General features: G+C 44.0%; 13 protein-coding genes, 5 long non-coding RNA genes and 1 pseudogene across 53 annotated transcripts; 10 read left to right on the top strand and 9 right to left on the bottom strand.

Moving 5' to 3' along the window:
• The first annotated feature begins 73,509 nt into the window (after positions 1 to 73,509).
• On the top strand, positions 73,510 to 79,369 carry LOC109498356. 2 transcript variants are annotated; one of them, XR_006595907.1, is made up of 3 exons: positions 73,510 to 73,599; positions 77,427 to 77,649; positions 79,152 to 79,369. It is a non-coding gene; the product is annotated as an uncharacterized LOC109498356 (long non-coding RNA). The 2 variants fall into 2 exon arrangements; XR_002740847.2 differs by having other exon boundaries at positions 77,427 to 79,369.
• Positions 79,370 to 127,245: 47,876 nt separating this feature from the next.
• Positions 127,246 to 134,641, bottom strand: LOC102899495. Its single transcript, XR_002741295.2, has 4 exons — positions 134,054 to 134,641; positions 129,499 to 129,591; positions 128,427 to 128,557; positions 127,246 to 128,007 (listed from the first exon to the last, which is right to left on the bottom strand). It is a non-coding gene; the product is annotated as an uncharacterized LOC102899495 (long non-coding RNA).
• An 11,255-nt stretch (positions 134,642 to 145,896) lies between these two features.
• On the top strand, positions 145,897 to 146,272 carry LOC101098374 (annotated as a pseudogene).
• A 14,938-nt stretch (positions 146,273 to 161,210) lies between these two features.
• On the bottom strand, positions 161,211 to 163,772 carry LOC123384227. The gene is made up of 2 exons (XR_006594956.1): positions 163,100 to 163,772; positions 161,211 to 162,644 (listed from the first exon to the last, which is right to left on the bottom strand). It is a non-coding gene; the product is annotated as an uncharacterized LOC123384227 (long non-coding RNA).
• Positions 163,773 to 167,893: 4,121 nt separating this feature from the next.
• Positions 167,894 to 479,124, top strand: KLHL29 (kelch like family member 29). 3 transcript variants are annotated; one of them, XM_023252069.2, is made up of 14 exons: positions 167,894 to 168,019; positions 251,028 to 251,135; positions 333,440 to 333,769; positions 416,389 to 416,530; positions 419,029 to 419,541; positions 455,691 to 455,829; positions 464,549 to 464,751; positions 465,473 to 465,732; positions 468,155 to 468,353; positions 468,497 to 468,679; positions 468,887 to 469,067; positions 474,172 to 474,365; positions 474,726 to 474,870; positions 476,921 to 479,124. In XM_023252069.2, the coding sequence occupies exons 3-14, from the start codon at positions 333,485 to 333,487 to the stop codon at positions 477,102 to 477,104; spliced, it is 2,628 nt and encodes an 875-aa protein (XP_023107837.1). In that variant the 5' UTR covers positions 167,894 to 168,019; positions 251,028 to 251,135; positions 333,440 to 333,484; the 3' UTR covers positions 477,105 to 479,124. The 3 variants fall into 3 exon arrangements, with proteins under 3 accessions (XP_023107837.1, XP_023107838.1, XP_023107839.1); XM_023252070.2 differs by having other exon boundaries at positions 333,437 to 333,769; XM_023252071.2 differs by lacking the exon at positions 474,726 to 474,870.
• LOC109498354 lies at positions 478,806 to 500,819 on the bottom strand. Of its 3 annotated transcripts, XR_002155141.3 has the most exons (4): positions 496,494 to 500,819; positions 495,987 to 496,089; positions 479,359 to 479,616; positions 478,806 to 479,020 (listed from the first exon to the last, which is right to left on the bottom strand). It is a non-coding gene; the product is annotated as an uncharacterized LOC109498354 (long non-coding RNA). The 3 variants fall into 3 exon arrangements; XR_006595906.1 differs by lacking the exon at positions 478,806 to 479,020 and having other exon boundaries at positions 479,053 to 482,505; XR_006595905.1 differs by lacking the exon at positions 478,806 to 479,020 and having other exon boundaries at positions 479,053 to 479,616.
• A 4,763-nt stretch (positions 500,820 to 505,582) lies between these two features.
• ATAD2B (ATPase family AAA domain containing 2B) lies at positions 505,583 to 671,771 on the bottom strand. 3 transcript variants are annotated; one of them, XM_023252067.2, is made up of 28 exons: positions 671,411 to 671,771; positions 648,568 to 648,719; positions 643,542 to 643,591; positions 643,026 to 643,179; positions 641,731 to 641,833; positions 639,376 to 639,484; positions 637,070 to 637,186; positions 634,687 to 634,762; positions 614,437 to 614,535; positions 611,429 to 611,540; positions 608,290 to 608,405; positions 606,551 to 606,725; positions 601,759 to 601,847; positions 586,875 to 587,034; positions 580,040 to 580,130; positions 574,238 to 574,549; positions 571,775 to 571,910; positions 563,398 to 563,584; positions 552,530 to 552,715; positions 539,518 to 539,653; positions 537,349 to 537,545; positions 534,130 to 534,289; positions 521,575 to 521,697; positions 518,281 to 518,418; positions 514,497 to 515,180; positions 511,554 to 511,681; positions 510,962 to 511,090; positions 505,583 to 509,088 (listed from the first exon to the last, which is right to left on the bottom strand). In XM_023252067.2, exons 1-28 carry the CDS (start codon positions 671,624 to 671,626, stop codon positions 509,047 to 509,049), a joined length of 4,377 nt encoding a protein of 1,458 aa, XP_023107835.1. In that variant the 5' UTR covers positions 671,627 to 671,771; the 3' UTR covers positions 505,583 to 509,046. The 3 variants fall into 3 exon arrangements, with proteins under 3 accessions (XP_023107835.1, XP_023107836.1, XP_044910808.1); XM_023252068.2 differs by having other exon boundaries at positions 537,364 to 537,545; XM_045054873.1 differs by lacking the exons at positions 648,568 to 648,719; positions 671,411 to 671,771 and having other exon boundaries at positions 643,520 to 643,543.
• A 9,825-nt stretch (positions 671,772 to 681,596) lies between these two features.
• On the top strand, positions 681,597 to 730,247 carry UBXN2A (UBX domain protein 2A). Of its 3 annotated transcripts, none has more exons than XM_006930454.4 (7): positions 681,597 to 681,735; positions 693,207 to 693,261; positions 705,856 to 705,994; positions 710,721 to 710,827; positions 713,991 to 714,128; positions 715,654 to 715,809; positions 726,890 to 730,247. In XM_006930454.4, exons 2-7 carry the CDS (start codon positions 693,221 to 693,223, stop codon positions 727,080 to 727,082), a joined length of 774 nt encoding a protein of 257 aa, XP_006930516.1. In that variant the 5' UTR covers positions 681,597 to 681,735; positions 693,207 to 693,220; the 3' UTR covers positions 727,083 to 730,247. The 3 variants fall into 3 exon arrangements, with proteins under 3 accessions (XP_006930516.1, XP_003984509.1, XP_044910807.1); XM_003984460.5 differs by lacking the exon at positions 681,597 to 681,735 and adding an exon at positions 681,823 to 681,955; XM_045054872.1 differs by lacking the exon at positions 681,597 to 681,735 and adding an exon at positions 689,883 to 689,906.
• Positions 730,248 to 730,739: 492 nt separating this feature from the next.
• MFSD2B (major facilitator superfamily domain containing 2B) lies at positions 730,740 to 745,310 on the top strand. Of its 2 annotated transcripts, XM_023252065.2 has the most exons (14): positions 730,740 to 733,027; positions 735,958 to 736,083; positions 737,212 to 737,336; positions 737,809 to 737,932; positions 738,223 to 738,301; positions 738,384 to 738,514; positions 740,680 to 740,770; positions 740,884 to 741,005; positions 741,446 to 741,529; positions 741,839 to 741,919; positions 742,154 to 742,263; positions 742,645 to 742,788; positions 743,198 to 743,374; positions 744,498 to 745,310. In XM_023252065.2, exons 1-14 carry the CDS (start codon positions 732,944 to 732,946, stop codon positions 744,520 to 744,522), a joined length of 1,503 nt encoding a protein of 500 aa, XP_023107833.1. In that variant the 5' UTR covers positions 730,740 to 732,943; the 3' UTR covers positions 744,523 to 745,310. The 2 variants fall into 2 exon arrangements, with proteins under 2 accessions (XP_023107833.1, XP_044910806.1); XM_045054871.1 differs by lacking the exon at positions 730,740 to 733,027 and having other exon boundaries at positions 733,049 to 736,083.
• A 4,328-nt stretch (positions 745,311 to 749,638) lies between these two features.
• On the bottom strand, positions 749,639 to 769,485 carry WDCP (WD repeat and coiled coil containing). 3 transcript variants are annotated; one of them, XR_006595901.1, is made up of 5 exons: positions 769,411 to 769,485; positions 757,602 to 759,450; positions 754,673 to 754,790; positions 751,987 to 753,368; positions 749,639 to 750,992 (listed from the first exon to the last, which is right to left on the bottom strand). XR_006595901.1 is itself a non-coding variant. In XM_023252060.2 (4 exons), the coding sequence occupies exons 2-4, from the start codon at positions 759,429 to 759,431 to the stop codon at positions 753,241 to 753,243; spliced, it is 2,076 nt and encodes a 691-aa protein (XP_023107828.2). In that variant the 5' UTR covers positions 759,432 to 759,450; positions 769,411 to 769,485; the 3' UTR covers positions 751,362 to 753,240. The 3 variants fall into 3 exon arrangements, 1 of the variants encoding a protein (XP_023107828.2); XM_023252060.2 differs by lacking the exon at positions 749,639 to 750,992 and having other exon boundaries at positions 751,362 to 753,368; XR_002741293.2 differs by lacking the exons at positions 749,639 to 750,992; positions 751,987 to 753,368 and having other exon boundaries at positions 757,469 to 759,450.
• Positions 769,486 to 769,517: 32 nt separating this feature from the next.
• Positions 769,518 to 770,522, top strand: LOC123384586. Its single transcript, XR_006595904.1, has 2 exons — positions 769,518 to 769,670; positions 770,413 to 770,522. It is a non-coding gene; the product is annotated as an uncharacterized LOC123384586 (long non-coding RNA).
• A 518-nt stretch (positions 770,523 to 771,040) lies between these two features.
• FKBP1B (FKBP prolyl isomerase 1B) lies at positions 771,041 to 789,053 on the top strand. 3 transcript variants are annotated; one of them, XM_023252061.2, is made up of 4 exons: positions 771,041 to 771,241; positions 775,741 to 775,788; positions 780,459 to 780,571; positions 788,270 to 789,053. In XM_023252061.2, exons 1-4 carry the CDS (start codon positions 771,205 to 771,207, stop codon positions 788,426 to 788,428), a joined length of 357 nt encoding a protein of 118 aa, XP_023107829.1. In that variant the 5' UTR covers positions 771,041 to 771,204; the 3' UTR covers positions 788,429 to 789,053. The 3 variants fall into 3 exon arrangements, with proteins under 3 accessions (XP_023107829.1, XP_023107832.1, XP_023107830.1); XM_023252064.2 differs by lacking the exon at positions 788,270 to 789,053 and adding an exon at positions 781,617 to 781,753 and having other exon boundaries at positions 771,044 to 771,241; XM_023252062.2 differs by lacking the exon at positions 788,270 to 789,053 and adding an exon at positions 781,662 to 782,270 and having other exon boundaries at positions 771,052 to 771,241.
• On the bottom strand, positions 786,401 to 796,206 carry SF3B6 (splicing factor 3b subunit 6). The gene is made up of 4 exons (XM_003984459.6): positions 796,030 to 796,206; positions 792,973 to 793,091; positions 786,840 to 786,978; positions 786,401 to 786,670 (listed from the first exon to the last, which is right to left on the bottom strand). Exons 1-4 carry the CDS (start codon positions 796,057 to 796,059, stop codon positions 786,581 to 786,583), a joined length of 378 nt encoding a protein of 125 aa, XP_003984508.1. The 5' UTR covers positions 796,060 to 796,206; the 3' UTR covers positions 786,401 to 786,580.
• Positions 796,133 to 802,393, bottom strand: TP53I3 (tumor protein p53 inducible protein 3). Of its 3 annotated transcripts, XR_006595903.1 has the most exons (7): positions 802,146 to 802,391; positions 801,659 to 801,810; positions 800,305 to 800,572; positions 798,891 to 799,103; positions 797,817 to 798,013; positions 796,783 to 797,040; positions 796,133 to 796,267 (listed from the first exon to the last, which is right to left on the bottom strand). XR_006595903.1 is itself a non-coding variant. In XM_006930452.5 (6 exons), coding segments are annotated over exons 1-6 (975 nt in total). In that variant the 5' UTR covers positions 802,147 to 802,393; the 3' UTR covers positions 796,681 to 796,857. The 3 variants fall into 3 exon arrangements, 2 of the variants coding, with proteins under 2 accessions (XP_006930514.3, XP_003984507.4); XM_006930452.5 differs by lacking the exon at positions 796,133 to 796,267 and having other exon boundaries at positions 796,681 to 797,040; positions 798,891 to 799,064; positions 802,146 to 802,393; XM_003984458.6 differs by lacking the exon at positions 796,133 to 796,267 and having other exon boundaries at positions 796,681 to 797,040; positions 802,146 to 802,389.
• Positions 802,394 to 812,851: 10,458 nt separating this feature from the next.
• Positions 812,852 to 819,643, bottom strand: PFN4 (profilin family member 4). 4 transcript variants are annotated; one of them, XM_019827847.3, is made up of 5 exons: positions 819,536 to 819,643; positions 817,177 to 817,305; positions 816,676 to 816,813; positions 815,757 to 815,862; positions 812,852 to 813,069 (listed from the first exon to the last, which is right to left on the bottom strand). In XM_019827847.3, exons 2-5 carry the CDS (start codon positions 817,291 to 817,293, stop codon positions 813,041 to 813,043), a joined length of 390 nt encoding a protein of 129 aa, XP_019683406.1. In that variant the 5' UTR covers positions 817,294 to 817,305; positions 819,536 to 819,643; the 3' UTR covers positions 812,852 to 813,040. The 4 variants fall into 4 exon arrangements, with proteins under 4 accessions (XP_019683406.1, XP_044910804.1, XP_019683408.1 ...); XM_045054869.1 differs by lacking the exon at positions 819,536 to 819,643 and adding an exon at positions 819,000 to 819,405; XM_019827849.3 differs by lacking the exon at positions 819,536 to 819,643 and adding an exon at positions 819,075 to 819,404.
• Positions 819,644 to 819,648: 5 nt separating this feature from the next.
• Positions 819,649 to 841,230, top strand: FAM228B (family with sequence similarity 228 member B). Its single transcript, XM_045055107.1, is given in 12 exon segments — positions 819,649 to 819,827; positions 820,103 to 820,203; positions 820,470 to 820,600; positions 823,067 to 823,135; positions 825,649 to 825,840; positions 826,462 to 826,542; positions 831,078 to 831,165; positions 831,260 to 831,416; positions 837,490 to 837,597; positions 840,363 to 840,411; positions 840,413 to 840,508; positions 841,105 to 841,230. Coding segments are annotated over 10 exon segments (1,065 nt in total). The 5' UTR covers positions 819,649 to 819,827; positions 820,103 to 820,203; positions 820,470 to 820,501.
• Positions 841,231 to 843,368: 2,138 nt separating this feature from the next.
• FAM228A (family with sequence similarity 228 member A) lies at positions 843,369 to 864,075 on the top strand. Its single transcript, XM_045055106.1, is given in 8 exon segments — positions 843,369 to 844,565; positions 846,703 to 846,771; positions 851,738 to 851,825; positions 851,950 to 852,046; positions 852,048 to 852,104; positions 854,544 to 854,574; positions 860,105 to 860,500; positions 861,798 to 864,075. Coding segments are annotated over 7 exon segments (591 nt in total). The 5' UTR covers positions 843,369 to 844,472; the 3' UTR covers positions 860,261 to 860,500; positions 861,798 to 864,075.
• Positions 864,076 to 864,119: 44 nt separating this feature from the next.
• On the bottom strand, positions 864,120 to 1,012,152 carry ITSN2 (intersectin 2). 17 transcript variants are annotated; one of them, XR_006595898.1, is made up of 42 exons: positions 1,010,844 to 1,010,969; positions 976,316 to 976,379; positions 974,059 to 974,160; positions 969,038 to 969,130; positions 966,793 to 966,856; positions 965,796 to 965,959; positions 963,839 to 964,045; positions 963,598 to 963,694; positions 962,159 to 962,298; positions 957,605 to 957,668; positions 956,940 to 957,077; positions 956,409 to 956,494; positions 955,226 to 955,488; positions 954,184 to 954,333; positions 951,111 to 951,251; positions 950,029 to 950,116; positions 945,916 to 946,055; positions 944,793 to 944,873; positions 932,996 to 933,132; positions 929,911 to 930,053; positions 928,554 to 928,651; positions 922,861 to 923,036; positions 922,425 to 922,569; positions 920,179 to 920,384; positions 917,758 to 917,822; positions 915,776 to 915,942; positions 912,006 to 912,051; positions 911,802 to 911,923; positions 909,957 to 910,053; positions 909,083 to 909,274; positions 881,692 to 881,813; positions 878,061 to 878,167; positions 877,022 to 877,205; positions 872,687 to 872,785; positions 870,824 to 870,991; positions 870,251 to 870,466; positions 869,586 to 869,707; positions 868,707 to 868,789; positions 866,064 to 866,147; positions 865,488 to 865,661; positions 864,414 to 865,026; positions 864,120 to 864,192 (listed from the first exon to the last, which is right to left on the bottom strand). XR_006595898.1 is itself a non-coding variant. In XM_023252050.2 (41 exons), exons 2-41 carry the CDS (start codon positions 976,344 to 976,346, stop codon positions 864,869 to 864,871), a joined length of 5,160 nt encoding a protein of 1,719 aa, XP_023107818.1. In that variant the 5' UTR covers positions 976,347 to 976,379; positions 1,011,196 to 1,011,326; the 3' UTR covers positions 864,120 to 864,868. The 17 variants fall into 17 exon arrangements, 15 of the variants coding, with proteins under 15 accessions (XP_023107818.1, XP_023107817.1, XP_023107821.1 ...); XR_006595900.1 differs by having other exon boundaries at positions 864,120 to 864,613; positions 864,763 to 865,026; XM_023252050.2 differs by lacking the exon at positions 1,010,844 to 1,010,969 and adding an exon at positions 1,011,196 to 1,011,326 and having other exon boundaries at positions 864,120 to 865,026.
• LOC102902347 (synapsin-1-like) lies at positions 1,006,002 to 1,051,921 on the top strand. Its single transcript, XM_045055105.1, has 5 exons — positions 1,006,002 to 1,006,100; positions 1,010,509 to 1,011,332; positions 1,022,683 to 1,022,751; positions 1,028,684 to 1,028,754; positions 1,051,698 to 1,051,921. Exons 1-4 carry the CDS (start codon positions 1,006,002 to 1,006,004, stop codon positions 1,028,736 to 1,028,738), a joined length of 1,047 nt encoding a protein of 348 aa, XP_044911040.1. The 3' UTR covers positions 1,028,739 to 1,028,754; positions 1,051,698 to 1,051,921.
• The last annotated feature ends 2,827 nt before the right edge of the window (positions 1,051,922 to 1,054,748 follow it).

The raw sequence follows: 1,054,748 nt of genomic DNA, 5'->3' as shown, positions 1-1,054,748 counted from the left end.
TCTCCCAGGAACCTGGGCAGTGAGGGAGAGGGAGGGCTTGGAGCCGGAAGAGCGGATGAGGAAGGGCTTGCTTCCTGGGGCCGCACAGGGGTGACCCAGGGGACACTCTCTGCCTGTCGGTTCCGAGAGGGAAACGAGGGGATCCCCTCCTTCCTCCTGCCCCTGTGCGTGTATCCGTGGGAGCTTCCCCACACTCTAAAAGAAAATAGAAAAGTGAAGCTTCCGTTGCACATCCCCTGGGAACAGCTGGTCTCCAAAGTGACAAGTCTGTGAGGGAGGGGTGAAGGATGCTAGAAGCAGCACCGAGCAAGACAGACCTGCTGGGGACCAGGCAAGGCACGGAGGCAACTTCCCGGGCACAGCCCCTGCGGAGATCCTTCAAGAGGTCTGGGGGTGACCCGTGTGCTCCTGCTCCCCAGGTGAGCTCTGTAGAATCCAAGGGGCTCTGGGGCTGGGCGCCTTGGAACAGCAGTCATGAACCCTGCACAGATCGAAGGGGCCTCCAAACAGCTGCCGCACAGGGAGATGAAAACTGAAATCCCCGTTTTCCTTCAGGAGGACGTAAAGGAGAGAGAGAATCCCAGTGCAGTTCCCCCATCCCCCCGCCTCTCTCTTCTGCACGTGGGTGGAGCCCAGACTGGACAGGCCTCCCTACTCCCGGCATCTCACCTTCTAAACCTTTCCCCACGCTGCAGCCAGAATGTGTTTTCAAGCACACCAATCTGACCATGTCACTTAAGGCTTAAAACCTCTCATCCTATAAAATAAAGCCCAAATTTTCCTAGCAAGGCATTTGAAGGGGATCAGAACACACCATCCCAGAATATGCCACATTGGCATAAGGATGATTCCGACTTTAAGGCAACTGAGAATGAACAGATGTAGGAAGACTTCTCTGCCCTCCCCTTACCCACCTATAAATAGAGCATAAATTTCCCTTTGTGAAGGGGTTTAACAGCCTTCACGCACCCCCACCAATACCAGGAAGGGAATAGGGACTCGGGTCACCTGAGACAGAGTCAAGACTGAGATGAGTTTGCATAAACAGACCTTACTAAAATAACCTTTGTCTTCCATTAGTTCCTTTAATATCTTCTAGTTACTTTTCCACAATTTATTGTTCTTGAAGTTCAAACCCTCTTTCCTTTGTTAAAATGGTACATAAGCATCCAAATCTAACCACTTTCATGAGTTTCACTTCTTTTCTGTGAACTCATTATGCCTATAAAGATTGATAAAAATTGTTTGCCTTTTCCCCCTCTGTCTTTTCTTAATGTAATATGCAGGCCCCCGGTACTGAACATAAGAGGGTAGAGGAAACATTTTGCCTTCTAACATATTCAAAGTCCTTCCCAATTTTGCTTCTACCACACATACCTCCCCGCCCTACCCTAAATGTGACCCAGTCCCCTAACCAATTTCACCTCGTAAGTGTCACACACTCTCACATTTTCCCAACTTCTCCATTTGACCCAACTCCTAGTAAACTTTTGAAATACCTTCACATGTTACCTTCTCCTGAAGGCTTTTTTCAACACCTCCAGACAGTAGGTGGCTCCTTTGCCTTGCCTTGCCCCCAAAGCACTTTACTCACACCATTTGCTCATGCATTGTTGTAATAAGTATGGTGTAATAAGTAAGTGCACAGTGAGGAAAGAAAGCAAGAGAGTTCTAGGGGCAAACGCTTAGATTCAAATCCCAGTTTTGCCTTTTCCTAGCTATGTGCTTTCAGGCAAACCACTATCCATTCAGTACCTCGGTTTCCTCATCTGTAAAATGGGATTTATATACGCTACCCTGTATCAATAAGGTGGTTACAAGGATTAAGGAGTTGCTGCATGAAAACCACTGAGATCAATGAATGCCGCATGGTAAGTTCTCAATACACATTGGTTAATAGTTACTTGATTTTGTTCACTAAGAGTTTTATGAAAGTGTCAGTTAAATCTTAATGATCTTTGTACCTAATGTCAAAAAGAGCCCACCACAAAGCCTGGTGTTTCATAAGTTTTCAAAAAGAAACAAGAAGAAAAAAGAAAAAAATGTGTGCTGAATAAACAGGCAGTCACTATGCAGAGATATTGTGAACACAGTAGCTGCTGGTAGCCGAAACTCTGAATGCATAGTTTGCGGAACATTCCAATGGCTGATGCCGTCAAATGTGCTTACATTTAAGTTATTGTGAAAACATTTTAAGGGCTGATAGTGTCAAATGTATTGAGGAACCACTGTAACTGTTGACATTGTCAAATGGGGTGTCAAATATAGTTATATGAAAACAATGTTACAGCAATGTATGTGACGTGCAGATCTATATTAAAGATATTGTACCAAGAACAAGGTTAAAGCAAAGCATAGTCCAAATAAAATACAAAGTCCTATCTTTTGGCTCATTATCTCAAAACTGCTATGAATCCAGAAATTCACCACATACTAATTCTTTTAAAAACACAATGTCATCCTGGGTGGGAGAGTGATCCCTTAAGGATGGAATCTTGGAGGAGAAGCAAAAGCGTGGCCTCCACTCACAGTGAGGAAGGCATCCCCTAAGTGAGGCCTCTGCACACTTCTCTACCTGGTTTAATGGAGCTGGGGGCAGTGTCAGCAATGAGCCAGGTGTGGCCAAGGTGCTCAGATAACAGCTGGGTCTTTGGTCACAAATGCTGGAGCCTTCCATTAGTCTAGCCAGCCCCAAGGGGTCGGAGATGGGATACTCACTGTCCCCATGGGGTCCTGACCTGGCAGTGACAGGGGGGCTCCGGTATAATGGTCTGGATGACACAACCCAATCCCACACTTCACCCACTGCACTGCACTGCCATCAACATTCTGGGACAATGGGATTGCAGCTTACATTTTGGATTGGTTCTGTTTCCAAAAGATAGCCATTACTTCCTAGCTTAAAATCAAATCAAACACAAAAAGATAAAAATACCCTGGTGTCAATACTGAGTCTACTTGTCTGTTGTAGCCAGGAGAGAGAAATCAAAGCTTTGCTTTATATCTGCTGGCCGCATTAGATCTGAAATCCAGTGTCCAGGTTAGGAAAGGGAATAATAGCATTATTATTAAAATTTTTGGCAATAGGTATCAAAAGTGCTTACATCCTCCGCTCCACTAATTCCAAATCTGGGAATTATACACGGTTTCTCACATTTTAACATTTGTGAAATTTGGATACACCCCTGCAATTGAGATATACATGTAATGTGTGGAATTTTTTCTTCCCCCACAAAACCGATATTTCTTAAGTCAATTGTATCTGTGTGCTTGGCTGCCATAACAAAATATCACAGATGGAGTTGGTTTAAGCAACAGAAATTTATTTTCTCACAGTTCTGGAGGCTGGAAGTCCAAGATCAAAGTGTGGGCAATTTTAGTTTCTTCTGACCCCTCTCTCCTTGGCTTGTAGATGGTATCTACCTTCTCGCGTGTCCTCACATGGTCTTTCCTCTGGGTGCTCTTGCACTGTTGGTGACCTTTCCTCTTCTTACAAGGACACCAGTCATACTGGATTCGGGACCACTCTCACTCAAGCACTTATTCATCCCGTATTGCCTCTATCTCCAAATATAGTTCTATCTCCAATAAGGTTAAGGTACTATCTCCAAATATAGTCACATTGGGGGATTAGGGTTTCAACATATGAATTTGAATGGCAAATAATTCAGTCCATCACATCAATGGTGACTTAGAATCAAGGAAATACAGTATAACCTTCATAATCAAATAAAAGAAGTAAGGTTCATTGAAGAAAACAAGCTACATCATCACATCTTCTCTGACAGCCTGTTTGACCCATTCCTGACGTCCTCGGAGGCCAGGCCCAGCCACCAGTGGGAAGCTGGAGACCCAGCTTTATTCTTCCCCCACACTCCACCCCTAGCTCAGAAATGGCTCCTATCATGTTCCCTCTGCCTCAACAATGATTTGACCCCCTTGATTTGACAACCCCCCCAGAGGGCCTGGGCCCACATTTTACCCCTAACCTTGAATCATGTATTATAGTCTTTTCTGAGTAAATCTTTTTTTTTTTTTTTCTTAACCACAGGGTAGCCTTCTCCTATCTAACTCCTATTCCCACTTAACAATTTAGCTATCATCTGCTCCCATGGAAACTTTGACTATACCCCCCCCCAAATCCAGTATGGGGTATATGTCCCCTTCTGAGAGTTGTCATGCCACTGGAAGGTCTGTTCTATCTACTTACTGGTGTAAGTAACACACACACACACACACACACACACACACACACACAGTGACCCCCTTAGTAGTAAAGACTGAGTCTCAGTCAACTTTCCACCTCCTGGTCCAAATACAGCCACTTGTTAGCTATATGCCCTCTGTACTTTAATTTCCTTCTCTGTAAAGAGGGACAATCACATAACCCAGATCAGAGAATGCCTGTGCACATGAAATGAGATGGTCAGGTGTAGACAGTTCTTGGCTCAGTGTTCCCATGTGACCGATGATGATTGTCATTACCGTGAAGCAGCACTCAGAGAATGTGCACAGGGTGAAAGGAAGCAAGGGTCACATGTTCTTCACCTTTGCCCTCCCATGAGGCCTAGCCACACAGATCTGGGTACAAGAACCATTTCTTAAACAAGTCTTAAAGTGAATAAATTACTTGTGTGCTATCCTACTTGAAGGGCTGTAGGGTCTACAGTGACAGACAGACAGAAGGCTCTTAAGAGTTTAACCATAATTGATCATGGGGAGGTATAAAAGATGACTAAATACCCTCTGCACATAAGACTTAGAAAGCCAACTCAATTCCTTCAAAACTCTTTTTCCTGGTGAACAAGTTGCCTGCAAATAGTCCAGGACTCCCTTCTCCTGTGCACTGTGGCTCTGCCTGGGAGCTGTCGTCATGGGGCAACCCACCCATACCTCCAGGGAATATCCCTGTCACACAGTGTATGCTGTGCAAGTCAGGACCACCGACAGGAAAACTCGGCCACGGGCAACACCAGTCACTCGATCTGACTCCGGAAATCCCACCTTTGGTAATATAGCGGCAGAACATGATCCAAAAGAAGAAAAGTACATAGATGAAGATGTTCTCTACAGGAGCACATAGGATCTTAAAAACACAAATAACCAGATGCGGACAGTTTGAGGTGTGCTGGAATGTACAAAAAAAATATTTTGATACCATGAAGAGGGGTAAGTGGAAATCTATGCTTACTATTAAAGAGAGACCAAAGCTGTATCTCCACTATGATGTTTGCTGTGTAAAGATATAGATGCTGTGGTCAAAACACAAAATATGCCAAGAAAAAGCTAGTGATCCTGTTAGAAAGAAAGGGAATTGGGGAATTAGGAACGTGTTTTCCATCTTAGAAAAGTCCTCAGTGCTTCTCTAAGAAGGTTTATACAAGATGCCCTTCATCAGCCAGTCCCCAGCTGTTTGGGAACACTCCCTGACTTATGAGGATTAAGGGTTCGGGCAGCCCCGGTGGCTGTCATTGTTCCAAAGATTCCACAAAATTCACAATCACAAAGAATTGGCCAAGAACCTTCTCCAGCGTGGATGCGGCTCATACCAGATGGTGGCCGCCTGCTGCCTCTTTAGGGTTTTCCCAGTTGGAAGATGCTTGGGAAAGTCTTCCTTTTGTTTCCTCCTTGTTTTGTACACCTGAATTATTCATTTAACCAGTCGGTGCTCACTAAACGTTTCTGAAGGGCTTTTCCACTTGTTTCTGCGACAGGGGTGACATTTGATTCTACACTTTGGCTGGAGGAACTGCAAGAATGCAACGCAGCCCCCCCAGTGAGGGGGTCCAGGCTGTGCCGGGCACCACTCATTGACCAGCTTGCTCGGTGCAGGGCTGGTTGGAATAACTTATGGGCGTGTTTGTTTGTTTGTTTGTTCTGAAATCAGTTGTGCTTCAATAATATAAGATGTGTGTAACTCATTTACTGAGCAGTCTCAACATGTAAACCTGAGTTTTCACTATTCACTGTCTTTGGTTAAACCTTACCCAATCTCCCATTCTTGGTCTTTATCGCTTTCCTCAAACTTCATGACTTCCTGATCACTTCTGGTTATGAAAAGTCAGATAAGTTTTGAACTTCCATCTCATGTGTAATTTAAATGCCGTCCACTGACCCTCCCCCCCAGGCTAGGCTGCAGGGCCTGCCTACTGGCAGTAGGGAACTCTGGCCCCTCAGTCCTCCCATCCCAGGCCCAGTAGGCCTGGCTACTCCGGAACAAGAATGTAAGTATCACAAGAATGTAAGTATTGCTACTTAACTCTGTGTCGGTGGTCCTCGCAGGGCACAGGTAGATTTCTTTGGGGCCACCCACTCCACTCCATGCTTCCCTGAAATGGGAGAATGGGAGGTCTAATTCCATCCCTTATCTCTTATTGTGCAGATGATCGAATGTTTGCGTTGCCCTCAAAATTCCATGTGAATTCGGGGCACCTGGGTGGCTCAGTCGGTTAAGCGGCCGATTTTGGCTCAGGTCATGATCTCACAGCCCGTGAGTTCGAGCCCCGCGTCGGGCTCTGTGCTGACAGGTCAGAGCCTGGAGCCTGCTTCAGATTCTGTGTCTCCCTCTCTCTCTGACCCTCCCTCGTTCATGCTCTGTCTCTCTCTGTCTCAAAAATAAATAAACATTCAAAAAAATTCCATGTGAATTCAAATCCTACCTCCTAATGTGATGCTCCTAGGAGGTGGGGCCTTCGGGGGATGATTAGGCCATGAAGGTGGAGCTACTGTGGATGAGGTTAGTGTCCTTACAAAAGAGGCCCCAGAAAGCTCCTCCACCCCTCCCACCATGCAAGGTCATAGCCATCTATGAAGCAAGAAGCAGAACCTCATCAGAAGCCTGATCTGATGGCAACTGGATCTTGGACTGCCCAGCCTCCAGAACTGTAAGAAATAAACTTTCGTCATCTAAGCCCCCAAGTACATGGTAATTTTGTTAGAGTAGCACCTACTGAGTGATGCCGTGCCCCTGTACATTCCAGTCTATTGCTTCCAGGGTCTACCACCCATTGGGCAACAGGCAGAACGGGCATCTCCACATTGTGTGCTAGACTCACGGAAATGTCCCCTTGAAACACCAAAATACGGATATACGGACTCTCTCTTGTTCGCCTCTGTATCCACACTGCTTCTCTCCCTGTTTTTCTCTTCTCCTGCTCTTTCAGGTATAAGGCCAGATCAGAAAGCTCTCTGTCCTAGAAGACACTGAATCTGGAATTAGAATATGAACTTCATATTCTTGTTGTAAGCACCCCCAATTCTCTTGATCCCCTTCACTTGACTTGGAGGGTGAGGTAGAAGGTGAGTGATGTGCCTCTCACAATGACCATGTACAATGGTGACTTCAGCTCAGATTTTCTCCCCTCTCACATAGAAACTGAGGAAGGACTTGGAACAGTCATTGGCAGCAAGACTAGTGTCGGACTCAGATGTCAGCAGCTGTCTCTAGCATGCAGAGAACTTAGCATCTCGGGGCATCTGGGTGGCTCAGTCAGTAAGCATCCAACTTCAGCTCAGGTCATAATCTTTCAGTTTGTGAGTACGAGCCCCACATCGGGCTCTGTGCTGACAGCTCAGAGCCTGGAGACTGCTTCCAATTCTGTGTCTCCCTCTCTCTCTGCCCCTCCCCTGCTCATGCTCTGTCTCTCTCTGTCTCTCAGCAATAAATAAAGGTTAAAAAAAATAAAAATAAAGGGAACTTAGCATCTCTATCCTCAGTTCCAGCCCCACTCGTCAATGCTGGGTCAACAGGAAAATCCACTCAACTTCCTGTGACATGTGCAAGTTTAGGTTTGGGTCCCAATTGCCCTTCTATTTCTTTGGGACTTAGTTCACATTTTAGAAAAGAGTAGAATCTGATCTTATTGAGTCATGGCTTAGGTTAAAAAGTGAAGCTCAAGGCCAGCTAAAACTAAAGCAGAGCAAGAGGAACCTGCTTGGGGCATAGCATGGGCTGGGTAGGGAGTGCAGGAAGGACCAGGGGAGCCTCCGTCCCACTATCTGTGGAACCACCTGACACAGGAACACACAGAGACTTCCCGAGCTCTAAAGGTTCTGTCCTTCAGACACTTACGGCTGGGTCACAGCTGACCTCATTCAGGCAGAGTCACAGCTTCTTTCACTGGAACCAGAAACGACCAAACATTTTTCACTTTGGATGCAGGTAGGGAGCTTAGTAGCAGTGAGGCATCCACTTCTGTCCTTCATAAGCTGAGTGGGCCAGTTATTTATCTCTTTAGGCTTCAACTTCTGTAAAGTGGGGGGAACCTTATCTACCTCAGCAGGATGCCCAGAGGATTAAATGAGATCACACTGCCTGTAAAGCTAGTGCTTGGCACATGGTGGGCAGAGTAAATCCCCCAACTGCCCTGCACCCCAGAGAGACCACAGTAACCAGGACATGAATGGTTCCTCTGCCTTTAAGTCTGTCCATAATCCAGCCACTTCTCACCACGGCCACCGCACCACTAGGGTCCAAGCCACTGTCACCTCTTACCTGGCCCACGGCAATAAGCCTCCAAACTGAACCCCAGCTTGCCCCTCTGCTCCCCCACGGCCTGCCAGAATGGTCTCAATAAAAAGTAAAAAGATCATGATACTGCTCAGAACTCTGAGATGGCCCCTGTCCTCATCAGAGAGAATGCCAAAGTCCCCACAATCATCTGCGAGGCCCTATGTGGTCTGTCCCCAGTTGCTTTCCCATCCTATTGCTTCCCCCTTCCCTGTCACCATCCCACTGGCCTATTCTCTATTCCTCAGACACAGCAGACCTGTTTCTGACTTGGGGCCTTTGCACTGAACAGTTCTTCTGCCTGGAATGTTCTTGCCTCTGATATCCACATGATTATCCCTCACTGCTTTTGGGTCCTACATCATACGTCCTTCTCACCAGTCTCTCCCCTGACCATTCTATTTAACATCATGTCATTCCCCCACCTGCTGCACTGGCCATCCTATCCCAGTCCCCATAGCATTTGGTCTGTCTCCTCCTAACACACCATGTAATTTACTGATTTATTTTCTTCTCGGTCCCCCTTTCCCCACCAACACACTAGAATGTAAGTTCTATGGAGGCAAGAATTAGTGTCTGCATTCACTATGTCCCCAGCATCCAGCAGAGCGCCTGGCACACAAGTGTTCCATAAGCAAGTATTGAATGGATGCCTAAATGGATAAAAGGACATGAGGGCTTGTGGGCAGGCAGGGGTGAGACCTAGCTAACTGCTCAAAGCACTGGCTCCAGTCAGTCCTCAGAGTCGGGTGGTGCTGAGAATGAGTCAGGAAGGATGAGATCAGCTTAGAAGAGTCTCTGGGCAGAGTAACTGGTCCCCACCCCTGCCTCATCCCAGTTTGGACCCAACAATGGAAATCCATTGAAAGGCACCTTCTTGTGAGTTCCAACCACTTATTTCCTCTGAACTCAACTTATCTGGGGACCAAAGTGCAAAGCTCTCAGAAACAGAAGCTGCGTTGAACGCAAGGAAAGTTGAATGACACTTTACCCATTTTGACTTCAGATGGCAAACTCACTGAGGACTCACAGGTGCCTGCTGGCTCAGACTCTCCCTGCCCCAAACCTTGATTCACATCTTAAATTGAAGAGACACAATTCTTTCATGGCGGGGCGGTGGGGGTGGGGGGGAGGGGGGAGGAGCTTTTCTTGTCACGTGAACTGCAAGCAAAGCAACAGACAACTATGATTAGCCAGTAAGTGCTTGCCCCCACCAGTCATTGAGGCATAAACAAATGAATGAGTAAACAGCACCAATCAAGTCAAACAAAAACCCTTGAGATCTGCAAACTGCAGGTTTGTAGGTCCAGTCTTTTTTTTTAAGTTTATTTATTTATTTGAGAGAGATTGCAGGGGTAGGTAGGGAGAGAGAGAGAGAGAGAGAGAGACAGAGAATCCTAGGCAGGCTCCTCACTGTCATTGCACAGCTGGGGCTCGAACTCATGAAACCATGAGATCATGACCTGAGCTGATATCAAGAGTCAGATGCTTAACCCACTGAGCCACCCAGGTGCCCCTGTAGGTCCAGTCTTGATTGCAGTCTTCGACCTCCAGCTAAGTGGAAATAAGGCAGATACTTAATAAACACCTGTTGGCTGGTGATTGTGGTATAAAGGACCAAGTACCAGGTCATAGAAAGGAGTCGAGGCCAGTATGAAAGGGTCCTATTTCAGGGAATGAGTCTCCCCTTTTGCAGACGTGGTGTGTGGAACGTGGCTTCTCACGGTCTCGTGTGGCCTATTTGTGGGCCTACTGGGCACTGGGGAGGTGCTCACACCCTCTGTATGGAGGCAACAGAGAGCAAAGGGGGACAGAGCAGAGAGCTGAAGGCGGCCAGGGGAGGGGCTGGGGCTCTCGCTCTAGCAGAGTCTCTGTTCCATGTCAGGTTTTCAATTGCTGCTCAAAGCGCTTCCATCAAGTCTATCCAGTCCGTGCTTCCCAGTCGCACATTGAGTACCTGTGAGTGTACATACAGGCCCGTGCACACCCCAGCAACTTCTCTGACCAGCCTCCCTCCACTCCTTTGCTGACACCCACTTATGCTTAACCCACCCAGTAGCCTTTAGAAATCTCAGGACATTTGCAGCGTTGAAACAAGTGTATCTCCACTTTATTGCTCCTGTATTTCCTGTAAAGAGCAATTTCATTCTGTGTCTCCATTGTATTCAGTCTGGCTTTTGCACTCAGAAACTTCTTCAAACAAAGCTCTCCTTGTAAAGCAGGAAACACGGCTGACTGCCTCCTGCTCTCCCGGTATTTTGGGGGGATGAGAAAAAACTGCACAGGGCTCCGGCTGGAGCTTACCAGCCCCTACCTGCTTCACCCCCCGTGAGGAGAAGGGAGAACTCCCCCGCCAGCTGCAAGCAGGAGCCCCCACCCACTCCGGAGCGGTAGCCCCTCTAACCTCACCTACTCCCCAGAAACACAGAGAGGAGGCAGGAGCCGGGGAGTGGGCGAACACAAGTGTTAGCACAAGAGCCCCTCATGCTTCTTCAGACCGTTACGGAATCACGCCCCCACACCTCCAGAGTGGTCGCTCACGCCTCTCATGGGTAGGAGCGCCCAGTGCCCTCCAGAAACGTCTAGGCTTAGTGCGGATTTCACTGACGTGATGCCATGAGGCCGAGATCCCTGCTTTCACGCTCACTTCCCTTCTCTCTCCCTCCAGACGGATCCACCTTCTCTCATGTCAGGCACGCACCACACTCTCACCCCCTTTGGCCCTTTGTCTCTAGGCCCAGAACACGCTCCCCTCCCCTGTTTACCCTCCTCCAGCCAGGCTTGTCTCTGGTGAGTGAAGAAAGGAGTGAATAAATAAATGATCAAGTCTGGGAGAAATACGTGGGTCACAGATTGAGTCTGGGGAGTCACCAAGAAGCCTGAGACTTTCAGTTCATGATCAAAAAAGCAGCATCGGCCGGGGGCCGGTGGGTAGGGGAGACACAGAGGGTCCTCCGGGTCCTACCCACTACGCCCCTGAGAGAACTCTGCTGAGAACCCCAGGAGCAGCACCCAAAGGCTAAGCACTTCTGCCCCCTCCCCAGCCCCCATGGCCCCTGCAGCCCATCCAGGTCCTCAGCTCTCAGTCAAGACTCACCATCCCCGCCCTCGGCAGCCACATCTATCACACCTAAGTCTGTGAAAGGGCGCTTTTTCCATCCAAGGGACCACACACTCGGGGTGAAGCTTCTAACAGCCCAATCATCAGCGGCCACTGGCTTGGCCAGAGTCAGCCAGAGCCTTTCATCTGGTCTGCAGGGCACAGAACATTCACATTCGAATCAAAATAAAGCCCGTTAGAGGAGAAAACTCCGGGGTCTGGGAGGGAAACAGCTCAGACAGCCAGGGGAGGAAAGGCACTGCCCTTGTGTGTGGTTTCACCACATCCAAGGGCCAGGGTCTGGAGACGTCCTTAGGGGCCGAGGAAGACACCCCCAGACGGCCTAGGGAGTTGCTCTAAATGTGGTTAGGAGAGGGATCTGTGCAGAAGAGAGAGCCCGTGGTACTTCATTTGAAGTACAGAAAAAAGTACATCTCAGCACAGGAAAAGTTTTATGACAAGAAATGAAAAGAACAAAGACCTTCCTTAAATAGTGTTTCTCAGCTTGAGAGCTAATATGAACAAACTTGTTGCGGTGTCTCCCCAAAACACATATGCTGAAGCAGTCCTAACCCCTCTTATGGCACCACAGCAGAATGTGACCTTACTTGGAAACGGGTCACTAAAGATATACGTAGTTAAGATGAGGTCATCAGGGTGGGCCTTGATCCAATACGGCTATGTTGTCACGAAAGGGTGAAATGTGGACACAGGGACAGATGTGCACACGGGGAGGAGGCTGTGTGTGGATGAAGGCAAGATCTGGGTGATGCTGTACAAGCCAAGGACACCACAGATGGCCAGTAAACCAGAAGCTGGAAGCGAAGACTGGAACCAATTCTCCCTTACCAGAAGGGCCCAACCCTGGGCCACCTGGGTGGCTCAGTCGGTTAAGCCTCCAACTTCCCTTCAGTTCATGATCTGATGGTTCCTGAATTCAAGACCCGCTTTGGGTGAGTTTGAGCCCCACATGGGGCTCTGTGCTGACAGTGCGGAGCCTATGTGGGATCCTCTCTCTCTTCCTCTCTCTCTGACCCTCGTGGGATTCTCTCTCCCTCACTCACTCATGCCCTCTCTCATAGATAGATAGATAGATAGATAGATAGATAGATAGATAGATGATAGACAGATGATAGATAGATAGATAGATAGATAGATAGATAGATAGATAATAGATGATAGATAGATGATAGATAGATGATAGATAGATAGATAGATGAAAGAAAGAAAGAAAGAAAGAAAGAAAGAAAGAAAGAAAGAAAGAAAGAAAGGAAGGAAGGAAGAAGGGCCCAGCCCTACCAATGCCTCAGTCTCAGGCTGTGTGAGACGATGAATGTCAGTTGTTAAACCACCCAGCCCGTGGACCCCTTTATTGCAGTGGTCCTTGCAAACCAATATGAAGAAAAAGTGTATTTTGAAGGTATTTTCGTCCTCAATGTCCATCCAAAAAACACAGAGAACCGGCTCTGAAAACTGCACCAGCACCATGACACTACTGGTCCCTGAAGGTTTCCAAAACCTGCAGGTGTTACACAGGTCCAAGGTGACGCCTCACTCCCGACCATCACGGCACATCCTTGACCATCTCTGTGACAGAGGGACAGTGAAATAGAGTCATTGTGAACAGGAACTTTGAAGCCAAAGACCTGCCTTTGGATCGCTCTCCCGCCACTTAGTAGATGTGCGCCAGGTGCAGCAGGCACAGCCGGCTGCTGTCCCTCGTCAGTGACACATTGGGGACACAGCACCAGCAGCGACGCCGCTGAGACAGTACAGGCTGCATCACAGTTCCTGGCACACAGTGAGCACCCAGAAAGGGGAGCTGCCTCAAGAAGATTGTCATCCCTTAGGTGAGCTAAGCCAGGAAAGGTACAAGAAAAGAAGATTCGAGATGTGACCAATGCCAGTGGCGGATGCAGCCCCCTGTGCGTCTCTGCAGTATCTGCTGGCCCAGCGGAGGGTCCACCCTGAGAGCGAGGAGGAGAAAGGAGCAGATGGCAGCAATCGGCCAGAGGACCTGGGAAGACGGAGGAACAAGAGAAGCTGGAGGTCAGAGCCACTCGGTTCATGTGTCTGACAGGCAGCACCGCGAGGAATTAGTGTCACCTCAAGGTTGACTGGCCTCTCCCCTAGCAGAGGGGACACAGGATTCCGACCCAGCAGGAGAGACCTACAGCCTGCTGCACACCTGCCGGAGCAGAGAGATGAAGAGACCTTCAGTCATGCACATCAGGAGAGAGGTTGCCTGGAAGTCACCAAGAGGAAATATGTAAGTCGTAGCAAAACCTGGGCATGTCTAGCATGAGGCCAGGAAGCCCCACTGTCGGGGAACCCTCTGTAGGGATATGTTGGTTAATGTTTAACAACTGGGTGGGAACACCGCAGGTTTTTATGGTGTAAATATTCCCTCCCTGGCCAGTTAGAAATTATCAAGGGGGTATCAGTCAGTTCACCAAATCGCCGAAAATTTAACAGTTGGCTCTTGTGAGCCCAGATGCTGGCTGTGGCACACTGGACCCTACATGACCTTACCATAGACCCTTAACCCTCGCTGATCAAGATCCCTGCCTCCCACACCTGTGCTCTCTAGCCACAGCAGGGCCACAGCTGTGTCTTCTGCAGGGTTCTTGACCTGCTCGGGCACCTGTGTGTGCCACCAGCCACCTCCCCTCTCTTTCCTCCCAGAAGGTGACTTGGAAGTTTGGGGTAAGGGACGGAGCCATCACAGGTCCTGGGTTCCAGCTCTCGTTCTGCAGGTGAGGAGCCAGTCCTAGACACATGCATTGTCAACGCCTGCTCAGTGCAAGAATGTCCTGGCTCTCCAGAAAGGGGATGTCTGCAGGGTTGGCCAAAAGAACCCTGGAGAGATCTTTAGGACCGTGGCCCTGTGTTCTTAAGCCCAGTTACGAGGATATGACGTGTGCTTTGGTTCCCTTTAATGCCACCATTATGCCCGGGAGTGGGGCAGTGATCTCCAACTGACCCTGGTCCACCACCAAGTGCAGACATGAACCGATGTCCACCACACTAACCACAGGCGGGAAGGTGCTTCTCTCTGGATTGATGAGAACCGCATGGAGCCCATATTCTAGACCCACCAAGTCAGCAGTGTGATCAGCTGCATAGTATATCCACATCTGGATTTTTCCCTCCTAGGGCAAGACTCATCCTCAGCTTACACCTGCCTGCAGATTGCTTAGAGGGTAATTCAAGAAATTGACAGGGAGATGTTCTTTTCTTCCTGGGTAATTAGGTCCAGAGGCAAATTCGATCCCCTGCCAGCCTGCCCAGCCAGCAGCTGACGTAAGCCTCCAGCTCTGACAATGTTCCTGAACTTGCGACTGCCTGCAGCCCGCCCACTGGTTAGCGCTCATCAGATGTGCGAGGGCATATAGAGCCAGGTCAGGAGCGCTTCCAAGTCCTGAGTTAAGTGAGGCACTGGAGACTATGCCAAGCAGGGGCAAAGGCCTGGGATTCTATCTGCCCCCACACGAATTCACCGTAACCTTAAGGAGGTCACCTGAACCCTCTGGGCTTCCGTGTCTTCACTGGCACAAAGACCCTTTTCTCGCCTATAAAATTATCAGGACGAACACACGGTATGAGGTGTGTAGAGGTGCACTGGAGATGATTTACAAGCAGCATTCCTTAAGATGTTGTTTACAAAGGCAAAGTAACGCTGGGAATTTGCTGGAGGCAAAAATGGAGTTTTATCTGAAATGCTTTATTGATCCTCCAACCATTGCTGACCTCAGTAAATCCCTGGCCTGTACAGATGCGGCCAAAATGTTGAGGTAGTGAACACTTCCCCAAGTGCATCTCCCAGCTCGATAACTCCGTTAGGACTACTACAAATGCCCTTAGAGGGCCCGACATATCCAAACAGAAAAACGGTGGTGAGGAAAAATGGGTTGTGATGCAAAGTCTAAGTGAACTCCTGCTGCCCAGCACCCACCCACCACTCCCTGACCAGCTCCATCATCAAAACAAAAATGGCCGCTCTATGTTTGTGCAAATGGGGAAAAGGCTTGGCTAAGCAAGAACAAGGGCTGTTTAAGGTGAAGCAGGGGCCATTTTATTCCTTTGGTTTTAGGAGGTTTTTGCAAGGACCAGCAGCCTGGATGATGAAGGTGCCATGCTGCAAGGCGAAAATGCCAGGGGAAGGCCACTACGTGGCTTCCATGGACACCGCCTTGCTGCAGAATCCCACTCTCATTTCATCAAGGCCAGCCATCCACCCAGTGCCTTGGTTTGGCATGGCCTGACTGTTGGATAGTGAGAACACAGTTTGCATAGTGAGAACACTGCATGTGTCCATGGCCAGAAGCAACTCTCAAACCTGTGGATTGCTAGGACCACAGAGGACCATCATGCAGCCCCAGCCCCACTGGCCACCTGGATTTTCCTTAAGCCAGAACACACAAGAGCTTTGCCTTGTAGCTGGATCCCAGATGGATCCCAGTAAGTCTCCATAAATCAGAAGGGGAAATTATTCTGAAGCAAAAAGTCTTTTCCACACAGCAGAACTCAGGCAGATGGCAATTATTTATTCCAATTAGCAATAAGAATAGATAAGCTTTGTGAGCATGTTCTATGAGCCAGACACTGTTCTATGTGCTTTATGTGGATTGATCTCATTTATCCATTATTACAACCCTATGAGATAATGAGATCATGAGTTTCAGCATACCCAGTTCATAGATAAAGAAACTGAGGCAAGAAAGGTTAATTTTCCCAACATTATACAGTTAGAAAGTAATTATATTAATTAGGCAATGCTAGCTGCTATAATAAACAAACCCTGAAATCTCACAGGTTTGATGTGATAGAAATTTTATCTCACTCATGGAAAGTTTTGTTGGTAAGAAAATCAGGTGCTCAGTCCTACCCAGTCACTCAGTACCCCATTGACAGGTGTATCCTGCCATCCTCACCGTGTGATGTCCAGTGTTGCTCTGGGCACCTACTTTTAGCCAGCATATGGGGATGGGGAGACACGGAGAGTCACAAGGGAGGTGCTTACGAGCCACACCCAGAGGGGCATATTACTTCCATGCACATTTCCAGGGGCCCACACTCAGTCACATAGACTTTCCTGGATACAAGTAAAGGCTGAGAAATGTTCACCCAGGCTCAATGGCCACTTCTGGTCTCCATTCGACACTATGAAAGGGAAACACAAAGCTCAGACGGTCAGCAAGCCCCTTCTGGCATGGTTTGCACCTGGGATCTAAACCCAAGCAGCCTGGCTCCAGAATCTGTCCTCTTCATCGTTGCACTGTCTGATCTGGGCTCAAAGGCTGCTGTTGAGGTGGTCAATGGGCTCAGGTGGAGCTGCAAATCGAGACAGGGCTGATATTGGGAGGGAGGTGGCAGTCATCTCTCCAGTGCCCAGAACTAAACAGCCTTTCTCAATCTCCTCCACGCAACTGTCATTGGATCTGAAATCCTACCATGAGCATGACTTTCTTGGTCATGGGCCAAAAAAATTTAGGAATCCCTACAAAGTGGCAGCTACCTCTGGGAAGGGCCAAACTCCAAACCTTCTTTATTTTACAACTTCCCTGAATGAGCTTATCAGATGCTTTTCCAAGGGAGGGCCCTAGGTGAGTTCAGTGTCCAGTGGAATTGGAGAGTCTGGAAGACAGAGTTGTGAAGATCCTATGGGTAGGACAAGTGGGGGTATTCAAAATCTAGGAATAAGTTTCATGTGCCTGCAGCTGATGAGCAGCCCAGTGTATCTAAGCAAACAAGGTTTTGTGCTGGGGATGTGCTGGTTTTAAAATATTTTCCCAAATTCCTTGATACTCCTCCCTTCAAGAGGTGGAGGCCAATTCTCCTTCTCTTAAACATGGGTTGAACTTAGTGACTTGCTTCTAATGAAAGGAAAAAAGCAGATGTGATGGTGTGTGACCTCAGAGACCAGGTCATAAAGGACACTGAGGCTTCTTCCCAGTTTTCTCTCACTCTCTTGGACTATTTGCTCTCAGGAAGTTAGATGCCATGTTGTGAGGATGCTCAAGCAGCCACAAAGAACCTATATGGTGAGGAACTTCCAAACACCATGTGAGGGAGCCATCTTAGAAACAAACGTCCCAACTCCTACTCAAACTTTCAGATGACTACTCCCTGCCAACATCCTGACTGCAACTGCATAAGAGACCCTCAAATAGAGCCACCCAACAAAGCTACTCCTGAATTCCTGGCCCACAGGAACTATAATATAATCAATCATTGTTTCTTGAAGCCACTACATTTTGGGGTGATTGGTTTCGCAGCTATAGATAACCAGTATGGTTTGGGAGAAGAAAGGAAGCCAGTAGAAACAACACATTCCCACCCATAAGGAGCCTTGAATGCCAAAAAGATAGGTTTGGTCTTTTTTTATGTTTATTTATTTGTTTTGAGAGAGAGAAAAAGAGGGTGTGCACAAGTGGGGGAGGGGCAGAGAGAGAAAGAGAGAGAGAGTCTCAAGCAGGCTCTGCATCCCCAGCGTAGAGCCTGATGTGGGGCTCAGTCCCACAAACCATGACATCATGGCCTGAGCTGAAATCCAGAGTTGGTTGCTCAACAAACTGAGCCACTCAGGCACCCCTAGTCTTAATGTATTATGAGGAAGCAAGCAATGTTTCAACATGCGACATGAAGTAGAGAAAGAACCAGGAAAGCATTCCTTTGGCCATAGACTAGAGGAAAACTCATGCTCCCAAAGTCTCGTGCTGGGATTTGGCTTTCTGTAGCCCAATGGTTCTCAACTAGAGATGACTTTGTCCCTCAAGGGACATTTAGCAATGTCTTGAGATTTGTTTTATTGCTGCATCTATCGGGATGCACTCACTAGTATCTAGTAGGGAGAAGCCAAGGATGCTGCTAAGTATCCTACAATGCACAGGTCAACCCCCCAACAAAGAACTATCTAGTCCAAATGTCAATGGTGCCAAGATTGAGAAAGCCTGCTCTAGCCCTTGCCTTAAAACCACTATCTCCTTTAAAGCATCTGCGTCTCTGGACCCCTCCAGGGTTAGAATCATCATTTAGACTCTCACTGAAATGCTTCCAAATTTTAAAGACTGAGAAGATGAAAATAAACCTTTGTCAATTAGAAACACATAGGCCAGATTCCTGGAGGTCAAGACATAGCTGTGGGCTTAGGACTAACCTCTTCCACAGAACCTCAGAGCCAAGAAGTCAAAATAGGATAGATTATACTGTGCTAAAAAAATTAACTCTGAAATCTCAGTGTCTTGACACACACACACAAAAGGGATTTGTTTCTCATTCACATAATACTCTGCTGAAATCATAGGAGTCTTTCCTCCATGCAGTGACTCAACTCCCAAGGTCACACCCATCTCTGGTTATTCTATCTGCTTGCATTGGTCTTCTGCAATGGCAGGTGGTGGAAAGAAAAAGAAGGGAAGATCACACGTGGGAGACTCTATGCCAGTCCCGAAAATGCCTACATTCCATTGACCAGAACAAGTCACAAGGTTCCATCTAGCTGCAAGAGAGGCTGGGAAATGTAGCCCAACTGTGAGCCTGTGAAGATAAGAAAAGTGGACGTTGGTCAGCACTAGCACCGTCTCTACTCTGATACAGTCCCTTCCAGTCTTCACCACCAAGCCCCACATGGGACACAAGCTTGGCCCACACCCACTGGTACAATCCCAAGACAATCCATCATTAAAGAATGGAGCATTACCTAAAGTCACTGGCATATCATCATGAAGGAGATGAAAGGTGGCACAGGACTCTGATCTTTGCCTCCACAGTCAGCTATCCAAGGGCCCTCATTACTCCTGATTCAGGAAAATAATGGGTGACCTGCTCCCCCTTTACCCCCAACCACAGACCTAAATCAAATTAGCTCTGGTTACTGGAAGATCCCTCTTATTAGCCAGACTTGATTACAATTTTGTAACTAGGTTCTCAATTCCACATGAAAGATTTTTTAACTTCATATTTTTTTTCCAAAATGAGAAGCAAATCTGAAAGTTACTTCATAATTCAGCCTTCTTGAGTCCTTTATACCCTTAGCACTAGAACATTGTACAGTGCTTTACAACCCAGCTTGAGTGAAGGGATCATCTGAGCTCATGCAAAAGCTGAAAGCTTAGTCATTTGATAAAAAGGAGAGGCTCTAAAGATGGGGGTTAAATTAAAAAATGGAAATCCAACTGCACACCATTTACATACATTCTTGTGAACATATATTTCATTAAAGATATTTTAAAAAGCCAATTCTGTATTCCCAATTTAACAAGGTCAAGTGAATAGAGTATTCTTGGGATAAAAATGAAGGTAACTCCATTTGACATGTGGTGTCCCAAGTGGAATCAACCTACCCCAGCCCTTTTCTTCTTAGCCTCTGCTCAGGAACTTCAAGACCATTTATTTTTCTCTTTTCCACACAGGCCTGAGAAGCCACCATCCCTGCTAGCTGTCACCCATGTGGGTGTGTGCCCTGTAATCCTAGAGAGTGTGTTGAAATGCCATTGGAATACAAGATGCTACAGGTAATAAAGTTTATCAGAATGGTTTGTCATTATTTTTGTATCATTATACAATTACTGCAGCTTTGGAAGGTAATAAATCACTGCACAGGTAACAAATTGAGAAACTAAGAAGGACAGTTATTCTCACAGATAAAGCAACTGCTGTCACTAATGAGATGTGGTGACTTGGTGCTCAACCTTTTAAAAAACTTCCTGTGGTCCTGTGAGGTGTCAGTGAGGAAGCCATCCACATCCAAAAGCACTACCAGGTCTACTGCCAAGACTGTGAAGGAGCTTGAAACTCCAATGGCTCTACAAGTTAGTGTCCCAATTCACTCCTTGATGGCCCACAGGGAGCATGGTAACACCAACAACCAAGCTCCAGTAAGTCTAAAATTTGTGGGCTCATCTTGAAGTGCCCAAACAGCCCAGTTTTCATTCATCCTGACTCAGCAATGTCTCCAAAGAAGCTTGTGTCATTCTGTGTACATCTTGCATGCATATACACACATATGTGTTCTAAGGTGTCTAAGTACTGACTTGTCTCTGCATCATTCCTAATACATTAAGTTTTGTTTTGTTTTTCGACACTTAGGAAGCTCAAAAAATAGCAGAGGGGCACCTGGGTGGCTCAGTCAATTAAGTGTAGGACTTCAGCTCCAGTCATGATCTCACGGTTCTTGAGTTCAAGCCCCGTGTCAGGCTCTGTCCTGACAGCTCAGAGCCTGGAGCCTGCTTCGGATTCTGTGTCTCCCTCTCTCTCTGCCCCTCCTCCGTTCGTATTCTGTCTCTCTTGCACACTCAAAAATAAATAAACATTAAAAAAAATAGCAGAGCATATTTTCTGCAGACTATAAAAATTAGCTCTCTAGACTAAAATCAAGCAGGAGATGTCTGAGTCCAAGAAACAATGATGAAGAATAGGAGGGCTGTGGGAAAAGAGAACTAGTTCAGCACCACTCGGATGTTGATGTCTGTGTTGGTCCAGGTGCTACAGACTCTCCAAATTTATCAGCAGGCTCCTAGAGTACAGGAAACTGCTAAAAGCTGGAAAGAACCTCTTGTATCAAGTTCCAGTGAAGCCATATATTTGGGACCAAACTGCATCACTAAATAAGAGAGCATGGTTTTTTCTTATTTTTTTAATGTTTATTTATTTTTGAGAGAGTGTGTGAGCAGGGGAGGGATAGAGAGAGAGAGGGAGACACAGAATCCAAAGCAGGCTCCAGGGTCAGAGCTGTCAGCACAGAGTCCAACTCAGGGCTCGAACCTATGAACTGCGAGATCAGAACTGAAGTCGGACATTAACCAACTGAGCCACCCAGGTGCCCCACATGTTGGGTTTTGATGAGCAGGTCAGGTAACTTGTGCCTGGAAATGAGAAATTCCGGGTCAGGGAATTATGCTCCAGAGAAGTGGATCTCAAAATGTGGCTCCCAGACCGAGGGCATCAGTATCACTTCAGAACTTATTAGAAATCCAAATTCTTGGGTTCTACCTCAGATCTAATAAATTAGAAACTCTAAACTACTAATCAGAGACTACTAAATCAAAAAGGATCCCCACACTCATGCACTTCTCTGAAGCACTGGATCAGTCTATTACTATGAATTGTCCTTTTGTTCAAGACTGCCACATATGGATGTGCAAGTTGGGTACTGCACAAATTCTCTCCAACCAAAGGATAATTAAGAGGCTAAAATCCAGGCCATCCTTGCTCCTAAACCATTAGTTTAATATGCTACATGTGCACTGAAAGCATGTGGTTTTTTCCCTAATAAATGCAAAGACATCATATAGGTTGTCAATTCATGGCATCTTCATCCCTTTATTCAAATAAATCTCAACCTTCAGGATGAAAGAAAGTGAGCAGCAGGTAGAAATCAGAATCTTACCCTTCCAGGTGGATGGATGAGCAGCTTAACCAAAACTGGTGACTCCATTCCCTATAGTGACTTGAAATCACTAAAGTCGGGTTCTCATGGCCGATCTCAACTGCAACTAAAATGAATTGAAGACAAAACTCTGATGCTCATGGCCTGCATGTCATTTTCTAACATGCACCCATCCTACAATTGGGGTTCTCCAAGTATTGGAGGAATTTGGGGCCCTGTCCAATCCAGCTAAATCCAACACCAGGAAACCACCCCATATGACAATGGGCTCATGTGGGGTACACATAAAGAGGTCCTTCCTCACATGGGGAAAGGAAACAGGATATATTTTATAAGCCACAGTGACTTTCAATATAAAACATCAATCCTTTCATCCACAAAACTTCCCAGGGTCCTGGCATCTCCCAGGACAGGCAGAGTCTCCTCTCCAAACTAAACAAGGTAAGTAAGTGCCCTGGAAAGCATTCTGTTCTTCCTCTGTCATCAGTATTTCCAGGAAAAAAAAAGTCACTGGGATGTGGCCCAGTTGGAGCCTGCGTACCCCTATGACTCCATAACATCACTGAGAAAACCCCATCAGATTAGGGGATTGGAGTGGGGAATTACTTCATTCCCATTGTTCACCACATGCATAAGAATTATCATTTGGTATGTTACATGCTGGGTAATCAATTCCAATCCCCTGGAGATTTCCGGGGTCTGCTAAGCACATTTATTCTCCTGTTTCTAATCTATTCCTTTGATTTGCACAACTTGAACATACTGTCATCATTTTAAAGGAGGGAAGAGAAGAGGAAATGAGAAAGCAAGGGCAGAAGGGCAGAAGACAGGAAGGGAGAAGGAGCTTGATCCTGTCATTCTCTAGCCAGAAATTCCCCTTTGTCTATGGGACACAATGCCTATGTCCCCCATTCAAGACCTTAACAGCCTAGCCCTTGAACTTGCCTGTACACACACATCTGTGCTGAGTTTTCAAGGTTAAGTGTAATGACAATGATAATATAACAATATCATCGTTATCATCAGAGCTGGGCTGGTCTACACTAAACAGGAATGTGCCTGACACTCAGCTTGAAGACTCACAATAATCATCGGAAATAAGTTACTATTATTATTATCACTATTTCATTAGCTAATAAGTGGGAAATCCGGGACTGGGTCCAAGCAATCTGACCCCACATCCCCATGTTCCTAATCGCTATATTAAATGCTAAACTTTTCCTGCCATGTGACTCCTGGGCCCTTCCGGGCCCTGGGCTCCTTGCACACCTCACAATAAGGGACTAAATGCAGCTGCAATTCAGGAATGAAATTCTCTCCCCGAGCCATGACTATTTTTCCCCTTCCTTGGCCTCGGCTCTGAGAAGATCTCATATGTACAGAAACTGGATGTAAAGTAATCAAGAGATACGGACAATCTCTTGTCCCAAGAACCTCCTGAATCCTGGCATCTAACACAAGATTTTACAAACTAATTGTTCAGTAAATATTTGGTGAATGAACATGCTTTCACGTTCATGTTCAGTAAATTTTTGCACAATTATATGGCAGACAACATGCTACACGATTTCTTGAATGTTACCTCATCTAAGCCTCACAGGAGCTCAGGAGAGTATTTGTAGCCCTGTTTTCAGATGAGGGCCCTGGAGCTTCTGTCTTGCCTGGAGGGTATGACAATCTGCAGGTTCATATATGGGAGGAAACAAAGGGTCTGTGGGAAGCAGAAGCTACTTAGGGAAGCCAGAGTCTCAGTTAAAGCAAATCCGACTACTTTCTACCCCCACCCAGCTCATATCTATCCCCCATTGCCAAAATTTTTACCTCACTGTTGAGTTCTGTTCCTCAAATGTTAATAGCTTACATAGAAATACCTCCAGGAACTTTATGAGATGTTCTGGTAATACTGCTGCATAACAAATCCCCCTAAACTTAAAGGCTTAAAATAGCCATTTTATTTTACTGACAATTTTGTGGGTCACGAATGTGGGAAGGGCTTGTCTGAAGGGTTCTTACTTGTGACCTCTCAGTATGTTCAAGTTTGGGGTTGTAGAGAGATGTCAGCTGGGGCTGCAACACATAAATGTTTGACTGGATATCCATGATGGCGCACTCATAGGGGAGCAGCTGATGCTGGCTGTTGGCTGGAAACTCACATGGATGCAAACTGGAACCCCTTTATGTGGTCTTTCCAGCATGGTGGCCTCTGGATGGTCAGACTTACATGGACGCCTAGCTTTCCCCTGAGAGAAGACCTTGAGAGAACCAGGCAGAAGCTTCATGGCCCTTTTGATCTATCGTTGGAAATCACCAGATTCACTTCTACCACATTCTTTTAGTTAACCAGCCACATGCCCACCCAGATCTAAGAGAAGACCATCTCTCTAGGAAGGAGTATCAAAGAATTTGCAGCCATCTTTTTTAAATGCCACGCAAGGCTATTGACATTCACCCCAGGAAAAATTTAAGTCAGCTTGATTCCTTTGTGGAAAAGTCAGTATCCAAGAATGACCGCCATTGACTCCTTCCCCTGCTGTTACACACATGTCACATCACTCATCAAAGGTGGTCCTCTTCCCCTTCCCCTTCAATATGGGCTGGATTTATCAATACAGCATGTGGTAAAGTGGCTCTACAGTAATTGGTCTAGTCTTTCAAAGAGCCAGCAGCTTCCACTTCCTCCAGGGGAAGTTGAATACCATGTAGGAAATCAAACTACTCTGAGGCCGCCATGCTGTGAAGAAGCCTAAACTAGACTCATGAAAAAGCCACGTGGAAGAAAACCAGAGAACCCAACGGGCAGCCAGAAGCAGAACCCCAAACATATGATCCAGGTGGGCTGCCCCAGGCAGCCCCTGGCCATGTGAGCCTTTCTAGTCAAAATCAGACATCATGGATCACACACACACCTGTCATCTATCCCCATATGCTCTCTCCAAATACATGACCCACAGAAGCATGAGCAAATGAAATTACTGTTTTAAGACAGTTCATTGAACTTCGATAGATAATTTCCTTAAGCACTTCCCAAGACAAGCCACAAGGTAGTGCTGAAGGGGGAGAACAGGAAGGCACTGTGTCCAAGGGCTGACTTGGGATGTGGAGTTGTCCCATTGGACCAGACAGGGCCTTGGTGAAGGTGCAGAAGGGAACATGGGGGGAAGCCAAGGACATATCTACCCTGTTTCAAAGTTTTACCCCCAAAAATAAAAGAAATAGGATTCTCTTCCTTCTTTAACTTCTCCACCATCTCCATTGGCCTACCTCCCAGGACACAGGGGGGAGGTCAGATTATTATGTATTACACTGAATTTTTAATCTATTTTATTTTTACTTATGAAATATTTCAAACATACTGGGGGGGGGGGGAGGAAAATAATTTAACAAACGCCCTTGTACTTACCACCCAGCATTTAAATAGACTTTTGAGGAGCAGTCGAGAATCATAATCAGTTTTCACAGAATTGCTATTTACAGAAAAATATGTTTTATACTCTTTTAAAAAAACTGACTTGGGGATGAATTCTTGGGATACCCCTGGAAATCAGCAGTAGAGTTGAATGTCTGCCTCCCAAGGCCATCAAGGTCTGGAAGGCCCCAAAACAAACCCAGTGACTTCTGTCTTCCAAATCCACATATCCTCCCCCAGCCACTCCCTCTCCCCCACCACACAGGTGTCCAGAGCAATTACATAGACAAAGGCCCCCTTAGGTCCAGGTATTCATCCTTCTGGTTCCCTCCCCATGGAGTCACCACAGGCTGTCCCAACCAAACTTTGATTTTCTGTTCAACAGCCAGCCCACACAGCCCTCTCTTTCCTGGGTTCCAGACGCTGCTCTCTAAACTTCCTGTTTGGGGCCTGGAAGAATTAAGGAGCCCTGCCATTCCCGCCCTGGAAATCTGTATCATCCCCTGGGAATCTGCATCATCCCCTATGGGCTCCCTTCATCCTGCTTACACCTTTGCACAGAGTCTACTAAAGTCCCCTCACATTGCCTGATTTGAGTGTGCCATCCTATTCCCGCAGGGACTGCAACAAAACAGGAGGGAAGTGAACCACTCAGCACATCTCAAATCTTCCCATGTCTGTTCTCTTGGATAGGTGACCCAGCCAGCAGCCACCAACGTCCCAGGAAGAGTAGTCCTACCCCATGCCCAGTCAGGGAGATACAATCCTGATGCTTTTCTCCACCCCAGTGTCCTGCAGCCTCTACCCTTGGCTGTCCCAGGCATGTGTCATGAGTACCAGGCTGCCAGGAAGGATGCCTCCACACCCCCGTTCCCATCAAATGAAGTCACCCCAAATTCAGAACAGCTCTCCTATGCTTTATGCTCCTTCATAAAAGGATAGGACGTATTATAAGCAAAATAGGCTTGCTAAATATAGTCTATTCAGCCTGGGGAAGGCTAAATTATTCATAACCAGACCAGGATATACAATGCACGCTAAACACAAATCCATTTTTTATTTTGTTTTTTTTTCTGGGGCCTGTGTATTCAGCGCCCCTGCATTGATCTGTAACTGCCCCCCTGATGCCAGCATTTGCTCAGGATGAAGATCTCAGCATCGGGGCCAATTACCAAGCTGTGAATAGCCCCAGTCTCGCCCTCTGCAGGACAGCAGCAACCACAAGGTCATCGATTGTCCATCCTGCACATCGCAGTCCTGGAGGCATGTGCATCTCGTGAAAGGATCATCAGCTCCCCGCAGAGCCCCAAGGATAAACAAGCCCTAAAAAAGATATCATCGAAGCCAGGAAAGCTCCGTGCCCATTGTACCATGAAAGTCAAGATGGGACAGTGTGTTGGTGACAATTAAAGCCACTGAGTCCACGATGCGATCAATGCCTAGGAAACAGTGCACAAGTCCCCTCCAGAATGGAGGTCTCAGACTGGACTTGTGCATTTCAGATGATTTGCAATCCAAACTCTCTTCACCCAGAAGCTGTGGCTTAGATTTTTTTCTGCAGCATGAGACTCATTGTGGAAAATACAGATGTCTCTGAGAAATTCTTCTTTCTTACTGCTAGTGTTTTCCAAATAAGACAAAGTAGAACCATGAAATAAAACACAGACCTTAGCTATTCTCATCTTTCTGAGAGCTCAAGACTTAGGCAACTGACCATGACCCAGAGGCTTTGTGGGCACCAGATGTGCAGAATGTTCCATGAAAAAGTGGGGGTGGATATAGTGGAACAAGCTATAACGGAGGGATCCCTAGGCAATAATCTACCAAAGCATGGCATTTCTGTTCTAATAGATCAGAGAAATCTGTCACAAATAGATTATCACTACTAAAATGGATACAGATTTTATGAACAGCAGTTCGAAAGAGATTTTATCTGAGGACAGAATGCGACACTCAGATTGAAATAAACAGCGAGGTTGGTAATGTGTATATTCCTAGGTACCCCACCATCACTTAAGGCCCTGGAGACCGGGGAGACTTCTCCTTCCTAGATGCGGTCACCAGTTGTATAGATTTAAAAGACAAGCTTGCTGCTGCTTGACTTATGTGAATGATTTGAGCAGCAGCCCTTGGCCTTCCAGAATCTGAGGTCAGAGAGATGTCACTGGACAGATGAGCAGCAGTGAGCAGTGGCCACACTCAGTGCGCCTGGTCTCTCCTGACAACAAAGCTGTTACTAACAGCTCCAGAGATGGGCCCAAACTTCAGGCTGTGAGTCATCCTGGAAATCGTTGCCTGTTTCCTTTCCAGTGTGAGAAGAGTGTGCTTTATCGATCAAAGGAAAGAGCCCGTGCTAGCAGAACTCCTGGAGCAGTCAACCCTCCTGGAAGCTCGTGAACATTGTGTTCCACTGCCTGCCTCACTGGACGAAGAGCTCCCTGGAAATTCAAACCAACACAACAATCCCCATCCAGAGAGGAAGGGTGAGAGCCACTGGCACACGTGGCCAAGTGTTCCCGGGTCTGAGCCCTAGCTCCCCTGCTTGTCAGCTGGGGGTCTTGGCCAAGTCACCCAACCTTTCTGCAACTGGACAAGAACTGACACCCACCTGGTCGCTTGTCTGGGAAGGTCATGGAAGAACAGATGAGACGGAATTCTGTAAACAGTAAAGCACGCGCATCTGTAGGAGAAAACTATCACCGTCTCACTGGAAGCCACCGCAGTCTTGAAACTAAGGGCCCGTGTGATATTAAACCAGTAGTTCTCATAGTGAAGGCCCCTCAGCTTTGTTAATCGTGCAGGCCACTAAGACCCAGCCCCACTGAATCAGAAATCCTGGTTGAAGGTAGAGGAGGAAAGTGGAGAAATCAGCCATGCATATGATTCCAATCCAGGGTAAGAACCGGAATCTGCGACCCATCTGAAGCAGGTATGTCTCCATCAGAAGATGAATGCCACTGCCCACTTAGCCCGCCAGCCCTCTTCAGCTGGGACAGAGGAGGAGGTGAGTGAGATCCAAGGAAGAGGAGCGCCCATCCCCATCCCAGCCTTGTGGGGAGTTCAAGCTAAATGGAGCAAGGACGGCATCCATACACAATTGGCAAATGATCAAAGATCCCCGAACTGTGTGACCTACTTGGCCCGCAGAGACTGGCAGTGCTATGGGGGGAGGAGGGGGAAGGGGAGGAGAGCAGTGAGTTTCCAGGGATACTAGTTGGCTGTGAAAAGGCAGAGATGAGGAAGAGCATTCCTTTTTTTTTTCTTTTTTTTTTAATTTTTTTAATGTTTATTTATTTCTGAGACAGAGACAGAGCATGAGTGGGGGAGGGGCAGAGAGAGAGAGGGACACAGAATCCAAAGCAGGCTCCAGGCTCTGAGCTGTCAGCACAGAGCCCGACGCGGGGCTCAAACTCACAGACTGCAAGATCATGACCTGAGCCGAAGCCAGACGCTCAACCGATTGAGCCACCCAGGCGCCCCGAGGAAGAGCATTCCTGTGTGTAGTTGGGAGTGGGGGATCCAGGGAGGAGGGGGCGGGGGGGGGCGGTGCGGTGGAGAAGAACCAGCTCACTGGGTCCAGGTGATTCCCTTAAGGGCCCTTCTGAGCCTGAAACTGGTTTTCCTCATTGAGTTTAGGTGCAGATTCTCTTAAATTAGTAAACGGCACAGACCCTTCCAAGTTACACACTATGCTTAATCCTCAAGCCTCCCCTAAATCTATCTTTCCCCCCCTGCCAACCATATCAGGCCTATAAATAGAGAAGCTTCAGGGGAAGGAGTGGCTGAAATTGCATGGTTTATTAGGATGATTATATATTATTTATGTAATAATTACATACGTGATTATATAGCATTATAATCATGCCTACATTCTAGCTTTATTAACCATAAAATATCATTTTTGATTTTAAGGTTTTTATGATTTTTACAAAGATTTTAATTATTTGTAATTTTATTCGAATGCACCCTGAGGTTTTAGAATGAAGAATGCCGCTCTAAGAATCTAATAGATAAATAAATATTTGGAATCCACTATTATTTCAAGAGATTTAGCCTAATATTAAAAGGTTTGATGGTCCCAATGTGTGGTTGAGAATGATGCTATATGGCTTGAAACCATCATGAGTAAATCATTCATGTATTCATTCAGTCCGTCAGCAAAAGTGTAGCGAGTGCTGACCGTGTGTCAGGCACTTTGCACGAAGCATCTTGGGATGTGCTTTCCCTGCACCTATGACAGGCTGAGAGGGGCTCTGGAAAAGGCGCCCCTACAAGAGATGACTCCGTCACCAGGTTTCAACGGATTGTATTATTTTGCCACACTCTAAAACAAGGGTGTTGGTCAGGGTAGACTGTGAGGCCTTGCCTGCTTGATGAGCACTATATTGGTAACAGGTTTTCTAATGTAGGTCGCTAAACACAAAATAGAAAAAAAAAATCCAGTCGAGGGATTTGCCACCCCTGACCCCAGACTGCTCAAGGGCTGGAGGGCAGCTCAGCAGTTCTGAAATGCAAAGCCAGTGACCTCATGCCAGGGACCATCAGTGAGGTTCTCACTGTCTCCTCTGGGCATTGTTTTGCCTCCTACCCCCTCCCATTTCATGCCCACAGCTCTGGTGGAGCACCCACGAGCTGGGCTGAGCCATCATCAGAACATTGGAAAAACAGAAGCACCAAAATATATGTTTGAACAAATTTGATATCTGAAATACTTCAAAAGCCATCTGACTAATCATCACTGGGGAAATAAGAATTTTATGGGGCCCTCTTATCCTTGTTTTATGGTTTAGTGTTTATTCTAATGGCATTCCAATACCAATGGTTCTTTTATCTATTTAGTGTTTGATCCTCTATAAGCAAGAGAAAAGAACACAGTAACCTAACCTACACTAAGATGTTTGTGACTCACTCTAGCTTAGACCTTTGGGCGTCTATGGAGAATTCAACTCAATTCTGACACTATCTACCCAGAAATAACATCCGATCTCACAGGAGAAGACTTCCGCTCTTGCAAGACTTCCCCCCGCCATCCCTACTTCAGATGCCAACGACAAGCTCCGGCTGTTACCTGTGCTTCTGACCAACTAGCTATAAATCAGACATTCCCAAGACCCCCTCCTTGAGTTTGATTAGTTTGCTAGAGCAGATTACAGAACTCAGAGAAACATTTTACTTACAAGATTACCAACTTATCATAAAAGGATATAACTCAGTAATAGCCAGATGGAAGAGATGCACAGGGCAAGCAAGATAGGGGGAAAGGGCATGGAGTTTCCATGCCCTCTCCAGGTGCATTATTCTCCCTGAATTTCCACATGTTCGCCAACCCAGCTCCCCAAACCTTGTCCTCTTGGGTTTTTATGGAGAGTTCATTACATAGGCATCATCGATTAACCGACTGGCAATTGATTCAACCTCCAGGTCTTCTTTCCTCCTGGAGGTCAGGGGATGGGGATTGAAAGTTCCAACCTTTGAATCATGTGGTTGGCTCTATTGGTATCCAGCCCCAATCCTTAGGGGTTTTCCAAAAATCACCTCACTAATGTGACAGAAGACACATTTATCACTCCCAACACTTTGGAATTGTTTGAAGAGCTGTGACCCTCAAACTGTTGATAAAGACTAAATATACATTTCTTATAAATGACAATACCACAGGCTTAATATCCAAAATATGTAAGGAACTCATGCAACTCAAAAGCTCACATATATATGCCAATTAAAAATGGGCAAAGGATCTGAATAGATATTTCTCAAAAGAAGACATACAAAAGGAAAATAGATTTATGAAGAGATGCTCAACATCACTAATTATCAGGGAATATGCAAATCAAAACCATATTAAGAAATCACCTCATACCTATTAGAATGGCTATTATCAAAAAGACAAAAGACAGCAAATATTGGCAAGGATGTGGAGAAAAGAAGCCCTTGTGCACCGTTGGCGGGAATGTAAATTGGTGCAGTCATTATGGAAAATAATATGGAGGCTCCTCAGAAAACTAAAAATAGAACTAGCATAAGATCCAGCAATTCTGCTTCTGGGTATATATCCAAAGTAAATGAAATCAGTATCTCAAACAGATATCTGCACCCCCATGTTCATTGCAGCATTATTCACAATACCCAAGATACGAGCAGTGTAAGTGTCCGTTGACAGATGAATGGATAAAAGAGATTGTAACCATACTATGTATATACCATACTATGTATACATATATACATATATAGGGAGAGAGAAGGTACAGTACTATAGTATAGTTATATGCATATATGTACATACCCACATATATACACATATGCATGCACACACACAACAGGATATTTTTCAGCCTTAAAAAAAAAAAAGAAATCTGTCATTTGCAACAACATGGAGAATCTGGAGAACACTTAGCATGTCATGCTAAATGAAATAAGCCAGACACAGAAAGACAAATGCTGCACACGGTCTCACATATGATGTCTAAAAAAGTAGAATTCATAGACACACACTGTGGAATGGTGGTAGAGGTGAGGGTGGGGGTCAAAGGTAGAAAGGTACAGAGTTTCAGTTATACAGGATGGATAAGCTCCAGAGAGCTAATGTACAGCATGCTGACTCTAGTTAATCACTTGGTAAGAAAGTAAATCTCAAGTGTTCTCACAACACCCATGCACCCACACACACACACATACACACACACACATAAAGGTAACTATGTGACCGATATGTTAACTACTTTGAATACAGTAATTATTTCACAATGTATATGTATATCAAAACATGTTGTACACCTTAAATATATACAAGAAAGAAAGCAAAACTTCAAGTAGATAACAATAAACATGAACTAGGTGAAAAAGGAGAAAACACAGGCTGCCTGAAACAATATCAAGTCTATCCAGAATTACATGCCATGTAAATGCACAAATTACTCATTACTTTTTAATGGTTATGTGATATATTCCACAGAACAGGTGATACATGTTTTAACGTTCCTTTATTGACAAACACTTTAACCGTTTTTAATTCTGTTTATAAGGAGAATGATACGTATGTGTATCATTAGTATAAATACACCAAGAATTGTATATGAGTATAACGAACAAGTTTATAGAGTGAACGATGTAATAATAAAATATTTAATTCAAACATACAGGTGAATTAAATGTATATGGTATTTATAGATATATAGAGATATAAACATCCCTGAGAAATTGCATTTGGTAAGACCAAGAAGTCTAAAATGAGTTTTCTGGCACAGACTAGCACGGAACACAGAGCACATGGACACAGATGTGCTCGTTAGATGGAAATAAAACCACAGCAGTAAAAGACAAAGAACAAGGTGGAACCCTGAGGGAGAACTTTCCCCTAGTCAGGTGTTCCTAAAAGATGTATTGACTCAACCCCAAAAAGGAATTGAAAGTTAAACCGGACCCAAAATTGCATAGTGACTAGAGTTACTTATATGTACTCAGGCTTAGGATAGCTCATTGATAAACTCTACCTAGTTCTTAGTTAATAGCATGAGCGTCCTCAGTCATGTTGTGGTCCTGATCCAGCTTGAGTTGAAGAACTGGTTTGGGAATTTTTATGGATAGATGATCTAAATCAGGAAACCCCACCAGCAACTGGAGTCACAATAACAAAGCCCCAAGTAGGCAGATCTGGTCAACTTAGTTCTCTCCCAGAAGAGGGTCTGAAGAAGGCCCAATCCTGACCAAAATGTCTGGGTTCTTATTATACTGGTCCCAGATCTGAAAAGGGAATGGATATTCCAAGAGAAACCTTACCCCAGCTGTTTTCAGGGTAAGTTAACAAAGGACATTTACTCCCAGGAGAGAAGTGGAATGTCTGCAGGTCCCTGACCCCATGGTTTCTCAGATTTTATGCCCTACCAGGCCTTCCCACCTCCCTGCACCCTCGCTGGTCTTAGAGGACTTAGACCAGTGCTGCCCAACAGAAAAAGAATGCAAGCCACATATAATTTTAGCTCTTCTAGCAGTCACACTTTAAAAAGTAAAACAGGCAAAACTAATTTTAATAGTATGTTTTGTTTAACTCCAAAAATTCAAGCTATTATCATTGCAACATGTAATCACCATAAAAACCTAGTAATAAATGAGACAATTCCCATTCTTTCTTCTGTGCTAAGTCTTTCAATCTCGTGTGTATACTTTACACATATAGCATGCTTCAATTTGGACTAGCCCCATATCATACGGGCAACCACCATATGTGGCTCCCAGCCTCCCTTTCGAACAGGCTGAATGACCTCCTTTAAAGTTCTCCAGGGAGAACTCAGTCGGTTAAGCGTCTGGCTTCTGCTCAGGTCAGGATCTCACAGTTCATGGCTTCAAGCCCCGTGTCAGGCTCTGTGCGGACAGCTCAGAGCCTGAAGCCTGCTTCTTATTCCATGTCTCCCTCTCTCTGCCCCTTCCCTGCTCACTCTCTCGCTCTCTTGCTCTCTCAAAAATAAATAAACATTAAAAAAAAAAGTTTTAAAGTTCTACAGACCCAGCTGGGATGTCCTAGATGAGAACCGAGGTGAAGGCCAGCGTGCCTCACCTGTGAGTCCGGAATGGCCAGAGGAAGCCGGCCCCTGTGCTTGCAGGAGCCCACGGACAGTCGATTCCGACTCTGCCCAGGCCCAGCGAGTCAGACCTCACTTCTCACCTAGGACCTACTAGCTGAGCTGCCTTTCTGAGTCCCGATGAAACAGTTAAATTCGTTTTTAAAATGTTGGAGAGGATGTCTTATTTCTTCATGTGAATTAGGAAAGACTATTTTTAAAATCAAAGAACAATCTTTAGGGAGAAGCAGCTTCCTCACCAATGACCTACGCGTGCACTTTGCACTTACGAGCACTGGCCTCCGGAAGGAAAGCTCATCACATCTCAGGAAGGTGAGTGTCGAGCCCTCTTGCAGCCAACTAGCCATCCACAGGTCGTGGGAGAGCCGCTGGAGAGCAAGGAGATTAAAGCACGTTCCTAGAGGGGTAAGTGGGAAAACGTGCTTGAGACATTTCTTTGAAAATCGAATCTGGAGTGGACAGGGAGCTCAGAACCTCCTGTACCCACAAGCAGTGACTAGATAATGCATGAAATGACTTAGTGGACCTGGGACCTCCTCACAGGGCTCAGCAATGCCACCCTTGGCACCTCTGCCTGAAACATAAGGCAGGACAGCCCAGGAGGAGACAGTCATTGCCACACAGAGTAAAGAAAGCACCTAGATGCAGGTTCTAAATAAGGAAAGTCCAGGAAAGAAGACAGAAGGGCAGACAGTGATGGGCAGATGTCCCCTGGTGCCCTCTTAGTGCCAAGCCCAGTGCTCAGGGCTAGACCTGCAAGAGAAGACATGGGGTTGAGGCAGCAAGTCAGACACAATCCTCTCTTTGGGACTTTTTGGGCCTCTCAAGGCAGGCTGCTAGCCACCGTCCGCCTGACCTCACCACCCACCCCCATGAGGCCAGGAGCCTCTACTAAATGACACAGCCCTGACCTAGCGGAGGGCTGAGCAAACCCTAGGCTTACCAATCAATCCACTTAATCACATGGTCAACAGATGCGTATTAAATACCAAAGTCCCCATCAGTTCCTTTAAAAGATCATTCACTCCCCCAAATAATTGTGTTTTAATTATTGTTTGGGATCCTAAATCTGTAACCCTTCTTTGCCCTTACCCCACTTTTCACTACCTTGGTTGCTAAGCATTTGGGTCATGAACAAAGCTATAGGTGCACAGGGGAACGAACTCCTGGAGAGCCGTTGGCCAAGATTTCTGAGCTGTGACACACAAGCTGGGTCTTAAACGTTGGGTGGGAGTTTGCCATGCAGAAAAATGAGAGAGGAACGTCCTAGGCAGAAGATGGCAATATTGTAGAGCAAGGGAGTTGAAAGAAGCATCAGAAGGAAGTAGTCCAATTGTAAAGACCTTGCATGCTGCCCCAGGCCAGCCCAGGGGACGGACCAACCCTGAGGGTCCCTGGCTTCTGCAGGCTTTTTGGGCACATGGCAGAGTTGGGATGCATTTTGTCTCCTCCATAATTTCACGTGCAAACATCCAATTCCACCTGACATTTCTTTTTCTAAATAGACACAAAAACAATCCCCAAATTTGACATGCCCAGAACTTCCTAATATCCCCAAGTCTGTAAGCTCTTACAAACAACAGAAGTGACTTCAACATTTCCCACCAACGCAGCTGTAGAACTTTTAATGTTTACAATCCTGTGTCACCCTGGGTCTGAGATGCTCTTCCAATTAAACCCTGGTTACACTTCTCTTTCCAAGTGCGAGAGAATCCAATTAAAGTTAATGAAAGCAATCAGTCTGCACGTCTCAGGGTGTTCTGCCCCATTTGTGAATACAGGTAATAATACCACTGACCTCATGGAGGGAAAGGAGGCACCATCGTTCTCTGCAAATGAGCCAGACCTGAGCCAACCAGGGAAACCTGGAATTAGAAGGTGGCCCTATTTGGCTTTCCCACAAAGCTCAGGATCTCATTAAGCATTAACTGTGGGAATCTGTCCTTTCAGAAGCTTCAGACTCACTTGGTGGCCATACAGCTGGAGTTTAGCAGTGCCTCCCATAAGCTCACAACACTAGGACACCCCACACTTACTGTTAAGAAGCCATTCACTGCATTACTCTTGATTGTCTATCCATGAGGCAGCTCTTGATCCCAAAGAATGATACCATTAGAGCACCAAAAGCCCCTGAGGTTGAATTTGGCAAATCCTCCGAGTTCACCTGACATTCTCCAGCCCTTGGTGCTAACTCCGAGAATACCAGACAGACCTCCTGGGTCTCAGCTCAGAGGGTCAGCATAGGACCCTTCAGAAAGCATCAATGTGGCCCAACTCCCCATGCCAGGGAAGCAATGGGGACACGCTTTCAGACATGGTACACAAATGCCATGAGCATTATTTGTCACCATTCATCCACAAGGGGGCCAGTCCTCCCCCTGCCACTCTTTCTGCCCAATTTCAATTGAAAAACCACACACCCATCTCCCAGAGAGAGTGAGCTGTTCCTCACTGTTCTGTATTTATTTTGAAGAGTGACTCACTGGACAGTCATCTCTTGGCAGAATCATGCAATTTTGACCTCAAAGTGATTGTCCCATGGTTTTTGTTTCTTCAGATCACTGCCCTGAGATGTGAGGCTCTGACCCTGGCCCCAGCTGACACCAGTAAATGAGCCCATCCCTATTCTCGGGGAGCTTCGGCTCTGGCTGGGGAAACAAAGCCAACACTTGTGAGCAGTTGGAAAACTGAACAAGGCAGTAAATAATTAAGTGCTACTCAATTACATAATTGATTAATTATAACTAATTGCTACTTAAATGAACTGCTCTAGCCCACATTGATCTTCCTCAGCTCTGACCTCATGGTCTGAACCACTCACTCTGGCACTTCCACATTGTCCAGAACATTCCTCCCATGCCCTCACGGATAAGTCTCTCCTCTCATGACTGGGAGTGTCCCCAAGGCCAGGACCAGGTCTTTTCAAGCTAAGGACAGGCCTTGGTTTCTTCCTCCTCCTTCCCCCAGAGCAGAACCAGCCCATTGAAGCATAAGGCTCTTTGCTTAATGAACACTTGTTGATTAATGTCAAAAATATAAACCAATGTTCACGTAACCCAGCTTCACATGCCTGTGAGTATAAGTGAGGGTCATCATCAGGGCACCTGGGTGGTGCAGTCAGTTAAGCGTCTGACTTCAGCTCAGGTCATGATCTCACTGTTCGTGGGTTGGAGCCCTGTGTCAAGCTCTGTGCTGACAGCTCAGAGCCTGGAGCCTGCTTCAGATTCTGTGTCACCCTCTCTCTCTCTGTCTCTCCCCAACTCCTGTTCTCTCTCTCTCTCTCTCTCTCAAAAATAAATAAACCAAAAAAAAAAAAAAAACCAAAACCCTAGGGTCATCATCAATTTTGCCTCATTACCTTAGCCCCCTTAGCATGTCCTTAGATACGGCCCATGTGTTTTTCTACTGTTGTTCTTCTAGTCTGTCTTGTTAAGCCACCAAGATGGTGCCCCTATGTCATAATCATGAGTCAGGCCACACTGTCCTGCCAGGATACATCCTTCAGCCACCACTATGACTACTTATGCACATCCTTCCTTCCCTTATATGTTGTATGATGGATAACGTGAAGGAAGGGCAAGCCAGGGAGTTGCCCACCTACCCCTTTCTGCCTCTACTTCCTTCCAGCTCCAGGTCCCTCACTAGGCTCTGAGCAACTTGAGGATTCTTTACTCATCACTGGGTTCCCATTGCAAGGGACTGCGGTGTCAGCTCCACCTGCCATAACAAAGTACCACAGCCTGGGGGGGCTCACACAACAGCAATTTATGTTCTCATAGTTCTGGAGGCTGAAAGTCTAAGATCAGGATGTCGGCAGAGTTGCTTTCTTCTGAGGCCTTCTTCCTTGGCTTGTAGTTGGCCATCTTGTTGCTGTATCTTCACGTTGGTTTTCCCTCTGTGTGTCTGTCCTAATCTCCTTTTCTTGTGAGGACACCAGTGGGGTGCCTGGGTGGCTCAGTCAGTTGAGCATGGGGCTTTTGATCTCAGCTCAAGTCATGATCTCATGGTTCATGGGTTTAAGCCCAGCAGTGGGCTCCATGCTGACAGCATGGACAGAGTCTGCTTGGAATCCTCTCTCTCCCTCTCTCTCTGCCCCCTCCCCCCCCCCCACTAGCTTGCTCTCTCTCTCAAAATAAATAAATAAACCTTAAGTGATATTGAATTAGGGCCCACCCCTATGAATTCATTTTACCTTAATTACCTCTTTAAAGATTCGATCTCCAAATACTCACTTAGCTCATACTCTGAGCTATTGGAGATTAACACTTCAACATATGAATGGGGGGGAGGGGGTGGTACACAATTCAGCCCATAACAACTGCTAATTGTTGAAGTGCTTAATAAATGCTGTGGGTTTGGGACATCCAGGTGGCTCAGTCAGTTAAGCATCTGACTTCTGCTCAGGTCATGGTCTCCCCCCTCCCCACCCCCCATCTGTGAGTTCGAGCCCCACATCAGGCTCTGTGCTAACAGCTCAGAACCTGGAGCCTGCTTCGGATTCTGTGTCCCTCTCTCTCTCTGCCCCTCCCTGGCTTGTGCTCTCTCTCTCTCTCTCTCTCTCTCAATAATAAACACTAAAAAAATTTTTTTTAAATGTTGTGGGTTTGGTGGAATGGGGGGGGGGGTGAATACAGAAGGACAGATGGCTAGACAGAAAAAGAAAGTGGCTGCTAAACAGGTATTTGCTGGGGACAGATCTGGGAACAACGGGCTGGGAAAGCCTGGCCCCTTTCTCCTCCCCGACAGCCTCTCCTTCTCCCTGGAAGCACCTGCTTGATAACTCCCCTGCTCCGTTCACAGCCCCAGGACAGAGACACAGTGTTGGGAAAAGGCTGGAAGCAGTGAGGAGGGATGTGACCCCAAGGTGAACATGTGCCAGAGGGGGGCGGGTGTCCAGCTCTCTTTGGGGGACAGTGAAGACAGCACGGGCCCGTGGTTTTCCATGTGTCACTCGGCAATTCTAACTCGACACTGAAATGAAGACTTTGTAAATAACTAACATCTAAAAGGGAGACAAAGCCCTGGAATCAGGGCCTTTTTCTCTTCGTGTTCAGCAGAATCCTTACTGCTGTAGCACAGGAGCTGTACTCCCAGCGGCGGGAGAGGCCGGTAATTACAGTGGGGCCGGAGAGCGCTCAGGGTCAGCAAAACAAAGAGGAGGAAATTGCCTGCACAGATTGGCTCAAATATCAGGTTCAACGAAGAAGAAAACACAATTTGTTCATTTGGAAGGTGACTCTGGTGACGTGAATGCCCTACACCTTGTTGGAATTCAGGGGGAAACAGGGCAGCAACCCAGGGGAGGAGAGGCAGTGTACTGCTTTTGGCCCAGAAACAATTCTGTGGGCCAGGCAAGTGGAACACAGAAGAGATCTCTTGCTGCATTTATGAGTTCAGAGTCCCTGCTCCACAAGTCAGCAGGTCTCTGAGGACTCAAAGCCTTTCTCTAGGGGCAGCATCCTTGGGCATGCTGGGCCTGACCTCCCACAGGCATGAACAAGGGACAGGACACTTGGATGCAGAGCTGGGGGTGTTCCTAGGGAGGCTCCTTCTCATCAGCAAAGTGGGATGCAGGTGTTAGCTCACAGCTATGTCTGCATCTGTCAACCACCCCAGGACCCTCTTGCAAGTCTGCATTTCCTCCTCCACACAGTGGGACACTGTAAACTTGCAGGAACCCAAAACAGAGGAAACCAAGAGGGCCCTGAGCACTGTGGACTGTCATCACACTAGGTGGCTTCTGGGTCAGGACACCACCCAGTTAGTTCACTCAAGACAGTCGAGGCTTACAAGACAGTCGAGGCTGTGGTCCCAGCATAATCATGAACATCCAAAGTGTCCGTATTGGAGTACTAAGTGAAATAGATACCCTAATTCTCTGGGTACAACAGGTCACAGTCCCACCTCCCCATGCCACTTAGCCACAACACCTCTGAGAGGTTCAAGCTCTGCTTGGAAAAGGCACTCCAGATCATGGGCCTCGACATGGTGCAAGGGGCCCCACCTCTAAGGAATTACAAATATAGGGCCAACTAGAAGATCAACGTGAGTATGGGACATCACTCAGCCCCAACTTGTTGTTCAACCAATGGCTCACACTGACCACATTTTGCCATTGTCTCCATGGTCTGTGAGCCCACTGAACTCACCAGGCCCCCACCCCCAGGCAGGGCTGCTGAATTCCTTGAGAGGAGACCCTCCCCACTCACTCCTCATGCTCCCAAGCACCCTTGCAACAAAGCCCTATCCTCAAACGTAATCCAGACATGCCCCTGCCTTTATATCCTATCTGGGCTAAGACTTAACAGATCTACCTCCAGATAGGAAATGAATAGCTATTTCCAAATTATAACTGGGGTTCCTGTCATCACTGGGGGCTGGCATGAGCAGAAAATAGGAAACGGTTTGTGGATGAAGGGACTAAAGTTGGAACTTAAGGAATAGCGAGGCCTTGATCTGTGAGAAGGACAAACATGATAGCAGGGAGAGGGGAAGGGTGGGGAACCTGGCCAGAGAGACCCCAGGGAATGGGATCTGAGGCCAGGCCCGACCGCATCCCTGAGGAACCCAGGCCACGGCAAGCTCCCTCATAAGCTCCCACAGATGATGCCAGCTGCACTATTCCATTTAATGACACTGCCCAGCATTTAATAGACTCTTAAACATAATGCTGCTATTGTGAACAAAGCTTTGTTGTCACTAATTAAGTCCCTGAAAATTAAAATAAAAAGCAAAGACTGACCTGCTCACCATCATTCAGTGAAACAGAATGGCTTCATAATCTTTACAAAATAAAACACGGGACATGTTAAGTCACTTCCCGGGAGTTTACAACCAGCCTGGTCAACTAATGGGTTTGTGTGGGCTCGGCAGACCCAGGGAGGCCCGTGGAATCTGCTCCCAGCATCCTTCACGCATTGCGTGACTTCACGGTTTACACTGCTTCCTTTTGCACAGGAACTGTGTGTTTTGGCCTTTAAAATACTGATTTTTATTCTAAATCTAGTTGTGTTTGTGAAAGGGCGCTCAGCAGCATAAGAATGAAGTTTGCTAAAGACACTGTTTCTTTAGACCACCTGGAGAAAGCACTAAGAAGTGGGTAATACCTACCACTTTAGAAATAGAATGAAAACGTAAAGGATTTTTTTTAATCCTGGCAGCTATTTAAAAGATAAACAGTAAATACAAGTGGAATTATACCAACTAACCATATTACTAGCAGTCAATTGCTGTAGAATAAACATTCTTATTTCCAGGGCGTTCTAATATATTCAAAGACATGGAGAATGGCACCAGAAGAATTTATCACTGACATTTGCTAAATTAGATATTCCCGAGTTTGCCTATATGGATGACAACATTTTTAGCACTTCAAGGTCCTTGCAAGAAAAAGTCTCTATAAAAATTCAGGACGGTATTGTTATTATCAACACTTTAAAATTGACTGTGATTGTTACAGCAGTTTTAAAATCAAAGAGACCTAAAAAGAAGGGGAAAATTATATGTGTATTATATATTTGAATTTTTATACATGAGATTTAAAACATAGTATTGTGATGTTTATTTCAGATAAACTCATTTTCACTAAAGACATTTCTTCCAGTGCCAAAGTCAATGCGAAGACCCACCAGCCACACAATATCCCTCAGCAACCTGCCAATTAACCAGGGCACCATGTTTGACAGTTTGGTTCTCAACCTGTTCAACCGTACATTCCATTTTGGCTGCTGTCCTAATTAATGACTAATCTATAAAACAGGGATAATAATATATACCTCATACAAGCCACATGCATAATTACAATGATTGAATCAGATCACATGTGGTATCAGGCATGGTAAGTGCTTCATAAATGTTTGAATTTTATGTTTCTCTTTATTTTTCCTTGACATTCTGTAAATGTTTATGGTCTTTACTCTTCTGTTTCCAAAGCTTTTTAGAAATAAATAACAAAATTAAAAGATTTTTTTGTATGATAATGTCTCCTAGTGTGGACATTTTCCAAAAGCTACTGAAGTGGTTCAGAGGTCTGAACTACCACTTGGAGGCTATTGGCCTCTGGTGCCCACCCCACAACAGCTCAGGACCAAACTCCCACTACCTCTGTGGCCCATCCCTGTGCCAGAGGACAATCAGTTAAAGTCTAGAAATGGACTGAATTGCAGTTTTTAAACTATTTTACTAGAAATGAATTTGTACTCCTGCATCATTTTTGTTTCTTTCTCTACTTTGGATTCTCAATATTACACTGTAGGAACATTTTCGAAATTATGATGGATTCCCCCAGCCTCCCCTCAGCAGCATATGTGGGCTTCCTGGTTATCTGTTCCCCAATCTTTTTTTCCCATTCCTCCCCTAATGACCCATCAGCTGGGCTTATCCCCTGCTAAGTCTGTTTACTAAAACTATGTAATATGTTTTTGAAATTACTGAAAACCTCCACAATTCACAAAAAAGTAAATTGCTTAGGGCAAGAGTTACAACTTGCATTTGTTTAAAATCTTCTAGGGGCGCCTGGGTGGCGCAGTCGGTTAAGCATCTGACTTCAGCCGGGTCACGATCTCGCGGTCCGTGAGTTCGAGCCCCGCGTCAGGCTCTGGGCTGATGGCTCAGAGCCTGGAGCCTGTTTCCGATTCTGTGTCTCCCTCTCTCTCTCTGCCCCTCCCCCGTTTATGCTCTGTCTCTCTCTGTCCCAAAAATAAATAAACGTTGAGAAAAATAAATAAATAAAATCTTCTATAGATGCTGCCATAGTTGGTTCTCAACTAATCATCTTTGAATAGAGCTTAATCTGTTTTTGTTTTTGTTTTGTTTTTTTCTAATGCAATGCTGCCAACAGATAGTAACAATACTGTGATCTGGGATCCAGGTAGTTTGTTGGTGCCTCGAATCAAGCTTACTTTCTGAAAGATGAGCCTTATGTAGACCATCTCAGCTCCAGCCACAGCTGTCCCTTCCATAGTGCCATATGCAAGCATGAGCCTGGGGCAGGGGGTATGTCGCTCCAGCCAATGACATAATCCTCCAACGGTCAAAGATAGCTGTTAAGAAGGGCACACCGGGGTGCTTAGGTGGCTCAGTCAGAGAAGCATCCAACTCCAGCTCAGGTTATGATCTCATGGCTCCAGGGGTTCAAGCCCCGTGTCAGGCTCTGTGCTGACAGCTCAGAGCCTGGAGACTGCGGATTCTGTGTCTCCCTCTCTCTGTCCCTCCCCTGCTCATGCTCTGTCTCTCTGTCTCAAAAATAAATAAACATTAAAAAAAAATTTAAAAAAAGAAGGGCACACTGAAATTTGTAAACCTAAAATAAAGCTTAAATAAAAACTAAACTTGTTTTTTTTTTTTTTTTGAGAGAGAGAGTGCACAAGAAGGAGACAGGGGAAGAGGGAGAGAGAGAAAGAGACAGAGATAGAGACAGAGAGAGAAGAGAAAACCTTAAGCAGTCTCCACACTCAGCATGGAATCATGACCTTAGCTGATATCAAGAGTTGGAGTTTCAATTGACTGAGCCACTCAGGCACCCCGTTGTTCTTTTTTTTTTAAACTTGCTCTTATTTGAAGTTTTATCCCCCAAATTTTTATTGTATTTATACTTCCCATATATATATTTGTGTGTGTGTGTGTGTGTGTGTGTGTGTGTATACATATATACATACTAACTGATATTACCCAACACTTTATGGGTACATGGAATCAGCTTATATATCACTTTTTAATGTAACATTCAATATGAGGTACATGGGGCGCCTGGGTGGCTCAGTCAGTTAAGCATCCGACTTCAGCTTGGGTCATGATCTCATGGTTTGTGAGTTTGAGCCCCGCATCGGGCTCTGTGCTGTCAGCTCAGAACCTGGAGCCTGCTTCAGATTCTGTGACTCCTTCTCTCTCTGCCCCTCCTCCACTTGTGCTCTGTCTCTCAAAAATAAATAAATGTAAAAAAATTAAAAAAAAACAAAACAAAAAAACTATGAGGCACAAACCCAGCCTTATGAAACATGTCACACTGCAGCCGTATCTATCAAAGCCCCATTCAGCTACCATAGCAGGACACCTGGGAATCTGAATCATCAGTTAATGTTCTGGTCTGTGGGTAATTCCCAACCACAATTTACCTTTAACCAGGGCCACAATTTCTTCGACTTTCTTCAGCAGAGGACCCACAATGCATAAAAATAAAGTACTTCATCCTGGTTTTTCTCCTCTAGGGTATGTCTTTATGTGAGGAGACATTATATGCGCAGACCCATGAAAAGTGCCAGGATTAGATTTCTGTGATCGTTTTATGGGTTGAGGCCACATATGCATCCTGAGAGGCCAAACTTTCTCCCGGCAGAAACCTGGGCCCTGGCTGTGTTTATCACAGTGGGTTCTTGTCTTCGACCTCTTCCGTCTTTCATGCTGTGATACTGTCCCACCTGCCAACCGGGCAAGGAATAGGAAATATTCCGTATGCTGTGGGCACCAGCTCCAGAGTGTACCTTTGTAACTTTCATTTATAAACCAGACCTTCCAATAAAAAAGAAACCACAAATTTCAGAAACCTCACCACACAATCATCTCTCTGTAATTTTAACTCTAAGTTATGGCCATTATACTAAAGTAACATGCAATTCACCATAATGAAAAATCAGAATAGGAGAACCAAATATCTCAATTAAGTTTTGTGCATCATACATTATGCCTTGAAGTGCATTTGGAGATCCCCCCAGTCAACCCTCTCATTTTACAAATGAGGACACTAAGGCATGAGACACCAGCCAAGAGTCCCACTCAGTAAGGCCTTTACGCCTCAGTCCTGCTCTCCAGACACTTCATCACGAGGCCTTCCACCCCTCCCTGATGCCAATCACCCCTCCCTGATGCCAATCACCCACTTAATCAAAGCTCTGATGTGCCAAAGTGATTTTTCAAACCTGAGCCTGCCTTCTGTTTTGCCCAACTAACTTCCCACCTCCCTTGATGAGCATACATATGTTAGAATTCTATGGCATTGAGAGTTTTATAAATGAATGGCTTTGTTAGATCCTTCCAAATAGATGCTGGCAAAATAACCATGTGTAACCCTCTATATTGTGCAGCCCTCTGCATTTTACAAAACACTTATCTCACTTGATCAAGTTAACAAAATTTTTTTGTTTAAGGGAGAGAAGAATGGAAAAGACAGAAAGAGTTGAATAACAGCCGGACCGTCAGGAAAAAAAAGAGAAAGAGAGAGCTTCAAAACCTGTGGGTGGGACTCAATGAAAACAACACACACACACACACACACACACACACACACACACACAGGAACTGGGTAGCTGAAAAGCCTCCAGTCATTTCCCCATCATGGTCTCACTTTTGAGGAGCCCACGCTTGAGAATATGTCTGAAATAGAAATCACCTGAACTGTCCTCCAGGTACTGACCTCAGACCCATCAGAACCCCCCATGCTGGAGTTTGCAAATCAAGTTCCCGAGGACCCTGCAACACTCCTGGGGGGTCTGGCCAGGCAGGGGTGTGTGTTTAGGTAAACAGTGGAGACTCTGATCACAAAAGCTGGAATCCAAGGAGAGGTCTGTTCTGGCCACAAGCCAGATACAGCCTCTTCTTTAAAAAAAAAAAATTAATGTTTATTTTTGAGAGAAAGAGAAAGAGAGAGAGAGAGAAAGAGAGAGGAAGCATGAGCGTGGGAGGGGCAGAGAGAGAGGGAGACACAGAATCCGAAGCAGGCTCCAGGCTCTGAGCTGTCAGCACACAGCCCGACATGAGGCTCAAACTCACAAACCACGAGATCATGACCTGAGCCAAAGTCGGACATTTAACTGACTGAGCCACCCAGGCACCTCCAGACATAGCCTCTTCTGACACAAATGGATGGGTCCCTCACTCAGAGCACATTAGAGTTCATGTATCCAAAGGTCAAGATATCTTTTTGTCATTTATGAGGAAAATGTTTATAATGTCAGGGGAAATTGTGACACACAAACTCCCACTATCTAATCACATCAAATTTACATTTCTCCATAATCTCTGGTCTTCCTTATCCACATACACACACATGTTTTATAGAAGAGTCTAAGTAAAATTATATATCCTTCTTTCTCGTGGTATTATTATCTGATTTGTGTTTTTTCCAAGTTTCTACAGTTTCCGTGTCATAATGGTCTTGGTTTTTATCATCTTCATAATTTAAGGGGGGAAGAACTGAGATGATCCCTGGATTTATAAATAAAAGGAACATTGGGTGTAAAACTAATAAGTTGGGTTCACCAGGGAAGAGCTAAGCCAGCCACAGAGGGAAGCCAGGATCTGAGATGCTAGAGACGACCAGTATGACCAACATAGCCTCAGGGAGCCAGGGCTATCAAACAACAGCTCAAAGATCCAGAATGTGTGTCTAGCAATACCTGAGAAAGAGGCCCAGCATTGGGGACAGAGACATTTGGTCACCCCTCCTTGAGCTGGGAGTGGTTCATCAGACTCCACCAGGACCCTTGGCTCTAACTCTTCGGTCACCAAGCAGTTTGAGGTGACAACCCATCCTTCAGAAATTCTGTCCAGAGATGGGACTGCCCTGGGTGATGAGCTGAAGAATGCTAGTCCTCACCTAGGAGTCCGCCATGGTAAATGCATGATCTGGTCCCCACTTACACACCAGGCTCACACCGGCATGGTTAGCATGTTCATCTCTGAAGGGATGGATCTGGCCACCTCTGTAAAGGCACACAGAACTGAACAGCAGTGACCACATCAAGCTGAGTGACATCAATAAGGCCCTGAGCAAGAGCGAGATGGCATCCCCCGAGGGCTTGGCCTTTTCTCTGTATATAATATATGACACTTCGAGGAGTCATGAAATCAGGATATGGCTACTGTTCTCTTGGCCTGGTCAGCTTGCCTGTTCACACACAGCTTTATGCTCTTCTAAATATGACGGACATAAATACCCTTGTACCTTTTGTATTTAAGTGAGTGTGAGGATAAATGAAGATTATATTCCCATATCTCAAGGGGGTTTTGCCCACAAAGCTAAAAAATTTCAGAGTGGTGATTCACAGTGTCAGAAGAATCCAGAAGGGAAAACAGAGTTTTCGTTTTTGTTTCAGGGACTCAAACTCTGACACATGGAGGCCATTGAGTTCCATGGTCAGTGTCTATGGTGCCATGGTCTGGCACCATCATCCACACCTAGAATGTTATCCAGCTGAGCTCCTATGTACTACCCCCAGCCTTCAGACAGGGCTGTACTTAACCCACAAGGAAGCTTGAGCTGCTCCAGACCCAGATGATGGCATTGTCCCTCTCATCTTCAAACCTCCGTCCCCAATTAAATTTAGACTTGAATTATATATTTCTCCTTCCCTCCAAATAACATTGTCATCCGTAATATGAAATTAGATTGAGGTGAGAGGAATGATTGCTGAGTTGTTTGAATTTTGATCATTAGACTCCAAGAAGAAATGGTAACTCAACTAACTCTTCATCAAAAGTACTATATTTCATTCAAGACAGACTATACCAGAATAAAATGTTCTTGGGCACATTTTTATGGTACATATTCTTAAAACATTGTAAAATTCAAATTTTCTGAAGTGTATTTCACATTTTAATAAGATTAAAACTAATATGGCTGATTGTCTCAAGAAAAAAAGTCATTCTTTTATATATCAGAGGCCAGCAGCCCATGACCAACCTGTCAAAGGTGACCTGTATGGGGATTCGGAGACATGCCAGGGAACTCACACTGCATCGATTTTCCTGACTTGACTCTCAGCATTACTAAGGACTTTGGCTTAGGCTCATTGCTCTGGCTCTTTTTCCTCCTGGCTAACTCACAGAGAATCCCTGAGGACCAAGTCTGTCCACAACTCCCTTGGCTGCAGCCTGAACCATGTATGCTCTGGCTTAAGGCGCAGTTTGGACTGCATGTGCCTCCAATGTAACACATCCAAAAGGGAACGCATCATCTGCACCGTCCCTTCTGCACACGCACACATAACACGTGCACAGCACAAACACATTTATGCAACACATACCCACACACTCCTCTTCCTATATTCAATATCCCCATGAATGGTCTCACTATGCTCCTAGGTGCTTGAGCCAAATGTGGAGAATTCTAGACTCCTCCCCCTTCTGTTCCCCAATAGCCATGAACTGTAAGCACTGTCTGTGCTAACCCCTGTAAACCTTATTCTCTACCCCATGGCAAGAGTTCTATTGCAGTGTCAGGAGATGCTATAATTACAGGAAAGAGATTCCACAACACCTTAAAATTTTGAGCCATTGAGCAATTATCATGTGTACTATGCTGGGCACTACAGGAGAATTTCCGACTCAAGTAGTTCACAGCCTGCTTAAACATGTGTTGCCTAACCATGATAAAAACAGAGAAGGAAGCAGTGTCATGATAAAGTGACAACCAACTATAATCAACCACCAAATGACTTCCCCCGAGGGCAAAGACTGATGGGGCAGAGTTATCAGGAAGGGCCTTCTAGAGGAAGCAGGAATTTGAGCTGAGCCACCAAGAAAGAGCAGAACTTGAACCTGTGAATTGGTAGGAAGAGTGAGGCAAATTCTTTTTTTTTTTTTTTTAATTTTTTTTTTCAATGTTTATTTTTTTGGGGACAGAGAGAGACAGAGCATGAATGGGGGAGGGGCAGAGAGAGAGGGAGACACAGAATCGGAAACAGGCTCCAGGCTCTGAGCCATCAACCCAGAGCCTGACGCGGGGCTCGAACTCACAGACCGTGAGATCGTGACCTGGCTGAAGTCGGACGCTTAACCGACTGCGCCACCCAGGCGCCCCGTAAGAGTGAGGCAAATTCTTGAGAGCCAGAACCATGGGCTACACAGGGACAGAGGAAAGTTGACTCCATGTTGGAGGTGCCAAGAAATGGGAGAAAACAGGATGAATCAAAATAAGGAGGTAGATGCTTCTGAGCATGGGTCTTGGCAGTTGCGAAGATCAGGAGGATAAAGCAGAGGCTGAAGTTCCCGAAGAAAGGTGAATGAGTGGGGGCATCTTCTCCTTGTTGAGTTCAGAAAAGGCAAAGTAAGTGAGTAGCCAGTTAGACTAGGATTGGAATCAAAACTATTGCCTCTGGCTAAAGCCACCTCCTTGGTTGAGGACCCAGTATCTTGTTTTGTCTGCTGCCAGCCTGCCCAGTCTACCAGGGTGAGTGTCAAGGGCATGCAATACTTTTCCCAACCATAGGCCAACTTCTCCCAGGATCCATAAAAGCGTCCACTCAAGGCTCTAAAGTCTATAACCTCCAAGGTCAATGTGTACAACATGGACATATTTGGGGTTAACAGTGAAGAGTTCAGGAAGAAATTGCCAATAGGAAAACCCTTTATTCATTAACAGGAGGAAAGGGTGCCTCACACAGCCCAAGGAAGCAAAGACCTGAGCCGCACATCCCTTCAGGCTTGGAAACCAACTAAACAGGCCCAGGGCATTCAAATTAGTTCCCAACAGTAGCAGAGGGAAATTAAGAATTCACTTCCTGGGGCCTGGAGGGAGTGAGCCAGTAATAGAGGCCATGCTTATTTTTCAAAAGCAGGTGTTTTCCAACCCACTGGGCAGATAATCCAAAAGGAAGTACTGATGGCCTCCAGGGTCATGCATGCACCTCCAAGCCAAAGAGAAAGCAGCCAAAGGCAGCCAGAGCAAGAGGCTGAAATAAGACAAAAGGAGGGTGGCATGGGGGAGCTCAGACTTGAAATTAGGGTTTCATGATTTTTCCCCTCAGCCTTTGACAACACAGATAGAACCATGGCTAGCACTTGGGATGCCTGTATTTTAATCCCTGCTCCGCTCCTTGCTAGTTGTAGTATTCATTGGTCGTCTACCCAATACAAGCTTCAGTACACTTCATTGTAAAACAGAGATTGCCCCCACCCAATCACCACCACTGCAGAGGATTGCTAAAGAATAGAATGAGCCAACAGCCAAGAAAGCAGTTTTTCACTGTGTGGTCCTATGCTCACACAAGGGTGTGTTCTCATTTTGATTGCTCACCATGGACCCAGGCTAGAGAACGGGACAGCTGATCTGGCAGAGTGTGACGCCCTCAAGGAGTTTGTAACCAGACTTGGAAGAGAGGTACATCATCCAGAGACAATCATTCGACTCATTAAATGGTCCCTTCCAGGAACTATGTGTTGCAGAAAAATGGCGGTAGGTGTTAATGAGAGAAGATACTCCCAAAGAGCTTAAACAGGAGCTGGGCTACAAAGGATGGAGTAAATTTTGGAAAGATGGAGGAGATGAGAGTGGAAAAGGAAAGGGAGCCTACAAACATTAGAAATGTAGGCCAAAAGCCCAGCTTTTAGAACTCATTCCTGGCTAATGGGCATGGAAGCATCAAGCTGCCATCTTTTTTATTTATTTAATTTTCTCTATGAACAAAGTCCAAGAATCTGAAAAAAAAAAAAAATTTTAAGGTGAACTCTATGCCCAACATGAGACTTGAACTCATGACCCTGAGATCAAGAGTTGCGTGCTCCACCAACTGAGCAAGCCAGGCGCCCCTAAAAATCTGAAAATTCTAATGAAGGAAAAAAAATTAAAGTTACATATGATTTCATCACTTGGGATAACTGGTATTATTTTATTACATATCTTTAAAGTCTTTTTCAGGTATTCTCCTACAAGATCATCTTTAAGTGACTGCATAAATTCTATTCCAGAAATGTAAAACAGTTAACTCATTCCACTCTTGTTGGGATTTTAAGATTTCTTTTTTTCTTGTTGTTTATTTATTTTTAGAGAGGGGGAGAGACAGAATACTAAGAATACAATGCAGGGCTCAAGCCCACGGCTGTGAGACCACGACCCCAGCCGACATCAAGACTCGGACCCTTAACCAACTGAGCCACCCAGGCACCCCTTTAAGATATTTCCAAATCACATATACAATATTTCAAAGTTTGTGATTGGGAATGTGGATTCTAGAGTAAGAATGTCTGGATTCAAACTCTGTCTCCATTGTTCATGATCTGGGTTACCTGGGGTAAATTCACCCAAGTGATTAAACTCATTTCCTATTCTTAAAAACTGGGACCAAAATAGTACCCAGAACATTGAGTTGAAAAAATTGTGGCAAAAGTCACATAATACAGGGGCACCTGGGTGGCTTAGTTGGTTAAGCATCTGACTTCGGCTCAGGTCATAATCTCGAGGTTCACGTGTTTGAGCCCCCTGTCAGGCTCTGTGCTGACAGCTCAGAGCCTGGAGCCTGTTTCGGATTCTGTGTCTCCCCCTCTCTCTACCCCTCCCTCGCTCACTCTCTCTCTCTCTCTCTAAAGAATAAATAAACAATAAAATAAACAATACTACTCAGCTATTTTTTTAAAATGAGCTACAGATCCATGTAATAACATGGATAAATCTCAAAACAATTACACTGAATGAAAGAAGTCAGACAAAACTGAGGGTACATATAGTATGGCTCCACTTGTACAAAATTCTAGGAAATATAATTTGTAATGACTGAGAGAAGATCGGTGAATGCCTGGACATGAAGGGGCAGGAGGAAACTTTTTGGGGGTGTTGAGTGTGTTCAGTATCATGACTGTTGTGATGGTTTCATTAGTATACATACATCAGATGTTATCAAATTGTACACTTTAGTGACATCATGCACAGTGTAATGGGTACAGTTTCCTGTGTTAATTATAACTCAATAAAGTTGTAAGCAATATATATATTTTTTAATTTGTGCTAAAATAAATCACCACCACAGGGCACCTGAGTGGCTCAGTCAGTTAAGTATCTGACTTTGGTTCAGGTCATTATCTCACAGTCTATGAGTTTGAGCCCCACGTCAGGCCCTGTGCTGACAGTTCAGAGCCTGGAGCCTGTTTCAGATTCTGTATCTCCCTCTCTCTCTTCCTCTCCCCTGCTCACTCTCTCTCTCTCTCTCTCAAAAATAAACATTAAAAAAAATTTTTAAATAAATCACCACCAGGAATGGCATGCCTTTCTTTTGTCTCCTCCCTCACTAACACTGAGTATTCCTTTATTTTAAACAGTTTTACCAAACTGATAAACACAATTAAAAGTATCTATCACTTTAAATTATGTCTGTAATTACAAATAAATTATAAAATATTCACTTATTTTTGTGTGTTTGCAGTTCTTTTTTATGAATTATAGTTTACATGCTTTGCTCATATTTTTGGTGTGTTTATCTTTTTTCCTTATTTCTTTCTCATTGTGATTATGCCAAGTATGTCTCTACAGTTTTCTCACACAAATACATATATATTTTATTTTTATGTTTTATTTATTCTTGAGAGAGAGAGAGAATGAGTGAGGGAGGGGCAGAGCAAGAGAGGGACACAGAATCTGAAGCAGGCTCCAGGCTCTGAGCTGCCAGCACAGAGCCTGACGCAGGGTTTGAACTCATGAGCCGTGAGATCATGATCTGAGCCGAAGTCGGACGCCCAACCGACTGAGCCACCCAGGTGCCCAATACATATGCATTTTAAAAACAAAAGTAGAATCATCCTTTACATCCTATTTTGTAATCTATGTTTTATACCAACATAATATGATTATCCATGTCGATACATGTGAAGCTACATTGTAGTTGTAATGGCTAGAACAGCAATTCCTAATGCTGCTCCTTAAATCATATTTCAGTTTCAGAAAATGGAATAAGGCTCTCCCTCATTTCAAAGGGAGTTGAGACTAACTTAACAAATTACTTTTTTTTTTTTTTTTTGCTACAGCATCACAGAAACTACCGCAGATTCTTCAATGAATGACAACCGAGAGTCCTCCTCACCCTGAAAGGAATTTGTATGAAACTGACCTTTGCTAACTTTTTTTACAGTTTTCCTAGAACGGTGCTGATAATGAAATTTTCAGCCCGCCACTCTTCACTTGACCAATTATGAAGAGATCAATTTGTCCCCATTAGCCTCCACTTCATTAGTACCCAAAATGAGGTCCACTCTAGTAAACAGTGAACAACGACCTTTGGCTCAACTAGAGATGTCTCTTTGTCAAGGTCTTAAGAGGAGTAAATCAGCAGCCCTTCCTTAAAGTTCAAAACGAAATACTTTGATTAAAATTAAAAAGCTTTTCCTCTTAAAGGTCAGGAAAAAAATTGGTGATGTCCTGTGAGAAATACAATTATTATTCAATGCAATGCACATTGCTATGACATTGGGGTTGAGAATTTAAAAGTGACACAGTTTAGGAATGAAAAGTTATGGTTTATCCAGTAACAGTAATCTAGCTGCTTGCAAGTTACCTCTGAGTGACACTTAACATCCAGGTTCCAACATCCAATGGGCTGAAAGACTGTCAAATTGGGATCAGTGGAATCTTACTTGAAAGTCATCATTCCATTCCCTTTCGGACTGTGCTTCAAACAAGTCAACCATATAAATGAGGAAGTATTCAGTCTGAAGGTCAGACTGACTGACTGACCACGCTGGCTGAGATTTTTGTTTTGAAACCACTAGTCAGAAACAAAGCATCATTTTTGAAAGGAGAAAACCAGCAAGTGGGTTGGAGTCACCAGTTCATGGCAGTCTGGGCATTTCAAAAGGCTTTTCTTCCCCCCTGATGATCAGAAAGGCACTGAGCGTTCAGCAAACACTGGCGCCTCCCTGGAGCCCTACATAATTCTGGGCACTGTCAAGAATGTGAAATTAAGCACACGTGTCTCCATCATCACCTAAGTGGATGAAGAGACAGATCTGTAAACACCTCACTTCCTGACAAGGCCAATGGGGTTGGATGCAACCAGAAAGAAACAAGTTTGCAAAAGAAACCAGTGACCGAGTCTGGCTGGATATGGGACAAGGCTCTTTGCAAGAGATGGCATTTCCACCTGAGGAGAGAAAGAAACATGACAACCCAAACCTACCCATCTTACTACCTTTGGGTGCATAAAACCAATGCTGGAAATACCTTTTGTGAAGGAGATTTTAAAATCTCAATGATCTTTAAACTAAACTGAAGGGGGAAATGTGCATTTCAAGCAGCTAGGCTAACAAGCACTTTTTCCATAAAAGTGATAAAAGCAATTGCACCTTAACAGAAAAGCTCTCTGTCTATGGATGTTTCTTCTTCCAACTTAACACTTTATCAAGCCCCATACAAATATTAGATGTTCCCAATAAACTAGGAACATACAGCTCATTTGAGAGTGAAAGGAATCTTCTGCGCAACATGAACTACTGAGAGGAAAAGCGCCGAGGAGCTGGACGCCCTTCAGAGCAGGAGCCAAGGTGAGTGGGCAGGTGGGATACAGAGCAGCACTCTAGAAACAGAGCAGCACTCTAGAGAGGTTCCCCACCCTGGATGACAAGCACAGGCACAACACAGAAATCAGGGCCCCAGAGGTTAAGACTGGAGATGTGACACTAACAGGCTGTGGGGAACTCAGGCAGGCTGGTAGATTCAACCACCCAACACATGGGTGCAGTGAGTGTGGCCAGAAAGACCCCTCTGGTCCCCACATAGTGGCCTAGGGTCCGCAAACCCAGGGAAGAGTTCGAGATTACAGAATTAGAAACCCAGCTTGGGAGAGAAAGCTTGGTGGTCAATTTCAGATCCTTTTCTGGGCTCCAAGTTTAGTATGAAGGAGGACAGAACATGATATGAGGGACAGAAGAAAGTCTGGCAACCTCACAGGGAGGCTGTTGCTGCTGGAAAGCTGGCTTTAGTGCTTGAGCTGATTCCTTGAGTCGGGTGTTGCACGTGCCCATGCAGATCTGGCAATGCCTGGGCCAAATCTTGTTACTCTGAACTGTCTGCAAGGCCTCCCTATTGGAGGCCCTAGAGTTCACAATGCAAGACACAGGCGGAGAGCTGGCGCCTGTGTACTTAGGATAACTACATTAAAATAATTGCAAGATAATAGATACCTTCCATTCACAGTAATAGAACAAAGGATAACTGGTATCCCCAAAGTAGAGACACAACAAGTGATACAAAACAAATTCAAGATATAATAGGAAAAAAAAAAACCTTTCTGTAAATGAAGGAAGAAGTGAATCAACATAATTGAAAGACGATTCTAAGTAGACTCCGTTGTAGGAAATTTGAGACAGAATGAGCACTACCAAGATCAATCCTGGTAAATTACTGAACATAAAAAAAAAAAATGAGAGAATTCCTTAGGCATTTGAGAATAAACAAAAAAAATTACTTAAAAGACTAGTGAATAAGGCTAGTCTCATAACTCTTTATAGCAACATTAAAATACGGGGGGAAAACATGGAAAAATATATGTGAGTTTCTAAAGGGAAAAAGTGTGATCCAAAAATTGTAGGCTCAACAAGGTGTTGTTTGAGTATAAAGGTGTCAGACATGCATTCACAGATTTGCAGGAACTCAGGAAATACAGCACTCATTTGTCCCTTAAGTAAAAAATCTTGATGACAAAATCTACCCGTTTGAGAACAAATAGAATTATGGTCAAAGGACCTGTAATGAGCACTGAACCCCCACATATAAAGGGAAGGTAAATAGTTTTTATATATGTCTGCATATGTATATACAGCTTCACAAATTGGAGAAGTGCTATAAGGGGAATAGATAATATGAGGTATATGGTTAATGATGGCTATCTCTGAAGGCAGAGGCAGTCAAAGGAGAAAGGGAGAGGCAGTTCTATTTTTTTTCTCCCATACTCTTAATTGAGGTGTAATTTTCATGTAATAAAATGCATAAATTTTAAGTACACAGTTTGACTAATTTTCACAATTTCTGGCAGAGTTGCAGAATTGCTATCTTATTTTTTCCTTAAATATTTCTAGATTTCACCATGAAGCCATTTGGACCTACAGTTTATTTGTGGGAATTTCTTTTATCTACAAATTCACGTTTTTTAAATATATTTTTCAGATTATCTGTTTCTTTTGGAATAAACTTTGGTAGTTTGTGTCTTTTGAGGAGTCTGTCCATTTTATCCAAACTGTCAAACTCACGGGCACAAAATGGTTCATAACATTCCTTCATTTATTGTGAAGTTTGTAAAAGCTTATTGGGAGGGCAAATTTCATCTGTCACGCAACGTCCTTCTAGCTGGACTTAGAATAACATTGACATGAGACAGATCAGAAGGAGAAAATCTAATTTAATAGTATAGTGCAGGGAACCCACACAGACATGGAAATTCCAAAGGCAGTCAGGCAACAGGCAGCTTACACGGGCTAAGGAGAGAGGTAGGGTCTGAGGATTCAAAAGGAAGACCCTTACTACCAGGAAGATGAAAGGATTATGTTTGGAAAACAAAGTTTGCTCTGTTATACAGATAAGTTTCTTAGGAAGAGAGGAATCTATGTGAATAGTTCTCTTCCTGGTACAAGGAAGCAGTTAAGGGGGAGGTGAAGAGATTTTCCTAAATCTCCTGGGTTTTGATTGCTTTTAACTCAAAATAATGTTCATCCCAAAGTGGCCCATCTTGGGGCAGCCTACCCTTGGCCTCTGTAATCTTTATGATTTCCTCTCTCATTTCTGACATTGGCAATTTGTATTTTTTTTCTTTTTTTTTCTGTTATATATGTTTTGAGGTTTGTCAATTTCATTGACCTTCTCAAAGGGACCATATTTTAGTTTCCCTGATTATGCTAATTTTTGTTTTTTCTATTTTACTGGTTTCTGCTCTTCATAATTTCCTTCCTTATACTACTTTGTGTTTCATTTTTTCCTTTTCTAATTTCTAAGGTGGAAGGTTAGGTCAGGTATCAGCAAAATTTTTTCATAAAGGGGAGGAGAGTATTTTAGGCTTTGAGACTCATATGATCCCTGTTGCAACTAATCAACTCTATTGTTAGAGCACAAAAGCAGCCATAGACAATGCGTACGTGAATGAACTTGGCTGTGTTTCAGTAAAACCTTATTTACAAAAATAGACAGTGGTTCAATTTTACACATCTGCCATAGTTTGACAATTCTCAGTTCACATACATCAATTTGAGACTTTTTATCTTTTCTAATATAGGCAGTTAGTACTATAAATTTCCCTCTAAGTATTGTTTTACATGCATCCCACAAATTTTGAGCTGTCATATTTTCATTTTCATTGGAAAATGGAGAAAATTTTGGTCATTGAAAATGAATCTGATCTTTACTATTGGCAATCACCACCACCTCTGTGGGCCCAAAGTTAATCCCTACTGTGTTGTTACTAACTGAATGCAGGCCAGGCATGGTAACTTCTACCACTGATATCAAAGCTTCTCTACCCTCCCTTCTCTGGACCCTTCCTAGGAGGTAGTGCCGTTTTCCACACTTTTCAAATCCACCAAAACCCCAGGCACCTTTCCAGTCTCCCTTCTCCAATTATGTCTCCTCCACACCTTCAATAAAATAACTTGATCCCTAGGACCAACAATCCCCCATTAGCAAAAAATATTGCAAGTTTACTTATCTCTGAAGATGGTAGATGGGGGAAGGGACCGTATTCATTTAGGCCCCTGAGAAGGGGACATCAAAAGGAGATTAAACATACAAGAGATTGGTTGAAAGAGGGAGCAGGAGAATGAAGGGAGCATCTTCAGACTGTGATGCAGCTCTGACAATTCCAGAAGGAAAAAGGAAAGGAGAGACGATTCAGGGAGGAAGAACCTTGGACTGCAGCACAGTTTTAAGAAAGATTCAGCCAGATTATTGGAAGTACTCCAGCCAAATTCATCTGCCATGGTTAGTTGTTGACTGGGAGAAGCCTTCAGGGAGTATGACTTTAATGTTAATGCAGTGGAGGAGCCCATAAAGACCTTAGAAAGAACTTCCAAACTGTCCACAGCATATGAATTCTATCTCCTGTTAGTAAAGGAAACAGATGGAAAAAAGATTCCTTTATTACTTGTTGGTTTATAGCTGCTGCAATCACCAAGAAGCAGAGTTCATTCCTCTCACCATGAGTCACCAGTGCCAATGGAAGCACACACCATTGAAAGACGTTCCACACCCCAACCATGCTTGCCTTCTGTAGCAATGACACCTGTCAAAACAATACCTGACAGACATAACTTGCCTGTTTATGAACCGCATGAACCACAGAAAAATACACTTGCTCCCATAAAATAGTCCAATGTTATTATAAAGGCCACTACATGTACTTCTTGGCACTTTGTCAGCAGAATGTGCCTACAATAGTGTGTGCTGAATTTCTTGACTGCTGCCCAGTGTAAGAGCCACGGAAGCATTAGAGGATGTGACCAATGAGGTGATGGGTGAGCATAAATTCTGGGCCTGCTTACATGGGAACTCAGATTGGGTGAAAATAAAGCAGATTCAGCTCACTGGACCTTTCAGTCTTCACTGGGGATCAGTGAATCCAGAGTAGCAGAGACTAAACCAGCCAGAACACAGGCAACCTTACACAACTTCTTCAGAAGCAGTTTCTCATACACTACAGCAAACCTCCTAGAGACCCACAGATAAAATGCCTTATTGGGTAAACTGAGGCAAAGGAGTAAAACCATAACCAAGCACCACTCTCTCAATACCTCCTCCCCTTCACAAGTAAGCTATGGGGCCACATCACTGCCCCTTTCAGCAGAACTGTTAGTATCTAGATGCAACCTCCCATGATCACTGAGGACCTAATAGGTCTTTGTGTCTGGTAATAAACTCTGCCCCTTGATCATTCAAATGCCTCAAAATCAGCTTTCGATCTTTGAAGGCTCTGTAGTTTCCCATCTGTTGCCTGAAGCTGGACTCTCTGAAAGTGAAGGGTGAGGCAATACCTGTTTGCACAGATCAGCCCAGGGCTCTGACCAGCTCTCGGCAGAGGCAAGAGTATAAAACGGAATAAACATTTCCCAGGGACTTTTACCAATGGTATACCTGGGAGGCACTTTAACAAATCACTTGAACCTGCAGAACTGACAGCATGCTATTTTAAAGACTATTTTCCTGTTTATTTAATTCTTTTATTTATGCATCATATGCCTACTGAGGTCCTGCTCTGTGCAAAGCCTCTACCAGTCCTCTGGGATGCAAGGATGAACAAAGAGCTATTTCAATAGTTCAAGGATCTGCTTGGACTTGGGTTAGAGTCATGGAAGCTGAAGGGAAGGGATATGGGTGGATTCAAGAGATATTTAAGAAGACTGAGATCCAGTCATCCGTGAGCACCTACTGTGTGCCAAGCATAGGGCTTGTCTTCAGCAAACTACATTCTGCAGGGCTATATGCAACATGAAAATGCAGGCCACTTGTGCCCAAGCAGGAAAGGCTATTCCCTCTTCCTCACTCTCTCCACCTCTCTAGACTATTCTGGAAATGCTCAGCAAGGCTAAGGGAGGGCCTGAAGCCAACACTGTGTACAGGAGGAGACCTGCATCTCCTAGAACAGGCTTGCCTTAGGGGTACTCACGGGACAAATGCTGTCCATCACAGGAGCCCACCCTGTGACTCAGCACCACACCCTTTCCCAGGTCCCCACTGGGGACAGAGGGTGGCGGATATTGCTGGGTCGAGGCAGGGAAGCCAGCAGCTGAGACACTGTCTGCAGGATGTAGTAGAAGGGTGGGCCCCCCACCCCCCACCGTGCATGTTCCATTTATTCCACTGGAATTCATTTGCAAAACACAAGTTTAAAGATAATATTACCAAGACTTTCAAGTTGGCTGACACAGAACATTAAACTTCGAGTGCAGGGCTCTTCTGAGCACAGGGCCTTTTACAGCTGCACTGTCCACACACCCACGAAGCCAGGCCCAGAGCCAGCCACTGTGTTAGGCCCTGTGATACAAGAATGAGTCAGATGCAATCCCCAGCCCACCACTGTGACAGAGCAGAGAACTGCAAGACACTTTGGGAACTTAAGGGAGATTTGACAGAGGAGGTGAGGTCTAACTGAAGTATACACTGTAATTGGCCGCTGGAGGAAAGGGGAAATGGAAGGGGGGAAGCTCCCAGCAGAAGGAGCAGCAAGAGCAAAGGTCTAGAAATGAAGCAAGAGAAAGAAGAAAAGAAAGCAGGTACTTCTGGGGATCTACAGCTGTAACCAAATGAAGAGTAACCAAAATTAAGGGGGAGTAGGGAAAAATGAGACTGGAGAGGGAGTTATAAAGGGCCATGAAAAAGGCGCTCAGGATTTTCAAAAAATTATCCTAAAAGTCAGGGGGGAGCCCTAAAAAGTTTCAAGTTGAGAAGTGATCGAGTTCTACTTGTGCTTCAGAAGTCAGGTTCTGGAGAGTACATTGGAGCAGCCTAACTGTAGGAGCGAGAAGCGTAGCTTTGGGCTGGGCCCACGATGCCAGGCACGGACACAGTCCAGAAGGAAGTCATGCTAGTCTGCTAGTGAAACTGAGGAGGAGATATATCAATGTAGTATGACCTGAGAAGTTCGCACGGGAGTAAGCAGTGCCATGAAAGCAAAAGCGAAGCACCACAAGTTGGAAGGTCAGGAAGGCATACCTAACCTGCCTCGTGAGAAATGAGCAAATGTTTGCAGGTAAAGGGGAGGAGGGTGGGGATAAAGTGGTTTCAGGTAGAGGAAAGGGTAGAGGTGTGGGGATAAGTGTATGCTGTCTTCCAGGGAGGAGCCATTCCACATGGCTGGAGCGATGAGTGGAAAGCACCACTGGCCAAAGATGAGGATGGGCAAATGGGCAACTGTCAGAAGCAATGATTTAGGAGATTGGTCTCTGTGCTAAAGATAATAGGAAGCCAAAGACTGAAGCAAATTTCACCCCAGAAGGGCCACTTTGTCATATGTACAGAAGCAGGATTGCCATTGGGCCAGACTGGAGACAAGGAGCCCAGCTGGGAAATGGGTATAATAATGCAGGTCAAACATCCTGGTAGCCTGAATGAGGAATGTCGCAGTGGGGCTGGGAAGGTATTAAGAGGGTGGCATTGTAGAATCTGGAGGAAAACTGAATAGGTGAGAATCAAGAGAAGGAGGTCACAGAGGATGTCCACATTTTTGGAGACTATATGGATAATGGTGACATTCCCTGAGCTAGGGACCACAGGAGAGAAGCGCATGGGAGGTGAGGAAAGGAAAAGCTAGTCTTTTCTGTGTTCTGCTCGTTAGACATCTAGGTGGGATGCTTGATACACATGAGATATACAGATCAGGCATCAGGTGAGGATTCTGGGTTTGGCTATGAGGTTGAGTGTTTTCTGCATATCCATGGTGTCCATAGGAGAGTGCGAGGCCTTTCCAGACATGCTAACCCCCATCAGAGGAACAGCAGCCTCTCTGGGTGAGAAGCACCATCACCCCTGGTTTCAAGCAGGTACTGGTATCACAGAGCTGAGGGGAGGTTGGACTGCAAGGGCTCAAAATCTCTTCAGTTGAATCTCTAATTTATCAGCCTTTCCCACCTTCTAACATTTATTTTCCTTTACACATCATCAGAAAGTTCAATTCAACTTCAGAGTCAGATCCTCTAACGCAATGACATCAAAACTACACTTCCTTAAGGACTGTTGCTGTCTCATGCTATCTTCCAAGATCCTCCTCCTCCTCTGGGGGACCCCTACCTTCTCCTGGCACTTTCCTCTTCTTTGTACCCCAAAACTCTGATCTTCCAGCTGCTACCTCCCATCCCCACTAGCCTGCCTGCCCTCCTTTCTGCCTATCCTGGTAATTCCCATCATATATCTCTGTGACTGATGAACAGGGAGTTAATCAGAGTGCAGTCAACTGTACCCTCGAATCATGGACTCATTTTGAGTTGTCTTAATTGAACCATCTCCCTGGGAAGATGAACTGCAGATAACAATCGGGAAGGCTTGTGCAAAGGGTAAAGAGATGGGTCTTCTAAAATGAATATATGTCAAAGTCAGATGACAAGAACCTTAAGTTCACCTAAAATCATTCAGCCCGCCAATCATCACTCAGCAAATGTTTACTTTTGCCCCACACCCTGTTGGGATCTCTAGGAATTCAGGTTTCTGGCTATCTCTGCCCTCAAGCTATTTTTCTGTCGTTGCCTATCTTGAAGACTTGAAAGTTTGAAGACTTTAGGGAAGGATGAGCTTGGAGGTGACTTCCTTGTGACACCAAAGAAACAGTGATGGGCTGAAAAAGTTGCCCTGATATGAAAAGCCTCTCAATGCAGGTTAGCTTCCCCTACTAGAAAGAAGCAAAGGAGGTTGCAGTAGACCCCGTCTAGTCATTTTCCAGTTTCTCATCCTTTGCCAGACAGAGCTACATTTCCCAGCCTGCCTTGCAGTTGGGTGCATGAGAGTTCTAGCCACTCAATTTCACCAGCGCCAGGTACATTCAGGCCAACGCTCTCCCACATAAGGCACAGCTGGAAAAGGTGTGACCTGCCCAGAGAGTACTTCAAAGAGCAACGCCTTTCTCTCACCGGCAAAATCCATGTCTGGGTGAAGCCAAGCTCTGCAAAGTCCATTCCCACTGTTTCAAGGAACAAATGAGCCTATTCTACCTCCCAGATAAAAGACAATTTACAAAGTAGATTCTGCAGACAGTAGAGCCAGGGTACATCTTAGTCTTGTTCAGAGTCTCTGATGATTCAAAATCAGAAGGGACACGGGCACCTGGGTGACTCAGTCGGTTAAGCGTCCAACTTTGGCTCTAGTCATAATCTCACGTTCGTGAGTTCGAGCCCCGCGTCGGGCTCCGTGCTGACAGTCCAGAGCCTGGAGCCTGCTTCGGATTCTGTGTCTCCCTCTCTCTCTGCCCCTCCCCAGCTCACACTCTGACTCTCTCTCTCTCTCTCTCTCAAAAATAAATAAAATACATTTACAAAATTATTTTTAAAAAAATCAGAGGGGACAGAGGCAAATTCAACTAAAATTAAATTGTGGCCAGTATTTGCACTCAGAAGGAATAACAGGTGAAGGCAATCAGGTTCTGTTTATCTTCCCATCGCAAGGAAAAATCATTGGTTACCTTCAGCAAGGCTTTGTATCACCATTCTAGATGCCAGTCCCAGAGAATACTAATTTGGCTTGGGCCCCTGCTATGAAATGCAACCCAGCTGATATTCAAACATGCATAAACATTGTCATTTGCTAATAGTGGCTAATGGCTTTAATCATAGAATAAAACAAATCAATAATTAACCTTAGCAGTAGAAGTGCAACTTGGATGCAAAAATAATGAATTCACTAATGGTTCTTGCTGCCATTAGTACATATATGTCAGGGTAAATATGCAGAAACATGCCCATTTCCAAGTAGCTAATCTATTCATAAATTATCAGATTATGACTCCAATTTGGACATGAAGGAGGGCAATAAGTAATACCAAGGTATCTCTAATTTATTAAGAAAACAATAAGCTTACATTGAAACCACTTATTTACCACTGCTACTCACATTATATGTTGGGTCTGTGCCAGAAGCAGGTGGCAGAGAGCAGCAAAGTGACCCCTCTGGCTCAGGGAGCCCATGTCCCAGCTGGGTAGGTAACTACAGCAGGGTGATAAAGGCTCTGACAGAGGGCTGCATGCTGGCAGATGCCTGGCAAAGCCTGGAGAAGGTAGTGATTATAAGAATGACAACTGAGTTACATTTTGAAAGATGAGTGGAGGTTGCCAGGTTGACAAAAAGTGAAAGGTCAAAAAATAAAAAATAAATAAAAGGAACAGAGCTTCTCTAAGACACTGCAAGTATATCCATGTGGCTACAAAATTAAGGACTTAGAAGGGCACACTGGGTGCAGGAGGGGAAGTTAATAGCAAGCCTGATCACAGAGGCTCTGGGGTATCTTGCTAGGGTTTTTAGGTTGGTTTTTTTTTTCCTAATAGTCAATGAGAGCCACAAAAACCTGATCTATAAGTAATTAGAAATAAGATGTACAAGCACTGAGAATTTTGTTCATACGCCTTTTATAGACAGTAGAAATAGGCTTTATCTGAGGAAATGTATGTTTATCTTGTTTGTCTCAAATCATAAGCAGTTTCCCTAAAGGCTCAAATGATTGAATAATTCTCAGGATTTAGAAGTGCTGAGCTGGACAACCCCCATGATAAATGCAGAGATTTCTACCCAAAGGCTAGCCTGGACTTGGATCACATTCAGTTTTATTTACATCTGACTATGATTTGTTTTGTGGTGTTTTGTTTTTAACATAAGATTTGAATAAATCCAAGATCTTTTAAGATAATCTGGCAGACTATCTCTCCCTTTTATGAAGGATGATATGGCAGCTATCTTTGTTTACCTACCCAGAGGCCAATCCCCCCTTCTTTCATGCTGGGAGAGCCCTGACTTTGTTGCTGTGTCTACTCCTCCCTCTTCTGACTGGGGTAAATGCTGATTGGCAAAAGCCAATAATGTAGATGGTGCTCTCCTTGCCAGTGATTGGCCCATGACCAAATTCTGGGCCATGATATGTAATATGGGATCTGCTGGGGCGTCTGGGGAAAGTCTTTCTCTCTGATAAAAAGGACTGTTCCCTCTCTTGTTCTGTCTCAGTAATTATTAGGAGGCTATCAGTTATTGTAAAGGGAAGCAGCCTGATGACAAAGCAGCCTAAAGATAGCAAAGCAAAAACATGAAAACAGGCTGAATCTTCCACAATGCAGAGGAGTTACTGAAATGAACCAACTTGAATCCATCCTACCTCCAGGCTTCTTATCTGAGATAATAAATTTTCTTCTCCTTTAAGCCAGTGGCCCAGAGCATCCCTGCTACCAAAGGTAGTCTGCAGCAGGCCTAGCTCAGCTAGTATACACCAATGCCCCCGTCTTAGTTGTCATGACTGGCACTCATCCTGACAAGTCAGAGCCTGTGCTGATGAATATGTCGTTACACCCTATCTGGGGGACCTGCCAAAATCACATCAAGAGAAAAGAGATTCTTCACACACAAGGGACTCCCAACAAGATTGTGGGAGATTTCTCAGCAGAAAACTTGTGGGCCAGGCAGGAGAAGGTAAGGATGATATATCAAAAATATTAAAAGAAGAAAACTATCAACTAAGAACATTACACCCAGCAGGGCTGTCCTTCAGAAATAAAGGATGATAAAGACTTTCACAAACAAACAAAAGCTAAGAAATTCATCATCACTACACCTGACTTAAAACAAATGCTAAAGAGATTTCTTCAAGCTGAAAGGAAAGGATGCTAATTAACAATGTAAAAACCTATGAATACGTAAAACTCACCAGTAAAGGTAAATATGTAATCAGAGTCAGACTCCTAATATTACAATGGTGGTGTGTAAATCACTTTCAATGCAAGTTTAAAGTTAAAAAACAAATGTATTAAAAACAGCTACAATAATTTGTTATTGGGTATACAACATAAAAAAATGTCAATTATAACATTAATAAACTAAAATGCAAGAAGAAAAGATATAGTTTCTATACGCTATCAAAGTTGTTATCAGCTTAAAATAGGATGTTTTAACTGTAAGATATTTTTTACAGCTCATGTAAACACAAAGGAAAAACCTACAGAAGATATGCAAAAAAAAATGATATAAAGGAATCAAAGCATACCACTATAAAAGTCTTCAAATCACAGACGAAGACCTCAAGAAAGAAAGAAACAAACAAAGGAACAACAAACCAGTGAGAAAGCAATTAACAAAGTAGCAACAGTAAGCTGTTACTTATCAATAGTTACTTTAAATATAAATAGATTAAATTCTCCAATCAAAAGACATAATATCAAAATGGGTTTTTAAAAAAGACCCAATGGGGCGCCTGGGTGGCGCAGTCGGTTAAGCGTCCGACTTCAGCCAGGTCACGATCTCGCGGTCTGTGAGTTCGAGCCCCGCGTCGAGCTCTGGGCTGATGGCTCAGAGCCTGGAGCCTGTTTCTGATTCTGTGTCTCCCTCTCTCTCTGCCCCTCCCCCGTTCATGCTCTGTCTCTCTCTGTCCCAAAAATAAATAAACGTTGAAAAAAAAAATTTTTTTTTAAAAAGACCCAATGATGTAGTGCCTATAACAGACTCATTTTTAGCTTTAAGGACACACAGGCTAAAAATAAGGGACAGAAAAAGATATTATATTACAAGTAAATGGTAACAACAACAACAAAAAGCAAGGTAGCTATACTTACAGCAAACAAAATAGACTTTAAGCTAAAAATGGTCATAAGAGAGAAAGAAGTTCATTGCATAATGATAAAGGGGCAAATTCATCAAGAAATTACAACAGTTGTAAATATTTATGTTCCTAATATCAGAATACCTAAATATTGAAAGCAAATGCTAACAGAACTAAAAGGAGAAATAAACAACAATACAATAACAATAGGGGATTTTAATGCCCCCCATGCAATAATGGATAGATCATCCAGACAGAAAATTAATAAGGTAATAGAGGATTTGAACAACAATATAGACCAAATAGACTTAACAGACACATACAGAACATTCCATCCCATAGCAGCAGAAAACACATTCTTCACAAGTGCACACAGAACATTATCCAGAAGGTATCATGTGCTTTAAGTTACAAAACAAGTCTCAACAAATTCAAGAAGATAGAAATTATCTCCAGGATCTTTTCTGAACATAACAACATGAAACTAGAAATCAATAACAGAAGGAAAATTGGGAAATTCACAAGCAATGGACATTAAACAACACACTCATGAAAAACTAGTGGATAAAAAAAGAAATCAAAAAGGAAATCAGAAAATATCATGAGATAAATTAAAATGGAAATACAACATACCAAAACTTATGGGATGTAGCGATGGCAATTCTAAGAGGAAAGTCCATAGCTATAAATGCCCACATTAAGAAAAAAGAAATATCTCAAATAAACAACCTAATGTTATACCTCAAGGAACTTTAAAAAGAAAAACAAACTAAGCTCAAAGTTAGCAGAACGAAATAATAAAGATTAGAGCAGAAATAAATCAAATAAAGAACAGAAAACCAATAGAAAAGATCAACAAAACTAAGACTTGATTTTTTGAAAGGATAAACAAAATTGACAAACCTTTATCTAGGCTAACCAAGAAAAAGAAAGTAGGGGCTCAAGTAAATAAAATTGTAAATGAATGACGAGTCATTATAACTAATACCACGGAAATACAAAGGCTCATAAGAGACTATTATGAACAATTATATGCCAACAAATTAGACAACCAAGAAGAAATGGATAAATTCCCTGAAACATACAATTTAGCAAGACTAAGTCATGAAGAAATGTAAAATCTCAACAAACTAATAATAAGTAATGAGATTGAACCCATAATCAAAAATCTCCCAACAAGCAGAAGTTCAGGACCAGATGATTTCACTGGTGAATTCTACTAAATATTTAAGGAAAACTTGGGGCACCTGGGTGGCTCAGTTGGTTAAGCATTCAACTTTGGCTCAGGTCATGATCTCACAGTTCATGAGTTTGAGCCCCGTGTCAGGCTCTGTGTGGATAGCTCAGAGCCCGGAACCTGCTTTGGATGCTGTGTCTCCCTCTCTCTCTTCCTTTCTCTTTCTCTCTTTCTCTCTTTCTCTCTTTCTCTCTTTCTCTCTCTCTCTCTCTCTCTCTCTCTCTCTCTCCCTCTCTCTCAAAAATAAATAAACATTTAAAAAGTAAAGAAAAATTAATGCCAATCCTTCTCAAAATCTTTCAAAAAACTGATAAGGGAGAAATACTCCAAAACTCACTTTACAAGGCCACCATTACTCTGACAACAAAGCTTGATGAGGATATTACAAGAAAAGAAAACTTTAGGTCACTATTCTTGAAGAATATAGATGTGAAAATTCTCAACAAAATACTAGCGAACTGAATTCAGTGTAATGGAATATTATTCAGCCATAAAAAAGTAGGAAAGTCTACCATTTACAACAGTAGAGATGGATCTTAAGAGCATTACACTAAGTGAAATAAGTTAGACAAAGAGAGATAAATACTAGAAGATATCACTTCTAGAGGAAATCTTTAAAAAGCTAACTTATGGAAACAGAAAGTTGATTGGTGGTGGCCAAAAGTTAGGAGATGGGGAAAATGGGGAGATGTTGGCCAATGGTAATCTTACTTCCAATGGTAAGATAAATAAGTTCTGGGAATCTAATATATAGCGTGATAAATATAGTTAACAATACTATATACTTGAAATTTGTCAGTAGCAACTTACCACAAAAATGGTGGGAGTGTGTCAATTAACCTTATATTGCGGTAATCTCTTCAAAAAATATACATATATCAAATCATCATATTTTATACCATAAACTTATACAAAGTCATATGCCAATTATATTTCAATAAAGCTGGTTGGTGTGTGTGGAGAAAGTGGTTGGAAACAAATCCCAGAGAGCCTAGAATGAGAATACGAAATTTAACTGTATTTGGAAAACACGGAATGCCATTCCAATTTGCAGATCTCCCATGGTTTCCTTGGAGCTGACAGATGACACTTTTGGACTCAATTGTCAGCTCTGGCCCCAACACCCTCTACAAGATGTGACTTGTCATACTGATACTTCTACTCTGTGTCCAATCCAGTGGAACCTAAGGTCTGGTCTGTGTCAACACCTTATCTCTGCCTCATCTCAGGAGAGGGCAGGAAGATAGGGAGGAAGGTCCTTAGAATCACTGAGAGCCCATAGAGATTGTATTGCCTGACACCTAACAGTACAACTGAGAAATATAGGAGGCCAAAGGGAAAATAACCTGCCCAGGGCCACTCCAGGATAAAAACCAGAACCAGAACTGAAGCCTTCCAATCTCCAGGCCAGGGCTTTGTTCCAACAGAGCGCTGGTTTTACAAACCTGGTCTTGCAAAATAGCCACCACAATTCTCATGCCATCTACCTCTCGAGGGTCCCACGAGTGTCTACCCATGTATCTATGTGTGTGCATGCCCATGCAGGAGAAAGGCATGATGAAAGTAATGAGGGGCGCCTGGGTGGCTCAGTTGGTTAAGCGTCCCACTTTGGCTCAGGTCATGATCTCGCAGTTCGTGGGTTCGAACCCCACATCGGGCTCTGTACTGATGACACGGAGCCTGGAGCCTGCTTCAGATTCTGTGCCTCCCTCTCTCTCTACCCCTCCCTCATTCACAGTCTGTCTGTCTGTCTGTCTGTCTGTCTCTCTCTCTCTCTCTCTCTCAAAAGTAAATAAATATTAAAAAAAAAAAGTAATGAGGATTTTCAAAGGACATTTATAGGGACATAGCACAACCATCTCTCCAGCCTGGCAATTTCCCACCTACTCAGAAAGATCATTCATGGGAAGAACTGGAAATATTATAGCCCACTTCTGGGCATAGGGACAACAAAGCCATTCCTACTGAAAAACCAAATAAACAAACAAACAAAAAATAAAACCTCAACTCAAAAGGCAGGTTCCAAAAGTCCTTTCTTTCCTCCTGCAGGTTGTGTCTTTTGTCCCACCACCACCCCACCCCCTAGCACTACCCCAGTGGCCAGGCAGGCAAGGACCAGTGTTTAACAGCTAGCAAGCTAAGGTGAAAATCTGTCATGCCCTTTTCTCCAGTGTCTATGCACTTATTTAAAAGCCATTTCATTACATTTAAAGCCCCAAGACACTTGTAACTATAATGAAAATCAAAGTCACTTAGGAACCTAAAGTGGAAATGGCTAGAACCTGGTTTGGAGTAAGGTACAAGGATGGGAAGTGGTTACCAAAGCTCAGGTCACTGCCAGTTTGCCCTGGTCATCCCTGCCAGGTGTAGCTGGAAATGAGGACACAAGTCTTTCCATAAGAACCATAGCTTGCAGGCCATCAGCTCACCATGCAGTGAGAGGCACAAATGACAAGGGCTAATTGAACAGCGACAGCCAGCCACTGCTCAGTCTCAGAATTGTGCCTCTCCCTGAACAAGTATTCACAGCGTGCGGAGTGTGACCCCTCTCCCCCAGTTGTTTCTTAAGCCCACAGGCAGGGAAGGATTCCTCTCTGGGCCCCACTCAGGCCCTGCAGAAGCTTTACCCAGTGCTCAAGACACACAGTTTGCCATGCTTGCTTCATTCCCAGCCATACTTCCTCCTCCTTCCTGTGAACCCAGAGGCTTTGCTTGTGATACCTTCGTCCTGCTGGGATATCACTTTGCTGTATGTACATCTTATCTTAAGTCCAAACCCCTAAAAGATAAACTAGCCAACCTTACCACTCGCAGATTGCTCTGCTGGGACATAGAAGCCCCAGACAAATGAATGAACAAAAGAAGCTTTTGTCTAAATTGGGGCTCTGCTTTCTATGCAGTGGTCTTACCAGGCCACCCTTGAGTGTCTTTCATAAGTGGGTATCCAATGAGTGTTTGTCTATTGAAACATTTGCCCAGTCCTTTGCTCCTAGCCACATAGTCTGCCTAGGAAAATCCAGGACAGGGGAGAGCAAAGCCAGTTAGGGGGCCCCTTGTCTGTAGGAGTCATCGTTTGTCTTTCCAACTGTAAGGAAAGGGAAGAAGTAATGTCTGGTCAGTTCTAAACTAACGTTAGGCAATCAAACTCAGGGGGCCTGTTGTAAGGTCAGAAGTCAGCAAAGCCACATTTCCAAACAAAGTTGGAATACATCTGAAGAAGCAGTGCTTTAAAATCTCAAAAGACGAAAATAGCTGAAGAATGATGTTTGAGGAATTCAGATTTAACTCAGCAAGTGACAGTTCAGCAAGAGGAGCTGTGAGCTGGGCAGTGAGACAAGCTGATGAGCTCATCCTCAGGCCTCCCACAATCTGACCCAACCTGCTGCGGGTAAGAGAGGTGGAGGCCCCTATTGGCTTCTTAAAAGGTGGAGAGAAATGGATGTGACTCGGCTGACCCCAGGGTCTGGAGCAAAGGCTTACTTGGACATTTAATGCCGCTGGTTCTGGATAAGACGTGGTTTTGAGACAGGGGTGGTGGGGAGGAAGCCAAAAAGGAAGGATAGAAATGCAATTTGTAAAATCCTTGAATTGTGATAAAAATCCAATACAGTTGAAATTTCATCAGTTCTAGGAACCATCCCCAGAGTGGAGGAGAAGGGGCTGGGTTTTATCGTGTCAAAAAGTCAGCAATAAAGGACTGTCCTGGAGGCAGGGCAGAGCCAAGCTGACATTGCAGCCCAAGATGCATTCCATTTAAGGGCCAGGATTTTAAAGAATGTGCTTTTCAGCCTCTCCCATAAGCTCACACAGGCAGCTGAGGCAGAAGGAGCTGTGTGAGCAACGAGATGTGTTTTTTCTCTTTACCCATAGATGCCTTTCAAGGCATGCTCCCTGACTCCTCCCTCCTGGCACCTACCCCAGACAGAGTGGGCTTGGCTGGAGGGTTGGGAAGGGAACACACTCGGGAAAGGGGAAGAAAAAATGTTTTCAAGTCTAGCTATACAGCGGACTCGCTGAGTGTCATCTGGTCAGGTTTATGAGTGTGTAAGTCAAGGGGAGAATGCTGTCCTGATCAAAAATCCACAAGTCTGCCCTCTGATGTGTAAAAAGCTCAAGTCTGAATATTGATGAAGGTGGCCTGGCACGCATTCATTCATTCACTCATTCATTTATTTAACACATACTTCTCGAAAGCCTTCTCTTTACCCAAATCCATGCAAAGGAAATAGTGTCAGCCCTGAAGCCATGCCTCAAATGATCACAAAGCAAACACTTGTCATGGTTTTCTGGTCATGGGTTACAGTGCTTTGCTAAGTTCTGCTATGGTCTATTCCTGGAGTAAAAGGAGGAGACTAGGTATTGGGAAGACTTGGGAAGACCATGGCCTTATTTTAGTTCTCTCAGCCAATCAATCAATAAATAGAAGTTGAACATTGCCTGTGGGTCTATAAATCAGAATATATTTCTGGTTAAACTGGAAATACGGCATATGAGATTTCACTTTGCAGACATGTGTAACAGGGATGTCCTATTCCAGGATACTGATGATCAAAAAGCCAAAGTCATTTCATACCTTCTGGACACAATAGAATCTCCAGAATAAGTTTATTGGGAAACATTTATTTTTATTGCTCAGTTAAAACTGAACTTTTTCATTATAACAATAGGGGTCCTTTTGCTCTGAGCTTTACAATATTCAGCCACTGAGATGAAAAAAAATCCTCAGGTAATTTGACAAGTGATTTCTGCATCAGTACCAAATCACATATAAAACCAAAGTCTAAGAAAAGCATTGCAGCTAATCAGAATGTCTCAGAAGCTCTTATTCTACAGAAGTACGAAGGACAATGTCCAAAGCATACACATGTTTCCAGTCTCCAAATAAGCTCATAAACATCATTTGCATTTTTTAGTATAATAACAGTTGATATCAATAGCACTTCTCACACAAAGTTATATGGCTTTTGAGGCAGAAGCTATATAGGTTTTGGCCTTTGCCAAAAGAATTTTGGATACTAAAAGGCACAAACCATGCCTATAAACACATGCATTCACACACATGTAACCAATGTCAATTCTTTGTGAGAACTCTAAGAGCGGCAGGAATTCACAGTATTGGAAATAATATCCAATGCTCTTTGCCTTCGGATAAGTCCCCATCCAAACCAGGCATCAGTCATATTTCCTAAACTATAATGTGACGATGTTAATAAGTGTGAGATATTAATAGATGTTAAGATATTAAAATATTAACAGGTGTTCTGCCACAGAAAGGTGGAGTGGCCAACTAAGTTTGGAAAAATGGCAGATTAAACCAAATAAGCTGGCATTCTGTTTGTTGTTTGTTTTTATTGCTGATCAGGAAGGAGCTTTAATGCATCCACACACACTGTGAATTCAAGATGGGAACAGAGTATGATCCATTTTCTAAACTTAATTAACCACATTACCCTTTTGTCAGGGGATACCAGTCTTCTGCAGGAATACTTCTACAGAGGACAATTATCTCTGACTTGGTCATAAATATCTTAAGAATCATCTTGGCCCTGTGGAATTTCCTTTGACCCATCCACATAAAGACAATCTCTCCTCTGTTCCCCCACAGTAGTCTCAATAGAACACAAAGAATCCCAAATATTTTCCTATTTTACATATACCTTATATATTCATATACCCAAAGTTACATATCCATATATGTAATCTCCTTCAAGGTACAAATTATACATTACTCATCCACGTGTCCTCAAAGTTTGGTCCATGGCTATTATTATTAATCATAGAACCTATGAATGAATGAATGAATGAATGAATGAATGAATGAATGTTACTACTTAAAAATAACTTACTTTACTGAAGTTTCAGGAATATCAGTTTCTTTATTTAAACTACCTCATCTGATATATGGTTAATACTGATCAATTCATTTCTGTTGTAACTGTCATCTGTGACTCAATATACATATTGGATTACATACAGGTGCTCTGAAATAGTCTTTATCAGGTTCTATGCAGCCAAATAATCTTCCTCCTTGTAGTACTCCAAGCCAGCCTTCCCTCCTGTTCTGACTTTCCACTGCTTCCTGTCATACACCCTCCATCTCAGACAAACAACAAGACTCCACCTTCTCTAAATGTGGCTGGCATTTCCCTGTCCCTGAGCATTTCCTGCCCCATTCTTTCCATCCTCGGTCTTTTGGCAACTGTTCACCCAAAGTCTACTAAAGCCTGGGCATTGCACCAGGCACTGGGTTACAAGGATGAATAGATAGGGTTGCTGCTCTCAAGGACATCACAATGGCCACATACACATGGGGCATGCTGTGACAGAGGTCAGTATGGGCTACTATGTCAGCACAGCAAGGATACTGGAGCAGGATTTCCTGAGAAGGAGCTGTTTAAGCTGGATCATTACTTGAGTTCCATATTACTAGTGAGTACAGCTACCTATCCTCGAAGGCAAGAATCTAGGCTCTGCCCTCTCTCTTCTACTTCCCATTTCTATGTAATAAGCATACAGGACTTGGCCACCGAGAACATCAGGCATCCTCATCCATGCATCGAACTGGATGAGTTATACCTAAGACTGTTCCACATATAAGAGCTATCTGAGATTAGAGAAGAAGGAAATTGGAAGGAAGTAGAAAGCAGCTTACCAGGGCAGCCCTCATGGTGTTGGTGTTGGCATCTTACAATTGTTGTCAAACAAGATGGAAATTACAGCACTGTCACTGTCCACACATGAGCACACTTGGTTGTTGTCCTGGTGGCAAGGTTACATAATTACAAACCTTGGTCTTTTAATCAATGAACCATTTAAGGATCATTTGAAGAAAAAAATAAATGAGTCCTGGATTCATACCTTCCTGTACGATGAAGAAAGCACCAGTTCTAGAACTTGTAAATGTGTGTCAGGGTCTGGGAAGAAACCCCCAGATCAATGGTGCAGTGCTGTGGGAAGAAATGCTTGTGTTCACTAGTCTTAATTTCACAGAGAGAGGCATTGCCTAGAGAACCATAGACACCAGCAACTCTAAATCAGAGAGCCAATCGGCAGAGCCCACCTTGTGAAGACAATTTAAGAATATCACAACCAACATATTTTGCTTGTATTTTCATTTTAATGTATGCACAAGTATCTAAACAAATCTTAAAGAGCTCTTTCAATAAGGGTAAAATTACCATTCTAAGATATAAAGCATTGTGGTCACAGTTTAATTGGCAGTACTTTTTTCCTCAGAGGTACATAAAATAATGGTGCATCTTAAAATCAATTGTGTCTTAGATGCTATGAAATATGGAGGCTACTTGCTTACCCAGTTAACCCACGGAATCCTAACTGTAATTAAGTTTTCTCTTTATGTATCGCTCCAGTTGAGTTGAAAGCTCCTCCAGTCCATTAGCTATCCACCTGAGCTCCAGAAATATGTCAGTGCTCTTTGTGTTCTCTGGAAGAGAACAGCAAAATGTGAAAAACTTTAATATTTAATACTGGCCTGTTATCCTCATTTCTGGTTTCAGGAATTAGATGGGAATGACTTCATTGCTCTGCAGGCAACTGTATTGATGGAATGGGCCTCACTCTGTGCAACAGATGTGCTCCCAAAGAATATGTGCTTAATTTAGATTTTTAAAAATTCAATTGTGCTCCCACAGAAAACCAGTTTGCTTAAGACATCACACACACACACACACACACACACACACACACACACACACAGGCACACATACACAATTTCACTTGAGAATCCTACAAACAAGGATCATAAGACTAGTTGGGAGCAGAGCCCAGGTCTGCATGCTGAGTTTCCTGACTCTGGTGGCCACCCCCACTCTTTTGAAGGATAATTATCTCTTTAGATTTATAAACCCAGAGAAATTGAAAACTCTTTCCACGTTACCTCTTAAACATGGGGCAACGTGGTGTCACTAACAAGTATGTAATTCATGTATCTACAAGCCTTTGCTATAGGCTTTTGTGTCAAGAAATAGGAAAGTAAAAACGAGATGCTCAGCCTCGAGGAGGGGATTGCAATTGATGGGATTTTCAAAACGAGAAAATGGTCCAGGTCTAAGGAAATGGTGTTCGGTCACAGTATCCTAAGAGTGTTCACTGGAAGGATTTTCTCCTCCTGTCATTCTGAAATCTTAATGGGTTTGAATTGATTCACTGAGCCATGGCACTGAAAGGGAAGAGAAATGTCAAGGCTCCGTGTTTCTAGTCATGCATTTGGGGGCCAGAGCAAAACGCACTTCAGAACTTCTAGGTTTGAATGCATTTCCACCATGAAAAATAAATCATTGCACAAGCCTTTCCAAGCACCTGTAACGTTCCTTCTTGCCCTGGGTCCCTCTCCATGCAGCAGAAGGTGGAGCCTACCTGGTCCCCACTTTCAGGGAGATGACTGTAGGGATGTGGAGGTCATCCCCACACCTAAAGATAAGGGAAAGCCACCTAAGCAGATTTACTATTCCAAGGGGCCTGGGCTGTGGTTGCCATGGAAACAATGTGTCTGATACCATCACACCACAGGCTACGAACACCTTTACTGGGTAGTGGGTAGATGGAGAAAATTGCCAAAGGAATGTATCCAGAGGCCAGTAGGGGTAATAGTGCATCCAGCACACCCTGCAGAAGGCAATAAGACCTCCTTACAGCAGTTCAGACCAGCACCTGGAGGTTGTAGGAGTCACCTAACTGGAAACGTTCTGCTTCTGGCTGGTATGGCCTGGGTGCTCCCTCACTTCACTTCACAAATTGCCACTAGTCTGGAGGCCTCTCTGATTGCCTCTGGGGCTCTCTGTTCAAACTAGGAAAGAACTATAAGCAGGGAATCAGAGAAGTGGGTAGAGAAGGATATCAATAGCATGAGGTGTTACATCACTGAGAATGCACAACAACCCAAAGGAAAATACAAAATGGTGTCATTACCTATTCTAGAATTGAGGTCAATGGACCATCAATTAAATTATGTATGTTAATACAAAGCCAGGTGAGGGCACTCTTCCTATACATCCTTACATACTGTTCTAAGATATTCCCTTCTTTTTCTTTATGCAATTTTTTATCTAAATAACCGCAAGGATCTCAGTGTAAGGAGGAAAACACACCCTGAAGGAGAGGAGAGATGCTAGTGATTTAGTGGGGTAGAGACCACATGCGTGTGGGTGGTTGGGGTGTGGAAACAGTGAGGCATTCTTCCAAGGACTGGGGACATGAGCCTGAGTTCCCACCAATTAAAAAAGATGTCACTTTCCCATCTGCCCCAGAACAGCTGTTGAGCTCACACTGCTGAGCAGTGCTGCTCAAAAACCACCTTCCCAACAAGAGTAGAGAAGTGCAGGCAGAAGGGCAGAACACCAGGCACAAAGAGGTCTAAGCCCCACTCCTTCCCCAAGGAGGAGCTTGTTTAAGCTAGAGTTTCAAGTAGTCCACCCCACTGAGAGCTCTGCTCTAGACTCGTCCCTGAACCATACAGATCTCTGAGCCAGAGACATCCCATGTCAATGCTAGCAGAGGAGAACGTGGGGGTCGTCACTCACATTTCTGATTTACAGATTACCTGAGGACTGTCCCAAAGCTGGAGAGCTGAGTTCCATTAACTGGTTCTTTGGTCTGAGGCCAAACTATCAGGCACCACTTCCTTCTAACATGTTGGATTTTCCAACATAGAATTATTTATTCATGAAGTTCCTTAGACCTGAATACTATTCAAGCTTATTCATTTTCTTACCTCCCCTAATAATCTATCATTGGAACTATACATTTGATTCCCAATTATAAACTAAGACTTACATCCAGGGCCCTGATATTGTCTTAGAAATGCAGAGTTGAACCCAAAACAAAGCCAATAAAGAAGGCATCTAAAATTCATTGGCACCACCATGCAGTTTGAGTCTTATTTAAAACAACTATTCATTTTAATGACTGTTCAAGTTTATTTTCATAAAAATGTGTTTTACATAAGCCCCAAAGTTTCATATACAATTAATTCCCTTCACAAAGAAGCTGTGTTTCAAATACAGAATGGTCATGCTGGTCTCCATGACGGTAGGCCTTGTTTCTTTCAAGTTGTAGTTGCCTTTTTAACACTGTAATTAAGCTTGAGGGAAAAAAAATCATAATGCAAACCAAATAAATCCTGCCCTTCATACAATTATGTATGGTATGTGGTGAGGAAAAAAAATGATCTAGGCTTTGTTCATCTTAAAATACACTTGGCAGCCACTTCACTTAATAAGCTCCTTTCTCTTTCTGAGAACAAGGAAGTCATGAAGTCCAAGCAATAATGGAGGAACGCTGGCACCCCCGGAGGGAAAGGACAACACCCTACAGCAGAGACCTGCAAACAGGGCTTGGAATGCTACTCTGATCCAGCTCCTTCATGATAAGTCTATCTCTCTGGATCTTGTTTTCTTTATTGTTTCTGCCTTTGGTGGACCCTAAAATTTACACGATGAGACAAAGCCCAACAGCAAGAAGGTGCAAACCTTGTTCTCCTGCAGAACCTCACAGTCCTCACGGAGTACCAGCCCTCCTGCTGGGTCCAATCTCTCTGACCCTGCCACTCCCTGATCACATAGGACCTGGCATGAGAGGCTGTCCCACTGGACCTCACAGTGTTCTCTCACTGGGGCTTGTACTCCACACACACATAAGCTTCCTCTGAGTCTGCCTTGACTAGTTCCAATCATGAGTGAGCTGCCGCCTTTTCTTCTTCCCCTTATGTGTTCATAGGCTGGGGAGCACTGGGAGCACTTCCTCACTGTGGCTGAGGAAGCCACAAAATGGGGCAACCCAGATCTATCCACTTATTCCACCTTCTATCCACTCAGATCTATCCACTTATTCCACCCTCATTGCTGACAATCAGAACTTCCAACCTGGACTATTTCAAAGCTTTCCAAGATCCCTACTGTCTTCAAGTTCTGTTTCCTCCAACCCAAAGAGCATTGCAATGGGTGTGAATGTTCTAAACAGCCATCCAACTACCTCATGCTTCCTGCTCAGCAACCTTCATCAACACTGGGGATCAAAGTGTGGGCAGACCCTCACACTGACTTTCAAGAGTCTGGGTCCCATCTCTTCTTTTAAGTTAGTGTTTCCAACTTCTTTCTTCCTGTACAGTATTTGAGACACACTGGACTACTCACTGATCTCTGCCATCTTTGATGGCCTCCATGCCTTTGATGATGCTTTTTTTCTACTTAGAAGGTCAAGACTACCTGTTTAAATCCTACTAGCCATTCAAGGCTTGGTTCCTTACCACCTCCACCCCATTAAGAACTTTCTTCTTCTCCACACGAGCCCCATAAAAGCCTCATGTAGCCCACTGAGAGCTCTTACTTTGTTTCAACAACAAGCAACCAATGCTCCATGCCCCACCTTGCATGTTGGCCCTCTATGAGGATGTCTTACTCAGCATACAGTCCAAATGCTCCTGGAGGGCAGAAGCTACATCCAATCAATCTATTCCTCCTCCTGGGTAAAGTAGCTTGCATTTAATAGACAATTAAATATATATTTGTTGACAGAATAACTGAATGAGACACTTCCCCAGAGTTTTGTTTTATAAAGAAGTTTAGAGGGAGAAGTAAATTTGCATACTTTGTTCTGAATTTTGTCTGACACCTTATCACATCAAGGTAGGTAGCAATCCTGTAAGTCTCAGATTAGACGTCACTTCCTACATTAGGTGAGGTTAGGTTCCTCCTATGTACCATCACACACACTCACACACATGTGCATGCACACAAACACACATACACACACACTTGCTCTGAGTGCTGGTACAGGACAGAGGAGGTGGGGAGCTACATTTCCACTCCTGGTTTTTTACTCCATTGGAGGTGAGCTTCCACCAGCATCATACTCCTGGCCCCTCTCTCCACCCCTCATTCACCCATGCTGAGTTTATACTGATTCTTACAAAGGGGAAGAAGGAACCATGACCTAGTTAACCTAGCCCTCCTCCCCTCTCTTAGGCGCAAGTTCCCTGCAGGAAGCACATCCCATGCCTGCCTGCTCATCCCCTGGGGCTTTCACTGGGATGCAGACTCTCCTGCTGCAAATGGGAGCGTTGGCCTGACCCAGACTTCCGGGACTAATGGACCAGCTGAACAAACCAAGATTCAGTGTCAGGCAGCCCATTTGCCTAAAGGTGTAAGCTATATTCTCCAATAACAGCTTCCTGTGAATCTCAGTGCTGACTTGATTTGCCATCTGCCTTACCCCTTCATCTTGTATCTTGGTTGGCTCAGATCTTAAGTGAGGAAGAGGAGAGTTATCCATTGGACCTTTTAAAACACCAACTTTGTCTTATAATAATTTCTTATTTATCATCAGTGTTCGCTGTGGACCCTCAGCTACGCGAGGACTGGCTCTTCTCTCCTGTTCAACATGTCCAGGGTGCCCAGCCATAACCAGTGTGTGTTGAATGCTAAACTCTAGTGGTTAATTTTAAAAAGTTATTATTGACACTATTGAGAAAAATTAGAAGAAAGAGGGAAAGAAAACAGGGACAGAAGGAAGAGGAAAGGGAAGGAGTTCTACAAGAAAGAGACTGGCAAGGAAGAGAAGGCAGGAGGAAACAAGGGCATGATGAAAAAGGAAGGATGGAAAGAAGGAAGGGAGGAGGGAGGAAGGAAAGCAAAGAGTAGGAATCAAGGGGGAAACATGGAAAGAGAGACAAGGATAAGCCAAATGGGGGATAAAAAGATAGTTCCAGAACTGGTGCCCTGCAAGCACAGCCAGAGAACCACTGGAATCACAGCAGGTGCCTGCCTCTCTCTGCCCTCCCCTCTTCCCAGTCTCTCAGGGCTTCTGGTCCCACCCACTCCCAACTTCCAGCCATAAAAGGAGCACACACTTCCCAGCCTTTCTCTCCATGTGCTGCTGGGAGGAGGAAATGGAATGGATACAGATGAAAGCACCTGGCAAGGAGGAGGCAGCACCAAGGGGAGCCCTTATTACTGCTCTAAGGCAGCCACAGGACCCCCAACACTGCCTAGGCAGGCCCCCTCCCCGGAAGCTCAGAGAATGGCCTCTGATAGGTAAATACCACAGGCCCCTCCCACTGCACCGCCCCAGCCCCACCCCCACGGCCCTCCCCCTGCCCTCCACCCCTTGCTGCTCAGTTCTCATTATCCTTCTGCTAATCGAGTACAGCTGGGCACTTGATCAAAGCTATTGGTTCTGTAACTCACCCAAACGCATCACAAGCGGAGACTTTTATGACCGTCCCTGGGTATATATCTCTGTGATATATCTCCTCTGTGAGCGTGCTCTGGCTGCCCCTGGAGTCTAGACACATCTCATTTCAAAGGATGTTTGAGAAAAGGAACCTGAGGCCTCTAATAGGTCTTCCTTCCTGCACACCACCCCCTTTCACCCAACGGCCAAAGAGGCACGAACATTTCTCAGAAAATAAGCAGGAAAATTAAGGTTAATCATTTTGTATTTACCTGATCTATAGATGAACTAGTATCACCAGGCAGCACTCATAACTGAATACTCCCTGAGACCCCCAAACAGTGGAGATTTTACAAAGAAATTCTGCTCTATTCATAAGAAACATGTCCTGTTTATACCCAAGTTATGTCACCCACAAAATGACCTTTCAATATTTACACATTCAGTGCACATTGATGATGATGATTAACACTGTGTTGTTGTTGTTGTTGTTGTTGTTGTTGTTGTTGTTGTTGTTAAAACCTTAAGTTTTCCTCTCTGAGCCTTGGGTAACTTGAATGACACTCCCTATTAGTCTGCTGAGCTGTCATAAAAAATCCCACAGACCGTGTGGCTTCCACAACACAAATTTAGTTTCTCACAGCCATAGAGTCTGAATGTCTGACATCAAGGTATCAGCAGGTTTGGTTTCTTCTAAGGCCTGTCTCCTTGGCTGGTAGATGGTTGTCTGCCATCTGGGTTGTCTACTCAGACAACCCTGGGTCTTCACATGGTCTTTCCTCTGTGTGTGTCTGAGTCCCAATCTCCTCTTATAAGGACACCAGTCACAGAGGAGTAGGGCTGCCCTAATGACTTCATTTTAACTGTCTCCGAAAAGACCCTGTCTCCAAGTACAGTGACATTCTGAGGTACCGGGGGCTAGGACGTCAACATATGAATGGTGGGGGGGGGGAGACAAAATTCAACCCATAACACATTCTGTCCCAAATTCTCTCCTCAAGCCAGACCATAGTAGTCAGGAGAACAAAGTAAAGACCCAATTCCCAACCTCTACTAAGAACATGGAAATTGTTAGCGAGCACCCCCAACTTGGGAGCACCCCCAACTGACAGACCCTTCAGGGCAACCTGACTGGAACCAACTGTCCACCCTGTTATTAGGCTGTCCAGTTCTGAGGTACTGAGAAGGGATTGATAGGTGCCACCAGAGATGCTAGCTCAGCTTTCCAAGGGGTGTGATGCAATGTGTTAGATCTTCATCTCCCCCCACCAAAGGAAAAGTAAACCCTGGTGGAAATGGCTGTAGTCAGTTAGTTAACTTCCCTGAACCTTGGTCTCTTCATCTGTAAGTTGAAGAGAGAATTGGATCTACTTCATTTAACCATATGAAGATTAAATAAGAATATCTACCTTCTACTTAACACAGTGTCTGGCACACAGTAAGTGCTCAAAACACACTAGCCAGAGTGACAATGGTGGCAGTGGTGGGAATCAGGGGGCATATTTTATCATCCCCCAGATCTGCTCTAGTGTCCCCACTTCCCCAGCCTTGGCTGTGCTCTTAACTTCCTTCCCTAACCAACAGATGCCTCTTTCCTCTTCTCTGCCATCCCTCAAAGGCCAGCTCTGGCCCCACTGTCTCCCAGATGGTTTTCTAGAACTCTCTAGCATGCACAAGCTCTTTGCCTCTGGACTTCAACAGCTCAAGCCAACAGTGTTTCCTTTGGCCTTAAGCCCCATCTTGTGCTGCTGACCTGTGTGTTCTTCCTAGCTACCATGGAAGCCACTCAGGTATGAGGACTCCACATCTCACCTCTTAATAGTGTCCTCAGGGTTGTCTCCCCAACACACCCTACATTTGCAGTCCTCTGTGTCTTTGCTCACATGATGCCTGCCCCTAGGGCACCTTTTGCTACAATGCAACCCACTCCACAAGCCTGGCTAAGGCCTTCCTCGATGTCCTGCATGTAAAGGGAGCTCTTCGGCCTCTGTGCACCCATGGCAACAAACACATGAATTTTATATCCCTTTGTAATCTTTGCTGCCATCCACTGAATGCCTACTATATGTCAGGCACTGCATCAGGGGCTTCACCCACATTGGCTCCACATACTGTAAATTCATTGACCCCCTATATTCCACAAGTGAGAAAACCAAGATGCCAGGTGAAGTGACTTCTCTCAGTCATGTAGAAAGGAAGGAAAAGAAGTTGTGACTTTCTACATCTGGCTGCAAACACAGATCTTTTTATACCACACCAATGATTCTCAAAGGAGTTGAATGAAGCCATAAATTGTGTGGGGTCATATAATGGAATAGTACCCAGCAGTGAAAAAAAGAATATAGTACCACTCATGCACCATGAGGCACGAGCAAAGGAACCAGACACAAATCCTAAATGTATGATTGTATTTACATGAAGTTCAGGAAAAAGCAAAACTCATCTACATTGATAGAAATTAGAATAGTAGTTACTTCTGGGTGACTGGGGGGCGGTGATTCACTTGGAAGGGGCATGAGGGAGACTTTTGGAGGCTGGAAAGACTCCCTATATATCTGGGTGCTATTCATACCAGTGCATATGTATGTAAAAATTCATATACTATATACTATATATGCATGTTACACCTCAATAAAAAATTTTAAAAAACATCTCAGGGAGGACATGTGTAGTTTTTAAAATATATTCAATATTATAATTTCATATTTGGAAACCAAAAAAAAAAAACCTACTCTTGCTTTTGAAACACAAAGTTTAAAGGAATTTTCAAGATTTATGTTTCTCCACAGGAGACATATGTTGAAAAGACTGAGCACACTGCACCACACTGTTCACATTCTGCCTCAGATCCTTGTGTACCTCTGGCTCCCTCACTAGACTCAGGGCATCCTTGACGGAAGGCACCATCTTGGTACAGTGACAGCAAACAGCACAGGGACTGCCGGGTGTACAGGAAAGGTTTAGTGAGCGAGTGTTAAATGGGTCCCAGAAACTGACTGGCTGGCCATCCCTGCCTCCTGGAACCCACAACATGCCGAAGCATCAAAGAATTCAGGCCCACGACCGCTCTTCCCAGTCCCGTCCATCATTCAGACACATTTAGCAATTCAGAAAAAAAGAAAAGAAAACATCTGCTGTGGAAGGTCTTGCTCTGAACAAGGGTGGCTGTTCGGCAGGCCTGGCAGGGCGCTGAGCTGCTGAGGGTCTGACTCCACCCCACTAATCATATAAAATTTCCCCAGCCAATGCCTCTGCCCCCTGTGGGCAGTTTGCTCTGCATGCAGACTCCGGGCACAGAGAAGCTGCTGGAAGTTGCTCTTGCAGGCAATGGCATTTGCTGTTCTTAGAACAAAGCCTTTAATTTGTATGTCAAGAAGCTTAGTGTATTTCACACTGTCGTCCTCATCATGAACTCCCAGGGGAGGAGGGTGAGCATGAACCTTCTTGTATTGAGTGCCTGGCATGTCAAGTCCCCAGTGCAGGTCCTAGCACAGGGTGGGCACATTCAGGTAAGTTCATTTCCCCCTTCCTTGGGAGTTCATGATGAGAAGGACAGTATTCAGCTTTGTCAGCCAAGCAAGACGTAGATTTTTCTCGAGAACCCACCCTATGCAATAGGGGTTGTCAAGAAAATGAAGTGTCTTTGGTGGCTGATACTGCCAAACCCCTTGATTAGCTGGGCCATGCTGAGCCCTGGAGAGAAAAATGCAGAAGCTACTTTGCTCTCTTTTAATGTGGCAAAGTGTAAGTCTGTGACACCTTCCTGCAGTCTTTGCTCTGTATCAGATCTCACAAAAGTTCCTGGAAAGTTCCTGCCCAGCTGTCAGCTTTGAATTACAAGCAGATGACAAGGCATCCTCAGGTTCAGTGAGGCCCTGGACCCTACAGGCTCTTGCCTTTATCACAAAAATACATCCTCATCTTTGTCAGATTCTGGAACAATCTCAGGATTCCACTCACTGCTTTTGTGTCACTCCTTTGGAGAAAGTTGAGAAACTCTAGAAACTGATTATAGGCTTATGAATGTCTAGCCTCTTGGTCATTCTTAATTAGGACCAGGTGGACAGATTAATTGGCATGTCCTCTCTGAATACCACAAGAAGAACCAAATGCAGTCAAATTATCAAGCAATAGAAATAAAGGGAGATAACAGACAAGGAGGTCCTGTCTGAAGTGGCTCCAGAGACTGGCAGAGTAAAACATCTCTTAGAGACATTCTAGTCCATTCCTTGCTCCTTCATGTTTATAGATGCCCCCAAGGAAGGGCACTAGCCAAACTCATCCTCCCAGATACCCCAAAGTGGGAGTGGACCTTGGAGTGGGTCATGTCTTCCTAGTTACCAAAGTCAGGGGTCTTCTCTCTTGCAATGAAGCCATAGTGTTGTTCTCCCAATTAAGTCTCTCACTCCTTCTCTGCTACCCAAGTTTTCAGAATGAGTTATGTGGGCCCTCCACAGGTGAGAGCTGAGTGGGGAGCCCAGCACGAGGCCACTTCTGCCCTCAGGCTCACAGATATTCTACAGAAGCTATCCCACCTGCCGTAAAACCTGAAGGCCATCCAACTAGCAGATAGCTCTCATAATTCTTGGCAATACTTTTCATACGGATGTAAATAAAAATCCCTTTTACAGTCATTTATTACCTTTAGGGGGGTGTATCTCTAATTATGAGATACACTGAAGATCACATGGGTAAATTTAGGCAAGTTTTCTGCCCTTGGAATTTCTTAATCTAGTAGAAGAAACTTATGTTTAATAACAATACAAGGTAGGTGGTGAGAACTATCCCCAGGAAGGGCCCAGGACTCTATGGAGACATAGTTGAAAGATTCAGGAAAAGAGAAACATACAGTAGGAGAGATGTGTGTTGGGCCTTGAAAGAGAGATCTCTGGATAGATGAGGGAAATAGGAAAATGGGAAGGAACTAGCCTGCCAAGGTGAGAGGGCTCAGGATCAAAACTGGGGAGATGAGAATATATAGGGCATGTTCAGAAAGCAGTAAGTCGATTAATCTCACTAGCCAGAGTAAGTGAAAAGGAGAAATGGGAGATAAGACCATTTAAGAAGTGGTCTAATTTAAGAAAAGTCTAAAACTCAGAGGACCTTAATGCCATTTTGGATGCTTAGACTTTTTTCATTAGGCAAAAAGAAGTTATTGAAGAACATGATTAGGGTCAAGGACAGCATGGGGGATTCGGAGTAGCTTGAGTGAACTTTGCCTTCAGAAGAAAGATCTGAAAGTTTAAGAATCAAAGGCAGAAAATGCAGAATCCCCATATCAGAGGAAGAAAACTTCTGCTCCCTTTCAAGCTTTCCACAATCCCTATTCACCAACTTTCCCTTCTCTCTTCATATATTCAGATTACCCCTCTCTTTTGGTTTGTTCTTCACAGAGGACAAAGTGCCAAGTCTATCTCTTACATTTAGAAAATTAAATGTGTACAAACTGCCCCACACACCCTTTTTCTCACAGGCAAGCATCGTAAGATGATAGTAAGCCTCCTAAAATAGATGAATCTGTGCACACTCCACTTTTAAAACCACAAGGTATTTACAAGATGATCCATTAAGGAGTGGAAATAAAATACAGTACTAGAATCTCGACCTTTATTTATCTAAAAATATGCAAGCAAAATCATGTTTTACTAACCCAGTAGAACTGTGCTGTAATTCAATAGGAAGAGTCAAAAAAATCAATCATATAAAATTCAGGGTAATGTTCTTGGAAGGTTAACAATGGCTGAAAAGAATATCAGCAAATGTCTTAACAGACCCAATAGAAGCAGAAGACAATAGAATATTATTTTTAAAAAACTGAGTAAAAAGTAACTGTCCACTTGGATTTCTATACCTTGCTAAGTTATCACTGAAGAATAAGAGTAAAGACAAAAACAAAAACAAACAAAAAACCTTACCAATAACAGACTTTTGCTGAAAGAATAATTTTCTTCCTCCAAATATAAAGGATAAAAATTAGGGAAATGGCAACAGAAGTCAGAGAAGTGGGAAGTAAGATGAAATGGGGAAATGAATAAACATGTCCATAAGTGTAATAATAACAATATAAATAATAAAAATTAAGATTAATTTGAGGACTATAAAAACAAAGATGGAACCAAAAATACTGGATAAAGGAAATTTATAATAAGGAAAGTTGTAATCCCAGTTAAAATTTTCTGATGTTTTTGTATTTTTCACGAGGATGACTGAGCTATTGATTAACTTTGATGTTAGGTAAAGTGTACATGAAATTGTTTGAAGTGACCATTGGAAAACAGGAAAAGAATATATAACTTCCAAATAAGTAGAAAGGATAAGGAATAATAAAGAAAGTGCTACCTATCCAAAGAAGGCAAGAAAGGAGAAATAAATGCAAAGAAAAAAATAGAATACATCCAAATATATCAGTAATGACAAGAAATGAGATGGATGAAATTCAAGCCATTGAAGCCCAGATTGCCAGACTGGATAGAAAAAACGAAACCTAGTTATATGCTATTTACAAGAAACATGCTCAAAAACAAAAGATAGCTATTGTATGTAAGAAGATGGAAAAATTATATACCAGATAAATACCAACCAAAAGAAGTCTGACAAAATGGAATTTCAGGGGAAAGCATTATTGGAGACAAAGATGTTCACAACCCAATAATACAAAGAATGATATCCCAGGAAGATATGATTCCAACATTGTTCACACCTGAGAATACAGTTGCAAAATATATGAAGATTGACAAAACTACCACGTGAAGTTGACAAATCAGCAATGACCACGGGAAATTTTAGCACCTCTCTAGATAATTAATACATTAAAGAGAACAAAAATAAGCAAAGATACAGAAAAGCTGAACAACATAATTAAAAGCATGATCTAATGAACATCTATAGAGAGAGTTCTCTGGCCACATCCTCTGCCTCTCCCATTCACTCTTCAACCAACTTCTTCCACTCCTAACACTCTTCTCAGTCAACAGCCCTATGACCTCCCAGTTACCAAATTCTTATTATTCTGCTTTTAAAACTATTGATTTCTGAGGCGCCTGGGTGGCTCAGCTGGTTAAACATCCAACTCTTGATTTCAGCTCAGGTCATGCTCTCACAATTTGTGAGATCAAGCCCGTGTCAGGCTCTGCACTGACAGCATTGAGCCTGCTTGAGATTCTCTCTCTCTCTCTCTCTCTCTCTCTCTCTCTCTCTCTCTCTCTCTCTTTCTCTTTCTCTCTCTCTCTCAATAAATAAACAAACTTAAAAAAACTGTTGGTTCCTCTCTTCTTGAAACTTTCTGATAACCACACTTCCAAGACCCTAGATTCCTGTTACTTCTAATTCTCTTTCTGTTCATTCATCATTGCTTTTGTGTGTTCAGCTTCACCTCCTGGTCTTCTCCAAGGTTCTGTCCTCGTCTCTTTTCATCCCATTCCATAAGACCTCCCTAGCAACCTATTTCATGCTATGGATTTAGGTCAGAAATGTAAGTTTAGGAGTCAAGGGTTTAGTTCAGAAGCCAGCAAAGATGCAAGTGCATCCCACAGGCTCCCTCAGAGAGCACCCTGGTGAATGCCAGGGCTTGGGGGTATACGGGGGTTAGGAGGCCTGACATGGTGACAGTCTCCCCTCTAAATTCAGAGCAGGGTCAATGTATGTTTTATTCACCTTTACACCTAGCTCAGTGCCTAGCCTGTGGCCAATATTTGATAAAAGTTTGTTACTTGATTGAGCACACACTGTGTTTCACATGTTCTTTGGAGAGCTCCAGAAATAGTCTGTTGAGGGCTGGAAAGTTATCGTCAATCTCTGAGCTTCCTCAAGGGCTCAGACTCAGGCCAGGAGCTATAGCCCAAACAATAGCCAAGATTCTGGTCAGAGGTCAGTCGAAGCCACCCCCAGGGAAGCCGCTCCTTAGAACTACTCTTCCTGCTTTGGAAAAACCAGAGCACTGCCTTAAATCTATTGTCTCCCTGCTATTCCTCCCTGACCCTCTTTTTCTCTCTCCCCATTACAGAAACTTCCCTCCCTACACCATCTACACAGCTGCGAAGATGCCCACAGTCCCTGAGAGAGACAGGACATGGGCACCCTTTGCATCAATGACTGTGGACCAGGGAATGCAGTCTTCTGGCAAAGCAAAGTGGCCATTTTCACAGACATTTCATAAGCACATAAGCCAAACCCCAAGCTGCTGAAAAATCGGTCTCCTGTCCTTCCACATTCCTGCGGCAATAGAAGTTCATTTTCTCATCATATACTGTAAATTACAGGCTGAAAAGGTGGGTCACGTCTGACTTCAGCCTATAAATAGCTGATCTTCCTTTGCTTCCTCAGAGGGGCCATTCTCAACAGTGGCTTAGCTCAATGCATCCCCAGCAGAGGGACAAAAAGGCAAGAACAGAAATCAAATCTCCTTCTCGTGAGCCCAGGGTCAGAACCCAGAGTTTTTCATGCCTCTGAACCAGAGAAGACCCTGCCCAGTGCACATATATTTTTCTATGAGGCAACATCTAGGTAAACCCAGTCTCTTCATCTCTCTTACACACCCCTTCTGCAAATAGCTCCCAGCGCTGCCCAGAATCTTGTAAAATAAAAATCAAAGCTAAGCAAATAATTTAAGGCTCATGTTTAAACCTTTCCCAGGTCTCTGAATTCATTGCCTCTTAAACTGAAAATGACTTTGCCACAGGCTCCTGAAGCCAGTCGAGGACGACAGCAGCCTCCCACCTCCCACCAGAGGTATTTTGCTTGGTAAGTGGAACTTCTCACGGGGCACGTGGAAGGCAGTTTTTAACCAATCCACAATAGTATTTATCACCAGCTACATGCCTGACATAAAACAGATGCAAAAGTGAATAACAAATATGAGTTATGTCCTCAAGGAGCGCAGAGTCAGGTTGGTTCGGCATAACACACTCTGTGAAACAACAGGGAAACAGAAGAAAATTGGGATTAAGTCTTCAGTCCAGTGGAACAGAAGGAGAGCATGACAGGCATGCATGGAGAGCAGTGTGCGAGGACTGAAGGCTCCCTGGTGGATGCGGGAACAGAGTTCTGGAAACAGAGATAAAGGGAAACAACCTAGAACCAGGAGAACAGCATGAGCAAAGGCAAGAAAGCAAAATAAAATCATGTTTAAGGAGATGTGTCACATGTAGAAAAAGGCATTGTCAGCATTGTGGACAGAATTGTGTCCCCCCACTTAAATTCATATGCTGAAATTCTAGCACCTCAGAATGTTGGCTGTATTTGGAGATAGGGCCTGTAAAAAAGGTGATTAAGGTTGAATGAAGTCATGTGAGTGGACTGCAATCCAATATGACTGATGTCTTCATAAGAAGAGGAGATGAGGACATAGCAAGGCACAGACAGACAACCACGTGAGGACACACAGGGAAAGCAGCTGTCTACAAGCTAAGGAGAGGGGCCTCAGAAGGAACCAACTCTGTCAACCCCTTGACCTTATTCCAGCCTCCAGAAGGGTGAGAAAATACATTCTTGTTGTGTGAGACTCCAGGCTGGAGTACTTTGTTATGGCAGCCCTAGCAAACTAATATAGTCAGGTTCTCTTGGAAAGAACTCTCTGGAAGCAGCTGGAGACTATTCCAAGAGTCCAGGCACAAGGCAGAAACTGTGAGAATGGATGTCAGAGAATTAGAACGTAATATAGACTGATCTTGGCCACTGGCTGCATGCAGGGAAAAAGGAGGGACTGGAGTTTAGGATGTCTTGGAAACGTGACGAAGAAGGATTCCAGGGAAACAGACTGCCATCTCAATTCCCAGGGCGACCTCCACAGAAACCTGGTGCCCTCTCCCTGCCCCTTCCCAATCCTCAGTGCCTGTGCAGCAGGAGACCCCTTTAGGCTACAGAATGTGCCCAGCGCTCTTGAGCTTGGAACATCTTAGGAGAAAAAACCCTAAATCATAACTTAGCACCTGCTCCAGCACTTCTCTGCCCAGCTCTTAGTAGGAGCCAGGTAGGTAGTCAGAGGAGAAATCCCTCCTGGGGAACCAGTCATTAAAAGACTCTGGGAAGCAAAGTGTCGGTCTCATCCTCCAATCACTAGGGATCCTGGATTCCTCAATCACTCAGTTCTAAGAATCCCAGCCACAGTCACTAACAACTTCAAATCCCAGACACGATAGCTCATGCTGGAACAGGGGAGTCAAGAAATGTACACTGTGACTTCTTGAGGGGAGGTGGCACCTGGGACATCCCTCACCTCCCAAGACACCTGAGCTTGGACTAACGATGGCACACGCTCACGCTGTGCAGGCACTAAGTGCTTTTCAGACATCAACATAACTAATTATCCAAATGACCTCATGGTGTGCCAACTATATCCCCCAGTGTAGCTGGGGACCTACCAGAAGGGCTACAGTGAAAAAGAAAATCTCATGGTTGATTTGGACATGGGGCAGCTGAGGATCTCCCTCACTGATGGTTGTACAACCACGGTGGAAAACTGACCAGCATATCTACTAAAGCTGAACATACACATACCTTATGACCCAGCCATTCCATTCCTAGTTATGTGCCCGACAAGAAATGTGTGCATGTGTGCACCAGAAGACATGTACCATAGCAACACTATGGTACTGGCACCTTCCTGTAAATGGGAATTATTAAATACTTAAATGGAAATGAATAATTACAATTAAATACAACAATAAGGAAGAATCTCACAAACATGATGCTGAGAAGAAAACCAAACATAAAAGACCACCTATTGTATAATTCTATCTCTGTAAAGTTCACAGACAGGCACAACTAGTTAACCTACAGAGTTAGAAGTGAGGTTTGTGGTTATCCTTGGGGTGGGGAATAATATACCTTCTCCTGCTCTGAGGAGGCATGAGGGAGGATTTTGAGGTGCTGAAGACATGCTGGGTACTGGTTTTACAGGTATGTTCACTCTATGAAAATCCAATCAGCCATACTCTTGTATTTGTGCACATTTCTATATGTATGTCATATTTCAATAAAATTTTTTAAAAACTAAAACCCCAGATGGTATGAAAATGACTCTCTGTAATGGTGAAAACAAGGCACAGAGGATCCAATTTTCCCAAGGCCAGATAGCCAGCACAGGTCAGACTTGAACCCAAGCAGTCTGGCTCTTGAGTCTAGACATAAAGACTATTCTGTGCCTCCTCTTAAGAGAAGAGGGTGTCTTAGCACATGTCCTGCCTTGACTGTCTTGTCCAAGCCCTGTAGAATCTTAAGCACAGTGCTTGGTACTTACAGAGTATCCAGTCTAATGTTTAAAGGGGTCTAAAGGGGTTTCCACAAGCCACAACATGACTACTCTGTAGGAGCCAGACCATAAGGACAGATTACTAAAGATAACTGTATAATGATCATGAATATTAAAAATGGTTCTTTAGACCTGGAAGCCATTCCTCACCCCATTCCATCCCTAAAGACCTGATGGAATGAACAAGCTCAAGCCTGGATTGCCTCTGGGTTGAATACTTTTGTCAATAGTTGATGATGGACCCTCCTTCCAGGGGTTCTGGAAAACCTATTTCATCCTGGCATTTAGAAAGACATCTCTAGACCTCAGGGGCCAACTCACAGGTCAGGAGGCTGCTTGAAAGATTCAGAACATAGAATATGAGATGTAAAACCAGTAGAAATAAAATTGGACAGTCTTTTCTCTAGAGAAGGGTTGGTGCCTGACTTCAGTCCATGCACTCACACACTCAATCACTGAACAAGCAAGCAGCGTCATGCCCCAGTATATAAAGGTGAAAAAGACACAGCTCACACCTGCCATGGGCTCCCAGTGGTGTAGAGGAATCAGACATATAAAACAGTGAACCTAACCTCTGTAAGCCTCAGTTCTGACCTCATAGCATGGCTGTGGGAGTTAAATAAGATAAGGCAGAAGAGACTGGCACATAGCAAGCACTTTATCAACCATTATTGTTATTTACAATAGCATGTTGCAGAAGTATTTGTGGGTTTCAGTGAGGATTCAAAGGAGAAAGTGGCCAGTTGAATCAGTGAAAGGTGATCAGGGAAAGCTTCACAGACGTGGCACTCCAGCAGTCCACTTCTTAGTGGGCATTTCAAGGGGACCATTCTGCCTGACGACTTTCCCCCTCCTCTTCCCTACCTGCTCCAGCCCTCACATGTGCTCATCCTACGAGAAACCAGGGAAACCAGGTCCAAGTATATTCAGGACACCCCAGGCACACAGTCAAAGTTCCAGCCTTAATACGCAGTTTTTCAGTGGGTGCTGGTGTCCCCTGACCTCACTGCCCACTGTCAACTTGCCCTACTCATTGTCTACACGCAGGACCTGCCATGGCCACCTCCCGCTCAGCTCAGGGATCTCCTCTTCTTCTGTGAGGACTGTGACTTTGATTTCTGCTGAGAGACTGATACTGACCACCCCACACCCTGAGAACCCACCTCTGCCTCCACACGCCCCCCATTCACCCCTTCACAGGAGCTCAGTCCTCACTCGCAGGGTCTCCGAGGCCTGGGGCTGGCTTCTCAGAAGCTTCCCCATGACCCCACAAGTCTTCATACATGGACATAGCCCAGAGCCTAAGCAGAGCATCTGAGAAGCCCGTCTCCCCACTCCCAATATCCCAGAGAAGAAAAAAGTAGTGCCTGTCAGAAACGTGATAGAACTGTCAAAAGTACATCAAAACAGCTATATACATTGTGATCTCTAAGTCACAGCTCCATTTGTTCTGTGACAGTGTAAAAATAACAAAATTTCCATCAAGATGGAAAATAAAAACGAGAAATCACTTCAACGGTACTTGAAAACAACGTCTAAACAAAAGTCCCACTTTTTCTCCCTGGCAATCTCTCAGTAGTGGCCTCAGTCACGTCTCTCTTCCTCCCAGTCTCCCTCCTTCTCAGCTCAGGCCATTCTTCCTCCTCCACCTGGCCCTCTTCCCCCCACAGATAGCAAGCAAGAGACAGCAACCATCTGGATCTGAGGACAGTGCCCCAGAGTCGCCCCCACCTCATCTCTAACAGTGCGAGTTCACAAGATACCAACCCAGGAAGACACCCAGACCCTACAACCATCAGACTGTCATATTCAGGTTGGCCTGAATGAAGACTGTCGGTGAGAGTACTCTTCCAGAAGCCACCAAGAGAAAATTCCCCAGAATTGGGCACTCCACTGTTGGTGCTCATATCTGATACAGCATTGATCATCCCAGGCTGTCTGTTCTCCAGTTAAGACCCATGATTCTTCATCTCTCCTTCCCCTATATCCAGCCCAATGTCTACCCCGGAGGAAAAAGGAGCTCAAGAAATACTTATTGAATGACTGAACAAATGAATAAAAGCTGGCATTAATGTGTGAGTAAATGAAATGGTGATTATAATATTTGTTTGTAACTAATACTTATCTGTATCAAAATAATGCACATACATGATCTGAATAAAACTCACATAGAACTAACACTTGAAAGGGAGACAGCAATTTCCTTCTGCATCTCCCTACATCCACCAGTCCTGATTCAAGAGACTACACCGACATCTTTTTTACCTGATTTTTCCTGATATGTACCTTTCTCTATCTTGATTTGCCAGTCTGTAAAAAGGGAAGGGAAAAGACGCCATGTGACATTTACAGCAAACTCTCATAGGAGAAATCCCAGCGTCATCCCCTGGTGTTCTGGAGCAAGACTATGCCATCTGCAGCAGGAGAGTATACGCCACTCAAAAACTAGTTTCTGGAGTCACAATGGACCCAGCAGAGACCAGAAGTCTGCTCCTGCTGCTGCCAGAAGACCATGTGGCCAGAACCACCCACCATAAACTGGATCCTGTCAGATCCTCCAAGTCCTAAGGTCGTGTGAGTCCAGCAGCAATCCACAGTAAGATCTAAGTGGTACATCTGGATCTGGGAAGGGCACAAACAGAGCCACAGGCACGAGGAAGCTGCAGGAGCAAATGGCCCGAACGCCTGTCACCCACTACTGTTGCACCGGCATCTCTTCTACAGCCCACACCCATGGCTACAGGAGGAGACGCCTATAACCTTCAGATGGAAGCAGGAAAAGACTGAGCTCTGTTTACAGATGGGTCAGCTTCATGTGTGGTCGCCAACCCAAAATGGACGGCTACTGTGCTCTACCTTCACTCGGGGTCGTCCTCACCCAGAACCCACCTAACCCCCTCTCTCAGGCTCCACACATGTTTAGATGGTAGGAAATTCGGGAAAATATGTTTTTTAAATGTGGTAAGATACATATAACATTTACCATTTTAACTACTTTCAATTGTACAGTTCAAAGGGATTGAGGCCATTCACCTAATTGTGGAATCATCACCACTGTCCATCTCCAGAACTTTTTCATCTTCCCCAGCTGAAACCCTATACCCAATTAACACTAACTCTCCATTTCTCCCTTCCCCCACCCCTGGCAACCACCAGGCTACTTTCTGTCTCTGTGAATACGACTACTGTGAATACCTCCTATAAGTGGTATCATACAGTATTTGCCTTTTTATGACTGGCTTATTTCAGTTAGCAAAACATCTTCAAGGCTCATCCATGCTATGTCATGTGTCAGAATATCCCTCCTTTTTAAGGCTGAATAACATTGCACCGCATGTATATACCTCATCTTGTTTATCTATTCATCTGTAATGGATATGTAGGTCACTTCCTCCTTTTAGCCATCATGAATAATACTGCTATGAACATGGGTGTACAAATATCTGTTTGAGTCACTGTTTTCATTTCTTTGGGGCATATACCCAGAAGTAGAATTGCTGTATCATATGGTAATTCTATTTTTAATTTTTTGAGGAACTTTCATACTATTTTCCATTAAGGCTACACCATTTTACATTCCCACCAGTACATAAGGATTCCAATTCTCCACATCCTCACCAACACTTGTGTATATTGTATATATATATATATAATATATGTGTGTGTGTATATATATATATATATATATATATATATATATATATATATCACTGTGGTTTTTGTTTTCATTTCCCTAATGATTTCCCTAGTGATAGGGAGCATCTTTTCATGTGCTTATTGGCTAAGTATCCTTTTCATTACCAGAAGGACACAAGTTCACCAAATAATGACCAAATGGCCCCATTTCCACTTCAGCACACTCTGTGCAGACAGCCATGATGCACTCATCTTGGAAAGAAACAGGGAGGTATTTAAGGGAAGTGGAGGAAATCTTAACCCCACATGTGCTACAGGCAAACCAAGCCCAGCAAATCATTAGAACCCATCTCTACATCCTCATGGTTGCGAGGCCACCTCAGCTGGCTCAAAATGGTGTTAGTCTGTGAAAGATCAATTTCTCATGATGAAAAAAAACAAAACTGAGGTCAGAAGAGAGGCATGAACAAAGGCTTATATGCAACAGCTGTTGTGTTCCTTCCCACTCCAGCCAAAAGTAGCCCGCTACCTTTCTCCCAGAAGCTCAGCACAAAATGGGGATTCTCCCACTCCATCATATCCAACACGCAATAATCACTTCCACAGCCAGCAGATTCCATTTGTGACATGTATCATGCCTCCTTCCTGTCCCCTCAGGCTTGTCCCCTCTCCCCACAGCACGTTTGGAGGGATACCATTAGAATTCCAAAGCAGAAACTGGCTCAGTGCTCACTAATCTCATTTCCCCTGCCTAGACCCATGGGAAGACCACATTTTCCAGGCTTCCTTGCAGTTACACTGGGGCCAGGTGATATGGGTTCTGGGTAGAAATTATATATAGGATTTTCAATCTCGGCCATGAAACTCCCAAACAATTGCCCACACTCTTCTTCCCCTCAGCTTCAGCAGTGGAGGCAGTGTATTGAAAAAAGCGACAGGACAAAGTGGAAGAAGTCCCTTTTACCTTCATCACTGCCTGAGGCAAAGCTGCCAGAAAAGCCCCTCAATGCACATCAGACAGTGGTGTGAGTGAGAAATTACCTTGTTTAGGCCAGCCCACTGAGAGTTGAGGGTGGTGCTCATTTCCACAGCATAACACAGTCTATCCCGACAGATACAGATCTTTCCATCTTACCTGGATAAAGCGAGTCCCTGACCAAAATTCCCACCCAGCAGACTTTCGACATTGGCTGGTTCAACTAAGCAGGACTCCAAGAACATATGATGTTCTACCACAAAGCTAGATTTCACTAAATATCTTCCTGACCTAACTATAAAATGTGAACATGGAAAGTTCAACTCATAGAAATAGAAAATAGAACAGTGGTTGCTAGGCGTTGGTGGGGGGGGGGGGCAGGAAATAAGGGGAGATGTCAGTCAAAGGGGGTAAAACTTTCAGAGGAGCCTGGGTGGCTCAATCAGTTAAGTATCCAACTCTTGATTTCGGCTCTGGTCATGATCTCACAGTTTGTGAGATCCAGCATCAGGCTGTGTGTTGACAGTATGGAGCCTGCTTGGGATTCTCTCCCTCCCTCTCTCTCTCTGCCCCTCCCCACCTCTCTCTCTCTCTCTTTCAAAAGAAATAAACTTAAAAAAAAATTTTTTAAAGGGTACAAACTTTCAGTTATAAGATGACTAAGTTCTGGGGATCTAATGTACAGTCTGGTGACTACAGATAAAAATACTGTATTATATATTTGACATTTGTTGAGAGAGTAGATCTTTTCTCACCACATATACACACACATACACACAGTAACTATGTGAGGTGATGGGTGTGTTAATTAATTAATTATGGTAATCATTTCACAATGTATATGTATATATCATGTTGTACACCTCCAATATATACAATTTACCAAAAAGTAGACCACAATAACCACAGAATATAAGTGTTTTATGTTCAGTGGCATTTTATTGATTGAACTGGACACACTCACGTATTTACCTAGAAAACAATTCTGATACTGCCGTGTACTACATAGAAAATGTGCACCACCTGACTTCACTATACCAATGGTGGCCACAACCTGTCCCCTTATGAATGTGCTTCCCCAACTGACATTAAAATCAACCCGGGGGCGCCTGGGTGGCTCAGTTGGTTAAGCGTCCGACTTTGGCTCAGGTCACGATCTCACCCAGTTCATGGGTTCGAGCCCTGTGCCGGGCTCTGTGCTGACAGCTCGGAGCCTAGAGCCTGCTTCAGATTCTGTGTCTCCCTCTCTCTCTGCCCCTCCCCTGTTTGCCCTCTGTCTCTGTCTCAAGAATAAATAAACATTTAAAAAAATTAAAATCAATCCATCCCCATGGAAATGCAAACAGTTAGAACCAGGCCTCCATGAACTGCTCACATTCAGAGTCTGTCTCCATTCATTTCCAGGATGCAACAGCTTAGCTATAGTGTTAAATTAATGACACACTTTGTAAGCAGAAAAGATCAATTGAAAAATTACTCATAATTTGTGACAAATAATCAAATGAAATTCATCACAAAAAATGCCAAGAACATTTGAAAGACCATGACAAGCTCAGAAACTTGGGTTCGGATGGAGGAGCCATGAGAGGGAGAGGTGAGTGTGGTCTAGAGTGGCCAGAGAAGATGGTGACACAGAGAAGGTGGACTTTGCAAAACAAGTGGTGTGCCACAGTAACAAAAATATAAAGTACGTGCTGTCCCCCTTGTGATGGGGCAGCACGTGGTAAAGCTATAGATCTCAGACACTGGAAAGTTGTAAACCCACATTATGCAATGGCAAAACACAACTATCACTAAGCTTATGGCTTTAAGGGAAATAGTTGGAAAGAGCCAGAACATTACTATGTGCTGGTTGCTCCTCCCCACATTTAACAAGGGATAACAAAAAGATATGAGCTGAGGAAAAATACTGGCTGCTTTGCAAACAAAAAATCAAAAGAAATAGAGAGAAGCCAGAAATCAGAACGCACCTGCTATACCCCAAATAGTAAAAAATAAGACTGAGACGTACTTGGGGGTGCCTGTGTGGCTCAGTCGGTTAAGTGTCTGACTCTTGGTTTTGGCTCAGGTCGTGATGCCCCAGAGTTGTGAGATGGAACCCTACTTTGGGCTCCATGCTGATAGCACGGAGCCAATTGGGGGTGCTCTCTCTCTCTCTCTCTCTCTCTCTCTCTGCTCCTCCCCAGCTCTCTCTCTCTCTCTCTCTCTCTGCTCCTCCCCAGCTCGCTCTCTCTCTCTCTCTCTCTCTCTCTGCTCCTCCCCAGCTCGCTCTCTCTCTCTCTCTCTCTCTCTCTCTCTCAAAATAAATAAATAAACTTAAAAAAAAAAGATTGAAACAAACTTTAGGTCACCAAGTTCCATTAAGATTTCTCAGTTAAACAAGAAAACTCAATCCTGCAGCATAGAATAAATTAAGGATGCCACTGTCCCACCCACGCTTATTGTTTTGGATGGTCTCAAGGTAGCTGCCATCATGCTGAGAGACAAAAGAATGAAAAAAAATAAGCTAATAAATAAGGTTGGCTTAACAATTATATCTAGCAAGGAACTTTGGGTGAAGTTATGGGCATATGAAACCATAAATAAGCAAGAAGATCAGAAGCCTGTTAAATTTTTGACAAAATTATATTACCAAGAACACTATAATCCTGGCCTTAAAAAGCGAGGGGGGGGGGGCTGTGATTATTAAGGAATCCTCATATTAAGGAATCCTCAAGCCCCTTCAACTTGTACCAGGAAGAAGCAAGCAAGGAGGGAACCCTCCCCAGTGCCCATCAGCTGTGTTCAGATACAGGGTGATGGGCAGAAAGAAACCTTCCAGAGAATAGAGCGGGGTCATGGGAAGAGTGGACAAGAGAGTTCCTCCCCGAGAGCAGAGTCAGGGCTCGTCAAAGGACCTCCCCACAGCTGGCCAGGACTTTCCACAATGGACGGATGTCCACTGTGTCTCCACTCCCCCTCATGTGAGCCATAAAGTTTGCTGTGCAAATGCTGCCTCTGCTCCACTGTTTACACTGGGTGGGGAGGAGGAGGGGCAGATTGCCTGTCTTGGTTCACTGGTTACTAGATCACAATAAGCCTCAGGCAGGCCTAATTGTTCAAATTCCAGGAATTGAACTGGATGCATAGGGAGAGGTGAAGGTGGTCCTAGGGTGAGAAGGGTGTGCACAGACTTCAGGCATCCAAGGGGCAGACTGTGGCAGGGAAAACTAATTGTCCATCAAGTTATGCAGCCCCTTCTATGCTGTCAAGTCAGGGACTGAGTTTTCCAGCTCATCCCTTGCATTTAAATATGTCCCCACTCTTTCCAAAGGAATGTGCATGGAAGAGATGTATACCACTCTTAGGCTGGGGGTTTTCAGAAGTGGGTATTTTCATCTCCTCCCTCCCTTTCCCCTTCTGGCAGCTGGAAACAGAAGACTCTGAGGCCCCCGGCAATGGTGGAGAGTAAAGACGGAAAATGTCTGGATTCCTGCACTACTGTTTGGAGAAACATCGCCTGCCCACTGGGAGCACCCAAAGTGGACTGTTACATGAGAGAGAAATAAACCTTTACCGTGTTACTAAGGCTTTATTATGTTGAGCCATTGCAGTTGGGACAGTATATGTGAAGAGCTAGAGTTACCCCAACTAAAATGTTAACAGACTGTTTGAAGCAGCACTCTAATTTTCGTGTTTACGGCATACTTTCAAATATTAGAATTTTTGCCAGTACACTTGAAGGGACTACATTCCATGCAAATTGTCACACTATTCATTTCAGCACAGTGTCACTGCATGACTAGATCAATTTACTTGCTCTTCTACATATAAAGGAGACAAAGCACTTGTGTTTTGCAATGAACACGTGATCACTCTATGGCACAGATCTGTCATGATGCGATCACTCTGGCAACATATTTTACCGTCTGTAAGCTGTATCACAACACAATATTCCATTCTTGGCCCCACCAGAGTGGGCTACTACAAGTTAATTTTATACCGTGTTCATTGTACTGGCTGCTTGTCTGTAAGGGTTCACAATTCCCTCTCTAGTGTACCAAGGCACACTGATTGAGAACCACTGGCTCAAAGGTTAGAAATACCCAAGCACAACATATTCGAGCCCAAGTATCTCCCATGAGTTTCTCCAAGTCCAGGGAGACAGGGTCTCAAAGAGTAATTTCATCCAGAGTACCTCTAGCTTTCACTTGTATAGGGAGGTATTTCTGTCAAGGTCAACTTTGACATTATGGCTCAAGGTCAAGAGGGACTAAAATTTTTGTTTCTATTTCAAAGTGTTCAGTGTCTTTGGGGTGGGGGAGGGAGAATTCACTGCTATGCTCACAGCTGATATGAAATAGACAGTAGCCTGGTAGTATAAGTGCAAAATTAGCAAGCATTAAAGATGAGTAAAGAATAACTAAATGTAGAAATAACTGATATACATAGTAAAGTAGAATCAAACCATCCACACAATTCACTACCCAGCTTAAGATGACTTCAGTTTTCCTGGAGACTTGCTCAGAAGTAAAAGTTATTCAAATCAGGAACTTTCTGAAAGACTCAACTCTTGAATGGAAAACATCAAATGGCAGTTTATAGCCCAAGACTCTTTAAACCCCTCTCCTCAAACTCCTTACTCTGGTGTATTCACCAATCCTAACCTATTAAATCATGATTCTTACCTCGCCCTAACCAAGCTTCCGCACTGAAAGATCCACCTTAAGCTAGACTTGAAATTTTCATTAAATATTCCAGCTATGCTCTTCCCCCAGCAAGATGCAACTAAGACTGATTCAGCTGGCATTGTCTTGTCATGGGAAGCAATAAACTCAGCTTTGCTTATCTACAGGCTGTGCTGGTGAGATTTTGGGATCCAGCATTTGGCAACCCAAACATAGGTCCATTGTGGTCACGTTTCTATAACTAACTCACTGCATATCTATGGGCAGGTGTCTTAATCATTCTGCTCATTCATAATAAATCTAGAAGTGCTAAATAAATACATCCCCCTTAGTTATTCCAGACAAGGCTAAGCATGATCTGCTGTGGCCTGAGGCAAAAATTAAATAAGCAAATAACCCATCAACAACACAGGCATTTGTATCAGAGACCAATCACTAAACCCTTTGAGGATTCTTGTAAACATCATTACAAGACAGACACATGCATCCACTCAGGGCAATTAGGAAACAAAAGTCATTTAAACAGAGAAAGAGTCAAAATTGGGAAGAGGTTTGGAGAAAAGAAAATAAAAAAAAAAGAATTATATTAGGATGAGAAATCTAGAGTATTAGAGCTAGACCAGAAGCAGTTTTTCAACAGCTTTATAAACTGTGCAATCATTTTTCTTCCCCATGGCCAACATACTGAAGCTAATGGTAAAAGCATTAATTTATCATGAGATTTTAAAGATCTCTCTTGTCAGTAATGAAATAAGCACGTGATAGGGTAGCCAGACAGTTATTGTTTATAGGAAGGTTATTATAATAATTAAGATTAATAGCAATTACTTGTGTGTGGATTTTTTTTCCTTGGGAAATAACTGTGGCCATATTAAATAACTAATTAACATATCTCCATGTCAGGCTACGCATGCATGGATTCACAAGGCCCCCCTTCTTCTCCAGTGTGCCATAACAAAGTAAATAAACAACTCAGCACTGTACAAAAATGAAAGGAAACTTCAGAATTGAACCCGTCGCTGGACTGTGGTCAGGGCCTAAAATGGAATCGAGGCTTTCTTCTGGTCACATGTTTTAGGACCTGTTGAGCCCACTGACGGCTGACACAACGTAGATTCTGGACCTCACTGACTTTTTGTGTGTTTCTGGTCTGTATAGAAATAAATATATATATCTGGAGTGTTATATATTTTATATAATAACTTGAATAATTTTATCTTCATGCAAAATGGGATTTTTTTTATTCAGTCACAACACTATAAGAGAAATCTTAAAGCGTTAAGTATTAAAGCCTTAAAGCTATTTTTATTGAACATTTTCCAGAGCAGCATGAAAATGGATAGGAATGTTTCCTCATATTAGAACCTTTTTTTTTTTTTTTTTTAATGGATGGGCCTTGCCATTTACACAGCTCGGTGCTGCAGGGGGAGGAGGGGTCATGGAAGTCACCATCCTTACCTAGAAAAGGCAGTTGCTCTCTCCAGGAAACATTTGAGGTCATGTGGCTGGTGTCTTTATGAGGGACAAAGGGGAGGGCAGGGCCACGCGTGAGACAGCCGCCTGCCTGGTGCCTGTTGTTGAACAGAAGCAAAACGTGCTGGTAAATGAAGAAAGATGTGGCGGACCTGGGGAGAGGAAACACCTGCTCCCTCCCAAATGGACCCCCCCCCCCCCAGCTGAAGCCCCTCGGCTGAATTAGGACCACAGGCCAGAGAAGCAGACTCGGGCCAAGGGCTGGGCTGTGTCTAAAGGACAGAGACAAACTGGATAGTGAAAACAGACTGCTGTGATCCAGGACAAACGCTGCCCCTCCCTCCCTGGCCATTCAACTTGCCCCCAGGCACCTCTTTTCTAGTTTCACTGCTTCCTACATACCCACACCCCCCCCCCCACACACACACACACATGCATGCTCAGACATACCAACACACACACGCACACTCACACAATGCACACGGATACATGCTCACACACCAGTATGCTCACACTCTCACATCAACACACACATACTCAGCCATCAACTACAAATGTGCACAGACTTCCATTTCTCCCTGTCCCCTCACTTTCAAACTGGTAAATTATATTCATCCCGCAGTAAATGTGTGTTCCTGTGGATGGGAGGAGCAGGGGAGGGAGGCAAGATGAGAAGAAAATAAAAAGTATTTATTGAGCCAGCTCAGAGAGAGTCTCAGTGCTTGGGCTCTGGGCTCAAATAAGATGACCAAGACCCAGCCCCTGATCTTCCAGAAGCCACATCGATTCTGCTGTAAAGGAATCACCTGCTTAGTAAAACAACAGCTAGCACTTTGCAAGTTCTGAGCTGAGGAAGCATCTTGGGAGGGGGCTGGGGAGAGAGACCCACCGCCAGCTCTGCCTGCCTCGGGGAGGCTTCACCCTGCATGCACACCAACCAGCCCAGGAGCTTCTGGCATCCCTGGAGCAGCACACATCCCCTTGGCCTCCCTAAGTTCAACTGAAATGACTCGTTCACAAAGTCTCTACTGCACACTGAGAGAACGAAGCCAGTGAACATGGAGGGAGAGAGGGGGAAGTGTCAGGGCACAAAGTTCACACACCCAGGAATCCAACCCATTCCGGCCAACTGCCTCCCAGGGAAAAACGGTCACTCTGAGAGCCACCCAGGGGTCATTCCCTTTGAGGGTCTTGCCTCATAGAATAACCCCCATTCAGGGTGAGACCCATCCCCTATATTCAGGGTATATAGGCTAGTTCCCTGAAGGGCCACAATGTCACAGAGCCTTAGCCCACACCCACCCTGGAGAAATGAGGACCACGTGTGCCCCCATGTGAAACACAGCAAAAGGAAGGTCATGGAGATCACAGGGCTGGGGGGCGGGGGCGGGCAGCAGCTGACATTTGAACCTGTTTGGGGCCCAAGAAGGATTTCTACAGGTGGAGATCAAAGGGAGGGATGGCATGTAAGGGACATATAAAGACTGTGAACAGAGGGATGGAGGTAGAAATGCAGAGGATGTTAACAAGTTTCAGGATCCAAGCAGAAGGGGGAAGTACAAGCATCTGGACAGAAGGCAGGAGGAGCAGGGGTGGGGCAGCTTCTGAAGCCAGAGGAAGTCTGTCATATAACTAAGTACCGAGCCCTCCAGGGTGGTTCACAGATGCAGATGCCACACCCCTGCTGTTGTAGCTGTGACAGTGGGTAAGGTCATCAGTGAGAGAGTGCAGATGCAGGACAGGAACCAGGGGACAGGACCCTGGAACACTAAGGGATGGGCCGGGGTGGGGGGACGGTGAGCAGGTGAATAAGAAGGAGTCTGAGCTGCAGAGGTAGGAGGAAACACAGCAGTGGAGTTGCTCAGAGACTAGGGAGGGAGAAAGCTCAGCGAGAATGTCACCTGGGCATAGCTGGTTCTGGTGTCCCCCTCTAACCCATCCTCCAATCTGCTGTCACAGTAATCCTCGAAAATGCAGTTGGGACCACGACATCCGCTTGCTGAGCTTGCCTCAAAAGACTCTCCACTTAGATGGGCTTTAACGTCCTCTGTGAACTGGTTCTTGCAAAAGTCTCCACCCTCACCCTGTAATTCCTCCTCTTAACCTTAAAAAATAAACTACCAGTTAGTTTACCAGCAAAAATGGGTTTATTTGGAAATAACGAAGAATTGCAACCCAAGACAGGCAAACTATGGCAAAAACCACAGACGAGTCTGCCCAACAAAGGACAGGAGCGTTCTTTTATAGGGGCAGGGGCTTGGCAGAACTGTTACAAACAAAAATCCTCTTGGAGTAAACTGGGAGTTCAAAGCATAGTGGCTTCTTGTTGGCTGGGTTGTGACAGTCTCTCATTGGCTAGCCTTTGCTGAGGGAGGGGGAAGCCTTTATACTACCTGCTGGGATAGTAAAGTCATATCTAAAGTAGTGTGGACTTTCAAGGTCCCTCTCTTCCTGTTGGATTTGCAATTGAGGTCAAGTGGTAGGGTGTGAGAGCTCCCCCTGCCAAACATCCAGACTGCACTTCAGTGAAGATTCCCTTTATTAATTTTCACACACCCACAGAGAAACCCTGCTCCAGCTAAATCATATCCTCACCATTGCCCCTTTCTTCTCATCATTTAAAAAAATTTTTTTAATGTTCATTTATTTTTGAGAGACAGAACGTGAGTGGGGGAGGGGCAGAGAGAGAGGGAGACACAGAATCTGTAGCAGGCTCCAGGTTCTGAGCTGTCGCACAGAGCCTGACACAGGGCTCCAACCCACAAACTGCGAGATCATGACCTGAGCCGAAGTCGAACACTTAACCGACTGAGCCACACAGGCACCCCATCTTCTCACCATTTCTTATGCATGCTGTTCCACCTTCTAGAAGGCTTTTCCTGCCTTGACTATCTTGCCTGCTAGAGGAGTGATTGAACGTGCTCCCTAAGTCTGTTTCATAACGTCAACTGTAAGTCACCCGGCTGCTTGCTACGACGTGTACCTGAAACCAGTCTTTCCTCCAATCACCGAGAATAGATATTGGCCAGCTGATTGTCTATAGCCATGATATGCAATAGCACACCCTCCTGGACATCTAGAAATGTGTATGTGGGAGCTCACATCCTACAGCTTGGAGAATCTGCATGTTCAACTAAAGCCCCGGAACGGTGGTCCCCCAGCGGCTCGAAAATCCTGTTGGTTTCTGTCTGGTTCTTCACTGTCTCTCCGGTAGAAGAAGGCTACTGGCACATACAGGGGGGCTCCGGCTACCTCCTGGAGAAATCAGAGCACTCCCATAGAGCTCTTGGCGATCTCCCGAAGTGAGGCCCAGTCTCAGAATTAATAAAATGCAAGTATGACTGTGTTGCTCTCGGCTCTGACACAGGCTGGGAATCCTTATCAAACAAACACCAGCCTGGGAGGAGAGGTCACTGTGGATATTCCAGCGCTAACATTCAAACGTTAATAACTTTACCGCGTAGATTAATTTTAAATGTCAGCCAGCGTGGCTGTGTAAAGCTAAGGCGCTCGGGAAAAACGTACATTCTCGGGCTTCCTGACAGCAGCAGCACAGGCCGTGTTTGATCACTAGCGGGGTGGGCAGGATCAGAGGAGAAGAGGGTGTTTCTCTAACAGTCGCTGCCCCTGCAATGCAAACATGACAAATAAACGGCATCGGAACGTGTCGGCCGCCTAGTTTCTCAAGCAGGAAAATGGCCGGACTGACAGTAATGAGATTTCACACAGAACCGCAAGGCTGTGTGAGGGCCGAGACCTTGCTCAGGATGCCAGGTGCCCCAGCCCAGACAAATGTGTGCACGTTGGTTAAGAGCCCCTGCAAAATAGCATTTGTAGGAAAGGCGACGGTGATGCACAGCCCGCGGGCCCCGCACCAGGTAGGAGGCAGAGCTGGGCCCCGCTGCCCGGAAGAGGTCTGCAAGGCCCCAGGAGCCCCAGCCGGGGAAAAGGCTTGAAAGGAGAAGAGAGGCGAGGCAGAGGCTGCCGGAGGAGCACGGAGGAAGGAACAGATGCCGTGCACAAAACCCACCCAGGGCTGCCAGGCTTGCAATTAAAAATTCACATATTTTGGACTGAAATTCTCATATTTTAAGAGAACTTGGGCAAAATCCTCCTCCCATCAATATTAGCAATGCAAAACCGGCAGTCAAGACAGACCCAAATTATCATCCATTTTGCAAAAAGGATGAAAATTGTATAGCGCGGAGTCCAAAATTCTTCAGCGAAAACAATCATTAGAGCGCACCTGGCAGCCCTTGGTCCCGCCCCCACCTCCAGGCTCCAAGGGACACAGGACAAGAGTACCCACCCTCTCCCCACAGAGCCCCAGGCTGCAGATCTGGGACTGTCACAGCGGCCACCAGTCACCAGGGGCTCTCAGGATTTTCTTTGTTTGAAAGGCCACCCGTATTTGGGTAAGTGTGCACACTGAATTCGGGGGGCACTAAGCAAGACACAGCGAAAGGGCAAAGACATAAGGCATGCCAGGAATGCGGGCACAAACACTGTCCCAGGCAGGATGCACCTGGATTGGGCTCCTGGTGTGCAAGCCAACAAGTGGGGTAAGAGAGAGGGAAAGAGAGGGCCCTCATGAAAAACTGTAGGCTCCCAGAATCCAAAGTGAAACCCCCAATGAGCAAAGTCTGGCATAAGGCTGAGCACACATGACAGCCAGTGAGTCTCTGGCGAAAATCTTTGAGGTTCTACCTCCAAAAACTAATGGCAAATGTATCTTGTTGCCTTCTTCTCCGTTGCCTCCAGAGTGATCTTCCACAACCACCGATCTCTTTAGGTCAAGTGGTCACCACTGCAAATGGGACCGACTTTCAGCTCCAGCCAGGCTTCCTGGGGGCTGGTCCAAAGCAGCAGCCACTGCTGGGCAGGCTAGGATACAGAAGGTAGGGAGGAAAGAAGCATGATGGGGAGGAAGTGGTCTCACCAAATAATAAATGTGTTTCTACATGTAAATATTATATTTATTAAAGGTCTGTCAATACAAGTGTAATAAAAATGTAAATAGATGCTGAATTCCAGCAGCACATTGCAAGGGCTAGCGGGAGCCTCAGTTACAGTACCCAGGATGGGACGGACCTTCGCGATGTTTGTGGAAGCTGATGCAGAAGCAGGAGCTGTTGGAATAGCGTTAGGATTTGCAGCAAGTGCTACCTCTTACCAGGGTCAGCAGGGCTCCCAAAGAGCAGCTGAAGAGGCAAGATTGTACAGGGTTTCCAAGGGGGTCTCTAAACATCTTAGGTTCAAACCCGCCTATGGCTTTCTAGCAGTAAGAACTTAGGCAAATCACTTAATCTCTCTGACCTTCAGTGTCCTCACCCCGATAAAATCATAGTATGTACTTCTTAGGTTTGTGGTGAGATTTCAGTGAGGTGATTCACACAATGCATTTAGACCACTGCCCCATGACTCAATAAAGTTCTTTATTGTTTTTAGAATTAGGAGACTAAGACCAAGGAGGAGGAAAATCTCACCCAAGGTCACACTGTGAGCTGGTGGCAAAGCTAGAACCACAACTCTGGTCCCCAGATTCTCCCTCCTGACTCCTTCCCCACGCCAGCCTCCTTTCCCTTGCTGCAGAGTCTGCAACAGAAACATTACATCAGGAGCCAGAAGACAATAAACCTAATTGGGCCATTAGGACCAGTCACTTCCCTCTACATCGAGCCTTGGGGATGTTACAAGTGATCAATATAATAAATAATGTTGCATAGTCTGGGGCACCTCTCAAGGGAGCATCTTGGAAACCAAGAAGAGAAAAAGATTGAGATCATAGCAAGAGATTCAGAAAGAAAGCAAGACCTCTGAGCACTACTGAGTTTTCCCCTTACCTACCTTGCCTTGCTCTGTTCCAGACACAGTGGGAGGAGGGTCGGGGGAGGAAATGCCAAAGGCCAACAGGTAACCCAGGTGCTTCAGGTTTTGTAGTTCCACGTTTTCATTACCCAATGTACACCTTCCAGTCATGCCACCAATGCACAGACACAGTTCACAGGTAATGATGGCAAGGCTTTGGTGATCTCAGCCACAACCAAAGGCTTCCTTCTCTGAAAGGGGAACCTAAAATGCCTGAGGATATTTCACAGTGCCCAGCCACACCTTCAGTGGCAGCCCTCAACCTCAAGGGCATTCACAGGCTCACCAACATTCAGAAACATGCAGACACATCTGTTTCTCTAGTTTCCTAGAATAACTTTGAATTCAAAGGGCATCATTTTGACTTACAAAACCAGGTTGCAGGAAGGTGTCCTCTGGGAATCCCTAGCAAATCAGTAGGAGCTAACCAACATACCAGAAAATCTGAGATTTCCACACATTTCCCTGGACTTCACTGCAAGCCATGGCCATGACATAAGGGCACATAGTAAAGGTTCTGAGAAGCTGGGGTCACAGATCCACAAATATCCCCAGTGGACACACAGTCCAGATATTATTGGAAGTAAAATGGTTGAACTGGAACCCTTTGTGTGTTTCATGCTTATGAAGATCTTCACTGGCGTGAACGAGAACTGATATCACAACTATGTCTGCCCAAGGAAGAATATATTGTAAGCTTGGACATCAATCAGAACGTGGGGTCATTCATCCAGTGAGCACAGAGCATTTAGGTAGGTGTGAGGCATTGCAATATCGAGCCAACAGGCAGACAAGCCACTGTCTGGTACCAAAGAGGGCAGGTCATGGCCATGTGCAGAGGGGACTCAAGGGATGCACAGCTCCTCAGCAATATAACAACAAAGATTTAGTTCATAAAGGACCTCTGAGAAAGTGCAGAAGCAGGGACAGAGAATTTTCTCCAGGTCAAAACCCTGAAATCCAGAGCTGATTGGATGAGAACAGCACAAAACACTCAGGAGGAATGAAGAATGTTAACTAGACCAGAGCAGAGGTTCTTACCTAAGAGAGAAGGAATTGGAATTAGAATTAGTAACCAGACCCAATGTATTATCATTTGTTGTATTAATGATACTCGTACTTCCTGTCTGGTAACCATTTCTAGATCCTTTCATTACACTCTTCTTGACTCATCTCTATTAATATCTTCATTGAAAGAACTCCTCCACATACTGCTGTTGACAAACATGTGACTTAGGTGAGTCCTGACATCCCTTCAGTATACTGTTCCCAGACAAGCAAAGCCAGGGATGGACCTCCTTAGAGAAAGCTAGTTAAGTGAGGGCTCTCTGTCTGAGAGCCCTCCACCACCCACTCACAGGAGCCTGCTGACACATCTATGAGAGAGGATCCCTGCAGACTGAAATCCTCTCCCACATCTTCTCTTGGCTCCCTGCCCCTCCATAGAGTGCCTACTCCCCATGACCACGTGTCTCTGAAATCTCCAGACCATACCTACTGGTGATGACCTCCCAGGGAAGGGACAAGCCAGGAAGCAAGGAACAAAAGGCAGATCTTTGAAGTGCTGAGTTTCCTTTGTTATTCCCCAGAATATATATATATATATACATATATATATGTATATATATACACATGTATATATATATATGTATATATATACACATGTATATATATACATATATATACATGTGTGTATATACACACACATATATACATATATGTGTGTGTATATATACATATGTGTATATATGTGTTTGTATATATATATACATATGTGTATATGTATGTGTGTGTATATATATATATATACATATATATACACACACACACACACACACACACACACACACACATACACACACACAAAACAAAACAAAAAAAACCACCTCATCCCTCTGAAATACCATCTCCCCAAAGCACCAGGCAGAGAAGGTCTAGGGCATTTGGTTTCCATGTCTGAGCCAGTCTGTGCCCGTGTGAGTTCCCATCTGAGTTTTTGTTCATACTGTTCTGCCCTGACTGTGGGACCTGTCTGTGCATCGTTTCCATGCCCCAACCTGTGCCCTGGTCTGTGCCTTTCTGCCTTTCTGCTTCACATCTCTGGGTCTGAGCCAGAACTATCCAAGACTGACCAAATCTGTGATCCTTCCCATGACTTTCCAGGTCCAGAGCTGTGTCTGTACCTAATTATTGTCTGCTCCTAAAATTATAATTGATTATACATGTGGTCATTTCTGATTGTAACTGTCTTGGTCAATGTCTCCCACCATTGTGATTATACCTATCTATGGGGGTGATATTCAGAATATTTAATTACTGGTCCAGAACCAGCCAATGAGAACAGATGCCCACCATGAACAGCATGGCTATACCGAGGCATTCCAGCTGGTCTGTACATAGTTTATTGAGCAGTCTCAATTCGGTGACATAAAATCCTGAAACTGCTGAATTTTTTTTCCATTGCTGCCTTCAACCATGCTCTGTCAAAATCCTTCCCTGTCATTTAATGACATCTCAAGCAGATCTCACTGGTCTCTGGTCACTCTCAGTTATTGGAAGTCTAGTCCAGCCGATAGGGTATACCTGATTTCAACCCAGAGCAGGCAGGCTGCCTGGTGGGGAGAGGGGCACTGACCTGTCTCTCTCAGCTCTCTTCTGGAAATAGAAGTCAGGGAGGGAGGTGGGAGAGATGTCAGATGTCCTCCACTATGACTGGTCACCTGTGGCAGTGAAGAGGTGTCCCTGACCTTGCCCCGGCTCCATCTGGCTTCATTGGCTACTGGTTGTGGCTTTATTGTACGTTGGGTAGATGGTGCCCATGGCTTCCTTGGAGCTCCCTTTGGTGCCGTCAGCTTTTCTGTGCCTGGCCTGCACCTAGCCTTACTGGGAGGCTCTGCCTCTGAGGTACCTTCTGAGGTCTGTGACTCAGTCTCTGAACCTATGTCTTGTACTTTACACAAACAATATCTCTGTTTCTGGGCTCAGACAGCTGTGACTCTCAGTCTTCATATCTATCGTGTCCTTTGCCATGTCATCTCTGTGCTGTGCTGTGCTGTGGCAGTGGCCAACCTCCAAGGCTGGGTGGTTTTCTAGAAGGAAAGGGCTGGAGCAGAACAGTGTGGGAGGCCTGTCTATGGCAGGACTGACCCCATTCCCCCCACATTAGATGTTTAGGGATCTAATACAGTTCTCTCTCCTCAACTACCTTTTCAATCTCCTCCACCCCCTCCACCATCTCCCCAACCCAAAGCAACCCAGCCAAGGGTTGGTTCCCAACCAAGGGAACATGGCTGCCATGTGTGGGTACATGTGTCTGCATCTAATATGTAGACATATGTGTATATATAGAGGCACATGTTTATTGGGCGACCTTCCCATAGGTTCTGAGCAGGCAAGGGTCCTGTCAGTGCCCCTTTGGAACCCACTGCATGTGCACATCTTGAAGGTGCTCTGTGAATACCTGTCACTATGCAGGGTCTCCGATGACTCTGTACCAGTGGTCCTGGTCAGTTCAAGCCTTTTGGCAGGGACAGTTCACGTGAACAGGAAGGACAGTGATCGGCCATCACACAATGTGGCGGTGTCCAGGCCAGGGTAGGGGTGGAAGGCAGCCCTCTGGCCGTCCAGCACAGAAGGTGCTTCTCTGCCACTTACCTGTCTTGTCTCTAACCACACGGCCCAAGGCGAGAGCATTAGAGAAAGCATCTCCACAAGCTGGTTTCCTGTCCTCTTTCACTGCTTTTTTTTTTTTTTAAGAACAGGTAATATGTTCCTTCCCTTCCTTTAGTTTACAAAGATTTCATTCCTAAATGAATTATGAATAATTAAAACTCCACTCCATTTGTTCTCTATTGTTGTTAATTGAAAAAATTAAAGATGTATGTGGTGCAACCCCCGGGGTGGCCCTGGGAGAAGCTGGTGGGAAGCTCGGTTGGTGGGGGCGGGCTGTGCCAGCGCCTTCACGGCCCACAGCCAGCACCGCTTCTGAACGGGGCACCTGGTCAACCACTGAAAACCCTCCCCTGGCCTGTCCTCACCACTTCCAGCTGAACGTGCTGAGGATATCATGGTATCTCTTTCCTTAATGCACACTTCTCCCTTCCCATGTAAAGCCAAGGGGGTGAACGGAGTGCATTTATCATTTAAAAAGCAGGGAAAGCTGTCCTCTTTTCTGTTGAGTGGCTCTAAGGGGGATCTAGGCCCCAAATGCCAGGGTGACCTGCTGATTGTGGCATGTGACATCTTCCAAAGATACCAGATAAAGCCTAAAGTCTGATGGCCGGACTAATCACACCACCCAGCCCTTGCCACCCACAGTAGACAGGCACAGACCTGCAGCCGAACAAACCAATATCAATGTCTTTCACCTGGAACCTGGGCCCGGTGTGTGCTTGCCTATCCCGATGACCCTCTCCTGTTACTCAGAAGTCCTCCCTATCACTGTCTGCTTAGGCTCATCAGGCCCCCTCACTGCCTGCTTAGCACACAACTGGCACTCACAGTGCTTGTTGAATGAATGAGTCATGTCTATAGTGCTGGGCTAACACCCTGAAGTCTGAAGCAGAATTAAGCATTGTATCAGCCATGACGCACTATTATAACAAACAACCCCAAAGTCCAGTGGTCTAACACAGTAAATATCTGCTTCTCAATGACCCCTTGTGCAGTCTGTTGCTCTCCCTCCCGAGTGGCTCTCCTGAAGCAGCAAAATTCAGAGCCCCAGGGCCCTTGCCACACTCCCTGAGAGCTCCTTGTTGTATTCTCCACTCGGTGGTGGATAAAGAAAGAGTGGGGGAACGACCTGCCAAGCCTCACCATCCTTCCTGCCCTCTCCTCCCCGAGAGAAGCCCCTCATCGAGACTCCCGAGTCTCTGTCCGCCAGGTCTTCCCCCGCTGGTCTGTTTAGCATGGGTCTCCTCGTCCTGAACAATGACCTCCCATTGTTTCAGGCCCTCTCTGAGGTCTTTCCCAGCATGCTCCATCGTAACAAGCTTCCCTTCACACTAGAGGAGCTACTGGGGCCAAAGCAAGAGGCTCCGAGGGCAGAAACAGGCTGGGGCCCAGGTTGCCCCTCTGGCTGGGGTTCCCAGCCCCTTGGCGTGTGCCCTGTGTCTGGTCAGCAGAAGGGCCTTCTCCAGCCTCCCACTACAAAGGCCTGGCTGACGTGTCTACCCAGGGGAACAAGCCCCTCGCAGGCAGGCACGTAACAGGTGAGAACAGTGAACATGGCTCGTTCTCAGAACCACTGCCCAATTTGAGCTGTTTCCCTTTCCTTTCAGGCAGTCCCGCGAGAGGAACAGAGACCTCGCATCCAGGAACCCAGGGCGAGCCACATTCTAATGAGCTGCTTCCCTCCTTGGTTTGTGAGCAGCGCTTGCTCAAGGTTGTGCCTTGCTGTGAGTTCTGCTTTCTGCATTTCACTCCCCAATTTTAATGTTCCCCTGATCCAAATTCCCTTACAATAAATAAAAAATAAAAGGAAATGTTTTCGTCGCATACAAACCTACTCACTGCAAGAGGCCTGGGTGGCACATAAACTATGAACGATCCGTTCTCTTCGTTAAAGCAGTCAGTCCTTAATCCCATACTTTCTTCCTCCCCACGGTCTGCCTTGATCACATGGAAGTAAAACCACAGCCTCCTCTCCCTCGGGAAGCACACTCCCAGAGGTTCAGACACTAATAAGACTCAGCGCCGAAGAATCTCACAGGCATCACAAGTGCTAGAGCCAGCCCAGGGCCTGGAGAAAAACAGGCACCAGGAGACCTAAGGAGCAAGAGTACTGGTCCAGGCAGCTTCCTGCTGGAGCGTGGTTTTCTGTGTGTCTCAGCAGCCCAGGGAGGTACCTTTGAGATGCTCCATGGTAAGTATGGTGCATGTAAGAGAAGCTGGAGGCAGGTACCCTCCAACCACTGTTCGGGCCCTTGACTCCCTGCACCTGCTTCTGACAATAGCGTGCACGGCCTGGTGGTGCTGCAGTCAACTGAGCTGTCCGCTGACCCTGCCCGCAGCATTTCTTCCACAGAGCTCCCCATACCTCCCATTCCCATCCCCAACGCAGGGAGGGGCTGGCTGCATCCCGAAGTACCCCCCTGGCTCTCGGACAGGCAGTGCCATCACCTGCTGCCAGGCTACCCATGGATGGTTGCCACAGTTTGGGATGCAGTGCTGTTTAGGACAGTGCTTGGAGTGTCCCCACCTCCTTCAGGGGACTAAGCTCTATTTTGGCACAACTATTTCTTTTTAAGTAAGCTCTACACCCAACATGGGGCTCAAACTCATGACCCCAAGATCAAGAGTTGCGAGTCTACTGACTGAGCCAGCCAGGCACCCTTTCAGCTCTACTTTTGTGCCTTTTCAGAGCCAGGCAGAGAGTTAAGAGTTGATTTGGGGAATAATCACTGCCCCGTTAGGTGCAAACCCACCAGGCTTGGTTAGTCAACATTGAATCTGAAGTATTTGCAAGTTTTCTTTGATTCAAATACCTACAGAGCAAATGTTTTCTTGTTGGTTTGAATCAGTCATCCATTCGCTGATGAACATGTATGGTGCACCCACCCTGCCAACACAGTGGGGCGGGGATAGCGATGAAGATGCCACCCTATCCTCCAAGAGCTCCATCTAGGTGAGTGTATCAGATACACACCTGAGAAATGAGATGAAATCAGAGCAACTTAAGGCCAAACGAGACATTTAAGGGAAGAAAGTAAAATTGCAACAAGAGCTACTATTCCTGGAATGCACACCCACTCGGTGTCTCAAAGACACTCTGTGTCTTCACAACTACCTCCTGAAATAGGTATTATTATTAGCCTCATTTGCAACGAGAAAACTCATGCCTGGGAGGTTAAGTGACATTCCTGAGGTCACACAGCCCGTAAATAAGACAGCCAAAATTCAAAGTCCACACTCTATGTATTGCAAAGCCTGTGCTTCAACCCACCATGCAGCCTCAGAGGACATGTATCAGGGCAGAGAAGACTCCACGGCAGACCTCAACTCAACATGAAGAAGACTTGATAATCACCCAGCTTTGGAACAGGCTGTGTAAGTGAAGTAAGTCACCTCCCAAAGAGAGCCTCAGAGCCTGGAAGGTCCTCAAGCAAGTGAAAGAAGAATCTGGGCTGACAAGAGGTTGGGCAAATGCATTCCAGATGGGAAATGCTATCATTGCTGGGTAAAGTGGGATTTGGAAGGGATGGAATTTGAGTAGAAAGGTCAGGAAGGTGGTAAATGGGTTGGCCAAGAAGCAGACATAGGGATCACAGGTGTGCCTGGGGGAAGTAAGTAAAGCTAATTGGCTGAAGCAAAGACTCTGTGTTGACTGAGTCTCCCCTTGTAATGGGCAAGACCTAGCAGGGCACCGGGGTTGGGTTAAGGGGGTGATTATTGGGAGCGGCCAGGAAGATTTGAAGTGGTGGGACAGGTGGGGAGAAATGAGTGCCACATTCTCAGGAGAGCTATGCCACAAACACAGAACACTAAACTTCTACCTTCAAGAGTGAGGAGCCGGCCATCTGCACCCAAAAACAAGAGGTCAGGCCACCACGGAGTCAGAACTAGGAAGGAAGAACGAGGCTGGGGATCCTTGGAAGTGCTTCTGGCTGCAGCATCAATGTCCGAAGTGTCCTTCCTGCAGCCACATGGGTTAAAGGAGCAGGGGGGTTGGGGGCAAACAGTGTTGAGAATGGTGGGCTCACTTCTCCCCAGGAGCACAGGCCTCACAGCCACAGGGGACAGACATACCCTAGAAGTATCCCCCACCCACGGCACAGAAAAGCCCTTGGAGGCTGAAGAGAGAATGACACCCTGAGACCAGAACGCCCAGACCAGTCCAGAGCACAGTGACATGGCGCCTGTCCCAGAACATCCATCTGGGCAGGGATGCGGAAATTGCAGGCCTGAATCTGCTCTTTGCCATTTTCTGGAAATGGCTTCACTGGTTCACTTGTTTAAAAAAAAAAAAAAGGAAAAGGAAGGAAAGGAAGGAATATGGGCCAATTCTGAGGGCTAATTGCCTTTGCTCTCAACTAGAGCCCATGCTTTTTCCGGCAAACACGCTCTCCTGTTGCTGTGCCGCCAGACCCACTCTCCGTTTCCAATCAGCCCTGAAAATAGCCCTTGATAGAGATAATAGGAAGAACAAAGAGAAATTTAGAGGAGCAGAGAGAGGGAAGAGAAGTCGTGCCTAACTGGCAGCATAGACATTGTTTTCATAAAGACCTTCAGTTGGTCCCTGACTTGTCTCCAACAGCAAGGTGTTAAATAAATCCCAAGAAACAGACTTGGACCGAGACCAAGGGTTGACTTTTTTAGGTCATGGACTCCTTCAAGAATCTGGAAAAACATGGACCCTCTCTCACTAGGAAAATGCACATAAACACATATTCCATATATTAAATCAGGGGCTCATAGACTCCCCCAGGAACCCTAACCACAGACCCTGGTTAAGAACCCATAATATAGACAATGTCTTTTTTTTTTAATATTTATCCATTTTTGAGACAGAGAGAGACAGAGCATGAATGGGGGAGAGTCAGAGAGAGAGGGAGACACAGAATCCGAAGCAGGCTCCAGGCTCTGAGCTGTCAGCACAGAGCCCGATGCGGGGCTCGAACTCATGGACCGTGAGATCATGACCTGAGCCGAAGTCGGACGCTCAACCGACTGAGCCACCCAGGCGCCCCGACAATGTCTTTTTTTAAGGCTTTATTTCTGTGTGTGTGTGTGTGTGTGTGTGTGTGTGTGTGTGTGTGTGTGCATGCATAAGGAAAAGGCTGAATCGAATTTTTTCAGGCATAGTCTAAGGGATTTTTTTTTTCCTAAGAAGATATTTTAATTTGTTCGATTTGAAATCTTGGAAGCCTTTCTGCAAATAAGTGAGTGTGAGGGTCCAAAGGGGGGGGGGGGTTCTGTGTGAGCTGTGCTCAACAATGACAGACCCAGAGGGAGTCAACACCCAGCCCTGGTACTCTCAGAAGAGCTGGTAACATGAGTGCCTCCCCTGCAGACCTCAGCCAGAGTAAGTCTGCCACCTAAAAAGCTAATAAAGGCCATGGGCTATGGACAGGCTGCTGGAGCCCTGAGCATCATGCCTGGGAAGAATGGTCTATGCCAGGGAATCCCAGACTTTACTGTGGATCCCAAATCCCCTGAGATCTTGTTAAAATGCAGATTCTGATTCAGTAGGTCTGCAATGGGGGTGGAGATCCTGCAGTTCTAGAAAACTCCCAGGTGATGCTGATGTTGCTTTAAGTAACAGGAGTCTATGCAATTACCTGCTGCTGGCTGAAAGCCTAGCAAAGACCTTGAATATGTGCTCTGGAAGATAGAGCACTGTCGGGAGGCCCCAGGACATAAATGTCTCCTGAACCGAGTGTGATGCTACCAGAGTCTATGAGAAGAGTGCTCACAGAACCAAGAGCTGGGCCTTCCTCCTGGGATGCCCAAGGATACCAAATGGTGGGTGTCTCTTTCACCCCTGCATCTACAGCCCAACCAGCCCTATGGACAGAGTAGGCATCCTTAAGTGAGTAATTGAGAGTCCCATAAACTAGCATGGTCTATTTTCTAGCAGGGCAGGGGGTGTGCCCTCCAGTCCTGGATCTCTAGGAGATAGAAAGTAAGGCTGAAGGACCATTGCACTCAGAGCTCTGGGCTGCTGTGCATAATGTTGGCCAGTGAGCATTTACCAAGCACCAACTGTGTGATCAATTCCACGCTGGGTTCTGGAAGCAGGAGTAGGAGAAAGGACATGAAAGAATGAGAATGAACTAGAATATCAAACACAGAAGAACTCATAGAAATCTTACAGTCCACTCCTCTCATTTACAGATGGGGACCTGAGGCCCAGAAAGACTTATTCAAGACCAAACAGCTGGTTGACAACAGGGCCAGGACTAGAAGGCAGGGCTTCTGACCTCACGCTTATCTCCACCTTGTCCTGGGGTCTGGCAAAAGTGCACACAGTGGTGCTTAATGTAGGCCGACTGACGGCTGGAACAGAGTGAGCATGAAGTACCTGGGAACTCCTGGCCTGATGGAAGTCTCCAGTCTAGCCTGGGGCAGGTAGCCTGGGCTAAGAGAGCTCAGCTGCCCCATGATACCCAGGACTTCCATTCATCAGAGCCCCCTGCTTGGAATTAGGGTCAGCTGTGCCCAGACAGGCTTCCTGTCTGGATTCCGAGGTCATCGAGGGCAGCCCTTTGCCTCAGTCCAGCCCTCCAGGCAGCCCCCACTCAGCCTGGCACAGGACCCAGCACATGCAGGTGGCAGGGAGCATCTGCCATACGGCCCAAGAGGGCAGCGAGAGGCCTACCTGGAAGCGACACTAACTGGGGGCCTCTCCCAGCCCATTGCAGACTGTCAGCCTAATAGGCCTGCACTGAGCGCCTGGGGGAAAGTCACTTCCAATCAGGCTGTGATCTGTGGCCAGCAGACAAACACAGGGTGAAGGCAGATCCAGCCTCTAAAGAAAGCCTGCCTGGCCCTCCTGCTCCCACAAACAAGCTCGCTCCTGGAGAACAGGGAAACATCAAAACGGGGTTTTCCCCACAGCCAGCAGACGGGCCTCCCTTTTTTTTTTTTTTTTTTTTTTTGCCCAAAAGCAACATTAAGAAGAGACTGCGGGTCTGGCTCCCATGAGACCCTGAACTACAGATGCTCGGAGCAGGAGCAGATCTTTAGGCAACATGGCCCAGCCTCACACTCCTGGCCTGACCCCAGTGCTCAATGGCCTCAGATCTATGGTCATGGCCTCTGAGTAAACCAGACAGGTTCCTTCTGACAACAGCTGCCAGGTGGTCCCTGGTCACAAGCATCCACCTAACAGGGTCACGTGAGATTCTGCACATGTGAGACCAAGGGAGAGCCATTACCACACTCAGAAACACACAGGAGGGCAGGCGTGCAGCCCTAACTAGCAACTCAAATTAATTCCACCAATAACTAAGCACCTACTGTGTGCCTCTTGGTATTCTTGGCAGCCCCAGGGCTAAGACAGCTTGCCTGAGCTGGTCTTCTCTCACATTAACTGAAACGGAAGCTTCTCTGTCCCACTTTCTACATCCAAAACACACTGCGGGGATTTGGGGATGATGTGGCTAAATTTAAAAGCAAGTATCAGCCTTTTAAAAAAATGTGCAAGAAGCATTTGGAGCTCGTCGGTTTGCCCTCTCCCCCTGGAAACCATCCTCACCACCTCCTCTGGCTCCCAACATTGAGGCCATGAAAAACAAATCAGCCTCCAGCCCTCATTTCAGACTCAGACCTCTCCGGTCCCTGCGCTGGGACGCTTGCGGGAGCGACTAATTCCCGTCTGAGTCCTGGAGAAGCTTCAGTTCCTCCGATGTTAGTAGTACCTACTGCTTCAGACATGAGATCATCCAGATAAAGCGCCCAGCACAGGGCTGACACAGAGTAGGCCCTCAACAAATGGCAGCTATTACGACCATGGCCCTGATGGAGGGAGCAGAAGGAGGACTCGGGTGCCCAGAGTCCCCTGTCTGTGTCCCCTCTGCTCCTTCCCTCACCAGGCACAGGAGAGGGCATAATTAACCCGGAGCCAGAGGCCACCAGGTTCCCATGCTCTGTGCTGAAGCAAAGCCACCCTTGTTTCTGGACTCTACCATCCTAAAGAGGGACCACAGAGACGGGATATGTCAACGGACCGTCCTGGGTAGGAGGCCTCGAAACGGGTCCTGAGTGATTTCATCAGGCTGCAAAGGCTGCTGGTGTGCACGGTGTGTGCTCTTGGTTCAGTAAAGCACAGCGGAAAATTACTTTGTCAATCACCTCTGAGGGAAGGGGGTCTGGCAGAAGCTTCGGATTTCATTGGTGCTGCCTTTGGAGCCTCATCTTTCGTACAGACTATTTTTAGCATAAATAATGTACACTCTGTTATATTGTCACAACTGACAGATGAGCATTCTCGTGGCACCCACAGACCGCTCGTTCACTTGGGAAAATGTTAGAAAACGTTAAATGAGTTTCTCCCGACCACGGCGCAGAGAGCTGCCACGTACCACGTACCGTGACCTGCACGACAGATGCCTCTCTGCCCTCTGACTCGTGTCTTAGTTGTTCCGGCCTCTGAACTCTGCAGCCGGGATTCAGACTCAACTCAGGGCAGGTGCCATCTTAATCCAAGACTCCACCAGGGGGGTAGCTGAGCCCAGGGAGTGCAGTCTGACAAAGCATTTTCAAAAATGTATATTGTAGGATAAGAGGTGATGGGATGAGAAGCCCATGATTACTGGGGCCTGGAAAACCACCTGCGATTTTCCATCATCCTGTCTCACAGCCCCGGCACCCTCCGTGGTGTCACCCCAGGGGAGCCACAGCTTGGGTCCAGCTAGAGGGCAAGAAACTCAGTGTGCCTATCACACAGGAAGACCTACATCACCCACTTCTCGGGTCCTCCTCAGATTAAGGAACTCTTTGTTTTCTGAGCTGGTTTGACGTTTTGTCTGTGCTTCGTCTCGTCCTGCACTCGCTGTGCTCCTCTGCCTGTGTCCTTGCAGTGTCGCACCCAGCCCGCTATATTCTGCCCATCACCCCTCTCCCTCTCCTCACCCAGCTAGTCCCGCTCACTCTTTAGGGTTCTGCGGGAATGTCACTTCCATAGCCAGGCCATGTCTGGCCACCCAACTTCAGACAGGTCTTATTTATTTGCTTTCAGAGCACCCTGCGTTTCTCCTGCACAGCATGATAACAGTTTGCATTTATTGCTGGTTTGTCTCCCTTGTTTGCGTGCAAGTTCCCCAAGAATTTTGCTTGCCACTATCTGCCCGCACCCAGCACAAGGCCTGGCCCAGAGTCCAGCGCAGAGTAGAGATACATTAAGTAATACTCACTGAGTCGAATGAATGAATGAATGAATACCAAGAGGGACCCTAAGAATAGTCTAGACTGAAAGCCTCCAGAATTCTTCACATTCTTTAATCCATACATTCCATTCATCCATTAAACAGGGAGAATCTTTTCTCACCTAAAACAAGTGAAATGCACGGCTCTTTGTGGAAAAAGGGAAAAAAAAAAAACTGAGCAACTGCAACTGTCTGTCCTTTGGGATGACTGAGGAAGGGCCCAGGGGAGGGAAAGACCCAAAAGTATCTTCCTAGACATTGAGAAAAGTGCAAGCAGATCTATGCAAAACCACCTTAAGTTTTGCCTCCCTCAAGAAGCAACTACTGTACCAAATTCGGGGGCTTCCAGTCTGCTATAGACAAATGCTGAGGGGTCCCTTCTCCTGGGAAGCCTCTCCTGACCTCCCCAGCCTGCTGACCTCTCTGCTGCACTCCCTTGCACCTTGATGAGTCACCGCATCTGGCTCCTGTCACTCACTCCCCCCCTCTCCCTGCAGAAGTGGGCTCACAGCTCTAAGCAGCATCACCATGACTGGACCCATGGCTGGGCATGCTCAACAAGGCTCCTTGGTCCATTGCTTCATCATGATTCTAGGAGTAGTATTTTTCAACAGGAAGAGCAGATTAAGAAAGGTACTACAGGGGCGCCTGGGTGGCTCAGTCGGTTAAGCGTCCGACTTCGGCTCAGGTCATGATCTCACGGTCTGTGAGTTCGAGCCCCGCGTCGGGCTCTGTGCTGACAGCTCAGAGCCTGGAGCCCGTTTCAGATTCTGTGTCTCCCTCTCTCTCTGCCCCTCCCCTGTTCATGCTCTCTCTCTGTCTCAAAAATAAATAAACATTAAAAAAATTAAAAAAAAAAAAAAAGAAAGGTTCTACAGCATAACATAGTTTCTAGAATAACGATGATGTAGGTACAGATAGAGAAGAAATAGTGAGAGACAGTGCCAGCTGCCTATTCCAGAACAGCTTTGAATCTATCCAGCTGAGCCACCGTGTGTCCCCGTTGAGTGCTAGACACAGTGGTGGGTACCGGGTGGTGGAGGGGGCGTGCACAGAACAAGCAGGCCCAGGCCCTGCCTGCCAGAGGCTCCCAGTGGTTGACACCAAAGACAGGCACTCACATTCCTGCAACCTGAGGCGAGCTGTGAAGAGACCAGGCAGGACAGTGGACATGCCTAGCACAAGTTTCTCCAGCAAGTCTGCCCTCAGCACCGACATCTCTAGAACATTCTTCACTCCCTGAGGGTGGAAAAACTACCAAAACAAAAATTACCAAAGAACAGGGTTGCCACGCATGTGAGCAAGTGGACCTTGGAGGACAGGATTAAAAGAAGAGGCCCCAGGCCACGCCTGTGGGAGACAGGGGGTGGCAGCAGAGTGGGAGGGGAAGAGTGGTCCAGAAGTCTTGAGGCAAACCGTTCCTTGTAGAGTCAAGGACATCAGAGCTTGGTGGGGCCCAGAGATCCACCTCCAGGAGAGACGGAAAGATAAAAGTCGCAGCTATCTCACAAGGCACAGAGATGCAAAAAATACTAATGGGGGAGGTTCGGGGGAGGCCAGGAGAGAGAGAAAGAAAGAGAGAGAGACAGAGACAGAGACAGAGACAGAGAGACCTGTCTGGGAAAGTTACTGCCCAGATTGTTACTGGCCTCCTATGAGTGGACGCACCCTTGCCCCACAGCCCTGCACAGTCACTAGTCTCTTGTGACAAATCACTAGCAAGAGCTGTGGACGGTCCCTGGTCTTATCCTACTTGCTTGCTACCAAGTTAGCCTGCCACAGTGTTCTGGATGTGGGCACAAGACATGAGACTCCCGGCCAGAAACACAGCCCTGCACTCCACAGGGTCCAGCAAGCAGCAGGAGCTTCGCATTTGCCTGCCCAGGTCCCGGGAGGGGGGAGCGTGGAGGGGCCCAGGCAGATGCTGCAGGCACAGTGGGTTTGCTTCATAGCTAAGGGGATCCAAGCTTAGGAAACCTGAACTTTTTAAAATGGGCAACAGCCTGTCTGACTTTGGTCCTAGAGGGAGACATTATCTTCATTGTGTTGGACAGTAAAAATACTTGCTACTGCCCATCACCCCAGAGGGAGACACCATCTGTATCTTCTAAGGCTGTTTGCTACACAAATATCCCAGAAGACAGAATCAAGAACAAAGGCCAAGATGGGCAAAAATGCAAGGAACAGAGGAAGAATTGTCTCGCATCACTCTCAAACTACAGAGAGAGAGAGAGTCCTAGCCCCCCGCGACAGCTCTGGCCTCATCCCTGGGAGAAGCACAGGACAGTGCAGGTGAGCGATGCTTTGTCAAAGGAAAGTCCTTGAACCTGATCTGGAAGCATGGCAGAGACAATCTCACATGGCAGACTGGCTCTTTCTGCGGAATGCCTACTCCAAATTCCATTCTAAAACATGGATCAGCGAGGGTACAGAGAAGCAAGGAACCATATGTGAGCAAACAGAATTTCCTCTGACCTTCCCCGGGGAAAAAGACGGTGTAGGGTTTTTTCAGGATTGCCTAGAATCTGAATCACATTGGACGCCATTCTCTGGCCACGGAATGAGCATTCCTTATTGACCCCAATCTCTTTTCACTTTGTCTGTGGCACACCTCCCTCCCTGCCCCCAGTAATGGCATTTCCTAAAGTTATCCAATTAAAGCCTCAAGGATGCTGCCCCCTCCCAGGTTCACGCTTGAAAGCTAGAGGGGAAGGGTGCCTGCAAACATGCCTCCCTCCTCACAGCAGACAAGTGGTGAGAAATTTCAATTGAATCATATCTGGCTTATCTTCTGCATTCACTGAGGAGATAACTCATTCACAAATCTTGCACTTAGAAGACAAGTCAGGGACACCTGGGTGGCTCAGTCTGTTGGGCATCTGACTTCAGTTCAGGTCATGATCTCACGGTTCATGAGTTCAAGCCCCACATTGGGCTCTGTGCTGACAGCTCAGAGCCTGGGGCCCGCTTTGAATTCTGTGTCTCCCACTCTCTCTCTCTCTCTGCCCCTCCTCCATTCATGCTCTTTCTCTGTCTCTGTCTCTCTCTCAAAAATAAATATTTTTTTTTAATTAAAAAAAAAAAAAGAAGACAGGTCAGATGGCCATTTCTCTGACTCCTCTGATCATTTTGCCTTTTCCTACAGGGGCAGGAAGGACCACTCAGGTCACTCTTGGACCTAGAAACTCCCAATTGTAAGTCACAGTCCTGAACCCCACCGTGTCCTTTCTCACAGAATTTATGGCAGTGAGTGCCCATGCCGTGTCACAGGAAACCCATCTGAGCAGACTTCTCCTAGGGTCTCTCTAGAGGTTTCCACGAGCCCCTAATCTTCTCCCCCTCTCCCAGGATCTCTTAAATAAATGTTACATGATCAATTACTGCATTGCCCTATTTAATTGATTTATATGCACTTTATAAAGCTTTACACTGAACAGGAAATACATCTATCATAATACTTGATTGAATTGGAGACAGGAGAAGGGAGAAGGGGAATTAAAATTTATTGAGCACTTATTATGTGCCAGGTAGAGCACAAGGTACTTTACATACATTACTGACTTTAACCCCCACAGCTGCTGTACTCTTCCCTATTTAGTCAAGGAGGAAACTGACATCCACAGAGGCTAGGGGACTTGCCCAAGGTTACAAAGCTTCTAGAAGAAGCAGAATTCAATTGTAGCTCTGGTTCCAAGCTAACATATACTTCAGGATTTAACTCTCAAGTGTTTCTGGGGCACCTGGGTAGCTCAGTCAGTTGAGTATCTGACTTCAGCTCAGGTCATGATCTCACGGTTTGTGAGTTCGAGCCCCACACTGGGCTCTGTGCTGACAGCTCAGAACCTGGAGCCTGCTTCCAATTCTGTGTCTCCCTCTCTCTCGGTCCCTCTCCCCCTCATGCTCTGTCTCTTTCTCTCAAAAATAAATAAACGTTAAAAAAAATTTTAAAAAAACTATCAAGCGTTTCTACAAAAAATATGAATAAGGGATATAACCCTTATTATAGTATTGTTTCATTGAGAAAATAAGATTCAATTTACATTCTTTCTTCGTACCACATCTTTTGCTATAACCGAATGTGCCGTGTGCACCATTTCACACTAAAGGGTAATAAGTGGTGTTGGGAGAGGTGAAGAAGGGTGCTGGGGGATAAGGTAGGCATGTTTACAAAGCTGGAGAGTTTTCTCTCTAAACACTAACACTTTTCAAAAATTTTTTTAGCTATGAAAAAACTCTTAAGCTATTTCTATTCAGTACCATTGTGGAAGGGAGTAGAGAACATTCATTTATTCCACAGTGTTTGTGGGAGACAACTCACTGCGTGTGGGCCAGGAAGGAAGCAAAAAAACAAGCTGCTCAGAGTCCCTTAGAGCTTGTATTCTGGAAGGTGGAGTGATACTCAAATCTGCAACCATTAGGTACGACCTTGAGCAGGCAGAACAGACATGGGTCCCAGCGCTGGCAGAGTCCAGGGGAGGGGACAACTGATCTGAGACTCAAGTGGCAAGGAAGACAAGCCCTGTGCCTTCCCTTCAAGACACAGGCTGGGTGCCTTCAATTCAATCACATGGAGCCCCAAGACCAAAGCAAGGCTTGGAGTATTAGTCTGGGTTCTCCAGGCAGATCCAGGGTGATATATATACAGAGAGAGATACATAAAGATAAGGATAGAGATAGAGGTATTATAAAGAATGATAAGAAATTGGCTCCTGAACTCATAGAGGCTAAATGCCAAGATCTGTAAGGTGATGAGCTGGAGACCCAGGAGAGTGTAATGCCACTCCAAGCCCAGGGGCCAGAGAACCAGGAGAACAGATGGTATACGTTTCGGTCTGAGTCCAAGTCCAAAGATAGGCAAAGGCAAATGTCCCAGTCAGGACAGACAGTCAGGAAGAAAAGAGTTCCTCCTACTTCAAGGGAGGGTGAGGCGTTTTGTCCTATTCAGGCCTTCAACTGATTGGATGAGGCCCACCCATGTTGAAGAAGGCAATCTGCTTTACTCAGTCTACTGATTCAAACGTTAATCTCATCCCAAAACCTTCACATGCCCAGAATACACCCAGAATGATGTCCAACCAAATAACAGGACACCCTGCGGTCCATCAAGTTGACACATAAAATTAACCATCATACTTGGCAAAGTATTTACCCCTTTTCTAAATCCAACCAAAGCACTGAGTTCTGTGGGTTTGCGTCTGTTTTGTAGTATTTCTGTCCCTTATTACCAGATTGTTTACTGTCTACCACTGGTAGTCGCCATCCCTGCCCATAAAAGGACCTCTCTTCACTTCTAATTCATTCCGGGTTTTAAAACCAGCCTGCTACTCTTGCTGCGGTTTAAGAATCTTGAACGAGTCCAGAGACCTCTGGGTAAAATGCTCGAGATGTAGAGCAACCACTGTGACATCTCTCTTATCCTCTCAGGGGAACCTTATGTTTCTGTGCTGATTCTCAGAGCTGTGATATAGATAAGGAAGTTACTAGCTAATATGACGACTTCCTGGATCAGATTGAATCACAAAACATTGAAATAATTATGTGAGGACAAGTCATAGGCAGGGTCATACTCCCAGCTACCATGACCTCAGGGGGTAATTTGGTATTCAGGAATTACAAAACACAAGAAACGTGAAAACAGGTAGCTAAGTGTAACTGATCCTCCCAGCTTTTTGGTCTGTGGAAAGTATCCTCGAAGAAATAATTTCCCCCTAAAGCCAACAGAATGAGTCTTCACTGTGATTTCTCGTGCAATAAGCTAGTCAGGTCCCACCAAAGAGTTTCTAAAAACAAGGGTTTTTTTTTTTCCTCGTAAAAGTGATCAGAACGTTCAGTACCTAACACAAAAAAAGTAGCAACCGTTCTGTTTGGCACTGTTTTATCAAGTATGAGTGTCAAATGTTTTACAGCTCAAATTAACAACAAGGAGCTATAATTTTTGTGTTTGTTTGTTTAAAAGACCAGCAGAGATTTTTCTTTTTGCTGTTTAAGCTTCATTTAATTCAAGCTCCAATCTGCCCTTCTTTGATTGCATTTCCAAATCCTAAATAAAAGTGATAACTCTTCCTGCCAATTGTAACAAACTGCTGGTGCCAGTTATTGCTTTTTGAAAAAAAAAAATAAAAAAATAAAATAAATAAAAAACAACAAAAAAAGCAAAGCAAAAAAAAAAATCTTTTAATACTTAGCTGACAGCTTTATCCAAAAGCGGGGAGAAAACCCTGGCCTTTCAAAACCACCAGATATATTTGTAACAACCTCTTTACTGAGTTCATGTATCTTCTTTATTGTTCTTCATAAACAGGCTATTGGATCTCTCCAGCTTGCAATGTGAAAAATGAAAGAATTTCCTCCCATCCATGCCTCTCTTATCTCATAATTGTTTTGTTCTGAGAGGTAGGGGAGACCCGTATAAATGTCTCTGCTATTTTATTTGTCCTCTCCAAGCCCATTCATGCTTTTCTCCAGGGCTTTTGACTCCTGTTCTGTTTCTGCCTGAACCTCTATCTGCTTACTGTTCTCTGCATCAAACCCTGCGAAAGTGTTTGAGATTTCATTTCAGAGGGTGATGCAAGAGAGATAAGAGTCAAAGGCATTTTACAGCCACTTTCAGCGTGTCTGTGCTGGATACGCTGGAGGTAGAGGCACTTAAGTTGCTGCTCACCTGACATCACAGAGAACACCCTGGTTTGGAGCTGCGACATCCTCACGTTGTGTGAGCACTCAGCTACATGCCTCCTCCGATCTTTCCAGAGGGCCCTGCTGCTGGTTCCTTTGCCTCCTGCTGCTGCAGCTTGCGGGGGCCCCTCCATTTCTCTGAGCTCCATTCTTTCCAACCTCCTCGGAAAGCTGAGGGCCTCCCACAACAAGGATAGCCCTTGTCAAAGACAGACAGTTCTGAGAGCCTGCAGAAGTGGCCTGTAGAGGAGGAGGAGGTGGAATTTTGTGAATGTGGTTAATTGTCCTAAAGAGGGGGGGAGATATGCACTTGAGGAAGAGGTCAGGGAACGGAGTCTAAAAGGGGGAGGAACTATTTACTAAAACCTGATTCCTTAATGACATGCAACAGAGCAGGTGCCTCCATCCTGAAGCCCTCTGTGAAAAGGCCTGAGTATTGGACTAGTTCCCTGTAAAGACTACCATGAACACTTGTTAGTCAGCTTTTCCATGATAAGGCTGTGTAACAAATAATCCCAAAATCTCAGTGGCTTACAACAGGCATTTATTTCTTTTCAGTAATGGGTCTGTGAGTTGGCTGGACTCATTTGGGCTTGGGTCAGGTCTGCTTTCCCCATGTCTCTTCATCCTGGAACTATGGCTACCCTGGACGTACTTACATCATGAAGTAGGCAGGAGCTCCAGAGGCTAAACAAACATTCAAAGCCTCAGTACACTCCCGCTTCTGTGCACCCGGTTACATGGCCATGCCCAAAATGAGTGAGGCAGGTAAATATAAGTATATGCCATCCTAAGGAGGAAGAGAGAGTGAATATTGAGTGAATATTTGTTCAACAAGAATCCAGTCCACCGCAATTACACACACGCAAACACACACACACACACACACACACACACACACACACACACACTTACAGGGCCAGAAACTACTTCAGGAATAGTAGGTATAGGAATAGCTTGCTCTTCCTACCTGCCCTGGGCTGGTTGGAACAGTTCAACAAAAACATTTCAAAATCACATTTATAAAATTGTTAATATTTATTTCTTTTTGAGAGAGAGAGAGCACGTGCGCAGAGGGAGACACAGAATCCAAAGCAGGCTCTAGGCTCTGAGCTGTCAGCACAGAGTCCGACATGGGGCTCAAACCCACAAATCGTGAGATCATGACCTGAGCCAAAGTCAGATGTTCAACTGACTGAACCACCCAGGCTCCTCCAAAATCACATTGATATATGTGGACACTTCAGACTGAAAGCAACTTTAAATGTCATCTAGTCTTACGTCCGCACCAAGGGAAGCTTTTAGTAACACCTCCAGTGAGGAAGAGATCACTGCCTTCCAGGCAACCCACCCTACACATACACTCTTCTTCTACAATGTGTCTGGGATATCTGTGTACAGCTCGTAGGTATCCTTAGGGATAGCCTTCCCTTCTCCAAGTGAAAGACCCTAAGTTTACTGTCCTCAAAGTCTATGGTTCCAAGTCACAATTTCCCCTAGGCATGTGCCATTTTGTTAACATGCTACTTATGCTCTAACCTCAGCACTGTGCTCAGAGCTCCAAAGCTACAACATTTGTGTAACAGAGTGGGGAGGTCCTCCCCCTCATTCCAAGTAAGGATCAACCAGAGAATGACAGGTCATATGTCTTACTCAGATTGAGCTTAAAATCACCTAGAGTCAAGACATTCTTACATGTGTTGCTAAACCGTTCATCAATCAACTACTTACGGGGCACTTATTATAAGACTTGCATCCTGCTATGCTGGGGATACGGTGATAAACAAAATTCACATACAAGGTCCCGGCTCTCCTGGAGGCTACCTGGAGAAACAGATAATAAGGAAATAAAGAGGCCAAAAAATAAGAAAATTGAAATACATACTATTAAAAAGAAAAGGCATTGATAACATGAGGAGGGAAAAGGGAAAGCTACTTCAGACAGTGGCCGGGAAGCTTCTCTGAAGAGGTGGATTCCTGAAGCTTGGGGAGAGGGCTGGCCCAGAAGAGAGGGACCCTGAGGAAGCAGCTGGGCGGGAAAGGCCTGATGCAAACAGGCCAGGGCGACAGGTGCCTGGTGAGCAGGGAGGGAGGGGCACAGGTCGAAGAGGAGGGGTCAGCAGCTCTGGTTAGCAAGCAGAGAAAGGCGTGATGTGACCCGGACCCTGAGCAGCGTCTCCAGCCTCCCGTGTGCATGTATCTGTGCAGTCCTTTGAGGAGGGGAGGCCTGACGGGAGAACTCTACATTTGCCTCAGCTCAGTTTCTCGTCATTAATTGAGGCCAGCCCTTCCTCCAACAAGCCAGCTCTCTGTCGCCGCTGCTCCCTGCCACCAACACGGGTCAGGCCAGGAGGAAATGTGATGGTAATGAGGCGAACCACAGAGCCCTCAGGCACATCACCTGAGGTAGAAAAGACATAAGATCTTACAGAAGAAATTTAAGAGCAGGGACATCAGGAGCCATGATTTTCAGGACCAAACAGTACCTCTCCCTAAACAGCCAGCTGAATGGCTGGGGATAGACCCTGGGTGATGAGCAAAGCCACACCTTCAGGGAAATGCAAGGTGTGTATCCTCACGGGAGGACCCAGAGCCTGTGTGCAATCAGTCAAACGCCCCTGGAGTCTTGTCCAGGAGCAAGAGGACTGTGTGCCCCACTTCTGTGCTCATGTCGTCGTGACCACCTGCTTGGCAGGCCGCTGCTCTGCTGGGACAGCACTGCTTCCACCTTCTCCGGCAGCCATCGGCGTGGGCCACCGCGTGAGTCTGGCCCATACAGATAGGATGTGTGAGCCCAGAGGCTTACTGAGGAAGTGGAGAGTCCTTCAAGCGCAGCCCAGTGGTCAAAGGGCTTTGGGATCCAGACCCTCGGAGATGAAAAAGAAGCTGTCAGCACAGATAAGACAGAGGAAGTGCTGTGGACAGATTTAGACATCAGGAACTCTCCTCCACATGCACGAAGGTCCTCAGACACACTAGGGGACACCTGCTGATTTGTTACCAATGCAGGAAGCCCTGGGCAGGATTTTTTTTTTTTTTAGCTCATGGTGTAATTCCTGGGTTTGCATCAGGACACATATATGAGACACATATATATCTACCCCAACAGGCATCTTTTTTTTTTCGGTGACTGACCTCCCTCAAGGAGCAAGGAACTCCGGAGAAGGAAGTAAAGACAGAGATGCATACCTGGGGGCAGACACAGCTCTTGCAGAGGGCAGTGGTACGCAATGCACTGTGTCCCCAAGGGACGTCCTGTGCCACCATTTGCCTTTCTTGGTCTCCTCTCCCGCCCAGCCTTAGAGGGACTCTGTCCTTCCTCATGTTCTATCCTTGTCCTTCCTAACTTCAGCCTCATGACCATAGCCAAATAACACAAAGACGTCAGCGGTCCGATCCAAATTATTGAGACGGGGGTGTTTCGTGCTTATTATCCCCATTTCATTTTTCAGAGGGGAAACAGGTTTCCCATCAATGTGTAGAGCATACTCCTATCTTGAAAACTATAGATATTAATATAATGGGGGAGTGCTTGGACGTGCAGATGTGCGGAGAGGAAAATGTCTGAGAGATGGAGCACAGAGGATTTTTAGGGCTGTGAAAATACCCCATATGACACCGGAATGGCAGATGCCTGTCCCAATCCATAGAATGTACAATAGCAAAGTGAACGCTGATGTAAACCATGGGCTTTGGGTGATAACCATGTGTCGATATGGGTTCATTGATTGCCCAAATGTGCCACTCTAGTGGGGGGTGTTGATAACAGAAGAGGCTATGCACGTGTAGGCATAGGAGGTACATGGCAAGGTTCTGTACCTTCTGCTCAATATTTCTGTGAACCTAAAACCTCTCTGGAAAAAAAAAATCTTTCTTTTTCAAAAGCCTGGCAGGTATCTATCAGACAGTTTACAGTCACCTGAGTTCATTCATTCCCTCAGCCACTTACGGAGACCTTCTACGCGATACTCCTTACCAGAACAGAGTATCAGAATTTAATTAATTTAACATAAGTGATTTAATTTTCTTTCTTCATTCTCTCTCTCTTTTGGCATATCTGCATTTTCTCATTTTTAAAATGAGCATATAATGATAATGAACCAAAGAGAAAGAGCTTCAGAGCAAGCCTCCTCCACCCACCAGCCCCTGCTTCCTTCGCCCCAGCTCTCACAACTCCAGCTAGGCACCCTGCTTGAGAACCTGCAGATTCCCACTGTAGCCTTCGGCCCTGGAGTTGGCACACTGCTCCTGATCCCGGTAGCCCCTCCAAGCTCAGAGCAAGTCCCGCCCGGCCTCCCTAGCCCCCCAGGAATCCCCAGGGCTAGGATTTGGGCAGCTGTGCAGACCCTACCATCTCACTGAGGTATTATGGTTCTCAATTCATGCAGCACTGGAGAGGCAGCAAAGGAGATAAACAGAATTTCTGCTCAATGAGTTGATGATAATAATAAATAAGGCCTTTTCTCCGAAGACTTGAAATCTGTTGTCTCATTTCAATGCACAAAATTACTCATTTAAAAACTCCTCCCCACAGACTTGGACTAGGTAGGGATTAGTAACCGCTAACCCCATTTTGCAGATGGGGAAACCAGGGCCCAGCAGGAGCTGGGACTCCCAACCAGTGGCAGAGCGGGTGTCCTGACACCCCAGACAGCACCCGGGTTGGAGAGGGTGCTCTCACCACCTCGGGCTGGCACTGGAGCATGGGTCCAGAGAGTCATCGCTGGATCTTCCAGAGCCTGTGCCGAATTCTCCACCTGTCCTTCTAGCTGCTTCCTTCCTCTGACTCTGAGCTCCCTGAGGACCTGTCCTCCCAAGACTGAGCAAACTGAGGACATCTCCTTTGCCTCCCTCACATGGGATGTGCTCAGGACAGGGCCCCCCAAAAGCCCCAATGCTTGGTGATTGGTGATGCACGAATCGGCTGAACCCTGGCAGAATAACTTCTCTGGTTCAGGCTCTTCTATTTGCCAGGGAGGCAGAGGCAGCCATGTGGCTCAGAGCAGGGAGAGGACATCTTTCTCCTGCTCTGCCTTTGACTGTCAGAGCTTCCAGCCTCGGGTAACCATGGTAATCACCAGCATTAACCACAGCAGTGACAGGAGCCTCAGCAGGCCAGCTCTGACCCACTCCCACTGCAGATGGCACACCAGCTTCCTGCAACATGCAGTCCCCCGGTTTGCATTCTTGTACCCCTGCTGCCTGTGCCCGAGGACTGCAAAGGATGGTCCCTCTCCCAGACCCAGGGGTCGATGCTGGAGGGGGAAATGGACCCCAAGCCTCCTGCACCCTTCACAGGGCCTGGGTCAGAAGTTTGGGATGTGGTTCAAAATCTTAGTGACCATGTTGGCAGTGGCCAGGGCCTAGGGCTTATGCTTGGGACACCCTGTTTGGTCCTAGCCCCGCCTCTAAAGGGTAGCAACCATCAGCCAGCCACTGTAGGTAGCCAGCCCAACCTGGACCTGTGGGGACCTCTCATGGCAGGGTTTAGGGGCATCTGCAAGCAATCTTCTGCTGCCCTTTACCTAAGGGCCAAGCCAAGAGAGCCACAGCAGAGCTGTTCTTGCCCAAATTTGGGGTCTAACCACCCCCACCGTGCCCATCAGCTCCACCAGCCCCATGTTGAGATACTGGGAGCCAGCTCTCCTGTCTCCAGGTCTCTAACACCACCTACACATCCTGCCAGCCTGCCCCATCCTGCTCTCTCCCATCAGGCACTAAACTACTTTTCCAGGTATCATAGAGCGGAACCGCTCTCCAGAACCCATGGGCCTGTCCTTTGCAGCTCTGAGGGCCAGACCAGACTCCGCACAGGGAAACAGAAGTGAGGCTCCCTGCGCTTCTCAGGTCTTCAAGTGCTGGGAGCGAAGGACAGCTTCTCCAGGGACCAGCATCCCTGCCCAAGGCCCCAGAGGTTTGCAAGAGGCCAGAGGCTGCATCCCTAGTTCAAGGGCTCTGCGAATGCCTGCCAAACAACGCTAAGGATTCTCGAGTCCGGCTGCTTCTGAGAAACCTTTAAATGGAAAAGGGCAAACGAGTGAGCTTCTCAGGAACCCCCGAGCCCTGGCTGCCACCCAGGCCGGTCTGCGGGCCTGGGAGCCCAGTGCTGGGGACGGAGAACGACGTGGCACTCCCTCTAGTGGCAAACGTCCCGCACAGAGCCCGGCGTCTCGCCGGCCAGCCTCCCCGGCAGGGCCCTCTCCCTCCCGGACCGCGCGCGGCCCGCCCTTCCCCTCCCGGGGGCAGGCGGTGACCCGCTCAGCAGTGGGGAGCAGGGGCCCCTCACCTGTGCCCGAGGAAAGACCTCGCAGCGAGGGAGCCAGTCCGGCCTCAAAGCCAGTCCCGCCGGGCGCTCACAGCTCCATCCCCTGACCGGGAGAGGCCACCACGCGGCCCTCAGCCTGGGGCCAGTTCCGGGAAGCTGTGTGACCTGCCCGGGTCGGAGCTCTCTGCAAAACACTCGCCCCTGAGCCGCCGGCCAAGCCAAGCGCTCTCATCCTTCCGGCGCGAACTGCGCCAGCAGCCCCGCAGGGGCCCCTGAGCAGCCTCTCGGGGTCTCCCGCGGCCTCCAGCCCTCCCCCTACCGCGGTGGGTTCTGGCGCCCCACCCACCCGGGGACACACAGACATCTCTGTGTCCCCAGCACCGCGCACGGTAACCGTCTGTGGAAGTCACACGAGAATGAAGAAATAAAACAGTATTTGCTGTGGCGAAAGATGTTTCTCCACACAGAAGCCCCACAACACCCTCCCTGCGGCCAGGGAGTTGCGCTGGGTCTTGACTGCGAGCTCCCTTTCCATAACCCCTTGCACCCTGCTCAGCTCCCAGACAGACCTAGCTCCTTGAGGGTGGAAGCCCATGTCTAACTCTCTCTGGTCAGGGTCCCCAGGAGAAGGCTGAGAGAACGTTTAGGTGGGGGAGGGAGGGGAAGGGAGAGGGGGAGGAGCTATTATTCAGGCCCAATCAAAGCTGCCGCCTGTAAACCCACTCTGATTGGCCTGCTCAGTCATGCGACCCTCAGAGAGCCAGGGGGGCTCTTACTATAATTTTATTAATCAATTTTAACAGCTTTATTGAGATATAATTCACATATCATACAATTCACCATTTAAAGTGCAATTCAACGGTTTTTGCTACATCCAAAGAGCAGGGCATGGACCACCACCACCAATTTTAGAACACTTTCCTTACTCCCCAAATCTTCATTACTCCACCGCCTCTAGCCGTCGTTCTCCATGGCTTCCAACCATCCAGCCCTAGACGGCCACTCCTCTACTTTCTGTCTGCGTGCATGGCCTATTCTGGACGCTTCACATAAATGAAATCGTACAATATGCGTGGTCTTCGGTGACTGGCTTCTTTCACTGAGCATAATGTTTTCAAGGTTCATCTGTGTGGTAGTGTGTATCAGCACTTCATTTCTTTTTATTACCAAATAATATTCCATGGTATGGATAGGCCACGTTTCATTTATCCATTTGTCAGTGGATGGACATTTGGGTTGTTTCCACTTTTAGCTATTACGGATAATTTTATTTTTACAGTAATAAAAAGCAAAACTGCTTGATGCTTTCCCTACTTCCAAAGAGGATATGAGGTCGTTTACCATGAAAATGGCAAAGGGACAATAAAGCCTAAGACTATTCACATGGACATTACTATTTAATTTTGAGCTTCCTCTGTGTGTCAGGCAGAGTGCTAGTTACTCTCACAAAACACTATCTGTATTTAACAGAAGGTTTTTGGCTAATTTTTGCATGACAATTGAGACCCAAGTTTAGCTTTAGACTTCTTAGTAGCCAAGGCAAAAGAAGAAGTACAAAAAAACCATACATTTTGGGGGCGACTGGGTGGCTCAGTCGGTTAAGCATCCTGCTATTGGTTTCAGTTCAGGTCATGATCTCATGGCTTTGTGGGTTTGAACCCCACGACAGGCTCTGTGCTGGCAGTATGGAGCCTGCTTGGGATTCTTTCTCCCTCTCTCTCTCTGCCTCTCCCCTACTTGTGGTGTCTCTGTCACTCTCAAAATGAATAAATAAACTTAAAAAAATAAAGAAATGTACATCATGAAATTGTCCCATGGTCATCGCTGCTGGGTTGGAAACAGCTCTCTCATCGACTCTTCTAGAATTAGGAGAGCAGAGTTGCCTTCAGTTTTCAATCAAACATAAAAACTTTTTTTTCTTTTTTCTTTTTTTTCTTTTTTTTTTTCTTTTCGCCTATTCTTGTTTCTCCCACTGTATACAGTTAACCACTGACATCATTAACATGAGTCTCTGGTTTACAGAGCACTTCCATGCGTGATCTCTTTTAATGCAGTGTGGTTACCTGGGCAGTATTACCAGCCCCATCCTGTAGGTCTTTAGTGTTTATTCAACAAATACCTGTTCCAAGTTGAATACTATGCCAGGCCTGGGGTATGTGGTAAACAAGACAGATATGGCATTGCCCTCCCCAAAATCATGACCTAGGGAGGGAAACAGAGAGTGAACAAAAAGAAAACTAAGCAATTCCAAAAGGTGAAATGCTGTAACACAACCAGGAGGGAGCAGTGATGGAGAAGATCAAGGTGGACGGAGAACATACTCACCTGGAGCACTCAGGACAGTCCTCACTACACAGGTAGCTTTTTAGCTATGACCCTAAGAAGGAGCCAGCCATGTGGTCAGAGGGAACATGGTGTTTGCTACAGAGGGGATGGCATGAGCAAGAGCTTTGGGGTGAAAAAGAGGTGGTCCGGGAACGGGGAAAACCATAGCAACTGGACGGTGGGGGGGGGGGGGGGGAGGGAAGGGAAGAGGTACCAGATAGGGTTGCAGAGATAACCAGGGGCAGATCAGGAATGGCCTTACTAATCAAGACAAGCAACTTGGCTGGGGCGCCTGGGTGGCTCAGTCGGTTAAGCGTCCGACTTCAGCTCAGGTCATGATCTAGCGGTCCGTGAGTTCGAGCCCTGCGTCAGGCTCTGGGCTGACGGCTCAGAGCCTGGAGCCTGCTACGACTCTGTGTCTCCCTCTCTCTCTGCCCCTCCCCCATTCATGCTCTGTCTCTGTCTCAAAAGTAAATAAATGTTAAAAAAAAATTTAAGACAAGCAACTTGGGTTTTATTCTCAGTACAATAGGGTGAAAAGTTTTGGAAGAGAGTAATGGGACCCAATGTAAGTTTTGAAAAGACTGCTGTGTGCACAATGATTGGCGAGCAAGAGAAGGCGTAAGAAGCACTGATGGGAAGTCTTAGTGGACTTCAGGGAAGGGATACCTGCCACCGACAAGGTGACACGAGTCCCACTGGACAGGAGGGAGGAGATTCACATAAAATCTGTAAGTAGAATCAACCGGCCTCTCTGATGAAGGCGTAAAGAAGAGGACTCACAGACGGCTCCCAGATACGGTTTGTGGAACTAGGTAAACGCTAATGCCATCTTCTGACATGGGAAAGAGAGTGAGAAGAAAAGAGTGTGGGGAACCGGCTGGAGCTCAGTTAGAGATGTGGATGGTTTTAGAGGCTTATAACACCCACCTGGAGCAGCTATTGGACAGAGGAGACAGTCCTTCCTAGAGATGCAAATTAGGGACTGTCACAATAGAGGTGGCATTTAAAGGCACTGGGTATGGATGAGATCACCTGGGGAGATCTTTGAAGCTTTTGAAGCATTTCTTTATCCCTGTGCCTCCAGGTGCCAAAACAATAAGCCAATTCTGTCAGTTTCGAGGAGAAAAAAACTCACAGATGATTCTGGACATTTGGTGCTGTGTAAATAAAACAATTTGATTGAGCAACTTTTTCTGCAGTCAATAACGGGTTTGTTTCCACCTGAGGACATAGAGATACACAAGCCATTCCTATCCCCCTGACCAGATGAGAGCAAAGGAGACCGGGACAGCTGGCCAGACTCAAGGTAGCAAGTGGGTTGGCTCCCCAACATGAGGGAAAATGTTCCTACCAAGCAGTTAGGTTGCATGTTAATAAATTTCCACTGCAGCAGAAATGATGTTACAATTCAAACATTACCAACCAGCAACGCAGACCAGAATGACATTCTCTGGGTTTAAGGGAAACAGGAGACTGGAGCTCCATGGGTCCATACGGAGTAACAAAAGGAAGGAAGAAGCTTGGCCGGTTTTGACCATCCATATTCCCCCCGTCCCGTCCCCCAAAATACACCACCACCATCATCATTGCTCTGCTAATGGAAGGCACTGGTTTTGCCCAATACAAATCTACAGAAACACTCCCAAGTTTTATTTTTTTGAAAAATAAGCATTTACTAAAAAATTTGACCATTGAGGAGAAATGTAGATATATTTCTAGATTTCTGAGACACAATCACATTATTTTCATGATTTTACCAGAAAACCGAGGTGAAAAGAAAAAACCTCTCAAGACTCCCATTCCAGAGGCAAAGACAATTCCAACTTTCACTGTTTACGAACTGAACGCAATGACTCAGGCTTTTCTCTCCGTCACAGGGCCCTTGCCTTGAGGTGGGGTTGGGGGGCGGGGTGGGGAGTGTGGGCGGCAGACACAGGCTATAGAGGAGGAATTAGCAGAATTTGCTCAGATGTGGCTTTGTCCAATTATTTCTGAATGATGGGGGTGATCCAGATACAAATGAACTAGTGTCAGTTGGGGTTTAGTTGATGGAGGAAAAGAAAGACACTGTCACTACCCAGTCACCAGTTACTGACCATGACGATGAGTCGAGACCCAAGGTGGACAACACGAGAACAGAGGAGAAGAATACCCAGTCCTCGTCTCAGGGACACCAAAGAGCAAAGGAGGCTAAGACACAGGCAGGTGCAAAGTTAACAGCAAAGCCAGCCTGCATGCACGAAAAAGGCCAAGTCATTCGGAATCTGACATCACAGGAGCTCTTAGGGAGACAGTGCTGTGCAGGGCTGTGAGAGCAAGCCACACAGGGCAAGCTGAGAGGATGCTGGAGGACCTGGGAGAGGACAGAGGGTGCACCACCAGCAGTGAATGGGCCCGAGCAAAACTTCAAAGATGCAAGGTAGGGATCTGTATGGCTGGGGCGGGGGGGGGGGGGGTGGCTGTGGCAGCAGGGAGACCAGTGTAGATAAGACGCAGAATGGAAAGGTGGGGACCCAGCAGGCAGAGAGATAAGGTAAGCACCAAGGGGAGGGATAGAGGGGAGTACAGGCTTCTGTCCCCAGGCGGGATCCAATCTGATCCGAAGTCATATATATACATTTTCCCAGTGAGTGATCCCACCTGAAACCCCTCAGTAGGCCCAACTGAACTCTGTCTGGACTCCACATTCACTCTCCAAAAATACATGGGCCAGCTGGCTTAAAGTTGTAATGCATTTTATTAGAACTCAAACCTACTCTCCTTTGCCAAGCTTCAAATCATATAGACATTTTGGAGGAAAGAGAGAGCAGATTAACAAATTGTCTAGTAAATCCCAAAGTAAAGCCCAAGCCCCCTCTCCCCACTCTGATTTCCTAAGATAACTGATTCTCATAAAGCCATGGCATTCACTGCCCACTATTTATCTTTATTTTCAAAGATCACAAGGGGTATACAAAATGCAGGGTGCAGACTACCTCTGACTCTGTTTGGTGAAAGGTTTGCCCCCAAAATAACAAAAACATGTTATTTTATTAAAAAAAAAAAAAAATTCAAAGCGTGCATGTTCCAGATTCCCAGTTTGAGTGCACGTAAAGAGAGACTCAGAAATTTAGTAAATGTGAAACCTTATCCATTTGCCAAAATTCTATTCAGAATACTCACCAGCCCAGCTTTTGGCAGACTTCTGGGTTAAGAGGGCTGGGCCCATAGGAAAGCTGAGAGTGAGGAGGTGCCCCATGGCCTGTGGTCACTCACAGGGCTTGGCAGCAGGGCAGGCGGCAGCCACAAGTAGGGGAAGAGGTGGGTGGGTGGGGGGTGCTGGCCTGGCAGGGCTGGAGCTGTAGAGACCTGACCCAAAGAAGGTGACCGAATTACTATGTCCCAAAGACTCATCACTCCGTGCTGATACGGATGTTATAAAGCGTCATGATTTTTTGGAAATGGCTCCCAATGTGATTTCATGGATCCAAGTTTTTTTCCTCTTCCCCGCATCCCTCCTGCCGGGCTAGACAACGAAGCTGGTTGCCCAGCGAAGGTGGAAAAAGGCCTCGTAGAAGGTCGCAGAGCAGAGAAGCACCTACCTGAAAACTGAGGTAGAACCTCATCCGATGCTAGTGGAGGGGCTGGAAGAGAGAGAAAAAGTGCAGTGAGGGTCAGGCATGAATTTCTGGCTCTCTCTAGTGGTTGGAACCTCTGCGGGCAGAAGAGAAATTGGTAGGGTCAGCTGACAGGTGTGCAGGGAAACCCCAGCAACAGCAGCTTCCTCCTGACTCCCCAGGGCGCATCTCAGGAAAACCAGAGTGCCGGCAGAAAAACCGTCCTTAGGCAAGGTGTTCCCCGAGGCACAGGGCAATAAACTAGAAGTGCCTGAGGAGTGGTCCAGGTGGCCCAAGAGAGCACTGCCTCCTCATCTCCCACTGCCCAAGGAGTGTTGCATAAGCAACGGAGAAGCTTCCTCCCTCCAAGCCCCAGGGTCACTGGCCATGCTCTGCCTGAGCCGAGAACACAGACAAGTCCCCCCACCCTCAGCAGTGGGTACTTCAGCGGTGGCACTGGTGAAGCCAGAGGCTGCCCCAGGACAGGTGCCCAAGCATGTCAGCCGGAGGCCTAGCGAGCCCATCAAAGCCAGAGATGTGAAGACATCCTGCGCCCGGGCACCGGGAGATGTCCTCCTGCCCACTTTCCTGGGCAGGAGGAAGAAAAACAGAAGAGCCCACGTGGAGGGAAGTCACAGACCTGAAGGAGAGTATGCACTTTAATTGCTTTATTTCCTGGGGTGCAGGGAGGGGGCACTCTTCAGACTAGAAGAAATCATGCTGCCTTGGGTGGGCAAGGTTAAAGACTGCTCGTACTGGGGGTGGTATTTGTCTTTTTGTTGCCATTACTCTTTTTCCCCGCCACTGGGAGGAAAGCAAAGATGAGACTGGTTCTGGAGGAAAACATTGTAAAGCCTACATTTTCCTGCACATGTTAATATTTGGGAGTAGCATTTCAGCCCCTTCACCACCTACAGGGTCTAAAGGGCCCATTATGGACAGGCGCACACGGCAACAAAAATCTCAGGACTACGCCACTCGGCACAGTCCCTGCTGTGGCAGCACCTCTGTCCCAGTGCGGGTCCAGCTGTGGAAGGAGGACTCTGCTGGCAGCCACAGGCACACGCAGGGGCCCGGCCCTTCCCAGAGCAGCTCGCAAGGGGTGGGGAATGATGTCCAGCACCAGCCAAGCCTTCAGCTCAAGGAGGAGTGAAGTTCCAGGCCGGAAAATAAGAACAGACTCCAGTGTATAATCTGGAGAGACTAGCTCAAGTTTCCACAGAAAAACAGCAGCTCAGTGGGTCGTCCCCACATGGGACATTCACAGCAAGATAACTTCAGCGGCAGCACCCACCCACTAAGCCAGGCTGGACCCCCAGGGAAACAAAGGCCGCTGATTCCCCAGAAGTGCCAGCCCCCTTGCTCTCCCCTTCCCCAATCTCCCACCGATGCGATAAGATAATGCATTCAAAAGCACATCATAAACCGCAAAGTGCTATACTAAAGCTGGCATAATTATTAATATTAGCACTGGGTTGTTGTTGTTTTTTTTTCTTTTCAAGGGAGAGAGAGATGCCAGTATTTGTGCATTGATAAATCATAAAAGGCTTCCTGCCTGAGCCTTCTCCCCTTGTTTCTTTGTCTGTGAACTACTCAATCCTACCAAATGAGTCCTTTTATTGGAGATGTTGTTCGTCAGGGTGGACAAACAGCTCCTGCCTGTCCCAGCACTGGGGCCACGGGAGGCCTTTGTCAATACCTGCCCCGTGGGACTGCACAGGACCAGAAGACATGCCACCCTTGCGCTGATGTGGAAAAGAAGGGGTGAGCGGTGTGACTTTTAAGGAGACTACCACTCATCGCCCGCATGTGAACCTCACCCTGGAGGATTTTCAGTCAGTTTCTTCTCATCTCCTAACCCTGCCGGTGTCCATTCCGAGCTCCAGATGTGTTCAGTGAAACAGTGCTTGGCTGATCAGCTAGTAATTGCTCAACAGCTGATAGGCTCCTCAAATCCATAAATCAGTGCCTGGGCTCAAAGCCCAGGTCTTGGAGGGGAGATGGTAGACTCCGAGGCAGGAGGCCTGAGTTCTGGTCCTTAATGGCCACAAGTTTCATGTGAGACTTTGGAAAAGTCCTCTCCCTGTTTCAGACTATAGTGTCTTCATCTATAAACTCAAGAAAGGGGATAAAAGAATTCTTGAGAGTGCGAACCCACACTCTAGGATTCCATCTATCCACCTGCTCGCCTGGACAATGTGAACAAAACAAACCCAGATAAAATAATGTCCAACAATTTAGCAAAAAGAACAGCCCTATTCTTAATGAGATTCCAATGAGGTTAAGACTGATTTTTATTAGATTTTGCAAGTATTTAATGGTATTAGACTATCGTTGGTAGGATGATTAAAAATCGTGAGTGAAATGTAAGTAAATGATTCATTTAAGCCTGGATCTAAAGAAGTACCAGAGCCACCAGAAGGACCAGAGTGTGGCCAAGCAGCGGAGACAAGGGGCTGGCAGGAAGATGGGTCCCGGGCAGCAGGGAACGCACCGTGAGCCTTTCCATCTGCAGCCTCAAGAATGAGAACAAAGAACAAGTGACGAATCCAGGTCTTTGAGCCCTGACGATGACCAATACATGTGTATCTCTGACTCACATGGAATCGGAATTTTCAAAACCTTACAACACAATTAATAGTAAATTCACAGTCAGCATATTTTCACTTCGAGTGTTTGATGATTTGAAATGTCCTGCCTTGACTTACTTATTCTGCCCATGCACATACATGCACACACTCCTTAATCACAATAGCACCGGGCCGAGCAGCTTCCCAGACTCTGCCGTGGGACGTCACAGCATAACGTTTGGAACATGGCGGGGTGCTCCATTTCACAAGCGTTAGCAATGATGTGATGATGATGGCGGCGGTGGCGGCCGTGATCACAACGATCACAAGGAAAATAGAGAACATGAATCGGGGAGACCTAGCCTGGATGAGAAATCAGGGAGTCCTTCCCTGAGGGGGTGACGTCTTGACAAGCAAAGAGGAAAGAAGGGCCCCCACCTCCACTTGCAGGCAGACCAGCGTGGCTACAGATTGGCTGCCAGAAGAAACTGCCATGGTGTGATCCTAAGTTTGTCGGGAGCTTCTCCCAGCAGCTGTCTCTATCCACGCTTTGAACTTCACCCCTTCTTATTGAGTGTCTAGCCTCACCTCACCTTTCCAACCTGCATCTCAGCAATGGTGAATGTAGGATCCCCTGGAAACTGATTTTAGAAATAAATCTTCAGTGTGAGTTTGTTTTCAGGGAATCTGTCTCTTTCTCTAATAGCAACATATTTAATCATGAGCAACCCCATGAAGCTAGTAGCATCAGAATCCACACTGAACATGTAAAGAGGCTGGGGCAGGCATGAACTGGATAACTGAGTGCTCTTTTAAAGAAGAGGAAACTGGCACACAGGAAGGCAAAACACCATGCCCATGTTCATGTAACCTGCAGTAATTTGCAGGACTGAGATATAAACCCAAGTCTGTCTACCTCCCAGGACTGGGTGTTACAATAGTGTCTCACTCTCAATACACTTTATTCTAAGGGTATGAGGCTTGCCCACAGAGCTGTGAGCTCTACAAGGTCAAAAACATTACCTGTTTTGTTCATTGCTCTATCCTGTAGCACAGGACTTGGCTAGGGTGTTAGGTAGCACCTCACCAAATATTCATTGACTGAGTGAAGAAATGAGTGAATGAATTCTGTCTCCTTCAGGAGGTGCTAAAGGAAATGAATGAATGTGTTTCTGTGGTGCTTATACATATATGAAGGAGAAAGATGGTTGAAGCATGGTTTTTAGCAACTCGATTAGGAGAGATTTAAACAAGAAACAGCAAGCCCTTCAAGTATTCATACACAGGGTATTCCATAACACTTATTGGTATTGTACATGATCAAAGAGGCTGGGAAGAAAACAGAGGATGGTAAGATACCCTAGAGATGAATGCAAAGGAAACTACTGTCATCCTTAAGCTGGAGGGACAAAGAAAAGCCAGAGTCACCTGAGCTGGGGGCTGGGGTCACCCAACAGAGGCTGAAAACCACAGTGAGTCAATCATTGAGGAGCTGGGGCCGCGACACTTGCAGCCTCTGCCAAGCACTCAATCAACTCAAGGCAAAGGGAAAAGGAGGGAAATGCATAGGCTTCTCCCTTCTTGCCTTCAGTCTCCCTCCAGTGTCTCTCTTTGACGAAACCCAAGGGAAGTCCGCTGACAGGGGAGCCTGGGAAAGCAGCCATGTCAACATCCCATGATACACAGCTGGACAGGGGATGGAGGAAACAGGCTCTGGGTCAGCACAGGGGCTAATCCTAAACCAAAGATTTTAAAACTATCTCTGGGCAGAGGAGAGGTTAATCTTCTTGTAGATTTCTTACAAGATGGCAGACCCGGGAAGAACAGGAGGGAGACATTTGGAACAAGCGTGAGAAGCAACCACCTCTCAGTGTGGAATCCCTGGCTGAGATAGTTGAAAGATGCAGGTTTGGTGGGGGGTGAAGTAGGGGGGCTAGCTTTCATGTGAGATGTTTTCTCTCATTCACATGAGGGCACGTCTTCCTGGGAAGCCCACTGCCAAGGGTGCCTGTCTGTTCAGGAACACAGCCTCCAGTTCATCCATTCAGCCCCCATGTCCCAGGGAGAATGGCCCCTCAGCCATGAGACTAGTTGATTTAAGGGAGTGAGCTCTGTGGTCTGAGTAAGGATCCACTGTTCTGATCAGTCTAAGTGTCCTACTGTTCCACAAAGGATTCCCCAAACCAAATCATAGAAGACAGATTGACTACCAAGGCTACAAGTACCCTGTGAGCCCCTGCATGATCCCATCCCACTCCCCACCCCTACCTCATACTCTAAATAAAGTAATTGAGGGCCAGGAGTTGAAAGAGGCTTCACCATGGTCATATTGTGATGTAACAACAGAGTCAGAATATCAGCTCAGGTCAGGGTTCACAGAAGGGCCAAAAGAGGCATGATGTATGGTGTGTGTGTGTGTGTGTGTGTGTGTGTGTGTGTGTGTGTGTAAGTTTGAAATGGAATGCCTCACACCAATATATAGTGAAAGATGGTAAGCTTTATTTCACAAAGAATCAGTGTTAGAGTAAACTGAGTGATCTGATTGAGAATGATCATACTTGGCACATTAATCTGAATTTTAAAATACAAAGTGGTTAATACTTACAAATTATATTCAATAGAGCTTTTTTTTTTTTAGGTTTATTCCTTTTTCAGAGACAGAGAGACAGAGTGTGAGAGGGGGAGGGGCAGAGAGAGAGGGAGGCACAGAATCCGAAACAGGCTCCAGGCTCTGAGCTGTCAACACAGAGCCCAACGCAGAGCCGAACTCACGGACGACGAGATCATGACCTGAGCTGAAGTCGGACGCTTAACCGACTGAGCCACCCAGGAGCCCCCATATTCAATAGAGTTTTATAATTTATTGTTGAAGGTGTTGAAGAAGCCAAAAGACCTTTTCAGCCCCCAGTTGGTGGTGTCTCAAAACATGCAAGAGATAGTTAATGTGCCCTGGCCTTGGGACATGTCCTGGAAACCACTTTTAAAAATAAATCTCTAGGGGGTGCCTGAGTGGCTCAGTCAGTTAAGCTTTCAGCTCGGTTTTGGCTCAGGTCATGATCTCAAGGTTTGTGAGTTCGAGCCCTGTGCTGACACCATGGAGCCTGCTTAGGATTCTCTCCCTCCCTCTCTCTGCCCCTCCCCCACTCACTCTGTCTCTTTCTCAAAATAAATAAACTTTAAAAAGTAAAAAACTAACAAATCTCTAGAGGGGTTTCCAGTAGGCCTCGGCTGCTAAAACTGGGACAGACATGCTATTCCTGGTCAGGGTTCCTGTCCCAGTCTTGCCAGGCGGTAACTGTGGTAGGAAGAAGGAGGTGTTAGATGCGCTAGCTCACCTCCACTCTACACTACAGTCTTATGTCAGCTCCCAATGAACTATATGCCCAGCACCACCAGGCTCACCAAGGACGTGGACAAAAAGCACTTGATCTTGCTTCGAGACGGAAGGACACTTACTAGTTTTATAAGAAGCATTGATAAATTTGCTAATTTAGTGCTACCTTTCAGACTTTGGAGCATATTTATTGGGTAAAAAAGTACAGTGATATTCCTCAAGGGATTTTTGTGGTCAGAAGAGGAAATGTGGTCCTACTAAGAGAAACAGACTTGGAAATGCAGAGCGATACACACCGCCGGCAAGTGTCCGTTGAAGGAATCCTGGGAGAACAAAGGGTAGAGGAGCAGACCAGGCTCTGAAGGATCGGGGTCTCTCCATTCCTCAGGCAGATACCCTCAATGAGCATTAAGTCAGTTAGCTGCTCAGAGGCTATTGCTCTTGGGGAGAAGGGGCAGTCACTGAATGAAAATGACATCTGGCCACCTCACACATTTGACTGGAAACTGTAGAGTTTTGAAAACTTGTTTTTATTTTGATCCTTTCATATGTGCATCATGAAGAAATCATGTGGATTTTTCCCCCTTTTTAATGGCAAAACCATTGTTAAAAAAAAAAAAAAAAGTGGCTGGGGCACCTGGGTGGCTCAGTCGGTTAAGCGTCTGACTTCAGCTCAGGTCATGATCTCACAGTCCGTGAGTTCAAGCCCCGCATCGAACTCAAACCCCACTGTCTGTGCTGACAGCTCAGAGCCTGGAGCCTACTTTGGATTCTGTGCCTCCCTCTCTCTCTCTCTGCCCCTCCCCTGCTCAAGCTCTGTCTCTCTCTGTCTCAAAAATAAATAAAAACATTAAAAAAAATTTTTTTTTCAAGTGGCATGGGCTCCTTTCACACATCACTGTGGAGCCAGCAACTACTTCTTCATATTACTCTTCTTGTCCCATATTAGCATTACAGGAGACATCCTTCATTATTATTATTATTATTATTATTATTATTATTATTTTGAGAGACAGAAAGAGAGTGCAAGAGCCAGCTGAGGAGGGGCAGAGAAAGAGAGAGAATCCTAAACAGGCTCCACACTGTCAGCACAGAGCCTGATGTGGGGCTCGAACTCACAAACCATGAGATCACGACCTGAATCAAAACCAAGAGTAGGTCACTCAACTGACTGAGCCACCCAGGCACCCATTAGGAGACATCCTTCATTTGCTTGTAAATAAAATATGAATCTCAAAATTCAAAAACAAACAAACAATAAATCTCTAGAGTCTTTGACAGAGAGCAACTATAAAAGCTAAATATATTGCATAAAATAGCTGTTAAAAGTCATCAGAGATTAAAAGCAGGCAGGACTTTAGATGCCAAGATTCTGGAGAAAAGGGAAATGCAGTGAGTAAAACCTAAGTTTCCCTCATGTTTTCCCTTCCGGGCATTTGCCAGTTCTCAAGGGGTAGCCAGAACATAGGGAACCCTTATCCTGGAGAAAAAGCCTGTATAGAAATAAGCCAGCCATTCTGTATTTGATTTCCCCTCAAGGAATTTTCTCATTCCTAAGCTTTCCACATGATAGGCAAGCAGCCAAGAAACTAAGCAGTAAACAGCTTCTAAAAGGCTGAAAAACCAGTCAGAGTTTGAGCAGTCTCCAAGTGCTAAGGAGAAAAAATATTGATGTTTACAGCCCACCAAAGAGAAGACATTGCCATGAATAACCTAGATTTTTATTGAGACAGATGAAGGATTATACCCTAAGAGACAAGACAAGCCAGGCAGAGACCAGCCCTCACAAAGCCTAAAATCCAGCTTCAAAGTATCTCAATTCCTGACAGGATCAAGGTGTTCTGCCTGCTAGGAAAAAAAAAATTCCTTTCCAAAGGAAGACAAAATTATCCAGACCCTCAGTAATTCTTCGTTCTCAATATCTAGCATTCAATCAAAAATTATACAGCTTGCTAGGAAATAAAACCAAATTAAAAAACAAAAGACTGTAGAAAAACATATAGGTGACCCAGATACTGTAGTTATCAAAGACTATAAACCTAGCATTAATATATTCAAACAAGTAGATGGAAAGATAGAAACCTGGAATCCATTCTAAAAGAAGCAAACAAAAATTCTAGATCTGGGAAATTTGATAACTAAAACTAAGGGTTCAATAAATAAGCAAGAGATAGGTTTAACAGCAGATTAGACACAACAGAAAAGAGGATTAGTAAATTGGAAAATAGATCAGTAGAAAAATATTCAAATTGAAACAGAAGAAAACAGATTAAACACACATATACATATATATATATATGTATGTATATATATATATACACACAAAAAGAGGGACAGAGAAAGAAAAAAGAAAGAGGAAAAGAGCATCAAAGATACAGTGAAAACAAAGATACAGTGAAAACAAAGATATAGTGAAAACAACCCGCATGTGTGGAATCTGAATCCCAGAAGAAAGCAGATGGGCCAGGATCAGTATTTGAAGAGCCAAATACCAAGAATATACAGATTCAAGAAGCATTAACAAACACAAGCACACAAAATCAAACAAAACTGCACAAAGGCACATTATAGTAAAGCTTCAAAAACTTAAAGATAAAAAGAAACATCTTAAAATAGGGGAGAAAAAAATTCAACAGGAGCAGTAATAAGACCCATTGTACACAAACAATAGAAGGCAAAAGCAGTAGAATGACAGAGCTAAAAGGCTGCGGAGGGGGAGGAAGTAACTGCCAGTCTAGAATTCTACATCCAGTGGAAATACCCTTAAAAATGAAGACAAATAAAAATGCCAAGCAAATAAAAAATAAGAAAATGCATTATCAATAGATATACATGAAAAGAAATACTAAGGGAAGTTATTCTGATAAAACAATCCCACTTGGAAGAAAAGTAATGCAGAAAGCAATAGAAAGCACCATATGTGGTAAATATAAGAGCAAATCAAAATGAGTATTGACTATTTAAAACAACAAAAATTATAATGTCTTATGGGATTTCAAATGTATAAAGAAGTCAAATGCATGACCAAAACAGGAGAAAAGGAACAATGGAGTTGGGTAAATGGTATTAAGGTGTTGTAAGGTCCACATATTGTCCAGGAGGTAGTAAAATTATTAACTGAATAGTAGATTCTGTGAAGGCATATGGTGTATTTATAGCAGAGTTAGGCAAATTATCACCCACATCCAAATCCAGCCCAAAGCCTATGTTAAACAGCTTGGGAGCTAAGAATGGTTTTGCATGTTTATTTTTTAATTTTTTAAGGTTTATTTATTTATTTTGAGAGAGAGAAAGAGAGAGAGCAGACATGTGAGCAGCGGGGGGAGGGGCAGAGAAAGAGAAAGAATCCCAAGCAGGCTCTGCACTGTCAGCGCAGAGCCTGATGTGGAGCTCAAATTCACTCACTCACAAACCATGAGATCATGACCTGAGCCAAAATCAAGAATCAGACGCTTAACCCACCTAATCCCCTAACCCAGCTTTGCTACCCAAGTGCCCTGGTTTTGCATTTTTAAAGAATAGTTGAAGAAGGAGGAGGAGGGAAAGAGGAGAGGGGGAGGAGGGAGTCAGAGGCTGTGTGCGTCCCTCTACACCTAAAATATTTACCATCTGTCTCTTCACAGAAAAAAAAAAAGTATGCCAACCCCTGCCCTAGGGTAACACTAAATAAATAATAAAAGAATTTATAACTAACACACTAATGGAGGAATTAGAATATTGAAAAGCATTTTATTAAAAGAAGGCAGCAGAAAAGAAAACAAGAACAAAAACCAGATAAAGCAAATTTAAAACAAATAATAAGATGATAGAATTAACAGCAAAAAATTTGGGAATTTGTTAAACATAAGTGGACTCAATTATCCAATTAAAATGAAAAGACTGTCAGACCAGAAAAACAAGACAAAACAGCAAGACCCAACTATATGTTGCTTATGGAAGAGAGACACATAAATATTGAAAGTCAATATGCCTAGGAAACACTAACCAAAAGAGAGCTGGCTTATCTATACTGTTATCAGACAAAGCAAGAGTTTAAGGCAAGAAGTATTCCCAGAGATAAAGTGAAGCATTTCACAATAACAAAAATTCAATTCAACAGGAAGATTTAATAATACGAAATGTGTATGTATCTGAAAAGAAAACTTAAAACATGCAGAGCTCAGACAGAACTAAAGGAAAAAACAAGTAAATCCAATAGCATAGTTGAAGATTTCAAATCCATTTTCAACAACTGATAGACTAATCAGACAATGAATCAGTCAAGATAAAGGGGACTTGAACCGCCTGATAAACAAACTTGACCTTGTTTACATATGTAAAACACTGAACCCAACAAGAGCAGGATTACATTATTTTTTAAATGTTTATTTATTTACGGGGGGGGGGGGGGGGAGGAAGGGGCAGAGAGAGAGAAAGAGAGAGAATCCCAGGCAGGTTCCATGATGTCAGTGCAGAGCCTGATGCAGGGCTTGATCCCACAACCCCAGGATCATGACCTGAGTTGAAATCAATAGTCGGACACTCAACCAACTGAGCCACCCAAGCACCCCAGATTACATTATTTTCAAGGGTTCATGGCACATTTAACAAAATAAACCATATTCTGAATAACAAGGCAGATGTCAATAAATTGCAAAGGATTGAAATTAAACAGAGTATGTCCTCTTAATAGAGTGGGAAAATCCTAGAAATAATATGAAACACTTAAAATCCTCAAATGTTTGGAAATTATTAAGCAACACTTCTAAATAACCCATGATTCACAAGCCAAATCAGAAATTAGAAATTTCCATGGAAATTAGAAAATACTCTGAACTGGATAATAATGAAGAAGAAACATGTCAAAAATTTGTAGCATAGAGCTTCAACTAAACCTAAGGAAACAATTTAGGCCTTTAAATATATATTTTAGAAAAAAATAATGGTGGAAAATCAGTGATTTAGTGACTACCTCCAGGAGTTAGAAAACAACATCAAATTTAAGGTAAATTAATTAGAAGGAAAGAAATAATAAAGATATGAGCAAAAATGAAATAGAAAAAATATAGAATAGAGAAAAATAAACTAAGTCAAAAATTGGTTCTTTGAAAAGAATAATAAAATTTACAAATCCCTGGAAAGATTGATCAAGAAAAAAAAGAAACACACTATTAATATCACTAATGAAAAAAGGTGTCATCCCTAGAAATTCACATAGTCATCAAAGGGGCAATGAGAAAATAACTACAAATAACTTCATGCCAATAATTTTATAATTTAGATGAAATGGACAAATTTTTTTTATAAAATCAAAACCTGAAAATATTGACACAAGAATAATTAGAAAGTCTTAATTATCCTATCCACTAAAACTAAACATTGCATTCCCTTGATTCAGCAATTCTACTCTAATAGATATGCCTACCTAGGTGCACAGAAAAATGTGTAAAAAGTGTTCATAGAGGGGAACCTGTGTGGCTCAGTTGGTTGAGCGTCTGACTCTTGATCTCAGGTCATGATCTCGTGGTTCATGGAATCAAAGCCCATGTTGGGCTCTGTGCAGACAGCATGGAGCTTGCTTGGGATTCTCTCTCTCTCTCTCTCTCTCTCTCTCTCTCTCTCTGCCCTCCTTTACTCACTTTCTCTCTCTCTCTCTTTCTCAAAATAAATAATCTTTTTTTTTTTTTGGTTTTTAGAAACATTTATAGGGACACCATCCCTAATAGATAAAAACTAGAAAAAAACAAAACAAAACTAGAAACTACCCCAATGTCCCTCAATAATAGAAAGGCTAACTATACCATAGTATCGTCATACAATGGAAATACTATATACAACAGTGTAAAAACTAAACTACTGCTATAGGCAACAACATAGATGAATTTCACAGATGCTTATGTTGAGTGAGAAAAGTCAGATACAAAAAGATACATACAGTACTCCCCCTTATCCTCAGGGGTATGTTCCAAGACCCCCAGTGGAGGCCTGAAACCATGGATAGTATCAAACCTACATGTAATATGTTTGTTTTCCTATACATACATACCTATGACAAAGTTTAATTTATAAATGAGGCACATTAAGGGGTTAATAACAATAACTAATAATAAGATATGAGAGTAATAACAATATACTATAATAAAAAGTTATGCGAATGTGGTCTCTCCCTCTCTCTCTCTGTTTCTCTCTCAATAGCTTATTGTACTGGATTCATCCTTCTTGTGATGATATGAGATGAGGAAATGTCTATGTAATGAGATAAAATGAGGGGCACGATGTAGGTGTTATGACATAGCATTCAGCTGTTATTGACCTTCTAACGGTATGTCAGGAGGACTATCTTCTTCCAGACACCAGTTGACCTTGAGTAACTGAAACCACAGAAATAGAAGCCTCAGAAAGTGAAACCATGGATAAGAGGGGTCTACTGAACTGTGTGATTCCATTTATATGGCAACACAAATATATTTTTGACAGAAGATAGATGTTGACTACTCTGTCAACAGAGTGTCCCTGTGGAGGGAATGCTGGGCAGGGCACACGGGGACTTTAACTGTGTGCAGTGTTCTCTGTCTTGATCAGAGCGTGTTCCCTATGTAAACATTTATCAGGAGGCATCCTTGATATTGTGCACTTCTCTGAATGTATAATGACTTCATATTTTAATCTTACAAATAAATACTAAGTAAGTCTCTGATGCAATTTTGTTTCTGGGCGTTTGTCTCTTTCTAACAAAAATCAGACAGCAGTACAGCGTTTAACCCCAATACACACTTACAAATAGAACTTGAGAGCATTTTAAGAGCTTCCAACCTAGGATCATGCCTTTCCTATGCCTTTATTGGAAGAATGATTTCTCTTCTACTTGGGAATAAACCATTCTCTATGTTCAATGGATTCATAGCATAAGGAGGACAGAACGTAAGATTAGAAGAAAAGGGGTTTACCCCATCCAATAATTCCTATTAGAGGGGTCAGCCCATCCAAGCAAAGATACCTAACAGAGGAGCCAGCAAACAATTCTGAACCTTCTAACTATTGGGCTTTCAAAAATGGGTACTTACAATAAAACCATCCGGGCATTCATTATTGAGTGTATGTGTCACCCCTAAAGGATCAGAAGACTGCTGAATGGTGCCTTCCATGCCAGAGGGGTGGCCACTTTTACAGAGGGATGGATTTCACCAGACAAGCCCTTCCAAAAATAGGGATTTCTGGGGAGGAAAGAAAATCTCACTGGAAGCAAATTAAAAAGGTAAAAAGATAAAGTTGTTTTTGCCATGGTAACTAAGGTTTGCCCATACCTAGATGTATTTCGTTGACTGAAGTGGTTTTGTGGGTGTAAGTGATTTCTGAAGAGCAAATTAAAAAGACTTTTTATAAGTCCCAGTAGACAACAACATAGTATTAGCTAATGGCACTTGCCATCTCTAAAATAATTACTTTTGTAATAATCTGTTTATTAATGAAGTGATCTGCAAAATGGATAATGGTTTCTTAAGATTTCAGGCACAGAAATTCTTCCTTCCACTTCATTTTGCTTTTTTTGCAAAAGTATACCATGAAGTAACTCAAAATTTGCCGACAGATTTTAAGTACAATAATTTCAGAAATGCATGTTCAAGCAGGTTGAATAAACCCATATTTCTTGTATTGTGCCCTTAGATTATTCCCTCTGGTGATGGAAATGTTCTAAAATGGCTTGTGGTGATGGTTGCACATCTCTGTAAATTTACTAAAATTGATTGAATTGCACACTTAAAATGGGTAAATGTTATGGTCTGTAAATTATAACTCAATAAAGCTGTTTGGGAGAAAAAAGGAAAAAAACAAAATCGACTGAACATTTAAAAAATTATTTCCTCTGTCTCCACCCTTTTGTCATAGGAATGTTGAGTGTTGAGAAGGAAATATTCCAGGGAAAGATGGCAACTATACAAAAGGTAGGTGCAAGTGTGGAGAAAAGAAGATCTAAGAATCCTAGTGGACCACAAGCTAAACAAAGAGCTCAAGTCAGCAACAGAATGTTACTTTTAAGAAATCAAGCCTCCTGTTGGGAAATGTTTCACTAAGGGTCAGTGAACACCCAGCCAGTGTCAGGCATAAAATAGGTTTTTACTAAGGGCAGTTTCTGTCCATTCTAGCCCGGTGCATAAACAATTTATTCAAAACCTTTCCTTCTAGACATTAAGGTGCCCAATCAACACCACCCTTATTGCATAAGCTCGATAAAAGCCACCATCGCACTGCTGTACGAACCGTCTAGAAACCACCTGCCAGGAGGGCCAGCTGGGTCCCAGCAATTGAATAGAAGTGGACCCCATGGACTCGGGGCTCTTCCGTCCTCTCCAGCCAAACAGCCACGGCTCAGCATCCCAGTCAGTTCACAGGGTCCACCCCCAGCCAAGCCCTTCCTCTACCCTGTGGAATCTCTTGCTGGCAAATAATTCCTGGTGTCGTCGGAGACCCCCTCCCCGACATGTGCCTGGGGCCTCTCTCCAGCCAGGCTAGGCTCAGCTCACCCCAACTCAGCTCTGACCCAGGGCCCAGCCCAGCACCATCAAGCACATTTGAGAACTGGCTACAGGTGGGGTGCAGACAGTGACGACACACTGTGTTCCTAATGGTCAACTGGGAGTACCCTGGAAGGATGACCAGAGAAAGGCATGACATGCTCATTGCTGCACTCATTGTCCCAGAGCGGCAGCTAGTGGCAGAGCCAGGACTAGAACCCAGGGCCTTTGACTTTGGGTCCAGTCTCTGCCACGAGTTGGTCAGGTGACCTGGCCCACAGCTCTGAGCCTCGGGGTCTCATGTGTAAACAGGGCCACTGGCTTGTCTCTCTCTCTCAGTTTCACAGTGGGGTGGATGAGGCTGTGGATGTTCAGATGTTGGAAGAAATGTTCCAGCCCAGAAGTCCTGAGCAGGAGACACCTCCACTGCCCATCGCTGCAGGGACTGAGCTCCAGTGCTGGGGGAAAGCAGGCTTCAACCAGATGCTGCCACTTTTACGTCTGCCCTGGGACCTAAATGCCACCGCCGCAATGCTGCTCCCGCTGCCTTGCTGAATCGCTAGGTTCTTAACCTGCATTTCTGGGAATCTCTTTACACTCTCCCTGAAAATGCTGTTACTTTGGGTTAAAAACAAACTTTTACAGCTGTGTAACCTTTAGTCTACAAAGATTGTCAGATCTGAATTCAGAAAATAACACTGTTCCAAACTCCTGTAGCTGAGGAGGTCCAAGGTGACAAAATCCAGGAGGGGGAATTGCTACAGGCTGGGGATGCTGAGGAGAAACCAGGGGAGGCCAGTTAAATTTCAGAGTCGCTGGAAATGTCTGACTTAGGTGACATTTTAGAAAAACAAGCTGCATTAATGTCACCACTAAATTAACACCATTAAATACAAATGATTATTAGTGCTCAGAATTATGGGCTCTAAGAATGATAATATTACGTGCACTGCAGCATCAGGCTGGTAACAATCCCAGCTTTTAGAGTCAGCTCCCAGTTCGAAGCCCAGCCGCACTGTTTTACGGTGGTGCAGTGTGTTACTTAACCCTCCTGCGGCTCTGATTCTCCATCTGTTAAGTGGAACTAATGCCCAAATCTTCAAGACAGTGAGGGATTAAATTAAATGAGACGATATACACAAAACGAGCTTGTGGTCGACACAATGAGAATTCCCCCACCCCCGCAGAGATGTCATCGTCCCGTTCTCCCAAACCTGTGGGCATGGTACCTTGCAAGGCAAAAGGAACTTGACAGATGTGATTAAGCTAAGGCCCTTGAGATGGGGAGTTGAATTTAGATTATCTGGGTGAGCCCAAAATAATACAACCACAAGGGTCCTTCAGAGAGGGAGGTAAGAGGATCAAGGTCAGAAGAGATATGATACCAGAAGCAGAGAGAAAGAAGGGTAGACAGAGATTTGAAGATGGCATGCTGACCTTGAAGACGCAGGAAGGGGCCAGAAGCCGAGGAAGGCAGACAGGCTCTTGAAGCCGAAAAAGGCAAGAGAAAGGATCCTCCCCTAGAACTTCCAGAAGGGACATAGCCCTACAGACACTGTGACTTTGGACTTCTGACCTCCAGAACCATTTGTATTGTTTTAAGCCACTAATTTTCTAGTAATTTGTTACAGCGGCAAAAGGAAACTAATACAGGGCTTTTGAGCCCACTTAGCACTGGGCCTGGCACGTTTTAAGTTCTCAAAAAAATGACAGCCGGTATTAGCAGCTACTATATATTTGGAGGGACTTTTACTATTTATTTATTTATTTATTTATTTATTTATCTAGTGGTCAAATACCCTTCATTCCTTCCATGATGTCCCGCTGAGGGACTTTCTCTTTCCACTTGGTCATGTCCCTTGACAAGTGCTCCTGTCTCCTGAGCAGCCCATCCCTTGGGACAGCAGCAAGATGGTTGCAGGGAGTTCATGCTCACATGGACCCAAAATCGGCCCAACAGAGACCCCATGAAACCTGCATGGGCCCCTCTGCTCCTGTCACCTTTCAGATAACCGCACACAGGACTCAGCTAAGCCCAGAGGCCTCACAGCAAATCTCTGAGTCCATTCTGGGCTTTGAGCAGCTGAACCACACTGCTCATTGGTGCCACATTCCCGTATTTTTCTCTCAAACCGAAGCTACTACATCTTTAGCCCTGAACCCGTGCAGGTGGATTGTTTGGACCCGCATGCTTGATCCTACCATTTGTCTCTTTCATCTCATATCTTGGTGCCCCGGCCTATTCCTTGGGCCTTGTTATGCCAACTAATGTATTCTCCACATGTCACCTGAAGATTGGTTAACTATTCACCAAGTTATCTATGTCTGCATCACTAGTAAAATTGTCAGATGGAACCATGATTGTGGCCTTTCACTAGAGATTTCCTTTCACACAGGTGGATCAGCACCTTCCGGTATGGCCATGAAACAGTTCTAAATTCACCTACTATGCATACCAGCTGAAGTTACAATTTGCTTTGTCTTGTGCACAAATTTCTCATGAGATTCCTTGACAAATACTGAGCTGAGGTATGCTTTGCCTCTACCATAACTAATACAATTCCCTGACATAGTAATCTAGCAAGCCTATCACCAAACTGGGAATATCGTTACCTTGTTGTGACTTGCTCTTTAAGAAGCCACATGGGCTTCTAGAGGATTCTCCATTTTTCATGTGCTCACAAATCAACCTTAAATACTCAGCTGAATGACGTGGGTAGGATATCCCTCCTTTTGTAGTGCAGAATCATCCCCTCTCCCCATTAAGAAAAGCTACATTTTTGCTTCTCAAGTGTTCCATTTTCTCTCCCAGTCTCCATGCTTCTTAAAGATTATCAGCAGAGACTCTACAGCATCAGTGGTGAGTTCTCTACTCCCTGGAGTGTAATTTGTCCCGGCCAAGAGACTTGAGCTCATTTACAGCAGGTTGGCGCTTGTTATAATCTCTTTACTCATCTTGAACTTCAATTTTCTCTTACCACAGTTTTCTTTTTCTTTTTAGTCAGTAGATTGCTCTCCTTGGCAAAGAAGAAAGAGGTAAAATTCTGCTTTCTCACTGCCATTCCAGAATGCAAATAGCATCATGTTACTTGGTCTGCCACTCACGAGTGGTGGGCTCCTCTTTGCCCTACATCAGTGACTCTCAAACTTCTCTGGGGTACTTGTTAAAAAGGCAGATTCTCCAGAGAATTCCTCTCTCAGAAGTCAAGTCAACTGCTGTATTAGTTAGGGTAACACTAGCTGCAAAAACAAGCAAACCCCAAAATTTAGAATTGCTCAGGCACAATAGAGTTTTATTTCTTATTCCCATGAAGCTCAAATATTGGTGTTTCAGATCAGTGAGCGACCCTCTCTAAACAATAATGCAGAGACCCAGGGCTTCCTCAGTGTTGTTGCTCTGCCTTCTTCAACATGTGGCTTCCAAGATCCCTGTGCTCACCTTCATCTACATGGAGAGAAGGACAAGGTAATGGAGAACATTAGGGGCAGTTATTAATGGGTCAGGTCTGGAAATGGCACGTATTTACTTCCATTCATATTCCATTGACATGAGTGCACCTAACTCTAAAGAAGACTGGGAAATATAGTCTAAATGAAAAGGAGGCTGGGATGTGTAGTCCAACTGCAAAGGAGCCTGGGAAGTATAGTCTGACTGCAAAGGAAACTGGGAAATGTAGTCTAATCCAGGAAGAAGAGAAAATGGTTATGGTGAACAATCTGTTGATGTGGACATAGGATTGGGCTTGGGGGAGTCTGCATTTTCAGAAGCCTCCCGGGTGTAGGACCCCACTTAGACCAACACTGCCCTGTGCACCCCCAGTGCAGAGCCTCTCTAGCCCATCTGCACTCTCCACCTTGCTCTAATTTTATGAAACACCAGCAGCTTCTCCGGCCTGCCCTGCTTGTGCACTTCTGTGTTTTTGGCAATTCTTGTTCTCATCTTCCTCCTACTGTTCATTTGGCAAAATCCTGCTCATCCTTCAGGACTCAGCTCAAGTGTAATCTCTTCTGTACAGCCTTCCCTGACCTGCCTGCCCTCAAGTAGCACTGGCAGTATCTCTGCTAATGTCCCTGCTCTACCTGCACTACATCTCATTATGGCACCGATCCTGCTGTATGGCATTTGTTTATGAGTGTCTTTCTGTTAGACTGGGAGATCCTCGAAGGCAGCGACCTTTTCTTAATTATTATCTTTGTATCCTCGGCACCTGGCACTTTGCCTGGTACATAGTGATTCTCAGCAAGAGTTTGCTCTACAGAAATGTTTAGTAGGAGACAACTTCCCACAATCACTGGTCGGGTCCTTTCTTGATGTTCTTCTCCTGTCAAATAAGAAAAGCTCTTTTTGTTACCCTTACAATGTTGCTGCCCTCAGTAATTAGACTTCGTAGAGTCTATGTGACTCTACTAAACTGATGCCCCTTCTCTCCTTTGCCAGCTGCACTCGAAGGTGAGGTTCCCAACCGCCACTCTGCTTTCATCAACAGCTGCTCTCACCTTATCATTTTTCGTCGAGAGCACTTGCAATTATACTGTAAGAATTCTATCAATAAGAATTCTTGAGACATCTTCCCTTTTGCAGTCTCACATCATATTCTCCGATTTTGTGTAGACCTTCAGAAGCCTGAATTACTGAAAACCAGTAAAAAATACATCCTACCATGTCCACTTATCCCCTGTGTGGAAATCATGGGGGCTAAGACCATTGCAGTGGTAGTCAGCCTCCAAAATGGCTCCCAGGGATCCTACTTCCTGGTATGCACAGCCTTGTGTCCCTTCTCACACTAAACTTCTGTTGGTCTATATTGTCCATCTGAGATTAAGTTATAAAAGACATTGCAGTTTCTGTCCTGTGTTCTCTCTCTTGCTCGCTCGCTCTCATCACTTTCTATTCAAGGAGAAACTGGATGCCAGGTCTTGAGGCAGTCCTATCAAGAAAGCCACATGGCAAGGAGTTGAGGTCTCCAGCCAACAGCCATGCAAGTGAGCTTGGAAGCAAATCCTGCTGTCATAGTGGAGCCTTCAGATAACCGTAGCTTCAGCCTCATGAGAAATCCTGAGCCAGAACCACCCAGTCATGCTGCTCCTGGATTCCTGACCATCAGACACTGGGTAAGATAGTAGATGCTGTGTAAGCTGCTAAGTTTTGGGGAAATGTGTTATGCAGCCATAGATAACTGATACAGTTGGGCTTCTGCCTCTCATTCTAAATTTACCTTCCAGTGTCTTTTCGGTCAGACTTCCCTGGCAGGAGAGGTACACCCAGAGCTTTCCAGGGCCAGGTACCTGCTATATGCCTAGGTCGTGAAAAGGCACAACAGGACATCCAACTTTGATTCTGGTTTTGAAGCATGTGTCCAGAACGAGCCAGCTGTATCTCCCATCTAGCCATGGGTTGCATCAGATTCCATACTGACAACAGGGGCATCTGCCTGTCTCTTTATGTGTCTGCATTAAAATGCTTGGGCTCATGATTCACCAATTTTCATATCCTTTGTTGTAAGGAACACAACAAACAATTTTAAAAGGAAATTTCAAGACTTGGAACAGTGTCCAGCACATAGTAAGTGCTAAGCTAATATCAGCTATTGTTGATATTTTCATCAGCACTATGTCATTATTTCATATACTGTCACCCCAGCTAACATCTCTGTTGCTTTTGAACAACAACGTGCACATCTACAACCACATGTTAATCTTCATTCCCAGGAAAAAGAGTCTTGATTATAATGCTGAGGTCACATCTGCAACCCTTTTAAAACCCTAAGTACAGGGGGGCACCTGGGTGGCTTAGTCGGTGAAGTGACCAACTTCAGCTCAGGTCATGATCTCACTGTTCCCGAGTTCAAGCCCCACGTCAGGTTCTGCACTGACAGCTCAGAGCCTGGAGCCTGTTTCAGATTCTGTGTCTCCCTCTTTCTCTGCCCCTCCTCTGCTCACGCTCTGTCTCTCTCTCAAAAATAAAAAATAAACATTAAGATATATATATGTGTGTGTGTGTGTGTGTGTGTGTGTGTGTGTGTGTGTGTGCATATATATATCTGCAGATTGGTATAAAATATTTTGGATCCGAAATATTGTTCTGACTCCCTCCAAGCCCTCCTAGGTTTTTCTAACCTGCCTCTTCTCATGTTTAAGTTCTGGTTGTTTTCAGTGAAATTTTACATTAGCCAGAACTCTCTGGCTAATTTTGAAATTGACCTAAAGCTACATTGACATTATCAGGGGTTTAGACTTTAGCCAGAAGATACTTGTTGCTTTCTAGGAAAATTCACAGCCACCTAAAGGAAACGTGTCTGATTTGCAGCCCTTTCCCTGAATTGGCAATAAGTAAATCTATAAAGGATTGAAATGTTTTTTTAATGAAATCGTCGGGTAAATATTTTTCAAAGGTTTAGAAGTAGTGAAAAATGTTAACATAACAGGCCTGTAGTGTTACACTTTTCCACGTTTGTCTCCAAAAGTCTAGAGGAGAAACCTTTTATCTCAACAATACTACATTCTTCAATTTCTAACAGTCTCTGATTTTTAAGTAGTTTCTATTCAAAACATCTTTTATTACCTGATACAAATGTGCCTTCAGGTAACCTAGCACATGTGCCCTTTTTTTTTTCCTTAGAGAGCCTAATTGTAGAACCCATTCATCTTGTATGCTTGATGTCTCTAACCCCACCTCCTCCCTTTGGATTCTGTCTGTTCTATTTCTTTCCTAAATGTCTCCTTTTGCCCCATGTTTTAACCTGTAAGTTGCTCAAGACCTGAAAGTAAGTAGGTGACAAGCCTTAAATAAATAAAAACAAATGAATGTGTTTTTGACCAGTTGGATATGAACAGAATTTCTAATAAATCAGCCACAGATTAAGTATCAAAGGGGAAAGCTTTACTTCGGGAAGCCCATACGTCCTTTTGGAATGCAAACTGGCAAGCCCTTCTGTGAAATCATTTTGAATTTTCATATATCATATTTTCTTACAGCAAGATGCACCCGGACCAGATGATGACTGTTATCACTGACTTTGGGCTATATTTAAGGCCCGTAGTAAATATTCTGTAGGTACCCTGAGTTCAGGCCCTATTGCTTTTTACTTCCTTGTTGCCTCCAGTTCCCTGAGGACAGAGCCTCTGGGGCCAAAGTGTTGACAATCATGTTCCCACTGGGCATGACCTCACAGATCCCTCCTCCTACGAATTCCTCCTCCCAGACCCACTTCACAGAAAGTGTATGCAGCTTCACAAACGCTAGTGGGGAGAAGTGTGAAGATGAAATAAGGGTCACATACTCCAAAATAGCTGAAACTATTAGATACATCAAATATCTCAGATTCCAAGAGTATGTGGAGCTTCATCCCCAACACCTCTGTCTTTGGGGAGAAGAGTGAACTTGTCCCCTGGAGGAGGGGCTGCCTTTTGCTTTAGCGAACATGACAGGCAGCCTCAGCTCTGGGGACGTGGAAATAAACAATAACTCCTGAGTCAGAGCCGTGGACCTGACCATGCTCATTAAATAGCTAATGAAAATGGGATTTGCTACCAAAGGCTCTGAATTATGATCCCTCTGCCTCTGGCTGTGCTCCCCCCACAGCCCATGTGGACTGTGATGCCCTCTTAGGCAGCCCGAGTCCTGGCAGAGGGCAGAGAGCATGAGGGTCTGTGTCCTGGAGATAGTTAAAGCAGGGCAGTCACCTGCCCTGGATGGTCACTGTCTTGCCTCTGGCCCAATTCAGGGCTTCAAAGTGACCACACTAATGACATGGTCCTAGCCCTAAGTTCTACTGAAAACTCAGAAGGACATCAAAGACAGTGGTACCAGTGGATTCTGGAGTCAAACAGGGAACAGGCAGGCCCTTTACCTCTTTATTCTCAAAAACAGCTCAAAAATATGTGTACGCAAAGAACTATCAGGATGCAACCTTCTCCCAAGTCTCCCGAATTTTCCCTTTAGTGAACCTGCTTCAGTGAGTCAAAGAATGCTCTAACACTCCAACAAAACTCTCCTTACAACCTATCCTACCAATCATTTCACTCTCTGAATTTTCTCTGGGTTTTCTTTTTTCACTCTCATGGGGAAAACACTGGCCCCTTCTTAAATATCGAAAAAGGTCAACAATTCACTACCCAATAAATATGTAGGGAGGAACAATTAAATCCATTTCTTTGACCACCTTGTTTGAAGAATCTCTTCATCAATGGGGACAGTTGCTCTCTTAAAACGCCCAAGCAGTGTTTCCTGACAGTTTGGGAGTCAGAACCACCCAGGAAAATTGTTAGTGGCTCTAATTAGCACTCTGCCACCTGCAAAAAAAAAAAAACGGTACTAAAAAAAGGTGCTGAATTCCTGCCATCGAGAATGAAAAAAGAGGAGAGAGAGAGATCACTGGCTTTATTCTGAATCTTAGAATCTAATGGTCCATTGATTTGGACAGAGAAGGAAAATACACTATCATTTCCACCCAAAGGAAATGACTGTTAACAACAAGTCATGTTGCAGAAACTATCATACCATGAGTCCCCCAGTTGAGAGATCCTACCTCCTCTGCCCTCCCAGCCCCTGCCTTCTGTTCTGGCTGGTCTGTGCTCCTCTGCCTCCCATGAAAACCTCCTCACTCCTCAAGTCCAATCTGAGGCTGACTTCCTCCAGGAAGCCATCCTGACCCTTCCAGCTCTTCCAGGCACCCCCTGGAAGCACTTGTAGTCTTTTCCCCACAACTGATCACTAAGTTATGTTTCTTGGTAACAACCACTCTTACCTTAACCTCTGTCAGGAACGAGAACCAAGTATGGTATTCAGCAGCCTCGACCCCTTTTGGGAAACAAACCGTCTCATTACATCTTCCCTGTATTCTGGAGCACCCAATACAGAGCTGAGTGTGCAGGAGGTCCTCAACAAACGGCTGATTGAATGATGAGCATGTGCTTTTGTGACACATCAAAGAGCAGGGTGGCTACAGTGAAAATTCAGCAGCTGTGACTTCTTGCTTCCTGCTTTAATCAACACCATGGGGTTGAAATGTTGGACACACAGTAGGTGCTAAATAGATTTTTATGGGTCGATTAAGCACTGGAGGGGCAATGACTTATATAGGATTTATGAATGCTTTTGATGTCAAATGGGGGTAGTTTAAGTGGAGAATAATGTTAGAAAAACAAAACAGCAAATATAAAATCCCAACCAACAGAAAAGCTGGCTCCTGCTCTGTTTACACCCACTACACTCCTAGAAACAGATGTCCTCTCAGACCTGAGGGTTTCTGATGAGGCATCCACCCTTCCAAGTGACCTGTGTGTCCAGCAATCAAAGTGATGTTTTTCCCTCTTCTATCTCAGTCCTCTGTATCCCAAGACTGATTTCCAGGTCTGGGTCCAGGACCAGCTGCTGAGAAAGGCAAAATCAGCATCCACTGTGTCTACTCCAAGGGAAAATCACCAGGCTAATGACAAAAGAAATTGCATTCATGTGTTGAGTGTGGTGAAGAGAACAGAGGCTTTGGAATTAACCAACCAGGCTCAAATTCCAGCTTGCCCATTTATGGGATATGTGGTTTCAGGAGATCACCTACCCTGTCCGTGACTCAGCTTTTGGGGCTGGTAACACTAACTCCACAGGTTGCTGTGATGACCAACAAGATTTCGTGGGTAGAATATCTGGTAAAACGCTTATGATGTAGTAGCCCCCGAATAAATGATCGTTTTGTTGCAATTACTATTATAAATGCAAATAAGGAGGGAAGTTCATCTCAGTCACAGTGGGTGCTCGAGGCAATTCTGATGTGGCTTCCTCTGCTGCTTCTCAGGGGGACAGTAGTAGCCCTTCCAGTGCACAGCCCTGGCCTGACTGATGGCACATATAACAGGGGAATGGATGCTCTAGAACATTCCATTCTACTTCCCTGTGCGCCACAAGTCCACTCCTTCACGTTAGTCCTGATCCCAGAGCCCAGCTTGGGGCATGTCTGTCAGGACAGAGAGGGCTGCCTTTTGAAGCACATTCCACATGGCTGGTCCTGTGCTTCATGGAGAAATTTTGGACCCGGGCAGAAGAAGTTCCCATGTGCAACACCCAACAAATCCCACTTACCATGAAGCGAGATCCTTGCCAACCATGGATTCCATACACGACAGAGCAGGACAGTGAATGACCCAGAACAGATCCCAGACATCAGCAAGATCTATGGAGAAAGATAGGAGTTCCCTTACACTACACAAAGCAGGTCCAGCATGTGTCGTCAGGACTCTGGGGGAATTGGGGCCGATAACACAGACAACGGTGCTGCAGGTGAAATGGAGCTCATGTCTAGGCCTTCACAGGCAGCTATGTCCAAATTGAACAGTCCCACCAGGGAAGAGCCCCACTGCAGAGGAAGATCTTGGCTTCAGACCCTGGACATCCTTATTTGCATTGAGGCTCTCGGGATGAAAGGAGGGTGGGTTGGAGGGAGGGTAGACAAGCCCCGTGTGATCCTTTCCCATTCTACTGACAAGCTGGCACCCCCAGTGAGCCATTATCTACCTTGAGCCCTGGAGCCGTTGCAACACTCTGGAACTGACACCTTTGGCATCACAGAGACCAAAAGTTGTCTTCTGTGTAGATGGGGATTCAGCAAGGACTCTCTCCTTTGATAAAGTCAGCAGGCAAACCGGGAGAATCCTCATACCTTCACCTAGAAAGATGTAGCTATGGAAGAGCTCTTGGAGTGTGTATTTCCTTCTTTCATTTGAGGATCGTTCAAAACTATCTGTAGGGGCGCCTGGGTGGCGCAGTCGGTTGAGCGTCCGACTTCAGCCAGGTCACGATCTCGCGGTCCGTGAGTTCCAGCCCCGCGTCAGGCTCTGGGCTGATGGCTCAGAGCCTGGAGCCTGTTTCCGATTCTGTGTCTCCCTCTCTCTCTGCCCCTCCCCCGTTCATGCTCTGTCTCTCTCTGTCCCCAAAATAAATAAACGTTGAAAAAAAAAAAACTATCTGTAAGACATTAGGAGTGCCTCAGATCGCCGGAAGTCGACCTACCCCAGACCCTGCGCACCCAAACTACTCTTTGCTGTCCTACATGCCACTGCTCCGGAACGTAGCCGCGGAGGGGATTCCTGCTTTTGCTCGTACGTGGTGAATCATGTGGATCATTTAGAGGGTGGCTTCCTACAACATGAATGAACAAGAACTCACCCTGGGCCTTTGTTCCCCTCTTCTTTGCCTTACATTGCTTGAGGTGTTACCTGTTGTTACCTGTTACCTGTCTTTTAAAAAAATCCCAAGTAATGCCTCTTTCTCCATTTTCTTATCTACATTACTCTCCAATCACTTTTTATACACCATTTTAAGAACTTAGCATTCAAGCCACCTCTTCCCCTTCAGGTGTTGTTGAGAACCCTTGGAAAGCTCTCCTTCCCCTACTCCCGCCCCCCCCCCCCCCACTGCTTCCCCTCCCAGGCACCCTCCATCAGGCACTCTTCTTGAAGAGACACCGGATTGCCCAGCTGACCTCCTCATCACGGGTGGATTCCTCCCTGCAGTGCCTTGCCTTGTCCCCTCCCCTGTCCTCAGGCTTCACACACCAAAACTTTACTCCACATTTTCTTCTTGCAGGAAATGCAGTTACTCTGACACCAAAGTGCCATCTCCCTGGTGTCCTCATTCCCTTTCGCTGACAGTCCTCCTGCTACCCTCAGTAGATTATTATTATTTATTATTTATCAGCCGCCACACTGTACTCTGCTTCCCACAAGATATTAAAGAAGACACAATCCCTGCACTGAGTTTACAGCCAAGGAGAGCAGAGGCCTGGATTCAGACATCACAGGAGTGAGCCGAGCGCAGGGGATTTGCGGACCGAGTGCTCCCGCGGCCCCAGCGGATGGGGGCGGGGCCCGGCACAGCCCGCCCCGGGCCGGCTCCTCCCAGTTCCAGCCCAGAAGCCCGCCGCTCCCCGCCTTACCACACCCCTCCCCAATTGCTACCCAGGCCTCAGGCATCCACAGCTTCACTAGGGAGAGCCGGGTGGCGGTGGGGGTGGGGGTGGGGGTGGGGGTGGGGGTGGGGGTGGGGTGGGGGGAGGAGGTTGAAATCCACCAACATTACATTTAGACTGGGGGTAGGGGATATATTTCCTCTGAAATTCAAAACCAGACGAGGGGGAGGTAGGGGAGGAGGGAGAGGTCAGGGAATAAAAACCAGAGCTAGAGAGTTACCAGGGAAGGCTGGTGCTGAAATGGAATGTTCTGGCCTAATGGAAAAGTCCGCACTGGGGGCTGCCACGGGCCTCCAGCCAAACCTTTCCTGTTAGAGTTGACGTTAGGATCTGTGTGGACGGCAAGTGTAGACAGAAAGGTGAAGGGGCTGAGAAAGTCGGTGTAGACCGTGAGAGGGGGACGGGTGTGTAGACAAGCAAGGCTGGTGTGGCCTGAGTAAGGGCTGACTAAACAGCGAGGTCGAGTGGATTCGAGTGGGTCAGTGTAAACAGGAAAGTCCGCGTGCACTGAGGAGAGTCGAGTGCACGGACGAGGGGGCCTGTGGTCTGGACGGGCGGGCTGGGCTAGTCGTGGTTCTTCGGAGATTTGAACAATTCCTGCTCCCTTCCGTGGCTGGAGTGTCCTAGGGAGGGCGGAAGCTGAAAGACGATTGGACTTTTCGTTCTCAAACTTTTCCGCCAGTTTCCTCAGGTGTTGAGAGCAGCCGGGGAGCTCGCCTCGGCCGCGTCCACCAACCCGGGGACGGCGGGGCCGGGAGGCCGGGGCCGAGCAGCCGGGACCACGCACGGCGCATCGAGCGGGCGCGGCCGCCGAGCCGGGCGCGCCGGGAGCCGCCGCTGGGGGGGTGGGGGTGGGCGGGGGCGGCGGACGGACGCACGGACACACCCGCCGGCACTCCGGCCCGGGCCGGGCGCGCCGCTGCCGGGGATCCCTTGGGCCCGGGGAGCAGCGCCGGGTGCCCGGCCGGGGGCGCCCCGCCTCCCCCACCCTCCACCCCCGCCCACTCCGGCGCCCGTGATTGGCTCCGCCCGCCCCTGGCTGCGCGCCGAAGCCCGCCTCCCTCGCAGCTAAAGAAGACGGTACCCGGAGCGGAGCGAGCCAGAAGGGAGCATGGTCCCCGCGCCGCGGCCGCGCCAGCCCCCGCGCCGCCGTCCCCGCCGCCGCGGATCTAGCTGCAGCTCCAGCCCCGGCCCCGGCTCCGCAGCGCCAGCCCGCAGCCCCGGCGGCCGCCGCGCCTGAGCGCAGCCCCCGCCCGGAGCCCGAGCCCCGAGCCCGGAGCAGCCCCAGCCCCGCGGCCGCCGCGGCTGCGGGGAGAGGGCGGGGGCGATGCTGCCGGAGCCGCCGCCGCCGCCGCCTCGGTGAGAGCCGCGCCGCGCCGCGCGTAGCCGCACAGGCTGACAGGCAGAAGGACTGACTTCCCTCTCCCGGGCATCCTCCCTGGGCTGCCGGGAGGCGGCGGCGGCGGCGGCGGAGGAGGAGGAGGAGGAGGAGGAGGAGGAAGAGGAGGAGGAGAAGGAAAAGGGGGAGACGGCGGAGAGGAGGAACGCGAGGAGGTGGACCTGGATCCGTTTCTCCCGGCCAGGACCCGAGCGGCCCCAGCTACCGCTACCCGCCGGCGCCGTCCCCTATCCATCAGCCCTCCTGCGCCCACCAGCGACCCCCGGCTCTCTGCGCGTCGGGCCGGGGCCGGAGCGGCGCGGCCGGAGGTAAGAGCCAGGCTAGGGCGCCAAGGATGCGGCGCCGGGGACCCTGGGTCCTGGAGGCTGCGCGGGGCCGGGCCGGGCTTGGGAGCGGGGCCCGAGAACCCGGAACGCTGGGCTCGGCTCCCGCGGCGGCGGCGGCGGCGGCGGCAGGAGCCTCCCGCGTCTGGACTCGCAAGGCTGCAGGAGCCCTTGCGCCTGCGCTGCTCCAAGGGGGGAAAGAGGGGAAAAAAAAACTTCCTGCCCCCGGGTGTGTATGCGCTGGGGCTGCCCAGGGCCAATGTCGCGCTGGTCGGGGGTGCTGGAGGCAAGTGTGACCCCGGCCGCGGCACCCTCCTGGCTGGGCCCGGCAGTGCGCGTTCCCCTCCAGGCCACCTCCCCAGAGCGGCCCAGGGCCCGCGCCGGGCTGGGGGCCAGGAGGAGGCACCGAAGGGCTGGACCCCGGGGGCGGCCGCGCGCCCTGCCCTTTGGGGAGGCGCGCGCTTCTGTGCAGCCGGAAGCCGGGTTGGGGTTTTGCCGATTGGCGTCCGCAGACCCCGCTTTTGGGGACCAGGTGTCTTCACTCAATCCGAAGTAACTTTCGAGGTGGAGGAGCTTGAAAAACCATGAGGAGGGAACCCGCACAGACCTTGTTGTGACCCCCCTTCCCTTAACACCTTATGGGTGCCAGCGTTTTTGGGGGGCGCCGAAAAGAGAGCCCACGGGGATGGTGAAGGGACGAGGACGTGGTGTAGGGTGGGGAGGGGTTGTTTATGTGTGGGATAGTGTGGACCCCGAGGTGTGCAATGTGGGAGTGTGGACGCGCGCCCCGACCCCGGCGGGGGTGCAGGGTGGCCGAGGGCTCACGTCCGTGTCTCCGTGGCCTGGAGCGGGCCGAGAGCGCGAGGGTTTTCTGCGGTAGCCGCGCGGGTGCGGGCGCTGGGCAGCGCGGGCCCCGGGCCCCGGGCCCCGAGGGAGGGGCGCACTAGCCCGGGGCCCGAGAGCCGGGGCAGGTCCGAGGCTGCTCCGGGGGGCAGGTCGGGTCTGCGTTGGCTGGGGAAGGCGGGGACGCGCTGCCTGCCTGCGTCCAACCGTCACCGAGGAGGGGTGGGCTCAGAGAGCAAGTCTCGGATGCCTGGGTCCACCAGTCGAGAAGCCAGTTGTCTTTCCTGGGCTCTGGAACCCAATCGCAAACGGGGTCAGTTGGCGGGTCCTCTGGCGGGTCTCTGGGGATGCTGATGGGTAAGGAGCCGCCGCCTTTACCATCCCTGCTGCTCTGAAAACGCTCCCCTGCCCTACGGTGCTGGCGCCGCGGCGCGCCCGGGGCGAATCGTGGACGCAGGTATTTATGTAGTATTAGGCGAGACCTCGGCGCTGGAGGGACCGGACCGTTGAGGACGCCTTGCTGCTTCTGCCCGCGAAACTTCCACTTCGTCAGCTCAGGGACAGTCAGGCTCCACTGATACAGGCTCCAGCCTCTCATCAGCCGAGCTACGCCGGGATTTGGACACCTCTTGCAGTGACAGATCTGTCCTGGTTACAGCTGTATTTACCCTAATTTCAGTCTCTTTAAAGTCATCTGTCTGGTCCCTACAGAGTTCCTCCCCTTGCTGTGTGGTCTTCTGTCCAGCTCAGCCCTAGGAGAGCAGATTTAAGGAATTATTTCGGTTTAGGATGAATGGCAGATTTAATTCGTCCACTTCATTCCTGATGTTTTAAAAAATGATATTGGGGGAGTGTAAAGGTAACTTTTTTCACTCTTAGGGGGATGATGAACAATTTTACAGATTGCTCATCCTGGCACCTGGTGAAATCGTTGCCCTGTAATGCACAGGTGAATACTTTTAAAGGCTGGTTGGTATGCATGTATATGAGTGGTCACATAGTCTAGGTGTTTCTACATGTATGGAGGGAGCTGTGTGCCACTGATGAATACAGTCTCTGTCCCATGCATTGTTCTGAGTGCACTTAATTTATCATCCTGCTATAAATAAGGGAATTACTAGCATATGTGTCCTTAAACTCTATATGAATTTAATGACATTTAAATTGGTTTATGGGCTGATGCATTTAACCAATTTTAATAACTTTACAAGCATCTTATAAACCATAATTGTGATTAAGAGAAACATTTTCTTCTGTCTCCCCATTTCTACACAGTTAACAGAAATTTATAGGTCTCCAACTTTCATTTGCAAGCAACAATCCAAACGAAATACCTAGAGTTGTACTGAAATTAAAAAAAAAAAAATCCTATGGTAGCTATGGTAACAAATAGATTTAAGGATTATTGGTTTTCATCTGTATGTGCTTGGGGGTGGGGGGGGAGGATCTAGTGTTGTGTCTTTTTAATTATGTTTCTAATGAGTGGTGGTCATACTTCAAGTACTCAGTGTGGGAGATAAGCCAGAGCGAGAATTCAGTTTTGTGAGAGGTTTCTTGGAACAAAGACTGGAGCCCAAGAGAATGACTTCTGCTAACTGCAGCTCCTCATATCCAGAAAGCAAATAGATAAAACCCTTTTTTGTTTTTCAAGTAGATGAGAATTGAGTTAGTCTCTTTAAGATTTAGAAAATGTATTTTTTGTAGAAGCTCTTACCAAAGGAACCTTTAAATCAGCTCCTGTTTTCTAGGAATAAACATGTTAGAAGTGTGGATGTTGGTGTGGATTGAGTGTCAGAGTTGTTATCAACACCTGTCAGTCTAAGTGAGGCGTATCATTAGTCTATTCAAATCTTGCCTATTTCAATATTCATGCATTTCCATGGTGATCCATTCCATTTTTGTTTACTTAGTCAACCTTATAAATCTTTGGCATCAATTTCAGTTGTGCAATCTTTTTTTTCTTTCATTTATCAATTGATTTGGCTGTATATCATTCCCAGTTTAAACTGGTTCCTTTTTTTTCCTGCTAGTTTCCAAAAGTTTACACTATTCCTGGTTATACACAGATATAAAGGGATTAAAAAATTTTAATAGCCTCAGCACCACTGATGCTAGTGTAGTTTTTTAGCATCCCATATGATATGTATGTATGCATGGGTATTTTTTTTTTCTTCCAACAGGCTTACCATAAAGCTTTCTTGTTTTATGGCCCCCACATATCAGTACAATCCAGCAGAATTGACTAAAGATTTTCCTTCCTTCCTTCCTTCCTTCCTTCCTTCCTTCCTTCCTTCCTCCCTCCCTCCCTCCCTCCCTCCCTCCCTCCCTCCCTCCCTTCCTTCCTTCTTTCCTTCTTCATTTTATTTTTTTCCCTACCCTATTATGGTTTAAGGATCCTTTATGTCTTCAGCTATATATGCTTAAACAGACTTCTGAAGTTTGTATATTGGGCCAGGCCGATCCTTCTAGGATCTTTTCTAGTAGTAGCAAAAGACAAACGGCTCCAGAGTGTCAGAGGATTTTTCCAAATACAATATACATTTAGTTATAGCATATAGTGTCCCTAGGATCATTGTAACATTGTGAGTTCACTGAACAGGCAGCTTTGCTTAAATGCGAGCCATGATTTTGCTCACCCGCTTTCATTTTGCTTTCTAATGATGCAGTCCCATGCTAATCACACCCTGTATATTTCAGAAATATCAAGGCAAGCATTAGCACGCTACTGACTTATTAGGATCAAGCGAAGTAATTGGAACACTTAAGTTCAAAGTCAGATGGAGAAACGGAATTATAACCAACCTTGTGATTCTATAATCGGTCAACTAAATGCCTACTTGGGGGTAGGGGGAGGAAGAAACACCATAAGTAAGAAATCCAGCCATAGGTTGTGACAGGTGAAGATAAACCAAGGCAGAAACCATGTCAGATGACTGGAGAATAAGAAATCTCTTTGTGGACAGATAAATCATATGGAGACCCAAATTGTTTAGAAACCAGGAGAATATTTGCAGTTTGTGCAGTAGATGGCCATTTGCTATACTCAGGAAATTGAGGGTCATTTCCCAATATGCTACAAAAATTGGATGACCTAATCACTGGAGAGTACTTCATCTGAAGTAAATTTTACCATAGAAATGGTCTGAATAATTTTGGTTAAGAAGGAAAAGTGAGTCAGAATTCTTTATCTGCCTGTTGTATCAAAAATGACCAGAGATCAGGACCGCTCTAAAAGCAAATCCTGTGGTTCTTCCTATAACAGCTACACGCTTATTTTCCCAAAGTCCTAGGTCAGGAAGGTAGTCTGTACTTTCTTCAAAGAAATCACTTTGAAAACAGGGAAATTGGAGCTGCAAATGAAGGTGAGGCAAGTTGATCATTAGCAACACAGCTATTCGTGAAATGAACGTAATTGTCTTGGGGCATTTCCACCTTTAGGGTGGGAAGGGGAAGAGTTCTCATTTCCCTTGGGAGAGGATATCTGCATGAAATTCAGACAGTTCATTGATTCTTGGTATTCTGGGGTAGCAGGTAGTGATTCAGAAGCTAGAACAGAACAGTTGAGCACTGTTAGGGTAGGGCATCGGGTTTGGGCCAAGAAAGAGTTCAGCTCCCCAGACATTCAAAGGCTGCTATTGGCCCCACAGGTATCAGTTTTTATAATTATTTATAGGGTTTTGAAAATTTTAAACCATTAACTCTTTTAAGGATACACACATATACATAAATATATATAAAAACATATATACTTACATATATACAAATATATATTCTGCCACTTTTCTTTCTTTTTTAAAAAAATTTGGTTAAAAAAACACATACCATAAGATTTACCATCTTTACCTTTTAAGTGTTTAGTTCTGTAGTATTAATATCCACATTGTTGTGCAATGGATATCCAGAATGTTCTCATCATGCAAAACTGAAACCTTCTACCCCTTAAACATCTACTGCCCGTTTCCCCTTTTCCCAGTCCCTGGCAACCACCATTCTACTTTGTTTCTATAAATTTGACTACTTTAGATACTTCATGTAAGTGGAATCTTCCAATATATGTCTATGGGTGTAGAAATAGTTCTTTGAGATCCTGCTTTCAATTCTTTTGGATATTTACCGAGAGGAAGGATAACTGTATTCTACCACTTTTTACACTAATATATTACACTGATCTCTTTTTTTTTTAATTTTTTAATGTTTGTTTATTTTTGAGAGAGATGGAGAGATAGAGCGTGAGCAGGGGACTGGCAGAGAGAGAGGAAGACACAGAATCCAAAGCAGACTCCAGGCTCTGAGCTGTCAGCACAGAGCTCAGACTCAAACTCTGAGCTATGGTTTGAGCTGTGGGCTCAAACTCACCAACCACAAGATCATGACCTGAGCCCAAGTTGGGTGCTTAACCAACTGAGCCACCCAGTCGCCCCTACACTGATCTTCTCTTTAAGAGACTTGGTGAGAATGCAGACAACAGAATAGAGTCAAATAAAGAATGCAGTAGATGTGACTGAAATTTCTTCCTTCTCTGTGTGTACATTTCCTGGCAAGTCTCTCGAATCTCTTATGTTTAGCTTTTAGGGCTTGTCTGAGTTGCAGCAACATTGCAGAGTGGGTAAAGACAAGGGCTTAGAGTCAAAATTGAAGTCCACTCCCTGCTGCCTCCTAGCTGTGTGACCTTGGAATGATCCTTAATCTCAGTAAGCTTCCGTTCTGTCTTTTGAAGATGAAGGGAATCATCGTGGCCAAGATTGCCCCAGTCAAACGTGCATCCCAGTGTCTGGCCTAGAGAAGTGTTCTCAAAAGGAGAGCTTAGGCGAAGTAGAATTGGCAGCAGCAACCCCTGGAGACCTCAGAAGCCGTAGATACCCATCCTGCTAAACTTGACCATGACTGTTTTCATGGTATACCGCGGTGTGTATATATATTGTACTCTTACGAGTCTCATTATCAGGACTTACTTTGAAAAGCATAGAGATTTGCATCACAATTAAAATGGTTAAAAATATCTTTAAGTGGATTTGATATATGAACTTTTAATTCCATTTTTTAGTATCATAATTTTAGAGTTGACACGGATTTTAGAGGTCAGCTAATTTACCTATTATTCAATCATCAAACCTGTAACAAATGCTAATAATATAATAATAATAGCTTCCAGTTATGATTGCCCACTATATTTTAGTACTTTACATATATTATTTCTAATCCCCATATCAGCTCTGCAAGGTAGGGATTATCCACATTTTACAAATGAAGATGAGGCTCAGAAAGGTAATCAGCTGGCCCGAGACCACAAATCTAGCCACGCCGTACAGCTGTTTGAACCCAGATCCGTCAGCTACCACTCTGTTTTGTCTTGTCTTTTCCATGTGTGTGTATGTGTTTCTGATCCTCTAGACTGGGTCTCAGTGCATTTGCACTACCTCACACTGCCTTTTATTTGCCAGGTACTGTGTTTTGTCTGTGCTAATTAACATTTTATTTTATGCATTTTTTTTTTAGTGTTTGTTTATTTTTGAAAGAGAGAGAGACAGAGTGTGAGTAGGGGAAGGGCAGAGAGAGGGAGACACAAAATCCAAAGCAGGCTCCAGGCTCTGAGCTGTCAGCACAGAGCCCCAAGCGGGGCTTGAACTCATGAACCAGGAGATCATGATCTGAGCCCAAGTCGGACGCTTAACTGACTGAACCACCCAAGCGCCCCTGTGCTAATTAATATTTTAAATAAAATAATTCTGTTAGAAGGAATGTGAGCTTAAATAAGAATATTAACCAGGGCTGACCAACATTCACGGTACTTTTATATTTGCCCACCTGCTTCCATTTACTCTAGTTCCTGGAATGCTAAAGAGAAAACTTCCGGATGCTTGAATGGCATCTGTTTCTGTATTAAGACAGTGGAATAAATAAATAGCAAATTGAAGAACAGAAATGATGTACAAAGAATTCAAGATACATCCTTCTGGATGTATCTGCACTAAAGACTGATCTAGGATTTGTTCACTTTTGAATCCCAGTGCCTAACACAGTGCTAGGCACAAAACTTCAGAGTGAAAATGTTTGTCTGCATAAATTTATTCCCAGAGAAGGTGTCAGGTAATAGACATCGAAGCCTACTTTTGGATTTTCTTTTTACTCAGTGGCTATGCAGTTATATCTTCATGGTTGTCCATTGTGTGGAATTTTAGATGCTATATTTGGGCACATATCTATTAAATATGCTTGTTGATGAATTCCAACTAATCTAAATGGAATCTTCTAGGATTTATGACTTGAGACTTTGAAGACTAATTTTCTTGGAGCTTCTTCATTCCCATGATAACTTGAATCTATTTGGCACTTTTGAGAGTTGACACAAAGTCCATTCTTTGTATCATATTTGCAAGGTGTTATCCCCACCAGATTTTTTAATTTAAAATAAGCATTGTTTTAAAGAAAAATAGTACAGCTAGAAATTCCTATTTTTTTTTATTCTTCAGGTCTGTTTTTTTGGGAGGGAAGGGGGAGATGGGTAGAGGATGTGAATAGAGCTTGGAACAGACACTACAAAGCTATGTCTGCTCCTTACTTTAACTATTCCAAACCTCGTTCAGCTGAGGAAGGCTCCACCAGTTTGAAATTCACCACAAGAAAAGCATGGTTTCGGTGTCTGTGATCAAACCTGTAACTAAGTGACCACACAGGAAGTGCCAGGGAAGGGCTGGACTGCAGAGGGCAACGGGTTGGTGCAAGCCACTCCTGTGCACCTGCCTGTCTAGCTCCACACCTCCCCCATCCTCGCTCCTGGGCTGGTTTCCACCCTAAAGGTAAAATCAGGCATGAGGCTTTCTTTTTTGTCAAGCCTCCCCGCAAAGCTCTGAGCAGCAGGGTTAGGGCAGAGGCAGCGAGGCAAGAACAGACCAGAGGACTCTTTCTGTCATGTGAAAAAGCAAAACCTAGTCAAAGGCTTAGGCCAAATTAGAGAGCTAACTGTTGCCAGATCGGCCCTGTTTTCCTGTTGGATGTTTAGCGACACTGAGAGGTGGCGGGGGACCGTGAAACCAGGGTTTGAATACACTTCCTTTTTTACCGTCTCTTTTTCACCCATCAGCTTTGCGCGTTTGCTCGTGGAGCAAAACTGCAACTGAACTGAGCCTCTGGAGGAACTTTAATGATGGATATGCAGCTGCTGGAGCTTCTAAATGAGCGCAGGCCCAGTAACTATTTACTGAGCAGGCACAGTGGAAGGACCCGCTCCTTTCCCGTGGCATCTCACTCGTTGCTCACCGGCTGACACGGCGGCATTATTCCCATTTTTCAGATGAGTTCTAGAGAGAGCGTTTGCCAGAGGTCAGAGCGACAAACACGGTGCTGGATGGGTTAAAGGGATGAACAAGCCTGGCCTGCCAACAACTGCCAACCTCTGCAAAAGGAAGGGAGCCAATATCCCCTTTCATACAGAGTATAAATTGCTTATTAAAATAACACAGTAATTACACATTTAGCCTCATTGCTCACTGATTGCCGTGGCTGGTGTGATAAGTTGAGGTCCAGCTAATTTTCTTTGAAGGCCTGCAATAAACTCAAAGACACAGAGGCCCACCGATATGATTGCAGATATCTTCACACTTAAACGTGCTGCCATCACCATTTGATTCTGAGTTATCTTGAAGGCTTGGGTCTGACATCGCTTCTCTTCATGGCCAGAGGCTTCTTAAGGGGCGCTAACTTAAACGTACCAGAAGCGAACATCTGAGAATTACATGAGTTCCCATTTACAAAGTGCCTAGAACAGTGCCCAGCATGTCACAAGTGCTGTCTGTGTCTACGGATGGCTTGGGTTCTGCTCCAGATCACATGAACAAGTGGTTATTGCTGGGTTCGTCTTGGGCATCATGGTCCCCCAAAGAGCAAGGACCATCTTTGTCTTTCAGCCTCGGATCTTAGCCCATGTTGGGTTCTCCCTATTAGACACCCTGAGACAAGGTCCCAACGAGGAGAACTCCCAGACTAACACAGAAGCTTATGGCTTCTCATGGAGCATATAGAAAGCAGGTACAGTAAGGTCAATGAGTGATCTAGGCCAGGAATTTCCTGGGAAGTTCTGGGAGACAGACCAAAGGAGGAGTAACCTGATCATGAATGCTGCTGTGGAGGTCCATTCAGTTCTGCCTAACCACATGGGTTGGCTACTGCTGCCATTGGCCAGGCTCTCCAAGCCAGGAGAGAGGAGTAGAAAGCAGTGCCACTTTGGGCCTAGTCCTCAGACTGTTACCAGTGTGCGACAAGATAAATTGGAAGTTAGCGTTTAGAAACTTCTGTTGCATTTGACATCGCCTTGACAGCCACGAGCATGATTCTGAGGCTTATCCAACAAGGTACAGACAGACCAGTTTGGGCCCGGTCAGACTCCCACATAAGTTGCCCAGAGAGTGCTATGTGGTGTGAGCTGTTGTCTAGCCATACGTGGCAGGACCACAGTATGGTTTTAATGGGTTCAGGATACCAACAAAACCCCCAAACCTGGTCCTTTATCACAGATGGGTGTAGAGTGCAGCATGGAAGCCCAAGTATGGTTGTCTTGCCAAATCCTGTGCGGTGATTTTCTAAAGCTCCCGTGTAGAATCCCTCATTAATGAGGCCAACTTCTCTACCTTCAGGATAACAAGCAGACTGAATTCTGGCCAGTGCAGCAGTGCTCACCATGGTGGGGGCACCTGCCTGGTGCGTCCTGTCCAGAATAGGATTGCCATTCTGGGTGGGCTATAATGAGGGGCACCTGCTCGGGGTTCATGTGCACCCCCTGTCCATCTCTCCGATGCTGAGTGAGAGCGAGCTCATACCCATGTCAATCTTGAGGTCATTTTGTTGCATTTCTGCACGATTTTGACCTCTTGAGATATGGGCAGGTTATTTTCCCATTAATTTCGCTTATTTGGTTGATGTGAAGAAATATAAGATGCCCATGCTCTGAGTCTGGCTTTCTGAACCCAAAGCAAAGAGCACCACGGAATTTGGGAAGTGTAAGTACCGCATTGGGAAGCCAGGCTGCTGAGACGCGGAGGCTGCGTGCAGCACGTGTGTCTGGCTGATCTTGCTAGCGAAGAGTCTGCTGTAAATAGAGTGCTGTAATCTATTCGGTTCATGCTGTTCCAACCAGCTTTAATCATCAAAACTTGAGTAATATTCAAACTGTGAAAGGAACATACTTCTTGCAGAAGCCTAGGTGTGCCAAGTGAAAGAGCCAGAGCATCTCAATCTACCAATCTATGGCAATGCGTTGCAAAGAAAGAAACACCTGGATTGCTTCATGAGCCATGGGGAAACTGCTTTTCGCATTAAGATTTAAAATTTCCTCCATGGGGCGCCTGGGTGGTGCAGTCGGTTAAGCGTCCGACTTCAGCCAGGTCACGATCTCGCGGTCCGTGAGTTCGAGCCCCGCGTCAGGCTCTGGGCTGATGGCTCGGAGCCTGGAGCCTGTTTCCGATTCTGTGTCTCCCTCTCTCTCTGCCCCTCCCCCGTTCATGCTCTGTCTCTCTCTGTCCCAAAAATAAAAAAAATAATAAAAATAAAAAAAATAAAATAAAATTTCCTCCTTCCCCACCCCGAGAGGAGAACAATTATTTTCATGGGAACCGTGCATCATGGAAGTCACTTTTTTCCTCTCTATGAAGCACTACCTCCCTCGTACTGGAAGGGACATTTCCTCCCTGGCCCCAGGTATCTGACAGGTCATGTTCTGAGACCCATTGGGGAGAAGGCTGGCCGTGCAGAGATCCACGGATGTGGGCTGTACAACACGGAAGGCGCCCGTAACTGGGACACGCAGGGAAGGTTACAGGTGGCCGTGGAGAGACCAGGAGGGAAGCAGCTCAGGCTTCTGCTTTGCTGACATAGACCACGCAAACCATCATCCTGTGGTGAGGGCTCCGGCCCTAGGTTTCTAGACGACAGCCCTGCCTCTCCCCATGCTGTCTCCCTCATATCCCAGAGTGAGAAGGACATTCCTGCCCCGCTCACGTTCTCACCTACAAATTTAAGCCTTCTCTCCTAGATTCTGCAGAAACCACAAAAAGCTATCTTTGTTGGTGCAGACTCCTAGTGGAGGCTGCAGGGCTGGGGCAGGCACTCACTGAACTGTCAAGTCACAGTTCGAGAGCCAGCTCTAACTGTCAGCTGTTTTTATTTCGGATACGCCTCCCAGGACATCTGGACTTCAGAAACATGTTTTGATATCTGGAATAGACACCTGAGCCAGTGATGGTCTCTTCGGTCCTAGGCAAAGGGGGAAGGCAAGTTGCTTATCCTAACTCTTTGCTCCTGTGTTCCATGTGACCCATGGGGGGTGGGGGTGGGAGGGGGTGAGTTAGGTATAAGGGATGTGAGGTTGACATCTGGGGACTGAGCTTATGACAGTGGGGAGGGCAAGACTGGGTTCTCAGACCTGTGCGGAGTTACCATTAAATCTTCTTTACTTTCGACTCAACAGCAAACAGCCTGATTAAATAATGGGCAAAGGGCTTGAAAGGACATTTCTCCAAAGAAGATAGACCAGTGGCTAAATAAGCACATGAAAAGATGTTCAACATCACCGATAATTAGGATAATGCAAATCAAAACCATAATGAAGATACCACTTCACATCCATTAGGAGGACTATTATAAAGCTTTTTTAAAAAACAGAAAATAGCGATTGCTGGTGGAGTTGTGGAAAAATTGGAAACCTTATGCACTGTTGGTGGGAATGCAAAATGGCAGAACCGCTATGGAAACCATGTGGCATTTCCTCAAAAAATTAAACATACAATTCCCATATGATTCAGCAATTTCTGTGGGTATATATCTAAAAGAAGGGAAAAGCAAGGACTCAGATATTTATACACCCATGTTCGTCGCAGCATTATTCACAATAGCCAAAAGTTGGAAGCAACCCAGGTGTCCATCAACAAGTGAATGGATACATCAAAGGTGGATTGTACATACATCGGAATATTATGCAGCCTTAAAAGGAAAGGAAATTCTGACATACACTATGACATGGATGGATTTGAAGACCTTGTGCTAAGTGAAATAAGCCAGTCACAAAAGGACATATATTGTATGAATCCCCATATATGCAGTGCCTAGAGTAGTCAGATCCATATGGACAGAAAGTAGGATTGTAGCTGCCGGGGGCTGGGAGGGGAGGGGAATGGGGATTTCTTTTTAATGGGTACAGACTTTCAGTTTGGAAAGATGAAAAAGTTCTGGAGATGAATGGTGGGTGTTGGTTGCACAACAATGTGAATATACTTAATGACGATGGACTGTACACTTAAATGGTTAAGATGGTAAATTTTATGTATTTTAGCCACAATAAAAAAAAAAAAAAAACAGCCTTCTCAAAAAACATATTCCAAACTGGCTCTCCTAATAAATTCTTGAAACAGTTTGCCCGGGCAGTGGGGGGAGGCATGTACTTTAACAGTGCAGCAGCTTTTATTGAGAGCACTTGCTGTGTCCTCAGCCCTGTGGTTTCACATTGTTTTTACTTTTTTTGTTTTTTGAAGTACAATAGTTGAGGCCAATACAATCAAGTCCACAGATCTTAAATGTGCATTTCTGCAAGTGTCAGTAATTGTATATACCTGCATGGCTACTGTTCAAAACAAGATCTAAAACATTTCCATCACCCCAGAAGGTTCCCTGTGCCCCTCTCCAAGCCATCCCCCTTCTGCCCTCCAACTGCCTTCTGATGTCACTCACCATAGATTAGCTTCGCCTGCTGTTGACTTTTATAGAAACAGAAACATACACTGTGTTCTCTTTCTGTGCCCAGCTGGTTTCACTCGGCATACCGTGTGCCACTTCTCCATGTTGACACGTGTCTCTGTAGGTCATTCTTTATTGTTAAGTAGCATTCCATGGCGGTACCACAGTTTGCCGCATGTCTGTTCTCCTATGGATAGACATCATGTGGCCCCATGTTTGGAGACACCCACCAGCAGGTGAGGATGTTAGTTAGCCAGTTGAGGGTGTCTCCACAGGTTGGGGTTACCATACAAGTTCTCCATGCTTGGGGTTTTCCAACTTGACCGGCAGCATACCCTGAGTTGAACAGTCTCTAGGTGATGGCATTTTGGTGATTTACACTAGAAATAAGATAGCCACTGAACTGATTTCTCCCCTGAAGGTACATCACCGGGAAGCTAAATATCAAGAGGCTGCTTGGCAGAAGGTTGGTGGGTGGCCTTAAAAGTCAGTGTCCCTGGGCTGTGACAGTACCATCCCCAGCTCAGGTGGCCACCTGCAGAAGTGACTGGATGCCTGTGGGGCAGAGTGTGGGGGCAGAGCACCCTCTTCTCAGGGCGTGACTGGCGTGGCCAGTTCCCAGCCTGGCCCCTTCCTCTGGTTTGGAGCCTCTGGCCCCGTTAACATGTTTTTTCAGCAGCCACGTTAACACCTTTAGGCTGAGACTGAAGCATCAGCTAGTCTCTCCTTACAGTGACTTTGCCCTCTCTGCTGCCCATTCTCCAGCGAATCTATAGCCTGACTCTGAAGTCAGTGTCTCTTTTTTACATAGTTCTGGGCAGTGTCTCCTGTCATGAAGAAGTGAGGCCTTATGCTGAAGAGCCGTGGCCTTCACTGCCAGGTAGATCTGGCCTCAGCATCCCAGCAGGGCCTCCTAGAAATGGTGGGATCTTACTTCGTCTCTTGGAACATAGCTACCTCATGTAATGACACTAATAATAGCTTTGCTGCCCTCTGTTCTGCCTGTATCGGGCTTATAGGAAATTAGGGGTGGGAGGGAAATTCCTGCCTTCCAGGAACTCAGACAGAATTCATCTGTATGAAAGCTCAGTTCCGTTGTTTCCCTAATGTCCACATTCCTGGGCATTGCCTCATCTCGAGACGCAGACGATGCAAGTGGAGAGTGTGGGGGTACGATCTGAACTGTAGCTCTTTGCTGGAGAGCTGTGGTGACATGGGGTGGGGGTTGGGGAAGGGCAGAGTCACCGGGAAGCCCCGAGGAGCAAGGAGAATTTGGAGGACCTACAAGGGCAAGCATATTTGCTGTGGTCTCCCTCCCTCCACTCTGGAGCCTCAGTCTGTCTATCCCCGGCCCCTGGCCCAGGTCCAAAAGCTCACAAGCCCAATACAGATAACAGATCTGCTCCCCCTGTGAAAAGTAAGCTTGGAAGACCTGACTTGGCTTTGCATAGGAGGTAAAGGAGGCATTGCATGGAGTTCACCTCTGAGAGATGTTGGTGGCACGGCTGGGCATGTATGAGCCTGTGATGCCCATGAGGATGGTGGAGTGGAGTGTGGAGCCCATCCCAGCAAGTCATGCCTGCCCATGGGTTGGACGGAAGGAAGGATCTACTCTTTGAGAGAACGGAGTCCCTGAAGTGGCTGCAGGAGTAGGAAACGTGCATTGTTGACACGGTGACTCTCGGCGAGTTCCAAGGAGCTGTTCTCTGGCCCGGCCGAGGCCAGCCTCAGTTCCCTCCCCCTCTTCCTTCTCTACAAGGCTTGGCCATCTCCCTGCCCAGTTCAGAGCCTGCCTGCCCTGTATGGCTTCCTTGGGAGAGGCCACCTGCCCATAGGGATTGTCCGTGTGATCGCCTCATTGGAGCCCCAGCTGACCGTGTGCCCCTGGGGGACTGATTGCCTCACCTTTGTTGATTTACCCCTAAGGGCCTAGACCAGCGCTGAGCACATTGCACAGTTTGAGCAAGCGAGCCCCATAGAAGGGAAATGACATCTCAGCCTTGCCAGTCAGGGGCAGAGCAGGAACTGGAATCCCAAATCCTAGAACGTGGGAAAAGCATCATGAACAGCTTGGGGAGGGGCGGGAACAACAGGTCTAAGTGAGGGGTTCTTTCCTATGAATCTAGTGCTATTTCAAGCTCTCCTGGGTGCAAAAGTGCAAACCCCGTGGAGTGTTCTCTCTGTGTTGGTTATTGTCATGTGGAAGTAGGGATTATTCCCTAAAATGTGTGGCTCAATAAGGGATCCCTTCACCAGGGTGTGAAATAACCATGCATCCAAATCTGAGCCACAAAGGATGATCTTTGTTCCATGTTTTTTCCTACATACCAGACACACTTTTTTCCAGGACACTAAACTGTGTGTTCATCTTCCATCTCTGGGCTTTGGGGTCTTTAGTGAAAGCCCAGCCTGTATTTGGCTCCCAAGCATTGTCTGTTCCCTCCCAGTTCTCTTCCCTGTCTCTCCCCCAGCCTGGGTTTATGTTTCGCCTCTGCCTAGCTACGAACCTCACAGCCTGGTTTGTCTTGGGGAAAACCTATCCTTGGAGTATGTGTTTGGGCACTGGGGTGGGGTTGGCAAGATGGTGGCATGAAAACTGTTCTTTGCCTTTCTTCTGATCAGGAAACCAAAAAGAAAAATACAACACACTTTTTGGGGGATTGAGAACAAAGTTTCTAAAGTGAGTTTACCATGAGTTTGGATATTGAGAGAATTGTTAATTAAGAAGGAAAATTTTGTTAATTAAAGGAAATCAAGCACATGTTATATATATGCACTATGATGTCAAGTATTTAAAACCAAAAAGAACATAGATTAAAAAGGCTAAAAATATACCATAATGTTAACAGTGATCATTTTTCTACTTTAAAATTCTCTGGAGTTTTAAAATGATCAGCATATTTTTTATAACGGGAAAAATAAAAATTCATCTAACGGGGGAAAGAAATTTAACTACACTAATAAGGTTAATTTTTGCCACCCACCACCCCTACAGTGAGCAATATTGTGTCCATGCCCACACTAACACTGATGAAAATGTGAAAAAGACAAGCCATAATGTGTAAGAAATTTTTCAACAACCAGCTTTATAGGGAGGAAGGAATTGAATCATTTCATATAATTCCACATAACATCTCCCTCACAGCGAATATCAGACTCGCCTTAAGTGAACAATTCTGTCAGGGTTATGTTCCATCCAGTGGCTCCTGCAGGATCCAAGACTGGGGTGGTGGGGGGCGGTGGGGAGAGGGGTGGCTTTCTAAAGGTAGCTGATGAAACAGGCTTCAAACCCTAAAAGCCTGCCTTGTTGAATGTGGTGCCTGCCTTCTCCACTAACTATGCCCCCAAGTGGTCACTTGTACCTGTAAATTGCATCCAGCAAAAAGGTTGCAATTACCAGATCTTGGACCATGGGGTTTACAGTTTGATGATGGTGATGGTGATGATGATGATGACGACGATGCTACATATCCAAAAAGCAGTGAGAAAGGGAAGAAGAAATGCAGTGTGTGTGTGTGTGTGTGTGTGTGTGTGTGTGTGTGTGTGTTTGGAAAGCAAGATAGGGAAGCATTTTCTGAATGTTTACCTTCCCCACATCCCTCCAGAAAGTGTGTGTGTGTGTGTGTGTGTGTGTGTGTGTGTGTGTTTCCAGAAGGGGCGGGGTGACCATGAGCATAGCCCTCCCAAGAATTCCAGAGACTTTGCTCTTCTTCCTCGGGAGCTCTCCCCAAGTCTTGCACAGCCTGCTTCTCTGCAGCAGCACTTCCGTGATAGTCTCCTTGGCAGTCTTCCAAAGACTGTAAGTGTACAGAGAATTGTGTTTTAATAGAAGGCTTTACCTCTGATACAGATTTAAAATGAGAAAGAAACTTTCTGTTCCTCAGCCAGAGCGAAATGCATTTTGCTTCTTGTGAAATGCTGGTGATTACAAGCTCATCTTACATAATTTTATTATTTTCAATTGCTGCCTGTCAATCTCAGGTGATGGTTTCCTGGGAGCAGAAAGGAGGCAGATTCTGGGTGATGATAAAAAAAAAGTCACCCAGTCATTAGCACATCGTACAGAAGTTTAGAAAGGAGAATAATTTTCTTTGTGATGATGCTGTTTAAGATATTCAGAACTTGCATACCTAAGTTAGACATGCAGAAGTGAATTGAGTACTCTTTAATGGCCCTTTAGAAAATGTATTTTCACTTTAACAAAGGGTTGGTGTTTGGGATTAAAAAAAAATCTTCATATCTAATGAAGGAATTCTCTTGAATAGCCACATTTTCAGAAATCTTTGACACTGTCGAGGTGGTCCACAGTCACGCCCACAAGAGGGCATTTTCTCATCAACTACTGGAAAAAACGATTTGTTTCCCAAAGACAAGCTGAGAGGCCTGGAGGGAGGAGAATGTTCATCAGAAGCAGGAGATGGAGAAAAGCTTGCAATTGAGTTGTATGTAGGTTTCCACTTACTCTGTCCTGCCAGCACGCGAGCCAGTGCTACCGGCCTGGAATTCTGCCCACTGTGTTTACTCACCGTGTTGTTAATGTCTTACTCCCAGAATGACTGGGAACCAAAGGAAAACCTTTACAAGAGTCTCCTCCAGATAAGAGATACCACATGCTAGCATGTAGCTAGGATTAAGTCCTAGAACTGGTATTACCCATCAGTGACTTAAGTACTAAACTTCATTTTTCTGTTATTTTAAGACTCTGACCAAAGTCCCCCAGTATAGTGACCCTGCACCTTCTCTACTTCCAAGTCCCTTCCTTTATTTATTGAACGAACATTTATTGGGCACCTATTGTGTGTCAACATTGAGCCTGGCTAAGACCCTATTTTCATGGAACATACATTCTCGATAGGAAAGTTAGCGTAAAAACAAAAACAAATAAATACTAAAGTATTATCTAGATAATTGTAAATGGAATGAGGGAAAATGATTGGGAAAAGGGAAGAGGGAGCTAGCTATTCTAGATTGGGTATTCCTCACTTCTCTGAAGAGTAACAGTATTCTAGTTTTGTTATATCAGCACCAATACTATTTGGATGGCAAATATATATCTATATATCTATATATCTATCTATATATCTATATCTATATCTCCTTTAAACTCCCTTCTTTTTTCCAAATAAGTTATTTCAATGTTTACTATTTTATAGACCATGAAACGATGAAACTGGAGAGAATAGCATGGAGTCACCAGTTATTAGTTTATTAAGTAACACATTAAAATTGCCATCTACTCTTTACCCCATCGTTGCAATGAACAGTGAACGTTTTAACACCGAACAGCAGGAAGGACATAATCCCAGAACACAGGAGAGTTGAATACACTTAAATGTTTTGGAAAATTTGCACCATACTCTTGAGTTTTTTCACTTTCTATGGACTATGGGAACTTCATCGTGGCCTGGTTCCTGCTCATAATAATCATCCACCCTTTCCTCAACCACGAGGACCAAACCACAGAAGGTATAGTAATGGCAGCTCTATTGGCACCAGTTCCACAAGCCTGCTCACCTCACAGCCACACATATAAGACATGAATAATATCTTGCCTGCTCCTCAACCTTGTGCTTCTAGAATACTTGATGGGGGAGTCTAGCCCAAGAGCTGTGATGTCCGTAGAGACCTATGTGACTGTTTTCTGAAGCCAGGAGTCAAAGCTTTACTTTGAAGACATGTTTTAGAAGGGCGGAGCTGTATGGGCTAATCAAGGAGGGCTTCATAGAGGAGGTGAGTCTTCAACTTGACCTGAAAGGGTAGATAGGTGTAAGAAAGAGGGTAATGGGATTATAATGGGTGGTTCATTTTTTTTTAAGTGAACGTGGAACATTTTTTGGTAACAAAAGCAATGCCCAGTGTGTAATATTTTTGAGCATAACAAAGTAAGTAATAATCTCTAAAAGCCTATTGCCTAGAGATGACCACTGTTAATATTTTATCATATTTTCTTCTAGTTTTCTTTTTGTTTGAATTTAAAAAAAATTTTTTTAATGTTTATTTATTTTTGAGAGAGAGAGAGCGCGTGCAAGTGGAGGGAAAGAGAAAGAGGGAAACACAGAATGTGAAACAGGCTCCAAGCTTGGAGCTGTCAGCACAGAGCCCGATGTGGAGCTCGAATCCACGAACTGTGAGATCATGTCCTGAGCGAAGTCAGATGCTCAACCAACTGAGCCACCCAGGCACCCCTTTTGTTTTGCATTTGCACAGTAGCTGGGGCCATGCTGCAGATGAAATTTTGCATCTTGTTTTTTTACGTTAGAACGTTTTCCCGTATCCTTAAAATTGATTCTTAAACATCACTTCTTAATGCTCCATGGTATTCAGTCATGCCTGCGATCTTGTTTATTCAGCCATTTCCATCAGGTGTATTTTTTTCTACTATAGCACTCTGGTGGGTAGGCTTGTGTATCATTTTGGTTCATAATTTTGGTGTCAGATCTGACAAGGCCCAGCTCTGAGGGTAACATGAGGCCCATCACCCCCAGGGCCTCTGTCCCACGGAGATAATACTACCAGCCTCATGGGGTGGTTATGAGAGATACAGAGAATGTTTTGGATAGAGTTCTAGAAATAGAATTACCAAGGTTTGAGCTCTTAAAAATTATATAACTTGCCAATTATAAGAGTAATGTTCTTTATGGAAATTTCTAACAAAAAGAAAAACCATGGCTAATCTTATCACTAAGACATAGAAACAATTAACATTTTAGAATTATTTGTTACTTTTAGCAGAATTGGTGTTATATATATATATATATATATATATATATATATATATATGTATAATTTTATCTCCTACATTTTTTCCCTCTTAACCCTATACTGATTTTTTCTTGTCATTACATATTCAGAAACATGATCTGAAAAGGCTATATTTCATTCCATTCCATTATAGTAATGTGCCATCTTTTATTTAACTAACTTCTTATTGTCAGATATTCAGACAATTCAGTTACTATTTGCTATAATAAATAACATTGCAATCAGATATTGTTGAACATAAATATCTGTAGACGTTTTGGATTATTTCTTTAGGATTAACTCCTGGAACTGGTGTTACCAAATCAAAGGTCGGGGAACACACTGAAGACGTTGATCTGTATTGCCACATCGTCCCCAGAAAGCCCATGCTGTTTTGCTTTCCCATAAATAGCCCATGAGCACCCATTTTACCCTACTCTTACCTGTTATAATTTTTAAAAATATCTTCGTCTGTTGGATAGGTGAGTCATGGTATCCCATGGTCTCAATCTGTGCTCCCTTAATTACCAGTGGGCCGGAGCATTTGTTTCTATGTTTATTGACATTCCTGTCCTTTGCCTGTTTTTCTATTTATATTCATCTTTTTCTTATTGATTTGTAAGAGCTCTTATGCATAAGAGGATATTAACCTTTTGTTGTAATGTTAGAAATATACTTCCCAGTGTCATTTTTTTTAATTCATTTATGGTTTCTTGGTTGTATAGAAGCCTTTAATTTGCTTGTCCTCCTATTTATAAGCCTTTTTGACTTCGATGTTTATTCTTGTCATTATGCTTCGAAAATCCTTCCCTACCCTGGCTTTCCCTGTCTCTTCATTTAACATTCTCTCCTGTTTGTTTCATGATTTCATTTTACCGATTCAACTTTTTATCCAGTTCTAAGCCATCTCGTTTTAAGACAGAAGATAGGAATTTAACTTTTTTCCTAGTAGTTACATAATTCTTGCAATTTTGTTTATTGGATGATCTTTCTTCCTGCCCGCCCCCCTTCCCCCCCTCCCCCCCAGTTTGAAATGCTACCTCTCTCATACACTGAATTCTTGCATAGGCTAGGATTTGTTTCCAGGCCACTTCTTCTCTTCCATATTTTTGTCCATCTGACTGAATGCTACATCACATCGTTTTAACTATAGAAACTTTTATATGATGTTTAAAAACTGGTAATACAGATCATCTTCATTAAAGTTATTTTCCAAAATATTTTTAGCTACTGTCTCTGACACATCTAATAGCCCAGGTGAACTTCAGAATCATTTCTTTCTACCAAGCTAAAAAAAAAAAAAAAAAAAAAACTAGACTTTTTTTTTTCATGCTATCCATATAAATTAGATGATGCCCATAAATTGGTTTATAAAGAATTGACATCCTGACTACAGTATTGAGTCTTCTCATTCAGGAACATGCCATTCCTTTGCTCTGTGTGTGTGTTTATTTAAATTTACTTCCATATCTCTCTGTAAACACTCTGTCATATGAGCTCTGCACTGTTCTAGAAACTTCATTCCTAGATGCTACTTATAGTTAGACTAAGTTGTATTTCCTAATGAGTTACTACTGACAAATAAGAAAGCTGTGAGTTCTTATGGATGGGTTTTGTATCTTGCCAGCTTACTGAGTTTTCTTACAGATAGAACTTTTCCAAGGCTTTCAAAACATGCTAATCATTTTACCAAATGTACGTACAACCGGTAGTGTCTGGGGGAGCTTATATTATCATTTTTAAGAATATTGATTCATTTGGAGGAAAATGGCATCTCATTGTGTTTCACATGCCATTTCAGTGAAGCTTCTTCCTGGCTTTAAGTCTGAATCCCGGCAATAGCATTTATTTGTGGCACACAGTCAGCACCCAGCCCCTTCTGCAGCGACAGGCACCTGTGGGGTCTCTGATGTGCTACGGGGCACCCTCGTCAGGTGGGAGCTTGAGGCCCACGGTCCCGCCTTATGGGGAGGGTGGCTGGGGAACCACAAAGAACGATGGAGGAGCCACCTCTGGACACTTGTCCCAGACTCACGGGGTAGAGTTTGCTGCTGCTGACATTAGGTTTAATTGCACCCAGATGTACACTCACAGCTGGAAAAACCTGAGAGTGAAGAAACAGCTGGATACCACTTGCCACATTGTTGAGCCATGATGCACACTCAAGACTTCCATTCACCACTGCAGAGACAACCCCTCAAAGTGAGCAAAATAGGAAGAGAGGCTGACCAGAAACATAAGCGTAATATCTAGGCACTTTGTTCTCAGCAGCTGTGCTGGGCTCGCGTTACATTGCCATCTTCCCAAATTAAGGCCTTCTATCAGTTATGGGGAAGGAAGGATTTCTCCCATCCTGATTCTCCCTAGCATATGGCTGTGGTGGGGGCGGAATCTCCCCACATCCCCACACAGACGGCTTGTGAACGTACCGATGCTGTGCGTTTCCTCTGTTGGACGAACGACTCATCTTCTACTCTTTGATTTGTATGCCAGTTTGGGAAGGTTGTTTTTCACCCACTTGAAAATCTTCCTCAGAAGGAATATGTTGCCATCAGCAAGCCCTCTATGTTGTAACTTGTCTCCTATGAAACCAGACTGTAAGGCGATGCGTCTTCCCTCAGTAAAACCGAAACCCATTATTCATGGTTCAACAAATCTCGGAGGGCCTTCTGTGTGCCAGGCATCGTGTTTGGTGTTGGAGCCTGACAGTGAGCAGAAACATGGCTGGCTCTTTCCCTCAAGGAACTTACGGTCTAGCTGGGGAGACACGATGATCGGAGAGTTCAGACAAAAGCCATACTGTGCTGTTACGGGGAGCCTTGCCTCATCTTGGCCTCAGGAATTTCAAGGAACAGTTGACATGAGTATTTAAAGGGAGGCTGAGCTGGGGCAGGGGAGGGGATGATGCATGGTGGGTGGAGGGCACAGGTGTGCCGTAGCCCCATATCGGAGACAGTACGGCACATTCAAAGAATGGAGAGAAGGTCAGGGAGGCTGAGGTTGAGAAAGCAAGAGGGAGCGTGGTCCCAGAGGAGACCAGAAAATTGGGCAGGGAAAGACCTGTCAGCCATACACAGAATCTTTATCTTTATTGCAAGAACACTGAGTGACTTGGACAGCGTTAAAGCAAGGGAATGGCATTCTGAAATGATGGCAGAGACCACCACGTGGGAGCCTACTGACGAGTACCGAGGAAGAATATGGGGCACAGTTGCAGGGCGATTGCCAGAGCCCGGGCGAGTGCTGGTGGCAGCAGTGGAGACTTCCATGACGTTGCAGATGGTGGGAAGTACATATGTTTGAGACACTTAAAACATGGAGTCATCAGGCCTTGGTGGTGGTTTGAATGTGGGGAAGTAAAGGAGATCCAAGGACTGGGGTACTTCGGGGTCATGGAGTAACCAGCTCACCCAGGAATCTGCTTGGAGTTCGTCAATGGTTGAGGAATTTCAGAGAAGGAGTAGAAACAAATCCATGCCATTGTTCTGAGTTTGGGTCCCAAACAGTGTTTATGATTCCTGAACTAGGCCCCAAACAGCTTTTTATTGCATTCCCAGCCCTGTGGTGCAGGGGGGGGGCAGAGGAAAAGGAGGAGAGGAGTCACGAGTTTTGTTGGTGATAAGGCAGTGGGGTCAGCATCACCAGCCTGCGGACTGTAGCACTGACCAGATCCGAACTGCCCTCCAAAGCTAGAAAAGAGGCCACGCGTCTGCCCATCACTGCCTTGAGGGAAAAAGGCCTGCAGCCCCCAGAGCTGGGATGAGAGTCAGAGGCAGGTGGAGATTGTTGTGAACCAGAAGCATCTGGGACCCTTCTGAGGACCTGCGCCTGGATGAAAGTGTTTCACGGGTTCTTTCGGGAGGTAATCATCCTGCATCTGGTGAAGGGACAAGGTGGTGGGTACCAGGCCTGGGCCACTGCGTGAGCACATGCCCAGGTCTCTTCTGCTCAAGGGTCAAAGGCAGTGCTGCAGAACTCTTCTTCTGGGTCTGATGAAGCTGACTGGATCCACATGATGCTCCAAGGGTGCTCCCAGCCAGAGCGCCCTTTCACAAATGGAGAAATGGCAGGCTGTGGGCCTGTCAGGGGAGATGGCTGGTTCGTGCTGGTTCAGGCATCCTTCTCCTTCTGCATCTGACTACTTGACTGTTTCCAAGTCACCTTTAATGTTGCAAACCACTGCTTGTCACCTTGCCAAATTCCTGTACTCTTACTTAAGCGTGATTCACGCACTGGATGTTTTTGACATTTGAAGATTACTTGGTTTGGGCAATTTTCTTGTTTGCCTTCAAGAAAATGCCTGCAGTTCTCCATTTCATTTGGGGAAAGGTGAGGCCCAGGATGCATACGATAAACCGGTTGAACCACAGAGTGTTGAGCCTGGTGAACTGGGGTGGGGCAAAGCTGGAAGGCTTTTGCTACTAAACAGATCAAGGCAACTCCTTGGCCCCACATGGATCATTTGTAAGTCAGAATCATTCATTTACACAATCACAGTGGCTCTGAGTTGATCAAATGAGGCCACCTCCATGCAGAAGCCAACCATGGGACCAGCATGAGAACTTGGCATTCAAGGTCCTCAGTTTGTCCCTAGCCCCCTCCCTCTCTTCCTCATAGGTCAAGGTGAGGCTTGGGTGCCCTGCTGTGGGGCAGGCCAGCCTCAGCCAAAGAGGTAGTGAACTGGAGGCAAGTCTCCGGTAAACAGCCAGGTAATTTCACTTCAGAAATGATCAGAGAAGAGGCGGCGGCTCTCACAGATGTCTGCAAACCCCATGCCTCAGCCCCTCGGCCCTCCCAGTCATGGTGTTCCTCGGATGGAGTCCACTCCATTAAAGCACCGGAAAACAGGACCCTTGAAGACGGGAGAAAGGATTAGGGATAATTTCATTTCAGAAGAAGGAGGCTGAGGAGGGACTTAATTGTCTTTGAAGGATGCTCCTGAGGAGCACAGAGATGAGCCGTTCTCCATCTCACCGAGAGAGAGGAGACAAAGTGGATCTCAAAGGAGCGAGCAAAGTTTCCGGTTGGCCCCCTGCCTGCAGGGTGCAGGGAGACTGGGCAGGCAGGGTGGGCCGTTCTGGAGGGCCTTGCCAGCAGACGTGTTTGCTCTCGGGATGCTGTGGGACAAGGCGATAGCTCAGTTCTTCCTTCGAAAGAAAATGTTTAAAAAACAAGGAATTAACGGAGACAGTAAGACCGTGAGACCTCAGGAGTTGGAGAGCTCTCCGAGGGCTGAGAGAACTAGGCTGCAGGAGGGCTGGAGAGATGAGCCGAACTTTTAAATGCAGAAAACAAGAGGCGAGGAGCAGATAGCAATATGAATAAAGATGAGAAATGGGGATATGTGGCCTGCATCCTGCAGATGGGGGTGGGGAACCATCTTAGCTGAAGTCTAGAGTTCCTAGAGGGAGAGCAGGAGGCAGAGATGGGGCTGGAGAGGTCAGTTTTAACCTTTTACCACTGGGCAGCAGGGACCCCCTGGTGATGCTTCAGCAAAGGGTGCAACCCGCGGTGGGGCTCCTGGTTCTGGTCTCTAACCCCTTGAGGGTAGGGAAGCAGAATAGCGCAGTCCCCAATTCCAGTCTACGGGTCCCTCCCTGCCCGACACAGACTGGTCTGCATCAAAAGAAGAGGATAGATGTGGTGTGGTGGGTTTTTCATAGAACTAAATGCATTCCGTGTAAAGTGTCGTCCCTTCTTCTGAGATTATGTACTATCAGTCAAGATGCTAAGGAGGCAACAGAAACCAATTTTGGTTAATTGAGGCAGAAAAGGAGTTTATTAAAAGGTCATAAGGCAGCCCAGCGTTGCCAGGAGAGTGGATGAAGAGCCAGGTTCAGAGACCACACAGCCAGGAATGACAACCAGTCGTGCCCAGATCTGAGCCAGCAAGGACCCCACTGCTGCCCTGCGGGGCCAGACCCCAAGTTTGTCCCGCCAGCACCGCCAGCCCCAAACAACGGCTGCTGCTACTGCCGTGACCCTGTATCATCTCCACTTCCTGGCATCACTGGCTTCTGATTAAAAGTGTGTGTCTGTGGGTCTGATGGGTGGACTGAGGGAGGCTAAGTGTGTTTGCCATTTCTCAGACACAGGACAGAGATCCAGGTGTGACAGCCAAATGGAATGACAAGAGCTTCTGTGTCTCTTTCTTCCTGGAATGCAGGTGCACGCGTATCTGTGTGCGTGTGTGTGTCAAAAATGTTTTTTCCTTTTGTGAAGCGAAGGTGATCGTTGGACATTTAAAACATTAGCATTAATTGGACAAAAAAGAAGTTGGCAACCTATTATTCGTCCCCAGATGTTTTGGAGGTTTAGTAGTCTGTGAAACCCACAAAACCAAGAACATGGGTTCTGACAATGCACTCAGGTGACAGACAGCCGTGTCCAAATCCCAGGCCGGCCACTTACTAGCCGAGTGGGTTGGTGCGAGTGACATAAAGATTTCTAGGCCCCATTTTCTTATATGTACAATAAAGTAATAATCTTCCTTTCTCCAGGTGGGGGTGAGCAGTAAATAAGAACGCATGGGTAAAGTGCATAATTAATGGCCAATAAGGAATTGGTGATACTACTAGGTTGAGGGATCAAAATTGACCTGAACAGCTTTCTAGACACAGATCCAAAATAATCCCGGACACCTGAGAATCTGCTCTCGTGCCTGCTGGAGGTACACCGTCACAGTAATAGGCATCAGAGGACATCCTTAACCCCAGGGTAGCCTCATTTATTTCTTCTCTGCTCACACCTGGCGGCTGGAAGGAGGCCGTTGTGTTGCAGACACTGAAGGAGCCCAGGTTCAGAAGCCCTGGGCCCACAGAGCCCCACTATCACAAACACAGCCAGCCACCCCAGGCCCTACCCTGTGGAGGCATTTGGTATCTCTCTCTCCTTCTGTAGCCTTTGTCAGGATGGACAGGATGGGCTCTCTTGCCCTCTCCAGCGGCTTGCCTCAGTCTCCTCATTTGGCAAAAGTCCAGTGAGCTGGTGGCAGACCCCAGACTCCAGTTCAGGCTTTGTTCATGCAAATGTAAGAGGTGCTTGGTAGACTCACAGGGTTAGAAGGACCTCAGTCCTCCACTGCCTGTGAGGTGCACATCACCCTGTCTTTGAGATGTTCCTGACTCTCAGTCAATAACACCCCATAGATCAGATGTCTATGCATTTATTGAAACTCTTCTTGAGTTTGCTTTTTTTTTTTTAATCCACTGTGGTCTGTCAGGAGTCACGAGTGTCTCAGTACATTGCCAACAATGCACATAGTGACCCTCCTGGCTAGCTTCACTTTTCCTCCCCCTCCCGGGGCTCCATCTCTGTTCTCCCTGTACTTATTCTCCTTGAGTCAGGATCTGAACTCCCAGAAACAGTGGTTCCTAAATCCGTACCTTCAGCACAGCCCCCGTGGCTGACCGTGAGACCCATAAAACCCGGAGCCTCTTCCCTGGATACCTCTTTATTTGAACCCTCTAACCACAGCCCTTCTTCCCCATCCCACCTCCGGATCTCTTCCTTCTTGGTCTTTGTGTCCACCCACCCTGCATGGGATGGAGTGGGCATGGGCTCTGTTAGGACCCCCTTGGGAGGATGTATCCTAAGTCTGGCACTCCCATTTGGGTCTGGGCCTGGGGGCAGGTCCCTTCCACAAGTAACCTATGGCCCGTAGAGGGACTCGGGAAGCTCCGAGGGAGCCAGAAGATCTAATGCTTCAGTTTGGAAATGTTAGACTTCAGCATGATTTAGTGCCCTGACATTTCTGAGCTAGTTTACAGTAATCAGGCATTTGTTAATGTTCACTTTCTCCTCCACGGACTGTTGCTGACACAGGAAGTTTCTTTGTTGATTAGATTTCAGCCTGTGCTAAACAGTAACCAGTGTGGGGTAGTGGGGAAAGCTGAACTCCAGAAGCTACTTTACCATCTTCAGTGGACACCTGCACTGTCACTTACTACCTTTGTTAGCAACTTAACCTCTGAGCCTCAGCTGTTTCACCTGTGAAATAAGGCTAACCATTCCCTCCTGTTTAGTGTTATGATAAAGATTAAAAGGAGAAAGAATGCAGAACACTGTGCTTGATTCATAATATGTGCTTAATAAATATTTATACCGTTTTAATTGTCCCTCAGTACCCATGTTAATCTGGCACGTTGGAACATTTGTTTCCAGATGTGCCTGATGATGTTTTCAGTGTAAAGGAATAGATCTGAATGGGCTTCCTTCTCTAGGGTTGAAAGACTGCCGGCTCTGTCCCCTGCCCTGTCACATTCCACATCAGTATTTTTAGAACCTGGAGCTGCCAACTACAAATACTTGCAAATTGTCCTACTAACTAAATGAAAATGGGTGGAGTCAGGAACCAGGCTTCTAGATTCCCAGGCCAGTATTATTCACCCGAAAAGAAGAGCTTCACTGAAGTGTAATTTGTGACTTGAAATTTTGACCCTGCACATCCTTGAACCACCTTGGCGCAAGCTCAGTCTTACCTTTCTTCTGGCCTTCTCACATTTTCGCCATGTCCGGAGTGAGAGAAGGCCAAGGCTGGGTGAAAACCCCCGTCCTTCCAGGTGCTCCCCTTGTCATGACCTGCTGGGAGATCTGCTCGCCCACGCTTTCTGGGGGAGCCCAGCCTGGGCCCATAGGTGGATCTTTGCCACCCTTGGGACAGGGACCCCCTTCCTTGTCCCTGTCACGCTGTGCTTGGTGAGAGCCAAGAAGCCTGCCCTGGACTTGAGAGCAAGGAGGCTGGCAGTGTCCGGGGAGGGCCCCAGAGGCCGTTCTTCCTGTGGCTCCAGGGAACAGCCCATCTCTGGGACTCTCTTAGAGCACACAGCTGATTTATGTCCTTTTAATCATTTTGGACTTGGACGTTTTATGTTATTTTCAGGGAGTGTTCTCAATCTCATTCTAAAAATATGTCTTCGTTCTATTCAGAATAGATTTTTAATTGCCCTTTCCCTGAAAAATGTTGAGCAAAATTAGTCTTCAGGATACCGGGGCCTTAGTGAGGAGTCCGGTTTTCTGTTCCGCGCTCGAGGCGGCACATTCGAGCAGAGTTGAAGTGGCTCGGGTTCAGGCTGCACGTCGGGGGTGGGGGGCGGGGAGCAGCCAGTTTCTGTGCGTTGACGTCTTCTCCTTCACGATGTGCTTGTACCGGCTCCGAGGTCGTCTGTGGAGAGGAAAGGATCTGGGGCCCATCCATCATTCCAGGACCGCGCTCCTCATCCCAGCTGGCTCTTGACCGCCTGGGTGACTTTGTGCAACTCCCTTCTTCTCTGCGAGCCTCAGGGCCCTCCTATGTAACACGTGCTAGGTCAGCACCTTCCCCTTCTGTTCCCCTCAGGGGACACGGGCAGAATAAAATATCTTCCCACACTCAGAGATGCGGGCTACTCGCGGTGACCGGCCTGGCGGCTCTGGCTGCCCCAGGAACCGAGGGGCTGTATGGCCCCACATGGTAGCCATCGCCTCGGCTCACCATCGGGGTGCCCTGGGCCAGGTGACCTTGAAGAGGCCCGCCAGCTCTGAATGTGTCCTCTCCCGTCCACTCCTGCCCCCGACCCTCATGGACTCCCCCACACTATGAAATGAAAAGCCAAGTCAGCTATTCGAAGCTCTCCAGGGTTGGAACAGACCCAGCATTTCGGTTGCCCCTCAATACCCGGCATCCTGCCTTCCTTGCTGCCCCCCAACTGATGGCGTTACTGCTGCCTCTCGCCCTCCCGGCTCCAAGGGTCAGAGGCTCACTTAGGGGAGGCAGAATCCCAGGGGAACCCAAGACCTGCCAGCCGCAAGGATCAGATCTTCCAGTTGGTGTCCTTGCGTGCGGCGAGGGGGCCTTAACACATCTTCGTCTCTGGCTCCGCCCACAGAGCCACTGCTGCCCTCGGTCCCCGGCCTCGCCTTTCTGATCTTTCTTTTCTTCCTGCAATCTGCTGGTGCAGACTGTGTGCTTTCTGGCGAGAGTTCGGCAGGCAGGGCGTCCAGCGGGCCTAGCCGATCGGCCAGAGTGCTTTGTGGCAGCACATCTCCACGGAAAACCTGTCGCGCTGTGTATTGACTGCCTTTTGGTCTTGGTCGAGGGCCCGTCTGGAGTCCTGTGTCCACCTGTTCCTCCAGGAATGGCTGCAGGGGCCACATCCCCCAGCAGGGTGGCGTGTATAGAACTCCACCTCCGGCCCCCCACCCACCTAAACCCTAGTCAAGCTTCACATCCCAGCATAGACGCCGGGCCCCACAAAGCCCCTCCGTTTCACATTCTCCTTCAGTCCTCAGCAAAAACCATGCAGAGGTGGGCCTGGGCCCTGATTCGGATGCCTTCCTTAGCACATCCTCACTATAACCCTCTGGGAAGTAGGCAGCCTTGTACTCCCTCATTACAGAGAGGGAATCAGGCTCCAAGAGGCCCGATGGCTCCCTCAGTAGGACAGCCAAGGTGCGAGTCCACCCTGTGACCCCAACATTCTTTCCATCCTATTCCAGAGCCTTGGAACCCCTAGGGACTCGATGTCTGTTGTACAGGAGACACCTGTTGGGGCCCGTTTTGTGCCGTCTCCTGGGGTGGTCTGTGTGGTCGTGATCTCCGCTTGGTCCACTGCTGAAGCGATGTCTGCTTCTCTCCCCGACAGGATGACACAGGGAGGGCAAGATGGGGGCACCTCAGGGTTTACTGTGCAATGCAGGTGAACAGAGCTCAGATTCTCAGCAGTCGCCGCCTCTGCTCTTGACCCCTGCCTAAGCTGCCTTCTTCCTGGGGGAAGAAGTGATGGATTCCTGGTACACAGTACATTCTTCTTGTCCTGAATGTTAGGGAGAAAGTTCTAGATGAGTGTGAGTGTGTGTATGTCTTTGTATACACATGTCTGTCCCTGTGTGTGTCTCTGTATGTTTGTCTCTGTGTGTCTGTGTCTGTGACACAGTATGTGTATCTGTGTGTGTGTTTGTGTGTCTGTGTGTACCTCTGTGTCTGAGTGTGTCTTTGTGTATCTATATCTAGTTCTCTAGGTCTGTGTGTCCGTAAGTATGTGTCATTATGTGTCTGTTAATGTGTTTGTGTGTCTCTGTGTGTGTCTTTCCATGTCTGTGTGTATGTCTCTGTGTCTGTGTGTTTCTGTGTGTGTGTTGTGTGTGCCTCTGTGTGTATGTCTGTATGTCTGTGTGTTTGTATGTTATATGTCTGTGTCTTTGTGTGTTTTGTCTGTGTTGTGTCTCTATTTCTAAGTATGTGTTGTATATGTGTCTGTGTGTCTGTGTTTGTGTTTCTTTATGTGTCTGTGTGTGTTTCTGTGTGTGTGTTGTGTGCATGTGTGTTTCTGTGTTGTGTGTCTTCATGTTTCTGTATGTTGTGCGTGTTGTGTGTCTGTGTGGGGATTGTGTGTCTCTGTGTTGTATGTGTGTCTGTGTTGTATGTGCTATGTGTCTCTGTGTATGTGTGTGGTGTGTGTATGTCTGTATGGTGTGTGTGTGTGTGTGTCTGGGTGCTGTGTCTATGTGGTTGTGTGTGTGTGTGTCTGTGTGGTATGTGTGTGTGTCTGTATGGTGTTCCTGTGTGTCTATGTGGTATGTGTGTGTCTGTGTGGGGTGTGTGTATGAGGTGTGTGTCTATGTGTGTGTGTCTGGGTGGGGCGTGTGTGTGTCTGGGTGCTGTGTCTGTGTGTGTCTGTGTGGTGTGTGTGTCTGTGTGTGGTGTGTGTGTCTGTGTGTGGTGTGTGTGTCTGTGTGGGGTGTGTGTGTCTGTGTGGTGTGTCTATGTGGTGTGTGTGTGCGTGTCTGTGTGTGTGTCTGTGTGGTGTGTGCGTCTATGTGGTGTGTGTGTGCGTGTCTGTGTGTGTGTGTCTGTGGTGTGTGCGCATGGGGTATGTGTGTGTCTGGGTGCTGTGTCTGTGTGTGTCTATGTGGTGTGTGGGGGGGGTGCTGTGTGTGTGTCTGGGTGGGGTGTGTGTGTGTCTGGGTGGGGTGTGTGTGTGTCCGGGTACTGTGTCTGTGTGTGTCTATGTGGTGTGTGTGTGTGTGTGTGTATGTCTGCATGGGGTGTGTATGTGTGTGTCTATGTGGTGTGTGTGTGTGTCTGTGTGGGGTATGTGTGTCTGTGGTGTGTCTATGTGGTGTGTGTGTGTGTCTGTGTGGTGTGTGCGTCTATGTGGTGTGTGTGTGCGTGTGTGTGTGTCTGTGTGGTGTGTGTGCATGGGGTATGTGTGTGTCTGTGTGGAGTGTGTGTGTGTCTGGGTGCTGTGTCTGTGTGTGTATGTGGTGTGTGTGTGTGTGTCTGTGGGGTGTGTGTGTGGTGGGGTGCTGTATGTGTGTCTAGGTGCTGTGTGTGTCTGTGTGTGGGGTGTGTGTGTGTCTGTGTGGTGTGTCCGTGTGTCTGTGTGGGGTGTGTGTGTGTCTGGGTGTGGTGTGTGTGTGTCCGGGTGCTGTGTCTGTGTCTATGTGGTGTGTGTGTGTGTGTGTGTGTGTGTGTCTGCATGGGGTGTGTGTGTGTCTGTGTGGTGGGTGTGTGTGTCTGCGTGGGGTATGTGTGTCTGTGGTGTGTCTATGTGGTGTGTGTGTGTCTGTGTGGTGTGTGCGTCTATGTGGTGTGTGTGTGCGTGTGTGTGTGTCTGTGTGGTGTGTGTGTGTCTGTGTGGTGTGTGTGTTTGGCTGTATGGTGTTTCTGTGTGTGTGTGTGTGTGTGTGTGTGTGTGTGTGGTATGTGTGTATGTCTGTGTGGGGTGTGTGTGTGTCTGTGTGGTGGGTGTGTGTGTCTGCGTGGGGTATGTGTGTCTGTGTGGTGTGCCTATGTGGTTTGTGTGTGTGTGGTATGTGTGTGTGTCTGTGTGGTGTGTGTGTGTGTGTGTGTGTCTGCATGGGGTGTGTGTGTGTCTGTGTGGTGTGTGTGTGTGTCTGCGTGGGGTATGTGTGTCTGTGTGGTGTGTCTGTGGTTTGTGTGTGTGTGTGGTATGTGTGTGTGTCTGTGTGGTGTGTGTGTGTGTGGTGTGTGTGTGTCTGTGTGGTGTGTGTGTTTGGCTGTATGGTGTTTCTGTGTGTGTGTGTGTGTGTGTGTGTGTGTGTGTGGTATGTGTGTATGTCTGTGTGGGGTGTGTGTGTGTCTGTGTGGTGTGTCTGTGTGGGGTGTGTGTGTGTCTGTGTGGTGTGTCTGTGTGGGGTGTGTGTGTGTCTGTGTGGTGGGTGTGTGTGTCTGCGTGGGGTATGTGTGTCTGTGTGGTGTGTCTATGTGGTTTGTATGTGTGTGTGGTGTGTGTGTGTGTCTGTGTGGTGTGTGTGTTTGGCTGTATGGTGTTTCTGTGTGTGTGTGTGGTGTGTGTATGTCTGTGTGGGGTGTGTGTGTGTCTGTGTGGTGTGTGTGTCTGCGTGGGTGCTCTGCGTCTGCGTGGGTGCTGTGCGTCTGTCCGCGCGTGTCCGCAGGTAGGCAGTCGGCAGGCAGGGGTGCCGCGTGGAGGCCCCCGGGAGGCCCCGTGCTCCCTCGGGCAGGCCTGTGAGGGATCCAGTCGCCCGCCCACACCTCCGTCGGGAAAATGCCAACAAGCCACTTACGTGCCTGTTTCTTAGAAAATGAAACACTGCAGTCATTCAACAAAAGCAGCCCATGAATGGGTCTTGCGGATTTTTCCTTCGGGCCGGTGGGGACCCGCCTCTGCGAACCTGAACCCGAGGTTCTGCCCCGACTCAGGCCAGCGCCCGGCGGGGCGGCAGAGAGGAGCCCGCTGCGCCGGTGGCCGGTGGTGGGTGGTCAGTGGTGGGTGGTGAGCGGCTGCAGTGAGAGGGGCGTCTGCCCTTCCTTCCGGGTGCCTGGCTGCACCCGACTGAGCCTGGGGGGGGGGGGGGGACGGGGGTGAGGACCGACCAGGGAGGATTCGAGAGGGTTCCACCCTGGGATGGGGGAGTTCTGCTGCATCAAAAACCACGTGTGGGAGCAGGACCCCACGCTGAAGCCGGGGTGGGGGGGGGGGGGTTGCGGGGAACAGCCAAGATGTGCGTTTAGAGTGGTGTTTGGGTGGGTCCTGGGATGGGCCCCTCTGAGGGTGGTGCTCACACTCTAATACCTTCATCCAAGGTAGGCGGCCTCCTGGGTGGGGGGGGGGGGGTTGCGGGGGGGGTGGCTGGTGTGTGGGGAGGTGTGCAGGGGCTGGGTGTGGGGGAGGTTGCAGGGAGTGCTGGTGTGGGGGAGGTTGGGGGGGCTGGTGTGGGGGAGTTTGCAGGGGGTGCTGGTGTGGGGGAGGTTGCAGGGGGGTGCTGGTGTGGGGGAGGTTGGGGGAGCTGATGTGGGGGAGGTTGCTGGGGGGGGCTGGTGTGGGGGAGGTGTGGGTGGCTGGTGTGGGGGAGGTTGTGGGGGAGGCTGGTGTGGGGGAGGCTTGCAGGGGCTGGCACTGCTGGGTTCTATCCCCACCCGCCCCGGCCGCAGGCACAGCTGAGGGGGAGGCTTTGGCTGGCTTCCACAGGTGGTCCCTGGAGAAGCTCGTGTCCTGGGAAGTGGTTTTCGCCCACCTGCTTATTGTTTCTCTTCTCTCTGGGAAGGTAAAAGCCTGTGCGATTCTCCTAAACTACCACGCTGGGGCTGGGGGCGGGCAGGCCTCCTGCCGGGGCCCCGCTGGCACAGGTGGTGTGTGCTGAGCGAGGAGATACCCCCCAGACTGTGTGCCCTCACCTCACCCACAGGCCCCTGTGGGCCGGCTACCGGTGCGGGGTCTCCTCTGTCGGCACAAGGGCCCCTTCCGCCCCTCTGGCGGTGCTCAAGGGCTCTGTTGGCCCTTACATTCAAATCCTTTGTGATACCTTCTTAAGCAGCTGCAGAGTCACTGCTTTTTCCTCTCAAATTCTCAAGCAGCTTAAAGAAGGTCTCTGGACTCCCGGTCCCTCAATGGAAAATGGCCTCAGGGATTTTGGAGTGTTTGATTCCCCTGCGGCTTGGTGGGTCTCTTAGTGGTCATGATGTCAGTCCCCAGAGGCCGAGCCTGGGACAGGGAGGAGGCGTGCGTGGGAACCTCATCCAGCTCTTCACTAATTGGGTTGGGGGCAGTGCTGAGTTGGAGCTTCTCGCCCTCCTGGGCTGTGGTTTGTGCTCAGGGACTCCCCCGAGCTCCTCCTCCAGCCTGGAGTGTCCTAGGCAGGTAGCCCAAGCACAGCCATGCATCCCCTACCACCACCCTCCCCCATGGCCCAGTCTCCAGCAGGGATGCATAGAAAACAGCCCATCTTTGTCCTGAAGAATCATGGGAACTTTATTACAGACTTCCTCAAAAGGGTTGCCAGGGATCCCACACATCACATCCCCACGACACATTCCCCAAATCCCTTTGGAGCCTCTTACCTGCTGGAAGTCTCCCAGTCCACACCACTGCTCACACCTCTCCCCTCCCATACACCATACATCGTGCCTTTACTGTTGTGGCCCTCGTGCGGCACTCACTTCCTTCCCAGCCCTCCACCCTTCTCACCCCCACAGGCCTGACTTGCCAGCCCCTCCACACACAGCTCGGTACAGGGCAGTCTGTGTCTTGTGATAAAAGCAGCACCCACCACTCCTCCGGCCCAGGGTGGGTAGAACCAAGAGACTTCTAGCATGAATGCTCGGGACTTACTGTTAAAAGTGGCAAATGCATTTGTTTCTAATTATGGATTTTAAAAGTCAGTAAGTGGCTATTTACATAGTTTGCCCTAAAATGGAACTTTGGCACCTTGGAGTGTGTGTGTGTGTGCATGTGTGTGTGTGCATGCATGTGTGTGTACGTGTATCATGAGAGAAGGCATGCCTGGTGGAGATCAGGCAGCCATGCTCATGACTCAGTCACCAATTGGTTTATCACTCTGGTTCGCTTTGACTGCTCTATACTTTTAAATTGTTTTTATTAATTTGTCATATATGGTTTCATTTATAGCCAAAGTGGATCTCTTTGGCTATAAAAAGTGACAAAGACAGGAAACATAAAGAACATTTATGTTGAGCCACCCCAGGCTAATGAGGAGCCTAAGAATGATAATTCTGCAAATTTGCCTCAAAGGCATTTTTTCTAGATCCATAAGTTGTGCTTATCTGATCCAAGTTCTTATATAGGTCATCTAAATGTCTTCAGTACATTAAGTGAGAGGAAGAGAGAAGGAAATTGGCGGGGGGTTGGGATGGGTACAGAAAATACAGAGATAATTTAACTAGCTTGTCTTTTCATTGATTGGAAAAAATGATTACCAGCAATGTGTTATTTTGAAGAACTTACAGCTCTCTCTGAATCCTACTTCACCTTATCATTAAGATAACATGAACATTACAAAAATAATGCAGTTGATTTTTCTTAAGCTCAAAATGTAAGAATTCTAAAGATCAGGTCACAAACAGTTTCCATCTATTTTTGAAGCTGATGCACATAATTAAGTTTCAATTATGTTTTAAATATATGTTGGTCCCAGAACCAAAATGTCGTTTTTTATTTGTCAACAAATCAGTCTTTCCTTCCACAACTAATTTAAAGGAAATGAAATGTTGTGTATAACTTGTTAAATGGAAAAATGTTGAAATGTGTCCTTATATATAATGAACGTTATTAAAAATCGTCTTTTAATGTTCATTTAATATAATCTTTGAATAATATACTCATATAAAATATTTAACTAAAAATCTTTTTTACTGTAAGCCATGCAAAAATGATAAAACGATTTTTTTAATTGTAGGGAGTTTGTGAAATTATAGATTACTGCGGATGGAGTTCATTAGTCAAACACAGGATTGGAAATGCTGATCTAGAGACACAAAACCCAGGAACTCACGGCAGGGAGCATGAGTGAGGGAAGAGAGGCCAGCTGCGGGCCATGAGGCTGAGGAGGGACCAGCCCCGTGGGGTACAGAGCTCGCGGCTTCTTCTGGGCTCTGGCAAATAACCTGCTCACTTCACACTTGCCAGAGCGCAGCCCCACACCAAATGCCAAAAGCTAGCCAGAGGCAAGGGTACTTTCCATTATTGCCTTTCCCTCTTCTTTCCTGAAATTAAGTCATGGAAAAGAGTGCATCCTTCAGAGATGGAAAACCCAAGCAGACAGCAGGACCGAGCCCCGTTTTTGTAGCCACCGATGAAGGATGTCTCCCCAGCAGCAGCCCCAAAAGGTGCATCCCGAGGCTAATCCTCAGCTAAGCTGCTTTGCTAGCTTGCCTTAGATTAGGCCAGGTGGACAGGATGCAGGTGACGTCATTTCCAAGAACTGGCTGTCACGTGACTTGGCTGGATAATAGCAGCTGGCATGATTCTGTCCCCAAACCATTTGTAAAAAAGCTTGGAGGACCTTGGGGCACTGGTCATCCAAGCCAGTTCTCTTTCTGTTTAGGGGACAAATGGGGGCTCAGAGGTGGGAAGAGCTTGCCTGGGGCCTTGTGGTGGTCCTAGACGGTCTCCTGTGTGCAGGGAATTCTCAAGAGCATTTGAGTTCAAGAGTATGCACCATGTAGGGAATACTACTTACAGGAGGATTGTCCCCTTCTGTGCCCTGGGAGATGGCCTTGGGCTCATCTTGGGAAGAGCTCTTGAGGGAGGGGCTGCAGGGACTAAACGGAAGGGGTATGTTCAGGACAGAGGAGTAACTTCAGTAATAGCAGAGACCATTCCACTGTGGTCTGGCTCTGTCGGTATTTTGTGACCCATCCTGCGGGAACATTTATTTGTATCTATTCCAGTTGGTTGACCTGCCACAGCCCATCCTCAAATGTATCAATCCAAGGTGCTATTATTTATGGAATCATTGACTCTCGAGCTCCCCAAGGGCTCCCCTGCCGAGTGACTTCCCAGCCGCTGCTGAGCGTCTCCAGGGGCAGGAGCGTGCTGCCCACACGGCTGTCCATTCCTTCAGACACAGCCTCCTCCACCGGCTTGTCCCCTGTGGCTCTGGTTCTCTCTGCCCCTTGGGGTCACCCAGCACATGCCATAGGATGGCCTTTTGGATGTGTGCAGATGGGAATGAGACCCTCCCCGTTGCTGCAAATGAACTCCAGGGCAGCAACGACACCCCCCTCCCCTGCTCTTCACTCAAACTCTTCATGACCTCTTAGCTTCCCAGTCACCTGTCTCTAAATGGGCTGTAGTTTGTCCACATCCCACAGAAAGCGTGGCCTGAGATCCAAATGCAGTGCTTGGAGCGGTAACCAGGACCGCAAAGGGCACGGTTGCCAGCTCTTTGTGCCAGGATCTCAATGAACAGCTGGGCCTAGTTACAGCTGACAGCTCTTCTGGAAGCTTCTGTGTTCCAGTGGGGGCGATGCAGTTTGGCACCGGGGTAGGGTGCACATGAGGGGCAGTAGAATCTAACCTCTGAAAAGGACTGCATGTGTCGTTCAGAAAGAACATTTCCTTGCAAGGCCTGTTTCTGTTCTAACCAGAAAAGTAATGTCACCTTTTTACAGGGGGACACGGACTTGAGGTGTTAAATGACTTATTTAATGATACCCAGGCCTCTTGATCAGGCATTCCACGGGCCAGGTGACCGACTGCCAGAGCACCTCTGAATGTCCCTCCTCTTTCCCAAACCCCAGGACCTAACTGGAGCTCAGGGTCCTTTAAATTTCACAAAAAGGGGCCAGCTAACTACACAGCAGGATCATCATGTGTGTGGCTCGATCGCGGGTCCTGTCGATCATTCCAAATACTTTCACAGTGTTCTATATTTACACCAAAATGGAGGCGAACGTCACAGTATGGTGTTATCACAGGAAATGAATGAATCTGTCAAAAATCACTCTTTACTGAGTAACTCCTTTAACCCGAGTCAGGAAAGTCTATCACAGTGGGAAGCTGTGCTCTGGATGATGTATCCTGATGAAAAGTTGGTATTGGTGCAAATGCCATGTTTAAAACTTCTGGGTATTAATAGTAACTTCGCGTTCTGTGTGAAGTGGAGGGGGGTGGCCTGCCCCGAGTGGCCACATACATGTTTATTAGTTTGTAACCTTCCCCGGCAGCGGTCCATCATCACGGCAAAAAATTGCAACCTGTCAGTGCCTGCGGACAGTCACGTTAAAAATGGCTTTGAGGGAGAGATGGCTCATGCGGTCAGGCATTTTGGTGTCACACTCAATTGGCTAAACATAGTCATTTTGGGTTCTATTATTGACTAATTTGGGTAATTCACCTACTGGGAAATATTTAAAGATAAAAATGTAAAATCCTGTTGGTTCACGAGTAAGGTCTTTGATGTCAGTTTTGTGACATATTTTTAAACACTGGAAGCTGTTCTGCAGGAATAGTCTGGCGTGTTGCAGTTAAGTAAAACAATGTGGGGAGCCCATCAGCTGTCTGTCTGCCCATCTTCCTGCGCTCACGGAGGCTCCGATCAGGGCAGCTATTTTATACCTGGGCGGTTCCAGTTTAATAGAGAATGCCATTAACAAGCGTGCCGGAGTGTGTCCCTGTCTGGAGCCTTGATTAGCCATCAGCATGCTCGCGAGCTCGTTTCTTGATTGGTGTGGAAATGTGTCACACCCTGATGAAGCGTTGCAGGCCGTCACCGCTGATGGATTAATGACAGCACCTGCCACCCGGCCTCACCCACGACAGCAGCCATCCAGAGGAAAGAGTTTGGAGCTGTGTCTGCAGGAGGCCTGGGAGTGGTGAGGTGGGCGGCTTCCAGAAGTCTGCGTGGGCAGAAGTGGAAAGGAACAGAGTCACCTGGGACAGGCTGCTGTGTCTTTCCCTGTCCCCTGCATGTAGCTCTGGGAGCTTGAGGCCCGTGTAGCCCTAGAAATGTTTTTGAGGTGTTTAGGGTCTGACGCGGGCATAGGATTTTTCTAGTTTGACCCAACGTCCATCTGTTTTGCCTGGCATTCCATAATTGCTTTAACCTGTCTTATGAGGGGCGTACATGTCCCGTCTCCTCTATGTACCCACACCAACAATGACCACACACCCACTGTGTGCAGCCAGCATTGCCAGAGTGCATCTGGGTTGTAATTCTCTTTGGGTCAAGAAGGGCAGCCTTCTCTTCCTCCCATACCCCTCACATATATTGTATTATGTTACCTGGGCTGAGATTCACACTCAGTACAAACAGGAACATGTGGCTGGGTTGGGGTGATGAGACCACTCTCGCACCCAAACCCAGGAGCTCAGGATACCATGGAGCTTTCACAAGATGCAAGGAGTGGTCTGAGGGCTTTGGCTCCCCTAACAGAACTGACCCTCCAAATACTTTTTGGTATTCAGTTTCCAAATGTTCCACTTTGCCCTTAGGGCACCTCTCCAGACAGTCCATGAAAAGCTCTGTGCTCCCTCTCTGAGCCCAGGCTTGAGATAGGCTGGGCTCTGGGTTCTCTCCCTGACTCTGGTGCTAACTAAAGGTATGACCTTGCTTGGGCAAATGTCTTCCCCTCTTTGGGCCTTGGCTTCCCCCTTGTGCACAACAAGGGGCTTGGAACAAATGACCAGTTCTTGGAGTTAACAATTATGAATATTCACCTCTCCCCAGTGTAAGCCTGCACTTGGGCACATGTGTGCAAGTGCGTGCACACACACACACACACACACGCACGCACACACACACGCTCAGCTGGTCCTGATCCCTCACTGATGAACTCAAGAACTATCCTCCCCATGTGAGCCCTTCTATGCAGCCCTGGAGCAGTGGCTGCTGGCATGGGGGTCTGGGCCCCCACATGTCCTGGGGGAGGCTGCAGCAGGCAGCCGAGGTGTGCTTCTCTCCAGGTAAACCACTGTCCGGCCCTGAAGGATAGAGCAGGCTCCAAATGTGGGCTCTCGCTGTCCTACATTATTGGGGTTGTTTGATTTAGAAGTATCATAACTGCCCCTCAACAGTTTAGAAAATAGAGATGAGAAGAAGGAAATCAACAGCTACCACCCTCATTTTGTAAGTTTCCTTCTCATGACTTTTCAAATGGGTATAATTTTTTCATGCTTGTACTAGGCACCTGATATACATTCATTACTTGAGTCTTTGCAACAATCCTTCTGGGGAGGAATGAACAGACCCCATTTTATAAAAGAGAAAACTGGGGTTGAGTGGGTTGTTGAGGGTACTCAGCTGCTAGGATTCAAGTCCCGGCCTTGTGATCCCAGACTCTCCCCCGTACTCCCCCTCTCCCCCAGACTCTCTGTTCTCAAATACCACCCGTATGAGAATCACCTGGAAGGCTGGTCAGAACACAGATAAGGAGGCCCACCTCGACAGTTCAGATTCAGTTGAGATTCTGCCTCTCTAACAAACTCCCAGCAGTGATGCTGCTACTGCCGCTGGCCCGTGAACCACACTTTGAAAACAAGTGTACTGTTCTCTACTTCTTCTTTACATGGACCTCGTTCCTGGTTTCCCTACTCCTTCAGAAAGCACTGCCCTAGGTGGCTGTTTAACTTCGCAAACATCACTTTCTATAGCTGCATGGTATGCTGCGTGTTCTTTAAAAGAAACCTGTTGATTATCTGATGCTTTAGAATTCATAAACCATGCCTTCTTCAGCTTAGAACCCTGGAAAACCCCACACAGTTGCGTCCCTCCCTGAGAAGGGCTCTTGGGGCCCTCAAGCTGGTGCAAAAGTGACAGAACTTTGGGTCATTACATCAATGCCCGATGCCATTTCCAGTTAGCTAAATCCAACCCATTATTCAAAGCACAATTCAGCCTTCACCTCCACCAGGCAGCCTACCTTGCGTATACCAAACCATAGGCATCTCTTTGCTGAGAATAGTAACATGCTGCTGTGGTTGATGGCCTAGGTTACAGCCTGGGAATGAATTTTGTCTCTTCTAAAAAGTGACCCTCGGGGGGCCTGGGTGGCTCAGTCGGTTAGGCGGCCGACTTCGGCTCAGGTCATGATCTCGCGGTCCATGAGTTTGAGCCCCGCGTCAGGCTCTGTGCTGACAGCTCGGAATCTGGAGCCTGCTTTGGATTCTGTGTCTCCCTCTCTCTGACCCTCCCCTGTTCATGCTCTGTCTCTCCCTGTCTCAAAAATAAATAAAACGTTAAAAAAAATTTTTTTAAATAAAAAGCGACCCTCAAATCCCAGAGCCACAGACCATCAGCCCTGCAAGTCCCTTGGAGGATGTTTGGTCTGGACTCCTCATTGTATAGATGATGAAACTGAGGCCCAGAGGCAAAGAGAATTGTTCCTGGTCACACACAGAACTGTCCCTGTAAAACTCCATTTTGAATTAACTCATGACAACTCTGGATTTGTTTTTTGACCTTACAACTGATTTACAATTACCTCTTAAAATGACTTCCTAGAGGTACCTGAGTAGCCTCGTCAGTTAAGCGTCCAACTCTTGATTTTGCCTCCGATCATAATCTCACCATTTGTGAGGTCAAGCCCCGAGTCGGGCTCTATGCTGACAGCACAGAACCTGCTTGGGATTCTCTCTCTCCCTCTCTCTCTGCCCCTCTCCCATGGGCTCATGTGCACACACTCGCATGTGCACACATTCTCTCTCAAAATAAATAAACTTTAAAAGAAATTAAAATAAAATAAAATAAAATAAAATAAAATGACTTTCTAGATACAGACTTGAGAAGCATACAGACTTGAGACAGTGGTTTAGCAGCTATCCCTCCCCACCTGCCATGCAACCTGGGGAGGCTTCTGGAGAACCACTGCCACAGTATTGCCTAAAGGCTTTCTAGCACCTGTGTGGGTAGCTGCTGGAGAAGGCACCAGATTTTGGATTCTGTTCCAAACAGTTACAAGGGGTCCCCTGGAGCCAAGACACCCTTGGCTCTTCTGACCCTCCAGGGGCCAGAGTTGGGTTTACAGGTGCCCTGGAGTTTGCAGATGGGTCCTTCATGTAAACGTGTGTGATCTGTGTGCACAGCCCAGGGTGGAGAGCCGCAATGGGGTGAATAATGTGGAAGAAAGCCACAGCTGGTCTTTCTCCGTGGGAGGGAAATATGCCTGGAGGCTTCTGTTTTTATTATCTAACAAGTGTATTTTCTCTGAAGCGGGCTCAAAATGGGGTGAGAATAATTACTCCCTGCAGCCCCACCACCACCTGCTCTCGGGGGACCACTGCGAAGGGCTCCTGGCTGGTCTTGCCCCCCTCCACCAGCAGCAATTTCTCTGTGGCTGCCATGAATACAGATGGTGGAAGATTATTCTTCATTTCAAACTGACCCTTATCTTTTTCTTATTACAAAAGCAATATATGTTCATTATTTAAAAAATCAGAAAATAGGAACAAAAAAGAAGTGAATGAAAATACTTCGTTATACCACCTACCCCAAAGATAACCACACTATAAAACTATAGGTATCAATTCCAGATTATCTTTTCTCTTTTTCCTCATTCTTTCATTTAAGGTTTTTATGGATGTATAAACATGCTATTTAGTGTGACAGGGTGTGTTTTTTTTCACCGTAAGTGAAATCATGCTTATGCATATCATAACCTGTTTTTTTTTTTCACTTAGAGTATCTCAGGCACCTTTCCACGTCAATGCTTGAATATCTAACTCATCCTTGTTAAATAGCATTCAATAATTCATAATGCTGAAGCATTGATTTATGCAGTCCTCTTTTGTTGGCTATTTAAATTATTTTCAAACTTTCCTTGTGAACAATGCACACATCTTTGTGTACTGCTCAGTTACCTCATTAGTTCATTGGCTATTTTTTAAATGGTGAACCTTCTTTATTCATCCATTCAAGCAGATATTTACCAAACTCCTGCTAAGGGCCAGCCATTGTGCACATGCTGGGGCTACGATATTGCACAGGAGGACCAGATCCCTACCTTTGCACTTCCAGAAAGGGCACGCGGTTCGTAAATAAGAAATAAGTAAATTTTAAAAACCACTGCAGCTTGTGGGAAACTGCTCTACTAAACCGACAGGGTGATGTGTTGGAGGGATTGAGGGAGGAGGCCGGGCCGCTTCCGTGGATGGGAGGTCAGAGGAAGCCTCTCTGAGGAGGTGTGTTTGAACAAGACCTGCAAGAGAAAAAGCCAGGGCTGAGCAAGATGAACAGGGACTGAGGCAGGAGGAGCTGGTATGGCTGAGGAATGGAAAGGAGCCAGGGGATAACAGGCTGAAGAAGAGGCTGGAGAAGTGGGAGGGACCAGAGCCCTTGGGACCCCATGGGCTGCAGTCACTATGTAGATTTCATTCTGGGAACCATGTGACATGGCGGTGGCAGGGTTGGGGGGAAGAAGGGACAGGAAAGGCATTGAGATTTATTTGGGGCTGGAACCTACAGGGTGTTGAGGAGGATGTAGGGGGATGGGGCAAGGAAAGAGAAAAATCAAAGGAGACTTCTGGGTTCATCCTGAGGAGCCTGGTGCTGCCTCCTTGACGATTTCCGGAGTGAGTGCCCCAACCCGTCCAGGGAAAGCCTCCTTCCCTCTGGCCAGCACCCTCAGCAGGGAGAGTGCCCGTGGATGTGCCCACATTTGCCTCTTCTGCAAAGTCTCTCTAGCCCCTTGGAGGATGGACATCTATGCTAGTCCTGAGTCTCCAACAGCAGAAGGGTTAGCTCTGTGACAAGAAAATCTTACAAAGCATGTACTTAAATCTCTTTACAAAGCTGCCAGGGCACCTGAGTTATGGGGACTAGAGATCCATTAGGATGTTGCCCCGGATCCTGTTGTTCCAAAACTCCCTCCCCTAGGAGGGAGTGTGGGGCTGGGAGAGTGGGGGTGCAGAGCAGAGGCCAGAAGCCATTTGCAGTGCTGTCTTGGGTGCCCAGGCACCCAGAGGATTAGGACAAGGAATAGCCTGCATCCCTGGCAGTAGCTAGGAAGAGAAGGGCGCCGATAGGAGGCACCTCACAGAGCCAAATAGATTCCCAGTCTGATTTCACAAACTAATAATGGGATCTTTTCACAAAGTGAAAAATGTCCAGTAAATGTTCTCCATCTCAGAGAGTGTCTGTGGTGGGGTGTGTGTGAGTGTGTAGTCTTTTAAATAAGCCAGGCCTGTGGCTCCTGTTCCAAACTCTGTGCTTTGACAAGGCAACGAGCCATGGTTTTGTTCTGTGGGAGAGCAAGGCTTGTCCACCCCTTGCCGTCGGGTGAGGGCACCAATCAAGAATACAGCCCTAATTGGAACTTCAGGCAGTCGTAACGTATAGTTCTGGAGTGGACTGAACTTCTCCTGATTTCGTGCTTGGGCCTTTTAGACAGGAAGGAAGAAAGAGAGTAATGGAGAGATTGAGATTCCTTCCCCCAGGCCATTTCTGGTGAACCAGTTACTGGGGTTTTATACACATTTTTACAAAAGGACAAATATGTGGGTCAGATGAAGTGGCTTTGCAGGGGGCTGGGTTTTGACATGCTGTAAATAGTTGTCCATAATGGGGCGAGACTGGCTACACTGAGCCATTACTGTGATTAAATCCCCAGCCTCCTCGGGGCCCATTGGCTACCGGTCAGGCTGTGAGCCGCACACAAATGCTCTGTCGTCATGTGGCCTGTGCCTGTCAAGGCCTGGGGCGGGAGTAGCCGGTGTCCGTGGAAATGGGCTGAGGGAGGATCTGGGAAGCAGAGAGGAAGTCCAGGCTGGGTCTGGCTGAGGGGACTTAGTGGTGTTGTCATAAGCAAGCCCCATCCCCTGCCTTCACATCGTCCCATAGCTCGATGCAGGCCAGTGTGTGGTAGAAGCTGAGTGTGATGGAAGGATGAGGACATGATTAACTCACTGGGGAAAGCACCCCAAAGGTGGCAGCATTTCAGTGTGGCCTTGGGAATGGGGCATGTCAACAGCTATGGCAGAATGGTGAGGTGCCTTCTGGGTAGTGGGAACCGCATGCCCAATGGCATAGAGGCGTGAATGCATGGTGAGCAGTGAAGGCACAGAATGCAAGGTTGGTAGCTGACAGGTATTGGGACACCACACTGGAGACATAGACTGGGTCATATTTTGAATGATCTTGAAGGCCATCCTTCAGGCTACAGGAGCCCCTGGAGGGTTTTGTGCATATGAGTGAAGGCATCACGTTAGAAAGATGCTTTGTCAAATGAAGGCGGTGGCTAGGCTGGATGGGAGAGAAGTTACATGCCATTGAGAGACATAGCTTCCAAGTGGACATGATGATCCTTAATGGGACAATCCTAGTGGTCACGGCAAAGAATCAGCAGGGCTAGGGAATCCTTTTGGGTGACATGGTGAAGGACAAGTCAAGTTCAACTCCCAAGTTTGGGAAATAAGCGACTGTTGCACATAAATCAATTTTCTACTCCACTAAGTTTATTCATTTAAGTGTCCATACTTAAATTAACTCTTTTTGGAAGAAATCTTTCTAACTAGTGACCACTGAACATCACCCTCTGCGTTTTTAAGCAAAGGAAGTAGAACATAATGTTTTAACCAGTTTGAGGAGACCATTGCTATGAATAGTGTAACTGCCCTCTTTGTCACATGCCTCAAGGCCTGTGGAGGTGTTTGGGACCCTTTGCCCCAGCACTGAATAGCCCCAGGCAATTGTACTTGGCTAGTTCTGGGTCTTCTATTTAAAAAGAAAGAAAAAAAGCAATTGCCTCCTCCCTGTTCTTCCCTTCTTTGCTTCCAGCTGTTATTTCTCAGTTGTAGAGTTTTTAAGACATGCATTCTCCCACTATTTCTAATCTTCTGCCCCAAGCTTTTCCAATCTACAACTCTTCCTAAAATAAACTACATGGCCATTGTCATGGTTGTTTCCCTCGTTAACTGGCGGGTTCCTTCCATTACTTCTACTTGCATAGGTTTACTGCAGACGACTGAGCTCTGAGTCCACTGGGCTGTTTTCATTTTCCTTTGGTGTTACCCACAGTGCCTAGCACTGAGCTGAGCACGTTGTCCGTACCCCATAAACATCTATGGATTTAAGAGATGCAAATAGCCTTCTGTTTATTTTTTCCCCCATCATCAAAGGAGTCTACCTTTAGTCCCTTGAAAGCCGCAGTTACAAAGCCATGTGGAGAGCCGGTTTTTCTTCCCTTCAGATGTGGTGTTAATTATTTCGCTATTGCCTGCAGCACTGTGGAAGTCTGTGCTTCAGCAGCCTAATAGCACTGCCTTTCCTCATTGTCTGTGGACTTAGGCACCAAGGGCAGCCCAGAGAAAAGCAGATGAGTCGCAGGTGTGGATCTGCTGGGCGGCTCTCGTCGCTAGCTGTACAAAGCCACAGGTGTGCATTGAGCGCTGCGAAGCAGGAAGAGGAGCCTTGATGATTTTGAGGGTCTCGGGTCAAGTTAGTTACCTGTAGACCTGAAAATGCTTTGGAGATGCAGCCAGCCTTCCACAGCCATGGGGAAAATGAGAGTGATTTCTGCTGTTTGCTGTTGGGGCACCATTTAAGTCCATGTCTTGCTAGGTCAACGTTTTCATGCCCGGAGCTATAAATTAAAAATATGCCTTAGACTTGGGTGCCATTTCTCTGACTAGAAGCTGGGTCTGTTTATTCCTTTGCGGTTGCTAGGAGCATTGTAGACCAGAAGGAAGGGGAGTGGAGGATGAATGATTTTAAGCATATTTTCCAAGAGGAATGAAACTGTAAACACAAATTCTCACAGACCAGAAAGTAACTGGTTTCCACCCACTGTAGCAAAAGCTCATTGCAAGATCAAGACTCTCTGAAAATCAATCCCCCGCGCTATGGCTCAGCTGGGTCGCTGGCTCAATTGAAATTCCTAGTTCAGCAGAATGTGTGGGCAAGGTATAGTAAGTAGGCCAAGTCTATGCAAACCAGCCTCTGAATCGGTTATTTAAAACAACAGACTTGGGTGACATCAACAGTCATCCTAATCTAGTTCATCTGGGAGCAGCAGTTTATACCAGAAACTCATTTAATGCCATGAGATTGAGGTTGGTTTCAGATTGCTATTGCCGTTGTGAAAATTCTTCAGTATTCTGCCCACACCCGCCCCTTTATTTTAACATGGGCCTTCGCATGGATAAATTGGCTTCCCTCTTGCTAAAGAGACTAGGGGAAAAGGCACTGTCTTTTCTGTAGGTGACATGGTTTTATTTTCACAGATTCAGAAAGAGCTTAATGGAACACAAGCTCTTCTATCGAATTATTACCGTAAAGAGGGTTGCTGAATTCTAAACCCAAAGTCAACACTTTTGACATATGTTCTCCAGCATTTAACTGGCTTATAGCAAACATCCTGTCTCAGTTTATATCTCACTAGGCAAAAATCCAGACCAAATTTAGTGGCTTAAAGAACAACAGTCATCATTTGCTCGGGATTCTGCAGTTTGGGCAGGGCCCAGCCAGGACGGTTCATCTCTGCTCTTCCGTGATGTCAGCTAGAGTGCCTTGACCAAGGTGGCTCATTCACACGGCAAGTAGTTGCTGGCTGTTGGACCAGAGCTCCACTGGGGCTGTTGGCCAGAGCCTCACCTCCTTTCCATGTGCCCTCTCCCTGTGGCTCAGTTGGGTTCTTCACAGCATCACACTGTGGTGGTTGAGTTCTGAGAGTAAGTATCCTAAGACTGGAAGTTCCCAGAGGACAAACCCCCTGTACAAGCACATATCAAGCTTCTGCTCATATCATGCTGGTTTTATCTCATTGGCTAAAGCCAGTCACATAGTGCAGCAAGGAGCATAATGGCCCCTAAAGATGTCCTCATCCTAATCCCTGAAAACCGTGACTATGTTATATTTCACATGGCAATAGAGCTTTTGCAGATATGAAGTTAAGGATCTTGAGATGGAGATTATTCTGGATTATACAGGTGGGCCCAGTGTAATCACAAAGGTCCCTGTGAGTGAAAGAGGTAGACAGAAGAGTCAGTGTCAGAGAAAAATATGTGAGGACAGAAGCAGAGCTTGGAGTAATGCACAGGTTGGCTTTGGAGTCAGAAGAAGGGGCCACAAGCAAAGGAATGCAGGCAGCCACTCAAAGCTGGAAAAGGTTCTGGAATGCTCTTGCTGACACCTTGATTTTAGCCCAGTGAGACTCATTTTGGGCTTCTGACTTCCAGAACCATAAAATAATAAATTTATGTTGTTTTAAGCCACTAAGTTTGGGTAATTTGTTACAGCAGCAATAGGAAACTAATGCATATGGCCAAGCACAGAGTCCGTGTGGGACAGGTGTGTGCAGAATGATTACAGGAGCTGTGATTCTTTGGCAGTCACCTAGGTAGCAGTCTACAATTCGAAACAGGGTACATTCTGAAATAAGCCAGTCAGAAAAAGACAGATATCATATGTTTTCACTCATGTGGAACTTGAGAAACTTAACAGAAGACCGCAGGGGAAGGGAAGGGGAAAAAATAATTTCAAACAGAGAGGGAGGCAAACCATAAAGAGGCTCTGAAATACAGAGAACAAACTGAGGGTTGATGGGGGTGGGGAAGAGGAAAAAATGGGTGATGGGCATTGAGGAGGGCACTTGTTGGGATTGAGCACTGGGTGTTGTATATAAGTGATGAACCATGGGAATCTACCCCCAAAACCAAGAGCACACTGTATATACTGTATGTTAGCCAATTTGACAATAAATTGTATTCACAAAAAGAAAGGAAGGAAGGAAGGAAGGAAGGAAGGAAGGAAGGGAGGGAGGGAGGGAGGGAGGGAGGGAGGGAGGGAGGGAGGGAGGGTACGTTTTGCAAACCAGAACTTTCACCAGGAAGTTACCTTGTTCAGAGTTAAATATTTGATGGGTGCGTTATAATTTTTTCCTGGTCAAGGTTAGCATTTAGTTTTCTATGTTTCAATGTTCCAACCTAAAATCGTCACTGTCACCCCAAATGTGACACCACTTTAGGGCCTTGTGCTGGAACCAATCTAAGATTCTTTTTCCTTTCTCCAAGTTTTATTATGAGAAATTTCAAACATAAAGAAAAGTGGAAAGAAGAATAAAAGGAATTTCTGAACACATACCACCTAGATTCAATCATTTTGATATTCTGACACACAGTTGTGTGCATATTTAGGTAAGGTGTATGTATATATGTTGTTTGTTTGTTTGTTTGTTTGTTTGTTTTGCTGAACTTTTTGAAAGTTTCAAATACCCAGACCCTTCATCCCTAACTACTTTAGTATATGTGTCCTAACTGTAGGGACATTCTCCTATATTACCTCATTGTTATTATCATGTCTAAGAAAATTAATAATTCCCCACTATCATCTAACACCTGTTCTACATTCACATTTCCCCAACGGCCAAAAAAATTTTTATTCATTCATACATTACATTTAGTTGTTAATGTCTCTCTATTTTATTCTAGAACAGCCCCTTTTGCCCTTTCATGCCATTGAAGAGACCAGGCTAGTTTTCCTGTAGAATGTCCCACATTCTAGATTTGCCCAGTTATTTCCTTGCAATGGAGTCTGATTTGTTCCTCTGTCCCCTGTATTTCCTATAAATTGGGAGTTAGGTTTAAAGACTTGGCTGGGTTTGGGTTCTACACTTTTGTCAAGAATATACTTCATAAATGGTTCATATGTGGCATCATATACAAAGGTGCATAATGTCAGGTGCCCCTTGGTTAAGTTTAAGTTAAGTTTATTTTTTCTGAACGTTTACTATTTTTGAGAGAGAGACACAGAGCATGAGTCGGGGAGGGGCAGAGAGAGAGGGACACACAGAATCCAAAGCAGGCTCTAGGCTCTGAGCTGTCCGCAGAGCTCAATACGGGGCTCGAACTTGTGAGCCTGTGAACTTCAAAATCAGGATCTGAGGGGCTCCTGGGTGGCTCAGTCGGTTGAGTGTCCAGCTTCGGCTCGGGTCATGATCTCACAGTTTGTGGGTTCGAGCCCCACGTCGGGCTCTGTGCTGACAGCTCAGAGCCTGGAGCCTGCTTCTGATTCTGTGTCTCCCTCTCTCTCTGCCCCTCCCCTGCTTGTACTCTGTCTCTCTGTCAAAAATATATATATATAAAAAAAATCAGGATCTGAGCCAAAGTCAGATGCGTAACCGACAGAGCCACCCAGGTGCTCTGATAAAGTTAAGTTTAATCACTGGGTTTAAAGTGGTGATAGGTTTCTCCCTCTGTGATTGCAGGTAACCTGTGGGGTGATACTTAAGCACTAGGCAAATATACTGTTTCCAATAACTTTCATTCCTTGAGAACCCTTACCCAAACCAGTTATTTCAGGAGTAGATGGTGATTTTCTGATTCTTTCATTCTTTCTACATTTATTAGGTGAAAGTTTTTGTAAGGAAGACTTCATGTCCCTCTTTGAGTACTTCTTTGCTTTTAGGCATAGTATGTCCCAGACAGACCTTGTATTTTAACTGTTCCAGACCTAGATTCACTCATTTTCGTGGGGAATTCTGGTTCTTTTTAGTCAGGGATTTTAAAACAAAGATCTAACCACTAGGGATGCTCATTCTAGGACTGTTTAGTGGATAGAACCAGGGAATATATTTATTTAATACATTTTGTTTTCAAATTGATATTTCTAGATCAAACTTAATATTGAGACGCTTAACCTACTGAGCCACCCGGGTGCGACCACATGAGCAGATTTTATATTCATTCTTATTTCCACGAGTCGCCTAGTGTGTATGCTTTTCTTCGCTGTGCTTTGCCCACTTTTCCACATAGCCCTGACGTGTCTCCGTGTAAGCCCACCAAGGCTGTCCTCTCTGACCCGGGATGCTCCCACCGCACCGTGTGGCTACACTGGAGTGGATTCACCCAGTCCCTGCCAGTGGCCTGTTAGATCGTTGCTGATCTTTTCTTTTGCCAACAGTGCCACTATGAGTAATCTCTAGCATGTGTTTTCGTACACCTGAAGGTACGTCTTCAAGTGGAGTGAATGGGTCACAGATAAAAACGTACATAATGTCATCAGGTATTGCTAAATTCCCCTCTCTGGGGCCATGCTATCTTGTGTTCCCCTGCTGGTAAGTGGTTCTCCACAGCCTTACCACAAAACATTCGTCAAACTTGTGGATTTTGCCAGTATCGTGAGTAAGAGGTATTTCAGCTTAGTTTTGACTGATATTTGTGTAATGTTGTGTAGGGTTGAGCTTTTTTTTTTTTTTTTTTTAGGTCTAAAGGCGGTCTCTCTCTGTACACAGTGCATGTTTTTGTTCATTTTTTCTGTCTTGGTCTTTTTCTTCTCAATTTTAAGAACTTTTTCTAATAGTAGAGAAACTAGACCTTTGTCTCTGATGGAAGTTGCAACTGTTTTCCTTTCTTAGTGTTGACATTTGTGTTTTGACTTACATGTATTTTGCCATGCATTTATTTGTTTATATAGACAAATTTATCAGTGGTGTATTATCTTTAGATTTTAAGTTAATATGGGAAAGACTTTTCATCCCCCAAGTTATCAAGGGATTCACCCATTTTTCCCCCCAGGACATGTATAATTTCATTGTCCACTTAGATCATCGAATCCATGCGCAGTTTATTTTGGTGAGTGGTGTCAGATACGGATTTAGTTTTGTTTTTCCAAAAGGCCATGCATCTTTCCCCCACAGGTTTGAGATGCCACCCGAATCACAGGCCACATTTCCACATGTACTGGGTCTACTCACCAGCTTTTTGTTCTGTTCGCTGATCTGTCAAGCCTGAGATTCGTGAAGATCACTTTGACCCACCTCTGAGTGGAGGGATAGTGTGTTTCTGTCATTCCTTGCATGGTCCAGAATCAGCCCAACCCCAGAAGGCAAAAGCTTAAGACAAAGCTCTTAACCTCCGCAGAAAGCAGCTGTGGTCCACATGATCGGACTGTGATTGACATCACAGAAGACTCTCTACAACCCAAATTATACCAACAGCTTTGTAAAGGGCAACAGAGCAGGTCTGAGGAAAAGTCAGCACATCTAGTCCTCGGAGGCAGATGCTTTAAAAGTTCTTTCTGGGTCATGCTGGACTATTAGGTACCAGGTACCAATCTATACTATTTGGCTCCCTGTGGAATTGCTTTTGGTGAAGAACACTTCAGTGACAGGTCGTGGTGCTGTATTGAGGGATGTTCTGAGAAAGAAACCAGGGAAACTCGAGTGTTCTTGAGCATTCACTGTACCATTCTCTCACTCCTTGTCTTATCTTTCCTATATTTATCCTGACTTCCTGACATGACCTTACTTATTTCTTTTCTTTTGATTTTAATGCATCTTTGGAAGCCGTTTTTGGAGTACAGGGCTATATTTTCGAAGGAGAAGGGAAGGAAGGAAGGGGAATTACACAGACCTGATGGCTTTGTACTGCTGAAATATGAAAACAATGTGCAATCCTTGATTTCAGGCTAGATTTACTGCACTTTTCAAAGGAACCTCTTCTTTGCCAGGCTTACCCAATGTAGAAAAACACCTTTGCTTCCAGGTCAAGCAGTTTCATCCTTTAAATCTTAACCATTTTAGATCGGGGTTGGGGGGGGGGTGCGTGGTTGGGGGGAATGAATGCAGAAGGACTTTAAAAGCTGATGCAGGTTCAGGGGTGCCTAGGTGGCTCAGTAGGTTGAGTGTCTGACCCTTGATTTCAGCTCGGGACATAATCCCAGGGTCATGGGATCAAGCCCTATGTCAGGCTCCTCACTGAACATGGGGCCTGCTTGAGATATTCGTTCTCTCTCTCTCTCTCTCTCTCTCTCTCTCTCGCTCCCTCCCTCCCTCCCTCCCTCCCTCCCTCCCTCCCTCTGTCTCTCTCTCCTCCTTTGCCCCTCTCCCTGGCTCACATACATGCGTCCTCTCTCTCTCCCAAATAAAAATAGAAAAACAATTAAAAATAAAGTAAAAGCGGGGCGCCTGGGTGGCGCAGTCGGTTAAGCATCCGACTTCAGCCAGGTCACGATCTTGCGGTCCGTGGGTTCGAGCCCCGCGTCGGGCTCTGGGCTGATGGCTCAGAGCCTGGAGCCTGTTTCCGATTCTGTGTCTCCCTCTCTCTCTGCCCCTCCCCCGTTCATGCTCTGTCTCTCTCTGTCCCAAAAATAAATAAAAAACGTTGAAAAAAAAAATTTTTTTAATAAATAAATAAATAAAGTAAAAGCTGATACAGTTCAGACAAGTGTTCTAGTGACCAAAGTCAGCTTGAGGCATTGTTTTGACTTCATCAAACATATCTGCACCCCGACTTGCCTTTGCCGTCGTGGGCCTGTGCTGGAGTGCACACTGCATTGCCCTGTGGACCAAAAGCAGAACTTTCTGCTCAACATTCATCACCCTGAAGGCAGTGTCTCCCTCACTTCCTGACTCTTCTCCTTTGGTCCAGCAGCCCTTTTAACCATGTGGAGAGCATACCACCTCTAGGACGCCATGGCTGCCTTGTTCTTTTCCAGTTCCATTTGTTCCCTTCTCCCCAGCCCTAGGCTCTGCTTGTACCTGAGGTGACTACATTGACCTTGCTTTCCTGCTGATAAAATTCGTCTGCACCTTCCTTGCAGGTGTGTGCACAGAATCCCCCAGCTAGAATGGCACGTCCTGAGTGCCCTGTGTGGTCAGCCCTGTGGTGAGGGAAACAGATGGGTAAGACAGGGACCTCTGCCCTAGAGGGATGCTGAGAAAGACAGCCTGGGCTCTGCAGAGGGCGCAGTGAGTCGTGGTCCTGAGACCGCTCCACGCGGAGGCCTGGAGCTGGAGGTAACATCTCAGATTTTTTTTTTTTTTTTAATTTAAATTCAAGTTAGTTAACATACAGTGTAGTTCCTGGCTTCTGCAGTAGAACCCAGCGATTTGTCTGTTACATATGACACCCAGGGCTCGTCCCAAATAGTGCCCTCCTCAATGCCCATCACCCATTTAACTCCTGCCACCACAGTGGTTCGTGGGTACCAGGGACTGCTGTTTTAGAGCATGCACCTTCCTCCTGGGCTCGGTCACTCATCATCTTCTTCCCAAAGTGATGGTGCTGCCCTCTTCTCTTCCAGATATGTCTTCATTTGGTGCCTTGTCCTCCTGTTCTCTTAAATGTTTGAAGAGAGCAAACAGTTTTGTTGAAGTCACTGATTGTTTTATTTTGTTGCATTTGTGACATTTGGCCCAGCACCTTTGCAAATATAAAAAGTCACCCATCAGCCCTCTGTGTCTTCTCAACACTGCCGACTGCCTTGACTGGGACCCTGCTGGCCCTCCGTGGCTGACCGTGTCCCGCTCAGTGTCAGTACCTAGGCCATTGTCATGTCATTATGCCTTATGCAAAGGCCCATATCCCTTACTCACAAAACTGACATAGAAAAAGCTCTGGAAACAAGAAATTATTTGACAGCAAAACCTGACGTAAACTGACGTGAGGAATTTAGATTCCCCATTTCTCCCAATAAACATAAATATTCGCACTTATTGCTGCAGAAATACTAATATGTCTGATTATAGGATGCTGTTGCAAACCCTCTTGGGAATGTCATGAAATGCAATGTTTTCATGTTGAATCCCATAGAAGAGTCAGTCCCAAGGATGTGGACTAAGGGACTGTGGACCTGGATAAAACCAAAGGCTTGAGATGCCTGTAGTTCCACCACATGTGACTGACAAGAAAACTCACGCGTGGAAGTGACCCAGGCCACAAAGAGTGCAAGTAAGTGAGGCCCGAGCCTTTGAAAATACCCAGACCCAATCAGGATACCCAGAACTTGCTCAGCCCTGGAAGATCCACAAAACACGCAAGAGCCTAGAAAAAGGTCCTCACGTCAGAATGTCACTGGATGTCTTGCAGTCCCCATAATCTGTCAACTCTGGGTGCACTGACACCAACAGTTCTCTAAAACCTAATGATGATAAGATTTTTAATGTTTTCCATATGTCAGGCGCTGCTCTAACTGCCTAATTGGATTATCTGATCAAATCCTTGGGACGATCCTTGGAGGCGTAGAAGTATCAGCATCCCTTGGGCCATCTGGATGGCTCAGTCAGTTGAGCATCTGACTTCGGCTCAGGTCATGATCTCATGGCTCGTGAGTTTGAGCCCTGCATCATGCTCTGTCCTGACAGCTCAGAGCCTAGAGTCTGCTTCAGATCCTGTCTCTGTCTGTCTCTGCCCCTTCTCCACTTGCACTCTTTCTCTCTCTCTCTCTCTCAAAAATAAATATTAAAAAAAAAAATTTTTTTTTTGAGTATCGGTGTGCCTTTACAGGTGGGGAAACTGAGGCCCAGAGAGATTAAGTGTATCCATTATAGTTTAGAAGCTGGAAAATAGACACCTCTATTTAAGGAAAGATTAATAGAGGGATTAGGAGTTTCAAAAAATGATTAGATAGGCAGGATCTTGGCTCAGCCTCCAGGAATGATTCCCGACACAACACTGCAGAACTGGACCACCAGAGTTGTTACTTGCGCAAGTGGAAAGGCTGAGCCTCGGTACCCCACTATGGGAACTACAGACCACAGGAACACCCACCTTTGCTGCCACCCAGGGACCGGGAGGGCTCACTGCAACTGCTGGCTTCAGGGTCACATCTGCTATGTGGGTGCTCTGCTTTCCAACACATCCACAGAGTCGGTGACTGGTCTCCTCGCCTCTGCTTGGCAGGAGAATAGCAGAATCTATAGCCATATGGCCCCACCTCATTTCCTTGGCCGCTCAGATCCTGTACAAGCACATCTTGGGAGAACCTTAAACCCCTCTAGATCCCTGGGAGTGCAAAGGAGCATGCCATTTTAGCTTCCTTGACTTTGAAATACAGGAAGACACATCAGGAGTAGGGTTGAATGGATGTTGATAGGGCCAGTTTATGCTTCCATGCAGTAAGTTAGTTCCCACAGATGACACAAGAAGAGGTAGAACCAGGATTTGAAACCAGGCTGGCTGGCTCCAGAGTCTAAGCTCTGTACATTCTGCTGCCTTTCCTAACCCCATGAGCTGATGTCTGGCCTGGCCAGCCCCCATGACCTGTCTTCTCCAAGCTTTCTTCCTTCAGCAGATCCTCAGCTACCTGGTCCATGTATCTCTGTGCCCAAAGGGGCCTCTAGAACTAGGACTCAGAATCCTAGATCTCCATCTCCCATGGATTATCTCCATCTACCACGTACTGGGTGGGTGTGTCAGTGATCTGTGGATCCAACAGTGCTGTGCAACAAGCCACCCCAGAATTCAGTGGCTGAAGACAAGGAACATCTAGGATTGCTCATCTAGTCTGTCGGTTGACTGGTTCTTCTGTCTTAGCTGGATGCATCCATGCCTCCGCGGGCAGCTACCAGTCACTTAGGTCGCTCTGTTATCTTGGCTGGGTTTTCTCAGACTAGGGTTTAGCTCACAAATCTCTGGCTGGGTAGGCTTGCCTCTCATCCTCCAGCAAGTCTGGCCAGGTTGTTCTTATAGCCCTCGCTGAGGAGTGAGAGAGGAAGTAGAAATACACATGTACTTTTCCTAACCAAGTTATGTGGTCATGCTCAGGCTCACAGTGGGAAAGGTACTAGTCACAGGGCAAAGTCACAGGGCTGAGAGTGTGGAGATAAGGAGGCAGTTATTTGGGACCATCAACCTTAGGCACAATATTTAACCTCTTAGATGAGTCCACACACCTGGTGCCCTGGAAAGCACTGCTTGGATGGGGGTGTGGAGGGCCAAGCTTTCTGGAACCCTGCAGACTCCAATCTAATGCAGAATTCAGCCCCAAGTGCTGTCTGGCAAAGTTCTGCATAACTAAATTGTCTGTTCTTTTGGCTGGTTCGGTTCTGTGCTCGAGCCAGGCTCACCAGCTGACTCGAGGACACAGCCATTAACTTGCAGGCCCCTGCATCACGGAGACGGCTTCACAACAAAGGCGGTCTTTTGACATCTCAAGCTGCACGTCTGCTCTCTCGCCAATTAAAAGGCTCATGTCCTCGATGTGACAAATACCAGGGAAAACAATTCATGATTCAGAACACAAGTGGGGAGAGCACAAGTGAGTTAATCATGAATCAGGCGCCGGCCTCGCTGTCCAGCTTTCATCTGGCTTCTCAGTGAGACAGAACACGACTCTCCCAAGACTTCCCAGGTCACGCCGGCCGCTCTGCCCTGGCAAGACGTGCCACCGGGCGGAGATGGTTCGCCCGCCCTGCAGGATCATGTGAAGGGCCAGGCTTGTTTTTCCGTAGCTTAGATTTCGGCAGGCAGATCTTAAGTTTTCTTAATTCATATTTAATAACCTGACAATGCGGTCCGGCAGTTGTGCTGTGAGGACAGAGCGGAGGCCTGGGTCCTCTGCAGTGTGTCCTCGGGCTTCCCTTCCTTGCAGAACAGGAGGGGCTGTCCCAGCCCCGGGCCTGAGGGTTTGGTTAGCAGCTCCAACACTGGAAGACTCTAAAAACACCCCTTCCTCCCATGTTTTCATTTGGCTCTCTTTGAAACAAGGTTGAGGTGTCTCCCTAGCCCCCCAGTGAAAGCAGAGTTGTGTATTCTCCGGTTTGCTTCTCGAGAAATTAATTGTAACTAAGTAAAAAAAAAAAAAAAAAGGAAAATTAACAGCTTTATTAAGATAGAATTCACATTCCACACAGTTTGAAGTGCATAATTCAATGGTTTTTAATCTATGCACACATATGTACAACCGTCACCACAATCAGTATTTTCATCACCCCAAAAGAAACCCACACCCATTAGCACTCATTCCCCGTTCCCTTCTTCCCCCAACCCCTGGCAACCACTAATCTACTTTCTGTCTCTGTGCACTTCCTTATTATGGACACAGCAAATGAATGGAACCATATGTATATATGTGTGGTCTTTAGGGACTGGACTCTTTTTACTTAGCATAAACTAAGTAAGTTTTTGTCTTTGAAGGCAGAGGAGTGGGTTTGAATCCTGACCCCACAGCCAACTGGCTGTGTGGGCTTAGGCAAATGGCTTAAGCTCTCTGTGCCTCAGTTTCTCATCTTAATGTGAGGAGTGCTCCAGGGCTCAGTCCCATAAAGTTCACTGGGTTAACACATGTAAATGCTTTGAGCTATGCCTGGATATGAGTTCTTGCCATCTCTCTTGTCCTGGCCTTCCCTGAGGACCTGCCTAGCTCTTCTTGAGGTGCCCCTGCCTCGCTGCGTTCATTCCCTCAGCAAATATTTACTGCGGTTTGCACACTTCTTGCCATAGGGTTGCACCTGTATCCCAGGGTCTGAGGAACCCTGTGTGTATGTGCCTTGCAAGTTCTCACCCACGTCTGCGGCCTCCTGAACCCATCTTCTTTTCCCAAGACAGTCTTAGGGCCCCTCTTTGGGCTTTAAGGTGCAAAATTGTCCTGGGGCCATCACCTGGAGGATACTACCTGGTTTACTCACACTACCACCACCCTTTGTATCCTCAATGTTTTTACTCTCAAGTTGGGAGAGAGTGAGTATTGTCCCAGCCCCCATTGAAAGGAACCACTCTCCCTTTGTTTGCATTTGCCAAAGTGTGGTAATACATTAGTATTATCAACTATACAAATCGTACAAACGTAGTTAGAGAGATCACATAAGAGAAAATATACCCCTCAAACCTGAGGTACTTACTTCCTTTCTTTTAGAGGAGTCTTTCCATCTGCAGGTGAATAGAACTTCATGAGACCAAGGAGGCTCTGTTCCGTAGACTGTGTGAAGACAGAATCGCCCACCCAGGAGCACTAGGTAGCCACCTCATTTGTACTGGGACTGTGCTTTCTTCGTGCATTTTTATGTCTTTCCATGTCTGGTTTTTGTCTCCCCGGAGACACTGTAAACTTCTAAAGAACAAGAACTGCGTTGTCTCCTTTTATAAAGTGTGTGTTTCACAGAAAATAAGTGAAAGTAAAATTTTTGAAATGTTGCTTATCCATGCCTATAAGGTTCTCTTACTGACACAAGGGTCCAGCGTCTCTGGAAATTGTGTGCCAAACACTCCCTCACCTCACCATTGTCAGGTGGTTAATATTATCCAATCGTGGCTTAGTCCTCATGTATGTTGCCTGTGTCTTTTGCCCCCAGGAGTACCTGTGCTATGTAAGGTGACATAAAATGCAGCAGTGGCCAGCACAGGGCCGAAAGGCAGGATTTCTCTGAAGCTTCAGGATTTTGTTGGCTTACAGGGCATCTCCCATGTGGAGACTTTTCAGAAATACTACTGACAATTAAATTGTGGGGTGTAGCATTTTCCTCCCTGCCATACAGGGACTCTGGAAAAGAACCCATCCTCTAGGAGGGAGGCAAACCATAAGAGACTCTTGAATACAGAGAACAAACTGAGGGTTGATGGTGGGAGAGGGGAAAATGGGTGATGGGCATTGAGGAGGGCACTTGTTGGGATGAGCACTGGGTGTTGTGTGGAAGTGATGAATCATGGGAATCTACTCCCAAAACAAAGAGCGCGCTGTATACACTCTATGTTAGCCAACTGACAATAAATTATATACATATATATAGAGAGAGAGAGGGAGGGAGAGGGAGAGAAGAGAACCCATCCTCTATTCTAGGCCTTTGCTCCATTTCAGACACGGAAATGGAGATACAAGGTGAAGAAGGAGGAAGCACTGGTGTAGTAACCAGGTCATCATCATGGCCTGAGATGGGGCTGCGAAGGTAATAGAAGTAGCTAGCATTTACTGAATGCTTACTGTGGACCAGGCCCTGTTCTAAACACTGATGTGTACTGCCATCTCGTCTCCTCCTTACAAAAGTCTGTGAAGAAGAGATGCTCATTCACCAGTAAGGAAACTGGGACATAGAAAAGACACTTGACCTTAAAGCCCCACAGGCAGTAATGGTGGAGCCGGAATTCCAGCCCACACTGGCCACACCCAACATCACAGAATAATGGCGTTCCCAAATGGCAGTCCTTCTGACTGGAACGGTGCTTCGAGGTGGGCAAAGCTGCCACCCCATTTTCTCACCAGTGTCTCGTAAGCATCCTTATACGGAGCACGTCACGGGGGCCCAAAGCATTATAGGGTCTTGGTCGAGGCCTTGCCAAGGTTCCCCGGCTCCAATCTGCTGCTTTTATTGCTTCTTTCTTAAACATTCAAAAGTAAGGGAAGGAACTTCTCATTAAATCTTCACTACAGTTCCATAGCCTTCAAGCAGCAGTGTTCCCAGAAAGTTAAAGAGAGGTGCTCTCTGATTAAGTGGGGGAGGGGGGCTCGTAGCATCTCCACCTGAGAGCATCACATGGCACATTTATTGGGTTAATTGTTTTCTAGACTTGGTCTAGCACAGGAAGTCTGTGAATATGAATGGGGGACAAAATGTTCAAGTTAACATTTTCTTCAATTTATGAATATAGGCAACGAAACACAGTAGTATTCGTAGGACCCGTGACTTTGTCACAAGTAGGATCACAGATATTTTCATCCTTGCCATACGTATCACAAAGTATCGTTGTGCTCATTGCTGCTCTGAAATTATGATAGTTTTAAACATGACACTAGATTTTATTATTTAGTACGTTAATAAAGAAGGACATTTACAGGGCGCCTGGCTGGCTCAGTCGGTTAAGCATCTGACTCTTGGTTTCAGCTCAGGTCATGATCTCACGGTTTTATGAGTTCAAGCCCCACACCGGGCCCTGTGCTGGCAGCTCAGACCCTGCTTTGGTTTCTCTGTCTCCCACACTTTCTCTGTCTCCCTCTCTCAAAATAAATGAATAAGCATTTTAAAAACTGGTTACGGGACACCTGGGTGGCTCAGTCTGTTAAGCATTGAACCTCAGCTCAGGTCACGATCCCATCATGAGTTGTAGCCCTGCATCAGGCTCTCTGCTGTCAGTGCAGAGCCTGCTTCAGATCCACCGCCCCCTTCTCTTTCTGCCCCTCCCTGTCTCTCATGTGCCCCTCTCTCTCAAAAATAAACATTAATCAAAAAAAAGGACATTTACTACTACGTTAGCATTTTGCTTTTTTAATATTTTGAAAACTATACTTAAACACAGTTGGTTTCTTTCATCATCCTATGTGCTTTATTTTATACATTCAAAAACATTATTCTGGAAAGGTGTCCACAGCCTTCAGCAGGCAGCCAAAGGTGTCCACAGTCCCTGGTTAGCATCCATTCAGTTTCCAGGAAAGCACTTTGGAGGACTCAAAGATGGGAAGTGCAGGAGGAAGGTCTTGCACACACAGGCACACGTGCACACACACATGCACACACACACACACACACACACGATCCTTGCTGGGAGTGTGGCGTGGGCCTTTCCCTTGGAACTAGAAGCCCCACCGGGTCCTGGTCGCCCCGTGATGCCTCACCGACTCTGCCTCTCCAGGCACCCTGAGAAATGAAAACCAGCGCCCTGACTCGTGGCAAAGACACTGTTTCAATTAAGCCAGAGAAACACAATTTATTACTAGCATGTTTTCAGTTCCAGGCGATGCCTTGAAAAGGTCAGCTTATATGAATATTTAGAAAAAGCAAGATCATAAAATGAGAGGGACTTGGTATTTTAGGGTTTTTTTTCCCGTTGATGAAGAAAATTCAGGTTTTCTCTTGCGATTGGCAAGCTGCCACATTTTTGACTCAACCTGCATTTACTCTTTAAAAAGGAAGATGTTTTAGAACAGTGTTTGAGGAGTTTTGTATTGTGAGGAGTCTACAGTGTTTGAAACCAGGACAGCGAGCCCTAAACCTGAGACCAATGGGAAGACATCTGGGTGGCCCAGTGGGTTGAGCGTCTGGCTTTGGCTCAAGTCATGATCTGGCAGTTCGTGAGTTCGAGCCCCACTTTGGGCCTGCTGCTGTCAGCACAGAGCCCACTTGGGATTCTCTGTGTCCCTCTTTCTTCCCCTCCCCCACTTGTGCATGCGCACGCGCTCTCTCTCAAAAGTAAATAAACATTAAAAATAAATAAATAAACCTAAGACCGATGGCTCACTCACTCACCAATGTTCATGGAAGATAGCAAATCATAGAACATGCCTGCTTGCTTCAGCTGATGGCTACTGTTCTCATTAGTTGGCTTTTAACTAGTGAGTCCTCTTTTGAAAAATATCAATTGGATGTAATCACTTGTTCCTTTAAAACCACCATTGGCTCCCCCTTGCTGGAGGAGAAAATACCAAGTCCTTAACCCCACACCCAGCCCCTTTCCACTTGGGCCTCCTGAGCTAGCCTCTCTGCCCCTCCTCCCCCACCATCCCACTCACACGGTGATGGAGACTCCCTGAATTCTGTTATAGGGCGAGTTCAGTAAAAGAACAAGCTAGTATGTTTATTGTTTATCTCACACGGTAATTGTTTTTAAAATAACCTTATTTTTATGCGTACTAGCCTCGATTTTATTTAAACCCCCATCTGGGTTTTAAATTGGCCTATAAGATAGTCTTGATGTCTTACATAACCTTGATACACATTCTTTACAAAATCTGGGGTTCGTTTCTGAAAAGGCAGATTACACACTTTAAAGCAGTTATTTATCCCACTTTATTCTGCTTCCTTTCATAATCCTATCGGAAAACCGAGTAATGACTTACTTATTTCGTTTGTACCATCACCTGTGATGGGTAGAATGCTCTGCTCAGGGTTTCTCTGTGAGTTTTGCTCTCCCTGTATTCCTGCGTTTTCCTGCAGTCTTCCCTTCCTCCTTGCCCAGGTCTGTTCTGGAGTGAATGTTTTTTTTAATTCCATACAACAAAGTGTTTCTGGGTGCCTGCTGCCCACCAGACTCCATGCTAAGTGCCTGGTGTAGGAGTGCATGGCCAGCCGCCCCCACTGGTCCCTGGCACCGCATTCCAGACACTTCCACTGAAAGGGAGCTAAGGATTTTATGCTGAGTTTGCCACTTGTGGAAACAGGAGGCAGGGGCACATTTATTTTTTCCTCACGTCCACACCCTGTGTTGGATCAGTTTGTAGTCTCTGGAGACAAATTCACTGTGAATTAAATAAGACCACCCTGTGGTGCTTCCAGAACAATCTCTTCTCTCTTCTCGGGTCTGGCTCCTCTTGGTGGAGTTGTTGTCTTTGGTCTCTTAAATAATCAATGATTATTTGGTTCTCCCATAAAGTTGGACCACTTATATATAGTCCACGGTCTCTTGTGACTGATATACAGCGCTCTGTAAAAGTTAACTAATACGTTTTATAAATGCGATATATTGTAGTTCAGAGGTACATTTCAGGCCTAGAACAATGTTTGGCAACTGTAAGCTGTTTTAAGTTAAAAGTGTTCGTGGCTTTGCTTGGTGTGGCTGGTTGGTCTACTATTACTGTTATTTATATCATCATCATTGATTTGTCTTAGTGAAGATCTTTGTTAAAAACAAATAAATGGAAATTCAGTTAATAGAAAATATTTTGGTCATGAATTTTATTCACCTCCCTGTTCAAAAACTTCTTCTGAGGGCAGGCAAGTTTGCCATTGGGTGAAGCTTCAACCCCTTATTTCTACCACAAGATAAAGCATATTGTTGTTAGACACTGAGTTGTGTTCCCCACAAAACTGGTAGGTTGAAGCCCCTAATCCCACAGTACCTCAGAATGTAACAGTATTTGGAGAGAGGACATTTAAAGAAGTAATTATGGTTAAGTGAGGTCATGTGGGCAGCCCCTAATCCAATCTGACTGGTGTCCTTATCAAATGAGGAAATTTAGACTCACCAGGAATGTGCACACATCAAGGAAAGACTAGATGAAACACCACGATAAGACGGGCTTCTGTAAGCCAAGCAAGAGGCCCCCAGAGAAACCAAAACTGCCGACATCTTGACCTTGGACTTCCAGCCTCCAGAACTGTGAGAACGTAAGTTTCTGTTGTGGAAGCCCCCAGTCTGTGGTATTTTGTTATGACAGCCCTAGCAGACTGATACAGCCACCAAGCCTACTTCAAAGGATTCCTTTTCTGAGCAGACTCTTGCATGATGGGGGACAGGAGCCAGCATCCTCTCCATTTTTGTAAATGGAGAAGCCAAGGCAGAGAAGACTTTGGACCCAGAGACTTTGATGCAGTGGGGACAGCAGCAGGGGCAGGACTGAGAGGGAGCTGTCTCCACGGAACCCTCAGCAGTGTCCCTTTAGTGCCCAAGTGTTCATAGAGCCATGCCAGAGACCTGGGAAGAGGCAGGTAGAAGAGAATGTTCTAGAATTTTTGGAACAGTGCTTTGAGCTTTGCTCAGGAGTGTTCATTTTCTTTTCTGTGGATTTTAACAAAACATCTGAGAACTAAATGTGAAACTCCTTCTCTAGTAAAGCCATGTGATGCATGCGTCTAGCACCCATGAGTGAAGAGCCGGAAACATTCTCCGCACCCACTCTATGGGTTTCTGACTATTTGCACTTTGGTGTAAATGTTCACATTGCATTTTTTGTTCCTGCCACATTTAACACTTCAGCCTGAATCCAGCTTTATCGCTGCTTTGGGAATTAGCTACCACTTATGAGTATTAAAATTCTGGAGTCTTCCCCCACAAAATGGAAAAAAAAAAAAGAAAAGAAAAAAAGGATGTGGCTACTTCTTGACTTTGAAATTTTGCCAAGATGGCAGCTCCAGAAGAAGCCTGCATGGAGTCTAGTAACCTATGGGACTGGACAGTGGATGCATCCAGGCTGGTTTGAAATGTGCTGACAGGACCCGGCCGGGACGGCGCTGGGCAGAGGGAGGAGAGAAGCAGGGTCACTCCAGGTCAGGCGTGCCATAGAAGAAGCAGGCCCAGGCAGAAGGGAGCTGGGTGGCTGCGGTCGGCCTCTCAGGTGTCAGAGGCAGTGCATGCAGCTCGGATCCAGTGCATTTCAAGGCCCGTTCGCCTTTCCCAGGTGTGTGCTGAGACCCTCCCGTGTGCCTCACAGTGTGCCTTCCCGATCCAGGGGTTGGAGCTGGAAGGAGTGGTGACAGAGGCAGGTGATGCATAAAGCAGGCCCTGCCCTGAGATAGTGCAAGGTATGGAGGCTGTGACCCTCGTGCAAACACAGGGACCACTATAGGATGATGTTTGACCAAAGGCTCAACTCAAAATGGGCTCTGAACAAGGAATGGCCAGGTCTTTGGGGGCCGGAGTGACTAAGGTCATCTTTTCCTCTGGGTAGTGATGGCACTGAGCTGCAGGGTCCTGGAGGTTTGGGCTAGGAGGAATGAGAGCTGGGAGTTAACGTCTTCTCTTTTAGTTCTGTCCTTTGGTTTTGTCCCTTCAGGGGTTTTGGTGTGGTTCTGGGCTCCTTCCTTACCCAAAGTCCCCACAGTGTGTTTGAAACTTCTTTGGACCCATGGAGTCCTACGTCCCCTGGGTATCCTTGAGGTGGAGGTGGCTCTGGAATTACCTTTTCTTCCTTTAGGGCTGTCACAGGATTGTGACAGGGTCTGGCTGGTGTGGAATGGCCAATGAGAGTTTCCCAGGCTTAGAAGCACCAAGAGCAAAGACCCTGTAGCCAGAGGAAAGGCCCCTTCCTTGCCTGGAGTGACCTGTTGGCAGGATCCAAAGAAAATGTAAGAAATTCTGCTCCTGGAGAAAAGAGCACACAAATACTGGCCTCCACGGGCTCCAGTGCACGTCTGCAGGTGGCCAGCATTGCCCTCGAGGGGCTTGTTTGAGACACTCACTCAGCAGACACTAAGGGATATGTCAGAAGCTCATTTTTTTTTTTCAGTTTGCCCATTTACTCATTTATTTAACAAATTTGTATTGAATGTCTGCTTTCTGCTAGGCACTAGGTGTTCTGACTAGAGCAGGGATTGGCAGACGTTTTCTGTAGAGTAAATATTTTAGGCTTGGAGAGCCATATTGTCTTTGTTGCAGCTACCCAACTCTCATCGGGTGAAAGCAATCACAGAAAATACATAAATGCATGGGTGTAGCTTTGCTCCAATAAAACTTTATTCACAAAAAGACAAGGGGCTGGGTTTGGTCCAAAGGCCATAGGTAGCCGACCTCTAGGCTAGAAACACAGAGGTAAACAAAAGTGGACATAGTCTCTGCCTGTTCGGATTTATACTCTAGGCTAAGAAGCCAAGTTAATCATATAATCGTAAGCACAAATTATGAACACTGGTGCTTGAAGGAAGATATATTCTCAAAACTCTACAAACAGGGATGGGATATAGTCTCAGGTCAAGGAAGTCTTGATGTTTGAGTTGGACTTTGAATCAGCATACCCAGGTGAAGAAAGAGAGGAAACAGCACATGGAAAGGCCCTGTGCCAGGAGTATGGAACATTCCAGAAACTGAAAGAAGTCCAGTGTGGTGAAAGTATGGAGGAGAGTGGGGGAAAAGTAAGATGAGGCAGTAACCAGTCCATGCATAACCTTGGAGCCACACTGGGGCTCCAGTCAATCTGAGACTGATGAGGAAGGCTTCAAGCAGGGGAGAAAAAGAATCAGTTTTGCATTTTGAGAAAAACTCCCTAGCTGCAACATGAGAACAGGTCAGAAAAGAACAAGTGAAGATTCAGGGAGACCAAGAAAGACCTGTTGCAAGAGAGGCAAGTGATAATGCAGGTAAAGAGGGGCAGGTAGAGATAAGAGAACTTTGAGGAAGAGCCTGCAGGGCGGCTAGGGGTCAAGTTTGTACGAGAGGGTTAGAGGTGCTGCCTACTGAGATCTGAAGCGCTGGGGAAGTTCCCTGGTTTTTCTGTTTTGCTTGGTTTGATTTGGTTTTGGTCAGAGGAAGGGGTGTGACAGCAGTGGGCTGAGGAGGGAATGGCAGATTAAGGGGGCAGACTGAAGGTCAGTCAGTCCCTGAAGAAGTTTCTCGGGGATGCGAAGCGGCTGAACAGGACGGATGGTGAGGAAGCCGGAAGGTGATAGGGGGCTGAAATTTTTCTGTAAGATATTGAAATGATGAGAGGCACTTGTTTGCTCAGTGCTCATGCTGTGTGTTTAAGTCACTCATCAAACTCGGTCTCATTCATTTATTCATTATTTGATCCAACATGCCTATCTCATCCTGGGGGGGGGGGGTGGATATTTACTATGTTATGAGCACTAAATTCATTTTGTTTCCTTCTTTCCTTTTCAGTGGGCATTTATTGAGTGCTTACTATTTGCCAACTATCTGGCCAGGTCCCAGTGATAGAGAAGGAAGCTAGAGCCTATATGTTCAAGGGGCTTATCGTCTAATGTAGTGGTTATCAACCCAGGGGTAATTTTATCCTCTTTTCTACCTTGGGGAGAATGTTTCTACCTTGGGGCAATGTTTGGAGTTATTCTTGATTGTCACAACTTGGGGGCAAGGGAGAAAAGGGATGCTACTGGCATCTAGTGGGTAGAGGCCAGGAATGCCATCCCTCCTACATTGCATAGGACAGCCCCTTCAACAAAGAATTATCCAGTCCAAAATGTGAACAGAGTAAATGGTGCCTCAGCAAATGTGTGCATATGGTAACTGCAGGAGCTCAGTGGATGGGCACTTAGGCACGCACAGTGGAGCCGGCCAAGCAGAAGATGAGGGACAGACAGGACAGGTGGAGGCAGCACCTGTGGAAAGGCACGAGGGTAGCAGAGAGCATGTGCGTGCTTAGGAGCTCAGAGTGGAGGCACTGTGAGCGGTGGTCACTAGAGTAGGGTTGGGGCCATAGATACCATGCCAAGTGTTTTGGATTTTGTCTGTTCAGTGAGAGACCACTGAAGGATTCCAAATGAGAGCAGACCAGAGTTGTGTCTTAGGAAGATCATTCTGGTGGCAGACGAGATCAAACAAAAATCGCTCACGTTTATTGAGAACATACTACGTGTCGGCACGTTTCTGAGTACTTTACTGAATCACCTCATTTGATGTCCCAATAACCCCATGGTGGAAGTGCTTCTTGTTACTGAGGAGACTGAGGCAGAGGAGGCATGAGGCTTGCTCGACATCATATGACCAGTAGGTGGGGGAGCCTACATTGCAAGCAAGCACGAAATATGGTTCTTTCCATCTGCCCTGTGAATCTGGGCTCTAGAACCAGACTCCAGCATCCACAGGGTCTCAATTCATAATTCATATGTTCCAGGGCTTCCTGCTGCTGTTCTAGAAATCCCATGCCTGCGGCTTTGAGGAGTGTGGCCTTGAGGTAGCCAGCTTAATCCTGCCTGATTAGGAGTTCTCGTGTAGCTGTTAATTTTTAGGCACTTTGTGGCTGAAATGCCCCATCCAAAGACAAACGCTTGAGGGAAGTGTACGCTTCTGGGAACTCATAATCACTCTTTGCTGCCTGGGATGTTAAGTGGAGCCCAGGAAGCTCATGTAATTCCTCCATCAGGACACCCCACCCCATCATCAAATGCACCCCTCCTCCTCTGCCTTTGCTGGGGGGAAGAAGTAGATCTGCACTACTAATCAAATTTCAAGTGGGTCTCAGCCCCCAGAGATGCATCGTGAGCCAGCACAGATTCGGCTTTCCCACCTTCTAGGAACAGCGGCCCCTCCTCCCATCAGGATGGGAGGTCCAGTGGGTGGCCCTGGCCCAGCACCCACAGGCATGAAGGGTGGGAGCCAGGGAGTTGCAGGTAGAAGGGACTGCTCCAGGCCAGAGGGGGGAAGAGATTTTGCAGCTCGGGGAGGCCAAGGTGATAGACAAGTCCTACCTGGCACCTTTCAGCAGCTGCCTCCCATTTGAAAAGAAGACCAGACATACATTTTCATATTTAGATAGGCTTTTCATAAATGTATCTTTTTTTCTTTTTTTAAGGCAGGAAGTAGCAGGGTTCTGGCAGGGCTTTGGAAATGCAAACTGGTCTGTGATTCGAAGGGAAAACCTCCTAAAGAGAAGTCAGGCGTTGCAGTGCCCCAGAATCACCTACGACAGGTAGATTCTTTGAGGCTAGGCCCCAAATTATCCCCGCCTGACAGAGGAAGAGCCTTAGGCTGAACCACTGCCCATGGTATGTCTATGGGAGAACCCGGGTTCAGATTTCTAGATTTTCTTGTGTGTTTTACTTCTTCATTTAAGGGTGGCTTGGTAGAGCAGAGAGTTACCTAGGCTTCGGTTCTCCCACCCATTCAATGAACAAAAGTTTGTGTCCCCAGCGGCTTTGATCTGTAGGTTAAATTAGGCCTTTGCCAGGGTGGTGGCCACCCCTCTACCATGGTAAGAAAACTAACTTTACACCCAAGTATAAGGTGTTCCCCACTTTCCCAAAGAAAAGGTCTCCTAAAAAAGTTTTTTTAGCCAGCCTGAATATATGAATTTTTTGGAATTCAGATGCAGACATCTCTAGTGTATAGACCTATTATACACAGACATAAAGGATATTGTTGTAGCGTATAGATAACTTACTGTTTACTTAAAATATTTAATCAATTGCTTTAGTTACACATCTTTAAAATGACAAAATATATGACATGCTAACTTTAAAGTATTAGCTTTTCCACGGACAAATTTCACACATCCTCATTCCAACCTGTCACCCACGTGCAGTTTCGACCCCAGTGAGGGTTTTGTTCCCGGCGTAATTTTTATCACTAAAGCTGCTTTTTCTGAGTCCTCTGACAGTTTTCAGAGCTCACGATTCTTACTTCCATCCAAGTTTTCAAGAGAAGCCACATTAGGGGATTACACCTTTCTTTAAAATTCTGCCCCAAGCCACAGGTCCCAATTCCTATAAGCTGTGTTGGTCGTTGCTGTTTCCATTTGCCTTACAGATGAATGTTCATCATCTCTTGTAGCAGTTAGCCATTGTCGGGTGTCTTTTTATTTTTTATTTATTTATTTATTTATTTTGGGGGGGGGGTGTCTTTTTATTTTTTATTTTTTTTTTCAACGTTTATTTATTTTTGGGACAGAGAGAAACAGAGCATGAACAGGGGAGGGGCAGAGAGAGAGGGAGACACAGAATCAGGAACAGGCTCCAGGCTCTGAGCCGTCAGCCGAGAGCCCGACGCGGGGCTCGAACTCACGGACCGTGAGATCGTGACCTGGCTGAAGTCGGACGCTTAACCGACTGCGCCACCCAGGCGCCCCAAGCGGGGGGTGTCTTTTTAAAGTGACCTTTAAGGGGCACCCGGGTGGGTCAGTCAGTTAAGCATCTGACTTCGGCTCAGGTCATGATCTCACGGTTTGTGATTTCAAGCCCCACATCCAGTTCTGTGCCTACAGCTCAGAACCTGGAACCGGCTTTGGATTCTGTGTCTCCCTCTCTCTTTGCCCCTCCCCTGCTCACGCTCTCTCTCTCTCTCTCTCTCTCTCTCTCTCTCAAAAATGTTAAAAATTTTTTTTTTGAGAAAGTGGTCTTTAAGGCGTATTTACAACATCCGAACGCTAAAATTATGAAGCCATAATCCCAAGAATAATTAACCGCATCTGTTTTTGCTAAATTAGGCGAGAGAGGGCACTGTTAAGACAAGTCCTTTACTTGTTAGAGAATGTACCCATCGATATATTGGGTACCTTGAAGATAAGGCAACACCTTTTTCTGAGAGCTAATGAGAGATGAAAGGAGAGACGGTCACGTGTTTGGGCGTAAACAAAATTTTTTTCATTTACCAAGTTCTCCTTTAAAGCCCATCGGCTTGCTGCCTTGCGCGTATGAGCATTCTTTACCGGCTGGTCAGCAGCCTGTGCCTGCAAAGGCAGGCAGAGGTCTTGGTTGGAGCAGGATCACGAGGTGGGTCCTGGGATTGCTGGGCCCACCAGGAGCTCCGGCCACCATCTTGCCCCATTTTTCCAAGCGCCAGGAGCTGCAAGTCCCCTCTGGCCACCTTTCTGCCAACCTGCCGCTGGGCTTTTCTGTCGTTTTAATGAGCCCAGAGTCGTTCGGAAATATGCACTGTGCTCCACAAAAGGAAATAGTAATATAATCAGAAATGATTATATTCTAGCACTTCAGCACTATTGCTTCTATTAATGTCCATTATCACTATATTACCTGAAACGTGTTTAACAGTTACAGCCACCAATCAAGGTGCCCGTCCTGGAAAATGTGTATTCTCTCCGTCAGGATCGCACTATGTATTGTGCTGTTACTGTTTTAAATTTTTTTTCAGATAATTGGAACCTGCTACTTCATACTTTGAAAGGTAATGTAGCGGGTGAAGCCCTGAGAGGTGCAAAGCCTTTGCTTCCATCAGGGAAATAATGCAATTTCCACGCAAAATGATTATAATATTATTCAGTGATTACATGGGAGTGGGGGGTAGTCTGTTTTTGTTAGGTTTTTGAAAGTGGCAAATTGAATTCCATCCAAGTAATCAGAGGTTATGAGTTCCCAACACAGTGTGTGTGCACATGTTGGAAGTTCATGTTCCCAGGATCCTCCCCAGCCCTGCGCCCCCAGAGCCTCTGGTGGCCACTTAGGGCAGATCTGAAATGCCAGGAGGTTAGTCCTCTGGCAGCAGCTTTCAGCCGAGGAAAAAGGGGACTTGGTGGAAAACACCCCAGCTGGTCACACCCCAAGTGGGATGCCCCTGAGACTTGCCCCTCTGTGTCCCCCAGAGGTCCCCGGGGAGACTGACCTCGGTGCCCCCAGCGGTGACCTGCTCACTTAGGGCAATCTGCGTTGACTTCCTTCCCTTACCTGTTCCCACTCGCCCGTCTGAGCTTTCTTGAAATCACTCCCCCAAGTGAACCACTTGCCTCGAATCCTTATCTGGGCTCTGCTCCCCAGGGAGAGGCATGCCCGACCTCCCAGCTTTCCCATCCCATTTTCAGGGCACCCAGGGGCTTCTCTGGGTCCTTCTGGCCTATAACCCTTTTTGTAGCGGTTCTTGGCAGCATCCAAAAGTCTCAATGTGTTAAGTAAGGCATCATCATCTTGAAAAGTGAAAATTCTTAACTTTTTTTTTTGGTTGGGAAGGTGATGGGTATAATTGATTTCTCCCAGTTCTTCTCTTAATTATTACTACTCCTTTCAAGGGAGACAAGATGATTTAATCCAGGTCATATTTAAAATGCCCATAACCAAGGGGTGTGTGGATGGCTCAGCCAGTTAAACGTCTGGTTTCGGCTCAGGTCATGATCTCACGGCTTGTGAGTTCCAGCCCCGCATCAGGCCCTGTGCTGACAGTTCAGAGCCTGGAGCCTGCTTTGGAGTCTGTGTCTCTTTCTCTCTCTGTTCCCCTCCTGCTCTCTCTCCCTCTCTCAAAAATAAATAAACATTGAAATTAATAAATAAATAAATAATAAAATGCCCATAATCGGGGTTCTCCTTCTGAACATGTATATATGTCTCTTAGATAATCTATGTGTAATTGTCATAGATTAATTGTCATAGATTTGTTGTCAGTAGCCCTTCCCCATCAAAACAGGCTGCTTGCAGACAGATCACTTAATTTGCTCCTCGATGTTATTTTTCATACACGGTTGCTGCACGGCCGACAGATAGCAGATGATCCTACTACAAACGCATTTGACATGGCATGTGCTGCGGGGATGAGCAAACTCAAGGTCTCCTGCTGTGGCAAGTGACACGTATCTTCCTGTTACGCAGAAGAGCGGGGTCCCAGAGACCAAGGCGCCCGAACGGGTGCTGTGGCTGCAGTCCCTGCCAGTATTCAGGTGCAAAAGAGAGCCCTCCCTTAACCTGCAGTAACAGAGGCTGTCAGTGTCCTGCCCCATCCCTGGGGCCCACCTGCTGACAGTTTCCATCTCCTGCCTCTCTCTTTGTGAGGGCAGGCTGGAGGTGTGGGGGGGAATCGATATCCACAAAGCACCCGCCAACCAGTGAGAGGTGGCACGTGATGAATAAATAACCCTGGCTTCGCTCCTTACATCTTGGTGAGACGTCTCTAAGATACGTACTACACGCTCACTAAAATGGTCCCGGCAGGATTAAGCCCCAGTTGCCTACACCAGTATCTCACTCACTAACGTATCCTTGGTTGGCTTTTCTTCTGTTCTGCCTGACATCCCTGCTCCCTCGTCCTTGGATCAACACTCCCCCGCCCACCCGCCTCGAAGACAATTGTATCCAAATCTGTGTTGTAGGATCCGCTTTGGAAGGGAAACCACACCAGATGCCCGCTTTTCTGCCCCTGCAGGTTCTCTCATATTCCCGAACCTTAGAGTAAGCCCTGGCAGGGGGCCTTCCTGCAGCTGGGAGCCCTCCCTCCCACCAGGTCTAGCTGACCTGGACGTCTGTCTGGGAGGTGATGGTACTCCAACCACATCCTGGCTTTGGAGTGAGGATCAGCAGGGTGGAGGATGGGGTGGCCAGATGGAGCCAAGAGTGCACACTCTGGGGGGAGGGGGGGGAGAACAGTATAGAAACCCTCCCAGTGACTAAGTGAGTGCTGATGGGTTATTTGCGCCATTTTCGTCTGCTGGGGCACCGGCAAGGCGAACGCATTGTGTTCCAAAGGAGGAATGTTCTCTAGACGCAGTAATCGTTGCCATGCCAGCTTGTGACAGAGCGAACCACATCAACTTCTAAATTTTCTCAATGGAGTGTGATGTGTGTAATGTGTAATAAAATATAAATAAGCCTTTAAGAAGCATCTATGTGTTTCTTTTTATCAACCTTTAGATGCGTTCAAGCCAACTACAATTTTATATGAATTCTAGATGATATGTAGTATTTTTATTTGCTACTTCATTGCTAAATGTTTCATATAAAACTGAAGAGGGAAAAAAATACACAGTCCCACATATAAAAGAAGAAGCAGATGGCTCAATGTGACCGTGGGGGAGAAGCAGTGAATGGAGTGCTCGGAACGGAGGCTCCCCGGCTCCCGGGCACAGCCCGAGATAGAGTGGAGGGAAGTTCGCATGTGTGGTTACCTGTGTTCCTCAGCCATTTGCTCCCACTGTGTTTTAAGTAGGCCATTAGTATTCAGAAGAATCTACAGGTATCTTTGTTATGGCTTTTTTTTTAAATCTTTTAAATGTACATATAAATGAGTATGTATTATTTATAGATGTCTTTGGATTTAGAAACATCGAGCTTGAAAAGTAATGCAGCAAGGAATATCTGATTTACTGCTCGCTGGAGAGGAGAGAGGAAGACAGGGGAGCTTTCTTCAGGAAGGAAGACAGGGTTTGATAAGTTGTTTAACCTTTCTAGGGGACTTTCCTGGAAACTTCAGGCCCGGTGAAGCCGCAGAGAGACGATGGGGAGAAGGAGATCAGCGGGTGAACCTTGCCGCCCAGCTTCTCCTGCTCCTCAGCTGTGTGACCTTGAGCTAGTCACTCACCCGCTCTGGCCTTTGCTTTCTTGCCTCTATCCGGACATCGAGCCGTGCCAGGCCGCAGCTCGGGGATTCGTGCATTTGTATTGACTGCTCTGGCCTGGCTCCTGGGTTGCTGGTTTAGATTGCAGAAGCGCCGTGAGCTCGGTGAGCAATGGTTCCATGTTTTATTTTTTTATTTTTTCAGATGGAACGTGAAGCCATGGTGCGATCAAGCCACTTGCCTGCACACGTTGGTAGAGATCAGGAAAACAGAATTAGCTCCTGATTCTATTTTCAGTTCCTAGGCTGTTTCTATATTGGCCAAGAAAAGCAGAGAACTTAGAGAAATTCCTGGTAATGACTGCTTTCTGCCTGGGTACGGAGAAACATGCCTGTCTGTGGTTTATTTTTAAATGGATAACTCATCATATCTGGGTAAAAAGTACTGTAATCTCCAAAGGCTTTTCTTTCACAATTTTTTTTTTCTCTGAGAGTATAGAAACAGCCTCAGATCTACTCAAATAAAACAGCTTTTTACTGGGTAAGGAAACAGTGGTTTCCAGACGCTGGCCCTACAGGCTGGGGTTCAGAAGAGGTGGAATGAGAGAATCGGAGCGGTAGCAGCAGCTTCCCACAGGCCTGCCGTTTGGTTTACCAATTGTGGGGGGGGGGGGGCTGCTGTCTGGGCGGGGGACAGTAAAGGCTGAAGCTGCCCTCTCAGGAAATTCACGGACATAGCTGGAGGGGGCAGGGAGTGACAGCTGAGCAGTGTCAGATCGACCCAGGGCTCCTGTATGCATGGTGAGCCCACTGCTTCGACTGCCTTCCAGGAAGATCCCTGCCCATGTGTCTGCCCCAGTGTGCTCACTTCTGTGGAGTGGTGCCAGGAGAGAAAGCACCACCTTGTGTGGTTCCCAGCCCTCCCCCACCATGGCACCATAGGTATTTTAGGGACATCTCTTCTGTGCTTCAGTTAGCAGACATGGAGATAATAATGGTCCCAGCCACCTGTTATATGTGCCATGGGCTATGCTGAGTGCCTTTGACCTCTACACAGCCTGAGCCAGACTCTGAACCGGTCCAGCAGGGACTAGGATGGAAATCCAGAAAGGAAGCTCTGCCCATGCCACGCAGGCTGTAGGGATCCAGACTCGGGAGAAGGGGTTATCAGATCTCTCTGCATCTCCCTGAGCAGACCAGAAACCCACCAAGCCTAAGAACCCAGCCTGTTACTGTGTGAAGTCACTTTTCCCCATCACTTCTCTCTAAAACTGTGGGCAGGGGTGTCAGGGGGGGCAGGGGATGCTGTGGGACCCTGTGCACTAGCGGGTGTCGACCAGACTATCATTCCCGACCCTGGCAGTAAGCAGACGCCAGAACCAGTGATAATGGTGTTTGGTGACTCCTGCCCCCCAACATGGATGCGGTGGCCCACATAGAGGAGGGTTCAGGTGTCTTCTGATGTGGTTGGCTACTTGAGGGCCAAGGGTGCAGGTCAAAGGCCACCCTGAAGAACTAAAACAAACAGCCTCCCTGTCACTAGGAAGGAGACAGGCCTCAGACAAGAAACTGGAACAGGGGAGGTGGAAAGAAAGAGAGAAGCCCTACTTTCTCGGGCTCTGCCTGGAGGTGCAGCCTGGAGGTAGGCTCGTGCCTGAGAGTGAGTTCCTCTGTGGATGATGCCAAGATGGGGGCCACCTCATGGAGCAGGGACCACCTGACCAGGGCCTGCAGAGCCTCGTGGGGACAGCTGGGGAACCAACTTGTCTGGGCACATACTGCTTCTCTGACGACTGCCGTCACCCACCAACTGGCCTACTGTTGTGTTTTACTCCAAGACTCTAGACAGGCCTTATTGCAATGTGATAGCCTCGCAGGAATGTCAGAACCAACGGGAGAGACCTGTTCACATTTGAGTCAGAGTTTGAGGTGGGTGGCAATGCTGAGGCCAACGTAGCGGAGGTGAGCCTCCATAGATGGCCCAACCCACAGGGAGACCTGGAAGGTGCTGGGAGAGTGTACTGCCGGTCTCTCAGCACCAGGAAGGCGAGGGAAGCCCATTCGCTCTGCAGTCCAGCTTGGCCTTCTCGGCAGCCGGCCTCCCTGTCCGTGAATTAGCGACGCCAGTGCCTGTCCTGCTCTCCCGGGGTCCGTGTGGCCATCTAATGAAGGAGAGAAGATGCGGAAGCACTCCACAGAGCCAGCAGCACAGGCGAATGTGAAGCGTCATCATGAAAAGCTTAAATTTATGGGTCTGAAGGAGAAGCAACATCTGGGAAGGAATTATTGCAATTTAAAGGGAGGATGCAGGCCTGTTTATAAGAGCGAAATCTGGAAGCCGTGTCTGAATTTTTTTTTTTAAGCTGGTTTGTATTCCAGTCATGAAACTGTGGTGTGAACTTCCAGATGTGTGAAGCAAAATTGTAGAAAATGATTGGAGTCTGGTAGGCATTTTGCTTCCTTCGACAGAGCCTTACTGAGCATGTACTACGTGCCAGGTGCTACACACTGTGCCGACACCTTAAACGGCACCGCAGGCGAGTCAGTCTGTTGGGTCCACTGGCATAAGCCACTTCTCTCCTCATCTTGTGGTCTTCAGAAAACGCAAAGGCCTGGGTGGCTCAGTCGATTAAGCACCCGACTTCGGCTCAGGTCATGATCTCGCGGCTCGTGAGCTCGAACCTCACGTCGGGCTCTGTGCTGACAGCTCAGAGCCTGGAGCCTGCTGCGGATTCTGTGTCTCCCTCTCTCTCTGCCCTTCCGCCGCTCACACGTGCTCTGTCTCTCTCTCTCTCTCTCTCTCTCTCAAAAAATAAATAAAAACATTTAAAAAAAAAATGCAAAGGCCATGCCAGTCCCAGTTCCGGTGATGAGCCAATCTGTGGTAACTGGGGGTTGAGGAGGCTACATGTGCTGGCCCCAAGTGTTGGGCCGAGTTAGGGGTGTCCTAGTTAATATCGTTGCTGAGGGGTGTGCTGTGCCATGAGAAAATGGGGGGCGGGTTTGAAGGGGACGGGGTTGATTTGGACTTTTTTTCTGTACTGTTTCAGTCCTGGTGTCTGGCAGAGCACTGTCGTGGCATAATTCAGGATCTGATCATGTGGGCACCCCGTTTTCCTTCTCTGCCCATTCTCCTTGCCCAAACCAGCCAAAAGGGACCTGGAGATGGGCCATCAGGAAGCCTGTTTGGATAACACACGTGCACTTATCTTGATATTCTGCAACAGTTTTCCTTAAGAGTGTCTATACTTCCAAGACAAGTTTTCAGTAGGAGAAGGGGTGAAGGCAGGTGGAAGGAGGTCCGGGCAGGGGAGCTGGGGGTGTCTGGGGGGCAGGTGGCCCAGGCAGTGGAGGCTGGACAACACAGGGCATGGAAAGAGTCTGGACTTGCCTGGGCTCCCCGGGGCCCCTGCCATGGAGGGATTTGGGGCAGGAATGCCATGACTATTCTGGGGTTGAGCACAATCCCTGTGGCGGCGGCCGGGCTACTCGGGGGCCTGGTGAGAGCTGGGGAGGCCTGGCCCCGGCAGCGGTAGTGGAGATTATAGAGGACAGGTGACTGTGCACGATTAACCACAATGCTGGGGGCGGGGGGCAAGAGAGAGAGGGACGACGTGGGGTTTTAAGGCAGAGGAGGTGGCTGTGCTGGGTCCTGAGATAAGGGTCCAGAAGTAGCGGGTTTGGAGAAAGTCAGTGAATGCATTCAAGGGGGGAGGGGGTGTTAGTCGATTCCCGAAGTGAAGGAGGCACAAAGACCCTGAGACGCTGTAATGGCTTCTCCTCTGAAGCTCCACCCTACCCATCAAAATCTTACCCTTAGAATTGAATGTCACTTGTTAGAAAGCATTAAAATGGAATTGAATTGAATTTTTCTCTTGGTGGGGGCAGTGATGATAAAAAAAAAAAAGTTGAGAAACACTGAGTTAATAGTAATGGAGAATGAGCTGCTTCAGTGCTGACAGAGGTTTTGTGGTAGACGTGGAGCACAATCTGTGGCTTCTCTGTCGTGGGAGGGGGTCACTCGGGAACCGGACCGCCACCAGGGCATCTGGGGGCTGCCGAGAAGTGGGCGGGTGGTGGGGGGCAGCAGCCAGTTGGGTCCTAGGGTTGTTCTGGGATCACCAGGACCAAGAGTGGAATGAGGCCATCTGCTGACACCTGTACTTTTATTCAGCCCAGGGGTGGGGACTGCGGAATGAGCACAAGACAGCTCTAATCTCATCATCGATCGGGGCCCCAGGGACAAGGCAGCTGAAGCACGTAGAGTTCCAATTCGGTCCCCCCCTACCTTGTGTATCTGCCGTGTAACTTTGGATAGTTCTTCTTTTCCACGAGCCTCAGTTTCCCCATCTCTAAAGTAGGAATAAAAATAGTATCCAGCTCATAAGCTTTCGAGGAAAGGTGAATCAGAAAATGTGAATGAGCGAGGCTTTGTCAATGCCAAGCATTGTGAAAATTTCATTATCACGTCTCAGGCAGGAGTCATGGCCTCTGAAGATCCTACCTTTCTTTGAAGAACTCACGTCCACACGAAAGCTGGCCAGGCGGCACATCCCTAGCATTGAGAATAAGTAATGGATCTCATCAGTGGCCAATTCTGGCTCCTTAATGGAAAGAGGAAACCTCTGCATTGTGTTGGGTGGGTTCTCGAAAGGCACTCCATCTTTGTGTTTCCGTTCTCTCCTTTAAAAGCAGTGCCTTCCGGACCCCTCAGCCCATGAACTGTCACCAACCTGATGGATAAACCTTTTGCGAGTGTTTATTTTGGGGTTGGCGAGATGCCTGCAGGCTTTGGTGAACCCATGGTTGATATTATTAATGGATGGGTAGTTTTTTCTTTCTTCTTAAAAGAAGGAGAATGTGAATGAGTGTTCCCCTTGCAGGATGCATTCAGAGCAGGCATGTGGCGTGGTACTGGGGGCGCCATCGGGTCCTGAGCCTGGGCCGGCAGGAAGGTGGATGTGGGCGCTGGTTTTCTGCTACAGTTTGCAGCCTCTGGTTCCTTTGCTTTTTCCTTCCAAGGAAGAAAAAAATCCTTGCTTCCCGGTTGGCTGAGGGGTGGTGAGCTGCCCAGATGCCTGAGTAATAATTGGGTAGCCTGGTCAAGACCCAGGCAGGGCTAGTCTATGATCCTGCATCCAATAGGAGACTCCCTAATTGGTTTCTCCTCTCTTAAGGGCAGTTTCTCACCAAAAAATTGGTACGTTTTATAGGGAAATAAAAAATCCTGGGGCCCTTGTTTGTAATTCTCTTGGCTATCAATTTGGTTCATGTCAGGAACCATCTTTGGTTATAGACTTAGAATGGTCTCAGAATTTTCTTTGGGTTGAATTTTGGAGATCTCGCATCACGTAGGCAGTTATTCAACCCAAAGACCCCATCAGAGGGTCGAGCTTTCATATTGGCCCTTAGGCCCCGTCAAACTCAATTAGCATCTCTTAAGTGCCTTGACAAGGTGGGGACATTCGGACCCCTTTCACAGGCATTGACTTACCACCCACTGTATTTTTAAAACCAAAGTAAAACATCCCTGTCCCATGGCTTTTTAATTTTTTTTTCCTAAAGCCTGGAAGCTGCCCTTTGATGATGAAATTAGTGAAAGAGAAAGGGTCAGTTTACCCACAGATGCCAAGGTCAAGCCCCGAGATACTGCCTTGAGCCCCCCTGGCGATGGAAAACCTTACCTGTCTCCCCGAAGCTTCCTGGATTCATTCTTGAAATTCATTTCCCCAGGCCACTTTCTTTGGAAATTTAACGTTTCCCAATGTTAACATGGGAACAAAATGATTACTAGAAATCAGTTTCTAGTAATTCATTTTAAAAGCACTTGGGACTGTCATGCATCTCATTAGAGCAGGATGTGCTTAGGTGCATGGCTATAGCTTGTAGGCCTCCTAGAAAGAAAAGATGATAAATGGAGGGTCTCTGTGGGTCAGAGATTCAAATATTAAGATAATGTCTGTTCTCTGGATACCTGGGATTTGACTGCAAGGAATAGAGGTTGGGTGAAGGTAGAGCAAGAAGAAGAAATCAGTGAAATCACTGAGACATCAACTAGTGCCAAATATGAGCAGAGAACAGCTAGAAACCCCTCGAGGGAGGAGTTTCTGGGTTGGGGCAGGCAAAGATGGCAGCCAGGAGCAGCTGCTTGCCCTGGGCGGTGGGGCAGGCGGGGAAAGCACTGGGACAGTGATCCTGCGGCTGCCACTGCTAATTACGAATCAGTTTCTCTAGTTCTAAGAGTGAGAAAGGAAGGTTCATAGAAATTACCTTAGCCAGTGTCACAAAACTAAGGGGGCAGCGTTAGGATTTCGCTTCGGATGCCTGATTCCAAAGTCCTGCTTTCGACTGCTTCCGAGAGCAGATCCTTATAAGGGTCTTAACAGGAAATGGGCATGTTGAAATGAGTGGCTTAAAGAGAGTTGAATGACAGGGCTGTTCATAAGGATGTAGACGCCACTGTGACTGGAGCGCAAAGAGAATGCTCTGTGGGGCCCGCAGCATGCCATCCAGACCCGCTACCCGCACTGAAGGGTCACAGCCAGCCCGTCAAGCCACTGCAAGGAGGAAGGCAAGTAAGGGAATGAACACCCAACCCCCCACGGGTCCCTAGTCTCCTGCTGGCATCTGCGTTAGCTGTACCCAACAGGGAGTCATGGGGTCTCAGAGCTCCAGTGATGCCCTCCGTGCAGATCAGGTGAGCCCCAAGGGGACAGACAGGATGGAAAGCAGACCTGGGCAAGATGGCCAGCACAGCCTGTAACAATCTACCACAGCAGCTCATGTTAGGATCTCTCCATGAGCATGTTAGGGAAAAGTCCCAAAGAACTCAGCCTCACGCACAGTTTATTTTGGGGGGGGGGGGGGAAGCTTCGCTTCAATCATCTCCTCCAGAAGTGGCCTCTGGGGGCCACAGAGGAGGGAAGACCAGACCATTGTCATCAGAACAAGCTAGGCAGCCCTAGTGGCTCACCTCCCTCCACTGCCCCTCTGAACCCCTGCCTGGCCTGTGCCCTGTTCATCTGGCACACCCTGGAGAGCTGAGCCATCTGGTTTGGAAGGAAGGGAAGCAGATTAAGCTGACAGTCCTGGGAGGTCTGTCTCAAGAGAATGAGAGCTCCTTCCGCAGCTGGGTGGCCAGGACTTTGGGCTCTCAGTTAGTAGCCTTTACAGTGGTCTACAAGGCCCTGCATGATCTAGATACTCACTTCTCTAGCTGAATGTCCTACTAGACTCTCCCTGCCCACCCACAGTGGGTTCCTTGCTGGCCCAGGAACATAACAGGCATGCCCCCCTTGCCCCCACCCCAGGACATTTGCACTGGCTCTTCTCTCTGCAGGAACACACAACTCCGGATTCCTGCATGGCCCACTCCCTTATCCCCTTCACGTGAGCTCAAATGCCCTATCTCATAAGTCTTACCCTGACCGCCCTCTTTAAACTGCACCCCAGCCCCCCAACACTCATGTTCTGCTCTGCTTCTCTAATATATAGCACTGCCTACCTTTTAATGCACTATGCAATTTCTTAAGCTTAATGTTTATTCTGTGTTTCCACCCACTAGAAGATGAACTCCATGAGGGCAGGAATTTTTTTTCTTTCTGTTTTTGTTCACTTATGTGTCCCCGGTGCCTAGAACATTGCCAGACACACAGCAGGCCCTCAATAAATATTTATGGAATGAAGGAATGAAGCGATGAGTGAATGAGTAAGATTCTCATGGATCTAAAACGATCTGACCACTGTCTCCCAGACCTCTCTCTTCACCAGCACGTACCTCCAGGGATCTTTCCCAGAAATACATCAATCGTTTATTATCACCAGTACTGTCAATATTTTGTGGCCAAAGCGATCGATTTATCTGCGCACTTCACGTAGGCTTGGTAGGGGAAATGTACTCACGACTTTGGCTCTGTGTCAAAATTAAATGGTGACCTTGGCTTACTTTGCTTCCCCACAGAGGTTATTTCTTAATCGTAGAGAGAACACTCTCTCCTTGGGAAAAATAATATTTTTGCCACCTTCGGCTTGAAAATGGCTATTTGATATGGCTCGCGTGTGTCTCTGTCAGTGGCAGCTGGAAGAGTGCGGGTTGAAAGAGGCTCTGAGAAAGACCCGTCGCGTTGTCGGGGAGAAGCTCGTCGCAAGGTGGAATTAGTTTACAATAACTTATTTACCTGTCCAAATCCCTCATATCACATTAAAGCTTTCCCCTGCTATCCGGGACTCTGGAGTGCTAAGAGGAAACAGGAAAATCAATTGATAATGATATATTCAGTTTAGAAAAATATATCGATTCCCAGGTAATGACAGTTGTGCATTTTTGCAGTGGAGGATGCCATTTCTTGTCGTGAAGATGGCTTTCACATATATTACATTTGAAAGAGGGAACTGGGAATAGTCCTGCCTCGCCATAATAGATAGGCTCTTTCTACCAGGTATTAAATCTATATTTAAAAAAAAAAAAATTCTCTCCAGGGAACCCATCCTTTGCCTCCTCAAGGTCTTCTTGCCCATTATCTAAAGAAGTAATGATTTGTTTTTGTAATTCTAGAGTTTGTGTCCTATTCGCTTTCCAGCATTAGATTAAAGACCTGAATTTCTTATCTTTCCCCATCTCTGGAGTTGCTTGGTTTGAATCAGATGGAAGGCGATGTCCTTATTCTCCCTCTTATCCACTGTTAATGGTTCCCCTGTGGGGATTAGGGCTTTGTGTGTTTGGGGGATGGGGGAGGGACATCTAGGTTCTGCCCCTTGGGGGTCTCCACTGCCTGCTTGGCACCCCCTTATCTGGGAGTGCCCACGGCCGCCTTTGGGTACAGCCTGTGTGAGATGGTCCACACTTAGAAATTCCACACAGAGGCAAGCTTCCACTTAGGGTGGGGACTCTCTAAGGTACTGACATTCCAAAGATCTTTTTGCAGAAGATGATATCTTTTCCCACCCCACCCCCACCCTTTTTCTTCTCTTTCTAGACTGACTGGCCTCCTGGTGATGCTCACGCTGTGCTAAGTGTCGGTGGCCATCAAGGTTTTTGCATCCTGGGGACGAATCCTGACCTTGCCAGAGACGGACATCGAAAGGTAGGTCTCTGCTCAGCTCGCCTGCAGATAGGAAAGGCATCAGACCTGGGCACTCCCGGCTATGTTCTCGAACACTGATGTTTTAGGGGAAGTGAGGAAATGTAGCTGGCCCTCTCAGCCTTTTGGTCAGGGAGATTTTTACATAGATGCAGGATTAGAACCTAGCAAAGCCCCCGGGTCTCAGTCCTCCTGGGATCAACCTAAGAACATTGCTATAGCTCTTATGGCTCCCCAGGACGTGGGATCCTGGGGCAGCCAGCGGCCGGGTCATCTTAAAGCTCCTCAACTGTAATGCTTCTTTGGTAGTTTACCTTTTCTTGTTATTAAAGTAGTTGTATTCAATATCATTAAAAGACTGTTCATTGTAAAAATACTTTAAAAGATAGCACCTAAAATTGTATAAATTACTTAACACTCATAATGCCGAGAAATCACCACCTTAGTGTCTCTTTCTGGGCTTTCCTTCTCTGCACAACTGTAAAGTGTGCACGCACACATGCACCCACACATGCACACGTAAACGGGATCACACTGTATGTACCGCTTTTGACTTCACAGTAGGAAGGGTACATTTCTGATGTCAGTAAATACAAATCTATAGCACTTTAAAACTTCATATCATCTGGATAGAATAATCTACGCGATTTACTTAAGCAGTGCCCTAATGATGGGCATAGAGTGTATTCTTAATATCTGAATCCTACAAAACACAACAAACATTTTTGTACATATATCTTTGCATAGTGGTTTGATTATTTCCTTGGATTAAATTTATGGAGGTCTGGCCTCAAATTTTGACTCAGGATTTTCAAACCTAGATGATAAAAACCAGGTAACCAGGAGAGTTGGGGGGGAACGTGGCCTGCGTGTGAGGGCAGATATCTGATGACAAGAATCTGTAGGATTGCTTGAACACCCAGCCGGCAGGCCGGGAATGAGCCTGCAGGAGCAGGGGAGCCTGGAAATGTAGCTGCCGACATCCACTTACTTACTGTTGCTCAGGAAACAGGAGGATGGGCCTGAAATGAAGGTTGGAGGGGCTCGGCGGGGGGCACCGGGGTTCAGGACAGGTGAGGCTGAGCTGGCCCAGCCTAGCATGTCTGGTGGCACTTGAGGCTTTAGAAGTCCATGGGCCAAAGCCATCTCTGCATAGCACTTGGGGCCCGGGACTGGGGAGGAGAAGACCATAGCAGCCCCAGGACTGCTTTGCTCTTAGGTGCCAGGCCTGGTGCCCTCTGATCAGGAGCCTCCGTGGCCTTTACCTGGGGCCAGCTTGTGGCCTGAACCCAGCTTCCGTCTGCAGCAGGGACCAGAACGGCAGACCGACAAGTTTCCAGCCATGTGCATGTTCTTTTTGGACTCAGAAAAGGCGGGCCTGGGGATGGCCCTCCTCTCCCAGAGCCCTGGCTTAGAGAGAAGCTACCGCAGCTCTAGGGTTGAGTTGTCAGTAGCCGTGGTTGTCAGCAGGCAGCAGGAGGAGGCTCCAGGCTGGGCCTGGATCAGCTGCCAAGATGGAAGAAGCGTCCACTGGGCATCCAGCCCGCCGCCACCCAGCAGCCCAGTGGGGACAACCAGCAGGGGCAGACGGGTTTCTGGCCTCGGGAGCTGGTGGGCTGTTGGCATGCATCTAATGGCACCGCTGAGTGGCCGGACAGCTGTCCTGGTTCGTCGTCCTAGGCCCGAGGGGACGCTTTGCTTCTGTGACTGTCGGGTAAGAGGCGGGGAGTTACCAAACTAGACAGATCTAGTGATGGTGGCATCTTGGATCTGGTGATGGTGGCATTCCCAGCTCCTAGAGGGGGCAGAGGTGGAGATGAGTGTCTGAGAAGAGACTGAGGAGATACTCGTCACAGAAGTCAGCTCTCCAAGGATAAGCCTTCATGTTTTAAAATTTTAATGTTTATTTTTGAGAGAGACAGAGAACAAGTGGGGGAGGGGCAGAGAGAGAGAGGGAGACACAGAATCGGAAGCAGGTTCCAGGCTCTGAGCTGTCAGCACAGAGCCTGATGTGGGGCTCGAACCCACAAAATGTGAGATCATGATCTGAGCTGAAGTCAGACGCGTAACTGACGGAGCCACCCAGGCGCCCCTGTATTTAATATTTAAAAAAAAAAAATTTTTAATGTTTATTTATTACTGAGAGACAGAGAGACACAGAGTGTGAGCAGGGGAGGGGCAGAGAGAGGAGGAGACACAGAATCCAAAGCAGGTTCCAGGCTCTGAATTGTCAGCACAGAGCCTGACGTGGGGCTCGAACCCACAAACTGAGAGACCATGACCTGAGCTGAATGAAGTCAGATGCTTAACCCACTGAGCCACCCAGGGACCCCTGCCTTCACGTTTTAGACACTGTGAGTGGGGTGAGGTGAAGGGGATCTAGACACCCAGGGGAATGGGTTTAACGGCCTCTATTTTGAGATCTGCTGTTCCCTCCCACTGACAGGGGAGGGCACATGGTTCTTATTTATCTCAGTCTTCAAGAAGCATGTATGTTAGGAAAGGGAGGGACCTCAATAGGACACCTGGTAGATCAACCCCCGGACCGGTGTCCCCACTGTGAACTCATGGCCATCTGCCCTACCCTAGCCAGTTCCTGGAGAGGGGGAATCACATCTCATCTCTGTATCCCCTTCCACCACCCCCTCACAGCACCTGCTGGGGCTCTCGGTAAATACATCACTGCACACGCAGCCGCACCTGCTCCTGGGAACACCTCAGCCCGTGGCCCGGAGCCAGGTCGTGCTTGTCCCTTTTGGCTCACACGCAGAACTCCATTGATTCCCAAGAAGATAGGAAGTCTCCACAGCCCACCGTGTCCCCTGTGACCAGTGGAAGAAGCTATCACTTTCCTGTGGAAACTGGGCCGGATCACTGGGCTGTGTGTGTCCTGCTGCAGAACGGGGCCTGCTCAGATGCAAAGCAGGGCTGCTCCGTGCCTGTCTGTGACCGAGAGTGTGGTGCCAGAGCCAGCTGGCAGGAGCGAAACCTGATCCCTGCACTGCAGTGGGTGACCCTGGCAGGGGTGGAGCTCAGGGGAGCTAAAGCCGAGGACCCGGTTTATGCAGAACCATAGGCTGAGCCAAGAATGACATCACCAGACACCTAGACCTTGGAGGTGGGGAAAGGCAAGCCCTGACCCCCATCAGTGCTGAGACGCGCCCCTCTACAGCCTCCCCAGCCTCCATCCCTGGGGCTGTCTCGGCACCTCCCGTCCGGGCCTCTTGTCCCCCTGCATGCCATGCATCCTGAGACGACATTGCAGATGTCTCCAAAGCTAACGGTGCTTGGAACTCTTCCACTGGAGGACACTGTGTGCCATGCCCTGGACGTCCGCACTCAAGGCTGCTTCACCCGGCCAAGCCATTCGGAAGGTGCCCTTGCTGACCACACTCCCCGGTCTCTTGCCTTCCCTCACTCGCTTTCTCTCAACAGCCGTGCTTCGTTCCATCCTTCTTTTCCTTCTTATCCATCCCCCTTTGGCTACCGTGTTCCCACCCAAAGACAGACCTGTGGGCAGACATCTCAGGGCTGCCTTCACCTTTTTCCTGGCTTCCTCTCCCGGCCCCACCCCTGCCTCAGCAGCCCCCACATCCACTGGGCTTCTGGGCATCCGGCCTCCTGAGGATGTTGTGGAAGCACATCAGCACCCCGGCACAGATCCTTCAGCAGGGTCCCCCCTTTCCCATCACCCCCCAAGCCTTCGGCCTGCCCCGTCCACATAATGACTAGCAGATGACCTACCTGCTACTTCGAGGAGACCCTGAACCTCTTTCCCTTGGCTTGGTGAGCCGTGTCACTCCATCTGTGTGGCCACTCCAGCCCCTCTTCCTCTGCCTGCCGGTAAGGGAGGGTGTCAGTGCTACAAGATTTCCCTCAGCTTTCCTTTCTCTGCTTCATCTGTCCCCAGGGCTTCATTCTCAGATGGCATCTCTGTGCCGAGGTCCCAACCACTTCTCCAGAGTCCTGAGAATCAGCCACGGCCTGATTCGCACCCCAGACTTGGCCTGGCGGACACAGAGCCGCCTCGTTGCTCTCAGCCTTTGACGGCCAGGCCACTCACCCCTCCCCGGTTGGGCGTCTCTGTCTCCTTTGCCTTGTGTTTCTCATCTTCCTTCCTGGACCACGAGCTCCTTGAGGACAGGGACCGTCCTCTTGTCTCCACATCATGAGATCAGATGATCTTGGTTCCAAGATCACAGGACTGCAGGACAGAGAGACCTCACAGGCAATGGATGGACAGGACCCTGGACCAGGAGGCGGCCACTGGGCTCTCCTCCCAACCCTCATACTAACTCTGGGGGAGCCCCAGAGAGCTGCCGAGTCTCCATCTCCTCCACTCACACTGAGGGCAAGCCCTGACCTTCCTAGCTCCCAGGAGAAGACCGGCAGGTCTTGCTGGGCCAGCAGTGTCAGCTCTCGGTGACTGCTGGAATCACCCGGAGAGCTTTCAAACATACGGATGCCCAGGTCCTGCCCCAGACCTTCTAATTTAATTGTTCTTGTGAGAATGGATGTTGGTGTACTTTAAAGCCTTACCAAATTCCTGGACCCTAAGCCCTGAGGAATTGACACAGAGGTTATAGAGATTCAGCAAAACAAAGTTCCTGGATGATATGTACTTTATTTACCCTTTCAGATATTCTAAAATCTACCCCTTGGATCAAGCCATCCAAAAGCCAGACACTTGGGCCATCACACTGTCATCCCCATTCATCTCACCCCACCCCAAAATGCTTTCACTTGAACCCTCTGGGCTGTTAGAAGTTCTTCTTTTCCTGTAGATCATACTGATGTGCCCACATTTAGGATTTTGAGGCAGTTAATGTTTACCCTGTCACTGTGATCTCTTTGCTGGGACCCTTGGGAGAAGTGTCTCTGATTTCAGCACAGACATGTTCTCCTCCTCAGCCTTTCCTGGCACCTGCTATGGAATCACATTGTAACATCCGCTTCTTGTTTGCCTCTTCCAAGGCGAAACAGTGGCTCTCAACTCTGGCTGCATATTAAAATCACCTGGGGACATTTTAAAAAATTCCAATATCCAGGCTAGATATACCATATCAGATCAAAATCTCTGGGGATGGGACCCAGGCATTAGTATATTTGTGAGGCTCCCCAGATAATTCGAATGGGAGGCCAAGGTCAGAAGCACCGCCAAGCCTGGAGGCAAATCTGTGACCCACCTGTAACAGACGCATGGAACTTTCTAGGTGTGGTTTCAGGGACGCAGCAGCCCCTGCGCCATTTCCTGTGCCTACACTTGTCAGCAGCTCTCCTGCTTTGGATTTACATTGTCTTCTTGCACATATCCCTTTAAGTTAGCTTTTCAGTCCTTCCTGAACTGCGTGAGGTGAAAACAGAATGGAAAGCCTCCTGCTTGTCTCTGGCTGGGCCCTGGCACAGCTCCTGCCCCCCTCAGGCCTCCCAGGAGAGAGAGTCATGACCCCTTCCCCACCCAGAGGCGCCTGGTCAGCGCCCTCTGTTCTGGTAATCCCCCACCAGGGACGCGCCTCCGGTCTGCCAAGAGCTGTCTCCAAGGCCATGGAAGAGGCTCCGTCAGTTCGCAGCATCTGTGTGTTGATTGGGACTGGGGCAGAGAGGGGACTCATGGGGGTGGCGTCCCTGTGTCCAGGACACTGGCTCTGTCACCTTTGCCCTCTCCCTTTTCAATACTCGGCCCCTTGACAAACAACCCAGTGGGATTATCGGCCAAAGGCAGGAGATGCCCCGAAGTGGAATCTTCCCCCAGTCCCGGATGCGAAGTTGTTCACGGGGAGCAAATACGCAGAGCGGTTCCCATTAGCCAACGGGGCTGGGGTGGGGCACACACAGCAGTTCACTCTAGCTGCAAACCCTCATTTGGCACCTGGGCTAGAAATAGCTTATCTGCAAACCTCAGAGTTTATTTTTGTGGCCAAGTTTGATTTTCCAAGCGACCTGTCTCCTTCCTTACCTTGAATGTGCCCCAGCGGCCGGGGCTGCTGGGAACAGTTGCTTGTGCCCTCCAGGAGGGCATCTGGCCCAGGGCAGGTGGGGGTTGACACCCAGCTTACACCTTGCAAGCTTTGCTGTGTACTCTGTAGTGCTCAGAGGGAGGGACGCCTAATTTGCACAGAATTTTATTTTGCACAGAAATCTCATTTGCACACAAATACCGAATAGGCTGGCAGTGGCCCCACCGGAGTCCTGCTCAGGGAGAACTCCATGCATACATCTGTCCAGTGACCCAGCAGGGGGTTGCTCCTAAACTACTGTGTTCCTGTCCCTTTTTGATGATTTCATGTATTCACAGGTCACTCAAAAGAACTTTTAAGCTTTTGTCTTCGATTGTAAATTCCCTCTCTCTCTTGGTGCTCTGTCTCTCACACACATGCATACACACAGCATGGCAGTGCAGGGGCACGGGGGCTATGGAGGAATACCCCGTACAGGGAAAAATGAAGGATGTTTCAACATTCATGCATTCCTTTATTTCTTCAAGCCTTTATTGGCAGCAACACTGCATATTGTTCTAGAGCCTGGGTCCAGAGAGTTCAGACAAAAGCCCTGTCCTCCAGGAGCTGGCTGTCCAGTGGGGAAACCAGAAACTGAGTACGTTCTTGCAAGATGTGATAAATGCAACAAGAGGAATTTATACAAAGTGCTCTGGAAGAACTATTCATTTGCCTAACAAATATTTCTTGAGTACCTGCTGCATGCCAGGCATCATTCCAGGCAGTGGGGATACAACAGTGACCATAGGAGACAGAATCCCTGACCCAGAGCTCACATTTGAGGGCATGAGAGTACTCAGCAACTAACTTAGTTCCATCAAAACTACAGGCTTCCAAGAAGAGGTGGCCTTAAACTAGAAATGAAGTCTGTGCACACGCACGCACACTCAGGGACTATTCCAGGCAACGGGAAGAGCTATCGCAAGGGTCTCAAATGTAGAAACACAGGAAAGCTCAGCCTAAGTAGTAAGGGAGACCCATGGGTTGGGAGATGCAGCAAGAAAGGTAACTAGGTCTTGGCCATGGTGGGCATTGAATGCCACGCTAAGCCTCCAAAAATCACCCTTACAGATAACGGAGACATAGCTGAAGGCTCACAGAGCCCTCTCACAGCCAAGCTCCCTATGTACCATCTGACCCCAAAACAGACTCTTTGGCAGCCTGGTGCTCTGGGCAGCCACCACCCCAACTCTAATTTGTTAGAACATCCAAGGCTAAGGCCATAGGACTTCTTTTACCTCCTCCCGCTACCTAGCGCTTTCAGTTTGCATAGCGTTTTCACACAATTCCCTCTACTTGGTCATGAGGGAGACGGTAGGAGGTAGACAGAGAGGAGTTATTGTTGCCATTTATTACACCAAGCAGCAAGCCGAGGCCCAGAGAAGACCAATGCCTTACCCAAGCTCACACAGCCAGTCAGAGCAGAGGGGGGACTAAAATCCTTGTCTCCTGGCTTCTAATCCAGAGGCACCTCAGGCCTTCACGTCAACTGACACTCCTTATATTGAAACCTAAAGAGCTCTGAGCAAGTATTGGCCATGTGCTGGCCTGTCCTCCACAAACATTAGTTGAGCACCTACCACATGTCAAGCCCAGCCTTGAGTGACCATCCTCTGGGCCTCAGTGTAGTCCCAAAGCAACCCAGGAGGAAAACTGTCCTTCCTCCCACCCACCATGACCCAAGAGGCCTAAAGGCTACAGGTCAGCCAGACCTGTGCTGTCACCCACCAGTGCCAACCTACACAGGTGACAGAATCGCCATCACCAGCTAGAGACCACCCCACTGCCTCCCTGGGTTCTCCCATCCAGGCCACTTGGAGGCACGCTAGATATAGCCACCAATACATAGTTCCCTCCGACTTGTAAGCTGGGTGCTGAAGGAGCAGGGGGCTCACGCCTCACTCACAGAGCGTCAGTTTGCCTGGGTAAGGCGGATGCAGCCTAGCAACCCTCGCAGGTTGAGTCTTTTTTTTTTTTTTTTTTGATTTGTAGCAACTCATTTAGATAAAAGCATCTGGTTCGTAAGGAAGCAACAACAAAAAATCATTAAAAGCATATTTCTGCTTTTACTAAGTAACCTAGTAACAACACAGGAGGTAACAATTAACCCGGCCCCCCTTCTCCAGGTGGGCAGGCCGGTGCTCTGAGTGGGAAATGACAGGACACAGAAGGGGTCTAGCCCAGGTCTCCTCTCAGATCAGCGCTCACAGGGGTGCACGAGGCAGCCCCAGCCAGCCAGCCAGAGAGCCTCGCCCTCCCATTAGTGTGTAGGGGAGGCATCCCGCCTCTCCATCCCAGAATAAGCAGTATGATTATTTATTTAGCACCAGTTCAAGGCTTTCTGAAGTGCACTCAAAGTGCTCTGCCGTCTCGCACAGGGGCACACAGAGCCACACTACTGACTTTGTGAGTCGGGTAAGGTAAATCTGACCCCCGCACCAGCCAGGCTCACTCGCCTCCCATGACCCGCACTCGACCCACACACGCATGCACAGCCTCTGTTCCCATGCAGACAGACCCTTGTGCTCCTAACCGCCCCTGCACGTATGCATCACACCTGTGGACGCTTGTCCTGCAAGCCCAAATATCCCGGAAAAGCCTCTCCCAGCCCCTCCCACCTCCTGGCAAAGAGCTCCCAGCCACCTACTCATGGGAATTTCCTCTCCTCAGATTTCCTGACGCTGTTACTTTCTCTGGCAGCCGTTCGCTTCTTCTTGGGTCAAGTGTGGTCCTTTCACCATCCAGTGTGCTTGTGGCTCATCCCCCACCCACTGTGAGCCCTCCAGGTGGGGGGGGGGGGGCAAGCTTTCTGCAGAGCTGAGCACATCATAAACACCGAAAAGGGACTGATGATAGAAAACGCCAACTCACATGGCCTCTAGCTATGCTCACTTGCTCCTGAGTCCTTCAGCCCTCGGCTTCCTTTCTATCACAGAACCCTCTCACCTGGCACCTGGATCTTGTCTTGTCTGCCCTGGGAGACAGCTGAGGACAGGGGCTGTGTATCAGTCACTGGGACCCTCCCCAAAGCCTAGTACAAAGGCGACTCTTGTGTGTTTGTAGGATGATGAGCATGTGTGTTTCACGCAGAAGTATCTCAGTTAACCTAGCTCACCTGTGTGCTCAAGGGCTGGCCACAGTTCACAGCGCTTACCTTAGGGGAGTGTGGGCAGTGCACCGACCCTGTCCTTCCAGGGCTGCTGTCCCCTGGGGATACCATACACCCCAGGCCAGAGCTCTCCTTCCCTCTGTTCTGGGTACAGCCCACACTCCACAGTCCAGGAGGAAATAGGCCTCCCTGCACCCAGCTGGGACCCAGGGTCTCAATATGCTCAAGTTCACATTCAAGCCACCATTAGGAAGGTGTGTCCCATATCCAGAGGGGCCCCACAGCATTACATTCATCCATTTGGGAAACGTTTCTAGTAGGCAACCATCAAGAGCACAGATGGTGGACCCAGACCGCCTGGTCCTAATCCCAGCCCTGCCCCTTACCCGTGTGACCTCCATCACGTTATTGAATCTCCCTATGTGTGCTTCAGTGTCTTCATCTGAAAACCAGGAATTATAATAATACCTATGTCCTCTGATGGTTGTAAGGATTAAATGAGTTAACGTAACACAGCACCTAGAATAGTGCCTAAAACACAGTCCTCTACAAAGGTTTGCTATTATTATTCTCAGGGGCTAGGACTCCAACTGACTCATGGACTTAATTCAAACTCTCTTCAGGACCAAATGCACTTTCAAGGAAGATATTGGTGTACCCGCCCCCCCCACCCCCCACTGTCCTCCGCCCGTCAGTCAGCCTGTGCAGCTTTTCATTGCTAAAAGCACTCAGTCAGCAGGGGACCTCTGCTCCCAGGGAAGTGGCCCTCCCCAGTCCGTGGGGATCCCAAGCAGCCACAGAGCTGCATCCTGGTTCTCTGTAGACCCTGGAGCATCCTGGAGCCCCTCTTTGGGGGCGGGGAGAGTCTCTCAGCACCCATCAGAGCCCTATTTCATTCCCCACGCCCCATACCCGTGACCTCCTGAAGGAGACCTAAACTCGTGCTTGGCCCACAACTGCCCCAGCAGCCCACACCCACACAGTGGAGAAATGACCCCCAGAGACATGGGGCTTGACCCACCCAGGGCTGCCCCTGGCTGGCTCTGGGACCTGGAAGCATGTCACCATGCCTCTTTGGATCGCAGTTTCTTTATCTGTATCACGAGGGGTTGGAGTTGTGATTGACCCCCAAGGGCCAGTCAGGCTCTGTCCCTAGGAATGACACTCTGGATGTGGCCGCATGGGGGCTTCTGGGATGCCACCACAATTAGCGTTGTGGCTTCAGAAGGTATGTCAGCGCGTCCTTGGGGCATCTGTCATTAACAATTATGAAGTCATTATCTGGTAAATAATTCATAACCCGGGAGATGGGAAGAGCCGCCAATAAACAAGAATCCACTTAGAAGGAGGCTTGGCAAGGGCTGGGACAGCCACGGTGCTGGTGTGGCTCCATCCATGCCTCTGGGGTCCGCGCCGCCCGGACTTAGTGCCTCTCTGCAGCCCTCCCTCCCACCCCCGACCTGAGGCGTCACCCTTCCTCCAGGCTCAGGCAGAATTTAGTGCCTGCTGGAGTAACAACAGGTATCGAGTGATGACCAGGTGCCAAGGACTACGCTGAATGACTGCCGTGCACTTTCTCCCTGAATCCCCCCCCCCGAGAGCCCTGTGCCTGTGGCTACTGTCATCATCCCCCTGTGCAGAGCCACACACTGAGGTTCAGAGAAGTGAACATCTTACCCGGGGTCTGAGCCAAGATCAGAAAGGAGGGGGCACCTGGGTGGCTCAGTTGGTTGAGCGTTTGACTTTGGCTCAGGTCATGATCTCACGGTTCATGGGTTCAAGCCCCATATCAGGTGCTGCAATGACTGGGTGGAGCCTGCTTGAGATTCTCTCTCTCTCTCTCTCTCTCTCTCTCTCTCTCTCTCTCCCTCTCTCACTCTCTGCCCTTCCCTCACTTGTGCTCTCTCTCAAAAATAAATAAACTTAAAAAAAAAAAAAAGAAAAGAAAGAAAGCACTGGACTGGGATTCAGGTCAGTTTGATGTGAGAGCTCTCCCCCTTAGCCAGTGTGTCCACTCCCCCCTGCTATGACTTGTGACCTCTCATCACTTTACTCACCTTAATCTCCGTGTGACCTGTTCCCTCCCAGCTGCACTGGGAGTCCCAGAGGCCTGTGTTTGCTCTCTAGTCCTCCACACCAAGGATAAGGCCAAGGAGGTGTTCCCTAGAGCCTGCAGACCACAGCCTCGCTGGGCTGGCTGGCTAGTTCAGACTTGGCAGTGGAAGGGGAGCACGAAGGGATGTCTTCAGGACCCTATATCTGAATTTCCCATCTTCTCCTAGGCCTGGTGCACTTTTCATTTTCCAGAAGACATTACAGCCTTCTGGCCACACTCCCACTGAGAGTTCTATCCTGTGAAAGGAGCTCTTTGCCCAGATGGAGTGAACCCCAGGCCACGTGGGTTGGTCTTGAGGACTGGGTTAGCTCTTCAGGACTTAGCCTCTCCTGTCTATACTCTGACCCCACCAGCAAGGCCAGCAGCCAGCCCTGTGCCTGCAGGACCATTTCAAAGATCTGCCCAGAGGCCCCCCAGCCAGGGAAAGACTCTGGGGGTGTCTCTCTTACTGCTGAGAGTCTCCATTCCATTCTTGGCTTCTTCTATGTAGAGGTCTATCAGCAGCACCCATACAGTCAGCTCCCCTAAGGCCTGGAGTCAGGAAAGGTCTTAATTACACTTCTCAGACAACCAGGGCTCCCTTGAGTTGGGAGCGTCAAGGAACAGGGTGGGGTTGCTGGATGCTAGGCTCTGTAATTGTTACGCATCTGGAATGTTGCACAAACCGCTATGGCCAGGCAGTGTGGTAGAGGAAGCCACAGTGGTTCCCAGGCATGCAAATTTCTCAATAACTGGTCACCAGCCCAAGGAGAGGCCCCTTTTAGCCTTTTAACCTCTCCTACTGTTGACAACAGGATGGTCAAGACTGGGAGACACAAAGGCCAGGAGGTGGGGTCACTTTGCTGCTGTGTCATAGAACAGCTTGAAGCAACCAGAACCCTTCCATCTTCTTTGACCAGAATTTCCTCATGGGAGGTGCCAGTCCTGCCCTACCGGCCAGGCCCCCACAATGACAGAAACACATCCCCTGGCCTCTTCCTCAATTCCTTTGCTTCCAGAAATGGGAAAGATTCCACCCAAGCGCATTTCTTGTCTTTGACCGAAGACTTCAGCATGTTGTTCATCAAGGGACTGAGTCTCACAGACTGAGGAGGGCAGATGAGGGTGGCACAGCCAGTGCCCTGGACACAGGGATGCCACCCCCATGAGTCCCCTCTCTGCCCCAGTCCCAATCAACACACAGATGCTGCGAACTGACGGAGCCTCTTCCATGGCCTTGGAGACAGCTCTTGGCAGACCGGAGGCGCGTCCCTGGTGGGGGATTACCAGAACAGAGGGCGCTGACCAGGCGCCTCTGGGTGGGGAAGGGGTCATGACTCTCTCTCCTGGGAGGCCTGAGGGGGGCAGGAGCTGTGCCAGGGCCCAGCCAGAGACAAGCAGGAGGCTTTCCATTCTGTTTTCACCTCACGCAGTTCAGGAAGGACTGAAAAGCTAACCTAAAGGGATATGTGTAAGAAGACAATGTAAATCCAAAGCAGGAGAGCTGCTGACAAGTGTAGGCACAGGAAATGGCGCAGGGGCTGCTGCGTCCCTGAAACCACACCTAGAAAGTTCCATGCGTCTGTTACAGGTGGGTCACAGATTTGCCTCCAGGCTTGGCAGTGCTTCTGACCGAGGCCTCCCATTCGAATCGCCCAGGGCTTCTGGTGACTAATGTGACACCACCTACCGCTTCCTCCACCAAAAAAGAGGGGGACACAACTGCCTGCGTTCAGGGCCTTGTTCCTGGGGCTTGCACTTTCTGTCACTCTTGGCAGTTCCAACCTGAGACCCCGCCGTGCTGCTCCCAGGGGGGCTGGGGACGCTCCTGCTGCCAGGCCGCTCCTCAAGCCATTAGGACAGGATTTTTCCGTGCCCGCCCCATTGTGGAGAGATTGACAGAAAACAAAACTATCACTTAGGGAGGGAAGGAGGGGGAGTTTTCAGCCCTGGCAGGCAAAGGCATGAGAGGAATCGGCTTTTGTCATGAGGCAGAGAGCGTGGCTTGTCCGTGAGCTACAATCCCGACAGCCCCCACGAAATGATGCTGTTACACGTGTGTTCACGTGTAATAAGCCCCCCTGTTCCCAGTGAGGAGGTGCTGGGGGCTGCTGAGTTATGTGCAGAGGAACCCACAGGGCCCGCTGTCCTGTCCTCCTCTTGCTCTGAGCCCTGGGGACAGATCGACCCGACACTGAAGCCCGCGCTCCCAGAGGTCTCCAGGGAAGGAAATTCCATCAGCTCCCAGAGTCCCCATTCCGGTGGCTCCTGCAGGCTTTTCTTCTATCTGACCTAAATCTCCCTTGCTGCAATTTAAGCCCATTTTCCCTTGTTTTGTTTGGAGTGGAAATGGAGAACAGCTAGTCCCCAGCTGCCTCCGAAAGCCGGGTGAGTCACAGTCCCTCGTACCTCCTGCCACACTGAAGCATTCTCAGAAACCTGCCCCGTTGAATCCCTGCCCGCGGAGCCTCCGAGAGAACAGCTTTCACATTAATTCAGGAGACGAGGCTCGGGGGGGTCCCGCTGGCGCAGCACTAGGGTGGCCCCTGGGCCACTGAGAGGAATGCAGGAGATGGCATGTGAATGGAACTGCACCACACGGTGCTCCCTGCAAGGATGCGGTCTGGCCATCCAGACCAGGGGCGGGGCGGGGGGGGGGGGGGGTCCCTGCAGGAGGTGACAACCCCGTGAAGTCCTGAGGCTGGGAGGACTCGGCTGGCAAAAAAGGAGGCATTTCAGGCAGATGTCAGGGGGATTGTCATTCACTCCAGGTCCCACGTTTGGGTTTTGAAAACTAGTTCTCTTCGTTATATCCTCCTTTACTCCAGAGCTTACGTGGAATCTGGGGTTCCACATCCTCACCCACTCGTTCTGTTTTTAGTGAGCGTCTGACTGCCGGGAAGCCGCCGTGGGCCTGGGGGGACACACAGCACATGTGTCCTGTGGGCCTTGCTGACGGCCTGTTCATCTCCTGAGCCACTAGGTTTCTGTCTTCATTTTGTGTCTTTTTACCTTTTTACTTCTGGGAACAAAGAACCCCAAGTTGTTTCTGCTAAACATGAACTGTTTTGTGGGCTGTGGAAGCCAGTTCCTGGAAGAGTTGGGCTCATGGTAAATTAATTAATTAATTAATTAATTTTAAAAATTGGATTGGAAAGTCTGAGTTTAAAAAAGCAACGACGCTGAGTGTCTCTGACGGCACACAGGCAGGGCACGGTGAATGCAAGAGAAGAATTTTTACTTTGCTTGGGCCCCTGGAATTCAAACCTTCCTACTCTGTGGGTTAAATGGAGAGAAACCGAAACCTTTTTCCCAAGCAGTTATCCAGCTGAAATACTGAGATGTGAGCAAGGTCATTTGACTTTTTTTTTCCATTGCTTGGCCAAAAGCCCTGTCCAAACTACTTGGCTTTAACACAAAGGAACCAAAAAAAAGAAAAAAAGTGGGGGGGGGGGGGAACACATTGATTGCATTTAAATAATGGAATTGCCATTAATATCTTCCATAAAAGATGATTGATTCTGACTTGGATTTATGGGAAGTTGGGGCTTGTAAAAGTAAACAGTCGTTCAATATTAATGATGGTTGATGCACCGCGCCCTGCCCCCCAGGGCTGGTTAAATGGATAGGCTCCCAGCGGCTGGGTCTGGAGGGCAGAGAGGGCAGCCCTGGGCCCAGTTACCCGCTGTGCCAGTCTAGGAAGCCAGCCTACCGACCCCTCCTTCCCTCCCATGAGATCCTAATGCGAAAATGACTGGGGAGACCAGCAGCTGTCACCTCTGCTCTGTGGAAGCCCACAGCCTCCAATAGGACTGAGCACCCCTGATGGCCCGGAGAGTCTCTCCCTCACCCTGCACACTTTGAGAGCTTCGGTGGGCTTGCTCTGAGCTCCTCTGCAGGTGGGTGGGTGTGTGAGTGGCGGCAGTCTCTAGCTTTGCTGCTCTCGTGGCCCAGAGCTCAACAGACTGGCCTTCAGTGCGGGGGGCTCGTGGGCTGCGGGTTTCAGAAGCAGTTTCTCTAGTGATTCTTTCCTCCTGCTCAGGAAAAGACGGAGGTGAGCCCTGGTCCCTCCAGGAAAGTGGAGGCGGGCCCTATGGCTCTTTCTCCTCAGGAAGGACCAGTGATTGAGGGTGATGGGGGACACCCATCTGGGTGCCCATAGCTGCCATGCCTGCCAGCGTCCCGCCCAGCTGGGCCATCAGCCCCGCTCCTGACCCTCCCACTCTCAGGTGGCTGCTTTCTTCATCCCCATCGGGCAGCTTGGAACCCTTATTACTGTCTCCCGGCCCTCTAAGCACTATTGATCCCCTGTCTCTCAGCTGTAAACGGGCAACTCCCAGACCCACCCCCAAGCTCTGTACCACATGGCCCCCTTCCACTCCCCAGGATGCCCCTCAGGGTCCACAAAACCTCACAGAATTTGTTAGCTCTCCTCCAGCCCACTCCTCGATTGGTGCTCCTCACCTCCAGGAATGGCCGCACCATCTACCCAGATCCCAAGTCAGAAATGTGGGAGCACCCCCTCCTCTGTCACCCTCCACCCCCACATCCCTGGCTCCTGGTTCTGCCTCCTCACCTCTCCCCATCCTTCTCTCCATTCCCAGCGTTCTTGACCTGGCTCAGCAGGCCTTCATCAGTTCTAACCCAAATGGCTGGCATGGTAGCCCTGCCCCATTTCTCTCCCTCACTCCCTCATCGCCCCCTTCCAGTTCCTGCATGCTGGCCCCCAGGATCTTCTCCAGCGGGTGAGCCACACTGGAGTCAGTCCGCCAGTCTCCATGGGGTAGAGTCCAGGCACCTGCCTCTGGAAACCCGCACCTCCTCCATGCCGAAAGCACCACCTGTGGTCACGCTCTGGAACTTTATACCTCGGGGCCTTTCCTGTGTTGTTTCCTCCACCTAGAATGCCGTTGCCACCCCCACCCAGGCCTCCTTCCAAGGCCGAAGCAGCCATTCACATTCGTCTCTCCTAACATGCTGTCCACACCTTTAATGCAGGAAATGAAATGAACCTTTGAGGGCCGTCCATGTCAGACATGTTTGGAGCCGCCTGCCCTTCCTGCACCACCTTCTGGAAACGTCTGTCCCCACCCACAACCCCTGCTGCTGACAGCAGGTCATGCAAACCCCTCTTCCACCTTCAGCCTCATTTATTGGATAGGTGCAGATTCCTGATTCCAAGGGTGCCCTTCCATTGGCCGGCGAGGTGGCACTGGTTGCTCCTGACTAAAACATTGGCTAGACTAGTAAGATCTGTCTTCTGGAGTGGGAACTGAGGAACCACCAGGGCCATGCGCTTTAGCCAAATGGAAGCACAGATGCCAGACAGAGCTTCCACCAGGGCTCTGTCCATAGCAAAAGGTCCAGTCTCAAGGGCAGTGATTAGGACAGAAGGAGAAGGGAGATGAGGGAGAAGGTGAGCCGTGAGCAAGAGCTTGCTCATCGTGGCTGCTCCCTGAAGCTCCTCTTGTTTCCGCCCCTCTGCTGGCTCCCCCGAAACCTCACCATTGCCTCACAACACCCCCCCCTCCATGAGCTGGTGTGAGTAAGCCCTCTTTAGTGCAACCAGAACCCTAACTAGAATGACAACCTCGGAATGCCTCGCAAGGACAAATAGAGCCGAGAGGTGGGCCAAGCTTTCTCATCTCTGGCCACTACCTCCTGCTCAGCACTGGCCACCACCATGCCCCCTCCCGTTAGCCGTGATCACTGTCCCCTCCTCTCCCACTCCAGGCTCCTCGAAGACGGGGCTGTGCCTCCCCCCACTGCCCATCAGGTGCTGGGTGGGTACGACTGAGTTTCCATGCCGCCCTTCTCCGTTAAGGTTATACAGCCTCTCCTTGTCTTTAACAATGCCAGCAGCCTAAGACGCAATGGGCATTTGGAAGAAATGGTGTCTGAGGTCCTTTTCTGCTCTAAAATCCCACAACTGTGCCATCGTCCCCGCCCCACCTGCCGCACAGGAATGACAGAAAGTGGAACGTGGCCCGTGCTTGGCCCGTTTGCTCCATCCCACTCTTGCAGATAGGGCTGCCTTTTCGCATGATCCCCCGGAGGCCCCCTCGCAGGGGCTCTTCCTCTCACTGCTCGTGGTTGAAGAGGGATTTGTGCCGTGGCCAGGCGGGCTGCAATTTTCAGGCATCCCTGATAGGAGCTTTGCCTAATGAGGATGCAATGCTTACACATATTTTCATTCTTTAAAAAAAAAATCGGCTATTAATTTGTCAGAATTATTCATATTTTACTGATGATATTTTCCATGTATCTAATCAGGGAGCTCATGAATAGAAATGAAACTATTTAAATACAGAGATGGTGTACAATGTAAGATCTTGTTTTCTCAAGCTGTTTCATAATGCAGTGCATACATTTATTTCTTCTAAAAACAGGTTTTTGCAACCATCGAAAAAAGTTTTTTTAATCTTTGATTAGATATGACTCTATTCAGATATGCTAAATCGGTCAGAGCGGCGTGTGTGTGTGTGTGTGTGTGTGTGTGTGTGTGTGTGTTTGCACACACGTGTGTGCCTGCCTGTGTGGTCACTTGAAGCATGTCTTCTGGCCTTCTCCCTAGGGACGGGAGACTGTTTTTGGTGAGAAAAGTGGAGAACACATTTGGATCAAATCTTTTGGATGGAAGGATGGCAAAGTAAAAGTACAAATTGAAATTGGACTGAATAATATTCAAGATAATTATTTGTACAGTGTAGCCTCTTAAACTGCTCAAAATTCCAGCAGCACTTACCTACATTGAAAGTGGCTTGGAATCATTAAACAAAGCCAGATATTAAATATACTATTGCTATCTCTCGAAACATTAGCAAGTAATGTAAAACACATGGCATCTACTCAATGGGAAATCTGAGAATACAAATTATAATAGTTGTCTTATAAGACCTCTGGGAAGCTTGAACTGAATTGCTTAATTCCATTAATAACAAACTATTACTCTAGCTATTAAAGCAACATAAGGTAATAGAGATCATGTCGAGAGATTGCACTGAGGCTCTTTCTTCACCTAGCACAAATTTATTCAGGGGCATTGATAGATTTTAATTGACTATGGCAACTGAATAGCAACAAAGGAAATTGAATGTCTTTTGAAAAGCTCCACATTTTGTAGAAGCAAATAGCAACACCAAAATGAGGGTTTGGGGGAGCCGGGAGAGGCGGGGAAGGACGTTGAGGAACGTCTGTACCAGCAGCTCCTCCACAGAAATGCTGTCCTGTAACCTGAACAAAAAGTTCCTTGGGAGCATGCACACCACAGGCCCAAGCATCGTTTCATCCCCGCGCAGCCCAAGTTGAAACGAAACTCATCCGGGCTGCTGTAAAGACATGTGCTTTGTCATGAATATCCATGGGGCATGCTTCCAAGATATAGGGCTGGAGGGACCTTTGTGCAGGCTGCTGAGTCTTCTCTGGAGAGTTCTGAGAACAGGGAGCCTACTCATGGCTTATCGTGGCTTAGCGGTGGCATCAATGACTCCTCATCATGGTCCAGCAATGGTGTGGGTGACCAACCCCTCATCATGGCTCTGAACCTTGACGACCACTGAGGCCTCCCTCAGCTCCTGTCTGGTTCCAGATGGATTCTGGTGACCTGTCACCTACTTTTCTCTTCCATGTTTTGGTCCTCTACCCACTACTCATGGTCCCTCTGTCTCTTTTCACACCCTATCGGCATCAGGTGTCTGTCCTGCATCTCATATGGGCCTGGCTTTGTATGAAGTCAGCTTTTATACTATAGTCTGCTCAGGGCGCCTTAGAAAAATACCACAAACCAGGTGCTGAAACAATGGAAACTTTTGTTTCTCACAGTTGTGGAGGCCAGAAGACCCAGACCAGAGTCCAGTCAGGTTCTGGTGAGCACTCTCTTCTCGGCCTGCAGACGACCACCATTTTGCTGTGCCCTCACATGGCTGAGTATGAGGGAGAGAGGGGGCATTTTCTCTGCTGTCTCTTCATATACAAAGACTAATCCTATTGGATCTCATTTATGAACCTTAATACTTCCGTAAAGCCTCTGTTTCCAAGTATAGTCACACTGGGGGTTAGGGCTTTCACATAGGAATTTGGGAGAGACACAGTTCAGTCCATAGCAGTTTTGAAGTTCCCTTTTCATCGTGTTGGGCTAATCTCTCTTCTCCCCCATCTCCCCCCCACCCAGCCCCAAGTACCCAAGTGCTGCTTTAGCTCCTCTGTTTGAAGGGAAACTCATTTTTATTTTTATTATTTTAGAGAGAGAGAGAGAGAGAGAGAACGAGTGGGAGAGGGCCAGAGAGAGAGGGAGACACAGAATCTGAAGCAGGCCCCAGGCTCTGAGCTGTCAGCAAGAGCCTGACGTGGGGCTCAAACTCACAAACCGTGAGATCATGAGCTAAGCCGAAATCAGATGTTCAACCGACGGAGCCACCCAGGCGCCCCAGGGAAACTCATTTTTAAAGGAAACTCTACCCAGACGTGAGAGGATACGTGGTGGCAATTCGAGGAGGTGGTAAGGAGCCTGTGGGCACTACAGGAAAGCAGAGTCACAGGGCGCCCTCCAGTCATGCTCGTTGGGGGATTGGGCCTGGATCGTTGCACTGCCTGGCCCAGAGCACATGATGATGCCGCAGGGGGTTGGGAGGTCGTGTCTTCTGATGTCTGAGCTTCCCACAGGTTTGGGGACAGGTCCTGAACATCGCCTCACTTCAGCCTGTAGGGTTACCTTCTTATTATTTTCTGCCCAGTGTGGCAGCGAGTGTAACGTTCAACTCTGTCGCGTCCACTAAGATTGGGGACACTGTCTCACACTGCCTGTCGGTCCCAGCTTCTCTCCACGACATCACAGAGGAGCTTTGGAGGGCTCGCCTGCAGCACACGGTAGCCCCTCTGTGTCCCGCCACCGCGAGGGCACCGGCCCTTCTCGAGTCTCGTCAGAGCCAGGCTCTGGGTGCGACGCCCAGGAAGGGGCTCTGGCTCACGGCGGTGGGTGCCTGCTCGAAGGCACTTGGGAGAATCTAATCCCACCGCGACTGCGGCACACGCATGTGTTTGAAAACCTCCTTGGCAGGCAGGACCTCCTAATTTTTTCCACTTCTTGTGATTAGCGTTGCAGACTAATCCTAGCACCAGACTCAACACCAGCTGTTCTCCCCCCGACTGCTTGTTTTTACTTAGAAGCCAAATCCTGGAGCTGCTGCTGCATCGGCTGGCCGCGCTCCTCCCTGCTGCCAGTCACCTGCCATATGACCCCAGGTGAGCTAGCTCTCAACCCGGCCGCCGCCCGTGTGCTTCACGCTGCCTGGGCAGCACTCCCCTGTCTCAGGGTGAGAGCCACACTCGGTGCCAGAGAGGCCTCCGGCTTACCTGCTAAGACGGTCTGACAGCAGCTGTTCCCAGAGCCAGACTGACCTTAGGATTTTGATTCTGCATTCCAAGACATCAGACATCCTTGGGTGCCATGTGCAATTTTTGGTGTAATGGGACCTATTCAAAACAATACCTGCAACATTTAGGTACATGATATCACCTGACAATAGAATGAACACACATGACCCCACCTCTGAACTTAAGAACTAGAATAGTGCCAGACTATTGAGATTACCTGGTTTGCTCAACTTTCTAACTCCCCTAACATTTAGAAAGAGGTCTGCAGAAAGACTCAGGCCTTGGGCCCTCTCTTCTGCCCCTCCCCACCTTGTGGCCACCTGGAGGACAAGGACCTCTGCCCGAGGGGTCCCCCGTTTGCAGCAACAGCACCCCCACCCTTCAGCGGGGCCCCGGCCAGGAAGCAAGGCCTCAGTGGCCTCCAGCCCGGCAGGTGGGCCAGAGCTATGATGTGGAGTCCAGGGAGGGCAACATGGCAAGAGCTCTCTCAGCTTTGTGAACTTCCCCATAGCATCCCCCTTTCCTCCAGTGACTTCCATGGCAGCACTTGAGGGAAGGTTATTTACAGCATGCAGACACAGGAGCTCAGACTTCTGCATCCTTAGATGCCATCAATTTGCATTTCTATGAGAGTTTCTCACATACCTGGAAGGCCCTAAAAACAAATCAGGGAGTGTGGCATATGGGACATTTGCCCTCCAAACACTCCAGCGTCAGGAAGAATTGTGATTGTCAGAAATATCATATTCCTGTCGAAAGCACATGAAATGAGCTCTGTAAATTGGGAAACATAAGTCACGGTTATATTTGTTCTGCTGCCATATAAGAATCACGAATGTCTCCTAGAACAGGAAACAAAACAAAACAAAACCATGAGCCCTTTCAGAAGGACTTCATGTCCAGCCATAGCCGCCTCTACCTGGCCGTGCTGTTTCTCTTGCTATAAAATTCCTGACTCCCTTCATCCTCGCAGGTTTTGGGCCAGTTGGTTTCTTTCTTGGCAACTGCGGTTTAGTGAAAACAGGATTAAAGTAAATCACTCTTTTCTCCTCTTTGGCAGCCTCTCCATGGTTTTCCTTCTCCAGCGGCCACCGGCTGTTCTGTTCTCCTTTTCTCTGCATTCCTCCTTCCCTCACTTGGTTCCGAATTCCTGAATGTGAGGATCACGCAAGGAGCCGATGGTTTCCTCGAGTAGAGCGGTGCTCAGCATCCAAGGCAGTGCACCTGCCCCCCATATCCTATCCCCACTCCTAAAAACATTTGAGTTATACGCGCCTGTGTGGGGGACAGTGAGACAGTGACCCAACCAGAGTGAGCAGAGGTGGCAGAAATAGAATTCTCCTCTGCCTCGAGAGATCGGGCCAGGTGCAAGGTATTAGAGAGGCCTCAGAGAAGGGGAACAAATGGCTGGAGGAATCGGGGAAGGTTTGTTAGCCCCCAAGCATCTTTCCACTAGTTCATAAAGCAACATAGGCTTGAGATCTATGGAGAAGTGCGAAAATGCCAGCTGTGGAGAGAGAAGGCTGGCCTGGTGCTGGTGTGTGTCCATGTGTCGTGAGGAGGGCACGAAGCTGGGAGCCCGACTACGGTCAGGAGTGAGGGCCTGGGGCTGTGTCCTGCTCTGAAGTCAAGTCTGCGTTAGGTTAGCACTGAGTAGAAAATATCCAGGGGATGGCAGTTGGTCTAAGGACTATAGGAATGGTTGACTCAGGATTGCAAGCCAGAATCCTAGGATGTAATATACTGGCAATAAACGCAAGATTCTGTGAGCTCTCAGACTCCAATACTGCCATGATAGTTTTGTTTGTGTGTGTGTGTTTCTTTGAACACTTGGAAAGCAAGCAAGGATTCCCCTGACAATCAGGAAGTCTGGATTTGGGCAGCAGTAAATCTCCTTTCTCTGAAATCCTGGTGTACACTCCATTCTTGCATCTCTTCCTTGGCCTCAGTGCCAAATGGGCTGGGGCTGGAGTGCCGACAAGGTGCCTTGACATCCGAGTGAATGTGGCAAGTCAAAGCAAATGCCGAGCCAGGTAGGGAGCTCCAGGCCTCTGGGTGGAGAGAAGCCCCTCTGGCTGGATTCGGAAAGCATCGAGTGGAAGGAGAATTTGGTCCTGATCTAACATCCAAATCAACACCCAACCACACCATTGCTTTCCTGGCATCTCCATTAGGAGATTTGGGAAAAGTCAGGAACTTTCTAGAATAATACTGTCTGCAGCCGAGAACTTTCTGCAGGCACGGAGATATTCCACACTGTATTGTCTAGTGCTACTGAGCACTTCGAATGTGGCTGGTGTGACTGGGGAACTGAAGTTTTAATTCTGTTCAAGTTAAGTTAATTTCAGTTGAAATAGCCACATGGGTTAGAAGCCACAGTACTATTAGCAGCATGACTCTGAAAGACCCAGAGCAGAGCCCGGGCGAGGCTGCCCCAAGCCTCCCAAGACTCCAAAAGATCTTGTCCCTTTCTAAGCCTCAAAGTGGCTGAGCATACAGAACTCTCAGACAGAAGTTATCCTGAAAATCAGAATGGGCTGGACGCTTATGGAGGTGCCAGCCACCAGGCACGTTCCCTCAGTAGTCAGAAGAACTGTGCTAGGCATAGGAAAAGATCCTCCAGTTTCCCCCAAAGCCTTTTTCCCTCTTGCTGCACAAAGTTTCCTCTGCTCAGGCTGTCTGAGGAAATGGTTTTTCAAGGCTTTGTTATTATTACTTTTTTTTCTTTGGCATATTCCTGAAGCTATACCTGGGTTCCCACATTCCATTTGATTTCTGGCTGTTCCAATTCACTCCTGGCCAGGGTGGTGGGGTTTTCCACAGACCGGTTTAGAGCTGCCCCCCATGTCTCTCTTCCTTGGGGTGTTTGGAGAGGAGATCAAGGGCTGGTCACCACCACTGGCAGGAAATGGTCAGGTGGGGGCCATTTGGTGGCCATTGCACTGAGAATGCCTGTCTTCTTTGCATGTAAGTGAGGAATGTCTAGAGAGATACCTATTTTCTTGCTCCAGATCTGCCAGGTCCAAGCAGTGGCTAGATTTGGGGTGCTTTGGTGAAGTGTCCTGGCTCTGGCGTTACTAGTGGAGAAGTCAGAATCCCTGCCTGCTTACAACAGTCTGACTTCCCAGAGCAGGCACGGATGCTAGGGAGGAAGGGGCCAGTCAGAACCCAGGATGAGGAGAAACCTTTGGAAAGCTGGAAGCAGCATCTGGTCCGCCTGTACCCCCCCATCAGCCTCCCAGGTTGTAAATCCTGCAGGGAAGGGAGGTCGAGTAGGACAGCGCTTGGAGATCCAGAATCTCCCAGACCCGCATGTAGACTCGGGAAATAATAGAAGGTGAGGGAAATGGCTCAAGAGTCTGTGTTTATGGCACATCTTTTCTCCCTGGGCTGCTTGGGATTCTAAAACCTTAATCTTGGGCTCCATTTTCTAGAGATAGAACACTTGTCCACTGGCTGAGAAGGGTAGAAACAGATGAGTAGGGGGGGGATGGCCTTTCCTAGGGTAGAAGGCTTAATGGTTCATTTAAGAGCATTGGCTTTGGGTTCAGTTAGCATTATAAGAATAATTAATTTATATGGGAACTCTCTTTAAACCCACGGATATGCACGGGTGCCACCTGTCCACCAGCAAGGGAACAGTAAATGTTACCATCTCTGCCCTAAAGGAGAGACTCTTCCCAGTGTGGTCTGGGTGGAGGAACAAGCTGTTCGGACAGTGTTAGCAAGGAAGAATGCCGGGTGGTGCAGTCATGCCAGACAGAGAGTCCAGGAAGGCTTTGTGGAAGCGGGAGAAACTGGAGCTGGGGCTCTACGTGAGTAGCAGACTTGAGATATCCGAAAAGAGTCAGAGGGCTCTTCAATAATGGAGGCAGGAAAAAGAAACAGGTAAGAGATGGGAAGCCATGGAGAAAGTTTCATTATAATGAAACTCCGGTCATTGGAGTATATGCTTGCGATGTTTAAACCTTATGAATTGGCAGACCATCTACCATCATTTGTCAGATGCTGGTTTGTGGTTCTAGAGACCCCCCCTGACCATCACCCACCGCCCCCCAGGCCAGAAAGGTGGAGAAATAGACAAGATTCTGATGGCGGTGACATGATTTGTATGTGATGGCCAATCAACTGTGACTCTGAAGCCACTTTTAACGCATTTTTCCCTGATTTAAAACAGTTTTGGAAGTTGATTTCTAGGTTTATAAAAAACCCCGTCTATTTTGAGTTTGGAAACATAATTAATTATTTCCTAGAAAAGAGTTTTAAAACCTGATTACTTTCCCCAACTCCACATCTCCGTGAGGCTATTTAAAAAAAAAAAAAAATCAGATTTCAAATCACGCACATGGAGCGAGTAGCTTTTTCGAGTTCAGTTGACGAGGTTGCACTTTGACATGCTTTTCAAGATTTGAATATTTTTATAAATCATGATTATGCTACTGTTTAATGAGAACAAAAGTGGAAATAGCATCTGCTTGTCTGCCGCAGAGCCTCTCCCGGCCTGTGTGTGCTGTCTGGAAAAGTTGTGGCCCAGTCTGGAGAGCTGATGAGTGTCTTGATTAGCTGAAATTGCTTCCTGCGGTAGTTCGGGGGCGTCAGTGCTGTGATGAACTGGGTCATTTCAGGGATCCGGGACGTGGGAGCTGCTCTGAGACACGGAGTAGCTGACAGTCTAGCTCAAGTCAGAAACCCACAGCATGGACACATGGGCCGGCTTCCCCTCCAATCGAGACTGGGACCTTGAGGGTACATGCTTTGCTAGACGGTGAGCTTCTCCGGGGCAGGGGTAGCGGCCGATACAGGTTGAAATGAATCTAACTGGGATTCAGGGTCGTGACTACTGTTTATGGGGCAAGAGGGGATACAGACACAGGCAAATTCACTGAGGGTGGGGAATGGAGATAGGGCAAGACAGCAGCGTGGGCATGGAAGGGAGCCTAATTCCACTATCATTCAGCCCAATCATCGGTGTTCAGGTTGGAGAAACTAAGTCAGCCAAAGCTTAAATATGGTGCTCTTTGTTTTCTGAGTTTTTGAACGTTGAGACATGTTAGTTTTCTTTCAAAATAGTGAAACTAAAAATGTTTTTGATTTTTAAACTGTTGCCATTTTTATCTGGAAAGCTCATCCTTCCAGAACTCCTTACCACCACCACCCTGACTCTCCTCTCTAAATAACGTGTATAGTGTAACTTCTGTGCAAGGAAATGCCTAGATCCTAGGTGGACAGTTCAATCAGTTATTATGCACTGACACATGCAACCGTCAGTGCAACATCCCTATGGGGGGGGGGGGGGGGGACAAACATTTCCATCAGAAAGTTCCAGAAAGTTCTTCACGCCCTTTCTCAGTCAACCCCCTCCTCCAAAAGCAACCACTGAATGGTTTGTTTTTAACGGTGCATTTTAAGTCAGTGTTTTTAATTTAAAACATCACCTGCATTTTGAAACTGAAAGGTCTGCTGCTGACTCCTGGGAACCCCTGAGTGGCGAGGCCCCGGGGGGCATTCTCTGGAGTTTGCCCAGCCCCCTGGCTCACACTTGGAGGTCGTCTGAAGTCTCATGGGCTGCACACCTCCGCACCTGGAGCCTCAGACGTTCGCAATACCTTGAGAACAATGGGTAGCAAGAAAATTCATTCTGTGCTTTTTCCAGGACTGCTTGCCTGCAATTGTGCCTGCTGAGCGGGAGGACTCCAGATTAGAGAGAGAGAGAGAAAGAGAGAGACAGAGAGAGAAAGAGAGAGAGGCCTGCTTTCCCAGCCTGCATAATCAGCATCGAACATATTTCTGCCCCAACAAAGAGAACAGTGTGTTCCTGAGATGCTGCTCTGCGGCTTAGAGGCTCGCTGGTGGGCGGTTCTCCTGGGAGAGAGTCAGACGATCCAGCAGCACCCACCCCCTTTTTTTGCCCCAGACTCTCTGGTTCCTGAGGAGGGGGCCACACACATGGGGCCTAGCAGAGGGCAGTGATGGCTCTGCCTCTGTGCCCCCTTTATCCCTCTGACCCTCCCAAAATAAAATTCCCTCGAGTACACCTGTCTGCCCGGTTGAGTCACACTACTGTGGCCACTTTGCCTCTGGAGATGTGGCGTGTGTCTTACTCCATGACGCCAAAGGCAACTCTACCTTCTTACAGGAGCTGTCGGGGGTTCCCAGCCGAACTCCCTCATCTGTCACTGCATCAGTAGCAGCACTGTGCTAGGCACATGGACATTTCCAGATAGAAGCAGCCAGAAGACAGAACAAATAGCTGGGCTGAGGTGTGGCCCAAGCCCCTTCTAGGTCTGGTCTCTCTCTGTGACTTCCTGCAGTTGACTCTATTGGTTTGGTCACTAACACTCCATTAGGACTCAAGTCTTTTGAGGGTGACCAAGATTGGAAAAATGACTTTTTTTTTCCACCTCTTACCTATACTTGTATTTTCCTCTTTAACCATAAGGATTTAAATCCGGAAAAATAATCTAAGAATGCATGTGCCTTGTTTGAATGTCACAGTCAGGCCCTTTGTAAAGTCACCCCGAGGCAAGAGAAGTAAAGATGTAAATCATTAAGATACTAAGATGCACGGGCCTGCAGCAGGTGAGGACAAATCCAAGCCGGAAGGGGCTCCCTGGGTACCAGCACACCCAGCCCTGGACTGGGATGCCTCTGTGGTCACTCTGACCACTGACAGATCACTCCCTGGCCTGTGCCCTAGCCGCCCCATCTGAGGGAAGGTCAGGCTAACCGTCTAAAGTCACTTCAGCATGACCCTCTGTGGCTCTCTAATACCTTTGATATCACCGGTCACTTGGGTGTCTGCCATGATCACTGCCAATTACACTGGTGAACATTTCATAGGTGTTTAGAGACCCAGACCGGAAAATACAGAAAAGGCCATGGGTAGAGCTGTCACATCGATGGCGGATGGTTCATGCGGATGGCTCGTACAACGGCCCCACTAGCCAAGCTCAGACTGTGCAGCCTTACTTCTCCATAATGCAGGAAGCAAAAGGAGCCTTGGGGGCCCATGGCCATGAGGCACCTTCACTTTGTTTTATAGGAGCTGCCTCATCCGTGCTCTGGCCCCCACCCAGACTCTCAGGAATAAAGTAAGACCACAGGCGAGAAATGAGGTCCCTGACCCCGAGAGGCAGCTGCTGTGAGGGAGGAAGAAGAGGCAGGCAGAGCTGAGGGCACAGCACAAAGGCCTCCAGTCCTCACGCACATGAGTCCTGTTCACATTGCTTTCTGTGTTTCAGTGAAGAGTAGGCCAGCCCTCGAGGCCATATAAATTATAAAATGCTTCCATGTGCCCGAATCCTTACCCCCTCCTCCACTGGGAGCCTCTGGTTTCAGCCCGAAGGAGGCCACTGGACTGGGAACATCTCAGAAAAGCACTGTCTGAACCACCCAGTGAGCTCTGCAAGAGCAGGGGCCAAGCTGTATTCTTCTGGATGCTCCCTTAGGGCCTCAAGGCCAGGGGGGCCTCAGGAGACCCTGGAGGTTTCCCCTGTGACAGTGCAGAAGCTTCGTCCATGACAGCTCAGTCTCGTAATGGCTCTTCTTGAGAACAATTCCAGGTCACGAAGGGAAGGGGATATATGTTCCATACATTCTGTTTGGGGCCAAACAAATTTACAATACATTTCAAAAGTGTTTTTCACCAAAAAAAAAAAAATTTTTTTTAATTAATATTTGGTGCTTAAAGTAACAAATGTCAGTTCTCTGGAAAATTCACTCATCTGGAAAAAGGTCGGAGAGTAAGTGATAGCCCACCAGCCTGAGCTTTCCAAAACGGGGGCGTCTGTGGCACTGAAGGGGCTGCTGGTGAATGAATGGCAGGTGCGGGGCCATCCACACTGGTGTCCCACTGCTCACTGAGGGGGATGGGGTGCTAGGGTTCCTGCTTCAGTCCTACTGCAGCTATACGCACGAACTCAACTCTGTGTATCCCACTGGGAAGCATGCCCTCTGGAGCCACATGGGCAGCTCCTAGGGTATCCAAGGAACTGGAAACAAGGAGAGGTTGGGGGCCAGGCTCAGGGACTTCCCTGAAATGAGTCATAGCTCCTGCTGCAGCTGGAACTAGAAGGGGAATGGGCACAAGCTGGGCCAGAAGAATGGGCCGGGCCACAGTTTTCACCTGGTTCTGGTGCCAGGGTTGGGCACTGATTCAGCCCATAGCTCTGGTGCTTCCTGGGGGAGGCCTGCCCTCTGGCTGGCACATGCTGAGCACAAGGCTGGGGGCTGTGGCCAGGCAGCTGTGTCATTGAGGCTCCCAGCCTGTGGTCTAAAGCCCTGCCAGTAGGTGTGCCCCTGGAGCCTCCCCCAGATCCTGCAGGCGGCCATCTCAAACATCCACCGGTGGGCACGGGCTGGCTTTGATCTGCTGACCTGCCCCCATGAGGCAGTCTTTTTCAGAAGGTCCTTCTGCCTTTAATCTTCCCACAGGGAGCAAACACCCTTAGTCTCTCTCCTCTGTTCTGCCAGACTGCTTAGTCCTCTGTCATGCTGGACTTTTATACACCATTTTTGAAAGTTCTGCACTCATCCAGATGTGTTCGCCCTATCCCTCACTTTCTCAGTGGAGAAACCGAGGCCCAGGAACTGATGGGAGAACTGGAGTGGAGAGCTCTGTGATGGGGGGTGTCAGAGGAGACTAGCCTTGTCCTAGCAGGTTGGTCCGAGTGTCCCCAGGCCCCGGTGACTGCTCCCCACCCCCACCACACAGGGGTGCTGTGTGCTGGGAGGCTCCCTTCTGGCAGGGGTAAGATGAGGCCATGATGGGCACTGGCTCAGCCACTCGGGTGCTCTTACAGCTCTCTCCCCTCCTGCAGGGTTTATGCCACACCCCTGCATTCAGAACCCACTGTGCTGGCCGTGCTCTGTCCACACTTGGTTTCATCCCTCCACCCCTTTTGGTGAACGCTTCATTTGCATTGTCCGGGTGACCCTCGGGACACCCTGCACTCTTACTTGGGTGCCACCTTGCATGTTCTGCCCCACCCCTACCCCCCAAATAAGTTCTCAAAACTGCAGTCTCCTCCCTCAGCCCCATCATCTAGGAGGGGGGTTCCCCCGACATCCCCCTAGAACCTTCTACACACCGAAGTTCCTACTGGGTCAATATGGGTGATGAGAAGAGGCATTTTCAAGGTTAGTTGGTGCACGGCTCCTCCCAGCTCCCGACCTGTGTGGGAGGAGAGGCTGGGGACACAGACTGGTACGGGTTGCCAAGCTGGTGTCATCAACACCTTCCCAGCCTCATCCTGGAGGATGGGCTTCAGAGGACCCCGACCCAGTTTGGGAGCCACCTCCTGGCCCCAGAGGTCTCTGAAGAGGACGTTCTGTCTGCCACTGCCAATGTCAGGCAGGTTCCTGGCCAAGCTAATGAGGTCAGCTCCCCTCCTCATGCCGCCGGGCCGCTGACCACAGGACCGCAGACCACAGGTAGGGGATCCGGCTTCATTCCTCAGCCTCGCGCCAGCCTCTGCAGCCACCAGCGCACTTTGCTGGCGCATACCCGGAACCTTTCATCTTCTCTGTTAAGAAAATGATGAGAAACAGGCAAACTTCCCCAGGAGTGGCGGGCATTGTGCAGATGTACTCCAGATGGGCAGGACTGGGAGCCCTTTCCAGCCCCTGCTGGTTCATTTTCCAACAGGCTGGGCAGCTGGCCTCGTTCACAGGTCGTTCGTTAGCAAACGAACTGCTTATCTCATGTCCTGACTGACCCTTCCCCACGTGTCTCATGCAGATGCCTCACCCCATTGCCTTGGCCATGAAATTCTGCCTTCCTTAGCAAAATCAGTTCCTGGCCCTCCCAAGTGGTGAAGAGTCTCAACCTGACCCTTATCCCCTGAGAGTTACCTCTCCTGTAAGCCTTGTCCTAGGTCAAGGACAAGGACTCCAGCTGCTCTCTGGCCTAAGTATGGGTATTCAGAGCCATCATAGTCCTTCCTGTGGCCACTGAGATCGAGCTAGAACATTTAAAGCGGCTTCACCCATGGCCGTAGGAGAGCACCAGGAGGTAAAGACAAAGAGTGTTATTACATTGCTAGACCACCTGGCTCTCCAGCACCTGCCTCTCCTCCAGGAATCACCAGCTCCTTTCCTGGGTCCAGCTCAGTGGCGGACACCATCACGGCACTGAGCTCAAGCCTGAACAGCCAGACTCCTCAGAGGACCCAAGGGAGCAGGTGACGTGGAAGCAGAGCTCCCTCCAGGCCCACTGGGTCGGGCCACTGCAGGGTGGGGCAGAAGTCTCTCTGGGAGCTGCACAAGGAAGGGAGGATGCTGAGTTTATGCCGGAGAACCTCCCAGACTCACGTCCTTCAGATTCTTTTTATACAATGCAGAAAAACCTTGTCTGAAGCCAGAATGGGGCTGACCCTGGGGTTGGGAGCAAGGTCGTGGCTGCATCGCCCATGGGCTGCCTGTCGATGCCCTGTGCGGGGCTACATGGTGCGTCCTTGCCCCTGCTGTGTGTGCACTCCTGAAACCCTGTGAGCACCACAGCCATCAGGATCCTAGAACACAAGGGGCAGGAAAATAGCAAAGACTTGAAGAACATTTAAGACAAAAAATAAACCCGAGAGGGAGAAGTGTCTGTTGCAGAGACCATTCGGTATGTTCTGACCTGCCAGATAATAGGATTACACGTTCCTTATCTCTGCCACCAACTAGCTCGGGGCCAGCCCCAGACTAAGCAGTGGGACAGTGGGACCTACGTCCTTCCTCTCCTGCTCCACATCCTTAACTATGCACAGCAACTTGCTTTTTGGGATCCAAAATCCCCAGAGACTCAGCTTCCCGACCTTGTAGAGCCTCTGGGAAGAGGTGACATTTTTTAGTCCAGATTTTTAGCGTCTGCTCTTGTGTGTGTCTTCACCCATTTCTTGGTTCAGGAAACCCAGACTGACGTGTGTCTCTGCTCAGAGGGGCCGGCCTGATTCGAGCCTGGCCTTTGGAAATTCACCCAGGGCAACCCGTTTGCTCCTGCAATATTATTTGTCCACTGGTCCATCAGACCCTTCTCTCAGCTCCCCAGCAGGGGTCTGGGCCAAACCCTTGGGGCCTGATGCTGAGCACAGGGAGGGAGTGGAGAGTGGCAGGCACCAGGGAGACTGATCATTGTTGCTGTGTAACTGACCACCCCAAACCTAGATTTATAGCCAACCGTTAAATTAAGAGAGTCTGAATGAGGACTCCAGACCAGGCATGGCAGGGAGAGCTTGTCTGCAATGTCTAGGACCTCGGCTGGGGACACTCACAGGCTGGCCACTCAACTACCCAGCCTGGGATCATCCAGAGTCATCTCCTCTCCCTGGCATGGACCCTTGCTGCCCACAGGAACACCTGCATACATCCTGTCTCCTCTGGGCCTGCGTTTCCTCACACTGTGGTGGCCTCAAGGGGGATAAATTTCTGATGTGGAAGCTCAGGGCTGGGGGGGAAGGATGTGTCCCAAATAACAGGTGGAAGCCACATTGCCTTTGATGACTTAGCTTTGAAAGGCACACCTTGTCACTTCTGCCCTGTTCTGTTGGTTACAAGCAAATCACAAGTCCTCTTGGATGCAAGAAGAGGGAAGTTAGACTCTTCCTCCTGATGGGGGAGGGACCAGGTTTTAGAAGAGTGTGAGATCATAGTCTGCCCCAGCATCCCTGCTGTGGGTCCCTCCACTTTGCAGATAAAAACCCAAAGCCTTGAAATGGTGCCTTGTTCCAAGCAGATTCCTGAGGCCTGCCCCATTTGGGATTCCCACCTGGGGTTCCATGGCCCAGTGACTTCGTACAAGCAATTCAGTAAACCAGTTTCCCGTGACAATGGCTTTTTTTGTGGGGACATTTAACATGAAGCAAAAGTTAGCTTCTATGTATCAGTGAAGGCAGAGACTGGAGCTAGACCTCTGGTTCCAAGGGCTGGTGCTGCCACTTGCTGTGTGACATTGGGCAAATTACTGAAGTTCTCTGTGCCTCTGTTCCCTCGTCTATAAAACAGGGGTGATAAAAATGGTACTGCCTGCATTTGTCAGCTCAGGCTGCCATAACAAAATACCAGACTGAGTGTCTTAAACAAGAGAGATTTATTCGCTCACAGTTCTAAAGGCTGGAAGTCTGAGACCAAGGTGCCAGCCTGACCGGTTGCTGGTGAGGGCCCTCTTCTTGGCTCAGAGATGGCTGCCTTCCGTCCTCCCACGGCATCCTCACCTGGCCGTCTGGTGTCTCTTCTCATAAAGACACTAATCTTTTCATTTCCTTGCAGGAGAGCCCCACCCTCATGCCCTCATCTAAACCTAATCACCTCCCAAAGTCCCCACCTCTACATCCCATCACATTTGGGGTTAGGACGTCAACACATGAATGGGGGGGGCGCCCATTTCAGTGCACTTAAGGGCTTCTGTGAGGATCACATGAGTTACTGCTTGACACGTGCCTAGAATGCTGCCTGGCCCATGGCAACCGCTACAAAATAAAATAAAAAATCAGGTGAGGAGCTCAGGGCAGGGAGCAGCTACTCTGCTGTCCGGAAGGCTGTGGCTTGTGGAGTCCTAGAGACGTGGGGTAATTTCTGCCTCTGTGTCTCAAGGACTCACGTCTTTGATGAGAACGGCAGATGATGGCCACATAGGCCGGGAAGTGCCGTGTGGGGTGATGGGGCTGGCCGCCGCGTCCAGGGTCTTGCACTGGATTGCAGTATGGAAATTTTCCCTTCCCTCTTCTTTGCGCATGTATGGTTTTTTCGAGTTCATAACTTATTCTCCTCCTTGGATTTCGGAGAGTGGGGGAGAGGAGCCAAAGATGTCTTTAATTAAATATTGCCACTCCCTCCTCCTTAAGGTCATTTACAGTCAATAAGAGGAAGGAGAAATATCTCTTTTGAAGGCCTCACAAATGAAAAAAAAAAAAAAAAAAAAACCAAACCGAACTCCTGAATGCAAAACCATTCTTATCTAGCCCGCATCCTTCCTTCGGTTGTGATTTAATATGTGCATGGAGCTATATAGAAATACAAAGCAGCTTGGGAAAAAGTCTCAGCCCTAAGAATCTTACAGTATTAAAACTCGAGTAATCCCACACAAGAGAAAAATTCAGCAAAACCTGAGCTTGGCCCCTGCAAACTGGTGTGCTCCACCCCCTGCGACCCCGGGGGCTGTGGGACGTCCCCGGAGAGCGTGCTCAGGCTGCTTTTGACAGCTGAATTTTATTAACTGTTTTTTCATTACTCCTGATGGGTCTGGCAATGAACTCTTATCAGTGTATTGTGGCGAGTACAAGTCAATTAATTTCTTTTAAATAACTTCAACTGAAATCCTATTTGATTTATATTCCAAAAATGATTTCCATTCCATTCCTTCCTGAGATTATAGTCCCGGTTGAGTTAATCACACTGGCTGCACAGACACCCATACCCCAGGGAGAAAACAGGATCAAGGAGAGAAGGAAATGAGAAGAAGGTGGATCTGAGCATTCTAAAGACCCTTTATTCAGTGCGAGGCCATGTGCTCGGTGACAGGAGAGCTCGTTTAAATCTCGCCTGCAGAAAAGCTTATTTCTAGTCGTGGTGGTGAGGAATGAATTGAGAAACACACAAGATGTCCAGAAGGTGGAGGAGTCCTTACCAAGAAGCATGACCAGTGGCCACTGTGGCTGCTGAGGTTTGGTGGTGAGCCACCCCCTCATATGGCATGCAGAGTTAACTGTAGCTTCTGGGGGTGGGGTCCTAGGAGTCCCTTCTCTAGTACTGCCCTGGTGGTGAGCACAAAGCTTTATATGGCCCTCGGTGTGGGGCCACCCCAGGCCTGGTAGGTTTGGCAGGCACTACGAGCAGAACCCCAGCGAGCTTTGCGGCTGCCTTCCCCATCTCCCAGACAGAGGCAGACACAAGCAGAGACGCCACCTTCCCAAGGTCTGCCCACAGAGTCCCTCTTTGTCCCTAGCCAGGCCTTTCAGGTGATAATGCCCGGATTATCTGGGAGTCCGGGTGGCAGTCACACCCTCTCAGAGGAGATGGCATGAGCTGGTGGCATCTAGCCCCAGAGGGCAGAGCTTAGTGCACGGCGGGTGACAGCGACGAGAAGCTAGAGCTCCGGGGGGAGGGTGGCCTCTGCCGTGTGGGAAAAGCACTGTGCCCAGACGCCAGGATGCTGAGCCGGGCCTGGCAGGCTGCTGGGTGACAACAGGTCACAGCCCAGGGGTAGGAATACCCAGCGAAGAATTCAAGGCAGTGAAAAAGTTTGGCAAAGATGAGTTTAGACAAAAAAAAAAAATGTATTTGCAAAATATCTGCTGTGGAGGCAGCACTCATTTGCTGGGACTGCCGTGACACAGCAGCACTGGCTGGTGGCTTCAGTAATGGAACTCTATTTTCTCACAGTTCTGGAGGCTAGAAGTCAGAGGTCAAGGGGTCAGTAGGGTCGGTTTCTTCAGAGGGCCACGAGGGAGGGCTCTGTTCCAGGCCTTTCTCCTGGGCTTGGAGATTACCGTCTTCTCCCTGAACCTTCACATCATCTTCCAGATTCCCTCTTCTTAAGATTTATTTATTTTTGAGAGAGAGAGAGCACAAGTGGGGAAGAGGCAGAGAGAGGGGGACACAGAGGATCCAAAGCAGGCTCTGCACTGACAGCAGAGAGCCCAATGCGGGGCTCACACCCACGAACTGTGAGATCATGACCTGAGCTGAAGTCAGATGCTCAACCGACTGAGCCACCCAGGTGCCCCAAGATTCCCTCTTTTTATAAGGACCCCTGTTGTATTGAATTAGGGCCCACCCTAATGACCTCATTATAATTAATTACCCTTGTAAAGACCCTACCTCCAAATAGGGTTACTATCTGAGCCATTGGGGGTTAGAACATCAACATACGAATTTGCTAGGGGGACACAGTTCAACCCACACAGATGCTATCCTGGGGAGGCAAGCTAGCAGGGTTTCTCAAAACATGAACGTGAGACTGCCAACATCTGGGGCACTTAATAAAAGTGTGAAATCCTGAGCCACACATCACATCCACTGAATCAAAACCTCTTGGGGCGTGGCTCGTGACTTGGTATTTAAATAAACTAAATTAGTTCCCCAGGTGATGCTGGTGCCTCTGAAGTTCTGCTGTGTGTGTAGGGAGACAGAAGGGTAGCCATGGGGATGACACACGTTCAAGGAGCTTCAAGAAACAAGACCTATATGAACACAGAGCACAGAAGACCATATGCAATTGAGTGACCAATCAGACAACACAGACCGAAGTGCCACGGTAATTTGGAGAAGGAAGGGGGTCCCAGGAAGTAGGAAGCGATGATGTTCCTCACACCTCCCTCTGCACAGAAACAATTCAAGGCCGAGGATTAGAAATACGGAAGGACAGGGATGTTTGAAGATACGAGGCTCTGTACAAAACCTTATCTCGGTGTTCAGATTATCTTTGGGCAGCGTATCGCCTTTGTCTTTATCAAAAAGCAGATTTTTGCTTTTTTCTGGAATTCCCGTTGGCGGTCTCGGAATGTGGTACGGGTGCCTGACACATCGACACTCAGCAGAGGTCTGCTGACTCGAAGGTTTGGGACCTTCTGTGTGGTTTGTGGCTGTGGTGGCTTCATCTCTCAGGAGGGCGATGTGCGGCCGGGAGGAGGCTCGGCCGCCAAACAGCAGACGGGACGGGTGTGGGCACTTCTGGCGACTCCTGACTCCAACAGGTGCTAGTGTCGATATTGTTGTTTTAACTGACATTCACCCCATCTATCTCCCTATGCCCGAAATGATCCCAGCCAACCGAGACTTGACAGGAGACCACACAGAAAGAAAACCATAAGCCTCTCAGCGGGAAAGAACGCGTGTGGAAACAGGTGGGAAGCACAGCGAGGCCTGTGGACTTGGGAGCTGTGTTCACATTACTGGCTGGGTGAGCTCGGCAAATTACTCTCCTTCTCTGTGCATCCGTTTCCTTATCTGTAAGATGGAGAGAATAACAATTCCTATGGCAGAGTTGTGTGTTGAGCATTAAATAAGTTAATCACGAAAGGAGTTTACAAATAGTGCCTGGAATGTAAGTCTGCGGTAAATGTTAGTGATCGATATATTTTTTTCCACCTGGGTGAGTGATGTTCTGAGAATTCACTTCAAACAAGAGATCATGGCTGTTCTCTAGGGACTGGCAGGCCACTAACATGCATTCTCCTTATCATGATCTGGATAGCTCAGTGAATTTTTCTGCTCTCTGCTCCAAGCTAAGGCGAGACAGCTTGCCACCGCACCGCACCGCCCCCCCCCCCCGCCCGCCCCACCCCGCCAAATGGAAATGAAGTATCAGCCAGGGCAGGGTCTTGGCCTTCCTGCGAGGGGGAGGCTGAATATGTGCATGTGTGTTTGTGTGTCTGTGCATGCGTGCGCACACATATGTGTGTACTCCTTCAGTCCCAAGGGTACTACGTGTTGGTTAAAGAGTGTCTCTTCCAGCTCCTAGAGATTCTGGAGCAAACAGCCTTTTGCCATTTGTGCAGTGGGGACTCTGCTTCCTGTGCCTGATACACATGCACACTATTCTCTCTGCTTCCCTCAGAACCAAGTCTAGTTGCACAGGCCATGGGGTATGGCCAAGGTGGTTTGGTGTCATTTATCCTTGGGGGGGTGGGGGAGCTCCACATCCGATGGTCCCCATGAGGGCAGAGGGCAGTACCCCTGCCTTCCTGGGAGCATGCATCTCCTCAAAGGCTCTCACTGTCCCACCTCTGGGAGTGAGTTCTCCCCTGTGCCTCTGCTTTCAAATCATGGCAAAATGGTGGATTTGAAGAGAGGCAGAGAAAGATCAAAGAGGCAGAGCACATTGACTCCTATTTGGGGATTAACTCTCTAATCCAATTTTTTTTTTTTTCTGCTAACAATCGTATAGAAACCCATTAGAGACAATTAACAAAAGCAGAGCTCCCTGGTTGAATCAGGGGTGACCTCCTCCCGGAGCCCCTGAAATTCCCACATGGAATCCTAAGATGTCTGTAAGGTCAGTTGGAAGACTTGCTCCAAACTGGGTGGGCATTCTTGTTGCTTTCTCAGCCCAGGCCCCACTGCCCGCCTCTGTTCCTGACGGTGTCTGTTGCACCTTCCCAGCAGAGTGGACAGAACAGGGTCCAGGAGAGAAGAGACTGATCCTGCCAGACCTGGGCCGGTTTCCTTTTGGATAATCATTGCAGATTTCTTGGCCCAAAGGCACTGTCTGAACTTGACTTTTCTGTACTCCCCTAGTATCTGAGTACCAGAGCTAACTGAGGCCTGAGCCGGGAAGCTGAACAGCTTGATGTGTTAATCCGGACTGTCACTTGGCCCACTCTGGTTACTAGTCTCCTCCTCCCTCCCACGTCACTCAGGGGACAGGAGGACAGTGGGAGGGATCGGAAGTGCTGGGCATCAGGAAGTGAGGATGAGCCTCACGCAGGACCCACTGACGATGCCCGGGCTTTGGCAGGGGAGCCTTCAAACTCCAAATGGCTCTGTCTCCAGACTTCCACATCAGCCTACAGCCACCCCAATTTTTCTATTATTATTATTTTAACACCACATTGGCCCTATTTTTAAAAATGTGCTGCGCTTGAGCAATTTTTTCTGACGTCAGCTGGCTGCCGGCAACTCTGCTTGAAAACAAGAATAACCAAATCTTCTAAGGAGTAATGCTGAACCTGCTTCAAACGCAATAAATCACAAAAACCATTGTTTACGATAAGTGGTATCTGATTGCTGTTAGAACCTGTGTTTATTGCTTTTGTGCATTATGGTCTCTTGTAATTTGGACAGCCAGAAATTGTATTCCTTTATGCAGTGCGTAGGAAGGGTTTGTAAGGAGGGAGGCATCTGTAATTATGCTGCCAGGGAGTGGGGCTGGGGAGCCTCCGAGGAGCCTGGAATGCAATTGCTGGTGTTTCATCTGAGGAGCTGTATGCATCAGGCTTCCCACTTTTCCTGTTCTTGGAACCCTCCAGGCTCCTTTGGAGACCTGGGCAGAGGAGGACCAGCAGGAGGGGCCTTGGAGCCATGGTTCCCGGGATCAGAGAGCCCTTAAGTGGCCTCTGGGACCAGAGCACGGGGTGGTGGACAGCCACAGCCTCGCAGGAAGCTGTGCAGATGGTTTTCCCTGGAAATTGCTGTAGACACCCCGGTAGGTTTGCTTCCTTCCATCTTACTCATCCTGACAAGTGTCCCTGGCTTCCTTGGTGAGGGCCGACAGCAGGGGTCCAAGGACAGCCAGTGGCAGAATTTCTGGCGCCTCTATCTGCAAAACTGAGGAAGAAGCTACTTGGCCACAAAGCCTGGATCTTGACACATAAGGTACACAGATATCATCAGTCAGTGAGGTGCAGTTGGAAAGAGGGGCCGCGTCTGGGGCATGATGGGCAAACTCTGATTCTCATAACTCAAACATCTGGACTCAGGGAAGAGGGTTGAGTTTCATTTTCATTGAAATAGACCACACTCCATCTGCCCCCGCTGCGTTCACTTCTGTCGGGTCCCCGACCTGGAAGTCTCCATCCTGCCTACCTCACCTGGGCAGAGCCCACGTGGCCTTTCTGCTGCTCTGCTTCTCTCAGCGTCGTCCCCAAACTTATTCCTCCTCCAGTGTTCCCAATCCCAGGAGAGTGTCACCACCCCTCAGTCTTTCCAGCCTGAAAACTGGGGTTCTTCCCAAATACTTCTGTCTCCCTCCACCCCATTGCTAGCCCAGCACACAGAAGGCACTCATTATTGCACTCAGTGGCCACTCAACTGCCAAGTCTTACCAAAGCCACCTCCTGACTGTTCCCCATGTGCCTTCCTCCCCATCTCTGCCATCACTGCCCTAGACCGGGCCCTTGGCTGTTCTTGACAGGACCCCCCGCCAGACCCCGACACTCTGGGACCATGTCGTGGCCACTGCCTCCGCCCCCCGCCCTGCCAGCTCTCCCAGGCCCCTCTCACCTGTTTTGCTATACTTACCCCAAGCTCCTCTCAATTCCTGAACATTCCGTACAGCTTCCTAACTCTGTTTCCATTACTAAGGTGGTTTCTCTGTCTAGAATACCCTTCCTCTCTTCTTCACCTGGCATGCCCACTTTGCAGATGATACATCACTATCTCCTCCAGGAAAGCTCTTCCAGCCGAGCCTGCGGGCCTTGGGGCCTCTGTCCCTGTTCCCACAGCTCCCTGTGTTCTATGGAACTCTTACCAACCATGAACTTCCCCCCCGCAAACGCGGGAACTCTGTCTTCCTTTATTCAACATGGCCAGCGCCCAGCCTAGCACCCGGCCCATAGGAGATGTTCCATGAACGTGGATGGACATCAGACTTGCACTATAGCTCAAAGAGCATGTGGAGGGCACAGAATTCATTTAGGCCCAAACTCCACATGATAGTATGAGAGAGCAAGTTCACAGACTGCTCTCCAGTGATACGACACCTCTGCACGGTCAGGGACAAGGTCCTTGCATAGCACCAGACCGTCCTGTCTGCCCTGAGGGCCTGAGCACTCACTTGGGACAAAGACTCAGCCTGAGGAGTTCCAGCCCCAATGGTATCTGAGCACAGAGCAGGTGGTCCTCAGTGGAAGCTCCATGAGTGAACAAGTGAGGAACATGGGGAAGCCTGGCCTTAGCTGGTGGCCGACATTTATCCCCCACAAGGGATGGGACTAGCAAAGCATGCTTTATTGGAGGGTTAAGTAATCAATGGCGATTCTCAAGCAATGAGTGCTGGTCAGACTGTCTGAGCCCTGACCTTAATAGACACTGACCTGGACGACAGGGTCCCTGGTGCCCTATAGTGCTTGAAGGGACTCTCTGAGTCTCCTTGATTTGGCTTCAGGGTATCATATGGATCCCTCCTCCCCTGTCCAGCCTGGCTATCAGAGGAGTAGAGGAAGTGGGGAGAGAAGCCAAGGCAGGGTCTCACTTCCAGAAGACTCTCTGGGGCCATGTGTACCTACTGAGCTGACCAGGAGCAGCTGGTCAGACAGCACTCTGCATGCAGCCCAGCAATTGCACTGATCAAAGCCAAGTGTTATGGTTTCCAGATTTGTTGATTTAAACACTCAACCAGACTCCTCTTAATTTACACACACACACACACACACACACACACACACACACACACACGCACGCGCACACATGCACACCCATGCATGAGAATGCTAAACTGGCCAAACTCAATGCCAGCACCAAGAAACAAAAGAAGCCCATTCCCTCTCCTCCTCCTCCCACCCACTTTGCAGACCTTCCAGGGGCAATGCACATAATTTGGGCTTTTGTGCCACGACTCAGCAAGCTAGATTCTGATATTGGCCTTAGTGGTCTAGCCCTGCAGCCCCACGACCATCGATGGCTTTGTCTGTACAGGGAAGAACGATCTGAGTTACAAACAGCCGACTTCCTGGCAGATATTTTGGGATTTGAGCTGCTCACTAGCAAGGGTCTGGGAAGTAGCCGCTCAGGCCAGTTAGCTAATCAGCAAATGCACAGGACCCTGGTCTGGGCTTGGTCTGTGCCCTGGGGAGGCGACGGTAGAATTAGAGCACAGAACCCCTGCTTCCAAAGCCCTCATGGTCTGGCCTGAGGTGGAGTAGCAGTGCCCAGGGCACAGAACTGAGTCTCCCCCACTTATGTGCATCTGTGCCAGCCGCTCTGAGGACGGTAGACAATGGGGCTTCAGGGAAGGGGAGGCAGAGGGGCCTGGGCCAGGCTGATGACTGACGAGCCTCTGTCTGGCCCCTTAGCTGCCTCGTGGAGTAGAGGCCACAGAGTCCACTCTTCCAGTCCAGGGGCCTGCCATCTGTGAACTTCTTTTTTTCTTAAAACTTAGAAATATAAGCAATTTGACAGAAAAAATTTTTAAAAGAACCCAATTAATATAAAATTTGAAATGATCAGCCTTTGCAGATTCTCTTTTCATCTTTGTAACATGCAGACACGGGGGGATACCAGACTCTTATGGTTTCCGTTTCTCTCATGATGGGATTCCTCCTCCGTGTCTCCCTCCACGCTGGGTGGCTGGACAGCTGTTCGAGGGGCCCTGTTACCTGGGCTGAGTTTTGCTCACCAGCTCCCACCCTTAGCAAAGTGCTTTAGTGCACCAACTTCTTGCCTCAAATACACTTGGCTTTCTGCTCTTTGAGCTTTGCAAGGTTAATGATATGGGAGAGGGACGTAGGTGTTTCTGTTTGCATCAGCTACAAGTCACTTTCTACCTCTGGTGCCTCAGTTTTCTCATCTACAAAATGGGCATGATAAGAATACCTATTGCAGAGGGCTCTTGTGATGAGTAAATGAGATAATGTGCAGCTCATAATAAGTGTTCAAAAAAGGGTGGGATAGGAGTAGTAATTATAGTGAATCCTACTGCAATGGTTATTATTAATTATCACTGGGAAGCAGACAGGTGCAGTGAGCTGGGGACTTATGTTGCCGGCATAACACTAGCTTTCAGGAGCATCCAGTTGACTAGTGCAGGCTCAGTCTTAAGGCCAGCAGGTCCCTTCCTCTGGCCCCTGGGGGATCTAGAGTAGAAGATCTTTGTTCACATCACCGTGCCTCTTCAAGATTTGCATGAAATATTCGGGGGAGGGGGGTTCATTATGACATATTTTTCTTACTTGGAAGTAAAGGGAAGAAGAGCTGAAGTCCACCTGGTTGACTCATGAGTGAAGTGTTGGTCCTCTAGAGAGGGGTGAGCATTCAGGCCGCTAGGACGGGGACTCAGAGCCCCTCCCTTCTCCTGCCCCCATATCATGAATCCAGGGACTGTCCCCCAAAAAGAGTGGCTCTGATGGTGAATAGAGCCCAAACTCCCAGACCAGGTCAAGAAGCAGCCAAAGTGCCCCATCCCCTTTGGACAATCAATGCTTTCTTGTTATTAGTGACTCCCCGGGCGTAGGGACGGGGCCTGATCTGTGAGCCCAGTGAGGGCCAGCACTGCCAGGCAGGGGCTCGTTTCCGGGAGTCCTGCACCCAGCGCCCTGAGAGGCACTTCCAGGCCCAGGGCTGTTTCGAGGCCCTTAAGGCAGGCAGCCTGTGCTAGGAGGCTGCACTGGAAGCCACAGCCTCCAGGTGGGGATGGGCCTCCCTGGGGAAACTGACCCTGTGCCATGTTCCTCCCTTGCTGTCAACCTCGCCCGGCCACTCCACAGTTCTCCATCCAGGACACTTTTTCTAGCCAGCTCCAGCCATCACCCCCTCAGATTTTGGGTTACCCAGGGCTCTGGCTCCCTGCCCTCTTCCTCCACCCCTCCTCCTCCTCCTGGACATTCTCACCTGCTAACTGAGCCCCAGAATATGCCTTCTGTATTATCTGTTGACTCCCTGCTGGCCAGTGTACCATGGCCTCTAGACAGCTGCTACAGCACCCAGCCAGGCCAGGCCGGCCCCAGGTCAGGACTGGGCTCTGACCCAGGACTGGTGTCACCCTGCCTGAGGGCTGTCAGCAGGGAGGGTGTCAGCATAAACCACCTTCCCACCCAGGAGGGAAGCCAGGTAAGGGAGACTCAGGGAGAGCAGAATGGGATTGAAGACTTCCCTGCCTCATTGAGGAGGATCGGGGCCACTCCATGGGAGGGTACAGCCCTTGGTCAAACAGACTGCAGCCCAGGCAGAGCCAGATCCCCCTGGAGATGGGGTCCTGGGTATGGGGTGAGCATTGTGTTCATTTTCTCAGGCTTGGCCTCTGCAGTTTCCCGGGATCCAAGGCAAGTGCCTGAGCCTCCCAGGACCTCAGTTTGCTAATCTGTGCAATGGGAGGGCTGGAGAGAGAGGAGCCTTTGCAGGAACCTTTCAGTCTGACCTTCTGTGATTCATTGACTACTTAAAAACAAAGCTTTAATGCTGGACTGGGCTGGGCAGTGGGGAGAAAGAGAACAAAGCATGCCTTGTTTGCTTGTATTGGAATCCAAGGAGTGGACTCACTGGGATTTCCCACCCCTGGCCAGAAGTCAAGACTAGGCCATTGCCCTGACTCCTGTCTCCTGGGTCCTAAGACTGTGAGACCACCAAAACTCACTGGGAAGGGTAGATACCAGTGATTAATTACACAAGTCTTTTTTCAGCGGACTATTTACATACCCCAGCTCTTTAAGGGGAAGCAACTTCTACATTATAGCACATAAAAGTTTTCCCGTGCTTTAAGGCTATTTTTTCATACATTTTTCTTAGGACAACACAAATCCTCATTATAGATATTTCTGTATTTTAGCAAAAGGAACCATACTCATAGTAATGAGATCCCTGAATAAAGTTCAGTTCATTTTCATCTCTTTCCTCCCCGAATATTATTGCTGGAAATGTTACATTATCATAAACCAGAGTTCAGGTTGCATCTAGGGTTTTAACAGTTGTCATTTTTCTCTGGATACAAATTCGGATTACTGCCCACGTTTTACGAAGACCCTCTCCCTCACTCTGGTGTTTTATTTGTAGGTATTTTTTTTCTTTGCTGGGTTCACAGCCCAGACGATGAGAACTAGGAGGGTTTATGATGGAGAGTTCCTGTGTTCTCTGTGCCTCTTCTCTACCAGCCATCTGAGGCAAGGAGCCTGGGCAGGGGTGTATGTGGGAGGTAATGTGGGAGGGGCTGATACAGGGGGCTCCCCCAACTGGTAATCCAGAGGTCTCTGGACCCAAGGCCTCCTGTGTGGGCACTGCCTGCTGTGTAGGAGAGCCCTCGGAGGTGAGGCTCATGTGCTGGAAGCTTCTAGGTAGACTTCCTTCCCTTCAACCATACCACAAACCACTGGCAGGACTGATGCTTGGACTTCACAAGTGGGTCAGGGTCAAGGGCCTTCTCTCTGGCACCCTGAAGCTGTAGGTGCAGCCTGCCTTTCGGCCTGTTTGCTGGCATGACAGCCAGCTGGAAGTCGGGAGTCGGGAGCTCCTCGCCTGTTCAGGCCCGGTGGCTGTCCCTCTCCACCTCCTCTGTGGTGTCTGCAAATACCTCCCTGCAGACTTTCTGTGAAGCCCCACCCTCCCTGCCCCTCTACCTGGTGTGGGGATTGGGAAACTGGCTTTGGACTCAGATAAATCTGTATTTGAATCCCACTTATGAGCTGTGTAACCTTAGGAAAGTGTCTCCTTCACTCCTGTGTAAGGTTCTTCACCTGCAAAGTGGAGTTTTATAGTAACTACAGCCAAGTTGGGAGGATGAAGTTAGATCAGATATATCAAGTACCTTAACCAGTGCCTGGTACCCACGGGTGTCCCATAGGTGATGGGGGCGCCGCGCCTTCATTCCCAGCCACACTGCCTCCAGCTTCTCCTCTGGGTTTTCTTCTCTGTCACCTTGACCCCCAGTAGAGCCCTGACTCTCTTTTGTTTGAAACGTTTTGGGTAAATCCTCCCGAGGGGACTACTCACCCACTCCCCTCTTCCACAGCAGTGTTCATCCAGGGGACCACTCTCTGTATGGCACAGGCACTGTCCACCGAGCGCTTTATGGACAGCTTCATTCCCGCAGCGGAATCCCCATTTCCTAGGAGGAGACAGAGGTTCAAAAAGTTCAAGCTGATTGCTCAAGGACACACAAAAGATGAATGTCAGAGCCGGGACACAAGGCTTTGTTGAATTCCAAAGCCTGTCCTCCTACCCAGTCTGCAGCCTTAAGAGTGTCACTTGGTGGGGCACCTGGGTGGCTCAGTCAGTTAAGTCCTACTTCAGCTCAGGTCATGATCTCACAGTTCGTGGGTTCGAGCCCCACCTTGGGTTCTGTGCTGATAGCTCAGAGCCTGGAGTCTGCTTCAGATTCTGTGTCTCCCTCTCTGTCTTCCCCTCCCTGCTCCAAAATAAATAAACATTAAAAAAAAATTTTTAGGTATCATTTGTTATGCAGCAATGCCTTGATGCCCAGGGGTCCTGTGAGGGTAGTTAGGATGTTTGAGCCTGAACTGAAACCCAAAAGTTGCTGTGCTTGCTGAGGCTATCCTGCTTTTCATGGTCTCTCTGCATCTTTTCTCATCCTCATCCATTCAACTTGCCGCAGTCATGTCTCACCTGAAGCAGCAGCACCCCCTTGCCTGCCTTGGACCTACTTGGTACAACTGTGCACAGAGGAAGCGTTCGTAGGTGACCAGCAAGGGTGCTGGGGCTTTCCGGTAAACCAGGGGCTTCTTCACAGTGATGCCATCCAGTTTGCTTATTCTAAGGCTCTGTTTGATCGCTTCTGGACTGTGGCTGTGTCTGGGATAAAGGAGAGGTCGTTCTTCCTTTATTTCCAGGCGGATTGAGATGTTTTGCCTTTTGAAATCTGATCAGGAAAAAAAAATGCTTTTTTTCAAGGTTAGGTAGGCATCCAAGTGGGATGGGAAGATGAGGCAGGCCTTCCGGGGTTCTCTTCCCACAGAGCTGGGTGCCCCAAGGGGACCCAAGGACTTGGAGTGCAAGAGGAGACACCCAGGTCTCCTCCAACCCCAGCCCTAGGTCCACACTGCAGTTTTATTCCTGCCTCCAGTGTCGGCTCTCTCTAGATGGTGCCGCATCACCAACCATCTCCAGGGGCCAGGCTGCACACCTGTAAAATGGGGATGTGGCTGTCCCCGCACCCCCACAGAGTTTGCACAGAGTAAACTCTGCCCCAAATATGTGAGCACTCGCTGTATGAGCCCGATTTTGTGGTTGCTTGCCCCAATCACAATCCCCAAAGAACTGCCCCCGTGGACAGGTGTTAGAGCAGTAGAATGGAGTGTTAGGGCCTGTGCACCTGCCCCTCAGGGGTGGTTATGGACCCTGGGGGAGGGCAGGAGGTTCCAGATCCTCAGATGGGAGAGGGAGGGCAGGGGCATATTGAACTGCCTGGCATTCTAACTTCCGAAGATTCCTTTCCCAGCCCCAATGTGCATTTTGTTCAGCAAACCCCAAACCGGGAAAGCTCGCCACCCGGATGCCAATGAGTAAATAGCATAGCGTGTCTGGGGCGGGCGGGGGGCAGAGGGCGCTCATTCCACGAGGAAAGCAAAATAGGGTGCAGAGGTATTCCCCCAGAGTGAGTTTTTCGAATTCCTCTTGGGATCCTTCTTCCATTCTAAGGCAAAAGACATAAATGCTAAACTGGGGTTCTTGCCAGCGCTGATAAGGAAAACCTGCGAATGCAGGAGTCTCATTAAGAAAATCCTAAAATTTTAGTCTTATCACTGCTGCAAGATAATACAGTAAGTATGTTCGTTCTAACCTCCCTCGGCTCCCCACCCCCTGAAATCTCTCTTAGCTACGGCTGGCAGGGTGAACGGCTGCCCCAGCGCCAGCCCGAGGTGCTGTCTGATTGGGATTTGTCCCCTTGCCTCGGCCGTATGGAGTGAATCTCCGATCTGAGTGGACAGGGCTTCGCCCCTTCCCACCCCCAGCTGCTGCCGCAGTCACTCAGCTCCACAGACACCGCCTGAATCCCTACTGCGTGCAGGGCTGATGGTGGGGGCTGTGGAAGGGCCCAATTCATCTGGCGAGAGCCAATGAGATGAGGAGGGAGCACTGATTTATAGGCCAAGCTGCCGGCCGACCTTGTCCCCAGCAAAGGCTCATTGCAACAGGCTTCTCATCCAAGTGATTATTTGCTGTTTGTACCGCTTGGGCTTGGCAGCGATCCCACAATTCCTGCTGGCAGAGAGGAAACAGGAACCTTGAAGTAAGTGCTTCTCTCACAAAGAGACGATTCACGGAGGAAGGCTTGTGCGTCCCTTGGGACTGGCCTAGGCACCTCCAGCCCTGCCCTGTCACCACAATGACTTTTTCCCTCCTGCTTTCCTCTCCCCAACCCCCTCCCCACCTGGGGTTTCTTTGGCTCCCCAGGACACCTCCGTGAGGTGGATAGGGTAGACCCGAGTATTCCCGTCTCTCAGAGAAGGAAGCTGATGCCGGAGAGGTGAGGGGACTTGCTCAGTGCCATGCTCGCGAGCACCAGAGCCCGCCCCAGGAGCGCTGGCTCCTCGTCTGAATCTCTCCGCGACACCAACCCGCCAGCTGGCCGGGAGGGCAGAAGACGGCGCGGTGGCACGGGCACCAGCCGGGCAGGCCTGGGCTCCGTGCAGAAGCTGGTGTTCAGAGGGGCCGAGGAAGGCCGGGAGATGCTGCGTCCCCGGGGACTCGTAAGAGGTGCCGCGCTGATAGATGATAGATGTTCACAGCTAACGGGTGGGTGGCTTACGGGCGCACTTGGGCCAGGGTGGCCGCGCTGCTGGCAGGCTGGTGGGCCAGGCATCACATTTCAGCAACATGATCCGGGCAAGGCACGGTGCGAGTGAGGGGGGAGCGTGCGGCCGGGGGGCCGTGGTCTTCTACTCAGGGAGGAGCTGGGGGCCGGGGCCGGGGCCGGGGCGGCGGCATCGAGGAGCTCTCTGGTTCTCTGTTCTGTTTCTTTGCTGGCCATGCCAGCTTTTTCAGCACATGCAATGCTATGTGTCCCTCCCAAGACCCAGCACACATCCCGTGTTTAAAAGTCAGGGTTTCTGAAGGAGTTCACCAGGAGAGGAGCACATTTGCTGTGAAAATGTTCCAGGAAAACAAAAGCCTCCCAGTCTTCTTGCCTCTCAGCAATAGAACTGGAAAGGCATTTTCCAAGTATATGTGTACTGGGGAAGTGGGAGGGGGTGGGGGGTACGGGCAGGGTGGGAGGCAATTTATATTTGCCAGGGATCTTATTTGAAAGTAATTTTGCTTCCCTATAATTTTTTATTCAAACCCTCTTAGACTTCGGTTCTTGGCTGGGTGACCGCGATCTCCAAAATTTGCTGACATCCTGGCCCATAAGAATACATACCGTAACTTTTAATGAGTGGGATTTGTTTTTGAAACATTTCCCTGAGTCAGTGTAGCACCCAGGTGCAGCCACAGACCTGGTCCCCAGGAAAGGAGGCCAAAGGCACCACTTACGGGTGCCGGGAGCTAAGTGTTCCCGTCTAGACACGGAGGAGGGAGGAGGAAGCCGGAGGAAACTGGCACTCTGAGAAGTGGAGAAGGCCCAGCCTGCCCCTGAGAGAGAAGAACTCTCCCTTTGTTCCGCTGCCCACTGCCTGTTCCTGAGCCTGGTCCCGCAGGAGGGCAGAGGAGACTTCTGGGGCTTGGCCCGGAGAATTCCTTTCTTTTCTTGCTTCCTCCTATGCCACGTGGCTTCGGATCATGACATTTCTGTTCGATGCTGTCAGTGCCTTGGTTTGAGGAGAATGTCTGTGTACCCAGGTCCCTTGGCCAAAAAGAGATGGTGCCTGGAGCCTGCTGGCATCTGCTGTCTCCCTACCCTTCCCATGTGACAGCAGACAAGGAAGGGTGCCTAACCCAAGGTGGTGGGGCAGAGCTAAGCAGAAGGTGATGCTGGCCAGGCTCAGTCCTTGGCTGTGTGTCTGGCTGAGGCCCAGCTTCATCCCTGTCCAGGAAGGGTGAGGTACAGAACCAGCTGTGACTTGCCTCACTCCTCTGAAGCTTAGTGACCCAACAGCCGTGAGTTCCAGCTCCTGCCCCTACCCACAGGGGAGCCTGCAGAGTCAGGGCCCTCCAGCTATTTTTAGAAAGCTATCAGGTGCGCAGGATACCAGTTGCCTTTTTCCACCTGCTTGGGGTCATTACAGGGATCCTATGTCTCTGCCACAAGCCCAGCCTGTCTAGCCTAAGAGTCTCGCTGAGGTGGGAACAGCCACGGCACTCCTTCCCAATGTCACCCAGCCATCTCCCTAGCCCTGCCTGGCCGTGACAAGTGAGTTGCTGAGATCCTTGGTCCATGGTCATTTTGTCCTTGGAAGTATGAATGTTGGACACTAACGCTTGCCTTCCTCTGCTTCCTCGAGAGGAAGTTTTCAAAGGTCAGAACGTAAGTCAGGTCAGGAAGAATCTTGACTTGGGAGCCTGCCATGAGGAGTGTTGGTTCATTGAGCAGTAAGTTCTGGAGGCTTTGCTCTACCAGGAAGTTGCACAGCGTGTGCAGTCAAGCAGGGACATGCCTGTGTGCGCCTTGGAGCTCGTTACCAACAGATGCGGTGGGGTGTGGGCTTCCGGAGAAAGCTTTGTTCAGAGGTGGTGCATCAGGGAGGGTATGATCAGAGAAGGCAGGGGGGAGGGTGTCACAGGTAGAGGGAACCTCCTAAGCTATGCTCTCAGGCTGGGAGTGTACAAGCCCTGGATGTGACTAGGAACCACGAGGAGACAGCGAGGCTGGCGCAGGGGGCTCTGCCGGGGCAGCAGGAGAAGAGTCTGGGGAGGGCAAGAGGTAGCACCAGCTGGGAAAAAGCCTTGAATGCCAGGTGAGGTGTTTGGACGGAATCTAGTGGACCAGAGCCACCGAGAGTCAGAGCAGGGAGAGACGGGGAAGTGTGAAGAGGGTGGGGGCCAGCTCTGCTCCCTGCCACAGGTCTTGTGGGTCTTCCCACAGCGGCAGCCACAGCTTCGGGGCAACATCTTCATGGCCCCACCTTCCAACCCCATCCACAAGGCCAGAGAGTGTGGCGAGCCCTTGGTGGCTCCCAAGAGCCCATTGTTGACATCTCCTCCCAGCTCCGTGCTCACTGACATCCTGTCGGTAGCTCACAATCGAAGTGGGAGTGTTTATGCAACAGAGACTGGCAGAGGCTATAAATCGGGATCTAGCTGTTTTGTTTTGTCCCCCCTCACCCCCCCCACCATCACCCCCAGAACCAACTGGTGACCATTTACCGGCACAGCACTGGGCAATGGTGGCCCCTGAAGGAATTCACTGTGGGGAGTAAGAATGGGATCAGCAGTGACCACACCAAACTGGGAGGATGCACTTGTGCACACGTGTGGTGCCCCTTTCCCTGTGCAGGAGGCCGAGGACAGGGGCAGGGACAGAACCTCTGCCCGGACAGGTGAGCAGTCGTGTCATTTGTTGGCCAATTCTGAAACCAGACTCCTCACCATGTCCCGCAAGTCGTGGGACACCCCTCGCCCAGAAGACACATGCTCTCCCTGCCTTTCTGCTTCCTCGCCTGCACAAGCTCTGCCCCGGCTCCACTGAACGACTTTCACTCCTCAAAAGCAACCTGCTTCTCCTCCCTGCAGGCTGAGCACGTGCGGTCCCTCCCCGGGGAATCCCCCTCCACTCACCCCACTGTGAGGCTTCCGTAGCCCCTGCCGGCTCTGGGCACTGAGACGCTGGGCCCGGGGCCTGGCACTTAGGGTGCGCTCAGTAAATACACGCCTGGCGGTAGCTTTCCTGCTGCGTGCTGTCAGAGCGTGAGAGCCAGGATGGGGAGGGATGCCTTTTCTGGGGTGGGCCGAGGAGCCTGCCAGCAGAGAAAGCATTTGAGCAAGGCTTTCTTTCTTAACAGTGAGTGTGGTTAGTCTTCACTACATGGTGAAAGCAGCAAGGTCTGTTCAACGCTTCAGAGTCACAAGGCCCATAGAATCCTCCCAACAACCGTGCAAGCAGAGCAGGACTACTTTTAGAGAGGAGGAAACTCGGGCCAACTGGTAGACCCCAGGGCTTGGCCCTGGCTCCTGGGACCCTGCATCTCGAGCTCGCTTCCCAAACCGAGGGCTTCGGGTCAGACATCAGGAGCCCAGCCTCCTCCAGGAGATCAGGGTACAAGGCCTGACTCCAGAGATAGGCCTGCAAACCCCCGCCCCACCACCCCTCAAGGCCTGGCCTCCTAAAGATGGACACTAGTGGTAGCAGTGACTATACTGTTACATTTGTTGCTCTTTTGGGAAAAGAAAAAACCTGGCTTCTTAGAGCTGTTGTATTTTATTTTTCTGTAAAGAGGAAATTAATTTTAGTCTTTCTTTTTGGTTTAAAATGTTGTTCTTTGCTTTTTCCGCCCTACAATTTAAAAGGAAACATTTGTCTGTTGAGAAAAGAAATGATAATTATAGACTAAAAATTGTTTCTATTCTGATTTGAAAAAGTGACAAAAAAAATTCCATTGCACAGATGGGGCCCTGCTGACGGAGGGTGTTTAACAATGAAGCCCCGGGCCGGTTCGGGGCTCAGAGTGGCATTCCAGGTGGTCTGGGGTAGGGGCTCTTTACAAGATGCTAGTTAGTAGTCACTGTGAGGTCTGGACACCGCGCCCTCCAAGAGGTTCACCAGCGAGAGGAAGGAGAGGTGACTCCACGCCTGTGGATCCATGCCTGTGGATTGGCCCCTGTTAGGTGAGCTGTGTGGACAAGGCCAGGCACTCCCTCGCACCGCCCCTGAGCTCCAGAGCCACCCAGCTTTATTCCCTTGGCCGACTAGTTTCCTTTTCAGCTTCACCAAATTACAATTCCTCCAAGTCCTTTGATCAATAAAGCAGGAAACTGATTAGACTGTGAAATGAAACTAATAATGCCACGCTATTAACCCTTGATCAATGGGGAAAGAGCACAAAGTGAAGGCTATTTCCTAAATCCATATTACCCTTTGGGTACATGTATTTACTTTCCGGAAAAACTCCTAGGAGCACTCCGCGTTCCCCAGATGCCTTTCTCTGCCACAAACGTGGCATGATTCGCAATGCAGTACCACCTGCACATGTCATGGGAGGCCAAGATAGGTCAGGGAGAGCTGAGTCTACAAGGTGACTGTGATAGGGTCGCCCCCTGTGTCTTGGGGTAGCGGAGGGTGATGGCCTCAGTGCTCTGGCTACACGTGTGACCCCCACAGTCCTCCGCCTGCTGAACTGAACTGACCTTCTGGCCTGTGGCACTAGTCACAATACAACAAGGGCTCACTTGTCACACTGTCAGGGACCATGTCTCAGGCTTGGCCAAGATCTTGAGAGGCCGCGGCTTATCACTCGCCAAAGAGGTGAGCATGGACGAGGCTGGACCTCAAACATAAGCATCAAAACCAGTTCGGCCACAGCATTTTCCTCCTTTCAGCTCTTTTCCATTTGCTCTGTACTGCATAATCTCAGCCCTACAGGGCAGGAAGGCAGGTGTGATTACCCCCATTTGAGGGATGCACACACTGAGTCTGAATGATTGAAGCTGTATGGTCACACAGCTAAAGAAGATAGGAGCCCAGCTCTAGAACCCTGGCCCAGAGCCCTCTGGTTGCCCAAGTTCCCTCCAACGGGCTGTTCTGGAATTAACGAAGTCTTTTTCCTCCCCTGGCCTCGCACCGAACAGGAGGAGCTAGCCCACCCTTCCCATAGGCCCTCCCATGGCTTGTCCTCCATGGGGACCTGTCAGCTCCATCACCGTGGAATGTTGCCAAGGATCAGACCCCCTCTCTAAAAGTGGTGATGGTATTTAATAACTAATTACTCTAATGATCCTGCAGAAATGCTGGAGACCTGTTTTAGGAGAGATGTCAATTAGAGCCATCTGCACGGTGAATAAAGGAGCCCTACCCCAGCTGTACTGTTGAAACATGTTAGCGTTTTCCTACCAGCGGCCATATGGTACTTAACGAAAGTGAATTGTTCACACTGCACAACCCGCGCCTCCTGATGAATACCAGCATTTTGTTTTGGAAAATAGTTCTTCAATCGTGTGGAATATTTTTCAATGCAATAAGTAGCAAGTTGGAAGCCAGCAAGCCCTTGAATGCAAAAAGACTTCCTTCACCTCAAGATGTTCTTACTCCATCCCAGCCCATCCCCTGCCCCCCGCCGGCTGCCAAGCCCAGCCCCACCCTGGCTACCGCATCCCACCTGTGCCCAGTCCTTTGCATCTGTCTCTGAATCTGCTCAGCATTGCCGAGGCCACACAGGGTTCTTGCCCCACCCCACCTTAGTGTTTTTGATTTGTGTGAAATTAAAAGCAGGAGGTTCAAAGCTATGTAGGGTGAGAGCCCTGAGCTCCATCTGGAAGGCAAAAGTCCTCCAAGAGTTGAAAAGTAGTGCAAGGTGTTTAATTGGGTGTGCGGCTTCAAGGAAGGGTTGACTTTCTTCTTGTGTCTGTTCTTTTTAACAAGTGCAAATCTCAAGTCGATATCGGAACGCTCAGCAAGGTGCAGGTGGAGTATTTCTGGGGCTCAGCAGAAGCCCCGGGGCTTGTCACCAGCACAAAGCCACCAATCAGTAGCGACCAAAAGTCATGGCCACCTGGTGGTCACTCCCTGACCTATGTCCAGACAGCTGGGGCCCCAGGGCGCAGCTGCCCTGTGGGTTCCATTAACTGAGGACAGATATGTTTCAGAAGCAGCTCAGTGCCAAGACGGGGCCCTTGTTGTGCCGAGGAGAGCTGGCACTCATGCTCCAATAGTTATGCCCCAGCCATCCATTCACTGCCAACTCGTGCTGGGCAAGGGGACCCTCTTGGGTCTCTGTGACCTCAGTGAGCTGAAGGCTATGCTGTCAGGGCCGCCGGGAGGACACTATTTTATTATAGTCTGCTCCTGGACCAATAGGATTTCCCTTCCTGGCACTGTCTATTCTAGAACTTTCCCTAGAAGTGAAGTCACTTATTAAAGCTTAATAAAAGGCAAGATTGACTGCCGTTAGTGATACAGAGGATCTGCTGCAAGTCCTGATGCCGGAGATGTTCTTCACAAATCCGTGGTCCCGTAAATCTCACTTATTTCCAATTCAGCAGCAGCTGATCCCAAGTTACAATAATGATCCTAAGTTCAGCTGAACATGTCCTTAAAGGAAATCCTTCTGGGTGAAAAATAGCAGAAATTGTGCTCACATCTGTCCCTGATCAGCAGACTGCGTGAATGCTTTCCACATCTATGCCCTGGATATTTGCCCATTCTTGTTGGTACCCGGTCCCTGACAGACACGTGTCTGAAAGAGCCGCTTTTCGGTCACTCCCAGGTGGCCATTTGGACAAGGAGACCAAGGTTGAGGGCTGCCTGTATCTGCCATGCCCACGAAAGGCGCCCAGAGCATCTCAGATAAGTCACCAGCCTTTCCATTAGACCAACTTCAGAATGGCGCTCGCAGACCAGCACTACCCTGCTGCCCTCCTCACGCCATGTGGGCACATGCCTGACAGTCACCCTATAGAGTTAACTTTTCTTCATTTGGGGGGATGGGACGGGGTGGGAGAAGGCTGGGGCCAGTTTGACATATGCTGCCTGGTCTGAATGTGAATGCTGTGCTCAGACACCGAATTTGATGAATTGCATTATAAAATTTAAAAACAAATTTAAAACTCTATTAACTCCCTGTAATGGCCTCCTCCTGGAGTACACAGACAGCAACGGCTCACTGGCAAGGAGAAGAAATACTCTGGTTTGCAGTGTGCTTCACTTGCGAAAGAATGGAGACGGGCGGGTGCCCCCTGCACCTTGCACCACCCCCTGCTCCTGGGTCAAGAGCGAGGCCCCTGCAAACAGGCCATCACGGGACTCACGTCGCCAAAGTTATACTGTGTCTGGCTGCTCCGTTAGAACCTAAATTCCTCTTTCTTTCGCAGCTAAAACACTTCTTTCAAGACTGAACCATGGGAGTAATGAGCTTGCAAGATGTGGCTGAAGCCTGGGGGGGGGGGGGGGGCAGGGCGGGAGTTCATCCACACTAGAGGCCTGTGGTTTGTGGGTCAGCATACGGGTGTCAAGCGGGAGGAGGTACGTCCCCAGCGTCATCTCCTAGCCCTCTGCACCGTGAGAAGGGTCAGGGCAGGGAGGTTTGCCATTTGCTTCTGGCCTCTGCAAATCAAGGAGCATTCTGGGAAGGAGTGGTATTGGCCTGACTCCAGACTACCAACTGGAGAGAGATGAACTTTTGTGGAGAAAGGAGACAGCCCCTCAGCTGTGTGTGCACACTGGCAGAGACGGGGAGCTCAGCTGGCAGTGAGGCGTCCTGGCGGAGGGGTGGGGGGCAGGGGAGAGCTCCCCTGTGTCTCAGAAACCCCAAGCTGAGAGTACCGGGCGCTGTGTGGGCTGGTATTTGGGGAGCTCGTGAAGTTGTCTGCCACCCAGTAGGGTGTCCGTTTGAGAGGCAGCTCTCCACATAAAGTGGTTTGGAGATATTTGGGGAGGAAAAAGGGTGGTATACATATGCAGCAGGCCTGAGTGACCAAAGGCAGTGGAGAGCCTATGTGTGTATGTGCGAGTGTGCAGGGTGAGTGAGAGTGAGTATGTGTGTGTGTGTGTGTGTGTGTGTGTGTGTGTGTGTGTGTGTGTTTGCAGGTCTGTGTGTGTAAAAGTAAGCTGTGCCTTGTAATGTAGCTGCCTATTGGCCATTCCTGGGACTGCAGGGCTAATGTGGACTCTGGACCCAGGGATGCCTGTCTTCCTGAGAGTGCCCTTCTAGGCTGGTGTTCTACTCACCTTGGGGAGGAGGCTGGACAGTCTGAGCTGGGGTGCTAAAGAGATTCGTGGCATTTGGTGTTAAGGAATATTCGAGCCCCTCCCAGGAGTTACATGGCTGATGCAGCACAAGGGGCTCCTGATCTCCGACACAGTTCTGTGTCACCTCTAGGGAGCCTCTTGACCCTGGCTAGCAGATAGAAGCCAGGCAGAGCGGAAGCTTCCGGAAAGCTCCTCCTGTGTCAGCTCCAGGTGGGGTGGGGCGTTTGGGGTAAACGGAAGGGAGATGGCATTTGTAATAGTTTGAGGACTCCCTCCTCTCTCAGGACTAACAGCATAAGTAAAAATTCGGGGCATCTGTAGCAATGAAGAGAGGAGGATTTCGTCCAGAAGGTCCACTGCTGGGTAGTCATGCTAACTACAGGCCACCCCTGCTGCCAACTTTCTGAGCCTGCTTGGGGTCATTTTGTATAAACAAGACCACTTTTAGGAAAAGTAATTTTACTAATTAGCCCCCATTATTTTAAATAAGATTTTCCTATGACATTAAAAGCACAGAGATATATGTGTGCATAATGCAGAGTTTACAGATCTCCTTTTGTGAATGCAGTCTCGCTCCTGCCGTTTTAATTATATGAACCAAGCGAGGAAGCCCCGAGCTCTGAAATTCCGCCGTCGTTCGAATGTCTTTCTGGACAGCCTTGGACCCTTTCCCACCTCCCCTCAGTGCAGGAGGCTGGAGCTTCGGTTTTAGTGCATTTCTTCCCAAAGCACAGTAAGCAGCAGAACATGGGCTTTGGAAATGTCCAGAACCAGGGCTGAATCCAGGGGCAATGCTCTGTGAACCTGGGAAGTCACTTAGCCGCATTGTACCTCATATGCCTTCCCTTGTAGGGTACTTGTCATCGTTATTTTATATTTGTTAAACCAAATCAGGAATGTGAAACACCTAGCCCAATGCCTACTACATAATAGGCATTCAATAAATGATGGCTCTCATTATGTCTCAGTGCCTTTGTTGGCAAAGTGTCCTCCTGGCCTGGAATTTTCTCCTCTTCCTTGCCTTCTGTTGAAGTCCTGGGCATGCCTTAAAGGGCTAGCCTGAACGCCCCTGCCTCTGGAAAGCCTTCCAGGGGGCCTCAGCCAGAATGAGGTACATCTCTGCAGTCTCACAAGATTCAGACTTGGGTTCCAGCCCAGATGTCATTCTTCTTCCTGTTTTCTGCTCGGTGTCCCCCTACCTGTCATGGCAGCACCCAGTCCCATGCCAGGCAGAGCATGTGCTTGAGACAGGCTTGTAGGGTGAATGGGACCTGAGTGAAACTGGGGTCCCACCGTCTGTCCTGGGCTCCAGTGATGCCAAACTTCCCTTGCCAGACCACTGTGGGTGGCTAATGAACTGCAAAATTAGAAAGAAAAAAAAAAAGCCTGACTTTTGTGGTGACTCAGAACCGAGGACATCTCGGGTTTCATAGCCTCGAACCCCCAACAGGCTTTTTATAAGCCCCCTAACCCTGTTGATGCTGCAGTGATATCGACTGGCTCTTAAAGAAGCTGCGAAAACGCAGTTTGGCATGAAGGAATGTTCTGGGCAGATGAAAATGGGCTGCGTCTTGATTGGGGTAGAGGTTATGCAGGTACATACATTGGTCATAACTTGTCAAACTGCACACTTAAGATCTGAGCAGTTACTTTATGGAAATTGCGTCTCCATAAACTTAGTTAATTAACAACAAAAAAGTGCAGCCTGCCCTGGCCAACCATATTCCAGTCATCCTGTCCTCTTCTTCCACTTTGGGTGAGGTGACATTGAGAAGCATGGCTAAAGCCAGCATGCCACAGGATAGCTCCAGGAGAAGAGGGGCAGAGCAGCCTCTGCGCTGGTGGAACTATAACCCTTTCAACCCTGAGCATGGTCTGGGTGCATCGGTGTCCCCCCATTCTCGCCCCTGTGCCCACACCCTAGCCTGCCTTTCAAGAGCTGCCCACCACTGGCTCTCAGCTCAGCCACAAGCTGGAGGCCACGTTTCACCAGGGGGCAGAAGGTTCACATTAATGCAAGCCCCGAGGCGCCTCCAATATTTGTGTGCCTGTATTCATAGCATTATTCACAATAAGCAAACTGTGGAAGCAACTCCAGGGGCCATCGATGGATGGATGGATGGATGGATGAATGGATGGATGGATGGATAGATGGATAGATGGGTGGATGGAAAAAAAAATGTGTGTGTGTGTGCGCGTGTATATATCTATACATGTATATATACGTACGTGTGTATATATGTATACATATATACGTACACATGCACACACACATACAATGAAATATTATTCAGCCTTAAAAAGGAAGGAACTATTACAGTCATGGGTAGATACTACAACATAGATGAGCCTTGAAGACATTGTACTGAATGAAATAAGCCAGATACAAAAGGACACATACTGTATGACTGCACTTGTATGAGGTACCTGGAGGAGTCAAATTCAGAGAGACAGAAAGTAGAAGGGTGGTTGCTATGGGCTGGCAGAGGGAAAAATAGGGAGTCGGCGTTTAATGAGTGCAGAGCTGAAGACGAAAAGCATCTGGGGATGAATAGCAGTGATGGTTACACAACCTTCTGAATGTCCTCAATGCCATTGAAGTATACACTTAAAATGACTAAAATGGTTAATTTTATAGTCGATGTTATATCACAATAAAAAAATATTTTAAGAAAAAGAACCAAAAACAAAAACAAAAAAACAAACCTTAAGTCCTAAAATGGTTAATTTTATAGTCGATGTTATATCACAATAAAAAAATATTTTAAGAAAAAGAACCAAAAACAAAAACAAAAAAACAAACCTTAAGTCCTAAGCCCGCCACCTGGCCCCCATAAATTTTGACATCTCATATTCCAGAGGCCAGATTTGGCTGAAGATTTGGCTTCTGGTACTGAAAACCAGGATATAGAAAACACAGACCGTGTCTGACTGTCTACCCCTTTCTTAAGATCAGAGTGCAGGCCCTTTCAGAGTGACAAATGTCTTTCCTCCATGCGGGGTCCTTTTGTCACGACAGACACACTCACACCCCTGGTTTAACTTGATTTTCTCATGTTGACTCTCTCAGGCAACGTGCAGCCTCAACCTGACAGCCGGGGGATGGATTTTCCTTTATTGCTGGAAACATCCAGCATTGTAATTGGGGTGACCCCATCCTCAAGACCCAGGGGGGCCCCAGCCGCAGAAATTAGAGCACGCTCTGTAGAAGAGGCCTGGCTGTCAGGGTGGGTTGGCTCTTGGTCTATAATGCAGAGTGACACTCAGTACTTGTCACAGCAGGGAGCCAGGCTCCCAGACAGGCACATGGCTGAGGCCTTAAAGGAGGCCAACTGTCCCACCTCTGCCTTGGGACCAGATTGGCTTTGCCCCTGAATGTCATAACACTGCACCCGTGAGCATCTCAAACTCACAGCTAACACTTTGCACACTCGGAGGACAGAATGTCTTGGCACAGCGGCATTCCACAAGGGGCTGCTGGCCTTTTTGTTTGCAAAACAAACCTGGAATGTGGAATCCTGATATCTCTCCATAAAGGTCTGTTGCATTCAAGCCTTGAGGGGAACCCAAAGAGGATCCATCGAGAAGTCCCGAGCCCGTGCTGTGGAAAGAAATTACATACTGTTTGCTCTAGGGTTGATATCAATAACTACATGCCACACACTGTAAACCAGGACGGCGACATTCTGAGACAAACTTCTGGTTTCTCCTCCCACCTAACAAATAGTGAAAAACAGAACACTAACACTAACAGACACACACACACACACACACACACACACACACACACACACACACACCCCTCCAGCAGATTGAGAGGAGGCATCCTGTTTAACCACTCATGACCGATATTATGTCAGCTGCATTAGTGCTTGGAATGCAGAATTGTTTTAACTATAAAATATCCCAGGACTCGTCTGTTGGCAGATTTAGAGCACAGAACCACAAGGACTAAAGGAAGCAGGAGGCCCCTTCTGGGTATTTGGGGAGGGATAGTCCATGGGCTCTTTGCTAAGATTCCGGGCGTTTGGGGGTTGGCCACCTCCAGGAAGCTGCATGTTGAACCGAGCTGGAGAGGCAGGTCTTGGGCCAGCCCTGCACCTCCATATACACCAGCCCAGAAGGAAGGGCTGGATTCTAATGACAATCACTTGGTCTGATATTCTGGGCTGCTGGAGGCTGTGGAGTGTGTCCAGAGGATGTCAGGATTCATGCCCAGCCTTCATGAGGGGAGGAAATGCTTCCGAAATCCCACAGTGATTTGACCCTGAGGAGAGAGGAGGCTCTGGTCTGCAAAGGAAAGTGGCTCTTTCAGCACCGAATGTACCTACAGATCTCGTTTTCAGGGTTTGCACGGGGGGACGTCATTGAACCCACTGGGCTGGACCCCATTCAGCGTTTGGGAAAACAGAGGCCAGAAAAAAAGAAGGATATATCTAACCTCACCCCACAGTGGGTGCAGAATTAGGGCTGGGGCTCAGCTCGTCCTGACAGCCAGCACGGGGGCCACTCTGAGCACCTCAATGGCCTCTGAACTGGGTAGGGCAGTGCCTCTCAGTGCGCACCCAGGTCACCTGAGGATCTGTCAGATTGCAGACTCTCATTCAGGAGGCTGGGGTGGGGCCTGGGATTCTGCGTTTCTGACAAGCTCTCAAGGGACCACTCTCAAGGGAAACAAAGCTGCCTGAAGTCAGCGTCACCGGCAAGGAGGCCAGATGGTCTCGGTGCAGAGCTGGAATTTGTAATTCTACATCAGATCCACTTGGCTCCATTCTTGTTCTGTTTTAATTTTACTGAGATGTCTAAAAGCTTTTGGCCTAGTCCCCCAACAAGGGGTTGGTTATCTGTTGCCCTTGGTCAACTTCCCCGCCGCCCAGACATCCAATGTTCCCTGGCATGCAGGAAGCTAAATCGTGCCCAGAAGGTGCATCCCAGACACCAGGAGGAGTGTGCCTGTGGCCTTATGGGGCTGAGCGTGAGAAATGATCTCTGTTTGTGGGGGCACTTCATAGAATATGTCACTCTGTTAGTTTTCTGGGCTATAGCTTGACTAACTCTAGCGTATGGCATCTGTCCTCGGCATTTGTGATGATGTGACAATGTGTGCCATTGATCTTTTTTTAGAATAAGAGGTCCTGGGTGGCAAGACTGTCAGGGCCTCGCTTTTTCCACCAGTTCTCACTTAATCTGGAAACTTCTCCTACCCAGAGCCTATATCGAGAAAAGACAGGAAAGCATCTCTGAGGAGCTGACAGAACAAATAGGCATCACCAAGTGTGTGCACCCAGAATCCGTTCTTTCTTCATCATCCATCCCTGGGGCTTTAATTCACAAATGTTCTTTAAAAAAAAAAAATACAAATTGACTCTAAGATTGATTACCTGGATTCTGAATTCAAAGCAAATTTTGCAAGCACTCGATCTGGCAAGAGTAAGGAGGGAGTTGGAAAGATAACAGACGCGAGCAGTGTTTGGTGGAAGCTAATGGGAAATGAAGCGGCCGCAAAGCTCTCACATTCCGCGCGCACGGGTGGCAAGCACCACAGCCTGGGCTGGGCTGGGCTGGGCTGGGCTGGGCTGGGCTGGGTGGTGTGGACCTGCTCCATGAGCCGGGCTTCTCCGCAGGACGCTGCTCTGTGGCCCGGTGTCTCTATTGTGTTAAATTCTGTTCAGCATGTTGGGAAGCATGCGGTGTGTTTCAAGACATTTTGTCTTTAAAACGGCTAAAATGCTTTGTTCTGGTTTAAGATTGGATATTTAAAGGAATCAATTTCAGTTATCTCAAACATATGTCTGTAGGTAAGAAAAATGAGCCTTTCACTGATAATCCCAGCACACTGGGACGATCCCGTACAATGCGTTTCTACCTCCTTCGGTTACTTCCTGCATCTCTCCCTTGTTCTCCTCTTCCAGCATCTTACTGCAAATCTTCTTCACGGTCCTAGCCTCGCTATACGTTTGTCTTTCTGCAGTGTGACCGGTTACACCCTAAACCCCGGTGGCTCCAAAACCTTGTGTCTCCAGCCTCCAACACTCTAGTGAATGGGCTCCATCCTGACGCTGTCCCACCTCAGATTCCGTACATCCAAAACCAAAACCCTCCACTTCCCTTGCTCACCTGCACCCTCTCCTGCCTGCGTTTCTCGTTTCAGTGAACCATCACACCAGCCCCCAGTCCTGCGAGTTGGCTCCGGTGCCTCCTCCTTTCGTGACTGCTCGTATCTGCCTCCTTCCTGTCTCTTCTGCCACCGTCAGACCCTCGTCAGTCCTCCTCAGGCTACTTGCGTCTGTGTCCCTAGGAATCTCCCCGTTTCCAGTTGTGCATCCTCCAATCTGCTTCTGTCATGCCTGCCCCCGCCTCCTCAGAAGAGCCCCCCTGTTCTTCACACTTCCTTCCCAGGGGCCTTTGTTCACACCTGCAACGTCCAGTACAGTAGCCATCAGCCGCATGTACTATTTAAATTAATTCAAATTAAATATAGATCTTCCTCGACATATAGCTGGGGTACGTCTTGATAAACCCATCATAAGTTGACAATATCATTAGGTTCAAAATGCATTTAAGGGGCCCCTGGGTGGCTCAGTCAGTTAAGTGTCCAACTCTTGATTTCGGCTCAGGTCATGACCTCACAGTTCATGAGTTCAAGCCCCACATCAGGCTCTGCACTGTCAGATTGGGATTCTCTCTCTCTCTCTCTCTCTCTGCCCCTCCCACACACTCTCTCCCTCAAAAAAATAAATAAACTTAAAAAAAAGTGAATTTAGTACACCTAAGCTATTGAACATCAGAGCTCAGCCTAGCCTGCCTCACGCGTGCTGAGAACACTTCCATTAGCCTACGGTTGGGCAAAATCATCTAACACAAGCCTATTTTATAATAAAGTATCGAGTATCTCGCGTAACTTATTGAATTGTATGCTATACCGAGCGCAAAGACCAGAATGGCGTATCGGTCGTTTACCCTCGTGATGACGTGGCTGCCTGGGAGCCGTGGCTGCTGCCACTGGCCAGCATCACAGGACAGTATCTGCGTATCGCTGGCCTAGGGAAAGATCCACATTCAAAATTCAAAGCGTGGTTTCTACTGAATGCACATCACTTCCGCACCATCGTAAAGTCAACAAATCGTAAATTGAACCATCATACATGGGGAACGGTCTGAGAAATGAAAAATTCAGTTCCTTGCTCACATTAGCTAGTTTTGGAGTCCTCAGCAGCCATGCGTTGGCTAGAGGCTATCGTACTGGGTAGTGTAGAATTATAGAACATTCCCCTCATCACAGAAAATTCTGTTGGGCAGCTCGGGCCCAGCTTTTCTTTCATGTTGGGTATCTTTCTTTCCCTCTCCCTCTCTGAATCCTTCCTGTTCCTCAGAAAGGCACAAACACGTTTCCTTACATCCCAGACTTCACCTTAAGAGGCATGAAACTTAATTCTTCTGCTAGTGTCTTAGAACATTCTAGAACTCTGGTGAATGCAGCAGACAGGAACCCAACTCGGGCTAATTTAAGCCAAAAAGAGCATGTGTTAGCTCTTGTAACAGAAAGTTTCGGCAACAGCTTCCGCCATAGCTAGACCCAGGAGTTCCTGGAATATCAGAACTCTTGTCAGGCTCTCATCTCTGCTTCCCTCTCTGGCTGGCTTCATTCTCTGCACTGCAGATTGCTTCCTCCTCACAACCAGGGAAGATGGCCAGGAGCAGCTCCAGCTTACGGCACCCATACTGTTCATGATTCTGAGGGAAGAGAGACCTTTGTTTTATGAGTTCTTCTATCAGACCTAAGGGATTTGGGTCTGTCTGAGCCAAGAAACTTGAATGAGTAATTACGGCCAGGGGGATAGAGCACACTGATTTGCTTGGCCAGGTCACGTGCTCACCCCAGGGGTGGGTCAGAATGCCCAAACCATATCTAATGGGCCGCACACACATGGGAAGAAGCAATTCCATTGTCGGAGCAGGGAATGGGTATCAGCACAAATTTCACTGTTGAATTCAGCCCACACCTTTCTTTCTCACCTTCTTCATTCGACAGTAATCTTCCTGATGCCTGGCAAAGTATCTGAACGGATGCTTAACAAATAGTTGATGCACTAATGGGCGGAGAAATGAATCAAAGAGTGGGCGGATGGATGGGTGGGTGAGTGGAGGGGTGAATGGATGGACAGAAGGAAGGGTACCCCTGGGCCTAGCTAACACCACGGGGGCGCTGTGGGGAAGGCGAGGAGAGAAGACCAGGTCTCAGAACTCAAGGAGCTCCCGTGCACGCTGGCCAGAAGCACCACTTACTGTCTGATGGTCTAAGATCCCCCTGAGGATCGGTCCAGCCCTGCCAGACAGTGGGCCCCTTGAGCGAGCCCTCGGACGGACTCCTCCCCGCAGACGCTGGCACGGTGCTGCATGCTGGCCAGAGCTGCCTGGTGGGCTGGAAGTCTGGCAGCAGCTCTGTGCATCTTTTGTTTTCTCAGGACAGTAAGACGAGCTGACCAGCATGCAGGGCAATTCCAGGTGTCTGAGGCAGCTACTCTCCCTGGATTCCTGGTCTCAGACACAGTATGCTCACCATTCTTACTCCAGCCCCTCACAATTGAAAACGTGGGTTTTTTTTTTTTTAAGTCCAAGCCAAAAACCCACACAATTAGTGCTCCCAGTGGATGGCAACAGGGCCGGTGCCTTCTTGTGTGAGAGGATGTGTGGGTTTTGGTCCACAGTCCAGCTCCTGGGAACCAGTAGGTGTGACTCCCATCCAGGAGCTCTTGTTTCTGGCCGTGGCCGCGGCGGCACGGCTGCTGGAACTGTCTAGTAAACTGAAGAATTAATCCTGGGAAGTAATTGGCACCCCAGGGAGTGGTTAGAGCACAGGCAGAGTGCTGTCGTCCCCAGTGTGGGTGGCACGCCGGTGGCCTTGGGAAGCAGTGTTAATGAGACTAAAGGGCTCACCCAGGCAACCGGGGCGGTGTGGTGCTCTGTTTTGCTCTGTTTTAATTTTCCATCCCTTTAATCTGGTGTTTAAAATAGCCTCTCGGAATTTGGCAATCATACTTCTTCCCTGGCAAGTTCGTGCTTTCCCATCCTTTCTTCCATCGAATCTTCTGTGCACATGTTCATTAAGGAGCAGAAATTCACGAGGCGTCTAGAGGACTTATTCCAGCCTCAACAGAGCTGCCTGTCTGGAAGCCGCACGCCCAGGATGCTCCCGCAGCAGAGAGAACCCGTCTGAACGGGGATTAGCCGCCGGCCGGATCCAGGTCTGTCGGGGGTGGGGGAGGCACTCTCCCCCCTGCCCGTCTCTTGTTCTGTTTCCAGATGGCACGTGCACTCAGGGGCGGCCCAAGCTCAGGGTCTGACTATTTGGGGATTTGCTGAGTCTCCTGCTTTCTGGAGCTGACCTTTTCTGCAAAGCACGTGCCATCCACAGGGCTTGTCGGGCATTTGAAGAAGACAATCCCTGGAGAGCCAGCAGCCGGCCTCTGCCCTTCCTGCATTCACTCTCTACGATGGAGGCAGAGGGGGACCATCCCGCAGGGACGGTCTCCTGCCTGGGTCCGCAGGGATTCAGCCTCTGTGTAACTCAGCCCCCCTGGGAGCTGAAGCTGCAAGATGGGCTCAGAACAGCTGCCATTCACCTGAGACACCCAAGGCAGGGAAATCAGGTCTCGCCAGCACACAACTCAGGCTTCGCTGGATTCAGGCCCTTGGTGACCTCAGGAAAGTGACCTTCACCTCTCTGAACCTCTGCTTCTCCATCTGTGAAAGACTGTGTTAGTCAATGCAGGCTAACTGTTAAGCACGCAACCCCAGAATGTAGTGGCTTAATCCAATAAAAGGTTGTTTCTTTCCCAAGTCACCGGTTAAAGGGAGTCAGTGGGTCTGCTCTGTGACCCCAACGGGAACCAACGCTCCTTCCTTGGTACCTGGACCTCATCATCTCCCGCCAGGAACAGAGAAAGAGAAGGCGGAGAAGGCAGCCCTGCTGTAACCATGTAGACCTGGAGGGACCCGCGTGTTTGCACACACCGGCAAAAACTAGTCACGTGGCCCCAGCTAGAATGGAGGGGGCGACTGGGCAGTGTTATCCCGCTGTGGTCCCCAAGGAAGAGGGGGATACAGACATGGGGAGCACCAGTGGCCTCTGCCAGAGAGACAACAATGAAATGTCCCTCCCGAGTCTGCCCATGAGCGCTAAATGTCAAAGGCAGATGTTCTTTAAGCACCGTGCCTGGCCCTGAAGACACGTAGTGTTAGTTTTCTTCTCTTTCCTCTACTGGTTATTCCCTTGAGGTTTATGCAAATAGCAGACCAAGGCAAGAAATTAAATATATGTCCCTCACCTCCGAAGCTACTTATTTCCTTGTTTCCTCGCAGTGTAACATTTCATCAGCCCTTCCAGATGGGGAAAGAGCAGACAGATTAAAAGTCAGATAGTGCCTAGGAGTCTGCTTCATCGGTTTCGGGGACGGCTGGAGCTTCAAAGCTATTTGGTATTTCCACTGCCGAAAGGCCTCCTCGGGAGCAGTTGTGTTTTAATAAATGGCTGCCTGAGTAATTTTCCTCGAAGGAATTGCATCGTAGATGTGTCTGCTCCTGGGGGAGCGCTGGCTGTTCCCTCTGAGTGCTCCCGGTGCTGGTGCATTATGAACAGGATGCTTGGGGCTGTTAGGAGCCCATCACGTGTACCCACCCCGTGCTCATGAGGTTCCCCCTACACCCACCCGGCAGACTTACAGGGCTCTGTGGGGGGCGATGGACAGGGAGAGCCTGGCTTTGTGAGGGAGGTGTGTGTGAGGGAGGTGTTTTGTCCAGCCAGCCTAAACTGCCCCTTCCCCATGGCCACAGGCAATAGGAACCACTTCAAGACACAGGGCAGATTCGTTCCCTTAACATGCCTTGAGTAACTTTGTCCCCATTAGGTGTGGGCAGCCTGGTGGGTGGAGCAGTGTAAGAGGGGGGACAGCAATAGTCCTCAACCCAGGGTATCTCTGTATGTGAGGAAGAGGACAGCACAGGGCCACATTGACATGGGGTTATGGCATTCATGCATTCATTAATTCATTCATTCATTCATTATTTACTGAGCACCTACATGAGGCCAGGTACTGTCGGTGCCAGTGGACAGAACTGGTGGTCCAAGAGTGTGGCAACTAAGAGCCACACTGCCTGGGTTTGGGTCCCAGTTCTACCACTCCCTAGCTGGATGACTTCGGGCAAGTTGTTTGACCTTCCTGTGCCTCAGTGTCCTTATCTGAAAAGTGGAGAGCGAGCCATCATAATAGCTGAGTGTTATGTGGATTGAATGAATCGATACTTATAAAGCACTACCTTTACAGAACTTCCATTTCAGTGTGAAAGAGACAAGGGAAATCTAAGTAAACTGTGTAGTCTAATAGAGGGAATAAGAGCTATCAAAAAATAAATCAAGGGAAGAGCTTGTCATTTTAAAATAAGATGACCAGAGAAAGTCACTGAGAAGGTGACATTTAAGAAGAGAGCTGAAGGAAATGAGAGCATTAGCCATGTGGAGAACTGGGGAAGGGTGGGGCAGGCAGAGGGAGCAGCATGTGCAAAGGTCCTGAGGTGGAAGGGGCCTAGGCTGCTGGACAAGCTGCAAGGAAGCTAGTGTGCTGGGGGCTGAGTTGTTGAAGGAGAGACAGAGTAAGAGAGGCAAGTGGTGGCCTCGTGGACCTTGTAAGGATTTGGCTTTTTCTCAACGTGACATGGGAGCCCTTTGCAGGCATTTGATTGAAGAGTGAGATGGTCTGACCTGCATTTTATCAGAGTCACTCTGGCTGTTGCATGGAGAATACACTAAAGGAGGGCAAGGAAGTTTGGAGACTCCAACAGAAACCCAGGTGAGAGATACTGGAAGCTTATGCCAGGGTGGCCAGGATGGAAATGGAGAGACGTGGCAACTAGAGTCAAGAGGTCAAGGTGGCTGGACCTATGAAAAGCATCGTGAGTTTGAGGTGAAGGCCCACAGGGCCAAGACCGTCAGGGAGTCCAGGCCTGGAAGGGAAGTGGGAGGAGCACTGGCCTTAAAACCAGATCTAGGGGCGCCTGGGTGGCGCAGTTGGTTAAGCGTCCGACTTCAGCCAGGTCACGATCTCGCGGTCCGTGAGTTCGAGCCCCGCGTCGGGCTCTGGGCTGATGGCTCAGAGCCTGGAGCCTGTTTCCGATTCTGTGTCTCCCTCTCTCTCTGCCCCTCCCCCGTTCATGCTCTGTCTCTCTCTGTCCCAAAAATAAATTAAAAAAAAAAAAACAGATCTAAAAGGTCAGGTGTGGGGAGTGATGCGGGCACCACCTCATGCCCACACAAGCAGAGGGGGTGTTGGCATCTCTGTCTCTGGCTTCATGATGAGCTCACCAGGCACTTCCCATAGGTGGGAAGCCCTGGAGGCCACGGGGTGGGCATGCCCTACACGCTGCACCTGTGCCCAGTCATTTCCTGGGTGGCCAGGGAAGGGGTGCCAGGCCAGTTCGCTTCTCTGGCATGAGGAATACTGAGCTCCTTTCATTCTGGCCCCGGAAGTCCACCCCGATGGTGCCAGGCTGGCTTCTGACACCAGAGTTCCCCAGCCCCAGGCAGGAACTCCCTTCCTACCCGCCCACCACCACCCCCACACACATCCAAGCCCAGGCCTCTGTAGCATCTTTTGTTGACCCCCAGACACTGGGGTGTCAGCCCTGCTCTGGTAGCCTGCTGTGGGCTGGTCCCTTGTAAATGGACTGCTTGTACCCGCAGCCTGGGCTGAGCTGAGCTGAGAACAGATGGGCATCTCGCCCCCCTCTCCTGGGGCTGCTGCAGCTGAGATCTGGCCTGCACACAGCTGTCCGGCACCCATTCAGGGGCCCTGACTCCGTCATCCCCAATTGTCCTCAGCCTGCCCACTCCCTTGTCCTCAGTAGACCCTGGGGCTGAGCCCTGTGCAGCCAGCGTCTACACAAATGTGACTGTGGGCCAAGGATATGAGTGATGGATGTAAGTAGGGTTTCCATCCAGACAACCAGTGGGAAGGAGCCAGTGCCGTGTTTTCAGAGTTTAGTGGGTGATCAGGCACATGAACTCCGCACAGCAAGGGCTAGAAGGCAGTGTGGCCAAAGGATGAGGTAGCAGAGTAACCTGGCATCATCTGGAAGGCTTCCTGGAGGAGGCGAGAACTGAGCTGGAGAAAGATTGAATCGTCTGTAGCAGGATGTTAAATTAAACTGTTCCTGTTGTCTTGAAGACTCAGACAAGGCTCAAGGCTGAGCATGAAAGGCGTCTAGTATCCCCCACATTAAAAACAGGAACTGGATAGCCCCAGTCCCCCTCCATTCCTCCCCCGCCCATAAGTCTTGAGATGACTACAGGAGAATGCCCCTGAGCAGAGTTATAGTAGGAGTGCTGAGGCTTTTCTCTTCCTCCTGGGGAGGTGCTCCCTCCACACCCCCCAATCAATTCAAGACAATCCTCCTGGTGCTGCGCTGAGCCTGGAGCCCTGGGGAGGGTATACCCTGTGTTCCCTTGAGCTGGGGACGCTGACACTATGCCTGACTCTGCAGGATCAGAGTTGACCTTGACCATAGGAGGCCAAGGTAATGTCATGGTCACACTTCCAGAGTAGCTGCCAGGGTGCAAGTCACTGGCTCTCTGCAAGAAGCATCCTCAGGTGGCCCGGAAGCCACCACGGTGCCCACAGGCAGAAGAGCCAGTATCGGGTTGCAGACACATGGTCGCCACTCTTCAGGGTGGTCGTGCTCCAGCCGCACCTTGCCCTTGTCCTCTCAGCCTCCCTCATGGCCACTCTGGGGAAGCCAGAAGCCAGTCCCTGAGTGGGAAGGAGGAGGCAGGGCCTGGAGAGCATCACACATCCCTGCCCTGCTACCTACCAGCTTCTGAGCTCCGGCCATAAAGAGGGGGGAGCCGTGAATCCAAAATCCCAGGTTTCAGGGAACGCTCGGACTTGGCCGTGGAGAGAAGCAAGGATGGGATTGTTCTCAGAGTTGACTTTGCCAGTGACTCTCTGTGTGGCCACATAGGTCACTTAAACCTGTAAGCTACTTAAACTTCCCCCTGCTTCGCTTTGGTAGAAGTACCGTCACCACAGACGTCTTGTGAGGATTAGAAGAGCTGGTGTGTGGATGGCCCTGTGCGGTGCCAGACACACGGTAAATGCTCAGAATGTGACAGTTCTTGGTTGTAGCAGTCCTAGCAGCGGCAGTAATAATAACAGAAGTAATACCCCAAAGTGCCCCCCAACACACACACACACACACACACACACACACACAGAAAGCTGTTTGGGTCCAACAGGGTACGTTTGAAGGGAAGGAGTGGGAGAGAAAGAAATCTGTTTGCTGCTGATATCCCACTGAGTTCAGCCTGTTCAATAAACCCGCTATGCAACTTTCGTTTCATGGGATCTATAATGAGAAGAGAGCCTCGCTGAGTGCCGGCGGAGGCCTGGGTCGGCTCTCCCCGCTGTCTGCGTGCTCCAAGAGGGCTTCCAGGAAGCAGTGGCACAGAGCGGAGATGCTCTGTAGGAGAAGAACATGGTGTGAAGATGCTTGTGCCTGGTCACGTCCTTCTTGCTCACAGCCCCGCCCTCGGGACAGTTCGGCTCAGTAAATGTCAGAGGGGCCCCCGCAATATTCCCAGTCTGGAGCGGACCCTGGGACAGTGAGAGAGGAAGAGGCAGGCTCTGCCTTCAGAATGTGGTTGAAAGGGCGCTGCAGGGTCAAGAGGAGGAGAACTCAGCCCGCCGGGCACTCTGTCTTCCCCTACAGCCTATCAGGACCTACCAGGTCCTTCCGGGGACCTGATGGGGCTGCACCTCCCCTACCCACTTAACGTTAGACGTGGACGTGTGGCCTGCTTTGGCCAGTGACATGAGAGCAGAAAGGATGCCTTTTCGCTTTGCCACAGTGCCCAGCAGAGCCCGGTGTAAGCATGGGTCCTGGGGAAGGGTGGCCTGGCACAGGGCCCCAGCTGACCAGCTGTAAGTGTGCAGCAGGAGCAAAAATCACACGTAGTTTAAGCCCCAGAGATCTGGGGCCATCATCGTAGCATAACCCACCTCTCCAGACTGATGCAACCATAATTGTTTCTCAAGCGGCCCAACCAGAAAAGTGGCCGTGAGAGAATGTCTTCTGAACCGTGGGCCTCCTCTTTTGTTGGAGCCCCCTTGCCCTGGGAATGGCAGGTCTGCATTCTAGTTCCATCTCTGCCCTAATGCCCTGTGCCTCAGCTCCTGCTAGGGTCCGAGAGAGTGGCTGATCCCAGAGCTGCTGTGAGAGCCTAGCACGGTGGGGATGGGGCGGCCTTCAGGGACCTGGGAGTTAGGGGACAGCCAGCGGGCATGCTGTATTCACCAGCTTCCCAGCTTTGGGCCCTGGGGCTCACAGGGAAGGGCAAAAGCAGAGTCAGGTGTAGGGCAAACCCACGACAGTCCCGGGGGAGATGCCAGAGGGGCACATGGTAGTCCTTGCCACTGGTGTGCATGGGGCCAGTGGTCCCAAGCTGCCCAGTAGGGGTGGAAGTGACAGCCTGGAAGCCAAGTATCCCTGCTTGGTTAATCTAAAAATAAACAGAAAGGCAACAAAAATCTATGTTTCAATTACTGCACACAAGCTGTTCAAACAGCCAGTTCTGCACTGGAGATGTGAACTTGTCAACAGAGGCTGCCTCGTTTGCATGCTTGGGTGGTGATAAAACACACAACCTCGCAACAGGCTGCCCTCTGGTCTGGGTGTTTTGTGTGTTGTGTTTTTTTTAATTAAATTAAATTAGAAACACGGACATAGAATAAAGACAGGAAAAATCTGAAGCAAGTACATCTAGACAGGGTAGCAGCTCCCAAAACAAAGGCCGAAGGGGCTCTGAGACAGAGAGGTCAGCAGGACAAGCCTGGCCCTTGGTAGAGAGGTCAGGAGGAGAGTGGCCAAGACGAGGGCTCAGTGGTCAGCACCAGGGGACAAAACCTTCTCCCAGGTGGCCCCAAACACTCCTCCCCTCCCCTGCTGATCCCGGGGGGAATCCCCAGTGAGCAGTGTGGGCCTTTGTGGCGTCCCTCTCTGTTGAAAGGTGCTCCACAGCCCTCATCTGGGGTGAGCTCAGCAGGCCAGATGCATGGCGGGCAAAGCCAGCATTTCCTTCCTTGGCCTCACCACATGTATTTCCTCACCCACATGCCCGCCCTCACAGTGTCCCAGCTCAAGTACAGTCTGTTCTCTGTAATGAATGGAGCCCCAGGAAGCTGAGCTACCCCAGGCTCCAGGGCCGCCCTGATCTACCCTGCCTGCAGCAGCCTAGACAAGCCACTCCCTCCCCTGAGCGCTGGCGGGTTCACGCTTTCCTATTTCCTGATGGTGTGCTCACCTCCTGAGCAGCTCACTCTCCCTGACGGCAGGAGCCGGGCCCGTCCTCACCGGCTTGCACAGACCCAGACATGGGGGTGGGGAGAGGTGGTCAGTAAATTTGATGCAGTTTGACAAGAAAAGGACAGAACGCGTCTTCACCCAAGTTGCTTGCCTAGGGGGTTGCTTGGGAGGCAAAAGGAGGCACGCAGTCCTGACTCGTGGGAGCAGAGGTGGTCGGGACTTGGTGGTCCCCCGGGGAGGCATTCCGGATAAGCAGAAGCCCTCCGGGTCCCAGCACAGGTGGAGAGGAAGAAGCAGTGTGCTTGCCGGAGAAGGTTCCACAAATCCCGCCTGCTGACGAGGCTGTCGGTTCCACACTGGCTCTGGGCAGGGATTTTAACGTCCCCAGACCTCGGAGCAATTCCGCAGCCATCAGATGCTACTTACTCGGGGAAATAAAAGCGTGGTGGAGTCTCTCCCAAGGAAGATAATATCCTGTCACAGTCAGTATGATCTGCCGGCCATGTGACGGCCGTTCCCTAATGTTTCCAAATAGACTTTTGAATAGACTCTTGTCTAGAAGAAAGCAAATTGCAAGAGCATTTTTGGCAGCCAAATAGAGAGAGCGCATCAGTCTCTCTTCTTTGCAACTCTTGCTGCCGGGTCTGGCTCCAGGCACCGAGTGGGATTTATTCATCAGCTCGGGTCACTGATGAACACCATTTGCCGCGAAGAGAGATCTCGTTGAATTAGTCAATTCTGCAAGATTCGGAATAATCAGGCGTGCCTGCGAGACGGCAGAAGGCCCGCTTGGAGAAGGGAGGTGACTGGGAAGTCCAGCTCCCAGTGGCGGAGTCGTGTGTCTGCAGGGCCATGGGAAAGCAGGCTCCAGATTTCAGTGATTCCACCCTCCGCAGAGCCCCCAAGAACAAGGAGTCAGAGGAACAAAGATGGCTCCTGGTAATGATAACTCTGGCTAATCCCCCTCTAAACGATCAAACCATACCCACCCGCCATAGCAGCCTCATCGATCCTGATGTTTACGAGCCCCTAATTTACACACACCTCCCTTCTTCCCTCGGTTTATGCTGATATTATGTTGCCAACTGTCATTTCCAATATCTTTTTTATTTTTCATTATCACCATTATAATGATTTACACCAGTAGCAATAGCACAAATGCCTAGTCAATTAGTCCCATGAGAAAAGTCTCTGAATCATGTGCGCCTCTTCGAAAAAAAAATCACTACATCAAAACCCACAGCCAGATTTCTCAAAGCAAAGGTGCACATGGGAAGGGAGGGAAATGAGAGGCTTGTTCTTTTAATATTGTTCAGCTAAAACGGGCATTGGATCCCACCTTCCCAAGGCAGGGAGATTGCTTTTTACGTGAGAAATTGTGCCCAGAAAAGGAATCGGTGGCATTTTTCCTGAAACCTATCATCAGAAAAGCATTTTGAAACATTTGTCTTTTTAGGTCATGTATTAAGCCCTGTAATTATGGAATATGGCTTTTCCCCAAAATACCTCTGCCCCCCAGTGCCTTCCGAGGACCGTGGTGCAGTAGTGAGCACTGCCGAGTTCAGGAGGCCTGGGTCCTAGGGCCGACTACGGGCCTGTTAAGAGGCAGATCAGGGAGGCCTGGATGGTTGGCTCAGTTGGTTTAGCATCTGACTTCGGCTCTGGTCATGATCTCACGGTTCATGGGTTCGAGCCCCGCATCTGGCTCTGTGCTGACAGCTCAGAGCCTGGAGCCTGCTTCGGATTCTGTGTCTTCCTCTCTCTCTCTCTCTCTCTCTCTCTCTCTCTCTCTCTCTCTCTCAAAAATAAATACACGTTAAAAAAAATAATAATTATAATAAAGAGGCAGATCTTAGGCCGGCACGTCTCAGGCTGTCACCTGCAGCTGAGCACCCCCTCCCCAGGGGGGATACTGTTGAAAAGGCAGATTCCTACTCAGTAGTGCTGGGGTGGGGCCTGCAATTCTGTACCCCAGCAAGCACCTGGAAAACGGTGCAGACCCACAGACCACGTCTGGGCTATGGGGCGTAAGCCACTATCCCAGCCCTCGTCTTCTCTTCTTTCTCCTCACTCATGAAATGCAGGCTCGGTGCATCCCTGCCACCGGGATGTTGTGAGAAGCGAATGATGTGGTGGCTTTTGAAGCATCTAGTGAAGGGTGAGAGCGGTGACACTGTAAGGCCGTATAGTTGTTGCTGTGACCACTGCTGGACCTTTCATGGAAGGGCCCCTCCCTGCCCTCCCCTGAGGCCAGTCCACCCCCCGGGTCTCAGGTCTGCAGAGTTGTGTCCCCCTCAAAGCTCTGGATGGGCCAAGGCCTGGGAAATACAGGCAGGTGTAGCTGGCTGTGGCAAAAGCACGTGCCCAGTCTTCCTTTAAAGATAAAGATGACACCCTAAAGCCCCCTGTTATGGAGATTGATGCCACCTGGGGAGAGGAAGCAGAGGTCAGAGGTCACTGCTTTGGCTTCTAATCTGAGCTGTCACATCCCTGACTCCTTCTCTCCACAACCCGGAGCACCTGGTAAAGGCTGCTTGTGGGTCCAGACCTTGCAGCTCAAACAGGTCTTGGTGGAACCTGCCAGCGGCTAAGCCAGAAGGCTGGGACGAGCCACTCCAGCCTGGAACCTGGGCTGGACAGTCTCCACACTTGCCCTACTGAGTGAATGACTGATGGTGGTGGCAGGAGGAGGGGGGTTCACGTGAAGACCCTCATGGCTGGGCAAGGCAAGACAGGAGGGAAAGGCCCCTTCAGAGCAGAAGGGGAAGGGTGACAGTAATGACTTCCCTGCCCACTGCGGCTTTGGTATTTTAAGAGAAAAAACAAACGATAAAACCGTACCTCAGGTCACTCTTCCTACAGAGGACCAGGGAGAGGCTGCTGTGAGCCTGTGAATGCTCCAGACTTTCCTTAGCTTCTGAGCTGGTCCAGAAGACTTGGAACGGGGCTTGGACCCAGGTTGTCACCTCTGTGTGCACCCACTAGCTGCACATTTCATATCCACCTGGAGGTGCTGAACACCTGCACGCCCCCGAGGAATACCTCCCCCTTAGGGGCAGGGCCAGGACCAGGGTGAGGTGAATGAGGTAAATGTGAGGAGGCCTCACTTCTGGGGCTGAACAAGTGCAAGGTGGACCCTGACACAGCCTTCCTTGCATTTTTCACCCCAGGCACCTCTCCCCTCCACCCTCAGCACCTTTGTCTCTTGCAGTGTGTTCTGAACTGGAAAGAACTTGCCATGTTGGTCCAGGAGCCCAGCCTGTGCCTGCCCAGCCACATGGAGGATATGGAGGTGGCGGGGGTGGGGTGCAGCGAGAGGGTCCTGCCTTTAGGGAGCATGGCCTTGCAGGAGCAGCACTCACATGGGGGGCAGAACATGCCAGTCCCTCACTGGGTCACAGGCCTGCCTCTGTGAGCTCCTAGAAGACAGGGCTGCTCAGAGAACGCCTGCAGCCTCAGCCAGAAGCAAGTCTTCTGAGTTAGTGGGGGCTCAGCAGGGATGGGGGTCAGTGGGAGTTGAAGCAACCCCAGGAAGCAGGGAAGCATTTTCCGAGGGGCACCCCAGCTCCCGCTAGCCTCTGTGCCAAGTCATGGCCAAACCGGCTTCTCTAGAAGCACCTGGAGTATTCCTTTGTGTTGCATTTGCCAAGATAGTGTTTCAGCTGCTATTTATTATTTTGCTTCAGAAGAAAGGCTAAAAGATGCAGAGAGGGAAAAGAAAATAAGAAAGATGGGCATGGCCTGTTCCAACCGACTTGGCAGCACGTCTCCCCTAAATGAGGCAATCATACATTTTCCAATCGTGCTGGACAGGCCGTGGCTCATTCCTCAGCTCCCTGTCTGGAAGCAGTGCGGGCTCCCCTACCTTCTGTGGATTAATCACGCCTTCAGGGCCCGCACAGCCGGCGCCCGCTGCTGCACGTGCCTTCCTGACATGAACCAGGGGAGGGTCATTAGCCACCTGTGATCCTGGCTACAGCATGTGCACACGGGCATGTCAATGTCTCCAGAGCACATTGGGGGTGTCCCTGATATAGAGGGTAACCATCCTGATGCGTGTTCAGGGGTGCACAGTGTGCTTGTCCACGTGGCCAGCACCATGGGCTCCTGGACAGTGGCCCCTGTGCCCCAGCCCGGCGTGGATAATGCTAACAATGATGGCACACACAACTCTTAATTATTTACTCATGAATAATTCATGTTGAGGTGATCTGTGGGGCATGGCTACTGATCTGGGGCCCAGCAAGTATCCGGGAGACCAAAATACAGACGCAGCCTAGGCACTGGGGCTGAGCCTGGGTGTCGGCTGAGTCTCCTCCTCCAGGCCATCCTCAGGCCCCAGATGGCCCAGGCCTTCCATAAGCTTGGGCCTGAGCCCGTCATGGTACCCTGAGCTGCAGGGAGAAGGCTATCTAACCAGGCAGGCCTTGGGGTTCCTGATACAAGATCCCCCAGGTCACAGGTATTCAGCTGAGGATGACCTTTCTCACCAAGTCTGTTCTCTCCCAGGGGTCCTGGGTGACAGAGCACCCTACCAGTTCCCATCCACCTAGCACGGGGGTCTCAGGGAGTCCATGGCCATGCGTTTCAGAGAGCAGACCACACACAACTTCATAGTTGACAGTCTCCTTTGTCTTCATCCTGGAAAACTGCCTCCTGTTGGCCTACCTTTTTTCACCCCGTAGCTTTAGGGTCTGATCATGGCCCAGTGATCAGGCTCTTTGCCTGGTGCAGAGGGCTCGTGGGGTTCAGGTTGGATTCTCTCTTGGTGCTGGGGGCAGTACAGTTGTCCACCCCCACTTTCCAGAGGAACAACCTGAGGCATCCTTGAGTTCCCAGAGCTAGTTAGGGGTAGTGCTGGGGTTCAGACTCAGCTCTCTTGACCCCCTACTTAGCTTTCTTTCCACTGCCTGGGGACACAGATCTGAGTCCTGGAGTGGTCGCTGAGGGCTCTGGGCTTGCAGAGCAGACAGGACAGTCTCCAGAACTCAGAACAGGGCAGGGAGTATAGGCCCCCTTGCAGAGACACTCTGAAACCCAACAACTCAATGACCTGGAACAACTCAGGTTTCAGGATCTGAAACCTGACCAGGTGGCCAGAGAGGTGCCCGAACACCTGGGGCCTGGTCAGATCTCAGGATCTGACTGGAGCATAAGCAGAAGAGGGTTCAGCTCCATGGGGTTTCCAGAGCCTGAACTGAGCCTTAAACCAGGCACTTACTGGGGTGGAGCCCCTATCTCCTGGCAGGGAAGGATGCCTACGCTAGGTTCCATAGCCCCGGACCATTTCTTATGGGACTCCAAAGTACTGACGAAAAAGGCTTTCATTTCACATTACCTCTCCTATCATCATAGAGGCAACCTAAGCACGTCACAGAAAACGTAAAAACAAAATAAACAAAACCTAAAGCTTTGAATCCAATTCTTAGACAGTTTCCTCCAAGCAGATGACTCCTCCTTTTCAGAGGCTGCGCAACACTGAGAAAAGGGCAGTTGCGGTTCAGCGTACAGGCTGGGCACATTTCAGATCTGGGAGTCGGGAGCACAGGAAGGGGCCCGGGGACAGGCAGCAGGCAAAGTTTCCGGATCAGAGCTAGAAGTGCACCTGACACTCAGAGGCATGGCCGCTGCTCAGACTCCCCTCCGTCCCTCAGTAAAGGGCCCCGTGCCAGCCTCTACCAGCTCGCCAGCAGCCTGCCAGGAAAAGGTGCTCACCTTGACAGGGAAGCACTTGTGTGTGTTTTGTCTGTAATTGCTTGACCGGTCTCGTCTGAGACGCCCTGTCCGCGTGGGGCCCCCTCCCGCCCCAGCGAGCCCTTCCCCCTGCCTCCCCCACCACCACCCAAGGTGCACGTGTGGGCACACCGAACCTTTTTGACATGCTGGCTCTGTGCCCAGCAGGAATTACTAAAGTTGCCACCTCTGGAGCTGGCACTCTGCCGTCTCACCCAGGGTAAACTGTGCAACACATTTCTTTCATTCCGTTTGCAAGGGGAAATTAAATTGAGGAATGAAGTCTAACCCAAACCTGGCATGCAAAGACTTGACCTTTGTTTTGAATACACTTAATGAGGCTGAAACCAGACTGCGTGGCCTCCAGCTGCCTGAGTCTCCAATCGGAGCCTGGAAAAGATGGGCAGCGGGAGGAGGTGGGGGGAGGGGCGGGTGCTGGGACCACGAGTACAATGGAGCCACAGTGTCCTACAGCAGGTAGTCCCCGAGGCTGCGAGCTGGCTGGATCTACTGGCCTCGGAGGTGTCCTTGGGCTTAAGGAGGCTCCACTGACCCGCTCCCAAGCATGCTCTGCCCACCTGTGGGCCCTTCCCCCTCTCCATCCTCACCAGCTGGAAGGAGATGATTTCCTTGACAATATGTGAGGTTGTATTGTTTTGTGGGAATGTAAGGGCTGTCTTAGTGGATCCATCAGGCAAGGCTAGGCTTCGGTAACAAAATAACCTCGCCATTTCAGCGCCTTAACACAGTGAAGATGTGTGTCCCAATCTTTCCAAGTCCGAGGCTAGTGGGGCAATAGCTTCCACCAATAGCTGCATCTCCGAGGTTGCCAGAGCAGGTGAAGGGAACTGAGGTTAATATAAGATGCTCTTAGAGGACAGGGTCTGGAAATGTTCTCCATCACCTCCCCTCTCATTCTATCTGCCTGAATTCAGACGTGGGATTCCCAACTTAACTGCAAGGGAGGCATGGGGAGGTCTTCCTGGGTGGTCGGAGAGAGGACACGGTGTGGTGATCTTTGCAACATTATCTCTGCCACACTTATGATTCAACCTAGGGAAATCGTGGCCCTGAGGTGCTGATAATTAGGAAGAGCCTTGCAGGTGAATGTTGGGAAACAAGAGTCTAAACTGTGGGGCCTGGCTAACCCTGGACATGCAGAGGTTCTGTTCTCCTTCTGAGCCATCCTCAGAGGCTTCAGGTCTGACTTACCCGGGAGATAGGACATTTCCTTACCCTGATACCTGCATGGAATTTCCAGTCAGAAGACTCAAGTTTTTTGTGTCTGAGCTTCTCACCTTCACACAAATGCATTCATCTCTTCTGGAAATATTAAGCGATTAAGAAAAAATAAGCATTTGTTTGTTCATTTAGCAAATGTGTACTGAATACCCTTCTATGCCAGACATTGTGTTAGGGGCAAGGATTACAAAGACAATAAACCTGGGACTGTTCTCAAGGTAGCAAATATACCACAGCCGTTGATGCTGGGAATGGGGTGGGCACCAGGTACCCGGGGTGGGGCTAGAAGAGGACTTCTTGCCTGATCTGGAGGAGGTGGGTCAAGGCAGCCTCCTAGAAGAATCAGAGCCTGAACTGAGTCCCAACAGACATGTGGGGCTTGGCCATGGGAAGAGTGGGAATCCATTCCTGGCAAAGGAGCAACATTGACTTGGACCCCAAGCAGAGAGAGAGCTGATGCCTTCAGAAACCAGAAAGGTGTTTGGAATGGCAGGGCATCGCCTCTGGGGTGGGAAGGGTGAATGGTGGCGTTGGAATCCTCAGGTGTCTCCTGGGCCATGCTGAGAGGTCTGGACGTTATTCTGAAGGATAGGATTTAAAGCAGCAGAGTGAAGTATGGTGATCAGATTTGTGCCTTAAAAAAACCACATGGGCAGTTGGGTGGAGAATGGGTAAGAAGGGCAAGACCAGAACAGGGACACTGATGGAGATAATCTTTGTGAGTCGGATGGTGGATGTGCAGAGGGAGAGGGGGCAGATTTGAGAAGCAGCAGGGGTCATAGAATCAAAGACCTCACTGTTGAACATGTGGATGGACATGGGGAAATGGGGGTGGTTTCCCTGCGAGAGGGAATCCCTGAGAATGAGTGGGCAGAAGAACAATGAGTTAATTCTGGGACCTACGGTGTTGAGGTGCCTGTGGGGCAACCATGTACTGGTATACTTCAGACTCTAGAACAGTAGTTATGGCACTTAGGACGGACAGGGAGCTGGAAATGTAGCCTTGAGGGTCATCAGGAAAGAGATGACAGTTGACGAGATTGTCCAGGGAGAGTGTGTAGGGTGGGACAAGATGTGGGGGAAATGGGGACCCCCAAGAATGAGCCGAGAAACAGGAGCTTGCCAAGGAGACTACTAAGGAATAGCAGAGACGTAAGAGGAAAGCAAGGAGAGAGCATGATGATGCCTTGGAAGCCACAGAGAAGAGGTTTCTAGAAGGAGGGAGAGAGAGATCAGCCATGCCAAATGTGAGAGGGGTTGAGAGAGACAAGGTGTGAGTGTCCCGTGGGATTGAACACACAGGTCACTCATGACCTCGGTGAGAACAACTCCCAAGGACTGGCCAGAGCAAAAGCCACATCAGAACAGGTCACAGTGTGGGCAGGAGGGAGAAAAGTGATGAGAGCTATTTAAACAACTCTCTTAAGAGTAGTCTGTGAGGGGGTGGTCAAAGGGGGATTCATTTTTATGAATCATTTTTTATTATGTAATATTGGATAGGTGAAACAGTAATGTGGTGGCAGCAGGTAAGCCATGAAGCATAACGATAAAATAAACAATGAGCCCCATGTCCGTTTTAAGAGGTCAAGGTCAGCTCTGCTTCGGTGTGCCCCTTGTGTCTGGCAGAGGGCACGGTGCCCAGGGAGGGCACAGTGGCTGCCAGGGGCCCCCAACCACCCAAGCAGAACAAAGGTAGCAGGTCACGAGGGTTGGGCCGGGGCTCTGGCTCTGTGGCACTAGAAGCCGGCAACTAGACCTGCTGTGCAAAGACCACAGTAGAGTCAGGTACAAATTTCTAAAATAGGGCAGCCAGTCCATCCACTAGCCAGTCACTCCAGAGCCCCCCACCATGACCCAGCTGGATTTGCAGGATAGGAAAATGAGCGGGGAGCTCTCCCTGACCCCCAGGAGCTCACACCCCAGACAGGAAGTGGTTGCAGAGCAGGCCAAACCACACCTGAGCAGTGACCGGAGCTGAGGATGTGATGCGCAAGGCAGACACCCGCCCTCCCCAGGCTGCCACCTGTGCCCTGACTCTGCCGTCACCTCTCCCCTCTGCCTCAGCCTTGCTGCCACCTCTCCGGCCGAGTCAGCCTCCCCGGTATCTTTCCATCCTTGGTGACTGAGGGTGACAGCGGGTCCGGGCCGGTCAAGGAACCAGGCAACTCACTGTAATTCTGAGCAAAACCCAGTTCTCACACCACAGGGGGCCCTGCAAGCATCCCCGGGTGTCTAGGTCTCCATGACAACACTGAGGGCCTGCCGTTCAGATAGCCACGAAAGTCGCCAGGGGGATGTCTGCTTCACAGGGAGCACTGGGGTCTCTAGTGCCAGCAACTAAATCATAGGGTTATAAAGAACTCTGAACACCCAGGGGCTTCACCCCTTTCCAGACTAGAGCCCTACATGGAGCCACAGTCCGAAGGCCAGAGATCCTGGCCACCTTCTCCCTTCCTCTGACCTCAAGGGAGTCACTTATTCTCAACCAGCTCCCTGATCCATACACCGGGGATGAGCCATGCCCGGCTGGCTCACGGGCTCCAGGGAGGATAATATGAGGTTTATGGAAAGGGCCTTGTCCACTATGAAGTGAGCCTACAGGTGTGGCCGCTCTCCCCGTCACAGGGTTGGGGGAAGCGTGGCCTGCCTGAGGAGTCCACAGGACCTTGTTTTCGTGGTGGGGATGGTGGGATAAAATCCCAACCATAATTCAGATGAGCACACACACGTTGCTCTGGGGGAGTATGACACCGCAGAACAAAAAGCATTTCTCTAAATTGTGTGTTAATGCTTATTTATTTTTGAGAGAGAGAGAGAGAGAGAAAGAAAGAGAGTGAGCAAGAGCAGGGCAGAGAGAGAGGGAGACACAGAATCTGAAGCAGGCTCCAGGCTCCGAGCTGTCAGCGCAGAACCTGACACGGGGCTCAAACCCACGAACCACGAGATCATGACCTGAGCCGACATCGGACGCTCAACCATCTGAGCCACCCGGGTGCCCCTGAATCAAAAAGCATTACTCTAAACTGACACTGGGTTCAAATCTTGTCTACTACACTTTTGCCACATGATCCTGGACAAATCCTTTGTTCCCCCCTCTGTGACGTGGAGCTAGCGATCCATGCGTTGTGGGCTTGCTGTGAACAGGAAATGAGCTGTCGTTGGAAAGCCCTTTTTTGCGCACAGAGCAGGTGCTTCCTCGATGCTGACGGCGTCCCGGCCGGGCTGCTGTGTGACTAAACCGCCCTCCTCTCCGCTCTGTGCCAGCAGGTCCGGCCTCTGTTCCCCTGTGAGGAGCAGCCACGGCCCAGCAAGATGTCCCGGCACCACAGCCGCTTCGAACGAGATTACCGCGTGGGCTGGGACCGCCGAGAGTGGAGCGCCAACGGTACGCATGGGACCACCAGCATCTGCAGCGCCACCGCGGGGGCCGGTGGCGGCTCAGCCAGTAGCCTCAGCGCCCGGCCCGGCCTCTTGCCGCTGCCCGTGGTGCCGTCCCGGCTGCCCACGCCCGCCACCGCCCCGGCTCCCTGCACTACCGGCAGCGGTGAGGCCATCACCAGCCTCGTGGCCAGCTCTGCCTCCGCCGTCACCACCAAGGTAAGCCCGGCATCCCCTCCGAGCAGGAGCCGAGCAGAGGGTCGTGGCTTCCCCTGAAGGTCTGTGCACCAGTCACCACCTTCTCCAGAGCATTGGCGTCCCTGGGGCTGGGCCGGCCGACGGTTCAAGTGAAAGCTCGCATGATTTTGTTTGCCGTAAAGTCTCTCTCTGTGACTAACTTGTAAGACAAGCAGGTGCTGAGGCCATTTGTTGTCTTATGCCATGTTGACAAAGTGCTTTTTAATTTGTGTAGGGACAGCGAACTCCAAGTTGGCAATAAAGATTCCCTAAATAGGTGACTTTAGACCATGCAAGTCCCCCCGCTCCGGGGGCACCAGTGACTTAGGTTTGCAAGAAGGTAGTCACCAGCAGTAAGGCATAAACGGTCATAAAGCTACTACTTGGTAACTACTCTGCTGAGAATTCTCCCATCCACTGTGCCTTCCAAGCCTCAGATAACCCTGTGGATCGCTACTTTTGTCCCCACCTGATGGTTGGGGATACTGAGATACACCAAGTCTGTGAGAGCTGGTCCGAGGCTGGACCTTCGTTGGGGCCCAGGCCTTGGGCCCCAGCAGTCAGCTTCAGGGGTATCATCTCCAGGCCATTCCCTCTCTTCTGGAGGTGGCTCCAGCCTTGGGAATGACCGCAGAAACCAGGCTGCATTACTGACTGAGATACTGAAATGAAAATGCCACCAAGTCTCATGCCTGGCTTCAGGCTGAGCTGGTCCCCCTCACGCTGCTCAGAGCCCCTCAGGTGCCAGGACCTTCCAGGGACCAGGACCCGCACCAGTGGCAGGAAGCCTGTTTATGGCCATCCTGCTTCCTCGGAGGATCAGGGGCTCTGCAGGCCCCCTTTGCCTCGGCCAGCCATTCACAGCCGCCTCCCAGGAGCCAGCGTGTGCGTGCGTGCGTGCGTGCATGTGTGTGTGTGTGTGTGTGCGTGTGTGTGTGTGTGTGTGTCTAGTGTTTTCTTCCCTGCTTTCATAAAAGTTGCGGGAGAAGTTAAAGGCGGGGGAGGCCCGGCGCAGCCATTGTGAGGTGGCCGTGGCGTTGGAAAGCTGCACTCCAGGTGTGCTGTGCCTTTGTCTCTGTGATTTTCAAAACTCCCTTTCAGCCCTGCTTCCCATTAATAACTGAGCGCTGCCGGCCCAGAGCCCAGCGGAGGCCCGAGACAATGGAGCTATTGGAGGCCAGCTCGGAGCACACTGACATCTTGCTGCAGTGCCTTATTGATTTTATTTTCCTGTTATGAAAACACCTCCCCACTGAGATGGGGAGGGAAGGAATGTTGGATGCAGGAGAGGAGATGGAGAGTTATTTGGGCACGATGCCCCCAGACCAGCCAAACGCATTCGTCCCCTGGGCACCAGCCCCCAGAACTTCCCCAATGCAGCGACCTCTGCCCGGTGGAGCCAGTCGGCTGCCCCACCAGCCACATCTGGCGGCCACTCAGAAGACCAGCTGTTGGCCATCTGGACAATGGCAGCTTCTGGAGCTGACCGCTGGGAGCTCCGGGTCGGGAGAGAGAAGCTGGACCTGGGAGCCCGCTTGACGATTTCTGCCCTCTCTGGATGGAGGCCTTTTTATGGATGCTGTCAGGCTGCACCAGAGGCAGGGGGTTGGCCCTCCAGGCAAGGGAGCTGGAGGGGACTCAGTGGTGAGGGCCTCTCACACAGGGCTGCCCCGCCCACACAGCTCCTGCTTTGCTCCCACACAGCTCCTGCTTTGCTCCCAAACAGCTTGATATTCACCATCCCTGACTGGCAGGGCCCCAAACCACAGCACATGGGAGGAGAGGAACCCAGCCTCTGATGGAAAACAGCAACTGGGGGAGCTGGGGAGCATTGCATTGATAGGGGAGGGGGCCAAAAGTTCATGCCCGTGGGACAGCCAGCTCCTTGGCACATGTCCCCTCTGTTACCATCTCCAGCCCTGCTCCAGACCTGCAAGGGCTTGTCCAGTCAAACAAAGGTACCTGCTTACATTCGGGACTTTTCGAGATGCTCAGGAGAATGGGGTGTGCAGCAGAAATGGAAGACAGGGGCGCCTGGGTGGCGCAGTCGGTTAAGCGTCCGACTTCAGCCAGGTCACGATCTCGCGGTCTGTGAGTTCGAGCCCCACGTCAGGCTCTGGGCTGATGGCTCGGAGCCTGGAGCCTGTTTCCGATTCTGTGTCTCCCTCTCTCTCTGCCCCTCCCCCGTTCATGCTCGGTCTCTCTCTGTCCCAAAAATAAATAAAGAAAAACAAAGAGAAATGGAAGACAGCAGCCAGTGGCAGCTTCTATCCAGAATGCTGTCACTGAATTTGGGCCATGGCGGTGCCTCTCTGCCATCTGGCCAAGCTGCTACCCGCCCCCCCAGACGCCTGTCTCCCTGCCTATTTGTCTAACCCCATGCCAGCACCACATCAACTGACAGGCAGGCCCAAACTGGGGTATCTGTGGTTTCCCTGGTCAGCAAGCTGCATCTTTACTGAGTAGCCAAGGGCTAGCACTTGCCCTCGGCAAACACGTAGGTCAGGATATGACAAGTCTATGGCCTGGACACTGTGACTGAGTGACCCGAGAATGTCTCTCCCATTGAGGTTATTGGCAGAGACAGCTTAGTGTTGTGGATAAAGACAGACTGGGGAGTCAGGGTGCCCAGGTTTGAATTCTGCCCTATCTCTTGTTAGCTGAGCAACCCTGAATGAGTTACTTAACCTCTCTGTGCCTTGCTCCTATAAAATGGGAACAGGTAGTGTTACCTGCCTGCCAGAGTTGTGAAGATCGTGTGAGTTAAAATACATATAAAGTGCTCAGAACAGAGCCGAGTGGTACGTGGTAAGTCTTGTATAGGGGTTGTTACCACAGCCGCCGTTGTCACTATCACCCAGGTAAAGCCTAGTGGACAAGGACATGCCCCTGGAAGGAAGAGGGATCATTTCTAACCTCACCAAGAGAAAAAAGTAGGTCTTCAGTTAAGAAACAGGAGGTAGGCCCCACACAGGCGGGGAAAGCACCTTGTGTTTCTGAGTGGTTACCGTTCACACCAATCTGTGACATGGAGGCATGACATGACCAAGGGGACACGGCAGCAAGAAGAGCTAGAGGGAGGACATCTAGTGGGCCCCAAACTAACCCTGAAGCTGGCATTGCCCGGTAAGCCTGACAGTGGAGTGAAGGGATTTTAAAGCTTTTTCAGCCATGGGACCCCTTCCTCCAAGGAAAGCCCGGTGTGTACCCAGGGCCAAGACCCTACTCTGGTGGAAGGTGGCTGAGGGAGGGGGCTGCGTGGAAGCCAGGCGCAGCACCCTGTGTTCCTGCTGCCCTGGAGTGTGGTGATGGCTGCTTGAACATACCGGCATGCCTTCCTCAGTGAAGGGTCTGGCACCACGAGCGGGCCAGGGTCACACCCAAGGACTCAGGGAAAGGCCCCCAAGGTGACTCTCAGGGACAAGTGTCAGTGCTGCCAGGCCTTAGCGTCCCCCCAGGCTGGGCATGGAGCAGGTGTCACATCTCTCTGGGGGCTGTGGGCCACCACCGGCATCCGATGCCATCGCCACCGATGCAGAGACGGCCTGCCCCCTCTCTTGCCCCTAGTCCCGTGGGCCTGCTCACCCTCTCACTCTCAGTGCTAGGACTGCATCTTCCAGGCCATGGGGGACCGTCCCAGCTCCCCAGGGTAGGGACAGCTAGCTGTGTGCCCTGGGGCTGGTTAGTGATGTGATGACAATTCTTTCTGTCACCTCTGCCTTAGGCCTGAGTTGAGTTTTATGTTTCTTCGTTTTTCTGTGGCCTGAGGATTTCTAGCTGGTCTTTGATGAAAGGCCGGTTGGACAAGCACATATTCCGGGCCATTGAGGTAGGGGAGGGCATGACCAAATGACACGCACACAGACACACACACACACACACACACACACACACACACACACACGCCCGCAAGTCCCCAGAGCCTCAGAGGAACGTAGTGACCGTGCCCTCCGGCATCTCTATTTTGCCTGTCAGAAGAATGAGGCTCAGAGAAAACAAACTTGCCAAGGGCCCCCAGTGAGTGAGAAATGGACCACCTGGGCTGTCTCCTTTCCCCAGGCCGCCTGGCACAGCGCGTTCTCCATGGTAACCGTTACTGTGGCATTGTTACGGTAACTTTTCCCATCCCTCCATCCACCTCCTCGACAGCAGATACCAATGTGCAAGAAAATGGGCATATTTACTTTTTGGGTTAGGTAGGAAAATTTAGCCTGAAGATTTTTTCGACTCTCCATCGTACAGCTAGTGAGGGCTTCAAGCTGTCGAACCATGGCAGAACTGGGTTTGAATCTGACCTCTGCCTCTCAGGAGATGAGTATGTCTCTGAACCTCAGTTTCTTTGTCTATAAAATGGAAACAATCATAGGATCTTCCTCGCAAAGATGGTGTGGGGATTGGTTAAGTCATTTTGAAAAGCTAAATCAGAGATTGGGTCAGACAAGTATCCGTCCTATTCGGGTAAACCCGGCTCCCGGGCAGTTGGTGCTGGCAGGACCCTCTCTGGACCGTCCCCCCCCCCCCCCCGACTGTGGCGGCATGAGGTCACCGAGAGCTTAGACAGCCCTGTTCCTGGCCCACCGCTGCCACTCTGGACTGCAGGGCAGTCAAGCCCCCTGCGGCGGGGGCGGGAAGGCGGAGCTGAGAAGCTGGACCATGACTCCCGGGCCAGGCCTGTTCGTGGGGCAGAAAGGAAACTCCACTGTCCTGCAGTTGCTGCTGCATGAAATTTAAATTATTCTCAGCAAACCTGCCTGACAGATGAAACAGAAAAGGGACGGCTTCATAAAATGCAATTTCGTTCTTGAAAGAACGGACCTTGCAGAATCCTGGCTGATGCCTGTGAAATGTGTTGGGGGCTTTTTTCCCTTGTGGTCAGGAGCACTCGTGCTGAAACATTCCCATCGTTCCGTGGAGCTAAGCCCTTGAAAATAAATCTGGGCTGGGAAGAGAGAGACTTAGCCTGTGTCAGAGGCCTGAGGAAAACCGAAAGGGGCCGTGAGGTCTGTAGGCTCCATCCTCTGAGTGCCAAACACCCAGATTTTTTACATTTATGAGCCACCACTTTTAGGGTGGATATATGTCATCCGAGAGACGGCCCCGGCAACAGCGTCTTCCTCGTACCCTCTAAACTCTCTGGAGAGATGCCCTGCGTGGGGGAGATGATCTGGGATTTCTGTGGGGAATCATGTGAATGACCTCAAAGCCCTGCCTGGTGGGCCCCTCCCCTCGTGTGGCTCCGGTGTCCACAAATGGATAAGGACGCTTTTGCACAGTTATAGAATGAGAAGCAGACCACCCTCTACTCTTGTATTCACACTGGTTGGGAGAATCCCTCCAGTCCCCTTTGTGGTGAATTTCCAGACTGTGCGTGATTTTATCCAGAAGCCTGTTCTTGCTCCGTGAATGAGAATTTGTGATTTCCCTTGTGATAAATTATCAGGCACTGATCACGCGTCGTGAGGCAGCTTGTGCATGTTCGTGCCGAGCTGATGGGTTTTGCCTGCACTTTGAGGTGCCGCCACGGTTTGGATTGTATCTTCATTGACTTCAAACCCATCTGTCAGTCATGAAATGTCTACAGTTGAAAAATGCCCTGATTTCCAAAGCATCCATTTCAAAACCTACAGTCCAGGGAGGGCGGACCGGAGTGGCTTGAACTCAAATTTGTGACTAAAGGGGCAAAAAAGAAGGGAGAACACTCTGCATTCTTCCGCATATGTAAGGGGTAAACCACCTAGGTTAGCTTTTGCTACAGAACAATCATTCAAAAACTTGGTGGCTTAAACCTTCACAGTTCTGTGAGCTGGCTGTCCGTTCTGGTCTGGGCCGACTCTCTCATTTGTATGCGGTCAGCTGCAGGTTGGCTCAGGGCGGCTGGTCGGGGTTGGCCTCACCCACACATCTGTGCTTCACAGCCCGTCAGCCAGGGAGTCTCAGTCCCCCTCCGTGTGGCCTGCCATCCTCTATCCAGCTAGCTGGGGCTTGTCCACGTGGTAGACTCAGGCTTCCAAGAGCAGCAAGGGGGCAAGACTCCGTGCACAAGGGCTTTTGTAAGCTCTGCTTGAGGCACGTTTGCTGAAATCCCGCTAGCTCAAGAAGTCTCACGGCCAAGCCAGATTCCAGGAGTGGGCAGAGAGACCCTGGCTCTCGATAGCACCGCATTGCAAAGGGGCAGACATGCAAGGATGGGAAGCATTTGTGGTCATTTCTGCAACATACCTCCAGGCTTTCCAGCACACTTGCTTAAAGCCACGGCTCACATGCCTTAGGCAGAAAGGACAGGTCAATCTGTTACTCTCCTCTACATGGCCTGGTGCAGGAAATCAATATGGGACCTGCATAACGTAAACACACTGGGGCTACACACATCCCATCCACAGCAAGAGCTGCCTAGTGAGGTCTGAAAGAAGGGCCCAACAAGGATTGTGTCGCCAGAGAGAAGGAGGGGCAGCTGGCTGCCAGGGAACCTCACAGGGTGCATTTACCTTAAGAATCCATGGCTGGCTGGGACTTGGCCCTCACGTGATCCCGTCACTGCCCCAAAGTTGGTGGGACTGGGGCACAGCCGTTCCCAGGATATTCTCACGGATAGAGGCTGACCTGTGACTAAGAATGTTAAAAAACCACCCCAAGGAGACCACCTTCATGGGTTTTGACCAGTGAATTTCTCCCTGTGAGAATCTGCATGGGAAACAGATTCTCAACAGAAGACTTTCTGACGAACCTGAAATCAGGAAAGGGAGCCAGTTATGTGGTGCAAATGTTCAGGAGCCGAAAATTGGACAGCCCCACGGCTCTTTCTCCCTAATAGGCTAAATCCCATGCAATTTCCCAAAAAGCCCTTGGAAAGGCCTCTTCTTAAATTAAATTAGGTTTTCTGCGAACAGCGTCATTCAAGATGAACATAAATCTACTTCTTATTCACTTTTAATGGTTTTCCCTGTTTTACTTAATTACTCATGTTGCAATTAAACATTTTTTTTTCATAGCAAAAGGACAGTATTTTAGCTACATTATGGGTTAAATAGGCTTTGGAGAACTAGCCTGGGAGTCTCATCACCGTTTATAACATTGTTTTTTATAGGGAAAGTATGTTCCAAAATCTAAACAGCCAAATTACAAATGAACTTTCAGAACCCAACCCATTTGTTAACTGGGAACTGTCTGCAATGCTAAAAATAACTCGGGGAAATAAACATAAAAAGGAGAGCTCAACACCCCTTGGTATCATTTCTTCCCCATCAGCATCTGAAGCTCTCGTTCAATTTCAGGCAGGAGGATTTTCTCCAAACCCAGACTGACCCTGTCCCCATGTTACTCACTTCCATGACACAGGCCACCAAATTGGCTTGAGCCCTCCCAAAGCATAATGCCATCGAGAAGAGTCACTGCAAAGTCCCCGCAGAGCTAAACTGATGTAACGTGACAGATTATCAATCAGTTTCAGCGCCCCGTTCGCTGCCCTGAAATGAAGGCTCAGGAGAACTCTGTGCTTCTCTGGCTACCGTCTCCACTAGTCATGTTCATTTGCATCCTGAATTTGCCTCTGTAGAACCCGTAGGCAAGAAACCTCATTTTCCTCTGGAAAATAAGGGCCCTACGCACTCAGCAGAGCATCAGCATACATTCAGAGGCTGCTGGCACATGTATTGACGGGGTGGGAGCCCTGTGGTCCCAGCCTCCTCTCTCCTGCCTCTTACTGGAGATGGATGAACACATCGGACCCTGTGGCACCACGAGAGAAGTCCTTGGGGCCGGACAAGGTGCACACTGATAGCAGAGGGCCAGTGGTCAGCACCTCCCTGCCTGGACTTAAACTCCTGGCTGCTGGCTGCCATGGTCCCTTGAGAAAAACACTCTTTAGTACCCACATGGGGTTCTCATTAGATATACTTCTTTTTTTTTTTTTACATTTATGATTTGTGCTTTATTTTTTTTATTTATTTTTATTTTATTTGTTTAATTTACATCCAACTTAGCATATAGTGCAACAATGATTTCAGGAGTAGATTCCTTAATGCCTCTTACCCATTTAGCCCCTTCCCCCTCCCACCACCCCTCCAGTAACCCTCTGTTCTCCATATTTAAGAGTCTCTTATGTTTTGCCCGCCTCCCTGTTTTTATATTATTTTTGCTTCTAACTGTGTTCTAACTGCTCTGTTCTGTTTCTTAAATTTCTCATATGAGTGAAATCATATGACATTTGTCTTCCTCTATTTCACTTAGCATAATACCCTCCAGTCCCATCCACATGGTTGCAAATGGCAAGATTTCATCCTTTCTGATTGCTGAGTAATACTCCAGTGTGTGTGTGTGTGTGTGTGTGTGTGTGTGTGTGTGTGTGTATACCACATCTTCTTTATCCATTCATCCATTGTTGGACATTTGGGATCTTTCCATACTTTGGCTATCATCGATAGTGCTGCTATAAACATTGGGTGCATGTGCCCCTTTGAAACAGCACACCTGTATCCCTTGGGTAAATACCTAGTAGTGCAATTGCTGGGTTGCAGAGTAGTTCTATTTTCAATTTTTTGAGGAACCTCCATACAGTTTTCCAGAGTGGCTGCAGCAGTTTGCATTCCCACCAGCAGTGCAAAAGAAACCCTCTTTCTCCACATCCTCGCCAATATCTGTTGTTGCCTGAGTTGTTAATGTTAGCCATTCTGACAGGTGTGAGGTGGTATCTCATTGTGGTTTTGATTTGTATTTCCCTGATGATGAGTGATGTTGAGCATTTTTTCATGTGTCAGTTAGCCATCTGGATGTCTTCTTCGGAGAAGTGTCATTAGACCTACTTTTGAGCCAAGGCATTTTGATTAAGCTTGCTGTCCCTACCCCCTACTCCTATCCTCTTTCACCCTTAGAAGCCACAAGGGCTTCCCCATAGGCCACTCCTTGGGCTGTCAGAAAGCAAGGCTCCTCACCTGCCCAGACAGAGCAGTGGTGCTAGAGGGAGTCCCTCACACCTGGAGTGGGGAGGAATCAAAGCCCAAGGGACTCCCCATGGCCAAGAGGCTGGTCTGAAGGAACCGAGGAGAGTTGAAAGGATCCCAATCACTCATCCTTTTGGAGTTGACCTCTTTATTTTAAAAACCTGGATTTAAATGACTGAGAGTAAGCTGAAATAGAAGGACAGACTCATGAGGCCAGCTTCATGGACAGCCATCCTAGGCCAGTCTGCTTCCAGCTGGCTGTCAGGTGTAGACCAGGGGACTCCCATGCTGAGGCCTCTGTCTCTAGTCAAGAGAAGATTTACCCAGCTCTGCCCGGTGCACTGGGCCCCAGCTCTAACTCTTCTGTGATCCTCTTTGCGATTCTAGAACAGCATCTGCCTTGAGGTTACCTTGGGGGAGCTCCTCTGGCAGCACAGAAAGCTTCTGAACACAGGGTAGCCTTTTTCTAGGTTAAAAGAAACCCAACTCCACACCACAGTGGCACTGAACATGATTTCAGATTCTTGACCTGCTACTTAAAGAATTCCTTCATCAGGTTAGAAGTGGCCCTAAGGCTGGAAGGTAGGGTAGAGGGAGAGGAATAAGGAGGTAGAAAGGCCAAGCCTGCAAGTGAACAGGTAGCTGTCATCGTGCCAGCACAGGACGTGGAGAACCTCGCCAGGCCTGTCAGAACGACCTTCGAGGTCTGTAAGGGTGTTGCTGGCTGTCTACCTGATGTCCATTTTCTTTCCCTCTTCCTTCCTACCAGAACCTCAGTTCTGGTCAGATATCTACCACCTCTCATGCTTTGGGGAAATTGAACCCTAGGCCCTACTGGAATTGTGATGGTTCTAAGCCAGGTGTTGGTGATCCCCTTCCCCCTGGTCATCATGGGTTTAGGAAGGGTCATGTGACTCACTTATAGCCATGGAACATGAGAGTAATACTGTCCAGAGGCTTTGAGGAAAGTTTTTTTTCCTTCTAAAGAAGAGTCACAAGAAGAAGGCCATCTTTCTTCCTCTCTATTGCCATATCTGGACATGATGCCTTGAACCATCATGCTACAGACCTGAGGATGAAACCAACATGGGATAGAAATAGAATAGACAGAATAGAAAAACACAAGAGAATTGCAGATATATGGAACCAGAGCCCTAATGTTGCATTGCTGTCTGTCTCTGGGCTTCTTGATATGTGAGCTAATACATTTCACAGTTGAATAAAAAATAAACAAAGCACCACTGCCTCCATTGCACGGATGGCTCCCTGATGACAGCATGGGTGCCTTCATCCATCTCCCAGACCTCACCTGGCACATTGACTTGCCAAAAACAGCTGCAGTGACCTTTGTGAGTGCCCTCTACCTGTTATTCATTCATTTCAGCACTCCCTGCTATCTACAGGGGTTCTGCTATTCACTGCTTCCCTAAATGCCAACACCGGGACATAGACTGCTATCGCCCGCTCCTATGTTTTCGTGGGGCCGTGTTTCCGGCTGAGGGAAATCCACCAACACACTGAGTGCCTGAACCATGGGTCACTTGAGAGTTCACCCCTGCCACCTACTTCAGCCACAATTCCCAGACGTATAAAGAATTCTCATGCCCCGGGGCCTTTGCACTTGCCACTCACTCTTGCCCACCCAGAAAACACTTCTGTTCATCCAACAAGTGACAGCCCAAACGTTGCCACCTCTGGATGGAAAAACAATTGCTGTTATTTCTCGTGTTCCCGTAACACTTCTGTTTATGTCCTTATGTAATGCCTAAACTATATGTACTTATTCACTTATGCATTTGTATCTTTATTAGGCAGTGAACTGCATAGAATAGGCTTGATATGATGTCCAGCATATAGAGGTTCTCAGTAAGTGTGTAAGGACAGAATGAATGAATTTTGCGTATAATTCTTTACTCATTTATTTAGCCCCTATTGCTGGGGTCGACGGAGGATGAATGCCTTTGACATCTCTACAAAGGGGCGGATCAGCATTCAAACAATGAGTCATTTCGGTGGATGCCCATGATGCGGATGATGAAGACAGGACCCGCATGAGCCAGAAGGAAGCCTTCATGGGCTTGTGGATGGGACCAGATAATGAAGCCTGGATGGCAGGACAGATTTAACATATCAAGGCCTTTGCCCTGAGTCCTGTGCCCCTTCCCATGTCTCCCTAAGTGTTTGGTCTTACAGGATCACAAATATTAGCATGTATTCAGCATTGGTACTTTTTCTCCATGGATTAGTATTTTCTTGGGACTCGTTACCATTCGCCTGTAATTCTCAGCAGCTTTTTCCATTTGGTTGTTTCATTGAAGGTGCTCGCAGAGCAATTATTTTCTTCCAGGCACTCTTCTCACCACCTTCCCAACCTTAACTTGTAAAGTCCTCCGAGGTAGCTGCTGTTACCACCATTAGAGTTGAGAAAGAAAGGCTGAGGGAATTGGCCAAGCTCATTCAGCAGGCTGGGCTGCATCCCTCCCTGGGCAGTCTAGCTGCAGAGCCGGGCACGGAGCTCCGGATGGGCCGCGCCCAGAACCACGCTCGGTGAGATTTGTTGAATGAGCAGCTCGCTGAACATCTTGCTGTGAACATCTTTCCCCGGTGTTCACCACGTCTCCTGAAGAGATAGCTACTGGCTCCCCACTGGAACAGTTTTGTTCAGCAATCTGAAACAACCACCAATGCTAAGACCAAAGCACGTGTGGGATTTCGTGGCCCAGCCCCAAACCTCCTAGAGGCCCGGCCACAGTTCTGCTCATTTAATTCTCTCTGGTCAGCTGACCTTTCCTTGCCATCCAAGCCATGTGTGCGGTCAGACTCTGCTCAGCTTCAGGACATTGGGGATGGTTGAGCCTTGAGGCCAAGGCCTCTTTCTCAGGGTTTCTTGTTTTGGTCTGGGACACAGTACACGGCTGCTGTCTACTTTAGCTTTTTTTTTGGCTGCTTCCAGGCTACTTTGGCTTGTTCCGTTCCAGGAGGGCATTCTAGGCCGTCACAACTGCCCACAGGTATGACCCTGGTGGGCTTGGGGCAAGACCCAAGTAAAAGGGGTCAGCTCCTTCGTCTTGGTAGATTTCCACCTGGGCTGGGGAATGGGGATACCGGAGAATCGTGGGCTGACCCCTGACGTCAGACGGGCTTGAAGCAGCCATGACTTGTCCCTGTCTTCTCTGTGACCTCAGCACTGCTCTAGGGGAACAGAGAGGAGAACGAAAACGCGACTATTTATTATGGGTTTCGTTACTAGCGGGAGCAGGCTGGGGTCAAGAGACCGGGGTCAAGGCCTGTGTCCACACATCACTGTCTGGGTGACCTCAACGCGGGCACTCAAGGTTTCGAGATGCAGTTCCCTTACCTGTAAGCTGGCTCCAGGCAGGCCCCTTCCCTGGGCTGTGCTGAGGTCAGAGACAGAAAGTAGGTTGGAGGTCACCAGGGGCTGAGTGGAGGGGCCGAGGTGGGGTGCTACTGCTAAATGGGTACAGGGTTTCTGTTGGGGGGGATTAAAAAGTTTTGGAAATGAACAGTGGCCGTGGCTGTAAGGCATTGGGAATGTAACAAACACCACTGAATCATACACTTAAAAATGGTAAAAATGGCAAATTGCACATCACACGTATTTTACAATGAGAAGAAATTAAAAATACATAAATGCCCCGCCGTCAAAAGAGAGAGGAGATATCCCTGTAAATTCAGGCAGAGCTGAGGCACCAAGTAATTTCCCATAAAAGAGAAAAAGGATTGCCTATCACAGTGGCCAGCACAGAGGTCAAATGCACACCGGCAGGGGCTTGGTGAGAATGTGAGGAGGAAGTCCTAAGAAGTGGGCGGGGGAGGGGCTGCCTGGGGGGTCGCGGGGTTGGTGTCACTGAGGGACGCCCACCATGGTGCACGCGGCAGCCTGACTGCCTCGGGAAGGTGCTCAGCTCTGCCACGAACTCCTCTCCCATCTGCAGCAGCCCCGCGGGCTCTGGGGCAGCCCCACGGCTAGGTTCCTACCAGGCACAGTGGGAAGGCCAGGCGCTTGATGGGGAGGGCTCCTGGCAGGTGCAGGAGCCACTGGTGGGCGCATGTGTGCTCATTTTCTCTGGCATCCCCAGGAGCCGGGGCTGTGGTAAAGCCTCTTCTGGGCTGTGCTCAGTGGCAGTTATAAATCTCACCAGCAGCCAGGGTACTCCAGGCTAGAGACGTGGAGCCCCCCCCCCCCCCCGCACAGGTGTGCACGCTAACCCCGTGCTCTCAGAGGCCATTTGAGGAAGCGACTTAGAACCGCCTGCCAGCCGAGACCCTACCCACGTCCTGGGGCTTGCCACCACCACCCCCGTCAGCATCACCAACGCTAGGGCTTACGGAGTCCTCACTGTGAGCCAGCCAGGGCTCTGAGTGACTTTGCCTGCCCTAGCCCCCGGCGTCCCAGGAGTGTACGAGGCAGGTGCCACGAGCATCCTCCTCAGGGCTCAGTGAGGCGACGCGGTGCCCAGGCACGCGCCCCCCGGCCCCAGGCAGGGGAGGACGCTCGCTTCCTCCTCACGATGCTGCCGTAGCATGGGGCACAGGCCTGCCGCGGGCCGAAGAGGAGTGGGTTCCTGAGAAGAAGGCTGTGGAGGAGGAAGGGTCGGAGCCTCTGCGGCTGCCCCTGACTGAGCTCCAGGGCCTCGCCAGCCGTCCTCCCGGCACGGGAGCCTCGCCCCGGCCGGGAGCGGAGCAGACAGACTCCGTGCCGCCGTCACCTCCCACATCAGGAATCTGCTGAGGGTGTGATTTTATTCCCCACGATATTAGGCTGAGGAGAGGATATTGGGCAAAATATATTGTCCCCATAATTCATATTAATGGGAATTCAATGGTGGTAACTTGTCATCTGCTAGATTAGGAGGGAATATTGTGTTAGAAAGGCATTAAAAAGGCGTTATGAATTGGGTTCCATTGCATCACATCGTGTTCCTTGTAAATAATTGAGGAAGAAACTGGTGCTCAGAATTCGGGATTATCCATTTTTGAGATCCCAGCAGTTCCCTCACCAGGCTGATGGGGCCCCATTGATCCGACAGCTCACACGGCTGGGGGGAGAGTCTGCACCTGGCAGGTCCAAACGTTTCCGGAAGATGAGCATTACGCTTCCAAACACGTTCTTCCTCCCAGAAGAAATTAGTAACTGCCACCTCCAGCACTAGACTCTAGGTTGTTTCTTGAAGAATCTTCCCAAGTCCAGACAGTCTGTGTCCCTTGCAGGGGGGCTCTGGTGGCATCACTGAGTCAGCAGCAGCCATGCCACCACCACTCACGCCCACCTCTGGTTCCCTTGGTGGCGAAGTCTGGAGCACCGGTGCACCCACGTTCAGGCAGCGGGTCAGGCATCGACAGCTTCGGGCGTCATGGAATGAGCCTTGTTTGGAAACACCCATCTCCAGAGGGCTTCTTGGTCCTGCTCTGCCACCTGAAGGGCCCATCACCTGCTGTGGTGCCGTGCCTCCCCTTTACCTCAGACCCCTGGTGTCTCCTGGTCCTATGAAAGATAAATAGGGCTTCCTGGCTGGGACCCAGTTCTGTGTTTTGTTGCCAAAGCCAAGAATTTGACTCAGAACAGAGTAGGGGAGGAAGCTCCAAGTCTTTGCCCCTCTTGTGGATATGGGCAGAGCCAGTGAACCCTCGTCCCGAGTCTCTGGCCTGGACTATTCAGAAGGCCCGACACCTGACCCCGCCCTGTCTGGGGACTCCGGGGGCCGAAGAAATTCTGTGACCACTGCCAACTTTGTGGACGGTTCTGAGGCAGCTGGTCAGTAGAGGTGTTGTTTCACGATTTCAAATATGACCGGTCAGAAAGCAGGGCAGGGGTGACTGGAGAGAGGGGGTAAGGGCTTGCAGTGTGAGGGGGCAGTCACGGCCAAAGGTTTGGTGGTTTTGAGGAGGGCAAAGGTGATCATTGGTTGGCCAACCACAGTCAGTGATCAGTCGTGCTCGGGAAACCCATTGCACATCAGATGTAAGTACTTCGCATACGTCCTGGCCTGCACAGTGATGGCACTGGGAGCCCAGACTCCAGGTTTGAACTGCCAAGTTCAAATCCTGACTCTTCTACCTTCTAGCTGTGTGACCTTTAGCAAGTTACTTCCCCTCTCAGAGCCTGGCTTCCTCCTCTATGAAACGGGATAATAGTACTATCTATTAATTGGGTTGTGGGGGAGATTAAATAAATTAATATCCCAAAGCACTTCCGGCAGTTTCTGGTGTCTAGGAGATGCTCTGTAAGCATGATCTATTGCTATTATTACATGGCCTTCATTGTGCAGCCTTCTCCTCTGTATCTGTTTCCCTCCTTGCAGAATGTGGGTCCTTGAGACATAAGATCCTGTCTCAGGCTTCATATTGGGAGAACCTCACACTTGCCTGCTATGTGCTTAGGAAACAAGTGTTGACTTATCCAATTGTATTGTGGGTAGAAAACGGTGTAGTCATGGAAATCACTTGCTTTACTTAAAAAAAAAAAGTAGCTGTGCACTCTGGGTGGCTCAGTCGGTTAAGCATTTGACTTCGGCTCAGGTCATGATCTCATGGTTTGTGGGTTTGAGCCCCGCATCAGGTTCTGTGCTGACAGCTGAAAGCCTGCATCCCACTTTGGATTCTGTGTCTCCCTCTCTCTCTGACCCTCCCCTGCTCGTTCTCTCTCTCTCTCTCTCTCTCTCTCTCTCTCTCTCTCTCCCTCTCTCTCTCTCTCTCTCTCTCTCTCTCTCTCTCTGTCTCTCTCTGTCTGAAAAATAAACATTAACAAATTTTGGAAAATAGCTGTGCACTTCTGAAAATCACATTCCCCTTTTCATGGTCAAATATTCTCATTTCAGAGAAGTTCCATGATGGCTTCTTGTTCTTTGTGTGGCATCTCAGTGATCGGAGTCAATAGCCCACAAAGACATTAAATATGTATTTGAAATGCATGTAGCTCCTCACTGATTAAAAGGATCCCAAAGTAAGGCATTTTGCAAAGCAATTACAATGCCTCCTTGAAACGAACATCATCTCCTCTATTTGATGATCTCAAATCCAGAGCCGGTGCCTTGAACAGCCCTGGGCTCCAAGCCACATTCTGTTTGTTGGTGTTTATAGTGATAGTTGTGTTGTTGTACTTCTTTTATTTTGTGTTTGCTTTTTAAAGCATTTGTGGAGGTCCAGGCACCACTCCAAGAGCTTTACATGTTTTGTCTCGGTTCTTACAATAGCCCCGTGTAGTAAGCCTACAATTATCCCCATTTTGCACATGAGGAAACTGAGTCCCAGGGAGCCTGGGGAGTTTGCTCAGCATGCCAGCTCCTATGTAGTAGAAGTGGGATTTGAACCCTGCCTTTTCTTACTTCAAAGCCCAAGCTTCTCGCGCCCAAGTCTTTTACCCGGATGCCTGCCATGAGATACCTCCTGGGAGCCTCAAATATAAAGTGCCCAGAATTAACCTCCCTGTCCTCAGCCCCAGACCTGCTCCTCTCCTGCACGCCTGGCTCAGGGCCGGCCCCCCCACCTGCCCAGTTGCACAGCCACCTGGAGTCTCCTCTCCTTCCCCATCCCTGTCGCTGCCACCAGGTCCACCTTCAGGACACCATCAGATCTCACCTAGAGGACACAGACAGCCTCCCCGCCCATCTCCCCCCTACATCTGCTCTCCCTCCCATCCATTCTTCCCATCGCTGCAAATCTGACCTTGTCACACCACTGCTTATGTACAAGACTCATATATGAATTTGGGAGACTCCAGGTAAAAACTCTAGCCCATCACTGGGCAAACAGGAAGTGCTCAGAAAATCCTGGGGTTGTGGGCAACAATATATGCAACGTGAATTTTGTTTTATAGATAAATTCCTGGGGGCTGATTTTTTTAAAGAACTGGATGCTCATCTGAAAAAATACAAAGTATGCCCGTTTAGACGATGACATCTCACTGGTTTCTACCATGGTCCCCCGAGGTTGTGAGACACCTCTTGTCTGTGGCACAGCCTGTAGAAATGACTGGCCTTTTAGTGTCCTTCTAGTCCTCGTGACCCCATCCAGCATTTTGCACATCGCTCAGATGCTCTCTCATTTATTCATGCAGCAAATGTCTACATTTTGTTTACCGAGAAGGTTCTGATGGCCCAGCCGGTTCGGCAGGGCCTTCTGTGAGCACAGCTTCCCTCTCGGAGAATAACCCTCCCCGCCTGGGCACCCTGTTTGTGACGAATGACAGCGGACCTCACAACGCAGCCACACACACCCCACTCAGCACTGTGGCTGTGTGTTTGTACCTAAGTTCTGGAGTGCACCCTACAAGTTCAGCCTTTGAAAAACTCTCTCAAGACACAAGCACTCAATACGTGGGCTGAGTTCTGATGAACTTAAAGGTAATTTGCTGCCCCCCTGCATTTCCTTCGGATGCCACGCCCAAGTCAGGAAACCAGAGGTCTCGCTCAAAGTGAACACCACGGCCCCCAAGCTCCCACCTCCAGTGCCTCCCAACTACAGTAGCTGGCTCATCAGGACAAGCCACAAACGAGGAAGAAAAATCTTTTTAGACTGGAAAAATAGGGCTGCTGCTGTTTTATGGTGGTGTGGTTTATGGTTTTCAAACATTTTAATTAGTTTCATTTTTAATATAAATGCACCCTGATGTTTTGTGCAGGAAGGGCACAGTTCTTAAAATCTCAGAAATAAAGTAGGGAAATGACAGATTGGCTATTAAAGCGTCATACTCAGATGTGTTATTATTATTATTGTTATTTAACATTGCTGAGCCCCAATGCTGAGCCAGGAGGAATAGTGCAGGGTGGAGCGTGGAAAGGTCTAGAGGTGCCTACAATTCAGGGTGGCGTGTCGGGGGGCTTGAGGGGGGCTGGCAGCTGCTTTCTCAGCTACCAGAGGCTGCCCTGCCCCACAGAGACTTCTGAGGCTGCTGGTCACTAATGTGGACTGAGGACACGGTTGGGAGGTCTGGGTTCTGTGCCCCAACCCCATACTACGATCATTTGTTAACTTGCTAAGATTTCCCGGCACCTCCAGCCCTCCAAGGCAGAGATTTGAGCTATCTTTTTTAAGACAGGCCTCCTCCAAAGAAACTCATCTCTTCTTTAAAACATTTGACTCCATGGGGCGCCTGGGTTAAGCTCAGTCAGTTAAGGGTCCAACTCTTGATTTCGGCTCAAGTCATGATCTTGAAGTTCGTGGGTTCAAGCCCCACACTGGGCTCTGTGCTGTCAGTGCAGAACCTGCTTGGGATTCTCTCCCTCTCTCCCTCTCTCTCTGCCCCTCCCCTACTCCTGCTCTCTCAAAATAAATAAACTTTTACAAAATAAAATAAAACATGTGAATCCATGAGAAAGCATGGTTACACAGGCAGGATTTTATTTCAGGGACACTCCATTTAGTGGGTTAAATAGTGCCCCCTCCCAAAATATAGGTCCACCCAGAACCTCCAAATGTGACCTTGTTTGGAAATAGGGTCTTTGCAGATGTAACTAAGGTAAAGTTCTCAAGGTGAGATCTTCCTGGATCAGAGTGGCCCTCAGTCCAATGACAAGGAGGATCCTTTTAAGAGAAAGCAGAGGGAAGGTTGACACACAGGGATCAGAGTGACACAGCCACAAACCAGGACCACCCGTGGCCACCAGAAGCGGCAGAGATTAAGAAAGGACTCTTCCCTAGAGCCTTCAGAGAAAGCGTGGCCTGCCGGCCCCTTGATTTTGGATTCCTGGCCTCCAGAACTGAGAGAGAATAAATTCCTGTCATTTAAGCCCCCGGTCTGTGGTAATTTGTGGCGGTGTCCTTGGGAGCTACCGCGCTCCACGAAAAGTATCTCATCCTAGCACCTCCTTAAAGAAGACCTTCTGAGTGGGGCTGGGTTTTCTCAAAGGACGCTCTCGATGCTCTTGAGTTTAATCCAAGAGCAGGATGGCCTGCTGACCTCTCTGCTGAGTTGAAATGAAATGCCGTCACACCTTTCTCCTCCGTGTCAAAAAATGTTTCCACAAGCTTTCTAATGACCACATGCCTGCTTCCTGGGACGTGTGGACTCCAATTTGGAAAAGTTCCAGAGGGCAAGTAAAGCCAGAAGCCAGGTGCTCCCATGTCTCTCTCCCACCCTACAGCAGCGGTCTCACCTCTGGGAGGGACCTGGTGCATCGCTTAACACGTGTTGGGTGTCTGCAGACAGAGACACGGGCATATGAATTTAGGGTGAGACTTCTACTGTGGCTGGAGTCGGAAAATGGGAATGGACAGATGCTGCCGGTTATTCCTCTTGCAGAAGGCTCTTGATCAAACGCAGAGAGCTATCAAGGAAATTCTTTACATCCAACAACCACGCAAGACAAATAAAAGCTCTGAGCCCTAATTGCTTCCCTCCTCTCGCTGACTTTAATTCGGAGGGAAGTTCTCTTTGCTGCCATCTCTGCTCCTCTTTATGTCACTGTAAATGAAAGGAGAAGAGTGTTCTGGAGCATGGCCTTGGCCACACCTCACCTTCAAAGATGGCACGTGGCATGATTGGTGGCAGGCCATTTTACAAGAGCTCCAAGGTGAGTGTGGTGCTGAGAAGACTCCTACAAACCCACACACCCACCGACACAGAACTACCCGAGTGGAAGCCAAGGCTTACGAGCCTATTTCAGGAGACAAGAGATCCCCAGGCCGGCTCCAGTCGGCCGGGCGGGTCTGTGTAATGTCTCCTCCCCAGCTGCTCCCCTGAGCCCGGGTATGAAATTAGCTTGCAGCCCAAGTGTGTACCCAGCTGTTGCTGGCAGCCCAAAGCCCACCCTGGGGCAGGCGTCGGTGCTGCCCAGAGGATATTTATTCTTTAACCACTTAGGAATTGGAAGCAGAGCTGTGTATGGTGCTCCTGGAGAAAGGCACACTCCTCCCAGATTTACCCTTTGGGGATTAAAACGGCAGAAACTCTGGGAGCAGAGAATCTACATTTGGGAAGTATTGGCTCTGCCCAGGGGCGTTCAGGCTGGTAACTTCTTTTTTTTTCCTTTTCTTTTTCTTTTTTAATTTTCTTTTTTCTTTTTTTTTTTTTTTTAATTTACATCCAACTTAGCATATAGTGCAACAATGATCTCAGGAGTAGATTCCTTAGTGCCCCTTACCCCTTTAGCCCATCCCAGTAACCCTCCGTTTGTTCTCCATATTTCTGAGTCTCTCCTGTTTTGTCCCCCTCCCTGGTTTTATATCATTTTTGTTTCCCTTCCCTTATGTTCATCTGTTTTGTCTCTTAAAGTCCGCATATGAGTGAAGTCATAGGATTTTTGTCTTTCTCTGACTGACTAATTTCACTTAGCATAATACCCTCCAGTTCCAACCATGCAGTTGCAAATGGCAAGATTTCATCCTTTTTGATTGCTGATTAATACTCCATATATATATATCACATTTTCTTTATCCATTCATCCATCGATGGGCATTTGGGCTCTTTCCATACTTTGGCTATTGTTGATAGTGCTGCTCTAAACATGGGGGTGCATGTGTCCCTTTGAAACAACACACTTGTATCCCTTGGATAAATGCCTAGTAGAGCAATTGCTGGGTCATAGGGTAGTTCTATTTTTAGTTTTCTGAGGAACCTCCATACTGTTTTCCAGAGTGGCTGCACCAGCTTGCATTCCCACAGGCTGGTAACTTCTGTCTTAGAAGTGATTTAACAACTTGGGTTTAATTTCTTTGGAGAAATATATGAACTGTTTGAACTAATCACATCCTTCCAAGCCTTTGGCTACGCTGTAACCCCAAGGTGGCGGTGCTGGAGCAAGTCCTTGGGCACAGAGACTGGGGGATGACTGTGGGGAGCAGAGAAAGTCCAGGGCAACACCACTTGGTGTAGACACTTGGCTTCAAACAAGGGAGATAAAGTGGAAGGCTCAGACCGTGGTACCTACTAGACCCCCACAGTAGGAACTGCCACGCAAGTGGGGTAGATGCACAGAGACTCCAAGGGGGCCCTCAACAAGGCCAAACAAATGATGGATGTGTTCGGTTGGCCTCGCCTGCAGGAAACTGCTCCCAGGAAACAGTGCCTTTAAAGGCCGGGGTGGTTCTCACAAGCTCTCAGCAACATGGCAGCTGAATTCGGTATAGGAAAGGAGATAGATTACAGGAGGTGGAATCCGTTACTGAAAGATTCTTGGAGTCTAGCGGTGATAGCTGAAGCTCACTGCTAACCGAGAGATTTATGTGACAAGATTATCGATGGTATTAAGTACATTTAGAAGAGAGGATTATACCTACTTCTGGGTCAGTTCCATGCCACCAGGCCCTGGTCTGGCCAGCGTGTTAACAGATGGACTGCCGGCTGCATGAAGGTGAAGCTAAATATTTGCACAGTCACAGGAGAGGGGGGCGGTGGGACACAGACGATGAGTTTAATGCTTGGTGGCTACGATCAGATGCAAGGTGAGGATCCACTCGGGGTCTCTACCAAATCCGGGAAGACTCCATTTCTACCTCCTCCCTTCCCTCCCTGCCCCCAGCGGCCTCCCCAGACCTTTGCTAGGTGCTCTTCCTCCCCAAGAGGAGGGGACCCACACGAACCTGGAAACAGAAGGGTGCGGTCGGAGGGCATCAAGGGATGGCAGGAAGGAGACTCCTCTTCTGGGAAGAGCAGGCTCTTCTCGAGAGGAGGAAAAGCACTCTCATTGCCCTGCCACAGGAGAGCTGAAAAGTAGACCAGGGAAAGCTCTGGAGGACATGCTGCTGGGAGCGGTTCTCCATGGCCTTTCAGAGGGTGGCTGTGATGTGGCCTGGCGGGCCCCTCTCGTCTCCGATGCTTAAGCCCAGCCGGGAGCCAACACTGAGCGGAAGGAGGCCGAGCGGCAAGCTCTGGTCAGGCTTCACCATCTAGCGATACCCCCCACCCCCGGCCCCTGACTCAGGGATTGTTGTGCAACCCTTGAAGTTGTGAGCAGAGCTAACTTTCAATGTGACCTCGGAAAATGCTACTTTCTGAGAATCGTGGTAACATAACTGTAAGCATAGAATTCACCATTTTCTTTTTTTTTATTTTTTTATTTTTTTTTAATGTTTTTATTTATTTTTGAAAGAGAGAGAGACAGGGTGAGAGTGAGGAAGGAACAGGGGTGGGGGTGGGGAGACATAGAATCTAAAGCAGGCTCCGAGCTGTCGGCACACAGCCCAACACGGGGCCCGAACTCGTGAACTGAGAGATTATGACCTGAGCTGAAGTCAGACACTTAACCCACTGAGCCACCCAGGCGCCCCAACATTCACCATTTTCAAGTGCGCAGTTCAGCGGCCTTTCGTACCCTCACGAGGTTTCTCAACCATCGTCACTGCGCAGTTCCAGAACATTTTCATCACCCTAAAAGGAAACCCAGACCCACTCCACAGTCACTCCCCGTGCCCTGCTCCCTGAAAGCGTTACTCTTTTAAAGTAAGGGTGATAGAGTGCCCTCATGGAATGCTGTCTTTGCCAACGTGGAGGGAAGAAGGAGGGCCAGGGTGAGGGTCATCGGCCCCTCCTGGAGAGGCCGTGCCCCGCTGCCTGAGCATGTGGCAGGCTGCATTTCAGTTGTCTGAACTCTTCCTCCCTGCCCCGCCCACCCTCCCCCCCCAACGCTCTGCCAGCGCCTTCTTCCCTCTGTGACCTCAGCCCCTAGCATAACGGCACGCACTTAAAAAGCTTCAGCCACATTTGTCGGACAGAAGGACATAAAAACCAGTAATTCAGTAGCTGATATGCTACTTCTCATTGTTTGGGGACATAACTCTTTGTCCTCGAGTTGTCACACTTGTGAACCCGGCACAGAAAGAAGCCAAACCCAGAGTAGGAAGAAAAGGGCCTTCGTGTCATTGCTTTTAATTAGATGCCCTGTTAAATTGCAGCAATTTTGTACTGTGGTTCCCTCCATGTGTCTAGGAGCTCTGAAGAAGCTCTCTAACCAAGAAAACCACGAGTTCATTTTATTCTTTTCCTCCTTATTTTCTTGCAAAGGCCAATTTACTTTTTTTAGACATTTTTGCTTTTTGCCCGCGCCATTCGTTGGGATTTGTGTATATAACAATGCTCCGTTCACAAAGGGGGTTAGTGTGGTGGGGTGGAATCCTCGGGCCCCCCACTAATCACTTTTGATGGAGTAGGACTTGGAGAATCAATTATTTTGCCTCGTAGTCTGCAGAAAGTCACTGTTCCCTCGCCTGCTTACATGGAAATAGAAGCCACCGGGAGAGCTGTTCCCTCCCCCCTCCTCTGCAGCCGCCCCGGGCCGCCAGAGTCCCCACTCTGCTCCCTGGCAGGACCTGGAAAGATCAAAGGGACAGATGACAGTGCTTGGCGCCCATTTGTCACTCTATTGGAGGGAACCAGTTGCAGTGTTAACAGTCAGGCTTGGTCCCGTGTTTCATGAATATTTTAGAATGTTTGCTGGCAGAATTCTAACTGTTCTGTGTCCTCCTCGGTGTACGTGTCACCCATATTCCAGAGCTTAATGGGGACTTTGGCGGAAGGAAGCACCTCTTCTCCATTAGTCTCCTTTATTATCCTAAAACACGCCGGCTAAGCTGTTCCGTGTCCAGGGTCTAAAGTCCCCTGTGGTCCTTCCCGTTCTTGCTGCACACCAAATCCTGACACAAGGACCGGAAAACTGGCTTGGGTTTTATCGACCCAAAATTTAGGGGCTAGAGAAGAAAACGCTTGTGCGCTGGCCCCCTTGTGACATTTCTCTCGTGTGTCGTCGGCCCGCTCTGCAGCGGTTTGTTTCTGAAAAGCCCTCTCCCCTGCCCTCCGCCCACCCCAACCCACCCTGTCCCCCGGACCCCATCTGTGGCCCACGTCTCTGGCCGGTCTCCATGGAAACCTCTGACGATTCTGACATCCTAATCCCTGCCATGCAGTTTGGGCTTGACCTGTCCCCTCTCTACGTTTCCTGACGATCCAGTAGCAAGGTCTGCTCCACCTCTTGGCCTGCCCATCACTTAGCCTGTCATGAAGCTGGACACCCGTGGGCCTCAGAGAGGAGGCCATGTTGGTAGGAGGCCACGTGGGGCCCAGGCCTCTCCCTTTCCCAGTGGGAAGGCACACTGACCCGCTTGGGAGCAGGCCAGGCAAGGAGGCAGCATCCTGGGGCCTCAGCACCCTCTCGTCACCTTCAGCTCGCCCCGTCCCGCCGGCTCCGAAGGGTGCTCCCATCACGGGACTTCCCAGGCTTCCCTAGAGCACCATGCCTTGGAGACAGATGCTCCGGCCACAGGCGAGTCTGTTTTCCCATGTCTGCGGTTTTTCTCCATGCTATCATAGAGGTACCTCTGGGTTCCTCACTCCCCGTGATATTTGTGACCAGTCCTGCCTCAGCTCCCTAGGGACAGAGGCTGTCGTCACGGAGCTGTTTTTAGGAAGGACAGGGCAACAGACTCGATCCTTTGCCGAGCAGTCACATGGAACACAAATGAGACTGTGTGTGCCCAGTGTCTCCATAAATGTTGAAATGGAGAAAGGCTGTGAATCCCACGTACCTGACCGGCTTCCTTTGCCTGGCTCCACCTTTACATGGCTCTGTCTCACACCAGGGGGCCAGCCACATGCACCGGTCAGGCTCTGAGTGGCCAGGGTGGGAGCAGCTTGGGGCCTGGGGACTAGTCACCGGAGATGTTTGCTGAGGGCAGCTGGGTGCCCGGCCTGGGCCCAGTCCTCAGCGGGACTCTGCACTGGGCCCAGCGGGGGTGAGGCCAGTGTGGACCCTACCCATAGTGGACAAGCTAGCCAGCCAGCCAGCTATACAACGTACAGAGCGTGAGAGAGCCTGCAAGGGAGCACACAGCCACTGGACTGAGGGCCATGGTCCCCATCACCCTCAGATCTCTTGGTACACCTGAGTAAGGTGTAGTTGGGGGCGGGGGGGGAGGTATTAGGTAGAGTGAGGGGTTGGGTTGTGTATTCATATCTTTTGGGAATGTGGAATTTGGATTTTCCTTGGACCCAGGATTCTGATAAAACACTGAACACACACTCGAGCTCCAGTAACACTGAGGCCTGTTAAGTGGGGAGCCGGAAAGACCCCCTCGCTGGAATGGCAGGGGAAGCTCCTGGGAGCCAGGCCTGGACATGCAGATTTGTGCTGTGGGGAAACAAGCCCCAGAGGTCAGGGGGCCTGGGGTCGGCCCTGCACGCCCCACCGTTCTCCCTCTGAGAATCACCCAACCAATGGGTCATTCGCCTGACGCTGACTGATGCCAGAGCAGTGCGGGCAGGCGTGGCAAGGTCTGAGCGGGGCCTGTGTGCCCGGAGCCTGCCCGAGGGGCCCACGTCCCGTGCGGTGCTTCTCGGGGCGTGACCTGAGGACTTCCTGCTCAGAACCCCCCCTGAGGTGCCTGCTAACGGGCAGGTTCCCAGATGCCACCTCTCCCCCAGCCAGCGTTTATTGACTCTGAATCCCTAGGGCTGCAGCCTACATTTCCATTTTTACCAAGCTCTCCCCCAAGACATTTTATGATTGTTCCAGGCTGTCCCAGCAGGACACTAGAAGCAATCGTACAGGGCCCAGCCAGGCGCCCCTGCGTTCCCCGGGAGGAGCCACGTCACCCAGAACTCGCCGTGTGGCCTGGAGAGGTCTGGCGGGGGCAAGGCGGTGCGCCTGAACAGCCACCCGGGAGACAGCGTCCACAACGCTCCCACTGTGCGTGCTGCAGGGCGTGCAAACCTGCTTCATCTTTGTGTCATGCACAGACTGAGCCCAAAGATGGAGGCTTCCAGACACCGGTCCTCCTGGCCCTACCCTGCCTGCCGGTGACACGTCGCCCCATAACCTTCATTCATGTGTCTGTCTCCTGCCACGCACGTGCTCCTCCAGGCCCAAGATCTGTCTTACTCATCCTTCTCTCCCTTGTGCCCAGTGGGCTTTGATACATGGAAGGTGCTCGATAAATGTCTGCTCACTTAATGTAATCTGCTGCATTGAGGCAGGAAAGGGCCTACTGGCCTGTGGGCCCCTTTCCTTGGACCCGGTGAGCAGGAATGGACAGAGGGTCTGGCCTGCCATCTGAAGACCCTCTACCTCCCCCGCTGAAGGAAATATTGATCCTGCTGTTTGTTTTGCAAGGAAGCTGTCCCCACTGGGACAGCCAGATCTAGTGCAAGTGAAATGGAAACTGGGAAGGAGGCAGCCGGTCTATTAATAGGGCGGCCCAGGCGTGTCCAGGAGGAGGAGAGGCCCTGCGGCCGTGGGCCGTGGGCCCTGGGGGATTATTCTGGAATCCTGCTGGCCCACCCACCCGTCTCAGCGCTGTTCCTCTTCGTGTTGCTGCAGATAGAGATGGGAAACCCAGCAGTGTCAATCGGGTCACCTTTTAAGCAGAAGCCAAGTTGAGCAGCTGTGGCCCACGGCTCCCGAGAAGAGCCCCTAAAACCCCTGTTGGACACAGCACAAGGGTCAGCAGACAGACGGCACATCTGGGACCGGCAGGGAAACAAGCTTTTCCTTTCTGCTTCAGAGGAAAATTTGAGTTGAGCAAAGCAGGGCGAACCCAGCAGCCATCTGGATGCTACACAGTCTAGACGCTAAATCCAGTACCCCAGTTACCCGGAACAGCTCTCAGAGAAGCCTTCCAAAATATTAGGTCTTGATGGCTTTTAAAAGGGGTGTCAGTGTCTGCAGTGCAAGGCAGATAAGACTGCCATGTACAGCTGCACAAGCTGTGCACTGAACAACAGTGAACTTCCATTCTGGGTTCTGTATTGTAATAACTTGCAAGGGCACACAGCTGGCATCTTGGGAGAGCCCAGCTGGCTGCTCTGAAGGAGGCTGTTTAAATACCAAGAAATGGAGCAGCTAGCTGGAAAGCCCAGTGTTCAAACCCCTCACTTGACAGACAAAAACAGAGGCCTAGAGAGGGAGGGAACATATCACACAGCATCTGTAGCGGATCTAAGCGTATGGCTGAGCCTCTTAGTTCCCAGGCTTCTCCTGCCTCTTGTCACCTTTTCCATAGCTTCCTCTTACATTTTACCTTCCCTGGTACCAGTGAGGGATGCAGCCTCAAAGAAAGATCACATTCTGGAGTTTTCTGCTTCTCTCCAAGCAGCTTTCTAAACTGTGATTTTTCTGGAAGGCCTTAGACGAGGCTGTCCCTTCTGCCTGCTCTGTTTGTTCAGGCTCTGGCACATATGTTTAGTCCATTTCACGCTCCCCCTCCAGCTCTCCCCACATTGTTTCCTTTAGGTTTTGGGTTTTATTTTTTGCATCTGCACCGCCCCCCCCCCCTTCCAAAGTATGTGAAAGTTAATGTTCAAGACCTTAAAACTCAGGGAGGCTCCAGAACACTAAATTCCATCCAACTCCAGGCGACCTGCCTAGTCTCTACATTCCTCTCCAGGCTTGTGTGAGGCCCACGGGGGCCAAGCGTGTGCTGAGATCACCACCCACAGGGAGGCTGCATTTCAGTCTCTAGACTACAGGGGCAGCACTTGAAATGCAAGCTGCCTAGAACCCAGGGTCCCACGTAGCCCTTGTGGGACCTGACACTTTCAGTGCCCAGACCCAGAGCTGGGCTATGGGAGTTCCACTCTGAGTTAGTAGCAAACCTGCTACTAACTTTATTCAGTGGAGGTGGGGGTGGGGCCAGCCAAAGGGCATTCACTTCTTCATCCATCCACTAGATAAACAAATGGGTTTTTTTTAATTTTTGTAAATGTTTATTTACTTATTTTGAGAGAGAGAGAGAGAGAGAGCATCAGTGTGGGAGGGGCAGAGAGAGAGAGAAGGAGAGATAGAATCACAAGCAGGCTCCGTCCACACTGTCAGCGCTGAGCCCAATGTGGGGTTGGATCTCACGAACCATGAGATTATGAGCCCAAATCAAGAGTTGGACACTTAACGAACCGAGCCACCCAGGCGCCCCTAAATAAACAAATGTCTCTTTAGCACCTACCGTGTGCCTAATCAAAACAAACACCCCTGACTTTATGGAGCTTACATGCTAATGGATGGAGACAGATAATAAAATAAGTATATGTTAAGTGGTGTCCTGTGTCCCAAAGAAATAAGGCAGAGAAGGAAGTGAGATGGGGCCAGGGTAGAAAGTGGCGTGTGCCTGTTTGGGCCACCTCTGAGCAGAGACCTGGAGAAGCTGGGGAGCCATGTGAGTCTCTGGGATGACACAATGCAGGGGCCCTGAAGGAGGACTGTGCCTGGCTTTGCAAGGAGCTGTAGGAGGCTGGCGCCCCAGGGGCATCTGAACTGGACCCCTCTGGGCGTGTTGGGGAGGGGACTAAAAAGGGCGAGGGCAGAGCCGGCACACAGTTTGGAGGCTCCCACATCCCCTCCCATCTCCAGGCCAGCCCTCTGTCTGGACTCCCAGTCCACCGGCTGCTCCGTGGGAACAGCCTGAGGGACCCATGGGCCCCTCAGACTCACTTCGTCTTCCAAACAGCCCTTTGGAACCTGAGCCCCCTGCCAGCTTTCCTGACTCGGATGCCCACGTCCAGCCCTGGTGTCACCCCGACTGCTCCCTAAGCCCCCCTCAGCCGAAAGCTAATCATCACTAACTCTACTCCTAAATTCTCTCCATCATCTAGCCCCTCCTCTCCACCCCCCCATGGCATGGTGCCAGTCAAGGTCCTCACCCAGACTCCCCTGGATCACTGAAAAGCCTTCCAAGTAGACCTCCCAGCCTCCTGTCCCTGTCCCCCAGTCTGTCCTCCCTGTCCTCCAGAGATCCCTCCTCCCTGAGGATGGCACTGGCCCTCCTCACGGCCCATCTGCGGATCCACACCCTTCCACCCTGCCGGCTACCACCTGGCTCTGTCACGTCAGCTCAGCTTTGCCCCCACTCCTTCTGTCGCCCCTTCTGACCAAGGAACGTTCACCTGTCACTCAAAACCTGGCTGTATCATCTTCTCCTTAAAGTCTTTGCTGCCAACCCCTCCCAACCCCGCAGAGTCTGGCATACATAGGTCCTTGGGGAGTGCTGAATAGGAAATGAGGATTCTTGATTGGCCCCCAAACTCCTTCCTTTGGCACCTGCCATTTTAGCCTCTGAGCTGTCCTTGGGCCCACTGGGCTGGGAGCACGGAAGGCTTTCAGTAAACGTTTGGTGAATGAGTGGGCATTTTTCGAGTCAGCCTGTGCCTACTCGCTGCTGTGGAAAGACAGGCATCAAGGAAGGCCCCTGGGGAGGGGTCCCATCCTCATCAGGGGAAAGTGGGCCCAGCTGGCCTGTGACAGCTGTGGGCTTTGTAAAAGGGGACACAGCTAGGGGCTCAGGAGGGCATTAGAAACCCAGGGCACTGGCCACACAATGCAGCTCCAGGGACGGGGTGGGAGGGGTGGTCTCTTTAGTTCCAGGGGAATCGATCCCCAGGTTAAGCCCCAAGCTACCCATGCAAAGCTCCAGGTCACTTCGGCCCAAAGACCCAGGAGACGGCCTCCTGGAGCTGTTGCTGGCATCCCAGGGCAGCTACACAGGCACATTCTGACATGGGGGACAGGGCAGGGGCCGCCCCAGAGGAAGCCTACGTTCCACATGGCAGCAGGCCCACAGCATCTTGGAGAGCACAGAGATCTGTTCAGGCCCTGCCAGGCCCGCGGCAGTCCAGGTTTGTCCTGAGGTCAGCCCCTGCTTTGGGGCCACTTAAGCTTTTTAGCAGGACTAATCAGTCCCCTTTCTAGAATGGACAGGGATATGGCTTTTCTGCCCAAAAGAGAGAGGAGAACAGAGAGCTCACACTGCCCTCGCTGCTTCTCAGGGACAGTCAAGAGGAGAAGACTTTACAAATGTATTGGGAGCAAAGGAACCGTCTTCTGGCCCCAAAAGGGTGTGGGGGCTCCCTGACCTCCTGCGGGTGAGCTGGTAACACACGCCACTGGGACTCTGGTCCAGGAGCTTAATGCCCTACCTGGAAGCCTTTTATGGGAGACTTCCAGCACGTGGCTTCGTGGGTTTTTAAGGCTTTTCCCCCCTACTTGTTGGTCCTCTCAGGAGCTTTATCTTTGCGCCCGTGACAGAATCACGCAGAAACAAACAAGCAGGAGTGGAAGGGAATCTTGACACCCCGGCTGAATTGCAGCAGACCTGGCTTTCCTGTGTGAGGTGCTCCCCAAGCTCAGGGAACCTTGTCCGGTGGCTTGTTGATGGTTCAGCCAGCTCTTATGTCTGAGATTCAAAAGCGGAGAAAAGCAGTCATGTATCCTAGTGCTTTGTTTACAAAAGCTGGATGGTTTGGGGCCATGCGAACACTGGGGGGCTTGGGTTGGATTTTCCCCATCTTTTCCGCTGTGATGAGCAGGGGGTTGAATCAGAACAGCGAACATGGGGTCTCCATCAAATAGACCCACAGGTCTTGTACTCTCCCTGAGGTCCAGTCTTCCCAGGATGCCAGTGATTCTGGGTGCCCTGGGATAACAGAGGGTGTGGGTCCCTCCTTCCCCTGGTGGCCTCTCCCACGACTCCTTTGGGGCAGTGGTGGGGGCGGGAGGGGTTGTGGGAGGACGTCAGAGCCCCCAGAGGATGTGCAGTCAGGACCAGGGTGGTCTAGTGAGCCTGCCCACATCTGCTGAGCCTCTGGTACCTAACACCCACACTCTGAAACACAGTGTCTACATCTAGGAAAGGCCTCCCTTGGGCCCATTCTTCCAGGTTAAACATCTCAGCCTGCAGTAGCTTGGAAGCAGTGAATTCTAAGGGAGGGCCCCCACTCGAAGCATCAGGGGTGCAAGAAATCTGGGCACACCCGAGGCCAGGTCTGCTGATGAAGTGCCTATTGTCCTCAAGCTTTCCTTTCTGTCTCCCTACTCCCCACCGCACAAGAGCACCAGCCTGAGAGCGGGATTCCGACCTCACATACTGTGAGCTCCTGTGCCTCAGTTTCCCTGCCTATCAAGGTGGAAAACCCAGCCCTGCCCTGCCCACCCCACAAGGTAGCTGTGAATCTGAAATGGGAGCCAGGATATGGCAGGCCTTGGAGGAGGGTGGGGGGTGCCCGCTCAGTGATTGCGCAGCAATGGTCCAAAGATTCTGGTTTTCCCGCCTGGCCCGTTGCCCTGGGGTTTCTGGGGCTGCCCTATCAGAGGAGCCCGGAGAGCCGAAGGCTTCATGGAACATGCAGTGGTTTCACGGTGAAGCCGGGCGCCAGGCTGCCAGGGTGTCGGGGGCGGCATGAACCATCTGGAACTGATCGTGTTTTCCTGAAGTCAGAGGCCATGTGCAGACTTCCTGCCTGGCTTCTCCGGGCCCTGGAGTGGATCCCACCTGAACCCGAGACACCAGGGACGTTTCATTCCCCCAGATGATTTGTGGCCCAAACCCCGGGAACCCAACCCCCCACCCCCACCCCCACCCCCACCAGAGCCATTCTTTGCCGGCTTCTCTTCAGCATCTCTCTGTAAACACGTTACAAATTGCCTTCCGGTTTGAGTTCCCCACCTCGGCTGCAATTTTCTGGCCTCCCCTGATTTCAGCCTCCAGGATTGAAATTCTTTCTCCTGGTCTCCATGAGGAATTGGTGAAACAGAAAAAGCAGGAAATTAATGTCCCAGCCTCAAGGCTCCACACAGCATTAGATGGAATTAAAGTAGAATAATGAGTCAATACACACACAACTCTGTTGTTCTTTGATTTTCCTTTCAAAATTCATGTAGTGAACGCTTCCTCTGTCCCACACCGTCTTAGGCTGGGAGACTCAATAGCGTCCTGAATGAATTTACATACCAAATGGGTTTTAATTTTATATTTTCGCTTAAGGTCAGGACATTTATTTATTATCATTATTTATGACTGAAGCACGAGTGGTTTTAATTATTTTAGTGTTCCTCCTACAAAGCGGGATCACTGCTAGCTACGGAACATTTTCCGTTTCCGCTCACATAAATAATATAGTTTTTAATTTCATGAAGATTTAGTATTCATCTGCTTTGTAAATTAAAGTCATCGTTTACCACAACAGAGACGGAGTGTTCAGAACATCCTGGTGGACTTTCTCAGTGCGCCTTTCGGTAATCACTTTTCCCAACTTCAGTCTTCTGATGCGGGTGCCCAGAAAGAAGGCCCCGCCGACGGGCCGGGAAGGGAAGAGGGAGCTGGGTGTGGAAAGGGGGCAGTGCAGGGAGGGGAGATGAACCCCTTGTCTCACGAAGCATCGCTTGCTTTTCTGTATACCGTGCCCTTTGTTCCCCACAGAACCCGTCCGAGCCCGGTGGTTTGGCCTCCTCTGCGCAGATAAGAAAACTGGGGTCCCTGCACATTAACTTGCCCGAGGCCACTTACATCCAAACAGCAAGTTCAGGTCCAAATATGTCCGACTCCAAAGCTCAGCTCCTTTCCCTCCCTCCCACCCTCTCTGTACCAGGACCGGGGAAGGTAGTCAGGCATCAGTACCCAGGCCTGGGTGGAGGCTGGTGGAGGCCACAGCCAGCATGAGTGACGGCAGAAATCCAGAGCAGGAAGGAACCGGCAGGATGGGTGGAGGGCAGCGGCCACTGGCCAGGCCAAGGGCAGGGCTGGTATCTCCGAGCAGAGGGGGGAGAAGCATCCTGACTATCGGGGACAGAGGTCCCCAGTCGTGCCCAGGGACAGAATACCACACACAGCCAGGAGACAGTCTGGCTGCCCTGGGGTCACCAGATCTTGTGGAATCCCCCTGCCCCATGCCTCCCATCCCTCCCACTTTTTCTGTCCACTTAGATCCTCATCCCTTTCAAGAAGGCTGCCAGGTCAGTAAGTGATGAGCTCCCATAGATTATGATTCCTTGTCTGTAAATCACTCTCCCCTCCTTCCCGTGGCCATCCCTGCCATCTCTGGGCAGACGGCAGCCGTTCCCAGAAGGCAGCCCATGATCATCAGGAGCCATTTTCACACTTCCCATTGTTTGTCACGAGGACACCATTCCATGGCACCACTTTTGCTGCCAGCGTAGCCTCTGGAATGAACAGGCTGTTTGGGGTTGCCATGGAGAAGCCGGGCCCTTTGGTGGTTGGAGCTGTGCTACGCGTAACAGAAGGCCCTCGCCCACCTCGCAGGGCAGGGCACGGCAGGGCACGGCAGCAGCCTCACACCCTGGGACCCTCCCTGGGTGGTCAGTGCCCTCAGCTGGGAGCCAGCCAGCCACATCCCCGTCCCTTCGGGCTCTTAGCAGGTTAAAAACATATTAATTTCAATGATGCCAGCTTCATTCTGCAGGGGTTTTCTTTCATTCTCCTCCGGGCTCCAGCTACAGATCAGCTCCTGCAAGACTCCATCTCCAAGCACAGATCTTGCCATCCTGGTGGCTGTGTCCCCGGGGAGAGGAAAGAGCCCGTTTCATAACCAGACAGAGTCGCTCGGACGCTCGCTATGATTAATCAGGGGCCGTGCCACACCGTCCTTACGCACAACATGGCTTAAATGTGAGCAGAAAATAGAGCTCACACTGAGTCATCCTTCTCCATGACGGAAGATGAGATTTTGTTAGCAGGAATACTGGGTGTTAGGAGAAGTCCCCTGTCGGAGCAGCAATGTACCTCTTAGTGTGTCTTTAATTCCTCTCCTGTGAACATCTCCCTCTAAATAAGGGAGCCAGAAAGGCTCTGATGCTAGGGTAGAGCCATCTCTTACCCAGAATGGCAAAATCCTTGTCTCCATCTCAGACACAGGCTCCCCCAGGAGGACATAAATAAATAACAGATTCCTGGTGCATACTTTACCCATTTTTCAGATTTTCTTCCTTCTTACTCACGGCCCCAACTTAAGTGGTATTTCCGGATTGGTACCAGCCAGATAGGTGCCTGGGGAAGGCAGGAAATCTCAGGGCTGCGTTTAGAATCAAATAGAGCTGATGGCGAGGACTCTTCCCACTGAAAGGGGAAATAAAATCGCTTTCAGAGCAGTATCTCTTGCTGTTTTATATAGGGGGCCTACTTTGGTTAGGTGGGCTCCCACTGAAATCCAGACCCATACATTAAAACGACATTTTTAGGGGAGGCTTCCTTTTTAAAAAGATGCAATTAGGCCATGTGTTTACCATTTCCCCTGTTTTATGGAGGAGGAGGTGGAAGCCTGGAGATTGGGGAACCTGCCTGAGATCACATAGCTGGGAAGAGACAGAACCTCCTATTCCAAAATCTGCATGCTGGTCTGTTCAGAGACCTGTCTTTTCTGAGGGTCTGCGCAGGTCCCAGCCTCCAATGGAGGTATTGTTCAACCGGCACCTGCCTTCAGGGACCCTCAGTCCGGCAGCAGAGGCGGAACGAGGCAAGGAGAAGGTCAGGACCGAGGTAAGGCCACCGTACTCAGGGTTCTGGCTACATCAGACACGGCAGCCACCTGAAGGAGGCGGGGGCCCGATGGGTTTGGGTGGGCAGACTGGGAAGGGCGGCGGGTGACTCACAAGTCACCAGCCTGGCAGGAGCAGGCAGGACCAGCAGAGAACGGGCAGAATGAGGCAAAGAGAGAAGGAGCAGTGGCTCAAATGCCTGGATGATAGTTTGCTCTTGACCTCACGGGATGCCACCCTAGGGGAAAATGGTCCTAGAAATGAGATCCAAAGCGCTGGACCTCCTCCAGGCTCTGCCACAAACCTACCATGTGTCCTCTCACCTGTCCCTAACACAAATGTCTGTAAGGTCCCCTCTGGCCCTGACATGCTGCCAATCCAGGACAGGAGATGGGGAGCCCGTGCAGGTTCTTCTTCTTTTTTTTTTTTTTTTAACTTTTTTTAAATGTTTATTTATTTGGTTTTGAGAGAGAGATAGAGAGCGAGCAGGGGAGGGACAGAGAGAGAGGGAGACAGAATCCCAAGCAGGCTCCGTGCCGTCAGCACAGAGCCCGATGTGGGGCTTGAACCCATGAGCCATGAGATCATGACCTGAGCTGAAATGAAGAGTTGGATGCTTAACCAACTCAGCCACCCAGGCGCCCCCCGTGCAGGTTCCTCTAAAGAGAGGAGACAAGAGGCTCCCACCGCCTCTGGGTTCGGTGCCCGGAGTGAGGCTCCCTTCTGATACAGGGAGCTCTCACCTCTGCAGGAATTGGAGGCATCGTGGAATCAGCTGGGTGGCTCTGCAGGGCACAGGGGAAATGGCATCCTGTCACGGGGACAATGACAACCAGACTGAGCACACTGAAGGCTGAGAAAAAGAGCAAGGACGATGATGGTTGGCCTTCACTGAATCCTTACTGTCTGCCAAGCATGAGTAAGTGCCTTGCATATGTTTAGCATCAGATCCTATGGGGCAGGTGTTACTACCCCATTTTAAGATGAAACACTGAGGTTTAGGGAAGTTCATGGGCTAAAATCATTTGCAAAGTAAGTGGCCTTCCGAAGTTTTGACCTCAGGTTCGTCTGACTCCAGGACAGAGTGCCAGAGTTTTACATCCTTGTGTTTGCCTCGGGCAAAAAAATGCAGATTCAGGTGGCGTTCGTCAGACGGCTTACACACACACATGTGCACACGCATATACAAGGCTATGCATGGGCACACACAGCCCTGTCCTGTCTGCAGCCACATTTCCTGATGCACAGCTCCCCCTGCAGCCACAGATGGCTGTGTGGGGGCAACCACTGCAGTCACAGAAAGAACTGACTGGCCCTCTCCAAGGATGGATCACAGACTCACGAGCACAGCAGGGTCTGCAACAGGGAAGACTCCCAGAGCGCCCACGTACGGCCCCGGGGCGGCCCAGGGGAAGGCTTCAGAGGGGGGCTTTGTCCATGATTGGGAGTCTTCACCATGCTGACTCCCTGGGCTGGCCTCCCCACCACCCAACCCCCGCCCCGGTACTGGCCCAAAGAGCCAGATTACTCAAAATGGCCCAAACTGAAATTAGGCTTGAGGGTACGGAACTGCAGTGTCCCTGCCTGCCAGATCTCAGGGGCAGCCTCTCCAGACCCAGAAGGCTGGGAAATGGGGGCTGGCATGGGAAAGCCAGACCTTGCACGGAGCCCCGTGGGAGCTGCCATTGCTCAAGCCAGTTTGCCTGGGGAAGGGTCACAGAAACCCCCAGATTCCTATCCTAGCATTCTTTCCTATTTAAGGAGTGTTTATAACTTAAGCAACTACACTGGGGCAGGCAGGGACAAGAGAAGTAGGGAATGTTACACTGCTCAGAGAACGGAGGAGGAAAAAAGCATCACACAGAATCGTCTGAAGCTGGTACAAGGACACTAGCTGAGTTTCGAGCTGTGGGTTCGAGGCACGCGTGTGACGCTGGCCTCTTAGCATGTCTCGGTCCCCGTTTCCTCATCTGTTAAGTGGGAGGAAATGCAATACCAGTGAAAACCTCACAGGTAGTTGTAGAAAATGTCAAGGAGTTTCCCGAATGGGGAAGCCAGGGCTTCTCCCGTGGAAGGAAATGTGAGTTTCTTTAGCCAGCTTTTCAATTACCATCAACTTCTAAAGTAGTGAAATATCTTTAAGTATTTTTATTTTTCAATATTTATTTATTTTTGGGAGAGCACAAGCAGGGGAGGGGCAGAAAGAGGAGACAGAGGATCCAAAGAGGGCTCTGCACTGACAGCAGTGAGCCCGACGCGGGGCTGGAACTCATGACCTGAGCTGAAGTTGGATGCTTAACCAACTGAGCCACCCAGGAGCCCCTCTAAAAGTGTTTTTAGTGTATGTTATATGATATACACATTTAATGCAGAAAATAGAAATATTTGTGTACTTACATACATAAACATGTTTGTATGTGTGTGCACACGTGTAAATATACACAGACACATACACATATGTATTTTGGGTAAGTGAGAACAAAAGGAAGTCTAAATGAGAATACTGGTACTCGGTCTTAGTACCCACAATTTTTTTTTCCTCTAGTATTTTCTGCTGTGGACAGGAAATGTGTATAATACTTTTTGTAATTAAAAGAAAAGGGGGGTGGGAATCAGCCCAGCCTCTTTGCAGGTGCCACTGGGGGTCATGTCCCTTCATGCTTCCTTTCACGTGTTGGTGACACAGAGCTCCTGTGGATGCAGCCCGGCTTTCGCCATCACACCTCCTTCCTTCAGGTGTCCCCAGCAGTCCTGACCCTCCCACATATGTGCCACTTGAGGGGATATGCCACATGAACCACAAGGTGTCTTCACATTTTCAGTGTGGACCCAGGGTAGGCGTAAAGAAGGAATTTGTCCCCGCATGTTAGCTGGAACGTAGCCCGAGCTGGAGATCGGTGACACTGAAATAATTGGAGGTAAGAGCTGTGAGACCATTAAGATAAATTTTTGACATAAAAATGTAGGCTGGTTCATAAAAGGTTGCAGTGACAATAGGTTATAGTGACAGCTTTTCAACAACTGTATCAGCCTCCAGATGGAAGGGAATTCAGCATAATGAATTATGGACAATCTGGACAACACAGCATCCTTTTATGGGTAGAGATCTAAGGGAAGAATAAAGTTATTCAGACTGGCCCATATTAAATAACAAGTTGTTGAAACATGGCATGGAGAAAGAGTGAAAGGGTAGAGGTGCTAAAGACACAGCACCAAGGCCAGAAGGCCTCGGCCTTCCAGCCTGGCACCAGGCACTCATGGCTCCAACCATGGTCTAATGAGCATCTTTGCCCACGGGATCCCAAGCTGAATGGGCACGCTTGTCTGGCAGGGCTTCCTTTGAAGGCAGCAGTGTTCCTCCATTGGCTCAGTTTTTGCTCAGTTTTGCCCTTTTGGTGGAATTGCCTGCGTTGACTCCTGGAGGAGGCATGTGGAACCTTCTTACATGGGATATTCTCTGGGTGGGAGATTCAGCCAGAAAGAAGAGAGTTCAGCGAAGGGTGGGCTCCATCAGGCTGGGAGAGGGGAAAAGGCCTGGCTGTCAAGGGACCCTCCCTGCCAGAGTCTGCCCTTGGCCTCTGATCACGATCTTGTCCAAGTCACAGAGCACAAGAGGCCACCTTCATCCCTGCCCACCTTCTCTTGCCAGAGAATAATAACAGCCACAATGTCACTCATCACTTATTGAATCCCTGCCGTGCCTCTGACACTGTGTAGAGCACCATGCTTCATTTCATTTCCTCCTCACCACCACCCTATAACGTAAGTATTGTTATTCCCATTTCACAGATAGGAAAACTAAAACCTGTGGAAGTTCATCTACAGCTGGCTAACACTCAAACTGTTTGGAGTTTAAATTTGGACACCCCCCACCACCAAGTCTGGGCTCCCAACCACTGCACTATATCGTACCAACTTGTAAACGCTTGAAAACTGAGCAAAAAGCATCGTCAAAGAGGGAAAAGAGCTTGTAAATGCCTTCCAGGGCTCTTGGGGGCTCAGCAAGCAGGGACACAGGATTTGCTTGGCTGAAAAAATTCACACACATTTTAAATGGGCTTTGGTTGGGCAGAAAGTCCTTGATAGTAAAATGTCTGAGTTCAGTGATTTCACTCTGGATGTGTGAATTTATATTACTAATTTGCTAATGGCAGTTAAATGAGATAAAGTAATTTATGTGGCTGAAAGGGAGCAAAAGTCCACACTGGAACAGGTGTGTATATTACGCCTCCACTTTCTGTGGTTTGTCACAGGAAAGCATGGGCAGGTTTGGGGTCTTATGAAACCAAACTTGTGCTTGTGAATGATGTCCTCTGTGGTCTCTGCCCTCAGATAAGGACAGAACCTTTAGGAAACACCTCAGTCCCCAGGGAATACGAGGCCAAGCCAGGGTCTAAGAGAACTGAGCTGAGTTACCCAACTGTCTGTTGATTTCCTTCCAGATGCTACAGTTCTGGAATAAGAACAAATTCCTCTCGGCAAGACCACTGGAGTGGGGGTGGGGGGGGGGGGGATGTACTTTAGCTCTGAGATGCCCAGGGAAGAAGATCAGTGCACCTATGTCTTGGTTAGTTCTGGCTGCTGTAACAAAGATGGCATAGATTGGGTGGCTCATAAACAGTAGAGATCTATCTCTGACAGTTCTGGGGGCTGAAATTCCAAGACCAGGGCGCCAGCCTGGGAGGGTCCTGCGGAGGGCCCTCTTCTGTCTTGCAGACTGCCGGCTTCCTGTTGTATGTTCACATGGTGGAAAGAGCTCTAGAGAGCTCTCTGGGGTCTCCTTTATCAGGGCACTAATCCCACTTAATGAGGGCTCCATACTCATGACCAGATTACCTCCCAAAGGCCCCACCTCCTAATGCCATCATATTTAAGGGTTAGGATTTCAACAGATGACTTTGGAGGAACACAAACATTCAGTCCATAGCAACGTCCCCCCTGAATAGTGCATCCATCTTTGGTTGGTAGGTTCTCTGGCCAGCACACCACGTGATCTTGCCTGATGCCTTTTCTATATCGTTTCCAGGGGTTTTCACCCGATATCCTAGCATGTCATTTGTTTATGCCCCAACCTCTTCACGCACCACACCATATGCACACCTGAGCCTTCCCAGTGTCAGGTACGAGTGAGGCCCAGTTAACAGCTGCTGCTCCCATGTCATGCGGTGAATGACGCTTTAGGGTCCTTGGTCCAGAGGGGGCCAAATGGCCAGGCTGAGGCAGGGTAGAAGGAACGGAGTCCAGCGGCCATGGCAGTGACAGCCCTGGAGGAACTCACTCACCCAGGGTAGAGGTAACAGCCAAGGTCCCTCTTCTGCACCTTCAACAAGCACAGGATTTCCCACTGCCCTGGGGCTTCGGAGGCCTGCCAGGGCACCCGGAGCTCGTGGTCTCTTCACCCCTACAAACAAGGGAATGGCCCTGCCGGACAGTGACATTGTCCCTGTGCCTCCTGGAGCATCTCCTGAGTCATCTGTGCCCTTCCCCCCAGCCGCAGAGCCCGTCCAAGGCAGGCATATTGTGTTACTCTTTCTCCTTGGGCTTTTCTTAGTAACAGCACTGGCTGTGGCCGCTGCACAGGGGCCTCCTGGAGACATTCTGTCCTGGTCAGCCCCAGGGCTGAGTCAGCATGTGCACCTCATCCGGGAAGCCTCCTCCTCACCCTGCTGGGGGCCCCTGGCTGAGGTCAGTGGGGTGCCTTTGGGAAGCCACGAAGGGGGTCAGGAAAGCCATGGCAGGGGCAAACAAGCAGGTGACTGTTCCTCCCAGCTTTGGCAGCTGTTCTAAGTGAAAATGCTTGTTCGAAATCGGGTTCTCTCCCCCAAGGATCTGATTCTTGGGCGGGAGGGAATGACTTGGAGGTGTGCAATGCCAGATCTCAGGTGCTCCGGGGCCCCTGGGGGTTGTATCCCATCAGCTCAGAGACATCAGAAAGTAGGAGAGGGTGTGCCCATCCTGGGCCACCTTGGATTTGCCAGTGATTCTGTGGCTCGTGGACCCCTCTGATTTCTCAGGAAACGACATCATGGCACTTGCCAATCGGCAAGTAAGATACTGAATATGGAGTGAGCAGAGTTCTATGCCAAGCTGGGTGGTGGGCAGTCTGAGGGGAGGTCACAGGTCAGGACAGTGCCTCTTCTTGGGGTAGGTCAAGGTCAGGGCAGTGATCCCCACTCCAGGGCAAGCAAGGGCTTAGGAAAGCAGGTGGTGGTCAGAGGCAAAGGTGGGCAGAATTCCCAGGACCTGAAACAATGGAGAATTTCCAGCCTGTGGGAGTTCTGGGGACTACTGTTCTGCTCTTACATGCCTGAGGGGGATTTGGGCCAGAAGAGTCACCCAGCAGGATTGGCCAGACCCCCACCTCCAATCAACAGTCAAGGAGTGCCCTGGGCTGGGCTTTGAGGCTGAACAGAGGGAGTCCAGACATGGGTGTGTGCCCCAAAGAGGGCGGCCTCCGGCTGGCCCTGAGCTGTGTCTCAAGACAAAAATCAGGGATTCTAGAGCTGGTGGAGCCTCAAGGCCTCCCACCCAGCACTCATTTACAGGTGGGCTCTAAAGCATTTGTAAGAAGAATCTCCCCTGGGTGGTTTTCCAAAAGAGGGAGATGGAAGAGGGGTGGCCAAGGAAAAAGAATGTCGTCTGCCCAGTGCTGGATCCAGGAAAGTCAAATGAACACATCTGAGCCCAGCCCTACTCCCCTCCCCGGGCCTGACTACCATTTTTCTGGCTCCGGGGAGCAGCTGCCCAACCACGGAGCCCCGGTGGAGTTGTTAGCAGAGGCCCTGATGTGGTTGCAGAGGGAAAAGGAGTCTGTGCTCGGCTCATCACGGAGCTCAGTGCAGGAACAGATCTTGTGGGGCAGCCCCTGGTCACCCGACCCTGCTCCATCTTCTCCTGGGGGGCTGTGCCCAGAGGAAGCGACTGGATTTGTGGTGAGGTGGCCACAGCACCATGAAGTCAGTTACATGGGCTCAGGCGTGGGTGCCCGGTGGACAGTCTTATTGTGGGCCTGGTCGTCAGCACCCAGGGACTGGGGCAGCCCCAGCGGGGCCTCTGTCGCCATCCAGCATGAGACATCTGGACCCAGGACCACCGGACAGCTGGAAGATCATTTCTCCTCTCCGTAACTGAGGCAGTTGCTGCTGGTTACAAGGCCTGCTGATAAGTGGTCCCATTGGGACACGGGTGTCACCAGAGGAAAGAGTTGACAATGATGAAAGTGGCAGATTTCCTGGGAGACAGTGTCCCTTCCAGGCAGCAGCAGGAGCCCTGCAGGTGGACCACTGAGAGCTTTACCTTCTGGTTCTGACACCGATCGTGCCCTGAGGACTCGGGCCCCTGGAGCACAGGGTGGCCATCTGCAAAATGGAAAGACCAAGTCACTTCAGGTCATTTGAGTTCATCACATATTTATATACATAATAGCAAGAGTGGGCACGAGTTCAGAAAGGAGAACTTAAAATATGTATGAATTCCACCCCACCGCTCTGAAGCTAGAGAGGACCTCTTCCTTGAAGCCTGTCTCCTTCCCTTCCTCTCCGAGCCTCCTCTACGCTGCCCCTTGGATGGCCGTTGGCACGAGGTCTCCATCCTGACTGGTGCCTCAGCCCCCACCCAGGGCTGCAGCCATGGCATGGTGGGCGGTTATCCTCCAGCCATTTGTGGGCCCAGGGCCAGGCCTCTCTGATGGTGAGGCAGGAAGGTCCTAGAAGACCATGAGCTGAGAGTGACACCCTGGACTCAGACCTGACCCAGACTGACCTGACCTCTTTACTCAATAAGACCAGTGTAAGTGCCCAACCACTTGGAGAACAGTATAGCCCTGTTTCTTGTGGGTGACCTCTAGGCTGTGCTTTCACCCCTAGGGGACCCACCAGGCTTCAGAACATGGTCCTGGCTCCCCAGGGACTGCCACCCTAGTGAAGGGCTTGGAGGAAGCCCTCACCCTACATCTTCTCCCCATTTTTGTTGAGATATAAAGTAAATTCTGGTTGTGTTTTCAGAACATGTAGATCCTTACTGATTCAGTGTCCTTGTAAATCGACACATCTCGTAAGCCCCTGGGCCTGAAAAAAAGAGGAACCAGAATACAAGCAAAAAAGTTATCCAGAACTCTCCTTCTCAGGTATTTCAGCACTCGGAAATTCTACCAAGTCTTTAGGAACTGGGGGAACTTTTCCCGAAGGACAAGTTAGAGTATATAGAGGGTGAGGGTCAGGGTCAACGTGTGAGTGTGTGTTTTTGTGCATGGTGTGTGTGTGAGACAGTATGTGTGTTGTATTGTGAGAGTGTGTGTGTGAGTTTGTATGTGAGAGAGTATGTGTGTAGTGTGGGTGGGAGTGTGTATGTGTGTGGTGTGTGCATGTGAGAGTGTGTGTGGTGTGTGTGTGAGAGAATCTGTGTGTGGAATGTGTGTGGGAGAGAGAGAAAGAGTGGGAGGGGTGTGGTGTGTGTGACAGAGAATGCGTGTGGTGTGTGTGAGAGAAAGAGTATGTGTGTTGTGTGTGTGTGAGAATGTGTGTCTGTGTGTGTATTGTGAGAGTGTGTGTGGAGTATGTACACGTGAGACAGAGTATGTGGTATATGTGTGAGACTGTGGTGTGTGTGTGAAAGGAAGGGAGGAGAGAGAGAGATTCCAGAACATTCTTTAGACACTCAGGAAGGTGGCACAGGCAGAGGCTGTGCTTCAGCTGCAAAGCCAGGCCTTGCACACAGTAGGTTCTCAGGAAGGCTGGAGGCCTTTTCCCCGGGCAGCCTCTGCTTCGAGGTGCAGAGGTCTCTGTGGCCTCATTTGTTTAGGACTCCCCTGTGGGACTGCCCTTGCCATGACTTGCTCCATCACTGCCTTTCCATTAGCTGATTTTCCATTCCCTCTAGCTTCCAGATCTAAGGCACCATGTTAAGCGTTGCCTGAAAGCATCTTAAGGGATCTGCCCAAACTTCTGTGTTCAGCCTGACCAATTTAACAATTAAAGGTTCACTTTATGAAATTTCTTTTCTTATAAAACACAATTAGCAGTTTTAACCCCCTGAGGGAACAAATCATTCCCTGCATGGTGTGAATTGATTTTATCCATTTTTCTTTTAAAGCTAAACCAAAGGAAGAGCAGAGGGGCAGGGGAGAGTCCTTTATGGGGGTCTGGGCACCTGGGGAGTCGGCACCTTTTGGGCATGTCGGGGAGGGAGGGAAGGAGCCGGGGACTTGCCGAGTGGCAGACACTGTCCCGGACCCTAGGGGCCAAGCTGTAGTGAAGGCAGCACCACCTACAGACAGGAGGTGTGACTCAGCAGTCAGCCAATGGGCCAGTCGCCCAGAGAACGTGGAGAGGCAGAAATGGGAGGGGGGAGGACTTGGAGGAGGGTCATTGGGACCCCAGGAAAGAGGCTCTTCCCGCTGGCCCATGCTGGGGGCACCAAGACAGATGGGGTGGGATAGAGAAATGATTGAAAAATGCAAGGGGAATGCAGAAAGAGAGGTGGAGACTTCCAGTGATCCATTTTGGTTTTTTAGTCTTGGACCAAAGGGGAAAGTTATTTTTAACTGAATAGCTAAAATCAAATCCTATCCAATTATACATAGACTTGGTATTTCATTCTTTAAAGGGCCCCGAACTTGCTTCTTCTGTAAGCGAGGCTCTGTCGTAGTGTGAACTGCGGTTCCCCCAGCATATCTGTTTGATCAGCTTAAATCCTAACCGGCTGTCTCTTTCGAAGCGCCCTGAACTGACTCGGGATGGGGAGGGCAGAGCAGTGAGTCTCGAGGCCATCAGGAGAGGTCATCCGTAGTTGGCCAGAAATGTCACCTCTTGGTGTCCACACAAACACAGCAATATCCGTCTCCATTCCCGCTGTGGTGGGGGAGCAGTGCATACACATAATTTGGGAGATGTTACCATATCCAGAAGGGAGGAAAGCTATATCTGTAAACATTTTAAATGGCAGCATCTTCTGTGAAGTTCTAGTCTTTTATTTGTTTCCTCCTAAACATGTCTTGAGTTTGTTGTCTGCACCAGGAGCGCCCATGCCCCCGTGAGTTCTCAGGCGCACTGCCCTGCTTCACAGCTGAACGTTTCAGTTTTGTGTACATCCCGCCTCCCCAGCACAACTGTGGGCCCCTTGGAGGCAGGGCCCGGGCTTCTTCCTCTTTGTCTTATCTTCAATGCCTGCAATATCATAGGAGCTCAGAAAGTGTTTGTTGTTTTGTGTTTATTCAAAGTTAGAGCTATAATTCACAAAATACACACTGCACATTTACTCTGGTAAATTCTTCCTTTAATTGAAATGCATTCATTTGGAGAAAGCGATGCTGATAGGAACCAGATAACCAGAGAACTGATGAATTTCTAAGTTCTGTGGGCCCCTCAGGATGGAAATTACAATATGGAGCATTTAGATACCAAACCCGTTGGGGGAGGCACTGAGGATTATCCATTCTCACACAGGGCACTCTATACAAACCCCAACTCTTATTAATTAAAAATTCTAAATCACGCAATTGTTTTTTGCTGGCAATACTTTTATGCACTGTTTTATTTATCACCATTAATAATAACGATAATGGTGACAATAATAATAAAACTGCTATGTGATTAAGGTGCAGATAAGCAATTAGGAAACAAAATATTTACGGGTTTTCGCGAGCCTTGTGTGGGGAACAGGAATAGAATAATTACGAGGAGGTTTGTATAGGAGCCGGTTCCAAAAGAGTCTTGGACCGGCAGGTGAGGTCAATCACAGGGTTCTCTTTCATCTGTGATTCTGTTAACCTGTTCTCCTGAAACCATTTTGTCATTCATTTGACAAATATATATTAAGAGACCCTACTCTCCAGGCCTGGGAGTGGTGACAACAGATACCCAGTGATACAGCAAGGTGAAACAGAGTTGGCAATGGCGGCGGTCGGTACTAGGAGCTAATCTGAGACCTATAGGATGAGGTGGAAATATCCAGATGACAGTGGGGCAGTAAAAGAAAAATAGTTCCCTTGGAGAGTCCCAGTGATAGGAAAAAGCTTGGTCCTTTGGAGGATGGACAGCAGTTCCATCCTTCCACTGAGGGGGATAGCACTCAGACATGAGCTGGAGAGGTCAGTATGGCCCACATCCTGAGGGCAGTGGGGAGCCACTTAAGGGTCTATGGGCACAGTGATTCGTTGTGCACTTCACAAAGTTCTCTCTGGCTGCACTGTGGGGTGATGAGACAGGAAGCAGGGACACCGGTGTGGAGCCAGATGTAGAAATTCACAGTGATGGTGACCACGTATCAGGAATAGTGATGGGGAAAAGAGAAACGGGAGGGTTTGAGAAATTCAGGGCAGGTGATAGTAACAATGACAAGTGTTTAACCAGCTCTCACTACGTGCCAGACCCTGTAGTAGGCACTTTACGTGTTTATTTGGTATAAGAGGTAGTGTTTATTATCCCCCATTTTATGAGTGAGGAAACAGACATAAAGAAGTTAAATAATTGGCCCAAGACTGCATCACTGATCTAAGCAACAGATGTGAACCAGATTCCTGTTTAGATTTGAACCCATACCCCTGTGTGATGCCACAGTCGCACGGCCTCACCACTATATCCAGTGGCTTGGTGACAGGAGGTCCATCACCCAGGTAGGAAGGGTGGATTGAGCAGATGAGTGTTGGTGTGACAAGCATGTCCGGCAGTCCCTCGGGGCTCATATGGTGCCAGAAACAGCAAGGAATGCTCACCCTCTGGTTGGCCTTCTCCCTGCCACCAAGTCCTTTCTCCCAGTGCTTAGAATTACAGGCCCTTCGAGTGGGTGTTGGGGTAGGGGTGGGGTGGGCGTGGGATGGGGTACGTCCTCACTCTGCATTTGCTGGACCGGGTAGGCCCATGGCCTGGCCTGTGCTCCTAACCTGACTCCTGCTGCCCATCCAGGGCTGAATGCACAAATGCACCCTGATGTGTCTGTACTGGTGTGGTGTGGACACAGCTCCTTACCTCGTCACCATCTGAGCGAGCTTGTGTAGAGAATCTGCTACTCTCTGAGCAGCTTAATGGGCGTTTTCTTCATTTTTTACCTGGAATAAAGTCCACCTCACATTGGTGCTGTGGTGGGCAGGGTAAAGAACGAGCCACATGGAATGACAAAAGCTTAAAAACACAGGCGTCTCCCTGATCTTCCGCTTCCCTGTGAGCCCTCTGTTTGCCTTAGCCCCCTGGGGCTTGTGTGGCTTCTGAACCCGAAATACTCAGTGCCATCAGTTTTCTGACAGGCAGGTCTCTCCTTGTCCCCACTTCAGCCCTGTCCTTGGTTCTGGCATAGGAAAGTAGCTCTGTGCATTGGCAGGTGCCCTAAAATGCTACTCAGAAGCCCTGGGTCTTGACTGTCTCAACTCACTGCAGAAACTTGGCCCAAGTCCCCTTACTTTCTGGACTTCATATGCCTCTACAAATCTAGAAATGCAGATTCTTGCTTGTTGGGTAAATCTTCATGGCTGTAGAGTCAGATAACATAGTCACGCATTCATTCACCAGCTACATGCCAAGCACAGTTTCAAGTGCTTTGGATGGAGCAGTAAACATACAGACAAAGATTACTGCCCTCATGGAGCTTACTTTCCTGGGAATGAGAAAACAACAAGAAAAAAAGTAGTAAAAAAAAATGTAATACGTTAAATAGTAGTAAGTGCTAGTGTGTTCCATGTTTAAAATAGTCGACTAGGAACTTCTGACCAATCGTTCTGCTGAACACAACTAGAAAATCAGATAATAAGTCTTCAAGGCACTAGAGAGCCAAGAAGATAGTGAAGACTTGCCACATCAAAGTCTGGAGAACAGAGGTCCATGCACGTGAACTGAGCATCTTGGGCTGGTTTTTTCCCAGGACTGTTTGCCTGCTCTGAAGGGACAGCTGAGAGCTGAGCAAGACTTTTGACAGCCACATGGGGCCAGACGACCAGGACTGGAGTCCAGAATCTGCCAAGAGAGCAATGGGAATCAGTGACTCCTTCACTTGCTTTGGTTTGGGACCTTATAGGCACCCTGGGCCTCTCAGCTTCAAATTGAATTAAAGTGATTTCGGATTGCTAGTGCACCGGGTGCCCATGAGAAGAAAACAAATAATCTTGGAAGGAAGATAACAGCATCTTAGGCCTCAAATTATTTTTAAAAGTAAAGTGCAAAGACAGAACCTTGCACACAATAAAAAGAACAAACAGACACAAGGATACAACATGAACAAATACCAGTAGAAACAACAACAAAAAAATAGAAACAGACCCACAGTTGCTCCAGATATATTAGAGTTGTTGGAAACAAACTTTAAAATTACTATACCTTACCAAGATCAAATCTTTTTGTTAAAAGACAAAATGAGGGTTTTCAGCACAGAACCAGAAACTATTTTTTTAAATCCAAGTATAAATAAATGCATAATACCCCAAATTAAGAGCTCAATAATGACTTTAAAAATTGACTAAAAGATTGGTTAGAAAAAATATCCCACACTGAGTACAGAGACACAAGAGAAAAATACCAAAAGAAAAAAAAAAGGTAAGAGACATTGGAGTTTTGCTGAAAAGGTTTAACATATATATGATTGGAATTCCAGAGAAAGAGAGGGGAGGGGAGAGAACATGGACCAGAAGCAATTGTTTAAGAGATAATGGCTGGTGGAGAAAGAAGAACAAATAAAACCCAAAACCAGCAGAAGGAATGAAATAACAGATTAGAGCAGAAATAACTGATATAGAAACTAAAAAAACAAGAGCACAGATCAATGAAACCAGGAGCTGTTTCTTTGAAAAGATCAAAAAAGCTGATAAGCCTCTAGCCAGACTCATAAAGAGGGAGAGAGACAGAGACAGAGAGGACTCAAATAAGCAAAATCACAAATGAAGGGGAGAAATAACAACAGACACCACAGAAATACAAATTATTGTAAGAGAATATGATGAAAAATTATGTGCCAACAAATTGGACAACCTAGAAGAGAAGGACACATTCCTAGAAATGTATAACCTCCCCAAACTGAAGCAGGAAAAAATAGAAAATTTGAAAAGACTGATTATCAGCAATGAAATTGAATCAGTAATCAAAAAATTCCAACAAACAAAAGTCCAGGACCACACAGCTTCATAGGTGAATTCTACCAAACGTTTAAAGAATAGTTAAGGGGCGCCTGGGTAACTCAGTTGGTTAAGCCTCTGACTTCAGATCAGATCATGATCTCGCAGTTCGTGGGTTCAAGCCCTGCGTTGGGCTCTTTGCTGATGGCCAAGAGCCTGGAGCCTGCTTCAGATTCTGTGTCTCCCTCTCTCTCTATCTGCCCTGCCCTGCTCACACTCTGTCTCTCTCTTAAAAATAAATAAACATAAAAAAATTTTTAAAGAAGAGTTGATACCTATTCTTCTCAAATTTACCCCAAAAAATAGAAGAGGATGGAAAACTTCCAAATTCATTCTATGAGGCCAGTATTTCCCTGATACCAAAACCAGATAAAGACACCACAAACAAAGAAAACTACAGGCCAATATCTCTGATGAACATAGATAGAAAAATCCTCAACAAAATATTAGCAAACCGAATCCAACAACCAATTAAAAAAATTGTTCACTATGACCAAGAAGGATTTATTCCCAGGATGCAAGAGTGGTTCAATATTTGCAAATCAATCAACATGATATGATACATCAACAAGAGGAAGTATAAAAATCATATGATCATTTCAATAAATGCAGAAAAAGCATTTGACAAAGTACAATATCCATTCATGATATAAACCCTCAACAAAGTAGGTTTAGAGGAAACATACCTCAACATAATAAAGGCCTTATATGAAAAACCCACAGCTAACATCATACTCAATGGGGGGAAACCGAGAGCTTTTCTCCTAAGGTCAGGAACTAGACAAGGATGTCCACACTCTCATCACTTCTATTTAACATAGTACTGGAAGTCCTACCAACAGCAATAAGACAAGAAAAAGAAATAAAAGGCATCCAAACTGGTAAGAAAGAAGTAAAACTTTCACTATTTGCATACAACACGACACTCTATATGAAAAACCCTAAAGACTCCACCAAAAAAACTACTAGAACTGATAATGAATTCATTAAAGTTACAGTATACAAAATCAATGTACAGAAATCCATTGCATTTCTATACACTAATATTGAAGCAGCATAAAGAGAAATTTAATTAAAAAAAAAAAAAGCCCCATTTACATTTGTACCAAAAATAATAGGGGCACCAGGCAGGCTCAGTCAGCATGCAACTCTTGGTCACAGGGTCATGAGTTCAAGCTCCACATATGATGTAGAGTTTAGTTAAAATTCTTTTTAAAATCTAATAAAAGCAACAATAATAATAAAATACCTAGGAATAAACTTAACCAAAGAGGTGAGAGACCTGTACTCTGAAAACTATAAAAGACTGATGAAAGAAATTAAAGATGATACAAAGAAATAAAACATTCCAAGTTCACAGATTGGAAGAACAAATATTCTTAAAATGTCTATAACTACCCAAAGCAATCTACACATTTATAATGCAATCCTTATCAAAATACCAACAGCATTTTTCACAGAACTAAAACGAGGAATCCTAAAATTTGTATGAAACCACAAAAACCCCAAATAACCAAAACAATCTTGAAAACAAAAACAAGGGGCACCTGGGTGGCTCAGTCATTAAGCATCCAACTCTTAATATTGGCTCAGGTCATGATCTGTTAGTTGTGAGATCAAGCCCCACATTGGGTTCTGTGCTGAGTATGGAGTCTACTTGGGGTTCTCTCTCTCTCTCTCTCTCTCTCTGTCCCTCCCCCACTTGTTCCGTCTCTCAACATAAATAAATAAATATTAAAAAAGAAAAAGAAAACTGGAGGTGTAATTCCAGATTTCAAGTTATTTACAAAACTGTAGTAATCAAAAAAGTATGGTACTGGCATAAGAAATAGACACATATATCAATGGAAAATAATAGAAAGCCTAGAAATAAACCCACAATTATATGGGTTATTAATTACATGTAAATTAATCTTTGACAAAGGAGACAATGGAAAAAAGACAGTCTTTTTGACAAATGGTGTTGGGAAAACTGGACAGCTATATGCAAAAGATTGGAACTGGGCCACTTTCTTATACCATATATAAAAATAGGGCCTAAATGTGAGACCTGAAATCATAAAAATCCTAGAAGAGTAATTTCTCTGATATTTACTGCAGCAACATCTTTCTAGATATGTCTCCTGAGGCAAAGGAAACGAAAGCAAAAATAAACTATTGGGACTACATCAAAATTAAAATCCTCTGCACAGCAAAGGAAACAATCAACAAAACTAAATGACAACCTACAGAATGGAAGAAGATATTTGAAACTGACATATCTGATAAAGGGTTACTATCCAAAATATATAAAGAATTTATAAACCCAACACCAAAAACCCCAATAATCCAATTTGAAAAAAGGGGATGAGAAATGAACAGACATTTCTCCAAAGAAGACCTCCATATGGCCAACAGACACATGAAAAGATGCTCATCACTCATCAGGGAAATACAAATCAAAACCGCAAGGAGGCATCAATTTACACCTGTCAGAATGGCTAAAATCAAAAACTCAAGAAACAAGTGTTTGCAAGGAGGTGGTGAAAAAGGAACACTCATGCTCTGTTGATAGGAATGCAAACTGTCACAGCCACTGTGGAAGACAGTATGGAGGTTCCTCAAAGAAATTAAAACAGAACTACCCTACAATCCAGTAATCACACTATTGGATATTTACCCGAAGAATATGAAAACACTAATTTGAAGGGATATATGCTCCCCTGTGTTTATTGCAGCATTATTTATAATAGCCAAACTATGGAAGCAGCCCAAGAGTCCACTAATAGATGAATGGGCAAAGAAGATGTGGTATATATACACTATGGATTATTAGCCATAAAAAAAATGAAATCTTGCAATCCGCAACAACATGGATAGATCTGGAAAGTATAATGCTAAGTGAAATAAGCCAGTCAGAGGAAGACAAATACTGTATGATTTCACTCATGAGTAGAATTTAAGAAACAAAACAAATCAACAAAGGAAAAAAAGAAAGAGAGACAAACCAAAAAACAGACTCTTAACTATAGAGAACAAACTGATAGTTACCAGAAAGGTGGGGGGGGGGAGGGGGGAGGGGGGAGGGGCGGGAATGGGTGAAATAGATGAAGGGGATTAAGCACACAGTTACCTTGATGAGTACTGAGTAATATATGGAACTGTTGCATCACTACATTGTACAGCTAAAACTAATATAACACGGTATGTTAACTACACAAGAATTAAAATTTTAAAGGATAAAAAATAGATAATGGCTGAGAACATTCCCAAACTATTGAAAAGACATTGTCACAGATACAAAGATCACTACAAACTCCAAGCAGGATAAAGAAAAAGAAGTCCACTGAGGCACTCATAGTAAAACTGTGGAAACAGAAGACAAAGAAAAAATTCTAAAAATCAAGAAAAGAAGACTACTTTCAAGGTACAGTAATTAACAAGTAACTTTGGAAGTCAGAGAACAATGGAATATATCTTTAAAGTGCTGAAAGAAACTGCCAGCTTAGAATTTTATACCCAGTGAAAATACCCTTCAAGAACAAAGGTGACTTTTTTTTTTTTAGTGTCCAAACAAAAAAACCTGAGATAATTTGTCCCCAGAAAAATGCACATTACAGAATATACTACAGCATGTTCTTCAAGCAGAAGGAAATTAATTCAAAATTAAAGATTGGAGTTTCAGGTATTAATGAAAAGTAGCAAAAAAAAAAAAGTAAAAAAATGTATATCTAAATGAATATTGGCTTATAAAACAATAAAAGATACTCTCATACAGACCTTAACACATATAGGGAAATCAAATAGATGCAAAACTGGCAAGGGACAGGGGAATGGAGCTAAATTATTTTAAGACCCTTGAATTGACAAGGAAGAGAATATAAGTATCAACTGATATTAGCCTTTAGTTAGTCAAGGATGCAGATGATAACATCTATGGATATTACAATGAAATAATACAAAACACTTAATCCAAAAGAAAGCAAAGGGAAAACTTGTTCTACATGGTGAGACCAGTAGAAACCATTTTGTTAAATGATAAATTTAAACCTAAATACATCAAATATATATGTTCCAACTAAAGATCAACCATTTCAAATTGAATTTGAGAATTCTTATTATATGCTTTTTATAAAAAACACATTAAAGGATAAAAGATGTAGAAAGATTAAAAGTTAAAAGAAGGAAAAGGAGAGGTACCTGGGTGGTTCAGTCAGTTGGGCACCCTACTTAGGCTCAGGTCATGATCTCATGGTTTGTGGGTTCGAACCCCATGTCAGACTCTGTGCCAATGGCTCAGGGACTGGAGCCTGCTTGGGATTCTGTGTCTCCATCTCTCTCTGCCCCTCCCCTGCTTTTGCTCTGTCTCTCTCTCTCCCTCCCTCTCAAAAATAAGTAAACATTTAAAAAAAAAAATTTAAGAAGGAAAAAAAAAGATAAACCATGCAAAGAGCAGGTGTAGCGACACCAATACCAGACTAAGTAGACTTTAAGACAAAAAGCAATACTAGAGTTAAATGACATAATGTAAAACCAAAACCTCAGTTCACCAGGAAGATACAACTGTATGCACCTAAGGACAAAGGCTCAAAATGCATACGGCCAAAATTGATAGAACTACAAGGAAAAGAAAAAATGGAAAATCATACAACCCCAATGGGAGATTGTTAACCCATTTTCTAAAAAACAGAAAGAACAAGCAGACCCTTCCCCCCCAAAAAAGGTAAGAGTATAGAAGATTTGATGCAATTAATAAATATGACTTAGGGACACCTGGGTGGCTCAGTCGATTGAGCATTTGACTTCAGCTCAGGTCATGACCTTGCAGTTTGTGAGTTCAAGCGCGGTTCGTGAGTTCTGTCAGCACAGAGCCTGCTTTGGATCCTCTGTCCCCCTCTCTCTGCCCCTCCCTGGCTTGCACTCTCTCAAAAATAAATAAATGTTTAAAAAATAAATAAATAAACAAATATGACTTAATGGACAGGTATAGAATACTGTCACAAGAGAAAACTGTCTCTAGAGAATACACATTCTTTTGAGTCACACACATAATGTTTATGAGTACAATGGAGAAAAATAAATAAGAGGTGTTGGGTGTGCAAACAACAGGGTCAGGAAGAAGCACCTGACCAGAGACCCTAAGGAGAGAAGGGGGGTGACACAGATGCCTGCAGGAAGGGCTCGGGCTGGAGGCTGCATGTGCGGCCCATTCAGGAAACAGCAAGAGGCCCACGTGGATGTAGCAGAGCGCCAGTGGGGAGGACGTAGGCTATATGGTTCCCACAGGGCCGTGGCACCCACACCCTGGATGTGGCTGATGGGAATTTGGGCCTGCAGCTCCCTCCAGACTGAGGTCAGCACTGCCTCCACCAAAACAAAGCTCCTCCAGAATTCTACCCAGGACATCAGGTTGATTTCTGTACATGTCTGCTGAGCCCTCTGGGCTCCCATCAGCTCTGGAATTACACCCCTTCCATAGCTCAGCCTCTGCCCCATGTCCCATCTGGCCAACATTTCAGGGAAGCCACTGAACCTGGTGTTCACAGAACATGCACTGGGGCTCTGCAGCACACCAGTCTTCCCCAGGTACTTTATGTGATCCTCACAAGTGTGGAAGTGGGCATTGTTATTAGTCCCATTTGATGAGGAGAAAATGGTCTCTGAGTCTTTTGCTCTTTGCAAACTTAGCCTCCTCACCAATGCTCACATTACCCTCCATTTGAATTGTCACCAGGTTCTGCTGGTGGCCCAACTTCCAGGGGTCTCTGCTCTTCCTCCTACCCTGTACTTATTTCTGCTTACGTGTGGGCTCCAAGAACAAGGTGGGACCCTCAGGCAATACCACTTTCTCCCCCTAGTGGCTCTCTATCCTTTCCCAGGGCAGATTCCAGCACCCAGCCCCACCTTCCTCTGCAAGTCTCATCCTCATCCTGGCAATGCCAAGGGCAGCCCCAGCCTCTGGTCTAGGGAAGGCAGAGGAGAGCCTCTCTCTCCCTCTCCTCCATCCAGCTCTCCAGGGCCTAAGTCCCCCTCTCTGGGGGACATGTGGCCCACACTGCTTAGTTTCTCACCTGTCACCCAAGGCTTCCTACTGACCTCTACTCTTGCTACATATGAGTCTTATCTTTCTAACCAGCCTGAGGCTTTCTGATGGCTTCTCTTCCCATCTCCCAAGGAGGAAGAGAAGAATACTGTTCAGGATTCTGAGGTTGGGTGAGGTTCTAGCTCCATTGTTGAACACCTTCATCTCAGCCCCTTAGCACTGCCCAGCATTTTATAGTTTATAATGTGTTCACTGACCTTCCTCTATCTGTGCCTCACAAGAACTCTCTTCCCTGACGCTCAAGCCAGAAACCATAGTCATTGTCAACTCTCATATCCCAGGAAATCCAATGGGCTCTCCCTTCAATGAGATCCCAAATCCAACTACTTCACACTGCCTCCACTGCCGCCATCTTGTCCAGACCGCCATCTTGTCCAGGCCACCTTCTCTCTCACTGGGCCATTGGTATTGCCTCCTAACTAGTCTTCCAGATTCTAGTCTTCCCACCCACAGTCAGTTGTCCACACATCACCCAGAATGAATTTTTTTTTTTAGTTTTTTTAATTCCAGTATAGTTAACATACAGTGTTATATTCGTTTTAGGTATGCAGTATAGTGATTCAACACCCTATATATTACTCGGTGCTTATCATGATAAGTGTACTCTCAGAGTGATTCTTTTAATTTTTTTAAAGTTTATTTATTTATTTTGAGAGAGAGAGAGAGAACAAGTAGGGGAGGAGCAGAGAAAGAGAGGGAGAGAGAGCCCCGACGCAGGGCTCGATCCCATGAACCATGAGATCATGACCCAAGCCAAAATCAAGAGTCAGACACTTAACTGACTGAGCCACACAGGCATCCCACAGTGATTCTTTCAAAACATAAATCTGACCATGTCATTTTCTACTCAAAATCTTTCAGTGGTTCTCTGTCTCACTCAAAAATAGCCAAACCCCTTCCCTTGACTACAAGATTTGACCCCGGCTACTCCTCCGCATTCATCTACCATCCCCAGTCTTTCTCACTGTGCCTCAGCCTCCCTGGTGTCTTGACTGTCCTTCTCACATGCTGAGGATGTGTCCACCACTGAACACTGTCGTGAGTCCAGGCGTCTTCAGATGAAGGCTCAGTGCTCAGCCCAAAGGCATGTCATCAGGAAGGCCTCACCTGACCACTAGGTCTGAAGTCACGTCCTGGCAGGGTCTCAGCGAAAGGCACACTCAAAGAGGGGCAATGGGAGACTGCTTAATGAAGGGTGAGCTTACCAAAGTGTTCTTCTGTTCAGGGAAGGCGAAGTGCCGCAGGGCAGACAACGGGAAGAAGCTGGTACTTCCTGCCAGAAGCCGCAAGAGAGGAGGGTGTGGTTGTCAGAATGCAGAGACAGAGCTGTACTGTTGGAGGGGCAGTGCCTGGGAGCCGTGGCCTTGGGTGGAGGGAAGCAGTTACCACCCACATCAGCCCCAAGGGGAGAGCCGGAGTAAATATCCGCCCTCCATCTCCTGTGCCTGGAGCCAGAGGGCAAGGGAGCCTGCTGAAGTCCTCAGACCCCACCTTCCAGCGCACAGAACAGGCCCAAGAGGCGAGGGGTGGACCTGGAGGGATGAAACCACATACCCAGTCCTGCACCCATTACTCGGAAGCCCCTGCCCTGCTTCGCATTTCTTAAGAGTGCTCATCGCTACCCAACAACTTAGTGTGCATTAAATCCTCCTGTTTTATTTTGCTCTCTCAACCCAACTAGATCCCTGATGGTGGGATGGGGTCCTGGTCAGGGTTTATTTGTTTTCCATTCCTATCTCCCAGGGATCTAGAACAATGCTGGCCTGTGGCAGGAGCCTAAATATTTGGTGAATAAGTGACTGAATGAGGCTGCTGTTATGATCCCATTTTTTTTTAATGTTTATTTTTAAGAGGGAGAGACAGAGTGTGAGCAGGGGAGGGGCAGAGAGAGAGGGAGACACAGAACCCGAAGGAGGCTCCAGGCTCTGAGCTGTCAGCACAGAGCCCAACGCGGGGCCCAAACTCACAAACTGTGAGATCATGACCTGAGCTGAAGTTGGACTCAGCCATCTGAACCACCCAGGCGCCCCTATTATCCCATTTTAAAATTGGAAAGACCAAGATTTAATATCCCTCGGGGTCCCTGGAGGAAGTGGCAGGAGCCACACCCAGGTCTTCTGAGCGTCAAGGTATGTTCCTTTCCCCACACTACCAAGCAACGAGATACAACTGCCAGAGAGGGTTATGTGGTGCTTTGGGTACCACTCTGGGTACAGGGGGCTCCAGAGCATCCCTCCTGGCCCTTCCGTATCCGTGGGCTTTGCTTAACACCTCTAGCACTGTGTGGGTTTATTCAGAGCATGTTTTAAAATCCTGTTCCGCCTTAATAAAATTAGCACAAAAGTCGAAGTATTTTTTCCAGTGCTTCGTGTTTGCCACTAATAATGCTTTTATCCTGGTGGTCCTTGCTTAGAGAGGATGCCCAACCCTGCTCTCGATTTCGGAGCCATTAGGAGCTTGCAGAGCTCAGTGAGGTCAGCACACCTTCAGACAAGGCCATGCTCATGGCCCAAAGCCAAGAGCCCACGTGCCCAGCGGCCTCTCTCTACTGCATCCTGCTCTGAAGGGGCATCACGCCAGAGAGGAGGTCCTGGGCTCTGTGGCACCAGGCTTCATCTGACAGGGTGCACCCAGTGCCAGGACACTGCAGAGCACCTGACAAGTGCACTGGGCAGGAAGGATAGCTGCTGATACTTCACCTTGCATGGGCCACCTGCCCCCCACTTCCCGGCTCTCTGGAGAAAACCCATTATTCCAGTCTAGGTAGCTTCACACCCACAGGCATCGGCAGGCTCCGCATTTGCAGCCAGACGATTATGCACCTGGCTAATGTGTAGATGTGGCTGGCGCTGAGGGTCTTGGATGAAAATGAAGTGGCCACATCAGTCTGGTTCAGCTGCACGGGTCTTCAGCCGAGAAATGTCACTGTCCCCCTATTGGGCAGTAAGCCTTTCTGTCCCCTCAGCAAACATTCTCACACCTGCTCCGGGACCTGCAAGACCTACCTCTGCTTCTCTTTTGGGAACCAGGCTCACTATGGCCTCTGGTCTTCCAGGCCTTGATTCCTCCTGGTGAGGGATCCCAAGGCCGGTCCCCTCAGACTCATGAGAATGACATCACTGGGGCTGTGGGTCCCAGTGAGGAGTGTAGACCCCTCAGGCCCATCTGCCATGGGTTTGACATCCATCATTTTTGCCACCCCATGAACTGTAAGACTGATACTGCCCCCACAGAAAACAGGAAATAGGTTGGGAGAAGTCCGGTGACCTGTCCAAGGACACAGAGTGTCGGGCGGGGGGAGTTGGTTCTGTGGTTTGCGCTAAGTCTGGGGGTCTCCAGCTCTGTTCCCAGGGTCGCCAGGCCTCCCCAGGGGTGGCATGTCCCCGAGCTTCCCCCCAGTGGCCAGGCAGGCTCCCCCACTGACCCTCAGCTCCAAGGAGCACCCTGCTTCCTTTTCTGCCAGCTTCTACTCCTCCACTGAGCCCCAAAGAGAGTCCACACCCAGCCTGGGTTTAACTTATTCTGGGAGGGAGCCTCATAGCTCTCATTTTATCTAATCTCCCCTTTCTTAAACTGGGAGGAGGCGGGAAAGATGGGAAGAGGAGAACGGAGCGCGGCTAGTCAGAGCGAGGCATTTGCTGGGAATCTAAATGTCGCCCTGGCCACACTCCCCATCCTGCTGAATAAAGAAAATAGAGGTGCCTCCAGGCCTTTTTTAAATCAAGATTTTATTAAAAAGAAACATAGTTCCAATCACCAAGCAAACAATTCTCTACGACATTTTCTAGAATAATGAGAATAATACAACCTCTCATCTTGGAGGGACCCAGTCTGCGTGAGGCCCAGGCTGAGGGTTTGCCATCCATCATTTTTGCCACCCCATGAACTGTAAGACTGACACTGTCCCACAGAAAACAGGAAATAGGTTGGGAGAAGTCTGGCGACCTGTCCAAGAACACAGAGTGGGGGGTGGGGGGGTGGGGGGGGGATTGGTTCTGTAGTTTGCACTAAGTCTGAGGGTCTCTGGCTCTGTTCTCGGGGTCGCTCATGATGGATCCCCACCCAGACCAAGGCAGGCAGAGGACGGGAGAGCCTCCTTGGGCATCAGCTAATGTAGATGCTGGTCTGCCTTCTGGATCTAAGGGAGAGCCACAGGGGGATCCCTACGTTTAGTCTCTGTTTTCCGTTTCTCTCTGGATTAGCACTGTGACATATCACGGCGTGTTTGCCCAGCCCAGTTTGAATTGTAAGCTGGTGAAATAGAAATATCTTTGTGAAAATATGAACACACTTTTATTTACCAAAGGTAAACGAAACCTTTTACTGGTTTGAAGGTTTCCATTTTTCTGCCTCTCGTCTCCTCCTCTCAGCTTGCTTTGATTGCCCATAACATTAACCTTCAGAAAGAAGCAAGAGTAAACAACCTGGCAAATCCAAGTATCTGATTTCCCGGCCGCATCCCCCTCAGGCAAGGCAGCAGCAAGTGCCACAGCCCCTCATGGAAGTCACCCGAACGGAAGCCTGGGTGGGCCCGCCGCCCACCCCACACTTGTCCCCCGTCCTCTAGGAGAAGGGAGTTCCTTGCTGGCTTTTGGTCCTGTGAAGCTCGCATACATAACAGCTCACTGAGCTTTCCCTCTGTCTGGCTGCCTTGGCAAGGCTCAGCCAGAGCTCTGTGCTCTCGACTCTGCGATGGGAAGAAAAGGAAGGAAAATTCATTCCATGCTGGAGGAACTGTCCGTATTATTTTCAGAGATGTTGTGTTAATAGGAGGAGGCTGTTTTTTTGGAAAATACCCCCTTTGAGGACTGTGACTCTTTTTCAGGTTATAGAAAAGGGGATTAGGCAAACACTTGGAAAATCAGCAGCCTCCTTTCTTGGGAGCGCCAACAGTGGGTGGCCAGACTACGGCGCACGTCCAGCAGCCTCGCGGAATACGAAGTGGCTGCGGTTACCTCGCTAATCAGCCCCCAGTCTGGATAATATCAGCTGTACTAAAGGTTACAGCTTTTTCTGTGATATATTGCTTCTTCAGAGAGTATTAAAGATGTTTTGAATCTGTTTTTTAGGAATCTTGAAACCACCAGTGGAACATTTTTGATGTTGTGGGTAATGCATGAAGCAGCAGCTTGGGAAGGCCGGGCCAGGAGAAGGCCCCAAGGGGGGCAGAGGCACAGAGGACACTGCCCGTTAGAGTCTGAACAGTTAAGAAGCAAGCTAGGCAGAGCATATGCTGAGACCGGGGAGCAGATGTGGCTGGGAAGCGGCTTATTTATTTTATTTGCTGGTGGCGGGGAGGGGAGAAGAGGCAGACCCTTCCTCTCCTGGGAGTGGGCAGTATTTACTGGCAAGGCAGAGCCAGTGGAAAAGTTCTGTAAGCATGGAAGGAATTCTCAAGCCCTGCTTAGTATTCTTATTGTTTTGGTTTTGCGTGTGTGCGTGTGTGCGTGTGTGTGTGTGTGCGTGTGTGTGTGCGTGTGTATGTGTGTTTCCCTGCCTGGACTCTTCCTACCCAGAGCACAGATTCATATAAAAATTACAACAAGCAAAAAATAAAAAAAAAAAAAAAAATTTAAAAAAAAAGGGGCGCCTGGGTGGCGCAGTCGGTTAAGCGTCCGACTTCAGCCAGGTCACGATCTCACGGTCCGGGAGTTCGAGCCCCGCGTCAGGCTCTGGGCTGATGGCTCGGAGCCTGGAGCCTGTTTCCGATTCTGTGTCTCCCTCTCTCTCTGCCCCTCCCCCGTTCATGCTCTGTCTCTCTCTGTCCCAAAAATAAAGAAAATAAAAAAAAATAAAAATAAATAAAAAAAAATTACAACAAGCAGTGATGTAGTTGTGGAAGTTGTAGGAGATGGTGCAATAGTTAATTTTATGCATCAACTGGGCTGGGTCAAGGGAGGCCAAGATATTTGGCCAGATAGTGTTCCGGATGTGTCTGTGAGGGTGTTTCTGGCTGAGATTAACATTTGAATCAGTAGAATGAATAAAGCAGATTGCTCTCCCTAATGTCGGCGGGCCTTATATAATCAGTTGAAGTTCTAAATAGAACAGAAAGGCTAACCCTTTCATGGATAAGAAGGAACTACTCCTGCCTGACAGCTTGAGCTGGAACATTGGTTTTTTTCCTGCCTTCAGACTCGAACTGAAACATTGCCTCTTCTTGGGCCTTGAGCCTGCCAGCTTTCGGACTAGATCTTACACCATTGGTTCTCCTGGGTTTCCGGCTTGCCAACTGCAGATCTTGGGACTTCTCAGCTTCCATAATCACATGAACCAATTCCTTGTAATAAATCTCTTCATATATATATCTCCCATTGGTTCCGTTTCTCTAGAGAACCCTGAAAATACAGATGGCGTTAATAAGTCAGGGACTGAAGTTTTACAATCTTTCCTGAATCCATAATCTGACCAAATTAGCTACGTTTTCTAGAGGGTTGCTGAATCCCCAAACTGTTCAAAATATGGTCAGTGGCTCTAGAAAGCTCTCTGGTCATACCTCTCTGCTGAGAAAATCAGAGGCCATGAATGGACATGAGCAGAGGGAGATGGGCCTAGCGCCAGCCTCTCCCACCCGCCTCTCTCACCTGGTACCTCCTGGCTCCTCCCACTCAGAATGGCCCTTGGAAGAGCAAAGGACTCAGATCCAGCACCACATCCCCTCTCCCAGCTTGGTCTGTTTCTAGGCCCAGGATCCTGCTGAGCTCCTGAAAACAAAACCTGCCATCATCTGAGTGCTGTATATGCCCTCTCACTGTGATTGGGACCCAGGTCCCTGGAGGAGTACCTCCCACACCCTCAGAAATGCTTTGGTGAAAAAACCAGGAAACTGGCCACCTTGGACAGCTGCCCTCTCCGAGGTGGACGTCAGCCACAGAGAGGTCCCGACTTCTTCTTGCCTGCACAGCCTCTGTTTTTGCCCAGGCAGTGGGGCCCTGGGGCTGGCAGGAAGGACAGGGAGGGGCCACAGGGCACAGACCTGATCCTGAACTGAGAGGAGCTGAGATTCCTGCCTGAGAGATTGGGTAGCACCTGGCATCCACACACAAAGTCCAGCTTTCTATGGGTGTTCCTTTATGGGGTCCATATGGGGTGAGGGTTCCAGCTGGTACAGATTTTACAGCCCACCTAGGCACTGTTACCAAGAAAATAATCCTAGGCTTTGAAGCTCAGTGGTTAACTACACAGGTTTTCTGATCAAATCCAGCTTCATAGCCCAATTCCACTTTGTTAGCTGTGCAGCTTTGAGTGAGTTAAGTAACCTCTCTGAAGCTCACCTAGTGAACCTAGTTATGAGGAGTAGATTAAATTAGATAATAAAAAGCTTAGCTCAGTACTTAATAGAGTTAATGCTCAATAAAATTTTGTGATCGTTTTCTTATTTAGATCATCAGCACTTTTTACCGGATATATCAATACCCACAAGCTGACACATGACTTTAGAGCCTGGGCAATAACATTACCCTGTCCGTGAAAATGATGCAAAAATGAGTCTGAGTGATCCACCAGAGCATTTCAACTAGGAAGAACCCAAGAGAAACCATATGAAGTGACCATTTCATTTGTGCTCTCACTCATTCGTTCGACAGACACTTATTATGCCAACTATGTCCCAGCCCAGGACCTCAAGGAACTCAAAGCCTGGAGGAAGAAGCAGGCAATAGTGGGAGGAGTCCAAAGGATCAGCCCTGAGTCCTGTCACAGCCCAGAGGAGGAAGATACAGCCCAGACTTGAGCATAGGGAGTGGTCAGGGAAGGCTTCCTGGAGAAGTAACACCTGTGCTGAAGTTATAGTTCCAGCTCTGCAGGCAAAGAGGTGGTGGCAGAGCACTCCAGTGAGAACTGGAGGTACAAAGGCAGAAAGACAAGAAAAGAATGGGTGGGGGTGGAGAGGGAAGGTTCAAGAGCCTGTGAGGAGTGTGGTATGGCATGAAGCTAGAAACCAGACCAGGGCCTGGTCCCCAGGGGAGTCACGGGCTGCGTGCAGGGCTCAAGCTTTGCCCTAGAGCCCCTGAGGAGCTTGAAACAGGAGTGTCATGGCCAGGTTAGCTTTTTTTTTTCTTTTTAAACCTGGGGGCCTGCTAGTCTGCCTGCCTTGGAGAGTCACAATCTGGGATGTGGTAGTGATTCCTCCCCTGTAAAAACATCACCCATGAGACCCTTCAAGTCAGGGCGTGCCCAAACTTTGAATGCAGATTCAGCACCTATGTCCCAGACAAGTGGCAGATCTGCCTTCCAGGGTGTGTTGTATCCACACGACTCTTGAAACAGAATGCTACGGGCACCAGTGACCGTCACAACAAAGTTTATTACAATGAGAGGCAAGGCCAACCGATCGGGACCGACACTCTTGACCAGAGTGCGGTCTCGAACAGCTGGGGTACAGAGTTTTTATAGTCAACCACATCGTCTTATCATCATCACCTGGGGACAGAACAAAGAAATGGTTCCCAGATTGGGGTGGAAACTGTTCAGACATGCCCTTGCCCCAATCCAATCAAACACTAAACCAGTTGATTTTCCTTAAACTTTTGTTCCCTTGATTGACAGGACAAGGTTGTTATCTCTTAATCTACAGTGTTAAAACAAAGCTGTTATTTCTTAAGGTTACAGGTTAGCCCTACACTACAACTTAACCCTTACAGGTGCCCACTAGTCCTTATGCAATAAAGATGCAATTTTGATAAGTGAGATGTATTAGCCAGAGCTCTCCAAAGAGACAGAACCCATAGGATGCATAGAGAGAGAATATTTGTTTTATAGAACTGGCTCAGGTGATTATGAAAGCTGGCAAGGTTGGGCCATCAGGCTGGAGATCCCGGGAAAAGTCAGTGTTACAGTTCAAGTCCAAAGTCTGTCTGCTGGTAAAATTTCTTCTTGATCAGGGGAGGTCAATCTTTTGTTCTATTTAGGCTTCAACTGATTGGATTAGGCCCACCCACATTAGGAAGAGCAATCTACTTTTTCAAAGTCCACTGATATAAATGTTAATCTCAGGGGTGCCTGGATGGCTCAGTCAGCTAAGCATCCAACTCTTGATTTTGGCTCAGGTCATGATCTCCTAGTTGGTGAGATTGAGCCTTACATCAGGCTGTGTGATTACAGTGGGAAGCCTGTTTGGGATTCTTTCCACCCCACCCCACCCACCTCTCTCTCTGCCCCTCCCCCACTCATTCTCTCCCTCTCTCTCTCTCTCAAAAATAAATAAACTTTAAATAAATAAATAAATAAATGTTAATCTCTATACACCTGAAACTAATATTACACTGTATGTTAACTAACTGGAGTTTAATTTAAAACATTAAAAATATATTTTAAAATATGTTAATCTGCCCCCAGATGCCCTCACTGAAACATCCAGAGTGATGTATGACCACATACCTGGGCGCCATGGCCTAGCCAACCAGACAAGGAAAGTTCACCATCACAGGCATCACTCCAGGTGGAGGTGTCCCTTTGTCAGGGCACATGGCTCATGCAAGCAGAGAAGGACACTGCACAACCACATATATACAGTGGCTTGGCCAAACCTGCTGTGTCCATGGCCCTCTGCCTTCTGACCTCCTGTCTGCTTCCTGTCCCTGAACCACACCTGAACCTGGCTGCCAGGAGACCGAGCAGCCGGACCGGACATTCAGCCGGCAGCTGCAGCTATCAGCTGAGGAGGGGTGGCCTCTCAATTGCAGATGGCAGGTTGCAGCCAGAGCCCCTGTTCCTGGATCCCCAGACTCAGTGACTGTTCGTTCCTCTGCTCCTTCCCTGCTAGAAGGGAAAGGAAAACGTGAATGAAATGTTTTAAAGTAATGGGTCTGTGATCGTCTCTGCAGCGGGGGGACCCTGAGACTGATGTGTCACACTTGGGGGCATCTCTGGGCTGATCTAAGAACCAGGGCTCGCTTCTCCAGCAGTGATAAGTGGCTGGTTCTGGGCTGGTTCGCCAGGGGCTGGCGAAATATTTTGAAGGCAGTGGGTGCTCCAAGAGCACCCCTCCTAGAGGGGTCTGAGGCCTCAAAGCGACTGGGGGGGGGGGCAAGGGGAAGAAATGGGTTAAGGGGATGGGTCCACTTGTGCAGGCCTTGGTGTGCACTCTTCTAACATCTCAGTGACAGGAACTCTGACACTGATTTTAGAAACCTGGGTCCCAGTGGCATGGAGGTGGGCATGGTCTGTGATGACAGAAGAGATTAGGGTCTAAAAATATGAGCTGACTGCCGAGATGCAGAACGCACAGGGGAAGCTGCCTCCCCTTTGGCAAAAAATCAATGCCTGATGTCAGGACTCCCTATTGACAGCTTGATTAGAAAGGACTCAAAACACACTTCGCCCTGGAATCGTACCAGGAAGAGAGAAATCGAGTCCTTTCTGGGACCTAGGTAAAGCCAACAACTGCATAAAATTCAGCCTGCCTTGCCCCACACTCTCAGAGCATCATGGAGAAACTTCCCTACTATTAAGACTTAATTCGTAACTCAAACCTTTACTGAGCACCTACTATGCCCTGGACCCTTTCTTGGAGGCAAAACAAAGTCTTTCACCGTGCAGTGAGGGAGGGGTGAGCAAATAGAAACACACGGGGCTCCATCCTCGTGGGTGTGTTAGGAGACCAGGGGCGATACATGTGGCCCAGCGGGGACAAGGGGCTTGTTCAGGGAAGGCTTCTCAGGAGAGCATGCCTGAGCTGAGTCTTCAAGGATAAGACGGAGTGAGCCTTGATGAAGGGGAGCCCCATGGACACACTGGGGCCAATGCCTGGAGACGTGAAGCTGCAAACCGCGTGTGAGGCAATCCTGGGGAGGAGGAAGGGCCAGGCTAGGAGTGACGAGAGATGGGGCCCAGGAGGCCAGCAACGCTTTGAGAACCACATCAAGGAGTTGGGACGTGACCCTTAGACTATGAGGCTGGAGGGTTTGGGAGGGAAGAGTGACACAGTCATACTTGCATTTTAGGGGAAAACGGGGCGGCAACACAAAGAACAGATTGGGGTGCATCCCATGGGTGACCCGGAGGCTGGGTGGAAGGCAGATTAAGGAGCAGGGTGGTCAAGGCTGCTGGAGAGCTACCGAGGAGGGGCTGCTAAAGCCCAGTCCCCGCTCCTGCCTGGGTAACAGCGGGTGATGGGACCACCGTACAACAAAGGGGGCAGATCTGGGGAGGACAGGCTGCGTTGGAGGTGTAGATGAAACAGCCCAGTCAAGATGTCTGCTAAGCATTTGAACATGTGGGGTCATGGGGTCTGGAATTTAAAGGTGATGAAGATTTGGCAACTGGGCAATAATTAAGTCCAGGAGGGCAAACAGGATCCTATACAGGTATAGGGGAGGAAGGCGTGAGAATGCTATAGCACCCTGAGAAACACCAGCACTTAGAGAGAAGGCCAAGCCCACAGAGATGGGTGTGTAAGCAGAGGCCATTGTGTGCCGTATGCGATGAGACACCCACATGGGCAAACCTGCATGGGAAGCCAGGTCCCCGTTATGGGACCAGCGCTCAGAGAGCAGGCAGGATGTCTTAAACGGTCGCACCGCCTGGCATCTCAAGACACACATTTAAGGGACAGCCCGTTTTTCAAATGAGGAGAGAAGGGTCTTGTCTGGGCTACCCAGAGAGCTGAAGAAGAAACAGCAGCAGGGGGTGCCTGGGGGGCTCAGTCGGTTGGGCAACCAACTTCACTCAGGTCATGATCTCACAGATCGTGAGTTCGAGCCCCGCATTGGGCTCTGTGCTGACAGCTCAGAGCCTGGAGCCTGCTTCAGATTCTGTGTCTCCCTCTCTCTCTGACCCTCCCCCACTCACGTGCTCTCTCTCTCTCTCTCTCTCTCTCCTTCAAGAGTAAATAAACATTTTTTAAAAAAAACATTTTTTTAAAGAAAGAAAGAAACAGCAGCGGGTGCCTGGAGCAAATGGGCAGAGAGGAGCAGGCTGGCCCCTGGTGCAAATAGGACAGGCTCCTCCAGGCCACGGAATGGACAGACGGAGAATTCGAAGATGCTGAGCCCTCCAGGAGAACAAGAGGGGATGTCAGTAGGTTTTAAAATAGAAGTAGCCGCCAAAATAGCGTGTGCCAGAGAGCCTCCCCTCCTCACTTTGGGCCGCTTACCAGATAAGCTGCCTGATGCGCATTTGTGAGGAACAGGCCCCCGGGAGGGGGCGAGAAGGAATGAAATATACCCTCCTCCCCTTCATCCAGGGCTTCCACAGCCTGCTGCCACCGCACAACAAAGTCTCTCTCTGGTGGTTAAATGCAGCCCACCTTATCCAGGGCCCTGGAATAGGGGTGGCCACAGCACATCCCACGAGGCTAAAGTCTCCGCGGATTCCGGGGGTGGGAGAGGGGACCAGATGGAAGCAAAGGGGGAGATATGGCGAACACAGTGCATGCCAACTGGTGTCTCCTTGTACCCTTGCGTGTGAACATGTGGGAGGGTGCATGTTTTATCTAGCTCAGGCTGTCATAACTACCATGACCTGGGTGGCTTATGAACAGCAGAAATTTCTCTCCCACAGTTCTGAGGGCTGGAAGGCTGAGATCAGGATGCCAGCACGGTCAGGCTCTCGTGAGAGCCCCTTTCAGGTTGCAGACTGCTGACTTACCCTTGTTCCCTCGCACAGGGAGCAGAAAGGGACCGAGAGTTCTCTCCTGTCTTCTCATAAGGACACAGATCCCTTTCACGAGGGCTCCACCTTTGAGACCTAGTCACCTCCCATCACATGGGGGTTAGGATTCCAACATAGGAGTTCTGGGGGCACAATCAGTCCAGAGCAGTGTGTGAGGACATGTGTGATCACGGAGCGCTGGGGAACGTTTATCCTGCGTGAGAGCTTGTGTGCATAAATGTGTCTAAGAGCAGGACCCGTGGGAGAGAGTCCCATCCAAAAGGCAGGTCCACAGCAGTTCCCTGTGGTGAGCACCTCTTGTGCCAGGAGTCAGCTAGGCACTTTTGACACGCATTCTTACTTCTACTTCTCACACAACGCCTGGGAAGGAGGGGCTGTAATTCTCATCCCGCATGAGGGAAAGCTGAGGCTCAGAGATGTGGAATCCTTGCCTGGGTCACTCCAGTAATGACTCAGACCCCTCACTCTCAATGCCCTGCTGTTCTGATCCCCAAAGGCATCATGTCCCCCGTGCCCAGAATGCCACATTACCCATCCTTCCACCCCCACACTCCTTCCCCTGCCACTCAGGACTCAGCCTCTCCTCCAGGCAGCTTTCCCGGGCCCACGGGGCTGGGGTGGGTGCCCCCCTCTGTCAAAGCACTTGATGTCCCCAGGTTGCACCTGTTTCCTTCCCTGCCTCCACCAGCCTGAGCTGCTAGAGGGCAGAACCCTTGTCCCACTCAACACACACAGGATGGACAAATGGCAGGACGTGTTGCTCAGGACCCCAGACCTGGCCGTCTGCTGCTCCCAGAGCCTCGGGCACCCTGCCTCTACAGCGGGGCTTCTCCGGTCAGCCCTGACTCCGGCCTATGGCGTCCCCTGCCTGGAATGCCTCGTCCATCTTGCAGGGCACAGCTTCAGGCCTGCCTCCTTGTCCCTCCACTCGGCAGGCCTTTATGGATGTTGAGTGCCAGGCCAGAAGCTGGCTGTCTGCATGGGTAAGAACAAGACCGCTTCTGCACGTAGCACTCATGTGTGTTAGGCCTGCTTCTAAGTCCCTTGCACATATTAATTCATAACTCCTATCGTGTAGGTTCTAGAACTATCTCCATCTTAGGAGAAAGGAAATGATGGCACAGAGAGGTCCATTAGCTTGGCCACTTATAAGTGGCGGGATTTGCATTTGGACCAGGCAGCCTGGCTCTCGCCACCACCCACAGTGAGAGACGCCATCCTGCCCTCCTTCAGGGGCTCTGGCAGGTGAGGCAGGCTGCTGTGGTTGTCAGGAGGCAGCCGGGGTCAGTCACAGCAGGGGAGGAAGCGTCCCACCCACATCTTGGGCCTTAGACAGGACGTCAGAGGTAGAGGTAGTCTGGTATGTGCTGGAACATCCATCCTTCCCTCCCTGGAGAACTAGCTGTTGCCAGGTTCAGCAGACCTGCCCTGCGGTGCTCAGAGGCCTTATGACCCCTTATGTCCCCTGTGATGGGCACAGGCCCTGGGAGCCCGGCACCCAGGTTCATACAGCGTGGCTGGGGGTCGATGCACTGCCTGGGGACAATATGTTTGCCTGCCCCTTGTAAAGGGAACGGCTCTGTTTTCTCCCTCCTGTAATTGTTACCATCTGTTTCCCTCCATCGTGTTTGTTGATGTTTTCTTGTTTTAAAACTGAAATGAGTCAGATTGGAAGCTGATTTAGGAAAAAGTGTCTGGGAGGGAAGCTCAAAGTGGCCATGGGGGACTCCGTGTTTCAGAGCTGTGGAAGAAAAAAAAAGATTCTGTGGGGCAAGAAGGGAGAGTCTGCTAGCGTCTCCTGCCCCATGGGGGCCGGCATCCCCCCGAAGCCCGAGCAGGCTGGGGCTGTACAGAAGGCGTGTGTGTGGGCCTGGTGTGTCAGTAGGCGAGTGTGTGTGTGCACGCTTGTGCATCTTCAAGAACGTGCACACATGTGTAAACCCGTGTGTTGTCCAGGAACGGGGTTGTAGAATGCACACACTGTGGGTGGTTGGAGTCTTGTGTTCACAAGGACATAGATGCGGAAGGGGAGAGCTACAGTCTGGCTGTGACCAAGGTCCAGGTCACCGCTCTCAACTTATGTATGTGACCTCACGTGGATCTCTAAACTACCCCCCTGCCTGAGCAGTAGAAGTTATGATGCCAGAGCTGACCCTGGGTGAAGATGTGGGAGGAGACGGCCTTAGGTGTGGGTATTTACAGACGTGAAAAGCCCCCAGGGGTGACTCTTGTGGGCAGAAACTGGTGTTGAGGGTGGGCGGCATGTGGCTTTCTGGAACATCCTTCTCTGGGGCGCTTCTGACCCAGATGCTGTGTTGCCCTGCCTGCCTCACCCCAACCCCAGAGCTAAGCTTAGGGTTTGTCTGTAGGGCCAGGAGGCTTCACATCCTGCTGAGGACCACCTGCTGAGGGTGAGAACTGGCCTCCCCGAGCTGCCATTCTATCAAGAAGTTTAAGTTAGTGACTCATGCCTCTTCCTTCCTATTCCCATCCACCAGTCACCCTAGGCTCTTGGTTCCTAATTATTGTTATTTAAGCCAAAGAAGATGCCCTGTGACTCTGCCCCTGGCTATCTGGGTCTACAAGCCCATCACAGCTCTAAGACCTTGACCTGCAATTCCAGTGAGCTAATAGTAATAATAGCTGCCATTTGCTGAAAGCTGTGTGCCCTTTGATTTGTCCCAGCTTCTGTGCTAGGGCCCTGGAAACAGAGGACATCCACTCCTCACCAAAATTGGTCCTTGGAAGCAGGATTATCAGGCCAGCTTTATAGGTGAAGAAGCAGGGACTCTGAGGGGTGAACTGATTTGTGCAAGGTCATAGGGTAAGTTAGAGGTCTGGAGCAGGCCTTGAACTCAGAGCCCTGATCATTCTGGAGAGGGGAGGCGCTTCAGGAGACCTGTGTGCTGTCAGCCAGACGATGCAATGCGTGGCGTCCAGGCTGGCTGGGTTTCCCCTAGAAATTCTTGGATCCTGTTTCTACCCTTGCACCTTTCATTCCAAGCTTCTCCTTCCTGGGAAGCCACCTGGCGTGTGCTCAGCCTAACTGCATAAGGCTCGGCGTGCAACTCACTCCACTTACTGTGATATTTAGGAGCAAGCAAAGGAAACTTCTCGTGTCTGCATATTTAAGCGCTTTTATTAAGTGGAACAAGCTATTTCTGAACACAAGAGTGGCCAACAGCCTTAGAGGAAATTAAAATGAACCATGACAATGGAAAATTGCACAGGGGCACGGCGGATTCTCCGGAGATAAATACGACAAGCCTTTCAACAGCATTCAGGAAAGACTAGAGATCATGGAGATTATGTTGTGAGAGAAAAAAGCAAACCATCCGAAAATTAGAGCTCAGGCTGGTGGGCAGACCCGCCATATGCTGGTCAGGCCCTTGCATGTCCCTCTATTAAATACCCCCCAGTTCTGGTGGACGAGGTGGGGCCCAAAAACAGCAGGCAGACAGAGCTTCACTAGGTTCGGACAGCATTTTCTGAACACCCATTGTGTGCAGGCTACGCAAGTGCAATCAACAGAATTGTGTCCCCCTAGAATTCGTATGCGGTACAAACCTAACCTCCATCGTGATGGTATTTGGAGATGGGGACTCTGAGAGAAAACTAGATTTAGATGAGATCATGAGGGTGGGGCCCCCACAAAGGGATTAGTGGCTTTATAAGAAGAGAGGCTAGAATTTTCTCTCTCTCTCTCTGCCAATGAGCCCCAGCATACAATGGATGAAGCTGTGGTAGCCAGGCAGCACAGCATGGCAGAGAGGAGGCCTCTCTCAACAGTGAAGGGAAGGAAGCCTGGGACCAGGCAGTCTGGGCCCCTGCTGAGGAAGGGGCATCAGCAGAGGGGGCTTGTCTGGACTGCTCTCCCTGACCCAGGGATCCAGAGCAAGTGGCCACAGGCCCTGCATGCCATCTCTCAGCCGGCCCCATGGTGAGCCAGGTCTAAGCCCCCCAGCATACAGTACTGTGGTTGTCCCACTGCTCTCTGACCCACCACCCTGCTCCTCCTCCGGTGCCACTCCTGAGGACCAGAAACCTGTCTTCCCCAAGAGGGCCACTTCCCTGTGTCTCTTTCCCTCTTGCACCTGGACCTGCAGTGATTTGGATAGAATCTGTCTGCCCAGCAAACTTTCTGAAGAGACAGACTGGTGCTGAATGATGCCATTTCTTTAAAAAAAAAAAAAAAAAATCACTCAAGCCACCTCAATTCTGAACTAAGGGATCCGAGCTGGACTGTGGCCAGAGGGCACTCCTCTCCCTCAGGACCCTGCCTGGCTGCACATCGTTCTCATGACAGAGAGCCTGTGGAGGCAGAAAGCAGAGAGACAGAGGACCAGGGAGCTGGGAAGATGTTAACTGAGTCCCTCATTGTGTGCTTCTGGAACATTCCACCGCAGAGCTGGTCAGTCCCGTACCGCATCAGAAGCCAGGCTCCAGTCCTGAGGCACACGCTCGGGTGGACTTGCTTCGGTGAGTCTTGAAGTCCCGGCAGTAAAGCTATCTTAGCTCCTTCGGCTCTGCCACCCGCCTGAGGAGCTGCCTCACAGGGACATTTGTGCTGCGTTGTTTGTTGCATTGTCCTGCCTGACCTTGGGGTGACCCTGCCACAATCCCCTCTCTTGTTAAGGCTCTAATGAGGTCGCTAAAGACGTCTCTGTGTCAGGACCGCCTTGCCGAGCTCTCAGTTAACTTCGTGCTCAGAGTCGGCTGTGTGAGTCACACGGCACAGGGCTTTAGAACTTAGAACTGTCCCCTCTCCCTGGCAGGCCTTTGTCTGTGGGAAAAAATAAGGAATGCTCCGCCGAGGCCCGAGACTCGAAGGGTAGACTGCAGGAGTTTTAAAAGGAGTGTTAGGTGTTTGCTGAAGAAAGGACCCTGAGGAAGAGTTGCAGACAGCCAGCCAGTACTTATTTTGGGGTTCTTCTGGCTCTGAGGGGAGTCCTGCACTCAAGGAGGGCTTGGTTAATCCTAGAATGCCTTCTACGGAGGGCCTGGCAGGGCCTCAAGGGGCAGAGAGGCCAGTCCGGTCCCCAGCCAAGGTGCACGAAAGAGCCCTCTGCATCCCCTGGGGTAGTCGGGAACCGTCTCTGGAAGTCCGGGGAGCCTGGCTCAAAATTAGTACTGGATTCTCAAGGCCCAGGCCTCTGAGGGCCAGGCCGGATCAGCACACGGTTCAGTAAGGGACCCGCACGTATCCCCACATCGACTGCTGGCTCAGCTGCCCTTCACAGAGGACTTTTCTCAGCAGATCCACTGAGGATTTCAAGTCTGAGAATGACAAAGCCTCCAAAATGGCTAGCATCTGATGTGCATCTGAGTCTGGAGTTGACCCTGGGGAGGATGGGTGTGTCACAGGCTCTGAGGCTGGGAGGTTGAGGGGTGGTCCCCGAGTGTCGCTGCCTGCAGGGCTGGCATTGGGAAATGTCCCATCAAAGGCCAGAGCCAGGCTGCTCCTGCCATGCCTCCCTTCCCGCCCACTTTGGTGTTAAGAATGAAGACAGGTCGCCTTGCTCCAGAGGGAGCTGCGTCGCCACCAATGCCAAGGTGAGCGGGGACACGCGGGGCGGCTGGGCCTCTGAGCGGGCCACGCGGGTTACGGCTGCCGGGGGGACGATGAAAGGCCCATCCCAGCTCTGCGAGCAGGTGCCCCTCGTTCTCCTCCTCGTCCCCGTCTGTCCGTCTGGGCCACTCGCTCCATCACATCACAGGCGTCTGCTGAGGGCCCGGCCTGCCCTGCACCTTTCAGCAGAATGAAAGGGAAACTGATATCACAGGGAACTGAAGCACAGGAAAGGGCCTCTTTCTTTTCAAAGACTTTCATTTGTGATGGGCTTTTTTTTTTTCTAGGTGATCTTATTTCAAAGCCCCTTTGAAAATTTTGTGGGTTTTGTAATGGATGAAAAGTAACTTGGAAATGGGACTAAGAAGTTTTCAGTTGAAAGTTGTTAGAGGCAAGTTGAAAGCTCTGAGTTATAAGGTTCTGCCAGATTTATCATGTCTTTTGTCCACAAGGCCCATCCGTGGGGTGGGGGCGGGGGGGGGGCCGGAGGAAGGGGCTGGGGGCCTAGACAGGGCACGTGAGAGAGCACAGCCCCAACACGAGCGCCAGCCGCGGCTGCTTTACGTCCGTGAGGGCAGCCGTCTGAGCTGCACTTTTAGCAGGAATGTCTCCAAGGTATAGACTTTGATGTGGGGAAAGGAAAAAAGCAAATGTACTCCCAGAATACTATAGGAAGCTGGGTTCTATCAGAAACGAGGGCCACTGTGCAGATGCTTCCTATCTGAAAGATAATTGTGACTGAAGCTAAGGCCCAAACAGACCTGAGAGAGGGGGCCTGGCCTGAGCCCTGGGGCATGTCCATGTCAGAGAACTGACCAGAGAAGAAATGATCGGCACAGAAGAGGTTTAGGTAGAAAACCAGGAAAAGCATTGTCACAGAAAGGGAAGGGAAGGGAGTTTCGAGAAGGAGGAAGGCGGAGAAGGGACGGCCGCACTGAAGTGTGGAGGTCGACAGAGGTAAGCAGGAAAGCCAAGGCATCCGGAATCCCATGGAGGGGAGGACCATGAAAGAACACGGATGGATGCTGGAATGGCAGGTGAAGTGGTCAGACATCGAGTTTTCAGTCCCCATGTTGGAGAGCCAAGGCCTGATGACCAGAGGGAGGGAAGAGAGAGCTGGGGACAGAAGGGACGTGACGGTGGACCCTGCAGCACACTTTGGAGAGGAGAGGTGTCTGTACCACCCCTGCTCTGACACTGAAGAACTGGCCCCAGTGGACAGTGTCAAGACAACACTGGCAGGGGTTGGGGGAACACGTCGGTGGTAGCTTAGGGTCTAGGGAGTCTGAGGCAGCAGGAGACATGAGGGAAGCCCAGCATGCTGTCAGGGTCAGAGCAGGAGGCTCAGCTGGGCTGGACACAGGGGGGTAAGGGGAGGCCATGGCTGGTACTCAGAGCACAGGGGAAGGGTCTAAGTGTTACCCCAAAAGGGTACTGCGGATGAAGCCTTGATATGGCTAAACCAGTTTGTGGGGCTGTCAGCCACAGCAGGAGGGGGCTGGAGCCGGGTGGTCTGGAACATTCCACCCATCCCAGATCACTTCGGAGGCTCTAAGGATAGAATAGACATGAGTCACCGTACCGAGTCGGCCTACTCTAGCTATTGCAGAACTTCTCCGGGTCCTATCACTCTCTTCTGTAAAATAAAGGTGAAAACACCTTGTGGAAGGAAATCTTACCGTGCCTGTGCCTGGCATGTAGGAGGCGCTCGATAAACGTGAGCCGTGAGGATAGAGGCAGTCCAGGCAGCTCTAGCTCATCTGTGCCTGGCATGTGTTTATGGCTGAGCTGGTTGGGTCCCTGTGGTGACCCGTGAGAGAGAAGGCACAGGAAGTGGTCAGTGGTTGCAGGTGACCCTCGGGGCTGGGCACAAAGCCTGGAATCACGAGGCCACGTTAGAGGCTGGCCACTGGCCTCCAGTCCTATCCCCAGCAACCCAGCACATGGCTGCCCTCACCAAGCTGTCCCCTGGGGTCACTCCTTACCATGGTGTCTTACCCCTCCCCCATCACACCCTCTCCCCACCACCCAGGATCCTGGCAGGAACACTTGCCCCCTCCCCGCCCAGAGACATCATCATATTCTGTAATATGATTGGAATCTGAATATATATTTAAAATGACAAGATTGAAATTAAAATTTAAATAAAGAATTACTTTTCTGTAAGTTGCTCCGAAAGCAGTAATTTAGCAGCAAATTGATAGAGAAAGGTAAGCACTGGTCCTTTAAACCATCATGCAGTTTCCGGCATTCGAGCCAGAAGTGTCTCAATTTAACACATCATTGGTTAGTATTATTAGAAATTTCAGCGGTCTCCGGAGCACATTATGGTGGTGCTCTGAAGGGGAGGCCGAGGGCGCCGGCCGGGGTCCAGGGGGCCAGAGAGGGCAGCCTCATTCATGAGAGCAGGAGGGGCTCCGGAGAGCGTCCCCTAGCCCCAAGTGGGGATTTGACTGTGATTATTCTCGTATGTAGTTCAGTAGCAATCATGAAATGAAGAACTGAGAGACCCATAAATGTCATTTGCTCTTCCCAGAGGCCACAGATTTATAGCTTTAGCATCTGACAAAATGTCCTTCTGACCCCTTGAAACCTAGGCTGGGACCAGGGGTCCATGAAGACAGTGTCACCAAGTAGCCGGTTCCCATGAGGCACATGAGCAGGACCTCAAAATCTGTCCCATTCAGGACCCGCCTGGCAGTTTCCAGCCCCTAAGTTTCCCCACGTTCGGGCCCAGAGGCCTGCAAACTTGAATATCAAGACTGTCATCGCTTGCCAGAGTGGGGTCGGTAGAACTCCTACATCACCTGATACACTTGTCAAACCACCACCTTTAGGGGCCCCCTGTCCCAGACCTACCGAATCAAAAGCTCTGGGGTGGGTCCAGAAACCCGCATTCCTAACCCACACACGCGCTCACGTTGGAGAACCCCTATGTTAGACGTGGTCAACGCTCTACCTGTGTGATCTTGGAACCAGTCCTCTTGCTGACAACCTGCTGGTCCTAGAATGCCAACAGTCTAGCTAGAAACGCAGAAGCTATAGTCTAAAAACCCCAGACGCCAAAATGTCTTCTTCCCAAAACTGGATTTCCAACATCGGAACACCATTCTTCAAGCAAAACTTGCCTTCATAGGGCCTCACCTTTGTGATGCAAGAGCCCCAGGGAGTCAGTCCCCACAGGTGGATGCAACACCATGCAGAGCCTCAGTGCCCTGCGGAGGGACTGATGCCTGAAAAGGAAGTGAGACACCCAGTCCTTGCAGCGAGTGGCCTGCCCTGCCGTGTGCAGTCCTAGAGCCACTGTGATTCCCCATGACGGCCCAGGGCCTGGTGATCAGAGGTGCATCTTCACTTCTGCTGGGAGCTGTGTGGGAACCGACTCCTGCCCCGAGCATCCTCCAGAGTAAGAAGGGAAAGGAGATGACAGCTTCCACGGCTGATGCTGTGCCTGGGACACCAGAGCCTCCATCATCTGTGTGCTCCCAAATCCGTGGGTCTCTGCCACCAGCCTCTGCGGAGCATGGAGCCGTGCTGGCTTCCTCACGTCGCCCAGCTTCCGGACGGGGAACCTCACCCCAGAGTGTCTGAGCAGCAGGGCACACACCTGGAAATGGAGCTGCAAGGGAAGCTGGCAGAGCAAGTCTTCCAGCTCCCACCTCAAGATGGGGGGTGTGGCAGAGGTGCAGGGCAGCCAGAGAAGACGCCAGAGTCCCGCTGAGGGGCTCAGGCCAGGTCCGCAGTGCTTCGGCAGAAGGGGGCCCCAAAAATCCAGTCCAGTGGTTCTCAGGGAGCCACACCAGAGCTTGTCTTTTCCAAATCAGGAAATTATGGGGAGTCATGAGGCAAAACAAGGCTGTAGGTCAAGCTCAGAGCACAGTCAGCCCCAGGTTGCCCACCCTGTTGTCCTCCCTGTGGCTTGTCGGTTTCACCCAAGGCCCCCTCCCCCCACCACCCAGCCCGGGGTGTGCCTGGGGAGAGGCTACCCCAGCTTTAGCTTCAGCATGTATGGAATTACAGTCCCCACTGTAGTCTTGCTGGGAGCATCCTCTCTGGAACACAGAGGATACATATGCGTATGTACGTCAACAGCAACACACAGATGACTTTTTGGTCTTTTGCTGTTTTGCAATATACACAGTAGACCGTGTATGTTTCCACACACCCCCACCCCCACCGCCCTGCAGTGGCTTTAAACGATGGTTCATAGTATCTCACAAATTTGTGCACAGAAACTCTGAGAGGTCTTGGCCGGACCATCTGCTGCTTCCGTGGTGTTGACTAAGAGTCACGTGGTGGTATTCCTCTGACCAGGGGATCCGAGAGACCCAGGAAGAGGCTGAGAATCCCTTAAAAGGCTTGGCCCCCAGCTGGCATAGTGTCGTAGCATCTTGGGTGTGTTCCTTGCGGCCACTCTCCCAGCCTATGTCGTCCTCATGGGTCCCTGGTGCAGACCTACCCCATCCTGCTGGTGTAGATGTCTCGAGGGCAGGAGCTAAGCTTGGCTATCACTCTAGGCCAGGAGCACCAGTGGATACTGGTGAGATGAGGGCTGGGGGACTCCGGGCTCCCTTGAGGGGAGGAGGCTCGCTGCTGTGAGGGATGGGGCCAGCTGTGCTCAGTGACGCTCAGCAGAAGGCCGTCCCTGCCAGCCCCATCAGCACCACACAAGTGACAAGAATGTCAAGGCTCGCAGGTTCCAGTCTGCAGGAGATGGACATGGGTGGTGGCATTGTCAGTCCCCCCAGAGGAGGCCACTTGAACCCCGAAGTGGACTCTGGAGCCTGGCTCTGTCAAATGTATCCAGGCTGGAAACATGCTAGTTGCTGTAAGGTCCTTGGTAGCGACTTTGGCCCGAATCTATCTCCCTTAGTGAATCTGCCTGGCTTTTGTGGCGCAGTGCCAGCTCCCTTCCTCCGGGAAGCACCCCCTGACTTCCAGAGTCCATTGATTCACCCTCCTCTGACCTCTTTGGGCGCAGAGAGGAAGGGACTGAGCCCTAGCTTCTCCAGGCAATCCCCCAGCCCCACAGAGGGAGGCACCAACCTCAGTACTTGCACCCCACTCAGGCACGTGGAAGGGAGCCAGGGGAGGCAGGCACTAGGCCTCCGAGCAGCCCGTGGCAGCATTCAAGCCAATGGCATTGGGGGGCCCAACACACAAGGCCCCACGGTCTGGAACCTCATCTCCCCAGTAAGGGGAACTCATTGATTCCAAGTTTTCCAAGTGCACGGAGCCCTTTCACATCTCTGTTCCGTGATGTGGCTCGCTCTTCCGGAGCACACTCCGTGCACTCATGTAGCCTTTGCAACAGTACCGGATGCTCCTATTATTGGCCAACACCGTAGCTCAGAGACACGGCCTCTTCATTCACTCCCTGCGCCCCACGACAGGCCGAGCGCTGTGCCGGGTGCGTGTTCTCGCGGAGCTGGCTCGCCGGTACAGGGTCAGTGCACCTCACCCCGCAAGGCAGTGTGCAGAGACTGCGACTGTCGTGTGCACAACACGTGGGTCCAAGAACAAGCGGGCATGTGAGGGCCCGGGCGAGCTCCATCCCATCATCTTTCAAACCTTCCTGACCACCTGGGATGCTGCTCACTTACATGGCACCTTTGTGCAAAGTAGAAAAAGGTACTTCCTCTGGGTGGACAAATGAGCAGAAAGTAGCCCCTCTGGGCGGTCGCAGCCTCGTGGGTGAACCGCCTGGTGAGCCCATGGTGCCCCCCAACCCCCTCTAGCAAGCATCTTTGCACTGTGCACTCCTTCCCCTAAACAGAGCAGGGCCCCCGGGGGTGGCTCTGTGGCGATGTGTAACTGGTTCTCCTCCAAGCCGGCAGAGCACCACCCAGAGGCCCTGTGAGTCTTGTCGCAGGGTGGAGGTTCCCAGCCCCCGGACCAGCAGGTGCCTCAGCCCGCGCTGCCGCCTCACAGAGAGCTTCCTCCATAAAGCATCGGGGTCTTTAGTGTTCTTCAGTCGCTGAAAGAAGCAGGATGCTGTCAGCTGCCGTAAAAATGTGACCTTTGAAAATTTACAAGAGCTCGGGGTTTAAAAGCTGCTGCGTTAATGATGCATCCTATTAGCATCTCATTAGAGGGAAGCAGAGAGAAGCCTGCCCAGCCCGGTGATGGGCAGACAGGGCCACTCCGCAGCACCAGGCAGAAGGAGGGCTCTCCTCATCTGCCTCTCTCTGCCCAGTGTCATCATATCAGGGAGCAGAAGCATGGCCAGGAACACTGGCAAAAGGCCAGATGTCTGGGTGGCTTCGCTGATAACCCAGATTATGCAGTGGGAGGGGGCTCCCTCAGCCCTGCCTTCCTCCCCTGGCCTGGGCTGTTCTCCTGGGGGCAGGGGGAGTTCTGTGGCATTCTTGTGCTGGCAACCCCCTGGCAAGAAGGGGAACTTGGGCAACCTGTTCAGGGTGGGAGAGACCTGGAAAGCCTTTAGTGGAGTCACAGAACTTTGGGGACTCTGGACCAAGGGAGAAAGTCTTAACAGGAGCTGACTTCAGAGCTGGAGCCATGGACCCGCACGCGATGCCCCAGAAGCCTCTAGAATTTGGGGACTATGTGTTTACTTTGGGCCTGGAGCCCCTTGCGGGAGGAAGGGCTCTGGCCTGGCCAAGCTGACTCACATCCCCGGCTACAACATTCCTCCCTGACCTGGGCGCCCAGGCGCCTGGCAAAGTGCACAAGCGTGTCCAGTTTTTTTCTGGAGGGAGTAGAGAAAGGAATGTTCATTTCGTTGTTTTAAAGAAATAAATAGAAATTTCTGAGCTGTGACTTGCTCATAGCTTCAGAAGTTGCTTGGGCCGATTAGAATGAGTGGCCTTATTTATCTTTCTTGAAGAAAAAAGAGAGACCCTGTTTTCCTTCTCACAGCAGAATGGCTTGCTTGTACATAAGAGTTTGCTTGTACTATTCATGACAGACACAGCAGGCCTGTTGGGGCCTCACCCAGTTATCTGCCCCCACCCTGCCACTCGGGGCGCCCCCCTGCACCCGGCTTCCTTCTGGAGGCTAACGGAGGCAGTTTGCACAGCTGAGGGCTGCGCTCCCCAGGCAGCAGCCTCCTGAGGGCAGGGCTGAGCCTCAGTCATCATGTCCCCTGGGGCCTGGGCCTGGGCCTGGCAGGAAGCAGGGGCTGAGTGTCAGTCATCTGGTCCCCAGGGCCTTGGGCAAGCACCGAGCAGCAGCCCAGTGCTTGTTTACTGAACACACTAACTAACCAGCAAATGCGCAAGTGAACAACCTGGCAGGAGTGTCTTAGAGCCAAGGGACTAAGCCCTTGAAAAAGTGTGCGGTTTTTCAAGTCCAGGACCCCACCCCCAATTTTAGGGCAGAAACAGGAACTCCTGAAGTTTTAGAGTTCAGAATCTGGTTACCCACTCTGGAGGAGGAGACCCCCACCCCGTCTCCTGGTGGCAATGTCTGATGTAAGGGCCCCGGACCAGAGCCTCCAAGTTTCCAGAGCCCTTCCCTACCCTGTCAAAGCACCAGGTTGGGGGCACGGATTCTGATTCAGCAGGGAAGAAATGGCAAGGGTGGGAGGACCCTGAAAACCACACCTACCTCTGGCCTGTGAAGCCTCCAGGAAGCACATCTCTTGCCCACCTGCCAGGGTGCAGCAGAGAGGGGCTGCAGCGCCCCCTACTGGCAGGTCGGGTCTCTGCACTGTCAGTGAAGGAGGGTGCCCCAGGAGGCTGGAGTGTCACCACTCAAACTTCACCCCCACCCAGGGCCCTGAATAGGACAAGGCACAGGCTCCTTCCCTTTCGGATGCCGCCGGTTACGGGAAGCCACCTCTGCACCTCTGAGCCCCCTAGCACCCAGGGGAACCTGGGAATGCAGAGGAGGCTTGCAGACAGGGCACACTGGAAAGCTGTTTAGAGAAGCCACACTTCTGTTCCATGAGTTCCTGATGGGTGAGTGTGGCTAAATCCCCAGCCTCCGCCACAACACCCTTCCCCCCCTCCACCCCCACCCCCACCATCACAGCCAACCCCAACCAAGCTCCCATCTGTCCCACAGACAAAAATGGGGCAGGGGCCTCTGAGAAGGAATCTTGTCCATTGAATTGTTCTTTCCTCAGGAGATTCACTCTTTCCCTTTGTTTCCTGCTCTGTTCACAGAAGCAAAGCTTCTGAAATGCAGGCCAGAGATAAAGTGCAGCCTAATGCAATTAGCTCAGTGCAGCCTACAGGTCCTAATGGGATACGGCTCCTCCCAGCCCCAAGCAGGTGCTGTTTGTCATAGGCATTGTGCATCAAAGACCCAATAAGTGCTGTCAGCCATGGCCATCCCCTCCATCCGCCCGTGCCGGCTGTTCCAGCTGCTCAGAGAGGCCCAGTGAGGGCGATGCCCCTCCCCCCCTCTTCCCCCCCCCCCCCCCACCGCTGGGACACTGGGTCAGCTTCTGTTAGAAGTCACGAAGACCACGGCCTTCCCCAAAGAGAAGCCCACAGATGCCCCTTGTGGCCTCTTGGAGCTTCTGTGACTGTCCCTGGTGGACAGCTATCTCTGCCCCCCACCCCACCACATCCTTCACCCCAAACCTGGTTGGGCTCTGGCTGCACTCCTGGGAACTACAGAAATTTCCAGAAACCACCTCTGCTGAGACTCACACCCCCACACACACCCCAGTTATCCCAGTCCCAGGCTTTCCAACTTGCTTTTGGATTTCTTCCCCTCCTCCCCCTCCTGCACCCCCTTCCCCTCCTCCACCTCACCCTCCTGCTCCTCCCTCTCCTCCTCCCCTCCTGCTCCTCTTTCCCCTCCTCCTCCTTTTCTTCCTTCTCCCACTCCTCCCCTCCTGCTCCTTCTGCTCGTCCTCCTCCTCCCCCCTCCCCCTTCCCCTCCCCCTACTCCCCCTCCCCCTTTCCTCCATCTCCTCCCCCTTTTGCTCTTCCTCTTCCTCCTCCTCCTCCTTTCTCTTCCTTCTTCTCCTTCTTCTTGTCCTCCTTCCCCTCCTACCCCTCCTCCCTGTCACCCTCCCCCTCTCCCCCTCTCCCTTCTCCCCTTCCTCCCCTTCTCCTCCCCCTCTCCTCCTCCTTCTTGCCCTCTTCCCCCCCTCCTCCCCCTCCCTCTTCTCCTTTTTCCTCCAACTTCCCCCCTCCCTCCTCCTCCTGCTCTTGCTCCTCCTCCTTCTCCTTCTTCTTTTCTGGCTTATTACAATGGCCATGGCCCTGGTAGAAAATTTGGCAAATACAGAAAGGTATAGACAAGAGAGTAGAAGTTACCCATGTTCCTGTCACCAAGAATAACACCCCTGCTAACATTTTGTTTTTTTCTCTCCTGCACATATTGCTTTACATATGAGCTTATATTTGTGTCACTTTATGTCCTGCTTTTCTCATTTAACATGATAGTGTAAGCATTTTGCCATCTCATTATGCATTTTAGTAAACATGATTTTTAATGACTGTATAATATTCCATCAAGGCAGTAGCTCAGAGACCAATGCAGTGCTAATGTTTGTCTTCAGCCTGGGGTTCATTTTCTCATTAATCTAAATATCTAAATTAGAGAATGAGATCCTGAAACGGAGAGCCTGTCTCCTTCTGACAACAAAGAGGGTCCCAGGAAAGATGCTCCCTGCTCTGAGCTGTCCTCCCATGAGCCTCAGTCCCCACCCCACCCCCCACGCCTCCTCCATGGACTGGCATATTGGGGGGCCCAGTGGCTGATATGGGGCCCGATGGTGGTGCTTTGGAAAGCCGTCCTCTCACATGTCAGAAGGCCAGACACGTGGTGGCACTGAGCCTAGACTGAGGACACAGCTGGTATTCAGCACATGCCCATAAATGTTGCAGTTTATTAACAATCCAACGGCCTGGGGGACTTCACATCTCACAGCACAGAACACTTTCCTTTATGATAGTTCAGGTGGACTGGGTGGTCGCAGAGGGTGGCAGCTGGTGGGGGCGGGGGGGGGGCACTGGATTGGGTGTTCCTGGGGGCGGGAGTTTACCCAAAGTGCCCGCATCTCCCAGGTGGCCCTGGGTGTGGCCTTGTGGCTCAGGCAGCAGGAGTAGTGCTCAGGGGACGGGCCCCCAGGGCAGCAGCCCACGCCAGGCCATGCTCATCCCCCTGCTCTGCTTCTCCCCAGGCTCCCGGCATCTCCAAAGCGGATAGTCAGTCCCAGGGACTCACGACCAGCATCCGGTGGGGGCAGACGCCCATCAATCAGTCCACGCCCTGGGACACTGATGAGCCGCCCTCCAAACAGATGAGGGAGAGCGACAATCCAGGTGTGTACTTGGCCGGCAGCCAGAGACTCCCACGTGGAGGCTGGGAGCGGGGTTTGGAGGCTTCCTGGATGTTGTGACTCTTCAGCAGGCCCTGGCCCATGGGCCTGCGGCAGCCCACACCTGCATGGGGGTCGGGACGCTGTACAGCCTGGGCAGTAGCTGCGTCTCTACCGCTTTCTCTGCTACTCGAGAAAGCTTTGGGGAGGCTGAGGAAGTAAGACTGACATCCCAGGAGCGACTTTGAATCTGCTTTGTGTTATTTTGAATAGTCATTCCCAAACCTCAGGACTCTGATTCACCCACTTCTCCAGTCACACCTTCCAGGGAGGCTTTGCCTTGCCAATGGTTACATGAGAAGTGGGATGCTCCACCCCCCTGGGGCCGGGGGCTCCCCACCTCCTACGTCCCCCCAAGCCTTCTTTGGTCAGCCCTGACCATGACAAAAGCCTTCCCTGTTATCTCCCATCGGTCCCAGACCTCCCCTTAGGATACACAGGACACATCCGTGTTCACACCACAGCCCTGCAGATATCTGACACCCACCCATCCCCCCTCCAAGTCTTCTGCGGAATAAACACCCTTGGCCCTTCAGCCACACTCCAGAGCCCGTGGTGGCCAGTTCCTTTGCCCTCCAGAGAATGACCTCTCCCTCTGCTTCCATCGGTGCCAGAGCCCCACACAAAGAACCCACACGTGCTATGACCTGCACCCCTTCATTCAGCCCCTCCACTTTGACCACTGCGGTCTTAGATCACCTCTGATTTGCTGCTAGCCACAGACATGCGCTGTCACCAGTCAGATCCCAAGACTGTCGAGGCAGTAACCCTGACCCCTGTCCATCTTCTCTCAGTCTACCTTAGGCAGAGGGGTGTTGGGGACTCAAGGGCAAGTCCCTGTCAGTATCTTCCCACATGACTCTTGATTCCAGCTTTTATTGCTGACCTGTGCCTAACCCTCCCAGTATGCCACCTGCAGAGTTGGTGGTGATATCTTCCCTATCATCACCCAAATCATTGGTAAAAGTGATGAGCAGGACTCGGTCCACATCACTAGAGACCTCCTTCTGGTCCCCAGCATCCTCTGAGCCAATCACCCGCTCATAAGTCACTCACCACCATGGCCCGGCATCTCGTACCTTCACCAGAGTTACCGGAGAAGTCACGAGCTGTGTTCCGAAGCTCTGGTGGCTTGTTCCAGGCTCCGTGGCTAATCCTGGAGAGAAGTGGCCTTAGGATGGCATGCCTTGTCCTTAAGACAGCAGCCTAGCTCACAGTCAGTGATACCATCTCTTCTTCAGGCTTGGGGACAATCCCCCTTAGCAGCCTGTTCTAGAATCTTGCTGGCACTGCTTCACCAACATTTTCCAGCTCCTAGTTTCCTGTCAGAGAGCTCCTAGCTCCCCTTCTAGCCTCTGGAACTAGGGGTCCTGAGTGGCTCCCTGTCCCCCACTCTCTTCCTCAGACTCCCTGCCCCCAGTCTACACTGCCACTCCAGTGGCATCATGAAAACCAAGGTGGCATTTGGGTGATGGAGACCTAACCCCACACTCATTCGGTCAGAGGTGACCCAGACTGCCCTCCCTTGTCACAGTATTTTCTGGCTTCACTCACAAGCCCACTTGGGTCACCTCAATGTCTGCTCAGCTCAGGGGAACCTGGCCCTGCTCTGCCTGACCTGGGCACAGCTGGTGTCGAATCTTGTATCAAGTCTCAGGACGTGTGTCTGGACCCCCTTGTTCAGTCAAAATATCTTTAAGGGCCAAAATGCATTTCTGTTGTTTCTCCCAGGGTTGGCCACGCAGAGGCTGCTGAGGAGAAAGCCTGGTCCCCCAGCAAGGCAGTGGAAAACAGCCGCTGCCAGCCTTCCCCCCTGCCCCCACCTCCTGCTCCCCCTTCCTGCACCACAGGGCTCTTGCACAGCTCCAGGCTCTGGTGTTCTCGCCTTGCCCAGGAAACACCTACTATCTTCACAATCTAGCTTTCTCCCCACCTCCTCCAGACAGCTATTCTCCAGAAAGGAAGGAAAAACACCAACATTTATGGAACATTTAACACATACCAGCCACTCTGCTAGTTTTTTTTCCCCCAAATACATTTCCCTCATTCAATTTTTCCCAGGAGACCTCTGAGGTAGGTGTTGCTGGTTCCATTTGACAGAGGGGGAGAATGAGGCTCAGAGAAGAAAAGCAACTTGCCCAGGGCTCCTGGCTAATGAATGGCAGAGCCAAGATTTGAACCGAGAATTCTTTGAAGGACTCTGCTTTTTTCTCTCTGTGTTTTTGCCTCTGTGTAGATCGTGCTCCCCCTCTGAGCCTCCACGACCATCTGCTCAGGTACCCCAATGCTACCGTAATCACAGATTTTTCATCTGGGGCGTCCTGGATGCAGGTGTCTTGTCCACCTCGGTGACCTTAGCACCCAGCCCAGGGCCTGGGACAGTCGGTGTTTATTGAGTGAATGTGTATCCGGCAGATGACCTCTCTTCTGTCTCCCTTGCAGGCACAGGGCCATGGGTGACCACGGTGGCCGCCGGGAACCAGCCTGCCCTGATCGCACACTCCTATGGAGTGGCCCAGCCTCCTACCTTCAGCCCGGCTGTGAACGTCCAGGCCCCAGTCATTGGGGTGACCCCCTCACTGCCTCCCCACGTGGGGCCCCAGCTCCCGTTGATGCCAGGCCACTACTCGCTCCCACAGCCACCCTCTCAGCCACTGAGTAGCGTGGTGGTCAACATGCCGGCCCAGGCCCTGTACGCCAGCCCACAGCCCCTGGCCATGTCCACACTGCCTGGCGTGGGGCAGGTGGCCCGTCCGGGACCCACTGCCGTGGGCAACGGCCACATGGCAGGGCCCCTGCTGCCTCCACCAGCACCAGCCCAGCCGTCTGCCACCCTCCCCAGCGGTGCCCCTGCCACCAATGGGCCCCCCACGACTGACTCGGCCCATGGGCTGCAGATGCTGCGGACAATTGGCGTGGGGAAGTATGAGTTCACCGACCCTGGGCACCCCAAAGGTAAGTCCCGCTGCTCACATGCTCCCGTGTGCCCACACCTGTGCCTCCCTGAGTGGTCACCACGACACAGCACAGACAGGAGTGTGTTCCTGGCATCCTGAGCTCTCCAGCAGCTCCCTCACTGGCCTCACCCAACCCAGAAGCAGTAGTGGGGCCTCCCCTTGCCCAAGACAGCCCAACCTCAGACAGAGGAGGCAGAGGGGAAAGTGGAGGAGGGAAGGACAAGCTAGGCGAGGACATGTGGGCGGGCAAGGAGAGGGAGGGAGGGGAGAGCCTGCCAGGTCCAGGGTCCTTCCGCCTCTAGCCCAAGCCTTAGGCCATTCTCACCTTTCACCCCAAAGCCAGGCCAAGTGTGGAATGAGCAGGATCATCTGCTCCTCTTAGGGTTCCATGGAACAGTCTTTTGTGGGGCCTTTTCCATTTTCCACCCATGAGAACAGTCAGGACGTGAACTGTGTCCTTCCCTAGAAAGGCGCCCTGTGCTGTGCCACTGGATGAGAGCAGCTCCCCAGATGTTAGGTGAAAGGAATGTCTCCCCAAGAGACACTCACAGACCATCCTGAGCCACTTGGATTATTTTGTTTCAAGGACTCAGGGTGGCTCTGTGAGGGTCCGGGAAAGAGCACCTCCTGTTTTCAAGGCAGATCCTTGAGAACAGAGCCTGCAGATGAGCCCCCAGCCATAGGGTTACGACAAAGAGCATCGCTCCTGACGTCTGACCGAGGGATCTATCTATCCAGCCAGAATGCGGAAGGGGGCAGGAGGACCGGGGGCCACAGATGTTAGGCTGGTGGGGTGCATCTGCCCCAGACTTGCTCGCTATCCCTTAGAGCTCCAGACAGCCAGGCCCCTCTCTTGCTGAGTGGGGAGGGGAGGCAGCCAGGCCTGGACCCAGTTGCAGGCAAGAGGGCATATGGTGGGCAGTCTCCCTGCTGGGGCACACAGGCCTCTTAGGGGACAGTAGATGGTTCTAGGAAGTGTGGACCTTTGGGCACAACCTCTCATTCTCCTTGCTAACAGCTCCTGGAGGTAGCCTGGCAGGGGTCCCTGCCTCTTCGCGGAGAACGAGTCCCACTAGCCCTTCTTTCCTGCCTGCTCTCATGCATCTCTCTCTTCATCCTTTTGAGCAATTTTCAGACCTCGTCAAGCATCCCAACAACAAAGCCGTGTCTAGATCTCCATTGGGTTTAATTCCCAATCTGATTGCGCCCCAACTGCCTTTGTTTTGGAAATCAGCACTAGTTTTAAATGACAAAATTATAGAAAATTACATCTAAATTCTGGTAAACCCTTGCTTTGTTTAAGATCTTTTTTTAAAAAAAAAATTGACTAAATTGATTTTTTGTTTGAATTGTTTTGGTTAAGCTCTCTCTCCCTTTAAAAAGAAAAAAAAAAAAAAAACTTACTCCCAGTTTGTATGCTTCCAGCTCTGATACGTTGAGAACTGGGTATCCTAGCTGCTCCTGCCAAAGCCTAAGGCACTGGGTGGGCTTCCCTCCCCCAACCACGGGGGCATTGCCGCCACCCCCAGAGGCCTCCTAGGGCTGATGAAAGGTCTTGGCAATTTGCCAAGTTTCAGACATGCATCCAAGAAAAGGACTTATTCTAGGCTGAAAGGTAACTGGCCCCGTTGGGTCTGAAGTCCACGGTTTGGGGCTCAGCACAGAACTGGGATCCGCCTCCCCAAAGTTGCCAGGCACAGGTGCATCCATCATCAGGCACCTGAACCCATAAGATCAGGAAGTTACAGGTGGTAGAGACAGGCCCCCGCTGGCCCCTGTGCACACTGGGCCAGCTGGCCATTTGCAGAACCACACCTGTAACATCTTTTTGGGGCCAGAGGGCATGAAGCATCCTCTGTGGTAAGCCCAAGCCCACAGACAGGAAGGAAGAAGAGAGACAGCCCCCGATGGGGTTCGCTCTGCCATCCCCTCTAGGGGGGCTTCAGTGCTAGGTGAGAGCCAGGCGTGGGGTAATCCTAGAAGGTGTCCACAGCCCTGCCTTCCGGTAGACCAGTGAGACCCGCCTCGCCCACCCCGGCTCCAGCCGACAACAACCGGTGACCCATCTGTCACGCTGATTTCCATAGTTCACCAGTGAGATGGTGGTTTCCCCAGAAATTACATTCAACTCACTTCTCTATTTACGGCCCTCATCAGCTGACTTATCCCCTTATATCTGTGGCGAAGAAAGACAATGAAGCATGAACATACAAATGTCTCCAAACTCAAGCCTGGGTGGGTTGTTGGGTTTTTTTTGTTGTTTTTTTTTTAAGTAATTTCTCTTTTCATTTCTAATCTTAAAAGCCTTTATTGCTAAAGCTATAATTTGTCTGTCAGATCTAATGTCAAACAACTGCATATTTTTTAAAATAAGAAACCAGAATTTTGAAACCAAATCTTTGAAACTTGCTATGTGAGAATCATATTCCTGACAAGACCATGTGGGTTTGGATTTGGGTCACTTTTAATTTTGCCCCTAGGGATTTTACATCTCCAAAACTCAATTGATTTCACACTCCTAAATGACAGACAGCTGGCTCCAAGTGGGAACCAGGAGGCACTGCATGATGACATCAACACTAGTCAGAGCTCCACTTAAGAAAAAAAAAAAAAAAAAAGAACTTTCCTTTTCTCCTGTTCTCTGTTTGAAAGCTTGCCCGGCATTATAATAAGATTCACCATGGAGCTCCTTGAGATCTAGCTCATTAAAGTCCCACGATTTTTCCTCTATTGTTTGACATGACAACCTGGCCTCTCACGGGGTTGAGTAATTATGGAGAGATACCCTCCATGAGGAACAGGTCTCGCCAGCCAGAGGGATGGGCCACCGGTATTTTTAGACTTCATTAGTGCCCTGATTTAAAATTTCACATTTTGTTTCTTATAATTATCTTCCAATCGACTGAGCTGAAATTTCTGTTGGGGCTATGTTAGTCTGCCTTCCCAAAAAGGGCGTTGGGACTTTAATTTAAAACTTAACCAATTGAAAAATAAAGGTGGTGCAGAAATGCTTTTTGATTTGCAATAGGTCAAGCGATTGTCTCTCATCTGTGACTAGAGAAGCCAGCTTGCATGCAGTTCGCGTTAATGAGTGTTATTTAAATGCATTGAGCACATATAGATTTTCTTAGGAAACTTATAAGATAAATCTTTCTTTCTCTAAGAACAATTTGGGGGTGGGAACAATCCATAGGATTTCATTCTTTAAAAAAAAAAAGATTATGTATTGAAAACTAATTAAAATAGATTTCATGTGTGCAAAGTGATAAGGGAGGAAAAAAGAATTAGTTCCATTTGAATTCTGTTATAAAATACCTGAGGCCTTGTCTTGTTGGATTGGAAACCATGAACCAATCCAAAGGCAGAGCTGGTGGCCGACGCCAGGCCTTGTGAGATGAGCGAAGTCTGATGTCACTGCACGTGAGCCCAGCTGTGTCAGAGCACAGGTGCAATCTATTGGTGTCATTTTTCTCCATCCCCTATCTTTTTCCACAAAGGGTTCTTGGTGGCTAACAGGGTAGCCAGAGACCTTTTAAAGCCCCAGACTAGCGGTGAGCTGAGCTGCAGAAAGGTGATTATATTTCTTACCTGCATGTCCAAGGAGAGAGAAGCAAGGTTGCACCTGTTCTTACCTGCTTCTGAACCAAAAAACAAAATCCAGGTTGACCTGAAATGGTGAGGCTTGTCTCGTCTGACCTTCGATTTTGTAGGCCTAGGGTGAGGGGCCACGAGGGTTCCCAAGGCCAGGCAGCTATGTTGTGGGGTGTGCACAGCCCCTTCCTGTGGTTTCACACCTCTTCCCTTCTCATCCTTGCCCCTGAGCCCCCACTCTGTGGAGCTCTGTCTCTATGCTGCCTTCTGCTTGGACAGCAGCCACCCTGTCTCCACGAGTGGCAAAGACAGGATCTGGTAAAGATACTTTGAGGCATAGTGTACAACTGTGTGACGGGGACAAGTCTCCTAACCTCTCTGACCTCCTTTTCCTCATCGTTAAAATCGGATGGGAGTACCATCTTCACCAGATGTAGAGGAAGACTGAATGAGATCGTGGACATGAACATATATCGTACTTTGCCCTCTTAACTCTGAAAACCATTGTTCCTGTCAACACTGAGCCCGGGTCTAGAGAGAAGCTAGTGAAGGGCTGGGAATCAGAGCCCCCTCCCCAGTGCAGAGGAGATGGGAGAAACCCAAGCTTGTTCATTCGGTTGGCAGCCCCTGGTGAAGCAGCTCCGTGGGACCACGGTGTCCCCATTCCTGAAAGGGAGTGGATGCGTCACCTTCCTGGCAGGAGGATTCTGGCCTGCTCTCCCCAGGGTAGAGCCCAGCACAGACCCTACCCTCTGACATGCCAGGGCACACTGCTCAGTACACATTCTAGAAGCAGCTGGGAATTCATGATAAAGCTGTTTGCCCACGCATGGTTAGCACAGAGGCACAAAATGTCCAAACTGAAATCATCTTCCCACAGGCCTGCTCTTCCTGTGCCTCCGTCTCAGAAATGACATCATGAGTCCATCCAGCAGTTCAAAGTCAAAGCCCATGGTTGTCCTTGACCTACCCTTAACCCCCTTATGCACCGAGTCTAAAAACACCTTTGATTCTGCCGCCTCTGCATCTATCGTCTCTCTATCCCCACCACCACTCCCCTTTAGACCACCATCACCTCCGGTTGCACTGGTGGCCTCCCGGCCCCAAGTGCATCCCCTCCCAGCCAGGTCCAAGGTCCAGCCAGCGTGGTCTTTGCAAAACGCAAATCCGGTCCTGTCACTCCCCGCCAAATGCCTCCAACCGCCCCTGCTCCTTTCAGGACAGTGCCCGACCCTTCACTTGGTGCCTCAGGGTCCAGCCCCTCGCCGCCTCTACCTTCCTCTCTGCCGTTCCGCTCACAGGCTGCCCCGAAGTCACTCTAAGCCCAGGGTTGTCTCCCTTCCAGCTGGGCTCTGGGCTTGGCCGCGTGCCTGCAACAGTTACCCTGCTCCTGCATCATTCTGCCAGCTAGACTGCCAGGCACTGGGGTGGGGGCCGCAAGAATCCCTCCCATTCCCGTTCCACCCCCAGTATCCCAGCCAGTGCCTGGTGCCGAGAGACGCTTAAGAAGGGTTAGATGAAAGAAGGCACAGAGCACTGGGCTGCAAGTCAGCGCTGAGGTTCTGACTTCTCACCAGCTGCCTCCTCCCTCTGTGTGGTAAATGCAGGTTGGTGACCCCAGCACACAGGAAAGTGCCGCTGTGGGAGTTCATTCTGCAACCGGTCACTGCCCCCGTACCTGTCCCACACTGCTGGGAACGTAAGACCATCTATTTCAAAGTTCCTCCTGTGCCCCAGCACCTCCACCCAGATGCTTGCCCCAGAGCAAATGCGATCTGAAACTCTGCCTCAGTTTCCTCATCTATAAAAGGGGATAATAATAGAACATCCTTCTTGAAGTTGTTGTGAGGATTGAGTTATTTTACATAAAGCCCTTGTGAATAGCGCCTAGCATGTCGTAATCACTGTGAATGTCTTTGCTACTATTATCTTCACTACTGGTGCCAGGACCACTCTCCATTCAGTGCTGTGGCCTTTTAGGCGCCCAGGGTAACGTGAGAAAGCCAAAGGCCAGGTTGCCTTGGGAGTCTTGGGAGATTGCGTCAACACCGTGATGTCTGAAGCACCTAGCTCCTAGGGGTCCACTTTGGACAGAAGAAACTGCCTTCCCGCGATGTAACATTTTACAGCCCTCCACATTGCCATAACAACCAGAAGGAACCGGGCTGTTGCCGACACCTTCCCCCTAATTCCAGGAGCTGTCTGTCTTCTGAGGGCTTCTCCTGTCTGCCCTCAGGGGATCCCAGCATCCTGCGAGACTCAGCTTGATATCAGGGTGCCAGAGTCCCAGCATGGGTCCTCCTCCAGGGCCAGATCAGTTGGTGGGACAAACAGAATTATGTCACTCCCGCAGACCAACCAAGGAGGGATGCAAGGGAGGGAGTGGGTTACGAGCACGTGGCTAGCAGCGTGGAGGGTGGCCAGGAGCCCGGGTTCTGCACCAGACTGCTCGGGTAGAATTCCAATTCCACTACCACTAACCCACAGTGAAACTGTGCTAGAACACTGCTGTCTCTGAGCCTCAGTTTCCTTATCAGTAACATGGAGATAATCATAGTGCCATCTTTACGGACGTGTTTTAAGGACTTAAGAATGTATGCAAAGTCTTAACACAGTGCCTGGTGCATAGTAAACCCACATTTATGCTAGCTGTTGTTATTACCAGCACTACTGTAAAGAATCCTGGAGGGGCGCCTGGGTGGCGCAGTCGGTTAAGCGTCCGACTTCAGCCAGGTCACGATCTCGCGGTCCGTGGGTTCGAGCCCCGCGTCAGGCTCTGGGCTGATGGCTTGGAGCCTGGAGCCTGTTTCCGATTCTGTGTCTCCCTCTCTCTCTGCCCCTCCCCCGTTCATGCTCTGTCTCTCTCTGTCCCAAAAATAAATAAATGTTGAAAAAAAATTTAAAAAAAAAAAAAAAAGAATCCTGGAGGAGAAACATTGTCTGGCACACCTTTAGCTCAGGCCCGCCATTGTTTCTAAAGCAAGGTTGCTCAAAATAATCTCCCAGATCTGACTGACATGACCCTCAACCCAATTTTTCCCCTTTCTAGGCTGCCCCCCACCCCAACACACACACCCTCACTCAAAAATTATGTGTCTCAGAGCCGGTGGAATTTGACACTTTGTCTACACGAGGTCTTTCCTCCTCGCTTGGGCGGTACCTGCCCCAGCCCTGCCTCAGAAAGCCCTCCTCCCCTTCACAGGGCTCTATCCTCCTGAGGTTTGTTAATCATTAATTGGAGGGTTGTCCAGGGCTTAACTGTTGTGTTAACGGATCATTTGATGATGAGTGAACCAGGCAAGCGGAAAGATGCAGCAAAGGCCGCTAGACCACCCAGAGACCATGTCATTCTCGGAGCAGGAGGTGACCCCAGGACCCCAGCCTCTGCACAATCCTCTCAGAGACTCTCTGCTCAACAGGACACAGTTAGAGCAAGGTGCCAGGGGGGCCCCCTCCTCACTGAGCTGAGTACACAAAGCTAGAAATAGCATATGGACTTTCAGCCCCAAATCTCTGCTGAGCATCTTTGAGATCGGAAATCCTGCCCTGACCCTAACTGTTGACAGGCAGGGACAGCAGAGTCAAGACACCATGGGAATTAGAGGGCTCTTCAGATTAGAGCAAAGGGAGGGAACATTTCCTTTCCAGGGGCTTCAGGAAATGGCAGTGACCCACAGTAGGAAACCAGCTACCCCAGTCTCAAGCCCACGCAGATATCAGCAGGGATGACCACTATGTTCTAGATCACTGACATGAAGAAGCCCCTGAGGGGCTTGAGTCATGTCACCTCCTTCCCTGCTGCACCACCAAGCATTTATTGAGCAAGTAATGTGTATAGTATTAGTCACCAACTGTGCGAGACCCACACTTAGCTTCTCCCACTCAAAAGATAATATGGAATGTGCTAGCTCCATGCCCCATATCGATCTCTGCTCCTACTGAACATGAGGCCCTGTGGGGATGCCTACCGTGTTCCATCCAGACACTGTGGCAGGTGCTGGGAGGGATGGCGGTCTCCCCGGAGAAGGCTGCATCCCCACTTGCGGAGTCCAGGGGGAGCCAGCAGTAAAAACCATAGGGGCTGGAAAAGAGAGGTCAGTGTAGACTGGGCCTTCAAAGGCAGTCAGAATGATAGAGGGGAGGAGACACAAGGGAAGTAGTTCCACAGAGCCCACATCTTAGGGAAGAATGTTTAAGTGCCAGTGACACAGAATTATGATTTCTCAAGAAATCGTATGATTTCTATCATAGAGCGACACACAGACACAGACACTAATCAAATGGTTCATCTGGCCTGTCCCGATTTGATACAGGCTCAGCTAGTGATTTAAACTTAAGGACCCAAGTCTATTCCCTGACCCCTTGGTACCCAAAGTTTAGGAAGCCTGGACTTTCCTCCAGCTTCTCGGCTTTACTTGCCCAGTTAGTGATGGCTGGATAAGGATCCCTGATCTTGGGCAAGAGTCCATTTTGTCAGCCATTTGGGTCTTGCAAGTTCAACTCATTCTGGTGAAGGTCAAGTCATTCTGGTCTTAGAAGGCCACTTTGGCCTTGTAAAGTGAAGACCCCCTTGGCGTTCAGGGGCTGTGATCCAGGTAGGAAACCCTTGAGTGCCATTAACACCTGACTGGGAAATCAGGGTGTGCCTCGAGGTCCAGAAATTCTTTATAAACCTTTCTCTCTCCTATCATGACAGGTTAGTGGCAAGTTTCCTGTTGCCTAATCACTGTGCAAACATCTAATATGTGCTGTCTTTGCTAGGAAAGGCATGTCCTGTCAGGCTGATCCTTAACATTTTTCAGTTTTTTAGGTTGGGAATGAGTTTTCAAAGGAGGAGTGCTTGGCAAAGCTATGGCACACCTGCTGCCTGTCCCCACGTGATGGGGAGGGCATAGCACCCCAAACCATAACACATATGGAGAAAACATGGCGGAACACTGGCTTTGGTTGAAATTGCCTTACATTCAACAGCACGCTTACTATCCTAGAAACATAAAAGGTCAAAATAACAGAAGCATGTGAGGAACAGAAAACATTGTGTACATTGCTTAAAGAAAAATAATGGCCAGAAGTTTGCTGTCTGTTGAAACGGTTGCCATTGCCTATTTTCATAGTGTAACTCTCTTTGTTTAAAATAATGTGTCTTAAAGGGAAGCCCAAGTGTTCATCAGTACATCACCAAGAAAATGCCCTGTTTTACTTTCTAGCTCTCCCAGGAGCCTTTTGGATCACCTAGCACAGCGTCGTGAACTTTCTGGTTTTGCCCACTGGCCTCTCACTGCCTTTCCTCCTCTCTTCCAAGTGACTTCTCAATGTTGCCATTGCTCTGTGTCTCAGACCCGCATCTACACACATCCCAGGCAAACACACATCTGTTTTTCACCACTTCCTGTGGGACCAACGTCACGAGCTATATATTAGTGTGTCAGGGCTTCCATAAGAGAACGCCACACACTGGACAACTTAAACAACAGACATCTATTTCCTCACAGTTCTGGAGGCTGGAAGTCCAAGATCAGGCTGCCAGCAAGGTGGGTTTCTGGTGTGGCATCTCTCCTCGGCTTATAGATGGCCATCTTCTTGCTGTGACATGGACTTTCCCTGGACAAGCACTCCTGGTGTCTCTTCCTTGTCTTATATGGATTAGAGTCATATTGGATTAGAGTCCCACCCTCATGACCTCATTTAACTTCTTAGAGGCCCTATCTCCAAATACAGTCTCTTTGGGAGTAGGGCTTCAACATACGAATGGTGAGGGGTGGGGGGCACAATTCAGTCCATAACGGGGTACATGTCAGTCTGGTTGGCAAATGGAGTTAGAGTTTGTCCTCGTCATCTTCTTTCTGGACACTGTCTCCTCCCCAGTCAAACCACACTCCCAGAGCCATTGCCTACATGGTACCACTTATGACTTGCCCCCCACCCCCATATGTACGTGGGTGTCTGGTCCCTACTCTTCCTCCCATTCATGCCTGGTGGAGCTGCCGGCACCAGCACTGTGCTCCTGTGGGATGTACCGCTCTGATCACAGCAGCCTGGCAAAGTGTGCCCCATGGGCATGACCCAGAGCAGCTTGGCCCAATGGGTCCTGTCTCATGTGGCTTTTGGTTTGCAGGGACAGAGAAGGTTTCCAGGTAAAGAACTCCTAGCACCAGATGAAGTAATTACACAGGACACTTGAGTGGGGATGGTTTCACAGGGGATTTTTCTAGAGACAGTTTCCTGGGGCAGTGTGAAATCTTAGTGACACCTCTGAACCTCAGTTCCCTACCTGCAAAATGGGGGAGGTCCTAAATAGCCTTTAAGGCACTATCCCACTCTCATATTCATGGTAGTGGTATGAAGGGGTGTGAGGAGGTGGAGGGGGGGATGAGTTATTGTTCAGGAGTAAATTCTCACCAACAGAGAAGGTGAGGAGTTGCTCGGGAGAGCGCAGCTGGGGAGTAGGAGCGGCAATCAGTGCCAGCAGATGCAGACTTGTCTTTCGGAAGGACGTGGAGTAGATGTTTTATATTCATTGTACATTCACTCTGCATTTATGTAACCCTTGCAGCTGCCCTAGGAGGTGGATTCACAGAGGGAAAACCAAGGCTCAGATAAGACGCTTGCCCAGATGTAAGTGGCAGAGGGGGAACGGGGGTCAGGGTGAAAACCTCCTGCCTGTGACACCCATTCCCCTCCCACTACACCACACCTTCTAGCTTCCCTAGCTTGTCGCTTAGCATGTCTGAGCTAAGGATGGGTCACGGTGGCTGTCTTACATCTCCTAGGATCATGTGTCTGATATTTCTCAACATAAATTGGTGACTCTTGGCTTCTTTCCTCATCTCTAAAAGTACCGTGTGACAGATGGACTTAATGAGTGAGTGAGTGGACTTAATTCCTCAAGTAAACCCGTGAGGGACTTTGGACCCTCGGAAGGGACTTCAGACAGGGCTTCGGCCACCACGGATGCCACTGGAACTTGGGATCGGGCAGCCCGGAGATTCTTTGCTGCCGCAGCATCTCCCACACCTTATACAAAGTATTGCCAATGCAATAAAGTTAATGGAGCCAGCCATCCTATGAAGCAGCCAATTCCGTTGCAAAAATGATATATCTTTCAAGTTAATGAGGTCTATTAGTTGAGCTTATGCCCTTTTAAATGAACACAATTCTTGAAATCCACCAAACAGCAGCACAGCCACTTCAAAGTAGTTAACTGACGCCTGGTACCCCGTCACCGATGCCCGAGGAGCCACCAGGGCAGAGCCCTGGGAACTGGCTTCTACTGACATCTAGAGAGCCTTCAGCTCCTTAGGAGCTCAACAGATGTCATGCCTGGCCAACCATTCTTGTCCTTTGCAAAGTCCCCAGATCAGCCTAGTACAGCCATGGGGACTGGACAACCCCGTTGTGCTCGAGGGAGAAAGTGATAAAATGCAACCACGAATCTCGAATCGTATTCACCCCAGCCCGCAGCTTTCGACCCAGCCTCAGGATTAGCTGGAAGAGGTGCACACGAACACAGCTCGGCCGTCAGCCCTTCACAAGTGGCCCCTGCACGGGTGGAAGTGCGGCTGGGTGGTCCCTGGGCTCGGGGAAGGTGAGCAGACACGGTTTCTAGGAAGCCTAGACCTGGAACTGGCTGAGCAGAAACACAAGTCTGCAGTCAGCCTGACTGAGATTGAACAGGGACCTTCACGCCATGGCCCCTGGGCCCCCTGAATATGCTCCGCCGATGCTCTGCCCAATTTCAGTCTCCTCCCCAGTTAACACTGCTCACAGTTGCTGAAGAACACAAAGTGGTATTTGTTGTGCCCACAGAACATCTGCTGAAGGCAAAACTTGTGTTCATAGCTCTTCACTTCAAAAGACTTGCCGTGTTATAAAAAGAAAGGGACCATCTGTCCCTCTTCTGGACCCCGGCACCTCTTGGAAAAGATTTCTGTGCAAGAAGGCAGTGAGAAGTCAGCGCTGACTTCAGGGAACTATTCTGAGGCCGGAAAAGAATGGTGCCTCCCTGCCGAGGGGAAGTTGAGGTGGCAGATGGGAGCCGGCTCTGTGGAGGCCACGAGATGGCAGAGGCTGGCGGGAAAGAAACGGCTGTGGGACTGGGGAGGTGCTCCAGTTGTGCAAAGAGCCAACCGGAGGAAGAGGGAAGTGAGGGCGGGTGAAGGGGAAAGACCAAGAGGCACTGGGGCCCCCAGTAGGAGGGGCGGACAATGGCATTGCCAGTTTAGACGTATCTGTCGCACAAAGTCATTTGCGTTCCTCCGCCCAGCTAGACTGGCCTCTCTTAGCCAAAAAGCCCTTTAAGACAGTTGTGCGTGGAGACTGCCTCAGGCGCAATGGTGCCCTTCCAGTGGCTGATAATTGAGATGTTCTTCCAGAGCGTGAGGAGGTCTGGTGTGAGGCCCCTCTCAGCACCAAGACAGAAAAGTCACCTGAGCAGCCAGGAGAAGCTGAATGGGCATCGAGGTGGAGCCCAGGTGAGCCCAGGTGGGACCCTCAGTGGAGAGGCATTCCCCTGGCCTCCTGGCCACACTCTCCCAGGCTGGGCACCCCCTCGCTGCAACTCCCCAGAAGGCTCTTCCTTCCTTGGCCTCCATGCTGGCTGCTCCAGTTCTGTGGTTCTGAAACAGTCTTGATCCTTCCGTCTTCCGGATCCTTCCACACACATCCTGGAAAATGTTGGGTTTCTACCAGAATCCAAGCAGATTCCAGACAGCCTTGGTCGGAGAAACTCTAAGCTTGAAGCTTATTTTGTTTCACATCAAAACGTGCTTCTCTTCCGAGCTTCTGTCCTGGGGTGGACATGGGGCGGGGGGAGGTGCTGGGGGTTCTGAAGTGGGGTGCTCTGAGGACACCCCCCCTTGCTCCCATTCCCTGCGTGTCTCTGGTGGGAGGGAATGAATCGAGAGATTTGCCTCTGTCCCAGGGAGGGTTTGCAAGTTTTCGTCCACAGTCTTAAACGTACGGAATTGCCCCCACTTGACTGCATGCATTGAGATTCTGAGGACGGAGGCAGTTCCTGGAGTAGCATAGTCAAGGCTCCCAGAATCCTAAAAGGTCACACTCCTTTTATTCTTGCTTCTTTTCACTTCTCTTCTGTTCCTATTGATTTCTTTGGGCCCATAAGAAAACACAGTAGGCAAAGCCTGCTACTTCCATTGAAATAAAATATTCTGCAGTCAAACCACACACCATAAAGAAATAATTGCAGTCTGTATATATTGCTAATGGACATCTCTCAGCAATTCCCTGTCTCATAAGCTTTAAACACAGACATTAGTATAAATATGCAGAAACCCCCATTCGGGCAAATTACTCTGCATTTCTGAACAGAAGGAAGATTAACCATGTGCTGATATCTTTGAAGGAGCTCAGCAGAGCAGGAAAAATTCACTAGTCCTCTCTGGGAGGGAGCTCAGGACTCCGTGAGGCCTAGAGGACTGAGCTAGAGGCCCGGATGGCATCTTCTCCTCCCCTAGGCCTGGGACTCCCCTGGAGCACGAAGGACTTGGCCTTGGCAGGAGGGGACTGGCCCCCACTCTGGCCAGATCAGCCTCATCTGAGCTGGTTGGCCAGTTGAGTGTCTTGCTTCTAGAGCCTTCCAAGCTCCCAAGGCTCTGATAGGCACAGGAACAGAGAAGTTGAAGCATCCCCCTTTCCTTCCCTCCTTCTCCCTCCCTCCCCCTCCTCCCCCCACCACCTCTCATCTGCCTGGCAAAAGCCCTCAGGGATCATCAGGCCTCTGAAGTAAATGACCATGAGAAGCCCTGGGGAGAAGTAGCATCACCATCTGAACTAGACCCTACAATCTCCCTTTCTTTGGCCCCCCCTTGTCTCAGTCCTCCTCCCCTAACCTGCTTCCCCTCATTGAGGGTCCCACACTCCCCACCAAGACCCACACAGGGGTAAGAGTCTCTATCTCCTGGACCCAACAGCCTGTGCCACTAGGGCGTAACCCCAGCCCGAGCTTCAAAGGTCTATTAGGAAAGCCCCTTCCTTTCAGGAATCAGCCCTGACCCCCTGTCACCAGGGTGGGGAAGATGCCCCAGTCAGCACAGTTTACTGAGCCCAGTGGGGGTGTGGGGGGGGGGCGGTGACAGGGTCTGGCCTTCACCACCTGCTGACCGGACAGGAGGCAGCAGAGTCAGGGGAGGGCTCTGCACAAACCTCATAAGAGTCCCCTCCATGTGCTCAGCACAGGCCACCATGTCCCCTTTATAGACAGAGCTCCAGGCTTGGTTTTCCTGGGGCTGGAGAGGCCAGGCGAGCAGGGGAAGGTGGGCCAGCAGGCCCCCCAGGAGACTGCTGAGTTGTTGCAGGCCTGCCTTGTTGTCTGACGTGGGAGGTGAGTTATGAGCTAGTCAGGAATCACCATGGGGCAAGGGAGCCGGATTGCAGAGGTCTTCTGGTTATTTATTTTGTGCTCGCCTGCCTTTCCCACAGTGGAATTGAAAGCAGAGGAGAGCACTCAACATTTGCATTCTGCGGGAAGGCACTTGGGTTTCTCAGAACTGAGCTACAGCCTCATGGTACCTCTTGCAATAAAGTCGGGACAGGACAGTCAGAGAGCCTGGCACGAGGCCCTCTCAGCCCCCAGACCACCTGTGAGGCTGGGGTTTCTGTAACACCCCAGTTTTCGAGTCAGTACTCTGGGGCACCAGCCTCAGCCAGGAACCGAGGAGCTCAGGAAGATCAGATCCTCTCCTCAGCTCACCCCAGCAGGCATGCAGACTTCACTCACCCGTCTCACCAGCGAGCATCTTGATGGTCTATTTTCATGTCTGTCTCCCCCACTCTACTGGGAATGACTTTAGAACACCCCCGCCGCTGGCCAATTTAGCAACTTTCTGTGAAATTTTAAAAGATACCCTTTTCTCAAGACCCTTGCTCGCCATCTACCAGAAAACTGTCACAATAACAAAAGAAATCTTGATGAGTGTGAGGTGAATGGCGCCCCCTGGAGTTGTGCAATATGAGAAACTGGAAAGTGACTTATTGAGGGTATATACATTCCAGACGCTCTTGGAAGTGTGGCCCATGCACTGACACACGTAATCCTCACAAGAGCCGTGGGGAGCAGCCTCGGTTCTAACCACCCTTCTACAGATGAGACACTTGGGCTCAGAAACATGATATAACTTTCCCGTGTTTACCCAGCTGATCAGGGACAGTGTCGGGATGGACACTGGGCCGTCTGGCCCCGGAGCCTTGCCCTTGGCCATATACGCACTGTAATAATCTCAGTCCCAGGTTCTGGGTCCGGCCCTGAGGATGCCCAGCAAGGCTGTGTTTGCTGTAATGGCACAGAAAGGGCCTGGCTTCCAGCCCAGTTCAGCCACCCTCCTGCCACCCCCCACCCCCACCACAATACACACACACACACACACACACACACACACACACTGATTCTCTACCTCCTCGTTTAGACAATGAGGAGCTGGATGCAGAAGCTCCAAAGGTTCAAGGACACGGAGTCCCCACAGAGGCTGCTGGAGGTGGCCATGCAGCCAGACTTGATGCCCTCGCACAGTCCCAAGCTGTGCCCACTGATGGAAAGCCCCAGCCCCCGCAGGGACTTCGGGCCTGTCAGCTCATCTTCTCAGACTCACCCCACCTGACTGGCCTCCAGGGCCCTCACGTGATCTTCCCACCTGGTCAGCCTCTACATGGTCTCAGTTCTACCTCCCGCCCTCTGCTCGGCCCCTCGGAGCCCCCACCTCAGCTCTTCCTGCCTGCAGGCCTACCCTCTCGCGGCCACTCTCCACTCTGCTGTCAAAGTAAATTTTCTAAGGCACCGTGTGACCAGGCCCTCCCTTAGTCAAAATCCTTCAATGGTCCTCATTTCTCACAAAGCTCCCTCACCTGTGACTCAAGGCTGCTGACCCCTCCAGCCTCTCCCACCCTCCCACCCCACAGGCCTGCTCCTTAGGGCCCCTGCCCAACAACACACTCACTTCAGCTTCTGCACATTACTCACAATGCCCCACCCCTCTTCAGACCTGCCTTTAGCAGGTTCCTCCTCCAGAAAACTTTCCCAGAACACCCACACCACATGGAACCCCAAGGGTCAAGTGGCAGCCTAGCGCTGACATGACTGTTCTCTCCTATGACTCACTCTTCTTCCCAAGCAGGGGACTCCAGGGCCAGGGTCTAGGCCAGAGCCCAGCCAGGTGAGGGCCCAGCAGCAAACAGTCCCCTGAGTGGAAGAACAGGTACAGAAGTCACATCTAACTCCATCCAAGGTGTGGCTCTGGTCAGCCCCAGCTCCTGGCCACCTCCTCCCTCAGCCAACACTGGCCTCTCTCTCTTCTGATTCCCAAAGGTGCTCGCACCTGGGCCGAGGCAGCTTGTCCTCCTTGGGGAAAGTGAGGTGTGACCCCATCAGGGTTGCCCAGGGCCATCCGCGGAACCCCCTGCAGCTGCCACACAGAAACCAGAGAGCCCTCCTAAGGAAGTACAGGAGACAGTAATGCAAGTGCCCTTCAGAGTTCCAGAAAAGTGCAACATGCCATCCCAGCAAGAGCTAGTTCTCACAGCCAAAAAGGGGAGAGGGGCTCAGGTAACTGGTGTCCTCCCAGCCCCCAGCCCATGGGAATTCAGCTCCTCCTCTGGAGACAGGAGGCAGTTGGGGACAGATCAGGTGTCCAGCCAGCCTCTGACCCGGTCAGTAAGGGGAGAAGCCCAAGCTCTGAATGTTCCATTCATCCAGGAGACCCTCCTGAGCAGACTCCAACTATAGCCCAGCCCCCAGACAGGCAGGCAGCGCCTGCGCACATGTGCACAGCCCCCCTCTGCTTTTGCCAGGGGGCCGCTTCCCCGCCCTGCTAAGGTCTATTTGGGGCATGGCTTGAAGCCCTCATAGCACTGGGGCAGGAAGAATAAGAGTGTATAATCCCCCTCCCAGGATGAGGTCACTGACCTACAAGGACTTGGCCTCACTATTTGGGAGGAGAAACCCCCCCCTGCCCCGCCCCCACTGACCCTTGTCCTGGGAAGGAGCTCCAAAAAACAAAAGCAACCCCCCAGTGCAAGAGGAACAAGGGAAGAGAGATGATGAGTCAGGAGGCCTGAGGCTCTGAATAGCCATTTGCTGGGAGCTTTGGGACCTGTGCAGCAGCCAAATGCGTGACTGAGGACACCTCTGCAGGACTGACCAGCCCTCATGAGTCAGCTAAACCATGCCTGCCTTTGAGAAGGGGGAGACAAGCAGGTCACCAAGCATCCTCCAGAACCAGTGCTCCACCAGGCAAGGCTTGTGGTCTTTCTTGTTCGTCATTGTATCCCCAGTGCCTGGCACACTGTATGTGCTCAATAAATACTGGCTGAACGTATGAGTGAATGAATGAATGGGTGAATGACTATAGCTGTAAGTACTCAATGCTGCCCACGGTACTGAAGTGTAAACCACACAGTGTTATGGGGCATAGAACAGGGAGTGCGGGAATCCAAGGAGATGAGACATCTTGAGCAAGGACATAGAAGCGGCTACACAGTTAGGACATCTTTAGGCAAAAGCCATCCCTCAGAAAGCGGTCTACTTTCAGTCATCGGCTTCTGATTTTGTATAACTTCATTCACATGTTCAGCCCTTTGTCACATTCTCTCTTGTCCAGACACTTTTGCAGGGCTTAACCTTATTATCTTCTTGCTGCCCACTGAGGGCAGGTAACTCATTTTTTGATGGATCCTCATGCTATGAAGGGCCATGTCATGCTCCTGGGCAATGAGCAGGATTCCCCTTTCTCCTGAGAGGTTTTTGTGATCTCAGGAGCTTTAGCCATATAAGCCCTTGGCCATTTGTGGCCTTGGCAATTTCTAGGGTTGCCCAGGATAGTACAACCGCTGGTCTGTGGCCATTGAGTTCACCAGCCCCACCTGGGGTCTGAGCCCCTCCTGCCTTCCCTCCCTTCCTGAAAGCCTGAGGTCCTCTCACCATCTCAAGACCAGAGCCCAGGCCCCAAGCTGGCTCCAGACCCTGAGCTTTGCCTTGGCTCCTTCCACCCTGCTGGGGCCTCACCCCAGCTCATCTCTGCCAGCCAGCCCTCCACCTTGCCTTCTGAGCCAGTTCTACCCAGCCCCAACTTGCTGGTATCTCCTTCCTCTGTCTACATCATGATCCTTTATGATGCTCCTTGGACCCTGGGCTTCACCTTCCCAAGTGACCTCAAACTCTTCTAGGCTCCTGGGCCTGCTCTGCCTTGAGGAAGGGTGCTAGGACAAGTAGGAAGCACCAAACTACGGTGGTTTAAAACTATAAAAGCAGGGCTTTGAATTAAGCAGAGCTTGATTCAAGCCTTGCTGCCTCCACTCTGGCCAGGGACAAGTTACTCTCCCCAAACCTCATTTTCTTCATCTGTAAAATGGGGACCTTCTGTCCTAGGGTTGCCTCGGGGATAAAATGAGATAATGGAATCGGTGGGTATCAGAGGGGGAGGCAGGATGCACGCACCCAGGGTGGGGCTTTACAAAGTGCCGGTGCTTCCTCCTCTTCCTTCTCCTCCCGCCACCCACTCTCCCAACAGAGGGAGACAGGGGAGGGGCCCCTGGGCTGCCACGACAGGTGTGGTGTCAGAAAGACGGCTAAGGGTGGCTGATGTAATTAAAGTGCCCCTTGGCCCAGCACCTGGCACGTGGGAAGCAACGCAGAAAGGCGCCAGTTTCTTCTGTCCATTGGGTTTTAACGCTGGGTTTCTACTCCTCGCCGGCCTTCAAGCCCAGCCCACACCCCAAACCGGGCGGGTGACTCCGGCTCCGGCTGACTGCCTGGGAGGGCCGGGGCGCTCGGCCCCGGAGAGTCCCCGCCCCCAGTGACGTGTAGGGCCCGCCCCCCGCGCGGCGGCACGTGCCGCGGGGAGGGGAGGGGCCGCCGGAGGTTCCCGGGCGCGCGGCGGTGGTGGCGCGTCTGCGAGCGCGTATTTGCATATGCGCAGGTTGGATATTTATAACTTCTCTAGAGCCAGTTCCAAGTTATTGATGTCTTAAAGTGACTTTAATCTGAGCCTTCTTTTCTTCAAATGGGCTTTTGATTTCCGGAGTGATATTATACATGGCTGTAAGCTATTGACTGAGCGATCGCCCTTGTGTTCTCAATGTGCTGATGCTGAAAATCTGCGATATAAATAAACTTCCTCTGGTAGAATCATTATAAAGCACAAGCAGCAGAAATTTATGGAAAGAACAGATTAAATGCTTAGACTTAAATTCTTCAGTGTGCTGCTTGCCCTAAACTGCTGTGTCTGGAGTTTGGGCTGCTGATTCAGGTGGAAAAAATCAAACGGACACATCGCTTGTCGGTGCATTTTTACTATGATCTATTGTGTTGCCAAAAGAGAAACCTCAAAAGCTGCCATTGATAATCCTGGTTAAAACTTGGAGCATAAATTATTAAGACATGTAGTTTCATTTCGGAGTGGTTGGGGACTGGGGCGTGCAGCACAGTAAAGAAATATAACATCAATATGTGCTTATGCATTGTAATGTGGGACATTTTTATGCCCTTAATAAAACATTCCGCCTACAACTATGTTTATGAAAGCAACAGATAGGAAGATCCATAATGCCACTTAATAGAGTTAATCACCTCCCACCGGAATGGTTTAAAAGGCTTTTTATTGCATGTTGAAAAGCTCTGACCATAATTAATACTCTACACACTGTCAGGTGCCAATCAGAAGGCTGGAAGCAGCAGAGGGAACTTTCTAGCACTCTGGGGCTGGGAGGGTTCTCAGGACTTGGTCCAGTTGTCTGAGCTCCAGGGTTTTAAATCAGGAATCTAGCCTTTGCATCAAACATTGGGCTCTGTCTGGGCTTTTAGGTTCTAAATGTTAAGCTCTGGGCTCTAGATGTAAATTCTGAGTTTGTTCCGGGGTCTAGATCTAAGCTCTGGATTGGTTCTAGGCTCTCAAATCTAGGCTCTGGGTTGCAAACCCCGGGGCCACAGGTCCTGAGTGAGTTAGTCCCACAGGACATCTATACCCAGAGCCAGGAGAGGGGGCAGGGCTGCTTCCTAACAATGTTGGTTGGTTTAGTTTGCTGTCAGCTTGGCGGATCCAGCTGACCACAGAAATTTATCCTGTATACTTTCCTTTCACCTCTGACCTTTCCAGCCATTTTTCGTCAAAGAGGAGGGAAGCCTCAGAATGCCCATGGCTAGGCTTCCCTAGGGTCAACATGTGGACAAAGGCTGGTCCCTCCAGACAACAGCCTGACATGGAACAGACCCACACTCAGTGGCCAGGCCCACAGCCAACCAGCCACAGAGTCTCCAGGGCTAATCACTCCCCCTTTCCTCCAAAGGAGAAGTCTTTATCTCCTTTGTCCCTTATCACACAGCCGCTGAGTGACTGGAGCCACAGGGAATCTCCCAAACAGCCCGGAAAAGCTGAGGAGGTGAAGGGTCAGATTGAAATAATTAAAGAATAAAATCACCCTTTAGAAGCTCAATTCAAGCCTGCAAGAATGAAGCAGGCAGCAGGGAGATAGTGCTCTCCAGGGGCTGGGCCTCTGTCACATGCCCCGGCGGCAATTCTGGGGAGGCTGGTAGCTGAGTTGGAGCCAACTTGTACTCTGGCGGAGATTTTTCTGAGTGTGAAAGCTCTTTTTCCTCTTGGAAAGTTGGGCCAACAAGAACTAAGAATGACCCCTGAGGGCGCTGAGTGGGGAGGGTGGGTGGCCAGTGAGGCCAAGCCCTCTATCCCAATACGTGGTGGACTTCTCTCCACTAAACCGGATTCCAGGACTCATTAGGGCTTGGATGGGTGGGTTGTCACCAGTGGCTCAAAGCTTTTTGTACTTGATGGAGAGGTTGCTGTAACAGCTTTGTTTAGATGGAATCATACCTGAACTGACTCCCAGCACCCAACCGGAATACCAGTCACTGGGTTTCCTTAATGATCTGAAAGGATTGATACCCCTCTGCCACGTTCTTACCACCAGCACCACCCAAAGAGAGATCTGTGCTCAAATGAATAGGCCTTTCAACTAGGAGACATTTCCCAATGTGGGCTGCACACTGGTTCCATGGGGGACGGTGTCTACAGCTGCCCTCCCAGAGGTGAGCTCCCTCAGGGGGACAGGCCACGCCTTCCCCACCTCACACTGTACTAAGGACAGCTGTATGTTGTGGAGGAAATGTTCGTTCGTTCGGTCAGCCAACAGAAATGTACCAAGCACCTACCATGTGTAACTGCTAAAACTCTCTACCCTCCTAGAGCTCACACTCTGGCTCCCCAAAGCCTCCCAAATGGTCTGGCCTCTACCTTCTGGATGCAGCAACTACAGAAAGAGGAAACTGAGTGTGACCTTTGCGGGGCTGACCACAGCAGACTGAGCCAGGATCCCCAGTGCCAGGGCCGGGTTCCCAGATGTATCTTTACATCCCAGCCCCGCTTGGGGAACTCCTTCCACCCCATGCAGCCACCGGAGGTATATGCTCAGTCCAGGAGGACACCGTGGGGAGCGTTAAGGTTTCAGCTCCTCTTGGTGCTTCTCAGGGAGCAGAGGCAGAGGCCAGAGATTTGCAGGACTGGCTCATCCTTGAGGCAATGAAGCCAGGGTGTCCTGAAGTTCCAGAGGCCATGACTGTTCCACAGGGGCCTGGAGAAGAGGTTGCAAACTAGGGCTGGGCAGTTAGCGTTTTTGAGGGAATGTGGGTGTTCATGCCAAGCTCTATCTTGACTAGGCAAGTTTTCTTCTGAGGTCCTGCGTCTCCCACTGGGTTTATGTAAATGAGCCATAGGACCCACTCAGGCGAACAGCACACACCACGCACCCTGTCTGAGTGGGGGTGATTGCCCAGCCACATGCCAGCCTACCCAGCCTGGCCCGGAACTGAAGGCAGCCCAGCTAGGCTGAGATCAGAGCTGTCCTCCAGCAGCTATCAGGCCCCTGGCAAGCCCCTACTCTCTCTGCCCACAGGCCTGGTGGCCTTGAAGCATCCACTGGGCAGCTGCTCCTGGCCCCCCCCTGGCCTGTGGACTTGAGTCCTGAGGCCTGAGTGCATAGGCGAGGGGGTTTGGGTGCACAGAGCTGGGCTCAGTGCGCGGCTCCCTGAGGGACTTTTGGGATGAGTTTGCTAATAGAGATGTCTGTTCTGGGAGGTCGTGATATCACCTGTCATTAACCTGGGCATCCTGCCCAGGGTTCTCACCAAGAAATCGTAGGCAGCTGCTTGCAGGCTCGTGAGTGATTTGCAAGGACCACAAGCATATTTGCATAAACATATGTATGGAGTGTGTATTTATTTGCATTCATTTGCATAAATTGCTGGCTCTTTGAGCTGTTGTTCCTTAATTTTATTTTATTTTTTTCAGTAAATTTATTTGAGCTCTGAGCACAGATCTGGACACTTTAGGAATGAGAACAAAAAGGCAAAAAACAACAACAGTACTGGGGCATAAGACGAGAAATTCTCAAACTTAGCTGCACATTAAATTTTTCTAGGGAGGTTTTAGAAATCCTCCCTAGAAAGTCCCCCATAGTGTTGGATATAACCTCTGGGGATGGGGCAGAAATATAAGGTATTTTTTAAATATATGTTTTTTTAAGTTTATTTATTTATTTTGAGAGAGAGAGGGTGGGGGGCGGGGGCAGAGAGAGAGGGAGAGAGAGAGAGAATCCCAAGCACGCTTTGCACTATCAGTGCAGAGCCCACTGCGGGGCTGAAACCCGTGAACCTCAAGATCATGACCTGAGCCAAAATCAAAAGTCAGATGCTTAACCGACTGAGCCACCCAGGCAACCTGTATATAAGGGTTTCTTTTGAATGCTTAGGGTGACTACACAGGTTGGGAACTGATGCCTTAGGACAGGGCCTGTGTCAGATCAAAGCAGCCTCAACCTCCAGCTGGAGACATTGGGCACCTCCCTCACCTCCCACATATACTAACACCTTAAGTGCGGTGAGGCATGTGATGTGCCAGGGAGGCAAAACAGGCTTCCGGTAAAATGTTTCTGTGCCCTTCTTCGTCAACACCATCCCTGTACTATGTCATCCCATGCAGAACTAGAGCATCTGGAGACCTGACTGCTCCTCCTGGCCCGGCCTCCCGGGTCACCCTGGACTCCACCTGGAGCTCTGGCCAGCCCCTAGGAGACGTGAGTGCTTCAGGGGGTACCCAGGGTCTGTTCTGTCTGAGGCACAGGGTTCTCTGTCCTTCCAATGACTTCCAGAGGCCTGGAAAGTAAGCACTTATGAGAAGGAGGTCATGTGTTCTGGAGCAAGCCCACCAGGCCCCATCCACGTCCCTCCCTTCCTCTCTCAGGGTTGGGGAGAAGGCCAAGTCCTAGGGTTTGCAGGCTTTCCCCTCCCTGATGGGTGCTGCCTGGGCAAAGAGAAATGCTAGAGGTGTGGAAATGCCTAACGTCCTTCAGTGTGGTTGCCTCCCAGGGTTCTGCCACTCTCCAGCCTCTCGCTGTCCCTGCTTCATGCCATCACTCCACCCGTCCACCCATCCCAGCGCCCTCTTGAGTCTCCGGTCCCTGCATCTGTGACTTTGCTTCTGCCATCGCTCTGGGGACAGCCCTTCCTCCACAGCTGTTGGCTCAAATCCTGTCCATTCAGGACCCAGCTCAGTGCCTCATGTTCCACAGCACCTTCTCCCATCCAGCAACTATTCATTCATTCCCTCCATCGCTATGCCAAGCACTAGGGTACAGATACCAGCCAGATCCAGGCTCTGCATTTGAGAGCTCTTCTGAGCAGTGATCAAAGTCCACTGTGTTCCGCTCCCCAGTGCCTCTCAGGGAAATGAGAAGCCCTGTCTCCTGCTGCTGTAGAGATGTACCCCATTAATATGTACTGCTCGGGGTAGACGATATAGGCCTGCTAACAGGAGACAGGCACAGCCACATCTTGGCCTGCAGAGGTGAGCAAGGAGGGAAGTGTTGGTTTCACAACCTCAGGGGGCAGGTGGGAACAGAGGGAGCAACTTCTGATGGCAGTCAGGGTGGCCCAGCCCAGTCCTCTCCTAGATCCACCTTTGCTGGAACACATGGGGTCATTCCTGGAGCCTCTGGGAGCCCTGTGGTTTGGTTTGCAGACCTTTCCCAACCCCAGGTCAGCTGTGCTGGGGAAAGCCTTCCCACCTGCCCCAGCCCCTGGTTGCAGTCCCCTGGGGTCTGTAGCTACCCACCCGGACCCTCCCATTCCATTGAGATTCTCACCTCCACCCACAAGAGGCAATACTCACCCCAAGTGGGAGCCAGAGTGGCCACCACAGTAGACTTATAGAAGCTCCAGGGAGCCTGGAGATGGCTTCTGTTCCTAAAAGGAGCTGTGGCACCCAACGGATCCCACTATTTACCACCAAGACAGAGTTGGGCAGGAGGGCCACAGCGCACAGGTACAGGGACAGCTCCTGAGTCAAGCCCAGCATTGCCTTCCCCAGCCCTGGGTCTGGAGCTGGAGGCTGGAGGCTGGAGCTGGAGCCAAGGAGGACTCTCCTCCAGATTTTGTGCCATCACAGAGGACTGTAGACCCACCTGACGGCATCTGCGGGCCACCCCAGGACTGGTTCCGTGGGCACCCAAGGCTGCACAAGGCTCTGGGAATCAGGGAGGTGAAAGATGGCATCTCTACCACCCCAGAGCTCTCAGTCTAACTGGAGACAGGATTCACAGGCAAGGATCACAGACCTAGGATGGAGGGATTAGCAGGGGAGAGGCCTGAGCTGGCAAACAGGAGATGAAGTTGAAGGGGCGTGGGTAGGAAGGATGTCAGAGGCCACCTGTTGACCCTTCCAGGAACCTCCTGGGACCAGGCCTGGGGTACCTCCTCCACAAGCTGGTGGGTGCCAAGGACATTGCCGGTCAGTATGGCAGGCAGGTGTGCAGACCACCATGATGGGTAGATGGGGTTACCAGCAGTAGACCAGGGGCTGGCTCCTCCCCAGTGGTCATGGTTTCTTGGCAGGTGGCCAAAGACACCTAGGCTGGCTTTAAGGCAGACCTGACTCTCCGACTCTGTGCCAGGGCCTGAAGCTGGCACCTGGTCCCCTGGAGGACAAACCCCACTTTCTTCTTTTTTTGCTTATTTTCTAATTTTCCTACAATGGTCATGGTGATTGCTTGTATTAAAGACCATTAGCAATATGAAAAACTGCAATGACTCCTAGGCTCTCACCTCTCCTGAAATGACAGGAAGCAATGTGTTGCCCCAGACCTGACACTGGCCAGGCCCGGCAGGAGGGGTGAGCACAGATGGAGACCCTGGGGCAAACAGCCATGGAGGGACACCCCTTCCCAGAGACTGGAGGGCACAAGTGTGGTCCCTATGCCCTACAAACACACACACGCAGGGCTATACACGCTCCTCCCCCACGTCCTCACCCCAGGGACTCTCTGGCTATGAACTCCCTTCTCCTGTGATGTGTTCTAAGTGCTCTGAGTTGCCATTAGCCCCTGGCATCTGGGGTTTCCGTTTCATTTCCCTCTTTACCTGGGTAACCGAACTGATTGTACTCCAGCTCTGGTTCACTAATTCTTGCAAATCCTTTAAAATTATTGATTTATTTGCTGGGACTATACTCTCAGGGTCCTTGGGAAACACTGGCTTTTGCTAAAGCAGGTCGAGGAGGGCTGGGTTTCCCCTACTTCTTGTATCTCTCTCCTGCCTGCCCCCCACCTCCTCCTCCCAGTACCTTCTGCCACCCCTTCTCTTTGCCATCCTGTCCCTTCCTGGGGCAGGTGGCTGACTTTACCAAAGCCCTAGCTGACTGGACCTTTCAGGGATTAAGTCTTTAGGACGCTCACAACAAAGCAAGTTTCTGTGGAACAATGCCCATGAGAACTGAGGCTTCGAGGTTGTGTCTTGTTGCTGGGATCTTCACCCTTTATTTGAGATACCATTTCCTCCTCTGGGTTCCTGTTGCTCTTCTATTTTCCTGGGTCTGCAGTGATGGGTGCAGAAGCTCTGGGGTCCCTCACTCGGGCTCTTCCCCCGCGCTATCCACACAGACAGCTATCTCACCTGGGCTTTGCAGGAACCCGGTGGAAGGCAGCTCAGCCAGGGCCTCTGGATGGAAAGAGTATGGGGGTGGTCGTGATGGCCAGTCGAGGGGAAAGAGCCCAGCCCCTCTGGAAACCCCGGGCAGTGAGGGAGCGAAGCAGGGCTCCCTATGGGCCTCCCCTGCCACGCCACCCACGGCCACCCACTGGCCAGGAAAGGAGGGTAGTGAGCACTCTCCACTTTCACCCCAGATGAAGAAACCAGATAAGCGTGATGACGAATTTTCAGGCTCTGCACCTAGAGCCCCATCTTCTCCACCTGGGGGGCTGGGCTGTGTTGGAGGGTGTGGTGGTGACTGTCGGTTCCCTGACTGCCTTAGCTGAGCTCTGTCTTCTAGGCAGAGATACCTAGAGTTTATACCTGTCTGAGGGCACACACAGCACGGCTCCATTCAGCATACATCTTTATTCAATTCTCTGGCAGGGGCCAGCCACAGATTCGCATATGTATTTGGAAATCTGACGTCTTGCCCCTAAAATAGTGAGTTGTAAAATAGAAAGCTATAAAATGGTAACAGCCAAGGATAGACCACAGGCTGGTTGGTGGCTTCTCATCGGAGAAGGGCCTCTGTACTCACAGCCTGCGAGGCAAGCCTGGGGACCCATCAGTTTGAGGGGCACTTCCACGATGCTGCAGGGGAGAGAGGCAGCAACCAGCACCTGTTTTCTGAATGCCTTGCCCTGGGCCAAGTGGGAGGCCAGCTGCAGGGGGTGAGGGTGGGGGGCTCAAGACAGACACAGTGCTCAGAAAATCCTTCCCTCCACCCCAGCCCTACGTAGACTCTCAAAGACCTCCCCATTGGAGCTCAGAGCCCCTTCCACGGTTTTCCAGGCTAAAGGCCAGGCCTCACCCTCACTGCTCACCTGCCTGACCCCAGTAGCGCCTGGGGGCAGGGTCTCGCTTTCTCCAGATGTTTGCTCTCCATCCATCCCACCTCTTTATACTCCAGGTGAACTGGGTGACTTTTCTGAATTTTTCTCCCAGGCCTGCAATCTATAGCCTGTCATGGGGACCTCTGCCTGCCCTCCAGCCTCAGCTCTGCCCCCCACCCTGGCTCCGGCTGTACCTTACTGCCCATCACCTCTGGAGTGTGCTGATGTGCAACTTGGGCCTCCGCACAGGCAGACTGCTAACAAAAATGCCCTCCTGTCCACCTTTAACAAGTCCCACTCACGTCCCAAGACCAAGCCAAGTCCCCTATCCCTGCGGGCCTTCCCTCCTCCACTCCCACCCTGTGCTCCCTCAGTGCTCCAAGCAGGCTTTGCTACAAGGAGTGTCTGTCACCCTGCGTATGACACAATGTAACACAGATGCATTCCTTGTCTGTACTACTCAGGGTGGTGAGACACCAAACACACACTACAGCTCTGAGAATTAAACAGAACAGGCATTAATCTGAGGCTGGGAATTGGGGCAGCAGCGGAAGATCCATCCCAGGATCAGGATGCTTGGGACCCTGCACTGGCAGTCTCCCTCCCCCGGGGGACTCAAGCACCACGGCGCCGTCGGCCCAGCCAGTTCACCACAGCCACCATAGTCATCCCGGCTGGCTCTGCATGCCACACTGGAACGTCACAGTCCAGGCGTGAGCATCAGACGGGCTGAGCCCAGGTCTCATGTCTACATGCCAGCTGCCAGGAAGCTGCCTCTGCTGGACTCATGCACAGGACCCGGTTCCCCGCACATCTTGGGTTCTCCCCAACAGAAGGGGGTTCCCGTGCCAAGCAGCCAAAATGACCTCTGTCTACTGAAGCATCTACCTCCCCCATCAGACTGTGAGCAACTTGAGGATGGAAGCTGGTCTTCTATTCATAGTCCGGGTCCTGACACATAGTAGGTAAATGTAAATGTGTATTAGACTATGAACTAGTAAATTAAGACGAATACCCCTTGTCATGTGCATTTAGTTCTCCACTGGTGACAAAGCTAGTGGTCACCCAACACCCCCTGCACTTCCTGGTCATCTCACTCAGCACCCCCCCCCACCAAGGCCCCTCATCTCTCCCTCCTCAGAAGGCCTTCAGCACCACCACTGACCATTTATATAGCACCTGTGTCCCCACTGAGCTGCACTGTCCTCTGGGACAGGGACTGTCTCACTCATCTATTGCCCCAACTCCTCTTTAGCTCCCTCCTCCACCCCAGCTCCTGGCCCAGTGCCCTGTACCTTGTAAATTCAGAAAAGGGGCATCAGGATGGGTTGGAACGGCAGAAAGGAAGGGCCTGATGATGTAGAAAGGCCAGGGGTGGGGGCAGAGTGTGGGGGTGTGGGGGTGGGGCCATTGGTGGTTGACTCTGAGCAGACGTTTTTGAGTGTAAGAGACAAACCTGTCTCACCCTATCTCATAAATTTCATGAATGGCCCCCAGTCTCCTGTGGGTTAAATACCACAATGGGTTTGTTTCTTTCACCATCTACTACGGGCCTGCCTCTTATACCCCCCCCCCCACACACACACTTATATTTGTACATACATGCTCATACACAACCACATGTTCACACATACTATATGTTCGTGTCCACATGCTTACATATATCACGCACTCAGACACACACATACATGTGCATATGGTTCACACCTTGCCCCTCCAACCCACCTGGTGGGCTGCTACACATCTTCCTGGTGTTTTCTTAAAGACCACCCCCACACCCAAGCCTCCCTGAGTTCCACCGAGCCAGCCAACAGTCCTTCCTCTGAGCTTCCTCTACCCGGTGCTTGCCCCACACTTGGCATCACAGTCATTTAGTGCATGCCCTGTTAAAGCTCCTCTGGTCTGTGATCATTTCCATTCACACGTGTCCCTGGGACCCCACCCCCAGCCCCGTGCCCAGTCCACCTGTTGAATGAGTAAACGAGTGGGTCAGACAGACACAATGTGTCTGAAGCCCCCAGAGTCTGCCTATGAAAAGGGATGTCCATGCCTCAGCCTTATTCAGCTATGGACTTAATTGCCTGCTCCAGAGCACCCCCAACCTCTCTAGCGCCCTCTCCACTTTGTGCCCTGACCCCTGGACACCTGGAGCTCTCCGAGGTGCTGAACATGGTTCTCTCACTTGGCCCATCTGTCCTGGCCTCTGGATTCTAGTCCTTCTAGCCAAGAGCCACCCCGAACTTCCATAAATCTACCCTCGAATGGAAAAGAAGCAAAGTCTCTATGCTATAGGCAGAACACTATTTCACAAAGGCACAGCACATTATGAGAGCACAAAGGGAGGGGTAAGCTCCCCTTCCCCATCCCAGACAACAGATTCAACTCTCTCCCTGGGGCCAGACACAAGTCTCATCCTCACCTGGTCCTGAGAACCAAGGCCTCTCAGGGCACCCACCTCCCTGGTGCCAACTTCTAGCCGCTGGAGGGGGCTCTGGCTTCACAGAGGGACTGTATGGCCACCTTCCCTCCAAGCCTCTGACCTCCTGGCTTTTCCTTGCCCATCTGCTATGGCTTCCCTGGCATTTGCAAACCCCACCTTCAGGCTTCTATTCCCCACGAAGCTTTTCAGGGTCCTGACTTGACTTGCCTGGGTGCTTAATTAACTGCACATTCCCCCATCCTGGCTCCAGTACATCTGCCTAGAGTCCCGGCTCCTGCAGGGCCTTCTGAACATCGGTCTTGACCTCATTTCTTACCTGACTCTCCTAAGCTCTGGACTTCCCGTGGGGTCTCTCAGCCCTGACCCTCTATGACATGTTCATCATGTTCAGAGTATTCCCATCATCCCCTAGGCCTTCATCCTCAAAGCAGGAGCCAGGTGAAAGCTACCTTTCTGGAGGCAGGAAGGACTAATGCCTGCCAGTGTCCACCTGACTAGGGCACTTCCTCCAACTGCAGCCTCGGGGTTTGCCCACTGACCCCTGCTCAGCCAGGGGTTGGTCCTCACCTGTGCAGTTTTATGAGGTTTTTTTTTTTTTTCATTTTAAGGAGAAAAACTTAAATGACTTTTACAACATCTTGGAGGGCCTGAGAATGCTCCAACTGGAAGGTAACTCTCAGTTCTGCCCAACAAATGCATATCAAGCACCCTCTAGTTCATAGCCCTGGGGCAGGGGCTGTAGGGATGGAAAGGCCCCTCGGTGCCAAATTTCACTGCTTGAGAAATAGGTCTTGTCTCCCAGCATTGGACAATTTGGAAAAGGCAGGCTGGTGAGAGGCAGTGACTGTTCTTAGGACTTTATCCCTTTCTGGTAAATGGCAGGAATTTCCATTTGGACAACAAGATAACCAGAAGGTCTCCTCACTATAACTCTAGGTCAGGCAAGAAGTCTGAGCCTTTCACACCTCTCTTCTCTAGAAGGCCCCATTTCCAGGGAGGGCTTGCCTATATGTAAGGCTGTTAGGCCCTGGGCTGGGGCTGGTGTGACTCCTTAGTAAAGGAACGTCCCTCCAACTCGGGTCGGGTGTGTGGTTTGCAGGTGGTTTTCTCCCGTCCAAGAAGCTGGAGCCCAGCTGGCCCTCAAGGTCGATTCTGAGCTGTTCTTTAGAAAAGGAGATGTGTATATGTGATCAGTCAGGGAATGAGGGAGGAAGAAGGACAGCATTCAGCTTGGGAGCCTGTCAGCAACAGGTTTGCTCTGTTTGTGTAAAGCCACCACTTGCCCCCATAGTATCTGCACATGCTGGGCTCCTTCACTCCTGGGTGAATTATCCCCTGGGCATGCATGGCACAATCTTTGCTGGGCTTTCTCAGTATATTTCACAACTGCTCTGAGTTTATAATTTTTTTAAGTCCTTTATCAAATATGTGTCATAAATACCATTGGAACCAGGAGCATTTATCACATAGCTGGGTTCTTTCTTGAGCTCTGAAAAAAATTATTTGACTGTACAACCTTTCTCGGGGCTCTGATTTAATGGACTTCTCTGCTGCAAAGCCACTGAAATGCGTTGCCTTTTAATATTTGACACCTCTTCCTCTTTATTACCACCTCAGACAGCCCTTCTAGTCCAGCTGGAATGAGCCCATTAGTCTCTGACAAATAACTCGTGTATTTGATGAAAAATATGCAGAAGCTTGGCTGCAATGTCTTCTCCAGGCTTGGTTCTGTTTGCAGCCTCCCTCTTCTCTAAACAAAGCATCGGGGCCAGGCTGACCCTCCCCAGTGTCCCCTTTCTCTTGGATGCCACTTGCTGCCAGGTCCACAGAGTCAGTTTATCCCACCACTTATAACGGGCTTTGAGGTGGGGTATTTAGAGATGTCCATCACTGAGTGTTAAGAATTAGCCTCACAGCGGCACTGTTCATAGTAACCAAAAGGTGGGAGCCATCCACGTGTCTACTGACAAATGAACAGATAAGCAAACTGTGGTACATACACATAATGGAATTGCATTCAGCTTTAAAAAGGAAGGAAATTCTGACACATGCTACAACGTGGATGAACCTTGAGGGTATTATATGAAGTTAAATAAGCTAGCCACAAAAGGGCAAATACTGCATGATTCCCCTCATATGAGGTACCTAGAGTAGTCAAATTCGTAGAGACAGAAAGTATCATGGTCACTGCCAAGAGCTGGGGAAGAGACGCATGGGAAGTGGTTATTGAATGGGTACAGAGTTTTAGTTTTGCAAGATGAAGCATTCTAGAGATTGACTGCACAGCACCATAAACATGCTTAACACTACCGACCTGTACACTTAAAATAGTTACAATGGTAAATTTTACTGCAATTAAAAAAAAAAAAAAGAATTAGCTTCAAATTCCACCAGTAGAGGAGAAACCGACACAGAAGTTTTATGAGCACTTGAGTTCCATCATTTATTCATGCTTTCTGGATCAGTTGGCTCTTGCTGTGTAACAAACACTTCTAAGATTTAGTGGCTTAAAACAACAACCATTGATTTAGATTATGATTCTGGTCTGCAGTTTGGGCTGGGCTCAGCTGATCTAGGTGAGGCTCAGCCGATTTTGGTGGGAGCTGGCCGGTGTGAATGGCTCCTCTCTGCTCCACATGGCCTTTTATCCTCTGAAAGACTCACTCAGGCTTGTTCATGTGGTAGTGGCAGGGGTCCCAAGAGAGTGAGCAAAAGCAAGCAAAGTTTTTGAGGCTCTGGTTCACACTCATATAATGTCCTTGCAACCACATTCTCTGGTCAAAGCAAGTCACAAGGCCCATCAAAATCCAGAGGGTGGGGAGACGAACTCCACCCCTTGATGGGAGGGGAGGCAAAGAATTTTTGCCATCTACCACACAAGCTGTAAGGTTGTGCCATGCCCCATGATAAATGTTGAAGATAAACATATAAATAAGTTACAGTCTAGTGCGGGAGACATACACGTAAATAAATAATTACAATGTACAGCGTGCTCTAAAGAAGTAAGCACAGGATGCTTTGGGAGCATGGAGGAGGGCAGAGGGCAGCGGCATGTGGGAGAAGGAGGGGAAAGAGGCAGACACCTGGGACACAGTAACACCTTAACTGGTATTGCAGGTCAAAATGATCATTAGCCAGAAGAAGGAAGGAAGAGAGATTGAGGCGGAGGGCCCCGAGAAGGGTGAAGGCTGGCAGGGGACATGCCTGGGGTACAAGGAAGCTTCAGTGAGGAGTAGAGGAGGCAGGCCATGTCACAGATGGCCTTGAAGACTTTATTGAAGCTGGATGGATGGCCAGGTTGCTGAGTGGAGGGGGCTTAGGGCCGGCAACAGCCAAGACATCCTCGGGGGCTGCTGCCCTAACCCAGGTGAAAGAGGGTGGTGGCTCAGACACCCAGGTGTTCCTGAGGCCAGGAGAGAATCAACAGCAGAGATTTCTAGGCAGTGAAAGAGTCAGGGTGGAGAAGAGAGGAATCAGCAGGGAGATTCAGTGTCCCCTGGGCCTGTGCTTTCTGCCCAGCAATCTGAACAGCCAGGAGTTCCCCACTGAGGGGCCAAGGCCAAGGGCACAGCACAGCCACTATGTGGCCAGGCAAGGGCATGGGGTCCTGCAGGCACAGCTGGGGCATCCCACCCAAAACCCAGGAGACCAGAAAAGAGTTCGCTGTTATCGGCCAACAAGGAAGGACCTGAGGTCAAGGCTTCCCCTCCTCCACAAGCTTGAGGCAGCCAGATTCTGCAGGGTGCTGGGGTGCTGTAGGGTCTACCCCGAAGGCCCAGCCCCTGCCAGGCTCTGCCCCAATGCCCACAAACTGTCCAAACTGGGCACAGCGTTGCTGGTCGGAAAGCTTCCCCAGGACCCCACATTCTTCCAAGACCCTCGTACATTAAGTGGTTGTCCTTGGCCGAGACACGGGGTAGGTGGGAAGGCAGCTTGTGCCTGGAGCCGGTGCTGGCTTCCTCCCATGGATCCTGGGTCATGATGTCCTGAAACATCCTCTCTCTGGCTGGGCACTCAGCCGGCAGCAATAAGCACACACTGCCTGATCAATACTTTGAATGCACTTGGGGCCCCGCTGTGAAAAGGAATCCCCTGGTGAGCACTTTCATAAATTGAAAAATTTTTCTGAAACTGAGTAATCCTGCCCAGCTATTAAATCCAGATTTCCGCAAAGTGAGAGTAGAAAGTGCTTACATTTCGATGGTGACCTGGATCTCTGAGCACCTCCCAGATCCGTCCAGGATTCCCGGAGGTGGCAGGCGGTACCTGCCAGCACTGGGGCTGCACTCTGGGGCTGCACTCGTAATCTTTGCTGGGACCTTGGTTTGAAGTCAGAGCTTTCAAAAACAATCAGAATGCTCCGGGCCCAGGAGGCGTGGTATTTTGTAACCACTGTGTTTTCCTGGCCCCCTGGGCATGGTTAACTCAGCAGGCGCATGGCTGCATCCGTCACTCACAGCAGTGTGACAACCAACTGGGGAGGCAAGAGCAGGTGCTTCTAGGTGCTTGAGGGAACTGAGCACCTAAAGCTGGGGCAATGTGCCCAGGGTCACACAGCCAATTAGTGACAAAGCTGGAATGAGAACCAGGACCCAGAACTCCAGCCCAGAACTCTCTAACACCCACACGACTTCACTCAAAAAGGTGACATCACCCACCAGGCTCATGTTTCAGGAATGAATTCAGTTGGTGGCTCTCCTTGGAGCTGATGTGTGAACATGGCAAGCAGTTCAGCCTCAGGCCCGCCCGACCCTGCAGGTTCCCCCCATCGTGTCCTTGAGCGAGCAACAAGCTGGGGCTGCGGGTCCCACAGCCTTGCCGCCTGCACCTCTCCCAGATGTGTCCCACAGGCCCTCACCCCAATCCCAAACTGAAGTCACCATGCCCTCCCTTCCTGGTGTCCCTCCAGAAGCCTGGAAGTGGCCCTCGTGCTGGCTGCCTCCCTTCCCCTCCAGCACTGAACCCCCCCCCCCCAGGTTTCACAGCCTAAATATTTGTCTTTCTTTGTCCTTCTGTCCCCATTGTAGTTCAGGCTTTTGTCACTTCTCACTTAGATCATGGAGTGATCACCACCATCAGCAACAACATCATGCCTGCCTCCCCTTGGGCATTTACTATGTGCCAGGCCCACAGCTAACAGCTTACCATGGACTAGCTCATTTAACCTTCAACAAAGGTAGAAACTGAAGTTTCAGACACGTTCCCAGGGTCATACAGCTGATAGGAGGCAGAGTTCAGGTTCTCCCCGGGGCCTGGCTGAGGCTTCGCCTCGCCCCCACCTGCCTCTGGGCGTCCACCGGTACTCCCTGTCCCGCCTCTAACACGGCTGCCAGAAGGATTTGTCTGGCACCCAGGTCTAAGCCCGTCCCTCCCCTGAACAGAATCCCATGGCTCCCTGGTGCCCACGAGACTGAGCTGCCGCCCTCTCACAAGGTTCTTGAGGTCTGACCCCACCTGCCAACCTATCACGTCCCTTTGTTCCCAATCTGCCCACAGGTGCCCTGCACACCCTCCACCTAGTGCTTCGGGCCCTGCTGGTCTCCCTTGTCCAGGTCTGAGCGCACCCACGGGAGCCTTCCAGAGGCCCCAGCCAGAGGGCCCACACACACCCATGAAGGTACCCTGCAGCTCCGCCTGATGTGGGGTTGGTGGTGGTCAGTGAGTTGGCATTGCCCACACAACTTAGACCCCCTTTCTCACTGTCTGCCTTGGTCTTCAGCAGAACCAGAGCCCGGTATGTGCTCACAAAGAAGGGCCTGCCTGACACCAAGGCCCACAAGCCCCTGAGCTCAAGCTCAGGGATTTTCACCAGGCTCTGGAAAAGAGTGGGAGCCTCTGTCCCCATTTTGCAGATGTGGAGACAGAGGTTTGTCCAAGGACATACAGGTGTCAGGGACAGAGCTGGGCTCGGGAGCGCATCTTGACAGACAGCCAATGCTGGCCCATGTGGACAGAAATGACTGGTCAGTCTGCAGCAGGGCATTTTGGAAAGTAATTCCAGAACACCAGCCAGGGTGCAGCATAGACCTGGAGGGCTCAGGGTGATGGTAGGGGACTTGGAATCAGGGCTCAGTTCTGCAGACCACCCTCTTGTATTCATCTGCCAAAGAACATAACCCTTCCTGACAACAGTCTATGTCATTCTGGCCCAGAATCTGGGCCTCTGATGTCCAGCAACCAGCAGCTAGAGGGTCCAGGGGGCAGGCAGGCAAGGCAAGGCCAGTGGGAGTGTTGATCGTCTGAAGGCCCTAACTTTTGCAAGGGAAAGAGTTTCTCTAAACTAATCAGGGTAGCCATCGGGCTCTCTTCCTTACCCTGCTGAGCCTTGAGGTGGGTCTAGGAGACATCCCCAGGTTTGGAGCCCACAGGCCCGGGACACTCTCTGAACCAACCCCAGGTGGCCAAGACACCAGGCAAAGGTAGGTGTGCGTCAGGGCGGGAAGGCCCCAGAGGCCACTTTGGGACCTGCTGGGGCTGTAAGCCAGGCTCCCCGACGCCGAAGCCCCAGCTGAGGGTGGGCACCCTGAGAGAACAGCCCAGGAAACGGGAGGAGGCGCACACAGGTCCTACCTCTTGCCGGCCTTCCCCAACAGTTCCAGAAGTGTGCAATGGAAGGAAGTGCTCTCCAGGCCCCCATTCCACCCCTCCCTTCTTGGGGCCCCTCTCTAAGAAGCTCACCCCATGCCTTGACTTGAGCATTTAACATAAAGGATGCTGTTTTTGCAGGTTTTGTGGTTTTTATTCCTTTGAACCATATCCAGCCCATCTTACATCACAATGCCATGCTTTACTTGGTATCAGATACATCAGCACTCATTGGCATTTGGAGAACTCGTTCTGTAGTTTTATAACAGTTTTTAGTTGTCTGTGATAATGTATTCTCTGTTTCCAATTGTCAGTATGGGAATCTTTTCCCCTAGCCTTTCAATTTCTGGGTTTGATTTTTTTTTTCTGTATTGTATTGTTTCGGTTTGTTTTTATTTATTTCTTTGTTTGTTTTCTTTCCTTTTTTTTTTCCTTTGCTTTTGAAAGTTGTTGTTCCTTTGGTTATGTAGCCCCTCCCAATTGCTGCTTGTTTACGCATCGTTTGTGACTTCTTTTGACTGTCGGTGTTGAGCCAGTCTTGCCAAGAAACAGTATCAAGTATTTTCCTATTTCTCTACTTCTTGAAAGAAAAAATTTTAATTAAAAAAAAAAAAACTCTTAATGGGAACCTGGCCCTGTCTGTCTTCTCTGTTCTGCAGAAATGTTGAAGGAATTGAACCAGCAGCGCAGAGCGAAAGCGTTTACAGACCTGAAAATTGTTGTTGAAGGCAGAGAGTTTGAAGTCCACCAAAATGTTCTAGCTTCCTGCAGCTTGTATTTCAAGGACCTGATTCAAAGGTTTGCCTTCCTTCCAGCTGTGGTCGGGTCTGTTCCTTTGTAGGACGCTTTTGTGTCGCTTTTCTCCTCCCCTCTCTTGCAGGTTCCTGAAGCGTGACTCCCTGTCACAGAGCCAGTAGCCATCTCTCCCCCTCCTCCCCCTCCTCCGAGTGCCCTCTCACACACAGCCTCAGAGCAGCCACTGCCCCCGGCCTGCCCCACGCAGCTTTGCTGGTCACCCGGGGGCCACTGTCAGCAGTAGACGACACCCCGGCCCTGCCCCGAGGATCCCGAGTTCTCAGTGGCTCACAAGCCCTCCCTGAGATTAGGAGGACTGTAGACTCCACGTAGGCTCCACTTTAAGGGACCACTGCACACTGTCCCCACTGGTCGAGCACGGGGTCCCAGGCACCATCATCACTGCTGTCGATAGTGAACTTAACGCCAGGAAAGCACATCGACCAGACCGTCCCCCGCTGAGGAGCACAAGGTGCCGTTTTCCACAGCTCGAGTCGGGGAGAAGAGACTTGTAGCCAAATCCTCATTCACGCTGCATGCCTTGATACTTGTACACTGAGCCTAAACCGGCGTTGTCTGAGCACAGACCACGTGTGTCCTAAACACGGTCTCTCTCAGCCTTTGCTCCCCTGCCCTCTGCCCTCTGCCCTCTGCCCTCTGCCCCGGCTCTTTCTACCTGAATGAGTTTTAATGGTGCATGAGCATCTTTTTTTTTTTTTCTTCCATTTTGTTGATTTTTTTAATTTGTCTGCTTCATACCCTCGCAAACGAGTCAGGGGCCACCTTCTAGCTCCTTAGTGAGGGAGAGCAGCCGAGGGGGCCAGCCCAGGGTAACGCTCCTGTCTCTCTCACCCATCAGCAGATTAATGCCGCTGCTCATTTTGCCTTGCAGCCTCTCCGGGGCGGACGCTGAGCCAGGACTGGGCTCAGAGTGAGAGGACAGGACCTCTGCTTGCTTCCCAATGCTGTGTTTGGACTTGCCAACTAACCCCAGAGTGACTGTGTTTTGTTTCAGGATGGCACACTGGCTGGCACCTCCTTTCCAATCTGTTGTGTCCTTTCACTTAGAGCTGAGCTGCCCGGCGTGCAAGCCCCGCCCAGCCACACTGGCCCCAGCCATGCAGGACGGGGCAGGCTCTTTGTGACTTCCAGTCTCATGGACAGCTTGGGTCTCCCGCCCCCAGTGCTTGGGTTCTCGCTATCCAAGCACAGGGGTCAGGGGCATGAGCTCTGGGGTAAAGGGGCACGTTCAGTGGCTTCTTCAGGCCAAGGGAGGTCTTTGTGCTGCCATTCTTGGCAAATTCTGGTACTGGCAGTGACCAGCATCCTAGGGCCTTGGTCCCTGCTACAGACCAGCTGGAGAGCACAGAGCGGGCAGGATGCAGGGGCAGGTTGGTACTAAGCGATGGCCCAGCCCTGGGCTAGAATGATGCGGGCAAGAGGAGCGCAAAAGCCATTTGAATGTCTTCAGAGACCTTACATGCAAAGCCAAACTTGTACACAGCAGAGAAGAGGACACCACTAGGTGGGAACCCAAAGTAGTGAAGCCTTCTTAGGCCAAAAAGAAAGAGGAAGAACATTCCAGGCAAGGGGTGGTTTGCTTGGAATGGTCTGGAATACAAGGAATGTTCTAGAATGTTCTAGAATGCTCCAGACAGGGGATGGGTTCCTGAAATGAAAAGCTGGGACAGAGACTGTCATGAGCAGTGTGGAGGGGAATATAGCCTTCGCAGAGATGGGTGTGAGCTGGGGTGAGATAGGCAGGCAAGCCCTGACCCCTGGGGCTAGGGCCCTGGCTTGGTCTGAGGATGTGGGGGTCATCAGGAGCAGGGGATGCTCACCTGAAGATGAAAGAACTGTGGGATGTGCCTCGGTGACCCTAAGCGGAACTGATGGGTGCTAGAGCCAAGAGGCAGTCACTGGAAGGGAGAGGGCACCCCACTGGGAGCTAGGAGACCTGGGTTGTACACCTGACTCTGCCACTTGTCCTATGACCCCAGGCAAGTCACGTCCTCTCTCTCAGGCCTCGAGATTTCTCATCTGTAAAACAGGAGGTTGGTTCAAATGACATCCAGGTTTCCTTCCAGCTCTGACATCCCAAGGTGGCAGTAAGGGGATGGGCATGGCCGGGCCTGCAAAGGCTTCCCGTGTGCAAGCCCTAGGACGTGAGAATGGTGAGATCACAGGGTGGAAGGTGGGTCCATGGACCAATGTCAGGGCAGAGCTGAGGGGGTGATGAATTAAGCAGCTGAAGGACGTCCAAGTAGACGCATCTGGTAGGCAGCCACATAGAAGGGTCTGAATCCAGACAGGTTGAGGCCCGGGGAGACTCCTTCGGCATACAGGAGGGCACTCAGGGAGGAGGGAAGACCGAAGCCAAGCCCAGAGACCCCCTGTGGTTGAAGGTCACAAAGCTAATTTGCAGCCATTTCAACCTTTTACTTCCCTCAACTTGACCTTGGTGCACATCACCATTTCTGCCCATGGCTGCAAAAAGAGTCCTCTTGTGGGGAGGAAAGTGGACTCTCTACGGAAAGATGATTTCCTTTCTGGCCGTGTAAAATTCTGGAGAAGCTCACGCTGTCGCGGTCAGGGGACGGTTGATGTCACCAGGCCATTTCAGTCTGTGACCCTGGAGACTTGGTGTATATCAGCCAGGACGGCTCAGCGAGAGAAATGGGGCCCTGCCCACTGAGCCCGAAGCAGGGGCTTCCCTCTCGGGCGTCTGCACTACAGAAACAGAGGGAGTGGGCACAGTCTGTTTGTGGAACGTGGTGTCCCGGTCCTTACCTTCATGAGGGTCTCAGTGAGCACTGTCAGGGGCGGGTGGCTGTCCCAGGACCCGCAGACCCAGAGGCTCAGGCTGGACTCCTTTCCACCTCCATCCTGGGGCCGGTAATGCGTTCACCACTCCAGCCCCAGCAAGGACACCGTCCCAGCCCCCAGCCTCGACCCCGGTGTGGACAACCTCACCCGGGGCCACAGGACAGACCTTAGGGAAACCAAGTCACTCGGTACTTTTCGCTCAGCTAACAAGCAGGAGCCCTTCCTGGGTGCCAGGTCTGGCCGGAAACACTAGATGAGATGAGTCTCTGCCTCGAGGAGTCCCACAGCCTGCCAGGGGGAGCCTGTAAAGAAGTGTGAACGGGAGAGCAGACTGAGCACACAAATGGGGTTTAGCGGCTCACAGGCAAAGCACCTAACTGTGGTAGAAGAGGTGTTCAGGGACAGCCTCCAGGGAGCGGTGGCATCTGGTGTGGGTTTTAAAGAAGGGAATTGGCCGGGCTGGGGAGTAGGACAGAGCCACTGCTGGCAGAGGAGGGAGAGAGTGAGGCCAGTGCCGGAGGTGGAGCCGGCTCGCAAGGCTTTGCTGGAAGCCCGGAGGGGCCACGGTCAGATCTGTGTTTCATAAGGATAACAATCGGTGAGCGGGAGAGCAGGATCTCAGTGTCCTCTCCTGACCAGCTCAGCTGCCCGTGAGCCCCGGGGCCAGGCAGATGTCCTGCCCGGAGCCCCCGTTCTCCAGGCCTCAGGCCGACTCCCCACCTTTGTCCACGTGTTCTTTCCTCACATGTGCACGTACCTTTAGTGTGGCTGCAACGACTTCTTTCCACTAGTCTTCCCTGACTGAAATTCAAACTCCTGTCTTTTTCCTCTGACGAGGACAAGACCCAGCCCAGAAGGAGACTTGTAGAAATGTCTAATGTCATCCTGAAAATCCTCCCGCTAACCCTGAGAAGCAGGTGCCATTAGTATCCCCATTTTACAGATGAAGAAATTGAGACCCAGAGAATTTTAAGTAAGCAAGTAGGTCCGGGATTGGAATCAAGGTCTGACTCCAAAGCTCATGCTTTCGCCACCCATTCGCTAACCTGGAGAAGAACAAAAATGTAGTCTTTATTTGTGCATGAAGTCTATAAGCAAAGAAAGTGAAACTTAGGGTTGACTGTGTAGTCAGATGGGCAAGGAAAAAGGATAGAGAGCCTGTATGTGTGTGTGTGTGTGTGTGTGTGCGCGTGCATGTGTGTACACGTGTGTGTGTGCTAGAAACACTTGTAAACTGGACATCAGATCTGCCCAAGAGAAGACATAATCCCCACCTAAAACAGGTACCTAAGTTGCAGACACTTGCCCTCATCCAAGGGGAGGCCGTATCCTCTGGAGTGAGGAGCACCGGAGGAGACTCCGGGAGGCCATCGGGAAGCTCGGAGCAAAGCTTGTACTGAGATCCCCGGGCCTGACTCACCATCCCTTTGTTGCCCCATCTGAGTCCCTGCGACAATCAGGGGTGAAAACACGGCAGGAAGGGGAGCTGCGGCTTTGCCTTTGGATAATGTGAGGGATAGAGTGTTGCGTGACCACCACACCTCTCCTGCACCCAGGCTGGTGGGGGACCCCAGCAGGACTGAGTGGGCTGAGCCCCAGGTTTCAGGGACTTTGAGCCGACTAGAGCTAGTGGGGTTCTGTGGTGTGGTTGCAATCTCCCAAGTCCAGAGTCGCTTCTCAACCCTGCTGAGCAAGACCTGGGTCTGCCCTGGACTTTTGGGGGAGCCTACAAAGAAGTCCCTTCACTTATCCCCAGGAGCCGAGGAGCCCTCAGGGTCCATTTGTGCCATGAGAGGCATTGGCTGCGCCCCTTCGCCGGGTAGGCTGTGGGCCCCATCACAGAGGACAGGGGGCTGTCCTTAGAGATAGCAGAGGGAATGCCCTCCCTGCCAGTACTTCCGAACACGACCACAAGCCTGGGTGTGGGAGAAAATGTCAAGCCCCAGAGAAACTTGCCCCCTCATCATACCAAATAGGACAGAGACCTGGCATTCTGCCTTCTAGCTGAAACCCTCATCTCACAAAGTCTGTTGGAGCCAATGACTCACTCGAACTATATTCTCTTTTCATATTAAATAAAAACAGATGGCGACATTGATTTGTCCAAGGTGCTTTTCACAAGCCCCATGTATAGGCTCTGGGCTTCTCCATCTTTCTCACCAGGGGAAGCTAAAGGGATCTACCTGAGTGGCATAGAGTCCAGATGTAGGGGAGCCCAACAGACTTTAACACAGTAGTCAGGCCATATGCTGCCTTTCCCCTCCTTCCCTGTGGGGTTGGGCATTTGTGGGTGGCAGTCTGCCCCCTTTCCTGGCAGAACAGAGAGGTGTGGCCAGAAGACCACATAATAAGACGAGAGATTCACAGATCTCGAAGGCCAGCAGAAAAATTTAAGTCAGACCCATCGCCAAATCACCTTGGGTGGGCCAGGGCTCACCCAGTGAGACTAGAGTGGGCCGTGTCTGTGCCCTGGAGCAGGAACATGCCTGAGCTCCTATGCATGCAGAGGGATGGAAATCACATTGGAGGAGCGGGGTCATCCTCCTGAGCAGTCAGGATGCCATCCTCAGTCACCACCTGCTCCATGACACCCCCCACCCACCACTGCCCCATATGTCCTTCCCATTCTAGATCTAAGTTGCAAAATGAAAGCATATGATCACTGAGGTGTGTGAGGAGTAACGAAGGAGTGCCCTAAAATCTAGGGAGGGCAGTTCTTATCCAGGAGAGCAAATTGCTGATGGTGGGATCTCAAACCATCTCCTATTTGGGATGAGGCATTCCTGGCATGTCCACAGATCCAGGCCTGCCAAGCAGAGGGTGTGTCCCATACCTGAGGAGAAGGTGAGGCCAGGGAGTTTGGGTCTTCTGGCAGAACCCATGGGTCCTGTGTGGACGGGGCAACACCAACCTGCCCCACACTCCCACCCCCAGTGTCAGGTTCATGGCCCAACCTGACAAGGCTACCACTGCTCATTCCTGCCCTGCCCCATCTCCTTCCAAGGCCATGTCATGACCCAGACTACCCAGCAGCTTTCAGTACTCCATGTGGCTGAGTGGAGCAGGAGGCTTGGACCCCAAGAGCCAGCTTAGGACAGGGACAGAATGGTCATCTGTGGAGGACACAGCTTCCCACTGGTGACCAATGGCCACCCAAAAGAAGCAATGCCTCCCAGGGGATCCCTACTTATAGGGAAGAGGCCTAGGGATCACTGAGGTCTAGTCCCAAGACAGTCTGATGGTCAGCAATGGAAAGTGACCACCGGCTTCCCTTGGCCCCATGAACACCCATGTGGACAATGAACATGTATGTGCAGATGAGCTACATAAGGCCTCACTGCCTGGGGCCTCACCTCCTATAGATCTTGAGCTCAGCCAGCCAACAAAGCCTCCAGCCATTCCCCAAATGTCCTTTGCCCAGCAGCCCCCTGCTTTCCACAGGGGGCCTCAAAGGGGGCCTGAAGGAACAGCTATAGCCATGCATTATAGGGACAGTGGTTCTTGCCAACCCTGGACGGCACCTGCCATGGTCAACACCCCATATGCCTCCTCACATTGTCCCTGTACTCCTTGGCCATGTGGGCACCACTCTGTCCCCAGGACCCTCTCCCTGGTTCAGAATCTGGGTGGGACAAGCATCTCTCAGAAGCACAGCCATGCATGTCCCATCGGACTCATCACTCAGGGCCGTAGACTCCCGTGACGTTCCATCTGCCCAACACCCCTCCCCACAGGGTGATGCTGAGGGTTCTCAGGGTCACATGTCACATGGACTTCACTCTGTGTGTGTGTGTGTGTGTGTGTGTGTGTGTGTGTGTGTGTATACAGCTGAAGTCCACCCCAGCTCTTCACTGAACTGGAGCTTGTCTCCTGGGTGGACAGGAGGGCTGGCCTGAGGTGGGCGCAGCAGTGGCTGGGGACCTTGGGAGAATGTGAGCAGCCCGACTTTGGCCCCATAAACCTGGCTGTGGCCCAGCAGGACCTCTGCAGAGCATGAAAGGTGTGAGGAGGAAGGGCCAGGCAGTGGCATGTAGGAATGAAGGCAGAGGCAGCAAAGACCGAGTAAGAGGTTGACCAGATGGCCCCTGAGGCCCGGGGTGTTAGATTTCTGTGGTTTCAAGTGATCATATAATGAACTAGTTTTATACTGAACAAAGTTACCCAAGCATGAAAATCTATCCCGACAGCAGAGGACTCGGTGTGTTAAGTCACTTGAAAAGTCACACACACTGTGTATGTCTCTGGGTTTGAGAAGAGCCTCTGCCAGCACCGTTCCCTGTCAGATTTCCCTCCAGGCCTGGAGGCAGGGTTCCGCAGGCCTCCATCAGATGAGCCATTCCGTGGGGAGGGCCCAGCGTGGCACCCTGGGAAGCGTGGCAGGATCACAGCTACATCTGTTCCCTGCCCCATCGTATCGGTGTTTTAAAAGCGCTTGGTGGCCAGGCCTAACTGGAGAGAATGTGGCTCTCGTGGTCGCATTTCAGACTCTCGCGGGGAAGGTGTTTTCCAGCCTCTGTCACATAAACTTTCCATGGGACTTCAGATGCCATCCAGTTCAACCCTCTTGTTTTGCAGAAGAGGAGCCTGAGGGCCAGAGAGGCAAGGTGGCGGCCTGTCAGTGACGGGGCGGGGGCACGCAGGTCCTCTAGCTCCCTGCCCACACAGGAGTCAGCCTCCCTCTGGGGCTAGCCTGCTTACTTCCGGACGCCTCCGCACCCTGGCTGCCAGCCACGGGGGCACCCAAGGGACCAGTCACGAGAGTCTCACCCCAGCCTCCTCAGGACTGGGGGGAACACAGAGGTCATTTCCCAGCCACGTGGCAGAACCCGGCCTCGGGCAGGACCAGGCTCCGTGCAGGAAGCAGGACCGGTCAGAGTGGCCGTGGTGGGGCACCAAGCCAATCATCTCTGAAAAACCTGCCTCCTGACTCTTAACGCTCTGGGTGTCTTTCCTCCTGGTCACTTCTGTGGCACTGTTATTTTTGCCTCATCTTATCTGTTTCCTTCCAGGTGCAGCTTTAGGGCGCGGCTGCCAGGCCTTAGGAGCCTTTGCAATGGTTTTGTATTTCTGTAGACACCAGATATAAACATATTTATATATTTGTGTCCCTCCCCTGCTCCCCCCAGTTCACAAGCCCGACGCACACTCTACACGCAGGCCACTCTGACCTCTGACCCCGTGTTCCATGTGGCAGGAGGGCCCCGCCCCGGGCCAGGTCCCAGGTCATGGCTGCTGGCTGTCTGTGGCGGAAGTCCTTGGTTGTTCCCCTTCCCCTCCCCCCCAGCTCTAACCATTCTGTCCGTCTATCTTGTCTCGTCCTCAGTTTCAAAGCAATGTCATGAAGGGCTTCCTTTCCATGCCTAAAAAAGGAAACAATATGTTTTTGGAAATAGGTGGGGTTGGAGTCAGGGTTCCGGGACGGCTTGGGGCGATCGAGGGACGGCTCAGGATCGGCTGTGTTCACGGCCGGTTGGGGGCCTCAGTCACACCAGGGGCTCTCCCACTGGAGGCGGCCGGGCCCCGGACCCGCCGGCCTTGTTTGGCCGGGACGCCCGGAGCCGGAGCCGGCAGTGGGGCGGAATCGTATTGTTTCCCTTTGAGGCCAGTCCTGGTCCTCGTCCCCATCCACAGCTCATGCTTTTTGATTTGCATCTTTTTTTGCATGGACATGCCAAGTAGTGATAAGCAGGGTTTTCTGTTCTTTTGGGCGTCTCTGGTCAGACTCTTCTCTTTCAGATCCCGTGTAAGGTCGTTAGGTTCAGGCGTGTCATTGCCGTGTCCCTTGAGTCCTAAAATGAAGGGCGTGACCGAGGCGTGCAGGGAGATCTAGCCCTGTGAGGAGGCGGCGCTGTGGCCGCGGGGTGGCAGGTAAGAACACCCTGGTCTCTGTGCCTAGGTCGGTGCAAGACGGCAGCCAGTGTGGCCGGGAGAAGCTGGAGCTCGTCCTGTCCAACCTACAGGCCGATGTCCTTGAACTGCTCCTGGAGTTTGTCTACACGGGCTCCCTGGTCATCGACTCGGCCAATGCCAAGACGCTGCTGGAGGCCGCCAGCAAGTTCCAGTTCCACACCTTCTGCAAAGTCTGTGTGTCCTTTCTCGGTGAGCCTGGGGGGTGGGGAGCGCATGGGTCGCCTGGAGGGAATAGCACGGGTGGGCAAAAAATTTGTAAGCAGTGAGGATTCAGAGGGAAAGGCTGTGTGTCCACCTCAGGGTGGAGCTGGATTTCACAAGGCAGCTTGAAGATGAAAATTCAGATAACTGCACACCCTGGCACAGACCTGGACGCGTCCAGGCTAGAATCGCCGGTAGCCAGATCTCGGGAGAGCCGGCCAGACTGATGCCCGGTCTAGAGGCCAGGTTGGGTGAGGCTGAGGCCCATGGGAAGTGGCAGGTGGGCATATGAGTGGTGTTACTGCTGGTGTGATTCTAAAATGGGAGCCTGTCACAGTTATAGAAGACACTGGAAGCCTCAGCGTGGCCCTTGCCCCCAGCCCAGGCCCAAGCTCTAAGGCTCACAGGCAGTGAGGATGCCTCCAAGCCCGATACTGACACTCCATACCTCACGCTCTCGGTCCTTCTGCTGGGACCTGCGGGAGCAGAGGAGGTCCCAGGACAGGAAGCATGTGACAGGGCAGAGGAAAACCCGGAAGGTACACCCATAGCTCCAGGGATACCGGAAATGGTCCTGTGGGGACCCTGGCTGCTAAAGGCAGGTCACAAGGACATGGACTTGGAGAGGGATCCAGAGTCTCAGGCGATAGGAATGGAGGGCCACCCTTCCAGGGCCCTGTGGTCAGTGGTCCTGTGCTCTTGCCCCCAGAGAAGCAGCTGACGGCCAGCAACTGCCTGGGGGTCCTGGCCATGGCTGAGGCCATGCAGTGCAGCGAGCTCTACCACATGGCCAAGGCCTTCGCGCTGCAGATCTTCCCTGAGGTGGCGGCCCAAGAGGAGATCCTCAGCATCTCCAAGGACGACTTCATCGCCTACATCTCCAATGACAGCCTCAACACAAAGGCCGAGGAACTAGTATATGAGACTGTCATCAAGTGGATCAAGAAGGACCCCGTGGCCCGTGCACAGGTAGTCCCCCACCCCACCCACCCCTTCTCCCTGTGTCAGGGGCATAGTGCAGGGATGGCATCTGGAGCAAGGGTGCAGGAAGGTGGAAGAGGCAGGATGGCCTGGTCAGACCATCCGCGGGGTGTACAGGAGCCCCGAGGCCCGGGCAGGGGGAGGCTGGAACTGCCACTGTGAGCAGCAGAGAAGCAAAGGGAGGGATGAGAGATGAGGGGTCAGCTGCCAGAGGGTTGGAAGGGCTGTGTCCCACCTGAAGGAGACTCAAGCCAACGAGCGGCTGCAGGGCCGTACAGGGTAAAGCTGGTGCCCCAGGTCCCCTGTGAGCTCAGACCGGGCAGGAGGAGACCCTTCCCCCAATGCTCCGGTTATGGAGAGGGTGGAGGGCACCTGGACCAAACAGAAACCACGCCAGAGATGGGAATCCACTGCACACATCACAGGAGGGAAGTCCCTCGGAGGGGACAGCTGGGGAAATCGGAGCCAGGGTCCAGGGCAGAAGGAGAGGAGGGCAGGTCCCCGGAAGGATTCCAGGATCCGTGGAATCAGAATTCGATCACAACCCAACAGGATCTTTGGGCCAGAAAGCACGTGCTGAAGGCCTTGCTCAGAATGGGACTGCCTTGGTTCTCACATCTGAGCACCCCCCACCCCCAGGAGTTAGTATGGACACAGGTAGTTCTCAGGAGAGCTCAGAGTCCACCTGGAAAGCAGCACAGGAGGCCAGGGCCCACAACACCCTGAGGCAGCTGAGTGATAGAAGACAAGGGAACTTCATTGCGTGTGGAGCAGGAAGCGACACAAGGGAGGGAGGGGTGGGCCAGGCGCCAGCATCGGTAGCACGGGGCCCTCCACCCTGGCCCAGCCCCTGAGCCCAGGAGAAGGGCGTGCTCTGGTCGGATGGGGAGGGGGCAAGATTCATTTCTGGAGAAGGCCATCAGGTTGGGCAGCTATAATAGAGACTGCCCAATGCACTAAGGCCCCCAAATCTGTCTCCAGCCCAGACCTCCCAGTGTCTACTGCACACCTGTGGCCAATGTCCCTCAAGCCCCTCTAATTCGTAAACCCCCAAAGCTACACACCTTCTTGTGTTGCTTCCTTCGATTCCACCCATTACCCAAAACAGAAGGCTGGATACCTCCCACACCTTCCACATCCATTGGGCCACACACTGCTGTCGCTTTGTCTCCTCGCTCCCTCAGGAGAGGACCGACTTTATCTCCCCATTCAGGACCCAGATCTCACCAGCATCACTGCAGTCGTCTCCCACGCGGTTGCCCTGCTCCAGTCTTCCCCACTCCAAACTCATTCTGACCCTGCCGCCCGAGCGAGCGGTCTTCCTAAAGGACACGTTGGATCGTTTGATTTCTTTGTTTAAAGCCCCCGTGAGCTCGTCATCGACTCCGCAGGAAACACCACTCAGGCCTTGGCAAGGGAGGCATAGGGGTGGTCAGGCTCTGGCCTCCACTGACTTCCCAGGCCCCTCTCCCCTGGCCACCACACCCGCCGCAACAAAGACCGTTTGCACCTGACAAGAATAAGCTCCAGAGAATTCCCCATGTGCGCCGATCTCCCCACCATTCCCATGCCTCTGTGTGTGCTTTTGGCGTCCTCCCTCCTCTCTGCCTGAGGTCTCAGAAATCTGCGATCCTTCCACACCCAGCTCAGGCGTCAACCACTCCCGCACTCCCAGACCCCATAACTGTACTCCTCCCTGGAGCCCCACTAGTGCCTTTTATGTAATGGATCCTCCCCCCCCCCACCATTTTACTGTGTACACCTGAAAGTCAGACACCGGGTCTTCCTGGGCTTTGCACCCCCAATAAGGAGGGTCACCAATGATTTGTTGGATGAAAAGCTGAGCAGTGAGCAAAAGGTTTGCCAGGCAAGAGGGATTTGAGTCAGTCCACGAAAAGCCTTCAATGCAGGTGAGAGGGGCCAGGGGCCAGGTGCTGCTGAAGGGGTTTGTTGGCACTGGGGAGATGCAGGTTCTGACGGGGGTGACTGGCAAGCTTCACGGTCACCGTCAGCCTTCCCGGGCCGTCGCACCTGTTTTTGACTTCCTGCCCCACGTGCGCCTCACCAGGGATCAGGATGCTCGTTTCAGCCCCACTGCAGCCTGGGGTGAAGCAGACGCCCGTGAGCTGGGCGGAGGCAGGAACGAGGTGCCGAAGAGGCAGACGGACGGTTCGCCCCAGGGTCAGCCGCGGCACACCCACCTCCCCCGTTCCTCTCCTCTGGCTGGTGGGAGTCCCCCCTCTCACCGTCTAGGCTGGGCTGAGCAGTGTCTACACTCTCAAGCCAAATACACACTGGAGTGCCCCCTGTACAGTACCACACCCCTCCTTCCTGTCTCCCCAATCCAACTCGGCAGGGGTGGCTCCGTCCGTGTAACCTCGGTCGATCCCGTGTCTCCCCCACCCTGCAGTATGCCGCAGAGCTCCTGGCCGTGGTCCGCCTCCCCTTCATCCACCCCAGCTATCTGCTCAACGTGGTTGACAATGAGGAGCTGATCAAGTCGTCAGAAGCGTGTCGGGACCTGGTCAACGAGGCCAAACGCTACCACATGCTGCCCCACGCCCGCCAGGAGATGCAGACACCCCGAACCCGGCCCCGCCTCTCCGCAGGTACCGAGGGACATGCCCCAAACTCCCCAAATGCAGGTGCCACAGGGTCAGCCCCACTCTGGGTGGTCCCCTCCAGAGGCACCAGGCGCAGAGGCTAACAGCGTGGGGATGTGTCCGAAGGCCATGCATCTGTATCCCTGCAGGTGTGGCTGAGGTCATCGTCTTGGTTGGGGGCCGTCAGATGGTGGGGATGACCCAGCGCTCACTGGTGGCCGTCACCTGCTGGAACCCACAGAACAACAAGTGGTACCCCCTCGCCTCACTGCCCTTCTATGACCGAGAGTTCTTCAGCGTAGTGAGTGCCGGGGACAACATCTACCTCTCAGGTGAGGCCCCCCCAGGGCTGGCTTGGGGACCAGGCAGGGACTTCCTAAGGGCTCCCCTCCCCACACCAGGGCTAAGGAAAGCCGAGGCCCAGAAGCCTCTACTTTGCAGGTGAAGTCTTCTCTTCCTGCCCTGGGGGCCGGGCCTGCCTGGCCGTGGGCCCCGCCTCACTCCCTGCCCGCTCTCTGGACCTCCCGTACTGCTCACAGGTGGGATGGAATCAGGGGTGACGCTGGCCGATGTCTGGTGCTACATGTCCCTGCTCGATAACTGGAACCTCGTCTCCAGAATGACGGTCCCCCGCTGCCGGCACAACAGCCTTGTCTACGATGGGAAGATTTACACCCTCGGGGGACTTGGCGTGGCGGGCAACGTGGACCACGTGGAGAGGTAATGAGGCCACAGTCACGAAAGCTAAAATCACTTTGCTCCTCCACCCCAGCACCAACCCGGCCGAGGCCGACTGGAGACGGGACATTTAGAGGGCGATAGTCCCAGGCTCTTCAAACACGGCAAAGGGAGAGGACCGAGGGTGGTGAGAGGGAAGCAGGAATGATGATGGCTGGCCCAGCCGCTGAGATGGGGCACTCTTGTCCCGTTCAGGGGTCAGACAAGCTGGAGGCATAGTGGTGCAAAGGCACAGGATGGGCGCGGCTGGCCTGACCGGGCAGCTAGGAGGCGCACTGGCACTGGAAGTCCCAGCCCAGAGCGGCGCTGAGACATGGGGCAAAGCTGCAAGCAATGGCCCAAACGTGTGCCACGTCAGTGGCTGTGACTCCAGGTCCCTGCCGAGCGGGAGGTTCCACACCAGGGAGCCCCTTCCTCCCTCTTTCCCACACATCCCAGGAAACCTGCTTGCCACACGGGGAACAGTCACTGCATGCAGGTCTGGCCAACCGTCTGGAATTCTCTAGAATACAAAGTAATGGGCCGGAGAGCCATGCGTGTAAGCCTGCCCTCTGCTGGAAATCCCAGGCTGGCTTCCTCACGGAGGCCCATTTAAAACTGGCCATGCGTAGTGTAGGGATCAGGCGGAGGCAGAAGGGGCATAGGCTGGAGGTGGGCACTTCGTGGGGTGCAAAGACCATCTTTTCCTTTGAGCTGGAGCCCATCCTTGCAGAGGACGGACACTGTGGGGAGAAGCCACAGAAAGAGCTCAGGAAGGCTCATGAGTCAGCAGCAAACAGGGGAGGCCTCAGTGCAGTCCTGCTCTGTGAGAAACTAGTGCCCAGAGAGCCCCAAGTCAGACTGAGCTGCTCCCCAAGGACCGGCCCAGGAGGTCACAGCTCCGGTCCCCAGAGCTCTTTTTCCACATCCTTCCCACGTGCTTGCCCACCACCCTTGGCCCACGTCATCAGCTGTCACAGAAAGCACATCTTCCCGTGCGGCAGCTTTCTGCCTGTGGACCCTCACGTACCCCTCAATTTGTATTTTTTCCCTCAGTGGCTAATTGGACACTTGACAAATGTTACAGCAAAGATAGTTTCAGAGAGAGACGAGCTCTGGATATTCACTGTGGGCTTTTAACTCCCCCAAGTGGAGCCCAGAGATGGCTCAGTAACAACATCTAATTGTCATATTGATTTGGAGATAATGGGGAATCCCTGTGTGGTTATGAGGATATTAATACTGCTGTTGAACCCGGGTCACCCCTGATGCTGACAGCCTTCAGTGGGACCCACTGCACGGCCATCACGTCCCAAGCCTTCCAGAAGCACCAGCTCCCAACCGTTTGTCATCCAATAATAAACACATGAAAAAGGAGACATTTTCTATGTAGGAGTAAACTGAGCTAGACCTGTCATCCTGTCTTGCTTTTGTCAGCTATTTTTAATCTCTTAAGATGCTGATTACTCATTTTGCAAACTTATACTTGTTGATAAATACAGGGATTTGTTCAAGGATCAAATGCACGAAGAGGGGGGACAGGCTCCGCTCCCCCTGGGCTCAAGAGCAATTCTCCAAGGCCTGGAAGCAGCCTGTACTGGCCTTCCCTGGGGGCTGGGCCTTCATTCCACTGTGAAATACCCGCCCGCTCGAGCACAGTGTGAGCAAACCACCCCGGGAACTTTAGGAGATGGGGAGCCCCCCAGGACAACAGGGTGCCCGGAGCCCTTCCTCAGCCCTCTGGTAGACCTCTGGGTGGTATGCATACCAATGGGGTGGAGGACACAGGCAGAGGAGACGCGCACTGCTTCCCGAGGAACGAGGAACGGAACGTAGCTGGAGCCCCTTTGGGCAAGGAATTTCTGTGCCACATGGTGGCGATGAGAATTCAGGGTGACAAGAAGGTCAGGGTAATGGGGACAGACACGAGGGTGCTTTGTTCCCCAGAAAGCGCTAATGGTACAAATTGCTCTTATATTGATAATGAATGAGATATATGGTACATTATAATTATATTACATTACTGTATTACAGGAATAGAGCAAGATTATATAATTATAGATTAAAACAACAGTGCCATAGACAAACCTGTATTATATCATTATATAAATAACTGGGTCTAATACTTCATAGCAATATATTGCACTAGCTGTGGTTACCGGATAAATGATAGCAGAGTGCCTCACTCCACAGGGTCATTTGCATGTCATTAGCATATCCTTCTCAAGCAGGAAGCTGACAGATTGAGCTGACGGAGGGCTTGTGGCTTGGCAATCAGCCACCTGGAATAACAAACTCTCGGGAAATTCGCATTTGGCGGAATGTGCCATTATACCGAAAGCCTGAAGACAGCCACATAATCTTCCACTGTCACCCAGCTCTTCTGCAGGAGCTCTTTGGATCTCTGCCATATTGGCTTAAAAAACAGATATCTGAACTTCTGACACTGTCCAAAAAGACACTTACTGCATTGCCTGTTAAGCCACATATCATTCGACTGGGGCTTAACTGAATCAGCGCCTGCTGCCCTGTAAGGTACTTCAGCCGCTTCTCAAACCCGGAGTCTTCCCAGGCACAGAGCTGGACGTCCCATCCCTGTCCCCTCATCCCTGTCTCAGAGCCAGGAGCACCGGCTAAGAGAGGCCATCTTCTGGATCACTAAGCTGTGACCGTGTTATGGCCCGTGTCCCAGGGAGGCTGCTGGGAAAAAGTGGGCCCTGTGTGCTTCCCAGGAAAGGTGTGCTGGGAAAAACCCAGCCCACAGTGGAGGCCCCACCTTGGGTCCGGAACACGCGAAAGAGCCATGTGGTGAGCGGTAGATGGGCCACCAAGTGGAAGGTCCAGAGTGAATGCTGGTGAGACCAGCCCTCCAGGAACAATTGACAGAGACGCCGAGAACTGAGATCCAAGCTGTCCAGGAAGACCTCAGATACCCCAGTTCCTTGGCTGATCTGCTCCATCCCCAATCTCTCCCCATCAGCTGCTTCCTGTCACTTTTGTCCCTGCCTTGTCCGGTACTTGCACTCTATCGCTTCTCCATGTTCTTACTTTGCCACTTTGTCCTGTAGTACACATGTCACAGATCTGTTCAGCCCTGACTCGTCCCCTTCTCCACGCCTACCCCTGGGGGCTGAACACTGGTGGAGAAAATCCCACCGTCCAGTACACTGGCCCCATGACAAAGTGAAGTCATCCAACGAATACTGGGTCCTTCATGCTGCAGGGTCCTGTCAGCGGTTTCTCTCGCTCTCAAGAGTGTGTGGTTCTCGTCTCCTCCTCCCCGATCAAGGCTCTGAGCCCACAGATTCCAATACTCCTGCCGGCACTGACTCCTACTTCACAGAGAAGGTGGAGCCCTCAATCAACAACTCTCTGGTGTCCCTGCCGTCACTTCTGCATATGTACTGATGCTCACGCCATCCTTGCCTTCCTCTCTCCCGCCCACACGGACACCACTTCCCTCTCCACTCTGGACCCTACCTGCATCTCCCCACCAGGGGCCTCCTTTGATCAGCCCTCCCCTCTCTTTCATATATATTTAATCTTCTTCTTATCCATTTGGCCTCCTTCCTGTCGGCACATAAACACAAGTAAGCCCTTCCCCCTAAAATTAAAACAAAACCCGTGGTATGCCGTAGCTCGTTCATACTGGCTCCCAAGAGGTGACTACTACCTTTATAGGAATTCTGCAAGCCAGTTGTTAGCTACAGGTGTTATTAAAAATCAAATCATATAAACTTAGAACTAAATAAGTTACATTAAAAACAAAGGAAATCCATACTCAAAACTCATCACTGCTTTTTTTTTTTTAACTATATTTTTCACTGTCTATGCTCTGGAGGTGATATGTCCACTGTGTCTGTATATGGGTATATGGTGGATATTCTGACTGGCAGTGTCCTCTTCCCAATGCCACATTCAGCCATGAGCCATCGGTAGCTTGAAATCAGCCAAGATGAGAGGATTTACATCACAGAAATCAGCAAGTGCTTACATATCAGGACTCTTTTCCCCTAGCAAGCTTGTTTTTAAACACTTCTCAGCATACCACCGACAAAAGCCATCTCTTAGCTCCATATGCCTTCTTAGGTCCCACCTTCTCTGCCCCTTTCCCAGCTAAGTTTCATCCAAGAGAAGTCCCCCCGTCGTGTCTACTGCCTCCCTCTCATTCACTTCGTGATTCACAACTAGCTCTTGACGAGAGCGCCGGGAACCCGTCTGGGACTTCTTTGACCTCCTGCCATATCCCCCACGCATGGAGCTGTGTGCCCCCTGTGCTGCCGCCACTTCCCCGAGGACCCCCCTCAGCTCCCCTCTTAGAGGCCAGCATTTCCTCAGAGTGCTCTCTGCTCCTCAGTCTTACTCTTGCCTACGCAGCCCCTGTAAGCTCCTCTCCCTTCAGTTTCCAGCTCTGTGCCAACAGCGACCCCACGGCTGCACATCTAGGCCACAGATCCGTATATCCAACGGCCCACTGCACATCCCCGGTCTGTTACCCACAGATGCCTTAAACTCCCCATGAATAAAACAGAAATCATCACTCTCCTCCAAACTCCCCAACCTCGATTCCCTGTCCCCCGGGTAGCACCCCCTCCATCCAACTTCCCAAGCCAGAGACCCTGAGTCATCCTAGGTGACTCTACCTTCCTTAACGGCAACATCAGTTAATGACTGAACCCTGTCAGGTCACCTCTCCTGTTCCCACCTCCTCTCGTCCTTCCCTGGTCCAGCCCACTGCTTCCCCAGCTTCCAGCCCAGAGCCTGGGTAGACGGGAGATGCTCGGTGCAGAACCATCCGACAAAAGGGTAGGAATGAGCTGGATAGAAAGGGATACAGGGGCCTAGAAGCTGGGGAGCTCTGTGGGAGCAGAAGAATGGAGACCAGAATCTGCACAGAGGCAAGAAAGAGCCCCCTGGGGTTCAGGAGGAAGGCTGAGAGGGCTAGTTTGGGCCAGAACCTAGGTGATCTCAGGCTCTGCCAGTGATGCCAAGGGCAGGAAGCAAATGCTGGTGCCCCTCCCCGGCAACGTCCACTGCCTTGGTTGTCGCCCCTGCTCTGAGCAAGGCCCATCTTTGACACGGGGCTCTTTTTCTCCTCTCTCGACAGGTACGATACCATTACCAATCAATGGGAGGCTGTGGCCCCTCTGCCCAAGGCCGTGCACTCCGCAGCAGCCACAGTGTGTGGCGGCAAGATCTACGTGTTTGGTGGTGTGAACGAGGCAGGCAGAGCCGCAGGCGTCCTACAGTCTTACGTTCCACAGACCAACACATGGAGCTTTATCGAGTCCCCAATGATTGGTAAGAACCAGCTTTCTCCTCAGTCTGGGGCCAGTGCAGCATCCCCACCTCACTGTTTTATTTGTCTCAATATCTTAAGCCCAGAGGTCGAGCTAAGGCTGCAGACCCATGGCTGGGAGCTGGGAGGGGGAGGCAAACCCCCAGCCCAGGTGTAGCTGCTGATCCCACTACCTGGACAGAGGGTGAGCTAGTCCGTGTGCCAGATGCCTGCTGGCCCCGGGGCCTTGTCCTGGGGTTAACCAGCGACACTGGAGGTCCTTCCAGAGCCCTTCCTCTGGAGGGCCTGCTGGCAAAGGAAAGGGTGGGGAGGGAGAGGCCAAGAAGAGATGCCCTGACCTGCCAGCCCTGCTCTTCTCACAGACAACAAGTACGCTCCCGCCGTCACCCTCAATGGCTTCGTTTTCATCCTGGGCGGGGCTTATGCCAGAGCCACCACCATCTACGACCCTGAGAAAGGGAACATTAAGGCAGGCCCAAACATGAATCACTCTCGCCAGTTCTGCAGGTGAGGGGCGGCAGTAACTCGGCTAGGGTTGGGGAGGCGGAGGGCAGGGAGGGAGAGACGACGGGAAAGGTTTGAGCACAACAGCGATTGCCCGCCATTCGATGACCAAAGCAATTCCCAGGCCCAGAGAGGCAGCCCCCTCCAACCACAGGTATGGATGTTAGTGCCAGGGCAGAGTGGGAAGCACCCAAGGGCAGCCCATGGCCCACAGGCCCTACCCTGTGGCTCCAGATGACCCATCTCAAAGCCAGAAATGGAGGGCTTCCTACAGGCACCAGCCCCATGTCCCTCGAGGCCACACCTCCTGGGTGCTATGAAGACAGCTCTCCCCCAGGACCACCTGGCACATCCATCACAGGAGGCGGTGCCAGGCCAAAGCCGTGCGATTCCCTACATGGGACAAGGGGCTTTTCAAGGAATGCTCTGAACCAGGGAGCTGTACAAGGCACAGCTGACTGGGCAGAAACCCACACGGCCCAGCCCCCACAGGAAGAGAGGGGTCACCGTCAGAGTGTGCTTGGTTCCCAATCTGCCTGGCCCCATGGCCCAGAAAAATTAATTAACTTGGGCAGTGAGACAGCAGAGCCTAATCTTATAGCCACATCCTTTCCTGGGCTAAGAAGAACAAGGTATGAAAAGGGGTCCCAGAAACCCCATTTTCAACATTTCCATAGCAGATCTTTCCCGAAGATATCTTGTGCCCATGCAGAGGTAATCACCAAATCCTCAGTGCTGGTGTAGCAAAGCTAGAAAAGTTGTAACCGACAACTAATGTGTCAGATGACCTTGGACAAGTGACTTCCACTCTCTAGGGAAGTTCTCCTATTTATGAAACAGGAGGTTGGACGAGAGAACTGCTAAGTTCCTATTAGCTTGGAGATTCGACAGTTCTCGAGCCTTTCTCCAAATGGTGGCAGTGCACAAGGCCACTCTGACCACACTGTCGGAAATAAAGACAACTGGAGTTTGAGCACGGCTTATGGGGAGGATGCCTGTGCCTCATCTGAGACCAAAAGTGGGCACAGAAAGACTTAATGCCTGTGAGGAGCTATAACCTGGGTCTTGCAAGAGAAGCAGGGTAAAGATGGGCCACAAAGGGGAGAAATGTGAGGGGCCCAGGTGGCAAGGAACCACAGGGGGTAAGGCTGGAAACTTCAGGTAAGATGTCTGGACTGACATGTTCTGTCCCAGGCTCAGGACTTCAGAAAGAGGTGGAGACTTTGAAAGGGTATCTGTTCAGCTTCAGGGAACAGTCGAGAACACATGGCCAGCAGCTGAAAGGAGGGAGAAAGCAGGGCTGGGGACGCGGACACAGCTGTACATGTGACAGGGTGGCTGAACCACACAGTAAGACCGTAGTACGGGCAGACAGGAGCAGGATGCGGTGTTCTCACAATGGGAACAGCTGACTGAGGCAACAGCACCAAGGCAGCATAGCCTCTTACAGGAAGCCGGCCCAGGCTGCCGCGGTAACAACCCTACAGAGGGCGCACCGGCGTTCGCGGTCGTGGGTGGGCAGCAGCATCGGGTCACTCGCGTTAGGCAATCATAGCAGGAAGCTCTGGCTATGAGCGCCTTGGCAAGGGCGAATTTCTCAGTCAAGTAGTTAATGTTCAGCTATGGCTTAGCTCCTAATTATCCTGTCTGCTATCATGCAGATGCATGTTCTCATCCCGATTTGAGCAGTACGAAGTCTCTGTGTGGACAAGACAAGCTGCTCAGCAGACACTCGGAGAACTGATTCGAGGGCCGTACACAATCATGGCTGTTCTCCTAGCTGTCTTTAGGCTGTCTGGCAGGTCCTGGGATGCCCACCATACGTGTCACCCACAACACGGAGGGTCGTGTGAGCACGCTACCCATCCTGTAGACGGGCCCTACAGGAAAGGTGTTTTTCTTATACCAGCTTGGGTCACAGGGCAGAGAGTCTTGCACAAGGTGGGAGAGGCAGCTTGCACCAGGACAGGGTATTAAGAATCCATCTCCAGGTCCAAGGTGGAAGCTGAATGGCTAATTCTCCCCCCCCCCCCCCCCCCACTTTCCCCAACAGCGCCGTGGTGCTTGATGGCAAGATTTATGCAACTGGCGGCATTGTTAGCAGTGAGGGGCCTGCCCTGGGCAACATGGAAGCCTATGAGCCCGCGACCAACACGTGGACCCTACTCCCCCACATGCCCTGCCCTGTGTTCAGACACGGCTGCGTTGTGATAAAGAAATATATTCAAAGCGGCTGACATCGGCAGAAAGCCCACGTCGAGTCTGGACAAGTCGGGTGAGGCAGATGCTACTCACGGTGATCAATGTTCAGCAACACCAATAAGAGGCCGATAGACACAATCGAAGAAATCACTGCGCTAAACATTTTGAATACTCTCTACATTGAATGTAGAAAATCATCCTCGCCTTTGGGGGAAACGGGGGCATAGCGCTCCGAGCAGCAGGAACCACAACCATCCGAGGAGCTGGGCCGAGGGCTGGGGGGGGCTCCTGCAAAGGCACTTGCTCTGAACGGAGGCGCTCACTCTGCCCGGTGCAATAGAGTTTCACATATTTTTTCAACTGGGAGAGAGAAGCTGATTTTTCCTTCCTGCAGAGCAAGCTTGATCCCTACACAACCATAGATCAGTTATCCTATGACAATATTAGGTGTCAGGCTCTCTTGGAATAAGATCAAAGTGTCCTTATCACTTTGATTCCTACTTTTGTTTTTAACCAATCTACACTTTTCAGTGGCCGAGAGAAGAGAAGGGACAATACTGTGCTGCACAAGGCCTGGGAGGTCCCTGCTGGTCCCTGCTGGGCTGAGGACGAGTCCAGCCGCCCGTGCAGAGCCAGATGTGGCCGGAGCCACAGCGCAGGGAGCAGCCTAGGGACAGCTGGGAGAACCTTTGTCCTTCACGGGTTTCTCTACCTTGTTTTTGCTGGAGGACAGGTGACCGTGCTAGCTTTCTCTTGTCCGATATGAATTATTTAGATTTCCAAGGCATTTTCTTGATAAACAAAAAGGCTATTTTTAAGTACTGAGAGAAGGAGGAGGCCATGAGAGGGATAATGCAGGAATTCCCAAAGCTCTTCGCAGGTAGTGCCGGAGTGGGGCATTTGCTCTAATTTTTTCTACGTGCAGAATAGAGGATCTCTCCTGGGTGGGGGTGAATACCCCCGTTTTATTTTTTAAAAAATGTAACTCCCAGACAGCCCCATTAAGAGCTGTGCCTCATGGAGGCACTGTCAAGGAAGATTCTGTTCTAGAAGGAAACCAGTTCTGGCTCATGACACCAGTCCAGCTCCCTCCATGAGGTCAAGCTGAGGACCCAGGCCGGGTAGGAAGGGAGGAAGGGAGGGAGGGAGAATAAATGTCTACAAAGCACAGGAGACTATTTTTGATATTTATAGCTATATATTAAGGCACCTGCCACAAGAGCTCTCAGGATAGGGACAGCCTTCGTAGACGAGCCATGACAGCCACGGCCTGAGGGGCATGAGCAGAATCACTCCTCCTGTAGCATTTTAACCAGAGAAAGGGGAGCCAGGAGGGAGGTCACACCGTGGCTCATGAGAGAAAGGCCTTCCTGCCAGTCCTCAGACCCTCAAACCTCACGCGGTGACCAGTTTCCATTCCAGGGCAAGAAGAAAGCCGCCACCACTGCGCTTGTTTAGTTGAAGTTGGTACCAAATACGCATTCGCCATTTTTATATCTGGGAAGTCAACTTGCCGTCATTTCATAATAAAAACCATTTCTAAGGAGAAAAGGACAGGACAGGACGTGCTTTCCATCTTTCGGTATTTGATGACACAAAATTCCAGTTCTAATGTCGGGCATCAACTTCTAGCACTACAAGTGTGGCTCCCACTTGGACAAGATACCGAGCTTCGTTTATGCAGTTTTTACTATTATTTATTCTTTTAAAAAGTAATAAGCACAAAACTACATACGTTGTATGTCATTTAAAGTATTTATGTCAAACAGGGTGCAAGTGTGAACCCAAGGACCGGAGCACAAATCTCTAACTGCCTGGGGCAGGGCCGATGTTAGCGTTGGCGTGCGTCTGCCTCCAAAGGAGGCGTTAGTGGTCAGCGAGACTCAACACAGACGACATTGAAATTCCGCTTCTCTCCTCATCTATCACACTGGAGCAACACTGGCTATTTCTGTGAATGATACAAAACAGGGTTCTCTGTAATGGTATTGTACATAGTATATGTTTATTGTTAAGTTCTTGTTATATTATAATAAATATATTTATAGATCTAGACTCAGAAGCCAGTGGAATGCCTTTGTGTGCATTGATGGCCACAGTGATGAGGAAGTCCGTGCAGGCCTGCTCCTGCTCTCACACATCAGCTGTCTGGGCTCTCTCGGAGCCTTTAGTACAGGTCTTGATGATTAGAAAGGACAGGACTCCTTGGCAAGGGAACCCGCAGACCGACTCTGCTCTACTAAGGATATCCACACAAGGCTTCCCCGGGGGCAAGGGATGACTGCTCACTCTCTTGCAGGGAAGGAAGTTGAACAGAGTAGTAGGAGAAGGTAGATTCACCAGCATTTCATCCAGGCAAAGAGCCCCATGCCCTTAACCCCCAGATCTCACGAAGACCTGGCATCTTCTTGCGAGAAAACATGTGAAGACGGTGGATGAGGGTAGGTGGTAGTGGGAGTTCTTCAGGGAACTCGGGTAGGGCCTATATTGGTAGAACACACACTTGCCAAATAGGTATCTGCAATGGTATCTTCAGAAACACCAGTCCTAGAGGAAAAGACGGAAAATGTGTAGAAGATTCCAGTCACGAAGAGCTGAAATTATAACCTGTTATAAAAACCAAGCGATAGTCTAGTGAGCTCCTTCCCTCTCTACTTAATTTCCCTATATCAAGGAAAACGTGTTCTCTGGGCCTATGAAGAGTCTGTTTACTCTTACCATAAAAGATATGTGTAAAAGAAAAAAAAAAAAAACACATGTTATTAGAAGCCCATGTAACTATGGGAGGAGTCTCCCCTGTTGAACTCAAGGTACTACCATCAGACCTGGCAAGACTCAGGCACAGAAGAGATGGACCGCGTTGTGTGTGTGTGTGTGTGTGTGTGTGTGTGTGTGTGTGTGTGTGTGCGCGCGCGCGCGCATGCGCGTGTGTGTATGTGCATGCGCAAATTTAAAAAAATCATAGCCAAAATAAGGAAACAGTCGGGAAAAATATTTGCAATCCATATGACAAGGGATTAATATCTTTACTGACGAGCCTACATAATTCAATAAGAAAACATTAAGTGATTCCAATTGTTTAACAGATCATCGACCTTACAAGAGGAAACATTGCTAGTAAATATAAGACAGGTTGGTAGTTATCAAAGAATGAAACTTAGACAATGAGGTACCATTTTCACCTACTAAATTAGCTTCCCTAATCTAAAAATAAAAGGGGGAGAGGTACTGGGAGAGCTCTAAATGCTGATAAGGAGCAGTGAAACTCACTAGTGCCAAGGGTTCTATGAACTGAAATGGCTTCTAGAAAGCAACGTGGCAGGTGGCATGTATCAAGAGCCTAAAAAGTATCTGACCCAGTAAATCCACTTCTGTGCATCCATCAGGAAATGTCCTACAATAACTACCTCCCACCTACTGACACTAACTTTATGCCAGACACTGTGCTAAGCACTTAGCGCATTGAATCCTTACAATTCTACAAGATAGCCACCAAAGACAAGCAGCATTATACACCACACTGTAAGATTCATATTTGTATATGACTGTGATTATGTAAGATATGTACAAAGATATATAAGCTATAAAGATACATAAAATATGTATATAAAAATAGCCAGATGTGCAGTCATGAAACTATTAGTTGTACTGATGCAATTATGGGCTGTTTTCCTTCTCTCTTTTCCAAAATGTATACAAAGAGATGTTACTTTTATAATAAAGATACAGATATAGATATTTTAATGGGGAACCGGGGACAGAAAGTAATCTTTCCCCCATGTTTTAGTCTGAGAAATTCTCGATTATTTCCTGTTTTGGCCACCATAAGCAATGGAAAAGTTAGAGTTTAGAATAAAGAAACAAGTAATTACAGATAAGAAAATTGCCAGTAATAATCAAGATTGGTTTTTTCAAACCTAAAGGCTAGGAGTGAAGGGATTATATCTTTCAGGGCATGAAGATTTTCATGAAGCAAATGAACTTCACATTCTTGGAAGGTCAAGAAAAAAAAAAGGACAGTAATAAAGAAGGAAATATTCTAGTTCGATGTAAGGATGAATGGATGAGTGCTAAAAATCTGGAATGGGTTACCAAGATCCTTGTGAAGGGCTTCTCTAATCTCAATACTATATTTGTGTAGCATAACTGCATACATTATTTTATTCTCTCAACTACCCTAAACATCATAGGGCATCATCTTCACTCTTCAAGAGGAAATAATCTTAGAAAAGCGACCTGAATGCACTAACAGTCCTGCCACACCCCAAGTACTCTCCATACATTATCATATCTATTCCTCCTAACAATCCTGCAGGTGGCTATCCCTGCACCACAGGCTTCAGACGTGAAACAGAGTCTGGTCTAAGGCACATTGGCATTCAAACCCCACTCAGTGAAACTCCGGAGAGCCTGTGCTACATCACATGGCCTCGTCAAGGCTGCCTGGACTTAAATAGCTCCTATGACTCTAAGACTAAGGCTCCTTCCTTTTCCCCAAGCCATCTCCAAAATCTGTACTAAGAAAAGGAACTCTGTTAATACGATAGACATGCCGCTCTGTGTTAGACATGGCCCTCTTGAGAAGCAAATTTCCCTACGCCTTGCGAGAATGTCCGCACAGGAAATGGTTCTGGGGGAAGGAAAGAGCCCACTGAAAGCAGGTATCAGACCATCCACTGCTGCCTCATTTGAAACTCCTGTGAGCATTCACTCTGCAATAAACTCTCAAGGGGTTCCTAATGTTCTTGCTGACCACAACCCAGGGCCTGAGAGAGGAAAGGAAAGGGAGGAACAGCATTCGTACTTAGGCTGCACCATCCTCAGCTACAAAGGGCATATCATGACCTTGGCATCCAAGAAGTAGGTTCAACTGTTCTCCCACCTGGGTCAAGGGTCTGAAATGTGGAGCCGACTCTAAGAGTCTGCCTTTATCGCATGATGGCAAAAATGAGACCATCCAGGAACCTGTGTTTACCTTCCCAAATTTATAATCCACGTGCTCTGTTATCCTCTAACATTTGGCAGATCACTTGAGTGTCCTTCCTCGTGAAAGATGAGGACAGCCTTTGAGTAGATCATACTAGGTCGATAAGACTATGTTCTCAGCAGGCAAGGGCCATACCCTCTTACCTTCCCCCACAGGGCACTTCATCCTGATGAGTAGTGACAGATTACTCAAACTCTACTGGCAGCAAGAAAAATGTTTTGAGTTCTGAAAACTATAAAGGCAAGGCTATGATTCTGCATAATGTTTTGGCCATCCCTGTTGTCTATAGATGACTAAAGAAGCAACAGCTTTTGTTAAAGCATTTTTATTTACCATGTGTATAGAACTCCTTCATTCTTGGTGAAACTAGCCACTGCTAGTGCAAACCTGTGCACCATGGGATCCATCAGCCTTTCTGCTTAGGGCTTCAGCCTGGGGACTTTGCATCCCTGCAGGTAAAAGTCAGTCTTTGAGACTCTACATTTCACCCCTCCACTCTCCAGTACCTCTCCATTGCCACTGCCTTATTTTTAAGCCCTCATGACTTCTTGCCTTAGTCGTCGCTATAGCCTCTTTCTTCCAGTTATTTTTTAAATAACAACTTTATTGACATATAATTCACATACGCTAAAACTCATCCTTTTAAAGTATACAATCCAGTGGCTTTTAGTATATGCAGAGTTGAGCTACCATCACCCCTACTCAACTGGAGAACATTTTCATCATCGCAAAAAGAAACCTGAATCCACTAGTAGTCACTCTCCACTTTCCCCACTGCCAGTGCATGGTTACCACTAATCTACTTTCTGTTCTTAGAATTTGCCTATTATGGACACGTCATATAGATGGAATCATACAATACGTGGTCTCTTGTCTCTGGCTTCTTTCACTCAGCATAGTGTTCTCCGGATTCACGTATGTTGTAGTGTAGATCATTCCTTTTTATGGCCAGTACTCCACTGAACAGGTATATTAAGTGGATATACATAAAAACAGATACATCTGGGGGCACCTGGCCAGCTCAGTTGGTAGAGCATGTGACTCTTGATCTCAGGGTCATGAGTTCAAGTCCTTGGGCAGAGAGGTTACTTTTAAAAAAATTGTTTTTAATGTTTATCCATTCATTAGTTGATAGATGTTTGAGTTGCTTCCACATTTTAACCATTAAGAATTATGCTGCTATAAACTTTTGTATACTGTTCAAGATTTTGAGATTAAATGAATTTGGGAGGGGCGCCTGGGTGGCGCATTCGGTTAAGCGTCCGACTTCAGCCAGGTCATGATCTCGCGGTCCGTGAGTTCGAGCCCCGCGTCAGGCTCTGGGCTGATGGCTCGGAGCCTGGAGCCTGTTTCCGATTCTGTGTCTCCCTCTCTCTCTGCCCCTCCCCCGTTCATGCTCTGTCTCTCTCTGTCCCAAAAATAAATAAACGTTGAAAAAAAATTTTTTTTAAACATAATGGCATTCCAAAAAAAAAAAAAAAAATTTGAACAATGCTAAAATGACAACTCCAGCAAGCAGTCTCATTACTTGGTACATGTGTTTAATCTTTCCTACTGGCCTTTAGGCTCCCTGAAGCTAGACTACTCCTGTCTGAATAAAGCATCCAACATTCCAGCTTATACAAAAAAGATAACCAACAAATGAAACAAAGTTATCAGGACATTTTTAAAAATATTTATTTATTTATTTATTTTGAGAGAGAGAGAAAAAGACTGCAGGAGAGGGGCAGAGAAAGAGGGAAAGACAGAATCCCAAGCTCTGTGCTGACAGCACAGAGTCGGACGCGGGGCTGGATCTCATGAATTGTGAGGGCATGACCTGAGCCGAAATCAAAAGTCAGACGCTTGGGGCGCCTGGGTGGCTCAGCCGGTTAAGTGTCCGACTTTGGCTCAGGTCACGATCTCACGGTCCGTGAGTTCGAGCCCCCGTCAGGCTCTGGGCTGATGGCTCGGAGCCTGGAGCCTGTTTCCGATTCTGTGTCTCCCTCTCTCTCTGCCCCTCCCCCGTTCATGCTCTGTCTCTCTCTGTCCTAAAAATAAATAAACGTTGAAAAAAAAATTTTTAAATAAATTTGGGAAATGCTAGGCAAAACAAGGTTAAACAGGCTTCTACTATAGTACTTCTCAGGGTCAAAAACAGACTAACATTCATTCCAATTTTACTACAATGGATACACAGGCAATGTTTTCCAAACTTATGTGGCAACAAATTGCCCCCCATGCCCTGGAAAACTTCTCTTCGAAAATTATGATATAAGCTCAAATAGTCACATGGGATTCTGGAGTCAATACATCTGACCCTCATCTTTGAGAGTAGCACAAGAGCAAGTAAAGGTAATATTGTGAAAGATTCAGAAGCAAATTCTGATTTAGAATTCTCAAAATGTTTCTTAAGTTGATAAATTTTTGTATGTTAGCAGATCAGTATTCTTTGAAGTCAACAAATCCTTTTTCTGAATACAGCAAAATATGTTTCACTACAATTTTCTAAGTGCCAAAAAGATTTCAGCATCTCTTATACTGTAATATAAAAAGACTGAAATAGGGGTGCCTGGGTGGATCAGTTAGTTAAGCAGACAACTTCAGCCCAAGTCATGATCTCACGGTCCGTGAGTTCAAGCCCTGCATCCGGCTCTGTGCCCACAGCTCAGAGCCTGGAACCTGCTTCAGATTCTGTGTCTCCCTCTCTCTCTGCCCCTCCCCAACTCGTGCTCTCTCTCAAAAATAATTAAAAAAACTTTTTTTTAAGACCAAAATAAACAGTTACACTTTAACCACTCTACACAACTAAAATACCCAACCCACTATATTCAGTGATAGTTGCAAATGCATGACCTGACAATTCCTGGAAAAGATTCTCAGGCATTTTGTACTTTATTAATTTATTTATTTTGAACAACATGACAATCCTCTCAACAAGGGGACTGTATCTATCAGAGATCAGGGAACAGAGAAATCACTTGTTCAAACAACACTGAAATTTTCTAATTCCACTATTCTCATTAAAACTAATAAAACAAAAATATGATTTAATATTTGTGTTTAGATTAACATTTGTGGTAACAGTGAGATAAATTTTCATCTAATTCCAGTATAAAACTTCAGCATCTGGGAGAAAAAAAGTGCTTTTTGATGATCTTTTGCTTTTTTTATTCTGTGTATATACATTTAAGTTCAAACAATGTGGAAATTAGTGTAAAGAAATATTCCAAAGATGTGAAACTGATTTTTTATAGTGTGATAGGCAATTACTCCTTTCTTTGCTACCAACTCCATTTTAAACATAATCTTATTAAAGAAATGTCCTTATTAAACCGTGGTAAACTACAGAACTGACAGCTTACTGAGGTTTCCTTTAAATATGTGAAGTAATTTGAGACTTCCCACCACAAATACATTTCAGTAATATAATAAGTACAGTGTTACTTGTGGATTGTCACATTTCTTTTTAAAGGGATATTCTGTTGTGAAGTCTTGTTAAACTACTTTGCACTCATGAAAATGCTAAAATAGAAATTTGTAATTAATTTCCAACACTTTCCCAAGGAACTTTATGCTATAAGCAAAGTAACTGTATGCACTGTTTAGAAATAATGCTATCTCACATCAAAATTAACTTTGCTTTGTTGCCATAATGAGAACGTTAGGAAAGCTCTAAGCCCTGTGTAGATAGCCACAGACACATGATTCAGATTATTCATGTGTTTTTTATTAATAGTTCCACAAGTTTTTTAAGCCTGTGGTTTTACATGTGGCTCTCAAAGAGTAATGCCTACTGATTTACCATTTGTTGAGAAACTGGAAATTCCAGAGTGTTTGATAACCTACAAGGATGAAATTTTTGAAGCTGCACCTGACACTGGACCCTTTTTTTAAACCTGTATCTGTTCTACCTAAGACATTTTAAACTCTAGCTCTGACAAAATTCTCCTTCTAGCACATTCACATGGTTCCCCTTCTATATTTGCTCTTTAGTTTCATTACAGATGTTCAGTTCCTAGATTCTTTCCATTGTCTCCCAAGTTCATACCCAGGAATGGAATGCCTCTTCCAGAAGTTATCTCAAGGACCTAACATTCTGGTCCTTCAATCAGACCAACAAGGCAAAACTACAATCCTAACTGTAATCCCAATCTAACTATCAGCCTCCTCTGAGGCTTTATTTGGGGTAATACTACAAGGAGATAAAAACCCACATTTACATAGGCTGGTGCCATGACTTATACATGGTGCCCACACCTTTTTCTCATTGTTCCTGAGGCTCCTTCCTATTTCCACCAGCGACTACTGCAGACCTTCACTTTCCCCCTTGTTTCCTAATTAGAACCCCTCACTCTTGGGGCACAGGGTGGCTCAGTAGGTTAAACGTCCAACTTCAGCTTAGGTCATGATCTCGTGGTCTGTGAGTTCGAGCCCTGCATCAGTCTCTGTGCTGACAGCTCAGAGCCTGGAGCCTGCTTCAGATTCTGTGTCTCCCTCTCTCTCTATCTGCCCTGCTCACACTCTGTCTCTCTCAAAAATAAACAGTAAAAAAAAAAAAAAAAAAAAAAAAAAGAATCCCTCTCTCTTGGCAGAAGAGCATCCCTTTGCAAAAAAACAACTGAGGTGGAGGATGGTAACAAAGGCAGTACAGTTTTTTTTTAATCTTCCTGAATAGCCCATTGACAACAGAGAAACCACAATGAAAAATTCACAGACTCATGAATAACATCTAAAATAAAACTAAGTAACAAGGAATCTCTGGAACCCCCAATCCCAAGTGGGTAGGATCAAACCACTAACATCTGTGAGACGATGGTCCATATGTGAAGAGGAGAACCATGGGCATCTAATGGAATTAAGAACGCCCACAGGCGTTCACTGGAGAGCTGGGGGCAGAACTAAGGGCACCTGAGCCTAGAAGCCTTGCAGTCCTCAGGTGAGGGCAAGGTTCTGTGCACACGTGAGCCTTGTGAATCCTCAAAAACAATATGCCAAAGCCCCCTTTCGGGACCACACCCCATGGAGACAAAGCTACTAGGGACAGAGTCTAAACTGAACAACACAGGGACCAAAGAAAGAGAGACCCAGATAAAAGTAGGAGACAGAACCAAGTCAAGAGATTTCAGAGAGTAAGCAGCCCTATATTTAACATTTCACCGGGACACCTGAGTGGCTCAGTCAGTTAAGAGTCTGACTTTGGCTCAGGTCATGATCTCATAGTTCATGAGTTCGAGCCCCGCAGTGGGCTCCGTGCTGACAGCTTGGAGCCTGGACCCTGCTCTTGATTCTGTGTCTCCCTCTCTCTGTTCTTCCCCCGCTCACACTCTGTCTCTCTTTCTCAGAAATAAAGATTAAAAAAAAAATTTTTTTAAGCACTTCACAAAAATAACAGAAGAGAGAGCTCTAGCGCTGTGAAATTCAGGCTTCCTTCTAAAAGTTCAAGGAAATCTCATATAAAAGTGAGCAACAAACAGATTGAGGGGAAATCTCATATAAATATATTACAAGAAAAGAAACTTTAAAAGGAGAAGGCTACCCCCTAAAGGCAGTAAGAGCCCTCCAGAAAGACATGCCTAAAAAATACATGAAAACTATGACCTACTATTTCAAAACAAGCAAAAGGACACAAAACAATAACAGAAAAATGAAAAAAATATATATAAACCTGAATTAGAAAAACTCACAAAGGATATGAAATAACTCAGGAAGAATGAGAGTGCTTGCTTCAACAGCACACACACTAAAACTGGAACAACACAAAGATCAGAATTAGAAAAAAAGATCACGTTAGAAATGTATACTAAAGTAGAAAGAACATAAAAGTTAACAACAACAACAACAACAACAAACCCAGTAGGTAATGCCTTAAGACAAACAGAAGGGGGAAAAAGGCAGGAAATTTTTTTAAGTTAACAAAGAAACGAAAGAATTTCTGGTTCTGGTTAAGATTCAGTGAGCACACCCCACTCTCTCCCCCACTGATGACAACCACAAGTCCTGGACAAAAGACATAAGCAATTACCTAAGGATTCTGAAAACCACATAAAGCAGGTGAACTGGGTAGGAAACACAACACTCACACAATGACCCGCACGGTGGTGAATTGCCAGGGTTCCTTTTTATCTTCTGTATTTCTCAGCTTACACTCTAGGGCAGCCAGGATCTCAGAAGGAACACGCTCTCTCTAGACCCTCCAGACCTAAACCCAGCTGAGCCTCAGTGATAAATTGTCCTCATGGCACCAGTGACGATGATAACAGGCAAATCCCTAAAGCTTCTTTTCTCTCTTTCCATCTAGACCACCAGGAAAGGGGACTCTTGGGAACCCAAGAGTGTGGGAGAAGATGTCAAAGAGGAGGGAGCAGGAGAATGAGGCCCTTTAAATTGCTGTATGAAATCCTGAGTTGCACATGCATAGAAATGACCCAGATCAACAGAGCAAAGGCCACATCCAAACCATGATGTGGACCACCCCCAGAGCCCCCTAGACTGGCCCCTGGGTGGTGCGCATGTGGAGCTGTATCATTTTCCCACTGCTGCTGTAAAAAACTACCGTAAACTTAGTGAATTAGGACAACACAAATGTACTATCTTATCGTTCTGGAGGCCAGAAGTAAAAAAATGGGTCTTAATGTGCTAAAATCAAGGTGTCAAGAGACCTGTGTTCCTTCCTGGAGCTCTAGGGAAGAATCTTTTTTCCTCGATTCTTCCAGCTTCTAGAGGCTTCCTGTATGCCATGGTTTGTGGCCCTTCCCTCCATCTTCAGAGAATGTCACTCCAACCTCTGCTTGGTCATCACATCTCCTTTTCCTGACTCTGATTGTCCTGCCTCCCTCTTATAAGTACCCTTGTGATGACACTGGGCCCACTCATATAATCCAGAATAATCGCCCCATCTGATAATCCTTAATCATATCTGCAAAATCCCTCTTACCAACAGATATATTAAAATGGTATACCAAACCATATTTAAATAATCCAAAAGACTCCAAAAAAGGAGAAAAAGAAGAGGAAAAAAGAGGGACAAACAGAAAAGGTAAAAAGTTAAATCCAAACCACCTCACACTCATTAGGATGGTTGCTATCAAAAATGCAGAAAATACCAAGCGTTGATGAGGATAGGGAGGAATCAGAACCACTCTGAATTGTTGGTGGGAATGTTTTTACATGGTGCAACATGTTTTTACATGGTGCATCATGGTTGCACATGGTGCAAACATGACAGAATACAGTATGGCAGCTCTTTAAAAAATTAAAAATAGAATTACTATATGACCCAGCAATTCCACTTCTGGGCATATACCCAAAAGAACTGAAAGCAGGGACTCAAAGAGATATTTGTATACCCACATTCATTGCATTATTCACAATAACCAGAAGGTGGAAGCAACCCAAGTGCCAACCAATCGATTAATGTATTTTTAAAACGCAATATACACATACAATGGAATAGTATTCAACCTCAGAAATAAAGGAAATTCTGGCTGAGTGAAATAAACCAGTCACAAAGGACAAATACAGTCTGATTCTACTTTTTATTTTTAATTTTTTAATGTTAATTTTTTTTTGAGGGGTTGGGGGAGGAGCAGAGAGAGAGGGAGATACACAATGTGAAGAAGGCTACAGGCTCTGAGCTGTCAGCACAAAGCCCAGTGCGGGGCTCAAACCCATGAACTGCAAGATCATGACCTGAGCGAAGTCCAACATTTAACCTACTGAGCCACCTAGGCGCCCCGTCTGATTCTACTTATATGAAGTATACGTTTTCCAAGATAAAAAAGGTTCTGGAGATGAATGGCGGTGATTGATGGTTGCACAATAAAGTGAATGTACTGAATACCACTAGTTGTATACCTAAAAATGGTTAAGATGGTAAATTATGTATATTTTACCACAATTTTTAAAAATTACATTAAATGGGGGTGCCTGGATGGCTCAGTTGGTCAAACATCTGACTCTAGATTTTGGCTTAGGTCATGATCTCATAGTGCATGAGTTTGAGCCCCAAGTCAGGCTCTGTGCTGATAGCACAGAGCCTACTTAGGATTCTCTCTCTCCCTTTCTCTCTGCTCCTCCCCTGCTCACACACACTCTGTCTCAAAAATAAACTTAATGGGGTGCCTGGGTGGCTCAGTCGGTTGGGCAGCCGACTTCAGCTCAGGTCATGATCTCATGGTTCATGAGCTCAAGCCCCACATCAGGCTCTGTGCTGACAGCTCAGAGCCTGGAGCCTGCTTCAGAATCTGTGACTCCCCCTCTCTCTGTCCCCTCACCAGCTCATGTTCTGTCTCTGTCTCTCAAAATATAAATAAATATTAAAAAAACATTTAAAAAATAAACTTAAAAAAATTACGTTAAATGTAAATAATCTAAATACCCCAATTTAAAAACAGAGACTAGGAGATGGAAAAAAAAAAACTAGAAAGACCCAAGTTTCTAAAAGAAACCTACTTGAAATATAAAAGTATACAGAAATTAAAAGTATACATAATAATGTACAGAAATTTAAAAGTAAAATGATAGCTGGGGCACCCCTGGGTGAGTCAGTCAGTTAAGTGTCTGACCAGTTCAAGTCATGATCTCGGGGTTCATGAGTTCGAACCCCACATGGGGCTCTCTGCTGTCAGCACAGTGCCTGCTTCGGATCCTCGGCCTCTCTCTCTCTCTCTCTCTCTCTCTCTCTCTCTCTCTCTCTCTCTGCTCTTCCCCCACTTGTTCTTGCACTCTCTCAAAAAAAAAAAAAAAATGAAAAAAAAAGTGACAGAGACACAGTTAAGAGAATAGAAAAGATAAGCCACAGACTGGGAGGAAATATGTGCAAAATACACCTCTGATAAAGGACTATGATTCAAATTATACAAAGAACTCTTAAAACTCAACAATACAGGGGGGCGCCTGGCTGGCTCAGTCAGTAGAACATGCAACTCTCAATCTCAGGGTTGTGAGTTCAAGCTCCATGTTCAGTACAGAGACTACTTAAAAATAAAACTTAGGGATGCCTGGGTGGTTCAGCTGGTGAAGGGTGTGACTTCGGCTCAGGCCATGATCTCACGGTTCGTGGGTTCAAGCCCCACACCAGGCTCTGGGCTGACATTTCAGAGCCTGGAGCCTCCTTCGTTTCTCTCTGCCCCTCTCCTGCTCTCACTCTGTCTCTGTCTCTCCCAAAAATAAATAAAACATTTAAAAAACTTAAAAATAAATAAATAAAATAAAATCTTAAGGTGCAGCTGGGTGGCAGTTGGTTAAGCGTCCAACCTCAGCTCAGGTCATGATCTCATAGTTCATGAGTTCAAACCCGACACTGAGCTCTGTGCTGACAGCTCAGAGTCCCAAGCCTGCTTCAGATTCTGTGTCTCCCTCTCTCTCTGCCCCTCCCCCACTCAGGCCGTCTGTCTCTCTCCTCTCAAAAATAAACATTAAAAAATATATATTACACACACAAGATTTAAACCAACATCTTCCATATAAAGACAGCAAATAAGCATGTGAAAAGATGCTCAACACCACATCATTAGAGAATTGCAAATTAGAACAATGAGATACTACCACACACCTATTAGGCCAAAATCCAAAACACTGACGATATCAAGTTCTGGTGAGAAGATGGAACATCAGGCACTCACTCTCATTTGTTGCTGGTGTGAATGTAAAATAGTACAGCCGTTTAGGAAGACAGTTGGGCTGTTTCTTACAAAACTAAACATACTCTTTCCATATAATCCAGCAATTATGATATTTGGTATTTACCCAATGAGTTGCCAACTTATGTACACACAAAAACCTGCACATGAATATTTATAGCAGCCTTATTCAAAATTGCCAAAAGTTGGAAGCAACCAAGATGTCCTTCAATAGACAAATGGGTAACAGACTGTAGTACATCCATACAATGGAATGTTATTGTGTTCAAAAGAAATGAGCTATCAAACCATAAAAAGACACCAGGGAACTTTAAATGCATGTTGCTGAGTGAAAAGCGCCAAACTGGAAAGGCTACATCCTACGTGATTCTCACTCCATGACATTCTGGAAAAGGCAAAACTATGGAGACAGTAAAATGATCAGTGACTGGGGGTGGGGGGGGGGTGGTGCCTGGGTGGCTCAAGTCAGTTTAAGGTTCTCTTGATTTCAGCTCAGGTCATGATCTCACAGTTTGTGGGAGTGAACCCTGTGTCAAACTGCGCTGACAACACAGAGCCTGTTTGGGATTCGGTCTCTCCCTCTCTCTCTGCCCCTTCTCTGCTCGTGTGCATGCTCTCCTTCTCACTCTCAAACTAAATAAAAACTTAAAAAATAATGTTTAAAAAAAAAGATCAGTGGTTGCCAGGGAAGGGAGCAAGGGATGATCAGGGGGAGACAGGAGGCTTGCAGGGCTCAGTGAAATGATTCCTAATGATGCTGCATGATGGATATATGTCATACATTTGTCAGAACCCAGAGAATGTACAATAGAAAGAATCAGCCCTAATGTAAACTATGGATTTTAGTTAATAATAATGTATCAATATTTGCTCATAAATTATAATAAATATACCATAGTGATGTAGAAGATGGTAATAATTGGGGAAACTGGTGAAGAGGGGGCAGGTAAAGAGATATAAGGGAACTCTGTCCTTTATGCTGCTTTTCTACAAACCTAAAACTGCAACAAAACAAAGTCAATTTTTTTTAAAAAAAGCAACGTGCAAAGGAGTATCTATAATAACTTCCCTTTTGTGTAAGAATAAGGGGGGCAGAGGATAAAAGAATGTGTAACTTTATTTTAGCAAAAGAAACACCAGACAGATAAAAAAGAAACTAATGAGATTAGTGGCGGAAGGGATGGGGGCAATGACACTTTTCTGGATCTAACTATTTTGAATAGTTATGACTTTTATAAGTATGTTGATGTCTTACACACTCTAACAAATAAGGATGGGAGTGAACTTAAAACTGAATGCAAACAAGAAAACAAAAGAATCTAACCTTTTTTTTTTTGAGAGGGAGAGAGAGCGCTCATGAGTGGAGGTTGGGAAGTGAGAATAAGAATCTTAAGTAGGATCCACGTCCAGTGGGGATCCCAACGCAGGGCTTGATCTCACGAATCACGACCATGAGATCATGACCTGAGCTGAAATCAAGTCAGATAAGCTTAACCAACTGAGCCACCCAGGTGCCCCAGAATCTAATTTATATTTTATTTCAAAAAATAATATAAGCAGGGTAAATGGGGGTAGAGGTAGAGATTAACCCAAGTAACTTCTGAACATAGTATTTAGACTATATGCCCTCATACTAAAGACAAAAGCACTATAAACATAATATTTAGCAGGGTTTTTTCCCCAGTGGTATGGGTTAACTCTGGTTTAACTACTTTTTATGTAATTAAGGATTTAGAAAATAAACATATTCAGAATAAAGGGAGCCATATTTCTTGCTGAACAAGGAGGTTTTATGTATGGAAAGATGAAAAGCTAGGACATAAGAAAGTAAAGTTATGGGAAAGGACAGACCACACAAACACTAATTAAAAAAACAACTAAGGTAGTTCTATGAATAACAAAGAAGACTATGAACAAGGACAATTACTAGGGACAAAGAAGAATATTACATAATGATAAAACGTTCAATTCACCAAGAAGACGTAACAATCCCAAATGTGTATGCAACTAACAAAAGAGCATCAATATAGGAAGCAAAAACTGACACAACTGAAAGAAACAGACAAATCCACAGTTATTGTTGGAGAGTTCAGTACTCCTTAGTAATTGATAGAAGTAGACAGAACACCAGCAAGAATACGGAAGACTTAACAACACAAGCAACCAATGTGACCTAACATTATAGAACCCTCCACCCAACAACACAATACACACCTTGTTTAAGGTTGATACGAAATATTAACTGAGCACCCACCTGGCTCGGTAGGTAAAGCATGTGACCCTTGATCTCAGGGTTGTGGGTTCAAGCTCCACGTTGGGTGCAGAGTTTACTAACTAAATGAACAGCTAAAATTTTTAACTTAATCAAGATAGATCATACTCAAGGTAACAAAACAAATCAAAATAGACTTAAAAGAATTAAAATCATACACAGTATGTTTTTTGACAACAGAATTAAATGAGAAATCAACACAAAATCTAGGAAACCCCAAATACTTGAAAATTAAATAATACAAATTTAAATAATCTAGGAGTCAAAGAGGAAGTTTTAAGATAAAGTAGAACATATTTTTAAATGAATGAAAAGGAAAAATACAACATATCAAAATGTTTGGGATGCAGCTAAGGAACATTGCTTATAAGTTTTTAACAGTAAATCTTCATATTAAAAAAGAAAAATGTCTCAAACCAATAATCTAAACTTCCTGTTTAAGAAACTAAGCATAAACCAAACAGAAGGAAGGAATTAACTTAGGAATATAAATCAGAAAACTGAAAATGAAAAAAGTAGGAAAAAGTCCATGAAACCAAACATTAGTTTTTTAAAAGATGAATAAAAGTAGACTAACAAAGAAAAAAAAGGAAGCCACAAACTGTTAATTTCAGATACAAAAAAAGGGATATCACTACAGACACAGCAGAGTTTAAAAGTGAACAAAGACTGGGGCACCTGGGAGTTTCAGTCAATTAATCATCCAACTCTTAATTTCAGCTCATATCATGATCCCAGCATCATGGGATTGAGCCTCATGGCAGGCTCCACACTGGGCATCGAGCCTGCTTCAGATTCTTTCTCTCTCTCTCTCTCTCTCTCTCTCTCTCTCTCTCTCTCTCTCTCTCTCTCCCCCTCTGCCCCCTCCCCTGCTCACACTGGCACACTTTTTCTTTAGGAAAAAAAAAAAATCATAAAAGCTAATAAAGACTAGTAGAGTTGTGTCAAAAGGACTCCAGAACCAACTTGAAAAGGCTCCCCACAGGCCATAGATGGGAACATTTTAGCAGCAATATGCATACTAATGACAATGCACTAAATTATATCAAATATGTTTAAAGCTATGAATTCATAATGATGCAAAGAAAACTAATTCATCAGTTTTGAATAGGAAGATCATTCATTTTTAAAACTAGTTAATAGGGGCACCTGGGTGGCTCAGTTGGTTGGGAGACTGACTCTTGATTTCAGCTCAGGTCATGATCTCAAGGTTTGGGTTCGAGCCTTGCATCAGGCTCCGCACTATGACAGTGTAGAGACTGCTTGGGATTCATTCATTCTCTCTCTCTCTCTCTCTCTCTCTCTCTCTCTCTCTCTCTCTCTCCCCCCCAACTCTCTCTCTGCCCCTCCCATGCATGCTCTCTCAAAATAAATAAACTTAAAAAAAATTTTTAAATAAGTAACTAAAACTATTAAAGATAAAGAATCAAGTATTAATCATACCTACAGAACAGACAACACAATCACAAATGAGTAAGGAGCGATTTCATTGGAACTCACCATTTTGCAAACTTTAATGAATTAAGATATCTAAGCATTTAGTATCAATCACTGCTAACATCACAAAAATAAATTACCAGACACTATGTGCCTAACAAAAGAACACACTCTTACTTACGAAGTAGGCTTGCAAAAAGTAGTAGAACCAGAGTCTGATTAATGATTAAGCCTCTAGATCAGTGCTGCCCAATAGAAACATAAGCCATATACAGATTTAAGTTTTCTAGTAAACACATTACACAGAGTAAAATGAACTAGATGGAAATTATGTTTTAACAAATTGAACCCAAATATCCAAAATACCATTTCAGTATACAGTCAATATAAAATAACTAATGATATTTTATATTATTTTTATAATAAATCTTTAAAGTAAGTGCGCATTTTACACTTACAGCACTTCTCAATTTGGACTAGCCACATTTCAAGTGCTCAATAGACACTTGTGGCTAGTGGCTACCATATAAGGCAGCACAACTGAAGATCCAAGTACCAGTTCATGGGAAACACAAAGAACAAATTACATTAGCCTCACCATAGATATTCAATCAGCAAAATCCAGACTCTGGGAAATTCAACAGGTGGAAACCTGGTTTCTTCATCAAATTCGTGACAAGGAAAAAAGACTGAGGAGGAATCTGTAGGTTGAGATTCAAAGGACAAAAGAGTAAAAAAGGAAAAACTTAAATGTGGAGTTTAGAAATGCCCACATCTGCTAAAACTGTAAGAAAAACAAAAACCTCATTGCCATAAATGTTAAGATACTGGTAACACTGCGAGAAATAAAGAGGGTTTTAACTGGAATAGAACACAAAGAGAGTTTCTGGATTGGCTGATGGTTTCTTTTACCTGGCGGATGGTTGTATCTTATAATAGTTCATGATAAGCTATACATTTGTTTTTCAGCAGTTTTCCATATCCGTGTTTATGTTTTATAATAACAAGGTATAAATTTAATAAATAGCTACATATTTGATGGGAAAAGTTTGATGTGATTAAATTCTTAAACTTGACAATTGTCTCATCCCATCCCCAAACTTACCACCTCCACCTGTAGGCCTGGTTTCTGGTCTTCAAGAATTAAATATCCTCACTCCTGTTCAAGACCAAAACTCTCACCAATGTTCCTGACTTTATCCCCTCCAGTCTTTTCTGATCTTAATCCATTAATTACCACTCTTCTCCATGTCTACAATCTCTACAGTTCTATGGAGGCAGTATAGGATATGGGTAAATAACTGGCCTATTGTGTCAGAACCCCAGGGTTCAAATTCTGATTCTGCTCTTTTACCAGTTGTCAGCCATGTGACAATCTCTCTGTGGTTAACTCTCCTCTTTAGTAAAATGAGGAAAAGAGTATCTACTTTATAGGGTTACTGTGAGGAATAAATGAGTTAATACAAGAAACCCTTAGAAGACGGCCTGGAATCCAGTACATCTTCAGTAAACGTTAGCTGCTGTCACCTTCAGTATATAAACATGCTCAGTCTTCATTTTTATCACAATCCTTTCTTCAGTTCTGTGTACCTCTCTAGCTATGGCCTGACTCCTTCCCTTTTTCCTGAGAACAAAAAAGATCACCAAATTGTCAAATCTACTGTCAAGGTTTCAGTACATATTTAATTAGCCTCCACTAGAACATTTGATATTATTCATTTTGAACATAAAATCTTCTCTTGAGTTCTGTGATACTACTCGTGGCTGTCTTGCTTTTGACAAGTTATGATCAGTCTGCTTTGTAAGACTTCCTCTACCACTGGTTAAACACTACTGTTCCTCTATGTACCATTTTCACTCTGCTTCAAAGAACCACCGACATGGCTTGATGCACACTTGTGGTTAAAACGACACTCAGGGCAGCTGACCCCAAAAGTCTCTAATTCTGAACTCTCCCATGCTTCAGATATATTTAAGACATTATAGATATTATATGTTAAGATATTAAGATATATATCTAAAGGTCTGCTGGACCTGAATGTCAAAATGTCCAACGCTGCATTCACTCCCGATTTGCTACTCTCTCCTGTCCATTCTCAGTTAATGGTGCTACTCATCTACCTGAATACCAGGCAGAAATCTAAGAGCAATTTGGGGCTCCTCTTTTATTCTCATCCCCCAAATCCAATCACTTAGTTCTAATGATTTTACCCCTTCATTTTCTGAGAGAAACTACCCCTTTCTCACCATCCTTACCACAAATTCCCTCGTTCAGGCCTGCAGCATTTCTCACCTCGAACACAAGAAAGGCATACAAAGTCCTTGTTAACTTCAAACACTACTCTTTGCTTTAGAACACAGCAAACTAGATGTGCCCATAGTGGTATGAACCTAACATGTTTGCCTCTGTTTCTAGGTCTTTCTTATACTGTTCCCTCTGCCTGGAATGCTCTTCCAAATCTGTTACTACATTCCTTCATTTTCTGAGATGCTATTAAGGTATCACATCCACCAGAAAACCTTCTCAAGAATTCCTATGTAGGTTAAGTTCCCTTCCTCTATGATCTAATAGCATCTCAGCTACATCATTATCACTGCACTTACCTAAATTAAAAAAAAATTTTTTTTCTCTTAATATATCTTTTTCTACAGAGTAGTTACTTCCAAAGGCAGAAACTGCTTTCCTTAGCTTTGTAGCCTCAGTGCCTGGCACATACTTAGCAAACGGTAGGTAGTCAACATATCTTGTTGAAAGAAAATAGTTATTTTCCACATTCTTATCAAATAATTATTTCTGAAACTTGATTTTCACCATGTCATGGTGCTGTTCAAAAACATTCAAGGATTGTCACATGGTATTTAGGCTGGTCCTCCAGAACAAAACCCCAAACTACTTACACTGCTTTATCTTCCACCGTACTTCCATATATATATACATATTTAGAATTAAATATTATATATATATATACACACACATATATATATATACACACGTATATATATGTATATATATATATACACATATATATATGTATGTATGTATGTGTATATATATATATAATATTTAATTCTAAACTACTCAGTCTTTCAAACTAACTTTTTGACCTCTACCTCCCAAAACTATTATAACTTACTAAAGTGTTGGCCTTGAGACTCCTGGGTGGCTCAGTTGGTTAAGCGTCCAACTTTGGCTCATGTTACAATCTCATGTTTGTGGGTTCTAGCCTCACACTGGGCTATGCACTGATGGCTTGGAGCCTGGAGCCTGCTTCACATTCTGTGTGTTCTGTCTTCCCCTCCCCTGCTTGTGCTCTCTCTCTCTCTCTCAAAAATAAATCATAAACTTTTTTAAAAACTAAAATAAAATGTTGGCCTTTTAAATTCAATACTTACTTAGCAACTCATTAGCAATTACTCCACAATGCTGCATGACATTAAAAACATGTTATCAAGGGGGTGCCTGGCTCAGTCCATAGAGCATACAACTCTTAATCTCAGGGTTTTGAGTTCAAGCTCTGCATTGGGCATAGATAGAGCTTACTTTTTTACATAGAAACAAAACAAAACAAAACAATGTTGTCATAGATATCTGAATGGAATGGTCACACTCCTAACTTCCATATCTTCAGTAGATGAGTAGCAGGGGAAAGGCACAAAACACTTTTTAACTTATAAAGACACTTTATATATATATATATATGAATAGCACTAAATTTTTTTCTGCTTTACTCACCTTTTTTTCCTCCAGTCTAGTCCTCCTTCATCTTTCTTGACTTGAAAGTCATCAGGAACAAGTAAAAAAGGATTAACTAGTATAGGACTTCTTTCCCTGGAGTTATGCTTCTTCTGTTAATCAAAATGCTAACTAGAAAAAATTCTAGACCACCAGGTTTCCAGAAAGAAACAGAAATTACACTAAGAAAATTAGAGTGTCTTCTGGCTTTTGGAGTGTGGGCTTTCAGACCTGCCATATTAGCATTAATGGTAGGACCATTAACCCAAGTGGTCTTATATAGAACAGTCATCTCTATTTTTGGAACAAGAGGTGTTGTCAGGAACACAGTTGGCATTAAGAGAAGTCAAACTAAGAAGAAAGCTTGACTCCATCACCTCCAAACACTTTAAAGATAATTGTTGCTCCTAAAGGGATAAAAGCTCTCAGTACAAAATCTTCCAAAGAACACTTTAATTCCCTCTGAGTTCTTGGATCTAAAATACTGGCCTAATGAAAGGAAAATGAGGTTAAGAGGGCAAAGGTGGGAGCAAACAAAAGGAGTACATATGTATATTCAAAAATCTCAAAATCATTTGTAAAAATAATCTACAAAGGCATTTCTGCTAAGAGATTTCAACTGAGATAACCAAACTGCAAAATTTCAGGATCAGTTCTTAAAAGAATAGAGAATTACACTGAAGTAGCCAACATTTATTTGACTTTGTATGTATCATTTCTAATCTATACAACTTTGTCAGGTGATCTGGCTGGATGGTTTCTTGGGAATCCCCAGTGTTACTATCTTTAGCTTTATTCCCTGTTGGGCTTATGGTATTTTCCAGAGAAAGCCCTGCTACTCTCCCATCTGGATATTCTTGTGCAATGCTTTGAAAGCAGTTTTTTAGTCATCCACTCTTTAATATGAGCAGATAGCAAAGAATTATCAAACACTTAAGAAAAAGCTGCAATACTAAACAGTGGCCAAAACAAACAGGAAAGGCAACTTGGAGGAAAGAGTCTATGCAGGGAGAAGAAAAACCAAGAAAAAAAATTATTAATATCCTCAAGAGAGATTAATGAGTGACTTTACAATCATTAAACAAGAACAAAATGATACTTTAAAAAATCAAGAAAAAATAGCTCTGAAAAAATTAAACACACAAATAAAAACTGGGAAGGAAGCAGAATTTAAAGAACAGTCTAGGAGGGTCAATATCTAAAGAACAGTGATTGTAGAAATGGTGAACAAAGAAAACAAGGTGAGCAAATCATAAAGAAATAACTCAGGAAAATTTCCCAGAACTGAAGGATATAAATTTCCAGAGTGGAGAGGCCCACTAGCACAGACACCCACCCAGACATATCTATGACATTCTAGAATATAAGGGTACAAGTGAAGATCCTAAAAGCTTTAGGAAGGAAAACAAAATCAAGAAAATGTACCAAGAATCAGAATAGCATTGGACAACCCAACAGCACACGGGATATAAATGTCACTAAGAAAAAGGTGAAGGGTGGTGTGGAGGGAGATTCCAGGAAAACGGCTATGTAAGACCTTTTCTACACACCAGTGAAAAAGACTGGAATGCTCCTGGACAAACTTTCTCAAAATGATGAAATGCTAGAATACTTTATATTTTTGAAGATATTAAATAGAGAGTTTGGGTCACCTGGGTGGCTCAGTCGATTAAGCGGCAGACTTCGGCTCAGGTCATGATCTCGCAGCTCATAAGTTGAAGCCCCGCGTTGGGCTCTGGGCTGACAGTTCAGAACCTGGAGCCTGCTTCAGATTCTGTGTCTCCCTCTCTCTCTGACCCTCCCCTACTCGCACTCTTTCTCTCTTAAAAATAAATAAAAGGTTAAACAATTTTTAAATACAGTTGGATTTCTGGGGACGAATTTTAGGGACAAAATAGTTGTTAATAATAGAAAACTAGGAAAATAACAAAAAAAGTGTACAGGAAAGGAAGCCAATCATACTCTCCCCTAAAAATCTCAGCTGGCAATAGCTTTTACATAGTCACAATCATATACATACCAAACAATGATCTAACAAAAACTAAAACTAACTGGGACGGTGAGAAAGCAGGAAGTGTGGGTGTGTTGGGGGAAAGGTGTGACTATTCTCTTCCATGGTGGGAAATCAAGATCTTGGCAAAAACTGGAAAATAAAAAAGTAGCCATGTAAGAATATTATTTAGAAACACAGAGATGCATACCAAAATAATTAAAGGTGTTGAAAACAATTGGCTGTGGGAAGAATATTCCTTTTTGGGGGAGGGAGGGGAAATCAGGGGATAACTGGTTTTTATAACAAGCCTTCTAGAACTAATTTATTCTTTAAACCACATACATGCATTTCCAAATTAAAACTATGTACGTTTTTAAAGATGTAAAATAATTCCATTGATGTACATTTAAGAAACCCCCAAACCATTTTTATGGATACATACAAATAGTGATAATTACAGTAATAATGATTAAAACATACTGAACACACTATGTGCCTGGGACTGTTCTAAGTGCATTACCATGTGTTTGCTGATTCAAATTCATAATCCTCATAATAATCACCATGGGCTTGGTGCTATCACCACCCCTCTTTGTACGGATAAACTGATGTGGAGAGAGGTGAAGTAACTTGCTTCATGTTACACAGCCAATAAAGGGACATGCCTAGGATTCAGACTGAGTCTGGCTCAGACTGAGTCTGGCTTCAACACCCACACTATTACCTTCTCAAATAATGCATTAAAAACAGGAAAGATGTTCATTCAAGTGATCAGAGTGGCTCCCCCTGGAGAAGAAGAAAAGGAATGGGACTGGGGAGTGGTAGGAAGGGTACTTCAATGCCATCTAGAATTTTTTTCATTAAAAAAAGAACTGCAACAATTATGAAAAACTGTTAACATTTAATTCCGGATGATGGGAACATGCACGTTTTATTACTCTCTGCAGTATTCTACAACTTAAAGATGTTTACTAATAGGGGAGAAAAACCTGAGCAAGGACAAATGAATTTATCATTCATCTTAATGATAAATTGATGAAGAATTCAAGCTCTGAAACCACAAAAGATAGAATCCCAGCTAACACTAATTAGATTTGTAACCTTGAGCAAGTTGCTCAGCCATTATATTCCAGTACCCCCTTCTGTCAAATGGAACCAACAACAGTACTTACCTCACAGATACTGTGATAATTAAATGGTTTATTCTTAAAATAGTACCTACCAGTCACTCAGATGTTTTTACTGCTACTAGTACTACTACTGTACTCATTATCACCTAAGCATTGGCCACTATGAGATAACATCTTGTTTACTCTTTGCCCATTAGACTATCAACCCCCAAAGAACCGGGACCTTGCTGTCCTGTCCTCAGCTGTAAGTCTAAATCCAAGAACTGTGCTTGGCCAGTGGCATGGCTCAAATAATTTTGTTATATAAAGGCTGACTTTTGGTGATTAGGAACCGCTTGTATTTTCCCCTGCTGCCGTCACGCTATTTTATTTTACTCTTCAGTATATGCTTCTGTTGTTCCTTCTGCCTGGAAAGGCTTTCCTACCTTGATGCCTCAGCTCAGGCATCAGTTTTCCTGGGAAGGCTTTCTTGAGGTTGGGCTGCACACTCCTCCTCTGTACACCACGTACCTTACGCGTAACTCAATTGTGACATGTGCCACAGTATACTGAATATGCTTGTGCATCTGTCTACTCTGACAAGAGGCAGTGAAGTAGCAATTAGCCTTGGACAAATTACGTCTCAGCTTACCTGGCTTGTAAGATGGGGATAATAGTAACACCTGCCTCAAAAGGTTCTCAAAAAATTAAGAAAAATTACAAATTTGCATTTGTAAAGCACTCGGAACAATCCCTAGTGTCTAGTAAATATGAGAATGTTAAATCATACGGTAAAAATCCTGTTGAAGACAGACACAATGTCTTTGCCCATGTTTGCATTCTCCTATATTGGTGACTATTACAACTAGTCCAGACAAAAGCATTAGTGCCCAGACTAAGTCAGCTATGATAAAGATGGAGAAAGGGTGATGAGCAGGAGGCATGTTTAGAGTGATAAAAATCAACAGAACATGCTGCATGATTAGAAGGAGATGCATCATAAAGAAGATAAAACTTAGAATGACAGGTTTTGGATCCTTGATGGATATGGCTCTAGTCACTAAGACGGGGAATAGAAGAAAGCAAAGAGGAAAAGGAAGAGTTACTGGCAAGTTTTTAACAAAATGCTTTATTCAATGTTTAAAGAGAGAATTCTTTTTAGAAATAACTTAAACCTGACCGATCATGTCAGAAATATGACACATTACGTCTAAAAGAATTTAAGCTGGGGCGCCTGGGTGGCTCAGTCAGTTGGGCGTCCAACTTCGGGTTCAAGCCCCACATCGGGCTCACTGTTGTCAGCACAGAGCCCACTTCGAATCCTCTGTCCCCCTCTCTCTTTGCCCCTCCCCCCACTCGCTCTCTCAAAAATAATAAACATTTTTTTTAAAAAGCATTAAAAGAATTTAAGCTCCATGAAGACAGGGACTTTTTCTGCTTTTTTGCTGCTTTAGTTTGAGCACCTGCAACCATGCCTGGCACATTGTAGGCACTCACTATGTCAATTAAACCAAAAAGAAAGAAGCATCTCCCATGAGCCCAGCACTATTTTAAATTCCTACAGGGAATGCAGAAGAAATGTGATACTTCCTTTCCCACATGAATATATTACTGTTTTGCGTAATATTAGTAATTCACTGTATTATGCTGTACAAAATACAGCTAAGTTCTGAGAAGGAATGATACAGTAAGGGAGATGTATTGGTGGAGAATCTAAGCCTAGCCCTGAAATATGACTAATATTTCAATAAGTTGAAAATAAAGATACTCCAGGGTGAGTGGTATAAATGTCATACAAACACAATATGATGTAATATGAAGGATCACAAGAAAACTAATAACAGTTTTGGTAGAGTGGGGCTAGACTCTAAAACAGCCAGAAAGAAACAAAAGGCAAATAAAATGCCAACTCTCTGAAGACTTTCATTTTCCCCATTCCTAAACAGAATTAATTGGTTCCCTTCTTATAACTCTGAACACTGTTTGTGTTCCTTCTGTTACAACCCTTATCCCACTGAATCATTACTACTGGTATATGCACTAGCCTCCCCTAGAGTACTACAAGCTACTTAAAGACAGAGAATGTGTCTAGCATAGTGCCTGGGACATAATAGACACGACTGTGCAGGTCTGAGTGGGAATTTATTTTTACAAAGATAGCCAACAGAGAACTTTGCAAGTGCTAGGGAATAGGGATAACATGAAATAAATTTTTAAAGATCAGTCTCTCACTTTACTGTAGTTTTGAGTCCAACAGAAACTAAATTGGATAAATAAGCCCAAATTCTCTCCAGAGCTCTAAAAACTTGACTGACACTTAAAGGCACTTATAAGTTACTTTTATATAAACATTTTGCTAGGGGCACCTGAGTGGCTCAGTCAGTGACACCGAAGTGTCTGACTTCGTCTCAGGTCATGATCTCGCAGTTCATGGGTTCAAGCCCCGTGTTGGGCTCTGTGCTGACAGCTCAGAGCCTGGAGTCAGCTTCAGATTCTGTATCTCCCTCTCTCTCTGCCCCTCCCTCACTCACGCTGTCTCTCAAAAAAAATTTTTTTTAATTTATAAACATTTGGCTAAAATTTTTAAAAATCTGTTTCCCAGGTTTATTACTATCAGTCTTTTGTTATACACAGATAATTAAAAATAAAAATTAATACAATCTGCAAAATCAAGAAAAACAAAGTCTTGTTCAAATTCAAGTTCCTTTTTACTATGATAAGGAAGGAAGGAAGGAAGGAAGGAAGGAAGGAAGGAAGGAAGGAAGGAAGGAAGGAAGGAACAAACGAACGAAAAGAAGAAAAGAAAAGAAAAATTAAGGACTTCTATTAAGGTTAGTATCCTAATCTCAAGACATGAAAAGGTATCTCATGGTAGATAGCAGAAACATAGGCAATCTAAAGCCAAGAACATTCTATTCCCTTGAAGCAACAAGCCCCTCAAAATTCTGGTATGAAATTTTTCCATATTTAAATTCTATGTACTATTCAAAGTATGCTGGTAACTACCTGATCTAAGAGAAAACACTATAAAGTAAGTTAACCAAACTACCTGATAGTCTACTGGAACAGTCTTCCAAACAGAAAAACAAATGTCAGAAGTAATCTATTTGCTTCTATACAACATATTTTAGACAACCTTCAACTGGAATTAAAACCACACTTTCCCAACAGAAAAACGTTTAGCAAAAACAATACCGAGGACTGCTAAAATCTAAAAGAATCCTGTAATGAGATTTAGGCTGGGGGGGGGGGGGCGGTACTTAATAAACATTAGGCTCTAGCTGGAAAACAGACAAGTTCGGTTAGAACGGTAGCACTGCATCTGCAGCCAACAGTAATCATCATCAGGCTAAAGAAAGGCAGGTTTTTCTTGCCATCTTTATTCAAGTATTTCACAGCAGTTATATTACAAATTACAGTAAATGTTCAAAATTCCAGAATTCAAAAATTAAATAATTTACTTCAAACTAATGTAAAATGAAGTCAAATGCAAAACATCAATTTAACACAATTCTAAATTAAACTATAAACCCAAAATAGACCATAGTTGATGAAGTCTACTTAATCTACAAAGTAGACATACGTGACTGAAACCAAAGAGGACTCCCAAAGTCTAAATAACTGAATGTACAAAATACAAAAGATGCAGGTACAAGCCCAAATTCAAGCTTACAATGTGATTACAAATAATAATTATAATAACAATGGCATTCAGCTACGGGACCTGACACTGAAGATAACCTACCGAATAGCACCATAGCTGAACCAACTTAATCAAAAATGGGAAGATATTACCACCCCACTCCCTAAAAATAAAATCCAGTAAACCTACAAATACATTGGCATATGAGAGAAATCAAGTCATGAAAGGACATAAAACAAAACAAAACAAAATTAATCACAGGTGAGATTCAAGCTCAAAAACACAATTAACTCCACAGCCATCAGTTTCAACCCTAGTGCGGTTCCATCATCTTCAAAAAGCTCCCATGGTCCCCACAGCTGAGCATTAACCATTGTTGGGCTGTGCTGTGATACATATTTTACTGATCTGAGAGCAAAGTTTTACATAGGAGCTATCATTTATAATGCTCACAATAGGAAATAAGAACAGAGGTCAATTTGTACATATTTTCGCCAATGCTATACAGCAAAAATTAAGAACTTACATAAAGGTAAACAAAATTGAGTCCACTTGGATAATTTCACAAGCTGCTTTAAACTATAGAACCACCAAATATCTGTAAAGTAAGCAAAACTGGTATAGTGTGTGGTTTTTGGGGGGGAGAGGGGGCAGAAGGGGAGCAGAGGAGTTGATATAATTTCAGCTAATTTTTCTCCCCTTGGCATTAGACTGGCTTTCTCTTTAAGACCTAAACTGTTCAAAGTGGCAGTTCCTATCATACTGAGGGTGCCTCCTATTTCTCCAGCTATATTAAGGTTAAAATAAAAAAAACTTGATCTTTTGGAAGCATTTTAATGCTAAACATAAATAAATTTCCCTTGTCAAACCCACTGATGGCTAAAATCTTAATTAACTTGTACAAATTTAGTAACCTACTAAGAACATGTGCGTTTTTTTTTTTCCTTTCACAAGTGCTGCTGTTACTTGAACAGAATGCTTCTGAATTAGAGTAACTGGAATAAATATTTAAAAAAAAATAGTGCAGCAAGAACCTGAGACTTGCAAAAAACCCTTTTAGCAGAAACTTGCTACAAAAAATCTGCTACATCTTATTTCATCAAATCTTTAAATTCTGTAACAATTTCCATCAAAATACAAAATGCTAATGTATTAGACAGTAAAATAGTCTGAACTGGTATGATGGTAATAAATACTAAAGAAAGCATGAAAATCCTCCCAATAATCAAATTAGAGGTTTCAAATAACCTCCCCTTTAAAATGGTTCATCGTTAATCGCACTTGCCCACCTTAAAAATACAGTGTGTCTACACGGGTAGCATCTTGAATTACATGACTTAACTGAATATTATGAAAACTTCATAGACTAGGTATAAAGAAAAAGTGGCATTTCTTAAAAAATTAAGCTATAATTAGAAGGCGCAAAATGTTAATGTAAATGCCAAGAAGCACTTAAGATTACTGCAGTAGCCTACGGCCAACGTGTGCTTTCTGCGCTGGCATTGGGCACACTCCAAACAGCCAGAGACAAGGAGACAAGTACCTTAGCTTCAGCGTGTAAACGGTGGCAAAGTGATTACAGGACTCTGTAAACACTACTGGTAACTAAAATACAAAAAGCTGAGGTAGCTCAGTATCTCTGCAGTAGTCCAAGACCATTTGCTCTAATTAAAACCCAAACTATATGTGTTGCATATATTGGAAAGACACACCGGCAGCTAACGGCTACAATGAATGAAGTTATCAAGCCAACTTGTCAAAATTTTCTACTTTTTTTGTTTAAAAATCATCTGATAAAAAAATGTCACTGCACTCCCTTTGTCTCTTTGCAACTGCCTAGACTGTGTCTCCAAATTTGTAGAAATTTTTTGTAAAACTAGTAACCCATAATTAATTTTAGGTAAGTACAATTCAGAGAAATCACTCAACAAGGTCCAAAACGGGTTCCAATCAAAATGAATAGTTGTGAAGGTAAGCTTATGGTAAGGGATTTAAACATTAATACTGTTAATGTCCATTAATGTCCATTAATTCAAGGACCATACCAGAGCTCACCTGCAACTATGCATATAGAATATGAACTTTATGGAGCTTCTGACAAATTCCTCTTTTCTGTCCATTTGGCAAGTCCTGGCTTTAAAACAAAACAGTAACAATTTACTATACACGAAATCATTCTTCTCTGGGAACTCAAACATGAATAACTATTAAATTGCCACTGAGAGAAGAAAAAAATGTCATCTATCTATTTTCTGGCCATCATTGTCAGCAATGCTGCAAACGTGTGAGTTTTTTGGTGGACTGGGTAGTATTTGTTGTTGTTGTTTTATTACATGTTTCTTAAACAGAAACAGACCATACAGGAAAACTTACCATTTTAGTATATATCATGTGGCTTAATGAGTGTCTTCATTGAGTTTTGAAAACAAGATAGGCATTTTATACCAAAACACTGGTTGCCTCTCAACGACACAGAGTATCAAAACTTATTTTCAAGGTTGTGACCAAAGAGACATTCTAACTGATTTGCTACAAACAAGCCCATCCTTTTGTTTAGCCTTACCTTTCTCAAATGAATTAAAAGGCACGTTAAAGGCAGTTCTAAAGAGCCTAATCTAATTTCATCCAGTTTCTTCAGTTTCCCACCAGAATATACCATAGCCAACTCTAAAACAGGTTTCAGTCCATTACCCAGAGGAAAAAATAAAAACAAATACGCTAAAAGGAGCAGAAAGGAGGGGAAGGAAAAAAACAAAAACAAAAAACAAAACAGGTTGCCCACTGTTTAAACAATTCAACACAGTTAAGAGAACTGCCCCATCCAGTTTCCTCGAGTTTGCTGGTCTGCTCCCTAAGAGAGAAGTCTCCAAAAGAGAGTGCACGAAAAGAGGAGCAGAGGTGAGAGCAGTTTCTGTAGCACCAAAATCTCCAATCTGTGGGGTTGTATTTTTTATTTGTGGAAAATACAACACGTTTCTGAAGTTCTGTTTGGTTCTTGTAGGCTGGTTGGTTTCAGGTACCTGAGACAATAGCACCAAATTCAACAGAGAGAAAGAATGAGTGAGAGAGCACTTTACACCAAGGCTCTGCACATAATTGGTGCAATTTGAAATTGAATGGCTCAGAAGACTGCTCTGTCAGGAGCAGATTGGAGAGGATAAACCACTCATCTTGAAAAGTTCATAGGAATGTCTCAAACATATGAACTGTTCTTTCCATCTCCTACAAGGGGAAAAAAAAGTGCATGTTATCTATTAAAGGAAGGACAAAAGTATTATGGGAAAATTCACTCTAACTTTTTAGAGAAAGAAATTTAGATACAAGTTAAGCTTTAACTATTTTCCTAATTATAATACGGGAGCTTCTCTGTAAGACTATCTTATCTGCCCTAGACACTTCCAAATGCCTCCCATTGGATATTTAGGCGAATGGATGATGCTAGTACCACTCAATGAGTATTTATTGTGCCAGATATTGTACTAAGAGATTTGTGGATATAAATAATTTGTCAGCTAATAAACAAAAGAGTCCATTTGAATATAGGTAGCCTTACTCCAGAGCCTGAGTCCTTCCTTTACTCATATTCTCCCAAAGCAAAATGAATGTACTCAGCCTAGTAAAACTTGTACCCAAAGTAGAATGCACCTGTTCCCACTGCAATTCACTCTAATCAGAGCTGAAAGAAAAAAGGAGGGAAAAAAAGAGAGCCAGAAATAGTCACTGCCATCACCACCAGAAATGCCACTCACTGGTGATTCTGCTATAGCTCCCTTCCCTCCCTAAACAAAACCCCTAGATTATAGAGGTCCAAGTCCCCTACTGAAAAATGTTTCAGTACTAAAGAGTATTCAATACATTCAAGCTAATCAAATGTCAATCATGTGAACAAACAAGTTCTGGGTGGGTGGGGTTGGGGGGTAGTAAAGAACTCTACCCTACACATTTCACTTAGATGGCCAAGTGTCAAATACATCTAAGGCATCTGGTACATCTCTGTATACAATTAATAGGCCAGATTATCATTGATCAAAAATTTCTCATATATGATCAATAAAAATCACTTTTGCTAAATGTTTCATCATCTTATTACTGAATAAGAAAAAAAAAGTAAGGTTATAAAACAATATACAATATGACCTCAATTTTTAAATATACATTCACATACTTTGCTCTCTTCCTTTGATTCAAGTCCAATATTCCTTATTACACATGAAAAATAATCCCATCCTCTGCATACAAATCTTTAATATACTAGAAATGCTCCTGGAGAGCAGGGACTGTCTTATTCATGTTTTGCAGCCCAAACATCTAGCATAGTATCTGGAACTATAGGCATTCAATAAATATGTAATAACCAGACCACCAGATAAATAAGCTAACAGGCAAATGAATAGGGAGTCTAAGTCACTTAGCCATTTAGTGGGTTTCTATTTGCTCAGATGACTTCAAAAAGCAGAAGTGTGGCTTGATGATGTAAATTGTATGAACAGATATGAGTTCCTATTTATAAGGAAGAACTCACTTATGGCCCCAAGTTGTCTAGAAAGGGAACAATTCACTTTAAAAGTGCCTAAACAAAAGAACAAGCACTCCTTTGTGCAGCCATTTCATAGGACTAGATCTGATTAATGAGATGCCTTTTAAGTTCTCTTCTAATCATTAATGGGGTGGCAAACAGATCTCACTGCCCAGGCCCATTCCTTTAATCAGCAGTGGCTGCCTTGATAGCACTGGTAAGGACTGTAAGGCCATCCCCACATTCAACTGGCCCAAGTGATATGTTTAGTGATGTCAGTAACAAGAAAGGGACAAGAGAATTGTGGCATGCTCTTCTGTGTATTTCCTAACCCAGAACCACGAATTTCTGTGTTTTCATAAACAAAGAATCTCAGATTACTTCTGTCCTGAGACAAAATGATACAGTAAGGCTTTATTCTTCAAACTATAACTCTTAATGAGTCTTCTAATCTTAAATCTTCAAAACATTCTTCAGTTACTTGGTGAAAGATAGAGACTAACTTTTTTCCCTTTTTTGGGGGAGGTGGGGTGGACAAGTAAAAGCACGTATCTGTTTAAGGATGCACTGAGCACTTACCTCTACAAGTTGTGATTTGTCATAATCTTTACGATGACGATAGATGCACTGACTAAGAAGAGAATATAATCTCTCAAGTTGATCAACTGCCAGGTTGTTGCTTTTATCTACCAATAAATCAAGCAATTTCTAAGAAAAATTAGAAGAGAATAAAATAAAGTTCGTTTTCATTGTTCACACTGAAACAGTTATATTCAAATGGTTAGGTAAGAGACACCACAGGCTATAATGTAACAGTAACACCTGATTTTAGAAGATTCTAGGGCTTAGTTTATTACCAAGACCATTTTCTAAATCCCTCAAAACACACAAAACTCTTTTTTTTTTTTTTACTAGAAGCCCCAAAGCACTTATATTCCTAGGTTATAGCAAGAGATTATCAAAACTAGCTTTGTTCAACTGACTACAAACATATTGAAACGTGTTTCCATTCATTTAAAATTGACGATGGGGGGACAACACCTGGCTGGCTCAGTCAGAAGAGCATACAACTACTGATCTTGGGGTTGTGAGTTCGAGCCCCACATTGGGTGTAGAGATTACTTTAAAATAAAATCTTTAAAAAAAATAAACTGGGAATAGCTAAGCTTACCTTCAATCTCTCATGATCAACTATAACAGGTGGCACAGGCTCAGAGGGCTCTTCTGGAACCAGTTCCAGGCTTGTTGTTTTTGCCTGCTCTAAAATTAACTTACGATATTTCTTTACTTTAGAAGCACCTACAATTGAAAAAAAAAATGCACTGCAGCAAGTAAAAGTTAAGAAAAATCAGGCTTAAACAACTATAAATTCTTTTACCCACCACAAAAACTTTTTGGAATAAGGGTATATTCTTTAAATGGTAAATGATTTTTTTTGGTAAGAATAAGTAGCCCACATTAAAGAGAACTAAACCACAACTATGAAAGCCAAGCCATACTAGAAGATCATCTAATAAACATATCCACTTAAAGGAAGAGAAAAGCAATCTTCACCTCTAAGCACTAACTTATAAAGCAGTCTTCACTCTTTTTATGATTCACTCTTTTTACTACAGCCATCATTTTATAATTTGGAGCTTGCAGCGGTGCCGGGGCGGCTCAGTCTGTTAAGCATCCAACTCTTGATTTCGGCTCAGGTCCCGATCTCACAGTTGTCAGATCAAGCCCCACACTGGGCTCCATGCCGAGCATGGAGTCTGTTTGGGATTCTCTCTCTGCCCCTCCCCTGCTTGTGCTCTGTCACTCTCAAAATAAATAAACATTTTTTAAAAATTTGGAGCTTTCAGAACTGGAAGAGGGGAAGGAACCTAGAAAAGCAGATGCAAACACCAAGTAAGGCCAACCTATCTTCATTATTTCCTTGCAAAGAAAAAAAATCTTCCTCAACATTAACTGAAATTTCTTATTTTTCTCTTTTACATTGCCCAGAATTCTATTAGAAATTGATCTGGGTTATGACAATTTTCCTTAAAAATATAAGCCTGTTTAAAGTACAATAGGGCTAGTGATCTTTCCTACCTTAGAGTGAAATACTATAATCTAATTATTTTCCTCTCAACATCATGCCAAGACCAGCCACACTACGAAGAAAACAAATTCTGAGGTGGCTGAGCATGATCTGACAGCACCAGGCACTCCAAAGGCTAGCCAGGGCTGGAGGCCATCAAGCCCTATGCTCCCCTCTGTCTGCATACTCTATGAGAAGGCCTGGGGGAAGGAACACCAAGACAAACTAAACTATTTCAGAACTCTATACAGGACTGGCCCACATCACAGACACCAAGGAGAACCTTTCCCCTCCCTCCTGCCTTAATCCTCTTATTCCCACGTCTTCAAACAATTCCCTCTCATCAATGCCTGCTAGACAAATAGTAAAAGAACTAAAATATTGCCTTCGAAAACAAATACCTCCATGTAGCAGAGAAACTGTATATTTCAGACAGGCTTTAGAGTGAAAGCCTTGTTTTATAGTTCAATTAACATATGCGAAGAGTTTTGTTAAGACCTTACTGATCTCATTACCCTATCTACGGACATCCAGGAGCCTGACAGCTTGCACTAGGTAACACTGCCCTCCCTGACATTTACAAGTGAAAACTTCAGGTAAAGCTTTTACACAACAAATATCTTTAAAGTGTTTAGGTAATCAATTGAACATAATATTAATTTAAACCTTTTCTGCAAGCTCACTAAAATCTCATAGTGAAGAACACTAAAAAGGATTCCTTGCCTCGTACCCACAGTGCCTCATCAGAAAGAGCTCTCCCTTTCTCCCACTCTGTCCCAGTCATTACTTAACCCTAGCTTCAACACATTTTTAAAGTTCTGACCGTATGATAAATATAAATAAATACCAAAATAAACACTGCTCTTAAAACTACCTTCTATTATTGAAGAAAAAGAAAAATTCTCAATAGGTAGCATTTAAGAACAGTACACACACACACACACACACACACACACACACACACACACACCCCTACCTATCTCTTTACCCATTAAAAGAATTCTAAGACTTTGAATTTTATTTTCCTACTTCCTAATTCTGCTAAAGGGCTCAAAAACTGGCAGCAAAAAACTTTTCCCACATAGCCCAAATCCCAGGCTAAAACTATATATAACTCCGCACAATTTAGAGAGCATGACAGAATTTCAAAATAGCCTTGTGTTAGAAGAGTACCTATTCAGGACAGAAATGTATATTCAAAGGGTAGATCTCTAACTCACCCCATCCCACTATGGGCCTAAGAATGAAAAACAAACTAAAGCTAGGAAACCCCAGGCCCCCATTACTGCTTCTTCTTAAAAGAATCACATAGCCACGGGAAGTCAGAAGCTGGCAGAGTGCTCTGAGTCTGTGAGAACAAGGTAGATCTGACAGTGCTCATTCTACCGTTTCCTATACCAATGGCCTTACAAAGCAATGGAGCCCCTTAGACTCAACATCCCTCAGATTCAACAGTGAATGCCTGGAATGAATATACCTCAGTATGTGTCAGGTACCAGAACAGGTGATTAATATACATGACTTACTTAATCTCTGCAGTGACACAACTCTAAGTTTAATTCAGAAGATGGAAAAACAGGTTTGGAGAGCGTAAGTAACCAGCTCAAAGTCACCTGATTATAATGAACAGAAGTGGTAATTTAACGTGGGTCTACAAGAGCGTAACGTACCATACTGCTCTAGTATCCAAGTCTTCTCAGCCCATGCCTACCCCACCCCACCCCAATAATTCTTATCAGAATTCCATCTTAACACCTATGGGTTTACTTTAGCCATAAATCCAATAGGATCGGGATGACAATCAGGTGGGAAGCAAAAGAGTAAGCAGACAGGAAAGCAACACATTCTGGGCCATAAACCCTCTGAAACTTCCACCCAAATGTAGTATTCACGTGTTCACTTTTCTAGGGAAAGAGATGAAAACTTTAACAGATTCTCAGAGAGTTATAACTGCTTATCAACTACTGCTACTGATGACCAGACAAAACAAGCAATTAGTTAACTCAGGAGTTTAAAATTTCAGGTTTTTTTAAATATTCGTTCTACCTTCTTTATCCAGTTCTGCATCTTTAACCTCCACGTCAGGGCCAGGTTCTAACTTCTCATTATTGCTACATTCCAGTGCCTCTAGTTTCTCAGGATCATCTCCAAGATGTTCATTTGAAGTTTCTGGTTTTTCTTTTGACTGGTCCTCTGGGAGAATCTTTTGTTCAGAACTACATTTATCTCCACTACCACAGAAAGAAACAACTTCAGCTTTGCCATTCTGACACTCCAGAACTGGTATTCCTTCAAAACTGTCGGTGGAGGCCTCACCATTTAGACAGCTTCCTTTAAGGAAAGGCTCTTTCCTAGATGTCTGCTCTGGATTTAGAGAACTGCTGCTGTTGACGAGTAGAGACTCATTGGAACTCTCTTCTTCAGTAGATGCAAAGTTCTCCTTCGTGCCGGCTCCATTGTTAAGCCTCTGCCCCTGGTCCATGTCCATGATGTCACACGATGATTCATCATTGGTCATAGAAAGGTCTCCAGTCTCTTCTCCATTTTCTTCATGGCAGTCAGTGCTTACCTCAAACTCTCCATTCTCTAGCAACTTCCTGTCCTCTGTATGGTTCTCATAGTCTGCAAATTTGGTGTCCTCTTCATCTTTTTTTAAATTATTGACTTTCCTTTTCTTAATAATTCCTTTACCCCACTGTGATCGCCGCCTCGATTTTCTCCGAACTCGAACTATTTTACAGGGGAGGAAAACAGATATGTAGAACTTGGGAGTGCAATACTTGTTTTACAAATGTTCACTAAATAAGACCCAAAGGAAAGTAAACTGCCCCCCGCCCCCAAAAAAGAACATAAAAGAAAGTAAACCCATACCGGTATAACACACAAAAACTACTTAGCTCTTGACATCCATGCTGACTAATCCTCACAACTTACAAGTAGAATGAATATGAAGTCAGAGATGAACTCTGAAGAATGAAGTTTTTTTTTTCCTGAAGAATGAAATTTTTAAAAGTTTATTTCCTGTAGGAGTTTACCCAGCATTAATTATTTTCTATTATCTTAAATTTACAACTATTCCTAATTCCTAACATCCAAGGACAATGCATCTATTATGTACATTTCAGAAATGACCACATTACCAGTCTGCCTAGAAAGTTTGGGGCCATAGCCCTGGATTTCCACCAGGAAGGTAAATGCTTTACCAGCATCACCCAAAAGCTCCTAAACCATGAAAGAAAATGAACACATGCTCCAGTATATCAAGGTAGAATAGTTACAGGTATCCCACAAAGAATTATCTATTACATCTCCTTCCCGAAGAAGGAATCCCCACAGTTAAGTATAGTCATGAATAGAAACCCTATGATGGTTATAGAGGACAATCTGGTTAACCAACTGTTAGTCTCCTCTACTATAAATGGTTCATCAAATAGGATCAATTGGTTATACAGTTGTTATTTTAAAATATGGGGAAAAAAATTAAGCCCTCTGCTATCAAGGTAGCAACAACATTAACAAAACACTGCAAATAAATATTTGGTCAGTTATATGAAAAGGAAGACCCACAAAAATTGAAAATACTGTATTTATCTTTAGATGCTAGAAACCATCATGAGCTTTATGAGTACTTCCAGCTAACAATAGGCTCAGGAATCTTTAATTCCCCAAATATGCGTTTACATACTTTTTCATCCTTTCATCTTTAATCCTTATTGAGTCTCTGTATGTAAAGACACCAAGGTATTCACAGGAAATGGACAAATGTTGTTATAAATATTACTCTTCTTTCTTATCTAAGAATAAATCTACTAAAGATTTCTGAAATTATTTCCAAAATTCAAGTTATTTAGTCACTTGGTTCAAACTATATTTTGCCTTCAAAACCATATCATTTGAATCATCTCACCATTTCTTTTCCCCCTACTAATTTCTATTTTTATAATTTACAGTTACAGGGTAATTGGAGAAGAAATTTATTAGTTTACTGTTAAAAGCTGTACATAAGCTAAAGTGATGGGCATTTGTAAGCATTCCATTAACTATATGAAAAACTAATCCAGTACACGTTAAAAATGGGGAAAAAAATTCACCTTGTTCTTTCTCTAAAAGGTGGAGCTGTTAGGTTTTTACTACCTGACAAGTCACTCCTGACAGTGTGACCTCACTTATTCTCCAACTGTGCAACCAAAAGTACAAGAGGTTCCCCTTTCCCTTCCTCACTAAGCTACAGAACTCTAGAACAAGTAGCAGCTCAACTCTGCTCAATCAAGAGCCAGGTCAATTGTTTGATCTGTAGTACACTAAGCAAAGGCTGTAGAAGGCCTACTGAAGCAAGTTTATTTCTAACACTTTCATCCCAGCTAACAACAACAAAAAAATGTTCTCACTTGGGAGGATGTCAAACTAGAAATATTTTTCCCCTCCTTATAGAATTATTTCTAGTGGTTAGTATGATTTTGGCAAAATAAGAGAACTTGATCATATAAGCTCCACAGGAATAGGGAATTTTGTGTTAGGCGCTGCTGTAGCTCCACAGCACCTGGCATATGGTAGTATGTACATTTATGGAACTAATCTTTAACATACCACTTCCTTTCACGGGACACTTTGTGTGAAGAAAAAAAAAACCAATACAGGGGCACAATCTTTACAGTCAATTTTTATAGCCTCTCTGAGCTTGTTTCCAAAACTAAGACCTCAGGAAAGCAACTCTCCCTTAGGGATATTTAGATCTATAATTCAAGTAACTTAATGTAAAACAGACAAATGATGAGTCACATATGCCATCTACTGGTAAGAGAAAACAAAACTCACATTTGTGGATTAAAATAACATTTTAATGTTTAAAGGAACTTAAACTGCTTAAAGCCAATTTTCAATGGGTTTTAGTTAGTAAATATTTGTATCAGATATAGAGAATGTACAGGACTTCAAAGTTTAAATTAGAGTGCTATGTTCTATAATCCAGATGACAATCCAAGATACAACTACACCAAATAGCTTTAATCAGTTTCATGGAACCAAATATACTACTAAATCCTTCAAAATTTCTCACATATGAATGCCACTTATCACAAAGACAAAAGCTAAAACAATGAGTATGTTTCATCCATTCGAAGTCAATGCCACTGGTGAACGAACATATTATGGCCAGCTTTACTGACAGTTTCAACAGTATTGCCACTTTTATACCAGAACAGTATGGCTAACCTCAGTGAAACATATGGACTATATTAGGAAGATGCTGTGTTCGTTAACATCTGTCTTCTGGAAATCTTATATATCACCATGAATGAGGAAAAGTGAAGAAAACTTAGAACTAGTACTAAATTTTCCCTAAGTGTATCTCACTTAAACAAAAATAGATTAAAAGGGCTGTACACATTTTTCAAAGTGAGCACAAGATACTCTCTCAGAAAAATGAACCTCCTACTGTCAGCCACTCCCGTAAGTCAAAGTTTCTACTCTCCACCATAAAGAGAATATCTGATACATTATAGAGCAAGGGTTAGGACTGGAGGCAGGGGTGGATGAAAAGTCTGTTGGCTCCACATCTCTACCCCAAATCCAAAGTTTAAGACTGAAAATATTCAAACCTAGTTCAACACCTGCAAGTACTGAATATAAACAGAAAAGAGCAAATACGGTTAGAGAAGCATGCTCCTCATTCAGCATCCCACCCCACAAGCCCTTCCCCTCTGAACAGAGAAAAGCTGAGAAGATGTGTGGGGAAACAACAGCACCTGGTTTGTGTCCCCAGTTCCTAACAAATCTGCATCCTTCTCAGGTGTCCCCACTATTGGATAACAGGGTCTCCTCAAACACTCACATGCACATTTATTTGCAGAGTTGTGCCAGACATCCAATGGATTTCTTTGTTTGTGCCGAAATGCCTCTTCAACTCTAGTTTCTGTCTTCCGAGCTCCAGTGCCATGAGGATTTATTTGTTCTGCTGTTACCGATAAGCCTGCAGGCAGAAGATAAGCAACACCCATTTAAATATTCCTAGCTACATAAACCAACAAGGTTAAAAAAAAAAAAAAAGTTTGAAATATAGAACTAAGTTTTAGTCATTAATTATACCTGGACAGTTTGTAATTTGGATGAAAAAAGCATCGTTTGTTTTAAGATGGAAAAGAAACTAGATATAAAATCATAACAAAATAACCTAGCAGGCCATGCTTAACACATAATCCTTAAAGGAACCCTATGTTTACTCGGTTTAATTTGCAAAGGCACACATTCTTATGACTGTAGGACAACGATAATATATGGTCTAAAAGTCATTATTTCTGCCATCTTAGAATGTAGTAAGTGTCTGTTGGTCCATTAAACCCCATTCACATGAATGGGTTAGCTGGTGTTAGCTGCCTGTCACACCACACTGCAGTAAGTTTGGTTTTCCGATATTATCTTCCCAAGAGTAACCACTCCATCTCAATTTCCTTCACTAGACTTGTTTCTTCTAGGTGGTCCTGAAATGTTGACGTTTCCTAGGGTTGTCTCTGGAATCCCTTTTCTTCTCACTCTGATCTATACCTTCTACCATAAAGTATCATTCATGCCTTCAGCTTCTACTACCACTACATAATAATTCCCAAATCCATGTTTACCCCAAGCATGTCTTGAGTTTCTGACCCATATATCCAACTGCCTCTTTGATATCTCCAACTAGATATCCTAAAGATAGGTCGAATTAAAGATAACTAGTTTATCTTTCTTCACAAAAAAACCTGTCCATCCCTATCTCTATGGAGTTATTCCCTATTTCTATTGGTAGTATTAGCATCTACTAAGTCATTAAACCTGTAATATGGCAGCCAATTTTGACTTTTCCTTCCCTAACAATGCCCTCTTTGATAATTAAAACTCTGGACAGCTCCAACAGTTTTTTTCCTCCAAAAGCTTTACTGAGGTACAATTTACATAACATAAAAATCACTCATTTTAAGCATGCAATTAAATGATTTTAGTAAACTTACAGAGCTATGCAATCACCATAACTATTCCATGCCACCACTAATCTACCCTTTGTCTCCACAGACCTGTCTTTTGTGAATGTTCCACATAAATGGAATCACACACAGGTGGTCTTTTGTGACTAGATTCTTTCCCTTAGGATAATGTTTCTGAAGTTCATCTATGTTGTACCATGTATCAGTACTTGGTTCTTTTCTGTGGCTGAGCAGTATCCGTATACCATTTGCTTACCCATTCACCAGCTGATGGGACATTTGCGTTCTTTCCAGTTTTTAGCTGTTATGAATAGTCTTTATATGGGCATGTGTTTTCATTTCTCTGGGGTGTTTCCTAGGAGTAGAATCACTGAGTCGTATGGTAAATGTTATGCTTAATTTTTTAGAAACTGCCCAACTGTTTTCCAAACTGGCTCCAACAGTTTTTTTAAATTGTCTCTCATCTTCCTATCCTGCCACATTGAGACCTTGCTATTTTCCTGCTGCCATAGCAATGTACCAATTCACTCCACAGCTTAAAATACTTCAATGACACATATTATGGCAATGATTCTCAACTTTAGCATACAAAAAAACCACTTGAGTAGTTTGTTAAAGTGCAGATTTCTCAGCCTCACTCCTCTGGACAATCTAACTCACTAAGTCTAATAAGCTGATGTGGGTATTAGGCACATACATTTTGAAAGACACTGACCTACAGGATAAAGTCTAAGCTCCTTAGCATTGGCATTGATTCATTCAAATATTTATAGGACAGAGTTCCAGGGACTTCAGCAGGGCTGTGAACAAACTTACATTCCAACACTTACATTCCAAATAAGGAAGAGAGACCCCCCCCCAAAAAAAAAAAGACAAAATGCCACATGCTATGATATCCAGACCCTATATTATAAGATTTGGTGACCCGGGAGGGCCTAAGGAAGTAGAAAAAAAGCTTCTTAATTTCAATGTCCTGGACTCCGCTCATCTCTTGAGCTCTATTTCCCACCATTCTGTACAGCTTCAGCAATACCAAACCGTTTTCAGTTCTTCAAATACACCATGTTATTTCACATCTCTGTGCCTTTACACATGCTATTATCTGCTGTGCTTACAAATACCACCTCCTCCTCTGTCACTGCCTCCCTTTTTCTGCTCCACTAGAGACAACACCCCTATATTCATTCCCCAAACTCTGGACAAAATGCTGGGATCCTTAACAGGAGGTCTCTCCTCTGTGCTATAAACATGTTCCAATCGATTCATATACCTCAACTGTACTTGATTCGTTTCACATTTCTCTCTGTCTCCTACTAAAGTGTGAGTTCCTCAAGGACAGGATTATACATTGAATGAATAAACCACATTTGCTAATTCTTTATTTTTATATTAACAAAACTGCACATAACTATCAACAGGGAAAACAAAAACAGTATTTCTAAAAGCTTTTAAAAAGTAAGCCCTCTACAGATATGAAGGTCTATCTAAATCCTTTAAGAATAAAAATCAATAGGGTGCCTGGATGGCCCAGTCAGTTAAACATCTGACTTCAGCTCAGGCCATGATCTCACAGTTCCGTGAGTTCAAGTCCCACATCAGGTGAGCAAGAACCCAGCTCTGGGTGAGCTCGAGCCCCATTTCAGGTGAACATGAGCCCCACTTTGGGTAAAAACACGAGCCCCACTTCAGGTGACCCTGCTTCTCTCTCTCTCTCTCCGTCTCTCTCACTGAACAGAACTCTATTTCTGTAATTTGCATTGCTGCACTAAAACTTTCACAAAAAGTAAAAGTAAAATATCTTTAAGGGGCACCTGTGTGGCTCAGTCGGTTAAGTGTCTGACTTCAGCTCAGGTCATGATCTCACAGTTCAAGAGTTCAAGCCCCCCATCGAGCTCCATGCTGCAGGTGCCAAGTCTGTTTGGGATTCTCACTCTCTCCTCTCTCTCTGCCCTTCCCCCCACATGCACTTTCTCTCTCCCAAAATAAATAAACTTAAAAATATATGTATCTTTGAGAATTTAAATGACACATGTTAATATCAGAAATTATATACAGTCTGTGCCTCAGGATGCATTATTTTCATTCTGCCAGCAACGCTGAAGAGACACCACCCGGTAACATTCAATGACTCTTGGTCTTCAGTAGCCAAGGTCATTTCTAGAACTTACCTCTTTTTATTCTTGCTTCCTTTATTTCTTCACAGAGTTTATTAAATTCTGGATCCAATTCAGCTGCAATGATGGCATGTGCAGTGTCCTTCAGGGTACAAGCCCTGTGTCTAATGATTTTATCTGTTAAAAAAAGTTGGTATACATTTATTATACATATGAATGAAATAACATTAACAAAGGGCATTTAAAAAAGAGAAACAAAATACAAACACTTAAATAAAATTGTAAAAAGCATTTCTGGGTGAGAAACAAGTTCATTTAAATGATGAGTAAAAAATAAATATAATAAGCCACTGAGTCACATTCAAAATTTTCTGAGAACTGTATTTTCAGAACTTCAAAGTACAGGTAACCCTTGTACAACACAGGGGGCTAGGGTGCCAACTCCCCCACACAGTCGAAAATCCATGTGTAACTTTGGATTCCCCAAAAAACTTGCTAGTGATAGCCTAATGCTGACCAGAAGTCTTACATGTAACATAAACAGTCCACTAACACATATTTTGTACGTTGTATATATCATACACTGTAGTCTTACAATAAAGTAAGCTAGAGAAAAGGAAATGTGAAGAAAATCGTAAGAGAAAACACACTTATAGTACTATCCTGCATTTACTAAAAAACATCCATGGTAAGTGGACCCAGGCAGTTCAAACCTATGTTGTTCAGGGTCAACTGAACTAATAAGCCTATTTAACAAATCATTATCTCAAAGATACAAAGCTTTACTTTATATTTTAAAAAACAAACATATATGATTTTCAATAAAAACTTTAAGAGATTTGGAGGATATTCACCATTATGTCCAGCACCAAAGTTGCCATAAATGGATACTGAGAATTCAGAAAATCTTAATTTTCTCCATTTAGTGAAAACTGGTAAAAACTGTGAAGAATATAATATATCCTAAGTCAAGATGACCTATCAAAAAACTAACAGAACTAGAAAAATACAGCAAGACACGCTGAGCTAAAGAATGCAAAATGGTAAATAAATTGTAGGTAGATCTGGGCAAGAAATACATACATCCTTTTAGGTGAATTATACCTAACATTTGTACTAAGTCTCTGCTTTACCCGAACCCAGAAGCCAGTATTCATCAACAATTCAACCTAAAAAGTACGGTGTAGAGCTATGCAGCTCCAAGGTATTAAAAGTCAAGTAAGCATTATCGAGGCCACTTATTTTACAAAGTATCAAAAACTAAAGTATCAAAAACCCCAAGTCTCATAATAACATCTGCTTTTGCATCCCTAGTAATGGCAAAAAGTATAGACATTTTATGTATAATTTTTCTTGTTAGAAACTCCTAATAGTTCATTGTGGAAATCTTACAATGTGCAACACTAAAAGGCAACACTGGTATATTTCTTTCCAACACATTTTCTCTAAACATTCTTTTAATAAATGTTGTCAATTGTACCAGGAACTGAGCCAGGTGATGGCTAGATGGTAGTGAACAAGAGAGGTCTCCACTGTCAAGGAACTTTTTGGATGAGTATAGGAAAGAGGTATTAATCAAATAATCTCTCATACACACATATAAATAAATACTTCCCTCACCCCTTTCCTCACACCCCAAAACCCTGAATCATAGCTACAATGAAAACCCACATGGCATTTGGTGTGGATGCCAATTCGGATTGGACAAGTTAGAAAAGGCCTCTCTGAAGAAGCAGCATTTAAGTGAAGACTGAAAAGCCTGCACTGCAAGCCACTGAAAGAGTAGTGGGAAAACCAGTGCAGGCTCAGAAAACACCACGGGAGAAAGTTCTGGAGTAAAAAGATCTTGGAGATTTCAAAAAACTAAAAACTAGCCTCTGTGGTAAGAATACAATAAACAAGAGACAAATGGGAACCTGATTATATTTAAAGGATTCAGACTTTATCCTAAGAGCAACGAAAAAAACGTCAAAAAGATCAGAGCAGGGAAGTAACACGACTTAAGTGAACATCTTCTTAAGATCATCTCTAGCTATTACCTGGAAATTAGATTGAAGGGGTCAAGAATAAAATCAGGGAACATAATCAAGAAAGCTCTTTTTTTTTTTTTTTTTTTTTTTTTTTTTAGTGAGAGAGGACAGCAAATTGAACCAGGAAGCCGTGGTGGTGGTGGTGGAGAGGAGATTACAGAGATTACAGATTTGAGATATGTTCTCAATGACACCACTTGATGATGAAGTATGGGATAAGATAAGTATCAAAGATAATTCTCTTGGGGCGCCTGGGTGGCGCAGTCAGTTAAGCGTCCGACTTCAGCCAGGTCACGATCTCGCGGTCCGGGAGTTCGAGCCCCGCGTCGGGCTCTGGGCTGATGGCTTGGAGCCTGGAGCCTGTTTCCGATTCTGTGTCTCCCTCTCTCTCTGCCCCTCGCCCGTTCATGCTCTGTCTCTCTCTGTCCCAAAAATAAATAAACGTTGAAAAGATAATTCTCTAGTTTCTTGCATGAAAAATGGGAAAATGAAAAGTAACACAAAGATGCAAAAACTAGAGAATAAATAAAAACAGAAGGAGGAAAAGAAGTTAGAAATCAGAGTTAAGTTTAAAGAGGTTTAGTCTGGATACACGTAAAAAATATCCAAAGGAGGTATCATGAATATATGGAGATAAATGAATATAGGTCTCACAAACTTATGACCCAAAAACCACAACAACTGTGTAATCTGAGTTTATTATTTCACATATTGTACTTCCCTAAATCTTTTTTTAAAAAACTAGATTATGGTATAGAAAAGATACATTAAAGTACACATATTTAAAGTATACATTTTGATCACACCAAAAAAATACCTAGAAATAAATTTTAACAAAGAAATGAAAGACCTATACTCTGAAAACTATAAAACAGTCAGAAAAGAAACTGAAGGTAATACAAACAAATGAAAAGATATCCAAGCTCATAAATCGAAATAATTAGTATTGTTAAAATGTCTATACTACCCAAAGCGATCTACAGATTCAACACAAAAAACCTATCCCTATCAAAATACCATTTTTCACAAGACTAGAACAAATAATACTAAAATGTGTATGGAACCACAAAAGACCCTAAAGAGCCGAAGCAATCTCTGAAAAAGGAAAACAAAGCTGGAGGTATCACAATTACAGATTTCAAGATACACTACAAAGCTGTAAGAATCAAAACAGTTTGGTACTAGCACAAAAACAGACAATACAACAGAATAAAAAGCCCAGAAGTAAATACATGCTTATATGGTAAATTAACCTATGACAAAAGAGGCAAGAATATACGTGAGGAAAAGACAGTCTCTTCAACAAATGGTGCTGGGAAAACTGGATAGTTATGTGCACAAGAATGAAACTGGTCCACTTTCTTACATCATACACAAAAATAAACTCAAAATGGATTAAAGACTTAAATGTGAGACCTGAAACCATAAAATTCCTAGAAGAGAACACAGAGAATTTCCCTGACATCAGCCACAGCAACATTTTTCTAGATATGTCTCCTCAGGCAAGGGTAACAAAAACAAATTTAAGCTATTGAGACTACACCAAAATAGATGGTTTATTTTTGACAGTTTATTCTTAATGTGATTTATGTGATTGTTAGTAAAGTTGCTGTTTATTTTCTACTTGTCCCATATGCTCTTTGTTCCCTTTTCCCTCTTTCTCTCACTTCATTTGGATGTGTACTCATTTACGATCCCATGTTATCTCCTTGTTGGTTTATTAGCTCTAATTATTTGCTGCACTACTGCTAGCCCTGTGTGAGCTTGAAGGAATATTCCCTTTCTCTGGTCCCAGGTCATTTCCTCAAATGTATACACCAATCAGCATTCAGCTGCCGACTGGAGGAGGCTCTTCTGATCTCCAGAGTGCTCTCTCTGGGCAGATTTCTTTCCTTCTACTCTGAGAACTCTCCTACTATGACCTCCTTATATTCCCAGCTCTGTCTCTGTCAGGTACACTTCCAGACTTTGCCTGGGCCCTTCCTTCCTGGACTACAGTCTGGAAACTCTCCAGGCAACTACAGTGCTCAACTTCTGGTTTCTCATCTTTCGGAGATCACTGCCCTTCATTTCTTGCTATCCAATGGCTTCAAACTTGTTTTTTCATACACTTTGTTCAGTTGTTTCATTGTTTCAGGTAGGAGAGTAATTCAATCCCTTTTACTCCACCACAGCCAAAATCAGAAGTCTCCTGATAACCGTCAAATATTCTTTGAGAACCAAACTATAAAAGCTGTGTAAAAATCCAAAGTAGCATGTGTTTTAATTTTTCAAAATTATTGTTCTACTGTTATAAGTTTTAAGTTGCGGGGTGCCTAGGTAGCTCAGTCAGTTAAGATTCCTACTCGTGAATTCTTCTCAGGTCATGTTCTCACAGTTCGTGAGTTCAAGCCCTGCGTTCAAGCACAGAGCCTGTTTGGGATCCTTCCTCTCCTGCTTCCCCCCACCCTCCTCAGCGCACACTCTCTCGCTAGCTCACTCCCTCTCAAAATGAACATTTTTTTAAAAAAGGAAGTTTTAAGCTGCTTCAAATTTTAGCTACTACACATAAAAACCTACAATAAATACCCTTAGAAGTAGCTATACCTTCAAGCCGATAACACAATGTTTGTGGTGCAGGGGATACCACAATTTTCTGCCACTGACTTTCTACCTCAGCTTGAAAACAGCTAAGAAAGAGGTAAGATTAAATATAAAGCCATGATCTACCTAGCATATTATCACTCTAAAATTAACTCAGTAACTTTCTTTTTGCCTTTTTAAATATATGCCTCCCACCCACATTCCATTCCATTCCCAATTAAATGGGAAATGAATGATGAAAAAAAAATTCCATAAAAATTTCCCACTGGTCTGAAGGACAAGGAATTTATTCTAAAGAGATCTGCATTTGATGAGGAAACAATATTTTTCATGTGCCTATCATAATTATTTTCTATCATAATTATTTTTAATCATTCTTGTCTTAGAGCTGTGTTTTTATTTATACACAGCAAAGAATCATAAGCTTACAGAATATTAAAACTAGAAGAGATGTCATGTCTTAGATCTTCATCTTTTTTGGAGATGTAGGGGGGTCATCTGAGATCCTTATAAGCATGTGATGAAAACGAAAAATTATACAGCTATACAATTTTGGATGTAGTTGTTCAGAGAGACTCTCATGGACATCATACCTAAAATCCTTGCTTTACAATTGTGCATGAATATAAGCTACATATTTGCCAATTCTTTTGTCTTGTACTTTATGATCTTAAGATTCTCAAAATCCAGGTAATAAAACTACACACATTCGCTTTAAAGACAGAACTCAATCCACTCAGTTATGCCATATAACATTTGTGACTTTGCATACAAATTACGTAATCTCTAAGCCCCAACCCCCTTATATCTATAAAGATATCACCACGTACATTTGCCTTCAATAAAAAATAATGGCTATAAGGACAAATTGATGAGTATGTAAAAAATCAACAAAATCACTAATTTTAAGAAAATGATAACTATTATCAATGTGTAAATGTTTCTTTTGTATTTTGGCAAACAGAAGTATATTAGCTAGGTTTTATTTTTTCAATAAAATTATTATGAAAGGTTAGTAAGGTTTTTAAGAAAAATTAACTTTTTTTAATCTTTATTATTTTTGAGAGAGTGAGAGAGAGACAGAGTGAGAGCAGGGGAGGAACAGAGAAAGAGGGAGACACAGAATCCGAAGCAGGCTCCAGGCTCCAAGCTGTCAGCACAGAGCCCGACACGGGGCTCGAACTCACAAACCGTGAGAGCACGACCTGAGCCGAAGTCGGACACTTAACTGACTGAGCCACCCAGGCACCCCAAGAAAAATTAATTTTTATGAGATGATTTTTTTCATCCCAAATTACTTCATAATTAAGAAATTTTATGTATTTATTGGCTTATATCTGCATTATGTTATCATGTCTCCATTTTATAATTTCTATCTAATCTGAAACTCCTTCAATTGGAGAACAATTAGTGAAATTTACTAACTGGCCACATTTGCTAAGAATATGCTCCATATAGGTGCCTACACAGATCCTGTTCCCTATCAGCTTGGAGTCTAAAACAAGGGATAGAGATATGTAAACAAGTAACTACTTCAGGTCATGGGAGTGGGGTAAAGGAATGGGTATTAAATGTCTCAGAAAAGTTACACAGTGCTATGATTCCAAGATGAAAGGATTACTTAATAATGGGAAGAACCAAAAACAAAATCTTCCACGAATGTAGCATTTAATATTCCTTGAAGGCTAAGTAGGATTTTAAAAGATATATGTAGTTTTAAAAACAATGTACTCTATATAACTGACACCTCAATGAAAATGGTTGAAGAATAAAAAAGTGTCGGGGCTCCTGGGTGGCTCAGTCGGTTGAGAGTCTGACTTTGGCTCAGGTCATGATCTCTCAGTTGACGAGTTTGAGCCCCGCGTCGGGCTCTGTGCTGACAGCTCAGAGCCTGGAGCCTGCTTCAGATTGTGTCTTCCTCGCTCTCTGCCCCTCCCCCACTCATGCTCTGTCTCTGTCTCAAAAATAAATAAACATTAAAAAAAAAAATGTTCACACTCCCAGCAGGGGCAATACATTTAACAAAGGTACCCTAGGTTCCAACAGTAAGACAAGAACCTACATTGAGATTGGGATCTATATTTCCTACAGGAGGATCTCCTAGGCTTCTCTCTCTTCTCATTCTATATACTAACTACATGATCTCATTCACTCCTACACACTGATGATTCCAGCCATGTTTCTTGCCCAAATGTCTCCCAACCTCTAGAACCATATATACAACTACTATTCTATAATGTCTGCATTTTACCTAGGTGCATCAAAGATTAACTCATACTAACACGTCCAAAATTAAAGTTAGCATACTGCCCATAAACCTGTTCCTCCATTGGTTTACTTCTCATATTCCTTAAATACTCAGATCAAAAACTCAGGAGTCATTTCGATTTCTGTCAGTCATATCTAATTTATCAATCACTAAGCCCTCTATGTTCAATCTCTGCTGCCACTGCAACTGAATTGTAATTGATCTTCTAACCATCATCTCTGCACTCCCTTGACCTTACCCCAAAACTGATACTGCCTTTAATACTATACTCTTAAATGCAAATCGAATTGTATCACCTTCTGTCTCAAAACTACCCAATGGCTCCTTATCATTTAGAAAAGAAACTCTGAAGTCCTTACACATGATCAAAAGAAGACGGAGAACTTCCTATGACATTTAGTTATCTGCAGGACACTCTCTACTCAGTAGAATTTAGGCAGCTTAGAGGCCAGAGCTGTATATTCTCAGTACTGACCACAGTTTATCCATAAGAGAATACTTCATGAATGGAGACTCGGCGAGGAGGAGAGTGGACTTCCCAACACTCCTCCACTCTAGGGACTCTATTCTCCAGCCACCTTCACTTTCTTTTTCTAACTTTGTATACTACTTCTCTCAGGCTGGAATGAATGCCCTACCCAATCTTACTCAACTCCATGTAGGGTCTTCTCCTCTGTGCTCCACTCACACTGTGCACATAGTTCTAATAGAAACCTTATAAAACTGCATTATAATCATCTGTGGTCACTTGAAGACAAGATCATAAAAATCATAAAATCATAATCACCACCTCTATACTATCTCTACACCTTAAAAATCTATTATAATTGTCATTTGTATTTGTCATTCCTATAATAGAGTAAGTTTCTAGATAGTAAGGACTGTGGCTTATTTATCTCTATATATATAACTTTTAGGGGCTGACCTGGGTTCCCCTCCACCACTCAAAGTTTGTATGTCAAAGCTCTAATCCCTAGTACCTTAGAATGTGACTGTATTTAAAGCAGACCCTTTAGGGGCATCTGGGTGGCTCAGTCGGTTAAGTGTGCTGATTTCTGCTCAGGTCATGATCTCACTGTTTGTGAGACTGAACCCCACTTCGGGCTCTGCACTGACAGGCCCTGTCCCACCTGTGCTCACTCACTCTCTCTCTCTCTCTCCCTCTCTCTCTTTCTCAAAATAAGTAAAAAAAAAAAAAAACTTAAAAAATAAAATAAAGTAGAACCTTTAAAGAGGTAATTAAGATAAAATAAGGTTGTATGGATACATTCTAATCTGATCTGTGTCCTTACAAGAAGGGGAAATTTGGACAAAGAGATACCAGGGGTGCACGCACACAGAGAAAAGACCACATTAGGACGCAGAAAGAAGGTAGCCATCTGCAAGCCAAAGAGAAAAGCGTCAAGAGAAACCAAACCTGCTAACACTTTCATTTTGGTCTTCTAGCTTCCAGAACTGTAAGAAAATTAATCTCTGTGTTTTAAGCCACTTTTAGTCTATAGCATTTTGTTATGGAAGCTCTAGCAAACTAAAACCATAACACAGAGCACAATGTATCTGCCACACAGTAATTATTCAACATTTATTATGTCTGAGTATCTCTACGGCAAGAGGCAAGGATTGTCACAGTCGTCTTTGTATTCTATGCACGCAGCTCAGTAACTAGTACATGGTACTCATAAATACTAATAAAGAATATGAATGAGTATGGCTAAAACAGAGCCCACAGAGGGATCCAAAAGCTGGAGTGAAGCTGTGAGCTTTTATTCCTAAGCAACTAGTACAAAATGGAAGATTTTGAGAAGATTCAAGACTAGGGCTGAAATTTCAGCAAAATTAGCTAAATGACAGAATGTATGTGAATGCAACTGAGGGCTAGAAAAGAGACACAGGACACAGAATGGGGAAGAGTTAAACATATGTATCACATATTTGTAAGATAATAATTAGGGTCAAATATCTGATAGTAGTTACATTTAGCACAAGTTGAAATTCTTTTGGCTAACATATTTAATTTCTGTCCACATCATCCTCAAGGGAGAGAATCTGGGTAAACACTTAGGCAACATGTATAGCCTTCAGAATACTGGCTTTTGTCTTCTTTGTATATGCTAGTTTTTTGTTTTCCCAAATGGCCAAGGGTTCTACAAAACAGAACACTGTAAGCTTTCAAATACTCATGGGAGCTTGTAAAAGTAATACAACATTCATGTAATTTCCACTTGCTACACAACAGACCCTGAGGTTGTTTTCCTAATACATAACAAGTGGTTCTGCTGCTAAGAAAAAACCAGGCCTCTTAACGTAAAGATATGAAATAACTTGAACAGAGCCAAAATGATGTTTTTGAATTATATCAGACTTTTTTGCATCTAAAACAGTGAAGAAACAAAGTTACAAGTGTACCATGTCAACTCTGTGAGATACAGCCATGTTGTTTGATTATACAACTGCATTGGATAGGAAAAGGTTATTATGCACCAGAAACCATTGCTTCTTTCTTAAAAGTAGTGTTATTTCAATGTGCTTGTAATTAAGTAACATGTGGGGGAAAATCTGGATTAAACTTCTAAACTGGCTTTTTCTAACCATTCAAATATTTATTTTTTACAATCAGTCCCTAAATTTTTTCTAAAATAGATTAAATTTTCAGTGTGGTTCAGGGAATATAATATGCAGCAATTGGTACCCACTAAGCACCTAATTATAAAAAATTAAAGCACAATTTCAATAATAATAATGATAATAATAAAAATACGACTACTAACTTCTATGGAACACTTACCATGTCTCTGGCACTATGCTAAGAGCTTAAGGTATTTAGGTTGAACCATATGAAAATCGTGGTTTTTAAGGTTTAACCTAATACATTTTCTCATTTAACCCTTATAATGACCCCCATGAGAAGAATACCATAATTATCCCTATTCTGCAGATAAGGATACTAAATTTAGAGGACTAAACTCGATTGTGTTAATGAACTAGGAAACTGCAGAATGGGGACCAACACTTAAGTATAAATCCAAAGTCTAAGCTCTTATTTACTACAGTTTCAGCAACCTCTGTCTTGAAAACTAAAACACAGTGTAGGCACTCAGTACTCTCATACTTTGCTCAATGCCACTATAGACACTTGTGCAGACTGGACCCTCACCAAGGGCTCCAGCAAGGAAGTCAAATGAAGCTGACATCCAGCCCATTCCTCTCACCACCCAAACTGTGATCCTGTTGCAGGATGCCATCTACACAGAAGAATGAGATTCTCTCATTCACATAAAATTGTTATACTGGCTAACAGTGACCCTGATGCTGCTGGTAAAAGAAAAAAAAATTGTGAGAAGAATTTAACAATACAGATTAAAAGGCTTAAAAGAGATATATACATCCCTTGATTCAGAAATTTCACTTTAAGAAATTCATTCTAAGGAAATAGCTAAGGATGTACAAAAAATTTATGCTACAAAGACAGTCATCAGTGTTATAATAGAGGAAAAAACTAAAAAATCTAATATGTCCATCAATGGGGTACTGGCTATTACAGTACATCTATGTGATTAAAATAATGTCTTAGAAATATATTAGCTCATAAGCTTTTCACAAAATACTGCATGAATGACAAAGTTTATAAAAATTATGTTCTTATTTTAATAAAGATATGCACCTAAGTATTCCATATACAATACATCTGTGTAAGAGAAAGAAAGAACACAAGATAATGGAATTAAAGGTTACTTTAATAATCTGTTTTTAATCTTTAGAAATTTTTCTATACAACATATATAAAAAAAAAGTCAAGGGGCGCCTGGGTGGTGCAGTCGGTTAAGCGTCCGACTTCAGCCAGGTCACGATCTCGCGGTCCGTGAGTTCGAGCCCCGCGTCAGGCTCTGGGCTGATGGCTTGGAGCCTGGAGCCTGTTTCCGATTCTGTGTCTCCCTCTCTCTCTGCCCCTCCCCCGTTCATGCTCTGTCTCTCTCTGTCCCAAAAATAAATAAAAAACGTTGAAAAAAAAATAAAAATAAATAAAAAAAAAAAAGTCAAAATGAAGCAAAAGAAACAAAAACTAATGAGGCAAATGTCCTAATACAAAGCTTAAGAACTGATACCAGGTGCAGCTATGTAAAATTTCATTCTGCCTCTTAACTTGGTATTAGGACATGTGATTTACTGTGCTCTAAATTTAGATAAGAAATACTTAATTTCATTTGAAAATGATAAATACAGGTTCTAACATGTAGCCTAAGAACTACTGCCCATAAATACAGAAACAAAGCAGAAACTGTATACTAAATATTTTAGATGACTGAAACTTACATACATTCGTAAGAAACAAAAAAACATCTTTGATGTGTATCACCTGTTGAAGAACAGAATTCTCAATAGGTTGAGAAAGAGAATAACAGCCCCTGCCAGCTGGAAATTGGACTGGCGCTATCAGCTAGGCCTTGGTGTACTCATATCAAATATAAACAATTTTATAGAACACAACCTCAGAAAAGGCCACTCTGTGACCATGATGAATCAAGATAAAGCAAGAGCACCTCAAAATCATATGTAAACATAGACAAAAGCATGAACACTGTCCTAGCCACAAAAATAACTTAGTATAATCCTATCTTGGAGATTATGAGTGACCACTGCTTCTTTACCCATCACGGTTTTGGCCTTCCTCCATTCTTCTTGTCTTCCAGGTTCTTAAAATACCTAATCACAAAATTACCCCCACTTCCCAATAGCATCCAATCTACTGTAAAGTCATACTTAAATCCTCTCCAAAATTCTTAACACAAGCTCAAATCCTATATTGTTATACATGATACATATTCTTCCTTGTTACAAGGAATCAGTAAATCCATCTTGTTTAACTACAGATATGTTCCTGGCGGTCCTCCCTGAAGGGCACTCAAAGAGCTGGGACTACAGATTTCAGTACAGGGTGGAATTAGGAACATAACAATAAATTTACATTAAAAATACCCACAATCCATAGAATACATACTGTCTACCTAAAGGGGTCTTTTACTATGTAAACATATCCTATAATGAGTTCTCACCAATTTAGAATTCCCAGTGTTTATCAGCAATGGTGGTGTTGACTAAATAAGCAAACTTTGGAAGGAAAAATAAGATTAAAACAGAGAGGGAAGCAAACCATAAGAGACTCTTAAATACAGAGAACAAACTGAGGGCTACTGGAGGGAGGTGAGTGGGGGTATGGGCTAGATGGGTGAAGGGCATTAAGGAAGGTACTTGTTAGGATGAGCACTGGGTGTTCTATGTAAGTGATGAATCACTGGGTTCTACTTCTGAAACCAATACTACACTGTATGTTAACTAACTTGAATTTAAATAAATAAATATCTTCATAAATCTAAGCAGATCTCTTAAAAAAGTGTTTATATCAAATTCTCAATTACCCAGTTTTCCACCCTACCTGAACAAAGCAAGAATCTAAGTACAAAAGGTAGAAAGTAAATGAAGAAACTAAACTCTGAACAGAATACTTAAAATAATAAAATCCTCTAATTTAAATCCATTACTTAATTTAATAAATTAATTTAGTAATGAAATTTAAGTATATTATGCGTTCCTCTTCAAAAAGTTTCTAAGTACAATAATATGTCATTAAAACCAACTTATCTATCTGAGACATCGGCATACTTTAGTATTTAAACTTTCAAATATCTTCTCATTGATCACCAAAGTGAACCTTGCCCACTGCATGCTTACCTCCTGGGTCCTTATCTGGATTGTACTCTAAAGCATTGCTACAGATGAGGTCAATATCTTTCAGAAAATCCTTAGCAGTCAGGTAATTATGCTTATCAATTTTAGTTATTACTGTCGATAAATCCATTGGTTCCTTGATTACTTCAAGATAATCTGAAACCTAAAACAAACAGGATATTTTAATGAAAATTACTTCTGCTATTTCACATGATCTACTCATAAAAACACAAAATAAAACCATAAAATTATTTAAAAATTCAATCTAAAGATCTAAAAAATAATTACAAATAAGGATAAAATTGTAGAGCAATTTATGCTACTAAAGTTACTACTTTGAAGTCATACTTTCCATGAAAAGCTTCAGTTTCAAGTCATATCTAAATCAACTCTGAAATGTTTCTCATCTTGAAATATAAAGCCAATTTGTGTCAGCTGTTTTTGCCCCCAGGCCTTTGTACATACCTGAGAAGAGAATGTATGGGTAAAAGCACCCAATAAGTATCAATGCATGTTACTTCAAGAAATTTTTTTAAAGGAAATTAAGAAACATAGATTTTTCATATTATTTATTAGAAAAGTTCTCTGGTAAATCTCTTTAAAATCTTTAAACAAAACAAAACAAAACAACCCCCCCCCCCACCACCAAAAAAAAAAAAGAAACCACTTTCTTTCTCAATTTTCCAGGGTGAATTGTTTCATGGAAAGTGTTTTCTGCTCCTTTGGAGTCATTACAAACATTTTGAGTCAATTATATAACAAAAATAAGTTTTGCTTTCATGACTAGAAGATTTACTTGAACTTCCCTAATCATAAATAAATTCATAAGTAAATGTGCTCTATTGTGCTGATTTTCTGAGAGATAACTCAAAATAGGAGCTTAATTAAGTCACAATTTGCCCAATGTTTTATATCATTTGACCACTAAGAAATCTCTTACCAACCTATCTCTACTGCCTCCCCCAATGCAAATCTCAAATCAAGCAATCAGGTCTGATATAAAAACAGTCTTAGAAACATCTACTTACTCCAGAATCAAATTCTGGAGCTAGGATAATTTCCACTCTTTGAAACTAAAGGCTACTTTTTCTCCATTGCAAATACACACATACACACACAAACACACACATACTCTCTCTCACACACACATATGCACGCATATATACATATTTTATACACGTTTTAAAATGTTTAGGTTAACTGTGTGTGCATGTTTTATTGTTGAACTTCTAGGAGTCAAAAAGCCAGTCAATCTCCTTATAGGGGAGGTAATGAAGCTATAATGAACAAGCAATAGTTCAGAAGGTATTATTAGTTGGATTCTTGGCCCTGGCATTGGCATGCCTTGAGTACATGTGGAAAATGTCTATTAACTGCAAAGCACTACAAAAATTTATACTAGTAAAGATTATAAAATTTTTGTTCTAATATTTAATTTTAAATTCTACATTTATTTTCTAAACTTTTCTTTCTCTGAAGTCTGCTTTGGAATTCCATAGTTTTTAAACATTTCAAATTCATTATTTGAATATAAATGTTTATGTTTTAGGTTATTTAAATGTTATCTTGTTTTCCCCTCGTGTTTTACACAGACCTCTATCTTTTCAGCTTTAAGAACAAAGAACCAGTAGCAGAATGAACATAACAAAGAATAAAAGAGAAAATAAGAAACACAACCCTTGAATAAAAGTTTTATCTGACCCAGATTTTTCTATCTCTTTCCACTGCCTTACCATCATTTATAAAACTTTTACTCTATCACACATGGCATTTGAAATCTGACCATCTCTTCTGGTTAGAAAGAGAGTTCTCTGGAGGAAAGGCAAAACTGGTTTAGTGCAGGATGTTGACTTGAGATCAAGCCCTTATCAAATAAGTGTCAGAGGCCCATACCCAATTTGAAATAAAAATAAACATCTAAAATAATCCTAAAAGTTGGGCTAAAAGTTTTAACTTATCTGAAAACACTAAGAGGTGAAGAAAAATGTTCCACAAATGTAAAATGGTATGTATTAATTGCAAAAGCAAATTAGCAATTCCTGTCATTTCGATAGAAAATTTAAGGTAGCTATGATATAAAATAAAGAATGCAGGCTTTGAATTTCCAAAAAACCTCCGAGTCTTGGCTATGTCGCTTGCCTGTGAGCCTCAGTTTCCTCAGCTGCAACTTAAAAATAATGATTCTGTGAGGTTGTTAAAAGGATCAAATGGATAAAACTATGTATTTTGGATAAATATACAAATAAAATACAGATAGTTCCTCTACTCCCCCAAAGAAGGAAAATAGCTATTTTCAGAGGGGAAAAACAACACTGGTTCATTCTTCCCAGTCATAGATGAGGTAATGATTCCAAAGGAATCTGCTCAGGTCCAAAAGTACAGATTTCACAAGAAGTACACAACATTAAACTATGAATCATTGCAAAATTCAAATTAATAAAAAGATGAAGAAAAAACTTAAAACTAAAAACACCAAAGCTGTTCAAACATGGAGTCTGAACTATAAGAAGAAGGCCAGTAAAGACTGCATCGTGCTCATCCACATGCTATATTATCCCAGGATAAAACAAAACAAAAAAACAACAAATTTTAACTATGGTATTATAGTAGATTCCAAATGGAAAATTTCTTATCACCACAAACCATGCTCCCACAAGGACACAAAACAATACACATTGAAAGTGAGAAATTTTCCACTGGGAGCAGAGAAAATCCTTGCAGAAAAAAATAATTTTGGCATAAGATATGCTTAACATCAAACAGCATCTTAGTTACAGGCATTTCCAAAATATGAAAGACAAATTTCAGGTTTCTTAGCCACCTCTTTCACAATCGTATACATAATTTGGAAAATGCCAAAATTAATTGGTATTGATTGGTTAATACCAATATACTTTTTAAGAGCAAGATTTATCCTGGAATAAAAATAGTCTAGTATGGACATTTCACTAAAGTAACTTTTAATCCTCTTCTTACATTGAAGAGTAAGAGATCACAAAGATCAATACTAAATAAGAGGACATACGAATTGGTCACTAATTTCATCCAAAAGTCACCAGATGTTTGCTGATGACATTGGTGGTTATCACATGGATTAAAATTTTACAGGCTAGGGGTAATATTCATCCATGCCTTTGCTTTTTTTCCTTCCAAAAAAAGATGTCAATATTTTTTTCTTTTAGCCAGTTCAACTTCACTGTTTGCACACTACTGAAACAAGACCTCTTCAATATCCACCGGTTTGCTGAAGATGTTAAAACGTTTATCCGTCGCCAGCCTCTTGGTTACATCCCTGAGAAACAACCGCAGCTCTCTTAAAGTATTTTCCTCCTGGTCCTCCATCCGGTTTTTTTCTGATTCTGATAACTGACGAGGTGGAGAAGGTAGTGCAAGAGGAAGCACTTCCATAGCACAAAGACCTAAAGAAAATAAAAGAAAATGTTAAGATTCCAACATGGCAGGGCCAGGACCTCAATTACTTTTCTGGCATTCTCTCAAAAAAGAACTCCAAAATATGTGTGAACCACTTGCAAATCCAGCCAGTAAAAATTTGAACAGAAACCAACAGTATATTAGAGAAGAGAATTATTTCACAAAATAACTCACAGTAGGACTCCTTTAAATGGCAAATGATATAATTTTAAATAATTTGATTTTGAAATATTATTTACATACAACTTATGAGAAATATTTCAACTCAACAAAAATATCTTCAGGTGAAGAACTGTATACCAATTTGCTTAAAATCAATGTTGCTTAAAAACCTTCTTCTCAAAATGGGGTTGCCCGATATGCATGAAAGTGAAATGGGCAAGTAACAATTCTTTGATCCTTCCCACTCCCAAAAGAGCTTTGATTTTAGACGAGTCTTTTCTACTCTGATATTCTCAATACAACATAGTAGGGGTAATGAATGGCACATACCTGTGTAGGGAGCAAAAAAAAAATTAGGAACTAAAACAAGAATCCCAAAGACATGGATAAGATGGAAAATCCAGTCTACAGTGTTATATGTAAAATTTACAGTATTCATTTCCACCTAAACAAACACAAAATCTTCTTAAAAAGTAAAGTATTAACTTTCCTAAACACATTATTCCCTAATTCCTTAAAAGTTTTTCCCAGTATCACACTGAACTTCAGGATTAAAATTCTAAGGATTCTCGCTGATTTCTAAATAGCCCCTAAGACAAAAAATGAAAGTAAATAGAAGCAACTCAAAAAGAAAAAGAATTATGTTAATCCTTAACACAGAAAATTCAAATCTTTGAGACTAAAATGTATCTGAGAACAAGTAAGATACCTTATTAAAATGAATCATTACATAATAAAATATTTTAAGTACTGTTATTTTGATTAACAGGAAGCAACAACCAAGAATCAGAAGGTGTAACTTCCATATTTAATTTTCCAAGGTTGCTAGGGGGGGTAAACTCACAACTATAGCCATATGATAGGTGCTCATTTTTAGAACTCTGAGAAAATGTGGAAAGGAGTCACTAAAGAACAATAAAATAAAGTGTTGGATAATATAATCAGTAAAAAACAGAAGTAGAACAAATATGGAAAAGGAAGGACTTGGAAGGGGTGGAAATGTATTTAACATCCTACAAGAACCACAATGAGAAACATAAAAGAACAAGGGGAAAGATGCTTAAAAACTTCTAACAGGATTGTTATTTTCTAGAAGAAGCTGAGAGATTACAAAGAGGACCTTATCTTTACACATCTTTAAGATTAGAAACAGTCTTTTGATTGACCCAGAATGCATTCCTTTCTTAGGCCAGGGGGCTGAAATTTGAAATATTATGCTATTAGCCCAAATCCAAGAAAACTCTAATGCTTAAAACAAAGCCATGATAGGTTTCCAAGTGCCTCGCACAACTAACATTACAGGTGCTCAATAAATACTTGAAAAATTAGTAAGCCAGAAAAGGCAAACATTCCGATCAGCTCTTGACCTATCACACCTACTCTGACCCACAACGTAATCGGCACACAACCTGGTGTTCTCAATCTTACAGTTTAAGTCCCCTGTACTTGAACTGACTAAAACAGAGCAGAACCAAAGACTTTTTTTCTTCAACTTTTTAAGCCTCAGAATGTGAAATCTACCAGAGTAACTGGAGTGAAATGATAAGGTGAATACTTCATTAATGGTCACCTGTTAATAAAGCCTTAACAATGAGGCTGTACTTCCCAATCTCAAGTCGGGTAAACACAACGACCACTTCCGCATAGGTCCATCTAAAGGTAAGGAGAATCTAAAAAACTGACTTTATTTCCACAAAGAAATGTTTTTTTTAAAAAGTGACTCCAAGAAGGGGCATTCTTAACTTCACTCCCCATCCTCCCTCTCCCCCATTTTCCTAAAGGCTTTAGGAACTTTACCAGTGTGTTTCCTTCGTGGTGGAGCCATTGATGCCTGATTGAGAATCAATTCTTGGAAAAATTTTCTTCTGTCTTCTTCAATAGGCCTTTGAATATACAAGACCTCTTCATACTGTATTCTAAAGATACATTTAACCTACACACATACACATACACACAAAGACATTAAATATATAAAGAATTAAAAGCTTACTTATTATACCAAACTACAATTTCTTCAACTTCCAGTACCATTTTCAATTTTCATTCATGTGGGATTAGGGTTAACCTCATCCCAGGCTATGCTGTTGAGAGATTCAACCTCATGGACTAAACAGTAATGAGAGAATGATCAGTTGCCCAAGTCGTTAATAAATTATACTATACCTGGGAGAGTCAGCAAATAGTAGCAAAAAGGATAATTGATCATAATAGTTAGATGGCAACAATCTCAAAGGACTTTTGTGTTAGAGCTAGACAGTAATTACCTAGAATCTACATTAGAGAGCTGAAAGCATGCTAACAGCACTGCCTTCTCTTATGTTCTTTCTGTGTACTTCCCATCCAGTCACTTCCTTTCCTGGGCTCTTTTCATACCAAGTCTATTCCACTGAATCCTCCAGAATCCTGGTTTCACTGCAAATAAACTATACCTTCAGTTTCTCCCCAGAATGCTCCACAATAACACCACCTTCCACACAAAACTCCCAAACAATATTAAGCCAGTCATTCTCACATACCTCACAGTTCCTTCCTACTGGTGATTACCTACCTCTCCTTTATTTACCTGCTGTATAGAGAGGCTTTGACCCCAGATGTCCCCCTTGCAATATAGGCTGTTGAAATCCTCCACATCATCCATATTAATCTACACACTTTAATTTTTATGTTTTTCTAGAAGGTTTATATTCTACTTCTAGACACCAAACTCCCTAAGAATAGAGACCATTTCTTACTCATCTGTCATCCTATATGTACCACAGTGACTGGTACATACTAATGTTTAATTAGCATGGACATGAACTGAATGAGTAAAGCCTGTATTTTTTTTTTTTTCCTCGCCCAGATCAACTGGAAACTGCAAATGGGAAAAGGTTATTAATAAGGAAAGAAGAACCAACTATGAGACAATGAGGAAACACTGGATGAAAATTCAAGGAATCAGATCCTAGCCCAAATTTAGCCACACATTTAAACTACATAATCTATTTAATTTGTCATGTCTACTTACTAAGAATTCCTAAATATTATTTCAATCGAACTTATAACAATGAGGTATGTAGGAGTCCTTCATTTTACAAATGAGAAAACTTAGACTTGGAAAGGTTTAAGTAACTGGATTAAGGTCACAAAGTATAAGTAAAGAGAGAACACTGGATCACATAATCTCTAAAGGCCTTTTCCAGCTCTAAAATTCTAAGACAGAAAAGACACAATCAATGAAAAGCAGAATTCAAAAATTTGCATAGAGAACTATCTACCTCAACCCAAAGCCAAATCCTTTTAAGAGTTTATAAAATTTCACCCTGTCTCCAATATTTTTTTTTTTTTGTAGACTACTCTCATGTACAATTCCCCCAACCCATTGATCTATGCTTCGCTGGCCCTTCTTCAAAAGTTCTGGCAAGCAAATTTACCAGTGCACACCCACTGTGTGCTAAATATAATGTCAAATAGTGCAATTATAAACTTGAAGAAAATATAGTTACTTCCTGCTGTCAAGGATCTTAAAAGTTTCATAAGAAAGCATTATAGTACCACACCAGGAGTGTTGTAACACAGGCAGAGAAACAGAAGAGACTCTGCAAGAGTCTGCAAGAGGTAAGGGTGAAGAGGCATTAGATATAGCAAAAATAGCTAACATTAACTGGGTCTTGAAAAATAAACAAAATGCAATAGCCTAGAAGTACCAGGATTTTGTTCAAGAGCAGCAAAACATTTAATTTCAGTTTTAAATATTCTTCCTTCTGATAATTGTTCAACATTGTGTTGAACTTTGTGAATACAAAAGCATACCAAGAGTAAATCTACAGTAATCCCCTGATACTCCTGCCAGGTTATTACCAACAGCTTAGAATCCATCACTTTATAAGTAGGCTACATTTTACTTTAAATTTGCCCCTAACTTTATCTTCTGACATTCCCAGCCTCAAATTACATGCTGCAACTGAACACACCTCAGATAATTCCCTGAAATCATGTGCTTTCACACTGGCTCACAGTGGCCTCTATATGTGCTATCAGCTCTTTCCAACCCTGTTTTTAACTCTCTGCTCAAGCCAATGCTTTCTGGGTAATTCTTTCTCTGATTTTCTCAGATACACTCAGGCATACTATCTAATACCCTCCATCAAACTTAAAAAAAAAATTTTTTTTTAATGTTTTATTTATTTTTGAGAGAGAGAGACAGAGTGTGAGCAGGGGAGGGGGACACACACACACACACACAGAATTTGAAGCAGGCCCCAGGCTCTGAACTGTGAGCACACAGCCTGACACAGGGCTCAAACTCACAAACCATGAGATCATGACCTGAGCCAAAGTTGGATGCTTACCTGACTGAGTCACCCAGGTGCCCCCATCAAACTTTAAAGTTCAATGATTTTTAGTAAATTAATTCAGTTGTGCAATCATCACAAGTCAGTCTTAAAATATTTCCATTACCTCCAAAAAGCTCCCTTGTGTCCATCTAGCCCCAATCTCCACATTCATACTCCCAGCCCAACAACCACTGATTTACTTCCAGTCTCCAGAGATTTACCTTTTCTAGAAATTGTGTATCAGACAATTGGTAGCCTTTCTGTCTAGCTTCTCTCAATATATCGAAGTGCACCTACATTGTAGAAAGTATCAGCAGTTCATTCCATTTAATGCTGAACAGTATTTCCCTGGATGTATATACAATATTTCATTTTACCAATCACCAGTTAATGAATACTTGAGTTGTTTCCACTATTATGAATAATGCTAGTAGGAACATTTGCATTCAAGTCTTTGTGTGAACATAATTCTCTTGTGTAGTTACCTAGAATGCCAAGTTATAGCCTAAGTTTATGACTAACATCTTCAGAACTGCCAGTTTTTTTCAAAAATGGCTACACCGCTTTATAATTCCACCAGCAATATATTAGGCCTCCAGTTTCTCTACATCCTTGTCAACACTCCATATTGTCTAGTGATCGTACATACAGTGGTATCCCATTCCTGAATAACTAATGGTCTTAAGAATCTTTTCTTGGGGTGCCTGGGTGGCTCAGTCGGTTGAGCATCTGACTTCAGCTCAGGTCATGATCTCATAGTCTGTGAGTTCGAGCCCCGTGTTGGGCTCTGGGCTGACAGCTCAGAACCTGGAACCTGCTTCAGATTCTGTGTCACCCTCTGTCTCTGCTCCTCCGCTGCTCATGCTGTGTCTCTTTTTCTCTCTCTCAAAAATAAACATTTGGGAAAAAAAAAAAAAAAAAAAAAAGGACCTCTTCTTGTGCTTTATTAGCCCAAGAGAATACATACTCTTTGGCGAAATGTGTATTTAAATCTTCAGCCCATTTTAAATTGTAGTGTTTTTTTTTTTAACTTAATTGTGGTAAAACAGAACATAAAATCTGCTATTTTTATCATTTTTAATTGTACAGCCTATAGTATTAAGTATATTCACAATGTTATGCAACCATTATTACCATCTATCTCCAGAACTTTTTCATCCTCCCCAAGTAAAATTCTGTACCCATTAAACACTAACTCCCCACGCTCTCCCTTTTCCCAGTCCCTGGCAATCACCATTCTACTTTCTATCTCTATAAATCTGATTATTCTAGGAACTTTTTTAAAAAAGGAATCACGGGGCACCTGGGTGGCTCAGCTGGTTAAGCATCTCTTGATTTTTGGCTCAGGTCATGATCTCACTCACTGCTCATGAGATCGAACCCCATATAGGGCTCTGTGCTGATAGCATGGAGACTTCTTGGAATTCTCTCTCCCCCTCTCTCTCTCTCTGCCCCTCCCCTGCTTGACCTCTTTCTCCCTCTCTCTCTCTCTTTCAAAATAAATTAATGTTAAAAAAAAAAAAAAAGGAATCATGTATTTGTCCTTTTGTGACTGGCCTATTTAACTTAGCATAATGCCTCAAAATTTCATTTATGCTGAAGCATGTGTTAAAATTTCCTTCCTTTTCAAAGCTAAATAATGTTATATTGTATGTATATGCCACTTTTTCTTTATCCATTTGTCGAAGGACATTTGTGTGTTTCTACCTTTTGGCAATTGTGTCACGAACATGGGCATACAGATATCTGTTCAAATCCCTGCTTTCACTTCTTCTGGGTGTATACCAGAAGCAGAATTGCTGGATCATATGGTTATTCTGTTCAACATTTTTAAGGAATCACTGCACCATTTATTTCCAATGAGACTGCACAACTTTATACTCAAGCGCTCCAATTTCTTCACATCTTGCCCAATATTAGTCATTTTTTGTTTTTATGATAACAGCCTTCCTAATGAGTATTAACTGACATCTCATTGTGGTTTTAATTTGCATTTCCCTAATGAGTAGTGATGTTCAGCATCTTTTCATGAGCTTCTTGGTCATTTGAATACCCTCATTGCGGGGAAGTATGGTTGGTTGGATTTTTTTGTTCTTGAGTTGTAGGAGTTCTTTATATACTCTGGATATCAATCCCTTACCAGATATATGATTTGCAAATATTTTCTCCCATTCTGTGGGTTCCCTTTTCACTCTGATAGTGACCTTTGATGCAACAAGTTTTTAGTGTTGATGAAATCCAATATATCTATTTTTTCTTCTGTTGCCTGTACTTGTGGTATCATAGCCAAGAAACGGTTACAAAATCAAAAGTCATAAAGCTTTCCTATTATGTTTTCTTCTAAGGGTTTTACAGTTTTAAGTTTTCTGTTTAGTTCTTTGACCCATTTTGAGTTAACTTTTGCATATGGTAATAAGGGCCCAATTCATTTTTTTTTAAGTTTTATTTATTTAAGTAATCTCTACACCCAACGTAAGGATCAAACTCACAGCCCCAAGATCAAGAGTCGCATGCTCTCCCGACTGAGCCAGCCAGTTCCCCACATCATTTCTTTTGCATGTGAAATTCCAGTTTTCCCAGCATCGTTTATTGAAATCACTATCCTTTCCTCCATGAATGGTCTTCACACTCTTGTTGAAAATCATCTGTTGTAGTCGTATATTGAAAGATTCTTTCTTTTTTTTTTTTTTTAACGTAATCTCTATACCCAATGTGGGGCTTGAACTCATTACCCTGAGATCAAGAGTTGCATGCTCTAGTGACTGAGCCAGCCAGGCACCCTGAAAGAGTTCTTAATACATTCTAGTTTTGAGTCTTATGAAGATATGCAACATGATATATTTGAAGTATTTCTCCCCAGTCTGTGGCTTGTTTTCTCATTTTGTTAATGGTGTCTTTTAAAAAGTTTTTAATTTTGATAAAGTTGCCTTTATCAATTTTTCCTCTTATGGATCATGTTTTTATATAATATCATAGCACGTCTCATACTGTATTACTTTTTTTAGGTCTCTCTTCCCTCTAAACTTTAAATTATTAGAGAACAGTGGCTATCTTTTGGTTTTGCACCTATTTTATTCATTCATTCGTTCATTCATTCATTCAACAAAGACTTACTGTACTAGAAATATTTACATATGTATGTATCTATTTGTGAGTACTGCATGTGTATGTGTACACATGAGAGACCCTGTAAGGCAGCTAGACACTGTGAATGAAAGCATGAAGAAACCAGACACTTGACCTGCCTTAAGCAAATTCAGACTCATGAAAACACTGCGTTGCATAAAACAGGCACACAATAAATTTTGATGAATAAACAATGGTTTTAACTTGACAAACACAAAACTCTTTATTTCCCTGACCACTCATTAAACTAAGCAACACATTACCCAGAAATTGTCTCTGCAAACTTAGAGAATATAGTACATTGTAACTGCATGACCTTTGTAATCAGACAAACCTGAGTCCAAATCTTTGCTCTGCCATACTAGTTGTGAGACCCTAGGCAAGGTCTAGGGTCTTACTTTTCTTACTAAAAGAGTTACAAAAAAAAAAAAAACCTCGTACTAGATAATATATGTAATTGACCTCTACAGTGCCTGGCACATAGCTGCTTAAGTGGCAGCAATTCTTTCACTAGCAAAATCTTGTTTTACCTCATCTATTAAATGTTAGAGTTGTCAGTCCTCAGTTTTAAAGGCAGAGTTTATGCAATGTCTATAATGGGGAAAATTAATAATTAAGACTCAAGACTTCAAAGGTATGGAAAATGAGGTCAGAAATGAAACTAATATAGCTTCTCTGAATAAAATCTGCTTTCCAAAAACAAAATAAGTAAATAATTAAGTAAAAATAAATAATAACATTTCACATACTTTAATATAGTAATAATTTATGTTCATTTACTAGAGACAGTAAACTGTGATTTAAAAACTTGTGGTGATGGGGGCGCCTGGGTGGCGCAGTCGGTTAAGCGTCCGACTTCAGCCAGGTCACGATCTCGCAGTCCGGGAGTTCGAGCCCCGCGTCAGGCTCTGGGCTGATGGCTCGGAGCCTGGAGCCTGTTTCCGATTCTGTGTCTCCCTCTCTCTCTGCCCCTCCCCCGTTCATGCTCTGTCTCTCTCTGTCCCAAAAATAAAATAAAAAACGTTGAAAAAAAAATTAAAAAAAAAATAAAAATAAAAACTTGTGGTGACCCTCGTAAATTTTAAGATTCACATAAATGTTTTACGACAAAAAAATTAATACTAACATATTTCCCTTGTACATATGATTATTCATTTTCAATGCCCCTACTTGATTTTTCTACTTAAGTTATTGATTTTTAACTCCCAGTTTCTATCATAAACTGAGAGACACAAAATGACACGAAATACTGTGATGACAATATGCTGTTTGTAGTCTTTAATTTCCTAAGGGTAGCTGAGGAAATATTTCTTTAAAATTCATTTACAATATACTGAATTATATCATCTTGAGCCTGCCCATAATAATACCAAAAATACAATTCGGTGAATCTCTTCAGAAATTTAAGTGCAATTCTTTCTGACCAAAGTTTGCTTTCCTTCCTGTAAATATTTATACCTCCGTCTGCTTCCTTGTTTAAAAATCCCTTTCCTAGAGCCTAAATGTCCATCAACTGATGAATGGATAAAGAAGATGTGGTTTATATATACAATGGAATACTACTTGGCAATGAGAAAGAATGAAATCTTGCAGCAACGTGGATGGAACTGAAGGGTAGTATGCTAAGTGAAATAAGTCAGGCACAGAAAGACAGATACCATATGTTTTCACTCCTATGTGGATCTTGAGAAACTTAACAGAAGACCATGGGGGAGGGGAAAGGGGAAAAAAATAGTTACAAAGAGAGAGGGAGAGAGGCAAACCATGAGAGACTCCTAAATACAGAGAACAAACTGAGGGTGGATGGAGGAGGGGAGCAGAGGAGAGGGGAAAATGGGTGATGGGCATTGAGGAGGGCACTTGTTGGGATGAGCACTGGGTATGTAAGTGATGAATCACGGGAATCTACCCCCAAAACCAAGAACATACTGTACACACTGTATGTTAGCCAATTTGACAATAAAATAAAAAAATAAATATAAAATACACAAAAAATATTTAAATAAAATAAAATAAATTCACCAATCACAAAAAAATAAAAATAAAAAAAATAAAAATCCCTTTCCTATGCTCAATCCTCAGTTCTTTTTTCTAATTCTCCTGAATGAAGAGAAATAACTCGCTATTCCTATGTATCTCAACTAACATTCTCCAACTGTCCTCAGAGTCTCTACAAGGTCCACAAAAGTAAATTTACTTACATTAAAATTTTGCAATAAAAGAAATCAGGCTCAGCAGGAGTTAAAACCAACGTGGTGATTTAGTGGTAAATTCCTATTTTTTATGCAACAAACATTTAGTAGGTAATTCCAATGTGTCAAGAAGTGGAAAAGTGAAGGCCGGTAACATAATCCCCTCTTCTCAAAGAGCTTGTGGTCTAGGGTCAGAGGTTCTCAAACATTTTAGTCTCAGGACCTATTAAACTCTTAAAAACTATTCAGGAATCCAAAAGAGCTTCTGTGTATGTGGTTTACATCTGTCAATAATTATGTGTTAAGGGGCGCCTGGGTGGCGCAGTCGGTTAAGCGTCCGACTTCAGCCAGGTCACGATCTCGCGGTCCGGGAGTTCGAGCCCCGCGTCAGGCTCTGGGCTGATGGCTCGGAGCCTGGAGCCTGTTTCCGATTCTGTGTCTCCCTCTCTCTCTGCCCCTCCCCCGTTCATGCTCTGTCTCTCTCTGTCCCAAAAATAAATTAAAAAAAAAAAAAAAAAAAAGTTGAAGAAAAAAATAATTAAGTGTTAAAATTAAAACCAAGAGCATTCCAAATTATGTATACACTTAAAAACCAATTACATGACACTGAAAATAGATTTAAAAAACAAAAAAACAAAAACAAAACACATTCTCTTGGGGCACCTGGATGGCTCAGTCAGTTAAGTGTCTGACTTTGGCTTAGGTCATGATCTGTAGGTCTTAGGTCATGGGTCTGTAAGTTCGAGACCCACATGGGACTCTGCTGACAGCTTCGGATTCTGTCTCCCTCCTTCTCTGCCCCTCCCCCACTCACGCTCTGCGTCTCTGTCTTGGTCTTTCTCAAAAATAAACAAACATTAAAAAATGAAAAAAGAAAAGGGGCATCTGGGTGGCTCAGTCAGTTGAGCAGTTGACTTCATCTCAGGTCATGCATGATTTCACGATTGGTCAGTTCGAGCCCCATGTCAGGCTCTGTGCTGACAACTCGGAGCCTGAAGCCAGTTTCAGATTCTGTCTCCCTCTCTCTCTGCCCCTCCTCCCCCAAAAGAAATAAACATTAAAAAAAATTTTTTTAAGAAAAACAAAAAATACATTCTCTTGAAAAATGTGTTTTTCTGAATTATAAAATATAATAAATAAAATAAAATTTAGTGAGAAAAGTGGCATTGTTTTACATTTCCTCAAATCTCTTTAATGTCTAGCTTAATAAGAGACAACAGGATTCTCATTTCTGTTTCCGTATTTAATGTTACAATATGTTGTTTTGATTGAAGTACATGAAGAAAACCCATAATCAAGCAGGTATGTAGCTGGAAAAAAGAGGAATGTGACAACTCCCTGAAAGTCTTATGGGGCCCGCAAAAGTCCTTTTTTTTTTGATCAAACACCTCATCAGTAAAAAATTTTAAAATACTCATTCCAGTATATGCATATTTATTTAAATATACTATTCCACTGATATTATTTCTATTATAAAACATATATATAAAATACTTAAGATAATATGAAAACTAAAAATGAGTAAAAGTTCTAATTTTTTTTCAATATTCCAATGTACTGACGAGTACAAACTTACTTTGGGCACTACTGGATTAGGGGAGATATACATACAAAGAAACATCTACAAGAGACTGTTAAAGAGCTCTAAAAGATGAGATTGTTATTTTGTCGGAGAGAAAGAAAGTTATATTCCGAATAAAACATTACCCCTATGGTAACTAATTCCTTTTTGGTTTTGTTCTATTTTAAAAACTGAGTATAGAACCTTTCCTTTTCACCTCTGAATGAGTTTATTTTCTGAGAATAACAATTCAGAAAATAGAGATAAATGAAAATTGCTATAATCTTAATATCCAGAAATAATTACTATTTACACTTATTAATAGTTATATACGTATGCAAATAACTTGACATATAATACTATATGGTTGTATGTATAGCATAATACTATACTGGTTACTGTATTTTTTTAACAACGTATTCACAACATCTTTTCACATTTTTTTTTTTTTAAGATTTTATTTTTACGTAATCACTACATCCAACGTGGGGCTTGAACTCACACCCCTGTGATCAAGAGTCACACACTATACTGACTGAGCCAGCCAGGCACCCCATGACATCATTGTTTACATCAATATTACATTGTTTCATGGAAGAAATCTACTACAACGTAACCAATCCCCTACAATAGGACATTTAGTTTCCAATCTATGACCAAAGGCTATAATAAATATTCTTGTATTTTTTGTGTGGTCTGCACAGTATCTTTGTGTTAGTCCATGAACAAGTCTTTGGATAATTACTCATAAATGGTACTGCTGAGCCAACATGTATGTACACATTTAAGTCTATTACCTGGACTGCCCTGGAGAGATTTATTTAACTGTTTTTTATATTTGCCTATTTGATAGGTTAAAATTTACATTTCACTTTTATTTTAAATTATCCACTGTATTGGAGCACCTGGCTGGCTCAGTCTGTAGAGCATGCGACTCCTGATCTTGGGGTTGTAAGTTCGAGCCCCACATTGGGTGCAGAGATTACTTTAAAAAAACAAAATCATTAAAAAAAATTATCTACTGTACTGTCTTAAATGGACTCTAGTAATTGGCCGTTTCTTTCTTCTAGAATCACTTGGTTTTCTGTCTACTTCATCTCTTCTATAGATCTGGCACTTTGCTAACCTACAGTTACTTACTGTGCAACTCTCCATGTTTTTCATTCATTCCCCAAATATTTATCAATATGTGCTAAGTATTATTCACTACTATCTCAGTTTGTGACCTAAACAAAGCAAGAATTCTAATGGTAAAGCTGAAATTTAAATGAAAGGCTTGGGGGTACCTGCGTGGCTCAGTTGGTTAAACGTCCAACTCTTGGTTTTGGCTCAGGTCATGATCTCATGGTTTGTGAGTTCGAGCCCTGCATCGGGCTCCATGCAGACCGTGCAGAAGCTGCTTGGGATTCTCTCTCCCTCTCTCTCTCTGTCCCTCCCCTGCTCATGCTCACTCTCTCTCTCTCTCTCTCTCACTCTCTCTCAAAATAAATAAATAAACCTTAAAAAATAAATAAATAAATGAAAGGCTTGGAGGCAGAGAAGGATTTCCTAAGAACAGTATGTATATAAAACATGTCATGTAATGAGTAATCCAAGAGAATTTTCATAATCTTCACCGCACAAATGTGATGACAGATTTAGTAGCTACTTGATTAGTAAGAGTAAAGAATACAGAAAACAAAGGGAGGAAAAAGAACTGACATTTCATGATTCAACGCTAGTAAATCTCTAATATTTTAGCTACTAATTAAGGTTACTGGCACACCAATAATGAATAAATTGGATCCATTAAAAATATGACAATATAACAACACAGCAGATTTGTATGATCTAATGTTAGCCTTAAAAAAACTACCAACAGTGGGACGGATACCTGGCTGGCTCAGTTAACGAGCACGCAACTCTTGATCTCAGGGTAATGAGTTCGAGCCCCACAATGGGTGTAGAAATCACTATATACTAAACTTAAAAAAAAACAAACAAAAACCAACAACCAACAGTAAAATAGCATGTAAATAGACAACAGGAGTAGGCAAAATTGCTATATCAAGAAACTGGGTTCATAATACTTTTATTTACAAATTTTTCAAACAATGTAAGGAAAACATCAGTTAATTATATATTCCTAACCAGAAACCTTAATTACCCAAATTTTCTTTTTTTTTTCCTAAAAATATTTATTCATTTTTGAGAGAGAAAGAAAGAGACAGAACACAAGCAAGGGAGAGGCAGAGAGAGAGGGAGACAAAGAATCTGAAGCAGGCTCCAGGCTCCAGGCTGTCAGCACACAGCCTGACCCAGGGTTTGAACTCATGAGCTGCAAGATCATGACCTGAGCCAAAGTCCAACCCTTAACCAAGTGAGCCACCCAGGCGCCCCAATTATCTTCCTCTCTCATAAAATTGTAATAAAACTACTTGACAGTGAGGATCTAATTTTTAAAAGTGGCTCCTAGGTTATGTCCAGGTTTAATCCATTTAAATCAATTTCAAGTACATTCCTACTTCATAATACCAAATATTTTATAACTCTGGTTTCCAAAATAAGTTCACATATACTATGTCACACCAACAAGCCTCTTACCATCCACATTTTATAGATGAGGAAACTGAGGCTATTCTGCGTCCAAATATTTACCCAAAATCAAAAGACTTGTAGAGTAAGTCAGTACAAGTTGGGTTTTATGACTCTTACTACATATAGCATTCTAGTAAACTTTATTGGCCCCATGACAAAAAAAAAAAATTGTAATTAATGGTCTTAACTAATACCAGATTATGAATAACCAAAAATGAATTATACTACATTTAATATACTTTTCTTACAAAAATCAGTACGTGTACAAGTCAACTTTAACAAGACAGCTAACAAGTGCTAAACAGAAGATATCAGTTAACAGATATCTTAATCATAAAATTCTGCATAATCAAGATTTACATTATAGCATTTAAAACATGCAAAATCTTTTCTATAAACTGTGTCACCTGGGCAAAATATTTCTAAGCATTTCTAAAGGTGATAATTTCAAGACCTAGTAAGCACAGGGTGTTAAAAACACAATTTTTTAAATATCAATTTTATTCACATGAGTTGACTACTATTTTTTTCTGAAACAAATGTGATTTTACCTTTGATTCTAATATATTAAATATGAGTCGGCTTTGAACTCAAAAACTACATATCAGATTTTAAAAATATGCACACTAGTAGTAATAGTCAAATTACCATGATGCTACCACCTGAAAGGTCAAATCCCACCAAATTATCTACCAGACGGTAAGGACGAGAAGGCTAATTGTAATGGAACCGACTGTGATAGAGCCTAGGCCTTCTGAGTACATACCACACATATGTCGGGCTGTGGGACAAACATGATTTATCTCAGTCTTCACAGCAACAGTGACAAATTTATCACTGTTACATCAAAAAAGAAACTGAAACGTCAATCATTAGCTAACTTGCTTAAGTCACAGTGCTAACAAGTGGTATAACAAGGCATGAACCTAAACAGTATTTATTTTGTTAAATAAGTAAATTTATTAAATAAATTTAAATGTGTACAATTTACAAGATCAACTATTTTAAAACAGTAAGATAAATATTTAATCACTTACCTCTTCAGGCAGTTCACTGTACATGGTTTCAGAGGTAGACAATAAAAATATAGGTGAAAATGATGGTATATCTTGTAGCAATGTCAGAAAAGTTGCTCTCACAGTTTCACTGACAGCTTCCCACCAGTCACCAATGTGAGGCATGTAAACAATACTAGGTACTGTTCTTCGAGCTTCACGAAAAATCTAATTAAGGAAAGAACTGGCATTAAAAATTCAAACTGAAAAGAATGTTCAAACTGATACTATTCTAAAGTTTACTTAGTAACCCCCAAATACATGAAATGTGTCAGGCCTGTGACTAATTATTCTCAGCTCAAATATTTAAGCTGTTCAAGATGTGATGCATAAGCCTCACATATAGCTTCTATCTACCCTTGCTCCACCTAAAAAAAGAAGGGGTTTTTTTTGCCATTTTATTATTTCTATTCAGTACTTATTAATAACATAAAGGTATCAAATTGTTCCACTTATCTATCATGTAAAGATAACAAAGCAAAACACCATTATAAAATATGCTGCAAATAAAGAGATAAACATGCACCAACATGTCACCCACGTCAGAATGAGATCAGTAAGCACAAAGAAGAAAAGACATAGTTTCCGTGTTTGTGCACATTCCCTAAAATCACTAAATATATGGATTAAATATTTTCACCACGATGCATCACCCTAGAGCTTAAGATTATGAACTACCTACTGAACCACTTGTTTACCTCCTATCACCTTAATTCAATCCTCCATAGAGCAGTCACAAAATACCCTCATATCACTAAAGAGTAATAAATAAATTAGCAAAAAGCTCTGAGACACTCCCATCATCAGAAAATACAAAATAAAGTTTCCTCAGGTGTTAAAAAAGAATCCTAACCATAGCTTCAGTCACACTCTGCCAACACATGCCAATAAGGACCGCGTTGGCTATTAGTAAGTTGCCAAGCAGAAGTATTGCCCTTTACATAGATGTCAACAATAGCTCAATGGCCCATCAACAAATTCTTGTGGGATGATATGGCATCTCTTCAATACTTCTAACAAATGAAAGAATAAATGTAAAAATCTTCCTTCAATTTATTTCAGAATTCCATTTCTAAAATTCTCTACTACTTCCCTTTAAACATGTTTCAATTAACCTGTATAATGTGCAAGATCGAGAAATAATGATCTAGTATTTAAAATGATTAGGATTATTAGAAATGTTCCTGAGAATCAAAATGATTATTTTTCTTTAATGAATAAGCCTATCACTTGCATGAATTTTTCAAATGCTACATTTTATAAAGCTTTAAACATTCTGTGTAAAATAAAATGTATTGCCAATTTAATAAACCAGATGGAAGATGCTCAAATAAAAAATTTCCCCCAAATTGGAAATGTAGATGTTATGATCACTCACATCAAAAGTAATATTTGCTCCTTCCCTTCCTTTAATATTTGCATATCCACCAATCCAGAACAGTTGTACAGTACAACTCCAGGACTCTCAAATTTTGACCTTTTCTGCAAACACGCACCCTCTTATCCTGGATCTTGAAAATCCAAGGATTATTGTTTTCCAAAGTTCTTGTAGAAGATTCATAAGAGAAAAACAAGCATAAATATTGGCAAAAGGAAGGAACCACACAGGAGCACAAAGGCAAGTGAGGCATTTAATTTCCACCCCCCCAAAAAGAAAAAAATTGCTACATGCCACCCAAATCAGGGATGGTATGTGGAGGACAATAACCGATGCCTTTTGTCTTTCCAATTCCCACTCTGTGCTAGTAAAACTAGGGAGAGTCAGCAGGGAGAGAATGGTGATTACATGAAAAACACTAATGAGCTTATAAAACTTACTGAGAAACCTCACAAAACTAACCACCTAATTCAGCCATGCAAGTTTACCACATGCCCAAGGAGAGATGAGAAAACATGCCTTTAAAAAAACCAAAATGTAGCGTCTCATTCTAGTACTTGTAGGTTAGGTTTTCTAGAAATAGTTGTTGAGAACATCTAGTTGCTAATAAGTATCAAAGAGTAAGGGCAAAGCAACAGAAGGTTAAGTGATAAAAACTTTATAGAGCCAGAAATTAAATAATGCAGGACTATAGGTGTTTTAACTCATTTGCAAGGCTGAACTAGAAACATAAGCATCACCAGCTCTGAAAGAGTTGAGGGTTGTTGTTTTGTTGTTTTTTTTTTCTATTTCTTTCCTCTTTTCATTCAATTCTCCCCAAAACAACAGAATGAACAGGATATTCTATTGATCTTATCTCTAAAGACTTTAGGAAAGTATCTTTATCAGTGAAATTTTAAAAAATTATATTTGAAAACCTAAAGGGGGAAAACAAGAAAGAAAAAAGTCTAAGACAAATAAAGAAAAATAAAAAGCCTTAGGCTTATCCATGAATGTATAATTACCTAATTTTACAATTAATCTGACTACATGCAATATTAATAGCCAGGGGCTATTTTCAGAATTTTTTTCCTAAGCCTTTACAGGAAAAATATCTGTAATTTCTAGAAAAATTTAAAATCACTACTAAAACAAGTTTTATTTTTAATTCCTTAGTCCATGTGATCTCAGAACATTTAAACTTTCATAATTTCTTTAAATACATAGCCAACCTGGTTCTAATTCTAATTCTCCAGCTTTTGTAATGAAAATTCAAAAAGAATGGTCTAAAAACAGTATTTTAAAATTCAGAAAAAAAGTTTAATCATATCGTGATTTTTCCATAATGTAAAAGTAGCTCTTCAGCAGTTTGCTGGTAACTTTTAAAGTTGTGGAATAACATACACTCCCTGAAATCAATTAACCAGATTCAGAGTAGAAAAATAAAGCCTAGTTTTAGTGAAGCGGCAACTGTCTTGGGAACAAGTGATGCCATTTGATAACTAGAAAAATACTCACCTATAGGGTGTCTTGGATTGGTGGATGTGCAAGGTGTAGTAGAAAACAGAAAAACTGTTATAGAGAAAAAAAGACAGTAGGCCAAATTACTGAACCAACCGTTCAAAACACCTCTGACATGACCAGCACTCTTGCACAAATAAAATGAACAAACACCAGTGTATGTGAACTGTTCATTTTGATTCTTTAAACAATATATTTTACTTCCTTCTGGCTTCTTCTTGCCCCAGACATCATGGTCCCTTGTGTAACTGTTTTAAAGGTTTATTAAAAAAAAAAAAAAAAAAAAAGTACAAACTACTTCCTATGAATATTAAAGATATGAAAGAAAAAAATCAGGCCACTGAAGTTAAAAGTATCCACACAAAGCAGCACTAATTATATAAACTGAACCTATATTTATAAAAGTTCTTATCATCTCAAAAGCTAAACTTTCAAGTCAGTATTTTAGCCAGCAAATTAAAGTATGTGGTGCATGAAATTTTACTGTATTTGAAAAATTAAGTCTATACAGCCCATAACAAGCCATTTTCTTGAGAAACTGAAAACTGGAGTAATTTTAAACACAAATGTAAATGAAGCAGAAAGCTCATGCCAGCGCAGCTTTCACTTTCCTAAAAGAAGCTCTATAAGAAAGAGAGAAACAATTCTGTCATCAATAAACTTCCAGAATTTGTCTTGGTCATGTTGTAGTACTAGGAATGTGCTAACATTGTAAAAGAGAGAGAAAAGAAAAATCTTGGGGGCTAAAATATTCTTGATTTTTATAAAAATTAGAAAGTACTATTAATATACACTATTAAAATAAGTATTTAATTCCTTAGACCATACTATCATAAATATTAATATATCTGCAATACTAATAACTTCATGTCATATCCATCACTTTACTCCATTTATATTCTATTCACCTAAGATTTATCGAGCATCTCTGTGAAAAGGAGGCAACGTCTAGGATCAGGATGCAAGAAATAAAGTGCTGAATTTCTTTAAGCATACAAATCAGCCTATTATAAAACATAACTATACTAGACTTTCTGATCGATGATTGTAATATAAAGCAACATTTTATGAAAATTAAGTCACCCAAATTCTTTTTCCGTTATTTTCATTGCCTAAAAATTTTAAGAATTTCAGTAAATGTGATATGACAAACTCTGGACCAAGATAATTTAACTTTTTTACAACTTAAGAAAAAAAAAGGTTGTTGCTATGGTAAAACACAGAAACCCATGTGCACAAACCAAGAGTACCCAAAGTATACACAGAATGCTATGGAGAAATCCAGAAACCCTTATGCATAAACACAAGAGCATCCAAAGAATACACATAGGTAAGTATGTTAATTCCTTCCTGCTACTTAACCAAAAAGGATTTTCCTTGAACATTTCCAAATACAATTTCTTTCTGGGAAAAGAAAAATACTGCAATTTTCACCAAAGGAAAAAAAAAAAAAGAAAAGACCTTATTGACCAAATTATTTGTAACAACATATAATATCCAAACTCCAAAGCTTGTGGCACACAATATATAAATTTATCAATTCAATCATTAATGAAAAAGAAAATACACTTATCACTTCTGATTTCCTAAATCAACAGTAGAAATAATATAAGTAATACATTTGAAGATGTCAGAAAAAGGGAATCATATCTGTTCTTTGGTTTTCTAGAGTGTTAATACAGATAAGTCTTTTACTACAGTTACTAACATCTCCAGCTTTGTTTTAGGTCTCAGTAACTACTTGTGAATTTTACTCAACAACCATAAATCTTCCAGGTTATCCCAGGCTTTTCCATTCTCCTTCCAGAGCTTTTGAGAGACTATAAAATACTCAGTAAGATAGATAGATAGATAGATAGATAGATAGATAGATAGATAGATAGATAGATACAGACATACACACAGACAGACAAAACCACTTTATGAATTCTGGCAATTGTTTTCAGTAATAAATGTCTAGTGTCCAGTTATCACCCAAAGTACTAAATCTCCAAGTGTGACTGATCTCTAAAGACCTAGAATAGTAACACTTGGATTGTTTAAAGCACATATTTTATATGTTTAAAGCACATATTCCTGGGGCTCACCCCAAATTTAAAGAATCAGAATTCCTGGGTGTAGAGCCAGGGAATAAGAAATTTTAATAAGCACTCCCAGAAGAGGCTTATAGCCACTAAATCTTAAGAAACAATGACAAAACCCTATAGTAAACACGAATTCCTCTACCATTTTCACACACTTTGTAATATTCATCATCAGCTGAGACAATATGAAGGAGAAAAGAAGGATTAATATATATATATATATGTTTGTATGTGGATATGTTTTAAAGAAAAGACAATTAAAAATGTATAAAGAACTATAAACTGGGCTCTTCCCCTTTCCCATCTTATCATATATATAAATACAGCCCTTTAAAAGTAATTGAAGACTTCTTTCCTTTAAGATTACTTTTCATGTTTGTGTCACACTACTAAATAATCCAACTTAATTTATATTAAGTATCTTAGAGACTAGGGAAAAGAGAAAAACACAGAAGAATAATGTGCCACAGACGAAACCACATCTATTTTGAGAAAATCCTGCCTATAGGAAGACTAGCTCTCAAGAGAAGTAAGGCAAAAGAAAAGGAATACAGAACAGAGGAATAGAAAGAAGAGGCTTTTATTCCTTCCAGCATTTTTATTTTTGTTTTTTCTTCAAATTTTTATTTAAATTTTAGTTAACATACTGTGCAATATTGGTTTCAGGAGCGGAATTCAGTGGTTCATCACTTACATACAACACCCAGTGCTCATCATAAGAATTGTCCACCCTACTTAATACCCACCACCTCTTTCCAACATTTTAGCACCTGACTAGTATGCTCTCTTACCTAGGACTTTTATGCCTTCTTCTACCCAGTTACAGATCCACAAATTAAGAAAAAACTCTTGGGGTGCCTTGGTGGCTCAGTCAGTTAAGTGTCAGACTCTGGATTTCGGTTCAGGTCACAATCTCACAGTTTGTGGGTTTGAGCCCCACATCGGGGCTCTGCACTGACAGTGAGAAGTCTGCTTGGGATTTTCTCTGCCCCCTCTTTCTGCCCCTCCCCAACTCGTGCACATGCTTGCTCTCACTCTCTCTCAAAATAAATAAATAAAAGAAAAAAAGGAAAGAAAAAAATTCCTCAGTTTTATTACATAATAGTCTCCTTTTAAATAATTTTTTAGGGGGCACCTGGGTGGCCTAGTTGGTTAAGCATCCAATTTCAGCTCAGGTCATGATCTCATGGGTTTGTAGGTTTGAGCCCCACGTCGGGCTCTCTGCTGTCAGCACAGAATCCTGCTTTGGATCCTTGTCCTTCTCTCCCCCCTCCCTTGCTCCCTCCCCCTCTCTCTTTCTCTCTTCCTCTTAAATAAAAATAAACATTTGGGGCGCCTGGGTGGCTCAGTCAGTTAAGTATCCAACTTTAGCTCAGGTCAAGATCTCACTGTTTGTGAGTTCAAGCCCCGCGTTGGGCTCTGTGCTGACAGATGAGAGCCTGGAGCTTGCTTTGGATTCTGTGGCTCCTTCTCTCTCGGTCCTTCCCCCACTCGTACTGTCTCTCTCTCTCAAAAGATGAATAAATGTAAAAAAAAAAAAATTTAATAAAAAATAAACATTTAATAAATAAATCTGGGGGAGCAACAGTAATATACTTACGATTTAAAATAACTTTAAAAATGCACTTAAGATACAAATAATCAGGGATTAATCAAGACAGTTTATCTGGTCTCTGGCCAATGTTCAGAAGTCCGAGCTTCAGCTACCATAGCTACAAAATTCTCAGTCCTGAGCGGACTAGACACCCAGGTGTGGTCACTCAAGAATAAGCATTACTTCTAACCCACAATCTTATAGGCAAAAGCAAGGAACAGAAGACTTCTTGATGTACTAAATGCAGTGTAATACAACCAAAACAATAAATGTTAAGTTTTTCTTCCTTTACGCTGCCAAGGGACATTTCTCTCCACCCTCTCCAAGAACAAAACAAAAAAGTAAAAGCCAGGTACTGAGTAAGAGACCAAAAAGTATACAGTTAGAATTCAAATTTGGCCCAATGATGCCCAGCAGAATACAAAAAAAAAAATATCCTAGGATCTCAGTAATACCAACATATGATTTACTAAAATGGATCCTAAGTATCTCCTCACCTAATACTCAATAATGGATTTATGAACATGTATATACATGTATTAGCCATAAAGAACAGCTATACACAGAATACCGTCTCACTTTGAAAATGTTCCTCTTTCAGAGTGATTTTCTTCAGTTTGCCCCATACTGTCAAATACACATGTCAAAAAAAGAAATCTAAACTGTACAGCAGAGTGTAACCTAAAATGGAAAAGTTTTATTCATTTCCCAATTCTCTAAATTCCTTCCCCAAAGCCAAAGCAATGATTATTAACAGTTTTTTAGGATATTCTCACACACGATTTATATATAAAAGCATGAATATACATTTTTAAGATTTTTTACACAAAGATTCTATTTTAATAGACCAATTTATGACTTGCTTTTTTCACAAATATCTCCTTCATCTCTCCATATCAGCCTTATGTAAATTTACCTCATTCTTGTTAATGACCTCATAATATGTAAGGATATACCATAATTTATCACAGCCCATCCACCATTAAAGGACATTTAGTTTGTTGGTCTTATTTAGTTTGGGAATTCCATACAATGCTGTGATAAATGTCCTTGTACATTCAGCAGTGACTATTAGATCTAATACATCTTTAGGAAAAATTCCTTAATGTAAAATTCCTGGAACAAAAGGAATATGTTCTCAAAATTTTTTTAAATGGTGTCAATGACTCTAAAATCATCAGGCATCATCAAGCTTTTTATTTTTACAAACCAGACAGTTGCTTCAAAATAGTATCGTGTTGCCTTTTTTAAAAATTTTTTTTAAATGTTTTTATTTCTTTTTGAGACAGAAAGAGACAGAGCATGAGCAGGGGAGGGGCAGAGAGAGAGGGAGACACAGAATCCAAAGCAGGCTCCAGGCTCCGACCTGTCAGCACAGAGCCCGACGTGGGGCTCAAACTCACAGACTGTGAGATTATGACCTGAGCCAAAGTCGGACGCTCAACCGACTGAGCCACCCAGGCGCCCCTTCTTTTCTTTTCTTTTCTTTTTAATTTTTTTAAATTCATGTTGCTTTAATTTGCATTTTCTTCAGCTGTAAGGCTAAGAATCTTTTCAAACTTTTATTGGTTGCTTTTTCTATTGTTTCCTTCCTATAAATGGCATGCTATTTCGCCAATTTTTATATTAGCGTGTCATTCTTTCTTCTTACTGATTTTAGCATATTTTTGTATATTTCAGAAACTTATCCTGGACATGTGTGTTACACACATACTTTTTCGCCAGGTTGTGTCTATTAATTTTACAAAAACAACTATTTCTGCCATGTATAATTAAAAATTTTATAAAGTCAAATTTGTTCATATCTTTATGTTTTCTGGCTGTGTTCACTGCTTAGAGACTACTTTCTCATACTCAAGATAATAAACATATTGAGCTTGTGAATTCCCCTTTTACAGTTCCATTAACAATGCAGAATTTATGTTGGGGCTACAATAAAAAGTAGAAATTCAGTTTTGTTTTTTTCTTTTTCCCCTCATTGAGTCAGTTTTCTAAGACCATTTATTAAATAATCCATCTGTTGTATGATATCAAATGTCGTCGTCATCATCATCATTTACCATCATTATATGCTAATCGTCATCAGATACTAAATTCTCATTCTATGTAGGCCTAAGGGTTAATTCTCTGGACCGTTACATGTTCTTTATTACTACATTCTGTAACGCCTTTAAAAATCTGGTAGAGCTCCTTTCATTATACTTTTTCCTCCAGAACTCTCCTTGCTATGCTCATATTCATTTTCTGAAGAATTCATTTTAGAAGAAACGCAAAGCACTTTTTTTTTTAACTTTTCCTCTTAAATTTTGGGAATATTATACTTGAGCCTGAACTTAATTTATACATTAATTTAGAAAAGAACTCACAGCTTTCCAATTTTGAGTCTTACCAGCCCTCAGCTGTGTAAGGAAGCTGCAGTAGCAGTGATAAACATAATGACAGTTAAGGGCTACAGGGTACTTACTATATACCAAACCTATTGGATGAACTGATTTTAGTAGTCACAACCACCTTATGCAGTATCATTACCTTTGTTTCATAGATAAGAAAATTAAGTCTCAAAGAAGTTAAGCAATTTGTCCAAGGCCACAACCAATAAGCCAAGTAGCTAATATTTTAATCAATTTGCAATTTGACTTGAATCCATACTTTGAACTATGGTAATTAAAAACAAGGTGTGTTTTTTTGTTTTTTCTTCTTTTAGACACTGCAAATTAATTATTTAATTTCTAGGTAAAATTAGTTGCTATTTTAATTAGGATCATTTTTTCCATTAAATTTCTAACTTGTTTCTGGGTGTATAAAAGAAAACTACTTATTTTATAATATTAACTTTGAAAGGTGTCCACCTTGCAGAATTCTCTTATTGTCCCTAATAATTTTTCAGTAAGTCCTAAAAAGTCTCCAAATATATAATCATATCACAGGCAAATATTTATAACTTCAATGTCTGTTCCAATATTTTTATCTCTCAATGTCTAACTGAGTCAATTTTGCATGCCTTAATAATGGCATATTACACTTCTGATGTGCTACTAGAATCCATTTGTAATATTTACTTTACCACCATTGCCTAAGTGTAATTAGTCTGTTTTCCTCTGTATTTCAGTTTAGCATCAAAATGATCTTATCCTTTAAGATTAAAAGAATTCACCCATGAAACTATCTGGATTTAGTGCTTTTTGATACTCAATTTCTCCTTCCACACTTAGTGTCTATTTAGATTCTCTCTCCGCTGGATTTATTTTTAATCGTACTGGGTAATTGTCTTAACTTGCATACAAACTGCAATAATTTTGTCTCACTAAAAAGGAAAAATATGAACAAACATATAAATCAACATTATTGGAAAACACTCCCAGCCAGGATGAGTTAAATGCACAAAATTTGTAGCAAATTATTTGTATATAGTTTTTATTTAAGCCATGGGTTTTGGGGGGAAAAAACTTTTAAATAGAGCTTTCTAAGTAGTGAATGATGCTAGGATGCTGACACCCAGACAACTGTAAGTAAAAGAGAAATGAAATCAATGCTGTGGACCATGAAATACATACACATATATGTTTTTTTTCTACAAGATACAGAATGGTTGTCAATTAGGTAGTATATGTGTATGTATTAAATAGTTATAAAATGTACTCAAAAACACAACATAATTATGCACAATGCTCTTTTAAGTGTTACTACTCTGGTCATGTAATCTCTAAAAGTAGGCTAAATACAGAGTTGAAAGTGGCATTCCCCTAACTTGTTCCAACATGATACACTTATAATAAATTCATAGTTATACGAACACCTCACTAGAACTCTGCACTTCACAAACCAGCACAAAGTAGTTAAAAGTCAAATATCACACACACTTGACTACCGATAGAAATATATATAATTTTTAAATTGCTATCATTTTTCTGTGTTAATTTTCCCCAACTACATACAGTAAGGCTCTAAGTACACACTGAAATCTAGAAAGACTCTGAAACCACAGTGTTGAAAAGAGGGTCAGAAGAAGGCAAAAGAAGCTTCCTTTCTATAATGCTTAATAAAACTTTAATATAAGAAACAGGATATTAAAATTTCAGAAAAGAATGAAATATGGGGGAAACAATAAGCTCACTTTTAAACATGTTATACATCAAAAGGATCCCTGGCCTTAATATTAGAATGCTAATGAGTAACCAACAAAAAGTTAATATTCGCATTACTGTTCTTTGAAAAGACTTTATAAACACTACTGAGATATAGAGATATAAACAATTAAGAAAGTTGGAAGTACTCTGATATGGTACAAACCTACCTGTGCACATGATTCTTCAGGTGTTTTGGCACTAACTGAATAAAGTGCTGGGAGATCTAGTCTGTGCACAGAGAATTTTTCTAGAGTGTGCAAAAGTGCTGGAGCTAGGTGAGAAGTTTGACCTGAGCCTCTTTCTCCAGACAGCAATAATCTTGGCCTGTAAGAGGTTGGCTGATGATATGGTGACCTGGAATACATATAAGACATGATAATTATTTCAAAATGATACACTCTGAAGATCAGTATGAAATATTAGGTAAAATATTTACACTAAATATGTAACTCCAAATTAATAGAATTTTCTCTTCTACTTCAAGTACAGTGAATAATTTTTTCATTAATTATCATTTTAAAATGTTGATCTCCCTGACAATTTTAATAACCATGATGTAAAAGTATAAAAACTCATTCTAAAACAAAGTAATAATACCTGGGTATTCATTCTATCATACCATATATATTACTTGGAAAACACTTCAGACACTAAGGAGACATAGCTATTAATTATTCAAGATAAAATGTTAAGAATCCCATTTCAACAAAGAAGTAGGTATATCTGAAGATTACCCAAAATGTAGGACTTTTTTTTAATGGTTAAAATGGTAAATTTAATGTATATTTTACCGCAATTTTTAAGATAGAAAATAAATGTAGGACTTTTTCAGTGGCAGCAAATTTTGGTTTGGGGCCAATACAAACTAAATGTCCACACCCTAATACATGACATCTAAAGACCTACAATAGAGAAAGCAAATTTAGGAAAATGTATTAAACCAAGGGGACCTTACACTCTCAAGATTCCACAACCCCATTAAAATGATGAATGAAACAAGTTTATCTATCATTATAGATAACATAGGAAATTTTAAGCAATGCAGTAAGAATAAAGCAAATAAAAACTGGAATAGAAAGAAATCAGGAAAACACTGTTACTTGTAAAGGATACGATTATGCACTAAAAAAATCCAAGAGAATCAACTAATTAATAATTGTCAGAATCTACCAAAAGTAACAAGTCAGAAAACAGAAACAGAAAAATCAAGACATAATAACACCATCAATAACCAAAATAAAGAAGGAAAGAAGATCCTTTCTTTTTTTAATGTTTATTTATTTATTTTGAGAGAGAGATAATAAGAGCAAGCGAGAAAGGGGGAGAGAGAATCCCAAGCAGGCTCCACGCTATTTGGTAAAGTGTGCTAGACCCAATTTTAGAACAGTTAAACCTGTTTCAGTAATAAGTACTTCACATAGTTTTAATTTTCTTAGCAATTCTATGAAACACATAGTTTCTTCTTATTAAACAGATGAAGAAACCAAGACTCAGAGAAGTTAGGTATGAGACTGTTACAAATGGGTGGTCAAAGAGTTCAAATCTCGGGGCGCCTGGGTGGCGCAGTCGGTTGGGCGTCCGACTTCAGCCAGGTCACGATCTCGCGGTCCGTGAGTTCGAGCCCCGCGTCGGGCTCTGGGCTGATGGCTCAGAGCCTGGAGCCTGCTTCCGATTCTGTGTCTCCCTCTCTCTGCCCCTTCCCCGTTCATGCTCTCTCTCTCTCTCTCTCTGTCCCAAAAATAAATAAAAGTTGAAAAAAAATTTTTTTTAAATAAAAAAGAGTTCAAATCTCATTCAGGTCCATATAATTGCTAAGCTGAACCACCATGCTAACATGTACACTACTTTATATTGGAATATATTACAGGGGCGCCTGTGTGGCTCAGTCAATTAAGCGTCCGACTCTTAATTTTGGCTCAGGTAACAATCTCACAGGTTCATGGGATCAAGCCCCACGTTGGGCTCCACACTAAGCATGGAGCCTGCTTGGGATTCTCTCTCTCCCTTTCTCTGCCCCTCCCTCACTTGCTCACGCTCTCTCTCTCTCAAAATAAATTTAAAAACATTAAAAAAAATCTATTACAAGAGCACCTGGGTGGCTTAGTCAGTTAAGTGTCCGACTCTTGGTTTTAGCTCAGGTCATGATCTCACAGTTGATTAGTCCAAGCCCCACATTGGGCTGTACGCTGATGGTTCAGAGCCTACCTGGGATTCTCTCTCTCCCTCTCTGTCTGCCCCTCCCCTACTCTGTCTCTCTTAAAAATAAATAAACTTAAAAAAAAAAAAAGGTATTACAGAACAGAATAATAGAATATAATGTAGAATACACCAAAGAAAAGAAACACAGATCAATAGAATAGGCAGCCAGGAAACAAATCATCATAGTTCAAAGAATTTCATACAAGATAATAAGCATAAAAAATAAATGGAAGGGAGATTATAAAATAAATGTTATTTTAAAATAGAGAAGAGGGGCGCCTGAGTGGCTTAGTCAGTTAAGCATCCGACTTCAGCTCAGGTCCATGATCTCATGGTTCAACGGTTCAAGCCCCAAATCTGGCTCTTTCTGACAGCTCAGAGTCTGGAGCCAGCTTTAGATTCTGTGTCTCCCTCTCTCTCTGCCCCTCCCCAACTCACACTCTGTCTCTCAAAAATAAATAAAACATTAAAAAAAATTTTTTTTTATTTATTTAAATAGGGAAGATTCAGACCCTCATTTCACAGAACAAAATTAATTCTAACAAAGAAAAAACACGAGATTATGTATTTTTTAATTCATAATCTACAAACTTTTGTAACTCAAAAATTACAATCTGAATCAAATGGCAAACAATCAAATGAGACAAACAATCTGCCATTAACAGGAATGGTTCTTAATGTAAAAAAGAGCTTATGTTCAAAGTGTTTTAACAACAACAACAACAAAAAACAGTTTCATGGGCAAAGGACATAGACAATTCAAAAAGAAAATAGAAACAGATAACATTTCTTAAAATGTTCATTCATTTAATAATTGGAGAATGGTTCCTATGCTAAGTCCCTCACCCTGGGTGTCTAACAATACCAGTTATCATAGAGCTCACACTTGAATGGTATGAAGTAGAAAAAGGAAATCTACAAACTAATATAATTCAGTGTGATTAACAAGCAGCACTGTTTAAGTACAGAATGCTATGGCAGACCACAATTACAGACTCAATAAAGGCTTTCCTGGACAGTGTTACAAAAGCACAAACCCAACAGGACGGAGGCAGAAAGGACAATTCCAAGAAACAAAAATAGGATGTGCAAAGGACCAAAGGCTCCTGGCCCTTTGGAGTAATAGTTCATACAACTAGCTTCTTTTAAGGTTTTAAAGCCATGTATGTATAAAGGTTCTGTGGTTGGGGGAAAGGAGAATCAGACCATGAAAACCTACAAAGGGTTTTGTAAGCCATGTTAAAAGTTTGGGACACACATTGAAGACCATGAGGAAGCATTAAGATACTTAAGCAGGGGAAGTGATATAATCATATACATGTTTTAGAAGAAAATTCTATTATCACTATGCCAGGATAGGAAATGAATGAGGGCAAAACAGGAGGAAAGATGACCAGTTAGGAGTCTGCAGTATCAACCCAGGCATGAGATAGTAATGACAGTCTAGACAAGAACAGTGTCAGAAGAGGTGAGAAGGAACAGCCTGAGATGAGACTTAATTACAGGACCTGGACATTGACTAGGTACAGAGTAAAGAAAGAGGAAGGAGTTGAGGAAGATGCCCATTTCTAGTTGCAACATCACCTTGGGTCCATGGGAGCTCTGATGACCCAATGGAAGAGAAGGGGAGACCCAGTCCAGTACATAATGAAAGATCTGTGGCACACAAAGGGTGAGAGACAGCTAGAGATGGTCTAAAGCTCAAGACCAATGTTGGCTTAAGAAAGACTTGGTAGTTGGGCTCCTGGGTGGCTAAGTCAGTTAAGCACCTAACTCCTGATTTCAGCTCAGGTCATGGGCTCACAAATGGTGAGATCCATCCCCACGTCAGGCTCTATGCTGGCAGCACAGAACCTGCTTGGGATTCTTTCTCCCTCTCTCTCTCTCTCTGTCCCTCTCCCACTTGTGTGTGCGTGTGTGCACTCTCTCTCTCTCTCTCAAAATAAATAAACATTAAAAAAAGAAATATCTGGGGGGCGCCTGGGTGGCTCAGTCAGTTGAGTGTTTGACTTTGGCTCAGGTCATGATCTCGCAGTGTGTGAGCTCGAGCCCTGCGTCGGGCTCTGTGCTGACAGCTCAGAGCCTGGAACCTGCTTCGTTCGGATTCTGTGTCTCCCTCTTTCTCTGCCCCTCCCCCACTCATGCTCTGTCTCTCTCTGTCAAAAATAAATAAACATTAAAAAAAAAATTTTTTTTTAAAAGAAATATTTGGTAGTTACTAACAGATGAAAAAATTTTGAAAATAATGAAAAAAAATCTTTTATGAGGAAAATATGTTAGATTGATATACTAAAAATAAATTTTAATACCATTAGTGAGAAGATGTTGGGAAAACTGGGTTTTCTCATGACTCGTGGTAATGGAAAAAAGCAAAATTTTCCAAAATTAAACTTGGCAATTATGCCACGTATATGCTGAAATGTTTACAAAGGATATTCCGCAACTCATTCTACTCCCAAGGACCCCCTACCTCTTAAGCATTCTCTAAATTTTTTTCGTAGTATATATCTTCTAATATTTAATATATTACACTTATTGTTTCATCGATACTTATTAGATACACTCCATCTAACATGTAAGTTCAATAAGGGCAGGGATCTTTGTCCATTTTGTTCACAGACATATTCCAAGTACCTAGGACAACATATGGCGCATGATGGACACTTTGATAATGTATCTGAGCAAATATGAAAGAACAAATGAACAATTCAAACAAGCAAGAAGATATTATTTTCATCTACCTGGTTGGCAAAAATTTTTAAAGGCAAACAGTGTTCAGAAATAACAAGGTGTGTATAGGAAAAATAACACTCTCCTACATCAGTGATAAAAATGTAAATTGGCACAACCTTTCTGAAAGTCAATTTAACAACCTGTATCAAGTTTTTAAATGTATATATGCTTTGATAGAACAATCACTGTTTTTAAAATTTACCTTAAACCATCAATCAGATAGTACTAAAAATGTATACTGAGAAAGATGCCTATCCAGATCCACATATCTATCATAAAAGAAAATCGGAAATTTCAATATTTATCAATAAGATTATAAAAATTACAGAACACCCAAAATATAAAATATTAAAAGAATGACATTAAATATATACTAGCATGAAATAATGTTCCCAACATAGTGGATAAAAAAGCAAGTTATGTTAAGAGACTTACAGGAGGATTTTAATTTATATAAAAAAAATATGTAGGTCTATCTATATGCATAGAGAGAATATGGAAGTGTGGTCACCAAAACTTTAACAAAAATTACCTTCAACTGCTTGGGCTTTAATTTTTACTTTCTTCTTTAAGCTCTTCTTATTACTTGAATTTTTCTATAGAGTATATCATCTTTCTAATCAGAAAAAACAAAGCTATTTTCATTTAGAAAACCTCAGAAATCTGTTTCTAATCCCCTTGTGGCAGGTAATATACAGTAAGAAAGAAAACTTATTTCCATCATAAGGGTTTTCTGTCAGATTGACAGACCTTAAATATCTTGACTTCTATTTCACCTTAAATTTAAACAAAGGTTTGGGGCACCTGGGTGACTCAGTTGGTTAAACATCTGACTTCAGCTCAGGTCATAATCTTACGGTTTGTGGGTTCGAGCCTCGCGTTGGGCTCAGTGCTGACAGCTCAGAGCCTGGAGCCTGCTTCGGATTCTTTGTCTCCCTCTCTCTCTTCCCTTCCCTTGCTTGTGCTCTGTCTCTCAAAAATGAATAAATGTTAAAGAACATTTTTTTTTTAATCTAAATAAAGGTTTCAACATTGTTTTAGGAAACTATTCCCGGAAACAGAAACCCACCAGCAATGCCCAAGCTAGTGTTACTGGAGACCAGTGTTAAAATCATGCTTTCTACTTGTCTAGCACTTTTTCTGTATTGACCCGGCATGCTAACAAGCATTCAGACAGAAGGCCAAACCAAACCAACAACAACAAAAATGTACAGCCCTTACCAAAGCTTATATTCTAAAATATATGCTTCTTGGAAAGTGTGAAAATTGTATTGTCCAACCTACCCAAAAAAGCAATACAATTCCCTACCTACCTATTAAGCTCAGAAATCAATTTAGAAATCACATACAGTAATAGAAAAAAATAGGATCCTAGGAAACAAACAGTACAGAGTCTGGCTCTGCTACCTATCAGCTTAATCATGGGTGATTTACTTATTTTTCATTGTGGTTCAGTTTCCTAATCTATAAAACGATGATACCACAAACGCTATATGATTGCTGAGAGGCCTATTTGTATTGCTACATATAAAGCTTCAAGCTTTATACACCTACCACATGTTTAGTTTGTAATGAACATCAGATACTAACTCCTAACCCTTTATACTCAGAAAGACAGCAAATATCACCATTTCTTCTGTCAAGCCTACCTGAACTTTCCAATGGAAACTTCTAGTTCTTCTAACACATTACTTCAGCCATATCACAATGTCTGTCACCTTCAATAACAAGAACTTCTCCAGAGTAAGACCTACTTTGTATCTTATTCATGCTTATGTTTTCAGCACCTAGTACAGTGCCTGGCATAAACACATAAAAACTGGCAGAATGGGTAGGTGAGTAAAGAAATAAATGGATGGAATTTACCAAAACATCTAAAACAAAACAAGCTTATTTCTAGGATACAGCTGGCTTCCTACTAAATAAAGATCATATCATGAACTAGAAAAGTTTACCTAAAAGAAGCTAAAATTCAGCCAATTCCTTCAAAAAGGTTTAAACCAAATTAAAAAAGCCATACCAGTGATATGCATTAAATCAATGACAGAGAATGTTAATAAAAAGTCAACCTCAAAACTGCACATGAAGTTTTCTAATATCAAAATCTATTTCTATATTACTTTACCAACAACAGAACTATCTCATAAAATTGAAACAAGTCTTGATAGTTTCCTAGCTCCTATCATATATTTCAAATACAAATAAGTAAAACTGTCAAAACAAATCACACACTCATACACACGCATATAGGGTAGCCAGGTAATAGAAAAAAAAAACGACTGTTTGGTTTTCCTTTAGCCATCAATAAAACAGATTTGAGAAATTACTGAAAAAGTCCCCCAAAAAAATGTCCCTAAGTACATAAAGATCCAGAACAGAAGAAAAGTTACTAATAAAAGAGCTTGCTGCTAAAGAACAAAAGAAAAAAGAGTAAATGAAAATAACTTAGTCTCATTTTAAAAAATAAAAAGAAAGTTATCAATGCAAATAATCAAATTAACATTTCACTGTAATCTACATAAGAGAAACTTCAAGTTGGAAGATTCAAATCTGTTCAGAATAGGTTTGAAACAATTACTTAAAAGTATAATCAATCTAGCCTTTTCTAATAAAAGTGCTATTATAGACCTGCCTGGCAGAAACATTATGATCACATTCATGCTAATTATGTAAATGAAGCTGCTACTATTTGAAAACTATTTGGTCTCTTAATTTAAAATTACATTAGCACTACTCCTGAAACCATTATTACACTATATGTTAACTAACTTGAATTTAAATTTTAAAAAATTACATTAGCACTAAAATTGTTTACCCAATAAAAAGTGCATAATGAAAGCTGCTTTAACACAGATAAAGGTAAATGTAAATAGAAAACCCATAAAATCTAAATCAGAGAAGTGTAAACTAATGAAGTTTTGAAGAACCAGAAAGTTATCTGTTTATCTGTTTACTAAGAGATTTCTAATTCAGAATCTCTTTAGTACTCTTAGAATCCCTAAATTATCATCTCACACTACAAATTAAAATATTCCAGATCATGGTTAATATTTCATTTGTGAGCATTTTAGCTCAAAATAAAAGACATAAAATCGGGGACATTCCTTCCACTCTGGGAAGGAGGGAAGGAAGGAAGGAAGGAAGGAAGGAAGGAAGGAAGGAAGGAAGGAAGGAAGGAAGGAAGGTAGGAAAAGGAAAAAGGGGAGGGGAGTGGAGGGAAAAGGGAAAGGGAAAGGGAAAGCGAAAAGGAAAAGGAAAGGAAAAGGAAAAGGAAAAGGAAAAGGAAAAGGAAAAGAGGAGAGAGAAAGAGAAAGAAAGGGAGGGAAGAGCAAGAAAGAAAGAAAAAAGGAAAGAGGGAAAAAGAAAGAAAAAGAAAGAGAAAGGAAGAAATCACACAATCAGCTTAGAAAAAATCATCTTTAGTTGACCAATACACCACTTTATTACCACAGATAAAAAGCATACACAGTAAAAATGTTCCTGAATTATATCCAAACGACAGAAAAAAACAAAGTCTTCAAAGTTACAACCATAAGTAATAATATACCATAATTCTAGCCATAAAGTGGTAAATATTACTCTAAATTTTTAAAAAATTGATATGTTACTTACATTGTAAAATGAAGGTAGGGTTTATGTATAGCAGCAGCTGATGACTGTTTCTTTGGTGATCCTGAGTGACAACTGGTCTCAAAAATTGATAAAGCATTCTCATCTTCACTATCATCTAAAATCAGAGTTTCTATATCTATTACAAAAAAAAAAAAAAAATCCAAAGACTATGAGACTTACAAAGTCATTTAATATTAGTGCCCCTCCAAAGCTAAGAACAACAGGTTTAAAAATCATGTACCATTAACAAGTTACCTATCAAATACAAATCAACCAAGCAAATTGACAAACTGCAGTCTTTTTTAATAATTTGGCTCAGTAGGTTAAGCATCCGACTCTCAATTTCAGCTCAGGTCATCATCTCCCAGTTCCTGGGATCAAGCCCTGCCTCGGGCTCAGAGCTGATGGTGCAGAACGTGCTTGGGATTCTTTCTCTCCCTCTCTCTTTCTCTCTGCCACTTGACTGCTTGTGCATACCTGCACACACACCCATGAGCTCTCTCAAATAAATAAACTTTAAAAAAATTGGGAGAAAGATACATATCCTCAGTTATGAAAATCAGAGAAAAGAAATGTTCAATTCGCAGCAGAGTACCTAGTTCATACATAATAAAATATTTAACCTCCTATTTGACAAACTTAAGAAATCAAGTAATTCATGTGATATTTCATGAGAATCTATCCTTGAAAAATATAGTTTTTGAAAAATATAAATTATAAAGACAGCAAAATGCATTGAATGTTGATGATTTTACTATATATAATATTTTTTATGTTAGTATAATTAATTGAACAATTTTCTGTTGCAGACTACCTGCCAAATAAGGTACTAAAACCTGGGAAAATTAAGATAATTAAAACTTATTACTTTGGGGACATCTGGGTGGCTCAGTTGGTTAAGCATCCAACTCTTCAGATTGGCTCAGGCCATGATCTCACAGTTTGTGAGACAGAGCCCTGCATTGGGCTCTGCACTGACAGCATGCAGGCTGCTTGGGATTCTCTCTGCCAGTACCACCCCACCCCCCCACCCCCCCACCCCCGCCCCACCGCTCCTTGCACTTGCTCTGTCTCTCTCAAAATAAACAAACATTTAAAAAAATTTTTTAAAAAGCATATTGCTTTCTCTTCAAAGTTCACAGGCCTTACTTTGGTTAGTATATGAACCTAAAGTTTCCCTGTAAATGAATGACTTGTTTTTTTTTATGTTTGTTTATTTTGAGAGAGAAAGAGAGTGAGTTGGGAGGGGCAGACAGAGGGAGAGAGAGAGAGAGAGGATGCCAAGCAGGCTTTTGCTGCCAGCACAGAGCCCAATGCAGGGCACAAATCCACAAAACCATGAGATCATGACTGAGCTGAAACCAAGAGTCAGATGCTCAATCGACTAAGCCACCCAGACGCCCCTTAATGAATTTTCAAAGGTAACTTCCTATTTGTATCTCAGGTCCAATCTTGAGGCTAGAATTCAAGACCTTATACAACCACGTTCTGATTTACTCCCTTACTAATGATTTACACTCCATTTGCACTGCACACTGCAGAATGCACTGCCAAGAACAACAAAATATATTGGATGAGTTGAATCCAGAGGGACATTATAAGCCACATAGTTAAGAACACAGGTTCTAGAGTTAGGTGCCCTAGGTTTGAGTAAGCACTGGAACTTACTGAATGACCCTAAATAAGTGAATACATCCCTAAGTCTTCCAGTCTCCTCCTTTACAGTATAAAAGTACCTGCCCCACTGGACTGTTCTGGGGGTTAATAAGTGACAATTTATGTAAGGGCTTTATAATAAATTAAATACAGGGGTGCTGGCTGGCTCAGTTGGTAGAACATGTGACTCCTGATCTCGGGGGTTTTAAATTCGAGCCCTGCTGGGTATAGAGATTCTTTAAAAATAAAGTCTTGGAGCACCTGGGTGGCTCAGTCAGTTAAGCATCCAACTTTGGCTGTTACAATCTTACAGTTCGTTGAGTCCGAGCCCCGCATCAGGCTCTGTGCTGACAGCTCAGAGCCTGGAGCCTATTTTGGATTCTGTGTCTCCCTCTCTCTCTGGCCCTCCCCTGCAAGCTCTCTGTCTGTCCTCTCTCAAAAATAAACAAACATTAAAAAATATTTTTTAATAGTCTTTAAATTAATTAATTAAATGTAAGCCATCATTATTATAGTCAACTTTTCTAAAGAGAGTAACACTTCTATTTGTTAAGATAGAATCTCCCAAGCAATAACAAATAGAACTAACATTCATTCTTTCTTTTTATAAGCATTCACTAGGCAACTACCATATGCTAGGCAATATGCCAGGCCTGGAATATATCCTGGTGAGTGAAATAGAGACATTTTCTATATTCATGGCAAATATAAAAGAATAACATATAAATAACCTTATGACGAAACTCAGAATTTATTTATGCCTATACTTGTTTCATTTTAACAATATGAAAAAGTAATTTATAGTACCTTCTTTCTTGTCACTCTGGCTAATTTCAGCATGAGGAAACACTTTTTGCAAGACTGCTAGGATGTTGTTGAAGCTTCTTTCCAGTAGCGGCTTTATGATGGGGGATAGTGCATGTCCCGAAGACATGACAGCACGTTGAGAAGCAGGCACAATATTCTGCATTGCATGGTAAAAATCTTGGGCATTGAGCACTATTGAGGAAACATCTAGCTGCAGTTTATGACTGCTAGCATAGATCTGGGGATAACGCCTCCGCAGGGCAATGAGGGCAGCTTCAGTGCACAGGGCCTTGATATCAGCTCCACAATAGCCTAATGCACAAAAGAAAAAGAGTAACAAAGGTAATAAGTTCATTCTTACAGTACCAACTACAGTTTGCAAATATATACATCTTTATTAATGTATATATTAGGAAATAATACTAAATCAATAATTATATGCAATTTGTTAGCAAAAACTGACCATTTAAATCACCTAATAAAATTACTCAGTAATAAAAGTATTCTGAATATTTTCATTAACAAAACATGAACTAATGATATTATAAGAAGCCATGTACTTTGTGCCAAAAACACTGATTATAATGTACAATTTTCTTCAGGAAACGTGTTTAAAGAGTAAGTTTCATATCAATCTTTCATCAGTATTCCCAATTATCAGTTTAGTCCTCAAGATATTACACTTACCCATAAATTTTTCTAATATCATTAATTTGCAAACACATATAAGGGAGCATTACAAAGCAGAATATATGCAGAAATTTCAAAAACAGAGTCATTCTACTACCAACTTTGAGTGCCAACCACAAATTTATATGTAATAACCTGAAAAATTATACTTTAAAGTTGTCACCATCTATCATAATTTCAAAGGTATTAAAGGGAATAAGAATCCATTAAATTTCCATATTAATTTCCTTTTTATATATGTTTAATTTAAAACAATGGATAATCTAGTTCTAAAGTCTATACAAACACAGTGTATTACATTACCCATTACCCATATGTAACTAATTATTGTAGTTAACAGATCAAGCCCCCAGGGCTTTGAAGTCATTTCACTCATTTAAGCAACAAATACATACAAAAACACACATAAACTCTTAGGTCTTAACCACAAAAATGAAGAAAAACTCAAACCAGCTATGTTGTTTTTATATCAGCAATTAAACTTGCATTTGGTCACTTTTATCAGTTATGCCAGCAGAGGGAACTACTTGAACCAGTTTTAAAACTAAACGCTATGCTCTTCAAAGAGTGGCATCAAGCTTATTTATTTTTTTATTCCAGGCAACGACCTTGTGGAACACTTGAATAATGAAATAAAAATGGTGATTAGGAAAACTATGAGCAGAAAAGAAACAGCCCCAGACTAACTGGCAGAAAAAGAACATTAAGGCACAAAATCAGATAAAGCAAACTGTAAGTGACTCACACATCTATAATGAAATGTACCTCTACTGTTAGTAGGGCAATCCTGTTCATCAAGTCCCACAAATAACAGAAAAATCCTCTTTGCTCCCTTTCTTCCATAACATGCACCATCGTATCATTTACCTCTTATGTTTATTGTCTGCCTACCCCAACTAGAATGTGAGTTTTGTGAGTGTACGAGTATTCATCAGTTTCGTTCACTAACATATCTCATATACTGAAAATAATACCTGGCCTAGCATTCAGTAGATATCCAATAAATATTTATTGAGTGAAAGAATGAATAAAAAAAGAAAGGCGTAAGTCCAGGGTTATAGTTTGGTTAGTTAAGACTATAACGTTACCACATAGGATCATAAAAAGTGGAGGAATTGAATCTACTAGATTTTTCATCTTTTTTGAAGATGTCTAAATTCTTTAATCATTAATGAAAAATAAAAATTTCAATGAAAATTATGAAAAAACATAGAAAAATATTGCATTCTTCAAGAAATATTTATTCAGTTAAGGGAAAATTTAGTATGACTGTTAAGAATCTAATTCAGAAAACTATAAGCAGATTAAGCACTAACACTGTCCCATGACAGCAATCAATCTACCAAACAATTCTTCAAACTACCAATAGTCTTTCATTTTATATTCTATTTCTCAATGAATAAACCTGGAAAAAAAGGTACATTTTCCTATGCCATATATATCATAGTTATATTAGCTTAATAAAATACCAGCTCGGTTATAAACAGTTAATCAAATAAACCGTTTCAGAACAAGTAAAAAATAAACTACCATCTTCAAACAACATAAACAACTACATTTCTTTTTCTTCTTTAAAAGCATATACACAGCTGGAGAATATATTATATGATCCTATTTCTAAGAGCAAAAGCCTAAATTTAAAAAAAACAAGCTCAGAAACAATGCAAAACAGAAAAAAAAGGGGCGCCTGGGTGGCGCAGTCGGTTAAGCGTCCGACTTCAGCCAGGTCACGATCTCGCGGTCCGTGAGTTTGAGCCCCGCGTCAGGCTCTGGGCTGATGGCTCAGAGCCTGGAGCCTGTTTCCGATTCTGTGTCTCCCTCTCTCTGCCCCTCCCCCGTTCATGCTCTGTCTCTCTCTGTCCCAAAAATAAATAAACGTTGAAAAAAAAATTAAAAAAAAAAAAAAAACATTAGAAGGTATTCTATATAAGTGGTGCCCATAACATTTATGTTTGACATAATGTCAGTAACATACATAATAGTAATGCGCTGTTCATTTTCTCTTAATCTACTAAAGATAATTTAAAAGTTTCTCACAATAGATCCCATTTAAAGAAATAAATTTTCACTTGGATTATCATAATCAATAGACTAAAAGAATGGATTTATCTTCATTACATTTGCCCGTGAATGAGAATTATTGGTTTATATCTGGGGTTCTCAGTCTTGGCTATTCAACAATGAAACTGCAACACCAGTTTCCCAACAAACCTAGTGAATCAGAATCTCTGGCAGTTTAATATCATAAATGTATATTTTGAGAAAGCTTTACAAGTGATTCTCATATATGAAAGAAAACACCGAGAACTACTTGATTAATAATATACTTCCTTTACTAGACTCTAAAACAATTAAAATTACATGAAAACCATGGCTAAAAAGTTGTATTTAGTATCACATGTCCTGGTTTAGGCCTCTTGTCTTATCATAATTAACAGTATATTTTTTCACTTTCTAAAAGGTCCTGATTTAGAAAACTAGATGTAGGTAATATGATCATCCTAGATATACAGAAAACACACTACAGCATTTGAAAGTTAAAAGCTGACATTAAAGAAAATACCAACATCCCTTTCGTAAGAATTCCATAATCATATTAATTCTACCATTACAATTCTAATACTGAAGAACACACACAAATATCTAGATACCAAGGAAAAAGCATTCCTTTTTTTTTTTTAAAGTAAGCTCTATGCCCAATGTGGGGGCTTGAACTTATGACCCAAAATCAAGAGTCTCATGCGCTAACAACTGAGCCAGCAAGGCACCCCAAGAAAAAGCATTCTTAAATATTGCCAATGAAATGGAATTTGTCTGAAAAACTAAAAATACAAGCTATTAAATAGGTTATAGACTAGACAAGGTAATAATAAAATTTTAGGAAGTTACTGTTTAAGTAAAACATCAAACATAACAAAGGTCCACAAGACAGACCCCTCACTGATAAACTTTCATTGTTTTGGCCCTCTCAGTGAAAATAAATAGAGAAATATGATTAGGTTTGAGGTCCCCATAACCTTAAGCTCCTACTATTCATGCATGTGATCTGGACACCGAAATTATGTGAGGACTACTTTAAAAAATCACACCTATTATGCATGCAAACACCTCCAAGTACTTGGGAATTTATTTCAAGGTAAAAGTTACCAAATCCATAACCTCTACAAGAGGTCAGTTGTCTGTAAAGTTTTTCATCAAGACTACATACTCCTTTTGTTAGGCATATATTTTACTGGACTTAACCCATACATGTCAAAACATGTTTGGGATACAGAAAATGCTAAGTTCATAATGAATTTAAAACTTATTACTGTTCCTGTTTGAGGACCTGCATTTTTTTATGTGAAACTGGCTTCTTACATGGAATAAATGTCAAAATCAAAAACAGAAGTCATTTAATTATAATGGATTTTTATGTCACTCTCCAGGAAGAAAATAGTGTATATCCATAAAAGCAGATTCTTCTAAACCACCACCACCGCCACCACCATCCCCAAAAGGCAAGAGAAATTTTTTAGTCCTGTAAGAAATTATGTCTCAAAAATGTTTAAACTTAAGAAACTGACTTTTAAAGCTAAAATAAATCACTTGGAATAATGAGAAGTTGTGACCTTTGGAAATGAAAAGGGAAACTGGGATTCTAATATTTAGGATGAGGAACTAGAGTGTAATCTTTCAGATGGTAAATAGGGTAATAGCAAGTAATTTTAAAATACCTATCTTTTAGGGAATTTCCAAAATTATTTGAAGACTTCTGCTTATTTCAGTTAAGGATATTCTGTGACAGATTCACAGAAGAATCCACAAAGATTTCCCAGTCTGATCCGTACTCTAATAAAATAATACCCTAAAAGTAGCAGGAAATAAAAGGGGGCAAATTTCAAAAAGGGAAAAGACTGGATTTTGTACCAAATACCACCCTCTCCCATAAAGCAGCACAAGGCTTTGCAAAGGTCAAGCCAAATTTACATGAAATGGGTTTGGCGCATGCTCTCTTATACCAGGCAAAGCTTAAACTGGAGTAGTGCTGGAGAGATTTACGTTTTCTCCTCACCAGAAGATGTCGAGGTCTTTGTGGTTCAAAAGTTGAGGTATGCTGCTTCGGAGATGGAGGTCCCTGTGGATGAAGAGGATAATTCGGATGTAGCTAACTGAATGGACTAATGTTCTATTTAAGTTTTAATATTTGATGGTGGATCACAATGATTTTTTAACTAAGTTACTCTTTCTGGTTTTGGTAACTTTAAAGTTTTCCCAAGTAGACTGCTGATAGTTAGTGAACTTATTTGGGGGTTTTTTCATAATGCTTAAAAAGTTCATGGAGAAAGATTTTTTAATTTTTGTTTGTGAGAGAATAAGAGGAAAATAGACAAAAGACAGAAAAAGAATGAAGGGGAAATACCGGGGTGTATATTCAGTTGTTTAATACTGTATTCATTTTTATTTCAGACCTAATTAGAGCCAAAACCCTGAATTCCAAAACCCTTGAATTCCATCTCCTATGTATGATCATGTATGTACATAAAATACTCTCACTATATCCTTTTAGGACAGTTGTATTCATTCACTCTGTGGGGAGGATCTTCCACTCTGTGAATAATATAACATTAAATTGGACAGTTTTATATTTTGAGAAATACTAGCAGATGCCAGTAAGTATTTTCTTTGAAGACTCCTCTCACTCAACTTCTTTCTAGACCACAGGCATGAAGATGAGCCCATCAGGTAATCAATCTGCAAAGTAAAAGACTGCAGTCCTGCCTTTGACATGGACCTTTATGTCTCAAGGTTAAGCTTATTTTTCTTAGTAAAATTTCTGAGAGAGAACAATTCCTAAAAGGACACAATGCAGTAATATCATGGAAATCCAGCACTCAATGAACATATTACTACTAGCTTTGTTAATCATCAAAAACCTAATGGCAGCTAAAATTGTAATTTAGAAGTGTTCAAACTTCAAGTGAAATGTTCAAAGTAAGTGTTACATTTAAAGGCAAAGTCAGCCATCTATTGCACACAGACATAACTATATTCATTCGCATTCCAAACATAAAGGGAAAGGGCCAGCAGAACAAACAGTAACAATGAAAGAATTCAAATAATAGCACTCACCAACACATTTTTCGGCCAATTCACCTAAAAAAGCATCTGATAATTTTGGATTCCAATCCCTGGTATGGATCTGTAAAATGTGTTTTCTTGCCTAAGAAAAACAGTACAAATAAATAAAATATCACCAACCTCTCAAGTGTATTAGCTGGAACAAATTTATGCACTAACCATACCCCAGAAAAACAACTGTTGTTTTTTGTTTTTTTTTTAAGTTTATTTATTTATTTTGAAAAGGGGGAGAGAGGGCTTGCAGGTGGTTTGCAGGGGGAGAGGGGGACTGACAGGGACACAGGGAGAGGGAAAGGGAGGGAGGGAGGGAGGGAGGGAGAGGGGGAGAGAGACAGAGAGAGAGAGAGACAGAGAGAGAGAGAGAGAATATGAATGAATGAATCCCCAACAGGCTCCACACTGCCAGCCCGGAGGCTGAAGCGGGGCTCAATCCCATGAACCGTCGAGATCACCACTCGAGCTGGTATCAAGAGTCAGACACTTAACCAAATGAGCCACCCAGGCGCTCCAACAACTATTTATTTTAAAAGACATTTCTATACCATGACATCCAAGTCAACTCTAATTTCCCATAATAATAATACAATAATATGTGGTAGAGATCATGTCTCTGTTTAACAAACCAAGATATTTAATATTCTGAGAGGTGAAGGAATTGACTAGTGGCACATGTGACTAAGTGACTGATCTTGAGTCATCTAGGACTAGATTCAAAACTAAGTTTCAATATTTTACGTCAGATCATTTTTACCATCTAAATACATATAAAAAACACTTTAATGTATTATAACATTTATAATCTTTTACTGAAATATAATTATAATTGTACAGTGTTGTAATAGTTTAAAATGTACAACATAATGATTCAACAATTGCATACGTTACTCAGAACTAACTTATTTTTGTTTTTGTTTGTTTTTTCTTTTTAGGTAGGCTCTATGCCCAACATGGGGCTTGAACTCACAACCCCGAGATCAAGAGTCACAAGCTCTACTGACTGAGCCAGCTAGGCACCCCAGTCAGGGATAACTTTGAAACTACAGATTCAGATTTCACAGAACTTTTGGTTCTATCACATGCATGAGGTATTATGACTGCCAATGAAGTAAACAACAATTTAAAACTTGAAAAAAAGTTTTCAATTGAAAAAGTTTTCACTAAAGAAATATAATGCATATCATTATCTTGTAGGTTAGTTGATATTTTGGCATTTAATATATAACAAGGTAGTATTTCAGTAAATATTAATATAATTCATTTTAAAAAGTCAAATGTTTGAGCAATTCTACCTTGATTTTTTTTTTCAAAATAGCATTCTCTACCTTAAATCTGACTATATAGTACAATCAAAATTTTAACATCTTGGTTTCAAATTAAATGAAATGTCTTCTTCTTCCACAGTCAAAAAGAAACTGAAGTAGTAAGAATCCATAATCAGCTGATATTACCATCATGAAGAGGCATATCAGAATTTTACTTTCACATTTGCCTTCTTTCAAGGAAAAAACAACACTTTGTAAAACTTGAATACACTTGTTCCCTCAACACTGCTACTTGAGCTTCTTAAAGACTATGAAAAAGCAAATTATAACCAAGAGGATAATTGTATTGGCTTTATGAGGAATTTGGGGTCCAGCACCAGAACAAAAAGGACTTCAAAGTCATCAAGCTAAGTTGATGGTCACCTGGGTTGCTCAGTCAGTTAAGCATCCGACTCTTGGTTTCAGCTCAGGTCATGAACTCCTGGTTTGTGGGATTGAGCCCCGCATAGGGCTGACAGCACAGGGCCTGCTTGGAATTCTCTCTCTCCTCTCTCTCTCTGACCCTCCCCCTCCTCTCTCTCTCTCTCTCTCTCTCAAAATAAATAAATACACATTAAAATTTTGTTTAAAAAGTTGAGGGGCGCCTGGGTGGCGCATTCGGTTAAGCGTCCGACTTCAGCCAGGTCACGATCTCACAGCCCGTGGGTTCGAGCCCCGCGTCAGGCTCTGGGCTGATGGCTCAGACCCTGGAGCCTGTTTCCGATTCTATGTCTCCCTCTCTCTCTGCCGCTCCCCCGTTCATGCTCTGTCTCTCTCTGTCCCAAAAATAAATAAACGTTGAAAAAAAAAAATTAAAAAAAAATAAATAAATAAAAAATAAAAAGTTGATAAAAGGGGCGCCTGGGTGGCTCAGATGGTTGAGTAGCCGACTTCAGCTCAGGTCATGATCTCACGGTCCATGAGTTCGAGGCCCACAGTGGGCTCCATGCTGAAAGCTCAGAGCCTGGGGTCTGCTTCAGATTCTGTGTCTCCCTCTCTCTCTCTCTCTACCACTTGCCCACTCACGCTCTGTCTCTCTTTCTCAAAAATAAACATTAAAAACATTTTTTTAAATAAATAAAAAATAAAAAGTTGGTAAAATTTGATATCACTCGCTATTGCTCTAATTCCAAGTTCTAAGTTAGGTGTTCAGCTACCAAAATTAAAGCAATGATGTGACATTTATTTTCTTCGAACTCAAAGTATCTGCCTGAATAGATACCAAAAAAAGTATAAAATCAAGATCCAAAAAGAATGTCATCCTGAGAGCTTATATTCTCTAGAAGATGACATCAAGAATCTATTTTACCTCATTAGCAGCACAGGCACCACTTAGTGAAGACCCTCATAGAATGAGAAGCACATCAAAAAAACAAATTTAAGGGGTGCCTGGGTGGCTCAGTTGGTTAAGCGTCTGACTTCGGCTCAGGTCATGATCTCACAGTTTGTGAGTTCAAGCCCCGCGTCGGGCTCTGTGCTGACAGCTCAGAGCCTGGAGCCTGCTTCAGACTCTGTGTCTCCCTCTCTCTCTGCCCCTCCCCTGCTCACACTCTGTCTGTCTCTCGGTCCCTGTCTCCCAAAAATAAACAAACATTAAAAAAAAAAAATTAAGTTGGAAAATACCTTGAAAAATATCTATTCTTACCCTGTCATTTTACAAAATAAGTAAAGATTTAGAGAAATGAAATTAATTACTTAAGGTCAAAAGTTATTGTCAGGTCTCTAAAACATTTAGTGCCTTGCTCTTTCTCTATATAATCAACCAGAGTCTCCTTTCTTTATCATAAAAACAAGAAATAGAAGATGAAATTAACTAAATTAGAAATGCTTAGGGGCGCCTGGGTGGCGCAGTCGGTTAAGCGTCCGACTTCAGCCAGGTCACGATCTTGCGGCCCGTGAGTTCGAGCCCCGCGTCGGGCTCTGGGCTGATGGCTCAGAGCCTGGAGGCTGTTTCTGATTCTGTGTCTCCCTCTCTCTCTGCCCCTCCCCCGTTCATGCTCTGTCTCTCTCTGTCTGAAAAATAAATAAACGTTGAAAAAAAAAAATTAAAAAAAAAAAAAGAAATGCTTCATTATGTGCTTTAACTCTCTCTCCCTCTGTATATATGAGTTATATGGCTTCCCCTACTAGAAAGTAGCTTCCTCTACTATTAAAAAGTCAAAGTCAGGGGCGCCTGTCAACTGAGCATCCAACTCTTGATTTTAGCTCAGGTCGTGATCCCAGGGTCATGGGACTGAGCCCCATGTCAGGCTCTGCACTGGGCATGGAGCCTGCTTGAGATTTCTCTCTCTCTGTCTTTCTTCCCCTCCCTTCTTCCCTCCTTCTCTCTCTCTCTCTTCCTCTACCCCTCTCCTGCTTGCACACAGACATGTGCTCCATCTCTCTCTCCCTCTCTCTCTCTCAAATTAAAAAAGAAAGATTCAAAGCCATATTCAAGCTCTTACTTTTCAGGATTCATAAATACACACATAACACATAACAATAATCATTAAGTGTTGGTGGTAATAAAAAGAAACAAAAGAAATTAAAAAGCATCACCGCTTCAAGAAAATGTGTTATTTTTTGCTAATAAAGGGTTAACAAAATTAGTAAAATTTGGAAGAACCAGAGCTTACTTTTACTTTTTTTTTTTTATAATAGTTGGTCAAACAACAGGAGTCATGATATTCCACCGCTCAAACTACAGGACTAACATGAGACACTGACTGGTTATTGCTTTAAATTAATGGCCAAATGGAACCTTAACACTCCTCTCAATCCTTCCCTAAGCCATTCATTAGGCCTATCTCCTAGCAGACTAGTTCAGTTTCTCTATCTGCACACTCAGCTTCTCATTCAGACCTTGCTTGCTAAGTCACTAAGAAAACTGAAGCAGTCAAAAGAGAAGTTCCAAAGACTCTCCACAGCAACTGGGTCCACCTGTCAGCATATGTACCCATAATATTCTGTCTTCTCCCTAGTATCACAGACGAACTATCCAAATCCTATCTAAAGTCATTCTCACCACTCATATAGTAAATACTATCCCCCCTCTTGCCTATTAAGGACACACTATGGTAATTCTTTCTCAATTTCATCACCAAAATTTCCTTCTCTACTGAATAACTGTCTCAGCTTTTTTAAGAACATAGGTTCTCTTGCCTCCAATTCCCTCAACATCTATCACCTTACCTCAATCCTTTGTGTCCTTGTGCAGCAAAACTCTTTGAAAAACTTACCTTCATTAACTGTCTCCAGTTCCTCCCCTCCTGTTCTCTCTTAAGCTAACCATACTCCAGACAAGCTTTTTTGCACCCACCACTAAATCAACTTGCTCCCATCAGGTTCACCAATGACCAGCATAATGATAAATACAATGGCCAATTTTCTGTCCTCACCTGAGTTAATTTAGCAACATCTGACAAAGTTAGTCATATACTCATTGTTACACTTCTTCACTTGGCTTCCAGAATCCACTTACATAGTTTTCCTCTTACCTTACTGACTGTTCCCTAGGACAGAGGATTTGATAATCTCATCTAATCTTGATAATCTCATGACTTTATTATCTAAGCAAAAAAAAAAGCTAGTTCAGACCTTTTCCATAGACACAGACCAAGAAAAATGATCTTAGGTTTAGGTCTCAAAGCAGTTTCCTTGAAACGTAGACAGTTAAAATAACATGGAAAACTATATTGAGATCCATGCCGTACAATATGGTAAGCCACTAACCACACAATGCTATTTTATTTAAATATTTAAAGAAAATTTAAAATCAGTTCCTTAGTCACACAAGTGACATTTAAAAAGCTCAATAGGGGGCGCCTGGGTGGCGCAGTCGGTTAAGCGTCCGACTTCAGCCAGGTCATGATCTCGCGGTCTGTGAGTTCGAGCCCCGCGTCAGGCTCTGGGCTGATGGCTCAGAGCCTGGAACCTGTTCCCGATTCTGTGTCTCCCTCTCTCTCTGCCCCTCCCCCGTTCATGCTCTGTCTCTCTCTGTCCCAAAAATAAATAAACATTGAAAAAAAAAATTTTTTTTAAACAAATAAATAAAAAATAAATAAAAAGCTCAATAGCCACATGTGGCTAGTGGCTACCATACTGGACAGTGCTTAATGGACAATGCAAATACAGAACATTTCAATCATTAGAGAAAATTCAATTGGACAGTGCTGTTTTAGACCTTGTTTATTGTTTTTGTGTGGATTGTACATGAATTGTGAGGATTGTGAACGGCATACATGACTGAGGTCCACATGACTAGGGTGATATAAAAGATAATCATTTAATTCAGATAATGGCTTTCCTGTGCCGAAATGAACACAGACTGTGTCTCTTAGAACTAAACACACTCTCCACGTATGCTAGAGCCTAAAAGATGTGCTTGGACTGACGTTGTCCCAAACAAAGATAACTGGTGCTTCCCCATGCTGAAATAGACTGTTCCCACTTCTACCCTTGTCCCCACAACAAAGCACACCTCTACACATTGATACAGTCCTGGAAGCTGCACTTGGGTAATCAAAATGCTGTATATTCTGTTTCCTATCCTGACAAAGTCAGGTAAATTCAGTACCAAAGTAAAGCCTCTAAGTTAGATAGTCCAAAACTGAGACAACTACAAATGTGGATGTGTAGACTGATTTCAAACTGAAGTATTAACTGTCCTACACAACAGCAACATTGCCTTCATTTCCCCATAATCTTCTACACTGTCCTACTAATCACAGCATTTCACATCTATGTATGTAAACCAGGCATCTTACATGGAGATCTAAATCAAAGCTATGCAACAATTACAAATGTGCATGTGTGTATATTATATATTCATAAATAGCATCTTCTTTCCTTAGGTTATATTTGTATGGATATGTTATAAATGTTTTAATTATGCTTAAAATGTTAAATTACATAGAAAATATTGTTAAATATAGTATCTTCTCTACATATATCTCTCCCTCTCAAACTTGAGATCCTCGTGAAAAGACAAGTCAATGAATAAACTGGTCCAAACCAAGAATAATAAAAATATCAAGCAGAATTAGGGGAAAAACTTGTATAATATATTAACATTTTACACAATGACTATACATTGTGTAATTATACATTCTTTTTAAAAAAATACACTGTAATGAATAATTTTTGCTGCTCTAAATTAAATATGATGTTATGGTCATTTCTATGAAAATTTGCACATTGGGTTCTTATTTATAAGCTCACTAATATTCTAAAAACATTATTTTTATGGGAACAAAGCTATTTTGGCTAAGTGGAGACATATAACCTGCCATCCAAGATAATTACTACAATCTGGTGAACTAAAGTAAGCATTTTAGTAACCTAATCAAGAGTTTTCCTGAATAATTATTAATAGAAATAGACTAAATTATTTAATAATCACAAGCTTTTTCTGAGAATTAACCTAAGATATTTCATAAGCACAAAATTTTAGAAATGAAAATTCATAAAATATCACTCTCACAGTACATACATGTTTGATAAATGGATCACAAATAAATCTTAACATATTGAAAACAAAAACTTACCTTTTGATCAGGCAGATTGAAAAGGAATTCTCGGTCAAAACGACCCGGTCTCCTGAGAGCAGGATCTATAGAATCAAGTCTGTTTGTAGCACCAATAACAACAATTTCACCCCTGTTATCTAATCCATCCATAAGAGCAAGGAGGGTTGATACTATAGAGCTGTAACAAAAGTTTCAGACAAAATGATAAATTAAAAAAAGGAAAGAAAAACTGTAAAAACTGCTGCTTATACTACACTTTACCAGTCTTAAATGCTAATAAAATTATAGCATGAATAAATCTTAATGCAAAATAATGTACAGAAATTATTTTTAAAAGTATTCAAACAATTCATTAATAGACACATAAAGCAAACAAAGAACAATAAAAGAGATAAGGATTCCATCAGAATTAATAATTTTTCTGCTTCAAAGGGCACTATCAAGAAAACTGAAAAGGCAACCTAAAGAATGGGAGAAAATTTTTGCAAATTATATACTTGATAAGGGTCTAAGGTCCAGAATATACAAAGAACAATTACAACTCAACAATAAAAAGAAAATTAACCCAACTTAAAAATAGTTAAAAGAGGGGTGCCTGAGTGGCAGTCAGTTAAGCATCTGACTCTTGATCTCGGCTCAGGTCATCATCTCACAGTTCATGAGTTCAGGTTCCGCATCAGGCTCTGCACTGATGTTGCAGAGCCTGCTCTCATTTCTGTCTCTGCGTCTCTCTGACTTTCCCCACTTGTGCTCTCAATCTCTCTCTCTCTCTCTCAAAATAAATAAACTTTAAAAAAACTTTTTTTTAAGTCAAAAGATTTAAATAGACATTTCTCCACAGAAGATATACAAAGGGCCCATCATTAGGGACATGCAAATCAAAACCAAATGAGGTACCACTTTGAACCCCCCAGCATGATTATAATAAAAAAGACAGATAATAGTAAATGTTGGCAAGGATGGGGAGAAATTGGAACATTCACACAGTGCTTGATGGAAATGTAAAATGGTGTGCCTCCTTTGAAAAGTCTGACAGTTCCCTCAACTATTAAACATAGAGTGATCATATGATCCAGCAATGTCTAAAAAAAACTTGTACAAAAATGTTCACAGCAGTATTCATAATAACTAAGAGGCAGAAATAACTCAAATGCCCATCAACAGAAAAATAAATGTGGTGTATCAATACAATAAAATAGAATTTGTCAATAAAAACAAATGAAGTACTGATAGATGCTATGATACAGATGAACCTTGACAACATTGAGTTAACTGAAAACAGCCAGTCACAAAAGTCCCCATATTGTATGATTCCATTTATATGAAATATCCAATAGGCAAATCTACAGAAATACAAAGTATATTAGTGGTTGCCTAGGGTTTAGTGGGGGATGAAGAGGAGATTGGAGAGTTATGGGTAAAGATTAAAAGGTTTCTTTCTTTCTGGGAAGATGAAAATGTTCTAAAATTAGTTACGGTGACAGTTACACAACTCTAGAAATATATTGAAAGCTACTGAACTTGTGGTTTAAGTGACTGGACTGTATGATATATGAACAGTATCTCAATAAAGCTGTTTTTAAAAAGAAATACAGGGGTGCCTGGTTGGCTCAGTTAGTAGAGGATGTGACTCTTCATCTTAGGGGTCATGAGTTTGAGCCCTACATTGGGTATAGAGATTACTAAAAATTAGTTAATTAAAATAAATATAAAAATCTCAAAAAAAAAATCTAAAAGTCTGTTTTAATATATAGCAATCTGGGGGGAGGGGTTATATCTGACAATTTATATGATGTTTAGAGTTCCTATAGAATTACATGTGCATTAGGGGTGCCTGGGTGGCTCAGTTGGTTAAGTGTCTGACTTCTGCTCAGGTCATGATCTTGCAGTTCATGGGTTCGAGCCTCGGGTTGGGCTCTGTGCTGACAGCTCAGAGCAAACAGCTCGGATTCTGTGTGTGTGTGTGTGTCTCTCTCTCTTTCTCTCTCTCTCTCTCTGTCTCTCTCTCTCTCTCGCCCCTCCCTTGCTTGTGCTCTCTCTCCCTCAAAAATAAATGAATTAACATTAAAAAGAAAGAATTACATGTGCATTACTATTATCCTTTCAGACAATTTCCTTACAATGGCAACTATTTTAACTAAGTTCAACTCAAAATAATCTTGTGCATATTTTAGTTTTTGAAACTATGACTTAAACATTTCTGAATAAATTTGTTACATGTCTAATTATAACAAAAATCAGTTCTAGTAACAAAGGTCTTCCTAGTGTTTCCCAACTGTTCTCATTTATATCCTTTACTCTTACTGCTAATACCTGCCAGAAATAACTTCTCCAATATGCTCAACATGTTAAAGAAATCATTCTCACTCCCAAATAAACTGTTCTAAATGTTTCTCAAAACTATAAATGGAACCAAAATGCTAGAGATCCAGTGTACATGCATAGAGAGGATTTGTGCTTGTTCTTTTCTTTTTTTTTCTTTTTTTAATGTTTATTTATTTTTCAGAGAGAGACAGAGCCTGAACAGGAGAGGGGCAGAAAGGGAGGGAGACACAGACTCCGAAGCAGGCTCAAGGCTCTGAGCTGTCAGCACAGAGCCCGATGTGGGACTCGAACTCACAAACCCTGAGATTATGACCTGAGCTGAAGTCAGACACTTAACCTACTGAGCCACCCAGGCGCCCCTAGACTGGATAATTCTTTATTCTGAAAGACTGCCCTGTGCATTATGCAATGTTTAACAGCATCCCTGGTCTCCACCCACTATCCAGTCTTGACAATAAGACCTACCCAGGCACCCTGTGCTTGTTCTTTTCTAATTAAATAAGAGAAAATTAATGACCTAAGTGTTTCACTTCAGATATAAAGAGTGCAATAAGCATCCTGAAGCCTAAGTTCATATTTATTACCTCAAATTTTTCCTTAGCACATTCCAATCACAGATAGGCATGTCAAGTGTTTAAGATTTATCAACATTTTTAAGTGTTTTCTACAAGGATTTTCAGAAGACAAAGTCTTAAACATGGCCAGAAACAGAATTATAACTTAGCTTAGATTCTACCAACAGTTGTCTTCTTTAAAAAAAAAAAATCAAATGACCAGCCCTTGGATCAAAATCCTCTAGTAACCCCTATTATGTTCAAAATAAAGTCCAAACTACTTTATACTATATTTGAGGCCTACCTGCCTGCCCTAACCCTTCTCCTACATTATCTTCTAAAAGCATTTGTGTAATTTAAATATGGATCTAAATAAAATGAACTGGAATTGTTTTGTATGGTATGAAGAGGGATCCAATTTTTTCACCAGATACCCAATTCTCCCAACATTATTTATTGAATAGGTCATCCTTTCCCAATAGTATCGCACGGTCTCTTTTATTATAAATCAAGCATCTATATATGTGTAGATTTATATATGGCTCTGGCTCTTTTCCATCAGTCTATTTATCAAGACTTCTACCTACATCAAATCATCTTAATCCTAAGAGGCCTTAATAACCAGTAGAGCAAATACTCCCACCTTGTTCTTCCACAAAAGTCTTCACTATTCTTAGTCCTTTTTATTTCCATACAAATTCCAGAATCATTTTGTCAAGTTCCACCCCAAAAAAGTTGATTCTGAACAGGATTATACTGAATCTATTGATAAATATGGAAGAACAAACAACTTTTAAATATCCAGTCTTCCAACTTATGTAATGATATTTTTCTCCATTTATTTTATTTTCCTTTAATGTTTCTGAACCAAGTTTTATTCTTCCCCCCAAAACTGTACATGGAACTTAATTTATTCCTGGTATCTTCTATTCTAAGTGAGTTTATAAATAGTAATTTTGCATTTTTATGCAGAAAACTGGTACACAGAAACACAAAATTCTCTATAATGATTGGTTTAACATTGCAAGATGCTCATTACTATACTTAAGAAGTTATCTAGGGGTGCCTGGGTGGCTCAGTCAGTTAAGCGTCTGACTTCAGCTTGGATCATGATCTCATGGTCCGTGACTTCAAGTCCCACGTTGGGCTCTGTGCTAACAGCTCAGAACCTGGAGCCTGCTTCGGATTCTGCGTCTCCCTCTCTCTCTGCCCCTCCCCCACTCATGCTGTCTCTGTCTCTCAAAAATGAATAAAAGTTTAAAAATTTTTTTTAAAAAGAAGTTATCTAGAGACAGCTTTGGAATTTCCACATGCGTAATTATATCACCTACAATGACAACAGTATTGTTTACTCCTCTTCAATACACACACCTTTGTATTGTTTTTTCTTGCCAGACTACACTAACTGGGATCTGTGTACACTGTTGATCAGAATTGTTCACTGCAGCCATGCTTATAATACCTCATATTAAAAGTTTTCATCTTTCAACATTAAGTATGTTTGTTATAGGTTCTTATAGATACCTTATATTCTTCATTCTCTAAGATGAATGATCTTATCAAAAATATTAAATTTCATCCATTTCTTACACATCTATTGAGATGACCATATGATTTTTCACTAATATGATAATGTGATTAATTTACCTTAATTGATTTCTCTCATGTTAAACAAACCTTGTACATGTTAAATACAATCAATTTGGTCATGATGTATTATTATCCTTCTTAAAGCTTCCTAGAAGTCACATGTTACTATTTTCTTTAGGAGTTTTATATCCATGTTCACAAGTGAAACTGGGTTCCAATTAACTTTCTCATACTATTCTACATAAGTTTTTCTTTTTAATTAAGTCTTTTGAAGATATATTTGACATACAATACACTGAACATTAACTTAAAGTATACAATTGGGTAAGTTTTGAAGTAAATACACACTTGTGAAACTACCTTGTAATCCATCCCTACAGCCCTTCCTTGACCTCTATCCAATACCCAGGCAACAACTGATCTGTGTTCTTACTTACAGATTAGCTTGCATTCTCTAAAATTTTATATGTATGGGATCGCACACTAAATACTCTTTTTTTTCCGGATTCTTTCACTGAGCATAATTATTTTGAGATTCACCACACTGTTGGTTTACTAATAGTTTCTTCCTTTTTATGGTTAAGCAATATTCCATTATATGGATATGCCAAAATTTGTTTACTGAGTCACATGTTGATGGCCATGTGGATTGTTCCTAATTTGGGACTATTATCAAAACAGCTATGAACATTCATATACAAGTCATGAAGATTTTCCCATAGGTTTGTTCCTAAAAGTTTTACACATTTACCTCTTAAGTTCATGCCTTTATCCTCTTAACCTTTAATGCTTAAAGAATCTGACACATCACATTTTGCATTCCTAATATTGCATATCAAGGTCTCCTTTTTGTCCTGACCAATCATGCCAGAGGTTTGTTAATTTTATTAGTTTTTGCAAAGAAGCAACTTTTGATTTGTTGATATCTATACGTCTTTGTTTCAAGTTCATATTGTTTGCTATTTTTTGTTTACTAGTAACACTGAATTAGAGTAACAGCTCTTAACAGCAAACAAAATTCTCTTATATCTTTTTGTTATTTGTTTCTTATATTCTGTATATCACTAAACTTTGAAAATTAGTTATGATTTAAGACACAATATATGATCAATTTTTATAAATCCTGTGTATGTTTGAAAACAGTGTTCATTCTATATTTGTCTCAGGTAAGTATACCCACTAGATCATAAAATAAGGTTGTTCAAATAATCTATAGGGCATTAACATATTTTTTTTTTCTCATTTGGTCTTTTAACTACTCAGAGGCACATATCTCTCACAATGACTGTCAATTGGACTCTGCAGATCTGTCAATTTTTGTTTTATACAATTTGGAAACACAGTCATTAGGGAATTACAAATTCTAAATTGTTACTAAATGACTATTATGGACATTTTATATGAATAAAACCATATAACATGTAACCTCTTATGTATGAATTACTTCACTTAGCATTAAGTCTTTCAGGTTCATTCATGTTACATCTACCTGTACAGGGTACACCCATTCCTCTTCAAAGTGGAATAATATTCCATTGTATGGATATAACACATTTTATATATCCATCCAGCAGTTGATGGACATACGGGTTATTTCCATGCTTTGGATAGTATGAATAACACTGCTATGAATATTCATAACTGAGGTTTTGCATGCCTTTCCCCCAATTTTACTTGGAATCTTTCTATATCTTTCTTTACACATAGATATGTCTCTTATAAACAAAATGTCATCAAATTTTGGTCTTCCCCAGTCTGACAAATTTGTCTTTTATAACGAACATTTAGGGCACCTGGGCAGCTCAGTCAGTTAAGCGTCCGACTTCAGCTCAGGTCACAGTCTCACAGTTCATGGGCTCAAGTCCTGCATCGGGCTCTGCACTGACAGCTCAGAGCCTAGAGCCTGTTTTAAATTCTGTGTCTTCCTCTTCTCTCTGCCCCTTCCCCACACTCTGTCTCTCTCTCAAAAATAAATAAACATTTAAAAAAATTTTTTTAATAATATAAAGAACATTTAGTCCCTTTACATTTCATGTCATTTTTTATATAATTGGGTTTAAACCTACAATTACATGTTGTGCTGTTTCTCACACTAGTTCTATGATTCCCCTCCCCTTCTTCATTCCATCTGGATTGATATTTTTGTTATTCTATTCCCCCTTACTAACAGTTTAGAAATTATGTTTCTATTAGTAATTACTCTAGAACTTAAAACCTGCATACTTGGATCTCAAAGGTTCCCCTTCCAAGTTTGATGGATGAAGACTTTGCCAGATGATCCCTTACTCTACTTCAGAAAATAACTATAAAACCTGTACATAGTAATACATAAACATATACTTGAAGGAACTGGTGAGTAAACAGAGATACAGAGGCTCTGTTGGAAGTTCATGGTCACTTGGAGAAAAGGAGAACATACAGAGAGCAAGCTCCCCCCTCTCTCTGGCTTTCAGCACAGGGCTAAGTATAGTGAGGCAGGTGAGGAAGATGATGTAGGGAAACCCCTTAGCTTTCCAACCTGAGAGTTCAGAAAAGAGTGTGGGATGGGGCGCCTGGGTGGCGCAGTCGGTTAAGCGTCCGACTTCAGCCAGGTCACGATCTCGCGGTCCATGAGTTCGAGCCCCGCGTCAGGCTCTGGGCTGATGGCTCAGAGCCTGGAACCTGTTTCCGATTCTGTGTCTCCCTCTCTCTCTGCCCCTCCCCCATTCATGCTCTCTCTCTGTCCCAAAAAATAAACGTTGAAAAAAAAAACATTTAAGAAAGAGTGTGGGAGATCCCACAAGAGCAAGAGCAGGTGAGGACATCTCCAAACTCTATTTGCCCACATCTCTAAATGACCCCTAACAAACAAAGGCAGAGGGCAAAGAAACCAGCCACAGATAAAACATTTGAAAGGAGGCCAAAGCTGCCAGCTCTGTAGTTCAAGCCTAAAACAGAAAATCATCTGTAAAACAAAGGAAATATTACGCATAAAAGGAAAATAATAAAATCCAAAGCCTTCATAAACTAACATTAATAATATCCAGGATGCAATCCAAATTGCCCAACAAATGAAGAACCAAAAGAAAAGAAAAGAAAAGAAAAGAAAGAAAAGAAAATCAAGCAGGCCTAACAGTGAGATGAAACCAGATGTTGAAGAAGCTAACACAAAAGGATTTTAAAGCAACGATCACTGACCTCGATGAAGTAAAACAAAATATGTTTAAATGCATGAAAATCATACTAGAAAAACATAAATAATGAAAAATAATTAAATGTAAGTTCTACAATTGAAAAATAATTTCTGAAAAAAAAAAATGTGTTGGCTGGACGAAACAGCAAAATGGACATGACAAAGGAAAAAGTAATGACTGACTGAAGACAGATGAATAAAAATTACACAAGATGAAGAGACAAAAAGATTGAAAAAAAGACAAATAATGATGATAACCACAAATAACAGTAAACACAAAGCCCATACTGAGAGGCATATCACCACTAAGCTGTTAAAAACCAAAGCTATAGAGCAAATATTCAAAGCAGCAAGAGAAAAACCACATATTATAAAGCACAGGAAGAAGGATCCAATTAATGGCTTTCTACTTCTAGGCTGTAATGTAGGGGACATAGAATCCTGGTGGGAATCAGCTGGCTGACTCAGTAAGTAGAAGAGACAAAGCTGAGATTCCAAGGACCCCAAGAGGACTTAGAGTTCACCAAAAAGAGTACCAGAGAAGAAACCACTGCACAGAAAGAAAACTTAAGAAATAGCCACAGGGCCTCTCCAGACTTCAGCTAAATATTGCACGCATGTGAAGAAATCACTCACAGCTTCGGGAAAAAACAGTATTTTTCCCGACTAGAAGTAACAGTATTTTATACTCACAAAGAACCAGGAGTATTGCCAGTTCCCAGAAGCCAGATTGGTAAACCTCATGATTCACAGGTCATTGTGTGTAATACACACAAGGACCCTCCTTCATTAGTGGGGAATAGTTAGCTACACTGAAGACTGCTCCAGATCCATGTAACAACTCTTAAAAGCACGATTCAAAAGAATCAAACTGTTTTCAAGTAAGTTAACGGTGTCCCCTCAAAAAACTCAAGAATATTTATTTACAATATCCTACCTAGGACTCAACAAGGCAAAATTTATGTCTGGCATCCAATAAAATTGCCAGAAAATACAGTGTATAATAAAAATTAATCAAATAAAATCAACCCCAAACTAAGATGTTAGAATTGGCAGATAAGGACATTAAAGTAGTCATTATAAAGATATTCCAAATGTTGAAAAGTTTCTTATATTTTTCTACAGAAGATACAAAACAGACCCACACAGAACCTGTAGAGATCAAAATAAAAATATGTAAGATGAAAAATATAATGAACCAAAGAACAGATTAAACACTTTAAAAAATTAGTTGACTAAAAGAGCAAAGCAACTTCCCAAAATGAAACACTGAAGAGATAGTTTAAAGCAAACTTAGGGGTGCTTGGCCGGCTCAGTAGGTAAAGCATGCGACTCTTGATCTCAGGATTGTTGAGATGGAGCCCCATGTTGGGCATGGTGATTAGTTAAAAAATAAAAATTTTTTTAAAAAGTCAAAATTAACTTATCATCAGTGAACTGTGAGACAAGATCAAGCAACTTATAACTGGAGGACCACAAGGACAGGAAAGACAAAAACAAGGGAGACAGATAAATATTTTAAGAAATAATGGCCAAAAACATTAAAACTATGATGAAAACTAGAAGCTCACATATGTCAGGAGCTCAATTCAAGAATTAGAAAAAAAATAAATGGAGAAAACACTACCAAGGAATATCATTAAACAAACTGCACAAAACAAGCAATAAAGCAGAAAACAACCATTAAAAGCAGTTAGAGGAAAAAGATACACAGCCCAGCAATTCCACTCCTAGGTATCTACCCAAAAGAGATGAAAATATATGTGAACACAAAGACTTACATATGAATGTTCACAGCAGCATTATTCATAACAGCCCAAATTGGAAACAATCTAAATACATATCCAATGTGTGCCTTATCCATACAATGGGTACTACTCAGCAAAAAAAAGGAAAAAAACAGCAACACATGGCAAATCATGGATGCTCCACTAAACCATCATGCTCACTGAAAGAAACTAGACATAAGAGACCACATACTGTGTGATCCCATTCACATGAAATGTTCACAAGAGGCAATTTTATAGAGACAGAGATTAGATTACTGGTTGGCTGGAGGGGAAAACAAGGATTTACTACAAATGGACATGGTGGATCTTACAGAGGGAAGAACAATGTTCTAAAATTGCTTTATTCTAATGTTGTACCACTTGGTATAGTTATTTTTAAAATCATTTTAAATGATGCATTTTAGGGGTGCCTGAGAGGCTCAGTTAAGCATCCAACTGACTCTTGATTTCAGCTCAGGTCATGATCTTGTGGTCATGGGATCGAGCCCCACATAACGCTCCATGCTGAGCATGGGGCCTGCTTAGGATTCTCCCGCCCCTCTCTCTCTGCCCCTCCCCTTCTCGTGCTCTCTCCCTCTCTCAAAATAAATGAACTTAAAAAGCTCCTTTAAAAAATCACTCCATTTTATACTTGAAATGAAATATATAAAAAATGTAATATATATGTAAAAAATGTAATATATATATATATACACACACATATATATATAATATACATATATATTATATATAAAATATATAAAACTGTTACGGGGCACCTGGCTGGCTCAGTCAGTAGTGAGCGACTCTTGATCTCAGGGTTGTGAGTTTAAGCCCCATCCTGGATGTGGAGATTACTTAAAAAAGAAGTCTTAAAAAAAACTGTTACAGTTTTATTGATAAACTAAATATTGATATTTATATATCAGTGAACTGATATGTAAAATAAAACTAAATAGAACTGCTTTCTTAAAAAAAGTTAACTTTTTCAGGCATGGAAAAGGTGAAACAATTTATGTCCTGCAGACCTACTCTGTAAGAAACAGAGGCAGGGGCACCTGGGTGGCTCAGTTGGTTAAGCGTCCAACTTCATCTCAGGTCATGACCTCATGGCTTGTGAGTTCAGTTCAAGCCCCACACCGGGCTCTGTGTTGACAGCTCACAGCCTGGTGCCTGTTTCCGAGATTTTGTGTCACCCTCTCTCTCTGCCCCCCCACCCCCCGCTCATGCTCTCTCTCAAAAATCAATTAACATGTAAAAATTAAAAAAAAAAAAACTGCCTGGGTGGCTCAGTCGGTTAAGTGGCCGACTTCAGCTCAGGTGATGATCTCGCGGTCCGTGAGTTCGAGCCCCACGTTGGGCTCTGTGCTGGCAGCTCAGAGCCTGGAGCCTGTTTCAGATTCTGTGTTTCCTTCTCTCTGACCCTCCCCCATTCATGCTCTGTCTCTGTCTCAAAAATAGATAAACGTTAAAAAAAATTTTTTTTAATGTAGGCAGAAAGAATTATAACACATGGAAACAGAGATAGCTACAAAACAAGGAACATCAGGAAGGTAACTACATCAATGAATCTTTAAGGATGATGGTGGTTATTAGGATTATTATTTAAATCTCTTCAAAAGGATGTGTAGTGGAAAAAAAAGTATGACAGCAATAGCACAGGAAAGCAGAAATGCAAGCATACTATTTTAAGGTCTTCTATCATATGTGAAATGGCATGTTGTCACTTGAAGGTAGATGATGACAAAGTAAAGACATATACTGGAAACCTTAAAGTCACCATGAAAATAATAAAATGTAACAAGCTAACAAAAGAAGTAAAATGGAAGCATAAAAAAAATATTCAGGGGTGCCTTGGTGGCTCAGTTGGTTAAGCACCCGATACTTGATTTTGGCTCAGGTCTTGATCTCACAGTTCGTGGGATTGAGCCTCTGGCTCTGAGCTGACAGCACAGAGCATGCCTGGGATTCTCTCTCTCCTGAATCTCTGCCCCTCCGCCACTCACGAGCACACGCACTCTCTCAAAATAAATAAACGTTAAAAAAAATATTCAATTAATTGAAGGAAGAAAGAAAAAGGAAAAAACAGAACAAAGAACAGATGGACAAATAGCTAACAATCATCAAGATGATAAATTTAACTTTATCAATAGTCATATGGGGGTGCCTGGGTGGCTCAGTTGGTAAGCATCCAACTTTGGCCTGGTCATGATCCCACAGTTCATGGGTTCAAGCCCCGCATCAGGCTCTGTGCTGACAGCTCAGAGCCTGGAGGCTGCTTCAGATTCTGTGTCTCCTTCTCTCTCTGCCCCTTCCCCACTCATGCTCTCTCAAAGATAAATAAACGTTAAACAAAAAAATTTTTTTGAATAGTTACATGAAATGTAAAAAGCCTGTTTTGGGGGAAGTGAGCATATTCATTACCTGGATTATAGTTACAGTTTCATAGGTATATACATATGTTAAAATATGTCAAATGGACTCTTTACACTGCATAAACATTTTGTATGTCAATTATATCTCAATAAAACAGCTTTTAAAAAATCAACAGTGGAGGCACCTGGGTGGCTCAGTCAATTAAGCATCTGACTCTTGGTTTCAGCTCAGGTCATGATCTCATGGTTTCGTGAGTTCGGACCCTGCATAGGGCTCTGTGCTGATGGTGTGGAGCCTGCTTGGGATTCTCTCTCTCCGTCCCTCTCTGCCCCTCCCCTGCTCACACTCTGTCTCTCTCAAAATAAACCTAAAAATTATAATAAAAAAACTGAAAATCAACAGGAAAATAAAAAGGAGATTCTAAAATATATTCAAAAATTCTTTTTAAAAAGGCAAGAAAGGAGGAGTGCCTGGGTGGCTCAATCAGTTAAGCATCAGACTTCAGTTCAAGTCATAATCTCACGGTTCGTGGGTTCAAAACCCACATCGGGCTCTGTGCTGATAGCTCAGAGCCTGAAGCCTGCTTCGGATTCTGTGTCTCCATCTCTCTGCCCCTGCCCCACTCGCTCGCTGTCTCTCTCAAATATAAATAAACATTAAAAAAAAATTTTAAGGCAAGAAAGGAGAAATAGAAAACAACTGACACAAATAGAAAACAAGGTTGTCCTCCAATCCAAACAGGTAATTACAGAAACATTTACAGACTATATCATCAAAATAAATCAAGAGAGTGTCAGATTACAAAAACACCCAACTACACATTATCTATTTAAAAAACACTGTAAGGGGCGCCTGGGTGGCTCAGTCGGTTGGGCGTCCGACTTCAGCCAGGTCACGATCTCGCAGTCCGTGAGTTCGAGCCCCGCGTCGGGCTCTGGGCTGATGGCTCAGAGCCTGGAGCCTGTTTCCGATTCTGTGTCTCCCTCTCTCTCTGCCCCTCCCCCATTCATGCTCTGTCTCTCTCTGTCCCCAAAATAAATAAACGTTAAAAAAAAAAAATTAAAAAAAACACTGTAAATATAAAGACACAGAAAAGTTTATAGTAAATTAATAGAAGAAATGTCCTGGACAAAAAGCATGAGAAGTCTACACTGAACATAGATGAAAACAGATTTAAAAATGAAAAGTTGGGCAACTGAGTGGCTCAGTCGGTGAAGCATCTGACTCTTGATTTCAGCTCAGGTCACGATCTCATGATTTGTGGGTTCAAGCCCTGTGTGAAGCTCTGTACTGATAGCACGGAGCCTGCTTGGGATTCTCTCTCTCTCCCTCTCTCTGCCCCTCATGCGCTCGCTCTCTCTCTCTCTCTCTCTCAAAAATAAATAAATCAACAAATAAGAATAATTAGACCCAAAAAAATTCAGTAAAAAAAATTTATCACAATAAACTTAAATTAGAAAGAAATAATAAGATAATCAAGAAAAAACCTACAATTTGTAAACACACTACTAATCACTGTGTCAGAAAAAATGACATTAGAAATTATTTTGAAGTATATGACAGTGAATATACAAGAGATCAAAAAATGTGGGATGCAGCTAAACAGTGTTTAAAAGAAAACTTACAATTTTCAATGCCTATATTAGAAAATAATTAGTTTCAATCAAAAAAACTCTAAGCTTCCATTTTAATAATCTGGGGAAAAAATAAAATTAAACCCAAAACAAACAAACAAAACAAAACCCAAGAAAAGTCATGAAGGAATCTTAAGTGCATATTGCTAAGTGAAAGAAGCGAATCTGGAAAGGATTATATACTGTATGATTCCTACTATATAGCATTCTAGAAAAGGCAAAACTATAAATAAAGACAGTTAAAAAAAAAGTCTATGTTACCAAGGGCAAGGGGAGGTGAGTGGTAGAACATACATATATAGGATTTTTAGGGCCGTGAAAATACTCTGTATGACATGATAATGATGTATACATGTCACTATACTTTTGTCCAAATTCATAAAATGTGCAATACCAACGGTGAACCCTAAGGTAAATCTATGGGTTTTGTTTATGATGTGTTACTGTATGTTCCTCAATTGTAACAAATGTACCCACTAGTGAAAGATGTTAATAATAAGGGAAGCTATGGGGTGCCTGGGTGGCTCCTCGGTTAAGTGTCAAACTCTAGATTTCACCTCAGGTCATGGGCTCTCAGTTTGGGAGATCAAGCCACAGGTCAGGATGCTTGAGATTCTCTCTCTCTCTCCCCCTCCCCCACTCCCTTGCACACCTGTGTTCTGTCTGTCTCTCTCACTTTCTCTCTCTCTCTCTCTCTCTCTCAAAATAAATCCACTAGAATGGATAAAGTTAACAAGAACAGCAAAACCAAATGTTGGCAAGGATGAGGAGCAACCCAAGTTCTCATACATTACAGGTAAGAACATAAAATATAACAAACTTGGAAAACCATGCCAATTTAAACATACACTTACCATAGGACCCAGCCATTCCTCTCTCAGGTATTTACTCAACAGAAATCATAACAAATGTGCACACGAAAATGTGTATGCAAATGTTCATAGTAGCATTATCATAACAGCCAAAAACATCTCCCTCAGATGGATTAACATAAATAAATTGTGGTACGTATACATACTTTCCCTCCCTCCCTCACTCTTACTCCCTCCCTCCCTTCCTAACTAAGGATGACTACTCAGAAATGGAAAAGAACAAAATATTAGTATACATGACACAGATTAAAATTTCAAGATTAGGCAACTTTTTCTATAAAAGGCATGAAACTAAATGTATATAAACTTTGCAAGCCATACAATCTTTCTCTCACAACCACTCATTCAATTCTTCTCTTGTAGCACAGAAGTAGCCATGTGAAAGGTACAAGCATGGTTATGTTCCAATAAAACTTTACAGAAACAGGCAAAAGGCTAGAAGTGGCCCACAGGTTACAGTTTGCTCACCCTTGAGCTAAGTCAAAGGAGTCTTCCTCAAGGACACAGTTCACATTTTTTGTAAGCCTCCTAGCACTTATCCAAAGGCTAAAGCTAACTACTGTGTCAGTGACTGAAAAGAATCCAAAATAATCTGATTAAGAAAAATTACCTATGGATCTGATCTTGTCTGCTGGAGCGAACTGGAGCTAATCCATCTATTTCATCAAAAAATATTATAGAAGGTCTCATCAAATATGCCTAGTATAAAAAGAAAACAAGTGTTATTTATAGTTCTCATTTTTTACATTTAAGTATTGTATTTTCTTAATAGGTCATATAAGCAAACGCTACAACATGCAGTAATTAAGAAAGAATAAAAATGAAAACTCCTTACCACCCAGTCTCCAACCACAAGGCCTCTCCAGTAGACAACTACTGTTCCCAGTTTGTTTACCCTTCTGTGTGTGTCATTTATATATGTACACAAATATTTTAAACATACTATTTTATTTAATGCATTTTAAACAAAGTATTCACATTGCTTTTACCAAATAACACAGTCTATTTTATGTAACTATATATATTTTCATTATTTTTTTTATTTGAGAGAGAGAGAAAGAGAGCGTGGACATGTGGGAGAGGGGCAGAGAGGGGCGGAGAGGGGGAGAGGGAGAGGACGAATCTCAAGCAAGCTCCATACTCAGCACAGAGCTTGACTCAGGGCTGGAGCCCAAGACCCTGGGATCACGACCTGAGACCAAGTCAAGAGTTGGATGCTCAACAGACTGAACCACCCAGACACCCCTGAGCAATATATTTTAATTAGCTTCCATATAAGTGCACAATGATCTGCCTCATTCTTTATTAACAGCTACAAAATGCCCCACTGTATGGTGTGCCATAATTAAACTAGCCTCCTATGTGTGGACATGTAGGCTATTTTGTTTTATTTTTAAGTTTTTATTTATTTTTGAGAGAGAGAGTAAGCATAAGCAGGAAAGGGGCAGAGAGAGAGGCAGAGAGAGACAGAGAGAGACAGAGAGAGAGAGAGAGAGCGCGCGCCAAGCAGGCTCTGCACTGACAGTGCAGATGTGGGGCTGATACAGGGCTCAAACTCATGAACCATGAGATTATGACCTGAGCAGCAATCAAGAGTTGGATGCTTAACCTACTGAGCCACCCAGGTGGCCCTAGGCTATTTTCAATCTTTTCCTGTTATCAATAATGCCTGAATAAACATTTGGCCTTTTATATAAATATAGACATAAACACATAAATATAATAAATTCCAAAAGTGGTTCAAAAGGCAAACGTCATTTCTAATATAGTTATTTTCAAATTGCCTTCCACTGATCACCACCAATATTTAAGAAACCTCACCAAAAATGTATTATCAAACTTTAATTTTTTAGAATAAAAAATATCTCAGTTCATTTTGATTTTTATTTCTACTCTCAATAAAAATGAGCACTTTCATAACTCTAAGAGCCATTTGTACTGCTTTTTTTAATGAAAGTTCTGGTCAGATCTTTGCCAATTTTTCTATTGGATCATTGTTCTTTTGCTTACTGATTTCTAGGAGCCATTCATTTTAAAAATTAAGACTTCTCTCTGTGAAAGGAAATGCAAATATTTTTCTGCAAGGGGTACCATTTATCTTTTGGTTTTGCTTATGATATTTTGTTGCAATGCAGAATCTAAAAATAAAATGTATATAGGGAATCTGTTCTTTGGTAGTTAAAACTCTCCCTACTCTGATATTAGGAACAAATCATGAGCTTTCTTCCATTACTTTCACAGTTGTCACTTTCACTTAAATCTTAAATGTAGCAGCAACCTAATTTGATTTAATATAAATATTAGATTACAAATGTTAAGTCTTTATATTGTATAATTTACTCATATACAGTTTATGTATGTTTCAATATTACTTACAGCAAATTCTTAGTTCACAGGAAGGACAACCTTCTAAAAACCAGATACAAATTTCACATCTCTCCCTGGTTGATATGCATTAAACCTCCAGTGTTTTCTAATAATTTAAAATGAAGGGCATTTCAATCACAAAACAAGTTTTAGGAGAAAAAAGTTTGTAAAACCAGAATTATATACTGAGAGAAAAAGAATATGGGAACCCGCTGGCTCAGTCGGTAGAAGATGCGACTTTTGGGTCTCTGGGTTGTGAGTTCAAGCCCCACACTGGGTAAATCGATCACTTAAATAAATAAATAAGTGTATTTGAAGCGAGAGAAAGAACAAAGATTTGATCAGCACTTTTATATACATGAAACAAATAGCTGTTTTTCAGAACTATAGCCTCGCAGAATTACAATATCAAAGTATAGTATATCTTGTGCCCTTCACTGTGACAAGCACTTTATGTACTTCTTTTCTGTGAAATCTCACAGTAGTCCAGTGAGATTAGTATTTTTTCCTCTGTTTTATAAAAGAGGCAACTAAAATCAGATGTTTTCATTTATTTCAAGTTGCATACTAAATATAAAGTGAGACCTTAGTCATTTTTCTGACAACTAAGACCAAACAAAATCTTGGCCAATATATAATACCGCCATCATTTCATTTAGTGCATAGATCACGTCAATTTAGGAATGTGGACTCTTTCAATTAAAAAGACAATAATGAAGGGCACCTGAGTGGTTCAGCTGGTTAAGCATCCAACTTTGGCTCAGGTCATGATCTCACGGTTTGTGAGTTTGAGCCCCACGTCAGGCTCTGTGCTGACAGTTCAGAGCCTAGAGCCTGCTTTGCATTCTGTGTCTGCCTCTCTCTCTGTCTGCCCTCACCCCACTTGTACTCTGTTTCTGTCTTTCAAAAATAAATAAACATTAAAAAAAAATTATAAAAATAAATAAATAAATAAACAAACAAACAAACAAACAGACAATAATGAGGGTGCATGGGTGGCTCAGGAAGTTAAGCATTAGACTCTTGATTTCGACTACTGATTTCGGCTCAGGTCATGATCTCAAGGTTTGTAAGCCCTGCATCAAGCTCTGCACTGACAGCGCATGGCCTGCTTGGGATTTTCTCTCTTCCTGTCACTCTGCCCCTCCCCACGCACTCTCTCTCAAAATAAATTAAAGCTTTGCTGAAAAAAAATTCTTAGGGGCCCCTGAGTGGTTCAGTCGGTTAAATGTCTGACTTCAGCTCAGGTCATGATCTCACGGTTCGTGGATTCGAGCCCCGCTTTGGGCTCTGTGCTGACAGCTCGGAGCTCAGCGCCTGCTTCAGAGTCTATGTCTCCCTCTCTCTGCCTCTCCCCCACTCATTCTCACTCATTCTCTCTCTCTCTCTCTCTCAAAAATAAACATTAAAAAAAATATTTTTTTAATTTTAAACAGCTTTTGTTGCAGTATAATACACATAACATAAAAATTTTAACTACATGCATACTGCTTTTTTTTTTTTTTTTAAGTTTATTTATTCTTGAGAGATAGAGAGAGACAGACCATGAGCAGGGGAGGGGGAGAGAGAAGGGGACAGGACACACAGAATCCGAAGCAGGTTCCAGGCTCCGAGCTGTCAGCACAGCATAGAGCCCGACGCGGGGCTTGAACCCATGAATTGCGAGATCATGACCTGAGCCAAAGCCAGATGCTTAACCGACTGAGCCACCTAGGCACCCCCATACATACTCTTAAAGGAGACCAACTGCATGTTGAACTTCCCAATAGACACTGAACACCTTGAAGGCAAAAATTTTACTATATCCCTTTCTACTCACATTATCTAGAACATGGCACTTTTTCATACTAACTAAAAGTAATATTTGAAGTGCTTTACCAATTACAAAAGACTTTGAAACACATCAACTCAAGTAATGGCAGCTTGAAAATTGCTTGTCGAAAGCTTTCTTTTAATTTCATGTAATTTCCTTAGATGTTATGAAATAGAAGCTGCATTGTCAAATATGAATGACTTCCTTCACTAGTTCCAATAACCAAAAGTGAATTTATATCAGGACTAAGTTTTATTAAGTATGAGGAAATAATACTTTTAAAGTTACAGTGATAAAAAAAAAAGATTGCCTACATGATATTCAGTCACCTAACCCTGCCTTTATAAAAAAAAATTTTTTTTAATGTTTATTTATTCTTGAGAGAGAGAGACAGAGAGAGAGACAGAGTATGAGCAGGGGAGGGGAGGGGCAGAAAGAGAGGGAGACACAGAATCTGAAGCAGGCTCCAGGCTCTGAGCTGTCAGCACAGAGCCTGACACAGGGCTCCAACCCAAGAACTGTGAGATCATGACCTGAGCTGAAGTCTGATGCTTAACTGACTGAGCCACCCAGGCGCCCCACCTAACCCTGCCTTTTTAAAGCATTCATTACAGAATTCTTCCAGCATCATATTTTATAGCTTATGAAAATAATGTACTACCCTGTAAGATTTCTATTCTTGTTCCATTTCCTCAATTAGACTATAACTTCATGATATATGAAATTATACCCAGGGTTTTCAAAAGCATCTAACATGGTATTATATGCTTAGTAGCCACCTTAATAAATATCTTGTGAATCATCACATCATTAAATTAGTACTAGTAAAACTGCTGTTAAATACATCTAAAGTTTACAAATTCAGATTACTGAACCTAAACTAAACATACTTACCAGAAATATGCCTCCTTGTGAACAGTTTATATTTACAGACTAAATGCACTCAATATTCTGTTTAAAAAAATTTTTGTTGAATGTTTATTTATATTTGGAGGGGGGCAGGGGACAGCACACAAGCAGGGGAAGGGCAGAGAAAGATGGACACAGAATCTGAAGCAGGCTCCAGGCTCCGAGCTGTCAGCACAGAGCCCAAAATGGAACTCACGAGCCATGAGATCATGACCTGAGCTGAAGTCAGACGCTTAACCAACTGAGTCACCCAGGCGTCCCCTAAATACTCTATTTTAAAGAAAATATTTTCATATTAGGTCATTTCACTTACCTGATCAAAAAGAAGCCTAAGTTGCCGTTCAGATTCACCAACCCACTTGCTCAGACAGTCTGCTCCTTTTCGCATAAAAAAAGCCACCTTTTTGTCTCCCTGACTGCACTCATTAGCTAATGCTCTGGCAACCAAGGTTTTACCTGTGCCGGGAGGGCCATAAAACAAACAGCCCCTAGAGGAAAAAAGAATCAATAGGAATAAGGTAATGTTACTGCCACCACTAATAACCAATACACAAGGATGCACCTCCCATAGAATTTATTAATGAATATATGACAATTCTTAGATATTGAGAAAGCTCTTAGTAGTATATAGACAAATTTCACTTTGCTGAGAGTATTCAAGGATGTTCTCAATGACCAAACCTTGGTAGGCAAATCAGAAAAGAGAGACATTTAGCAAGATAAACCAAAATTTTAAATGTGTCTTCCCAATGACCCAGAAATTTCACATCTTAGAATGCATCATAAATACTCAAAATATTATGAATACAGATTTTAAATGAATGTTCAAAAAAGGATCAATTCTAATTTGTGAAAAACTAAAAAAAATCTAAATGCTATTAATAAGGCACAGATGGCTCAGTTTGAGAAGTGCATGACTCTTGAGCTTCAGCTTATGAGTTCAAGCCCCGTACTGGGTGTAGAGAACAGTTAAATAAATAAAACTTAGAAAAATAATAAGGAATAAATAAATATACTGTTATATCTATAAAACAAAATACTACTAAAATATCAGAAAGAATAACATACACATTACTGATATGGGAAGGTGTCTAGAATACACTGTAGAGTGAAAAAAGTTATATAAAAGCATTACTAAATAATTTTATTTATATTAAATGTTTATATGTGCATAATAAAGGCAAAATTTAAACTTAACATACACATATATGTATAAAACAAGCTTACAAAGAATATACAAAATTGTTCATCCCTAAGAAGTAAAATTACCCTCTACTTGTAACACTTTCTGCTTCTCTCTCCATTTTATTTCAGTTTCTCCCACAGCCATGCTACTTTAAGGACTTTGAGAAAAGTAGTAATTATTTTCAAAATTCAACTTATATCCTACAAAAAACAATACATTGCTTTTGATTTTAAAAAGCCACTGTAGAATTATAAGCCACAGTTTTAATCTGCTCAAACAGAAGATGACTCTTTAATAAGATTTTCTACATCCTGAAACAGATGGAAAATGTAATGGTCTACATGTATATCTTGAATATTTTATTCTCCCAACTTCCCTTAAGTTCTCAGCCTTTTCTAAAAGCTACCTAGCTACGTATCTCATGATCAAACACAATCTGATCATAAAAATGGATATCAAAAAAAAAAAAAAAAAAAAAAGCTTACCATTTCAAAACTACCAGCATCAAGTCACATATACACTTAACTGGAATTGTGTTTCCAAAGACTAAACAACATACAGCGTTCAACTCTATGCTATCTGGAGGCCAAATTATGGAAAATCCATTTGGGCAATCCACTTGTATATTCAAGGGGCACAGAGATTTAGATCTTATACCCGACATTTAAATGCTGAAATGTAAACTTCAAGGATACACTTACTACCACAGCCTTTGAACCCTAATTAATAAAATTTCATTCCTAATTCTCATTGCTAGAACACATCAAATCAATACATATGAAATATTTATATTTATAATCATTTACTAACTGAAATTTGATAAATTAACAGTAATAACAATAATAAACATCTAGGACATTACTTACCTTGGAGGCTGAATCTTAAATTTCTCAAAGATTTCTGGATATAGAAGTGGGAATACTACCATTTCTTTCAGTGCATGAATATGATGGCTCAATCCACCTATACTATCAAACCGCACCTTGGGAAGGGAAAAAGTTCAATATAAAATAATTTTAACTACTAAAGATTTTTTTTAATTTATGAGATTGTCTTATGATTCAGAAATACATGCCTTCAGCAGGAACTGTTGAACATAAAGTTCAAAAAATTACACTTCTGGAGTGCAGAAAAATAAAGTCAGCAGTAAAATTCAAGTTTACATTTCAGTTCAGCTAAATAAAGCTACCATTCTTTAATCTCCTAGTAACTAAGGACAAGATTAATGTCCAATCTAACACTTTAATGGGTATCTAGAGGAGATGATAAATTGTATTTATACTCTAATAATTTAAATGCCTTTCAAAATACCATCTATCACATGCATTGCCAGCAAAGGCAATACTGTCCCTAAGGGAGCAAAAACTGATTTAGAAGTAGGGTGAAAAACATCTTAGCTACTACAATGGTTTGAGACCCTCCAAAGCTCAACTTTATAAAACCAAGTCTCACTCTTTTTTTTTTTTTTTTTTTTTAAAGAGAGAGAGCCCATGTAAGTAGGGGAGAGGGCAGAGAGAGGGAGAGAGAGAATTTCCTAAGCAGTCCCCACACTTAGCACAGATCCCAACGTGGGCTCGATCCCACAACCCTGGGATCATGACCTGAGCCAGAATCAAGAGGCAGACATTCAACCTACGGACCCACCCAGATGCCCCCAAGTCTTAATTTTTTTTTTAATTAAAAAAAATTTTTTTTCATGTTTTTATTTTTGAGAGAGAGAGAGACAGAGAGACAGAGTGTGAATGGGGGAAGGGCAGAGAGAGAGGGAGACACAGAATCTGAAACAGGCTCCAGGCTCTGAGCTGTCAGCACAGACCCAGACACAGGGTTCGAACCCACAAACCGTGAGATCATGACCTAAGTTGATGTCAGACACTTAACCGACTGAGTCACTCAGGTACCCCATTTTTTTTTAATTTCTTTAAATTTAAGTTTATTTACTTATTTTGAGAGAGAACAAGTGGGGGACAGACAGGGAGAGAGGGAGAGAGAATCCCAAGCAGGCTATGTGCGGAGCCCAATGTGGGGCTCGAACTCACAAACTGTAAGTTCATGACCTGAGCCAAAACCAAGAGTTGGATGCTTAACCAACTGAGCCACCCAGGCACCCCATGTCTTATTCTTTAATATTAATTTATCTAGATAGAAATTTAATTTCTCTCCTTAGGAGACAGCAATGAAAAAGTGATTTAAGAAACACTGACCTACCATAAGAAACAAGAGAGATTAGGGGCGCCTGGGTGGCTCAGTCGGTTAAGCGGCCGACTTCTGCTCAGGTCATGATCTCGCGGTCTGTGGGTTCGAGCCCCGCGTCGGGCTCTGTGCTGACAGCTCAGAGCCTGGAGCCTGTTTCAGATTCTGTGTCTCCCTCTCTCTGACCCTCCCCTGTTCATGCTCTCTCTCTGCCTCAAAAATAAATAAACGTTAAAAAAAAAATTTTTTTTTTAAAAGAAACAAGAGATTATTCCTCCCGTCCATAACAGTTTAAATACCTAAAAGACTTTATAGAGTAAAATACTGTACAGAAAAAAGTGCTTGAAGGAAATACTGCCAAAATGTTAACAGTAAGCACCTCCCCCTGTATCTTTATTCTGTTACAGTACTTGAGAATGTTTCAAAATGAAATGTTACTATGATAAAAAAAAAAACTTAAGTAATCTAGAAAAATAAACACAGAGTTTAAATAAGAAAAACCGTATTTGTATATGATATCAAATTTAAAAAAATACTACTCTAAATAAATGGCATAGACATCTAAAGTTAACTGATTCAAGAGAGTAAGGTGCTGGTCAACAAAATAAGCAAAGAATATTAAGTAAGGTCCTCTGAGAATGTACATTAGTAGATATGAGACTGGGAATTCAATACTCTAAAGTCCTCGTTAAAATAAATATTAAAGTAAATATTTAAATAAAATATTTTCCCCTATGACTTCAGATTGAGAAGAGATAACATTTCATTTTCAAATATATACACAACTCCATTGGTAACTTAAGCTTGTCATATGAGAATCAGTTAAATTATGTCATATAGAAACGTTTACGGGAACAAAAAAAAATCAAATATGATCTTAGTTGGGCAGTAAGCTATTCCAAAATACACTCCCTAGAAAGATTCTAGTAACAGTAAATATCTATGACATCCTCTAAATCTTGCCTTTCTTTTCAGACTTTCCCTGGGTACTATAACCCACTTCGCATAATGATCTCAACTATCTTTATATTTGACACCCATATCTGAATTTCTAGCCCGTATAGTTCTCCTTAAGGCCAAACCTAACTAATTTCCTACAAGTTACTTCCATTTGTGATGTGCCATGGACACCTAAACATGTCTACAACTAACTAAATCATCGTAACCCCTCTAAACATTTTCTCTAATGTTCCCTACATCAGAGAGTAGATCCCACCCAGTCACTTAAGCCAGAAACCTAGGTCATACATTCAACTTGTTTCTCTCCTTCATTCCCCAAAAGCAATAAATTCACCCAATTCCATCAAACCAAATTCTCTCCTGAATTATGTCAAATCCATCTACTTCTTTCCATCATTACCCTACCATGACCATTACTCCAAATTACTATGTTACAACTATGTCCAGACCAGTCTCCCTAATGCCAGCCTTGCTTCCCTTCATTAACTACATCAGAATCAGAGTGCTCCATCTAAAATGTAAATCTGATCATGAAATCTAAGCAGCTTCAACAATACCCTACTACATATCATGGTTTATGGGCCTTGCCATATTTGTCAGCCTCATTTCCTACCCATTTTTATTATATACGCCAGCATCACTGATACGGGGCGGGGGGGGGGGGGGGGGGGGGCGCGGGGGGGACTTAAGTATCACCTGTGACCAGAGTGCTAGGTTCCAAAACACATACATCAAAACACTAATAATGATGATATCTGGGTTTTTATTTTTATTATGTGTTGCCTTAGAAACAAGGAACAACCTTAATTTTTTTTTTAAAGTTACTTCTAGAAAAACATTTACAAAACTTACTGATTTATCAATGTTCATTGGATCAACATCAGCCAAGCTTGCACCCACTTTGACACGTTCTCGGAGAATACCACTAGCTAAATCTTCTGCTCTGAAGTTCATAGGCAAACATCTGAAATTCATAAAAATTCAAGTAGATAGCATTAAAAGTTTCACCTTTAACTTTTAATTTTAAATTTTTTAAAAGTTTAACATTTAACTTTTAAGTTTCACATTAATACTCCTCAGGTATTACATGGGTATGTCTACTCAGTTTACAAGATTAAAAGAAATTTCTTTCCCTTTAATTCAAAACTAACCAATTCTAGATCACATCTTGAGAGCTAACCTTTATCTTCTGTTTAACTCCTTTAAAATAGATCTTCAGCCACCTAAAATCCTATACTGTATTAATTTTATTACCCTTAATAAAATATAATCTACTTCCTCTTTTAACCTTGGATAGTTACCAAAAGATGACATAAACAGCCTCAAAAAAAGTATGACTTCTAAACTGAATGTACTTTTCACACACATTTCTGAATCTTAACTTACCTTAAAAATATATTTCCAAAGCAAGTATCAAAATAGTTCAGATTAAGTAGACATTAAATTCTTTTATTTAAACTTAGATTTTGGGGGCGCCTGGGTGTTGGTTAAGCACCCAGCTCTTGGTTTCGGCTCAGGTCATGATCTCACAGTTTGTGAGTTCAAGCCCCATATCAGACTCCATGCTGACAGTGCAGAGCCTGCCTGGGATTCTCTCTCCCTCTCTCTCTGCCTCTCCCACTTGCTCTGTCTCTCTCTCAAAATAAATAAATAAACATTAATAAATAAAATAAACTTATTTTCTCTTACATTTTCTTTCCATCACCTACATGTGGAATTATTTTCAGCATATAATCTGCGACAATCTAAACTTGTTTCCAAGACATACTAACTGAAAATTTGGTATTTCTACAATAGATACATAATACCAAATTATAGAAATACTTTGCTACATGTACATTTTCTAAATATAATTTATCTCTAGTAGTATAAGCTAGAAAATTGACTCAAATCTTAAAGAATAAATTATAATTTGATGTTCTAATTACTTATTAGACAAAATACTGGTTTTCACCCAGTGAAAATTCTTTTTTCATTTTTTTAAATGTTTTTATTTATTTTCGAGAGAAAGAGAGGAGAGGGAGAGAGAGAGAGAGAGAGAGCACGAGCACGTGCACACACAAGCAGGGGAGAGGCAGAGAGAGAGGGAGACACAGAATCTGAAGCAGGCTCCAGGCTCTGATGGGTCAGCACAGATACGAAGGCAGGACTCAAACTCATGAACCTCGAGATCATGACCTGAGCTGCAGTCAGACGCCTAACCAACTAAGCCACCCAGGTGCCCCACAGCAAACATTCTTGAGGTTTTAGTGAACCATGTAGTAACCAGTCATTTACCCTAGTTAGGGAAAGACCACCAGATGGCACTCAATGAAACAAAACAAATTTTGCAATAAAATCCAGGGCTCCTGGGATGATTCTATTAGAAACCAAATCTCACTCTGAGCGCCGTAATCATTGTAGCATCTAATAAAATCAACCTCATTAGGGGTGGCTGAGTTGGTTAAGTGTCTGACTTTGGCTCAGGTCATGATCTCATAGTTCATGGGTTTGAGCCCCATGTTGGGCTGTGTTGACAGCTCAGAGCCTGGAGCCTGGTTTGGATTGTTTCCCTCTCTCTCCACCCCTCCCACACACATGCTCATGCTCTCTCTCTCCCCCAAAAAATGAATATTTTTTAAATTTTAATAAAAAAATTATATAAAATCAGGCTTATTAAATGGATTTGGATTAGAGGATAGGTACCAAAGAAAAGACTACCAGAGGGGTTGGCTGCTTCCCTTTGGGTCTTCCTCCTTTACCTTCCTACACATTCACTGAGTAGTTACATAGTAAATAATTTATGAGAAGTTCTCCCAAGGTTAGACGTCTATTTTAAGAATTACTAAGTAGGGGTGCCTGGGTGGCTCATTCACTTAAGCATCTGACTTTGGCTCAGGTCATGATCTCATGGTTTGTGAGTTTGGGCCCTGCGTCAGGCTCACTGCTAACAGCTCAGAGCCTGGAGCCTGCTTAGGAATCATGTCTCCCTCTCTCTCTGCCCCTCCCCCGCTCACACTCTCTCTCTTACTCTCTCAAAAATAAGTAAAATTTTTTTTAAAAAATTAGTAAGTAAAAACCAAATCAGTACCTTAATCTGGTCTAAAATATGTAGTAGGGTGCCTGGGTGGCACAGTCAGTTAAGTCATGACCTTAGCTCAGGTCATGATCTCACAGTCTGTGAGTTTGAGCCTTGCATCAGGCTCTACACTAATGGCACAGAGCCTGCTTGGGATTGTGTTTCTCTTTCTCTCTGCCCCTCCCCAGCTTGTTCTCTCTCTCTCTCTCTCAAAATAAATAAACTTAAAAAAAAAAGATTATAAATAAATAAATGAGAAGAGAAGAGAAGAGAAGAGAAGAGAGAAGAGAAGAGAAGAGAAGAGAAAAGAGAAGAGAGAATATGTACTGAATATAGGTGTTAGCAAAATACTGGTATAGATAAGAATCCCATTCAAAAAATAACTGTTCAAGGGCACCTCGGTGGCTTAGTTGGCTGAGCATCCGACTTCGGCTCAGTCGATATTGCAGTTTGTGGATTCAAGTCCCATGTTGGGCTCTGTGCTGACAGCTCAGAGCCTGAAGCCTGCTTCAGATTCTGTGTCTTCCTCTCTCTCTTCACGCCTCCCCCACTCACATTCTGTCTCTCTCTCTCTCTCTCTCAAAAATAAACAAATGTTAGAAAAAAAATTTTTTTAATAAATAAAATAACTGTTCTTGGGGCATCTGGCTGGTTCAGTAACTAGACCATATGACTCTTGTTCCTAAGGTAGTAAGTTCAAGTCCTACGATGGGCATGGAGCCTACTTAAAAAAATAAATAAATAAAAATAACTCCTCTTCCTTTTTTCTACCATGGATGTAACAATAAAAAAATTTACTAACCTGTTTCTTGCTCTCGCCATGCTCTTTGATTTCCTTCTTTCAAAGCGTTCTTCATCAGAAGAAGTTGTGTCACTACTATGAATGGCGTGCTTCTTTCTCCTATTTAAAGAGAGTAAAATCCTTAAAATCACTATACAGCAGCAAATTGTTTTTAAAAATACATTGCATGGAGTGCCTGGGTGGCTCAGTGGGTTACGTGTCCAACTCTGATTTCGCTCATGTCATAATCCCATGGTTCATGAGTTCAAGCCCCACATCAGGATTTGCACTGACAGCACCAAGCCAGCTTGAGATTCTCTTTCCCTCTCTGCCTCTCTCTCCCTCAAAAATAAATAAACTTAAAAAAAAAAAAATCACGTTGTAGAAGGGCACATGGGTGACTCAGCTGGTTAAGTGTCCAACTATTAATTTCAGTCCAGGTCATAATCTCAGTCGTGAAATCAATCCCCTTGTGGGACTCCATGCTAGGCATAGGGCCTGCTTAAAATTCTCTCTCTCCTGGGAATGCAAGCTGGCGCAGCCACTCTGGAAAACAGTATGGAAGTTCCTCAGAAAATGAAAAATAGAACTACCCTACGACCCAGCAATTGCTCTACTAGGCATTTATCCATGGGATACAGGTATGCTGTTTCGAAGGGACACATGCACCCCCATGTTTATAGCAGCACTATCAACAATAGACAAAGTATGGAAAGAGCCCAAAAGTCCATCGATGGATGAATGGATAAAGAAGATGTGGGGTATATACACAATGGAGTATTACTCAGCAATCAAAAAGAATGAAATCTTGCCAGTTGCAACTACGTGGATGGAACTGGAGGGTATTATGCTAAGTGAAATTAGTCAGAGAAAGACAAAAATCATATGACTTCATTCATATGAGGACCTTAAGAGACAAAACAGATGAACATAAGGGAAGGGAAACAAAAATAATATAGAAACAGGGAGGGAGACAAAACAGAAGAGACTCATAAATATGGAGAACTGAGGGTTACTGGAGGGGTGGTGGGAAGGGGGGATGGGCTAAATGGGTAAGGGGCACTGAGGAATCTACTCCTGAAATCATTGTTGCACTATATGCTAACTAATTTGGATGTAAATTAAAAAAAAATTTTTTTAATTAAAAAAATAATCTCTCTCTCCTTCTCTCCCCACCCCTCCCCCACTAAAATGTACCCACATGCACATGCTCTCTGTCTCTCAAAAAATTAAAAAAACACATTGTAGAGACTGTTAGCTATAGAGAGTAAACCGAGGACTGCTGGAGGGGAGATGGGTGGGGAATGGATTAAACGGGTGATGGATAGCAAGGAGGGCACTTGTGATGAGCACCAGGTATTATCTGTAAGTGACTCACTACTAATGTCTACTCATGAAACCAATATTACACTGTATGTTAACTAACTAGAGTTTAAATAAAAAGTTGAAACAACAAAAAATAATAAATAAATCACATTGTAAGCATCATATCTATAATTGATTAGATCAGTAGATTTACTTATAGAATTACAGTACATTTATTCAGCAAATATTACTAAGATCCTTCAGCTCATCTAGTTTATATCTAATGAAGTATAAACATGCCAACTTCTACAAAGGAAATAGAAGGAAGGAGTCTACAATTTTTCAAATAGGGTTGTGCAGGAATGGAGTCAAGCAACAAATTTAATTTGCGTCCCTATTAAGGGAATATCTATCAATGATTTAAAAATTACATTAGAATCTCACTGGAAAAGAAAGTTTGGCTTTTTCTCTTATTTTTCTTTTCCCAAATAATCAGAAACAATCCAGACACTAAAGAAAATAATACACTGGCTTACAGAGAGAGAAATTACTTCCCAATTAAGATACATCCTATCTGAATTTCTTATAAAATGTATAAAGAATTTTTGAAGAAAAAAATAACTTATAATCAGAACTACTATGGAAGAATTAAAAAATGTATCAAGGTAAATTCATTCTCAACAAAATAATATTTAATGAATACTATATCATTAAAATAGTTGATGACATCTCTAAGATACCTAGAAAGATACATATACATATACATGTGCATCTACAAAGAAACAACAAAATAAACCAGACTGACTTCTCATCAGCAACAATACATCAAAGAGGAGATATATATATATGTGTCTGTGTGTGGAGACATAGAGATAGAGATAGAGATAGAGATAGAGATAGAGATAGAGATAGAGATAGAGATAGAGATAGAGAGATAGAGATATAGATATCAGTGAAGAACTTCAAAGGTTTAAGGGAAACGTATTGGATTTAGAGTTGTCTTAATTCACAAAACCACTGGCCAGCTATCAAAATAAAAGGTATTTTAAGATAACAAAGATACAAAATTTACTTTCTACACATTCTTTTAGTAAATTATTGAGATTACATTCCTACAAAATGAAATGATAAAGAAAAAAACACATGGGATCTAGTAAACAATGGGTCCAACTCATGAAAACAGTATTAACTTTTAGCATATTCACTTTGCAGCAGGCCTAGAAAACAATCCCTCTGAAGTGGAACAGGAAGATGACACTAGGGGAGAGGTCATTTGACAAAAAGAATATGAATGTTTTCACATCATCAGAAATTTAGAAAACTGTTAAACTACCTGAATGTTTAAAAAAAAAAAAACAAAAAAAAAAAAAAACAAAACTCTTGAAATTTTTGAAGACCATCAGGAGATAAATTCAGTGGGTCCTTTTTCCCCACATACACGAATCACTACAAGAAGCCCTGCATACATTATGTTCCTGTCAGGCTCTGCAGAAAGTGATGCAATCTCCTCCACGCCTATCCCTATCCCGTGAACTCAATGTTCCCCCTCACTGCTCTATTTTCTTCCAAGCACTTGTCACCATCTGACATACTAAGTATTTTACATATCCATTAGTTTATCTTCATTCAAATGTAAGCTCCAAGAAAACAGGGATTTTTACACTTCTAACTTCTTAACATCCAGTGCTTTGAATGACCCTTGGTGAGTAGAGAAGGCAGCAATATATATCATTGAATGAATGAATAAATTTAATAATACAGGAGTATTTCCCACTGAGTGGCCAGAGTTAGTGAAAAAAGATCCACCAAGAAGGAAATTTAATCCTAGCACCTTACTTAGCTCTACAGTGAAAAACACTGTCATTATTCATAGAAAGGTAAAAACTATTCATTGGTTTTTGACTTTTCAGGATTTCAAGATTTTTGACCTTTCAGGATTAACCTGCAAATTAATCAAGACTTAATAACTGTCACGGAAAAATATAAATGTTATCAGTCCTGATAATATAAAAAGATAGAAGGAGTAGAATGGAAGGAAGTGGATGTTTGTGTCCTAATCTTAAAAGTAAGGAGTGAACTATGTGGAATTTAAGAGAGAAAACAAATAAAGAAAGAAAAAAAGAGATAAACCAAAAGACAGACTCTTAACTACAGAGAACAAACTGATGGGTACCAGAGGAAAGGTGGGTGGGGGGATGAGTGAAATGGGTGAAGGGGACTAATAGTACACTTACCTTTACTTTTTAAAGTTTGCTTACGTATTTTGAGAGACAGAAAGAGAGCAAAGCAGGGGTGGGGGGAGTGGGCAGTGAAAGAGAGAGACTGAATCCCAAGCTGGCTCCACACTCTCAGTGCAGAGCCCAACACAGGGCTTGGATCTCACAAACCGAGATCACAACACCTTCTAAAGTCAAGAGTCAGATGCTCAACTGACTGAGCCACCCAGGCACCCTAAAAGTACACTTATCTTGATGAAGACTGAGTCATACAGAGAATTATCGAATCATTACAGTGTACACCTGAAACTAACAAATGTTTACTATACTGTAATTAAAAAATAATAATCTGGGGCGCCTAGGTGGCTCAGTCGCTTAAGTGTACGACTTCGACTCAGGTCATGATCTCACGGTTTGTGAGTTCGAGCCCCACGTTGGGCTCTGTGCTGACAGCTCAGAGCCTGAAGCCTGTTTCGGATTTTGTGTCTCATTCTCTCTCTGCCCCTACCCCACTTGTGCTCTGTCTCTCTCTCACAAAAATAAATAAATGTAAAAAATAAATAACTAAATAAATAATAATATTATTGTCTAATAATTTGGAATTAGGTATATTATCAATATAAATAAAAATGATATGAAGTCATGAAAATGACCTTATAGAATATTTAATGACCAAGAAATGTATTCATCATACATTAAGCAAACAAACTCAGACTACAAAATAGTAGGGAAAAAAAAGTAGGAGTGAAAAGGCACTATTTATAGTTAATAAAACAAAAATAGACATTCAAGTATAATGATTCAAATTTCATGTGACTAAAGAAGAATTAAGATTAGTGCTATCACTATATGAGAATAAGGAAGATCAGAAAACACTGTTTAAAGGTGATGAATCAAGGGCGCCTTGGGTGGCTCAGTCGGTTGAGAGTCCGACTCTTGATTTCAGCTCAAGTCATGATCTCACAGTTCATGGGAAAAGTCGGAATAACTTCACCATAAACTTTCAAAATGTTATCAAGCAATACTACTGATGAAGCCGAACTATAGAGCAAAAATATAAGAACTGAAGACACCATAAGAAAACAGGAGAAGACAAAACTCTAAGCTACTGAAACTTCAAAATACATAGGGAAAACACTCAACAAAGAAATAAAGATAAACTGAATACAACATTAGTTATAAAAAGCTAGAAAATACCTAAAAGGATCTAGAGAATTGAAAACAGCCAACAAAATGTAACAAAAATTTAAAAAGGAAAGCAGAGAAAATGATGGATATAAAAAAGAAAAATTCAACATGGGAATAACTGAAATCTTCAAATAAAAAATCAGAATAATAGGAAAGAGCAAACATTTGAAAATGTAATTCAGGAAAACATACTGAAATTAAAAATTTGGTTATTACTCACTTGAAAGGGTAAAATGTGTAACAGACAAAAATGACTCAAGATGATGATCACTTACAAAATACATGCTACTAATCAAGTTATTGGTCTTTTAAGATAAAAAATCCTTGGGTAGCCACCCAAAAGGGCAAACAGACTTATAAAGGGAAAAAAAAAATTTTACCCTCAAATTTCAACATAGTTTCAACATAGCGGCATTCAATGTCAATAACACAATAAAATACATTCAAGATACTCAAGACAAGCGTGTATATACAAGCCAAAATATTTATACTGAGCCAAACTGTCCTTCAGGTATGAAGACTACAAACACTTTAGAACATGCAAGAACTTAAGAAATACTGAGGCCATGAAGCATAAAAACTGCTACGGCGCAAATCTCAGCTAATGAAGATACGAATAGGAAAATGCAGCAACAAGGATAGGCTGGCTGTAAGCACAATATATTTACCTATAGTTCTAAAACTAAAGCAACAAAATAAGGTGACAGGAGAACATCCATGGCACTGTACAAAAAAAAAAAAAAATGGGAGGCAAAGACAAAGATGTCAAATAAGGTAAGTAAGCCAAATACTTCAATTTTAACAGCAAGAAAGTCAGGGTTATCATTAAAACTTACAAATAAAACTTCTCAAAAATGTAGATTTCGAGGATATGGAAAAACAGGACCCCTTGTGTACTGTTGGTGGCAATTCAAACTGGTGCAGCCCCCATGGAAAACAGTATGGAGATTCCTCGAAAAGCTAAAAATAACACTACCTTATGATCCAGCAATCACCCTACTAAGTATTTACCCAAAGAACACAAGAAAATTAATTCAAAGGGATAAATAGACCCCTATCTTTGTCGCAACATTATTTACAATAGCCAAGATATGGAAAGAGCCCAAATGTCCATCAATTAACAAAGATGTGGTGTATATATATATATATACATTGGAATATTATTCATCCATAAAAAAACAATGAAATCTTGCCATTTGCAATGACATGGATGAAGCTAGAGAGTATATTGCTAAGTGAAGTCAGTGAGAGACAAATGCCATACGATTTCATTCAAATGTGAAATTTAATAAACAAAACAAACAAGCAAAGAGGAAAAAATAAGAGAGAGAGAGAGAGAAAAGTAAGAAAAGACTCTTAACTATAGAGAACTGATGGTTATCAGAGGGGAGGTGTTTTAGGGGATGGGTTAAATAGGTGATGGGGATTAAGGAGTGCACTTGCTGTGATGAGCACAAGGTGATGTATGGAAGTGTTGAATCACTATATTGTACACCTGAAACTTCTATAACATTGTATGTTAGCTAACTGGCATTAAAATAAAAACTTAAAATTAAAAAAAGTTTATGTAAGAGGACAATGGTAAACTCTGAAAAGAAAGAGTAAAATTGAAAATGGACAGTAGAAAAGATAAGGGAATAGACAGAAATAGACCCTTGCTCAGGGGAAGAAGATGTTCAGAATAAGAAACTAATTACTACTAACAAAAAAGATGAGGCCATTATAAAAATTTAAAGTAAAAACCACTATAAAATGCCTTCCTAAATAAAACCAGAATAATTATGTACAAAAATAAATACAAAACACAACAAAAAGAACCACATAGTGAAATTCTATCTGAATTATCAAAAACCTCTCCACAAGGCAAGATCCACTAAAACTAATGGATGAAAAGCAAAAAAGATCTATGCAAAATCTCAAAGAATCTTCCCCAAGATACTTCCCCATTGCTGAATTCTATCAAACATTTAAGGAGGAGAGGCACCCGAGTGGCTCAGTCGGTTGAGCGTACAACTTTGGCTCAGGTCATGATCTCGTGGTTCACGGGTTCAGGCTCTGCATTGGGCTCTGTGCTGACAGCTCAGAGCCTGGAGCCTGCTTCAGATTTTGTGTCTACCTCTGTCTCTGCCCTCCCCCATTCATGCTCTGTCTGTCTGTCTCTCTCTCTCAAAAATAAATAAACATTAAAAAAAATTTGGGGGGGTGTGCCTGGGTGCTCAGTCAGTTGAGCGTCTGACTTCAGCTCAGGTCATGATCCCACGGTTTGTGAGTTTGAACCCGCATCGGGCTCTGTGCTGACAGCTCAGAGCCTGGAGCCTGCTTTGGATTCTGTGTCTCCTTCTCTCTCTGCCCCTCCCCCATTTGTGCTCTGTCTCTCTCTGTCTAAAAAAAAAAAAAAGATTTTTTTTTTAATTTTTCTTAATTTAAGGAGGAAGTAACGCCAATCTTACACAAACCCTTTCAGAAAGCAAAAGAGAGATATACCTCCTAACTCCATTAATGATACCAGCATAACTAACACCAAAATCCCCAAGGACATTACAAAAAGAGAAAATTACAACCCGACACCTTTCGCAAACAGAAACCAAAAAAAAAAAAAAAATATCCTGAGAACATTAGCAAATTATATCCAGCAAACAATAAAAGCATATATATCATGACAAAAAAAAAGTTTATCCAGAGAATATAATCAATATAATTCACCACATTAACAATAAAAGAGAAATATTATGACCAATTAGAAGAACACAAAACATTTATCAAAATTCAACCTATTATGTAAAAGCTCACAATAAAACAGGAATTGAGGGAAACTTATTCAATTAGAAAGGAGCATCAAAAACAAAACAAACAAAAAACAACCTTCAACGGTCTAATTACTGGAGAAATAGTGAACATTTCCCTAAAAATCAAGTACAACACATACCCACTCTTACAACTTCTTTTTACCACTGTACCAAGGATCCTAGCGAAACAATAAGGAAAGAAAACTCATAAAGATTGAAACTGCCTCCATTTGCAGATGATATGGTTTATGTAGAAAATATTCAGTAATATACAAAACAACTACTAGAATAACAAAATTTGGCAAGGTCACAGGATACCAAGTTAACAGACAAAACAATTCTGTTTTTAAATCTTAGTAGTAAACAATTAGAAAGTAGTTTTTTTAATGCAGTATTTTTTTAATTGTTATTATTTTTGAGAGAGAGGGAGAAAAAGAGAGAGGGGGTGAAGAAAGAGAGGGAGAGAGAGAATCCCAAGCAGGCTCCACACTGTCAGCAAAGAGCCCCACCACAGGGCTCAAATTAATAAACCATGAGATCATGACCTGAACTGGAATCAAAAGTCAGTTGCTTAACTGACTGAGACACCCAGGCACTCCCAGAGTGTTTTTTTTTAAGTTTTTATTTATTCATTTAAGTAATCTCTATACCCAACATGGAGCTTGAACTCATAACCCCAAGACCAAGAGTCACATACTCTTCTGGGGCACCTGGGTACCTCAGTTGGTTGGGCATCCGACTTTGGCTCGGCTCATGATCTCACCATTCAGAGTTTGAGCCCCACACTGGGCTCTGTGCTGACAGCTCAGAGCCTGAAGCCTATTTCAGATTGTGTGTGTGTGTGTATGTGTGTGTGTGTGTGTGTGTGTGTGTGTGTGTGTGTGTATGTGTGTGTCTGTCTGTCTCTCCTGTTTGCATGCATGCTCTCTCTCTCTCAAGAATAAATAAACTTGAAGAAAAAAAAAAAAGTCTCATACTTTTCTGACTGAGCCAGCCTAGAAGGTAGTTTTTAAAAGTAATTCCATTGAATCATTAAACATAAAATACTTAAAAATAAATTTAAGATACAGAAAAAACCTCTACACTATAAACTACAAATCATTGCTAAGAGAAATTTCAAAAGACTTAAATGAAATGATATACCATGTTCATGAATTGGCAGGCTAAATATTATTACAATATTGATTCTCCCCATATTGACCTACAGCTTCACTATAGTCCAAACAAAATTCCAGAAGGCTTTTACTATAGAAACTAACAGGGGGTGCCTAAGGTGGCTCAGTCAGTTAAGCATCCGACTTTGGCTCAGGTCATGATCTCATGGCTCAGCTGGTGAGTTCAAGCCCCGAGTTGGGGTCTCTGCTGTCAGCACAGAGCCCACTTCAGATCCTCTGCCCCTTCTCTCTCTGTCCCCAACTCATTCTTTCTAAATAAATAAGCTTAAAAAAGAAAGAAAGAAACTAAGAGGAGCAGGCACCTGGGTGGCTCAGTCACTTAAGCATTTAGACATCCAACTCTTGGTTTCGGCTCATATCACTTATCTCCTGGTTCATGAGATCGAGCCCCACATCAGGTTCTGTGCTGACAGTGCAGAGCCTGCTTGGGATTCTCTCTCTCCTCTCTCTCTCTGCCCCTCCCCAACTCATGCACAAGCACTCATGCTCTCTCAAAATAAATAAACTTTAAAAAAAAAGAAAAAGAAAAAGAGAAAGAGAAAGAGAAAGAGAAAGAGAAAGAGAAAGAGAAAGAAAAAAAAAAAAGAAAAAGAAAAAGAAAAAGAAAAAGAAAAAGAAAAAGAAAAAGAAAAAGAAAAAGAAAAAGAAAAAGAAAAAGAAAATTAACAGGGAAGCCTGGCTGGCTAAGTCAGAAGAGTGTGTACCTCTTGACCTTGGAGTCATGAGCTTGAGCCCCAAATTGCACATAGAGATTACTTAAAAAAAAAAGAAAAAAGAAAGAAATCAACAAGTTGATTATAACATTTAAATGAAAATGCAAAGGACCTAGGATATACAAAGTAATCTTTAAAAAGACGACTAAAGTTAAAGGACTTACAGTACCTGATTTCAAGATGTACTATAAAGCAAAAGAAATCAAGACAATGTGGTAATGCTTGATAAGTAGAACAAAATCCAGAACCAGACCTACATGTATATAGAAAATATATTTTTGACAGAAGTACCAAGCCATTTCAGTGAGGCATCTTTTTCATCAAAAAGTGATGTTGAGATATTGGATATTCATGTACATAAAAAGAACCACAACTTTTACCTCCTATAATACACAAAGCTAAAACTATAAAACCTCTGGTAAAACACATGGGATAAAAACCTTTGTAATCTTATGGTGGAAGAAAGTTTCAAAAAGCACAAACTATAAAAGAAAAATGGATATTCTGATCTTCATAAAAATTTGAAACCAGTAAGAGATGGACAGTAGATAGTGGGAGTCAGGTTTCTCAATGTCTGAAAGTTACAAGATAAAGGAGAAAGGTTAGAACAAACACTTTGATACTGGATTAGAGTAGCCAACTTCAGTACAAACTAATCTTTAGCTTAACATAGATACAGATGGATACAGAAGCAATTATAAATGTGCCTGCACCCATAGGTGAGTGTATATACATACACTATACTAGCTATCTGAGAGGCCTTGTACCAACAAACATACACAGTATCTAGATCTTGGCTTCTAAATATTATTCCCCAATAAAAGGAAACAGGGCTCCTTAGTGAGATGGCTTATCCTAGAGCTGGGGCATGGAATATACACAATGAGCCTAGCACATGTTGTAATGACAGGAAATAAAGAAGTACTCAAAAAACAAAAGAAGGGAGGCATGTAAACTGGACAGAGGAGACAACCTGAAAAGGCTTCCAACAGCTAAAGCAGGTACAATTTGAATAACAAAATAACGCAGGATTGCATTATAACCCAAAGCATAAAATAAATATGCATGCATCCATACTGATATAAATGATCGAACAAATATTTTTTAATTGGAGGATGCCAATGTCTTACAAAAGAATTTCAAGTAATATAGGTAGATACTCCCCCCTCTAGGAGATGGAGCTTTAATTCTCAAACCACTACCTTTCCTTGAAGGTGTGTTAGACTTAGTGGCTCTTTGCGTAAAGAACAGACTATGGAAATGGAAAAATCGTACCTTTACAGTGGAGAAATGTGGCAAGCATGACTGTAACCAAGTGATAAAGGTTAACTTAACATTATCAGTGATGTCATATGGATACGCTTCCCCTTGATGTGATACAAGATGGACTGTTTTCTACCTTTCCAAAAATCCCCAACCCCAGTCTAATAAAGAGGAAAACATGATTAGACAACTTGGCGGGACATTCCACAAGATACAAAGACAGGATTCCTCAAGATTATCAAGATCATGAAAAACAAGGAAAGGAAGACAGAAAAACTGTCACAGACCAGAGACTATGGAGACATTAACACTAAATGCAATATGGTACCCTGAATTCAATTCTGCAGCAGAAAAAGAACATTAATGGGGCACCTGGGTGGATCAGTTGGTTAAGAATCCGACTGTTGATTTCAGCTCAGGTCATGACCTCACAGTTCGTAGGGTAAAGCCTCATATTGGGCTCTGCACTGTCGGCACAGAGCCTGCTTGGGATTCTCTCTCTCTGCCCCTTTCCTGCTTGCACGTGCTCACGCACTCTCTCTCAAAATAAACATTTAATAAATTTAAAGAAAGGAAAGAAAAAGAACATTATTAAAATCCAAATAAATTTTGGAGGTTGGCAAGTAGTCATGTACCAATGTCAGTTCTTAGTTTTAACAAACATGCCACGACATGTTAACAACGACAAAAATTGGGTAAGTGGTATAAGGGAACCTCTATATTACCTTCACAACTTTTCTGCAAAGCTAAAATTGTTCCAAAATTAAAAATTCATTTAAAAAACATTTTAAACATTTGCCCTTTAAAACACATCATTATGAGAACAGATGTCAAGTCAAAGGACAAAGGAAACACTCGCAAAACATATATGTAACAAAACATTTATGTCTAGAATATATTTTAAAAACTCTTGAAACTTGGGGCACCTGGGTGGCTTAGTCAGTTAAGCATCCGACTTGGGCTTAAGTCCTGATCTCGCGGTTCCCGAGTTCAAACCCCACGTCGTGCTCTGTGCTGACAGCTCGGAGCCTGGAGCCTGGTTCTTATTCTGTGTCTCCCTCTCTCTCTGCCCTTCCCCTACTCATGCTCTGTCTCTCTCTCAAAAATAAATAAACATTAAAATAAATAAATAAATAATAAAAACACTTCAAACTCAGTAAGAAGGCAAACAACTTGATTTTAAGATGGCAAAAGATTTAAACACCAACTTTACAAAGAAGATATAAAAATGGCCAATAAGTAAATAAAATGATGCTTAACATGGTTAAAGCCTCAGGAACAGAGAAGTAAAAACTAAAATGAGATACTAGTATATATTATCAGAATGGCTACAATTGGGGCATCTGGTTGGGGCTGAACTGGTTGAGCGACCAACTCTTGGTTTCAGTTCAAGCCATAATCTCATGGTTTGTGGCTTCAAGTGCTCTCAGGGCAGAGATCAGGATTCTCTCTCTCCCTCTCTCTCTCTACTCCTCTCCCATTCGCTCTCTCTCTCCCAAAACAGATAAACAGACTTAAAAAAATGGTTAAAATTACACCAAGTGTTGACGAGGATATGAAGCAAATGGAACTCAAACATACTGCTAGTGAAACTGTAAAATGGTTACAAAAATTTTGAAGATTGGTAATTTCTTAAAAAGTTAAACATCACCTATCATTAAGACCTACACATTCCACTCATAGCTATTTACCCAAGAGAATTAAAACCTATATCCACACAAAGGTTTACACACAAATATTCACAGCTGCCTTATGCACAATAGTCAAAAACAAGAAAAACCCAAATTTCCATCATGAAATGACACATTTGGTATGTCTATACAATGAATACTCCTCAGCAATAAAAAGGAATAATCTGGGGGCGCCTGGGTGGCGCAGTCGGTTAAGCGTCCGACTTCAGCCAGGTCACGATCTTGCGGTCTGTGAGTTCGAGCCCCGCGTCGGGCTCTGGGCTGATGGCTCAGAGCCTGGAGCCTGTTTCGGATTCTGTGTCTCCCTCTCTCTCTGCCCCTCCCCCGTTCATGCTCTGTCTCTCTCTGTCCCAAAAATAAATAAACGTTGAAAAAAAAAATTAAAAAAAAAAAAAGGAATAATCTGCTGACATACATAACAACATGGATGAATCTCAAAAATCATTATGCTGAGTGAAGGCAGAAGAGTACATACTATATAACAAAACTCTAGAAAATGGAAACAAATATACAGTAACAAAAAGAAGATCAGTGCTTGCCTAGGGTCCGACTGAAAAAGGACATAAAACTTTTGAGGACAATGTAAATGTTCTACATCCTGACTGCAACAGTGAAATCACAACAATACACACCTGTCAAAACTTATCTAATTAAATACCTTAAATTGGCCGGGAGACAGGCAGGTAGGTGGCTCAGTCAATTGAATGTCTGACTCCTGATTTCCGCCCAGGTGGTCATGGTCTCAAGGTGCATGAGTTTGATCCCTGCCCTGGGCTCTGAGTGAACAGCGCAGGGCCTGCTTGGGAGCTTCTCTCCCTCTCTCTCTGCCTCTCCTTTTCTCTCTCCCTCTCTCTCTGCCTCTCCCTTTCTCTCTCCCTCTCTCTCAGAAATAAACTTTATATTTATTCTTTATTTTTGAGAGAGAGAGAGAGCGCGAGTGCACAGCGAGGAGGGGCAGAGAGAGAAGGAAACAGAATCTGAAGCAGGTTCCAGGCTCTGAGCTGTAGGCACGGAGCACGATGCGGGGCTTGAACTCACAGATGGTGAGGTCATGCCCTGAATGAAGTCAGACGCTCAACCAACTGAATCACCCAGTGCCCCCAAAGAATAAACTTAAAAAAAAAATTTTTTTTGTTTTAAATACTTTAAATGGGTACAGTTTATATAAATTATGCCTCAATGAAGTTGATTAAAGAAACACAATAGGAGCCTAACAAGACAGGACTACAAAATGTATGTAGTATTCTAGACAGAATCCTCGAATAGAAAAAGGACATTGGGTAACAACTAAGAAAATATGAATAAAGTATGGACTTTAGTACATAATATTATGTCACTATTAGTTCAATAATTACAACAAATGCACCATACTAGTGATAAGTGTTAATGATAAGGGAAACTGGGTATAGACTATATGGAAACTCACTGTACTAGCTTCAAAATTTTTCTGTCAATCTAAACCTATTCTACAATAAGAAGTTCACTTTTTTAAAAACAGCAAAGGCAAACAAGATTTGTGCATTTCTTTCGTGTAAATTTTACCTAAAAGGAAAAAAAAAACCTAAACACTGAACTTTAGTTACTTGATATACATGCTGAAGAATTTAAGAGAAGTATACTGATGTCTGCAACATACTTAGAAATGCATCTAAAAACTGAGATGGATTGGGGAGACTGAGTGGCTCAGTCAGTTAAGCATTCAACTTCAGTTCGGGTCATGATCTCAGAGTTCATGGGTTCAAGGCCCAGATTTGACTCCATGCTGACAGCTCAGAGCCTGGAGCCTGCTTCAGATTCTGTGTCTCCCTCTCTCTCTGCCCCTCCCCTGCATGCGCTCTCTCTCTCTCTCTCTTTCTCTCTCTCAAAAATAAACATTAAAAAAAATTTTTTTAACTAAGATAGATTGACATATGGGTAGAGATATATATTTGATAAAGAAAGTATAACACGGACTTCAAGCCGTATTACAAAGCTGTAATCATCAAGACAGTATGGTACTGGCACAAAAACACACAGTCAGATCAATGGAACAGAACAGAGAACCCAGAAATGGACCCACAAACGTATGGCCAACTAATCTTTGACAAAGCAGGAAAGAATATCCAATGGAATAAAGACAGTTTCTTCAGCAAGTGATGCTGGGAAAACTGGACAGCGACATGCAGAAAAATGAACCTGGACCACTTTCTTACACTATACACGAAAATAAACTCAAAGTGGATGAAAGACCTAAATGTAAGACAGGAAGCCATCAAAATCCTCAAGGAGAAAGCAGGAAAAACCTCTCTGACCTCGGCTGCAGCAACTTCTTACTCAACACGTCTCCAGAGGCAAGGGAAAGAAAAGCAAAAATGAACTATTGGGACCTCATCAAAATAAAAAGCCTATGCAGAGCAAAGGAAACAATCAGCAAAACTAAAAGGCAGCAACAGAATGGGAGAAGATATTTGCAAATGACATATTGGATAAAGGGTTAGTATCCAAAATCTATAAAGAACTTATCAAACTCAACACCCAAAAAAACCCAAATAATCCAGTGAAGAAATTGGCAAAAGACCGAAAAGATCGAAACCACAATGAGATACCACCTCACACCTGTCAGAATGGCTAACATGAACAACTCAGGCAACAACAGATGTTGGTGCGGATGTGGAGAAAGAGGAACCCTTTTGCATTGCTGGTGGGAACGCAAACTGGTGCAGCCACTCTGGAAAACAGTATGGAGGTTCCTCAAAACATTAAAAATAGAACTACCCTACGGCCCAGCAATTGCACTACTAGGTATTTATCCAAGGGATATAGGTATGCTGTTTCAAAGGGACACACGCACCCCCGTGTTTATAGCAGCACTATTGACAATAGCCAAAGTATGGAAAGAGCCCAAATGTACATCGACAGATGATAAAGAAGATGTGGTGTGTGTGTGTGTGTGTGTGTGTGTGTGTGTGTACACACACACACACACACACACACACACACACACACACACACACACAATGGAGTATTACTTGGCAATCAAAAAGAATGAAATCTTGCCATATGCAGTGACATGGGTGGAACTAGAGAGTATTATGCTAAGCGAAATTAGTCAGTAAAAGACAAGTACCGTATGACATATGACTTCACTCATATGAGGAATTTAAGATACAAAACAGATGAACATAAGGGAAACAAAACTAATATAAAAACAGGGAGGGGGACAAAAACATAAAAGACTTTTAAATATGGAGAACAAACAGAGAGTTACTGGAGGGATTGTGGGAGGGGGGATGGGCTAAATGGCAAGAGGCATTAAGAAATCTACTCCCGAAATCATCGTTGCACTATATGCTAACTTAGATGTAAATTAAAAAAATAAATTAAATAAAAATTAAAAAATAAATAAAAACAAAAATTAAAAAAAGAAAGTATAAAATGAAACTGTAGAATCTTTGTGGTGGGTATGCCAGTATTCACTATAAAATTCTTCCAACTCTTCTAGATATTTGAGAATTTCCATGAGAAAATGTTGAAGAAAGAAATATCACACAGTGAAATGCTTAAGACCATAAAAACTAAACAAAAGTAAGATAAAATAATGGAAATAAAAACAACAGTCACATCAACAAATGGAAATAAATGTGACACAATTATGAAAATAAGATTTTTAGACTGAATCTCAAATCAGAACATAGCTCAGGGCAGCTGGCTGGCTCAGTCAGTTAAGCGTCTGACTCTTGGTTTCAACTCAAGTCATGATCTCACAGTTTGTGAGATCAAGCGCCTGCATCAGGCTCCACACTCAGCATGGAGCCTGCTTGGGATTCTCTCTTTCTTTCTCTCTCTCTCTCTCTCTCTCTCTCTCTCTCTCTCTCTATCCTTCTCCCACACATGCACACACACACACGCTCTCTCTAAAAATAAATAAATAAAACTTTAAAAGCAAAATCAGAACATGGCTCTATGCTGAAAACAGGAGATGTTTAATGTGATTCAGAGAGATGAGAAATAAAAGAACCAAAAGTATACAAGCCAAACAAAGATATGGGTAAAAACCTAACATCAGACTATAAATTAGTATAAAAGAAATAAATGAAACAAAGTAGAATTTTTTAGTGTTTATTTATTTTTGAGAGAAAGAGACAGAGACAGAGTGCGGTGGGGCAAAGGCAGAGAGAGACAGAGAGAGGGAGACAGTATCTGAAGCAGGCTCCAGGCTCGGAGCTGTCAGCACAGAGCCGAACCTGGGACCCAAACTCACAAACTGCGAGATCTTGACCTGAGCCAAAGTCAGGCACTTAACCAACTGAGCCACCCATGCGCCCCAAAGGGAGAATATTTTCAAAGGCAAAATGACAAATTCATAATAAAGTTTCTGCCTGTAAGTAGTTATGGACAACTCAACACAGCAACAACACCCAAAAAGCAAAACTTATAGCACGCAAAAGGAGAAAGGGATATAGACATCCTAGTACTAGGAAGACTTTAATTCACCCTTTCCGTCCACATCCAAAGTAAAAAATAAGAATACAAAATGAACAAAAGTATAATAATAAAGGCAACCTAAAAAATATGATAAATAACATATTTAATTGAGTTTCAACCTGTGGTTTAAAAATAAAGAATATTTCTTTTCAAATGCCTATAGACTATATATTCAACCACAAGGAAACTTCACTAAGTACAATACAAACAACATTCTCTAATCACAGTGCAACAAATATAGAAATTAATTACAAAATCAGAAAACAAAAGGCACTCGCATCTAAAAGATTCAACATTAGAAAATCTATTAAAATAATTAATAAATCTTAATAATAAATCTGAGATGAAAGATCTCCATAGACCTTAACAATTTGAAAACATTTGATCAATATTCTTGTTTTGATTTTTTAAGAAAATTCAAGTATTTAAAAAACACATAAATCATTGGGGCACCTGGGTGGCCTTAGGTTAAGCATCTGACCCTTGATTTCGGCTCAAGTCATGATCTCCCGGTTCATGAGTTCTAGCTCCCGCACTGACAGCACAGAGCCTACCTGCGATTCTCTCTCTCTCTCTCTCTCTCTCTCTGCCCCTCCCCTGCTCATGCATGCTCTCTCTCTCAAAATAAATATTTTAAAAATAAATAAATAAAATAAAAAATACATAAATCTTTAACATGACAAAAGTACATCTTTCTTAAGCATCAATCATGACATGGACAAGCTAGGAGAATCCCCAATAAAGAAGAGGGGTACACAAAATTAATATGCTGAAATTGTTATATATATGTATCAGAGAGAAAATATAATGGAAAAACGAAATATAATGAGAAAATATAATGGAAAAAAAAAAAAGGACAAGGGAATCTCACAAAAGCAACAGAAAAAGTTAGGTAAGAAAAAATTAACAATAAATGTGCAAGAACCACACATAACACTTTAAAACATAACTGAATAATATTAAAAACAAAAATAACACAAATAATGTTAAATCACATTCAAAGGAAATTTAAGGGATTAGTTATAAATATTACAACGTATTAAAAAGCCTCAACAACTTAAACAGTATTCAATATGAATGGAAAAAATATCCAGAAGCAGAGCAAAACATGTAATCTGATATATGATAAATGTGGCAAAGAGAATCGATGGAGAAATCACGAACTGACTCAATAAATGAGCTTGGGAAAACTCATTTTTCCATCTGTGAAAAAAAGTTGGATCTGTTCTACAAATCTTACACCATAAAATTCAAATGAATCAAAATTTAAAAGTAAAAAAATGATATCATATGTTTTCACTCTTATGTGGATCCTGAGAAACTTAACAGAAGACCATGGGAGAGGGGAAGGAAAAAAAAAAAGTTAGAGAGGGAGAGAGCCAAACCATAAGAGACTCTTAATAACAGAATAAACTGAGGGTTGATGGGGGGTGGGAGGGAAGGGAGGGTGGGTGATGGGTATTGAGGAGGGCACCTGTTGGGATGAGCGCTGGGTGTTGTATGGAAACCAATTTGACAATAAATTTCATATTATAAATAAATAAATAAATAAATAGATAGATAGATAAATAGATAAATAGATAAATAATAAAAACCGTGAAAAAAATGATACCATAAAAATAAACAAAGATGAACTCCTTGAAAACTTTGGATTTGGGTAGGTTTTTCCAACTACGATTTGAATCTAGCGGCATCTGGGTAGTTCAGCAGGTTAAGCGTCTGACTCTTGATTTCTGCTCACGTCATGATCTCACAGTTCATGAGTTCGAGCCCCACGTCAGACTCTGCACTGACAACATGGAGCCTGGTTGAAATTCTCTATCTTCCTCTCTGCCTCTTCTCCGCTCATGCATGCCCACTCTCTTTCAAAAATATTTTTTTAATAAAATAAAATAAAATCTAAAAGCCTTACAAAAATAGTTTGATAAATTTGACTACATAAAAATAAAAACTTCTTGGTAAAGACAACTGAAAACAATGTCAAAAAAAGACAAAGTCTGAACCAAGGAAAAACACTGGCAATTTATGACAAAGGACTAATCTCTTCAGGATGTAAAAAAACTACTTAAAGTAGATAAAAGAAAAACAATCTATTAGAAAAATAGGTAAACTCTGTACACGTTTCAAAAAAAGGAAAAACAAATGGCTTTTAAACATATGAAAAAATACTCTGATAAGAGATACAGAAATTTTAAATAAACCGAGATCTCCTTTTCAACTCTCAGACTGGCAAAAATGCTAAAGTTTAAAAATACATTTTGTTTGTAGAAACATGGGAAAATAGGCCCTTTCATACACTACTTGGTGGTTTGCAAACTAATCAAAGTTACAATCTCCTATTCCCTTTAACTCTGAGATCCAACTTCGGTGAATTTACCCTACAAATACATTTGTAAACATGTAAAATGAACATTGTGCAAGGCTATTCATTATGTCATATTTTGTAATAACAAAGACCACAACATCTCTCAATAAAGGATTAATTTAAATATTAGAGTATATCTATAAATGTAATAGGTAACTATAAACATAAATGTGAAATTTCACTATACAGAAATGAAAAGACAGTTAAAATGAATTAAGTGAAAAAAACAAGGTATAAGACAATGTGCACAATATATGTTGTGTAAAAAGAAGGGCTAACAATGTGTAAGTACACATACGTGTATATGAACATATGTTACTATGGGAGAGTGAGAGACTACTAAAACTAGAAAAAAAGAAGCTCTTCATATCTATTTTAAAATTTTTATTAATTGTATATTCCATGAGGATACTACCTTTTCAGAAAGCATAATAGATAAGACAGTTTCAAAACCAGTGTCCTTTGTATCTATATATAAAAGAAAGGGCAAAGGGGGAAAAAAGGTAGCAAAGACTAACTGAACCAGTGTTTCAAATGAAAGCAATGTGAGTGGTTTAGATTCAACTCTACCAAGAGAGCAGAGAGCTATGTAGCATTAGGAAACATAATTGTTAAAACAGTAACTATTCCAGGCAAACTGAACCAGGAAGAAAATAGTCACATGTAGCATAATAACTACTAGTCACTAATTAAAAAAAGAAAGATATTGGGGCACTGGGCGGCTCAGTCGGTTGAGCATCCAACTTCAGCTCAGGTCATGATCTCACAGTTCGTGAGTTCGGGCCCGGCATCAGGCTCTGTGCTGACAGCTTGGAGCCTGGAGCCTGCTGCAGATTCTGTGTCTCCCTCTCTCTCTATCCCTCCCCAGCTCACTCTCTCTCTGTCTCTCTCAAAAATAAATAAATAAATATTTAAAGGAAAGAAAGCAAAGAAAGAGAAGCAAAGAAAAGCAAAGAAAAGAAAGAAACCATTTAGTCCCTCATTGGCATTAACACTATCAATACCTGTATTCTAATTATGAGAAATTTTGTTATATATTATTTAAAGGATATATCTAAATGACAGATATGATTATTTCCTCCTTTTGAAAACCAACAAAACATACCTGATATGGCTTCTTCTTGCTGGAGATCTGTGAATATCAAACAGCGTGTTTTCTCTCTTTTTTTGATGAGCTGGGACTTAAAGAAAATAAAAAAGGACAACACAGAAATAACTAATAACAAATTGATAAATTGATGTTATCAAAGGAGTAGAAGTTACTTCTGTTAACTTTCTGAATGGAAGCTAGTCACAGGTGTTCAAGTTCCAACTACTATCTAGAAGGAGCACAACAAAAATAAAAACTTTGTGGATACCTTAAGTTGCAAGTAAACACTCTAAAAAGATGTTAAATTAAGTATTTGTGACTTTTGGTTAAACAAAGATTTTTTTTGGTTACCACACCAAAAGCATAATCCATTAAAAAAATTAATGAATAGGAGTTCATCAAAATTACAAATTCTACTCTTTGAAAGACACTAAGAAAATAAGTGAAAGAAATAAGAAAACAAAAGAAAATAAAAGAAATAAGCTGCAGACGGACAAAATATTTGCAAATCACATATCTGATAAAGGACTGATACCCAGAATACATAATGAACTCTCAAAAAACTCCATATTAAGAAAATAAACAACTCAATTGGAAAAAGCGGGCAAGAGATTTGAAAAGACACTTCACCAGAGATAACACTGGCAAATCAGCACATAAGATGCTCAGTGTCATTGAGGAAATGTAAATTAAAACTACAATAACTATGTGTTAAAATTAATTTCAAAAAGTTGACTGTAGCAAGTGTTGGCAAGAGAATGGTGCAACTGGGCTCCCATACACTCTCAGGGAGAATCTAAGTGGTACAATCACTTTGGAAAACAGTTTGGCAATTTCTTAGCATATTAAACATACCCTAATCACAAAACCCAGCTTTCCACTGCTCAGTGTTTACAAGAAAAATGAAAAAATATGCCCAAAGACTTGCACGTGAATGTTCACAACTTATTTATAATAACTAAATATTAGAAATGTCAGTAATCCAAATATCTACCCACAAATGAATGTATAAACAAATTATGATATGCCCATACAATGGAAAGCTACTCTGTACAAGAAGAAACACATTGTTATATTCAACAACATGCATGAGTCTTAAAATTATGGTGAGTGAAAGACAATAAAGAGTATATTGTACATAAAATTCAAAAGAGTGTAAACTAATCTATGGTTATAGAAAGCAAATCAGATCAGCGACTGCCTCAGGATTGGGATGCGGATGGCATAAGAAGGTTAGAAGGAGATTACAAACAGGCAGAAAGATATTTTGGGGGCTGATAAACATGTTCACTACCTTGATGGTAATGATAGTTTCATAGGTATATATCTAAGGTATTTCCAACTCGTCAAACTACATGTTAAATATGTGCAACTGCAGTAAACTGTATTTCATTCATACCTCAATATTTTTTTTAATCTAAAAAGAAATGATTCAGAATCTTTTTTTCTATCTTTACACATCTCCCCCATTATTAACAAGGCTATCTGTGATAATGGCTCCTAACTGGAGTAATGTCTGCATACCTAGGCTGCATGTACTAGAGGGCTGCCATAGTAACTCTGATTCACTCCTTCCAGAGAATCCAACATCGTTTTAGAGCATAAGAGTTTGAGTATCTCACACAAATATCTCAGTCCTTCCTTAAATACATTATGCTAAGCGAAAGAAGCTAGACACAAAAGGTCACAAAAAAAGCAAATCTATAGACAGAAAGTACATTAATGGTTGCCAGAGGCTGGGGGGATGAAAGTGTAGAAGTACAAAAATATTCTAGAATTAAACAGTGGTGATGACTGCATAATCCCTGTAAATAAACTCAAAACCAGTGAATTGGGGCACCTAGGTGGCTCAGTCAGTTAAGCACCCAGCTTCAGCTTGGGTCATGATCTCGAGGTTCCTGAGTTCGAGCCCTGCATCAAGCCCCACATCAAGCCCCATGTTGAGCTCCGCACTGCAAGTGTGGTCCCTCTTGGGATTTTCTCTCTGCCTCTCCCCTACTCACACTTTCTCTCTCTCTCAAAATAAATAAACTTAAAAAAACAAATAAAGAGTATTAAATAAACAAATAAATAAAAACTTTAAACTCCACAACACTTATATTTTTGAAGCGGTGGTACAGAATAAGCTACTCAACTACAAAACCAAGTTATTCAGGGGCGCCTGGGTGGCTCAGTCGGTTGGGGTCCGACTTCAGCTCAGGTCATGATCTCACAGTCCATGAGTTCAAGCCCTGTGTCGGGCTCTGGGCTGACATCTCGGAGCCTGGAGCCTGCTTCAGATTCTGTGTCTCCCTCTCTCTGACCCTCCCCCATTCATGCTCTGTCTTTCTCTGTCTCAAAAATAAATAAACATTTAAAAAAATTAAAAAAAGAAACAAAGTTATTCAGCATTTCTTACCTATTGGAGGTGCTTGGTATCTATCCACTGTTTTTCTTTGTCTCAAATTGTATGGTCTATCATTTTCTTCTCCTTCTGCCTCCTCAACTTCTATGTCTCCATCCTCCTCTTGAGATTCTAGTTTCCCCCACACAAAAGAAAAGAAGAACTGTTTTAATCCACAAGGAATGGTCACTCTAGAACTGAATATTTACATTTTATCTTTTACTCTTTCTGCACAGGTAACATTTAAATGTGTCAACATTTTATGATACAGCATGTATCACTACAATTAAAAACCAACCTAGATAGATGAAAAAAAAAAAAAAAAAGCCTTTCCAACAAATAATACAGTTCTCTGCTAAATAACCTATGTATTCTTATGATCTTTCAATCTCTTTGGTCATACAAAGGTATAATAGAAGACAAATCAAAATTTTACTAGAGCAAACTTCATTTTAATGCCCAGTTATCCACCAGTGAATAATGTTAGTATTCAAATACCACTCGGTAGTTCAAAAAAATATGCTTACAAGATAATTACTAATGTTACAGCAAGAGCAATTTTTGTTGGCAATACAATGGTTTGTTAGGCCTGCTGACAAGAGATAAACACAAATTAGTTCTATTTTGGTAGGAAAATGCAGGTAGGAATTGGGAGGGAGCATGAAGCAGATTTCTGGGGTGTTAATACGTTTATTTCTTGACATAAGTGATCACTTTATAATTCACCTAATTATACACTTAAAAATAAATTATAATATACATAAATCTTAAAAGCTTATTTAAAAATAAATTATAACATACATAAATCTAAAAGTTTATTTTTAAAAAGTGGTTTGGCTATAGCTATGATATGACATCTATTTATAGTTTAAAATAAAAGTCTGGGGTGCCTGGCTGGCTCAGTCATACAGCCTATGACTCTTGATCTCAGGTTTGAGTTCAAGCCCCACATTGGGTATAGAGATTACTTTAAAATAAAATCTTTTGAAAAATTAATTAACTCATATGAAAATTTACTGGTTTATGGTCTCCAAATGCAATACACTTTGTGATTAACTTTTTAACCATAGGAATTATCAATATAACACAACCATATTAAAGCACAGGAAAAACCATAAAACCACTAGTGATACTGAGTGAATTAGGATACTAAAATGCAAAGCACTTTATATTTTAGTCATGACATCTGAAAGCATATTCTAAGTTTATAAATATTTTTATTATTAAGTTCTAGACAAAATCACCAAATATAGTATTATCTAAATTACTCCTACCCAAATAAATCTCTTTAAACCTTCGAAAAATATTGCTTTTTGAGAAACACCTGCACTATAACACACTATTTATTATGGGAAGAAATTCTAAACATGGCAAATCTACTTTGAAAACTCTATAAAGGTGTTCAGTTAATGAAAAGGCAAAAATCACATTATAAATCTGTCTCGCCTATACTGATTTTCTCCAAAGGAAGCAATATAGAGGTTCTAACTGTAACAACAACAATATTTGCTCAATAAAGCACCTTCATTAGAAATATCAGCTCTTCAAAACTTGCTAATAATATATTAATTAGAGAATTTGAGAAATAAACCCATTCCTGTCCATCAAAGCTATACACATAGTAGGAACTAGTAAGATTTCCTTGTAAATAAAACTATCCTTCATTTACAATACACCAAATCTTCTGAAAATCCATTTCAATGAAGATTAACACCTACAGAATTAAAACCTATAGTGTGCTAGTCATGGATTTATAATCTTTGGGGCAAATGTACTTTCATCATGTTCCTAGCTGCAGCCCCACAAATTCAGCTGGGGTTCTTTAGTTCAGAACCCAGACAAGCCTTGGAAAAGAGCAGTACCACTCCCTCCACTAGAACTAGCAGTCCCTCTTTCTTTAAATTTTACCACTGACTCCTCAGTCCATAACTCAATTTGGGACCCAAATAATCAGAGATTCAGAGAATACGGGTAGAAGGTAACTGTGGATAAGGGCTTCCAATTAGAAACACAAAAGAAGCCTCACCTAACAACAAATCAGCTCATGGCAAATGTCACCAGATTAGGTCACTGGAGGGCTACCAATAGCCAGCTACAAATAAGATAAATTACATAAAGATGTATAGTGTAAAGGTGTTTTTCCAAATGAAGGTGAAAACTCAGAATGCCAATCAAATAAAAATTATTCCAAATTACACAATACAGACCTCTAAAGCCAAAAATCACCCACTCAGCAATATTACATGTGTATTACTTGTATATAATTTTCTTCCCTCCCCCCTGAACTCTGTAGTATTTATTTCATAAGGTGCTTTACAAACCTTCTTCTTCGCCCTCAGTAGACACTTCATGATGATTTTGTATCCCATAACTATTTCTTCTCAGTGACTTTCTTCGCCTTTTCACTCTTGAATACATATCCATGTTTTCCTGTTAAAGAGAAAAATCTGTCAAATATTAACATGGAATTTATTCCTGGCTATAAATATCATTAACCTAATGGGATATGACCACTCTTGAAATTTACTGAGCACCTATTTGCAAGACACAGATTCATGAAAAACGGAGCTTCCTGAAATTAATAAATGTAAGGGTCAAGAGGAAAAATAAAACAAACTTACAAAATATTTGAAAATTTAAAACTACAGTGCCATGAACACACTTTCTCAATCAAGCAAATTATAGCCTAGTAGGATGGAGTAAGATAAGTCACAGGTAACTATAAAACAAAGTAAAACAAGTTAAATGCCATAAAAAAAAAAAAAAAGGTACAATGTAGGAGTGCCTGGGTGGCTCAGTCAGTTAAGTGTCCGATTCTTTTTAAATTTTTTTTTTTCAACGTTTACTTATTTTTGGGACAGAGAGAGACAGAGCATGAATGGGGGAGGGGCAGAGAGAGAGGGAGACACAGAACGGGAAACAGGCCCCAGGCTCCGAGCCATCAGCCCAGAGCCTGACGCGGGGCTCGAACTCACAGACCGCGAGATCGTGACCTGGCTGAAGTCGGACGCTTAACTGACTGCGCCACCCAGGCGCCCCGAAGTGTCCGATTCTTGATATTCGGCTCAGGTCATGACCTCACAGTTCTTGAGTTCAAGCCCCATATCAGGCTCTGTGCTGACAGCTCAGAGCCTGGAGCCTGATTGGGATTCTGTCTCCCTCTCTGCCCCTCTCCTGCTTGTACTCTCTCTCTCAAAAATAAATAAATGTTAAAATAATATTTTTTTAAAAATAAGAAAGGTAGTAGGGGGGCCTGGGTGGCTCAATTGGTTAAGTGTCTGACTCTTGATTTCGGCTCAGGTCATGATCTCACGGTTCATGGGTTCTAGACCTGCATCAGGCTCTGCACTGACAGCACAGATTCAATCCCTTGGGATTCAATCTCTCCCTCATTCTCTGCCCCTCCCTTGTGTACGCTCTCTCTCTCAAAAATAAATAAACATTTAAAAAAAATGCTTTAAGGGGCGCCTGGGTGGCTCAGTCAGTTGGGTGTCCGACTTCAGCTCAGGTCACGATCTCACAGCTCATTAGTTTGAGCCCCGCGTCAGGCTCTGTGCTGACAGCTCAGAGCCTGGAGCCTGCTTCGGATTCTGTGTCTCCCTCTCTCTACCCTCCTCTGCTCGTGCTCTGTCTCTCTCTGTCTCAAAAATAAATAAACATTAGAGGCTCCTGGGTGGCTCAGTCGGTTAAGCGTCTGACTTCGGCTCAGGTCACGATCTTGCAGTTCATGAGTTCAAGCCCCATATCAGGCTCTGTGCTGACAGCTCAGAGCCTGGAGCCTGCTTTGGATTCTGTCTCCCTCTCTCTCTGCCCCTCCCCTGCTCACGCTCTGTCTCTGTCTCAAAAATAAATAAACACTAAAAAAAATTTTTTTTAATAAATAAACATTAAAAAAATTTAAAAAGACTTTTAAAAAATGCTTTAAAAACAAAAAAGGTACAACGTACTCTAGAATTCAGAGAGACAATCCTCTTGTTGCTAACGGGAAGGGGGGCAGCATTTGAGACAAACCATGAAACAAAGGTAGGACTACAGCAGTCCCTAACCAAAAGTATTACCAGAAGTAAAAGATAAAGGAAGACTTATTTGTTTATACTTGGGCAATAGTGTGTGAGAAGATAAAGTTGAATCCTGATTATGAAGGTCAAGGTATTTCTAATTAATTCAGTACACAATAAAAAGAACATCAAAGGTTCAGATCAGAAAAGTAACAGAATCAGGGGCGCCCGGGTGGCTCAGTCGGTTGAGTGTCCGACTTTGGCTCAGGTCATGATCTCACAGTTCGTGGGTTCAAGTCTTGCATCAGGCTCTGTGCTGACAACATGGAGCCTGCTTGGGATTCTTTCTCTCCTTCTCTCTCTCTCAAAATAAATAAACTTAACTAAAAAAAAACTAAAAAAAAAAAAAAAAAAAAAAAAAGAAAAGAAAAGTAACAGAATCAGAGCCATACTCTAAGATAACTGTTCTGGCAAAAGTGTAGGGAATCTTTTGGGAAAGGTTGCAGCAAATACAGTTAAGGATAGAAGAAGAAAACATAAAATCCCAAACTAAAGAGGAACCAAAGAAAAGGAACAATTATGTTAATTTAAGAAAATCCAGTGCTGCTCACTCTCCGTCTGAATCCCTCAACCAAAATTAAAAATATTTGCAAAGGTTGTTAAAGTAAATATACTCACAAATTCTGTATCTGTCCACATTCTAAGTCGTTCTACTTCTCCTGACCGACGATTCCGTCTGATGTTAATGTTGTCCATTTCCTGTAGTACAGCTTCAGCAGTACTACAATCACATAATAAAACTAGGATTTAGACAATTGTGAGACCACATGTGGCATACACATGAAAGAGCACTCTTCATCAAAGCATAATTTAATTATCTCTGATATGTAACTGTAGATAGCATCCTAATTAAACATCTTTCTGAATCAGCAGCCATCAGAAGATAATGTCCCCCCTAAAAATCCAGAACATCTTCTACCTTAATATATTTAAAACTTACAAAATAGAACTTTTGTTCATAATACTCCAAATATTTAACTCCACAGTGCCACTATAAATAACTACTAGATCCAAGGCAATGAAAATAATAATAATAATTCAATCTTTTTATTTGAAGATGGTGTTAAGAAAATTTATAGGATAAACAATCTGTAAAAAGTTTAAAGCCAACATAAGGTTAACCGAACAGGTATTTTTTAAAAATTAGAGAACACTGACCTCCATGAAATACATGCTGGCATTACCACATTTTACCTTTTAAACACATTTATATAGTACTTACTATGTGTCTAGATAATGATCTAAGTACTTAACAAATAATAACTAATACTCAAACTTGACATTACCACTATAGAATATAATTTCTTCTCTTCTAAAATAGGATTGTACTGACCTGCCCTCTCAAGGCCACTGCAAGGATTAAGTAGGATAATTTATCATCTGAGAAGAAAAATTTCATTGAATGTAGATACTGAGCAATCGACTAGGCTCATTCACTAGCTATATCCCATATACCCAGTCTCAAAAAACCTTTAATTCAAAATCTTGACTAAGCAAAACTATACTTACTACATATCAATAATGGAACCTAATGTTGCTTAAAAATTGTCAAAAAAAAAATTGTTAATGAACAAATAATAAAGGACTAGAACAGTGAAGACAGAATAAAATTATTTTCTATACTATTTACACACAAGAGCTTAAAAAGGAGGAGAAAAATTTAGCTATTACATAAACTACTAAAACTAATAAACTGACTAGAAACTGATAATAATTGCTAATCACTGCTAATTCAAAGTAAGTTTTAAAATAATTACATTTATCGCTAAGTCACTGCTTATTTTTTAAAACATAACAAGCTTAAAAATCAATGGTTTTTTCAAATCTGAAATTTGATTTTGAAATTCTGAAATCTGAAAAATCAAGTGAATAAATTAATTAAATGAAACTGCTTACTGTTTAAGCATTCATACCTATTTACTAGTTGATCAAATAACAAACTCTGGTTCACGCTTTCGAATCTGTTTTTCCTGGAACGACAACTTTTTCTGACTTCCATGTCACCATTTATACAAGAAAGGTCCCCATCTCCCTTCTTTTCCCCTCGAAGGGGATGGCTTCGAAGGGCTACAAGAAGAGAGAGATTTACATTTCAAAGTACAGAGTATAAAAAGAAAAAAAGAAAAAATACATCAAAAATTACTTTTAAAAGACTACAAAAAATTCAATATAACCTCTTAAATAGTTTTAATCTCCAATAATCTAAACTTTTGATAACTGTTTATAACCCATCATAATTTAAATTATTTCATTTGTACTGATTTCTCAATGTTTAACAATTACATAAGTATTCGCTATGACTGAAATCCAGTCATTTCCAACGATATGCTGAACATTCTAGTAAATCACTGTTTTACCCCACTTTAACACTTACTCTAATAACATTAGTAAGAATTTCAATACTAACCATTTCATAATAGAATACTCACATAAGCTACTATGTCCGTTTGGTAATGTAGCACCAGGCTGAGAAGTTAACCTAGAACACAATTATATTTAATATGCAAACACATCAACATTCATTTAAAGAAGCAAGAAACGTAATACTGGTGGAATCATTTTAATCTTTAAAATGTCAGCAATATTACTTTTTAATACTAAAGACAACATCTTTTTTTACTCTAAGATTGGTAATGCACCAATTAATAAAATATACTAGCTAAGCATCATTTCATTACCTCAAGAAAAGCTTTAATAACAGATTAAAAATTGAACTTACTCTGTCTTCAACTCTATAAAGTCCAAAGAAGAAGCTTAAGTTTAACATGTAGTATAAAGTTAACTGATATTATAAGCAGCAATGGTTACAGACATTTATTATTGGTTTTGGTTAACAAAATAAAATTCAAACAGTGACAAATTTATTCAAACAATAGACTGTAAGAAGAAAAAAGTCTTTGAACACCAAAACTATTTAATAATTTCTCTAATATATTTAATTCACATTCTAACCCACCAAATGAAAACTTAGCTAATTTCTCAAAACAGTCACTGTACAATTCTCCCTTTTGGGTGGAGGAAAAGAAATGTTAATTCAGCAGGAAGATACTTAAATGATCATCAAAACATCAAGACTTAAAAAATTCACAGTATGCTTTGTGAAAACAAAAACTAAATTGCTACATAATAAAAGAAGTGTCGATGTAAACTAAGATATTTCTAAAATACCCAACAATTATTATTTTCAAAAATTAAGAAAAATGGAAAGGACATTCAGAAAAAAATAAATACATGATCTTCTGTATGGTTTGCACAAAATTCTCTTTTAATGGAAGTATACTTGATACACAATATTATATTAGTTTTAGGTGCATAACATAGTGATTGGACAAGTCTATACGTTATGCTGTGCTCATTACTAGTGTAGCTACCATCTCACCACACAACACCAGTGACACCAGTGACGCTATTCTCTATGCTGTGCCTTCTATCCCCATGACTTATTCATTCCATAAGTGGACGCCTGTATCTCCCGCTCCCGTTTGTACACATTTTCTTAACAAAAATATTCTGTTTTTGGTTACTCCAGCACTTTTCATGTTCAATTTTAAATGTTAAATATTAAATGTTAATGATAAATGCCCCTGCCTAATAAAGGTCATGGATCAGATGATTAAAGGATATACACAAAAACTCAAGCTGTTACATGTACACATACTGTCAAAAACAAAAACACTCCAGCCCTCCTTTCCCCCAGAAAAAAACAAAACTACCTTGTTCTAATATACTACACCTCTTCAAAGTATTTCATTTTTAGTACCTTTGTATACAAAGTACACTATAAAGTAATGAAATTGGTATATTAACAGGTCTTTCCTTAGAAGATTATACATGTCAAATTCTCGGGAACCCACTTAAAACCACACAGAAAAGTCAATTTTACTACGTCATAAATCTACTTTGACTTTGAACCTAACATAATACTCAGTATGATGAGTTTACTTACAAGTGCAGGCTCAAAATGAATTTTAGCATATGCAAAAACCAAACGATTGAAATTTTACATATTTAAATTATCCAAAAAAAATAAGATGCTAACCTTGAAATAATTCTACAAAAGAAACCTAAAACTTTCTGAACAGTAACATCACTGGGAAAAAAAAGTACAATAAGCCTTTTTGTCCCTCTGAAGAAGACAATGCTTACTTGGCTTTTACTTCATTGCTAATGAAATCTGTTTTAAAAAGGAAAAATAAAAACTTATTCTTCAATCAATCCAATTATCTTACAATCATAGATTATCATTTTTCCATTACCATTTCTCTTTATAAAAATGAAAAACAAGAAAGAGACAGAATATTAAATATCTGGATATGAAGAGAACACTAGAATTTTAAGAGTTGGCCTTCCTGTATAATAATACATAAGCCTAAAAAGCCCCATGAATCAAAGTTCCCAAAAGTTAATCGCTTAAAATGTAACTAGGTGAGTTCACTGTTTAAATGAAAGCTCCTGGAGCACCTGGGTGGTTCAGTCGGTTAGGCATCTGACTCTTGATTTTGGCTCAGGTCATGATCTCACAGTTCATGGGATCGAGCCACACGTCAGACTCTGTGCTGTCAGGAGAGCTCATTTGGTATTCTCTTTCTCCCTCTCTCTCCACCCCTCCTCCACTCTCTCTCTTTCTCGCTAAATAAATTAAATAAGCAAACACACATTTTTAAATAAATAAAAATTGTTCTGCCAATCAACAGTAATTTCTTTTTTTTTTATTTTTTTAATGTTTACTTTTGAGAGATAGGTAGACAGACAGAGTGTGAGCTGGGGAGAGGCAGACAGAGAGAGGGAAACAGAATCCTAAGCAGGTTCCAGACTCTGAGCTGTCAGCACAGAGCCCGATGTGAGGCTCGAACCCACGAACCGCGAGATCATGACCTGAGCCACAGTTGGACGCTCAACCGACTGAGCCACCCAGGTGCCCCCACAGTAATTTCTTTTAAAAATTTAGTAGTCAAGGGTGCCTGGGTGGCTCAGTCGGTTGAGCGTCCGACTTCAGCTCGGGTCATGATCTTATGGTTCATGAGTTTGAGCCCCGCATCAGGCTCTGTGCTGACAGCTTGAGCCTGGAGCCTGCTTCAGATTCTGTGTCTCCCTCTCTCTCTGCCCCTGCCCTGCTCACACTCTGTCTCCGTCTCTCAAAAAAGTGAATAAACATTAAAAATATATTTTTTTTTAATTTAGTAGTCATTACAAAGTCCTTTAGGATTCATTATTTTTCATGGTTAAGACTAATTCTTATATATATTCACTTTTCCCCCAAATGAATTATATTTTTAGCACAGTTTTTTTGAAAGAACTTTAATAATTTTACTTTAGGTGCTCATCATAGATTATCAAAATAAAGGAATCAGGATTCTTAGGCTCATGACATAAAAACAAATACAATCCTTCAAATAAACCCTGATTTTCATATTTACACTATCTCAAAATCTAAAGTATTTACAAGGTTTCCTTAAAATTCAGTTCTGTTGAAGCTAATAGGTCAAACAGCATTTTCTATTTGGGTCATCTGAAACACCGAAATAGGGGCGCCTGGGTGCCTCAGTCGGTTAAGCGTTCGACTTCAGCTCAGGTCATGATCTCACCACTCATGAGTTCAAGCCCCACATCAGGCTCTGTGCTGACAGCTTAGAGCCTGGAGCCTGCTGTGGATTCTGTGTCTCCTTCTCTCTCTGCCCCTCTCCCACTCACACTCTGTCTCTTTCTCTCAAAAAAAATAAATAAACATTAAAAAAAATTTTTTTAGGGGCGTCTGTGTGGCTCAGTCGGTTGGGCGTTTGACTTCAGCTCAGGTCATGATCTCACAGTTGGTGGGTTCGAGCCCCGCATCAGGTTCTGTGCGGACAGCTCGGAGCCTGAAGCCTGCTTCAAGTTCTGTATCTCCTCCTCTCTTTGCCCCTCCCATGCTCATGCTCTGTCTCACTCTGTCTCTCAATAATAAAATAAATGTAAAAAAAATTTTTTTTAATTTTTTTAAACAAGAAATACCAAAATATTCTAACCCTGTAGCACTTACATTTCTAGATGAAAATTTAACTGAAAAAACCTTTTAAATTGCTATTCTGCCAAAATATAAGTAATAAATTCTGTTGGTATTCATTCTTTCTTAAGTTTTTTATTCAAGATACACTTAGTATTGTTTTAAAAAGGAGTATCATACTGAGGTACCTAAATGGAAGCAAAATTCTCTCCCCAAAATGAGTGAGGACTTTTTTTTTTTTTAAACAAAAGACATGATCAAGATCAATTTACATAAAGGCCTTCAGAGTGGCTAAGATGTAGAAAATCTAATGTGCTATATACACAAACTGTTAAAATTATCTTACAGTTAAAGGTCAAACTTGAACACTAAAAGAACATTTTTAAGAAACATTTATCTAGAAAAAGAAGCCTGATTCACTCATTTAATAAATATAGGATACAGATTACAACAGGTAGATCAAGTCTAGAAGTGTAATTAAAGGGCAGTACTCATTTTAGTAACATCATTATAGCGACCTGGATCTGTTTTATCTCACAGATGAATATCAGAAAAGAAAAAAAAAAAAATCAACAGGCTCTGATTCAAGATTTTTCTACTTAGCTCCCAGACAACGCAAATAAAAAACTTAAAGTGGTCCATCTTCTGAAATATATTGAAATAGATACAGACTCTTTAGGGACCAGTATATACACTGCCTATGAAAGTCTATAAAACAACAAAGATTTTTTTTTCATTAAAGAGTAACAGCATCCAGAATTTACCTACAAACATAAAATCAAATAATTTTTAGGTATTTGAAGGAGGAAAGAAACCAAAGGATTTCCTTTTTACTTTTGTTTGTAGTCCACACATCATCAACACTTCTACATCAAAGACTGGAGAAAAGAGAAGCTAAGAATTAAGAGTTCAATGTTTAAATCTTTTCTGTGTGTGTACCTATCCTATCTACAACAAATTATTACTATTTACTTTGGTAAGTGTGTAAAAATAAGTTATCCTGATACATAATGAACCAGACACAAAGTAAATTTAAGTTGAAAACGGACAAATGAAAAGATTTCTTTAAAAATTAATTTTGATTTTACTACATTTTGGCATACCAATTCAAATGTAATATTTCATAATTTTAGAAAAGGGAGATTTTACATTCAAATAAAAATATAATTCTAATCAAATGTCTTTAAACTTTCAGTATAAATAAATATGTATGCATATTTAAGACCTATCAAATTTCTTACCATTTTAGATTTAGAAATAATGGTTTCTATGAAATACTATAGATTTTTATAAAACAAATATGTTTTATGTCATATTTAGAGAAAATTAAAACATAAAAAAATTATAAAATAAATAATTTATAAGTATTTCGAGACACTAGTGGCTTTATAATTTAAGAAAATTAGCATTGATATGAGCCCTAAATCATATCAAATAATTCATGAAAAACCAACGGGTGAGTTCTCACTTCTCACCTGGCCTGTCCAGTTGATATATTCCATTCCTCTCTCTGACCAGTACTTCGTGATTTTGATTTGTCTTTGCAAACAGAATCAGGTTGTTTCAAAGTGCGTTTGGCTGGAGGAGACACGTGGCTATCACTTAAACTACCATCAACTTCAGCTTTCTGAAAGACAAAGTTAAAAATGTATTTATTATCCCTATTAAAAAATATAGACTTCTTAAATTCTTGATAAAATATTCAACCAATAAATATTTACTAAGTGAATCTCTCAACAGGTATAGCAAATGTAGTATTCTGTAAATACAGAAACAAGGGAGTTAGAAAGATTAAATTTATAACCAGAAAAGTATATAGTTTCTTATTTCTATTTTAAAATAGTTTCCGTAGGGGCGCCTGGGTGGCTCAGTCGGTTGAGCATCCAACTTCAGCTCAGGTCACGATCTCGCGGTCCGTGGGTTCAAGCCCCGCATCAGACTCTGGGCTGATGGCTCAGAGCCTGGAGCCTGCTTCCGATTCTGTGTCTCCCTCTCTCTCTGCCCTCCCCCGTTCATGCTCTGTCTCTCTCTGTCTCAAAAATAAATAAATAAATAAATGTTAAAAAAAATTTTTTTTAATAAAATAAAATAGTTTCCCTAGGAATAAACCTAACCAGAAGAGGTGAAAAATCTATACACTGAAAACTATAGAAAGCTTATGAAAGAAACTGAAGAAGACACAAAAAAGTGGAAAAATATTCCACGCTCCTGGACTGGAAGAACATCGTTAAAATGTTGATACTACCCAGGGGCACCTGGGTGGCTCAGTCCGTTGAGCATCCAACTTCGGCTCAGGTCATGATCTCACAGTTCATGGGTTCAAGCCCCGCATTGGACTCTGTGCTGAGAGCTCAGAGCCTGGAACCTGCTTCAGGTCTTGTGTCTCCCTCTCTCTCTCTGTCCTTCCCCCACTTGTGCTTTGTCTGCCTTTCAAAGGTGAATGTTTAAAAAATAATAATAGGGGCGCCTGGGTGGCTCAGTCGGTTAAGCGTCCGACTTCAGCTCAGGTCACGATCTCGCAGTTCGTGAGTTCAAGCCCCACGTTGGGCTCTGTGCTGACAGCTCAGAGCCTGGAGCCTGTTTCGGATTCTGTGTGTGTCTCTCTCTCTCTCTGACCTTCCCCCGTTCATGCTCTGTCTCTCTTTGTCTCAAAAATAAATAAACGTTAATAACAAACAAATAAATAAATGAAATAATAACGTCCATATTACCCAAAGCAATGTACATATTCAATGCAATACCTATCAAAATAACACCAGCATTCTTCACAGACCTAGAACAACCAACCCTAAAATTTGTATGGAACCAGAAAAGACCCCGGATAACCAAAGCAATCTTGAAAAAGAAAACCTAAGCTGGAGGCATCACACTCCCAGACTTCAAGACCTATTATTACAAAGCTGAAATCATCAAGACAGTATGTTACTGGCACAAAAACACACAGTCAGATCAATGGAACAGAATAGAGAACCCAGAAATGGACCCACAAACGTATGGCCAACTAATCTTTGACAAAGCAGGAAAGAATATCCAATGGAATAAAGACAGTTTCTTCAGCAAGTGATGCTGGGAAAACTGGACAGTGACATGCAGAAAAATGAACCTGGACCACTTTCTTACACCATACACAAAAGTAAACTCAAAATGGATGAACGACCTCAATGTAAGACAGGAAGCCATCAAAATCCTCGAGGAGAAAGCAGGCAAAAACCTCTCTGACCTCGGCTGCAGCAACTTCTTACTCAACACGTCTCCAGAGGCAAGGGAAACAAAAGCAAAAATGAACTATTGGGACCTCATCAAAATAAAAAGCCTATGCAGAGCAAGGAAAAACAATCAGCAAAACTAAAAGGCAGCCGACAGAATGGGAGAAGATATTTGCAAATGACATATTGGATAAAGGGTTAGTATCCAAAATCTATAAAGAACTTATCAAACTCAACACCCAAAAAAAAAACAAATAATCCAGTGAAGAAATTGGCAAAAGACATGAATAAACACTTCTCCAAAGAAGACATCCAGATGGTCAACTGACACACGAAAACATGCTCAACATCACTCATCATCAGAGAAATACGAATCGAAACCACAATGAGATACCACCTCACACCTGTCAGAATGGCTAACATGAACAACTCAGGCAACAACAGATGTTGGCGAGGATGTGGAGAAAGAGGAACCCTTTTGCATTGCTGGTGGGAACGCAAACTGGTGCAGCCACTCTGGAAAACAGTATGGAGGTTCCTCAGAACATTAAAAATAGAACTACCCTACAACCCAGCAATTGCCCTACTCGGTATTTACCCAAGAGATACAGGTGTGCTGTTTCAAAGGGGCACACACACACCCAATGTTTACAGCAGCACTATTGACAGTAGCCAAAGTATGGAAAGAGCCCAAATGTACATCAAAAGATGAATGGATAAAGAAGATGTGGTATATATATGTGTGTGTGTGTGTGTGTGTGTGTGTGTGTGTGTGTGTGTGTGTGTGTATACATATATATATGAACATAAGGGAAGGGAAACATAATATAAAAACAGGGAGGGGGACAAAAACATAAAAGACTCTTAAATATGGAGAACAAACAGAGAGTTATTGGAGGGGTTGTGGGAGGGGGGATGGGCTAAATGGGTAAGGGGCATTAAGGAATCTACTCCCGAAATCATTGTTGCACCATATGCTAACTAACTTAGATGTAAATTAAACAATAAATTTTAAAAATAAAAATAGTTTCAGGCCTACGGAAAAGATGTATGTACCTTTTTATGACATGATTCCTCATTCTCTCCTAAATACTCCAGTGCATACATGCCAGACCAAGGATATTTTGATACATTAGAGTCATATAACCCTCCCAATAGGATATTAGCATTGATAAAATGAAGCGCCAATCCACAAACACATTCAAACTTTACTTGATCCAGATTCAGGATCCTATCAGAGAACATATATTGCATTTAGTTATCAGATCTCTTCAGTCCCCTTCAATCTGGAATAGTTCTTTAGGCCTTCCCCCATCTTTCATGCCCTTGACTGTAAAGAGTACAGGCCTTTTGTTCTCTAGGATGACCCTCAATCTGGATGTGATGCTCCAAATAACCACATTCTTGCAAAGAATATGCACAAATGATACTGTGCATGCTTTACTTACCCATCATTATGTGTAACTTTCATCACCTGGGCAATTTGGTATCTGCCAGGTTTCTCCACAATAAAGTCACTATTTTTCCCTTTGTGTTTGATCTAGATTCAAGGTGGAATTATTCTGATAATTCACCAATATCCTGTTCCTCATCAAACCTTCACCCATCCACCAGCCATTAGCATTCATTGACTATTTCTGTTTTGATCTAATACCATTGTGATGGTGATTACCTAATCCCAACATTCCTTCTCCATTTTTTAGTTGGCATTCTACTTTAAAGAGCTTTCCCTCCATCCCTTTGTCAGAATTCCTTTACTTACTACTTTTATCAGTGTAGATTCATGGATTCTTATTTTATACTATATGTTATAATCCATTATTCCATTTTGCTGTTCAAATTATACAATATTTGGCAATCAAGGGCCCTTAGAAAGTGGTTCCAGTACCTTTTTGATATGTCCCCATCATTTTGACTACTTCCTTGCTTTCTGACACAAAAGACATCTCTAAATTCATCTTATACTTTCCCTCCCTGATTCTAAAATTAGCCATTTCTCCAAGAGATACCTGATACCTTTTAGTCATGGATAGTATTTAGAAACCAAGATCTGGGCATTAGCTGTGCTCATTGTTACTAGGGTTTCACAGCTACAGAGTCCTCTCAGAAGAGAGTAGGAAAGATATGAATATATATACATACATATAAACACATCTATACCTATTTCTTTACCTGTGCATAAATAATAACATAGGCATACACACCAAGGCTTCTAATTCTAATTCCACATCTTAAGTTTCTTTCTAGACTTTCCCCTTTTATGTTTGTAAGCTCTTCTCGGGGAGAAACCTGGCTTCCATTTATTTGCTCTTTCAATTAATTTGCTTAACATAATCAATTTCTCAACCAGAGATGTCCACTTATCACATTTCCATTATTCCTCCCCAGCCACATGTCCTCTGACTACAGGAAGGTCAGTATCCGCACAGCAGCTCTTGTCTTCACCACTCAATTCCCTGGATACTGGGCAAATGGATAAGAGACTGGAGGGAAGATTAACCTTCTCTTTAGAGAAGATTTAATTCATATGTTAATGCTTTATTACTTGACATTACAGATCAGTATTTCAAAGGTATATATGACCATTTTCAATATACTACTATATAGACTATTTTATTTTTTTTATGCCACAAATTTAAGAAAAAAATATAAGAACTATTTGTTCCATAAATGCACATTTCTAAATCATATTTTCCCAAAGTAAGACAACTACATTACACAAATAACTAGTCAAAATGTAGCCTAACAAACTTAAGAAATGCAGTGCAGAGCCTGCTTGAGATTCTCTTTTCCTCCCTCACCCTCAAAATAAATAAATAAAAACTTGAATGAAAGAAAGCAAGAGAAAGAAATACTTGTAATAGGGGCACCTGAGCGACTCAGCCAATAGAGCATGTGATTCTTGACCTTAGGGTCATGAGTTCAAGCCCCATGTTGTGCACAGAGCCTACTTTGCTAAAAAATTTTTTTACAAAAAGCCCAGTTTCTAATTTTGTGCTATAATACAATTTGCCATGAGCTTGTTCTAAAGCCACAAGACCAGGGGCACCTGGGTGGCTCAGTCAATTGAGCATCCAACTCCTCATTTCAGCTCAGGTCATGATCCCAGAGTCACGGGATTGAGCCCCCATGTCCAGCTCCATGCTGAGTACGGAGTCTGCTTAAGATTCTATCTCTCCCTCTGCCCCTCTCCCCTACTCGTGCTCTCACTCTATAAACAATAAACAATAAATAAACAAACAAGCAAGCCTGCCAGCCAGCCACAAGACCACACTCATACTGAAAGACACAAAGGAAATGGGGCGCCTGGGTGGCTCAGTCAGTTGAGCATCTGACTTCGGCTCAGGTCATGATTCCACTGTTCGTAGGTTCAAGCCCCGCGTCGGGCTCTGTGCTGACAGCTCAGAGCCTGGAGCCTGCTTCGGATTCTGTGTCTCCCTCTCTCTCTCTGCCCTTCCCCACTCACTCTCTCAGAAATAAACATTAAAAAAAAAAAAAAAAAAAAGGAGGGGGGAACAACTAGATATTCAGAGTGTCTATAATTAAGGAAAATTAACCTATTAGTTGTGTAACATACAGTACCACTTCAAGTTATCAAGAAAAAGTGTTTAGCTACTTCCAAACTATCATCAGTAGAGGGGGAAAAACTATTTAAAATGCAATTCAATCATGTAATAGTACTTTATCAATAAACATGCTTACTGTACTTAACAAATGAGTGCTTTTCAAAATTGTACTATTTCACTTCCTCAGGCTCTTGCCTTCTCTAACCCCACCCTTTTCAGAGTACATTAACTAGCCCAAGGTCACATGGCTAACAAATGACAGAAGAAAAAAAAAATTAGGTCCTGCCATTCCTAACATACATCTCTTACTACTATCTCAAACACTCTACCTTAGATATTTATAAAAATACTAAGGTTAAAGTATGTATTAATCGTCATCTAACTCAACTACTCATCCAAGACTTAATTACTGTCTACATTTATCACTACAAAATGTGCTCCACCCCAGACCTAACCAATCAGAAATCATTTTTCTTTACATGATCCCCAGGTGATTCTTTTTTTTTTAATTTTTTTTTCAACGTTTTTATTTATTTTTGGGACAGAGAGAGACAGAGCATGAACAGGGGAGGGGCAGAGAGAGAGGGAGACACAGAATCGGAAACAGGCTCCAGGCTCTGAGCCATCAGCCCAGAGCCTGACACGGGGCTCGAACTCACGGACCGCGAGATCGTGACCTGGCTGAAGTCGGACGCTCAACCGACTGCGCCACCCAGGCGCCCCAGATCCCCAGGTGATTCTTGTGCACATTAGTGTCTGAAAAGCATTATTATATGACATACTTATCAAATAGTCACTGAGAAAGCAATGTCATGTGTTCTAAGCTAAAGCATGTTTGTGAATACAGAAATGGAACGGATACCTGTGAACTACTTCCTCAATTTAGATAGTTCAGGCCAGCATTATTCCTCCTAATCAAATCCCATCACTCACCCTTCAAGACCCATCATTTCCTGGGTGCCTGGCTGGCTCAGTTAGTAAAGCATGCAACCCTTGATCTCAGAATTGTGAGTTCAGGCCCCCACAGTAAGCAGAGCTTACTTTAAAAAAAAAAAAAAAAAAAAAAAAAAAAAAAAAAAAAAGACCCATCTTTTCTTGAAAATCTTACCTGAAGGATCTGATATAAATTGACCTTTTTCCTCTACTAGCTGCAACTCTATTATATATTTTGGCATTTGATTATATTCAACTCAGTATAATATGTTTACCATCTTTAAAATGTCATATTCTAAGTCTTGAGATTCTAGCAAGATTTTAAGTTCTCATGTACAAAATAATACTTCATTTCTTTTTAATTGCACACCATACCGGGGTGGGGGCTCAAGATTTCCCAAAGTTCATTCAGTAAATTATTAATAGGAATTATTAGGAGAAAAAAAGGAAGGTTCAGAATCAAGTAAGTTTGGAAATAATTAGGTTCAAGGTCTTCTGCTGCAGGACTTCTAAGAGTCTTATTTAATATGTTAATATGCCCTGTAAACCTCTAAATATGGAGGACAGTATATAACATTTCACAGACTTATTTGATGGAACTCTTTTTTCATGGAGCATCTATATAGATCCTGAAGTTTTACAAACATACTCTGGGAATAAGTACTACACACTTACTGAATTACAGACGTTAGTAAAATATCTTAAGTCTAGTCATTTTTTAAATAATTTGGGTACTACATAACTCTTTGAATATCAATTTAAATGAGTCTGTAGGTTTATTTGTTGGTCATTCTCTCATATTCTACTAGCTTTTTTCAGTTCTATTCAGGAAGGTCTCTCAAAGCGTTATCTGCACACTAGCTGAATCAGAAATCACCTGATTCCTCATTAAAGAAATATAACCTGCTAAACTAGAATCTCTGGAGTTGGAATATTTTTAATGAGGGCCTCCAAATGATTCTTAGTATCCAAAGTTTGAGGACTTCTCCCATATAAAACAGTTTAAGTATATGAGGCACATCATTCTAACTGCTGCACTATTCTCCTGTATTTTTCTTATCTTGGTAGGGTTTTAATTTTGACTTGCCTCTGTGACAGAGACCTCAGAATAAGTACCATTATAAAAAGCTCCTTCCCTCCAAAGAAATCTAGGGATTTAAGCAAAGCAAATAACCAAAATGTAAATACATACAAAATAATTACTTCACCATTTAATTAACTTCAAGCTTTGGGAAAGCTTTTACCTACAAACCTGATGATACTAACAGTTAACCTTTAATAAGATGATCATAATGCTCAACTTCAACTTTTTCATCTTCAAAGCATTTTACTAGTTAATTATAACCTAACCCTTTGAGGGAAGGCGTTGCCAGTTTCAGGACAAAGATACTTAAGAGAGATTATGCAATCTACCCACAGTCATTTAGCAATGTGTGTCAGAGTGATTACAATCCATGAGTAAGAAAGGCATCTCTGACTAAGGGAATAATTTCATTTAACAAACATTTATTGACGACTCTACTGTGTACGTAAGACTTGGAGGACAATGGTAAAAAAAGATTAAGACCCATTTGAACTCAATACAAAATCTACTGGGTTGACAGTCACAAAGATAATATATGGCATAATATAGTGAGGAACATGATTCAAAGATGAGATAACTTCCAAGTGAAGTATAATAGTAAGTGCCAAATGCTACAAAAAATAAAAGTACAATGAAAAGATAAAGTTATTCCCACCTAAGTGGGAATTCTAACCCCAAGAAGAGTTAAATTTTTCCAGTTAGCAAAAATCATGTTCTCCTGGAGTCTGAGGCTCTTTAGTCGTGCTCATCAGCTACTACAAATACTTGCCACTATTCTACCACAAATCTTATAAAAGTAGGCAAAAGAATTTGAGAATAATAAAGCAGAGAACTTATGCTGCTCTACTTTTTAGGGAAGACTTCCTGCCCAGATCAGAATTTGTCAGAAATCTAGAACCTAGGATTTTAATGTAAAGACAAAAAGAATATATCAAAGTATAGCATTAAAAAAAAAAAAAATGATGGAGCGCCTGGGTATTCAGTCGGTTAAACATCCAACTTCATTCAGCTCAGGTCATGATCTCACGGTTCGTGGGTTCGAGCCCCACATCGGGCTCTGTGCTGACGGCTCAGAGCCTGAGCCTGCTTCAGATTCTGAGTCTCCATCTCTCTCCGTTCCTCCTCTGCTTGCACTCTGTCTCTCTCTCTCTCTCTCTCAAAATTAAACATTTAAAAAGAAAATTTAATAAAAAAAAAAAAATGAGACAGTCAAGGAAGTAAGTGAATTAGCAGACCATGAGATTAATTCGAGTCTTGATGATGGCCTCGTGTAGAATTGTGAAAGCAGAAAATAAATTGATTCCAGAAAGTAGAGTAACTGAGAAATTAGTGACACCAGTATTCAAATAAACACAATGTAACTGCAGGTTAGTAAAAAGTGGTTATTTTTTTTCAGTGAGTATGGGGGGGAGCCGGGAGACAGATGTTAAAGGAAGAAGCATAATGCTGAACTCTAATTTCAAAAGTTAAGTTTAGAATTCTAGCCAGAAATCTAGGGAGAGGTGTATCAGGCTGTGGGAAATGCAGCTCTGAGACAGAGTGAGGTGAGGACTAGAGGATAGATATGAAATGGCAATAAAAGGATCATAGATAATATACAGAATGAAAAACAGAGGGCAGAAGTAAAACTCTTAAAAAATGCCTATATTCAGGGCGCCTGGGTGGCTCAGTCGGTTGAACGTCTGACTTCGGCTCAGGTCATGATCTCACGGTTCGTGGGTGCAAGCCCCGCATCAGGCTCTGTGCTGACCACTTGCTTAGAGCCTGGAGCCTGCTTCAGATTCTGTGTCTCCTTCTCTCTCTGCCCCTCCCACTCATGCTTTGTCTCACTCTGTTTCTTAAAAATAAATAAATGTAAACTGTTAAAAAAAAATGCCTATATTCAAGCAATGAGCAGACAGGATCTTGTACAAACTAGTGAAAAATATAGTCTTTTACTAAAACAGCTTGGGGTGGGGGGGCGGGGGGACGGGGGGTAGGGGAAACTTGGGTGGTTAAGTCAGTTGAGCATCTGACTCCTGATTTCAGCTCAGGTCATGATCCCAGGGTCGTGGGATCAAGCCCCACATCCAGCTCCATTCTGAACGTGATGCCTGCTTGGGACTCTCCCTCTCTCTCTCCCTCTCTCTGCCCCTCTCCCCTGCTCAGGCTTTCTGTCTCTCTCTAAAAAAAAATAATAAAACAGAAATAAAAACACTGGGGACTGGAAGTTTGTTCCGAAGCAACTCAATGAGAGAAAAGCTGATAAAAAATGTGGGTTGGTAATTAGAAGGTCACTATAGAGGTACCTGGGTGGCTCAGTTGGTTAAGTGATTCTTGATTTCAGCTCAAGACATCATGATCTAATGGTCTGTGAGATGGAGCCTCACTTCCAGCTCTGCACTGACAATGCAGAACCTGCTTGGGATTCTCTCTTCCTCTCTGTTACCAAACACACATGTGCTCTCTCTCTCAAAATAAATAAACATGAAAAAAAAAAAGTTACTATAACTTCTAACAGGGCAACCTTTGTGAAATGCAGGGCGGAAATCGCTAGGTGAAGAACTGGGTACTTGGTGAGAAAGTACAGGGCATAACTATGAGCAACTCTCGTAAGAAGTGCCACTGTGAAGAAAGAAGAGACAATAGTCTAAAGAGGTTACAAAGTCAAAGAAGTCAGGGAAGAATTTTATTTTATTTAAATACCCCCTTTATTTTTTTTTCTCAAGTACATTCTACTCCCAACATGGGGCTCGAACCCATGACCCCAAGATCAAGAGTCACATGTTCTACCAACTAAGCCAGCCGGGTACCCCAAGAATTTTCTTTTGCTTTTCTTTTTTTAAAGTTTATTTATGTATTTTTGAGAGAGAGAAAGAGAGAGAGAAAGCATGAGTGAGGCAGGGACAGAGAGAGAGGGAAAGAGAGAATCCCAAGCAGGCTCCACACAGTCAGTGCAGAGCCTGATGTGGGGCTCAAACCCAGAAACCGTATGTTCTGAGATTATGACCTGAGCTGAAGTCAGATGTTTAACCGACTGAGCCTCCTAGGCACCCTAAGAATTTTATTTTTTAAACAGATAAGATGACCTGGGTGGCTCAGTCAGGTAAGCATCCAACTCTTGATCTCAGCTCAGGTCTTGATCTCAAGGTTCTTCAAGCCCCCACTTCCCCCACCCCCACCACAACCTCCCCGCATTGGACTCCGAGCTGGGCATGAAGCCTACTTTAAAAGAAAGAAAAAAAAAAAAAAAGGATAAGATGACCTGGTTTCTTGTAAATAGAAGGACACATAAAAGAGAATAAAATAAAATTTTAAAGAGTAAGATGACTGATGAGAAAAAGATCCTCAAAGAGACAAAACATAAACAAAATAAGAACATTATCGCCCAGGTTAGATCAAAAAGTATATGAGTACAATCAATCTTTCCCAGTTTCCTTTGTAAGACAGTCTTTTTCCCTACCTTTTTAAAAAATAAGTTCTCCTGCTTTCATGAGAAAGCTTAGAAGTGCGGTCAATTTCTTTTTCTTTCAGCAGTTACCATGACTGCAGAAAACAAAACTCACACGGCTATTTATTTGCTTAGGGCCAATATTATTCTACAAAGTCCTCAAACTTCAGGCACACAAAAGGTCCTACATTTTCCTCAAACATCCAAAAAGCAATGGCTTGCCAGTTTAACATTTCTAAGCAACAATGAGTATGTGAAAGAATAGACAAACAAAATATATAGAAGTGAGCTGAGGAACTGTAAAAAGACAAAAACAATCTATTGTAAGTTATAAAGCATTTTTCTTCCTGGAAGATAATTTTCAATCTGAAAATAATACATACTTTAAACGAGAGACATGGGTACAGAAAAATGCCACAAAATTTAAATACTGGACAGGACCAGTCTTATACTGCAGCACTACCACTGAATTAAAAACTACCATTTACCTCATAAGATTATTTAGAAGAACCAGTGAGGTAGTAGAAGTAACAAATATTAAACCTACAGCCTGACAGTGGATACAGTCTGAAGTAAGGATACTTGCTTGGCTTTCTAGGATTAATATAATTCCATAAGCTTATTAAATTCTCTTTAGCGATTCATTCTTTTTCACAAACAAAATTTATTAAGCACCTGTTATTGTGTTAGATACTAAAGATACTTGATGATGAGATAATCTCTACCCTTCAAGAAAGTTAAAGTAGGGGCACCTAGGTGGCTCAGTAGGTTAAGTGTCTGACTTTGGCTCAGGTCATGATCTCACAGTTTGTGAGTTCAAGCCCCATTTGGGGCTCTGTGCTGACAGCTCAGAGCCTGGAGCGTGCTTCGGATTCTGTGTCTCCCTCTCTTTCTGCCCCTCCCCTGCTCACGCTGTCTCTCTCTGCCTCAAAAATAAGCAAACACACAAAAAATTTTAAAAAAGAAAAGAAAGTTAAAGCCTAACTCCTCAAATTACCCAGTGAGAAGTATATAAGAAGAGTGCTGAGAGCATTGGGGAGTGGTATGCATATTGATTTTAGCCTGTTTAGAGGACAATATGGAAAAACCTATAAAAATTTAAAATACATACACCTTTAACCAAGTAATTCCACTTCATAAAAAAAAAAGTAATTTTCTGCTACATCTTTTATAATATTAAAAACATAGAGGGACACATGGGTGGCTCAGTCCGTTGAGCCTGAGACCCCAGCTCAGGTCAAGATCTCACGGTTTGTGAGTACGATCCCCACATCCAGCTCTCTGCTGTCAGTGCAGAGCCTGCTTTAGATCCTCTGTCTCCCTCTCTCTCTCTCTGCCACTCTCTCCACTCTCCACTTCTCCACTCTCTCTCTCTCTCAAAAATAAACAAACATTTTAAAAAATTTAAAAAAACAAAAAAAAATGGAGATAATTTGTGTACTAATAGGGAACAGCTACAGAACTGATGGTATAGTAACACAACAAAATAGAAAATTATCAAGAACTAATATGCAAGAATATACACAATACATAGTTTACTATCATAAATAGCATATAGATTATAATTCCATATATGTAAAATATACACATATAAGTTACCCATAAATACATATGCAATGGTCTGGAAAGATGTACACAAACTTTAACAGTGGTTATTCCTAGGAAAAACAAACTAGAGGAATTAGGGAACAGGGGAAGGTCTTTTATTTTTTTTTCCTGTGTACTTCCATATTGTTTGAAATATTTATTTTATAATTTTTTTTTATTTTTTTTCAACATTTTTTATTTATTTTTGGGACAGAGAGAGACAGAGCATGAACGGGGGAGGGGCAGAGAGAGAGGGAGACACAGAATCGGAAACAGGCTCCAGGCTCTGAGCCATCAGCCCAGAGCCTGACGCGGGGCTCGAACTCACGGACCGCGAGATCCTGACCTGGCTGAAGTCGGACGCTTAACCGACTGTGCCACCCAGGCGCCCTATAATTTTTTATTTCATATTTTTAATACAAATAAAATATTTTGCCAAAGATCCAAGGTCATGCGTCTTGTGTACCCTTTATGTTCAGTTGTCTATCTGGTACACAAGTGTTACCCAATTAAAGATATCAAAGAATTTTTTAAAATTTCCTGGGGTGCCTGCCTGGTTCAGTCAGAAATGCATGCGACTCTTGAGCTCAGAGTCATGAGTTCAAGCCCCAAGTTGGATGCATAGATTACAAAAAAAAAAAAAAAAAATACCCATTTTCAGTTGAAATGCTGCTTCTGAATAATTAACTGCATGCCCTTGAGCAACTATCACTTCCCCTCAATTCTTCCATCTAATAAATTTGGAGGCTGAATAAGAATAGTAAAAACTAAAAAATTAAAATTAAATTAAAATTCTAAATTTTAGTGGCGCCTGGGTGACTCAGTCGATTTAGCATCCGACTTCAGCTCAGGTCATGAACTCGCAGATTGTGAGTTCAAGCCCTGCGATTGTGAGTTCAAGCCCTGCATCAGGCTCTGTGCTGATAGCTCAGAGCCTGGAGCCTGCTCTGGATTCTGTATCTCCCTCTCTCTCTGTCCTCCTCCCCCACTTGCACTCTGTGTGTGTCTCTCTCTCTCAAAAATAAATAAAGATTTAAAAAAATAAATTTAAAAAATTCTAAATTTTAAAGTATTTTCAAATTTTTAACATAGAATCCACCCACCAGTTCATGAATTTGTGCCATCTCATCTGTGCACACCTGTTGGTGAAGCTTCACCTGTTTCTATACATACATTTAAAACTTCTGTAAGGTGTCATTCATTAAAAAGGAAGTACAGCTCTGCAATGGGGTTTGGTTTTTCAAAAGCAGCTTTCCCTTAACTTGCACAATCATGTACACAACCACAACACTCATCCAAAGTGTGAGTATTCAAGTATGCTCTGGTTAAAGGGTGTTAATAAGTTGTAAAGGAAATGAGTTTTTATCAAGCAACTTCAAGGCTTTATCCCAACAAATGGGCCACTTTACACATAGGCAACAGGAGTCAGGTGAAAGAAGCACCAAATAACTCAAGTAACTGTCAGTTTCTTGTTTAGTCAAGTAACTGTCAGTAAATTTCTCCAGCATACCATCAAAAGTGCTTAAAAATAGTTTAATTATCAATTTAGGAATAAAATTTTTCTAGGTGTCAACATCTGAATATTATGAGTTCCATAAGGAATGAAAAGGGAGAGCAGTAATATTTTTTTAAGTTTATTTATTTATTTTGAGAGAGAGAGTGAGCACATGTGAGGGAGGAAGGGAGGGACAGAGTGAGAGGAAGACAGAGAATCCCAAGCAGGCTCCACACTGTCAGCACAGAGCCCCACATGGGGCTCAAACCCACAAACTGTGAGATCATGACTAAGCTGAAACCAATAGTCAGACACTTAACTAACTGGGCCACCCAGATGCCCCAAGAGATTAGTATTATTTGAAGAAACGATCATTTTAAATTATCATTAGAAATGATAAATTGGGGGGCTCAGAAGAGCATGAACTCATGATCTTGGGGTCATGAGTTGGAGCCCCACATTGGGTGTAGAGATTACTTAAAAATAAATAAACTAATTAAGATAAAATAAAATGACATGATAAACTGGCCTCAAAAAAAAACATGAAAAACCACAAACTAAAAGAGCAAAGATTGCCAAAAAAGGCTAAAGGAAAAACCCAAGCCTAAAATTAGCAAAATGTATGAACAAAGACCTAAAAACAAAAAACAAAAAAAAAAACCTATAAGCTTCAAAAGAGAAAGAATACCTACAAAAGAAAAAGAATCAGACCAACATCAAACTTCAAAAGTAACACTAGATACAAGATGACAATAAAGTCATATTCTTTAAGTATTAGACCTACAATTTTATATATCCAGCCAATTTTTTATTTATTTTTTTTTAATTTTTTTTTCAACGTTTTTATTTATTTTGGGGACAGAGAGAGACAGAGCATGAACGGGGGAGGGGCAGAGAGAGAGGGAGACACAGAATCGGAAACAGGCTCCAGGCTCCGAGCCATCAGCCCAGAGCCTGACACGGGGCTCGAACTCACGGACCGAGAGATCGTGACCTGGCTGAAGTCGGACGCTTAACCGACTGCGCCACCCAGGCGCCCCAATTTTTTATTTAAATGAAAGAACATAATGAAAACATTTTCAGCCATGTAATGCCTCAGAAAGTTTGTTACAAAAAGTCCCAAACTGAAAATATTCTTGGAGGAAATATTCACAAAAAAAAGAAATAAAGAATAATATGAGACACAAAAAGTAAGATCATCAGGGGCGCCTGGATGGCTCAGTCGGTTAAGTGACCAATTCTTGATCTTAGCTCAGGTCTTGATCTCAGGGTCATGAGTTCAAGCCCCACACTGGACTCCACACTGGGTGCAGAGACGATTTTAAAAATCAGGAAAAAAAAAAGGTAATCATATCGGTACTTGAGAAAAATTTATTGTTACTGGAAAAAAAAATTCCAAATTAAAGAAAAAGACAAAGTACTTATATCCATAAAAATATCAGAACTAAAATTCTAGACAATACAGCAAAGGAAGGAAGGTGGAACATTATAAGAGAATGTTAAATAGTATGTGGCTTTAAAGAAAAAAAAAACAGAAGTCAATAAACAGAAATTTAGGTCTTATGAGCAATTAAGCGCGCGCGCGCGCACACACACACACACACACACACACACACACACACACACAGAATATTTAACTTTAAAATAATCAGAAGAGATGGGGCACCTGTGTGGCTTAGTTGGTTAATTCTCCTCAGGTCACCATCTTGATTTTGCCTCAGGTCATGATCTCATGGGCTGACAGTGCAGAGATCGTTTGGGATTCCCTTTCTTTGCCCCTCTCTCTCTCAAAACTCAGTAACATGATAGATAGATAGATAGATAGATAGATAGATAGATAGATAGATAGATAGATAGATAAACTTCGCACTCTCTCTCTCAAAACTCAGTAACATGATAGATAGATAGATAGATAGATAGATAGATAGACAGATAGATAAAATCATCAGAAGAGGGGCACCTGGCTGGTTCAGTCAGTGGAGCATGCAACCCTTGATCTTGAGGTCGTGAGCTCAAGCCCCAAGTTGGTGCAGAGCTTACTTAAAATATATCTATGGATATATGTAGATATGTATAGATATAGGGGATGCCTGGGTGGCTCAGTTGGTTAGGCGTCCGACTTTGGCTCAGGTTATGATCCCACAGTTTGTGGGTTCAAGCCCTGCATGGATTCTGCAATGGCAGTGCAGAGCCTGCTTGGGATTGATACTCTCTCTCCCTCCCTCCCTCTCCCTTCCTCCCTCTGTGCCCCTACCCCACTTGCATTCTCTCTAAAAAAAAACTTTAAAAATTAAATAAATACACACACACACACACACACATATATACACACACACACATAGGGGTAGCTAGGTGGCTCAGTCAGTTGGGCATTTGACTCTTGGGTTTCAGCTCAGGTCATGGTCTTGCAGCTCATGGTTTGGGCCCTACATCTGGCTCCACATTGCCAGTGAGGAGCCTGCTTAGGATTCTCTGTCTCAAAATAAAAAAACTTTACATATACATATACATATTTGTATACCTATGTATATGCACACAGATACATACATACATATGTATACACATATGTATACACACACATGCATATATACATCAGGATTTGAACAAAAACTTAGGTAGAATCTTAACATGGGACAAGAGATTTAAGTATCTAAATAATCAATAAATCCACACTATAATGTTTCCCATCTCCTAATGTTTTCCATCATATATATTTTTCTATACCAAATACAAAATATGCATTTTTCTTAAGCAAATAACATTTACCAAAACTGACAGTGTATTAGGTCACAAGAAAAAGCATCTAATTCCATACTAGGTTATGTGAGTAATGTTCCTTGCTCTTGGATTTATTATAAAGGTGTCAATTCTCTGTGAATTAATCTTGGAATTCAAATAATTTCCTAATTAAAATTCTAGCTGGATCTTCTGAGGAATTCTAATCTTAACTGGAAATGTTTATGAAAAGAATGAAGATCCTTGAAAATCTAAGTTAACTTTGAAAATAACAAAGAGAAAGAACTTGTCTTTTAGAATATTAAGATATATTCCTAAACTAGTCCTAAAAACAGTATGGTACTGACACCAGAACAGGCCAACAAAAATATGAGAACAGAACATATACAGGAACTTAGCATACAGCACTATATTAGCAAGATAGCATATTAGCAATAAAGCAATATAGAATATTAGCAAGTAGCACTATAAACAATAGGTTATAAATCAAAGATCTAAATACGAAAAATTAAGCATGTGAAAAGAGTCATAATATAAACAGTATCCCTCACTACGACACAAAGAAGGTTAAAAGCCACCGATCACTGATACTTTTGGAAAACAAGAAAAGTTAACTTTAGTAGAAAGCAGAAAAACGGGCAAAAAATATTAACAACATGAGGAGGTTAACACAGCATATAACATAAAAAGACTGCACTGCCCAACTCCAGGGGGGGTACCCTTCACATAGACTGTAGTGTGAATGGTGGTGCCTTCTTGACTTTTTGCAGTATGGCAGCCCTATTAACAGTGAACCAAAGAGGCAAAACTTCTTGCCCATAATGCACTTACATTTTAATGTGGTAGGTGTGTCATAAACATGGATTGATTAAATGCAAAAACAAAGGAGTAAGCAAGCCCCACTACCAAAAGTCAGGTTGAATGATCTCCAAGTTCTTATCTCACAAGATCAGAGAGCATATCATTTTATGGTTATGTGAAGCACCCCTGGCTCAAAGATCCTAATTTGGGTCCTAGAATACAAACACTAATAATGCTAAACGTGTTTCATTCATTAGTATGTATCATCATTTATAAATATGCCATATAATGTCTCTTCAAGAGGTTTTAAAACATGAAACATTTTTTCAAAGGGAAAACACGTACCTCCAAAATAGATTCTCAGAGCACGAAAGAAAATGTATGGGCCGCCTGGGTGGCTCAGTCGTTTGAGCATTCAACTTTGGCTCAGGTCAAGATCTCATGGTTTGCGAGTTCAAGACCGACGGTGGGCTCTGTGCTGACAGCGTAGAGCCTGCTTGGGATTCTCTCTCTCTCCCTCTCTCTGCCCCTCGCTTGCTCTCATGCCTGCGCACTCTCTCTCAAAAGTAAATAAGTAAACGTTTTTTAACAAAAGAAAAAAATGTGCAAACTGATAAATATTGCCAAGTGGAGGGGAAAGATGGCAGCCCAAGTACACCTCTAATGCAGACCACCACAATACCCTAGACTTACTCCACGGGGATTTTTTTTCTCCAAGTCATCTTTACAATATTGCAAAATGATCTCTGAACAACATGTCTGCTCCTCTTCCTACAACTACTCCCTGAAATCAGGTAGCAAACAATCACTGAAAATCGCTATCCTGTATTTCACATCCCTACAGGCTACTGTTCCCACTTTCAGTCCCAATACAATCCTAGGCACAACTCCAGATAGTCTAGTAAAAATCTGTCTATACACAGTATATAGAGTATTTCCTGACTGTACAATAGCTGCCTTCTTTCCTTCTCAGATATTTGTGGAAACTACTGCTTGCACAGCAACAAAAAGTAGTGATAAATACAGATGTGATAGTAAAATATACAAGCAGAGAAGAAAGAACTAGATTTAAATATTAAATCTACTTATTATCTACTTATTATCACTTACTACCTATTTGGTCTTCTAGAGTCTAGAGGAAAATTTTCTTGTTTTTATGTATGGTAAGCAAACATTCAATGTATGATTTTTCCCCTTTGTACGTTCATACAACTGTTTATCCAAAAATCCCAAATCCCTTTTTCTCAATAACTCACTTTTCACAAAATCCTTCCCTAGCAGGAAGGCATAACAAATATACTCCCAATATAAGAACACAAACCCAAATATCAACAAATCAACCCAGCTGAAGTCACTGGTCTGGTCCTTAGTTCTTCTAACAAGTAGTAATCCTATCACCTGTCCAGCTGGTTTCCAGAGGCTAGAGGTTTATCTATAATTAGGTATTTAAGAGACAAGCACTCAAGGATCTACCAAAGAATGGTCACAAAGACTACCTGCCACGGAAAAGAGCTTAAGAAATTAACATCTTTCACTTCTACAGGTGTTGTAAATTTCATCTAGGACCTTAAAAACTGCAAGTTTGGGTACCTAGGTGGCTCACTGGATTGAGCGGTAGTTAGACTTTAGCTCAGGTCATGAGCTCACAGTTCATGGGTTCCAGCCCCATGTCCGGCTTTGCACTGGCATCACGAAGCCTGCTCCAGATTCTCTGTCTCCCTCTCTCTCTGCCCCTACCCCACTTGGCTTTCTCTCTCAAAAATAAATAAACATTTAAAAAAAAATTTTTTTAACTGCAAGTTTGAATATCTGGACTACAGAAATGATCAGTAATTGATTTAAGTTGCATTTTCAATTGGTTACCACAGATAATCCTATGAACTCCACAGCTACTTTGGTTCAAAGCTGTGAAGGGATATTGTTTACCACATTACTCAAGATACACACACATATGTATACGTATGTGTATTACATTTCCATAATACATATAAGGAAAAACTTTACTCTGAAAGACTTGTATTTTTCCCTACTTATCTCAGAGTCCTATAAGTTATTACATTTTACTCTCAGACTTCTTTTCTGTGTTTAACCATCAACTTCAGCCACTCTGTTGTAGTATATCGGTAAATGCATGGGTGTTGGAAAATAATAAGTACAGGGTGATAAAGGAGCATACTACAGAAGGACCCAAGGATTTTTTTAATGAAATTACGATAAAGCAAATTTACCCATAAAGTTACTCAAAATATTTATTTTGACCCTCTCAACTAAGATGTGGACTCAAAGAATACTATAAAACCTTCTCAAAAAGCACAAAAAGCTAGTGATGAAGCCAAAAGCAAACACGCCTAATAGAAAAAAGAGTTGAAATATTGTTCAAAACTGCTTTCCAATTCTGTGAATACAATTATTAGTTCACTGAGAGGAACTCTTTGATGGAGCAAACAAATGCTAATTACTGATCATCAGATTAACTGACCTAAAAGAGGTCAAACTTTAAATACTAAACAAACAAAAGAAGCCAGGAATGAGAGTAATTATAACTCAATACAGAGCAGAAGTCAGCTTGACATTTAAAAAGTGTGGGTTCAAGAAAATCCTTCCAATAACCTACTTGGAAGAAAGGCAAACTACATGCACAGCTCAGGTCCTATGGCTTTTTAAAGCAAATGAAATATGTAGACACAGCCCATGAAATCTAAAAAGAGGGACGCCTGGGTGGTTCAGTCAGTTGAGGGTCCAATATTGATTTTGGCTCGGGTCATGATACTAGGGTCGTAGGATTGAGCCCACATCAAGGCTCTACACTGAGCATGAAACTGCTTGGGATTCTCTCTCCCTCTGCCCCTCTCCCCTGCTTGTGCTCTCTCTCTAGAAAGAAAGGAAGAAAGAAAGAACTGAAAGAAAGAAAGAAAGAAAGAAAGAAAGAAAGAAAGAAAGAAAGAAAGAAAGAAAGAAAGAAAGAAAACAAAGAAAAGAACAGAAAGAAAGAAAGAAAGAAAGAAAGAAAGAAAGAAAGAAAGAAAGAAAGAAAAGAAAAGAAAAGAAAAGAAAGAAAGAAAGAGACAGAAAAGAAAGAACTAAAAGAATCCTGGGGGCAGAAAGAGGGAAGATCAGCATCAAGCGTAAAGAACACACAAAAGCAGAAAAAGGAGAACCTCCTCAATTATGTATCTTATAAAGAATACATTTCTTCCTACCAAAATAAAAAGAGTCTCCTAAAGCAACAGCATGAACAACCCCATTTTCCATCAAGTCTTCACAGATGCCAGCAAATGTCTAAAACTCCAGACAGAGAGTACCTTAAATACACTGGAAAGAGTACTAAATTCTTATAATTCATAAAACCAACTTGAGAGGAAGAGTTTACCAGGCCCAAATCAACCCATTTTAGAAATATACAGCAACGAAAAATACACAAATTTCTTCATAAATACATAGTCCATAAGCTTAACAAATTCAGAATTATAACTTTCCTCTTTTAAAGGACCAATCACAATATAGGATTAGAAAATCCTTTACATTTCTCAGAGAAAGCCATTAGAGCATTCTATCACCTACTACAGCCAGAAAACAAGTCTTCTTAAAACTGAAAAACAAACATTTTAAAGTAAATTTTCATCAGCGTATTATTTATGACCTTTTAAAACATTCTAAAAGGATCCCTGAAACAAAGTTTCATCAGCCTCCTTCTAGAAAAAGCTCTAATACCTTTCATTCCTCCAGCAATTTAAAAGCTACCAAATGTTCATTTCTACATTAGATTATTGATTCCTTGCCTTTTAACATCTCCATAACAGCTGCTTGACAAATTACTTCACCTTATTCCTCAGGGGATAAGGACAGCATGCTATGCATGAATTCCAAAATGGGACCACAAACTGATCAGTGACAGATGAGCTAATTGCTTCAGATGAATTAGACACTGCTCTAATAGACTGGGCATTCATACCATTATACTACAATTAAATAGTACACTAAACATTTTATTTGAACTTAGGTATAGAGAACAGACCTTTCTTAAATTTACTTTTATTTTAAAATAAATGTTAGCTTCAAAAAGTCAGTAAGTCTGTACACGTTTGGAATAATCTCTACAAAAAGCCAAGTTTTCAGAAAAATTATTCTAGTTTGCACAACTTTAAGATCTAGCTTTCATATTTTAACCTAAGAGATCTGTTAACCCCAAAACAGTCTATTAACAAGACAGTTTTCAAAACATTTTTATTTTAGCAAAATAAAAGCAGAATATATTTTCAAAGACAATAAATACATTTTGGTAAAATATATCCGTTGTATTTGCCTCGATTCATTCCGATCAGTGTCAGAACAGTATGACATACAGAGAAAAAGCACACACAAACCATAATCTTGTAGACCCCATAGAAAATAAAATATTGCTTCCCTCCCACAAGAATAACAAAATGGTGTGGGTTTAAAGGAGCATTTTAAATGAATAGCAATCCCCAGCCAAATTACTCTTGGTTAAATTACCCTCTTGCTAGACAGAAGCAATACTCTTTTCTGAATTCATAACCAATCTTGTAACACAAACTTATCAATTCCCTTAAAGTGCTAAAATAAGTGCTACCTTAGAGTTTTATACTATAATGAAATCTCAAGATCTTTCAACCACTTTTTAAAAAACCTAAATCACCAGCCTTCTTCAAATGTGTTGGCAACAGTGTGACAACGATGCTGTTAATTCACCTTCTAATCAACTATTCCCATAACAAAAACGCACACATCCAGGAAACCATACAATTTGAAACAGTGTCTACTATCCAAAACATTCGACATGCCCCTTTTGTGACTTGAAAGCTCTACCAGGTCCCTACTAGGACCTGGGTTAGCTAGCTGGCTGATTCTCCAGCTACAAAATCATGCTCCATCTCTCCTGCCTGGAGAGGCGATAGCGTTGATTTTGTTTTTAAAGTTGGTGTCAGAGCAGCTACAAACTTTTTTCAGCATCCCTGCCTGGCTGCCAACTGGAGCTCTCCGTTCACTTCCTCACCAACTTGAACCACCCCCAAACAGTTTGAGAGTAAGCTGGAGTTAGACACCGGCAGGAGCTGACACACTTACGAGAAGGGTTTGACACCGCAGAAAACTTTCACTTCTCTTCTCCCAGCCCTTCCACCCGGGGACTCCGGCCTTTCGCTCTTGCTCCCCTAGAATTCCCCTCTAAGGCAGGGCAAGGACACGGAAACCAGACTGTTCCAATGTCCCCGAAAAGACACCCCCCCCCCAGAGCCCTCTCCCCCAGACCCCAGTCCTGTTCTTCACACAAAAGAGCCAGAGCAGCAAAGCTATCGCAGCCCTACCTAGCCGGGTACCATCCTTCACCGCACCCGCAGACCCGGTCCCCAGCCGCCCAAGCGGTCTCCACTGGAGGCTTCCTGCCGTAACCCGGCCAGACAAAGCCCCGGCGGCCGGGCCGGCACTCGGAAGCCTCCGGACTCGGGCCGCCGCGCTCTTACCCGGGCCTCTTCCAGAGCGACGCCGGCACCACCGCTTCCCCCGGCCTTGGCGCCGGGGCAGCTGGCAGCGCGGGTCTTGGAGGAGCGGGTCCGAGAGGAGATGAAATGGCTGCTGCCTCCGGTCGCCCCAGGCTCTGCTCCGGCCCCAGGCCCAGGCCCAGGCCCAGGCGACTTGGACCCGAGAAGACGCAGAGAGCTCTTCCGGGTGTTCACCATGGTCCAGCCAGGAGGACGGGGTCCACACAGCGCCCGCCGCGCCTGGGAGAGCCGAGGAAGGCCGGCCCGCCGGCCGGGCAGTCAGGGCCAGTGAAGCCGGGCCGGGAGAGACGAGCCGACCCGGACTCTGCGGAGCGCAGACGAGGACAGGCGAGAGTAGGGCAGACGAAGGGAAGTAGGCGTGAGAAGGCAGAAAGCGGGAGGCGGGAGCGATACTCCAGGCCGACAGCTCAGACCCTCCACCGGCTTCGCCCTCCTCAGCGGGAGCCGAGCGGAGCCGCCATTTCTGCCCCTTTCTCTCTCGTTCTCGCTCTCGAGCTCCGTGCGTCAGGGATCCAGCGCCGCAGGGCCGACGAGACCGCTTCCGGCCGTGGCCGCTGCGGGGCGCTGCAGGGTCGGCCAGCCCTTCCCCTGTCCGCTCCCCCTCCTCTCCCTCCGCCCCTCCAGCAGGCCCCGCCCAGCGGCGCGGCGTCAGCGCTCGGCGGCGGGGGAGGGGGGGCAAGGGACGCTCTGGGCTATGTGAGCTCTATGGTTCATAGGTCTGGCCCCGAGTCTAGGAGGGGGATGGGAATAACCAGAAACGGCGCGGAACGAGCTAGAGCGCTGGAGTTGACCCTGGGACTCTCACGCCCTGCGAGGCCCGAATACCCTGGTATCTCCACCATCGCTCCAGGTGGCTTGGATACAGCCAGGAACGACCGGCAAAGGCGGGGGGATACACGGGGACAGGGGAGGACGAGGGCGCGGTGACCTGAGTTGGAATCCCAGAGGTACCCGAGGCAGGACACCGAACTTGAGTCGCACTTTTCGTGCCTGTGAAAATGAGACTATGGTAAATTAGATCTGTGCGGCTTCTGGCACATGTAAGTTGAAGAAAGAACAAACGCTAGACCGCTGTGTCTTTAAACAAAGCAAGAAAGGGTTGTTTTCTATAACCTTTGCCAGATGTAAGGCGGAGTCACAAAGAATGAATTCTTTCACGTAAGAGTCTCCTTTATCACTGCGGGCCCCCGCCCGCGGAAGAATTAAGAATACAAAAAGCTGAACACAAAATATGAAATTTGTGATTTAACTTTCAAGAATTAAGAGAATATGAAAAGCTCTCCAGTAAAAGAGAAATTATGTTAATTTCACCAAATGCTTGGTACATTAGCGATAGAGAGCGAACTATTCATTGGGTAAAAGGTTCTTCCTGTTTGCTGCACTAAGAAAAATTGAAGGCTCAAGAAACGTCCTGTAAAAATACCCAAGCTGTATCAAAATTAGAGCATTCTAGCCACCCAAGCTACCAATCATTCGACAAAACTGCGTACAGCACTGAGAATGGAAGTCATTTTTCTGTTTGGAAAAATGTATGGATTCCAGGAAAGCAGGCAAAACCCGCTTACATTTAAATGGCAACACATCACCCACCACTTAAACACATCACCACACCACCCACCCGGACTTTTGGGTGTGGAAACCTCTTAATGGAAGTAGACCTGGTTCTCCTGAATCAGTTAGCTGTGAATGAGATCACTGAAGAGAATAAACAGTTTTCCTACAGACAGAGGCTGGTTTTCAGATGTATATGAAGCGTCCTGAAGAGGTGTATAACATGCAAATTAGGATATAAAGGGTTTGTGTGCTTTCCTCCTTTGTTTTCTGTGTTTGTTTTTGTAGTCCTAAATTAAGACAGTCAAGTTATTATGATTTGGGTCATTATAACTAATAAGAACAAAAAGCAAGCTGAGTGTAAAACACTGAGCTGAGTGGGACATAGATCCTCAGGCACTAGTAAATGCCTAAGAACAAAGGCAGGGGAAAAACAAATGATTAACTGATAAAAATCACAGTCTTGTAGGATGTGAAACCCCACTACAGTTTGTAGCTGTCTTAATGATTGACAAGAAAAACACAATCTTGGGGGCCCGTGGCTGGCTCACTGGGAGAAATATGCAACTTTGATCTCAGGGTCATGAGTTTGAGCCCCACATAGGGTATAGAGATTAACTAAATAAATAAAACTTTAAAAAAAGAGAAAAAGACAATCTTAATAGACCTCCAGGAACCTATAAACTCAATTTCCTGGGGCCCTAAGGTCACCTTCACCTCTATAGGTTAGACAACCCTATATAATCAGTCATTCCCTGCAATCACAGTGCAGCTCTCTGCCCAAGGGTCCTGTCCCTGTGCTATAATAAAAATGCCTTTTTGCACCATAAAATGTCTCAAGAATTCTTTCTTGACCATTGGGCTTGACAATCCTGCATCAATAACCTGCATCATTTACTATCAACAAATGTTTACTCTAAACCCAACTGGTATTTGGTACTCTGCCAGGCCAGGAAGTAGGGAAATTTTTTTAAATACAACAACACATAGTACTTACAAGAGAGATGGAGACTGGCAAGAAACTAGCAAGCTTCGATACAGTGTGATAAAGAATGAGGCACAGACCTCTAACTCAAACAGGGATTTAGGGAAAGCCCTGAGATTTCATCTTCAACCACAAAATGGAATAAGGGAACATTATGGATAAAAGAAAGGAAGGTTTGAAGAAGAAAGAGTTGTTTGTTTTCTGCAGTATGAGCCAGAGAAAATAAGTCGATAAAAATCTGTTTTTAAACTTGGCTTAAAATTACATGAGCTATGGGGTTCCTGGGTTGCTGAGTCAGTTAAGTGTCCAACTCTTGATTTCAGCTCAGGTCACGATCTCACAGTGGTGAGATCAGGGTCCAGCATCAGGCTCAGTGCTAGGTGTGGAGTCTGCTTAAGATTCTCTCCTTCCTTCTACCCCCTCCCCCCACTTCTGTGCTTGCACAGAAGCACAGTCTCTCTCTCTCTCTCTCACTCTCTTTCAGCTCTCTTTCTCTCCCCCCTCCACTCCCTCTCAAAAAAGGCCAGGGGGTGGGGGCAGAGGGTACCTGGGTGGCTCAGTCAGTTAAGCACCCAACTCTTGGTCTCAGCTCTCGGGTCATGATCTCACAGTTCATGAGATCCAACCCCAAGTCGGGTTCTACACTGACAGCACCAAGCCTGCTTGGGATTCTCTCTCTCTCTGTCTCTCTCTCTCTCTCTACCCTTCCCCCACTCTCTCTCTCAAAATAAATATATTTTTTTAAATATATGAGCTGGCAAGATACCAAAAAATGCTTAGACCAAAAACAAAGTCACTGCAGAAACCCAGACCAATAATGTATTTTCAATGCATTTGCTCAACCACAGTGAACTTGACCTTCTATGTTCTGTCTTCAGGAGATAGAAAAGACAAGACAAAGCCCAGGACCTGCTCAAGTTACAGTCTGACGCAATCACCCTGCAAAATCCTGGTAAAAAAGGATACATCTAAGGGTAAATTAGAAATAAACCTGCCAGGGGTGCCTGGGTGGCTCAGTCAGTTGAGTGTCTGACTTTGGCTCAGGTCATGATCTCAGTTTGTGAGGTTTGTAAGTTCGAGCCCCGCATCTGGCTCGCTGCTGTCAGTGCAGAGCCTGCTTTGGATCCTCTGTCCCCATCTCTCTCTGCCCCTCCTTGCTTGTGCTCTCTCCCTCTCAAAATAAACATGAAAGAAAGAAAGAAAGAAAGAAAGAAAGAAAGAAAGAAAGAAAGAAAGAAAGAAAGAAAGAAAGAAAGAAAGAAAGAAACCTGCCAACCTTCCTTCCCATCATTCATCCCCAGGAAACTGCAAGGAAAACTGACTTTCCCAACATCTACACCAAGAATGAGGGGCAAAGGCACCTGGATGGTTCAGTTGGTTAAGCATCTGATTCTTGATTTCCTGCTCAGGTCTTGCTCTCATGGTTTGTGGGATCAAGCCCTGCATCCCGTTCTGTGCTGACAGCTGGGAGCCTGGAACCTGCACCACACTCTGTGTCTTCCTCTCTCTGCCCCTCCACCACTTGTGCTCTGTCTCTCTCTTTCTCTCCCTCAAAAATAAACATTACAAAATAAAATAAAATAAAATAAAATTTTGCAGCACCTGGGTGACTCAGTCTGTTGAGTGGCCGACTCTTGACTTCAGCTCAGGTCATGATCCCAGGGTCGTGATATGGAGCACCACATCAGGCTCTGTGCTGAGCATGGTGCCTGTTTGGGATTCTCTCTCTCCCTCTACCCCTCTCTCCCACCCATGCTCTGTCTCTCTCTAAAAAAAAATTTTAAATAAAATTTATATGGAGGTGTGCCTGGTTGGTTCAGCAGGTAGAGCATGCAACTCTCAATCTCAAGGTCATGAGTTCAAGCCCCATATTGGACAAGGAGCCTAATTAATTAATTAAAAATAAAATTTATACTGAGATACAAAGAACCCAGAGTCACACACACACACACACACACACACACACACACAGTCACCTAAGCAATCAGAAAAAAAATAAAAGTGGAGAAATTTACACTACCTCATTTCAAGTCTTACTATTAAGTTTTAATAATCAAGGCAGCATAAGTATATAGTCATACAGCTGAATGGCAAAGAATAGAAGGTCCAGAAAGAGACACATACAGTCAACTGATTTTTGTCAACTGGCCAAGGAGATTAATAGGGAAAGGATATTCTTCTCAATAAATGATGCTAGAACAACTATATATCCCTAAACAAAAAAAATAAACCTTGACTATTACTTCATGCTAATTAAAAAGATTAATTTCAGATTGATTATAGACTTAAACATAAGGCCAAAACTGTAATTTTTTTTTTAGAATAAAGCCTAAAAGAGAGAAAGCTCAAGCAGGGGAGAGGGACAGAGGAAAAGAGAGAGAGAGAATTTTGATCAGGCTCCAAGCTGATGTGGGGCTCAGTCCCCACATACCATGACCCGAGCCAAAATCAAGAGTTGGATGCATAACAGACTGAGCCACCCAGGCACCCCTGAAAGACACTTTTTCAAATGTTTATTTATTTGAGAGAGAGAGAGAGAGCACATATGAGTGAGGGATGGCAGAGGGAGCGAGAGAGAGAGAGAAAGAGAGAGAGAGAGAGAGAGAGAGAGAGAGAGAGAATCCCAAGCAGGCTCTGCACTGTCAGCTTGGAGTCCAACACGGGGCTCAAACTCAACAACCATGAGATCACAACCTGAGGTGAAATCAAGAGTTGGACGCTTGGGGCACCTGGGTGGCTCAGTCAGTTGAGCATCCGACTTCAGCTCAGGTCATGATCTCACGGCTCCTGGGTTCAAGCCCCGCAATGGGCTTTGTGCTGACAGCTCAGAGCCTGGAGCCCACTTCTGATTCTGTGTCTCCCTCTCTCTCTGCCACTAACCCATTCGCATTCTGTCTCTGTCTCTCTCAAAAATAAATAAACATTTAAAAAAATTTAAAAAAAAAAGAGTTGGACGCTCAACTGACTGAGCCACATAGGTGCCCTGTTTTGTTTTTTAATTTTACTTCTGATGGAGCTTAGGTGAGATACTATAACTCCAGAAAAAGGTCCTATGGGAAGACACTCTGATCCAGTAGGCATAGGATGCAAGAGGCTATACTTTTAAGAAGCATGACACTTTGAATAACCACTGAGTCATGGAACAAAATCAGAATTGGTGACATTAGAATTCTGTGCTGTCCAATGTGCCAACTACTACCCACATACAGCTATTTAAATTTAAATTAAAAAATTAAAAATTCAGTCCTTCAGACGCATTACCTATATTTCAAGCATTCAGTAGCAAAATGTTGCTAGTAGTTAATGTATTAGAAAGTGCAGAAACAATTCCCTCATCTCAAAAAGTTCTGTTGAACAGCTCAGTCGTAGATATTCATCTTGAGGTAGGGGAAACGACCAAAGATGATCACAGTGTTTGTAACCTGAACTGGATGGTTAGAATGGATACCAACTGAAAAAGATGATGCAGGATCAGGAGCAGATTCCTGAGAGCCACCTATTATCTTTCCATGTCAATTCAAGATGCATTTACCACCCCTAGTATGGATGTATGTAATACCTACTGTATAAAGTATTCTGGAGAAGAGCTAACAAATACATGACTCAGTTTGCACCCTTAAGGAGCTTACAGTGCTGTTTGAGCATTTAGACTTACAACTAAAAAGCCAACAGATTCAATCCTGGGTTTTGTTACCCAAAAGCAAACAAACAAACAAACAAACAAACAAAAATAATAGAGAAAATAGAGAAAGAGCAAATGAAATCCAAAAGCTAGTAAAAGGAAGGACAGGGTGCCTGGGTGACTCAATAGGTTAAGTGTCTGACTGTTGATTTTGGCTCAGGTCATGATCTCAGAGTTGTGGGATCAAGCCCTGCATCAGATTCTGGGCTGAACGTGAATCCTGCTTAAGATTCTCTCTCTCTCTCTCTCTCTCTCTCTCTCTCTCTCTCTCTCTCTCTGCCCCTTTCCCCTGCTCATAGTCTCTCTCTTTCTAAAAAAAAAAATTGGGGCACTTGGGTGCCTCAGTCAGTTAAGTGGCTGACTTCAGCTCAGGCCATGATCTCACTGTTCATGTGTTCAAGCCCCACACCAGGCTCTGGGCTGACATCTCAGAGCCTGGAGCCTGCTTCGGATTCTGTGTCTCCCTCTCTCTCTGCCCCTCCCCCTGCTTACACTCTTTCTCTCTCTGTCTCTCAAAAATGAATAAACATTAAAAATTTTTTTTCAAAAAGAATCATAACAAATACTATGAACAATGTATGACAACAAGCTAATCTAGGTGAAACGGACAAATTTCTAGAAACATACAAACAACCAAAAGTGACTCAAGAAGAAATAGAAAATCCAAACAGGCCTACAACAAGATTGAATCAGTTATCAAAAACCTCCCAACAAAGAAAAGCTCAGGACTAGATGACTTCACAGTTTCCACTAAACATTTCTACCAAATACTTAAGAAAGAATTGACACCAATCCTTCTCAAAATATTCTGAAAAATAGAAGATGAGGAAACACTTCCTAATTCATTCTATGAAACCAACATTACCTTGATACCAAAGCTAGACAAAGGTATCACAGTAAAAGAACTACAGAGCAAAATCATTTATTAATAGAGATGCAAAAATCCTCAAGAAAATACCAGCAAACTAAATCCAGCAGCATGTCAAAAGAATTCTACATCATGACCGAGTGGTATTTATCCCAAGACCATTAAATGGGGAAAGGACAGTCTTTTCAAAAAATGGTTCTGAGATGGGGCACCTGGGTGGCTCAGTTGGTTGGGTGTCTGACTTTTAATTTCAGCTCAGGTCATGATCTCAGTTTGTGAGATTGAGCCCCACATCAGGCTCCATGCTGACAGGTTGGAAGAGTCTGCTTAAGATTCTAGCTCTCATCTCTGCCTCTCCCCCCATCCCCAATTCAAGCATACTTGCACTCTCTCTCTCTCTCTCTGTCATCAAAATAAATAAATAAGTAAAAAAATTTTAAATGGTTCTGAGAGGGACGCCTAGGTGGCTCATTCAGTTAAACATCTGACTTCAGTTCAGGTCATGATCTCATGGGTTTGTGAGTTCAAGTCCTGCATTGGGCTCCCTGCTGTCAGCATGGAGCCTGCTTCGGATCTTCTGTCCCCCTCTCTCTGCCCTTCCCCTACTTGCACTCTGTCTCTCTCAAAATAAATAAATAAACTTAAAAAAAAAATTGAAAAATGGTTCTGAGAAAACTGTATATCCACATGTGAAAGAATGAAGTTAGACTCTTATTTTATGTGTATAAAAATTAATTCAAAATGCATCAATCACCTAGTATATAAAAGTATAAAATACTTAGAAAAAAAAACATAATGCCAGGGGGCACCTGGCTGGCTTAGTCAGAGGAGCATGCGACTCTTGAACTGAGGGTTGTGAGTTCTAGCATGGGCGTATACCTTACTTATATAAATAAAAGAAAGAAAGAAAAAGAAAAAACATTGGGGAAAATCTTCATGACATTGAATTTGGCAATGGTTTCTTGTTTATGACCCTAAAAGCATAGAGGAAAGAAAGGAAAAATAAATAAATTGAACTTCATCAACATTTAAAGGACAAAGGGCAGTGTCAAAGGACACTGTTAGTAGAATGAAAGGACAACCCACAGAATAGGAGAAAATATTTGCGAATTACATCTATGATGAGGACTTAATCTCCAGGAAAAAAAAAAAAAGAAAATAACTACAACTCAACAACAAAAAATAATCCTATTTAAAAGGCAAAGGCTGGGGTGCCTGGCTAACTCCGTTGGTTAAGCATCCAACTCTTGGTTTCAGGCTCAGGTCATGATGTCAGGGTTCATGGAATGGAGCCCTGAGTCAGGCTCTGTGCTGACAGCCCAGAACCTGCTTGGGATTCTTTCTCTCTCTCTCTGCCCCTCCCCCACTCACACTCTCTAAATAAATAAATAAACAAACTTTCTTTTTTCTTTTTTTTTTTTTTATGAGGGGCTACAGGTGGGGTGGTGGCTCAGTTGGAAGAGCATGGGACTCTTGATCTCAGGGTTGTGAATTCAAACCCCAGGTTGGTCATAGAGTTTGCTTAAAATAAATAAATAGATAAATAATAATGGGCAAAGGACTTGATTAGATATTTCCCCAAAGATATACAAATGGTCAATAAGCACATGAAAAAATGCTCAACATCACTGTCAGGAGGGAAATAAAAATGAAAACCACAATGAATACCAACCACTTCACACCAATTAGGATAGCTCTTATAAAATAAAAAAAAAATCCAAAAAACAAAAATGGAAAATAACAAGTGCTGTCAAGGGTATGGAGAAACTGGAATGCACATGCATTGCTGATAGGACTGTAAGATGGTATACTTATCGTAGAAAACAGTTTGGCAGTTCCTCAAAAAGCTAAACATAACCCACACGAGCCAGCAATTCCACCTCTAGATATATACTAAAGAACTAAAAGCAAGAGACTTAATCAGATACTTGTACACCAATGTCCACAGCGTCATTGTTCACAGCGGCCAAAATGTGGAAACAATCCAAATGTCCATCAGCAGATGTATGAATAAACAAAAAAATGGTATATACATGCAACGGAATATTATTCAGCATAAAAAAGAATAAACTCTGATACCTGTGACATGGATGAACCTTGAAAACAACGCTAAGTGAAATAAGGCCAGACCCAAAAAGACAAATATTGTATGATTCTACTTATAAGAGGTACTTAGACTATGGCAGCTTCACTAATGGGGAGGGGTGACTATTTCTATAGGGGAACTCTGGCCCTGAGATCTGCAACTGTCTCTAAGGTAAATCAGAAAAGGGCTTTTCTCTCACAGGGAGGAGGGAACAAAGACTAGAAAGACCTGGGTGTGCGGAAGTGGGAGGAACGGGTGGAGGGTGATCACACAGCACTTCAGTGTTTCACTCGGACGTGGACCCAGATTTTCAAGAGTGGTGGATTAGAAGGGGCTGTTGACTGGCTCAGGCGGAGGGTGGGTCAAAGTTTAGGGGCCTGGTGGAAGGAGAGAAGTTGAGTAAAGTTTGGTCGAGTGAAGGTAGCTGGTATTTTGTCCAGATTGCTCAGCGAGTGCAGTCGGTTCGGCTAATCATTTATGAGGCAAAAGAATAAGGGAATTTGGAGGGTCTGTGTCTGATCCGTCACAGGTGAACAAGGGGGCACACGTGAGCCATATCTGAGTCACACCGGGAAAGGCGGTTCCTTGCAGAAAACCATTTCAGGGACACAAAAGGGTGGAGGGATTTCTTTAACCGTCGCTTTCCAGGATCCCAGAGCTCGGGTAAAGTTCCACATTGTGGGAATGCAGGGAAATCTCTCCGCGTATTCAATCAGAGGCCGAAGAGGTACAGAGGGAGGCAGCCGCTGGGTCCTCGGTGGAGCCCGCACCTCGCAGCCAGCACGTTCCGCGCGGGGTCAAAAGGCAGCTAGCGGAGGCGCCGGGTGCAGGCAGGCGGCGGCCGCCATGAGCTCGGGTAGCGCCGAGCCCTGCGGCGGAGGCGGCTGCCGGCCCCGCCCTCCCGCGCGCGCGCGCGCGCGCTCTCGGGGCTGCGCAGAGCCAGCTCGGCGCGCGCTCGGCGCCGCGCGGCGGAGACCCCGGGAGGCGGGCCGGGCGCCGGCTGCGCGGCCCGGGAGCCTCCGCGGGTCTCAGGGCCTCCAGCCCGCCAGCAGCGGTGGCGCCCGCGGCCCCTGAGCCAACTGAGGACGCGGCCGCGAGGCGGCCACGCCCAGAGGTGAGTGTGCTGGGGCCGCGCCGCGTTCGGCCGGGCGAGGGGCTGGGGCATCCGCTGGCCGCCGGGCGTGGGCCGGCGTCTCCCGGGCGGGGGCGCTGGGGTCGTTGGGTCCGGCTGAGCCGTGGCGCTTGTCTGGGTGTTGGTCTCGGCGGGCCCTGGATCCGGACGGTTTCGGCGACGCTGGCGGCGGCGGCCGGGGCGAGACTCCTGGCCAGCTCAGGTGAGCCGCGACTCGGGCCTGCAGCCTGCGCTTGCTTCCTGCGTACGAGCCCAGCGGAGGGCTTCCGTTCTGACGGTACTCGGAAACTTCGAGTCAGGAGCGTTCGAATGCCCCCATTTCCAAAGACGTGCCCTGCAGGAGCACTGTGCCGAAATGGCACGTTTGTTTGCGGGGGCCGTTTCTTAGGTAGCTTCGTTACCAGTCTCCCACAACACTCTTTTGTAGGTTTCGTGTTCGCTGTTTTCCAGGTTTCATTTTTTAAAAGTGTGCGTCTCTTTCTTTTCCGCTCGCAGTTTCTTGTTAGCGATAAGGAACGTTAGAGTGGTGTCCAGCATCGATTTCTTCGTACTTAATTTGAGATGATGAAAAGAAAATCAGGAAACTGACAGTCTTTTTGATGTCAGTGTGAAACTGGAAAGTATGACATTGTGTAAACGACGTGAACATCGGCCTCCTTGTTTTAAAGTCATGGCTCAAGTGTGTTTGGGGAGTGTTGATAAGTTTTTGAATTACAGTTTAGTTTTTAATGGGGAAAGCTCTTTAAGTTGATGTTGCGTCTTCTATGTAAATATGCTAAAAGGCGTATTGATTTTAAAGGCAGTTAAACTCAGTGAATGTTGAGCACCTGTTTATACCACTAAAGTTAGTGTTGGCATCCAAAAACGGGTACGAATGGTGTGCAGGCTGGAGGGACTGATTAAGCACGCGAATAATAATGATACAAGGCAGAATGCGGAAAACAAAGTATTGAGAACTGACTCTTAGCCCTGCACTGCGATAAATACATGGATACTTTACCCAATATTTAATGTTAATTACTTAATTTGTCATTCAGAATTTTTTAGCACCTACTGTATGGTGAGTGCCCACAATACTATGGTGACCTCTATAGATTTTGCTTATGGACTTTACATTGTTATGGGGGGGAACATATTAAACAACTAATCACACAAGTATCAGTTGCCCCTTGAACAATGGTGGGACTGTTAGGGGTGCCAACCCCCACACGGTGAAAATCTGTATGAATTCTGATTACCCAAAAACTTAACTACTAATAACCTGTTGACCAAAAGCCTTACCAATAATGTAAACAGTTGATTAACACCATTTTGTGTATTATATGCATTATGCTGTATTCTTACAATAAAGTAAGCTAGAGGAAAGAAAATGTTATGAAGAAAATCGTAAGAGAAAATACATTTACAGTAATGTACTGCGTTTATAAAAAAAAAACTGCATATATGTAGTCCTGCATAGCTCAAACCTGTATTGTTCAAGGCTCAACTGTAAATGCCAATAAACCTACATAGAGGCTTAAAAAGAAAGAATGTAGCAGGTTGTGAGAATATGTAACAAGTGGATAACCAGCTGGGAAAGTCAGGTAAAGTTTTCTTAGGAAAGCAGTCTACCACCTAACATATTATGGGTAAATAGGAATTAGGTGAAGGTAACTCCCAAAGGAGGGAAGAAAGTAGAATCTGTTCCACTGAAGGAGGCTGGGGAAATTTACCCAACTGAAAGGTCACAGCAGTTGGATTGAGTGTAGAATGCAAAAGGGAGCCAGAGATACGATGCCAGGTCTTTTAAGCAGCGTTAGGTATTTGGGACCGGCTGTTTATTTCTTTCTCTTAAACTTTTTTTAAAAATTTGTTTTAATGATTATTTTTGAGAGCGAGACAGTGTGAGTGGGGGAGGAGCTGAGAGAGAGGGAGTCACACAGAATCTGAAGCAGGCTCCAGGCTCTGAGCTGACAGCACAGAGCCCAACATGGGGCTTGAACCCACAGAGTGCAGGATCATGACCTGAAGTCAGCTACCCAACCTACTGAGCCAACCAGCACCCGTCTCTTAAACTTTCATAGCAAAATTTTCAAACCACCCAAATATAGTGAGAGAAGAGTACGTGAACTCTGTAATATTACCCAACGTATGTGGACCTTGTTTGAAGAGCGTGGGTGGTCATTGAAGGGTTTTAAGCAGGTAAATTGCAGTCTTTTTTTTTTTTTTTTTTTTTAAAGATTTTATTTTTAAGGAATACTCTACACCCAACGCGGGGCTCAAACTTACAATCCTGAGGTCAAGAGTTGCATGCTCAACCAGGGAGCAGCCAGGTGCTCCTCAGTCAAATTTGTATCTTAAAAAGTCAACCCTGGGAGCTCCTGGCTGGCTCTGTGGTAGAGCATGGAACCCTTGATCTCAGGGTTGTGAGTTTGAGCCCCATGTTAGGAGTAGCGTTTACTTGAAAAAGAAAAGAAAAAAAGAAAACTTTCTGTGTAGAAACTGCATTGTATGGGGATGGGAATAGATGGGAGAAAACCACCAAGAGGTGATATTTGGTCCTAGAGTTGTGACTGTTAAGATAGTATGTGTCCTAAGGGTACATAGCTGATCTCTCCTCTCTGTGTTAATAATTTTATGTTTCCATCTTTCAGAGTAATTGTGGAAGGTTTTCTAGGGGAAATTGTATTTGAGCTAGGTATTGCAAGGTAGATAACACTTCAGTATGGAGCCCTGGAATGAGAATGTCTTGATGTCAAAGTATGGCTGCCTCAGTGACCTTGACAATCTCTGCCAAAGTGTCCCCTTCCCCCTAGAATTTCTCATTTAAATTACTTTTGTCACTGTCACTTTGGTCCTTGGGAGCATAGAACTTCCACATTAACAGTTCTTCTAGAAGAAGACAAATATGTATTTTTTTTCAAGTACTGTGATTGCAACTAAGATAAGCTCAAACTTCCCATAATTTTTGAATTTTTATTATTTAATAGTTAACTAGAATTCACTAAATACACAAATAAACTGTCTTTTAAAGTGTTTGATTTTGATACTACCATAGTTTGCTCTTGGAGGCTTGGAGACCTGAAGAGCGAAGTGAAAAGAACCCACTGAAATGTGATCCATCGGTTCCTTTACCCTGTGTTTAATGCCAGGAATGGCTTTATCCTTAAGGAGAAAGAGAAACTTCAGCTTCTGCATAAAGATAGCATACCCAGTGGTATAATATCTTGATGCAAAACCTTAATCTTAAAAAAAAAAAATGTAGCCTGTCATGTATGTTTACAAAACCTAAGTAAAATCAGTATTATGCAAATTTTTTGTTTGAATTTTAATGTATACATTGAAAAGACTTTTTCTTGGTAGTCTAAGTCTTACTTTGACTGGGTTTTCCTTTCGGTGGATATGTGCCAAAAAGCTCAATCTCCTCTGTCTCCTGACTGATTTTATAACTGCAGTTGTTGGGAGTAAGTGGGATAATAATTGGGAAGGTGTTTGGTAAACTGTGATACACAATACAAATATAAGATGGTAGTGGTACTAATTGGAAGCAAACTGAACAAAATGAAGGAAATTCTATTCATCTGTCCCTTCTGATACTGAGCTTCATGCTGGTGACTTAGACATTTGTCAGGTGGCTTTTTAAATTCTCTGTAGTATAGTACATGACTTCAGTTCATTTGTGTCCCATGACTGATGATTGTAGAAGCTCACTCAGTTGATATAAATAGATTTTACGTGGCTTACTTACATATTACTGATTATGGTGGGAAATATTGAAATACTGGTGCCTTTATATCTATTTTAGATTCAGTTTTTACTTAATAATTCTATGCCATGTTTGCAATCAGTAATTCAGTATATTTTTTTCTTGTTAGTCTGTAAACTCCCTGATAGTGTAGACTCTGTGCTATTAACCCTTCTTTCATTAGTTCTAAACCAGAGCCTTGTACACGGTGGTGGAAGGTTCAGTAAATGTATAAACGTTTTTAGAAGTTTCATTAGTGAAATCAAAACTAAAGTTTCATAGCCATGTTGAAATTGAAACTTAACACTAAGCCATAAAATGATTCTTACCAGTCCTTGTAACAGATTATGACGGAGGGATCAGAAAAGAGACAGGAGCAAACATTATCATATTCTTAGTATTCTACTCCTCGAAACAAGCTTGTGAGGATGACAGTCATCCCTATGTTACAGGTTTAGGCAACTGGAGCTTAGAGAAGGTAAATAACGATGAACTCACCCAGCTCAAAAATGATATGTACCCAGTACTCCAGTACAAGTCAGTTTGAACACAAGGTCTTCTTCATTCTCTATTGCTTTCATAAAACAAATAAAACCCATTTATTAGTAGCTTACAATTATGAAATGATGAAAAATATTAGCAGTTTGCTAGAAAGCAATAACCTGTTAAAGGGAAACATGGTGACATACTTTAGGGATGGCTCCTCTTTGGTTTGCACTCAGCTAGGCACTTGGAAGAAACACGAAATGTGTAAGTCACCATACCTGTGCTCAAGGTTCTTGGATCCAGTAGAGGCAACTAAAAAACACAAAAGAAACAACAGGAATCAGTATCAGATAATACGACTTAAATACCAAAAATCTACATGCTTTGGGAGAGGAGTATTAGTACAGGTATAATATCTTACTTGGGGCTCCTGGATGTCTTAGTCGGTTGAGCGTGGGACTTCAGCTTAGGTCATGGATCTCACAGTTCTTGAGTTCAAGGTTTCTGCTGTCAGCCAGAGCCTGCTTTGGATTGTCGGTCTCCTTCTCTCTCTGTCCCTCCCCATCTCGAGCTCTCTCTCTCAAAAATAAACCTCTAAAAATACATATTTTACCTTTATAAAACCTAAAAATGCACCCATTCTTTTTCTCTAAGTACAACTACTTTGAACTCATAGCTGTTTCTTCTGATACGTACAGTCGTATTTCTTAACGAAAAAAAAACAAAGAGTTTATGGTAGACACGGATCTTGAGCTGTGACTTGAAGGATAGTTAGGATTTGAATGCCCACAAGGATGGTTATGTATGAACAAAAAAGTATAATGTTTATGAGACAATAAGGATCATATCCAAACTAAGGGATTATTTAGAGTAGTTGAAAATAATGTTAGAAAACTGTCAAGTGAAAAACAGCACCACCAGGATGTAATGTCCACGAGGGTTGGAATCTTTGGCTCTACATTTTTTAATGTTTTTAACAGCTTTATTTAGGTATAATTAATATGCCATGAAATGCACATATTTAAGACATACCATTTAAATTTTAAGTGAAATTGTATTCAATTCTATAATGCTTTATTTTTTTTTTAATTTTTTTTAACGTTTATTTTTGAGACAGAGACAGAGCATGAACAGGGGAGGGGCAGAGAGAGAGGGAGACACAGAATCCGAAGCAGGCTCCAGGCTCTGAGCCATCAGCCCAGAGCCCGACTCAGGGCTTGAACTCATGGACCGCGAGATCGTGACCTGAGCTGAAGTCGGACGCTCAACTGACTGAGCCACCCAGGCGCCCCATATAATGCTTTATTTCTTAAAAAAGAAGTAAATAAGTCCAAATTAAAACTTTCCTGACCTCTGAATGGTTGGGGTGGGTGTTTTATGTTTTTCTCTGTTTTCTGTACGTTTTATTATTTATTTTTGACATTTATTTATTTAATTATTTATTTAATTTTTTTTTTAACGTTTATTTATTTTTGGGACAGAGAGACAGAGCATGAACGGGGGAGGGGCAGAGAGAGAGGGAGACACAGAATCGGAAGCAGGCTCCAGGCTCTGAGCCATCAGCCCAGAGCCCGACGCGGGGCTCGAACTCACGGACTGCGAGATCGTGACCTGGCCGAAGTCGGACGCTTAACCGACTGCGCCACCCAGGCGCCCCGACATTTATTTATTTTTTAGAGACAGAGACAGTGAATGAGCAGGGTGAGCAGGGGAGGAGTAGACAGAGAGGGAGACCCAGAATCTGAACAGGCTCCAGGCTCTGAGCGATCAGCACAGAGCCTGTCACGGGGCTTAAACCCACAAACAGTGAAATCATGACCTGAGCCAAAGTCGGTTGCTTAACCCACTGAGCCACCCAGGTGCCTCAGAAAGGGAAGAATTTTTTTTTTTTTAAGTTTATTTAAGAGAAAGGGAGAGAGTGCAGGCACAAGTGGGGGAGGTGCAGAGAGAGGGGGACAGAGGATAGTAAGCTGGCTCTGTGCTGACAGCAGAGAGCCCAATGTGGGGCTCACACCCACAAATTGTGAGATCATGTCCTGAACTGAAGTTGGAAGTTGGGTGCCTGAAAAGAAAGAATTGTTTTAAAGGAAAGCAATTAGTTTTAGAAGTAAGAGATTTTTTAATTTTTTAAATCAAAATAATATATACACATAGTTTAAAAGACAGTAGTGTTAGAAACCTAAAAATGCACCTATTCTTTAAGTACAACTACTTTGAACTCATAGCTGTTTCTTGTGTTATGTACAGTCGTATTTCTTTACAATGTACATTTTGAGTTATTTTGAACATTGCTTTTCATATTGCTATTAGGATAGATAGATAACCATTTTAGCCGTCTTTTGTTTACCCCTTTTACCTTCTCACATTCTTTTAATAGTTTAGCTCATTTTTTTCCATACGATAAGTAAAAATATACACTATTTTTCCCCCTTTTAGACCTCAGGTTCATCCTTGGTCCAGAGATGGTATGTTCATATTTGTGTAATAACTATAATAAACATTGCAAACTCAAAAGAATATTGACAATATTATATCTTACATTTAACAGTCGTTTTTTTTAAACTTTTTTTAATTTTTTTTATTTTTTATTAAAAAAATTTTTTTTCAACGTTTTTATTTATTTTTGGGACAGAGAGAGACAGAGCATGAACAGGGGAGGGTCAAAGAGAGAGGGAGACACAGAATTGGAAACAGGCTCCAGGCTCCGAGCCATCAGCCCAGAGCCTGACACGGGGCTCGAACTCATGGACTGCGAGATCGTGACCTGGCTGAAGTCGGACGCTTAACCGACTGCGCCACCCAGGCGCCCCTAAAACATTTTTTTAAAGTTTATTTATTTTGAGAGAGCACACATGCACGAGCAGGGGAAGGGTCAGAGAGAGAGTGAGAGAGAGAATCCCAAGCAGGCTTCGCGCTGTCAGCTCATAGCCTGACGTGGGGCTCTGTCTTACGACCCATGAAATCATGACCTGAGCCGAAATCAAGAGTCAGACACCTTACCAACTGAGCCACCCAGGCGCCCCTAACAATCATTTTTATGGCTGCATTTTTAACGCCTATAGTTTACTCATATAATCTATTTAAGATGTTATAAATTAATGATATAAAAAAATTTTCTTGTCTGGTTTATTTGTAAATCGAATGCCTAATGCCTTATGTTTAATATATACATATACATTTAATATATGTATTAAATATATATACATATATACGTATATGTATATGTGTACATACATACATAATATGTATATATTTAATTTAATAAATATTGACTAAGATCCTTTGAAAGAACAACAAAGTAAGCTGTATACACAGAATTTGTCTAACACAGCTGTAGGTCTAGGGAATAATTTTGAAGAGCATTACAGAAGTCTTTTGGAAATACAGAATAGCTCACTTGTGATAATAGAGTCATCCAGTTTGCTTTAGTTGTTGGACGCCATCCTCTCAGATGGTGTGGCTTTCATGAATCCTACCTTGCCCTCTAGCTACAAGGCAGAGCGTGAAGCTACTGTCGGGGATGGCCTTGAAGGTGCTGTCCTTTGCTTTATATTCCGTACTCCTCAGCCCCATTGTGTTTCCTCCTTTTTCCTTCCCTTTCAGTTTCTCCCTGTCTTACAGAATTTTTCACAATTTTCTCATGACAAGGCCAACAAATAAATTTTCCATCAACTCATAGTCAATTCATAATTAAAATTAGAGGTATTTAATTTTTTTTTTTAATTTTTTTTTTTTAACGTTTATTTATTTTGGAGACAGAGACAGAGAATGAACGGGGGAGGGGCAGAGAGAGAGGGAGACACAGAATCGGAAGCAGGCTCCAGGCTCTGAGCCATCAGCCCAGAGCCCGACGCGGGACTCGAACTCCCGGACCGCGAGATCGTGACCTGGCTGAAGTCGGACGCTTAACCGACTGCGCCACCCAGGCGCCCCAAAATTAGAGGTATTTAAAACAACTTTCACTGATAGGATATTTTGCAGAGCAGATTCCACTATCCTACTTTAATTCCTAGCAGAACAGACACTAAGTGGGAATTAGTGCTCAACACAAGTTGCTGTGGTTATGGCACAGCTCCATTAGCAGCAGGAAGTCAGACTGATTTTATCTGGCTGCTGCCAGATCCTCACTTACCAGATTAAATTTACCTGGTAAATTACTTGGGAGATTTTTAGGATAGGTCTGGTGGATCTTCAGTGGCTATTAGCATGTTTGCCTTCTATTCAGATGTGCTTAAATTTTTATTTTACTTTATTTTTTATGTTTATTTTATTTATTTATTTTTGGGGGAGAGAGCAAGCAGGCAGGGGGAGACGGGGGAGACAGAGAATCCCAAGCAGGCTCCATGCTGTCAGAACAGAACCCGACACGGCTCAAATCCACAAACCATGAGATCATGACCTGAGCCAAAATCGAGAGTTGGACACTTAACCAAATGAGCCACCAAGGTGCTCTGGATCTGCTTACGTTTTTAATTTTTTTTTTCAACGTTTTTTATTTTATTTATTTTTGGGACAGAGAGAGACAGAGCATGAACGGGGGAGGGGCAGAGAGAGAGGGAGACACAGAATTGGAAACAGGCTCCAGGCTCTGAGCCATCAGCCCAGAGCCCGACGCGGGGCTCGAACTCACGGACCGCGAGATCGTGACCTGGCTGAAGTCGGGCGCTTAACCGACTGCGCCACCCAGGCGCCCCTCTGCTTACGTTTTTAAATAGAGGTACACTATTTACATGTCGCAGAAATATTCATCTTTTGACCCTGATTTTCCACATCTCTAGGAATCTAAAGAAACAACAAAGTTAGCTGTATACACAGAATTTATTAGGAAAAATTGAAAGTGAACTAAATGCCCAATAGTCATGGTATATAACTGCCTGATGTGATAATATGTGTCCTTTAAAATCTTTATGAAGCAGTTTATGTAGTCAAATGGAAAAAGCACATAAATGAAAAATACAGGAAATAAGAATTATTAATATACTAATAATGCGTTTGAATGTATATGAAGAAACAGAGAGACAAAAGTTTAAATAGTTATTGCTGGAGGTAATAAAATTATGGATTATCTTCTGTCTTCCCCAAACTTTTTGTATTATTGTTTTGCCTTTGTAACAAAATATTGTTAAGAAACAAACAAACGAATGTTTAAAGTAGTCCAAGCCATCTGTCCACTGAGAGGTCCCGGAAGCACTGACACACGAGAAGCAACACACACTCAGATCTTGGTTTCTTAATATAATTTTCCAACAAAAAAGGGTAGCCATGGCCCCTTAGAGAAAAGTCTGATTCCAGGGCTGGGGCAGAGGAAGAACAAATGATCTTGGAGCATCTGCTTGCTCCAGAAAGTAAGAAAGTGCTCAAAGAATTATGAAGACGTAGCAAAAGGACATTGAAGTCACCTTGAAGGGGCCACCACTGGACAAATCTGGGAAATGGAAAATCAAAATAAATAATATTAATAAATTATAACTCATTGAAAAACAAAAACGCACAAATCCATACTGTTAGATCTGAAGGAAAAAGTCAGAAAAAGATGGACTTTTTTACTGTATTGTATTTTTTTAGGAAAAGGTGGACTTTTATTTTTTCTTTTATTTTTATTTTAGAGCGAGAGAGCATATGGGAGCAGAAGAGAGGGGCAGAGGGAGACAAAGAGAGGCCCTACACTCAGAGAGCCTCCCAAACAGGCTTTGTACTCAGCAAGGAGCCCAACATAAGGCTCCCAAGATCCTGGGATCATGACCTGAGCTGAAATAAAAAATGGGACGCTCAACTGACTAAACCATCCAGGCACCCCAGGAAAAGATGGACTTTTAAATAAAAACAGTCATGTGGAGTCACTGTAACTAAGATAAGTTCCAAATATGTCTGAGGCTAAAATTTTTTTAATTAAAATTGAGGGTCATGTCAGCAAAATGGCAAGATGAGCAGTTTGAAGCTCATGTTCCCACACAGACATTGAAAAACAAGCAGTAACTGTTAGAACCAACTTAGAACTCTGGAAAGTAATCCAGGGTGTATAGCAGCCAAGCAAATGGTGAATAGAGAAAAATGCAACTTGGGATGGTTGGCTGGCTCAGTTGGTGGAGCATGTGACTCTCGATCTCAGGGATGTGAGTTCAAGCCCCACGTTGGGTGTAGAGACTACTTAAAATATGTTCTAAAAAATTGCAACTTAAAAACAGTGGCAAAAATAAAAAATAGAACAGATAAATAAAAAATGGGTAAAGGACTTGAACAGACCTTTCTCCAGTGAAGGTATGTATAGACAAATGACCAGTAAGCACATGAAGAAGATTCTCAACATCCCTAATTGCAATGAGATACCACTTTAGTAGGATGGGTATTCCTCAATAAAAGAAAATAGCAAGTACGGGGTGCCTGGCTGGCTCATTAGTAGAGCATGTTACTCTTGATCTCGGGGTTGTGGGTTTGAGTACCATGTTGGGTGTGGATATTACTTAAAAAAATGATAAAACAACAAGGCAAGGATGTGGAGAAATTAGAACTCTGGCAGGAATGTAAAATAATTCACAGTAGCCAAGAGGTGGAAACAATCCAAACGTCTGTCAACAGATTAATGTGTAAACAAAATGTATATACATACAGTGGAATATTATTTACCTGTAAAAAGGATGAGTTTATGTTAAGTGAAATAAGCCAGACACAAAAGGACAAATATTGTATGATTCTATTTATGTGAAATACAAGGCAAACTCAGAGACAGAAGGTAGAAAAGAGATTACTAGGGACTGGGAAGAGAGAAGAATAAAGAATTATTGTTTAATGGGTACAGAGTTTCTTTTTGGGAAGTTGAAAAACTCTTGGAAATGGATAGTGGCAGTGGCCATACAACATTGTAAATATAATTGATGCCAATGAATTGTATACTGTACATCTTGTCAGTTTGCTTCCCCAAGGAATTGTAAGAATGAGAATAAGAATGTTACATTCACTTTTGTTTGTTAAACCAAAGGGCACATTGTAATTTTTTATCATAATTTTTAAGAAATATTTCTTTTGTTGGAAGCTTATTAGACTCCAGAATTTATTTTTTATTATTTTTATACTTTGTAGATGAAAATGAGAGCTTCAAGTTTGGTCACTCAGGTCCTTAAGACGCTTGCAGTGCTACTTTAGGAGTACCTAATAATTTATGTCAGAGAATATTCATGCATAAAAATACATGTATCTAAAATTCTAAATTGAGGAATTTAGCTTTTGTTTATTTTTACTTTTACAGTAAGGCAAAAGAGAATGAAAGAAGTAGATAACCTTGAAAGTATCAAAGAAGAATGGTAAGTTAATTTGAATTTTCTCTGTTATTAATGCCTTTCTTAGTTTCTATTTTTGCTGCATTTCACTAACTGTAGATGTTTTCATTATGGTTCTTTTAGTTAAAAAACTAAAGGTAATGTATTCTAAAAGGTAAATTTTTATTCAAAGCTGCGTTGAATGGATTTTAATGAAGTTACTAAATGTTTTTATTATTAAAAAAATTTTTTTAATGTTTTTACTTATTTTTGACAGAGAAAGAGAGAGCACGAGTGGGGGAGGGGCAGAGAGAGAGGGAGACACAGAATCTGAAGCAGGCTCCAGGCTCCTAGCTATCAGCACAGAGCCCAGTGCGGGGCTTGAACTCAAGGACTGTGAGATCATGACTTGAGCCAAAGTCGGGCGCTCACCCGACTGAGCCACCCAGGCACCCCTAAATGTTTTTATTATTAATAAAAAAGTGTTAAATTTCTCTCTGGTCGCATATTCTGTTGTTTAAGTGAGAAATTCCAGGAACTGTTTACTTTTTTGGGTTGTACTGTCTTAGAGTCATAGTGGAAATAAAATGGCTCTGGAGTCAGATAAGCCTAAGTTTGAATCCTTTCACTGTCTTTACTATTTCTTTGGCCTTTGAGCAACTGAAGTAAAACAGAGGGGCGGGCGGGGGGTGGGGCAGGCACCCGGCCTGGGTGGCTTCCTTGGTTGAATGTCTGACTCTTTATTTCAGTTTAGGTCATGAGCCCAGAGTCATGGGATCAAGCCCTGCATCGGGCTCTGAGCTGAGTGTGGAGCCTGCTTGGGATTCTGTCCTCCTCTGCCCCTCTCCCCAACTTGCACTCTGTCTCTAAAATAAAAATTAAAATTAATAAATAAAAACTAAAACAGAGGCAGGAGATACATATGTGTATGTACCTGAAAGATACGTATGTATTTATGTTTTAATTTATTTTTATTTTAAAGAGAGTGAGAAGGGCACCTGGGTGGCTCAGTCGGTTGGGCGTCTGACTTCAGCTCAGTTCATGATCTTGTGGTTTGAGAGTTTGAGCCCCGTGTTGGACTCTGTGCTGAAAGGACATAGCCTGGAGCCTCCTTCGGATTCTGTGTCTCCTCTCTCTGCCCTTCCCATGCTCATGCTTTTTCTCTCTCTGTCTCTTAATAATAAATAAATGTTAAAAAAATTTTTAAAAAGAGAGAGTGAGCACATATCAGGGATTCCATAAATGGTAGGTGCAAAGTCTATGGTTCTTACCAGTCAGTGTAGAATATTTTATTCTGACTTATCTAAGGTGAAATATTTATTTTTGTATTATGCTGTTTGTTTTAAATACTTGAAGTAAATTTTTTCCATTCATAGTCCATTTAAGGAGACAGACAAGTATTTATTTCATACTTACAAATACTTTGTAAATGCTTCTGTACTAAACAAATATTATTTGTTACTTTCTCACTACTTATTGTTTTATGTATTTGATACTATATAATTGTGAGATTGTGTCAGGGGCCTCTAAGACCTCTCCCAGGTTTAATGATTTGCTGAGAGGATGCCTAGCCTAGGCATGCCTAGGCTAGGGTTCTTATTGGAAGCTCGTCACATACTAAAATTCCAGACTCAGGGGCACCTAGGTGGCTCAGCTGGATAAGTGTCTTGAGTCTTGATTTCAGCTCAGGTCATGATCTCACAGTTCATGAGACAGAGCCCCGTGTTGAGCTCTGGGCTGACAGCATTGAGCTTGCTTGGGATTCTCTCTCTCCATCTCTGCCTCTCTCTTTCTCGCTCTCAAAATAAATAAATAAACTTAAAAAAATTTTTCCAGAATCATATGGAAAGTAAGCAGACCTTTCAAAGGATAGCAGTCAGCAGTTAGGCCTGCTGTATTAACTCTTTCTTGCACAAAAATAAATGGAATGACTGATTTTTTTTTTAATTTTTTTTTCAACGTTTATTTATTTTTGGGACAGAGAGAGACAGAGCATGAACGGGGGAGGGGCAGAGAGAGAGGGAGACACAGAATCGGAAACAGGCTCCAGGCCCTGAGCCATCAGCCCAGAGCCCGATGCAGGGCTCGAACTCACGGACCGCGAGATCGTGACCTGGCTGAAGTCGGACGCTTAACCGACTGCGCCACCCAGGTGCCCCAGGCATGACTGATTTTAACTTAGGACTTTTTTTCTTCCCAGCAGCTTTATTGAGACATAATTCACATACCATATGATTCATCCATTTAAAGTATATAGTTCAACAGGCTTTAGTACATTCACAGAGTCGCACAAATTTCACCACAATTTTATAACGTTTGTATCACCATACCCATTAGTAGTCATAACTCATTGTCCTACACCCTGCCCCTGACAACCACCAGTATACTTTCTATCTTTATAGATTTACCTATTCTGGACATTTTTATCTTATAAATGGAATCACACAATATGTGGTCTTTTGTGATTGGCTTTTTTAATTTAACGTGTTTTCAAGCTTCATTCATGTTGTAATATGTATCAGTACTTCGAGTGTAATTAAATAATTAGTAAGGTATCAACACAAAAATATTAGGATTAGATTTTATACTTTTCGTTGTAACAAATTTTTTCTAACAAAAATAGATTTTGTTAGAAGTAGCAGTCCAGGGGCACCTGGGTGGTTCAGTTAGTTAAGTGTCCAACTCTTGATTTCAGCTCAGGTCATGATCTCGAGGTTTGTGAGTTCAAGCCCCGGATCATGCTCTGTGCACACAGCGTGGCCTAATTGGGTTTCTTTCTTTCTCTTTCTCCCTCTCCCTCTCCCTCCCCCCTCCCTCTCTCCCTGCTGCTCCCTCCCTCCCCCCTCCCTCCCTCCCTCTCTCCCCCTCCCCCTGTCTTTCTCTCCTCCGCCCCCCATCTCTCTCTCTCAAAAATAAATAAATGAACATTAAAAAAAAAAATAGCAGTCCAGTAAAACAAAATGAAGACTGATTTCCTAAGTATATCAGTATTTCAAAGACTATAAAATAGTGAAGATCTGTATTTACTGTGTGTTCCAATAAAGCATACACAGATGCAAATCCTTCACCCATTTGGGCAACAGCTAGTTGATAACCTTATTTATTCAGAACACTGTAGTGAATGAGAAAGTCAGAAGCCAAAATAGATGTTTAAAAGTCCCTTTCCTGAACTTGTATACTTTTTATAATTAGAGGAATTCCTGAAACTTCAAGACTTTTTACTTAGCTATAACAACTTTGATAATCTGGTTTTCACATTATGGAGAGGAGGATTGACATTTGTATCATAAGAGGATAAGGACAAGGGAAAGGGTGACAGAGTAGAGAACATAGATGTAATAATAACATTGTCTGGATACTTTTAGTGTTAAGGCAAGTCCTGGTAAATTCATATGCCCATGGGATTTTTGCTGCATTATAGCTTAATATATAGTACAATATAAAGAGATTCTTTGAATTATAAAGAAAAATTAAATGTGTACTTTCTCATTTTTTTCCATCCAAGAATGTCTTTCATACTCTTTTTAAAAAATATTACTATTTTTTAATTTTTTTTAATGTTTATTTATTTTTGAGAGAGACAGAGACAGAGTGTGAGCAGGGGAGGAGCAGAGAGAGAGGGAGACACAGAATCCGAAGCAGGCTCCAGGCTCCGAGCTGTCAGCACAGAGCCTGATGTGGGGCTCGAACTCACAAACCGCGAGATCATGACCTGAGCCGAAGTCGGATGTTTAACCGACTGAGCCATCCAGGCACCCCATTTTTAAAAAATATTATTAACAGGGGCACCTGGGTGGCTCAGTCAGTTAAGCCTCTGACTTGGGCTCGGGTCAAGATCTCACAGTTTGTGAGTTTGAGCCCCACGTGGGGCTCTGGGCTGACAGCTCAGGGCCTGGAGCCTGCTTCTGATTCTATGTCTCCTGCTCTCTCTGTCCCTCTCCCACTCATGCTCTACCTCTCAGTCTCTCAAAAATAAATAAATGTTAAAAAAAAAAAGTTTAAAAAAAATATTATTAATAAACCTTGTTTTGGGGGCGCCTGGTAGCTCAGTTGGTTAAGTGTCTGACTGTGGCTCAGGTCATGATCTCCTGGTTTGTGGGTTCCAGCTCCTTGTCGGGCTCTGTGCTGACAGCTCAGAGCCTGGAGCCTGTTTTGGAATCTGTGTCTCCCTCTCTCTCTCTTCCCCTCCCCAGCTCACACTCTGTCTGTCTCTCTCAAAAATAAACATTAAAAATTGTTTTAATAAACTTTATTTTTAAGAATTTTATATAAATATTGAGCAGTAAATACTCAGTTCCCATATCCCCTACCCCCACCCCCCCAGTTTCTTCTATTATTAACATCTTGTATTAGTATAGTTTTTTTTGTTACAATTGGGAACCAATATTGATACATTATTATCAACTATAGTTTACATTGGGTTCATTCTTTGTATTGTACAGTTCTGTGAGGTTTGAGAAATGGTGCTGATGTATATAGCGTTATACTTTTTTTTTTTATGTTTATTTTTTGAGAGAGGGAGAGTGACAGAGTTTGAGTGGGGAGGGGCAGAGATAGGAGACACAGAATCCGAAGCAGACTCCAGGCTCTGAGCTGTTAGCACAGAGCCTGACACGGGGCTTGAACTCACTTACCATGAGATCATGACCTGAGCCGAAGTCAGATGCTTAGCTACTGAGCCATCCAAGCACTCCATATAGTGTTAAACTTTTATTTCTTTATTATTATTATTATTATTAATTTATTTTTTAAAATAATCTCTACACCCAATGTGTTGCTTGAACCACAGCCCCAAACTCGAGTCGCATGTTCTTCTAACTGAACCAGCTAGGTACCCCTACTGTTGTGGTTTTAATTCCATATATCAGTTGTTATTGCTGGTGTATAAGAAAGCACTTGGCTTTTGTGTATTAATCTTGTATTCTGAAACTTTGCTAAAATTACTTATTAGTCCCAGGAGTTTGTTGTTGATGATGATTTGGGATTCTCTGTGTAGACAATCCTAATGCAGAGAAAGACAGTTTTATTTCTTCCTCCTTCCCATTCTGTATACCTGTTATTTCTTTTATCTATCTTACTGATTTTGCTAGGATTTCCAATATGGCATTGAAGAGGGCTGGTGAGGAGGGACATCTTTGTCTTACTCCCGATCTTAGGAGGAAAGCATCTAGTTTCTTATCATTAAGTATGTTAGCTGTAGGTTTTTGTAGATTTTCTTTATCAAGTTAAGAGAGTTCTTCTCTGTTCCTAATTTGCTGAGAGTTTTTTTTTCTTTTTTTTTTTCTTTTTTTTTTCAATGTTTTATTTTTGGGACAGAGAGAGACAGAGCATGAACAGGGGAGGGGCAGAGAGAGAGGGAGACACAGAACTGGAAACAGGCTCCAGGCTCTGAGCCATCAGCGCAGAGCCTGACGCGGGGCTCGAACTCACGGACCGCGAGATGGTGACCTGGCTGAAGTCGGACGCTTAACCGACTGCGCCACCCAGGCGCCCCTGCTGAGAGTTTTTATCATGTGTGTGTGTTGGATATTGTCAGCTGCTTTTTCCGCATCTGTTGATATGGTCATGAGTTTTCTTCTTCAGTGTGTGGATGTGATGGATGACATTAATTGATTTTCTCATGGTGAATCAGCCTTGCATACCTGAAAAAAACTCTACTTGGTTGCAGTGTATAATTCCTTTTACATGTTGGATTAGAAATGCTAATATTTTGTGGAGTATTTTTGCATCTATATTGATGAGAGATACTGTTTGAGTTTCCCTTTCTTGAAATGTCTTTGTCTGATTTTAGCAGTAGAGCCATGCTGTCCTCTAGAATGAGTTAGAAGTGTTCCCTTCTGCTTTTATTTTCTGAAAGAAATTGTGGACAATTGGTACAATTTCTTAAATGTTTGATAGAATTTGATGTGGGAAACAAAGGCAGAAGGAAATGGCAGATAAAGTTAAATTTCCTTACAACCTGCAGCCCATTGACAAGTACTTGAGGTAGGCAGAGGTTTCTCCAGGAACTCCCTGCTATTCTAATGCTAATGCTTTGCTGGAGGGAAAAATAACCTTAGTTTGAAAATAGCTGGGCCTCCACTATCCTGTGAGTCTTCTTTAGCATATGAAAATCTCACCGGAAACTTCCCCTGGACTTTACCCCCCCCAACTCCAGTCTCTCTTCATGGATCTGGGGCAGCTCTTCCTGCCCATGGGTCCTGTCCCAGTACTTTAATAAAATCACCTTTTTGCCCCAAAAACATCTTCAAGAATTCTTTCTTCGCCATCAGCTCCGGACTCCATGAACCACACTATCACCCCAAAACCTCAACAGAATTCACTAGTGAAATCTTTTGTGTCTGGTGCTTTCTGTTTTGGAGGATTATTATTGACTCAATTTTCATTTTTTCTTTTCTTTTTATTTTAGCTCAAGCAGGGGAGAGGGACAGAGGAGAGAGAATCTTAAGCAGGCTCCACACTCAGTGCAGAGCCCAACGCAGGGCTCCATCCCACGACCCTGGGATAATGACCTGAGGAGAAATCTAGTTGGACGCTTAACTGACTGAGCCACCCAGGCACCCTGAGTTTTTTTGTTTGTTTGTTTGTTTTAAGTTTATTTATTTATTTTGAGAGAGAGAGAGAGAACCCGGGAGCTCATGCCCTAGCCGAGGAGGAGCAGAGAGAGAGAATCCCAAGCAGGATCTGCAATGTCATTGCAGAGCCTGACGCAGGGCTCAATCTCAGGAACCATGAGATCATGACCTGAGCCAAGATCGAGAGTCAGATGCTTAACCAATTGAGGCCCCCAGGTGCCCCTCAATTTTCTTAATAGATACTAGCCTTTGCATATTATCTTTTCCTCCTCATGTAAGTTTTGGTAGATTATAAGTTTGAAGACTGTCCATTTTATCTAAGCTATCAAATTTGTGGACATAGAGCTGTACATCTTTACAGGATGTTCTCTGAACCTTTTAAAAACCTAGACTATTTTCTTACTCATCTTTGTGTCCCCTACCACCTACCATATGGTAGGTACTCAATAGATATTTGAATGGCTTAAATTATCATAATGAAGGTTAGTAGAATTTACGTATCAAACAGGTAAAGGAGTAAAGCTGCTTTAGATGGTCAGCTTTATTGGCTTTGTACATAGTAATCAAGTATAAACTGCTTTTTTATAGCCGAGGCACAGGGGGTCCCAAACACTACAGGATCGGCCGCTGGCCACCAACAAAGTCCAAAGGCAGAGTGGTTGTGAAACAAGAGAGGAATTTATTTTGTGACGCCAACACCTGAAAGATAGCCAGGAAAGAGCAGACTAGCATCTCCAAGATTGTCTCCAGAGTGCGGAAAATACTTCCAGGTTTATATAAGGAAAATGTGCAGCAAAGGTGTGTGGGTCTGGGCAGGTAGGCATTGAAGGTCAAATCGATCATTGTGTTGGAGTCAATCACTGTCAGGGGCTGGCTGGCTGAGGGCAGTCCTTGTTGCTTAAGGGGCTAGTTTCAGTTCCTATCGGAGGTTGCATTGTCCTCAGGGTCTTTTGCAAAAGCCAAGAAACACTTTGGAAAGACCCCAATTAGAGAGTGAGGTCAAGATGGAGGCACCCAAGTCCTCTTTGATTCTGAACAGAAAAAAACAAATACCAGAGAGGATTGAGTGGTCATAATGATATCATTATCTAATATTGTGTGCCAGTGTGTGTACTGATAGAAACTGTATATCAGGTATAGGTTTTTGTATGTGTTTGCTTCTAATCTTCACAGCAACCATGAAAGATAGGTGGTAGTATCTGCATTTGCAGATGAGGAAGCCCCATCACACAGAGGCTAGTAGGTTTCTCACCCAGCCAGTGTGACTCAGTTCCTAAACACAGACACCAGAGCCTCAACTGTTAGGCAGTAGCCTCTACTGCTACACAGCTGTACTGACCGAAGAGACGAGAAAATCATTAGTACTGTGAGAAATTGTCTCAGCATGTGATTCTTTTTATTAAGAAGTATCCTGTCTTTCCTCTGAGAAAGGCCCCACCCCGCTCGCGTGCTGTCTCTCTCTCAAAAATAGTGAACATTAAAATTTTAATATTTCTTTTATGACAACATAAATGCAAAATAAAATTAATACTTTGTGATAATATGAAGCATCTTTGTATACAGAGATCACCTAGAAGAGTAAAAAGAGCATGCCTACATTAAAATATTGCTCTGAGTGTTGGCAGTTTTTTAAAGGTTATTATTTTTTATGAAGTAATCTTTATTCCCAACATGGGGCTCGAACTCATGACTCCAGGATCAAGAAATACATTGTCTACTGCCTGAGCCAGCCAGGTGCCCCAGCACATAATAATATAGTGATGACTATTTTGTCTAGGACAGTGATTAAGAGTACAGGCATTGGGTGCCTGAGTTCAGTTTTCGAACTGCTTTCGAATAGTTTTGTGATCTTGGGCAACTTGCTTAAGCTTTTTCTTGACGTGTTAAACAGGGATAAAAATAATTGCCTTTTAAGTCAGTGTGCGGGTTGAATGAGTTAACTCATGTGGAGTACTTAAAATAGTTCCTAAAATATATAATAAATGCTCAGTAAATGTTAGCTATTAAAAGAAGCTTTATGGGGCGCCTGGGTGGTTCAGTCGGTTAAGTGTCCGACTTCGGCACAGGTCATGATCTGAAGGTCCGAGAGTTCGAGCCCCGCATCAGGTTCTGTGGTGATAACTCAGAGCCTGGAGCCCTCTTCAGATTCTGTGTCTCTCCCTCTCTCTCTCCCTCCCCTGCTCATGCTCTGTCTCTGTCTCAAAAATAAACGTTAAAAAAATTTTAAAAAAGAAAAGAGAGAAGCTTTATAGCATATCATGCTTAGGTGCATAGATGCGGAAGACGGATTAACAGGGTTTGGATTCTGTCTTTGTCACTTACTAGCTGTGTAAATTCACGTAACTTAGCCTTTCTGTGACTCATTTTCCTTATCTATAAAAATGTGGATAAGAATATCTACCTTGCAGTTCCTGGCACAGTATGAGAGCTCCAAAAATGTTGTCATTATTTATGGAATCTGAGAAATTGTATTTCTACATAGATGAATTTTCTGTATGACTTAAAAGAAGATAAACCAGAAACCATCTTTTCTTTCAAATAATATCTTCAGTAGTATTTCTTTTATGACAGAGGCACCTGGGTGGCTCAGTCGGTTGAGCATCTGACTTTGGTTCAGGTCATGATCTTACGGTTTGTGGGTTCAAGCCCCTCGTTGGGCTCTGTACTGACAACTCAGAGCTTGGAGCCAGTTTTGGATTCTGTGTTTCCCTCTCTCTCTGCCCCTCCCCACTCTTGCTCTGTCTCTATCTCAAAAATAAATGAACATTTTTAAAAAATTACACATTTCTCATAAAAAACATAGTGCAAAATAAAAATACAAAATAAAACATAAATGCAAAATAAAAACCAGTAGATGGGAGTAGGCGAAATGGACAAAGAGACTCAAAAGGTACAAATTTCCACTCATAAGTAATGGGGATATACTATACAGCATAGCAACTATAGTTAATAATATTCTGTTGTATATTGGGAAGTTGCTGAGGGAGTAAATCTTAAACGTTCTCATCACTGGGGCACATGCGTGGCTGTCATTAAGCATCATACTTCAGCTCAGGTCATGATCTCACAGTTTGTGATTTGGAGCCCTGCAGCAGGCTCTGTGCTGACAGCTCAGAGCCTGGAGCCTGCTTTAGATGCTGTGTCTCCCTCTCTCTCTGCTCCTCCCTCCCCCCCCCCCCCCAAATAAACATTGAAAAATTTTAAAAATCATTTAAAACATTTTTAAAATTTTTTTTAATGTTTATTTATTTTTGAGAGAGACAGAATGCGAGTGGGCTAGGGGCAGAGAGAGAGGGAGACACAGAATCTAAAGCAGGCTCTGAGCTGTCAGCACAGAGCCAGACGTGGGGCTCCAACTCACCAGCTGCGAGATCATGACCTGAGCCGAAGTCGGACGCTCAACCGACTGAGCCACCCAGGCGCCCCTCATTAAAAAAATTTTTTTGAAAAGTTCTCATCACACAAAAAAATTCTGTAACTGTTAATGGTGATATATGTTAACTAGACTTGCTGTGCTGATCATTTCATAGTATGTACAAATATCAAATCATGTTGTTGACCTAAAACTAATATGTCAGTTTATACCTAAATTTAAGAAAAAATAGAGAGGTGCCTGGGTGTCTCAGTTGGTTGAGTGTCCAGCTCTTGATTTCAGCTCAGGTTATGAACTCACGGTTCATGGGTTTGAGCTCTACATTGGGCTCTACGACAACGTAGAGCTTGCTTGGGATTCTCTCTCTCTCCCTCTCTCTCTCTCTCTCTCTCTCTGCCCTTCCCCACTCATGCTCTCTCCCTCTTTCCCTCTCTCTCTTTCTCAAAATAAATAAATAAACATTAAAATTTTTTCCAATGTTTATTTATTTTTGAGAGAGAGAGAGAGACAGCACGAGCAGGGGAGGGGCAGAGAGAGAAAGGGAGACACAGAATCCAAAGCAAGCTCCGGGCTCTGAGCTGTCAGCACAGAGCCCACCCAACATGGGGCTCGAACCCATGAACTTCAAGATCATGACCTGACCCAAAGTCGGACGCTTAACCAACTGAGACACCCAGCCATCCCAATAAATAACCATTTAAAAAAAGAAAAATAGGCACCTGGCTGGCTCAGTCAGAGGAGCATGTGACTCTTGATCTCCTGGTTGTAAATTCAGGTCCCATGTTGGGCTTTGAGATTATTTAAAAAGAAAATCTTGAATAATAAGGGGCGCCTGGGTGGCTCAGTTGGTTGAGAGTTCAACTCTTGATTTCAGCTCAGGTCATGATCCCAGGGTCATGGGATTGAGCCCCATGTTGGGCTGTGTGCTGAACATGGAGCCTGTTTAGGATTCTCTCTTTCCCTTTTCCCTCTGTGCCTCCCCCCGCCTCTCCATGCTCATGTGTGCATGCGCGCGCGCGCGCACGCTCTCTCTCTCTCTCTCTCTCTCTCTCTCTCTCTCTTCAAAAAAATACAAGGGGCGCCTGGATGGCTCAGTCGGTTAAGCATCTGACTTCAGCTCAGGTCATGATCTCGCGGTTCATGAGTTGGAGCCCCGCGTTGGGTTCTGTGCTGACCTGTGAGTCTGGAGCTTGCTTTGGATTCTGTGTGCCTCCCCCCTCCACCCCCCCACCTCTCTCCTCCTCAAAAATAAATATATTAAAAAAATTTTTTTATGTAAAAATAATAAAATAAAAAAATAAGATAATTGATTTAAAAAATAGTGGAGTATTAATTACAAATCAAAGTCTTCAGTGAGAAGTCTTATTCTGAAGTTACGCAAATCAAAACTATGATTAGGACCGTTCCTGACACACTATCCCCTTTAGTTTCAAAAGTGCTTTCTGTGACCAAAAGGTACATAGTAACTGTGGTGTCTAAATGGGGTGTCTCTCAGTCGATTGGATGGGGGCCCTCAAATGTGAAAGAATTCACCTCAGGCAGAACAAAGGAGATAGGGTTTATTGAATACACTTCAAAGGAGCAGGGGCAGGACTGCAGAGGAGGAACTGCAACAAGGCAGTGGGTGGGGGTTGTGTTAAAGGGGAAAAGTGAAGAGGTATGGGAACACATGGAATTTTCCCTTTTTTGGTAACTTCTTGGTTGTGAGTAGCCCATTGTTAGGGCCTATGGATGTTTTGAGGTGGGTCACCTACTGGGCCTCTTCATAGCCAAGTGGTCACTGTGGGACCTTTTCACATTCCATTGCTCAACCCTGTTTGCCTACAAGCAGCCTTTGCAAGGGCACCTGGGTGGTTCAGTAGGTTAAGAGTCCTAGTCTTGATTGTGGCTCTTGTCATGATCTCACAATTTGTGGGATGGAGCCCAGCATCGGGCTCTGTGCTGATAGCAAAGAAAAAAACAAAAAACAAAAAACAGCCTTCGCAGTAACCTTGTGAAGCTATTTTGAGCTTTTTACAAAGAACACATTTTTTTCCTCTGGACCAGTGATTTTCAACCTGGTGAAGTTTTGTCCCCCAGAGGACACCTGGGAATGTCTAGAGATGGTTTCAGTTGTTGTAACACTGAAAGAAGGGGTGGGTGGAGGAAGCATGATACTGGCATCTAGTGGATAAAGGCCACATATGCTGCTGAATATCCTACAATGGACAGGGCAGCTCACACAACAAAGAACTATCCCTCCCCAAATGTGAGTAGACTGAAATGGAGAAGACCTTGCTCTGGACCAAAAGGGTTAATGACTTCCCAAGGTCACATATCTGCTAGAATCTTAATTTAGAAACGGGTCTTGGCACCTGGGTGGTTTAGTCAACAGCTAAGTATCCAACTTCTATTCAGGTCATGGTCCTGTGGATCATGAATTCAAGCCCTGCATTGGACTCTATGCTGACAGTTCAGAGCCTGGAGCCTGCTTCAGATTCTGTGTCTCCCTCTCTCTGTGCCCCTCCCCTGCTTGTTCGTTCTCTCTCTCTCTCTCAAAAATAAAACATTAAAAAAAATTTTAATTTAGAAGTGAGTGTGAATTGTGTACAAGGAAGTGTCTGAGTTCAAGATCCCTTAACAAGAACAATTCATGTAATTTTTTGGAAAAATAGTAGTCAGTACTGCTTATTTTTCTTTTTTTATGTGTAGGGTCTGTGAAACGGGATCTGACAACCAACCTCTTAGTGATGATCGACAAACAAATTGTGAATATTTTGTTGACAGCCTTTTTGAGGAAGCTGAGAAGGTTGGTGCCAAATGTGTGTCTCCCACTGAACAGAAGAAACAGGTAAATGTCCATAATTTTTTCTCTTCCAATGTTTCTCAAAATAGGGACCATATTTTGGGTCCATGAGGTCAAAAGTGTTTTCATAATAATAGTAAGTTATTATTACCTTTTCCACTGTGTTAACATTGCACTAATACCACAAAAGCAATGTGGGTTAAACTGCTGGTGCCTTAGGAGGAATCAAGGTAGTAGCACCAAACTGTACTAGTCATTACCATATTTTCTCCCTGCTCTTGGTCTGGGGCATGCTAGTTTCAATGAAGAATGCCCTTGATGAAGCCAGGCTTGGGATAGCTTTATAAAAAACAGTGTGAGAGAAGAGAGCATTGGAAATAGATGGCTTAAAACCTTGTAAGCCTAGGGGTGCCTGGGTACCTCAGTCATTGAGCATCCTTTGGTGTTCAGGATGACTCTTGATTTTGGCTCAGTGCATGGTCCCAGGATGCTGGAATCTAGCCCCACGTTGGGCTCCAAGCTGAACATGGAGCCTACTTAAGGTTCTCTCTCTCTCTCTCTCCCTCTTTCTCCCTCTGTCTCCATCCCTCTCCCTCTCTCTCTCCACTTCCTCCCTCTCCCTTTTTCCCTCCCCTCCTCCCTCCCTCCCTCCCTCCCTCCCTCCCTCTCTCCCTCTCTCCCTCTGTTCTTCTCCCTTATTCACTTGTTGGAGCATGCGCACTCTCTGTAATTAAGAGGAAAAAAAAAAAAAGCCTTCAAGCCTAAGTCTATGTTTCCCTTTATTCTGCCTTCACACTTGATTGATACATTGCCGTTCTGGTATCTAAGCTTTTGTGTGTGGCACATTTTTTACTTCCTGAAAGCTTTAAAATCTTTTTTTTTTTTTTTAATGTTTATTTTTTGAGAGACAGAGACCGAGGGTGAGCAGGGGAGGGGCAGAGGGAGACAGAAACACAGAATCCCAAGCAGGCACGGAGCCTGATGCAGGGATAGAACCCACAAACTGTGAGATCAAGACCTGAGCTGAAGTTGGATGCTTAATTGACTGACCCACCCAGGAGCCCCTCCCTGAAAGCTTTTAGAATATTTAATTCTATGTTCTCATGGGCCTTGATGTGGGTCCTTTTTCATTCATTCAATGTAGAAGCTCTTGTTTTACTATTCTAGGACATTTTCTGTTCTTTTCTCTCTTCTTTTTCTCTTTCCCCTCCCCTCCCCTCCCCTCCCCTCCCCTCTTTTATTTATTTTGAGAGAGTGGGAGCCGGGAAGGGCAGAGAGAGAGAATCCCAAGCAGGCTCCACACTGCCAGTGCAAAAAACAAAGCCTTATGCGTGGCTCAAACTCACAAACCATGATCATGACCTGAGCCAAAATCGAGTTGGCTGCTTAACCAACTGAGCCACCCAGGCACTTAATTTTTATATTATTTCTCCTATTTTCTACCTCTTTGTTGTTTTGTTCTATTTTATTTTAGTATTTTTTAAAGATATTATTATTAATGTTATTCATTTTTTTAGAGTTAGAGAAATAGAGTATGAGTGGTAGAGGAGCAGAAGGAAAGGGAGACACAGAATCGGAAGCAGGCTCCAGGCTCTGAGCTGTCAGCACAGAGCCCGACGCGGGGCTCGAACTCATGGACCGTGAGACCATGACCTGAGCCGAAGTTGGACGCTTAACCGACCGAGCCACCCAGGCACCCCATTTAATGTTTATTTATTTATTTTATTTTTATTTTTTTTTCAACGTTTATTTATTTTTGGGACAGAGAGAGACAGAGCATGAACGGGCGAGGGGCAGAGAGAGAGGGAGACACAGAATCAGAAACAGGCTCCAGGCTCTGAGCTGTCAGCACAGAGCCCGACGCGGGGCTCGAACTCATGGACCGTGAGACCATGACCTGAGCCGAAGTTGGATGCTTAACCGACCGAGCCACCCAGGCACCCCATTTAATGTTTATTTATTTTATTTTTATTTTTTTTTCAACGTTTATTTATTTTGGGGACAGAGAGAGACAGAGCATGAACGGGCGAGGGGCAGAGAGAGAGGGAGACACAGAATCAGAAACAGGCTCCAGGCTCTGAGCCATCAGCCCAGAGCCCGACACGGGGCTCGAACTCACGGACCGCGAGATCATGACCTGGTTGAAGTCGGATGCTTAACGGACTGCGCCACCCAGGCGCCCCTAATGTTTATTTTTAAGAGCGAGTGTGCTGAGGTGCCTGGGTGGCTCAGTTGGTTAAGCGTCCGACTTCGGCTGGGGTTGTGATCTCCTGGTTCGTGAGTTCAGGCCCCTCGTTGGGCTCTGTGCTGACAGCTGAGAGCCTGGAGCCTGCTTCAGATTCTGTTTCTCCCTCTCACTCTGCCCCTCCCCCACGCATGCTTTGTCTGTCTCTCAAAAATGAATAAATGTCAAAAAAAAATTTTTTTTTTAATATTAAAAAAGGAGAGCACGCAAGAGAGAGGAAGGGAAGGAGCAGAAAGAGAGGGAGACAGAAGATCTAAAGCCTGCTCTGCCCTGACAGCAAATATCCTGATGTGGGGCTTCAACTCACAAACTGAGATCATGACCTGACCAGCATTGGATGCTTAACCAACTCAGCCACCCAGGCATCCCTTGTTCTGTTTCTGTATATGCATTTTTTATTTTTATTTTTATTTTTATTTTATTTTTTATTTTTATTTATTTTAAATGTGGCCTTTATTTTTGTTAAAAAAAAATTTTTTTTAACATTTATGTATTTTTGAGACAGAGACAGAGCATGAACGGGGGAGAGTCAGAGAGAGAGGGACACACAGAATCCGAAACAGGCTCCAGGCTCTGAGCGGTCAGCACAGAGCCCGATGTGGGGTTGAACTCACGGACTGCGAGATCATGATCTGAGCTGAAGTCGGTCACTTAACCAACTGAGCCACCCAGGCGCCCCTATTTTTATTTTTTTAAGTTTATTTTGAGAAAGTTTGAGTCGGAGAGGGGCAGAGAGACAGGGAAAGAGAGAGAGAATCCCAAGCAGGGTCTGCACTGGCAGTGCAGAGCCCAACTTGGGGCTCAAACTCTCAAACCATGAGAGCATGACCTGAGCTGAAGTCAGATGCTTAACCAACTAAGCCATCCAGACACCCCTGTATATACTTTTTTTTTTTAATTTTTTTTTTCAACATTTATTTATTTTTGGGACAGAGAGAGACAGAGCATGAACGGGGGAGGGGCAGAGAGAGAGGGAGACACAGAATCGGAAACAGGCTCCAGGCTCCGAGCCATCAGCCCAGAGCCTGACGCGGGGCTCGAACTCACAGACCGCGAGATCGTGACCTGGCTGAAGTCAGATGCTTAACCGACTGCGCCACCCAGGCGCCCCAATGTATATACATTTTTTAAAGTGAACTTTATGCCCAACTGGGGCTCAAACTCACAACCAGCGAGGTCAGGAGTCTCATGTTATACCGACTGAGCCAGCCACGGATCCCTATATACATTATTTTTGATATTTTACACTTGAAGTTTGCTCTTAAGAGTGATACATTAAAAAGGCACCTTGGGGGCGCCTGGGTGGCGCAGTCGGTTAAGCGTCCGACTTCAGCCAGGTCACGATCTCATGGTCCGTGAGTTCGAGCCCCGCGTCAGGCTCTGGGCTGATGGCTCAGAGCCTGGAGCCTGTTTCCGATTCTGTGTCTCCCTCTCTCTCTGCCCCTCCCCTGTTCATGCTTTGTCTCTCTCTGTCCCCCAAAAAATAAATAAAAAAACGTTGAAAAAAAAAATTAAAAAATAAATAAATAAATAAATAAATAAATAAATTAATTAATTAAATAAATTAAATAAAGGCACCTTGGTGGCTAAGTGGGTTAAACGTCCAACTTCAGCTCAGGTCATGATTTTGAAGTTCGTGGGTTTGAGGCCCATGTTGGGCTCTGTGCTGACAGCTCAGAGCCTGGAGCCTTCTTCAGATTCTGTGTCTCCCTCCCTCTCTGCCCCTCCCCTGCTCGCATTGTGTCTCGCTGTCTCTCAAAAATACATGTTAAAAAAAAATTTTGCAGAAGGTGATCAGGATGTACAAACTTGCAAGTGTAAGATAATTACTGGAGTTATAATGCACAATGGATGACTGCTCTGATACATAGGAAAATTAGAGTAAATCTTCTGAGTTGTCATCACAAGGAGAAAATTATTTTTTTGTTTGTTTTTTTTTAATTTTTTAAAATGTTTATGTATTTTTTGAGAGAGAGAGAGACAGAACACAAGCAGGGGAGGGGCAGAGAGAGAGGGAGACACAGATCTGAAGCAGGCTCCAGGCTCTGAGCTCTCAGCACAGATCCGGACCTGGGGCTGGAACTCAGGAACCAAGAGCCGAAGTTGGATGCTCAACCAGCTGAGCCACCCAGGCACCCCTTCTTTTCTTTTTATTGTATCTATATGAGTATTATGAGTGTTAGCTGAACCTATTGTGGTAATTATTTTACAATACACGTAAATCAGAGCATAATGTTCTATGCATTAAACTTACATAGTGATGTGTATTAGTTTCTCAGTAAAACTGGAAAAAAAATTGTAGTTTGGTAATGGATGTTGACCAAAATGTGATAATCATCTCGCAGTATGTGCATGTATAAGGTCATTTTGTTGTACACTAAAAATAAGTACAATGTTATATGTCAATTTTACCAATTTTAAAAAGGAAATGAATGATACATAAAATACATACAATAGAAAAAAATTCAGAATTTTAATCTAGTACATTTTATTAACATAATACATTTTTTTCTTACTGTTTTGCAGGTAGATGTTAGTATAAAATTATGGAAAAATGGATTCACGGTCAATGACGATTTCCGAAGTTACTCTGATGGTGCAAGTCAGCAGTTTCTAAACTCCATCAAAAAGGGGTAAGTACTCTTTGTAAACTCAAGGATATTTTAAACGTTTCATTTGGCAGAATCCACATTATTACATATAGCTATGGTTGGCACGAATCCCTGAAGCAATGTAAAAAATATAGATAAATCTCATTATATAAATATTAAAAACATATTTACCAGCAACACTTATATGCAGTCAAAAGAGAACTGCCAGACTGGAAGTACTTGTTTCATGTATGTCATGCAAATGGAATATATATACAATTCCTATGAATCACTAAGAAAAAAATGGAAACAATATTTTATGTATTTGTACCGTTTGATCTGCTTTATAACAGTATGCATTTGATAAAAGTGAATGATAACGTCTATATGTTAACATGAGAAGATTTCCGTGGTATCTTTTATTTTTAAAAAGTTTGCAGGGACGCCTGGGTAGCTCAGTCAGTTGAGCGTCTGACTCTTGATTTTGGCTCATGTCTTCATCTCACACTTCGTGAGATCCAGCCCCACGTCAGGCTCTGTGTTGACAGCATGAAGTCTGCTTGAGATTCTCTTTCTCTCTCTTTCACTGCCTCTCCCCTGCTGGTGCTCGGTCTCTCTCAAAACAGATAAACTTAAAAAAAAAAAAAAAAGTTTGCAGAGAATACTGATAATTTGTATACATCAATACCATCTGCAGAAAAAATAAAACAATTACATGGAGTTTTATTATATGTATAGAGAAAATCTAGGAGATAAAACACCAGAGTTTTGTGGGGTTTTAAAATTTTTTTTTAATGTTTATTTTCTAGAGAGAGAGACAGAGACAGAATATGAGTGGGGGAGGGGCAGAGAGAGAGGGAGACACAGAATCTGAAGCAGGCTACAGGCTCTGAGCTCTCAGCACAGACCCAGACACGGGGCTTGAACTCACGAACTGCGAGATCATAACCTGAGCTGAAGTCAGACAGTTAACTGACTGAGCCACCCAGGTGCCCCAGTGTGTGTTGGGGCACACATAAGTTTTTGTTTTAATGTAAGCTCTAGGCCCAACATGGGGCTTGAACTCACAATCCCAACCAAGATGAAGAATCACATGCTCAGGGCGCCTGACTGGTTCAGTTGGTGGAACATGTGATTCTTGATCTCAGGTTCCTGAGCCCTAGGGGTTGTGCATTTGAGCCCTACATTGGGTGTAGAGATTACTTTAAAAAAAAAAAAAGTGGGGGCGCCTGGGTGGCGCAGTCGGTTAAGCGTCCGACTTCAGCCAGGTCACGATCTCGCGGTCCGTGAGTTCGAGCCCCACGTCGGGCTCTGGGCTGATGGCTCAGAGCCTGGAGCCTGTTTCCGATTCTGTGTCTCCCTCTTTCTCTGCCCCTCCCCCGTTCATGCTCTGTCTCTCTCTGTCCCCAAAAAAATAAATAAACATTGAAAAAAAAATTAAAAAAAAAAAAAAAAAGTGAAAGAATTGCATAGTCTACCAACTGAGCCAGCCGGGTGCCCCAGTTTTTTTTATTAAAGTGAGAGTAGGTTTATAAGGAATGTCTCTTTCTTTTTAGTTATTTATTTATTGATTTTGAGAGAGAGTGAATGTATGGGGTATGGGGGATGGGCATTGAGAGAGGATCCCAAGAAGGCTCCACCCATCAGTGCAAAGCCTGACTCAGGGCTTGATCTCAGGAACCATGAAATCATTAGCTGAGCTGAGAATAAGAGTTAGTCACTTAACCAACTGAGCCACCCAAGTACCCTAGGATTGTCACTTTCCAAGTTGACTTATGTTTGCATTTTTTACATCTTTTTTTTTTTTTTAGAACAAACATGTATTGCTTATTTTTAAATAAAAATTTTTTGAAGTATAACATACACAGAAAAGTACAAAAATCCTAAGTATAAAATGAATTTGTATTATTTCAGTTATCAAGAAAAAATTATTTTATAAGTATGTTAAAACTTGTAATTTGGTTAAAATTTTCCCATGGAAGTTCATTGCTCATATATCTGTGTATTCCATAACATTGTAAACTTTCAAGTGTTCATTAGAAAAGACTGCTTTAATTTTTTTTTTTTAACGTTTATTTATTTTTGAGACAGAGAGCATGAATGGGGGAGGGTCAGAGAGAGAGGGAGACACAGCATCTGAAACAGGCTCCAGGCTCTGAGCGGTCAGCACAGAGCCCGATGCAGGGCTCGAAGTCACAGACTGCGAGATCATGACCTGAGCCAAAGTCAGATGCTCAACCGACTGAGCCACCCAGGCGCCCCAAGACTGCTTTTAAAAGATCGTAAGATTCAAAAAAGTTTACCTTGTTCAGAAGAGAAGCATCTGTGGTATATGAGACAGAGCCTCTGATGGAGTCCTAACTGTGTTACTTTATCTTTCTGTTAGGAGTATGAAATGTGAAGACGCTTTTTTAAATTCTACATGTTTTGTATTTTATTTCATCATGTGTAGAGTAAATCTATATATTTTTAAATTTTTTTATATTTCTATTTAAAAGTGGAAATGAGAGCCTGATTTTTCTAGCACATTTTTAGTTTTATTCAGACACCTATAAAGAGATCAAATTGTTTAAATTTAGCAGAATATACTCATCAAATATTTCATGACTTTAGTACTATTCTAGGTACTGCTGAGTAACTCAAGCTGTTCATGAATTTGTAGTCTTAAAAATTAACTCTGTATTTGGGGGACCTGAGTGGCTCAGTCAGTTAAGCATCTGACTTCAGTTCAGGTCATGGTCTCCACAGTTTGTGCGTTCGAGCCCAGCATTGGGCTCTGTGCTGACGGCTCAGAGCCTGGAGCCTGCTTCAGATTCTGTGTTTCCTCTCTCGTTGCCCCTCCCCAACTCATGTGTGTGGGCTCTCTCAAAAATAAATGAACAAACATGAAAAGAAATTACTCTGTATTGTTCTTATTTCTTGGTATTCATCTTATTTGACTGTGTTTTAAATACATCCAGTTTGGGAGCAAATAGCTGGCTCAGTCAGAACATCTGACTCTTGATTGGGTTGTGGGTTTGAGCCCCACATTGGGTGGAGAGATTACTTAAAAATAAAGTTTTAAGAATATATTTAGTTTTTTATTGTATTATATATGCCTCTTATTTCTATATATTTTTCAGTTCTGTTTGCATACAGAATATGTTTTTCAGAGAAAGAAAAAACGTATTGGGAGCTTGATCACTTTGTTTCTTTTCCTTCCTAGGGAATTACCTTTGGAATTACAGGGAATTTTTGATAAAGAGGAGGTGGATGTTAAAGTTGAAGACAAAAAAAATGAAGTATGTGTGTCAACGAAGCCGGTGTTCCAGCCCTTTTCAGGACAGGGTCATAGACTGGGAAGGTAAATAGGCTCATTAGCTGTGTTTTCCATAAACAGAGGCTTGACTAATGCTCAACTTGTCATTATTTTACAATATAGACCATATATAAAGAGCTTATCATTTCTCTCATTGGAAGTGAGATTATTCTTAACTTTCATGAGGACTCCTAGGTCCTATTTACTTTAGTGTAAATTAACACATGCTGGTAGTACACTAAAAAAATCATGGAGGCTTTTTTGATTTTACCAAATTAAAAGGACGTGGATTATTTAGGACATTAGGCAGAATTGGATGTATATATAATTTTTCTCCCTTGCATCCACTCCTTGATCATTGCCATTAATGTTACAGAGTACATATGTTAAGTTTTGAATATAGGGTTCAATTTTATACTTATCAGTGCCTTCAACGTTGTGTTCTGTGATAAGTATCTGAATTGTGAGGTAATAAAACTGAAAAATGCATGATAAAGTTAGTATCCATATCAAAGCCTTTAGTGTCACATTTTGCAGTCTTCATCATATCTGTCTTATGACACAATTACAAAGAGGTTACATACGTGATCGCTTGTATTTTTATGCATTCTCATATATTATCAAGGTTGGTAAAGTTAACTACATATTCATCCACACATATAAAAATATTCAGATGTCGAGGCACCTGGGTGGCTCGGTTAAGCGTCCAACTTCAGCTCAGGTCATGATCTCATGGTTTGTGAGTTTGAGCCCCACATTAGGCTCTGTGCTGACGGCATGGAACCTGCTTTGAGTTCTGTGTCTCCCTCTCTCTGTCTGCACACATTCCCTCCCACCCCCACTCATGCTCTCTCTGTCTCAAAAATGAATAAACACTAAAAAAAATTCAGATGTAACTTTCAGAATAATCAGGAAATACTTTGCTTCCTTTTTTTCCCCCTTTATAACCCAAAGATTAATCTCTTGAAAACTTCTTATTTTTTACAGAAAATTTTTTTAAAGTTTTATTTATTTTTGGGAGAGAGAGAGAGAGAGACAACGCAATTAGGGGAAGGGCAGAGAGAGAGGGAGTCACAGAATCTGAAGACAGGCTCCAGGCTCTGAGCTGTCAGCACAGAGCCTGTCATGGGGCTCCATCTCAGGAACTGTGAGATCATGACCTGAGCTGAAGTCGAACACTAACTGACTGAGCCACCCAGGTGCCCCATTTCTTACAGAAATGGGGAGTAGTAGGTAAAGGTAAAGTCCGTGGATCTAATAACCCTGTAAAATTATTCTGTAAGGTGCTATTTAAATAATTACAATATATTTACAATATTTTATCATATATTTACATAGCATTCTACAGTCTTACAAATTACTCAGATATGCCTAATTTCATTAGGTTCCTACATTCATCTCATCATATATGATGGACATAAATAATACTGTTACTATTAAGGAAATAGCATTGACTTACTAAGATCTTGCTAAAGTATACTTAATGTAAAATTTTTGTAGTAATTATTTAATGATAAGGTTTTGCTTAGTGAACAACATGCATCTGATTTTGTTGTCTGGATTTTCTTAGTGCCACACCAAAAATTGTTTCTAAGGCAAAGAGTATTGAAGTCGAGAATAAAAATTTGTCTGTTGTTCAACTAAACAACCTGGAACCCATCACTAACGTACAGATCTGGTTAGCCAATGGAAAACGGATTGTCCAGAAATTTAACATTTCTCATAGGTGAGTCTTCCATTTCATTATTTGTCTTAATTTTTTTCCTTTTTAAATTTCTTTTCAGTTCAGTAGGCAGAGTTTAAGAACTAAGCAAGGATCTTAGCAGTTCTCTAAACATAATATATCATGAAAATAAAAATTTTTGGAGATGAAGTATTTTCAGTTTGTTGTATGGGTTATCATTTGGTTAGTTTTCCTATATATCTAAATATGTAATTTTATTAATTTATTTTTAATTTACTTTTGTAACCATTGTTTTTAAGTGAAAGTATCTTTTTTTTTTTTTTTTAACGTTTTATTTTATTTTTGAGACAGAGAGAGACAGAGCATGAACGGGGGAGGGGCAGAGAGAGAGGGAGACACAGAATGTGAAACAGGCTCCAGGCTCTGAGCCATTAGCCCAGAGCCCAACGCAGGGCTTGAACTCACGGACCGCGAGATCGTGACCTGAGTTGAAGTCAGACATTTAGCCGACTGAGCCACCCAGGCGCCCCTGAAAGTATCTTTTTTTTAATGTTTGCTTATTTTTGAGAGAGAAAGAGCGAGGTGAGCCAGGGAGGGGCAGAGAGCGAGGGGGACAGAGGATCCGAAGCAGGCTCTGCACTGACAGCAGAGAACCCAATGTGGGGCTTGAACTCAACGATGGGATCATGACCTGAGCCAAAGTTGGACACTTAAGTGACTGAGCTGCCCAGGTGCCCTGTAACCATTTTTGTTTAATGTTTATTTATTTATTTAGAGAGAGAGCATGCACACGTGTGCACAAGTGAGGGAAGGGCAGACAGAGAAGGAGAGAGAATATGAAGCAGGTCTTGCATTGTCAGTGCAGTCTGTCACAGGGCTCATCTCACAAACCGTGAGATTGTGACCCCAGCTGAGATCAAGAGTCAGATGCTTACCCTACTGAGCCACCCAGGCGCCCCTAGATATATAATTTTAGAAGAATTATTTTTAATATATTTTAAAATCAGTCGTTAGCATTATATGCATATTTTCTGTTGAAAAATATACAGGAAAATATTGAAAGAAATTGAAGTCATTTGAAATTCCATCACCTGGAGATAATCACTATTGTCAGTTTCATGGGTTTTTCCAGTCTTTTATCTCTTAAAATTTTTAATATTTTGGGGCGCCTGGGTGGCTCAGTCGGTTGAGTGTCCGACTTCGGCTCAGGTCACGATCTCACGGTCCGTAAGTTCGAGCCCCACGTCGGGCTCTGGGCTGATGGCCCAGAGCCTGGACCCTGCTTCCAATTCTGTGTCTCCCTCTCTCTCTGCTCCTCCCCCGTTCATGCTCTGTCTCTCTCTGTCTCAAAAATGAATAAACGTTAAAAAAAATTAAAAATAAAAATAAATTTAAAATATTAAAAAAAATTTTTTTTAATTTTTTTTAACGTTTATTCATTTTTGAGACAGAGAGAGACAGAGCGTGAATGGGGGAAGGTCACAGAGAGAGGGAGACACAGAATCTGAAACAGGCTCCAGGCTCTGGGCCGTCAGCACAGAGCCCGACGCGGGGCTTGAACTCACGGACTGCGAGATCATGACCTGAGCCGAAGTAGGACGCCCAACCGACTGAGCCACCCAGGCGCCCCTATTTTATTTTTTAAGTAAACTCTACCCCCATCATGGAGCTTGAACTCATGATCCTGAGATTACAAGTTTCGTGCTCTTCCAAGTGAGCCAGCCAGGCACCCCAAAAATTTTTGTTCATTTTAATTAGAAGTAGGAACATACTGTGCATAGGTTTCCTTCTTTATTTAAAAACATTTAAACGTTTTGGAGAGAAATGTTTTACATAAAAGTTATATATGTATAGTTAAATTAATAATAAGATAAATACATATACTGCCTCAGAACAAACACCAATGTATCTGTGTGCCTTTCTTTGGTCATATTTCTTTCCTTTTGTGCAGGAGATACTCTATTCTGAATTTGTGTTATTCTTCTGCTTTTTTTTTTTTTAAGTCCTTTATTTTGAGAGAGAGACAGCATGGGTAGGGGAGAGACAGGGAGGGAGAGAGATAATCCAAGCAGGGTCTGCGCTGTTAGCACAGAGCCCAGTGAGGGACTCGAACTCCTGAAACTGAGATCACAACCTCAGCTGAAACCAAGAGTCGGACGCTTAACAGCTGAGCCACCCAGGCGCATCCTTCATCTGGTTTTATTCATAGGTTTGCCAAGTACATATGTATCTTTTAAAAATATTGAGTTGTTTTGCTCATTTTCAATTAATTATCTTAAGTTTTACAACAATCATAAACATACAGAAAAATTTTAAGAACACTATAAAGAACTTTTTTTTCCTAGCCATTCAAGAGTAAGTTGCCAAGCTGATGACCCATCACCCAAAATACTCTGATATTTCCTACAAACATGGGCATTATCCCATATAACCAAAATTCAACCATCTGGAAATGTAACACTGATACACTTCTTCCAGCTAATGTTTGGCCCTATTCAAAGTTTGCCATTTAATCCGATATTATCCATTTTATCCAAAGACTATTCAGAATCACACATGTCCCAGTTTCTGGGTTTTTTTTGTTGTTGTTGTGTTTTTTGTTTCTTCCAAGATTTTATTTAAATCCTAGTTAGTTGACATATAGTGTAGTATTGGTTTCAGAATCAGAATTTGGTGATTAATAATTTACATATAACAACACCCAGTGCTCATCATAACAAGTGCCCTCCTGAATGTTCATCACCCATCTAGTCAGTCCCCCACCCACCTCCTTCCATTAACACTGTTTGTTCTCTATCATTAAGAATCTCATGGTTTGCTTCCCTGCCTCCCATATATTCTTTTTTTCCCCCTTCCCATATGTTCGTCTATTTTGTTTCCTAAATTCCACATGAGTGAAATTATGATATTTGTTTTTTTTTTTCACTGACTTATTTCACTTAGCATAATACAGTGTGTAGTTCCATCCATGTTGTTGCACATGGCAAGATTTCATCCTTTTTGATGGCTGAGTAATATTCCATTGTGTGTATATGTGCATCTATGTACACACATGCATGCATATACACACGTGTCCTTTATCCATTCATCAGTTGATGGACACCTGGGCTCTTTCCATGGTTTGGCTATTGTTGCTAATGGTGCTATAAACATCAGGGTGTATGTGCCCCTTCAAATCAGTAGTTTTGTATCCTTTGAGTAAATAGCTAGTAGTGCAATTGCTAGGGCTAGGGTAGTTCTGTTTCTAACTTTCTGAGGAACCTCCATACTGTTCTCCAGAGTGGCTGCAGCAGTTTGCATTCCCACCAACAGTGCAAGAGGGTTCCCCTTTGCCCACGTCCTCACCAACATCTGTTGTTTTCCTATGTTGTTAATGTTAGCCATTCTGACAGGTGTGAGGTTGTATCTCATTGTGGTTTTGATGTGTATTTCCCTGGTGATGTGTGATGTTGAACATCTTTTCATGTGTCTGTTAGCCATCTGGATGTCTTTGGAAAAATGTCTATTCATGTCTTTTGCCCATTTCTTCACTGGATTATTTGTTTTTTGGGTGTTGAGTTTGATAAGTTCTTAATAGACTTTAGATACTAACGCTTTTTCAGGTATGTCATTTGCATATATCTTTTCCATTCTATAGGCTGCCCTTTAGTTTTGTTGATTGTTTCCTTTTCTCTGCAGAACTTTTTATCTTTTTTTTTAAATTTTTTTTTCAACTTTTTTTTAATTTATTTTTGGGACAGAGAGAGACAGAGCATGAACGGGGGAGGGGCAGAGAGAGAGGGAGACACAGAATCGGAAACAGGCTCCAGGCTCTGAGCCATCAGCCCAGAGCCTGACGCGGGGCTCGAACTCATGGACCGCGAGATCGTGACCTGGCTGAAGTCAGACGCTTAACCGACTGTGCCACCCAGGCGCCCCCAGAACTTTTTATCTTGATGAAGTGCTAATAGTTCATTTTTGGTTTTGTTTCCCCTGTCTCTATCAGTGTGTCAGGTAAGAAGTTGCTATGGCTGAAGTCAGAGAGGTTGCTGGCCTGTATTTTCCTCTAGGATTTTGATGGTTTCCTGTCTCACATTTAGGTCTTTCATTCATTTGGAATTTAGTTTTGTGTATGGTGTAGGAAAGTGGTCTAGTGTCATTCTTCTGCATGTTGCTGTCCAGTTTTCCCAACACCATTTGTTGAAGAAACCTTTTTCTGATTACATATTCTTTCCTGCTTTGTTGAAGATGAATTGACCACATGGTTGTGGGCCCATTTCTGGGTTTTCTGTTTTGTTCCATTGATCTAGGTCTGTTTTTGTGCCAGTACCATACTGTCTTGATGACTACAGCTTTGTAATATAGCTTGAAGTCCGGAATTGTGATGCCTCCAGCTTTGCTTTTCTTTGTCAGGATTGCTTTGACTATTCACGGTTTCTTGTGATTCCATACAGATTTTAGGATTGTTTGTTCTAGCTCTGTGAGAAATGCTGGTGATATTTTGATAGGGATTGCATTAAATGTGTAGATTGCTTTGGGTAGCACAGACATTTTAATCATGTTTGTTTTTCCAATCCATGAGCATGGAATTTTTTTCCTATTTCTTTGTGTCCTTTTCAATTTCTTTCATAAGTGTTCTGTAGTTTTCAGATCTTTTCACCTTTTTCATTGGGTTTATTCCTAGGTATCTTACTGGTTTTGGTGCAGGTGTAAATGGGATCGATTCTTTAATTTCTTTTTCTGCTGCTTCATTATCGGTGTATAGAAATGCAACAGATTTCTGTATGTTGACTTTATATCTTGCAGCTTTGCATAATTCATGTATTTAGTTTTAGTAATTTTTTGGTGGAGTCTTTTGGGTTTTCCAGATAGAGTTTCATGTCATCTTCAAATAGTGAAAGTTTGACTTCTTCCTGCCAATTTGGATGCCTTTTATTTCTTTTTGTTCTCTGATTGCTGGGGCTGAGACGTCTAGTACTATGTCAACTAGTAGTGATGAGAGTGGTCATTCCTGTCCTGTTCCTGACCGAAGAGGAAAAGCTCTCCATTTTTCCCCACTGAGGCTGATACTAGCTATGGGAATTTCATATATGGCTTTTATTATGTTGAGTTTGAAATAATAGTTCCTCACTCTTTCTTTGATTTTTATAACCTTGGTATTTTTCTTTTAATTACGGGCCAATTTTGTATTTGATTGTTTCTCGTAATTATATTTAGTTCTCTAATTTTGGCAGGAATATCACAAAAGTGATGCTTTTGTATCTCATTGCGTTCTGTCAGGTGGCATAATTTACATTTTGTCCCACTATGATGTTAAATTTGTTCCCTTTTTTTTATTAAATTTTTTTAACATTTATTTATTTTTTTTTTTAATTTTTTTTTTCAACGTTTATTTATTTTTGGGACAGAGAGAGAGCATGAACAGGGGAGGGGCAGAGAGAGAGGGAGACACAGAATCGGAAACAGGCTCCAGGCTCTGAGCCATCAGCCCAGAGCCCGACGCGGGGCTCGAACTCACGGACCGTGAGATCGTGACCTGGCTGAAGTCGGACGCTTAACCGACTGCGCCACCCAGGCGCCCCTAACATTTATTTATTTTTGAGAGACAGAGTGTGAGTGGGGGAGGGTTAGAGAGAGAGGGAGACGCAGAATCCAAAGAGGCTCCAGGCTCTGAGCTGTCAGCACAGAGCCCAATGTGGGGTTCGAACTCATGAACCGTGAGATCATGACCTGAGCTGAGCTGAAGTGGGACGCTTAACCGAGTGAGCCACCCAGGTGCCCCATGTTTGTCCACTTGATTAAAGGGATATCTGACAGTCTCCTTTAATATAAAGTTATTTTTTCTCTTTGTAGTTAATACATATTTTCTGAGGAGGAGGTTTGAAATTGCATAATTACATGTTTTTCCTATGACATCAGATTTATTCGTTTATTTATACTTACATCTTCTCGTGTTTCCTGTTTTATTTGATGGATGGTATGCTCTCACCAGCAACATTTATTTTAATGCTCGTATATTCCCAGATATAGTCAGTGGGACTGCCTTTATCTTACTGACGTGTTCCCGTCATTCTTTATTTCTTTGTTTTCTGGCCCAGAAGTTTTTTCGGGTTTTAGTCTGTACTTTTTCTCAGAAGCCCTGGTTCTTTTTCAGTGGACAGTGGCTACCCACCGTTCTCAGGCCCTCTGAGTGGAGAGAGTGATAGGTGTACACACACATGTACATATATATCTGTATTTTCTATATCTTTGCAGAACAAAAAGCATGAGTTCACATAGATGCTGCCAAACTCAATCTACCACCATGGAGTTTATTCCAGTTTTTTCCTTTCTGTATTTATTCTGTATTTATAACTGATTTCTCCCATACTGAATAGCCTGGCTTCAATTATTCTTAATATATTTGTTTATTGATTAGTTCTCCTGTGTGGAGCCAGTGTCTTTGTTCCCCATTGCCACCTCCCCCTCATGGAAGACTTCTTCACCCTGCCTGGGCTTCACCATATCCTTCTTGAGTTCTCACTTGAGTTCCCTCCTCTTCCTGCTGGGTCTCTGACACATCACCCCAGACCACTTCAGCACCCGGCGCCGCTGGCCTCTTTACCCTCTCGGTGACATTCAGTGCCGCCTCTTCTCCCCGGTGCTTGTACACTCTCTTCACCCCTCTCTGGTTCTGACGCTGCAGTTGGCCGCTCCTCTGTGAGAAGGCTCTTTCCGTTTTGCTTGACACAGGCCACCCTGTGCCACTTCTTCTGCCCCTCAGTTTGGACATATTCCTCACCCCAGTGGGCTGCTGGCAGTCTGTACTGGACAAGCCTTCTGTGTGGGACACAGAAGACTCACCCGCGTAAGCTCTGACCACCCCTGCTTCACCTCCGCCTGCATGGACACCCTTCTTGTGTTCATGGGGCTCTGGCACCATGCAGGTGGTTAGCTTTCCTGTGCAGAGACCTTCTTCACCCTGCTTAGACTCTGAGTCCCTGTCCTGGGCCACCACAACTCCCTATTGTTTCTGATTCTCATGTTCTGCCATACTATTGGCTTTTGGACCAAGTTGTTTAGTAAGGAAAAAGAAAGGCAGCTTTGCTTTTTTTTTTTTTTTTTTAACATGATATGAATGTTATTTTTTTAAATGTTTTTATTTGTTTTTGAGACAGAGAGCATGAGCAGGGGAGGGGCAGAAAGAGAGGGATACACAGAATCCGAAGCAGGCTCCAGGCTCCGAACTGTCAGCACAGAGCCTGACGTGGGGCTCGAAATCACAGAGTGTGAGATCATGACCTGATCTGAAGTCGGACGCTTAACCGACTGAGCCACCCAGGCGCCCCCATGATATGAATGTTATTATATGTGTTGTACAACTTTTGTTTTTGAGACTCATCTATGTTGATGTATGTAACTGTACCTCATCTATTTTCATTTCTATAGTATAATCCATTATATGAAATCGATCCATTCTATTTTTATTGGTAACGGTCCACATTTACATTTGTTTATATGGATATATCAATCAGCATTGCTCAGTAAACATACAGGAAAATCTCCTGGCCTGTTATGTATGGTAAGTATTTATGTGTCGGCTGGTATGGCTTTTCTGGTCTCCGCTGAGCTCATTCACGTTTGCAGGTCATCCGAGGGAGCGCTAATTTAGGCTACATCTCTGTGAGTCTGGGTCTGCTCCTTGTGTCTCTTCTCCTTGAATCAGCAGCCTGCTTGTCCATGTTCTCATAACAAGGGCAGAGGCACAAGGCTCGTCCCACTAAGCAAAGTTTTACTTGCGTCACTCTTCTAACATCCGTTGGAGCAAGTCACGTGGCCAAGTCCCAGCTATCACACTGTGGAAGAGACTTCTTTCCTGGCCCGATTGCTGTGGCATCTTTGTGTAAATCCCATGGTCTGTTCTGGACTCTCCATTCTATTTGGGTGGTCCACCCATCTTTTGCCAGCTCCGCTTTCTCTTAATTACTGTAACTTTTCAATAAATTAAATTACTGCTTATTTTGTCAGTTACTTACAGATCTGTGCTAAAATCTACAACTATTATTGTGGATTTGTCTACTTCTCCTTTATTTCTGTCAGCATTTTACTTCATGTATGCTAAAGCTATGTAGTTAGGTCTGTGCAGAGGTAAAATTTTTTTTTCTGATTAATTGACCTTTTTAGCAATAAAGAAACATCTCTTTTAATCCCTAATAATTTTGTGTTGAAGTTTACTTTGCCTGATACAAATATAGTTACTTATACAGGCTTCCTTATGATTGGTGCTTGCTTACACGGTGTATCTTTCTCCTTCCTTTTAATTTCAACTTAACTGTGTATGTGTCTGTATATTTAAAGGTGTTTCTTTTAAATAGTTATTTGAGTATAGTTTTTATATCTAGGCTAACCATCCTTTTCAGTTCCTCTTTTTGTGCTTTTTTGTATTGTTTTTAGCTACCACCTATTGAGTGTTTTCTGTATAGTAGGCTTTCTTCAAGGCATTTCACTTCTATTATTTCCAAATGGCAAACCACCCTACGCAGCTAGCATCAGAGAGCTGATGATAATAATAATAGAAGCATATGTTTAAATGGTGCCTTAGAATGTTCTTCTGTGACCCAAATTCCTTTAAAATGAATGGAAGACAAACTAAACAGGTAGAAAATGGAAGAGGGGATATGTTATTCCAGTCTAAATTTGTTTCTTTGTAGGGAAATAAAATATTTTAATTTCAACTTCTTTGTGTAGAAAAATACTCCAACATTTTCAGTAGCAAATAGTCACCTAGATTTTTTTCTCCTGAAGTACTGAAGCATTTAATAATCATTGACCAACAATATTTATTGTCTATTAATCAGACTTTGTTTTTATTTTTTTAATTTGCACATTTTTTAAATTTTTTTAGGATGTATCCATAATTTTATTACAAAACCTTTCTTTTGGCAGTAGTTACCGTGAGCCAGATACTATGTGGCATAGCATCTCTAATGTAACAATTGCATTCCTGCTCCTGAACCACAACCGAAGTTACTTTTATCCATCACATACAAGTTACCTGCACTCATTAATGGTGCAAATGCAACACAGTGGCGCATACTACCTTTAGGGAGGAGGTGATGCAAAGGCATTAGAGTAAATGTTGGTAAGACTACAAACATTCCTTCTTGGGACTCTCTGTTTCTTCTCCCTCCCTCCAAATTACTTTGCTTTAAAAGAATCAGAAGTACTAGTCTGAATAGCCACAGCACCCAAGTAGCATCACACTGCACATTTTCTACCACAGGCAAAGGGAACGATCACTTTAGTTTTAAATTCCTGCATTAGAGTCTCTTAAAATAAAAGCATTCCATCAAATTCTTCCAAATGATATTATTGTTGTACATTTGTTGGTAGGTGACTTTCTGTGGTGGTTTGCTTTGAAGGGATCTTCAGTATATTTCCAATATTCCTTTCTTATAGTGTCCTTTTCTTTTTCTTTAAAAAAAATTTTTTTTATGTTTATTCATTTTTGAGAGACACAGCACATGAGCAGAGGAGGGGCAGCAAGAGAGAGGGAGACACAGAATCAGGAGGAGCCTCCAGGCTCTGAACTGTCAGCGCAGTCTGACAGGGGCTCGGACTCATGAACCTGAGATCATGATCTGAGCTGAAGTCAGATGCTTTACTGACTGAGCCACCCAGGCTCCCCTAGCGTCCTTTTCTTTAGGATTTCACACGACTCTAATGCTTTATGAAGAATGTTCTTGGTGCTTAAGAAAAAAATTGTTTTTAAGCTTTAAAAAAAAAAAAAAAGTAAAATAACATCCTCCTTTGGGTGCCTGGCTGGTTCAGTTGGTGGAGTTTGCAACTCCAGATCTCAGGGTTGTGAGTTCATTGAGTGTAGAAAAAAAGAATGTCCTCCTTGTTGACACATTGGTTTTCTAGCATGTCTTCATAGACAGCCACAAAGAAGCCAATTAGGGGGAATTGTGACTTGGTCGTAAATGATTAAGTGATTTAACAGATTGAGATGTTTGGAAAGACCACAATCCTGTAAACTCCCTTTCTGATAGTTCTGTGCGCTTTCATTATGTGGTACTGGTTTGACCTTTTCCAGAGTGTACTGGACTTTTCTCTCCAATATAGCATGATCTTTGGGGCCAGTGGTGTTAGAAATTATGAAATATCTTGGTTTCAGACAGAGTTATTTCTCATATCCTCCTTAACAAGTTGGTCTAGGGGCACCTGGCTGGCCCAGTTGGTGGAGCATGCAGCTCTTAATCTAGGGGTTGTGAGTTCAAGCCCCACTTTGGGTGTGGAGCCTACTTTAAAAAAAAAAAAAAAAAGTTGGTCTGCATGTTGCAGCTTATTTTCCCAAAGTTTAAATTCCTGAATAACCCATTGTTGATGTTGCCAGGTATAATTCTTTGCATCCTGATTAAGAATATCAGCAATGGGGGGCGCCTGGATGGCTCAGTCGGTTAGGTGTTGGGACTCAATTTGGCTGTGACTTGATTTCAGCCCTCCCCTCCCTCCCTCCCTCTCTCTCTCTGTCTCCCTTTCTCTGTCTCCCTCTTTCTCCCTCTCTCTCTCTCCTTCTCTCTCTCTCCTTCTCTCTCTCTCCTTCTCTCTCTCTCCCTCTCTCTCCTTCCCTCTCTTCCCCCTCAGCCCCTCTCCCCTACTCGAGTTCTCTGGCTCTCTCTCTAAAATAAAAAGAAGTTAAAAAACATTTAAAATGTAACTATAACACCCTCATCACACTAAAGATAAATCATAGTAATTCCTTACTATCCAGAGTCAACTTTTAAGATAGATAACCCAGGGGCGCTTGGGTGGCTCAGTCGGTTAAGTGTCCGACTTTGGCTTAGGTCATGATCTTGCAGTTTGTGAGTTCAAGCCCTGCATGGTGCTCTGTACTGGTGGCTCAGAGCCTGGAACCTGCTTTGGATTCTGTGTCTCCCTCTCTCTGCCCTTCCTCCATGCATTTTGTGTGTGTGTGTGTGTGTGTGTGTGTGTCTGTGTCTGTCAAGAATAAATAAGCATTAAAAAAAACCCCAGGTGATTAGTTCTATCATAATTTCACTGCTCTATGTATGAACATAGCTAAATATCATCAAGTTATTACCTTACATTAACTAATCCACGTTTTCATAAAATTATATTAATAGTCTGTGCTATTTTACAGGATAAGCCACATCAAAGACTTCATTGAAAAATACCAAGGATCTCAGAGAAGCCCTCCCTTTTCCCTGGCCACAGCTCTTCCTTCCCTCAGATTGCTAGATGAAACACTCACACTGGAAGAAGCAGACTTACAGAATGCTGTAATCATTCAGAGACTCCAAAAAACCGCTGAACCTTTTAGAGAACTTTCATAACATTGATTTTTGATACACTAAGTGGAAAGTTTGCAGAGAAATGATGGTTGTAAATGAACACTCAAACCAAAATGAGGGAAAGTAGATCTGATTTGCTGGACTTTGGGTTAGAGCGCTATTTAACTCCCTCCTGATGAGAAGATTTTAAATAAGTACAAGTTAGGAATGTAAACTATGACTGGAAACTGTATTCAATGCACTTTTTCCAAAAGGCTACTCAGAAAACACTTATTTTCAAATACCAGTTATTCAACAATAAGATATTAAATCACTATATCCTATAGAATCTAAATATGATATAAATTAGCAAATGTATTCACACATCATTCATTCAGATGGTCCCAACCAGCAGTGATTTGTTTCAATGTCAGCTATCTCAGATTTTTTAAATAGCAATACATTAAGAAATTTGTACATGCAAATTCAAAGCACCAATGTAATTATTTTATACCTGGGATACAGTCAGAAGGCTAGAAAGGACTACTTTCAGCACAAGTATGCCTGAACCTCAAAGTGTTCTCAGTTTTTATTCTCTAATGGCAAGATATACTCAACTATTAATTTGGCACAGTATCTAAAATATATTTTTATTTAAGAATAAAATTGAGCAGTGTAGTATAATGTCAATACTAATCTGCCTACTCACATTTCTATACTTTCAAGAAGTGTAATCTTTAAAAAATTTCTATCCAGGAATCCAACTTAATCCCTTATTTTATTTTCTTTTGAAAATTAAGGTTTTGTTCTTGGCTAACATTTTGAGTAAACCTTTCATTTGCTACCACTCATGTAGAATCTGTTCTAACGCCTGAGTTGGCACATTGGTAATATTTTTTAAATGCATCACATGAACTACGGTTTCCTATTCCGTATATCAGAGTCAACCTGTGTATACGTTAAAGGATGATTTATTTATTTACGTTCTGATGCCACCAAGGGAAACATGTTTATTTTAAACTTCTAATTAAAACTGGTCAGACTTGAATATTTCATTGTCAGATTGAATTCCCTTGCCTGAACATAAGTTTAAGAAGCTTATTTTGCAAATTCTCTATTTGAATCTTATTTAAAGTGAAATGTACATTCAATGTGCCAAGAAACTAAGTAGCCATACCTGTCAGCAGTAATGTCCATAGGGCAGTAGTGGGTATCTGCCGGAAAGAACAGTTCTCAAACTTTTGGGTCTCAAGACCTTTTGTTTATGTGTGTTATATATATAACATTGAAAATAAAAAGTTAAAAGATATTTATTCAATAAAATAATAAGCACATGTTAGTATAAATCACATTTTGATGAAAAATGCATTTTCTAAAAAAGATTTCGTGAAAAAAGTGGCATTGTGTTCCATTTTTTGCAACTGTCTTTACGGTCTGAGTTAAAGAAGACAGATGGAACCTCACGTCTGCTTCCACATTCAATCTGTTGTGATATTGCACACCATGTAGCTGCTAGTAAACGCAACTGTATGTTCATGAGAAAATGAAAAAAAAGCAAATAATGTCTTAGTTTGATTATGAAAATAGTTTTAACTTTGTGGACCTCTTGAAAGAACCATTCTTACAAAGCAGTGGTTCACAGTAGTTCTCAAACCTTCATGTAAGAATCACTTGGAAAGCGTTTCAAAATGTCTATTCCAGGCACCTACCAGACGCATTCTGATTTATTGCGTCTGGGTTGGGTCCCAGATCTCTGCAGGTTTAATTTCATCTGATTCTTAGGTACACAGGAGAAGTACCCGTGTTCAGGAAATCCAACACTATGCTTCCACCCTAAGAAAGAAAACCTGCCTGCTTCATTCACTGTGAACAGTGGAAGACTCCACTGAAATGGGACTTCTAGACCTTTAAGTTGTGTCCTTATCTCACACAGTTGGTCCTTAGACTGTTCCCCTCTCACTCTGAACTAATCATGATAGAAACTTATACTTCATCTTCTCTAAGCAGAGCTGAGATGAGCGTGGAACATTTAAGTGAGATTTTTAATAGAAGCTCAGGAATAACAAAAGGGAAATACACACATAGCTAGGTGACCTGGTTTATAAGATATGCCTTCTGTTTGAGGTCCATAGTAAGAGTGCTTGCTTTTCTGGCTCCCAGCCTTACAAATGGTAGAGGCCTGTCCTTTTATTAGGAAGAGAGAGAGAGAGAGCAAAGGAGAGCCTTTTACTTTTGTCATTTACTCTCAGAAATGAACAGATATATAATAGAAAATACTGTCAGTGATGTTTACAGCTCTGTTAGAGCTCTCTCTAGTGAAACAAAAATAGTGGCGTTTTGACAAAAAATGAAAGGATGGTAAAAATCAGCGAACTGTTTCAAATATAAAATGATTGTTAGTGTATTTTTCAGCCTCTAAGAAAATGTTTCCTTAGACCTATCATGAAGCATTTTATAATTTGATATGCATAATTCTAGTCAATATGCGATTCTGCATTTTTTTTCTATAAAGGGGCTTCTTGTTGGAAATATTTTTCTTGTACCTATAGAAAAGCCTCCTTTGTGGATTTTCCAGTTTATAATTATTAATCCACAAGATACATAGGGGCTTTCTTGTGTGTACATGTAGAATACACCCCAGTGACAAGTTCCTACAAAGACCCATCATCAGCAGTAACCATTTTTGTAACTGTGAAAACTTTCATTAATGTGAATAATATTCTCGGAGGTTTTCTAAAATGAGAATCCTCTGATAAAGCTGTCTACCTTAAAGTTTAAAATTGTAAAGTTGTTAATTAAATATGTAGAAAACACAAAACATACTTTAGAAAATATAGACTGAATTTGGTTTGGCAAGGGAAGGCAGACTTGAAAATCATCAAACACTTTGGGTGTAGACACAATTTGACCTGTGTAGTTGTTTCAGAACTCGTCAATCAGTTTCTTGAGAATCATTGTTAAGGCTGATACATAGAAGTACATTTCTAGTTTTACAGATTCTAATTTAATGGTTAAATTACTGTGCGTTATGCAGGCTACAAAACTGGTCTTATTTATTTTATATACTTTTCTCATTCAGAGTACTTTTTTTCATTGTGTTTGTGTTAAAATATAGTATGTTTGCATCTATTTCAGTGCCTTATTTTAAAAGCAATCTTTTGCTAATGGTTAAAGAACTGTTGTCTTTAGAATGAAATAATTCATTAAAAGGATCTGTGAAATAATCTACATTTGTCTCATAAAATAGTTACATCTGGATGCATTTGTTATTTTTGTTTGGCAAAGACCTTCAGTTTGAGAATCAACGTTTATTAGGTGCCTTCTGTTTGTCAGGTACTTTAATCAGTGTTACTTTCATTCAATACTCAAAAGTGTTAAGATATGGTAGTTTTAATACTCAGAAGTAGGTGTTTTAAAAACCATTTGTGTCCTGAGTTGAACTAGCATGAAAACTCCTTGGTAGAGTTTACTTCTTTGTTCTTTCTGTAAGTACAAACCATTTAATTAAAAAATTGCTCATCACACTAAATCTTCAAATAGAAGTGGCTAATTGAGTAGGCTAATATTTGGCTCTTTGTCATTTGTTTTAAATATTTTTTCATAGGTAATTCATACTCATTGTGGAAAATTAGAAAATGTAGATACGCTGAAATGATCTTTAAATCACCTATTTCACCTTTCAAACATAACCTCTAATAACATTTTGGTGTTCATCCTTTCAGATATTTTTAAGTGACTCAGTGTTTAGTTTTATTTAATTAAAAGGCAGGCTTCTTGGTTATTGTAATCCTGCTGTTTTATCTCTTGAAGTCTAACATATTTGTCTTTAAAAATTTATATTAGGAACATCATTTTAGGAACAATAGCTGTTAGGGACAAATGCTCAAGGAAGGAGAAGGTACCCATTTTGTAGGTTAAAGAATTGAGGCATATTTTGCAGGATAAGGAAATAATCACTACTTTGTACACCTGAAACTAGTACACTGTTCTATGTCAGTTATATCTCAAAAAGAATTGAGGCATTGGAAATGGAATGGCTTGCTTTAGACCGGATGGTGCATACTTTCGGATTGTATTTAGCCACGACAGAAAATCTAAACTCATAGTAGCTTACAAAATAAAATGTTACTCATTTCCATGCAAAATTTGGATAGAAGCAATTCAGGGCTGGTAGAACCATTTCATGAAAGGTCAGACTCGTGTTGTTTGTCTCCGCATACCATCACTGACCTCCATGTCTCAAGATGACTGTCCTAGCACCAGTCACCACATTTGCATTTCATCCTGTGGGAAGAAGCACACAACTTCCCCTTTAAAAACAAAAGCAAAGCAAACAAACAATAGCTTTATTGGGATGTAATCTACCTTACCATTAACCCAATTAAATTGTACAATTCGGTGGCTTTTAGTATAGCCACAGGATCACCACAATCTGATTTTAGAGTGTTTTCATTCTGTCTAGTGTTTTCATTCTAGAAGAAACCCTGTACTCCCTACCCTCAGTTCTACACTCTGTTGATGTACCTGTTGTGGACATTTTGTACACGTGGAATCATACAGTGTATGGTTTTCGTATCTTTTCACTTAATGTTTCCAAGGTTCATCCATGTCCTTTTTATTGTGGAGTAATAAATAGTCCACCGTATGGATACACCTACCACATTTTATTCATCAGTTAAGGGACATTTGGGTTTTCACTTTTTGGTTAGTTTAAATCTTGATATGAATATTTCTGTTCAAATTTTTGTGTGAGCATGTTTTTTTCTAGGATATATACTCGGGAAGAATTGCTGGGGCATATGCTAATTCCATGTTTAACTTTTTGAAGAATTGCCAACATTTTCTATAGCACCTGTACCAGTTTACATGCCCACGAGCAATGTGTGTTTTCTCCACATCCTCCCCAGTGCTTGTTATGGTTGGTCTTTTTATTCCTAGCCATCCAGTGCTGTGGGGTCTTGCAGTTTGGGTTTTCCCTAATGACATAAGCATCTTTTCACGTGCTTATTTTTTGTCTATTGAAAAGTACCTCTTGAAACCTTTTGCCCATTTTTAAGTGTTTTATTGTTAAGTTGTAAGTGTTCTTTATATATTCCAGTACCAGCCCTTATGATTTGGGGATATTTCTCCCATTCAGTGGGTTGACTTTTCACTCGTTGGATTGTTTGCAGCACAGTTGCTCATCTAGATGTGGTCCAGCTTGTGGTGTCCTAAGAAACAGCTGTCCAACCCAAGGTTGTGTAGATTTGCTCCTGTTTTCTTCGAGGTGGCGTATACTTTTAGCCTTTACGCTTACGTCCGTGGTGCATTTTTACTGGCTTCACACACTGAAGTCAGTGTGTGATGTGACCCCTTCTCTCGTAAGGACTTTTCTGGAACGCTGCTCTCCAGCCATCCACCGGCCAGAACTTAGCTACAAGACTATACTATCCCATCTGTGTGAGGCTGGACAGCGTGTGTTTCAGGCATCTTGTATTCAACTTGACCGGTTGGAAGCCTCTCGGTCACAATCTTAGTCTAAACAAGTCCATTCTATAGCTTCGTTTTCCAAATAAATTGATCTGGCGACTTTCGCCGCCAGGATTTAGCAGGGGTGTAGCGCGAACCGCCGCTGGCTGTCCCTCTCTCCCTCTCCCTCTCCCTCTCTCTCTCTCCACGGGACCTTCCCCGAGGAAAGCGGTCCCGAGGGACTTCCCGGCCGCCCCTCCACCCCACCCCCGCTCCCGCTGCGAATTTGGGCTCAAGGCACTTCGCCTTTGTGGAAACGAAACAGCACTTCCCGGCTTCCCGCCGCCCCGCGCGCCGCCCGCCCCTCGCCGCGCCGCGCCCACTCGGCCCCGGGGCCGCCCTCCCCGCGGGGCCCGGGGCGCGGGCCGGCCGATAACGCCGCAGGGCAGCGGCCGCGGGCGGAGCTGCCGCGCGCCATGGCCTCGTCTCCCGGAGCGCCCCGGGCCCTGGCCGTCCAGGCGCCGCCGCCGCCGGAAGCGCGCACCTCGGAGCGCGGCTCGGTGAGCGCGGGGCGAGGGCGAGTGGGGAGCTGGGGCTGCGCGAGGGAGGCGGAGGGAAGGGGCGCGGGGCCCCGGCCCGGGGCTCCAGATTTCCGACCCCCACCCCCACCCCCTTGGCGGACTCGGACCGCTGAGAGCCGAGAGGCCAGATGCTCGCGAGTCCTGGACAAGTGAAGTAACCCGCTGGGTGCGTCTTAGCCAGGCTGGCGGGACCAGGGCGGGTCTCTGGGCTCCCGATTCCCAATCTAGGGCTCTTGTCCACCACACCCCGGGTCTTCCCAGGGCGCCCCTGTACCCCGGGCAGGTGGGACTTTCAGGTGTGTGTGCGGGGCTGCCCTTCACCCCAGGCTCCTGGCACAGGGTGCAGGCTCAGCCAGCCTCTCAAAACCTGGCACCAGGCTCTCTTGGGCCCTCGCCCCCCAGAGATGACTTCCTGGCAGCCGGCTTCCCAGTGAGGGTAGAGGGCAGGTGGGAAGGCAGGCGTGTCCTCGTCTTTCCTCATCTCCTGCGTGGCCGGAGCGGGGCGCCTGCCCGGCCGTGTTGGAGAGGGGTTCGGACCTCTGAGCTCGCCTCTGGACGCACAGGTCCGTTGCTTGCTCCGCGCGCAGTGGTCCGTCGTGGCGCCGCTTCACCTGGTTTCCCTTTGTTGCCTCAGTTCGTCCTCTCAGACGCCTCAGAGCAAAGGATTTGTGGCCCCTAAAAAAGAAAGTGAGATAAGGAGGCCCCCTGGGGACCCTCATTTCCCACGGAAGTTCGGGGTGAGATTAATGGCAAGAGGGAAAACTGAAGTGCCAGGCTTACATTCTCCTAACAACCCTCCGAGGTGTATTTTTTACCCCGTTTTACACATGAGGAAGTGAAGCCCAGCCACGTTTCAGTACCTTGCCCTAGAAGTGGCAGACAGAATTTGAATCCAAGTTAGTCTAGCACCAAAACCGGTGCTCCGTTAACTGTGAAAGGCTTGTGATTTAAGTGGGTGAAACTGTCATCCTCAAGGTTCCAAGAGAGTTTCAGCTGGAATTTCTCTTTCAAGTGACTTCTATGTGACAGAAGCTTGCTAGGAGTGTTTAGGGGGAAACAAGAGTCCCATGGGGTGAAGTGGGGCTATCAAGTTGGAGTCTGCCTGTTAATAAAATTTTCTGGAAGTTGAAATAATGTTCACACCAACGTCAGAAAAGGACATCACATTTTGCCCTGTGTGTGGTTCTCTTCTGAGAACAGGAAGAGTGTGCAAAGGATATGATAAACCCTTATCTAGCAAGAACTTCCCTTCAGAAGGGCCCATTTGGGGTGTCCCGCAAGATACTAAAATGGATAAAGTCATAGTCCCCTCCACTCCCCCTTATGTCCCCGAGCAAAGGATGAAAAGGAAGGATTCCCAGCATCTTTTGGAGAAACAGCCTTTTACATAGTGTCTTCATGGCATTTATTTCTTCAGCATATCTATACTGAGCATATGCCAAATATTGCTCTAGGTACTGGGGACATGGTGGTGAATAAAAAATTATAGTGCATGCTCTCAGAGAGTTTATATTCCTGTGGGGAGAGGCAGGAAATAAATGAGAACATATCAGATAGTATAATTGAGAGAGAGAGACATGGGTAGTCAGGGAAGGCTTCTCTGAGATGACATTCAGGCTTAGACTTGAATGGCAAGGAGTCAGCTCTGCAAAAACTCAGAGGAAAAGCCTTGTAGACAGAAGGAGCAGGAAGTGCAAAGGCCCTGAGGCAGCAATGGGCATGGTCATTTTGAAGAATAGCAAGGAAGCCACCATGGTTGAGGAGAGCTGTTGAAGTGAGGTGGGAATGGGGGGAGGGGCTGACTGTGGATTCCTGTAGGCCCCATGGGAAGGATGCGGAATTTTATTCAAGCTGCAATGGCAAGTTGTTGGAAGGTTTTAAGCAGAGATGAGACACGATCAAATTTATGTTACACGGCTGGATAGGGAGTGGACAGCAGGGAACGAGAGCAGAAACAGGGAAGCCATTTAGGAGGCCACTGATTGATTTGGTGCGGGGATTGGGAAAGAGAAATCAAGGGCTCCTAGGTTTGTGGCTTGATCTGCTGAGTGGACATGGAGGCCGTTTAATGCAATGGGGACAATAGGGTTAGGAGTTGGGTTGGACAATGGGTGGAAATCAGGAGTTGTGTTTTGACCATGCTTAGCTGAAATGCCGGGTCGGCAACCATGTGGGGCTGAGTAGGCAGTCGAATATTCCAGTCTGGAGTTCACTGGATAGCTTAGGGCCTGTGAGATACGCACACATTTGGAGTCATAAACAATACTTTATCTCAGTGATGGGCTGGGAAACAGTCTCCCCAGGAAAATAAAGAAAGCACCTCTGATATGTAGTGTTTGCTGATATCTGTGGTATAAATTCGCCACGGCTGATTTCAGGCTGCCAGTGGTTCAGCGCTGGCAGAAATCCTGAACATTAAACTCCGCTCCTGGAGCAAATAACACTCGGCTTCATTTGCGCATCAAAACAACTCTTGAAGTTGGCAGGAATGTTCCATTTGACAGACGAGGCTTAGATTCAGTGATCTATTCAAGGTCACACAGGGAGTTGGTGGCAAAGTTGGGGGCCTCCTGACCCCCCCCCAGTTCCCTCTGGCTTGCTGACTCAAAGTAAAACAGACTGTAGCAGTAAGCACGGAGAGGGAAGTGTAAGGAAGAACTTCCACTGTGGAATCTTTGAGAGGTCATGGTTTAGGACTCTTTTTCCTCCTCTTTGCCTCACTTCCTTTTAAGATGATTTAGGGCAAATCAGGACTGAGAGGTTACTGGAAAAGCCCTCCCAGACATAGGGACCTCAGGATGCTTATGGAGGTCAGGAGGGTGTGGGGGACTGTGTGTGTGTGTGTGTGTGTGTGTGCGCGCGCGCACGCGCACGCAGATGGGGGGCTTAGCTCCTGCGTCTCTCCCCAGGACAGCAGAGCTGGTCACCTCTCATTCTGTACCAAGGTGTGCTATGGCATTGGGGGGATCCCCAACCAGGTGGCCTCCAGCGCCACTGCCTTTTACCTGCAACTCTTCCTGCTTGATGTGGCACAGGTGAGTGTGGACAGCAGCACAGGGCCCCCCATCTTCCTTGGTACCCACTTCTTCCACCCCTACCTGTACTTCACTTGGCAGATGGCACTTCCGTCCCCAACCTGACAGGAAGCCAAGTGCCTTTGAGGGCAACCTCCTCGAGGATGTTTACTGCAGGCTTTTTGTAGTGAAAAATCGGGAAACAATATGAATGCCCAACAGTACAGAAGTAGTTGTATAATAAGTTGTGCAATATCCACATAATGGACTATTCTGTAGCCATTCAAAAGAATGAGCTAGATCCATACCAGTTGACTTGGAGGGATTTCCGTAATGACCCTCCAGTGAGAGAAGTTACTTTGAGAGAACAGGATACAAATTGATCCCATTTTACCAAAACAAAGACACGCCCCATGTATGTAGGTACATGAGTATGTGTATGTGACTATATATGGTTAAAATACAAGCATGGAGAAAATAAATTACAGAAGGATATCTATAGGCTGTTAATGTTGGTTATAGGAGGGAATGGTGGATGGAGGACAGAGGGGAAGCAGAAAAAAGATTTCTAATGTAGTACCTATGATTTTTTTTAATGACACTGATACGATCTCATTTAGGTAAAATTATAAATTCTGAATGCACATGAATAAATGCCTGAAAAGGTGATCACCAAAATGCTCTGGCAGTTGTCTCAGGATGGGGGGATTTCAGATGAGCTTTGCTCGTATTTTTCTGTACTGTTCGAATGTTTTTATAACGAGTGTGTCATTTATGTAATCAGAAAAACGAATAAAACATTTACATTGTGAAACAAAAAGCCTACCTCTGTCACCCTTCTTGCACTGAGCCACCTCAGATGAGGGCCCCCAAGCCGCCTCCAGAAGTGGCTGGGCATGAGTGATAACGGGAATGTGCCAGTGTGTGCCTGTCAGCTCCTCCCCGGGCCCCTCTCTTCACTAGTGCAGGCGTGCCCTTAGAGCCTTCTGGATTTGTGTCCCTGGAAAGAGACCAAAGAGACCTTCACACCACAGTTCTGCCCCCTGCCAGGTCACCAGCACTTTCTCCTGGCAGGTGGGCAGGCCCAGACACCCCTCTCTGACGCTGCGGGGCTTTGGCTATCCCCACCCCCCCACCTGTGCATTTCAGATCCCTGCTGCCCAGGTGTCACTTGTCCTGTTTGGAGGAAAGGTGTCTGGGGCAGCTGCTGACCCTGTGGCTGGGTTCTTCATCAACAGAAGTAGGAGGACAGGGTCTGGACGACTCATGCCCTGGTGAGCGGCCCCACAGCCCCACAGATCCTGGCTCCCAGCCCCCGTGGAAAGCCAGTGGATGGTTAGAGGACAGGACAGTAATAGGTGCTGGTACCCAAGTAGGTCGGGCTGAGCCATGCAGGAGTTCAGAGATATTCCTAGGGGCTTTCCCTCAACAGGTGGCGCAGGGCTGGACAAAGCCTCCAAGGCTTCCAGGCCGGATCTAGGGGTCTACTTGTGGCCAGGGTGGGCTGGAGGCCTTGGAAGGCCTGGATACAGAGAATGGGCAAGTGGAGGCCCCAAGTGCCCAGAGTTCTGCAGTGAATGGCCCCACACTGCAGGCTACCGCCACCTCCCCCCCGACCACTCTGAGAGCCCCAGCCCAGGGCTCCTCTTGGGGACGGAGGATTTCTGCCCAGAGGGGTGTGGTGGTTCCAGGTTTGCCCTTAGAGTCACCCTGTCCTGGTGCCCTACCTCGGCTGTGCTTCCACAGGGTGCTGGGCTGTACACCCTTCATCACGACGGCCTACTTCCTCCTGTGGTTCCTGCCCCCCTTCACCAGCTTGCGGGGCCTCTGGTACACCACCTTCTACTCCCTGTTCCAGGCCCTGGCCACGGTAAGCAAGTGGCTCCCCTGCCCGGGGCCTGGACTCCGGGAACCCCAGAGAGGGCCATTGGCCACTGTGAAGTCTGTGTGGAGGGGAGAGCGTAGGTGTCCTGGAGGGCCCCACTGCCGGCACCTGCTCACCGCTCGGGCCCTACGCCCCTTCCTCTGGGCTACAGGGGATCAGCCTGGCCGTGCCAGCCTGCTGCAGGGACCAGCTTGGGCCTGGGGGCTGTGGTCCCGGGCCCCCAGAGGCTGCGTCTGGGCCGCGGGGGCCAGCCTGAGCCCGGCCTGGGCGCCCAGTTCTTCCAGGTGCCCTACGCAGCGCTCACCATGCTCCTGACCCCCTGCCCGAAGGAGCGGGACTCGGCCACCGCGTACCGTGAGTGCGGGCGTGGGATCGGGCGGGAGGACGCCGCCCCCGGGCCCGCCAGCGCCGGTCACCTGGCGCCGCTCTGCCTCAGGGATGACCATGGAGATGGCGGGGACGTTGATGGGGGCCGCCGTCCACGGCCTCATCGTGTCGGGCGCCCACGGACCGCACAGGTGCGAGGACGCTGTGCTCCCCGGACCGGTCGCCGTCTCTCCCGACGCGGTGAGTGCCCACGCCACCCTGTCCTCGCTCGCTTCTCGCTCCCTCCCGCTCCTCCGGCGGGACTCAGCGTCCTGCCTCCCTCTAAAGCAGACCAGCAGGAGGGGAGAGGGATGGAGAGGGACCACAGGCAGGGAGGGGCAGGGGAGAGGGTCTGACGTCCCTGCAGAGCTTGGGAGGAAGCGTCTCCTGTGGCCTGTCCCACTCAGCCCTGACTAGGTGGCCCCCACCCCCAGCCTCACCCCCGGTGTGCAAGGACAAGGGAGACCTGGGAGCAGTCCCCCTTCCTCTCCCTGCAAACCAGATCTCTCTTCAGCAACTAAGGGACATGCATCTATTTTATCCATCAAGTTCAGCGACTTTTCCCTTGAGCAAGTGATACCATTATCCAGTGGAACCCCAGGAGCCATCATTTAGTCCTCTCTCTTCAACCATTACCCCCGTTACCCCCGCTCCAGCCCATTACCAACTCCTCTCCGTGTTTTAGGCCGCAGATCTGGAATCAGGTCATGACCTTGCATCCCCAACTGCTCCAGCCTGGCCCACACACCAACATCTCCCCGGTCACCCCAGTATTGCAACAGCTTCCCACACGGGCACCCCAGCCTCCAGCCCTTCCCCAGCACAGTCAGGTGGCCATTGTAAAGGAGTTCCAGCATGGGGGGCCCTCACCTTCAGGTCCTGGCACAGGTTGCTCCTCCCCGGGTTTGCTTTTCTCTGCATCTTTCTTGTTTGCCAGCTCGTTTAATAAAGACGTCAGATTTAGCAAAAAAATATATACAGCTCTGGTTCTCAAAGTGCGGTCCCTGGACAGCAGCAGCAGCAGCAGCAGCACCTGGAAACTTGTTAGAAAGGCAAATCTTGGGCCCCACCCCGATTTACAATTTTGGGAGGAGGCCAGCAGTCCATATTTGAACAAGCCCTCCAGGGGATTCTGCCCCCCACCCGGGCTTGAGAATCGGGAGGAGAATAGTAGCACATCTTGGCCCAGCGCCCACTGAAGAGACATGACAATGAAGTCCCATGTTTCCATCCCCAGACCCATCTGCAGGGCCAGCTACGAAATTTGCCTTTTACAGTGCAAAATGAAAACAGGGGGCTCCAGAGACAGCAGGGAAGTCAGTCTGTCCTTCCCATGGCCCACTGCCCTAACCGAGGGATTGTTTGGGTCCAGGTGCATGAGGGGCCCCACCAAGTTGCCCTCAGGCTCATCATGACACTGCCAGCTGAGGGTCAGAGGTGGTGGCCTTGCCCCTCCCAGACTGACTCCACCCACATGCATGTTCACCCCCACTCAGGCCTCCACAGGCCCCCTCCCCAAAGGTACCAGGTCACTCTCTGGGTGCGGATGACAGGGGCCTTGGGTTGGCCTGGCCTAAAGTGCAAAGGAATGGGAAGCAGGAGGCTGAGACCCCACCCCCAGGAGGTGGAGCCTCATGTGAGCCAAAGCACAAAGCTTCAGGTACGTCAAGTCACGCTGTACCGTCCCATCAGACTTCACTCACAAAACACGAATTCATAGATAAAATGATCAAGCATTTCAAGACAGTGACAGCAGAGCATTAACGCCTACCCCAGCACCGTCCTGAATGTGGGGTCCTGTGCAACTGTGCTGAGCCCACCCAAGCCTGCCTCCTTCTTTCTTCCCTTCCCCAGAGGCAACCTTTTCCTGTAGCAGGTGACTGTTACTCCTGTGCTCGTCTACATATATTTTATTACTTGTATATCTTCCCCTGGGTGACAGGGAGCACCGTTTCTGTTGTTGACATTTGTCTGTGTCATTGTGAGTCACACTATATTGTAACTGTTGGCTCATGAGTCTGTCTTCCACACTCGAAGCAGGAGTCACTTATTCACCACTGTAACCTCAGGGACTAGCTTGCAGAAGTCCCAGCAATAAATCAGTGCCTTAAAAAATGAGAGAGAAGGAGAGAGGAAGGGCTCAGACCCTTGGTGGCATGGATGCCCTCCTATTCACGCAGGAGCCACAGGCGCAGCAGAAGGACCATTCTGGGCCCTGAGATCTCCATCTCCTGCTGTGGTGATTGGGAGGAGGGGCACCCAGCATCCTTGGGCTTGGGCTGAGGGTCCCTCTGCCCCCATCGGGGTGTCCCCTCTTCCGTAGGTGGGAGACATCACCTCCACCCCAGTTCTGTCCTGTCCCATAGACTCGTCTCTACTCCATTGCCTCTGCTGTGGTTGCTGTGACCTACCCTGTGTGCAGTAGTTTGCTCTGCCTAGGGGTGAAGGAGCGACCAGGTAAGGGAGTGCAGTCAGAGTGTGGGAAGCAGAAGCAGGGACAGGACTCCTCTGGGGCGTGGGTTTTGGTTTTGAACTCTGCCAAGCCCAAGTGTCACTTTCCTGTGTCGCAGGCTCCTCCCTCCCAGCCTCAGGCCCAGGCCCGAGCTTCCTGGCTGGGCTGGTGCTCACTGTCCGGCACCCACCTTACCTGAAGCTGGTCATCTCCTTCCTGTTCATCTCAGCAGCCATTCAGGTACCTCCGGCCTTGGCTCTAGCCATACTGCCCCTGTGTATGTTCGGCTTCGGTCTCCCGGCTCCACCAACCAGAGTTGGGCTTTAATAGGGAGAAATGGTGGCTGGCACGGGGCCTAGGGAGTTTGGTGCAAGGAGGAGAGGGACCTGGACAGAGCTTGTGGGGCTGGGAGGGTCAGGGCCCCGATGCTAGGAAGCTGACAGAATCTGCATGGTGAGGTCCACTAGCCAGGCAAGAGTGAGGAGGGACGAGGAATGGTTATTCATCCCTGTGTCAGGGCTAAGTGTCCTCTGTGGGGGAGGGGATTGCATGATGGCAGCAGCATATTCGAGGTATTCGAGGTCCCAAAGAAGAGGCCAGACTTGAGACCTAGGCCTTGCCCTTGACTTCTGAGTTCCTGCCGTTCCCTATGCAAGCCTACTTCCTGTTGGTCTCCTCAGGTGGAGCAGAGCTACCTGGTCCTGTTCTGTACACATGCCTCCCGGCTACATGACCATGTCCAGGGCGTGGTGCTTACCATCCTGGTGAGTGGTCCTGAGGTGGCAGAGGCAAGGTCAGTCAGGGGCCTAGGTTGGGGAACTATGTGGTCCTTGACAAGACATGGCATAACCGGAATTCTGGTCAACATTCTGGACTCTGCTGCGATCTTAGTCACCTGCGCTCCAGCAGAGGGTGGGATTGGGTCTGGGGTCATAAAGTTCATAGCCACTGGTTCCAATCTGGGGGCAAAGTGGAGTTCGAGCATCCCACCTAAAAGCCAGGGCTTCTGGAACCTGGGTGGGTAAAGACATTGGCAGCATGGCCCAGACTGGGATGATTCTGTCTGTTCACAGGTCTCAGCTGTGCTGAGCACGCCGCTGTGGGAATGGGTTCTACAGCGATTTGGGAAGAAGACATCGGCCTTTGGGATCTGTGTGAGTGAGGCAGGAAGCAAGGGCCGAGGTGCCTTCAGGGAAGGTGGTGGGGTCAGGGAAGTGGCCTTGGAGCCTCGGCCTCCTGGGAGCTGGCAGGGCTGATCTGTATTTGTTTGTCTTCGAGCCCTAGCAAAGGACCAGGTGCAGGGTCATTAGTAAAGACGGGTGAATGTGGGACTGAAAGAGCAAGTCTGGGGCAGGTGGAGGGATCAGCTAGTGTATCTATCTCCCCAGGTGATGGTGCCTTTTGCAATCCTGTTGGCTGCTGTGCCCACAGCACCTGTGGCATATGTGGTGGCCTTTGTATCTGGCATGAGCATTTCTGTGTCCTTGCTGCTACCCTGGTAGGCTGGGTGAGGGGGAGGGGTGGGAGTATCATGTCCTTCCTCATGGGTATGTCCTCTTTCACATCCACCTGTTGTCCCAGGCCCCCTGTGCCCACCCTGTGCTGGGTAGGGCCCTCCCACCTGCAGGAGACGGAGGCCACCAGCTCAGTCGCTGGAGCTCTCCTGAAAGAGCACCGGACAGCAGGAACGGGGGGCAGCTGTGTTGGGGGAAGGGAGGAAACGCAAGCACACATATTGCCTGGCTCCCTGTGGGCCACTCCTGGTCCTGGGCAGCAGGAACCCAAGGATGGATCCGATTTGGTCTCTGTCCCCGGAAAGCTCTCGGGTTGATGGCTACCAAGGGGACAAAAGGGGTAATTCTGCAGCCCCTTCCCCCAGGTCCATGCTTCCAGATGTGGTGGATGACTTCCAGCTGCAGCACCAGCACGGCCCAGGCCTGGAGACCATCTTCTACTCATCCTATGTCTTCTTCTCCAAGCTTTCTGGCGCAGGCGCCCTGGGCATCTCCACTCTCAGTCTGGAGTGAGTCCCAGGGCTGGACTGTACTAGAGGCACAAAAGACTAACTCCCACTGGAGTGGGAGGAAGAGGGCAGAGTTCTCCACCCTAATGGGCCAGGGGACACCCATGAGTCAGGGACCCAAGGTCTGCTCTTTAGAGAGTGTAGGGGAGCCACCTGCCTCAGGTTGCCCTGTGCACATGACTGAGAGGGGTCTTTCTTGGGGGCTGTACCCCACATTCTTAGTTTTGTCTGAGCTCCTCCCTGGCCAGCCCATTCTCTCAACTCTCCCTTCCGCTATGATCAGGCTGATCTGGCCAGGAAGTGAATCCAAATTTCAGGGTAGTGTGGGGGTGGGGTATCTGGGACCCCTCCTGCAGGGAGCCGGGCTCCGTGAGATCTGAGCTGGATGCGTGGGATGCTGTGTCTCCAGGTTTGCGGGGTATGAGGCAGGAGCCTGCAAGCAGGCGGAGCAGGTGGTGGTGACCCTCAAGGTCCTCATCGGCGCCGTGCCCACCTGCATGATCCTCACCGGTCTGTGCATCCTCATGGTCAGCCCCACTCCAAAGGTGCCCAGCCAGAACTCCTCCCGCCGGCTGAGCCTTCAGAGGTGGGCACCCCATGCACACGGGTACACACGGCAGGGAAGCACAAACATCCACTGGTGTGAGGTTGACCGGTCGGCAGGTGCCCCGAGACCCGTACACGGTTGAGCACTCCTGCTTCTGCAGACTCTGCACTTGGCTTTGGTGATGCCATCTTCTCCTGGATTTTCTTCAGCTGCTTTGCTCATCCCTTCTCAGTCTCCCTCCCTCGATTACCTGTTGGAGGGTGGTGTGGAAGGGCTCCCTTCTCGGCCCCTGCCCCCCTCACCTCATCCACTTGCTTGATCTCAAGCACCTCTTGTGCCCGGTGACTCCTAAAGCTGCCCCTCCCCCCCCCCCGGACTTCCTTCAAGTTCCGGAACCACATGGCGGGCTCTGATTTGCACATCTCCTCCTGATGTCCCACCAGCGTGGAGTCAGTTTTGATGAGCCCCGAACTGCCGAACTCATCTTCTTCCCCCATTAGGCTCCTCCTCCTGTGATGGCACCATCCTCTAGCCTGGGAGCTGAAAGCTGGGTGGTTGTCTTCTACTCTTTCCCCCACAGGTTGTGCTGAGCCACTCCCTGAGCCTTGTCCTTCCCACTTCCGAGCACTGATCCCTCCACACAGGGATGAGATACCCACTGGCTGGCCTTCCCAGTGGACTGTGGGGGATCTGGACGGCTAGGGCTGTGTTTTATTCACTTCCGTGTACCAAGCCCAGCACAGGGGCCAAGGCCAAGCTGGTGCTGCAGCGTCAACACGTCTGGCCCAGTGGCTTTCACGAGCACGTGGCCGCATTTTTGGAGATGCTCACACACTCAGAACTTTGAGCACGTGTGCATACAGAGGACTGTACAGGATTGGCAGGAAGTGGCATTGTCATCCATCCCTCATTCTCAGCGTGGACGGCTCAGACTTGGGCTGAGTAACACTGAGATCATATGTCACACTCAGAGTGACATGCACATGGGGAATTGCTGGGGGGACTTGGGGAAACAAGGGCTGTAGCTTTTCCCAAGGGGCTGTGAAGGGGAGGAGTTGCTAGGACGGCAGGGACCCACCACTTCCATCAGGTGTAGGGTCTATGGCAGGACAGAGTCCCCTTCCACCCTCATCTTTCTCTTTGGCCCCTTTTCCTTTTACAGGCGGACCAGCTACACCCTTGCTTGAAGTCTGAGCTTGCGTGGGCTGGAACAGCAGGAGCCAGCATCTTCTGGGCTCGACGTCCCTCTTTCTTCTCGGCCCCTTAGCACACTTACTTCGAAGGTTACATGCGACCCATCTTTTCCCCTGGGATATGGAGTCTTCAGTGACATCTCCTGAAGGGACCAGCCTGGTCTCCAGTTCCCTCAGCCGTCATTTCTTGCCTGTTGACCACAGACCAGGTCAGATAGGCCTATGCCCCTGACCACCCAGCTCCAGGTAACCTTGACCTGGAAAGCATCCCAATAGCAGCTATTCCTGGAAAAAGGAAGCCCACAACCTGCTCACCCAACAGGACAGACACACAGACCTCTTGTTCCTCCTAATACTCCAGTAGACGTTGGAGAGAGAGGCTGACAGACATCGCACAAATGGGCAGAGTGGGGACAGATGGACATGCTGGGGATGTCACGAAAAGAGACACAGACAGATGCACTGAGACCAACAGACCCCAGAGGGAGCACATGGGGACAGCGGTGGGGTGAGGAGACTGAGCAGGCCACCAGAGGCATTTCTCAAGCCTTTCTCTTTTGTTCAGATAACACTGTTTCTGGAAATGGACACAGGCCGATATGGAGCCATCAAAGATCAATCATTTTTATGAACAAAAGTTCTTTTTGTGGAAATATTTTTTTGAAATGGTATCTTATAAAAAGCACAGGGACCACAGTTTTCTAAAGGCCATATCTTTGAGGAAGAAAGATCCACTGAGGTTTTTCAAAGAAAAAAAAATTAAAAGGTTTATTTTCTATTGATTCTGTAAAATATGACTGTGGCCAGCCCTCTCATCCCACCTCCTGGGAAACCACTGCCCAAGGAGGGAAGGGGGAGGGTGCCTGACGTCACTGCCCCTGGCTGTGCGTCCTCAGCCCCTGGCTGTGCGTCCTCAGCCGTATATCCCTGATTCTGCATTTCCTCAGGCCAGAGATGCCACGTGGGGCATGGGTTCCTCCTTTGCTTTGGAGGAGATAAAAAGTTGAGACTCTAGAGTAGTCAGGGTAGCAGGCCACAGTGGCTTGTGTGGGCTGGGGATGGGGATGGGGATGCAGAGGTGTTGGGGAACCCATGGGGGTTCTGATGCCCCAGCAACTCCTTGAAAAGCCCAGACACCTAAAGAGGTGACCAGGAGGTGCAGACTTGCCCCCTGCATTTCTCCCCAGCCCCCTGCTCTGTCCCCTCCATGGGGTCAGCTTTCCCAAGCCCACCGAGCAGGGGTAGGCCCCCTTCCACTTCCTCTTTAGAGCTTTGACTGCCTCTTAGGTTCCAGAGTCACCCCTAACACTGCCGGAGCTCAGACTCACATTCAGGACGGTCTGCCCCTCAAAGCATGAAACGCCTTGCTTCTTCCACAAACGTTGTAGCCCGAGAAGGAACCTGACCTCAGAGTGAGAGTACACAGTGTGACCTGGTCTATATGATGCCTGAACTCTCTGCCCTTGCTTGTGACACTGACATGGGTAGGTGATCATTGAGGTCACAGGGCGTCAGGGAAAGAGCTGGGTTCAGCTTCTCTTCATTGGCCATCTGCCTAAGGGGCTGCCAGGAAGCTCTGCTCACCCCTGGCTGCACGCGGAGACACACACACACACACACACACACACACACACAAACCAGTTTCTCAACAATGGAAAATCACTGGCTGTGGGGAACAGTACCTGCTAAGACAGAAGGCAAGGTAAAATTTCTCCCATGTTATCATGCCGTGCTTTGGAAAGATGGGCAATTCAGATAGGATCAGAAGCTTGTGCCGAATTCTGTTACCTGTTTCCCAGGAGTGCAGCCTCAAGCAGAACTGTACTGTCCAAATACAGCTGCAGGGGGCCACCTCTGGGGTCAGGGGTTAGATGACCAGGGGCTGCCCAAAATGTATTATTCCATTTCTCCCTCATAGCAGTGCTACGAAGTGGGTACTATTATTCTCATTCTCAGGTGAGGAAACAGGCTGGGATTAAGTAACTTGCCTAAGGTCAGTTGGTGGCAAAAATGGCCTTAAACCTAAGTGGGCCTGACTCTAAAGCTTGTGGAGACAGCCAGTGCTGGAAACATTTGTTGGAGGAACAGCTGATGCCGACTTTGGTACCAGGAGGAACTCTCCTCCACTGAAACCAAATGCCAGCATCCCCACCTCGGACTCTATGCTCCGATCCCACGGTATTATCTGTACTCATCGAGAATTATCATTCCTGACTCAACCCGTTATTCCTACTCTGGATCCTTTGACTCACATTTGCCCATAGGGCCTCCCCTCATGTCCCTCTTCTGACACCCACCCTCAGAGCCAGTCCTCCTGTTTCAGAGAAAGAGGATGTCTGCTCACCACTAAGGCCCAGCCCTGGGCCTATTGCTGACAAAGAGTAGGCATCTCACTCACCCCTTCCCTCTCTGCTACCTTTTCCAAACCCACTTAAATCCAAGAGATCATGCCACTCACTTGCTCAAGACCCACAAGACCGGGGGCTGCTCAAATGTCACTTCTGGGACAGAGAGACCTTTCCTGCGCTCCTGCTCTCCCCTAGTGACCGTTCCTGCATTCCAGCACTCTCTAAGCTCTCCCTGCTTTGCCTGTGCTTAGTAGACCTACCTCCATGTACAATTGTGTATTTATCAATTGCTTACTTATTGCTGGCCGCCCCCACTAAAACGTTAAACGTCACGAGGCCAAACGTCATGAGGACGTTGGCTCTTCCTGCTGGATCCTCAGTGCCTGGAAGTAAATGTTCAATATGCATAAATGTCTACTGAATGAACAAGTGAATGTTTATATCAGCTTTATCCTGAAACAGACAAAAATCACCTTTCCTTGTTCCCTTAGCTTCCACCTGTCCAAACAATCTGCTTTGCTCTTCTCCCCCAGCCCCCCGCCACCATAGTGTTGTCCCCTTGTCCCCACCTGCCATTCCCCCCTCAACTCCTTAAACCTGGACTCTGCCTTCCTATGGAGACCATGCAGCTCAGCACTGTCAAAGGTCAACTCCAGCATCAGAGAAAAGGAAATGGGGGTTCGTATTGTTTACTTGTGTGACTCATCAACTTCTGTAACAAACCTGAGCCTGTTTCCTTTTTGAAAGGAATGTGTTCGCCCTTACCTCTGGATGGCCATGAGGATTAAGTGTGAGATCATATCTGACCAGAGAAACCCTCAGTGACTGGTAGCCATTAAATGCTGGCCACTCATTTTCAAAACTCCATCCTCCCTTGGCTTACATGATGCACCTTCCCCCTTAGCCTCCACCATCTCTGGCCCTTCATTTTCTGTCTTTTCCTTTGCTTCTTCTTCCTTTGATGCTCTGTAGGTTTCTCAGGTTTCCCAGGGCCATGTGATCTCACTCACAAACACCTTTATTTTTATTTATTCTTTGAGAGAAAAGAGAGAGCACAATCAGGGGAGGGTACAGTGGGCAGAGGAAGAGAGAGCATTTTAAACAGGCTCTACGCCCAGTGCTGAGCCCTACATGGGGCTTGATCTTGTGACCATGAGATCATGACCTGAGCCGAAAGCAACAGTCAGAAGCTTAACCGACTGAGCCAACCAGATGCCCCTCAATCACTATCACCGTTACACCTCTCTATTTTTTAAAAAAAAATTTTTTTTTTCAACGTTTATTTATTTTTGGGACAGAGAGAGACAGAGCATGAATGGGCGAGGGGCAGAGAGAGAGGGAGACACAGAAACGGAAACAGGCTCCAGGCTCTGAGCCATCAGCCCAGAGCCCGACGCGGGGCTCGAACTCACGGACCGCGAGATCGTGACCTGGCTGAAGTCGGACGCTTAACTGACTGCGCCACCCAGGCGCCCCTACACCTCTCTATTTTAACCCTGAGCTCTGCTGAACTTCAGAAGCCCATCTGAGTGTTCTTCAGGCAGTTAAAACATCCTCAAGCGGAACTCATCACCTCCCACGCTTGTTCCACCTCCTGCATTTTTGGTAAATTATGTCAGCATCTATCAGGTCACCAAAACCAAAAACTTGGGGTCTTCTTAGTTTTCTTTCTTCCCCATTCGCGCTGCTGCGCCCTTCCTGTGCACACGGAGTGTGGATGAAGCAATGGGAGGAAAGGGTTGCAGCTTGTATGTTATTATCAAATGGCAGAAGTTATTTGAAATTGGATAGAAAGTTGTAGCCCCAGAAATGGATGGGTTTGGCTCATAACACACATGGAGACACAGCTGCTTGTGAGATGTTTGAGGTGTGTATGTGTGTGCGTTTGCGTACTCCTATGGGACTTCTTCGTTCTGCTGGGTATTTTTCTGTGTCTCTTAAGGACAAAACTGGTGCAGAAGCAAGGAAATTCAGGTTATGCTCAAATTGTTCTTTAATATAGCAATTGTGTTGGAACAAATTTGTGTTTTCAAAACAAGCATTATAGAAGAACTGAGTGTATACGTGTGTGAGTGTAAACAACAGAAATCCTAAATGATCTCATAAATATTCAAGGAATGAAATACATATTATAAAGCATTCACACACACATATACACCCAAACCACGAGATTCAAATGATTTTACCAAGTGCTATCAAACTTTTTATCAAAGATCATTTCATAGCTTATGAAAACTTTTCCAGGGAATAGAAAAAGGGCAAACTCTACAACTCATTGTATCAGTCCAGAATAAGTTTAACACCAAAACCAGACAAGAAAAGTAAAAATGAAAGGAAATTTACAGGCTAACCTTAGAGGATTAAAAGAGCACAGAACATAGAAGCAAGAATCTGAAACAAAATACTAGTAAACTAAGGGGCTCCTAGGTGGCTCAGTCAGTTAAGTGTCCAACTTCGGCTCTGGTCATGATCTCATGTTTGTGGGTTCAAGCCCTGCATTGGGCGCTGTGTTGTCAGCTTGGAGCCTGGAGCCTGCTTCAGATTGTGCCTCCCTCTCTCTCTGCCCCTCCTCACTCATGCTCTGTCTCTCAAGAATAAATATTAAAAAAAATAATAATAATAATAATAAAAAAGAAAAATCTGTCCAGTGAAATTTACCACATTAATAAAGGAGGAAAAAAATTATGATCTCAATAGATACAGAATCATTTAATAAAAAGCTAATATTCATTCATGATAAAAGTACTAAGCAAACCAAGAAGAAAAGGACATTTTTTTTCAAGTTTACTTTGAGAGACAGAGAGAGCCTACGCACACACAGGCCAGCGTGGGGGACAGGGGTGCAGAGAGAGGGGTAGAGAGAGAGAGAGAATCCCGGGCAGGGTCTGCACTACCACCACAGAGCCTGATGCAGGCAGGGCTTGAACTCACAAACCATGAGATCATGACCTGAGCCGAAATCAAGAGTCAGATGCTTAACCTACTGAGCCACCCAGGCACCACAAGTAGAGATTTTTAAACCTGAGTAAGGCTATCTACCAAAAACCTATAGCAAACATTCTTAATGGTGAAATATGTCACCTAGTGGTAAAATGTTAATGATGAAATAGTCCCTTTAAAATCAGGAATAAGGGAAGGATTACTCACTATCAATGCTTCTGTTCAACACTTCATCAGGGGATCTAACTAGTGCAGTAAGATAACAGTATAATAATTAGAAAGGAAGAAACAAAATTGTCATTATTTATAAATGATATGATTACCTACTTAGAAAACCCAAAAGGACCTACAGATACATTATTAGAATAAGAGAGCACAGCAAGGTAGCTGGACATAAAATTAACAAAATTACATTTTTATATTCCAGCAACAGTTATAGAACATAATTTTTAAGCAGTAGCAACAAAAAATATAAAGTACCTAGAAATAAATGAACAAGATGTGGAAAGACTTGCTCTTGGCCATGATGGAGTAGTAAAGACCAGATCCAGCCTCTCAGTTGAAGCGATTAAAAACGACTGGTCTGCATATATGAAATAAGTTTTCAAGACACTGGGCATGAGGCAATGAAGGAGGAATCTCTGAGAGATGGGAAACAAATGAGGAGATCTTAGGGATTGCCTTGAGGGTTCCCAGATGACCGTGTAGAGCACCATTTGGAGCCCAGAGGACTCTGAGCTGAGAAGGTGAGTTTGGGGAGACCAAAGTGGCTAGAGTTTGCAGGACAGAGTATTGTAGAGGAGTAAGCTACACAGAGAGAAAGAGGATTCCCCTCAAGTACCCAACAGGATGTTAATTAAAGAAATAAATGTGAAAGTTGCAGAAGACTATACGCAATATAATGCTGTTGTATAAAGCTCCAAAACAAGGGGAAATACAGACTATTGTTTAGGGCAATGTGTACATGTGGTTGTGGTGAAAAAGACAAGGAATGAGGAAATGATAATTACAACAATCAAGACATTAGTTACCTCTGGGGTGGAACTGTCTCTACGGAGAAGGATCCAGAATGGTTTCTAGTAATGTTCTGGTTCTTACATTAGGTGGTGGGTGGTTCATTTTATTATTAAGCCTTCCTATACTTCACATCTATTGCGTGTATCAAATAATAAATACCTGTACAAAATTCAGAAAAAATTGGGCACGAAGATTTGTAAAGAATGCCTTTCCTTATGCAAAATATTCTCAACATGACATTGAACAATAGTTAAAAGATGACAACTCTTCTCTCCCTGTTTCTAAAGCCAGCAAGTACTGGATTATCTTCTATTGTTCCAATGACTATAATAATAGCAGAGGCCAAGGAGACGTCTTTCGTAGGAGAGTTGTCATGGAATCAGATTTGTGATAAAGAAATAAATAATTTATATGTCAGACTGTCCGCCAGAAGAAATACAGAGACAACATCCACAAACAAAAAATCAAGAACTTTTCTTTATACCGGCAATAATCACAAAGAAAATACCATCAAAACATTCACAACAGTCGCATCAACCATTAGTGATTTTATTGACTCATTTACAGGACTCTGACCAGAGAAATGGTGAACATAACATACACTTTGAGGCACCCACATTGATCTTACTACAGGGTCCCCAGGCCCCCTCTGCAGGCTTCATAATAGTGTACTTTCATCCCATGCAGACACTTCCTCTGCAAATGCAGCCAGGCCTCAGACTGTCCTCAGCCACTGCTCTCAGACTACTGATTACAGACCAGCAGCCTCCGCGTCCATTATCCCAGCAGCTGCCTAATGCATCTGAACCACAAAATGGGCCCTCGCTTCTTTCTTATCCCAGCTCCATCTTCATAAAGGGTAACAGACAGACAGAAGTCCCCAAGGGCACAAAATCTTTCTTTCCAGACAATTTTAAAGGAAAGTGGGGAGAAAGATGCATATGTGCTAATGGAACCTCTATGGCTGAAACAATTTATCTGCAGATGTGCCCTGACTAGCCACACAGCCATCAATCTGTTGTGCGCCGTCACTGAAATTTATGATTCTGCGTGAGAGGTGATGTGTCTATCTGAAGTTGCAGTCAGGGCTCTTTCCACTTTACTAAGGTGGCACTTGAGCCCGTAATTATAATAAGCTCGTACTTCTACCCACCTTAGATTCAGTGAAATTTCCAATTTTCTGAACTACTTTCTCTCACAGACTCCGTGCTGGTCTCTAAGACCTGAATGGAGGGAAAAGAAAAACATCAAAATTAAAGTGACAATGTAACTAAGGGAGTGTACTGGGAGAAAAACAGGACATTTTTATGATCCCCAAACTGGGGGATGGGGGGTGAAGCATTTCAGGGAGAAAATCAGGAGGAGCGACAGCATAGAACCACGCCTCTGACCTCTGTGCTAGGCATTGCACTATTGACACGCGCACACGCTCAGGTGGGGTCCAGAGGGATCACAGCATTTGAAATTTCATTTGAAATCTGCTAGGACTAGTTTTTAGGAGTATCTAGACCATAGTTAGCCAGATTTTTTAAGGAAGCAAGAGAGTTAGGTTTAAATCCTGGCAGGTCCAGCCAACATCAGAACGACTTCCTGTTCTAGGTAGCGCTGGGCACAGAAGTCGGTTGATTTTTTTGGGTCTTCTTTTGAGCTCTGCTGATTCCTGCTGGTTTGGGGTAAACAGGACATGCTGGAGCATATGTTCTCTGGTACCTCTTGCTCTCATCAGCCAAGGAAATGATCTATAACAATGCCGAAGTACCTTTTAAGTGCTTCTAAGACAGCTTTAACGGTTTTGGGCAAGGGACAGAAAGCCTCAGAGAAACCATAAAACACAATCCATATGGCACCATAATATTGTTTTGTTCTGGGAATTCTGCCCTTAGACAAAACCACACAGTCATGAATACATAAACAACCACTTTTTGAGCCATCTAACAAAGACTGAGCTCTGCTACAGAGCAGTGAGCCTCAGCCTGGGGGAAATGGGGGGCAAGTGGCCAAGCCAACCATGGCACGTGCTTCACTTCTGAGCCACAATGCAAATCCCAGCTGGGAAGAGTCCATGGTGGAAGACAGATCTTGTCTGTAATGGCCTCATCTGAAAAGCTATGCAGCAAATAACTCTGCAAACAAGTATCAGGCCAGGGCACCAGGGTGGCTCTGTTGGTTGCGAGCCCGACTCTTGACTTCGGCTCAGGTCATGATCTCACGGTTTGTGGGTTTGGGCCCTGTGTCGGGCTGTGCGCTGACAGCAGCAGAGCCTGCTTGGGATTCTCTCTCTCTCTCAAAAAAAAAAAAAAAAAAAAAAAAAGGTATCAGGCCATACTGCCTAAATGGGTGGGACAGCTGGTGGCATCTACACTTTGGACACTAAAGCTCTCTATAGACTTCGAGAGAAGGACCAGGATTAAGACTCTGAGGCAGAGTCTCTGAAGACACTTGAGCTGCCATCTCTTATGGTTATTTCCTGAGTGGCTGTGAAAGTTAACGGGATGAAGCCTTCGCTATCAGCACAGAGAAGGATCCAGTGTGAGTCTGCAAAGTGAAATAAACACATATGTAATTTAGAACATCTCATCTTATTCTTTAAAGAAAAATAAGACAAATACTTTTTTGAGAGTAAGAATCCAGTAGTTGGTAATATTGAACCTGATCATCACACGGATGGGAATGGGAAGCTGGAAGGACTGAGTCCTACTTAGGGTGAGGTCATTGATGACTTAGGCATAGCTAGGGGACATCCACTTTTACCCACGCTAGGCATTTATCACTTAGTGCTATGCATATGAGTGTGTATGTAGTGCACACGTTGTTAGGGGTTGTGTGTGCAGTGTCCCTATCTACACGCTCGTAAGCAATTTCTCCAGAAACTATGTGAAGGTGGGAACAGTTACTCTCTGGAGGAAGCTTTATTCTTTAGGTTCATACCAATCTCTAGACAGCTAAGGAGGCTGAGCCGACTGCAGATAGACTAGAATGGTCCAGATAATCCTGAATGGTTTGTTCTGGGGTGACCTAGGGCCAGTAGCATAACACAAGCCTGTGACCTTCTCTGGTTCTTTCAGATGTACTGTGCCTCACTTCTGAAAATTTCACTTCTGAAAATCTATACTTTCCAAAAACAACATGTAAAATATGCAGAGAGGTCTTTATTAGTGCTATTGATGATGCCGAAAATTGGAAACCACTTAAATGCCAAAGAAAATATGGCAAAGTACAATATGGTATACCCAGAATGGAATATTAACCCCACCCAGGACAAATGACAATTATGATGTCATATCACAGATGCATGTGTCAAAACAGGAAAAAGCTGATGCTGACATATTAAGGGGGAGAAAAAAATGAAACAAATTCCATGTTCAATGTGGTGGTGGCTTCCATTAAAAGAATGAGGCATAAAACCATCCTGTGCACCTGATGGTACGGGTGTGACTCAGTCCTCTGGCATTTGGGAATGGCCTTCACATCCACATGTTTGCTGCCTATTGAAATGACACCTCCTTTAAGAAATGCTGCTATGACCTTTATGTGTAGTGTAACAGGTATATATGAGGTTTTTATGTCATTTCTTTGCAGCTGTTATACATTGCTTTGTAACTCTTTTCTAGTTTTTTCCTGTGTACATTTAGGTCTTCCAGCTAGAATATATATGTAAGTTCCTTAAGGGCAGAACCCATATTTTCTATAGCCTTGGGTATATAGTAGACAATTAACAATACCTAATTATCTAGTGAACCACTGAATGGTTCATTAGCAATGAAAATTACAAAGTTACAAAACAAAAAATGGTAGAGGGAGGGGGTGTGGGATAGAGTCGATTTCTGAATTTTACCTACCATGGAGCATTTCAATAAGAGAGAGGCCAAAAGTCTGCTGAACTGTACTGAGCCTTAGTTTGCCATTGCAGAGAAGCACAGCTCTTTTTTCAACAACAGGACCTACATAATGAGATTTCTTCAGATATAAAAATAAAAGTTGTTAAACTGACTGCAGAAGCAACAAAGTTAACATTTCTTAAAACTAGAATGTGTAAATAGTTTTTTTTAAATCCTATTTACTATTACTCTAACTAAACCAGTTGTAAATAAGGAGATTTTGGCTACATTATTTAACATAACAAAAAGATTTGATCCCAAAATATTTATGGCTTAAATACCATGAAGCAATAGGGGTGCCTGGATGGCTCAGCTGGTTGGGTGGCTGACTTTGGCTCAGGTCATGATCTCACGGTTCGTGAGTTCGAGCCCTGCGTCAGGCTCTGTGCTGACAGCTCAGAGCCTGGAGCCTGCTGTCTCTCTCTCAAAAATAAATAAAGATTTAAAAGAAAAATTAAAAAAAAAATAAAGCCATTATGGCAAAATATTAACAAGAGTTAAATCCAGATGATAGGTATAAAAGATTTCGTTATTTAGTCTTTCTTTATGTTTACAATTTTTCATAATAAAAAATTTTAATTATTTTAAACTATTCTTTGGTTCTTTTAAAAACCTACATCCTGGGGTGCCTGACTCTTGGTCTCGGCTCCAGTCACGATCTCATGGTCATAAGATCAAGCCCGATCGGCACTGACAGCACAGAGACTGCTTAGAATTCTCTCCTTACCCCCTCCCCCTCAAAATAAACATTACAAATAAACAAAAACTAAACCTATACCTTTGAGTTGTTCCAAGAGTAGTAGTTTTAAGAAAAAACTAATTAAGGGGCGCCTTGGTGGCTCAGTCAGTTGAGCGTCAGACTTCGGCTCAGGTCATGATCTCACAGTTCATGAGTTCGAACCCCATGTCGGGCTCTGTGCTGACAGCTCAGAGCCTGGAGCCTGCTTCGAATTCTGTGTCTCCCTCTCTCTCTGTACCTCTCCTGCCACTCATGCTCTCTCTCTCTCTCTCTCTCTCTCTCAAAAATACATAAACATTAAAAAAATTTTTTTAAAAACTAATTAAAAGACCTCTCTTAACTATTAGATAATAACTTACATATTACTTATCAATGATTTCGATACCAACTTTCTGCAAATATCTTTTAAAATGAAGATATAAAAGTCCACAATCAAATCAGTGTGATATTGGTAAAATTCTAGATAAAGAGATCAGCATTATAGTAGTTACAATATGGAGAATTCAGAATTAGATCCCAGTACATATAAGTTTATATATGACAAATGTGTTAGATCAAGTTCAGTGAGATTAAAGATGGATTCTTTTTTAAATTAAGCTCTATGCCAACGTGGGGCTTGAACTCAGGACCCTGAGATCAAGAGTTGCATACTCCACCTACTGAGTCAGCCAGGCCCCTGAAAGATGTATTTTTTTTTTTATGTTTATTTATTTATCTTTGACAGAGAGAGCGTGAGAGAGAGCACACACAAGTGGGGGTAGGGACAGAGAGAAAGGGAGAGAATCTCAAGCAGGCTCTGTGCAGTCAGTGCAGAGCCTTACATGGGGCTTGAATTCATGAACCACAAGGTCATGACCTGAGCTGAAAGCAAGAGTTGACTGAGCAACCCAGGCGCCCCATCGAAAGATAGATTTTTAATAAAGCTCCTAGCACAATTGGTTATCTCTCAGAAAATAAAAGTGGACCACACACCAAAATGTAATGAAAGATTAAAAATTTAAATGTAAAAACTAATATAATAAAACAATGCAACCAAATCTAGACTATTGCATGTATGTTAATTTCTATAATAAGCAAAAAACTCTTATAAACTGATAACTCAATAGGAAAAAAAAAATGAACAATAGGCAGTTCATATTCAGTGGGCCAAAAACCATGAAAGACATACTCAAGTTCACTAACAGTAAAGGAAATACAAATGAATGAAAGTAAAAAGCACTTCACACTTATCAGATTGGTAAGGATGTGAGGAACAGGAAGTCTCATAGGTTGAGAGTGGGCATATGATGATACATTTAGTAAAAAATCTCTGAAAGGCAATCTGGCAACTGTATTAAAAGTAGAAATGTATATGTACTTTTCAAATTTGCGCTTCTACTTCTGGGAACCAACCCAACAGAAATAAAAGTAGGAATACAAATAGATACATAAAAGAGTACGATGAGAGCCCTGCTTGGAGTGACTGAAGAAGTGAAGAAGTAAAGGCAACGTGAACGTCTATCAACAATGGACCACCTCAATAAGCAGCATCCTCTCAGCATGAAGAGCGCAACTTACGACTCCATTTTTGTAAAACAATGACAAACCATCAGCCCCGCATATAGGCCTATAGATACAAAGAAGTGTGTACGATTATATGAGTTATGAACTAAAATATGGAGAGAACCACAGTAAGCTGCCATAAAGTGAATTATGGCAGGGGGCAGGGCCAAGTTCAATGGAGAAAGAAAGTGTTCGTGATAAAAACAGGTAAGCTATAATCCCATTCGTGTAATGTTTGCATACGCATTACATTTTTTTAAAATGGACCTAACTTTCTCTCTGCAATGCATAAGGAAAAGTCTCCCATGATAAGATGGTACAATAAGGAAAACTCTTTTTTTTCCTAAATAGAAATTGCCAGAATGAGTACCGTCATTCATATTTTACACCATGCATGTGATACGATCACACTATACACTGGTATGTGTGCCTGTCTGGCTGGCAGCCAACCAACCCAGAAAGGTATTACAACTTGCCTGTGACATAACATGACCAGTTCAGTGAAGTTCGGCTAGAGCACCATCTTCCTCATCAGTGGATTTTTCTTGCAGTACCCACTGGCTGCAGGAGCTTTTCTGTATAGTGGTAGCTCCTCAAAGGAGAAGTTACCTGGTAAGTGATGTGCACGTAAGGCAGATCCCGAGACAGTGGATACACAGGAGAGGACTTCTTCCCATTATGCAGAGCGTCTGTGAGTTCAGAAAGACATCGCTGCACTTCAGTCAGGGTCCTAGACAAAATTTCCATTTCCTTAGACAGTCGGTAAGTTTCCTTTTCCTTCTGTGAGTTCTTGCTTTGAGGCAAATTAGGAGGTTCCGGAGTGCTGGTGTGGTCGGGTGTGCTGCTGGACCTGGGTGGTGTTACTGAGCGGTTAACGGGCTCAGCATCTAGAGTTCTGAGAGCTATGGAGCCATCACAGATACTGCTTGGAGGGCTCCTGATTTCTTCAATAAGGGTTCTTCCAGGCCTTTCGCATTGACTACGGCTGTCAGATGTGAAGAGCCCTCTGTTTTGGTGACACAAATCTGGGGAAAGACTTTCAAGTAGCTTTTTTCTGTCTATTTTACTTAATGGAGTACTGAAAGTAGAGTATCCACTCTGGTTTTCACTCGATGTTACTGGCAATTCTTTTTCCAATGTTACTTCTCTAACAATCAAACGAATGATATACTGATCAGTCTTTGAAGAAGGAAGAAATGCTGAATCAGTGGATTTTTGTCTTCCAACCAAAATTAATAATAACTTATCTGTCAAGAAACACATACCTTTTGGTCTTTCACTTTTCTCAAGTTGAATCTGCTGGATGTTTGGTATAAACGATCGGATGACAGAATAGATAAAAATTATATTGGAAGTATTAGAAGCCACTGCTACCACCTGAGCTTTAAGACCAAATGTTATTAGATCAGGAACAAGAATGCCTGGAATGGTGACTTTTCTGGTCTGCGTAACCTCCTTCTCAAAGGTCACAAGGACCAGATGTGAAGAATCCATGCCAGTTCCTGTCAAGTAGTCTTTTTTTCTTAGACAAATAAGAGAACTACCCTCAGACTTTGACGTATTGAAATGCATATGAGTTAGATCCAGAGGATCTGAAAAGGAAGAAAGGGGAGAAACTGATGTTTCAACACTTGTTTTAGAAGCAACTGCCCCCTTACCCGTGGTGGGTACTTCATCAATAACCGGGAAAGTACACAGACAAGGGTCTTCACCGCTAGGTGGAACATCAAAGATTTCAGATGCATTTAAGCCACAGATCTTATCTAGTGGGAGCTCAGTGGCTACAGCGACCTGTGAGTCCACGGTGGCTCTGATGGAGCGCACAGAGCTGTCCACATCAAACACTGGGTGGAAGGAGCACCTGCGAAGAGTCTTCTGAGCACTGTCCCAAATGTAGGAATGCAGGCTGCTGCCAGCTGCCACCACCAGCCTCTGGCCATCCTGGGTCCAAGACGCACAGTGAATGAGGCCCTGGGTGTCAATGTCCGCGTTCACCCGGGAACTGTCGCAGTGAACACTGTGGAAAACAGAGACACGCTGCGCAGTCAACACAGCCAGGACAGCACTTTCTGGATGCCACACACAGCCCTGGGGAAGGACAGGGAGTGATTCTCTAATCTCACAGGTCTGAGACATCAGCCGTTTGTTCGTCCCCGTACTGCTGGGACATAGCTGCCACACAATGACACGCTTCTTGTGCTGCACAGCGAGCAGAGCAGGCATGTCAGCTGTGCCAGGTGGGGCCCAAGACACTCCATACACATGTTCAAACTGTCCAATGACCTCTGAGTCCCCAAACCTGGCCTCTCCACTGTGAAGCTGTAAATCAGTCAGGACTACCTGGTTCCCATTAGTCCAGACAAGGCCATGAACTGGGTGTACTGCCTGATACAATGCATTCAGCCCAGTCCTGAGAAGTCTTCCTTTTCCCAACTCCATCCTCTTTGATAAAGGGTATCTGAAATCATTAAGAAGGAAAGTTTTACCATGAGACTATAATCAGACAAATCCAAAACGTAGGACATTTTATAAGACAATTGGCTTAGGCCTTTCATAGGTCAATATTTCAAGGGGATAAAAGGTCAAAGGCATGTGACAGATTAAAAGACATGACTGAGCCATAACAAGCAAATGTAACATATAAACTTTGATCAGCTCTTGAATTGAGGAAATAAAACTTTCTTTTTAATGTTTGTTTATTTTTGAGAGAGAGAGAGACAGAGACAGAGTGCGAGTGGGGGAGGGGCAGAGAAAGAGGGAGACACAGAATCCAAAGCAGGCTCCAGGCTCTGAGCTGTCAGCACAGAGCCTGATGTGGGGCTCAAACCCAGGAACCTCGAGATCATGACCCAAATAGAAGTCAGATGCTTAACCGACTGAGCCACCCAGGTACCCCGGAAATAAAATTTTCTATTAAAAAAAGATATTTTTAGAATTGGAGAAATTTGAATATGCAATAGATATTAGGAGATACTGTGGAGTTATTTTCTTTTAAAAAAAAAACGTTTATTATTTATTTTGAGAGAGTGTGTGCAAGCGGGGGAGGAGCAGAGAGAGAGGAGAGAGAGAATCCCAAGCAGGCTCTGCTCTGTCAGCACAGAGCCCCATGTGGGGCTCTAACCCATGAACCATGAGATCATGACCTCAGCTGAAATCAAGAGTCAGATGCTTAACCAAATGAGCCACCCAGGAGCCTTAGAGTTCTTAATCTTAAGTGTGAACACGGTATTATGGTCATGTAGGAGAATGTCCTTGCTGTTAAAATATGATGTTGGAGTATTTGGGGTAAAGTGTCATGATGCCTACAATTTGCTTTTAAATGGCTTAGCTAAATCCAGAAACACCAGGGGCACCTGGGTGGCTCAGTCGGTTGAGTGTCCGACTTCGGCTCAGGTCATGATCTCACAGTTCGTGGGTTCGAGCCCCTCATCAGGCTCTGTGCTGACCCCTTGCTCGGAGCCTGGGGCCTGCTTCAGATTCTGTGTCTCCTTCTCTCTCTGCCCCTCCCCCACTCAGTTTTGTCTCACTCTGTTTCTCAAAAATAAATAAATGTAAAAAAAATTTTTTTTTTTAATCAGAAACACCAAACCCTACACATTTTATATAGAAACACAGAGAGATAAAACAGATGTAGCAAAATGTTAATAAATCCTGAATCTAGATTGAGGCTATATTGATATTCCTGGTACTTTCAACTTTTAAGTTAAAAATTTCTCAAATTAAAATATTGAGAAAAACCTCTTTCACCATCTAATTTCTATTCTTCTTTCACTGCCAAGTCAAGCATTAACTGATATTCACATCTCTGACTTTATTAGCACTTATTTCCTCAACTCCCTTCAAAATGGCTTTTACCTCCGCAGCGAAATGACACTCAAAGAGTCACTGTTGCTATTTCTACTTCACCATATTCAAATAGCACTTAATAATTTTCAGACCATTTTCACATTCCCTATCACATTTGCTCCTTGCAACAATCTTTTGCAAGAATACAAAGTAGGTTAGGGAAATATTATCTTCAATTTTTTTCATTCTTAAGGTTTTTGTTTTTTTTTTTTTTTTAAGGAATTTAAATTACTAAAGAAGTACATGTTCACTGCAATGAAACTGAGACAAACCAGAAGTTTCTATAATAAAATGAAATGTTTCCTCCTACCCCATGCCAACACCTCCCCTCCCCAAACTCAAGTCCTTGATAAAAGCACTGTTAACAATTTGGTGTGTAGCCTCTGAAACCATTAAAGAAACTTATCTAAAAAAAAAAAAAGAATTTTATATGTGCTAAGTTTTTTTTTTTTCTTTTAAACAAAAAAAGGGGGTTTAAGTCAAAGTCCCTGGGTACTAACAACAGAATCCACTCTGGCTAACTTAAGAAAAAAAAAAATCTCAAGAACCAAGATCAGAAAAACAAGCAGAAACCAAGTGAGGCTAGCTAGACGGAATAAACCATGGCTACCACTCTCTCAACACATTAGTGGCTGAGAATCTAACTTCACTGCCCCTTCACTTGATAACAATTGCTTAAGATTCCGAATAGGGGTCCAGGGGGAAACTTCCCACTGGCTTGGCCTAGCTTCCAAGTCCTGCTCTAGCTGCCAGGATGGGGAGAAAGAGGGGTCCCCACAAAGGCTTCTGTCATAAGGGACGGGGGTTCTGCTTTCCCACCAACACTCACACAAAAGGCAGCTGCCCCCAAATTAGGAAGGGGTTTTAAAAAAAGGACCAACAATAACCACAGGGATCTCATATGTTACATACTATTCACTAATTTATTTTATTTTTTTATTATTTAAAGAAAATTTTTTTTCAACGTTTATTTATTTTTAGGACAGAGAGAGACAGAGCATGAACGGGGGAGGGGCAGAGAGAGAGGGAGACACAGAATCGGAAACAGGCTCCAGGCTCTGAGCCATCAGCCCAGAGCCTGACGCGGGGCTCGAACTCCCGGACCGTGAGATCGTGACCTGGCTGAAGTTGGACGCTTAACCGACTGCGCCACCCAGGCGCCCCTCACTAATTTATTTTAAATCACGGGTACTTTTTCAAGTCAGTAACAAACAGATCTTCCTCAATCTTTTAAGTAGCCCCATTAGTAGCTGCAAGGTATGCCGTAATGCACTCAAAGATTCCACTATAGGTGGGAATTCAGCTTGTGTCCCAACTTTTTTCTACATGTGGATAGGGTCCACAAGTTTAGTTAGTACTCAGTCCCTATCACTGTTCTCACATTTCCTTCCTTCCAGCGTCACCTACTCTCGTGTTTTCAATTGTTACCTGTGTTTATTATTGTCAGATCTGCTGTGCTACAATGCTATTCAATTATATGTTAGGCTTCACATTATGGCTGATATTAGCCTTGCTCACATTCATTTCAAACTGGACCTGCATGAAAGGAAAAAAAAAATGGCCTTTTTTGCTCTCCACAGCAGCTCCTCAATTTCTGTTAATGGATATCACCATTCTCACATTCACTCAGGCTAAAAACTCAGGACTCCATTTGACTACTCTCCTGCCTTCTCAGTTGGTGACCAAGTCTTATTAATTCTTAGAACTGTTCCTGAATCCAGTCCTTCTTATCATTCCCACCAGCACTATCCTGAATCAGATCGCTGTTACTGCAAACCTAGTTGGCTGTAATAATTGCCTCCTACTTGGGTTCCCTACCTCTTTCTTTCTCTAGTCCATCTTGTGCAAAACCAGTCTTAAAATATCCTTTTAAGTGTATCATTTATCAGCTTAAAAATTGGCAGATGTTAAAAACAAAATTCGGGACACCTGGGTGGCTCAGTCAGTTAAGTGTCTGACTCTTGATTTTCAGCTCAGATCATGATCTCACATGGAATCGAGGGTTGTGGAATCGAGCCCTGTGTCAGGCTTTGTGCTGAGCAAGGAGCCTGCTTGGGATTCTCTCCCTTCCCCCCACCAAATAAACATAAAAAAAAAAAAAGGCAGATACTACCTACTGCCCACAGCTGCACTGTTCAATACAGTAGCTACTAACCATATGTGCTTTGCAAATTTAATTAAAATAAAAAATCAGTTCCTCAGTCACACTAGTCTTTTTCAAATGGTCAACAGTCACATGTGGCTAGTGGCTATCACATTGGGCAGAGGAGAATAGAACATCTCCATCACTGAAGAAAGTTCTGCTGGGCAGCACTGTCCAATAGGATAAAGTCTGAATTCCTCAGTTGGGCATTCGAACCCCTACCCATTGTGGACCTCCTATCCCTCCAGTCTTATTTCTAGTTGGTCATCTTCATAGTTACAATACTCGGCCAATTCAAAACACTTAATCAATGACAGGGGAACTGATGGCCCAGCTTCATTACTCTCTCTTCAAGGGGTCTTCTTTAATCATCCTGCTAAACCTGATACTTTCCTCCTCTTAACTCCTATAGCCTCACAGCCTACAGCTCTCATGTGACATCTTCAGTTTATTATCAGCAATTACCAGTTACTCTTTCATGTACTACCTCGCATTTCACAACTAACGCACAAGGTCTTTGAGAGTAAAAATGAGACTTAAGTTAAAAACTTAACTTCTTTGCCTGTCAAGTATTTTCAGATGGAATGCTGTATCCATTACATCATAAAAGGAGTTTCTAATTGGGTCACAGTATTGCCAGGGGTTGTGTTGTGATCACATTTTTGTTGCTTTAGGCTCTTATGATACTGTAAGTAAACCTCTTTGGACTATATTTGGACATGCTTTCTAAGTCTGTTAAATAATCCCTCCTCTTTTTTTTTTTTTTCAATTGAGAGAGAGTGCGAGTCAGAGAGAGGGGCAGAGAGAGCCAGAAAGAGAGAGAGAGAGAGAGAGAGAGAGAGAGAGAGAGAGAATCTTAAACAGGCTCCGCACTCAACTCGGAGCCCAACAAAGGCTCTATCTGACCACCCTGGGATCATGACCTGAGCCGAAATCAAGAGTCAGACTGACTCATGCTCCCTCTCAAATTGAAAAAAAAAAGAAAAAAAAAAAAAAAAAAAGAGTGACTATGTCACCCAGGTGCCCCAATAATCCAGCCTCTTAAAACAACCAAAACAATGGGGGAATATATATTAAGAGATATTTCCCTCCCCTACTGGTCCATATAGTCCTAATGCAGCCATATAATAGCATTTCTCATTTCCTATATGGTAAAAAAAAAAAAAAAAAAAAAAAAAGGTTAAGCAACCATACATATTAGCCATAGTTTACATATACATATTAGCACAAGTTTCCAGGTCTTAACTCATACTTGTCATTTAAATCATGACGACAAATAATCAAACAATGTTAATAAATCATATATTTATATAATTTTTATATTTTATAAAATTAACACAGGATTTTACAACAATGAAACATTTTCTTCCTAGCATAGTTCCAGGGGAAAAAACATCTTTATTTCAAGTGATTATTATAATGTAGAGTCTGTATCAGTGCCACAGTATGAAAATCTTTCCTTGCATCATCTTATATACAGAACCTGGTTTACTGTGGCTTTAGTAGTGAGCTTCAAGTTCAAGTGCATCAAAAGCTGGCTTTGCCTTTGTATTCAGCCAAAATCTATTTGGCTTGGATTTTAGCCTTTGGAAAACTGAACAGCCTAATGCCTTAATGTCATTTTCTAGCATCCCTGAATGTGTGTGTCCATGCATATTTAAGATACATAAGGTCAGATAAGAATAAGGCAGTAATGAGAATAAATTGGATATTCTAATTTATCTAAATGATAAGTATTTACTTTCAAATATAGACAAATATGCATATAGATAAGCATTCTTTATTTAAAGGGCAAAAATTGTACCTTCAGGTACATTCTATTTCAAAATTCTATCAGTGAGTTGATATATATTTGTATGTGTAATAATGGTTGCAAGAATAAAATGTTGCAACAATAAATGACTGTGAAAGATTAATTTTAGGACAAAAAACAAGAATTTTCACCTAGTTGACTTATTGAGAAACAGAGTAGCATAATAAATAATATTAACAATATTATTATATTGATTATAACAAATATTAAAAATATTATTATTTATAAATAAATACTAACAAAGAGTACACTAGCTAAATAACTTAATGAAAAACATTATATTCTTTTTGACCAACAGAAGTTTGTGAAATTTAAATAAAAATATAAAGCACAGGGATAGAAATGAATTGTAATTATCTTGGTAAAATTGTTCATTAAACTAGCATTCATTAAACAAAAAAATCTTTAAGAACTGTGTTTAACTCTTAAAGTTTTTTTTTTAAAGGATTTTTTTTCAACGTTTATTTATTTTGGGGACAGAGAGAGACAGAGCATGAACGGGGGAGGGGCAGAGAGAGAGGGAGACACAGAATCAGAAACAGGCTCCAGGCTCTGAGCCATCAGCCCAGAGCCTGACGCAGGGCTCGAACTCACGGACCGCGAGATCGCGACCTGGCTGAAGTCGGACGCTTAACCGACTGCGCCACCCAGGCGCCCCTAACTCTTAAAGTTTTTTAAAGATTTTATTGTTATTTTGTTTTTCATTGCTTTTTTTTTTTTTTTTTAGTGTTTATTTACTTTTGAGACAGAGAGAAAGAGAGCATCAGCAAGGGAGGGGTACAGAGACAGGGAAATACAGAATCTGAAGCAGGCTCCAGGCTCTGAGCTGTCAGCACAGAGCCTGACGTAAGGCTCAAACTCACGAACCGTGAGAACATGACCTGAGCCGAAGTCAGACACTTAACTGACTGAGCCACCCAGGCGCCCCATCATTGGTTTGTTTTGAGAGAGGGAGAGAGAAATCCCAAGCAGGTTCTGCACTGTCAGCAAGCAGAGCCCAACACGAGAATCGATCTCACAAACAGTGGAAGCTAAGAGTCAGATGCTTAACTGACAGCCACCCAGGCACCCCAAAGATTTTGTTTTAAGTAATCTCTATACCCAACCTGGGGCTTGAACTCATAACCCCAAGATCAAGAGTAGCACATTCCACTGACTGAGCCAGCCAGGCATCTCCTCACCACTCTCTTCTTAACCCCCCAAACTGACCCTATTACCACCTTTTTAAAACAGCTTTCACCAAGCCACCAGTGCCATCTATGTCATTGAACCCAGTGGACATTTTTCAACCCTGTTTTACTGAGTAGTATGTGTCAAAGACAGAGCTTGAGAAGTTGTCTTTGGACTCTACATCCACAGAAACATATTCTCTACCAAACTGCCTGGTGATTTGCTTTTAACTCATCTGCAAGTTATTTCTCATGCCTCTTTGCTGGCCTTATCCTTGTTTGTAGAGTCTTTTACTAAGAAGGAATTGTCTACTATGCTTCTACACATGATGTCAGATTAAGTGGGTCTGTAGTGGCTTGCTAAATGGAAAATAAGTCCCTTGTCACTATTAATGAAGAAAACTGCCATCTCTAGCCCACTGGTCTTATATAAGATAATATATGTTTTCCTCTAATATCTACTCATGCACTTTTAAAAGACTTTTATTGATAAATAATGCATGATACATTTTCCTAGGCAGAGAAAATTCCTAATGGGCCAATTATATCAAAGGCAATTTATATATGTTTTAGGCTACCCAATTCAGTCTAATGTCATTGAGGGTGTATATGGCCAGGGGTAGCACAGAATAAGGATTTGTAAATAAGAGAAAAACAAACATGATAATGTTACTAACATTTTTAGAAGAATTAATTTTAATATTTTCACCCTTGGTAACAAGAAGAAATTTGGCACATTTTTCTCAAAAACCTAACAAAAATTACAAAAATCTGTTGCAATCCTTTGTACTCCATTGCTAGTTTAGGTCCTGACCACCTCTCCCTCTTTAGTAGGCTAGAACAAGAAGTCTTCTGGATACCAGCCTCTTCCTTCCCACAGAGCCTGGATGCTTTATATGATTGGGTAGAATCATCTTTTTAAAAAATCACAGCTATGGTCAGGGGCACCTGGGTGGCTCTGTCGGTTAACCGTCTTGACTCCTGATCTCAGCTCAGGTCATGTCATGGTTCGTGGGATTGAGCTCCACACTGGGCTCTGCACTCACAGCACAGAGCCTGCTTGGGATTCTCTCTCTCTCTCCCTCTCTCAAAATAAATATAAAAAACATTAAAAAAAATCACAGCTATGTGCATTTTGTTCTTCTGCTCAAATACTTTGTCTCTACAGTTTACATATATAAAAAAGTTCTTTCAAATGTCTTAGCAAGGTATTTCAGTCTTTAAATTATCTGAGATTGATATACCTTTCCAACCTTCTATCCCTGATCATAAAGGGCATGCTGAGGAATTTGGAGGAACCAGCACACATTCACATGACAAAGCACAGGATGGACCTGACAAGGAACAAGGCTGTTTTTTTTTTTAATTTTTTAATGTTTATTTTTGAGAGAGAGAGACACACTACACACACACACAGAGCATGAGCAGGGGAGGGGCAGAGAGAGAGGAGACACAGAATCCAAAGCAGGCTCCAGGCTCTGAGCTGTCAGCACAGAGCCTGATGCAGGGCTCGAACCCACAAGCTGTGAGATCATGATTTGAGCCAAAGTCGGACGCCCAACCGACTGAGCCACCCAGGCACCCCAGGCTGATAAGTTTAATGAGGAGTCATGAGATAGTTTGAATTTCTCACAATGAGAAAGTAAGCCAAGTTTGTAGCTACTTCCGAAGAGAAAGAGTACCTGATTCAAGAGATCTTTCTTTCTTTGTTTTTTCTTTTTCTTTTTTTAGAGAGAGCAAGAGTGGGAGAAAGTGGGAGAGGGGCAGAGGGAAAGAGAGAATCACAAGCAGGCTCAACGCTGGCCATGGAGCCCAATGCAGGGCTCGATCCCACTATCCTGGGATCACGACCTGAGGCGAAATCAAGAGTCTGATCCTCAACCTACTGAGCCACGAAGGCACCCCTCCAGAGATATTTCTAATGCAGATTGAATAAATAATGACATCAGGTAGGATATGAGTGGTGAGGAAGAAAGGGGAATTGAGGATAACATGTAGACTTTTGCTTAGGAAACTGTTGAACCATTAATCAGAGATATAGAAGGCAGAGTGTGCTTCAAACATTGGAAGGGTAAGAAATTTTGTATTAGATCTGCCTCATCTAAGATGTCTATAGGTAGCAATGTGCCTTAGGCAGTCAGAGGTTAAGGATTTGGGAGTCACTGTCATAATGTAGATAGTTAAAGCCAAAGCAGTGGACAGTCTGGCTGTGAAAGATCAGACAGCCAAGAGGACAAAGGTTGAAATAGCCTTTAGGTGTCCCCCAATTATTTTGTATCCTTTAAAATATCTAAATTCTGCCTGATGCTAACTGTATACTTGCTAGTCTCTCAACCCTCAGACTATAAGATTTCAGGGAGTTTTAGGGAATGAAAAGCCACTGTTTTATTAGTTCAGGGGAGAGATGGTCAGAATCAGGACCTCCTGCTCAGCCTATGACCATTTAATTCTTGTTTTTAATCTCTAAAGACAACTCATGGTGAGAATCAAGGGGCTTAGGCAAACTGGACCATTTCCAGTAGGTTTAAACAGAACTACATAACCTCCAACTTGTTTTTCTGTTTGTTGTGTTTCGACTATAAAATAATTTCAAGTTCTTCATACTTTTTTAAAAAATTAACACACAGGAAAGGTAAAAAGCTAAATTCACGAAAAACCACTCATCCAAAGGGAAAAAATTATGACTACATCCCTCTGGCTTTTTTTTCTTTCTATGTAGTTTTGGTTAAAAATTTTTCAGCCATACTGTACAGTTTCATATCATGATTTTTTCACTTATTATATATTAGCATTTTCCCATGTTACTTAAAATTTATAAATTATTTATTTATTTATTTAAATGTTTGTTTATTTTTGCGAGAGAGACAGTGAGAGCAGGGAAAGGGCAGGGAGACAAGGAGACACAGAATCTGAAGCAGGCTCCAGGCTCTGAGGTGTCAGCACAGTGCCTGCCCCACGTGGGGCTCGAACTTGTGAACTGTGAGATCATGACCTCAGCCGAAGTGGGACAGCTTGACTAGGCCACCCAAAGCGCCCCTACAAATTATTTTAAAAAGCCACTTAATATGCATTTAGTGAAGTCGCATTTTTCCTCACTGTTGAGACACCTGGTTGTGCCAACTTTATCTTATCATAAATAACTCTGTGATAAAGGTCTTTATGCATAAAGCATGTTCTTCATTTCCGATGGCTTCTTTAGGATATATTCCCACAAGTATCACTAATGAGTCACATGGAATATATTCAAACGTTTAAAGCCACCCCTCGCTCATCCTCAGCCGCTAGCCCTTTGCACGCGAGTTCCCTACTCCCATTCTCCCCATCCTCTCTGCACTCCTGGGTCTCCTCCCCACTCCCCAACAAGTACTGGCCCCTCCATCTCCCTCTCCGCCCACCCACAGCCTCCCAAAACCAGCTAGGCTTAGGCAGGAACGGACACAACAATACCTTTGGCCTGACTGCCCACAGAAAATAAGACTCCCGGGTCCTGCGGATCTGGAGCCCTGAGCGAATACCGGAAGTATCGGCTCCCAGGCCACTGATAGGTGAGCGGTAACTTGGCTAGCCCTACAATGCCCTCTGTCTATTGGTTAGGGTCCTTCCCTCTGACCAATAAGCTCTGGAACTGCCGCACGGATCTCTGGGAGTTGTAGTTTCCGTGTAACTCCATCTACAGTAAACCAGCAACAATTTCTCCCTCAAGAAGGGTAGAGCCTTCCCTCACTTCTCGATTCTCTTAGTCTGAGAAGGGGTACAGGATCCCTAGAGTACGGTTTCTTAACTTTGGAGAGGAGATGGGGGTCAGGGGAATGGGAAGGTGTTGAGGACTTCTTTTAAAATGTGATAAAATCTCCCCAGAAAAGTGTTCTTATCTGTACACAAAACATTGTGCATTCACCGAAGCCTGTCCATAGACCTGTCTGAGTTACAAACTCCTGTTCTACATTTACTGGCCATAGCCCAGGGACCTAGTGTGACACCAGACTTTAGACCAGCTATACACCTGGAGACTCTGGGCCATGCGGTGGAGTAGCCGATGGGGAATTTCAGATCCTGACCCTCATAGTACAGTTGACCGTCGTCTTTCTTGAACAAAACATCCAGTTTTGGTACTTCAGCGATGCTGGTAACCTAAAATCTCTTACCCAAACACCTGGGAGAATGGGGGTGGGGCAGATGGAAGAAGAACACTTCCAGGGCCCACTCTGGCTGCCTTTACTCAGGTTTTTCTCCCCGTGCTTATATTCCAGTGCCATTTATCAGAATCATACTTTCACACTGATTTTTGGAACAATGAGTGAGAGAAAAATTAAAGGTCCATTCATTCTTCAAGCAAATGTTACCTCCTCCAAAGATATCTTTCCAGATTCCTGGGACTCTTTTGGGTGGAGGTGAAGGGTCTGGCGTGGAAGAGGAGCTTAAGTTGTAACTTATTCATTCATTCCACAGCAGGAATCAACCATGCTGTAACCACCCGTCACAAATTTCGTTCTTTGACGACATGGATTCTACCTCAATTTAACTGTCATCAGCAGGGCGCAGTTCTTTGCCTCGAAAGGTGGGAACCTACCTGTGAGTGGGGCAGAACGAGGCGGGAAGCTTGAATGAGGGTTGAGGGTGATTGGGGTAAGGTAATGATTGGTTTCCTCCCACCCTCCCCTCCCCCGCACCTCGCATCCCCAGATTGCTCCTGCAATCCCGGCAGCCAAGCCAGTACGTACTTCTCAGGTGCTTCCATAACGTCCTGAACTCCAAGGCAGTGAGCGTATCTACTTAAAGTGTTGGTTTAGTTGCCGGCTTTCCCCTAGTCTGTGGGACCGGGTTGACTCCCCAGAGCTTAGCACAGAGTAGATGCTAGGTAAATTTGTGTTGAACGGATGGATAGATAGATGGATAAATGGATGGATGGATAGATGGGTGGGTGGATGCGCGCGTGTCTCATGTCTCCCTCAGCATCCTCCCCAGTTAACGACCCTTAGCCTGGCAAGCTCGGGAGCAGCCGCTTCAGGGTCCCTTCCCCCGGGCCCCGCCCCAGCCGACCCCACCTTTCCGCGCCGCTCCGCCCCGCCGCCCCCTTCCCCGTGGCCCCTCCCCGCGCAGGTCCCGACTCCCGCCGCACCTCCTCCGGCTCTGCAGTGGCGGCGGGGAGGCGAGTCGGAGAGCCAGCGGGGCCAGGGCCGGAGCCGAGCCGGGGTCGGGGCAGCAGCGGGGACCCTCGGAGGCGGGGCCAGTGGGACTGCGATGGGCGTGGAGATCGAGACCATCTCCCCGGGAGACGGTACCGGGCGGCCGAGCTGGGGGAGGAGGAAGGGTCCCGGGGCGGAGCCGGGCGGGCGGGGGTCTGATTCAGAGGTGGCGCGGAGGGTGCTGAATCCGAGGCGGGCATAGGATGAGGGCGGTGAGAGGAGATCCCAGGAAGGATTGTTGGGAATCTAGCAGACGATCCTCCACCATCCCCTTCCGCGCCGGCTCACCTAGGGGAACGAAGGCGGCGGCCAGGAGGCGGGGGTCTGCGGCCCGTCACCGCCCCGGGGGCCTCGGGCCGCCGCTGCCTCGGCTGGAACCTCTCGGTTATCCGCTACTGCTGGTTTCCCAGAGCAGGCTTTTAGTTCTGCTTTCCCTGCCCTGCTAGGTGAGCTCTGGAAACAGCTGGAAGGGTTCTCTTCTGTTTGGGGCAACCCTTTCCAATGCGCCCCCCTCCGGGCCTCCGGTCGGGCGGCCCCTGTGGGCTGGGCGGTGAGACGTTGTGGGGACCGAGCCAGTCTGGGAAGGAAGAAGCGCTCCCTCCGCCTCTGCATCTCGCTTTATCCTCCCCGCCCCACTCAGCCTCTCCAGCCATCCTGTACACTCCCATGGCTTTCATTACCGTCTGCAAACCGATGGCCTCCAAACTTAAGCCTCCAGCTCAGATCTCCGACCTGAGTTCAAGGTGGTCCATTTATCCAGCTGCTGCTCGACCTCTATCTGGATGTCTCACGGATACCTAATTCAGCAAGTCCAAAACAACTAACTCTCCTGTCCTCCCCACTTCCAAGCGCTCCTCTGTATTGCCTTTTCCCTGTCCCCAGGACTGGCACCACTCACTCCCCCAAGCCAGACATCTCTTGTATAATTGGGTATGGATGTGCAAGGAATAGCCAGTTTTAAGTTTTTTAAATGAAACTTAATCCACTCCAGAGTCCCCATGTCTGCAGCAGAATTTGACAGACAAATTTCACGTGAGACATAACTCACAACCCCCACCTTCTCTAGGAAATGAGAGGACCTCAGGGTTCCAGGCCACACTCCTCGTTAAAAGGCAGTGATTCCTAGATCCTAGCCACTACCCTGATCACCCAGCAGGTACAGACTTCTTTGACCCAGCTGAGAACTATGGTGCTGGGTCCCAGGAGGCATCTCCCTGACACCTTGTCACACCCCAGGGCACTGTCATTGATTTCTGCCAGGGGGCTGCAGGCCTCTTCTCCCTTCCTTGGTTCATAGTAGCTTTTAGAGTTATTTTGAGGGAGAGAGTGTGCACCCCCAGTGTGCACACACACAAGCTGAGGAGAGACAGAGAGACAGAGAATCCCAAGCAGGCTCCACGATGTTTGTGCAGAGCCAGATTCGAGGCTCCGTCTCAGGAACCCTGAGCTGAAATCAAGAGTTGGGCACTTAACCGACTGAGCCACCCAGGCACCCCGAGGGAGATTAGATTTTTAGAGAAAGCCTGAAAGAGCTTTGGCCTTCTACTTTTAACAGTCTAAATTCTTGAGCCAGGAAAGCACAGAAGGGCCAAACTACTGTACTGTTACATTGGGGACACCGTCTTGGTCGAGCCCCACACCAAGTCCTTTCAAGTCCTTCTGCTGAAAATTTCTGGGTTCCATCCCTGTAGCCCCTGCCCTGGTTCAGGCCAACATCACCTCTCACTTGGATTTCCGCATATCCTCTAAACTGGGCTCACCACCTTCAGTCTCACCTCTCTGCTTTCCATCTGGCCTCCCTAACTCACCACCTATTTTTCACACCGTAGCCTGTGGACTCTTTAAAATGCATATGTGACTGTTCTGTCCCATTCTGCTCCTCACCCTCCCCACCCCCCGCTTCGTGTTTTAATGAATCTTCCGACTCCTTCTGCAGACAGATGGTAGTCCGGCTGAGTCTTACCTTCCACACCAGAGCCTCATCTCTTCCTACCAGTAGCAACCCCCACTACCACCATTTCCCCTAGCTTTAGCAGGCTGCCTGCAAATTTGTTAAACACGCCAGTTATTCTGCAAATATTTATTGAACGTGTACTATGTAGTTGGGGTTAGAGCGGTGTGCCAGACAGGGATCCCACTATCGCTCGATTCTAGGCCTTTGAACATGTTGTTCACTCTTCCCAGATTATCTCCCTTTACTTCCTCTGGCAAACTGCTTATCTTTTAAGACTCAGTTGAACCATGATCTCCTCTCAGATGCTTTCCCTGACTCCCATAGAGTCCTCTACATGTTGGCTCACTTGTTAGCTTCCCAAATGCTTTGTTACCCAGGCTTGTGGCCTGGTAAATTCCACCCAGATTTATAGCTCCAGTACAGATAACTCCATCTGCCTATTGCAACATAAGCTCAGATAGATGTCTAATAGGCATCTCAAAATTGCCAACTGCTCGGGGCGCCTGGGTGGCTCAGTCGGCTTCGGTTCAGGTCATGATCTTGCGGTTTGTGAGTTCAAGCCCCACATTGGCTCTGTGCTGACAGCTCAGAGCCTGGAGCCTGCTTCTGCTTCCGTGTCTCCCTCTCTCTTTGCCTCTCCCCTGTTCACGCTCCATCTCTTAATAATAAATAAATGTTAAAAAAATATATATATACTTTTAAATTTTTTTTCAACGTTTTTTATTTATTTTTGGGACAGAGAGAGACAGAGCATGAACGGGGGAGGGGCAGAGAGAGAGGGAGACACAGAATCGGAAACAGGCTCCAGGCTCTGAGCCATCAGCCCAGAGCCCGACGTGGGGCTCGAACTCACGGACCGCGAGATCGTGACCTGGCTGAAGTTGGACGCTTAACCGACTGCGCCACCCAGGCGCCCCAAAAATATATTTTTTTAAATTGCCAACTGTTCAAATCTGCTCCTCCCCAGTCTTCCCCACCTGGAATTAGTTCCACTGTCCATCCAGTTCCCCAAACTGAAAACCCAAGTGTTGTACTCGATGTCTCCCTCTCCCTCATCCCAGACCCATTTCCACTCCATTAGTGTACCCTGTCAGTCCCGCTTCCCAAATATATCTATTTTGCTCTCTTCTCTGCTGCCACCACGTTAATTCAAGCCATAATTGATTTCCTGTCTGGATTATTGAAACAGGCACCTAATCGTCCATCCTACACACAGCAGTCAGAGTGATCTTATAAAATCTTAATTCAGATTATGTCATTCTCTTGCTTAAAACCCTCCAGTGGCTTCCTGTTGCACTTAGAATTAAATCTGGCTCTGCAATGCTGGGCATGATCTGGCTTTTTCCCACTTGCTTCCTTCTCCTTCTCTTCTTTCCAGTCACCAGGCCTCCTTTCTATTCTGCAAATGCTCCAGTCCTTTCCTGCCCCAATGTTTGTGCCCTTGGAGCTCCCTCTTCCTGCAGTGCTTTCCCCAGCATTTTGCTCAGCCTTCAAGATTCAGTCCAAATGTCACCTTTTCTGAGAGGCCATCCTGAATCACCCTTTCTAAAATGGTCTGTCCATTGTATCTCTCTTTAACTCATCATTGTGTTTATTTCATTTAAAGAATTATCATAATCTAGAGTTGTCTTGTTTATTTGTGTATTGTTTTGTTTCCCCCCATTAGAATGTAAACTCCAAAGGAGTTGGGATCTTGTCTCTGTGGTTTACTGCTGTGTCCCTGAAATCAGGCCCAGGCTTTGCATATAGTAGATACTCTGTAAATATTTGTGAATGATTATGCTTATTAGTCCTTGGTTGCAGTCATCATCCTCCATTGTAATCTATTATTTATGGATCTGTTTCCCTAACTTCACCATGAGTTCATAGGTTGCTCTGTGTTTCTGGAATCTAGTCCATAGTAGGCTGTCAGTAAATGTTTGTGGAAATGGGGGCACCTCGGTGGCTCAGTCAGTTAAGTGTCCAACTGTTGGTTTTGGCTCAGGTCATGATCTCACAGTTCATGAGCTTGAGCCCTGTGTCGGGCTCTGTGCTGATGGCATGTAGCCTGCGTGGGATGCCCGCACTCTCTGCTCCTACCCCACTTATTCTCTCTGTCTCTCTCTCAAAATAAATAAATAAACTTAAAAAAATGTTTGTGAAATGGATGAAGGAAAGTTAAAGGAATGATCAAAGAAAAGAAAATAATGGGGTGCCTGGGTGGCTCAGTTGGTTAAGCATCTGACTTCGGCTCAGGTTATGATCTTATGGCTCCTGCATTCAAGCCCCTAGTCGGACTCTGTGCTGACAGCTCAGAGCCTGGAGCCTGCTTTGGATTCTGTGTCTCCGTCTCTCTCTCTCTCTGCCCCACCCCTGCTTGCGCTCTGTCTCTCTCTCTCAAAAATAAATAAACATTTTTTTAAAATTTTAAGAAAGGAAAATAGAAAGGAGAGAGCATAGTTGAGGAACCCAAGGGAATAAAGTTCAAATCAAATAAAAAGCCTCATACAAGGCACAGAGCCAGAACTAGAGCCGTGGGCATCTCCATGGTATGGAGGGGAATGTGGGTCAGAGCTCTGGGTCATAGTCACATCTGAATGTCCCAAGTGACTTTTTCCAATGCCCTATTCATTCATCTGCCCTCATGTCTCCTTGCAGGAAGGACATTCCCCAAGAAGGGACAGACGTGTGTGGTGCACTACACAGGTAGGCTTTGCTCCCTCAGCCTTCATCCAGACCTGCCCCTCCCAAGGGAGGTCTCTCCTCTGCTACTCCTCTCTAGAGGTATCTGCTCCCTAGATCAGGCCCAAAGCCCAAGGTAGCCAAGTCTCCCTGTGACCAGTTGTCCCCTACTTCTCGAGCCAGCCTTGTGGGCATGGGAAAGGGGGCTTGCAAGGTTACCCCTTCCCATTTGTACCAGCAGGAGCCATCTGTGGAGCCAGCCTCTGATTGGGCCAGGCACCTCCATTCCCTTCCCTCCGTTGTGGGCAGGGTGGGGCCTGGCCCTCCTTGTTCTGTCTGATATTTAGAAATCCCTTCTTGAAGCTCTGAGAGCCCTGATCTTCCCTGCAGGCTCCCTTTTCCTCCTACAATATTATTAGAGAAGGGGAGGGTGACTTCCTCAGCATTTCCTTTCTTTTTTCAGAAATAGACTGTTCAATTCAGCGTGCTGTTATTGAGCACCTACTGTGTGCAAGATGCTGTGTGGGCACTGGGGACACAAAGGTGAAAAGGCAGGATTCCTTCCTTCTTTGGGGCTGTGGGGAGTGGCAGAGCCAAGTCATCCAGAGGCTCTGCTGCAGTGTGACAGCTGGGGCAACAGCAGTGCCTGTCTCAGGGCACTGTGGGACTTGCAGGAGAGCCCCACATCTCTGCGGACCCCTCTTGGATGCTCTGTATTGGAAGGTCAGGTGGGCTGAGGAACATTCTAGATGGAGCTCCTGAGGACTGCTGGCAGGAAGATCACAAGCAGGTATTTGTTCCAAGAGAAGTGAATGCTCTGCCTTGTGACCTGCTTCCCAATGTGGCAAAGTTGGTGACAGCCACTTAGCAGACGGCAAGGCCAGTTTAATTCCTAGGACGTATTCAGATGGGGCCATTTTTAGCAGTTCTCTGGGCCAGTGTGAAGTGCCAGGTTAATTCTAGGCAGACGGTGTGGGTATTTCTCAACAGCTGTGTTGCCGGTGGCTGGCGTCAGTGAGCTAGAGCTCTGTGTTATCTCCCTGTTACTGGCCTAATTACCATGAGTCCCCTGGGGCCTCTGACCTGTGTAATTGATTTATCTGTTCTACATGTTGTAGATAGACCAGTGCTTATCAAGTTACTAAAACCACAACATCCTTTTGCAAAGACTTTTCGGAGTAGATACAGGGAGCAGGCCATGTGCATTAAACACTAGCATCAGCCAAGAGTGTGGGGAGGACCGTCTCATCAAACCCAGCAGAAGATTATAGGGGACTTTTTGGTAAACTTTTTAATTAAAAATAAATACAGTAGAGGACATAAATCTAAGATGTACAGCTCAATGGAATTTTTCGAAGTGATCACACTTACATAACCACCACCCAGATCAACGTGTACATTTCCAGCACCTCCTGGCATCTCCCTCCTGCCTCCTCCCAGTCATTACACCTCCCTGAAGGTAACCAGCATTCATACTTTTGTCCCCATCGATTGGCTAGGCCTGTTATTGAATACCATATAAATGGAATCACAGAGTATGTACTCTTTTGTGTTTGGCTTATTTCACTCAATACTATGTCTGTGAGATTTGTCCAGAGTCATTGGTTTTTTTTTATTCCCATACAGTTCATCGTATGAATGTACCACAATTTATCTTTTCTAGAATTGATGAACACTTGGGTTTCTGATCGTTTTTGGCTGTTATGAATACTGTTGCTTTGAACAGTCTTGTAGGTGTCTTTTGGTGCACGTATGTACACATTTTGTTTAGGCATATACCCTGAAGTGGAGTTATTTGGGCATAGGGTTGTACCTATCCTCTGCTTTAACAGATACTGCCAAACAGCTTCTCAAAGTAGTTGTGCCAATTTCCACTGCCACCAGCCATGTAGGAAGGCTCCAGTTCCCCTGCATCCTCATCGACACATGGCATTATCATGTTTTTGTTTTGTTTTTGGCCCCCTTGGGTGGGTGCCCAGTGTATCTTATTGTGGTTTTGATTTGCATTGCCCTGATGACTAATGAAGTTGAGTACCTTTTCATGTGCTTACTGGCCATTCGAATATCCTCTTTAGTCTGCTCGAGTTTTGTCCAGTTATAAAAATTAGGTTGGATGCCTTTTACTTATTGATTTAAAGGAGTTTTTTACATATTCTGGATATGAGTCTTTTGTTGGTTATACTGATTCCAGTCACCTCCCATGCCAAGGCTTGTCTTTTCACTCTCTCAATGGCATTTTTTGAATAGAAGTTCTTAATTTTAATGAAGTCCTATGTATCAATCTTTTCCTTTATAGTTAGTACCCTTGTGTTCAGCTCAGAAGTCTTTGTCTATTCCTAGGTCATGAAGATATTCTTCTGTTTATTATCTTGTAGAAGCCTTATTATTTTATTTTTCATACTTACATTTGTGATTTATCTGGAATTTTTTTGTGTGTGCATAAAGTAGGGCTCAAGGTTAATTTTCTCCATATGATATATAGTTGGTCCAGCAACAGCAATTTAAAAAAATATATCCTTTATCTGTTGCATTGCTGTGACACCTTTGTCAAATCAAGTAACCGTATAGATGTTGGTCTGTTTTTAGGCTGAATTGTTTTGGCTGAACTTGTAGCTGTAGATAACTGTATCTGGTCTGAAGTATATGAAATCTGAAGAAATTGGGGAATGAGGAAGTCAATTACCAAATGGAGTGTGTGTGTGTGTGTGTGTGTGTGTGTGTGTGTGTATCCATATGTGTATATGTCCAAGTATATGTCTGTGTAATTATATGTAGATTTGTGGATCTAAATATTTTCTTAGCATCTGTTTGAACATCAGGGTTTTTCTTCTGAATGTGTGTGCTTAGGTGCCCATGAGCACATGTGAACATTTCTGTGTATTGGAGTATCTTAGCAACCTGTGTGTATGCATGAGTTTTTGTAAGACCTCCTTAGTAAAGGGTTTTCTCCTTCGCCTGATTTAATACCCAGGGCAAGAGTCCAATTTATTCTACCTAGAAAGTAGGAAAATAATACTCTCCCTTGTATATATTTAAATTGTAGGAATTAGAAGAAGTGGAATCATGGATGCGCAGACATTAAGCTTGTTCAGACCGCCCATGTTAAACATGGCATATCTGAAGCCATGAGAAAGGGAGTGATTTGTCTAACTTCACACAATGAGTTAGTGCCAAAATGAAGTCAGTATCCAGTCTCTGAACTCACAGTCCAGATCTTTCTCTGGTCCCAAATTGGCTTTTGTCATGGTCTGTGGGCTGCAGGAAGAAATCGTGGAAGAGCATTGTTTACAGGCCTGACCTTTGAACTAGTCACCGATAAGAACTAAAAATACCAAAACAGCTCTTGAGGGACACCTGACTGGCTCAGTTGGTGGAGCATGTGGCTCTTGATCGCAGGATTGTGAGCTCAAACCTCACATTGGGTCCAGAGATTGCTTAAACAAATAAACTTTAAAAAGAGAGAAAGATACAGTTCTCGAGCCTTAGACAGCTGGAATGAGACAATATTTGTACATCAGGGATGACACCTGGCTAAGGGAGGCTGCAGATTGTTAGAGACAGCACTGGGGTGTTCCAGATTCAAACAGGCCCTTTTTATGGGGTGTGGGGGCCACCATTGACTGGCTGGGTCACCTTACTCTGTTCATTGCGGGGGGGGGGGGGTGGGGATGATGTAGCTTTTGTTTTTTTGTTTTGTTTTGTTTTTTATGAGCAGGGGAGAGGGGCAAAGGGAGAGAGAGAATCTTTTATTTTTTTAAGTTTATTTATTTATTATTTCTGAGAGGGAGAGAGAATACACACAAATGAGGGAGGGACAGAAGGAGAGAGGGAGACACAGAATCCAAAGTAGGCTCCAGGCTCCGAGCTGTCAGCACAGAGCCCAACACAGGGCGGGATCATGACCTGAGCCAAAGTCCAACGCTTACCAACTGACTGAGCCACCCACGCGCCCGATGATGTGGCTTTTGGGTTTTGCATGTTGGGGGAAAACAGGTGAGGACTCAACCTGAGGCAGAAACATGCTTAGGCTGAGGAAGTAGCACAGAAAAAGTTGTAAAGTGCAGAGGTATTTGAGAAAGGTATATTTGAGAGGTATTTGGGAAAGGTATTTGAGAAAGGTGTGACCTGAATAAGACATGGGGGGAAGGAAAGAAAGAGGAGAGCAGAGAGAGGGTTATCAGACAGGCAGTAGCTAGATCTTGAAGTGCCTGTGCCCAGTGTAGGCATTTGGATTCTGCCACGGGAGCTATTGACAAGAGGATATTGCTATCCTTTTAAGCAAGAGAGTAATATGATCAGATACATGTTTATGAAAGACCGTCATTCTGGGTACCGAGTGGAGACTGGAAAGGAGGAGTGAGAGTGGAGAGAAAGACCAGTTAGAGGGTGTTCCTGTGCACGAGTGAGACATGATGGTGACTTGGTGTGGTCCCAGGGTGGTGGCAGTAGAAATGGAACGTGTAGAACGTAAGTAGATTGCAAAGACATGTAGCACTAAGTGATAGTCCATATTGAGGGAGTGGGTAAGGCAGAGTGAGGTATCTGGGTTTCTTGCTTGGGCAACAAGACGGGCAGGGAGATCTGAAGAGGCGCAGGTTTGTACAGAATAGGAATTCCATTTTAGACATGTGGACCCAGAATGGGGTGTTAACTCATGGCCACAGCTCTTCTCCACCCTATTCTTGCTTTCACAGGAATGCTCCAAAATGGGAAGAAATTTGATTCATCCAGAGACAGAAACAAACCTTTCAAGTTCAGAATTGGCAAACAGGAAGTCATCAAGGGTTTTGAAGAGGGTGCAGCCCAGGTAGGATGAGGATCCTCATTAGGGGGGATTTGAGGAGTTGGAGTCTGGGCTCGGGACACCGCCCCTGCCCTATCACAGACTGCCACTGCTTTGACTCTACTGCTACGGCATGGTGACGCCATCTAGGTTCAGCCCCTGGCTTTGTGACCCCACTCCTTCCCTTTCATTGCCAGCATGACTTTAAGTCGCTGGGGCCCTCATTCCAAGTACATCCCTGTGGGCTTGCTCAGAACTAGCTACGACCTACCAGCTGTCTGGGACTGAGGCAGCTAGAGAGTTGGGGGGCAGGGAGGGGGGTGGTGGGCCAAGGTATTTTTTTTTTTTAACTTAAAAAAGTAATTTCCGACCTTACAAAAATATCATGGAAATAGTTCCCATATATTCTTTACCCAAATGTTAACAGTTTACATAACCATGGTAAAACGATCCCATTACATTAATTTGTGATCAATTACACATTAACATTGATGCAGCACTGTTAACCAATACATTCAAATGTTTGAGTTGGTTATTAAAATTTTTAGATCTGTTTATTCAAATTTCACCATTTGTCCGACCAATGCCAGACGTTCTTGATGGCTGCTGTGTGGAGCCCTGGTTCACACTCTTCTCCCTTGGTCTGTGAAGTCATATGGTGCTTTTAGTGTAGGTCTCTTAGCCCTCGCCTCCTTGCGGTGGCCTCTGATTGCTTAACGTCTTTAATGGACTGCTTCTCTTACCTCCTCGATTGTGTACTTGTACATGTGCTGTTTATACACCCTCTTTAGGTTCTTTTGGAAGGGGGTGAGGAACAATTAGGAATACCTTGAAGTGTTTAGGCCATGCGCTAAATGAATAACCAGCAGTGGTTGTCAGATGAATGAATTTGGGACGACTTTGTGGAAGTTAGTGCCCCACAGTGAAGTCTCTGCTAGTCTGAGACAGAATCCAAATTCTGCATCACTTCAGTGTGCCACACAGAAAATTCATCTCAGATCTTCAGAGTTATCAGGAGGATAGTTTGGGAAAATGCCATAGTTATCTTACTTTTTTCTTTTAAATCAAGCTGGGTCCTCTTTCTCCTCTCCCCATCTGCCCCCATCCCTGCTAGATGAGCTTGGGGCAGAGGGCGAAGCTGACCTGCACCCCCGATGTGGCGTATGGAGCCACGGGCCACCCTGGTGTCATCCCTCCCAATGCCACCCTCATCTTTGACGTGGAGCTGCTCAACTTAGAGTGAAGGCGGGAAGGAGCTCGAAGTGGCTGGAGATGGCTGCTGCCCACCCTCCTAGCCTGCTCTGCCACTGGGACGGCTCCTCCTGCTTGGGGCTCTTGATCAGCGCGCTAACCTCACTGCCCCGCGGCATTATCCATTCTCTGCCCAAGTTGCTCTGTATGTGTTCGTCATTGTTCATGCGCATCTTTGCTTAAGGAAACTTCGGTTGCAAATCAAAACATTTCAGGTTGTGCATTTTGCGTGATGCATGCAGTAGCCATTTCTGATCGCAGAACACAGATTTCTTGTTCGCACAATCTACACTGCCTTACTTAAGCCAGACACACAAGGTGCTCAGACATGAAATGTACATGGTATACACAGAGGGACTTGAGCCAGTTACCTTTGCTGTTACTTTCTCACTTAGAAGTTCTGTTGGCTGCTGACTTACACAATGTCCTCTTTGGAAATGATATGTAAAATAAAGGCTCTGTGCTTGACAAATTCCTGTCCATCCTTATTGTAGGAAGGAAGTGCTTTAAGGAATGCATAAGCCAGTTGCCCTTGGGAAAGAGTGGAAAGGAGACTTCCAAGTAGCCAGGAATGATAATAAACATAATAGCTATGATGTGAGTATTTGTATATGCCGGGCCTTGTTCTATATATATATATATATATATTTTTTTTTTTTAATGTTTATTTATTTTTTGAGAGAGACAGAGACAGAATGCGAGTGGGTTAGGGGCAGAGAGAGAGGGAGACACAGAATCCAAAGCAGGCTCCAGGCTCTGAGCTGTCAGCACAGAGCCGGACACGGGGCTCGAACTCCCGAGCTGTGAGATCATCACCTGAGCCGAAGTCGGACGCTCAACCGACTGAGCCACCCAGGTGCCCTGATATATTTTTAAATACAGTTGCCACCAACCCTCTAAAAAGCCCTACAGGGTAAGTATTAACTTGCCACTCACCTCACGGGCTCAGAATTCTTCTCTGAATAACTAAAGGAATATATCGTGTTCAAACTGCTAGCAGTCCAGCATAGGATTTGAGCACTTTATGTGACCTTGCTACGTCTGTCTGTTTGGACTTAAGAGGAGTTCCCGACCCAGATGGAAAAGAACACTCACTGTGCACCTGAACAAATGAAGGGTGTTTTAGGTCTTGGAGCCATACACTAACTCACACTGGGAAGTTACTTTTGAAAGGAATGTGTGATTCTGAGCTTGTTTTTGTATTTACTGCTTAGTTTCATCTAGATTTGCCCTCCTATTGGGGAATTACTTTGGAGTAGAATGTAGGATTCTGAACTTGTTTTCACATATACTGCTTACTTTCATCTGTATTTACTGTAACTTATGGAAATTCCCACTTATTGCTGGTGGGTTGTGTGTTTGTCAAAGGAGCCTGGGGCAATGTGGTTAGGAGATTTTTCTTTTGACACAGGTGAGGAAAGCTCTTAGCCATAGTCAGGGTTATTCTGTCAGGACTTAGAATTAAGACTGAGGAGAGGCTGAGAAGTTAGCAGTACTTATGGAGAAAATGAAGTGAGAAAGGGACTGCTTTACTTTTTTAAGTTTATTTATTTATTTGTGAGAGAGAGAGAGTATGTGAGAGTGGGGCAGGCGCAGCGAGAGAGGGAGGCAGAAGATCTGGAGCAGGCTCTGTGCCAACAGCAGAGAGCCCGACATGGGGCTTCAACTCACAAACTGTGAGATCATGACCTGAGCCAAAGGCAGACACTTAACCAACTGAACCACTCAGGTTCCCTGGGGCTTCTTTGTTTTTAATCGCCCAGTCCCTGGACTCACTTCTGTTACAGGAGCAGACCAGCCAGAGGGTGCTGTACTCCTTCCTTTAGAGTATCGTTGTTCCTCACTTTCCTTGACGACACAAATGTCTGATAATTTCTCAGAACTTAGCCTTTGAGACATACTCATGTTTTCTGCTGTGACACCAGTAGAATAAAATTAAAAATGGCATCAAGGACCATTTCAGGTGTCCACTGTGGAGTCGTGTAAGGTCTCAGAGTATTCAGAGCCTAGGTGGTAATGAGAGACACCCACTAAGGGAACAAAAACAAACCAACCAATGCAAGTAACTACTGGCTAGCACCTGAAAAGGATACGTTAGGCTTTGCAGGCCTTGCTTTCCTGGCGCTCTTAAAAGATGATGCAGAAAATGATGAGACACCATGCTAATGAGTTTGGACATTGTCCTGTGAAAGCCACTGAAAGTTGTTCGGCAGGAGTGGTGATGAGATCCATGTCATACCAGTTATTTTCAAATTCTTTGTCAACACTTTGTATCTATTCATACAAAATCTTTCTCAGAAACTCAAAATTTAACCTGGGTAAACACAAAGCAACTCTAGCTGCTCTTATGCATTCATAAGAAAATGCATATGAGCATGCACGTACACGTGCAGGAACACAATCATCCCGTGTGCTTTTTTAAAATTTATTTTGAGACAGAGAAAGTGCATGTGCAGGGACAGGCAGAGAGCAAGTGAGAGAATCCCAAGCAGGCTCCACGCTGTTAGCGCAGAGCCTGATGCTGGGCTTGATCTCACGAACCAGGAAATCCCAATCTGAGGTGGGACCAAGAGTTGGACGCTTACCTGACTGAGCCATCCAGGCGCCCCACCCCTTGCACTCTTAAAAGCAGTTTGAAAAGCTGAGCCTTCAATGCCTGGTGCAGTGGACTGATTTTAAGTATATCCTCAGCATCAAAGCACACACAGACCTGGCAGAGTAGGTGCTCAATATTTATCTACAGAATTCAAGTTCTTATAACTTAACTGGGACAGGCCACAAAATTGCCAAATAACTGGAATTTTTAAAACTCTTAGCCATAGGTCATGAAATTCAGCTAAGAGATCGACTAATCCAAATAATAGACTGGCCATCATTGTCAATAGAAGCAATTTTCCCTGGTTATTAACTTAAAACAACTGCCCTCGAGGCAAGCCAGTCTGCCATGTAGACACAAGCACACTGTCTGTTTTCCCCTTACCAAAAAGCCTTTAATGTTATTTATTTTTATGAGAGAGAGAGAGAGCACGCAAGATGGGGAGGGGCAGAGACAGAGGGAGACAGCTGATCTGAAGTGGGTTCCAGAGTCCAACATGGGGCTCAAATTCATGAACTGTAAGATCATGGCCTGAGCTGGTCAGATGCTTCACCAACTGAGCTACCCAGGCACCCACCAAAAAGCCTTTTAGAAAATTATTTTACATTAGTAAATACCTAAAGGGGCACCATGCATTACACAAATGATAAGGAATTCATAAAAGCATTCATAAGAAAATTAAAGCTATGGCTCCTTTGTGATCTCCCTGCCCTTCTTAGAAATAATTCTTTCTCCTCTTTTATAGTGCTTTCAAAAAGCACTGACATAATTAGTCAGTAATTAAAAACAAGGGTAATTTCTTCATTTCCAATAGTAGGCTTTGGCAAGACAGTACCCAAAGTATAGTATATGTGCTGCCGAAGCGAGCACAACAGTACCCAAAGTATAAAACAGCATATTCTCTTAAAGCTAAATGCATTTAAAAGTAAAGTAGATACTTTTGTACATTTAAATGATTCAGCGCTTATACCCTTCAAACTGATTTGGGGTTATAGTTATATCCAAAACAGTCGGTCCACATTTTTCCATTTGGCCATGCCTAAACTATAAAGAGAAAATTATAGTTATCTTCCAAGCTGCCAAGCTGTGGTGAATGTAAAACCACACGATTTCCATGTTGTGGGAGCATATAAGAACAAGCATTAAATACTCCATTTATGGCAAAGATACACAATGAGGGAAGGTCCAAGATATTCACAGACACTTGTTAACCAAAGGGAAAGACTACACAATACAGTCTTAGACATGTAACAACCAACACCACTACCCAAGAAGCTCGCCCTCAGATCTCTAACAATGTGCTGTCACCTGAATGGCCATTTATAGAACTGACTTCTGTTTCAAGGACAGGGTACCCATATTGACAAAGGTGTTAACTGTAAAGCAAGTATTATTCAAATGTATTGGCATGGTTAATACTGGTTGATGTTACAGCAACTTGTTATGTAAGCATTTTATTCATTCAACCAACACAATGAGCTTTGGTTTCCTTATCTGCAAAATGGAGATACCTATCTTCACTGAGTTGTTAACATTCAATAAATGACAGCGCTGTAGAAACTTCCCACGATGGTTAAGCACTGGGCTGGACACCAGAGGCATTAAGAATACAGAAAAGTCTCTGCTCTAAAGAAGCTTGGTCTTGGGGCACCTGGGTGGCTCAGTTGGTTAAGCATCTGAGTTCTGCTCAGGTCATGATCTCATAGTTCGTGGGTTCAAGCCCCACGTCAGGCTCTGGGCTGACAGCTCAGAGCCTGGAGCCTGCTTCAGATTCTGTGTCTCCCTCCCTCCCTCCCTCCCTCCCTCCCTCCCTCCCTCTCTCTCTCTCTCTCTGCCCCTCTCCCACTTGTGCTCTCCCTCTGTCTCAAAAATAAATAAACATTAAGAAAAAAAGCTCGGTATCTATGACCACCTACCATCAAACAATTCTTGGTACGGTTCAACTACGGATTTGTCTTTTTTCTGGGATCAAATAAGAGGGGAAATTTCAAGACAAAACACTGACATGTTTTACAAAAAGCTACAAGTTTATTCACATAACATATTCTAACAGGTATCAAAGTCTCAAGCAGGTTGTTTTGAATCTCAATTAAGAAATCACAACATTCAGTATTAATTTAAAAACAAAAAAAGGGTGATGGTGGTTATTCATGGGTTTTAGTCCAAAATGAAAATGCAGAAAACGTTTATTTTGGTGGATCTGTGTTGATGCCGTATTTCTCCTTGAGAAGCTTCAACTGTTCTTCCTTCTTTTTTGTGTCCATCTTCTGAAATGCCTGAAAATGTGGTAAGCACCAAAGTTAACTTACTGACCTGTAGGTGAAATGAATTTCACCAATAGCACTAGCCAGAAAAGAACACACAGTACATTCTACCCGCCCGCCCCACGGTACACTAATTCTTACATGGGCTCCCCGGGTGATGAGGACAGTGACTAATACTTACCCTGTTGGCATTATAGTACAAAACCACCAGGTATCTGTTACAAACATTGAATCCTGAAAGGTGATCACATGCGTTTTTGGCATCAAAGATGTCTTCATAGACCACATAAGCTGTTCCTCTGGTTTCAGGTGTGTTCCCCCTGCAGCGTGAAATCAGACTTAATTAAAATACACATTTACCCGAGTCAGGAAGGACAACGGGTCTGAGGTTGGTGTCGAGAATAACTACCATGACTTCCAGTCTTTGACAAAACCTCAGATGTGAGGCCTTCTGGCCAAGCACCTGTGATTTCATATGTGAGAGCATTCACTGGGGGTTGTGGCTTTCTTTAAGTTTGCTATGGCCAAACCAAGAAAGAAGGATATGGAGATTTCTACAGAAATTACGATTCCATGAAAGATTTTAAAGGGACGAAGAAGACTGGTATCTTGCAGAGTGCAAAGTGATTTTAGAATATAAAGAATTTCTTTGGGTTGAGTTCCATGGAGTTTTGTCACTGACCTGTGTTCCTGAACTATGAAACATGAATACTGGGCTATGGAATAGTTTCTCTTTATAAATAAACTAATAAATACTGTGGGGAAAAAAATTCACTGGAGCATTGATAGTTGAATAACAACTGTCTTTTAAACCACTAAGCAGAGAAGATTAAGGATAGTAAGTTGAAGTTTTAAGTATTTTGAGATCAACCTGAACACCATTAGAGGAAATAAACATTATAGATAGGTATGCTGGATAAGCCTACTATTTCTTGAATTGAGGTAATTTTTGTTTTGTTTTGAAGTAAAACAGCTACAGGTTGAACTTGCTCTGTCGGGACTACTGCTGCAGCTGCCAAAGAACCAGCTTGAAACTGCCACGGTCTTCCGTGTACACTGTTCCAGTCTTTCTTACTTCCCATACTAAGAACCAGTTCCCAGTCTCAAGCTGAAAAGTACCGTACTTAGGGGTGATGGCTCCTATTAGTCAGCCATCAAAGTCTAGAATGAGGTTTTTCTTAGTGTGCATTTACGCAGCAGAACGAAAACTTAAGTTATTTACCACAATTACCCCGTTACTAGTCCCTTGTTTCTAAAGATTCTGATTTTTTACCGCACTATTAGTTTCAATACTCCAAGACAAGCCCGTCTCCATGTTTCTGAGCAGTATTCTACTAAGGTTTACCAAATCCATAAAAATAAAACCTATTTTGTGTCTGTAGAGCAGGGTGGGGTTGGAGGGAAGCCCCTACCAAGATGGCAAAATTATGCTATCTAGGAAAACAGACAGCCATTAATCCTTTATGGCTGGGAAAGGATGTTCTCTAATGTCGCGTTAACGTGGTTTCTCCCGCTTAGAAGATTCACTCACTGCCTTTCTAAAATGCGGTAGTCAGCTCCCAGCTTTTCATACATACGTTAATAATGTATGCACTTTCATGCATTACACAGCCCTGTCTGGCTCGGGAGAAGGGCTCGGCTTTGGCAGAGACCAGAGGGAGGGCGTGTGCTTATGGCTGGGATTATCTGCCTGCCAGAGGAGAATGCTGGAAGGTCACTGGGAGTGGAAGCTGGACCTTGCTCATGGATTCGGAGCTGCTGCTTGTGTAAGTTTTCCTTGCCACCTCCTCTCTTCACCTCACCAGCTTCCTTCGGCGGGAGGAAGGGAAGTGTGAAGAGCAACAAACTGCAGGCAGCAGATGGCCATGTGCTTGTCAGTGGGGGCAGTGGGCACAGGTCCCACTCAGCTTATGCTCCCAGTGTGATAAAGATGGACCCTTCCATCTGTGTTCTAGCCACCCAGTGCCAACTGTGGAATAAGGTTTAAGACTGTGGGCTGCCTCTCCGTCTGCCATAGTCCCTGCAGAGGGTCAAGAAAAGGTAGCAGGCCATGGGAAGGGGAGGTACCTCTTTAAATGTGACCTAGGATGTGGCTACAGTCTTGGGCCCCGGTCACAGTTTATGCTTCCTATAAAAGGGTTAGGAAGAGATACAGGGTGCTGGGGCGGTGGGAGGGTGCCGGTGTCACTGAATGCTTACGGGCTGTCAGGCTACAGAGGGATTTTGTAATAGTCCTCACTCTCTGGGGATAGTCCAACAACTTTTGGACCTCTTTAAGTTTTCTTTTTTTTAAGTTTATTTATTTTGAGAGAGAGAGAGAGAAAGACGAGAGAGAGAATCCTAAGCAGGCTCTGCACTGTCAGAGCAGAGTCTGATGTGGGGCTCAAACTTACACAAACTCACACGAGATCAAGGCCTGAGCAGAAATCAAGAGTCAGAGGTTTAGCCAACTGAGCCACCAGGGTGCCCCTGGACCTTTTAAAAACGAATTTGTTTGTTTGTTTATTTGTAATCTCTACAACCAACGTGCAGAATCACATGCTCTGCCTACTGAGCCAGACAGGTGCCCCAACTTTTCACTTTTAATTTTTAATAATGCATTAGCTGGGGGGGAGGGGGGGGGAATCAATGCATTAGCTATGAAAGTTGGGGAATACCCAAAGAAAAAAACACTGCTCCAAAGATTTTGCCAAAATGTCTATTTTCCCTTTGGAATAAAAACATAAAAAAGCCTTAATATTTTAGTTCTTGCTAACTGGGCAAAGAAGACCTTATATTTCATTTTACTCTCACACCATGCACCCAACAAGTGCTAATGAGCATTTGAAAAGTGGAGGTCTACTTTCTCCCACATATTCTCTCATACATCCTTTCTCCTGGAAGCTAAAAAACAAAACAAAACAAAACAAAACAAAAGCATCTCTTCCTCTCACATCTTAGGAACTAGAATAGGGATGGGCACTAACCCCATTTTAAAGATTCTCATCTCAAGTGTCCCAGCTCCTAATTAACAACCTAGTATCTTAACCATATTGTAACTTTGATTTTTAAAAGTATGTACTTATACCTACTGTAGGGTAGGCACTGAGCCAACATTATTCTCTTGATTGGTGGTAAATCTTAGAGTAGGAATAAGAAAACCTAATCATGTGACCACCTCTCTTGAGCTTCGGTTGCTTCATGTGTCAAATAACGTTATCAGGCTGTATCAGCTGCCCTACACCTTACACATTTTAATAATCGAAAAAGGTAAAAGGTATGAAAGAGCTTTAAAAAGTTCAATGCACCAGGGGCACCTGGGTGGCTCAGTCAGTTAAGCATCCAGCTTCAGCTGAGGATATGATCTAGAGGTTCACGAGTTAAAGCCCAGCATCAGGTTCTCTGCTGTCAGCACAGAGCTCTCTTCAGATCCTGTCTCCACCCCTTCCCCGCTCACGCTCTCCTTCTCTCTCTCAAAAATGAACATTAAAAATTTTTTCAAAAAAATAGAAGAGAAGCAGTAAAAAGTTCAAAGCACCAAGTGTCTGCTATATACCAGGTAGGCTGATCAATCATCCTAGTTTGCCCAAGACTGTCCAGATTTTGGCACTGAAAGTCCACATCCCAGAAACCATGGTCCTGGGCAAACTGGGAAGGTTGGTCACCCTAGTGCTAGGTATCAAATATGTGATAAAGCATGAACACAGCTAGGGAACAGAAAAACATCTGTTTCTTAATCTATTAATTTAGACCCAAGTTCCTGCACACCAAACTTTTATGAATTTATTCAACAAGTATATATTGTGTTCTTGGGGTGCCTAGATGGCTCAGCTGGTTAAGCGTTGGACTCTTTGATTTCAGCTCAGGTCACGATCTGACTGTTTGTGAGTTTGAGCCCCACATCACGCTCTGTGCTGACAGCGTGCAGCCTGCTTGGGATTGTCTCCCTCTCTCTCTGCCCCTCCTCCCCTTGCTCTCTCTCAAAAAAATAAATACAAATTTACAAAATATATACTGTGTTCTTTCTGTATGACAGGGACTGGAAATACAATAGTGAAAAAGACAAGCATCATCCCTCCCTTCAAGGACCTTTATTCAAGTGGGAGAAAGATAAAGAAATAATTACAGACAAGAAATCTTATTAAGGAAGCAGACGGAGATGAATGGGAGGACAGGGGATTACTTAAAGCTAGGGTGGTCAGGGTAAACCTCTCTGAGAAGGTGATGATGAGGCTGAGACCTGAAGAATGAGGAGCCAGACAGGAGATGAGCCAGGTGACAATCATTCCAGATGGAGGGAGCAGAGTACAAAGGCCCTGAGCTACTGTGCAGCCTTCTACACATGCCACTGCTTAATTATCTGTCCTTTTACCTTGGCTTTCTGAAACTCTCTCCAATCTCACTGTGGACCATCAATACATTTTATAACACTTTCAAAGTCAAGTACAACCACTTTCTATATTATTCATTTACTTAGATAACTGGGGTGTTTAACATGAATCAGGCACAACAGCTGTCAACACAAAATGAAAAGAATATATATGGTACCTGCCCTAGAGGAGCTCACAGGCTGGCAGGAGAGACCAGGAAATACACAGACAACAACCAAATCACCTGTTAGGAGATGTTCACAGAGGTGCTGTGGGAGCATAGAGAGGGGTGGCTAACACACACGAGAAGGAAATACTCCATGACAAAGTGCTTTCACAGGAATGATCTAATTTGACCCTTACCAGAATTCCTTTAAGAACACAGGTTAGGAAGATTGTGTTTCATAAGTAATTGAAGCTCAGAGGGGTTAAATATTTTGCCCAGTTATACGCAACTAGCAAATGTCCAGCTAGTATCTGAACTTAGGTCTTACAACCAATTCAGTAAATTTATCATACTGCCTCCATGTTAAAAACTGAAAGGCACTAGATTACCTTACATGTGAGGGTAAGAAAACCAAAAAGTGGGACACCTTGTCCAGGGTCACAGGGCCTGAAGCAGAATCTTGTTTCCTGACCTCCAAGTCAGGGGATCTTCTGTATGACATTCTTATATGTCTAGGACAGGGTTTCTTAACCTAGGTTTCATGTACCCCCTGAAATCATATGCAAAATTTTGTATTCTTCTGTAGAAAGGGTCCAAAGCTTTCACCAAATATCCAGAGGACTGAGACTTCCTAAAGAGAATGGCTAGTCTATAACACTTTGTTTCTATCCCTACTTGAGTACCAATGATGATGTATTGCTAGCACTTGGTTTACTTTCTGGAGGGACAGTGATCATTTCAAAGGACAGTCCTCAAGATCTCAAAGAGTTCTTAAAAAAAAAAAAGGAAAGAAAAAAATCTCACAGAATGTTAAAAGCCAAGAAGAAGCTCTCAGGTCATTAAGGAAAATTTAAGAAAGAGATAGTCAGGGGTGCCTGGCTGGCTCAGTCGGGGGGGAGCATGAGACTCTTGATATAAGGATCATGCTGAGTGTACAGATTACTAAAAAATAAAGAAATAAACTTAAGGAAAAAAATAAAAAGAAATCCTTCCAAATGGACTCTTAGGTAAGTAGAATGTCAGTGGCTATGAATCTGAGTAGTGTCAATATTCAGTTTAGAATCAGAAGTTTTATCACTAAATAGCTGTGTGAATCTAGAAAGGTACTTGTACTCTATGGGCCTCAAAATAGTCTCACCTGTGAAAACAGAGTATCAACTCCACACAGGGCTGTAGTATTGGTCATGGAAATAAAAGCACCTGTTATAATAAATGGCATTTTGTAGATGTTCAATAAATACCATTTGAAGATAGGAACACCAATTTTTAGATTAAAACACGAATTCGTGTTGCAATTATTCTCCCCTTTTAAATCTTCAATAGAAAAAAATAAATTTCAACAGAAAGCTATAGCTGAAAAAGAAAAAAGAGAGCTGTAGTTGAAAAAAAAAATCATTATTTTCAGTTACTTGTTACTTAGTTTATTCAGAAATTCTGAGTAAAGGAGACACCAAAGCAAATTAGAGTTAACGGACATAAAAAAACAGAGTATTGTATCTGACTTTACAAATAATAGTTACGCTATTATGTTAGTTCTTTCTTTTCCCACCCATTCCCCTGAAACCATTCATTACTGCTTCAAGCCTTCTCTAATTTCACTACTATCCTTGGCTCTCACTGAGCTGGATCAGGAGGGTCTCATGTTTTTCCATACTAAATAAATAAATAAATAAATCTCATTTCTCAGATTCCAATCTATTTAGTCGCTAGGCTCTTGGTTAGACCCTGTTGTCAGCTATAATTGAGATTATACAATCATTTTCCTGAAATGACATTTCAAAAGTCTCAGTAAGACTCACACTCGAATTTGACGAATAGGTCCATATTTTCCAAATATATCATACATTTCTTCAGCTGTGATTTTGTACGGCAAATTTCTTATGTATAAAATCCGATTTACTTCCGGTGGAAGTCGAATCTAAAATGAGAAATACGTACTATTATTGTAATCAGGGGCAGGAGTGCTACCACCTAAAATAAACTTCTCATAATTATAAATTCTCACAGTAAAACAAAAACACAACAAAAAAACATAATAGTCAAGAATAAGAATTATTAAAAAATAATAAGAATTATAATCTGAAATTATTTTCTGAAAATAGCATGCTTTTCAGAAAATCAACTGGGCTCTCGTTTTAGGGAGTACGCTTTCAGGCAGTGCAGTTAAACACGGATTTCCAACCTCATTTAAAAGTCCACAATGCCTTAGACACATAGGGGAATGAAGGGAACTCTTCCTGTTTCTTAACACAATAAAACTCCCACTGATGACTCTTATCTGGTCTTTTTAAGAACCTGTTACATTAATGATATCTTCTCCCTCTTGAATTTAGTGTTCCCTTCACTATGACCTTCTACTATTCCTCCAATGAGCAGCTGCTTATGTCCTGCCAACTGTTACACAAAACTAAATACTTATTTGGATCCCTCGTTGTTCATTCATCAATATTTACTGAGCACCTTCCTTTTGTATATACCAGGCTAGGTATTAGGATTAAACAGTGAAGGAAAAAAGACAAGGTTTCTGCCTTCCCTGAACTTATTAGCTCTCTACTTATTATCCTATTTTGTTTTTTTTCCCCTCTCAATCAAGCATCTGGAAAGATAAAGTTTATACTCACTACTTCATATTCTTTCCTTCACTGATACACATCAACGTACCACAACTAGCTTCCACCCCAGCACTATGACGAAATGCTCTTATTCACTAAGACTTCTTCACTGCAGTGTTCAATTCTCATCACACTTAACTTCTCTGGGGCTTCTGACACTGTTGACTATTACTTTCTTGACAACAATGACACTATTTCCTTGGCCTCCCCCTAACTGTCTGGCTAGTTCTTCTCATTCTTGTCATTAACATATGCTCTTCAACAGAATTTTACTTTTAGACTTTTCTTTTTTTTAAGTTTATTTATTTATTTATGGGGGAGGGGTGGCAGAGAGAGAGAGGGAGAGAGAACTGCAAGCAGGCTCCGCACTATCAGCATAGAGCCCCTGAATCATGAGGTCACGACCTGAAATGAAATCAAGTCGAACACTTAACCGACTCAGCCACCCGGGCGCCCCCAGACTTTTCTTTACCTTTGTATACTGTCCTTAAGTCCACATTCTCTTTGGTCTCTTAACGACAACACATGGTTTCCACAGTAAGTGGATGACTCTTCAATATAAATCTCCCATCCAGGGTTCACTCCTGTGTTATTAACATATTCAACTACACATTGGATATTAATTTGCTCAAAACTATTAAGCTGGCAACTATTTCAGACATTAAACTAAGTGCTGTATAAAAGGAAAAAGAGGAGGGGCACTGGGTGGCTCAATCGGTTAAGCAGTGGACTTTGGCTCAGGTCATGATCTCAAGGTTCATGAGTTCAAACCCCACATCAGGCTCTCTGCTGTCAGCTGCTTTGGATCCTGTCTCCTCTCTCTGCCCCTTCCGTGCTGGTTCCCTTCTCTCTCTCTCTCTAAATAAATAAACTTAAAAAAAAAAAAAAAGAAAGAAAAAGAAAATACTTCTTCCTTGCCCTCAAACTAGTAGTAGTGACAAATGGTCAACAAATAAGTATAATAAAGTTTTAGATTTAAAATTCAAGACTGCCTTCAAATAGACAATCAGCACTGCCAATTATAATACACGTCTCTAGTACATCTGCTTTCTCACTCTGTAAGACACTGTATCACACTTACTCTTTTCTCCTCAAGCCTTACCACCACTCCTTCTAACATCTGAGCTGGGCTGTAACCTCTTCCCTGCCCATCTCAGGAGATGATGTCGGCTCTTCCTTATTGAAAAAATATATGACTAAATGGTAAGTACCTTATAGTCCTATCACTAAACCCATCAATCTAAATTCATCCATATCCACCCCTCTCCCTCTCATTATTATGCCAACCTTCATCTATTCAAAACCTTAACTCCTGAACTTCATCTTTCTCCCACATCATCAGTTTCCCCCACACTACTGAATCATTCTCTTTGGCATGCAAATACACCTCGTATCACACATCTTGAAAGAGAGAAGATATCAACCATCATCCAATCTCTCTGCTTCCTATTGACATGAAAACTTGTGGAAACAACTGTCTCCATTTTCTTAACTTTCATCCTCTTTTCATCCCACTGCAACCAACCTTTCATCCGCTAAGATGATCATCAAGGTTACCAAAATTCTGCATCTCACCATATCTAATTATGTCTTCATTACACTATATCTCTCAGCCTTATGGCTGACCTACCATCTCCCTGGGACTATTTTTCTTAGGTTCCCATATAACACCCCATTCTTTAACAGAATGTAAACAGAAGAACGCTTTTATTCACTGTTGTATCCACAATGTGTAGACTATGTCAGGCACAAAGTAGGTATTCAATAAATATAACTTCTCAGTTGTTTCTTATCTCGCAGTTTTGGTATATAGTCGGTGCTCAAAAACACTGAGTTAAAACATTAATCAAGGATCCACAAAGCTCCATGACTTGAGAATCCCAGGCTCTGGTTGCCTGTGAGCTATTAGGTTATTTACTGGAGACTCGTCTGCGCTTTTGACTTTTGGGTGAAGAGCCTGTCGTCAGTTCGCAGGTGCAGATCAAGCAACAAAGGCTGTAGGATTAACACTATCGCTGACACCAGAATAAGAGACCGAGAGAACTCTCAAAAGGAGTGGACGCGGAAACGTGGCTCAGGGAGCATATCCGTAAGGATGGGGCTAAGATGGAACCCCCAGTGATAGCAAATTGTGGGCTACCCTGGCCCGGGGACCGAGGAAGGGCAAGATACACAGCGCCACGCCGTTGAGAAAGTCCAACAGCGAAGTCCTCCCCCTCTTTGGCAGAAGGCCCCGATACTCACGTTCGCCCTCTTGGCCGCTTGCATCGCCATCTTGGCGGGCTGATAAGGTTACCGCAGCAGACACTGGAATTCCTCCGGACACCCCCGGAGCTGCTCTGCAAGACCCCAACACCGCGTCAAATGCAGGACATCAACATCCACCACCGGAAGCTCTAAAACACGCCGGAATATCGCCGTCTCACGCCGAGACGTGCTTACGTAATATCCCCTTTCGAAAAGACTCCGGGGCAAAACGAGCCTGAGATGACAAAGAGGCGGGGCGGATAGTTGAAAGGTGAGGATTCAAGACGGAGTTGAGCTGTGCACCGGAAAGGGCGGGGCCTGGGCTTAAGAAGGGGAGGTGTTCCTGTCACGGCAGCCCTGAGCAAAGGAAGCTGGCCGGAGGTTGCGGGGCCCGGTCCCTGTGGGGCGCGCGCGGCGGTACCCGCGGACTGGTGTGTGGGCCCGGTCCTCCAGCGCTGGGCAAAGCTGGGCTTACGGGGTTGTGGCAGGTGGGGTTGTGGCCGACCCTGTCCCCGTACCCGGAACCCCCGACCCTGAAGTCGAGCACTCCTGTAACGCCTGCGGCGACGCCAGTCCCGACCCCCACCTCATCCCCGCCCCGGCTGCCTCAGTCAGCGATCTGGGGCCGCCGAAGTGAGAAGGCCGCCCTTTAGCTCTACTTTATTTTTATTTCCCTAGATTGGCTTTACACGGGTCAGTTGACGAGGCCGGGGAAGGGCCAATGGGCTACAGGGCGGCCAGGAGTCGCACCCGATCTCCTTCCGGCGTACTGTGAACTTTGTCCAAGTTTGTCCTGGGAAGGCCTGAGTACTACCCCCTCCTCCTTCATTGCGGCAGTTCCAGGACGATTTTGCCCACGTTCTTGTTGCTCTCCATGTATGCATGGGCCTCTTGGATCGCAGTCACGGGGTAGACTCTGTCCAAAACCGGCACTAGACGTTGTGGGCTCTCCGTGGAGAAGTGGGGCAGAATCTGTTTTGTGAAAGCCTCCACCAGCATTTGCTTGTACTTAAAATAAGGAAAAGGAGACCATCAGTCTAGACAGAGACTTTACCTTGCTACTCCCCATCCTGCTTACTTATTAGCTTTTGTGCTCTCTCTGAAACGTGTACACAACTGAAAATGCACACAGGGGTACCTAACTCCTTTACTACCAGCTTGTACGTGCTTGCCCCTAAATGTATAACCACTCTTCTGTAGCAGATAAAGACGGAATCCTGGACTAAAATATTAGTGGCACAGACCACAGGACTGTTCTTAAGGGTTTAAAGCAGGAGTTGGGCCACAGAACGGGCTTCTATAGGCTGAGTTCAAAAGGGATGTTTATGCTCTGCTATCCCACAGGTGTGAAAACGTAGGTTGGGAAACATGCCCAAATCTGGCACCTGCTAAAGTGCCACACAGAGAAGGTTTCAATAATATATGATATGTTGAAGGTCCAGCCTTAACTAACCTTACTCACCTAAGCGGCTTTATATCACACTGAGAAGAGTTCTGCCTTTGGAGACAACCCCTATTTCCTAATACTGTCAATGCTTCATTCATTCTGTTACAAAGGTTAAATAATATGTGAAGGATTAGTTACCTTCTTTCCAAGATGTTGAGACTTCTGACCAATTTTAATTAGTTCTGTGAAAATGATTTCTTATTTATCCATAGCGGGGCAGGTTTCTACATGGGCTGTCTAACAGAAGATGTGTCAGATCTAACTTTTTTGTAGTTATGTAAACAAATCACACTTTTCTGGGCAATAAAATCATGTTTTCTTTTCATTCATCATTCACCTTTTCGTCCCTTGATCTCAGCAGAGTGGTGATCAGACTTCCTCGTTTAAAAAGTAGCTTTGAAAGTAGAGGTCCATTGATGTCATTTCCCCCCATCAGACCATAGAGAACCCAGCGACCGTCAAGAGCCAGGCAGTTGACATTTTTCTCCCAGTAGGATCCACCTATGCAGTCTAGAATAAGGTTGACTCCAGCACCTTTCACATAAAATACAGATTTGTAGTGCTAGTCAGACACAGAAAGCTTTGTACAAAGTAAGATTCCATGGTATATTTGTGAATATATGGATATGTACATGTATACAATGTATAGGTTAGAACTAGAAACATTGCTCAAAGAAACATTGCTGTAAATGGAGTTTAGATAGCTGAATTCTATCATACATGTGTGCTGTAGTTCATCTTTTATGATTCCTAGCCACAGCAAGAGGGAAATGGGGCAACACCATGACCTGGTATCTCTCTTGATCCCCATGTAAGTATAGAACCCACTGGCACCCAAGCATGAAAGAGAAAGAACAGGGGAAATCCACCCAGTCTACAGAGCAGCCTAATTCACATCTAAATTATGAAGTGTCTGTACTGGGTTGTCTGAATCATTTTACTAGCTTTGGTTTCATCTCTCCTTTTCGACTCAAAATGGAAAAGGGATGACCCCAAAATATACAGATTTGGCTTTGGAATACAGAGGCTTACCCATTTGGGGAGCTACCATCCTACCCCTCCTATGACCAGCACTAAACTGGTCTCTGCCCTACGCTCCTGGTAACTCATTGCAGAGTGACTTGGAAGAAGAGGTCCTGGATAATTCCGGGCCAATTCTTTGGTTTATCCAGTTTTTAAAATGAGTAGGAATCCTATCACTTACAAGAATGCACACAGAAACATTTTAGTCCTAAATACTGTCTGCCTGTCTCCAGAGGTCAAACACCAGAGTACTAGAAATTGGCCAGGGCAGCTGTTGGGCATTTAGCAGAGGCAAGACAGATCCAGAGTACTGGCAACCTTCAGGCTGGTGACGGTTTTGTTTAATCACCTCTGAAATTCCTGTTGAGCTGCAGAAGCTATTGTTTACCTTTGGTGAATTTCAGTGTTGCTTTAGAAAAATCCTCTTCTTTGTAATTGAATCCAGCAGCTGCTCCAAGCTTCTCTGCCATCTGAAGCTTATGCTGGGAGCCAGCTGTGACTAGAGGAATAGCTCCAGCCATCCGGGCGAGTTGGATGGCAGCTGTGCCCACACCACTTGATCCTGCATGGATTAGCACACAGTCTCCAGCCTGAACGTGTCCTGTGACACAAAGTATAGGAACCATTCTCTTTACTTTGCAAGTGTTACACATTCCCCACGCAGGCATATTCTGCCACATGTGCCTGGCCCTGGACCACCGAATGCCAAATCTCTTGCTCTCTTCAGAGTGCTCAACAATTCTTTTTTTGTTTTCCTGCCTCTTGTCAAAGTGGGAAACAACCTTTTGAAACAGCTATTAGAAGCCACATCCATAATCTATATTTTCCTTATGAAGTAATACCGAATGGACATCTCTGACATATACCTTAATAAGTAAGAAGTAACTGCTCTTCCCACTGTCACCACCTGAAGCCAGTCCCTCTTTAGTCTGAAACTGGCCTCCAGCTGGTCTCAGTGATCCAGGCACCATGGACAACCACTAGGCTTCTCTTCTTGAAATGGAGCTTTCATTATGTCACTTTCTCCTCAAAATGTAAAGTGGTTCTCAGTTGGCTTTTGCATCCAGTCCAGACAATGTGCCACTCAAGGCCACTACAACCCAGTCCGAGTCTCATCTGTCACAGATAATAATCATTGTCCTTCACTCTGAGTGGAGCAGCCAATCTCACCTTGACACTCTCTTAAGCTGCCTTGGCCTGCCTTCTGTCCACCTCAACTTTACTCACCCTTCAAGTCCTTCTCTTCCAGAAAGCCCTCTCTGACCACGCTTACCCACGCTAACTGTTGCCATCTGGAGTTTCTATTGTAGTTAGAGACAGGGCCACCTGCTGAACTCTATGGTTCTATGTGCATGACTGGTCTTCCCAGTTTCACTGAGCTCCCTCATGGCAGGGACCAAGTCTTCTTAGGCTCCCTCCCATCAGAGGGATTGGGAAGAATAAAAGTTGATTGAATAGCCCCTTCTGCCGCATCAGGCTCACAGAGAGAAGCTCGGCAGGACTGTGAGCAGCTGGGACTACTGGGGGGCCTACAGTGTGAAGATGTGCACAGGCCTTCTATCCAGTGCTTTCCAGGCTCCATCTACCAACCATGATTTTCAGCCTCAACATCAGGCCATTGCTAACGTGGTATGAGGACCTGATACTACCGGCAGTACATTAGGGTGGGGTGCTGGGGTTGGGTGTGACTCAGTGGCCAGGCCAAAGCTGCCTCTGAGGGCTGCTGGGTTTTGAGGTGGCTGAGTCAGGAAGTAACTAAGCCACACTGTATGGAGCGAGCACGGTGCGGGGGGCCTCCTCACCCAAGAGATGCAACAGCTGGAAGGCGGTAAGCCAGGCCTCTGGGATGGCTGCAGCCTGGGACAGGGTCAGTCCTGCTGGAATAGGCATGAGGAGCCCTTCAGGGACAGTGACATACTGAGCCTGTCCCCCGCCAGGCAGCAGAACCATGACTGGGTCCCCAATCTTCCAGTGCCCCTGGCAGGCGGGCCCCAGCGCTGCTATGTGTCCAGATGCCTCCAATCCCAGAATGCTGCTGGCTCCCGGGGGTGGGGGATACTGGCCTTGTCTCTGCAGAAAGAGGGGTGCACTAAGTGGTGAGCATGATCAGAAATGTGTGTGTCACCATCCCTGGCTCTCTTCCAATGGCCCCTCTTTTTCTCAGAAAAAATAGGGTAAAGTCAGGTTTTGCGAAGTCAGCACAGGAGACAGGAGAAGTAATTCAGATACTGTAAGTCACATAATAGGTGGATGTCAGAAGTGGTTGGGTCCTTAGCTATTTACTTCATCAAAACACCTTGTTTTACAAAGAGAGACACTGAGACCTGCACAGGGAAATGCCTTGTCCAAGGTCACAAAGTAAATCAGTAGCAGGACGAGGAACAAAACCGTGGACTCCTTAAAGACAGTTTTCATATATCAAGTGCCAGGCTTTGTACTCACTCACTGCAAGCCTCAGAAGCCTCTGACTGGAGGTTTCAGACCAGAGGGGCTGAACTAAGACTGCACTAGAACCATTTGAGGAGCTTTTTCAAAGTACATATGCCTGGGTTGTGGTAATGTTTATTTTGGAAAAGTGGCCCAGGTGATTCTGGCACACATTTCTCAATTACCCCAATCAATGCAACTGTCTCAGTTTAGTGCTTCAAAGAGCAGAAAAAAGAAGATTCCTAGAGTACAGTCCCCTGCCAGCTCCAGGACCCTCAGAGCTGAAGGAGTGCAGAACTTTGGAGCCACACCAGACCTCAGTTTGAATTAGAGCTGCCCTGATTATTAGTGTTCTGAGTATTGCTTAACCTCTCTGACTCTCAGTATCTATATAATACAAATGGTAAACAGGGTTGCCAGAAGAGTAAATGAGATAGAGCAAGGCCTCACACACACACACCCCACACGCTCAACAAATGGTAGTCCCCAACTCCCTATGGGGAAGCCTGAGCAGGTAATGGATTAACACAGAGTAGATGCCGCTTTGCAAATATCCCTATATATTGTGGAAACAAAGGAGGCTAAATGGTTCTTTGTCTTAGAACCCCCGGCACACATTCTGCAAACATATCCTGAAGACTGTTACTGGCAGTGCCATAGGTCATTCCTTTTATCTGTCTGGTGAATCTTTCTCGAAGGCCCCGAAGCCCCTCCCTGACCCCTGGGTACCTGGAGTAAGTCTGCCCGGTTCAGGGCGCTGGCCGCCACTTTCAGGAGGACTTCACTTTCTACTGGGCTGGGCTTGGCCACCTCCTTCAAGTAAAGGTTTTCTGGTCCTCCCGGCTTGTCAAAGTGCACAGCTAACATGTTCTCTGAGGACACTGTAGAAGCAAGGGAGGGAGCCCGAGGTCCTTCGGAGAGCGCAGCGCCTAACCCGACGCTGCAGCGCCCCCTGCCGGCCAGCGGCTTCCCTTAAAAAGTGGTCTCCAGGACGTCCGGCCCGCGCCGCGCCCCGCGCTCCTTCCCTGGAGGTCCCAGCCTCCCGCACACGGACCCCCTGCAGAGGACTCTGGTTAGGCCAAGGTGGCGCTGTCCCGGCTAGGACGCAGCGTAGGGGGAAGACACAGAAGAGCGTGAGGCAAGTTGCGCTCCCTCTGAGTTGGAACCCACCCCCACCCCGCCTCACCCGCCCGGGTGTGAGTTCCTGGACACTTACTGGGGCCGGGCTCTCCGCTGCTCCGCGCGGCGCGGTCCTGCGCTCCCTCGGGTCCCTGGCGCAGAAGAACCCTGGAGTCCGGGACTGCCTCGGCCGCGACCGCGAAGGACGGCTGGACTCCGGACAGCGCCAGGGGTGGGACTGACCTGGACCAACCCTCCTCTTCCTTCTCCTTCTCCCCCACCTTGCAAAGATAGTGATAGCGAATCAGATTCTCTATTCATTTGAGCCTCGGAAACTAGTCTTTCTTCGGTTGGCCGGAAATCCTGTTATAGTCTCACTTCCAGAAGAGAAAACTTCCTTCTCTCTAGAGAACTAGTCTCTTGGCCGGCGATCGGTCCATTTTCCACCCAGGCCAGGCTTTTAACTCACTGACACTGTAGGGCCAGCATCTTGAGTATGGTTGGGCAAGATGGGTGCAGCTGACAGAATTGAGGAGGATTGGAGAAAGGGGAAGGTAAAAGCCGTCCTGGGATCCTTACCAGTTCTGCTCTTCCTCCTGGGGATGAGGGAGCAGCGCCTGGAAGATGCTGCCCAGGGAGGCAATTTTGACTGGTTAAAGTTGTATAAATAGGCTACATCAGGTTTCTCAGATTTGGCACTGTTGACATTTTGGACTAGATACATCTTTTTTTTTTTTTAATTTTTAATGTTTATTTTTGAGCGAGGGAGACAGTGTGAGTGGGGGAGGGGCAGAGAGAGAGAGAGAGAGAGAGAGAGAGAGAGAGAGACACAGAATTTGAAGCAGGCTCCAGGTTGGGAGCTGTAAGCACAGAACCCTATGCAGGGCTGGAACTCAGGAACCCTGAGATCATGACCTGAGCCAAAGTCGAACACTTAACCTACTGAGCCACCCAGGCGCCCCTGGACTAGATAATTATTTATTTTTGAAAGAATGCCCTGTGCATTGTGCGATGTTTAACAGCATCCTGGTCTTCACCCACTATCCAGTCATGACAATAAAAAAATGCTTCCAGACATCTTCGGGGGGGGGGGGGCTGTCAAAATTGCTCCTCTTCCTCCCCCCCCAGTTAAGTGCTGATTTAGAAGAATACACACATGTGTGTGCTTGTACAAAAACAAGTTAGGTAACATCTGTGGTGCCTTATAATTTACAACCTCTTCACATGCATCCTCATTGGCTCTTCATAACACTTTACTAGAAAGGAACTCAGATATAGAAAGACTAATTTGATTTCAAGGAGCACATAGCTAGTGAGTGCCAGAGCCAAAAATCAAATTCATATCTTCTGGGTCCTGGTCCAAGGCTCTAACTACAGCAAGCTGTCTTGTATATGTCTCTCCTGCCAATTGCAAAATCTTATCTCTTTATTTACATCCCTCTGCTGAGCACACCTCTTGCAAGAAGGTTATTAGAAAAAAAAATGTTTTTGTACGCTTCATGCCCAGTGTGGAGCCCAACACGGGGCTTGAATCTGACCTGAGCTAAGATCAAGAGTCTGATACTTAACTGACTGAGCCGCCCAGGCACCCCCAAATTATGTTTTTTCATAAAGCTTTCTGTTTTACAAAAATGCCCATCAGAGCCTGGGTGGCTCTGTCAGTTGGGCATCCGACTTTGGCTCAGGTCATGATCTGACGGTCTGTGAATTTGAGCCCTATGTCTGGCTCTCCGCTGACAGGGTGGAGCCTGCTTCGGATCCTCTGTCTCCCTCTCTCTGCCCCTCCCCTGCTCATGCTCTCTCTCAAAAGATAATATAAGATAAGATAAGATAAATAAAATAGAAAATAAAATAGAAAAAAAATTTAATGCCCATCAGCTACTGTCCCTCTTCTTGCCATCTATATCAAATCGCCAAGAAATATATGAAAAACAGTAGTAAGTATATTACCAGATGTCAGACAATACTATGATAATGATAACAATGACAGTATAGTACATGTTTCTGAAGTGTTTGTTCTATAGAAATAAATGCCAGTATATAAGGACATATGTAGAGAAATGTTTCTTGCAGCATTGATCATAGAGAAAAAATGTAGAAACAAAATAAATCCCATTACTCAGGGAATGGCTAGATAAATGATGAACCCATACATCCATTTGAAAAATGCCTTAGAGCTATAGCAGTTGACATAGAGGGATTTCTGTGAAACATTCATTTAATGAGAGTAACATTTTGGTAAAACAATGGCAAATGTCCATATATGCATATATATGGCTATACACATACTTATATGGTCATGTGAGCATGAAAAAAGATACAGAATCTTTTTATATGGAGTTATTTTTATATATCTTATTTTGGGAGAGAGTGCCTACCTCATGGGAGGTAGGGAACAAAATACAAAATACAAAAAGAATAAGCACTTTATGGGGCGCCTGGGTGGCTCAGTCGGTTAGGCGGCCAACTTCGGCTCGGGTCATGATCTCGCGGTCCGTGAGTTCGAGCCCCGCGTCGGGCTCTGTGCTTACAGCTCAGAGCCTGGAGCCTGTTTCAGATTCTGTGTCTCCCTCTCTCTGACCCTCCCCCGTTCATGCTCTGTCTCGGTCTCAAAAATAAATAAACGTTAAAAAAAAAAAAGAATAAGCACTTTATATGTTGAGCTATGTGAAAGAAATGAAACATTTAAAATTTTAAAAATTGAGTTGGAATGCTACACTCATAGTCTCAATGAACCATATCTCCCTGTAACCACACCAGACCCTGAGCTGGAGGACTCAGCTAAATTGTTCCCAGGTTCCTGACCCATAGAAACTGTGAGATAATATATGTTTGCTGTTTTTTTTTTTTTTTAATTTTTTTTCGACATTTATTTATTTTTGGGACAGAGAGAGACAGAGCATGAACGGGGGAGGGGCAGAGAGAGAGGGAGACACAGAATCGGAAACAGGCTCCAGGCTCTGAGCCATCAGCCCAGAGCCCGACACGGGGCTCGAACTCACGGACCACGAGATCATGACCTGGCTGAAGTCGGACGCTTAACCGACTGCGCCACCCAGGCGCCCCTATGTTTGCTGTTTTAAGCCACTAAGTTTGGGGGCAATTTGTTATGCAACAATAGGTAACTAATACAAGAGAGAAAAGAGGAGGAAAAGATTATGGAAGAAGAGCAGGTAGGACAAAAGACAGCTCCCTTGAGCTGGGGAGTAAGGATCAGTTTGGCCTTTCCTCCAAATGCACAAGCCACTGCAGAAACATGCACATCTGTACTCTGCATGGCCTTCAGCCTCTTTGCAGAGAAGTCCTCCTTATAACCAAACCCCGTTGTGGCACCCAGCGCCTAGGCCATCTCAATTTTCTCCTTGGGGCTCGTGGTCGCCAGGGAGATGGCTCTGAATAGTCTGGCCAACTGAACGGCAGCTGTGCCCACATCCCCAGTGCCAGGAGGGATGAGCCCTCTCAGCCCCTCTTGTACGCCTCCTGTGGCAGCAACCCAGGTTAGAATATGCTGAGCCAGCAACGGCACAGGGGAGGGAAGTTATAGGGTTGGCTTTGGAAAGATAACCACCTAGTGTATTGAGGGTGTGATGAGAGACAAGCCAAGGGTCAGGTGGGCCCTGGGTCACAGAAGGCACTGAGTGTGAGGAGCCATCCAGAGTTCTGGGGCTCAGGGAGCCTTGATCAGCACTGGGTTTGTACAAAATCAATCCAGCAGGCTGGGGCGCAGTCGGTTAAGCGCCCGACTTCACCCAGGTCACGATCTCACGGTCCGTGAGTTCGAGCCCCGCGTCGGGCTCTGGGCTGATGGCTCAGAGCCTGGAGCCTGTTTCCGATTCTGTGTCTCCCTCTCTCTCTGCCCCTCCCCCGTTCATGCTCTGTCTCTCTCTGTCCCAAAAATAAATAAATGTTGAAAAAAAAAAATCAATCCAGCAGGCAAGGAGAGGGTTGAGGGTCAGAATTGTTCTAAAGGGGCCTCCTGGGGTGCACGGCTAGTTCAGTCAGTTAAGCATCCGACTCTTGGTTTCAGCTCAGGTCAAGATCTCGCCATTTCTCGTGAGTTTGAGCCCTGCATTGGGCTCTGTACTGACAAGGTGGAGCCTGTTTGGGAATCTCTCTCTCTCTCTCTCTCTCTCTCTCTCTCTCTCTCTCTCTCTTTCAACAAATAAATAAATAGATACACTTAAGAAAATAAAAAAAGCAGGGGGTGGGGAGCTAAGAGTCTAGGGAGCTTCTGGGACAGACAGCCCCCAGGACAGATGGCTGGGCCGCTCTGTTCCCTCTTTGTAGCAGATGAATGGAACAGGAAGGTCTCCTCCACTGCCTGTGAGGGACCCAGCAGAAGGACAGAAGGACAGTTTCCTCTCGGGATGAGGACAAGCAGCTGGAACTGCTCTGAGAAGCTTGGTTCTGCCTCACATTGGTCATAAAAATTGTCCACAGTTGTCTCCATGGGGGACAGGTCCCATCAACATTGGGATTAAAGGTTAGAGTGTGTCAGAGCATCGGTGAGGGGCTTAGAGATGAAGGTTAGGGCAGTCAGAGGCCTGAGTTGGTGTCAGCAGTTAGCTTGGAGTGACAGGGCAGGGCTAGCGGGAAGGGTCTCTGGGGGTTGAGGGTCTTCCTCACGCATGCAGTGTAGCGGCCAGAAGACAGTGAGCCAGGCCTTCGGGATAGCTGCCGCCTAGGGCAGGGTCAGTCCTCCAGGATGGGCATGGGCATGAGCATGAGGAGCCCTTCGGGGATGGTGACATACTGAGCTTGACTCCCGCCAGGCAGCAAAACCATGGCTGGGTGTCTGATCTCCCACTGCTGCTGGCAGCGTGGGCTCCAGCTCTGCCCATGTCTAGATGTCTAGAGTCCCAAAATGCTGCTGGCTACTGAGGGCTGGAATACTGGCTTTGTCTTGCAGAAAGAGGGGCACATGGGTGAGTAAGTGGGTCTGATGAGACAGGTCCGGGGTCCAGTGCCAGTCTTCGTTGTTGCTGGAGGAAGGTGGCCACCCCACAGAACAGGCTGCTTTTCTTAAAGCAACTTTTCCTGCTCTAGTTCCCTTTCTGTGAAGAGCTACATGTAGAGATTGGGTGGAATCTTTGCAGTGGCAGTATTTCACAATCCCCCATATTTTAGCAGAACAAACAAGATCTTCTGCGTTAGGAATGGGGTGGAGGAAGTGATCTGAGGTGCAGTTGCTGCTGCTGCTGCTGCTGCTGCTGCTGCTGCTGAAGTTAAATGGGGTTGGGGGCCTGGAAGAATCTCGTCCAGATGTCCAGCAGGCTCCCGGCCCCTTCAAAGGGTTTTGCACAGTGCTGCTGAGTCACCTTGAGACAATAGCTTCTCTGGTGACCAAGCTCAGTGGTGACTCATGGTTCTGGAGCAGACCCTCTTCCCTGGAGGAGCTGGGCCAGCTCTTGTCTAGGTTGTTCATGCAGCTTTTGTGCCTGCAGGCCTTTCTGTGGGCTCTTTCTCCCCTCCCTCTGTGCGTACTCCACACTGAGCTTGATGGAGCAAATCCTAGGAGCAGGGACTTAGGAAGGCTCTGGGAGAGAGAAGACTTGGAGTCAGCCTGGTGGAGTCCTCTGCCTCCATCTTCCGGGGTCTGCTTTTTGGCTACCTGCCCCTGCCATCTTCCTGGGCACCCATCCACGTGACTCAATGCCCAAGGCACTTCTTACTCTGGGCAGTGGTCTTCACATTTTGTCTCGAACAGACAAAACTTTTTCAAAAACTATGTGTCTGTCCCCACTCACATTTTAAAGTTGATACCTAAAATATTTTTTCCTTTTTTTTTTTTTTGAGAAAAAGAGAGAGAGAGGGAGGGAGAGAATGAGTGGGGGAGGGGCAGAGAAAGAGGGAGGGAGAGAATCTGCAGCAGGCTCCATGCCCAGGACCCAGTGAAGAACCTAACCCAGAGCTTGATCTCACTACCATGAGATCATGACCTGAGACAAAATTAACTGAGCCACCCAGGCACCGCAATATCTAAAATATTTAATCTTAAATGTAAATAGTGTAAAAGATATGATTTCTGGTCATAAATACTAACATTTTAAAACTCATATCAGGCTTTTATTTATTTACTTATTTTTAAAGGTTTATTTATTTATTTTGAGAGCGAGAGCATGCAAGCAGGGGAGGGGTAGAGAGAGAGAGGGAGAGAGAATCCCAAGCAGGCTCCATTCTGTCAGCACAGAGTCTGATGCAGAGCTCAAACTCATGAACAGTGAGATCGTGACCTGAGCTGAAACCAAGAGTTGGATGCTTAACCAACTGAGCCCCCCCAGGTGCTCTACTCATATAAGGCTTTTAAATGTATCAAGTAGAATCCAGATTTCAGAGCAATTTGATATCTACGATCATCCACTAAAAATGCCCCAAACAGTTCTTTAACAGTTAGAAGCTTTAAAATGTAATTTTCTTCTTGTACTCATATTCCATTCTACTTTTCTCACAGAATTATATACTGCTGCATTTCATGCTTTATTGATCATTGTTATCTGCAAGAAAATGTGTACAAAAACTGACATTAATTTAAAAAGTTATTTCCTGTGACCATAGGGCTGTGAGTGTTACATTTCTTCTGGAATTTATTATTATTACAATATTATTAGTTCACAATTGATCAAAACATTATTTGAATTTTTATATTATTATAAGTATTATTTCAAATATTAATAATTATTGAACATGAAAAGTAGAATTTTATTGGAAAGATATCTCTTAATGACCACTGGTGGGGTTGAATTTTTCCAAGTAATTACTATGTCTGTGGATGAATATTACTCATTGCTGGAATGAGACTGGGATCAACATAAATTCTCTTCCTATTTTTCATTTTTATAGACAAGCTCTGAGGAATCTAATTTGCATAAATTAGATGGGAAAGAGAAATTTCATTATAGAAATGTCAGCCAATTCTCTGAATACCTCTGAGTTATATGATTAAAAACTATATAATGATCTATCATCAAAAATTATTTTCAAAGATTAGCTGGCAACTTAATTAGGTCTTTTTTCAATTTTGTTGAAAGCAAAGACTTGGAAACCAATCAACCTGTAAAGGATTTGTTACCCACCCCTAAGTGTTGTTCAGGATCTTAGCTTCTGGAATTATACAAACAAAGCTTTGTGAAGATTTATCACATGATTATTAATTATATCTACTATTTTTTCACTTAGAGGCACTTTTTTTTAAGTTTATTTATTTTGAGAGAGAGAGAAAAGGCAAGTGGGGGAGGGACAGAAAGAGAGGAAGAGAAAGAGAATCCCAAGCAGGCTCCACGAGCTCGAATTCCTGAACCCTTGAACTGTGAGATCATGACCTGAGCTGTGACTGACTGAGCCACCCAGGCGCCCTAAGGCCCCTTGTTTAAATTAATATACTTACAGGGGCGCCTGGGTGGCTCAGTCGGTTAAGTGTCTGACTTCAGCTCAGGTCACGATCTTGCGGCCCGTGAGATCGAGCCCCGCGTCGGACTCTGGGCTGATGGCTCAGAGCCTGGAGCCTGCTTCCGATTCTGTGTTTCCCTCTCTCTCTACCCCTCCCCTGTTCATGCTCTGTCTCTCTCTGTCTCAAAAATAAATAAATATTTAAAAAAATTTTTTTAAATAAAAAAATTGATATACTCACAAAGGATTTGGAAAGTAAAAATGTTAATTTCAATACACTTTTTTAAAAATAATTTTCAGATTAAAAAAAATTTTTTTTACATTTTATTTATTTTTGATAGAGAGACACAGAGCATGAGCAGGGGAGGGGCAGAGAGAGAGGGAGACACAGAATCCGAAGCAGGTTCCAGGCTCCGAGCTGTCAGCACAGAGGCCGACGCGGGGCTCGAACTCACGAACCGCGAGATCCTGACCTGAGCCAAAGACCGACGCTCAACCGACTGAGCCACCCAGGCGCCCCTCAACACACTTTTGCTACGACAGTTTTTAAAAATCAAATCCTTCTAGGGGCGCCTGGTGGTTCAGTTGGTTAAGTGTCGGACTTCGGCTCAGGTCATGATCTCACGGTTCGTGAGTTGGAGCCCCAGGTTGGGCTCCGTGCTGACAGCTCAGAGTCTGGAGCCTGCTTGGGATTCTGTGTCTCCCTCTCTCTCTGCCCCTCCCCCACTCATTCTCTGTCTCTCTGTCTCAAAAGTAAACACAAATAAATAAATAAATAAATAAATAAATAAATAAATAAATAAATATCCTTCTACCTTATCACATATTTCAAATACATTTTCATTAAAATGTATTCATACATTGAAGCTGCAGACTTAATTATGAAAAACATCTGTGACATTCTTATTGGCAAAGCCAATCCTCATTGTTAAATAATCAGCCAGATAAAATTACTTTCTATCAGAGGTTTCTCATTTTTCAATTCAAATAGTTATGTTAAATACATGTCCTATTCATATTAAAAAAATTTTTTTTAATGTTTATTTATCATTGAGAGACAGAGAGAGACAGAGCATGAGCATGGGAGGGGCAGAGAGAGGAGGAGACACAGGGTCAGAAGCAGGCTCCAGGCTCTGAGCTGTCAGCACAGAGCCTGACGTGGGGCTCGAACTCACAAAGTTTAACCAACAGAGCTACTCAGGTGCTCCAACAATCATCTTAATTCTGAATTTTAAGAAATATAGGGGTGCCTGGATGGTTCAGTCGGTTAAGTGTCCGACTCTTGATTTCGGCTCAGATCTTGATCTCATTCCCTCTTAGGATTCTCTCTCTCCCAATCTCTCTCTGCCTCTCCCCTCCTCCCTCTCTCAAAATAAATAAACATTAAAAAAAGAAATATAGGTAAGACATAAAGCCTTCCTCTCATAGAACAATTATGACACAAAGATTTTCACTATTTCTCACTAATGCTTTTTACTTTATTCTCATGGATCTCTCCACATATATTTTTTGACAGTAGAGGATGGATTTAAAAACGTTAAAAAATATTGAGAGTTTTCCTTTCCTCTGGCACACTGCAGTTTTTGTACTCCAAGCCAAGCATCATGGCAAGACTGGGGCTGAATGAGAGCATACCTTCCTTTTGTGTACTGGGGGAAGGGTGCTTGGGGAGGGGAGGTGGGAAGCTAGAGCTGACATGAGACTCCTCAACCACAGCGGTTTTAGGCAAGTACGTATGGAAGTTGAGGATCTGGTAAAAAATTAATCACTTAAATCCATTCACGCCTGTGTGCCCCTTCTAAAGTCTTTGTGGACCACCAGGACACAAATCTCTTTAGTTTGGAGACCCCTGGACCAGAAGATCATCTGGCCAGGACACCTCTGCAGGTACTGTGTGGCTACACCAAAGGGTCACTTTGGTGGGTCTCTCTGAATAGCTGGACACAGCTGGAACTTTATAATAAGAATTGTAGAAGTAACTGGGCAGGTCTATCTATGTTGGCTGTAGGTAGTGAGGCATTTGCCTTGAGGTGGTTTACAAAAAGGGCCCCCCAGGCACCTAGCAGTGCAGTGAGTATGTGTCTAGGAAAGGCTGGCTGACCAGCTGGTGAGCAGGCAAGAGGCTTCATGATGGCCTCTAGCACTTTAGAGATTACCACGGGCCAGGGCCAGAACTTCTGCCTCGCAGGCTCAAAACCCCAGCTTGACAGCATGTGGAGAGTGGGTGTATAATGCACATGACTGAGTTATAAAATCCAGAAGTCAATGATTTACAAGGAGAAATCATTGGCATGGGGACTGACTCCAAAATCTGTAGGTAGATCTACATGGAAATCCCCAGATAGCATGTTTTCAGAATTCAGAAAACTGTACCTTGCTGCTTGATAATGTCAAGAACTGCAAAAGGTCTAAGACCTGATGCCAGTGGTGTAAGATGTTCCCTCCCCAGGGACACCTGAAGGGTGTGCCAACCAGGTTGGCCTGCAGTTGCTGTTAGGGGAAAGAAAGATGCATCATGGACAGGATGGAATACTAAATTTTCAAAATCGGTTGTATAACTCCCCACCCTTATTGTCCTGATCATCACCCTGGAGGTAAACAGCAGATGAACCCTTTCTGGAGATGACTGCATTCATTGCCCATACTAAGTTGTGTGGACTAGGAGGAAGGAAGGGAGACAGAGTCAAAAATCTTTTTGAGTTGATTAAAAAAAAATTTTTTTTGGTTGATTTTTTTAAGTGTTAATTTATTTTTGAGAGAGAGGACAGAGTGTGAGCAGGGGACGGTCAGAGAGAGAGGGAGACACAGAATCTAAAGCAGTCTCCAGGCTCCAAGCTGTCAGCACAGAGCCCCACGTGGGGCCAAGAACCATGGGATCATGACCTGAGCCAAAGTTAGACGCTTAACCAACTGAGCCACCCATGCGCCCTTGAGTTGATTTTTGAAAGGCCATTTCCAATGTTCAACAAAATCAGATGCCTGCAGATGGTGGGGAGTATGGAATGCCCATCAAATACTTTGACTACGGCCCAAAGGGTGGCCTTTGTGTTGCCCTTCTCCCCAAATCCTACAGGGGTGATGTGGACCAGATGGCTGTCACACATGTGGTGAGCAGCATTATAGGGCAACAACACTGAGTTCAGGGAACTTACCTTTTTTTATAGCAAGCAGTAAGAAAGCTCGCTCTTTGCTCTAAAGGGAGACATTACTTCATTTTTCGGGGTTGCTTCCTGGAACATAACCCTGAGAAATGCCCTGGGTGAAGAGTGGTTAGGGCCTTGCACTCTTGACATACTCAGCAGGATGTGGGAGTCCAAGAGACTCATGGAGGAGTCTCTCAACAGATATGCCCGTGCAGCTATCAATGTCCTTACATTCATACCAATAACCAATGCTTAAAAAAATCAAACAAACAGGTAAAGCTTATCAAAGAATTCTAATTAAAGAAGAGGATCTCTTGAAATAAGAAACATCGCTCCCTTAACTCATTCTTCCTTTTTGGTACCTTCTTCCTAGTGTTTTTCAATCACAAAATAAGGCATTACTTTTTCTTTAGAATTGATTTCCTATAATAACAAAAGCTGGTTTTCATGGTCCTTTGATGACTTAATTTCCTTTTCTTCTTAGATATTCTCCTGAAAGAAACCAGAACATGGTTATTACTTGTGAGCAGCAAATTATCACCACAATGTGATTCATTAATTTATTTATTCCACAGACATTGGGAGTGACTACCATGTGCCAGATGCTGGACATACAAGGATGACTGGATAGTTAATACCCATCGCTGCTCTCAAAGATATATATGTTTCTTAGAATCTTTCATAATAAAACATTTAAATATAGTTATAATTCTTTATTTCCCAAATTTTCTGTAATTATCGTGTATAATTTTGATATAATTTTTTGATAGTGAAAAATATAATTAAAAGAAAAACAAGGGAAGGAAACAGAAGTAATGAGATAAGTAACTGGCTCCTGAGTGGGTGTCAGGCCTCAATCATCCTTCATGAGAATCCAACCACTTCCAAGATAGCCCATCCCTTCCTAGAGCAGGAGGATTTTTATTTATTTATTTTTTGAGAGAGAGAGAGAGAGAAAGAGAGAGAGAGAGAGAGAGAGCAAGGAGGGGAGGAGCAGAGAAAGAGAGGCAGACACAGGATCTGAAGCAGGCTCCAGGTTCTGAGCTATCAGCACAGAGCCCGATGCAGGGCTCAAACTCATGAACTGTGAGATATGACCTGAGCCAAAGTCAGTTGCTTAACTGACTGAGCCACCCAAATGCCTTGAGCAGTAGGATTTTAGTAGCATGATGTCAGCTATCTCCTTCTAACTAGTATAGATTCTTTGGAGTATTTTGTGGTTGTAAACAAGAACCTCAACCTTTACCGCCAGCCACAGAATCTACTTTACAGGGCTGAGGCAACTTCCCTGGTCTCCACGGGAGACCTGGGGAATTAGCCCTGGGCCCCAGTTGATAGGATAGAATCTGGCCTCTTGACAGCCTAATTCCCCCTTTCCCTAGCCTCATCTTCTGGATACCTTTAATTATATAATTAAACCAAATCTACATGTCTCTGTTCTGTCTTCCTGTTCTAGCCCTAGTCTACTGAAACTGAACTTCCCTCAAATTTTGACACCTGCCCAGAAAAGGACCTTGGTGGTTGTAATTGCCTGTTCCTCCCATGTTGGAGGTCACTCCTTCTGTGTCTTCTTCAGGTTCAGTCCTATTTACTCTTAGAATACCTCATTGCCAGCTGTGTAGCATGGTTTATGACACTTCATGACAGGAAACTATAACAACTGGGAAGTTCTGTGCATACATACATTTGTGTGTGTGTGTGTGTGTGTGTGTGTGTGTGTGTGTGTGTTTCTGTGATGGTACTTAATTTCTCAGTTTTTTAAGATTCATTTCTCTGGAGCCTTCCCGGATTCTGCTAGGCAGAGGCTATTCATTTATTTGTTCATCAAACATGTATTAATTACCTACTCAACACTAGAGGCTGTTTTAGGTACTGGAGATAGGAGATTAAGACACAATTCTTATCTTCTAGGGGCTCACAATCTAGGTAAACAAAGAGCTCTAATGGCAATGATAGTAAAGGTATGCATAAAATGCATAGCATAGCGGGAATATGCATAGTGCATAGCCCAAGAACTGACTCGTGTCTCCATTGATGATTAGGAATTTGACAACTGAATGTGAAGGGGCAGGGCTGAAAGGGACACTTATTTTTAGACAGCATGTATAGAGGCCTGGGAGGTAGAGACTATGTCTGCTTACAGCTTTGATATCCTTGTTTATTTGGATAGAAAAACACACATGGTAGATCATCACTGAATATGTGTTGAAAGAATGAAAGAATGGCTGCTTTCCTCACTAGTAGAAGTAGAGGATTCTACTATCTTAAAGGAGTGTTCAAGTAACCACCCCCCCCAACTTTTTTTAGGAACTTAGGTTTACATTTAAAAATCTGAACACAAATATAATTTATCATTCATTAAGCTCAACTCTCATAGGTATAATTTCCCAGTTAGTCCTATATTAGATCTTCATTCAAAAACATAAAGACACAGAAGAGGAATGCAGTAGACATCAATAAGGTAGCTGCCTGGCTCAGTAATTTTTCTGTAAAAGGCTCCTTTACATAGGGTGGCCCCCAGCAGTTAACATTTATGTTTTGTTTTGTTTCGTTTTGTTTTTTACCCTGCTGCCTTCCTCACCCCTAACCTCCCAAAAGCTGACTGATATAGGGGTAAACCATATGACCCAAGACTTGTCAAATCAGTGTCCTAAAAGAAATTAAGAGGCAGTATGTGAGCCTTGGCCATGATACCAGCCAGGAAAGGCTTTGCAATAGGACAGAACAAAGCTGATGCCCTTAGAAACAGACTAGAGGGGTGCCTAGGTGGCTCAGTCTGTTGAGCATCTGACTCTTGATTTTGGCTTGGTCATGATCCCAGGGCCGTGGGATTGAGCCCCACATTGGGCTCCGCACTGAGCTTGGAGCCTACGTAAGATTCTCCTTCTCTCTCTCCCCCTTTTTTTCCTCTACCCCCTCCCCTGCTTGAACTCACTTTCATGCTCTCTATCTAAAAAAAAGAAAGAAAGAAAGAGAAAAAAAGAGACTAGAGAAGCATTCTAGCGGTATTTCTGTCCCTGGAGTCCATTTTCCCTGTGGTTCAGCTGCACTAACTCCAGTACTCTTCCAATAAATTCCTCCTTTCTGCCCTCGGTGGTGTGAATTGGTTCTCAGTTACTGGCAGTCAGAAGGCCTCACTACCATAGGGAACGAAGACAGGCATAGGGAGACAAACTTACCCAGTTTCTCTGTGGCTTCCACACAAACACTAGGATACATGCCTTCAGTGTAAGTTGCCACCAGAAGATACAGATGGGTCTTCACAACAACCACACCAGTGTTTTCCTGGGTAAGAGTAAAACAGAATGCCCTTCTTTTGGTTCTTGTCACAGGACTAGCAGTTGCACTTCAGCCACATTTCTTGCCACTTCTTTACTTCCATAACGCTGATAAACATCTGTTTTTGGACAGATATTTTTCCACTAATTTAGTTGTCTTTTCTCAAAAAATTTCAGACTTGTAATAACAGCATGTGTGTTTTGAGAAAGTTCCCCAGCTGATTGTAATCTACCCCTATCTCAATGAGAACAAATGATATAATGAAAAGGTTATACATTTTGGAATTGGACAGCTTTGGGCTTGAATCCCGGCACCTCCATTTTCTGCTGCATGACTAAGGAAGAATTATTTAACCTCGTTAAATCTCAGTTTCGTCACCTGAAAAATGAGGCTACTTACTTTATAATACGGATGAAGTATGCTTATGCCATAATATAGGGCATCCAATAAATGTGAATTTCATCTCCTTGTTTCCTTACAGGCAACAGAGAGCCAAGAGAGGTTTTAAGCACATGAATGCTGACTTTTTCTTTTTTCTTTTCTTTTTTTAAGAAAGAGGATGTAGAGTATGGAGTAGTGAAAGGAGATACTTTAGGCAAGGTTCAGTTGACAGATTCTGGAATGAGTATTTCTCAGCTAGGCTCTCTGTTCATACTTTCTTTTACTTATGCCTTCCTGGCATTAGACTGCTGTCTCAGACATTGCCACTGCAGTAATGGGCTCAGTTTGTTTTATAAATGGGATCAGTAGGGACAGAGCAAATTGGAGTCAAATTCTTAAGGTTTTTTACCTAGCCGTCTTCAAATCTTGAACACTCACATTCTTAGCATAAAGAGAATAGTCATCTGCCCGGACACATTTGTAGTCCTTTTCCTTGAAATACAGTCCTTCTCTTCTGGTTTGCAAAGGGTTCTTGGCGAATCCATTCACAAGAGTTCGGACATCACTGGGCATTACCTGCAAAAGTTAGACTAGGAGTGGGCAAACTATGGCAGGCTGGCCAAATTTGGCCCACTACCTGTTTTTGTAGGCCTGGAAGCTAAGAATGTTTTTTTCTATTATTAACTCATTGGAAAAAACAAATAGTATATTTTGTGATATGTAAAAATTACATGAAATTCAAATTTCAGTGTTCATAAAGATTTATTGGAACACAGTCACACCCATTTTTTAATGTACTGTCCTTGCTTGTTTCCCCATTAAAACTGCATAGTAGTGTACTTGTGACATGGGCCATATAGCCCAGAAACCGAAAATGTTTACTCTGGCTCTTTACAGAAAGAGTTTGTAATGCTTATGCCCAAACTGGCTTTTTCTTACACTAAATCCTGGTGATGCTACACTCAAGCTTCGCTCCTGGAGTTTGATGAGGGCTGCACTGTCCACATGCTTTGTTCCCAGGAGGGTATCTAACAGTAAGTTCTGCAAATGGCTCATGCTCCCTCAGCCCTGAAAAAGGGAACCGCAGTTGATACGATTCACCCTATGAGAATACAAACCTCCCTAAGACCCTTTGGACAGGTCTCAGTGTGAAAACTGTGGTCCGTTACCTAATATCCAAAGAGGAAAATAGAATAATAGAAAATCACAGTTCACAAAGCAGGTTATTAAGTGAGCTTAGAAAATCACTGCTCATAATTTTCTAGTTATGTCAGTGGTTCACATCGGAATCACCTGAGATTATAAACCCCAAAGCGTGGCACAAAAACAGACACATAGACCAATGGAATAGAATAGAAACCCCAGAACTAGACCCACAAATGTATGGCCAACTAATCTTTGACAAAGCAGGAAAGAACATCCAATGGAAAAAAGACAGTCTCTTTAACAAATGGTGCTGGGAGAACTGGACAGCAACATGCAGAAGGTTGAAACTAGACCACTTTCTCACACCATTCACAAAAATAAACTCAAAATGGATAAAGGACCTGAATGTGAGACAGGAAACCATCAAAACCCTAGAGGAGAAAGCAGGAAAAGACCTCTCTGACCTCAGCCGTAGCAATCTCTTACTCGACACATCCCCAAAGGCAAGGGAATTAAAAGCAAAAATGAACTACTGGGACCTTATGAAGATAAAAAGCTTCTGCACAGCAAAGGAAACAACCAACAAAACTAAAAGGCAACCAACGGAATGGGAAAAGATATTTGCAAATGACATATCGGACAAAGGGCTAGTATCCAAAATCTATAAAGAGCTCACCAAACTCCACACCCGAAAAACAAATAACCCAGTGAAGAAATGGGCAGAAAGCATGAATAGACACTTCTCTAAAGAAGACATCCGGATGGCCAACAGGCACATGAAAAGATGCTCAACGTCGCTCCTCATCAGGGAAATACAAATCAAAACCACACTCAGATATCACCTCATGCCAGTCAGAGTGGCCAAAATGAACAAATCAGGAGACTATAGATGCTGGAGAGGATGTGGAGAAACGGGAACCCTCTTGCACTGTTGGTGGGAATGCAAATTGGTGCAGCCACTCTGGAAAAGAGTGTGGAGGTTCCTCAGAAAATTAAAAATAGACCTACCCTATGACGCAGCAATAGCACTGCTAGGAATTTACCCAAGGGATACAGGAGTACTGATGCATAGGGGCACTTGTACCCCAATGTTTATAGCAGCACTCTCAACAATAGGCAAATTATGGAAAGAGCCGAAATGTCCATCAACTGATGAATGGATAAAGAAATTGTGGTTTATATACACAATGGAATATTACGTGGCAATGAGAAAGAATGAAATATGGCCCTTTGTAGCAACGTGGATGGAACTGGAGAGTGTGATGCTAAGTGAAATAAGCCATACAGAGAAAGACAGATACCATATGTTTTCACTCTTATGTGGATCCTGAGAAACTTAACAGAAACCCATGGGGGAGGGGAAGAAAAAAAAAAAGAGGTTAGAGTGGGAGAGAGCCAAAGCATAAGAGACTCTTAAAAACTGAGAACAAACTGAAGGTTGATGGAGGGTGGGAGGGAGGGGTGGGGGTGGGTGATGGGTATTGAGGAGGGCACCTTTTGGGATGAGCACTGGGTGTTGTATGGAAACCAATTTGACAATAAATTTCATATATTGAAAAAAAAAACTATAAAAAAATAAAAATAAAAATAAAAATAAACCCCAAAGCGAAAAACACCTGCGGGATGCACAGCCAATGATCTAAGCAAGGCTGAATGAGATCAGCTGATCCTGAGTCCTCACATTCTCTTACCGCTCGCAGACCAGCATCAGCGCCAACTATAGGCTCTGATACAGGGGACTGAATAAACCTTTAACGCATTTAAAGCGACATTTCCCGTCTTCATAAGGGAAACCTCCACAAACACTCGTCCTTCTAAGGGATAATTCTGAGGGCAGCGCCCCTTCCCGGTCATCCCTGGGGTGTTTCCTGAAGTGGGACTGGAGGCCAGGAAGGAGGACCACTGTCTAGTCCGGTTGGCCGGGAGACGCCCAGAGGGCTCAGAGGAGCACGGTGAGCCTGGCGGAGGCAGAAGGAACCAAGCACTCAGGGAAAGCCGTCCCGTCAACGGTCGCGGGGGAGGGCGGGGCGGGAAGGCGATGTGCCTCGCTATTGGCTGCGATGGCTGCCCGTCACCGAGAAGGGCTACGGTTTGGCTCTCTAACCACGACCCGCCCACTAGTGCGGGCACCACAGGTGTCCAGGTTACAAACCCGCGGGACTGGACCTGAGGAGCGCAGTTGGGTGCGGCTCGGGAGTTCCGGGGCTGCTCTCGAGGCCCTGAGCCCCGCAGAATTCTGACTCGTCGTCGTCTGTCGCGGCACAGGGTCCGCTGGGGGTGCGTCGGGAGACGCTAGACGCGAACGTTCTGCCATTCCGAGGCGACGGGCCCGAGCTGAGGGGGCCGCAGGCTCGGGCGGGTTCACTCTCTCTCCGCAGCCGACGACTGCTGGGCCGTGGGCCGTCGGGCCGGGCCCCCGCGTGCTGCAGGGAGCCGAGGGCCCAGTCAGTCTTGGGGGAGGGAGGAGCTGGGGTATCTGTCGTGGTCTGCAACTCTCCTGCCGGGCCGGGCAGAGCACGCACGCATCTTGCGGACGGGGTGGGAGGGGAGGGATGGGGGTCGTGGGTGCTGTAGGTCTACAGCGGGCGCAAGCCTTAATGATAGCTTCCCCCTCAGATGACAGTCCTTGTGTGTGTATGTGTTGGGGGGAGTGCTTTGGGCGTCCTAGAGCTTGAGGTCACGCAGAGATGGTCTGAAAACCCCTCCCTTCTATAAGCAGCCCTGCTTGTGTGGGCTTCGGTAGCCAGGAACTTGCAACTCTCCGGGTAGGCGGCCCTCGGTCAGGAAAGTGCTGCAGTGCGACCCCTAGAGACCCGGCTGGTAATTGCCACCCCGGCTCCGACGGGCTGTGTTGTAGGAGGTCGTGGGAAGCCTGGAATTACAGGGGGACGCGGGTCAGTCCAGAGAGAACCTCCCCTGCTTAGAAGAGGCTGGGTCTGAAGACATCATCAGAAACTATGGTGAAGGCCTCTGTGTGGGTGGCTACTAATTCAGAATCCGTTCCACACCTGTTCGTAGTGGCCAAGGCTTGTTAATTAAGAGAAAATAGGACTGAAGCCTCATTAATGAATAAGTGAATCTTCTAGTTTTTCTAGGAGCTCCGTTATTTGTGACCACAATGACAAATTTAGACAGTGATGATATGCTAACTGACAAGCTTCATAAGCCCAAGAGCTCGAAAGAATGGTTGGAACCACAGCCACTTCATCTTATGGAGGTAACGGTAGTATGGCATTTTGAAGATTATATTTGGGTAGTTGCATTGAGATCTGGCTTGTGCTTAACAGTTTTTCTATGTTTTGTGTTTCATTTCTGTCCTTTATTATTCCATTTATTCTACTTTGTATTTTCATTTTCTAGTTTCTTAAGGTGGAATCATCGGTAATTGATTATAGGCCTTTACTGTATAACAAACTTAATAAGTTTCTCCTGAAGCGCTCTTAAAAAAAATAAAAAGTTTATTCATTTTTGAGGGAGAGAGCGCTCACATGAGGGGGGGAGGGGCAGACACAGAAGGGGAGAGAGACTCTCAAGCAGGCTGAGTCCTGCCAGCACTGAGCTGGACTTGGGGTGCCATCTCATGAACTGTGAGATCATGACCTGAACGGAAATTGAGAGTTCGGTGCTCAACTGACCGAACCACCCAGGCGCCACTCTCCTGAAGTACTCTTGCAAACTGCATCACCTAAATTTATATATGTTGTATTTTGGAAAACGATTGTAATTTCTTTTTTTCTAAACAGCTTTATTAAGGTATAATTGGTACACAATAAACTGCGTATATTTGAAGTGTACAGTTTGAACATTTTTGGCACATGTAGCCACACGTGAAACCACCACAATTAAGAGAATGAACGTATTCATTATGCCCCAGACTTCCCCCTCCTGTACCTACCCTCCTTCCTTTGCCTATCCCCAACCAAGGCAATCACTGATTTGCTGTCACTTGGGTTAATTTTGCCCTTAAAAAATTTTATGCAGATGTAATCTTACAGTATGCTTTTTGTCTGGCTGCTTTTACTCAGCATAATTATTTTGCGATTCATCTGTGTTGTGGCATGTATCAGTATTTTATTTACTTATTTGCTAAATGCTGTATAGTTTATCCATCCTGCTGATGGATATTTGGGTTGTTTGCATTTTTTGGCTGTCACAAATAAAGCTGTTAGGAACAATCATGCACATGTCTTTTTATGGACATACACTTTCATTTCTCTTGGGTACATATCTAGTTGTAGAAGGACTGGGTCATATGGTAAATGAATTTAACTTTTTAGGAAAGTGCCAAACTGTTTTCCAAAGGAGTCTGCCTTGTGCATACACAGTTCAAGGATCTGCCAGAGATTTGGTCAATTAATTTGTAAAATTTATGGCATCCGCTCTATGACTTTCTCCTTTCAGGTATTTCTCCTTTGACTTTCCAGCTCCTCTGGTTTCCCTGAACTCTGTCTTCTAATTCTTGAATTTTGTAAAACTTCATGTTTCAGAGTTTGAGCCCTCTCCTTTAGCTCTGATGGAGGCCTGCTCTTAGACAAAAGTCCATAAAAACTGAAAATTTATCCACTGCCGTTAGCCTCTTTTTCTAATTATTGACTACATTCTTGTTTCTCCCTGTTTTTGGTCAGTCTCCAGTGTCTTCAGATTGTTGTTTTTTCTATTTTTGTCTAGAATATTAATTCAGTACCCATCTTGGTTTTGAGAACAACAGATTTGCCAGGAATAGCAATCCTGTGAGGCAGAAAGAACAAAGAAAGTGAATCTGGAGTTAGATACATTTGAGATTAAATTCTTGTCTGCAGGCAGGATTTTCTAGGCTTCTAGTTGTTGCTTAACTCCCATGACCCTTAATTTACTTGGGTGTTAACCATCCTTGGGAAGTTAGGTTCTTGGATTTTCAGATTTTACTCATCTGTTTTGAAAACAAGAGTAGTGGAACTGAAAACAGCTATTTCCAATGATAGTTAATTTGAGAATATTTTTTGTGTAATTATGAATGGATTTTAAAGGCCCACCCAAAATGTCTGTCACTTTGGGCAATTAAAAAAAAGTTAATCATGTTTCCATTGTGGTTAAATAAATATAGTATCAAAGTTCGCTATTTTTAACCATTTTTAAGTGTACAATTCAATGACATTAATTACAACCTCTTGTATTTCTGGCGGATATTAATTGTGGAAGATTTGTTATAAAAATGGAAAAAATTAATGTTATGGACTATTTCCTGAAGATTGTGTTGCTTTAAAATCTAAAAATGACTTGTATATAAACAAATTTATTATTAGTATTTGATAGCTATAATGACTAAATGAATTAAAGTAGAATTCACTAATGATTGAATGAATTCAAATAGAGGCCTGATTGTGTTTTAACCCATAAAGGTGAAAGCCTTTTATGAAATGTGAAAAAAAAGATGAGTTCTGCTTACCATGTGACTCTGGGCAAGTCATTTGTCCATGCTGGAATTCAAAATGTCTGTGATTTGAGTTATTTTTTGCCCTTGGATGAGCTATAGCAAATAGCAGAAAGATTCAAATGCTCTTTAAAAGTGCTGGATGATATGATTTGAGGTAGAAAAATTGTATTTATGGAGAACTTTCCAGGGAGATGTCTGTGAGTCCAGATAGTATTAATAATTTGATTTTTTTTAAGATTTGATTTTCAAAATTTCATTCTGTAATTATAGGTATTAGCTAAAGAAGATATTGATGCAGCTATTCAATCAATATTATATAGAGAAAATCATGTAATTAAGGTAAGAATTGGCTACAGAATGTGTCATGATTAAAAATTAATTTTGTTTTTCCCTTTTAGATGGAAAATAGAATTGAAAACACTCATTAGTGCCTAGGATTAACCTTAAGAGAAATCTGAGATTGTTTTAATTGACTTCCTATCTTTTTATTTGTGGGGATTCTTTCACAGGTACTTTTTTTAAGTTTATTTATTTATTTTGAGAGAGTGTGGGCAGGGGAGGGGCAGAGGGAGGTAGAGAGAGAGGATCCCACACAGGCTCTGTACTTAGAGCACAAGATCCAAGGCTTGAACTCATGAACTGTGAGATCATGACCTGAGTTGAAACCAAGAGTCTGATTCTTAATCGACTAAGCCACCCAGATGCCCCTCACAGATACTTTTATATAAGAGTTTTCCCCTAGTCACTTGTTCTTTCATTTAATGGGGCTTCTGTGGAGTCACTGTGTATTCTTACGAGTTTTAAGAGCTGTTATTGGGACTCACTGACTAATTATTACTCAGGTATGCATAGGTAGAAGAAGGCTTTAACTGTATCAGCACGGGCTTAATTATAAGACAAGATGAATGTCCACGTGTGGTGAGCACTGGAGTGGGTAACAGGAAAAGAGCTATTCGTTAAGAATGATTAAAGTGTGGAGCTCCTGGGTAGTTCAATTGGTTAAGCATCGGACTCTTGATCTCAGCTCAGGTCTTGATCTCAGGGTCATGAGTTCAAGCCCTGCATTAGGCTCTGCTCTGGGCATGAAGCCTACTTAAAAAAAAAAGGTTGAAGTGTGCTATGACCTGAATCTAAGAAGGGGTATAAGTTAGAGAAGCTCTCAGGGTTCTTGGTTTATTTTTTTTTCATTTTGAATTTCATGTGGTTGATTGTAGTAATCACATGATTTCATTTGCTAGATGAAAGGTGGATAAGTTTTGGATAAAAAAAGTTTAGTGTATAGCCTAAATCAGTCATTTTCTTTATTTACAGGCTGCTTGCCATTTCATCCAGGTTGTGCTACATTTCTGCCTGTTTACTCTTGTCTTTTTTTTTCCCAATAGATTTTTCTTCTTCCACATTCTCTCATACCTTCTCTTCCTAGATTACTCCTTATATTTTGAGAGAGAGAGAGAGAGAGAGAGAGAGAGCAAGCGAGCACGAGTTGGGGAAGGGCAGAGAGAGAGAGAGAGGGAGACACATAATCTGAAGTAGGCTCCAGGCTCTGAGCTGTCAGCACAGAGCCTGATGTGGGGCTCGATCTCATGAGCTGTGAAATCATGACCTGAGCCTAAGTTGGATGGTCAACTGCTTGAGTCACCCAGGTGCCCCCTAGGTAACTCCTTTAAGGCCCATCCCAAATGTGTCCCACTGTAGGAATAAAAAAAGAAAATTAGTCACTCTTTTCCATTGTGGTAAAATATATATAACATAAAATTAGCTATTTTAAACCTTTTTTTTTTTTTTTTTTTTTTTTTTTTTTATGAGAGAGAGAGAGCGAGCGAGAGTGCACACTTGAGGGGAAGGGGCAGAGGGAGAAAGAATCTTAAGCAGGCTCCACACCCAATGTGGAGCCTGACACAGGTATTGATCTCATGAACTTGAGATCTATGACCTGAGCCAAAATCAAGAGTCAGACATTTAACTGACTGAGCCACCCAGGTGCCCCTTAACCATTTTTAAGTGTACAATTCAGTGACATTAATTATTCACAGGTTGTGCAATCATCATTACTATTTATTTCCAAATAGATGGATGTTGTGAAACCATCACCATTTATTTATCTCTAAAACTTTTCATCACCCCAGCCAAAATTGTATATGCATTAAGTAATGACTTTCCATTCCTCCCTCCCCAGAGGTCCCTCTGGTAACTTCTGACTTACCATCTGTCTTTATGAATTTGTTTACTCTAGATAATTTCATATAAGTGGAATCCTACAGTATTTGTCCTTTTGTGTCTGGCTTATTTCACTTAGCATATTGTCTTCAAGATTCATCCATGTTGTAGCCTATGTCAGAACTTCATTCCATTTTGTGGCTGTATAATATTGCATTTTGGGTATATACCACATTTTGTTTATACATTCATCTGCTGATGGACACTTGGGTTGTTTTCATCTTTTGGCTATTGTGAATAATGCTGTTACGAACATTGGTATATAAGTATCTGAGTCTTTGTTTTTAGTTCTTTTATAGATACATGCTTATATCTATATATATTACAGACAATCTGTATGTATTACCTATATGTATATATGTATACATATGTGTATATTATATATACACATACATGTTGCTATATTGTCCATCCTATTTTGTGTATTTGTCTTGTAGTCTATGTCTCTAGGGAGAGTAGGCATGTTGTCTAATTAATCTATATATTCATCATTTCTAGTGTAGTGTGTATCACACAGTAGAAGCCAAATAAATCAGTGAATGACTTTGTGAGTTATTCTTAGGAATATAAATGAAGTTTAAATTTTAGTACAAAATAACTTTAGGATAATTGCCTTTTCTGTCATTGTTTAATAGGAACTAGATAAGTATTTACAACATCATGACTTCTTAAATGCAAGAAGAAAAGAGAGGTTATATAAAAGATGGACTGACCACGTGGCAGATCCTCTCCAGAAGAAAATTATAGAAAAAGTTTGTTCACATAAGAATATTAAAAAAAGGAGACAAGAAGAATTAGATGGTTTTTTAAAACATGTAAATAAAAAGGTACTAAGAAGTCATTTGATACTTGTTTCAGTTGGTTTAAAATGGTGATTATAATCATTCAAACAGCTTATTTCTTCCATTGTATATATGTATAACCTCTACTCTGTTAGAGCATATACTATTCCTAAATCTAGGACATGTGGAAAGTATGGAGGGAAGAAGGTTAGGTCTGGATTTAAATGTGTATATTAGAGTTATTATTCTTTGCTTTTCTCATGTAATATTTTTGTATACCAATTAAATTTGGCCTCTAGGTTCAATAGATAGGTATAGTTCTAGAACACAGTTATTTACAAAACTATAAGATATTTCTGTTTTGGCATTTCTAAGAGATCTGAGATGTTGACTACTAAACATTTAAAAACAATTTCCCAAATCTGTTAGTGTTCCAACATTCATTATTAATTATAACAAATTTTAAGTAGATCCCTCCTATCACTATAATATTTATTACTTGGCTACCTTAAGTTTAACTTCAAATTTGGCCTTCCCTTCCATTTTGTATTTGTCATTAATGCCGTTTTGAAGCAGAAGAATGGAATTGTGTGTTTGACTCTTGACTCCTGTTATGCTCAAAGTTGTGCACCTCTTGTTATGTGTAGTTTTATTTCCTTCCTGTAGGGAAATGCATTTATAGAGCATTATGATCCGAAAGAGTATGATCCTTTTTATATGAACAAAGAGGACCCGAATTTTCTGAAGGTACGATAGACTTCTAATTTTTGATATTATGTGGTTGGTTTTTTTGAGCAGCCCTAATGTATGGGTAGTCCTTTAGTGATTCCCCAGAAATGCAGTAGCATCTTTTTTTTTTTTTTTTTGAGAGAGAGTGAGTGGGGGAAGGGCAGAGAGAGGGGGACAGAGGATCAAAAGCAGGCTCTGTGCTAACAGCAGCAAGCCTGATGTGGGGCTCAAACCCATGAACTGACCTGTGAGATCATGACCTGAGCTGAAGTTGGAGGCTCAACTGACTGAGCCACCTAGGTGCCCCAGAATACAGTAACATCTTAAGAATTGTTACCCATCTCCATATCTTAGGAATAAAAAACCCCGAAGTCCAGGGGTGCCTTGGTGACTCTTGACTTTGGCTCAGGTCATGATCTCGCAGTTGGTGAGATTGAACCTGCATCAAGCTCTGTGCTGACGGTGTGGAAACTGCTTGGGATTCTTTCTCCCTCTCTCTCTGCCCCTTACCCACTCACTCATGCTCTCTTTCAAAATAAATAAACTAAAAAAAAAACCCAAATCAAAAAACAACAAAGTCCAAAGTAAATTAAACTTCAGTAAAAGTTGAAAATATTATATAATACTCGGATGATAGGTAACATTTAAAATTTTCAAAGACTCTAAAAAGTTTGTTACAAATGTAATACGTTTTCATGATAAATGAACAGAATTGATACTTAAATAAAACCACTCACAATTCCATTACCCAGAATGAACTCATTAACACTTCCCTGTATATCATTTTGGATATCCAAGGTTTCTTTGTAAAATAGATTTATTTTACAAAAATGGAGTAACACACATTAGGTTCATACCCTGCATTTTTTTCCTCGGTAGTTTTGTGTGTGTGTGTGTGTGTGTGTGTGTGCGTGTGTGTGTGTGTGTGTGTGTGTGTGTGTTTTAAAGAGAGAAAGATTGGGACGACTGGGTGGTTCAGTCATTAAGCGTCCAACTTCGGCTCAGGTCATTTCAAGGTTAGTGGGTTCAAGCCCTGCGTTAGGCTCTGTGCTGACAGCTCAGAGCCTGGAGCCTGCTTCAGATTCTGTCTCCCTCTCTCTCTGCCCCTCCCCCACTCATGCTTTGTCTGTCTCTCTCTCTCTCTCTCTCTCTCAAAAATAAGTAAACATTAAAATTTCAAGAGAGAACTATAGCATGAGTAGGGGAGAGGGGCAGAGGGAGAGACAGTCTCAAGCATGCTGTATGTTCAGTGTGGAGTCTGACACGGGACTCAGTCCCATGACCCCAGCCGAAATTAAGAGTTGGTTGCTCAACTGACTGGACCACCCAGATGCTCCCCTTTTTTTCTCAATAGTTTTATGATTTGCTCTTTCTTTGTCAATAAATGTCAATAAATACATAATTTTAATCATTGCATAGTATTCTATTAATAATAACTGCTAACTTACACTGAGGGCTTAACCAAATGTTAGGACTTTTTTTCCCCCATCTTTACTACTCCCACATAAAGTAATTTGCAGATGAGGCAAGTGAGACACAGACTGGTTAAGTTACTTTTCACAATCACACAGCTGTAAATAGCAGAACATATATGGTGTTTCTAACCATATATGGTATCTTGCTATACCACCATTTTTTAAAAACATATTCCCTGTTTTGAACATTTAGATTGTTTTGGACATACTATTGTTATAAATGACATGATGAACTTCCCTGTAACTGTTTAATTTTTTCCTTAGGGTAACTTGCTAGAAGTAGAATTGCTAAGTTAAAGGTTATGCATGATTTTGATTCATATTGCCAAATCGTCCTCCAGAATAGTTGTATAAATTTATACCCCTACCAGAGTCCATTTTCCACACTTTTGCTAATAGTGGATATTCTTTCTTTTTTTTTTAAGTTTATTTATTTTGAGAGAGAGAAAGCACAAGTGGGGAAGGGGCAGAGAGAGGGAGAGGGAGAGGGAGAGGGAGAAGGAGAGAGAGAGAGAGAGAGAGAGAGAGAGAGAGAGAGAGAGAGAGAGAGAATGAATCCCAAGCAGGCTTCTCATAACCAGTGCAGAGCCTGGTGCGGGACTTGAACTCATGAACTGCGAGATCATGACCTGGGCTGAAATAGGACATTTAACCACCTGAGCCACCCAGACAGCCTGCTAATAGTGGATATTATTAAACAAAATTAAAATCCTTGAGTCATTGACGTTTTATTTTTTTAAATGTTTATTTTTGAGAGAGAGTGAGTGGGAGAGGGGCAGAAAGAAGACAGAGAAACCCAAGCGGGCTCCACACTGTCAGTGCAAATCCTGATGTGGGGCTTGAACTCACAAACCGTGAGATCCTGGGCTGAGCCAAATCAAGAATCGAATATCTAACCAACTGAACCACCCAGGCACCTGAGTCATAGACATTTGGCATTTGCTGTTGGCAAAGCCAACATTTGGCATAGACTGTTGGCATTTGCAGGCAAAGCAGATTTTTGTTTTTTGTTTTTTGCCAAATTGGGGTGTGTGCATGTGCCATTGTCCCTATTTTAATAGGTAGGAGTTAAACTGAGAGTTTAAAGTTAGAGCCTTAGTTTACTAACTAGTATAATAACTAGTTAAGGGACAGAATTGGGATTTGAAACTATATCTTTTTGGTATCAAAATCCAAGTTCTTTTGCCATTCTGCTTTTCTTTTTTTTTCTTTTTTTAATTTTTAAAATTAAAATTTTTTTTAAATTTACATCCAAATTAGTATATAGTGCAACAATGATTTCAGGAGTAGATTCCTTAGTGCCCCTTACCCATTTAGCCCATCCCCCTCCCACAACCCCTCCCGTAATCCTCAGTTTGTTGTCCATGTTTATGAGTCTCTTCTGTTTTGTCCCCCTCCCTGTTTTTATATTATTTTTGTTTCCCTTCCCTTATGTTCATCTGTTTTGTCTCTTAAAGTCCTCATATGAGTGAAGTCGTATGATTTTTGTCTTTCTCTGATTAATTTCACTTAGCATAATACCCTCCAGTTCCATCTACATAGTTGCAAATAGCAAGATTTCATTCTTTTTGATTGCTGAGTAATACTCCATTGTGTGTGTGTGTGTCTGTGTGTGTGTGTCTGTGTCTGTGTGTATACACACCACATCTTTATCCATTCATCCATTGATGGACATTTGGGCTCTTTCCATACTTTGGCTATTGTTGATAGTGCTGCTATAAACATGGAGGTGCATGTGTCCCTTCAAAACAGCACACCTGTATCCCTTGGATAAATGCCTAGTAGTGCAATTTCTGGGTAGTAGGGTAGTTCTACTTTTCGTTTTTTGAGGAAACTCAATACTGTTTTCCAGAGTGGCTGCACCAGCTTGCATTCCCAGCCATTCTGCTTTTATAAATGAACCTGATAGGTGACCACTTAAGTGGAACACTTTGAGGTTATAACAGCAGTTCTCAGAGTGAGGTACATAGATCTTTGGGAGCCCTGAAACCCTTTTAAGGGACCTATTAGGCCAATTGTTTTCATAATAGTGCCAAATATTATTTACCTTTTTTATAGTGTTGACATTGACTCTGATTGTGCAAAAGCAATGGTGGGTAAAGCTGTTGGTACTTAGAACAACTTAAATCAGTGTCACCAAATCATACCAGTCATTATTCTTCATTGCCATGTACTCACATTTAAAAAATTGCAATTTCACTTAAGGATGTCCTCGACCAAACACTAAAAATTATTAATTTTATTAAATCTTGCTCACATCTAAGTACACATCTTTTTAAATATGGTAAATATGGAAACAGTACTTCTGCCTACGGAAATGCAGCATGATTGCTTGAATTGTCAGCTATACTGGTTGATTTTTTTTTTCATGGTACATTTTTTTTAAAAGAATGATTTATAAATTGTAGTTATTAAGTGTTGGATATTTGGCAGACATTTTTTGGAAAAGTGATGAAGTCACTTCAAGAAAAATAACTGACGGTGTTTGTTGCCAATGATAAAATGTGAGCTTTCAAGCAAAAAACTGAATTTTGGAAAAATATTCAGCATCATGAGTGTTACAGCTTTCTGTTACTCTTAGAATTTTCTGATGAGATTGATAATGATGTTAATGACTGTGATTATAGCATAATGAAATGTATTGACAATTTGGAAGATCTCCCGTAACTCAGTGATATAATTTCTTCCAAATAATCCATGACATGGATAAAAGATCCATTCAAAGCTCAAGATAGACCAATGGGTTTTTATGTAACTGAGGTTGAATAATTTATTGACATAGTTTCACATTCCATGTCATAACTTTTAAGAAACTACAACTTATTGAATTTGGGTATAGTGTCTAAGAAGAATATCCACAATAATCTGAAAAAAACCATTAACACAAGAGCTAACCATGACTGGTGGGCCTTGCAAAGAGATGTATTGGAGTGCTCCCATCTCTTTGTAAATGGATAAACTGAAGTAGTTTGTAGATACTATATTCTTGATTTTTTCAGGCTTAGGTGTCATACACAGATGATTAGGATACACTGAAAAAGACACAATCCTGCCCTTAAACACTTGCTTTTCTTGTAGGTTACCATTCCACCATTTCGTGATCCTTTGAAAAAGGCACAATATGACAAAGATGATGATAAAAGAACTCTTCTTCAGTGTGAGACTGGTACTTAGTGCCTAATTGTTACGTGATTTCATAACCCAGAAGCAATGGGAGTTGCATTTAAGGGTGCTGATTTAGGTTACTAATCTTCCTACAGGCAAAATATGTACAATGAAAGAATTTAAAGAGGTTGAGAAGGCCAAACTGCATTCCAGGTTTCCAAGAATTTCTAATTCAAGGCACTTTATGACTCCAAATAAATGGCTTATGCTGCCTACAACCTACATAGAAAGTGAATTTTGTAAAAGGAGCAGGTAATGGTTAATAGAAATTATTGAACCTCTTGGAATTTGAAAACTGGAGACGGTGGTATAAATTTTGTCATAATTATGATTTTTTTAAATTTCATTTTTCAATGAGGAATCCATAATTGTTCCTCTTTGTGATGTTTCTTTTCTCTTGGGCACTTTCAAGATTTTCTCTTTGCTTTTCATTAGCTAGGTTATGTCGTCTTTATTTTCCTTTCTTTCTATTTATCCTACTTAGGGTTCTTTGAGATTCTTGTATCTGTGGTTTGACATCTTTCATTATTTGGAAAATTTGAGGCCATTATCACTTGAAATATTTCTTATGCCCCATTCTTTGTTTTTCTTTTCCTTCTGAGACTCCTTATATGTATGTTACACCATTTGATATTGTCTCATAGCTCCATAGTTCTTAGTTTGTTTTTTGTGTTAAAAAAATTTTTTTTCCTAATTGTATTTCAGTTGGACAATGTCTACTAGCCCATCTTTTTTTTTTTTTTTTTTTTTCTACTAACCTATCTTTAGGTTCACTGAGCCTTTCCTCAGCCGTGCCTCATTTGTTGATCAGCTCATCAGAGGAGCTCTGTTGTGATTTTTATTTTTAACATTTCCATTTGATTTTTAAAAAATTGTTTTTTTTTTTTTTTTTTTTTTTTTTTTTTTTTTAATTTTTTTTTCAACTTTTATTTATTTTTGGGACAGAGAGAGAGAGAGAGCATGAATGGGGGAGGGGCCGAGAGAGAGGGAGACACAGAATCGGAAGCAGGCTCCAGGCTCCGAGCCATCAGCCCAGAGCCTGACGCGGGGCTCGAACTCACAGACCGCGAGATCGTGACCTGGCTGAAGTCGGACGCTCAACCGACTGCGCCACCCAGGCGCCCCTAAAAAATTGTTTTAATTTCTCCTGAAATTTGCCATCTGTTTATATATGTTCACCTTTCCACTAGATGCTTTAACATATTAATCATAGTTATTTTAAATTCTTTATCTGATAGTTCCCATGGTAGGGGGAGGGGTCATTTCTCAATCTGGTTCTGTTGATTGCTTTCACTCTTGACAATGGGTTATTTTGTCTTGCCCCTCTCCCCAATATCTTGTAATGTTTTATTAAATGCTCGATATTTGAGGTTATTGTGTCTTGCCTTTTTTTTTTCTTTGCATGTCTTGTTATTTTTGATTGAATGCCAGGCATTAGAGGTAGACCAGTATAGACAGAGTATGTCTAGAAAACGGATATGCTTTTTCTTCTGTCAACCATTAGTGTGGAGAATTGGGCTTATCTAGTCAGAAGTTGAGCTGGGTTTAGGTATTATTGCTATTGTTACCTTTAGTGCACCTTAGGCTTCAAATACCTCTAGTGGTGAGCTGCTGTTACCTTGTGCTTAGGGTGGGGGCTGGTAGGCCAGAAGGGTTTTCTGAAGTGTTCCTGCTCCCTCTTCATTTTTTGGCTATCTCTGCAAGCCTGCATCACAGAGGTGTGTGTGAGAGGTGTGGGGTGAGTCTCTCTGTGTTCTTGCTTCATCCCCAGAAGTACACTGCTATTGCTTGTTGCTTATTGCTAGGCTCATAGTGGCAGCAGAGGAATTTTTCTGTTTTCTTGTCCTGCCTCAGTTTTAGGCATGTTCTATGTGGTTGGGCCTCAGGAGCAGCATGTTCTTAGAGTTCCTTCCCCTTCTCTCTGTTGCAGTCAAACTACCTTGTGTGGTTGTTCTTGGGTAATAGTTTCCTGCCCCTCTGCCAATAGTAGCAGATCTCTGCTTGGTATAGGTATAGGATTCTGGACTGAAAGCTGTTTCTTGTCCCTCCTCCTGGGACAGAGGGTTTTTGCTTCTGTCCTTATCCTAGTAGCAGTGGATCCTTGCCTTGCTCCTGGGTGTACCCCTCTTATTCCTCCTCCATAGGCAGGCAGGTTTTGCTTTTCTCTCCCAGAAGCAGTATATCTTTGCTTGTTGTTCTGGAGGGGTGTGGGAAGAATTACTTGCCTCTTTCCAGCAGCTTAAGGCTTTTGCTTTATAGTAGGGAAGGATCCAAGGAAGGGGGTAGGGCATTGCGCTTGTTTACCTGAAGCTCTTGATCTCTTCCTATACTTCTTTGCCACTGATGGTGCCTTTCTCTGGTGTTCTGCTCTGTGCCCATTCTTTTTTTGAGGAAAACACTGTTCCCAAGACTTTGTTAAATGCTACTTTAACACTTCCTCTGTGAAATATTTCTAGTTCACCTCCTTATACTAGGCAGTCTGGTCCAGGCCCTCTTTTGTCCCACCAGTTGACATACATGTATTTTTTCACTTATCACACAGTTTGCAACTGTCTGCTTATCTGTGAAGTGAATGAGTATATGACCAGTCACTGGTTAAGTCTGTGAAACTAGGTTGGAGCCATTTTGTGAAAAGCCTTCAATACCAGCTTAAAATTGGGATTTTATCATGTAGGGATTGGGGAGTCATTGAGGACAGCATGAAATCCTGGAAACTTTAATCTGGCATATGATGTATACGATAGATTGGAGATAAGATAGGACAAGAAGCTGGAGATTGTTGAGGTTTTATAAGGATCTATCTTCTGTTGATAAAGGCCTCAGGATGTGGCAAAAGGAATTGAAATGAAGAGACTGATGTGATGAAACAAAGGAATTTTAGATTTTGTTGGCCAGATTTGGAAGGCCAGGGAAAAGAGTCAGAGAGGAATTCAGATTTGAGATTTATCTTATATATTAGTCTCCTAAGGCATTTGTAACAAAGTGCTACACACTGTGTGGCTTAAAACAACAGAAATTTATTCTCTTATAGTTCTGGAGGCTGGAAGTATGAAATCAAGATGTCAGCAGGGCCATTCCCTCTATGAAGGCTCTAGGGGAGGCTCCTTCCTTGCCTCCTTTCTAGCTGCTGGTGGGTGCTGGCAATTTTTTTAGTTGGTTTACATACAGCCTTAACAGTCTAATGTCTGCCTCCATGGTCATATGGTCTTCCCTCCGTGTCTGCATCCAGTTTCCCTCTTATAACATCTGACACTGGATTAGAGCCCACCCTAATCCATCATGACCTCATTTTAACTTGATTACATCTACAAAGACCTTATTTCCAAACAAGGTCACATTCACAGAGATGAGAGTTTAGGATCTGAATATATCTTTTCTGGGGGACACAGTTCAACTCCTATATCAAATTAATTCAATCAAAGTATCATGCGTTGAGTTGTAATTGCTTTAAATAACTTAGAGAAGATAGCCATTTAAAATAGATAATTCCATTACAATGTGGCAAATGTGATAATACTGATATGCACAGGTTATTATGGAAGCACAGAGGAAGGACACTTAACCCAGCCTAGTAGAAAATATAACAGTGGGATCTTGGATAGAAATAAAATAACGAAGAGGAGCATCAGTTTCTTGGGACTGAAATCATTCAATGTTTGTCTTATATAATTATATTAATTAAAAAAAATGATGTCTAGTTTGGGTGAATCCAAGACTTAGCAGACATATCTGTAGGAAAATCAATATGGGAGACCGCTTTATAGAGGAGGGACTCCTCCATAGAGGAGGGTTGCCATTCTGTCTTCCATTTTATTTATTTATTTATTAAGTTTATTTATTTTGAGAGAGAAACAGAGCGAGCAGGGGAAGGGTAGAGAGAAAGGGAGAGAGAGAATCCCAAGCAGGCTCCACACTGTCAGTGCAGAGCCCAACGCGGACTTGAACTCACAAACCATGAGTTCCTCACCTGAGCTGAAACCAAAAGTCGGTTGCTTAACTGACTTGAGACGCCCAGGGCCTCCCTGCCTTCCATTTTATACTGTAATAGTGGAGACATTTTCCTCCTGAAATTCAGCCTTTAATATTCAATTTTAGTGTACCCTAAATATCTTCATTTTATTCTCATTCTTTAAAGACAGTTTGCATTGTAGGTTGATAACTTATTTTATCTGAATGCTCTAAAGATATAATTCTCTTGCTTTTGGTTTCTATTGTTTATGAGAAGTCTGCTGTCATTCTGGTTTTTGTCCTTTCTCCGTGGCTGCTTATAAAATCTTTGTCTTTAGTGTTTGGCACTCTTGCTACAGGTGTCTAGGTACGGATTTCTTTTTATTTAACCTACTGGTATATATTGTGCTTTCTGGATCTCTGTATTCATGTTTTTCATCAGTCAGGAAAATTCACAGCAATGATCTCTTTATTGTTTTTTCTTTATTCTTTCCCTTTTGCTTCTGGATTCAGACATATATTAGACCTTTTTATATCTTAATATCTTTTAATTTGTCTTTCATATTTTCCATCTTCTTAGAATGGAATATGTTTTGAATATGTTTTCCAGTTTACTAATTCTTTCCTCACTGTGCTCAATATTAGCATTTAAATTTCTTAAATTTCCTCCTTCCAATATGCTTCTTCATTTCTGATAGGCTCTTAACTGTTTTCTTATATTGGTGATTGGATCATTTCTTTCTTTAAAATACATTGATATATACTACATTCTACATTTGATAATTCCAAATTCTGTATTCCTTGAAGAAGCTAAATCTATTGTTTTCTCTGCTAATTCTCAATTATAATGGTTTATTTTCTTGTATGCTTTGCTTAGTGAATTTTATTTATGATTTAATGACATGATTTGAACTTTGGGTATCCTATTGGCCCAGTCTAGGGGAGGATTTGTTTCTGTTTCTGCCTCTGCTTGTAGCTAGGATACCATTAACCTGGGCCCACTTAAGCTCCCTTAAAAGGTCTATGCTTAGTGTGACAGTCTCAAGTTTGGTGTCCTCACATTATAGCTGGTACATGGCTTAGTATCAAGTTAACTCTGTTATTGGCATCTGCCTTCAGGTGTGTTCTACTTGCTTTTGCTGCCCACCACTATAGATGGACCCAGCTTCCCACATTTCTGGCCTCTACTGTGTGTGTGTGTGTTAAGAAGACTTTTTTTTCCCCTTTAATATCTCTTGTGAGATAGTGATGCCTCCAAGAATGAGTGGATTCCCTGTAAGCTGTGAATTTCAAACTGGCATATACAGCGCGGGTTTCTATAGACTTTCTAAGGTATTCACAGATAGTTTTAAGGAACTCAATTTTCCTGATTCTGAAGTCTATATGTACTCTTTTTAAAAATTGATCTGCCTGGGAACAAGCCTGCATTCACATCACATCTTAACTCACTTTTTAAAAGAAAGTCATACCTTTCAACCTGGGTGTAAAAAATTCCAGGGTGCCAAATAAAGGGATAAATAAAAATACTGTCTTTAAAGAGAATTCCTTTAATGATGAAGCAAGGAAATTCAACCCATAGGTCTTTCTGTATTTCCCTGTCATGTATATTTTATTTTACTTTAATTAGTTGATTGATGATCGATAGATTTAAAGACTTACCTTAGAATCAGGGTGCTTGGTCTGTGTTGGGTTGCTCTGAATTTGGAATAAAGTCCTATAATTTAGTGATACTTCTTATGAATATAACTAGAATGTTTTGTGGAACTGATAAAATTTTCAAAGTACATTGGCTATAATGCTCATCTAACAGTTTTATGTGATTACTTTCAGATTTGGTGTGCTTTATTAACATGTTGGTTAAAATCCATTTTATCAAATTATATCCTTAAAGTTTCATAGTAAGACCAACAACACTCATCTTATCCCAAGTCTGTTTGAAACAAGAGTTACAAGAGAAATCAGAAACAAAGTTACTTAAACTTACAGTGAAAAATTTTAGGTGTGTCAGTTTTTTTTAAAATTTTTTTTCAATGTTTATTTATTTTTGAGACAGAGAGAGACACAGCATGAGCAGGGAAGGGGCAGAGAGAGAGGGAGACACAGAATGGGAAGCAGACTCCAGGCTCTGAGCTGTCAGCACAGAGCCCGACGCGGGGCTCGAACTCACGAACTGTGAGATCGTGACCTGAGCCAAAGTCGGACGCTTAACCGACTGAACCACCCAGGTGCCCCTAGGTGTGTCAGTTTTAAAATGTGCAAGGTGGTGTGTGGTTTTTCAAACTTCTTTTAAGGAGTATATAAACAAAACTCTTTAAGATCACTGTTTCGTTTTCAAAATATCCTTCAAAACATCCTCACACATGTTATCTTGTTAAAGGTTAAAAGTGAAAGTGAATTTTAACAATGGTAATTTTGATTTGAAACCCGTGGCAAGAGCTCCTCATCCCCTGGAATCTCAAGAAGCAGGAAAAGCACTCATTTACAAGTAAGTCTGGCATTCCATGGCTTTACTGTTTTTTCATTAAAGACGCCTGGCTGTGTTTCCACTCCCACCATCCTTTCAAGTTCTTGGAGCAGTGCTGAGGCATACACCAGGCTCTTGTAGTGTGACATCAGGCATCTCCCACCTCTGTGTCTGGGTGAGGTGGCAACTTTCCTCAACTTCTTCTGGTCTTAAAGAACAAACTGCTGGGGCACCTGGGTGGCTTAGTTGGTTAAACATCCGACTCTGGATTTCGGCTGAGGTCATGATCTCACAGTTCACGAGTTCAAGTCCCACATCGGGCTCTGTGTTGGCAGCATGGTGTCTGCTTCAGATTCTCTCTCCCCTCTCTCTCTGCCCCTACCCCACTTGCACGTGCACATGCTCTCTCTCTCTCTCTCAAAACAAACAAACAAAAAACCCCACAGACTGCTGATACATTCAGAAATAACAAGCGCAGACAGAAAATAAATTGTTAAAATTAAAAGTTAGGAGATATTTCATTGGAGTTGGAGCCGTAAAAATGGAATTTTGGACTACTTTTGTTGGATAGTAGGTATAGTCGGAGTGAAGAGATGTTACAAGCAGAGTGGTGGTCCTTGTGTGTGTGACTGAGGGAATCATCTCAATTAACTAGTTATGGAATTGAAGTAAGAGATCTCTCCATATAGTTACATAACGTGTTTAACTATCTGATTAAAACTAATGAGAACCCTCAGATGTTGCTGCAGGGAATGTGAAATGGTCCAGTCACTTTGGAAAATAGTTTGGCAGTTTCTCAAAATGTGAAACATTAAGCAATTCAGCTCCTACCCAAGAGAAATGAAAACATATGTCCATAAAGACTTATACATGAATTCACAATAGCCAAGAAGTGGAAATAACCCAAATATTCATCAGCTGGTAGATGGATAAGCAAAATGTGGTATATCTATACATGGAGTATTTGGTGATTAAAAGGAAAGAAGTGCTGATACATGTTACTAAATGGATGAACTTGAAAACTATTATACTCAGTGAAAGAGGACAATCACAAAAGAGCACATATTGTATGCTTGTATTTATATGAAATGTTCAGAAAGGCAGATCTATAGAGACAGGAAGTAGATTGTTGTTGAGCTAGGGCTAGGGTTGGGAAATGGAGACTGACTGTAAATGAGCATGAGGTTTTTAGACTGATAGAAATGTTCCAAAATTAGATTATGGTGATGGTTGCACAACTCTGTAAATATACTAAAAGTCATTGATTTGAATCACTTAAAATGAATGAATTTTATGATGTTTAAGTTACACCTCAGTAACACTGTTGATGATAATAAAACAAGAACCTGGAGTGCCTGGGTAGCCTAGTTGGTTGTGTCTGACTCTTGATTTTGGCTCAGGTCATGATCCCAGGGTTGTGGGATTGAGCCCTGTGCCAGGCTCCACATTGAGCGTGGAGCCTGCGTAAGATTTTCTTCCTCTCTCTCTGCCCTTCCCCCGCTTACACAAGTGTGCTTGCACATGGTGTCTCTCTCTCTCTCTCTCTCTCTCTCTCTCTCTCTCTCTCTCTATCTCTCTCAAACAAAACAAAACAAAAAAACCCTAGCAAAGCAGAAGAAAAATGAGCTTGTGTAATATTCTTTAGGATGTTGGTGTAAAAAGCCCCAAAGTAAGCTGCAGTATTCTTTCCTTTTTCTGAATAGGCTCAGAATTTGATAAATAAATGCAGTATGGCAGAAGGCACAGGGCTTTTTAGAGATGTTTGATGCTGGCATGGGCAGCAGAGAGAATGACTAACTGTAGAAACCGATGACTTTAGAGATGGAGCTGGCCATCGTTCTAGAGGTGTGGTTTAATTATTGGCTGCCTTTTGAATGGGAGCTGAAATTAAGGAATAATAGAAAGTATTGACGCTAAGCCTTATTCACTTGGTAGCTAAAGGCCTTAAAATGGAATGTGTCAGAAACACTCTTGTATACTCGGTTTCAATAGAGTAAGTTTCTGTATAATCCCTAACTGCCACAGTCTCATGCATACCTGTTTGGGTCAGGTTTTAGGACAGTAAACATTTAAATCCTATTTAATTTCTATATATAATGTAAAAGGAGGGGTTTTGTCCTCAAATATCTCTCCTAGCAGAGTGGGATCCAGATCTGAAGGAGAATATTGCAAGTTGGAGTACCTGGGGGCCGATATTTTAGACTACTTAAGTCTATGAGTTCCCCTTGGAAAAGGGAGGTGGAAGATTAGATTCTGGTCTGTGAATTAGGGAAATATCCCAATTATGACATCGGGGAGGCATATTTGTTTTTGGCAAGTTAGACCTTCCTTGGGAAGACACAGTGGACAGCTCTTTGAGGGGGTCATTGACCCTGAAAGAGCCTCACTCAGCTGTTTGATTAAGCAGCAAAGAGATTTCAAATGAAACTATTATTAGAGTAAGGTAATGCTATTTATTTGGGTTTCTTTTTCATAAAAATGTGTAGATTCAATAGAACTTACCAACTTCAGGGCCGCCTGAGTGGCTCAGTCGGTTAGGTGACCGACTTCAGCTCAGGTCATGATCTCATGGTCTGTGGGTTCAAGCCCAGCATCAGGCCCTGTGCTGACCACTCAGAGCCTGGAGCCTGCTTTAGATTCTGTGTCTCCCTCTCTCTCTTCTCCTCCCCCCCTTTGTGTTCTATCAGAAATAAATAAACGTTAGAACTCATCAACTTCAAATTAAAATATTAAATGCTGCAATTGAGTTGCTATTTAAGAGAATTCTTTCTGGTTCCTTCCTGCAGAAACAAAGGATCATTCTTTCTGGAAAAAGAGCCTCTATGTTTTCATGAGAGAAAAGAAACCAAGTCCCAAAGAGGTCAACTCTGAAGGGCACTTTTCTTCCATGGCCCTCAGCCAAGAAGTAGAAAGGGATGAGGACCAGGATGCGGTGAGTGCTGGGATGGTCCTGTTTTGCCATTCACAAGGTAGCAATTGCTGATGCCAAAGTCTGAGTAGCTGGGAGCTTCTCTGTATGACAGGCCTTCAGGAGGAGAGGAGGCAGGGGACTGTACCCTTTTACTCCCAAACAAGGCAAGGGAGAGAGTAGAAGAAACTGAGAAGCATTCAGAGGGAATGGAGAGAATTTCCCTGAGAGTTTCACAATGGATATGCCCTCTGGTGGGTGGGCTATCAGATTTTCCTACTTTCTTGTGAATTTTTGCCCTTCTTCTGTCTCCCCACCATCTCTAGTATCTCTACTATTTACCACTTATCACACCCAAGCTAGGCCCTAAATTTTGTTTCCCTTAACTCAACCAAAACAGGCAGAAAATTATCAAAAGAACGATGTACTAAATTCAGTGTGGTAAAATTTAAGGAGTAAAGTAAAAGCCCCCAAAAGCAAAATGTATACAAATGTAGGTGTTCACAGAACACAGATTTCTCATCCTAAGGTGACTACAATTAAACTTGGTGACCATGTGACTGGTCTAGCGTAGTCTACTGATTCTAGGTCTAGGTCTACTTGCCACTTTTCTCCTTCAGTTTTCTTCTCTACCCTATGTACAAGGCTCTGGAGTAGAGCCTGTTTTAGGAGTGGATTTGGAGGAGAAGTCACAGCCCACCCTCCTCATCTCCTGGTTAGAAATCAGTATGGGAATGGTGTGTTAGTCTGAATATACAGTCTTTCCATCTTCTTCTCTGTCTCTCCAGTTCCTTACTCCCACCCCCAGAAGATAAGGGAGCTACTTTTATTTTTACTCACTCATAGAAGTTTTAGTAAAACTTTATTTTGTAGTTTAACTCCTTTTACTGTCATGTTTTAGTATCCTTCCCTGTGCTTGCTTGCTTGCTTCCTCAAAATATAACAGGCACCTACTCTGAGCCGGGCAATCTTTGAGGGGCATAGTGGTAAACAAGAGATAAATCTCTGATCCTTAGGAACTTACATTTGATGGGGGAGCCAGACAATAAACCAATAAGTGTGTAATATGTGAGCTGGTAATAAGTGCAATGAGGAAAATAAAACAGGTAAAGCAGGGCAGGAGAACTACATCAACAGAACAGGCTTAAATAGACAGCGAGGAAAAAAAGTAAGTTGCTTTATACTGATACCTTATGAACCCTCCTTATATATTGTAGTGGTTACGAGTATCTTGAATTTAACCAGCCCCCAGAAGGATTATTCTTTACTTTTGTATTTGCTCCTCTCTTGCTGCCAAACTCGCTTTGCCTCCAGATTTCCCCGTGATTATAATCCAATCAGGACGCCTCAGGACAAAAATCCAAGTGTTGTCTTTGATTTCTTGCTTTACTCACTTTCCACGTCTAACAGGTACTGAGTTCTGTCAGTTTATTCACTTTTCAGTTCCTCACTACTACCACCAGCTCAAGCCATTGTGATCTTAACTGGCTTAGTGCACTGGCCTCCTAACTGATTTTCCTGCTTCTGCTGTTGCCCCTGTATCACCAGTTCTCCATGAAGAAGCTATATTCATTTAAAAAATGTTAGATTTCTTCCCTACTGTAAACCTTTGAATGACTTTCCCTTCACGCTTTGGGTTTTATTCTAATTCCTTAGCATGGTCTCTAAGTCCCTGTACCATTAGGCACCTGCCTTCTCTCCACAGTCATTATGCTCCAGCCTCACCAGCTTTGTTTTTGTTTTCTTAATATACCAACTTCATTCCCATCTCAGGTTTTTGCTTCTGCTAGTCCTTCCACCTGGAACACTCTTTCCCTAGATCTCTCCATGTCTCCCTCAGTTCACTCACACCTCTGCACAAATACCTTCTCAGAGAAGACTTCTCTGACTTCTCTACCTAAAATAGTCCCCCTCATCCATTTGCCTATCCTCCCTACACCCTTTACCTGTAAAGAGGTGGGATCCAGGACTCAAATGGAGGGCAGGACAAGCCATCCATTTTAAGAGGAAGGAAGGCAGAGTACATGGATATAGCGTGGTGAATTTTGTGAAAGAACATCATTCACTTCTGTTTACCTCATTTTCTCAGTGAAGTGAGAAGGTCATCTGTCAGCTGATAGTGAAGGTGGAGGATCAAGATTCAGGGGTTTGAAAAAAGGGAAGAAAGGAAGGTATTTTCTAAATCATGATAATCCCAGTATAACTTAGTATCCCAGATATCCCGACATGTAAAAGCAGGACCATGGGGGAGGTCCCTCAACTCCTAGCACACGTCAGCAATCTACCCCACCTATAATAGGGTTGGCTGTGTCCTGGAATCTCTGCAAGTTTCTGAATCCAGATAGAGTGAGGAGAGGCTGAGACAGGTTTGGATGGGGCCCTGGCCTGCGAGATGAATCACTTGGCTCTGGCCGCACTAGGCTTCAGAGGGTTCAGCTGAGCTGAGGAACTCTTTCTGCTCTTGTTGGCCTCTCATTCCTATATCACACGTATCTCTTCTTTTCTGTCACCTTCCAAAGGTTTTAGCAACAAAGGAGCACACACCTTGATCCTTGATTGGTAAGAAGACACAAAAGAAGGCTGCTTCAGAGAAGCCATTTGCCAGGAGGATTCATTCATGCTGAGGACCAAGGAAGGCACTCAAGCACCTGCAATAAACTCCACTTAAATTCAGTGTCTGTATGATAATTAAGAAATGACAATACCTTGTATTGATAATTATTACAAATGTATGTTCCCCAGAAGTTAAATATTGCCTGAAAGATCCAATAAAAATAATGACAGCTGGGGCACCTGGGTGGCTCAGTTGGCTAAGCCTCCGACTCCTGATTTCTGCTCAGGTCATGATCTCATGGTTAGTGGGTTCGAGCCCCATGTGGGACTGTGTGTTGATGGTGTGGAACCTGCTTGGGATTCTTTTTCTCTCTGTCTCTCCCCCCCCCCCCCCACCCCTCCCCTACTGGTGTTCTCTCTCACGAAATCGTTGGAAAAAAAAAATGATAGCTACTTTACTGAATGCCTGTCAATTCACTTGATCTTTCCCTAAATCAAGGTAGGTGTGTCCCCTTTGGTCAGGCACCCTTAAAATCCATTGCCACATATTCTCCCCAGGTTTTTCTAACAGTTTTTAGAATATTAAAAAATTTTATTTTGAGTATGATTACACACTTGCTGATTCTGATTCTGCATAGCACCCTCTGGCTCATGTTGAGGCTGACCCCTGGTCTTGGGAAGACACAGTAAGACCTAGAACACAGGAGAGAAGAATTTTGTTTTCCTTAGGCAAAGGGAACACTAAAAATCATTCCTCTCCTGATTGTAGCCCTAGATCATGCAGATAAACTGTATGTTCTTTGTAGTATCCGTTTAGAAGACGTCTGTTCATTTGAAGCCAGTCAAAATGTAGGGTGGTGTTGGGTTGGACAGTTGAAGGCCCCAGGTGGGTGGACATGGCATCTCCAGGGGACCCTCCTCCTCCCTGACCTGCCCTCATCCTTGGCATCCCCTGCGGGAACAAGAAAAGGGTAGGGCCTGTTGAGGGAAGTGGAGCTTCGAGTTTCAACCCAGTGCTTTGTTTTTATTTATTTATTTATTTATTTATTTATTTATTTATTTATTTATTAATTATTCTTTTTTCTTCCCCCAGTGCTTTGTTTTTAAAAGGACGCCCCCTTTTCCGTCTTGCAATACTCCGTCTGGTGGTGGGTTAGCTGGCTGGGGAGGGGCTTGGGGGTTCAGGAATCGCTGTCCTGCATCTTGGGGAGCCCACGCCGTCCACCGTGGAGCCCCAGGCTGGGTGGGTGACCCCACAGCAATATGTGGGGGAAGCATAATTACCCCTTTTGAAACTGAGTCTTGGGGGGTGCCAGGATTTTGTTTTTGTTTGTTTTACTTAGGGACTTTACCACGTGGCAGAGCCAGGATTCAAACTGCTTTCTGCCTTACTAAGTCTTCAATTTACTCTCTCCCCTCAGGGATCCTATTATCTATGGCTTCCAAGAAAGTGTCTACCTGTGGTGAACATTTCAGGCCAGAAAAATTAAAAGAATGGCCAGAGCTGGAGTCAGTTGCTTTAATGGAGGTAAAGTAACGTGGCATTTGGGGACGTTATTTTGGCGATGGGACATAAATCCCTTGAGAAGTCTTAGTCACGGTTGGATTCCCTAGAACTAGAACAATGCCTGGCAGAAGCAAGGCACTGTTAAGAATTCACTGAATGGGAATGATCCGGGACCAAATTTGACCAAGAGTGGTTCGAGTGCCCCTGCTGTCGCTCACTAGAGGTTCAGGACACCCACAGGGCGGTACGGTGGGTGGGTACAGGCTGGAGTCTCGGAGCTCTGCCGGCGGAGAAGCCAGGTCTGGGCTCGCCAGTTGATTCTGCCACTTAAGGGTCTGGTAAAGCAATGATTTCCTCATAAAGGAAGTGTCATTATTTTACATGATCCTATAATTTGCCTCACTGTAAAGAAGAGCTCTTGGAGTAGTCCTTTATTTTGCTCCTTTTGCAGTGGTAGCAGTAAAAGTGGTGAGACCTTTAAACATTTGTGTCTGTGCGCGTGCGTGGGCATGAAAAGCTGTGGGTTTCAAAAGTGCTGCCAAAAGTCATTAACATCTTCCTTATGTTTTCTGGCAAAATCACAAAGAAAGCTCGGAGCTATGGAAGTCAAAAATGTTTATTTCCTTAAACAAACAAAAAGTAGTTTGAAAATCAGACACATGATCAATATTATAATATATGCCGATAATAGGATGGGTAAAAAAAATGTGATTTTCCACAATGTTTGTCAAAGTAGATGTTTCTACTTCTCCAAATAAATAGATTGATTTGTTCTAAGTGTATAGTATCAGGGGAAAACACTTAATTGTTTTACATGGTTTTTCAATTGCCGTCTTAAAATGAGTCTAAGAAGGAGTCAAAGCAAAATTATGCTTACATCAACAAGGTAGTTTTATTTTGAAGACCTGAAGAGCTGTCTGAATATTATTTTAGATTTCATGTGTTGCTGTTAAATATATGGGTAACAATGCAACTCTCCTTTTTGAGACTTCTTTTATTCACAGATTTGTTATCTGAGTTTGGGGTCTAGTTTGTTTTGATGCATTCACTTGAAAGAACTGAAAGAGAGCCAGAGATTGAAAAACATAGTTTTAAGAACCTGTATTATTTTACACTAGTTCTAGGTAATAGCATATCTCTTCCAGATACTGGATTTTTATTGTCTTTCCATTTGTTCCTTCTTAGTCCTATAAGCATAAAAGTTGGACGATCAGTTCATAGTGATCCAGATGAAAAACCCTAAGGTGATAAATATTGAACTTGGGTTCACAGAAAATTGTGTTTGAAAATTTCTCTTAATAACACAAGAAACAACAGCTGTTGGCGAGGATGCAGACAAAGGGGAACCCTCTGGCACTGATGGTGGGAATGCAAACTGGTTCAGCCACTCTGGAGAGCAGTGCGGAGATTGCTCAAGAAACTAAAAATAGAACATCACCCACCATCCAGCAATTGCACTATTAGGTATTTACTGAAAGGATACAAAAATACAGATTTGAAGGATACATGCACCCCGATGTTTATAGCAGCATTTGTCAACTATAGCCAAACTATGGAGAGAGTCCAAATGCCCATTGACTGATGAATGGATAAAGAAGATGTGGTATATATACACACTGGAATATTACTAAGCTATCAAAAAGAACGAAATCTTGCCATTTGCAATGACATGGATGGAGCTAGAGTGTATTATGCTAAGCAGAATAACTCAATCAGAAAAAGACAAATGCCATATGATCGCACTCATATGTGGAATTTAAGAAACCAAAACAGATGAACATATGGGGAGGGGGAGAGAAGAGAGGGAAACAAACCACAAGAGACTTTGAGTGGTAGAGAACAAACTGGGCTGATGGAGGGAGGTGGGTGGGAGACGGGCTAGATGGGTAATGCGTACTAAGGAGTGCACTTGTGATGAGCACTGGGTATTGTATGTAAGAGATGAATCCCTGAATTCTACTCATGAAACCAATATTGCACTGAATGCAAATTAACTAAAATTTAAATTAAAATTTTCCTTAATAAAAATGTTACAAAATACTCTTTGAGGTATAAGCAGTAGATTTACAGTAAAAGTATTGGTAAAATACAATGAATTTTGTCATTCTGTTTTGTTTCTTTAGGATTTACATCCTGACATTCAGTTCTGTAATTTTAGGCGTTAGCTAGAGAAGACATTGATGAAGCTGTACATGCAATATTATTTAGAGAAAATTACATTGCCAAGGTAAGAGTTGGCTACAGCCTGGATTCTAAGTATGTTCCAGGTAAGCAAGAGTGGTGCAGAGCAACACGGCTAAGAGGATGTCACTGTGTCACAGAGATTCATTTTGCTGAGAGAATGAACCTCCTCTGGTTGATCTGTTTATACAACATAGATCTGAAATTGTGCCACCTCCTTGCAGGGTCACTGAGAGGTCTGGATTCCTAGATCTGTCCGTAAAGGATCTGAGAGATCGTTCTAAGAGCTCCCCCTCTTTGTTCTGGTACTGAATAGAAATTCTTTCTGACTAAAACTTACCTCTTTCTCATATGTTCCCACATCGAAAAGGGGATATATAAGACCACCAGAAATAGTATTTAAGGGTAATGTCCAATTGTACTCAGAGTTACTATGAAATTAATAAAGTTAAAGGAGTTTTCATTTTAATGAGATTGAAATTTGGTGTTACGGTGGTACTTTAATGTTTGTGTTCTAATTTACAAAGGAAGTTCATGTATATTTTCAGCTAAGCATCAAAAAGAGGTAGGTGGGGGGCACCTGGGTGGCTCAGTGGGTTAAGCATGTGACTCTTGGTTTCGACTCAGGTCATGATCCGGTCATATTTGAGCCTGGCAGTATGGAGCCTGCTTGGGATTCTCTGTCTCTTCTCTCTCTGCCCCCCGCCCCCGACTTGCTCTATCTCTGTCTCTCTCAAAAAAAATAAACTTAAAAAAGAGCGGGGGACACCTAGGTGGCTCAGTTGGTTGAGCGACGACTTGGGTTTAGGCCATAATCTCATGGTGAGTTCGAGCCTTGTGTCAGGCTCTGTGCTGACTGACAGTGCAGAGGCTGGAGCCTGCTTCTGATCCTGTGTCTCCCTCTCTCCCTGCCCCTCCCCCTGCTCGTGCTCTGTCTCTCTCTCTCTCTCAATAATAAACATTAAAAAAAAAGGTAGGTGGGATTACCCTCCTATAGATTCAGACAGAGGTGCTAGTGTAAGTCTAGCGCTCTTTCTACTCTACCAGTTTTGTCACAGACTTTGATGATGAAGGCTAGAGACATGCAGTGGGTGACAGGAATGCTTTGAAATCCTTAAAAAAAAAAAAAAGGAGTTTCATGAGTTAGAAGTGGTTTGAATGTGGTTTAATCTGCAGGCACACTTCTGCTTTAGAACCTTTCATGGGTTCTTCCTGCTCTATGCTCTCAGGTTCCCCTGAGAGCTTTATCATGTTCTTTGATTATGTTATGCTAGGACCTTGCAACCCAAATGTGTTGAGAGTTTAAAAGTGGGAACAAGTGTTTCTCCCCCTTATTCAAATGACAATAAATGGAAACCTTAATAATTTGTTTTCCTTGTTTGTATCATTTCATTAAGGACTGGATATGTATTTTCAGCATCTGGATATTTTTAAGGAAAGAAGAGGAGAGGTGTTACATAAAAAATGGATTGAAAATGTTGCAGAGCCTGTTCAGAGAATTGCAGAAAAAGTAATTTTATACGGAGGGTTGGGGAAAATGAAACAAGAGAATCTTGAATGTCTTTTAAAGCGCACAAATAAAATGGTACTGAGAGTTCTTTGTTTTCTTAATAAAGTATACTTTAAAGAGTTGGGCCAACATTTTCACTGGTTATTATGCAAACAGTCCTGACATTATTTTTGTATTTAAGATGAATTCACAGAATTGTAATACAGCTTACTACATTTTTAAACCTGGAGTTTCAGAAGGAAGGAATAAAAGTATTGATTTGGAACTAGATTTATCAGGAATGCTTTTAAGTAAATGTAAAAAGAATAGCAGTAGCTTAAATCATAAGGACATTTATTGTTCACTTAACAAGAAATTGATGAGTAGATGGTCTCACTGTGGGTTTTGGCAGTGTAGAAATGTCATTTATCACCCAGGTTTTTTCCTATAATTCTTTTCTGCTATCCTTAATATTTTTGTTCTTTCCTCATCACTCTTACATTTGTAAGCACATTTGGTTACTTACAGCTTCAGGTGTTAGGTCTGTGCTCAAGACAGGAAGAAGGGGTAAGGAGTGGTGCCAGGGTACCTTTATCTTATACCTGATCCTTTGATCTGGAAGCAAAGAGTCCCCAGAAGCTCCTAGCAGATTTCCCCTTAGAACTTCTTTGCCATAAATGGGCCACATTGCAAGTCCTAGCTAGAAGCAGGGCCAGGAAAGAGAGCATAAGGCATTCTAATCTTTCAAGTAGGAAGAGAGCAAGGGAGAAGGGGATTCCATGCTATTCAGTCAGTCAACCATTAGGTGTAGGGACCATAGCTTTCTACATACTATTCCTCAATTTGGCTTTATAAAAGAATAAAATTTGGCTGCTGCTTTTGGAAATTTTTCTGTTTTAACCTTGAGGTCAGGACCCTCTTTTGGAATTTAGGTCTGCCTAAGTTCCCAGGTACTTACTGGAGATCTAGCATAGTTTGCCTGGAAAGTTAGAGTATTGATTTGGTGAGCAAAATTTCTGGATACGAACTTTAAATACTTCTTTCTAAGCACTCTAAGAGGCAGAGCTCAGTGTCAAATCCAGGTGTCTTTGAAACCAAAGCGCACAGGCTTACAGTTGTGCTCAGAAATGTGATTGTACAAGTACAGGATGGGGAAGCCATGCCTTAGAAAAGGCATGTGTTGAAGTCTGAGTGGTTAAAAAAAATTTTTTTTTAAATGTTTATTTTGAGAGAGAGAGAGAGAGAGAAAGAGAGAGTATGAGCAGGGGAAGGGCAGAAGGAGGGAGATAGAGAATCTGAAACAGGCTCCAGGCCCTAGCTGTCAGCACAGAGCCCAACGCGGGACTCAAACTCACAAACTGTGAGATCATGACCTGAACCCAGGTCAGATGCTTAACCAACTGAGACACCCAGACACCCCTGGAGTGGTTTTAAATGACAGCAAATTCCATGTGAGTTGACTATGGGAGCGGACTTCTAAGAAAACATCTGGGCTCTTAGGCTGTATTGAGGGAGGCAGTGCTTGGAGTGGGAAGCATCAAAGTCCACCGTGTTGCTATCTTGTCACTCCTGATTCACACTGTAGAGGGGATTTTCAGCAGTTGCAGAACCTTTAGAAGAGGGTGGAAGCTTGACAACATCTCCTGGGAGGAAAAGTGGGAAGAAATATGGGTTATTTAGTCAGAGGAAGAAATGACAGGAAGGGGGATGAAAACTTGAAACATTTAAAAGACTGATGGGTGGGTGATGGGTAGATAAATTTTGTGTTGTTTTGAGGTAGAGTATTAGTGTCTCCAGTGCCAAGGCAGATTTCAACTCAGTCTAAGGACAGATTGGTGGTTAGAATGACCAAAAGAGTACTTGGCTGGCAGAGCAGAAAGTTCTCAGACTAAGGCTAGTTGATGACTTCAGACTAAACTTGATGATTACTACTCCCAGAAGGTGGCAAGCTGTCTCTGCAGTCTAAATTACTTCTGAGGTTTCTTCTAACCCTTCAAATCTATGATTTTCTACAAAAACAGAATAAAGCATTTGGCTTTTTTGAATCTTGCAAAACACATTGTATACAGTGATTTGCTCTTAGGTGTATTTTTTTTTCTAAAGGAAATTGTATTTGGAAATCTTTATGATCCTGAAGTATACAACCCTTTTTATATGACAAAAAAGGACCCAAATTATGGAAAGGTCAGTAAGTTTCATTCATTCATTCATTCATTCATTCACTCTTAGAAGCTCTGGGGATGGGGAAAACCTAGTCATTTTAGAAGTCTTCTAGTTATCCTGTATTCATTAAAGAAAGTCCATAAAAGCATTTCATCTGAGTTTTAGGTTAGGAACCCAAAGTAATTTTACCTACTGGGAAAATTACATGTGTGTGTGTGATAATGTTTCTGTTCATTCATTCTTCCATTCACATTTAGCAAACTGGAAAGGAAGACATGGGCAGCAAGACATAGGGACAAGTGTCACAGAATTAGTACAGGGAGCAATAGCCTGAGAGGCAGAGCTCCTTTCTGTGAAAGGTGGAAGGAGGGATGCAGAAAAGGCTGCCCAGAGAACTAGTAGTTGGGTCTGTAACAAGTGTTCACGTTTTAAACTTGCCAATATAGGAGTTAAAATTTTGAGATGTAGATTCAGGTTTTTTACTCCTGTGTAGGAAAAGTACCCACCAGGTAGCATAAGTTATTTAAAAGTATGTGTGTGGCTCTGAAGAAAGAAGTGGTTGGTTTTGCTTCTCTCGGAAAACCAAGGCAGATCACTGTTATGAAGATAAGAAGGTTCCTTTGGCTCTGAGAGACTCGCTAATATGGTGTTAGTTAGTCATTTTGCTGCCTTGCTTATCCAGTAATTGTTTACCTCATACATACTTTGGGGACCAGCATTGGGCCAGGTGTATGGGGGAAAATAAAGAAGGGGAAAATGGTTTCTAGTCTAAAGCCTAAAGTTAGGAATGGGGAGGAGAAAACCACCTCTCTCCACAACCTCTGTACCCCAGCCTCTCGACACTCACCCACGCTGAGGTTTACCTGCCCTCCTGTTTTCACAGACCCTTAAAGACTGGTTGTCAGCTCTCCCAGGAGCACTCTTACTCCCAGGCCACTCACTGCCTTGTGCTCCTAAAGCATCCTCTTCTGATACCTCTCATGACTAGATTGTCACTGTATATGATTTTCTGTTCTAGACAGGTTCTTGAGGATAGGAACTCACTGGGAGGTGGCACCCAGTGGCGTCAGCACATATTTATTGACTGGTGCACTGATGCAGTAGAAGTCTTGATGGAGTGTGCTACTTCTATCGGGAGGCCCTCCTTCCAGTCAGCCACTTATGACTCAATGAAATGTCCTAATGTGAGACAGATAACCTTTACCCTTTCCCTGCTCTATGGGTTGACATTATTCACGGGTCGACATTATTCATGGGTCATTAATCTTTGGTGTACAGTAAGGCCATACTCGAATGCTTCAGACAGACTTAGAGAGCTTAATACAAAGCACTTGGATCCTCGAAATTATTTTTCTTGTAGGTTATGTTGCCTTTGTTTTGTGATTCCCCGTTTAGAAGATGGCAAGAGATGGATGAAGAGAAGAGAGCTGTTTTTCAAAATAAGGCAGGTATTTTTGTGATCATTGGGCTTTATTTTTAGAGACTTATAATTGTCCGGTGATTTCCTACCAGAAGAGTGACTAAGTTGACATTAAGACTGTTGATTTAGATTTTTTTTTTATCTTCCTATAGGAAAACGATACACCTTAAAAGAATGTAAAGACCTAGAGAAGGCCAGGCTTTGTGCCACATTGCCCCATTTCACTTTTACTCTACATGATGTTATTCTAAGAGTGGCATAAAGCCTCTGCGAGATCTGTGAGAAACAAAACACCTAGTAAATGCAGGTAAGGGTGCACTAACTAATGAATGGATCCTTTTACCATCTCCATTGTTTTGCCTTTTACAGAATGCCATGTGGTTAGAATCGCACAGTATAGCTATAGCCTTTTCCAGATTTTACCTTTATCCTTAAAGGATGTTTTCACAGGATTAAGAATATTAGGTTGGCAATTCTTTTTCTTTTTCTTTTTTTTTTTAAGTATTTATTTATTTTGAGAGAGAGGTAGAGAATGAGCAAGGTAGGGGCAGAGAGAGAGAGAGGGGAGACAGAAGATCCGAAGCAGGATCTCTGCTGACAGCAGAGAGCCTGATGTGGGGCTTGAACTCATGAACCATGAGATCATGACCTGAGCTGAAATGGGACGCTTAACTGATTGAGCCACCCAGGCACCCCAGCAATTATTTTTCTTTAACACATATCCCACTGTATTTAAAAAAAATGTTTATTTATTTTGGAGAGAGAGAGAGCGCAAGCAGGTTATGGTAATCTCATAACCATGAGATTATGACCTGAGCCAAAGTCTGACACTTAACCCACTGAGCCACCCAGGCACCCTTGTATTTTTTTATTCTACCCAGAAGATAGTTTTATTTTATTTTAAATTTATTTATTTATTTTGAGAGAGATAGAAAAAGGGCAGAGGGGCAGAGAGAGAGATAAGAGAGAGAATCTCAAGCAGGCTCTGCACTGTCAGCTCAGAGCCTAATGCAGGGCTGGATCTCATGAACCGAGAGATCATGACAGGAGCCCAAATCAAGAGTTAGATGCTTAACTGACAGAGCCACCCAGGTGCCCCTCCCCAGAAGATAGTTTTGATTAGCATACACGAGCTTGATAAAAAAATCCATCCACACCTGTAGGATAACAGCCCACTTTTAAAAACTGGTCCCAGTACACTGACCAAATTTCCCAGTGAGTATTACTAATAGCAAATTTATTTATTTTTCTTTTTCCTCTCATAACTACTTTAAAGATTTTTTTCCCACAGACTTTTTATTTTATTTTTTAATAACTATTTTAATCACCCAGTGCTCATCACAACAAGTGCACTTCTTAATCCTCATTACCTATTTAACCCATCCCCTAACCCACCTACCCTCTGGTAACCATCAGTTCTCTATAGTTAAGAGTTTGGGGGTGCCTGGGTATTCAGTCATTTGAGAGTCCAGTTCTTGATTTTGGCTCAGTTTCTTAATTTTGTCCAGTTCTTGATTTCATGATCCTAGGGTTGTGGGATTGAGCCCCTTGTTGAACTCCACGCTGAGCATGGAGCCTGCTTAAGATTCTCTCTCCCCAAGAAGAGGTGGTATGTATGTATGTATGTATGTATGTATATGTATGTATGTGTGTATATATACATACGTACATACATACATATACATACATACATACATACATACATACATACATACATACAATGGAGTATTACTCGGCAATCAAAAAGAATGAAATCTTGCCATTTGCAACTACGTGGATGGAACTGGAGGGTATTATGCTAAGCGAAATTAGTCAGAGAAAGACAAAAATCAAATGACTTCACTCATATGAGGACCCTAAGACACAGGACAGATGAACATAAGGGAAGGGAAGCAAAAATAATATAAAAACAGGGAGGGGGGACAACACATAAGAGACTCTTAAACTGGAGAACAAACAGAGGGTTACTGGAGGGGTTGTGGGAGGGGGGATGGGCTAAATGGGTAAAGGGCACTAAGGAATCTACTCCTGAAATCATTGTTGCACTATATGCTAACTAATTTGGGTGTAAATAAAAAAAAAAAACAGAAACGTAGATCTTTAAAATATTTTCTTTATTTTCTGTCAAATGTCAAATTTCATTTAGCAAATCTTAAGAATAGTGTATAAAATATGTATAGCACAAACAAATGATGAATAAAAATGCAAAAAAAAAAAAAGATTCTTTCTCCCTGTGTCCCTCTTCCCTGCTTGTGCTCTCTCTAAAAAAAAAAAAAAAAAGGAAAAGAAAAGAAAAAGTTTCCTGATTAAAAAAAAAAAAAGAGTATTTCTTGGTTTGCCTCTCTCTTTTTCCCCCCATTGCTCATTTATTTTGTTCCTTAAATTCCACACGAGTGAAATCATATGGTATTTGTCTTTCTCTGACTTATTTCACTTAGCATTATATTCTCTAGGCCCATCTATGTTGTTGTGAATGGCAAGATTTCATTCTATTTTATGGTTGAACGATTCCATTGTATGTATGTATATATACACCACATCTTCTTTATTCATCTATCAGTGGACACTTGGGCTGCTTCCATATCTTGGCTATTGTAATTAATGCTGCTATAAATACAGGCATGCACATATCCCTTTGAATTAGTGTTTTTGTATTCTTTGGGTAAATACCCAGTAGTGCAATTGCTGGATCGTAGGGTGGTTCTCTTTTTAACTTTTTGGGGACCCTCCATCCTGTTTTCCACAGTGGTGCACCAGTTCACATTTCCACCAACAATGTAAGAGGGTTCTCCTTTCCCCACATCCCTACTAATACCTGTTGTTCCTTGTGTTGTTGATTTTAGCCATTATGACAGGTCTGAGGTGATATCTCATTGTAGTTTTGATTTGCATTTCCCTGATGATAAATGATGATCATTTTCACATATCTGTTGGCAATCTGTATATCAGGAATAAACTCCACTTGATTGCAGTGAATAATTTTTTTTCAATGAATTGTTGAATTTGGTTTGTTAATATTTTGCTGAGGATTTTGCATCTACATTCTTGTGTGGGTGGGTGGGTGGTGTCTTTATCTTGTTTTGATATCAGGGTAATGGTGGTCTCATAGAACGAATATGTAAGTTTTCTTTCCTTATCTATTTTTGGAATAGTTTGTCTCCTCCCCATATTTTAGGTATATGGTGTCATATTTGACATCCTTTTATTTTGTGAACTCCTTGACTGAGTTTTACAGAAATATTCATGTTTACTGGTTTTATGTTTCCTGCCTTCATACTGCCACTTTTGGTCTTTCCACTCAGAGTCCCCTTTAATATTTCTTGCTGGGCTGGTTCAGTGGCCATGAACTCCTTTAGTTTTTGTTTGTCTGGGAAACTCTTTACCTGTCCTAGTCTTGCTATATAGAATATTCTTGGCTACAGGTTTTTCCCATTCAGCACTTTAAATATATCATGCCACTCCTTTATGGTTTGGAAAGTTTCTGCTGAAAAATCCACTGATAGCCTTATGGGGTTTCCTTTGTATGTAACTATCTTTTTTGGATTACTGCATTTAATTTTTTTTATTACTATATTTTGCCACCTTAATTACAATGTCTTGGATATGTTTTGTTGATTTTGTCGGGGGGTTTCTCTGTGCCTCCTGGATTAGATGTTTCCTTCCCCAGATTAAGTAAATTTTCAGCTATTATTTCTTCAAATAAATTTTATGCCTCCATTTCTCTCTCTCTTCTTCTTGTGGGACTCCTATTATATGAGTGTTATTACATTTGATTGAATCACTGAGTTCTCTAAGTCTATTCTCATTTTGCATAATTCTTTTTTCTCTCTTTTCAACTTGATTCTTTTCATTACTCTGTCTTCCAGGTCATTAATTCATTCTTCTGCTTCTTCCAGTCTGCTGTTCATTCCATCGAGTGTGTGTTTCATTTTGTTTACTGAACCCTTTATTTCTGCTATGTTATTCTTATCTCTATGTTAATGGTCTGATATCCTCCATTGTTTTCTCTTCCAGTGTGTATCCTTATGACCATTACTTTAAATTATCCATCAGCCATATTACTTATATCTGTTCCATTTAGATCTCTGGCCATGGCTTTGTCCTGTTCTTTCATTTGGGACAAAGTCCTCTGTCTTCTCATTTTGTCTAAGTCTCTGCCTGTTTCTGTGTGTTGGGAAAGTCAGCTATGTCTCTTGTTCTTGAGGTTAATGGTTTTATGAAGAAGAGATCTTATAGTGCCCTGCCATGCAGTGTCTCCTGTGTACTAGGGCCTAGCAGTTCCAGGGGTGTCTCCAGTGTGTGGTGTCTGTACTCTGCTGTTTTGTTCTGCCTGCTTTGTCCTTCAGGCCAGTTGTCTCCATAGTCTCTCTTTGCCTGTTGTGGGCAGTGTTTGGTCTTTGGTCTTAATGTGGTGTGTTTTAACTAGGTGTGCCCTGTCTGCTTGTTAAATGAGCTCTGTCACCACCGCCCCTGGAACTGAGGCTCTGCAAAACTCCCAGGTCAGGAAATGTGGTTTGGGCAGAGATTTGGGCCCATCTTCGGCTGCACTGGGACTGAGGCAAGCATGACTTTAGAAAGGGCAGTTCCACTGAAGCATGGGGTGTGACAAGGGTTGGTGTAAGCAAGTTAGGTAGGGAGTATTTGTGCTGTGCTGGGTCCCACAGGTAGCTCTTTGCTTTTGCTGAAGGGTAGGGGAGGGAAATGGCACCTGCCAATTCCTTGGTTCCTGGAGGAGTCTCTCTGTGAATGCTGCTTCTCTGGGACACGCCCTGATAGGAGCAACTGATTTCCCCACTGTGTGCCCCAGGTGCTCTTGAGGTTGTTTCCATGCTGTATATCTGCAAGTTGTTTGCCCTGCCTTCTCTCCAAGAGCATTCCTGATGTCCTCTGAGATTTTCCAGAGCCAAGAACCCTGACCTTTAGAACTCCAGGCTTTAAGTCCCACTGGTTGCAAGAACTCATGAAATTTGGCCCCTCCTGCTTTCCAAGCCAATTACTATGGGGATTAATTTTCCCCCTGTGGGCTCCCCTGTTAGTCTGGCTCTCATCCTTTTCCACTACCATGGCTCCCTTCCCACTGGCCATGATCTGTTTCTCTCCCAGACTGTGTCTCTGCATTTCTTACTTTCTTTGATGTGGCTCTTCTCTGCCTTTAGTTGTGGAGTTAGTTCTGCCAGTCTTCAGGTCAATTTTGGGGGTATTTAGGATGATATGATAGTTGTCTAGTTGTATTTGTGAGATGAGGTGAGTTTAGCCTCCTTCTACTCTACTGCCATCTTCCCCTTCCTCCTATCCCATTGTCTTTTACTTTTTCAGTTGAAAACTCAGCTGCTGGCCTCACTGTTGATCCTTTGAAGAAAATTGTCTTTTTCTCTGGAGGTTTTTAAAATTTTCTTATTGTCTGATTTTCTGTAGTTTTATGAATTTCTTTTTATCTTTCCTACTTGGAATCCATAGGTCATCTTGTACCTGTAAACTGATGTCTTTAATCAGTTCTGGTGATTATTACCTCTGCCATATTCTCTCTCTCCTCTTTCTGGTACTCCAGTTAAATATATTTTAGATTTTCTCACTGTCTCACTGCATCCTTACTGTCTCTTGCCATTTTTTTGTGTGTATTTTCCATCTTTTTTGTTACTTTATATATGATTCTAGATATTTTACTAATTTCTCTTCAGTTGTATCTAATACTCTTTTGTTAAACCTATCAATGAATTATTTTTAGTTGTTTTATTTTTATAGTTCTAGCTCTAGCATTTTATTTGTTTCTTTTTCGGGTAGGTTTTGGGGAAGGCTGTCTGGAATCAGGGCCTGGAGTATCTCTATCCTCTACTGGGACCCTGTCTCAATGCACTGCTTGACTTGCCTGCCACTAGGAAGGAGCTGAGAACAAGGTTAACTACCCACCTGCCAAGATCACAACCAGGCCTGGGAGAAAAAAAAAATCCACAAAAGAAATGCTGAGACCATGGAGAAGTGTGTGTACCCTGCTACCTGAGGTTGGCAAATTCCCCCAGTGGAGAAAATAGCCAGAGATTGCCAGCTCATTCTGAAAGAGCTGTCTCCTCTCTGAAAATTTCCAATGACTTTAGTTGTTGCAGCAAGAGTGTTGGCCTGTGCAAAGTTCTAAATCCTATATAAAACGTGGAAGTCCTGTCATGCTCTCTTGACATTTCCCCTTTTTTAAAAAATTGTTATTTATTTATGAGGGAGAGAGTGAGTGAGCAGGGAGGGGCAGAGAGAGATGGACACAGAATCTGAAACAGGCTCCAGACTCTGAGCTGTCAGCACAGAGCCTGACACAGGGCTTGAACCCATGAACTGTGAGATCATGACCTGAGCTGAAGTCAGATGTTTAACCGTCTGAGCCACCCAGGCACTCCAACGTTTCCTTTTTATCTTTCATCCAGAGTTTTACTGGAGTGAACAGTGCTACTTGCTGTTTCCCCTTCTGATTTGGAAGTTTTATGTTTTATTTCTTGGCTTGTTTATACATTTTAACAAACAATTTAGACTTCAATAATTATATAACTTCCCATCTTCCAGCAAGACAAAGGCTTTATTTTGCTTTATTTCGTCATCCCCACTTTGTAGCTCCTCAGCTCCTTAAGTGGTATTCTGCCCTTTAATCTGGTATCCTCCAGTGAATTCTCCACCTAGCAGCTGGAGGAATGTCTTTGAAGTGATGGAACTTCTCCTGTTAAAAACCCTTCAGTAGCTTCCCATAACCCTTACAATAAAGTCCAGACACTTAGCATAGCACATAAGGTGCTATGGGCCTTGCCAGCCTTTCTGGCTTCATCTAAAAATATCCCTTTCCCTTAAGGAAAAGAAGTATAAATAAACTACAAAAATATCTGGGTCAAATCAGCACAGTTATAACTGCCTGACCTGCCATGTTGTTTCATGGCTTTGTTCCATTTTATTACTGGCCATTGTGATCCAGCCAAGAGAGGGAATTATCACATGGTGTGATACCATTACACCCTCCATCTGCTTTTTCCCACCCCAGCAAGCCCCTTGAGGGCAGGGACTGTCTTATTTATCCTGGTGTTCCCAGCACTTAGCTGGAATGCAGTAGAGGATGAGTAAATGCTTGTTGAAGGAAGGAAGGAAGGCAGGCAGGCAAGAATGAATGCAGGAATGAATGGAGGAATGAAGGAGAAAGCTGCTTTCCCTCCACAGGTCTGGGCTTCTCTGGGCGGTGCTGGAAACCCTCTGGGAGGACACACCTGGAAGTGTGTTTACATGGCCGCTCAGTAAAGTAAGAAAAGGACTTAAAGACAAGGTGTCTATGTTAGAGACAGTGTGATTACAAAAAGCAGAATCCTCAAGTTAAAAAAAAAAAAAGGAGGAACCTAGGTAGGTTAGAAATCACTGGTCTGTTACAGAAGCCATGGTCAGTGTCCCAGTTCGTTTGACTCATGTAACAGAATGCCAGAGATTGGGGGGGGGGGGGGCTTATAAACAACAGAAATTTCTCACAGTTGTGGAGGCTGGAAAGTCCAAGATCATGGTAGTGGCAGATTCAGTATCTGGTGGGGACCCACTTTCTTGTTCTTAGATGGCACCTTCTTGTTGTGTTCTCACATGTTGTGAAGGGTGAGGGAGTTTTCTAGGGTCTTTTATAGGGGCACTAATCTTATTCATGAGGGCTCTGCCTGCATGACCTAATCACCTCCCCTAAACCCCACATCTTAATACCATCACATTGGGGGTTAGGTGTCAACATATGAATTTTGGGGGGACACAAACATTCAGACCATAGCAGTCAGGAGGACAAACAGGCTGCTTACGGGACTAAGAGCCATTTTCTTTCCTCTTTGGGACTATGTGGCTTTCATCAGAGCTTCTTTGTGAACCTACTTCCTTACTTTCTCTGCTTGCTTATGCATGTTCCAGAAAATGGATGCCCCAGGCCTGCCTGAGTTTCTGGTTTGAGCAGTGACAGACTGCCTGGAAGCCACCCTATCCCACTTACAACTCTAGGGGTTGAGGCTGTGGCCCAGGGGCCTCAGCCACGACCAGAGAAGGGTCACATGACTCACTGCCTACCTAACGGTTGTGCCAACAGGGGTGTGTGTGTGGGGGGGAACTGATACATGGACAGCCACCAAGTGATGTCTACTCAGTCCTTCCTTTTCATGAAGTATGAGTTTGCTAACTTAATTTGCAGCAATTATTGAATAATACAATTCTGTTTGTATGGAGTTGAAATACTTTTTTTTTTCTTTGCAGTCCTGAGAAACTTATCTGTTCAGAAAATAAATATCTGCCTGATGAAGAGAATGAGACTACTGACCTAAGACCATTTTTGAAAGGCAATTTCATTCCTCAAAGCTCAGCCAGGAGAATGGAAGGGAAGAGAGGAATTGTGTGGTGAGCAGAGATCTGGGGGAGCAGGGCTGGGATGGCACAAGTTGCAACATGCACAAGATGACAGGCATTGATTTTGGAATTTGAGCCATTGACACATCCCTCCTTGTGACACAGGTTCCCCAGGGTAGACAAGGCAGGAGGCAAAAAAGGGAGTGGAAAGGATGTTGCAGAAGATTTACTTCATGCACAGGAAATGGTGGGGTTGCCTCTGGGCTTGGTGCTGCTGCGCCCTGTGGCAGGGAGTCTGGGGTTTGGAAACTCAGAAAAGGTGCACATCGTGGGACCCCGGAACCTGCTTTGGAGGACAGATTGTGTCCTCACGAGGTGAGAGAAATCCTGGTCAGAGAAATTTTCAGAGAAAATTTTCCCTGAATTTTTGCTCCTCTGCCATTTTCCTACCATTTATACATCCACACCAGACCAAAAAAAAAAAAAAAAAAAAAAAAAAAAAAAAAAAAAAAAATCTGTTCTCCTTAGTGCAGTCACAGTAGGTAGGAATCTTCTGAAATTTATACTAAAAAAAAATTAGGCCAAATGATGGTTTACACACGTAAAAGTTCTTTATTTAATCATAAAAGTTGTTTTATATGCAAGCATTTTCCATGCACAGATTTCTCATCCTGAGCTCACAATCTGACTGGCACATGTATAGCTCTTGCTCGCTTTTCCCTTCCATCCTCTCGTCTCCCACATCCCATATCCTAACGCCTTTGGGTGCTTGGGAGTTGTGAGGGTTCGAGGGTGTCTTAAGTGCAGCGGATCTGTGTGTTCACTCACCTCCCCACTCTTGCCTCCATCGCAAAGAGCGTGAAAATCTTGTCAGATAGGTTGTTAACCCAGGTCCCACCCAATCCCATTGTTTTCCCTAGTCTCTCAAGAGAGAAACGGATTTTCCTAAATGGGAGAATGGAAGTTTCCATTCCACAGCAATTTTCTCTGTGAATAACTGAGAGCCAAGCCCCTCTGTCAGATCTGGATGGGACTGTAGTCAGCTCTGCCCTTCTGGAAGGGTAGCCTCACTGCTGTCACCAGGAGAGCCAAACAATGGAGTCTGGTTTACACACAATAGAAGTTTATTTCTCGCTCATGTACCAGAACAGGTTAGGTCAGCAGGGTGTCAGGCTGTCCCTCTTTCATGAGTTTGGCTGATGGAACCTTTGTCATCTTCAGTGCCTGGCTTCCAAGCTTGCCCTGGGGAACCTGAAAAGGGAAGAGGTCATGGAGGAGTTCTCCCTGGGCATGAAGTGTAGGTGGGCCAGGTCTCACATGTTCCACTGGGGAGGACATGGCTGTCCCTAACTGCAGGGGGAGGGTGCTGGGAGAAGTAGCCTCTGCTGCTCTGAGCACAATGGCAGGGAGAGCAGGTGTTCTGCGGACAGCTAGTCACCTCCGCCCTACCATGGAGAGGTCAGTACTGTGTGGAGTCCAAAGACCTGGGAAGCCTTGGCTGAGAGTTGGAGAAACCAAAGAGAGTAGGGGAGAGGTGAGGAGAGGGCTGCCTGGAAGGTCTCAGCTCAGGCAGGAGGGCGGAGTGTTGGGTGGGATCCACTGGGGCCTTCTTCTCTGCCCCAGTCAGCCTCTCTTCCCTGCCCTACACTTAGCACTTCCCTTCTGTTCACAGGTTCGAGGTGCCAGACAGCACAGACCACAACCCTGGGCGCCTGGGGAAGGCCAGTGTAGGTGGGGGTCACAGCCCGTGTTAAGAAGAATGATGATGGCAAAAGTCCTGGGGCGGCACCCAGCCTCCCTGCAGCTGGGGTTCAGGCATGGCTGCCGGGAACGGTGCCATCTGTAAGGAGGCCATGGTAACAAAGCTTCGCTGAGTTTTACTTCCTCATTTGTGTGCCAACAGTTAAAATGCTGCCAACGGGTTTTCTCTCTCCAGAAGTGTAAGATGTTGCAAGCAGTAACAAACAATAATAGTTACTGTTTATTGAGCTGTTGTGAACTAGGAACTGTGTGAGAAATTTTTTATATTAAAAAAAAATTTAAGTTTAGTTATTTATTTTGAGAGACAGAGAGTACTAGTGGAGGAAGGGCAGAGAGAGACAGGGAGTGAGAATCCTAAGCAGGCTCCACGCTCTCAGCAAAGAGCCCGATGGGGGGCTTGAACTCACGCACTGTGAGAACACGACCTGAGCTGAAAACAAGAGTTGGAAGCTTAACTGACTGAGCCACCCAGGAGCCCTGGAACTGCGTGAGGTATTTATATTCATGTAAAAGTTTTCACAGCAAAATGACAGCATGATCTCCCCTTACGTGAAGCTTGGAGAGGGGTTGAGTAACTTGTTCAATGTCAGCTGCACGGCTGAAAGTGGTGGTGGTCTCGATTCCAAGTCTAGGCCGTCTAGTGCCAAAGCACCGGTCCAATCGCCAGAACACACACCCACTCAGACTCTGTCATGTCAGTCAAATTGCTCAGGGTTTCGGTCCCTTTCAGAGAGTGGTTATCCTGTTGGCGTGCCGCAGAGTCCTGATTCTGAAGAGCACTGGGGGGCGGGGGAGGGGGTCGGTGGTGGCTTGCTGGGCATCTCTCCTATCTGCTCAGTCCTTCTCCAGGCGACGCAGGGAGTCTAAGGGCACACCCTCCTCCCTCATCCTTCAGAAAATTAGGCTCATGTTTCAGTCAGGAGACAACTTCATTTCTTAAGAGGCAGAGCTGCAGTCCCAGGTCAATGCAGGTGACTGGAGTTGTGAGGAGCATGGACATTGAATGTCCTCTGGAGTTTTGTAGAAGTCTGACTCACCTCCTGCAGGCTCCTCTGTCCTAAATCTGAAAAGAACCCTGACACATGTAGACATGGGGAAATGGCAGTAGCCACAGTTCATCCCAGGGAGAATTCAAGTCCCTGCTGTCCTGGGAAAAGGATTATCCTTTAGCTCGGGTCACAAGTAAACCCACAACTGGTTTTAAACTGGCCTTGGCTCATCAGAGACTGTCTCAGGCTTTGGAACTCAGCCAGTCAGAGGCAGACTTATTGGACATCGACCCACACCTGCCTTCAAGACCCTATAGAAGATCAGCAATTTGCTTTGCTCAGTGTGGCTGCACCTGACCAGCCAAACTTTCCCTTAATTAATACATTCAGGTGTTTTGGTTTCAGATGTTGAGTGGCGTCTCTTCTATTGACACTGGCCATATTTCTTTTACATCTAAGTTTTAATAAATAAGTGCCCAGGATTAATACCCAGAATGGCAGATTTTTTTTTTTTTAACTTGAACATTCTGAGTTATGTTTTCCAGCCCTTCTTTGCTCAGTGGTTATGTTTAGACAGAAACGGGGGCTGTGGTGGAGGGACATTTGAATCTTTCCTGTTCTTCCAGCTCCCTAAGACGTGCTCTCTGAGAATCAAGGCTCCTATAGCCTGCGTGGTTCCTTCTAAAAAGCAGATCTTTTTCCAGTTGTACTCATTAACCCAGGAATTTAGTGGGTAAGACCTGATTTTTGTCAATGTTCAAAACAAATCTCCCACTACAAAATCCAGAGCCCAAACCAGCAGCGCTGACAGGTGTGGATGTGGGTCTGACAGGACAGGGGACAGGGAGAGACAGGTGCTTCTGGAGCTGGAGGCCGAGGGCCTGCTGAAGATGTTTAATGCCTGTGTATTTTCTTGACTCTGAAGTTACCTCTGAGGTTCTTGCTCAACCAAGTAGGCAGAAGGACTCAAGAAGGTATGGTCTTACTCCCACAGAGATCAGCAGTCTAGCCATCAGTGACACCATGCCCCAGAAACCGTAGGTCAATTTACTAGAGTCATGGAGCAAGTCAGAGTCAAGACGAGGCTCCAGGGCCTCCTAGGCACCACACCCTCCCTCCCCCACCCCCTCTTGGTTTTTGCCACTGTCACAGAAAGGAAATTTGGTTTCACTACAAGCAACCCCTGAACTTACCTTTCAAGAGCTTTTCAGGTGGAAAGTAAATCAGTCAAGCTTTGAAAGAAGTTACATTCATAAACTTATATTTTTATTCTCTTTCTGTACATATTGGCAATGATAAAGCTTAAAGATGCATGTCCTATGAAATATGCAAAAACAAGGAATTTACATAAATAATTTATACTTCAGAAAATTAAAGTTGAAAAATATTTTCCACATCATTAGAGTTCACAGTATTTAAAGTAAATCAAGCTTTCCCCTTTAGATTTCAAACTATATTGTCTGAGCAGAGATGATAAAATCTAGTCAGGAATAAAATGATCAAGTTTCTGTTTTCATTCAGTGCACGAGTAGACCTACTTCGGTATCAGGCTGTTCCCGCGCTGAGGCTGCAGCGTTTCTTCCCGATCCTTCGCCTCCTGAGTGGCTGTGACCCCGCAGAGGTCACATGGCGTGGAATGGTTACAGCATCACCAAAACCACCCACACTGGACACATTCAACCAAGTGGTAACGTCTGCTGTTCCGATGCCTCATTTCCACATAATACTTTTTATAGCCCTGAAAATGGAAACCTTGGCATCTAAACACAGCCAAACATGTTAACACTAATACAAGGCACTGTGCTGTGGGTTTGGTTTATTTCTAGGAAAGATCATGTTTGCATAGATTGCTAGCTATTTAGTGTGCAATAAAATAGAGGGCCGGACCTGGCACGCGTGGCCTGCGATGGAGGAAGCCTTGTGATGCTCCTTTAGCCTAGGGGCAGCACCATCCGTCTCTAGCCCCAGCCTTTTGGGAAGATCCCTGAGGCCCCTACAGGAGAGTTTTTTGCTCAAAAAGCTGCAGGTCAAAGCGGACCCAGACCTCCCCGGTGGGGACCTCGTGCAGCAGGAGTCGGCGGGTTGTGGGGCCTTTGCTTTCCTGTTCTGTGCGAATTTTTGCCACTGGAACTTCAGTGCGACCCAGGAAATCTGGAGAATAGACACGTGAGAGTCAAAGCTACTTCTTTATAAGGAGGAGTGTCTGAAAACATTCATAAGACTTTCAAATCCAGAACAGTTAATTTCCTTTGGTTAGTGGGTGTCTGATAACTACATGGACGCATGCCCAGGGAGAGGTCCGTGGGAGGGAAACTGCCTTCTTGGAATCCAAGTTCCTTCAGGCAGAGCATGTCTCACCCATTCAGTAGGTGCTGGGAGCAATGTCTCTGTTGTGTACGTAGGGAGTGACTGGGGTCCATGACTGACACACGCCGGAGACCACCCTTTCCCCCTGAGAAGACCCCTGACCCACTTCCCACACGAGCTGCAGGTGCCCATGGGCCCGTGTCATTTCCCACAGGTATCACAGGGAAAAATAAAGCCAAGTACCCTGGATCTAGACCCTAAATTCCGGAGTATTCAAATTCCTCCCTGGTTGAGTTATACTTTACCATCTGGTGAAAACTGGTCTCTGTCAAACATGGTGAGACACAGCACATCTTGGTAAAGGTCCTTAATAAAGAACTGGCAGTTAAAGTTCCACTTGGGATTGAGTGTGTCCTGGAGGGTTCTGGTGGTATAGCTCTGGGAGCCCATGCTGATTTCACAGTATGGATTGCTCTTTCCTGAACAAAAACAAACCAAAGACACATGTGACATCTGTACGTAAAATAAATGACAACAGGACCTTCCTTGAGCAGAAGCAGGATCCAAATGGATGCTTCTCTGTAAACCACGACAGCAGGGGCACTGTCTGATGGCCCAGATCTTGCCTTGTGGGCTCCAGTGCCCCAAATGCTCCCCATGAGCCTGGACAAGTGTTCGTGCAATTTCTACTCAGAAGCACTGAAGAAAGGGGCACTGGTACTTATTGGGAAGAGACAGTGAGGATAATATTGGTACGATAACCATTTTAGTGGCACTGGGAACACTGCTTTTTAAAAAGCGTCCCGTTATTCAATGTACAGAAGAGTCATCAGCAAAGAATAGGGCAGTTACCATATCTGTTGAATGAAAGAAGCATTTACCATTCGGTTTACAGGCTTTTAATTCTGTAGCTTCGATGACGTGCACCATCAGACGCCCAATGCCTGAAGTCTTTTGAGAGCGAGCTACAAAAGAAGACAAGTGATGTCAATTTCTTCTCTGAGATCGAAGGACGTGCATGGAATGCACGGAGGACGCTGAGCTGTGAGTATAGTCTGTCCTTCTAACCAATCCTGACACTCCCCAGTGTCACCTGCCGCTGCACTGGGCCTGGCAGACCAGCATCTGGCTGCTGTGTGCCTTCGCCCAGGCCATGACACCCGCTGGAATACCTGTCCACCACCTCTGCTTGTCTGCATCCCACCCAGCCTTGAAGATGTGCATCCAATCTCACATGTCACTCTCCCCTCTCTGCCCCACTCTGCGCATCTATTATCCTCGACTTCTGAGCGTCCTGCAGCCTGCTGGTTCTGAAATTCCGTGTCCTATCCATCTCCTCTGCCAGGAGAGGCCGCTGCAGAGTGCGTATTGTTTATTCAGCCTTGTATTAATAAACACTCAATTGCCTAGCAAATGGTAATATTAATTAAAAAAAAATACATTATATCCATTCAGCACTTAAAAGCAGCTAACATTTATTGGATACTTACTTTGTGTTAGGCATGTGCTAGACCTCTACAAAAATTTTATTATGTAAATTGTACAATTATGCTGTAGCTCTTTATAACTGCCATCTCCATATGTGGGAGAACTGAGGCTTAGAAAAGCCCATAACCTGCCCATGTCAGAACCTAGGAGTGGCAAGGTAAAAAATTAGCTAGCAGGTACCAAAGTCAATTTGCCACCCACATCATTCCAATTACATGTAAACACTTCAGCTTATAAAGCAGTTTCACTTAAGACCTTATTCTATTTGAGGATGGACTCAAACTCTTTTCATATGGAGGGAAATGGGTCTGTGAACTCAGATTGGTAAATATGAAGTAGTTAAGCAGGTGTTGCCCTCAGGGGTTTAAAAAGGCTGCTTAGTGAGCTATTGATTTTTTAAAACTTAGGGCAAGTAGAACTTATGAGAAGCCCCCCAACCTTGTTTGTGCCAACCTCTCCAGTGCGGCACCTACACTCAGTTTCCCTTAAAGACAAATAAGTTCCCCTTATTCATCTTTGAAGGTCTGGTTAAGACTAGCATAGGGCTTGGCACAGAGTAAGTAATCAATAAACGTCTAAAGAACACATAGAAAATGCATAACAATAGGTATAGATATTGATATTAAGCAAAACTAACAAAAACTCTTGATTTTTATCTTTACCAATTAAGAGATCATTATATGCTTTCCGAATCATTCAGTCGTTGATTTTTTTAATAGCAAGCTTTTGAAGTACCATTAAAACAAGATTCAATCAGCAAAAGCCAATTTACACATACCTTTCAGGAGTATATAACAAAATAAGGGAAACCTGAATAAAAAAACATACAAAGAGCTGCAGCTCTAGCAGCCAGGAACAGAAGAGGGAGGACCGAACAGGGAAGGCCTGGGGGTGGGGGGGGGGGCGGGACAGGCAGGGGGGCTCAGAGGTGGTTTGTTCAATCAGGCAGTGGTACAGGCGAAGCAGAGAGGAAACGGGGCTGGGGAACAGATGATACTGGGGATCGGCCCTGAGTCTGGGGTAAGAATTTGTTCTTAATTTGGGAGGCAATGGGGAAGATGCTTCAGCAAGGAGAGTCAGCCCTGTAAAAAGAATACTCCAGGAACGAAGGGGATGGTGATGGGGGCCTCATGCCTAAGCGGAGACTAGAGGGTCTGTGCCACTGGGAAAGGCCCAGGACACGGGAAGAGAATGGGGTAGGACCTGGCCTCTGACTAGAGAAGCAGGAGGGCTGAGGGCACACTTCTGGTCTGGGTGGTGAGGACAGTACTGCCCTCCGCAGAGCTGCTCAGGAGATGCCATGGTGTGAAGCCTGGCTGGGGCGGGGAGAAGTCGAAGTGTGTCTGGAGCGTGGGCTCGGGGAAGCAGCCCAGCATGATTTTCATGAAACTGAGGGAGGAGAGGGACAGACAGGCTTGGGCTTGGGTGGAGCTCCAGGTACAAGGGGGAGGAGGAGCCTTGACTTCCTGCCATCGGGTGCAGGGGGCAAAGTGAGTCAAGCGGTGGGTCAGGTCACTGGTGTCGAGCGAGGGAGCCCTCTGAACAGAATGAGAACTGCAAGCGGGTGAAGGGCCGGTGATGAGGAGGAGGGCCTCGAGGTCCAGGTCAAGGGAGGGAGGACGGATGGATGTGGAGGAGGGCCGGAGCAGAGGCCGGGGTGGGAGAGGAGGAGCAGAGCTGACGGGGAAACAGGCCAGAGAAGTGAAGTTGGGTGAAGCAAAACGGACCACGCAGAAGTGGGCTTGGTTGTGCAAAAGGACCCTCTTCCTTCACCACAGACTGAAGGGAGGTCCCGGGGCTGGCCTGGGTGACCCCGTCTGTGTAGTGGGCAGGGGGCTCGGGGAGGCCCCAAGGGCAGGAGCCACCAAGCAGGTCCTGCTGTCGGATCCCATAGCAAGTCTGCTCCTTTAGGCTGTCTCTGTGCAGTCCCACCCTGCAGGAGCAGCAGCTTGTGTCCAGAGGGTGGGACCCTCTCCCTCCCCCTCCCCTGGGAGCCCTGGCGGCTGCTTCCAGCTCTCTAGGGCACCACCAACTACCTTGATAAGCCTTCTCCCGTTTCTTCTTTTCCGTGTCAATGTACTGCTCAGATGCCGCCTTGATCTTCTGGACCCAAGCAGTCCTGGAGGAGAAGCAGAGCACAGCCATTGGGTGGCTTTCCCGAGTACCTCCCAGGTTCAGCCAGGAGCCCCAGAGCTCTGCACTTGTTCTTCACTCCTTTGTTAACCTTGGCTTTGACAAGTTTCCCATCATAGACCTAATATTAGTTTAACTGAAAGACTTGTTTGCTAACTGACTTTGAAGCTGAGAATTTCTAGAGTTACTCACGGTTTATAAGACACCAGGCACTTGCAAGATGCAGGCACACAGAAATAGAAGATGCAATTTGCCACATCAGTGGCAATTTGGCACGACAGAGCGACATTCTACCGTACAAAGAACACCAAGAACCACATGCACAGAGGGGAGGAGCATCCCCTGGTTTGCCATCACACAGGTGCTGAGCTATCCTGTGGAGGATGCAGGGCTGGCCAGGCAAAGAGCAGAAGGAAGACATTCTGGCTGGAGTACAGGTCCTGTGCAGTAGAGGGATGGGACTGAGGCTGAGACACACAAAGAGGGCCTCAGAAATCAGGTGAAGGAGCCCGGACTGCTGCAGAAGGGATTTAAGGAAGCAAGGTGCTGGCTCTCCCATTTTGGAAGATCCTAAGGAGAGACTGGAAGCAGGGACACATATAGAGGTGGTTGCAGTAACCCAGCATATCTAAACCAAGGCTGACCAGTGGGACCAGGGTGGAGGGCACTGGTTAGGAGAGCTCGAGGATACAGAATTAGTAGGACTGAGCATGGACTGGAGGTGCGTTTATGGAAGGGAGACGTCCAGGCTTCAAGGCAGGTCACACGTGGTCAAGACTGACCTCTCGTTAATGTTGTCTGTTCGGAGGGTGTAGACCCGGTCAATGTGAGAAATGTGGAAGACAGGCTCATCGCTGGAAGGGTCTGTGGGCAGTTTCACCAGGACTTCATTCAGGAAAATGGGCTGAAAGAGGGCCAAAACACAGAGTGTGAAATGTGCCAGAACCCTCCACCCACCTACATCTAGGGAGAGTTCTGTCTGTCCTGAAGAGCCTTTTTGAGGAGGAGAGAAGGGTCTAGCTTCTTGAGTCTTTTACTTTTGTGGAAGAAAACATCTTGGGCAGATGAGATGTCACTGAACTGAGAACAGGAGCTCCCAGTGTCTATGACTGCTCCTGTGACAGGGTGTCTCCTCCATGTACCTACACTTAGCACCTTGTCTCAGTTTTACAGAGACCTGCTGCTGAGTGTGGACAGAGGAGGGATCATATCACATCTGCCAGGGAGGAAGCCAGAATCCAAAGCTGGAATCCAGCTGTTAGAGGACAGTGAGGACCCAGCCATGCTGGAGCTTCTTCCCTGGGAAATGACAGAGGAGGAGTGACCCATCTGGAGATGGGCAAAGAGTGTCCCATGAGGACAGGAAAGGATCCTGGAAGGAGGTCCTCCAGGAGAAGGACACACCTTGTTATGCTCCTGATGCCACGGCCAGGAATGTGACACTTACCGTTTTATACATTTTGAATTGGGCATTGGACTTAGAGCTGAAAAGCTTCTCAGAACCTGAGGAAACAGCAAACTGCTTGACCATGTAGGTAAGAAGCAGAAAGTCATTGAAGAGGAATCCGTGTAGTTCCTTGTTGCTCTTGGTCTTGTATAGTTTCCCACTGTGCAGAAGCTTCCGGGGCCCCAGGCAGTTGGTGAGGGAGTTGAAAATAAGTTGCTTAAAAAGAAATTGTCACTTTGTGAGTCCCAGCGCAAACCATCCCAGAGCTCCATGAGAGGCCCGTGCCCTGGATCTGAGGGTGCACTGATTTTCCTTCAGAGTCCAAACTGACATGGGAAAGTGATGACTTCTACCCACAGAATATGGATTCTACTGGCTGAATTCAAAGAACTCAAAACAAAAATATCACATTTCCCTTCTAAGAAAGGAAAATGACAGCCCAAGAAGGGGCAGGACACTGAGTGCACATGGGCTGGACTGAGGCATATCCTGTCCACACTAGGGGAAGGCTTGAACTGGGTTCCCCACCCAGAGCCTGCCTAGTGGCACCCAGCTCAACACCACAGGCCTCACCTCTGCAAGACCTTCACACTGAACGTGTGCCTGGATCCACTCGAGTCGGTCTGAATTTTCTTTTTCCCGAACTCCTTCATTAACTTGGGAACAAAGCTCCTCTGCCCGCTCAAGAGCCAGCTTTAGGGAGGAATGGTCCACATGACTCTCCAGGGTGTTCTCCAGAATCTGGAAAAGAGCGGTTCCGTCATGTGGGAAGTAGAGTGTCTTCCACCCAGAAGTCCTACTGCCTGCTGTATGTGCTGGGCGCTGGGTATACGACAGTAAGACGATTGTTCGCCCTTAACAAGTGGATAGCCCCAGAGTTCTTGGGGAGCCAGGTTGACTCAGTGCCAATTGCTACGTGGATCAAGTGCCCTGAAACCTGTGGGTGGCCAGCGGCTCTGGCTTGGTCTTGGTACATGCGTTACCACACGTGGCTCCCTCCCTCCCCCCAGTCATTTAAGCCATTGCCTTTAGGGTGAACCCACCACATAACCTGGCTGCAGCTTTCATAAGTGTATTAACTTGCTGAATAGCAATGGCTTATAACATTTTTGGGGTCACTGATCTTTTTTATAAATCTGAAAAAAGCAATGAATCCTCTGCTATAGGAAAAATAGAATAAAATCATGTCATCAGCTTGTAGGAAAACATACTGTTGATTCTAAAGTGACTTCAAACTAATGTGACAAATGTAAAAGAATAGAGGCTGGCATACAACCGTGTCGTGTCCCTCTGGAAGTTAGCAGTTCCATCAGCAGATGGCTCCTGTCTGGACTCTGGCCACCTGGGGCCACCGTCTTTTGTTTACAACTCCAAAATGGGAAAAAGCCCTGAAAACCTAAAGCTTTTCTTCAATATTCATTTGGTGGCAAAACCTGACCTAAACTGAAGAGATGTATCTGTTTATTCTACTTAAAATTAATTATTCATGTATTTCGCTGTAGAAATATTACTGTGTTTGGCTATTGGTGATGCCCAGGCTTTGTTGGGGTATCATGTAATATGCCATTTTTGAATTAAATTCTGAATTCTGAAAATACATCTGCTTCAAAGTATTTCAGGTAAGGGACTGTGGGTTATTATGTATGAATGGGTCAGTTTTGTATCATAACAAACATAAGCTCTGTAACATAAGGTCCATAATGAGTTAACATGGCTTAGAGATCAATGGTCAAGGGATAATCAATAAAAGTAACGGTCTTATATTATTTCTACTGGTTTTCTTTGTAAGATGATTAAAATTGTATCAGTGATAATTTGTGGAAAAATCCTTTGTAAAGTACACCTTCTCCTTAGAAGGCACATTGGCTCAAGAGGCCCACATCGCTTATGCTAAAAGATGGATGGTATCTTAGGACTGTTTAGTTAGCAGGTTGAAGTGGGGAACAGCAAGGGGATGGTGATGAGCTCAGGGTAGGACACAGTGAGCTGGGGACTCCTGAGACATCTAGGGAAAGGTGTTGAGCTGGTGGATGAATTTAGATCTCAGCAGAAAGACTGGAGAGGAAGGTTGTGCCAATAGTGGACTCCATATGGGCTCACGACAGGCTCCACAGATGCAGACCTACAGGGCACTTGCCTGGTCTAGAAAAACACATTCGTGACTTTGAGAGACCCAGGGGAGTTTCCCGGGGGGGGGGGGGGGGTTGGGGGGTGGGGGGGTGAAGAGGACAGGTTACCTAAGCGACACTGGATGGCTTTTCTTTGCCTAATCCAGATTGTATGTGCGTGTTCGTGTGCGTGCCCACATACATGTGCGTCTGGGTGCATGCACACACGGTGCCTGGTCCATCACCCATGTGCCAGGGCTGGCTCCCTGACTATGGCCCCTGTGGACCTCAAGGGGTCTGGCTCCTCTGTCCCAGCTGGGGCACTCACACTTCTGATGAGCAGAGGGTAGCGGGTGATTCTCTGCATGGGCTTCAGCAGGAAGCTGGAAAGGGGCATTCCTTTACATCGAGGGTCAGATGCCAGCTTCTGCAAATAACGGACAGGCTCATGAGGAAATCAAAGCTTCAATGAGAACAAAAGAAACACCGACTGTACTCTTGACTTTGACCATCTTTTAGATTTCTAATTTCTTTTAAAAACTCAGGATTCAAAATAATATATATCAGATTAACAGCAGGGGTATCTCCCTTCAGTTGGTGAACCCAGCAGATGCTTTTCAGCTCTTTCTTTCTTACGTGGACTTGGCAGCCTGTTCCATCATGCCCTCCTTTGCTTCCAGAACAATTGACGGCTGTCTTCCCAGTCCACTCCTTCCCAATCCTCACTTCTTTGTTCTTCTCTACCTGCTTTTAACTGTAGGTGCTGCCCAAAGACCCCCAGCAGTTGAGTCCCAGGGCACCACCCGGACCCTCCTAGAGCTCCATACTGGCCGAGTTACTCTCCTTCCTACCTGGACCTCCTACAGGCACCTCAATACCTCAGTACACCCCAAAGTCTTCATCTTCCTTCATGAAAGCTGCTCTTCCACCTGCATCCCTGAGTTGGTAGCACCATGCTGCACCACCCACCTCCCTGCCACACACCTAGGAGTCACCTTCAACTCTGCCTTCTAAACGGCTCGTGATTTCCCCTGCCTCTGCCTGCCTGCTGTCCCTGCTTTATTAGAAACAATCACTACCATTTATTGAGCACCTATGATGTGCCAGGTAATGAATGCATTAGCCTTTGCTAAGTCCCTTCTGTTCTTTCTTCACTTGGCTAATTCATACTCATTTATGTAGACTCAGATTATGACTCCTCTTGGCCAGGCTCTCCCCCTTCCTTGACGCTTTCCCTCATGTTCAGTGATCTTTCTGGAGCCCCTGCAATCATCCGTGGCCACCTTTATCAGGACACCACATCTGGACTGGGGAAGACAGGTAGTGGTACCCCATTTGAGGTGTCTCCATGATCTTGAAGACTGTTATCTCCAGGAGACAAAGGACCACATCTTATTTGCCTCTACTCCTTTTATTAACACAGTACTTGAATAGAGTAGCTAGTACTCTTGGATGACTTTTTTTTTTTTTTGATGACCATTTTTAATAACTGAAAAGCACAGTTACTATAATTTACCTATTTGTTTCCCACTATGGGATATTAAAACTGCCCCCTCCTTTTGTTTTTGGATATATTTATATATGTTGCTACAGCAAGCATCTTCATGCTTTTTCTGTATTTTCTGAGACTTTTTAAAAAGTAACATTTAGCACACAGATTATTGCTAGATTTTGTTGTTAATGTAATCAACACAATGCCTTTTATTATTAAACTATAAACTTTTTATTTATTCTTTCTACTGTTATAGTTGTGATGGCACTGATACCTTATTTACATTCCTATTGTTATTACTATTTGGAAAATTTAAAAAAATTACTTAGAAGGTAAGTGTCCAATTTGTTTTTAAAGATTTTATTTTTGGGGCACCTGGGTAGCTCAGTAGGTTAAGCAGCCAACTTCAGCTCAGGTCATGATCTTGCAGTCCGTGGGGTCGAGGCCCACATCAGGCTCTGTGCTGACAGCTCAGAGCCTGGAGCTTGCTTCGGATTCTGTGTCTCCCTCTCTCTCTGCTGCTCTCCAACTCGTGCTCTGTCTCTCTCGCTCAAAAATAAACATTTTTTATAAGATGTTTATAAAATTAAAAAAAAAAATTTTTTTTAAGATTTTATCTTTAAGTAATCTCTACACTCAACATGGGGCCTGAATTCACAACCCTGATTAAGAGTTGCATGTTCCACTGACTAAGCCAGCCAAGCTCCCCTAAACATATTTTTAATTCTATTATTATTATTAATTAATTAATTCATTCATTCATTCATTCATTTTTATTTTAGAAAGAGAGAGAGAGATAGAGCATACAAGTAGGGGAGAGGGACAGAGGGAGAGAGAGAGAATCCTAAGCAGAGCCCCCCTGATGCAGGGCTCGATCCCACGAGCCTGTATCATGACCTAAGCTGAAATCAAGAGTTGGATGCTCAACCAACTGAGCCACCCAGATGCCCCTCTACTATTTTAAAACATTTGCATGCACTCACAATCCCACATTTATCTTATTCTGACTAGTGTTTGTGTCTGTGGTTTTGGTTCCCTTGTATGTTGTCTCTAGTTCACTTATTTTTTTCTTTGTTAAATGTCTATTTTGAGAGAGAGAGAGAGAGAGAGAGAGAGAGAGAGAGAGAAAACACATGTGGGTGAGAGGGGAAGGGGCAGAAAGAGAGGGAAAGAATCCCAGGCAGATTCCACACTGTCAGCACAGAACTCAACGTGGGGCTCAATCTCATGAACTGTGAGATCATGACCTGAGCCGAAGTCAAGAGTCAGATGCTTAACTGACTGAGCCACCCAGGCGCCCCTCTTCTAGTTCATTTCTAAGCAACCCTGTGCCACCCACCCTTATCACCAATTGAAGAGTTGGTCCTCAGTGCCTTACTTATATTGAATCATTTTCGCATCCCTAAGATCATCGTAAGGAAGGTAAATATAATTAGCATTTATTGCTTATTATGTGCTGGTCTCTGTGCTAAAAAGTACTTTAAATTCTTTTTAAAAATGTTTTATTTTTGAGAGAGACAGAGAGTGCACACAGTGAGGGAGGGGCAGAGAGAAAGGGGGACAGAAAATCCAAAGCAGGCTCTGTAATGACAGCAACGAGCCTGATTCGGGGCTCAAACTGATGAACCGTGAGATCATGACCTGAGCCGAACCCAAGAGTTGGATGCTTAGCCGACAGACACCTAGCTGCCCCTCATTTTTGTAATTAAATACAAATATGAAAACAGGCCTTGGGGTCAGGAACTCTTTTGGTTTAAACAATGAATTAGGTGGATTTCTGTTTTTTTTTTTTTTTTTTCTATGATCTGTAATAGTTTGTATAGTATGGAATAATCTATTCCTTTAGAGTTAGAAAGAATTCACCATCAAGTCCATCAAGTGCACCTAGCTCCTCTTTTGGGGGTAAGCTACTCAGTTTCATCCTTGGCTAATAGTATCTTCAGATTTTCTATTCTTACTGAAGCAGTTTTCAAATTGTAATAGAAAACTACAAATTTTGTCAATGTTTTGACATTTATTAGCACATATTTTTGGCTTATATACTCTTTTACTTTAAGAAATATTTTCATGTCTGTTCCTTTTGTGTTTTTCTGTTTTTCTATTAGATTTACCACAGTTATATTTTATTCTTTTCAACATACCTGTCCTTAGATATATTGATATCATTTGTGCTTTTATCTTTATTACTTCATTTTCTTGTTGGAATTTTTATCCTCTGCCTAAACATCTTATATTTTATGCTTAATTATGTTTCCATTCTTTTTGGATAATGAAGACATTAAAATTATGCATTCTCCCTTAAGGCACTGTGGCTGTATAACAGATCCCGACAGGCACTATTTCAGAAACCAAAAAAAGAAGAAGATATGTAAAAAAGCTAGAAAACAGATTTTACTTTCATTTCCCTTGCCACCGTCACATGTGTAGTAATAGTTTCTGTTACCGAACGACGCCAGGGAGATGTTCTCACACATGACACTCTATGATAACAAGCAGCCATGCGAAGCGTGTGGCTGGATCACTCACAGGGTGTTGTTCGTGCGTTATTACACTGTGTTCTCTGAGTGTCGTGCTAGCATTACTTTTCCTTACCAAGTGTTTGGTTTTAGTTTATAACCATGGCATCATGGAACCAATCATGTCCTCCTCCTCTCATTGGTTTCTGGATGCTGTGAGGACATCTCGGTGCACTTTGGAGCACAGGACAGGGTCCCACATGTGCGTTTATGAAGCTGCCCTAGTCCTCTCCTATCCTTTCGTCCCACTGTATTCGTCCACTTACATCATGTCATCTTATCTTGCTGCATTTTATATATTTGAGTAGGCTATTTTATACCCTTGGTGGCATAAGATGGATATAGAATAAATACAATTTACAAAATTAATAAAGTGACATTCTGGAAAATTTTGGTGTATAAAACAGCTGATTTAAGTAAATAGGCTTAAATGACACTACTAATAGATGGGCAAAATTATGGCCCCAGTGCCAAGAAACACCAATTCAACACGGAAGGTAACACAAGCACTCAGAAAATTCTCTGCCGTATTGGTGTTTCCTTTGGAAACTGGTGGGATGCCCTTTCCCATGCAGAGTCCTGACTGCGCAGCTGCACATCTCTGTCTCCAGCTCGGAACGGGGCTGGCCTGCTCATGATTCCAGAACGGAGTTACCTTTAAAAATTCCTTGAAATCCGTGTCTTCATCGGTCTTCTGCTGTAACAGAGCTGCTCCATTAAGCTGACAGCTACAGAACCGGATATAAGCCTGCATGTGGGACAGCTCGGCTGCCAGGATGTCCCCAATCATCTGCACGGGCATCTTCTCTCCCCCAGTCTTCTTCCGTACCCGCAAGGCCCTGCAAACAACACACTCTCACTGTGAATGTGGTTGGTAAATAAAGCATGACTATCACGGGAACAATGGTAATGATCCCTAGTGAGTTACTGACAAACCTGGCACTGTGAGGGAAGAGTCAGGAGGAGGAGGCAGCTTGCGCCTATGTTCTGCTGGCAAGCCAACCTGGGCAAAATGTTGGCAAAGAAGAGTAAGAAAATGAAGTCTATACACTTGGGTGTTTCCAGGTCCTCGGAATTGTTTTGGATTTCTTCATTTCTTAGCAAAGTTCCTTTAGAAAAATTCTAACTTGTTCTCAGCTGAACCAAGAAGAAAGGAATTTTCTACACTCTGTAGGGAAAAAAGGGAGCAGGAGCCCAGTTGTGGAGGTGGAGGTGAGCACTGTCCCCAGGAGAGCTGCTGAGCTGGGTGCCTCCACGAGGGCGGAGACACAGGACAACTGGGACTGCTGATCCCGCCTGCCAAGGAGTCTGTCCTCACAGGCTTCAGGGATGGGAAATCACCCCAAGGGGACTTAGGAGAATGTCAGACCAGCCAGTAATGTCCAGGCCACGGGCTACAGCTTCTCTCCTACTCTACCCGGTACAGTCAAGTATATTTTGAAATCATATGTTAATATATTGCTTATATTATGATTTCATTTTTTCATTGTTTCATCAAAGTATTTTCTTTGTTATATTTCTTGACTTCAGAAATTATGCATTTTACAGTTACAGGGCATGTTGTAAAATGATAATAAGTAAAAGCTTGAGGGAGAAGACAGTTCAAAGTAACTTTGCTAACTAAATAGCCCTGCAGGGAGTTACGTGTGAAAGTGTCAGTCCTGGGGGCTGGCAGGCCGGTGCACACAACTCACTTGAGTAGCTTTGTGTTAGACATGATGAGTTCTTTCCAGTTTACAAAAATCAAGGCCATTTCTCCTTCACTGAGAAAGCCCGACTCCACCATCCGTTTCTGAAAAACCTAAATTCAAAACATAAAAGAAAAGTTATCTTAGGTGTGCATATACAGTGGTCTAAATCAAACAGTATCTTCATAGAGTGAAACTAATACAATCATGATGTTTTTATTTTTTCGATCATGATGTTTTAAAATAAGCCTACTTAGGATTGCTAAATTTTAAATTGTATAATTTCCCTACTGTAGAAAAACCTAAATTCAAAACCTAAAAGAAAGAAGTTGTCTTAGGTGTGCATATACAGTGGTCTAACTCAAACAGTATCTTCACAGAGTGAAACTAATATGATCATGATGTTTTTTTTTTTTTTTAATTTAAAAAAAAAATTTTTTTTTTCAACGTTTATTTATTTTTGGGACAGAGAGAGAGCATGAACGGGGGAGGGGCATAGAGAGAGGGAGACACAGAATCGGAAACAGGCTCCAGGCTCTGAGCCATCAGCCCAGAGCCCGACGCGGGGCTCGAACTCACAGACCGCGAGATCGTGACCTGGCTGAAGTCAGACGCTTAACTGACTGTGCCACCCAGGCGCCCCTTTGTTTTTTCAAGATCATGATGTTTTTAAATAAGCCTACTTAGGATTGCTAAAATTTAAATTGCATAATTTCCCTACTGTTTACTATTTGGGTTCTTATTAGGCTAATTCTTTCTTTCTTTCTTTCTTTCTTTCTTTCTTTCTTTCTTTCTTTCTTTCTTTCTTTCTTTCTTTCTTTCTCTCTCTCTCTCTCTCTCTCTCTCTCTCTCTTTCTGTAGGCTCCACCCCAAAGTGGGGCTTGAACTCACAACTCAGGGGCTGCATGCGCCACTGACTGACCCCAGGTGCCCCTTATTAGGGCTAATTCTAAGGACTGAGTCCAGTAGCCTCATCAATAAGAGGAGAGGCTATCTATCTGCAAGAGAGATCAGGAAAGTTAAATACAACCATGTGCATAAAGTATCTACACCCTGTAAAAGCTGCAGAACTGAGGAAACTGTCACATGGGTGCCTCAGAGGTCGGGAAGCTGCGAGAAGTTCAGCAAAAGAAACAGTGACGACTTATACAATGCCCGAGACTGACCACCAAGCAGACATGGATTTCAGAGGCTGGCTGACTGAAGGGGAAATGATAATGCCGTACATCTGCACTGTGGAACACTGAAGGATTTACAAAGTGCTGATACGTATATGTGTGCACATGCCTGTGTGTGCATGGGTTCTGAATGAACTTCACAGATGACACAGGTCAAGCTGAATCAGCTATGATTATTCCCGGGGCACTCAGGAATAAAGGCTGGGAGAGTGATCTGCTCAAGGTCACAAACCTAGAACACGGAGGAGCCAGAAACAAAACCCTAGTCTTTTTGGTTAGAAATCCAGGTTTCCATAAAGAACTAGGATTCCTAGGGAATGACTTTAAAAGCCTTAAGGAAACTGTGAAGTTATCTGAGACAACCCTTCTTGTGTGTGATCTTTCCAAGATACACACAACAGGTCAGTCTATTTAAATCGTTCAGTGGCCTGTGATAAGATGCAGGCTCTTTCTTGAGGTTCACCAGGGCTGTGCGACCTGCCCCCTGCCCACCCTCCCAGCTTGGGCCTCAAGAACTTGACACTCCAGCCACTGCAACTGCTTGCAGGATCTTAATTCCCCAGCACAGGCCTTCCTGTTTCCATATCCTCTTCTGGGCACAGAAAACTCATCCTTGTCCTTCTAGCCTTGGCCAGAGCCTAACTGGGAGGGTCCTTCCCGACTCTCCTTTGTGGCAGAGGGTGGTTATCCCTCTCCCGGCCCCCACCTCAGTGTTCTGCAGCTGTCTGTCTGTCTCTCCACATGACCGTGAACTCCTTGAGGGTAGGAGTTCTCTCTTCTCTCTCTTCTCCAGCACAGTGCTTTCTGCATACGGTAGGTTTTGAATTAATGTTTATTTACTGAGTTGAGTTGAACACAGATTTGAAGAATTCAGATAACAGTGCCATGAACTGGGCATCTCTAAATCTCTATAGTTCCAAAATCAGACTGAAGATGTCAGGACCCTCCCGTGGGAGCGAGCCCTGGAGAGGTGGTGGATCTGCTCTGAGGGGCTCCTGAAGGACAAGGAAGGCATCTGGTGGTCTCTTCTTTCATCCACTGCTGAATATATGTTACTTTTTTATTCATTCCATTTACCTGCTCAGGGAGATAAGCAGACGAGGAAGGCGGTTGGGACCTCTGGGAACCTCCGTGGGAATGGCAACGAGAACACCCAGCCTGGGAACAGTGCTTTTGCCCTAAATCCCTGACCCTGACATGACCTCTTGCCCCTCAGGCAAGGTAAGGTGGGCAGAGTGGGAATGACCAAGGCCCAAGTGGTTAAGTGACAAGTCTCAGTGGGGCAAGCATGTGGCCCCCGGTCTCCTCTGTGCTGGGGTCAGAAAGGTACTTCCATACCCATTCAGCCTCTCGGGACTGGGATCTGACCAGCAGCAGGGCTGATACTCGTAGGGGTTAGTAATAAAGACGGGCTTTTCTTCTAGGCCGTCTTTCCTGGCCAGAGAAGCGGGGAGATAAACATACATAGTTCATTTAGTACTGACGGGAAGGCCTGCAAAGGGCCAGGTGAAGTTCTGGGGATGCAGGATGTGGGGTACACGCCCCTGCTGTCACGAGCTCAGAGCCTTGCGGGGGACTTCTCAACTGAGAGAAGTCAGCAACTGAGACGTGCGGTGCAGTGTCCACGTGAGAACATGTATGCGGGTCTGCAGGTCCCCGCTGGCGTGTCGGGTGGAAACGAATCAGGGGAGGGCCTTGCTGGGGTGCAGATGCAGAAGGATGCTCCGTGCCACTAGCGAGGTCACGGCCAGGCATAACGGTGCACCTGCTTAGCCTGTGTGGGGACACGTGCTCTCTTCAGGTGCCTTATTTATTTACTGGGTTTCTCATCTGAGGGCCCTGACACACTGAGTGGGAACTAAGTGCCATGGAAACAACAGTATAGGTATACAGTCTCACTGTGTGTCCTCAAACACAAATCCTTTCAGAGTGCTACTCCAACACCTGTTACTGGCCTACAGGTCACTGGCAACATTAACAGGCACAAACGTAAGGACATCACAACTGGGAAATATTTTACCACGTGGTCCTTTCGGTTTTCCAAAGCGATACAAACGTTAGATGAACACTGCCACTGTTTCACAGTCCCTTTGGAAACATCAAAGTCTATGAACACGGCAGGTGTCAGAAGAGCAGCGCAAACAGGCAAAAACGTGAGGGAGATGAAGTTTGCTTCAGTGCCTTCCGACCGACTGGCTCTACCCTCGTCCTTCCCCTTCATCGATGGGGCCTCTCCCAACATGCAGCTGAGGCATCTCTTGTTCTCTCCACCCTGAATGGCCTCGTCTGGGGGAAGGAGTGCACTTGGGCTCTTCGGGCACCCTCCCAGAGCCACAAAGCATTCTGAGGGTGTGAGAGCTCCTGTCACTACTCGCTACTCTACTCGTGAATTCCCACATCAAAGGTGATGCCTGACTCTGAGGCCAAGGCCCGCCCCCCTCCGCGGGCACAGCCCTCACCTCCACGACGAGCTGAAGGTCGTCCACGTACCGCTCTTCGGTCTGAATCAGCTCGTGAATATAGCCCTGCCTCTTCCTCTCAACTGGCTGCATGGTGTCCAGGCTTTGGAGATCAGCACACCCTATGGAAAGACAGGGTAGAGTTTCAAAACAGTATCTGAGTCTTCCTGGTAGGGAACAGACATTTACCAGATGTGCTGGGTTTGCAAATGGTGCCTCGAAAAAGCCACGCACGGCTTTTCCAACTCGTGCAGAGCCGCGCACCTGCGGAAAGCCGGCCTGACCACCTGCCGCTCAACCAGAGCAGCAAATCGGCACCGCCTGTAACATCTCAACGTGGTCCTGACTTCTTTCCCAAATGAATGACCGATTTAGGACTTTTTAGAAATGGCCTCAGAGAGTTCAGAACTGCGATGAACTTGTGAACATCTATGCGGTCCTCATCACCTCAGGCCATTTTCAAAGATATTGAAATGATTCAATGAATCATATGCTTAAGACCAGCGTTTTCCAAATTGCAGACTATGAGCTATCGGTGGGTCCTGATGTTCATTTCGTTTTTAAAAGTGTGGGTCAAGCCTAGCATTGAGACAAACACACAAATAAACACAAATTACCTTGTGCACAGCTCTCATAAGCACTGAAAGTGAACACTTTTAGTTAGGTATGAATGTGGGGATGCAGAATATATTTCCCACTGTGAGCTACTGTTAGAAAAATGAGACACATTTGTTTTCTCAAAATGCAGCGTTAAGGTTAGGAAACCTGAAATTCCCAGGACCCAGCAGTTCCCAACAAGACCACTGCCTTAACTCACCAGAACAGAGAAGTGGTTTTGGGACACCACAGACGGTAAGTGAGACTTTGAGGGAAGTCCCTAGCAACCTTGCATCAGGGTGGGCGGCACTGCATTCACTTCGGGTCAATTTACAGGCACATGGGAGCCGAACTGAATGTCAGGACTGCGAAGTAACATAATTCCAGAATCGCTTCGTAAGAAGCTGAGGGCTTGCTTCTTTGCACAGCGGGAGGGGAAATATCTCAGGTAGCCCCTCCTCCGGCAAAAAGAAAAAGCAGGTAGGCACCTAGCAAGCTACAAATGAGGGAGAGAGAAAGCCCAGGGAGGCGCGGATGACCCTGAGGCAGCAGGTGTCAGGTGAACCTGGCCCCAGCCTTCGTAGGCGGGGCAGGGTCGGCACAGACACAGAGGCACCTCGCTGGCAACACAGAAACAAAGCCACAGAGGCGGAGAATGCAAGGAGCAGACTGGGTATTTCAAGGGGGTTTACCTTTGAATTTGTTTTTTCATTTTTTTAAATGTTTATTTATTTTTGAGAGAGAAAAAGAGAGAGAGAGAGAGAGAGGCAAAGAATGTGAGTGGGGAGGGCAGAGAGGGAGACTGAGGATCTGAAGCAGCCTCGGAGCTCGAACCCGTGAGCCGTGAGATCGTGACCTGAGCCAAAGTCGGACGCTCAACCGACTGAGCCACCCAGGTGCCCCCCCCCCCCACTTACCTTTGAGTTTTTATGTGTTTTGTATAGATTTGGACTAAGAGTTCTCATGAAGACGACTGGTCTATTTTCTGTGCATGTTGCCAACAGCTTAAAAAAATTATTCTCACAGTAAAACAAAAATAGAATAAGGCAAGAAGACGTTATGGTGCCACTGTCATGTTCAAAATTATCGAGCTTTTCTGGGGATTGTATTTTATTCTGTTCTGCGGGAGAGCACTGCAGGAAAGCTAAGTGTTCTGAGCCCAGGCGGCTGATATAGACACCTGTCTGACTAGGTTGTGTGTAGCCAGGAGGCTGGAGGCAATGGCTGGGCACCTAGTGGCAAGTGGCTCTCATGATGTGAGCCGGGGTCACCGGGCAGAGGAACGAGCGGACTCTGATGGAAGCCATCGGCGCAGTTTCTAAGGTTACCCCACCCTCACACTAGGCACTAGGGTTCTAAAAATTCCAGTCACTGACATTCTGCCACATCCACATTCTGTCTCTACTTTTATGTCATACTTTTTAATAAATTTACTCATGTTTGAGTTACATATTTGGGCAACCATGGGTTTTATGTACTGGTTACGTGTCTTCTAATACTCACTAAAATAAATATAACCATTAGAAAAAAATAAGTCTCCGAAGATACTATTTTGTGTGCCATCACGTAGTATATCACAGGGATAGGTCCATCGCACTTGGGGAAACACTGATTTACATTAAAACCCACAAGCATCGGCCTCTCTAACTGTTCTGTACCTCGGAATAATAGGAAAAGTCCCAGATATTTTATCATTTCTAAGGTGAGAACATGCATGACATTAGCTCCATCAGGGTGGATGTGAGGACAATCCTTATACTCCACCTCTGACCAACCCCTTTGCATTTCATTACAGTGGTTCTTAAACTTCTGTTCTCTTCAAATTTTCAACGTGACCCTGATCCTCACTTTCAGATGTTCTTTTTTTTTTTTTAATTTTTTTTTTCAACGTTTATTTATTTTTGGGAGAGAGACAGCATGAACAGGGGAGGGGCAGAGAGAGAGGGAGACACAGAATCGGAAACAGGCTCCAGGCTCTGAGACATCAGCCCAGAGCCTGACACGGGGCTCGAACCCACGGACCGCGAGATCGTGACCTGGTTGAAGTCGGACGCTTAACCGACTGCGCCACCCAGGTGCCCCACTTTCAGATGTTCTTACCTCTTATGTCAGGGAAAAGAAAGAAAGGTGGTGGCCCTTTTACTTCCTGCCTTTCATCTCCCTGCTCACTCATCCCTGTACTTCCTTCCTGTGTTGGGGGATGAGGAAATCCTGTTTCTTCCTGAAGCCAGCATCCTTAACTGACCCTTTCCTTTTGACCCCTTGCCATCCTCCCCACACTGTACAACATGGTAGCCATTAGCAACACGTGGCTATTGAGCATTTGAACTGTGGTGGCTGCTCCAAACAGAGAAGTGCTCTAAGTGTAAACTACGCACCAGATCTCAAAGACCTAATATAAAAAAACCCAGAATGTAAAATAATGCACTAAAAATTCTTACGTTGATTACATATTAAATGGTAGTATTTTGCATAACGCTGAGCTGACCCAAAGAATTATTCAAGTTTTAATTTCATGTTTTACTTTTTAAAATGTGGCCTTTGGGAAATCTTAGATTCCATCTGGGCTGCATTTGGGACTTTCATTCCATTTCTATTGAACAGCTCAAGCCAGCCACTGATTTTTTATTATGTTCCTTCCCGAACAATGTTTTAGTGGCTTCTGCTATTTGCAGAATGAAGTCCTAGCTCAGCAACACAGGGCTCCAGAGTCTCCATAATCCACCCACGGCCTCCATTTGCAGCCTCACCTCTGACCATGCAGCCCACCTTTCGGCCACCCTGGCCCGGGTTCAGTCCTCAAGAGGTGCTGGACACGCTGTGCACACTGCCCGTGGCCTGCTTCTCCACACACAGCCATCTTACCCTTCGAGGTGCAGCTCACGCGATCCTACTTGGGGGAAACCTTCCTATGCCCTGTCCCACTTACCCCCAGACCGCCTCTCTTTTGTGTTTCCGGGGTAGTCTGCGTCTGTATTTAACACTTCCCACGAGGTCACCTGCATCGTAGTTCATCTCTGTAGTGTTAGTATGGCTGTCGCTCCCACTGGAGGTCAGCGGCTGTGTCTCACACAGTTCTACATCAGACTCAGCACAGTGTTTTGACCACGGGAGCCAGGAAATATTTGCCAAATGGTGGACTACCGGGTTGGTCCCAGACCTGTTTGTCACCTTTCCTCTGCTCTGGACTGCAGGGAGGTCAACCCCATAGCCTGCTTATGTAAGCTCCTACTTCACTTGGCCTCTGCCCACGTTTGGCCAATGAGAGGAGGCTCTGGCAGGAGCCTGAAGACTACAGGGAAAACGGGGAAAACACTCCTTCTGCCAGAAAAGAGAGGACAGGAGACCTTTTAGTCTCCGCTGGGCAGAGAACATTAGAATTGCTGGGCTCGTGTCTCATAAATTTGGAGTTCAAGGATTCTACAACTGATGGATTACCAGAAAAGTTGGTCCCTGGTTGGTGATACCCTTAGGGTGCTTGGCCAAAGAAAATGTACAACTGTCCAGAGGGTCTCCCTCACAACCTTGGTGCCACAGGATTTCCACGTAAAAGCCAAGTGTCACTGAAGATGAGCTCAACATAAAAAATTACAAGAAATAAGGAATGATCCACCATAAATAAAAAATGATGATTAGAAGGGACCCCAAGAGGGGCACCCGGTTGGCTCGCTTGGCAGAGCATGTGACTTTTGATCTCAGGGTTGTGAGTTTGAGCCCCACATTGGATATAGAGATGACTTAAAATCTTGAAAACAAAAAACCAAAAACAAAAAAAAAAAACAACCCAAGAACATAAGGTAACAGAACAAAATCTAAAAAAAAAAAAAAAAAAAAAAAAAAAAAAAGTAAAAATATGTCTATTTAAAAAATAACTCAAGACATATGAAGGGTTGAAACCACAGAGTCTATAAAAAAGAATAGGCAGATTTGAAAAGGAAACTAGGGGCGCCTGGGTGGCTTGGTTGGTTGAGCGTCCAACTTCGGCTCAGGTCATGATCTCACGGTCTGTGAGTTTGAGCCCCACGCCGGGCTCTGTGCTAGCAGCTCAGAGCCTGGAGCCTGTTTCGGATTCTGTGTCTCCCTCTCTCTCTGCTCCTCCCCTGTTCATGCTCTGTCTCTCTCTGTCTCAAAAATAAATAAACGTTAAAAAAAATTTTGAAAAAGAAACTAATAAAAATGGCAAATCTTATGGAAATAATAACACATAGCTGTTCAAACATATCTGAGGAAAGGATCAGTAAATCTGAAGACAGATATGTAGAAATTAATGCAGCCTACGGGCGCCTGGGTGGCTCAGTCGGTTAAGCATCTGACTTCGGCTCAGGTCATGATTTTGCCATTTGTGGATTCGAGCCCCGTGCCGGACTCTGTGCTGACAGCTCAGAGCCTGGAGCCTGCTTCAGATTCTGTGTCTCCCTCTCTCTCTACTCCTCCCCCACTCACACTCTGTCTCTCTCTCTCTTAAAAAAAAAAAATGCAGCTTAGAAAGACAAAAAGATGGAAAACATAAAATGGAGACTAGGAGAATAGAGGACAGAATGACAATGTCCAACATACATCTAATGGGAGTCCAGGAGCGGAGAACAGAAAAAATGGAGAGAAGTAATATAGAGATTATAATGGTTGAGATTTCCTAGAACTGATGAAAGACAGACCTCCACATACTCAGAAGGAAAAATGACTCCTGATTAGGGAAAAAAATAAAAATAAATCCATACCTAAACTGCAAAACACCAAGGAGAAAAAAAAAATGATTAGAACAGTTAGAAAGAGGGGTGCCTGGGTAGCTCAGTCAGTTAAGTGTCCAACTCTTGATCTGGGCTCAGGTCATGATCTCAAGGTTCTGTGGGATCGAGCCCTGTGTCAGGTTTTGTGCTGGCAGCGTGGAGCCTGCTTGGGATTCTCTCTTTCCTTCTCTCTCTGACTTGCTTGCATGCACTCTCTCCCAAAATAAATAAATTAAAATTAAAAAAAAAGAGAGAGAAATAAAAAGCAGAATAACTACACAGGAAGGGCAATCAGACTGTGCACATCTCCACACAACAACAGGGGGTACTGAGCAAAAATAACTGTCAAATCAGAATTCTAATTATACTACCTTGTGTGGGTAAGGGAGACAAAGACATTTTTAGGCAAAGTTTGAAAGCATTTACTACTAATAGGTTGACTAAAGGCACTATAAAGAGGTGTGTTTTTGGAAGAAGGAAATTGAATAAGAAGGAAAAAAGAGTAAGGAGTGGTGGAGAGGAAGGAAGGAAGGAAGCAAGGAAGGAAGGAAGGAAGAAAGGAAGGAAGGAAGGAGGGAGGGAAGGAAGGAAGGGAGGACAGGAAGGAAGAAGAGAGGGAGGGAGGGAAGGGTGAGTAAAAATACTAGTAAATATGTGAAGACTCAAAATAATCATTGATGATCTAAAATAACAATATACCCAATAGTGGGTATATATTCAAGATGTGGGGGGCGTCTGGATGGCTCAGTCAGTTGAGTATCCGACTCTTGATCTCTGGGTTGTGAGTTCAAGCCCTGCTTTGGGCTCCACGCTGGGCATGGAGCCTACTTAAAAAAGAGTATAAATTCAAGGTGGATTTTAAATTTACCTAAAACTAACTTTTTTAAACACAAAAAGGCAGTAACATGAGAAATAGGGGAGAATCCTTACAGATAAAGCATCCCACCTGCACTGATTAGAAGATAAATATGAAATTTAGACTTTGTGGAGACAAACACATATGTTAGAAATGCAAAGGTAACTACTCAAAGAATAGACATTGAAACCATAACTTCCAAACCAGTAAAGGGAAAGAAAGGAAGTACATTTGATCAAAGCAATAGATGTATAGGCAGAACAACAATAAGAAAAAAAAATCATGGTAAATAAAAAATATATAATAAGATAGCTATAAATAGGAGTATTCCATTATTCCAATAAGAGTAAATTGTTTAAATCTGTCAGTTAAAATAAAACTCTAGATTGGATTTTAAAATTCAGCTAGATGTTGGGGAAGATGGCAGAGTAGGAGGATCCTACTCACCCCGCCCCACATAAACAACTAGATAACACCCATATCAGTGTGAATAACCCAGAAAACAACAGGAAGACTGGCAGAACAGAGTCTCCACAGCAAAATGTAGAGAAGAAGCCACACTGAAAAGAGCTGCAAGGGCAGAGACTTGGTTGGGAGCCAAAACTGACCCACAGGACTGTCCTTGGGAGGTAGGGATGCTGTGGGCAAAGAGAAGGGCCAGAAGCAAACTCCACCCCAGGCATCCCAGGCACAAGGGACCCTCACTCGGAGGATGAATCCCCATAAAATTGGGCTTTGAAAACCAGAGGGGATGAAGTTTGAGAGTTCTTACAATCAGTGGGGCTTAACACTTGGAACTGTAAAAATCAGCGGGCATGGCTCTGAGGGAGCCAGAGGGTGATAGGAAGCTGAGTCCCCACGCTTATAGAGACAGCACAACAAACAGCCCCACTGAGAAACAGCATAGAAACAGCAGTTTGAAAAACTCCTGGAATATATAGGAAGGAGATTTATTTACTAATTTCAGAATGTGTGTTGGAGGGACAGGGATCTTTGGGAGACTTCTCCAAGGGCAAAGGAGCCGGTGGGACCATTTCCCTCCATTGCCCCCCAAGCCTGGATACACGAACACCTGTGGGAATCAGCACATTGCAAATATTCTCCATCTAGCTTACCAACACCAGGGGCCCACCCTTGTGTTCTCCTGTGGACCCACCCCTCAGGTTGACCCTGGCCTCAATAGGAATCCATCCAAAGTGGTGCCCAAACACGGTAGTGTGCAAGCAGCCCCAAGAAGGGTCAGCACCACCCCAAAGTGATTCCTGCCCCAGGGAGAGGGGTTAGAAAACCACACATACCAGTTCCATTTCGGCCCCAGCAGTGGGCTGGGGGCAGAAATCTGGTCTGACTACAGGCCCCGCCCACCAGTGAAAGCTTCTCGGGGGACAACACAAGGAGAAAGCCCTACAGTACAGTGCTTCGCAGCTCTGGCAAATGACTGGTCTGACTCAACTTAAGCCCAAGATGGCCTCAGACAGGCCCACTAACAACACAGGGGCCAAACCCTGTCCACAACAGATAGAGCTACTGTAGATGACTGGAGTGAAGGCAAACACAGCTCAGCCACAATAGCAGGGCACATACAACACACACAGGAGACATCCCTGAAGTGCCAGGTTCTAGTGAACAGGGGACATTGTGCTGCAGAGCACTACAGGACTTCATCTTCATAAGGCCACTACTTTCAAGAGCAGGAGACATAGTTGACCTTAACACATAGAAACAGACACACAGAGTCAGACAAAATAAGGAGACAGAAGACTATGTACCAGATGAAAGAACAGGACAAACTCACAGCAAGAGAACTAAACAAACCAGGGATGAGTAATATGCCTCATAAAGAATTTAAAGTAATGGTCATAAAGAGACTCAATGGACTTGAGAAAAGAGTCAAGGACCTCAATGAGACCCTCAACAAAGAGAGAAAACACAAAGAAAGAACCAATGAGAGATAGAGAACTTAATAGCTGAAATTAAAAATATACTAGAAGTGGGGCGGGGGGTGCCTGGGTGGCTCAGTTGGTTAAAACATCTGACTCTTGCTTTTGGCTGGTCATAATCTCACGGCTCATGAGTTTGAGCCCCGTATCGGGCTCTGTGCTGACAGTGTGGGGCTTGTTTGAGATTCTCTGCCTCTCTCTCTGCCTCTCCCCAGCTTGCATGTGCTTGCTCTCTCTCTCTCTCTCAAAATAAATAAATAAGTTTAAAAACAAAAACAAAAACAAAATACACTAGAGGGAATAAAAAGTAGGCCAGAGGAAGCATGACCTGGAGGACAGAGTAATGGAAAGCATTATCACTGAACAAGAGAAAGAAAAAACAGTAATAAAAAATAAGAATAGAAGGGAACTCAGTGACACCATCAGGTGTGATAACATTTACATTATAGGGATCCCAAGAGGAAAAAAGAGAGAAAAGGGGACAGAAAATTTATCTGAGGAAATAATAGCTAAAAACTTCATGAATCTGGGGAACAAAACAGAAATCCAGATTCCAGAGGCAGAAAGACTCCAACAAAATCAACTCGAAGAGGTCCACACCAAGACATAATAATTAAAATGGTAAAAAACAGTGATAAAGAGAGAATTTTATAGGGCACCTGGGTGGCTCAGTTGGTTAAGCATCCGACTTTGGCTCAGGTCATGATCTCATCGTTCGTGGGTTTGAGCCCCATGTCAGGCTGTGTGCTGACAGCTCAGAGCCTGGAGACTGCTTCAGATTCTGTGTTCCCCAACCCCCACCCAACTCTCTGCTCCTTCCCCACTTGTGCACTCTCTCTCTCAAAAATAAACATTGAAAAAATTTTTTTAAAAATTAAAAAAATTGAAAGCAGCAAGGGAAAAGAAAATAGTTACATACAAAAGAAACCCCATAAGACTATCAGCCTATTTTCCAGCAAGAACTTTGCAGGCCAAAGGGAGTGGCATGATATATTCAAAGTGCTGAAAAAAAAACAACCTGCAACCAAGACTACTCTATCCAGCCAGGCTATCATTTCGAATAGAAGGAGAGATAAAGAGTTTCCCAGACAAACAAAAGTTAAAGGAATTCATGACTACTAAACCCGCCTTACAAGAAATGTTAAAGGGGACTCTCTTGAGTGTAAAGGAAAGACCATAAGCAGGAGGAAGAAAAGTAGGAAGCACAAAAGGAGTAAAATTAAGTATATCTATAAAAAACAAAAATCAGTCAAGGGATTCCCCAAATAAAAGGATGTAAAGTATGACACCATATACCTAAAACGTGGGAGGAAAGGGGTAAAAATGTGGTGATTTTTTTATTTTTATTTTTATTTGTTTTTTGAGAGAGAGATAGAGTGCAAGCAGGGGAGGGGCAAAGAGAGAGGGAGACAGAAACCCAAGCAGACTCCACACTGTTGGTGCAGAGCCCAATGTGCGGCTTGAACTCAAACCATGAGATCATGACCTGAGCCAAAGTCAAGAGTTGGAGGCTCAACTGGCTGAACCACCCAGGCACCCCAAAAATGTAGTGCTTTTGGAATGGGTTCAAACTTAACTGACCATTAGCTTAATACAGACTGCTATATGTATAAGATGTTATATACAAACCTAATGGTAACCAAAAAACAAAAAACTGGTAACAGATATGCAAAAAATAAAGAGAAAGGAATCCAAGAATAGAAAGCTAGGAAACTGTGAGAGAAGAGTGAGAGACGAAAGAAATAAAGAACTATAAAACAAATATAAAAAAGTAACAAAACTGCAATAAGTACATACCTATCAATAATTACTTTGAATGTAAATGGACTAAACACTCCAATAAAAGACATAGGATAACATAATGTATGTAAAGTGATGAATCACTGAATTCTACTCCTGAAACCAATATAGCACTGTATGTTAACTAAATAAAATTAAAAAAAAAAATCAAGACCCATCTATATGTTGCCTGTGAGACTCACGTCAGACCTAAAGACCATGCATATGGAAAGTGAAGGGATGTAAAAGTATTTATCATACAAATGGAAGTGAAAAGAAAGGCAGGGAGCAATACTTATATCAGATGAAATAGACTTTAAAACAAAGACTGTAACAAGAGACAAAGAAAGACCACATAATCTTAAAGGGCACAATCCAACAAGAAGATATAACAAGTGTAAACATTTATGTACCCAAAATGAGAGTGCTCAAATACATAGAGCAGCTAATAACAGACATAAAGGAAGAAATCAATAGTAACACAATAATAGTAGAGGACTTTAACACTCCACTTACATCAATGGATAGAGCAACCAAACACAAAATCAACAAGGAAACAATGGCTTTGAATGACACACTGGACCAAATGGATCTTACAGATATATTCAGAACATTCCATCCTAAAACAGCAGACTACACATTCTTTTCAAATGCACATTGAACATTCTCCAGAATAGATGACATGTTAGGCTACAACACAAGTTCTCTGAACAAATTAAAAAAGACTGAAGTTGCACCATCCATCTTTTCTGACTGCATACTATGAAATTAGAAATCAACCACAAGAGGGGGTGGGTGCCTGGGTGGCTCAGTCGGTTAAGTGTCCAACTCTTGATTTCAGCTCAGGTCATTATTTCACGGTTTGTGGGTTCAAGCCCTGTGTCAGGCTGATAGCACAGAGTCTGCTTGGGATCTTTTCTCTCTGCCCCTACTCTGCCCATGCTCTCTTTCATCTCTCAAAATAAATACATAAATAAACTTTATTTTAAAAAGAGCTGTTAAAAAAAAGTAAACCACAAGAAAAAAATCCAGAAAAAACACAAATATATGGAGGTTCAATAATATGCTACTAAACAATGAATGGGTCAACCAAGAAATCAAAAAGGAAATAAGAAAGTACATGGAGACAAATGAAAATAAAAACACAACTGTCCAAAAATCTTCGGGGTACAGCAAAAAGCTGTTCTAAGAGGATGGTTCATAGCAATACAGGCCTAGCTTAAGAAGCAGGAAAAATCTCAAACAACCTAACCTTACACCTACAGGCACTATAAAAAAGAACAAACCCCAAACCAGCAGAAGGAAGGAAATAATAAAGATTAGAGCAGAAATAAGTGAAATAGAATCTAAAAATTAATAGAACAGATCAATGAAACCAGGAGCTAGTTCTTTGAAAAGATCAACAAAATTGATAAACCTTTAGCCAGACTCATCGAGAGAGAGAGAGAGAGAGAGAAAGAGAGAGAGAGAAAGAGAAAGAGAGAACTCAAAATCACAAATGAAAGAGGAGAAATAACAATTGACACCACAGAAATACAAAAGATTATAAGAGAATATTATGAAAAATTATGTGCCAGCATATTGGACAACCTACAAGAAATGGATTAAATTCCCAGAAACATATAACCTCCCAAATATGAATCAGGGAGAAATAGAACATTTAAACAGACCAATTATCAGCAAGGAAATTGAACTGGTAATCAAAAACTCTTCCAACAAATAAAAGTCCAGGACCATATGGCATCACAGGTGGTAAATTCTACCAAACATTTAAAGAAGACTTATACCTCTTCTTCTCAAATTATTAAAAAAAAAAAAAATTGAAGGGGGAGACGTGCCTGGTGGCTCAGTCGGTTAAGCATCTGACTTCTGATTTTGGCTCAGGTTATGATCTCACAATTCATGGGTTTAAGCCCCATGTTGGGCTCTGTTCTGACAGCATGGAGCCTGCTTGGGATTCTCTCTCCCTCTCTCTACCCCTCCCCCATTTGCACTGTCTCTGTCTCTCTCAAAATAAATAAATAAACTAAAAAAAAAAAAGTAGGGGCGTCTGGGTGGCTCAGTCGGTTGAGCATCCGACTTCGGCTCGGGTCATGATCTTGCGGTTTGTCAGTTTGAGCCCCACGTTGGGCTCTTTGTTGACAGCTCAGAGCCTGAAGCTTGCTTTGGATTCTGTGTCTCGCTCTCTCTCTGCCCCTCCCTGCTCATGCTCTGTCTCTGTCTCAAAAATAAATAAAACATTACAAAAAATTAAAAAAAAAAAATAGAAGGGGACAAAAAACTTCCAAACTAATTTTTGAGGCCAGTATTACCCTGATACTAAAACTGGACAGACACTACAAAAGAAAAGAACTATAGGCCAATGTCTCTGATAAACATAAATGTAAAAATCTTCAACAAAACATTAGCAAACAAAATCCAACAACACATTAAAAAAAATCATTCACCAAAATTGAGTGTGATTTATTCCTGAGATGCAAGGGTGGTTCAATATTTGCAAATCAATCAATATGATATATCACATCAACCCATAGCTAACATACTCAATGGTGAAAAACTGAGAACTTTTCCCCAAAGATCAGGAACAACTCAAGGATGTCCACTCTTACCACTTTTATCCAATATAGTACTGGAAGTCCTAGCCATAGCAATCAGACAAGAAAAAGAAATAAAAGGCATCCAAATTGATAAGGAAGAAGTACAACTTTCACTATTTACAGACTCTAAAGACTCCACCAAAAAACTACTAGAGCTGATAAATGAATTCACAGTATACAAAATTAATATACGGAAATCTGTTACATTTCTATACATTAATAATGAAGTAGCAGAAAGAGAAATTAATAATCCCATTTATAATTGTACCATTCATCAGTTTTTTTATTCAAAAAAACCCTCTTTGAATAAGCTTAACCAAGGAGGTGAAAGACCTGTACTCTCAAAATTATAAAACACTGATGAAAGGGACATCTGGGTGGCTCAGTCAGTTAAGCATCCGACTTCGGCTCAGGTCATGATCTCACAGTTTGTGGGTTCGAGCCCCGCATTGGGCTCTGTGCTGACAGCTCAGAGCCTGGAGCCGGCTTTGACTTCTGTGTCCCCCTCTCTCTGCCCCTCCCCTGCTCACACTCTGTCTCTCAAAAATAAACATTAAAAAAAATTAAAAAAAAACTGATGAAAGAAATAGAAGATGACACAAATGGAAATATATTCCATGTTCATGGATTGGGAGGACAAATATTGTTAAAATGTCTCTACTACTCAAAGTAATCCACAGATTTCATACAATCCCTAACAAAATACCAACAGCATTTTTCACAGAACTAGAATATCCTAAAATTTGTACGGAACCACGAAAGACCCTAAGTAGCCAAGGCAATCTTGAGAAGAACAAAACCAGAGGTATCATAATCCCACATTTTAAGATAAACTACAAATCTGTAGTAATCAAAAGAGTATGGCACTGGCACAAAAACAGACACATTGATCAATGGAACAGAACAGACAGCCCAGAAGTAAACCCATGGTTAAATGATCAATTTATCTTTGACAAAGGAGACAAGAATATTCAATGGGAAAAAAGACAAGTTTCTTCAACAAACGGTGTTGGGAAAATTGTATAGCTATGTGCAAAAGAATGAAAAGGGCCCATTTTCTTATACCATACACAAAAATATACTCAAAATGGATTGAAGACCTAAATATGAGACCTGAATCCATAAAAATCCTAGAGGAGAGTACAGGCAGTAATCTGTCTGACATTGGCCACAGCAACTTTTTTTCTAGATATGTCTCCTGGGGCAAGGGTAACAAAAGCAAAAATAAACTATTGGAACCACATCAAAATAAAAAACTTCTGCACAGAAATAGAAACAATTAACAAAATAACAAGACAACTTAATGAATGGGAAGAGATATTTGCAAATGACCTATGTGATAAAGGGCTAGTATCCAAAATTTATAAAGAACTTACACAACTTAACTAAAACCCCCCAAATAATCTAATAAAAAATGGGCAAAGGACCCAAAAAGGCATTTGTCCAAAGAAGATATCCAGATGGCAAACAGACACATGAAAAGATGCTCAATATCATTCATCATCAGGGAAATGCAAATCAAAACCACAATGACATATCACCTCACGCCTGTCAAAATGGTTGAAAGCAAACACAAGAAACAACAGGTGTAGCCACTGTGGGAAACAGTATGGGGGTTCCTCAAAAAATTAAAGATAAAATTGCCATATGGTCCAGGAATTCCATTACTATTTACCCAAAGAATATGGAAACACCAAACCAAAAAGATAAATGTACCCTGATGGTTTACTGCAGCATTATTTATGATAGCCATATTATGGAAGCAACCCAAGTGTCAATCGACTGATGAATGGATAAAGAAGATGTGGTATATATGTACAATGGAATATTAGCCATAAAAAAGATTGAAATCTTGCCATCTGCAACAACATGGATGGATCTAGAGGGTATAGTGCTAAGTGAAGTAAGTAAAGTCTGCAGGGGCGCCTGGGTGGCTCAGTTGGTTAAGTGTCCAACTCCGGCTCAGGTCATGATCTCACGGTTCGTGAGTTCGAGCTCCGTGTCAGGCTCTGACAGCTCAGAGCTTGGAGCCTGCTTTGGATTCTATGTCTTCCTCTCTCTCTGCCCCTCCTCCACTCATGCTCTATCTCTCTCTCAAAAATAGATAAATATTAAAAAAAAAAGAAGTAAAGGTTGGAAAAAGCTACACATTTACAAAATATTAAAAAGCAGCTGAGGTGGTTTGATTAGCAACAGACAAGATAGGCTTTCAAGGATCTATGTAAACGTTATAAACATTTAGGATGATACAATAATTTTGATCTTATTTGCAACTAACTGGAGAGCCTCAAAAGGTAAAATTAAAAACTGACAAAATTGCCTCTGGAAGGAAGGAAGGAAGGAAGGAAGGAAGGAAGGAAGGAAGGAAGGAAGGAAGGAAAAATAAAGATCTGAAAGATCTATAATCAAAGTAGTCAACTGTAATATCTCTCTCAACGAAAATGAGTAAATATGAAATTTTGAACACTATTAACAGGTTTAATATAATGAACATATCTACAAGGCAACACTTTCTTCAACAAAAACTACTGTGTAAAAAAATTTCCTGAATATAGCTGTTAAATTAAACATTAAAATTATTTTCAAGAGGCACCTGGGTGGCTCAGTCGGTTAAGTGACCGACTTCAGCTCAGGTCATGATCTCAAGGCTTGTGGGTTCAAGCCCCACGTCGGGCTCTGTGCTGACAGCTCAGAGCCTGGAGCCTGCTTCAGATTCTGTCTCCCTCTCTCTCTGCCCCTCCCCTGCTCACTGTCTCTCTCTCTCAAAATAAACATAATAAAAAAATAACTTTTAAATGTTGTAGTTTAAAGAAGAGGTTCCTAAAAGCTCCATGTACCTTCCTCCTTCCACCTCAATTTGCTTGACCTATCACAAGCATTTGTGACAGTGGATCACTCCCTCCTCTTTAAAATCCTCCTTTACTTGGCTTCTAGGTCACCACCTCACCTCATGTCCTCCTACCGCACTGGCAGTCACCTCCTCTCCTTTCCTAGCTCCTCCTCAACCCACAGACTTAATTAACGTTGAAACCCAAAGACTCAGCCGTAGAACTCTTCTCCACATACTCACAGCGTTGGTGGTGCCACCGAGTCTTGTGGCTTTAAGTATCATCTATGCATTGATATACTCCCAAATGCACACTCCAGGCTGAATATACCTCTGGATCTCACTGTGTTCTACTGCCTACCCAGGATCTCCACTTACCTATCTTAAGGGTGGGTGAAAGTAACATATCCAAAACCAAACTCCTAATAGTCTCTCCTACCCTTCCTCTCTCATCATGTGCCTTCACTTAATGGTGATTCCATCTCACTGCTTGCCTGGGCCAAGATCTTTGGGGATATCCTTGATATTTTTCTTTTTCTCACACCCCTACATTCAATCCTATCTGTTGAATCTACCTTCAGAATATACCCACAGTCTGACACTTCTCACTATGTTCACTACAATCATTCTGATCGCGCCATCATTGTTGACCCGGATTACTGATCTAGCTTCCTAATATGTCTCCTTGGTTCTGAGCCCTTCCCTGCCCCAACCCCTGCTTTAATCTAGCAAGCTAGAGCTATTCTGTTAAAGCACATCGGATCATGTCCTTCCTTTGATTAGAACCCCTTGATGGGTTCTTGTCACTCCCAGCCAAAGCCAAAGTTCTTACAAACAGCCTCCAAGAACTTAAGTAGTCTCCCCCATTTCCCCAGTCCCCTCTGTCCTCACTGCCTCTCTTGCTTCTCCCTCTGTTCCAGCCACCCCGGCCTCAAGCATTACTGTCATGTTCCTGATTGGGGCCCTGGCATGTGCTGTTCCCTCTGCCTAGAATGGTCTTCCAGCTATTTACATGACTCTCTCCAGATATCTCTCATGTCCTTTAAGTCTTTGCTCACACGACATCATTTCAGAGAGGCTTTCTCTGAGAAGCTTGTTTGAAATCCGTCCAGATCCATCCTCTTTCCACCAACCCTTCACTCACTCCCTTTCCCTAACTTGCTTTATTTTTCTAAGGTACGACATATTTATTCATTTTGTTTGTTTTCTGTCCTGCCCTACTTAAATGTCAGCTCCAAGAGGGGAGGAATTTTTGCCTATTTTATCATCTGCTATATCCCTAGTGGCTGACACACAGTAGGTCTTCAGCAAGCATTTATAGAATGTGACACGAAGATAAACTGTGAGCTGCAGGAGACAGTACATCATATTAACTACAGGTGGCCGGAGAGAATGATGAAAATTTCCTGGTAAGTTCTTCCTAGAAGACAGGAAGGGTGGGAAAACGAGAAAAATGAGAGACCACGCTACTATCAGGTCAAAGTCCTCAGGGCCACAAGACCCCCCCCCCCCACACTTGTGAGAGGACACGGAGACTGACAGCCAAATTATGCATAACGAATAACAGCCACATAAACTGTGTCCCACAGAGTCGGGAGGCCATTGCAGATTACAATGCAAACAAGATCAAGAAGCAAATGAGAGACGCCTGAGAGGAGAGGAGGGAGCGACGCGAAGACTCCAAAAGGTGAAGGACAAAAGATGGTCTGTGACGACTCATACAAAGAGAGCTTGTTCGGATTATGTCATAAAGTCCCAGAAAAGTCCTTGCCCATTGTGAGAAGAGCGATGTCACTGAACAACGCTATTCTCTGTGCCTGAAGCAGCAGCCAGGGTTGACATAATGGTTTTCAGTCTCACTGTGTTGACGCTCAGTGAAAAGACAATTTTTAGCAGTAAATCCAGATGACTAAGCTGTGTGCATTTTCTGAAGGCTGCCTTTAATGCAGAAGTTTTGTCAGAGCACTAGAAAATCATCGAATATCTTACTTTGTAAAAGAACAGCATTTTATGCACTTGGCAACTATTTATTGAATACGAACTATGTAACAGGTAGTATGGTCCCACTTGGAAGCCACAGATATTTGTGATTTTGTTTCCGGAAATTTAAAGATTGTTGAACAATTTTTAAAACTCTGTGTCTCTTTGATGCCTATCAATTCTTTGTCACCAGGAGTTAGGTTGCCTGTTTAAGCATGAAAAGGGAAGAAGTTAATACTGTATTCTGATGCTGCAGACCGTCAGAAAGCAAAAGATTCGGTTATCAGAAAATGGAAGTATTCCAGAACTTCCCAAAGCAACTCTGTTGATAAATGCAAGTGGAGAAAGAAAAATGTTGTTGGTTGTATTTTTATTTTTGAATCTACAGTGATAGGTCATAAGCCTAAAAGAAAGTAGAGACCTCCTGGGGCGCCTGGGTGGCTCAGTCAGTTAAGTGTCCAACTTTGGCTCAGGTCATGATCTCACGGTTTGTGGGTTTGAGCCCCCTGTTGGGCTCTGTGATGACAGTGCAGAGCCTGGAGCCTGTTTCAGATTCTGTGTTTCCCTCTTTCTCTGTCCCTCCCCTGCTTGAGCTCTGTCTCCTTCTCTCTCAAAAATAAACAAACATTAAAAAAAAAAGAAGAAGAGAGCAAAGATCTCCTAACAGTAGACAGAGGGGCCTCCGAGACTCAGCCTCAGAGAGTAGTTCTTTCAGGCTGATACTTGCAACACCTTCTAGACTGCCAGAGTCCTATCACTGACTCAACTGAGAGAATTAACATGCCATCCAGATACAGAACATTATGAAGAGAAAGTTTTTTCATGTTCGCTGAACACATAGCGTGTAATCCTAACAATCAAAATAATTATTACACACATGTGTGTGATGATTTACCACCTCTGATCAATCCTCTGAAGAACTGATACAACTTTGAACCCTACTGTATATAGAGAATCTAAAGGTTGGTGGTGAAGAGACAGTACAGAATTCAGAGCTACTAAACCCCTACATCTTGGCTCAAGTCTTACACTTTGAAATGCCAGGCCATTTTATATGGTGCTTACACTGCAATCCGCCTTGAGACAAAACATGGATGACAGGGTGTATAAACTTGACCTGGTCTCATGCTTGCTGGACTGAATTCCAGAGGAAAAAAGGGGGTTTAGGTTAAGTATTCTGAATGCCAAATGGCGCAAATGCACTTCTCTGGAAATGCGAATAGAGTTCTCACTCTCCTTTGACTCATTTTTGTGTCTAAGTGATGACGGGTCCCTACATACCTTCTCCTCTGTCACATATGCAATGAGTAGCTGTGTCCAATAGCCAATTTCATGTTGACTGTTCCAGACACTTGAGCACTTCACATCATACATCTGCTACTACACCACCACTGTCCTGGGGGGGTTTCATGCACACGTGTATTTTTTTTTCTCATGGTTACTGAACAGCTTGCTGTACTCCTAATTTTCCCCACTGGTATGACCACACAGCCCATAGTTTCAAACTGTTTGTGACTCCATAACTGGTCACTCCGCCCCACTGTGCTCAGTGTAGGACACACGCACTCTGTAGCCCTGCCTAACTTCATGGAGGTTATCATATGACCGCTGGGGGCCCAGGGATCCCAGTAGCAGGTCCTTCTAATACTTTAAATGTAACCTGACTGGCCTGGAGGTACTGAAAACAGCTAATTCTCCTTACATTCTTCTCACCTGAATCTTGGGATTAAGTGATGGTTGTTCTGCTTTTATGATCTGGAGTAACAGCAGCTCTCAGTTAATGGAAAGGTGCGTGGGCAGAGGCTAGGAGCACGAGCTTTGGAGTCAGACTGGGACTTGAGTTCTAACTTCCAGCACTGACTAACCCAGACACGTACCCGAAGTACTCAGTCCACTGCTCAGCACAAAGCAAGCACTTAGTACGTGTTAGACAGTGACCTAGCACTTCAGAAATCCCTGAGTCTCATCTGCAATGTAGGTATTATCATCATTATAGGGGCGAGGCTAAGGTTCAGCAAGTGAGTGGGAAGAGCCAGGGATTCAAAGCAACCCTCCCAATGCACTCCCCCCACATTCACTCCATCGCTCTCTCTGCTTTTTTCCTTGACTAAGTGATTTTGCCTTCTGACAACAGCATTGAGACATCTCTCTCAAGGGTGTTTCATAATTTGTTGTTCTTGTTTAAAACAAAGTTTAAAGCATGAAGACAAATGACTCAAACGAGAGGCAAAGGATCTAAACACACATTTCTCTAACGAAGATCTGCAAATGGCCAAGAAACACATGACAAGACGCTCAACATCATTAGTCACTGAGGAGATGTCAAGCAAAACCACAGAGAGATGTCTGTCGCTCCACACCCAGAGGGATGGCCATAGTAAAAAGTCAGATAATAACCAGTGTTGGGAAGGACATGGAGAAACAGAAACTTCGTGCACTGCTGGTGGGAATAAAACGATGCAGCTACTTTGGAAACCAGTCTGGCAGTTCCTCAAAAAGTTAAACACAGAATTACCGTTTGACACAGACATGTGACAAGACATGTCTGCCCCAAAACTTGTACACAAACATTCACAGCAGCTTGTTCTTAACAGCTAAAAAGTAGAAACAACCCAACGTCCAGCAACTAAAGAACGGATAAACAGTGTGGCGCCCAATACAACGGAACACGCCTTCGTCATAAGAAGGAATGAGGTACTGACACACAGACAGCATGGATGTACCTCGAAAACATCATGCTAAGTAAAACAAGCCAACCACACGTTTTATGATTCCATTTATGTATGTCCAGAACGGGCAAACATACGCATGGAGACAGCAAGGAGGTTGTCAGTGGCTGCCTACGGCTCCCCGCGGCGGCGGTATAGCGAGATAGGAGGACAACAGCTGAAGGGCACAGGACTTCTTTTGGGAGTGATGCAATGTTCTGGAATTAACCATCCCGGGTGCCGGTCGCACAACACTGAATAAACTAAAAACCATTCGGCTGTACACTCTAAGTGGGTAAATTGTATGGTATGTGATTTGAATCTCAATAAAGCTGTTACCAAAAGAAGTGATTACGTCCAGCTTTATCTTTCCAGACACTATTCTTAAAGATTCCTGTCCTTGTTTATCACATTCAGTCTTTGCCTCCTGGCCTCTTCTCCGTGTGTACCTTCTACAGAGAGAAAACACAGGGCGGCCTCTGTCTTCTCTTTTCTTTTCACTGGTTCCAGTGATGGCTGTGGTGCAGGAACTTCACTGCTACTAACAGGGTGGCCGTGACCGCACGCTAGGGGAGGTTTAAGAGCATGGGCTCTGGAGCCAGACCATGTGGGTTTGAACCCAACCCTCCCACTTACTGGCTCTGTGACCTTGGACAAGTTATTTAGCTTGTGCTTTAATGGCCATATCTGTGAAAAGAAAATAATAATGAGGTAAAACATTAGGGAACCTCAGAAAAGGACCCAGATCAGTAAGTACTCAATGAAGGGCACTTTTCGTCTTTTCTTTTTACCGGTATGGGCAATGGTTGTGCAGCCAGAGCTTTGTTCACTATTCTCCTAGAACCTGTTCCCTGCCTCCACAGGTCCCTTCGCTACCCCACCCTTAACTGCTGACACCCTCAAAGGGCCAGCATGAACTCATTCTCCCCGAGTCATCTCATTTACTTTCACGGGCTCAGCACCATCCATCTGCCTTCACCCCACCGGCTGACGTCCTGCTGCTGTGGGTCTCAATCCTGTCTGACCACCTGGGTGCCCCACTGGTGCTTTGCAGTCAAAACCAAACTCCTCCCTTCCCCAACTGTGACTCCTTACTGTAGCCGGTGGCACCACTATTCTGCCTGTCACCAAGATAAAATCTGGGAATCAAACTGACACTTCCACCTGCCTACACATCCAATCGGTTCCCAGCTCCTGCCAATGTTCCTTCAGAAACGGTTCTGAGCTCTGTTTCATCACTCTTCCCCCACCTTGGCAACGTATGAGAATCATCTGGGAAGCTCTGAAAAATCCCCACACGCAGGCCATGCTTTAGACCATTTAAATCAGGACTCAGGCATCAATAGTTTTTTAAAGTTTCCCAGGTGATCCCAACGAATCTCTGATTCAAGCTAGAGAATCTCTGATTCAGCCCCTGGCCTGCCTCTCAAGCCCCGAGTTTCACTGTTCCTGGCTTTGCACTTCCGCTCCAGCTTATAGAGTCCCCTCCCCTCCTCCGAGGTTTCTTGTCTTTGTCATACTCTCCACCATCCCACCCTACCCCACCCCCCATCTGCCTTACTCCTGTTTACCTTATGGGTCTCACAGTTGCCACCTCCGGGAGGTCTCCTCTAATTCACAAATCTATGGTTGAATTAGGTACTCCTCCTCTGTACTCTCTTGGTGTCCAGTAAATACCTATCACTGTGCTTAGCATGTTGTTCTAGAATGATCTGCGTATGTGCCTGATCCCCTCACAGAGCTACACACTACCTGAGCCAAGGACTGACACTCTTTTTCATATTCTCAGAAGTTAGTCCTTTGCTTGGCCTTATGCAAATGCTCAGTAAGTTAGTTGAATGATTTTCCAGAGACGAGGAAACGTTTTCTGGAGAGAGGCTGTTTATGCCAGATATTCATGGATGGATTGGATTTTGATCCATATGTTGCACTCAAGGTGAAAGCACCAACTTGATTACCTAAGTGTAAACTTCTACTTAACTCTGGTGCTTCCAAGCATTCACTAAAGTTACTTTGTACTAAGAATGTTTAATTCTACATTTGCAAAGAGTATCAACTTGTAAGTTCCCTCCAATGTTTTCAGAAAAAGGTTGTGGAGCAAAAATTGTAAATAATAACATTATCCATTTATCCTAGATATTGTCTTTTACTTTCAAATCAAAATGTCTTTTGCTTTTGAGATACATATGATTATTTTGGATCAAACTATCTCAAGCTTGACGATTTAAAATTTCTTTTGCCCCTTGTGATATAAAACAATTCACTGGCCTGTACCCAGAGACCATGTTAAGGAAAAAGAGAAATTCCAAAGAAATTCAATCACGACTACATACAAATACTTAAAAATAAGTTTTAAAGGATGCTTCAAAAGAAATACACAATACAAGTAATGTAGTTTGTGTCATTTTAATAAACACACTTGCATAGTTATATTACAACTTTGTAAAAATAAAAACAGATTACCTCATGCCAAGCGTGCCCAGCATCTGCACAATCTCAAGACCTTTAATACTATAGTTTCAAGACACACAAAATAAAAATTTAAGGCAAAAACAGCACTTTGCAACAATTTAATAACTTATTACAGTAGCATCACAGCAGCATCCAATAATGCCACTTTAGGCAAAGTCTCTCAGTATTTCCATTATAGATTCTATTTACAAGAGTTTATAACTTGGTAAAATGTATTCTAAGAAAACTTGGCAAATAAAGCTTTGGACTGGAATTGGCATTTCTTTCTCTACTTTTCCTTCCCCCACTTTCTTTTAAACTATTAGTATTTCTTACTGTATTTTAAAATAATAAAACAGCAGTTACATTTTTTAATAGTTGTATTATTGTAAAATGACTCTTTAAGATAAAGTTTTAGAGGAACCTATGCAATGGGTAGGACTGACTTAAATTTTCAAGTTTTCTAAAAAATCAGCTTTGGTTTTACAACTGATTTTTTCATTGCTGGAAAACCTATGAGATTTAATCACATACTTTAAAAATGATTATCGCATACTATAATCTAAATAAATAGGTATTTTTAAAAATGAATAGGTATTTTGATTCTTTACTTCCCACGGGGTTTAGATTTATTCCATTTTAAGATTCTGTGTTCCTGATAAGTTCTTTCCTTCTACCGTTGCTTTCTAAGCAAACTGAAAGCTGCCCTCCCATACTGAATGAGGGAGAGAGCAAGTACTTGGCTGAATATGAGGTACTACAAAGGAATGACTGCATGCGTTTTTAAGAAGGACTATTACATGTCATACAATTTCCTTTACTTTGAGCTTTCTCTCAAATATATGGCAAAATACCTACACAAAGAGTAGTATTTCAGTAAATACAGTAATTTTATTTTCCAGACCAACAATTCAGCTTAAATATGCCGTTATGTGATTGGATTTAGCTCCTGGGTACCTGACAAATACATTATTTTCGGATTGATTACAGATGCTAAGCTCCACCTGAATGTCATTCTTAGTCACTTATATTTATCAGTGTTACAGTGAAACAATTTGAGCTGTAAAAATACCTTTGAAATAATTTACCAGTGTATTAGATAAGCCCAAATTCAAAATTATAAAGAGAAAATATTATACCAAACTATGCAGCTAATTAACAGGTCTGATTTCCAACCCCAGGGTTTAAAATAGATTTAAAGTAACTGTACTTAACCCGAACCCGCCCAAAGAGTGCAAAAGCGGAGAGTTCAGAAAATACAAGGTGAGACCAAGTAATCCGTACAATTTGGAAGATCAGGTGAGTTCACAAGGACTCAGTCTTTGCGCTGTCTCCTTTAGTGACTGCGGGCAAATCTGTTATTCCACTTTGTGAAGTGTTATTATTGCTTTCCTATTAATGTCATATTTTATAAAAGTTATCATGATGATGCCAAATGCTAAAAATTGAGGTGGTCTAATAACTAGAAATCCCTGCCCCAGGGAGCACACATACACATCATCATACATCCCTGTAATGTTAATAAGCATTTTGAAACACAGACATTTGAACTTTGTAAAGTTCTAACTAAAGTACTGATTCTTTCTCAAAAAAAAAAAAAAAAAAGTTACGATTTAGGCAATGACTGAAATTATTCATTCACAATGTATAGGCACATTAACATAAATATTGCACAAAATATGCCTCTAACTGAAACTCAGAGATATAAAAACACACTTCACTCTTCTTAAAGAACTCTGTGAGGAAATAAGATTCTATGATTGTATGTACACTTTTCCTGATAATACTCTGACATTCATAAACAGTAGATTGCACTGCAGTTTGTAAACATTTTAAGTTGCATAAACGTCTCATTGATTTTCAAACATAGTTTAATACTGCCTACTAACAATCCTTTTTGTTTCAGCTAAGTACTCTCCAATTTACTTGTTTATAATAATGTTTATTATCTTTAAAGTGTTTTCCATTCAAGGAAAACAAGTAAAATCCTATGCCGAAGTAGCCGATGTGTCTGAAGACAAGATATTAGCCAGAGAATTCTGGATGGTAAAATCAATCTTCCAGCCTCAAAGCATCTTCATGGACAGAGAAGAATGCCAGCTCTCACACATCATTCTTTTGCTTGAACTCATTCCTGACTAGATAGAGCCTACAGGCCCGCATCAGGGGCATTTAAACTCTTCAAGGATTCCTTATGATTTTTACTAAACACATTAAGAAGAACGTCAACCAGTGTCCTTTTGTGACCTGAAACAGGCAGTCACCTAATTAAAATAGATAACATGAATTCTGACTTTAGAATGTAGTACAAACGTTAAGCAAGGGAAGGTTTTCCTGTCTCAACTGTCAATGATGGGAGCCTTTCATTCCTCAAAAAGAATCCATTTTTAGGTCACCAAGAAAGAAGTGACAACTGACTGCTACAGCACATGATGCGCTATCTTGATTAGCCCAGAGCTCACAGACCCTAAGGGAACTCCCACAGTGCAGTACTCGTTTGTGGGCAGCCGAGACAGAAGAAACCCAGCCCACTTTGCATATACTGCTGGAGCAGGCTGCTTTCCTCTTTTCTGAGAAAGCTTCCCCAATGTGTTACTGCTCCCACCCCGAAATACACAGAAAATAGAGAAAAGGTTATTTCCAGTTATTGGCCTTTAAACGAATTCAAATATTGGTACTCATGATGGCACACTAGAAAGGAACAGAGCAAACAGTGCATATTTGGGAGCAAATCACGTACTGAACCAGTTAAGAGCTCACTGTGATTAGGATTAGATCAAACATAAGAGCAAAACATAAGCAAGTTTTATCTGAATTGTAATGAATATACACGTTGCGGTAACATTAGAAAAGCATGGCGGCCCATTCCAAACCAGTGAGAATAGTCTGTGCAAATAGTGGGTCTTTGTGTGTTTGAACTCCCACCATGTACGGGCAAACTCAATATGCATGCTAATGACCTACAATTACCAAATTAAAAAAAGAAGAAAAATGCTAAAAGATGCCAGAGTGAACAGCAGGGAAAGCCACACAAAGACCCACTATCCTTTAACTTGTTACAAATAAATTTTAACTGTAAATTAGAAACACAAAGAAATAATCACAAGTGGCTCTAACATTCAAACGAAGTTAATGAATTGTGTAGGAGATATTTGATCAGGGCTGCCTGCCCTGCCTCCACGCTAGAGTCAAACTTGGATAGTGGGTCTCTGGGGTGCTTTCACACTGGAAGACAACATTGGGTCCTATAAAAAGAAAAATGAGGAATAAAATGAACATAAAGCAAATTAAGTGGGTGAGAAAAAATTTGACTAATAACATGCAACATCAACTAAACAAATTTGAACTATTAAAATTCTCAAACTTTAAAAAACATCCTAATTGCATTATAAAATGAAAATAATAATTATAAAGGCCCAAGAAACGCAAATGGTAATCTAAAATTTAACCAATCTTCACGGACTCATATACTCCTGGCTGTTCTTCCTCTAGAACAGCTTTTATCTGTTCTTTATATTCCTGACTACCTAAGACTTAATTGGAAGAAGCGTTCTGCCACTGGAAAACAAGATAAACAACAACAACACATCTGGAGAACGACCACTTTACATCCTAGCTGCTGTAACAGCCAAACATCCTGGAGAACTGGAATGCCTCCAAGAATCACTAGCCAAAGAGCTTCCAGTCCTGGTCCACATGAAAGGCAGCTTCCTCTCTCAGGGCCAGGGAAGGCCCTCAGCTATGTCTAATTAATTAGATGAACTGGCTATAGCACCGAAAGCTGCCAGACCATCAGCGGAGCTTAAAACCGGTCATCCACTTAGGTAGCCCCAGTTTTTGGGGGGATGTTCAAATCATAAAAAACTGAACTGTTCCCATATTCAAATTAGGAAATTTAGTTGCTTTATCTAAATGAAAATCTCCCAGGATCAAAACTATCTTTAGAACTATAAGCCCTAAAGTATAAACAGTGCACTAATATTTCAAAATTATAGATACAGTAAAAATTCTTAATACTCGCACTGAATTACGAGTGTATTCGTAATTCAGCTTTGACCGAGTTACCATTTATATGTTCCCAAAACTCAATTAAAATGAAAGGCTAAATATTTTAGATAATTTCACAAGAATGATAAAAATATAAATCATGATGAATCTTGTAAAAAAAAAAAAAAAAGAAACCAAAAATCAAAAGGGTAGGAAAAAGTGACATTTCACAAAGGTAAAAAGTACTTCCAAGTGCTGTTTATTCTCTATTATGAATGCATTTTTATTGTCAAATGTAAGTAAGGCTAGGTAACTACGAAGAGATAGTTTTATATATAATACCAAATTTCACACTGAGATCTGGATCCTTGTTCTAAAAATAGTGAAAGAGATCTTGATTCATATGTCTCTTATGGCATCAGGTATCTTTTTAAAAAAATCACCTAACAGAGTTTTGCACACAGTTTAAACCGGTTTTTAATTTTCCCCTAATCTGGATGATGTGTAAATATGTGAGTAATAAATGAGAAGGTTGCAAAGATTAATAGCACCTGTACACTAAAAGGGTAATTTGAATAGGTGAGTACAGTAATTACTGGATACTCTTTATTAAGCAGGAAAAGATTGTTAGAGGCTAAAAAAGGATGGTGGTAATGGGAAGTTGAAGCATAGACTGCTTGCACCCAAGAACCTGTTAAAGACTTACAATTTTTTTCAGATGAAGTCTAACAGTAAGGTCTAAAGCTAAGGAAAAAGTATAAAATAAAGCAGTATAATCTTTGATTTTGTAAAAAATTTCCTTTTGCATTTTATTGCTTTAGTCACTAATATTCGCTTGCTAAGGGTGCTGAGTTTAAGATATGCTCCAGGACAGAATGAGTGCAGTGCTGTCTATTAAAGCTTTTGCACTAGTTGAGGGGCAAATAGTTGGATATTACTCACACTGTTGACTTGGATCGGAGTCTGTTGTCATCTTAACATAGTTTGAAGGAAAGAGACCAGTCACCCCGTTGATTTCTCCTTGCCACCAGTCAGGATCATCTTTGTTCAAAACATTGATAAGTTGTCCCTTGGAGAAATTCAGCTCATCCTCGTTATTTGCTACATAGTCATACATAGCAATCACCTGACATACTACGAGAAAAAGAACAAAGTAATAAAGTAAATTAATTATTAATACAAAGATCACATGTTATAACTCCCCTAGAACTTAAATGACTCTACTATTAAATGTTAAAATTAGGGTAAAATTTTCCTTGAGCTGCTCTGCTTCACCCTCCTTCCTCCATTTTCCTATTTTATAAAACAAGAATCTCCCAACTATGGTTAATCCAAGTGAACTGCTTCACTTTAAATAGTTGCCTTTTTTTGCAGAGAGTGAGAAAGAGAGAGTGCAAGTGGAGGAGTGGTAGAGGGAGAAAGAATCCCACCCAAGCAGGCTCCTTGCCTAGCCTGAAGCCTGCACAAGGCTTGATCTCGCAACCGTGACATCACGACCTGCGCCGAAATCAAGAGTTGGACACTTAACCAACTGAGCCACCCCAGTACCCCAACTGCTTCACTTTAAGTATAATAGCATAGCAATTCCACTCTGAAAAATTTTAAGGAATGAAGTGGTTCAAGTATCACTTAAACAGTTGGCTGTTTGTATATAGATCTTTTTTAGAAAGGAAGTTCTCATTGTAACGTTACTTTCAGACAGAGTTACAAAAAGAACCAATTTTTAATATTTTTCAAAGCATATGCTATTCTAAGAAGTGGCTGAATTTCAACAAAACTTCTGTAAGATGAAATACAAGTTACTTCACTTCCATACCAGGATGAAAGGCAGGTGTAGTTCTTTCACTACTTGGACCCAAAAGTTTAACATGGCTGGCAGGAAACCATCCTTTCTGTCGCTTTTTTCCTCTGGCCTATAAAATTAGCAAAAGGAATATGAAAGATGGGATCAAACATAATTACTGAGACATAAACTAAAAATGGCTGTGCAGTAAAGAATTTACCCTTGTCCCAAGAGAGGTCTGGACTCTACCTTTGGCTCCTGGGAGGTAATCTCTAAACCTGTGGTATGTCCTGACTGATAAGTGTCTTATTTCCTCTGGGCCTTGACCATGCCAGACAGTCTAACAATGTGACTTATGGGGGGCGCTCTGGGTGATACAGTATGAACTCAACCTCTAAAAGGATTGGAGACTAAGTTTAGCCATAAGTGCAGGACCACGTCTATGATGTAAAAACTCTGGACACCAAGGCTCAAATGAGCTTCTGTGCTTGGCAATACTTGATGTTTATTGTTGCCAGGAGTCAATGTTGTCCATGACTCCACTGGGAGAGGACAATGAAACCTCTGTTTTTGGAACCCTCCTGAACTCAGCCCCATACATCTCTTTCCTTGTCTAATTATAATCTAAATTACTTTGCAGTAACAAACTGTAACTATGAGAAGAATAGCTCTCAGTGTCTCATGGGTCTTTCTAGTTAATTATTGAACTTGAGAGTGGTCTTGGGGACCTCCAAACTTCCAGCTGGTGTCAGAAGTCAGGGTGGTCTTGGGGACCCCTGAATTCTGCACTGGCCTTCCAGGTCAGTATTAAACAACTGGAAGGCTCAATATGCATATCAAAATGGTTCTGAGAACACTACTTGCAGCATTCTGTTAGAGAAGTCTATTAGGAGGTCTTCTGGACTCAGAGTCTCAGAGTATCTCTGGATACTTCACACAAATAATATTTATAAACTAAAAAGACCCTTCCAGAGTTCTCCTAGGAATCAAGTCAGCACTTAAAATGGTACTGTGCACAATGAACACCTCTTGGGGCTCTGTCAATAATTAATGCAGAGATCACAAATAAAATCTGGGGAAAGCCATGCTCGTCATATTGTTGGGTCAATCTTTAAAGCAAATCAGGAAGGTGGGGTTTCAAGGAGTTACTCAAGAAGATACTCAATTTTGAACCTCCAGTGTTCTTTAGGATTGTTTAAGACTGATGTGCAAGAATGAAGCTGTGTTTATGCTCCATATTACAACCACATATCAAACCTACATAAAAATATAGCTATTATACCTCTCATGATCTTTTAATCTTAAAAAGCTTTTTATTTTTAGTCTTTCTAGTTAAGGAACTTTTAAGAGAAAAGAACTTTCTGTATCAAAACATATGCAGTAACTACTTTTGTTAACATTTTAGGAAAACATAGGTTCATTTATGCCTGCATTTCCTTTCCTTGCATTGCTGTTTCAAAAACATAAGACTATGGTAGAGAAAGTCCAATGAGTACCATTTTCTCAGTACACAGCCTGGATAATGCTTCTTCTCCTAGATAGAAGAGGCTATATATGGTAAGCCTGGGGTTATCCCAGGCAAGGATGATGGTATGCTTTCCTTTAAGACGGTGACCTGTGGTTTATTAAAGCAGGTATTGGAAAACAAGTATGTCTGTAGAGAAAATTATTCTTGGTATCATTACTTATACCAATTCAGCTGTGCTAAAAATAAGCAGGGAAGAAACTAGAGGGGAACATAATACACCACAATGTTAATATTGATTACCTCTAAGTGGTATGATTATAGGTGATCTAAAATTGTTATTAATTTTATTTTCTAATGAGCGTGCATTACTTTTATAATAAAATTGATAAATATTATTTAAAGGTTATTACCTGTAATTCCCCTTGCCACCACCCACTTGAATTTTTCTTTAGGATTAGTATTAACTGCCCGGGTGCAAGGCTAAGTTGTTCAGAACCAGAAGCCACATATGCTGAAGTTACTTGAGCAATCTCTGAAAAGAAGACAGACAAGAAACTATGAATTCAAGACTATTAAACACTGTAGTACTTTTTTAACTCCATTATTATACATACCAGGTTTCTTGTTTGATGTTCCAGATTTGCTAGCACTCCCAAAACTCTGTAAGGAAAAGACATACTGTTTTATCATTTTCAAATAATCCAGATGTAAGAGTACAAAGGCTATTATGAATTAGATTTCTAATCCCCAGGGTTCTTGTTTCTTTAAAATGAAGGTCTACTAACAGACATTACAAATGGATGATGCTGGCATCTAGTGACTCAACAAGAACAGCTCATATTCTGCATCTTACCTGAATATCAAACATGAGCATCTGGGCCAGATACCTCTCATTTATCAGGTTAGCATCAATGCCCACTACATACAATATATCTTAAGGCATGTGTGAGTTCTGCTTCCACTACCTAGGAGGTTTTTAATTTTTTTTGTATGTTCCCCATGAACGTAAGAACAACAACAACAAAAATCCATTTCCTGGGTGGCAACTATAACATCAGTCTGACTTAACAGGATAGGGGTGCCTGGGTGGCTCAGTTGCTTAAGCGTCCGAGCTCTTGATGTGAGGTCATGATCTCACAGTTCGTGAGTTCGAGCCCCACACTGGGCTCTGGAGCCTGCTTTATATTCTGTGTCTCCCTCTCTCTCTGCCCCTCCCCAGCTTGTGCTGTCTCTCTCTCAAAAATAAATAAACATTAAAAAAAAAAAAAAAACCCAAATAGTTGGGCCAACTACATTCCTTCTTTTCAGGAATTTGAACAAATAAAGGGATGGAATAGACAATTTTTTTGTTGTTGTTAGTGAACACAGTTATAGTTCAAGTATTGAAGTGGAATTGATGGGAGTCCTGGCCTAACATTTTCTGGGTACTTATGACAGAACAGTGGTCTAAGAATCTTACATATATTCATTTATTCAGTTCTCATGACACTAGTAAGTATTATAATTGTCCCCATTTTACAGAGAATGAAACTGAGGTACAGAAAGGTGAAATAACTTGTACAAGGTCACCTCGCCTCTAAGTGTTAGAGCCAGAAGTCAGCCTACATGGTTGTCCCATGTGGTGTGTGCATCCCTGGGGACAGTCCTTGAGGCCCTTCCAGGAATCCAGAAGATAAAGACTTTTTGCATAACATTTTTAAGACATTATTTGCCTCTTTCATGGTGTTGACATTTACAGTGGAGGGTAAAAGTGCTGATGCCTTAGCATGAATCATGGCAGCGGAGCCACATTATACTAGCAGTCCTAGTATCCTCACCACCACAAGCTCACAGGAAAACAAACAAAATGGTTCCACTTAAGAATGTCCTTGATCAGGGGCGCCTGGGTGGCTCAGTCGGGTAAGCATCCGACTTCGGCTCCGGTCATGATCTCACGGTCCGTGAGTTCGAGCCCCGCGTCGGGCTCTGTGCTGACAGCTCAGAGCCTGGAGCCTGCTTCAGATTCCGTGTCTCCCTCTCTCTCTGCACCTCCCCTGCCCATGCTCTCTCTCAAAAATAAACAAACACGAAAAGAATGCCCTTGATCAAGGGGCGTCTTGGTGGCTCAGTCAAGTTAAGTGTCTGACTTCAGCTCAAGTCATGATCTCATGGTTCTGTGCTGATAGCTTGGAGCCTGGAGCCTGCATCGGATTCTTTGTCTCCCTCTCTATATCCCTCCCCCACTCTCACTCTGTCTCTCACTCAAAAATAAATAAACATTAACAAAAAAAATATTTTTTTTAATTTAAGAAAAAATGTCCTTGATCAAGGAGTAAAAAATTAAATCTTAATGAAATACAATCTTTTAATATTTTTATTTTATTTTCAAAGTATGTTCCATACCCAATGTGGGGCTCGAACTCACAGCCCAGAGATCAAGCTCCACCAATTGAGCCAGCCAGGTGTCCTGAAATAAAATCTTTTAAAAATTCTGTGTGACTCAACAGAAGCATGCCTGCGGCCATTTCCGCTGCATACTGAAGAACCAAGACAGCTGTCTCCAAGAGAAGCACTTGTGTGATTACACTGCGAGCTAAACTAGGTTTGTCATGGAACGACATTTTTACTTGAAAGCACGACTGAATGACAAACTATCCCGACTTGGGGTTTAGCAGACATTTTCTCAAAGACAAAGTATGCTTGTCATATCAATGAAAACCGCTGACAAATTTGCTGTCAATGATCAAATTCAAGATTTCAAGAGAAACCTGAAATTTTGGAAAACTTGAATCTACTACCCTGAGCTTGACAGTTTCACAGTATTTAAAGATTTTCCTATGAGGGGCGCCTGGGTGGCTCAGTTGCTTAGGCGACCGACTTCAGCTCGGGTCATGATCTCACGGACTGGGAGTTTGAGCCCCGTGTCGGGCTCTGTGCTGACAACTCAGAGCCTGGAGCCTGCTTCGGATTCTGTGTCTCCCCCTCTCTCTACCACTCCCCTGCTCACACTCTGTGTCTCTCTGTCTCTCAATAACAAATAAACATTAAAAAAATTAAAAAAAAAAAATAAAGATTTTCCTAGGAGATCAGTGGTGCCATTAACAAATGTTAACTTTTTGGTATTGTATGATGAAACGTGTCAATACTAAGAATATGTGCATAACTCAGTGATTCAGTATTTTCCAAATGACCAACGAATGATGTCACCACATGGGTAATGAATAATGTTACCAGCATGGGTAAAAAATCCATTCAATTTTAATTCAACAGTAAGAAATGTTCACTGATATGGCTTTAGATTCCATGTGTAACTAACCTGTAAAAATTTAACACTTACCAAGTTTTGGTGTAGTAATATCAAGGAATATCCACAGATATCTAAAAATGCTATTAAAATATGTCTCTGTTGGGGCACCTGGGTGGCTCAGTCGGTTGAGCATCCGACTTCAGCTCAGGTCACGATCTCACGGTTCGTGAGCTCGAGCCCCGCGTTGGGCTCTGTGTTGTCAGTGCAGACAGAGCCTGCTTCAGATCCTCTGTCCCCCTCCCCACCCCACCCCCACTTCCTGCTCATGCTTTCTAAAATAAACAAACAGTTTTTTAAAAATTAAAACAATATTTTTCTGTTTTCTCCCATATCTGCGTGAGGTTGAATTTTCTTTGTGCACGTCAACCGAAAGAACATATCACAACAGACTGAATACAGAAACAGGAGAATCCACCTGTCTTCAGGTTAAGCCAGACATTAAAGAGATTTGCAGAAATATTAAACAATGCCCCTCTTTTCACCAAACTTTTTTGTTTGAAAATATATTGTTGGTTTTCATAAGAAGCAAGTTATTTATATAACCATGTAATGGGTTTAATTTTGTTACTTTAAAATAACTAAGTATTTTTAAAACTGCAGTTTTAATTTCTAACATGGAATATATATATTTAACCCATGCATTAAAAAAACCTCTTTAGAGTCCCCAGTTTTTTAAGAATGTAGAAAGTTCCAGAAACCTAAAAGTCTGAGAACTGCTGCACTGTACCCTACTAGTAGAAGGATGAAAAGCAGCAGGAACTCATAATGTAGGGCAAGTCACATTAACATCAGGGCCTTAAGGTAAAATTTTACAGGCTCCTTCTTGGTGATCCCTTGGTAAGCTGGCCTGGATCTGGGATCATCCCTAGCTTTAGTTACCATGAGACCAGCCCTACCTCTGGGTCCTGTTCTTAGAAATTTAATGAAATCCTGTCTCTCTTACCTAACAGGATCCCTATAATAAACTGGTGCTACCTTAAGTGGTTTTCTTACAACCAAATCCTGACCAAACCCATATATACAGGAGTCTCTGTTTTAAGTATGAATCTCAAAACACAAGAATGGAATCATTTTGTTTCTATATCAAAATAACTTTACCTCTTGATCTTTTGGTTTGACATAATTTGATGGAAAAATTCCAGTTCTATCTCCAATACTTCCTGTCCACCATTCTCCATCTTTCTGGGTCACCAATATTTCTTCACCTTCAGTGAAAGTCAAATCTCCAGGTTCTACACTTGAATATGGATAAAGTGCAATATATTCTGTCGGAAACAAAGCAAAAAGAAACTAACTTGGGTTGTAAGATTATAGAAGGAAAAAAAATTATGTTAATCTCCAAATCCTGTGTAAATTACTGTAAAAGACCTTATAACTTAAGAAAACCTAATGTAAAAAGATCTTAAAACAGAAAAAGGAATGAAGCGATTGTTTAATAATTTCTTAGAAAAAGACTACTTAACATAAGTCATTATCATGGAGTTTCTTTTTTTTCCAACTGTAGCATCATCTTATCACAGAGAATAATCCATAAACACAAACAGATCCAAGTATCTCTACAGAGTCAAGATATGGAAAGTATTCTTCAACCTCCTTACACAAAATATATTTTAATATGCTAGGTTCTTTTCTCTTTAATTCTTATATAAATACAGTTATGAAAATGACCAATATTCAGCTGACACCAGTACCAGAGGTCAAGCTCCACCACAATGACCCAGCTTCTAGCACAGTGCTTGGCACACAGATGCTCAAAAAAATACTTGTTAACAAATGGCCCCAAGGGAAAGGTCTACATGTCACTATTGGCTTTGGTTTCCGTCCCTGTTATTACTGCTACTTGGAACAAACAGTCGATGATCTGGCTTTAGTCTTTCTTTTCTAGTTATTTTTATTTGTCAACCTGGAATTTCATCTCTACATCCTAAACTAGAGATGACCGGGAACATCATCTACGACCTGTTTACTATTCACATTGCCGGGATTACTCAATTTATGGGATTTAACAAAACCAGAAATGCATGCAACATTTAGGTATGCAGTAATAAGCAAGGTCCTTCCCAAAAAACTCCTCACTACTTTCCCAGACTCATCCCATAGCACTCACTCCACAGTGAACCTATTATTCCAGCCTTGCTGATGACCTGAGTTCCCTATCCATTCATAGCTATGTTCTGGCTCATGACTTTCTCTTATTCCACAAGACCTGTCTCTTCCTAGGTCACTATGCAAAACCCTACTCCTTGCTTGAGATGATTCAGTACTGCCATGTCTGTGGATTCCCAGTTCCCACTTAAAACGAAGTTATGTCCACTCATTATAGAATTTATTACAATGGTACCCCTATCTTCCCCAGTCTACTGTGAAGACTCGGGAGACTGTGTTTTATTCATCCTTGTATCTTTTAGGCGCTAGCATAAAACCTTAAACACAGTAGCTACTGTATAAGCAGTTTAAATTACCACTAAACTGATTTTCTTGAGCAAAAACAGAAACATATAATTACTTCACTTCAACTAATTTTACAATGGACGTATAGAATTCATTTATAAATAACGTTAAATAAAAATGCCCGAAATGAGGATAGACAATCTTTCATTTTTTCAAAATAAATAATAAGTTATTAGTCGAACAACCTAAAGGGCTACAGAAAAAATTTTTGTAATAATTATAATAAAACATACCTTGATTTCAAATCCTACTTAATGATTTATAGGATCCACCATAATTAAAATGCAATTTGTAAACAACTAAACGTACTAAAATTGCCTTATTTTCTAAATTACTGTAACGCAGGTGTATTATAAGAAAACAAAAAATTTCATGCTATCTCACTGTAACATCTTTTATTTATGATCTTACTTACCAAGTCTATGCTGAATGTTTATAGTACTGATTTTCTAAAAATGCCCTATTTTTTCTCTAGTCTCAATGTTCACATGAAATAAACAAAGGACAGGTTTTCCTAAACTCACTTTAACACTGAAGACACAGAAACAGGGAGGATAACCACTGAGGGAAGTCAGATAGTCAATAGCTAATCTGACGCCCATATAATTTACAAATTGCCGAAAACTCACCCTCTCCACCTGTGTAGGCTGCAGAGGTAGGTTTCTTGTTTACAGCTGCATACAAAGCTTCTGGTCTGCCAGATAAATACAGAAACAGATAAGAAAAAACAACAATGAATCAAAAAGCCATCAACAAGCAAAACCAAGAAACGTGACAGAAGGTGTTTGCGGTACATTCTTTTAGGACTTTCTAAAAGGAATTTAAATATTGTCTCAGTAAAAAGGCTAGAAATAGGGGCGCCTGGGTGGCGCAGTCGGTTAAGCGTCCGACTTCAGCCAGGTCACGATCTCGCGGCCCGTGAGTTCGAGCCCCGCGTCGGGCTCTGGGCTGATGGCTCAGAGCCTGGAGCCTGTTTCCGATTCTGTCTCCCTCTCTCTCTGCCCCTCCCCCGTTCATGCTCTGTCTCTCTCTGTCCCAAAAATAAATAAAACGTTGAAAAAAAAAAAAAAAGGCTAGAAATATTCTCATACAAAAAACTGTAGGGGACTAAGAATGCCTAGTTACAGACTTCTAAATTTTTTACTACGGTCAAGTAATTTCAACATGATTTTTAAATAGTTTAAGTGTGAGATATTTTGCCTTTCTAAAGGAATGCAAAAGTCACCAATGCTTTGGTAAATGGACAGCTATTTGGAAAAGCACATGGTGGGCCTGGCTTCATACAGGGAGAACAAGGACAGTATGTAAATTTTAGTTTCTGTTTAGAGTACACTACACTTAAATATATAAAAATAACAACTTTATTTTTTATATTTCAGAGCAGGTAAAACTTTAATTTCCAATTTAACCCAGGAAATGGAAAAAATCTGGAAGCCTGTCATGTTTAAGAGCTAGACATCTGGGGGCGCCTGGGTGGCTCAGTCAGTTAAGTGTACAACTTTGGCTCAGGTCGTGATCTTGCAGTTTGTGAGTTTGAGCCCTGCGTCGGGCTCTGTGCTGACAGCTCAGAGCCTGGAGCCTGCTTCAGATTCTGTGTCTCCCTCTCTCTCTCTCTGCCCCTCCCCTGCTCATACTCTGTCTCTCTCTCTCAATAATAAACGTTAAAAAAAAAATTAAAAAAAAATCTAGACATCTGTAGGATGCACCAGGGCTTCCCAGGATCCTTGAGGAAACTATATAGCAATAAGTCAGTACTCAGAATGGAACCTCGCTACAACTCATGGCCACAACTGAACGCACCACCGCCTTGTTTAGGCCATTACTGCAGGTTTTCAAGTTACAGGTCTTATCTGTTAGAAAAGATCAGTAATGAATGAGAAGTTGGGGGGAACAGCATTTAAACTTACTGCCTTTACGCTGAAGTTTTCTTCTCTGTAAAATGTTATGGCGTTTAAGATAATTCCTGTAAAGGGCTCACCACAGTGCCACACGTCAGCTCTGAATTGTTATCATTTACACACTTCTAAATCTAAAATTCTGTGTCAGTCTGAAGAGCAAATTTCTGCACTGGAACTAAAAATTCATACAGAGAATCTCAGCCTTGAAAATGTTTTTAAAGATTAATTTACTCTTTTTATCCCATCAATTGGAAAACCGAAGGCAAATAGGTTATTCCACATAGGCTGACAAAAAGAACAATTAGAACTCAAGCCTCTTGATTTCCAAAGACCTGTCTCTTTTCATTCAATCAGATCACTTTTTTATTTGGATCAACTTCAGTATAAAACACAAGGAGACAGCTGCCCATCACTACTTTTGTACTTATTTCTTAAACATCTTAAACATGCCTGGAGATCTCACTCCTCTACAGACTGGGAAATTGAGGCCAGAGACCTTATTTAGTTTTTACTTGTTCTTCACTTGAACATTGATTCATCTGATTGTTCATTCAATGAATCCTCTCCTTATTCACTGAGCTAATATGACTGAGAAGCTACTATGCATTGAGATTACACTAGGCAGGAAAAAACCCTGAAAAACAAAGACACGGATCCTGCCCTCCCAGAGCTTATGATCTAATAGGAGAGATGGGTAAGAAAATAAATAATTGCAACCCAGTCTGTTATGTGCAGTAAGAGAGGTATGATCTTCAAGGAATTCTGGAGGCCCAGAAATGGAATGCCCTACACTTTGGCAATGGGGAGGCCGACAGCAAAGGTTTATTTAAATACTGACAATGCATGGTAAGTAACAAGGGAGAAGTGCTCCAAAGGAAATGAAAAGTAACTCTTGAGCTGCCACAAAGAAAGCAACAGATCTAAAATTTTAAGCACTCTGAAAACTTTAGGCATCTGAAATAACTAGAATAAAAGATATTCTAAAACTGGTTCAAATATGTGAAGTACACTTTTTTTCACTCTAGAAATCCCCCTCTTGATATTCAAACTCAAGCATAAATATTTTATTTTATGGCATAGCCAGTTGTTCTTCAGCCGACTCATTAGTGAAAACACCAACATCCACATCTCACGTAAACACAAAATGCTTACTCTTCCCGCTTGACTTCACTCCCAGGGAGTATTTTGACATAAGATTTTGGAAACCACCCTCTTCCTCCATGCACCTCTCCAAACCACCAATTTTCTTGCTGTTCCAACACAGTGATAATATCATGTTTTGAAAAGTTCAAGTGGTTATCCTTCTTTGCAGTCCAAGAACACAGGGCCTGCGCCTTTAGGTTTTCTACAACCTGTCCCTGTGAACATAAAAACACAAAATTTTTAAAAAAGTAACCACAATTTTTGTTTCCTACTATATAGCTTGTTCACTGTTCAAACAAAGACCAGTTTGGTATGGTGGTGCCTTAAGATAACTTTTATCTACTAAATGATTTACAATTATATATGACAGACAACCATTTGAGTAGCCTTCTGTTAAAAGTTTTTCCCTGATCTCTGAACAGTGCTAATATCATTAACACCCTTGTCTTTCCAGAAGCTCACCCTCTGGTGACTGATGGGTCCTCTTTGTCCAGTCCCTTTCCCTTCCTGTTTCACATGATTTTCCTAAATTATCTTATTTATGTCTATGCCTTCTCTAATCTATATCTTAATTTTAACTTTATCTCCTGAGCTCCCGAATTGTAAGTCAGACTACTCATTGGGCCTTCCCACCAGGTTGTCTCTAAACCAGGTACCTTAAAGTTGCACGGTGAGACATCATTTTTAGAGCCCACAGAACCCACTCCTCTTGCAATGCTCACCCAAGACAATGCTATCACCATCCTTCCAGTTACTCAAGCTCAAGACCCTGAGGAACCTTCTTTAACTCCCAACTTCTTCCTTACTCTCGACATTTCAATGGATTGCCAATTTTATGTCAATTCCTAGTAATCTTTTTTTTTTTTTTTTAATTTTTTTTTTCAACATTTATTTATTTTTGGGACAGAGAGAGACAGAGCATGAACGGGGGAGGGGCAGAGAGAGAGGGAGACACAGAATCGGAAACAGGCTCCAGGCTCTGAGCCATCAGCCCAGAGCCCGACGCGGGGCTCGAACTCCCGGACCGCGAGATCGTGACCTGGCTGAAGTCGGACGCTTAACCGACTGCGCCACCCAGGCGCCCCCATTCCTAGTAATCTTAAATCCACCTCCTCTTCTATACATTTTCTTTACTGTGGTACCAGTTTACGTCATCATCTCTTGTAATTAGCTACTGTGGCATCCTTCCTTGCTTGGTTTCCTTCCTTTGCTTCCTTCCACCAATCGACCCCTGTACTACTGCTGGGAGTTAGGTTTCAAAAATATACACACCTCTTGGAAACCTTCAGGGGCTGCCCACTACCAAGCAGCTAGGCATGATATTAAACACTTCACACATAAACCTCACCCTCTAGCTTTCCTGCTTGACCCTTTCTCCAAGATTCCTGTACTCTAGCCACACTATAAATAATTCTTGTCCTGGAAACTCTGTGTTAACATGCCTCGCTGACTTTCCCCAAATTATTTTTTCACAGGAATAACTTTCCTTCTCTGTTTGCTAAAATCTTGCTTACCCTCAAAGGTCCTGCTCAAATACTTGGTCCTTTGTGAACCCTGCTCCAATTCCCAAAGAGTGAATGAGATCTCTCTTGGCTATATAGTCCTCAAGATTTTGTAGAATATCTTTATTACAACCCTTCACATATTTTACAATTATTTATATATGTGTCTGTTTCATTAGATTATGACTCCTTAATGGCAGAGATTTTTTTTGCATTAAATTTCTAGCATATAAAGAAACTCCTGGAACCTGTCTATGGGCATGAAGTAAACATTTTTTTGAGTGAAGGTAAAATTTGTAGGGCTCTGTTTTGACAAAGTCTGATTTCTTTTCAATAATATTAATGTAACAATGCCTGCAATGGTTACATGTAAAGCAGAGGCTAAATATATGTAACATAGTTCCCACACAAATTTCTTACCAACAAAACCCCAAAAACCTCCAAGCCCACATATCTTCTCACAATAACTACGAATTAAGAATAATATAGCCAGATTTATAAAGATGACATTTTGAGCTTAGAAACCCTAGCTGCTAGCAACTGGGTGCTATGAAAATGAATTGTTGAGAAACTTCTAAGTAATAATAATAATAATTTCTTTACATCATATCACATGTCAATGACAAGAACAGAAACCAAATCCTACAAACTCTGGTTAAATGAGTAAGTGATGTCTTTGTACAAAAATTTTCTATTTTATGTGAACATGAGCAATGTCAAAGAATAAAGCAGAGAAAAATTAAAGATACACACCTGGCCATGAATCGGTGATACAGATCCAGGGGAAACAGTACGAGTAAAAGCTGATTTTTTCTGCCATGATGTATTAACAGTTAGGTTTGTAAAAGATACATTTTGATAATCAGTCACTGATGCTGGTTGATTTGAAGAAAGTGATCTGTAAAATACAACACTTTGATGTAAATACACTTCACCATTTAAAATCTAATGAAGCACTACAAATTTATCAACTTATACATAATTCACATTGTGTTTAAACACAATTTTGGAAAAAAGAATTCACGAACCAAGTACTGACCTACATTTTTGTTTATTAAATTTCAGTATGAAATCTGGAACAGAAGGTACTCTTGAAGAGTCCAGCACAGATTATAATATGATTAAGTAGCAGGTTGACACAAATACATTTGCAGGGCTAAATACACTGCACTGTTAGCTAAAAACTTACTCAGAAGAAGTTGAGGTAGCAGATACTGATACTGTAGGGGGAAGTAAGGCCTTCTTAGGAGACACAGATTTTTCACCTGATGGCATTTTTTCTACATAGTTGCAAGGAAACCAGCCAAAATTTCCTTGAAAACTACCATAAAGCCAACCAGGTTCTCCTACGGTTTTTTCATCAACCTATGGAAACAAAAAGAAGGGTTAACAATGGTTAGAATGTCACACATTTACAAAGGAAAGAGACGCAGACTATTGTACAATAGCCTCATTTTCAGAATTAAGCTCATGTAACTAAAGAGCTGAGGCATTTTCTTTTTTTATTTCTTTTTTTTTTTTAATTTTTTTTTTTTTAACGTTTTTATTTATTTTTGGGACAGAGAGAGACAGAGCATGAACGGGGGAGGGGCAGAGAGAGAGGGAGACACAGAATCGGAAACAGGCTCCAGGCTCCGAGCCATCAGCCCAGAGCCTGACGCAGGGCTCGAACTCCTGGACCGTGAGATTGTGACCTGGCTGAAGTCGGACGCTTAACCGACTGCGCCACCCAGGCGCCCCTCTTTTTTTATTTCTTAAAAAAATTTTTTTTAATGTTTATTTTTTTTGAGAGAGACAGAGTATGAGCAGGGGAGGGGCAGAGAACGAGAGGGAGACACAGAATCTGAAGCAGGCTCCAGGCTCCACGCTGTCAACACAGAGCCCAACGCAGGACTTGAACTCATGAACCGTGAAATCATGACCTGAGCTGAAGTTGGACGCTTGACTGAGCCACCCAGGTGCCCCTTTTCTAGAGAGAGGGTGCAAGTGAGCAAGGGGGGCAGAGAGAAAGAGAGAATCCCACAAGGTGGGGGGGGGGGGGGAGGGAGGGAGGGAGGGAGAGAGAGAGAGAGAGAGAGAGAGAGAGAGAGAGAGAGAGAGAGAGAGAGAAAGAAGTGGGGCTCACCCAGGGCTCATGTTTTTACCCAAAGCAGGGCTCCTGTTCACCCGAAGTGGGGCCTGAGCTCACCTGATGTGGGACTTGAACTCATGAACTGTGAGATCGTGACCTGAGCTAAAGTCAGATGTTTAACAACTAAAGCCACCCAGGCACCCTGAGCTGAGGCATTTTCTGCATATTAATAGGTCACTATCTCTAATGACAGACGAAGGTGCCTTTTAGAAAAAAATGTTCACTTGTTTTGAGAGAGCAAGAGAGCGAGAGCAAGAGAGAGAGAGAGAGAGAAGGAGGGAGTGCATGAGCAGGGGAGGAGCAAAGACAGAGGAAGAGAGAGAATCCCAAGCAGGCTCCGTGCTGTCAGTGCAGAGCCTGACATGGGGGTCAATCTCATAAACTGTGAGATCATGATCTGAGCTGAAATCAAGAGTCAGATGCTCAATCGACTAAGCCATCCAGAAGCCCCCAAAAAATGAAATTTTAAAAAGGCACCTTTGGCTCTTGATTTTGGCTCAGATCATGATCTCACAGTTAGTGAGATTGAGCCCTGCATCTGGCTCTGTGCTGGGGAGGGAGTCTGCTTGGGATCCACTCTCTCCCTCTCCCTCTCCCTCTGCCCTTCCCAACCTGTGCCTGTTGTGCACTCTCTTTCTCTCAAAAAAATTTAATTTCATCTAAGTTAAATACACAAAAATAGTTAACAGAAACAAACAGCATTCTATATGGCTTATGATGGAAGATCCCATCACTCATTATGCCCTGATTTCCACTCCTGATAACTTGCCATTTGTAGTTGTTTTTCTATATCATCCTCTGTATTTCTTCTTCCTTCCTTCCTAACCTCCCTCCCCCCCTCTTCCTTTCTTCCTTCCTTCCTCCCTCCCTCCCTCCCTCCCTCCCTCCCTCCCTCCCTCCCTCCCTCCCTTCCTTCCTTCCTTGTAGGCTTCACACTCAGTGTGCAGCCCAATGCAGGGCTTGAACTCATGATCCTGAGATCAAGACCTGAGCTGAGATCAAGCCAGATGTTTAATACCCAAGCACCCCTATCTTCTACATTTCTAAATAATGTATTTATACTATTATTTCCTGAATGTTTCAATTTTAAACATCATCTATTGGATTTTGATTATGGAAAATCAACATTTAACTTTTACTGCATCTTATTTTTCTATCAACACTGCTATCTCAAATTTTTTGGTTTAATTATATTTAATGTTTATATTATTATGACTAGGTAAACAAATATTTCACATCTAAATCATGTAATGTTCTGATAATTACATTTCCTTTCTTGCAAACTTATTTTCCTATAGTTAATCATTAATTTTTGTTTTGTTTAGTTTTGTTTAGTTCCTATTACAGAGTCTTCTTGAGCTAAGAGAACTAGAAAACTTTCTCTAAATACTAGTTTTCAACTGGTGACACATACAGGTGATTTGTAGTTTCATCTCTTCTCCCTTTTATTGCTGAGTAATATTACATTGTATAGATGTACCACAATTTGCTTGTATGTTTACCTACTGATGGACATTTGAGTTGTTTCCAGTTTTTGGCTATGATAAAACTATGAACATCTGTCTTTGTATATTGATCTTATATCCTACAACCTTGCTAAACTCACTCATTAGTTCTACCATTGCTATGTAATAATTAAAAAATGGTGTTCTAAAATATAACAAAAGGAACCACTGATAAAATATTATCTTGTAAATCTAGTTTAAGGCTAAATTTAAAACAGCTAAGCCACAGCACTAAAAATGAAGAACACAATAGACCTCAAGGAATTACTCAACCTAAAGCAGAATGCTCAGCAATATACCTAATTTAAATGCTGGTCTCAAGGCAAGGATCACTGACAGGTATGAATACTGGCATTCAAACACTAACTTCCTTCCTTCCCTACAAACTTTTAAAAGCCTACTTTCTTCAATACTTTTTCCTTAAACTTTCTAGCTTTTCAAGAAGACAAACCCCATTCATTTAATCTTTAAAATTAGACCAAGTTTGCTTTTGTAACAGGTTAATTTTAATAAATTTTGTATCTATAACTTATGGCCCTAATTAATTTTTAGTTGTCAATTTACATAGAAAGTGAAACTAAAAAAATTTATGTAAGTTCTCAGAGGTTTATGGAAACTATTACCTCAAAAATAGCATTAACATATAAGAATGCTAGAAAAACAGGTTGTCATGGAAAATGTTGCCAGGACTCAGTGGAATTTCTAATCTTTTTTCACCTTCAATCAAATCTCTTCTGCCACCCTTATCCATTAAGTTGACTAGGTCTTGCCTCCTATCTGACCAAGAATAGGGAAACCATCAGATCTGAGCTCACCTTCGAATTCAGCAAAATGTATTTCTAGTCCCATGCATCCTTTCCTTCAGCCCTTGAACCAAAACGGAAGAGCTGTCTAATCCTCCCACTACTCTCTCCTCCGATGCTCTAGGTCCTGAGCCCTCCAGTCTTACTGAGAATCATCTTCACCTGTACCCACTGGTCAGAACAGAGAGGTCTGCCAGGGAGCCATGAAGTGCCTTCCTGAGTGTTCTGTATGTTGATCTGAGTGGTAGTTTCACAGATATATACATGTGTACAAATTATCTGAGCTGTACACTAACAATTGTGCACTTTACTAAATCCACTATCATTAACCTTTTCCCTCTCTGCAGATCCTATCATTATTTAAACTTGCAAATAAACCAGCATATTCGCTCAAGCCAAGATAAAAAAACCAAAAAATGAAACACAGAACTTCCTTCAACCCACTCTCCTCATTAATCATTTTCTCTCCCTTCCCACTTTCAAAAGCTAAGCTCCTTCAAAGAATTTTATATATTCACTGTCTCCTCTTCCTCCCTTCCAATTTCAGGTCACTGAAATCTGGCTTGTTCCCCACCATTCCACTCAACTGTTTTCCTCAAGGTTAACAATAGCTCTGATACTGCTAATCTAATGGCTGTTTTCTAAGTCCTATCTTATTCACATGCAGACCACTCTTCTCAAAGTTCATTGACACTAAACTCTCCTGGCTTTTTCCTAATGACTCTAGTCGTTTCTTTTTAAAGCTCCTCTTCTTCTAATAATCCCTTTAGTGTTAGTGTCTCTTAAGGATCATCATTCATCCGCCAAGCTCGAGGCAATTACCATCACAACACAATGATGACACTCAAATTGGCCTCTGATCTCTGCCTGAGATCTCTCTAGACATCTCTGGATATTCAACTGCTATCCAGAAATCTGAAACTCATCCAAACTTGAACTTATTATAATTCTCACCTAAATGCCCTCCTTTTGATCTTCCTCTCTCAGTGAATGACATGGTCATCAACCAAGTTGTCGAAATCAGGTATCTGGTAGTAACTCATGACTCATTGGTTATATTAGCGATTTGGCAGAGAACACCCCCAAGAAACTCCAGCTGACTCAATGTTCCTGTTGTCATCGCCATCAGATTGGCTTGATGACCACGGGGGAGGTCTGCTGTAAAGCTAGTAGCTTTCTACCACCTTCCTTCCTCTGCTTTAGAATGTCCTTCTCATCAGACTACCAGCTCATTAAGTGCAGAGACTGTGTGTCTTGTTTACTATATCCCTAGCATAGCCCTCGACAAATATTTGTTGATGGTAGAAGACAGAACCAAAAATATAAATAGGTTCTTGACCAAACATGTCCAGAGATAGGCTGCATCTTTTCATTCTTAGACACAACTTCATCATCACCAACAGGTGGAGGAGGAACAGGAGGGCCAGCAGACTGTGGATTGTCAGTGGTGGCAACGGTAACAGAAGGAATGTGTAGCTGGGGATTAACCTGAGTGTTTGAACAGAGGTTTCTGGTAAAACTTATGCCAAGTACCATTAAACAGTTGCAGTGTAACTGATAAAAGACACCAAACTGGTGACTATGCACGCTAAAAAGAAAACACACACTGGCTAGGTATTCAAGGTAATATTACTTTAATTTACTAAGAAGAAAAGTGACACAGAGACTAAAATCCAAGTTACTATGCTTCTAAAGCCTGTATTCTTTCCATTATATCACAATAGCTGTATCAAATGCTATTCCCTCCATCTTCTCTTATTCATCCATTTTACATGGTTTGTGACTATATAATAAAGGCCTTTAGTTTCAAGGAACAAGGGATTACATCTAGTTAGGGCTATAGAGTCTACTTCCTTCAATTCTTTTAATGGTTGTCAGAAAATAACCAGCGCCCCCAAATTTCATTGGTAATTCATTAAAACAACACAATCAGCATCACTTTTTAAAAAATGTTTATTTATTTTTCAGAGAGAGAGAGAGAGAGAGAGAGAGAGAGAGAGAGAGAGAGAGAGAATCCAAAGCAGGCTGAGCTGTCAGCACAGAGCCTGACACAGAGTTTGAACTCAAGAGCTGTGAGATCATGGCCTGAGCCAAAGTCAGACGCCTAACCGACTGAACCACCCAGGCAACCCTCAGCATCACTATTTATGCTGTGAAGCAGTATGGCACAGCGTAAAGACCACTGGATTTGGAAATTAAAGATGTGTACTTGTGACCCACTCTGGCACTGTCCTACTGACTGTTAACATTTTGTGTAAGTCTAAGCTTCCTTACCTAGAACACAGCAGTGATAAATAATATGCAAGTCTGCAGCATCTCATTAGGGACAAATCAGATAAAGCTTAAGGTATACATTTTAAATGGTATATCACTATATAAAATTATAGAGTAATATATTACATTGTATTAAGCTTCTTCATGAGCAAAAAAGACTGTTTCCTACCTGTATTATATCCCCGGAATTAAAACTCATCTCATCATGGCTCCTGGCTTCAAAGCGGTACAATGCTCTATAATTCACCATAGCAGTAGCTGGCTCACCTGAAGAGAAGATAATTGTCATTATTTGCTACTTTCACGTATACCCATCTTTGCGATGACTCAATATAAAGAGACTGTAAAGTCAAAAAGAAAAAGAACTGAACATCAAACAGCAAAATGAAAATCCATTTGACAAAGGCTTGTTACAATTTAAATATGTTGTATGGCCACAGAATCAATATAAAAGCAAACAAGGACATTTATCTTTAGGAAAGTAGGAGGCAATGATACAAAGACATGACTTGTGGGGGGCCATGAGTGAGGATGTATGGGAAGATGTATGAGTGGTGGCAGCCGAGGCTGTGCAAAGTGCAGGCGGCTAAGCAGCAAGGTTTGATCTGTGGCAGTCAGGATACAACAGGAAGAGACAAAAAGAGAGGTCACAAATGAGGAGATTGGCAGCAAACAGGGTTCAGTGAAGAAAGAGCTCTAAATGCACCAGTATGGTTCTAAAAGAAAAACAGAAGAGCTCACAAATACACTAGCTTTGATAAGAATAAAAATATTTTACTTTATTCATTTGCAGAATGAATGCTTTAGCTTATAGAAATTTCAACACATGTGCCAATAATAAGGATTCAAATATTTGTCCAAAAGAGATATGTATCAATAATATTTAAAGTATTTTAGGAATGGACTCTGAGGTGCATCAAAAACAAAGTATATCTTTTGAGGAAATTTCAGTGTGCAAAGACTTAAATTTTATTGGTGTTTCATTAAAATAAACAGTTTAGGGGCACCTGAGTGGCTCAGTTGGTTAAGTGTCTGACTTTGGCTCAGGTCATGATCTCACAGTCTGTGAGTTCAAGCCCCACATCAGGCTCTGTGGCTGACAGCTCAGAGCCTGGAGCCTGTTTCAGATTCTGTGTCTCCCTCTCTCTGCCCCTTCCCTGCTCACACTCTCTCTCTCCCTCTCTCTCTCTCAAAAATAAACATTAAAAAAAATAAACAGTTTATAGTTAACACCAATTGAAGAAACTCTTTACAGCTGTTTACTTCAATTATGAAAATGTCAGAGTCTGTTCATAGCTAGTTAGTGATTACAATTTTCTTTTCTACATGTGGTTTTAAGACTTCTACCCTCAGTCTGCTTTAATAAGCCTACACACTCCTCCAAGTTTAATTTAGAAAAAGGTTTTTTCAGACTCAAAGGTTAACATCTACTTATATATATTTTTTCCCTCTCATCAGAATCTTTTTTTCTTGTTGCTTTCGTTGCTCTGTCTCAGAAAAATCAAATCTATCATTTTTATCCTTACCCTTACATGGTTTCTCCTCAGCCTTCCGTTCCTCTTCTTGAACTTTTTCTTGTGTTTTTTCTTCCTGGAGTCGCTTTTGTTTTTCTTCTTCCTCTTTTCTAAGGTTTTCTCTCCATAAGTTTTCTTTTCCTTGCTTTGCTTTCCTTTACATAAAAGAAAGAGAATTTGGTGCACCTGGGTGGCTCAGTTGGTTAAGGGTCCAACTTCGGCTCAGGTCATGATCTTGCGGTTAGTGAGTTAGAGCCCCGCATTGGGCTCTGTGCTGACAGCTCAGAGCCTGGAGCCTGCTTCTGATTCTGTGTCTTCCTCTCTTTCTCCCCGTCCCCTGATCATGTTTTCTCTCTCTCTCTCTCTCAAAAATAAACATTAAAAAATAATAATAAAAAAAGAATTTGTATCACGTCCTAAAATTTGTCATGCAAAAATATCAGATCTTGTGCTCAACGTTGCTCCTCATCAGGGAAATACAAATCAAAACCACACTCAGATATCACCTCACGCCAGTCAGAGTGGCCAAAATGAACAAATCAGGAGACTACAGATGCTGGAGAGGATGTGGAGAAACGGGAACCCTCTTGCCCTGTTGGTGGGAATGCAAATTGGTGCAGCCACTCTGGAAAACAGTGCGGAGGTTCCTCAAAAAATTAAAAATAGACCTACCTTATGACCCAGCAATAGCACTGCTAGGAATTACCCAAGGGATACAGGAGTGCTGATGCATAGGGGCACTTGTACCCCAATGTTTATAGCAGCACTCTCAACAATAGCCAAATTATGGAAAGAGCCTAAATGTCCATCAACTGATGAATGGATAAAAAAAATTGTGGTTTACATACACAATGGAATACTACGTGGCAATGAGAAAGAAGGAAATATGGTTTTTGTAGCAACGTGGATGGAACTGGAGAGTGTTGTGCTAAGTGAAATAAGCCATACAGAGAAAGACAGATACCATATGGTTTCACTCTTATGTGGATCCTGAGAAACTTAACAGAAACCCAATGGGGAGGGGAAGGAAAAAAAAAAAAAATAGAGGTTAGAGTGGAAGAGAGCCAAAGCATAAGAGACTCTTAAAAACTGAGAACAAACTGAGGGTTGATGGGGGGTGGGAGGGAGGGGAGGGTGGGTGATGGGTATTGAGGAGGGTACCTTCTGGGATGAGCACTGGGTATTGTATGGAAACCAATTTGACAATAAACTTCATATATTGAAAAAAAAAAAAGAATAGAAACATCAAAAAAAAATATCAGATCTTGTTCCCGGCAAACTGTAGAATACACATTTCTTATGTATTTATATGCAACCTTATGAAATTATATATTATTATATAGCAAAGATGTATTAGTAGGGGATGTGGACAAACACCCTGGGGTCCTTTCTTAATTTCAACTACCATTCCTTTTCCCAGTTAGTTCCTCTGTAACCTTCTCTGACGCTCTTTCACACCTAAGATGAATCTAGCCTTTATCTGAATTCCCAGAGCATTATAAACACCACTATCAGAGTATTTACCACATGTTTCCTGGGATAAAGCAGACTAGAGTTAAGAGAACATAAAATTAAAATTCTGGTAAACTTTCTTATATATGTGTTAGTGGATGACAAACTGTTCCAGAGCCAAAAGATGGCACAGAAGCTGGACAAAGGGCAGAGGCCACATCTACAATGTGAAAACCTGACTATAACCAACAGCATGGGACAAGGAAGGAACCTTCCTGGGCAAATGGCCAAGAAACCAAGTTGTAGTTGTTAAGACTCAGCTCTGGACCGATTCTCCATGTGATTCTCCTCTGATTTCTTCCCTCTTCCACTGCAGAAGGTGTGAGGAGGATGAGTGACATGAAAATGTACATTACTACTATGGTTTGTTGGCCTGAAAAAAATTGTGAGCGATAATGAAGAGATATCAAGATACTGGCAATGGGTCAGTGGAAAATTCTGACACTGTGACTAGCTGTGTAGTTACTGCATAAGGATCAGTGGCACAGTTAAGTGGCAAAAGCATTCTGAATTTGAACTTCACTGTCTCTGCTTCTATATTATTCTAGTGTCTCTTGTTGGGGGCCACAAAAGTAGGGGCCTTGGAGTTAAGAGTACCATAATGATCTGTTTAGGTGTCTCCATTTCTTATTGGAATTATGAGGAATCGAGGAGCCAGGAGTAAAACCAGAGTCTCCTTCATCACAGCCAACAGCAGCCACTCGTTAAAAATGTGCTGGGAGTAGCTATTCTGAAGCCATTAAAAAGAGAGACCTGCCATATGGTAATGTGTCCTTCTTGCCTCCCTAGTAATATTAGCTCTTTCATGGGCATTACTCATCTACTTATCTCTGAGGCAAAGGAATGTTGGTTTATCAATATCTGTTAATTATATTGATTTCTGACACTAGAGAACTTGGGGAAGTAACTGAGGAACATATTAGAAATAAGATTCTGCAGACAGAAAAAAAAATCATGCCAAGTCTCTAAATAAATGGTTCTGTCAAATTCCACAACTGTCCTACTTTTCCTAGCTATAAATGGAGGCAATTGATAGATATCTATCAGCGGTACAAAGAGAAATATGTCCACATAGCATTATACACTCCATCTTATCACTCTGTAAAATTAAGTATTTGGTTTTTGTGATCTTTCAGGAAACAGTAATAGATTTACAGTGGAGAGATGGAAATGATGACTGCCAGACATTTATGCTTGGCTCTTTAGCTAGATTATTTTTATTTAATTCTCAGTTACCTATGAAGCATACATCAATATTTCTATTTCTGAGATGGAGAAACTGGGGTTCGAAAGGTAAAGTGACTCAACCAAAGTCACCCAAATCATTAAGTGGCAGATCAAGAAGTCCAAGAAGATCAAGAAGGCCTGACTCCAAAGCCCCTATTTTTCACTAATGGAACATGAAATTGATTACTATAAACTCAGTCCCAAAAGAAGACCTGAATTTCTAAAACTGACAATCTAATTAGCATCCTAGAATAATCCTCTTATTTCCCTTAAATTTTCATAGTCAAACTAAAGATATGAGCAATAAAGTTAGAAATCTAATAGTAATACAGTATAATAAATTTATCAGTTACATTACCTTACAGCCTCATCTTCTAGTTTCTTCTTCTGTATTAGCTCTGACCTTTTTCTTTCAATTTCCTTCAACTTGTCACGTTTGATCTTATAAAGTTGTTCAAGGGCTAACTGCTGTGTATTGTAGCTTTCTCTCAGTTCCTAAGGAGAAAATGAAAATAAGTCAATATACCATTGATTTAACTATTTTTGTCTTACGTAATAATGTGGCACTTTCATTAACAGACACAAATCCTAAAGCAAGTTAAACTAAAGTAAAAAGAGTAAAGTTCTAGAAATCTCTGGATGATTAAAAAAAAACTTGAAAACAAGTATTTAAGCCTTGTAACTAACCACTGAGGACAAACATATGTTAAAATCACCTACTTTTGTATTCATTCATTTCTAAGGAATACAGATAAGACAATTTTATAAGCCAATTCTTTGATTTGGTACTTTATTTTCAACGTTTTTTATTTATTTTTGGGACAGAGAGAGACAGAGCATGAACGGGGGAGAGGCAGAGAGAGAGGGAAACACAGAATCGGAAACAGGCTCCAGGCTCTGAGCCATCAGCCCAGAGCCTGACGCGGGGCTCGAACTCACGGACCGCGAGATCGTGACCTGACTGAAGTCAGACGCTTAACCGACTGCGCCACCCAGGCGCCCCGGTACTTTATTTTCAATAAAAAGCCAATCCATTAAAAATGTGGGGAAGAAATTTGCTTATTATTTGAAGAGGAATTTTGTTCAATCATGTTTTTTACATAGTTTAACCAAGTTACCCATAACTTTTTAACAATTAACAACCCATCAACAATTATTGAGTAATTCAGTTAAAACTAAAAATGGAAAGGATGTCTGCCATGACATCCTTGACTAGAGAGAGCCAAAATAACGAAAAGTATTCCAAACAGGAATTGAAATAAACCCTTGTTTATTGAGCATCTAGTTCTATGCAGTGCTGCACAGATATGCAGGGGATCAAATCGAGGGCCCTCTAACTCTCAAGGCTGCAGTCTTTGCTTTCAAAGAGCTCACTTATCTCAAAGCAGCAAAAAGTGCTAAAATGTGGGCTAGAGCTCAGTGCCTTAGTGGAAACCTGTGGTTATCTGTTCAGCATTTTTCCTTATATCTTCTTCTAAAAGCACCTTTCCCAAGTACCTGCCCCAACCCTGTTTGATATGGTTGTGATGAATCTGTCAAATTCAGTGCTCCTCTCACTCCCACTGGGGTGCAGTCATTTAATTTAGGCCTAACCCATCAGAGCAACCCACCTCCCTGGCCAGAATGACTGGTCCAAAGGACATCTGATCCAAGCTGGGCCAGAATCCTTTCCTGAGATTTGGACAGACTGAAGAGGGAAGAAAGAAGTCTTTCCTGCTTGAAGCTCATTAAACTGAAGCTAAACCTGGAGATGCCCCACTACAGTGAAGCCATTGGGGTAGAAATGAAATCAACACAGAAAAGAGAGAAGCAAAGACTGGAGGCAGAGAGGGAGGACTGGGGGAAGTGAATCTCCAAGTGCATTCCTGTGTCTTAGAACTACCCCTGCCCAGGAGTGCTTCTACTGACTCAGTCAGCAGTCCTGGTACTCTGCCAGTAACTACTCTCATTAGCTTAACTATTTTGAACTGACTTTCTTCTACATGGAATCTACAGAATCCTGAACAAGAGAGTACAAAAAGGCTGGAATATGGAAGAGGAAATAAAAGCACAAACCAACCCCCCCCACACACAAAAACTTAAAGTAATCAAAAGAGGTTTCATGGCAAAGGTGAGACCTTAAATAAACAGTTCAGCTGACCCTCAAACAACTGGATTTGAATTGCATGTCCACCTATACACAGATTTTTTAAAATAAATATGGCATAATACTGTAAATGTGTTTTCTCTTTATGATTTTCTCAGTAACATTTTTTCTCTAGCTTAATTTTAAGAATATAGCATAATATACATATAACACAAAATCTGGGTTAATCACTGTTTCTGTTACAGGTAAGATGTCTGGTTAATAGTAGGCTATTAGTAGTTAAGTTCTGGGGAAGTCAAAAAGTTGTATGCAGATTTTCAACTATATTGGGCATTGGCGCCCAACCCATGTTGCTCAAGGGTTAACTGTGTTTGGTAGAACGTTTTGGTAAAAAATGTTTTGGGGGTATCTACACACACACACAATAATGAAACTCCAAACCAAAAAATCTTCCAAAACAAAAAAATTCCAAAAACCCAAACTCAATTTCTTTCCAGAAATAAAATATTTTATAGGTGAACCCTTTTAACTTGATTGAAGTGATAGATTTGAGTACAATGTGGTGTCTGAAGACTATGTCCAAAATGTCTGAGATCAAGATGGGCAGCTTGAGCCAATAACAACACAAATACTGCATTCAGAGCAGTTTCCACAAATCTCGGCTTCTATAGTTCCCTTGGTTGTACCTTTCTCCAAATTCTAGTGAAAAGCAGAAGAATAATGGTGGTTAACAGTCTATGGAGAAGCAGTTTGCTTTAGTGATAAGGACTCTGGGAGCAGAGGTCTGAATCAGGCTCTGTCAGTGATGAGCTGAGGAACCTTAGGAGAGTCACTCAGCCGTTTCCCCATTTGTAAAATGTAATTATAATACATGCCTCACAATGTTCTTGTGAGGATTAAATGGGTTAATACACACAAAGTGCTTACAAACTGTGCAGGGCACATGTTAAGTTCATAATAATTTTAGCTATTATTATTGGCTGAGGTCCTAAAGAAGGGGAATCGGAAGTTTAAAAGGAGAGTAAAAAGGAGCCAAATTAATGTCTGATCTTATCGTTGCAAGGTTAGCCCTCCAATTTGTCCTGTAAGATACCGCTCTAAGTCTTTCTTTATGAGCTCCATTCCTCCAGTGGCTGAGTTCATGAGCTTCCCTTGATCCCCAAGGCATCCAGTGCCCCTCCCTCTATCAAAGTCAGCATCTTCTGACTGTACGGTTGCCCCCTCCACTAGAGTCAGTTTCTTGACAACAGGACTGTCTTTCATCAAAGCATCCCCACCCAAGAGGGTCTGGGATAGTGTGGATATTTAATTAGTATTTATTGGATGCACGAGAATGCATAAACAATAGTCTATACATACTAATAACATTTGAAGAGCACCATAAGTCTTGCCAGAAACTTCCTCTGCTTGACTGAAGTGATCTTAGCAATTCCTAGCACTAGACTCACTCCTCTGGATCAAGTCACCCCCTCCAGGAGGCCCTGGTTAAATATATCAGCTAACTCAGAACAAGTAAACTAATGAAGTAACTATGGACAGAACTACTGCAGTCTTAATAGAATGACAGATCTTCTTTTTCAGGTTAAGGAAGTTCTATTCCTAATTTGCTAATAAGTTTTTCATGTTTTAATCATGAACGGATATTAAATTTTACAAATGCCTTTTCTGCATCGAATGAGATATATACCATTTTTCCCCGTTTAATCTGTTTATATGGCAAACTACACATTTTTGTATGTCAAACCATCTTTGCATGACTAAGGTAAATCCAATTTTGTGGTCACTATGGATTATCCTTTTTTTTTTTTAATAAATTCTGCATTCATCTTTTTAATATTGTTTAGAACTTTTATCTCTATGTTAAACTGGTCCATAGTTATGCTTTCTCATACTGTTCTTATCAGGTTTTGATATGTTTATGATAACTTCATATAAATTGGGAATATTCCCACGTTTTCTGTATTTCAGAACTGTTGTATAAGACTAGATTTACTTGTTCCTTCAGTAAAAACTCTGGGTCTGGATTCTCTTTTAGGGAAGATTTCAAACTATAGATTTAAAATATTTTATGATGGGGCGCCTGGGTAGCTCAGTTGGTTGAGCGTCCGACTTCGGCTCAGGTTATGATCTCGCGGTGTGTGAGTTCGAGCCCCGCGTTGGGCTCTGTGCTGACAACTCAGAGCCTGGAGCCTGCTTCAGATTCTGTGTCTCCCTCTCTCTCTGCCCCTCCCCTGCTCATGCTCTGTCTCTCTCTGTCTCAAAAATAAATAAAAACATTAAAAAAAATTTTTTTAAATAAAATAAAATATTTTATGATGATAGAGCTACCGAGATACTTTATATTTTGAGTCAGTTTTGGCAAGTTGTAACTTCATCTATGTTTTTATATTTATGTGCAAAAATCTGTCATAATATCCTTTTCTTTTTATGTTTGCAGCATATTTAATTGGATTTCCTTTTCACTCCTAATGAATAATTTTCGTTACTTCCACTTTCTTTTAAAAATCGGTCTTGCCAGAGGTTTCATTTTATTAGTCTTTAAAAGACTCAAACACTGGCTTTCTTGATTCTTTGTATTAAATGTCTGTCTTTTCTCTCATGAATTTCCTTCTACTTTTTTTGCTTTATTATGCTAGCCTTTTTCTAGCTTCTCAAGTTGAATGCTTAGCTTAGAAATTTTCATCTTTTTTCCTCCCAATATAACCATTTAAGGTCAAATGCTAACTATTTGGGTTGAAATTCTGCTCTTACACTTACAAGCTGTATGACTCAACTTCTGAGCCTTAATTTACTTCTATGTGAAATATGGAGAATAATAATATCTACCTACATCACGGGGTTAAGGTAAGGATTAATAAGTTAATATAAATAAGACAGAATGGTGTCAGTCCCAGAGAAAGCCCTTCATAAAACTTGGCTAATATTAATAGATCTTCATTTATGAATTAGAAAATGGCTACTGACACCTGGTATGCCAGATGAGTAATCTGCTCATTTACACTATCCCCCTCCCTCTCCATTGCCCAGTGTTGATATCTACCCCTGGTTAATCTACTTAGTACCCTTATAACTTGAAAACATACTTTATCTACTTTTTCATTTTTCAAACATTTGACATTTTGCCATTCTAAATTTTTCTCTGCTTTTTTATTTTGAAAACTTTCAAACCTATAGAAAATTTGATTAAGTTGAAGACAATGATGCCTTCAGATACTTCATCATTAGTCTACATAACTACAATGCCAATGCCAGTACCAAACTAAAGAAATTTAACACAGCCATAAAATGTCACTTAATAGAGTTTATATTTAAAAATGTCCCCACTAGTGTAAATATTGTCCTCAATAATAGTTTTCTGATCCACGATCCAATCAAGGGATCGTTTCGCTGTCACGATCCTTCAGTCATGGCTCATGAAGTGCCCTTCGGTCATGGCTCTTTGGTCTCTTTAAATCTGGAAACTTTCCTCCATCTTTTGTGAGATTCACATTTTTAGAGACAATTTGGGCATGTCTAATTACTTCCTTACACCTAGATCAAATATTTTTGGCAAAAACAGTATAGACATGATGTTGTGTTTCTTTCAGTGCAACATATCAGGAGACAAAAAGTTGGTTTGCACCATTTTGGTAATGTTGTTATTTGACCACTTGGTTAGGATTGGTTTACTTAGTTTTGGACCCAAGTGTACCTCAACAGGGCTCAACAAAGCACTCACAAAAATGTTTAAATCCAGCATCTACTTCAATTGTTTTCATTTCTCAGAGTACTTCTTTCTTCTACCATCCTGATAGAAGTGAAAGATGTAACTCACTGAACTTTAACCACCAATACTGAATATCTCCTAAGTGACAGGAAGCAATCTTATATTCTGATTTTGCTTAAAGAAAGCATGTGATGTTCTTTCCAAAGGCCAAGACATGAAAGAGATTCAACTGACAAAATACAACTCAGCTGAATAATGTCACATAATCAGGACAAAATGTTACTAGTCATGAAAAAAAAATCATAGGGGCGCCTGGGTAGCTCAGTCAGTTAAATGTCCAACTTCAGCTCAGGTCATGATCTCATGGTTTGTGGGTTTGAGACTGGTGTCAGGCTCTGTGCTGACAGCTCAGAGCCTGAAGCCTGCTTCGCATTCTGTCTCCCTCCCTCTCTGCCCCTCCCCTGCTCACACTCTTTCTCTCAAAAATAAACATTAAAAAATTTTTTTAAAAAGAAAAAAAAAAAGAAAAAAATCATAGAATGCAAATTAGCTCCTCAAACTTAACATCCCCTAAGCCCCCTGAACATCTGTGTAGCACTTTAATGTGCTTTTACACATAACACCTACATTTGATCTCGATAGTGTTCTCGTAAAATAGATATAATGATCATCCATTTTTAAAAGATTTTTAAATTTTAAAAAAATGTTTATTTTTATTTTTGAGAGAGAGTAAGCAGGGGAGGGGCAGAGAGAGAAGGGGACAGAGGATCCAAAGCAGGCTCTGTGTTGACAGCAGAGAGAGCAATGAGGGGCTTGAACTCGCAAACCACGAGATCATGAAGTTGGACGTTCAACCAACTGGGCCACCCAGGTGGTGACCACTTCTGAGGCTCAGAAGATTAAGGGACTTGCCTAGTTTTGAACTACCTCCACTATGCCATTCAAACTCCTGCACATACCAGATTCTATATTTACTTTCACTTAAACTCACTGTCAGATAAATTACTAAAATATCTTTTATTAGCTAGGAAACATTTCTAAGATTAAATGATTTAAAGGGAATTGAAACAAACAGTATTTCATGTCTGTTCTAAAGGGGGTGACTGTGATGCAAGAACATAAAAGCAGTATTCTGAATAAGAGGCAACATCAAGCGTAAGTGATGACCATTTACCAACCCAGTGTACCGATTCTCTCAGAGCTTGTTAACCAACAAGAGAGATCGCCTGCCTCCATCCTGAATCGGATGAGCCATCAGTAAAATTCAATTTTAGAAGCACTGTCTACAGTAACTGAGGACTAGTCAGCAAGGCCAGAATGACAAAAGTCCCAACGGAAAGGTTTAGAATAGAGGTCTACGATAAGCCACAATTCTGGTGTTGACACTTTCTCTCCAAGGAATAGGATCTCCTCAATCATTATCCCAAGTCAGCAGTGGTGACCTTCCAATGCACTAAAAGTACTGTGGAGATTCAGGATAATCCCTACCCTGATAAGAACAATAAAAAGATTTGTATAGCACATAATAATTCACAAAGCACTTCTGTATATATGCTATCTCATTTAATTGTCCTAAGACTGCAAAGAAGGCAGAGCACATATTGTCAGCTGTAACTGAAGAAAGCAAAATTTTGAGGTTAAATGACAGTTACACAGCTAGCAAGTGATATGGATAGGACCAGGATTCATTTCTTCAGACTCCACGGCCACGACTGTTTTCACTGCAACTCAATGCTAAAGACAGGACAGTGTGTGAATTTCCTTAATGGAATAAGGGCCTGTCAAATATCTCACCTTTGAATCCACTGGCTGTGCTATGTGTCCTAGTGTGACTTGAGCAAAAGAGTAAAAATTACCACTGATCTTGTCCATGAACATTACAGGGTCCAGAAGAACATAGTATCTTCAGAAAACAAACTTACAATTTTATGCTTCCATTTCACCACAAGTAGGCTAAAGCAGTGATCACTCCAAACACTGTCTCAAAGACCACAGATTAGAAATCACTGCCTGTCTTCCTCTGACACCAGAGACCAATTCTATCTCACCTGTCAACCCACCTGGCCTTCCTTGTCATCCTTTACCACCTAAATTCTCATCTCTAGAATGCTGTTTATCTCTTGATCTGACCCAATTCCCTACCCTTTCTCTCCTCAAACCCTTGCACTGCCCAGGAACTTCCTGTTTGTGGTCAGGAAGTTCCCCAAATATCCACACAACTCTGAACGGAAACTCCCTTAGCTCTCTGCCCTTTTGGCTGATCCCTTAAAACATGCTTTTCCTCGATTTCCCTCTCAGTTTATCACCACATATTCCATTTACATTAGGGTGAAGGGAGAACTAAAGCTATTTTCCTTGCTCTTCACTGCCATTTCCAGACCATTCTCTTCACTCTTACAAACTAACGCTTTTCTGAGGCTCACACCATCTTGCAACACGCCCTCTTCTTCCTCTTTACTGTCATCTCTTGATAATCTGGTCTGATCCTCATTCATTAATCTTCACTACTCCAAGGGTTTGAAATCCACATGGACTCGATCAAAACCTCAATTCTCCCTTTTACTCCATTTAATCCGCCATTTGCATTATTATACCTTGAATCTTGTCATCATTAGAAACAGAACTACTGACTAAATATCTCATTCTTCAAAGAGAAGTTCTTATCCTTCAAGCTTTTCTTACACCTGGTGCACCCATTTCAAGTTTTCTAACCTAAGACCTCCATTCTTGACCCCATCATTCTCTCCTTTTTCATCAGCACCCCTTCCTCTCCTCATACTCCTACTTGTCCAGCCCATATTTCGGAGTTCACCTTTACTGTAATTAGTGTGTCAAGATCTGCAACTCCTTGTCCCCCTGCCTCGTTGCCACGTCTATTAAAACCTCAAACCTGGGGCGCCTGGGTGGCTCAGTTGGTTAAGCTTCTGACTTCAGCTCAGGTCATGATCTCACAGTTCATGGGTTCGAGCCCTGCGTTGGGCTCTGTGCTGACAGCTCAGAGCCTGGAGCCTGCTTCGGATTCTGTGTCTCCCTCGCTCTTTGCCCCTCTCATCCTCATGCTCTGTCTCTGTCTCTCAATAATAAATAAATGTTAAAAAAAAATTCTAAAACAAACAAACAAAACCCCTCAAACCTGTATAAACCTATGAACCTACTTCATTAGCCTTCCTTGTGCTCATCCCAAGCATACAGTTAGGTATGTTGTTTTCTTTTCTTTTTAAATTTATTATTATTTTTTGATGTTTATTTACTTAAAAAAAATTTTTTTAACATTTATTTTTGAGAGAGAGAAAGACAGAGCATGAACGGGGGAGGGTCAGAGAGAGGGAGACACAGAATCTGAAACAGGCTCCAGGCTCTGAGCTGTCAGCACAGAGCCCGACGCAGGGCTCGAACTCACGGACCACGAGATCACGACCTGAGCCAAAGTCGGACGCTTAACTGACTGAGCCACCCAGGCACCCCTTGATGTTTATTTTTGAGAGAGAGACAGCACACGAGCGGGGAAGGGGTAGAGAGAGGGAAACACAGAATCTGAAGCAGGGTCCAGGCTCCATGCTATCGGCACAGAGCCCGACATGGGGCTTGAACCCATGAACTATGAGATCATGACCTGAACTAAAGTCAATGCTTAACTGACTGAACCACCTGTGTGTCCCAGGTATGCTGTTTTCAATTTATATTCATGACCTCCAACTTCAAACAGGCATTCAACATTGCTCAGCACATCTACTGTTTTCCTCCACTAAGTGTGCACCCCCTATCCTCACCAAGATGTCTATTCCTCACCAGGCCTACTTCTCTCTCTTGCAACTTCCTAATCTTCCATCCATTCTCACTACCAGCTAATAATCTTGCCTCATTAAATCTCCCTCATTAGAGTTCCCTCATCTTTCCATCTCAAAAATCAATAAAACTTCCTGCAGCTGCACCCATCTTCTTCTATCCAGTTGGAATTATTCCATGTCCTCAACTACCCAGGAAGGTTCCTTGTAATGGTCCAACTTGCTTCTGATTTTAAGTCTTGAAGCTGTCAGCTTCCTACTCTCCACCAGCAAATTTAGCTGTATCCACACTCATCTTTTCTCCATATGCTACACTCAAAGTCTTTTTATCTAATCCTTAAATCCAGGCTCTGGATTCTATCTCAATCTGGTTCCCTGGGCTCTACTCTATCAGTTACTACCACCTCATATCTCTCACTCAATCTCTCACTACCTTTCTCCCTTTCTCTCCTCAGTCTCCTTCAAGGCTTTTTTTTTTTTTTTCCCCCATTTAAAAAATAGCCTTTATTTAGCAGAAAAAATGCACGGAGTCACAAGTGTTGCTGGCATCTGGGATACATGGCTCTCTGCTGTTTTTTGGTAAATTTCTTTCTACCTTTTCCCCCCATAAACTCTATATACTAACCCTAAATGCTGCATATTTTCTGAGAACATTCAAAACCATTCATTCATTCCACAAGTATTTCCTGCCACCCACTACATTTCATGTATATGTTCCACGTAGGTGCTGGGAATTCAGCAATGAGACATTTGGCTTGAGCCAGGCAATCATCATTAAGACAGATATGGTGAGTTACCTAACCAGCTCTGTTTTCTCCATTTCCATTCCTCCGTCCTAACAGAAGCTATCTCTTCCCCATGTAACCATATACCTTACAGAAAGCTGATACCATCTCCAAGCGTAGTCCCAATTATTCCCCACCTCTAAGCTTTATTGAGATATAACTGACAAATAAAGATTATACATGTTTAAGATATATAATTTGATGTTTCAATATTAGTATGTACTGTGAAATGATTACCATAACCAAGTTAATTAACATCCCTATCTCACATAGTTACCATTTTCTCTCCTATTTAGCAAATCTCAAGTGTACAACAGGATATTGCTAACTATAGTCACCACGCTGTACAACAGATCCCAGAACTTATCCACCTTGCATAACGGAAAGTTTGTATCCTTTGTCCTTCAAGTCTTTCTGAAACCAAAAAAAAAAAAAGGTTTTCCTTTGACCTCAGGCTTTCTTTGCATTCTCCTCCCAGAGCTGTTCATACTCAGCCCTTCCTCAACTCCCGTTCATTCCTGATCTGTGCAGGCCAGCTTCTGCTCACTTAACTAAACTGGCAATGTAATGAGGTCTGCAAAGGTCTCACTGACAATTCAATGGATAGTTTTCAGCAATATGTTAACCAACTGCTCCGCATTGCTTTGCAATGATGACTACAGTTCTCATCCCCTTTTAATTTCCTAAATTGCCTCTGATGAAAGTATCAATAAGCAGTGAAAGGCTGGAAGGCAGGAAGCAGAAGGAAGAAAGTAAAAAAAGAGACAAGAATAATCTGCTGGCCTGTGAAGAATCAAATGCTAACTGAAATAATCAGGCTTATGTGTGTGAGTACAGTCCATAAATCATCATCAAACCTCATTTTATAGACGAAGAAACTTAGGTTGAAATTTCTATGCAACCTATAGTAGAAGTTCTAAGACCAGATATTCTGGCCATTTATGCTATAAAGAAAAAGCTGATACTATCTTTCCAACTTGCCCTACCTTTGCTTAAATAACAAATGAATTCTACTTATCATGTTCCTGTCTTCACTATGTGTGAAGACATATACATATACATGCAACTGCCTACTGCCATCCAGAGTAGAAGGGAGTAGAATGAACACTCAAAATCTAGGGTCAGCAAGTGCTAAATGCAAAGCATCTTTCTTTAAATTATATTAAAACAGGAATTCACGGAGTATTTGAAATACTCTATGTGCTACAAATGACAAGGTGAACTATTTATTTATGTATATGACTTAAACATTTTTATCTGAAGGGCAAGCATTCTAAACATGAGGCCTGGTAACCAGACGTAACTAAGACCACCCCTGCACTACTGGTTCTTTCAGATTTTTCTTTACAGCAGCATTAGGAAGCAGCCTGGTATATACATGACATAACCTTGCTCTGTATTTCAGAAAGTATAACTTTTGTTTTAAACAATGATTTCCAGTGATATGGGTAAATGATTTACCCTTAGCTTTCTTTTTTTATTGACTCAGTAATCATCCCAGCAGTTAACCCAATGCACAGGGACGTTTTAAGGGAATTTTGAGGGATTTTTGAGAGTCCTGGGCTCCTCATGAGACAGGTTACTCTGGGCAACCCTACAAATTTCTGGCATTAGACTCAAACAGGCAGTTAGACAGCAGAAGGCTACTCAAGCAAGCAGAAAGAAAAAAGGTCTACATTGTGTATGTTATTTCAAACAAAGATACTCAGATAAATGCAAAGAATAGTCCAGTTTTTAAGAAAAGAAAACAGTAAAGTAACTCAAAGAAAAGGAGCTAGATATTAGAAAATAACCTTAAGTAAGAGGAAGAGGTTGTTGAGACAGCTTAGCAGAGACAAAAGGCACTGCAGAACAGAGTCATCCATATTCCCACACTGTAAGATAAGGCAGATAAAAAGCCAATTAAACTATGTACAGATTAAAAAAAAATAATGTAGGGAAGATAACTTTGCTGGCTTGTCTGTCCATCAATGACAAATTACTTGGTTTTCTTTAAATTATTTTCTACAAAATATATGCTTGTGTAAAATGTATTATCAACATTATTTGCCTAAAATTTCCCCTCCTTAACTGAAGCCAGCGTGGTCTCTTTTCTTTATAATATTCACTCTATAGTTGGTGTACTATTACTTTGAATAAGTCAGCAAAAGTCACATGAAGAGGTGGATGGCTGCCTGAAAAACTATGGAATACTTTAGGCTCCGAAAACTTTACATTCTGTTAGCAAAGAAATCGCTGAGACTATTCCCAAATTCGAACGCTGGCCCATCAGCATTCTAAAAACCTAGAAGGTTTTTACCTTTTAATACAGCTTTCATAGCTATGGCTTCATTATATCGCTAACACTGCAAAGAATGGTAAGCATACAGTAGGTACTCTGGGCATCTGCTCTGCCACTACGGCAAATAATGAATCGTGAACTTACTTTTCATGCAAAGTTCAGAGTGCCAGGTTATGCTTTGGATTTCACTGATTATTGCATTACTTCACAAAGGTTAATTAAATCATAACAAAGAAACAAAAAAAAAATCTAGTGTGTTATAAAAGCCTCTATCACCAGAATTAGTTTCAGTTTTCCATATCCACCATCTTAGAATTTTGCCTAAGATCATGTTGGCTGAGATCAGTTTTCTAATACTGATAAAGGCAACTATCCTTAAAAATGTATAGATAGCAATAAAAATAGTCAAGAACTGGAAACTATGATAAATGATAGGTTTCACTACATAACAGTATTTATAATATCTACAGAGAACATTAAAAGCAATCTTGTAATCTGGTATCGCTCAAATTATAAGATAAATTATGGAAATACACTACATATAACAATAATAGCTTTAGTTACTTATTCCACTAAATCAAAAGAGGAAGGTAAGAAGGCAGTAACTACAAATGAATATAACAGAAAATAAATACCTTTAATTGATTGTTAAATGAATCCATTTCAGATAGCTTAGATGCAGTTTCTTTTTCAAGAGCATCTAATTGTTCTTTAAGTCTTTGGCATAATTCTTCCTTTTCCAATGATTTTTTATGAAGCAAACCAATCCCTAAATCTGAAATATAAACATCAGGTAGTTTACATTTGGTAAAATTTCTTATGTCGCTATTGGTAAGTGACTTATACTGTCACAATGTATCTAAGCCAAACCCTTATGCTGTATACCTTAAATTTATGCAGTGGTGTATACCAATTACTTCTCAGTAACACTGGATAAAAAAAGACATAAAATTTCTCCATGGTAGTCTACATTATGGCTGTTTCACAATTTATATAACTATTCCCTTTTGATTGGCATTATGTTGTTTCTAATTTTCTACTATCTACATAAAAATGCTGCAATAACTATCCTTACACATGCATTTTAAAGCACTTGTGAAAGTATTTTATATGGCTAAGAGGTGAAAGAATTGCCATGTAAAAGCACTTGAACACTTTAAATTTGAGAGAAACTGCCAAACTATACTTGCACAAAGGGGCACCAACACAAAATGACACCCAAGTACCTGCTTCTGCATACCCTCATCAATAATGGATAGTCCCAATCTTTTTTCATTTTCTCTAACTGGCAAAAAAATGAAACCTCACTGTTATTTTAATTTGTATTTTCTTGGTAACAATTAAAATCAAATCAACACCTGTTTATAGGCTTATTGGCCACTCTCTTGAATTGCCTCACCTCATCCACTGCCTTTTTTCTTCCCATTGGGCTGTCTTAATTTGTGATTTGCAGAAGCTCCAAATTCTTGTTGTACTGTATGTATTTCAAATGTTTTACTATTTATGATGTCTTTCATCATGAAAAAGCTCACTTTTATGTCATCAAATCTGTAAATATTTTGCTTCATAGCTCTAGGTATTATTTGAAGAAACTTTCCTGACACCAAGATCATACAAATGTTTTGTTTTTGTAACATATTTTCTAGAGTCACTTTTTATATTTACCCTCTTATTTTACCTAGAATTTATTTCTGCACATACAGTGAGGTAAAGAGCCGCCCCCCTCTTTCGGATAGGCAAGTGCCCCAGACCACTAACTGAAGTGATGGTGATTACTGACAGCCCGTGCTTTCCCCACTGGTGTTAAATGTCAACTTTATCGTATCCTAAACAATCAGATACATACAGACCTGTTTTTAGACCCTCTATTCAGTTCCATTATTCTATGTCTTCTTTCTGATCAATAATATACTACTTTAGGGACTAGAGCTTTCCTAACTTATGTTTTGATACCGGGTAGAGCTAATGTCTTCCCCGCATCAATGTTACTCTTTTTCAAGTCTTGCCTAATCCTGCATATTTCTCTTCTGGGTTAATCTGTGAATTATCTTGCCAGGTTTCAATTAAACCTCAATGGAACTGAATGTATGGACAAAGTAGTAGAAAACTGACATTTTACAACACTGAGCTAGATCATTCAGGAATATAACACGCACATACTTATCCAGGAATCTTTTATATCAGTAAAATTTTACAGCTGTACATTTCTTTATTCATAATAATGAGAATGCTAATGTAAATGAGATTTGTTCATAACACTTTCTAATTAAATACTTTTGATACAGTGTAAAGTTACTGATTTTTATAGGCTCACTTTTTATCCAGACACCTTGCTAAGTTCTCTTATCATTCTCTAGTGCTTTTCCAACAAATATTTTATCATTAAATTACACATCTGCTATGTACAAGGCCCTGCACTATGTGCAATAGCAGGTAAAAAAGAAGGATAAGTAAGGCATGGGTCCTATCCTCAAGTAGTTCAGAATCTAGTTGAGTTCGGAGACAAGCAATGTGGAAAAAATAAGTTAGTATACATTCCTAGTACTCTTCAAAACGAGCATCAATAGTAACAGATGTTTTAATACTGAATTTGAATATATCATATCTATGAACACCTTGTTAGGCAACTGAAAATCAAGACAGACAATGTGGTGGCACAGTGGGCTTTAGACTTAGACAAGAATTTGAGAACCATTACTCCACCATCTTGGGCTACTTAATCTTTCTGAGCCTCAGTTTTGCTAAGCTGCACAAAGGGAGTAACAATAACTACTTCACGGGGCTGTTGCAAAGATTAAGAGAAATAACGCATGAAAATTGCCTAGCATGGTGCTGGGCCTATGGTTGGTAATCTTAAATGGCAACAGAGATGGAGATAGGAATCTAAGGGATACAGGGTACTTTGCAAATTCCAAACAAACGCTTCCTATTTTAACTGGATAACTATAAAAAAATTTTTTTTAATGTTTATTTATTTTTGAGACAATGTGAGAGACAGAGTGTGAGCAGGGGAAGGGCACACAGAGGGAGACACAGAATCTGAAGCGGGCTCCAGGCTCTGAGCTGTCAGCACAGAGCCCGATGCGGGGCTTGAACTCACGAACCGTGAGATCATGACCTGAGCCAATGTCGGACACTTAACCGACTGAGCCACTCAGGCACCCCTGAACTGGATAACTATAATAACAGCTGAACTGGATCACATTCTACAGAGAAAGAGTAGCTCTACCAGGTCCCCAATAAGATATATTCCACATTCCATTCACAATCCAAATACTAAAACAATGAGAGTTGATGCTATCCTTTCTGTGACTGTACAGATCAGGAGGGCTGGCTCACCTTGCCCCTGGAATGCCTGTGGAGGGGTGAGGTGGGGATTGATATATTCTGAGCAGCCAAGAAAATACTTATGTGTAAGAAGACAGTCTGAGAAGAGACATGGAGAGACTATTTCAGTGGAAGGTGGGGGACATAGTAGGAAGAGTTCACAACAGTAAAATTCTCTATTCCTGGTGTTTCTTCCATGCAAAGGGCCCTTCACTAAGACAACATTCTCAGCTTCTTTCCACTCCTTCAGTCATGGCTGAGCTCAAGATAAGGACTTGGGCATACACAGCCTAGACCCTTCCAGTCCTTTGTGTTTTCTTTTTTTAATGTTTATTTACTTTTGGCAGGGGGAAGACAGAGGGGGACAGAGGATCTGAAGCAGGCTCTGTGGCTCGAACTCATGAACTGTGAGATCATGAACTGAGCCAAAACCAAGAGTCAAACGCTTAACCGACTGAGCCATCCAGATGCCCGCACCCTTGTATTCTTGAGACTGAACTGCCCACAGGAAGCTTGTTCTACTTGGTTTTACAGGTGTATCTGTCCCACTCACAAATAAGCCAGGCTGTCCAATATCAGCTTTACCAAAAATGAGGTGGTATTTTGGTCTCTCATACGTCTTGCTCTTTTGCCTCACTTGGGCAAAGTGAGGCACTTGGGCAAAGATGAGGGATGCTATTTATTGGACTTCTTAAAGAGTCAAAAGTATAATAATCCTGGAATGGAAAGGCTGACAGATACTCAAAGGGAGACATTTAGAATACTTCGGTTAGTTCTAACACGGTACTTGCAGATTTACTTTTCTTTAATAAACCTTTCTTCTGCTATGTTGTTATTGGCATGCTATCTGACATAGAGGTCTTTTCTTCAATATTCTGGTTGAGACTTGGATCAAGAAAAATGTTACTTCCCCACAAATTATCTTGGAATATTTTGTTTCAAAAATGTCAGAGGGCCAAGTTGGTAAAATTCTTTCTATGAATTCTTTCTATGAATCTGTTAAGGCCATCATTGCTGTAGACTATCACCCAGAATCTCACAGCTTTGCTCCCATGGCAAAATCTCCTCCTGAATAGTTCTTTACAATGAGGGTAGGATTTTGCCGGAATGCACATACAGTCTTGGGTTAGAGCCAAACCCAGATCTTATTTTAGTCTAACATTTGATATTTATTTGAAACATATAAATAAAATGTTATCAAGATAGGAAGGCATACCACAATGATTACTTATTTCATTTTTATTTACTTTTTATTGGTAAAAATGCTCTAACATCTGTGATATTTTTTTCACATAATTTTGAAAATTTTAACTGTTCAAAAAATGTTATTTATAACAGAATAATGCTATTTTCACAAGAGTATGACTGGCACCTTCACGCAGAGAAGAATGGAAGAGGCAAAACAAACCTTAGAGACTTACCAGGTGTGTTACCAAGCTGCATGTTCTTAATTCTTTCATTTAATAATTGCTTCTCCGGTACCAAATAGATAAGTTTATTTTGATAATCCTTATAAAAAGAAAAAGTAGTGCCTGGTTAAAACTCTGTCACGTTGTGTGAAAATTTTTTGGAAACTTAAAAACATGACTTAGTCACTCTTAAAACTTAGTATAGGAATAATACGTAGCTGTAAAATACTGCTTATACTTTATGAATAAACTAGAATGGAATTATGTGTGACTTAAAATACAAGTATTTAAACATGAATTCCCATTTATGAACGACTGGCTGGAAAGAAAAGGGGGTGAGGAATGGGGTGTGTCTGAAAGTCTTACAGTTTTCAGCATACTGATGGATGACAGCAGGTACAAGCTAAGAGGTGCCTTTGGTATCTGCACTGAATGGTATCTGTAAGCAGGTCACGGCACCCCAGAATAAATATCAAAGAGAAACTGATAACTCAGGAATAACTAGGGAAGCAGGTTTAAATTAGACAGGAAATGTTATGTGGCCTGTCTGTACCTGCTGTGACACAGGAAGAAGACTCTGTTAATTAACTGCTAGTCCATACAGAAACAGTAATTTTGGTAAGAGGACTCTAAAGATTCAGAATGCTTCCAGAGTCCCCATAATAACTGAACTAGACCCTACTGCACAAGTAAAGAAGAGATTACCAGGTCCCTGAGGGACACACACATTTAACACTCTCACCACAACTCTGAAAAGAAAAATGTTAGGTCAAAATTTCCTAAAGAGTACCAACAATCTTAGTTTAACGTGTAGGTATATCTACACATTTATTAAAGACTTAAAACTCAAAGTGATAAACATCCATTTATGTACAAATATTAAGTAGAATTTAACCAGAGGTCTAGTAGAGTTTTCGGGGGCATGTGAGCTTCTTGATATAATATACAAGATGGTATATACTTATATCCTTCTAGAAATGAAGTCTATCAGAGACTCAGAAAGGTTCATCACCCTTAAAGCGAAAACTATTCTATCAGGAAGAATTATTAATGACTGCTCATATTTATGGACAATTCAGCAGCAAAGGACTAACCTGAAGTTCTTGTTGGAGTTGCTTGATTTCCATAATTTCCAGGTCACACTGTTTATCTAGAACTTCCAGCTCAGTCTTTTGAGTTTGTTTTCGGAGTCGGACATCTTGAAGTCTGCCTGAGATCTGCTGGTGTTTGCCATTCTATAGGAAGAGCATATAAATACACAGCAACATAAGATGCTAATAGGAAATGTTCCTGTCAGGAGAATCATATCCTGATTTAAACTTCTAAATGTCATTTATCATTTATACTCAGTCTAGATAAATGTCTACAACTAAATGGGGAATGCCTGCCTGGATGGCTCAGTCAGTAGAGCATGCAACTCTTGATCTCAGGGTCGTAAGTTTGAGGGTGACTTTGGGCGTGGAGCCTACCAAAAAAAAACCCCAAAAAACCCTACAAAAACAAAGTAAGTCGAATGTGTTCTAGAGTTGTATCTGTTAACTACAAAGTTGTTAGCAGAAAACATACCATTCTCAGAGCATAAGAAGGGCCCATATGTTAAGATGAGCAAGCACAAACAGAACACACTGAATTTTTTCTGAATTCAGGATTTAGGCATTAATTTATATTAAAATAGAGACAATTTCAAAGAATAATGAGAAATAAACATCTACATGTGACTTTTAGCATTACCTTCTCTGCACTTCCATTTCTACCCTCCACACTGCCATCTAATTTCCTCCAATTAAACAGGGTCCAACAGGGCCTTTTGGGTCACAATTTTCTTCTCCCATACCAAATATTCCTTTTCTCTTCTTCTGAGAAGTATGGGGGAAAAAAGCAACAACAGCAGAGATTCTCAATGGAGGCTAGAGAGAAGGGTGAGGTGTTATGGGCTGAAGTGTATCCCTCCAAAAAGTTATGTTGAAGTCCTAATCTCCAGGACCTCAAAATGTGATTGTATTTGGAGACAGGGTCTTTAAAGAGATCATAAGGTTAAATGAGGTCATATATAAATGGGCCCTAAAATAATCTGACTTATGAGGCTAGAAAATGTGGACACAAAACAGACACCAGAGATGCGCAGGCAGAGGAAAGGCCATGTGAGGGCACAGCAAGAAGGCAGCCATCTTCAAGCGAAGGAGAAAGGTCTCAGAAGTAACCAAACCTGCTGACATCTTGATCTTGGACTTCTGCTTCCAGAACTGTGAGAAAATTAATTTGTGCTGTTTAAGCCACCCAGTCTACGGTATTTGTTATGGCAGCCCTAGCAAACTAATACAGTAAAGGGAGGAGGAGAAATAAGGCTTAAAAATCACTCATAAAGTTTTTACTGGAAAGTATGCTTCATATTTGAGAAATACACGCTAAAAGGAATAGGAATGGGTTGTGTCTACCCTGGATTTCATGTTACTTATCTTCAGCATGTGTAAGTATAGGCTCTGGGCCTTCCAGACTCTGAACATTAATCTATGCTACTTCTTGGTATGTAATCCAAGTTCTTGGGGGGAAAAAAACCATCAATCTTAGGATTCTCTCCCACTATATACTAAAAAAAAATTTTTTTTAATATTTATTTTTGACAGAGAGAAACACAGGGTAGGAGTGGGGGAAGGGCAGAGAGGGAGGGAGACACAGAATCCGAAGCCGGCTCCAGGCTCTGAGCTGTCAGCACAGAGCCCGATGCAGGGCTTGAACCCATGAACCATGAGATCATGACCTGAGCCAAAGTCAGACGCTTAACCAACTGAGCCACCCAGTGGCTCAGTTTAGGGCCCATTTATATATGACCTCATTTAACCTTATGATCTCTTTAAAGACCCTGTCTCCAAATACCCCTGGCTCCCATTATATTTTTAAAGAAAAATATAGAGTCAAAATAATGGTTGAGATAGATACCCAAGTAGCTACACAAAGAAGTTAATGTTTTTTTTTTTTGTTTTTTTTTTTTAATTTTTTTTTCCAACGTTTATTTATTTTTGGGACAGAGAGAGACAGAGCATGAACGGGGGAGGGGCAGAGAGAGAGGGAGACACAGAATCGGAAACAGGCTCCAGGCTCTGAGCCATCAGCCCAGAGCCCGACGCGGGGCTCGAACTCCCGGACCACGAGATCGTGACCTGGCTGAAGTCGGACGCTTAACCGACTGCGCCACCCAGGCGCCCCAGAAGTTAATGTTTTTTAGGACAGTTTTGTAGTACTATGGCAGGATCAATAATTGTGATATACTTTCCTATCCATTTGAAGTACCTTTATTTATGATTACAAATATTGCTATTTTAAAAATTTTTAATTTCAAGTCATCAACCAAATAAAATGTGAGACTCCAACTAAACAAGATCTATACTTGGCTCTATAACAAGGCTACACAACCATTTTTGCAAAATCCTATTATACCATCAGGTCAGGCTTATGGATTCTAGGGTCGTAGTAGAAAAGTATACTTTCCCAACACCCTTTATACCTTCCTACCTTTCATTTGCAACAAAGTCTTTTAAACAACTTGACCCTCTGATATCTGATGTGTAAACATTGGTAAGCATAGTAGTAAGAACCACACAGTCCTACGGAACTGGAAGGAATCCTAAGAGATCATTTAGATCAGGAATTTCAAATCATTTTTGTCTTTTTAAAAAGCAGTAGAACCCTTTTTCCAAGCAAATCTCAGATAAAGCTCCAATAAAAGCAAAGCAGGTAAGTGTGGAGCTTCTCTGCTGTGAACGGTGGGAAGCACTGGGGAGTGCCTTAGCCTCCCCTCTCCCACTGCTGGTCACCCCACTGGAGTGGGGTCTTCCAGACAGCAATTTGGAAAGTGAAAATTACTGAACTAGTGCAGCCTTTTGTTTGATAGAAGGGGAAAGTGAAGCACAGAGAAGGGAAAGGTCTTGCCCAGGAATGCGTGGTTTGTCAGCTTCTGAACTGAGACCACAATGTAACTCCCAGCATTCTGAGTCAATATCCTGTTTCAGTACACTATACCATCCAGACTGTTAAGCACACATGAAAACGTGACGATATAATCACATGAACACCTAATATATTCATGAGGTAGGTTTAAAAAACAATGACGTTTTTCAACAAGTAACTCTAGCATCATTCAGGGAAATTTCACTTAAACTTCAGCCATACCAGTGCTTCCAACTCGAGATGAAGACTCTTCTTTTTAGAGTTTAACCTGACAATTTCTTCCTGTTCTCTATTCCTTTGATTGAGAAGCTCCTGGCGACGAATCCTCTCCCATTCTAAACGACGTTGTCTTTCAAGTTCCTGTTTTGCTGCCTGAAAATAATGACTTAAGTTTGACTTTTAAATTAACAATTTTTCATCATTCAAAAACTGCTGGGATAAAAAAGATAAAGGCGAGGCAGCGTTTAGCACTTAGTGGGCTTCAGGGCCTAAGGGTACCTGGGCAAACCCAGTTTTACCAGTGGGCCTAACCTACAGACTTCCACAAAAGCGACATCACCCATCAGACTTTTTGATTGTTTCCTGGGACCATCTCTTTGTTTCTAGTTACTTTTCGTTTAAACCAAAGGACAATTTCATAAACATAAACGTTAATAGCAATAATCGCACCTGTAGTCTGGTATCAGGGAAGAAAAACCCTTCTACTGATATTACTTCAGTATCACTATGATTTACTGTGCTCCATCCTAAGCCCCTTGAAACAAAGCCAGTCCTCTTAGGGATGCCACATGGCACCATTTATCCCAAGGACCTGTGCAAGCCCACCCTCGTGCTTCTCCTCCAGACCTTCAAACTCCCCAGTCTCAGCCTTCTGCTGCACCAGTTCTGTGGCCTCTCACTCTGGATCCTAAGCTTTCTTTTGTTCAGTGACCTGCCTGGACAGACCCCTTCCTCTGGCTCACTAACCTCAGCTCCTCACTCAACTCAGCTTTGCAATCAATCCTTCTTTGAGTTGCAAATCCTTCCTGACCTACAGAAATACCACCTTTTCTACCAGTTACTGGCCCTGAAAACTCTTTACAAGCAAGGGCCCTCTTCCAGTCCACAAGGGAAGGAAGGTTCAGAATTGGAGAATAGGTAAGAATGAATGAGGCAGAGAAAAAGGCCCAACAAAAACAGCCATTTTTTTTTTAAAATCAAGTAAGATGTATCCACTTATCAAATATAATCATTTTCTTAGGCAATAAAATAACTTAAAAATAACCTCTCGTCTTTCTATCTCTTTTCTCCTTTCTTCCTCCCGCTGTCTCTCCAATTCCCTCTGCTTCTCCAAGCGTTTTTCTAATTCAAGTTGTTTCTTCCATTCTTGTTCCTGTAATTCTCTCTGTTTTCGCTCCCACTCTTCCTTTTCTTTCTGGGCTTTTCGCTCTGCCTCCCTCTGCTGCTGCTCCATCAGGGCTTGGCGCCGCTTCTCCAGTTCCACGTTCCCTCGCTCGTAGTTGGCCTTCCGCTTGTCTTCGAAAGTAACTAAGTAAGGTAGACAGTAAACACTCTCACATGAAGAGCCCAACAATGTGGACTCCAATTTCAACACACTCTTGCCTTGTGATCATCTGAGTTCTGTTACTCTGTGGATACTTCTCTTAAGGATAATGTTACCTCAAATATAAATAATAAAATATTTACTTTTGTCTAAGAGTATTCATTTTTGGAAAACAAATTTCTAAGGATGAATTCATCTGAGAGAGAAAAAATAATTTTACTATTCTTGCCAATAAAACCATTTTCCAACTTTTTTCTTAGCATTTTCTTCAAGGACAAAGCTAGATGGCTATATATTTATTTGATATATTTCACTATATTTTTAATACTTTAGAACATGTACATATGTACTTCTTCAACCAATATTTAAACTGTTCTTTAGAGCTTAAGATTTTATCACATCACCTGCTACAGTGATTTTTCCTAAAGTGAGAGAAACATTTTAACTAGGATATCAAATACACAAACTCTTGCCAAATGTGCATACTTTCTTCCTAAATACACTTCTTCTCATTTTTGACTATCTTAATTTTTTGCTTCAAAATCCAACCCATTCATCAAATAGTTTTCTCTTATGGTATATAAAATATTAAGAATGTAAAAATTCTAGGGGCGCCTGGGTGGCTTAGTCAGTTGGGTGTCCGACTTCGGCTCAGATCATGACCTCACAGTTCCTGAGTTGGAGTCCTGTGTCGGGCTCTGTGCTGACAGCTCAGAGCCTGGAGCCTGCTTCGGATTCTGTGTCTCCCCCTCTCTCTGCCCCTCCCCTGTGCTTGCTCTCTCTCAAAATAAATAAACATTTAAAGACAGAGAAAGAATGCAAAAATTCTAGATACTCATTTACATCTCAAGGTAAAATTTAAGAGAACCCACTATAAATATACAACTTAGACACTCGATGTTACCTGGTAATTTTTTCTGAGGTTCCTCTTCTTGAATTTTCTGATAGGAAGGCAGAGTTCCATTAATGGAATCAATTTGCTTTCCTCCTCTAGGAAAAGCAAGCAAACAAACATATTTAGCAGTCTGGGAACTCCAGACCAGACTATATATACAGTTATACTACCAAATGACTAGAGCCATTTAACATTCAGAATACAGCATCAGAGACATTAAAAGTGCAATATGGTCTGTAGTAACCATGTACAGCAGGATACGAACTGAGAAAGAGAGAGAGATCTGGATTCCCACCACAGTTCAGCTGATTGCAGTCGGTGAGCAAGTTTTGTTTTAATCTCTTTAAGTCATCAGTTTCCTTATCTATAGTATGATGGAAACACACCTACTTCTACTCCTTCCTGGCATAACTCATTAAATACCAAAAACAAATGGCAGTGTAAATGTTTAACTTCCCCCTAAACTAGAGCAGAGGCCTCAGGAAATCGCTATGTAGTAATCATGTCAAAACCATGCCTCTTCCCTCCAGAGGCGCCCACCTGAAAGATGGAGGGACAAGTTCAGGAGGCAACGTCAGTGGCAAGGGCTGTCCAGCTTTGGCCATGTCAGTGAGATGCATCGCAAGGATGAACTCTTCAGCTTTCAGCTGTCCGTCGCCATCAATGTCAGCAAGGGTCCTAAAGCAAATATGAATGTTCCCAGCTTAGAAACAAAGTCTATTTAAAGTATTTTCAAAAGAGTTCAATATTCTATTTTTAAAACAAGAAAAATGAAACAGCTGGATTAACATACTTTAGGGAAATGTAAATATATATGGAAAAGTGAGCTTATTTTTACCCTTAATTGTCCTATTGTACAAGAGGGGGGAGAAACTTTGAAACAGAAAAGGAAACGTTCCTTCTGAAAATGTGGCTTATCTTGTTTCATGGATAATTCCCTATCAAATCAGTTATCTCTAAATTAAAAATGAGATATTCTCAAACTCTCCGCAGACACCATTATGAAAAAGCAAACTAATTTTACCTGCAAAATAATTAATACCAAATTTTCAAGAATAACATTTTGTACAATTTTACTGGCTTTCAATGTTGCATTGATCTTCAAATGGCTGCTCTTATGAAACATCTCTGAGTCACAAACTTTTTCAGAAACAGGATCTTTCTTACCATAGTGGATGTATAGTTGAAAATCTTGACAAACTCACCAAATAGTAGCTAGCTGAGTTTGAGAAAGATTTGACTGAAGAAGGGCATTTCTAGCTTGAAAACCTGATTGAACAAGGAAACCATAAAAACAAAAGAAGAAAAGAAAGAAAGGAAATTCTTTAGTCTCTTTAAAGTTATGAAAACCTAAATAGCTGTATCTACAAAATAACACTGCTGTCACCCTGGGAACTTTTAACATTGGAAAGCTTTTACCACATGCAGGTACTGAGCATTCAGCACCAATCAAAGCACAACCCTTGCCCCAAGGAATTTAAATCTAGAATTAATAAGTCAAGTGCTCCCCCAGTCCTTTTAGAAAATAACAGTCTATGCCACTGACCAACATGAAGGACCAAGGGCTGGCACAGAAAGTACTGGAGGCCAAGCTCTCCGCCTTCCTCGTGCTCCCCATGCAGCCCCAGCCCCAAGCACAGCTTTTTTAGTGTCTTCAGATTTTCTCTTCTCTCTCTGATCTTTCCTCTTCCAAATAACCTGTAAACGCTGGCATTCCCCAAGGCTCTGTCCTGGGCACTCTGTTCTCTGTGTGTTCACATCTGTGAACGTTCTGTGACTTTTAATAGCACCTAAAAGCTGATGATTCACAAATGTACATCCCAGCCCAAACCTCTCCTCTAGGTTTAGACTTCTATACCCAAGTGAAAAACCTACCTAAGTATTTCACAGGTATCTCAAACCAAATACATACAAAATAACTCTCTCAATCCCCATTCACACCCCTCTTCCTAACCATCACCCCAACCATTCTCCCTCAGTCTGCCCTTCTCTCTGGGTGGCATCACTGCCCATCCAGTGGCTCAAGCCAGAAACCAGAAAGTCACCCTTGATCCCTCCCTCTCATGTACATCTATATCCAACGTCAAGTTCTACAATTTAACATCACTGCATGTCTGGGTCCTTCTCACCTTGTAAGTCCCAACTTAATGTCACCTTCTCAGAAAGGCCTTCTCTGTCCACCCTATCAATCCAATATACTTCTGCTGGTTTCCTTCAGAGCTCGTGTGACAAACTGTAATGTAACATTTATCTTCCTGGTTACCTGTTTATTGTCTGTTTCCACTATCATGCTAAGTTCTACAGAGACCAAAACCTTCATTGCTTTATTCACTAACATATTATGCCCAGTGCCAGGTACATAAATGCTTAATATTTGCTAAAGTAATGAATAAAGTTGTAATCCAAACTACTCTAAAGTGCAGTAAGGACTTATGGGATAGGGTCTGAGAGTAATAGCAGTTAGCATTCACTGAATGCTTACTATATGTAGTAAGCTGTTCCAACTTCTTTTCCCTGCCTCAATGTTCAAAAATACGTAATAGGCTTCCTGATCTGCATTTTCATGTCAGGATAATAGTCAGACAGGAATCTCAGGCATCTATTCAGAACACAAAGTCCTCGTCTGATTCACAGGAGTATTCACTCCTGGTGGGCAACTCTGTGGCTTTCTGACCATGGATAAAATCACATGGCGTCTCTAGGGAAGGTCAGCTAGTCACTAAAGCAGGTGTCACACCTCCCATTCCCAGGTGACTGACTGAGCCCTGAGTACTGGAAGAGTCAGGCCCTATTCAGGGTTCAGCCTGAGTTGAGGCCCACCCAAATAACTCTGCACAGAAGACAGTACATCCTCCAACTCCTCTGCAACAGGTCCCACCGCAGAGCCAGCACGAATGCTGCTAACACAATGTTTCACTGAGCTTTGAACATGAGGTCTTGGTAATCAAAGCGACATATACTATACGGAACAAACACAAATACACCATAAATTATAACATGCAATTGGATGTTTATATTACATAACTTTAAAACATTTTTCACTCTCTTAAAAAAACCTGGTCATTCAATAAAAATCACATAAGGAAAACCACTGGAAATAGCTCATGGCCTCATCCAACTAATTACTCCTTAGTAGATTTCACATAGGAAGTAAGATTTGAGGAGGTTTTTGCATTAAAAGGAGAATTCTTCTAATAAAGAGAAATGGAAGGCTATTGCAAACCTAGAAAAAAGGTCTAATAACTAATGTTTCAGCTCTTGGACAAAGAAAACTGAAAGTAGATCCCTTAGCATTAGGCAACAGAGCAAACAGGAGGAAAAAGAGAAGGAATGTAATTGGTTAAAAGCATACTGGTGGAAGGCTTAAATGTGTGCAAAGTGTGAATAATACAAAGTGTTACAGAGAGCTAGCAGAGTACTTCACTAAGAAAAGCTCACTTGAAGGTGCCCTGCCTTCAAGTTGGTCTACCAATCCTTTGGATATCCTATTTCCTGTGCCTAGAATGTTAGTCCCTCATTCTCTATGTGGTGATCTACTCATCCTCGAAGATCCAGCTCAGATGTCATCTCTTCTGTGAAACTCTCCCTCTCGTATCTTCAGTGTTAGTCACTTTCTCATCTATATTAATCACAGCACTTTCAAACCACTAATCAAATACTATGATTATGTGACGACCTATATACTATGGACTCTTCAAAGACATGGACTGTGTCTTCCTCCTCTGTGTATTCCAGTGCATCACAGAGTGCCCAGAAATTATGTGATTCAGAAACTATGAGTCAATGGATTCATTTAAATAAATCATGAGAGTTTAGGGGGGAGAGAAGAGGAAGAACAAGAGGAAGAAAATTAGATCACCACAGGCTACACTCATTGAACAAAGCACATCATGTAAGTCTAAGTCAGCCCCATCCTCATATACTTGGGCTTCTGCTGTTTCAGGACACCAGAAACAACTATTCTTTTTTTTTGTTGTTGTTGTTGTTAAATCCTTCCCTTAACTATGAATATATAACTTTACTCTCATAGGTCTCAGAACAGTAACATTCTCTGAAAACCTAATACACAACCTTCATACAGTGTGGCATATACAAGTAAATAACAGTAGGGACTCATTCTTTACAGCAGCTCCCCACGGACCTTCAAATTCCATCTTTGTTTATAATGTTTTTAGTACATACAGAAAATGTACTAATTGTAATTTTTCAGCACCTCAGGAGGTTTGTGCATGGCCCCTTCCCAACAGAGAAACTATAATATTCTGATTTTGATCACCATCAGTTACGTTTCCAGTTCTTCAGCTTCATATAAATGGATTAAATAGTATGGATCCTTTGGGCCAGGCTTCCTTCATTCAATACATTATTTTGCTGTGTTCTGTTACAGAAATATACCACGATTTATTTATCCATTCTCCTATTGATAGATACTTAGGCTGTTTCTTTTCTGGATGTTTTGAATGAAGCTGCCATGAACATTTTTGTATGTCTTTTTACTCCACTTTTATTAATTTGAAAAAAGAAACCATTTATTTATTTATTTATTTATTTATTTATTTATTTATTTATTATTTATTATTTATTTATTTAGACAGAGAGAGAGACAGAGAGAGGGAGGGGGAGAGAGGAAGGGCCGGGACGGGGCACAACAGAGGATCTAAAGCGGGCTCTGTGCTAACAGGAGAGCGCTCAATGAAGGGCTCAAACTCACGAACCATGAGATCACGACCTGAGCCGAAGTCGGACACCTAACTGACTGAGCCACCCACATGTCCCTAGTAATGTATCTTTAAAGAAAATATTGTACATTTTTGCTTGTCCCATCAATTTCAAAGCCTTCCTGCTCCCTTGCCCTACTGCACAGAGACCTCATACTCCTATTCCATAGACTACTTTTCAAATTGTCTAAATATGCCATGTACTTTTAGCTCTTGGGATTTCTTCTCTGTCACCCTCAAAATGTTCCCACCTTCAATCTCTATTTGTCCAAACCCTAACTCTTCATGATGGAGCTTAAATGCTCCCTTCCTATGTCTTATCTGATCTCTTTAAGTATTAGTATCTCCCATTCTATGTTCCCTAGCACTTTAGAGCTCTATTATTTTAAAATACTTATTTTATTATTCCACCTAAACTGTAGATTAGTTGCTGAATGAAGAGAGAGGGGGAAAGTTAGAAGGTAGGAACTCTACTTGCCTTTCACCCTGTTTATATCCCCTTCACTACTCTTAATTGGAAAAGTCTGGATAATGTTCTAGCATGGACTCAAATGTTCTATAGGGACCTAAGGGCAATTCTTATGGAAGCATCTGGGTTGGAACACAAAAGGGTAGACAATGCTCCCGGGAGGTTTCAGTAAGGGCAAGCAGAGAAAGACCCAAGTAGGGAGGGGACCCACAGGGAAAAGAAGATGAAGCTAAGTGCCACACACTCTTCCCTGTCACATGAGGGTCTCCTTTCACTGCACTGGAGGATGAGGCTTCATCTTCTCAAGAGAGAGGTCTTTCTTCCAAAAAGTTGGGTGTACACCTGTGTGCTCAACTTGACTGTAAGAACTTTGAAGAAACTGATCAAGTTGTATCCATCTTTGAGCTCTCACACAACTTAAGGTATCTGTATTTATCAAATGCCTACTAAATTTTTTGGATGCTAAAATTTTAGGTGAGTTACAAAGTACAAATTCAAATAAGAGTTCTTCAGTAGGAATTCATATAAAAAAACCTTAACTCTCACATTCTGAAACACTGTATGCCACCTACCTGAGAGATATCCACTCATGCTTTTGTCAAGACTATTAAATTTTTGCCGATATTTTAACCTTGAAGGCTGAGGAACCGCCCACTCTAAGGTCCCAGTCTTGGGCGAGTTTCCAGAGAGTGAAGCAGTTGAGGAAGTTGAGCTACAACAAAATTTATTAAAAAATTTTATGTTACTAAAAAAAATACACACAAACTTTATAAGACAGAGACATTAAGAATCACACCTTCTATGGTACAATAGTAATTGCTTTTGATATTTTAAAAATTTAAGAAATTTAACCTCATTCTTAGGAAAGCAAATACCATATGAATTACAGAACTACCAAGAACCTATTATGTGCCAGGCCCTGTATGGTGCTAAGGCCTTAACAAAGACAATTTCTAATCCTCCTAACAAACTCAGAAGGTTTTACTGTCCCCACCTGTTTGACGGGCAAACTATGGCTCAGTGAAGGTCACACACATCCATTGGGAGTCTAAGCTAGGATACCAATCCTCCTCTTCTGAGTTAAAGCTAACACTCTTGGTACACTGCCTTAAGGAGTACTATTATGATTTATATAAGGGGTGATGAATGAACACTGAAGCTTTTGTGCTTTCTAAAATTTAAAAGCTATTCAATCAGTAGAATTTGCTCAAGAAAAAAATTAATAATACACCATGGCTATGAGACTTTTTAAGAAACATATATATATATATATATATATTTTTTTTTTTTAAAGGAAAAATATGTAATTTGGGGGCAAAAACTTGACAATTGAAAATACAGCAGGGGCGCCTGGGTGGCTCAGTCGGTTAAGTGTCCGACTTCAGCTCGGGTCATGATCTCATGGTCCGTGAGTTCGAGCCCCGTGTCAGGCTGTGTGCTGACAGCTCAAAGCCTGGAGCCTACTTCAGATTCTGTGTCTCCCTCTCTCTCTGTCCCTCCCCTGCTCATGCTCTGTCTTTCTCTGTCTCAAAAATAAAAACATTAAAAAAAATTAAAAAAAAAAAGAAAATACAGAACATTTTTAGTTTACATGGAACATTTTTTTTGAACATTTAACAATTTTTTTTTTTTATTTGTTTTTACATTTATTTATTTCTGAGAGACAGAGAGAGAGACAAAGCACAAGTGGGGGAGGGGCAGAGATAGAAGGAGACACAGAATCTGAAGCAGGCTCCAGGCTCTGAACTGTCAGCACACAGCCCGATGCAGGGCTCGAACTCACAAACTGTGAGATCATGACCTGAGGTGAAGTCACACGCTTAACCGACTGAGCCACCCAGGCGCCCCAAACATTTAACAATTTTAAAAATAAAACCTTATTTTATGTGAGTTAGAAGTAGTAAATTTACCTTAAGCATTTTACATTTGGCCATTCTAACGTAAAACCTGGATAAGCTCAGAGCTATCTTTATTGGAAGCATAAAAAGCTGGAGGTTTTAAGCCTTCATACCTACTAGATCCTAAATCAATCAGAGACTGGGCTTTCTGTAAACTAGCACCGCCGAGTCCTCCCATCATGAGACTGTAAGATGACGTATGAGGCAATGCTAAAAAGAAAAAAGAAGAAGAAATGAAAAAGGTTCACACAAAACGATATCACAAACTATGAAGGAAATCTGTATTTATTGGGACAAAAATGTAACGGTTTCTTTCTTTAACAGTTTCTGACTCACTAGATAGTAAGTACTTACTTGAAGAAGAATAAGGAATGGATAACGGCTGAATGAGGCCAGCGGTTCCATTTGGTAGTGACGATGTGCTAACAGAAGGCACTAGGGGAGCAGGCATCATTAAGGGAGGAAGGGTGGTCCCTGAAGTCGCAGAGGGTAAGGGGGTTGCCATAGGTGCAACTGGAGGCAATGAGTGAGGAATGGACAGATTGGGCATGCTTCCCATTCCTAAAGACAAAACAGAACACATTTTCCAGTGCTCGTAATCAACTATAAAAGCACATGTCAGAAAACAAGTTTACAGTACAGTGAGCAGACCCATGTTTATAGAGACAAACGAGGCTTCTTGTTAAAAAGTTCACTAAAGCAGCTTGGTGACCTAGCAGTGAGGGAGATACTGCTTTCGATATCAATATTCTGACCTGTGTGAACTAAGGGAATGACTACTAAGGAGTTAAAAATTCTCTTCTAGCATCATCATGAAAGCTAAGTAGCCTTTTCCAATTAAATGTTAGAAAGACTGTATTACCTGATTAGATGTGGGGTTTTGTATAAGGATAATAAATACAGTGCTGTTGAGTCACTCAACTAACACATACACACACACACATTCCCCCGATGTCCCCAATCCCCAAAAAAGGATGTTCTAGTTACTAGATACTATAGGAGAGCCATTTATGCATATGCATTATTTGCAAGAAGAAAATATGCCATATATTTCACTTTTCTTATAAGTAACACATCCATGCATTTAAGGACAATTCTTTTTAATTTTTTTTAATGTTTATTTTTGAGAGAGAGAAACAGAGCATGAGCAGTGGACAGGCAGAGAGAGGGAGACACAGAATCCAAAGTAGGCTCCAGGCTCTGAGCTGTCAGCCCAGAGCCCGGCGCGGGGCTCCAACCCACGAACTGTAAGATCATGACTTGAGCCAAAGTCGGATGCTCAACTGACTGAGACACCCAGGAGCCCCAAGGACAATTCTTTAAAAGGAACAAAATGATGACTTTTATTTATTTACTAACTAGGTGCACGATAAAAGTACAGTCACACAATGATTTGGTATTTATGTCCAGAGCTCACTACAGTAGTGAAAGAATTTAGTGGTTTAAGATCTGACATCTGGAATGAAAGAACAGGTTTCAGATACACAAAAATGCCTAATCCAATGTTCTATTCCAGTGAGTGCTTCTCATATATAATCAATAAGAAACTATCTAATCAGGGGCGCCTGGGTGGCTCAGTCGGTTGAGCGTCCGACTTCAGCTCAGGTCATGATCTCGTGGTCTATGAGTTCGAGCCCTGTATCGGACTCTGTGCTGACAACTCAGAGCCTGGAGCCTGCTTCGGATTCTGTGTCTCCTTCTCTCTCTGCCCCTCCCCTGCTCATGCTCTGTCTCTATCTCAAAAATAAATGAAAAAAAAAACACATTAAAAAGAAAAAGAAACTATCTAATCAAAATTAACAGAAAACTGATTCCCTCTGATGAAAGTGTAAATCAAAGTCCATAACTTTTAGCCCTAAATTTAGCTGGGTAATTAATATTTAAATCAGAAAAATTTCTACTTAGGAATAGTTTTAAATTACCCCCTAAATTAAACCATTTCAAGTGAGTTTAAAATTGTTCACATTTTTTCTGTTACTCATACAGAGTACAGAGGAAACTAAGAACACTATTTAAGATCAGCTCTAACCAGGGGTGAGGTCATATAATTTATCATCCATCTGGGAACTGTGAAAGGGGACACTAGCCAGACTTGAGGCCAGAGCAACAGGCATAAATCAGAACTGTCCCTGGAAAACTGGGACACGAGGACACCCCTGCTAGGACAGCGACTTTAATATTTCTTATCTCAGACATGAAATTTAACTTGGAGTCTAAGGATTATTGTTTTTGCTAACAAACCCTTTTCTGTTATTGTGTCCAGGACAAGTTTGACTATCAAATGCAGCTAATTCAATTAATAAATGCATACCAAAACGAGCAGAAATTAATGGAGAGAACATAGGAGGTTGTTTCATAATAGGAGGGAGGACCACGGGCAGCTGCTGGCCTTGTAGCTTCAGTTTGATGAGCTTCATCGCTATGGAGAATTCTTGCTGATCCATCTTCCCATCCTTGTTCAGGTCTGATAAAGCCCTAAAAGGACCATGATGTGGGCAGAATGCTATGTAGGGTCACCATTATTTTTGAGGATCATAAAATATGAACAATGACATAGCATTCACATATAGATCATCACTTAATGATAATCATACATATAAACAAATAAAACCACCAAAACTAAATAACTTATACATTAAGAAATACTGAACAAGGATACCATCTTATAAAATACTGCCAGTCTACACAGAATCCACACAGAGAGAAACTATGAGACCTTTGGGATGAATTCCACCAGTGTGGACAGAAAGAAATTATCCAATAGTATAATCATTCTAAATTTAATTTATTAATTTGTTCAAATATTTATTGAAAGCTTGTGATGTGTCAGTACTCCGCCAGGCATGGGAATATTTCAAGTGGAAAGAAAGATGGGGTAGCAGTTGATATTTATTGTAAACATATTAAAAAACAAAACACTAGATAATATAAAGAACAATTTTGTTTAAGCTCAGAGCAGGAAAAGGGCGGGCTAATTTGGTGTTTACAGATGATGAAAGAAATGAAACAACTACAAAGTAACAGAAAGAAGATTTTGAGAGTCTGCCAAATTATAAAGAAATGTTTTTCAATGGCAATGTATACATCTTTCCTCAAAAATTCTAAGGACATTAAAAATTTGTCCAATAGAACAAAATCCCAATTATTCTCATTTAGTCAATAAAATTAACTTTTCTAACAGCTGAATACTTAACAACAGACTACAAGTAAAAACAACTTTTTATTAACACTGTATCAAAAACAAAACAAAACAAAACCAAATCAGACTACCGGAAATTTAAGTTCATCTACAAAAAAGAACATTTTACCATATTTCAGCTAAAACAGGAGCCGGCAGGCCTGACTGTAAGAAAAAGGTACGTGCTTGATCACCTGAAGGTAGTAAAAACAAACATTAAGCAGCACATTAGTAAATGGAATTCCTCCAATGTCTCTGAATTATGGTAGTGGGCAATAACAATAACGCTACTGATTTATCATCATTTTAATTTCAGTCATTAAACAATTACACAGAAATACACATATACAATTATTTACATTACATTAATAAGACTTAGATGTTTTAAATTTTTTTTTTTTAACGTTTATTTATTTTTGGGACAGAGAGAGACAGAGCATGAACGGGGGAGGGGCAGAGAGAGAGGGAGACACAGAATCGGAAACAGGCTCCAGGCTCTGAGCCATCAGCCCAGAGCCTGACGCGGGGCTCGAACTCACGGACCGCGAGATCGTGACCTGGCTGAAGTCGGACGGTTAACCGACTGCGCCACCCAGGCGCCCCAAGACTTAGATGTTTTAAAACAAAAAAGTCACAAAAAAAAAGTTACAGGTGGGACACCTGGGTGGCTCAGTTGGTTGAGCGTCCGGCTCTTGGTTTTGGCTCAGGTTATGATTCCAGGGTTGTGGCACTGAACTCTGAGCTGGGCTCCCTCCACTCTAACTGTGGAGCCTGCTTAGCACATTGTTCCTCCCTCCCTCTCTCTGTCTCTCTCTCTCTCTCTCTCCTTCCCTCCCCTTGCCCCTCTCCCCAACTTGTGCTCTCTCTCTAAAATAAATACTTAAAAAAAATGAAGTTATATGCATTAATCAATAATTAAAGGTTATATTATTCATCTTGGTTTCTCCATATTAACTGGGATATTTGATAATATCTCCATTTAATAGAATTCGTAATTGAAAAACACTATTCTCTAGAAGAATTCTAAATAAAAAATACCAGGTGTTGGGAAAGACAGTCCCCCATGGGTCTCTCACAATCCTATATGTCCTGCTGTGTGGGCCAAGAAGGCAAGACCCTTAACCACTTTCTACCTGGGTCATTTCTCAGAGTTGGGTTTGCAGTGAGCAATCTTGAGGCATGAGGTAATGTTTCCCGTGGGCCAAAAAACAAGCCTGCTTACCAAAAATGGTGGGTTCCCCTGGCTCAGGGTTCCTGTCCTATAACACAATCACTGCATGTTTAACATCCTTTTGAGCTCTCTACATCACCCCTTAGGACTCAGGGGACAAGAGAAGCCAAGAGGAACATGCTGATGCTCAAGCTGCGAGCTGTGCCACTCGTTAATAAAGTCCTTTGTCTCTGGATCAGGAACCTTGGGTCTTGTGCCAGCATCCATGAGACAGTAACAGACTACATTGTTAACTTACCAGTAGGGTAATCAAATTCTAGCCCTGATACCAGGGAAGGTAGCTATTATTATAGAAGTACAAATAATATTAAACTCTAATGGCTAAGAGGATGGATTCCAAAAGCAGACTAAAAAGTTTCAAAGCCCAGATCAACACTAACCATCTGTAAATACAGACAATATAGCTATCTTACAAGGCTACTGCAAGATTAAATGAGATAATGCACTTAAGTACAGCATCTGAAATACAGTACAGATTTGGTAAATATTCATTATATTATTATAAATAAAGTGCTCACGTGCTTTGGCACAGAAAAAAAGTTTTATACAAAAAAAAAAAAAAATGTGAAAGATACACCTAAATTGATCCTCCTTAGGCTCCGGAGGTCATTTTGCAAAACAAGGGCTAGTGCCAACAATCAACACTTGGTATCACCCTCAAAAACAGAGGGCTAGCATTATAAAACAGATCACAGAAAAAAAATTCTGGATTATTTTCAAGGAAATGGACCTGACACATATTTCTTCTAGACTTAGTAATACTGATTGTTATACAGGTAATTGGCACAACATATTAGGAGCACATTAATTAATTTGCTTGGATAAAAGTCTCAATTACCTCAAGAACTAACCTGAAAACATTCTAGAAATAATGCTAAAGTGTGAAACTGGACAAGTAAACTGAACTTCTTGAAATTCTTGATTATCATTTAGGATTAGGAAAAGATCTTCCATATGCCAATTCCAAAACAACAAATTAAACCAGTTCCAGATAAAATAAAACTGCTGTTTTTTTAATTCATGAATTGTGATAGGAATTTTATTACATAATAATTCAAATTTGATGGTAATCGAATTAAAATTCTAAATTCTAAGGTATTACATGAAAAGGAACATAATTCATAATTGAAATATAAACACAAACCTGTTATGTAACCTCCTGAGGGTTTGAGGTTATCAAACTGCTTGTCATGCTTAGTCCGTTCTTCAGAGGTAATAGCCCACATGTTTGGCCCTCCTAAAACATAAGTGAAAGACAAAGAAATTGTAGTATATATATGAGAATGCTCAAAATAATTCTAAAATGTAAATATAAAAACAAGTGTCCATTTACTGACAGTACTCTACCCCCACGTGACACAAAAAGTAAAACTCTTTCATGACCATATGTACATAGCACAGCCCTGAGGCTTTTCACTCATTCATCTAATTAACATCTATGGAACAATTACTATATACCACTCACTGGCAATGGGCAACAAGCTAAATTCTGGAAATAAAAAGATGAATAAAATATCATTCCCATCCTTTCGACACATTGAACATAGCTGATACCCACATATACTTCACTTCTGACTACCTTTTCAGTTTACTCAACTCCCAACAATAAGAATCCAAATGTTTAAATATATCGACTCATACACACTGGCTGTCTATTATATGAAAATCTGCCTTACAAAGCTGTTGCCAGGAATGCGTTTCATTGAAAAGTAGGTGCCCACTCTAATTTGAAACACTAGATGGATCTGATTTAACAAATATTTCTTAGCCCTAAATGGATTAAAAAAAAATCTATAAACATCCTCTCTTAAAGACAAGTTTTAAGATTAAAGTTAAAAATAAAGAAACAGATGTACTGAAGAACTAAGTTCCTAAAATAGTTAAACCTACACACTTTCTAAATAAATACCAAACACATAGTAAAAACCTACTTAGTTTACTGGTTTATTATAAAGTAAACAAATTACCCTGTCATGCCTCCTGTGACAATTTGGAAAAATGATGATGACAATAAAAAAATAATGACAACAAAAGACGACAGAGGGAAGCAGCTGGCTTTTACTGAGCCCCGACTCTGTGTCAGGGCCTTTTTAATGCAGTAAACTCACGGACTCTCACCACTACCTTATACATGAGATACTATTATTATCATCCCCATGACACAGGTGAGGAAAGCAAAAGCCCTGACGGCAAAGCTAGTTGCTCAAGGTCGCACAACTAACAAGTGGCAGAGCTGAGATTAGAACTCAGAGAGCCCAAACTCTGCTACGCAGTCTCCCAATATTTATGGAGAAGAGGCTCACATTCCCTGTACCTTAGCTGCTGCCTCCAAAAATTAGGAAGATTATGTAAGCTTATGGGGTGGTTGTAAAAGCCATATGTAATATGTAATGTATCTATTCTAAAAATAACACTAAATATAATTTTTCATCTATTAGATTGGTAAAATAACAACAGCTAACATTTAATAAAACTTGCCACATGTTAGATATTTTTCTAAGAGCTTTATGTGTATTGTTTCTAAAAGTCTCACAAGAATTCTATCAGGTAACTATTACTACTATCACTGTTTTCCAGAGGAGGAAACAGAAGCATGGGAAAATTAAATAATTTGCCCAAAGTATCAAAGTTAAGTGTTAAAAGATAGGATTAGAATCCACAGGCTTAATTAAGAATCTTGGGGCGCCTGGGTGGCGCAGTCGGTTAAGCGTCCGACTTCAGCCAGGTCACGATCTCGCGGTCCGCGAGTTCGAGCCCCGCGTCGGGCTCTGGGCTGATGGCTCGGAGCCTGGAGCCTGCTTCCGATTCTGTGTCTCCCTCTCTCTCTGACCCTCCCCCATTCATGCTGTGTCTCTCTCTGTCTCAAAAAAATAAATAAAACATTAAAAAAAAAATTAAAAAAAAAAAAAAGAATCTTAAACTACCTGCCATGATAGTTCAAAAGAAATAGACCCACAAATATATCGTCACTTGATTTCAACAAAGACATCAAAATAATTTGGTGGGGAAAAGATAGCCCTTCCACTGAAACATGTGGATGTTCTGAAAGATGTTCTGAAAGAACCAGACATCCACAGGAACAACAACAAAGAACCCAAACCACCTCAATCCTGCACCATATGCAATAATTAACTCTAAATGGATCATAGAATTAAACACAGGAGCCAAACTATGAAACTTCTTGAAGAAAGCAAAGAAGAAAATCTTTGTGACTTTGAATTAGGGAATGACTTTTTAGGGCAAAAACTACCCAAATGATTTAAACTTTTTGTTAAGCTGGACTTCTCCTTTCTTAAAGACACTGTTAAAATAAAAAGAGAAGCTACAGACTGGAAGAAAATATTTGCAAAACATAATAAAGAACATGTATCCAGCATATATAAAGCACTATTCAACTCATTAAGACAATCCCTGCTCCCTGCCTCAAATAATGGGCAAAAGATTTGAACAGACATATGAACACACATATTGAAGATACACAGATGGCAAAAAGCATGTGACACGATGTTCAACGTCATTGATCATCAGGGAAATGCATAAGAAAACTACAGTAATACTGCCCTGGGTGTGGAGTCTGCTTGAGATTCTTTCACTCTTTCTCTCTAAAATTTAAAAAGAAAAAAAAGGAAGAAAAACTACAGTAAGATACCACTCCATGCCTATAGAATGCCTAAAATTTTTTAAAAAATTGTTGGCAAGGATGCTGAGCAACTCAAACTTTCACATAACTGATGGGGAAGGAAACGATTTAGAAAAAAAAGTCTGATAACTTCTTATGAAGTTAAAATATGCATTTCCCATTGCAACCCAGCATTAAACTCCTAGGTATTTACCCAAGAGAAATGAAGACTTTTTCCAAATAAAAATCTGTCCTCTGATGATTACAGCAGCTTTAGACATTTGATTTAGAGACCAAAATCTGGAAATAACCCAGAGGTGTTCTGCAGATGAAGGCACAAACAACTTGTGGTACACATTTATACAATGGAATTCTACTCCGCAATGAAAGAATTTCATTTATATGACATTCTGGAAAAAGCAAAACTGCAGGGACAGAAATCTGACCAGTGAGTGGCAAAGGAGGGTGGTGAGGGAGCCTTTTGGGTGACGGAAATGTTCCATACCCCGATTTACATGACTTGTATATATTTGTTAAAACTCATCAAACTATATACTTAAGAAGGGTGAATTATACCTCAATACGCCCAACTTAAAAATTAAACAAAATAAAAATACAGCATCTAATATATGCTTGCTACATGGAGGCTACCCAATAAATTAGTTTCCTTACTCAACCCAATCCCAGGGAACAGTATAATTAAGGAGAAGTCAGAGCATTAAAATCTTTCTCAGGCTCTTTCCTTTCTGGTAAAGGTACCCTTGCCAGAAAATACTGAGAGCGAGGCTTTTTAGTCAGAAAACTGAAGACTATTTAAAGTCTGGAGAGTCTGGTTAGGAAGGCTTGAGCTGCTCTAACACACAGCAGGGCACATCCCCTGGGCAAGGGAGACTGCTTCCTAAGACTGCAGAGGGCCCCGTGGCATCAGGATAGTGCTTTCTTATGTCCCACCACCTCCTCACCTTTCCTTGGCTACCTATCTTGACAGTGGCCAATGCAACCTATCTGATTTCTTGCTTAGTTCTTCATTACTCCAACCAGCCACCCTTACACCTTTGTATACATTCAGTCAAAAAACACTTAGGGGGCACCATTGTGACCAAGGACCAGGGGTACAAGGATGAATGAAATGAACTCCTTAAAGGAGCTCAGAGACTCCCTTAGCCAAAAGAATCACATACAACAATCATGATTAAATATTATGATTAATGTCACTTACAGATTAAAAATGCTCTAAAGCATTATAACAAGGAATAATTTTCAGGTAGTATTTAATCTTTAAATGTGAGCACTTCAAAAAAATGACATTAAAACAAAAGATATTAATGCACTAAAAGTTTTACAGAAAGGAAAAGTTAAATAGCAATAAGAAAAGTAGGAAAAATATATACTTCAAACACAATTTTAAAACAGTTGATCCAATTCTGGCTTTCTTAGTATATATACTAACAGAATCTTTTAAAGAGCCAACAGTTTATTATTTTGAACTTCCAGTAAAACATCTCCCAATATTAGTCTTTAGTTGTTTGTAAGCCTTATAGAAAGCCAGAAAAACCCAAGTTTTGGGGTTAACGTTTAATATTTCCTTAAAAAGCTAACAACCTTTTACACTGTCTGACCACTTTAGAAATGTATTAAAATTCTATCCACTTCCCCCACTCATCACTAAATTGAGAATGTGGTATTTTCATAAAGATTTCTGTTGCTTATTCTCATCTTCTCACCTACTGGCTCTGTCAAAAATGTTCTTATGGTCTATGCAGAAGGAAAAATACACATTTATAGAACAACCACTATATGCTAAATCCCCTGCAGTAAATAGTGTCATCTCTGTTTTACATATATAGATACACCACACATGTATATGCATATGTACACACACACACACACACTCCACAAGGTTAAGTCACACAGCTGAGCAGTCAGAACACTTAGTTCTGAATGTACACAACTCAAACATGTTATACCCTGCTCGTATGCTATGAAATTAAATGAAGACTATTTCTGGGTCCAGTTCAAAATAATCGTCAAATGATAGATGTTGACCCAGTACAAACTTCAAGCTCTAAAATACAACTAGAATACTGGTCTAGATAGAACTAAAGCCTCAACTGGGACTTGAATAATAAATCCTTGGGCTGTCAGAAATGCAGACAGTACTATATATGATTCTGTAGGCCCAATGTTAACAATTTCCTAATTACAGAGATGAAAAGACTAATAAACTCTCAAACTCTAAAAAGGTAATGAAACTCTAAAAATAAAATGGCATTTTTTTCTTCCTAAAGCCATTTGCTGTTTCTGTTCCCTCCCCTCTTCCATATTTTGGAATATGGCCACTGCCACAGGCTTCAGAACTTCTTACTCAGAGAACCAACTTCAGTACCCCCATGATTTTAAGGCTGGAACAAGCTATGTTACACTGCAATCAACAGGCAGTGACATGAATCTGAAGTACCCTCTTGCTTATCACCTGATGACTCAAATATCAGGCTCTCTGTATTTACAATTTCATTACATGTTTGAAAAGCAGAAAGCAAACCTACCATGATTAAAGAAGACTCTGGCAAGGATGATTCTGCTGGTGCAGAAGACACCAGAATTAGAGTCACGAGTGGTAAAAATATGACGCACTGATCTTTTTTGCTCTGTTGAGGAGATGGGAAGTGAAGCATCAAAGAGACTAAGAAAAGAATATCTGCTCAATAGAACTTTCTAAGATGACGTAAATGTTCTGTATCTGTATCCCACACCATTTCCAACACAATGGCCACTGGCCACATGTGGCTTTGAGAACTTGAAATGTGGCTATGTGACTGAGGGACTGAATTTATTTAATTTTTATTAATTTAAATTTAAGTTGAAATAGTCACATGTAGCTAATGGCTACTATATAGGCAGCACAGCTCTGTGAGACCAAGTAAGTCTAAAGTCTGTGGTTAGTCTTGGGATGATAAAACAGGGCAAAATACGAGAAATACGTCAGAAGCGTTTAGAAACACGGCTTGGTCTAGGGCACTTATAGACAAGTTCCAACAGTACTGGGCATCGAAAAGATTTATCATCATCTATAATTGAGGATTTGCTAGAAGAGCAAACACTGCTTTGGAAGGCTTTGTGCTACATATGTGGATACCTCTTCCAATAAGATCTTAATCTCTGAATTGCACTTCATTTAGATACATACAAGATTATCCTCAATCTTCAACTACATTATAAACAAAGTGGGAGGATATCACAGTCTACATTTGTTATCAATTCTTCAGAAGTTTTAAAAAATTACTACCTTTATTCCTATACACCACTTATAAGTAACTGTTCAACATTTTGTCTGATATTATTCATTCTTTTACATACAATGCAATGAGCTACAAAGTAGATACATAAATGTTAAGGGAATGGAAGAAACAGAATGAAGTAAGACTGGGCCTACACTGCTTTCTTTCATGTTCATTTGGTTTATAATACTTCTTAACACTTTGGCTGAAGTTTATAACTAAACTATGTATTTAATACAAACTCCTTTGTATGGTGCACAGAAATCCTCAAATTTGGGAAGAGCACATTACTACCATAATTATTACCCTGATTCTAAACTTATGTTTACTACTCATTGTGGAAAAAAAAACCCATTATTTAATTTTTAAAAATTGTGGCATCAAATAATCTTCATAATCCCACACCATTTCCAGCAATGCTCACATTGATCTTTAAATAAGAGTTCTGAAAAGGCAAAAAAAACAAAACAAAACCTTTATCTCAAGCTCCTCAACACTGAATTCTTCCACACAGAATTTAGTTTTACCTCTTACACAAATAATTCATTTTTCCAAAACTTTCCTAAATCTCACAAGGTCAATCCTGAGTCTTAAAATTTTAGATATACAACGTGTATTTTTGTATTAATGATGTGCTTAATTTGGCCTTATGACTGAAAATTTTTTTTAAATGTAATTGATCAAATACTAGATGGTAACATTAAAACAGAATTGCTTTTTTGCAAGTGACAGAATTATTCATGATGCTTCCCTCTTTTTTCCCCTAATGTTCTTTAATATAACTGCTTTCAATTTAAATGTTAAAGAATTACTGACTAGACTCTCTATTATTTTTTATTTGTAATTGGCTAATGAAATTTACCACATTATTAAGAACTTTGCATTTTAGATTTCTTTAGCAATTTAAAAACATAATGCATTTTCTCAATTAATTCTATATGACATACACAGTAACTTAATACTAAGGTGGGTCAATTTGTATTTGGGAAAAGAATTAAAACTAGAATCAGAAAAGAAGCTTTAAAAGATTTGTTACTGAAATTACTTAAACATTTTCTTTAAAAATGTTTCATATTAAACAATTATGTGTGTAGGCATACACAATCCTTAATAAAAAGAAAACTTAACTATATGCATAGATTACTAAATGAATCTTTATTGGCTTACTCATTATACAATCATCCCAAGCTACAGAAAACATCTTTAATATTCTTCACCTTATAGCACTCTGCTTTCTGTCCTCCCATTTTATGCAACAAACACGAAATACCTTTAGGTTATTCTTAACTGCTCAAAGGCAAACACACATACCAGATGATACTGCAGACATGCTTATACTGAGTCACAGGAACTACTGCAGTGTTCTGAAGTAAACTATCAAAACATTTTCAGTAAGATTACTTTAAGTTTTGCATTTATAAGCTTAAGGAAAAATATCAAAATGAGTATTTTATAACCTCTACAAAAAAAACACCCCCCAAAACCCATAACCTCTTTATCTTGCCACAAGCACAAAGCGGCTTACCATTCATAGTTGTGGGAAACTGAGCCATCATGGTCCTGAATTTTCCTTGCTAGCTCTCAGCCATCTGCAACATAAAAACATTGTGCCATTAATAATACAACAAGGGCAGATCGGAGCGTTAGTGCACCAGCTTAGCAGTGGGAATGTCTGTCCCCTTCAGCTCACACTTCCAATGGAAGACAATGCAGAGTGCTGCCGCTGCTGAAGAGGCAGGATTTACATTTGGGGAAGGGTAGGAGACTTTGTTGGGTAATGGTGCTGCCTTTTAAAATAGGAACACTTATAAGAAAAAACAGTCACATATGTCATAGAAAATACTGAATAAAGAAGCTGTTAGCATGAGCCAACTTTGTAGAAATTAGCTTGGGAGAGAGGAAGGTTGTTTTAACAAGGCAAGATTTTATTTCAGAGATATCAACTGTATAAATTAAGTATATAAAATGACATGGAAACCAAGATATTCTTTTTTTCTTAATCCCCAAACAAGAAAAATATCCAAAATAAATGTAGCACAGCGTTCCACAGGCGTAAAAAAATTATCTAGAATTACTATAACATATATGTTTATCTAAACATAACTAAATGCACTAGGGAAAGAAGTAACTTTGGGAATTAACAGCTGTGATTTAAATCCCAACTCTGCTATTTTCCTAGCTGTGACCATGGGAGAGTTATTAACCTTTCTGAGTCTTAGATTCCTTATCTATAAAAAATACTTTGTATTAGAGTTGTTTTAAGTATTAAACATAATCCAGTACACTGCTTGAGATACAGTGAGTGTTTGATAAATGCCTGCTATTTTGCAAACACCCAGGAAGGAAGAGTGCAGTATAATTTTGAACCCTGAATTATTTTACTATGAATAAATTCAAAATTCAAAATTTATTCCACAAATCTTGAGGGTAGGACTGGCTAGGGCGAGTGAAGACATAGCAAATTTACAACAATGTACTTAGTAATTAAAACCATGGATTATAACATTGTAGGGAAACATCACTATATTAAAAGACCATTCAGTAGCTCTCCAATTTACCCAAATCATTGAAATATTAACATTTTTAGAAGCCCAAAGAAAAATGTTTGCACAAGCCATTGGAACAAAGAAGTCATAAACAGTTACGCATCATGGCAAGGTGTCACTGGAGAAGCTGGCTAACCAGCTACCAAGAAGTGCTATAAGGTACTATATGTTAGTCAATTCAGTGTGCTTGAAGAGATATATAACTGTATCAGTATAACCACCAAAAGTCACACTAACAAAAGACTGGTATTTAAATCCAACATACTGATTTACAAAGAGAAATTTAATAGCCAAGAAACTAACAGTAGTTTTTCTTCCTATAAAGCAAACTAGAATGTCTACTAAATGTTGATCAGATCATTATGTGGTGAGCAAAGGGAGTCGACAGTGTTTAGAATGCTTAATGCTATCAGGCACTAACAGGCCGACACATTTTATCTACACAAGAACACGCAAGGACTACCCAACAGGGATGGTTCAATTTCCAATAATACTTTGAACGGCACTACCAACTTTACTCTTCTGACTCCCACCTTTTCTGTATGCTACCAACCTCCCTCTTAAAGTGTACATTCTTTCTTTAGAATGTTAGTTCTTGGGCGCCTGGGTGGCGCAGTCGGTTAACCGTCCGACTTCAGCCAGGTCACGATCTCGCAGTCCGTGAGTTCGAGCCCTGCATCGGGCTCTGGGCTGATGGCTCAGAGCCTGGAGCCTGTTTCCGATTCTGTGTCTCCCTCTCTCTCTGCCCCTCCCCCATTCATGCTCTGTCTCTCTCTGTCCCAAAAATAAATAAACGTTGACAAAAAAAATTAAAAAAAAAAAAAAAAGAATGTTAGTTCTTTCTTTAGTGCAGCTTCTACATAGCTAAGGAAACTGTCAATAAAACTGAAAGACAAGCTACTGAATGGGAGAAGGTATTTGGGAATGACATATCTGATAAAGGGTTAGTATCCAAACTATATAAAGAACATATAAAACCCAACACCCAAAAAACAAATGATCTAATTAAAAATGGGCAGATAAACAGACATTTTTCAAAGAAAGACATATAGACGGTCAACAGACACATGAAAAGATGCTCAATATCACTAATCATCAGGGAAATGCAAATCAAAATCACGAGATATCACCTCACACCTGTCAGAATAGCTAAAATGAAAAACACAAGAAACAAGCGTTGTTGAGGATGTGGAGAAAAAGGAACCCTCTTGCACTATTGGTAGGAATGTGAACTGGCACAGCCACTATGGAAGATAGTATGGAGGTTTCTCAAAAATTAAAAATAGCATTACCATATGATCCAGTACTTCCATTAATGGGTATTTACCCAAAGAACATGAAAACAGTAATTTGAAAAGGTATATGCACCCCTATGTTTACTGCAGCATTATTTACAATAGCCAAATCATGGAAGTAGTCCAGTTGTCCATCTACAGACAATGAATAAAGAAAATGTGGTATATATATAAAATAGAAAATTACTTAGTGATAAAAAAGAATGATCTTGCCATTTGCAACAACATAGATGGATCCAGAGAGTATAATGCTAAGTGAAATGAGTCAGGGAAACACAAATAATTTCACTCACATGCAGAATTTAAGAAACAAAGAAAAAAAAGAGACAAACCAAAAAACAGACTCTTTTTAAAAAATTTTTTTAATGTTTTTATTTATTTTTGAGAAAGAGGGAGACAGAGGGTAAGAGAGAGAGGGAGACACAGAATCTGAAGCAGGCTCCAGGCTCTGAGCTGTCAGCACAGAGCCCAATGTGGGGCTTGAACTCACAAACCCTGAGATCATGACCTGAGCCGAAGTCGGACGCTTAACCGTCTGAGCCACCCAGGCACCCCCAGACTCTTATAGAGAACAGGTGGTTACCAGAGTGGACGTGGGGTGGGGCTGGGGGTGAATGTGTGCACTAGGTGAAGGGGATTAAGAGTACACTTAACATGATGAGCACTAAGTAATTTGTATAAAGTCACTGAATCACTATGTTAACTTTACTGGAATGAAAAAAAAAATCTTTACTGCAATGGAGCTTTAAACCTGTTACCACACTTAGACTTCACCTGTAACTATACTCTTCTTAGGTAGGGAGGAAATTCTGCCTATGTACAAGTTAGTTTTTTCTTCACTCCTTTCTCCAAAGGTAATATAAAGTTCAGCTTTTTGAGTTGTCTACCGCACAGAAAAGTAGTATCTAAACCATGGTGGAGTAGTCAAGAACTCACTTAAGGAGTAAGAATTAGTTATAATTGTAACATTAAGAACACTGAATTTGAACCCATAGCTCGCTAGGAGTTTTAAAAGGTTTTAAGGAGAGGGACACAGATTTCACTTAAGACAATCAATGGTGAAGAAAAGACCAAGACTACATCAGGGAGATCAGTTAGGTAAGAGATGAAAACAACAACTGGCACCTGATCTAAAATAGTGACAGACAGATGGGGCACCTGGGTGGCTCAGTCGGTTAAGTGGCCAACTTCAGCTCAGGTTGATCTCACTGTTCATGAGTTCGAGCCCCGCATCAGGCTCTGTGCTGACAGCTCAGAGCCTGGAGCCTGCTTTGAATTCTGTGTCTTCCTCTCTTTCTGCCCCTCTCCCACTCATGTACTGTCTCTCTCTTTCTCTCTCAAAAATAAACATTTAAAAAATAAAATAGTGACAGATGGAACAGAAGAGATAGGATGAACTAGAAAAACAATGAAGGGTTTAAAACAGGTAGAATTCAGCGACTCTTTATATACAAAGGACTATGAAGTCAAAGGAATCAAAGAGATGACTCCCAGAATTTGTCTGTGAGACTGGGTGAACTAGTTTAAAAAAAAAGTGAACAGAGAGGAGGTCTCATAAATCAATTTATGACGAAAACTTCCTCAATATAGAAATTCTACAAAAAAGAATAACACTTTTACTTTCCCCATTTTAAATTATCATCAGTAATGTTAAACCAAAATAAGTTACATGCCTGCAAAGAAACTATTTACTTACAAATATGCAGTAGGTCTATTTATTAGGTCTCTGAGACTGAGATAGTTTTAAAATGTAGGAGAAAAATCCTCCAAAAGCATTACATGCAACACACTGTATAACTGCATAAAAGCATGTGAATTACCAAAGACAGTTTGAAGAGAAAGCATGCACTTACAAAGGACAAAGAAGAGGATCCCAGGATCACAAAGCCTTAATCAGTTAGATCTAGGTTTAAAACTTAAAGATTACCTATCTAGGACTTCTGGCTAGTCATTACATATTCTATGAATACATCAGAATGCCACATAACAGATGCTCAATAATCACAGGTATAATTCTGAAATAAAACCAAAGAATGAATCAAATAATATAAAGGGCAGGGAGGGCAAATCCCTTCAAACAAGCTGAAGGAACTGGTATTACAGAATTTTTTTTTTTTTAACATTTATTTTTGAGAGACAGATAGAGCATGAGTGGGGGAGGGGCAGAGAGAGAGGGAGACAGAATTTGAAGCAGGCTTCAGGGTCTGAGCTGTCAGCACAGAGCCCTATGTGGGGCTCAAACCCACTAACCGTGAGATCATGACCTGAGCCGAAGTCAGACACTTAACCGACTGAGCCACCCAACAGCCCCCAGAATCTTCTTTACCTGGTACACGAGATCTAGCCTGCCATGCATACAGGTATCATATTCTTACTTGTATGTATGCATGTGACATTTGATTGACTGTGGTAACATCTGACTATGGTAGCACAATTTGTTGGAACCAACAAGCTTTTAAAGCATGCTATTTCATACCTGTTGTCTTTGTATCAATTCTTTCTGCCCTGTCATTGAATTGATTAACAATTCTACTAATCTACCTGGATAGTACCTATGCAAAAAAGTAACAATTGGAATTTTGAAAAATTCAACAGGTACATTTTACGTTAAAAATATCAATTGTTTTACTCTATGTAATCATAATAGCTACCATTTAGTAAGTGCCTAGTATTAATGCAATACACTTCTATTACTCACTTATGTGTCATGCTCAATACTGAGAATCTAATATGTTCCGGGAGCTTCAGAGGAGAAACAGAGGAGATTGGAGAATCGGCTTCCAGGTGCCAGATACTGCTGGACACCTTTAATAACACTAATAATCTTCACAATATCCCTGCAAGGCAGGTGATACTGTATTCATTTCACAGATGAGGAAAGTGAAAGGTTAAATTACTTGCCTAAATTCACTAAGTGATGAAGCCAGCATGCAATCCCAAACCTAACTCTAAAGCCCATGGGGCTTCCCAGGGGCTTTATCTGCCTCCTCTTCTCTTAAATGGGCATAATAATTTTTTTAAATTTTTTACATGTATTTATTTTTGAGAGAGACAGAGCACAAGTGGGGGAGGGGCAGAGATAGAAGGAGACAGATTTGTTTTTTTTCTTAATTTCTTTTTAATGTTTTATTTCTGAGACAGAGAGAGACAAGAGCATGAGTGGGGGAGGGGCAGAGAGAGAGGGAGACACAGAATCAGAAAGCAGGCTCCAGGCTCTGAGTGGTCAGCACAGAGCCCGATGTGGGACTCGAACTCACAAACCGTGAGATCATGACCTGAGCCGAAGTGGGTCGCTCAACCAACTGAGCCATCCAGGCGCCCCAAGGAGACACAGAATTTGAAGCAGACTCCAGGCTCTGAGCTGTCAGCACAGAGCCCAACACAGGGCTCGAACTCACAAACCTCGAGATTATGACTGGACGCTTAACTGACTGAGGCACCCGAGTGCCCCAATGGGCATAAGAATTAATGATGAATGGGTCACAGCTTCCTGCAAGGAACAGGTCAACTTAATGTTGGCACATTTGTAGGGGAGAAGGCAAACATACCAGAGATGTCTTCCAACACATAGGTCCACACATACAGGTCTATGATGTACACAAATTAGGGGACAGCTAATTCTTGGTCCTCTTGGTGTAACCCTCTCAGAGGAAGAAAGGAGTAATCAGCATCTCCCCAGCTGCATGCCTGCTGCCAGTTTCAGGCATGTGTGATTGGAGTCAGCATCCAACACCTGTCCCTATTCCTTAAAAGGGGTAACATGTAATGATGGGCCATCTTGGCAGTTTGCAGTTATCATATATTTAAAACACTGTTATTAATTACCTATGGCTTTAGGATATTCATATGGAGACTTTCTTGCACATTATAAATAGGAGACTGCCACTGTTACCTTTTTAGACACCACAAATACATGTGTGGTAAATGGCAGGCACAAGGCAAAGAAGAAAGCAGTGGATTAATACAATGCAAATACCACTTGTAGAAAATGCAGGAACTATGTTCATACTAAGGAGAGAAAAGTAGAAATGCTTCAACAGGAGCAGGAAATCCTTCTTTAAAATCCAGAGAGGGGAAAACTGTAGTCATTTTAAGTTAAAAATACCTCGATTAAAGCTGGATTTTTTTTGTCTGTTTAGAAGAACAGAACTTTAGAAGGAAACAATCACAGTAATTAGTCCAAAACCTTCAATTTTCAGGATGGGAAAACTAAGAGACTTGTATAATCTCACAGGGCTAGTAAGCAGCAAAACTGGTTCTAGAAACCACATCTCTTCTGTCCAATGCTCAGGACATAGGAGTTTCCCAACTCACCTGACTATATCACTGGGGACACTGCATAATCTAGAGACTCCCAGGTACATCACTGGGAGATTGTGGGAATTAGGGCATGAACATCCTAAAATGGTCTTCCTGCCTTGAGACCCTTCTGGAAAGCTACTAGTTTTTTTTCTTCCACAATACCTACTAATGCCCTTCTCCTGATAAAATTATGTCACGATTGCAAGTTCAAGCCCAAATTTGTTAGTAAGAAACATGGTATGAAACATGATTCAAAACCTCACCTCAATCTATTTTACCACATTCATCTCTAGACATGACCCCTTGACTCACATGTTCTAAGAACATCACCTTTTGAGGGGAGGGGGAATCATGATGCTTTTTTCACTCCTCGATTTCTCTGTAAAGAACTGCTCTGTCACATTCACCACACCTCCTTCTCATTCTTCAACTCCCAACTCAAAGGTCACCTCTTCTCTGAGAGACGTGTGCGCGCCCAGTTAGTCATGGTCTCCTAGGTTGTCCACAATCTAGTGCATGCCACAGTAACCTCATTTATCATACTGTATTTCAATTTCACATGTTTCACTTGTTCTGGGCAGAGGCCATTTTTTGTTTAGGTCTAGTGCTAAAACAGATCTCCCAGAGAAAATGCTCAGTAAATATTTGCTGAACAAATGAATTGGGTAAATGAGTAGTATGGGTAAGATAAACAAAAACAAAGCAAGGGAAGCACGGAGAGAGGCACTGTGGAACTGAATACACAGAAAAGAAACTGGCTACACAAATGACTTCCTTGACACCCTGCAGGCCTCAGAGCTGTGGCTTTTAGAGCAAATTGTTCCTTGCAATATCCCCTTCATAATTTGTTTTTTCTTTTAAGTATGTTTTTAGAGAGTAAGTTTTATTGCCTATTGAATTCCAATTTTATATTGGGATAGGAAGGAAGGCCTGGATTTTTCAATTCTACTTTGAATCCTGCTGGTTAGCTTAAGTAAATTTGATTGAAGGCCTGCTATTCAAAAGCAAGATAATCGAGTTCGCAAAGGCATATCTTACAAAACTTTCGCCAGTGCCCCCTCCACTTCACGTGCTATGTACATAGAGCCAACTCTTCAAACTTACTGATTAGTTAGGAGAAAATGTTCCTTCCTCATCTGATTCCTAAGGAGATCAAGGTCAGTCCCATGAGAGAATGACTGAAACAAAATTACCTACTTCTTTATAGTTTCTACAGTAAGATGAAATTTACAGAGTACATATATTCTCTACAGCTGTTCCCTATCTATCCATACCTTCTTTCATTCATCCATTTATATATTTATCAAACATGAATAGTCACTATAATAATAAGGATTTGAAAAATGTTATGAGAACCCAGAGGACAGAGCTAACACTCCTTGAGAGGTAAATTAAACTAGGGCACATATTACAAAGGAGGTAATATTTGTGTAAGAATGACCTAACGTGAGGTTAGTGACAAATTAAGTGGGTCCCATGCATGTTCAGAGTGAAAGACACTGTATAGGTGTGTGGACAGGCACTGATACAAAGAAAGGAAAAGTACCTGAATCTAACAGAAGGACTGGTTAAAAGGAAAGTACACAGTGGGTATCACAGTAAAGCCTTTCCTATTCAAAGACAGTGTGATGTGACAACCATGTAATTTCAAAGAACTCACTTAATCTTAAGTGTTAAAAGGGACCTTAAGAAACCCAGTAGATATGGGACACCAGGGTGTCTCAAGTCAGTTAAGCATCTGACTTTGGCTCATGTCAAAAGCTCACGTCTGTGAGTTTGAGTCCCACGTCGGGTTCTGTGCTGACAGCTCAGAGTCTGGAGCCTGCTTCCGTTCTGTGTCTCCCTCTCTCTCTGCCCCTTCCCTGCTTGCACTCTATCTCCCTCTCTCAAAAATAAACATTAAAAAAAAAAAAAAAACCCAGTAGTTTTAAATCTTGCTCCTCCCAGTTCTAGAAATTTCAAAAAGAGATACAACAGAGGTAGGATAAGGAAGAGGGAAGGAGGCTGGAAGAGGATATCAAGTTCAATGAAAGTAGCTCTGTTTTTGTGTTTTACATACTGAGGCTTCTCTATAATGTTTTATCTGATGATTTTTTCTTTTTTTTTTTTTTTTAATTTTTTTTTCAACGTTTTTTATTTATTTTTGGGACAGAGAGAGACAGAGCATGAACGGGGGAGGGGCAGAGAGAGAGGGAGACACAGAATCGGAAACAGGCTCCAGGCTCTGAGCCATCAGCCCAGAGCCCGACACGGGGCTCGAACTCACGGGCCGCGAGATCGTGAGCTGGCTGAAGTCGGACGCTTAACCGACTGCGCCACCCAGGCGCCCCTGATGATTTTTCTTTTTAAAAAAAGAGTTAAAAGCATACTGAATTCCATCCCCCTCATTTTAGAAACAAAGAGAAGCCAAATAGATTAAGTAACTTGCCAAGATCACACAATTTAAGGAACAAAGTATGTCATGCTAATGATTTTCAATTTCACTGTGCAAGTCATAGAGAGCAAGTATTTAAAACACAGTATATGTTCCAGCTAGAGGCCCAGATTTGGTAGTGACCAAGGACCAGGAATAGGTGTCTTAATGTCAGTGAGTGACTTTATTCAGGGAAAGCATATATAAGAAACAAGAGGAGAACCTCATCTTTTAAGGGCAAAGGAAGAGAATTCTGAAAATACGGCAACTGAACCGGACAAGAGTATCTTGAGAAAGGGATACCAGTTATGAAGTGACGGACATAATTCAGATGGTGTGAATTTGAATGTAGACAATAGAGAAGAGGGATTTCCGAGGTAGAACGGATAGCATTTTCTGATCAGCTAAATGCTGATGAAAGAAGAACATCAAGATCAGTTTCTATCTTGGGTGACAGGAGAGTGTTAATATTAACCAAGACAGAAGCTCTAAGAAAGTAGAAATCTGGATATAAGATTTGGGGGGTGGGCAACAAAATGTTCAATTTTTAACTTACCTAATCTGACATACCTATAAAGACACACAGGTGGGAACATCTAAGAGACAGTAAGGATTCTGTCCAGGCTGCGGACCCAGATTTGGTAGTTCTCATGGACTGGGAAGGGTTGTACACGTCAGTGAATGACATTATCCACAAAAAGCATGTACAGAAAACAGGAGAACAATCAGAAAAGAGGTTAAAAAAAAAAAAAGGAGAAATCAGGATATAAAGAAAGTGTTTCAAGATAATGGTCATAAATTGTCAAATGTCACAGAAGTCAAGACTAAGCCATCAGTTTTGGCAAGCTGCTTGAGAGTAGTTCCAGTGCAGGGAACTGGCTGTAAAAGTCAAACTGAAGTAAACCAGGCAGTAACTGGCAGGTGAAGTGTAGGTGACTCAAGAAGGACAGAGGAAAAAAGGGTGGGAGGAGAGATAACAGGCTTTAGAAAAGAGGCAAGGTTATAAGGCTCTCCTTTTAGATGGGAGAATAAAACTATTTTTAGAGGAAGAGGGAGAGATTTAATTTCCAAAAGGAGGAGGAAAGGAGGTTACCTAATAATGGAAGCTGGAGTCCAGAGAAAGGAAGACAGCTCTACAGTATAAAGCAAGAACATGGGGCACACAGTTCTGGCTCTGGGAATATAGGACAAGAAAGATACATAAGGGTGAAAGATACATATAAGTTTGGAAGCAAAAGGAAAAGGAGTTGAGAAAGTACAGCTTTTCTTTGCAACCCTTTTTCCTCTCTTCTCTTTGGGCCCAGACAGTCTAAAGGGCAGGGCTGAAAACAAACTCTTGGATCTCCTGGGCCCCCAGGTGCCTGTGCACAACTTTCTCTTCAAGCAACAAGAGAAGGTCACATGCAAATATGTTTGTTCCCATGAATCAACTAGATATGTGCATTTCAGCTTGTGTTCAATTAGCTTATGCCTTACACATGGAAACATCTGTGACATGAAAGAATGTGGGAGAAAAACATCCTAGGCAGAGGTAACTGCACGTGCAAAAGCAGAGTGAAGATGGGGCGCCTGGGTGGCTCAATTGGTTAAGACTCTGACTTCAGCTCAGCCCAAAGCCTGCCTCAAATCCTGTCTCCCTCTCTCTTTGCCCCTTCCCCGTTCTCTCTCTCTCTCAAAAATAAAAATAAACATTAAAAAAAAAAAAAACTTTAAAAAAAAAGGAGAGTGAAGAGCATGGCCTGGGAAAATAGGTGGCAGCTAATTCACATGAAATAGTGAAGAGCTTAACAATGCAAAGAACTCTAACAATAGCTGTAAAAAGAAGTATTATTATAATAATACCTAGCGGACATATATGAAAGGCCCACAGTTAATATCATCCTCAATGGGGACAAACTGAGAGCTTCCCCTTAAGGTCAGGAACACCCTAACCTCGGCTATCAGACACTTAAAAAGAAATGAAAGGCATACAAATTGGCAAAGAAGTCAAACTTTCACTCTTCACAGATGACGTGATACTCTACATGGAAAACCCAAAAGACTCCACCAAAAAACTGCTACAACTGGTATGTGAATTCAGCAAAGTCTCAGGATATAAAATCAAAGTACAGAAATCAGGTGCATTTCTATACACCAATAATGAAACAGCAGAAAGAGAAATCAAGGCATCGATCCCATTTACAACTGCGCCAAAATTCATAAATACCTAGGAATAAATCTAACCAGAGGTAAAAGATCTGTATACTGAAAACTATAGAAAGCTTATCAAAGAAACTGAAGAAGACACAAAGAAATGGAAAAACATTCCATGCCCATGGATTAGAAGAACAAGTATTGTTAAAATGTCCATACTACCCAAAGCAATCTACACATTCGAAGCAATCCCTATCAAAATAACACCAACATTCTTCACATAGCTAGAACAATCCTAAAATTTGTATGCAAATAGAAAAGACCCTGAATAGCCAAAGCAATTCTGACAAAGAAAACCAAAGCTGGAGGCATCACAATTCCGGACTTTAAGCTGGATTACAAAGCTGTAATCATCAAGACAGCATGGTAGTGGCACAAAAACAGACACTCAGATCAATGGAATAGAATAGACAACCCAGAAATGGACCCACAAACGTATGGCCAACTAATTTTTGACAAAGAGGAAAGAACATCCAATGGAATAAAGACAATCTCTTCGGCAAATGGTGCTGGGAAAAGTGGACAGCGACATGCAGAAAAATGAACCTGGACCACTTTCTTACACCACACACAAAAATAAACTCAAAATGCGTGAAAGACCTAAACATAAGCCAGGAAGCCATCAAAATCCTAGAGGAGAAAACAGGAAACAACCTCTTTGACCTCAGCCACAGCAGCTTCTTACCTGACATGTCTCTGGAGGCAAGGGAAATAAAAGCAAAAATGAACTATTGAGACCTCACAAAAATAAAAAGCTTCTGCACAGTGAAGGGAATAACAAAACTAACAGGCAAATGACAGAATGGGAGAAGATATTTGCCAATGACATATCAGATAAAGGGTTAGTATCCAAAATCTATAAAGAACTTATTAAACTCAACACCCAAAAACAAATAATCCAGTGAAGAAATGGGCAGAAGACATGATTAGACACTTTTCCAAAGAAGACATCCAGATGGCTAACAGGCATAAGAAAAGATGCTCAACATCACTCATCATCAGGGAAATACAAATCAAAACCACAATGAGATACCACCTCACACCTGTCAGAATGGCTAACACTAACAACTCAGACAACAACAGATGTTGGTAAGGATGTGGAGAAAGGGGAACCCTTTTGCACTGTTGGTGGGAATGCAAACTGGTGCAGCCACTCTGGAAAACAGTTTGGAGGTTCCTCAAAAAATTAAAAAGGACACAGCAGTTGCACTACTGGGTATTTATCTAAAGGATACAAAAATGCTGATCTGAAGGGGCACATGCACCCCTACGTTTAACGTAGCACTATCAGCCAAATTATGGAAAGAGCCCAAATGTTCATCAACTAATGAATGGATAAAGAAGATATAGTGTGTGTGTGTGTGTGTGTGTACAGAAGATATAGTGTATACACACACACACACACACACGATGGAATACTACTCAGAGATCAAAAAGAATGAAATCTTGCATTTACAACAATGTGGATGGAACTAGAGTGTATTATGCTAAGCAAAATAAGTCAGAGACAGACAAACATCATATGATTTCACTCATATGATGAGTGAAAATTCTACAGATTTTTTTTTTAATGTTTAATTTAGAGCAAGAGAGAGAGTACAAGTGGGAGAGGGGCACAGAGCGAGGGAGACACAGAATCTGAAGCAGGCTTCAGGCTGAGCTGTCAGCACAGCGCCCAACAAGAGGCTCAAACTTATGAACCATGAGATCATGACCTGAGCTGAAGTCAGACACTTAACTGACTGAGCCACCCAGGTGCCCCCACTCATATGTAGAATTTAAGAAACTCAACAGATGAACATAGGGGAAGGGAAGGAAAAATAAGATAAAAACAGAGAAGGAGGCAAACCATAAGAGACTCTTAAATACAGAGAACAGAGTTGCTGGAGGGGAAGTGGGTGGGTAGATGGGCTAAATGGGTGATGAGCATTAAGGAGGGCACTTGTTGGGATGAGCACTGGGTGTTCTATGTAAGTGATGAGTCACTGGGTTCTACTCCTGAAACCAATACTACACTGTATGTTTACTAACTTGAATTTAAATAAATACATTTTAAAAAGTAATAATAATACCTAGCTGAAAGAAATGTAAATTAGCACAACTATTTGGAAAGGAATTTGGAAATGTATTCATTTATAGCCTGCCCTTCTTCCAGAAATAAAGCTCCTGCAAAAATATAAAAAACATTAAAAAGTAGATGGGTAAATGAAGGTAAACAAAAAATAAGTGATCACTTATACTTTTAACTTTTGCATATGTCTGACAGTTTTCATAAATAAAATTTGAAAAAGAAAATTAGTTTTGGCCTTCATACATCTGACTTGACCACTAGCTCTCCTTCAGTGTTGTCCCCTACAATCACCAGGGCGATTCCTTGACTGCTTTCACATCCACTTCACTATCCCCCCTCCAACATTATTCCTATACTTCCTATATCCTATATCCTATATCCAGAGGATCCTGCCCACATCCTGGCCTCCAAGTCTTTGACCCCCTGTATTCCAAACATCTTATCCTTCATCTTACCTCAGCCAGGCACTCCCAGGTCACACCGTGGGCCTTGTTATCACTGAAGACTGCACTCCTCTGTAACCCACTTCAAGCCCCCCACTCTCCCTTCACCAGAACCTCACTCAAAAGCCCATTCTCCCTAGTTCTCAGACTCTGGCAATTCTTAACTCTACCAGGACCTACAAAATATTGGTCTCAGCAACTTTCCACCATCCCTCATTCTTCCTTATGCCCTAATATCCCCTCCCTTAGGTCCTAATATCCCTCTTTACCCAAATAATTACCACTATTATTAAGTAACTCATTGTATACATCCTCAAGTTCACGTTCTTCTCTCCCTTTATACTATTCATCTGGTAAAATCTCACTGCTATTCCATGGCCATACAAATGAAGGTGCTGACTGGCGTCACTAAACTCCTGACCACTCTTGACTGCCTGACAAGTTCATGTTTCCCTAGCCTATCAATCTGCTCCCCTCTCTCCCTGATGACCATTTCACACTCCTCTCCCTCACTCTGCCAGACTCGTAACATGTGTCATAAAAACTTTTCATCCGGCTTGTTGCCTTTTGATTTGAAAGCATCTTTTACTATACCAACCTCTTTATTTTTATACCAAAATTTGTCAATCTTTTCCTTCATGACTACTGATTATTGTTATGCTAAGAAAGCCCTGTCTCATACCATACATACCAAATATGTATTTTTTTAATTTTTTAAATTTATTTTTGAGACAGAGAGACAGAGAGACACAGAATCTGAGGCAGGCTCCAGGCTCTGAGCTGTTAGCACAGAGCCTGATGCGGGGCTCGAACCCACGAGCTGTGAGATCATGAGCTGAGCTGAAGTCAGACATTTAACAGACTCAGCCACCCAGGCACCCCCCAAATATGTATTTTTGAAATTACATATTTGATCTGGATTTTTATTTTGGAGTGGAAAGAACAGCTATGAATCTAAAGTGTTTACTCCTCTACCATCATCACCACTTACAATGTCTAGTACTTTTTGTGAAACCATTTATGAAATAATTCAGCCTTCCCAACTGATCTAAAATGCATCTCTTTTCTCGTACACTAAGTGTACACACAAGGCTACACTTATTTCAGTTTGTGGGTTTTCCCATGGACTCTTGTATGAGACTTCTAACTACCACAGCACTAGAATATGCAAATCCCTATCTACCCACTATCATCTTTTTCTATAATTTTCCTATTTTCAGACATTTATTTTTATGTCTTTCAATGGGATTTTACTCATCTCATTTAATTCTAGGCACTTTATGATTATGGTAATATTACATATTAATTTTATATATTTTTGGTATATGAGAAAACTTTTCATTTTGGTAAGTTATTACTTTTTTAAGTTTTATTTTTATTATTTATTTTGAGGGATGGGCAGAAAGAGGGAGAGAGAGAATCCCAAACAGGCTCCGTGCTATCAGTGCAGAGCCTGACGTGGGGCTCCTGAACCAAAATCAAGAGTTGGACATTTAATGAACTGAGCCATGCAGATGACCCTTGTTAAATTTATATTACAATGAATGTGTCAGGTTAACTTGCCTGCCTGGCCCATGTTTATTTGTCTCACAAGAAACACATCAGACAAATTCCAACAGGAGAGCATCCTACAGTATAACCAGTACCCTTCAACACTGTCAAAGTCATCCAAAACAAGGAAAAGTCTGAGTAACTGTCACAACCAAGAGGAGCCTAAGGGTCCATGACAACTAAATGTATTGTGGTATCCTAGATGGGATTCTGGAACAGAAAGAAAAAGCACCAGATAAAAACTACAGAACAATGAATAAAGCATGGATGTTAGTTAATAATACACGCATCGATACTGGTTAATTGTAACATATATGCCATATTAATGTAAGTTATTAATAAATAGGTAAAACTGGGTGGAAGGGTAGATGGGAAATCCTGTACTATCTGCTCAGTTTTTCTGTAAATTTTAAGCTGTTCAATAAAGGTGTATACATTTTTCTTAAAAAGGCAAATACCATAGAAGTAGAAAGCTTCGGGCAGAGTAAAGGTAAAACATGTACCTCTAAATTTGACAACATTCATCTAAAAATACCTACTTAGCCCACTTATGGGAATTTATTTTAATAATCCAAAGAAGGAAAATAGAATGTAAGGATGCATATTACAGTGCCATCAATATTTTTAAAAAATACAAATAAGGTTACTTTATCCAACAGAGAAAGGAATAAGAAAATAAATTTCACTCAGAATACTACACATCTACTACAAATGATAATTTCAAGGCTATAGCAGATATGTAATGTCTGTGATATAAAGTTTTTAAAAAATACAAAATTCTGGGGCGCCTGGGTAGCTCAGTCAGTTAAACACCTGACTTCGGCTCAAGTCATGATCTCATGGTTCATGGGTTCGAGCCCCGCGTCAGGCTGTGCTGACAGCTCAGAGCCTGGAGCCTGCTTCAGATTCTGTGTCTCCCTCTCTCTCTGTGCCTCCCCTCTTCATGCTCTGTCTCTGTCTCTCTCTCAAAAATAAAAACACTTAAAAAAATTTAAAAAATACAAAATTCTAGAATATGGAGGCAAATACTCAAAATTACATACGCACATGTCAAGGATTAGAAGAAAACCTCTTAAAGGAAAGGACTTTATCCTTGTGAAACACCTAATAGAGTATGACAGACTAAATGTTTAATATATATTCACCAAATAACGTTTATCACGGTTTTGTTTGTAATAGCAAAAACTTGAACAAACCAAACATGTGAAAACAGGAGTATGGGTAGTAAACAGAGTCTATTTACTAAATAAAAACAACACAGCCATTAATACTTATGAAAATTATGGAGTAACACAGAAAAAATATCTTCCAGGTAATAAACAGACAAAAATCTATAGTGATTCTAATTATGTAAAAATTACATAGGTGTATATATATATATATATATGTATACATATATATTCTGATTCAAAAGCATTAATATGCTAAAAGTAGTTGACTTAGGCTGAAAGACTGTAAAGAATTTTCTTTTCTCTACTTTTCAAGTTTTGTTGTTGTTGCTATTTTTTTTAATCTCATAGGAACCACATATACCAAAAGGTCAAGCAATTAAAAACAGACAAATATTATGACCTTAGTAATTCAAAGAAGTCATGGTAAATTTACAACTTGTCTTTCAAAAGTTAGCAATGCCTTCTAAGGAGTTTTTTTCTCTGACACCAACCAATTCTCCAATTCTCTGACACCAACTGGGTGTCCAACAATTCCATTCAATTCTGATACTATCTAGAGTTACGCAATCCTCACACGTTAAGGCCTCAGTCCTGCAAGACTGCCTCCACTTCAGACACTGGTCACAAGTCCTGGGCCGTCTTCTGACCAGCTGGCATAAACCAGGGGTTCCCATGATCCCCTCCCTGGATTTGACAATTTGCTAGAAAAGTTCACAGAACTCAGAAAGAGTTAATTTGTGTTTACTTAAAAAAAAAAAGTTGTGTTTATTGTTTTGATATAAAGGATTAAAATTCAGGAATAGCCAAATGGAAGAGACACATTGGGCAAGGTCTGGGGGGCAGGGCATGGAGCTTCCATGCCCTCTCTGGGCATGTCACCCTCCCAACACCTCAGCGCCTTTACGAACCTGGAAGCTCTCTGAAATCACTGTTCTCGAGTTTTTGTACAGCTCAATCTCCAGTGCCCACCTCCTCTTCCTAGAGGTCAGTGGGTAGGGGGAAAAGTTCCAACCCTCTAATCTCTTGGTCTTTCTGGTTGTCCAGCCTCATCCTAAGGCTATCTAGGGTTACCACTCTAAGTTACCTCTGAGGTAGCATACCTCAGGTGTGATGAGAAGGGGTTTATTATGAATAAAAGACACTCATCACTCAGGAAATTCCAAAGGTTTTAGAAGCTCTGTGCCAGGCACCAAACATCAAATATACTTTTGCACGCTTTTTTAACACAATAGCAAATATAACCCAGAGCCTTGCTCTTGTCTATATTTTAGTCTATTATAAAAAATATTACGCAACAAGTCTGTTTTACCAAAAACAATTAACTAAAATTACCAATCTCCTCTCAAACCCAGCCATGATACATCTAGTGCTAAAAACTACAAAGGAAAGTACACTCCTCCAGACACAGCCTACTGCAGAGGCCTAAAGAGACTGGCATCCAAAACCAATGCCACACCCCAGAAGGTCCTGTGTGGGAATAGCTTCTACCTGTGAATGGTAGTTTCCAATGTCAACCAAAACACAAACAGAACAAGAGAGCAGAGGAAAGAAAATGAAACTAGTAGCCAGTGGATACAAAAGCATTCATCCATTTTCCTAATTCTATCAGTTTAAAGTTTTTTTTTTAAATATCAATACGTTTCAATTACTGGAAAGTATGCTATGACTGCAGCAAAAAGAATACTCTAAAATAGAACGTCCTAATTTACTGAGAAAGCAAATATAAAATAATAAATGTGGAACAAGGATTTTAAAAGCAAACTCCAAGTTCTGAAGGGAGAAAAACTACCACAAAATAACAAAACAGAGATACTCTTACATGGAAATAGTCATACTAAAACCAACAGTGTATCCAGAAAATATCTCTGAGCAATAACACCTAAGCAAAACAAGGCCTTACTTCCCCCAAATACTTCAAAATCACAAATTTACAAATTCTCTTCACCAATCTCAATTCTGAAGAGTCATGGACTTAAAAAAAAAAAAAAAAAAAAGTCTGGCAATGGGGCACCTGGGTGGCTCTGTCGGTTAAATGTCCAACTTTGGCTCGGGTCATGATCTCATGGTTCCTGATTTGGAGCCCCATGTCAGGCTCTGTGCTAAAGCCTGCTTCAGATTCTGTGTCTTCCTCTCTATCTGCCCCTCCACTGTTCACATACTCTCTCTCAAAAATAAATGAATATTAAAAAAAATTTTTTTTAAACTGGCAAACCTATCGTTGCTCTTTCTGGAAAAAACGCAAATGCACAAAATGTGGCATACAATTCCAAAAGTTTCAGACCTCTAAAGCCAAAGTGTGAACTTACAGAGGATTCGTGTATTTCATAGTTAAGCCCCTTAATTATAAATACATGAATTCCCATTTTAAAAAATGTATACAATATTAGACTGTGAAAGAATCCTTCTATTTTATATTCCATTCATTCTCTATTCTAACCATGGCCCACCTAAGTGGGACAAGAGACCCAATCTAACACCCTGCTCCCATTTTTCAGTAGAAAAAAAACTTCATGATGAAGAATTATACAACGCAACAGTTACACAAGAGCAAAATGGGCAACAAAATTGGGGTGCCTGGGTGGCTACGTTGGTTAAGCATCCAACTCTTGATTTCAGCTCAGGTCATGATCTCACAGGTTCGTGGGTTTGAGCCCCATGTGGGGCTCTGTGCTAACAGCACAGAGTCTACTTGGGATTTTCTCTCTCCTCTCTCTGCCCCTACCCTGCCCACGCTCTCAAAAACAAATAAACAAATAAATAAATAAATAAGAAACAAAACTAAATCTAACACTGATTCTATAATTTTTTTAACATTTATTTATTTGAGAGAGTGCACGCGTGTGCACACATGAGCAGGAGAGGGGTGGGGGGGTCCCAAGCAGGATCTGCACTGCTAGCACAGAGCTGGACATGGGGCTTGATCCCATAACCTGAGCTGAAATCAAGAGTCAGACACTTAACCGACTGAGCTGTCTAGATGCCCCAATTCCATAATTAATTACAGTTAATTCAAGAATAGCAACTTAAACCACATCAAACTCAAGACAATACCCATGATGCACTGAAAATCTAAGTGTGGGTGTGCACAGTAGGAATTTTTCAATGCTGCCAAAGCATTGTATAGCTAAACTAAATTTGAGCCCTCAGTAAGCTCTACAGATTGGTTAATTGTAGTTTATGAACACTAAATTTCAGTAATCGTTACTAACTCAGATTATCAGTAAGTAGTCCATACTGATATACAAAAATCGAAGACAATGGACATGAAAAAACAATAGCTCCTAAGAAATGAGGAACTAACTTGCATGTTAGTTTCATTTATCAGGAAAAGCCTTCTGCCCCAGCATGTGTCTTGAACCATACTGGAGAAGCAGCAATCTGATCCAAACATTTTCAGCCATTTTCCCACTGTGATTCTGTAGCATAACTCATCAGTAGCATAAAATCTAATCTCCTAAATTGGATCCTTCACACACTGCTGGTGGGAATGTAAAATGATTCAGCTGCTTTGGAAAACAATTTGGCATTTCCTCAAAATGTTAAGCATAGACTACCACATAACTTAGCAATTCCACCCCTAGGTATGAACCCAAGAGAAATGAAAACATAAACCTATGTCCACACTAAAGTCTGTATACAGATGCTCACAGCAATATTATTCATAGTAGCCAAAAAGTGGAAACAACCCAAGTGTCCAACCACTGACGAATGGATAAACAAAATGTGGTATATCCATACAATGGAATATTTGGTCATAAAAAGGAATGAACTATTCGTATATGCCATAACAAAGATGCACCTTAAAAACATTATGGTTGTAAAAGGAACCAATCACAAAAGACCATGCATATTTTATGTTCCCATTTATATAAAACACCTAGCAGTGCAATTGCTAGGTAGTAGGGTAATTCTATTTTTCATTTTTTGAGGAGCCTCCATATTGTTTTCCAGAGTAGCTGCACCAGTTTGCATTCCCACCAACAGTGCAAAAGTGTTCCCCTTTCTCTGAATCCTCTCCAACATGTTACGTACCACAGTTTCTTTATCCATTTATCCACTCATGGCCACTGGCTTGCTTCCATTTTTTGGCTATTATAAATAATGCTACAATAAACATAGGGTATGTATATCTTTTCGAGTTAGTGGCTTCATTTCCTTTTTTTTTAGGTCAATTTATTTATTTATTTATTTTAAATCCAAGTTAGTTAACATATAGCGTAATAATTATTTCAGGAGAATTTAGCAATTCATCACTTACATATCACACCCAGTGCTTATCCCAACAAGTGTCCTCCTTAATGCCCTTTCACCCCTTTAGCCCTTCCCTCCACCCAACACCCTTTCAGCAACCCCGAGTTTGTTCTCTGTAACACAGTATTTATCTTTTTTTTTTTTTTTTAATTTTAGGACAGTTTTAGATTTTTTTTTTATTAACCTGTTTTATTTTTTATTTTTTTAAATTTACATCCAAATTAGTTACCATATAGTGCAAAATGATTTCAGGAGTAGATTCCTTAGTGCCCCTTACCCATTTAGCCCATACCCCTCCCACAACCCCTCCCGTAATCCCCTGTTCTCCATATTTATGAGTCTCTTCTGTTTTGTCCCCCTCCCTGTTTTTACATTATTTTTGTTTCCCTTCCCTTATGTTCATCTGTTTTGTCTCTTAAAGTCCTCATATGAGTGAAGTCATATGAATTTTGTCTTTCTCTAATTTCACTTAGCATAATACCCTCCAGTTACATCCACATAGTTGCAAATGGCAAGATTTCATTCTTTTTGATTGCCAAGTAATACTCTATCATATATATACCACATCTTCCTTATCCATTTATCCACTGATGGACATTTGGGCTCTTTCCATACTTTGGCTATTGTTGATAGTGCTGCTATAAAATATAAAACATGGGGACGCATGTGGTCCTTTTGAAATAGCACACCTGTATCCCTCAGATAAATGCCTAGTAGTGCAATTGCTGGGTCATAGGGTAGTTCTATTTTTGTTTTTTTGAGGAACCTCCATACTGTTTTCCAGAGTGGCTGCACCAGCTTGCATTCCTACACAGTATTTATCTTAATTTCACTGAACAGGTACAAGAAACTAAAGTCACCAATTACTAATAAGAAGGACATATTTTTCTCACTTTAATCAATATCTGAGAAAAAGGTTACTATTATTTCTACCTAAAGGCTTAGGGCCCCAAATTCACAAAGCATGTTGAGACTTAAAAGCTTCAAAGATTAACTTTTCTATAAAAACTTATTACTAGTTCTAGTTCTGCAACTTGGCAACCTCAGTTTAAGATGTTTAAATATAAATTATAAGTCTGACCTTTTATAAATGTTAAGTTTAGCCTACAAAGAATCAACCATTAAACCGAGCAGGTATAAAAGAACAGAAATGGTAAAGTAATACTGAAGTAGTTACTATTCCAATAATATTGCAGATTTAAATTAAATCAATTCTAGAAGAACTAGTCAACAACTTTGAACAAGATAATTCACCCACACAGAGGGGAAAAAAAACACCTAAGATTAGCTTGTGACTCAGCCTGCATTGCTATGAGGGGAAGGTGGGGGAGCTGGCTATTAGGTCTGTTCTCTTCAGTCTCCTATCAGGACTAAATATGAAAACAAAACTATTTACTTGTCTTGAATAAGAAGTATAGAGGGAAAACATTCATATAGATGCTTCACCTTCAAGTAAAATATTACCTCTCTGAAACAAAGATAACTTTCTAAGTTCTGAAGCCATTCACATCTATATAAATATGTTAAATTTTTGCTGAAAACAAAATTAAAAGGTAAATGGGGAAAATGAGGAAAAACCACAAGTATAGTCAATATTTAAAAACCTTTTTTTTTAACGTTTATTTATTTTTGAAAGAGAGAGAGTGTGAGCAGGGGAGAGGCAGAGAGAGAGGGAATCACAGAATCTGAACCAGGCTCCAGGCTCTGAGCTGTCAGCACAGAGCCTAACACGGGGCTCGAACCCACGAACTGTGAGATCATGACCTGAGCCGAAGTCGGACGTTTAGCCAACTGAGCCACCCAGGTGTTCCAAGTCAATATTTTTAATGTACAGAGAACTATTAAAGCAGATAAAGAAAACATTAAGACCTCAAAAAGACAGTTTTCCATCAACACCCAAAAAACAAATAATCCAGTGAAGAAATGGGCAAAAGACGTGAATAGACTTCTCCAAAGAAGACATCCAGATGGCCAATTGACACATGAAAAAATGCTCAACATTACTCATCATGAGGGAAATACAAATCAAAACCACAATGAGATACCACCTCACACCTGTCAGAATGGCTAACGTTAACAACTCAGGCAACAACAGATGTTGGCGAGGATGTGGAGAAAGAGGATCTCTTCTGCATTGCTGGTGGGAATGCAAACTGGTGCAGCCACCCTGGAAAGCATTATGGAGGTTCCTCAAACAAAAATAGAACTACCCTAAAACCCAGCAACTGCACTGCTAGGTATTTATGCAAGGGATTCAGGTATGCTGTTTCGAAGGGACACATGTACCCCAATGTTTATAGCAGCAGTATCAACAATAGTCGAAGTATGGAAAGAGCCCAAACATCCATCAACGGATGAATGGAAAAGAAGATGTGGTAAGGCACACCTGGATGGCTCAGTCGGTTGAGTGTCCGACTTCAGCTCAGGTTGTGACCTCACAGTTGGTGAGTTAGACCCCTGTGTCGGGTTCTGTGATGACAGCTCAGAGCCTGCAGCCTGCTTTGGATTCTGCGTCTCTCTCTCCGCACCCCCCCACTCACATTGTGTGTGTCTCTCTCTCAAAAATGAATAAACAGGGGCGCCTGGGTGGCTCAGTCGGTTAAGCCGTCCGACTTCGGCTCAGGTCACGATCTCGCGGTCCGCGAGTTCGAGCCCCGCGTCGGGCTCCGGGCTGATGGCTCAGAGCCTGGAGCCTGCTTCCGATTCAGTGTTTCCCTCTCTCTCTGCCCCTCCCCCGTTCATGCTGTGTCTCTCTCTGTCTCAAAAATAAATAAACGTTAAAAAAAAATGAATAAACAAAACAAAGATGTGGTATACATATACATACATAGTATATACATGTATGTATGTGTATATATACATACTGTGTATGTACACATATACACACAGTATGTATATATATACATACATACACAGTATATATATATATATATATACACACACACATACACACACACACACACACACACACACACAATGGAATATTACTCGGCAATCAAAAGGAATGAAATCTTGCCATTTGCAACTACGTGGATGGAACTAGAGGGTATTCTGCTAAGCAAAATTAGTCAGAGAAAGACAAATGTCATATGACTTCACTCATATGAGGACTTTAAGAGACAAAACAGATGAACATAAGGAAAGGGAAGCAAAAACAATATAAAAACAGGGAGGGGGACAAAACATAAAGAGATTATTAAACACAGAGAACAAACTTGAGTGTTGCTGGAGGGGTTGTGGGAGGAGGGATGGGCTAAATGGGTAAGGGCCATTAAGGAATCTACTCCTGAAATCACTGCTGCACCATGTGCTAACTTGGATGTAAATTATAAAAAATAAATATATTACAGAAAGTTAAAAAAAAAAAAAAGACAGTTTTCAAAAGGGGAAATGAAACTAATGAATGTCAATGTCACAAATAATCAAGGAAATGCAAATTAAATTGCTTCTTCCAATAAACTTATTTTATTTATTTATTTATTTTTTTTTTAATGTTTATTTATTTCTGAGAGAGAGACACAGAATCCAAAGCAGGCTCCAGGCTCTGAGCTGTCAGTACAGAGCCCGATGCAGGGCTCGAACTCACAAACCCACAAACCCTGAGATCATGACCTGAGCCGAAGCCGGAAGCCCAGCCGACTGAGCCACCCAGGAGCCCCCTAAACTTTTTTTTTTTTTTTTTTAAAGAAACATGGCTAATACTCGAGGCCAGCAAAGGTGAGGGGAATGAGTGCTGCAGACATAACTAATGGGGGTGCAAACTGGTATTGCTCTTCAGAAGGCACTTTGAGAACAGCAAGAACCCTACCACTGTTCATATCCAATAAACCAGTAATTTCACTTCTGGGAATCTGTCATAAGAAAACGATGATAAATGGGGTAAATGTGAAGATGTTCACTGCAATTATTAGTTATTATAGAAAAAAACCTGGAAATAACCTGAGTGCCCCACAGTGGGGCAAATCAAGTATTATGCTGCTACTTAAATCAAATTCATTGTGACCTGTAAATTATATCTCAATAAACCGATTGTTTTAAGTTTATTTATTTATTTTGAGAGACAGCAAGAATGGAAGAGGGGCAGAGAGAGAGAATTCCAAGCAGGCTCTGTGCTATGAGCTCAGAACCTGCTATGGGGCTTAAACTCATGAACTATGAGATCATGACCTGAGCTGAAATCAAGAGTGAAGACACTCAACCGACGGAGCCACCCAAGCACCCCTCAATAAACCTATTTTTAAAAACACAAGTTTGGCTAGACCATATGATAACCTGGAAACGGCTTACATTCTTATAATTAAAATTTATGATATAAATGTGTATCATTATGAAAATAATAGCAGCCAACAATCACTGCATACTTCCCAAATTCCAAGCCTGACACTCAGGTTTCTGTGTGTTATCACTGACATCATCATTATCAGGGCCATCCTAGAAGGGTCTGAGGCTCAAGGCCACTCACCAATTATGGGGCTGGCCCCAGATAAATTACACTTTAAAGAAGGCCTTATTGTAAACATTTTCATAGGTCCCTTGAGAATGTTAAAAAAAAAAAAAAAAGAATTTTGAAATTGAATTTTAATTATTTCAGAAAAGAGAGGTACAGTGCCCCTGACATGCCCCCTTCCCTCCAAGCATAGCCAAGGGCAGCAGTCCTGACTGACCTAAGCAAAAGACAGGCTTGATTATTATTGTTACCATATAGAAAGAATTTATTATGAGATGGTCACACTAAACATACATTATCTCTTCATCCTCATAACAATGCTATGGATAAGTATTATTATTAAATCTCCACTTTTTTTAAGGAAGAGAAAACCAAGTCTTTTCGAAACTTACATTCACAAAGTTAGTAAAAAGCCAAGCTGGAACTAAAACTCACTCAGCAAAAGCCATGTTATACTCAACTACCAGGCTGTATTATAAAACATGCACAATAATATATATCTAAAAACACAAAAAAGAAAAGATACGGTGCATAGGAAACACCAAAATGTGGTTGTTATTGGTTGCTGGACTTGGAATGACTTTTTCTCCTACTTGTTTTTTTTCCTATTCTACAAAGTTTCTTCAATCAGTACATATTATTTCCACAGTAAATATATGTTTAAGTTACATAATGAGAAATAATGTTAAGGTGAAAAAGTAAAAGAATTTGGAAAAATATTTTCATTAAATGGCAGGTTACATTGTTAATATAACTCAGAGACAAGCAGTCAGTATACTTCAAAATTAAACTAGTAAATTTAGAGAAAAATGCCTCTTAACAAAACTAGAACAGAAACATAATGAATGCTGGAGAGAAAAGGAAGTGAGATCTAATCAAATGCACCAATAGCCAGAGAGAGGTGTAACTAGAACCCCAAGTCTTCAGGGTTTGCTCTTTCTCCTAAGGCTCTGACTTCTGGCAGAGGCTGCCAGTGGGCCTACCCCACCAGTTCACCAAACTTCCCAGGACATTTCAAAATCTTACCAAGATTACATCAGGACCCTCCAACTTCCCCCATTACACTGGAAAAAAGGGGGAAGTCAGAAGAAAAACTGAGCCTTGTTTTAGAGAAGAGATCTAGAAGGAAGATTCAAATACTCTGAACACCAGAAAAGGTACACTGGGGTGAAAGAGTTATTTATTTTATCAGGCTTTCCCAGAGGCAAGGTTAATAATCCTGTAAGTAACTTGCTGTTCCCAGAATGGGAAACTTCCAAGCCTGTTTTCATTCAATTTGTCTCTGGGCCCCTCCCTCTCTTTCCCCCCTTTCTCACTGAAAGCCCAGTTCCAATGCTACTTTCTCCATGTAAGTTTCTCTATTTTATATACTTGATTCCCTTCCTGATATCAACAACATCACCATAAGCACCTTTAATCCAAATTCACAAATATTTACCAAGTCATCAGATGTATAGCACTTGGATAAGATGTATAACAGCAGGGAATAGAGGTGCCTGGGTGGCTCAGTCAGTTAAGCCCCCGATTCTTGATTTTGGCTCAGGTCATGATCTCCCGGCCACAAGACTGAGCCCCACATCAGGCTCTGTGCAGAGTGTGGAGCCTGCTTGGGATCCTCTCTTTCCCTCTCTCTCTCTGCCCCTCCCCTACACGTACATGTGCACTCTCTCAAAATAATTAAACGTTAAAAAAAAAAAAAAAAAGAGCAGGGTATACACAAAAGGAAAAGGCCAAAACTTAGAATTCCATATAGGTACTAAAGAAAGGACAAAAGATGAGCACCTAACTTTGCTTTAGGGAACCAGAAAATTGTTAGATGAGTAATCTCAGAGGAAATGACTCCTCAACTGAGTAATGTGAACTAATCAATAGGTATTACCCAATAGGCTAGAAACAGATTTTTTACGAATTAGGAACAGAAACAGGCAAAGACACACAGGGGAAAAAAGCTGAGAATTAAAAGACAATGTCATAGGACTTCATACATGAGGCTAATAATAGCACCTACCCCATAGGAATGCTGTAAAAATTAAATAAGGGAGTAAATATAATGAAATTAGAATAGTGTTATATATGAGAAGTCCTATATAAACGTTAGCTATTATCGTTGATAAAAATCCATAAACAAAACTAAGAAAGAAACTCGGAAAAAAAAAACTATAACTATATGGCAAAGAGTTACTATTCTTAAAATATATAGAATACTTAAAAATAACCAAGCGATGAAAATGCCAAAGAAGTGAGAAAGAGCAGAGGTAAATATTTCTAAAAGTAAAATCTTTAAAAATATGCCTTCAAAAATAGAGAAAGAAAAACAAGGTGGTCTTTATCAAATTAGGAGATTAAAAAAAAGAAGCCAATCTTTCTGACGATATGGGAAACAGGATCAGTTTCACTGGTAGGAGAACACTTCGGTACTGACAAGTTTTTCTAGAAGACAACTTGGCAATGCTTTTACATGGGCCATAGGAAGTGTCCATACCTTTTGATCCGTGACTACGACTACTACAACTACTAGCAATTTATTCTAAGGAAATAATCATAGATGTGAACACAGATATGTTAACTGTGGCACAATTTAAAAATATAGGGTTGCCTGACTGGCTCAGTCAGTAAAGCCTGCAACTCTGTTTTTTTTTTTTTTTTTTTAAGTTTATTTATTTTTGAGAGAGAAAGAGAGAGAGAAAGCATGAGTGGGGAGAGGGGCGGAGAGAGAGGAGCAAGAGAGATCCTAAGCAGGCTCTGCACCGTCAGCTCAGAGTCCCATGCAAGGCTCAAACCCACAAACTGTGGGATCAGGACCTGAGCTGAAGTCGGATGCTCAACCAACTGAGCCACCCAGGCACCCACCCCACCTTTTTTTTTTTTAATGTTTAAGAGAGAGAGCATGAGCAGGGGAGGGGCAGAGAGAGGGGGAAACACAGAATCTGAAGCAGGCTCCAGGCTCTGAGCTGCTAGCACAGAGCCCAAAGCAGGGCTCCAACTCACAAGCCATGAGATCATGACCTGAGCCATGACCTGACGACTAAGCCACCCAGGCACCTCCCCACCTTTTTTTATGGGGAGCCTGCAACTCTTGATCTCAGGGTCGTGAGTTTAAGCCCCACACTGGGTGTGGAGCCTACTTAAGTAAATTTTTACAAACAAATAATAAAACTTAAATTTAAAAAATACAAACTACTTTAAAGTTACAGAACCAATATGAGAGGATAATATGAGCACATTAGCTGTGAGATCTTGGTAAAATTACTAAACCTGTCCTTGTTCAATCTTCTCAACTGCAAAATAAGTAATAATAGAATAGCTTTTATGGAGAGGCTGAAGACTAAGTGAATAAAAAAATACATCAAGTGTCTCAAAAGTAACTAGAAAACAGTAAATGCTCAGTAAATGTCAGACGTTGTTAACATTCTATAGTAGCAAAGCAGTATTATTTAGCCAAGAAAATTATGCTGTAGATAAGTATGCAATAAAATAGAACTATTTTTTGATAAATGTTAGTAAGCGAAAAAGCAGGAAACACACCACAGTATATAATTCCATTTTTTGCAAAGACAAATTTCTAGAAGGATATCTACCAAAGTATTAAGAGAGACCATTTCTCTGGGTAATATGATTCTCAGTGACTATTTTCTTCTTTCAATTTCCCCTGTTGCTTTCGAATTTTCCAAAAGAACATGTATTACTCATCACAATAAAAATGGTATAAACAGAAAGCCTATAGGGTTTAAAAACAAACACAATATAGTGCTTTTAGGAAAAGTAAAATTAAGGTATCTATTCCAAATATTTGATAAATCTCTGCTCTAGTCATGTTGTATCTGAGGTTTGTTTGTCTGCCTTTAAGTTATTAGAACATAGAAATATTCAGGGATCTGCTGGGTACAAACCCAATAGTTATATTAAAATGACAGGGGTACCTGGGTGGCTCAGTTGGTTAAGCGTTCAACTTCAGCTCAGGTCATGATGTTGCAGTCCGTGGGTTCAAGCCCCGTGACGAGGTTTGTGCTGACAGCTCAGAGCCTGGAGCCTGCTTGGGATTCTGTGTCTCCCTCTCTTTCTGCCCCTCCCCCACTCATTTCTCCATCTCTCAAAAATGAATAAACGTTAAAAAAGCCTTAAATAAATTTTGCTAAATACAATACGTGAAATATAAGTTAACACATAAAGCACAAACAATAATCTTTTCCCAGGTCTTTCATTTTTTAATAATAACCTTGAAAAAGGCAAATTTACTTCTCTCAATTACCCCCCACCCAACTACCTACACATTCCCTACTCCCATTTCCTGCCTTACTTTTTCTCCACAGCACCTGGCAAATTCTAACTTCTAGACAGTTGATTGTCTCTCCTCTTTCTTCTTGAATATAAGCAGCATAAGGGCAGGGATTTTTGTATATTCTGTCAACTGCTTACATGCTCAATGCTTGGGCAGTTCCTGGCCTGTACGCACACAATATTTGTTAGAGGAATTTGGTACCATGAATGAGCAGTAACTTCTGTTGGGTTTAATTTTTAGAATGAAAGATGGTTGTTAAGAACAAAGAAAAAGTTAAAGCAGATGACAGAAAACAGAGGGAAAAGGCATTTTTCCCCCACCGAAGCCCCCAGAAAGACAAAGATGAGGTAAAGTCAACCTAATGTAGAAAGCGATAACAAAGATGTATTTAAGAGGGAGCTACAGCATGTACTTTATCAAGATGAGATTACCACCTACAAAGACTATAAACCCAGGTACGGGAGAGTAACGTTCAGAAAAAGGTTGGGGTTATCTGTATCTAGTCTAAACGGCTCTTAACATCTCAATCATACAAGTGATTCTGTTCTCTAGATCCTGAAGGAGCCAAAAACTCCAAGTCAGAATCACAGAATGAGGACCACACATTAGAAGGAAGGAGAGGTGGACAGGGAAAGCCTTCCAATACAGGCTGTCTCTGCAGCAGGACAACATCAATTTATAAGCATTTCACTGGAACATTAGCAGAGGAGAAGCCTAAAATGCTCACAGTGAAAGAAGGTTAAGTGGAAATTAAACCATGACTTCTCTTCTACCATTCAGGTTTTCAGGACTTACCACAAAGTTAGAAAATGCGTGTTACACGTGCATCTCAGTCCACATCATTCTCTGCAAATTTCATGAGTCTTGAATTTCTCACTTATACTTACGAAAATGTATTTCATGTCCACCAAAAAGTAAAATCACCAAATGCTACACATGTGAAATTCATGCCAATGTGTTTAAGCAAAAAGAAAATGATAAAGCAGCAGTTAACAGTGTCCTCCTGTCAGAGAAAACCCTGCTAGGGTTTATCTACATGGACTCTATAGTTTGCCACTGCCCACCATTCTTTTTTATTAATATTTTTATTTTTAATGTTTTATTTATTTTTGAGAGACAGAGAGCATGAGTGGGAGAGGGGAAGAGAGAGGGAGACACAGAAAGCAGGTTCCGAGCTGTCAGCACAGAGCCTGACGTGGGGCTTGAACCCACAAACCATTGAGATCATAAACTGAGCCAAAGTCGGACGCTTAACCTATGGAGCCACAAAGGCACCCCAACTGCCCACCATTCTTGACTATTCTTTCCCATTGTCAACCTCATACTAGTCAAGCGCTCCTCACGCTGAAAAGCATAAGTTGTTTAACCACCTGGATTCAAAGACTTGGAAGTGATAATCCAAAGCAGTAGTCTCTTTTGCAGATACAGACACTTTCCTCCTTCAGGCTACATCCCACCACCCCTAATTTAAGGGGGGCGGGGGGAGGCAGATTCTTTAGGGGGAGATGAGATTGTGGGTCAGTTCTTCTGTTTTCCAGACTTCTTACATGGATTGTTTTGATAAGATTAAAAATTAAGGTGCAAAAAAGAGAATTTCTTTTCCAGTCATTTAGGTAAAAAGACCAAAAAAGAAACAAAAAAAGGATTAAGCTAGTTTGAAATTTCTCACTGAAGCTAGTTGGAATAATGGTAATGTTTATTGAGCACCCATACTAATTAGTCACTGTGCTAAATACTTTCTATTACATACAATACCACTATGAGACAGGTACGTTTTGTAAATGAGAAACAGAAGCTTAGAGAATTAAAATCAGTTGCTCAAGACCATACAGGTATTTCATGTTGGGAGTTAGGAGCAGGAGGTTTCATCTTGAAAGCCTATATCTTATCTACTATAGTTAAAATGAAAATAAATGAAATTTTTATTAACCACATATACTTTTTCTAAAATGAATATGCATTAGTGAAGAAACTAATCTAGAAAACATAGAAGAGTTGCTTAAATCAAACAAGTTAAATGTCTACTGTCTGGTAATAGATCTCCTAAATGTCTCCCATAACTACTGCTGAATAGCTTCCCAAGTAACTAAATCATTCAGTGTCCTGATATAGCTGTGAAATGATTTTTCAAGTGACTCTTAAAATAATACTATTTGCAAATGAAATATGCTGCCCTCTTACAGTTGTATAAATACCTTATTTCGTGATGTATTCACTGCCCTATTTCTGCTCAGTTTCCTCCTCTCCTCCCCCACTTCCTCTCTGCCTTAAGATCCTTTAAAACCAGTTCAGTTCCCCCTTTTCAAAGAATACCTACAAATATGCACCATCTACATCCACCCAACAGGACTCTAACATCAGTGACTATGTTCAATAGTTACAGGAGGATACAAAGCAAAAAATGAACTCAAGAAAAAAACAACAGCATTTCTGATGCACCTTCATCTTTAGACCTACTCGTTTACAGATTCTAAACATTCTTATTTTCCTACTTCACACGTGGAATCCTGACTTTAACAACTAATACGCCAAAAAAAAAAAAGCCTGCTTTTTCTTAGTCTTTCTTTAAAAACAGTTGTTCCACACATTTTTCCATAAATAAGGTATTGAAAAAATCAGCATACCAAAAAAAAAAAAAAAAAAACCCAAAAACCAATGCACTGTTATAAATATATCACATTTTTAGTAATACAAGTTTTAGTGATATAATTTAGTAACATAATTAGTTTATTCTGAATCATTTCTGGAACTTGTTCACAAATTGCTTTACAAGTAAATATAGTACATACAAATGCTAGTTACTTACCAGTGGATTAACATGTACTTTCATTCATTTACTCAACAAATATTTACTGAGTGCCCAAATGACTTTTTTTTTTTTTTTAAATTTCTGAATCAAGAGGAGTGATAAAGGCACAGGAGCTGAAGTTAAAAGGTCTTGGTTTGAAACCTGGCTCTTGTACTTACTAGCTCAGAGACTAAGGGTGGTCAGTTAACCTCCAGGTTAGCATTTCACCTATCTACTTGATAGGAGAAAAAGTAACTACTCATAGGATCTTTGTTGATTATGCTTTAACTGATTATGCAAAACAGCACAGGACCTACCAGTAATAAGCGTTCAATTAATGATAACCGCAGTAAATATATTTTAATACTGAGGAAAGTAGTTGAAGGAGATGACCAATAAATGTTCTTTTTGTCTTTCTAGAAAGATGGAAATTTGTGAAACTTGATATTAAAGACACATTAAAAATAGAAATCTTAAGGTTATGGAAAAAAACTTCCACTTTTTTAAAAAAAAGATGTGTTAAATATGTAGGATGAAATAACAACAACAACAAAAATTAAGGTATGAAAGAAAAAGAGATGGATAAAGAAAATCCTGAAAACTCCTGTGTGGGTGATAGGTGTATAGAGGTTCCTTATACTACTCTATTTTTGCAAAAATGCAATTTTTTATAACTATAATTGCAATCCCAGAACATGCCTAACACATTTCCTCATATTCAGAAGAGACTAGGATTTTGGCCTTGAGATCTGTTGAACTAATAATAGTACCTCCCTGCTCAATAATTCAGTACAGGTCAAGTTTTGTCAGACAATTCTACCTTTCACTATAAAGGTGAGTGGAGGGAATAAATGTATTAAAGCATTAAAAAATGCAAGCTCTTCTGCTGCTCATTAATATTACAATAGCAATAATGCACATTTTCCCATGCCTTCCAAAAATACAAAATTGCTTGTTCTTAAATTAAGCTTTTAAAAACAACTTGCACCTTCTACACTTTTGAAATTACAAGGGATATATGTCAATCATATTTCAATAAAGCTGGACAGGAGAGAGATATTACTAGAGAATCATAGGCACAGCCAAAGAAACCTAAAGATATGCAGAACAGAGTTGCTACTATCTTTAAAATTTGAGGGATATTATTATCAATTCATGTAAAGGTTTTAGGTGATGTTTATAGACTGCGTTTAGGTTTTATCACTGATTAACAATATAGCAAACAAGCAGAGGGAAAGAGGCAATTTTCTTAAGAGGCTTAAGAAGCTTAACCTACAGAGTCTATGCCACCTAAATTAAGCTGACTAAAACAACACAAAATTTCAAGTCACACTTCGCCTATCTCTGGGTAAGCAAGTAAACACTAGTAAAAAACAAACTAGAGCATTTAAGAAAGCAATCATGTTTGTGTAACCCTTAATTCCTAAAATAAACTGGTTGGCTCTATCAAACATATTCCTAATTCATAATTAATTCAAGTCTCAAATGAAGCATACTTGCCATCGGCAATCATTCAACGGCAAAGCGCATGATTAATCACCCAAATACAGCATCTTTTTAAAGAATGCAAAGCCATCTGCAGTTTCCGCCTGGGTTTACACATTCACTAAGCACAGGCAGGCATCTTTAAAAACAACAACAACAACACAGCAACAACAATAATTAGGAATAAACTACGATGGCCTGAGAGATTACATCTCTCCGCGCTTTTGTATACCCTGGAAATCAATAACGCTAAAGTCAAATTGTAACATTCCCCAACTTTGGTTTAACGCGAGCGGTGGACGCCGAGCATCCGCCCACTGGCCTCTCGTGACTCGGACTACTTTGACGCACCGGGATGCGGCTCACCTGACATTCCGAACCAGCCATTACCAAGAAAAGCCAATTCTGCGGGGAGGAAAAAAAAGGGGGGGGTGCTCCCTTAGGGTACCCCTAAGGACCCCCTTCTGCCGGCACCCTGAAAGCGAGGGGCCACGCCACCCCCGGCCCTGAGCGGCGTCCGCACCTGCCAGGAGAGGCTGGGGGCCGGGGTTCGGCCGCATGGGAAGGGGCGGCCCAGCCCCGGCCCCTCGGCGTCCTCCCTGGCCCCGCCGCTGGGGCAGGAACCGGGGCCGGAGGTTTCCGCCCGGCGCCGCCAAGCCCGCCAGGGGCCTAGCTCGGGCTCCCAAGGGCCCGTCCGCGGCGGCGGGGGCGCGCAGCCGCCTTGCGGCCCGGCCCGCCGAGCCTCTCCGCGGCGAGCGCGGTGGCGGCCGCACCTGCCCCGCGCCCTGCCGCAGCCCCGGCCAGTCGCTTCACCCACCTGGCGCCCCCGCCGCGCCTCCCGTACGTCACAGCGCGACCCCGTGCCCCTCGGCACCCGCAGCGCGGGAGCGAGCGGACGCCGGGAGACCCTGCTCGGCAGTCGCCGCCGCCGCCCGGTTCGTCGCCAGGCCGCCGACAGCGAACCTGTTGCGCAGCGTGTCACGGCCGCTCGGGCTTCGCGGCGCCGCCTCAGCCCCACAACAACATGGCGGCCGCGGCCTCCGCAGGAAGCCGGGGGGCGGGGAGGTAGGCGACGGGCCGGGCGGCTGACGGCCCGCCCGCCAGCCCGCGGCCGGCACCGACTCCCCCACCGTCGGGAACCCGAAGTTGGCCCGGGCGCGGCTCCTCACCCCCAAGAGTCCCGGGGCACCGAACCCCGCGGGCCTGGTGCCAGACTTCCGCTCTCCCCTCGGGGAGGCCCCGAAGCCCCGGGACCCGGCAGCCCTTCCTGGACCAGCGACGGCCCACCTGGCTCCTCCTCCCCGAGGTGACATGTTGAGGTTGGGTGGTGCGTTTCCTGCCTCTGCAGAACCCCCAGGGTTTCAGGGAAGGCCTAGCCGAGTCTGACACATGCCTGTTGCACCCCACATGGGGTGCTCTCCCGCGTCTTGTCCCTCTCTCGGGTTAATGCGCTGATCTGAGCTGGGATTCTCCTAGAATGGGAATCTGGGGCAGGAGAAGGAGGCTGTTCTTGCGCTTGTTTATGGGTCTGTTACAGCCAGCAGAAGAACTGACCATACCCAATGGTCATCCATTCAGCATTCCTCACTCCTCTGTAACACATGACAAAGACCGACAAGGTAGGGACCTCCCCACCTGCCTCCACTTGGGAGAGCAACTACCCCGTATACTCTCACGCGCAGTAAGAAGACGTTCATCTCTGCCCAAACTCCACTACCTGCAGGTCTGAACATTCTTCCCCACGCTATAGTTGCCTGACAACTGAAGATCAGAGTATCACCTTTTTCTCAACCCTTCTGGTCCCTGGTGTCCCCACAAAACACCAGACTTCAAGTTACTACCATATACCTTTGCCCTTAACACAGCATTCTTTCAAGAGAAAGGGTTTCTGTTAGCTGGGGTTAGAGGAGGAGTCACTGTTCCTATGGGTGTAACAAAATGGGGTTACAAGACCCAATAATTCTCTTGGCTTTTTGAGGCAGAGTGGGGCTGGTCCCAGGTACAAAACTCATATTCCGCACCCCCCCCCCCCCCCCCCGCCCCAGGACTTAAGCAGATAAAGGAGAAATTTGTGCAGATCAAATGATCCCATGGCTTCATTACTTACCTGTTAGGGCAGGTGAAGATGGCAAGGCTGGCCTGAGAGGGATGGCTCCAAAGCTTAGGCCTATCTGGCCAACCAACCCATGTGAGGGACTTAGCAAACATCAGTGATGAGAAACAGGCTTTTCCCGCTCTCACACTCGGTGTTTTTCCTAACTCTTCGGATTAGGACCTGACCAAGACCTGACAGACAGGTCCTGTGCTTCAGTGACATAGTGAGGCCTGACTCCTTTGTGTTAGTCCAGGAAGTCTCTTATCTACTGGGGACCAGTCAATCTGCAAATAGGCCACCCAAGCTAAGGACAACACTCTTGAGCATATGGTCTCATTCTCATGGCAGACCTCACCAATTAATTGTGGTACTCCCTTTCAGAGCCCATATTTAAGGGTCTAAACCTCTGAATCCTTCTCGACATAATGCTCCAGAGACTTGGCCTAGTGTGAAACCTGTTTTTTTTTTTTTAATTCTTGATAGGCAGATAGCCAGTCTCTATATCCCTCCCACCATTTGGTCAATGCCATTTGTGTTTTCTGGGTTCTGGACCTGGGGAAATTCACCGAGTCCTTTTTCTTTCTGAAGGAGGTGCTGAATCCATGGCTGGATAAAAATGAAGTTTGTAAAAAGGAATATTTATAAACAAATAAAAAATATTTCAACATCTCCCCTAAAATAAGTAAAAAATTTAGCAACCTGTCGTGGAAATTGGTGTCCTGTATACAACTGGGAACCTGTAGTATCCCGACTGCTGAAACATTATATCTCAGGGTTCCGTAAGGAATCTTGAAGCCAATTTGTCCATCCTATCCTACTCATTCAGTATTTATCATTTACATAGGTGACATATCCACCATCCTACTTCTTTGACATCCTCTTCTGCTCACAGATCATACCTTGGAACTGTATCTGTAATTTCTCTCCTTGGTATTTCCCAGATCCCACCACTCTTGTTTACCTGCAGCCTAACGGGTGATCAGATACTTGGAGGAACTAAGTCCTACCTTAGACATATAGGCATACCTGTTAAATCTAAAGAAGATTAGGAATTACTATAGTATGAGAAGGCTGAGAGGTCAAGAAGGGGACTAGGTATATTTTTCTTCCCCAACTTCTTCCACAATTTAGGATAGATTCTTGGGTCTATTCCTGGTAATCTAGCTTTTACCATGGGAGCATTTAATCTCAATCTGTTTTCCTTACCTGCACTGATTCTTCCCACCCCAACCATATATATGCTATGTTCTATCAATCTCTCTTTGTTTTAATTAATTAGATTCTATCCTTAACCCCATTCCTACTCCGTCTACCCTCAGAACAAACCCACAATGGTGGGAAGAGGCTATAATAGAGAACATAAGCAATTCCAGAGTCTAAGCATCCCATGAGATAAATAAATTATCCATCCTATAGAGTAGGAAGGCTATGAGAATCTAGAGCTCATATGTAATGCCTCCAGTAGTAGTAAATCTCCAAGACAATGCAATAAATAAATAATTTAGAACTTCCCTTATTGTTTCTTGTAGCACAGGTCTGTTGGGTACAAGTCTTCTTTGTTTTATCCAAAAATGTTGTTTTACTTTCATATGAGAATTGTATGTCCCCTGAATATGGAATTCCAGATTGACAGGGTTTTTTTCTCTTTCAGCATTTTTTTTTAATTTTTTTTTAACGTTTATTTATTTTTGAGACAGAGAGAGACAGAGCATGAACGGGGGAGGGGCAGAGAGAGAGGGAGACACAGAATCAGAAGCAGGCTCCAGGCTCTGAGCCATCAGCCCAGAGCCCGACGCGGGGCTCGAACTCACGGACCGCGAGATCGTGACCTGGGCTGAAGTTGGATGCTTAACCGACTGAGCCACCCAGGCGCCCCTCTTTCAGCATTTTAAAGATGTTTTTCCATTCTCTTCTGGGCTTCTTGGTTTCCACTGAAAGTCAGGTGTTGATCAGATCATTTTCTCCTCTATGTAATATGCTATTTTCTCTTGCTGCTTTCAATGTTTGCTCTTTATCTTTGACTTTCAATAACTTGACCCTGATGTGCACCAGTGTTTTGTTTGTTTGTTTGTTCTGTGTGGCATTCATTTACAATCCTGTATCTACAAATTTCTGTCTTTAATCAATTAGGAAAAATTTTAGACATTATTTCTTTAAATTTTTTTAATGTTTATTTATTTTTGAGAGAGAGAGAGAGAGAGAGAGAAAGCAAGAGAGCATGAGCAGGGGAGGGGCAGAGAGAGAGGGAGACACAGAATCTGAAGCAGACTCTTCACAGAATCTGCGCTGTCATCACACAGCCCGACATGGGGCTCAAACCCATAAACCTTGAGATCATGACCTGATCCAGAGTTGGGCACTTAACCGACTGAGCCACCCAGGCATCCCAGACATTATTTCTTCAAATACTTTTTTTCTGCCCCATTCTCTCTCTCATCTCCTTCTGGCATTACACGTATATTTGATTGTTTGCTATCATCTGGGTTCATATAGATGTAGCAGTATTAAACTACTATTGAACACCAGAAAAACCTGCTCTACCTTCCTGATCCTTAGGGCATCTGAAGATAGGAGCATTGTGCAGTGGGAATCTAAAGCTGTGCCCCTTTTACCTTCTGTCTTTGGTGGGAGTAATCTGCCTCTATTGTTAGCAACTGAGCTTTTTAGCCAGGGTGTCTCTTTTATTCTGTAGGAAAAAAACCCTTAAAATATCTCTATATTACTCTTGAACACACACACACACACACACACACACACACAGACATACCCGCACACATTCTATCAGAATGATTCTATTTCTTCTGAGAAATAGCTGGAAAGTGAGGTTTGTCTCTTTTTTAGTCTCTTTTTTCTTTCAAAACCCACACAAAAGACTAGATGTGCTGACAGTCATTCTTTGTGCATATAGAACATAAAGTCAAAGTCAATCTGGGAAACCAAGCTGAGGCTGCCCTAGTATTTTGACCATAAGAGCAGTTGAAAAGCAGGTCAGGGATATGGGAAGTCAGGGTCCTGGAAAAGGCCTAGGGTTTCATCTGGTATGTATTTGCCGATTCATTAATTTGATATTTGTTTTCATTCAACAAATAGTTATTGAGAACCTATCATGTTTTAGCTACTGGAAACAAGGAGTTAGCAAGGAATTAGCACTAGTGGAAGCAGCTGACCCAATTCAGAGGCATGGTTAATGGGCCAAACTGGTTCCTTTGCCCTGTTACCGGCTTGGTAACCTCCTGCATCCTATTTTGGAGCCCTGGCGTAGATGAGAAATATGGAAGAAGCGGAAATACGAATGATTGAAGGGGAAAGAGGAGGGAAGGGAAATTCCCGAGCACGCAGGAAGGAGTGTTCTCATTATTGGGCCGCTTGTGTCATGCAAAACTTGAGATGCTGGCTTAAGGCCTGATGGTACTGGAAGAGGCAGTACCAGGCATATTAGAGGGGAAGTCAGCCCAGACTTGGCTCGGGGCCAGCACAGCAGGGTGGAGCCAAAGGCCAGACTGGGGCAAGGCCCTAGAGCTCTGGACAGGACGTGCCCATTCATGACTGAAGCACTAGGGGCTTCCAGTCTGGCAGGTGTAGCTCAGGGAAAGGGAATCCAGCCTGTATTCAGAAGTCAGACGTGCTTCCTGTCTGGCACATTTGCCCAGCTGTCTGTTCAGTTCATTGCTGCCGTCTCCAGCACAAACCTGGAGCGATTCCAGTTCCCTTCTTGTAATAACCTCACTAGTATTTATGTGGCATTTTGCACTTGATGGAGTAATTTTGTTATTTCATTTAATCCTCACAACAATTCTGGGAAGCAGGGTAAGGATCTGTTTGTGATCCTCTAACCTTGGTTGGTATGAAAGGAAAGAGGTAAAATCAGGCCTCAGTCTTGTGTGGGTAGTTTTCCCATGCCCAGTTGTTGTGATTTTTCTTTTTTCCCTTTTAAATAGAGAAACACAGGCCATGCTATTCTGGGTTCAGATAGCAACAATGTTTTTGTTTAAAACCTACAGTGGATCAGATCATTTTGTACTATGTGGCCCAGTCTAGCTGGACAAACATTTTTATTTCTAGAATTACCATTTTCTTCTTTCTAAGTAAGATAATATCTTGAGCCAATGAAATACAAGAAAGACAACTGCCCCTACACTGGCCCCCACCCCCACTCACAGGAGAGAGAGAGATGGAGTTCTGTATTTGCTGTGGTGCAAGGGTAGATCCCTGGCAAACGGGAGGCCACATTTTGTTCATTTAGATGATACCCTTATAACTTGCCCTGTCTTGATTTACCTCAAGAACAAGATGAACATCTAAAAATTAGGGCAATTAAATCACTGCCCAAAATGGTGTCAGCAACCTCAGCATGGTTGCCATTCTTATCCACCCAAGGGCAGAATGACCAGAATTCTCCACCCAGGAGAACCTCTCTCTGCACTGGGACTCAGATGGAGATTAGGATTGGGTGCTTAGTGCTATTTGCCATTTCTTTTGTTTTCCCCTTTGTGTTGCATGTATCCAATAAATAGGCCTTGTTCTTTTTCGAGTACCTATAGTTTAAAAATGTTTAATTCGGTAGAATCACATAGGAGGGCAAAGAAGCACAAAAATAGACTTGCTCGCAAATTAATTGAACCTTAGAAGCCATTCCTCAACAGGTGGATGTCTGTGCCTTTTTTGCATAACTTGAGTGTCAAAAAAAGTACAGCATTTGAATGAAGTCATTCAGCCATAGTGATGAGAATGGCTACTATCCAGTTTTCCTAACATTTAACCACCACGACCATTGCTTGCCTAGTGTGCCTGGCACATATAAATATAAATACAAATATAGTCTCTAGCAAAAGGTAACAGTGCATCCCAGGTATTATAAACCGCACTTCACAGGTGAAGAAACTATCATTTAGAGAAATTGGATCATTTTTCCACAATCACCTATTTAGAAAGTGGAAGAGCTAGAATTTGAATCCTTATTTTTATAACTACCAAGACCATGATCTTTCTACCCTACAATACTTCCTCTCACTATACTACAGCATTAGCAGTTTCTCTGTATTAAATATACATGAGTAGGAAATTCCAAAGTAATTTATCTTGGAAGAACAGTTCCCCAAAATATGAAGATGCAAATAGTAGGTCAGGTTCCACTGTGCAGTCAGACACATGGTGTCATGCTCCTGGAGCATGTGATTCCTGCCACTGCAGTCAGGAATTCATGCCACAGTGCACTCCTCTTCTCTGTGTTGGCCATGGATTTGGAGGGTGTGACTTAGATGGTCTTATTCCTTATTTTCCTTTAAGAGTCTGTCATGTAAATACTTTTTAAGGAGAATCCCACCTGATCATTTGAAGAGGAGTAGAAGCAGTGGCCTTAAAGATGTACACTCAGTCTGGCCAGTGTGAGCCATAGCAGTTAATTAAATGAACATCTTGCCATTCGCAACCACCCACATTGACCCAAGGTAATTTAGTAAGGTCAGATTACTCAAAATACTTAGAAGAGCTTCATTACATTCCAAATAGCTGAAGGAAAATAAAATCTTAATGTCTGTGTCTGATTTTCAATTCTGTGAAACGATCTGACTACAGAACATTTTTTTTCTTCTTTATTGAGGTATAACTTGCAGATCGTAAAGTATACACACTGTAAATGCGCCAATGCCTAGATTTTACATAAGTGAAACACAGTATGTACCTACCTGTGCCTGGCTTCTGCCCAATGTTATAGACAGTCCATTTGAAGCAACAGAATTTTTACCCCACTTTGAAATGCTTCCTACAATTCACTCATTTGTAGGAGGAGAAATTTTTTTAAAAGATTTCAGACGAGGGGCGCGTGGGTGGCTCAGCTGGTTGAGTGTCTGACTCTTAATTTTGGCTCAAGTCATGATCCCAGGGTTGTGGAATCCAGCTACCACATCAGGCTCTGTGCTGAGTGCGGAGCCTGCTTGAGATTCTCTCCCTCTATTTTCCTCTGCCCCTCTCCCCCACTTACATGTGCTTTCTCCCTCTCTTAAATAAATAAATAAATAAATAAATAAATAGGTAGATAGATAGATTCCAGACTAAGTCATCTTCAAGAGATTGCCTATTATTTTCATCAAAAAGTAATTAGTGAAAATCTTTGTGTAAATGTTTTGCATCCATTTATCTCTCCATCTCTCATCTTGTTCTAAAAAATAATTGCAAGAGAATTGAAAACTCTTTGTTTTCAATTCTCTGTTCTGGAAAATGCCAGCATTGTGTTGGTATTTAAGAAAGTTGTTGACCAACCTCCCCATATCCAGCAATGTTTTCATTTTCTAAAATTCACTTTTTTCTTGAGAAAAAAAGGGGTTTTATTCCATTTTATTTTTATTTTCCAAACAGCATTATTTTAATAATTCTATAGTTTTGAAGTACAGGTAGATTCTAAATAATGCAGTTGCATCATAACAACAACTCAAACCTCTTTCATTTTCCTCCTAGGATTTGTGTATTTAAAAATATACTTATTATTTGACTGATTCATCGCATAATTTTCAGCTTTTCTTCACTTAAGGTAAAGTCATAAATACTTTTCCATGATAGCATATCTTCTGTATCTTCCACATTTATCTTTAGAAACTGCATACTTTCTCTTGACTAAAGTACTGTAATTTACTTAATGATTCTCCTGGTATTGGCTGATTTTAATTTTTCATTATTATAAATTACATTTTCTTTCTAAACACCTAAACGTATATAAAAAACATTTCACAATAAATGTTTTCATGGGTACCATTTTTCCTTCTTTTGGCGTTCATCGTTAAAATTAATTCTCAGAACTGTAATTGCTGCATTAAAATAATTATTGATAGTTTCTATAAGACTATTATTAATTTACCGTCATCCAGCGTAGGAGTGTACCAGTTCCACTACACCCTCCTCAAAATGATATTTCATCTACATTTAAAAATTGTAATTACGAGGCAAAATAATTTTTCAATTTAACTTGTTTTTCTTAGGTCATTATGATCTAACTTGATGGTCAACATTTTTATACTTTTATGAATTAATAAAAAGTAATCTTTCGGGGCGCCTGGGTGGCTCAGTCAGTTGGGCGTCTGCCTTCCGCTCAGGTCATGATCTCGCGGTCCGTGAGTTCGAGCCCTGCGTCGGGCTCTGTGCTGACAGCTCAGAGCCTGGAGCCTGTTTCGGATTCTGTGTCTCCCTCTCTCTCTGACCTTCCCCCGTTCATGCTTTCTCTCTCTCTGTCTCAAAAATAAATAAATGTTAAAAAAATTAAAAAAAAAAGTAATCTTTCTTCTGTGAATTATTCACATTCTCTGTTCATTTACATATTATGGTATTCCAATTTTACCAATTCATATACAGTAAATTCTTTTAAAACATTGAGATATAATGGGCATATAACCTTGTATACAAACACATACAAACTCGATATTTGCATGTGTTGCCAAATGATCACCACAATAAGTCTTGTTAGCAACTGTCACCACACATAGTTACAATTTTTTTTTCTTGTGATAAGAACAAAGATTTACTGTCTAAGCAAATCTAAAAAAAAGATTTCATAGGGGCGCCTGGGTGGCGCAGTTGGTTAAGCGTCCGACTTCAGCCAGGTCATGATCTCGTGGTCCGGGAGTTCGAGCCCTGCGTCAGGCTCTGGGCTGATGGCTCAGAGCCTAGAGCCTGTTTCCGATTCTGTGTCTCCCTCTCTCTCTGCCCCTCCCCCGTTCATGCTCTGTCTCTCTCTGTCCCAAAAAAATAAATAAACGTTGAAAAAAAAATTAAAAAAAAAAAAAAGATTTCATAGATAAGTGAGATCATAGTGGTATTTATCTTTCTCTGTCTGACTTATTTAACTTAGCATAATGACCTCAGGGTCCATCCATGTTGCCACAAATGGCAAGATATCATTCTTTTTATAGATGAATAATATTCCATTGTATATAAACATATTTATACCACATTTTTTAATTTATTCATCCATTTATGGATACTTAAAAATTTTTTTTAATGTTTATTTTTGAGAGACAGAGAGAGACAGAGCATGAGTTGGGGAGGAGCAGAGAGAGAGGGAGACACAGAATCCAAAGCAGGCTCCAGGCCCTGAGCTGTCAGCACAGAGCCTGACACGGGGCTTCAACCCATGGACCGTGAGATCATGACCTGAGCCTAGTTGGCGCTTAACCAGCTGAGCCACCCAGGTGCCCCCATTTATGGATACTTTGATTGTTTCTATGTCTTGGCTATTATAAATGTTTATATTTATTTTGAGAGAGTGAGGGAGCATGCACATGTGTGCTCCAGTGAACAGGGGAGGGGCAGAGAGAGGGGGAGAGAATCCCAAGCAGATTGCACGCTGAGAGCACAGAGCCCAACGTGGGCCTTGATCTCACGAACGATGAGATCATGACCCGAGTGGATATCAAGAGTTGGACACTTAACCAACTGAGGCACCCAGGTGCCCCTATATCTTGGCTATTATAAATTATGCTGTAATGAACATGGGGGTGATATATCTTTTTGAGTTAATATTTTCATTTTCTATGAATAAATACCCAGAAGTAGAAATGCTGGATCATATGGCAGTTCTATTTTTAATTTTTTGGGGAACCTCCATTCTGTTTTCCATAGTGGCTGCACCAGTTTACATTCCACCAACAATACACAAGGATTCCCTTTTCTCTACGTCCTTGCCAATACTGGTCATTTCTTCTTAATAATTCCCATTCTAACAGATGTGAGGTGGTGTCTCATTGGTTTGCATTTCCCTGATTATTGGTGGTGTTGAACATCTTTTCATGTACCTGTCGGCCCTCAGTATGTCATCTTTGGAAAAATGACCGTTCATATCCTCTGTTCATTTTTTAATTTGATTTTTTTCTTTTTTAAAACAAAAAATTTTTTTAACGTTTATTTATTTTTGAGACAGAGAGAGACAGAGCATGAATGGGGGAGGGTCACAGAGAGAGGGAGACACAGAATCTGAAACAGGCTCCAGGCTCTGAGCGGTCAGCACAGAGCCCGACGCGGGGCTTGAACCCACAGACCGTGAGATCATGACCTGAGCCGAAGTCGGACACTTAACCGACCGAGCCACCCAGGCGCCCCTAATTGGATTTTTTTCTATTGAGTTATATGTATAATTCATATATTTTGGATATTAACTCCTAGTTAGATCCATAATTTGCAATTTTTCCTCCCATTCATTATGTTGCCTTTTCATTTTGTTGATGGTTTCCTTTGCTATGTAGAAGCTTTTTAGTTTGATGTAGTCCCACCTGTTTATTTTTGCTTTTGTTCCCTTTGCTTTTGGTGTCAAATCCAAAAAATCATTACCAAGAGCAATGTCAAGGAGCTTACTGTCAATGTTGTCTTCTCAGAGTTTAGGTCTTACATTCAGGTCTTTAACCCATTTTATGTTAACTTTTGTGTATGGTGTAAAAAAGCAATCCAGTTTTATTCTTTTGCATTTGGCTGTCCAGTTTTCCCAGCACCACTGACTGAAGAGGCTGTCCTTTCCCTATTGTATATTCTTGGCTCCTTTGTCATTAAATTAATTAACCATATATGTGTGGGTTTATATCAGGGCTCTCTGTTATGTTCCATTGATCTATGGGTCTGTTTTTATGCCAGTACCATATTGTTTTGATTACTATAGCTTTGTAGTATAGTTTGAAATCAGGCATTGTGATGCCTCCAGCTTTGTTCTTTTTCAAGGTTGCTTTGGCTATTTGGGTTTTTTAATATTTTGTGGTGCCATATAAATTTTAGGTTTGTTTGTTTTATTTCTATGAAAAACGCCATTGGAATTTTGATAAAGATTGCATTGAATCTGTAGATTGGTTTGGGTAGAATGGATTGTTTAACAATATTAATTCTTTCAATCCATGACGATAGAATATATTTCCATTTATTTGTGTCTCCTTCAGTGTCTTTCTTTTTTCAAAAACTTTTTTTTTTTTTAACGTTTATTTATTTTTGAGACAGAGAGAGACAGAGCATGAATAGGGGAGGGTCAGAGAGAGGGAGACACAGAATCCGAAACAGGCTCCAGGCTCCAAGCTGTCAGCACAGAGCCCGACACGGGGCTCGAACTCACGGACTGCGAGATCATGACCTGAGCCGAAGTCGGCCGCTTAACCGACTGAGCCACCCAGGCGCCCCTCCTTCAGTGTCTTTCATCAGTGCAGGTCTTTCACCTTCTTGGTTAAGTTTTGTTTTGTTTTTTTTCAGTATAAGAAAACATAAACAGATGCTTTAGTTATAAAGCTTACATAAAATTTAGGAATTTTGCTTTCATTATTTTTTTCCACTGAGAACTTATATTTGGGACCTTCTTGGTTAAGTTTATTCCTAGGTATTTAATTCATTTTTGATGCAATTGTAAATAGGATCATTTTCTTAATGTCTGTTTCTGATAGTTCCTCATTAGCATATAGAAACACAGCGGATTTTTGTATATTGATTTTGTATCCTGCAACTTTACCTAATCCATTTACTCTAAAAGTTTTTTGGTGGAGTCTTTAGGTTTTCCGATATAATATGTCATCTGCAAATAGTGACAGTTTTACTTCTTCCTTTCCAGTTTGGATGCCTTTTATTTCTTCTTACGTAACTGCTCTGACCAGGACTTCCAATGTTATGTTGAGCAAAGGTGAGAGTAAACGTCCTTGTCTTGTTCCGTAGACAATGTTGCTGTGGGCTTGTCACATAAAGCCTTTATTATATTGACGTACATTCCCTCTATACCCACTTTGTTGAGAGTTTTTATCATAAATGAATGTTGAGGGGCGCCTGGGTGGCTCAGTCGGTTAAGCGTCCGACTTCGGCTCAGGTCACGATCTCACGGTCCGTGAGTTCGAGCCCCGCGTCAGGCTCTGGGCTGATGGCCCAGAGCCTGGAGCCTGCTTCCGATTCTGTGTCTCCCTCTCTGTCTGCTCCTCCCCCGTTCGTGCTCTGTCTCTCTCTGTCTCAAAAATAAATAAACGTTAAAAAAAAAAAATGAATGTTGAATTTTGTATAATGCTTTTCTACATCTATTGAGATGATCATATGATTTTTCTCTTTCATTTTGCTATCGTGGTGTATCATATTGATTGATTTGTGAATGTTGAGCCATCCCTGCTTTCTGGAATAAATCCCACTTGATCATGCTATATCATCCTTTTAATCTATTATTGAATTTGGTTTGCTAGTATTTTGTTGAGGATTTTTTGCATCTGTGTTCAAAATATTGGGCTATAATTTTCTTTTCTTGTGGTGTCCTTCTCTGGTTTTAGTGTCAAGGCAATACCAGCCTTGGAAAATGAATTTGGAAATGTTCCCTCCTCTTATTATTAATATTTTTTTTGAAGAGTTTGAGAAGGATTAATTCTTCTTTAAATGTATGGTAGAATTCACCAGTGAAGACATCTGATCCTAAACTTTAGTTTGTTGGGAGGTTTTTAACTACTGATTCTATCTCCTTACTAGTAATCAATCTATTCAGATTTTCTATTCCTTCATGATTCAGTTTTGGTAGGTTGTGTGTTTCTAAGATTTATCCATTTCTTCTTTTTAAAAAATGTTTCTTAATGTTTATTTTTTTTGAGAGAGAGAGAGAATTCAAGCAGGGCAAGGACAGAGTGAGGGGGACTTAGGATCCAAAGCAGGCTCTACATTGACAGCAGCAAGCCTGATGTGGGGCTCAAACCCACAAACTGCAAGATCATGACCTGAGCCAAAGTCAGACTTTCAACCGACTGAGCCACCCAGGTGCCCCTATCCATTTCTTCCGTGTTGCCAAATTTGTTGGCATAACTGTTGATAGTAGTCTCATGTCCTTTGTATTTCTGTGGTATCAGTTGTAGTGTCTCCTCTTTCATTTATTTTATTTATTTCATTCTAATTTTATTTATTTGAGTGTTCTCTCTTCTTTTCTTGGTGAATGTAGCTAAAGGTTTTTCAATTTATCTTTCCAAAGAACCAGCTCTTAGTTTCATTTATTTTATTATTTTTATTTATTTTATTATAGTACTTTTCTTTATTTTATTATTTTTTTATTTTAGAAAGAGAGAGTGTCAGTGGGGGAAAAGGGGCATAGGCAGAGAGAGAGAGAGAGAGAGAGGGAGGGAGAGAGGGTGAGGGAGAGAGAGAGAGAATTTTAAGCAGGCGCTATGCTCAGCATGGAGCTTGATGCAAGGCTTGATCCCACAACCCTGGGATCATGACCTTAGCCAAAAGCAAGAGTCAGCTGCTCAACCAACTGAGCCACCCAAGCACCCCTCATTTACCTTTTCTATTGTCTTTTTACTACTTATTTCTGCTCTGATCTTTGTTATTTCCCACTTTCTACTAACTTTGGGCTTCATGTTGTCTTCTTTTTCTAGTTCTTTGAGGTGCAAATATTATAGATCTAGCAACCTAAAATAAGGTTGAATCCTTCAGTTCCAATTCCAAATTGCTTGGATGAAACTCTGATGGTCCAACTTAGGAACACTCCTGTTCCAATCAACTGCAGTCAGGGAGATAGAATCAAAGTGTGCAAACATGTCTGACTGGATCTACTCTTGTGATTTTGGCATTTAATGTCTGGAGGAAAAAAGGAAAGGAGGAACAATATAAACCTGACAGATATGACAAAAGGTTTCTCCTGTAATATTCTTGTGAGGCAGACATTGGCACTGATGGCAATTTCTTATGAAAGAAAAAAAATAAATATCAAAATGTCTCTGCAATATGCTAAGAGTCTTTGGGACTTTTGTTATGGTGGCCACGATATATTTTAGTTTTTTCAGATGCTTAAGGAGAAGCTGTTTGATTTATCATTTGGGACAAGAGAGAGTAACTGAAATTATATTACAACTCTAGCATTCTCTTTTTAAGTTCAGTGTTCTTTCCCAGAGCAGTGACAGTGACACTGTTAGAAGATAAAACAAAAAATATAAAGTTCTAGGGGTGCCTGGGTTGCTCAATCTGTTAATTGTCTGACTCTTGACTTTGGCTCAGGTAGTGATCTCATGGTTTGCAGGATCGAGCCCTACATCGGGCTTCTTGCTGGCAGTGCAAAGCCTGTTTGGGATTTTCTCTCTACCCCTTCCCCTCCCCCCCTCCCCCCCGCTCTCTCTCTCAAAATAAATAAATATATACATGTATACAAACAATAAAATAAAAATAAAATTCTATCCTCCAACCAACAAATTTTAGTTAGAATTATGGTAACTTCTGGGCACCTGAGTTGGTTGAGCATCCAACTCTTGATTTTGGCTCAGGTCATGATCTCAGGGTCATGGGATCAAGCCCTGCATCGGGCTCCATGCTGAGCATGGAGCCTACTTGAGATTCTCTCTCTCTCTCCCTTTGCCCCTCTCCCCAGCTAATGCTCTCTCTCTTTTTCTCTAAGAAAGAAAGAAAGAGAGAAAGAAAGAAAAGAAAGAAAGGAAGGAAGGAAGGAAGAAAGAAAAGTTATGGTAACTTCTTAGGGATTTACAAAAATGTCCTTGAACTTTGTGTCCTTCAAATTTAGCCTTGCTTTTAATTTGATGTAGTGCACAGTCTGAATTGATTTGGTTTGTCATTCATATAGTAAGTCTCAGCACAGGGAGCAGGTTTTGACATGTACTAGAAGCTCACACTGAACTCTCAATACTTAGAAAATAATAATTAATCGTTAGGTACTGGGTATTTGGCCCCAAACTCAAATTAACTTCAAGAGCTATTTTGGTGTATGATGAAAGTGAGATGTGAAAAACTTTTCATGGCTTCTTAGAGGGAGTCAGGAATGTATCCACTGGCTGAGAAATATTGAAATTTGGAATACATAAATATAGTTGCTTGATGAATGTGAACATCAGGTGGTTCTCATGTTAGGAGTTGTAAAAACATTTATACTAGAATAAATGTCACCAAGATTGGATTAAGAGTTTAGAGGCCCTAAAATTAAAGTACCCATGTGTGAAATTATAACAAAACACCAGTATACACTAAACTTTAAAATCAGGAAGTCCAATTCTATGATTTGTTTATCTTGTCATTTTGCATGGTGATTATTGCAATGCTTTTTTTTTTAACTCTTGAATGTTGAAGTATTTCCAAGTAATTGTGTGTGTGTGTACCTGCGCATGCATGCATGAATACAGTGTGTGCATGTTTACACACATGCAGATATGCATGATCAAGGCATGCCTTTGCTTCAAGTACACTGTGGATAATCCACAGTGGCTACACCATGTTCTTCAGAACTCGGAACATTAAGTAGATTGTATGGATTTTGGTTCCAATTACAGAAAATTTGAATAGATAAGTTGGCAAGCAAGGACACTACACCAAGGGGCAACTCCTTTACGACTCCTCAAAAGACAGCTGTGCCTGGTGTCTTCTACCCAATGTGGTAGGGGCTCAGATTCATATTGGAGCATAAGAATTTTGCTCTGATATGATCCTGATTGAGGAGCAAGTGAGCAGCTGGTGAAGGCCTTTTCGTGTGATGGTTCCTAATTTCTTCAACAAAAACTCTTTTCATTATTTCCCCTCCTGATTTGAAATATCTTTTAAAAATGCATTTAATATTTAGAAGTTTGTTGTATGTAAATGCATATTAAAATGCCCTTTACAAGGGGCGCCTGGGTGTCTCGGTCGGTTGAGCGTCCGACTTTGGCTCGGGTCATGATCTCACAGTTCGTGGGTTTGAGCCCCACCTTGGGTTCTGTGCTGATAGCTCAGAGCCTGGAGCCTGCTTCAGATTCTGTCTCCTTCTCTTTCTGCCCCTCCCCCGCTCACGCTTTGTCTCACTCTGTTTCTCAAAAATAAATGTAAAAAAATAATAAAAAAAATAAAATGCCCTTTATGAAAGGAAATTAAGAAAATAAGAACCTTCAGACTTAAACTGTCAGAATACAACATTGCATAAGAAAAAATAGTTAGAAATTACTTTAAAGAAATGGACTGGCTCCGGTTCTGAGCAATATGACTGTAGATGTTAAGGGTGCAATCTGAAGGAAACGGAGGTTTGTTAGTCTGGGGAGATTTTTATTAAAGGAGAATCTCTGAGATAATATTTGGCAGTGCCCATCCATCTACTATTGTCCTAGGAAGAGAGAATCTCAGACTTGTGTTTCTAGTTCATGGCAAGGCCATGTTTATTGAGAAGGTTACTGCCTGCCTGCTTGAGTCAGTTCCCATTTAAACTTTCCAGTTACTGCCTGCCCCTACTTTGATTCCAGGCCTAGCAAGCAGCATTCTAATCACAGTCTGGTTCCCTATGTCACCACACAAGGAAAAACTGTGCTGGTCATGCTTGGAGTGCTGTTCTGGCCTATGTGACTGTGATCATTCTCAGCACAAATTAATACATCATCCTAGTTTGTTCATCAGTGAATTTGAATCATGAGAGATGATCACAGATGGGCTGACAAATGGGATTTCAGAGCCAGCAAGGCCGAGAGCCAAGGAACTTCACCAAGGAATGTGGCCTTTAGACTCTTGGAGGGCCAAGAGTGTGTCCAATTCATCTCTATCCCCAGCTTGCAGCACAGGGCCTGGGACCCAGCAGAAACTCAGTGCTCACTTATCTAGGCTAGACATTCATTAATATTAAAGCCCATTTTATAATTGCAATCTCATTTTATAGTTACTCAAAAGCGTATGTTCATCAATGAGAGACTTACACAATACTTTTAAAAAGTTACCTAGGTAATATACATTTTTAAGAAAATTATAAAATATAAATAAAAAGAAAAAGTAGTTATCCACATTTCAATTACTTAGAGAAAACCATTGTTAAGTTTTTGGTACATACCCTTTGAGACTTTTTTAATGCATAAAATATTATATATATATATACATATATATATGTGTATATATATATATGGATACCTATATGGATATATACATATGTATATGTGTATATGTATCCATATACGCTTCCATATATGTATATATGTTTTAAAAAGTGCAAAATACCATTAAGCAGTTTTGTAGCTTATAGGCTTTCTACAACTTAATATCATGTGACATGATAGGAGCTTAGGGCTATACTATAACCCACAGGATTCTTAGCAACTAATTGGTATACCAGATGCAGCTTTTCTGGTCAGCTCCACCATGCTTTTCAGTCCCAACTATTGTCCCTCCACACCTAAGCCCTAGCTTCTCCCTGACTTCCTGCCTTCCTTCCTTCCTTCCTGCCTGCCTGCCTGCCTTCCTGGTCTTGAAGTTCCTTCGGGGAACCTCTTGAGTAGGTTGTATGATTGCCAGACAAAATGCAGGATGCTCTGTTAAATTCAAATACTAAACAATGAATATTGCATGAGCCAATAGTGTAAAAAATTATTCTTTCTCTGAAATTCAAGTTTAACTGCATATCTTGTATTTTTATTTGCTAAATCCGACAGTCTTCCCTGGGTACTCTTTAATACCATCTGCCCTAAATCTAGTAAAATTCCTCAAAGTGTCTGATATTTATTTGTATGTTTCTCTTCTGTATCGTCAGTGCTGATACAGAATTTTTCTTACTCTATATTCCTTTGGCCATTTTGCGGGGGGAAGGGAGTGTATGAAATAGGGAAAGGAATCAACCATGTCTTCTCAAGCTGCCATCTTTTTTCCAGAATTATGAAAGTTTTATGGAAACAACAACAACAGCAGCAACAACAACAACAGTGAATTTGAAGGCTATGAAGTAGGAGATCATTCATGGCATATCATTTGGAAAAAATAGGTTACAATGCATGTGTACGATCCCATTTCAATTTAGAATATTCTACTTCAAAACGATAGAAATCATTTTTAAATGAGATTCTAAACCCAGACCTCAATTAAACTCCTGGTTATGCCTTTCCACCAGTTTTACCTTGGAGTGGTTATATATAGTCTTTCTGAGTCTTTTCCTCATCTTTAAGGGGACATATAATCTCTTTTGTAAGTTTATTTCAAGTGATAAGGTAACAAGTATATTGCCTGGCACACTCTAGGCCTTCTCTACTTCTCCACTGAATGGAAGAGCACACACAGAACTGTCTTAATGATTGGATTATTCTATAGTTCATTCAATTTTTGTTTTTTATGACACATTCTAGGGAGTCTTAGATTAAGTTTGGGAATATGATTCAATCTATTTTCTAGGTCTATAAAGATAAAGGGGCTTCGGTATTTAGATATGTATTTTCTAAATCAGATTGGATGTTCACATGTGGTATATGTATTTTCTGTATATTCAGTTATATATCATCAAGGTTAGTTGTGTGTGTAAAAGAGAGATTTTGGATTTTGGATTCCCAAATACTACACCAGCCATCCAGATGGACAGGACACCCCACTAGATCTCTGAGAAAAAAATGCCTGAATAGAGGATAAGGACATTATTTACTCTTTTACAGGCTGGGAATTTGGTCCAATTGCTATTCTAAGTTTCTGTTAAGCCAGGCAGGACTTCAAGATCCAAGGCTAAGTAAAAAACAGGCCTTACAGGTTCTTTGCTCTTGGGGGGCCATACTTTGATCTTATCCTGGGAAGGGCAAGGAAAAGGATGGAAAAGGAAACCTAGGAGAAAAGGACCCTTTCTCCCTAAACCCCAACAAAGACTCTCTCCTTAACCAAGCTTTAGTTGGATTCCTCTGTGCCCTCTTCCTGACTGGACCTCAACTTTGGCCTCCCTCTCAAGGCCCCTTGCCTGGTCTGCACAGCCCAGTTTTAGCAAGAATCCCACAAAGTCAGTTGAGAGAGAATCCCCCACCTGTGATATCTGATCAGCCTCTATATCTGATCAAGTTCTTCATTCCCCACCTTTGAGTCTTAAGTCCTTGGCCTGCCTTAGAATCCTGCTAAGTCAGTTTAGCACGAAACCCCTTACTCTTGGTGTCTTCTCTAGTAATTTTCCAACCAGTGACCCATTCACTCTGTTCCTTGGCCATCGATACCCACTTGTCCTTATCATATTCAGAGTTCAGCCTGATGTTTCCCCCCCATTTGATAGTATTGATACTATTACAACATTCGTGAATAAAGTCTTTCTTACCATTTTAACAAGGGTCAGAATAATTTTTCATTTTTTCTCACATTTATTGAGATATAATTGGCATAAAACATTGTGTAGATTTAAGGTATACAATGTGATGCTTCTTAAATTTTTTTTTTCAATGTTTATTTATTTTTGGGACAGAGAGAGACAGAGCATGAACGGGGGAGGGTCAGAGAGAGAGGGAAACACAGAATTGGAAACAGGCTCCAGGCTCTGAGCCATCAGCCCAGAGCCCGACGCGGGGCTCGAACTCACAGACCGCGAGATCGTGACCTGGCTGAAGTCGGACGCTTAACCGACTGCGCCACCCAGGTGCCCCCAATGTGATGCTTCTTATACACATTTATATTGTGAAATGAATAACATCTCACATGGTACTTTTTTTTTTGGTGTGCTGAGAACTTTTAAGATTTATTCTTTTAGCAACTTTGAAGTCTACAATATTTTTAGAATAATTTTTTCTTTAACAACTGTGGCAAATCCAGCCTGGGCTACCTCAGAAAACCACTTTTTTTTTTTTTTTTTTTTAAGATGCAAAGATTTAAAGAGGAGCCAGAAAGAAAAGACATTCCATGTGTAATGAAATGCTTTTAACCTTTAGCTCCTACTATATTTTGCTCCACCTTAGCAATAAAGCCCCCCAAAGACCTTGACCCTGTGTTAAATTTCTCTTTGCTAGGGAATGGGGTTTGTGTGTGGAAATCCTTGGGCTCCCTCTAGTGGTTAGAATGAGCATCCAGCACTGACTGGTAAATTACCTGCGTGTGGCGGGGGGGGGGGGGGGGAGGGGGCGCGGTTGTTGTTGCTGGTGTTTTGGTGTTAAAGTAAGGAAACTTAGAGTGTTGCTTTCCCTCTCCAGGGAGCTTAGCAGAGTATCAGAAATGTCCTGTCTGTACCATCATGCAGCTGATTCTTTAACCCTTTCTAGCTCTCCCCTTGGGACTCATGAAGTGGATAGGTAGTTCAGCCCTTTTACAAAGGTTCCTTTGATGTTCTATCCAGGGAGCCAGAGTTAGGTAAAGACAGTCTCTCAAATGTAGCCCAACTGTTTTTCCAAGTGTGCTCTGTGGACCACGTGCACGAAAATATGCTAGAGTGTTTCTTTAAAATGAAGATTTCTGGGTCCCGCCCCAAACCTCTGAATCATAATTTTCAGGGGGTGGGATGGGGGTGGTGAGGCAATTCTTGTGCACAATATTGAAAACCAGTGCTATATGCTTCTTGAGAAGGCGTTTCTCCACTTGATGTCTCATTTAGTTATGGCACTTGATGCTGTAATCAGACTCCTCAGACAAAGTTACATTCACAATGAGCACACTATAATAATGTAGCATGCCAGCCTTTCCCTCTGAAAACAGAACACAGTGTACACCCTTCCCTTATTTAATCCCTGAATCTAAATCCTCAATTACATAGAAGACGCTTTCCTTCTCCCTTAAAAAAAAATCTTACTCTGTTTAGTCTTTTTAAAAAATTTTTTTAATGTTTATTTATTTTGAGAGAGAGAGAGAGAGACCGATCGTGAGCAGGGGAGGGGCAGAGAGAGAGGGAGACACAGAATCCGAAGCAGGCTCCAGGCTCTGAGCCGTCAGCATAGAGCCTGATACGGGGCACGAACCCACGAGACAGATCATGGCCTGAGCTGAAGTCGGACGCTCAACTGAGCCACCCAGGTGCTCCATTCAGTCTTAATAGAGGGGTCTTATTTACTCCTTCAGCTACTCCAAAGTTGGGTTAATTTAGCCCAAGTCTCTCAAATATCCTCACCTTTCCATAGTTCTAGGGAGCCATCAGAAACAGGCCTTTTGCACCAAATTTAGAAAACCTGACCAAGTGTGCATCAATATGATTGCCCAAGATCTAAGCATAATTTCTCTTTGGAAGCATGTTTAAAATGCACATTCATAGGCTTTATTCCCAAATTTTCTGGTTTGCTAGGAATCTACTTTTTATCAAGCGTCCTAAGGTGGCTCTGATGCAGGTGATCCTCAGAACACATTTTAAGAAACTTTGCCTTGTATGCCAGAGTTTCCCAAGCAGATATATTCTTAGAATATTTTACAACCAAGCCCCTTATAAATCGTATAAACTACAGTTGTAAGCAAATATTTAATGTTCATCTGCAGAAAGGAAGTAGACTTGAGATAATAAATAGTGGCATAGAAGCTATAATTTCACCGTTTTTTTTTGTCTATTTTCCATAGCTTTAACCTTTATTGTGGTAAAATATACATAACGTAAAATTTGCCACTTTAATCATTTTTAAGTATAAAATTCAGTGGCATGAATTATTCTCACAATGTCGTGTAGTTACCACCACTATCTATTTTCCGAACTTTTTATTACCTCCAACAAAAACTCTGTATTCATTAAGCAGTAATTCCTTGTTCTCCTCATTCCCCCAGCCCCTAGTAATTTTTTCTTAAGTAGGCTCTACACCCAATATGGGACTTGAACTCATGACCCTGAAATCAAGAGGCACATGCCCTACTGACTGAGCCAGCCAGACATCCTATCACTTGGTAATTTCTAACCTACTTTCTGTCTCTATGAATTTGCTTATTCTAGATATTTCATGTAGGTTGCATCAATCATTTTTCCTTTGTGTCTGGCTTATTTCATTTAGTATGTTTTCAAAGTTCCTCCATATTGCAGCATGTATCAGAACTTCATTCTTTTTTTGGCTAAATAATATTACATTGTGTGTATATACCACAATTTGTTTATCCTTTCGTCTATTGATGGATATGTAGGTTGTGTCTACCTGTTGACTATTGTGAATAATGCTGCAGTGGACACTGGCATACAACTATTTGTTTGAGTTCCTGTTTTCAGTTCTTTTGGGTGTATCCCTTAAGGTAGAATTTCAGGGTCGTACAGTAAATCTGTGTTTAACTTTTTTAAGGCCGCCAAACTGGTTTCCACAACTGGACCATTTTGCATTCCCACCAGCAATGTTTCAACTTCTCCACAACATCGCCGACACTTGTTATTTTCTCTTTTTTTGATAGTTGCCAACCTAAAGGATGTGAGATGGTATCTCATTGTAGTTTTGGTTTGCATTATCCTTTTTAAAAAATTTAAATCCAAGTTAGTTAACATATACTGTATTAATAATTTCAGGAATAGAATTTAGTGATTTATCACTTCATAAAACACCCAGTGCTCATCCCAACAAGTGTCCTCCTTAATGCCCCTTGCCCATTTAGTCTTTCCTCCCACCCAACACCCTGCCAGCAACCCAGTTTGTTCTCTGTGTTTAAGAGGCTCTTATAATTTGTCTCCCTCTCTGTTTTTATATTATTTTTGCTTCTCTTCTCTTATGTTCATCTGTTTTGTATCCTAAATTCCACATATGAGTGGAAATCATATATTTGTCTTTCTCTGACTTATTTTACTTAGCATAATATACAATAGATCCATCCACTTTGTGCAAATGGTAAGATTTCATTTTTTTTAATCATCAAGTAATATTCCATTGTATATATATATCACATTTTCTTTATCCATATATCAGTCAAGGGACATTGGGGCTCTTTCCATACTTTGGCTATTGTTGATAGTGGTGCTATAAGGATTGGGGTGCATGTACCCCTTTGAATCAGCACTCCTGTATCCTTTATTTAGTTATCCTTTGGATGAATACCCAGTAGTGCAATTGCTGTGTCCTAAGGTAGTTCTATTTTGAATTTTTTGAGGAAACTCCATACTGTTTTCCAGAGCGGCTGCACCAGTTTGCATTCCCACCAACCGTGCAAAAGTGTTCCTCTTTCTCTGCATCCTTGTCAACATCTGTTGTTGTCTGAGTTGACAATTTCAGCCATTCTGACAGGTGTGAGGTGGTATTTCATTGTGGTTTTGATATGTATTTCTCTGATGATGAGTGATGTTGAGCACCTTTTCATGTGTCTATTAGCCATCTAGATGTCTTCTTTGGAAAAGTGTCCAGTCATGTCTTTTGCCCATTTCTTCACTAGATTATTTGCTTTTTGGGTGTTGAGTTTGATAAGTTCTTTACAGATTTTGGATACTAACCCTTTATCTGATATGTCATTTGCAAATACCTTCTCCCATTCCTTCAACCAAAGGAATGTTAGTTTTGTTGATTGTTTCCTTTGCTGTGCAGAGCTTTTATCTTGATGAGGTCCCAATAATTCATTTTTGCTTTTGTTTCTCTTGCCTGTGGAGATATGTCAGGTAAGAAGTTGCTGCAGCCAAGGTCAAAGAGGTTGTTTCCTGTTTTCTCCTCTAGGATTTTGATGGCTTCCTGGCTTATGTTTAGGTCTTTCATCCATTTTGAGTTTATCTTTGTGTATGGTGTAAGAAAGTGGTCCAGATTCATTCTTCTGCATGTCGCTGTCCAGCTTTCCCAACACCATTTGCTAAAGAGACTGTCTTTTTTTACATTGGATATTCTTTCCTGCTTTGTCAAAAATTAGTTGGCTATACATTTGTGGGTCCATTTCTGGATTCTCTATTCTGTTCCATGATCTATTGTCTGTTCTTGTGCCAGTACTATACTGTCTTGATGACTACAGCTTAAAGTCCAGAATTGTGATGCCTCCAGCTTTGGTTTTCTTTTTCAGGATTGCTTTGGCTATTCAGGGGCTTTTGTATTCCATACAAATATTAGGATTGTTTGTTCTAGCTCTGTGAAGAATGTGGGTGTTATTTTGATATGGATTGCATTAAATGTGCAGATTACTTTGGGTAGTATTGACATTTTAACAATGTTTGTTCTTCCAATCAATGAACATGGAATATTTTTCCATTTTTTGTGTCATCATTTTCTTTCATAAGCTCTTTATAGTTTTAAGTGTATGTATTTTCACCTATTTTGTTAGGTTTATTCCTAGGTATTTTATGGTTTTTGGTGCAATTGCAAATGGGATCAATTCCTTGATTTCTCTTTCTGCTGCTTTATTATTGGTGTATAGAAATGCAACCAATTTCTGTACATTGATTTTATATCTTGCAACTTTGCTCAATTCATGTATCAGATCTAGTAGTTTTTTGGTAGAGTCTTTGGGTTTTCTACATAGTGTATCATGTTATCTGTGAGAAGTGAAAATTTGACTTCCTACTTGCCGATTTGGATGCCTTTTATTTCTTTGTGTTTGTTGTCTGATTGCTGAGGCTAGGACTTCCAAAATGATGTTGAATAACAGTGGTGAGAATGGACATCCCTGTCATGTTCCTGGCTTTAGAGGGAAAGCTCTCAGTTTTTTCCCATTGGGGATGATATTAGCGGTGGGTCTTTCATATATGGCCTTTATGATCTTGAGATATTATCCTTCTATCCCTACTTTCTTTAGTTTTTTTTTTTTTATCGAGAAAGGATGATGTATTTTGTCAAATGCTTCTTCAGCCTGTATTGAGTGGATCATGTGGTTCTTATCCTTTCTTTTATTAATGTGATGTATCACATTGATTGATTTGCAGATACTGAACCAGCCCTGCATCCGAGGAATAAATCCCACTTGATCGTGGTGAATAATTCTTAATGTGTTGTTGGATCTGGTTTGCTAGTGTCTTGTTGAGAATTTTTGCATCCATGTTCAGGGAAATTGGTCTGTAGTCCTCCTTTTTAGTGGGGTCTTTGTCTGATTTTGGAAGCCTTGTAGACTGAGTTTGGAAGTTTTTCTTCCATTTCTATTTTTTGGAACAGCTTCAAAAGAATAGGCGTTAACACTTCTTTAAATGTTTGGTAAAATTCCCCTGGAAAGCCATCCAGCCCTGGACTTTTGTTTGTTGGGAGATTTTTGATTACTGATTCAGTTTCTTTACTGGTTATGGGTCTGTTCAAATTTTCTATTTTTTCCTGTTTCAGTTTTGGTAGCTTATATGTTTCTAGGAATTTGTCCATTTCTTCCAGATTGTGCAATTTGTTGGCATATAATTGCTTATAAAATTCTCTTATTATTCTTTGTATTTCTGTGGTGTTGGTTGTGATCTCTCCTCTTTCATTCATGATTTTATTTATTTGGGTCCTTTCCTTTTTCTTTTTCATCAATCTGGCTAAAGGTTTGGCAATTTAATTCTTTCAAAGAACCAGCTTCTTTCAAAGAACTAGCTGGTTTCATTGATCTGTTCTACTTTTTTTTAAATTTTGATATCATTGATTTCTGCTCTAATGTTTATTATTTCCCTTCTTCTGCTGGTTTTGGGCTTTATTTGCTGTTCTTTTTCCAGCTCTTGTAGGTGTAAGGTTAGGCTGTGTATTTGAGACCTTTCTTCTTTAGGAAGGCCTGGATTGCTATATACTTCTCTCTTATGACTGCCCTTGGTATCCCAGAGGTTTTGGGCAGTCATGTGTTCATTTTCATTGGCTTCCATGAACTTTTTAATTTCCTATTTAATTTCTTGGTTGATCCATTCATCTCTAGTAGGATGTTCTTTAATCTCCAAGTATTCATGGCCTTTCCAGATTTTTTCTTGTGGTTGTTTTTGAGTTTCATAGTGTTGTGGTCTGAAAATATGCGAGGTATGACCTTGATCTTTTCATACTTGTTGAGGGATGATTTGTGACCCTGTACGTGATCTGTTCTGGAGAATGTTCCATGTGCACTTGAGAAGAATGTGTATTCTTCTGCTTTAGGATGAAATGTTCTGAATATATCTATTAAGTCCATCTGGTCCAGTGTGTCATTCAAAGCCATTTTTTTCCTTGTTGATTTTCTGCTTAGATTATCTGACCATTGTTGTAAATGGGGTGTTGAAGTCCCCTACTATTACGGTATTATTATCAATGAGTTTATGTATGTTTGTGATTAATTGATTTATATATTTGGGTTCTTTCACATTGGGGGCATAGTATTTACAATTGTTAGATCTTCTTGGTGGATAGACCCCTTAATTATGAAATAATGCCCTTTTTCATCTCTTGTTAGTCTTTATTTTAAAATCTTGTTTGTCTGATAGAAGTATGGCTGCTCCAGCTTTCTTTTGACAACCATTAGCATGGTAGACAGTTCTCCATCCCCTTACTTTCTTTTTTTTTTTTTAATTTTTTTTTCAACGTTTTTTTTTAAATTTTATTTTTGGGACAGAGAGAGACAGAGCATGAACGGGGGAGGGGCAGAGAGAGAGGGAGACACAGAATCGGAAACAGGCTCCAGGCTCCGAGCCATCAGCCCAGAGCCTGACGCGGGGCTCGAACTCATGGACCGCGAGATCGTGACCTGGCTGAAGTCGGACGCTTAACCGACTGCGCCACTCAGGCACCCCTCCATCCCCTTACTTTCAATCTGCAGGTGTCTTTAGGTCTAAAATGAGTCTCTTGTAAGCAGCATATGGACAGTGGCTTGTTTTCTTATCAATTCTGATACCCTATGTCTTTGATGGGAGCGTTTAGTCATTGACATTTAGAGTGAGTACTGAAAGATACGAATTTAGTGTTATTGTGTTGGCTGTTGAGTTGGTGTTTCTGATGATGTTCTCTGGTCCTTACTAGTCTTTGTTGCTTTTGGTCTTTTTTGTTTTGTTTGGTCTTTTCTCCACTCAAAGAATCCCCCTTAAAATTTCTTGCAAGGCTGGTTTAGTGGTCATGAACTCCTTTAGTTTTTGTTTGTCGGGGAAACTTGTTCTCTCTCCTTTTATTGTGAAAAAAAAAAAGTTAATGTTTATTTATTTTTGAGAGGGAGAGAGAGAGAGACAGAGTGAGTGGGGGGAGGGGCAGAGAGAGAAGGAGACACAGAATCCGAAGCAGGCTCCAGGCTCCAAGCTGTCAGCATACAGCCTGACGCAGGGCTCAAACCCACAAACCATGAGATCATGGCCTGAGCCAAAGTCGGACGCTTACCCGACTGAGCCACCCAGGCGCCCTTCTCCTTCTATTTTGAATGACAGTCTTGCTGGATAAAGAATTCTTGGCTGCATATTTTTTCCAATTCAGCATGTTGAATATATCCTGCCACTCCTTTCTGGTTTGCCAAGTTTCTGTGGGTAGGTCTGCTGTGATCCTGATCTATCTTCCCTCATAGGTTAAGACTTTTTTCCGTTGCTGCTTTCATAAGTCTTTCCTTATGTCTGTATTTTGTGAATTTGACTATGATATGCCTTGGTCAGTTTTTGTTGAATCTAATGGGAGTTCTCTGTGCTTCTTGGATTTTGATGTCTGTGTCTTTCCTCAGATTAGAAAAGTTTTCCCCTATAATTTGCTCACATAAACCTTCTGCCCCTTTTTCTCTCTCTTCATCTTCTGGGACTCCTATGATTCGGAATGTTATTCCTTTTTAATAAGTCACTGAGTTCTCTATTGTGCTCTTTTACCTTAACTTCACTCTTTTTTTCTGCTTCATTATTCTTCATAATTTTGTCTTCTATATCACAGATTCTCTGCTGTGCTTTGTCCATAGCATCCATTTGAGGTTGCATCTCGGTTATAGCATTTTTAATTTTGTCCTGACTAGATTTTACTTCATTTATGTCCAAATAAAGGGATTCTATGCTTTTTTCAACCCCAGCTTGTATCGCTTAAAAAAATTTTTGTTTTACTGTTTGTTTATTTTTCAGAGACAGAGAGACAGAGAGATAGAGTGTGAGTGGGGGAGGGGCAGGTAGAGAGGGAGACACAAAATCTGAAACCGGCTCCAGGCTCTGAGCTGTCAGCACAGAGCCTGACGCAGGGCTCGAACTCCCAAGCCGTGAGATCATGACCTGAGCTGAAATCAGATGCTCACTGACTGAGCCACCCAGGTGCCCCCCAGCTAGTATTCTTATTATCGTGGTTCTAAATTCTAGTTCAGACATCTTGCTTACATCTATGTTGATTAAGTCACTGGCTGTCATCTCTTCCTGTTTTTTTTGGGGGGGGGGTAAGTTCCTTCATTTTGTCATTTTGGAGGAAGAAAATAATTAATAAAACAAAAAATTAAAATTAAAAAGTTAAAAACAATGCAAAAAGTCAAATAAAGGAAGCTAGATTCTAAGTGTATTTTGGTCTGCTTGTTGAAAGAATCTTGATAGAATAGGGAAAAAAGAGAAAGAAAGGAAAAAAAGTAAGAAAAATTTAAAATAAAAAAATATATAGTAAAATAGAATAGAATGAAATAAAGAAAATACAATAAAAAATTAAAAGAAATAAAAAATAAAGTAAAAAAAATAAAAATTTCTCTTTCTGTATTCAAGAATGAGGAAGAAAAGAAAGAAAAAAAAGAAAACAATTTAAGCAAAAACAGAAGCAAAGAAAATGAACAAATAAACCAGCAAACAGAATGAAACCGGAATGGCATTACATCCATTTGCCCCTAGAACTGAAACTATGAAACTTTTTATAGTCCCTACACTAAGCAGGTGGAGTAACTTGTGCTAGTCTTCTAAGGGATGTGCTGGAGGGTGCAGTTGGGTTCTCCACTAGGTGGCACTGCTTAACTTACTGGGGTGGATCAGTGTGGCATGCGTGCTCCTGTGTGTGTGCATGTGCATGGGAGAGGTGGAAATGGCTTCACCCAGTTTCCTAGTCTCTGGCATGGGAACTTTGTGCTCTCATCGACCCATGATCAAGTATCCCTCCTTTGTCTCAGGCCTCCATTCACTCCCCACCTCTACCCTGTCTGTGTCCAAGCTGTCCACCTGAGACACCCTCCAAGAGTTTTATCTCAGATGGGGTTGTGTTTCAAAACCCCATGCTTTAGAGACCCCTGTAGCTTGGACCCGCCGACTCTCTGGGGGAGGGTCTCGCTGAGCAATGACTGGGTGCCAGCTTGTCCCAGAAAACATTCATGTGATCGTGCAGCGGCAGAGGTTTAGAGATTATGGCAAACCATAACACACAGCCAGCGCTAGGTCTTACCACACTCTGGAGTCTTTGTCTCAATACCAGCAAACGGGGCTGCTCTCTGGGGTCCGCTGGGACATTTGCCTGTGGGGATGCTGTATGGCCTGTTCCAGATGCACTCCAAGCAAGGGACCCGCTTCTCTCCGTGTGGCACTTGGACACCTCAGACCCTGCTGCCTGCTCCTGCACACTTCTCTACCAGAACACTGCCAGGCACTGAACTCCAGAACTTCAGACTATGCACTCCGCTGTTTACAGAATCCTGGTGGTATTTAAACCCTCTCCTTTCTTCCCGTCAATGGTTTTGGGGAACAGATTTCTTGTTCAGTCCCCTGTGAGTGTTTTCACTCTTTCTTTCTCTTCAGCTGCTTTCAGAGGAGTGTTTTTCTTGCATCAATCCTGATGCACCATACTCTCCTCCTTTCTCTCTGTCCTCTCTCTGCAAAAATAGCTCCCTACCCTCTGCAGCTTTTCTCTCCCCCAGTTCACCTCTTCACACCGTGTACCTCCTGAGTTCTGTGGCTCAAGTTATGCAGATTGTTGTGTTAATCCTCAGATCAATTTCCTAGGTGTTCAAAATAGTTTGGTGCTGATCTAGCTGTGTTTCCAGGATGAGACAACCTCCAGGTCTCCATGTTGCTCTGCCATCTGAACTCCCTCTTGATTTGCATTATCCTAATGATTAGTGATGTTGAACATCTTTTTGTGTGCTTGTTGGCCATTTGTATATCTTCTCAGGACAAATGTTTATTTAAGTCCTTTGTCATATTTTTTTCCTTTGTCCAGTTTTGAATTGGGTTAGTTTTTGTTGTTGATGAGTTATAGGAGTTCTCTGTATATTCTGGGTGCTAATCCCTTAGCAGGTATAGTTTTTTTTTTTTTTTTAAGTTTATTTATTTATTTTGAGAGAGAGAGAGAGAGAGAGAGAGAGAGAGAGAACATACATGACTAGGGGAGGGGCAGAGAGAGATGGAGAGAGAGAGAATCATAAGCAGGCTCCATACTGCCAGCACAGAGCTGATGTAGGGCTTGAAGTCATGAGCTGTGAGGTCATGCATGACCTGAGCCGAAATCAAGAGTCGGACGCTTAACTGACTGAACCATCCAGGCTCCCCAGCAGGTATAGTTCTGAAAATATTTTCCCTCATTCTGGGGGTTGCCTTTTAATTCTGTTGATATTGTCTTTTGATACACACAATTTTTAAAGTTTCATGAAGTCCAACTTGTCTAGTTTTTATTTTGTTGTTTGCGCCTTTGTTGTCATAGCCAAGGAATCACTGCCAATCCCACACTGTGATGATTTTGCCCTATGTTTTCCTCTAAGAATATTGTAGTTTTAAGTCTTACATTTAGGTCTTCCACTAATTTTGAGTTAATTTTTGTACATGGTATTAGGTAAGGGCCCAACTTCTTTCTTTTACGTGTGAGTATCCAGTTTTCCCAGCACCATTTGTGGAAAAGACTGTCTTTTTCTCCATCGAATGATCTTGGTACCCCTGTCAAAAATCATTTGACCATATACATAAGGTTTATTTCTTGGCTCTGTGTTTAATTTCATTGGTCTGTATGGTTGTCTTTATACCAGAACCACATTGTTTTGAGTACGCTAGTTTTGTAATATGTCTTGAAATCAGAAAGTGTGTTTCAGCTTTATTCCTCTTTTTCAAGATTGTTTTGGTTGTTTAGGGTCCTTTGAGATTCTGTATAAATTTTAGGATGGGTTTTTCTATTTTTGCAAAAAGCTGTGGGATTTTGATAGGGATTGCATTGAATCTGTAGATTGCTTTGGGTATTATTGACATTTTAATAATATTAAATCTGGCAATCCATGAACATGGGTTGTTTCCCTTTATTTATATCTTCTTTAATTTCTTTCAGCAATGTTTTATAGTTTTCATTGTACAAATCTTTCACCTCCTTGGATAAGTTAGCTTCTGAGTACTTTATTCTTTTTGATTCTGTTATAAATGGAATGGTTTTTGTAATTTTTTTCAGATTATTCATTGTAAGTATATAGAAATGTGGCTGATTTTTGTGTGTTGACCTCGTATCCTGCTACTTCGCTGAATTCATTTATTAGTTATAACTGGGTTTTTTCTTTGTATGTGTATGGAGTCTTTGGGGTTTCTACATATAAGATCATAACACCTGCAAACAGACATAATTTTACTTCTTCCTTTCTAATACAAATGCCTTTTATTTCTTTTTCTGGCTAGAAATTCCAGTGCAGTGTTGAACAGAAGTGGTGAAAGCAGGCATCCTTGTCTTGTTTCTAATCTTAGAAGAAAAGCTATCAGTCTTTCACTACTCAGTATGATTTTCACTATGAAGTTTTCACATGTGGCTCTTATTGTATGGAGGTACTTCTTTTCCTAGTTTGTTGAATGTTTTTATCATGAAAGGGTATTGGAATTTTGTCAAGTGCTTTTTCTGCATCAATTGAGATGCTCATGTGGCTTTTCTCTTTTATTCTGTTAATGTGGTGCATTACATTGATTATTTTTTCATATTTTGAACCATCCTTGCATTTCAGAAGTAAAACCCACTTGGTCATGGTGTATAATCCTTTTAATATACTGCTGAATTTGCTTTGCTACTATTTTGTTGAAGGTATTTCCATCAATGTTCATAAGAGATATTGCTCTGTAGTATTATTTTCTTGCAGTGTCTTTGTCTGGCTTTGGTAGCAGGGTAATGCTGGCCTCAAATAATGAGTCGTGAAGTATTCCCTTGTCTTCAGGTTTTTGGAAAAGTTTGAGAAGGATTTGTGTTAGTTCTTTAAATATTTGATAGAAATTGCCAGTAAAGCCATCAGGTCCAGTGCTCTTCTTTTTAGAAGATTTTTGATTACTGACTCAACATCCATACTAGTTACATGTCTATTCAGATTTTCTATTCTTTGTGATTTAGTCTTTGCAGATTTTGTGTTTCTAGGAAATTGTACATTTCATTTAGTTATCCAAATTGTTGGTGTACAATTGTTTAGAGTATTCTCCTATAGTCCTTTTTGTTTCTGTAGAATTGGTAATGTTACCATTTTTATTTCTGATTTTAGTACTTTGAGTCATCTCTCTTTTTTTCTTAGTCTGTCTAGCTAAAGTTTTGTCAATTTTGTTGTTCTTTTGAAAAAAGCACCTTTTGTTTTTATTAATTTTCTCTAATGTTTTTCTATTCTTCATTTATCTTTTCTCTCATCTTTGTTAGTTTTTTCTTTCTGCTAGCTTAGGGTTTAGTTTGTTCTTCCTTTTCTAGTTTCTTAAGTTGTAAAGTTAGGTTGTTGATTTGAAATCTTTCTTGTCCCCCTCCCCCCACTCAGTAATGCTTTCATGGTGTCCCATAAGTTTTGCCCTGTTGTGTTTTCATTTTCATTCTTCTTTTTTTTTTTTTTTTAATTTTTTTTTTTCAACGTTTATTTATTTTTGGGACAGAGAGAGACAGAGCATGAACGGGGGAGGCGCAGAGACAGAGGGAGACACAGAGTCGGAAACAGGCTCCAGGCTCTGAGCCATCAGCCCAGAGCCCGACGCGGGGCTCGAACTCATGGACCGCGAGATCGTGACCTGGCTGAAGTCGGACACTTAACCGACTGCGCCACCCAGGCGCCCCTCATTTTCATTCTTCTTTAAGTATTTTCTATTTTTCCCTTGTGATTTCTTCTTTGATCTCTTAGTTGTTTAAGAGAGTGTTATTTAACTTCCACAAATTTGTGACTTTTTCAGTTTTACTCCTGATAATCCTATTGTAGCTGGAGAAGATACTTTGTATGATATCAGTTTTTTTTTAAAAATTCTATTGAGACTTAATTTGTGATCTAACATATAATCTATCCTGCAAAATGTATCATGTGCACTTGAGAAGAATGTGTATGCTATTGTTGGGTAGAATGTTCTGTATTTGTCTGCTAGATCTACTTGGTTTATTTTGTTTTTTAAGTCTTCTGTCTCCTTATTTATCTTCTGCCTGGTTGTTGTATCCATTATTGAGAGTGGGGTTGTTCTACAACTATTATTATAAAACTGTCTATTTCTCCCTTCAATTTTGTAGTTTTTGCCTCATATATGTTGATGGTCTGTCATTAGGTGTGTAAATGCTTATAATTGTTATATTTTCTTGATGTATTGACTTACAGTCTATTTTGTCTAATATTAGTATAGTCACTCTTGCTCTCTTTTGGTTACTATTTTCATGGAATATCTTTTTCAAACCTTGCATTTTCTTTTTTTAAATTTTTCTTTAAATTTTTTTAATGTTTGTTTATTATTTTGAGAGAGAGAGAGAGAGAGAGAGAGAGAGAGAGAGAGAAAGCATTAGTGGGGGAGGGGCAGAGAGAGAGAGGGAGACACAGAACATGAAGCAGGCTCCAGGCTCTGAGCCGTCAGTGCAGAGCCCAACATGGGGCTTGAACCCATAAACCATGAAATCATGACCTGAGCCAAAGCTGGACACTTAACCACCTGAATCACCCAGGCACCCCTCCAGCCTTTCATTTTCAACCTATTTGTGTCTTTGGATCTAATGTGAGTCTCTTGTACATAACATATATTTGGATCATGTGTTCTTATACATTTGAACAATCTCTGTCTTTTGATTGGAGTGTTTAATCTACTTACATTTAAAGTAATTACTGATAAAGAGGGACTTCTGTTCTTTTGTATACAGGTGATTTTCTTTGGTAGTGAAATGTTTAAATTCCTTTCTCATTTCCTTTCGTGTATATTTTATAGCTATTTTTTGGTGGTTACCATGGGATTGCATTTAATATCCTAAATTTAAAACACTCCAATTTGAATTTATACCAAATTAACTTTAATAGCCTATAAAATTTTGAACCTTTAAAGTTCTATTCCCACGCCTTTCAACTGTTGATGTCCCAAAACATAAAGTAAAAATTCTTTTAAATACATTACTCTCTTAAATTATGTAGGAAATAAAATGTAGAGTTATAAACCAAAGTTACAATAATACTAGCTTGTAGACTAATATATTTTTAATATATTAGTCTCATGAATCACGTAGAAAACAAAAAATGGGAGTTACAAACTATTGTTACAATAATACTAGCTCTTATAATTTCTATATATTTATCTTTATTGAGGGAAGTTTCTATTTCTTTATATGGCTTCAAGTTACTATCCAGTGTTCTTTCATTTCACCCTGCAGGATTCCCTTGAGCATTTCTTTTTTTTCCTCTTTCTTTGTTTCTTTCTTTCTTTCTTTCTTTCTTTCTTTCTTTCTTTCTTTCTTTCTTTTTTGAGAGAGAGAGAGAAAGACAGCATGCAAGCAGAGGGAGAGAGAGAGAATCTTAAGCAGGCTCCAGGCTGAGCCAATGCAGGGCTCCATCCCATGACCTCAGGATCATGATCTGAATCGAAATCAAGAGTCAGATGCTCAACCAATTGAGCATTTCTTGAAGGTAGGTCTAATGGTCACAAATTCTCTCAACTTTTGTTTGCCAGTAATGTAGCAATTTCTCCTTAACTTTTAAAAGAAGTTTTGCTGGATATAGGACTCTTGGTTGACAGTTTTTTTTTTCTTTTAGCACTTTGAATATACTGGCTTCCAAAATTTCTGAGGAGAAATCTGCTGACAATCATCTCCCTTGCATGCAGTGAATTGCTTCACTCTTGCTGTTTTTAAGATTCTTTTTTCATCTTTTAAAAGTTTGATTATAACATGTTTTGATGTGGGTCCATTTCAGTTCTTCTTACTTATAGTTCACTGAGCTTCTTGGATGTTTATATTCATGTATTTCATCAAATTTGATAAGTTTTCAGCCACTATTTCTTCAAATATTCTCTCTATCCTTTTCTCTCTTTTCCTTTTGGGACTCCCACAATGTGTATGCTGGTCTGTTTAGTGGTGTCTTTTGGCTGTTCTGTTTGTCTTTTTCAGTCTTTTTCTTTCTGTTCCTCACACCCAATACTTTTCATTCTTATCTTCATGTTTACTGATTCTCTCTTTTGTTTGCTCAAATCTGCCTCTGAATCCCTCCAGTGATTTTTTTTTTCAATTTTTTAATTTTAAATCTGAATTCTGAGGGATTTGATGAGATCCAGTATGTCCTCTACCACATGCCTTTCCCCTTAGGCATTTCCTCAGTTTTTTTTTTCTCCAAGTCCTGAGTAAACCTTACTATTTTAATGGCAACACATATATCTTTTCTTCCTTTGTTTAAAAGTTACTTTAGCTTTTATGAAAGTGAAATACATACATTATTTGAAAAAGTCTAATATGATGATAAGGTTTATAATAATAGTAGAACCCTGAACCACCATTCCCATCCTTGAAATGTGCTCCCTAGAAGCAAAATTTTGAATTATTTTAGCTGTTTCTTCTGTTTTTAATTCTATATTTCCAAAAATATTCTTAAAAAATTTTTTTTTAATGTTTATTTTTTTGAGAGTGAGACAGAGTGTGAGCAGGGGAGGGGCAGAGAGAGAGGGAGACACAGAAGCTGAAACAGGCTCCAAGCTCTGAGCTGTCAGCACAGAGCCTGATGTGGGGCTTGAACTCACAGACTGTGAGATCATGACCTGAACTGAAGTTCAGTAGTATAACAACACAAGCATATTATAAATATTGATTTAAACAAAAAATGTGAAACAAATATTTTGGGAGTATGAAGGGAAGGAAGGAGGTGTTAAGTGTACTAAATCCCACTATTCTATAATATGAAGTCAATAGATAGCATATCAAGAGCAACATAAGAATGTTTTGGGGGGCACCTGGATGGCTCCATCGTTAAGCATCCGACTTCAGTTCAGGTCATGATCTTACAGTCTGTGAGTTCAAGCCCCATGTCAGGCTCTGTGATGACAGCTCAGAGCCTGGAGCCTGTTTCAGAATTTGTGTCTCCCTGTCTCTCTGCTCCTCCCTTGCTCACACACTCTCTCTCTTTCTCAAAAAAAAAAATTAAAAATTAAAAAAAAATTATCTTCTAAAAATTGGTTGACATCTCTTGTCTGTGCTTGTGTTATTTATCTGTGTTGCTCTTCCAAATCCATTCTCCATCTCTTTTTGCCCTGCTCTGTGTGCAGAGAAATGGACATAGGCTCCCTTGACTTTTGGCTTCCAGTTGGATTCAGCTAATTGGAGGTGCTGGCAGAAGACTGGAGAGTAGGAGGAGATAGAATTGTAGATGTAGGAGTATTTATTCCCATTGCTGCCTTCTCCCTGCATGCTTGCTCCCTGGAAGGCCACTGTCTTTTTGGTTGTGGCATAATACTTCTACCTAATTCTGTGGCTCCTATAGGGTTCTTCTCTCCTATGTCTAGGGCTTTTACCACGTTCAGCAGTCATTCTTTCCATTTGCCTCTAAAGGCTTAGAGATGGTGATAGTTTCCAAATGCTGTTAGACCCCATGTACTTCGTCATCCCTTGTTGGTTCTCTTGATCCTCCCCACACCTCTGTAAATAGTTTTCTTATTAAATTCTATTCAATTCTCATTTGAGTGTGCCAATCTGTTTTCTGCCAGAACCCTGACTGCTACATCGCTGTTCGTGTTCTCTCTTTACTGTGTTTATTCATTTCAAAAATTTTATTCTCATTTTAGCAGAGTTTCTAGAGGCAACAGAAATAAGTGCCATATGTTCAATCTGCTATGTTTAACTGTTAGATATCCTTTTTCCAGGATCTTTTCCTATGCAAAATATCTGACTATTTTCTTTGATATAACATACTGATTTCTCTCCTATGCCCAAAGCAGAAGATTGGGGGTTTAATATCTGAGTAAATTGAAAAGACAGGCCCCAATTCAGGGACAAGCACAGTGGTGGGCAAAGCAGTAGCATGGTACCATAAAGAGTGAGACTAAGACAAAGTCCCTATAGTAAAGGATGACTCTCCACCCACTCTTTTGAATCTCTTTGTGGCAAGAGAGGTGAAAACCAGAATGTTTATAGCTCTATCCCCATGTACCCACCACCAGCCAGAAAGTTCAGCTTTCTTCCCCCAGAATAGCCCTATTGAATGGACAACAAAAGATCAGTCAATATTTGAAAAAGACTCAAACAAAAAAGACAAAGACAACCAATGCAAAAGAAAGAAAGAAAGAAAGAAAGAAAGAAAGAAAGAAAGAAAGAATCCATAGTAAGAATTCAAGGGAAGGAAAGGCAATTCAGGACTCAGAAAAAGGAAAAAAAAAAAAACAAAGAGAAATAAAAAAGAACAGTAGATTAGTCTGAGGGAAAAAATGGAGCCAGTGGCTTAGAATTCTGAGGACAAATCCTATCCAATCTAAAATTCTATACCCAGGAAAATTATCATTCAGATAAACAAGTAAAATCCTGACACTTTTATTCAGAAATACTAAATGATGTAAAAAAGGAAGGCAAGAAAGAGAAAGACACAGCACATAAGTAAGGGGAAAAAAAATACCCTGGATTTTAGTGATGGGAAGTTTCAGGATAACAGCTGAGCAACAGGCTTAGTGAGCAACCAGTACCAATTAGAGAATGAAGACAGAGGGCTCCATGAGAGATTCTTCCAGAGAGAAAACTAAACTTATAGAGTATCCAATGTATTTTAATATATTCAAAAATTATTTTTAGTTTTGTTGGACCCATTGGAGTTGAATTAGTGATTTTGACATGGAAAATTAAGCAAACAAATAACAAAAACCAAAGCAATTATTTATACTGGAAAAAATCTAAAGTTGTTCAAAAAGGAAATGTTATTATAGTATATACTATCACAGCTATGAATAGTAGAAACTATAATATATATCTAATATATATTATATATATTTAAATAATAAATATTTATTTAAACAAAATTGCCAATATAACAAATTTGGGAAAATGGGAATGAAGAATATTAAGTGAACATACAGACGCACTTTAGAGATATTTAGTTCTGGACCATGGCAATAAAGCAAGCACCATAATAAAGTGAGTTAAATGAATTTTTTGGTTTCCTGGGGCTTACAAAAGTTACGTTTACACTATGATGTAGTCTCTTAAATGTGTCATATCATTGTGTCTAAAAAAGTACATACCTTAATTTAAATATACTTTACTGCTAAAAATTGCTAGGCATTATCTGAGCTCTCAGTGAATCATAATTACTAATCACCGATCACAATAACAAATGTAATAATAATGAAAAAGTTTGAAATATTGCAAAATTGCCAAAATATGACACTGGGACATGAAGTGAGCAAAGGCTCTTGGAAAAATGGTGCCAATAGACTTGCATGACACAGGGTCACCACAGACCTTCAATTCATAAAAAAATGCACTGTTTGTGAAGTGCAATAACATGAAGCACAGTAAAACAAGGTGTGCCTGTACTTGAGGGAGATAATTTGAGCGAGCTAAATTTCCATTTACCACAATAGCAAGTCAACAGATGATAGCTAAAGTAAAAAATGAAAAAAAAAAGTCTATATAAGCACACAGTTTAGATACATGGAGATGAAACCAGAATAAACAGCCAAGAAAGTTCAGAGAAGTTGCTTAAGAGGAGTGGGAATTTGGGAATGAGGGTCAAAGGGGCAGAATTCCACTATTTTCTTCTGTAAGCTAACTGTTCCACTTAAGTTTTTAAAAAAGAGATATACTCATTGGCTTCATAAACACAAAACAAACAGACAAAAAAAAAAAAAAAAAAACCCTGAAAAGAAACACATGTCCCATGTGTGGACCCAAATAGTAGTCACATAGCAGTTTCTCTCTCTCTTCCCCCACCTATTCTAAGAACGCCTCTGTTTCCTCGTAAAGAGTTCTTGGAATCTCTATGTGGTATCTCGCAAGTGTTCTGTGAATTTATTCTCTTGGCTGCCTTGAAGTTTCTGTTCTTGCTCTTCTCCCTTCAGAGGCCAGCTGAAGGCCACACCCCTGCCGGCTGCAGACTCTCACTGATCTCTGTTCCCAAGGCTGCCAATACCTGGTGTCAAATTGTTGTGTTCGTGCCAGGGATGCTACTTCTTGTCACTGCCGAAGCTGCTGGCTCCAAGGCTGATGACATTTAACGCCCTCACTGCCCCTCCCTCAGTTGTCTTTTTCCTAAATGGGAGAAATTTCTGTCAGTTCCCAGAATCAGGAAGTGATATTCTTTCTTGAGCATATGCTTTTGTCTCTTATACTGCAAAATTGACTGTACAAATCAGTGTATATGGACGGTACAAATACTTTTATCAACCCAGAAAGAAACCGCATTCCCATTAGAAGTCATAATCCCATCTATTGAAGGCCTTAGCAAGAAAAGCCTGAGGTCCCTGGAAAAAGACAGACTTGAGCTTACTATACCAACTCTTCCCTGAATGTCCAGCCTGCTGGTCGATTTTAACTTGCCAGTCTACACAATCATGTGAGCCAGTTTCTTCTCTGGAGAACCCTAATACAGATTTTGAAATCATACAATATGTGCCTTTTCTCTCTGTTTTTTTTTTTTTTTTTTTCAGTTAGCGTTACATTTTCAGGGTCCATCCATGTTCCAGCATGAATCCATTCTTCATTCCTTTTTACAACCAAATATTGTGCAGATATACCATATTTTGTTTCTCCATTCATTAGTTGATGGACATTTGTGTTGTTCCTACTTCTAAATATTACAAATAAGACTGCTACAAACATCTTTGTGCAAAGTTTTGTACGGACAAGTTTCAGTTCTCTCAGGGTTCTCTTCAATATGTGGCTGTGGCTGTACTGTGTTATATTTCTACCAGCATTGTATGTGGGCTCCAATTTCCCCACATCCTTACCAACACTTGTTAGTGCCTCTTTTTGATTATTGCCATTCTAGAGGGGGTAAAGTGGTATTGTTCATTGCGGCTTTAGTTTGTATTTCCTTGATGGCTAATGAGAAGCTTTTCCTGTTTATGTTTAGGTTATCCAAGAGCTGCTCCATATATTCTGTCCAAGTTTTGTAGCTGTGTTCAGTGGGAGAGAGAGGAGGGAATAGCTTACTCCCTCTTACCTGGAAACAGAAATGTGTTAGTTTTTGATACTTACAAAAATAGTATCTTTGCATTTTCTAATTACTATTGCTGGTGAATGAATGTAAATGCATTTGATTTTTTAATCTTGATTTGATTTCCTAAAAATTTGCTAAACTCTCTTATTCTAATAGTTTTATCATCTGCAGACAATGAAGACTTTGTTTCTATTTTTCTGATTATTTGTTTATTTATTTTACATTATTGTGTGAGCTAACTACTCCAGAACAATAAGGTAAATTAGAAATGGTGATGATAAAAGACACACTTGTTTTCTTTCAGGTCTTGCAGGGAATATTTTCAATATTTCACTGTAACATTTGGAGTAGGTTATTTGGCGTAGATACAGGTTACCAGGCTAAGAAAATCCTTTTGGTGTTTTTGTTTAAATCTTTAATGGGTATTGGATTTTACTAAATGCATTTTCTGCACATATTGAAGAGAAGGATCTATGTGTATATATATATATATGTGTGTGTATGTCTGTATGTGTATATATATGTTTGTGTATACATATGTGTATATATGTATGTGTATATGCACATATGTGTACATATGTGTGTATATATGTATGTGTGTGTATGTGTGTATGTGTGTGTGTGTGTGTGTATGTATTGCTTTTTGGCTCTTAACATAGTATAGTTGATTTTCTAATATTAAACCAATGTTTAGATTGTTTACAAAGGTGGCCACAACACTCCTCTCTTCCCATTCTTTATATTCCTTTGCCATGTGACTTTGGTATTCATCCCCTTCAAGAGGTGGAGTCCCTTCCTCTTGAATCTGCTTTGGCCTGTGTTTTGTTTAATTAGAATGTGGCAGGAGAAACACTGAGTGATTTCTGACCCTTGGGCTCAAGTGATTTTGTTCTTTTGCTCTCTCCTTCTTAGAATGCTTCTCTCAACATGGAAAAAGCCCAGGATTGCCCTCATGGAGAGAGAGGCCACAAATCCCAGCCTTTCCAGACATCCCAAATGAAGTCCCAGATATGTGAGTAAGGTCATCTTAGGCCGTCCAAACCCAGCTGACTGCAGCCACGAAAGTAACCCGGGCAAGACCAGCCCAGCCAACCCATAGTATTGTGAGAAATAATAAACTTTTGCAAGCCACTGTTTCTAAGTGTTGCCATTTTGGTTTTGGTGTTTTGTTTTGCTTTTAATGCAGCATAGGTAACTGATACACTCATCTTGCGTTCTTGAGTGAAACCCAACTTGGATGTGGCATATTATCATTTCATATATTGCTAGATTCCTTTTCCTAACATTTTGTTTAGGATATTTGCTTCTATGTTTGAATGAGTTTGGTTTGTAATTTTCCTTTCATGTAGTGTCACTAAGTTTTTGATGTTGAAGGAGTTGGGTGTGTTTCTCTTTTTCAGTCTCTGGAATAGTTTATATAAGGCTGAAATCATTTGCTTCTTGAATTATTGAGAGACCTCACTACTAAAATTGTCTGGGCCTATTGTTTTCTTTTGTGGGAATAATTTAAGCTGATTCAGTTTAAAAAATCCTACAGGTTTTCTATTTTTTCCTGAGTCAGTTTTAGTAAGCTATATTATTCTGTTTTCAAATTCATTAGCAAAAAGTTGCTCCAACTATTTCTTTTCAAGTGTTGTTAAAAAAGTATCTTCCTATGTTTAAAGTCTCTTCAGCATCTATAGTTATATCCTATAGTTTTATTTCTAATATTATTTGTACGTTCCCTTTTTTGCCTTGATTTATCTTTAAAGAGGTTTGTCTTTTCAATGACTAATCTTTTGGTTTGGATGCTCCTCTATTTTCTACTTAATTTTATATATTTATAAGTGTATTATGCATATATAAATATATTTACATATAAATATATATATTCTATATTATTTAATATACTTACAAGTTTATATTATATAATATATATTTAATATATAATACACATATAAATATATTATATTTTAGTATTTCTTTTTACTTTCTCAGTAATATTTTATTGTATTCTTGTGCCACAATTTATTTATCCATTAGTTTGTTGATGGATATTTGTGTTGTTCCCATTTCTATCATAAGCAATGTTACTATGTACATTCTTGATTATATGTCTTGATGCCCATGCACATGAGTTTCTCCAGGACGTATAACATAGAGTCGAATTTCTGCATCCTAGGGGGATGTGTCTGAAAATTTGGTAATATAAATACCACACTCTAATCATCCCATTTGTTCCATATGCCCACCAGCATTTGGCATTGTCAGATTTTATTTTATTTTTTATTATTTTTAAATATGAAATTTATTGTCAAATTGGTTTCCATACAACACCCAGTGCTCATCCCAACAGGTGCCCTCCTCAATACCCATCACCCACCCTCCCCTCTCTCCCACCCCCCATCAACCCTCAGTTCTTGTTTTTTTTTTTTTTTAATTTTTTTTTCAACATTTATTTATTTTTGGGACAGAGAGAGACAGAGCATGAACGGGGGAGGGGCAGAGAGAGAGGGAGACACAGAATTGGAAACAGGCTCTAGGCTCTGAGCCATCAGCCCAGAGCCTGACACGGGGCTCGAACTCACGGACTGCGAGATCATGACCTGGCTGAAGTCGGACGCTTAACCGACTGCGCCACCCAGGCGCCCCAGTTCTTGGTTTTTAAGAGTCTCTTATGTTTTGGGTCCCACCCTCTCTAACCCCTTTTTTTTTTTCCTTCCCCTCCACCATGGTCTTCTGTTAAGTTTCTCAGGATCCATGTAAGAGTGAAAGCATATGGTATCTGTCTTTCTCTGTATGACTTACTTCACTTAGCATAACACTCTCCAGTTTCATCCACATTCCTACAAAAGGCCATATTTCATTCTTTCTCATTGCCACATAGTATTCCATTGTGTATATAAACCACAATTTCTTCATCCATTTGTCAGTTGATGGACATTTAGGCTCTTTCCATAATTTGGCTATTGTTGAAAGTGCTGCTGTAAACATTGGGGTACAAGTGCCTCTATGCATCAGTGCTCCTGTATCCCTTGGGTAAATTCCTAGCAGTGCTATTGCTGGGGCATTGTCAGATTTTAAAGTTTTGGCAATCTGGTAGATGTATAATGGTATCTCATGGTGGGTTTTTTTGTTGTTGTTGTTGTTTGGTTTTTGTTTTTTTTTCCTGCTGCATATGTTCATTTTTTATTATTTGTTATTGCAAAGTAAATCAATGAATACAGAATTATTTATAGATCACATACACATATGCAAATAATTTATAATGTAGAAAGTAAAAATCTCTAACCACTTACGATATCTCTCTACCTCTTTCAACACCCATCCCCAAGAAGTAAACACAGTCAAACTTTTGGTATCTTTCCAGACTTTTTTGAAGAATATTCAGGCATACACTTTATTTTCACAAAATGATATCATACTTTACCTATTGGTTTAAAAAAAATTTTTTTAATGTTTTACTTATTTTTGAGAGAGAGAGAGAGAGAGAGAGAGACAGAGCATGACTGGGGAGGGGCAGAGAGAGAGAGGGAAACACAGAATCCGAAGCAGGCTCCAGGCTCTGAGCTGTCAGCACAGAGCCCGACGTGGGGCTCAAACCCACAGACTGTGAGATCATGACCTGGGCCAAAGTCGGATGCTCAACCTACTGAACCACCCAGGCACCCTTTACCTATTGTTACATGATCATTTCACTTCATAATTAATAATAATTCAGACTTACCTCTAGTTAAAAAAATTTTTTTTTAACATTTATTCATTTTTGAGAGACAGAGAGAGACAGAGCCTAAGTGGGGGAGAGGCAGCAAGAGAGGGAGACACAGAATCTGAAGCAGGCTCCAGGCTCTGAGCTGTCAGCACAGAGTCTGACGTGGGGCTCAATCTCACAGACTGCAAGATCATGACCTGAACTGAAGTCGGATGCTTAACTGACTGAGCCACCCAGGCGCTCCCAGACTTACTCTAATTTTTAAATGGCCA

The sequence above is a fragment of the Felis catus genome, chromosome A3 (assembly GCF_018350175.1).
Source record: "Felis catus isolate Fca126 chromosome A3, F.catus_Fca126_mat1.0, whole genome shotgun sequence".
Lineage (NCBI taxonomy): Eukaryota > Metazoa > Chordata > Mammalia > Carnivora > Felidae > Felis > Felis catus.
Note: the sequence above shows the minus strand (reverse complement) of the source record. Positions and strands in the feature narration are given on the sequence as shown.

Coding starts and splice junctions, on each gene's coding strand:
- WDCP (XM_023252060.2), bottom strand. CDS start 759,431: ATGGAGTTGGGAAAAGGAAGACTTCTCAGGACTGGGCTGAATGCATTG. Junction 754,791..757,601: donor ACGTGCACATCACTTACCAG/GTAACTTCTCCT, acceptor TTATATCTGAAG/AAATCTCATTATGTAGGTCC. Junction 753,369..754,672: donor TCTTATTGAAATGCTCCATG/GTAGGTAAAATT, acceptor TTCACTTTGCAG/ACTCACACTGGATCCTTCTC.
- ITSN2 (XM_023252050.2), bottom strand. CDS start 976,346: ATGATGGCTCAGTTTCCCACAACTATGAATG. Junction 966,857..969,037: donor CTCAGGAGGTTACATAACAG/GTTTGTGTTTAT, acceptor TACTACCTTCAG/GTGATCAAGCACGTACCTTT. Junction 951,252..954,183: donor ATCTCGAGTTGGAAGCACTG/GTATGGCTGAAG, acceptor CTCTTCCTATAG/AATGGCAAACACCAGCAGAT.
- PFN4 (XM_019827847.3), bottom strand. CDS start 817,293: ATGAGCCATTTGCAGAACTTACTGTTAGATACCCTCCTGGGAACAAAG. Junction 816,814..817,176: donor TAGCATCACCAGGATTTAGT/GTAAGAAAAAGC, acceptor TAACTTTTGCAG/GTAATGCCCAGTGATGTCCG. Junction 813,070..815,756: donor GGAAGCCACAGAGAAACTGG/GTAAGTTTGTCT, acceptor GGTTTCTTTCAG/GAGAATATCTAAGAAGAAAA.
- ATAD2B (XM_023252067.2), bottom strand. CDS start 671,626: ATGGTGAACACCCGGAAGAGCTCTCTGCGTCTTCTCGGGTCCAAGTCG. Junction 521,698..534,129: donor TCCAGATAAGGACCCAGGAG/GTAAGCATGCAG, acceptor TTTTTTTAACAG/ATAAAATCATTAGACACAGG. Junction 518,419..521,574: donor GGAAGCAAGAATAAAAAGAG/GTAAGTTCTAGA, acceptor TTCTGCCTGCAG/GCTTATCGGTAACAGCAGAA.
- FKBP1B (XM_023252061.2), top strand. CDS start 771,205: ATGGGCGTGGAGATCGAGACCATCTCCCCGGGAGACG. Junction 771,242..775,740: donor GACCATCTCCCCGGGAGACG/GTACCGGGCGGC, acceptor GTCTCCTTGCAG/GAAGGACATTCCCCAAGAAG. Junction 775,789..780,458: donor GTGTGTGGTGCACTACACAG/GTAGGCTTTGCT, acceptor TTGCTTTCACAG/GAATGCTCCAAAATGGGAAG.
- UBXN2A (XM_006930454.4), top strand. CDS start 693,221: ATGAAAGAAGTAGATAACCTTGAAAGTATCAAAGAAGAATG. Junction 710,828..713,990: donor CTAAACTCCATCAAAAAGGG/GTAAGTACTCTT, acceptor TTTCCTTCCTAG/GGAATTACCTTTGGAATTAC. Junction 715,810..726,889: donor AAATTTAACATTTCTCATAG/GTGAGTCTTCCA, acceptor GCTATTTTACAG/GATAAGCCACATCAAAGACT.
- SF3B6 (XM_003984459.6), bottom strand. CDS start 796,059: ATGGCGATGCAAGCGGCCAAGAGGGCGAAC. Junction 786,979..792,972: donor CCTATTCGTCAAATTCGAGT/GTGAGTCTTACT, acceptor TTCACGCTGCAG/GGGGAACACACCTGAAACCA. Junction 786,671..786,839: donor TGTACTATAATGCCAACAGG/GTAAGTATTAGT, acceptor CCACATTTTCAG/GCATTTCAGAAGATGGACAC.
- TP53I3 (XM_003984458.6), bottom strand. Junction 799,104..800,304: donor CCAGCTGTTGCATCTCTTGG/GTGAGGAGGCCC, acceptor TTTGTGTCACAG/GACACGTTCAGGCTGGAGAC. Junction 797,041..797,816: donor TGAGATCAAGGGACGAAAAG/GTGAATGATGAA, acceptor CCTTATTTTAAG/TACAAGCAAATGCTGGTGGA.
- LOC102902347 (XM_045055105.1), top strand. CDS start 1,006,002: ATGGTTGTTAAGAACAAAGAAAAAGTTAAAGCAGATGACAGAAAACAG. Junction 1,006,101..1,010,508: donor CCCAGAAAGACAAAGATGAG/GTAAAGTCAACC, acceptor GCACCCTGAAAG/CGAGGGGCCACGCCACCCCC. Junction 1,022,752..1,028,683: donor CAATGTTATGTTGAGCAAAG/GTGAGAGTAAAC, acceptor TCTTTTTTCCAG/AATTATGAAAGTTTTATGGA.
- KLHL29 (XM_023252069.2), top strand. CDS start 333,485: ATGTCCCGGCACCACAGCCGCTTCGAACGAGATTACCGCGTGGGCTGG. Junction 333,770..416,388: donor CCTCCGCCGTCACCACCAAG/GTAAGCCCGGCA, acceptor GCTTCTCCCCAG/GCTCCCGGCATCTCCAAAGC. Junction 468,680..468,886: donor GGACAACATCTACCTCTCAG/GTGAGGCCCCCC, acceptor TACTGCTCACAG/GTGGGATGGAATCAGGGGTG.
- MFSD2B (XM_045054871.1), top strand. CDS start 735,847: ATGCTTATGGAGGTCAGGAGGGTGTGGGGGACTGTGTGTGTGTGTGTG. Junction 737,337..737,808: donor TCTGGACGACTCATGCCCTG/GTGAGCGGCCCC, acceptor GTGCTTCCACAG/GGTGCTGGGCTGTACACCCT. Junction 738,515..740,679: donor TCGCCGTCTCTCCCGACGCG/GTGAGTGCCCAC, acceptor CCTGTCCCATAG/ACTCGTCTCTACTCCATTGC.